General features: G+C 44.3%; 3 protein-coding genes, 2 non-coding genes and 2 pseudogenes across 25 annotated transcripts; 1 reads left to right on the top strand and 6 right to left on the bottom strand.

The window, feature by feature from the left end:
- Positions 1 to 7,414: 7,414 nt before the first annotated feature.
- Positions 7,415 to 74,761, bottom strand: TPGS2 (tubulin polyglutamylase complex subunit 2). Of its 4 annotated transcripts, none has more exons than XM_054510319.2 (7): positions 74,333 to 74,554; positions 66,229 to 66,308; positions 28,528 to 28,615; positions 26,392 to 26,520; positions 14,723 to 14,836; positions 12,851 to 13,011; positions 7,415 to 11,581 (listed from the first exon to the last, which is right to left on the bottom strand). In XM_054510319.2, exons 1-7 carry the CDS (start codon positions 74,523 to 74,525, stop codon positions 11,354 to 11,356), a joined length of 993 nt encoding a protein of 330 aa, XP_054366294.1. In that variant the 5' UTR covers positions 74,526 to 74,554; the 3' UTR covers positions 7,415 to 11,353. The 4 variants fall into 4 exon arrangements, with proteins under 4 accessions (XP_054366294.1, XP_045742763.2, XP_064433807.1 ...); XM_045886807.3 differs by having other exon boundaries at positions 7,418 to 11,584; XM_045886805.3 differs by lacking the exon at positions 74,333 to 74,554 and adding an exon at positions 74,563 to 74,761 and having other exon boundaries at positions 7,419 to 11,584.
- A 39-nt stretch (positions 74,762 to 74,800) lies between these two features.
- Positions 74,801 to 428,779, top strand: KIAA1328 (KIAA1328 ortholog). 5 transcript variants are annotated; one of them, XM_045886802.3, is made up of 11 exons: positions 74,801 to 75,101; positions 80,452 to 80,487; positions 81,169 to 81,308; positions 91,801 to 91,895; positions 132,436 to 132,551; positions 206,835 to 206,962; positions 304,213 to 304,886; positions 312,525 to 312,632; positions 362,258 to 362,439; positions 378,123 to 378,231; positions 422,439 to 428,779. In XM_045886802.3, the coding sequence occupies exons 1-11, from the start codon at positions 74,801 to 74,803 to the stop codon at positions 422,647 to 422,649; spliced, it is 2,100 nt and encodes a 699-aa protein (XP_045742758.2). In that variant the 3' UTR covers positions 422,650 to 428,779. The 5 variants fall into 5 exon arrangements, with proteins under 5 accessions (XP_045742758.2, XP_064433805.1, XP_045742759.2 ...); XM_064577735.1 differs by lacking the exon at positions 422,439 to 428,779 and adding an exon at positions 392,131 to 392,707; XM_045886803.3 differs by lacking the exon at positions 312,525 to 312,632.
- On the bottom strand, positions 95,022 to 95,128 carry LOC123853376 (U6 spliceosomal RNA). The gene has a single exon (XR_006793134.1). It is a non-coding gene; the product is annotated as a U6 spliceosomal RNA (small nuclear RNA).
- Positions 98,730 to 98,811, bottom strand: LOC123853366 (U4 spliceosomal RNA; annotated as a pseudogene).
- On the bottom strand, positions 114,963 to 115,034 carry LOC135362625 (U4 spliceosomal RNA; annotated as a pseudogene).
- On the bottom strand, positions 232,350 to 232,414 carry LOC123853349 (small nucleolar RNA SNORD2). Its single transcript, XR_006793121.1, has one exon. It is a non-coding gene; the product is annotated as a small nucleolar RNA SNORD2 (small nucleolar RNA).
- Positions 428,780 to 438,082: 9,303 nt separating the features above from the next.
- CELF4 (CUGBP Elav-like family member 4) lies at positions 438,083 to 731,632 on the bottom strand. Of its 14 annotated transcripts, none has more exons than XM_064577723.1 (14): positions 731,347 to 731,632; positions 655,801 to 655,883; positions 509,418 to 509,496; positions 468,862 to 468,990; positions 468,361 to 468,440; positions 467,798 to 467,941; positions 466,524 to 466,671; positions 464,460 to 464,609; positions 460,692 to 460,757; positions 459,202 to 459,285; positions 454,094 to 454,177; positions 449,263 to 449,341; positions 448,687 to 448,858; positions 438,083 to 440,223 (listed from the first exon to the last, which is right to left on the bottom strand). In XM_064577723.1, exons 1-14 carry the CDS (start codon positions 731,630 to 731,632, stop codon positions 440,197 to 440,199), a joined length of 1,611 nt encoding a protein of 536 aa, XP_064433793.1. In that variant the 3' UTR covers positions 438,083 to 440,196. The 14 variants fall into 14 exon arrangements, with proteins under 14 accessions (XP_064433793.1, XP_064433794.1, XP_064433795.1 ...); XM_064577724.1 differs by having other exon boundaries at positions 459,202 to 459,282; XM_064577725.1 differs by having other exon boundaries at positions 467,801 to 467,941.
- Between the last annotated feature and the right edge of the window lie 247,118 nt (positions 731,633 to 978,750).

Here is a 978,750-nt window from a genome sequence, read left to right as displayed (position 1 = left end):
TTTAAAAACTGAACTATTCTGCAATTCTCTCATTTTTTATGTAAAAATTCATTTTCTCCAAAAATTTACTAAGTCCCCAAAACAAAATGGAAATTTAAAATTTTGTCTACAGAGAACCTCAGAGTGACAGATGTAATCCTTGGCACTCGAGTACCAGTCATCAGAAGCTAAGGTGTCCAGTGGGGAAGGCACTGCCAGGAGCCACACCGGGGTGGCTGGTGCCTGGGTGGTGGCCGAGCCTCCACAGAAACCCCTCCACCCAGTGTTGCACGGTTCCCGGGGTAGAACCTCTGTCTCTGGAAAGAGGGAGAGGTGAACCACTGCACAGGCTGATCATCAAGCTATTAATTCCATGTTTGCATCACTTTTAAAACCTCTGTGACTCTGTGTTCCTGAACCTGGGTGTATGTGACTTAGAGACAAGATGTAGTTGTGTTGCCTGAAGAGCTAAAGATCAGATGTTCACTCCACAGGCCTCCGTGACTGGGTACCCCCGCTTCTGCATCCCTACTCTACTGAGAGCCTGGAAGCTCTTTAAAGCAGGTATTGGTCAAATAATATGTGATGAATGTGAGCACCCCAGGAAAGCCTGGAATCTGCCAACAGTAGGTCTGTATATAGACAATTGAGTTTAATCACTTTATCAAAAAAGATACATAGGTTATTAATGCTTACTTTCTTATGGTTCTAAATAACATGTAATATTCTTTTTTTTTTTTTTTTTAAGATTTTATTTATTTGCGAGAGAGAGAATGAGAGAGAGCATGAGAGGGAGGAGGGTCAGAGGGAGAAGCAGACTCCCTGCCGAGCAGGGAGCCCGATGCAGGACTCGATCCCAGGACTCCAGGATCATGACCTGAGCCGAAGGCAGTCGCTTAACCAACTGAGCCACCCAGGCGCCCAACATGTAATATTCTGATATGATTTAGCTGTCAGAGCCTTTGTCTGTTACCTTAGCACCAAGTACAGACAGAATATCCATATCACTGGGGATTGGGATGTGCAAACAAAAGGAAGATGCATTTTTGTTTCACCATTTAGTGAACAGATAATTTGATGTCCTTCTGGAGGCCCTTGGCGTTCTGCTGAGAGTTATTGCTTTGGAATAAAAGGTCATGTTCAGAAGGAAGTGACTGAATAAATCTGAAGTTAATTTTATTTTAGGGATTAAAAAATTCTCAGAGGAAGCAAGCAAGGTCAACTAATTTCTTGGTTACAGCTAGGTACAGAGAGTCTTTTTATTGGGAACTTGGTTTAGTAGTTTTAAGTGAAATTGAAGGATTATTCCTGTTGCTCATTTCTTCCCTCCTTGTTGCCACTTACCCTGGCTCCCTCTGTTAGTGGTGTTTTTTTGTTTTGTTTTTAATTCAGGAGGTTAAGTTTCTCTTAAAGACCTTTGAGAAGCATTAAATAAATAGTACCTTACCCTTGGGAGATGCTTTGCTACTCTTGCTGGACATCACCACAGATATTCTCATGCCTATTTCTTAATTTAGTTTGAAATTACAGAACTGCCAGTAAAGTAAATTATAGAACTGGCAACTCTTCAGTTAAAGATGCCTGGGTTTTGGTTTCTTTGGAATATTGAGGTTTTTTCTGTTTAAAAAATAACTTACTGAGGGATTTGGGGATGGAAGGGAGGATGCACAGGGCCCAGGAGGGTTGAAGACCCAGTTTTGTTTTCAAGCAAGCCTGTCATCGAACACAGTGCAGGAAGGAAGAGCAGGATCAGAGTCAGGAAACCTGGTTTCTGAGCTCCCAACCTGTGGTGGCTGCCTCATTGTCCACTGCTCCCAAATCCCCCATTTCTATGCTCATGGCCCTGAGATAGTGTATCACTATCTAAAGGCTAAATCATGGCCACCCAAAGAGAGCAGGTCCTAATCACAGGAACCTGTAAATGTTATAAAGAAGGGTCTTTGCAGGGGATGCCTAGGTGGCTCAGTTCATGATCCCAGGGTCCTGGGACTGAGTCCCACATCGGGCTCCTTGCTCAGCAGGGAGCCTGCTTCTCCCTCTGTCTGCTCTGCCTGCTGCTCCCCCTGCTTGTGCTCTCTCTCTGGCAAATAAAATCGTTAAAAAAAAAAAAAAAAAGGGTCTTTGCAGATATGAATAAAGTAAGTATCCAGATATGGAAAGATAATCCTGGATTATCTAGGTGTGCCCTAAATCTAATCATAAATGTCCTTTTTTTTTTTTTGATGTAGTGTTCCATGATTCATTGTTTGCATATAACACCCAGTGCTCCATTCAATGTCCTTTTAAGAGAGGTAGAGGGAGGTTTTATATGCACAAAAGAGAAGGTCTTACGAAGACAGAGAGGCGGCAATTGGAGCAATGTGGCCACATACTAAGGAATGCCGGCAGCCTGCCGAAACTGAAAGAGGTCAGGAACAGATTCCCCCCCTGAGCCTCTGGAGAGAGCATGGCCCTGTTGGCACCTTGGTTTTGGCCCAGTAAAACTACTGTTGAACTTCTGGCCTTTAGCACTGTAAGAGAATAAATTCCTATTGTTTTAAGCCACCAAGTGTGTGGTAATTTGTTACGGCAGCTCTAGAAAATCAGTCACAACCACCAGTCACAAATCTGCAGCGAGGGCCTATTATAGAGGTGACCCTGTGCCAGGAGCTGAGGATTCAGCTGGAAAAAGGAGAGTCATGATCCCTCCCCTTGGGGCCATGAGAGGTAGTCATCAACTAAAATTAAAATTTAGTCTAATCTGCAGCTATTTATACATTTTGCCAGAGAAGTATGTAAAAATAAAAATACCTGATTGCCTAGGAGAAGGGATGAAATGTCTTTGCAGTCGCAGTTGAGGTACATGATATTAAAATGCCCCATCAGTTTTTGTCACAAAAGGCAGTTTATTTGGTAGAAAAATTGTGTTGCTAGGCGATTCGTGGGGGGATGGACTTTCTGAATGATTTTTTTTTTTAAAGATTTTATTTATTTGAGAGAGAGGATGAGAGGAGAGAGAGAGCACATGAGAGGGAGGAGGGTCAGAGGGAGAAGCAGACTCCCTGCTGAGCAGGGAGCCCGATACTGGACTCGATCCCGGGACTCCAGGATCATGACCTGAGCCGAAGGCAGTCGCTTAACCAACTGAGCCACCCACGCCCGAGAATGATTTTTAAAAGAGCTCAGATGTTGATGGCATCTCTGTGTGGTCACTTGCTATGTATTATTTTATATAATACACTTAGCAATTCTGCATTTTCATTTTAGGAAGAAGGTAAGGATGAGAGATACTGAATGACTTGCCCCAAGGGCAAGACAGGAAGTGGTATGTGCTGGCTTGTCATGCTCATCCTGGTTTTGTTCTTTTAGAACCCTTAAGAAAGCCTGTTAATCAACAGTTGACTCTGCTTCAACATACTCTCTTCTCAGCATGTGGCACAGACTGACCCAGGACTAGGCCTGGTGGGTGGAGAGCCAGTCAGCTCCATATTGACCAAGCCTAACCCTGGAAGCCAGATGGTGTATCTAAACTCCCGTTTGATAAGGGCTCATAATCATGCACAATTTTTACATCAATGATTAATTGGCAGCCCACTCACCCAGCCATCCGTGTACATCTAGCATAAGCAGGAAAGGTTCAGAAGCTCAAAAGCATCTTTGTGACTTCGTGATGGAATGATTCCTACTCTGATTGGTGAAAGGATATGGCGAGAGTTCATTCAGATTGCTGATACTCAACTAAGTGAGGGCCAAGCCATTTATATTCTCTTAATGAGCACTATTTAATTATTGCATTTAAAAAGTGTATTTGTTTAAGATGATCCACCTGAAGTACAAATTTATGATTTTGTAGTTCAAACACCATTTCAATTGTTGACTTAGTGGAAATTTTTCCTACTAGATTAGCAACAATGATTTGCTTCCAGAACGTTTTGTAATTTAGAAGTAGAGCATTACATGTACAGGAAAATTAAATCAGCTGGATAATTAGAACAGCTGAGAATGAAAAACAGCACATCCTGACCATCACTGGGGAATGACTGTGACACCCCCGCTCATCAGGATTATGTAGGATCAGAGTGTGCTGGGCCCATTGCACGTCCAGGGCTGGATGCTGCAGCTTCCTTGCTTGTGGCTGGTGGGGCCGGAAGAGGTTTGCATGGATCAGTTGCCATGTCTGCAGAGACTCAGGCACACTCACCTCTTCATCTCCCATTAGAGGGGCTAGACAGCTGGTGTCTAACACATTTTCCTCTATTCATTTTGATATAATCTAGAAGTTATCTGATTTAGGTGGAAATGGGGAGAGATGGGTTTTGGTCAAATAGAAAAGATATTCCAGAGAGGACCTGCACAGCATGTTACAGATACACAACATTAAACCAACCACAAGGTAAGTAGGGCACCTGTTACTGTGTCAGCAGTGGGTCTTCCTGTACTAGGAGAGGGTACTGCAGTATTTGGGACTATTTGGTTGACCCAGCTAAGCGGGGCCTTGTCTCTTGCACCTTCAGAAAATAAACTAGAAAGCTCAATTTCCTTCTGACTCTCTGCCCCTTAATAGCCTCTGCCTAGAAATGCTTTTAAACCTGCACTACTCTCTGGAAGGGGGTTCCAGGGATGGACAGCCAGATGCATCTGGGCAGGGAAGTGGGCTAGGAAATGGAGACAGTCCTCCTGTCTTAAAAATACTTGAACTGTGTACCCGATGGAATAATTATACTTCTGCAAACCTCGACTTTCAAACAAGAATAAAAAAGGTGGTAGCTATATAGGAAGAGCTGGGTGCTAGGGAAAGCTTTTATAGCTGCTTTATCTGGTCTCTGAAAAAAATGTCCTAGATGATACAGTGATTCAGACAAGGTAATCTTTACTAGAACTCAGTACACAGCAGCTGGTGGTAGACGTGGCTTCAGGATTAGAGCAATTCAATCAACGCCAGAGCCCTTCTTGATTTAGAAGATTAAGGCGTGAGATTGGAAATGACAAGGGAATAGAGTTGATTCCCACCTCAACCCAACCCTAGAAATGCAGTCTCAGTGGAAGGAAATGGGTCCTAATCCCGCATCCCGTCTCAGCAGGTGGTATGAAAAAAGTAATTTGTATCTCTTTGGAAGAAAAACGGTCCTGAAATTGTAAAGGCTGTAGAAATTGACAATGTCCTAAATCAACGTATGTATATAGAAGTTCACCCTTGGGTTATATTAAAATTTTTAAGGTTGTATTCATGAAAAAATGATAGAAGACGAATTTTTTAATTTGTCTTGTGCTTGACTGAATTCTTCCTGTATTTAGTGGATAATACTGAAGGTGATTTCCCACTTTTTCAAAATGGTCTAACACATGATTTGTAGAGAGACTAACTAAGGCCACAGTAGTCCATTTTAGGACAGGGCAAATGTTTAAAGGAAAAAAGTTTTCTTATTAAAGTTGCTTAATAAGCCTATATTCTGGAATCCCAATACTCTGTTCCAGAACGTGTGCGTAGCCATGGCCTAGAGCCACCCGTGGGAGAAGTGCCTTGCGAACTTCCACACATGTAAATGCACCCTCAAGAGCAATCTACCTGCACCTCTCTCCCAAGGGATTATAACCTTATTTACAAATAAAGTCTTAAAGTGGACAGTTGGGAACTGGAGCCGTGGTAAAGGTAAGTGGGTTTTCCAGAGGTTTAATCTTGCCCTTAATAGTTGGTCCTTTATTTGAAGCTTTTGCTTGAAGGATGTGGTCTCTCCCTTAGCTGGACTTGAACTATTCTGAGGGCTGTCGGTGTCCATGCTCTGGTTGGTCTCTAAGCTATTCTTTGCTAGGCTTTAGGCTGTCAAAAAAGGTAACCGCCCTCCAGAGGAATGGTAGGTACTTTGAGAGATGTTCTTCCTTATTTCTGGACCTCAGGAGGGTGTTCTCAAAGTCAGGTCCTCCTGTAAGGGCAGAGGAGATAAGCTGCTCCAAGCTGCAGAAATCGCTCTTTGGGTTCTGTCCGCTTCCATGCTGGACACTGCAGAAGCCAAGAGGCTGAGCTGCCTGGCGGCCTCTGACTGCCACACAGGGCAAAGCCCAGAACCTGCACAGCCCGCTGTGCCTTTCCAGTGTGCAGTGACATGCTGACTCATCCCTGGCTGTCCCTGTGAGACAGGAGTTATAAAAAGACTACATAATAGGAAAGGATGCAGTGTCTTAGAAAAAGAGTGTCTTCAGGTAATTTGTTGAGTACGGTATGAGTATAAAAGGGCTTTGCAGCAGAATTATTCTGAGAATTGTAAGGCGAAGACAAGTCCTGTGCAGTCTAAGGGCTGCCCTGTAGAACTTTCTGTGGTGGTAGAAGTGTTCTATATATGCACCATTCTGTATGGTAGCCACTAGACGTATGTGGTTACTGAACACTTGACATGCGGCTAGAGACTGAGGAATGGAATTTTATTTTATTTAAGTTTAGATGGCTACATGGGGTTGGTCGCTAGTGTACTGGATAGCACAGGTATGAGAGAATACACCTTTGTATACACTTTGTTACTGTTTTATTCATTTTATGTGAGGGGTTTTTTTTTGTAAAATTTGTGTATAAAACTGCTTTTGACTACATCTACTCCAGGCACTTAAAACCATGTCTGCAAAACTATGTCCACTTGCTGCCCATGTTGTGTTCTGAGCCTTGGGAATTTTTGCCCTCAAAGGAGAGTGCCCTATGATTGGTATTTGGTGCAATCAGATATGCACTCTCCTCCCTGACGGGTCAGCCTGGATACACTTTCTCCTGAGTCCCCATCAGGACGGTGTGAACTTCCCTGTGATACCTCAGCTGCGGCTGAGCTCACATCTCTGACGAGAGCTAAGTCCACTTTGCAATAAAGCTTTATAAAGCACTATTTTGGTTCCTGTGCTGCTTGTTCTCACCATGGCGCCCTCTGGTTGGTCCTCCCTACTGCAGTTCACCTTATCATCCAGGAAGCCCGCTCACAACCGATTTTATCTGCGTGAAACTAGCTGGGTGGATATCGAAGACAACCAGTTAGATGGTCTTTCATTCCGTGTGCTACATGTACCACAGGTGGGTCCTGGGCAAGGCCTGGGTGCTAGGTGCTATAAAAAAATGTAAGAATGGGTTATCGCAAAGATTACATATCTGAAACCACAAATCAAGGCATATGATCTGATAAAAGATTTTGAGCCACAGCCAGTGAGTGACAAGAGGCCGTCGGGGAGATAATGTTTGGATGCCAAAACTTTGGAGTATCAGCCACAGATTTTGTTATGGCAGGGTCTTCAGATAGAGGTGGTCTGGGAGCTGAACTAAAGTATCCTGCTTCTAAAATAAAGAAGTGGCTGCCTTTTCACAATTTCCATAAACATTTAAATTAACAGCATTTCACAGTGTTTTTTTCTTATTGTTTTGCTTGGTTGTCTGTTCCTACTGGTCTATCCTGGACTTAAGTATGAGGCAGCTCTTGATTTAGCACAAAATTATGTATTAATTGATTTGAAGTTTAATCCTTTAATGGTTAATGGAGTTCCACACCAAGCAGCATGGCTTGCCAAAGTAACACACAGTCGTTATCTCAACAACCACTGAAGATAGGAAACAAGGCAAGATGACCCAGGGTTCCTTGAGTGGTACCGCTGTGTGGCACTCTGCCCCAGGGAGGGCTCTGCTGCTGGACTAGGCTGCATGGAGAACTCTGAGGTGGAGGAGACTGGAGCAGGACCTTGGGAGGCAGAGCAGGGACATCTGGCCTGCACTGGCAGGTAGGAAACCATGCTCGTGTTTTGGAAGGAAAGTGAGTGGATCAGAAGACAGAACCAGATGGCCCATAAAGGAATGGCTAGAGACAAAGGTTGGAGTCGCATTATAAAGGAAGACGGGAAAAAGAAGGGACTATTCGGATTTCTCACCAATGAGCTGATTTAATCTTCACAATAGCTCCATATTAGAGGCTGTGTATTAACCAGGGCATGCTCAGCTAGAAAAACAATCCAGTCTGGGTTAGCTTAAACCAAAGAGAATTCATCACAAGACCCAAAGGGTTAAAGTATAGTCAATTTAAATTGGTATCCTCCTACTGTCCAGTGACCTGCAATCAGGGGGCCAGAGTTCTACTACACAAATATGGCTACTTAGGGATGCTATGTGTCTGAGTGGGTACTGCATTCAATAGGAAACAGAATAAATATTGTAATCCTTAGAGCAACTGTTAAAAATGTAATGCAAAGAACTGTAACTTAAAAACCAATAGGTAAGTTAAAATGGAATTATTTAAAAAATTAAAATTGGAAGGCCAAAGACCAGATGTATAGATATGCTTGGTCTTAAGAACTGCTTAAACTGGGTGACGTATCCATGGGTTCATTATTCTACCTATCTTTGTAAATATTTAAAATTCTCCATAATAAAAGGTTTAAAAAATACTATTCACACAGGGTCCCTTGGTCCTTCCGTTCCAATCATCGTACATGCTTTTCTAGATGAAAAACAGATTTAGAGTTCTTCTCCATGCAGTGAAAGCACAACCACTTAGACCCACGAAGTAGAAAGCTTCAGATTTGGTAAGCGTTATTGTCACAATTACAGTTGAGTAAGAGTCCTGATATTTCCTTGCCATTTTGATTTAGTGGGTCTGGAGTGGGATTTGAAAAGGTATCTGATTTTCTACACACAAGTCCAGTGACACTGATGTATGTTCAAGTTTGGGGAGGCACAGCTTCAAGGGATAGATCCTATGGGTTATTATGTGCAAGTAGCCCCCCATCAGTCCTGTCCTTGGCTTGGGGACTTCCCTGCTATAGGACTCAAGCAGCATGAGGATGTGGCACTTTATGCACAATCTTAACTACATCAGTGCATCCTGAGGCATTCTGCCACTTATTCTCATTTTGTGATTCCAGCATAGTTATCTTTTTCTTGGGCAGCTGATATACAGTAGAACCTCTTGCCATTTAAATTGCTTTAGTTTCGAAACATAAATCTCATGGGTGAGTTTTCTCCCCACGTAGCACACTCCGCTTACAGGTTGTCTGTGTCTTTCACCAGGAGAGCTCCCTTCTTCCTTCTTGGGGGCGGCTTCACAGGCACATGGCCAGAGTCAGCACAGAGGGCCCCACACTTAGTGGGCCTCACATGTGGTTGAATGCTCTCCTGTCACTGTCTGAAGTTCTTAATTTTGTCTTTGAACTTGTGTTTTTTAAGTGAAGTCTGGTAAGACAAAGGCAGGCACACAGGAGCAGAGGAGATCCATGCAGTGTGTCCGCTGTTCCCCATCCCCCCATTCACTTAGCACCGTTGTGATGCCTGCGTGCACAGAATTCCAGCAGACCCACCATGGCCCGGTTGAGAAGAGATTCCAAGCATAAGCAAGTTATTCCTACAACTGAGTAAGTGTGGGCACTGAGAGCCCCAAGAGGCCGTGCTTTCTATTTGAACCAGACTTGATTTGAATGTGAAAAGAAGGTAATGGCATTCTAAGAAGCATGAATGACTGCGGAACCTAGTCATATCTTTTTTCTACTCATGTTACTTTTAAGTTTTTATTTTACTCGTGTCATTTTCCTTCGTTAGCCACCCACATCTGCTGAAAATGATGACTTAGGAAAAAAGAAAACATAGGGCAGCTCCTAGTTTTTCTTTTAGCCCTTCCTTACTCATCAGTAAGCTGCAAGAGTGTTGATAGAATGTGTACGTATCAAGAAGTGAAATAATAGTTGAGCGAGGTTTTTTTTTTTGCAGTGTTGCCTAATAAGGACAAAATACATATATATACCACATATATACATAAGCTATGAAATGTAACTTGTTTAATTTTGGTGATTCTGCATGAGTTCTCTGCTCTTCTAGTTGCATTTAAAACTGGAATGGTGTACTATAAAGAGGAATAAAATTAATGCTAATGATTTAGAATTTAAATTTTTCGTTACTTAGGACAGCACTAAGTAGCAAGTAAAAACCCACAACAAGATGTGAGAGAGACCATGGAAGAAAGGGAGAACATTTTAGTACTTTTAATGGTACTACTTTCCTAATTTTTGGACACGAGGCCCCCCATCTTTGTTTGGCACCGGGTCCTGCACTCAGGTAACCAGCCCGGCTCTTCACTGCTCTCCTTACCTTTGCGGAGCCCCCTCCTTCTCTATTCTATAGCCTTTTGAGGACTGCCAGTGACACGAAGGGCAGTGCTGCACTCCGGTTCCTCTGCGGCTGTTCCTGTGAAAACTAGCACAGGGCCAGGACTGACTCCAAAGGGATTCAGGCGATGCATCGGCACGAGAGGCTGGCTTGCGCAGTAGACGGTGACCCGCCTGCCCAATCCCCTTCTACCTTTGACTGGTCTTGGACCAGCAGCCACATGCTGGACTCACTGATCTGGTGCTGTTGGCTCTCCCTTTCATTTGATCAGTCTGGCAGAAAAATTCTTCTAATAGACTAAACTTGAGCTGTTATCCTTGATAGCTTGGTCCCTCTTTGTCCCTTTCTGCCACTCCATGAATTGCTGAGAGCTGGGAGTAGGCAGGGCAGGTGGAAAGCTCTTGTCAACAGTGGTTTCATAAGAACTCTTTATGCGGAGTCCTGTAAAACAATGCTTGGGAGTTTGTTTTTTGTTTTTAAATGGTTCAAGTAGAGAATTACCGCCTTTAAAAAAAAAAAACAAAACTAAGATAATTTTGGCAATGTATAAAACATCACACTGCAAAACTGGAAACAACAAATTTTATAGGAAACTGAAAAGGACCAGTGAGAATTATGAAAAATAAAAAGAACATACACAATTGTACCTTCAAGAATTTCCATGGAACATTATGACCCATCAAATTAAGGTATCCACATTCTCCAACAAAAATGAACTGATCTGAGTAAGGGCAGCATGAAAATATTCTAATGCAGTGCTGCCCAACAGAACTTTCTGTGATGATGGAAATGTTCCATTATCTCTGTTGTTGAATACAGAAGCTATTAGCCACATGAATACTCACAATGTGGCTAATGCAACTGACGAACTGAGTTTTTAATTTATACAGCCACCTGTGGCTAGTGATTACCAACTGAACAGCACAGTTCTAATGCCTCATGGGTCAAAATCAGTGGTTTCTTCGGGGGATTTCTCTGATCACTGCTGAGGGGTGTAGATGGTTGGGGGTGGAAAGAGAGGAAGCTCTGAGCAGCTCTATTTAACTACTTAAACAAGTTCTGAAACTCTCCACAGCTTTCAGAGGCAAGGGCTGAGGAAAGGACTCTAGGGGAGACCTGAGTATGCCCTTGAACTCCTGGCTAATGCCAACGGGAGTAAAAGGCCTAGGATTTGGCTCACGCAGATGGGAAGAGGCCTATGGTGCCACTCACAGAATCTGGGGCTTGGGCCATCTGTGCATGGAAATCGTTGCTGTAGGGCTGGCGGGGAGGTAGGGGTGCTCATTTCCGGACAGGGTTTCCAGGGCTAGAAGAGGATTTAGAGGTGGAGGGAGGACCCGGGGGCCCTTTCTGGCCAGCTGCAGGCTGGACTGGCCCTTTCTTTTTGGGGATTAAGGTCTTGTTCTTGCTCTTGAACACTCTGCTGGGATCCAGCTTGTTCACGAAGCAGTTGGTCTCTTCTGCAAGTAGGTCTGTGTTGTAGGTGATGGGTTTATACATGTTGAACCACTGCTGTAAGGGAGAATTGGGAGAGGTCACAATTCGAAGGAGAAAGGCGATTGTTTATGCTCTTTAGTGGGGACCCAGAAGTAGAGAGGTGGGGAGATGAGGCAAAGAGAACAAAAGTTCTTATGAAAAACTGCCTCAAAAATCTGTTAGCACTTCCTTTAGGTGAAAGTGATGGCACACACATTGCTTTATTAGGTCTCATAACCTTTAAAATAAATTCAGCACAAGGACTAAGAATGCGAGTAAACTTCCTTCCTTCTGATCTAGTGAGCCTGAGCATGGGGATTAGGTCCCAGATCATCAGTGACCTTCTAACTGTTCTGTCCTCACAGCAGCCACTGCCCATCAGGTTGATATGTCAGCACCTTCCCAGAGAAGGTGCATTGACAGAGGCCAGCGGCAGGCCTTGGCTGAGGGAAGCTGCCGGCGCTGGTGCTCTCTTCCCCTTCTGGGCAAAGAGCATCATATTTATTGACCTCACGATGTTTACTGGATGGATGTTAGGTGATATTTGGGCAAAGTGAGGCCCACCAGATGAATACATACATGGAGCTGAGTCCCTAGTTCACTGCCACCCCAGCCAAAGTTCTTCCAGGCACACCTGGTCTCAAACTAGGGGGTATATGAGCATTTCCAGGCAACTCTATGTTTGAAATATTGCCCAGATCTGTAACATAAACAAGGCACATCCATACAGTGGAATATTCTGTATCACTAAAAAGGACAATTCTGTATGTACTGATAGGGAATGAACCCCAAGATGGAGTGTTAGTGAAAAGAAGGTGCATAACGATGTGAGAAGTATAGTGCGCTTGTGATTTAGGAAAAAAGGAACCAAAAATCATATGCATGCATGCTTTCTATGCAGTAAAATACCCTGCAAAAAGCACAAGAAAAATGCAAACAGTGGCTGCCTCTGGGGGAGGCTGGAGAGCCTGGGAATCAGACTGACTTTCCACTCTTCCTGTGTGCCCGCACTGCCTATCTAAAACCAACACTCAGACCTAAGCCCCAAATAAAATTTAATTAGGAAGAAAACTCCCAGGTGATTCTGAGGATCAGCCAAGTTTGGGAACCACTTAGTTCAGTATTAAGTGAGGCTATCCACCTACACTGGCACCATCTGCCTTGCTTAATGAAAATGCAGGTTCCTGGGCTCCATCCCAGGTCTTCTGAATGGGACGGGGAAGTTGGGACTCTGCAACTGAAGCATTTCCTCAGAGATTGTGATCAGCCCACAGTTTGAGACGGCATGTGTTTCTCCCTTACCTTGGCCTGTGGGCTGATGCCGTAGCTGGTGAAGGCGTATTGCCACTGCGGCAGGCCCAGGTGCGTGATGAGCAGGCGATAGTAAGCAGTGAAGGAATCAGTGAGGAAATGCCAGTATAACGCTCTGTCCAGGAACCAGATCTCAGCGTCTTGCGCTGACGCTGAAATGGCAAATGAATGGAAGAAATGAACGGATGGCATAATACTTTTCTCCTTCTATCTGTAAAGTCGATATACTCTCATGGTTAAAAAGAAGAAATTCTAATAGTGGAAGGATGTAAAATACAAGTAAGAGTTCCTTTTTACCCCTTCCGACCTCCAGGCCCATGCTCCCGTGGCCACTGTTAGGGGTTTTATTGGTCTTGTACAAATCCCTGATCAGTCAGCCGACTGACTTGTGCGCTGGGCATTGGGCATCTGTGCATTCAGGCTGACCATTCAGCAGCCTCCTGCCCCGGTGGGGACAGACTGGGGTCTCAGCTTTCCTGATGGAGACAGACGCTGAAAGCCTCTAATTTTTTTTTTTTTTAAGATTTTATTTATTTGAGAGAGCATGAGTGAGAGAGCACAAGCAGGGGGAGCAGCAGAGGGAGAGGGAGAAGCAGGCTCCCCACTGAGCAGGGAGCCCGATGCAGGGCTCGATCCCAAGACCCTGGGATCATGACCTGAGCCGAAGATAGCTGCTTAACCGACTGAGCCCCCCCAGGTACCCCAAGGCTCTGGTTTTCTGAGGGGGTCTCCAACAGGAACCTGAAGGGCTGTGAGCAGCCCTGGGGGGGAGCGCAGACCAGCTCCTGTCCTGGATCCTGCCCGTGCTGTTGCGGGAGGTCCGGGCTGAACTGAAACAGGCACGGTCACAGCAGCTCCAGCCTCGCACTCACTCCTCACCTTCTGTTCTTCCTCCCGCAGGCCTCTAGTTCGTCTCCTGTCTAATGGCTGTAACAGCTCCCTCAGCGGCCCCCACCCTTGTCTCTTCCTCTTCCAAGACTGCCTGTGCAAACGTGCATTTCCACCTCAGTTTGGCCGTTCCTTTACTGAACAACCTGGACTTCCCACTGCCATGTCCAAACTCCTTCCAAGCTGTGCATGGCTTCTGGCTTCAACTCCTCACCCACAAGATGAACCAGGTAGCCCTATGATTTGAAACTGTCATGCTTTCCAAATCCGTTGCACTTTCCCATGGCATAGCTTTACCCAGTCTCTTCGCCTAGATGTTCCCCTTACCCCACAACCCCTCCTGCCCCACCCCTCCCCATAACCCAAGATGTGGATGAAAGGCTACTTTGCAAAGTCGGTCCCTCCTTCCTCTAGGGGTAAAATCCTGGCGTCTCTATCTTCTCACCCCGACAGACTGAGAGCTATGTGAAGAGGGCTGGGCCTTGTCCACAGTCCCCAGGGCAGGGCCTGAACTGGTGACAGCTGCTGCTCCAGGGACCAGAGCCTTTTCCTCTTGATTTCTCATCTGAGGTCTTAGATTGAGGTCTACTCATTCAGGTTTTTAGGTTGTTAACTTGCCTACAGAGAGAAGTACACAAGAAAGATAATGCTTTTCCTGGATGCTTTTCCTAATGCATGAGCCTGCTAGAGGAGTCTATAAACACAATAACTATTTCTTTTAGTTTTTACTCACTTCTTTTCCTACTCCCATTATTTTGCAGTAACTCACAAATGATGATAGCTTAAAGACTCTAGTGATTGGCCAAGAAGGGGATGTTCAGGGAGGACCAAAGGGGCTTTCTGGGTCTTTACATCGCCAAGAGACCTGGCCGCATCTCATGGGTCCAGAGGAGTGTGCCTTTTGTGTCATGACTGGAGAGCAGGGTCATCCATGCCACACCCAACTGCAGGACCATGCTTGTCAATGATTCTTACCTGGTTTCCCTCTTTTGTAGACAAGGCAAACCTTCCCATTCCCATTGCAAGGATCCAGCTCAAATATCACACTGCGAGAATCAAAGTGAGGCTTCTCTGGCTGGTTCTCACTGGCTGCAAACCCAGAAGTTAATAGTTATGTTCAAACATACTCAACTCAAACACATACTTATCCAGCATTGCCAGGGTAGGGGGGAAAAAAAAAAAAACAGGGAAAAAGCCTTATCTCAGACATATTCTTTTTTTTTTTTTTAAAGATTTTATTTATTTATTTGACAGAGAGAGACACAGCGAGAGAGGGAACACAAGCAGGGGGAGTGGGAGAGGGAGAAGCAGGCTTCCTGCTGAGCTGGGAGCCTGATGCGGGGCTCGACCCCAGGACCCCGGGATCACGACCTGAGCCAAAGGCAGCTGCTTAACAGCTGAGCCACCCAGGCGCCCCATCTCAGACATATTCTTAACAACTATTTCCAATGTGGGCCAAATGAAATTTTTAAAAAAGATTTATTTATTTCAGAGAGACAGAGAGGGCGAGTGAGTATGGGGGGGTGGAGGGAGAGAATCCTCAAGCAGACTCCCCACTGTGTGGGACCCTGAGATCATGACATGACCTAAGCCGAAACCAAGAGTCGGACACTTAACTGACTGAGCCACCCAGGCGCCCCCCAAATGAATTCTATACTCTAAATGTCCAGGATCTTATCCAGGGGCTAAGCCTTCTGTCTAGGCTTCTCTATCACAGTGTCACAGAATCTAGGGGAAGGTGACACAAGGAAAACAAACTGAACTTGCTGAGAGTGGGAATACATAAAGGCAAAGTAATCTGGCCTGATGTTGACGTCTCTTTTTCCTAGATAATCGCTTTCCCCTTATTTATAGCACTTTATGATCTTTTGATTAGAATCCTTTTCCATGGTCTAAAATGTATTTATAATATTTAATATTAATTACATTATAATTAATGATAAGCTTGGCTCAATTAGAAACACCTACCTAATAATTAAATACAATGGAGTTCCAGAAAAGAGACATTTTTAGAAATGCAAGCATCAGAAACTTTCTTGCTTCCTTCATTACAGCTTTTATGTAATAAAAATGAGTATTAGTGGGCGCCTGGGTGGCTCAGTCGTTAAGCGTCTGCCTTCAGCTCAGGTCATGGTCCCAGGGTCCTGGGATCGAGTCCCACATCGGGCTCCCTGCTTTGCAGGAAGCCTGCTTCTCCCTCTCCCACTCCCCCGGCTTGTGTTCCTGCTCTCGCTATGTCTCTCTCTGTCAAATAAATAAATAAAATCTTTAAAAAAAAAAAAAAAAGAGTATTAGTGACTGAGGGTGAGAGTTTACAAACCTAGGAGAGACTGGATAAAACAAAGTCTATAAAAAGACTATTTTTTACTTACATATAGCCATATATATAATTTTATACAAATGCATAAATATTTACATTTCTAACTATGAAAATATTTTAAACATGGCTTTCCCTTCCCCTGGAGGTTACACTTTAATACTCTTCTTGATTTCATGTGGTCCTCAATTCACGGAGTATGACAGGTTCTGTCTGGCTTCCTGGCTCTACACTGTGGATTGGAAAACTCTCTTGAGTCATAAGCTGAGGTTCCCCTTCTTTATTTCCATCTCTCAGGCTCATTGTCCTTCACTGCCTGATGGTCAGTGTCTTGAAATCCATTTTTATATATCTTCTCTGTTGTTGTTCCAGGAGGGCAGATAAATCAGGTCTGTGACTCCTATCTTGGGTGAGATCCAAAGTCTAGACTGTAGGGTCCCACCAAGTTTCAGCAGCCTTGCCCTGACTGATGCTAACTGGGGTCTGCCTGCAGGTGAAAAATTACAAAATAGGAAACTCCTTTCTGCCATTTGTAGATGTCACTCCAGTTTCTGCTCATTTTTGGTTATTCTCCAATCTTTTTAGGTCATTGTCCTTGAAGTTTTCCCAGAGTTTCAAGTAGTCTTTACTTGGTAAAAAGTACTCTGCCATTACCAGGAGAAGGAAGTCAGTATTTGAATCTTTTGCTTCCTTTTTTGCCAAATATGCAATGTCACTATTTTTAATTTCTCACTGAAATTTTAGTTTAGTTTTATCCCCATGTGTGCATCAGCACATTGTTATGCCTAATAATTTCACTCTTGGGAGTACCAGTGGATCTCTTTCTTGTTACCTGTTATTTGTGCTGGTTTTGTTCATGGCACTGTGTTTTTCATGTGCCTAGTTATTTTTAGAAGGAAGTGTTTTTGAAAAATTATTTATAAAAACAATTTGAATTCTAAGATACTGTTATCATCCTCTAGGGTAGAATTTTCTTTTTTATATAAGAGCTTTACTGAGATAATTCACCTATCATACCACTTACTCATTTGAAGTATACAATTTAATGGTTTTTAGTATATTTACAGTTATATAACCATTAAGACAATCAATTTTAGAACATTTCTCTTCTCTAGAGTGAATTTGTTTCTGCTAGGCCCCTGAGGAGATTAATAACCTGGAGTCAATTTAGTCTAATTTTCGGATTTAACATTTTCTGGGCCACACAGATGACTTAAAATGGTTACTTCTTTTTTTTTTCTGTCTCTTGGGTACTGCTCTTCATGGTGCCAACCCCAAAAGTAGGTAGTTTTTATGGGTGCCATCCTTTGTAAGGCCTGGACTCTGTTTTATTCCCCTGGTCTCAACATGGGGCAAATTCATAGTTTTCCAGCATCCTCATAGCCTGTTGTAAAAAGGGCAATCAATGTATCTCAAATACTGAATCTCTCCCCCCCCCTTGGATTTCTGTCTTCTGGATGTTGATCTGTTATTACCTCATCATCCTGTTAGCTCTGATGTTTTTAGTAAGGTGGTTTTTATATTTTGCTGACTTCTCAGTTGTCTTCAGTAGGAAGGCTTCTCTGAATTACCTGTCTACCATTTGCAGAAGAGGAAATCTCTTTGTCAGTTTAAGTATGCTCCTAAAAATAACACATAGATGAGCTTGCTTTTTATATCAATCTGACAGTCTTTGTTTTTCAAAAGGGAGATTTAATCCCAGCACATTTAATATCGTGATTGATCTGTCTTGTTTTATTTTTCCTAATGTTTTGTTTCCTAATTTATGTTTCCTCTTTTCTCTTCTTATTTTTCCTCCTGTGATTCAGTATTCCCTTATTAGGTTGGAGATTTAATGTAGATTTTTATTCCTTTAGTGGTTATCTTCCTGTTTTTTTTGTTTGTTTGTATGATTAAATCAATAAGACTTTACCCTTCTGTTGTTCACATAACAGATACAAACATTCACATAATGTTTGTATGACTTAATCATACAAACATAACAACAGCATAACATGTATGTGCTTTCTATCTCTAGTTTCCACTGCCACAAGAGAGAAGTCTGGTATCAGTCTGATTATTATTTCTTCACAAGTAAGTTATTTTTGCCTACAAGCCTATAATTCTTTCCCGCATTATACAACACCTAGATGTCTCTTTTCTCATCAGTCCAATCTGGGTCTCTGAGAGCCCTTTCAACTTGCAGAGAAATTTTCTTTTATCAGTGTTTCTTGCCTTTACCCTTATCTGAAAACAATAGGCCATTATTTCTCCTAACCGAGTGTGGGATGCAGAATTCTAAGGCCCTCAAGATTCCTGCTCCTTAATATCTATACCTTGCAGGACCTCCTGCCCTTGAGAATAGTCAGGATCTGCGAATATGATGGTAGCAGTCACTCCCTTGATTAGCTTACATGATAGGAGACTGTTGCAGCAGACCGAAAAGGCATTTCCCTGCTGGCTGAGAAGTTAACTGCGATGTTGTGAGAGGGTCACGTGGCTAGAATCTAAGGGCAGCCTAAAGATGCTGAGAGTGAGCCCTAGCTAAAAGCTGGCAAGAAAATAGGGACTTAAGTCCCACAACTGCAAGAAACTGAGTAAGGCCAACCACTAGTGAGCTTGGAAGAGGCCTCTGTGCCTTGGATGAGATCATGGCACCAGGTGACATTTTCATTTTAGCCTAAAGACCCTAAGTGGAAGACCTTACTTATTAGTGGCTGAATTCTTGACTCATGAAACTGTTAGATAATAAATTTGTGGCATTTTAAGCCATTAAATTTGTGGTAATCTATTATACAAAAATAGAAAGCTCAAACAAGACACTCTTGTTTCCCCCAACAAGGTGTACTATTTCTTCCCTGTAGTAGGAGGAGACCTTCCACTTTCTGCTGCTTTTCCTCCTTTGTCCTACCTTTTCTACTATTAAGGACCCCAAGAACACTCTATACATTAATTGCTGTCTGTAGGGCTGCTGTAACCAAGTACCAAAACTGAGTGGCTTGAACAACAGAAATTTGTAGTCTCACAATTCTGGAGGCTACAAATCCAAGATCAAGGTGTTGGCAGAATTGGTTCTTTTGACGGCTGTGGGGAAACAATCTGTTCGATGCTTCTCCCCTAGCTTCTGGTAGTTGACTGGCAAATTTAAGCTTTCCTTAATGTAGAGAAGTCCCACCCATCTCTGCCTTCATCTTCAAATGGCATTCTTCCTGTATCTCCAAATGTCTTTAAGGACATCAGTCATATTGGATTGGGGTCCACCCTACTCCAGTATGACTTCATCTTAACTACTTACATCTGCAATAACCCTATTTCCAAATAAGGTCACATTCATTCTGAACTGGGGGTTAGGACTTCATTTTATGAATGGGGGGAGCATAATTTAACCCATAACACTTTTATATCTTTCCTCTTTCTTTTAGGTTTAGCTGAGACAGTATACAGTTGACCCTTGAACAACACGGACTGAACTGCATGGGCTCACTTATACATGGATTTTTTTACAGTGTTGTCCATGTATTTTCTCTTCCTTATGATTTCCATAACATTTACTTTTCTCAATTTATTGTAGGAATGGTGTATATTACACATAGCATACAAAATATGTGTTAATTGACTGTTGTTGGTAAGGCTTCCAGTCAATAGTAGGTTATTAGCAATTAAGTTCTGGGGGAGTAAAAAGTTCTATTAGGATTTTTGACTACATGGAGGGTCAGTGCCCTTCACCCCCGCATTGCTCAAGCATCAATTACAATAGATTTTACAATATTCCTTGCACTGTGTCCCTCTTTCCAAGAGTTTTTTTTTTTTTTTAAGATTTCTGAGAGTACATGCCTGCGGGGTAGGGGCAAAGGGGGGGGACAGAGGGTGAGGGAGAGAAGCAGACCCCTGCTGAGCATAAAGCCCGATGTGGGGCTCAGTCTCATTAACCTAAGCCAAAATCAAGAGTTGGATGCTCAACTGACTGAGCCACCCAGCTGCCCCCCAAGAGCTCTTAAGTAATAATTACACAACACAGGGGCACCTGGGTAGCTCAGTCAGTTAAGCATCTGACTTCGGCTCAGGTCATGATCTCAGGGTTCTGGGATTGAGCCCCACATCTGGCTCTGCACTCAGCAGGGAATTTACTTCTCCCTCTCCCTCTGCCTCTCTCCCCTCCCCCAGCCTGTGCTAGCTCTCAAATAAAATCTTTAAAAAAAAAAGTTATACAACACATTCCTATCTTGATAGATTCCTATCTATTAAGATTGAATGCGTGCATAACCCCTTCGTGGGAGGGTCACTGATCCCTTGTTTCCTTTCCTCCCACATCTTGGGACCTCCATTGTCTCATTTGTCTTCTGGTTAGAGTATTAATGTTCTTGAAGTTTTACACATGCTTCCGTATTTTTTTTAATAAACTGAAAGGTGTGTTTGGTCTGTATACATAGGACTCTAGATTTGTACTCCTTGTTGCTCAGTAACATGTATGTGCTTTCTATCTCTAGTTTCCACTGCCACAAGAGAGAAGTCTGGTATCAGTCTGATTATTATTTCTTCACAAGTAAGTTATTTTTGCCTACAAGCCTGTAATTCTTTCCCGCATTATACAACACCTAGGTGTCTCTTTTCTCATCAGTCCAACCTGGGTCTCTGAGAGCCCTTTCAACTTGTAGAGAAATTTTCTTTTATCAGTGTTTCTTGCCTTTCTTTCTAGTCTTTTTCTTTTTTATGAGCACCTGTTATGATGATAGAAGGTCTTCTGGATCTATTTCCTATTTTTCTTACCCTTCCACCTTTCCCCTCATAATTCCCCCTTTTAAATGGATCTATCTGTGCTTTTAAATACATCTTGCACTTGGTTTATCAGGCTACTAACTCAAATCTTATTTATACTCTTCTTCATCAATTGAGAATTTTTACTTTTGTTCTATAGGAAGCCTTTGTGCTGTCTTAAATGTCTTTAACTGTTCTGATTCTTGTTTTTACTTAGGTTTTCATCTGTGTCCTCTAGCAGTTTTATTTGCCTGGTTGTATATCCTGATATTTCTTTCTGATCATCCTCTTTTTGATCTTTTTGATTATTGAGTACCCTGAGAAAAGTCAGTGTTTTTCCAATTAGGTTTAATAAGACTTTGGGTCTAACTACTGGACTATCCTAAAAGGCTTGAACTCAGCAGGTACCAAAAGGCCAAGTTGTTTCTATCTCTATGGGTACGTAGGACAATATGGTCTCTACCCCTAGCTGTGTCCTTTGCTGAGGCCCCTTGAAATACTCTCTAGTATCCAGTCCACCTCTATCTTCCAACTTCAAAGGCAGGGAAGACTCAGTCTACTTATTTAACAACTTCTTTGCCTTCAGGCGTTCAAAAGCCCCAGCATACATATGAAGCAGATATGACCTTTCCCTTTCTTGTGAGGACTCCCTACATCTCCGAGTGGCAGGCTCTTGCCAAGGCCCATCACTTTCCAGTCTTTACTCCTGGATCCCTCTAGTACAGGCATACCTTGTTTTATTGTACTTTGCTTTATTGTGCTTCACAGATAATGTTTTTTTTTTTTTTTTTTTTTTACACATTGAAGGTTTGTACCAATGCTGTGTTGAGCAAGTCTACTGGCACCATTTTTCGAACACCATTTGCTCACTTTGTGTCTGTTACATTTTGGTAATTCTTGCAATATTTGTTATGACCTTTTAAGTTTGAACCCATTCTTTACTCCCTTCCCCCCCCATTTTAGATATATAGTTTCATATTTTACATAGTTTTATTTTGCAAATCCCTTGACTGATTTTTACAGATATACTTATTTTTATTGCTTTTGTTTTTTATATTCTTAATTATTGTCTTTCCTTTCCACTCAAAGAGTCCCTTTTAATATTTCATGCAGGGCTGGTTTAGTGGACATGAACTCCTTTTGTTTTTGTTTATCTGAGGAACTCTTTCTCTCTCCTTTTATTCTGAATGAGAGCCTTGGGGGATAGAGAATTCTTAGCTGCAGATTTTATCCTTTCAGTACTTTGACTATACCATGCCACTCACTTCTGGCCTGCAAAGTTTCTGCTCAAAAATCTGATAGCTTTATGGAGTTTCCCTTGTATGTAATGGTCTTCTTTTCTCTTGCTGCTTTTAAATTTTTTTCTTTATCACTACTTTTTGCCATTTTAATTACTATGTGTCTTGGTGTGGACCTCCTTGGGTTGATTTTGTGTGTGTGGGGGGGGTGTCTCTGTGCTTCCTAGATCAGGATATCTGTTTTCTTCCCCAGATTTGGGAAGTTTTCAGCTATTATTTCTTCAAATAAATTTTCTGCCCCCTTTTTTCTCTTTTCTTGGATCTCTATAATATTGACGTTCTTACACTTGATGGAGTCACCGAGTTCCCTAAGTCTATTCTTACTCTGCATAATTCTTTTTTCTCTCATTTGTTCAGCCTGATTACTTTCCATTACTCTGTCTTCCAGGTCATTAATTTGTTCCTCTGCTTCCTCTAATCTGCTATTTATTCCACCATGTACATTTTAAAATTTCATTTATTCTTCATCTCTGATTCTTTTTTATCTCTGTGTTAAGGGTTTCACTGATGTTCTCCACTCTTTTCTCAAATCCAGTAAATATCTTTATGACCATTACTTTAAATTCTCTATCAGGCATATTATTTATATCTGTTTCACTCAGGTCTCTTGCTGTGGTTTTGTCCTGTTCTTTCATTTGGGACATATTCTTCTGTCTCATTTTACCTAACTCTGTGTCTGTTTGTGTGTTAGGAAAATCAGCTACATCTCTTGCTCTTGAAAGTAATGGCCTTATGAAGAAGCAGTTCTGTAGTTCCCTAAAGCACCGTGTGCCCTGGACCTGGCACTTCAGGGGTGTCTCCTATATGTGTTGTGTGTGTCCTCTTGTGTCCTGGCCTCTTTTTCCTTCAGTACAGTCATCTGCAGAGGCTCTCTTTGCCTATTGTGGGCAGTGTTTGGTCCCCAGCCAGGGAAGGGGTGTGTTTTAACAAGGTCTGCACCGGTCTGCTTGCAAAATGAGACCTGCTGCCACTGCTGCCAGGAGAGGCCAGCCCAAATGGATCTGCAAAGTGTGCACGGTCGGGGCACTCAACTGTAACAAGGCATCCCTCAGGCTTCCACAGGGCCCACTGCAGCTGCCATCATAGTCATTGCTGCAGAGACTGAAGCCCTGCAAAATGCAGGGATTGGGAGATGTGGTGCTGCTGAAGTTTGTGCCTGTCTTCTTTATCAAAGACCTTTGATATTATTGTAACCATTTTGGGGTGCCATAAAACACACCTGCTGAAGGCAGCAAACCTGATAAATATATGTGTTCTGAACACCACTGACTGGCCATTCCATCTCTCTTCCTGTCCTCAGGCTTCTCTATTCCCTGTGACACAGTAATGAAATAATAAGGCCAATCAATAATCCTACAAAGGCCTTAGAAGTTCAAGTGAAAGGAAGAATTTAAATCAAAAGCTAGAAAGATTAAGCTTTGTGAGGAAGGCATGTTGAAAGCTGAGATAGGCTGAATGCTAGACTTCTTGTGCCAAATAGCCAAATGCAAAGGAAATGTTCTCGAAGGAAATTAAAAGTGCTACTCCAGTGAACACATGAATGATAAGGCAGTAAAACAGCCTTATAGTTGATATGGAGAAAGTTTTAAGTGATCTGGATAAAAGATCAAACCAGCCACAACATTCCTTTAAGCCAAAGCTTAATCCAGAGTAAGGCTCGCTTCAATTCTAAGGCTGACAGAGGGGAGGACGCTGCAGAAGAAAAGTCTGAAGCTAGCGGAGGTTGGTTGATGAGGTTTGAGGAAAAAGCTGTCTCTATAACATAAAGTGTAAGGCAAACTAGCAAGTTATCCAGAAGATCTAGCTAAGATAATTAACAAAGGTGGCTACACTAAATAGCAGATTTCCAGTATAGACAAAACATCCTTCTATTGGAAGATGACACCATCTAGGACTTTCAAAGCAAAAGAAGTCAGTGCCTGGCTTCAAAGCCTCAAAGGACAGGCTGACTCTCTCTGTAGGCACTATTGCAGCTGCTGACTTTGTTGAAGCCAATACTCACTGACCATTCTGAAAATCCTAGGGCCTTTAAGAATTATGCTAGATCAACTCTGCCTGTGCTCTGTAAATGGAACAACAAAGCCCAATGATAGCACATCTGCTAACAACATGGTTTACTGAATATTTTAAGCCCATCGTTGAGACCAACTGTTCAGAAAAAAAGATTCCTTTCAAAATATTACTGCTTATTGACAATGCACCTGGTCACCCAAGAACTCTGATGGAGAGGTACAATGAGATGAATGTTGTTCTCATGCCTGCTAACACAACATCCATACTGCAACCCATGGGTCAAGGAGTCTTTTCAACTTTCAAGTCTGAATATTTAAGAAATATGTTTCATAAGGCTATAAGTGCTATCACTAGTGATTCCTCTGATAGATCTGGGGAAAGTAAACTGAAAACCTTCTGGGAAGGATTCACCATTCTAGGTGCCATTAAGAACATTCATGGTTCATGGGTAGAGGTCAAACTATCAACATTAACAGGATTCTAGAAGAAGTTGATTCCAACCCTCATGGATGACTTTGAGGGATTCAAGACTTCAGTGGAGGAAGTCACTGCAGACGTGGTGGAAATAGCAAGAGAACTAGAATTAGAAGGAGAGCCTGAAGATGTGACTGAATTGCTGGCAATCTCCTAAGAAAACCTGAATGGATGAGGAGTTGCTTCTTACGGATGAGTAAAGAAAGTGGTTTCTTGAGATGGCTTCTACTCCTGGTGAAGAGGCTATGAAGACTACTGAAATTAGCACAAAGGATTTAGAGTATCACATAAACTTAGTTGATAAAATGGTCACAGGGTCTGAGAAGACACAATTTTGGAAGTTTTACTGTGGGTACAATGCTATCAAACAGCACGGCATGCTACAGAGAAATCATTCATGGAAGGAAGTGTCAATCAATGCAGCAAACTTCATTGCTTTAAGAAACTGCCAAGCCACCCCAACCTTCAGCAACCCACTTCCCTGATCATTAAGCAGCCATCAACATGGAGGCAAGACCCTCCATCAGCAAAAAGATTACAAACTGCTGAAAGCTGATGATGGTTAGCACTTGTTAGCAATAAAGTATTTTTTAATTAATGTATGTACATTGTTGTTTTAGACATCACACTTAATAGGCCATAATATAGTAAAAGCCTAACTTCAATATGCACTGGGAAACCAACAAATTCATTTGCACTTGCCTTACTGGGGTGATCTGGAACCAAACCTGCACTATCTCCAAGGGATGCCTGGACTAGTGTGTAACTGCTTGTGCAGTTGATGGAGAAGCCCTGCATCAGTTCTCTCTGCCAGAACTTCAATGTACCCCAAGGTCTTAGTATTGGAGGCACTAGTTGCTTAGTCAACATTCATGCTCCCTTTCTTTCTTAAACCCCAATTCTGTTTGAGGGGACAACACTGGCACAGCTAACCATACTTCCTCAGATTCCCCTGCAGCTATGGGTAACCTTTTAACTCTGTTCTGGCCAATGGCTATTGGGAGGAGCTTCTGAGAAAACAGCTGTTTTCCTGATAAAAAGGGAGAGATTCTGCCACAAGACAGTTTTTGTTGTTTTGCCTTTCACTCTTCTTTTTCCTCCCTGGAACATAGACTGGAAGCTTGGAGGTACAGCCCACATTCCTCAATGATGAGGATGAAAGCCATATCCAAAGGTTGGTGCAGGAGGAAGCCAGAGGGAGACTTTATCATTGACTTCCTCAAACAGCTGCACCAGCCTAGTTCCAGATTTCTTGTTATGAGAAAAGTAAACTATTTAGTTTAGACATTGTAATTGGGTTTCTGATATATGCAGCCAAACAATTCTAACTGACAAAGTCCTCACTTATGCCCAGTTGCTCATAGCATTTAGCTTTTAGCAGCCATTTGAATCAGAGATGGCAAAGAGTCTGGAGGGAGGAAGGGAGCTGCTTATAGAGTCCATGTTCCCTGAAAGCTCTTGATACTGAAATGTTGAGTCAAGTTAATCTTTAACATTCATTTATTTACTAAGCATTCATTAAGTAGCGATTATATGCCAGGCACTGAAGTGGGTGCTGGAAACAAAACAAAAATCTCAACCCTGGCATTTCTTCATGAAAATTTCCTTTATTGATACAGGTTGTTTTTTTGTTTGTTTGTGTGTTTGTTTACCTTACTCCCATGGTCCTGAGAAGCCACAATGGGGAAGTTTTTTTTGGCTTCGGAAAGGTACTACAATGCCACAGCGTCTTCCTATGTTTTTTAACATTATAAAAGGGAAACAAACAGGCTAATTTCTAACTCAGAGCACAAGTTCCTTCAGGTTACCTTCAAGTGCATCATCCTCCAGGTCTGCCAGCGTTGGTGCATTTGGGAGTGAATACACGGAAGACTGGTTGAGTTGAGTCAGTTTTGCGATGCTGTTAATCGCCATGCTGCCCAATGGAATGGTGTGCTCTATGGAAACATTAGCAAAGAGGAACAGTCTTATGACCATGATCATCATAAGGACTTCTGCTGGAAGAGCTTAAACCCAGCTTTTGTTTGATCCCAGGGCTGAGGAATCTGATGGAAAGTGGAAGGAAGAGCATCAATGCACTATATGCCCCTGAGCACCAACCTTTTTTTAGCAATGAGTCATGGGTGACAAGACCCCACTGCATGCATTAAGGTAGAATACTGAAAAAAATATAAAAAGGGGATGCTCAGGAAGAACCCAGAAATCAGGGCTAGGGGCCCTGTTTGAAGAGCAAAGGATCTAAAAATGTTTTTGCTCCCTCTTTCCCTTGCATGAAGGGTAATAATTCCCAAAGAGGTAACAGCTTTGATTATATAACTGACCCATTCTTCTCTTCTTGTAAGCTTTCCATGATGGAAGATCACTCCCCTTCTCTTTGTCATTTTTTCTTACTCATTGCAGAGAACTTGACAGAAGACTAGAAATCAACCTTGCCTGATTCCTAGTTTTCTGTGATTAGGGTGTAAATAGGGAACAGGTAACTGTATATCTTCCTTATTATATAGAACCCTTGTCATATAGGATGCTGGCCACTGGATGGCAAACAAAGACTTAGAAATCTGACTGCTGAAAAAAACTGAAGGCAGTAAAACAGCTGGTATACAGACTATGGGAAATCCATGCAGAACAGACCATTAAAGACGTAAACATCAGAAGCTGCCTCTGCTGTTGACTTTATCCAGGAAATGACAGAAAGGGAGATGGAAGTGGGGACAGCATAAGAAGACTAGGATTGGGAGAATTAAAGGAGAGAAGGTATTAGAATAGTGAACAGGGACTCATTCATGAAAACTTGGTGACCCGTTTCTTCTCCCTGGGGCGCTTGTGAAGGGGCTTGCCTGTCTTCATGATGTGGGTAAGGGAAAATCTGACCGCCAGTCTAGTCTCTGTCCATTCTCTCTCTCCAGACTCCAAAGGCCATGGTCATGTTTCAAAGAAAGGCTCTTGTGACAGTACGGTGGTGACAAGAATGGTTTCTGGGCTAATGGAGGAAATAATTACAAACTAAAAGTTCATGTTAAATGCTCAGGAATAAGCTATAAAAAGTGCCTCTGGCCTGCTGTGAGAGAGACAGGAAGGCTTTGGGAATCATCAAAAAAAGGGAACCCAGAGGAAGAGGGCAGAGGAAATGAAGGGGAGAAGTCAGTTCTGCAGATCTGCTGTGCAGTAAAAATTACCACATTGTCAGTGACAGCATGGGAGGTGCTGGGTACTTCCTGAGGACCAAAGGAGATCTGGGGAGGTGGTTGGAATGCAGAGGCAGTAAAGGCCTCTTGTGGGCAGGGAAGTCTGTGGCAGGAATGGGCTGGACTCCAGTGGATAGAAAAGGTGTTCTTGGCTTATGAAATTTTATAGAAGTCTTCACTTAAATGTGCAGCATCACCTTTCATGTGTACGTAGTACCTGCAATTTCTGACTCTACCAAGTTATGAGTTCCCACATCTACACATGAATGCCTGTCCTAGCCACTTTAATACTAAAGATGACAACTTGAGAAGTGAGGTGGTTGATAACTTAGGCTGGGGAGATGTGCAGGAGAGAAGTTAAAGATCTGGTGTAAGGGTTACAGCCCTAAGGTCATTGCCATGCTGGGAACGAAGGAAGTTACCCCTCTTATGACCATCAGTGGCTGTCCCTTCAGCTCACTCTGAGGAGAATGCTCTGGGGTGGAGTCATCAGAAGCTTTAAGTTTGAGGTGGTACAGGAATTTTGTGTAGTGATTAAGGTTTTCCACAAGCCCATTTCAAAAGGAAGCCTCTAAATTGAGTTTCTAGGTAAGTACCAGCTAGACTCTGGCATAGTGGGTGGTGGGTGAAGCAATGATGGCTTTGGGGAAAAAATCATAGCTTCTGGACATTGCACTTTAGGAGAACTCATGAAAACCATACAGATACCCAACCTCTCAGCCAGGGAAATGTTACCCTACAGCAAGAAGGCTGACTCACCATCCAGCTTCACACTCCATGTCATGTGGAAGCCATTGGTCATCAGGTAAAAATTCTTCACATCCTCAGGTAGCAGGCAGTTATTTTTCTAGAATCACAAAGCAGCTGAGTGTTAGGTCGGGACTGAGAAAGGGCACAGGGCTATGCCCCAAAGCAAATGGGGATACTACGTACCATGTTTTAGATCCCCCAAATGGGAAGATTTTGGTAATTACCTACAAACTCCATTAGAGAGTTCCAGTTCAAGATGGCAAAACAGAGGGCCCCTGAACTCCCCTCCTCCCATAGACACACCAAATCCACAGCTACATATGGAATAATTCCCTCTGAAATAAATCCAGAAGCTGGTTTAGCAACTCCTATACATTGGGTGAATGAGAAAAAATGCACATCGAAATGGGTAGGAGAGGCTGAGACGCAAATCACCATAAACCCCACCACTGGCGCAGCAATACACAATCAGGAGAGAACTCAGAAATCCGATCTTCCCTCTAAGGAGTGAAGGGTTTGAACCCTCTGTGTGGCATACCATCTTTTAAGAGCTGCATCTGAGAGATGAGCTCCCCAGACATCTAACTTTGAAAGCCAAAGGGGCTTGCTCCACAAGATCCACAAGGCTATTTGGAAACTGAGAAAGAGTTCTCAAAGGGCTCATGCATGCAGATTTCCCATCCCAGGGCCTTTTATAGAGGTAGCCAACTGAAAAGTACCCAGACTTTCTTTGAAAGAGGCTTATTTGCTTATCTTATAGCATTGGCCTGAGCAGCAGTTACCTAATTTAACACATATCGACAGAAATACTCCAGAGAACAGGGAAGCTGGGGGGCACCATCTTTACACACTCTGCCTTACTCCAGGTCAGCAGTATCTCCCAGAAAAGAGCTTGTGCACCCATCTAATGCAATGGCCTTTGCATCTACTGCCCAAGGGACACACCCTTGATTACTTGGTTCTGGTGGCCAAAGGGCTTCCATTTCCAGGTCCCATAGGACTATAACAAAGAAACAGTTCTTAATTGGCTATCCCACTGATGAAGAATACTTGGAAGAAAGGCAGGCTGGGACAAGGCCTCCCACCCCCACCGTAAGAGGAAACCACACTTAAAAGGATTTTACACCACCCTGGAAGGAGCCCTCCATCCTTTCCCCTGTGAGAGAAAGAGGACAAAAACCTGATTGCATGACAGGTGCATGGAGGGTTAATCAGATTAAAACAGCCCACCACCAACCCCATAAAGACCCCTAGACTTAGAAACTCCCGTGGCAACCCCCTCGGGTCCCCTCCCTTTTTGGGAGCTTTGTACTATCACTCAATAAACCTTGCTTTGCTGCCCCCCACTCTGTCTTGTCTTGTCTACCTCTTCATTCTTCAAAGCAGCATGACCAAGAACCGTGGGAAGGAAAAGAAATCCTGCAGCACCACCATTATCCTTCAGAATTTAAGTAGAGATAAAGTTTTCTAGACAAGCAAAAGCTAAAGGAGTTCATCACATTAAACTGGCCTTACAAGAACTGTTAAAGGGACTTCCTTAAATGGAAAAGAGAAGCCACAGCATATGAAAATTATGAAAGAAAAAAATTTCACTGGTATAAGCAACCATATACTGAAGGTAATACATCAACTACTTATAAAGCTAGTATGAAGGTTAAAAGGCAACAGTAGTAAAATCAACTATATCTACAATAATTGGTTAAGGGATAAACAAAATAATACAAGATACGACATACATAAATACAAAAAATGGTGAGGGGCATAAAAATGCAGTGCTTATAGAATGTGTTTGAACTTAAGCAACCATCAACTTAAAATAGATTGCTACATACAGAGAGTTATACATGAACCTCAGGATAAGCACAAGCTAAAAACTTTTGATACACAAAAAGCAGAGAAGGAAATCCAAACATAATACTAAAGAAAGTCACCAAATCATAAGACAACAAGAAAAGAACATGAAAGAATTACAAAACAACCTGAAAACAATTGTGGCAGTCAGTATATACCTGTCAATAATTACTCTAAAGGATCTTGGGAAGAGGGTGTAGTAGGAGGACCCTGAGCTCACCCCTCCCACGTTTACAACTAGATATCATCCACAACCAAGTCAATAAACTAGGGAGTGATCGAAGGCTGGCAGAACAAACTCCACAACAAAATATAGAGAAGAAGGTGCATCTGAAAGGTTAGAAAGGTGAGAAAGGTGGAGGGAGGCTGCCCATAGGAGGGAGGCAGCTGCGTGCAGGGAGAGGGCAGAGAAATGGGCCCTTGTACTAGGGAGCTCATGTGGGGAGGACTAATCCCCATAAAGTTTGGCTTGAAAACAGAGTTGCTGAATTAAGTTTGTATAACCAGTGGGACCTGGAGCCTGGAGCTTTAAAAATCAGGTGACTCAGCACTGGGAGAGCTGGGACAAGCCAAGTAGAGCCAGTACAGCTGGGAGGGCAGGGGACAGCTGGGCTGCTGCCCTTAAAGGGACAGCAGCCTGAACATACAAGCAAAATAAAGATAGCAGTTTATACAATACCAGGGGCAAATGGGAGACAGATCTGTTCATACAGATTTCTGAGCATGTTGGGGGTCTTCTCTGAAAATGAGGGAGCTGGCAGGTGGCATTTCACCCTCCCCCAACCATAAACACAAGGCCATCTGTGGGAGGCAGGGCATCCCATCCAGTTGCTGCATGCCTCCAGGCACTTGCCAGCCTCAGCTGCACCCAGTCATCCTTGGGCACTGCACCCAGCCACCCCTGGGCATTGCGCCCAGCTTTGGGCCTGCGGTTGAGCTGTCATGCAGCCTCCAGCTGCTATAGTGCTTCTACAAATCTGGCACTGAACTAGTGGCCCAGTGCAAATTTTGCTAATGCCACTGCCCTGCCCCCAAGTTCCCTGGCAGGCATGCACCCTCAGAGCTGGTCTGAGTCCCACTAACACCACAGTGAGCAAGCAGAGCCCAGAGCAGGCAGTCAGTGCAGACAACTGCACTGAAAATAAAAGTGATTCAGACACCACAGCAGGACATAAGCACCACACACAGGATACGCTCCTGAAGTTCCAGGTTCAGGTGCACAGGGGAGACTGCACTGCAAGACACTCCAGGACCTCTTCTTCATAAAGTCACTACTTTCTTTTTTTTTTTTTAAGATTTTATTTATTTGAGAGAGTGTGTGTGCATGAGCATGGGGGAGGGGCAGAGGCAGAAACAGATTTCCCACTGAGCAGGAAGCCCAATGCAGGACTGATCCCAGTATCCTGGGATCATGACCCGAGCTGAAGGCAGACACTTAACCGACTGAGCCATCCAGGCGCCCATAAAGTCACTACTTTCAAGAGCAGAAGACATAGTTGACCTTCCTAACACACAGAAACAGATACAGAGAGGCAGACAAAATGAGGAGAAAGAAAAATTTAACTCAAATGAAAGAACAAGACAAGGCCATGGCCAGAGATCTAAGTGAAACCATAAGTAGCATGCCTGATAGAGAATTTAAAGCAATAACCATAAAGATACTCACTGGACTTGAGAAAAGAGTGGAGGACATCAGTGAGACCCTTAACACAGAGACAAGGAACAACATAGTAGAGATCAAGGGCTTAATAAATCAAATGAGAAATACACTTGACAGTGAACAGCACGCTGGAAGAAGCAGAGGAACAAATTAATGACCTAGAACACAGAGTAATGGAAAGTAATCAAACAAGAAAAAAGCATCATGCAAAATGAGAATAGACTTAAAGAACTCAGTGACTCCATCAAAAGTAATAGCATGAGTATTTCAGAAATCCTTGAAGAAGAGAGAAAAGGGGAAGAGAATTTATTTGAAGAAATAATCGCTAAAAACTTCCCTAATCTGGGAAAGGAAACACATATCCCGATCCAGGAGGGAGAGAAAATCACCATCAAAATCAACAAAAGCAGGGGCGCCTGGGTGGCTCAGGTGTTAAGTGTCTGCCTTCGGCTCAGGTCGTGATCCCAGGGTCCTGGGATCGAGCCCCGCATCGGGCTCCCTGCTCCACGGGAAGCCTGTTCTCCCTCTCCCACTCCCCCTGCTTGTGTTCTCTCTCTTGCTGTGTCTCTGTCAAATAAATAAAATTAAAAAAAAAAAATCAACAAAAGCAGTTCCCCACCAAGACATATTATAATTAAATGAGCAAATTGTAGTGATTAAAAAAAAAAAAAAAAAACCAGCAAGACAAAAGAAGACAGTAACATACAAGGGAAAATACATAAGGCTAGGAGGGGATTTTTCAGCAGAAACTTTCCAAGAAAGACGGGAGTGGCAAAGTGCTGAATGGGAAAAATCTGCAGCCAAGAATAGTCTATCCAGTGAGCAGAATAGAAGCAGAGAGAGAGTTTCCCAAACAAAAACTAAAGGAGTTCATAACCATTAAACCAGCCCTGTAAGAAAAATAAAGGGGACTCTTTGAGTGGAAAGGAGAGACCAGTGACAGTATAAAGGCAGGAAAAACAAAATCAGTAAAAATGAATATTGCTGTAAAAAAATGAGTCCAGGAATTCACAAGATAAAAGGATGTAAACTATGACAACATATACCTAAAACATGGAGAGGAAAAGGATAAAGAATGGATTCAAATGTAAACAACCATTAACTTAATATACACTGCTATATGCAAAAGAGGTTACATATAAACCTAATGGTAACCATATATCAAAAGTCACAGATAAATATGCAAAGTACAAAGAGAAAGAAATCCAAATATATAACTAAAGAAAATGAGCAAAACACGAAAGGCAAGGATCAGAGAAAATCTTCAGAAACAACCACAAAACAAGTAATAAAATGACAATAAATACATATCTATCAATAATTACTTTGACTGTAAATGGACTAAATGCTAAAATCAAAAGACACAGGGTGACAAGATGGTGAAAAACCAAGACCCATTTATATGCTGTCTACATTTAGACCATAAAGTGTCTCATTTTAGACCTAAAAACACCTGCAGATTGAAAGGAAGGGGATGGAGAAACATCTATCATGCAAATGGGTATCAAAAGAAAGCTGGAGTAGCAACACTTAATATTGGACAAAATCATTTTTAAAATAAAGACTGTAACAAGAGACAAAGAAGGACACTATATAATAATAAAAATTACAATAACAACTAAATATTTATGCACCCAACACAGGAACACCCAAATACATAAAACAGTTAATGACAAACATAAAGGAACTAATCAATAATAATACAATAACAATAGGAGACTTTAACACCCCACTTACATCAATAGATCATCTCAACAAGGAAACAATGGTTTTGAATGACACGCTGGAACAGATGGATTTAACAGATATATTCAGAACATTCCATTCTAAAACAGCAGAATACACATTCTTTTCAAGTGCACACAGAACATTCTCTAGAATAGATCACATATTAACCCAAAAAACAAACCTCAACTAATTCAAGATCGAAACCATACCATGCATATTTTCTAAGCACAACACTATGAAACTAGAAGTCAACCACAAGAAAATATCTGGAAAGACCACAGATATGTGGAGGTTAAAAAGCATGCTACTAAATAATGAATAGGTCAACCAGGAAATCAAAGAAGAAATAAAAAGTACATGGAAACAAATGAAAATGAAAACACAGTGGTCCACACAAAATTTAGGATTTTTTGTTCCATTTCTGTGAAAAATGTTGATGGTATTTTGATAGGGATTCCACTGAATGTACAGATTGCTTTGGATAGTATAGACATTTTAACAATATATGTTCTTCTAATCCACGAGCATGGAATGTTTCTTTCATTTCTTTGTTGTCTTCCTCAATTTCTTTCATAAGTCTTCTATAGTTTTCAGAGTACAGATCCTTTACCTCTTTGGTTAGGTTTATTCCTAGTTTTCTTATGGTTTTTGGCACAATTGTAAATGGGATCAATTCCTTGATTTCTCTTTCTTCTGCCTCGCTGTCAGTGTATAGAAATGCACCTGATTTCTGTGCACTGATTTTATATCCTGCAACTTTGCTGAATTCCTGTATTAGTTCTAGCATTTTTTTAGTGGGCTTTTGGGTTTTCTACATAGAGTATCATGTTGTCTGCGAAGAGTAAAAGTTTAACTTTTTCTTTGCCAATTTGGATGCCTTTTATTTCTTTTTGTTGTCTGACTGCTGAGGCTAGGACTTCCAGTGCTATGCTGAACAACAGTAGTGAGAGTGGACATCCCTGTCATGTTCCTGACTTTAGGGGAAAAGCTGTCAGTTTTTCCCCATTGAGGATAATGTTTTCTGTGGGTATTTTATGGTATTGAGTATGTTCTCTCTATCTCTACACTGTGGGGAGTTTTTATCAAGAAAGGATGTTGTATTTTGTCAAATGCTTTTTCTGCATCTACTGAGATCATATGGCTCTTGTCCTTTTTTTTTTTTTAATTAATGTGGTGGAACCAGAAAAGACCCTGAATAGCCAAAGTAATGTTGAAAAAGAAAACCAAAGCTGGAGGCGTCACAATTCCGGACTTCAAGCTATATTACAAAGCTGTAATCATCAAGACATATGCTACGGGCACAAAAAAAGACACACAGATCAATAGAACAAAAAACCCAGAAATAAACCCACAAATATATGGTCAATAAATGTTCAGCAAAGCAGGAAAGAATAACCAATGTGAAAAAGACAGTCTTTTCAACAAAATGGTATTGGGAGAACTGGACAGTGATGTGGAAGGAAAAAAAGTGGACCATTTTCCTACACCATACACAAAAACAAATTAAAAATGGATTAAAGACCTAAATGTAAGACCTGAAACCATAAAAATCCTAGAAGAAAACACAGGCAGTAACCTCTCTGACATAGGCCATTAGCAATATTTTTCTAGATATATCTCCTGAGGCAAGGATAAAACCAAAATTAACTTTTGGGACTAATCAAAATAAAAAGTTTCTGCACGGCAAAGGAAACAATGAACAAAATTAAAGGCAACCTACAGAATGGGAGAAAATATTTGCAAATCCAATAAAGGGTTAGCATCCCAAATACAGAAAGAACTTATCAAACTCAACACCCAAAAAACATAATCCAACTTAAAAATGGGCAGAAGACATGAAGAGACATTTCTCCAAAGAAGACATACAGTTGGCTAAAAGACACATGAAAAGTATCAACAGCTCAACATCCGTATCAGAGAAATGCAAATCAAAATGACAAGGAGATACCATCTCATACCTATCAGAATAGCTAAAATCAAAAACACAAGAAACAAAAGATGTTGGTGAGGATGTGGAAAAAAAGGAACCCTTGTGCACTGGTAGTGGGAATGCAAACTGGTACAGCCACTGTGGAAAACAGTATGGAGGTTCCTCAAAAAGTTAAAAATAGAACTAGCCTACAATCCAGCAATTGAACTACTGGGTATTAAATATAGATTGGTATTATTCAGCCATAAAAAAGAATGAAATCTTTCCATTTGCCATGACATGGATGGAACTAGAGCATATCATAATAAACAAAGTAAGTGAGTCAGAGAAAGACAAATACCATATGATTTCACGCATATGTGGAATTTAAGAAACAAAACAGATGATCCAAGGGGAAAAAAAGAGAAAGAGACAAATCAAGAAACAGATTCTTAATTATAGAGAACTGAAGGTTACCAGAGGGGAGGGGGATGGGAGGATAGGTGAAATAGGTGATGGGGATTAAGGAGGGCACTTGTGCTGAGCACTGAGTGATGTATGGATATGCTGAATCACTATATTGTACATCTGAAACTAATAAAACAGTGTATGTTAACTAATGGAATTAAAATAAAAACTTAAAAAAATAATTAAATGTAAATCAACTAAAAGCTCCAATCAAAAGACATACAGTAGCTGAATAGATTAAAAAAAAACAAAAAACAAAACAAGACTATGTATATGCTGCCTACAGGAGACTCATTTCAGACCTAAGGACACACAAAGACTGAAAGTGAAGGGATGGAAAAAGATATTCCATATAAATGGAAATGAAAATAAAAGCTGGGGTAGCAATACTTGAATCAGAGAAAACAGACTTTATAACAGAGACTGTAAAAAGAGACAAAGAAGATTACATAATGATAAAGAGGTCAATCCAACAAGATATAACAATTGTAAATATCTATGTGCCCAATATGGGAGAACCTAAACATTTAAAGGAAATATTAACAGACCTAAAGGGAGAAGTGGATAATACAATAATATTAGGGAATTTTAACACGCATCAGTGGATACATCATCCAGACAAAAAATCAATAAAACAGTGGCCTTAAATGACACATTAGACCAGATGGACTTAATAGACACATACAGAACATTCCATCTAAAAACAGGGAATACACATTCTTTTTAAGTGCACATGGAGCATTCTTCAGGAAAATCACATGTTAGGCCACAAAACAAGTATCAATAAATTTGGGAAGACTGAAATCATATCAAGCATCTTTTCAAACAACTATGGTATGAAACTAGAAATCAGTAAGAAAAAAAACTGTAGAGAAACACAAACACATGGGAGGCTAAACAACACACTACTAAACAACCAACGGTAAACAAAGAACTCAAGGATGAAATAAAAAAATACTATGTGACTTTTAATAAAAATGAAAACACAGCATTCCAAAATACATGAGATGTAGCAAAAATTGTTGTCAGAAGGAAGCTTATAGTGATGGAGACCTAAGTCAAGAAATAAGAAAAAAATCTCAAACAGTCTAACTTTACACCTAAAGGAACTAGAAAAAGAACAAATGAAGGTCAAAGACAGTAGAAGGAAGGAAGTAATAAAGATTGGAGCTAAAATCAATAGTCTGAAGAGAAAAAAATAAGAAAGATAAATAAAACTAAGACCTAATTCTTTGAAAAGATAAACAAAATTGATAAAACTTTAGTGAGACTCATCAAAGGAAAAGAGAGAGGGACCAAATAAATAAAAACAAAAATGAAAGAGAATTTACAACTGAAACCACAGAAACACAAAGGATTGCAAAATACTACTATAAACAATTATATGCCAGCAAATTGAACACTATAGAAGAAATGGATGTATTTCTAGAAACACACAATCTTCCAAGACTGAATCAGGAAGATATAGAAAATCTCAGCAATTACGAGTAATAAAACTGAATCAGTAATAAAAAGCCTCACTGCAAACAAAACTCCAGAACCAGATGGCAGGTGAATGCTACCAAACGCTTAAAGAAGAGTTATACCTAATACCTATACTTCTCAAACTATTCCAAAAAATTGAAGAGGAAAGAACACTTCCTAATTCATTGTACAAGACCCTGACACCCAAATCAGATAAAATTCCTAATGAACATAGATGCAAAAATCCTTAACAAAATATAGCAAACTGAATTCAATGATACATTTAAAGGATCGTATGCCATGATCACGTGGATTTATTCCAGGGATGAAAGGATAGCGTGGTATCCATAAATCAACCAATGTGTTATGCCACGTTAACAAAATGAAGGATAAAACTCATATGATTATCCCAGTAGATGTAGAAGAAGAGCCTCACAAAATTCAACATTTATTTATGATAAAAACTCTCAAGAAAGTGGGTATAGAGGGAACACATCTCAACATAATAATGGCCATGTATAACAAACCCACAGCAAACATCACACTAGAATTAAAAAGCTGAAAGCTTTTCCTCTAAGATCAGAAATGAGACAAGAATGCCTGTTCTTGCCACTTTTGTTCAACAAAGGACTTGAAATCCAACAACGAAGAAATAAAAAGCATCTAAGTTGATAAGAAATAAGTAAAACTTAACTATCTGCAGATGACATGATACTGTCTATACAAAACCCTAAAGACTACAACAAAAAAACCCCATTAGACATGATAAATAAATTCAGTAAAGTTGCAAGATACAAAATTAACATAAAGAAATATGTTGCTTTTCTATACACTACTACCAATCAGAAAAAGAAATTAAGAAAACAATCCCATCTACAATTCCATCAAAAAGAATACCTACAGGAGGGGAGCAAGATGGCGGAGGAGTAGGAGACCTGGATTTCGTCTGGTCTCAGGAATTCAGCTGGATAGGGATCAAACCATTCTGAACACCTATGAACTCAACAGGAGATCGAAGAAAAGAATAGCAACAACTCTCTGAACAGAAAAGCAACCACTTTCTGGAAGGTAAGAAGAGCAGAGAAGTGAATCCGAGGCGATAGTGAGGAGGACAGACAGTGGGGGAGGAGGGCCTCCATCGGCTGCTTCTGGTAAGTGATAGAGCAGCAGAGCACAAAATCGGTACTTTTAGAAGTTCACTCCGCTGAGGGACATTGCTCCAGTGGCTAAGAAGAGGGTGGAACCCTCACTGGGACACTGTGGTCTTGGGACCCTCGGGGTCACAGGGGTGCCTGAGTGCGGCAAAGCTCCTAGGTATCGGAGCAGGGAAGCCGGCTGCAGAGACGGAGCAGAGGAGCGGGCTCTCAGCTCAGGGTTGCCATAAACTGTGATCCACGGCACAGTCGGGCCACTGCTCCTCCAGCAGGGATCCAACAAGTGGCAGATCCGAGGAGACTCCCCTTCCTCCCCTGGGAGGAGTGGCGCGGGAGCACACTGCAGGGATCTGCTGGGTATGGAGACTCCACACAGGGTCGGGTACCAGAGACAGAAACGCTTGGTCACAGGCCGGGTGAGTGGGGAGATGGGAGTGATTGACTGCTTTTCTCTGGGGGCTCACTGAGGAGCGGGGCCCCGAGGTCTCGGCTCCTCGGGGGCAGAGATGGGGAGGGCGCCATTTTCATTCTCGTCCTCCAAAGCTGTACCAAAAGCTTGCAAGGAACAAAAGCTTGCAAGGAACAAAAGCTCCCAAGAACAAACCCAAGCAGATTATTTAGCCCAGACCAGACAAGGGCAGGGCAATTCAGCCTCCCACAAAGACATTTGGGAACCACGGCAACAGGTCCCTTCCCCCAGAAGATCAGCAAGAACAGCCAGCCAAGACCAAGTTTACGTATCAATGAGAACAGCAGAACTCCAGTGCTAGAGAAATACTGCACATAGAATTCATGGCTTTTTCCCCATGATTATTTAGTCTTTCAAAGTTAATTTTTTTTTAACTTTTTCTTTTTTGCCTTTTCAAGCAACATCTTATCAATCCCTTTTTTAAAAAAATCTTTTTTATTTTCCATTTTTAGAGTCATATCGTATCCCTTCATAATAGTTACCCTTATTTTTGGCATGCATATATATATATGTTGTTCTCTCTTTAAAATTTTGGGATACAGTTTCTTCTAACAGACCAAAATATACCCTAAATCTCTAGTGTATGGCTTTGTTCTAGTCTCCTGCCTGATGACATTCTTTTTTATTTTTTTAAATCCTCTTCTTTTTCAACCAACTTATCATTCCTTTTATAAAATCTTTTATAATTTTCATCTTTACAGTCATATTCCATCCCTTCATCGTATTAACCCTTATTTTTATACATATATAAGTTTTTCTTTCTTTAAAATTATGGGAGGCACTTTCTTCTAACAGACCAAAATATACCCAATATCTAGTGTGTGGCACTAATCTATGCACCAGCCTGATCATATTTGACATGTTCTGTTTTTTTTGTTTTTTGTTCATTTTTATCTTTTTCTTTTTCTTCTTTCTTTCTTTCCCTTTCTTTTCCCCCAGTTTCAGGTCTCTTCTGATTTGTTTAGTGTATATTTTCTGGGGTTGTTGTTACCCTGTTAGCATTTTGTTCTCTCTTTCATCTATTCTCCTCTGGACAAAATGACAAGACAGAAAAAAAATCATCTCAACAAAAAGAACAAGAGGCAGTACCGACTGCCAGGGACCTAATCAATACGGACATTAGTAAGATGCTGGAACTAGACTTCAGAATCATTATTTTAAAGATATTAGCTGGGCTTGAAAAAAGCATGGAAGTTATTTAGAGAAACCCTTTTTGGAGAAATAAAAGAACTAAAATCTAACCAAGTCGAAATCAAAAAGGCTATTAATGAGGTGCAATAAAAAATGGAGGCTCTAACTGCTAGGATAAATGAGGCAGAAGAGAGAATCAGTGATATAGAAGACCAAATGATGGAAAATAAAGAAGCTGAGAAAAAGAGAGATAAACAACTACTGGATCATGAGGGCAGAATTCGAGAGATAAGTGATAACATAAGAAGAAACAACATTACAATAATTGGGATCCCAGAAGAAGAAGAAAGAGAGAGAGGGCCAGAAGGTATATTGGAGCAAATTATAGGAGAGAACTTCCCTAATGTGTGGAAGGAAACAGGCATCAAAATCCAGGAGGCACAGAGAACCCCTCTCAAAATCAATAAAAATAGGTCAACACCCTGACATCTAACAGTAAAACTTACGAGTCTCAGAGACAAAGAGAAAATCCTGAAAGCAACTCGGGAGAAGAGATCTGTAACCTAGAATGGTAGAAACATTAGACCGGCAACAGACCTATCCACAGAGACCTGGCAGGCCAGAAAGGACTGGCATGATATATTCAGAGCACTAAGTGAGAAAAATATGCAGCCAAGAATACTATATCCAGCTAGGCTGTCATTGAAAATAGAAGGAAAAATAAAAAGCGTCCAGGACAAACAGAAACTAAAGGAATTTGCAAACACGAAACCAGCCCTACAAGAAATATTGAAAGGGGTCCTTTAAGCAAAGAGAGAGCCTAAAAGTAACACAGACCAGAAAGGAACACAGACAATATACAGTAACAGTCACCTTACAGGCAATACAATGGCACTAAATTCGTATCTTTCAATAGTTACCCTGAATGTAAATGGGCTAAATGCCCCAATCAAAAGACACAGGCTATCAGATTGGATAAAAAAAACAAGACCCATCAATAATGCTGTCTGCAAGAGACTCATTTTAGACCCAAAGACACCCCCAGATTGAAAGTGAGGGGGTGGAAAACCATTTACAATGCTAATGGACACCAAAAGAAAGCTGGGGTGGCAAACCTTAGATCAGACAAATTAGATTTTAAACCAAAGACTGTAATAAGAGATGAGGAAGGACACTATATCCTACTTAAAGGGTCTATCCAACAAGAAGATCTAACAATTGTAAATATCTATGCCCCTAACATGGGAACAGCCAATTAATAACAAAAGCAAAGAAACACATCGACAACAATACAATAATAGTGGGGGACTTTAACACCCCCCTCACTGAAATGGACAGATCATCTAAGCAAAAGATCAACAAGGAAATAAAGACTTTAAATAACACATGGGATCAAATGGACTTCACAGATATATTCAGAACATTCCATCCCAAAGCAACAGAATACACATTCTTCTCTAGTGCCCACGAACATTCTCCAGAATAGATCACATCCTAAGGTCACAAACCAGGTCTCAACCGGGACCAAAAGATTGGGATCGTTCCTTGCATATTTTCGGACCACAATGCTTTGAAACTGGAACTCATCACAAGAGGAAAGTCGGAAAGAACTCAAATACGTAGAGGCTAAAGAGCATCCTACTAAAGAATGAATGGGTCAACCAGGAAATTAAAGAAGAATTAAAAAATTCATGGAAACAAATGAAAATGAAAACACAACTGTTCAAAATCTTAGGGATGCAGCAAAGGCAGTCCTAAAAGGAAAGTATATAGCAATACAAGCCTTTCTCAAGAAACAAGAAAGGTCTCAAATACACAACCTAACCCTACATCTAAAGGAGTAGGAGAAAGAACAGCAAATCAAGCCTAAACCCAGCAGGAGGAAAGAAATAATAAAGATCAGAGCAGAAATCAATGAAATAGAAACCAAAAGAACAGTAGAACAGATCAACGAAACTAGGAGCTGGTTGTTTGAAAGAATTAACAAGATTGATAAACTCCTGGCCAGACTTATCAAAAAGAAAAGAGAAAGGACCCAAATCAACAAAATCATGAAAGAGGAGAGATCACAACCAACACCAAAGAAATACAAACAATTATAAGAACATATTATGAGCAACTATATGCCAGCAAAGTAGATAATCTGGAAGAAATGAATGCATTCCTAGAGATGTATCAACTACCAAAACTGAACCAGGAAGAAAGAGAAAACCTGAACAGACCTATAACCACTAAAGAAATTGAAGCAGTAATCAAAAATCTCCCAACAAACAAAAGCCCAGGGCCAGATGGCTTCCCAGGGAAATTCTAGCAAACATTTAAAGAAGAATTAATATGTATTCTTCTGAAACTGTTCCAAAAAATAGAAACGGAAGGTAAACTTCCAAACTCATTTTATGAGGCCACCATTACCTTGATCCCCAAACCAGACAAAGATCCCATCAAAAAGGAGAATTACAGACCAATATCCTTGATGAACATGGATGCAAAAATTCTCCCCCAAATACTAGCCAATAGGATCCAACAGTACATTAAAAGGATTATTCACCACGACCAAGCGGGATTTATCCCTGGGCTGCAAGGTTGGTTCAACGTCCACAAATCTATGTAATACAATACATTAATAAAAGATAGAACAAGAACCATATGATCCTCTCAACAGATGCAGAAAAAGCATTTGACAAAGTACAGCATCCTTTCTTGATCAAAACTCTTCAGAGTATAGGGATAGAGGGTACATACCTCAATATCATAAAAGCCATCTATGAAAAACCTACAGAGAATATCATTCTCAATGGGGAAAAACTGAGAGCTTTCCCCCTAAGGTCAGGAACACGGCAGGGATGTCCACTATCACCACTGCTATTCAACATAGTACTAGAAGTCCTAGCCACAGCAATCAGACAACAAAAAGAAATCAAAGCCATCCAAATCACCAAAGAAGAAGTCAAACTCTCACTGTTTGCAGATGATATGATACTTTATGTGGAAAACCCAAAAGACCACCCCAAAACTGCTAGAACTCATACAGGAATTCAGTAAAGTGGCAGGATATAAAATCAATGCACAGAAATCAGTGGCATTTCTATACTCCAACAACAAGACAGAAGAAAGAGAAATTAAGGAGTCAATCCTATTTACAATTGCACCCAAAACCATAAGATACCTAGGAATAAATCTAACCAAAGAGGCAAAGAATCTGTACTCAGAAAACTATAAAATACTCATGGAAGAAATTGAGGAAGACACAAAGAAATGGAAAAACGTTCCATCTCATGGATCAGTAGAACAAATATTTTGAAGATGTCAATGCTACCTAGAGCAATCTACACATTCAATGCAATCCCCATCAAAAAACACCATCCACTTTTTTCAAAGAAATGGAGCAAATAATCCTAAAATTTGTATGGAACCAGAAAAGACCCCAAATAGCCAGAGGAATGTTGAAAAAGAAAAGCAAAACTGGCGGCATCACAATTCTGGAGTTCAAGCTCTATTACAAAGCTGTAACCATGAAGACAGTATGGTCCTGGCACAAAAACAGACACATAGATCAATGGAACAGAATAGAGAGCCCAGAAATGGACCCTCAACTCTATGGTCAACTCATCTTCGACAAAGCAGGAAAGAATGTCCAGTGGATAAAAGACAGTCTCTTCAACAAAGGGTGTTGGGGAAATTAGACAGCCACATGCAGAAGAATGAAACTGGACCATTTCCTTACACCACACACAAAAATAGACTCCAAATGGATGAAACACCTAAATGTGAGACAGGAGTCCAACAACATCCTAAAGAAGAACACAGGCAGCAATCTCTTCGACCTCAGCCGCAGCAACTTCTTCCTAGAAACATCGCCAAAGGCAAGGGAAGCAAGGACAAAAATGAACTATTGGGACTTCATCAAGATAAAAAGCTTTTGCACAGCAAAAGAAACAGTCAACAAAACCAAAAGACAAGAGACAGAATGGGAGAAGATATCTGCAAATGACATATCAGATAAAGGGCTAGTATCCGAACTCTATAAAGAATTTATTAAACTCAACACCCAAAGAACAAATGATCCAATCAAGAAATGGGCAGAAGACATGAACAGACATTTTTCCAAAGAAGACATCCAAATGGCCTACAGACACATGAAAAAGTGCTCAGCATCGCTCAGCATCAGGGAAATCCAAATCAAAACCTCAATGAGATATCACCTCACACCAGTCAGAATGGCTAAAATTAACAAGTCAGGAAACGAGAGATGTTGGCGGGGATGCGGAGAAAGGGGAACCCTCTTCCACTGTTGGTGGGAATGCAAGCTGGTGCAGCCACTCTGGAAAACAGTATGGAGGTTCCTCAAAAAGTTGAAAAGAGCTACCATACGATCCAGCAACTGCACTACTGGGTATTTACCCCAAAGATACAAAAGTAGGGATCCGAAGGGGTACATGCACCCCAATGTTTATAGCAGCAATGTCCACAATAGCCAAACTGTGGAAAGAGCCAAGATGTCCATCGACAGATGAATGGATAAAGAAGATGTGGTGTATATATATACAATGGAATATTATGCAGCCATCAAAAGGAATGAAATCTTGCCATTTGCAACGACGTGGATGGAACTGGAGGGTATTATGCTGAGTGAAATAAGTCAATCAGAGAAAGACATGTATCATGTGACCTCACTGATATGAGGAATTTTTAATTTCAGGAAACAAAGTGAGAATTGCTGGAGTGGTGGGGGGTGGGAGGGATGGGGGGCTGGGTGATAGACATTGGGAAGGGTATGTGCTATGGTGAGCGCTGTGAATTGTGTAAGACTGTTGAATCACAGACCTGTACCTCTGAAACAAATAATACATTATATGTTAAAAAAAAAAAAAGGAAGAAGATAGCAGGAGGGGAAGAATGAAGGGGGGGAAATCGGAGGGGGAGATGAACCATGAGAGACTATGGACTCTGAGAAACAAACTGAGGGTTCTAGAGGGGAGGGGGTTGGGGGGATGGGTTAGCCTGGTGATGGGTATTAAAGAGGGGACGTAGTGCATGGAGCACTGTGTGTTATATGCTAACAATGAATCATGGATCACTACATCAAAAACTAATGATGTAATGTATGGTGATTAACATAACATCATCATCATCATCATCATCATCATCATCATCATAAAGAATACCTACAATAAATTTAACAAAGGAGGTGAGAGACCTGTACTCTGAAAACTGTATAACATTGATTAAAATAATTGAAGATGACACAAGTAAATGGAAAGAGATACCACACTAATGCCTTAGAAAATTAATATTCCTGAAATGTCCCAACTACCCAAAGAAATCTACAGATTCAATGCAATCCCTATAAAAATACCAATGGCAGTTTTCACAGAACGAAAACAATCCTAAAACTTGTATGGAACCACAAAAGACCCCAAATAGCCAAAGCAATCTTGAGAAATAACAAAGCTGGAGGTATTACACTCCCTGATTGCAAACTATACTACAGAGCTATAGTATCAAAACCATATAGTACTGGCAGAAAAGCAGACACACAGACCAATAGAACAGAATAGAGAGCCCAGAAATAGACCCATTCCGGTATGCGTAGTTAATATGCAACAAAGGAGGCAAGAATATACAATGGGGAAAAAAAGAGTCTCTTCAATAAATGGTATGGGGGAAAACTGGACAGCTACATGCAAAAGAATGAAACTGAACCACTTTCTTACACTATACACAAAATTTACCTCAAAATGGATTAAAGACTTAAAATGTAAAACCTGAAACTGTAAGACTCCTAGAAGAAAACACATGTAGTAAACTCTTAGACATCAGTCTCAGCCATAATTTTTTGGATCTGTTTCCTCAGGCAACAGCAATAAAGCAAAAATAAAATAAGACTATATGAAACTAAAAATTGCAGAGCAAAGGAAAACATCAACAAAAAGAAAGAAAGATAATATTTGCAAATTATATATCCAATAAGGGGTTAATATCCAAAATCCATAAAAAAACCTCATACAAATTAACACCAAAAAAACCCCCAAATAATTCAATTAAAAATGAGCACAGCGGAATATTATCCAGCCATAAGAAAGAATGAAATCTTATCATTTGCAACAAAATAGAACTAGAGGGAAATTATACTAAGTGAAATAAATCAGAGAAAAACAAATACCATATGATTTCACTTATATATGGAATCTAAAAAATAAAACAAAATGAACAAACAAAACAAAACAGAAACAGACTCATAAATACAGAGAACAAACTGGTAGTTGCCAGAGAGGAGGGGAGTGAGGAATGGACAAAATAGGCAAAAGGGATTAAGACGTACAATTTACAGGTGTAACAAATAAATCATACGGATGTAAAGTACAGCTAGGGAATATAGTCAATAATACTGTAGCAACTTTGTATGATGACAGATGGTAAAAAGCACTTACTGTGGTGATCATCTCAGAATGTATATAAATTTCACATCATTACGTTGTACACCTAAATCTAATATAATACTGTATGTCAACTATTAAAGAAAAAAAAAAGATATAGTGGTTAAATGGGTTTAAAACTATATGCTGCCTACATTGGATTAACTTCAGCTTTAAGGACACACAGATAAAGTCAAGGGATGGAAACAGACATTTCATGCAAACAGAAACCATAAAAAGCAGAGGTAGCTTCACCTGTATCAGAAAAAAATACACTTTAAGACAAAGACTGTAATAGAAAACAAAGAAGATCATTATTTAATGATAAAGGGGTCAGTCCAACAAGAGGATATTTATGCACCAAATATAGGCACACTTAAATAAATAAATCAAATTATTAGCAGGCCTAAAGGGAGAAATAGACAGCAATACAATAATAATAGGGGTCTTCAATACCCTACTTTCATCGATGAATAGATTATCCAGACAGAAAATCAATAAAGAGACACTGGACTTAAATGAAGATTAGACCAGATGAACTTAATAGACACTTACAGAACATTACATCTACAAGCAGAATGCACATTTTTCTCAAGCACATATGGAACATTCTTCAGGACAGAGCATATGTTAGGCCCCAAAACAAGTCTTAATAAATTTAAGAAGACTGAAATCATATCAAGTATCTTTCTAATCACAATGGTATGAAGCTAAAAATCAATGAGATGAAAACTGGAAGATTCACAAATATGTAGAAATTAAACAACTTGCTCAGAACAACCAATGGCTCAAAAAAGAAATCAAAAGAGAAATAAAAAATATCTTGTGACAAATGAAAATGGAAATACAACATGCCCAAACTTAGGGATTTAGCAAAAGTAGTTCTATGAGGGAAGTTATAGTGATAAATGCCTACATTAAGAAATAAAAAAGACCTCAAATAAGCAATATAAATTTACATCTCAAGGAACTAGAAAAAGAACTAAGCCAAAATTAAGAAAAGGAAGGAAATAGCAGATTAGAGGAAAAATAAATGAAATAAAGACTAAGATGATGACAGAAAAATATCAGTGAAACTAAGAGCTCTTTTTTTAAAAAAAATAAACAAAATAGATAAGCCTTTAGCTAGAATCCTCAAGACAAAAAGAGGACTCAAATCAGAAATGAAAAAGAAGACGTTATAAGAGATACCACAGAAATACAAAGGATGAGAAAATCTAATGCAAGTAATTATATACCAACAAACTGGAAAACCTAGGTGGGACAAATTCCTAGAAACATTCAACCTACTAAGACTGAATCATGAAGAAATAGAAAATCTGAACAGCCAAATTACTAGTAATGAGATTGATTTTGTGATCAAAAATCTCCAAACAAATGTCCGTGACCAGATGGCTTCATAACTGAATTCTACCAAACATTTAAATAATTATTATTTTTTTATTCATTTATTTTTAAAGATTTTATTTATTTATTTGAGAGAGAGAGAATGAGAGACAGAGAGCATGAAAGGGAAGAGGGCAGAGGGAGAAGCAGACCCCCTGCTGAGCAGGGAGCCCGATGCGGGACTCGATCCAGGGACTCCAGGATCATGACCTGAGCCGAAGGCAGTCGCTTAACCAACTGAGCCACCCAGGCGCCCTAAATAATTATTATTAATACAAATCCTTCTTAAACACTTCCAAACTCATTTTACGAGGCTGGCATTACCTTGCAACCAAGAGACACAGGCACTATAAGAGAAAATTACAGGCCAATAACCCTGATGAACATAGATGCAAAAATCCTCAACTAAGTATCAGCAAACCAAAACCAACAATATATAAAAAGGATCATAGGGCGCCTGGGTGGCTCAGTTGGTTAAGCGACTGCCTTCGGCTCAGGTCATGATCCTGGAGTCCCTGGATCGAGTCCCGCATCGGGCTCCCTGCTCGGCAGGGAGCCTGCTTCTGCCTCTGACCCTCCCCCCTCTCATGTGCTCTCTCTCTCTCATTCTCTCTGTCTCAAATAAATAAATAAATAAAAATCTTAAAAAAAAAAAAAAAAAAAGGATCATACACCATGATCAAGTGGGATTATTCCAGAGAAGAAAGGATGATTCAACATTAAAAATCAGTATGATTGACCACATTAACAAAATGAAGTATAAAAATCATATGATCATTTCAGTAGATTCAGAAAAGGCATTTGACAAAATTCAATATACATTCATAATAAAACCTTTCAACAAAGTGGGTGGAGAGAGAACATACCTCAACATAATAAAGGCTGTATATGACAAACCCACAGCAAACATCACACTCAATGAGAAGCTAAAAGCTTTTTCCTTTAAGGTCAGGAACAAGGCAAACATGCCCACTTTCAATATAGTATTGGAAGCCAGAGCCAGAAAAATCAGGCAAGAAAAAGCAATAAAAGGCATACAAGTCAGATAGGAAGAAAGAAAACAGTCTCTATCTGCAGATGACCTATTATTTAGAGAAAACTCTAAAGACCCCACCAAAAAAACTATTAGAATAACCAAATTCAGTAAAATTGCAGGATACAAAATATACAAAAAAATCAACTGCATTTCTATACACCAGTAACAAACTATCAGAAAGAGAAATTAAGAAAACAATCTCATTTACAACTCTACCAAAAAGAATAAAATACCTAGTTAATAAATTTAATGAAGGAAGTAAAAGGCCTATACACTGAAAATTCTATGACACTAATAAAAGAAATAGAAGAAAATACCAAAAAAAAAAAAAAAAAAAGAAGAAGAAAAGAAAAGATACTGTGTTCATGAACTGGAAGAATAGGGATACAATCCTTATCAAAATTCCAATGGTGTTTTTCACAGAAATGGGAAAAAAAAAAACAGTCCTAAAGTCTGTGTGGAATTACAGAAGACCCAAAGCGCCAAAGCAATCTTGGGAAAAAAGAACAAAGCTAAAGGCATTATAGTTTTGATTTCAAACTATGTTACAAAGCTATTATAATTAAAATTGAGTGGTACTGGCATAAAAACAGAGATCCAGAGAGCCCAGAAATAAACCTGTGCATACATGGTCAATTAATTTCTGACAAAGGAATCAAGAAAATACAATGCAGAAAGGATAGTTTCTTCAAAAAATGGTGTTAGGAAAACTGGATAGCCACATGCAAAAGAACTAAATTCGGTCACTATCTTACCATACACCATATACAATAATCAACTCAAAATGGATTAAAGAGTTGAATGTAAGACCTGAAACCATAAAACTCTTAGGACAAACCATACAGGGTAAACTCCTTGACACTGGTGTTGGCAATGTTTTTTTTCTATTTGGCACCCGAAGCAAAGACAACAAAAGCAAAAATAAACAAGTGGGATATATCACTTGTTATGTACAACAAAGGAAACCATCAACATAATGAAAAGGTAACCTCGTGAATGGGAGAAAATATGTGCAAATCATTTACCTGATAAGGGGTCAATATCTAAAATATATAAAGGGGGTGCCTGGGTGGCTCAGTCATTAAGCATCTGCTTTTGGCTCAGGTCAGGATCCCAGGGTCCTGGGATCGAGCCCCGCATCGGGCTCCCTGCTCAGCAGAAAGCCTACTTCTCCCTCTCCCACTCCCTCTGCTTGTGTTCCCTCTCTCGCTGTGTCTCTCTCTGTCAAATAAATAAATAAAATCTTAATATATTATATATATATATATAAAGAACTCCTACAACTCAACAGAAAAAACAATCCAATTTATAAATGGGTTCAGGAACTAGACAGAGATTCAAATAAGACATCCAGGTGGACAACAAGTCTATGAAAAGGTGCTCAACATCATCAGGGAAATGCAAGTTGAAACCACAATGAAGTATCACCTCACACCTGTGAGAATGGCTATTATCAAAAAGACAAACAAGTGCTGGCGAGGATGTGGAGAAAAGGGGATGCTTTCGCACTGTTGGTGGGAAAAATAAATTGGTGCAGTCACTATGGAAAACAGTATGGAGGTTCCTCAAAAAATTAAAAATAGGAACTACCATAGGATGCAGCAATTCTACTTCTGGGTATTTATGTAAAGAAAACAAAAACACTAAGTCAAAAAGATCTATGCATCCCTGTTTCAGTGCAGCACTATATGTAATAGCCAAGATATGGAAAAAATTCAAGTGTCCACTAATGGCTGAATAGATGAAGTATGGTGTACACACACACACACACACACACACGAGTATTATTCAGCCATAAAAAAGAATGAAATCTTGCCATTTGTGACAACATGGATGGACTTCAAGGGCATTATGCTAAGTGAAATAAGTCAGACAAATATTGTACGATTTCACTTATATATGGAATCTAAACAAACAACCAAACTCCTAGCTTGGCGAGGAGTGGGCAAAAATGGATCATAAAGGACAATTTCCAGTTATAAATAAGTCTGGGGATATAAAATACAGCAAGAAAACTGTAGTTAACAATATTGTACTGTGTATTTGAAAGTTGCTAGGAGAGTAAATCTTAAAAGTTCTCATTATAAGAAAAATAAAACTTAAAATTATGTGTGGTGATGGATATTAAGTAAATTTACTGTGGTAATCAAAATTATGTATATATATCAATCATTATATATATATATCAAACTAAAGTAATACAATATTGTATGCCAATTATATCTCAGTAACATTTTTTTTAAAAGATTTTATTTATTTATTTGAGAGAGAGAGCATAGGTGGGGAGGAGAGGGAGAAGCAGGCTCCCTGCCAAGCAGGGAGCCTGCTGTGGGGCTCTATCCCAGGACCCTGGGCTCACGGCCTAAGCTGAAGGCAGACGCTTAACCGACCACCCAGACGCCTCTCAGTAACATTTAAAACAAAAACAACTCTATTGGAGAGGCAGAGTCTACAAGACAGTCACCAGTTGGATCTCTTCTTTGCCTCCCAGATAAAGTAGATACCGGCTCTGCCGCAAAAATGCCTCGGGGGAGAGGCGTTAGCTGGAGAAAGGCTAAAGCAGCAGCTGAGGAGGCAGATCAGGGGAACAATGTTTGTGAGGAGAATCTAGGCAAAGTTCTGATGATATTGGAGCAAAATGATCACTGCCATAAATACCAGACCCACGCTCCTAAATTACTCTCTGAAACAAATTATTGGATAAATGAGAACATCTTCAAAGTGAAGAGTATAGACTTCTAGAGCATTTAATGTAATGAACCTAAGAGTTCTGAAAGTTCTTAGAAAGTAAAAATGTACAATAGGACATGAACAACTATTTCAAATGGATAGCAAATCATCCAATCTGGTGGTGGAAAGAATAAAGGAATAGTTTAGTACCTCTCAAGAGGTCCTAGGAGCACACCCTAAATTCTAAGTAACTCACATCTGTGCACATGCCTGATCAGTCTTCTCTAGCCAATCAAGCCCCTGGAGTGGACAGAAAGACAGTTTCTTCACTTCCTTTCCTGGACCCCTTGGGCTGACTTCTTGTCATGGTTATATAGACAGAAGGGCAACCTATTAGTAACTCCATCCACAACTTCTGGCTTATTGGAGCCCCGTGAGATGAGATACTGAACACTGCACTAGGTCACATTGCTGGTCAGTTCTACGCAATGCATGGGCAAGTTAGAACCTAGCAGGACAATCTGAGTTTCCTTTGGAAACTTAGTCCCTAGCTGAGTGACCGTGAGTGCCACTTAAACTCTGAATCCAGGTTCAAGAATAATCTCTAAGACAGTCTAAAAAACATCGGAGGCAGGAGGGGGTGTGAGCTTGGCAGGTAATTAAGATTTTAGAACAGCATCTTCAAGAACCATAGGTGAGAAGAAAACTTCAACCTTGCAGGTGATTTTAAGCAGCGTTTTAAAATTATTATATGCACAATAGCTGTCTTTTTAATGAAATGGGTTTTTCATTTTCCTGATCTATGAACAAAAATATGCACTGTGATCAGGTTTGTTTGATCTCTTGCCATCTAGTTCCCAATCTCACAGATGTGTAACCTAAGGGATTCTCAGACTTCTTGGCTAACTTATTTATATTTATTTTCCTACTTAGTAAGTTGTCTGGAGTTTCGGGCTTGCTCCTACGTGCTCTCAGAGAGAAAAAGTGTGTACACAGAATGCCTTTCTCCCATCCCCAGAACCCTAGCACAGGAAGCCTACAATTGTCAGTGTTCTGACAAAATTCTTGTTCCGTCACCCCCTAAATCCAGCATCTATTCTGAGATTTTTGGGTCCCTAGTGCCATCTAGTGGTGGAGATGTGGAAACTACTGTCTATCAGCCTTTCTAACCTGGATTCCATGAATCCCATTTGAGAAGGGCTAAGGTGGCATTGTTCATCTTTAAGTTAGGCTGGAGAATTCCAGTAGAAATGATTGTAACATTTATTATGGTATTTATGTTGCTCAAGCTACACTAGAAAGAGGCCACCAGAAGCAGTATGACTGCTTCATCAGTTGAACGACTTGAACTACTCTGGTATTTTGGAAGCTATCAGCTTCATTTCCAGAAAACCTTCCTGAGCACTGCCTGAGCCTTGAGGGAATGGCTAAGAGCAGCCTACTTTCCCCTGCTACCCTCTCTACTGTGGGACTCCTGTACCCCACTGTTCCCTCTCTTTCAGAGGCCACTGTGCTGGGGAAGCGGGCTGGGCAGCAGATGTAGGATCAGGCAGGCAAAGGGGCTAGGGCACAGAAATTAATGTTTCTGTTTAAGTGCCTGTCCACGCTGGGCAGGCTCTCCATGTGCCCTGTTTGCAACCACAGCAGAAGAAAAACTGCCCAGGACGCCCATTGCACTAAAATCAAACTGGAAACTGAGACGGTGAGGACATTGCATCTACCGAAACTCTTCTCAGGGAGGATGTCCCATGCAGTAAAAGGAAAACCTGGATGGGCTGTGAAGGCATAGGGCGAGACCTCCAGGAGAAGTCTCAAATACATGCTCAAACTCCCACCTAAAGAGAGGGGGAGGGGCTAGGTAACTAGAACCTTTGTCTTGGTGGGTGGCATATGAATGTTTGGGTCTGAATTGCTTAAGACTCAGGAGAGGCAACATACTCTCCCCAAAATCCTTCCTGCATACAACCATCAAGTCTTCCTCTAAAAATGCATGATGAAAAAATATATAAATATTGGCCTGGGGCACCACATGTCTTGGTGAAACTCTCTATATGACAGACATCAGCCAAGATAGCCTTCCAACAGCAAGCCCCTGGCTTAACTAGTCACCAGGTTTCTACAACTGGGGGAATTTGTGGGAGAAGCCCTGGCCCCTGCGGCCTCCTTGCTTCTGAGACACTGGCTGCACAGCCTGATTCTTGGGGCTGAAATTAAAGAATGCTTATGGAGGGGCGCCTGGGTGGCTCAGTCGTTGGGCATCCGCCTTCAGCTCCAGTCATGGTCCTCATGGTCCCCGGGGCCTGGATAGAGCCCCACATCGGGCTTCCTGCTCAGCGGGAAGCCTTCTCCCTCTCCCTCTCCCACTCCCCCTGCTTGTGTTCCCTCTCTTGCTGTCTCTCACTCTGTCAAATAAATAAATAAAATCTTTAAAAAAAAAAAAAAAAAGAATGCTTATGGAAAAGGTGGGTCACCTCAGGAAAGTTCTATATTCTTTCTGACCTTTGTATTTTATCTGATTCATTCATTTAGTAAAGATAAAAAATTTTTATTAAGTGTTATGGAATAAATACCATGCTGGGCACTAAGAACACAAAGGAATGGGGCTAGGTACAGAGGAGGCTGGGGCAGATACACGGATTACTTATTTAAATCCATCTTCTTCCTTGACAGAACCCTAATTTTGTCTGAGATGGCAATGTGCCCAGTTCAATACTTATTTTTAGGCAAGTAAAATGAGTGCAGGACATTAAAATGTAAACCCAAGTCCAACTGTGTGTGTGTGTGTGGGAGTTCTAGAAAAACTTTTGTTCCCCTGTTAAAAGGTGAGAGATATGGCTGGCAACTTCCCTTACTTCTTCCTGCCCTGAGCTTGCAGGTGATAGGTGGGACTGTAGTAGTCATTTGGCCCCTTAAAAGACAAGGCTGAGAGAATTAGTAATAATGGCTTAACATGTTAGGGCTGATGAACCTACTGCAACTGTCCACCTCAGGTCTTGTTATGCAAGAAATATTAATCCCTATTTGTTTAGTTTAATATTGTATTTCCTTGAGCCAAACACATTTTTAATTTCTACAGAGACAAATAAGTAACGGCTAAGTGTTGTGGAGATATGGGGGTAGAAGGTGGTGCCATAGACTCCAAGGAGAGGGCTGGGCAGAGAAGGGAGTGGTGGAGAGAAATGCAGGAGATGCCATGTGAGAGGAAGATGGATTCAGCAGTGAAGTGGTCCCTGGTGATTTGTAAGAGTGGTGTCCACGGAATGGTAGTGGAGAAAGAGAGGCTGTGGAAGGATGAAGACTAACTGGGAAGTGAAGGAAGGGGCTGGTAACTTAGACCAGGGGTTAGCAAACTGTGGCCCCCTGAATATCTTCACCCTGCCACCTGTTTTTGCAAATGTCTTACAGGGACCCAGTTACGCCCATGCATTTCAGTTCTGCCCATGGCTGCTTTCAGTGCTACCATAGCAGAGATGACTGGCTGAGGCAGAATACAGCCCCAGAACCTAAAATATTTACTCTCTGGTCCTTAAAAAAAAAAAAAAAAAGTGTGCAGACCCCTGATTTAGACCATTTTTCCACATGCTTGGCTGTGCAAACAAAGGCACAAATGGCCGAGTCGCTAGAGGAAGACACAAGGTTACAGGTTTTGTTTTGAATTTTAAACAGATGGGGAGACCCTCTAGGATAGCTGCCAGTGTAGCGGGAAGAAATGAGGCACTGGACAGGGAGGGTCTATGCTGTGGAGAGCACAGAAGGGCTCCCGGAGCAGAGCAGGAGCACGAGGGGAGGGCTCCCTGGTGACAAGGTGTCACAGGCTGCGCCCTCCCACCACGGAGGCTTCCAAGAGATTCATAGTAGGGCATGTGAGGGACAGATCTGCAAGAAGGTTCAGAACCCCCTCTCTGTAGACTGTAGAAAAAGTGAGCCTACAAAGAGAGGAGATATTCTGCCAAATCACTTGGTCTCTGTAGGCCATAGTTTCACCATCAGTAAATTGAATTTTTATCTGGGGATTGGAAAGTCTAACCAATCAAGAATTGTAAAGCACTTGGCAACTATGAAATGTCACTGAAATACTTAATAACAGAACTCTCCTGACACCAGGATGCTGTGAGTATGAGGCAGATGCTTTCATCGTGCCTGAAAGATGAAAAGCTCAGTACAGACATTAGGTCTTACTAACTACCATCATCACAAAAGGCAGGAAGCAGACACGGTATACAGGAATCATACAACTGCACAAACCAGGCGGACTGAAAGTGCTTTTTAAGGAACAAAAATGGGTGAAATACATTAAAATGGAAAGAAGTGGTTCTCTTATTCCTCTAACCTGAGGAGACTGCAGCAGGTATATGGTCATTTAAGTTTTAGTTTTCAGCCTTTTCTTCCTGGGTTTTCACCAAAGAATCACAAAATATTAGAACTGGATGAGTCCCTTCAATAACACTTTCAAACCACTTCTTTTATAGATGGTGAACCTGAGACCCAGAGAAGGTGTATTATCTAGCCAAGGGCCTAGAGCTGCTGGAAGACTTCCTACTCCATCCAGGCTGTTCTCCCCACATCAGTGCCTCCACAGCCTTACTATTGTATCTTATCTCAGTGGGCTTCCCTGAGGGCTGCATCTGCCCACAGGGGCAGGGTGGCAGCAGTGGGCCTCTTCTTGGAGGGCCCATGTCACCCTGGTGTACCGACGCAGCTATGGGCAGCAGGTGTACCGCATGGCAACTGGGCCCTGGCTGGGGTGTCTCCAAGCAGGTAAGTCTTTAGGATTAGTTCTCTAGAGAAGTGGGCATCATCAGCCCCTGGGGACCCTCCTGCTCCTCTGGTATAGGCACTTTCTGGGGCAGGCACAGGTCAGGGAGGCCTGCCAAGCCTGCTCCTGTGGAAACATGCTCTTCAGTAACCACCAGGATAAATAATAAGTGGGTTAAAGGAGTTTCAGACAGGCTCAAAGCTTCTGCCCTCTGCTGCTTCAATGACAAAAGTAGGTACCAACAAATAACACATCAAGTATTACCTCTATTTTGAACGAAAAACTTACTGCATTTCTAGAGATGTCTCCTCAGGCAAGGGAAACAAAAGCAAAAATAAACTATTGAGACTATGCCAACATAAAAATTTTTGCACAGCAAAAGAAAACGTCAACAAAACGAAAGGCAACCTACTGAATGGGAGAATATATTCACAAATGGTATATCAAATATGGGGTTAATATCTAAAATGTATAAAGTACTTACACAACACCAAAAACTCCCAAATAATCCAATTAAAAAATGGGCAAAGAAGCTGAATAGACATTTTTCCGAAGAAGACACAGATGGCCAAGAGACACATGAAAAGATGCTCAACATCACTTATCATCAGAGGAATGCAAATCAAAACCGTGATGAGATCTCACCAGCACACCTGTCAGGATGGCTAGAATCAAAAAGACAAGAAACAAGTATTGGTGAGGATGTGGAGAAAAAGGAAACCTCAGTGCACTGTAGGTAGGAATGTAAATTGATGCAGCCACTGTGGAAAACAGTATGGAGATTTCTCAAAAAATTAAAAATAGAACTACCTTATGATCCAGTAATTCCAGAACTGGGTATCCTCCCCCCCCCCCCCCACCAAAATGAAAACACTATTTCAAAAAGATACAGGTATACCTATATTTGTTGCAGCATTATTTACAATAGCCAAAATATGGAAGCCAGGATGAATAAAGAAAATATATATGTATAATGGAATACTACCCAGCCATAAAAAAGAATAAAAAGAGGATGCAATCTTGCCATCTGTGAAAATACGCATGGACCTAGGGGGTATTATGCTAAGTGAAATAAGTCAGAGAAAGATAAAATACATCTTTACACTTATATGGGGAATCTAAAAAACAAAACAAACAAGCAAAGAAAAAGTAGAAACAGACCCATAAATGCAAAGATCAAACTGATGATTGCTGGATGGGGGGCAGAGGATGGGCAAAAGTGGTTAAGGGGAAGGGGAGGTACAGGCTTCTAGTATGGAATGAATAAGTCACAGGGATAAAAGGCACAGCATAGGGAATACCGTCAACAGTACTCTAAGAGCCCTGTATGGTGAGAGATGGTAGCTACACGTGTGGTGAGCACAGCATAGTGTATAAACTTGTCAAATCACTATGTTGTACACCTGAAACTAATGTACACTGTGGGTCAACTATGCTTCAATAAAACAAAAAATAGTAAGAAAAATTACAAAAACCTTTTCTTAAGGGTTATGAATCCCTTTCAAAATTGGAAGAAATAACTCTGCAGAAAAAGGTACATATTAGTAAATTTGACATACATTTCAGGAAGTCCACGAACCACTTCCAATTATGGATTCTTTGGGGGTCCCTAGACCACACTACTCCCTGGTCACCCTCCATCCACCCACACAACTAAAAGTATACTAACCGTGATTGTCTCTATGCGGTAAAGTCCTAGAAGACTTTTCATTTTTTAATTCTTTTTCTGTTTTCCACATTTTCTGTAGTGACCATGTTTTGTCCAGCATAATCAGAAGTGTTAGATAAAAACTGAGTCTTAAAACAAAAGTACACACCCCAAACTCCTTCTACTGTCTTTGTCCATACATTAGCTTTTTAGTATCCCACAGGCCTCCAAAAAGCTCAACCAAGGAACCATACAAGCAAATTTCTATTACTGACCCTAATAATGTTTGTACTCTCAAGTAAAGGACTCAATGGAAAATTTCAAATCAATATATCTTATTATTCTGGGTGCTTTCACAGAAATTCCCCCAACTGAGTATTTCTGAAGAAAATGTTCCATTGATGGTCTCAGCTAAAAATCTCTTTCTCTCACACTTACCTTTACTTCTTTCAGATCTCCAATGGCGATTTATCTAGCTCTGTAACTACTTTCTCCTAAATGTCAGTCTAAACTGAAGAGAACCTGATAAAGATGCATTGTCCAGGAGGCAGATTAGATCTGAATGACATCAGAGACAGACTCTAGCCCTAAAAAGCAGCCATGGAAGGCATGCTCCAAATGAATAAACTACAGTATAAGTTCAACTAGGACAAATGAATAAAGTCATCTTCGAGAGTCCTGGGGGAATATCTGTTGTCAGACACAAGGAAGAATATGCCTCAGAAATTACTTCATTAAATAAGTGACATAATATGACATAGTCTTAATGGTGTTCCACCCAGGGCAAGGCATTCCTACCCTCTCATCCTCCCATCCAGGTCTATGAACTCAGGTTTCTAAGCCAGGAATCTCTTCCTCTTAGGCAGACAGGAAAATACCAAGATCTCGCTCTCACGAAAATACCCTGAAGCAGTTCTCCCTAAAGGGCTGATTTAAGCTTTCTAAGGATCAGAGGGCTGTAACAATGTCAACAAGGCCAGGCTGGCGCAGCTGCTCCGGAAGCAGGCTCTGTCCAATCAGCCAGTAAGAATGCAACAGATATATGCTGTTCCAGAATTCTCTTTTCTATTATGAACTGTGAGTGGAAACGGGGGTGGGAGCTAAGTGAGCCCCTGAGAAGTCGGAGTGCTGGCTGAGCTGAGGTCCAGGAGAGAAACCTTAACTACCAATTACTGAGCTGCCAGAGAAGGTCCCGCTAGCTCAGCCCAAGGGAGGGTGAGCCCTGATGGAAGGGACTGAACATGCACACATACTGTGGAATGCTTGGCTGACCAGGGCAAGGCTGCCACAGTGCTGCCCTCCATTACGAGGGCAGTCTGGCAGAGCAGACATGGCACATGCTTAGAGGCAGGTAACGCTGAGCTTGAACTTAGGCTCCGCCACTTGGTAGCTATGTGAACCAGGACAAATTCTTTTACCTCCCTGGGGTTCAGTTTCTTCATCTATAACATGGAGATATCAATACCTACCTTGTAGGGTTATTATGAGGATTAACGAAAATAAAATTAAATGACATGTGTTAATAGGCACTCATTAAAAGGCACGGTAATTTTTTGCCCCCTAGTCAAAGCCATCTGCTACTCCTCAGACACAGTGATTTTTCCAAAGCAGAAATCTGACCTTCATAGTTCCCTACTTAAAAATTTCAATGGCTCTCCTTTGCTCTCATAATAAAAAGCAAACTCCTCCTTTGAGTGGAAAGGAGAGACCAAAGTGATAGTATGAAGGTAAGAAACACAAAAGCAGTAAAAAGGGATTTTGCTATTAAAAAATCAGTCAAAGGACTCACAAAAAGGATATAAAATAACATACACCAAAAATGTGGGGAAGAGAGGAGAAAAGAATGGGTTCAAACTTAAATGATCATCAACTTCAAACATACTGCTATATTCAGGAGAGGTTATATGCAAACCTAATGGCATATAAAAAATTCATATACATATATATTTTATATAAAATATTTTATATTAAAAATTTATATTAAAAAACCACTGATAAATTTGCAAAGAATAAAGACAAAGAAATCCAAATATAGCATTAAAGAAAATGAGCAAAACATCAAAGACAGACAAGAGAGGATCAGAGAAAATCTTCAAAAACAAACACAAGTAATAAAATAGCAATAAATATATATCTGTCAATAATTACTTTGAATGTAAATGGACTAAATGCTCCCATCAAAAGATAAAGCGTGACATAGTGGATAAACAACCAAGACCCATCTATATGCTGTCTACAAGAGACTCATTTTATTTTTTTTTAAGATTTTATTTATTTTTGTGAGAGAGCGAGCACGTGCACATTCACAGTGGGAGGGGCAGAGGGAGAAGCAGACTTCCTGCTGAGCAGGGAGCCTGATTGCAGGGCTCGACCCCAGGACCCTGGGATGATAACCTGAGCCAAAGGCAGACACTTAACCAACTGAGCCATCTAGGGCTTGACCCCAGGACCCTGGGATGATAACCTGAGCCAAAGGCAGACACTTAACCAACTGAGCCATCTAGGCACCCCACACAAGAGACATAAAGACACATGCAGATTGAGAGTGAGGGGATGGAGAAACATCTATCATAGAAATGGATGTCAAAAAAAGCAGGAATAGCAATACTTATATTGGACAAAATTTATTTTTTAATTTTTTTTTAAAGATTTTATTTATTTATTTGACAGAGACACAACGAGAGAGGGAACACAAACAGGGGGAGTGTGAGAGGGAGACGCAGGCTTCCCGATGAGCAGGGAGCCTGATATGGGGCTCGATCCCAGGACCCTGAGATCATGACCTGAGCCGAAGGCAGACGCTTAACGACTGAGCCACCCAGGCGCCCTGGACAAAACTGACTTTAAAACAAAGACTGTAACAAAAAATAAAGAATGATATTATACAACAATAAAGGTGACATTCCAAAAAGATATAACAATTATAAGTATTTATGCACCCAATGTAGGAACACTCAAACACGTAAAACATTAACAAACATAAAGTAACCAATTGAATAATATAATAATAGTAGGGGACTTTAACACCTTACTTACATCAATGGACAGATCATCTAAACAGAAAATCAACAAGGAAACAGTGGCTTTGAATGACACACTGAAACAGATGGATTTAACAGATATATTCAGAACGTTCCATTCTAAAACAGCAGAATATACATTCTTTTCAAGTGCACACAGAACATTCTCCAGAACAGATCACATATTAGCCCCCAAAACAAACCTCAGCAAATTCAAGAAGATCAAAATCTTCGCGTGGGTGGCTCAGTCAATTAAGTGTCTACCTTCGGCTTAGGTCATGATCTCAGGGTCCTGAGATTGAGCCCTGCAGGGTGGGCTCCCTCTCCTCTGCCCTCCCCACCCCTGCTTGTGCTCACTTTCTCTCTCTCTCCTCTCTCAAATAAATAAAATATTAAAAAAAAAAAGATCGAAATCATACCATGCATATCTCTGACCACAATGCTATGAAACTAGAAGTCAACCACAAGAAAAAATCTGGAAGGACCACACATACATGGAGGTTAAATAACATGCTATTAAACAATGAATGGGTCAACCAGGAAATCAAACAAGAAATAAAAAAGTACAAGGAAACAAATGAAAATGAAAATACGATGGTCCAGAATCTCTGGGATACAGCAAAAGTGGTTCTAAGAGGGAAGTTTATAGCCAAACAGGCCTACCTCAAGAAGCAAGAAAAATCTCAAATAAACAACCTAACCTTACACCTAAAGGAGCTAGGAAAAAAACAACAAACAAAGCCTAAAAGCAGAAGGAAGGAAATAATAAAGCCTAGAGCAGAAATAAATGACATAGACACTAAAAAAATAAAGCAGATCAATAAAACCAGGAGCTGATTCTTTGAAAAAAAAATCAATAAAATGACAAGCCTCTGGCCAGACTTATCAGGTAAAAAAGAAAAAGAACTCAAATAAATAAAAAATGATAGAGAAGAAATAACAACACTACAGAAATACAATCATAAGAGAATATTATGAAAACCTATATGCCAACAAATTGGACAACCTAGAAGAAATGGATACATTCCTAGAACATATAAACTCCTAAAACTGAAACAGGAAGAAATAGAAAATCTGAACAGACCAATAAAGAGCAAAGAAACTGAATGCTAAAACAGTCCCAAAAATCAGAAGTCCAGGACCAGAGGGTTTCACAGGTGAATTCTACCAAACATTTAAAGAGTTAATACTTATTCTTCTTAAACAATAGAAGAGGAAGGAAAACTTCCAAATTCATTCCTTAAGGCCAGCAGTACCCTGATACCAAAACCAGATAAAGACATCACTAAAAAACAGACATACAGGCCAATATCCCTGATGAATATAGACGCAAAAATCCTCAACAAAATACTAGCAAATCCAACAATACATTAAAAAAATCCCACGATCAAGTGGGATTTATTCCTGGGCTAAAAGGTGGTTTAATATTCTCAAATCAATCAATGTGATACATCACATTAATAACAGAAAGGATAAGAACCATATGATTATTTCAATAGATGCAGATAAAGCATCTGACAAAGCACAACAACATCCATTCATGATAAAAATCCTCAACAAAGTAGGTTTAGAGAGTATATACCTCCACATAATAAAGGCTATATATGAGAAACTCACAGCTAACATGATTCTTAATGGGGAAAAAAACAGAGCTTTCCCCTAAGGTCAGCAACAAGACAATGATGTCCACTCTCACCACTTTTATTCAACACAGTACTGGAAGTCCTAGCCTCAGCAATCAGATAGCGAAAGGAAACAAAAGGCATCCAAATCGGTAAGGAAAAAGTCAAACTTTCACTATTTGCAGGTAACAGGATACTTCAAATAAAAAACCTAAAAGACTCCCCAAAAAACTTCTAGAACTGATAAATGAAATCAGTAATGTCACAGAATACAAAATCAATGTAGAGAATTCTGCTGCATTTCTAAACACCAATAATGAAGCAGTAGAAAGAGAAATTAAGAAAACAATCCTGTTTCCAATTGCACCAAAAATAGTAAGATACCTAGGAATAAACCTAGCCTTAAAAACCAGTACACTGAAAACTATAACACTGATGAAAGAAGGGTGCCTGGGTGGCTTGGTCGGTTGAGCATCTGACTCTTGATTTCAGCCCCAGGCATGATCTCAGGGTCTTGGGATTAAGCCCCGAATAGGACTCTGTGCCCAGCAGGGAGTTGGCTTGAGGATTCTCCCTCTCCCGCTGTCCCTCCCCCTGCTCACAGGCTCTCACTCTCTCTCTCTCTTTAAAAACAAAAACAAAAACAAAAACACTGATGGAAGAAATTGAAGACAACCAAAAAAATGGAAAAACATTCCATGCTCATGGATTGGAGGAACAAATATTGTTAAAAATATCCATACTACCCAAAGCAATCTACACATTTAATGCAATCCTGATCAAAATACCAACAGTATTTTTCACAGAACTGGAACAAACAATTTGTACAGTACCACAAAAGACCCCAAATGACCAAAGCAGTTTTGAAAAAGAAAAGCAAAGCTGGAGGCATCACAATTCTGGACTTTAAGCTGTAGTAATCAAAAACAGTATGGTACTGGCACACAAAAAGACACAGAGATCAATAGAACAGGATAGAAAACCCAGAAATAAACCCACAACTATAAGGTCAATCTTTGACAAAACAGGAAATAACATCCAATGCGAAAAAGATAGTCTCTTCAACAAATGGTGTTGGGAAAACTGGACAGCGACATGCAAAAGAAAAAAACTGGACCACTTTCTTACACCATACACAAAAATAAATTCAAAATGGACTAAGGACCTAAATGTGAGACCTGAAGCTATAAAAATCCTAGAAAAGAACACAGGCAGTAACTTCTTTGACATCAGCCAAATCAACTTTCTTCTAGATATGTCTCCTGAGGCAAGGGAAATAAAAGCAAAAATAAACTTTTGGGACTACATAAAAATAAAAAACTTCTGCACAGCAAAGGAAACAACAAAACTAAAAGCCAACCTACAGAATGGGAGAAAGTATTTGCAAATGACATATCTAATAAAGGATTAGTATCCCAAATATAGAAAGCATTTATCAAACTCAACACCCCAAAATCAAATAATACAATTATAAAATGGGCAGAAGACATTTCTCCAAAGAAAACATACAGGTGGCCAACAGACACGTGAAAAGATGCTCATCATCACTTATCATCAGGGAAATGCAAATCAAAACTACAATGAGATATCCTCACACCTGTCAGAATGGCTAAAATCAGCAACACAGAAACAACAGGTGGTACTGTTTGGTAAGGATATGGAGAAAAAGGAACCCCCTTGCACTGTTGGTGGGAATGTAAACCAGTGCATCCACTGTGGAAAACAGTACGGAGGTTCCTCAAAAAGATAAAAATAGAACTAGCCTACAATCCAGCAATCGCACTATTGGGTATCTACACAAAGAATACAAAAACAGTGATTCAAAGGGATACATGCACCCCCTCATTTATATAACAGCATTATTTACAATAGCCAAGATACGGAAGCAGCCCAAGTTTCCATCTATAGATGAATGGACAAACAAGATGTGGCATATATATGTATTTATACAATGGAATATTACTCAGCCATAGAAAAGAATGAAATCTTCCCATTTCCAAGGACATGGATGGGGTTAGCGTGTATTATGCTAAGTGAAGTAAGTCAGAGAAAGACAAATACCATACGATTTCATTCATATGTGGAATTTAAGAAACAAAACAAATGATCAAAGGGGGAAGAAAATATAGAGACAAATCAAGAAACAGACCCTTAATTATAGAGAAAAAACTGATGGTTACCAGAGGGGAAGGGGGGAGGGGTGGGTTAAATAGGTGATGGGGATTAAGGAGTGCACTTGTGATGAGCACAGGGTAATGTATGAAAGTGTTAAATTACTATATTGTACACTTGAAACTAACATAACACTGTATGTTAACTAACTGGAATTAAACTAAAAGCTTAGGGGCAGCTGGGTGGCTCAGTCAGTTAAGCGTCCAACTCTTGATCTCGGCTCAAGTCATGAACTCAGGGTTGTGAGATCAAGCCCCACATACTTAAGATTCTCTCTCCCTCTGCCTACCCACTCCAAAAAAAAAAAAAAGAGCAAACTCCCGACCATCTAAGAAGCCTACATGTGCTGATCCTTGCCAACCTCTCTCTCGCTCTCCTGTGCACCAGCCACAGGGACCTGCTTTATGCTCTTGGAAAATTTAATCTTTCCCATTTCAAAGCCTTCACACAGGTTGAAAGCCCCTTCTTCCCAGATCCCAACTATCTGGTTAACAAGTTCTCCTAACTTCTTTGGGAAAAACCTTTCTTAACCTCCAGACTAGGTCAAGCCTCCTGACAATGCTCCATTTGCCTCTCTCTTTCACAGTGCTAAATCTGCTTGGTAATTATACTCATAAAGATCTACACTATTATCTTAGACAGTAATGTAACATTAAGAGGTAAGGAACTGTTTTTTGATTACCACTGAATCTCCAGGAATCAACACCAAGCACAATGCCTGGTTCCATTTTAGGAGCTTACAACTTGTACTGAATAAATACAATTTCAGAGGAGGGTTGGGGAAGCAGTAGCTATTAATCTGGTTAGTACTTCTCTGTAACACTTAACCACATTCTGCCCAGCATGCTTATTAATATTTAATTTTTCCTTCCTTGCTGGATTTTTAGCTCTGTTGTATACAACTTTGAATGTTCCACTGCCTCCAAATGATAGTGGAGCTCAGAGGAGATGCTCCAGGCTGGGGAAATGGTATGGAATTGCAGGGAAGTTAAGTGGCCTGAATAGAAAGAGAGAGAAGGGTGAACTCTACCCAGAAGGCAGCTGTGGCCTGAGGTAAGGACATGTTTCCTGCCCTAATTTTTCCTTCTTAGGGCCATTGGAGTTGACCTCTCTTTGTGGGGATGTGAGGATTCAAAAGGGCAACACTTACTTGTTCCCATGAAGAAATCATATGACGTTCAGCAGGTGGTTTCTCTATGATAGTCACCTCTGTCACACCTGGGGAAGATTCTGGAAGAGGAAAAGAGAGTCTGTAGAGTTGCAATGGGCCTGCTCTCACATATTTCAATACTAGAGGCTGACTGTTGATGAGTACCTAGGAATATCAGATTCCTCTGAGCAGCATTTATTACCCGTACTGTGATAAAAACAGGAAGAACTGGTCAGTCCTTCAAAGGCACTCAGTCCCACAACCTAGGACCATGCAATCAACCTGGTAGAAAGGACATCATCAGAACACCCACTACACACAGTCACTGCTCAGTACTTCAGTTGCTGAACAAAAATCAGAGATTCTACATTCCTAGTGATTTCATACCTCAACTTCTCACTTATAACATGGTCAAAAGGAATAAAGAATAGCACCTCAATAAACTTTTACAAGATACAAAACTTGTTTGCTAGTTTTTCTTCTAAATAAAACCCATCTGTACTCTATGAGATCCCAGATTGAGTAGTTTAGGCTAACACTATGAAAAATGGATTCCATCCAGAAATATACTGAAAACAAAATAAATCATATCTCTAAATCTTGAAAGCAGGAAAAGGTCTCCAAATAATCTCTTCGTGGAGCTATGTTCTAGCATTCATTCTGAAGTAAAAAAGAAGCCACCTGACTTGGAATTCAACAGACTTTAATACCTCCTCCTACATTCTCTACTTGTCTGTTTACCCACACTCAGGACCTTGAAATCCTTAATCTAAGACACAAAATCTGCTATGGGTTGAATTGTGTCCCTCACAAAAAATATATGTTGAAGTCCTTACTGCCAGTTCCTCAGAATAGAACTTGATTTGGAAATAAGGTCACTGAATATGTAATTAGCTAAGATGAGGTCACAGTGGAGTAGGGCGGACCCCAAATCCAATATGACTGGTATACTTATAAAAAGAATGCTTTGTGAAGAGACAGAAGGAAGAGGGTCACATGAAGATGGAGAAATGGAGTGGTATATCTGAAATACTAGGAATGTTAAAGATTGCTGGCAAACCACCAGAAGTTAGAAAAGAGGCAAGGCAGGTTCTTCCCTTCCAGGTTTCAGAATGAGAGTGACACTGCCAAGCCTTTGGTTTCAGGCCTTCAGCCTCTAGGACTGTGAGAATAAATCTGTTGTTCTAAGCCACCTGGTTTGTGGTACATTCTATGGCAGCCCTAGCGAACTAACACAAAGCCTATCCACTTTTCTCTTTGTGATATTGCATAGATTATTCCCATTGTCACCACTGTTTTAGGCCATGGTCACTGCAAGTGCAGATGCAATCAAAGCCACAAACTCTGTGCTCTGATCCATCCTCAGCATACCAGCAGAGGACTTTCTTCATACCTAGGCTTGTTTCCTATCTGATCTATTGGGTTCTCCTTGTAGTCTGGAGGATAAGGCCCTTCTCTGTCTGGTCTTAACTTCTTCCACCCTATAGTCCAAACCCTGTTCCAGGTGTGTCAGTTTTCTCATTGTCTCCACCCCTGTGCTCCCCGGCCCCAAAGCTAAATCTGTACTTATCTTTAATTATGCTGTATCCCTTTCCCATTATACACACCCAAATGTGTCCACCTACCCAAGTCCTACCCACACTTCAAGGCTAAGCTAAAGCTCCACATCCTCCATGAAACCATTTCAGATGACTCTAGTTCACCATGATCTCTGCTTTTGCCAATATCCAAACCCATCACATGCAGTGTTGGGCCCACATAGGTTTATACTTTTTTTTTTTTTAAAGATTTTATTTATTTGAGAGAGAGAGAGTGTGTGCAAGTGCACAAGCAGGGGGAGGGGCAGAGGGAGAAGCAGACTCCCCGCTGAGCAGGGAGCCTGATGTGGGGCTCGATCCCAGGACTGTGGGAGCATGACCTGAGCCTAAGGCAGACGCTTAACCCAACTGAGCCACCCAGGTGCCTCTCCCCACTCCTTTTTTAAAAAAGATTTTATTTATTTGAGAGGGAGGGAGGGAGAGAGGGAGAGAGAAAGAGAGAGCATGCACATTTGCTTATACTTAATTATATTCTATTTTGAACCATATTTTGGTTATTTACTATAAGTAAATACTGTAAACAGGGAATGTATTGAAAAGAATTTTTAAAATCTCTAAGGCTAAGGCAGAGACTTCTAATCCAGTTTAATGTATAAATGGTTCCTGGACCCAACCCCTCCAACATTTTTGTGGGGAGGTTTCCTCATACCAACAAGCAATTCTTGGATATCCTGGTGTTCTACAAGGAGACAGCATCAGATACCATAGGTTATGGGCTCAGTCTGTAAGACTGCCACCCTCCCCACTTCAGACACCAGATACGAGTTCAGGTTTTCACCTGTGCTTCCTGACTGACCTGCTACAGATTGGGGGTTCTCAAGACCCCCTCTCCTTGTACTTCAGACAGCAGTCAAAGCCCAGCTGTCACCTGTACTTCTGACTGACTGGTTATAAATCAGAGGTTCCTAAGACCCCCTCCTCAGGTTCCATTAATTTGCCAGGGTGGCTCACAGAATTCAGAGAAACATTTTACTTACTAGATTACTGGCTTATTATAAAAGAATATAACCTAGGAACAGCCAGATGGCAGAGATACTTAGGACAAGGTATATGGGAAGGGGTGTGGAGTTTCCATGCTCTCTCCAGGAAGGCTATTCTCCCCACATCTCCATGTGTTCACCAACCTGGAAGTTTCTGGGTTTTTATGGAGGCTTCATTACATAGGCACGGTTGATTAAATCATTAGTCGTTGAGGACTGATTCACCCTTCTGACCCTCTTCCTTTCCTAAAGGTCAGGGAATGGGACTAAAAGTACCAACCCTCTAATCATATGATTGGATCCACTGGCAACCAGTCCTCATCCTTAAGTGCTTTCCAAAAGTCACCTCATTAACATAATGAAAAATCTTTACCACTCTCAACACTTGGGAAATTCCAAGGGTTTTGGGAGCTGTAAGCCAGGAACTGTGGACTAAGAAAAAATACACAGTTGACCCTTGAACAACATGGGTTTGAACTGCATGGGTACACTGGAACACCTATTTTTTTCAATAAATACAGTACTGTAAATGTATTTTTTCCTTATGATTTTAATAACGTTTTTCTCTATTTTATTATGAGAATACAGGATACATACAACATAGAAAAAACGTGTTAATCAACTGTTATCGGTAAGGTTTCTGGTCGACTGTAGGCTATTAGTTAAATTTCGGGGCAGTTAAAAGTTATATACAGATTCTCTACTGTACTGTTTTGGGGGGGGCTATCAACAGCCCTAATCCTGCTTTGTTCAAGGATCAGCTGTCATCTGAGTGAGCAAATATATATTTCTTATAAATCAGAACATCACAATGTGGTTCACTGATTCTGTAATCATGTTAGTGTCCTTTTTATGCATCATAAAGTTTCCTCCAGGTTATCACAAAGTTCAGATCCTGAGATGCAGCAACAACCCAATATAGCAGGCTAAGAATTCTGGACTCCACATATTCTACTCTTGCTTTAAGCATTCACTAGTTGTGGGACCTTATATGAGTCTTCATGTTCCTTAGCATTCAGAGAGACGACAATATTTATAATAATATTTGCCTTGATAAGGGAAGCAGAAGAAGCAAAGGTAAAGGTGCTCTGGAAAAGCAAAAAGTACCATATACACATTTTTTTTCTCTGCCTTCTTTTTAATGTCCTTTCTAAGACATTGGGAACCATGGTACTACGGTGGAAAAACACCATGAGCTTCAAGCCCTTAGACCTGGGCTAAGTCCTTGCTATGCCCTTGACTAGTTAGGATGGAAGACCTGTCTGTCCCTTCAAGGGTGGTCCCATTTGGCAATGTACCACCAAAGCTAAGACAGTGAATAATAAATGTTATTATTTACATTTTATAGCAAGGACATTGAGGCTAAGAGGCTAGGACACTCCAAGTAGCTAGGCTTACTCCAAGTATGGGTCTAGTTAAGAGTTTATGTGCAAGTCTTCGTGTCCCCCTCAGCAAAGCCCTTTAGCAATTATCCTATGCAAATACAGAGCTTAGCTTCAATCAGTCTTAGCATCCTATTATTCCAACTTTTGTAGGACAGAACAACACAGAATTCTTTGTTAACAATCCAGCTGGTTGCATAATGATGACATCTGACTATACCCACAGGGCAGTCTAGTGTCTAGCTTTGCTGGAGGCCACACACTTAATATAAGTACCTGACATGAACCTTTTGATTGCCAACCCTTCCATTTCAAATACATCCATCTTAAATAAACAAATTGCCAGCTGTATGACACAGCTACTAGCTAAACAACTAGGAACCAGGGCACCCCACCGGTGAAGTTCCCCTTTTTAAAAGCCCTGGGTAACCAGGGGAACTGATGGCTTGACTGACCCTGCTTTTCCCCTCTCGTACCTGAATTTCCACATTTAAGTTTTAAAGATTTTATTTATTTGTGAGAGAGAGAGCACAAGCAGGGGGAGTGGCAGGCAGAGGGAGAAGCAGGCTCCCCGCTGAGCAAGGAGCTCGATGTGGGACTTGATCCCAGGACCCTGGGATCAGGACCTGAGCCGAAGGCAGACGTCTTATAAAACTCAACACCCAAAAAACCAGATAATCCAATTATAAAATGGGCAGAAGACATGAAGAGGCATTTCTCCAAAGAAGACATACAGATAGCTAACAGACACATGAAAAGATGCTCATCATCACTTATCATCAGGGAAATGCAAATCAAAATTACAATGAGATATCACCTCACTCCTGTCACAACGGCTAAAATCAAAAACACAAACAACAAGTGTTGATGAGGATGTGAAGAAAAAGGAACCCTCTTGCACTGCTGGTGGGAATGTAAACTGGTGCAGACACTGTGGAAAACAGTGTGGAGGTTTCTCAAAAAATTAAAAATAGAACTACCCTATGATACAGTAATCACACTACTGGGTATTTACCCAAAGAATACAAAAACACTAATTCAAACGGACACATGCACTCCTATGTTTACTGCAGCATTATTTACAACAGCTAAACTATGGAAGCAGCCCAAGCATCCACTGACTGATGAATGGATAAAGATGTGGTATACATATATAATGGAATATTATTCAACCATTAAAAATGAAATCTGGCCATTTTCAACAACATGGACAGAGCTAGAGAGTACCATTCTAAGTGAAATCAGTCAGAGAAAGACAAATACCATATGATCTCACTCATATGTAGAATTTAGAAACAAATGAGTGAAGGAAAGAAATAAAGACAAACCAAGAAACAGACTCTTAACTATAGAGAAATGATGGTTACCAGAGGGGAGGTGGGTGGGGTAATGGGTGAAATAGAGGATGAGGATTAAAGAATACACTTATCATGATGAAAAAATTAAAATGATTTAAAACAAGAATTGCAAAAAAAAAAAAAAAAGAAGAAGACGACTAAGATGGAGAGAGATATTACACAGTTGAACTTTGACTAATGCAGGGGTTAGGGGTTATGAACCAACCCTGATGAAGTTGAAAATCCATGTATAACTTTTGACTCTCCAAGAACTTTACCAATAGCCTACTATGGGAAACCTTACTGATAATAAAACAGTTGATTAACACATATTTTGTATGTTATATGTATTATATACTGTATTACAATAAACTAGAAAAAAGAAAATGTTAAGAAAATCATAAGAGAAAATACATTTATACTACTGTACTGTAAAAAATCCATGTATAAATGAACCCACAGTTCAAACCTGTGTTGTTCAAAGGTCAACTGAAATTGATCTTGTTGTATCTCAGGTAGATCTTACACACTATATTTAATAATCTGTTATCAAAATGTAACATTTCCCCACTCCTTGCTCCACTGAGTAGGAAACACTTTATCATCATAAAAAAATTTTCCTCAGTTGATTGTTTAGCATTTCATTTCCTGACTTTAGCATTAGTTCTCTATTTGCTCTTGTTCATTTTGTGAAATTGTGGTGTTTAACAAGATGTCTACTTTAATGAAAGACTTTCCAGTCAGTTGAAGCAAAGTCCAGATATTTTAGCAGGCTTGTTGGGAATGGGAGAGAGATGTGAGCTTTCCTTTTTCTTTGCCCTTTTATCATCAATCGCCAAAGGACTCTTCCTTCTTTTTTGCACATTTTCTCCTCTGGAACATATGTCCCTTTAAATTGCACGGCCAACACTTTAAATAGCACCTACTTTGAAGTCACTTTCCTGCAGCCCTGCTCTGATCTACCCAGTTGTTGTTACTGTTGTACTGGGGTTTTAAACTCTCTGTTGCTTCAACTAGCCTCTTTGCTGGCATCATTTCTGGCTCTGCCTTTGCTTGCCACAGAGCCTTCTAGCAGTGAAGGAGTAGGGCAAGGACAGTGCTAGGATTTGTAGTTTTTTCTCTTTTTACTCATAGTTATTTTGCACTTTTGGCATTCTCTGTATTTAAGTAGTACTGGGCTTGGTTTTCAATAGAATTGTCATAGTTATGGAGTTATTTCACACATCATTTAGAGAGAAGATTTTGGTGTGGTAATTTGCTTACTACACACCCACCACCGACCTCAGCCACCTTGTTTTTAAAAATCCTCTCTCTCTATGTATTTTCAAAACAAAAAACAAATGTGAAAAAATAAAAATATAATTGATTTTTGACTTATTATTAACTTGAAATTATGAGGTTTTGATTAAATTTATAAATAGTATTAGAATGTTTACATGAGGCCAGCTTCACTATAAATTTAACTATCAGAGCTAATTCCTTAGGTAGGTTTTGCCTTGTGTTACCAGTTTGCCAGATATCTGAAATGCTTAAAAATAGAATATATTAAATGTATAAATGAAATTTAAAATATTTACAGTTATTTATTTAGGTCTTTAAATTGAACTGACAGCTTAAGGGAAATTTGGTTGGCCACTCTTGAGTAGATTAAACATTAATCAAAAGAAATATCTTTTTTAATGAGGAGATAGGATATGGTTGGTCTTGATGATTAGATCTCTCCTTGCCCAACCCTATAACTTCATTTCTAAAGCTTATAATTTCTCCCAAACATAATGGTGTTTCATCCTCATTTACTGCAGCATTTACTGTAGACACTGGGGAATACTAAGGGATAACAAGACAAAGTTCCTAAACTCATGGACTTCTATTACAGAAGAGACAGGCAAATTAAAAAAAAGCAACCAAATAAGTAATTCCAAGTAGTGATAAAGCTATAAGGATCAAAAAACATATAAAGGATAAGGGAAGATAATGATAGAGAAGGGTGTTACTAGAAGTATAGTCAGGTAAAGCCTCTCTGAGGTAATGATATTTAATCAGAGATTTGAATGAAGTGAGGGAAAGATAACTCCACATTCCCCCCCCCCCCCCCCCCCCCCAGTCTAGGAAGGGCCTTGAAGCAGGAACAAGCTTGGTGAGTTTATGGTACAAGGAGGCCACCGTGGCCAAAAAAAGGGTAAAAATAGGTCAGAAAGACAGATGAGGGCAGATCATAGGACTTAAGGGTCACGGTACAGAATTTGGATTTTATTATAAATGTGACAGGAAGGCATCAAAGCATGCCACCCACTTAGGCTACTTTTTTTCTTCCTTGGTTATCTGGCTAACTTCAATTTGTCTTTCAAAATCTAGCATCACCTCCTGTAGGACATATACCTTAACTCCCTGACTCCCCAGAGAAGGTCAATCACTTCCTCCTGTGTGCTATTTCAGAGCTATAATACAGGACTACTGGTCGCCTTTCGCACTTCTGGAGGGACCTAGGCTGCTGATTTTTTCACAGAACTGTGTTTTGGTTCCCCAGCCCATCTCTGCAGCCCCCGAGTGTGACACAGCAGCAGCAACAGTGCTAAGTAAAGGAAAAGCCCATTCAGTGGCGCAAGCCTCGACTCCTTCCAACCACTTAGGGTGCGGTACCCAGAGGCGCGTGAGAACTGTTGCCCTAGGAGGCTACGTGCAGCGTTCCCCTGCTCTCTGCTACCCGAGGAAGGGTTGCGTTTCAAGGATACTCCACTGGCCAAGAATGCCTCTCGGGAAACCCAATGTCCCCACTGTCAGGTGCCTGCTGTCTCCCTTTTGCTCACCTTTGCGTCTTTCCTGGGGCCTGGGGTGGGACTGGCGGGGGGGGGGGGGGAGCTTTGGGCTTCCCAGCTCTGCGTCCGAACACTCCCCGCAAACGCTCCCCGGCCTAGTCACGCACCCGGCTGCCCTCTCCTTCTGAACAACGTAAGTCACCGCAGCGATGCCCCATCTTGCTTCTAGCGTACATCCCCTCATTCCGCCGTCGCCTCGCACGGCTCCCCACGCCCCTCACCTAGGATGCGGGTGATCCCCAGGGTCAGCTTCTCCAGGTGCGGCTTGCTGCAGCCCGGGGGCGGCGTCTCCTCCATGGCTCGTGTCCCCGCTCCGCGCGCGGCGGGAGCAGCGGCGGGGACGGAGCGGGAGAGCGGGGCGGGCGGGAGGGCGGAACGCCGCCCCAGAGGCTCGGCCATCAATTTCACGGCATGCCGGGAGTTGTAGTGCTTGGCGCCTGAGAGCGCTGGGGGGCGGAGATGGAAGGCCCAGGCTGCTCTGGGAGTAGTAGTTCCGCGGCACACTTGTTCCCGTTGCCTCGGCGGTCGCTCCACACCACGAAGCCGAGACACAGCGACTCCTCTACCGGGACCCTACCGCCCCGCGGGGGCCGGCCGCGCAAGCGGGGGCGGGCCTCTGCGCGGTGCGGCCAATGGGGACTGGGCCTGAAGGCCGGGGCGGGGCGGCCGCGGCGCGACGCCCGGAGTGGCGGTTGTTTCAAGATGGCGGACGGGGCGAGCCCCTCCCGCCGGGGCGCGGCGGCGTTCTGGAGCCGGGACTGTATCCTTTGCCCGCCTGGCAGGGGGCGCCGGCGCCCTCCCGGGTGCGGCGACCGGCGAGCGGTCGCGTGGGACTCTGAGTGGTGGGGCGAAGCTCGATGCTGTCCCCGGGGGCGGGGCCGTCCTTTCCGGCCGCCGTGTAGGTGCCGGGCTTTCCCCTGGCTGGGGTGTTAGGTAGCAGAGAGCCTGATACTGTCATCGGGCTGGAGCACTAGGTGTGGGGAATCAGCACTGATGTTTCCCAGCCCTCCTTGGCGGTGAGCTTTGTAAAGATGGCCTAGAATCGTGGCCCTGCAGGGGGCTGGGAGGGTCCCTCTGACCGTGGTGACCTCGGGCCGGCTGACTGCGCCTCTGCGCAGGGAATGGTGTTGGCTGGTCAGGGAGCCTTTTTGTCTTGGTTTGGGACTGTCCTTGGTCTGCGTTGTTGGGAGCAAGTCAGGCCCTTTTCTATCTTCGAAGGCCTATCAGTGATGATTTACTTTCATGCTGGGATTTTCGGAGAGGTGTGGGGCGGAACGGGGTCTGGTGATGCTGGTTACAGAATAAAAAGCGTTACAAATCATTGCTGCTGGAAGTAGTGTTGATTTACGTGCGGGTTTTGGGTCACCACTGGCAGGATTGAAGTTCTTGGGTTGTTTTGGGGGTGGAGAAGCTGTGGGGCTTTTACCGTTGTGGTGGCATAACTGTTGAGAAGTGTGACAGAACTGGTTCGTTCTTTGGTTTAGGTTGACTGTCCCAGCCTGATCTTTTCCTGGTAAGTTACATCACTTTCCTTAGAGGAGTGTTACAGGAAAGGAGAGCAATCCGTGTATTGGGTGGCTACAGACCAAGTCTTTTTGTCTGTTTGCTAGGATTCCTGACAGCATTATTTGAGGCATTGCTGTTAACTTTGGCAGAATCATTCTCTGCACGTTCTACTTAGCTCCCAGTGAAACTTACTAAATTGTATTATCAGTTTTCCTTATTGAGTTACAGTACTAAGATTACAGTGTCATGTGGAGGGAGGGATATTTTTGCATTCCTTGCTGCTCAATGTTTAGTGTTAGGCACTTTCTAAACATAATTACCGTTTATCTCTGATAGGTGGGTGACAATCAAGTAAAATCATGCACATACACTGTGGATGAAAGCACACTAATGCACTGTGCACATTAAATATTTTTTTCCTTATATATCAGGAAGGAGGTAAAGAGAATATGTGCACTGGGAACTGGGCTGAATTAGAAAGTCAGGAAATTGGGATGAGTCTTCTCATAAAACCCTGTGCTTGCAGTGGTAGAATTTTGTGATAGAGGAGATATTTGAAAGTTACAGCTTATAAAGTGCTTTGTTGGTGTAATCATTTTCATAACCACTTATGTGGTTTTAGTTATTATTCCTTAACTTTATGACCAGTGGAATTGTTCTGATAGGTATAAATGGTGTGGGGGGGGGGGCCAGTGTATTGCTGTGGCACTGATTAATAGGTAAATAAATTGAACCTGTGCTCTTGGTCGAAGCAGCCCTGTATGCTCACTTATTCATATGGTCATATTATTCCTTATTTCACATAGAAGTCCTACATCCTCCCTTTTCTCTTACATTCTCCCTTACTTTGAAAATTAATGTGAAATACTCATCTTCCCATTAAAAGTGAGGAGTTGAAATTATATGGGGGAAATGGTCGTGATTACATTGATAGAAATTCCAATTTGAAATGAATTGCAAAGTTACTAGTATTACCCATTTCCCCCACCTATTCCACATAATGACCAGTTATCATCCAGCCTCACATATTTTCATTTTAAATGTCCGTAGGACACAAAAGCAATGAAATGTAAATTTGCTATAAATCTTTGCTAAAAAGCATAAGGATAGTTATGAATCATTGGGTTTAATCATGTGTCTTTGGATCTGGATCTCTTTTTCTGTTACACGGATGACTTCCTAGACCACCCCATAGCCTTTATATAGAACTTTCAATAGTAAAAGACCAAAAAGTATGTATGTATAATCAGGTACTCCTTTCACACTATTGAAAGACAGATTTTCAGTGCTTTGCCTAAACAATTAGAGAAATGTGATTGAGATATTTCCCAGTCCTAGATGTTTCTGTCATGTGAGGACAAATCATTTGTGACTAAACGTCATCTTTTTACTGTTGTCTTTATGAGTTATGCATCTCCTGCACGGTATGATTCAGCAGTGCGGTTTTGCACAAGGTATGTTTTTATACCTTGTGTGTAAACAAATGAGTATGCCATGTTGTCATTTTATGGGTTAAATCTGCAAGTAAAATATGCCCCTTCAGCCATAAACTGCTTTCCTCCTTCATTATAGCTCCTGGTAATATCAAAAGAAATTAGTGTTTCTGCAGTGTCTATATTTGATTGGTAAATACACCCCAGTATGTTATCATTAACAGTATTTTTAACTTGATATTAACAAATATGAATTATAAGGGGCTTGGTCAAAACATTACAGTAGCTATAATCCATGCCATTGAATATCCAATTAAAAGTAGAATCTTTATGTTGATGTTAAAATAATATACTAGCCAGGAAAGTCACTGGGGTCAATAATAATTACATATACATGTGTTGCTGGTAAGTGATTGAAACTCAAAAGGTTAGAGTGTGCAGTCCTAAGTTTATTTTCTTCAGCTCTTGGTGATCTGGAATAGATATGCTTCTTCCTCTTTGTTACTTCTACCTTGGGTTTCTAATTACTGCTTTAATTCTGGGGTTTGGAGTTTGGTACCAACATTAAGGATGCTTTATAATTTGCTGTACTTGTCTTAGTAAAGAACTTCCAAAGATACGAAGTAGAACTGAAGTGGCACAAAGAACCCAATGAGAGGTCCAATATACATTTGGTATATATTATGTCTCTTTGACTTTCCCATAAAATGTGTTTGTATATTTTTTTAAACTTTGTATTTGAAGAAAGTAAGTATTTGGGTTCTTCAGATGATGAGATGAAGATAGATTACAAATGATTAGGAAGGATAGGTTGGATGGAGGCAATTTCAAATATTTTTAGGCTTATTTTTTAAAACTCTTGTTAAGGTCAATTTATTTAGCATTTTTATATTTGAAAAGATACTTAGCATGGATGCAGCTAATGGGTTTTGCTCCCATAGTTTGAAAATTTTCCTCTATCCTTCAAGGGACTTCTGACTGGTCTAAGAATTAAAATGACATGAGACAGATTAAGAGGAGAAAAATCAAACTTAATTAGGTACATATGGGGAATCCGCATATATGTGAGAGATTCCAAAGACAAGCAAAATTGAGTTATGCTTGTCATTCCGAACTAAGGAGAAGGGAGTAGAGGTCTGGGACTTTCAAGGAAAGGAAAGCAATTCATAGGAAGATGAAAAGGAGTAAATGTTTGGTAAGCAAATGTTTTTTGGGCCATATAGAAACAATGGGACATAGAAAGGAATTTTAACAAAGAGACTTTGCTAAATTCCTCCCTACCACCTCTTATTTATATTATATTGTAGTTATTTTTGGTGATATCTATCTCTGGGAGCAGGTCCTCTATCCAAATTCTTTTAGGCAGTTAGTGGGAGGTCAAAGTTTCTTCATGAGTCTTTTGGGCCTTGATTGTTTTCAGCTCAAAACAGTTCACATTCCAAAGTGGCACATCTTGGGGTGATGGGTTCTGAACCCCAACAAGATAAAGAGAAACAACACCAAAGAGTTGCTGGACAGTGCATCATAGAATTAAATACCACTTTCATTCTTTCATAGATGGTTTACTGTGAGCTGGGCATTTTTTTACTTTAGGAGATAACAAACATTGAACAAAACCAGTGGAAAATCTTCACCCACTTGGTGCTTAAATTTTAGTGAGATGAGGTCATGAATAAGTAAAATAGGTTGTATGTCCAATGATTATTGGTGATATGAATGAAGAAAAAGCAGAAAAAGGGTAGCTATCATGGAGGTCTTTGTGTCTGCTTTTATGCCAGTACCTACTGTTTTGATTACTATAGCTTTGTAATATAGCTTGAAATTAGGAAGTGTGATGCTTTAACCTTATTCTTAAGATTGCCTTGGCTATTTGGGGTCTTTTGTGGTTCCATACAAATTTTAGGTTTGTTTGTTCTATTTTTGTGAAAAATTACATTGGAATTTTTTTTTAAGATTTTATTTATTTATTTATTTGAGAGAGAGAGAGAGAGAGAGAGAGTGCAAGCAAGAGATAGCACAGGGAGGGTGAAGGTCAGAGGGAGAAGCAGACTCCCCGCCAAGCAGGGAGCCTGACACGGGACTGATGCTGGGATTCCGGGATCTTGACCTGAGCCTAAGGCAGACGCCCAACCGACTGAGCCACCCAGATGCCCCTGCATTGGAATTCTGATAGAGTTTGCACTGAATCTGTAGATTGCTTTGATCAGTATAGACATTTTAAAAATATTAATTATTCCAATTTATAAGCATGGACTATCTTTCTATTTGTGTCTTCAGTTTCTTTCATCAGTGTCTTAAAGTTTTCAGTGTATATAGGTCTTTCACCTCCTTGTTTAAATTTATTTCTAGATATTGTATTCTTTTTTGATGCAGTAGTAAATGGGATTGTTTTCTCTCCAGTGGTATGATCTTAGCCTTTCTAAATTTCTCCTTTAAATAGTTCTTCTTGTCTTATATTTCTTCCACTTGTGGGGTGGCTGGATGGCTCAGTTGGTTAAGCCTCAGACTCTTGATTTTGGTTCAGATCATAATCTCAGGGTTGTGAGATCAAACCACACTTTGGGCTCCACACTGGGCATGGAGCCTGCTTAAGAGTTTCTCTCCTCCTGCCCCTCTTAAAAAAAAAAAAGTTAAATTTCCTCCACTTGTTAAATAGTAGGGCTTCTTGGGACATTTCATGAATGCACTACAGAAGAATAAAACCTTTGTGTTTGCATGATTGACTTGCCCTCAAACCGTGTTTGTTCTTCAAAGCTAAAGCTCATTTTGAAATTATTTATTCATGACTAAAATAACTTACCAGTTCTCCAATAATAAACAAACTGGGGCATTTAACTCCTTGTTTACAAAAGGAAAGGAAATGAAAGGAACTTAACAGAATTTATAGGGTAGGGTATCTCACTTGGGAATAAGCATGGGTGAAAGTTTTATGGAACAAGGCCTTTCAAAAATTTTATAAAACATATAGTTATAAATATGTAAAAATGAATGTTAAAAGATTACTAATTTTGCTGCATTTATTTCACTTGGGTTCCTTTCTAGTTTTGTTTTTAAAATCTTATTATAAATTCCCAGGTCAAAAGAAATTAGGAATTAGAAGTACAGAATAGAGGCAGCGTTTGGATATTGGATGATCTTTTCTAGTATTTTCCTTCATGTCCTTCTTCATAGTTTCTGATGAAGAACAATCAGTAGTGTATGTTCCAGGTATGATTTTCTGTATTAATTTCATAAGCTTCCTTTGCTTCTTAAGTGTTAGGAGAAAATAAAAGAATAGGACCACTTTGCAGGTATAACTATATGCAGAACAATCCATTGGAAACTAATTAAAAAAAAAATTTTGGTTAGACCTTACTAAGGTTTGAAATACTGCCTTATTTTAGGGGCTGGTCGGGCAAGTGAGCTTTTGATGAATTTGTAAAACACTTCATTCATCTATTAAAGAGCAAGAGATTCTTATTTTTTGTATTATGAATAGTAGCCTAAATTCAAAGAAGAATGTGAAAACTTCTTGATATAAGGTTTATGTGATAGACTCTTTAAAGCTTACTGGTTATTACTAAATGAGTAGTAAAACTGAGCCATTGAAGGTACCCTAATTATGTGGAAAAAATCAGATTTTAATTCCCCTACATTAAGATATATATTGTATGTTGTAATTTATTGGTTTTAATATGATTTACGAATTTTCATGTCACCTTTTAAAAATATTTCAATTGAATCTTAAATGTATTCAGAACATAATCTTTCCATGATACATTATTTACTAAGAGGTTTAAAATGACCCTGTCAGTCCCATGAAGAAGTATATCAGAGAAGAGCTTCATGGGGGGTGAGTTTAAGAGAATAAAGTATAATTTTGATATTTTGTTTGATGGAAATCCTTAGGAATTTCTACAGAAGGAAATACCAAATCAAGACACAAGTTAAGTCCAAAAGCTGACGTTAAACTTAAGACTTCCAGGGTTACTGCCTCTTCAATCTCCATGGAGTCTTTAAAAGGTGCAGGAGATTCAGTAAATGAACAGGTCAGTAATTTCCCTTTTTTTCCCCCTTATTCTCCAATCTTTATAAATGCGGACCAATAAGTGATTTTTCTATGCTGAGCAATTACCGATAAAAACGGGTAGAAGAGTCTTTGAAAGAACGTTAGATAATCTGCAATCTTAAAAGGTACAGAAGAGGGGTGCCTGGTTGGCTCAGTCATTGGGCGTCTTCTGCCTTCGTCTCAGGTCATGATCCCAGGGTCCTGGGATCGAGCCCCGCATTGGGCTCCCTGCTCAGCAGGAAGCCTGCTTTTCCCTCTCCCACTCACCTGCTTGTGTTCACTCTCTTGCTTGTCTCTCTCTGTCAAATAAATAAAACCTTAAAAAAAATAAAAGGTACAGAGGATTCTAGGATGCTTTACATGGTATAAATATATAAAGTATGTAGAATACTCAGAGGTTTTGCTCTAAAATGTCTAGGCTTGCCTTAAGCCTTAGTTAAGAAAAATTTATTACCTTAGTATGTCTCAAAAGACCTACATCCTGATCCATGTGAAGTTAGTAAATCAAATTGACCACCATTTTTTCTTTTATTAAGTGTGCTTTATGATTTTTGTTCTTGTGAATTTGTTAGATGATGTTAGATAAACCTCTATATATAAGAAAGAAACTTTGTTGGGCGCCTGGGTGGCTCAGTTGGTTGGGCGACTGCCTTCAGCTCAGGTCATGATCCTGGAGTCCCCGGATCGAGTCCCGCATTGGGCTCCCTGCTCAGCGGGGAGTCTGCTTCTCCCTCTCCCGCTCCCCCCTGTCGTGCTCACTCTCTCTCTCTCTCAAATAAATAAATAAATAAAATCTTTAAAAAAAAAAAAAAAGAAAGAAACTTTGTTAAAATTCCCCTGCATTATTATTTCCTTCACTTTAAAAATATTATGAAGACTCTTTATAGCCCAGTCATTGATTTCTCCTTCATCTTTGCCTTTGTATTAGTATCTGTACATTCCTTTGCTACATGTCCTTATCTGATAGGTTTATTTTACTTTACTTTTTGTTAAGGTTAAGTCAGGGTTTGACAATCTATGACCTATAGGCCCAATTTCCTTGCTGCCTGTTTTGTGAATAAAGTTTTATTGGAACACAGCATGCTTATTCTCTTAATATTATTGCTGCTTTTCTGTTCTAATGGTAGAGTTGCTACCATAGTGCTATTGGTCCAGAAAGGCAAAGTATTTACTACTGAACCCTTTATAGAAAATGTTTTTCAATGCTGGTTTACGTTCTTGAGGACATTTCCAATATCTAGTTTGTAACTAATTATTATGTTTAGTAGTCCATGGGATTTAACTGTGACTTGCCCAAAAGGCCTACTTTGTTACTTGGATCTCTGTTGTACCCACTTTACACTGGGACATGAATGGTAGTTGATTTTGCAAGATCTTATCAAAATTGCAAGTGTTTTTTCATAAAATGGTTTGTGCATTTATATTGAACAATGGCCTTCTTTTGGATGAAGTCCATATTTTTTTATGATTCTATTGGCTTATTAACTATAATTCTTTGTTGGGCTATTTCACTGGCTTTGGGAATTACAGTATACGTCTTTAACTTATCACAGCCTATTTTAAGTTATGTTTTCCACTTTACCTATTATTTTGAGGACCTTTCAACAGTCTGTGTCTTGACTTTCGTGATATTGTCATACATTTTACTTCTGTAAGTAAACTCCCAATACATTATTACTTTTGCTTTAATACTGTCCTTTTTTCTCAGATTTACCTATAATGCACATATCATAAAACTTACCCTTTTAAAATGTACAATTATTTTTTTGTATATTCTCAGAGTTGTGGATCCATCACCACAATCTAATTCCAGAACATTTTCATCACCCCAGAAAGAAACTCCCTATGCATTAGCAGTCACTTCCCATTTTCTATTCATCTCAGCCCCTAGCAACCACTAATGTACTTTAGTCTCTTTAGATTGGTCTCTTCTGGGCATTTCATGTAAATGGAATCCTATATTATGTGGCCTTTTGTGGCTGGCTTCTTTCACTTAGCATAATGCTTTCAAGGTTTATCTATGTGGTATCATGTATTATTACTTCATTACTTTTTATGGCTGAATATATATTTATCCATTCACCAGTTGAAGGACTTTGGGTTGTTAGGCTTTTTGGCTATATGAATAATGTTGCTATGAACATTCACGTACAAGTTTTTGTGTGGATATATGTTTTCAGTTCTGTTGGGTATTTGCCTAAAAGTAGAATTGCTGGGTCATGTAAATAATTCTGTTTAACCCTTTGATGAACTGCCAAAATGGCTATACCAATTTACATATTACCAGCAATATATGAATGAGGATTCCAGTTTCTCCACATTCTCGCCATCACTTTATAGCCATCCTTTTTATTGTAACCATCCTAGTCAGTATGAAGTGGTATCTCATTGTGGTTTTGATTTGTATTTCCCTAGTGACTAATAATAATTTCTTTATGTGCTTCTTGGCCATTTATATATGTTCTTTATTTTATTTTATTTCAATTTTTTAAAGATTTTATTTATTTATTTGACAGAGAGAGACAAGCGAGAGAGAACACAAGCAGGGGGAGAGGGAGAGGGAGAAGCAGGCTTCCCGCTGAGCAGGGAGCCCAATGCGGGGCTCTATCCCAGGACCCTGGGATGAGGACCTGAGCCGAAGGCAGATGCTTAACGACTGAGCCACACAGGTGCCCCTACATGTTCTTTAGAGAAATGTCCATTCAGATCCTTTTCAGTTGGGTTATTTGTCTTCTTACTGATGAAGTTAAGAGTTCTTTATACATTCCATCTTCAAGTCCCTTTTAAGATATATGATCTGCAAACAGTTTCTCTCATTCTGTGCATTGTCTTTCACTTTCTTATTGGTGTCCTTTGAAGCATGAATGTTTTAATTTTGAAGTCCAGTTTATCAATTTTTTTCAGTTGTTACCTCTGCTTTGCTGTCATATCTAAAAAATCATTGCCTAATTCAAGTTCTTAAAGATTTATACCAATATTTTCTTCTAAGAGTTTTATAGTTTTAGGTATTACATTTAGTCTTTGATCCATTTTGATTTAATATTTGTATGTAGTGACCCAAATTCATTCTGTTGCATGTGGATATCTACTTGTCCTATCATCATTTGTTAAGATTATTCCTTTCCCTTTGATTGTTCTGGCACCCTTGTTGAAAATCCCTTAACCATGTAAATGTAAGTGTTTATTTGTGGACTCTCAATTCTATTCCATTGATTAACATTTCTGTTTTTATGCCAATACCAAGCTAATTACCATTTGGAATTATTTTTTGGAATCAGGAAATGTTAAGTCCTCCAAGTTTGATTTTCTTTTTTTAAGATTTTGGCTATTCTGCATCCTTTGAATTTCCATAGAGATTGTAGAATCACCTTGGCAATTTCTGTACAAGGGTCAGCATGAATTTTGATAGCAATTGCAGTAAATCTTCAGATAAATTTGGAGAGTACTCTCAATAGTATCAGTTCTTCCAGTCCTTGAATATAGTATATGAGATAGCTTTTCATTTACGTGGTCTTCTTTAATTTCTTTCAGCAATGTTTTGAAGTTTTAGGTGTACGTATCTTGTACTCTTTTTGTTCAGTTTATTTCTAAAGATTAGGTATTTTATACTTTTTGATGCTATTATTGATGGGATTGTTTTCTTAATTTTATTTTTGAGTTATTTGTTGCTAGTGTATGGAAATACAGTTGATTTTGTCTATTAGTTTTGTATCCTGGAACCTTTCTAAATTCACTTATTAATTTGAATCTAATAGTTTTTGGTGATTTGCTTTCTTCCTTCCTTCCTTCCTTTCTTTTTTAAAATATTTTATGTATTTATTTGAGAGAGAGATAGTGAGAGAGGGCACGAGCGGGAAGGAGGGGGAGAAGCAGACTCCCCGCTGAGCAGGGAGCCTGATGTGGGGCTCAATCCCAGGACCCTGGGATCATGACCTGAGCCAAAGGCAGAAGCTTAACTGACTGAACTACCCAGGCACCCTTGGTGAATTTCTTATAATTTTTTATATATATGATTATGCCATCTGTGAATAGAGATAGTATTACATCTCCCTTTCCAATCTGGATTCCTTTTATTTCAATTGTGTTTTAAAGCGGTTCAAATAATTAAACAGAAGGTTTTTATTTTTATGTTTTATTTTTTTTAAAGACTTATTTATTTTAGAGAGAGAGAGCATGAGTGGGAGAGGGAGAAAGAATCTTAAGCCGACTCTCTGCTGAGCGTGGAGCCTGATGTGGGACTTGATCTCATGACTCTGAGATCACGACCTGAGCCGAAACCAAGAGTCAGTACATAGGTGCCCCTCAACAAAAGGCTTTTAAATTTACCTGTGTAGTTACCATTTCTGTTGTTTTCTATTTGATATTATTGGTATGCTCCATCTGCTTAAAGTACTTCCTTTAACATTATGATAGTTCAGGTACACTGGGAATGGATATTTTGGCTTTTGTATGCCTGAAGAAGTCTTTGTTTCACTTTCATTTTTACTGGTTATAGAATTTTGAGTTGATAGTTTTTTTTTCCTTTAGTACTTTAATGATGTCATTGCACTGTTGCCTGGTTTCACTGTTTTTGAGAAGTCTGCTGTCATTCTTACTTTTATTCTTTTGTATTTAGTATGTGAGTTTAAACTACTTTTAAGATTTTCCTTTTATTCCTAGTTTCAAGCAATTTGATTATAGTGTGCCTTGAACTAGTTTTCTAAACGTGTCTTTTGGTTGGGGTTTGTTAAGTCTTTTGGATTTGAGAATTTATAGTTTTCATAAAATTGAGAAAATTTTTGGCCATTATGTGTTGAGATATTAATATTTTTCGAGGACTCCAGTTATGCAAATATTAGGCCACTTGAGGTTACTCCACAGCTTTTTGCTCATTTTTTTTAATCTAGTTTTCTGTTGTTGTTATTGTTTTCTGTGTTTATCTATAGATGGTTTATATTGCTTTGTCTCAATCATTAATCTTCTGCCACTAATCTCATTCAGTGTATTTTTTATATAAGATAATGTTTTTATCTCTACAAGTTCAATTTGGGTCTTTTGTTTTTATTATATATTTCATGTCTCTACTTAACATGCTGGGTCTTCTAGTTTCTTGAACATATGGAATATAAATGACTATTTTAATGTTCTTGTTTATAATTCTATCATCTGAGTTATTTATGGAGAGGTTTCAATTGAGGAATTTTTCTATTTAGGTATTGTACTTTTCTGCTTCTTTACCTGCCTGGTTTTTTATTGAATGCTGCCAGACAGTATGAGTCATACCTTTTTTGAGTTCTGGATATATTGTGTTTTTATAATTAATCTTGAGGTTTTTTTCTGGGACTAAGTTGAGTTATTTGGGAGTAGTTTGATCTTTTTTTTTTTTTTTAAAGATTTTATTTATTTGACAGAGAGAGACACAGTGAGAGAGGGAACACAAGCAGCGGGAGTGGGAGAGAGAGAAGCAGGCTTCCCACGGAGCAGGGAGCCTGAAACGGGGCTCGATCCCAGGACCCCGGGATCATGACCTGAGCAGAAGGCAGATGCTTAACGACTGACCCACCCAGGTGCCCCGGGAGTAGTTTGATCTTTTTGAAGCTTGGGTTTAAGCTTTTTTTTTTAAAAAAGATTTTTATTTATATATTTGAGAGAGAGTGAGAGAGAGAGCATGAGAGGGGGGCAGGTCAGAGGGAGAAGCAGACTCCTTGCTGATCAGGGAGCCTGATGCGGGACTAGATCCTGGGACTCCAGAATCATGACCTGAGCTGAAGGCAGTCTCTTAACCAACCGAGCCACCCAGGTGCCAGGTTTAAGCTTTTAAAGGTGACACTAGAGCAGCTTTTAATATAGGGCTAATTTTGCCCTCTATAGGCAGTGGCCCTCTGAGTGCTCTTCCTGATGCCCCTTGAATTAGGAGATTTTCCACTCTGGCTGGTGGGAACATGGACTATTGCTGACACTCTATTAGCTACAGGAACTATTCTCACATTCTCATTTGTTCTTTCCTTGGATTTTGGTGGGTTTCCTCATAGACAAATGCTAATCAATACTCAGTTGTTGATGTGCAGGGAACCCTCTGGAGATCCCTAGAGCTCTCTTTCTGTGAAGTTCTATCCTCTCCATGACTCTGCCCTGCAAATTCTAGACAGTTTGGCTCTCCTGGACTCCCAGCTCTAACTTCTCAACTTGGGGAGATTGCTGGGCTCCATCTGGGTTTCCCCACATTGCACCCTGAAAACTCCAGAGGCAATTTAGCTAGGATAATTGCATGGCGCACCTTATTTGGTTCCCCTCTTTTCAGTGATCACTTTCCTGTGCTGCCTGTTGTCCAGTGTTTGAGAACTGCTTTTTCATATATTTTGTCAGGTTTTTTGGTTGTCTTAGGCATCAGGGTAGGCATGGTTCCTATTACTCCTTTTTGCCCAGAAGTGGAATGTAGGGGTTGTGTATGTGTGTATTTATTTTGTTGCAAAACTAGAAATGATGTGTGTGGGGTGTGTGTATATGTATGCATATGCATTTTTTTCTCAAAACTAGATAGATGTTGTCTGTGTTTTTCTTCAGAGAAATAATGTCTTATATTTTTTCTGTATGTGATCTTTGTAGCCATTGATACTCAGTAGCTAGGTCCTTAATTCATTAAGGTTTTCAAAATGGTAATTATGTCAGTTCAAGTCTTCTGGGAAGTAGGTACTAAGATGAAAGTAAAAATGGAGGAAATTCAGTGAAGGAAAAGCTGACATAGGATAGAGAATAAAGTGAACAGGAATAGACAAGGAGAGCCTTAGGATTTTATTGCAGGTCTGGCATCTGTGAGAGAAAAAAGCAAGAAGAAAAATTGACCAGGAAAAACCTCACACTTCATACTGCCTTGCAGTCAGAAGTAGTGTCTGTCAGGCTAATGGGGAACCCCAGAGCAAATATTGTTCTTTAAGGATGCCATGTCCAACAGAAATGGTTCAGTTCTAGTACCTCTGCCGTTCCCAGTCACTGGCACTGGTGTGAACACCACAGTGGATCTGAAGGCATGGCAGTAGTTAGGTGAGGCTGTTAGCCACCTGCACTCTTTGCAGCAGGTTCTCTCTCTCTCTTTTAGAAGCCACATTGTTTTACTTCTCACAGTGAAATCCATTCATCAGGAATTATTGTGGGTATGGTGTTAGTTCATTTTTCCATACTGACAGTCTATTGGTCTGCACTATTTATTGAGAAGACCATTCTTCTCCCCATTGAATTGCAACGATGCCATTGTAAACCAAGTGGCTGTAGAGGTATATCCTTCCCTTAGTCTGTCATGTGCTTTAGTAATCCCTATCCTGAATTTTGTGTTTATCATTCTTTTTTTTTTTTTCTTAATGTTAGGGGTAGACAAACTTTTTCTGTAAAGGGCCAGTTAATAAATATTTAATGTTTGTGAGCCGTGTGACCTGTCTCAATTACTCAACTCTGCCACTATAGTGTGAAGAACCATATATATGTCAATGTGTAAATGAATGTACATGGCTGTGTTTTAATAAACCTTTACTTAACAAAAATAGGCAGTGAGCCAGATTTGGCTTGCAGTTATAGTTTACCAACCCTTGTCCAACATAGTCTAAATACATAATTATTTTTTTAAACAATGTTCAGTGTTAAATATATTTCGAACTTTACATAAATAAGCTCATACTATGTGTATTGTATCATTTGCTTTTTTTGCTCAACATATGTTCATGAGATTTACTTAAATTGTATATAGCTATATGTCATTTCCTTTTATTTATTTATTTATTTATTTGAGAGAGAGAGAGTTGGGGGAGGAGCAGAGGGAGAGAATCTTTAAGCAGACTCCCCACTGAGCATGGAGCCTAATGTGGGGCTCAGTCTCATGACCCATGAGATCATGACCTGAGCCCAAAACAAGAGTTGGGCACTTAACCAACCGAGCCACCTAGGCACCCCATTGTATGTCATTTCTTTTCACTTATATTTCAGCCAGTCTAGTCACTTTTTTTTTTACTGAGAATATTTAATATAAAGACTTGCTAAATTGGTGCTAGAGAACTGAAAAGGTAAACAGAGAACACCAAGATATCATGTAGGTAGTAACGGCAAGAAACAACTCCCATCTCTAGGGCTAGGAAAACAGCCAGAGCAAGTTGGATTTATTAAATCTTAGATGCTTGGGGGAGGGGCCCTTTAGAGCTGGAACATAGACTTCTGATGATGGGGAACCAGCCTCACTGGTACTGTGGTCCCCGAGGAGACATACTAATGGCTGGTTCTGCCAGGGCCAGGAAAATTGGAATCTGGAATCTGCTATCCTTGTCAGAGCACACTCTGGCAGGGGTGACACTAGTGGGAACGAGATGTAAATAGGAAGGACTGTGTCTTTTCTTCTTTTTCGGGCAACCTTTGGTCTCCCTCTAGTTCTTCCTATTGGCAGGTTTTAACAGAGAGCCATCTGGCAAAGGAGATGTGAGGTTCCTAAAGTCTGAGGCCCAGCACCACAAAGGAGGGCTGGGAAGGGTGGGTTTGAAGATGAAAATCACTAAGTAACATAACAACCAATACCTACAGAATTCCATTGTATAAATATACTACAGTTTATTCTCTAATTGACAAATATCTGTATTTTCAAGGACGTTCTGTCAAACACAGTGCTGTTGAAATTCTTGCCCATGTGCAGGGGTTTCTCTTGTTGGTTCTTTTACTCACTGCACCACTAAGATGTCTTCTCGTGTGTTTTCAGCAACTTTTCCCATTGCCAAATTGAGTGACTGCTTTCCACATTCTGTGTAGCTTTTTTTGATCATTAGCACTGTTAACCCTGTGCTCTTCTTGAAACATTTTTTCTCCCACAATATTATATCCTTCTGATTCTCTTTTGTCCTTTAATTTATTATCTTGGATTCATAGATGATTTTTAAAAACTAGTATTTTTTAACATTAAGGAAAAATCTAAAACATAGAGAAGTATAAAGAAAATAATAAAAATCTAAATATCATCCATTATACCATATGACTAAAGTTTAAATCTTTATATTTTTCGGGGCGCCTGGGTGGCTCAGTCATTGAGCATCTGCCTTCAGCTCAGGTCATGATCCCAGGGTCCTGGGATCAAGCCCCACATCGGGCTCCCTGCTCCGTGGGAAGCCTGCTCCTCCCTCTCCCACTCCCCGTGCTTGTGTTCCCTCTCTCGCTGTCTCTCTGTCAAATAAATAAATAATCTTAAAAAAAAAAATCTTTATATTTTTCTCTGACTTGAGAGCCACACCCATTTTTCCAGCTTCCTTCCTAAACATTTCCATATGCCTATCTTCCTAGCATCTTAGGTTGACCATATCCAAAACCAAACTGATTTTATTTTCTTACCATCTCCTTTCTCCCCATTTCCTTTTTCTCCCTGATCTTTCCCATCTATGGCTATCAGTATTTCCAGGACTCATTTTAGAGCTCTTGGTTTGTCCTTGGCTACGTGAAGAAATTGGACTAACCTACTTTGTGGTTGTACAAATGTCTAGGGTTCCTTCCGTTTACATGTTACCTGTAGTTTCCCTGTGACTCGCTGAGTTTCATTGCTTTAAAGACCCCTCTTAATGAAGTTCAAGTACTAGGACAACTTTTTATAGCACAAGAGATAGGCTAGTTCAGTGGTTGGGAGCACATACTCTGGATGTGTGCTCGAGTCCTGGTTTTGCTACTTTAACTGCTGTAATCCGAGAGAGGATATCCCCTCACCGTAAACAGAAATAATACCTAATTCATAGCACTGTTGTGCAAATCGGCCAGATTAGTAAGTGTAAAGTACTTATAGTGTTCCTGACATGTAGTAAGCATGAGATATGTGTTAGCTGTTATTATTACTCTTTGGTCTAGTACCCACTGGAATGCACTTTAGGATATATTGAGAACTTGGAAACTGGTGTCTCTGCTGTCAACCTTAGTGTACTTGTAAACAGCCTGCGTGCTGTAGTGTAGGAAAAGTTCTCAGTATCCTCCATGAGGTGTTTGTTTTGTGACATTCACCAAGCAAACGTTGTTTCCTTAATAATCCCTAATATTTAAGCAGGGTCATTTCTGCCTATTGTGGTCTTCTCTATGTAAATTTTATGATGTCCCCTGCTGGACAGACAGTTCCTTAGCCTGTTTTGAATTCATAGTAAGTTTGAATGAAACAGGTAAAGAGGGTACCTCCGTGGCTCAGATGGTTAAGCGTCTGCCTTTGGCTCAGGTCATGATCCCAGGGTCCTGGGATCAAACCCTGCATCAGGCTCCCTGCTCAACGGGAGTCTGCTTCTTCCTGTCCTCCCCATTCATGGTCTATCTGGCTATCTCTGTCTCTCACTCTCAAATAAATAAATCTTAAAAAAAAAAAAGCATACCACCAGAGAAAAGATAATCTGAAAAATTTTACTTCCTGTGCTAATTTTAAGAGATTTCTCAAAAAGTCTTAAAAATTGTTTTTAGCAAAAGTTAACCAAAAGATTTTGTTTTGTTTTGTTTTGTATTAGAATTTCTGCGGGGGAGGAATAAAGAGTGCGTCGTTGAAGGATTTATGTCTCGAAGACAAAAGACGCATTGCAAATTTAATTAAAGAACTGGCCAGGTGAGATAAAATCTTATATGAAATGTATTATTATATAAGAGAGAAAACTGTTTTTGCAAATAGAAATTACTATGTTTTGATGTCATTGTATCATTGATCTTATGGAAGCAGAGATTTTTAGAAAAAAGTATTCTGTGGCCTCTGAAAAAGAAAAGTGGGAAAAATGTAAGAAGGAAAGACCAGAACAAACCACTTTCTAATTTACATTTTCTTGTTTTATTTAATTTCCCAAATTATTTGGTGCATATATTTGCAGCAGTCCTCTATTGAAATGGAAAATGTAGAAGCTTAGCTCTGCTGTCGATGTAGGTTGATATATTGTAATCAGTGTCATAGCAATTACCTTTGGTTTTGTTGTAGATCTGAACAGAAGTAAACATTCATTTTACTGTAGTCCGTTGCAAGAATATCTGTTGTCATTTTGCTAACTCCTGATGCTTTCAGGATTCAAAATAAGGGATTTTGAATTTTGAGAATAATAGTTCATAGCTATTTGGTTGTACTATTCCATCTTATTAATGGTGTGTGTGAAGCATATCTCTTGGAGTAATTTTTTTGTAAATACACACATCCAGTTTTGGAATCTGAAAATACTTAACAAATGAAGATGTTGATAGAGGAATGTATTAATATAAATTGTAAAAGTCAAATTTAAGGAAAAGCCATACCTAAAAGTTGATTAAAATAGTACTAGTTTTTGTCATTGAATTCCATGTTTGGAAATAGTAGGTCTTTTCCTTCTTTCTTTATTTTTAATTAAAAATAGCTATATGAAGTGTTTGAAAATGTATTTCATGTCGAGGCCTTAAAATAATGTTTGTAGAGGCTTTTATAAAAAGGCTGAAGTTAAAAAATTACCTTACTAAATCATAGAATTACAGTTATAAAGATGACAACAATGATGTTTTGGGGGCTAGGATACAGGGTATGACTATTTCCAAGTACATACCTTAGTCTGAATTTGATATGCCACCTGAGAGAAGCAGTAATTTCTTTCACTAGAATTCTTTGGCTGTTCTAGTCTCTAAAGTAGAGTTTTCATTCCCTTCAATTAGTGTTTTTTGTACTGGGAAAACATTTGTTATTCTTCATACTTGCAGATGATCTTCTCACAAGGCTTTTTACCACATAGATGGTATGGATATCCTTACATATGCTTGATGGCTTTGAAAATAGAATTCATCTATTAGTGGTCCTGAGTTGCCATTATTGTCCTCAGTGATCCATTTTATTTCAGTTGCAAGGCTTGGAGAATACCTGAAATATTAGAGCATATTGTTTTGGTTTCAGCAACCTTCTGCTTTCTAGCAAAATGCTGACTTCTTGGTAGAGATTCAGGGTGTTACTACAAGGTTGGTATTAGTATAGATTTGCTAATATTTCTAGGAACTCCATTATTACTGTATTTACTATTAACATACAGATATATGGGAATAATGTGTTCTTCTTTCCTTGAGTTTGCTAAGTTTCTTCTGTTGGATATTTCAGTCTACTTTTTTCAGCTCACACTTGCCAAACCATTTCTTCACTTTTTTTTCTTTTACAAGACTCATTTTTATTGAAGTGGGGAAATGTAGAACGAAGTTCCATATGCCTCAAACACCGGCAACTAAACATTCCTAGCCTTTATGTTCTTTTACCTCTGGATTTTCACCCTGGTTTCAAATAACTGGTTTCCCGTTGGCGTTAAGTACAGTCATTTGTCTTTCATCTTGAGAACTACTCCTCAGACCACATATTTCCTTCCAGCTACTACCTTCTTTGTACACCACAACATAACCTCATTCCTCGAAAGAGTCTATAGATTTTTATTTTCAACTCTGTTACATTTCATTCCCTCCTCAAGCTTATTTATTTATTTGAAAATATACGGAAGTGCAATTTACATATACTAGTATGTATGCATGTTTAAAAATATGTATGCATTTTAAGTGTATATTTCAGTGAGTTTTGGCAAATGTAAGGTCACATTAAAAAGTTCTTTGAGATCTTTTACAGTCAGCTCCTTCCTCTCTTTTCCATCCCAGACAGCCATTCATGTGATTTCTGTCATTATTGCTTAGTTTTACATGTTCTGACATGCCATGTAAATGGCCGTATAGTATGTACCCTCTTCTGTCTGGCTTTTTTCCCTCAGCAAAATGATTTTGTGTGTGTGGTAAAAAATACATAACATAAAATTTATCATCTTAACCATTTTTAAGTGTACAGTTCAGTGGTATTAAGTACATTCATATTGTTGTGACATCATCTCCACAGTCCATTTCCAGAACTTTTTATCATTGAAACTCTGTATCCATTAAAAATAACTCCTCACTCTCCCCTCCTTGGTAACCACCATTCTCTGGGTCTCTGTGAATCTGACTATTCTGGATCTTTCACATAATTGGAATCATAGAGTATTTGTCCTTTTGTATTTGGCTTATTTCAGGGAGTAATGTTTTTGAGATTTTTTTTTTCTTCAATTTGTTGTCTGTACGAGTAGTTCATTTTTTATTGTTGATTAGTATTCCGTTGTTTGCATGTACTTTAGTTTATTCATCTGTTAAACAGAACTTTGGGTTGTTCAAGTTTTTGCCTTTTATGAATAAAGCCTCTATAATATTCATGTACAAGTGTTTGTGTGGATATGATGTTTTAATTTTTCTTCTGCAAATTCTTTAGGTATAGAATTACTCAGTTCTATGTTAAGTGTATATTTAACTTTAGAAGAAACTGCCAAACTGTTTCCTAATGTTGTGTTATTTCACACTCCCGATGAGAATGCCATCGTTGAGCATATTCATTAAGTCTTGGTATTGTCATTTCTTTAAATTTTAGCCATTCTAATGAGTATAGTGATATCTCCCTGTGGAATTAATTTGTGTTTTCCTAAGATTAATGGGATCATTGGCCATTCTTTTAAGTATCTGTTAAAACTTTTTGCCTTTTTTTTTTTTTTGACCCATCCCTTTCTCTTCTTGCTACTGAGGTGTTCTTTATATATTTTGGATGCAAGTTGTCATATATGTGTTTTTCCCCCCAACCTTGCTTTCTAAATATCCTAATGTTTTATTGTTTTTTTTTAAGATTTTTATTTTTAAGTAATCTCTCCACCCAGCGTGGGGCTTGAACTCACAGCCCTGAAAAAATATGGAACGCTTCACAAATTTGCGTGTCATCCTTGCGCAGGGGCCATGCTAATCGTCTCTGTACTGTTCCAATTTTAGTATATATGCTGCCGAGGTGAGCACTATCTTAATGTTTTCTTTTGTAAAGCAAAATTCATTATTTTGATGAACCTCAATTCATCAATTTTTTTCTTTTGTGGTTCATATCTTTAGTGTTTTATCTAAAAAATATTGCCTATCCCAAGGTAGCAAAGATTTTTTCCTTTGTTAGAAAAGACTACCCTTTCTGCAGAATTACCTCCGCCTCATTATCAAAAACCTTGCATGGTCTTTCCCTGGGCTTTTCATTCCACTGATCTTTGTGTTGCCCTCAGGCCAATACCAAACTGACTTGATTACTGTAATTTTACAATAAGTCTTGAAATCAGGTAAATCTTACAGCTTTGCTCTTTTTGAAAACTGTTTTGGCTTTTTGAGGTCCTTTGCATTTCACTACAAATTTTAGAATTAGCATGTTTATTTTTAAAGGAAAGTTGCCTCTTAGAATTTTGTTTGGGATGTATTGAATTTGTAGATCAACTTGAGGAAAATTGACATCTTCACATTATTGAGTCTTTCGGTTGGTGATATGTCGTATTTCTCCATTTATTTGATTATCTTAAATTTTTTTTCTGTAGTGAATTGTAGTTTGCATGGTACAAGTTATAAAATATGCACATGTGTTATTCTTAAGTATTTTATATTTTTGATACTATTGTAAGTGGCATGATTTAAAATTTTTATTATACATTTTTAAATTTTATTTCATTTCTCATGGTAAAACAATTTTTTTTAATATTGGCTTGATGTCAGACTTTTTAAATTTACTTGTTATAATAGTTTTTTTGGCAGAATACTCTGGATTTTCAATATACAGTAATGATCATGTCATCTACAAATAAAAACAATTTTATTTTTTCCTTTCTAATTTGCAGATACTTTGTTTCTTTTTCTTGCCCCTTTGCATTGGCTAGGATCTCTGCTACAATGTTGAACGAAAGTGGATGTCTTTGCCTTCTTGTTTCTGAAATTAAGTCTTTCACCATCAAGTACAATGTAAGCTGTAGGTTGTTTATAGATGTTCTTTATCAGGTTGAGGAAATTTATTTTTGTTCCTAGTTTGCTGAGAGTTGTTTTTCTTAAATCATAAATAGGAGTAGAACTTTGTCAAATGACTTTTCTTTATTATACTAATAATATGATTTGCTTCTTTTTTCTCTGTTAATGTAGTAAATTATATTGATTGGTTTTTGAATGTTTAATTTACCTCGCATTCCTAGCTTAACACCACTTGGATATGGTGGGTTTTGTTTTTTTTTTTAGTATGTTGCTGATTTTAATTTGCTAATATTTTTGTTAAGGAATTTTGTTTCATGAGAAATACTTCTAGTATTCATGAAATATCTTTGTGCATTTTTAGTTTATTTTTTAAATTATGGTAAAATACATATAAACATATAATTTATGATCTTAACCATTTTTTAAGTGTACAGGTCAGTAATGTTAAATGCATTCACATTGTTGTTCAACCAGTCTCCAGAATTCTTTTCATCTTGCAAAACTCAAACTCAGTGCCTATTAAAATTCTCCATTCCTCCTCTATCAGCTCCTGATAATCACCATTCTCCTTTCTCCATCTGTGAATGTTACTTTTCTAGTACCTCATATAAGTGTGTTATACCATATAACATTGTGTGTTATACCATAATGCGATAGAATACCTCTAACATAAAACTAAACACTAATGACAGTATACTCACAGTGTTGCATAACCACCTAGTTCCAGAACATTTTCACCCCAAACGAAACTATACTCATTAAGCGGTTGCTCCCCATTCTCCCTTTCCTCTCAATTCCTGACAACAGCTAATCTGTTTTGGTCTGTACCTGTTTGCTGACTCTCAGTATTTCATGTAATTGGAATCATATAGTACATGGCCCTTCTATCTGCCTTCTTTCACTCAGTATAATATTTTCAAGGTTGGCTGAAAAATATCTTATTGTATGGATAACACCACATTTTCTTTATCCGTTCATTTGTTGATGGGCATTTGGGTTTCCACCTTTTAGTGATTGTAAGTAGTGCTGATTTGAATATTCATGTGCAAGTTTTTGTCTGAACACCTGTTTCAGTTATTTTGGATATATATACCCTGTAGCAGAATTGTGAGATCTTATGGTAATTCTTTGTAGAGCGTTTTAAGGAATTGCCAAACTGTTTTTCACAATAGCTGAACTACTTCCCATTCCTACGAACAATATATGAGGATTTCAATTGTCTCCACATTCTCACCAGCAATCATTATAATCCATTTTTTTGGTGATAGCCATCCTTGTTATCTTATTTGTGGTTTTGTTTATATTTCCCTAGTGGCTAATGATATTAAGCATGCGTTTAATGGCCATTTGTATATCTTCTTTGGGGAAATGTCTATTCAAGTCCTTTGCCCATATTTTAATTGGGTTGTTTGTTTTTTCATTGTTGTTGTAATAGTTCTTTAGATATTCTAGGTACTATATACCAATAACATATATATGATTTGCAAATAATGTCTCCCATTGTGTGATTGGTTTTTCACTTTCTTGATTGTGTCCTTTGAAGCCCAAAAGATTTTACTATTGATGAAGTCTAAATTCTCTATTTTTCTCTTGTCAATTGTGCTTTTGGTGTCATATCTAAGAAACTACTGCAGTATCAAAAGTCATGAAGATTTAACCCTATGTTTTCTTCTATGAGTCTTATGGTTTTAGCTCTTATATTTGGGTCTTTGGTCCATTTTGATTTAATTTCTGTATATGATGAGGGATAGTGGTTCAACTTCATTTTTTTTTTTTTTTTTTTTTTGCATGTGGAAATCCATTTGTCCCAGCACTATTTGTTGAAGAGACTGTTATTTTCCCATTTAATGGTCTTGGCACCATTGTCAAAAATTGATTGACCAGAAATATTTGGGTTTATTTCTGGACTTTCAGTATTTTTCATTGATCTGTATGTCTATTCTAATGCCAATACCACACTGTTTTGATTAGTGTATCTTATTAGCATGAAATACAAGACCTCCAACTTTGTTTTTCCTTTTGAAGATTGTTTGAGCTGTTCTGGTCCCTTGCAATTCCATATGAATTATGAGATCAGCTTTTCTGCCTCTGAAAAAAAAGCAGTTGGGATTTTGATAGGATTACATTAAATCTGTAGATCACTTTGGGGAATATTGCCATATTTAAGTGTTCCGGTCCATGAACATGAAATGTCTTTCAGTATTTAGGTCTTCTTTAATTTCTTTAGCAATGTTTCAATGTACAAGTCTTTCACGTTTTTGGATGAATTTATTTCCAAGAATTTGTTTTTTTTATGTTCTTGTAATTAGAATTGTTTTCTTAATATTCTTTTCAGATTGTTTGTTACCGGTGTATAGAAATACAGAAGATTTTTGTATGTTAATCTTACACCCTGAAACTTTGTTACATTTGTTTATGAGCTCTAATAGTTTTTTGTGGATTCTGTATGGATTTTCTATATATAGTATCATGTCATCTGCAAAGATGGTTCTACTTCTTTTCCAGTTTGGATGCTTCTTATTTGTTTTTCTTCTGGTTTGAAGTTCCAGCACATTGTTGAATGGAGTGGTAGAAGCAGGCATCCTTGTCTTGGTCTTGAACTTAGTGGGAAAGCTTTCAGTTTTTTATCAATGAGATAAGTTTTCAATTAGCAATAATCGCGCCTCGGATAAACCTCATTGGCTACGATACTGCCACTGCACAAAGCTTATCAATGAGATAAGATGGCAGCTGTTAGTTTTTCATAAATTCCCTTTCCCATGTTAAAGAAGTTTCCTTTTTTTCCCAGTTTGAGTGTTGGGGATTTTTTCAAAAGCTTTTTCTTTGTCAATTGATACGATCACATATTTTTGTTGGTTTGTCAAATGTGTGTTGATTGATTTTCTTATGTTAAACCATCCTTGTATTTTTGGGATAAATACCAATTGGTCATATTTTATAATCCCTTTTAATACATTTTTGGATTTAGTTTGTTGGCATTTTTTTTTGAGGATTTTTGAATCTGTATTCATGAGGGATCTTGGTCTGTAGTTTTATTTTCTCAGTTTCTTTGGCTTAGATATCAGGTATTACTGGACTCATAGGATGAGCTAGGGAGTATTCCCTTTTCTTAGGTTCTTTGGAAGAGTTTGAGAAGGATTGGTGTTAATTCTTCATTAAATATTTGGTAGAAAAATAAATTGGTAGAATTCATCCATGAAGCTATCTGGTTCTTAGATTGTCTTTGTAGGGCAGTTTTTGATTACTGTTTAAATCTCCTTATGTGTTGTAGATCTATTTAGATTTTTCCATTTGTTCTTGAGTCAGTGTTGGTAATTTTTGTGTTTTTAGGAATGTTTATTTTATATAGGTTATCCAGTGTCTAAGACATATAATTTTTGTACTATTCTCTTAGAATCCTTTTTATTTGTGTATAGTTAGTAGTAATGTCCCACTTTAATTTCTGATTTTATTTACATCATCTTTCATTTATCAGTCTAAGCTAAAGATTTTTAAATTTTGTTGATCTTTTCAAAGAACCAACTTTTGGTTTTATAGACTCTCTATTTTCTTTCTATTGTCTATTTCACTTATCTTTGCTCTATATTATTTTCTCCCTTTTGCAAGGTTTGGGTTTTAGTTTCTAGTCCTTAAGGTATAAAGTTACTGACTTGAAATCTCTCTGGTTTTCTAATGTAGGCATTTATGCCATAAATATCCCTGTGAGTACTGCTTTTGCTGTACCCCATAGATTTTGATATGTTGTGTTGCATTCATCTTAAAGTACTTTCTAATTTTCCTTGATTTTTTTTCTTTGATTCATTTGTTTAAGAGTGTGTTGTTTGATTTCCATGTATTTATGAATTTTCCACTTTTCTTTCCCTTAATGATTTTGAATTTTAGTCCATTGCAGTGGAAAAGATACTTTGCATGCTTTCAGTCTCTTTAAATATATTGAGAGTTGTTTTGTGAGCTTATATATGATTTATCCTGGAGAAAATTCCATGTGCACTTGAGAAGAATGTTGATTCAGCTGTTGTTTGGTGGAGTGTTCTATATATGTCTTTTAAGTCTAGTTGGCTTACAGTGTTGTTCAAGTCCCCCCTTTTTTTACTGATGATCTTGCATCTAGATGTCCTATTTCTTATTGATAGTTGGTTATTGAAGTCTCCAACTATTATTGAACTATATTTCTCTTCACTTGTGTCAGTGCTTTCTTCATATTTTGGGGGACTTTGTTGTTTGGTGGGTTTATTTTTATAATTTTAATACATTCTTGAAGAATTGACCCTTTTATCAATACATGACATCTCTTTGTCTTGTAACATTTTTTGTATTGAAATCTATTTTGTCTGATATTAGTATAGCCAACCAGCTCCCTTTTGGTTACTATTTAAGTGATATTTGCATAAAATACCTTTTTCCATATTTTAGCTTTCAACTTTTGTGTCTTTTAATTCAAATTGAGTCTCTAACAAGCAACATATATTAGAATGTGGGTTTTTAAAAAAAAATCCATTTTCCTAATCTCTTTCACTGGTGAACATAACCCATATATATTTAAAGTAATTTCTTATCACAGTACCATTTTGCTGTTATGTATGTATGTATGTTTTATATATATAAAAGATATATGAAAGATATATATAAAAGATATATATGTGAAAGATACATATATATGAAAAAGGCTTTTTTTTTTTTTTTTTTTTTTTAAGTTTTCTAGTTACTCCAGTAGTGCTATCTTTTTTTGTTTGATTTTGTGTGTGTGTGTGCACACCATTTTGATTGGGTCCTTGTTTCTTTTTTTTTGTAAAATTTTTAGTTATTTTCTTAATTGTTACCCTGGGGAATACAGTTAACACCCTAAATTTATAACAGTTTAATTTGAATTCATACTAACTTAGTTTCAGTTGTGTATAAAAATTCTGTCTCTGTACAGCTGTGTTCCCCAATCTTTGAGTTGTTATTTTTACCAATTACATCTTTATGCATTATGTGCTTGTGGGCGAAATTGTGACCCCACCAAATTCATATTGAAATGCTAACCCCCAGTTCCTGAGAGTGTGACTGTATTTGAAGGTGGGGGCTTTAAAAGTGGTTATTAAGGTAAAAGAAGGTCACATCATGATTGGAAACTTACGCATTTCATTTCGTAGTTTTGTCAATTTTTGCCTTACATATTTGATCCTGTGGTTACTATTGTGCTGAATGCACTCATTTTCCTGTTTTTTTTTTAAATTATTTTATTTTTTAAAATATTTATTCAAGAGAGAGAGCGCATGCAAGTGCACGAGCATGGGGGAGGGGTAGAGGGAGAGGTAGAAACAGACTCCCTGCAGAGCAGGGAGCCCCCCCACAGCGCTCAATCCCAGGACCCTGAGATCATGACCCAAGCTGAAGGCAGATGCTCATCTGTATGAGCCACCCAGGCGCCCCTCATTTTCTTGTTTAAATGAACCTGTGGTCACCCTGGGGATTTGTAATATGCATTCTTGACTAATCACAGTCTAGTATTAATTGATACTTTTAGCTCTATTCTAAGCAATTCAAGAACTTTAGAACTCAATAACTTTATTTTCTTCTCTTGATTATGTGCCATTTGTAATGTGTCATAATTTTGTATATATTTTTATATATATGTTTTTATATATTTAAATTTTAATTCAGTGTAATATGATCATTACTTTTTTGTATTATTTTGAAATAATTTTAGGCTTACAGAAAAGTTGCTGTAATAGTACAGTATTGGAGGAATGAGAAATGGGAAGTGGCTGCTAATGAATACAAGGTTTCTTTTGGAAAGGATGAAAGCGTTCTAAAATTAGATTATGGGGGCACCTGGGTGGCTCAGATGGTTAAGCATCTGCCTTCTGCTCGGGTCATGATCCAGATCAGGCCCCAAAATGGGCTCCTGCTCAGCGGGGAGCCTGCTTCTCCCTCTCCCTCTGCTGTTCCCCCTGCTTTTGCTCTCTCTCGCTATCTCTCTCTCCCTGTCAAATAAATAAAAAATCTTTAAAAAATATATAAAAATAGGGGAAGGAAAGGTGGCAGAGGAGTAGGGGACCCTATTTCAACTGGTCCCCGGAATTGAGCTGGATATCTACCAGACCACTCTGAGCACCCACGAAACCAGCCTGAGATGTAAGAAGATCGGGATCTCTACAAACAGAATATCACAGGCGGTTGGTTTCAAGGTGTGAAGCGGGGAGCCGTGATTCTGCAGACAGATATCGGAGGATAAACGGCAGCGGGAGGGTGCCTGGCCATGGGAATCCTACACCACTGGTGAGGAACAGCCTCTCACGCTGGGGATGGGGCACAGACTCGCAGACCGGTAGCGGCGGGGAAAGGACTTTAGGAGGGCAGCCCCTCGGGCAGAAACCCAGATCAGCAGGTTCGTGCCTGCGAACTGGGAGCGGCTGGCGGTTTTAGAAGCATAAAGGGCAGAGACGTGCCCGACCTGGAGGCAGGACTGGGAGCGCTGCGGAGGGGCGCACAACCCAGGACGCTGCAGTTTATAGCAGCAGGGACAGAAAGGAGACAGTGTGGCCTGGAGAGCTCACTGAAGAACAGACTGCAATCTCTCTGCTCTGAGGCAGAGGGTTGGAAACGGTCTCTTTTGCTCTGACTCTCGGAAGAGGTGCGGAAAGCCGCCAGAGAACAAAAGCCCCAAAAACTGATTCCTGCTGAGCCCATTCCCCCAACACAGGGGGGCAGGGCAACTCATCCCAAACAGGTTTGCCTGAGTAACAGCGTAGCAGATCCCTCCCGCAGAAGACAGGCTGGGAAAACGAGAGGCCAGCAACCCTAAGGTCCCAAGAAAACAAGTACATCTTGCTTGGGTTCTGGTCAATAATTTGGACTCTATACATACCCTCAAACACCCATCAACAGAATGACTAGGAGGAGGAGCCCCCAAAATAGAAAAGACTCAGAGATTATGACTTATGCTGCAGATTTACAAATGGATGCAGATATAACCAGGATGTCGGAGATGGAATTCAGGCTAGCAATTGTGAAGACAATGGCGAGAATGGAGAAATCAATTAATGGCAACATAGAGTCTCTAAGGGCAGAAATGAAAGCTGAATTGGCAGAACTTAAAAATGCTATCAATGAGATCCAATCCAATTTAGATAATCTAACAGCTAGGGTAACTGAGGCAGAAGAACAAATAAGTGACCTGGAAGACAATATAAAAGATAAAAAGGGAAAAGAGGAGGCCAGGGAAAAACAACTCAGAATCCATGAAAATAGAATCAGAGAAATAAGTGACACCATGAAGCATTCCAATGTCAGAATAATTGGAATCCCGGAGGGAGTGGAGAGAGAGAGAGAGAGGACTAGAAGATGTATTTGAGCAAATCGTAGCTGAGAACTTCCCTAATGTGGGGAATGAAACAAACATTTGCGTCCTAGAGGCAGAGAGGACCCGTCCCAAGATCAATGAAAACAGGCCAACATCCCGGCATGTAATAGTAAAACTTGCAAATCTTAGAACCAAGGAAACCATCTTAAGGGCAGTTAGGGGGAAGAGATTCCTTACGTACAGAGGGAGGAACATCAGAATAACATCAGACCTATCCACAGAGACCTGGCAAGCCAGAAAGGCTTGGCAAGACATATTCAGGGTACTAAATGAGGAGAACAGCAGCCAAGAATACTTTATCCGGCAAGGCTTTCATTTAGAATGGATGGAGAGATGCAGAGCTTCCATGACCAGCAGAAACTAAAAGAATATGTGACCACTAAGCCGGCCCTGCAAGAAATATTAAGGGGGGTTTTATAAAAGTAGAAAGACCCCAAGAGTGATATACAACAGAAATTTACAGGGACAATCTATAAAAACAATGTCTTCACAGGCAACATGATGACAATTAATTCATATCTTTCAATAATCACTCTCAACGTGAATGGCCTAAACACTCCCATAAAATGGCACAGGGTTGCAGATTGGATAAAAAGACAGGACCCATCCATATGCTGTCTACAAGAGACTCATTTTGAACCTAAAGATACATCCAGACTGAAAGTGAAGGGATGGAAATCCATCTTCCATGCCAGCGGACCTCAAAAGAAAGCTGGGGTAGCAATTCTTATATCAGACAAATTAGATTTTAAACTAAAATCTGTAATTAGAGACACAGAAGGACACTATATCATTCTTAAAGGGTCTATCCAACAAGAAGATCTAACAATTGTAAATATCTATGCCCCCAACATGGGAGCAGCCATCTACATAGCCAACTGTTAGCCAAAATAAAGAGTCATATTGATAACAATACGTTAATTGTAGGAGACCTCAATACTCCACTCTCAGCAATGGACAGATCATCTAAGCAGAAAATCAACAAGGAAACAAGAGCTTTGAATGATACATTGGACCAGATGGACTTCATAGATATTTACAGAACATTCCACCCTAAAACAACAGAATACTCATTCTTCTCGAGCGCACATGGAACTTTCTCCAGAATAGACCACATACTGGGTCACAAATCAAGTCTCAACCGATACCAAAAGATTGAGATTATTCCCTGCATATTCTCAGACCACAATGCTTTAAAACTGGAACTCAATCACAGGAAAAAATTTGGAAGAAATTCAAACACTTGGAAGCTAAAGACCACTCTGCTCAAGAATGTTTGGGTCAACCAGGAAATCAAAGAAGAACTTAAACAATTCATGGAAATCAATAAGAACGAAAACACATTGGTCCAAAACCTATGGGATACTGCAAAGGCGGTCCTAAGGGGGAAATACATAGCCATCCAAGCGTCACTCAAAAAAATAGAAAAATCCCGAATTCACCAACTAACTCTGCACCTTAAAGAACTAGCGAAAAAGCAACAAATGATGCCTAAGCCACGCATTAGAAGAGAAATAATTAAAATTAAAGCAGAGATCAATGAATTAGAAACCAGAAACACGGTGGATCAGACCAATGAAACTAGAAGTTGGTTCTTTGAAAGAATTAATAAGATCGATAAACCACTGGCCAGACTTATCCAAAAGAAAAGAGAAAGGACCCAAATTAATAAAATTATGAATGAAAGGGGAGAGATCACGACTAACACCAAGGAAATAGAAACAATTATTAGAAATTATTATCAACGACTATATGCCAATAAACTGAGCAATCTGGATGAAATGGCGGCCTTCCTGGAAACCTGTAAGCTGCCAAGACTGAAACAGGAAGAAATTGACAACCTGAATGGGCCAATAACCAGTAACGAGATTGAAGGAGTGATCAAAAGCTTCCCAAAAAACAAGAGTCCAGGGCCTGATGGATTCCCTGGGGAATTCTACCAAACATTCAAAGAAGAAATAATACCTATTCTACTGAAGCTGTTTCAAAAAATAGAAACAGAAGGAAAACTTCCAAACTCATTCTATGAGGCCAGCATTACCTTAATCCCCAAACCAGGCAAAGACCCCATCAAAAAGGAGAATTTCAGACTGATATCCCTGATGAATATGGATTCCAAAATCCTCAACAAAATCCTAGCTAATAGGATCCAACAACACATTAAAAGGATCATCCATCACGACCAAGTGGGATTTATCCCCGAGATGCAAGGGTGGTTCAACATTCACAAATCAATCAATGTGATAGAACACATTAATAAGAGGAGGGAGAAGAACCATATGGTCCTCTCAGTTGATGCAGAAAAAGCATTTGACAAAATACAACATCCTTTCCTGATTAAAACTCTTCAGAGTATAGGGATAGAGGGAACATTCCTCAAGTTCATAAAATCCATCTATGAAAAACCCACAGCAAATACCATCCTCAATGGGGAAAAGCTGAGAGCCTTTCCCTTAAGATCAGGAACATGTCAAGGATGCCCACTCTCGCCACTATTGTTCAACATAGTACTAGAAGTCCTAGGCACAGCAATCAAACAACAAAAAGAAATAAAAGGTATTCAAATTGGCAAAGAAGAAGTCAAACTCTCTCTTTTCGCAGACAACATGATACTTTATGTGGAAAACCCAAGAGACTCCACCCCCAAATTACTAGAACTCATCCAGCAATTCAGTAATGTGGCAGGATACAAAATCAATGCACAGAAATCAGTTGCTTTCTTATACACTAACGACACAACTGTAGAAAGAGAAATTAGAGAAACGATTCCATTTACAATAGCACCAAAAACCATAAGATACCTCGGAATAAACCTAACCAAAGAGGTAAAGGATCTATACTCTAGAACTACAAAACACTCATGAAAGAAATTGAAGAAGACACAAAAAGATGGAAAAATATTCCATGCTCATGGATTGGAAGAATGAACATTGTTAAAATGTCTATGCTACCCAGAGCAATCTATACCTTCAATGCCATCCCGATCAAAATTCCGAAGACATTTTTCAAAGTGCTGGAACAAACAATCCTAAAATTTGTATGGAATCAGAAAAGACCCCGAATCACCGGGAAATGTTGAAAAAGAAAAACAAAGCTGGGGGCATCATGTTGCCTGATTTCAAGCTATATTACAAAGCTGTGATCACCAAGACAGCATGGTACTGGCACAAAAACAGACATATAGACCAATGGAATAGAATAGAGAACCCAGATATGGACCCTCAACTCTCTGGTCACATAATCTTTGACAAAGCAGGAAAAAACATGCAATGGAAAAAAGACAGTCTCTTTAATAAATGGTGCTGGGAAAATTGGACAGCCACATGCAGAAGAATGAAACTCGACCATTCTCTAACACCATTCACAAAGATAAACTCAAAGTGAATGAAAGACCTCAATGTGAGACAGGAATCCATCAAAATCCTAGAGGAGAACATAGGCAGTAACCTCTTTGACATCGCCCTCAGCAACTTCTTTCAAGATACATCTCCAAAAGCTAGTGAAACGAAAGCAAAAATGAACTTTTGGGACTTCATCAAGATAAAAAGCTGCTGCACAGCAAAGGAAACAGTCAGCAAAACAAAGAGGCAACCCACAGAATGGGAGAAGATATTTGCAAATGACACTACAGATAAAGGGCTGGTATCCAAGATCTATAAAGAACTCAAACTCAACACCCAAAAAACAAATAATGAAGTCAGAAAGTGGGCAGAAGATATGAAAAGACACTTCTTTGAAGAAGACATACAAATGGCTAACAGACACATGAAAAAATGTTCATCATCATTAGCCATCAGGGAAATTCAAATCAAAACCACATTGAGATACCACCTTACACGAGTTAGAATGGCCAAAATGGACAGGGAAAGAAACAACAAATGTTGGAGAGGTTGCGGAGAAAGGGGAACCCTCTTACACTGTTGGTGGGAATGCAAGTTGGTACAGCCATTTTGGAAAACAGTGTGGAGGTTCCTCAAAAATTTAAAAATAGAGCTACCCTATGACCCAGCAATTGCACTCCTGGGTATTTACCCCAAAGACACAGATGTAGTGAAAAGAAGGGCCATATGCATCCCAATGTTCATAGCAGCAATGTCCGCAATAGCCAAACTGTGGAAAGAGCCGAGATGCCCTTCAACAGATGAATGGATAAAGAAGATGTGGTCCATATATACAATGGAATATTACTCAGCCATCAGAAAGGATGAATACCCAAGTTTTACATCAACATGGGTGGGACTGGAGGAGATTATGCTAAGTGAAATAAGTCAAGCAGAGAAAGTCAATTATCATATGGTTTCACTTATTTGTGGAACATAAGGAATAGCATGGAGGACACTAGGAGAAGGAAGGGAAAAATGAGGGGGTGGGGAATTGGAGGGAGAGATGAACCATGAGAGACTATGGACTCTGAGAAACAAACAGGGTTTTAGAGGGGAGAGGCGAGGGGGGATTCGTTAGCTCAGTGATGGGTATTAAGGAGGGCACGTACTGCATGGAGCACTGGGTGTTATATGAAAACAATGGATCATGGATCACTACATCAAAAACTAATGATGTATGGTGACTAACATAACATAATAAAATTAAAAAGTAAATAAATAAATAAATCGTAAAAATAAATAAATAAAAATAAAATAAAATTAGATTATGGTGATAGTTGCAGAACTCTGAAAATATAGGAAAAGCCATTGAATTGTATGCTCTAAATGGGTTAACCTTGTTACATATAACTTATATTCAATAAAGCTCTTTAAAAAAAGCTATGATCGGTTTTGATACCTTTCACCTAGCTTGCTGTAGTTAACATCTTGAATAACGTATTGCAATGATCAAAAATTAATACTGGTACTGTAGTATTAGTTAACTACAGTTTATTCAGATTTACTCAGCTTTCGTACTAATTTTTTTTCTGTTCCAGTATCACATTTTATATTCAGTTTTCATGTTTCCTTAGTCTCCTCCCATTTGTGGCAGTATATTAGTTTTTCTTTGCTTTCCATGACCTGTCACTTTTGAAGAATACTGGTCAGATATTTTGTAGTATTTCTTTCAGTTTTTTTTTTTCATGTTTTCTCGTGATTATATTGCATTATGATATTATATCGGGATGTATGATGTTGATATGTTACTGGTGGTTTTAACTATGATAATATAGTTGATGTAGAGTGTACTACGTTTCTCCCCTGAAAAGTTGCATTGTTCTCTGTAGTTAATAAATTGGTGGAGGTCCATGGCGATTATTGAAATCCACTGTTTTTTTCTGAAACTTTTACTCACTGTTATAAGCATTCATCAAAGGGACTTCACTGCAACAACTATTACTGTGATGTTCTAATAGTAGTTACTTTATGTTTCCCGTATTTGTTTTGCATTTACTAATCGGAATTCTTGTTTAAGGATGAGCTGTCCCTTCTGCTCTATTTATTTATTTACTTATTTTAGTATTCATTTTGTTATTTATTTTTATCAATAATAATAATAATAATAATGTACTCATGGACATTTATTTTATTCTAGTTCAGGACTCACCAAAACAAAAATAGATAGCAAGATGATTCTTTTTTTTGAAGATTTATTTATTTTAGAGAGATAGAGAGTGCGCACATGTGCACGAGAGCAGGGAGGGAGGAGCAAAGGAGAGGGGGAAAGAGAAAGAGAGAATCCTCAAGCAGGCTCCCCACTGAGCATGAAGCCTGACTTGGGCTCGATCCTGGGACCCTGAAATCATGATCTGAGCCAAAATCAAGAGTCGGCCGCTCAACTGACTGAGCCACCTAGGTCCCCCAAGGTGATCCATTTTTTTTTAAACCTTTTTATTTTGAGGTAATTGTGGATTCACCTATAGTGGTAAGAAATAATACAGAGAGAGAGCCCATGTCCCCTCTACCCAATATTCACCAACGGTGGTGTTTTGATTAACTATAACACAATATCTCAACCAGGAAATTGACATTGATAGGACCCATCAAACTTGTATAGATTTCACATATACTCACTTGTGTATATATATAGTTCTATGCAATTTTATCACATGTAGATTTGTGTACCATCACCAGAGTAAAGACAATTTTTTTTTTTAAGATTTTATTTATTTATTTGACAGAGAGAGACACAGCGAGAGAGGGAACGCAAACAGGGGGAGTGGGAGAGGGAGAAGCAGGCTTCCCACAGAGCAGAGAGCCCGATGTGGGGCTCAATCCCAGGACTCTGGGATCATGACCTGAGCCAAAGGTAGACGCTTAACGACTGAGCCACGCAGGCACCCCACAAAATGGTTTTGTTAAGAAAATTACTCATGTTGTCTTTTTATAGACACAGCTAACTTTCCTTCCTACCCCCTTCCCTAATCCTTAGCAACCATTAATTCACTCTCCATCTCCATAATTTTGTCATTTTAAGAATGCTATAATAAATGGAATCATACAGTATGGTATCTTTTGCGATTGGCTTTTTTCTCCACTCGCCATAATTCCTTTTAGATCCATCCAAATTGTTGCATGTATCAAAGTTTGTTGCTTTTATTGCTAAGTCTTTTCCATAGGTGGATGTACCACAGTTTAACCATTAATCTGTTGAAGGATATTTGGCTTCTTTCCAGTTTTTTTATTTTTTTTTATTCTTTTAAGTAGTCTCTACACCTAGCGTGAGGTTTGATTATACAACCCCAAGATCAAGAGTCTCATGTTCCACCCACTGAGCCAGTCAGGTACCCCTTCTTTCTAGTTTTTGATTGCTACAAATGAAGCTATGAACATTCATATATAGGTTTTAGTGTGAGCATAACATGTTCATTTCTTTGGGACATTGTGTCGTAATGCATATTTAGTTTTGTAAGAAGCTGCTGAACTATTTTCAAAAGTGGTTTATCATTTTACGTTCCCACCAGCAATGCAAGAGAGATCTAGCTCCCTTGCATTCTTGCCAATATTTGTTATAATTATTTTTTGTTTTAGCCATTCTTAGAGGTATTTAGTGTTAACTAATTGTGGTTTTATTTGTATTACTGTAGTGACCATTGATGACCAGTTGTTTTGGACATTGTTTCATATGCTTATTTGCCATCTATATCTTCTTCAGTGAAATGTCTGTTCGTCCTTTTTGTTCATTTTTGTTGGAATGTTTTTGTTGTTGTTGTTGTTGAGTTTTAACAGTCCTTTTTATGTTATATATACAAATCCTTTGTTGGATATGTAATTTGCAAATACTTTTCCTGATCTTTAGCTTGCCTAAGGTCTTTCATAGAGCAAAAGATTTTAATTTTAACTAGGTATCAATTTTTTCTTTTATGGATCATGCTTTTATTGTCAAGTCTAGGAACTCTAACTTAAGTTTTCTCTTTTTTTTTTTTAAGATTTTATTTATTTATTTGACAGAGAGAGAGAGAGACAGCAAGAGCGGAAACACAAGCAAGGGGAGTGGGAGAGGGAGAAGCAGGCTTTCGGCTGAGCAGGGAGCCCGATGCGGGGTTTGATCCCAGGACCCTGGGACCATGGACCTGAGCTGAAGGCAGACGCTTAACGACTGAGCTACCCAGGAACCCCTCTCCTATTTTTTTTTAAAAGCTTTATATTTTTACATTCTGTATTAAGCCCATGATTCACTTTGAGTTAATTTTTGCATGATGTATGAAGTTTAGGTTGAGCTTCATTTTTTTTTTTTTTTTTTTTTTTGTCTAGTGATGTTCAAGTGCTCTAGCACCATTTGTTGAAATTTTTATACCTTTGGCAGAAATCATTTGGACATATTTACATGTGTCTCTTTTGGAGTTCTCTTTTCCAATCCATCCATCTATGTGTTTTTCCTTTTGCCAACTGTCTTGATTACTCTAGCTATACTGTAAGCCTTAATATTGGCTAGAGTGATTTCTCCCACATTATTCTTTTTCAAAATTATTTTAACACTTCTAGTCCTATGGCTTTCCATAATAGTTTTAGAATAAGATTGTCAATGTCTATAAAAAAAAGCTTGCTGGTATTACATTAAAACTATAGATCAGTTTGGGGAAGAATTGATATCTGTACTTTGTTGTATCTTCCAGTCCATGAATATGGTATGTCTCTCCATTTATTTAGGTCTTTGATTTCTTTCATCAGAATTTTGTAATTTTCAGGATACAGATCTTGTACATGTTTTCTCACACTTATATCTAAGTATTTAATTTTCTTTGGAGCACTTGTAAATGGTATTGTGTTTTAAATTTTGGTTTTCATGTTTGTGGTTGAAATGTGTTTGAATTTTGTGTGTTTGTCTGAATTCCTGCAACCTTGCTGAGCTTGCTTATTAGTTCTCAGAGTTTTGGTGTTGATTCCTTGGGACAATGACAATCATATAATTTGCAACTAGGGACAGTTTTATTACCTTCTTTCCAATATGTATTTTTTTTATTTCTTTTTTTCCTGCCTCATTGTGCTGGCTAGGGCTTATAGTGCTATGTAAATAGGAGTGGTTAGAGAGGACACCTTACTGTGTTCCTGATTTTATGTGAAAAATTCAGTCTATCATCAAGTATAATGTTAGCTGTAGAATTTTTGTAGATGCTGTTTATAAAGTTGAGGAAGTTCCCTTCTATTCCTCATTTTATAAGGGTTTTTGTTATGATTGCATTTTTGTCATTTTTTCTGTTTCAATTAATATGATCATATGAGTTTTCTTGAAGTTTTAGCTATTGATATGGTGGATCTTATTAATTGATATTTGAATATGAACCTGCCTTGCATATTTGTAATAAATCTTATTATCATTGCTTTTATACATTTCTAATTTGATTTTCTATTAGCTTGGAATTTTTACATCAAAGTTCATGAAAGACATTGGGCTGTGGTTTTCTTTCCTTTTTTTTTTTTTTACTGGCGGAGTCTCGTACTACTAGCCTTATAAAATGAGTTAAGAAGTATTCTCTCCAGGTGGCTGGGTGTCTCAGTCGTTAAGCTTCTGCCTTCGGCTCAGGTCATGATCCCAGAGTCCTGGGATTGAGCCCCACATCAGGCCCCCTGCTCAGCAGGGAGTCTGCTTCTCCCTGCCCCTCTGCCTGCCATTCCCCCTGCTTGTGTGCTCTCTCTGTCAAATGAATAAATAAAATATTTAAAAATAAATAACTAATAAATATAAAGAAAGTATTCTCTCCTTTTCTCTTTTCCAAAAGAAACTATAAAATTGGTGTCAATTCTTCTTTAAATATTCGATAGAATTCTCCACTGATTTGTACCTTCTCCTCTAGTCAGTTTTTCTAGGTTTATCATTTATCAGTTTTATTTATTATTGTCCAGAGACCAGCTTTTTGTTTCATTGATTTTATGTGTTTTTCCTATTTTCAATTTTACTGATTTTTGCCCTTCTTTCCTTCCTTCCTGTTGCTTTGGATTTATATTGTTCTTTTTCTAGTTTCTTAAAGTAGGAATTTAAAAGCCATTCCTCTTTTACCATCAGCATGCAGTGCTATAATCTTCCTTCTCATTACTGCTTTCAATGCATTGTACATATTTTGATTTGTTTTATTTTCATTTGCATTCAGTATGTATATATTTTTATTTTTTTATTATTTTTTATTATGTTATGTTAATCACCATACATTACATTATTAGTTTTTGATGTAGTGTTCCATGATTCATTGTTTGCGTATAATCCCAGTGCTCCATGCAGAACGTGTCCTCTTTAATACCCATCACCAGGTTAACCCATCCTCCCACCTCCCTCCCCTCTAGAACCCTCAGTTTGTTTTTCAGAGTCCATCGTCTCTCATGGTTCATCTCCCCCTCATATTTCCCCCCCTTCATTCTTCCCCTCCTGCTATCTTAAAGACAGTTTGGCATACAGTTAATAGTATAAGCTCTAGAGTCAGATCCTTGCATCCAAATTCCAGTTCTGATTGCTATGGCTAGGACTTCTAATACTATGTTGAATAGCAGTGGTGATAGTGGACATCCCTGCTGCGTTCCTGACCTTAGGGGGAAAGCTCTCAGTTTTTCCCCAATGAGAATGATATTTGCTGTCAGTTTTTCATAGATGGCTTTTATGATATTGAGGTATGTACCCTCTATCCCTATACTCTGAAGAGTTTTGACCAAGAAAGGATGCCGTACTTTGTCAAATGCTTTTTCTGCATCTATTGAGAGGATCATATAGTTCTGGTTCTCTCTGGTTTGGGGGTCAAGGTAATGGTGGCTTCATAAAACGAGTTTGGAAGTTTTCCTTCCATTTCTATTTTTTGGAACAGTTCCAGAAGAATAGGTATTAATTCTTCTTTAAATGTTGGGTAGAATTCCCCTGGGAAGCCATCTGGCCCTGGGCTTTTGTTTGTTGGGAGATTTTTGATTACTGCTTCAATTTCCTTAGTGGTTGTAGGTCTGTTCAGGTTTTCTATTTCTTCCTGGTTCAGTTTTGGTAGTTGATACATCTCTAGGAATGCATTCATTTCTTCCAGATTATCTACTTTGCTGGCATATAGTTGCTCATAATATGTTCTTATAATTGTTTGTATTTCTTTGGTGTTGGTTGTGATCTCTCCTCTTTCATTCATGATTTTGTTGATTTGGGTCATTTCTCTTTTCCTTTTGATAGGTCTGGCCAGGAGTTTATCAATCTTGTTAATTCTTTCAAAGAACCAGCTCCTTGTTTTGTTGATCTGTTCTACTGTTCTTTTGGTTTCTATTTCATTGATTTCTGCTCTGATCTTTATTATTTCTCTTCTGCTGGGTTTAGACTTTATTTGCTGTTCTCTCTCCAGCTCCTTTAGGTGTAGGGTTAGGTTGTGTATTTGAGACCTTTCTTGTTTCTTGAGAAAGGCTTGTATTACTATATACTTTCCTTTTAGGACTGCCTTTGCTGCATCCCAAAGATTTTGAACAGTTGTGTTTTCATTTTCATTTGTTTCCATGAATTTTTTTAATTCTTCTTTAATTTCCTGGTTGACCCATTCATTCTTTAGTAGGATGCTCTTTAGCCTCTACGTTTTTGAGTTCTTTCTGACTTTCCTCTTGTGATGAGTTGCAGTTTCAAAGCATTGTCGTCCGAAAATATGCAGGGAACGATCCCAATCTTTTGGTCCCGGTTGAGACCTGGTTTGTAACCTTAGGATGTGATCTATTCTGGAGAATGTTCATGGGCACTAGAGAAGAATGTGTATTCTGTTGCTTTGGGATGGAATGTTCTGAATATATCTGTGAAGTCCATTTGGTCCCATGTGTCATTTAAAGTCTTTATTTCCTTGTTGATCTTTTGCTTAGATGATCTGTCCATTTCAGTGAGGGGGGTGTTAAAGTCCCCCACTCTTATTGTATTGTTGTCGATGTGTTTCTTTGCTTTTGTTATTAATTGGCTTATATAATTGGCTGCTCCCATGTTAGGGGCATAGATATTTACAATTGTTAGATCTTCTTGTTGGATAGACCCTTTAAGTAGGATATAGTGTCCTTCCTCATCTCTTATTATAGTCTTTGGTTTAAAATCTAATTTGTCTGATCTAAGGAATGCCACCCCAGCTTTCTTTTGGTGTCCATTAGCATGGACCCCTTCACTTTCAATTAGCAATAATCGCGCCTCGGATAAACCTCATTGGCTACGATACTGCCACTGCGCAAAGCTACCCCTTCACTTTCAATCTGGGGGTGTCTTTGTGTCTAAAATGAGTCTCTTGCAGAAGCATATCGATGGGTCTTGTTTTTTATCCAATCTGATAGCCTGTGTCTTTTGATTGGGGCATTTAGCCCATTTACATTCAGGGTAACTATTGAAAGATAGGAATTTAGTGCCATTGTATTGCCTGTAAGGTGACTGTTACTGTATATTGTCTGTGTTCCTTTCTGGTCTATGTTGCTTTTAGGCTGTCTCTTTGCTTAGAGGGCCCCTTTCCCTGCAGTGCGCTCCCGTGCTGCTCCTCCTGAGGGAGGAAGGGGAGTCTCCCCGGATCTGCTGCTTGTTGGGTCCCTGCTGGAGGAGCAGTGGCCCGACTGTGCCGCGGATCACGGTTTATGGCAACTCCGAGCTGAGAGCCCGCGCTTCGGCTCCGTCTCTGCAGCCGGCTTCCCCGCTCCAATACCTGGGAGCTCTGCCACACTTAGGCACCCCCGGTTGTTCTGTGACCCCGAGGGTCCTGAGACCACACTGTCCCACAAGGGTTCCACCCCCTGCTTAGCCACTGGAGCGACATCCCTCAGTGGAGCCGACTTCTAAAAGTTCGGATTTTGTGCTCCGCTGCTCTATCACTTGCCAGAAGCGGCCGTCGGAGGCCCCCTCCCCCGCCGTCTATCCTCCCGAATATCGCCTTGGATTCACTTCTCCGCACGTTCTACCTTCCAGAAAGTGGTCGCTATTCTGTTCAGAGAGTTGTTGCTATTCTTTTCTTCCATCTCCTGTTGAGTTCGTAGGTGTTCATAATGGTTTGATCTCTATACAGCTGAATTCCTGGGACCAGAGGAAATCCAGGTCTCCTCCTCCTCTGCCATCTTGCTCCGCCCCCCTCAGTATGTATATATTTTTAAAATTTCTATTCAGACTTCCTTTTTGACCCATGGCTTATTTAGAACTATATTTTATAATTTCCAAGTGTTTGGAGACTTTCCTCTGTCTTTGTATTACTGATTTCTAGTGTGGTTCTATTCTGGTCAGCAAACATTTTTACATTTTTTTTGAGGTTTATTTCATGGCCCAGGGTATGGTTGATACTCATAAATGTTTGTGAGTACTTGATAAAATGTTATAATTTTAACTCTCCTGGCTGACATTGAGAAATCTGGTTTATATTATCTTTAATTTGTTTACTCTTTTCGTTAGTCACTTGTATGTAACTAATCCTCCCTCTCTGCTGCTACTCTTTCTGCTGCACAGAAGCCTTTTATCCTGCTTGAGCTCTAACTCCCCATTCTAGTTCACCAGTCCCCCTCCCATGGATGCTTTCTTTTCCCTGCTTATATTTCAGCACACCAGTCTAGGCCATACTCTGCCTGAATGCCCTCCTCACTCCACTCTGTTTTGACTCTTTTCTTGGGCTGCCCCCACTACTTGGATATCATGTTTCATCTTTTTAGGCTTTGACACCCACACCAGGCTTCCCCTTGGCAGTTATGTTCTCCTTATCCTTCTCTGGCTCTGACCTCCACGTTGGTCCTCTCCCTTGTGTTGACACCTTCCTCACTCACCCTCAAGCTCTGACATTTTACCAGCCTGCCCCTTCTTGAGAATAATCTTTCTCATTCTGCCCGAGTTCTGATGAGTATATGTCTTCCTCATCTTCCTTGGGCCCTGATAAACTGCTAGAGGTTAACCATTTTTGCGTGTTCTCATCACTCTTTGTGGGCTTCTCTGTACTAGCACCTACTCCCAACTGCTGCATAGACCCTGCCTCACCCTCACCATACTTGGGCTCTGAATCTTCATGCTGGGTCTCTCCTACCCCCTTACAGAGATACCCACCTCAAATGCTTAGGCTCTTATACCCATGCTAGGCAACTCTTCCACATGGATGCTCTTCTCATTTTACTGAGGCTGAGACACCCATGCTGGACTCCCTGCCATGTGTTGATGCCCTTCTCAACCTGCTTGGCCATTGACATCCTACTGGGCAAACCTTGTACATTTACCCTCCTGATCTCGGTCTGATTCTGACTGTGCCCCACATCAAGGTTTTAGGACTTAATTGTTTAGGAAGAAGAAGGAAAGTGGAAAATAAGAAGAAAAAGAGGAGATGAAAGCTTAACTTTCATTTCAGAAGAAAAAAAAGTTTTCTCTTTGAATAAAGGATAGTTAAATATATTTCCTTGTTCATAAGTAAACACACAGTTTTAAATTTGTATACTTTGCTTTCCAAATCATGTCATATAAAACAGGACAGATACTATTTGTTTTGTGTTCTGCCTACCTTGCCTGGTACATGGCTTTTTTAACTAATAGACTTGAATAAATAGCAAATAATTTTAAAAGTATCAGTGGGGGGAAAGGTATTAATAGGGGATTATTAATAATATAAAAGTTGTTTTCATTTACTCTCCAGGAAAAATTAGGTATAAAGATTGAAAATTGTTTCAGTTGTGATAAAGGTCAAGTCAAATGCAGAAAGTGTTAGAAGATTTGGAAAACCTTATGTAGTCCTATGACCTATTTAAGTATAGTATACTTAAATAATTTCAGATATTGTGCAGATCTATTAACATTATCTTAGGAGAGAAGTCACTGAGAGTGCTTAGCACCTGACACTGATCATTAGCAAGCATATTTCAAAATCATGGTCAATAGCTCTCAGCAGAATATACAAAATAAATAGCATGTTTTTCGATTACAAGGTGACATGCAGTATAAAGGTAAAGTGATAACTGTAGCTTCTTTTAAATGGTGCCTTTGAGGTGAAAAGCAGCTTTTAAAAAGCATAGGCTTCTTCTTCTTCTTCTTCTTTTTTTTAAAAAACATGGCCTTAACTTTTAAAAATGTTAGTGGGAAAACCCTGTGTGTCTAAATTCCAAGACTGGCTTATCTGTAGCTTGGAGGGATCCATTAAAAACCTAGCTGTGAGGTCCTTTGTTGTCAGTATCTTTTTTGGTGTTATGTATGAAAAAGATCTATGTATCAAAAAGATGCCTATAAGATTTATTGGTATTTCTAAACAAGAATAAATGTTAATAGAAGATACAAATAAAATTCAGAGTTGGCATAACAGGTTGGAAAATGGATTCATTCAAACAGGATAAAAGACAGTAGTGACAAGTACAGGTTATTATATGCCTAAAGATAAAAATAAGTTAGAAATTCATTTTAGAGAAAGACTTACTAGTTAGCCCCAGTACATAAAGAATGCACCGTTTTTAGTTAAATTTAACCTGAACATGCGCAAGCAATATTATGCTATTTGGCAAGAAAACAGATAGAGTTAAGCAAAGACAAACAAACCTGGTGTGAGTTTTTAATAATCTTCAGATCCCTTCCTTAATAATCTCTATATGCCCAGGAAACTTTTTCACTTTTGTTAAGTACGCTGGTAAAAGAATAGAATACAAATACACATCAAAATTTACAAGCTAATGGAGAATAGATACCACAAAGATAAATTAGGAATATTATGAATTATTTAGCTTGTGAGAGAGTTTAAGACATGACTTGATATATGGGTTTCAAGTAAATGAAGGGGTTTCCCTGAGGTGTCCAACATTGATTTACATTTGCAGAAGGATAAGTGGAATATTGATTGATCTTTCTAGGAGGTATTAGGATAGAGAGAATTTTTTTGGTTCAAGACTGCTGAATTAAGTGACCTCAGGAAGTCTTTTACAGTAAAATTAATGGATTGTTTGCATAGATGGGAAAAGGAGTGTCATTTATGGGGACTTGAAAAATGAATGGCTTTGCAAAATATTGTAGTTTGTGCTGAAAGATGGTGACAGTTCTTTATATATGGATTTGCATTTTTTTACTGAGATTTTTAAGATGGGGAGGGTTACCGTAAACTAATGCACAAACTGTACTATAGCTTAGTCTTTAAAGGAAAAAAAAAGTTTGAAAATAATCTTGGCCACAATTGCAGTTTTTGATATATATGAGCCATGTTCCAAGAAGCCTAAAAACTCCCACTATTTCATGTCCTATGCCTACAGTGTCAAATAATGCATATGGTTCCCCAGTGAATACTTGTGCACTAATTCATTTGAGGACAGGGTTCTTTTTTAGGCCATGATACTTTGATTTTTCCCAGAGGACAGTTTGCTATTTCTACTTGCCATTTCTTAGAAGAAAAATAGAAAGTGTAACACCATTAGTTTCCCATTGTAAAATGAGTAGATCATTATTATTTTATATTTATTCTGGTCTTTTATTTTTTTAAACTAATCGTAACTTTTTTGTCATAATTAAAGGTACATTGCAGTACAATAAGAAAGTTAGACTTTAATTTTTCAGTAACTTACTTTTTTGCCTTCCCATTTGAAGCCTTGGTGGATTTTTTTTTCATAAATAGTATTTATAATGGATTATATAATAAATTTCAAGAAAACATAAGGAATTTCTAACTTGCTTTAGGTAGAAAGGCATTTTTTGAACTTTAGTGTATCTTGACACTGTAGAACAGTTAGTATGCCGAAATTCATTTTCATATCGTCTATTCTGAACTTGTACAATTCAAAGAATATTTTTTGATTGATTAGCCTGCACTTGACAGTCGTTTTTTTTTTTTCTTTTTTTTTTGGTTCTGGCCAGATACTACTTTCTAAAAGAGGTTAAATTTTCTATAGCATTTTTTCCCCTTATGGATGGCATAATGTAACATGCCTCAGTTTATCTCTTCACATTAATAAATATTATGGTTCTGTGGGTTATAATCTAATATGATTGTCATTTATTTTGTTGTTAAAATTGTTCCAGCTTTGAAAATTGGGAGGGCATGTTAGGAAAATGAGAGTGTTAAAAAATAAACTGAGGTATATTACAGTTTTAAGACTCAGTGTGAGCAAAAATCCATTCAAATCAGCCAGCCCAGCACCGGAAGTGGTTAGGAGCCCTCCACCAATAGGAGCTAGGGGAGAGAGTTTTATGGGAGAAAAGATGGAAGCAAAGCAAGGAAAGTATTTACCTGGGCTATAGCATAAGCCATTGACTTACTTGGGAATGGCTAGGTGGCTGTTGGTGATGGATTGTTCTTAGGTTTTAATTCCTTAACCTTGAGGCATTATGGGTGTAAGATTTGGTTTGCTTCCTTAGGCTGCTGAGGCATTAAAGCCACCTCAGTCTAATTGCCTCCTTGTTGAGTTAATTAATTGATTAAGATTTTATTTTATTTATTTATTTGAGAGAGAGAGAGCACACTCCAGAGGAGGGGCAGAGGCGGAGGGAGAGGGACATACAGACTCTGTGCTGAGCACAAAGCCTGGTGCTGGCCCGATCCCATGACCCCTCAGACCACGACCCCAGCTGAAATCAAGAGTGAGTCACTTAACTGACTGAGCCACTCAGGCACCCCTGAATTATTTTAATAAGCAAAACAACTAAATATGTAAGTATGTGTAAATAATTATAGGTAAGTCTAAGTGACTGCAGAGGATGTTGCTCCCAACCTTATAATTAAAAAGAAAAAAAAGGAAGGAAGGAGGGAGGAAGGGAGGTGAAACCAACTGCAAGCTCAGGACATTTCTTGAAACAGTCAGAGAGCTCAATTCACAAAGCAGCCATAACCTGAAATCTCAGGTGAGACATGTACCTACAGGGAAGGATGAAGTGTGAGCACTAGCTTACCTCAGTGGACACAGCTGGCAATAGGCAGAGACATTTCAGCTGCAATAGATAACAAATTGGTGGAAGCCAAATGTGGGCAGGAGAGAATGGGGAGCCTCCTGGAGCAGTAGATACAGGTGGAGCTTGAACGGTCTTGCAAGCTTTTTTTCCATAAGCCCCACTTGATGAGAGCCCTGATAAAGTATTTCTCTTGCTATAGGCCTGGGAGAGGGAACAATGGTTGCAATGGAAAGGGCACAAATTCCTGGAGCTTTCTCCCGCATCTGTCCTATGGAACAAAAATCCTAAATTCAGGAAGGAGCGGTACCTTAAACTAAAGAGCCCTTAAGGCACTGGTGAAAACACAGAAGCTGGGAGGGGAGGGGGCAGAAAATAACCTCAGGGGAAATGCAGGATTACATCCCAGAAACTGCAGTTCCAGAACTGTAGTATAGAAGAGAGAGAGGAGCACTGTAAAATTTAGGCTTACAGATTCTGATTAGCATAGGCCTAGTTAGAATACTGGAGACCACCACCCCCATCCAGACCCCCCCCTCCACCAAGCTAACCAGTGTCTAGTAAAAGTAACAGTTAAATACCAGCGAGAAACTAACAAGAGACAAACCCTCTAGGATGGAAGACAGAGAACTGAGGGTACAGCAGACATTGAGAAAAGCACGTGGTCCCATGTGAAGAGAAGTTGTGCTTAGAGGAATTTGAAGCCTCTGGTGCACTGAGGGTAACCATACCAACAGCAAACACCAAACCTGCCTAACTACTGATTAGATAAACACAATTCCTGCCCCAAAAACCTAACCAAAGGAAAGGTCTGCCCATTACCAAGTATAGAAATTATTTGCCTCAGTCTCTACTGTCCTATCCAGGATATCCAGGTATCAATATAATTATGAGCATTTGAAAAGACAAGGGAAAATGTGCAAAAGAGACAAAGCAACAGAAACAGATACAGTTGAAATTGATGAAGAATTTAAAATGACTAATATGTTAAAATACGTTATCTATGGCTCCCTAACATCACAAAATTTTAGCCATTTAAAATACTAGAGCCCCCCCCCCCCCCGCCTTTATTTTTAAACCAGATGCCCTATTATTTAACTGAGAGGATTGGTGAGGCCCACCATTCATCTCTTCACAGGGCCTTTTGTATGACTACACTGTGGCATCAGCTTTGATCATTCTAAGGTCTTAACAAGTTAACCCTTGGCTTTATCTCTAGAGCTTGTTTTTCCTGGTAGTATTCTGGATTTGAAACTTATTCTGAAGATGTTTCTTACTTTTAGTAGGTTTGCTATGTGGAGAGGCTGAGAATCTTTGGAACTATGAAATCCTGACTCATTTTGGTTTTGAATTTATCTTTTCTTCCAATTCACTATAAGCACCAGGAAAAAACCAGGCAGCACCTTCAACACTTTACTTGGAAATCTCCTTAGATATGTTAGTTACCCACTTCATTAGGCACATTTCCTACTTCCCACATTACTAAAGATGATATGATATTGGTAAACTTTCTGTCACCACATACAGTGCTTCCCCTTTCTTCAATTTCCAGTAATATCTTTCTAAGACTGCTTTTTTCAATTCTTTGCTGGCTGTTGGCTGGAGGCCTCCCTCCATTCCTTGTTTCAAGTGCCTCTCCATATGGCAGCTTACAACTTGGCAACTGGCTCCCATCAGAGTGAGCAAAAGTAATAATGACAGAAGTCACTACCATTTGTAATCTAATCTTAGAAGTAACATCCAGTCAATTTTGAGAGTCACTAGGTCCATTCAAGGGGAAAGGATTAAACAAGGACATGAATATGAGGAGACAGGAATCACTGGGACCCATTTTAGAGGCTGGTCACCCTAAGAACACTGTGATTTTCTTAAATTTACCTGTTCTAATATATCTTCTGTAGTTCCCTTAATGTTTTCTGCATACACAATCATATTATCTGCACATAAAATTTTACTTCTTTCTTTCTAACCTGTATACATTTTACTTTGATCTCTTACATTATTGTACTGACTGGGAACTCCAATCAATATTGAATAGAAGTAGTAATAGTGACATTCTTGTTTTATGTTTTAAGTACACGGTTAAGGAGAAAGTGTTCTTTTTTTCATCCTTGTAATAACTGTAGGTTTTTATAGATGCTCCTTATTAGTTTGGGGAAGTTCCTTCAGTCCCTAGATTATAGAGGTTTTTATCATGAATCGGTTGAATTTTGACAAATGCCTTTTCTGTATTTATAGATGAACATAGAAAATTTCTCCATTATTCTATTAACATGGTGAATTATATCAAGTTTCAACTCTTATATAACTCTTGCTTTCCTGGGATAAACTCATCTTGGATGTATTATCTTTTTGTATCTCTGGATTTGGATTTGCCTTGCCTATATATTTTTTTCTTTTTGGATTTTTTTTTCAGCTATATTTATTAGATTGGACCATAATTTTTGTTTTCTGTAATGTCCTTGTCAGATTGTAGTAGTAAGATTATGGCTACTTCGTGAAATACACTTGAGTATACACATGAACTAAAAGAAGTAATCAGTGAGTATTAGAATGCTAACTTTTTTGGGGTGCACATTTAACCATGAATGTAAATGATCACATAACTCACCTCTTTAAGCATTATATATCATACTATCTCTTATGCTTTGTTCCTTGGAAATATGTTTTATTTTTAGTGTTTTAAAAACAATATGCATTTTTATCATTTGACTGATGCATTCATCAGTTGATAGACATTTGGGTTGCTTCCACTTTTTGGCTATTATGAATAATATAGCTATAAACATTTGTCCACAAGTTTTTTGTGAACATATATTTTCATTTCTCTTGGGTGTATTAGAAGTGGAATTGCTAGGTCATATGTCAACTCTATGTTTAACTTTTTGAAGAACTGCCAGACTGTTTTCCAAAGTGGCTGCACCATTTTACATTCTTACTTGGAATCTGTGAGGGTTCCAGTTTCTCCATAGCTTTGCCAACATTTGCTTTTAACTATCTTTTTGATTATACCTTCCTAGTGGTTTTGCAGTGGTACCTAATTGTTTTAATTTGCATTTGCTTAATGGCTAATGATGTTGAACAACTTTTCATGTGCTTCTTGGTTATTTGTGTATCTTTGAAGAAGTGTCTATTCTGATGCTTTAAATTAGGTGGTCTTTTTAGTGTTGAGTTTTCAGAGTTCTTTATATACTCCATTCAGGTCCCTTATGAGATATATTATTTGCAAAAATTTCATCCATTCTGTGCATAGTTTTTTACTTTTTTGAAGGGGTCATTTGAAACACAAAAATTTGGGGGATGCCTGGGTGGTTCAGTCAGTTAAGTGTCTGCCTTTGGCTCAGGTCATGATGCAGGGCCCTGGGATCAAGTCCCACATTGGGGTTCTTGCTCAGCGGGGAGCCTGTTTTTGCCTTTGCCTGCTCACTCCCCCTGCTTGTGTGTGCGCGCTCTCTCTCTCTCTGACAAATAAATAAATAAAATCTTTAAAACACACACAAAAGTTTTTAATTTTGATGAAGTCTAATTTATCTATTTTTCTTTCATAGATTATGGTTTTTGATGTTATACATATCTAAGAAACCATTTCCTAATCCAAGATCACAAAGATGTATGTTTCTATTTTCTTCCAGGAGTTTATAGTTTTAGCTCTTACATTTTGGTCTTTGATTCAATTAGTGTTAATTTTTTTTATGTGGTGTGAGGTAGGGGTCCAACTTTATTCTTTTGCATATGGATAGCAAGTTGTTCCAGCACTATTTGTTGAAAAGACTATTCTTTCTCTTTGATTTTCTTTATACCCTGGTTGAAAAATCAATGTACCATAAATGTGAATATTTATTTATGTTCCATTGTTTCCTGTGTCTATCTTCATGCAAGCAACCACATTGTCATGATTACTATGGTTTTGAACTAAGTTTTAAAATTGGAAAATGTGAGTCCTCCATCTTTTTCTCCTTTTTAAAGAATGTTTTAGATATTTTGGTCCCTTTCATTTCCATATTACTTTTAGAGTTGGGTCAGTTTGTCAGTTTCTGCAAATAAACCATCTGAGATTTTGGTAGAGATTGAGTTGAATCTGAAGGTCAGTCCTAACAATATTAAGTCTTCCAATCATGAACATGGAATGCCTTTCCATTTATTCAGGTTGTTAATTTCTTTTGACAGTGTTTTTTTTAGCTTTCAGTGTACAAGTCTTGCTTCTCCTGTTGAATTTATTCCTTTGTACTTTATTTTTCTTGATGCAAATAGAAATAGAATTGTTTCCTTGATTTCCTCTTGGGGTTATTTACTGCTAGTGCATAAATATACAATTGACTTTTGTACATTGATCTTGTATCCTGTAACCCCACTGAACTCCTTCATTAGTTATAATAGTTTTTTAGTGGATTTCTTAGATTTTTTGTATACAAAAGCATGTCATGTGCAGTAGAGATGGTTTTACTTCTTTTAGAATCCAGATGCTTTTTATTTCTTTTTTCCTACTTAATTGCCCTGGTTGTAATCTCCAGTACAATATGAGCTGAAGTGGCAAGAGCAGGCATCCTTGTCTTATTGCTGATCATAGGGGGGGAAAGCATTTGATCTTTTTCTATTAGATATGGTATATTAGATAATGCATTTTTCATAAATAGCCTATTTTTAGATTGAGGAAATTCCCTTGTCTTTTTATGTTTTTGAGTTTTTTTCTTTTTTTAATCATGAATCATTGTTGGATTTTTTCATCTTTCCAAATCTGCTTAGATGATCATGTGGTTTTTGTCCTTTGTTTTATTGATATGTTGTATTACATTAATTGATTTTTGAATGTTAAACCAACTTTTCTTTTTTTTTTTAAAAAAAGATTTTATTTATTTATTTGAGAGAGAGAATGAGAGAGAGAGAGCATGAGAGGGGGGAGGGTCAGAGGGGGAAGCAGGCTCCTTGCTGAGCAGGGAGCCGGATGCGGGACTTGATCCCGGGACTCCAGGATCATGACCTGAGCTGAAGGCAGTCGCTTAACCAACTGAGCCACCCAGGCGCCCTAAACCAACTTTTCATTCCTGGGATAAATCGCAACTGGTCATGATATAGAATCCTTTTGTTATGTTTCTGGATTCTGTTTGCTAGTATTCTTTTTTTTTTTTTTTGAGGATTTTTGCACTACATTCATTTGATATTACTCTGTAGTTCTTAGAGCCCTTTTGACATAGATTGTTATGTCTCTGATTTCTTAAAGCATCTGTGTTCCTTTGGACGATACTTTTAAAATAACAACCAAATGTTACAATTTGTGAAGAGGGTATTAAGGTGATTGCACCAAAATATTTTTTAATGATAATAGTTCTTTTATTTTTCACCATGTATTTACTTTTACTTGAAAACAGTATGTCTCTTTCTCTTTATCAAATGTCCTATTATATTTCCTTCTCTAAATCATACCTACTACTAAATTGATATTCAGAATTTAAAAAATGGAACCAGTGTACCCAGCTCCCAAACGCAAGACATTAAACAGGGCAAGAAATTTATCTGGTTGACCAGAGGGTGAGGTGCAATTCTCTTTAGAATAGAGGCTTTGCCACCTTGACCTTGTCTTTTCCCATTAGTGTAAAAGTACCCATTCATGGAGTATCTGGAAGAACATCATGGTTATGCAAAGCTATAAAATAAATCTTTTTCTAGAATGCTAGTTTTACCAGAAAATTAAGAATAGATGAGTGTGGGAAAATGTTTTATATTAAAATAGAAAAGATTGTTTTATGTAGAAAAATACAAAATGTGCAGGGATGTTTAAGCAAAAAAATAAGACTTCAAAGAAATTCAGTACTTTTGTCACAATTTTCACCCTGACCATCCAACTCTAAGGATATAAATTCTCTTTTCTTGATAGATGAGAGTATGTTTTGTGGAAGTTTTTGAAGGAATACATTGAGGCATTAAAGAAATGCTGAAAATGGTGATTTCTTACTTCATGAACAGGGTATTGGTCCTTCTTGTAAATAATTAACAAAATAACACTTGGAATATTATCTTGTCCAGTTTTAACTTTTTTAAGTAGATGCATTTTTTTTCAAGTTTTTATTTAGATTCTAGTTGGTGAACATGTAGTGTAATATAGGTTTCAGGAGTAGAAATCAGTGATTCATCCCTTACATATAACACCCAGTGCTTACCATAAGTGCCCTCCTGGATACCCATCACCCATTTAGCCCATCCCCCGCCCATTTCCCCTCCATCAACCATCAGTTTGTTCTCTATAGTTAAGAGTCTCTTATGGTTTGCTTCCCTCTCTCCTTTATTCCCCCTCCCATATGTTCATCTGTTTTGTTTCTTAAATTCCACATATGAGTGAAATCATATGGTATTTGTCTTTCTCTGACTGACTTATTTTGCTTAGCAAAATACACTCTAGCTCCAACCATATCACTGCAAATGGCAAGATTTCATTCTTTTTGATGACTGAGTAATATTCCATTGTATATATACCACATCTTCTTTTTTTTTGTTTTTTATTATTTATTTATTTGACAGAGAGATAGAGAGAGCACAAGTAGGCAGAGTGGCAGGCAGAGGGAGAGGGAGAAGCAGGCTCTCCGTGAGCAGGGAACCAGACGTGGGGCTCGATCCCAGGACCCCAGGATCATGACCTGAGCCAAAGGCAGCCACTTAACTGACTGGGCCACCCAGGCACCCCTATACCACATCTTCTTTATCCATTCATCAGTCAGTGGACATTTTCGGCTTTTTCCATAGTTTGGCTACCGTTGATAGTGCTGTTGTAAACATCGGGATGTGTGTACCCCTTCAAGTCAGTATTTTTGTATTCTTTGGGTAAATACCTAGTAGTGCAATTGCTGGGTGGTAGGGTAGTTCCATTTTTAACTTTTCGAGAAACTGCCAAACTGTTTCCCAGAGTCACCACACCAGTTTGCATTCTCACCAATAGTGTAAGAGTGTTCCCCTTTCTCCTCATTCTCTCCAACATCTTGTTAATTTTAGCTATTCTGACAGGTACGAGGTGGTATCTCATTGTGGTTTTGATTTACTTCCCTGATGATGAGTGGTGTTGAGCATCTTTTCATGTGTCTGTTGGCCATCTGGATGTCTTCTTTAGAAAAATGTCTATTCATGTCTTTTGCCCATTTGTTAACTGGATTATTTGTTTTTTGGGTGTTGAATTTGAAAAGTTCTTTATAGATTTTGGATACTAACCCTTTATCGGATATGTCATTTGTAAATATCTTCTCCCATTCTGTGGGCTGCCTTTTAGTTTTGTTGATTGTTTCCTTTGCTGTAGAGAAACCTTTTATCTTGATGAAGTCCCAATGGTTCATTTTTGGTTTTGTTTCCCTTGCCTCTGGAGATGTGTCTAGTAAGAAGTTGCTATGGCCAAGGTCAGAGAGGTTGCTGCCTCTGTTCTCCTCTAGGATTTTGTTGGTTTCCTATCTCACATTTAGGTCTTTCATCCATTTTTAATTTATTTTTGTGTATGGTGTAAGAAAATGGTGCAGTTTCATTCTTCTACATGTTGCTGTCCAGTTTTTCCAACACCATTTGTTGAAGAGACTGTCTTTTTTCCATTGGATATTCTTTCCTGCTTTGTCAAAGATTAGTTGACTATGTGATTGTGGGTCCATTTCTTGGTTTTCTGTTCTGTTCCATTGATTTATGTGTCTGTTTTTGTGCCAATACCATACTGTCTTAATGACTAGAGCTTCAACAATCAGACAACAAAAAGAAATAAAAGGGATCCAAATTGGCAAGAAAGAAGTAAAATTATCACTATTTGCAGATGACATGATACTCTGTGTAGAAAACCCAAAAGACTCTACCAAAAATTTGCTAGAACTGATACAAAAATTCAGCAAAGTTGCAGGATATAAAATCAACATACAGAAATCTGTTGCATTTCTACACACTAAAAATGAAGAAGCAGAAAGAGAAATCAAGGAATCAATACCATTTACAGTTGAACCAAAAACCGTAAGATACCTAGGAATAAATCTAACCGAAGAGGTAAAAGATCTCTACACTCTGAAAACCATAGAACACTTAGTAAAGACACTGAGGATGACACAAAGAAATGGAGAAACGTTCCATACTCACAGATTGGAAGAGCAAGTATTGTTAAAATGTCTATACTACCCGAAGCAATCTACACATTTAATTCAGTCCCTATCAAAATACCACCAGCATTTTTCACAGAGCTAGAACAAACAATCCTAATTGTTTGCTGTTTGCTGACCCTGCATAGCCAAAGCAATCTTGAAAAAGAAAAACAAAGTGGGAGCATCACAATTCCGGACTTCAAGTTATATTACAAAGTTGTTGGCCAGTTTTAACTTTTTAATCCTGTTGGTCAAATATTTCCCTTCCCTGTGCTTAGATTCTCATTTTCTTAATGAATTAATTTCTATGCTCCACATGAGGTAGAGGATTAGGTCTTCTTATGTTACTTTGTGGTCTTAGAATGCTTTAATGAAAAATGTAGATCATGATACCAGGTATTTTCTTATACATATACCTCAAGGGAAATATTATTGAACATAAATTTAAAAAGAAGACAGATTTCAGAGTAGATATCAAATCTGGAGGCTGTTTTATTGGCAAGTCCTCTGCATTTAAAGGTTGTATTAATATATATGCTCATATTAACTAGGCTAATAGGCCACAAAGAAGCAATACATATCTTTAGATAGGCCTGTAGAAGAAGTGTTTGCCTTTTGTGCTTAAGTCTATAACCTTCCAGAGTATAATAATTGCTAAAGAGTAGTCTAATCAGAGTAGCATAACACAAAAGATTAAAACAAAAAAGCCCTGTATAAATAGTGTAGCAACAAATTTTTCAAACATACTCCAGAAACTAAATTTAGAAGAGTGATTTTTCTAGATAGAGTACTTATGTTTTGGGAAAAGCTCATTGTAGACTCTGGCATTATGAGATATATCTATAAGCATTTTTGCCCTCAATGATCCTTAAGAGTTTTCATGAATCTCCTTCAGGCCCAACAAAGGGAATAAGTGAATGTTGGTGAATACCTACGTGTTTTGACCTGGTAGGCTCTAGAGATAGTCTCTGTGTTTAGTTTAATGTTAAGGTAAACTTGGCATTCTACCTTCTTCTTTTTTTTTTTAACCATTTTTCTGACCCCGGGGCATTGCTTGCTGATGAAGCAGATCTTTCGACCATTCCTTATATTTATAGGGGCCTTTAAGAATAGTCTTGAACTAATAGAGAGCCATTGTTATGTTCCTTTTGGATACCCTGTAACTGACTAAAGTTACGTTGATTATTTTTTTTCTATAGTAGGCATTCAGTAAATTTTTTTTAAGATTTTATTTATTTGAGAGAGAGAGTGTGCATTTGAGAGAGTGAGTGTGCAGGTGCGTGCCAGCGAGCACCATCGGGGGAAGGGCAGGGGGAGAGGGAGAAGCAGACTCCCCTCTGAGCAGGGAGCCTGACAGGGGCTGGATCCCAGGACTCTGGGATCATGACCTGAGCTGAAGGCAGACACTTAACTGACTGAGCCACCAGGTGCCCTTGAGTAAATATTTTTTAATAATTAGATGAAAATAAATGTTTTCTTATGTACTTACAGATTTTATTCTCTAGTCTTATTTTTAGGATTTTATCAATCTAAACGGGGAGAGATTTTGCTACACTTAGAAAACTACATTTTCTCACCTTGACAGTGCTTTTTCTCTCCTAACAATATATAGCATCACTTATTTCATGCTTATTTTTTTTAAGTTTATTTATTGTTTTTAGTAATCTCTACACCCAAGGTGGGGCTCAAACTCAGGACCCTGAGATCAGGAGTCGCTTGCTCTTCTGACTTAGCCAGCCAGGTGCCCCTCATCTTTATTTTATGCGTAATCCTACATATTTGTCACTTCTTATGTTATGCTAAATTTTGCATTTTTATGCTTTTTAGTATTTCTCTTATCTACTTTCTCTCTCATCCTATGGCTATATCTTTTGCCTAGATTATAGTATTGTATGCCTTGCACCTTGACCAAATGTTTGAGAACTTCTTTCTTATTCCTTTACAAAAGCTCTCCGTATTTATAAAGGATGTATATACAGTATTAGGATATTTATAGTATAGTGAAGGAAATTATAGAACTTTAGCTGGAGAGAATTTTAACAATTGTCTAGTCTAGCTTTTTTCTTCATGGGTGAGAATAATGATGCTTAAAGAAATAAGCACAGTTTTCCAGTGTCCCCATGTATACATGGTTTTCCACTTTGCATTTTGGGGGTTTACTTGATTTGGAACAGTATCTTGGCAAAGGTGTTTCAGAAGCTGGATGACAGATTGAAGATTTAGATGGTAAAAAATAATTCATGGTTCAAATGTTTGACAATTCTAGAAAAACTGGGAGGCAGCAGGAATTATTTTGAAAGGTAGGGCAAGTATGCTTGAGAGTAATGGCAGCAAAGGGGAAGGCCTTGGAAAGGGATGGCGACAATGGAGGCAGGATAACCTGAGACCAGGGGATAAATTGTCCTCATATGTCTATTTGTCTGCATTCTTTGTACTTGTTATCAGTTTTAGAGTTTACCTTCTTAGAAGGAAGGGCCTGAGTCCCATTCATGGACCTAATAGTATCTAAACATGAATAATAGGGGTTGGGGAAATGATTTTAATGTCATGATGAGCAAGAAGACATAAACCTCTTTTTTGAACACTATTGTGTGCCATGCACTTTCATGTAAATTATCTCAAAGACAGGATGCAATCAACTCAAACATTCAAAAATCCAATTTTCATTCTTTTACTTCATTGATTTCAAGTATCTTCACCAGAAGGTTAGCAACAAAGGAAAGGCTGTCGAGTTCATGTTATTCAGAAATTGCTGTCATAGAGCTGCGGTCTGGAAGGAAGTAAATTCAGGAGCTCAGAGGAGTCCCTGTGGTTTCCTTTACACATATTGCTGTGTGATCTTGTAGGATAAATGTTGTACTCTCTTTGGAGGCATAAGCACCAGTAACAGAAAAATTCAGGGCTAACATTTCTATGCACAGAGTAACATGAGAATTAGGGTTGTCATTTTAAGGTAAGTTTTCATGTTGTTCTTGTTTAATTGGGGTTTTTAAACGATTTTCCCCCCTGTGCTCTTGTCAGAAGCCACCTTTTTGATGGGATCAAGTTGGAATACTTTTCAGAGTTAAACATTAAAGATACAGATTTTTTTGGTCAGTGTTTTTTAACACTTTGTAATTCTTTTTGGACTAAGAATAGTTGTAATGCAAACCTTTTTTAATGTTAATACCATCTTTTTATTCTAGTCTAGTTACTTATATGCTACTGAGGAATGCAGGGTATCAGTACCAAGGAAAAGAGTAAAATTGCCTGTGTATATTTAATGAAATGTTTCAGAGATATATAGACTGTATATCTCATTGACAGGATTTAAATAAAAATATGAAAAAGATTCAAATCAAAGTAAATTGATTGTGCCTGTTTTGATAAGAAATGAAACTGTGTTTTTAGTTTGGATATTTTTCTGTCCTGGATTACAATTTGGGAACTTATATTCTATGTAGGACTTTCCATATTTAAGATACTTCTGATGATTGGGAATATTTTTGATGTAAAAATCATATTCATATTTTATTACAAAGGTATGCAAGATTGCCTTATGAGAGGTTAGTTTTTTTAAAAAGCCTAGCATAGATTATCCCTTAAGAAATCAGCACACCTCTGGAAGAAATCTAATTTTGGTAAATGACAGCTCTAGGCACATATTTTCTTATTCTCATAGGCATTTTCTTTTCATTTTTGTATTTCAGAGTAAGCGAGGAAAAGGAGGTGACCGAAGAACGATTCCGAGCTGAGCAGGAATCATTTGAGAAGAAGATCAGGCAGTTGGAAGAACAGAATGATCTGATCATCAAAGAAAGGGAAGATATCCTTTTTGAAAATCCCCTTTTTTTAATGTGCAAGAAGTTTGGCTCTTCCATGAAGAAAATGTAAACTCCAGAGAAATAATTGTTCTAATTTATAACAGGGAATAAATCTGCACGAGCTGCCATTTTTAGGCAATCAAAACGACACTTAACAGCATGTGCTGTTACTTCCTTTGTGCTTGATATGGCCACCCAGCTGTTCTGCTGCTGCTGTTATACTGCGGAGCACATATTTGTCAACTAAAAAAGACAATAAGAGATTTGGGCATTAAAATGTAGTGTTGGAGCTTTACTAGATTCTGTCCCACTACTCTAATTGAGCCTGAAACCTCTTTTATTTGGCATTCTTTCTAGCTAAAGCTTTGACAGCCCTAAGGAATTCTACTCTGGAATCATAAAAATTAAAAAAAAAATCCATTGTAATTTGTAGGTGTTATAATTGATAAGTGTTTACATTGCAACATAATACCACCAAAATTCTCATGGAGGAGAAGACTGTTGGGTTTAGAACTAGAGAGAGAGGTGTGTGTATGAGTTTGTGTGTGTGTGTGTGTGTGTTATATTGCATTATTTGTAAGAAAGTAAAATAAAAACTGGTATTTTAACTTAAGACTTCATTACCCATTAAGGGATATGCGAGTTAAAATAAGCATACTTCTGAAGTTTCTTTTGACTGGGCTACTTATCTTTGGATGTTTTTGCAATGGTATTGATATAAAAGAGAAGTGACTGTCCCTAAAGTTAGGGTTAGGATTGGCCAGCTAACCTAGTATATGAATACTTGAAGGAACCAGTGCCCTTATTGGCAATATCATCATTAACTTGATCGTTAATAATTATTTCAAAGATTCTTCGAGTGTTAAAAATGATCATACATGGACAATAACTATACCTCTGTGAATACCAGGGAAATAGAAACATAAAGGTAAATTAAGTCACTTGGGAAAAAGCATAAAAATGTAACTGTAAAAAATGAGTTCTGAATTTCTTTTTTTTTTTCCAAAAAGTAGGAATACACAATTGGAAATTAATATAATCAGAATTTTCAGGTTTGATTCGCTGAGTAGAACATTTATAAAGTTTATTTCCCCATAATTCTAAAAGTGTACTTTCTCAATTATTTCTTTTCTATAACTTTTAGCATTTGAATAATCATCTTGGATCTTCTCCTTTCTTTTCCTTCATTGACTTTATTATTTTTATTTATTTATTTTTTATTTTTTATAGATTTTTTAAAAGATTTTATTTATTTGAGAGAGAGAGACAGAGATAATGAGAGAGAGCACAGGTGGTGGGGAGGAGAGGGAGAAGCAGCCTCCCCATTGAGCAAGGAGCCCAACGTGGGGCTCGATCCCAGGACCCTGGGATCATGCTCTGAGCAGAAGGCCGACGCTTAACCAGCTGAGCCACCCAGGCACCGCCTTCATTGACTTTATTGTATGAGGCTGTCAACTCTCAGGTTAGACCCTCTTTTGTGATTTTCTTCCTGCTACTTTTCTCTCTCTGGGTTAAAGTAGTGCTGTGTAGTCAGAACTCACAACAAACTGTGCTCAGCCATTTCGGGTCCTTCATTTGTCACAAGGAATGGAGACTTGGACTTCCAAGAAAAGGCAGATTAGGAATATTTTTATTTGTAACAAAAATTCTCATTTTACAGCGTCTGCTTTTTTCCCACGAAACAACTGTGGAGATAAGTAGCCTCTGGCATTGCTTCAGTGGCTTAAAATTTTCAGCACTGGATCTCCACAGTTCTCTTAGCTTGTTCTAATGGTTGCGGAATTTCAGACTGTAGAATCGTTGCTGTAATTTCAGGTATCATCTTTGCCCTAAGTCAGGAAGAAAGGGGAGGAAGGAGTTCGGGCAGTTGTGACTGTCTCCTTTTTTTTTAAGATTTTATTTATTTGCAAGAGAGAGAATGAGAGACAGAGAGCATGAGAGGGAGGAGGGTCAGAGGGAGAAGCAGACTCCCTGCTGAGCAAGGAGCCCAATGTGGGACTCGATTCCGGGACTCCAGGATCATGACCTGAGCCGAAGGCAGTCGCTTAACCAACTGAGCCACCCAGGCGCCCTTGGTGGTCTCCTTTTTTTAAAAAAATGTGAACTCTTTCTCAGGGCTTTCCCCACCCCACTCCCCATATTCCCAATCCCCCAGCCTCCAGTAGTCTTCCATGAGATATTTATTATCCTGAACTTTATTACATGGCCATGCTAAGCTGCAGGAAGGGCTGAGAAAGTAGGCATTTACCTTGTCCAATTTATAGAGTGAAAGGCAGCGATGGAGAAGGGGGTTGGTAATGAAGTCAGCCTCCAACTCTATCTGGTAGCAGAAGTAGGGGAAATAGAAACCTTTTTCTATATAAGGGGAGGGGGAGGTGATGATGTCTTGGCCTTCCTGAGACAAAAGAAATTAGTATTATGTCCAGTGGAATTGGGGTAAAGTAGGGAAATAAGGTGAGAAGGGGAGATAGTAGACAAGTTTGAAAGCCTGGCCACAGTTAAGGCCTTATTTATTTGGTAATATGCTTAACCAAAATGTGTAGCTATCTGGAAAAGTTAAATCTAATTTTGGTGGACTATTACATTTTAGCACTCTTTGAGTCAAGATTAATGGATTTAGTGCTGAAGTGTAAATTCAGCATGGCTATGAATAGTTTCCTCTGTCAGCCTAAGTAGTAAGATACCCCAGGTGATTGTAGTAGCACAATTTTTCCTCTTTTTCCAATGACGTGGCTCAGGAATCAGTAAGCTACTGCCAGGGGCCAAATCCAGTAGGGTGCCAGGTACATCCAGCTGCACCCATTCATTCATGTGTTACCTGTGGCTGCTTTTGCACTGCAGCTGCGAGCTGAGCAGTTGCAACAAAGACCCTGTGGCTGGCTTAGCCTAAAATATTTACTTCTGGCTCTCTACAGAAAAGTTTACTGACCCCTGATCTGTCTTATACGCTAAAAAGGAAAGGAAAAGGCATGTCAATAAAGTCAAAGACTTAGACATATGTCACAGTTGGAAGCATTTTACATACAATATGAAAGGATTTGACTTGAGCATTAATTATCATTGTGAATGAAGATTGGTGTAAATGTGAGACCATTATCAAAAATTGAAATGGTCTAGTTAATATAATTCATTTAAGATTTTTTTGAATCACCAAAAGATAGGTGGTATTTGTGGAACTGTGGAAGAAAGGAGAGAGGAAGATATGATCTAAAAACAGTGACACCCATGGTTTTTATTCCAAGTAGATTACTCAGGTACAAATCTCCTTTACTAGCATAAACCTGTCAAAGGTTAATATAGACGATTTTACAGTACATAAAACCCTATAAAACTTAGAAACATAAAACAAGGTTATAATTTAAAACAATATAATTTTAACTACAGATACATTTACCTATCATACATGAATGATTCAGACTCTTTCATATACATGAAATCAGATAATTTTAGATCACTTTACAGTCTGTGAGGAACTATATGAATTCTGATTTTTGGAATTTTAAAGATGTGTTATACTAAATTTATGGGTTTTTTGTTTTAAAAGTTCTAATCAGTTGATTTATTGCACTATACAAACACAGACCAGTCCCTTGGTGAAAAAGAGAAAAGATATTGTACGTGTTTGCATTTGGACCAGGCTTTTGAAGATTTGTTAACAGTGAATAGAGAATTTATTAGTAAAACATAAAAATTCTTGTAATTTTCAGTTTTCAAACAGTGCTTATTTCCTGAGAACTTAACTATGTGAATGAATATACCATTCACCAAGTAAAGCAGTCTGATGAACCTGGTAGATTTTTGCCTACCTAAATGAGTACGAAAGGAGAGATAAATGTGAAACTTAGAGAGAAATATGTCCAATAGGAATTGTTCTGAAGCATATTAGCAGGTAATAGTTTAAGACACAGAGAATGTGACCATTAGAAAAGTTCATTAATATTTGAGCTAATTGTATTTTCAGAACATATGTCTCAGGTCAGGATGATATCAAAAGCTTACAGAAGGAAAGTAAAGTCTGATGTTTGCTGTTGTAACTGGCAGCACAAGGGAAGTGATAGAGAAGAAAGTACAGTGGCTTTAGAGACAAAATCCTGTTTTCATGCTGGTAAGCTGTCTAACTTTGAAAAGCTAGTGTCTAACCTTGAAAAACTAAGGAACTTAGTTCTGAGTCTCTGTTTTCTTCTACAATATGTGGATAGCTAATAATGCCTTCTCATTTCCTTGCCTTTCTCATTGGGGCTCTGATGGCTTTCATCAGGTTATACAAGTGCCTAGGCAGTTTCGAGGCCTACCGGGAGAGTGAAAGTGATCTGCTCTCTGCTTTATCTTCTGATTTCTGTGCAAGAGTAACTTCTCTGTCCTGCTTACACCTATTGGGTCCTCATTGAAAGGAAACTAGATCTGACTTTCCTCTCCCAGAAACTGGACTGACAAGTTTTTTTCTCTTCCTGGTCTGTTCCCATTTCTTCTCTGATTGGGACTTAGTAAGAGGTCTTTAGAGGTGCTTATAGCTCAGATCCTTGATCTCATTGCCTGGGTGGTCATTTTAGAAACCTTGCTTTAGGAAGAAAGAATTTTAAACATTTCCTTTTTGAGGAACTTTCTCGGGATGTGTGTGCTGGAAATAGACTAGAGAAAGTTCACAAGAATTTTATCTAATTATGTAAAAAGAAATCACTGGTTTGAATAACAGGGATGTTCAAAGCTTCCTATTTAACTATACATCTCTACTACAGGAGTCAGACTAGCATGATCTGCTGTTGGACTTTTGCCAAGGATAGGAACCACATTGTAGGAGTCTCTATCATAGATCTGGGTGCAGTGCTGTTGGGTGGGTAGGAAGGGTGGGGAAGGATAGTTGAAATAAGTTTCGAAAGAAAGGGTAAATTTTTCCTTCCTAATTAATTTTTCTGGCCCATCATAAGAGAAGGCAGGAAACCCTCTAGTCTTGGAAATAGTTTTGGGAGAATTAAAATTCTAATCTTCTTAAAATGAAGATTAGCAGAGGAGAGGGTGTTTTGGTGTTTGACAGTGTGGTATACAAATGTAGCGAAGTATGTTGCCAAGCACTTATCAGCTCTGATGAATCTTACCCTTTTTGTTTTCAATAAATACTGGGTTTTTGTTGTTTATGTTTATAAATTGAATTCTGTGGTGACAGAATATATTTCGTATTCTTGGATAAAGTCAGTTTACTCAATTTAACAAGCCCTAGACAATATAGTTCTACTAATCTAATTATTATCTCTAATGCTGTGGAAGTTGTACTTCTTGAGACCATTTTATTTGCTCTGTGATGCTGTATAACTTTAGCAGGTTTTGGACCATTATTATTGTATATTACCCTGGAATGTCATTTAAAATCATAATAACAGATTAAATAACTCTTTCCATTTGTATTATAGAGAAATAAGCATGCCTAATGAAAGAACTGATTATTACTATTATTGTTGTTGCCTAAACTTCTCTTAAGGATTATTTTGTTCTCTTAAAAATACTTGGATATTAATGCTAACTACAGGGAGGAATTGAGGATAAGTGTTTGCAGAAAATAAAAAAAAATTATAAAATTTTATCCATATACTTAATTTCATTCCAGTAAGCCTTTAGGGGTTAAGTTACTCTGTGGTAGTGTGGTGTATTTACAGCTTTACTTGTCTGGAACTCATCCAAGAATAAAAATAAAAAGAAGCACTCCTCACCTGCTCTGGTCCCCTATGTATGCACTTTTCTTGTATGAGAATTCCTGAAGCTGCCATATGGATAATAGTAAACTCATTATCTGGTGTCTAGTTTATAAATCCAGTGCAGATTAGAAGCAGAAAATTAGAAGTAAGGTTCGGAGCTACAGTGAGAATATTTAAACTGACAGGGGACTTCACAGGGAAACTGTTAAAAACCACATAAGAACTGAAAATACAAGCAGTCTAGAACTCTGGCTACCTAGATATATCTCAAGGCTTTCATATAATAAATGCAGTGCGGTAGTTAACATTCATAGTGATAATTCTGAGGCATTGAAATAATGTTAAATTGTTTTTATCCCCCATTATTTCTTAGTACTTCTAGTACTTTTATTTTAGTAAGACATCTTACATTTGTATATTAGTTTACTATTTACAGAGCACTTTCATGGGTACTCTTTATTTTTTATTATTTTCTTTAAAGATTTTATTTGTTTGAGAGAGAGCAGGGCCGGGGGGGGGGGGAAGGAGACTCTGTGTTCCATGCAGAGCCCAAGGCGGGGCTCGATCTCCCCACCCTGAAATCATGACCTGAGCCAAAATCAAGAGTTAGATGCTCAACCCACTGAGGCACCCAGGTGCCCCTCCCATGTACTTTTTAATCCTCACAATAACACAGTTAAGTGAGGCAGGTACTCTTACTCTCATTTTACAGATAAGATACGGGTCTGGAGAGGTGACTGAAACAGCCCATTGCATTTAAGAGTGAAAGCCTTTGACACCAAGTGGCTTTCCATTATAACAAATTATTTCTGCAGCAGTGAATAATACAAAGATCAATAAGCCTTGCTTTTCTAGTTTACTTTATAGTTAAAGCACAATTTAATGAAAGTTGGTTATATTATACAGTGCTTTTTTATTCAAAACTGGTTAAAAATTTTTTTTGGAACTCAACCTAAGTTATCCAGAAATCCAGACATGTAGAATGTTCCTGAGATTTTCTTGTGTTTTGGCTTTTTCATTCAGTCACCAAGCCTTTATCATTTCCCTCTGAAATTCTGAGCCCATTGTTTTTTGCTGTTTTCTTGGGCACCTCTCTGCGTTCTACCTTTAATCACTGTCTCCTTCTCCACTGTCCTTTGACCCACTTCATTCCATCACTGCTGTCAGGTTAATCTTTCTTAAGGACTATTTTTATTACATCCCCTTGGCTTTTTAATCCCTTTCCATGGCTTCTTATGGCCCAAAGTATCAAATGCATATTCTTAATTTTGACATTTAAATGCTCAGTTACTGATATCACATAACATATGTGACCTTCATTTTTATGTCTCCCTTGTGTGGTCCCTACATATGAAGTAGGAAAGATCCATTGGTTTTTCTTGCTTATTACAGTTTATTTCTGTTTCTTTGTCATTGCTTCTTTTACTAATTTTCTAATTTTCTTCTTCAGAACCTCTTTAAGACCTGTTCTCTGATAATTTTTTTTTTATAGTACTAGGCTTTTAGAATTCTTGAAGAATTCATACCTATACTAATTGCCCTAACTTGTGTTTCTTACGGTTCTTTGAGCAACTGCGGTGTTGCAGGCAAGGAGGTAAGATCTCTCTCTCTCCATCCCTTCTCCCTCCCCGCCACCCCCCAGCCTTGTACCTTATGAGGAGGACACAGCAAGGTGGCCAGGAAGAGAGCTCTCCCCGAAAACCAAACCCTGCAGGACCTTGTTGTTGGACTTGCCAGACTCTAGAACTGTGAGAAAATAAAGTTCTGTTGTTTAAGCCCCTTAGTCTGTGGTACTTTGTCATGGCAGCCCGAGCAGAATTCGTATTTAACATGTACTTAGTTCTTTGGTATTTTTATTCTTTATTCTAAGGATAAGGTGAAAAGGTATTGCAGTGTAACTGTACATGGGTAGTGTTTCTAAACATTATTTTGTTTTCAAATATTTCTAATCATTTTCCTTTATTTTTATTCTCCTGGTTTGGCATTAGTGTACTTTGAATAATTATTTTTAAAATATTTTGTATTATTTTTTATGAGATTTGCTTTTAGGGATTTCTCCACCTTCTGTATCTGAGATCCTTTTAATATCTGTGGTGTGTACCCATTGTATAATAAAACAAACAGCTTTACTACCCAAGTTTGATTTTGATAGTGTTTTTATTTCTTTGGCTTATTGAAGGCTCCAGATGTGGAGCCTTAGCACCACCAGAGTGTTGCTTTATAGTGAGTAACACTGGGATTCAAATAGACGTGTGTTGGGGCTTCTAAAATGGCCCTCTTGAGGCTAAGGGATTCATTTGTTTTTGATGCACACAGGTAAATAAGCTCAGCTGACCGAAATGCAAAAAAAAAAAAAATTTTTTTTTTGTACATCTCTTTAATTAAAAAAGTTTTTTCAGGATAGTTCTGCACTGGCTAAACAGTACTAAATCTGTTTAACATCAGTTTAAAACATCATTTTAACATTTGAAAATTACTTTGGAAAGTTTCAGTAGTTCTTGCATGAAGAATTAGACCTTCAGTAAATCAGTCTCATAATAATTATTGTTCAGGAGAGTTCATTATTTTGTTTAGTCTTTTGTATTACTGATCTTTAAAGGGCTATTCTGACCTAATCTCTTCAGCTAAATCCATTTGCCATACCACAGCTTTTAATTGCCTTAGATTTGAAGAATGTAATTAATGACTTTATTATTAAGCACTTAGTATCAAATTTGTCTTAGTGTTCTTAACTTTAGTATGGTAATATCCTCACTTCAGTTAGAGACTTATACAATAACATTTCCTTTTTTATTTTCATAGTTATACCCAAGATTTTGCATTTCCAAGCTCTAAATTTTCAGAAGTAGTAAAACTAATTATTGTATAGTCATGTAATGATCAGAAGTTAACTGAGTATCTGAAATAGTTCTCCGTATAGATAGATGGTAAGGATTGATGCCTTATCTTTTGTTAATACAGAAATCCAAATTTATTGAGCTGTTTTCTTAAATCCTGGAGAAATAGTACTTTCTGTCAATACCGTCTTAAGAAGTCCTTGAATTTCTAAATAAATGTAGCCTAGAAAATCCAAATATCTAAAGATAATATTTGTTGTGTTCCTGTTGGCAGTTTTTCAAATAGTTGTTAGGATGTGTGTATTTTATTTTGGGGCCATGCCTATAAAATCTTTTTCCACACAAAAGCTGATAAACACAGGAAAAATGGCAAGAGGCAAAAAAGTAAACAGGAGGTGAAACCAACAGAAAAGAAATTACTACTAGAAATAGTAATTGCCCTAGTGAGAAATTTGCACTAGAGGAAGTTTGACAATAGAGAAGAGAGCCTATATGCTATGGTGACAGAATAGCTACTCGTCTAATGCAAGGAAGAGTTGCCAAATGCCTCTGTGTCACGATAATACCCCCAAGGCATCAGTGTTAGAAGCACAAGGATAAGTTAAGCAGTCTAGAGGCTAAGGAAATGAGAGGAAGTTTTAGTTTGATGGTAAGTGTAATCATTGAACGGTATCACAGCATTTATAAGTATATCTTTGTATAGTATTATATAGTAATTTGGGACAGCAGGGAAGTGCTTATGCTGCTAAGGCAGCTTTTTTATCCTTAAAAATTATGTGAAAAGTCCTTTTTGTAAACTTTCAGTTAATCAGAGATTGGAAGTCTCAAATACGACTTATCTCAATGGGTATATCAAGAACACTCTAGCACTGGAATCATAAAACTTGAAATCTTGACTTAATTTTGCCTTAAACTATGTGTTTGATATGGATAAACCTTTGCAAGTCTTAATTTCAACATGTTAATAATATCTGAACTATTCACCACATAAGGTGATCAAATGAGCTAAAATATGCAATTTTTTTTTCAAAACTGTAAATGTTCTATAAAAATTTAAGGTCTACAAAAATATTTCCTTGCCCTGAAAAAGTTTACAACATACAAAATGGATATAAAGCCATAGTTGATAAATCTTGCAAATATTTTATTTCAGATGCTATCTATTTGAAGATTTTTTTTCTCTTTTAGAGTCCTCATTTAGACTTCTGTTGTCCAGAGAATAACTAGATTTCTAATTTTCGAAGAGACTATATATTTTTTTGAAGCAAAATGTTTTTGGCTATATGAGGGAACATTCTTTAAAAATTTTAAAGCATTTTTAAGAAAACTAATTGCCAAGGGAAATCAGTTAGGAATTGCTAAGGAATCTCCAAGGCATGGAAGAAATCTCAAGGAAAATAATGCAGAAACAAAGCTGAAAAGGCTAAGAGTGGGTGGAGCATACTTAAGGATATTTTATGAATCTATGTCAGGATTAAGCTTTTTTGTGTATAGCAAGAAATACCAAAGTAACAGTAATCAAAACAAGATACATATTTATTTTCCATGTAAAAGAACGTCTGAGTTTTGGCAATTTTAGGCAGGTACACTGACTCCTATAGGTTTTAGGGAGCCACACTTTTTTAACTTGGAGTTCCAAGCTTCAGCACCCATGTGCACATTCTAGTCAGCAGGAGAGAGTCTGCTAGTTTTGAAAAGTTTGTTCAATTTAGTTTTAACTTCAATTCATAATTGTTGGATTTAGAAATAATTGCTTTTGTGTACTGATTTTATCTTTTGACCTTGCTAAATTGTCACTTGTTAATTTTAATAGTTGTTTTACAGATTCCTTAGGATTTTATCATCAGTTATGGCATCTGCAAATAAAAACAATTTTAGTTCTTTCTAATCTTTATGCCTTTTATTTCTTTTTCTTGCTTTATTGCAGTACCTCTAGTTAGGTATTGAAGAGAAGTGATGACTGAGAAAATTCTTGCCTTGTTTTATATCTTAGGGGTAAATATGTATTTCATCCTTAAGATTGATATTAGCTATAGGTTTTTAATAGGTGCCTTTTATCACACTAAGGAATTTTTGCTTTCTTCCTAGTTTGCTAAGAAGTTGTTGTTTTTTTCTTTTTTTAGTTGTAAATGGGCATTGATTATTCATAGCACTTGGCAGGCTATTATATATTCATTTATTGTCTGTTTCCCTCATGGGACATCATTTCTGTCTTATGTAGTATTATATACTGAGAATCTAGTATAGTGCATAGTACTCAGTATGTACTCAAAAAATAATGGTTACATGAATGAATTGTTGTAATACCCGAGTCACTCTGTCACTCTTGGGAGAAAACTTACACTTTATTGGGGGAGCTGCATGATCATAGCACTCTACCACCACCTGGTGATACTATATCTAAATTGTAGTAAAAGCTTCTTGGGAGATGAATAAACATATGAAAGCTAAAACTGCAAATGTTTGGACTGATATGACTGTTAGACTTTTGAAATAAACATGTACTCCTGATATATAACAAGTCTGTGTCTGAGATTTAGCAAATGTTTCCACATTTAGTAGGTACTGAGGTGTTTTGTGTTTTTCTGAATGCTAGAAAACAGTGAAGGATCACTTTAATTACATATGTTAAACAGAATAAATTGTGAAAGTTGCCACAAGTAGAGTGAGAGCAAAGGCATTTCTATATTGCATTCCTGCCCTGTCAGCATTTCCTTGCTGTTAGGTGTTAGCTAAACTTGAATTTTTAACTACAAGGCTTTTCTAGCTTCTTAATTTCTTGTACTAAATATTTAATGTATCACAGGAAAGTCCAGCTTGTGGCCCAAAAGGGAATTTTCGGTTTGTTCTTAAAAGTCCAATACCTTAGTTCCACAGAATTCACTGAGACAGAAATGCAGAACTGAATGTAGAACTCATTTATCTGTTAGATCAGGGAACATCTTGGAATGTTGGTATAACTGCCTCTGTGTATTTTTATTTCTTAGCCTCCCTTTAAAAAAAGGGACCAGGTGCCAAAATTCAAATATTAAACATTTCTTATTGATGTTAAATGGTCAATCTTGTAAAATATTGATATTTGTACATAAAGTTGGCCCTTTTTATGATCAAAATACCATGGGGTGATGATACTGGGAGTACTGTTTCAGTAATAAAGATTATAGTGCGGATAAGTTCCCTACAAGGCCCCATGATGGTAATACCCCTAGATTTTGTCTTTAAAGAAAACTGCTGAGAGGCAATAATTTTTTTTGTATGTGTCCCATTTTCATTAATGCATGGTAATTGATGGAGTTGCAGTGACTTGTAGCAGTAATGAGTTCTAAACATAATAATGCACTCTTTTCTAATAAGTGAGCACTGCTGGGGTTTAAAAGCATACTAAATCAGTTGCTTTAGTATGAATTTATTAGTTTTTTTCAGCATTAGCTTTAATAGTAGTTATTTACATAAGCGTACATCCCATTAACCGCCATCAGGGCTGGAAAACATGCTGAACTGTTCATATTTTCATATAATTATTGAACATAATGGTTTCATTTGCATTTCTAAACAGTGATGTTTCTGTCAGCCTTGGAAATAGTGTCTTTACGCAGTCCCTATTTCACATCCACTTATTTGACATCGTTAAATTTTATGCTAATGTGCTTCCCTAGAATATCATCAGTAGGACAGATGCTTGTGCTTTAATATACAAATCAGGGATGCTTTTCCATCCCCCAAATGGCGAAGGAAATTTAAAAAAATCTGCACTTTTAGATATAGAGTCTGTCTCCATATAAATAGGTTTATGAAATAAAACTTTCAGGATTAAATGTTATAATCTGGTTTTCTCCTCAAAATGCTTCGTTCATTACGAATAGCTATCTACCTGACTAGGGTTAGTTTTGTTGTCTTGACTGAGGAGGTGAGTCTCAGTAAAGATCTTGTTCCTTATGAATATTTAGAATTCTGCTTCTGCAGCGTTGATCTTGAGATGCGCATTTTTCAGTGCCTTTGAATATATCAGACCACAGTGTTAGTTCTGAAAGTATTCTCTATAATTTTATTCCTTTTGTTTCTTAACCTGGATTGTAATACCTCTTGGTGGAAACTGTTATGTTAATACTCTCTGGCATCTAAACTTTTTAAAAAGTATGCATTTAGGAGATGTTCAATGTGAAAAAAATAAGTCGCTTGGTGGGGGAAGGGTGCAGGATGGGAGGCCAAGAGCATGTCAATGAGGTAACAGAACTGATATGGAAGGACAGGTTTTATGAAAAAACTCCTTGCTTTTTTAGACTGTGTGTACTGTCAGCTTTTGTTTCTGCACCATTTGTGGGTGATTTTGTGAATGTTGTCAATCCGATGGCTGGGACATGTTAAATCAGAGCAATAAGCTAAAGGATTGTTTTGAGAGTTGATTCGGGTCTTTTTGGTACCCACTCTGAAGGTACTGCCACTCTTTGGTCTTTTGGAGCCCCGTCTTTTCTTATGTTCTGACAGCTCATGGCAGCATTGTGCTGTTTGTTGACTCTTGGTGGACCTGCTATGCCAGAGCTGACTTTGCAAAGTTCAAAACGCAAGGTTGGCAATCTGACAAGATAGGGTAAACAAGCAGCTTTAAGAGGATTCTTGCCCCAGATTACTTGCTAAAAATATATTAGAACTGATATAGCATAAAACTGATACAGCATAAAAGGATTGTTTGCATAGAAATGTTGTTTGGCTTAACAGGTCAGGAGGCAACTGAAATTTTTGCAAGAACTCCTGTTCTTTGGGAAATTGTTAGTGAAGAAATACGGTAAGGAATTGTGAAGAAACTACAATAGAGGTGGTTTCGTAACTATCATTTTACCCCAACTTTTTCATGAATTTTCTATATTATCTCTTACATAGTCTGCAATTAGTACTTCTCACAGTGATGGGATCTTCTCAACTATCATATTGAAAACATTAGTCATGGGGCCCCTGGTGGCACAGTCGGTTAAGTGTCCAACTCATGTTTTTGGCTGAGATCATGATCTTTGGGTGGTGAGATCGAGCCCTGGGTTGGGCTCTGAGCTCAGTGTGGAGTCTGCTAAAATTTCTCTTTTCCTCTCCTTCTGCCCCCCCCATAAGTAAATAAATCTTTAAAAGGAAAACATAGGTCATACCCTTCTATCAAGGGCAAATGTAGCCTTCATCGTTGCTAGACAGACATAGGTGAGAATTTTTTTAAAATTCTCAAAATCTAGCTTCACTTATCAACAAGGCAATATTTTCAGCCATTTTTAAAACTATTTGTGATTACATTCTTCAGCGACAAATTTTTTTTGGTTGGGTGCAGTTTGCCACAAAACTAGAAATACATTCCCTCTTGCCAAAACATACCATTTATCTTTTCCTCCTTGTCCACATTTGTTCTTTTCTGGAAAGAAGTTTAATGTTGAAATGAAAATTTCATCTGCCTGTTCAGTTTTAAAGTGCCATGATATTTAATCTGACAAGTAGTAGAACTTTTACTACCTTTAAGACAGCAAAAGAAGTGTGTGTTGTGTCACGTGACTGGTTTCCAAGCCCCGACTTAGAGGATAAAATAATTCTAAATTTTGTTTTGGGACAGTTTCTTTGTAGATTTCTTGTGAAGTTAAAAATTCTAAAAAAAAAAATCAGGTATTTTCCATAAAGTGCCAAGTGGTTGGGAGGACATTACATGTTGGTTTATATTTATTTTCTCTTTTATAGCTGGGGGAACACAATTACCACTTCCCTTTTAGAGATGATGAAAGTACTTAGAAATAAACCTCAAGTACTGTGAGTTGCCTGAGCACCACCTGTTCTGCTAAGCTGGAGGGACTCTTTGGCATTCACTGTGTTACACCTGTTCAAGGAGACTTTAATTTAGGGTGTTTGATTTTTCACTGCATAGATTTTCTTTATTTTTTTCATCATTAGCTAGGACATTACTTACTCAGAATTTTCTAGCCTTTGGAGATATTACAAATATGTATCTGTTAATCTTTCTTCAACTCTATGACTAGTGCTAGTATTTGAGGAAATAGGAAGAGTCAAGGGAATACTTGATAATGCGTATTCAATTATAAATTTTTAACCGATTTTTTCCTGGTTTTAAAGACAATACATGTACATTATAGAATATTTTGGAATAATACAGAATATTGCTTCCTTCTTGAAATCATCAGTATATGTCCCATTCCTGTTTCCCCAGTTCATCATTTAATCATCACTCGAGGACCTACCTGGATGCAAGTAGGTCTAATTTGACGTCACTGTGAAAATTACAATTTTTTAGCTCTCTTGCCTTTAATTTTGTATCAATTAATTGTACTTTATTTCAGTTAAAATACTAAACATCTGTTTTAAACACAACAGAAAAGTCAGCCAAAAGAAGTTTAATGGCATCTATTTATAGTAATACTTGCCAGTTTGGTTATATTTGCAACAGTTCTCTGCCTCAGTTTTGTGGTTATGCTTAGGTCTTTCCAGTGAGGAAGGGGGGGAGGACTCAAAAGAAATAGAAATCTGAAATTGTTGTGATTTTAGGGGAAATGTTGGGAAAAGAAAATTTCCATGGAGCCCAGTTAGTGCTTAGAACACCTACCTATGCTTTGCTAAGCCAGGTAGTTAGATAGCTCTGGGATGGGTGTGAATAACTGACCTCTTAAAACTTCAAGTTCCATCTCTGAAAAATTAAAGTAATTATAGTATTATTTATATATATAATATATATAATATATAATATTACATTAAATATTATATATTCAAATATATAATATTATGTAATATAATATATATAAATAATATATTTATATGTAATTATAAAAATAAATATATAATTATATATATATATAAAATTCAAAACAAAGAGTTGTTTTGAAGATTAAATGAAATAATGCATATTGTATGCTTTGTACCATGACTAACCACATTAGAATCACTCAAAAATATGTTATGTTTTTATCTGTCATTGATTTTCTAGAAGTGGGCAAAACTAATGTGACTCTAGCTTCCTTTATTTACTTTCCTCCCATCTTCTAGTCCCTTGCCACTTCAAGGGCAACACCCGGGGACTTATTAGAAATGCAGAATCTTTGGCCTTGTACCAGACTTTATTTTTTCAGAATCTGTACTTTATCAAGATCTCTGTATATTACAGCTCTGTTTGTACTCATTTCTTGCAACAAGGAGTGTTTTGTGTAAGAGAGATGGGCAGTGGAGCTTTTACTCTCTTGTCTAAGTTCTCACTTCCCAATATTTAGCTTCAGATAGGATGGAATGTGTATATGAGAGGAGTGTATTCTGATGCTGTAAGGTGGATTCTCCTACAAGTGTCAGATGTGTGATGCAAAGCTTCTGTATGCATATTGATTTTTCATCTACTCATTCTATCAATTTTGAGAAAAGGAAATTAAAATCTCTGAGTATAATTGTGGATCTGTCTATCTCTCCTTGCAATTGTATTAGTTTTTGCTTCCTGTATTTGGAAGATCTGTTTTTAAGTGCATGAAAGTTTGATATTGTTATCTCTTTCTGATGAATTGACCCCTTTATCAGTATGAAATGACTTTTTTTAATCCTCGGTGTAGTATTCTTTGTTCCAAACTCTTCTTTGCCTAATGTTTATTAAGCAACTCCCATTTCTTTTGTTTAGTGTTAGCATGGTATATCTTTCTTTTAACTTTTAACCTATTTGTTTCTTTATATTTAAAGCACATTTCTTGTAGCCAGAAAGTAGGTGAGTCCTGCTTTTTTATCCAGTTTAAAATCCTTATCTTTTCATTGGGGTATTTATTTATTTATTTATTTATTTATTTATTTATTTATTTATTTTTTGGGGGGGTATTTATTTTTTAAAAGATTTTATTTATTTGTTTATTTGAGAGAGAGCGCATGAGTGAGGTGGAGGGGCAGAGGGAGAGGAAGAAGGAGACTCCCTGCTGAGCAAGGAGCCCAACGTGGGGCTCAATCCCAGACCCCAGGATCATCACCTGAGCTGAAGGCAGATGCTTAACTGACTGAGCCACCCAGGCCCCTCATTGGGGTATTTAGACAGTTTACATTTTGTGTGATTCTTGATACAGTTAAGTGTGAGTTTATCATTTTGTAGTTTGTACCACTTGATCTTTGCTCCCCTTTTCCTTTTTTCTGCCTTCTTTTGGATTACTTGAATCTTTAAAAAATTTTATTTTATTTCTTTTGTTGGCTTATTAGCTATCACTCTGTTCTTTTTGGTGTTTGATGGTTGCTACAAGGTATATATATTCATCTTTAACTAATAACAGTCAGCCTTCCAGTGATGTTTTGTTTTGTTTTGTTTTGTTTTAGATTTTATTTATTTATTTGAGACAGAGAGAATGAGAGACAGAGAGCATGAGAGGGAGGAGGGTCAGAGGGAGAAGCAGACTCCCCGCCGAGCAGGGAGCCTGACGCGGGACTCGATCCCGGGACTCCAGGATCATGACCTGAGCCGTAGGCAGTTGCCCAACCAACTGAGCCACCCAGGTGCCCCTTTCCAGTGATGTTTATACCACTTCAGCTACCTTACCATAGTATAGTATCATTTCTTCCTAACATTTGTGCAGTTGTCAAGATACATCTTGATTTTTTCCCCACACCTTACTATTTTTGTTAAATAATCAGTTACCTTTAAGGAGATTTAAATAACAAGAAAAATACCTTATATATTCACCAGGTAGTTACCACTTTCAGTGTTCTCCATGAAGTCTGTATTTCTGTTACCACTTCCTTCTACCTGACCGACTTCCATTAAGTTGTTGTTATGAATTCTTTGTTTTTGCATTTATGAAAAAGTCTGTATTTTGCCTTCATGTTTTCAGACTTTTTTCCCTTCAGTAATTTACAAATGTTGCTCTACTGTCATCACGCTGTCATTTCTACGAGTGAGAATTGGTTGCCCTTTGTCTTACCACCTTTCTTTTTCTTTTTTTTTAAATTTTATTATGTTATGTTAGTCACCATACAGTACATCATTAGTTTTTGATGTAGTGTTCCGTGATTCATTGGTCTTACCACCTTTCTTTTCACCTCTAGGCACAGGTCATTCACTGTATCTCATATCTGCACACCATTGCTGCTAAGTACCCATCTGTGTTTTTGCAGGGCTCGATATACTCCATTACTTTTTATCAGTTAATAGTACTCTATTGTATGGATGTGCCACAGTTTGTTCATCTCCTCATTTATTAAAGGATATCTTGGTTGCCATTATGAAAAAAGCTACTGTAAACATTCACATGCAAGTTTTTGTGTAGACATAAATTTCAAATCAATTTGGTAAATACTCAGGAGAATGGTTGCAGGGTTGTATGGTAAAACTTTGTTTAGATTTGTAAGGAACAAATTCTCTCCCAGAGTGGCTGCATGATTTTACATTCCCACCAGCAGTGAATGAGAATCCCTCTTGCTCTGCATTCTCACTAGCAGTGATTATTTTCAATTTTTTGGATTTTAGCCATTCTAATAGATATGTAGTGATACCTTATTGTGGTTTTTAATTTGCCTTTCCCTAAGGACATTTGATTTTGGTCATGTTTTCATATGTTAATTGGCCACCTGTCTTAAGTTCTTTGGTGAAATACCTGTTCATATCTTTTGCCTGTTTTTATTTTTTTTTAAAGATTTTATTTATTCATTTGAGACACAGAGATAGAGAGAGAGAGAGAGAGCATGAGCAATGGGAGAGGCAGAGGGAGAGGGAGAAGCAGACTCCCGGCTGAGCCAGGAGCCCGATGTGGGGCTCGATCCCAGACCCTGGGATCATGACCTGAGCTGAAGGCAGACGCTTAACCATCTGAGCGACCCAGGCGCCCTCTTTTGCCTGTTTTTAAATTGGATTGTTTGTTTTCTTATTGTTGAGTTTTAAAATTTTTATATATATTCTGGATACCAGTCCTTTATGAGATAAGTGATTTGCAAATATTTTCTCCCAGTCCAGTCTATGGCTGTCTTTTCATTCCCTTAATAGCGTCTTTCACGGAGCAAATGCTTTTTATTATGGTAAAATCCATTGTTACCAGGTTTTTTTCTTTCATGGTTCATGCTGTTGATTCATCTAGAAAGTCATCATCAAATCTGTGGCTATGCATATTTTCTCTATGTTTTCTTTGAAAAGTTTTGTCACTGAGTTTTACAGTTAGGTTTGTAATCCCTTTTCAATTAACTTTTTAAGGTTTAAAGTCTGTCTTGGTTCAGCTTTGGATTTTGTCTGTTTTTCTTTTTTTTTTTTTTTCATATGGATGTTTACTTGTTTCAGTACTATTTGTTGAGAAGGCTGTCTTTTTACTACTGTGTTATCTTTGCCCCTTTGTTAAAAATTAGTTGATTATATTTGTATCAGTCTGTTTCTAGGCTCTCTTTCTATCCTGTCGATTTATGGATCTATTCTTTCCTAATTCACACTGTTTTGATTACTGTAGCTTTACAGTAAGCATTAAAATCCTGTAATATGAGTCTCCACCTTTGTTCTTTTTCAGAATTATTTTGGCCATTCTAGTTCCCTTTTTTCCTTATCAGTTTAGGATCACCTTGTGGATACCTACAAAAAAGCTTACTGGGATTTTGATGGGATTGTGTTGAATGTATGTGTCAGACTGGAAAGAATATGCATCTTAACAATATTGAATCTTCCAATTTATGAACATGGTACATCTCTCAATTCATTTAGGTCTTTTTTTTAAATGAGTGTTTTGTAGTTTTCACCTACAGATCTTGCACACGTGTTGTTAGATTTTACCTAAGTAATTTTTTTGGTACTAATTTGTATTAACTTTTAAAATATTTTCAGATTTTAATTTTTCACTGCTAGTATAAAGGAATGCATTCGACTTCAGTATGTTGATCTTATGTTCTGTGACTACTAAACTTACTAGTTTTATGAGGTTATTTTGTAGATTCTTTGGAATTTTTTTTAAAGATTTTACTTATTTATTTGAGAGAGAGAGAGCATGAGCAGGGCGAGTGGCAGAGGGACCTCGAGGGAGAAGCGGACTCCGCAATGAGCAGGGAGCCTGATGCGGGACTTGATCCCAGGACCCTGGGATCATGACCTGAGCTGAAGGCAGACGCTTTTTCTTTCTTTATTTATTTCTAAAGATTTTATTTATTTATGTGACAGAGAGAGACACAGCAAGAGAGGGAACACAAGCAGGGGGAGCGGGAGAGGGAGAAGAAGGCTCCCGGCTGAGCGGGGAGCCTGATGGGCTCGATCCCAGGACCCTGGGATCATGATCTGAGCCGAAGGCAGACGCTTAATTGACTGAGCCACCCAGGCACCCTCTTTGGAATTTTTCACATGGGCCATCATGTTGTCTAAAAAGGACAGGTTTATTTCTTCCTTTCCATTGATATGTTTTTTATTTCTTTTACCTGTTTTATTGCATTAACTAGAATTTCTGATATGATATTAATAAAAGTGGTTCTAGAGGACATTATTGCCTTGTTCCAGATCTTAGTGGGAAAACATTGAGTCTCTCACCATTAATTATGATTTCAACTATAGCATTTTTTCTTTTTTTTTTTTAATTGAAGTGTGGTTGACAGATAATGTTACATTGGTTTTGGATGTACAACATAGTGATTTGACAAGTCTATATATTATGCTATACTCACCAGAAGTGTAGCTGACCTCTCTCAGCATACAACGCCATTACAATACCATTGACTATATTCCTTATGCTGTACCTTTTATCCCATGACTTCTTCATTCCATAATAGGAAGCCTCTATCTTCCACTCCTTCTCACCCATTTTGCCCATCCCTCCACTTCTCTCTTCTCTGGCAACCATCAGTTTTCTTTATTTATGAATCTGTTTCTGCTTTTTGTTTGGTTGGTTTGTTTTATTTTTTAGATTCCACATATAAGTGAAATCATATGACAATATTTGTCTTTCTCTGTCTGACTTATTTCACTTAGCATAACACCCCCTAGGTTCATCCATGTTTTTGCAAATGGCAAGATCTCATCCTTTTTTATGGCTGAGTAGTAGTCCTGTGCATGTGAGTGTACCACATCTTCTCTATCCATTCATTTTTTGGTCGACACTTGGGTTGATTTCATAGTATGGCTATTGTAAATAATGCTGCAGTAAACATAAGGGTCCATATATCTTTTCAAATTAGTGCTTTTGTTTTCTTTGGGTAAATACCCAGTAGTGGAATTACTGGATCATGTCATATGTCTATTTTTAGTTTCTTAGGAACCTCCATACTGTTTTCCAAAGTGGCTGCACCAATTGACATCCCACCAATAGTGTACAAGGGTTTCTTTTTCTCCATATCCTCGCCTTGTTATGTCTTGTCTTTTTGATTCTAGTCATTCTGACAGGTGTGAGGTGATTTTGATTTGTATTTCCCTGATGATTAGTGATGGGTTGAGCATTTTTTCATCTGTCTGTTGCCCATCCATGTCTTCTTTGGAGAAATGTCTATTCAGATCCTCTGCCTATTTTTCAGTTGGATTATTTGGGGGGTTTTGGTGTTATATAAGTTCTTTACATATTTTAGATATTAACCTCTTATTGGTGATACCATTTGTGAATATGTTCTCCCATTCAGTAGGTGGTCTTTTTCTTTTGATGGTTTCCTTTGCTGTACAAAAGCTTTTTATTTTGTTGTAGTCTCAATAGTTTATTTTTGTTTTTGTTTCCCTTACCTGAGGAGACATATCTAGAAAGATGTTGTAAAGGCCAGTGTCCAGGAAATTACTGCCTATATTTTCTCTAGGATTTTTCTGGTTTCAGGTCTCACATTTAGGTCCTTAATCCATTTTGAGTTTATTTTTGTGTATGGTGTAAGAAAGTCGTCCAGTTTCATTCTTTTGCATGTAGCTGTCCAGTTTTCCCAGGGTCATTTATTGAAGAGACTGTCTTTTCCTCATTGTATATTCTTGCCTCCTTTGTTGTAAATTAAATGACCATCGCATGGGTTTATTTGTGGGCTCTTTATCCTTTTCTTTTGATCTATATGTCTGTTTTTATGCCAGTACCATACTGTTTTGTTTACTACAGCCTATAGTATATCTTGAAATCTGGGATTGTGATACCTCTGGCGTTGTTCTTCTTTCTCAAGATTCCTTTGCTATTTGAGGTCTTTGTGGTTCCATACAAATTTCAGGATTATTTCTTCTAGTTCTGTGAAAAATGCTGTTGGAATTTTGACAAGGATTGCATTGAATCTGTAGGTTGCTTTGGGTAGTGTTGACATTTTAAAAAATTCTTCCAGTTGATGAGCATGGAATTTCTTTCCATTTGTTTGTGTGGTCTTCAGTTTCTTTCATTAACTGTAGGTTTTACATTTATGCCCTTTATTCGGTTGAAGCAGTTTCCTTCTATTCCTAGTTTGCAGATAGTTCTTATCACAAATAGATGTTAAATTTTGTAGGAGGCTTTTTCTCTGTCAATTGATACGAACTTTTAGTGTTGCTTATTTATTATGTGGTGAGTTACATTTTTTTTTTTTACCATGTAACTTGTTTTTATTTTACATTTTTTTAATTATGTTATGTTAATCACCATACATTACATCATTAGTTTTTGATGTAGTGTGCCATGATTCATTGTTTGCATATAACACTCAGTGCTCCATTCAGTACGTGCCCTCGTTAATACCCATCACCAGGCTAACCCATCCCCCTCCCTTCTAGAACCCTCAGTTTGTTTCTCAGAGTCCATAGTCTTTCATGGTTTGTCTCCCCCTCCGATTTCCCCCCTTCATTTTTCCCTTCCTACTATCTTCTTTTTTTAACATATAATATATTATTTGTTTCAGAGGTACAGGTCTGTGATTCATCAGTCTTACACAATTCACAGCGCTCACCATAGCACATACCCTCCCCAGTGTCTATCACCCAGCCACCCCATCCCTCCCGCCCCCCACCACTCCAGCAACCCTCAGTTTGTTTCCTGAGATTAAATGTTGAAGCAACTTTGCATTCTTGAGCTGAACCCGACTTGGTGTGATATAGGGTACTTTTATATGTTGCTGGATTTTACTAGTTAATATTTTGTTAAAGATTTTTATTTCCTAAGAGATACTGATCTGTAGTTGGTTGGGTCTTTTTTTTCCACTTGTAATATCTTTATCTGGTTTAGTATCAGTGTAATATTGGCCTCAAAGAATGAGCTGGAAGCATTTCTCTTCCTCACTTTATTTCCTGCTGCAACATATAGGCTGGATTTTAATTTTTTTTCCTTAAATTTGGGTTAGAATTCACTAATTAAGTCATCTGATCTTGGAGTGGTTTTTGTTTGGGTGGTTGTTGTTGTGTTTTCCTTTCTGATAAGAATATTTTAAACTACAAATTCAAGTTTAATCAATATGGGGCCATTCAGGTTATCTCTTTCTTTTTGAGTAAGCTTTGATAGTTTGTGTGTTTCAAGGATTTTGTCCATTTCATCTACGTTTTCAAATTTATATGCATAAATTTGGAGTAATATAGTAATTTGGGTATAAATGAATCAGTTTTTTTTTAAGATTTTATTTATTTATTTGAGAGAGAGAATGAGATAGAGCATGAGAGGGGGAAGGGTCAGAGGGAGAAGCAGGCTCCCCGCCGAGCAGGGAGCCCGACACGGGACTCAATCCAGGGACTCCAGGATCATGACCTGAGCCGAAGGCAGTCGCTTAACCGACTGAGCCACCCAGGCGCCCCGTAAAGATTTTTTTTATAGCTAATTCTGACCATATGTTTGCAGACTTGGGAGACTGTGTTAATATATTACATGAACATTGCAAGACAGAATTTGCAGCTATATGAATCCAGAATGTGCATTAATTATTTATATATTTAAAAAATTGCCAATTATTTATAATAATATATCACATGTAAATTGAGCAGCTTTCCCCTTTTTCTTTCTTTTTTTTTTTTAAAGTAGGCTCCATGCCCAGGGTGGAGCCCAACTCAGGGCTTGAATGCAGGACCCTGAGATCAAGATCTGGGCTGAGATCAAGAGTCAGATGTTTAGCTGACTGAGCCACCCAGGCACCCTTCCCCCTTTTTATAGTACACAGTATTGTGAAATGAACTGTATTGCTAGTACAAGTACAAAAAAGTATCCCTATATCTAAAGCCAAAGGCTTTATTATCTACCTAGGCTTACTTAGCAGAATTGAACCAGAGTCTGTCTGTGTGATAGATTTGGACCCAGTTCTGCACCCGTTCCTAGATCCACTTTCCATGTGCCTTTACAGTTACATATGTTTACCTTCCTATTGATTTGGTTTATAATCATATTATTTTGACTACATAGAATGAGGCAGGAGTTAAAAATATATGCCAGTTCAAACCCAGTCATTAAAAAAAAGGGCCTTGAGTGTTTCCTCTTGTCTTACTCATTTCTGTCATTGTTGTGAGAAACACGCCCAGGAGGATGAAAAGTCTCTGGAACCAGTCCATGCTTTATTGCCCAGGGTGAATGTGTCACATCATCAGCACCCCAGAAGCTTCCCCTTCTGGCTCCTTCCAATCAGTACCACCCCCCTTTGTTGGCTTTTATAAACCATAGATTACTTTTTACCCTCTTGCCTTGCACATCCCCAGTTTGGCAGAAATCCTGAATTCAGGAAAATCAGTGATGTGTTTGAGGCTCCCCAAATCTACCAAAAGCTCTTTTGGTTTTATACTCCTGTATTCAAAAAACACTTTATGTAACAGTTTAGTTTAAAAAAAATTGCTAGAATCAATTTACAGTGTCATTCCTAAGATCTTACCATTTTTAGCCCGTTACTCTACCTCCTTCGTGACAATATTATAATTAAGAATTAGAATTGTGGCTGTGAATCCTTGTTAGCCATTAAGCAGATATGGCATTCTTCTTTCAAAATGCTTAGCTTGCCAAGGCAGGAGAGAAGACTTGGACTTTCTATTAAAACACGTAATGTGTGTTTAAACCAAAAATGGCTTTGGTCATTTGTCAATTGGAATTCCTATTTTCTCTTTAACTCTCTATTACTTCATTGCAACCTTGTACAAAAACATTACACGTATTTTATCTGCTTTTAAAAATTGCTTTATTTTCTTGCAAAGCAAGCCATCTGCACTTAAAGCATCTCAGGAAGAAGCACAGACCCAAAGAAAGAAATTCCACAAAGCTGTGTAGTATAGTGGTTGAAAAAAATATAAGGCCTATTTGGATTCAGTACAAGGATATGTTTCATTTAAGCTGCATGAATTTGGTCAAATTATTCTTTAAGCTTCATACTCCCCCTATGTAGTATGTATGTATATATATATAACAGATTCTACCTCATGTTGTTATTGACAAGGTGGTATGTGATGAAAAATACATATAAAGCCTTAACATAGTGCCTGGTACATAGTAAACACAAAGAGTCCTTGATGATATTATTATTGTTGTTGTTGTTGTTGTTAATTACTACTGTTGTTAGATATGGAAATAGGAAAATCTAAGTAATTTTTCAAGGCCTTATTAAACATATTCTTCTTTCTATGCTTTATGCATTGTAGGGTTTAATATCTTATAGATTACTATTAAGACCTTGAAACACTTTTTCCCTTCATATCTGTTAATCTTTTAGTTAAATGTATCAGTTTATATGAATTTTTAAAAATATTCATATTCATTTTCTATAGATGCTATAACACATTTTCATGGGCTTAGTGATGTAACACCACACAGATTTATTATCTTACCGTTCTGGAGGTCAATTCAAAAATCAGTCTCAGTGGCTTAAAATTATGGTGTCAACAGTGCTGAAATTCTTCCAGAGGCTCTAGAAGAGAATCACCCCCTCCCCACCTCTTCTCAGCTTCTAGAGTTTGCCAGTATTCCTGGGCTTCTGGGCCTGTCTGTGATAATCCAACCTTTTTTCTGTCATCACAGCTCATTCTCTTACCCTGGCTCCTTTTCCTCCTTATGAGGACCCCTGTGATTATATTGGGCATTCCCAGATAATCTTGGATAATCTTCCTGTCTCAAGATCCTTAATTTAATCATATATGCACAGTCACTTTGTCTAGGTAATGTGACATATTTACAGGAATTTGGGATGAGGACATGGAAATCTTTGGGTGTACTATTATTCTGCCTACCACAGTCCATCCTCTGGCCCCCAGAGATTCATGTCTGTCTCACATGTAAAATACATTCACCTCATCCCAACATTCTCAAATTCTCAACCCATTACAGTTTCAACTCAGAGTTTAAAAATCTCTTCAAAATCCTGTCAGCTCAGAAGTTTAAATCTCCTCATCTAAATCATCTAAATTAGGAATAGGTGAGGTTCTGGGTATAATTTATCTTAAAGCACATATCCTATCCATCTGCAAACTTGTGAAATTGAAGAAACAAGTTATCTGCTCCCAAAAGACAGTGGTGGGACAGGCAGGAGATGGAAGTTGTAAACATTCTCATCAAAAAGGGAGAAAGTGGAAGGAGAATGGAGTTACCAGTTCCTGGCAGTTTTGAAATCCAGCCATGGAAAAATCTGTTGGGGGTTTCATTACCTGGGAAAAATCCTCTTTGATTGAGGTTCTACTCTTGTGGACTCTTAGCTCTGTCCTTTGAATCATTCTTCCTTTTTCATGAAGGCTAGCATGTGTTTGCAGCTGAGTAGTTTTATCAGCCTGATTCCAGCTTATGGTATTTGGGGAGTCCAAGAGCCTTCTTTTATTTTGTCCTCTCTCTGTCCCTAGCTAGGACAGAGCTAACAGTGTTTTTGCTTTTTTAACATTCTTGAGAACCTTGTGGATTTCCCATGTATGTCTTGGGGATTCCTTCTATTATCAGTGGGCTCCTCTGTAAGTATGTCCTGAATAATTCCCATCTCTATATCTGGATTCTGCCTCAATGGCTGAAGGAGTCTGTGAGTCACATGCCTAATCTGTTCTAAGATCCCTCCATGTGTTCTAGTACTCTGACTTTTTGATATTCCCAAGGCACTATCCAAAGGTTGCCTAGCATGTCTTTGGGCAAAGTCCCTTTTGCTATTTAATGTAACATAGTGCGGGCAGGGGGAGGGGATAGGGGGAGGGGCAGAATGAGGGAGGGGCAGGGGGGCAGGAGGGAGAGGGGGAGGGGGCAGGGGGAGAGGGGCAGGGAGAGGGGCAGAAGGAGGGAGAGAGAGAATCTTAAGCAGGCTCCACTCTCAGTACAGAGGCCCATGCGGGGCTCGATCTCACAATCCTGAGATCATGACCTGAGCCGAAATCAAGAGTTGGATGCTTAACTGACTGAGCTACCCAGGCACCCCAAGAATTTATTTTTTTAATTCCAGATACCTCTCTAATAATACACTCCTCCCCTACGCACATATTATGTATATATGCCTTGTAACCAAATAGTATTGTAGTAACTGTTATTCATTAGGGCAGTACACGTATTTTGGATATATCATCTTGGGCTTCTGATCAATTAATTTGTTTTTAACACAGTAGTAATGACTGTCTGGCCATCTGTACTTCTAATCTAAATTAAATGGTATATTTCCATTTCCTCTGGCATTTATGCATAGATTTGCATTATCTGATTTTAAAATATTTTTATAAATTTCATAAGGTACATGTGATTTATTTAAGTACATTTTAGGCTCTTCAGTTTAAAATGTCATTTTAACATGTCTCAATTTAACTTTCTTTTTGTTTTATCTGGTACTGCACTCAGAATAAATTCTCATTGATAAAATCAACTTTTATATTTTGTTTGATATCTGTTTTGATTTATCTAATCTTCATCTAATGTTACTTTCCAAAAATCTTATTAGATAATACAAAAATATTATTAAATGTTCTGAAGCTTCCCATTGGTCTCTACAAATCAGTCTTATTTTGTAAATATCTGGCAGGATTTTTTTTTTCTTTTGTATTTTTGTGTTTAAGCATTGGTTATTCTAGGAACTTTGTAAATATTTTTTGAAGTTGTTTTCATTGTTGATGAAATACATTTTTAACACTCAATACCTCTTCAGCATCTAATACATTTTCAATCTTTAATCTTATTTTGCAGTTAGAAGTTGTTATTTAGTAGTGGATATTCACTGCATTGATTTTAGGGAGAGTTGTGGCAATTTTTAAGGAGCATAGTAAAGTTGTATTTCATTGATTATTTTTTATTTTTTAAAAAATTATTTTTTATAAACATGTTAATGCTACAAACTTTAAGAACAGTTTCTTAGTTTCATATGCACTGAGTTGGGAAACTATTTGTCATTTTTACAATTGTAAACACTGTTGACCCCTTTTAGTATTACCCCCTCCCAAGAGTGATAATTTTTTTTTTAAAGATTTTATTTATTTATTTGACACAGAGAGACAGCGAGAAAGGGAACACAAGCAGGGAGAGTGGGAGAGGGAGAAGCAGGCTTCCCTGCTGAGCAGGGAGCCCAATGCGGGGCTCGATCCCAGGACCCTGGGACCATGACCTGAGCCGAAGGTAGACGCTTAACGACTGAGCCACCCAGGCACCCATGATAATTTTTTTTTAAGATTTTATTTATTTATTTGACAGACAGAGAGCAGAAGCAGAAGGAGCGGCAGGTAGAGGGAGAAGCAAGCTCTCCTCTGAGCAAGGAGCCAGATGTGGGACTGGATCCCAGGACCCTGGGTTCATGACCTGAGCCAAAGGCAGATGCTTAACCAACTGAGCCACCCAGTTGTCCCATCCCAAGAGTGATAATATCTAATATATTTAATTATCTCTATGATGTGATTTTGAGAAAAGAAGAAAGTATAATAAGGCTCTCTCAGTAGTCATGTATCAAGATGACCTATAGTGATAAGAAGAAATAATGGCAAGGTAGAAAAGAATAGTGACTTTTATTCATGTTTACAGCTCAGAAAACTAAAATTCACAGAGGTTGTGTAACTTGGCCAATCAATTAGTAAGTAGTCCAGCAGTTTGGATACAGCTCTTTCTATACTTGAAGTTCTAACTCTTTTCAATTACCAGTGACACTCTTATGCTAGAGTAGCAGTTGGTTTTGTGATGAAAACTAAAATAGATTACATATTTTATGTACTATATTGAGATAGGGTGGCCTAATTGATTAAAAATACATACAGTTTTTCACACCTCAAATAATTTGCTTATATACTTAAGTTTCCTCTAATTTCCAGTATTATTGCAGAGATTAATGTTTAAGTGGCAGTCTTTACCATATTGACAGCAACATATATAATCTTGCCATTTTATACAAATAGTCACTTCATACATTTAAAAGTCAGTTGACACAGTTTCAGATAATTTATTGGCTTTTTTTTTTAAGATTATTTATTTATTTGACAGAGAAAGAGAGAGAGAGTACAAGCAGAGGGAAAGAGAGAAGCAGGCTTCCTGCTGAGCAGGGAGCCCGATGCGGGGCTCAATCCCAGGACCCTGGGATCATGACCTGAGGCCGAAGGCAAAGACTTAATGACTGAGCCACCCAGGCGCCCCTATTGGCTTATTTTTATTTATGCCCAGCCTGGCAATTTGTCTTTGCATTAGTCAACTCCATGTTTTATAGCCATCTTATCCTAAAACAAGTCTTCTTTTTAGTTCAATCATTTCCTTTCCTTTTATTTATTCATGTTGTTGTCTGTTTTCCGTGCTACAACAGTGTCTGTTCTCTATCAAGCTAAGTCTCTCCACTGCTAACTAAGGAAATTAATCTTTTGTAACTCACCCTATTGGGAGATGTTCTGCCCTTATTTTAAAGTTCTTTATTAATTACTTATAAATATTTATACCACATAGTGTGTATTTTTAAATAGTTTTCCCTGAGAAAAGTTCTCAGGGAAAGTTATTTAATTTGTTTTTAAGTGTATATATATATACTTTTTTTTTTTTTTTACTGGCTACTCAGTAAATTTTCATATACATATTTAACTTACCAAAAGTCTAAGTTAGTATCTTTATTCTTCACTCATAGAACACATTAATTCTATTTACTGCACTCCAATTTATATGTTGTCATTGTAACGTATTTGAGTTATAGGGTTTTGTTTTGTTTTTTATTTGCCACAGAGAGAGAAACAGGGAGAGACGGAACACAAGCAGGGGCAGCAGGAGAGGGAGAAGCAGGCTTAAGTGTGGTCACTTAAGCTTTTCATTTTTCCACCATAGCATCTTTAAAATACAGATGTAGGAAAGAGATGTAAGAAACAGACGTTGCTCAGTTGAGTCTATTTTGTGTGTGTGTGCCAAAGCACATAAACATGTGCTGTACGAGGGAAGACTTTTTGATGAGACAGAAAAAATACTGGACATGGTGGTGGAAGAGAAGATTAGACATTAGCTTTAAGCTCTCATACTTTATCTTCATAAAAATCCAAAGGAATCTTAAAGAAAACAAAAAAACCAAAAAAAAACCCTCCTAGAACTTTTAAATGAGTTTAAAGTGTTATGGGATAGAAGATCAGTGTACCAAGAAAAAAAAAATCAATGTACAAATATCTTTCACAATGAAGAACTGGAAACTGAAATTTTAAAAATTGCCATTTACAGTGTCTCCACCACAAATGAAACAGTTTGATATTAAATACATACGATTCTGAAGGCTAAAAGCTACAAAGTGTTGACAAACGAAATTAGAGAAAACCTAAATAAATGGACAGACCAACCGTGTTCATGGAGTGGAAGATTGAGCAAAGTGAAGATATCAGTTATCCTAGAATTGTAGATATCTATCAAAGTCCCAGCAAGATTCTTCGAAGATATAATCAAGGCAATTCTAAAATTTATATGGAAAGATAAGGAAGCTAGAATATTTAAAACAGTTTTTTGTAAGAAGTAAAAAGTTGGAAGACTCCCACTACTCAATTTAGCTAGAGTAATCCAGTGCAGTACTGGCAAAAGGACAAATCTATAGTTTCTTGGAACAAAATAGAGACTCCAGAACTGGAGCCATACAAGTTTGACTACTGGTTTTTGACAAAGGTGTAATAGTGACCTTTGTTAGGGAAAAAGTTCTTTGATGTGACACCAAAATCATGATCCATAAAAGAAAAATAATGATTAATTAGACTTTATTAAAATAAAAGTTTTATCTGTGCAAGACACTGTTAAAGAGAATGAAAAAAAATACCACAGATTGGAAATAAACATTTGCAAATCACATATCCAACAAAGGAGGTAAACTCAGAGCATATAAAGAAGCCTCAAAACAAGAAAACACCCTCATTTTAAAAAGGGAAAATATTAGAACTGACATGTAGGAGAGGAAAAATTTCTTCTTCTACCCTTTTGAATTCTCAACTGGGACCCCTTTAGCAAAGGCTAGATTAACAACAGAAGACATGCAAATTTATTTAATGTAAGTTTTAAGTAATGCAGGAAACTTTGTAAGAAATGAAGAACTGGGGCACCTGGGTAGCTCAGTCAGTTAAGCATCTGCTTTCAGCTCAGGTCATGATCCCAGGGTCCTGGGATCAAGCCCAGCATCGGGTTCCCTGCTCAGTGGGGAGTCTGCTTCTCCCTCTGCCTGCCGCTCTCCCTGCTTGCGCTTTCTCTCTCTGTCAAATAAATAAATAAAATCTTTAAAGAAAAAAGAAATGAAGACCTGAAGAAATGGTTAAACCTGAGTGTTTATGCTAGGTTTGATGAAGAGTGGAAAGTCAGGGAACGGTGTTGTAGGACAAGTGTAAACGAAGTGTAGTAAAATGTGGGAAATTTATAGCAAAGCCTGTTTGTTCAGATTCCGCTGTGTCCCTTCATCTTTGGAGGTAAAGATGTTCTTTTTCTCTGGGTATAGGAAAGGCACCTCTCATATAAGGATGTTATAGCCTGCTTCAGGGGAAAGTCCAGAAAGTCCTTTCTGCACATTCCTTATTTCAAATTCCTTCAGCTTGAAATATTCAGTATGTCAAGGTGCCAGCCAGCCATATTTTGGAGGTAGTATGTCCTGAACCTGGACAGACGCTTCACGAAAGAGCATACAAATGGCAAGTAAACACATGAAAAGATGCTCAACATTTTTACTCATTAGGAAATGCAAATTAAAACCACAAAGAGATACCATGTCACATGTATGATGGGTAAGATCTTTAAAAATACAATAGTGTTGTCAGTGATACAGAAGAACTGGAATTCTCATATATTTCTGGTGCTATGCAAATAGCATAACCATGTTAGAAAAAATTTGGCAGTTTCTTATAAAGTTAAGCATAAATTTATTGTATGACTCAGTAGTCTCAGCTCTAGGCATTTATGAGAAATGAAATGAGAGACATGAAAACTTATCACACAAAATCCTGAATACAAATGAATATAGCAGCCCAATGCATCATCGCCAAAAACCAGAAACAACCCAAGTGTCTTTCAGTGAGTGAATGAACATACAAACTGTTAAATCCATTTGATATAAAACTACTCTGCAGTAAAAAAGATCAAACCATTGACATACACAACAACATGGATAAATCTCAAATGCAGAGTTAATCATGATGTTTTCATGTTCCAAAGTTCAAGGACATGGAGTTTTGCATAACAAATAACATTAATGTACTGAATGAAGTTTTGTCCCCGTCCTAGGTAAGTTGTTAGTTTAGATAAATTTTCAGATGAGTATGGAATTACTCAGTCCCTTTACTGTAGCAAAGAACAAAAACAAATAGTAAATGACTCTAAACAGAGAGCTCTGGATTTTATATGTGAAATGTTTGAATATATAAATATATATGTTCTATGAATATAGTTTATAACAATTATATTAGGCAACTTCAGGCATCAACATTTCTATTACTAGTTCTTATTTTTCATGGACCATATTGAAAATTTACATTTTTAGTAATATCTTGAAAATAGGGATCAAATTGATCTTTAAAAATTTTTATGAATTAGGCAACCATATGTGAACAAAGAATTATGGATTTTAAATTTTACTTGGTCCTATTATGTAGTCAGGCTGCATCCTTTGGTTTGTTTCAGTTGGGAGACTTAATGTATCCTTTTATTTTGTGGACCTTGTGAGATATATAGGATCAGGCATACTTGCTACTGATATAGAACCTAGGATCTGTGTAAAGAAATGTTTGCCTACCTTTGGTCACATAAATATTCTCCTGTGTTTTCCGTTAAAAGTTTTAAAGCTTTGGCTTTTATGTTTATAGTTTTTTTTCTTTTAACTTGATTTACAATTATATATGCTGTGAGGTAGGGGTTGAAGTAGTTTTTTCCATATAGCTAGCTATTCATTTGTTTCAACACCATTTGCTGACAGACTTTTCTTTACCCATTGTTGCTGTGTCATCTTTGTTAATGATAAATATCTATTTCTAGACTCTGTATGACTTACTTCTCAGTTCTTATGTCAATACAACACTATCTTGATTACTGTGGCTGTATAGGAAATGTCTAATTGAGGTAAATCCTCCATCATTGTTCATAATTTGTCCAGATTGTTTTGGCTATTCTAGTTCTTGGCATTTCTGTATAAATTTCAGAAATAGGTTGTCAATTTCTATTAAAAAAAAAACTTGCTAGGGGCGCCTGGGTGGCTCAGTTGGTTAAGCGACTGCCTTCGGCTCAGGTCATGATCCCGGAGTCCCGGGATCGAGTCCTGCATCGGACTCCCTGCTCAGCAGGGAGTCTGCTTCTCCCTCTGACCCTCCCCCCTCTCATGCTCTCTCTCTATCTCATTCTCTCTCTCAAATAAACAAAATATTAAAAAACAAAAACAAAAACAAAAAACTTGCTGGGATTATGATTAGGAGGCTATTGAATCCATAAATTAATCTGCAGAAAATGGACATCTTAATAATATTGTGTCTTCCAGTCCCTGAAAATGGTATATCTCTCCATTTATTTAGTTACTTATTTTATTTAATTTTTCTCTCCAATGTTTTAAAGTTTTCAGTGTAGAGGTTTTGCGTACTTTTTGTCAAATATATTCCTAAGTACTTTGTTCTTTGATATTATTTTACTTGGAGGTTGTTTAAAATTTCCAATTTTCTGGTATCATTTAACAACATAATTAATATTTGTCCACTGATTTTGTACACTGAAACATTCCTCAGCTCATTTAACAGTTCTCACAGATTTGTTGTTGTTCTTGTTGATTCCTTGGTGTTTTTCTACTTAAATAACCATGTAATTTGCAAATATTCCTTACCATCTGTATACCTTTAATTTTAATTATTTATTTTCCTGGCAGGACTTTCAGTACAGTGTTGAACATAGCAGACATCCTTGACTTTTTCTTGATCTTGAGGAAAACATTGAGTCTTTCATATTGTATATTGATGTTAGCTTTAAGCTCTTCATAGATTTCCTTATCAAGTTAAGTTTCCTTCTAGTCCTAGTTTTCTGAATATTTTAATTTTATTTTATTCTAAAATATCCATTTTGTAATTCTTATAATTTCTCTTTCTCCGTATAGATTTTCTTAATCTGTTTATCCATTATGAACATAGTTATAATAGATATTTTAAATCTGTGTTGAATAACTCCAGCATCTGAGTCATTTTAGGGTCAGTCTTCATTGCTTGGCTTTATGGGTCATTGATTGACTTTTGGTATTACCTTCTTCATATCATGAATGACACATTGTGGACAGTTTGTATTCTGTTGTATTCCTCTAAAGAGTTTTGAATTTTGTTTTGTTTTCCCTGGATTCAGATAACAAACTATCTTTTCCAAGATTGGGCAGTAGCTGAAATCTTTGCTCAGTTCATTTAGTCCTAGCTGAGCTCCTTGGAGGCTGTGTATGTATAATTCAAGTGTCAGCCCAGAGTTTAATACATAGGATTTGTGTACTTCCTGTATCCTTGCTGGAATATTTCTCCTCAGTTTCCATCTGCTATTAGCATCCTTTATTCTCTTCTCTGATTTAACAACAGATAAGGCTTTCTCCAAAATGTAGCCATTCTGCTCAGTATCTACTGGAACCTGTACTTCGGTAAAAAGCCATTAAGAACAGGAAGCTCACGCAGTGTTCCCTTCTTCCAATTGGCAACTCCCTCCCCAGTTTTCCTGTTTCTGGTTAACCTCTGGTGCTTTGAGATAGTTGTTTTTTTTATATCTAGAGTTTTTGTGTCTAGAGCTTTATACTGTTACCTGTGAGAGGGTTGGTTCAAAACAAACTACTGCACATAACAGGAAGTGGGATTCACTTTTTTCTCCTTTTGATTTGTGTAACATGGGTATGATATTTTCTCTTTTATTTTTATATTGGCAACTAGTGTTCTTCATTTTCTTCATTTCAGCTTTTATATTATATTCTTTCCTTTCACTTACTTTGGGCTTAATTTGCTAATCATTTTCTATCATCTTAAGATAGAAAATGAGATCATTGTTTTTAAGCCCTTCTTTATTTTTAATATAAGCATTTCAAGGTGTAAATATACATCTAAGCTCTGATTTAGCTGCATTCCACAAATTGTTAAATACTATACTTGCATTGTCATTCAGTTTGAAATATTTTTGAATTTTTAAAAATTTCTTCTTTGACACATGAGCTATTTAAGAGTATATTGCTATTGATTTCTAATTTAATTCCTTTATGCTTAGAAAACATATCTGTATAATTTTACCCTTTGAAATTTATTGAGTTGTATTACAGCCCAATATGTGGTATATCTTGATGAACATTCTGTGTGCACTTGAAAAAAATGTGTATTTTACAATTTGGGTGTAATATTTTCTAAATTTAAATATTAATTGGATCAAGGTGCTTGATGGTATCATTTGGAATAGTGTTACTAAGTATATATGCCTTTATTATTATTATATATAGATGATGTATTTACCCTTTTACTGTTATGAAGTTTTTCTCTATATCTGTGATAATACTTCTTCTCCCAAAGGCTATTGTATTTTATATTAATATGGTCACAGCAACTCTTATGCTTACTGCTTGTGTGATATATCTCATTCTATTCTTTATACTTACAACCTGTTACTTTTACTTCCAGTGCATCTCTTATTTATAGCATATAATTGGGTATTTTTTAAAATGCAGTCTGACAATATCTGTGTTTTAATCATGAGTGCTTAGTCTTTTATATTTATTTAATTATTGATATGGTTGAATTTAGGTCTTCCATTGTGCTCTTGGTTTACTGTCATATTTATCTTTTATCTCTGAGACTCATTTCCTGCCTTATTTTGTGTTAGTTGAATATTCAGTGTATTATATTGATTCTTCTATTGGAATTTTAGCTCTACCACTTTACTATTTAGTGGTTGCTCTAGGGATTACCATATACACTTTAAATTTCCGAAGTCTAGTTAGAGTTAATATTGTATTCCTTCTTGTTAAAAGAACCTTGTAAAAGTGGAATAGCATTTACCCACTACTCTATGAACCTTAATTTGTTTACCTTTTTGTAGATTATAATAAAGTTTCGTCTCTGTTCAGACATGAGTTATTTGGAACCAGTTTGCATCTTTTGAATCTTGCTTTTAAGCTTTAGTAGAATGTGTCCATATCAACTTTTATTCTAGTAAGTTAGCCCCATTATTAAGGTGTGGCCTCTCTGAGGACCCTATCAAACACCTGTGTATTATGTAGTGTCTCTACTCTGATAGGAATGCTATTTTCATCCATGCGCAAGCTCTGCCTTCTACATGCCAGTGGTCCTTTCACTGACTTCATGGTGTTTTACCCTATGAGTATGTAGATTAGTACTCAGCCAAAGACTGCATCCGTCTGCAAATCTCCAGAACATTCACTCTCTGCAGCACTTTCCTGTTTGGTACTGGCGCTGAAAAGGCTAGGATCCATGGCCCCTCTATATGTCAGTCTGTATCTGCATAACTCAGCAAGCCTACCAGGTTCCGCTTGGATTGCCTCTCACTGTGCTGTAGCCTAGCAACTTCTTTGAGCAGTAAGCTACGGTGATTGTACGGCTTACCTTCAGTGTTGCCTGCTCAAACCATTTGTCCCCTATTACAAATCATTTACTTTTTAGGTGTTATTTAACACAGGTGCTTTTGATCATACTTGGTTTAAAGCATTTGTATAACATTTGGATGTAGAGGCTTTATTACAGTAGAAGAAACTACCGAGCCTTGGAACATAATTCTTAGGCTTGTTTTTTTAGGAGAAATAGTGCTTTCTCCATGTCAAAGAGTAATGACATTTATAAATGAGTTCTTTTTTTCCTTTTATCTTACTTTTCACTTCTGAGTACCTAGGTGTCAGAGAAGAAATCCAAGTGGAAATGAAAACAACATATGCAAATTACTTGGATGTAGCTAAAGCAGTACTTAGAAGTTTTTAGGACTGAACATCACATAGAGAAGAAGAAAAGTTTCAAGTTGATAACCTCAGCTTTCACCTTGACAAAGTAGAAAAAGAAAAAAACCAATGAAACCTGGTGTTCAGGACAAAGAATGTAATAAAGATCAGGGAGGAAATCAGTGAAACAGAAAACAGAAAAACAACAAGAAAAATTCACAAAGCCAATATGGTTCTTTGAAAAGATAATAAAATTGATAAAACTTTAGTCATACTGATGATCAGGCTAAAAAAGAGAAGACAAATTACAAGTCAGGAATGAGAGAGGTCTCACTTCTACAGATTCTACAGATGTTAAAAAAATAATAAAAACAACTTTATGCATATAAATTTGACAACTTAAATGAAAGGGATAGATTTCTTGAAAGACACAGACTACCAAAGCTCACTCTGGAAGAAATAGATATTTGAATAGCCCTATATGTATTTTCACAATTGAATTTGTAGCTAAAAGCTGTTATACAACATCCTACTAAAAGTCCTATTAATGCAATAAGACAAAAAAAAAAAGGAAATTGAAGGTACATATCAGGAAAGAAGAAATAAAGCAGTCTTTGTTCACAGCTAACATGACTGTCTCTGTAGAAAATCCTAAAGAATAACCAAAAAAATACTGGAACCTAATAAGTAATTCTGTCAAGGTTGCAAGACACAAAGTTAATATACAAAAGTCGGTTGCTTTTCTGTATACTACCAATGAGTAATTGATTTGAAATTAAAGACAGTATCATTTACATTCACAGCAAGAGAGGGAGAGAGAAAGGGGGAGAGATGATGGGGGGAGATACAGACCTAGGTATAAGTCTAACAAAATACGTACAAGATCTATATGAGGAAAACTGCAAAACTCTGAAGAATGAAATCAAAGAAGATCTAAATAAAAGGAGAGATAGTCTGTGTTTATGGATGAAGACTTAATATTTTGAATTTGTCAGCTCTTCTCAATTTGATCTATAGATTCAATGCAATCCCATCAGAACCTCAGCAAGTTACTTTGTGGTTATTGGTAAACTAATTCTAAACTAAGGTTTATATGAAAAGGCAAAAGAACCAGCATAGCCAACACAATATTGAAGAAGAACAAGGTAGGAGGAATGATGCTGCCCAACTTCAAGGCTTACTATAAAGTTACAGTAATAAAGACAGTATGGTATTGGCAAAAAGATAAATAGATCAATAAAACTTGATTAGAAAGCCCAGAAACAGACCCACACAAATATAGTGAACTGACCTTTGAGAAAGGAGCAAATATAATTTAATAGAGAAAGGATAGTCTTTGCAACAAATGGTGCTGGACATGCAAAGAAATGAATCTAGACACAGACCTTATACCTTTCATAAAAATTAACTGCAAATGGATCATAGACCTAAATATAAAATGCAAAACTATAAAACTTCTGGAAGATAGGAGAAAGTCTAGGTAACCTTGGGTTTGGTAGTGAGTTTTGAGATACAACACCAAAAGCACAATCCATGAAAGAAAAGCTAATAAGTAGGATCTTACTAAAATTGAAAACTTGTCTATGAAAAACACTGTTAAGAGAATGAAGAGAGAGCCATAGAATGGAAGAAAATCTTTGCAAAACACATTCTCTGGTAAGGGACTTATATCCAGAATATATAAAGAACTCTTAAAACTCAATGGTAAAAAAACTAACAACCCAATTTTTAAAAAATAAACAAAAGATCTGACAGACACCTCACTGAAGAAGACAATATTGATGGCAAATAAGCATATGAAAAGATACTCGGTATAATATGTCACTAGTGAATTGCAGGTTTAAACAACAATGAGATAGTACTACACACCTAATAGAATGACTAAAATAAAAAACACTGCCAAACCCCCTGTGCTGATGAGAATGTAGAGCAACAGGAACTCTCATTTTGCTGGTAGGAATGCAAAATGGTATAGCCACTTTGGAAGACAGTTAAGCAGTTTCTTACAAAGCTATACAGTCCTAAAATATGATTCAACAGTCCTACCCCTTGTTGTTTATCCAAATCAATTGAAAACATATCTACACAAAAACCTGCACAGAAATGTTTATAATATCTTTATTCACAGTTTCCTTAACTTGAAAGCAATGAAGATAGCCTTCAATAGGTGCACGGATAAACAAATTATCACATACCCATAAATGAATAATGGAATATTGGAATAATATTGGAATGGAATGGAATAATAGAATATTGGAATAATAATGGAATATTATTCAGTGATAAGAGAATTGAGCTATCAGGCTTCATAAAGACATTGAGGAACTTTAAATAAATATTACTAAGTAAGAAAGCCACTCTGAAAAGGCTATACTGAATGATTCCAAGTATATGAGTTCTGGAAAAGATAAAACTATAGAGACAGTAAAAAGATTAGTGGTTGCCAGAGACTTGGAGTGAGGGAAGGAGGGGAGGATGAATAGGGTAGCACAGGGGATTTTTAGGGGAGTGAAGCAATTCTGTATGATATTGTAATGGTGGGTACATGACAGTATACATTTGTCAAATTCCATAGAACTGAACAACACACAGAGTGAACCCTAAAGTAAACTATCAGCCTTAGTAATAATGTATCAAGATTCATTCATTAATTGTAAAAAAATATACCAAACTAATCCATGGTATTAATAGTAGGGGAAACTGTTGGGGGGGCGGTGCTCTACAGGAGCTCTCTGTGCTTTTTGCTCAAATTTTCTATAAACCTAAAATTGCTCTAAAAAAACATAATCTGTTAGTTAAGGGGGAAACAAACAACTTTCCACAAAGAAAATTTCAAGCCCAGATAGCTTAACTGGTGAATGATGCCAAGCATTTAAGTAAAAATAATACTAGTCTTCATTGATGGTCCCCAGTATCACACTGAGTTGGGGCTCCCCAGGACCACCTCCAGGGCTAGTGATTTGCTAGAAGGATCCACAGGACTCAGAAATCATTTTACTGATAGCTACATTTTTTTAACAGCAAAAATATATGCAACAAAATCAACAAAGGAAAAGGTCCATTAGGCAAAGTATGGGAAAAAACAGGTACAAACTTCCAAGAGTCCTCACCCAGTGGTGTCCCACAGGATGTACTTAATTTTACCAACAGTGAATTACAGCAATATATATATATATATATATATATATATATATATATGTATTGTCTAACAGGGAAACTTTCTTGAGCCTAATAATCTAGGGTTTTCACCGGGGATCAGTCACACTGCCTGCATGACCAACTATAGTTACCAAAAACAGGTATTCACCATAAATCACCTTGTTTGTACAAACTGTCTAGACAGAGATAAATTGGTAAGTGTGGTTCAAATGAGCAAAACAGTTTTTATCAGAACATTCTAAGAATTCAGTTCTCAAGAGCCAGCCAAGGGCCAGTCACAAAAGCAGGCCCTTCTAGAAATGTGTGAGATTTAAGTGAATCAGGCCTCTTTTTTGCACACAGTTCTACACAAACTGTTTCTGAAAATTGAAAAGGAGCAGATAATTCCTTACCTGCATTATCCTGATAAAAAACCTAACAAAGATTATACAACAAAAATAAATTGCAATCCAATATCCCTTGTTAATATAGATGCAGAAATTCTCAACATAATATTTGCAAATCAAATTCAACAATATAAAAGTCCATCATACGTCATGACCAAAATTTTTCTAAAATGCAAGAACTGTTTAACAGTTCAAAAATCAATCAGTGTAATTTCACCATATTAACTGAAACCAAAAAAACTATATGACTTTTTTCAATAGAGAAAAAAGTAACAAAATCTAGTATCTCTTTCTTATAACTTTCTCTGCCAACTAGAAATAGAATAGAATTTCATCAATCTGTTCTAGGGCATTTGCAAAAAATTTACCCTTATACTTAAATGGGAAGATTAACCTTTTCCACTTAAGATTTGAGGCAAGACTGGAAGTTGGAAGTAGAAGCTCAAATCATTTTAAGCTGATTTATGAGTCTTTACCTTCACACATGTATAGAACTTTAATAATAATAGTTCAGTGCAACAAATACTTTTTTTGTGTGTGTGTTGGGGGGGAGACTTTTATTACCCATATGGGTTTTTTTTTTCTGTTTTTGTAATTTATTTAATTTCAAAATTATAAAATGGCTGTTGCAAAATTCTTAGGTTGTTTAGTTTGATTTAAGAGGAAAGGTAGTGCATGATTAAAATAGCGATGGGTGATTATAGTGTTTTGAGTAAAAGTGAACCATGTGTAACATCTATTCTATTTGGTTTCAAAATGCTTAAACCCTTTTTTTTCCTTGTAGGTGTTGGTCCCCTGAAGAGGCAGGGACTCAGGACAAGGCTCAGGTAGTTTCTTGGATAAGTTAAATAAGCTTTTTCATTTTAACTTGCATGTAGGTCTTTCAGAATATGAATTTGCTTATAAGGCCTAGGTGAAAAGTCACAGTTGTATGAATGTTATTGGCAGAAGTTGAAGAATAATATTAATTGATAATATATCTCTTGTTTATTATGTAGACACATATTTTGCAAACATTTTTGAGTGCCAGTTATATACTAGGCACTGTCATACACACTATGGGGGAAACAAACCAGATATTGTAATGCAGAATGCTAAGTCTATGATAGAGATACTCTCAGGGTAAGAGTTCAGAGCACAGAGGAGAGACTAACTAGGGATCAAGGAAGACTCCCCAGAGGAAGTGACTTTAGCTCTGAATCTTAAACCACAAAGGAATTAATTAGGTAGAGAAGGCAAACAAGGGAATGCCAGACAAAAGGTAAAGCATGTGAAAAAGCATGAAGATATACATAATCATGGCATTGTTCAGAGAACGGTGTAGATAGATACTTCTAGGGTAGGACCTCTCACACAGTTTTGTGGTTGTCTGTTGTCCTAATAAGTAATAAATTTCTTATTACAAAATTGTGACTTACTCTTTGTGAATCAGTGGCTTGCACAACATTTAATAACAAGCACTCAGTAAATATTTCTTGAAAGAATGACCACAGTATGATAAAGGGCACCGTGTGTGTGTGTGTGTGTGTGTGTGTGTGTGTGTGTGTAAGCTCTTGTGGGAATTGATGGGGGCAAATACTTTAAACAGTGATAGAGTTGAGACTTGGAAGATGAATAGAAAGTTACCATGCCAGTGAGTAAGGGATTAAAAAAAAAAAGGAACATTCTGGATAGGGGGACATATCCCAAAATTTAGAGAGCATAGAGCTGCACTGGTTAATATGGTAGCCACTAGCTACACCTGACAATTTAAATTTAAATTAACTAGAATTGAATAAAATAAAAAATTTAGTACTTAGTCACACACTTGCCACATTTTAAGTTCCTAATTACCCATCTATGACTGGTAGTATATAGAGTGGACATAGAACATTTACATCATCACAGGAAGTACTATTGGACAACACTGTCATAATGTGTTTAGGAAACTTCAGGAATTTGATTTACTGACAATGTAGGTTGCAATGACGTGACGGAAGTTACAAAGGCAAGGTGGAAGGAAATGAGGCAACAAGAGTAAGCTTAGTCCAAATTAGAGTGTTTTGAATGGCAAAAGGGGTTAGACTCAATCCCATGAGTTATCAGTTGGGTAGGGGTGAGGAGTGTTTGGTTTTGATTGGTGAAGATAGGGGCTGGTGAATTGATCTGATTGGTGTTTTTAAAGAATCTTTGTGGCAGCAAGACAAAAGGTAGATTGAAAGGGTGAAATTAGTATTCAGAAGCTTATTGTATAGTAGATTTGTAGTCCAGATGAGAAAGATGCTAAAGACTGAACTAAATCAGAGGTAGTGAGGCTAGAAAGGAGGCTGACTTGACAGCTCTTTTTTTTAATTTCTTTGTTATTATGTTATGTTAATCACCATACATTACATCATTAGTTTTTGATGTAGTGTTCCATGATTCATTGTTTGTGTATAACACCCAGTGCCTCAATCAGTATGTGCCCTCTTTAGTACCCATCACCAGGCTAACCGGTTCCCCCACCCCCCTCCCCTATAGAACCCTCAGTTTGTTTCTCAGAGTCCATGGTCTCTCATGGTTCGTCTCCCCCTCCGATTTCCCCCCTTCATTTTTCCCTTCCTGCTATCTTCTTCTTCTTCTTCTTTTTTTTTTTTTAACATATAATGTGTTCTTTGTTTCAGAGGTACAGGTCTGTGATTCAACAGTCTTAAACAATTCACAGCTCTTTAGAGATAGAATAGGTCTGAGGATTTGTTGTGGGAGCTAACAGCACTGGATGACTCTCATTTCTGGATTGATCATATAAGTAGATGGTATAGGACATATATGGGAGAAAGCAGGTTTTAAAAAGAGAAAAAAGGTTATGACTGATTTTGGCCACATTAGCTTTAAAGATAAGTTCAATTGTCTGGAGTTGAGAATAAAATTCAGGACGAGATATGTGCTTCTGGGAGTGACCAGAGTGTAGTTGGCTTGTGAAGCTTAGAGTTTGGATGAGATTGCCCAGGAAAAACAGGGAGCTTGGAGAAAGAACAGCCGCAGACAGACCCTAACACTAATTAAGTGTGGAAAGCTAGGGCCATAGAAGGAAAGGGAGAAGGACTAGCTAGAGAAAAAGGAATAGTATTCCTAAAGAGTTGCATCAAAAGAGCTGAAGGAAGATAGTACTTCAAGAGAGTTACCGATCCAGAGAAGTCATATAAGAGAACCATAAAGTATATATTGGATTTGTTGAACAGGAAGTCATTAGGAACCTTTAGGAACTGCAGTTTGCTGAACTACCAACTGAATTCAACTTTCATTTTTGGTGAATTTGTAAAGGGTCCTTGGGAGTCCCAGAACTGATAGGGCCTTCAGTCATGTAAGTTACCCTTGCTTTATTTGTAAAGTGATAGCACACCATGGTATTTTTCCTATTATAAAGATCAAGTGAGAGAATAAGAGAAAAATATTTTTTTAATTTTAAAGTTTTTCTTCCAAGTTTACAGAATTATGATTACTTTTAGGTGAAATCTAAAGGTAAGCAAATTAGAGGGAGGATTTTAGGTAAAGACAGAAGACACAAAGACGTGTCATGGTGTAGAATATTGGGATTCTAGAGGACCCATTGGAGTTGTATGAACAGTGGAGGTATGAGCCAAGAAAGAGGAGGGGCAGGGCTGGGCTGAGTGAGGAAAATAAATAGAATATTCTGTTTTACAAACCACTGGTTGAACACCTTCCTAGGCAGATCTGGAATACCTTAGATAAGTTTGGAGCCTTTTTTGTACTGCACAAATAGATCACTATTCCTTAGATGTGTTCAAACTGATTAATGAGGTGAGCCTCTTACTCAAGGGGTTCAGTTCTGTGGGAGCTGATTGGATGAGGGACAGATTATCTGGGAAATGAGAAATTATTTATAGCCTAACCAAGAATAATTGGAAAGTCTTTTAACATATCTGGTTATCATGCCTTCCATGGCCTCTAGAGATGTAATTTCTAATAGCAGATGTCAGTACCAGACATCTTTGTGTTACTAATAGGAAAAGAGAACACCAATTTCACTCATTTCATTTTCTTCCTTCCATCCTGCTCAACCTCCACCTCAGAGGGAAGCAGAGAGGGAAGAAGGAAGGGAGGGAGAGTGAGAGAAAGAGAGACACTTTGGTTGCACATGTGAAGACCAATTCTTATTCCACATTCCTCCATTCACAGCATACCTTGCATGAACTTTGCTTCTTTCCTAAGGTTAATTTTACACAGATGCATTGAGCACAATTGTTTACTCAACTTACATGCTTTAAATTTTCTTTTCAGTAGAGTCTGGCTAGAAAGTGGGTGGGGGGCTTGTATGTTGGCTTTGAGAGAGTAAAATCTCAGCAAAAAACATTTACTTTATGTGACCCTTTTATGCCCACCTCATATGAAACAATAGCTTCAACATATAGTCAAATCGGGGAGAAGAGAACTCTTTCTCACAGAAGAATTTCAAATAATAAACATAGATATTCATCCTTTCAGAAGATGGAGTCTAACTCTCAACCCCTGATCCTGAGAGTGGGCTAATTTAGTGACTTACACCTGGCAAACACCACCTCCACCAAGTGATCAGGGTCCACCTTACCCTGTGTCTCATGGCTATCCCGGGCCCCAGCCATGATGAGATGACAGTGGCACCTCTGTGGTATTTTCTTCAAAAACTCATAACCCCACTCTAGCCCTGAGGAAAACACCAGGCAAGCTTAAATGCAGAAACATTCTACAAAAATACCAGACAGTATTCCTCAAAATGACCAAAGTCATGAAAAACAAGGAAAGACTGAGAAACTGTTGCAGGCCAGAGGAGACTGGCGTGTCAACTAAATGTGCTGCCAACTAGATTGTGGAAGAGAAGAAGGACAGTAAAGGAAAACTGGTGAGATCTGAATCAAGTCTGGAGTTTAGTTAGTAGCAATACAGCGATGTTGGTTTCTTGGGTGTGATAAACGTACCGTGGTGATGTAAAGTATTAACAATAGGGAAAACCGGGTGAGAGGGATATGGGAACTCTCTGTAGTATCTTTACAACTTTTCTGTAAATCTAAAGTTATTCTAAAGTAAAAAACTTATTAGAAATAAATTAATTAATCATAACACTGACAAAACTGTTGCCTGGAGACTGCCTGCCGTGAGCAGAGACCATTTAGAAATAGTAATAGCTTTTTCTGTGATGTGATTATATTCACTGTGTTTGAAAGGAAAGAAAGGAGAGAAGTGGTTCTCAATGGGAGTGCCCTTGTAAGAACAAGTAGGTGTAATTCAGCACAAAAATAGATTCACATAATACAAAGTCCAGATTTTCTTGATGCTTACAATTGTTTATCTAATTTAGAAAGAATTGTAAAAAACTATGCTAACATTCACTGTCAACCCCAGTAGTGATGGAGGAAGTTTCTGTCCCTCCTTACATCAGTGTTGCTTTCTCTTTTAGGAGCACAGACGGGGCAGGGTATGTATGGTGGTGATGGTGGCGTGTTATTTATTATTGTTTGTGGTACCCTAATGGGGTGGAAAGGAAGGTCTTGACCAAAATGCAGGGTATGGTGATTAAGAGTATGGACGCTGGTGCTACACTACAGGGATTTGAACCCTGACTCCACAGATTCTGTGTGATCCTAAGCAATATACTTAATCTCTTTGTATCTCAGCTTCTTCATCCATAAAATAAAATGTTAATTGTACTTCATAGGGTTTTTGTGACACTTAGAACAGTGACTGACATGTAACAAGTGCTCAGTAGGTGTTAGTCATACCTGTTTTTATTATTTGTAATTATCAAGTCACAAATGTTGAATGGTGGCTATTGTGAGATGCTGTTGTTTCAGTACTGTAAACACTTTTTGTTTTTGTTTTTTTCCTGCTGTCTTGAAGATTTTCTCTTTGGCTTTGGTTTTCAGCAGTTTAACTTTGATATGTCTAGGGGTGTGTGTGTGTGTGTGTATCCTGCTTGGAGTTCTTTGAACTTCTTTGGCCTGCGGTTTGTTATGTTTCATTAGTTTTGCAAAGTTCTCGACCATTCATTTTCTCTTTGGTTATTCCTTCCACCTCCCTTCTCTCTCCTCTCTGTCTAGGATTCGGGTTATACATGTTTAATATGGTACCACAGATCTGGGATGTTCTGTTCTTTTTATCTTCTTTGTGTTTCATTTTGGATCATTTCTGCTCCCTTATTTTCAAGTTGGTTGTTTCCGGTGCTGTATCCAGTCTGCTGATAAGGCCATCGAAAGGAATTCTTTATTATTTAGTACCTGACATTTTGTGTTAAAGAACAGTAGAAACTGAGGTAAATAGTATTTATACTCAGAAATGGACATCTCTCTGTCAGGTAGGCAGTTAGTGTGCACTTCAAAGTCATTCTAGCCAGTAGTTGAACTGGATGTGGGCTTTATTGTTACTGTAGTTATCTTCGCTATACCAGACTCTAATTGTCTCTAGTGGTGGGCTTCTGCTACCATCTACTTAGCAAAGGTGGGTTCTGGAGTACTTGCAGGTTTTTCCTAGTGTTCCTATTCCCCGGGAATGTTTCCTGACCTTCTTTCTCATAGAAGCTTCTAGCTTTTGCTTTCCATGACAGAAGGGTCCAAGAATTGGCAGCTTTGTACCACTTACGGGATTCTCTTAGGTCTCTTGCTCTGTTATTATTTCTTATAAGCCCCTGTGAAAGAACTAGTGAGTGAGTGCATACCCTTCTTATGTCTAATGCTCCCAGGAATGTGTAAACTGTCACACTAGTCCACACACAGCTTTTAATAATTTGTTAAAATTTTCAGGTGTTTTTCTTCTTCTCTGACTTTTATGATGACCACTGCTTCCTTTGGGGGTATGTGTCCTGTGTCTCCTTAGAGAGGCTTGTCACCTTTTGGAATTCAGTTTACCTGATTGTCTTGTGACCTAAACTCTGATGGGCCCAAAACAGTTACATCCTAAAGATTGTCTGGCTCTTTCTCATTGTCAATGTGGAAGCAACATCATCTAGAGACTTTCTACATTCTAAGCAGAGTGGACCTCCCTTCTAATCATGATATATCTTTTACACATAAGTTAAATAGTTCTAAGACAAAAATAATTCACCCATAGAACTGCCTTTTCTAATTTTAAATCTAACAGTATTAATTTAAAAGTAATTTAGGGTGCCTGGGTGGCTCCATCGGTTAAGTGTCTGCCTTCGGTTCAGGTCATGATCCCTGGGTCCTGGGATTGAGTCCTGCATCTGGCTCCCTGCTCAGTGGGGAGTCTGCTTCTCCCTCTGCCCCACCCCCCACTTGTGCTCTCTCTCTCTCTCTCTCTCTCAAAAATAAATAAATAAATAAATAAATAAATAATAATTTAAAGTAGTAGTAGTTTTAAAAATAATGTTAACTAGTAGTTATAAAAATAATTTAAAAAGTAATAGTAGCAATGCTGAAATGAGTGGATAGAAGTATATTCTTTAATAGGCATTTTGCATACCATGGAGAGATGGTATAAAGTGTGCTGTGTAATGAAGTTAGTTGTGCATCAAGATGCTTTGATTCTGTAGTGTTAGAAAAATGGGCCTCCTGCCATGCTCTGCACTTAGTTATAAAATCTTTATAATTAGTGTTCTACTTTTGGATTAAATCAGATCAAAGCAATGGTGACTCATTTTTGCCTTAATTCTTTTTCTATTTTAAATACAGGATGAATAAAGAATATGTCACTCAGAATGAATCTGAATATTATGGTATAGCTTAAATGCTGTAACAGTTCCACATAATTCTATAGCAACTCACAATAATTGTGAGTGTTAAAGTAAAAAAGCAATGTCCAGGCATAGGGCCCTACACTTTGCCACAGTTAACCAGTTTTTGTGGCATAATAACATTTTTAGGTTTATGCCATTTCGTAATTCTCCACCGGTCACATATATCCCCAAATTAGAGCAATCACTGAGACTGGTGACATAAACTTCTCTTCCAGCATCATTTGGAATCAATTTGTTGGTTTAACAAACCCAACATCAATCCAGTGAAAAAGCGAAAGAAGAACAAACAAATGGGCAAAATCTCCAAACAATAAAGAAGTCTTTGGGTAGGACTTGGATTCACAAAGACAGTTCAAGGCATCCTGACCTCTTTCTTTCCAAGTAGTGGGAGGATTTCTGGTTCTAGTGGCCTCACTCTTGAGGTCACTTTGCCCTATCACATATTTGAAGATTTGTTTTTCTCTGACTTTTAGAATTGTGAAGTACATTAATTTGTTTTCCAGCTTTTATTTTAAACCAGAAACAGAGTGGTCAGTAATTTGCTCTTTTGTGATGTTTTTACTGTTCTTTGCTGTAGTTCCCTACGTGCTGCGATGTAAATTTTTAAAGATTACCAACATAGCTTAGCTATTTTATTTTCTTAAATGTTACTTTTGTTTTAACATTTAACATTTTAGTTATACTTTTTATATATTCTCCATAAGAATGTTTTTTGCTCCATAGAATTCCACCTTGCATATTACATTACACAGAAAGTATGATGTATAATTTAACAAAATCCATTCTAAAAGATTTAAACCATATGCACTTAAATGTAATGGCCTTTTTCCTACTTTCTATCTGTGACCCAACCTCCTCTATCAGTTTATTTTACATCTTCAAGGGAGCATAGAGGAAAAAATATATAATATGAACAAAAGAAGTAAGTTTTTATTGAAAGTAAGCTTGTGATGATGCTCTTATTGTTTTTATGACACAGACCACCTCAGTGATCCTGAACATTTGCAATGATCAATCCTTTGATTTGCATTAGAAGTTTGATATTTTATTCAAGTATTTCTATAACTGACATTTACTATAATTACCTAAAGCCCTAAAAGAGAAATGAAATTCAGCAGTAGATGAGGGCAAGTCACTCCATAGCACTTCCTGAGGCATTTGCTCTGAGGTAAGAAACAAAGAAACACAACTGAGGTTCTCCATATTATGTGCTTTTTGCTTGCAGAATCAGAAGATGAAACCTTGCTATGAGATTGGACTGGTTTCAAATTCCACTTTTTAATCAGTGTATAAAAATGATGAATGTGGGGCACCTGGGTGGCTCAGTTAAGCATCTGACTCTTGATTTCGGCTCAGGTTACCATCTCAGTCATGAGATTGAGTCCCAAGTTGGACTCAGTGCTGGGCGTGGAGCCTGCTTGAGATTCTCTTTCTCCCTGTCCCTCCACCCCTCCCCTCTCCCCCTCTCTTAAAAAAAAAAAAAAAAAAAGATGAATGTATATTCACACTTGAATTTTCAGAACCTGGTATATATATTTTATGTCTGTACTAGGTGTTTTTAATGCTTTTTTTTCCATAGATCTTTTTACCTACAGAAGGACAAGCTTCTAAACTTCAATAGTAGAGCATCAGGAACTCAAGTCAAAAATTGAGGGTACAAGAATAAGAAAGAAAAAGGGGGATTTCTTTAGTTTGGCCAATTTTGTTTATTTTCTAGAGTGGAGATGGGGTGAAAGGATAAATTTGGTCTTTTCCTTTTTACCAGTTTTTGCAAGATTTTTAAATTTCTTTTTCAATCATTTTGGTTTGATTAGAGTCCCATCATTACTGCTCTCTGCCACTGATAGTCCTGTTTCTGCCCACAAATATTGCCATGATGACTAATGATATTGAGCACCTTTTCATATATCTGTTGGCCATTAGTATGCCTTTTTTGGAAAAAGATGGTCCTTTGCCTATTTTTAAAAATTGGGTTATTTGTGGCGTTTTTTTTGCTGTTGAGTTGTGTGAGTTTCTTGTATATTTTGGATATTAACCCTTTATGGGGTATGTAGTTTGCAAATATTTTCTTTCATTCCATAGGTTACCTTTTTATTTTATTGATGGTTTCCTTTGCTGTGCAGAAGCTTTTTAGTTTGACGTAGTCCCACTTGTTTATTTTTTGCATTTATTACCGTTGGTTTTGATGTTCAATCCAAAACATCATCACCAAGACCAGTTGTCAAGTCGCTCACCAACCATATTTTCTAGGAGTTTTATGGTTTCAGGTCTTATGTTAAGTCTTTAATCCATCTTGAGTTGATTTTTGTGTAAGGTATAAATGGTGGTCCAGTTTCATTCTTTTGCATGTGGCTGTTCAGTTTTCCCAGCACCATTTGTTGAAAAGACTACCCTTTCCCCATTGTAGATCTTTGACTCCTTTATCATAAGTTAATTGACTGTGTGTGTGTGGAATTATTTCTGGGCTCTCTATTCTATTTCATAGACCTATGTATCTGTTTTTATTCCAATATCATACTGATTACTATAGCTTTGTAATACAGTTTGAAATTAGGGAACATGATGCCTCCAGCTTTGTTCATTTTCAAGATTATTTTGGCTATTTGGGTTCTTTTGTGGTTCCATACAAATTTTAGGATTTTTTTTTTTATTTCTGTGAAAAATGCCCTTGGAGTTTTGATAGGGATTGCACTGAACCTGTAGATCGCTTTGGGTAGTAGGGACATTTTAACAATATCTTTACATTTATTTGTGTTCTCTTCAATTTCTTTCATCAATGTCTTACAGTTTTCAGTGCACAAATTTTTCACCTTCTTGGCTAAATCTATTTCTAAGTATTTTATTATTTTTGATGCTACAGTAAATGAGATTGTTTTACTTCTCTTTCTGATAATTTCTTGTTGGTGTTTAGAAACATTACTGATTTTAATATATTGTGTTTTTTATTCCTTAACTTTACTGAATTTGTTTATTCTAACAGCATTTCAGTGGAATCTTTAGGCCTTTTTATATCTGTAATATCATGTCATCTGCAAGTACAGATAGTTTTACTTCTTCTTTTCTAATTTGGATGCCTTTTATTTTTCTTGCCTAAATGCTCTGGGTAGCACTTCCAGTGGAAAATTATTTCTTTATAAAAATCAGTGTAAGTAATAAGGATGAAGCTTAGGAAAAGGAAAATTATATGTCATTGCAATATAATGAGATAAGCTCTGTAATAAATATGAGCTTTTATTTAAAAATTAGTCCAAGTTAGTTTTTAAAGAGCTAATCACTCTTAAAACCAGTCACAGTGATCTTAGAGACCACTTTCTTGCTGAAGGTCAAGTGATTCTCACTCATCGTTCTTCAAATCTGTTTTTCATAAACCCTGGGGATGGTATAGCCATATTTTTTCTAGTTCTCAGCTAGGCTATAGCAGAGGTTGCAAACTATAGCCTGCTAATCCAGGATACTGCCTACTTTTGTAAATAAAGTTTTATTGGAACACAGTCATGGCTTATTTGGTTATGTATTATCTATGGCTCTTTTGCACAACAATGACAGTTTAGTTGCAGGACACGGATATGGCCCACAAAACCTAAATACTATCTGGTGAACGGGAAAAGTTTGCCAAAGTTTGGGTGGAAATCATCCACCCAAAATGAGATCTTTATCAAACAGGTCTCCCTTCTCTGTCTTCATCTCTATTTGTGCTTTTATTACCCAACACAGTTGTTTATTTTGTTTTCCTATCTTGCTGATTCTGATCTTTAATACTTGCATTCAGAATTCCAACATTTCACTTCAGGATTTTGTATCTTTATCTTTCTGAGTAAAGCAAAAGCAGTGAAGTAAGAAGAAACTTATTTTTGCATTTTTGTTTCTAACTTTTTTCAGTCAGTTTATCTGAGCATACATATTTTCTTCCTTGCTGTATCTTCCTTTACTCTACTCTCCTGTTCCCTTTTTCCCTTTCCCCATTTACCCAGACCTGAAGTCATTTAATAAAACAACAAACTTTGGAGCTCTTTTGGTAAGGCTTTTCAACTTATATCTTAAGGAAAAGGGCGTTTTCCCCTTTCATGAAAAGCTGCCCAGATAATGCCATCTTTGCCATCCCAGATAGCTTATGGCCCTCTAACACCTGATAGTATCTGGAACCATGTAGTTGGTTAGTGGGGTTTTGGGATTTGGTTTAGTTTGGGTTGGGTTGATGTTAGTCTTTGTTTCATTGCTTTTGTTCTTATTGTTGTATATGGGATTCTTTGCGGGGGGGTACTGGTCATCCTTTCTAAAGATTCTCCAGCATGCACAGGATCGACTTGTAAGAAATAAACCAAGGAGATAAGAAAACTTACAACTAGTAGATAAATAAGTCCTGGAGATCTAATGCACAGTGAGTATAGACAACAGTGTGGTATTATGATTGCCAGACTTGCTAAGAGACTAGATGTTAATTATTCCCACCACAAAATAGAAATGATAGTTCTGTGATGTGATAGAGGTGCTATTGCCAAAATGGCGATCATATTACAATATATAAATGTAGCAAGTTAACATGTTGTACACTTTAAATTGACACAGCATAAGATGTCAAATATATTTCAATAAAAAATTTATAAAGTGTTATATGTCAAATATATTTTAATTATAAAAAGCACACCCGCAAAAAAGAGAGTGGAGGGTGTATCCTTCAGCACTTTGCAGCTCCTTGTCCTAATAAAGCAGCTAGGCTAGCCTGTTAAGTATACACTTTGTGTGTGCATGGTAAGAGGTCAGGGAAGATAGTTTGCAAGAATAGGGGTCGTTTTACTAGAGAATTCCTGGGTGCTTGGCATTTAAACTTTTATGACAATATGCATGTTCTAATGAGATGTATAATGGTTTTCAGTAAAACTGTGATAGTCCTATAAAGCTATCATTATTAAAGCTTTTCTTCCATAGTTTTTAATTCATTGTAACCAGGTTACTCAGGTGTTTTTTTATCCAAATGAAGAAGAAAACATTAACTCTCTCTAGTTTTTTAAAATGTTTATCTAATTGATGAAATATGTCCTGGGCATGTGACATAAGCATGAATTGCTAAGCTTTTTATTGCACAAATGTTGGCTGTTTTGCATGTATATGTAAAAAAACATTTTATATTTTATACATACTTATGTATGAAATTCTGCCTTTTTAGGAATTAACAGTCATTTTTTTTTTAAGATTTTATTTATTTATTTGACAGAGAGAGAGACAGCGAGAGAGGGAACACAAGCAGGGGGAGCGGCAGAGGGAGAGGGAGAAGCAGGCTTCCCACCGAGCAGGGAGCCCAATGCGGGGCTCGATCCCAGGACCCTGGGATCATGACCTGAGCTGAAGGCAGACGCTTAACGACTGAGCCACCCAGGCGCCCCAACATTTAGTCATATTTAATCAGTTTTATCCCAGATATCTTTGCAACCCATTTTATCCATCCTTATTTATTGTGATCCAAACAGATTGTGTTCTACCAAGGTTAAAAGACTAACAAAATAGCAGCAAATTAAAAAATAAAACATGCTAGTTAATTCACTATAAAAACGCTGACTTTGTGGCAGGAGAAAGCTGCTTTTCTTAATGCTGTAGAAGTGCAAGATGGGCAGATATGGAGCCGGGAACTTCATCATAGTACTTTAGATCAGTGGTCCTCAGACTTTAATATGTACATTCATCACCTGGGGAGCTTAATAAAATGTAGATTCTGATCCGCATCTGGAAAGGAAGCCAGGATTTTGCATTTCTTGCAAGGTCCCAGGTGATACCGATGCTGCTGTCCATGAACCACACTATTAGACTTCCTGCCTAACAGCAAGTTTTTCTCTGTATACAACAGGTTGATAATGTGGAAAAGCTAAACCCATTGTAGACGAACTGCTAATAAGGAAGGTATACACTTGCTTAAGCTTACTGTGCTTGTGAAATATTAGTTGTAAACAAGAGTGCTAACTTAGTGAAGGATTATGAATTCCTGAAGGTTTTATCCTGGCTTCCCTTTTATCTAAGTATAATACTGGTATTTTTCAGAAAAATGGAAAGCCTATAAGAAAACTGCATTTATCTTTGGTGAGAACATATCTTTGGGCTGTTTGTGTTCCCTTGAACCCTGGTCTCCTTAAAAGACTGCTTATTTTTCTTATGCAACTTTTTAGCTGATTCAAGTTTTGAATTACGTATGAACACAAAACAAGGTGAATTTTGAGTCAGTTGGACCTTTTCTCACCTCAGACTTCTGGAAAGCATTTGGTTATCAAATTAGAGCAGGGTCACAAATTATTTGGTATGATTAATAGCTTGAATGGGATAAATGGCAATGTGTGTGTGTATAAATTTTTTTACCTCCTGAATTTTTATAAAGGTCTATAACTGTGAGAATGAAGCCTTTCTAGAAAGAGATGGAAAGAGTAAATAATACTTCCATGGAAATAGACACATAAAACACACTTTTTTAGCTTACAAAATTTAGATAATTGTTTATAATTACTCTTGCCCTATACACAAATATAGTAGAGAATTTAAATTTTACTATTTATTATATAGTTATTTCTGCTATAAGGAGCCATAGGCATTTTTAAAAGTCATCAAAATATGCCCCCCAAAACCCCACAGGGCTTATGGGAAAAATGAGTTTAGGGGTACAACAACACTTAAAAACATCATCAATGAAACATACACAAACAATGAATCATGGAACACTACGTCAAAAACTAATGATGTAATGTGTGGTGATTAACATAATAAAATTAAAAAAAAAATAAAAAGGGAACCTAATAAAAATGATAGCATAGTTTTATACATATTAAGAAATGAAAATATGCATAAATACTATCATGAATACAGTACTTTACCTTGAAAATACATTCAAAATGCTTGTGGAAGTAGACAAGGAAAGGGTTGCACCTTGTGAGTTACTGTAAAATGTAGAAGGGTTGAGGAGATTGGATGGCAAGTTGTAACACTAGCTGTGGTTGGGTGTGGCCCCTAACACAGGATGTGGTATCGGAGCTGATAGATGTCTGAGGTGTGAGGCTTGCAGGCATGTGTTTGTATTCATACTGGGCTTGGGTCAGCTGGGTGCTGTTTTCTGTTGCGTCTAGTATTTCTTGTGGGTGATATTCACATTTTGCGCATATTATTTCCAAATACATCAAACACACTTAACATTTTTTATGTTTTCAAAACAAGTGTTATAGCAGAACTGACAGTTTGTGAAATTTCCCACTTGGAAAAATGACTTTTTATTTTATTGCAATTCAGCTGCACAGGCACCAGGGGGAGTAGTAGGTTCACATTTCGCAACAGCACTGACCAGTGCTTTTCTTCGTTTTGCAGCTGCACATATGGTAGATTATTATCATTTTATGGTTACAGTTATAAGCAATTTGGTAGAAAAACCACAGCTAAATTATGCAGTGTTACTTTTATTTGTTTTAATTTTGTAATCTAAATATATTTTTTAAATGGGAAAACAAAAGGCAAAATAATTTTTAGTATTAAGTAACTCTTCCGGTGGCTTAGTCTTGTGCCACCCAGTGGAGCTTGCATTTCATTTTTAATTGATCTCTTGTGTATGATAGAAATTGGAGCATATAGCTGGGAGATTATGTCTGTATTCTGGGGAGTGAATATTTTCAGCCACATTATCATGACTCCGACTACTTATTAAAAAGGAGATTTCACTGGCATTTGGATTGACAAATACATAAATTTAAAAGTCCTCTACCATTTCCTAGAGACAGAACATTCCCAAATTTTATTCCAGGAAGCATCCCTAGGAATGCTGCCAAAACAAATTTCCTTCCTTAAGCCCTCTCGGATTTGGTATAGTGCCACACAGACTGCTCACTGGGTATAGGCCTCATGGCCCATTGGCATCTTTACATAGAACCCTTTTTTGAGTTGAAGGAGCTAATAATGTGCCACGGGAAAGACATGCAGAATGCCTGCCTTGTTTGGGACTGGTATATTGAAAGAGAGTGTCAGATAATTAGTACCTAACACATGTATGAAGGTCACTATAATTCAACTTTGAATACATATCTATTATAAAAGAGTAGATTTGCCTTGAGTAAAGGGACTAAAATTTTTTGCAGTATTTATTTAATTACATACTACTTTCATTATTAAACCTTTCTTAGATATTTTTCTTGACTTGTTCAGTGTTAATACCTGTTGATGCCTGTATGGTGATCTGCATATCTTCAAACACAGTCTTTCATTTCTATATGGTCTATATATTTCAGAGCCATTACCTGAACTAGGGGTATAAATTGCTTGATCATTGAAAATATTAATCCAGTAAGGTAATGTAGTACTTATAATCTTTATTCTATTAATATGAACATGTCCTGGCAGTGATTTTACTAGTATGGGGAGTTATTTAGCATTTTTCATTGCTTTTAAGTTTTCTACATTTTTTTAAAGATTTTATTTATTTACCTGAGAGAGAGAGAGAGAGAGTGTGTGTGTGTGTGTGTGTGTGTGTCGTCACGTGCACAAATGGGGGGAGGGGCAAAGGCAGAGAATCTCAAGCACACCCGTGCTGAGCCTGATGCGGAGCTCGATCTCACAACCTTGAAATCACGAGCTGAGTCGAAACTAAGATGCTTAACCAACTGTGCCACCCAGGCATCCTGCTTTAAGGTTTTTTTTTTAAACGTTACACAAGTGATACAGATGGAACTAGAAAACTATTTATTTGTCTGCTAGAAAATTAAATATTACTGTAATCTTTTTGATGCCGGTTGGGAAAAAAAGAAATTTAATTTTGATGAATAATATAATCCTTAATTTATTCAATGTGATTTCTTTTTTATTGTATATGGGTAACCCTAACTTAATTCATTTGTATTATACCATATGTCATTCTGGATTCACTTCAAAGGGTAATCAAGTCAGGAACTAATTGTCAAATGTTATTCTGTAGTAAAGTAAATTTTATGTTTCCTTGAAATGAAAGTGGTATGTATTAGCACTTTCTTTATATTAAAGTGACATCATTCAACAATACTTGATGATGCTCTAAACAGTAGTAGGATGTTAAAACTTTTTTGGAGCAGTAAACTTCTGTTATTTAAATATAAAAATCCAACAATATGATTTGAAGATACTGAGAACAATTTGAGAAATTGGAGCTTCAACAATTACCTTACTTAATGTTTTATAAGCCATGTAAGTGACAAATACATGCATATACTCTTCTGGGTAATAATCATGTATGTAACGTGGGACTGCTATAGAACCTTACATTACACTGCTTTTCTTGAAGATAAAGTCATGGGAAGAGGTAGTGAAAACAGTAAGTTCTAGGACATTATCGTAGGACATATCTGTATTTAATGGTGGGTAAAAGAAGGGGAAAGTCAGTGAAAGAGAGTTAAAAAGGAGCAATCAGTAAGGAGAAAGCAGATTGGGTCAGTAACTCAAAAACCAGGAGAGGAGATCCTTTGAAGAGGGAGAAAGTGCCCAGCAAAGAAGATAAAACCCCAAATCAGGTTGTTATATTTAGCAATTAATAGAGGATATTTGTTGTGAATATAGTGTAAAAATGTGACAGGACAGGGGCACCTGGGTGGCTTAGTCGGTTAAGCATCTGCCTTAGGCTCAGGTCATGATCCTGGAGTCCCAGGATTGAGCTGCATCGGCTCCCTGCTCAGCAGGGAGTCTGCTTCTCCCTCTGCCCCTCACCCTGCTTGTGTGCTCTCTCTCTTTTGCCCACTTTCTCTCAAATAAATAAAATCTTTTTTAAAAAATGTGACAGGACAGGAAAACTTATTATATTGGGCCAAAAATTAAATTGGAATGAGGAAGTTGAGTCAGTAAATACAGATTAATCTTTTAGAGTTTTCGTAATAATGGGGAGGAGAGAGAGATATTGGCAGCTTAAGAAGAAAGTATTATTTGAGGAGGGCTTTTCTTAGGGTGCACTTAGTTGAAGGCTTATGGGAAGAAACCAAAAGCTGTTGAGATCATGAGAAAGATAAAATAATTTATAGGACAGTATCCAGATGACATGGAAGAGAGTGGAGTCAGAAACACAGATGGAAAAGTTTGTCATAGAAAGCATCCATTCATTCACTCCTTCCCTCATTCATTCAACATTTATCAAAAGCTGAGACCTGAGGGAATGATGTATTGAGATGGGAGTTATGAAGAAGTTGGGGACATTTAACAAGGTATTGTTGGCCATCTGCTTTTTCAGTGAATTATTTATGAAATACTTGTTTTAGAGAAATACTTTCAGGTTGTACTTAAAAATGAGTAAAATTGTTGCTTCCAAATGCAGTTGCTTAAGCTATTACTCCCTAGTTTTTCCATTTTAAGTTTCTTCTTTTTCCCCATCAGACAATGTTATAATTTATGTTTCAACTGTCAAACATAATTTAGAAAATTTAAGAGGGGAAGGAAAGCCTATTTGGCCATAGTTGTACTCTTTCTGTTTTCTTCCTTCCTGATGTTCCAAAATTCCTTCATTTCCTTCCTTTGTAGAGAACCTTTTGTCATTCTTTTAGATCTAAATTCTATTAGATGTCCTTCCTTTGAGAATTTCTTGATTTCTTCTGCACTTTTGAAGGATATTTTTGCTGTACATAGAATTCTGGGTTGATTGTTCTTTTAGCACTTGAGAAATGTGCCACTTCCTTTTGGCCCCCATGTTTTGTGATGAAAATACATCATCATTTGATTCTCCCCCTTTAAATAAGTGCTGCTTCCCACTCTGGAAAGCAGTATGGAGGTTCCTCAAAAAGTTGAAAATAGAGCTACCATACGACTCAGCAATTGCACTACTGGGTATTTACCCCAAAGATACAAATGTAGGGATCCAAAGGGGTACATGCACCCCGATGTTTATAGCAGCAATGTCCACAATAGCCAAACTGTGGAAAGAGCCAAGATGTCCATTGACAGATGAATGGATAAAGAAGATGTGGGGTGTGTGTGTGTGTGTGTGTGTGTGTGTGTATACATACATACATACATACAATGGAATATTATGCAGCCATCAAAAGGAATGAGATCTTGCCATTTGCAATGACGTGGATGGAACTGGAGGGTATTATGCTGAGCGAAATAAGTCGATCAGAGAAAGGCATGTATCATATGACCTCACTGATATGAGGAATTCTTAATCTCAGGAAACAAACTGAGGATTGCTGGAGTGGTGGGGGGTGGGAGGGAAGGGGTGGCTGGGTGATAGACATTGGGGAGGGTATGTGCTATGGTGAGTGCTGTGAATTATGTAAGACTGTTGAATCACAGACCTGTACCTCTGAAACAAATAATACATTATATGTTTAAAAAAAAAAAAGGAAGAAGATAGCAGGAGGGGAAGAATGAAGGGGGGGAAATCGGAGGGGGAGACGAACCATGAGAGACTATGGACTCTGAAAAACAAACTGAGGGTTCTAGAGGGGAGGGGGTGGGAGGATGGGATAGCCTGGTGATGGGTATTAAAGAGGGCACGTTCTGCATGGAGCACTGGGTGTTATGCACAAAGAATGAATCATGGAACACTACATCAAAAACTAATGATGTAATGTATGGTGATTAACATAACATAATAAAAAAAAAGAGTATAAATAAGTGCTGCTTCTCTCTTGGTTTCAAGATTTTTCATCTTTGGTTTTCAGAAGTTTGGTTATGACATGTCTTGACATGGATTTCTTTGGGTTTATCTTGTTTGGGGCTTGCTCAACTTCTTGACTCTTGCCGAATTTGGAAAATTTTCAGGCATTAGTTCTTAATGTTTTCCCAGCTCTACCCTCTTTCTGCTCTCCTTCTAGGACTCCAGTGACACAAATGCTGTATCTTTTATTATAGTGCTGCACATCCCTAGGCTCTGTTCATTTTCTTTTTCAGCCTATTTTCTCTCTTTTGTTCTGATTGGATAATGTGTATTGTTCTCTCTTCAACTTCACCAATTCTTTGCTATGTCCTCTCCATTCTGTTGTTGAGCCCATCCAATAAGTTTTTATCCTATTGTGTTTTTCAGCTCTAAAATTCCCATTTGATCATTCTTTATATTTTCTATTTCTTTGCTGAGATTGTTTTCATTTAATTCAAGCATGTCTGTATTTGTTTTTTGAAGCATTTCATGATGACTGCTTTAAAATCCTTGTCAGGTAATTCCAACATCTTTGTCATTTCAGTATTGGTATCTGTTGATTGTCTTTTCTCATTCAAGTTGAGATTATCCTGGCTCTTGGTATGGCAAGTGATTTTTAATCGCATTCTAGGCATTTTGGGTGTTATGATATAGTCTTATTTAAGTCATCCCTTTTAGCACATCTTTTCTGACATCACACCAGCGGGGGAAGAAGAGGCTTCCCCTCTTTAATTTTAGGTGGGGATGAAAGCTCAGCTCATCCCTAGACCTCTACTGATACCACCCTGGCTGAGAAGGGCAGGAGCTTCCCAAATGGCCTCCACTGTTAATACTGGTAATGTTGTGAAAGTCTTGGCTTTCCACTCAGCTTCTTCTCACCCCACCCCACCAGGGAGGGACGCCTCATTAAAGCTAGATGGGAGTTGAAATCCAGGCTCCCTATGAGGCCTCTACTAATAATCATGAGGCTGAACAAGGTAGAGGAGGGAGCTATTACTGTCAGATAGGGATTAAAATCCTGGCTCCCCACCCAGTCTTCTCTGATAACACCCCAGCAGAGAAGGGGTTTTGGGGTAGAAGAACACCTAGAGGTCCAGGCTTCTTGCTTAGCCTGGAGGTAAGGGTGAGGCTGCAATGTTTTTTGTGCAACTTGGCTAAAGTAAGGCAGTTCTTGCCTAAAAGTTTTCCATTTTGCTAGGCATCTTCCCCTCCCCCCTTTTTTTTAAGCTAGTGGAATAGGCTTTTCTTAGATATTTTGAGTATGTCTGTGTCTATTGGCATTTCTGGGTTGTTGACTTCTCCAACACTCAGTCTAAGGTATTTGAAGCAAAAACAAAAGTAGGCAACACACCACTGTGTTGTTCTCCAGGTTCTGAGGCCCCTAGCCTCTACCATCTTCTCTCCATCTTTCATTATTCTTATGTTTGTTTTATATATGATGTCCAGGGTTTTAACTGTACTCAATGAGAGGAATAGGGAAAATTATGTTTATTTCATCTTACATGGAACCAGGAATCCCACAGTACTAATCATACTTTTTTCTTAATTTTTTTTTTTTTTTTTTGCCAGGGCACCTGGGTGGCTTAGTCTGTTACACATCCATCTGACTCTTGATTTCAGCTCAGGTCTTGATCTCAGGGTTATGAATTTGAGTCCTGCATTGGGCTCCATGCTGGACATGGAGCCTACTTAAAAAAAAAAAAAAATTTTTTTTTTTTTGCTACTGACATTGACTCAATTTTCTAAACACATCCTGTGTTTGGCTTTAACTGTTCTGTTCCTTAACTGTAACTGTTCTTTAACTATTCTGTTCATTACTTTTGAATTTTATGATAGATCTAATTCTCTATTGTTAAGCATATATAGATTAAAAAAGAAAAAAACTAGGTCTCAGGGATTGTTCTTTTAAATGTGGCCTCTTGGATTAATTTATTTAGTAGTCAATAGTGTTAAAATTGTTAAGTCAAAACCTACTCATGATTTTAATGACACTGTAAAACTTTCTCCTTGAATGTTTTGAGCTATTTTTCTGTAACATTTCTTGAGTGGAGGGTCAAGCAAATAATCTGGTTCTTTACCAGTTTTTAAAATATCATTCTGCTAAACAGTTCACATAAGCTCAATTATATTAGGAGCCAGTGAAGTGAAGTTGTTCATAAAATGCTTTATTACCTTCAGTCTTTGCAGCATTTGCTGAGTTTAGGTAATAAACCTGCACATAGAAGTTACTTAATTTTTCTCTGAGCAATAATTTACATTTGTGAGCAGTAGACTCCATCATTTTCAAAGAGGCAAGAAATGAGATATTCCTACTACTTTTTCCGGTTTAACCTTAAAATGTTAGGTGTGATTCCATTCTATAAGAAATCTCCTTTTTCACTCTAGTTATGAATACTGTTTTATGAACATTGTTTGATTTTTACTTGGAGTTATTATATTAGGTCATATTTTCGTACTTCATGAAAAAGTCCGTGCAACTCTGGCAAGAGTGCTGTCCCCCATAGCTAATGGTCTGGCAACGTTAGACTGAATTCAGAAATCATACTGCAAACATAAGCTTAGCAGTGTGCTTGGGCAAGGTAGATAGGCTGGACATTTGAAAGTAGAAGAGAAAAATGTTGCTTACCTTTCCCATGGACTCTTCCCCCAGTATAAATTCTCAAACCCTATAGGTAATGTTTGCTAATTGTTATTACTTCAGCAGCCAGTCACAATAGAAATGTTATAGTGCTCTGAAAATCCAGAATATTGCTTCCTTTTAATGAAGAAAACGAGTTATTTCACATCTCCTATTTTATTTCTTATATGCTTCTTTCCAAAACAAAAGCAATTGACCAAAAGAGAGAAAAAAGCCCATCATATTCTAAAGATGGATGAAAGGGAAGAAGCAAAGGAGTCAGATAGTGTGTTATATATGCTTCGGTATAAAGGAGGAGGACAGGCCTTCTCCCACTGATACCAAGGAAGAGGGACGGTACTTAGAAAGGCATGCATACTCAGAGTGTGGTCCCCAGAACGGCCATCAGGATCTTTCAGAAGAAAGATTGTTAGAAATGTAGAATCTTGGGCCCTACCTCAGATCTACTGAATCAGAATCTGCTTTCTAACAAGATTCACAGGTGATTCCTGTGTACATTACTGTCTAGGAAACACTGAGCTAGTGGTTCTGAGACTTTACTCCAAATCCTAGCTCACTGACAGAGTAACCTTAGGTAAATTGTTAACCATTCTGTGCAGCAAATTTATTTGTAAAATGAGACTAATAATAGTGCTTAATGTTTTTTCCCTTTTGATGAGAATTAAGTACAATGTCTTTAAAACACTTGGAAGTGCCCTGCCCCCAAGTAAAGCCATCCACAGATGCTCTAATTCAGGTACCTATTCCTGGTAATAAGCATTTAATTTTGTATCTGACTCTTATAAGAGAACTCTAATGAGGAATCTGAAGAAGCAAGAGATGACAAACACAAAAATTATAAGAGGTGGAAGATGAACTGTATGAGGAAAATACAATACCACTGGATTACTTAGTTTGAAAAAGAAGAACAAGGGATCTCTTAAACTCAGTATATGTTTCCACTTGGAAATGAATGGTCTTACATAGTAGCATAAATAGTTCAGGTAGACAAAGGAATATGAAGAAAGGGAAGTATTATGTGTATTGATATTGATAGTTCATGGAGGGTTTTAATTTAATGACAAGAATGAAACTCTCCTGCTTGAAGATAGGAAGTAGAATGAGATGAGTTCTTTCTAAGGAGCTTTTAGCCTGTTCTTCATGGCTAGCCAGCTTAGTATGTTTAGCTCTCCTTCACAAAGCATTATACACACAACTTCACATATTGGCCTTTCAGAGTCTAGAAAACTTGGTGTGCAGACAGTTTTCAGTGGTCTATATTGTCAGGAATATCCCCTTTCTGAAACTGGAAATTTTCTTTTCTTTTTTTTTTTAATATTTATTTATTTGAGAGAGAGAGTGAGTGAGACAGAGAACACAAGCCAGGGGGAGAGGCAGAGGGAGAAGCAAAATCCCCACTGAGCCGGGAGCTCGACGTGGGGCTCAATCCCAGGGTCCTGGGATCATGACCTGAGCCGAAGGCAGACGGTTAACTGACTGAGACATCCAGGTGCCCCAAAACTGGAAAATTTCAAGTGTTAATCATTGTTACCACAGTTCACCTTATAATGTTTGGAGGAGGGGTGAGATAAGAGCCTTCTTTTTCTACAATTTTAGACTAGTTCCTGTAACTCAAAAAAGTCTGAACCATTTAAAGCAGCCTTCCAAATGGAGGAAATACTTCTCCTTTGGGTCTAGCTGAAACATGGAACTTTTAAACAAAAGAAATTTTTAAGCAAGTTAGAAGCAAGACAAATGCATGGCTTTCAATAGAACTGTTTTTGCAGCCTTGTCTTTAACATCTACCATGAATGCTTGTGTATGTATGTTATTAGAGTGTTATGTGAAAAGGAAACTCTAAAGAAACCAAAATTCTGGTCAATCTGGCATATTAATTGCCTGCTTTTTAGGATATCTGCATATGAACTTTTAATTGTAAGTGTCCTTCCCTTTAAACCTCCAGTCTCATTGTGTGGTTGGTTTCCTGAAACCTCAGGGTCTGCTTAGGTGAGCAAAGACAAACTCTCAAGTATCTCAGTTTTGAGTCTGTTTCAGCCCATCCTGTTTTGCAACTCTGCAGAAAGGTAGAAACTATGATGCTTAGAAAACTAAAAAGCTAGTTAATTACTCTAATTAAATATCTTTCTGTGCCTCCTTTCTGTGTTTTTGTTGCTGTTTCTAGAAGAAACTGGGTGAGGCATTTCTCTTCTTTTGTAAATGTCCAGAATACTGAGTTTTCCCCTGTTTGAGTTGGAGATTTGTTCCTCTCCCCAACAGATTACTATCATCAGGAAATTGAAAAACACTGTGGCCTGCACTGAATTTGCCATAAATTTAATTAAAGGAAAATTTCAGACTTGTATCAGTGGATTGTACTCCAGCACAGAACACAACTTAATAAAAGGGTGTAAACATTTATGTGAAGTTCTTGTCTAGCTCTGCTAATCAATTCCTCTTGGTATCACTTTTTCTTTTACCAATAATCCATTTTTAATTGCATATATTGTCATTGAGTACCAAACTTATATAATTTGGACCTCTGTTTATCTCAGACACTGTATACTTTTTTTTTGAAATGGGGGAAGAGGAAATGATTGTGAGATGAGAAATATGACATGGTCAGAGGCCATATTTGCTTTAAGATGGGAAAATCTTATGAGATTAGGACAACTTAAAATTTTTAATGAATCAGGGTTTTTTTAGCCATCCTCTTGGCTAGTTTAAAGAATACATGGCCTATCTATGGTTTGTTTCAATTCCCAACCCAAAACAGCATGAAATTCAATAGACACCTGTTTACTTTGTTCATTTCACTAACATTTTGAAGTGCCTGCTGTGTATTAGGGAGATACCAAAATTAATACACTGTGACTTCCAGGAGCACACAGGCCACTTCAGGTGGTAGTAATATCAAATAATTTTAGCTGTATGCTGTTTACTATACTACAGGAATTTTGTAGGTATAAGGATAGGCAAAACATTCTAAGTAGAATACACAGTATATGCTATCTTTATATGTCATGTAGTGTGTAGGTGTTCAGAGTGAAGGGAGTACCTGCCGTAGTGAAAATCTTTGAGTTCTTTATATTCCCTGGGAGTCTTGTGACTAATGGATTGCATTAGAGTTGGACCCTCATGGTCACCTGTTTTTGTCTCAGGGTGACCCTGAGTAAAACATCTCTTTTTGTCCAGAAGCTTCTCTCTTTGATGTGAAAAATAGCATAACTGCTGTCTACCAAAACAGTGGGGGAGATAGTGAATAACTAAGTAATGTCAGACTTGTGTTCTGGCGAGGGTTAGCAGTAGCCTCCTCAGCTCTCTTTTTGTGTGTGTGTGTACTTTTTTTTTTAAGCTTTTTATTTATTTATTTATTTTTTTAATTAACATATAATGTACTACTTGTTTCAGGGTTATAGGTCTGTGATTCATCAGTCTTACACAATTCACAGCGCTCACCATAGCACATACCCTCCCCAGTGTCCATCACCCAGCCACCCCAGCCCTCCCACCCCTTCCCACTCCAGCAGCCTTCAGTTTGTTTCCTGAGCTTAAGAGTCTCCTATGGTGTGTCTCCGTCTTTGGTTTCATCTTGTTTCGTTTTCAGCTCTCTGTCTTTAACAGGTATGGCCCCTGCTGCTCTGGACACAGTTGACTACATCTTTTTTATTGATTCCTTTTCCTTGGCCTGCCCTTTATATGTTATTGTTATATTGGCCCCCTTCTCTTCTCTCACTTGGAAGATTTCTTTCTCTAGGTGGCTTTCCCTTGTTCCTCGGTCACTCGTTTCCTTGGGGAGTGCTAGCATAGCATGATATAACGTTCTTGCCATTATTTCCATCATTCGTTATTATAAATATGTGTTTGATTACCTGCCTTTCTCCTGGATGATAAGCTCCCTGCAGGAGACAGTGTTACTGTTGTTTATCACTATATGTCCAGCATCTGGCACAGTCTCAAATATTAATGTACTCAGTAAATGTGTTTATTCAATAAATACTTATTGAGTACATATTATATAGGCTAAGGAATCTGGCAATAAACAAAACATGAATATTCCTGCTCTATGGAGCTTACTTGTTGAATGAAAAAATGAATGAACAGATGAATGAATGAAACCACACATTCCCTGGACAATGTCACATACTCATGTGTTCAGCCACCACATAAAAAGTGATTAACTCTCAAAATTCTCTCTTTCTACTGAGACCTCTTTTCTGAATTCCAGGCCCAGGGATCCAAGGGTCCTTCATTATCCATCTCGAGTGAATGCTCCCCAAGCATCTCCAAATCAGTGTGTCTAAAGCTTCTCCCCCTTCACCCAGACTTTTTCTTTATTGTGCATTCTCTGTCTTGGTAAAGGGAATTGTGCATCTAGTCATACGTCTTGTCAGCCAGTTCATAGCTGACAGTGTCTTAAATTTCCCTTTAAAACCCCAACCCCCCTAATTTCTGCCTCTGTTCAGTTCAGGTCCCTTGCATCTCTCACTTAGACTGTTGTAGCAAGTTTCTAACTGGTTGCTTTAATCCTGGTCTTAAGTTTTCCAGTCCGCCCTTCATATGCCTACCAAAGATATCTTTATAAAATGCAAATTGGTTGTAAGGCATCAGTGAGTTATATAGAAATAAAATTCAGGAACTTAGTTTAACATTCCAGATCTGGCCCTTGTTTGCCTCTGCAGCCTCTTCACACATTCTCCCTACTTATGACCAGGTAACCATCCATACTGTGCTACTTGCAGTTCCCTTAGTGTGTATATCAGTTTCATTTTTCATGCCTTTGCTCCCGATGATCTTTTAGTTGAGGGTCCGCCCCCACCCTACCTATCCAGTTCATCAATATACTCCTTTACCAAGATTCATTTCTGGGCTCACATCTGCTCTGCTGGAGTCTTTCTTTACTGCCCCCCTGCAATTGTTGTCAAACTGACCACATACCCCCACTTAAAAAAAAAATCTCTATTGTATCCTGTGTTTAAATGCCTCTCTTGGAACATGTTATCCTTATTTGTTTAAGTCTCTTTCTCTCAGCCCCTTGGTATCATTTTTTCCACCTTTATTGAGATGTATTTGACATATAACATTGCATAAGTTTAAGGTGTACAGCATGATGATTTCATATATGTATATATTGCAGAATGATTACCATAATAAGGTTAGTTTGCACATCCATTATCTCCCTTATTTGTGTGTGTGTGTGTGTGTGTGTGTGTTGAGAACACCTAAGATCTATTCTTTTAGCAACTTTCAAGGATACAATACAGTACCTATTACCTATTGTTAACTATAGTTTCCATGCTATACATTAGATTCCCCAGAACTTATTCATCATAAAACTGGAAGTTTGTATCCTTTGACCACTATCACTCATTTCCCCCAACTCCCAGCCATTAGCAACCACCAATCTACCTTCTGTTTTTATGAGTTCAGCTTTTTATTTTTTATTTTATTTTTTTTTTAAAGATTTTATTTTTATTTATTTGAGAGAGAGAATGAGATAGAGAGAGAGAGAGCATGAGAGGGGGAGGGTCAGAGGGAGAAGCAGACTCCCTGCTGAGCAGGGAGCCCGATGCGGGACTCGATCCCGGGACTCCAGGATCATGTGAGCCGAAGGCAGTCGCTTAACCGACTGAGCCACCCAGGTGCCCCAGAGTTCAGCTTTTTAGATTCCACATGTAAATAAGATCATATGGTATTTGTCTTTCTTAGTCTGACTTATTTAACTTAGCATAACGTCCTCAAGGTTTATCCATATTATTGTAAATAGGAAAACTTATTTCTCTTTTAAAGGTGAATAATATTCCTGTGTGTGTTTGTGTGTTTCACATTTTTAACTCCATCTGTTGACATTTAGGCTGCTTCCACGTCTTGGCTATTGTAAATAATGCTGCAGTGAACATAAGGATGTAGATACCTCTTTAAGATAGTGATTTCATTTCCTTCACATATATACCCAGAAATAAGATTGCTAAATCATATATAGTGCTTCTATTTTTAATTCTGGGGGGAACTTCCGTACTGTTTTTATAGTGGCTGTACCAATTTACATTCCCACCTACAGCGCACCAGGATTCCCTTTTCTCTACATTCTTGCCAGCACTTTTTATCTCTTGTGCCCTTGATCTCTTTTCAAAAGATCTATTGAACGTATGCTCTGTGCTGTGTGCTATGCTAAGTGCTTTTCATTTATTAGCTCATTTATATTCATAGTTGCCCTGTGAGGTGAGGTAGGTATTACCATCTCCAGATGAGGATGTCAGAGAAGTTACTTATCCAAAGTTACATTATTACTGAATGCCAGAATTAAGATTTCAGCCAAGAATGTTGGGTGACACCTAAGCCTGTGCTCTAGTCATTCTTACTGCCTTTGTTAAATGACTGGAAGAAAATTTGACAAGCTTTTTAAAAATGATCTTTTGCAACCCTGGATATGCCTATCTTTGGATTAAAGGATAGGTTTCTGTTGGTATATCATCAGATCATACTAACAGTTTGTCACCTGACTTAATGACCATGGATACATGGAGTTGTAGAGAGCTCTCATCAGTCTGACCTGATGCTTACGATTTTGCTTATCCCCACGGAACTTATGGTAGAAGTAGAAAGACAAGAGAAGACTGAATAATAGTAGAATGAATAAAACAAAAAAATACAACCAAAACAAGTTTTTCTGCAACTACTTATTATGACAATTTTCAAATATATAGAAAAGTTGATAGAATAGTGCAGTGAACCGCCATATACGCTACCTTGATTTCATGGTTGTTGACATTGTGCTATATTTGCTTCATGCCCGCTCATATATTTGCTTTTATTTTTATTGCAAATTTACATAAATATATATCTATATAAACTTATGTAGATATGAATAAATTTATTTACTTATATAAAAATTTATTTGCTTATTTTTTTCTGAGCCGAGTGTCATCTGTCACCCTAAATACTTCACATTCATCTCCTAAGAATAAGAACATTTCTCTTTATAAACCACATTATGATACTTAACAAAATTAGCAATAATTCCATAATATCAACTGTTGAGTCAATATTCCAATTTCCCTAATTGTCCCAAGAATGTCTTTTAGAGCTGTTTTTCCCCTGACCTAGGGTCCAGTCATGGTCCCATGGGTTGCATTTGGTTGGTCTTCAATCTCTAACCTCCAACCCCCATGACATGGACTTTTTGAAGACTTCAAAGAGCTTGAAGAGTACTTTGCAAAATCTCCCATATTCTGGATTTGTCTGATTGGTTCTTTGTGCTATAATTTAATTTGTTCCTTTTTCTCATTTCTTTGAAATGGGAGTTAGGTTTACAGATTTGATTAAATTCAAATAAAACATTTAGCAAGAATATTTCATAGGCAATATTGCCTACTTTATACATTAGGAGGTACATAATTTTTATTTTTTTCACTATTAGTGATCTTAAATTAATTCACTTTGGGTAATGACTACCAGATTTCACCATTTAAGGGCACATTTTCTTCTTTGCTCTAAGTAACTAATCTTGACACCTTATATCTTATTTATTAATCTTTCACCTACTGGTTTCAATCCCCATTAATGATCCTTGTCTGAATGAGTTACTGCATTGGGGGTTATAAAATGGTGATTTTTAAAATTTGACCTTTCCTTCCAAGTAATTAGCTAGGATTCTTCTGTAAAGAAGGGCTTTACTTTTTTTCCCCTTTCATGCTTTTCTATCTTTTTGAAGTATCACCATGAACTGGTAAATATGTATCTATTAAATTTGCTGTTAGAGTCAGTCCTTCCAATGCTCATATTGTCCCAAATTTGACTAATGAGAATCTCCTTCAGGGTTGCTTCTATTCCATTTGACAAGTCCCCATCTATTTCTCTTTACATACTTTTTTCCAATATAGCATAGCAACATGTTTCAAGCTTACTTTGTACTTCCCATACCCCAAAATGGGAATTAGCCATTTTTTCCAAGGAGTCGTGGTTCCAGAAAAGGAGAATTGTGCTTTTTATTTGTTTTTGTTTTTGTTTTTTAGTTTAATGATGCTCCCTTTTTTTCTTGCCATATAGATGTTCCTTCATTGAGTTCTGTATTAAATCAGGATTACTAAGTACCAGATCTCAGTATCCCAAATGTCCAAGGCAAGGGTGGGATGGGGTAAAAGAGTGGTCTTTGCTATGCCAGAGGAAATCTTCCAGCTTAAGGCGATCACTTCCTACTTTGGCAGCCTACTAGTAATACATCCTGTCTCTGGTCCTTCTCCCTCCACCTTTGATTTTTCTTTTTCTTTCTCCCTATGTCCCTATTCATTCTACTTTGACCTTTACTTGTATTTACCTATAGAATGCATTTTGGAATTAAGGCTTTAAGGTTTGCAAAATGATCATTTCCAGCAGCCATTTTGGCTAATTAATTTGATGTTTAGGTTTTGATATGATCTTGCTTAATCTTAATTTATAATTGTTTATCTTATGAAGATTTCTTTCTTTGATGAGGTTGTGACGACTGCTGTTTCTTTCAGTTCTTGAATGGTGGTTTTCCAGATTACCTGTATGTTATATTCTTTTTTTTTTTTAAGATTTTATTTATTTATTTGTCAGAGAGAGAGAGTGCACAAGCTGTGGGAGCTGCAGGCGGAGGGAGAGGCAGAGGGAGAACCAGACTCCCCAGTGAGCAAGGAGCCTGATGCGGGACTCAATCCCAGGACTCTGGGATCATGACCTGAGCCGAAGGCAGATCCCTAACCAACTGAGCCACCCAGGTGTCCCTGTATGTTTGATTCTTGTCAGTCATGGTTTGGTGTACACCTTCCCTTAGATTGAATTTTCTACATCTGTTGCATTATTTTCTGTCATTTGGCCAGGATTGAGTTAAATATGTCTTTTTTCTCACTGTACTCCCGCCCCCAAATCAGTGAAGAAAGAATTTCACCCACATTTTCTTTATATAAATCTTTCTCTCCAGAGGCGGGGTGAAGTCTCATTGTGTTAGGGAGGAGGGAAAATTACTGTATTGTTTGGACATATATTTTGGATTTTCCAGGAAAAGGGGGGCATTTCAAAATCTGGTGAATCAAGACAAATATAAAAAACTGATTAAGGATAAGACTGCCTGTTTTTATATTCTGCCGCATAGCATGTGTTTAAATGAATTTGCCTGTAATTTGTCTTCAAATGCTGACATTTAACTCTTAGGCTGTATAATTGTGCTGGCTTTTTCCAGAGTATAATTCTTATTCTGCATGAAGGTAACTTGTTCATCTACTGTAAACATTACTGACTGTGGTAACAGCCAGACTAAAAAATTCTTTTTATGTACATGATAGCTGGCAGGAACTCCTGGGACCATCACACATCATTCTCGTCTTTTGAAGCTTACTGACAAAAAGCATGCAATGGAAAACCAGCCTAGTCTGACATAGATTGACTTTGAAATCATATTAGCTTATTTAGAACACTGTTCCTTCTATTGTTACTGTTTTTAAGATACTGAGTATTCAACAAGCTCTTCTAATTAATGTATTCTTTAAACTTAGTAACCTTTCCTTTTATTAGAACCACTCCTCTTCTATAAGCCATCTCTGGCTCCTTTTTTTGTTAAAGGTTAATAATGAGAATAATGAAGCAATTGGTTATTTATGCAGTCATGATTGGCAAAAGTTATTAGAACAGGAACCTGCCCAGAGGCGATGATTAGGTTATGAAAATGTTAAGGAATACTGAAACCAGTCACCATTTTTGACATTTACAAAATACTGCTCCCACCCTTAATCGTGATGACCTATTGTAAAAGTATTTATACAGAATAATCTCATTGGACAGTGATTTTTATACCAACAGCATACATAATTAAGTGCGAAGGGGGAGATTTGGAAATGATCTGAGAGAAAAATGGGCCTGGGGAGGAAATTACCACAATGAGAAGAAACAGAACTCTCTCTTGGATGGAACTGTCTCTCACACACCTGATCTACACAGTTAGGTGACCATTCCAATTAGCATCTTCATCTTGAGCACTTTGCAAGTTTGAGGAGCTGTTCTTCACATTAGACTATGAAAAATGTAGAGAGGTATATGGGCAGAAAATTTCCTGATGATGGTTTTATTTACAAAACATTGACTTAATTGACATTATAGAAAAATAAGACAAAAATCTAATTATAATCCCTTTATGTTTAATATGGTTAGAACTTTCTTTGTCAATTAGGCAGTAATTATTTTTACCGCAACAGTATTATCACTTCTACTCTGCATTGTTTTGGTAGCAGTTTTACTGAGGTATAACACACAATAAAATTTACCCTTTTGAAGTGTGCAGTTAAGTCTATGGCCATACCACCCTGAATGCGCCCAGTCTGGCCTGAAGTCTGCAAGTTAGTGGGTTTTTTTTTTTTTAATTTTATTTATTTATTCATGAGACACAGAGAGAGAGAGAGAGAGAGAGGCAGAGGGAGAAGCAGGCTCCCAAGGAGCAGGGAGCCCGGTGCGGGACTCGATCCCAGGACCCTGAGATCATGACCTGAGCCGAAGGCAGACGCTTAACCATCTGAGCCACCCAGGCGCCCTGCAAGTTAGTGGTTTTGAGAGTATTCCCAAAGCTGTGCAAACATAACTGTCTAATTCCAGAACATGTTCATTGCCTACCCCCCAGAACCAGTACCCGTTAGCAGTTGTTCCCTATTCGCCCTCCCACACCCCTAGTGCTAGCAAACACTAATGTACTTTCTATCTTTATGGATTTGCCTATTCTGGACATTTTTTTTCCTTCAGCTTTTCTCATGTAATATATACTTCAGAAAATTGGAGAAGAGGACAGAAAGTGAATGTGGATGACTAAAACTTACTTGTGATCCTGTATACTTAGAACTGGGTATTCTTTCCCCTAGTTCATTGGAATAGGTATTTAAAACAATAACAGCAACAACAACAAAAAACCCCAACATCTTTATGTAAATAAAATCATACAATATGTGGCCTTTTGTGTCTGTCTTCATTAGCGTAATGTATTCAGAGTTCATCCATATTGTAGCATGTAGCAATACTTTGTTTCCTTTTATGGCTGAAGAGTATTCTGTTGTATAGATATATTGCATTTAGTTTATCCATTTATCACTTGGTAACATTTGAGTTGTTTTCACTTTTTCACTATTACGAAGAATACTACACTGAATATTCATGTATAGGTTTTTGTATGGACATATATTTTTTATTCTCTTGTGCTTATACCTAAATGTGCAATTGCTGAGTCATACGTAACTCAATGCCTAACTTTTGAGGGCGCTGCTAAATTATTTTCCAAAGCAGCAGTGCCATGTTACATTCCCATTAGCTATATAGGAGGGTTGTACTTTTTCCACATCCTTGTCAAAGCTTTTTATTGTCAGTCTTTTTGATGATAGCCATCCTAGTAGATACAAAGTGGTATCTCATATTATGGTCTTGATTTGCATTTTCCTAATGTTTAATGATATTGGGCATATTTTCTTGTGCTGCTTGGACATATGTATATTTTCTTTTGGAAAATGTCTATTCAAGTTCATTGCCCATTTTTAATTAGGTTAAATAGTTCCTTATTGTTGAATCGTACAAGGTCTTTAGATATTCTGAATACCAGTCCCTTATCATCTATATGATTTGCAAATATTTTCTCTCATTCCGGAGGTTGTTTTTCAATTTCTTAATAGGGTCCTTTGAAGCAAAAGTCGGTTTTTTTGTTTTATTTTTTAAATTTGGAAGTCCAATTTATGTGTTTATTCTTTGGCTTCTGTGCTTTCAGGTGACCATTGCCTAATCCCAGGTTACGAAGATTTACTTTTATGAGTTTCACAGTTTTAGCTCTTATATTTAGGTCACTGATCCATTTTCAGTTAGTTTTTGTATATGGTGTGAGATAGGAGTCTCTCATGAAGAATGAGAACTTCATTCTTTTGCATGTTTGTTTTTATTCATTCAAATGTAAAGATTTGAGAGAGAAATTTCTCTTCAAATGAGATGACCATTGCTATTCTCTTTGCAAATTACTGTTTACATGATTTTTTTGGGGGGGTGGATATATGTACTGTGTTCACCTACGTGCACTCTCACCAAATATGGTTGCACTTTTTTCTCTCTTTTGTTTATTGGAATCTAAAAAGCAGCACTGATAGATACAGTTTGAATCAGTTTATTCGTTTTTTTCCCTTAATTTACAATCTCACCTCTTCAGCTACAGTATAGAGAATGCCAAGAACTTCTAAGTCTCTATCAGAAATATCTATCAGAACAGCAAGAGAAGCTCACCATGTCTCTCTCAGAACTTGGTGCTGCTAGAGTGCAGGAACAACAGGTAAGCATCTTTATTCTTACCTTTTCTTGACTTTAATGGATCAGCAAGATGTCCGAAGAATCATTTGCCTTTACTTTGAGTCACAGAATATAACATTGTCTTAAAGCATGTAAGTATAGCATGTGATTGAGGTAGTGTCATTTACTTTTTTTTTTTTCATCTCCTATTCCTGGGGCGCAGAGGTCAGGAATGATTACTTGAAGCAGGCTCTGGGTCAGTGGGAAAGCTCCTAGTTGTAAGAAAGCACAGCAGGAATGGTAAAGAAAACTCACTGCTCTGTTGCTTAATGAAGAAGATCAGGTGGGCGGTTTGTTGTTACTCATTGTCCTTGTGGAAAACATTAACGAGCCTTGCCTAACTCACGTTTACATTTTTAGAATAATAAAAGTGATTTGGTGACTTATAAAATCTTTAATTGAAGAAAATTGGAGTATTTTGCATGATTTTATGTTTGTATGTATATATTAATCACATAAGTATGTATAAGAGTCTTTGTATATAACATTTATATACATATCATTAAATGGTATATATTGTATAATTAAATGAAGGCTCAGAACCCTGCCAGTTGTGATGTGAAACAAGCTCTAAAAACTTACTTCTTGCCCTCTAGCAAGTGATACTTCGTACTTTTTCATATCCAAATGAGTTTAAATATTCAAATGGATGAGAACAGTAAGTGTTATATACTAAAACATTGTAGAAAAAACTGTGCAGTAGGGTCCAAGTCATTCATATTAAATATTAAAGCCTGGCTAATGTGCTAATGTGTTATCTTCCCCTCTTGAATAATATCAGGTCCTGTGAATGATTTTTTGCAACCCTTCTAAAGAATATCATTGCTGTTCAGTCCAGAGACCACTATCTCAGATAGGTGAAGAGTTTGGACCAAGAAAACTTCAGTTTTGAACTTAAAGTTTAGACTCATGGAAAGGTTAAGATAATAAATAATAATTTTGCTGGAATGCTGTGTAGCTCAGACTTATGTCCTTGTTTTGAAGTCACAACATTTATAAGAAATGGCCTCGCCTGGCTGGCTCAGTCAGTAGAGCATGCGACTTTTGATCTTGGGGTGGTGAGTTCAGGCAAGCCCCATGTTGGGCATAGAAATTACTAAGAAAAATAAACTAAAAAAAATGGCCGAAGTATGAATGGTTTATTTGTATTCTAACTTGAAATAGTTTCTTTTGTTCTGTTTTCTGAAAAACGTAGACTATAAAATGACAGAGGATGGTGGCAGCTAATCTTGATGGTTTGGCTGGATTTCCCCTGCCACTTTGAAAGCAGGGCAGGCAGTTTGCAAGGTGGTCCTTGTCTCTTGTTCTCGGGTGGGTTAGAGAAAATTGTACCATAAAGATCAGGTTTCGGACCTTTGCTTTTGTATTTCCATTCCTTCTGTCTATATGACAAAGGTGTGTTGGGGCCACAAAAATGAAGGGCAACCCATTTGGCAAGGGTATTGGAGGGGAGGCAGAGGGTTTTTCGATTGCCAGTGTAGAGCCTTTGGACCTTAAATATATAGACTGAGAGTCAATAAATAGTCACTAGAGGGCTCTGGAGGCATCTAGGGGGCACTAAAGACTTCTAGATAAGGAGGCCTCTCTCTTTTCTTTTTTTATCTACTTCTGAAATTGGGGGAAAAAAAACTTTCTCGGGTATTAATGTTTTGTTTAAGTTAGTGATTCTTGGCGGTTTCACTAGAGACCCCTCATAATTAACACTGACTCTCTAACCTTAACTTTGAGGAACAAAACTAAAAAAATCACTAGTAGTAGAATGAAGATGTTGGCCAAGTACATGGAGAGAGCACCCTCAAAGCAAAAAAAGAGATACTTTTGAATTTTCATTTTGACTTAGTCATGAGAAAATTTTAAAACCATGTTTTCAGGAAGTGCCTGGTAGTCAAGTCAATATGTCTTATGTGCAATGAAAATGAAATTGAAGCTACTTATAGGCTCTGCCATTTGAGTTTAGAGAGGCAAAATAAGTTTCTTTTTGAACGCCAACTGGAGATTATCATCTTGCTTCCTATGATATCTGTTTTGTTCTTTGTGACAGGCTTCTTTTACCTGAACATTCCCTCTCATGGGAATTGGGTAAGTTTGGTCAACAAGTTTGTTTTAATGTCAGGAAGGGCATCACTGTAATAACTCTGATCCTGAATGAGGATGTCAGGTAAACAGTAAATTTTATTTGTTCTCAAAATAAGGTGTTTTTTTTTAATTTAACTAATATCCAGATTTTATGATGGAGATGGCAGCAGTTCATTTTTCATGAGGCATTTATTTGACTTTAAGAGACTTTTTCTGTTTCTTCTTTGCATTGGTGGCATCTGGCTCAAACTGCATATTATAAATTTTGCTTATAGTTTAATTAAATCCGCAGTTCACCAGAAGAATGCCCTGTCATATGATTTTCTTCTTTGACTTCTGCCATTTCCTTGAAACTACTCCATTTACTCCATTTTTTCCTTGTTTCTCCCTCATCCTCTTTCTTGCTATGCTATCAAAGGTGAATTTTCTCATTTATTCAGCCAGGATTCATTGTGGATTCTAGAAATGTTTTTCACATGTTCTATTTAGATTAAAATATTTCGTTGATGTGTGTCTGCCACTTCATTTCCTGATCTTAAGAAATAGTTCTTACCCATAGTATAACTGTGGTCTTGGATGTGGGAGGATCTAGTAACCACAGTTTTGGCCAATATACATTTTAGAGTATAGCTTTTCTTATCACAGTTGAGTGTTACTTCTTTTTTGTGAACCTGAATTTTAATGTCACCTCAAATTATGATGCTTATAACTTCTACTTTAGTCTTATTTGATAGGCTCTACCATTTTAGAAATGTTACAGTATTTCTGAAGTATTCTTTATATTAAAAGAAAGCCTAGGTAGGGGCGCCTGGGTGGCTCAGTTGGTTAAGCGACTGCCTTTGGCTCAGGTCATGATCCTGGAGTCCCGGGATCGAGTCCCGCATCGGGCTCCCTGCTCGGCAGGGAGTCTGCTTCTCCCTCTGACCCTCCTCCCTCTCATGCTCTCTGTCTCTCATTCTCTCTGTCTCAAATAAATAAATAAAATCTTAAAAAAAAAAAAAAAGCCTAGGTAGCATTTTGAGTAGCTTCTCCCACTGTCACTTAAAAATGTTGGTATGTAGGCCTACCTTATTGTTTTCCTTACCTCTTCATTTTTTTGTCAAGATGATATAAAAAATAAAGGAGATTTGGAATCTTTTTGAGAGTTCCCCTTTTCTATAAATTGGACAAAATCATTATTACTTTTCAGCCATGGGCAATAGATATTAATGAATCTCTGCTGTTCTGATCTGGTAAAAGACCTTTTATAGAAACTTTTCCATCTTGTTCATAATTACTTGTTCCATGTTTCTTAATTTGGGTCTGGGTCATGGATTGAACAGAATTTGAAATATACTAAAGATAAATCATTGCTGAGTATATGTTTAATATTTCTTGGTGGTTTCTACTACCATTGTCTCCATAGTTTTGTCAAAAGAGTTTTTGTTGCGACACCTGTGTGGCTCAATCATTAAGCGTCTGCCTTCGGCTCAGGTCATGATCCCAGGGTCCTGGGATCAAGCCCCACATCAGGCTCTCTGCTCCGCGGGAAGCCTGCTTCTCCCTCTCACACTCCCCCTGCTTGTGTTCCCTCACTCGCTGGGTCTCTCTCTGTCAAATAAATAAATAAAATCTTAAAAAAAAAGAAGATTTTTTGTTGTGCTTAGGGCCAGAGTGCCTTGGGACTACTTCCTATTCTGAGATTACTTTCATGTATTTTTTTGGTTGAATTTTTGTTGTTGTTGTTTAACTGCCATATGTAGTCATGTGGTAATTGAGTTCCTTACCATTTTAATTCTATCTAATTTTATGCATTTTAATATGTATTTAATGTGTAATATTTATTTTAATTTCATCTAGTACTAACCTACCCTTGAGTTTAAGAAGCCCAGATTTTATTGGCAGTCCAGAAGGTTCACCATACTTCTGACAAACCAAATCAAAGAAAAAGTCATGCTCTTTGGATATCTGTAATAGAATGTCTGGCTCAAATGTACTAAGCTCCTCACAGAATAAAAGATCTATAGATATAACAAGAATACGATTAACAGCTGACTTCTCATCAGAAACAATGGAGGAACTAGACAGTAGGATGGCATACATAGTCAAAGAGCTGTAGGGGGGAAAAACAACAACCTAGCAATCAAGGAAAGCTATCCTTCAAAAGTGAAGATCACATAAAGACATTCCTAAATAAAAAAAGACTGAGAGAGTTGGTTGCTAGCTTACCTGCCTAACAATACAAATAGAAGTTTGTTCATATGAAAAGAAATGACTTAAGACAGTAATTCAAATTCACTGAGAAATAGAGCACTGGTAAAAGTAATTATGCATTCCTCTTTTCTTAAATAACTTAAAAGATACCTGAATAAAACAATAATTTTAAAACTATGTTGTTGAGCTTATAAGATATAAAGATGGCATGTGTATTTGCACAAAGGGAGGAGAATGGAGGAGAGCTATATTGGAGAAAGTTTTCTGTTACTGGGATAAAACTCTTTATTCATAAACAATGTGATCTTGTATGTAGAAAATCTTTTTTTTTTTTTTAAGATTGTATTTATTTATTAGAGAGAGTGAGAGAGAGCATGAGAGGGGAGGGGGCCAGAGGGAGAAGCAGACTACCTGCTGAGCAGGGAGCCTGACGTGGGACTCGATCCCAGGACTCCGGGATCATGACCTGAGCTGAAGGCAGTCACTTAACCACTGAGCCACCCAGGCGCCCTGTATGTAGAAAATCTTAAGGAATCAAAAAAAACCTGATAGAGCTAATAAATGAGTTCAGCAAGGTTGCAGGATACAAGATCAATAGGCAAAAATCAATTTTATTTCTATTTACTACCAGTGAACAACTTAAAAATGGATATATTTAATAAAAGCAGTGTAAGACTTACACACTAAAAACAAGCAAAATATTGCTGAGGGAAATTAAAGATCTAAATAAATGGAAATTATTCCATGTTTATGGATTGCAAGACTCAAAGTGGCAGTTCTTTCCAAGTTAATCTGTAGATTCATTGCAATTTCTATCAGATTTCCAGCATATTTTGATAATTTGGTTTTTGCAGAAATTGATAAGATGAAAAAATTTATATGGAAATCCAAAGGAATAAGAATAGCTGAAAACAATTTTGAGAAATAAGAGCAAATTTGAAAATTATTCTTTCCAAATGCAAAATTTACTCTAAAGCTGCAGTATAATAAAATTTTTACCTGACTCACATGACTTTTTCCCCTTGGCAAAATCATACAACCACAAGGAATGTATTCTGTCAACAACATGAATGAGTTTGGAAGCAGGTTTTTCCTTAGATATTCCAGATTAGAGCCCAGCCCAGCTGACATCTTTTAGTCTTATGAGAAACCAAGCAGAGAACCTAACCAAGCCTGCCTGGACTTCTGACCTACAGAATTATGAGCTAATGAATTTGTGTTATTTTAAACCACTGCATTTGTGGCAATTAGTTATGCAGAAATAGAAAATAAGACATACAGTATTCAGGACAGTATAGTACTGCCAGTATAGTACATGCCATATATATGATGGACATATAGATCAATGAACAGAACTATGAATTCAGAAATACACTCTAGCAATTATGGTAAATTGATTTTCAACAAAAATGCTAATGCAATTCATTGGGAAAAAATCTTTTCAACAGGCATTGATAGGACTATTGGACACTTAGAGAAAAGATAAATTTAGACCCTTCATACCAGCCACAATTTTTTTTTTTTTACCACCCACAAAGTTTAACTTCAACATAAGGACACCTTTTTTTGAAACCTAACTTCAGATACTGTTTTTTTTCAGCACCAGTTTTTGTTTTCTTTAAGTGCAGTGCTCTTTATGCATGTTACAGTAACCATGTGAACTTGAACACTGATCACATATATCATTTAGTCTTATGTAATTAATAGTAACCAGAAGTATTGCCTTTAAATAAGGATAAAAGTATTATTTTATGGTACATAGAATACCATAGAAGGTACCAGAGAAGGTAATGCTTTATCAAAATGCAGAAGAATTTGCTGAAATATAAGTAAGGAGAACTCCAATAAAGAACATGAGAAGTCTGAATACTTGGTCACATTTACTAACTCTGACTCACTGCATGTTACTGGTCTTTTAAAGAGTAAATTATATTACTATAAGAAATTACAACTCAAAGCATAGGGTAAAGGCAAACGTGTATAGACAGAAAAAAGATCAATGATTGCCTGGGGTCAGTGGGAGGGAAGAAATAAATAGGTAGAGCATTTCTCGAAGCCCTGGAACCCTATAACACAAAGCCACAAAGAGTAAGCCCTAATGTAAATTTTATGAACTTCAGGTAATAATAAGGCATCAATATTGATTTAATCAATTGTAACAAATAAATTACAGTAATAGAAGATGTTAAAAATCAGGGAAACATGGGGTGAAGAGAGGAAGTATATCTTGTCTATTTAAAAATTTTTTAATCTATTTTTAAATTTAAAACTGCTCTTAAAAAAGTCTATTAATGTAAAAAAAATACAATGAAAAGAAAGTACAGGATATAAGTTACTGTAAAGTTGTTACCAAAATTTGTTTTATATTCTTAATGAACTATGTTTTCCTGGCTGTTGGCTGGAATGTCATAAATTACTTAACTGGAGAGCAAGCATAGCCATCTAGTATCTGTATTTTAAGCTAAATTTAATTTTTCATATTTAATACATGTCATTTAATTCATGCAATAAGACTGTGAGCTATCCTTTCTTTGAAGGTAGTATATTAGTTATGTCTTCTTTGTAACAAATATCCACTAAATTTAATGGCTTAAAATACATATTTATTTTCCCACACTTTCTGTGGGTCAGAAATTCAGTCAAGTCTTAGCTGGTTCCTGTGCTTCAGCGTCTCTTGCGGGCTGCAATGAAGGTGTTAACAGAGGCTGTATTCTTATGTAAAGGCTTGACCAAGGATGGGTAGAATCTGCTTCCATGTTCATCACATTGTGGTTGGCAGAAATCAGTTTCTTATGGGTTTTTGGATTGCGGGCCTCCTAGCTGGCTAATGGCTGGAGGCCACCCTCACTTCCTTGCTGTGTAGGCCTCTCCAGGGTGGCTCCTTGTTTTATCAAAACGTACAAGCCAAGAAGGTAATAGAGTCTACTAGCAAGACAGAAGTTGTTGTTTTATGTAACCTAATTGAAGGAGTGAACTTTCATCATTTTTGCTATATTAGAGGCAAGTCATAGGTCCTAGTACACACAAAGGGAGATGATCACACACAAGGGCAGGATTACCAGGGGATAGGCATCACTGGGTTCATCTGAGAAGCTGCTTGCCATAGGTGAGAAGTTAAGCAAATTGTATACCACAGCGGTATTTAAGTATCTGGAAATTTATGAAATTCTTGGGGCATATTTCTCTAGGTAAGATTCTAGTTTGTTTTGTGAAAATTTATATCTTTATTTTCATTTGTCTAAATTCTTCATTTTTCTGGTATTTAAATATATGAATTTTGTGTTAGAGAAGTCATGGTGGCTGTCCAGTCTGCAGAATGGATTATTCTTACTAGTTTTTAAATATTTTAATTTTCAGTATGTTTTTCCCATTATCTTATTTATTATGGCCTTTTTATTATTTATTCAGACAACTATACAATTTAACATAGACCATTTCCTACCAATTTGAGAGAAGAGATCAGTCTCTATACACTCCATTGAAAGTCATGCATACCTAATTCAGATCTTCAAATCAGGCTAAATTGAATAATAAATAATTATTTGGTGACATACTGTAAGTCTCATAATCACTGAAAACCAAATCAACATGAAAGACATATATTTTCTATTGTCTTAATATTAATTTTTCCAATCAAATTACTTGATAATTGGTACTAAGTGCACAGTCCTTCACATACTTGGGTATTCCACAAATATTTTTCAAACCAGAAGGTCTATTTTTCAGTGCAACCTAGACACTAATACTTGGCTATTGACTTAAAGAAATAGGCTTTCTACTCGTAGGTTACAGATTCAAAATTAAATCTGGAAAATATTTAAACTGATAGTATTAATGACATTGAACTTTGTATGTTCTCTGTATTAGATATGATTGGGATACATGGTCAAAATATGTTGAACAACTTAGGTTTATGGTCAGTCTCTTTGGAGTCAATGTTGTTTGCCTTTGTATCTGATTATTTTGACATTTTTTCTCAGCCCTACATCTCAGAAGGCTATTTTGTTTGTTTATTTCAAGTGGCTCAAAGACTGTACCAGCTGTCATAGGTCATCATGTAATAGGAAAGAGAATCTAATACTAAACAGATTGTCTCACTATTACAGGATTCCACTTACATGAGGTTTCTAAAGTAGTCAAACTCTTATAAACAGAAAGTAGAATGGTGGATGTGCTGGGGGTGGGGCAGGGCAAGGGTAGTTAGTTTTCAGTGGATATAGAGTTTTACTTTTGCAAGATGAAAACATTCTAGAGTTCTATTATACAACAATGTATATGACTAAAACTAGTGTATTGTATCTTTAGAAGTGGTTAAGATGGTTAAATTTTGTTTGTGGTTTTGACCACAATTAAATAGATTGAGGGGCACCTGGGTGGCTCAGTCAGTTAAGCGACTGCCTTCGGCTCAGGTCATGCAGGGTCCTGGGATCTAGCCCCACATCGGGCTTCCTGCTCAGTGGGCAAGGAGTCTGCTTCTCCACATCCCCCTGCTCATGCTCTCTCACTCACTCACTCTCTTTCTATTAAATAAATAAAATCTTAAAATAAAGTAATAAATAAATAAATAGATTGTGTCAGTCCAGGAATGAATGAATTTTTACTCATGGAACAGAAAGTCTTGATCTGGAACCAGTTCTATTGACTGCAGTATATAAGCAGCCGCAGTAGTCATCCTTGATTTTACAGAGTTAGCAACAGCATGCTCAGATAAGAAGTCTAAGTGCAGAAGAGAGAATTGGGCCACTTTTTATTATTACATTGATATCAGCCTACTGTCCATCTGCACTCTTTCAAAGCTAGGCTTTTTATCAAAGGACCGAGGTACCAGCTGGAAGAAATCCTAAACACCCTTTCCCCCCATTTTGGATGGTAATACTGACATTCTTATATCAAGTATCACTGACGAAGATACTTGACAGCACCTTCCAGGTAAACATAATATCTCAGAAAATATAATAACTGACTGTCTTATTTATGGAGTCAAACCTTCTCATAACTTCTCTTCCTTCAAGTGCCTGTTAACTAAGTTAAACTTCAGACACTCTTGTTGCCTGATTTTTATAGTCTTTATTATTCAGTGAACATTAAATTATTTCTTCCCTTGTTAACTTTTTATTTGAACCCTTGCTAGCCTGTTTGCTGCTTCTTTCAAATTAATGTGATTTTGAGCTCTAGTATAGTATTTGATTGGTTAATTCTGTCATTATAGTAATAACACTCATTATCTGATTGAAATTTTAAAGTTCATGTCAACGTGTAAAGATTAATTTTCTCATATGGGAGAAAGATAAGTGGAATGGATAGGATAAATGGAATTATTTACTTGGCAAATGTATATTGAGCACCTACTGTGTGCTCACTGTTTTGAGTGTTCTGGATACAGATCCTGCCTTCATGGACCATATAATCTCAAAAGACAATTTAACAAGGAAAAAGAAATTAAATTTCAGAAAGTAACAAGCCTATGTAATAGAGAGTGACTAGGTAGGGCATACATGGATGAGCCCTTTGAGAATATTGCAATATAGAAAGAAAAATAGAGGTACAAGATAGCTGTTAAAGGAAGAAGAAAACTCAGTAAGAGGAAAGGCACATAAATAGGTCATGAGACCAGTTTGGTGTCTCCAAATAAGTAACTGCAGGAGATTAGAAAATGTGTCAACTGCCCATCACAAAAGCTGGAGCAATAGAGAAGGGTTTGTGCAGAAGCCAGAGGTGACTGAGAAGAGCTGCTAAGATTCACCCAGTTCATTAGCCTCCTTTATGAAGCCATACCTATGTGGCTTTCAGCTCATTTTGACAATTGCTGTAGCTATTACCTTCCTTTTTATTAGTGTCATTTTTCTCTGGTCCATTGCTAAAACTTTTCTGTCACTCCTCAGTATTTACTCTTGTTTCTATCTTTTTCCCCTTTTGTTCTTTGGCTTCTCCTTATTTCCCTCCAAGTCTGTAGATGATTTTCAGGTTCTGATCTGTCTCTCTCTGGCTTTTCTTTCCACCCTACCATCAGTCCTCCTACTCATTCAGAGAAGCTTACGTTGTTTGTAATCACTTGCAGATGGAAGACTTCTTAAATAAAGGTCTTCACCTGTGACTATATGCCATAATTACTTCATTATCTGTCTCATTACTTCCACTGCCACTACTCAGTGCCATGCAATCTTGGGGCGGCAGTCCCTGCCATCTTTTATTTTCTTGATTTCTCTTTGGTTAAGAGTCATTTGCCATGTTCACTTTTGTAATCATAGAATTTAAGGATTACTTTGGTGCAATTCAGAGCTATAAGTAAACAGCCAGTGTACATGCTGCTATTACCTGCTACATAGAGGTGACCTCATAATCTTTATCATAGTCTTAATAGCCCTCATTAGTGAATCTGAGTTAGAACAAAACCTATTTTGATTCCTAGTTTAAGGAGGGTTACAGAAGGGAGGAGGGTGGGGGGATGGGGTAACTGGGTGATGGGTATTAAGAGGGACATGTGTTGTGATGAACACTGGGTGTTATACACAGCTAATGGGTTGCTGAACACTACATCAAAAACTAATGATGTATTATATATTGGCTAACTGAACATAATAAAAAAAAATTCACAAGAAAAAAAAATACTTTCCAGTACTTCCACTTCCAGACAGAATAGAATAATTGCAACTAAATATATGCACTAAAACAAATAGAAAACTGGACAGAATATATATATATACAAACGTTTTCAAAATATTGGACATTAGACACTGAAGAGTGTGATCCCTGAAAGAGGGGAAACAATCTAGATGATTCATACAATTGCTGAAGAATGCTCCTAGAGGGAGATTCCAACTGGCAAGGCAGAGAGGGAGAACCCACGCAGAGACTGGTGGTTTCCAGACTGTGAGAAAATGGAGCTGGGAGCTTGAGGAGGCCAAGATAGTGTGAGATTGCAGGGCAGAACACCAGTAAAGGGAGAGCTGCGGTGAGAGATTTCTCTAGAGATCCTCAGAGGGCCTCTCTCAAGTTTTAAAATAAGCGATGATGAATGCATAAGTATGAAAAAAGCCTAATGAGTCTGGAGAAAGAACCACCAAAAGAGGAAAAATCCTTAGAACTTACATAAGGCTGTGAATAGATACTGTTTCTACCAGCCAGACTGGGATCAGGTACAGTACTCAGAAGGGTATTTTTTCAGTAGAGGGACAGAAGCAACCCCAGACTAAAGGATGCTGTGGCTCTCCCTAAAAAAGCTGAAAAACAATACTTGGTAGGATATATTTCCAAGTAAGTTAACTGCACCCAAAATAAAGCACAAGTATATTTATAGCCAAAAATAAATATAAAAATATCCAGCAACCAAAAAGGTAAAATTCACAGTGCTTGACATCCGGTCAAAAATTACTAGCCCTGAAAAAAAGTTACTAGCCCCATAAAGGAGGAAAATAGACCCCAAATGAGACAAAATCCATCAAAACCAACCCCAAAATGACATAGATTATAGAATTAATAGACAAAAACACTAAAGTTATTGTAACTGTATTGCATTACATATTTTCAAGAAGTTAGAGGAAAGTTGAGCCTGTTAACTAGAAACAATATATATTTTTAAAGTCTCAAATAAGACTTCTAAATACTAACTGCAATGAAAAATACACTGGAAGGAATTAACACCAATTTTAACATTACAGAGGAAAAGATTAGTAAAATGAAGACATAGCAATGGGAACTACTGAAAATTAAACAGAGACAAAAAAAGGACTGAAGGAAAGGAACAGAGCCTAAGAGCTGTAGAACAGAGCTGTAGAAAAACTGCAGGTAGCCTCATATATGTGTAATTGGAGTTCCATGATGGGCTTGGGGGAGGGGGAGTTGGAGAAGTTGAGTAGAAAAGAAATATTTGAAGAAATAATGGCCTCCAATTTTTCCAGTATTATGAAAACTATAAACCCATGGATCTAAGAGAATCAGTAAATTAAATGCACAAAAACAATGGCAAAAACTCTATGAAGTCACATCATAATCAGATTACTTAAAACCAAACCAGTGATAAAGAAAAATTCTTAAAAGCAGCCAGAGGGCGCCTGGGTGGCTCAGATGGTTGAGCGTCTGCCTTCAGCTCAGGTCATGATCCCAGGGTCCTGGGATCGAGTCCCGCATCGGGCTCCCTGCTCCTTGGGAGCCTGCTTCTCCCTCTGCCTCTCTCTCTCTCTGTCTCTCATGAATAAATAAATAAAATCTTTAAAAAAAAAAAAAAAGCAGCCAGAGGAAAAACCATGGCACATAAAGAGAAATAAAGATGAAGATGCAAGCAGATTTTTTTTTTTTTTTTTGGTCAAATAATGCAAGTGAGAAGACAGTGAAATGATATCTTTAAATTACTGAAAGAAAAAATTTCAAGTTAGAATTCTATACTGAACAAAAAATATCTTTCAGAAGTAAACGTGAAATAAAGACTTTTTTGGACTATAAGAGCTCAAAAGAATTCTTCAGCTACAAGCCTGCATTACAAGAAATGCTAAAGGAAGTCTTTCAAACCAAAAGAAATGATAGTAGATAGAAATATGGACTTACACAAAATAATGAATACCATAAATGCTAATTATGTGAGTAAATATAAAATAATATTCTTTGTATTATTAAAGTCTGTTTAAGAGTAAAAGATAATTTTGAAGAAAGATAATTAACATGGGATTTATAGTATGTAGAAGCAAAATGTATAACAGTAGTACAAATTCTGGGTGAGGATAATTAACATACTGTGTTGTAAGTTTTCTTATATCTGTAGTGGCATAATATCTCCTGAAAGTACACTATGATAACTTAAGATATATGCTATCAACTCTAATTCAGTCCCCAAAATAATATGACAAAAAGTTATAGCTATTAAGTTAACAGTGTAGATTGATTGACTGGAATCATAAAAAAATAATCCAAAAGAAGGAAGAAGAGAGAAAAGGGAACAAAAAATTGAAGGGAAAACTTGAAAACAAATAGCAAGATTAAAAGTAAAAGGTTGAGGAAAAAAGGTGTACATATTAACATTAATAAAAAGAAAGTTGGACTAGCTAAATTAATATCAGATGTTATATATTTTAGAGCAGAGACTATTTCAGAAAAAGGTCATTTCATGATGATAAAGTGTTCAGTTCAAGACAATATAATAATACTAAATGGTCATGCACTTAGTAATGGTTTCAAAAGATGTGAAGTAAAAAATGATAAAACTGCAAGGAGAAATGGATATATTGACAATTTTAGATATTTCAATATCCTTTCAATAATTGATAGAACAGTTAAGCAGAAAACTATTAAAGGATGTAAAAAATGAATCACATTAGCCAATTTGATTTGACTTTTCAAGAAAACACCCAATAGTCTAGTGCAATTTTTTCCAATGAGCACAGAATATTTGATAAGAGAGTTTATATTCTGCACCTTAAAACAAGTCACAATAAGTTTAAAATGATTCAAGTTATTCAAAGTACTTCTCTCACCACAGTGGGATTAAATTAGAAATCCACAACAGAAAGTTGTCTCTGAAATCACCAATTATTTGAAATTAAATGACAAATGGCTAAACAACCCAGGTGTCATAGAAGAAATCAAAGGGGAATTATAATGTATACTGAATCAAATGAAGATGAAAACACAAATATCAAAATTTGTGTGTGCAGATAAAGTACTTAAAAGCACATAAGACTGTCTATATCAGAAAGAAAGATTTCAAATAAATGATTGCAGCTTTTGCCTTAAGAAAGTACAAATAGAGAAATTTAAATCCAAAGTAAGCAAAAAAAATGAGAAAAAACTGGAGCAGAAATCAATGAAATAGAAAACTAAAAAGAAAAATCATTGAAACCAAAACGTGATTCTTTGAGAAGATCCATAATGTTGATAAACCTCTAGGCAGACTGGTCAAGAAAAAAGAAAGAAGTCACCAATTATCAATATCAAGAATGGGATATATAACATTACTACAGTTTCTACAGTGTTAAAAGGAAAGAACAAGGATTTTAATGAACATTTTTATGTTGATAACTTTGACAACCTACATAAAGGACAAATTCCTTGAAAAACACAAACTACCAAAGCTTACTTAAGAAGAAATAGATAACCTGAATAGCTCTATAATAGTAATTGAATTTGTAGCTAATAGTCTTCCCACAAATAAAACATTAGGCTCAGATGGCGTTACTGGTAAATGCTACCAAATGTTATTATTTATTTAAGAAATAGATAGTACTAAAAAGAAAACTACAGACCAATATGCATGATGAAAATAGGTGCAAAAATCCTCAACAAAATATTAGCAAATGAGTTATAAAATACATTAAAATGATCATTCATTATGATCAAGTAGGATTTATTCCAGGGATGCAAGGGTAGTTCAGATTTGCAAATCAATTAATGTGATACATCACATTAAAAAGGAGGACAGGTAAAAACCATATAATCGTCTCAACAGATGCAGAGAAAGCATTTGACAAAATACAACATCTATTCATGATAAAAACTCAACAAAGTGGGTTTAGAGGGAACATACTTCAACATAATAAAGGCCATAACTTTTAAAAACCCACAGCTAACATCATAGTCAATGGCAAAAAACTGAAAGCTTTTCCTCTAAGATAGGAACAATATAAGGATGTCTACTCTCACCACTTTTATTCAACATAGTACTGGAAGTCCTAGCTGCAGCAATCAGACAAGAAAAAGAAAAGGCATCCAAATCGGTAAGAAAGAAGTAAAACTGTCACTATTTCCAGATGACATGATACTATATATAGAAAACCCTAAAGACTCCACCAAAAAAACTATTAGAACTGATAAATGATTTCAGTAAAATCGCAGGATACAAAGTTAATACACAGAATTCTGTTGTATTCCTATACACAAATAACAAAGTGTGAGAAAGAAAAATTAAGAAAACAATCTTATTTACAATCTCACAAAAAGAATAAAATGCCTAGGGATATATTTAACCGAGGAGATTAAACACTCATACTCTGGAACCCATAAGACATTGATGAAAGAAATTGAAGATGGCACAAACAAATGGAAAGATAGACCGTGCTCTTGGATTGGAAGAATTAATATTGTTAAAATGTCTATACTTCCAAAAGCAACCTACAGATTCAGTGTAGTCCCTATGAAAATTTCAGCAGCATTTTTCACAGTACTAAAATTCGTATGAAATCACAAAAGACCTTGAATAGCCAAAGTAATCTTGAGAAAGAAGAGCAAAGCTGGATCACAACTTCAGATTTCAAGATGGGCTACAAAGCTATAATAATCAAAAATAGCATGGTACTGGCACAAAAATAGACACATAGGTCAATGCAACAGAATAGGAAAATAAACCCACGCTTATGGTCAATTAATCTATGACAAAGAAGGCAAGAATAAACAATGGGGGGAAAGTCTTTTAAATAAATGGGATTGAGAAAACTGGACAGCTACATGCAGAAGAATGAAACTCGAAGACTTTCTTAAACCATACACAAAAATAAACTCAAAATGGATTAAAGACCTATGTGAGACCTAAAACCATAAAACTCCTAAAAGAAAACATAGGCAATAATTTCTTGGACATCAGTCTTAGCAACATATTTATGGATATGTCTTCTAAGGCAAGGGAAACAAAAGCAAAAATAAACTGTTGGGACAACACCAAAATAAAAAGCTTTTGCACAGCAAAGGAAACCTTCAGCAAAACAAAATGGCAGCCTACTGAATGGGAGAAGATATTTGCAAGTGGTAAGGGGTTAATATCCAAGATATATAAAGAATTTATACAACTCTACACCAAAAAATAAAAATTGATTAAAAAATAGGCAGAGGACCTAAATAGACATTTTTCCAAAGAAGACCTACAGATGGCCAACAGGCACATGAAAAGTTGCTCAGCATCACTAATCATCAGGGAAATGTAAATCAAAACCATAATGAGATATCACGTAACAATGGTCAGAATGATTGGTACCAAAAAGGCAAAAAAGAAGTGTTGATGAGGATGTGGAGAAAAGAGAACCTTCATGCACTATTGGTGGGAATGTAAATTGATGCAGCTACTCTGGAAAACAGTTTAGAGTTTCCTCATAGCACTGAAACATGATCCAGTGATTCTACTATTGGGTATTTACCCAAAGAAAATGAAAACACTAATTCAAAAAGATATATGCACCCCTATGTTTATTGCAGCATTATTTACAATTGTCAAGATATGGAAGCAACGCAAATGTCCATAGATAGAGAAATGGGCAAAGAAGATGTGGTATGCGAAGCACATGCACACACACACACACACATATACACACACAATGGAATATTACTCAGCCATTAAAAAAAAAGAATGAGATCTTGCCATTTACAACAACATGGCTGGACCTATAGGTTATTATGCTAAGTGAAATAAGTCAGAGAAAGACAAATACCATATGATTTCTCTATATAGAGAATCTAAACAATAAGAATGAACAATAACAAAAAATATACTCTTTTTAAAAAAGATTTTATTTTGAGAGAGAGAGCAGGATGAGGGGTAGAGGGAGGGAGGGAGGGTGAGAGGGAGGGAGAAGTGGACTTCCTGCTAAGCAGCAAGCCCGATGCAGTGCTCAATCCCAGGACCCTGGGATCACGACCTGAGCTGAAGGCAGACACTTAACTGACTGAGCCACTCAGACACCCCCAAATAATATACTCTTAAATACAAAGAATAAACTGGTGGTTGCCAGAGGAGAGGTGGGTGGGAGGAATGAGCTAAATAGGTAAAGGGGATTAAGATATATAAACTTCCAGTTATAAGTCATGGAAATGAAAAGTACTAGCATAGGGAATATAGTTAATATTGTAATAATGTTGTATGTTAACAGATGGTGCCTACACTATAGGGAGCACTGAGTAATGTAAAGAATTGTAAAATCACTATGTTGTTTAACTGAAACTAATATAACATTGTCAGCTCTAATTCAATAATAAATAAAAAGACAGAAATAGTACTAATTTTATGCACATTTCCCAGAAAATTCAAGAAATAATACTTCTAAACTCATTATTTGAGGCTGACATTACTCTGATACAAAACCAAAGACATTACCAGAAAAGAACACTGCAGACAAATATTCCTCATAAATTAGATGCAAAAATTAACACAATTTTAATAACTTCAATCAACAATATAAAAATAACACATTATAACTAAGTTGTTTATTTCAAAAATATGAGGTTGGTTTAACATTTGAAAATCCAATCAGTGTAACTCACCATATTAGCAGTCAAAAAATGAAAAGTACATTACATTTGGATGTAAAATATAAAAATTTGAGAAAATCCACTTCCATTCATGATAAAACTCCAACAACTAAGAATAGAAGAGAATGTCTTTAACCCGATAAGGGCATCTCACAAAAATTTATAGATAGCATTGTACTTTTAATGGTGAAAGATCAAGAAAGGCAAATTTTCTCCTACTTCTATTTAATATTGTATGGGAAGTTCTAGCCAATGCAAAAAGAAATAAAAGACATACAGATTGGAAAAGCACTAAAACTACCTTTATGTGAAGATAACATGATCAAAATGTAAGTCTACATAAAGTTTAAGTGTACACATGGACTTTTACCAAAAAAGCTACTAGAAATTATACAAGTTTAGAAAGATTGCAAGGTATTAGATCAATTTACAAAACTTAATTGCATAACACTTGTATGAGGTACTTAGAGTAATCAAAATCATAGAGACAGAAAGTAAAATTGTTGCCAGTAGCTGTAGGGTAGGGAGTGGGGACTATTGTTTAATGGGTATAGAGTTTCAGTTTTACAAAATGAAAAGAGTTATAAAGATGGATGGTGGTGATGGTTGCACAACATTATTACTTACTTAATAACACTGAACTGCATACTTAAAAGTGTATTTTACCACAGTAAAAATATTTATATTCAATTGTTTATCTATATATTAGCAACAAAGTAGCATATTAAAACTTTAAAACATTTTAAATTGTTAAATTTTTTAAAATACCATTTTGTAATAGCATCAAAATATATGAAGGACTCAGAGATAAATGTGACCTATACCCTACAACTACTCTGCAAAAGAATTTAAAGAACACCTAAATACATGGAAAGATATACCATGTTTATAGATGAGAAAACCAATATTGTTAATATGTCAATTCTCCCCAAATCTATAGATTCAGCACAATACTAGCTGAAATTCCAGCAGGCTTTATTTGTAGAAATTGATTCTGAAATTCATGTTGAAATGTGAAGGATCTTATTTTTAAAGTTAGTAATGAAGACACTGTAGTAATGTAAAGATAAACAAATAGATCAATGGAACAGAATACAGCATCCAGAATTAGACTTGATATATAATCAGTTGTACCTAAATTAAAATATAAAACATAAAGCCATAAAATTGCTAGAAGAAAAAATTAAAAAAAAAAACAAACTTTTCACCTTGAGTTAAGGAAATATTTCTTAGAATCAGTACCACAAGCACGATTCATAAAAGGAAAATTGATAAATTGCACTTCATCAAAATTAAGAATGAGGTTTTTAAAGACACTGATATGAGAATGAAAATTCAAATCACAAACTCTGAGAAAATCATCGTAAGTTGCATATCTGATAAAATTGTATATAAAGTATACGAAGAACCCTCAAAACTCCATATTAAGTAGAGAAACAGTCTAGTGCCTTACTTCTAGACTTTTGTTGTTGGTATCAAAGACTGGGGTGGAGAGAACTGGTAATATAATGCAAGTGTATTTTTCCCATATTTACTCTGTTTATACCCTCAGTATTATTTGAAATTTTATCCCTTGTGTGTAATGAGGTAATAAGTTCTCTCTGGTTTCTATAGGTCTCACTGCTTACATTTCAGAGTCTATTTTAGGGACTTCTTAACATTAACTTTAAGCATTTAATGCTAATCTAGTCTCTACTCACAGCAATCTGTTAACTCACTTTTCTTAGACCACCAGTGAGTTTCTTTCAAAGTGTTCGTTCATAAGGTGCCCTGACTTGCCCAGGCCCATTGAATGAGCCAGTTGTAGTGAAAATTCAAACCCAGACTTTGTGATCTCGAGGTCAGTGCTCTTGCTGTTATATTTCAGCTGCTTGGTTGAAAATGAGTTTAGGGTTCTAATTTTTACTCTTTCTATAACTCAGTTGTGTGAGCTTGGATAAATCATTTAACTACCTTGATCTTTCATTTTCTTTGATAGAAGATGAGAAAGTAGAGGGAAAAAGAAAAAGCTCTAAGGTCCTTTCCATTCTAACTTTTATTATTTTTTTATTCCTCATTTCTCCTTCACTTTTTCTGCCCCCTTGTGCAACCTTCCCCTCCACTTTTTTCTTTTTACCACCAAATGTGTCAGGGTCTGCTGTGTGAAAGGTTGTTTCTACTGAGTGACATATGTACCTCACAAACTCTCAGAAGACTGCCTAGTGAGCTTTCTGCAGCTGTTTTCCTGTCTTCCAACCAGTGGGATTGTCACTCTGATTCTACTTTTTCTGTCTTTAAAGCACAGCATACTCTGAAACTGAAATTAATTTCTATGAGTGTCATCTCAAATATACCTAGCTGGAAATTTTACTTCTAAATTTTCACATGCAGAAACAAGTCTTTTACTTCATGAGATTTCTCCTTTTCAAGGGTAGTTATTTAATGACAAGTATGCCCTTTCCTCCAGCTCTGAATTAACTGTTGAAAAAAAAAATTGCATTTCTTTAGAACCTTTGAGCACTGATTGAATTGGATAGTGGAGGGGAAGATGCAAGACAATACTGCATAGTTCTTAGTTTTGGTGAGGGAAAAAATAAGTAACTGTGTAGTTGCTGCACTACTATGACATATCTTTATATTGAACTGTTGTCCTGATTTTATTCATACTCAACTAATGCTGCCCCTTTTGCCGTTCTTTTACGTGTGTTTTAGCCCCATTTTGCTGTGCATCATAATTTCTCAGGAATTTTCTTGCACAGAACCTTAACTCATTAACCATACATGGTCCCTTAAATGGAAGCCAGCTTTCAAAACATAAAATAGGACATTTCCATTTGTGGATAACAGTTAAAGCTGGAAAGCCTGTGGTTGCTCTCATTCCAGGTCCTTTCTTTTCATGAGTCTGATGTTCGTGTGAGAACACTTCCATCCAGCCTTCTACATTCCCCTTCCCCTTCTCTGCCTGTCCCCACTCTCTGGTCATCTGGGACCAGGACTTACATTTCCAGCCAGTTTGGGATTATGTTAATAACCCAGTCATCACTTCATTTTTAAATGATATCACCTAATATAGGAACTATATTACATAGTAAGAACTTACTTAAATAAATGGCTTAGAGTAGAAATGAATTGTACACTATTGGGGAAAATATACCTTCATGAGTCTATACCAGTAATACATACATACATACATACATGGATGGAGGAGGAAGGAGGGGTTTCATTTACAGTATAGTGCCGAAGGCTAACTGGTATATGTGGAAGAAGCGCTAAAGTTGAAAATTTATTATTTTGAAGCCATCATGAAAAAATTGAATCAAGCAAGAGTCATCAATGGCTGCTTAGTCAAGGGGAAAATGAGAAGGAAGATCAGGATATTTGCATGGTCTTTAAGTGTCTCCCCTTACACTGCTTATTAATTGTAAGGGAGAAAAAAACAGTAATTATACAGTGTAGAAAAATTGTCCAGGTGATCAAAATTAACATCTCCCAAGAAAGACTGGTGGACTCTAAAAGTCTCCAGATATTAAATCATGAGAACATCATCTATTCAGTGTTCCCACTGAGCCTGAATCCAAATCTCAAGGAAACAGCAAACACAAAATGATGAACCTTCTACTAATGAGGGAGGGGACTATACACTTCAAAAATAAAAATATCATAAAAGACAAAAGCTGTGGAAATATTCCAGATTAAAAGAGAATTAAGAGATATGACAATTAGTGGTGCCTGGGTGGCTCAGTCGTTAAGTGTCTGCCTTTGGCTCAGGTCATGATCTCAGGGTCTTGGGATCAAGCCCCACATCGGGCTCCCTGCTTGGCAGGAAGCCTGCTTCTCCCTCTCCCACTCCCCCTGCTTGTGTTCCCTCTCTCGCTGTCTCTCTCTGTCAAAAAATAAAATCTTTAGGGCGCCTGGGTGGCTCAGATGGTTAAGCATCTGCCTTCGGCTCAGGTCATGATCCCAGGGTCCTGGGATCGAGTCCCGCATCAGGCTCCCTGCTCAGTGCAGAGCCTGCTTCTCCTTCTCCCTCTGCCATTCCCTCTGCTTGTGCTCTTCTATCTCTCTATCAAATAAAATCTTTAAAAATAAATAAATAAATAAAATCTTTAAAAAAAGAGAGAGAGAGAGATGACAATTAAATGCAGTATCTGACTCTAGACTATATCCTATGTTGGTAGGAATAGAACATAGAGAACATTATTAGGTCATCTGATGAAATCAGAATGTTGATGGTAGATTATATAAAATTTATGGAATTTATAACTGTGCTGTGGTTATATAAGAGAATATTCCTATTCATAAGAGATGGCCACTGAAGTGTGTGGGGATAAAGGGTCATGATGTATGTAAGTTACTCTCAAGCACCTCAAAAATATTACGTATGTGTGTGTGTGAATGTCTAAATATGCAAATGATGAAGAAAATGGGGTGTAATGTAATAATATGTAAGTCTGGGTAAGGGGTGTATGAGTTTAATGTTGTATGGGTAAAGGGTGTATGAGTTTGTTGTTAGAACTTTTTAATGTTTGATATCCTTTTTTCTTCTCATTTTTTTCACTTACTCATACTCTTTTTCTAGCATAATTGAGATATAATTGACATATAAGATTATGTAAGTTTAAGATGTACAACATAATGATTTGATCTAAGTATATATTACAAAATGATTACCACATTAAGTTATTGTGCATCACCTCACATAGTTACAAATTTTTTCTCGTTGGGATGAGAACCTTTAGGATCTACTCTCTTAGCAACTTTCAAATGTATAATACAGTATTGGTAACTACAGTCATCATGTTGTACATTATATCTTCAGAACTTAATTTTCTTATAACTGGAAGCTGTACCTTTTGACTGTCTTTACCCAGTTGATATTGTTCCTAAATAACTTTTCCAAATAAAAAAAATACTTAAAAAAATAAAGTTTTTATTCCCCTTCAGTTAGGATTAATGGCCAAACCTACGTCTTTTAGAGAAATAATAATTTTAAAGTCCTACCACATGGCTACTTTAAAAACTCTATTGTTTATTTTTTATATGTGTCTTAGATATATGCTTACTATTTGTCATGTAGAAAGCCTCTGAATGAAGTACATGGGAATATAAGCAAAAAAAGGAAAAATATAGAGAAATCACTTGTGAATCTAAGTACCCTGTTAGCAGAACACCTCCTAGAGCAGTGCTGTCCAGTAGAACTATCTGTGATTATATGGAACTGTTCTATGTGTGCGTTGTCCAATATGGTAACATTTGAGCACTTGAAATGTGGCTAATGAGACTGAATTTTTAATTTAATTTTAATTAATTTTAATAGCCACACATGGCTACTGACTACCTGGAGTGGTGGCTAATGCCTAGGTATGAGAAGTTTATAAGTTCCCATAATCAGTAAGTTTATTGCTTAAAGAGAGAAACTAGTCACAGCTGGGCTTGTTAGCTTGTGGGAGCTCTGTCCTTTTCAGAAAGAATCTGTGGTATATTGCATATGTTTTTACCTTTCCACTGGTAGCAGATTTTATTGTTGAATAATAGTTAATCAAATTCAATGAAAATTCGAATGTCACAATTAAATATAATCATTGCTAGACTGATTTTTACAGGTTACAACATTAGCTACCAAAAACCTGAATTAGATGCAGGACTCCCTTTTAATTACTTACTCTGATTAAAGAGACAGAATGGATATAAGGACAGGAGAAGTAGGAAAGAAGGGGAGGAAGGGTAGATAGTTGGGTAGATGGATAGAAAGAAAACAATGCAAGATATTCTATTTTAAATGCCATTCGAGGAGAACATTTAGTCTCTTTTGTCAAACACTGGAATAGTCTTGATGTTACCTAAGATTCCTTCCAGCTGTAAATCTTGTGATGCTGAATCTGGAGGAAATCCATGAGAGTGAAGGAGTCAGGTAAATTTAGGAATTGGAGTTCAACGTTTGACTTGTGTTGTTATATGATCTTAATCTCCCAGGCCATATGAGTGATTTCTGCCTTGCTAAGACAATTTACTTCATTTCAAATAGAATATTGATTAAAAGAAAGCCCTGATAAACAGAGTGTTATATCTTCCTGCTTACTTATTAATATTTTTTTAAAGATTTTATTTATTCATTTATTTGAGAGAGCGAGAGAGAGAGAGAGAGCACACGAGAGGGGGGAGGGTCAGAGGGAGAAGCAGACTCCCCGCTGAGCAGGGAGCCCGATGTGGGACTCGATCCCGGGACTCCAGGATCGTGACCTGAGCTGAAGGCAGTCGCTTAACCAACTGAGCCACCCAGGTGCCCCACTTATTAATATTTTTAAGAGTGAGAATCATGCTTTTTAATCAGTCAGATATAAATATAGTACTTATGGAGGCAACATGTTAAGAGAATAGGCTAGAAGGAAGTCTAAACATAAAAGGTAACTTGTGTGTCTCCCCAAATACAACACTGATTAGCACTGAGGCCTCAGTCCAGTGTTCCTCTGTCTTTCACTGTGTATCAGTAGCTAACCATGTTGATAACTTCAGTTCTTCTTCCAGATTGAATCAAGGCACTAACTTTTTCAGGTTAATGCTCTGTTGATTAATAAATCTATTGCTTTCTTTGGCTTACACCTTTGTGCAGTGTTCGTTGTTCTCAAAAAGATGTTTAGGCTTAAGCATTTTGCTCTGCTTTGGGCATGAAATAAGTGCTTGATAAAAGCCTACATGCTTGACAGGTTGAGTGCCTGCTGTTTTTTTCTCTACCCTCACTCTGCTACGTAAATGAATCTTGCTTGCTGGTGCTCTTCTTTCAGAGTATTTGCCCGAGTACTGAGAGCACAGTCTCATAGAGGAGAACACCCAGCTGGAACTGAGTACCACCTGCACTTCACATCTTTTTAAGCAAGGGGCCATATTAATCTATTAAACCCAGAAATCGGGTATCAGGGTTTCCATGACCACCCCACTAGGGAATGGCTTGGTGATTCACTGGGAGGACCCATGAGACTCAACATAAAGTCATTCATAGCTGATTTTTTACAGTGAAAGGATATAAAGCAAAATCAACAAAGGGAAAAGGTACATGGGATGAAGTTTGGAGGAAATCAGATACAATCTTGTAAGAATATTGCCCAAGTGGAGTCACACAGGATGCACTTAATCTCTCCAGCATCTAACATGTATGGGGTGCTCTCTACCAAGGAATCCCATTAGAGACTCAGTGCTGAGGTTTTTATTGAGGGCTGGTCATATAGGTACCCTTTGCCTAGCATGTACTGATTTCCAGACTTACAGAAGGAAAGCAGATGTTCAGCATAAACTATATTGTGTCTACAAACCTTTGGGCCTGGTAAAATACCATTATTCATTAGGGAATGTTGAGAATCCTCCCAAAATCCAGTTTCCGTACTGGCAACCAAGGGCCAGCCTTGCAAACAGGGTTTTCTAAGGAAGCAGTCTCGGGCCTGCTGTGTTAACTCTTTTCTACATCTGTATATGCCTCAATCAACATTCAGAGTTGGAACTTTTAACCTATTTTTAACTTCCCTTTTGTCTAGTCTCTTTACTAGCTTTTTGTTGGACATTAATGTTCCTTAGAGATTAATAGAAATGTAGTGTACTACACACCTATCCTTTTGTCTAATGGGGCTATTTCAGCTTTTTTTTTTAAGATTTTATTTATTTATTTGAGAGAGAGCATGAGAGAAGTGAACACAAGGGTGGGGGGAGAGGAGCAGAGGGAGAGGGAGAAGCAGACTTCCCGCTGAGCAGGGAGCTTGATGTAGGGCTCCATCCCAGGACCCCGGGGATCATGACCTGAGCCAAAGGCAGATGCTTAACCAACTGAGCCACCCAGGCACCCCTATTTCTAAGGCTACAGCAGCAAATCTTTCCTCTTAATCCTTGCCACTGCTGTTGTTATTTCTTTTATCAAGTGATGAGCAATGAGTATTCTCTCCATTACAGGTCAGTCTCGAATGTTGCCACTGTTTTTTTTATTTTGGGATTTATTTTCCTCAGTTCTCCAAGAGTATGGTATCATAGCTGCCTCTGAGCCTTTAACCACAGCTTTCTTTCTCCCTTAACCAGGATTGTAGTGCCTTGAAAGAGGATAGCACGAATGCTTATCAATATGCTTCTGAAGACTCAGAAACCTTAGGGTGAAGTATAGCACCTAAGAGAAGCTCTTATGTCTATCACAAATATAAACTATAGGCATTATAGAAGCAGATGGTCTAAATCAATGTCAACTCGCACTTACAAATGATTTAAGAATTTAAGAATAAAGAAACCAGAATCATAGTTAAAAGCATTTGGGTAAAGATAATGGGAAATAAATATGGAAGTAACGTATATTGTAGGAGTCTACAGAATAGGAAGTAGATGATGCTACCCTAAAAACCAAGTAAAGGTTGCCATGGAAATAAGATAGTAATAGGGACTCCTGAATATATAACATTGGGTATATGCTAGAAGATTTCCTCTTGTAAATTTGGAATATATAATGATGTTTGGCCTAAATGATGGTAAAGAGGTAGTAATAAGTACTATTATTTTGGAGTTAATTCTGACTAACAAGGAAAACCTAATTGGTCAGGAGCAAGGGATAGAAACTTTTCAAAGAAAGTGATTGTTTCATTTCAGAATTAATATAAGTAAAATAATACCTGGGAATATTGCCTGCTCCTATCAACCCGAGGGATAAAGTTAATAATTCATGTGGCATTAGGTAGAGTATTCCGGTTAGATATTCTCTTATGGATCATAGACATAAATGTAAAGCCAAAAACTGTAAAACTTCCAGGGGAAAATCTTTACAACCTTGGGTTAGTCATAGACTCATTAGCTACAACACCAGAAGCACAATCCATAAAAGAATCAAATGAGAAATTGAGCTTCATCAAAATTAAAAACTTCTGTTATTCAAAAAGCTCTGTTAAAAGAATGAAAAGACAAGCCACGGGTTGAGAGAAAGCAGTTGGAATTCAATTATCTGATAAAGGATTCCTCCAGAATATAAAAAGAACTAAAAAAACTCAATAACAAGGAAACAAACCACTGAATTAAAACAACAGGCAAAAGATTAGGACAGATGCTTCACAAGAGTAGATGTATAGATGGCAAATAAGCACGTGAAAAGATGCTCAGTATCATTAACAATTAGGGAAATGAACATAAAAATCACAGTAATGTACCACTACACAGCTATAAGTAATTTGGCTATTGGCCAGAATTTTAAAAGCTTACCCTATCAAAGATGTGAAGGAACTGGAACTCTCATGCACTGCTGATAGGAATGTAAAATTGTACAACTTTGCAGAGATCTAAGTAAAACATACACCTACTATATGACCATCCATTTTACTTGATATTTACCCAAGAGAAATAAAAGCATGCATCCACTACTATTGTTCACAGCAGCTTTATTTTTTATAGCCCCAAACTTGAAACAACCCACATGTTATTAGCAGATGCACTGATAAACAAATTGTGGTATATCCATATAATGGAATACTACTCAGCAATAAAAAGGAACTGCTAATACATGCAAAAACATGGATAAAGGTCAAAATAATTAAGCTGAGTTAAAGAATCCAGACTTAAAAGATTACAAACTGTATAATTCCGTCATAAAACTCTAGAAAAAAACAAATAATCTCTAATGACAGTAGATTAGTGTTCGCCTAGTTCAGCAGGTGCAGGAGTAAGTGAGCGAGTACAAGAGGTTACAGGGGGACACAAAGAGACTTTTGCAGGTGATGGAGTTTGTTATCTTGATTGTGGTGATGGTTCCTGGGTATATACATATGCCAACACCGATCAACTTGTACAATTTAAATATGTATAGTTTATTGCATATCAGTTATACCTTAATAAAGCTATTTAAAAAAACAAAAACAAAAAAGAAGAACTGCATGATTTTTCTTTAAAGTTTTAGTTGCCTGGACTTATTGTGACCCAAGTAGATTCTTCAGCCCTGGTTCAGCTTTATCATTTCCCTGTAATATATTTAAGAGTACATGATATATTTAATACTCATAAAAGGAACTTGTAAACAGTTACTATAGTCATTACCCTAACAAACTGTATATTCCTGACAAGTAGAAATGTTCCCATTTTAATTGCTTTTTAATGACATATTACACAGGCTTTAAATGTCAGTCTTTGTATTTTCAAACCTGCAGAAACTTGAAGGAAGTTTACATATAAGAGCAATCAACTCTGATGGCAATAGGCTGAATATCAGTTTCTAAAAATAAATTTTATATGAATCTTTTCTCCAGATGACTTTTAAATGTTTTTAACTATGACATCTTTATGTAAGTGAATATATATTGAGAAATAGCCATAAAACCTGAAATTTCCACTTTTTAATTCTTTTTTTGCCATGCCTGTTAACAGGATATAGCTAGATATTGTGCATACTCATCCGTTTACTCTGCATTACTACTCTCCTGACCAGTAAATAGACAGCCATCACTGTGAGCTAGAAGTGTTAGGCATTTGGCTATATCCTAGATTACAGTTCATAGTTTTTAAATATTGTGTGTGTGAAAGCTTTTATAAGTGACCATTTGACAAACTACAGCATTCTGCTTCCTCAAGCTAAATTTGGGGTTACTGATTTATATTTATAGTCTTGCTCTAGGGCCTGCTATTTGGTAGACAAGACATTTTTCTGCTCATTCCTCAAGGATTCCTTCTGAATGCCAGCTAAGAGCATGAACTTCGGAACCAGAATGTTTAGGTTTTTATACAGTAAGCTCTACCACTTACTGTGACCTTGGGGAAGTTACTTAACATTAGCAAGCTTCAATTTCCTCTTCTGCAAAATGCGGAAAATGTAGAGACTATAACTTATAGGGTTTCTGCCAGGATCGAATGAATTAATAAATGTAAAACAAATACATTTTTACCTTGCATGCAGTACATGCTATACAATCCCTTCCCAATTGTTATGATTATTATTGTTAGAATTGATTTTGTTTTGTTTTGTTTTTTTTGAGATTGTGAAGTAGGTTCTGGTGAAAACCGAAAACATCATCTGCTTGAGAATGTCCCTATGTTTAGTTATTCATCTTTTGTGCTTATAACATTCAACCTGAATTATTATGTCAGTTTAGGGATTAATTATCACATCTGGCTTTCATTTCTGTCAGTCCTGAGATACTATATTCACCAGCACTGAGTACTTTGAGAATGAAATTGAGATTGGTGAATAAAGGGTTTTTTCATCTTCTAAGAATAAAATTTTTGTAACCCCCAGTGTTCATTTGGTTTAAAGTACAAGGAAAAGGGATCCTTGATAAAATGGATTGCTATGTCCACCTGTTATTTGGGTTTGTCAGAATTGCTGCCTAAGCTCTGATCTGTGGTCTGTCCAGTCTAGCATTTGCCCTCGGACAGGGCATCAAGGAGACAATGTGGGTAAATCTATAGGGACAGACAGAAGCCCCCACTCAGTTTTTTCCCCCAGTTTTTTCTGCTTTTATTCCCATCTAAACATGGCTCTTTTATTTCTTTAAATCATTAAGAAGAGAGGTTCAGCCCCAGGAACTCCAGAAAAAGCTAAGGAATTAGAAAGTGAACACAAACCAGGAAAGACAGTTTCTTTTAAGATAGTTTATTGTTTCTTTGTTATTGTTATGCTAACACATTTTGGTCTTAGAATATTCAAGCAATTCAAAAATTTATGGTATATTAATTCCAAGTCCTGTGTAATCTCCTTCTCAGAGGTAACTACTGTTAACTTTAATGTATACTGCTCCAGATTTTCTTCTCTGCATATCTAATACTGTAATTTTAGAAAAGTAGGTTAATTCCATACATGCAATTTTTAGAATTTTATTTTCTTAATAATATCTTGCATATATTTTCCAGTGGAGTACATACATGTATTCATGGCATCCTTTTTAAGGTCCATTCTGTATTTTAGTGTATAGCTGTATCATAATTTATTTAATCAATCTTGTTGACACATGATTCTTCCTAATTTGCTCCTATTACAAAGAATACTGCAGTGAACATTCTTGTACATATAGTTTTGAATATGTTTACAAGTGTTGAGTAAATTCCCTGAAGTGGAAATATGTGTTTAAAGAATATAAAAATGTTTTGAAATGGTAGATATTGACAAATCACAGGTGCTTACTGAGAGAAAAAATAGCATATTAATACTAGATACTGCTGATGGGAATGACAGCCTTTGCTTTGCCCTCAATTGAGGTAGCTCCTTATGCTAACAGTTAATAGTGATTTCTAGATCTTCAAAAAAATTAATAGCTCCCCTTACTCCTCATTCTTACCTATTCTATCCATTCATTCGTTGGTCCTTCATTTATTAAAAGATATATTTATTTTAAATTGTAAAATTAGTTTAACTATATTATAATAAAATTGGAAAGCAGGTTAAGAAAAAATTCATAATCCTTATGATTTTTATCTGTGTATTTGAAAAGTATAATTCTAATCATTGTGTACTAACAATTTTGGTTTCTGTATTTGTCACTTAACATATCTTGGTGTTTTCCCTAATGGCTTCATAGTGTTCTGTTGGGTGTAACATGGCTTAATCATTCCATTTTAGTTGGCAATTAAGATTTAGAATCGGTCTTTTATTATTTGAATCTTGACAATTTTTCTTCCACATTAATTCCTCTCTGTGCCAAAAGGCATCTAATAAATATCTGGAAATTTAACTAACCATAAATAATTAGTAGTATATGTGGCCAAAAAAAAGTCTTAAGATTTTACTGAATTGGAGGCACATGGGTGGCTCAGCTTCAGCTCAGGTCATGATCCTGGGGTCCTGGGAATGAGCCCCACATCCAGCTTCCTGCTTAGTGGGGAGTCTGCTTCTCTCTCTCCCCTGCTCGTGCGTGCGCTCTCTCTCTCTCTCAAGTAAATAAATAAAATCTTTAAAAAAAAATACTGAATGGATTTTTTTCCTCAGTGTATTTGACAGCTTTTTTACCTTCCAGGTTTTTGGAAGACAAAAAGAGTAAAATAACTTTTAGTTTTAGTTATCTATTGCTGCTTAACAGACTACCCCGAAACTTAGACAAACAACTAACATTCTGCAGTTTGAGCTAGGTTCAGCTATGTGCTTGTTCTGCTGATCTTGCCTGTGGTCACCCATGAGGCTCATGCAACTGGCTGTTAGCTATGACACTGGCATGGCTGGGCCTTTCTTTCTCTCCCCAGGTAGCCTTTCCCTATAGTTCATCTGGCAAAGTAGCTAGACTTCTTACCCGCAGGTTCAGGGCCTCCTGCAAGAATGGAAGCTGCCAAATCTTTTTCCAGATTTGGTCCACAACTGGCAAAGTGTCTGTTGGTTAAATTGAGGAACTTGGGGCGCCGGGGTGGCTCAGTCAGTTAAGCATCTGCCTTCAGCTCAGGTCATGATCCTGGGGTCCTGGCATTGAGCCCCGCATCGGGCTCTCTGCTCGGCGAGGAGCCTGCTTCTCCCACTCCCTCTGCCTGCAGTTCTGCCTACTTGTGCTCTTGCTCTCTCTCTACCTCTGTCAAATAAATACATAAAATCTTAAAAAAAAAAAAAAAGTGAGTAACTGGCCCAGACTAGAGTCAGCAGGAAGGGACTACTGGGAGGTGTGGTTTTCCAGGGGCCACCAGTATAACAGTCTAGCACAAAGGGCATCTCAGAGTCATTTTCATTTGTATTTCTCAGACTACGACGAGGGGAGTCGAGCACCTTTCATATATATATTATCCTTTTCCTTTTCTGTGAAATGCCTAGTCAGGTTTTGTCCACTTTTCTCTTGGATAGTTTGTCTTTTCATATTGATTTATAAAAGTTCTTCACATAATCTGGATCTGTTGGCTATATGTGTTACAAACATCCTTGGTCAGTTTATGGCTTATCTTTCACTGTCTTTATGGTGTTTTTGATAAATGAAGTCCTTAATTTTAAAACAGTTGAATTTATCATCTTTTATGATTTTTGATTTTTGGGTCCTTCTCTCCTCCAAGGCATAAAATACTCTTGTACATCATCTTCTAAATGTTTTATAGTTCTGTCTTTGATATGCAGGTTTATAATCCATCTGGAATTGATTTGGGGGATTGGTGTGAGGCAAGAGTCCAATTGGATTTTTTTCCCGCATGTAACCTTTCCTTAGGCTTTAATTTGGGGTTAGTTCCGGTGTTTCTTAAATGCTGTATGTTCATCTTTCCTGGATCCCTTTTTAATTTTGCTGGAGAACAGCCATGCAGCAGTTCTGGAAAGAAACTACTTGAGAGCAAATCAGCATTTAATTGAGCATTTCTACAAATAATGATTAAACAGCTGCAATCCTTTGGTGAGGAGATATCACTTGAGCCAAGACCTCAAATATTAAAAGCCAGCATATGAAGAGCCTAGGAAGAATGTTCTGAGCCGAGGAAATAGCAAGTATTCTTACCAACTGGGAGAAAGAGGTACTTAGAAATGTAGTAAAAATGAAAAGCTGAACAAGAAAATCATGGTTCAAAATAACGTAAACCAAAATGAGATGTGATTCTGAGGAGTTAAATGTTAGAAAGCGATGCCATTGACCTCTACATTTAGAATACTCCCTTTCTCAATGGGGACTTACCAGAGTATCTGGTTTGGTGACCATATGCTGACTTCTTGCTTTCTATTAATCTAATCACATGTCTTGTGTCTGCTGTAACAAGTATTTACCTATTTTATGTGTTTGTAGAATTTGTTTTCATAATAAGACTGTACACAAAGCATGGAAGATCCAATAATTATTTCTGAAAAGAATACAGATGTTAAAACTTTGATGATGTGAGATGGCATAGTGTTAAAAGTTGGAATATGATGGGGAGGAATAGAGGTGGAAGGAAGTATGGATACTAATTTTCTCATTTTACAGAATGGGGAGTCAAGAGATACAGTCTAAAGCAATGGATCAATTAGAGCTCATAATTATTATTCTGAGTTAGAAAGGTAATATATAGAACTGAAGATAAAAACATAGCTAAGAAAAATTTTAAAGGATGTAGTAGTATAAGTGAGCTAAATTCTACATCTTTCACAATGAGGAAAATGCTGGATTTCCTTAATAAATATATAACTATAATTGAAGAAATAGGAGTCTACATATAGTAAAGTTGTAGACGTAACACATCAGAAATGGAGGAGAGGGTCTACCTCTGTCAGTGGGATTGGGAGTAGGGGACAGAGATGCTTTTGCTTTTCATTTTATTTCCTCCTAATGCCTGAATTTTCCCTTTGTGTTCATTTATTACTTCTCAAATAATACAAAAAGAAGAAAAAAATCTAAGGCTGTGACAGAAGAATTGAAACAGTTGTGGGAGACAGCAGCATCAAAGTAAAGTCAGTTGGCTGAACATCTAGGATAGACTTATGAATATTAGTTATATAGTTTATGAATATACTTATAAACTTTATTTTTTTAACATATAATGTATTATTTGTTTCAGAGGTACAGGTCTGTGATTCATCAGTCTTACACAATTCACAGCACTCACCATAGCACATACCCTCCCCAATGTCTATCACCCAGCCACCCCATCCCTCTCACCCTCCACCACTCTAGCAACCCTCAGTTTGTTTCCTGAGATTAAGAATTCCTCCTATCAGTGAGATCATATGATACATGTCTTTCTCTGATTGACTTATTTTGCTCAGCATAATACCCTCTAGTTCCATCCACTTCATTGCTAATGGCAAGATTTCAATTTTTTGATGGCTGCATAATATTCCATTGTATATATATATACCACATCTTCTTTATCCATTCATCTGTCAATGGACATCTTGGCTCTTTCCACAGGTTGGCTATTGTGAACATTGCTGCTATAAAAATGGGGGTGCACGTACCCCTTCAGATCACTACATTTGTACCTTTGGGGTAAATACCCAGTAGTGCAGTTGCTGGGTTATACGGTAGCTCTATTTTCAACTTTTTGAGGACCTCCATACTGTTTTCCAGAGTGGCTGCACCAGCTTGCATTCCCACCAACAGTGCAGGAGGGTTCCCCTTTCTCCTCATCCTCGCAAACATCTGTTGTTTCCTGACTTGTTAATTTTAGCCGTTCTGACTGGTGTGAGGTGGTATCTCATTGAGGTTTTGATTTGGATTTCCCTGATGCCGAGTGATGTTGAGCACTTTTTCATGTGTCTGTTGGCCATTTGGATGTCTTCTTTGGAAAAATGTCTGTTCATGTCTTCTGCCCATTTCTTGATTGGATTCTTTGTTCTTTGGGTGTTGAGTTTGATAAGTCCTTTATAGATTTTGGATAGTATCCCTTTATCTGATATGTCATTTGCAGATATCTTCTTCCATTCTGTCATTTGTCTTTTGGTTTTGTTGACTGTTTCCTTTGCTGTGCAAAAGCTTTTTATCTTGATGAAGTCCCAGTAGTTCATTTTTGCCCTTGCCTTTGGCGATGTTTCTAGGAAGAAGTTGCTGCAGCTGAGGTCAAAGAGATTGCTGCCTGTGTTCTCGTCTAGGATTTTGATCCCTGTCTCACATTTAGGTGTTTCATCCATTTTGAGTCTATTTTTGTGTGTGGGGTAAGGAAATGGTCCAGTTTCATTCTTCTGCATATGGCTGTCCAATTTTCCCAACACCATTTATTGAAGAGACTGTCTTTTTTCCATTGGACATTCTTTCCTGCTTTGTCAAAGATTAGTTGACCATAGAGTTGAGGGTCCATTTCTGGGCTCTCTGTTCTGTTCCATTGATCTGTGTGTCTGTTTTTGTGCCAGTACCATACTGTCTCGATGAAGACAGCTTTGTAATAGAGCTTGAACTCCAGAATTGTGATGCCGCCAGGTCTGCTTTTCTTTTTCTACATTCCTCTGGCTATTTGGGGTCTTTTCTGGTTCCATACAAATTTTAGGATTATTTGTTCCATTTCTTTGAAAAAAGTGGATGGTATTTTGATAGGGATTGCGTTAAATGTGTAGATTGCTCTAGGTAGCATTGACATCTTCACAATATTTGTTCTTCCAATCCATGAGATGGAACATTTTTCCATTTCTTTGTGTCTTCCTCAATTTCTTTCATGAGTATTTTATAGTTTTCTGAGTACAGATTCTTTGCCTCTTTGGTTAGATTTATTCCTAGGTATCTTACGGTTTTGGGTACAATTGTAAATGGGATCCACTCCTTAATTTCTCTTTCTTCTGTCTTGTTGTTGGTGTATAGAAATGCCACTGATTTCTGTGCATTGATTTTATATCCTGCCACTTTACTGAATTCCTGTATGACTTCTAGCAGTTTTGGGGTAGAGTCTTTTCTGTTTCCCACATAAAGTATCATATCATCTGCAAAGAGTGAGAGTTTGACTTCTTCTTTGCCGATTCAGATGCCTTTTATTTCTTTTTGTTGTCTGATTGCTGTGGCTAGGACTTCTAATACTATGTTGAATAGCAGTGGTGATAGTGGACATCCCTGCCGCGTTCCTGACCTTAGGGGGAAAGCTCTCAGTTTTTCCCCATTGAGAATGATATTCTCTGTGGGTTTTTCATAGATGGCTTTTATGATATTGAAGTATGTACCCTCTATCCCTACACTCTGAAGAGTTTTAATCAAGAAAGGATGCCGTACGTTGTCAAATGCTTTTTCTGCATCTATTGAGAGGATCATATGGTTCTTGTTCTTTCTTTTATTAATGTATTATATCACACTGATTGATTTGCGTATGTTAAACCAACCTTGCAGTCCAGGAATAAATCCCACTTGGTTGTGGTGAATAATCCTTTTAATGTACTGTTGGTTCCTATTGGCTAGTATTTTGGTGAGAATTTTTGCATCCATGTTCATCAGGGATATTGGTCTGTAATTCTCCTTTCTGATGGGGTCTTTGTCTGATTTGGGGATCAAGGTAATGCTGGCCTCATAAAATGAGTTTGGAAGTTTTCCTTCCATTTCTATTTTTTGAAACAGTTTCAGAAGAATAGGTATTAATTCTTCTTTAAATGTTTGGTAGAATTCCCCTGGGAAGCCATCTGTCCCTGGGCTCTTGTTTGTTGGGAGATTTTTGATGACTGCTTCAATTTCCTTAGTGGTTATGAGTCTGTTCAGGTTTTCCATTTCTTCCTGGTTCAGTTTTGGCAGTTTATACATCTCTAAGAATGCATCTATTTCTTCCAGATTATCTAATTTGCTGGCATATAGTTGATCATAATATGTTCTTATAAGTGTTTGTATTTCTTTGGTGTTGGTTGTGATCTCTCCTCTTTCATTTATGATTTTATTTATTTAGGTCCTTTCTCTCTTCTTTTTGATAAGTCTGGCCAGGGGTTTATCAATCTTGTTAATTCTTTCAAAGAACCAGCTTCTAGTTTCGTTGATCTGTTCTACTGTTCTTTTGGTTTCTATTTCATTGATTTCTGCTCTGATCTTTATTATATTTCTCTTCTCCTGCAGGGTTTAGGCTTGATTTACTGTTCTTTCTCCAGCTCCTTTAGGTGTAGGGTTAGGTTGTGTATTTGAGACCTTTCTTGTTTCTTGAGAAAGGCTTGTATTGCTATATACTTTCCTCTTAGGACTGCCTTTCCTGCAGCACAAAGATTTTGAACAGTTGTGTTTTCATTTTCATTGGTTTCCATGTATTTTTTTAATTCTTGTTTAATTTCCTGGTTGACCCGTTCATTCTTTAGTAGGATGCTCTTTAGCCTCCATGTATTTGAGTTTTTTCCAACTTTCCTCTTGTGACTGAGTTCTAGTTTCAAAGCATTGTGGTCCAAAAATATGCAGGGAAGGATCTCAGTCTTTTGGTACTGGCTGAGACCTGATTCGTGACCTCGGATGTGATGTATTCTGGAGAATGTTCCATGGGCACTAGAGAAGAATGTGTATTCTGTTGCTTTGGGATGGAATGTTCTGAATATATCTGTGAAGTCCATTTGGTCCAGTGTGTCATTTAAAGTCTTTATTTCCTTGTTGATCTTTTGCTTAGAGGATCTGTCCATTTCAGTGAGGGGGGTGTTAAAGTCCTCTACTATTATTGTATTGTTGTCGATGTGTTTCTTTGATTTTGTTATTAATTGGCTTATATAATTGGCTGCTCCCATGTTAGGGGCATAGATATTTACAATTGTTAGATCTTCTTGGATAGACCCTTTAAGTATGATAGAGTGTCTTTCCTCATCTCTTATTATAGTCTTTGGTTTAAAATCTAATTTGCCTGGGGCGCATGGGTGGCTCAGTCATTAAGCGTCTGCCTTTGGCTCAGCTCATGATCCCAGGGTCCTGGGATCGAACCCCCCATCAGGCTCTCTGTTCAGCAGGAAGCCTGCTTCTCCCTCTCCCACTCCCCCTGCTTATGTTCCCTCTCTCGCTGTGTCTCTCTGTCAAATAAATAAATAAATCTTAAAAAAATAAAATAAAATCTAATATGTCTGATATAAGGATTCCCACCCCAGCTTTCTTTTGATGTCCATTAGCATGGTAAATGGTTTTCCACCCCCTCACTTTCAATCTGGAGGTGTCTTTGTGTCTAAAATGAGTCTCTTGCAGTCAGCATATCAATGGGTCTTGTTTTTTAATCCAATCTGATACCCTGTATCTTTTGATTGGGGCATTTAGCCCATTTACATTCAGGGTAACTATTGAAAGATAGGAATTTAGTGCCATTGTATTGCCTATAAGGTGACTGTTACTGTATATTGTCTCTGTTCCTTTCTGGTCTATGTTACTTTTAGGTGCTCTCTTTGCGTAGAGGACCCCTGTCAATATTTCTTGTAGGGCTGGTTTTGTGTTTGCAAATTCTTATAGTTTTTGTTTGTCCTGGAAGCTTTTTATCTCTCCTTCTATTTTCATTGACAGCCTAGCTAAATATAGTATTCTTGGCTGCATATTTTTCTTCTTTAGTGCTCTCAGTATATCATGCCAGTCCTTTCTGGCCTGCCAGGTCTCTGTGGATAGGTCTGTTGCCAATCTAATGTTTCTACCATTGTAGGTTACAGACCTCTTGTCCTGAGCTGCTTTCAGGATTTTCTCTTTGTCTCTGAGAATTTTAAGTTTTACTATTAGATGTCAGGGTGTTGACCTATTTTTATTGATTTTGAGGGGGGTTCTCTGTGCCTCCTGGATTTTGATGGCTGTTTCCTTCCCCAAATTAGGGAAGTTCTCTGCTACAATTTGCTCCAATATACCTTCTGCCCCTCTCTCTTTCTTCTTCTTCTGGGATCCCGATTATTCTAATGTTGTTTCATCTTATGGTATCGCTTATTTCTCGAATTCTGCCCTCATGATCCAGTAGTTGTTTATCTCTCTTTTTCTCAGCTTCTTTATTCTCCATCATTTGGTCTTCTATATCACTCATTCTCTCTTCTGCCTCATTTATCCTAGCAGTTAGAACCTCCATTTTTTATTGCACCTCATTAATAGCCTTTTTGATTTCGACTTGGTTAGATTTTAGTTCTTTTATTTCTCCAGAAAGAGTTTCTCTAGTATCTTCCATGCTTTTTTTCAAGCCCAGCTAGTATCTTTATAATCGTCATTCTGAACTCTAGTTCCAACATCTTACTAATGTCTGTACTAGTTAGGTCCCTGGCAGTCGGTACTCCCTCTTGTTCTTTTTTTTTTTTTTTTTGAGGTGAGTTTTTCCATCTTGTCATTTTGTCCAGAGGAGAACAGATGAATGAGAGAACAAAATGCTAACAGGGTAACAGTGACCCCAGAAAAATATACACTAAACAAATCAGAAGAGACCTGAAACCAGGGGAAAAGAAAGGGAAAGAAAGAAAAAAGAGAAAAGAAAAAGAAAAAAAAGAATATGATCAAATATGATCAAGCTGGTGAATAGATCAGTACCACACACTAGATTTTGGGTGTATTTTGGTCTGTTAGAAGAAACTGCCTCCCAAAATTTTAAAGAAAGAAAAACTTACATATGTACAAAAATAAGGCTAAATACGATGAAGGGATGGAATATAACTCTAAAGATGAAAATTATAAAAGATTTCACAAAAGGAATTGATAAGAAGTTGATTGAAAAAAGAATGAAGAGAAATTTAAAAAAAAAGGGGGGGGAGAGAATGTGATCAGGCAGGAAACTAGAACAAAGCCATACACTAGAGATTTACAGTATATTTCAGTCTCTTAGAAGAAACTGTATCCCAAAATTTTAAAGAGGGAACAACTTATATATAGATACCAAAAATAAGGTTAACTACAATGAAGGGATAGAATATGACTCTAAAAATGAAAAATAAAAAAGATTTTTTAAAAAGGGATGATAAGATGTTGGTTGAAAAAGGGAAAAAGAGAAAATTCAAAAAAAATAGAAAAAGAAAAAAAAGAAAATTAAAAAAATTAACTTTGAAAGGCTAAAGAATCAGGGGGAAAAAAGCCATGAATTCTATGTGCTATATTCCCCTAGTGCTGGAGTTCTGTCATTCTCATTGATTGGTAAACTTGGTCTTGGCTGGATGTTATTGCTGATCTTCTCGGGGACAGGCCTGTTGCTGTGGTTCTCAAATGTCTTTGCCTGAGGCGGAATTGCACCACCCTTGCCAGGGGCTGGGCTAAGTAATCTGATCCCGTTTCCTCTCGGGAGCTTTTGTTCCCTGCAAGCTTTCCATACAGCTTTGGAGGATGAGAGTAAAAATGGCGGCCTCCCAATCTCCGCCCTGGAGGAGCCGAGAACTCGGGGTTCCACTTCTTCTTCTGGAAGCTTACCAGTGAGCCCCCAGATAAAAGCAGTCAATCACTCCTGTCTCCCTGGTCTCCGGCCTCACTCCGTGCTCACCCAACCTGTGACCGAGCGTTTCTATCTCTGGCACACAACCCCATGTGGAGTCTCCAAACCCAGCAGATTCCTGCGATGCACTCCCCTGCCGCTCCTCTCGGGGGAGGAAGGGGAGTCTCCCCGGATCTGCCTCTTGTTGGGTCCCTGCTGGAGGAGTAGTGGCCCAACTGTGCTGCGGATCACGGTTTATGGCAACCCCGAGCTGAGAGCCCGCGCCTCGGCTCCGTCTCTGCAGCCGGCTTCCCTGCTCCAATACTTGGGAGCTCTGCCACACTCAGGCACCCCGGTCTTTCTGTGACCCCGAGGGTCCTGAGACCACACTGTCCCAGCGAGGGTTCCACCCCCCCGCTTAGCCACTGGGGCAACGTCCCTCAGCGGAGCCGACTTCTAAAAGTTCCAGCTTTGTGCTCTGCTGCTCTATCACTTGCCGGTAGTGGCTGACGAGGCTCCCTCCCCCGCCGTCTATCTTCCCAAATATTGACTTGGATCCACTTCTCCGCACGTCCTACCTTCCAGAAAGTGGTCGCTTTTCTGTTCAGAGAGTTGCTGCTATTCTTTTCTTCGCTCTCCTGTTGAGTTCATAGGTATCCATAATGGTTTGATAGCTATCTAGCTGAATTCCTGGGACCAGATGAAATGTAGGTCTCCTACTTCTCCACCATCTTGTCACTTAGTGTATCCTTGATCCTTTCCACCTGATTCTTCATGATCCAGAGAGAGATTACACGTCCTCTTATATCATTCCTCAAATATGGGATCCTCATCACTGTGGGCCCCAGTGGCTCCCCATTTCTGAATTGAGGGACTTGGGCTTTGTTACAGAGGGGATTTTCAATAGGATCTTGGTGGGACTTCCAGGTGGTTGAACTCCCCAAAATATCACCAGATAACCCTCGTGGGCCCCAAATGCAGGGAGCTCCGACGTCCAGTTTCCTGTGAGGCTTTTACCTGACCCCGCCTCCCTCCCCGGCACTGGCCAGTACAGCCTATAAACTTTCCTGATCTGGAAAGTTTATATCCTAGAGTAGTTTATTGGAAATGAACATATTTAATTGGAGTTATAAAATTAAACTCATGACAGTACTACCATGAATACATTCATTCATTTGACAAACACGTTCATTAGTGGAGTAAATTCATATTGTTACTCTTCTATGCCTGTCCCTGGTGTGCTTCAAGATGGTTTAAAGGAAAGCTTGCAATGGGTTTCTGTTGAGTGAGCTTCATTATATTTATGTTTCTTCATTATTTGAAGTACAAAGCGTGTTGAAATTAGAAATGGGTTTTTGAGATCACCTTCTTCAGTGCTGGGGAGCTTTTTCTATAACACACATAACCAGGAATCATCATTTCAATGGATGGGACTCCAGACATGAAATTTGAGAAGGTGTTCTATCCTCAGGTGATAGTCTTGTGAACCCTGGGTAAGAACCACTCATCTCATCCACTCCTTCATTTACAGAAGTGGAAACTTAGGCCAACTGTGTTCACATAGCTAATTAGTGGCACAGCATAGTATCTCCTAGTATCATATGATTTTTAATGCATTTGAAAATTTTTTATCTCTCTCTACTCTGCTGCTATATGGGTTCCTATAGTCTGGAGTGCTTTCTTGACTTCTCACTGCTTATTTTACTTTATATACCTTCTTTCTTTTCAAAATTCATCTCCTTCTAAAACCTACTGTCTTCTTCTTAAGGAGACTTCCAATCAACACTCCTCTTTTCAGCCTCACTTCTACCCCCGTTTTTAGTAATACCTAGTGCTTCCCATTCCTGAGCTAATACCAATCAGCCTACTTCTGAATTAGGATTCTGCTTTGTTCAGGTTAATTCATTTACCAATTTATCCATCTACTTTCCAACATCCAAAGTTTTGTTGGTATATTTCCTAATTTTTTTTTACCCCTGTGTGTCTGTACCTCTTTATATTCCTTTCCTGCCATTCCTTTTCTGTTCAATCCACCAACTTTAATCAAAGCTCTGATTTTATTTTTACAGGTCTCAAATCAAAAAACATTTTAGTACAGAAAAATCACTGATACATTAGTAAAGCAACAAGGTGAAATGATTGCTCTTAAAATGAGCAGTACATATGTGATGAAACTGCCTTGTTAATGTGTTCTTACTTAGATCTCTAACAAGACAACCACTCCGTGTACTTTTGTCAGACAATTGGATTTGGAAAACTGTTAAATAAATACACCTTTCTCCTATTTCGCCTTTCCTGGAATATAGGAAAGTTCTCCTTTGGCTGGTGGTTTGCAGTGAAATTAAATTTGCATTTTTCTGGTTTCCCTCAAGGAACTCGAAGTAAAAATCATGGCTTCTCCAGAGTGCAGAAGAATTCCTTATTGTTTGGAAAGAAGCTGGGTGATGGTGATGATAATAATCACTGTTATTTATTATTTATTGATCCCTTCTCTGTGTGTAATTTATTCTATAAACACTATCTTTTATTAATCCTCAAAATGCCATAAGTAGTTATTTGTTGTCTCCTTTTCACAAATGATGAAATAGCTTTTCTTTTTTTTTTTTTTTAAGATTTTATTTATTTATTTGAGAGAGAGAGACAGCGAGAGAGGGGGAGGGGGAGAGGGAAAAACAGGCTTCCCGTTGAGCAAGGAGCCCCATGCGGGGCTCGATCCCAGGGTCCTGGGATCATGACCTGAGCCGAAGGCAGGCGCTTAATGACTGAGCCACCCAGGCACCCCAAGATAGCTTTTCTAATGCTAAGGAACTTGTCCAAGGTTACATGGTTAGTGTCAGGCATGCTACCAAACCTTCTGACTCTAAAATCTATTCTCACTTTTCTACCTTGTTAGACTTATACCTATTTTAATAATAACAGCAGCAACAATGATAGATGATATTTACATAGCACTTACCCTGTACCAGATACTGTTAAACTCTTCATATATGTTGACATACTTAAGTTTTACCCCTTAACCTTCTGAGGCACCACCATTATCCTCTTTTATGGTCAGGGAGATTAAGTAAGTTCCTCAAAGTCAGTTATTTAAGGCTAGAATGAGAAGAGCCAGGATCCTAACACAGTTGTTTGGTTGTTATTGGAGTATGTGAGAATGTTTATGTGTTCTCATTGATTACTGGGTCTCTTAAAAGGGCTCTAAGCTTTAAAAACAGAAAGCAAATATATACTTGGGAACCTATCAGAAGGTAATATGAAAAATAATCATCTTACCACCCTTAGTATACCAACCGTTACCAAGAAGTGACTACATGTGAGGAAGGGGGCAGGCAGAAGGAGTGCTCTGCGTTTTTGTATTAGAGTTCTGATGTTAGCATCTACAGATTGAGAAAAGCTAGAGAATTTTCTCTGAATTACCCTCTTTATTTTGCTGTACTCTTTAATGTTTCTGATTCCAAGAGAGGTCATAAGATGTATTTTATCTAGCCTTTACTGTGTCAGGAGGCTGAGGGTCTGATTCACTACCTTGGCAAAGTTTTAGGAGAAAATTTGTTATGTGTAGAGCTAGACATTTGGATCTGTTAGAACACTGCCTGTGTCTCACTTGGATTTGCTTTCCTCTCTGTGTCTGTGACACTGCAAGATGTTCAAATGGAAGGAAACCACCCTGAGGCACCTGGTTGATGCTCTGACTTCCCAATATTAAAGTCCTGCCTTCTTCTCATGTTTGTCCCCTTCTCCCTTCATTCCTCACCCAAAAAGTTACTTTAAAAAAAAAGAAGAGTAGAACATTCTTCAGGAATTATTTTGGTCTTTTTCTCTATAACCAGCATGACCAATTGGCAGTCTGACTTCATTAGTTCAGACACTTGGCTATGAAACATTCCTTTTTCATCTTGATGATTGTTTTATATTAACACATATGATTTAGGAAGAAATATGTTTTCTTCTTTATTTTTTGTTTTTTGCTTATTAAGATTTTGTGGTTTGATTTATGCAGCTAGTTTCTATAATTTCCATAGAAGTTTATAGTTCCATGACTTTCATCAAAGATATATTAGAAAGTTTATACTCCTGCTATCATGGGATAAACTCTTATAGCTTACCTTTTCTGCTGATTAAAACTAAAAACTGGACAAAATGCAAAAGTGGCTATGTAAGTAAACAAAAGCAGGCAGACAGTGGGTGAGAAGTCAAAACTTGGAGAGGCAGTTTGGGGGTAAGTTTCCTACTCTTTGGTTTTTGGTTTGTTTCTTTTCTCTCATGGCTTGGCACTGGCAACTAAAACTCTGATAGAAACTTCATTTTTCTGGCCAGAAGAACCAAGGAAATGGGCCCAGCAGTCTAAGAAGTGTGGAGGGAATCCCCTTGTTTTTTTCTCCCTTTCTCCCTTTTCTCCCAGCTTTGCCCCAAACACAGACCAGTTGCCCAGCTGCAGCTGCAGCTGCCCTGCCTTTGTTGCCAGAGGAACTAGGAAAAGAGGCCCCTCTGAGCCAAAGAGCATGAGGAACACCTCAGAAAAGAGAGATCAGGGTAAGAGTGTCCCTTCATTTTGTATATGACCAGTATCAGAACTATGACCCACAGCAGCATACCAAAGGCTCTGAGAACTGAACTTAAATTAGAACCACTGCTCAGAGAAAGAAAGAACTTGCAGTCTGAACCTCAGATTTGCCTACTAAAACAAACTCTCTATCAGATTATAGCAGGTCACAGGACTCAGAGTCAACACAATATAACATTTAAAGTGTCCATGATATAACTCAAAATAATGCTACCTACAAAAAAAAAAAAGAAAGAGAAGAAAATTATAACCATTTCTCAAGGGAGAAGACAAGTCAACAGATGTCAACCCCAAGGCCACCCGGTTGTTGGAATTACCAGGTGAAGACTTTAATGCAGCTATTATACCAATTCTCCATAGCATAAAGGTAAACATGCTTGAAATGAATGGATAGAAGGTCTCAGTGGAGAAATAGAAACTATTAAAGAGAAACAAATAGAAACTTTAGAACCTAAGAGTATAATATCTAAAAAAATTTGCTGTGTGGGCTCATCAGCATAATGGAGTGACAGGAGAAGTCAGTAAACTTGAAGATAGATCAATAGAAATTATTCAGTCTTATTTTTTTTTTTAAGATTTTTTTAATTTATTTGACAGAGACACAGAGAGGGAACACAAGCAAGGGCAGTGGGAGAGCGAGAAGCAGGCTTCCCATTGAGCAGGGAGCCAGATGCGGGGCTTGATCCCAGAATCCTGGGATCATGACCTGAGCTGAAGGCAGACACTTAACGACTGAGCCACCCAGGCACCCCGATATTATTCAGTCTTAAGAAGAGAAAGAAAACACAGATTAGGGAAAAAATGAACAGAGTCTTAAGGACCTAATTTTTATATCATTAGAGTACCAGAAGGAAGAAAAAGAGATTACATACAAAGAACCAGGAAAGAATAACCAATTCATAAGGGGAAAAGCAGTCTCTACCAAAAAGAGTTAAGTCTTTCGTAAGACACAAATCAGGGTAAAATTTCTTTTTAAAACCTTGAGAGCCTTTGCAAGGGTATACTCAAGAATGTTAGTTTAAAGAGCAAGTCTTGGGGCGCTTGGGTGGTTCAGTTGGTTAAGCATTTTCCTTCGGCTCAGGTTATGATCCCAGGGTCCTGGGGTTGAGCCCCACATCAGGCTCCCTGCTCAGTGGGGAGCCTGCTTCTTCTTCTCCCTCTCCCTTTGTGTGCTTGGTCTCTCTATCTATCTTTCTCTCAAATAAATAAATAAATCTTAAAAAAAAATAAAGAGCAAGTCTTAGGGGACCCCCTGGCTGGCTCAGTCTGTAGAGCATGGGACTCTTGATCTTGGGGTTGTGAGTTTGAGCCCCACATTGGGTGTAGAGATTACTTAAAAATAAAATCTGGAAAAAAAAAAAAAGCAGGTTTTAGTCATTGAAAAGAATAAGGAAAATCTTACCATATTATATCTGGACAAAGAGGCATTTTAAAGAAAATATACTTGGTGTGTAGAGCAGTATAAAATCTGGCAAACAATTGCTGGGCTACTCTCATACATTGGCCTATTGTTGAAAGACTAAAGATGTCTTAAAGGAAGTTGAAAACATTTTGTGGGTTTCTTTAATGAGGCACTTTTCAGCCACTTCTATAATGTATTTCATTCTGGCACCAGCATTTGGTCACATTAATTTCTGCTAGTTCTGCAGTTACTTTGGGTCACATAGGGATTTAATTGCTTTAGTCCCCATTGCCTGTTGCAGATCCACTAAAAAGAAAGTAATGGAGGTAAGCAACGTATAGATTGTGGAAGAATAAGAGGTAATGTTGGTTCAGCTCTTTGGGATCCTTTTCTGGTTATGGGGCGATATCAAAGCTAAAACACCATCTCCAGCCTTAGAACTCGTTTAAAATGATGTTGTCATTAGAGATTATGCCACACAAAGAACTCAGGATCTAAAACTGTTTTGACCTAAAAGGGTAGAGGCACAGCAGTAATTGACGGAAACAAAAAATGGAAAATTTAACATAAAAAATTCCCTAACCATGAAATTGCCTCATGCTCTTGCAGAAGTGGTATTTCTTTGCTATATACATGCTGGTTCTAGCTGTCACAGAGCAATGCCATATTCATCTAAATTATGGGGGCCCTACAAGTAGCCTTTTGTGGAATATAAGAAGCTTAGCGTACCTGTACATCTGCACCTGTGACATCTGATTCTCAATCCATCATTTTAGCCGGGAAAAACACCCCTCAATCTTCTAATCCATTCCCTTATGATTATAGGAAATCATGTATTAGTAAAAGATACAGATTCTGCCTTCAATGTTTTCAGTCTAATGAAGCTAACAATAAACATATACTTGATCTGTCCACTAACATCTCAAATTTAGCATGACTAAAATTGAACTCTTGATTTCTTTTCTAAAGTGTAACTTCCTCATCTATCCAGCTCAGTAAATGGCACTCCCATTCTTTCTGTTTCTCTGGAATACATCTTTGGAGTCATAATTGATATCTCTCTCTCTTCTGCTCATCCCCAGATCCAATCCATCACCAAATCCAGCCCATTCTTATTTCTCAATATATCCCAACTCTTACCATTTCTTATCACCTTCACTGCCTTCAGCCTAGGCCAGGTCCATATTTTACCTGGATTGCCTTCTAGATTTTTACCCAAGGAAAATGTAAGTCTGTGTTCACATGGAAACATATGTGAATGCTGGCAGTGGCTTTATTCATATTCACTAAAAACCAGAAACAATACAAATAAGCTTACTTGGCAAAAAAAAAAGGAACAGACTATTGATGTACACACTACCTACATGAATCTCAAGTGCATTATTGCTAAGCAAGAAAAGCCAGACTCAAAAGACCATATACTGTATGAGTCCATTTCTGTGACATTCTAGGAAAGGAAAACTAGAGATAGAAATAAATCAGAGTCTGAGGTTGGAGGGAAAGCTTGACCACAAATCATGGGAAATTTTGTGGTATGATAGAACTATCTTGATTATTATGATGATTACCCAACTGCATTCATTTCTCAAAACTTGAAGAGCTGTATACTTAAGAAGGGTGATTCTTATGATGTGTAAACTGTAGTAATTTTTTAAGAAGAAAAGTGAACGCGTTGTTACTACAATTGACTCTTGAACAATGTGGGGTTAGGGGTGCCAACTCCCTGCACAGTTGGAAATGTGCTTATAACTTTTGACTCCCCCAAAACTTAACTACTAATAGCCTACTGTTGACCAGAAGCCTTACTGATAACATAAACAGTCATTTAACACATAATTTGTAGGTGTATTACATATTGTATTCTTACAATAAAGGAAGCTAGGCAGAAGAAAATGTTATTAAGAAAATCATAAGAGAAAATATTTACAGTACTGTACTGTATTTATTGAAAAAATCCATGTGTAAGTGGACCCACACAGTTCAAACCCATGTTGTTCCAGGGTCAGCTGTAATAGCAAAAAACTGTCCATCAGGTTTGGGAACAGAAACCACTCTAGGTATTTTAAGCATGAAGAAATTTAATATTAGGAATAAAAGCATTGAGGGACGCCTGGGTGGCTCAGTTGGTTAAGCGACTGCCTTCGGCTCAGGTCATGATCCTGGAGTCCCAGGATCGAGTCCCGCATCGGACTCCCTGCTCGGCGGGGAGTCTGCTCCTCCCTCTGATCCTCCCCCTCTCATGCTCTCTGTCTCCCATTCTCTCTCTCAGATAAAAAAAAAAAAATCTTTAAAAAAAAGGAATAAAACGTTGAAAGGGCTGAAGAGGCAGATTTTATGTTGGACTTCCAGCAGTGTCTTCAAAACAATATAGAATTAATATACTTGGGGAGTAATGTGCCGAGACCATCGTTGGAGCTATGCTTCAGAGGTCTGTGGGCACCCAGGGAACTACAGAATAGACCCCCATTAGTGAGATCTAAGGGTTAGGAAGCCAGATCAACAAGTCATTGGTGCTTCTGCTCCTGCCACAACTGCTGCTTCTTACCCAGAAAACTGAAAATTATTCCCTGAGATGCTGGAGAGAATTCTCGTGTTCTCACCATTGTCCTTGGCAGCAAAGACAAACAAAAGAAGACCTTCAAAATCATGTGACGTAGGCTAAACCTAATAGACATCCAGAGCCCTAGCTGCAAGGGAGTCTGGAATATGTGATTTGTAGCTTCCCAAATCTTACACTTAAATGCAGGGTGGAATGAGCCAGGCCTCGTTAATCAACACAATACCCAAATTTCCATCAATAAAAGACTGCTGAATAAATTAGGGTTTGTTATACAGTAGTAGGTGAAGGGTTTACCCAGGTAGTGGTTATTCGGTAAACTGGGATATAATTGTACTCTTGAGTGTTGGTTAATAAATTCAGCTTATTTAAATGTTGAACTCGTAAATCTAGCTTATACCAAAGCCAATATCTATATTATGGTTTCTGTAATACTGCTTTTAAACTTGTGCTACAAACATAACTATTTCTTGAAAATAGTTAAATGCTTTTCTTTTGCAAAATTAGCCTGAAAGATTACAGCACTACACTTCCCCATATCCAGAATGCTAAACATAAATTTAGACAAGAATTTTTCTAAATGGTAAATAATATAAAAGATACCTTTAACAGCTTTCTGTGTCAGGGAAACCAGCTACAGATAAACAAGTTTATGTAGAACCAGTGGCAAATATAGTGGAACATAACCTTACCTCTTGGCTATGAAGTCCAAATGTTGCCTTCCAAATGGTATTTGGATCACCTTTCTAAAAGGGATGACCTTATGGCATCCTTTCACATATCATCTGCTGGAAATAGTTGGTGTATTTCCATGCTCCCGTGTGTACGTACTCACATAGGACTGGCTTTGAGTAAAACTGAAGCTACCAGAAGTATGATAGTTTGTGAACACAAGTCTTGCATTAAGTTCTGTCCTCTCTCACCCCCACCAAATAAAGTTCAACTTAGAAGTATTTTTAAATAAAAAATAAACTATTTTAAAGGGTACAAACAGGGGCACCTGGGTGGCTCAGTTGGTTAAGCGACTGCCTTCGACTCAGGTCATGATCCTGGAGTCCCGGGATCGAGTCCCGCATCGGGCTCCCTGCTCGGCAGGGAGTCTGCTTGGCCCTCTGACCCTATCCCCTCTCCTGTGTTCTCTCTCATTCTCTCTCTCTCAAATAAATAAATAAAATCTTAAAAAAAAAAAAAAGAAGGGTACAAACAATGAGATTAGGGCAAATTGCCTGAGCAGCTAAACGGCCAGACTTCCTCTATACAGATTTTAATTATTTTTATAGTTTTTCCCAAATGAAGACTCACAATAGCCATTTTAAGTAACTACAGCAGCTCTTCCATCTTCATTTCAAGCTTCAGACCCTAAACAAAGCATGAAGCTGAGCAGTGCACTGTTTAATTTTCAAATTGGATTTTTCATTATGTTTTATGATAACTTTTTATTTTTATCAAGTTGCATCTCAGCCTTCTGTTTAGACTCAAGAAGATTTATGGCAAATGATCAGGGTGCTTATTTGGACAAACAAATGCAATAAATCAGTTTACTGTTTCAATAAAATGTTATTAATAGAACACATTATTCTGTTCAATATTATGTTATCTTTAAAATTAAGCAGAACATTAGTGGCAATGAAACTAGTTTCAATCAATACATTCCTGTAATGAAACCTATTGTATAAAAACTTTTCTTTTTAAGGAGGAAAAATGTCTTTAGCACAACTACCAACTTCTGACTCTTGAGATGGCATCTCACAGCCTCTAAAATTTATTGGTAGGATTTCTTTGTGTTTGTTTTGGTGTTAAGAAGATAGTTTTTTGAAAGTTACCTTGTGGCAGTTAGAGCATGAATGTTCCTTACATGATTTTTTTTTAAATGAAGAATTTAGTTGGCACTTGACCTGGCAGAGACCCAAGCATGTGCCCCAATAAAATTGAGGTCAGAGAGGATTTTCAGAAAGGCAGAGCTGCTGGTGATACCCAGCAGGATTAGAATTGCCGATTTCTCTTCTGATCGTATAGAATTTCTACTCATATAGAATGAAAAATGTGTAATGGATAAAAAAATGAGTAATATTCAGATAAGAAGGATGTAGATTTTAATGTTTCAAAACTCATGTTATAATGAGAATTTTCTGGGATTAGAGCCCTGATGTAGACCCTCAATTACCCACTATACACCCAATAGAAATTTTAGAATGATGGTTTTAAAATCAAAGGTGGCTGAAGTCTCAGGATGGTATTGCAGTCTGAGAGACCTACACTGAACAGGCAGGCAGGTTGTTTGAGTTGCTGTTTTAGATATAGCAGTGTGCCTGTAGAGAAGGCTGCTATTTAATAATACAACGTGGAAATTAAAGACTTTAGGATGTTAAATTGCATACACTCTGTGGTGAAAAACTCTTAAAAAATACTTTATGGATGCTTTTGCTTGGTACACTGTATTGTCACATGGCAGTTTAAGGAATCTGGAGACTTGTCAGAGTCCCAAATTTACTCCTTTATTTCTGCCATTTCGTATTTTTAATCTGAATGTAATAAATAGAGATGTTATCGTACTGTGGTTTTGTTCTCATTAAATTGTTAAGAAATCATTGCTTTGGGAGATGAGAGTTATATTAAGATGAACAAATATTTATGAAAATCTAAGCCATCAAATATATTCTGTTGACTTAGGATAAAGTTTCCACAGCCCTTCAGGCAAATAATTTGAGTATATTGTTGTGCAACTCTGATAAGAAGCAAGTGAGCTCTGCACTCATTGAATACTACAGCTAAACTTTATAGTCACACTCTCCTTCTGTAATTCAAATGAAGATGATTGTGGTATTTTTTTCACACCAGTAGGAGACTGCTTAAAATCTGCATTGGAGTGAAGCATAAAATAGCAGAAGACTTGATTCTAGTTTTTATTTCTCTTTTTAAGTGTTACATTTCTGAAGGAAGATTCATTTTTGTGTTATATCTGTGAACACCTGTGAAGCATTGTGTGTAATTGGTCTACAGTTGACGATGATTATATGTGGACTCTTTGGCAGCGGGTAGCAAGGAGCAACTGACCGTTTTGTTATCACTGCAATGTTTTTTTCTTCTTTTTCATTTTTCTGCAATATCTTAACATTATCCATGTTTATAAGGGATATTTATATGTAGTTTTCTTTTCTAGTAATAGTTTCGTCTGGTCTTGGTATTAGAGTAACTCTGGCTTCATTAAGTGAATTGAAAGTTGTTTCTTTTTCTTTTTTCTATCTTTGCATTATTGTTGTTGCTTAATGACTCAAAGAATTCACCACTGATGTCATCAGGGATGGAGTTTTCTTTGTGGTGATGTTTTTAATTTACTTCAATTTCTTTCATTGACATGAAGGTATTAAGATTTTTTCTTTTGCCTTCAGTGAGTTTTGGTAATTTCAAGAAATGTGTCCATTTCATTTAAGTTGTCATATATATAGCATAAGGTTGTTCATAATATCACTTTATTAACTGCTAATAATTAACTGCTAATGTCTGTGGCATCTGTGTCTGTGTGCTCCTTTTTCATTTTCTATTTTGATGATTGTATCTTAATGATTAATCTTATTGATTTCTTTAACAAAGCAACTTTGTTTTCAGTTTTCTTTATTGTTTGTTTTCTATATTATTTATTTCTGGCCTTATGTTTAGTTTTCCTTCCTTCTACTTATTTCAGTTTTATTTTTTTATTTTTTTAAAGATTTTATTTATCTCTTTGACAGAGTGAGAGAGAGCACAAGCACAAGCAAGGGGAGAGCAGCAGGCAGAGGGAGAAGCAGACTCCCTGCGAGCAGGGAGACTGATGTGGGACTCGATCCCAGGACCCTGAGATCATGACCTGAGCCGAAGGCAGACGCTTAACTGACTGAGCCACCCAGGCGCCCCTACTTATTTCAGTTTTAATTTGCAGTTTTTTCTAAGTTAAATACCCCAAGATGGGTATTTAACTCATTGGTTTGGAATTTTATTCTTTTCTTTTCTTTTTTTTTATATTATGTTAATCACCATACATTACATCATTAGTTTTTGATGTAGTGTTCCATGATTCATTGTTTGCATATAACACCCAGTGCTCCATGCAGAACGTGCCCTCTTTAATACCCATCACCAGGCTGACCCATCCTCGCACCCCCCTCCCCTCTGGAACCCTCAGTTTGTTTCTCAGAGTCCATAGTCTCTCATTGTTCGTCTCCCCCTCCGATTTCCCCCCCTTCATTTTTCCCTTCCTGCTATCTTCTTTTTTTTTTTTTTAACATATAATGAATTATTTGTTTTAGAGGTACAGGTCTGTGATTCAACAGTCTTACATAATTCACAGCACTCACCATAGTACATACCCTCCCCAAGATCTATCACCCAGCCACCCCATCCCTCCCACCCCCCACCACTCCAGCATATTCTTTTCTAATATAACCATTTGAAGTTATAAATTTCCCTCTGAGAACTCCTTTAATCTGCATCCCATACATTTTTATGTTGTTTTTGTTTTCATTCATTTCAAAATACCTTCTAATTTGTGATTTCCTCTTTGAACAGTTTACATTTATAAGATTCTTAATTTTAAATGTTTATTGACTTCTGAGATGTGTCACTTATTTCTAATTTAATTCCCTTGTGTTAGAACATGTACTCTCAGGGAGCCTGGGTGACTCAATCAGTTAAGCGTCAGACTCTTAGTTTCGGCTCAGATCATGATCTCAGGATCATGAGATTGAGCCCAGCTTGGGCTCTGCGCTGAGCATGGAGCCTGCTTAAGATTCTCTCCCTACCCACCCAAAAAAAAAGAAAAGAAAATGTACTCTCCACAATTTTAACACCTTGAAATTATTGAGACTTGTTTTATATCCTATGATATGGCCTATGTTGGTAAATACTTCATCTACCTCTAATAATAATGTAATCTGCAATTACTGAATGAAGTGTTCCATATATATCAATAGGGTCAATTTGTTTATAGTTTTGTCTTTTACATAGCTGTTGATTTTTTTGGTCTACCTTTTCCATCAGTTACTAAGAGAGGACTTTAAAAGCTCCCGATATGGAGGCACCTGGATGGCTCAGTCAGTTGGGCATGGGACTCTTGGTTTCCACTCAGGTCGTGATCTCATGGGTAGTAGGATCAAGCCCTACATTGGGCTCCATGCTTGGGGGAGTCTGCTTGGGGATTCTCTCCCTCTGCCCCTCCGCCCTATATTCTCTCTCTCTGTCTCAAATAAATGGATAAATCTTAAAAAAAAAAAAAAAAGTTTAAAAAAAGCTCCAAATATGATTGTGGGTTTGTTTATTTTTCCCTTCATTTTTTCCCTTCATGTATTTTGAATTTCAGTTATTAGATGCCTTTACATTTGAGATTGTAATGTGTTCTTGGTGCATTAACTTCTTTCATTTTGAAATATGCCTCTTTATCCCTGGTATTATTACTTGTTCTGAAGTATACATTCTATGATACTAATATAGCCACTCCAGCATTCTTGTAATTTGTATTTTTAGATTATATCCTATTTTCATCCTTCAACTTTTACCCTATCTTTGTCTTTATAATTTAAGTATAGTTCTCAGAAATAGCATATATTTGGGTTTTCGTTTATAATCCTGTCTGACAATCTCTAGCTTTTTATTGCCCTGTTTGGATCCTTTACACTTAGTGCAATTATCAACATAGTTGGGTTTAACCTGGCATCTTGTCATTTTTTTTCTATTTTTCAACCAGTTTTTCAGTTTTTCCTGACTTTTGATTAAACAGTTTAGTGTTTATTATCTCTTTTTGGGGCTCTTTTTCTTTGTTTTATTTTTAGTAGTTTCTCTAGGGTTTGCAGTATGCATCTTTACAAGTATGTTTTCAAATGATAATTTACCATGCATGATGTACAGTGTATAACCTTACAACAGAATGCTTCCATTTCCCCCCTTCCTTCCTTTCTGCCACTGCTGTCATATATTTACATATGTTAGAAACTCCACATTTTTTGTTATTATTGCACTAGACAGTTTATTATCTTTTAAGTAAATTTTAAATATGAAAATATTTATAAAAATATTGCTTATATTTCTGTTTCTGGAAGTGTACATTTGTTTGTGTAAATCCCAAGTTTCCATCTAGTATCATTTTATTTATCCCTGAAAATTGTTTGTTTATGGTCATGCAGGTTTGCTGGCAATAAATTATTTTTTGTTTGCCTGAAAATATCTCTCACATTCAATTTTTAAATTGAAAATTTTGTTTCAGTTGCTTTATTTAAAAATTTCATTGGTTTTACCCCTTTCTTCTCTGAGACTCTGTTCTACAACTTCTGGCTACCTCAATCTCCCTGAACTCTGATTTCTGTCTCTGTAATTTACCAAGACTTTTGTGTTCTGCTTAGGATGATTTTCTCTGCACCATAGTCTGGAACATTTGTCCAAATGGAATCTAGGGGCAATTTAGCCCCATTTGTTTGCCTTATTCTTGTACCTGCTCCACCTGTTTTCCAGTGTCTGAAAATGGTGGCTTTATATATTTGTCCAGTTTTCAAGTCTACAGTAGGCAGGTAAGTGTATTCCCTGTTACTCCAAAATACCCCCAAATGGAAATTCTTATTGAAACTAAATTTTAAATGTAGTTGTTAGGTTTTAGCATACAAATTTAGTGATATTCTTAGGAAAACAAAGAGGCTTTATGGAGGGATAAAGTGTATCATGAGCTTAATAAATGCATAATAACAAAAACTTGTAGGAGATACAGTAATGAATGTTTTTCTGCTCTTTTTTTGTTTGTTTTGCTTTGTTTTTGTTTTTTGTTTTGTTTTTCTGCTCTTCTAAAGAAGGCAAAATATAACTTCATGCCCCCCCCAAAAAATACTTAAATGAGAAAATTTAAGGGAAGAGAAGCTACATTTTTGTCAGATTTATTGTAACTTGTAATTAAAGGAAGCCCAAATTGATGTTGTAAAGAGCACTTATTTTGAGGGCCCAAAGTAATAAAAGGGAAATAAAGATTTAAATAAGAACTGAAGAAATAAAGATATTTCCTTTAGTCTTGGCTTCCAGGCTGAGAAGCAAACTCCATGGTTTTGTCGGTTGAGCATCTGCCACCCCCTCAGGTCATGGTCTCTAAGTGCTGGGTCAGGCTTCCTGCTCAGGGGGGCTCTGCTTCTCCCTCTCCCTTTTCTCCTCCCCCACATGTTCTCTTGCTCGCTCTCTTTCTTGCTCTCTCTCTCTCTCTCAAATAAAATCCTTAAAAGGGGGAGGGTACTTTGAGCAAGTCTTTTAGGTTCATTCACATTTCCTTATATGAATTGAATTTAACTCTTAATAAAAATAAACCTTTACTTCATCCAATAAAAGATCCTCAGGTATATCTTGTGTTCCTTCTTTATGATGCAGAGCTTTGTAAAAATCTGTTAATACCCTGAAAAGAGAAATGAAAAGTAGTTACTCATAGGTTAATAATCCTCAGCATCCCAAAGGTTTCCTGTGCTCTTGTCATAAATACATTTGGTTTTAAAATAAAAGCAAATTCACATAAACTAGGAAGCAGAAAATTTAATCAACATTGTTGAACAAAATTGCTGAATGGGGTACATCTGGTACTATGCAGGACTAAAAGATACTTTGAAAAGTAATGGATATAAAATGTGAATAGAGGGAAAAGCAAAAGAAGTAAGAAGAACTCCAAATGTATTTTTCTTTTATTAGTTACATATAGACCCACCATCAGAGACCTTTAGGGAAAAGATAACTGATGGACAGGAGGTACTTAATATAATGGGAAAGAATTATTTGTTCTATTATTCACAAAAGGACAATCAGTGGTAAGTGTTTGGATATAGACCAGACATAAAGGAGGATGCCAGAGAGGGGAAGGAAATTGTATTCAGCCCATCGTGTGACATAAGGAAATGAAAACATCTGAACTGAACACTCCCCAAAGCCAGACAGAATCCATCTGTGAAGTCAGGAGGCATTTCCTAATGCAGTGGTTCTCAAAATGTGTTTCCCAGATCAGGAGCAGCAATATCACCTGGGCACTTTTTTAAAGATGCATATCCTCAGGCCCGACCCACACTTACTGAATTAGAACCTCCAGCATTGGGGCCCAGAAATCTGCATTTTAACAAGTCCTACAGGTGATTCCTATGAACACTGAAGTTAGAGAACCTTTGTGCTAGAGTAATGGAAATAAATGTCATCTGTTGATCAAACTGCTGGTAAGCCCTATCACATGCAGAGTTTTATGAATACATTTCCCCCAATTATCTTCTTAGTACGAATAGGTTAGACATATTATCTATATGAAGAAATGATCAGTGTGCTCAGTCACACAAGTGCTAGAAAGCAAGAGTCTTTGAGATAGAAAATGAACAAAATCCATCCTCAGGTTTACCAGTCTCTTCGTCATCAGTTTCATCCATTGTTTTGTGATATGCTTTTCTGCAATTTTTCTGTGTTGATAGAAGGATTTAAATTAATTTTGGTTTAGAGATAAATATGCTATTTTTAGCACACACAAAAATGAGTCCTTTAAGCTTAAACTAGTTTTTAAAAGCCAGTTTGAAATGTATGAAGTGATTTTTTTTTTTTTTTTTTTTTTTTTTTTTTTTTTCCATATTGCTTTTCCTGGTTGAAATGCTGTTCTTCCTTTCCTCCCTCCGCTGCTCCCCTCACTCCCCTCTGTTCCTCTTTCTTCTCCGGGACACCTCAGCTCTCTCCCCTTGCCTTTTCTCAAAGTGTGCCTTGAGAGAAGACAGAATCTGTGTTTAGAGTCAGATTTGGGCTTATGAATGTTAGGAAGGTCTTATGTTAATGGCTGCTTCTGTTTTCCCAATAATGCCAAAAATCTTGTGACCCTGTTTTGTAAGCATCTGATTGCAGATGTGCTTGGTGCTGCCTAGTAACTTTCCTCAGAAAGCTGCTCTGTGAAGGAAACCATACTTGGTTGGAGCGGTTTCTGGAGAGCGCTGAAAGATAACATTGTTTGTGACCATTAAGTAAAATGCCTTTCTTGTGCACTGAAGTAAGCTGATTTAGCAGACTTTCATAGCCAAGCCACTAAGCATTTATAATTGTTTATTTATATTTCCAAGAAATATAGTAAATCTCTGATGGATTTACAACTGTATTGTACACTGGACACTCTTGACCAACCTGAGAAAGTATTAACTGGGAGAAGAATTCTAACTGATTATAGGATTAATACTATATTAGTGAGGCAAGATTTCTAACGCTTCTTGGGAAGAAGCATTGCCCTGCCCTCTCTATAAGAGAAAGTTTTTGTTCACAGATTAATCAAAAGCATGCTGACTGTAGTGTCATTTAAATCACTAGATGATTGGGATTTAGCTAATAAGCCTGACAGACCCTGGATGCTGTCTATGCCTATTGAAGTTATGCCAGTCTTTCTAGGTGAGACTGATTGGTGGAAGCCTTTTACATACAATTCATTTGGACACATCGACCATGTTGAACAGATGCTGACATCTTGGCATGCACAGATATTCCATACAATTTGAGTTGATTAGTTCTTGTTGAAACATGCAGAAACACGAAGATTGTTGCCAATATGCCAGTCCATGCTCACAGGCACCTGCTCTTTCTGTTTGGAGTCGTTGCCTGGGCCGGTCTCCAGTTTCAATGCCTGAGTCCACCCTCCTCCCCACATAAAAAGTGCCATCACAATTCAGGTTTATGTTGTTTCCACAGGTCCCCCTGCCTTTTCCCCACAGTAGCATTTAGGACAGTCTTCTGTGAGCAGGGCTTCTCCTAGTTTCTAGATTTAGCCTGGATTAAGGAGCTAATTTATTTCTGTTAGCTCTTTAGGCCACTGCAAGTAATAAAAAGCTTAAATAATCATCCTAATCATGACTTCAGCCAAAACATGTCCAAAAATTATGCAGTATACAATACCTCATAATGATTTGCAGACCCTAGTAAAACCATATAGTATAAATATTGTTGCAATAATTTTTCATTTGAATTTTCATCATGACTCCATCATGATAACTTATAGCACACTATTTGAAATGCTGATATTTCTGTTGTCATTGTAGTTAGCTTTACCCCTTTCCACCTGTTTCCTACCAACTGTATTATTCACTATTTGTATATTGTCATTAAGTATATAGGTTTTGTGCAATAAATCTCCCCAAACCAAATTACTTTTCAGCCAATAGTCTCTAAAGGCCCATCTGAAACAAGATAAAGTTGAAGTGTGACTCTCCCATATTAAAAACAAATAGCCTATCATAGCAGAAATCTTGAGGCAAATAACAGAGGTAGAAGGGATTCCTTTAGTCTCTATCATTCATCCCAATTATTACTCAACAAATAGGCCTATTTTTATTGTCTTTATTTGACTTACAAATAACCTTATAATTTATTTGTGTACTTGTTTGTCTCTTTCTACTAGAATATGGGTTTTCATTAGAGTAGACTTTTTAAAATTTTTATTTTTTAAATCTCAGTATTATTAAAGTAGTCATATTAATTGCAGTTGTACAATATAGTGATTCAATAATTTTGTACATTACTCAGTGCTCATCATGATAAATATACTCTTAATCCCCTTCACCTATTTCACCCATTCCTCCTACCCACCTCACCTCTGGTAACCACAGTTTGTTCTCTATATCTAAGAGTCAGGGGGGTTTTTCATCTTATTTTTCCTTGTTCATTTGTTTTGTTTCTTAAGTTCCACATATAAGTGAAATCATATGGTATTTCTTTCTCCAACTGACTTTTTTCACTTCGTATTATACTCTTCAGTTCCATCCATATTGTTGCAAATGGTAAGATTTCATTCTTTTTTGTGGCTAATATTCCATTCCATATATATATATATATATATATATATATATATATATATACACACACACACACACACACACACACACACACTGGAATATTGTATTTATGTATTCATCTTATTTATGTATTTATGTATACTCTTATTTATGTATTCATCTATTGATGGATGCTTGGGTTCTTTCCATAATTTGGCTATTGTAAATAATGCTGCAGTAAACGTAGGGGTACATAAATCTTTTCAAATTAGTGTTTTTGTGTTCTTTGGGTAAATAACCAGTAGTGGAATTACTGGATGATAGGGTATTTCTATTTTTAATATTTTGAGGAACCTCCATACTGTTTTCCACAGTGGCTACACCAGTTTGCATTCCCACCAACAGTGAATGAAGGTTCCTTTTCTCCACATCCTCGCCATTCAGTATGTCATCTTTTTGTTTTGATTGTTTCCTTTGCTGTGCAAAATAATAGTCTGACGAGTTTGTTTTTGCTTTTGTTTCCCTTGCCTCAGAAGACATATCTAGAAAAATATTGCTATGGCCGATGTCAAAGAAATTACTGCCTTCGCTCTCTTTTTTTTTTTTTCACTTTTTTTTTATTAGGTTATGTTAATCACCATACATTACATCATTAGTTTTTGATGTAGTGTTCCATGATTCATTGTTTGTATATAACACCCAGTGCTCCATGCAGTACGTGCCCTCTTTAATACCCATCACCAGGCCAACCCATCCTCCCACCCCTCTCCCCTCTGGAACCCTTAGTTTGTTTTTCAGAGTCCATAGTCTCTCATGGTTCATCTCCCTCTCCGATTCCCCCCCTTCATTCTTCCCCTCCTGCTATCTTCTTCTTCTTCTTCTTCTTCTTCTTCTTCTTCTTCTTCTTCTTCTTCTTCTTCTTCTTCTTCTTCTTCTTTTTTTTAAACATATAATGTATTATTTGCCTCAGAGGTACAGATCTGTGATTCAACAGTCTTGCACACTTCACAGCGCTCACCATAGCACATACCTTCCCCGATGTCTATCACCCAGCCACCCCATCTCTCCCACCTCCCCCGCCCCGACAGCAACCCTCAGTTTGTTTCCTGAGATTAAGAATTCCTCATATCAGTGAGGTCATATGATACATGTCTTTCTCTGATTGACTTATTTCACTCAGCATAATACCCTCCAGTTCCATCTACGTCATTGCAAATGGCAAGATTTAATTCCTTTTGATGGCTGCATAATATTCCATTGTATATATATACCACATCTTCTTTATCCATTCATCTGTCGATGGACATCTTGGCTCTTTCTGCCTGTGCTCTCTTCTGGGATTTTTATGATTTCAGGTCTCACATTTAGGTCTTTAATCTATTTCGAGTTTATTTTTGTGTATGGTGTAAAAGAGTGGTCCAGTTTCATGCTTTTGCATGTTGCTGTCCAGTTTTCCCAACACCATGTGTGGAAGAGACTGTCTCTTTCGCATTGGATGTTATTTCCTGCTTTGTCAAAGATTGACCATATAGTTGTGGGTTTATTTCTGGGTTTTCTATATGGTTCTATTGATCTGTGTGTCTGTTTTTGTGCCAGTATCATACTGTCTTGATCATTATAGCTTTGTAATATAATTTGAAGTCCAGAATTGCAGTGCCTCCAGCTTTGCTTTGCTTTTTCAAGGTTGTTTTGGCTATTCTGGGTCTTTTGTGATTCCATAAAAATTTTAGGATTGTTTGTTCTAGCTTTGTGAAAAATACTGTTGGTATTTTGATAGGGGTTGCATTAAATCTGTAGATTGCTTTGGGTAGTATGGACATTTTAATAATATTTGTTGTCCTGACCCAGGAGCATGGAATATCTTTCCATGTGTTTGTATCATCTTCAATTTCTTTATCAGTGTCTTACAGTTTTTAGGGTACAGGTATTTCACCTCTTTGGTTAAGTTTATTCCTAGGTATTTTATTACTTTTTGTGCAATTATATATGGAATTGTTTTCTTAATTTCTCCTTCTGTTACTTCATCATTATTAGTGTATAGAAATGCAATAGATTTATGTATGTTGATTTTGTATCCTGTGACCTTACTAAATTCATTGATCAGTTCTAACAGTTTTTTGGTGGAGTCTTTAGGGTTTTCTATATGTAGTATCATGTCATCTGCAAATAGTGAAAGTTTTACTTCTTCCTTACCAATTTGGATGTCTTTTATGTCTTTTTCTTGTCTGATTGCTGTGATTACAACTGGCAGTAATATTTTGAATAAAAGTGAGAGTGGACATCCTTGTCTTGTTCCTGATCTTAGGAGAAAAGCTTTTACTTTTTCACCACTAAGTATGATGTTAGCTGTGGGTTTTTCATATATGGCCTTTTTTATGTTGAGGTGTATTCCCTCTAACCCTACTTGTGGAGGGTTTTTTCATGAATGGATGTTGTACTTTGTCAAATGCCTTTTCTGCATCTATTGAAATGATCATATGGATTTTATCCTTTCTCTTGTTGATGTTACTGTGTGAATATTAAACCACCCTTGCATCCCAGAAATGTATCCCACTTGATCATGGTGAATAATTTTTTAATGTATTGTTGAATTCAGTTTGCTAGTATTTTGTTGAGGATTTTTGCATCATGTTCATCAGAGATAGCCTGTAGTTCTCTCTCTCTCTCTCTCTCTCTCTCTCTCTCTGTGATGTCTTTATCTAGTTTTGGTATCAGGGTAATGCTGGCTTCACAGAGTGAATTTGGAAGTTTTCCTTCCTCTTCTATTTTTGTATTACTTTGAGAAGAATAGGTATTAACTCTTCTTTAAATGTTTGGTAGAATTCACCTGCGACACCTTCTAGTCCCGGACTTTGGCTTGTTGGGAGTTTTTTGATTTCTGATTCAACTTCATTGCTGGTAATCAGTCTGTTCAAATTTTCTATTTCTTCCTGGTTCAGTTTTGAGAGACTATATACTTCTAGGAATTTATACATTTCTTCTAGGTTGTCTAATTTATTGGCATATAATTTTTCATAATATTCTCTTACAGTCCTTTGTATTTCTGGGGTGTTGGTTGTTACTTTTCTTCTTTCATTTCTCGTTTTGTTTATTTGAGTCTGCACTTTTCTTTATTTTGGTGAATCTGGCTAAAGGTTTATCAATTTTGTTAATCTTTTCAAAGAACCAGCTCCTGGTTTTATTGATCTGTTCTATTGTTTTCTTAGTTTCTATTTCATTTATTTCTTCTCTGATCTTTGTTATTTCCTCCTTCTACTGCTTTTTGGTTTGTATGTTCTTTTTCTAGCTCCTTTAGGTGTAAGGTTAGGGTGTTCATTTGAGATTATTCTTGATTTTTGAGATAGGCTTCTATTGCTGTAAACTTCCCTCTCATAACAGCTCTTGCTGCATCCCAAAGATTTTGAACCATTGTGTTTTCATTTGTCTCCATGTATTTTTTGATTTGTTGTTTGATTTCTTGGTTGACCCATAAATTGTTTAGTAGCATATTATTTAGCCTCCATGTATCTGTGTTCTTTCCAGATTTTTCTTGTGGTTGATTTCTAATTTCGTAGTCTTGTGGCCGGAAAAGATGCATAATTTAACTTCAGCTTTTTTCAATTCGTTGAGGCTTGTTTTGTGGCCTAATATGTGATTTATTCTGGAGAATGTTCTATGTGTACTTGAAAAGAATGTGTATCTCCCTGTTTTAGGATGGAATGTTCTGAATATATCTGTTATGTCCATCTAGTCCAATATGTCTTTCAAAGACAATGTTTCCATGTTGATTTTCTGTGTGGATGATGGATCCATTGATACAAGTGGGATGTTAAAGTACCCTACCATTATTGTATTACTATCTATTACTTTATGTTTCTTTTTTTTTTTTTTAAGATTTTATTTATTTATTTGACAGAGAGAGACACAGCAAGAGAGGGAACACAAGCAGGGGGAGTGGGAGAGGGAGAAGCAGGCTTCCCGCGGAACAGGGAGCCCGATGCGGGGCTCATGACCTGAGCCAAAGGCAGACGCTTAATGACTGAGCCACCCAGGCGCCCCTATTACTTTATGTTTCTTAATCGCTGCTTTATGTATTTGGGTGCTCCCATGTTGGGTGCATAAATATTTACATTTGTTGTGTCTTGTTGGATTGATCCCTCTATGGTTATGTAGTGTTTTTCTCTTGTTATAGTCTTTGTTTTAAAGTCTATTTTGTCCCATATAAGTATTGCCACCTTGGCTTTCCTTTAACTGCCATTTGCATGATAAGTGCTTTTCCATCCCTTCACTTTCAGTCTGCATGTGTCTTTAGGTCTGAAATGAGGCTCTTATAGGCAGCATATAGATGGGTCTTGACTTTTATCCATTCTGTCACCCTGTGTCCTTTGATTGAAGCATTTTTTCCCATTTACAAAGTAACTATTGATAGATATGTACATATTGCCATTTTGTTACTTGTTTTGTAGTTATTTTTGTAGTTCTTCTCTGTTCCTTTCTTCTCTTGCTTTCTTCTCTCACAGTTTGCTGGCTTTCTTCAGTAATGTGCTTGGATTACCTTCTCTTTATTTTTTTGCCTATTACTGGTTTTTTATTTCTTATTACCATTAGGTTTATGTATAACATCTTACACATATAGCAGTCTGTATTAAGTTATTGCTTAAGTTTGAACCCATTCTAAAAGCACCAAATTTTTACTCCTCTCCCTTCCCCCATTTTAGGTATATGGTGTCATACTTTACATCCTTTTATTTTGTGAATCCCTTGAGCAATTTTTATAGATATACTTGATTTTACTGCTTTTGTGCTTCCTACCTTTTTTATTCTTGCTTATGGTCTTTCCTTTCCACTTGAAGAATCCCCCTTAACTTTTCATATAGGGCTGTCTTAGTGGTCATGAATTCCTTTAATTTTTGTTTGTTTGGGGAGCTCTTTATCTCTCCTATTCTGAATGATAGCCTGCCTGGATAGAGTATTCTCAGTTGCAGTTTTTTTTTTCTTTTTCAGCACTTTGAATATATTATGCCACTCACTTCTGGCCTGCAAATTTTCTGTTGAAAAATCAGCTGATAGCCTTGTATGTAACTGTTTTCTCTTGCTGCTTTTAAAATTCTCTCTTTATCACTACTTTTTGCCATTTTAATTAGTATGTGCCTTGGTGTGGACCTCTTGGATTTATTTTGATGGGGGCTCTCTGTGCCTCTTTCATCTGGATTTCTGTTTCCTTCCCCAGATTCAAGAAGTTTTCACCTATTCTTTCTTCAAATATATTTTCTACCCCTTTTCTCTTTCTTCTGCTTTTAGGATCCTTATAATGTGAATGTTATTATGCTTAATGGTATCACTGAGTTCCCTTAATCTATTCTCATTTTTTATTATTCTTTTTTCTTTCTCCTGTTCCACTTGATTACTATCCATTATTCTGTCCCCTGCAGGTCACTAATCCATTCTCCTGCTTCCTCTAATGTACTCTTTATTCTTTTTAGTATATTTTTAATTTCAGTTATTGAGTTCGTCATCTCTGATTTTTTTTTTCATATTTTCTGTTTCTTTGTTGAGGGTCTCAGTGAGATTCTCCACTCTTTTCTCAAGTTCAGTGGATATCTTTACAACTGTTACTTTAAATTTTCTATCAAGCATATTACTTATCTCTATTTTGTTTAGTGTTTTTGCTGTGATTTTGTCCTGTTCTTCCATTTGAGACATATTCTTCCATCTCCTCATTTTGCCTAACTCTCTGTGTCTGTTTCTGTGTATTAGGAAAGTCAGCTACATCTTCTGCTTTTGAAGGTAGTGGCCTTATGAGGAAAAGTTCCTATAGTGCCCTCCAGCACAATGTCCCTTCTTCAGCAGAACCTGGCACTTCAGGAGCATCTCCTATGTGTGTTGTGTGCACCCTGCTGTTGTGGCTGAGCTGCATTTGCCTTCAGTCCAGTCATCTGCAGTGGTTTTCTTTGTCTATTGTGAGCAGGGATTGGTCCCTGTGTTGTTAAGGAGCCAGTCTTGGGCTGCTTTGGGCATGGGTTGGTTCAGACCAGGTGTTTGCCAGAGCTGTGCTCACACCAAACTGCAGGATACTCTCCCTGGGTTGTTGGGTGGGCCTGCTGTCAGACCAGTTGTCTGCTAACAGCCCTCTGTTAGGGCTGCAGCCAAACTGGTATGTGTAGTTATCTTTACCTCTCCCTGGGGTAGAAGTCACTTTGGGGTGGTTCTGGTTCCTGTTGGGGCTGCTTGAACACTGCCATGCTTGTGGTACTGCCTGGATGGACTCCTGCTGAGGGTGTGTTGGATGAGGTGGATCTGCAGGAGAATGCAGGTGTGGGGTGCCCAGTATTAGCAAGGAGAACATACTCTATATTCACTGACAATTCCACAGTAACTAGAACAGTACTTTATACATGGTATGCGTTCAATAAATAATAGTAAATGAATGAAAGTTGTCTTTTTATTATAAAATTCACCCATTTTAGGTTTATAATTAGGTGACTTTTGGTAAATTTATTGAATTATGCAACAATCACAACAGTCCAGTTTCATAACATTTTGATCACCCCAAAGGATCCCTCAATGCCCAGTTGCAGTCATTCCTATTACTGTCAGCCCTAGGCAACCACTAATCTGCTTGCTGTCTCTATGGATTTGCCTATTCTGGACACTTCATATAAATGGGATCACATAATAGATAGCCATTTGTATTTGGTTTTTTTCCTTTAGCATCATGTTGTTTTGGGGTTTTTGTTTTGTTTTGTTTTTTGAGAGAGAGAGAGAGAAAGCACGTGAGCGGGGAGGAGAGGGGCAGAGAGAGAATCTTAAGCAGTTTCCACACCTGGTGCAGAGCCTGACATGGGGCTTGATCTCATGACCCTGAGATCATGAACTGAGCTGAAATCAAGAGTCAGAAGCTTAACCAACTGAGCTATGTAAGCATCCCTTAGCATCATGTTTTTGAGGTCCATCCATATTATAGCATGATCAATAGTTTGTTCCTTTTGATTGCTGAATAGTATTCCGTTTTATAGATATACCACTTTTTATTTCACAATTCACCAGTTAATAGATATTTGGATTGTTTCTAGTTTGGAGCTGTTAGGAATAATGATCCTGTAAACATTTGCATATGATTGTTTGTGTGGAGATATGTTTTCATTTCTCTTGGATAGATACCTAGGAGAGAAATTGCTGAGTATTGTGGTAATCTTATGTTTAATGTTTGAAGAAGTTGCTGAACATTTTCCAAAATGGCCATACCATTTTACATTTTCAACAGTAGTGCATGGAAATTCTATTTTCTCCAAATCCTCATTGTCTATATTTTTTATTATTGCCATTTTAACATGTGTGAAGTGCTTTCTCCTTTTAATTTTAACATGCTAATCACTTTAGGTTTCCTAATGATTAATGATGCTGAGCAACTTTTCATGTGGTTATCATCAATTTCTTTGTGTTCATTCATGAAATGTCTATATCTTTTGCCCACTTACTGACCCATTTTTAAATTGGGTTATTTTTCTTTTATTATTGAATTATAAGGGTTCTTTATATACTCTGAATACAGGTTCCTGAATCAGAAAAATGGCTTGCATATATTTTCTCCCAGTCTGTAGCTTATTTTTTTATTTTTTAATGGTATCTTTTGAAGTGTGAAAGATTTTAATTTAGATGAACTAAAATTCATCATTATTTTTTTATGGATTGTACTTTGATATTATATCTGAAAAATCTTTATGTAATCCAAAAATCACAAAAATTTTCTCCTCTGTTTTCCTCTAGATGTTTTATAGAATTTTAGTAATTTTAGCTTTTACATTTACTCTTTGATTCAATTTCTTATCTTTTGTGTGATATAAATAAAGGTCTTAATTCCTTTTTTTATTTTTTATTTTCTGGCATATAGTTATCTAATAATCCTAGCACCTTTTTTTGCTACAAGGGCTATCGTTACCCCCAGTGAATAGTCCTGGCACTTTTGTCAAATACCAGTTGATCATGAATGTCTGACTGTATCTTTTAAGTTTCTAAATTAAAAACTGTAAGTTCTCCAACTTTGTTGTTGTTTCTCAGAATTGTGGGTCCTTTGCCCTTTTATATAAAGTTTAGGTTTGTATTGTCACTTTCTCCAAAAAAGCCTGCTCAGATTTTGAGAGGGATTATATTGAATCTTAGTCTAATTGGGGAGAATTGCCATTAATGAAACTGAATTCTTCAAATCGTGTTATCATGAAATGTCCCTCTTTAGTTCTAGTAACATATTTGGCTTAAAGTATATTAGTATAGCTACTTCAGTTCTCTTATGTTTATTATTTGCATGGTATATCTTTTTCCTTCTTTTTACTCTCAAGCTATTTAAGTATGAATCTAAAGTATGACTGTATGGACAGCATTCATTTGGATCTTGTTATTTTATCTAGTTTGACAATCTTTGCCTTTTGATTAGAAAGTTTAATCCAAGGATGCCTTGGGTGGCTCAGTCAGTTAAATGTCATGATCAGCTCAGGTCATGATCCTAGGGTCCTGGGATCAAGTCTCACATTGGGCTCCTTGCTCAGCAGGGAGCCTGCTTCTCCCTTTGCCTGCCACTTCCCCTGCTTGTGCTTGCACTCTCCCTGACAAATAAATAAATAAAATCTTTTTTAAAAAAAGAAGGATTAATCCATTTGCATTAAATATAATTGTGATGTGCTTGGATTTGTGTTCCATTTGCTCTTTTATTTTCTGTACATCTCACGTGTTTTTGTCTTATGCTCCTTTACTGTCTTTTTTTGAGTTAGATAAATATCTTGTAGTGTAACATTTAATTCCTTGGATTTTTTTCCACTATTTTTTAAATCATTGCTTTAAGAATTACAATAGTATTTTAAATTACCACAGTATCCTTGAGATGCATACTAATAGTATTCTAGTAAAATATAAACTTTGCTCAAGTAGATGAGCTCAAGTATATGAGCATGAGTTCCTATGGCTTCCATCCTCCATTCCACTGTGCTGTTGTCATATATATAATCTTTTTGGTATAAGCCCATCAATACTTCTCCATAATTATGATTTATATGATTGTCTTATAAAGAGTTTGACAATGCACACACATATGCACACACACAAGTTCTTTCACATTTATCTAAGATCATCTTGTATGCTGTTGTTTATTTCTGTAGATTCAAGTAACTGGTTTAATTTCTTTTTAGCCTAAAGATTTTCTTCAACATTACTTAAAAGTCAAGTCACCAACAACTATTCTTTCAGTCTTTTTGTTTTGTTTTGCTTAGTTTTTAAATATGGGAATATCCTTATTCTGCCTTCATGCCTTCATTTTTTGAAGTATAATTTAGCTGGATATAAACTTCTTGGTTGACAGTTTATTTCTTTCAAGACACTGAATTTACCATCCTCTTCCTTTGGACTCCGATGTTTATGATGTTAGTTGTTAACTGTATTGTTGTTCCCTACATGTTATGAGTCATTTCCTTTGCTCCTTTCAAGATTTTTGACCTTGACTTGTCTAAGTGTGGATCTCTTGTACTTATCCTTCTTGGAATTTGTTGAGCTTCTCCAGTGTGTGGATTAATGTTTTTCATCAAAATATATTTTTGGCTATTATTTTTTCAAATATTTTTCTGCCCCTTTGTCTCTTTCCTTTGCTTCTGGCACTCTCATTTTATATATATGGGTATGCCTGGTGCCTCACAGGTCTCTGAGAATGTTGATTTTTTTCCTCTTTTTTTTTTTTTTTTCCTGCCCTTCAGATTAGGTCATCTCCATTGATCTAATTTTAAGTTTACTGATTCTTTTGCTATTTCACATTTGCTGAGGAGGCCTCTCCTAAATTTTTATTTTCATTTATTGTGCTTTAATTCCAGTATTTCCATTTGGTTCTATAGATACAGATAGGGATGATATAGATACAGATATAGATATGGATATGGATATAGTTATAGATGATATAGATATGGAATATATATATTTTCTCTCTGTTGAGACTCTCCATTTGTTGTCAATATTGTACTTTTAAAAAATTTCTTTAAATATATTTTTCTTTAGGTCTTTCAACATATTTATAAGAGCTTCTTTGAAGCCTTTGTAAGTCCAATATTTGGTACCCCTCAGAGACAGTCAGTTGTTTTTTTTTTCTTCTTAATTTGGGTCACTCTCTCCTGTTTCTTTACATGTTTAATTTTTACTGAAAAATTGACATTTTATGGAATATATTTTAGCAACTCTGGCTTCTGATCTCTTCTCTTGAAGGTTATTGGTGTTGATGTCTTTCTTTTGTTTGTTTAATGACTCACCTGGATTAATTCTGTAGAATTTATCTCCCCTGCAATGTGTGTCCACAGGTGTACTCTACTCAACGTTTTCTCTTGTTTTTTTTTTTTCCCCATTTTTTTTCTTTTTTTGTTTTTAAGTCTAGCTTCATAAGGGACATCTCTTAGTCAGCATAACTTAATTAGCAAACAGCTAACAATTGGTAGTAGGTTGTTTTCAAACATTTTGAGTTCCTATGGCTTCCATCCTTTACCAGTGGATCTGTTTGTGACTTGAGGAATGCTTTTACTTTCTGCCATGCTTTCTCATGTCTTCTCTACATGTGTACAAAATGTCATGTTCAGACAGAGATAAGTAAATTGTTAAAGCCCTATCTAATCTCTGTTGAGTGTGCATACAGCATACTGCCTTTCTTACTGCCTGGTATATAGGGAGCTTATCAAGGCTCTCTCTTGCTGTCTCATTCCTCTGTCTTGTTAAATTTATGACTGCTCTACCAGTCAGTTGCTTACCCCAACCAGAATTATAGCCTCAGGCTAGCTAACACATTGGTTATCCTTTTTGCCACAGAGTTCAGTATTGTTTCTACAACTCTCAGAGGTTTGGTGAGTTTCCATTACCACTTCAAATCAAGTCAGCACCCTCCAGTTACCCTGCTAGTTTTCAGGGCTTGCCTTACCCTTGTAGATTTACCTTTCCTACCTCACAGGGAATTGGCATGGGAGCACAGCAAGCTAAAATGTCAGTTTCTTACTATTCTTACTCAAGGCTCAGTTTAATAAATACTTTTTAATTTGTTGTATGCCTTTGTTCAGTTCCCACTGTCCTGAAATGTTTTGGGTTTGTTGTTGTTGTTTTCACAATTTAGTGTGATTTTCTCATTGTTTTTAGTGGGAGAGGATTTACTGAGCTCTGCACTCTGCCATTGCAAAATTCCTACCCTCAGGTCTTCTGTTTTTGATTATTTTCCTACATCAGAAGCTGGATGTTTTTTCTAGGAATGTATATTAATAAAACAATCAAGAACCACTACAGTTAGTATAAAGTAGAAGGGGAAAGGAAGTTATTGTATCACTAAAATACTGTTTTCAAACAAAGCTAGTTTGCTGAACTTATGCTATGGCTATTTTTCTTTAACTCTTTTAAAAACATCTCTTGGTTTTTAACTTATTTATTTATGTGTGTATGTAAATGCTACTGACGTTTGATAAGTTTATTGCTACTTTAGCCAGAACATCTGAGTAAATAAAACACTCTGGTTTGGGCACTCTGCCATCATTTATGAACACAAAACTGAACTCAGTATATGAGGGATCACACTTTTAAGTAAAACTGGTATAAAATTAAGCTAGTATGAACGCTTGGCCTTTATTTCTTCAGCATCACTTCCATTATCATCATTTGGTTCATAGTAATAAACTACTTCTGTGTTGAGAAAAGGGGTGTCCCTTATTAACCAACCATCTAGGGAAGCTTGTTTCACCACATGTAAATAGAGATATAAATAAGTAAAATATTACTAACCAAAGTACTTAATAATAAATCATAAATTTAAAATAGGCTTGATTAAGAATCTGAAGTGTTAATACAGTAACACAATTATTACATGTGAAAATCATATAATTTTTAAAAACATTTTCACAGATTTTAATATAATTTTAGGATACAAATGACAAACTATTCTTAAAATTTGTAAAGGTTGTATTAGGGTTCCAGTATAAGACTAGTCTACAGCTCATAGACTCACTATATGATTTCAACATCACCCAAAATAGTCTGTATATTTAACCAGACAAACCCACTGATGAATTTTTAAAATTATTGGTATATCCTATGAAATATTTAGGACTTATTTATGCCCCAAAATTGTTCATTGTTTATCTGAATTTTAAATTTAACTGGAATCCTATATTCCAGATTTGCTAAATCTGGAAACCTTACTTTGCCTACCATACAATTGCAAAGATGGTCTCATATTTTCTTCTAGAATTTTATAGTTTTAGTTTTTATGTTTAGATCTATAATTCCTTTTGAGCTAATATTTTTATGTAGTAACATAAGGGTTAATGTTTTCTTTTTTCCTCATGGCTATGCAATTGTCCAGGACCATTTGTTGAACAGACTGTCTTTTAGCCCCCATTGAGTTACCTTTCTACCTGTAGCAGACACATACTAATGTGTCATGTCCTTGTATAATTCCCTTCCCTTAAATGGGAGCAGAACTTGTGACTTGCATCTAGCCAATAGGATATGACAAAGGTAAAGGAATTTTGCAGATATAATTAAAGTTCCAAGTCAATTGATTTCGAGTTAATTAAAAAGGAGATTCTGAGTAAACTTGACTTAATCAAGTAAAAGCCATTACAATAAGAGCAGGTAGGGCCGGCCCCCTGTGGAGAGCAATCTCTTATTGGACTTGGAGAAACAATCCTTCATGAGTTCTACAATTGGGAAGAAGTGAATTCTGCCAACTAAGTAAGAGAGGACCCCAAGCCTCAGATTTCATGGTGGCCAACACTGTGATTTCAGCCTTGTAAGAACCTGAGCAAAGTACCGTTACAGAAACCTGAGATAGTAAATTTATGTTGTTTTAAGTTTCTAACTTTGTGGTACATTGTTGCATAGCATTAGAAAGCTAATATGTTACCTTTGGCAAGAGACTATTGATCACTTATATATGTGAGTCCATTTCTGGACTCTATCCTTTTCCAGTTTTCTCTTTCTCTAATCCTAATGCAGGGAAATAATGTCTTCATTATACAGCTTTAAATATTCTGAAAGTAGACAATGTTAAGTCTTTTAACTGTACTTTTCTTCAAAATTATTTTTGCTATTTTAGTTCCATTGAATTTTCATATAGATTTCAGATTAAGCTTGTCAACTTCTACAAAGAATATGATGGGATTTCATTGAAACTATAAATCAATTTGGTGGAAACTGACATCTTAACCATATTGAGTCCTTTGATCCATGGTCACAGTATCTCTCCATATATTCAGGTCTTCTTCAGTTTCTCTCAGTAGTACTTTTTAATTTTCATTGGACAATTTTGCACATATTTTGCTGAATTTATCTCAGTATTTCATCTTTGGGAATGCTATTGTAAATAGTATTTTTGTTTCAATTTCTAATTGTTCTTTTTTTAAAAATTTTACTATGTTATGTTAATCACCATACATTACATCATTAGTTTTTGATGTAGTGTTCCATGATACATTGTTTGCATGTAACACCCAGTGCTCCATTCAATACGTGCCCTCTTTAATACCCACACCAGACTAACCCATCCCCCCACCCCTCTCCCCTCTAGAACCCTCAGTTTGTTTCTCAGAGTCCATAGTCTCTCATGGTTCCTCTCCCCCTCCGATTCCCCACCTTCATTTTACCCTTTCTACTATCTTCTTCTTCTTCTTTTTTTTTTTTTAACATATAATGCATTATTTCTTTCAGAGGTACAGGTCTGTGATTCAGTCTTACACAATTCACAGTGCTCACCATAGCACATACCCTCCCCAATGTCTATCACCCAGTCACCCCATCCTTCCCACCACCCACCATTCCAGCAACCCTCAGTTTGTTTCCTGAGATTAAGAATTCCTCATATCAGTGAGATCATATGATACATACATGTTATTCTCTGATTGACTTATTTTGCTCAGCGTAATACCCTCCAGTTCCATCAACATCATTGCAAATATACCACATCTTCTTTATCCATTCATCTGTCGATAGACATCTTGGCTCTTTCCATAGTTTGGCTATTGTGGACGTTGCTGCTCTAAACATTGGGGTGCACGTACCCCTTCGGATCCCTACATTTGTATCTTTGGGGTAAATACCCAGTAGTGCAATTGCTGGGTCATAGGGTAGCTCTATTTTCAACTTTTTGAGGAAACACCATGCTGTTTTCCAGAGTGGCAGCATCAGCTTGCATCCCCACCAACAGTGTAGGAGGGTTCCCCTTTCTCTGCATCCTCGCCAACATCTGTCATTTCCTGACTTAATTTTAGCCATTCTGACTGGTGTGAGGTGGTATCTCTTTGGGGTTTTGATTTGGATTTCCCTGATGCTGAGTGATGTTGAGCACTTTTTCATGTGTCTGTTGGCCATTTGGATGTCTTCTTTGGAAAAATGTCTGTTCATGTCTTCTGCCCATTTCTTGATTGGATTCTTTGTTCTTTGGGTGTTGAGTTTGATAAGTTCTTTATAGATTTTGGATACTAGCCCTTTATCTGATACGTCATTAGCAAATATGTTCTCCCATTCTGTCATTTGTCTTTTGGTTTTGTTGACTATTTATTCTGCTGTGCAAAAGCTTTCTATCTTGATGAAGTCCCAATAGTTCATTTTTGCCCTTGCTTCCCTTGCCTTAGGTGATATTTCTAGGAAGAAGTTGCTGCTGCTGAGGTTGAAGAGGTTGCTGCCTGTGTTCTCCTTTAGGATTTAGATGGACTCTTGTCTAACATTTAGGTCTTTCAACCATTTTGAGTCTATTTTTATGTGTGGTGTAAGAAATGGTCCAGTTTCATTCTTCTGCATGTGGCTGTCCAATTTTCCCAACACCATTTGTTGAAGAGACTGTCTTTTTTCCATTGGACATTCTTCCCTGCTTTGTCGATGATTAGTTGACCATAGAGTTGAGGGTCCACTTCTGGGATCTCTATTCTGTTCCTTTGATCTATGTGTCTGTTTTCGTGCCAGTACCATACTGTCTTGATGATGACAGCTTTGTAACAGAGCTTGAAGTCCGGAATTCTGATGCCACCAGCTTTGCTTTTCTTTTTCAACATTACTCTGGCTATTCAGGGTCTTTTCTGGTTCCATACAAATTTTAGGATTATTTGTTCCATTTCTTTGAAAAAAGTTGATGGCATTTTGATAGGAATTGCATTAAATGTGTAGATTGCTCTAGGTAGCATTGACATCGTCACAATATTTGTTCTTCCAATCCATAAGATGGAACGTTTTTCCATTTCTTTGTGTCTTCCTCAATTTCTTTCATGAGTATTTTATAGTTTTCTGAGTACAGATTCTTTGCCTCTTTGGTTAGATTTATTCCTAGGTATCTTACGGTTTTGGGTACAATTGTAAATGGGATCCACTCCTTAATTTCTCTTTCTTCTGTCTTGTTGTTGGTGTATAGGAATGCCACTGATTTCTGTGCATTGATTTTATATCCTGCCACTTTACTGAATTCCTGTATGAGTTCTAGCAGTTTTGGGGTGGAGTCTTTTCTGTTTCCCACATAAAGTATCATATCATCTGCAAAGAGTGAGAGTTTGACTTCTTCTTTGCCAATTTGGATGCCTTTTATTTCTTTTTGTTGTCTGATTGCTGTGGCTAGGACTTCTCGTACTATGTTGAATAGCAGTGGTGATAGTGGACATCCCTGCCGTGTTCCTGACCTTAGGGGGAAAGCTCTCGGTTTTTCCCCATTGAGAATGATATTCTCTGTGGGTTTTTCATAGATGGCTTTTATGATATTGAAGTATGTACCCTCTATCCCTACACTCTGAAGAGTTTTAATCAAGAAAGGATGCTGTACGTTGTCAAATGCTTTTTCTGCATCTATTGAGAGGATCATATGGTTCTTGCTCTTTCTTTTATTAATGTATTGTATCACACTGATTGATTTGTGGATGTTGAACCAAACTTGCAGCCCAGGAATAAATTCCACTTGGTCGTGGTGAATAATCCTTTTAATGTACTGTTGGATCCTATTGGTTAGTATTTTGGTGAGAATTTTTGCATCCATGTTCATCAGGGATGTTGGTCTGTAATTCTCCTTTCTGATGGGGTCTCTGTCTGGTTTTGGGATCAAGGTAATGGTGGCCTCACCAGGGGAATTCTACCAAACATTTAAAGAAGAATTAATACCTATTCTTCTGAAACTGTTACAAAAAAATAGAAATGGAAGGAAAACTTCCAAACTCATTTAATTGTTCTTTACTAATATAAAAATATACCTCATTTGTATATACAGATCTTCCAGAACTTGTGATGGGATTAGGTCCCAATAAACTCATCATAAACTGAAAATACCATAAGTCAAAAATGCATTTGATACACCTAACCTGTCAAACATCATATCTTAGCCAAACCTACCTTAAATGTGCTCAGAACACTTAGATTAGCCTACAGTTAGGCAAAATTATCTAACACAAAACTATTTTATAATCAAGTGTTGAATATCTCATGTAGTTGATTGAATACTGTACTGAAAGTGACAAACATGATGGCTGTATGGGTATAGAATGATTGTAAGTATATAGATTGTTTTCCCTCATTGTCATGTGGTTGACTAGGAGCTGTGGCTTGCTGACGCTGCCCAGCATTATAAGAAAATATTATACTGCATATCACTAGCCCAGGAAAGGATCGAAATTAAAAATTTGAAGTATAGTTTCTACTGAATGTGTATCACTTTTGCACCATCGTAAGTCAAAGAATCATAGGTTGAACTATCATAAGTCAGGAGTTGTCTGTATTGTTCTTATATCCTGTGACCTTGCTAAACTTAGTAAGTAATTTTGATATTCTGAATTCCTCATTTCCTACATATATGATCATGTTATCTGTATAGAATGACAGTTTTATATCTCAGTTTCCAAATTTTGTGCCATTTATTTATTTATTTTCCTTATTGTACTGGCTAGGACCTCCAATATAATGCTGAAGAGATTTGGTGAGAGTGGACATCTTTGTCTTTTTCCCAATTTCATATAGGATACATTGAGTCTTTCACCATTAAATCTGATGTTTGTTATAGGTTTTGCATAAACACCCTTTATCTAGTTGAGGAGTCTTCTTCCAATTTATAATTTGCTGACTGGTTGTTGAGTTTTTTGCCAAATGCTTATTTTGTTTCTATCAATGTGACCATATAATTACATTTTATTCTGGTAAGATAGTGTATTACACGGATTGATTTTCAATTGTTAGACAAACTTACCTTTTCTGGGATAAACTCCATTTGATCATTTTATATTTTTATAAAAATTTTTATTTATTGCTGTATTTAACTTGCTACTATTTTTGCTAAAGAATTTTTGCATCCATGTTTATGAAGGATATTGGTTTGTAGTTTTCTTATAATGTCTTTGGTTTTTATATCAGGGTAATGCTAGCATTTTATTACACATAAAATAAGTTGCAGGTATTCCTCTTTCATGAAAAAATTTGTGTAGTTGGTATTATTTTTACTTAAGTGTTTGAGAGAATTCATCAGTGAAGCCATCTGAGCTGTAAGTTATCTTCATGGGAAGTGTTTAATTAAAAATTCAATTTGTTTAATTGATATGGAGCTATTACTGTGTTCTCTTTTGTCTTGATCCATTTTGATAATTTGCATTTTTCAAGTAATTTGTTCATTTTATCTAGATTATTAAATTTATTAACAAAGTTATTTGTAATATTTCTTTATTATTTTTCTAATGACTAGGGTATGTAATGGAGTCTCTTTTGTTCCTGATATTGACATTTTTTCCTCCCTTAATTGATCTAAAGTTTAATCTTTTCAAAGAATCTGTTTTTGTTTTCATTATTTCTCTATTTATCTGTTATACTTCATTCGTTTCTGCCCGAATCTTTATTATTTTTGTTATGATTCCTTTGGGTTTGGTATGTTTTCTTTTCTTCTGGTTTTTTTAATTTAATTTTTTTTAGCTTTATTTATTTATTTGACAGAGAGAGAGACAGCAAGAGAGGGAACACAAACCGAGGGAGAAGCAGGCTTCCTGCAGAGCAGGGAGCCCAATGCGGCGCTCAATCCCAGGACCCTGGGATCATGACCTGAGCCGAAGGCAGATGCCTAACGACTGAGCCACTCAGGCACCCCTTCTTCTGGTTTTTTAATATGGAAGCTCACATTCTTGATTGAGATCTTTCCTCTTTTCTAACATAGGTGTTTAAAGGTATAAATTTCCCTGGAGAAGTGTCTGTTCATGTCTTCTGCCCATTTTTGACTTGATTATTTGTTTTTTGGGTGTTGAGTTTGAGAAGTTCTTTATAGATCTTGGATACCAGCCCTTTATCTGTAGTGTCATTTGCAAACATATTCTCCCATTCTGTGGGTTGCCTCTTTGTTTTGTTGACTGTTTCCTTAGCTTTTTATCTTGATGAAGTCCCAAAAGTTCATTTTTACTTTTGTTTCACTAGCCTTTGGAGATATATCTTGAAAGAAGTTGCTGTGGCCTATGTCAGAGAGGTTACTGCCTATGTTCTCCTCTAGGATTTTGATGGATTCCTGTCTCACATTGAGATCTTTCATCCATTTTGCATTTATCTTTGTGTATGGTGTTAGAGAATGGTCGAGTTTCATTTTTCTGTATGTAGCTGTCCAATTTTCCCAGCACCATTTATTGAAGAGACTGTGTTTTCTCCATTGCATATTTTTTCCTGCTTTGATGAACAGACACTTCTCCAAAGAAGACATACAAATGGCTAACAGACACATGAAAAAATGTTCATCATCATTAGCCATCAGGGAAATTCAAATCAAAACCACATTGAGATACCACCTTACACCAGTTAGAATGGCAAAAATTGACAAGGCAAGAAACAACAAATGTTGGAGAGGTTGCGGAGAAAGGGGAACCCTCTTACACTGTTGGTGGGAATGCAAGTTGGTACAGCCACTTTGGAAAACAATGTGGAGGTTCCTCAAAAAATTAAAAATAGAGCTACCCTATGACCCAGCAGTTGCACTGCTGGGTATTTACCCCAATAACACAGATGTAATGAAAAGAAGGGCCATATGCATGCCAATGTTCATAGCAGTAATGTCTGCAAAGCCAAACTGTGGAAAGAGCTGAGATGCCCTTCAACAGACGAATGGATAAAGAAGATGTGATCCATATATACAATGGAATATTACTCGGCCATCAGAAAGGATGAATACCCAACTTTTACATCAACATGGATGGGACTGGAGATTATGCTAAGTGAAATAAGTCAAGCAGAGAAAGTCAATTATATGGTTTCACTTATTTGTGGAACATAAGGAATAGCATGGAGGAGGACATTAGGAGAAGGAAGGGAAAAATGAAGGGGGGGAAATCGGAGGGGGAGACAAACCATGAGAGACTATGGACTCTGAGAAACAAACTGAGGGTTTTAGAGGGGAGGGGGGAGGGGGGATGGGTTAGCCCAGTGATGGGTATTAAAGAGGGCACGTTCTGCATGGAGCACAGTGTTATATGAAAATAGTGAATCGTGGATCACTACATCAAAAACTAATGGATGTATTGTATGGTGACTAACATAACATAATAAAATTTTTTTAAAAAGATACAAATAATAAGTAAAAAAAATAAATAAATAAAGCCATAAATTTCCCTTACTAAAACTGCTTTAACTACATCCCCTAAATTTTGATATGTTATGTGTTCATTTTCATTCAGTTCAAAATATTTTCTAATTTCCCTTGCAATTCGTTTTTTTATCATAGGATATTTGGATGTGTTCTCGAATTTTAAAATAATTGATGATTTTCCAGATAGCTTTCTGTTATTGATTTCTTATTTATTTGTCTTAATATCAATTATTTTTAATTTGTTGAAGTTTGTTTTATGACTCTGCATATGATTTATATTGGTGGTGGTTTTGTGTGCACTTAAAATGAATGTGAATTAGGTCAAATTGGTTGATAGTGTTGTTTTAGGTCTTTCATAACACTGTTATTTTCTGTTTACTTCTGTAACACTTACCGAGAGAAGAGTGTTAAAATGTCTGACTTTCGTTGTTAGTAATTCTATTTTTCGTGTTCCTTCTGTCATTTTTGCTTCATATATTTTTAAGCTTGATTATTAGGTATACAGTCATTAAGATTACTTGATGCTTTGATGAATTGAACCCTTTATCATTATGAAATGTTTCTATTTTTCCCTGGCAATTTTATTGTTCTAAAATCTACTTTGTCTAGGGGTGACTGGGTGGCTCAGTCAGGGGCACCTGAGTTAAGCCTCTGACTCTTGATTTTGGCTCAAGTCATGATCTCAGGGTCGTGAGACTGAGCCCCACATTAGGCTCTGCTCTGAGCGTGGAGTCTGCTTAAGATTCTCTCTCTTCCTCTCCCACTGCCCCTCCCTGCTGTGCTCGCCAGTGTGCGTGCACCCACACTCTCTCTCCAAAAAGATAAAATAATAATAATAAATAAAATAAAATCTACTTTGTCTAAAATTAACATAACCATTCCAACTTTTATTTGCTTAGTGTTTGAATGATACATGCTTTTCTGTTCAGTTTACTTCTAATCTGTCTTTGTCTTTACATTTTATGTGAGTTTCCGTAGAAAGCATGTAATTGAGTCTTGCTTTTTATCCAACCTGAGAGTCTTAGCCTTTAATTTGAGGTGTTTGTTTACATTTATTATAATTATTGATATATTTGGATTTCAGTCTGCCATGTTGATGTTTAATTTTTCTCTGTTCATCTGTACTTCTTTTTGTCCTCTTCTTTAGGTTAATTGATTATATTTTAGTATTTCTTTATTTCCACTATTGAGTTATTAGGTATGACTCTGTTTTGTTTTTTAGTAGTTCTAAGTTTTATATAACTTATCCCAGTCTACCTTCAAATACTACTATTCCATGTTATATTGAATATATGAACCTTCTATCAGTATACTTCTGTCCTTTGTGCTATTGTTGTCAAACATTTTGCTTCCACATATATTTAAAATACTTTATTATTACTGCGTTAAACAATCAGTTATCTTTCAGAAAGATTAATTAATGAAATAAAAAAAGCCTTTTATATTTACTTACTTTGTTATCATGTATAATTAAGTTACCATTTGTAATATTTTAATTTTCTTTCAATAGGTCCAGGTTCTGTTGTCATTTCCTTGTTCCTAAAAAACTTGTTTGATACTTCTTGTAGTGCAGGTTTGCTGTTAGTGAATTACCTTAGCTTTTGTTTTTCTGGAAAAAAAAAATCATTTCCCTTTCATTTCTGAAGTCTGTTTTCATTGGATATAGAATTCTAGGTTGACAGTTCTTTAAGCTCTTTAAAAATGTCATATCATCATCATTTGGCTTGCATAGTTTCTAATGAGAAGTCTGCCATAGTTCTTTGTTTTATGTATGTAATGTTCCTTTTTCTCTGATTACTATTGAAACTGTTTATCACTAGTTTTTCACTATTTTATTATGATGTGCTTTGGGTTCTTGTGTTTTTCTCACATGGACTTTATTGAGCTACTTTAACAAATTTGAAAAAATTTAGACCATTCTTTCAAATATTTTTTCTATTGTTCCCCCACCCCCATTGTTTTCTTCTGCACTCCAGTGTGTTTATGTGTGTGTGTGCACGTACGTGTATGTATACATATATGCATATAGATACACAAATACATAAATACACTAAATTGTTTGATATTTTACAAGGATTACCAATACTGTTTTTCTCTTTATCTCTTTTTTCATCTTTTCTCTCTCTTTGCTTCACTTTGGATAATTTGTCATTCTATATCTGCATTAAAAGTGGTCTTTTCTTCTTTAGTTGTCTAATGTGCAATTAATCTCATAAAGTGAAATTTTCATTTCCAGATATTGTATTTCTCTTCTCTAGAAATGGCATGTTTAAAATATATATTTTGCATCTCCTCATCATGTTTTACATGATGTCTTTTAACATAATAGCTCATTTCAGGTTTTTGTCTGATAATTCCATCATTTCTGTTATTTTTATGTTTTTCCGGATGGATTTTTCTCCTGGTTATTGATCACAATTTTGTTTCTTCATTTGTCTAGTAAGTAAATGCCATACGTTATGAATTTTCCATTGTTGAGTACTGGATTTTGTTGTGTTTCTTTAAGAAGTGTCAGGGTTTGTTTGGCCAGCAGTAAAGTTGCTTTTAGTTTGATACATTCAAGGTCTATTTTTTTTTAAGATTTTATTTATAGGGGCACCTGGGTGGCTCATTTGGTTAAATGTCTGCCTTCAGCCCAGGTCGTGATCTCAGGGTCCTGGGATCTAGCCCCAAGTTGGGCTCTCTGCTCCCTGCTCAGTAGGGAGTCTGCTGCTCCTTCTCCCTCTGCTCCTCCACCCCCACTTGTGCTCTCTCTCACTCTCTTGATCTCTCAAATAAATAAATAAAAAAAATATTTTTTAAAGATTTTATTTATTTATTTGAGAGAGAGAGAGAATACATGCACATGAGCAGGGGGAGGAGCAGAGAGGGAGGGAAATGGAAGGGGAAGGAATCTCAAGCAGACTCCATGCTGAGCAGGGAGCCTGACATGGGGCTCAATCTCACAACCTTGAGATCATGACCTCAGCTGAAATCAAGAATGAGACACTTAACTGACTAAGCCACCCAGGCACCCCTCAAGTCTATTTCTAAACTGTTTTAGAGTGATTCTAGTTTAGCCTTTAGGGGTAATTTTGCCACATACCTAAGGTGTGGCCCTTCTGTGATTGATTTTGAATGCTCTTTATATTCCATAAAACCTCTCTTCTATGGCTGTTGTGACCTTCCAGTCTTAAACTTTGTGAATTGTTCTTTTTGGAGCTTTCCTGTACTTGTTTCTACCTTGGAGTTCCTCATGAGTTTTCATCCTATATATGTACATATTGGTATTCAGCCAAAGAATCAAGGAGACCCTTTTGCTCCCTTCCCTTGGATACTTAGTCCTTCATATTCTACCCATTTCAGTCTCCTCCAACTCTAATCTCTGGCTTCTCAACTCAGCTGAGAATGTTGGACTCTATTTGTGTTCTTCCTCCTCTGTGCTACCATTCAGAAGTTACCTTCAGACAGAAAGCTTATGTTATTGTAGGGTTTACTGGATTTTCTTCTTTTCCTTTTTTTTTTTAAAGATTTTATTTATTTATTTATTTATTTATTTGACAGAGAGTGACACAGCCAGAGAAGGAACACAAGCAGGGGGAGTGGGAGTGGGAGTGGGAGAAGCAGGCCTCCTGCCGAGCAGGGAGCCTAATGCAGGGCTCCATCTCAGGACCCTGGGATCAGGGCCTGAGCTGAAGGTAGACACTTAATGACTGAGCCACCCAGGCACCCTGGATTTTCTTCTTTTCTTTCAGACATCACAATCTCTGCTACCTGTTTCCTACCGTCTGAAATAGGTTTTTCTTACATTTTGTCAGTTTTTCTTTAAGATTGGGGCTTAATTTTTGATCCACTTACTACCTCAGAACTGGAAGCAAAATCTGTCACATTCATTTTTAATAAATATTTTCAGTAGGCAACAGAATTACTTTCAATTGAAAGTCTTATTATTGTCTCTTTGAAGTGCTTGTTTTTCTATTGGCTGTTGAGCATGTTTTTTCCGTGGTTTTCAGCAGTCCTACCATTATGTGCTCTAGGTGTGGCTTTCATTATATTTAATCTCATTTGGATTCTTACTACTTCTTAATTTGTGCCTTGAAAACAGTTTTGAAAAATTCTTCATCTCTTCAAATATTACTTCTTTCTCATTCCCTCTTTTCCCTTCTAATATTGTATTTATCTTAGGCTTTTGTCATCATGTTGCACACATTCTTTTATACATTTCCATCCTTTTATATCCATGTCTTCAAGTTGGTCTAGATATTTTCTTCTGGCTTTTATTCCAATTCACTAATTGTCTCCTCAGATACATCTAACCTGCAATTAAGTTTTTAACTATATGTATTACATTTTCAGTCCTAAAATTTCCATTTGATTTTTCTTCTAGTTTATAGTTCTCTGCAGTATTCTCCATGATATTATTTAATTTCTTAGTTGTAAATAACAGTTACTTTAAAGTCCATATTTGATAATGTCAACATGTAAATCTCTTATGGTTCTGTTTCTATTCTCTTTTTTTCTCTTGTAAGTTTGTTATTTTTATCTTTTTGTATGCTTCCTTATTTTTTATTGAATGTCAGACAGCATCTCTGAAAATATTATTTATACTATAGATCTCTGATGTTATCTTTCTCCAGAGAGAATTTGCTTTTTCTTCTTTTAGGCAGTTAGCTTTGATTCAAATTACCTTAACTCAGTCTGGGACTGAGTGGATTTTGAAGTTCAACTTCAGTATGTGCATGGGCTTTTCTATTTCCATTTTGTTTTTACTACTAGCTTTTCAGGGTCTCAATGGAAAGCCTGAGTTTTTTGACAGGACCTCTTTCTGGGCAGGCTTTGAAATCCAAATTTTGTTTCCAGCCCTGTGAGACTGCTATAAGGAGTCTTCTCAGCTTCTAAGCTAGCATCCTAATTTAGAATGTCTTGAACTGAAAAGTGACAACTAATGTCAAACTATCTTTTCTTGTTTACCTTCAATCTGGGATCCTGACCTCCTCACATCCTCACTACCTTGGTAACACATCAGTGCTTTCAAACAGAGTTTTTTAAACAGTTTGTCCTCATGGTTATTCATGAAGGGAGGTTGACTGAAATAAACTATTCCACAATGGATTTTGCTCAACCTTTTTGAGAATTTGAAGGTACTAGACCCTGAAGAAATTCTAAAGAGTACTTAATCAAATTGTAGAAAATTTGTTGGTGACTTCCCTTCTACTGTAGTTCCTTTTTATGCCTTGGCTAGGCATCCATCTTCTACCTAGTCCCCTTACTCTCCAAAGATCATTCAATATAATGTGTGGATCGGAACACGTTCGTTTTAATTATATTATTTCAATTTAATATTTTTAAGTGTTTTCATCTGATAGGCCTTCCTTCTTTCTTTGTCTTTTTCTGTCTCCTCATATAAACTTCATGTCTTGATTTCTTCCAGTACTGAGTAGATTATCGTGCATTTTATTGTTTTATTTCCTTTCAACTACCCACCATTTGGCTCGTTGGTCATCTCCTGTATTAGGTAGGTATAGAAAATTTAAAGTGAAACTTCTTTAACATGACATTTACACCATTTATACTCTGTCATCTACCTGACATTTTGGCTTCATCCATTCCCCATTCCCCTGTCTACCATGCTCTGGACTACTTAGAGTTTACCATACATACTCATCTTCATAATCCTTGTTTTTCTACTCATATTTCCTCCTCTGCCTGAAATGTCTTATCCTACACACACTACACACCCTCACACATACCTTTATCATTAATAAACTACATTCTGTCTTCCAAAATTTAGTTGAAATATCTTCTCTACTATGAAAACTTCCCAACTTCCCCTTCCCCCACTAGAAGCAAATCTAATCTCACTAATGTTCCGCTCCTCAACTCTTTGCACATAAGACCCATTTATTTTATTATTTTTAAAATTTTTTTAGAGACAGAGAGCACAAAGTTGAGGAAGAGGAGGAGGGGCAGAGGGAGAGAGAGAATCTTAGGCAGTCTCCATGCCTAGCATGGAGCCTGATGAAGGGCTCGATCTCATGACCCTGAGATCATGACCTAAGCCAAAATCAAGAGTCAGACACTCAACCAACTGAGCCACCCAGGCACCCCTGCACATCACTCTTTATAGATCTTATCACATAAAATGTTTTTTCCCTTAGCCAAAATTTGAGGGTCATGAAAGTTTGCATTCTCTTCATTGAGCTTTGTATTCCTGGCACTAGCATAGTATCTGGTAGATATTGCCAGATCCCTATGCTGCTTGCCCACCCCAAGATGGGAGCCTGTGCTTTTGGATGAAATATAGAACAGGAGGAGGATGATAATACTGAATCTGTTTATTCATAGTATTTTGTTTATATTTATGCTTCCATTATATGGTTAGACAATTATACGAGACTTGGCTTTTAGTTGCACAAGTTATCCATTCCCATGTATCTTATGTTTCATGACTTTATTTAAAAATTAATCATTCCTCCCCAAAAATCTAGCATACTAACCCTTTCTTTGTACATTTAGCACCTGAGTAGCACCCAAAAGCAGGGAACAGAAGGGAAGCTTATTTTAAGTATTTTTAAAAATAGTTTTAGGATTGCATTTGGGAGTATCTTTTACACATTGGATGACACCATTAACTGAAAAAGGATTTGGGAGAAAACACAATTAACTTTACATTTTGAAAGCCCTGCTTATCCAAAATTTCTATAATTCTTTCTTCTGAACTGAATGTTGTCTGTCTCAAAATATGCCAGCCTTGTTTATGATATGAAAGTCAATTATGTTAACACTAATTTTTTTTAAGTAACTCAAAGTAGGAATCCTGAGACAGTTGCCTTTTATTTCAGGTATTACATCTTATAACCTGTTTGCCTATTCCTCATCTAGGTTGATATATAGCACACATGTTTTTTAGTCCCTCAATATAGTTTCTTATTTTAAAAACTTTACATGGAGCATTCTAGGAAATAATACAATGATCTGCTTTAAGTTTAAATTCTCATCTCCGAAGCATACAGTGCCCTTATCATTTACTGTTTCACAGATCCAAACTAAATAGGCATTGAAACCCCTGAAGGATATGTTGGAATTTTCCCTGAATTTGTGGAATTTTGTAGTAAGCTTTAAACACTCTGAGAAAAGGTTGTAAAAAAACTAAGTGGCTCCTGAAAAAAAATAGAATACATTTTGCCATAAATTATCATCAAGTTCCTTAGGATACAAGTTAAGCCCATTAGCTATTGATACTCCTGCGTCCTGTTTATTGGTTCTTTCAACAAATGTTTATTACTTTAAGTATTTTTATTTATAAAGACCACTGTCATTGAAATATGAAATCAAAAGTAACATTGCCCCTCTCCTGAAGTTCTACACAATATACTGGAGTAGGGCCAAACTATATGCAAAAAACATTATTTATTAAGCACCTACTATATCTTATAGGGATACAACAATAAACAAAAGTAATGGTATCTTTTGAGATCTCCACCCTCAGAGAGTTTGTAGTTTTCATAAGAAGCATAAATACTTAACACATCACAGGGAAACCTAGAGATGTGAAAACAGCTAACAGGTAACTATTATGGAGCAGGATGAAATAAATACAACAATAAAGGAATGAGCAGACTACTCCTGGGTTGCCTCCTGGGGAAGGCACAACCAAGCTGAGCTGGGAGATGGGGAAACCACAATGGAAGGAGGTAGTGCTAAACCAGCCTTGAAGCAGGAGTAGCATTTCAAAGGCTAGCAAAGGAGGCAGGGTATTTGAGCACAAGGAAACTATAACATTTTTTATTAATTTCTAAATGAAGTCTTGTCTCTTGATTTTTTGCGGTACACTAAACTAGCTGATAAGCAATGTCCTGAATTTCTTTTAAGACTTTATTTACTTGAGAGAGAGCATGAGTGGGAGGGGCAGAAGGAGAGAGAGAGAGAATCTCAAGCAGACTCCACACTCAGTGTGGAGCCCAACTTGGAGCTCAATCTCACAACCCTGAGGTCATGACCTGGGCCGAAACCAAGTCTGAGGCTTAACCGGACTGCACCACCCAGGCGCCCCACAATATCCTAAATTTTGAAAAGTCAGGACTTGGCTTTATACATTTAAAGGACTAAGATTTCTAAAAGCTCTTGAGTCCCCAAGGAAGGGCTAGCCCTTTAAGGGTGACCATCTTAAATCTCTTTGGTTTGGTAGTTCTCTGTGCTTTCAGAAATGCTTCTCATTAGTTCTCTTCAATATTCCTGGTCAGCAACCACCTATATAGGGGGATAAAAGGTATAGAAGACTCTAATCTTTAGTAAAAGGGCTGTGATTCATTTCAGGAAATCTTGGTATAATAAATAACAGCCTGATTTTCCCTCCCTCCTGTTTCCTACAAGTACACCACAGGTTATATTTCTTGGTATTTCTTAAATACTCTTTTTCAGGAGAGTTTATTTTTACTATCTAGTTTCAAAAATACAACACAGATACTTTTTCCACCTCTGCCAACAACATAAATGCATTCTGTGACCTCCCCTTCAGGGACAGTTGGTTATGTTCGGATGGTGTTAACTTTATGTTTTCTAGAAAGTATACTAAGAATTCTTTGTTAAGATTTACCTTCACTCCTGTACCTCTGAAACAAATAATATATTATATGTTAAAAAAAGAAGATAGTAGGAAGGGAAAAATGAAGGGGGGAAATCGGAGGGGGAGACGAACCATGAGAGACTATGGACTCTGAGAAACAAACTGAGGGTTCTAGAAGGGAGGGGGATGGGTTAGCCTGGTGATGGGTATTAAAGAGGGCACGTTCTGCATGGAGCACTGGGTGTTATATGCAAACAGTGAATCATGGAACACTACATCAAAAACTAATGATGTAATGTATGGTGATTAACATAACATAATAAAATTTTTAAAGATTTACCTTCACTCGACACAGAGTAATCTTGTTTGCTTCCTTTAAAAAGAACGACATTGAAACATCTGCCTACACTCACTTCTTGTTTCCATTCTTGAGGCTGATGGTCACTGGAGTTAGAGAGGAGAGGGCAGTGAACAGATCAGGGGGCCTCTGTTTGGAGCCCCAGGATATACTCTATAAACACAGGATACACTCTACAAACATAAGGCCAAGAAGGGTGTATGGGAGTATTGGTGTAAACTCTTAAGAATCATTTTCTTATGCTGCCTCCCTAACTGAATCTAAATACAGTTGACTTTATTACCCAATGTTTTGTTTTCATTTTTATGCCTGTGAAGCTTGTCCTCACCACTTCTAATTTGTCTTTATTGCATTTTCTCTATAAGATTATTTCACCTTCTTTCTGGTCTTCATTAAATTAAAACTAGCCTTGTGCATCTGTTTCCTTTGGTAGATACAGAAAACCATGTATACAGCTGCTTTTCTTTCTCTTTCAGCAATGATGATCATATATGTAAAAGCAATTTGAATCAGTACCACTGTTGTGTATTTCTGTGGCGAATGGTTGTGCCATCCCATCAAAATATTTAAATCCCATCAAAGTATTTGGGATTATCCTCACAACTATGCATTTGCCTTATTCAATCTTCATTTGTATCTCTTTCAGATTTAATGATCAGATAAATGAAGATACTGATTTAAGTTTTTAGTGTGTGAATCACGTAAGGCAGTGATGTTCAGCTTTTTTTTTTTTTTTTAAGATTTTATTATTTGACAGAGAGAGACACAGTGAGAGAGGGAACACAAGCAGGGGGAATGGGAGAGAGAGAAGCAGGCTCCCCGCGGAGCCGGGAGCCCGACATGGGGCTCAATCCCAGGACCCTGGGATCACGACCTGAACCGAAGGCAGACGCTTAACAACTGAGCCACCCAGGCGCCCAGGCAGTAATGTTGTTAAAAAAACAGAATTTGCTAGGGGAAATAGAACCAAAGGACATTCAGTAATTTTGCAGTAAGTCTATTAGTTGATAGCTGAACATTTATTGATTTGTATAATTTTTCTTTTTTTTTTTAAGATTTTTTTTAATTTATTTATTTGAGAGAGAGAATGAGAGAGAGCACATGAGAGCGGGGAGGGTCAGAGGGAGAAGCAGACTCCCCGCTGAGCAGGGAGCCCGATGCGGGACTCGATCCCAGGACTCCAGGATCATGACCTGAGCCGAAGGCAATCGCTTAACCAACTGAGCCACCCAGGCGCCCTGATTTGTATAATTTTTCATCTAACCCTTTTCTTTTCCTTCATCTCCTTGGGGTATAACAATCCAATCACTGTGTTTTTAGCTCTTAAAGATAGCCTAAGCTATAGAGATTACCAAACCCAACCCCCTATTTTACAAATGTCTAAACTGCCTAAGAGATGTAAAGTGACTTGCCAAAAAAAAAAAAAAAAAAGAAAAAAAACAGAACTCCTAAGTGGCAGAACTAGAATTCTAATCAAGGTCTTTTGACCTCAACTCAAGTATACTGCCAATTATTCCACACTTTCATTCATTCTTACAACAAATCAACACATTACGAATTTTAAGAAATATAGTAACGATTAAAGATTATGAGGTTTAGCCTTTTCTGAATCTGGTAGTTACTATTACAAATGTTGGCATACTTATGATATATATACCCTAAAGGTTGGTATGGCATTTGGTATCTAATGCAGTATTCTGTCATCTGTACATTATCACGTGTCTATATTCTTTTAAATCTCATAATTATTGACTTTAATGTCTTTTAGATTCAGTAATCCTAGGTTGTGCCACAATCCCTGTGGGAACTAGAATAAGTTATTAGAGCCTTGCAAATGCATTTGACTGCTGCATTCTGTTACTTTTCTCTTCCATTGATAGCCTACAGCTTCAGCTGCTGAGCAGCAGAGAGGCTTAAACCTCCAGGGCCCATTAGATTTAACTTGTTTACTGCATTGATATCTATATGTTAAATGACAAGAGAGTTCAGGTTATTGAATAATTTAAAATTCAGCTCTAATTGGTGTCATATGACCTGGAAAAGGCCATGGATGATGCCAGGAGCATGCTGTGAATTTCTTATAAATAATTCATAAATTAGATGATTCATTTGCCTGGATGTCTTCCTAAATGCAAAAGTTTGTAAGTTATAACTGATGATATAACACCTGTAAGTATTTAGTTCATAACGCTGGAAGGTAATCTACCTTGATGATCTTCTAGCAAAATCTGCCAGTATAGGAGAGTTAATTGCACTGGGGAGAATGAACATTTATTTGGGATGAGACTTTGGCAAACCATACAGTGCAGCGTTGCATTACATAGCTTCTGTCAGCTTGACAACTGGTGCATGTAAGTCTGACTTTAAAAATGCAGCATGTCGTTCTATGCCTTATTTCACATTAATTCCAAATGTTCTGGGTAATGCAATGACCTGTCCCACACACAGTAATTTAGGTTTGGAAATATTTAATATAGGTCTTGAATTTCTGACGTCTCAATGAAGGGCACAAGGGGGAAATTTTGAAGTTATAAAATCGAGATTTTCATTCTTATAGTGGGAATGTGAGGATTGTTAATAGGGTGCTTGCCAGGATAGTAAATTAGTATTTCCCATCAGAGATATGAATATCATCAATAGATCGATAATATTTATTAATATTGTTAACCACTAATTCTGTGGCTAACAATTCATAAATGCATTATAAATAATCACTTCCTAATTGTGCAGAATAAATAACTACCTGTTGCAAGAATAATTACTGCAGTTTAATTCACCTCTTTTCTTATGGCTTCATAGCTGAGAGATTGGCCAGGCCTGTAAAAATGATTTGCAGAAACTTACAAAACATCACTGTTTACTTGTTGATCGTATTTCACAAAGTAATACTGCAGGTGTTACTGTGTTTTTTAACATGTGAGAATACAGGAAAGCCTTGTATCACCATAGGAATAGTATGTGATTGTGGGTGTTCATGTATATGCTTGCACACCTGTGTGTGCATGCATACGTATATACAAGATCATATACAGTGTTTTGAGACATCTGTGTTTCCTATGAAGTCTTTTCTAAAATATCATATAAAAAATAAATAAAACAAAATGTCATATTTTAAGAAGGTATCTTAAAGATTCAGAAAACCCTCTTCCAACTCAGAAATTTACTAATTTCCACTCTCAGAAAATTCTTCATTGTGTCCAAGCTAAGTCTCTAACATTTTTTTTAAAAAACCTTATACTTTTCTCACATTTTGTGTCTCATGTTCCATGTTATTTTTATGTTGTCATTAACATGTATCTACCTAAGTTAAAAGCCATTGTATTCCAACTATGTCATAAGCCAAAAATGCCTGCAATTTCTCCTCATCTTTCTTTTGTGCTGTGGATCCCATAGTGTATCACATCAAAGATTTTATTGGCTTTTTTTTTGACACTTGTAGAGTCTCAACATGTAGTCAGAGTTTGTGGTACCTTTTATATAATACAGACCCTAACATGCTACCATTTTGAACTCAACTTTTTTATTTGTTGTGATCTACAGATCATTTTCCTGTCTGAACTTATTTTTTCAATTATACTATTTGTTTTTCCTGCCTAGGTATATTCTTCTGCATGCTTTTCTGCTAAATATCATTCTTTTCATCTCTGATTAAGCACTCCATTCAACTCATTTCCATCACACGGATAGCCCATCACAAGTCATATTGTTCAGTTTGCTTATTGGGTTTTAAGCATATCTTAGCATATTAATAGAATCCTTTAATTGGAGGAGTACTCAATGTAATCATCAGGTTTAATTGGCAAACTATAGTAGGCCAAATCCAGTCTCATGAGTTAAGAATGGTTTTTAACTTTTTTAATGGTTGGAGGAGAAAAGAATATTTCATGAAATGGGAAAATTACCTTGGAATTCAAATTTCAGTGTCCATAAATAAGGTTATACTGGACCATTCATTTATGTATTATCTCTTGCTTTCACACCACAAAAGCAGAACTGAGTAATTATGACAAAAACCATACAGACTACAAAGTCTAAAATGTTTGTCATCTGGCCCTTTACAGAAGAAATTTGCTAACCTTTGCTGTAGAGCTATGAAAATGAACAAGTTACAGCCACATGGCATATCGTGTATAAACTTCACAATTATAATGTTGGATAAAGAAGTCAGACACAGAAGAATATATTTCATATTATTCCATTTATACTTTAAAAATAAACAGGTAAAACCAAATTCTGGTATGGACTTTTAAGCAGGGAAGTATTCAGCAGAGAACGTTATTCCTATAAAAGTCAAGATAGCCATTCCCTTGGACAGGAGAGGTAGAGAGCAGTGATTGTGCTATGCCATCAAGGGTCTTCTGCATGTAGGCAACGTTCTACCTCCCAAATTGTGGTTACATGGGCAGACATTGTCTTGTGATTATTCACTGAGATGGTTATATTGGTTTAATGCACTTTTCTATGTTTACTGTATTTCATGTTAAAGAAGTTTTTTTAAAAGCTCCATCATGAAGGGGTGCCTGAGTGGCTCAGTCGGTTGGGTGATCTCGGGGTCGTGGGATTGAGCCCCTAGGCTGGGCTCTGTGCTCAGCGGTAGTCTGCTTGTCCCTCTCCCTCCTCCTGTGCTCCTCACACTCTGACTTCCCCTGCATGCTCTAGCTCTCTCAAATGAATAAATAAAAATCTTTAAAAAAAAAAAAAAAGCTACATCACAGAGTAACAGAAGACTCAAGATTTGGAGTGAGACATATTCCCACTTATCACATATAATGTTGATGTGATCTTGGGAAAGTTGTGTTCATTCATTGAACTTCATCTTTTTATCTGCAAAATGGTAACTATAATAACTAGCTTACATAGTTGCTAAGAATTACAGGTTGAATATGTAAAATGTTTAACATAGTACACAGTAAACTCTGAGTTAAGAATGGCCAAAGTGACAAGGTTTTCTGGGAGCATGTTATGCATTCAGTGGTATGTGAAGGTGAACATTTAGAGCCAAGTTCTCTCATCAGAAAGAATTTGCAGAGTTGTCTTCACTGACCTTCATTTTTCATTTCTCATCTCAGTTCTTTAAAGATTATTTTGAATAATAGGGGCACCTGGGTGGCTCAGTCAGTTGAGCATCTGCCTTCGGCTCAGGTCATGATCTCGGGGTCCTGGGATCAAGCTCCACTTCAGGCTCCCTGCTCAATGGGGAGTCTGCTTCTCCCTCTCCCTCTGCCTCTTCCCCCCCCCTCCCCCCGCTTGTGCTCTGTCTCTCTCTCTGTGTCTCAAATAAATAAATAAAATCTTTTTAAAAATTAAAAAATTTTTAAAATAAAAATGATTTTGAATTATTTAAAGGTATTGGTTTCACCAAGCACTTAACAAAACAGGATATCCAAATGGCTAATAAGCATATGTTAATTACTTTCATTACATATCAGAAAAATGCAAAATAAAATCACACTGAGATTTCACTACACACCAGATTGGCTTAAAGTAAAAGTATACTATCAGTGTGGGCAGCTCTTTCTGCCCACAGGTCCTGTCCCTGTGCTTTAATAAAATTTTGCACTAAAAAAAAAAAAGTGTTAGTGTGAATGTGAAACAACTGGGACTCTTTTACTGTGCTGATGGAGATGTAGAATAGAATGACCACTCTGGAACAAGTATTGGCTGTTTCTAATAAAGTCAAACATATGCCTACCCTGTGCCCAAGAGAAATAAATACGTGTTTCTAGAAAAAAGACTTGTATAAAGGGGCACCTGGGTGGCTCAGTCGGTTAAGCATAGGACTCCTGATTTCGGCTCAGATCATGATCTCAGGGTCATGAGATCAAGCACCACATTGGGCTCCATGCTGGGCATGGAGCTTGCTTAAGATTCTCTTTCTCCCTCTCCATCTGCCCCTCCCCCCTTAAAAAAAAGGCTTGTGTAAGAAACTGCTAGCACCTTTATTCATAGCAGCCCTAAACAAGAAACAACATAATCCAATAAGAGAATGAATAAACAAATGTTGCTATATTCATACAATGAAATACTATGCAGCAATAAAAAAAGAATTATATTGATACAGGCAAGAACATAACATAAAAGAAGCTCAAAATTATGTTGAGCTTAAGAATCCAGCTACAGGGGTTCCTGGGTGGCTCAGTCAGTTGAGTGTCTGACTCTTGATTTCAGTTTGGGTCATGATCTCATGGTTGGTGAGATTGAGCCGCTCATTGGGCTCTGCACTCAGTGCAGAGTCTGCTTGGGATTCTCTCTCTCCTCTTTCTCTCCCCTCCACTCACTCACTCACTCACTCACTCTCTCATAAATAAATAAATAAATAAATAAATAAATAAATAAATAAATAAATAAATAAATAAATATCTAAAAAAAAAGAAGCAGCAGCAGCTAGCCACAAAAGAGTAGTGTACTTTATGATTCCATTTATATGAGGCAAAACTAATCTGTGGTCATAGAACTGAGAATAATGGTTACCTCTGGGAGTGTAAAGATGTTGGTCTGACTAGAAAGAGCACAAGGAACTTTCTGGGGTAATAATGATTACATGGGTATATGCAAATGCAAAAATTTATCAAGCTGTACACTTAAGACATACGCATTTTAGTATATGTAAATTATGCCTCCATTAAAAAAATCGATTGGTTCCTAAATTAGTGTTATATATCTGAAAAATTCATATCAAACCCATATGCTAGAGACAGCAGTTTGGGATTTGTTAGTTTAAGCCTTAGTTAAAAGAAGGTACATTTGTAAATATCTCATAGAAAGCATGGAGCAGCAGCTCCGGAAAGAAAAACACATCTGTTTCATTCAGGCCCATTGTGACTTGCCTGTGTCCCAGAGGCAATATTTGTCTCAACTTCATTAATAAAATAACTTAATTTCTTATATTCAGATTCTACCAGGCAGTTTTTATTTCTTCTCGCTTTCTCTTCCTTAGTAGCATGTAATTCAGTCTAATCATGGATTCTGATTTTCATTTCTAATTTTCTGTGACCCATAACCCAACTTGACTCTTTCTACTTATCTGATACAGTTAGCCCCTAGTCACTATGTGCAAGCCCCAGTGCTCTACATCCAGAGGAGTAAATATAGCGCCTGACCTCAAAAACTGTCGAGGCAGAGAAGTCAATGATAACAACAGTAGTAATAATTTTAATAGGAAACATTGTTTGAATACTGACTTTAGGTTAGGCACTATCCAGATGCTTTATATGAATTATCCAGTATCACAACAACCCTAAGAGGCGGTGCAGGATGTCAGGGTAAGACTGACATCTTTTGTATGAGGACAGAGATGAAGAACCTCTCTATTATCTCAAGTATTTCAACTCTGGCCCAATCCTCACTTCAGCAAAATAAAGCTGGATAACAAAACTCATTCTCTTTAGAAGTAATCTGCTGTAACTGCACATCTCTTGGAGATATTACTTCCCCCCCCCACACACACACACCCCATAATGTTCTCCTTGAAAAAGGTTTGGGTAAATATAAGGGTTTTTTTTCCTTTTTGTAAATTGGTACCCTTATAAAAAAAAACCTTGATAACTGCCCTATCTGACCACCATGTTCAGTTTTTGAGGTAGATGCTGTCTTTAATCCCTGTTTTATTGATGAGAAAACTGAGGGTCAGGCAAGTTGAGTAATGTGCTTTTTTTATTTTGTATTGCTGTGTAACAAGTTACTACAAATTTGCTAGTTTAATACACATACACATTTATTATCTCACAGTTTCTCTAGGTCATGAGTCAGGCACAGGTTAGTTGGGGCCTCTGCTCAGGGTCTTAGAAAGCTGTAGTCAAGGTGACAGCTGAGCTGCATTCTAATCTGGAGGTCTAGGTCCCCTTCCAAACTCACATGGTTGTTGGCAGGATTTATTTTCTTGCATCTGTATGATAGATGTCTCACTTTTTGCTAGCTGTTAGCAGAAGTCATTGCCACATGACCCCCTTAGTTGGTCTTCCCACAACATGTGAGCTTATTTCTTCAAGGCCACTCTCCAACATTAGGGAGGGCACCAGACCCTTTTTTAAAGGACCACTTAATTAGGTCTGGCCCATATAAGATAATCTCCTTTTTATTAATTCCAAGTCAGCTGATGAGGAGGAGCCTTAGTTACATCTGCAATGTTCCTTTGGCCATTTACTGTAGCATAACAACGGGATTCATATCTCATCTATTCCCAAAGTCTACCCACACTCAGGGGAGGAGATAATACAAGGTGGGTACACCAAGAGGACAGCAATCTTGGGGACCATCTTAGAATCCTGCCTACCAACATGCACAGTCACCCATCAGGTAATTGGCAAAGCAGTGTTCTCTTTGAGCAAAGTATGCATCAAAATCATTATGTTGAAATGCCTCTCAAAAACAGAAAAGTTAACTACCAAAAAAAATTTTTTTAATATTCCAAATACCTGACACTTATGAATAATTTAATAATTAGTACCATTAACATAAGTATCAGCTATGTCAATACCTAAAAATGCACATATGTAAATAATGTTAAGGAACAAAAATAAGACTATAAAATAATACATACATGCTCTTGTTATATTGCTAAAACAAGGATTAGGAAATATATGATAATGTTAAATAGTTGATTTAAGTTTCCAGACCTTTAAAAAATTTACCCGTCATTTTTTAAATATAATAATTCTATAAAAAGATAGCTTACCATACAAAATAACAGATGATAAATGTTAAATATTTGTTTTGACAGTAAGTGCTACAGAAGTTCAGAGTAGGGGAGATTAATGTGGACTAGAATTTCCCTTTAGTTGTAAAATAAGGTTAATTTTTTTATGAGGTAGTTTATCATAAAATTTGCCCTAGGACTAGTTTCTTTTCTGTAACTTGCAACCTATTCAGTGTCATCTGCTCAGTGTAAAGGATTATGTGTCTTCTTTGAAGAGGACCATGTCTTTTTCCCAAATGTGGCTCATTCTCATTTGAATAGAATTCCTTTAGTATTGCTGTAGAAACTCAAAATCTTAAGAGTTCTTGTTAATAGCCCTCTTTTATCAGAAGATAGGAAACATGGTGTTGCTGTATATCTGTTGACACTTTTTGCCAATCAGTTCATCATTTTCAACTACTGCAAAGTAAATTGGCAGGATTTTTTCCCCCTTCTCCTAGGGATCTCAATTATTCATTTATTCCATGTCTCCAGAATAAGATAAGCATCTCAACTGTTTATGAGTTCTAACTTAAAAAGAAGTTGTGGTAGACTGAATAATGCCCCCCCTCCCAAATATGCCCATGTCCTAATTCCTGGAGCCTGGCCTAATTCCTGGAGCCTGTGAATGTCTCTTTATATGACACAAAGGATTTTATATGACAAGAGACTTTATAGATGTGATTAAGTTAATGATCTTGAGATAAGGAAATTACCCAGGATTACCTGGATGAGCCCCATGTTATCAAAACATGAGACACAGGAGGAATCAGATGTCCCATGATACAGGTCAGTAGTTCTCAAAGTGTGGTCCCAGATGAGCAGCATCAGTATCATCTGGCAACTGGCTAAAAACACAGCTTCTCCAACTCTGCTCCAGACTTCCTGAATGCAAAACTCTGGGTATGAAGCCCAGCAATTCACGTTTAACAGTTCCTCCAGGTGATTCTGATACATGCTAAAGTTTGAGGATCACTGATATAAACTAAGTTTTGCTCTCCCTGATAGAGCTTGAGGCTAGAAAACCAGAAAGCTCACTCTATTGGCCTGCAACTACTTCCTTTCTGTGTGAGTTGTATCAGGCTATAATCACTTGAACAGCTTAATTGAAAAATCACTTATGTTTATAGCTGAAATTAAATGTGTTTTGTGTTTAAATAACTGCTTTTGATTAGAATCATATTTTTTGTAAAGTGCTTGGTTTTATTTGTGTGCTATAAAGATATTTATAAAAACTCATCAAATTTCTAGCAGTAACTAACATCTTATTCAGGATAAGATGAAATGTTTTACAACAAATCTCATTGTGTGTAATGGACAAAGGGCATTAGAAAGGGTATTTAAGATGGCTGAATGGATTTCTTGGCTTAGTATTTAAAAGTAAACATTTTAAGACATTAACATTTAATGTTTTTGTCTCTTCTCAAAGTTGATTTTATGTAACCCTCATTATTTGCAACATCCTGTCATCTTGCTTAAGCAGCAAATAGCAACACTTTCTTTTTCTCATCCCTGTGGATTTACTGAACTGTAGATTGAAAATGGTTTTAGCTTTGTGGCACATGTCTGTTTAGCTGTGTGAATACGATCATTTATTATTTAAGAAGTCAAAACAACAACTTCATTTGGTAAACATATATCATTGATTTCTGAAAAGCCAAAAGAGCTCATTTCAGTGTACTCTTATTTGACAAATGATCTTGTGGTTCCTTTTAGGTATCCAGTAGGAAAAGCACTCTTCAGTCTTCAGCTATGGAATTAGATGGTTCCTACTTGAGTGTAGCCAAATCACAATCCTGCTATCAAACCAAGCAGAGGCCTAAGTCTGCAAACCAGGACTCAGCTTCAGAAGCCCTTCTGCAGTTTAGGAATAATTCTTTGAAACCAGCAGACTTCCGTTATCCCAAAACAGACCTAGACAGGGTGTCATCAAAGACCAGAACATGTGATTATGGATCCCCGGGGAGAAAACTAGCAGATGCAGTCCCTACAGAGAAGGTTCCACCAGCAGAATTGAAGATGAAAGAATGCCAACCCCTGAAGCCTACTCCATCCAGTCAGTGTTGTGGTCATAGGCTTTCTGAAAATGTCGATCCTATTCATGAAAGCCATCCTACACACATGGCCCCTCAATATTCCAGAACACATCTGGAATCATGCAGTTATTGTGGGCCCTCCTGGACATCCCTGATACATGGTCAAGGGACCCAGCAGTCTGGTGAAACTGATGTCAAAAAGCAAGTCTCAGAAAATAGAAGACAGCAACTTATGCTTCAGAAAATGGAGCTGGAAATTGAAAAAGAGCGCCTTCAGCATCTGCTGACCCAGCAGGAGACAAAGCTTCTCCTAAAACAGCAGCAGCTTCATCAGTCTCGACTGGATTACAATTGGTGAGTCTTATTTGTTCTTTCAGCAATGTCTGTAGCTTGGAGAACACGGTGTAAAGTAACTGTTGTGCTACTCTAACACTTGCGAAGGAACAGAGGTTCCTCAGGGGCTTGGCTTGCTCAAGATGCATGCTCACTAGGACAACTAAGTAAATTCCACTGTCTTATTTGGAAGACTTGGAAGATTACCTTGTCTTCCAGAATGTTAGCTTAGAATATCTACTTCTGAGTGGTCCATTGTCACTTTTGCTGGATTCCAAAGGGAATATTTTTAAAAGAAATGATTGTATAAAAACCCTTTGCTGTTTGTGGTCATTATAGAGAATAATGGGCATTAAGTAAAAATTTGAGACTTCAGGATGTGGAATCAGATTGTGAAGCAGAGTGATTAACTATCACCATTCCATATTTATGTGTATCCACCCTAATATAAAATGTAACAAATGATAGGAGCCTTTTCAGTTCAGCCTTTTCTCATCATGAAGCATAACCTGTTCAATAACCAATTCTTACAAACTTACCCACATTTAAACTCTTCCTCCCTTAACAATTCTTCCCTAAGAACAGTGTTTCAAAAACTAAATTGGTATTTTGAGATTATGTAGCCCAGCATAGTTTTCCATGCAGCATCATAAAGTTTGCCATCTTAATTTATTCAAGCAAAATTATTAATAAATCAGACACAATTATTTTTAAACATAATAATATGTTATTTAACATATTTAACATATTCCACCAGCGGAATTGAAGATGAAAGAATGTTAAAATAACATATTTTAAACATAATATGTAATTTATGTCTCTAAAAAATAAATTAGAAGTTGTCATAAGGAAATGCTTGTGTATATCCCTGCCATTTCCTTCTTGATCAAACTTACTATTTCCCCGTTTATACACACTCACACATCCTATACAGACACACTTAATATGAATGTTATTTTCTTTTACTTCTTAATTTTCTCTCACTTAAAGATTCTGCCTAATATTTTTTAGATTCTAATTTCTTTGAGAGTTCCATCTTGACATTTTTCCATGAGTGTAATACTTTTCTTGGAACAGAAATGCTCTTCCTCTTTCTCTTCATTTATGGTCAGACAGTTCTGTTCTTCATTGTTGAAAGCTGGAGGCATTTAACGTAACTGAAAATGAAGGCTCCTACAAGATTGTCACCAAACTCCAAAAGGTTGCTTCAGTTTTATAACCCCAGTCTCTAATCCTCCAGTTAATGTGTCGTCTCTCCTAAGAATGTTATTTAACAAACATTTATAAAATGCCTGTGATATGTCAGAAATGGTTCTAGACACTTAGGATAGAAAATGAATCAAATGTGGTCTTTAAAGGGGGCACAGTCCAGCAGGGGAGAATGGATAATTTTAGAATAGGTATCATGTTCATTTGAACAGCACTGTTTATTGAAATAATGCTGCATAACGACAATAAAGTCTTTATTGTTCTCTTGATCATCCTAGCTTAAAGATGAGAGAGCTATGAGACAGTTTTTGAGCAAGTTTCATTTATGTATAAATTGCAAAAGTTTATACATATTTATAGAGCTTTTATAAACTTTTTATTTTGAAATAATTAGAGATTGACAGGAAGTTGCGAAAGCAGTAGAGGTTCCCCTCCAGTTTCTCCCAATGGCTATGTCTTACATAACTGTAATGCAATGTCAAAATTAGTAAATTAACATTGGTACAATGTGTGTGTCTAGCTCTATGCCATTTTACATGTGTGTAGACTTAATCACCACAGCAATCAAAATATAGAACTATTTCATCACTATCAAGATTTCCTTTTTACTACCCTATTTGAGTTGCCTACCCTTTTCTGCCCCCACCATCCCTAATCCTTGGAACCCACTAATCTGTTGTCTGTATCTATAATTTTGGCATTTTGAGAATGTTATATAAATGAAGTTATACACTTTGTGAACTTTTTTTCTTTTTTTTTTAAAGATTTTTATTTATTTATTTATTTGAGAGAGAGAATGAGAGAGAGAGCACATGAGAGGGGGGAGGGTCAGAGGGAGGAGCAGACTCCCTGCCGAGCAGGGAGCCCGATGCAGGACTCGATCCAGGGACTCCAGGATCATGACCTGAGCCGAAGGCAGTCGCTCAACCAACTGAGCCACCCAGGCGCCCCACTTTGTGAACTTTTGATAGTGGCCTTTTTCACTCAGTACAATGTTCTTAAGATCCATCTAGGTTGTTACATATATTGTACCTTTTGATTGCAGAGTCGTCGTCCATGATATGGTTATACCATGATCTGTTTAACCATTTATCTATTGAAGGACAACTTGGTTTTTTGCCTGTTACAAATAGAGCTGCTATGTACATTTTTATACAAGTTTCCGTGTGGACTAAGGTTCTCATTTCTACAAATTAAAGCTAGCACTGATTGCTAGATCATATGATAAGTGTCTATTTAGTTTAAAAAAATTAAATCTACATTTAGCTTATACATTTAGTATAAAATACTTCTTCTCCAGCAATGTATAAGGGACTTTTCTCTATATCCTTACCAGTATTTGGAATTGTCACAAATTTTTTATTTTGCCTGTTCCAATCTGTGTTTAATGATACTTTGTTGTGGTCTTAATTTACATTTCTCAAATGACTAATGATGTTGAAAATCTTTTCATTTGCTTGTTTGCCCTTCTTCCATCATTTTGGGTAAATTGTTTCTTTAATATCTTTTGTCTTTATTCTTATTGGATGGCTTAAGTTTTTTTTACTGTTGAATTTTGAGAGCTTTTTATATATTCTAGATATGTCCTTTCTCAAATATGTGGATTGCAAATATTTCCTCCTATTCTGTAGCTTATCCTTTTAATTTCTTAACAGGATCTTTCACATAGCAAGAGGTTTTAATTTTGATGAAGTTTAATTTATCAATTTTTTTCTTATAGATTATATAAAGTTTTTATCATGAATGTTTGTTGAATTTTCTCAAATCTTGTTTATGCATCAATTGATGTGATCATGTGATTTTTTAAAATTTAGCCTGCTAATGTGGTAGATTACATTTATTGATTTTTGAATATTGCCCTAGTGTTGCATCCCTGGAAAATAAGCCCCATTTAGCTACAGCGTAAAATACTTCTTATATATTACCAAATTCCATTTACTAATATTGTGTTAAGGGCATTTGCATCAATCTTTGTGAGGGATTTTGGTCTGTATTTTTGTTTCTTGTACTGTCTTTGTCTAATTTTGTTATCAAGGTAATACTGGTCTCGTTTATATCATTCATTTCTTTTATTATTTTCTTCCTCCTGCTTGCTTTGGATTTATCTTGCTCTTCTATTTTTAAATTTCTTAAAGTGGGAGCTTAGATTGTTGATTGGAGACTTCTTTTCTGGTGGAAGCATTTAGTGCTATACATTTCTGTCTCAGCACTGTTTTAAGTATGTCTCACAAGTTTTGGTATGTTCACGTGTTCACTTAGTATAATGTTCCTCTAGGTTCGTCCATGGTGTTTCCTTCTTTCTCATGACTGAATAATATATATGTATTTTTATGTATCTTTTTTATCCATTTATTTGTTGACACTTAGGTTGTTTTCATTACAAGTAAACTGCAATGAACATGGGAGTACAGATATCTCTTTAAGATACTAACTTCATTTCCTTTGAACAGATACCCAGAAGTAGTATTGCTGGATCATATGGTAGTTCTATTTTTAATTTTCTTGAGAAACTTCCATATTGTTTTTCATAATGGCTGTACCAATTTACATTTCCTCCAGCAGTGTATAGGGATTCCTTTTCTCCATATCCTGCCCAACGTTTGTTATCTTTTTTTTCCTTTTGGTCAAAGCCAACCGAACAGGTGTGAGGCAATATCTCACTGTAGTTTTCATTTGTATTTCCCTGACAATTAGTGATGTTGAGCATCTTTTCATGTACCTGTTAGTCACTTGTTTGTCTTCTTTGGAAAAATGTCCTTTCAGTGCCTCTTCCCATTTTTTAATTGGGTTATTTGGTTTTTTGCTGTTGCATTGTGTTAGTTCCTTGTATATTTTGAATATTAACCCCTGATCACCCGTATCATATATATATAATTAATCCCATATCATATATGTAATTTGCAAATATTTTCTCTCATTCCATAGGTTGCCTTTTCATTTTTATAATTTATTTATTTTGCAGTGCAGAAGCCTTTTATCTTGATGTGGTCCCACTTATTTTTGCTACTGTTGCCTGAGCTTTTGGTGTCAAATCCAAAAAATCATTGCCAAAACCAATGTCAAGGAGCTTTTTCCCTATGTTTTCTTCCAGTAGTTTTACAGTTTCAGGTCTTACATTTAAGTCTTTAATCCAGTTAAGATTAATTTTTCATTCTGAGTATTTTGTTGTTTTTGATTCATTTGTAAATGGGATTGATTTCTTAATTTCTTTTTTAGGTAGTTCATGTGAGTGTATAGAAATGCAACTGATTTTTGTATGTTGATTTTGTATCCTGTAAATTTAGTGAATTCGTTCATTAGTTTTAACAGTTGTTTGGTGGCATCTTCATTGTTTTTTATATATAAGATTGTGTCACCTGCAAACAGAGATGATTTTACTTTTCTTCCTGATTGGGATATCTTTTATTTCTTTTTCTTGCCTAATTACTCTGGCTGGTACTTCCAGTATTATGTAGAATAAAAGTGGGAAGAATAGATATCCTTGTCTTGTTCCTGATCTTAAAGGAAAAGTTTTCAACCTTTCATCATTGAATATGATGTTAGTAGTGGGCTTGTGATATATGCCCTTGATTATGTTGAGTTATGTTCTTTCTATACTCAATTTCTTGAGAGCTTTATCATGAAAGGATGTTAAATTGTGCTAAATGCTTTTCCTGCATTTATTGAGATGATCAATGATTTTTATCCTTTATTCTATTAATGTGGTAAATTCCATTTGATAGTATTTTGTTGAGAATTTTTTTTCATCTATATTCATTAGAGATACTGACCTATTTTTTTTCTTGTAGTGTCCTTAACTGGCTTTGGTATTAGGCTAATGCTGCCTTATAGAATGAGTTTGGGACTGTTCTTTCCTATTAAATTTTTTGGAATTATTTTATTTTATTTTATTTTTAAATCTTTTTTTTTTTAAGATTTTATTTATTTATCTGACAGAGAGAGAGAGCGACAGCAGGAACACAAGCAGGGGGAGTGGGAGAGGGAGAAGCAGGCTTCCCTCTGAGCAGGGAGCCCGACGCGGGGCTTGATTCCAAGACCCCAGGATCATGACCTGAGCCGAAGGCAGACGCTTAATGACTGAGCCACCCAGGCGCCCCTTATTTTATTTTCAAAGATGTATTTATTTTATTTTAGAGAGAGAGAGAATGGGGATGGGGGACAGAGGGAGAGGGAGAGGGAATCCTCAAGCAGACTCTGTTCTGCGCTCAGAGCCCCACTCAGGACTCAGTCGCACAACTCTGAGATCATGACCTGAGCCAAAACCAAATCAGACACTTAACTGACTGTACCACCCTGGTGCCCCTGGAAGAATTTTAGAAGGATTTGCATTAATTCTTAAAATGCTTAGTAGAATTCACCAGTGAAGCTCTCCAGTCCTGGATTTTTCTTTGTTGGAAGGTTTTTGGTCACTGATTTAAATCTCCTTAGTCATTTTTGGTCTGTTAAGATTTTCTGTTTCTTCGTCATTAAGTCTTGGTAGGTTATATATTCCTAGGAATTTATCATTTCTTCTAGGCTATCCAAATTTTGGCATAAAGCTGTTTATATTAGATTCTTATGATCCTTTGTAGTTCTGTGGTATCAGTTATAATGTCTTCTCTTTCATTTCTGATTTTATTTGAGTCTTCTCTCTTTTTCTTCTTAGTCTAAGAGTTTGTTAATTTTGTTTATCCTTTCAGAAAACCAGCTTTTAGTTTCAGTAACCCTTTCTATTATTTTTCTGGTCTCTGTTTCTGCTCTGGTCATTGTTATTATCTTCCTTCAGCTAACTTTGGCCTTAGTTTGTTTTTCTTCTTGTGGTTCCTTGAGGTGTAAATGTAGGTTGTTTATTTGAGATCTTTCTTTTTTCTTAATATAGACATTTATCACTCTAAACTTCCCTCTTAAAACTGTTTTTGACCTATTCCATAAGTTTTGGCATGTTGTGTTTCTATTTTCATTTGTTTCAAGATATTTTTTGGTTTCCCTATTGATTTCTTCTTTGACTCATTGGTTGTTCAGGAGTGTATTGTTTAATTTCCACTTGTGAATTTTCCAACTTTCCTCCTGTTACTTACTGACTTCTAGTTTTATTCCATTGTGTTTGGAAAAGGTATGATTTCAGTCTTCTTAAATTTGTTAAGAGTTGTTTTGTGACCTAACATGATCTATCCTGGAAAATGTATTTACACCTGAAAAGAATACGTATTCTGCTGCTGTTGGATGGAATGTTCTGTATCTGTCTATTAGGTCTGTTTTATATAAAGTATATTCAAGTCCACTGTTTCTTTGATGTTCGGATGGTCTATCCATTGTTGAAAGTGGGGTTTTGAAGTCATCTATTGTTATTGTATTGTTGTCTATTTCTCCCTTTAGATATGTTAGTATTTGTTTAATAAATTTGGGTGCTGCAATGTTAGGTACATATATATTTACAATTGCTAATATACTCTTGATGAATCAACCTTTTTATTATTATGTAGTGATTTTGTCTCTTTTTACAAGTTTTGATTTGTTGATTTTGTCTGATATAAGTAGAGCTACCCCTCCTCTCTGCACTTACCTACCTACCTATATGTCACTACCAAATATTATTATTAAATTTTAAGTTCCTAGAGGGTAATTAATCTGCACATTTTTCTTTGTATATTACTGTACATAGTTGCAGCTATAAGAGTGTCTTTGACAATGATGGAAATGATACTGTTTTAATAATATTTTCTCTTCTTCATTGTTTTATTTCATAGTTAAAGAATATACTTCTACAGATTTCATTTCTAAAAATGAACCAGAGAATATTTCTAAAAAACTTAGAAAAATGGGTAGAAGAGGTCACATATTAGGTGCCAGTGATCAGTTGCTACCCAAACTTCTGGTAGAACATGCTAATTTCTTTAGATGCCTTCCCTCCTCGGTACATCAAAGATGGGAGTAAGTTAGCATCGTTAGATAGAATTTCTTCCAGTTTTGGCAGGGGAGGGACATTTTTCTGTTATCCTGAGAAAACACATTGGTCAGTGAGACATAGGCCCAGCTTTTTGAATTGTCAATATGGGAAGTAGTTGCCTCCTATGGATACATTGGGCAGGGTCAATGATACTTGGTGTTACTAGAATTCCCATTAAGACTCTGGTGATCAAAATACACTTGCTTAGGAGTGAATAGAGAGAAATTTAAAGTACTCCTAAAGCATCTATAATGTTGACATTTTGAATGATAATCTGACCAACTCAGTCTCCCCCAATTCCTCTATAAAAAGAAAATTTAAGTTCCTGTAAAATGGATTTGTGTTTATTTTATTTTATTTACATCATGTGTGTATTTAGGAAGTACCCATTTATTTTGACAAAATGAGTTTTAATTTGAAAATAATCTCTGGAGGTCTAGCTGAAGGAATATGGTCTTCCAAGGGTTACCATTCAGTTTCTTAGGTTCCACAGGATTAGAAATTCTCTAAATTTACTTTTTCAGGTTAAGAACTCAAGCTGTATTTAAGTCAAGAGAACTCCTTGCTGCTAAAGAGTTTACCAAACCCCGAGAATTCAATCTGGATATGAATGGGGATGACTCTGGACCAAGGTAAACCTGACTAATGGGTGAAAGAAAGAACATGTAGGACACAGATATTAAGGCACAGATATTAAGGATATGTTTGGTATATATTTATAGCTTTATATAGGCTTATATCAGTTTTCTGATAATATGAATAAATACATTCTCATTATAAATTTTTTTTAAAATATAGGAAAGTGTAAAGAAGAAAATAATCATTCATGATCCTACCATTCAGAGATGATCCTTTGAGCCCTCTCCCCCTTTCTGTCTTTCTTTTATAATAATGTATTCTATATTGAGTAATAGGGATTATGCTTATGCAGAATTTTGATTTTTGCTTTTTTCACTGAATCATATTTTCTGATATAATTTATTTTATGAGAACTTGATATTAATTCATTCAACAAATATTTATTGACAAATATTTCTCTATTAGCCTGTTATTGGATAATACAGGCTTTTGCTATTATAAATTATGCCTTGAAGAACATTTCTATGAATAAATTTTTTACTTTATCTCTACCTGTGTCTTTGATATAGATTCTATAAATGGAACCACTAACTCAAAGTATATATGAATCCTTTTAAGATTGGTTCACATTACCCAGTTGCTTTCCATAAAAGTTAAATCAGTTTTCACCACCAAAGCTGTGTTTGAGAATTCTCTTTTCATGAAATTTGAAGAATTTTTGGCCATTATTTTTCAAAAATTTTTTTGCCTATTCTCTTTCTTCTTTCCTTTTTGGATTTCATTTATAGGTATATTAGGCCTTTAGTGAAGTCCCTGACTCTCTGCTAATTTTTTAGAATTTTTTTTCTTTGTTCTTCATAGTGGATAATTTCTATTGATCTGTTCTCAAATTCATCAACTCTTCTGTTATTTCCAATCTGCTATTAAGCCCATAGAATGATTTATTTTTATTTAGATAATGGATTTTTAGTTTTAGAATTTCCATTTGGATCTTTGTTAGAATTTCTATTTCTCTGCTGAACTTTCCTTTTTTATTCATTACAAATATATTTTTCCTTTAAAATGCTTGTCTCCAATTCTAACACCGGGATCATCTTGGGATTTGTTGCCATTGATCAACTTTTCTCTTGAGTATTGGTCATGTTTTCCTTTGTACATCTAGCAATTTTTTATTGTTTCCTGGTATTTTGAATGACTCTGGAATTTAGTTATAGTTCTCTAAACAATGTTAATTTTTATGTTAGCAAGCAGTTAACTGAATTCAAATTCCAACCTCTGTTTCCCTTGAGTAACAGTGAAAATCACTGCTGAGCTCTTTTAACTTTAACTGGGATGGATGTTTGAGTCTGCCTCATTTGCATGCAGTTCAGGAGTCAGACAGAACTGGCAGGGTTGTTACACAGAATTTGAGGCTTTCACTGTTTCTCTCTGACCTCTCCAGGATTTTTCCTTTTTCAGGTGCTTTGGTCAGCTCAGACTCTGTCCTCTGGTTCTTTAAGTCCCAATGCCACTGTCTTCTTTCAAGTGCTGATCCTCTTCCAGTTTCTGCTTGTTTTCATTGACTCTTCAGTGCTTCAGGTTTGGTTTTTTTTGCTTTTTGTTTTTTCCTCCCAGAGTTTATATTATTAATTATGGGAGTTTGGTCCTATAGATACTACTCAGCCAGTGTTAGAAGCAGAACCCAAGAATTCTCATTTCATACAATTTTACCCTCTTTTAATTTTGGTAAAATACACATAATATAAAATTTACCATCTCAACCATTTTTAGTGTACAGTTCAGTAGTATTAAGTATATTCACATTATTATGTAACCAATCTCCAGAACTTTTTTATCTTGCAAAATTGAACCTCCGTACCCATCAAACTGGTCCACATTTCCTCTCCCTGCCAGCACCTGGCAACCACCCTTCTACTGTCCATTTCTGTAGTTTGATTACTCTAGCTACCTCATATAAGTGGAATCATATAGTATTTGTCTTTTGATGACTTGCTGTAATTTATTTAATTTTTACTATTGATATCAAGCGTACGCATAGTTTAAAAACTCAACTAGTTCAACAAGGCTTATGCAAAATAGCATCCTCCTCTACACTGGAGCAGCAGTACTCCCAATTTTCACTCTTCAGAGATAAGAAGTTTTGACTGTTTTAGATGTTTCTTCTTTTACTTGTTTCTTCTAGCATTATATCCATATTTCTGGATGACGTAGGCATTGAATATTAGCTTTCTGCTCTGAAAGATGATGACTTAGCTCTCACAGATAACCATCTATTGGCTTTCTCCATCTCTTCTCACTTTTCCCCACATTTCTTCCTTCTCACCTCCTTTCCCTTTTTCACTTCCCCCCCAATATACATACCCACACACATGATTTTCCCTTTATTCTGTCCTCTAAATATAGCTATATCACAAGATGGTTACAATAAGACTGTATCTATTTTATACACAGCTGGGCCATATACTATATGATTATTAAATTTAATTTTTATTGTTTTCTCTAGAGCTTAGAAATGCCTTATTTAATTTTCTGTGTACTCATTCATTTGTCAATTCATTCAAATATTTATAAAGTTTCCCACCAGGTGTTAGATACAGTCTAAACTTTGGGGGATATAGCAGTGCACAAAACAAAAATTTCTGACCTTATGCAATTTACATTCCCAAGTCTTGTAATTCCCAAACTCACCCAGAAAGTTTAATTCTCTGAATATATTTAAACACATTAGTTATTCTATCATATCTTCATTGTGTTCTTTTGCTGCTATATTTCCTTCTTTCTTTTTTGTTTTTTTAAGATATCCCTCCTGGAGCCCTCTGTTAGCCTGTTTATATATTTACTTGCTTGCTTATGGTAGAAAAAAATATATAAATGCTGATAAGACAAAAGAAGAATTTAACACATACCTATAATCTCATCATCTAAAGAAAATTTTAGTATATAACTTCTAGATCTTATTTCTTTATGGTATATGATATGTATTATATTACATATTTTGTTTCATATTCCACTTTTTTAATTCAAATATAATTAACATACAGTGTTATATTTGTTTCAGTGTACAAATATAATGATTCAACAATTTTGTACATCACTCAGTGCTCATCAGTATAAGCATACTCTTGATCCCCTTGATCTATTTCACCCATCCCCCTGCCCACCTCCCCTCTGGTAACCATCGGTTTGTTCTGTATATTTAAGAGTCTGGTTTTTGTTTGTGTCTTTTTTCTTTGTTTGTTTGTTTGGTTTATTCCTTAAATTTCACATCTGAGTGAAATCATATGGTATTGGTCTTTATCTGTCTGACTTATTTCACTTAGCATTATATAATACCCTCTGAGTCCACCTGTGTTGCCACAAATGGCAAGATCTCATTCTTTTTTTATGGCTGACTAATATTCCAGTGTGTGTGGGGGGGCACATGCATGCACGCACACACACCTTTTTTTTTTTTTATTTTAATTCCAATGTAGTTAACATACAGTGTTAGTTTTGGGTGTACATTATAATGATTCAACAATTCTATACATTACTCAGTGCTTGTCAAGATAAGTGTATTCTTAATCCCCTTCACCTGTTGCACCCATCCCCCCACCCACCTCCCCTTTGGTAACCCTCTGTTCTATAGTTAAGAGTCTGGTTTGGGATTTATCTCTTTGTTTTTCCTTTTCATTTGTTTTGTTTCTTAAATTCCGCGTATGAGTGAAATCATATGGTATTTCTCTTTCTCTGATGGACTTAGTTCACTTAGCATAATACTCTCTAGATCCATCCATGTTTCAAATGGCAAGATTTCATTCTTTTTTATGGCTGAGTGATACTCCATTGTGTATATGTATACCACATCTTTTTCTTCCATTTATCTATAGATAGACACTTGGGTTGCTTCCATATCTTGGCTATTGTAAATAATGCTGCAATAAACACAGGAGTGCATATGTCTTTTTGAATAGGTGTTTTTGTTTTCTTGGGGTAAATGCCCAATATTGAAATTACCGGATCATATGGTAATTCTATTTTTAATATTTTGAAGAAATTCCATACTGTTTTCTACAGTGGCTGCACCAATTTGCATTCCCACCAATGGTGCATGAGGTCCTTATTCTCTGCTTCTTAGCCAATACTTGTTATTTCTTGTATTTTTTTTATTTTAGCCGTTCTTACACATGTAAGGTGATATCTCGTTGTGATTTTGATTTCCACTTCTCCGATGATTAGTGTTGTTGAGCAGCTTTTCATGTGTCTGTAGGCCATATGTATGTCTTCTTTGGAAAAATGTCTATTCGGGTTCTCTATCTAATTTTTAATCGAATTATTCATTTTTTTGGTGTCAAATTCTATAAGTTCTTTATATACTTTGGATAGTAACCCCTCTAATAAGATGATTATGTGGTTTTTATTCTTTCTCTTATTAAAGTGATGTATCACATTGATTGATTTGTGAATATTGAGTCACTCTTGCATCCCTGGAATAAATCCTACTTTATAGTGGTAAATGATCTTTTTAATGTAATGTTGGATTTGGTTTGCTAATACTTTGTTGAGGATTTTTGCATCTATGTTTATCAGAGATACTGACCTATAGTTTTTTGGTTTTGGATCTCTTTTTGGTTTTGGTTATGGGTTTTTTGGGGGGGGTGTTTTTGGGTTTTTTTGGTTTCTTGTAGTATCTTTATCTGGTTTTGGTATTAGAGTAATGCTGGCCTCATAAAATGAATTTGGAAGCTTTCCTTCTTCCATTTTTTGGAATAGTTTGAGAAGAATAGGTATTAACTCTTCTTTAAATGTTTGGTAGAATTCATCTGTGAAGCTATCTGGTCCTGGACTTTTGTTTGCTGGGAGGTTTTTGATTACTGATTCAATTTCATTGGCTAATAATGGGTCTGCTCAACTTTTCTATTTCTTCCTGATTCAGTTTTGGAAGGTTATATGTTTCTAGGAATTTATCTATTTCTTCTAGATTGTCCAGTTTGTTGGCATATAACTTTTATAATTCTTTGTTATTTCTGTGGTGTTGGTTGTCATATCTCTTCCTTCATTTCTGATTTTACTTACTTGAGTCTTCTTTCTTTTTTTCTTGATGAGTCTGGCTAAAGGTTTATCAATTTTGTTTAACTTTTCAAAGAACCAGCTCCTGGTTTCATTCATCTGTTCTATTGTTTCTTTAGTTTCTATTTCATTTATTTCTGTTCTAATCTTTACCATTTCCTTCCTTCTATTGGCTTTGGGTTTTATTTGGTCATAGTTTTCTAGCTCCTTTAGGTGTAAAGTTAGGTTGTTTGTGTGAGATTTTTCTTATTTCTTGAGACTGGCCAGTATTATAATTTTCCCTCTTAGAACAGCTTTAGCTGTATCCCAAAGATTTTGGACTGCTGTGTTTTCATTTTCATTTGTCTCCATAGATTTTTATTTCCTCTTTGATTTCCTGGTTGACCCATTCATTGTTTAGTAGCATGTTATTTTTCCTCCGTATATTTGTGTTCTTTCCTAATTTTTTTTCTTATGACTGATTTCTGGTTTCATATTGTTGTGGTCAGAAAAGATGCAAGATACGATTTCAGTTGTTTTTTTTTAAATTTATTGAGACTTGTTTTTGATGTAATGCGATCTATTCTAGAGAATGTTCCACGTGTACTTGAAAAGAATGTATATTCTGTTTTGGGATGGAATGTTCTTTTTTTTAAGATTTGATTTATTTGAGAGAGAGAACACACGCAAGGGGGAGGGGCAAAGGAAGAGGGAGAAGCAGACTGCCCACTGAGCAGGGAGCCCAATGCGGGGCTCAAACCCAGGATCCTGAAACCATGACCTGAGCCAAAGACAGACACATAACTGACTGAGCCACCCAGGTGCCCCAGGATGGAATGTTCTGAATATATATGTTATGTCCATGTGATCCAGTGTGTCATATTCCAATTTACTTTTAGTTATACTTTGCTAAATTTCAAAAGAAAAACATTTTTTCTTATCAAAAGTAAAACATCTAAAAAAAAACTAAGAAAAAAATAGTCATGTTTTATTCCTTATTCTAATGTTCCCTATCCTGACTATCTTGGTTGAATTAGTGTTAACACACTAATGTATATCCTTCTATACCTTTATGCTTACGTATATATACAACATCTATAAACATTTGAGATAAAAATGAACACATTACTTGTTAATTTCCCCCCTTACTTAATAGTACTTAATGGTCATCTATTGGATTTTTAGATATACAACTGTGGTAAGTAGAATAATTGCTCTCCAAAAATGTCTGTGCTCTAATCCTTGGAACCTCTCAATGTGTTACCTTACATGGCAAAAGGACTTTGCAGATACGCTCAAGGGAACAGACTTTGTGGGTGATTATCCTGGATTTTCTGGGTGGGCCTAGTCTAATTACAAGTCCCCAAAAGTGGAGAACCTTTTCTTGCTGAATCTGAGAGATGAGAGGGAAGGAAGAGGAAAGATTCCAGGCACGAGAGTGACTTAACCTGTCATTGCCGGCTTTGAAAATGGAGGGAGCAGGTCACAAGCCAAGGAATGCAAGTAGCTTCTAGAAGCTTGGGACAGTCCTCAGCTAACAACCAGCAAAGAAATGGGGACCTCAGTCCTCTAACTGCTGGGAACTGAATTCTGCCAACAACCCAAATACGCAAGGAAACATCCTCTGCTAGAGCCTCCAGAAAGGAACATAGCTCTGCCTACACCTCAGTGTTAGCCCAATGAGACCTGTGTCAGACTTCTGACCTACAGAACTGTAGAATAATACATTTGTGTTGTGGAAACCACTAAATTTGTGATAATTCATTATAGCAGCAATAGAAAACTAACACAAATACTAACTTGTTTTTTTATAAAAGCATATTAGTCTGTGGTTTCTGTATATACAGTAACTTATCCAGCACTTCTGTTCTTGGGCATTCAAGTTGTTTCAAGGTCTTTACCACTATGCACAAGGCTATAACAAGCATGACTGAACTTACATTCTTATGTTCTAGTACTTGTATTTTTTTTAGAATAAATTCCCCAAAATGAATAAGTCAGAGGCTATTTTTACATAAAGATATTTTGATGTTATAGTTATAATAGTTCATGCCAATTTTCTTTTCCAAAAGATTATAGCAATTCATACCCCTGCTTGCAATTTATGAAAGTTTTCATCACTGCTGTTCAGGTAAGTGTAGTGAATGCTTTACAAACTAGCACTCCAGTCTAAGAGATGGACATGCTTTAAAAGTTTAGGTGCATCTGGACATGCATGTCCTACATTCCAATTATGACAAAAACAAGGTAAGACTATACACTGTTTCCAAAAAAATATTTACTAATATGCCTTTTATCATATCATAGACCTTTTAAAATATTAATCTACATTGTAAGAGTTTGAATAAACTCTGGCAACTGCTTCCAGAGTCTGACAGTCTTTGGAAATCCAAGAATTCTTACTCAACAGCACTTAAATTATTTAATCTAATGTGAGATTCAAAGAAGTAAAGGCAATGAATCCATCTGTCTCCTTGATTCAGTTGGCTATGAAAATGATACTGTCTCCACTAACCCCAGAAAGAGGTAGAGATGGGTCAAGGGAGAATACATACAGCTTGAGAAGCCTTTGCAGAATGATTTAAATTAAAAAATGACTGTTGATTTCAGAAAATATAATAAAAAATTGTTGTGGGAAATGACCTTCTTTCTACCTTGCAGGCTCTTTGATTTTGCTAGTGGAACTCCCTAGATAAAATTTAATTTTAAGTTAAATTTTGTTTATTTGGAAATTTAAATTATCTTAGTATTAAAAATGTGTATTTAAAATATTAAACTTACTCAAGTGAGGCATTAAGAATTTGGAACTAAAATAAATGAGATAATGAGGAAGTGAAAAACATATTTTTTATAATTAACAGCTCATTTTGAGTTAATTATATACAATTACCAAAATCTAATTGCAATTTATTTTCTATTATCTGTTGTGAGAATCACAGGCAAGGGAGCTTACATTGCTGCCTTCCTGCATAAATGCTATAGCATGAAAATAAATAATATGTGAGGCCTTAATGACAAATAGTAGGGCACAGCTGAGCCAGACCATTGGAAGATAATTATCACATGAAAGATGATAATGACCTAAAGAGTCACAAGAACTCTGATTGCTTATAGGTTTTCTGGTTTGTTTTTTAGTTAGTTTGGTGTCTTTTTGTTGGCTATGCAAAGATGACCCTTAAAAAAAAATTAACATTAGTTCTGCAATTCTGCAGATCTCTAAAAATCTGACAATTTTTGTATTTTTATGTAATACTGAGCAATAAAATTTTTTATTAAACATCTTTTATTATTTTTTTAAAAGCTGGCTTGCTAAAGTACTATAGAAAATATACAGAATCCCCTACCATCAAGTACTCTAATAGTAGAATAAGGCAAATATCCCAATATTTATCATCTATTAGATAGTATAAGGACTATAAATGAAATTCAAGGAAATCAAGAAAAGGTTTTTGGAAGATGTAATATTTGAAAAAAGCCCTAAAAGATAAGATATTATTTTGACGGGTTAGGGGTATCTTTGGGTGTGTATGTGTGTTTCATGTGGGTGAAGACATGCAGAGAGTCTGAATAAGGAAGAAAATCACCGGTATGTGAAGGGCATAGTGGGAAGTATGCTTTAGTTTTACCAGAAGTGTAAGGGAAAATGAAACTAAAGATTAAAATCATAACTTAGATTAGATTATGAATGGGTTTAAATATCAGGGCAAAGATTTTGGACCCTGTGTGATTGGAAGAATAAAAAAGTCAGGAAAAAGAACTGATTTTGTGATAAAGATGATCAATTTGATTTTAAGACCATTGGAATGAGGGTCAAGAATACCAGGTTTTAGTCCTTCCAAAAATGAGCCATGTGACTTTAAAGATAATGCTATGCTCCTCAGTCTCCTTGCCTTTAAACAGAAAGTTCAATTAGATTTTTACTCAGTTTCTTCCATCTCTAACATGATTATCTAATTATTAAACAGGTTGGATTTCCAAGCCAAGATACGTAGAAATTTGAATCTAAATCTCCTAAGAGAAATTGAAGTTAGAGGTTTATATTTGGGAGTCATCTAGATTGGTGTTGTCCCTGTGGGAATGGATATTAATTTCTGAGAAAAAGTTCAGAGAAATGTAAACAGAACCTTAGAAAATGCCTAGATGTAGGAGTCTGAAAAAACAAGAGTGGCAATCTGAAAAGCTGTCAAAGAAGCAGGCTAGGGCTGTGTCATGGAAACAAAAGAGGAGAATCAGAAATTTGATTGAGAGAGTATGATTTTGGAGAGAGGAATGACCTAAAATGTTAATAATCCTGAGAAGTGACTGGTGAAGGAAAAGATGGCAGGAAATGAATAATTGATGGAGCCCAGTCCGAGAAAAGGTAGGATGATCAATTTCTATCACTGGTCAACCTCTCACTTATTTGTTACAGGCTTCTTTTTCTCTGCTTGTACCTGCACCCACCCCTTCTTCCTTTTTTTCTACATTCTCCCTGTGTGACCTTATGTAGGCCCTTGGCTTTAAATATCATCTATATGCTGATGACTCACAAATTTGTTTCTACAGGCCTGACCTTTCCCCCTAATCATTAAATCCATGGATCTTGTCTATACAAGACTTCCATTAAACTGTCTGATAGACTTCTTACAGATAACAAAGCTAAAACAGAACTCTTATTTCCCTTTTCTACCCCCACTCCATATTCACACCATCCCAAATTTCATTTCAATAAATACTAGCTACTCAAGTCAAAAAGTGTCCTTCACTTCTCTCCCTTCTTCTCTCTCCTCTCACAAGCAGTCTATAAGCATACTGTTTTATTTCTATTCTACCTCCAAAATGTATGTACTCCTCCCAACCATAGTTCAAACCTGGGCTTCTGTAGAGAGTTCTGTTCTTACCCCCATGCAATTCATTTTCCACAGCAGATTGAAAGATCATTTAAAAATAGCAGTCTATCCCTGGCCTAAAATTCTTCAAAGACTCCTCAATCATATAGAATGAAATCTGAAATCTTTGCCTGTCTTAGAGTATTCTACATGATCTGGCCTCTGCTTACCTCATTTTATACCACTCTCCTTCTTAAACATTTACTGACCCTTACTTAAAATTTAAACTTCTTCCCATGGCCTTTAGGGCCCTTTATGTTTTTTCTTTCTTGAATCCTATGTTCCAACTTCATTGCCCTTGGTCTTCTTTCAGTTTCTAGTACATGCTGCATCATGCCTATAGCTGCTTTTAGCACTCTTAATCCCGTTATTCCTTGTGTTAACTTCTTTAGATGAGAGCTTAAATATTATCTCCTGAGAGGTTACTTTCCTGATCACCTATGTATAGCATATGTCTCTCATGGTTCCCTGTTTCAGTATTCTGAAGTCCCATATACCACCACCCAACTTTCAGCTTCATGAGGGCAACGATCACAATTGTCTTGTTATATATCATATATATATACGTTATAACATATCTTCTATATGTTATGAAGATTAAATATTCAGCACATAGTATGTGTTCATAAAATATTGGTGCAATGGATTTTTTAAAATCTCAATCTTCTCAGTAAAGAATTAAGTGAGATCATCTACTAAGAAAGGTGGCGGTAAGGACAATATCTGGGAGGAGGAAAGAGATACTTGGAATAATCTCAGGGGAAGGAATAATAAGTCATCAAAGGGATGATTAAGAAGTGTTGCATCCATATTATAAAAATTCCCTCAAGTTAATAAGGTAAACTACCCTAAGAGGCAACTCTCAGAAGAGTAAACCCAAACAGCCAACAGATATATAAAATCTTCTCACAGCTAATCTTGGGAAAATAAAAATTAAAACCAATGAAAACAGATGAAAGACCTAAATATGACACAGGAATCCCTCCTGGAAGAGAACACAGGCAGCAACCTCTTTGACCTTGGCCACAGCAACTTCGAACTAGACACATCTCCAAAGGCAAGGGAAACAAAGGCAAAAATGACCTATTTGGACTTCATCAAGATAAAAAGATTTTTTGCACAGCAAAGGAAACAGTCGACAAAACCAAAAGATGACCTACAGAATGGAAGAAGATATTTGCAAATGTTTTATCAGATAAAGGGTTAGTATCCAAAATCTATAAAGAACTTACCAATTCAACATCCAAAGAACAAGTAATCCAAGAAATGGGCAGGAGACATGAACAGACATTTCTCCAAGGAAGACATACAAATGGCCAATGGACACATGAAAAAAATGTTCACATCACTTGGCATCTGGGAAATACACATCAAAACCACAATGAGATGCCAGCTCACACCAGTCAGAATGGGTAAAATTAACAAGTCAGGAAACAACAGATGTTGGTGAGGATGTGGAGAAAGTGCTGGTGGGAATGCAAGCTGGTGCAGCCACTCTGGAAAATAGTATGGAGGTTCCTCAAGAAGTTAAAAATAGAGCTACCCTATGACCCAGCAATTGCACTAGTAGGTATTTACCCCAAAGGTACAAATGTAGTGATCCGAAGGGGCACCTGTATCCCAATGTTTATAGCAGCAGTGTCCACAATAGCCAAACTATGGAAAGAGCCCAGATGTCTATCAACAGATGAATGGATAAAGAAGATGTGGTATATATATGAACATAGAGGAAAGAAGGAAAAATAAAATAAGATAAAAACAGAGAGGGACACAAATCATAAGAGACTCTCAACTATAGGAAACAAACTGAGGGTTGCTGGAGGGGAGGGGAGTAGGGGGGATGGGGTAACTGGGTGATGGGCATTAAAGAGGGCATGTGATGTAATGAGCACTGGGTGTTATATACAACTGATGAATCACTGAACTCTACCTCTGAAACCAATAATACACTATATGTTAATTAATTGAACTTAAATAAATTTTTTTTAAAAAAAGTGAAACAAAACAAAAAGACAACATTTTAAAAATTAATAAACAGGCTGAATTGAAAGATTTAATAATATCAAGAGTTAAAGAGAGTATGGGGAAACAGGTGCTTTAATACACTGCTGTTAAGAAGGCAAATAATCAAGTCAAAAAATGGGCAGAAGACATGAACAGCAACTTCTCAAAAGAAGACATACAAATGGATAACAGACACATGAAAAAATGTTCATCATTAGCCATCAGGGAAATTCAAATCAAAACCACACTGAGATACCACCTTACACCAGTTAGAATGGCAAAAATTGACAAGGCAAGAAACAACAAATGTTGGAGAGGTTGTGGAGAAAGGGGAACCCTCTTACACTGTTGGTGGGAATGCAAGTTGATATAGCCATTTTGGAAAACAGTGTGGAAGTTCCTCAAAAAATTAAAAATAGAGCTACCCTGTGACCCAGCAATTGCACTCCTGGGTATTTACCTCAAAGACACAGATGTAGTGAAAAGAAGGGCCATATGCACCCCAACGTTCATAGCAGCAATGTCTGCAATAGCCAAACTGTGGAAAGAGCCGAGATGCCATTCAACAGATGAATGGATAAAGAAGATGTGGTCCATATATACAATGGAATATTACTCGGCCATCAGAAAGGATGAATACCCAACTTTTACATCAACATGGATGGGACTGGAGGAGATTATGCTAAATGAAATAAGTCAAGCAGAGATAGTCAATTATCATATAGTTTCACTTATTTGTGGAACATAAGGAATAGCATGGAGGACACTAGGAGAAGGAAGGGAAAAATGAAGCGGGGGAAATCGGAGGGGGAGACTATGGACTCTGAGAAACAAACTGAGGGTTTTAGAGGGGAGGGGGTTGGGGAGATGGGTTAGTCCGGTGATGGGTATTAAGGAGGGCATGTATTGCATGGAGCACTGAGTGCTATACAAAAACAATGAATCATGGAACACTACATCAAAAACTAATGATATACTGTATGGTGACTAACATAATTAAATTAAATTAAATTAAATTTTAAAAAGAATGCAAATGGCTAGAATCACTTTGGTGGTCAACATGGCAATATCATTTTACAATTATTTTTAATTATCAGTGATAATTGGCACAGCAACTACCCTTCTGATCATCCTCCCCTACCTTCTAACATCATCTCTTTCCTCTTTTTTTTTTTAAGATTTTTATTTATTTTGGGGGGCGTGGAAAAGGGCAGAGGGAGAGGGAGAGAATCTCAAGCAGACTCCCCACTGAGCATGGAGCCTGACACAAGGCTACATCTCACACATGGAGATCATGACCTGAGCTGAAACCAAGAGTCAGACACCCAACTGACTGAGCCACCCAAGTGTCCCTCTTTCCTCTTTTTAACTCACAGCCTTTTGGCCTAAAGAATTGTTCATGTAGGGATGCCTGGATGGTTCTGTAGGTTAAGCGTCTGCCTTTAGTCCAGGTCATGATCCTAGGGTCCTGGGATGGAGTCCCACATCGGGCTCCTTGCTCAGCGGGGAGTCTGCCACTCCACCTGCTTGTGCTGTCTCTCTGACAAATAAATAAAATCCTAAAAAAAAAGAATTGTTCATGTAAAAAGAGAACATTTCTCTAGTATTTCAGAATTCTTTAACACCATAAATGATTAACATGGGTGGGGATCTCTGCCGTCTATCTTAGACATGCTAGAAGTCATCTGTAAAATTGTAAAATTGGGCTCAAAGACATCCCACTGTAAAGCATAACTAAAGTAAAATGAGAAAAAATGTTTGCCATTAATTGAATGTCACATAGCTTCAATAATAGAGAAATTTTCAGGGATTGGACAGTGATCTTCCCATCATCTCTCAAATCTCTCAAATTCTTTTGAGCCATAATAAAAAGAAAAACCTGTTTCCTTTTCGTACTTTCTTCTAGACCCATATTTCACTATTTTAATCATTAGCCTTTTTGATAAATATAAAAATCATCACTTAAACATAGAATTACCATATGACCCAGCACTGCTAGGTAACATTCATTTACAAAAAGACTTCTATGGGGCGCCTGGGTGGCTCAGATGGTTAAGCGTCTGCCTTCGGCTCAGGTCATGATCTCAGGGTCCTGGGATCGAGTCCCACATCGGGCTCCCTGCTCCTTGGGAGCCTGCTTCTCCCTCTGCTTCTCTCTCTCTCTCTCTCTGTCTCTCATGAATAAATAAATAAAATCTTTAGAAACAACAACAACAACAACAAAAAGACTTCTATGTGAAGGCTCACAGCAGTATTATTCATAACAGCCAAAAAGTGGAAATAACCCAATGTCTAGCAACTGATGAATGGATAAATAAAACATTGTGTATCCATACAAGGGAATATTTGACAATAAAAAGGAACAAAGTACTAATACATGCTACCATGTGGATGAACCTTGAAAACAAGCTAACTAAAAGAAGATCTCACAAAAAATCATGAATTATGTCTTCTATTTATATGAAATGTCCAGAAATGGCAAATCTATAAATAAAGGATGTAAATTAGTGACACCTAGTACAGGGAGTGGAGAATAAGGAGCAACTGCAAATGAGCATGAGGTTTCTTTTGAAGGTGTTAGAATTATTCTAAAATTAGGTTGTGGTGATGGTTGCACAACTCTAAACTTACTAAGAATTACTGTAAATGGGTGAATTATGGTATATAAATTTATCTCACTATAACTTAAAATTTTTTTCCTCTATTTTTAATATTGTTCAGTATTCAAAATAGAGATAACAACAAAAGAAATGTTACAAAACTTTGCATGCTCTCAGACTATATCAGCCTTCTTCCTCAAGATTTTTCTGCCCACATACCCCTGCCTCCAGTTGGCAAATTGCTTTTTTTAAACTTAATTCTCCAAGATGACATCCCATTCTGTATTCAAAATAGATATAATACTAAGACCAGTAGTAGTAAATATTCAAATTCTATTTATGAGACCTATGTCTTGGTGAATGATAATTTGATTTTTAAAAGTTGTATAAAACCAACAGTTTTAAAAAGATAAATTGGTGATAAATATAATTTATGAAATCAACTTTTCTAGTTTCTTCATTTTAAGCTATAAAGGAGATGACAGCACTTCACCAGTCTGGTGCCTGTTCTGTCCATGGCTGAGCTTGACCTTGTAGAGTCTTGAAGAGCAAAGCTTCATTCTTACATTCCATACTAGGGCACGTCCCTTCTGTACCCTTGCCACAAACTTTTTTCTTTTTTTAAAGATTTTATTTATTTATTTATTTATTTATTTATTTATTTATTTATTTGAGAGAGAGAGAGAGAGAGAGCAGGGGGAGGAGCAGAGGGAGAAAGATAAGCAGACTCCAAGCTAAGCACAGAGCCTGATGCGGGGCTCAATCCCATGACCCTGAGATCATGACCTGAGCCAAAATCAAGAGTTGGACACTCAACTGAGCCACCTAGGTGTCCCACAAACACTGGTTTTTAAATGATGACTAATAGACTGAAGCATAAGGCTACTTGAGGTTCTCCCCAGCTATTGTCTACACATGCTTTGTTACTTTGCATATTGATGGCACTCAAATAGGAAAAAAACAAACCCACTCTCCCCTCGTACGTGGCATAGCATATCCTTAGAATTAGCTTCTTCATGTGTAAAATCTACATGTTCTTGATTCTGGATAATTTTTTAATTATATTTGTCATCTTAGTATATAGTGGGCTTGTGGGATAAATATTTTCTAAGATGGCAATTTGTAGATTTTCAGGATATTAGATTATTTGGCTGCATATCATTTTCCTAGGGTCTGATTTATATGTATATGGGACAGGGGGTAGAGAGCATCATCTACAGAAATTAGCGTAATTTCCTGAAGAATATTGCTGCTACCACTGGTTAAATACAAGGAGCTGGATAATCAATCGTATAATCATTTACATTTTATATGCTGCACACAAATGGATAGAGTCGTGGTGTTTTTTATCCTTCACTTTAACAAATATACACAAATCTTTGTATAAAAGTAATTTTCTTCCCAGACAACATTAGTGGGCTTGGGGAATTGGAAGTTTCGTTGCCACTTGAGTCGGCTTTACTTTGATAACCTCATTCCCAGTTTTATTTGGAATAAGAGCAGTTTGATTTCTGTTTAGACAGTGACTGCCTTTCCTGTTTCCAATCTGAAACATATGGGTTCTTGTCCTGATTTGGAACAAGGATCACATCTTGCATAGTGAACATTGTTTCCTAGGAGATAGAGCAAAACAATGGTCTCGGAGGTTCAGCTGGTTAAAAAGTATCTTTTCTTTGTTAGCATCTTTTTTGCAAGCCCTTATAGAGATTAGTCTAAAGCCTACAGCTGCAGATTTCGATATCATATCAAATCAGTAGTAGTACCCAAAGGACAGTTTCTGGACCTAGTTGATATGTCCAAGTCTTGATTCCTTTTTTCTTTCTACAAGTGTGTAAGATTTTTATTTGAAAGGAATCAGTAAACATTGCTGTGTTTCATTTATACAACTGAAGTATTTGCACATAAGATATTTTGCAGTGGCAAGAAGGAGTCAGACAAAATGGATGGAAGCCAAAAATATCTTACCAGAAAAGTCACACTGGCATATAAGATTTTTATATGCCTGTAAAAGGATGGAGGCAGCAAGGTTAAGACTCATGATTATTAAGTCAATTTTTTAATTCTTGTTTTCATAAGTCCCAAGAGTTCTCTCTGAAAGGATATACAATTTTTCCTTGCCATAAACAGTTATTTCTATTTTTTTAATTAATTTTTTTAAGATTTTATTTATTTATTTGACAGAGAGAGACACAGCGAGAGAGGGAACAGAGGCAGGGGGAGTGGGAGAGAGAGAAGCAGGCTTCCAGCCAAGCAGGGAGCCCGACATGGGGCTCGAACCCAGGACCCTGGGACCATGACCTGAGCCGAAGGCAGACGCTTAACGACTGAGCCACTGAGGCACCCCAACAGTTTTTATTTTTAATTAGAAATAGCTTCAAATGGCTTTTCTAACTGCCTGGATATAGTTAAAAAAATTGATTTTTGGATTCAAGACAATGGAATACACAAAGGATAATCACATACAAACACAAAGGTTTAAAAAACAAGTGCATTCTTTTATTTGTAGAAGTATGTATGTAGGGATGTCCTGGGTAGATAGAGTAACTGGAACTTTCTTTGAAGATAAGATGAAAAGAAACAATGACTGTGTTTCTGAGCATACATTTTGATCATAAAGTATCTGAGGATATGGTTGTGATCTTGATTAGCCCATGGTTTGTTGTAGGTAGATGCCTGTCTCAGAAGGACTGGCTATTACATATGAAACAGTGCTAATTTTTTATAATCCTCCAGAGAAAATTTCATATTGAACTCAACTCATTTGTTTTTCACGTTGCTCCTGTGGTGAAGAGGATTGATTTCTGTGTTGCTTTTGCTATTTGGCATTTTCTCCTTTGGTAAACAGTGTCTGCAAGCTTTAATCCTTTAACCTTGAATCTGAGCCCTGGGCTATTTGTTGGAAAGAGAATCTTTCTTTGTTATATCATGTGACATGGTGAAGGACTGCATTAGTCAGGGTCAACCAGAGAATAGAAGCAGTAGGAGATATACATTATGAGATGTATTGCAAGGAATAGGCTTATGCTAAGCAAGTCTGAAGTCCATAAGGCAGGCTTTCAGGAAGCTCAGGCTGGAACTCTCAGGTACAGGCTGAAGCTGCCGTCCACAGGAGGGATTTCTTCTTTTTCAGGATAGCCTCAGATCTGCCTTTAAGACTTTACAAGAAATTGAATCAGGCCCATCCAAATTCCCTAAGATATTCTAGATTTTAATCATATCTGTGAAATATCTTCACAGCAATCCCTAGATGAGTGTTTGACTGGTTCATTGGGTAATGTAGCCTAGCCAAGTTGACATAAAAAAGAGCATCACAGCACACCTAGTGTCAGCTTGGCACCCATACACATCTCCTTAAACCATACTTAATGTCCAATAAAGATACTAAGAAAGGCACACTTCCACCTAACATGATACAGTTATCCTGCATACAGCTGAAAAACCCAGTCCCCAGAGGAGGATGTGAAGTCTTTGGGTGGTGGTCATTGTTCTTGCTATCCATTGTAATTTTAATGCTGTGATGTAATGTAAATTACTATTAATGCATGTTTTGTTAGATAATAAAGGGATGAGAGGAAAGAAAACAAAAAATTTAGTTAATATACATATACAAACATACTCATAACAAAGTAAGAAAAAAATAATAATCTTCATCTCTGCAACTGACCACATGGCTGTAGCTGGTATTTATAACTACTTTTTTTCAGTTACCCATTCCATATTCCCTTTGCCATCAACAAACACTTCAACTGGTTATGAATCTTTGTCCAGGAAGGTGACCCAAGCCTTCATTCCTGAGGGGGTGGGCCATTAGCATTATGTCTAAATTGGATTGTTGTAGCTTTCCAGTGACTTTAATCAGAGGACATAGTGCTAAGAGACACCCTAAGGGATTTCTTGTATTCCTGACATCCTCTTCCTTATCTCCATTGTGTAGTAGCAACCCATTTCCCTCTCAGATCAATCATCCTAGCCAAATAGTAACCATCTTCTTAGGTTGTTAAGTTAGAACCATAAAGAGCCCAAAGTGACAACATGGCATGTCTAACTCCAGTTCAGTGGAATCAGTGTTACATCTCCTGGTAGAAGTATTCCTCCTTTGGAACTAAGACCTCTGGACCAACAGATTCTAAGGTCATGGGGAATGGAAGCAAAAATTTTGCTAATAGATCACTCAGGGAAATAGTGAGTAGAGGCACTCCCATTTCCAACCTTTCTTTTTTGGGCTTATGAATCCTAGCTATGCTATAGGAGAAATAGTACCATATATTGGACACTGATTTAGAGCATATTTAGAACATCCTGGAGGATCTTTCCCCAGCCCTACAAGGTATTCCTTCCTAGCTGGCACTGTTGCTGAGCCTTTAAAAGCCATTTCACTGTACTACCAAGATAGCTGTTTTAGGATGACTGGGGATATGGTAAGACCAATGAATTCCACTAGTATGGTCCCATTGCAGTACTTAATAGCAAATGTAAGTTCCTTGATCAGAGGCAATGCTATGTAAAATACCATGGTGGTGGGTAAGTCATTCTGCAGGTCCATGGGTAGAAGCATTGTATACACAGAAGGAAAATTCATATCCAGAGTAAATTTCTATTCCAGTAAGATATATGACAGCTACTAATACCATGACAGCTACTAATACTGGATACGTACAGTCTGTCAATTGAAAAAAATAATATGTGGCTAGAATGAATGCTGTGGTACTGGGTTAGAGTTGGAGACATTAGTATATATTCACATTTTTATGTTGTCTCAGTCTGCTCTGGCTGTCATAACCAAATACCAAAAATTGGGTGGCTTAGACAACAGAAATTTATTCTTTCACAGTTCTGAAGCCTGGAAGTGTGAAGTCAGAGTTATGTTGAGGGCTCTCGTGGCTTGTAGATGGCCACCTTCTCACTGTGTCCTTACATGGTGGAAACAGAGAGCCAGCGAGCTTTCTGGTGTCTCTTCTTCTAAGTATACTATTCCCATCATGAGGACCTCACTGTCATGACTCATTGAAACCTGATTACCTCCCAAAGACCCCATCTCCAAATACAAATACCATCACATTGGGAGTTAGGGCTTTGACACATGAATGGGGAGAGCATAATTCAGTCCATAGTGTGTTTGTATGTGTGTACACACTGATGAGTATATTCAAAAATAAAATTAGATACAGTTTAGTATACTTAATATATATTCCCTAGCTATGTCTGCTAAGAGGGCCTAGGAACAGTGATCCCCAGGGGCAATAAGCACACCCAGCACCCAGATCTTGGTTTCTAAATACCATTCCCCAATAAAAGAAACCAGGACTCCTGAGAGAAATGGCTAATTATACGGATGGCGCAAAGAAAAGGAGAGATGAGCCTGGATCCAGAAAGCAAGGAAGTGCTCAAAAATCAAAAGAATGAGGGCATGTCAAAGGGACAGAGAAGTCAACCTAAAAGAACTTCCAATGGCCAAAGCCACAACAATTTGAGCAACAAAACAATGTAATCTATTACAACCCAAAGTATAAAATAAGTACAAATGAGTCCATACTGATATAAATAAATGATTGAATGAATAAACAAATAGAAGAAAAGAGAAAAATGTTCCTTCAGAAGAATTCCAGGTCAATATTTCTCCCTCCAAGAGGTAGAGCTTAGTACTGACTCCACTTGAGTGCGAGGTAGACTTAGTGACTCACACCCAAGGAATAGGATAGGGAAAGGGAAAATCATACTTTATAGTGGAGAAATATGGTGAGCACTACCTTAATCAAATGACCAATGATTAGTCATGTTGATATCATGTAACCCTTGGTATGATGTGATCAGGAGGGAACTTCACCACCGCAGTATTCTTTCCAAACATTTATAATCATGAGAAAAACAACAGACAAATCCAAATTGAGGAACATTATGCAAAATATCTAACCAGTCCTCAAAACTGGTCAGGTATAGTCATGAAAGACAAAGACTGTGCAACTGTCACAGACATGAGGAAACTAAGAAAACATGATGCTTAAATGCAGTATGATATCCTGGAGCATATCCTGGGACAACAACAACAAAGGCATAAGTGTAAAAACCGATGAAATCCTAATAGTCTAAATAGTAATGTGCGAATGTTGTTTTTTTTTAGTTTTGACAAATGTATCATGCTATTATAAAATGTTAACTTTAGGGGAAGCTTGGTGAAGAGTATGAGGAAGGTCTCTATATCTTTGCAACTTCCCTGGAAATCTAAAATTATTCTAAAATAAAAATTTTATTTTCAAAAACAGGGAAGTGCAAAGATAGGATATTACGTAAATGAATCAGAGAAAGTAGTTTTTTTTTAAATAACACTGTGATTTTACAATGTACTGATTATTCAATATCTGCTTAGTGTGATCTAATGGTAGCTGCACTACTTTAGCAATAAGATGGGATTATAAACAGAATTTAGTTGCACTGAATCCCAGTGGCACTTACTAAAATGCCCTCCACAAGAATAGTAATGTCAGGTGTTTGGGCTTTTATTTGCGTATTTATTTCCTTATAAAATGATGCACAGGTTTGTTAGCAGGTCGTTGAAAGTGTTCCCATGTGGTACTTTCAAATCTCCATGTGAAGCAAGAGGTTAGATGATCTGCTTGAGTGTGGTAGAAGTGAGAAAGGTACAAGGCTGAATGAGGGTGGAATTGAAGGTTTGAAGAGTAAAAGAAGCTTGAAATTATTGCTATGAAGAGCTTCAGAGAGGGAAGGAAAGCTGACCAGGAAAACACGAGAGAGATCTGGTGGCACTGCATGTTCAACTGACTTTAGAAATATAAAATTCAACTTAGGATTTTTTGACTTTACTATGGTGTGAAAGCCATATGAATTAAGTAGAAAATGTACTTTGAATTTTGAATTTGGATTTTTTTCCCCAGGCTACTGATATATCCTACAATCTTCCTTCATGATGCTGGATAAGGGCAGCAAGCCACAGCTCCCAGTCTGCCATGCAATCACGAGGATAAGTAACTGATACACTTACAACCATTCTGTGCCCAGACAACCATTCTGTTTTTTACTTTTAGTACAGTAATCAATACATTACATGAGATATTCAAGACTATTATAAAATAGGATTTGTGTTAGATATCTTGGCCCTACTGTAGGCTAATGTAAGCATTCTGAGCATGTTAAGGTAGGTTAGACTAAGCTGTGATGTTCAGTAGGTAAGGTGTATTAAACACATTTTTAACTTACAGTATTTTCAACTTATGATGGGTTTATCAAAACATAACCCCATCATAAGTTGAGGAAAATCTGTATTGAATTTATACTCCCTTTTTGAAAAGTAAGTCTCTTAGGACATTGAAGTGGTGATATAGGTCAGGAAAATATACACAGGTATGGAATTTCATAATCCGGGATCATTACAAGGAAGTGTAGTACAATGATTTAATATCTCTAGCTCTGCCACTTACCAGTTGTATGAACTTGGGTAAATTATTTAACTTTGCAAAGCTTTGGTTTCCCAGCCTTTCTTAAGAAAACATGGGGTGGTTGTCAGACTTAAGAGAGAAAGCATTCTCACGTGTTATTACTATACTGTAGAGCATTTGGATAAAATCAGAGAGAAAGGAAAACTGGAAATCTTATTCCACTCTTCAGAGTTCTTGACTGCCTATTGTTAGCTCTTCATATCCTAAAAGGAGATGAAGGCAACCAGTAGAGTTGTCGTGTTCAGCCCAGTTCATGACAAATGAAAAATGTGTCATGATTAAATGTATAACCAAAACTTAAGAAACAGAGAGAAAGAAGAAGTGTGATTTTCTGATCTGAGACCCAAAAGGGTAAGAGTCCAAAGAGCTAGGAAACTATCAAAAGTATAATTCTGACCATGTGAACATAAATTAATTGAGGAATTAAGAAAAGATTTTTTTTAATTGTGGCTACAAAAATAGGAACATATACCTCAGGGTAAGTATAAGAGAATTTCAGAGAGCAGTCTATCAAATATACTAAGTTCCAAATAAGTTTAGAATTTTAAAACATGCCATGTATGACTAAAATAGGTTGTTTGATTTTTGTTCAAAGGAGTAAGGGCAAACCAAGGGTAGGTTTATTGTTTAGAACCTGTGATGTGTTAACACATGGCAAAGAGAATAAAACACTAGCCAATTATTTTTCCTCTCAAGATGAATGATCTTTGGTCTAGAAAGAGTGGAACAGCCATTGGTACAAGAAAACTGAAGCAAAAGATAGGTGGGAGTTTATTTAAAATATACAAATATACACATGTATGGACATATATACATAGATATAGACATAAATTCAGTTCTTCCAGTTTATTTATATCTCAGGGCAGTAAAAGTTCATGTAGATAAGACTGCTAAACATTTATTGATAAAATTGAAGATTTGTGGAAAACTGTGGAGGTACCAGGAAGCTAAAGATGGAAAAATTGCATTTAAAATTAAAAAAAAAGAATTTGGGATGCCTGGGTAGCAAAGTCAGTTTAGCATCTGACTCTTAGTTTCAGTTCAGGGCGTGATCTCAGGGTCATGATCTCCACTCTCAGGGTGGGCAGAGTCTCTTAAGATTCTCTCTCCCTTTACCCCCCTACCCCCCGTGCACGTGTTCTCTCTGTCTCTGTCTCTGTCTCTCTCTCAAATAAACAAATAAATATTTTTTAAAAAAGAATTTATCATATTATATGCCAATGAACTAGACATTAATTCTGGAAATGATTTTTTTTAAGATTTTATTTATTTATTTGACAGAGAGCACAAGCAGGGGGAGCGGCAGGCAGAGGGAGAAGCAGGCTCCCCATGAGCAAGGAGCCTGATGCGGGGCTTGATCCCAGGACCCTGGGATCATGACCTGAGCCGAAGGCAGATGTTTAACCGACTGAGCCGCTCAGGTGCCCCTCTGGAAATGATTCTTAATGATACGATGATTTACGATCTAGGAAAGCAGAATGAACATATGATTACCACTGTTCCTACAGAATACCACTAACATGTCACAAAAAGATGTTTGGAAAACCCAACCTTATACCTTTCTTTTTTACCCATTTCAAATATATGTGAGCCTTGTTACTCAAGTCAAAACTGTATAAACCACCTTGACTTATTTCCTTCCCTCCCTCACCCTGCATATCCAGTTCATTAATAACTCCTATTGATCCTATTTATAAAAGTATCCACTTTCTGTCATCTTCCCTCCATGTCCATTGCTTCCACCTAATCCAAATCATCGCGACCCACCTAGATTACTGCAGATGCCTATTTCTACTTGTAACTCCTGCAGCCTATCCTTGACCCAGTCATGAGAATAGTCATTTTAAATCATGTGTCAGAATCATGTTTGTCCTCTGCTTAAAACCCTCTGATGGCTTCAAATCATACTTGAAACACAAATCTCAACTCTACCCTGGTTTACAAGACCCTGTGTGCTGTCATCCATGCATACCTCTCTGACAAGCGCAGTGCTGTCACTCTTCTCAGGATATTTCAGCCACTGTGGCCGTTCATCTTCTCAAATATGCTAAGCTTATTCCATCCCAGTCTCTTTGTACTTGCAGTTTCTTTTGCCTGGGATGGTCTATCCGTACATTCTTACATGACTGACTTCTTACTCATTAAGGAAAAAACAAACAACGATTGCTTCTCATTCTTCATATTGGCAAAAATTAAAGAGTGATAACACCCATTATTACAGGGCTTCAGGGAAAATAATAAAATGCATTATCTGGTGAAAATATAAATTATTTTGTAGAGCAAGCTGATTCAACAGTTAAAATTTAAAATATAGAACTGAATCAAGGTGAAAACACAACATATAAAAGCTTGAGGGATGCAGCTAAGACAGAGTTTAGAGAGGATCTTATAGATATTACTTAGTCCCTTCATGGAGCTATGGAAACTGAAATCCATGTTATAGGAGGAATAATGGGGGAATCCCAGAACATTTAACCTCCACCTGTTGAATCACCATTTCTGTGGATGAGGCCCAGAAATCTGTATTTTCAGAAAGCTCCCAGGTGATTCTGGCAATGTCTAGTTTGGGGACCAACTAGACAAGATCCCTTCTGTGCTCAGGTTGTGTACATTGTGTTAATTAATTTACAAGTCTTACATGTCCTACTATAATGTAACTGATGTTTGGTAAGGATTTTATTATGCCATTGTCATTATCTTTAGCAAATAGTTTTTGCATATTTTTATGGTCACTGGAGATTCAAAGTAGTACCAAAATCTCCATTGCTTTCTAGAGCAGGTATGTGCCAAAGGTAGCTGAGGAGTACTATCCAAAGTCAACCTTCTGAACCATGGTTTCTGATCCCTTGCTTCTGTGTTTGCAGAACCCTTGAGCAATGTAAAAGGAGCTTGCATGTCTAAATGAATGAACTAATAGCGATAATACTCTGTCATCATCTGTTTTTCATGGCCAAGTGGTTATTGTACTTAGTAACTCTGCTCCTACCTCTCACTTTTCTCCAAGAAGCATTCCAGTATGACACCTAACAGTGAGGTTTTTGATGAAACACACTTACGTAGCACAGAAGCCTTTTTGCAAAACAGCACAACTGAACAGAGACCAATTTTAAATTGCAGATTTTAAAAACTATGGTTCATTTGGTAACTGTACAGTAATGTCAATAGCAACAAATGTTATATGAGAAGAACACGCAAAAGACTGTCTTTGTATATATTATATAGAACTATTAACATTAAGGTAGCATGATTGATTTCCTTTAAATTACTCATACTGGGGTAATTAAAGGCTTTCATTTTATCCTTATACTCTGGGGCTTTTCATACTATTGGAGGGTTCTGGGTCAAATGGGTGCCAAGGTAAGGCCCTTACAAACTGTAAGAAATCCACAGTTTTATAAAAAGCTGGCTGCTTTAATTATGGGTCCTTTTAAGTGTTTTTCTTTGAATCCCTCTGTAATGTTGTATTTTCTTTTTGCCCAGCTTTCTATTACATTCTCATTTACCTCAGCAGATGATGGTTTTATGAATAGGATCTATTGGAAGGAAAAAAAAAAAAGGATTTCAAAATTGCTATTCATTTCCCCAAAGCTGCCTGCTCTCAATGGCTGTGAGCCAGTTCTAAAGCCCCTGTGGTGGAGAATGGTGTATATATACTTATGGTCATATTGAGTATATGAAAACATGAAAGATCTTATAGCATGTTGGTGTGCTCAGGACTTTTATGGAAGGTTCATTGATTCTTAGTCTCATGTTACCAGCTTGGTTGTCCCCTATATAATAATCAAAGCCCTAAAGGGAGATTCTTTGCTCTGTTTGGCCCAAGGACACAAGAAAGTTTCTTGATGGCCTCTTTTAATTTTTTTAGGTTTTTATTTAAATTTCATTTAGTTAATATACAGTGTGATAGTAGTTTCAGGTATACAATATAGTGATTCAAGACTTCCATACAACACTCAGTGCTCACCACAAGTGTACTCCTTAATCCCCATCACCCATCCTCCTACCCACCTCCCCTCTAGTCACCATCAGTTTGTTCTCTATAGTTAAGAGTCTGTTTCTTGGTTTGCCTCTCTCTTTTTTTCCCTTTTGCTCATCTGTTTTGTTTCTTAAATTCCACATATGAGTGAAATTATATGGTATTTGTCTTTCTCTAACTTATTTCACTTAGCATAATACTCTCTAGCTCCATCCATATTATTGCCAATGGCAAGATTTCATTCTTTTTGATGGCTTAGTGATATTCCATTGTATATATATATACCACATCTTCTTTATCCATTCATCTACAGGTAGACACTTGGGCTCTTTCCATAATTTGGTTATTGTTGATAATGCTGCTATAATTTTTTTTTTCTTTAGAGAGAGAGAACACACACGAGTAGAGTGGATGAAGGGGCAGAGGGAGAGAATCTTAAGCAGACCCTTCTGAGTGTGGAACCTGACGTGGGGCTCAACCTCACGACCCCAAAGTAACAAACTGAGCCAAAATCAAGAGTCAGATGCCTAACGGACTGAGCCACCCAGACGCCCTGATAATGCTGCTATAAATGTAAACATCAGGGTGCGCGCATCACTTTGAATTAGTATTTTTGTATTCTTAGGGTAAACACCTAGTAAGGCAATTGCTAGGCCATTGGGTAGTTCTATTTTTAACTTTTTGAGGAACCTCCATACTGTTTTCCAGAGTGGCTGTACCAGTTTGCATTCTCAGCAGCAGTGCACAAGGGTTTCCCTTTCTCCACATCCTTACTAACACCTGTGTTTCTTGTGTTGTTGATTTTAGCCATTCTGACAGATGTGAGATGATATCTCATTGTAGTTTTGATTTGTATTTTCCTGATGATCAGTAATGTTGAACATCTTTGCATGTATCTGTTGGCCATCTGTATGTCTTCTTTGGGAAAATGTCTGTTCATGTCTTTTGCCCATTCTTTAATTAGATTATTTGGTTGAGTTTTATAAGTTCTTTATATATTTTGGATACTAAACCTTTATCAGATATGTCATTTACAAATATATATTCTCCCATTCTGTAGGTTACCTTTTAGTTTTGTTGATTGTTTCCTTTGCTGTTCAGAAGCTTTTTATTTTGATGTAGACCCAATAGTTTATTTTTGCTTTTATTTCCCTTGCCTTAGAAGCCATATGTAGAAAGTAGATGCTATGGCCTATGTAAAAGAGGTTACTGCCTATGTTCTCCTCTAGGATTTTTATGGTTTCAGGTCTCACATTTAAGTCTTTAATCCATTTTGGATTTATTTTTGTGTTTGACTTAAGAAAGTGGTCCAGTTTCATTCTTTTGCATGTTGCTATCCAGTTTTCCCAACACCATTTGTTGAAGAGACTACATTTTTTCCATTAGATATTCTTTCCTGCTTTATTGAAGATTAGTTGACCATATAATTGTAGGTTCATTTCTTGGTTTTCTATTCTGTTCTGTTGATCTGTGTGTCTCTTTTTGTGCCAGTACCATACTGTTTTAATTACTACAGTTTTGTAATATAACTTGAAGTCCAGAATTGTGATGCCTCCAGCTTTGCTTTTCTTTTTCAAGGTTGCTTTGGCTATTTGGGGTCTTTTATGTTCCATACAAATTTTAGGATTGTTTGTTCTAGCTCTGTGAAAAATGCTGCTGGTTCGGGGAGCCTGGGTGGCTCAGTCGTTAAGCGTCTGCCTTCGGCTCAGGTCATGATCCCAGGGTCCTGGGATCAAGCCCCACATCGTGCTCTCTGCTCTGCGGGAAGCCTGCTTCCCCTCTCCCACTCCCGCTGCTTGTGTTCCCTGTCTCGCTGTCTCTCTCTCTGTCAAATAAATAAATAAATAAAATCTTTTAAAAAAAATGGTGTTGGGAAAATTGGACAGCCACATGCAGAAGAATGAAACTGGACCATTTCCTTACACCACACACAAAAATAGACTTGAAATGGGTGAAAGACCTAAATGTGAGACAGGAATCCATCAAAATCCTAGAGGAGAACACAGGCAACAACCTCTGTGATCTCGGCCTCAGCAACTTCTTGCTAGACACGTCTCCATAGGCAAGGGAAACAAAGGCAAAAATGAACTATTAGGACTTCATCAAGATAAAAAGCTTTTGCACAGCAAAGGAAGCAGTCAACAAAACCAAAAGACAACTGACAGAATGGGAGAAGATATTTGCAAATGTCTTATCAAATAAAGGGCTAATATCCAAAACCTGTAAAGAACTTACCAAACTCAATACCCAAAGAACAAATAATCCAGTCAAGAAATGGGCAGAAGACATGAACAGACATTTCTCCAAAGAAGACATCCAAATGGCCAACAGACACTGGAAAAAAATGCTTAACATCACTTGGCATCCAGGAAATACAAATCAAAACCACAATGAGATACTACCTCATACCAGTCAGAATGGCTAAAATGAACAAGTCAGGAACCAAGAGATGTTGGCAAGGATAAAGAGAAAGGGGAACCCTCCTACGCTGTTGGTAGGAATGCAAGCTGGTGCAGCCACTCTGGAAAACAGTGTGGTGGTTCCTCAAAAAGTTGAAAATAGAGCTACCCTATGACCCAGCAATTGCACTACTGAGTATAGGGATTGTATTAAATATGTAGATCGCTTCGGGTAGTATGGACATTTTAACATTTGTTTTTCCAATCCATGAGCATGGAATGTCTTTCTATTTCTTTGTGTCATCTTCAATTTCTTTCATCGGTGTTTTATATAGTTTTGTGAATACAGGTCTTTCACCTCTTTGGTTCAGTTTCTTCATGGATATCTTATTGGTTTTGGTGTAATTATAAATAGGATTGTTTTCTTAATTTCTCTATCTGGTGCTTTATTATTAGTGTGTAGAAAAGCAACAGATTTCTGTGTATTGATTTTGTATCCTACAACTTTATTGAATTAGTTTATCAGCTTTAGCATTTTTTTTTTTTTTGGTGGAGTATTTAGGGTTTTCCATATTCGAGTATCATGTCATCTGCAAATAGTGAGAACTTCACTTCTTCCTTGCCAATTTGGATGCCTTTTATTTCTTTTTGTTGTCTGATTGCTGTGGCTGGGACTTTTAGCACTATGTTAAATAACAGTGGTGAGAGTAGACATCCCTATCTTGTTCCTGACTTAGAGGAAAACCTCTGTTTTTCCCCATTGACTGTGGGTTTTTCTTGTATGGCCTTTATTATGTTGAGATATGTTCCGTCTAACCTACTTCATTGAGGACTTTTATTATGAATGGATGTTGCACTTTATCAAATGCTTTTTTACATCTACTGAAATGATCATATGGTTCTTATCCTTTCTTTTATTAATGTGGTATCACACTGATTGTTTCGTGAATATTGAACCACTCTTGCAATTGGTGGCCTCTTGCTAGTTGTTTCACTCAGCAATCAGATCCCAAAACACATGATTCTGTGAATGCCAGAAAATAGATTATTTTTGTGTTGATCACATGAGGTTATTCTGAGTCTCTTAGATGAACATGAGGAGAAAAGTGAATTAGAATTGTAACTCCTTATAAATTCTCATGAGTTTATTTGAAGATTAGTTGATTTTTCTTCAATAAATGGGAAAAAAACATTCCTTTAATGTATATGATATAGTCTGCTTTGAGGAACTTTGGATGATATTTTTAAAGTTTGTCTCAAAACTTTTGTTGAGAATAGAGGAACAAGGCTCTTTTTTAAAAAAAAAAAAAGATTTTATTTATTTATTTGACAGAGAGAGACACAGCGAGAGAGGGAACACAAGCAGGGGAGGTGGGAGAGGGAGAAGCAGGCTTCCCACCAAGCAGGGAACCTGATGCGGGGCTTGATCCCAGGACCCTGGGATCATGACCTGAGCTGAAGGCAGACGCTTAATGACTGAGCCACCCAGGCACCCCTAAGGCTCTTTTTGATACATGTTATTATCAGTGCTAAGAGCCAGAAGACTTCCAACTTTACGCTCTTACTGAAATTTAGGAGCTTCCTTTATTTACTTGAAGGTTCATAGTAACTTCATTTGCAATAGCCAAAACCTGGAGACCACACAAATGTCCTTCAGCGAGTGAATGGATAAATAAACTGTGATAAGTCCATACAAGGAATACTATTCAGTAATTAAAAGGAATGAACTATTGATACATGCTACAACTTAGATGACTCTCAAAGACATTGTGCTGAAAGAAGCCAATCTCAAGAAAATAAATAAATAAATAAATAAATAAATAAATAAATAAATAAAAGCTGAATCCTGTTCGATTCCATTTACACAGCAGTCTGGAGAAGACAGAACTGTAGTGATGGAAAACAGCAGTGGTTGCCACAGGTTAGTTATAGGAGGAGGGTGTGACTACACAAGAAGAGTAGAGGGAGTTTTTCAGGTGATGGAACTATTTTGTGTCCTGATTGTGGTATGGTCAAAATAATCTATAGATGTATTAAAATTCATAAAACTATATACCCCCCCCAAATAATCAATTTTACTATAATCTATCTGTTTTTAATTAAAATCTTTACATGGGGGCACCTGGGTGGCTCAGTCAGTTAAGTGTGCAACTCTTGATTTTGTCTCAGGTCATGCTGTCAGGGTCCTGGGGTCCAGCCCCGTGTGGGGCTCTATGCCCAGTGGGGAATCTACTTGAGGATTTCTCTCCTGCTTGCTTTGCCCCTCCCCCCATTCAAGCACTCTCTTTCTCTCTCTCTAAAATAAATAAGTCTTTAAAAAAACAAAGTAAAATATTTACATGAAAGTTTTCTCCTACCATTGATTCTCTAGAATCTTCCATTTTGATGCCACATTAAATTTCCCAAAGAACATGTTGGTAATTATTTCCATGAACTTATCATTTATCATGCTATATAAAACAGCAGTTCTCAAGCATTTTTATCTCAGGACCACGTTACACTCTTAAATTTTATTGAGGACCCCAAAGAACTTTTATGTACATTATATCTATTTAATGTAGGTTATATCTATTATATATATTAGGAATTAAAACAGAGATATTTATTTATTTAAAAATAATAGTAAACCCATTGCATATTAAAACAAATAATGTATTTTTATAAAAACTATATTTTCTAAAACAAAAAAAATTTAGAAGAACATCATTGCTTTACATTTTTGCAAATCTCTTTTATATCTGGCTCAATAGAAGACAGCTATTTTCTCACATCTGCTCTGCATTCAGTCTGCTGTGATGTCACATGTCATGTACCTCCTGGAAAATTTCACTGTACACTTATGAGAGAATGAAAGTGAAAAAGATGAATAACATCTTAGTGTTGTGAATTTTTTTTTTTTTAAGATTTTATTTATTTATTTGACAGAGAGAGACACAGCGAGAGAGGGAACACAAGCAGGGGGAGTGGGAGAGGGAGAAGCAGGCTTCCCGCTGAGCAGGGAGCCCGATGCGGGGCTCGATCCCAGGACCCTGGGATCATGACCTGAGCCGAAGGCAGCCGCTTAACGACTGAGCCACCCAGGCGCCCCTTTTTTTTTTTTTTTTTTTTTTTTTTTTACATCTTCAGACTACACTTGAGAACCACTGCTATAGAGATAGCAGCAACATGGGGAGTCCTCACTTTATATATTTAGTGACACTCTGGCTTTGTGTTAATTTACCATTGGACCTTGATTTTCTTTAGGAAGATCTTCAACCACAGTCCTTAACTGACTACTATATGGTTTTTTAATTTCCAATGAATTTATAGGTCTTTGGCACCTTGGATTGGATTAGCCTTGGTTCTAAAATTTTGTGTTGTGTTCGCAGTTCAGTTGCAAGGTGTTTTTTGGCATATAAACATAACCTCATAATGTCTTTATCATCTTATGCCAGATTTTTGAAGCTTCAAAAATACAGGCTTCAATGAAATTAAAAGATGGATTATAGATCTAGGAATGGCCCTGAATGGTCTACAATGTAAGGAAGAGATAACAGTTAACTAACGCAAATTTCTGTGTTTTAATCCCACAAATGCCTCCCGAATTATAATCATTTTTGTTAGGCCTTTTCTCTGTGTACATTCCCAAGGAAGGCAATTCTGGGGATTCAGAAAGGAACAGCAAAAGAAACCATCAACAAAACAAAAAGGCAAAGGTATTTGCAAATGATATATCCAGTGAAAGGATAATATACAAAATACAAGAAGAACTTTATAACCCAACAACAAGAAGAACACAAATAATCTGATTAAAAATGGGCAGAGGACCTGAATAGACATTTTCCAAAGAAGACATACCGATGGCCAATAGACATATGAAAAGATGCCCAATATCACTAAGCATCAGGGAAATGCAAAACAAAACCATGTGTGAGAGATCATCTCACACCTGTCAGATGGCTAAAATCAAAAAGACAAGAAATAACAAGTGTTAGCAAGGATGTGGAGAAAAGGGAATCCTTGTGCACTCTTGGTGGGAATGTAAATTGGCACAGCCACTATGGAAAACAGTATGAAGGTTTCTCAAAAAATTAAAAATAGAACTACCATATGATCCAGTAATTCCACTACTAGGTATTTACTGTCAAGGAGGAAGAATTTTCTCTGCCTTTCAGTATCCTCCTAGTTGGACTAAGAATCAAATTGACATGAAACAGATTAATGGGAGAAAATCAAATTTAATACTGTACATACAGGGATTCCACATGTACATGGAAATTCCAAAGACAGTGAGGCAGCAAGATGCTTATATGAGCTAAGGAGAGGGTAGAGTCTGAGGAAACAAAGGGGAGAAAGACCATTAACAGGAAGGTGAAAGGAGATGTTTAGAAAGCAAAGGTTGCCTTATTATGCAGATATGTTTCTTAGATAAAGAGGAATCTCTGTTAATAGCTCTCTTCCTGATAGAGGCGTGCTTTTGAGGGGAAGGTAAAGAGATTTACCTGAATCTTCTGGGTTTTGGTCATTTTTAACTGAAAACTGTCTTCATGCCAAAGTGGCCCATCTTGGGGTAGCCTGCCCTTGGCCCCTACATTAGCCAAAGAAAGCCAAAACATGAATTCAAAAAGATACATGCACTCCTATGTTTATTGCAGTGTTATTTACAATAACCAAGATAGGGAAGCCAAAATGAATGAATAAAGAAGATGTGATACAAAAATGTATTTAACTTGCTTAAGAAATCACATCTGTGAGAACTTATACCTAGAGCCCAGTTCTATCTGACACTAAAGCTAATATTCTAAACTACTAGGCTGCCCTAACTGCCTACCCCTCAGGGTTAGACTCCTCTCTTTCTTATGCCATGCGCATCTACGTTAATGTCTTTTCTGCCTCTGAAGTACCTATTGTCTTTCAGAGACCATTATTCTACCTAGCACACCTAAGCGGTTTGGCATACTCCCATAAATAAATTATTCACTAGGATGGCCACATCCTTTGGAGCCAGGGCCCTTTGCGTAGTATATGCTAGTAAATTATCATTCCTTTTTAGTGACCTTCCTTACCTCATCCCCTTCATGATCCTTCATTCCCTTCTTACAAGCTTATCAGCTCACTATAGCACTTTGCATATACCGTCATCATAACACCTGCCACATTATGTATTCATTATTGGGCTGGCTATTTCTTCTGGTTTACCTGTAAACATTCAAAGATAGTCACTTATTCATCTGTATACTCTTATTACCAAACACAGAATTGACACATAGTAGGCTCCCAGATCATCTTTAATGGGATATACAGAAATAAAATTTGTATTGATGATTTTGGAGTGGGAAAATAGATCTAACAGCATATGGAATATTATCATTTTTGAAATTTTACTCTTTAAACTTTTTTCCATAATATTTTGTTTATCAATATGTCCATCTCTGGGGAATAAAAAGATCTAGTTGGGACATTTAGGAAAATTATTTTTAAGAGTTCTAAGTGGAAGGGTTATGTGCCATCTGGCTTTACATTCATTGGTAGCCAAGTATGCACAGAAGTGGTAACTAGAAACTCTCACAAGAAACCATGAATCCTTTCTTTACAAATAGCAGGTGGAAAATAAATACTAGCTCAGTGGACCTCCTTTTGCTACTTGAATTACTTAGCACATCAGTGGATCCATAATATTCCATTTACAGACCAAGCAGACCATTTTTGCTAGATTGATTCATTGAGATGAACAGCTAAAACAAGTTAAAATCCATCATCATATCCCTGCATTAATTTCAAAATGAATTTATTTGGTGTTAAATGGACATTTGTTTTTATTGTCTCAAAGATTGGGCTTTTCCTCCAGTAAAGCAGAATAATGTATCTATATAGTGTTCTAACTTGAACAGTACATAAAGATTGGTAAATAAGGCCCCATTAAAAATACTTATAATGTAAGTAACATGAGTCCCAGTAGCGTTTCTAATGTCCATTAATGCTTATTCTGAGGATCAGAGCTCATTTTACTGAGCCATTTAGTCAAACCGTGTGATTATTTAGAAAGTTAATTCATGCATACTAAAATCTAGCTTAAGTAATGCAGAGGGTAGGAGGTAAAACTCTATGGAGACGGTAGTCCTTTTTGTTATTTAATGATCAGCCATAATTAACTTGCAAATTTGAAATAATTAGAACAAATTAAAGGTATTTAACTTTGCCTCCCTAAAGAAAAATTCAAATTGCACCAAATGCAGCTTTAAATTATTCAAATCTCAGAGGTCTGGGCTAGATTTTTTTTTTTATAATGCCTTTTCTATGATGAGAATACCAATCTGCTTTTTGTCAGAAGGCATCCTATCAAGTAATTGTTCTTTGTGTTTAATAAATGACAGCTATTCTTCCTTGTAAAAGTATTCCAGTCTCCCAAGACTACATCAGCATTTCCGTGGCATTTAATTCAATAAAACAAAAGGTTAATGTTTTTCTACCTTTTAAGGAATGCAAATACAAGTGGTATTCAGTTGGTCCTGAGTGACATTTAATATTTGTCATTCAAGCTCAGACAGACTATCGCGATATGAGATTTGGGCAAAATAGAACAGTTCAGGGAGCTTTGGATTATTAGAATTTTATTGAACTTGAAGAACTGAAAATGTTTTGCATTTCCCCATCCTAAGTCAGGGCTACTCAGTTTCCCATTTACTATGTTATAATATTAAAATATGGATAAAATGTTAGTAACTTAAGAGTGACTTACACAGTGCAGCAGTCCTAAATGCCACAAGTTTAACCTCTTTTCTGCTACTGTCTTGAATTTGACATCACTTTAACAGCTCCAACAGATGCTAAATAAGAACAGAAAACCATTCCTAATAATTTCATCACATTAGTGAATGATGTTGTCCTGTATCAGTTATAGCCCCTCAATGAATTTTGTACACATTTCATCTGAACTGTATGAAGTGATAAGAAACACTGATCATCTGACAATTAGGTTTTGACTTGATGATGCCTCACACAGTTAATAAATGGTAAAAAATACATGGTCAGTGAATCTTTTTTCTTTTAGTAGTCAGGTCTCTGTAGTTTTGGAAATAACATATAGTTATTGATTCTTATATATCACAGTATATCTTAAAGTTTATTTGGTAAAATGTTCTCTGCTGTTTCTTTCAACTTTATTTTTAATCAACTTTATTGACATATAATTTACACTTAGTAAAATGCACACATCAAGTTAGTGTGTTTTAACAGATATATTTGTGTACCTAACACCCAATTAATATAGGAAGTATCCATCACCCAGAAAGTATTTCGTGCCACTTTGCAGTAAGTCCCCGGACAAACCCCTGGCCCAGGCAACCAGTGATATGATTTCTGTCACTCAAGATAGTTTTAAATGTTATAAATCTTCATCTAAATGCAATCACACTGTATGCATATATATGGCATCTTTTGCTCACCGTATTTTTTAGATATGTTTGTATGTTGCTGCATATTACATTAGTTCGTTACTTTTTTATTCCTGAGTAGTAGTTCATTGTATGAATTATACCACAACTTGTTTATCAATTCATTTATTAATGGGCATTTAGATTGTTTCCAGGTTTGACAGGGAGGGGGGAAAAACTGAGCTGCTATAAACATTTGCGTAGAAGTCTCTTAACAGGCATGTTTTCTTTCTCTTAAGTAAATACCTAGGAATTGAATTACTATAGCATATTGAATTACTATATCATTTTGTGTACACACAAGTGGGGAAGGGGCAAAGGGAGAGGAAGAGAGAGAATCTCAAGCAGCCTCCATGCCCAGCACGACAACGTGGGGCTTGATCTCACGACCCTGAAATCTTGACCTGAGCCAAAATCAGGAGTCAGCTGCTTAACTGACTGAGCAATCCAAGCCCTCTATTTTAACTTTACATGAAACTGCTAAATTATTTTCCAAAATGATAGAACTTTACAGTCCCGCCAGAAAAATACCGGAGTTCTATTTGCTCCTCATCACTGCCAAAGCTTGGTATGGTCTAACTTTTTCATTTTAACCATTTTAGTGGATGTGAAATGCTATCTCATTGTGATTTTTGTATACTGATGACTAATGATAATGTGCGTCTTTTAATGTTGTTTATTGGCCATTCATTCAAAAGTATCAGTTCAAATATTTTGACCATTTTTAATTGGTCAAACCACCCAAGTATTGAACATACAATTATTTGTATATTTGTGTATATATCCTTTATCAGTATATATTGTGATTATTTTCTCCCTGTGTATGACTTGCCTTTTTATTTCCTTAATGGTGTTTTTGAAGAACAGGACTTTTTATTGATGAAGGTTAAAAAGATATTCTCCTGTGTTTTCTTACGGGAGTTGTACAGTTTTCACTTTTACATTTAAGTGTGATTTATTTCAGATACACTCTCATGTGTAGTGTGACGTAGGGCTCAAGTTTCATTTTTTTCTATACAGATATCCAGTTTTTCTAACACCATTTGTAAGAAACAAAAAACAAAACTATTTTTTCTTCACTGAATTGTCTGATGCCTTTACAAAAGTCAATTGCATATGTACACACACACACACACACACACATTCATGGGTTTCTATTCCATTGATCTATCATCCCATTGATAAGAATGTCCATTCTTATGTCAGTGTCACACAGTCCATACTACTTTAGCTTTATAGTAAATTAATGAATCTTGAAATCAGATAGTGTATGTCTTCAACTTTGTATTTCTTGTTAAAAATCCTTTTTGGGTATTCTAGGTTCTTTTGTTTACATTTTGGATTAAGTTTACCAGTTTCTATTAAGGAAGTAGAAATATGATTAGATCAGTTTGGGGTAGAATTGGCATCCTAAAAACACTGAATTTTCTAATCCATGAACATGGTGTATCTCTTCATTTATTTAGGTCTTTTTAAATTTAACTCAGTAATACTATGTAGTTTTCAGTGTAACAGTCTTGCACACTTTTCATTGAACTTATTGGTGATATGTAAAAAGAGTATTGATTTTTGAATATTTACCTTTATATAACAGTCTTGATAAATGCACATATTCCAGCAGGGTTTTTGTTTTGCTTTGGTTTCTTGGTTTTTTGTTTTGTTTTGTTTTGGAGATTTGGGGGGGTTTTTTTGGTAGACTCCTTAGGATTTTCAAGTTCACAGTCACATTGTCTGAATAATAGCTTTATATATGCCTTTCCAAGCTTTATGCCATTTGTTTCTTATTCTTGCCTTATTGCATTGGCTAGAACTTTCAATAAAATATTGAATAGAAGTGGTTAAAGAAGACATCCTTGCTTTGTGCTCAAGGAAAAGACATTCAATAATTTGCCAATAAATATTATGTTAAATATAGGTTTTTGGTAGATGCTCTTTATCAGATTGAAATAAGTTCCCTTTTCTTCCTAGTTTGCTGAGAATTTTTACCAGGATTTTACCAAATGCTTTTTCTGCATTTATTGATAGAATCATCTGGTTTTGCTGCTTTATTCTTTTAATGTGATGATTTACATGGATTTATTTTTGAATGTTAGGCCAACATTGCATTTTGGAAAAATACTCATTTGGCCATGGTGTAGTACCTTTTTATATATTGCTGGATTTGATTTGCTAATATTTAGTTGAAGATTCTTATGTCTATGTTTATGAGGGATACTAGTTTGTAATATTACTTTATTTTAACAACTTAATCAGCTTTTGGTATCACACAGTAACATAAAATGAGCTGAGAGATGTTCCCTCCTATTTACTGAAAGCTTGTGTAAGATTAGTAATATTTCTTCAATTTAATGATAAAATTTATAAGTGAAGCTATCTGGTCAGTTTTCTTTGTGGGAATGTTATGAATTCCATTTCTTTAATAAATATAGAGCTATTCATATTTTCTGTTTCTTCTTGAGTCAGTTTTAACAAGTTATATTTTTCAAGAAATGTGTGCATTTTGGGCAGAAGACATGAATGGACATTTTTTCAAAAATATCCAGATGGCTAACAGACACATGAAAAGATGTTCAACATCACTCATCATCAGGGAAATACAAATCACACCTGTCAGAATGGCTAAAATTAACAGTATGGAGGTTCCTCAAAAAGTTAAAAATAGAACTACCTTGCAACCCAGTAACCGGACTACTAGGTATTTACCCAAAGAATACAAAGATTCAAAGGGGTACATTCACCCTGATGTTTATAGCAGCATTATCAACAATAGCCAAACTATGGAAAGAGCCCAAGTATCCATTGAGTGATGAATGGATAAAGAAGATGTGTATACACACACACACACACACACACACACACACACACACTGGAATATTACCCAGCCATCAAAAAGAATGAAATCTTGCCATTTGCAACAACATGGAGGTAGAGTGTATTATGCTAAGCGAAATAAGTCGGTCAGAGAAAGACAAATACCATATGATTTCACTCATATGTGGACTTTAGGAAACAAAACAGATTAACATATGAGAAGGGAGAAAAAAGAGAGAGAGAGAGAGGGAAGCAAGCCATAAGAGACTTTTAATGATAGAGAACAGACTAAGGGTTGATGGAGGGAGGTGGGTGGTGATGCGCTTAATGGGTGATGGGCATTAAGGAGGGCACTTGTGATGAGCACTGGGTGTTATATGTAAATGATGAATCACTAAATTCTATTCCTGAAACCACTAACTAGAGTTTAAATAAAAATTTGGAGGGGGGGAAAAAAAAGAAATGTGTGCATTTTATCCCATTTCAATTATTGAATATAATGGCATAATTACTCATGAATATCCTTAATATTCTTTTACTATCTATAGAATCTATAGTGATATCTTCTTTCTGATTCCTAACATTCATAAATTGAGTTTTTTCTTTTTCATAGTTTGTCTTGGTAGAGATTTATCAATTTTATTAATATTTACAAAGGCTCCACCTTTGTGTTTCTTCTGTTTGTCTATTTCATGAACTTCTACTCTATTGTTTCCTTTCTTCTACTTACTTTATATCTAGTTTGCTCTTCTTTGTCTAGCTTTATAAAATGTCTTATTATATCAATGATTTTAAACTTTTCTTATCTAATAATAAGCATCTAAGTTATTTTCCCTCTAAGCACTGCTTCTGTATCCCTCAAGTCTTGATAAGTTATATTTTTATTATCATTCATTTCAAAATATTTACTAATTTCACTTGGGATTTTCTTGACCTATGGATTATTTAGAAGCATGTTACGTAACTTTCAAATACTTGAGATTTTTCTAGATAACTTGGTTTTTATTTTTAATTTAACTCCATTGCGGTCAGATTACATACTCCGTAAGCTTTCATTGTTTTGAAATATACTGACATTTATTTTATGGTTCAACATATCTATCTTGGTCAATATTCCATGTGTACTTTTTAAAAATGTATATTCTGGGGGTGCCTGGGTGGCTCAGTTGATTAAGCATCTGATTCTGGATATCAGCTCAGGTCTTGATCTCGGTCATGACTTCAAGCCCTGCATTGGGCATGGACCCTACTTAAAAAAAATGTATATTCTGCTGTGGAGTATAATATTCTGTACATGTCAGTTAAGTCAATTTGGTTAATAATGTTCAATTCTTCTTTAGCCTACTGAATTTTTATCTTTTTTTCCTATCAATTGATAATAAGAGGACATTAAAATCTCCAAATATGATTGTGATTTTCTCTACTTTTTCCTTTAGTCTTACCAAATTTACTACTTGTATTTTGAAACTCTATTTTAGATGCATATGTATTTAGGATTGTTATGTGTGTCTGATGATTTTCCACTTTAATCACAATGACATATTTCTCTTTATCTCTGGTAGTACTTTTTTTCTTAACGACTGTTCTATTGAATATTATATAACCACTCCAATTTTCCATGTGTACTATTTACATGGCACATCTCCTTCCATCTATCCTTTTATGTCAATTTATTTATTCTTTCATATTTAAATTGTGACTCTTGTAAACTACATATGGTTTAGGTTCTGCATTTTCCTATCTCTAGTCTGATAATCTCTTCTATTTGACTTGAGTGTTTAATTCATTTAAATTTAATTTAATAATACCTTCAGATTTAGATCTAACATTTTGCTTTTAATTCTTCCTTTCTATTAATTCCATCTATTCTTTGTTCCTCTGTTTCTTCTTTTCTATTTTTTGAGGGGATTGGGGGAAAAATAAATTTTTTTCCATTTTCTTTTTTAATCCCTCTATTATTTCATTTGCTATCCCTTTTTGCATTTTCTTTAGTGAATTCTGTAGGGACTACAGTATGTTTCCTTAATTTATTAAAGTCTACGTGGTACTAACATTGTGCCACTTTATGTAGAATGTAAGAACTTTTCTATTGCATAGCTTATTTACTTTCTTATTCTTTGCAATATTATTGTCATATACATTATAGCTTAGTGCATTATAAATCCCATGATACAGTGTTATCTTTTTTGCTATAAACATTTATTTATCTTTTAATGACATTGAGAGAAACATAAGAATATATAGACTTTTAGGGCCACCCAGTTAAGCGTCTGACTCTTGGTTTCAGCTCAGGTCATGATCTTGTGGTTGTGAGATGGAGCCCCACATTGGGCTCTGTGCTCTGTGAGGAGTCTCCTCCAGATTCTCGTTCCCTACCCCTTTACACCTCCCCCCCATCATGCTCTCTGTCTCTCTAAAGTAAATAAAAATAAAATCTTTAAAAAAAAGAATACTTTTATATTTATTCATTTAGGTACTATTTCTGATGCTTGTCATTTCTTTCTATAGATCCAGGTTTCCATCTTGTGTCATTTTCCTCCAACTTGAAAAACTTTTTAATATTTCTTGTACTGCAAGTCTACTGACAACAGATTTTCTCTTTTTTATCTGAAAATGTTATTTCTCCTTCATTTTGTTTAATTTTTTTTTTAGTTTCTTTATTTTTGAGAGAGAGTGTGTGAGAAGGGCGGGGAGAGGCAGAGAGAGAGAGAGAGAGAATCCCAAGCAGGCTCTATGCCCAGCTCAGGGCAGAGCCCAGCGTGGGGTTCAATCTCATGACCGTGAATGACCTGAGCCAAAACAAAGAGTCAGAGGCTCAACCAACTAAGCCACCAGGCGCCCGATTTCTCCTTCATTTTTGAAGGATATTTTCATGAGATGCAGAATTATGGGATGACGGTTTTTTTTTTCTTTCAGTACTTTAAAGATACTGTTCTACTTCCTCTTGCCATCCTTGTTCTGATAAGAGGTTACTGTCAATATACTGTTCTTCTTTATGTAATTGACATGTTTATCTAGTTGCTTTAAAGATTGTCTTTATCTTTGGTTTTCAACAGTTTGTCTATAATCTGTAGGTCAACATTTTTCATCAAATTTGGGAAATATTCTGTCATTATTTCTTTAAAATATATTTTTTCAAATATTTTTTCTATCTCATTTTCAGTCTCTTTTTATGCAACTTCAGTTATGTTTGTTAGACAGCTTAATACTGTCTACAAGATCCCTGAGACTCTGATCTTCTTTCTTCAACCATTTTTTTACTCTGTGTTCTTCAAGTTGGGTCATTTCTATTGATTCTTGGATCTTTCATCTCCTTTTTTCCAGTTTTTGTTTTAATCACTGTAATTTTTAGCTCTATATTTTTCATCTGGTTCTTTTCTAGAATCTCTCTGTCTCTCTCTGCTATGACTGCCTGTCTCTTCATTCATTAAGACCGTGTTTTCCTTTATACCCATCAACATATTTTTAATAGCTGATTTAAATGAAGTTTCTATCTGCCCAAGTCCAACATCTGGGCCATCTTTTGGTTAATTTTAATTGATTTTTTTTTTTCCTTAACTGTGGGTCACACTTTGTCTTTTTTCTGTTTGGCTATTTGAATTATATCCTGTGTATTATGATGCATTTAGAGATGTGGATTTTATTATCATTCTCTGAAGAGTGTTGATTTTTGTTCTTCTCAGCAACTTAGTTACTTGCTAGTCACCTTGAACTTGGATAGGTTTGGTTATATGCTTTGTGAGGGCAGATCTCTGGAAAGTCCAAGGTGTTTTCCAAGCCCCTCTAAATTGGTAAGACTCAATCTCCAAGCTCTTTCCTCCCTATGTAGTTTGTCATAGCTTGGTTTTAAGCTTTGTTAGAGGTTTATAATAAACATTTGTCTAGGATGTGAACCTTTTGTTGTCTCAGCTAAAGTTAAGGACATTAACAGTACCTCTTCATTCTCTGCCAGAACTCCTGATTTCTCCCAGCATTGTCCAATTTGTAGTACTTCCATATTTCTATTCTGCTTTCAACTTTCTAGCATCCACTCTGGTAAGTCTTGCAGTGGAGAAGAAAACAACAGTAGAGAAAATCTATAAGCTAAAAGTTGATGTTTTGAAAATATAAGTAAAATCTATAAGCCTTTTCAAGATGATGAACCTATTATAGAAAGAGAAAAAAATTACAGTATCTGGAATGAAAAAGAAGATGTCACCATAGATTCTAACAATATTTTTTAAAGTAATTAAGGAATATTACGAACAATCTCTTGCAAGCACATTTGACAAGCTAAATGATACAAATTCCTTGAAATTGACAATATACCAAAATTGTTACCAAAAAAAGATTAGAAAATCTGAATAGCCTTATGCCTGTTGAAGGAATTTAATTTTTAATTAAGAGATTTCCTACAAATAAAACTAGACTTGTGAATTCTACCCAACATCTAAAGAAGAAATAATATCAATCTTACACAGATTCTTTCAGAGATGAGAGTAGGGTTTCTCAGCCTCGGCACTATTGACATTTCAGATCACACAATAAGATTTTGTTGGGGCGTTCTGTGCATTGCAGGTTGTTTAACAGCATCCCTGTCTTCTACCCATGAGATGCCAGGAGCGTCCCACCCCGCCTTGGTGACTATCAAAAACCTCTGCAGACATTGCTAAATGTCCTCTATGTAGCAAAATCCTCACCTCTGCCCCTCTTGAGAATTATTGGACTAGAAGAACTTTCCCAACTCCTTTTGTGAGACCTAAACCAGGTAAAAGCATTAGAAGAAAAGAAAATGGCAAAGTGATCTTACTCATGAACATAAATGCAAAACAAAGAAGTTTCTTAACAAAATATTAGCAAATTAAGTCCAGGAATATATGAAAAGGATAATCCAGTTTAATCAAGTACAGTTTATCTCAGGAATGCAAAATTGGTTTAACATTTGAAAATCAATGTGATCTGCCATATTAACATAATAAAGAAGAAATCCAGTGTCTCAAATAGATGCAGAAAAAGCATTTAACATAGCTCTTCATTACTCATACATTATAAGGAGAAAAAATGGCCTGTCATTAAACTAGAAAGCTGATAGAGGGTATGGACAAAGATACATCTCTTTAGTGATGAACACTTTTAGGAATAAGGAAAGAATGTCCACACTTAGCACTTATATTTACATTGTACTAGAGGTCCTAGCTAGTGTGATCAGGCATAAAAAATATTGGAAAGAAAAAGTAAAACAGTCTTTATTCTCAAATAGAATGACTAGTACTAGAACAAGTACTAGAATTATTAAGTGGATTTAACACACTCACAGAATTCCAGTTCACGTTCAACATACAAAATCAATTTTACTTCTATGCAATTACTGTCATATAACAATAGATATAAAACAACAGTTAGAATATAAAATAAAAGGAAGCATTTACAGCAACATAAAAAGCCATCAAATACCTGGGAATAACTTAACAAGAAATGTACAAAATCTCTACATTGATCACTATAAAATACTGCTGAGATAAATTCAAGAAAACTTAATAAATGGACAGAAAGATATACCATGTTCTTGAATTGGAACACTCAATATTGTGAAGATACAAATTTTTTCCAAAATGAAGATTAGATTCAATGCAATTTTAGTCAAAATACCAGCTACTATTATAGAAATTGGCAAACATTCTAAAACTTATATGGAAATATAAAGGGCCCAGAATAGCAAAAACAATCTTTGCTATTTTAGAAGAATGAATTGAAAGACTTGTGAACCTAATTTGTGGTAGTTAATTAAACTTATATAATCAAGACAGGTTGGTATTCACATTAACATAGATAAGTAGGTCAGTGGAACAGAATAGAGTCCAGAAATAGACCCAAACAGTCATATGTTCAATTGCTTTTTGACAAAGGTATCAAGGAAGTCTATGGAAAAAGGAGTCTTCGAAAAAAATAATACTGGATATACTGGATATAGATATGGAAAAAAATGAACCTTGATTCCTACTTTACATTATACCCCAAAACTAATTTGATCATACGGTGTTAGGGCCTGATCCACAGAGGAGGGCAGCTTGGCACAGAATATCAGAACTTGCGCAGGGTGGGACTTGAACCTTGACCAGTATGCTGCACCCTCCCAATAAAATCCTAACCCGGGATCAAGCTCTCAGGCTGCTTTCTCCGCTTTTACATCTGTGCACCTGAGCCTTGACACAAATTTATGATTTCTAGTTGTTAGGCCTTCAACATTGCAGGATGGTTTTTCCCTTGTTCTTGGTCATTTCTATCTTGAATTCCCTCAATACATACTCCAAATCTTCACTTCTCAATACCCGTTTCTTTCACTCACAGGAATGAATTTACCTCCTCCTTCACCAAGAACATTGAAAATGAAGTATGTACTTCCTCAACTCTGTCTCCACCCCACCACCCTAAAGTTAGCCAGCCAAGTAGCAAAACACTATAGAGTTATTGATCCAAATGCTTTCTTGAAATATCTTCCCAAATGTTTCATAAGTACCTCAGGCTACATTTAATTTCTCCCACATTCCCAATCCTTCCTCTTTGTATTGCTTATGCCCCCATAATGCTGCCAGTCATTCTCACTACCTTTTCCCTTCACTTTTCACATTCAAACACTCGTCAGGTTCTACCAATTTTAAATCCTAAATATGGTTTTTAAACCATCTCTCTTCATTTCGTATGACTGCTTCTCCATCCCAGACCTTTATCTAATCTCTCCTCAGAGCTGTTTCAGCAGTCTTTTGACTCATCCAACTTCTTATAGTCCCTTTTCTAAGTGGCACCGTTCTGGGATAGTTTTTTATAAATTCAAGTTGAATTATGCCATTTCCCCCTTAGAGCTTTCCAGTGACTCTGCCTTGCCTACAAAATAGAGCTCAAGCCCCTTTATATGAGAAACCAAACCTTTCATGAAATAACCTGTCCCTGTCTCTCCTGCCTCACCTTCACTTCTCAAAATATATGATGTTTTTCTTGTTTGTATATTTGCTCATAGTGTTTTTTCTGCTTAGAACATCCTTCCATCCTTCCTTATCCCCTGCTTATCCTCCAAGATTTAGTTGGAATGCTTCCAGAATTTCCCCTCAGTAATATAGATAGGTGCCCTGCCTTTCTGTTCCCATTAACACCTGTGTATCCCTGAATCATAGCATGTATCATACAGTTTTTAAAATGATCTGTTTCAGGAGCACCTGGGTGGCTCAGTTAAGTGGCCAACTCTTGATTTCGGCTCAGGTCAGGATCTCAGGGTCATGAGATCGAGCCCTGCATTGGGCTCCGCACTCAGAGCAGAGTCTGCTTGGGGATTCTCTTTCTCCCTCCCTCTGCCCCTCCCCTGCTAAAATAAAGAAATAAATCTTTTTTAAAAATTATTCGTTTCGGGGCGCCTGGGCAGCTCAGTTGTTAAGCGTCTGCCTTCGGCTCAGGTCATGATCCTAGGGTCCTGGGATTAAGCCCTGCATTGGGCTCCCAGCTCAGTGGGAAGCCTGCTTCTCCCTCTCCCACTCCTCCTGTTTGTGTTCCCTCTCTCGCTGTGTCTCTCTGTCAAATAAATAAATAAAATCTTTTAAAAAAATTAAAAAATTATCTGTTTCAGTGTCTCTTTCCACCACAAAAATCACTTGAGAACAGCAACCAGGTCTTGCTCATGTTTGTATGCTTAGCACCTAGCATATATAATGTACTCAATAAATATTTATTTTTTATGTTTGCCCACTCTGACCCCATAGCACGTTACCAGGCCTATAGAGTATGTCCTCAGTAAATATCTGATGAATATACAAAGGAATTATTTATTTAGTGATTTATTGAACAGGCACAAGGAAACAAGAATTTGAGATAACTGATAGTTTTCATGTAAGTGACTGAGAGAATGGCAATGTCATTAAATGAGAATGGAAGCATGAAGAAACTAGTTTCAAGATAAATATAATGCAATTGCTTTCTCAGAAGTTACTTCGGGAGGTATGACAAGACATCCCTTCACAGCTTTCTGGCAGATACTGGATCAGGTCAGCAGTTTTAGAGAGCACTGGGGGCTAGATGAATCTATTTAGAAATCATAATTGAAAATACAATGACGTGGCAAGAATCACTAAGAAAGTGCTAAGTGGGGGGAGAAGAAAGAAAAGGACAGAATCTTGAGGAATGTCTGCATTTAAGGGGAAGGAAGTAGAGGGGTTTCCAGTAAAAGAATCTGAGTAGAAGCTTCCTAAAACTAGAAAACCAATCCTGATGATATATTACGAAGTCCAAGATAAAAAGTTGTAAAAAAAGGAGTCAGTTGTTGTGAAGTGATCTAGTAAAAAGACTGTTGAAAGAGAAAAAGCCACCAGATTAGTTCTTTGAAAAATAGTTTTAATAGGCATGTCTTTTAAAATTGATTATTGTTTTCTAGAAGTTTGGCAGAGAAGGGAAAGAGAGAGGAGATGGTAATGTAAAGGTGATGGTAAAAGGTTTTGTTTTTTAATTTAAAAAGTACATGCCTATTAGAAGAAATGAAAACATTCAGAAGTATATAAATTAAATTATAAAAGCTATTCCCTCACTCACTCTATGTCTGCTTCTTCTCAGGTTTGGTATGTATTCATCCAGAACTTTAAAAATATTTGTTATGTATTTTTGTTTTTACAAAAATAAGGTCATGTTATACATTCTATTATTGCAAATTGCTTGCCTGCTTGCTTGCTTGCTTGCTTTCTCTCTCTCTCTCTTTTCCTTTCCTTTCCTTCCTTCCTTCCTTCCTTCCTTCCTTCCTTCCTTCCTTCCTTCCTTCCTTCCTTCCTTCCTTATTAGTATGTCATGAAGTTTCTCCACAATAGTGTAGAGAACTACCTCATTCTTTTTAGTGACTGAATAGCTTTCCTTATAATGGATGTATCAGTTTTTTTTCTTTACTCATCTTCTATTGAATATTTGCCTTCAGTTTTCCCCTGTTACAAATAATTCTGCAATGACTGTCCTTGAACAAATATCCTCATGCTGTTGTTAATGTAATTCCATAGGATAACTTCTTAAAAGCAGAATTGTTAGGAGGTAGGTGCATTTTTATTTTGTGTTGACAAATCACTCACCAAAAGGCTATACCAATTTGCAGTTCCTCCAGTAATGTATTACAGTGCTCTTTTCCCTGCACCCTACCCTCACTGACACAGAGTATTATTCTTTCCCACCTAAGGGAAGAGTTTCTGGTTTTAGGCTTAGGTTTTGATTTTTAATGAAAAGTCTGATCTTGTTCATAATCCTAGGAAAGAATCCAGTTGAGAGGAGGAGTTTGTAAATTATAAGAAAAGGAGATAATTGACAGACCGTAATCACAGAGGGCATAGGTCAGTAATATCAGGAATATGAATAAAAGGTGTGATTTTTCTTCTGAGACATTAACAGAGGAATAGTTGATAGGTAAAGATGGAAATAAGAAACTTTTTGTAGTCATCTTTATTTTAAAGAAATTAGAAGCCAAGTCCCCTGTTGAGGTAGAGATTGGGTTTATTTGAGAGAGAGAGCAAGCACGGGAGCACAAGTACTCTCTCTCTCAAATAAATAAAATCTTTAAAAAAAGAGAAAGAACAAGCAGAGATGGGGGCACCTGGGTGGCTCAGTCAGTTAAGTGTCTGACTCTTGATTTGCGCTCAGGTTGTGATCTCAGGGTCATGGGATCGATCGAGCCCCACTCTGGGCTCCATGCTCAGTGGGGAGTCTGCTTGGGATTCTTTCTTTCCCTCTCCCTCTGCCCCTCCCCACCCCCCAACTCACACATGCTCTCTCTCTCTCTCTCTCTCTCTAAAAAGAAAGAAAGAAAGAACAAGCAGAGATGTAGTCCTTGGATTTGCCTGCATCTGGAGCTTCTGGGTTAAAGTAAATTTATCTTACATTCAAAGTGAGGTAGTTTTATTCTCTTCCTTTTCCTGTCCCATGAATAGAAGTTATATGAGCTAAGATACACATCCACTGGTGAGACTACATGGGTAAGTGATCCCTGAGTTCTGGTAAAAAAAAATTTTAAGAGTATAAATTTAATACACTGCATTATGCCCATATAAAGCCATACTGTTAATAGTTTTTGTTTCTTTATATCATTCCTAACATAAAGCCACTTAATTTCTTGGTTTTTATTAGTAAATTATGATATGAGCAAACATTATTAAAAATTCTGATCAACATAAACCAGAAGCCCAGTGACTTGGATGGGTTTACATGATTTGAATCCTGGTCAAGAGTCCACTGAGATTAATAATATTCTGTCAACTTATTCTTATCCAGAGATTACCTCTGCTTCTGGGGAGTTTAAACATCTTAATATTTAGACTCTGCTTTTTGGGTAAATGTTTTCTCTCTCTCTCTCTCTTTTTTTTTTCACTTTGACTCTCACATTGTTTTTTGGGCATGGTGAAGACAACCAAAGTGTCATATGAGTCTGTAGTGAATTTAAGTTTAAAGGAAGAGGCTGGTAGAATAGTAAGGAACATACATCATTGGGATGCTTCTCCCTAAAAAATAAAATGTTATAAGAGGAAATGTGTTAATGGTGGGAACACAGTTTATTAGAGAGAAAAACGTATGTACATGTGTTTATTTTCATTAAAATGCCTTTTACTCCATACTTGCCTTGTTGACTTTATAATGAAATTATGTGAGGACAGAGACCCATTGTACTGCTCTGTACATACTCTGCGAACATAATAAATACTGTAACAATGGAAAATGAGAAACACAAATGCATTTTGAAGCAAATTGGTGATATTTTAATCCCTAATGTTCAATTTTAGTACATGGAAACATTTTAGTTATGCAAGTCTTGTTTTAGCATACTTTTTATTTCTACAGATATTCTGGTTCTTAGTCATACTCTGTGGCTTTATTAGCAGTTTCATGGGTCTGAGTCTCACTTCCCCAACTCCAAATATAAGCTTTTTGAGGATAAAGACCATTTCTTCTCTAAAATTATTGTGGCAAGATACAAAATAGACCTTCGGTAAATTATTCAAATTATACTTCAATAAAACAATAAGAAAAAGAAAGTTCTTACTGCCATGAATTGCATTTCAACCATGCTGAATTTATATGCCTTTATGTGATCATGCACCCCTCATCTATGCTCTTTACAGCTAATTCATGTTTATTCTTTTCAGTTTATTGAAGTCAAAATGTGATGGCTGGCTGCTGGGAGGATCATCGTCCATCAAAAAGTACCAAGAGTCCACTAACAGCAGTGAGAATAGAAGGGAGAAGAAGACAGTTGGGTTTCAATCACATACAGAAGATGATACCCTATGGACATGTCAAAAGAAAGATACATATCGACCCCAAAGAGGTAAGCTTAGCATCTATATGTAGCAAAAGGAGAAGCTGTTCTGGGGCCAGTGGGTGCTGTGGGTGCTAGCCATGAACTCCAGATGATTTCTACAACCCTGAAGAAGAGTTAAGTGTATTACCAACTGACATGTGTCTGCAAGGCCACAGGTGGTACATCTGCTAGATCACTGAATCGCATCAGCATTTCTCTTAGAATACTCTTAGAAAAAACTGTCCGATTTGTCCCTCTTTGCAAGTAGCAAACTGTAAGGCTGATTTAACAATAAGTATGGTTATAGGCATAGAATAATGTTCAAAGTGAGTAAAGAGGACAGGAAATTGAATGTAATTTCTGCTGGGAGAGTAAACTCTAACAACTATAGTTAATCCTCTAAAATTAACTAGAAATATGGGAAGGGTAAAGGAGAGGTCATAGACAATTCTACATTGTAGCTAAAACAAAACTTCGTAAGTCTGAAACCTATTGCCCAGCAGTCTTTTAAGTGCCAGTAATTCTTCCTACTTTAGATGTCTCAGATTTTTTTTAAAAGATCGTATTTTTAAGTAAACTCTACACCCACCGTGGGGCCTGAACTCACAACCTCGAGATCGAGTCGCACGCTCCACCAACTGAGCCAGCCAGGCACCCAGATGTCACAGATATTTTAAAAGAAAATCAATTATAAAATAACTGTGTGAAATGTTGAGCGAAGTGGTCAAAATTTAATTGTGTTTCCTGATTGTTTCTGGAGTGGCTTGTGGCTTCACCTCTCCTAAAATTACCAAGGGAAGGACTTCACAGCAGAATGCAGCAGGTCTGAGCTTCCTTGTACAGAGTGATGTACAGGCAAGAAAGGGCCACAAAAAGTCTCGGAGCCTCCTCTCCACACACCTCTTCCCCCAGATATCTCTTACCTGCTTACAACCATTAACTCTGACTTCCTTCTTTTTTTTTTTTTTTAATTTAAATTTTAGGTAGTTAAATATAGTGCAGTGTTGGTTTCTGGAGTAGAATTCAGTGATTCATCACTTCCATACAACACCCAGTGCTCATCACAAGTGCCCTCCTTAATGCCCATCACTGATCTAGTCCATCCCCCACCCACTTCCCTCCATCAATCCTATTTGTTCTCTCTCCTTTTTTTTTTTTAAAGGTTTTATTTATTTATTTGACAGAGAGACACAGCGAGGGAGGGAACACAAGCACGGAGGGAACACAAGCACGGAGGGAACACAAGCACGGAGGGAACACAAGCACGGAGGGAACACAGCACGGAGGGAACACAAGCATGGGGAGTGGGAGAGGGAGAAGTAGGCTTCCTGCCGAGCAGAGAGCCCCATGCGGGGCTCGATCCCAGGATCCTGGGATCGTGACCTGAGCTGAAGGCAGATGCTTAACGACTGAGCCACCCAGGCGCCCCTGTTCTCTCTCCTTAAGAGTCACTTATAGCTTGTTTACCTCTCTCCTTCCTCCCCCTCTCATATGTTTGTCTGTTTTCTTTCTTAAATTCCACACGAGTGAGATCATATGGTATTTGTTTTTCTCTGACTGACTTATTTCACTTCGCATAATACACTCTAGTTCCATCCACGTATTTACCTCCTTTTTTACTGGGCTGGCACCTGCCCACCTCTGGTATTAAGCAACCAACTTTTTGTAATCTCTCTAGTCACTCTTATATTTATTTGTTTGAAAAGTGTGCAGTGCTTTATTAGAAGATCTTGTATACCACACTCTCATCACCTGCCGCCTTTGACATGATTTTTGGTTTTAACTATGATTAATCTAGAAATTGTTTAATCTTCTTCCACATAATTGAGAGATGATAATTAGTCCAAGATTCAGAAGAGAAACCATCCACATCTTGAAAAGCAAGTACATTTTGTTTGACATAAGGCAGAAGTTCTGCAGACCTCATTGCATCAGGACAACTTAGAACAACTTTTGTCTTTGTAGACTTTGCTACCAGAAACAAAAATGAGATTGAAGAGACTTCATCTCTGAGGTAGAATCTTATTTATTTTCTCTGTGAGTCCTTGAGAGATGGGAAACTCATATTCTCGTCTTAGTCATTGCACTTTGGAGAATAGAGAACCAATCAAAACTGGTGTGTGCGTGGTGGTTATACTGCAAGTCTTAACATAGTTTTCTGTTAACTTGTCAACAAATTTGGGTTGTGTGCCAGCACTAAAGTAAAATGGCAAAATGAGAAAAATAGAGTGTAATAGCAAAGGGACAAATAACTTGTGTTATTGGTTAAGACCACAGCCACATTAGAAGGCTGCAGTTGAAAAGGCACTTTGAGAAAGGTACCATCAGGCCAGCCCTTACAGTGGTGGAGGTTAATCTCTCCTGGGCCCAGCTGCGGAAGCTATAAGCCTGGAAAGGGCTTGTGTCCAAAAAAAATCAATTTCTAATTTGAAACAAAATCATTTTTGACTAACAGGGGTTCAGAACCCATTACTTTTTGCTGTATAGTCTGCTGACATTTCAGCACTTTCTGTTGTGCACAATGAATCCTAATAGTCATTTTATAATGTTGCTATACCAATCAATTTAACCAAGACAAAGCTGTTACAATTCTGCAAAGTTTTCAGGAACAGTTTTCACTCACAGTTTTATTTTTTTCATTAACTTTTTTCCTTTTTTTTTGTTTTTTTGTTTTTTGTTTTTTGGTGGGGAAAGGTTGTAGTGTTGCAGTGGAAAAAAAATAGAAACTTTTTCATTTTTTTAAGAGAGTTTTGTTTTAAGATGTCACAGGAATTAACTTTTCTTTTTCTACTTATAAGAAAGATTGTCATGTAAGGGGTGTCTGGGTGGCTCAGTCGGTTAGGTGTCCAACTCTTGATGTCAGCTCAGGTCATGATCCTCAGGATCATGAGATTGAGCCCTGCATCGAGCTCTGCACTGAGCATGGAGCCTGCTTAAGATTCTTTCTCTGTCTCTCCGAACTCTGCCCCTCCCAGCCCCATTCACACACTTGCACTTCCTCTGTCCCTCTCTAAAAAAAAAAAAAAAAAAAAAAAAAAAGATTGTCATATATTTTTCTCTTCTTTTATTCTGATATGGAGCCATGGCCAAATTACAGTCTAACTGATCACTGAAGAGCTTAAGTTGCCCCTCTGAGTCATTCTACTCATTGCAGAGCTGGTATGCACAGATTACAGAACAGAGCAGTTGCTGCATGGGCATTTATAGTGGTGCCCAGACAGATGGAAGACGGGCTTTACAAGTGGCTGCGAGGGGTTTGGACACTCTGTTTATCATAAGGCCAGTGGCCTAGCACTAATTGCCTCAGTCACACTGCTTGGTTTAGTGTCTCCTTAATTGCGTTCCCTTCTTTAGTGTGTCTAAATTTTTTAACATACTTTTCTTCTTTGTTTCTTTTGTTGTCTTTAATCAGTAAGTACCACATAGGATGTTTACTGCAGGACCATTAATCTTTATTATCAATCTTTTATTCCTCTACCTTTTCTGTCCTCCTCACCATTCTATCAACTTTATTAATACTAAATATATAAAGAAAGACCTGACTCTTGTCTTAAGAAACAACCTTGGGATCACAACAACATGTACAGTATTGTCAGAATTATACTTAAAATATAAATTGTTTTTCAGTCATCAATGCTTGGAATATTCTATTTTAGTTGCCTTTATTGAGCTATGTGGAACAAGGAGACATTACTTAGGAAAATCTAAACTTGAGTCAAGAACTTTTAAGCCAAACGCACAAATCTGGAAACACACACTGTTCGTTCCTCTTTTTTCCTCCCTACTCAGCAGTGGTTTGTTTTTTTTTTTTTTTTCTCTCCCAGCTTGCCTCGAACCACCCTTTTCTTATCAATCACTGATTCCCTTTCATAAGAGCCCTGGAAGCTGAGGGCATTTTTCTTCTGTGATGCTGACAGGCTAGCAGAGGCCATGAGGCCCCTGAACAGACATGTTCCATAATCGAAATGTTAGACCTCAGGGCTTGGCATTGCCCATTTCTAAGTGAGGCTGAAAAGCCATCCCAAAGCCCCCTGCTACATTTAGAGCTATGCCTGTTTGTTCCTTCTCCATGGATCTCTGAGTCTTCTTAAAACTTCAGGAGAGGCTGATCCTAAAGTAATTTGTATTTAACTGATGGTATTGACCAGGCCCTCCATTTTGTCTTTGGGCTTTTTTAGGCTATATAATATACAGCAGCTATCACTGGTTGATGGCCCCTGAGGCACTCACAAACACATTTTTCTTTTACTGGAAGAGGATTATTATAGACTCATCTGAAAAGAGAAATAATCCTTGAAGCTCCTAGTTGTTCCTCTAAATAAGCCTGTGCTTGCAATGATGTGAATGTTCTTTGTAGTCCATGATGGATTAATATAGGTGGCATGATTAAAGAAATAAACAAGTTGGAGTATCCAAAGATCAGAAGCCATTTCTACTTTGCCTCTAAAGAACACTTATTTATGTTTCTTTTATTATTAACATCATCATCATTATTGTAGGTTTAATCATTAGAAAAGGTATCACAAGATATTACTTCTGATTTCTAGAAGTCTGAGCTAAAAGATTTGTTAAAAATTGATGGCTTTATCAACAGAAAACAGAAGATAAGCATAGTATATGGTTATGAATAAACCCAGACACGTAGATTAAATTGGCCTGCTCAGTCCCTTTTAAAAAGGAATTAAAGGGGCGCCTGGGTGGCTTAGCCGTTAGGTGGCTGCCTTCAGCTCAGGTCATGATCCCAGAGTCCTGGGATCGAGCCCCACATCAGGCTCCCTGCTCAGTGGGAAACCTGCTTCTCCCTCTCCCACTCCCCCTGCTTGTGTTCCCGCTCTCGCTGTCTCTGTCAAATAAATAAATAAAATCTTAAAAAAAATAATAATAATAAAAATAAAAAGGAATTCAAATGCAAGAGACCAGCATTAAGAGTTGAAGTTGCTGTATATGAAATATTGTCACTTAAACCAGAAGCTCTACATTTCCTATTCTCTAAATAGAAGTATCTCAAAATACTATATAATTTACTTATTTTTTATATTTTATATATTCTCCCACTATAATATGAACACTCTGTATTTTACTGTTGCATCCCCATAAGAACATTGCTTAACATGTAGTAGGTACTCATCATATATTTGTTGAATGAATTAGTATAACACAATAGATAGACAAATATCTTTGTCCCATTTCCAAGCCATAAAGATCTAATCAGTTAGACCTTTTGACCTCAGTACCTACAATGATTAAGAAATACATATGCTTGTCCCTTCAAAGTCCTTATGGTGACTGATTGGCAGAGTCAAAGAGATTATCAGTAGAGTACGGTCTTAAAAACAGCACTGCCTTGAGAATCAAGAAAACTGTAGGGTTTTTAAATTTTTCTTTCATTCTGATTGAGATTTAATGTACATACAGTAAAACTGCATAGGTCTCAAATGTACATTTTGATAAACTTTGACAATTATATATACTCATACAATTAAGATATAGTACATTTCCATTCTTCATGTAAGCTCACTCATCTTCCTTTCTAGTCATTTCCTCCTGAGGCCTCTCTCCTGTGTTTGCACATGGCTGCCTTCTGTAGCCTCACGTGGCCTTTTTGCTATGAGCATACATTCCTGCTGTGTCTCTCTCCCCCGACCCTTTTTTTTTTTAAGATTTTATTTATTTATTTGAGAGAGAGAGCATGAGCTGGAGGGAAGAGGGAGAGAGAATCTGAAGCAGACTCTGCACTGAGCTCGGGGTCCGATGCAGCTCGATCTCCTGACCAAGAGATCCTGACCCAAACCAAAACCAAAAGTCCACTGCTGAACCGACGGAGCCACCCAGGTGCCCCCTGTCTCTCTCTTCTTTTAAGGACAGAGGATCATATTGGATTAAAGGCCACCTGTATGACCTCATTTAGCATTAATTACCTCTTTAAAGATTCTATCTCCAAATACAGGCACATTCTGAGGTGTACTGAAGGTTAGGACTTTAACACATGAATTTGGGCGGGTGGGGGAACACAATTCAGTCCATAACAACTTTTTTCCCCAGTCTTTATGCTTTTTATTTCTTTTTCTTATTATACTGCCTAGGACTTTTATTATAGTGTAGAATAAAATGGTAAAAGTGAACTTCCATAAGGAAGTCCTGATCCCATAGGGAAAGCAGTCTTCCACCATTTAGTATGATTTTAGCTGTAGGTTTTTTGTAAATGCTCTTTATCAGGTTAAGAAAGTTCCCTCTTCATTTGCTGAGAGTCTTTATCATAATGAGTGTTGAATTTCATCAAGTCTTTTTTGTGTACCTATTGAGATGACCATGCATTTTCTTTTTTATTCTGTTAATTTGATGAAATTACACTGATTGGGAGATATTGGTGTGTAATACCTTTCTTTGGTAATGACCTTGTCAGGGTTTGGTGACAGAGTTATGCTATGTCATAAGTCAGGAGGATGTCAGCAGAGTAGGGACTTCCAGAGCCCCTCCACCCCGACTCCCAGAAATACTGAAAGTACTGGCAAAACTGCCAGAATCAGCCTTATCAAAACTCTGAAAGATAGTGAAAGATTGGTAAGAATCAAGCAAATGCTTAGCTAGCAAAAAGGCCACTGAAACATGGTAGGAGAACTTTGTGAAATTTTAAGTTAGCCTTGTCCAATCCCCATCCCCAGCATGGCAGCATTCTTGAAGATGGCATCCTGAGTTCCACATATGAGCACCTGGTCCCAGAGGAAGCAGAACAGATCTTGTTCTCAAGGAACTGTGTTTGTCTCTTTTCACCTGTCTATTTCCTAAAGGATTGACACAGGGTTTTTCCTAAGCCTGACCTTTCTCAGGACAGAGAAGCAACTACATGTAGGACATTGCTTGCAAACATTAAAAACCAAATGAACACACCACTGCTGCCTGAAGTAAAAAAGTAATAGTTGAGCCAAACAATAGACACATCAAAAGCCAACAAATTAGACAACCATAGATGAAATGGACAAATTCCTAAAAAATACACAAACTACCAAAACTGACTCAAGAAAGATAAGAAATCTGAATAGACCCAAACAAGTAAAGTGATTAAGTCAGCAATCAAAAACCTCCCAAAAAAGACAAGCCCAGGACTTGAAGGAGATGGCTTCACTGGTGAATTCTACCAAACACTTAAAGAATTAACATTAATCCTTCTGGAACTCTTTCAAAAAAATAGAAGAAGGAACACTTCTTCACTCATTTCAGGCATTACTCTGATGCCAAAGTCAGCCAAAGACATCAAAAGAAAAGAAAACTACACACCAAAATCACTTGTGAATATAAATGAAAATCTCCTCAATAAGATACTAACAAAACTGAATGCAGCAACATATTAAAAGAATTATATACCAAGTAGGATTTAACCCAGGAATGCAAAGGTAGTTGAACATACAAAAACCAATCAGTACAATATATCACATATCAATAGAATGAAGGGGAAGGATGCCTGGCTGATGCAGTCAGTAGAGCATGCAACTCATGATCTCAGGGTCATGAGTTCAAGCCCCACACTGGGTGTGGAGCCTACTTAAAAAAAAAAAAAGAAAGAATGATGGGGGAAAAAACATCAACCTGACACAGAAAAAACATTTGACAAAATCCAACACTCTTTCATGATAAAAGCAATCAATAAAGTTGGAATAGAAGGAAACTTCCTCAACATGGTAAAGAGTATATATGAAAAACCCACAGCTAATATCATATTCAGTTGTAAAAGACGGAAAGTTTACCCCCTAAGATCAGGAACAAGACAAGTATCCCTGCTTTTGCCACTTCTATTCAACCCTCTGCTGGAAGTTCTAGCCAGAGCAGTTAGACAAGAAAAAGAAATAAAACATATCCACATTGGAAAGGAAAAAGTTAAATTATTTTAGCAGACAATATGATTTTATATATAGAAAATCCTAGAGGATGCACAAAAACCCCTTAGAGCTAACAAATGAATTCAGCAAAGTGGCAGGATAAAATTCAATACTCAAAATTATCACTTATATTTCTATACACTAGTAATGAACTACTGAAAAGGAAATTTTAAAAAACAATTCCAATCATAATGCATCAAAACAATAAAATACCTAGCAATAAATTAAACCAAGAGTGTAAGACTTGTACACTCAACAGTACAAAACATTGCTGAAACAAATTGAAGAAGACCTAAATAAGCAGAAAGACATTTTGTGTTCATGGATTTAAGGACTTAAATATTGTTAAGATGTCAATACTCCCCAAAGTGATCTACAGATTGAATGCAGTCTTTGTCAAACTCCCAATGTCATTTTTGCAGAAATGGAAAAACCAATTCCAAAATTCATGCAGAATTACAAGGGTCCCCAAATAGTTAACATAATGTTGAAAAGAGGAGCAAAGTTGAAGTCATCATACTTCCCATCTTCAAAATTTACTACAAAGCTATAGTAATCAAAAGTATACTGAGGTTATACCTATACCTGGCCTGAGGTTATATACATATAGAGAGAGAGATCAACAGAATAGAATTGAGAATCCAGAAATAAACCCATACATCTCTGGCCAATTGATTTTCAGCGGGGGTGCCAAGGTAATTCAACAAATGAATAGTCTTTTCAACGAATGGTGCTGGGACAACTGGATATCCACATGCAAAAAAATGAAATTGGATTCTTCATTTATATACCTCATGCCATACACAAAAATTAATTCAAAATTAAAGAGCTAAAAATAAGAATGAAAACTATAAAACTCTTAGGTAAAAACATCCTTGTAAATCTTCATGCTCATAGATTAGACAGTGGCTTCTTAGATATGACACGAAGAGCACAAGCAACCAAAGAAAAAATAGATAAATTGTACTTAATTTTTTAATTGTGTCAAAGAACACTGTCTATAGAATGTAAAGATGCCCCACAAAATGGGATAAAAAATTTGTAGATCCTATATCTCCTAATGGTTTAGTATCCAGGATATATAAAGAACTTTTACAACTCAACTACAAAGACAAACAATTCAATTAAAACCTGGGCCAAGGGCTTGAATAGATATTTCTCTTAAGATATTCAAATGGCTAATAAGCATATGAAAAATGTGCAACATCACTAATTATTAGGGAAATCCAAATCAAAACCACAGCAAGACACTGCTTCATAGCCACTATGATTATTATAATTTTAAAAATGGAAAATAACAAGGTGGAGAGGATGTGGAGAAATCAGAACCCTCATACATTGCTGGTGGGAATTTAAAATAATAGAGCCACTATGGAAAACAGTTTGATAATTCTTCAATAAGTTAAACATAGAATTACCATATGACCCATCAACTGTACTCAGAGGTGTATATACAAAATAATTGACAACAGGTGTTTAAATATATTTTATATGCAAATATTCATAGCAGCTCTGTTCACAATACCCAAAAGGTGGGAACAACCCAAATGCCCATCAACAGATGAATGGATAAACAAAATGCAGTATATCCATATGATGGAATACAATTTAACTGTAAGAAGGAGTGAAGTTCTGGTATGTGCTACAGCATAAATGAACTTTGAAAACATTATGCTAGTGACACCTGGGTGGCTCAGTCAGTTAATGTTTGACTCTTGATCTCAGGGTCGTGAGTTCAAGCCCCTGCATTGGACCCCACGCTGGGCATAGAGTCTACTTGAAATTAAAAAAGAAAAGAAAAAATTATGCTAATTGGAAGAAGCGAGACACAAAAGGCCACATGTTGTATGATTCCATTCATATGAAATATCCAGAATAGACAAAGCAGATTTATGGTCACCAGGGACTTCGGAGAGGAAAATGGAGAATGACTGCTTAATTTTACAGGGTTTTTGTCTGAAGTGATGAAAGAGGTCTGGAACTAGATAGTGTGATGGTTGCACAACATTGTGAATGTACCTGATGCCAACAAATTGTATACATTAAAACGGTTAAAATGGTAAATGTGTATTTTACCACAATTTTTAAAAAATAAATGAGGTAGGATTTTTTCTCTCCTCTGTTTTCTGAAAGAGTTTGTGTAAGATTGGTATTGTTTCTTCCTTACATGTTTTATAGAATCCACCATTGAAACATCTGTCTTGGAGTTGTTGCTTTTGTTGTTAGTGTTGATGGTGATGGTATGTGTGTGTATGGGTTTTCTTATTTTGGATTTTATTTTTCTTTAACACATATTGGACTATTCAGATTTGTCATTTCTTTTTGTGTTCAATTTTGCTAAATTTTGCTTTTCATGGGATTTGCTCATTTCATCTAAGTTGTTGACTTTATTGGTGTAAAATTGTTCATAACATGCCTTTTCTTTAATGGCCTTAACATCTGAGTGATATCCCTCTTTCATTCCTGATATTGGTAATTTTTAATTTTCTCTCTTGATCAGCTTTGCTAGGGGGTAATCAATTTTACTGGTTTTTTTTAAAGAAAAAAAACAGCCTTTGCTTTTTGTTTATTTTTGTCTATTATGTGCTTCTTTTCTATTCCATTGATTCTTGTTCTTATTTTTATTATTTACTTTGTACTAATTTGGATTTAATTAGCTCTTTTTTCCCTAGCTTCTTAAATTGAAAACTGAGATCAATGATTTTAAATCCTTCTTCTTTTCTAAGTATGTAAAACTATAAGTTTCTCTCTAAGCATTGCTTTAGCTGCCTCCCACAAATTATAATAGGTTGTGTTTTCATTATCATTCTTGTGTTAGCAAGACTAAAGCACCAGGAGTGCTTGTCTGCTGATCAGAGTGTAAATTTATACAACCACTTTGGAAAACAGTTTTGCATTATTTATTGAAGATAAAGAACAAATACCCCATATCCAAGAGATTCCATTTCTAAGTATATATACTAGAGAGAATTCACTTAAAATATGTTCATAGCAGCTCTATTTAGTTGGGTAGGCTAAACTATGGTAACAAATAGAAAAAATAGCAATGGCTTAAGGAGCACGAAGTTTCTTCCAAGATCACCTTGAGTATTACAATAACACAGAGGTTAGCAAACTTTGTTCATGGCCAGATCTGGCCCGCTGCTTGTTTTCATAAGGTTTTATTAGAATACAGCGATTTCTATTTTTTATGTATTGTCCGTGGATGCTTTCATACTACAACAACAGAGTTGAATAGTTGCAACAGAAGCTCAATGGCCCACAAAGCCTAGTATATTTACTAAGTGGCCCTTTATAGGAAGCTGTTGGCCCTGCCATAACAGGTCAGCAAGAAGGAGGAAGGTATAGAGTACATACATGTGGAAGGTTTTTATAGGATAGGCCTGAAATGGCACGTATAACATCCACTAGTTTTCCACTCAACCACACATAATTATAAAGGGAATTGGGAAATATAATCTAGCTGGTGCTCCGAACAAAGGGAATTTTGGTGAATAACTAGCAGCCTCTGCCACAGCAAGTGTTCTTCATAATAACCCCAAACCAGAAATACTCTAAATGCCCATCAATAGAATGGATAAAAAATCATAAATACATACAGTGGGACCCTATGTAGCAAAGAAAACAAACTGCAGCTACATAAATCATCAACACAGATAAATCTCATGGACATAATATTGAGCAAAAGAAGTCTTCAAAAGAATATATATAGTATATTTCTATTTTTATAAAGTTCAAAAACAGCAAAACTCACAGTTTTGGGATACATTCATATATGGTAAAACTATAAAGAATGGAAAGGGAATAGTTATGAGAATAGTAGCTAGTTCCTGGAGGTGAGAAGAGGCTGTGATCAGGGATGGACATTGATGCTTCCAGGGGGCATTGCTGCCAGTACTTCATTTCTTGATCTGCAAAAGTGGTATACTGGTATTTTCTTTATCATTTATTCTTTATGCTAAACTGCATGTATAATATAACTGAGTGACTTTTAAAATGCAAAATAAAACAAACGGCCCAGAAACAGAGTTTTTCCTAAATGTTGAACTCTAAGAAGTTACGTTATTATGAGATGTTGACTGATAGATGGGCAGACATAGACCCAGCTTTATGTAAATAGGATGTGCTCCATTATGTTCAATTTCATCTATGTATGCAAAAATATATGTATGTGCTTATTTACATAAATATATTCAAACATATTTATACGACTTATCACCTTCATGGACAATACTTTTATCAGCACTTTTATTTTTATTTATTTATTTTTTTAAGATATATTTATTTTAGAGAGAGAGAGTGCATGAGCGGGGGGTGGGTAGGAGGAAAGGGAGAGAGAGAATCTTGAGCAGACTCCCCACTGAGCATGGAGCCTGATGTGGGGCTCAACCCCACAACCCTAAGGTCATTAGCTGAGCTGAAACCAAGAGTCGGACGCTTAACCAACTGAGCCACCCAGGCGCCACATGCACTTTTACTTTTAAAATGCATATGTTGTCTTTGTGTATGTGTGTAAGTGTATGTGTGTGTGTGTAAATAGATATGTAGTTTTATGAATATGCATAACTATATGTAATTGTTGGTATACTTAACATGAAATCAAATTTTGTAGAAGGAATGAGTATAATTAAAAGCTGATATATAGCTTTCCAGAAACTTAATAAGGAATAGCACTTAAAGAATTAAGAAAAAGGAATAAACTTGTCCTATGTCTTAGACCAATCATTCTTAAGCTTTTGGGGGTCTCATACCTTTTTAGAATTTGATGAAAGTGATGGCCCCTCTCCTTAAAGAGTGAACGGGCACATATACACACATCATTGTGCCTGCAGTTATGAGGGAGCCACACATTCATGAAGTATATCCATGGATTCCATAGGAGTCCCTGGATCCCCTGTTAAAATTCCTTCTTTAAATTGTCCCCATCAAATGTCAGTTATCTCAGCTAAACTTTTGATAGAAGTATCAGAACAGAATAAATAAGACTAATGTTCAGGTCTTCTATAATAGTGATTGCAGATATAATTATATTCTTTCACTACCAGGCATTTCTTCTTCCCTCACCTTACCCACAAATCCCTCTCAGTTGTTTCTACTCCTATTTACACATTTTAATTTCCCCTCACACCACCCAATACTCTACCCAGACAGTTGTAGTAGTAATGAGCTGCTTTACTTGCCTCCATTATCTCTGTCCCACTCTATTCCAAATTCTGCCACAGAAGTAATCTCTCCAAAGACCAGTTTGGTTTTTTTCTTTAATTGTGTTTGTTGCTGCCATGTTTTATTTTTGAGGTCAACTAGCACAATGTTTAAGATTAGTTTGCAATACAAATTCAAAACCCAGCCTTGTTCTTACTAGCTGTGTGATATTGGACATGCTGCTTGACCTCTCACAGTTTCCACTTCCTTATCTATAAAATGAGGACAATAATATAATTTAAGGACTGTTGGAAGGAATAATGAGATAATGCATGTAAAGTGATTTAAAGTGATTAACAAGGTACAAGGACATAACGATGCTCAATAAATATTTCCTGAATACATTAAATATTTAGCCTTGAGGTTTTTAATTTAATGCTTTTAATTTAATTCCATGCTCCTTATTCCCTCCTATCAAAATACCACCTCCTGCATCAAATCTTCTCTAATCCTACAGCCATACGTGATCTCTCCCACTTCTTAATCCCTCAGACTTTTTGTACTCTTTATTACGAGGGATAGCCTAATGGTAAAACTCTGGGATCAGATTATCTGGACACGAATATTGGCTCCATCACTTACTAGCTTTGTGGGCTTGGGCAGGTCATGTAAGTCCCTTATGGCTTATTTTGCCTATCTGTAAATGAGATATAAAAATAGTATCTATTACAAAGGGTTTTTCTGAGGATAAATATAATTTCTAGAAATGGCAAAACTAGCGAGAGAGAGCTAGAGGAGAGATAGGAACAAAACAGACAGGGAGAAGGGGCTGGCCACAAATGGGCAGGAGGGAACTTTTGGGAGTGAGGAGATATTCTAAAACCGGATTGTAAAAAGAAATGTCAATCCCATGACAAATTTTTAAAAATTATTTATTTGAGAGAGAGAGCATGCACACGGTGGAAGGGGCAGAGGGAGAGGGTGAGGGAAAGGATCTCAAGCAAACTCCTCACTGAGCACGGAGCCCTGCACAGGGCTCGATCTCACAACCCTGAGATTGTAACCTGAGCTGAAACCAAGAGTCAGACGCTCAACTGACTGAGCCACCCGGGCGCCCCACTTATAACAAATATTTTTAAAGCTGGGTTGTGGCCATGCTATAAGCTATATAAACTTACTACTATTTATCAAACTGTATGCTTAAGATGGTTAAATTTTATGGTATTCAAATTATAATGAAGCTGTTTTTAAAAAAGATTAATGGTATATGGCAGAGTCCTAGAACAATACCAGGCACATACTAAACATACATTATCTGTTAGCTGTTGTCACCTTATACTGCCTTGGGTTATTTATGGTTCTTTACCAGATTATTCAGAGTATCTCATGTTCTTACTCTCCCATCTTCTTTACCCTCCCCTAAACTAACTCTGAGCTTAATCCTGACACCAGCCCTTGCCCATCATTAGGTACTTGGTAAATATTTATTGACTGATGCACTGTATGTACTGATGGAGTTTATGTCTCGTATGAAAATATACTGGTTTGGGTTCAGGCTCGCACAGGTTTGTGTAAACAAAGAAGACTGAATTGTGCATTTAGGTGGCTAGTCTTTTACATCTATACATAATAGAGAACAGTCAGTATTGAGTATAGCTTTTGAATACCAAGGATCATGGTGACTGTTTTGATGCTACTCTCTGTACATAGAAGACTCTTGCTTTCTCTGGGCCTGATTTTCTCTGGTAACACCGAGAAAAGGTGCCATTCCCAGAATTAGCATACTATATTCTTGGCATTTGAGGGTCTGGTATTCTCAACACACCAAAGCTGTCTTCATGTTATTTAAATAGTTACACTTTCCTCAAAGAAAGAGTAAATCTTCCCAAATAATTTCTTTAAGCAGCCTGGACAATAGTTTCCCAGGAACCAGAAGAAAATCGTGGATGAGATTCTGACAGTCTTCCAAGAAAAAGACAGGGATGTTTTGTGTTGTTTGGGAAATAATATTAAGAAGGAAAAGGAGAAGGAGAAAATTGTTGTTATTAGAAATAATAATAATAGTTAGAAAACAAAAACAAAAAATCTTTCTGTCCGTGCCATCTTATTTAGCACTCCAGAGGAGAAACATAATTATTAGCTGAACATTGCTTGTTAGAAAGGAAGAGAGACCACATCAGCCCTGGAAGGTGAGCATCTCTTCCAATCAGACACTTGTTTTAAGCCCAGTGTACAGTTCTTTGAAAGGAACATTCAAGATTTATGTCTGCTTTGAAAGTTTTAGGGGTAAGAGCAGTTTAACTTGGGGGGTTTGGAGGTACAAAGTGCTGGACTCAAAGAGAAGAAAGATCTTTTCTTAGAATGGTTAAAGGGAACAAAATAAAGTAATCTACCTTCTTGGGCATTTTCACAGTAAACTCAAATCACTAAGAAGATAACAGGCCATCAGGTTTAAAAACAAAATCACTAGCCAGTCTGTATTGCACAGAAGTACTTTTTTTAAACAAGATACTGTGGTTCTCTGATGTTTACAATATCAAAACAACCCACTGAGTTTTCCATCTGCCATTGTTTCAGTTTGGAGGGAAAAAAATAGCTTAGGGATTTTTGGAATGTCTAATATATTGCTCAGAATGGACTTTTCCATTTCCTTTTATTGAATGTCCAAATTAATTCCTTTTATCATTCATACAGGAACAGCGGCAGGTGTTAGAAAAGATGCATCCACATCTCCTATGACAACAGGAAGCCAAAAGGAACTTGTAATCACAAGCCCATCAGTCCAGCGGCACCACAGTTCCCGGTACGGCTCTGAGACTCTTTGGTTTAACATTCTTTAGATAAGAGCTTTTGGGGGGCAGGGAGTCATTTAATAAGGAGTGGAAAAGTCTTGACAATTCTTAATAGCTGTTAAGAGAGAGGCCTTATTTGGAAGCATCTAGATTTGGCCAGGTTGATCTCATGGAGCCCTTTCCTTTACACATGCCCTGCCTTAATTGAAACTGATAATTGGCAAGGATTTACAGAGAAACACAAAGCTGATCCTATTTTTCATCTGAAAATGTGCATAGCAGCAGGTCTTTCCCAATTTGTCACAGAATTGTTATACACTTGGACTTTAACTAATTGAATTAATTGATACTGAAAATTATAGTGGGTTTTGTATTACGGTTTTAAAGGACTGTCAACATTTACTGATACCAGAGAATTTGAAGAGTTAAGAATTTGATCAGCCTTTTCTGGAGTCAGGAAGAGAAATACATGATTAAAATTTTTTCACATCCAATAAGCCACCCCCCTATTATGCATTTAAGGCTGAATATATAAACAGCAACACCAAATGGGCCTAGTTTCAGCTTCCTTGGGAATGTGCTTCTTGGAGCACTTAAATTCCCAGCATCTTATCAGATGAATGTAGATTTTAAGACTTAATTTTAATTACAAAGAACTTTTGGGAAATAACTCTAACACAGAGGACAGTAATGACTGCCATCTGTTAGGCACCTACTATGTGTCCACCCTTTGTATGGACTATCTGATTTAATCTTCATCAGAGCCTTATGAAGTGGTACTACTATCATCCTCATTTCCAAAATTCGAGAACTAAGAGATTGAGTGACTTACCTAAGGTCGCATAGCTAATAAGAGGTAGAACTAGTGTTTCAGACTCCAAAGCCCATTTTCTTAAATACTATAATAGTTAACAATGACAACCTCCTTATTTTGAAGGTGACCCACAATCAAAAGAAAATTTGACTAGGTTACCACATTCTCTGTCCATTACTCCTTTCTTTTATTTTTAATGCTGCCCTTATTAGCATTTTCCAAGTACCCATATTGAGCTGTCATTCTGAAATGTTGAGGGTGGCTCCCTCCTTGGACCACTCAGCATTGTGGCTGAATGCTTGCGCTCAAGGAGGATCCATCCCAGTCACCTTGAGGGCTTCCTCTGGAGAAGTTACAGGTAAAGAGGAGAAATGATCTGGATTTTCACTCTTGGTGAATTTTCCTATTGAAGATTAAAGTGAAATCTTTAACGCTACTTTAATGTGTTTTTGATGATTGCATTTCAGTTTAGAGAGAAGCATGAAAAAGAATAAAATGTTTTCCCAGTAAGAGTTTTGTAGAACATAATCAGCACACATTTTCTGAATGGACCATATCAACTTAGTACAGTTTTACAAGCCCAGGTTAAAATTGCTGTGAAGACTCATATTTACGGACCTTAAAAAAGGGATTCTGTATCTGTTGCTTCTTAATACTGCAAATCAGCTAAATATAGATTCTCAGAGGTTTCCTAAATAATGAGTACTTGGCTAAATAAAACAATGTGTAACACACTAGATTTCATCCTTAGAAGTGCATGATAGCATATTATAGGTCTATTATACAAAGTGCAGAGTTGAAAAAAAGATTCAGTACTCTGAAAATCAGTTATCAGGAGGGCACAGTGGTTGCTTTCCAGATTTCAGAATCAGGATTATTTGAATTATTTTTATTTCAAAGTGTAGAAGAGGCATTTTTTATAGACTACTTTTCAGTTACATGAAAACTCTTAATGCAAGACAAAACTCTGTTTATTCTTCATCCCAACAAACCTTTGAATGTACTGAGAACAAGAGTAAAAGCCTATCCACCCTATATTCCAAGAATTTTCCAAACTTGCACAAGAGGATGAGGGTGGGATGCTGGTGGGAAACAGGTTTTCCTTTGTTCTCTGAAAAGCGCAAACACCTAGAAGAGTCCCATATTGTCCCACGTGCAGGTGATAAAACCAGGCGTGGCAAAGTCATCTTTCTCATTCACAACGTGGGTTGTTAATTGTTCTCTCTGCTGCCTGTCAATATAATGTGAAATTTTCATTCCCCATTCAAGATGGGAAAAGTTGTGGCTGAAAATGTTAACATTTGCATTTTTATTTGTTGATTTATTTAAAGGACAGCCTCTCCTGCAGCAATCCATCACTTGGTGACACCCCAAATATGAATAATGTATTGTAGACTTGCGGTTACAATGTGTAATAAGTGCTAGAGACAGTAAAGGAATGTTAACTATGTTGCAAATGTAGTATTTATTGACTCATAAAGTTTATTGCTGTGGAGGTTCAATAATACTGACCATAGGACATTAATATCACTTATCTTGATTTTAGCTGGGCACCTTTATATGTAGAAATATTCATCTATCTCATGTTAACAAAATAAATATGTAATTTATAGCACAAGCAAAGAGGGCTTTATAGTTTTCTGTGCTGAGAGCTGCGGTGCTTCTTTCTCTTCATTCACGTCTGGCCTCCAGCATTGATCACACACCCCTGAGCTGTCCAAGAGAGTAAGCACAATGGTCATGTTGGCACAAGAGGGTGGTGCTGCCGAACCAGACAGTGCCATGCATTTCTGCTTGGCTGGAACAGGCAACACCTCCCAAACCCACTTCACCTGGGGCTTTTCTCCCTGTCATTCTGAACACCTGGTGGGTAGGTGCACCTTTGATCAGAAAGCTCAACAAATACTTCTCCTGCCATGACGCTGAGTCAGAGTTTACAGATTCTGTTGGACCCTCTGGTCTCCAAAGTGAAACCAGAGCTGGTCAGGTTACCAATTACTTTGTTATGAGGACCATTGTTACTGATAATTAACTCTTCTGTACCTTCCAGAATTAGGTATGTCCATTGCCAGCAATAAAGATCATACAGGAAATATTTGACACCCAAAGCAGAAGAAGTAATGTTAATTAGCAACCATCAGCTGTAACTGTCATCCCCATTAAGATGCAGAATTATGTATTTCTTCGTTATAAATAACCTTTCTAATTGTACTTGATGTATGCCAATTTAATCAAAAAATATACTTGTAACAGACTGATATTTGCATTAATGTAGCTTTGGATCTTCAAATCTTTTATTTCAAATTTGGGGAGAAAAAGCATATTACAGCTGTATCTCTATGTGTGGGTATCTTTTTCTACCTGGGTATGGAGATCTAATACATTTTATATTAAAATGAAGACAGTGTCTTCTGGGATTGTTCAGTGAAACAGAAATCTTGTCACTTTTTAAAATACCAGTGAAGTTTCTATCTCCCAGTCATATGACAGCTCAGTGGTAATTGTTCCAAACTGATAAACAGAGGCAAATACCAGGCCTGTAGCAGCAGGATTATGTTCTGAGTCCCTGAAGTGAAATGTTACTAAGGCTTCTTCTCTCTGTTGTCCCCTAATGCATAAGAGTTAAAGCTGGTACTCTTGCCCTCGTGTGTGTGTGTGTGTGTGTGTGTGTGTGTGTGTGTGTGTGTGTGTGTGAAGAGAGAAAAGCAGATCTCACCAAAGTATGCCCAATTACTGAATTTTGGGAACTGTATCTATAGTTGGCCTATTTCTAGGAAGTACTGCTCACCTCTATCTACTCTAGCTTTTTTCAAAAAGGTTTTTTACCACAACACAGAGTTGGAAGTTCTGCTTTTTTTTTTTTTAAGATTTATTTACTTATTTTAGAGAAAGAGAGCATGCGCATGCATGCATGGGGGGAGTGGCAGAGGGAGAGAATCCCAAACAGACTCCCCCGTGAGCACAGAGCGGGACATGGGGCTCGATTTCATGACTCATGAGACCATGACCCAAGCAGAAACCAGGAGTCAGACATTTGACCCCCTGAGCCACCCAGGCACCCCCAGAGTTGAAAGTTTTTGTTTTCTTTCACTTTGTTTTTTAGACATGTTGGAGGGGTGATTTTGTGGAGCTTGCTTTTTGTTGAGGGAGGTAAGAAAATACTTAAGTATGTATTTTCAAAGATTTAATAGCTTATTTGGGGGCTTTTCAAAAAATAGCTTAAAAAATAACTTGTTCTTTTTTTAAAGACCGTGGTCCTTTGCTGTCAAACTATATGCTTAATTGTCCTGAAAAATTTGCTGTACGTTTACAGCTTGATGAGCTCTCCGTAGTGCACATGCTTGTGCACAGTCATGCTCACAGACAACTATTTGTGCACAGCTGAGTTGAAGCTTGTAGAGACTTTCTATCCGTTAAGGTTGAGACTGAGGGACCAGGCTCAGAATATTGGAAAACTGAGACCACATTACACTAAGCCCAAGCTGGAGGGATCCAAGTACCCTGCAGTCTAGAACTTAAACTTCTCTCTGTCTTAAAAACTGTATTTTCCTATGTCTTCTTTGGAAGAATGTCTGTCTATTCAGATCCTCTGCCCATTTTTTATTCAGACTGTTTTTTTTGTTTTGTTTTTGCTATTGAGTTGTAAAAATTCCTTATATATTTTGGATATTAACATCTTATCAAATATATAGTTTATAAATATTTTCTTTCAGTTTGTGATCATTTCCTTTACAGTTTGATGCAGTCCCATTTGTTTACTTTTGCTTTTGTTGCTTGAGCTTTTGATATTGTATCCAAAAAATCATTTCAAAGGCCAATGTCAAGTAGCTTTTTTCCTGTTTTCTTCTAGGAATTTTACAATTCCAGATCTTATATTTAAGTCTCTAATCCATTCTCAGGGATTTTTTTATATCATGAAAGATGAGAGTCCGGTCTCATTGGACTCTGTTTGCCCAGCACCATTTATTGATGAGACTATCTTTCCTGATTGTATATTCTTGGTACCCTGGTTGAAAATTCATTGACCATTTATGCTTTGGTTTATCTCTGGGTTCTTGATTATGTTCCATTGGTTTGTGTGTCTGTTTTAATGGCCAGTACCATAATGTTTTGATTAGTATAGCTTTGTAATATAATTTGAAATCTAGAAGTGTGATGCCTCCAACCTTGTTCTTTTTTCTCAAGATTTTAGCTATTTAGAGTCTCTTGTCGTTCCATATGAATTTTGAGATTGTTTTTTCTATTTCTGTGAAAAATGCCATTGGAATTTTGGTAGGGATTGCATTGAATCCATATATCATTTTGGGTAGTATGGCTATTTTAACAATATTAATTCTTTCAATCCATGGGACAGGATATCTTTCCATTTATTTGTGTCTTTTTCAGTTATTTTCTTCAGTGTTTTATACTTTTCAGTGTACACATCTTTCACTGACTTGATTAAATTTCTTCCCAAGTATTTTATTCTTTTTGGTGCTATTATAAATGGAATTTTTTCTTGATTTCCTTTTTGGTTAGATCATTGTTGGTGCAAAGAGACTCAACTGATTTTTGTATATTGATTCTGTATCCTGGAACATTACTGAATTTGTTTATTCTAACAAGGTTTTTGTTGTGGTAGTTCTTGTTTTGTGTGTGGAGTCTGTAGGGTTGTCTACATACTGAATCATATCATTTGCAGAGATAATTTTACTTCTTCCTTAACTATTTGGATGACTTTTATTTCTTTTTCTTTACTCATTGCTGTTGCTTGCACTTCTAGTACTTTGTGTAATAGAAGTGACAAGAGCAAGCCCTGTACCAGATCACAGAGGAAAAGCCTTCAATTTTTCCCCATTGATTATGATGTCAGCTGTGGCTTTTTATAAGTGGCCTTTATTGTGCTGAGGAAATTTTCTTCTATTTTTTCTTAAGAGTTTTTGTCATGAATGGATGTTGAACTTTTCAAAGGAGACATACAGATTGTCAACAGGTATATGAAAAAATGCTCAACGTCATTAATCATTGGGGAAATGCACATCAAAACCACAATGAGATATTACCTCACACCTTTTACGATAGCTATTTTCAAAAAGACAGAAGATAACAAGTACATAATGGTAAGGATTTGGAAAAGGGAACCTTGTGCATCATTGGTAGGAATGTAAATTGGTACAGCTAATGTGGAAAACTGTATGGAGGTTCCTCAAAAAATTAAAAATAGAACTACTATATGATCCAACAATCCTTCTTCTGGGTATATACTCAAAGGAAATACAGTCAATACCACAAAGATATATCTGTGCTCACATGTTCATTGTACATTATTCACAGTAGCCAAGATATGGTCCCATCAATGGATGAATGGACTTTGGAATAGTATTCAGCCTTTAAAAAGGAGATCTGCCATTTGTGATAATACGAATTAACCTGGAGGACATCATGCTAAATGAAATAAACCAGACACAGAAATACTGCATGATCTCACTTATTTGTGGAACCTAAAAAGTTCAAAGCATAGACGCAAAGAGGAGAATGGTGGTGCCCGGGAATGGGAAGGTGGAGGAAATGAGGAGATAGTGGTCAAAGGGAACAAAGTTGCAATACTGTAGGATGAATAAGTCTAGAAATCTAATGTACAGCATGATGGCTATAGTTAATAATACTGTATTAAACATTGGACATTTGCTAAAATAGATCAAGTGTTCTCACCACATGCACAAAAAAATTTCAACTATATGAGGAGGTGAATATGTTAGTTTGATTGTAGTAATCATTTTACTATGTATATGTATATCATTAATAATTTCCTAATATTGAATAACTCTTCCAAAAAATCATATTGTATACTTTAAATATATACCATTTTAATTTTTTTTTAAGTGGGGTTTTTTTAATCTTTATTTTCATCTTAAGTAACTTGGCATGGAAATCCAGTTGCTTCCAGCTCCAGATATGATGATATAACCTTTAAGGTGCATGTTGGTCATTTGCTGTGCCATGAAGAGGGACAAACATTTCTGCATTTGTCCCTCTTCATTCTTTGTGGGTCATAAACCAAGGCCTTAGCACCGGGGCAGTTCAAGCATTGTTTAATTTCTCATCTCAATTTGCCAGTAACCATTAGATTATGTAGAAGGAAAAATCATGTAAATATGCTGTTGCTGATTGTAAAAAATGATCTGTCTTATCTCTGGCAACAAAAGTCTGGATTGGCAGCAGCCAGGGGATTCAAAACCTACATTAAGCAACATGTATCTATCATACTAGTAACAAAAATATAAACCTGAAAATAATAATTACCTGTTCACAATCCCTGGCATAATACCTCAGGGTTGACAGAATGCTTTTAACCTGCATTTTCTTATTTAAAATGCACCCAAACCCTGTGAAATAAGTAGCAGTAGTACCTCATTTTACAGTGAGGAAATGGGAACGGAACGAGACTGGAACTGTCCATGGTCGCACAGTAATGAAGCAGAAAAGAGGTCCTGAACATAGTTCTTCTGATCCCAAATTTTAGTGTTTTTTCATTCTTCCCTGCCTAAAACTTGAATTTCACCTCAAGTTGTAGGCACTAAGCTGATAAAATTCTGGTTTAGAGTAGGAATGAGACAAACTTGCTTAAGAGTTATAGTTTATTTTTATAGCTTGATAGGAAGAAGCAGTCATTCAAGAGAAAGAGAAATGCTGTGTTTCCATTACACACAACAGCCAAATTGCAACATTTTCTTGCACTTGTGCCTAGAATCCTAACTGTAACAAAATATTTTTTTTAAAATCAGACTTTTTTCTCACCTATATGTTCACACAAATATTTTATATATTCAACTAGATTCCCTCCTGTGCCCAGCACCTAATAATGTGTTATTCTCCTAAGGTGGAGAGAGGGGAGCTACACTAAAATCCCAAACCCCAAACTAGAGCCCACAGGCACTACGTGAGTTTATATGGTAGGTTTGAATAGCAGACCTCACTGCCTCTGTATACTTGAGTATGTGAATGATGGCCATATGAGACAATACTGGCCACTATTCATTGAATGCCTGTTATATATCAGGTCATGTGTTGGGCATGTACAGATATGTCCATTTATAATATATGTACATATAAATAACATGTCTTTACAATGACTTTACAGTGGTAAAGCTCTCTTTAATGACTACTAAAACTCAATTGCAAAATATTAGATAAAATTTCTTTTTAGGTTTTTCAAAATGGCTTCCTAAAATGTGGGCTACTAGGCTAGGAGCTATCATTTTAGCTTTATGTGCCCTGAGAGTAAGTTTGCACACCACACACAATCAGAGGAGCATTTACTGTAACTTTTCCATTTTGAGTATATTGTAAATAAAATAAAAACAAAGCCTAATGAAATGATGCATGTAAAATGATGACAGTAAAAAGAATAGTCTGAAAACTTCCGAAAAGAATGTGTTGAATATGAAAAAGAAAAAGTATAATGTTCCTCTCTGTCTTCCATCTTTAATCAGAAGGATAAAAAGCTCAGCTGTTCAAAAGGGGTTTTGTTTAAGTTGATTAAGTTAATTTGAAATTCCCTGCCAGCAGGTGCATTACTACCAAGAACAGTTGAATGCATGGAAATTCTTGTGTGTTTGATGAAAAGATGTTGCTTTTAATTAAGCCATGATATTGTGTTGTTACTGTAATTCCCACTGTTAAAAGCCATTAATATAATCATCCATTCCTCTGGCACACACTGTTATACAGTGTGTAAGTTTAAAAAACAGAAACAAATAGGCTAGGTAGAAATAATAAAGAGAGAGCGCTGTGAATTGTGTAAGACTGTTGAATCACAGACCTGTACCTCTGAAACAAATAATATATTATATGTTAAAAAAAAGAAGATAGTAGGAAGGGAAAAATGAAGGGGGGGAAATTGGAGGGGGAGACGAACCATGAGAGACTATGGACTCTGAGAAACAAACTGAGGGTTCTAGAGGGGAGGGGGGTGGGGGGATGGGTTAGCTTAGTGATGGGTATTAAAGAGGGCATGTATTGAATGGAGCACTGGGTGTTATATGCAAACAGTGAATCATGGAACACTACATCAAAAATTAATGATGTAATGTATGGTGATTAACATAACATAAAAAAAAGAGATAGCCTAATTTCAAAAAATGAATTCAGCTTGAGGAAGCTTGTCAAGACATTCTTACCCTAGAAAAAAACATACTGCACCGAGAAAATATACATTAAAACAGCTGATATTTACTAGTCACTTAGAATTCTGGTCCTTGGTTTCAGGAATTCTAAGTTCTGGGTGAAGGGGTTATAAGAGCTCCTTCATTGTTCACGGTTTTCTATATTTTCCAAATATTCTACAGTGATGTGTTACTTACATAATTTTTAAAACAATATTTAAAAAGAAAACAAAGGACACATATTAATAGGATTAATTTAATCTATAAAATGGGGATAATAATATCTTCTCATAGGCCTGTCGTGATGATTAAGCAAGATACTTTACATAAAGTACTTAGCACAGTCCAGGTATGTCGCTAAATAGTAGTTGTCATTGTAGAACTTCCCAAGATCACACAAGCTATAAGGAGCTAGGACTTGGACGTTGCTATTGTAATTCCAAACCCTATGTGTGTTCCCTGACAAAAGGTTAGGAATAGGATTAGGTTCATTTCAGAAGTCAGCAACAGGGTTGTATTTTTTCATTTTCACCATGCAAACATGTTTGCACACATGACTTTTACTTTACCTCTCTAAGCATGACCCCTCAGGTGAAAATAAGAATATTAATAACTACCTTGAAAATTTGCTCAGAGTATTAACTTTAGGTAAGCAAAGCCCTTAATTTGGTGCTGGGCCATAGTGTGCACTCACTCAGTGTTCACTCCTTTCTCTCTGTGGGAGAAGGAGAGAAGCAGACTCCCCGCTGAGCAGGGAGCCGTAGCAGGGGCTCAAACTCACAACCCTGAGACCACAACCTAAGCCAAAATCAAGAATCAAATGCTCAATGGACCAAGCCACCCAGGCGCCCCAGGGCAAGGATTTCTTTTATTATATTCATTGCTATATCCCTGTCCTAGAGCAGGACTTGGCACATAACAGACATTCAATAAGGATGAATGATCACGGGTGCCTGGGTGACTCAGTCATCAAGCATCTGCCTTTGGCTCAGGTCATGATCCCAGGGTCCTGGGATCGAGTCCCGTGTCAGTTCTCTGCTCAGCAAGGAGCCCACTTCTCCTTCTCCCTCTCTCTCTGCCTGCTGCGCCCCCTGCTTGTGCTCTCTCTCTCTGTCAAATAAATAAATAATTTCTTAAAAAAAAAAAAAAAAGAATGATCACAAGGTAACTGTTTCCTTTTCAATTTTCCAATTCATGGCATTCCTGTAGACAACTGTTTTCCATTAGATCTTCTTCACATCTACAAAAGAACCATGGGTTTGTGCCCTGCTTATACATTTAATTGTGCTGCTTTTACTTCCCAGAACTTCCTTGCATTTTCATTGACTTTAAGGTGTTCCCATTTTATGAGAATTGAAAGATGTCTAGGCTTTTAGGAGGTTTTCAAGCAGCAGATTCTCAATTGTGAGCCGTTTCAGCATGTTCTCTACATTGGGATTTGATTGCTTGGACAGTGTCTCACAGGTCTCTTCACTTAGCCATTCCTTTGCTTATGTTCAGCCACAGCATACAACTTCTTCTAAGCCTCTGCTGTGGACTGTGGCTACTTTGTTGTTCTGGTTTCGTCGGGTTAAAATCCTTTCATGCAGACAGGCAGCATGGCTTAGAGGAAAGGGCATTAGTATTAAAGGAAAGGCCAAAGACCTGGATTCATCCAGCCTCTACAGCTAACTAGCAGCAAAACCTTGACAGAGGCCCTTGACCACATGGAACTTTAGTTCAACCTTCCATCCTAGGCCTGAGCCTTACCCTCTGTTTAGAGACAAAATCAAAATGAAATCATGTGCATCTTCCTTTTGATTTCAGAGTAGCTTATATATTTGGGGAATAAAATGAGAAATAAACATTTTCAAAAACAAATAAGTGATTTCAAAATAATGTGTTTTAAACTTTCCTTCAAAATCTTTGGGTTTTGTGCTGGCCAGTAGTTTGGAAACATTAAGTAGATAAACGTGGTACCCATCATTCAGAGCATGGTGCCAAGCAATTATGTGGGTATCTCTGACCTTCCCAGTTGACAGGGGACTGGGTGCAATTTACATTTCCAGAGATTGTGCTGTGTGAACATGTGTTTACTGAGAGTTTTTCTTTTTTAATGTTTAAATGAAACCATGTCTGGAAAACATCAGATCTTACTTTAGAGAGGATGCCCAGAGAAAAACAGAAGAAAAAGTTAACACCCTTGAAGTCCAAACTGAGATCATTAGCCACACTGAAAGAGGTGACCATATCTTAGTGTAAGTAACATGCTTTGCCCTAGGGAAAGAATGGTCAGGATTGTGCATGATACTTCAAAAAATGCCACTGCGTAAATCAAAGACTTTATCAACAAGAATACTTATAAAGTAGAAGACAGACTATAATGTAGTTAATGGTCATTGGTTAATGTATTCAGCTGGACATCTTTATACACTGTTTATATATTTAAATATATGTGGGTATATATATATACACACCACTTTTAATATATTTAACACTTTTTTATTTGAGTATAGTTGATACACAGTGTTTTGGGTGTACAATATAGTGAATCAACTTCTCTGTACATTATGCTATGCTCATCACAAGTATAGCTACCATCTGTCACCATACATCGCTATTACAATACCATTGACTGTATTCCTTATGCTGTATGTTTTATTCCTGTGACTTATTCAATTCATAACTGGAAACCTGTATCTCCTACTCCCTTTCGCCTATTTTGTCCATCCTTCAACTCCCTTACCCTCTGACAACCATCAGTGTGTTCTCTATATTTATAGGTATGATTCTGCTTTTTGTTTGTTTATTCATTTGTTTTTTAGATTGCACATGAGATATATGGTATTTAACTTAGTCTGACTTATTTCACTTAGCATAATACCCATTAGGCCCACCTATATTGTTGCAAATGGCAAGATCTCATCCCCTTTTATGGCTGCATAATATTCCTCTGTGTGTCTGTGCACGTGCACGCACACGCATGTGTGCACCACATCTTCTGTATCCATTCTTCTATCAATGGACAGCTGCTTCTGTATCTTGGCTATTGTAAATAATGCTGTAATAAGCATGTATCTTTTCAAATTGCTGTTTTCATTTTCTCTGATTAAATAGCCAGTGGTGAAATTATTGGAATGTATGGTATTTCCAATTGTAATTTTTTGAGGACCCTCCATATTGTTTTCCACACTGGCTGCACCAATTTACATTCCCATCAACAGTACACAAGCATTCCTTTTCTCCGCATCCTTGCCAATATTTGTTATTTCTTCTCTTTTATATTTTAGCCATTCTAACAGGTGTAAAGTGATCCCTCATTGTGGTTTTGATATTTAACATCTTTCATATTTTCCCCATAAACTATTTGTTTTTCATATTAATGGAATATGACACCCCCCCCCCAAAAAAAGACAAGACGATTCTCTTTTTTTGCTTTCAGCCTTCTTTTCTTTATTTCTTGTGGAGAAATTCATTTTAACATTTCGGATTTTCTGTAACTTTTTATGAGTTTAACCACAAAAATTAAGAGATGGATATATATGAAAATTCTTTGGAAAGAGTAAAGGGAAACACATGAATATTGTTATTTTCATTAGCCTTAAGACTTCTGGATACATCATTTCACCAAAGCATCCTTCCTGTATTACCTTTTAGAGAATATCAGTAAGCTATTTGGTGTACAAATCCTAATATTACCCAAAGAAGGAAGATTCCAAATTGATCTTGAAGCTCTAGAGTAATCGGCCAATGCATTACGTGTTTACTTATCAAAACTTTCATCGATGTTTTTTTTTCTGTCACGGGTGCATACTCAAGTAAGACTCTTACTGAGATTGAGAGTTCATCCTCTTGGTTGGAATGTAAGTCTCTTGGCAGGCAAGGACCCAAAGATTATTGTTTTACATGTGAGAAGCTATTTCTTCCTTTGGGAGAGCTGGAAGATTCTGAGATGGGTTGTAGTTTGTATTAGAATAGGGACCCTGGACATGGGCCACTGAAAACCATAGCCCATTGTTAGAGCCTAGAAGAAGGGCTTCAACCCAATAAGAGGACAGCAAGTTAGAAAGCCAACAAACCTTATATACAATTGCACATCTCGTCAAACTCTTATATCCACTTGTGTTTTTTAACATACATAAAGAATTCATCCTTTCTAAATTTTGACAGTTTAAAAATATTCTGGATAAATGTTTATGTTTAATAATAGTAATATGTAAGGAGGATACCATAAAATACATGCCTAGCCAGTGGGATTATTTTTCAGTGGGATTATTTTGTAAATGTTATGCATTAAATAAATTAAAAGATGCAAATAGTTGTACCTTGGGGATTTTTCTTTTTGGGGGGGCTCCGAGTAACCCTGTGCAGGCACTTTGAAGAGTCAGGTTGAAAGCCAGAGCTGGAACACCATGCCAGTCCATGCTGAGGGAGAGGATATTAAACTTATTTCTAGTTGAAGGCAGTCTCTTCCCTACACCCTGGAAGAAGTCTGTCCATGAGAAGTCACCATGGTCATATACTTAGTTCTTGGTGTAACCTGATGAAGGCTAGAAATATCTTCCCTTGGGACACCTGCCCTACCAGATGCAGATTGGACCGTTTACCACAAATGGCATTCTGGGTGGACTTTCATTAAGATGCTTCTGAATGTTCTCCATTCGTGAAGTGGTTCCCTCCTGCGTGGGTAGTTGCAAGTACTGTGCCAGCCAGCTCAGAGGAGAATCCTCCGTTAGACTTTTCATTCCATTCAGCCCCCCATCTGCTGTCTTCACAATCTCAGCTCATGACTGAGAAATGTGCTGCTCCTAAAATAAAACTTCTCTATATAGACCAGTTGACACACCCCACTGTCTTCTGGGTTTGGGGAAGAAATGGGCTGGTGGTAGAAGAACCAGATTCTGGTAAAAGCTGAGGTGTGCATCATCTCAGGGGTGGATCACAATTGTAACATCAACCACTGACTTACACAGGAACAAGCTAAGCGTGGCAGAACTATGACCGGACCTGGCCCTGAGACCCCCGGAACCCCAGCCACTCTGGACCACAGGAGAGTTGGGAGCCCGCAGGATGGCTGTGCTCGCCCCTAAGCCGCCCTCTGCCAGGACTCATGTTCCCTCCACTCTCCTTCAGGTGCTGCTGGAGCTGAGTAGCTTTTCCAGAACTGTCCCCTTCCGGACGTTTATGCTTCACCACAGCTTGCCCCAGTTCTTTTATCTTCTCCCTCCGGATATACATATTTTTGTGAGCAGCAAAATGTTCCTACTGAGGTGCACATGTAGGTCACATGGCAGTGACTTTTATTCAGACCACAAGGTCTCATGCTAAGATTGTAGCATTGTAGCATTACTTCAGTGGAGGTTTTTGTATCAGTGTGAACATTTTAATTTCATGCCCTGCAGACTTCACAGTCTTGCGTGGTCTCTCTGGTCCTGTTGTTGCACAAAGGGTAAATCCCTGTGTCACATTCATTTTAGATTGAAAAACAAGTAAAGTTGATCCATTTGAGATCTTCAAACAAAGACAGATAAAATCTGTTGTCAGAAAGCTATTATACGAGGGGAGAGGGAGAGGGGGGAAGAGCTCTTTTCAGCTAATATGGCTTTCCGTATGAATGAGTATGGCCTCAAGGCACAAAAAAGGGGGGGAAATCCCCTTTGGCTACTGGTACAAGATATCTTCAAATGTTTGGGTATAAAAAACCAATCAGACTGGGTCCAACGTCTTTTTTAATCAGTTATTGCTGGCAAAAAAAAAATCAAAATTTCTCCTTCACACAACTGTTTATTTGGAAGAGAGAAGGAAATGTAGTAGAGAAAACTGTCAGTGTAAAGTCTGGAATAGGTTAAAGCAAACATGGTGGAAACAAATCAGAACTTAATATTTAAATTGGATATTTGAGGGGCACCTGGGTGGCTCAGTTGGTTAAGCAGCTGCCTTTGGCTCAGGTCATGATCCCAGGGTCCTGGGATCGAGCCCCACATCGGGCTCCCTGCTCCACGGGAGCCTGCTGCTCCCTCTCCCTCTGCCTGCCGCTCCCCCTGCTTGTGTTCCCTCTCTCACTATCTCTCTCTCTGTGTCAAATAAATAAATAAAATCTTTTAAAAAATTAAAAAATAAAAAATAAATTGGATATTTGACTAAAATTATTACTTTTTTAAAATTTTATTATGTTAATCACCATACATTACATCATTAGTTTTTGATGTAGTGTTCCATGATTCACTGTTTGCATATAACACCCAGTGCTCCATGCAGAACGTGCCCTCTTTAATACCCATCACAAGGCTAACCCATCCCCCCATGTCACTCCCCTCTGGAACCCTCAGTTTGTTTCTCAGAGTCCATAGTCACTCATGGTTCGTCTCCCCCTCCGATTCCCCCCCTTCATTTTTCCCTAAAATTATTTTTTTAATTAAATAAAAAAGTTATTAGAGAAGTTTTCATATCAGAGGTTTAAGATAAGAAATACCACAGATTAGAATTATAACTTAATATCATAAAATATTTAACATTAACTTCTAAGAAATACATTCATTTAGCCTTTACAAAAATTATGCAATACTGTGGGGCCTATAATGAACTATTTCAAATTTCCTTTCTTGCCACCACCTTCAGCCTTTGGTCCTAAAGTCAGGTTTAGACTGCTGAGTAAGATCAGTTGGCTATGACATGGGCACCCAGCTTTCACTCCCTGATAATATCAACTGTAATCCTTCTTAGAAGGCTGTGTATAGGACTCAGCAGAGTTAGCAAGAATCCATTCAAGAATCTGTTTGCTAATAAGTTTATGTTTTTTTAAATTTTATTTTAATTTTTTTGTTATGTTATGTTAATCACCATACATTACATCATTAGTTTTTGTTGTAGTGTTCCATGATTCACTGTTTGCATATAACACCCAGTGCTCCATGCAGAACATGCCCTGCCCTCTTTAATACCCATCACCAGGCTAACCCATCCCCCCACCCCCCCTTGCCTCTAGAAACCTCAGTTTGTTTCTCAGAGTCCATAGTCTCTCATGGTTCGTCTCCCCCTCCAATTTCCCCCCTTCATTTTTCCCCTCCTGCTATCTTCTTTTTTTTTTTTTAACATATAATGTATTATTTGCTTCAGAGGTACAGATCTGTGATTCAACATTCTTGCACAATTCACAGAGCTCACCATAACACATACCCTCCCCAATGTCTGTCACCCAGCCACCCCATCCCTCCCACCCCCCACCACTCCAGCAACCCTCAGTGTGTTTCCTGAGATTAAGAATTCCTCATATCAGTGCTAATAAGTTTTTAAAGAAACTGACACCAGTGATTTGACAGCAATCACTTAAGCACTTATGCTTATTTGGGACAGTTGCAGCGGTGATGTAGATTTTTTAAAGTACCATTTATATCACCTGTAATCCTACCATCCACTGTAGGTACTGTAAACACTGTGTATAACACTGTTAATATTTTAGTAGTTAGTGTATTTTCTTCCAACCTTTTCTCTTTTGTTTTATTTATACACTTCTCTTTCTTTAGACTGAGTTTTTCTAAATTGTGAAATACCTGGAAGTTAAAAAAGCAGAAATTTTTTTTGTGGTAACCATTCCATGCATAAATAAGAAAGAGAGGTGGGAATTAGCAATGCTAAATAAAACTGCTTAGATCGGCCTGTTAGCAAGGTTGATTGTAGGAGTGAGGATGTACTTGTTTCTCTTCTAAGTTTACCTTAGGGGTGCTACAATGTGATCGTGTTTCCAATAAAACTTCTTGCCTTCTTTCTTTATTGGATGTATTCACAAATTTAATCTGTAGTATAAATCACTTCTATAAAGTGTATGGTATATTCTAAATGTGACTCCTACAACTGTCTTCGCGATGAGAAAAATATTAAAGTTAAGTCACGCAATTAGAATGTATTTCTTTGTAGAGGAAAAAAAACGTAGAGGAAAAATTCCATTAAATGGAATCTCCCTGGTTAGGAATAATGCAAGACAAAGGCGTTTACTGGACAATGCCACTCAAATTTGCTGGTTGCCATTCTACTCTGTCAATTTTCAGAAACAGACGTGGCTTCAACAAGCTATATTGCGGGCGCCTGGGTGGCTCAGTCGGTTGGGCGACTGCCTTCGGCTCAGGTCACGATCCTGGAGTCCCGGGATCGAGTCCCGCATTGGGCTCCCTGCTCGGCGGGGGGTCTGCTTCTCCCTCTGACCCTCCCCCCTCTCATGCTCTATCTCATTCTCTCTCTCAAATAAATAAATAAAATCTTTGGGGCGCCTGGGTGGCTCAGTCGGTTAAGCGACTGCCTTCGGCTCGGGTCATGATCCTGGAGTCCCGGGATCGAGTCCCGCATCGGGCTCCCTGCTCGGCGGGGGGTCTGCTTCTCCCTCTGACCCGCTTCCCTCTCGTGCTGTCTCTCATTCTATCTCTCAAATAAATAAATAAAAAATAAAAAATAAAAAAAAACAAGCCATATTGCTTCACCTTTTAGGCAGTTGCAGTCTGTGCTAAGAAATAATAAAATCCCGTGCTCTGAGCCTCTCGTAAGACACCAAAATAATCTTGTTTTTCACCTTAGCATACCCCATGCATTTATTTTACCTCCTTCCTTCCACTTATCATTGTCTTGACCCAAACAAGGGACATTAGATTCAATTACTATGCTGGCCCAGTGCCAACTACAATGAGCCAGAAGGAGATCCTGGCCTTCCCGTCAATTTTCATCAGATTCAATCTTATTGACACCTCTTGTATTCAGTATCAAATTCATTGGGCTTTTCCTTGTCCAATTTTATAAATTCTTCCAAACTGGGATAGATAGTTGGTCTGCATGGGTCTTTTTACTGCCAGCACACTGGGAGAAACCTCTACGGGTTCCCCAGCCTTGGTAATGCTCTGTTAAAAGTCTGGTTTCTTTCCTGTCAATTTCTGCTTTTTCCATTCCATTTATGTATGATTGAACTATTTTCACCCTATTTGGCTACCGTTCTTTTCTCTGTTCACTCTCCTTCCTGTCCTACCTTTCTACCAAATTGTTCTAATTTTCCCAGCATCAGTAAAGCCTATTAGAGGAAGTTGGAACAGTAAATCAGATATAGTTTCTTGCACTATTTCTTATCCTCCTACCCCCACCCCTGGAACAAAGTAACATTAGGGGAACATTAGGTGCACACTAATCACATCTTTTAATGTGGTCTGGGTCAGAGGTGTATTCATTGGGAGAACATCCTGGTTACCATAATGGCAATCAAACATGGCTTGCATTGACAGCTTATCAATTGCTTCACCCGTGGTGTTCCATTTTGCATTTAATAGGGGAGTTCAGCAATTGCCTTTTTTTGAGCTACTGTGTATGGTTGTGCTTATCTCTCCCAAAAGGTTGGATATTCCCCCATCTCTAATTTTCATCCACAGCGTCATAGATAATGGCCTGTTGGGGGGCATATACTAACCCAAACATGCCTCCCCATGCAGCCATATCCAGAATTAAGGAGGCAGTGTTTGAGTTCACAATCCCAACGAACCATTTAAAGTAATGACTCTTGGGGCGCCTGGGTGGCTCAGTCGTTAAGCATCTGCCTTCGGCTCAGGTCATGATCCCAGGGTCCTGGGATTGAGTCCCGCATCGGGCTCCCTGCTCTGCGGGAAGCCTGCTTCTCCCTCTCACACTCCCCCTGCTTGTCTTCCTGCTCTTGCTATCTCTCTCTCTGTCAAATAAATAAATAAAATCTTTAAAAATAATAATAATGACTCTTCTGGAGCTATCTATACCTATCAACAAAGTGGGTGACCTCTTTAACCAAATATTCACTGGTTTTTGTTGTTTCATGATTTTGCCCTCAGCCGACCTGTAACATCTTTGTGACCAGAGGATGGAAGAGTATAATCTGCTATCTGAAATTGGAAGAATCTCAGGTCTCCTCCTTACAACAAACTCCTGTTTTCAGCTTGCTCACTGTCAGTTCTAGTCTCCCAGCTTCAGCTGTGGCCCTGAAAACAAGCAGAACACCTTCCTCTCCAGTTCATTCCGTCCCTGCTAAAGCAGCCCTGAACACCTGTTTGTTCTTAAGCTAAAGAGAACAGCCTGTGGCACACACACACAGAAATTGTGTGTGTGTGTAAGAGGAGGGAGTTATTTCTTTTCTGCGGGGTTGTTGTTCCCAATAGGTTCATATAAAGGTTATAAAGTCCATCAGTTGATATTGTCTTTCTCTTTGAAAGTACACATGGTCATGGAACACTATCGTTCAGTTTTGTAATCTTAAACTTCAATCACTGCACTGATGAATTATTTATGTTACAGAATGTGTTTTCAATAATGTGTAGCATAAAATGGAATGAATGCATATCCATATGTGCCCTGAACTTTCTAAAGTGCATGCTAATAAACAGGGTAACCTAGCATCACTTTGGCCTGGTAGAATTTATAAGGCAAGCACTTCTCTTGCTTTGGGTTTCTACATTATGTTCTCTGACAGCTTACTGCTTTTCCTCCTGGAGCCTAGCAGGTAACATTTTTCGGTTCCAAGCTAACAATGCTTTTCTCTCAAGATAATGAAGGTTGAGGTCTATAAATTTCACTTGTCATTCCAGCTTCCAACCATACTAAATTAGGCTTTAATTCATAATTAGTAGGAAGTTATAAACCCATAGAAAAGAGAATATTTTATATTAAATGGACATTAGCTAATCTCATGATTTCATAAAATAATTAAGATACTAGAAATAACTAAGATTTTTTTAAGTTTTTCATTATTTATTTTTTTTAAATCTTTCTTAAGATTTTATTTATTTATTTGAGAGAGAGAGAGAGAGGAGAGAGCGCAAGCCAGAGGAGGGAGGACCAGAGGGAGAGGGAGATGCAAGAAGGTGACTCCCCTCTGAGCAGGGATCCCGATGCAGAACTCCATCCCAGGACCCTGGGATAATGACCTGAGCTGAAGGCAGATGCTTAACTGACTGAGCTACCCAGGTGCCCCATGTTTTTCATTACTTAAAAGTACAGGCATGGATATCAGGGTTGGTAATTTTTTTAATCTGTATGTAGTTCCTGCAACAATGACAGAAAAGAAATTCTGCTTAAATAATTTTATTTTTATAGTTGCACAAATTGTCAGATTTGCCCAAATTTGCTCTCCATATCAAAATCTGAGATCAAATACATTGCTTGCATAGTGATAGTCTTTTATCAAAACTCCCAGAGAACAAAACCAAAAAGCCAGCAGTAAGCATGTCAAGAACCTTGAATGGTGGGCATTGTTGAAGAAGATTGGGAAACTTTCAGGAGGCTGTTGCTGTTCATAATAATATCTTTGTGTGAAGACATAACTCAGGACTGCCAGCCAGGAAAGAAATGAGCCAGGTCCACAGCCCCTCATACACAACTGTTGGAACTAAATGTATTTCGGCATTTGCAATTGTTTAAGGTAACATAGTATACATATCCTGTGAGGTACAGCAAAATGTAGGCTTATTCACGTTAAATGGAATAAATGCCAAGTATAAATAGCCTCATATCAGCTCAAGTCAGAGTTTGCAACCAAGTCCAAGTAAGGTTGGCATAGGTCAGATGTTGCTACCAAAAAGGTTATGAAAAAACTTTCAGTTTTCAGTACTCTTAAGATTTCAAAATTACAGATAAGGATTGTGAGCCTACATCACCACTCTTGGACATTTTATTTATTCCTAATCCAGGAATCTCCATAAAAGGCAATGTCTCTGCCTTCCTCTAAATCATTTCCTCATACTGTTCTCCTCACTAAAAAAATATGAGGCTACACAGATTACAGGAGGAACCCATTAAGGTATTTCAGATCCAAATGCGTCAAATATTCACTTGTCAGAGACAGAGAACGGGACTAAATTGTTTTTATAACTATTATCTTATTGTCTTATTCAAGAAGTACAAATTCATAGGGATATTGTTTGAATAAGGCTTTCTCACACCCCAGGCTCCCAGCCAGCCAAGTGCCCTCCTTTGTTTGATGTAACCACTACCAGTTTCCTGTGTGTCCTTTTAGGGATAATTATACATGTGCAGTTTTTACTGTATACAAATGCATGTACTGTAGAGCCGCCTTATTCTTTTAAATTTGTACAGTGTCCCATTATGTGGATATACCATAATGCATTTAATCAGCCCAGTGGCGAATAGATATTTGGGTATTTGCAGTCTTTTGTGATTGCAAAGAAGGCTGCTGTGAATATTCTTATACGTGTCATTTATATGTGTGGAAGGCTATCTATAGGATAAACTCCTAGAAATGCAATTATTGGTCACATATAAGTTCATGATGAATTTTGAAAGATATCACTAAATTGCTTCAGTAGAGATTGTACAACTTATGTTCCCACTTACAATATTTGAAAGTGCCAATTTTATTACACCTTCAAGAGCATAAAAAAAATTTAGTTCTGGGGGCGCCTGGGTGGCTCAGTCGTTAAGCGTCCGCCTTCAGCTCAGGTCATGGTCCCGGGTCTTGGGATCGAGCCCCGCATCAGGCTCCATGCTCAGCAGAAGCCTGCTTCTCCCTCCCCCACTCCCCCTGCTTGTGTTCCCTCTCTTGCTGTGTCTGTCTCTGTCAAATAAATAAATAAAATCTTTCAAAAAAAAATTTAGTTCTTGGCCAGACTGAAACATGAACATGGTTACTAGTAGTTATAACTAACATTTCTCTTATTATGAGTGAAGCTTTATATTTGAAAAATAGGTAGATGGTTGATATTCAAGTATTTAAATTGTTATTCTTAACTATACATACATACTACATACTCTCTTCTGTATTAAAAAGTAAAAAGGGAAGAGAGAAAGGGAGAGAGATTGAGAGAGAAAAAACATTCTAACACATGCAACAGTAAATAGGAAGATCTTGATGCAGGAAAAACTTATCCATTCCAGAAATAAAAAGAAGACCACTGTATACTGGAACATAATGAAGAAACAGAGAGTCATATGAAATGAGAAAGAAGAAGCAGGTGGGGAGATAACATTCAGGGTCCTGTTGCCTACATTAGTCAGGGTTCTCCACAGAAAAAGAACCAATGGGAGATACATAGATGGGAGGGCAGAGGAGGGGAAGAGAGGGTGGGAGAGACTGTATTTTAAGCAACTGACTCATAAGTTGTGGGGCCTGGCAAGACGAATTCATAGGGCAAGCCAGCAGGCTGGGAATTTGGGGTAAAAGTTGATGTTTACAGTCTTGACTGAAATCCATAGGGCGTGCCAGCAGTCTAGAAATTTAGGTGGAATATCTGTTGCAGTCTTAGGGCAGAATTCCTTCTCCTTTAGGAAATCTTAGTCCTTGCTTCTAGGCCTTCAACTAATTGGACGAGGCCCACCTACACATTCTGGAGGATAATCTACCTTACTTAAAGTCAATTGATTGTAAATGTTAATCTTATCCAAAAATATTTTCACAGCAACATCTAGATTAGTGGTTGACCAAACAGCTGGGCACCATATCCTAGCCAAGTTGACACATAAAATTAACTGTCACACTGCCCATGTGAACTGTTTTGTACTTTAAGTACAAGGGGATGACCCTGAAGGGGATTGACGGGATATGTTTTGAATTTGTAAAATGTTCTCTGGTTTCTATATGGAGGGGAACAGGAATAAAATGGGAAACCATTGAGGCTGCTGCAGTAATACAGATGAGAGATGAAAAATGGAATAGAAACAATCAAAACCATAATATATTTAGGAAGTAGCACCAAAGGACCTTATAAGGAAGAGGGCAGTAAGGTGTCAAGGATGACTCAAGATTTTTGGCTTTGGGAATAGAGTGGATGAAAGAGCTTTTATTGAAATGAGAAAACTAGGAGAGGAGGGAGCAGATTTACCATGGGAGAAAGGATAGATATGGAACAAAGATGAAGACTTAAGTTTTAAGTTGAGATGCTTCAAGATATCCAAGTGAGGAAATTAAGTAGATGATTAGATTTTGGAGCTTGGACTAAAAATAATAAATTTGATAATTGACACAGAGAGGTTACAGAATACTGAGATCACCTCAAGAAAAAGAGAAGAGTATAAGGAAAAAAGCTGAAAAGAGAAAAGAATACTGACCTAAGCACTGAGGAGTGCCAATATTTTGAATTTGGATAGAAAAAAATTTAAAAACTAGAAATGATATTAAGGAGTGACCCAAAAAGCCAGAAGAAATTCAGAAGGTTATAAAGTCCCCCATGAAACCAGAGGGAGAAGTGTTGATGGACAAGTTCAGTTCTGTAGAATGAGTCTGAGAGGTCAAAAATAATTGAAGTTATCTACTGGATTTGCCAAAAGTGCCAATATAGTGCCAAGAATAGTTTGAGGGACGTAGTCAGGTGAGTTGGAGTGATTGCAGACCAAATGAGAGATGAGGAAGTAGAGACAGAAAACATGCTACTGTTTCAAAAAGCTTGTTATAAAGACGAGCAAAAAGGGGATGTGGGTTAAGGGAGGATTTCTGTTTAATTTTGTACGATGGGAGTTCTTAAATACACACAAAAGTAGAGAGAATATAATGGACCCATGTGGTTTACTGAGTTTCGGAAACCTTCAATGTTCACTGTTCTTTCTGAATCTCAGACATCATGTCATTTTACCAGTGAATACTTTAGTATATATTTCTAACAGATAATGATTTTTTAAAAACATAACCACAATACCATTATACACCCAACAAAATAACAAATTTTTAGTATCACCCAAAACTCTTTCCATGCTCAGTTTTCCTGGTTTGTTTCAAACATACATATTTATCATTGATTTTTTAAATCACTATTTAATTGAAGTCTACATACTCCATTTGGTTGATTGATCTCTTAAATCTTTTATCTATAACAGGTTTCCTTTCTTTTGTAATGTCATTTATTTGTTGAAGTAACTAAGTCATTTGTCTTGTAGAATTTCACACATTCTGGGACACGGATGGTTATATCCTTATGATGTCATTCACTATTCTTCCATACTTTGTAATTCATGTGAATTGACAATTAGATCTAGAGGTTTGATTAGGCTAAAATGTAATTGTTCTGTAGTAAGAATACTTCATAGGTGATGCCGTGTACTTTCTACTGTAACAGAGAAGGAAGAAAATAATTACTGGTTGTCCTACTTTCATGATTATAAAATGGATAAGTGGGTTTAGATGACGTCATCCTGATCCATCTATTATAAAAGTCCCTGTCAGGGCGCCTGGGTGACTCAGTCATTAAGCATCTGCCTTCGGCTCAGGTCGTGATCCCAGCGTCCTGGGATCAAGTCGGGCTCCCTGCTCAGTGGGAGGCCTGCTTCTCCCTCTCCTACTCCTCCTGCTTGTGTTCCCTCTCTCGCTGTGTCTCTCTCTCTCAAATAAATAAATAAAATCTTTTAAAAAAATAAATAAATAAAGGTCCCTGTCAACCTTTCACTTAAGGTTTTAGCAGCCATTGATGATTGTTGACTAGATTAGGGGTTGCACAATGGTTAATTTTCTATTGTTACCTCTTCGTTTATTAGTTTTGATTTTTCTGAAAAGAAGAACTTCCAGGATTTTTTTAAATATTGGAAGATACTAGAGCCTGTTTGAATGCTGATGATAGTGATTTGGTTAAGAGAGAAAAAATAATATTGAAGAGAGAGGAGATGATCAAACAATGAAGGTCCCCAAGAAGGTGACAGGGGATGGAATTCAGAGCAGATAAGGAACAATCAGCTTTTGTTAGGAGACATCCACTCCTTTCATTGTAACAGAGGGAAGAAAGACGTTGAATGCAGATGCAAGGAAGTTGGTAATTTGGCACTCAGAATAGTAATATAGTTCCCTGTGGCTTATATTTTTTAATGAACTATACAGGAAGATCACTGACAAGGAGGTTGGGGAAATTGGGGGAAGAAAGTAGAGGAGCAGAAGTTTTAATTCTGCTTTTATGTTTAATGAGAGCTTTAAAAAAATAACTCTATGAAAATTCCTGCAACACCAATGGCTTTGTTGGAGTGTCTAAAACTAAATTTTGTTTCTTAGAAATCTTATCTTTTCAAAGGGATTCCTCAAAACTGTCTAATCTCTTTGATGGAAAGATAAATCAACAATTTATTCCACTTATTTTACTGTGTTTCTCTCTTTCTTCCTGAGATCTAAATTTGATTCTCAACAAAGAAGGATTCTCTTTCCAACTTGGCATATTAGGTAACCATGCCCTTTTTGCTCTGCTCTTCTTCTGGGGGGGTGCAGAGGGAGAGAGAGAGAATCTTAAGCAGGCTCCATGCCCAGTGCAGAGCCAATGTGGGGCTCAATCTCACAACTCTGAGACCATGACCTAAGTCGGAATCAAGAGTCCAATGCTTAACTGGCTGAGCCACCCAGGCGCCCTGCTCTGTTCTTGAAGATTTTATTTATTTATTTATTTTAAAGATTTTATTTATTTATTTGACAGAGAAAGTGAGAGAGCACAAGCAGGGGGAGCAGCGGAGAGAGACGGAGAAGCAGGCTCCCCGCTGAGCAGGGAGCCCGACACAGGGCTTCATCCCAGAACCCTGGAATCATGACCTGAGCCGAAGGCAGACACTTAACTGACTGAGCCACCCAGGCGCCCCCTCTTCTTACCTTTCATTTGCATGTCTACTATGGAGATCTCTTAAGGAGACAATATAAATCAAACATGAAGGTAGAATTTGGTCTAAAATTTGTACTTCTCTGATGTGTAAGGACAGAATAGGATTACTGGTACTTCAGATCTGAGGACTGTGTCTTATACAATTGATATCTCTGTTATCCTTCTTGTTAGTTAATCCTTGATGCAGATTTGATTCATATTGATATACATTTTTTTTAATTTGATTGTTCTAAAAGAAAAGCTAAAATACATGAGATGAAGGCTTGGAAAAGGATCAATAAAACTGTCCCTATTCACAGGCGGAATAATTGTCTACATAAAAGATCCCACGACCTCTGCAGAAGGTTCCTAAAACTTAATGAGTTTATAAGGGCTGCAGGATAAAAGGCAACGCACAAAATTCAATACTACTTCTGAACCCTAACAATGAGCAGTTAGAGACTGAAATTCATAAAAGTGCCATTTACAGTAGCTCCAAATAACTGGAACAGTCTACCTTTAAGTAATATTAATGCACTTCCTGTGTGGTGTAAGACCCATACAACAGTATACTTCCACTCCCCCCCTCCTTGCCTTGCTGCTATTGGTACCATACATTAAACTCATATTTATGTTATGCTCCACTTTGTGTCCATCCAGATTTCCATCTGCTATCAGTTTGAGACTTCTTTATATATTCTGGATAGAAGTCCTTTGATAGACATGTGATTTTTTTTTAAAGATTTTATTTATTTATTTGAGAGAGAGAATGAGAGAGAGAGAGCACATGAGAGGGGGGAGGGTCAGAGGGAGAAGCAGACTCCCTGCTGAGCAGGGAGCCCGATGTGGGACTCCATCCCGGGAATCCAGGATCATGACCTGAGCTGAAGGCAGTCGCTTAACCAGCTGAGCCACCCAGGCGCCCCTAGACATGTGATTTTGAAAATATTTTCTCCTAGTATAGAACTTGTCCTTTCATTCTCTTAAAGTATCTTTCACAGATAAATGTTTTAAATTTTGATGAAGTCTAATTTATAAATTTTTTCCTGTATTCATTGTGCTCCTGATGGCATATCTAAAAATTCTTTGCCTAACTCCAGGGCACAGATGTTTTTTCCTATATTTTCTTCTAAAAGTTTTACAATTTATGTTTCATACTTAGTCTGTGATCCATTTAAAGTTCAATTTTTTTAAAGACTTAATTTTTTAGAGCAGTTTTAGGTTCACAGCAAAATTAAGAGGAAGATACAGAAATTTCTCATATACTCCTTACCCTCACACCTGCACAATCTTCCTTATCAACACACCCTGCCAGAGAGGTACATTTTATTACAGTTAATGAATGTACATCGACACATCATAATCAGCTAAAGTCTATAGTTTACATGGTATACTCATGATGTTGTACATTCTGTGAATTTTGACAAATTGATAATGACATGTATCCACCATTTATAGAATCATGCAGAATCATATAGTGTTCGCACTGCCCCCCTTCCCAGCTCCTGGCAACCAAAGATCTTTTATTGTCTTCATAGTTTTGCCTTTTCCAGAATGTCATATAGTTGGAATCATACAATATGAAGCCTTTCCAGATTGGCCTTTTTATCTTAGTAATATACATGTAAGGTTCTTCCATGTCTTTTTATGGCTTGATAGTTGGTTTTGGTTTTGGTTTTTTTTAGTGCTGAATAATATTCCATTGTCTTTATGTACCACAATTCATTTATCCATTCACCTACTAAAAGACATCATGGTTGCTTTCAAGTTTGGGCTATTATGAATAAAGCAGCTATAAGCATCCATGTGAAGGCTTTTGTATATACATGTTTTTAACTCTTGGGTAAATACCAAGGAGCACAATTACTGGATCATGTGGTAAGAATATGGTTGGTCTTGTAAGAAACTTCCAGGCTGTTTTCCAAAGTGTCTGTACTGCTTTGCTTTCCCACCAGCAATGTATGAGAGTTCCTATGCTCCATATCTCACCAGCATTTAGTGTTGTCAGTGTTCCAGATTTTGGCCGTTCTAATAAGTGTGTTGTATCTCATGGTTGTTTTAATTTGCATTTCCCTGATGACATAAGATGTGCAGCATCTTTTCATATGCTTATTTGCCATCTATATTTCTTCATTGATAAGGTGTATGTTAAGGTCTTTGGTCCATTTTTTAATTGGGTTGTTTGTTTCTTATTACTGGGTTTTAACTGTTCTTTATATATTTTGGATAATAGTCCTTTATCAGATGTGACCTTTGCAAATATTTTCTCCCAGGCTGTGGCTTGCCTTCTCATTCTCTTGACATTTTCTTTTGCAAAGTTGGAGTTCTTAATTTTTAAAAAAATGTTTTATGTAAATTCAATTTAGTTCACATATAGTATATCATTAGTTTCGGGGTAGAATTTAGTGCTTCATCAGCTGCATATAACACCTAGTGCTCATTACATCAAGTGCCCTCCTTAATGCCCATCACCCAGTTGTCCCATCCCCCACCCACCTCCCCTCCAGCAACCCTCAGTTTGTTTCCTAGAGTTCAGTGTTTCTTATGGTTTGCCTCCCTCTCTGTTTTTATCTTATTTTCTTTTTTCTTCCCCTTCCCTGTGCTCATCTGTTTTGTTTCTTAAGTTCCACATATGAGTGAAGTCATATGGTGTTTGTCTTTCTCTGACTGACTTATTCACTTAGCATAATACCCTCTAGTTCCACCCACGTCATTGCAAATGACAAGACTTCATTCTTTTTGATGGCTGAGTAATATTCCATTGTGTGTGTGGTATTAGTAAAATTATATATATATACCACTTCTTTATCCATTTATCTATTGATGGACATCTGAGCTCTTTCCATATTTTGGCCATTGTGGACATTGTTGCTATAAACATTGGGGTGCATCTGACCCTTCGAATCACTATGTTTGTTCCTTTGGATAAATACCTAGTAGTGTAATTGCTGAATTTTAGTGCTGAATAATATTCCATTGTCTTTTTTTTTTCTATTTTTAACTTTCTGAGGAACCTCCATACTGTTTTCCAGCATGGCTGTACCAGTTTGCATTCCCACCAATAGTGTAAAAGGGTTCCTGTTTCTCTGCATCCTCACCAATGTCTGTTGTTTCCTGACTTGTTAATTTTAGCCACCCTGACAGGTATGAGGCAGTATCTCATGTGGTTTTGATTTGTATTTCCCTGATGCCGAGTGATGTTGAGCATTTTTTCATGTGTCCAATGGCCATTTGCTTGTCTTCCTTGGAGAAATGTCTGTTCATATCTTCTGCCCATTTCTTGACTGGATTTTTTGTTTTTGGGGTGTTGAGTTTGATAAGTTCTTTATAGATTTTTAGATATTAACCTTACCTTTTATCTGATAAGACATTTGCAAATATCTTCTCCCTTTCTGTAGGTTGCCTTTTAGTTTTGTTGACTATTTCCTTTGCTTTGCAAAAGCTTTTTATCTTGATGAAATCCCAGTAGTTCATTTTTGCTTTTGTTTCCCTTGCCTTTGGAGACGTGTCAAGCAAGAAGGTGCTGCAAAGTTTTTAATTTTAATGAAGTCCATCATATCAATTATTCCTTTCACGGCTAGTGCCTTTCATGTTGTACATAGTAATCACCATACCCAAGGTCTTTTCTTCTATCTTCTGGGATTTTCTAGTTTTGCATTTTACACTTAGATCTATGGTCCATTTTTAGTTAATTTGTGTGAAAGGTGAAAGGTCTGTGTCCAGATTTATTTTCTTACATATGAATGTCCATTTGTCCCAGGCTATCTTTGAACATTTGTTAAAAAGGCTATCTTTGCTGCAGTGTATTGCCTTTGTTCTTTTGTCAAAATATCAGTCAATTATACGTATGTGGGTCTATTTCTGGGCTCTCTGTTGTATTCCATTGATCTGTTTGTCTGTTATTTTACCAATACTACACTGCCTTAATTACTGTAGCTTCATTAATAAGTCTTGAAGTTTGGTAGTGTCAGTTCTCCAACTTTGTTCTTCAATACTGTGTTGGTTATTCTTCATGTTTTTTCTCTCCATATAAACTTTAGAATCAGTCTGTCAATATCCACAAAATAACATGCTGGGATTTTCATTGGGATTAATTACATTGAATTTATAGATCAAGCTGCAAAAAACTGACATCTTGACAATATTGAGTCTTCCTGTTTGTGAATGTGGAATATCTCTCCATTTATTTAGTTCTTTGATTTTGTTCATCAGAGTTTTCTAGTTTTCCTCATGTATATCTTGTACATATTTTGTCAGATTTCTAACTAAGTATTTGATTTGGGGGGATGCTAGTGTAAATAGTATTCTATTTTTTATTTCAAATTGTACTTGTCCGTTGCTGGTATATAGTGATTGACTTTTGTATATGAACCTTGTATCCTGTAACCTTGGCTGTAATCACTTATTAGTTCCAGGAGTTTTTGTTGATTCTTTTGGATTCTCTACATAGACAATCATGTCATCAGTGAACAAAAACAGTTTTTTTTTAAATTTTATTTTATTATGTTAGTCACCATACACTACAAAAACAGTTTTATTTCCTTCTTCTCACCTTTTATTTTCTCTTTTTGTCTTATTACAGCAGCTAGTTTTTCCAGTATGATGTTGAAAAGAAGTGGCAAAAGGATATCCATGTCTCATACCTGAACTTAGTGGGAAAGCTGCAAGATTCTCAACTTATTAAGTATGATGCTAGCTTTGGGGTTTTTGTAGATAGTCTTTATCAAGTTGAGGAAGTTCCCATTACTTACTGAGCATTTTCATCATTAATGGGTTTTGGATCTGTCAACTACTTTTTCTATAGCTATTGATATGATCATGTGTTTTTCTTTTTCAGCCTGTGGATGTGATGGATTATGTTAATTGATTTTTCAAATGTTGAATTAACCTTGCATATCTGGGATAAATACCACTTGGTTGAAAATTTTTGCATCCTTGTTTATGAAAGATACTGATCTGTAGTTGTCTTGTAGTGTCTTTGTCTAGTTTTGGTGTTAGGGTAATGCTTGGTTCATTGAATGTGTTAGGAAGAATTCCCTCTGCTTTCATCCTCTGAAAGAGAATTGGTATTAATTTCTTCCTAAAATGTCTGGTGGAATTTACCGGTGAACGCATCTGGGCCTGGAGCTTTCTGTTTTGGAAGGTTATTAATTATCAGTTCAATGTCTTTAATAGAGAATCCAGAGTATCTTTTTCTTCTTGTGCAATTTTTGGCACATTGTGCCTTTCAAGGAATTCGTTCATTTCATCTGTGCCATCACATTTGTAGGCATAGAGTTGTTCATAGTATTCTTTGATTATCCTTTTAATGTTCATAAGCTCTATAGTGATATCTCCTCTTGTATTTCTAATATTAGTAATATCTGTCATCTCTTTTTTTTTCTTAGTTAGCCTGGCTAAAGGCTTATCAATTTTATCAATCTTTTTAAAGAACTGCTTTTGATTTCATTGATTCTCTATTGATTTCTTATTTTCAATTACATTGATTCCTGCTCTCCTTATTGCTTATTTTCTTCTGCTTCCTTCAGATTTAATTTGCTTTTCTTCTTCTAGTTTCATAAGGTAGACAGGTGATTGGTTTTAGATTTCTTTTTTTATAATATATACATTTACTGCTATAAATTTCCCTTTAAGCACTGCTTTTGCTGTATCTCACAAATTTGGTTATGTTTTCATTTTTATTCAGTTAAAAATATATTTTAGTTTATCTTGAGATTTATTCTCTGATTTACATTTTATTTAGAAGAATATTGTTTAACATCTCCATGTACTTTGGGATTTTTCAGTTATCTTTCCATTTTTGATTTCTACTTTAACTCCACTGTAATCTGAGAATAGACATTGTATGATTTTTATTCTTTTCAATTTTTTAAGGTGTGTTTTGTAGCCCAGAATATGGTCTGTCTTGGTGAATGTAAAGTTAATTTTTGTATAAGGTGTGAGGTTTGTGCTGAAATAATTCTAATTCTCCTCCTCCCTCCTCTGTCCTCCTCCTCCTCCTTCTTCTTCTTCTTGTATATGGATGTCCAATTGTTGCAACATTATTTGTTGAAACGGTTATCTATCTCCACTGTATTAACTTCACATCTGTAAAAACTTCAGTTGATCATATTTGTGTTGGTGTATTTCTGGACTCTTATTTTTTCTATTGATCTATCTGTCTATCCTTTACTAATACCACATTGTCTTGATTAGTGTAGCTTTATAGTAAGTCTTAAAACCATGTTATAGGAGCCTTCCAACTTTGTTTTCTTCTTCATAATTGTCGTTCCTTTTCCTTCTCATATAAGAAACTGAGTCTTAGATGAAAAGGTAAAATTACAGAAAAATATAAATTATAATAACGTGAATAAGAGATTTTACTCTGTTAGCTGTGCCTTTTAATGTTATATTAAAATTTTTCTTGAGGGGCATGTGCGTGGTTCAGTCAGTTAAGTGTCTGACTTCGTCTCTGGTCATGATCTCAGAGTACTGGGATTGGAGCCCTGCATTGGGCTCCCCACTCAGCGGGGAGTTTGCTTGTCCCTCTCCCTCTGCTCCTCCCTCCACTCATGTGCTCGCACATACTCTAACTCTCTCTCTCTGTCTCTCTCTCTCTCTCAAATAAATAAAAAAAATATTAAAAAATTGTTCTTGATTGCAGGATCTTTCATATACTCATTGACTTTCTGGTAAATTCTTTAGCCTCCTTTCAAGATGAACTGACTTTGCATAGTATTCATTCTGTAGCTTATAAGCACTTCAGGAAGAAATATGTTAGAGTTAGCAAAGTCTTGTTGTGATAGCACCTCTGTTGAATGGAAAACAAGAGACAGAAAGGTACGATTCTGAGTAGTACCATCAATCCTATGTCTGCACACATCTGATTTTCTCTCCATCTATATCAGTAGTTCTCCTATGGGGTCTGCAGTTTCATAGGCAGGTTCAAGACCACCCTGTTATTCTTACTAGCCTTTTTGTTGATGCTTGACAAGTGATTGTGAAGCACTTATAAAATATGCTGTATCTTCTGTAAGTGCTTAAGAAACCTGAATAGTAGCCTAGGTTTGCTTTAGCAATTAGAGAACTTTTGAGAACTATTTTAGGATTCCTGAGAAGACCTATGTAAGGACTCCTGGACCAGTATGGTAATTGGTTATCCTTCTACTTTCTTTATAAAACCATTCTTTCTTGAATTGGTACCATTCCTTTTCTCCCACCCAGGTAAAGATGATATATAGGGGGGAAAAAGAACCATTAAAAAGACTATAAACAAATATTCCCTATAAATACAGCTTTTTAAACCCTTAAATAATTGTAAGGAATCTAATTTAGTAGTATATGTAAAGAATAATACTACATAACTAAATAGAATATATTCTAGGACCTTGAATGTGGTTCTTATTTTGGAAACCAAAAACAGAATATTCCGTAGCAATATATCAAAGAAGAAAAAGTATGTTATTATCTCAATATATACTGAAAAATTACTTGGTAAATTAATTTTTCATTCTTGATTTTAGTAAGCCAAAAGAGGAAATACTTAACATAATAAAGAATATCTGGATGGCAGATACTTAATAGTGAAATAATAGATAATTCCTTTTAGATCAGCCTGGGTGGCTCAGTTGGTTAAGAGTCTGCCTTTGGCTCAGGTCATGATCCCAGGGTCCTGGGATTGAGCCCCACATCGGGCTCCCTGCACAGCAGGGGAGTCCGCTTCTCCCTCTCCCTCTCCCTCTGCCCCTGCTCGTGTGCTCTCTCTCGCTTGCTCGCTCACTCTCTCTCAAATAAATAAATAAAATCTTAAAAAAAAAATAAACCTAGGGGCGCCTGGGTGGCTCAGTCGTTAAGCGTCTGCCTTCAGCTCAGGTCATGATCCCGGGGTCCTGGGATCGAGCCCCACATCGGGGTCCCCGCTCCGCGGGAAGCCTGCTTCTCCCTCTCCCACTCCCCCTGCTTGTGTTCCCTCTCTCGCTGTATCTCTCTCTGTCAAATAAATAAAATCTTTAAAAATAAATAAATAAATAAACCTATAGTTTTAGCATTTCCCTGGAAGTGTTAGCCAATACAATAATATAAGAAAAAATAATACAAATAATAGAAAACATATAAACCCTCTCATTATTTATATTCAATGTAATTGCTCACCCATAAAACCCATAAGAATCAATTGAAAAAATAATCTAAAGAAATTAAGAGAGTTCAATATTGTACAAAACTTAATTACTATAAATCTCTCTACCAGCACTAGCTGTTTAAAAGATATAGTGGGGAAGGGGGATTCATTCATATGAGCAATGAAAAAATTAAGGAATTCCTCCTAATAATAAACCTAAAAGAAAAATTTTTTTCTTTTTTTTTTAAAGATTTTATTTATATATTTGAGAAAGAAAGAGAGAGCGTGAGAGGGGAGAGACTCAGAGGGAGAAGCAGACTCCCCGCCAAGCAGGGAGCCTGATGCGGGACTCGATCCTGGGACTCCTGGATCATGACCTGAGCCAAAGGCAGCTGCCCAACCAACTGAGCCACCCAGGCACCCCCCAAAAAAAATTTTTTTAAAGTAAATTTTTGAATAAGTAAATAAACAAACAAACCTAAAAGAAATTTATGTAACCTTTCTGAAAATACATTTCCCATCTAAGATAATTGAGAACTTATATTTATCTATTTCCTGAAACACCAATATGATGACAGAAAAATGCTTAAATGCTTTTAAAGGAATAAATTCACAAGAATAAGTACATCAGAAGACTCTTCAATATACCAGAGATTTATGTACATTTTTGGAAAATGGAAAATGAATGGAGGATTAGTAACTTGCTAAATAGAACAGAGGAAGCTACCACATAGAAAGCACCGAGAAAGGTATTCACATAGAAAGAGATGGATGTCACAGAACTTTGGAAAATTTGGGGAATTAGAAGCAACATGAACAGTGGAAAGTAGTGATGTGGAGTAGAAGTAAAAATATTATGGAATGGACATGTGAAGTGAGAATTAAAAAACACAGTACCTCTGCCACAGTGCTATATATGGAGTATTAGTCCCAAGCAGAAGACTGGAGACTAACTCTATCTAGAAAATTCAAAAAAAAAAAAAGAAAAAAGAAAAGAAAATTCAACAAAGAAGAGACATTAAGGAATGTTATACTTTGGAAGGTGAGATGAGTCAGATTGGGCTGAAAATAGGATAAATTCAGAGTCTACGAATGGAAAGGTTGGCTTCCTTCCCTGGTCCAGAAGTAGACCACATCTCCTTACCATGTAGAATATTGGAAGATTCTTCTCTGAAGAAGCTTAACAGTCTCAGAAAAAAGACCTCCACATACTGATATGGAGTGGTACATCCAGCTTGGGAAACAATCTGGCAATTCCCTGAAAGGTTAAACATGCTTGTAATCCCACTCCTATGTATCTACCCAAGAGAAATGAACACATATGTCCATGCTGAAATTTGTATTGAGGCACTGTTCACACTAACCAAAGGGTGGAAACAACCTAATGTCTATCGTGTGTTGCATGGATCAACAAAATGTGGTCTATCCAAACTGGAATATTATTTGGCAACAAAGAGATAAAATAATTATCTATTATTTCACTATTAAGTATTTGCCATCCAGGTATTCTTTATTATGTTTCATGGTTGAACCTTAAAAACATTTGCTAAATGAAAAAGCCAGTCATAAAAGGCTATATATTGTATGGTTTTATTTATATGAAATGTCCAGGCAAATTTATGGAAATAGATAGTAGTTGTCTAGGGCTGGAAGGGCGGGTGAGACTAGGGAGTGACTGCTAATAGGAACAGGGTTTCTTTTTTTTTTTTTTTTAAAGATTTTATTTATTTATTTATTTGAGAGAGAGAATGAGATAGAGAGAGCATGAGAGGGAGGAGGGTCAGAGGGAGAAGAAGACTCCCTGCGGAGCAGGGAGCCCGATGCGGGACTCGATCCAGGGACTCCAGGATCGTGACCTGAGCCGAAGGCAGTCGCTTAACCAACTGAGCCACCCAGGCGCCCCATGGAACAGGGTTTCTTTAGGGGGGAGAGAGTGACTGCTAAATGGAACAGGGTTTCTTTAGGGGGCAATGAAAATGTTCTCAAATTAAATTATGATGATAGTTGCCTAATTCTTAATAAACTAGAAACCACTGAGCTGTATGCTTTAAATAGATGTAATTTCTGAGTGTATTTTTATTTCAATAAAACAGTCTGAAGTTTATAAAGAAGCAGTCAGCCACACTGAATGCTGCAGAGACATTATGTAAAATAAGTGCTACAAAAAATCCATTTGATTTAACAACATGGAGGTCATTGGTGACTTTGTGATTTCAATTTTAGTGGTGTGGTAGAAGATGAAAGCCAGATTGTAATAAATTGAGAAATGGTTTGGTTATGAAAGAGGAGGTCTTCTTAAGTGCTCCTGATTAACCAGAAAGCAGGAAAAGATTGAAGGTTCCAGAGTGGATAGTCAATACAAAAATGTCCCTAAGAAACATAAATGGAGTGGTTAGTCTTGTCTGAAAGAAGGATCACTTCCTTCAGTGTGAAAGGAGGAAATGATGAGTACTGAAAGACTTGTAAACTTGATAGAGTAAAGACAATTTCTCTTTAATGACCTCTGTTTTCTCTAAAATGGGAAGCAAGGCCATCTGTTTAGGAAAGTAGCGAAAAGGGGAAACGAGGAGAACAAAACAGCTGATTAGAGAAATACAGTAGCTTTGTCAGAAAATGTGTAGCACCCACTTAAGTTTAGTGACGATGAATTTATATTGTATCTGCTCTTTGTTTGCTTGTTTCTTTGAACATTGTTTTACTTACACTAAGTTGCCAAGCTATAACTCACAGAAAAAGCAGACGTTTAGATTCATGCAGCGTTGTGCTTTTGCTAGATTTAGGGGAAAGGACAGAAAGACAGTAGACACGTTTTTAAGAGCATTGTTAAATGAGTGACTGTAATGCCAGACCATGAAATTCAAGATAAATAAGGGATGAAGAGCTGGGAAGAAAGTATGCTATTTATGGTCCCACCAGGACAGAGATTTTATATTTGTTCACCACTTCATTCTTAGTTCTTAGAACAATGACTGTTTGAATTAATAGTCTGATGAGACAAATGGGCAGAAAGAGTGGAAATAGTTGAAAAAGCAAGCTTGAAGGTAGCATGTGGGCATCAGGAAGTAGTAGAATGTTTGAATTACTGAAATCAAAAAAGATGCCATTTTAATTGATGACAGGTTCCAGGATATGAAGAGAAGGGCTTGCTGAGAAAATCTTTGACCTGAGATGCCAAGGAACTAAGAAGTCAGAGTGCTGGTCCAGTGTCATTCATGTGATGTTAACATTAGCAAGGATGATGGTAAAAGTTAAACTGAAGGGGAAGACTGAATCAAGTGTTAACATCTTCAGTGATTGAGAGTGAGTGGGTAAATAGATGATATAGATGAAGAGAGGCTGAGAGTAGTAGAGCAGATGACAGGATACTCAGAGCAATTTAATGTGGTACTGGGGGAATAGTGATCAAAAAGCAATAATAGAAGCAGAGATGATTCCAATACTACCTTTGGCCATGAAATACATAAGGTATGTTGAGTATAAACAATGCACACTGAGAATAATGTAGGGAAAGCATTGACCTCAGCAAAGAGCCAGGTTTCAGGAAAAATAGGAGATGAAGGAAGTACTCTAAGAAGAATACAAAATATAGCCAAGTATGTCACGAAGCAGAAGCTCCAGAAGTGTTGGAGGGCATGGGAAGGGATGGGAATAAAGAAGGAGGAAGTACAGAATATAACAGAGATAGCAGTATTTTGCTAACCTGTGATGGATTGTAGTGGAGAATACTCTTTGGGCATTGACCAGTTGAGAGAAGGAATAAGAGACATAGTTGATTTCATCTCAGAAAACCTTTGGACCTAACCTAAGTGCTCTTCATTAAAAATAATGTTGTAAAAAATTGATAAGGAAAAAATAGTTCCAATATATCAAATGAAAAAGGAGTTTGTAAAAACCATATGTGTAGTATCCTTTTTTTGTAAAATGAGAACAAGACTATGTGGATGCATAATACTTTTCAGAATGTTTGAAATATATTGTGATTTTTTTTTTTTGGTAGAGCCACCATTTGAAGATTTATTGTATTTATTTATTTTAGAGAGAGAAAGAGTGGGGAGAGGGGCAGAAGGAGAGAATCTCAAGCAGACTCCCCACCGAGCGTGGACCCTGACATGGGGCTCTATCCCAGGACCCTGAGATCATGACCCTGAGCTGAAACAAAGAGCCAGCCACTTAACCAACTGAGCCACCCAGCCCCACATTGTGATTTTTTAAAAGACTAGCTGTCCAAAAATTTTTTAAAGCTGCTTATGGAGGAAGGTACTAAAATCTAAGCCATTGGACCATTCATTTTTTTCAACAAATATTTAGCACTTACCTTGTGTCAGATACCATTCTTGGCACTGGAGATAGTTATCAGTTAACAAAATAATGACCCCACCCTCATGGAGCTCATTACTATTGAAAGAGATAGGCAATAAATAATGTATTTTAGGTAGTATTGAGTAATATAAAGAAAATAAAACACCATAATGAGATAAAGTGACTGTGGTATGATGGCTATTTCAGATAGAGCATTTAGGGAAGGCCTCTTTGAGGAGGTGACATTAATGAATAGAGAGATCAAACAAGGTCTGACAGCAGAGCATCCTAAGCAGAGGATACAGCACGTGTTCAGGCCCAGAGGTAGCTGCGTTGATGGAGAGGAGCAGGATTTAAAGGGGGGAAAATGAGTTCTGTTTAGGATAGTCAGAAATGCCTATTACGCATCCAAGTGGAGAAATCAGGCAGCAGTTGGGGATGTGAGTCTGGAACTTGGGAACAAGCGTCACATTGGAGCTATATGTTTAGGACGCATTGATATTATTAAAAGTCATGTGAATGAATGGAATCACCTAAGATATGAAAGCTGAGGATTGAGCCCTGGGACATGCCATCATTTAAAAGGCAAGAGAAGAGAAGGGTAATCAGGAGAGATCTGAAATCACAGAAGATGATAAAAGGGAATGTGAGGGGAAAGCTCCAGAGGCCATGTCCTCCCCTGGGTTTTGTCTCAGTGTCTTGCTAGGTCAGAGGCAACCAAAACGAGCGAGAGCTCCAGGAGGACAGAATTAATGTCAGCACAGCCAAGTCCAGATTGCTTCCTGGATGGGACTGGCAGAATAAAGCAAATAAGCCTTCTGCTTATCACCTCTCCATAAGGAAGCCTATAAGTCAGCTTGTGTGCCCCGGGAACTCTGTGAGGTACAGACTCAAGAAAGGCCAACACAGTCAATGCCTATGGCTCAAATAGAGTTTTAGTTGTTCCGGGGATGGTATTTTATAGATGTGAATAACTTGCCTATCCCTTTAAATTGTTGAAATACCAAATTCCCATCAGGGTCAGGCCAAGTTAATCAACTTTATAACTAACCTCCTGTCACATGTCACCTCAGCAAACTAAGACACACTGCTCACAGAACACAATTTGATAAACATTGCTCTTTGCTGGTATTTAGTATAAAATGCCATAGGGATTCATTTTTTATTTTGCTTTATTGCATATATAATTCTGGTATAAAATTGGGTGATTTCTCAAGCTTTGGTTTTTAGTAGCAATCTTTGCTATTTTCTTGCTTTTTAATCTGCCAAATTATTTGGTCTTTCCTGGTAGCAAAAGTACTATTAAAACACCTGTTGAATCAAATTAGCTATGAGGTGCTACTGAAATCTGAGGACCTTGTCTACCACAGACTTTCTGATTTTTCTCCCACAGTGTAATCCATGGCTTCTAGAGAAAGAGAATTTTTATAACAGCAGAACCAAGCAGATAAGCATTTGTACTTTAGGATAAATGAAATTAATGGCAAAAAGATAGCCCAGTTGATTAGAAATGTGGATATGTTCATGCTGAGTTACAACTAATCATACTATACTTTTAAAATAAAATGTAGCGGCGCCTGGGTGGCTCAGGCGGTTAAACGTCCAACTCTTGGTTTTGGCTCAGGTCATGATCTCAGGGTTGTGAGACAGAGCCCCAAGTTGGGTTCTACGCTGGACCTGGTTAAGAGTCTTTCTCTCCCTCTCCTTCTGTCCCTCCCCCCACCCACTTGCTCATGCATGCACACTCTCTCTCTCTAAAAAAAATAAATATAAATAAAATAAAATGCAATTGGAAACAGCAACTATTTTCTTCTTTTACTTTGCCTTGAGTTACACATCTGATTTATCTCTGTGGAAAGACTGAAGATACCCAAGTCTAGGAAGTCACGGTGCCTGGAGTAAAAACCACTTGGCTCTGCCACTCACTTGCTGTGTGACCCTAATCAGTTCACTTATAGCTGTCTGGACCACAGGTTCCTCATCAGTAAAATAAGAGAATTATTTCAAATTATGTCTAAGACCCAGGCCTCCATGACTAAGCATTACTGTTTGCCAATATCCGGTTCTCCTCCCGTCTGGAGCTACACAACTAGTTCTGGCCAATCAGATAGAAGGAGAGGTGCTGTGTCACTTCTAGGCTGTGGAAACCTGTGTACAACTCTTCAGTTTCTCTGCCCTGCCAAAACGATAGAGAAGCTTACGTGTTCCAGGTGATGTAGCCAGAAGATGGTGGAGCCACTCTGCCTGGACCTACTTTGAGTCTATAACATAAGCATGACATATATTTGAGTTATATGAAGCCATTGGAATTTGACATTAATTCATTCTGCTGCATAACCTAACTTATCCTAATACATCAGATCTAACTTTCTGTGGTTTTGTGGGTCATTCTTTCCATATTATGAAGATTTTTTCTACTATATTGTATCTGAATAAGAGTACTATGAAGGAATTTGAAGTCCACAACTTTTTTTTCAAATGATCAAATAAGTTGGTACCTATTAAATCAGTCTTTAAACACAAATCCCTATCATTACTCTCTATTTTAGCTTGCATCTCTGAAAGATTGATTTCTGACATACTTTCTGATCCCCAATTATTTGGGTTCTGTTTTTTAACAGAGAAAGCAGCTGGTATTTAGTATAAAATGCTATTTCCTCATTCAGAGTATCTCTCCCTAGCTGTTTTAAGCATGAAATTGTATAGAAAAATACACCTTTCCATTATTTCTAGCTTTTCAATAAGTTTTGACAGTCTGTATAAAGAGATGACTATTACCATAAGACTGCCACATGTCTCTAAGGAAGGTTCAAACAAAGCCTATTCCTTGAGCATGAAGTAAGTCTCTCTTTCTGGAAACTTTCTTGGAAACAGTACCCAACTGATTGGCTTACACCTGAAATGAAGATGTTTTGGTTGAACACAGTAACCATTGTTTTGAATGGCAGAGATAATTGTATTGAAATAGTGCCTTAATGCTTTGAGAATAAAATCTGCAACAACAACAACAAAAAATTCTGCTCAAAAGAATTTCAATTTACAGCTTTTCATACCGTAGAAAATATGACATTTCCATCCCTGAGATGTTAGTCTGATCTTGCCTGGAACTTGAGAGCAGGCCAGCTACATAACTTATGAGACCAATGCAAAATGAAAATGTGGGACCCCTTGTTCAAAAAGTAGGATGAAGAAAAAAAGTAGGATGAAAATGTACAGTTAAAGATAGTAAAATACAAAGCTTTTTCATTTAAGAAGAAATTTATAAATCATGACCAATAGCACAAACCTACAGATAGCAAAGAAAATGTTTATTTTTGAGGTCATGATTCTATATAATAAATAATACTTTAGTAATGTGATAACTTGACTGATCATGATCATCAAAATCGATACATTTAGCAACTTTATTTTAAATGATACAATTAAAAGCAAATCAGTCACTCTTGGCAAATGAAAGATCACACATAATTTTTGGTAATTTTTAATTTTGAGAAGAATCTTTCTGCTGATACAACTGACAGTGGAGCTGTTGGGAGTATTTTATAGGCTGTGGCAACCCTAGGATAGATTTCTGATAAATGGTTTCAAAATATAAATTCTACTATCTCTTGAGCTGATGACAGAACAATTTTTCTAAGAAGGTACAACTCTTTATACACATTAGTTTTATGCATGTCAAAAATCTCATTTTAAATATAAGTTTGTTCAATGTTGTTTTTCTCTGGTATGTCCTGTAACTTACAGAGGTCATACAAGAAACCAAAATCACTTAACGATTTGTATATACTTCAAAACTCCTACCTATGCTTTCTATTGCAGTCTCTTCCATGACAAAGAAAAATTAATTTTACAATTGTCATCCTCATTAATTGGTTCATTTGAAGCTGCATATGAAAATAGTATTGTTTGGGGCGCCTGGGTGGCTCAGTTGGTTAAGCGACTGCCTTCGGCTCAGGTCATGATCCTGGAGTCCCGGGATCGAGTCCCGCATCAGGCTCTCTGCTCGGCAGGGAGTCTGCTTCTCCCTCTGACGCTCCTCCCTCTCATGCTCTCCGTCTCTCATTCTCTCTCTCAAATAAATAAATAAAATCTTAAAAAAAAAAATAGTATTGTTTTCCATCAGATGCAACAATCTTTACATTTAATTTCTAAACCCGTGGATATTTACTTTGCAATGGTGCAGCTGGTTTTTGGGGGGGGGGTTCTGTGTTTTTTGGTTTTGTTTTTTTTTTAGAGAGAGAGAGCACACATGTGAGTGGGGGGAAGGGGCAAAGGGCAGAGGGAGAGAGAATCCTAAGCAAGCTCCATGCCCATGCACAGAGCCTGATGCGGGGCTCGATCTCAGGACTCTGAGATCATGACCAAATCCGAAATCAGGAGTCTGACACTTAACCGACTGAGCCCCACCCAGGCGCCCCAGAGCAGCAGGTTTTAAAACCTGATTCTAAACTCTTTGAAGAATTCTTATATCTCTTCTTATATCTGTGTATGCTTTTATATTATAATATTTTACTGATGTATATTGCGTAAATGCTACCATTCTCATCTCAGTGCCCAGGCCAGAGAGCTAGTATTTTTTTTATTATAATTTTTTTTTTATGACTGAACTACTATAAATCCACAAGCAATGGTTCAGGCACAGTGCTTCCGAAGTAGTTCACCCCTCCCCGCCAAGCGCAAGCTGCATCAAGGAGAGCACAGACTCCCCCACCTCTGCTCAGGCATCAGGAGACAGAAGGGGCCATTTACTGCTGAGCGCCAGTATTTTGCCTTGGGGATGGGTTCTGGGAAAAGACAGGCAAGCCTGCAAGTGCTACCACGACTGCTGCTTCTGCTCCCACCATCATCATCACCAGAATGGGCCCAGGTCCCAGCCCCAGCCACACCCTCAGAGCCCTGCAGCGCCCCAGGCTGCTTTGGGCAGGAATGTGCACACCAGGCCTGCAGGCAGGCAGGCAGGCCAACTGTTTGGCATACGCACTGCCCATTGTCCACTGTGCCTGTGGGCCTGGACCCACATACGTGTACCCAGCTTATCTCCTCTGTTCACACACCTGCTCCCTTGTCCCATCAGACTTCATTTGTAAAACACAAAGTCAAAGATAAAATCAAGAGTTTCAAGACCACAACAGGCCATGTGCGACTGCTCGAGACTTCATGGTACATCTGTAGAGATTACTTGGCCCCTTGTATGAATGAGGATGGAGACAGATGCATTTATGCCTTTGGCTTTCCCTAATGGGAATACATACAAATGGGTCATGGATGAGGGTGTTACTGACCACTAGTAGTTTCTCTGTCTCTCTGCTGCTTAAGCCTACCCTTTTTGATGAAAATGCTGGACACCAAGGCAGTCTTTCTTTGGAGGGAGCTCTTCATAGATTCAGATGAGAGTTTCTTTTCCCAAGATTGTAGAGAGAATGGGAGTGAGATAGCAGGACGGAACTAGCATTTATTATTTATGTTAATTTATACCAACCGACTCATTTAATCCTAACAGGAGCTCTGTTAGCCCCTTACGCATGAGAATCTGAACTGAGAGGTTGAAGAACTTTCCCAAGATTACACAGCCTGAAGATGGTAGAGCAGAGATTTAAACCAGGAAGCTTTAATGTCCTGAATGAGAGCACTGGAGACAAATTACCTGGGTCCAAATCCTGACTGTGCCATATAATGGCTTCATGTTGGATGAGTTCCTTCCCTGAGCCTCGGTTTCCTCGTGTATATACTAGAGATCAGACTAGTAGCGTACCTACTTCATGTTCAGAGGGTTAAATGAAGGTTGAATACATGTAAAGCATTAAGAACAGTGCCTGGGGGACACCTGGGTGGCTCAGTTGGTTAAGCGTCTGCCCTCGGCTCAGGTCATGATTCCAGGGTCCTGGGGTGGAGCCCCACATCGGGTTCCCTGCTCAGCAGGGAGCCTGCTTCTCTCCCTCTGCCTGCTGCTTTGCCTACTTGTGCTCTATCAAATAAATAAATAAAATCTTTAAAAAAAAAAAAAAAAAAGAACAGTGCCTGGCACTTAGTAAGCCTACAGTAAATCTAGCTATTACTTGATCCAGCATTACTGTTGTCACTGTTCCTTTGCCCACTCCACAGCCTCTCTTCACAGCTGAGAAAAGAATGTTGGTGATCAGCAGAAGAGAAGAGCTTACAGGCAGGCAGCGGGGGCCTTCTGCTGTTCACCCTCCCTAAAATTCCCCTCGTGGACCCTCTTACACGTGATGTGATCGGTGATCTGATTCTTGCTCCCGGCAGCCCATCTCTGTAGGCTTCTTGGATTCTAATGTTCCACTGGTCTGATCATTTTCTGTCTGGTTTGTGTGTGTTGCAGATATGAGACATCTCTGCTGGATTTGGTTCAATCTCTGAGTCCAAAGTCTGCTCCCAAACCTCAGCCCCATCCCTCCAGAGAAGCTGGGGCCTTGAATCACAGTACTCGTCGACTCAGTCCTCGAAAATCAACCTGGAACAAGATGGGGACAGGCAGGACCCCTGAAGACCTAGAGGAGAATCAAATTCTGGAAGATATCTTTTTCATTTGACGTTGAAACACATGCTACAAAATTTCCATCCAAAATGTGTGGGCTTCTTTATATCCTGATCTAGGATTTTAAATTATTTGATTGCAAAGTAACTGTGTCTCTCCTTTCACAGGGGCCTCTCTCACTAACATCCTGTTACATGTTGAACATAGTAATCATGCTACAAACCCAGAGTGGTTTTGATCAGACCCATCAGAAGGTAACACATTAAGGGGTGATAAGGGTGATCTTTTCTATGCCAAGCAGAGATTAGAAAATTAACATAGGACACTTTCTACATGCAAAGGCCTTTGGATATTCAGCCTCATTTCCAGAGTGTTTCCTTCTCAATACTTTGTTAGAAGAGGTTGGCTTTCTTTTGTACACAAGGAAGACCTTTTCACGGAAAGATTCCCTCTGATTTAAAAGTAGCCCTTTTGTAACATAAGCAGTTTCAGAAAGACAGACTCTTTACCTCTCCACCTCTCCTTTACCTCTATTCCCTCATTGCCTACTTCTATGCACGTGTAGTCATTTAATTCCGAAGTTGTAATTGGTGCCCTACCGTCACAAGCAACAATGAGGACCAATTGTGAGTCAGTTCCAGTGGTCATCAGCCCTTAACCAAAGGGCACAATGGGCTGGAGGGAGGGATCCAACCAACCCTTGGAAACCAGCATTAAGTCATGTAACAGAGTGACTGCCCTCAGGAAATAAAATGGAGGCACAGGACTGACATGTTTTTCCTGACATCCACCCATTTCCCAGGATAAATAAGAGCAAGAGCTCAGTACTTTTTATTGACCTAAGTGTCTATATTTGTGAGCTGCCCAGGGCTGTGTCTGGGGGAGAAGCCACTAGAGAGGGGCATCAGCTGCCACAGGCTGAGAGACTTTCCCTGGTCCTCCCTCTTACTTCATGAGGACCAAAGGCCCTGGGTTGATCAGGTCTTTTGGGTGCTCTGCTCAGAGTCACTGTCCCATGACCCCAAAGAACCATCTCTACTTGCCAGATTCTCCTCCGCCAGCCCCAAGCAGAATCCTCCTGGTCTTTCCAATCTTTCCCACTGGGTCCTCCATTTGACCCAGAGAAGATCTGTGGAAGAAGTACACTTGAGACCTCATTCTCTCTCTGTTCTCCTATTTGGCAGAGCTCTTGAGATGGGTCCTTCAGCTTACAGTGGGCTCTAGTGAGCTCTCACGCCGATGGGCAGCATGATGAGCCTTGTAGAGCCAGTGAGTTAACAACCTCCCAGTCATTGGAAGTCAGGGAGGTGTGTCCCCAGATGTGTCTACTTGATGACTTTATTTGATCTGGAGGGTGTCGCTTTCTGTTTCTCTCTCCCTTTCACCGAATGCTAGGCCTGAAATGGGATCAAGAGTCTTTGTCAGTCAGCATTGGTAGCCAAGGTCAGACCACCCAGGTTGAACTGCATTTAGTGAGCCTGCATGGCTTCCCTGAATTCTTTATCAAAACTAGATATCAACCTACAAAAGCCTTGTTAAACAGATTCCTTATCTGGGTAGATCAAAATCTCATTGTCTCTTCAGGCTGAGGCCCTATCACCTCTACTCAGCCTTCCTTCAGTTGGGTCTTTTTGCTCTTGGGAGAAGATAAGAATGGGATCTACCAACACCAGTCCTTAATCTGAGGTCAGGATTGACTGACTAGTTTTAGGCATCCAATTGAAAAGTTGAAAAAACACTGCAGATTAAAGTATCCTTTTAAAGTTCACCCCATGACAGAAACTGAGTCAATTTCATACCATTTCAGAAAGCATTTGGAAAATTGAGTTTCCTTTGGTGTGGCAAAATGGGAAGAAACAAACTGAGTGCCCTCAGCCATTTTCTCAATTAAATTTAAGTTTCCAGAACTATCTTTTCCTTGCCCCAGGTGTCAAGAGCACTTTAAGTACATCCAATTCCCTTGGATCAGCCATAACTATACTCCGCCATTTGGACACCAGTGTCTTTACAGTTCTCTAGAATAAGGGGGTGCCAGGAGGACCAAGAAAATGATTATGATTTCTTTAAGAAGCTTGTTTGCCTTTAGAAGAATCATAAATGAGACAAACTAAGGGCTTTTGGCAGGGGGCGGGGGTGGTCACGTGCCACAGATTGGAGTTTAAGTGCTTCTTTACCTCCCCCTGCATGAGCAGTTTGGAAGAGCAAAGATGGGTTTTCAGCAGAGCGTCAATCAACATATTTTTCATATGCTACATCCCCCCCACCGGTTGCCTTTCTCTATCCTGTAGGCCCTTCCTGTGTGTCAGGGCAATAGGATGTGAATTTGTGTCTAATCCAATGTCTTCCTTATGAACTGAACAGTGTATGTTAACGTCTTCATCTGTCTGACTTTGAGATATATATATATGAAAAGGTTGTTGTAGAGCCTTGAGGCTGTTGTGGAGCCTAGAAGCTTGACCTACTTGCAGATATCCTCCAGAGAGAGGGTCTGACACGGAGGAGTCTGCCTTTCTTCCTGGTAAAGTGCTCCCAACAGTGACTGGTTGCCTCCAGCTTCTTCCTCAGAGCAAGACTAGACACCTATTAGGGGTGCTGCAGATAATGCCCCAACATTGCCCACTCTGCTGCCCCCCACCCTGTGAGAGAAAAACCAATCCGTGTTTGCAAATGGCATAGGACAAAGTATTTCCAATGAAGCTCCTACAGGGGCCCAAAGTGCTTGATTTAGGAAACGAAGGTCAATCAAGGAAAAACTTTTTCTGGCAGTCATCCTTCACGTAGGCACACTTATATTCATCCAAACCTGCTCCCCTGTGGTGAGGACTTATCTAGAAAACCCCAAATGTCATAGGGAAGGGAGGGGTTCTCTCCTCCCTCAGAGCCACTCTTTCCACTCGGCCCTGCTCCCAGCATCATGGCCAGAGACTCTGGGAAGAGATAGGCCTAAAGGAGAGGAGCTGGAAAAAGTCTGTGGTCTTTAGTGAGGTGGATGGAGGCTATGGCAGACCCCTCCCAGTGCATGCTTTATCCTCACCTCAGAGAGTATTGTTTTTACTGCGGGCAACTGTTTATATACGTATGAGATTTTAAGTTAATAATTATCTCCATGGCTATTTTCCCCATATGGTCTTGATATCGAGTTGTCCCTTCAACACCCTTCATCAGATCAGTGGGGCAGAGCTTGAAAGCAAGAACAGTGCCCCAGGTTATCAGATGTTATTCTCCTCAGTATGTGTTAAAACAGCCGAAGCTTGGGTCAACAGAAACAAAACGGTTTGCCATATCCTGATAGGTTTTCCTGGTTGACTTCAGCTCGCTCCCATCACGTGGACACCAAGTCTCCTCTAGGTTGTGTGGTTGCTGGAATGGAAGTTTTGATCTTTGTGCACCTCTGAGTCCCTTCCATGTGCCTGTCACCCAAACTACTCAGCAAGGAAGAACTATCACAGCCCTTTGAGACAGGAAAAATGGTCCTGTCTAGTTGGCTTTAGGTGCTAAGAGATGTTAGGTGAGGGCTTGTGTGCCTGAAATGCCCAGTTTTGAGATCATACTGGTAGATTCAATTAACAGCCGGAGACCCTCTCCTGCCCCTTGTTCCCCTGGTCAACCTAGCACCTCCACCTGCCCAAGGAGACTGCAGGTGCCCCTCAGAGGCAGAGGTGGTGAGAACATAATCATCACTCAACCAACTCCAAGCCCTATGCACCATCTTATTCAATGCTTATGAGAGTCATACTTTTAAGAAATCATTTGCATACGTGTTACTTATAAGCCACCTCAATTCCTTGATGGAATGAGGACAGGGATACATCTATGCACACCTAAGTTTTCAAGGTGTCACCCTGTGCACCAATAATGAAAATGAAGCATAACAAACCCTAACTAAGGTCATCAGCTAGTAAAGAATAGAATTCCAACTCAGAATCTGGGGGTGGGAAGGTCATTATTCCCATCCCCCCCCTCCTCCTTCCAGTCAAATTCCCAAGTAGTATCAAGTCCACCTCCTATTTCTCAACCCGCCCCTTCGCTCTGTCTCTGCTGGTGCAACAGTCTGTGCATTGGTCTTCCTGCCAGATGGCCTGGATTCATCCTTGAACAAGTGACTCTACCCTTCTTTGCCTCACTCTTATCTTTAAATGGGGATCACAACAGAACCTACCACGAGAGGTTATTGGAGAGTGCAGTGAACTAATGCATGTCGAGTGCTCAGCACAGATAAATAAGCACTCATAAGGGTTAGCTGTTACTGTTCTCCAGGAAGCTACCAGGGTCATCTTGCCATGTCACACCCTGGCTTAAAAGTGTTGGATAGTTCCAGTACTTAGTTTCCTATTGCACTTAAGAAAGCTTGGCCTTCTGAGCATAATGCACGAGGACCTTCATGGTTTGGCCCACTGTAGACCTCCGGCCCCTTCATTTCCCCACTGTTTCTTTCTCTTGACTTCTGTGCTGTGAACTTCCATAGTTCCTGAAGGCACTATGATATCCTTCTCCTGACCTTCTTGTGAGCTTTCTTAGCCGTTTGTACATCCTTTATCACCACATTTGCTGTGCTAGAAATGCCTGTTTATTTGATTCCCTCCTTTAGATGGTAGGCCCCGTGGTGGCCAGGATAAGATGTAGGTCTTAGCTGTCACTCACTCCCAAGAACTTAGCATGGTTCCTGGCACGTTGTAGGCTCTTATCATTATTTATCAGTTAGATGGATAGGTAGGTGCATGGGTGAAAGGGAGGGAGAGGAGGGAGGGAAGGAAGCCATTAAACAGATCTGTGCCTCCAAAGTCCAGTATTCTGTACTATGCCAGGCGGCTTGCCCCTCTCTCATAAAGGAGAAAGTGAGGGCTGTACTGAGGGGCTTAGGGACACCTCCATTGCTCTCTCCTCATTCCCACACTGACTCGCATTTTCTTTCTAGAACAAACCTAAGATTTATAACTTTCTTGCTTAAAAATCCAAAGGACTCCACAATGCTTACAGGGCAAGGAGCATACCCCTTAGAGTGACATATCAGGACTCAGCATCTGACCTCATCTCCCTCCTTTCTCTGCTACGTTCACCTTTGCAACTCACAGCTATTGGCCACCTCCCAAAGACATGCTGCTCTTTCCTATCTGTGTGACTTTTCCACATCTCTCTCTCTCTGTCATGGATGAATCTTTCCAGACCTAGCTCAGCTGTCACCACTTCCATATTTTCCTGATCCTGCCCTCCCTCCAGGCATCCTTATAGACTCTTTTCTCCTGGCTCCAATAATGCTCCAGGAGCCTTCCGTCATATCCCACCTCAAACTGTGCTGTATTGTTTGTCTCCCTGTTAGAACAGTAAGTGTCCAAAGGTGACAAATACTGACCTTGGAGTCAACTCAGACTTCCCACTTGCGAGCTGTACACATTGAGACAGGTTATGCCTTACAAATTTAAACTGGATTATAAAGTTAAGCTTTATAAGTTATACTCTCTAAGCCTCAGATAGAACAATTTATAAACTTACTTGTCAAAAGGGGGTGGTCCTTCCTACCTTACAGGTTGGTGCCTGGAATGCTGATCTAGCCCAGAGGAAAGCGAGAGTGATAAGGCAAAAGTGTCAACGCAAGGAGGCCCAGGCGGGGTGTCCAGAGGAGCCAGAGGGGGGCTCCGTGGAATGTAAGGGACTGGAAGACCCAGGAGTAAAGAGCATTGTTGGGGTTTGTGAGAGAAGAAGAGGCGCGTGGCTGGAAGCCCAGGGCCCAGGCAGGGCGTGGGCACCAGCCTCTCCCTCCCCTTCCTCTGCGCTCCACAGCTGGTGGCCTTGGCGGGTACCTCACTGGCGCCACCGCACAGACAGTGGCCTGACCCCCTGACCAGGGCGTCCACGGTCCAGGGTCCTGCGCCTGCGCTGCAGTTCTGCGCTGTACTCTTCCCCGCTTCGTGTCCTTCTCTTCCCCAGCGCTGAGATGAGGAGCTGGAGGTAGGGAAGGCCGGCTGTCCTAGTGCTTGTCGCTGCCGCCTGAGGCCGGATGAACTCCACAGCCCCAGTTTGCAGCCTTCTCCTCCCAGCCAGATGTGATCTAAGCGCGTTGGATTTATATAATATTGGGAAATGGTAAACTGTGTAAATTTGCTATGTTTTCCAGGGACATTTATTTATGGAGAGGCATTTTTAACTCAAGTGCAGAAGTGTTAAATCATTATAATAAATTCATGCTATTCAGACTTTCTTACATTGTAATAAATTTTTTCTAAGCATGAATGAGGAGATCCATGATTCCTCTAATATACCATTATGTATTTCTTCTCAAAATGACACAACTTACTATATCAACTGGGACAATGATAGAAGGAGATTTACTGTGTTGGAGGAAAAAAGTCGAGTAGCAATGAGTGTCAGAAGGGTCTCGGGAGCAGGGACCCCCAGCAGAATTTCTCCCTGCCTCTCAGACGCGGCAGGTATTGCCGCAGCAGGGGAGGGCCTGGCGAGGGGTGCAACCCCCACATCTGCTAGCTGAGCTTTGGAAAAAAAGCAGAAAAATGGGCCCGGGGCCCAAGGACTTCTGTCCCCCACTGGGGGGAGGGAAGTTGGAGTGGGCTGTCTCAGAAAGGAAAAGTCCCCCAGTCTTCGAAAACCATCAGTCTGGGGAAAGAGCTGCCCTCTCATCACCCGCCTCCCACCTCACTCCTCACCTGGATGCTCATTGGACCGGAGGATTCGTAGCTTTCATCCGATTCAAAACGTTCAGGACACTCTGGTCTTCAGTGAACCGATTGGCCACTCTGCCCTAAGCAAAGTCCAGTGACATCGTTCCTGACCCCCAGCAGCACACGAGAGCTACGTCCGGCTGCAGCCACAGCTCCCACAGGCCAGACGTCACAGAGGCCTGAACAGGGGCTCCTGCGAGGGGGGCTTCGGTCAGAATCTTCCCGGGAGATGGGACATTTTGGTTGGGCAAAGGCAGGGAAGGAAGGGTTCTGGGCAGACGAGCCATGTGTCAAAGGCATGGAGACAGAGACTCCCAGAGTCAGTCAGCTGCGGCACAGCCTTGAATGCTAGGCCTGGTGCTTAAACTCGGAGGAGCAGGCTCCCGTGGAAAGAGACCTGCATCGATGCCAACCATTGCTGCTTCCCAGCTGCGGGGCGCCTCCCCACTCAGGGCGCCCAGTTCCCTCCTCCGTGGGGAGGGGAACCCGGCCCTGCAGTGCCTGGTCCACGTGGCTGACGGCTCTCTTCAGGCAAACTTCAAACTGGCCACCTTTTTTTCATTCTATTGTGAAGCCAGACTTAACGTAGACGTTTTGGAAACAATACAAAGAATTTCTGTATGCCCTTCACCCATAATCCCCAAGTGTTAACATTTTAACTCATTTGCTTTATCATTCTGTCTTTCTCACACATATATAAACACATATATCATTAATTTTTTGTCAAGTATTCGAGAGTAAGTTGCCAACAGAATACTCTTCTTTCCCCTACGAGTTTAGCATGGCTGTCCTACAAACAGGGCTTTCTCTTACAGCGAGCCCAGGCTGGAGGCTAACATGAACACGGTACCATCATCTACTCTGCAGACCTTGACTGAAGTTTGCCAGATTTCCTTCCTAGCTTCCAAGTTTCCTTTCCCTAAATATCCTTCTTAACGAAAGAGAAACGATTTCTGGCCCCGGATCGTAAGTTGCATTTAGCTATTGTGTCTCTGAGTACAATCCACTTGTTTTGTAAAATGTTCCCCAATTTGGGCTTGTCTGATGTTTTCATAGGATTACATTCAGATTATGCATTTTCAGCAGGAAAAAGTGATGCTGAGTCCTCAGTACATCATAGCAGAAGGCCCATGATAGCTCTTTCCTTCATTCCAGGGGATGTTAACTTTAATCACCAGGTTAAGGTACAATTATACAATTATTAACATTTCCTTGTAATTTATTAGTGTGGGAAGGGGGGTTACTCTGAGACTATGTAAGTATTGTTTCTCTTCTACCCTTTAGTGAGAGTTTCAGCATCCTCTGATGATTCAGCACATTCCATTTAAATCCTTATTCTTCTGCTGGGTTCTGACTACCCTCTTGGACCAGCCCAGTGCTAGGCAAGAGATTGGAAAAGGAGACAACTCATTTCTTTTCCTTAGGGACTTCCGCTAGGGAGGGAGCCACATACAGAAGCACAGAACAGTGTGGAAAGAGGGCCCAGTGAAGTGGTCTCCACGCTGAGGTCAATGGGAGGTCAGAAAACAGGTGCTCAGCTAACAGCTGCTCAGCTCAAGCTAGAGCCCCCTGGGGCAATGGACCCTGAACCAAAGGGCAGAGAGAATGTGAATGGCCGGAAATCTGGAATGACAGGAAAATCTGTGTCCATAAGCCATCTTTGAGGGCCCCACTGAGACCTTTTCACAAAGGCCTATCCCACCAGCTTCCCAGGTAATGAGAAGACCGGAACCACCAGGCTTTCTTCTAATCCTCATGCAGAGTTGGGGCAAGGGGAGGCAGAGAAGCCTTGTTGAGAGTGTGCCAGGTATGGGGCCCACGGGAGGCACCCCCCCCATGCCACACCTCTTCTCGTCCATTCAGCAAACATTGTGGAGCACCTACTATGTGCCAGCACAAAATACTCTCAAGTAGTTCTTGATTAAAGGGGATCCCTCAAACCCAGAGGCCTCCTAAAGTTGCCCAGCACTCAGGGCAAGACAGCAAGTGTCAAGACTTGCTTCAGCTTCTGCCCAGAGTTGAGAGCAGAATCAAGTGGTGGAGAAAACACGGCTGTGTTCTCTCATTCAGGTGGCTCTTATCTCAAGAGCTAGGCTGAGGGCATTCATGGTCTCCCTCCTCTGCCCTCTCTTTTCTCTGTGGCCCTTCCCAGCACTTAGCAGAGAGCTGGGCCAAATCCTTGAGACCCAGGGCACCTGCTCACTTTGCAAAGGGGAAAACTGGCAGAGGCAGAGGTCTGAGCCTTTCCAGGACAATCTTCCGTCCCGCAGTTAGCTTGTGTGTCTTTGTGTGAGGCTTGGGAATACCGTCAGTGAAGAGGCTTCCGAGTGAGGAGTCATCATGCCAGGGCCTTGACCAGGTGGTCCCTTCCAAAGTGAGAGTGATGACAAGCACAGAATCTGCCAGCAGGGGACCTGGGCTCAAACCCCAGCTCTGCCCTACCATGTGACTTAAAGCACACCGCGTAAGCTCATCTGTAAAACGGGGTCCAGCATTGTGGGGAAGGTAACTGGGATGGTATCAGTGAAGTAGGCAGGACAGTGTCTGGGTCATCAGTAGGTGGATTGTTTTTAAACAAGGCCCAGTGTCTTCCCCCAGCATATTCTCCACCTACCTAGACATCTTGGCACTTCAGAAGGCTGGGGTCCTTTGTTCCTCCATGGGCCCCTCCCTTGGGGTCTATTGATCCCTTGCTCGCCTTCTAACACTCAGCCCCAGTGTCCCCCTAGACTGGGCTCCCCTGACCCCTGCACCATGCTGTCCCGCAGCTGTCTTTGCTTGCCAAGGAGCCTCATGGGGGGAAGGAGAGCAGCTGATTTCAAATCTGGGCTCCATTACTTTCTTGCAGTGTGATTTTGGGCAAGTCACTTACCTTTCCCAAGCCTCTGATTGTTCATCGGTAAAGTAAGGTGATAGCACCCTGCAGATAACTTCCGGGTTTAGAGGGAATACCCATAACACACTTGGCATTGTCCTAGAAGGTGGCTGTCATTATTATGTCACCCAGAATCCTTAGCACAGTGCTGGGATTTGGGGAAGAGATGCAGCCCCATTCCAAGATGATTTTCATTTAAAGAGTAGGACTAATGGAGGCCCAAGTCTAACCCAAGGAAAAGGCCCAACAGTGGGATCTGAGGCCCTGAGCGGCACTGGCGTGTAGCGGGGCAGGTATATTGGGTCCACCTGGCTGCCCTCACGTTGGTTCCCATGGCAACCATGGCCCACCCGTGCAGGGTGAAAACAAACCACAACTGAAGCCCCTCTTTGGACCCCAGGAGGAAGAGGAGATGGGAGACAAAGTTGGCAGCACATGGGTCCACGGATTTCCTGCCACCCCAGGGCCCACAGCCCCTAGAGCTGGGCCCCAGGCGGAAGTAAGGAGAGAGGGAGGGCAAATGGCAAAGACAATTCACGTGGAGACTCTGGAGACAAGAGGAATCCTCCCTCAATTAGTGGAGTGTGGGGCCCTCAGAAATGGTTAAATTTTCCCCTTGATTTCTGAGTGATGGAGAACCAGTTTGCATTGACCTTGAGAATTTGCTTATAGTTTTCTCCAGAGTTCAGTGTATTGGGGAACGAGAGCTGACACGAGCTCAAAAGGTTTTGAACCCCAGGTGGCTGCTTAAACTGTTAATAAATATTCCATTTATTTCCACTGAACTTCCCCTCCTTGGAAGAATAAAAGCTAACTGGGTCTTTGGGTTTTTCTGCTTCCCTCCATGCTCCCCCTCGGTCCCCACGGCCAGCAAGTGCTACTAGGCAGGGAGAATTTTGGACTCCTTAGCAGCATGCTTAGTACGTGTCACTCACTCATGTCTAAGAAGCCCAGCTCCAGCCCCGCTGACGAAGGAGAGGAGGAAAGGACCTTTCCTGGCACCAGAGTCGACCTAGATGTTTCCTAAAGGTGAGACTGGATAGTTGAGAAACCCGTGAGAAGTGGGGAGCAAGGAGGCAGGACACAGTGCTGGAGGAAGCTGCTATGCGGAGGGTTCACAGCCCGGGGAGGTGGGATGCGGAGATGAAAAGCCCCCACCACTCTGCAGGCAGCCCTGGGGTTGGGCCCTGACTCTGGGTCATCTGGGCAAGGGATTGCACCTCTTGGAGCCTGTTTCCTCATTCGTAAGACCGGGACAAAAACACCCACCTCAGAGAATTAGGTGAGATTATAATTAAGCAGCTCAGCACAGGGTCTGGCTCAGAGCAAGCACCCCTAAGTGGTAGCTACACCCATGGCTCCCCGAAGGATAAGAGCGTGAGCCAAGGGCACTGATTCCTCTACCCAGCCAGCGGGGTCCTGAGCGTCCCCAGGCCTGGGCTTATCTGTTGGGAGTCCCACAGGCCAGCTATTGGAGCCTGGGCCCGTCACTGCCCGGCTCTGGGTCTCCCCCCTGAGTTTTTACGCCAATGCACCCCGCAGGTACACATTTAAACGGGGTAGTAGGGACAACTGATAACATTGGCCAGAAAGGGTGGGAAGGAAGACTTTCACTGTAGACTTCTTCATACATTTTGAGTTTTAAATATGTTACCTTTAAAAAAAAAAAACAAGTAACATTTTTAAAATGCAAAGACCAAATGAAGATGCAGCCTGAGGCCATATGACCCCAGAGGAGGATTGGCTGTAGACTGTAAGAGCCGCAGCGGAGCCGGGAATGCTCTTGGGAGAAAGGGCAAAGAGAGGAAGGGGCACAGGGGCAGCAGCTAATTGGGGTCCCTGGGAAAGAGTGTGAGCTGCAAGAGACAGAGGGGTGTGCACCTCAACATGACAGGAGTTCTCTGGGAGTGTCGCAGGGCTGGCTGGACTGTGAGAAAGTGGCTTACAGTGGTCTGATGTCAAGTTCAAACTTGCTTCAGTCGGGATGTGAATTGTCAGTGGGATGGAACAAAGGAAAGGGAAGAAGGGGATCAAAGCCTGAAGCATTCATTCTAGGTATCTATACTACACCATCAAAGAATGCACGGCTCAGAATCTTTGGGGTGGGGTAGCTGCGCGTGGCTGTGTCTCATGGACTCCTCACAACTCTTGGGGTGGTGGTCTTATTATCCCCATTTTAGAGAGGAGGCTGGGGTTCAGAGAGGTTAGGTAACTTTTTCCAAGTGACACAGAAGATATTTGAAAGAACTGGGGTTTGCATCAGTCAGTCTCAAAGCCTCTGCTTTCTTCACTCTGATACACAAGTCTCTGAGCCCCCTCTTGGTCTGGGCAGATCCTGGTGAGACCCCCACAAAGGGTACAAGCCCAGAGGGGGACGTTCAGAGCTCCCCGAAGGGATGAGGAGCTAGGCTAGCATGAGGGAAGAGGAGTTGGGGTGATAGGAGGGGCCTGGGGTCCTGGGGCTGGCCCGAAGACCAGACACCAAGGGGATGGGGGAGAGGGCAGGGAACCAAAGGGAGGACCCTCAGGGAGAAGGGAGGGCAACTTAGAGAAGCAGACGGAGGGGCAGAGAAAGAGAACTCTCAAGTAAAAAGCCTGTACTTGCAAATACTCATCTGAAGGGAAAGGGAGTGTAGGCTACACACTTACTCCAAATGAGCATTTTCAGAACACCCACCACTTTGGAACATGTCCTCAGTCCTTCCTTCCCTCATTCATACATGCAGGCGGTGAATCCACAGTGACTGAAAGTCCAACTGACAGGAGTGAGGAGTCTACCAAAGGCGGGTATTGGTGGTGGCTAAGATGTTTTATTTGAGGGTGGATTCCATTTTGCAAGACAGACAAATGGTCTTCACAGCCAAGTCTGATATGTCACATTGGGCAGGGCTGGGTCCCTGAGCTCACTGCCCAGCTGTCCCTTAACCACCTTACCCATGTGGGGAATGCTCATGTGGGTTCAACTTGGTGTAATTTCAATGCTGGCCCAGCAGACCTCATGCCAGAGGGAGCTGTCGCTTTGCCCAGTCCACCAGCAGCAGGGCTTGGGAGGCAGGCGGACGGAGGGCCTGGAAGCACCCATGTGCGTGCGGAAGCTCTGGGGCGTCTGCATCTCACACCCTGCGAGTGAGTTTGTGGGATCCGGCTAAGGACAGGACAAATGTCAGATCTTTATAAAAACCCAGAAGGAGTTGGGAGCTATTCACTAAACGTTCTCACTAAACATATTCTTTTCATATTAGCATCACACAGAAAGAAAGGGAGAAGGGAGAGAAAAGTGAGTACAAAGGGGATGGAGAGCTGAAGGCCTTTGAAAGTCACTGGGATCGGGGGCTGGAAGGATCCCTGGGGTCTAACCAGGAGCCCGCACTGGCCCGTGGGTACAGCTGGGGGAGGCCACCAGCTGCCCCCCAGCATCAAGGGTGACGCCAGCTGCCCCCCAGGCCACAGCTAGCCTCTAGACTTCAATGCGGCATTAAAAACGTTGAGGCAAACCGAGATACCTATCAATGAAATGACTTGATATCGAGGACTTGCTTCAAAATAATACATGAACTGAAGCTAGGTGGGGGTTCTCCGGGGGGCCTCAGTCAGTGAAGCATCTGACTCTTGGTTTAGGCTCAGGTCATGATGTCAGGGTCCTGAGATCAAGCCTGCGGCTGGCTCAGAGCTCAGCGGCGAGTCTGCTCGAGATCCTCTCCTGCTGGCTCTCCCCACTTCACGTTGGTGTGTGTATGTGCATACTCTCAAAATAAATAAATCTTAGAAAAGAAAAAAAAGCTAGGTGGTACATGGATGTTCGTCATGCAAGTATGTCTACTCTTCATCATGCTTGAAATAAAAAAAGTATGATAAGCAAAAAATCCTTTAAATGGAGGAGCGCCAAAGAAATCAAAAATGGCAGGTAGAAGGCTAGCAAAGGAATATAAGCCATAGAATATAGGCAGAAATTAATGAGAATTGTGTCTTGGCTTTTCTTAAATAACACTGCAAATCAGGGGTTCTGAGCCAGGGGATGATGGATGAGCTGTGTTCCCTGAGCTCCCTGTGCAAAGTGACCTGATAGTTTTCAAAGAATCTGTGACTTTCCCCTGGAGGTGAATAAATTGTATTCTCTCTTAAATATGCTATGCATTCATTAGTCACTGGGGGTGTGGTTTTTAAGTAGAGGGCTTATTTTCTAGAACTGGCATATTCACATCTGGACCCCATGTTTTCATCTCTCCTCTCAGTCAGCCAGACCTGGAACAGGACAAAATTGGCCAACCCACTTCATGGCCCAGCTCCCAGGGGGCGGCTCTGGGGGGCCCCACAGTCCCTGAGCCTCGGCAGTGGAGGTCAGGGAGAGCCGTGGCAGAGAGAAGGATACGCAGTGGGGAGGGGAGGCCAGTGAGGCTCCCTGGGGTCTGAGAGTGGAAGGGGGAAGGGGTGTGAAGGCTGTCATCCTCTGGCTTTTGGCTGCGAATGTCCAACAGAAACCATGGTTTTGAATAGTCTGAGGCACAAAACCCAGAGAATTCCTTAGAAAACACCTACCCGTTCCTCACAGGGGAGCATAACACCTGATGTGACCTCATGTCCCTTGCAGTGAATTCTTTCAAGAAGGCCCGCTCCACACAAGCTCCCCAGAATGGGCAGAGCAGGCTCTCACCTGGGCTCTCAGCCTCGTGGGCTGGGGAAGTGGGGTTCGTTTAGGGGACCTTGGGGGTCTCATCGTGGAATCATCCTCACAGTTAAGTCAAGGGTGAAGGCCTGCCCCATTTCCTAATGCATTAGGGCTAACATTTCACAGGCTAGTGCGAGAAATAAGGACATGGCCCTTGGCCTTGGGAACGGAAGTAGAAAGAGAGGATGGAACATGGGGTCCAGGCATTACTCTGGAGCTGGGGCTCTGACCTCTGCTCTTTATCACCCTGCTTCAGGGGAGACATCTGAGGGCTGAAGTCATTCCCCACTCTCCCACAGGAGGGCACAGACAGACCAACAAGGACCCCATCTCCCAGCACTCCTGTCTTCTCCCTGACCAGGTTCCTGAAACCCAGAAGCTTGCCTGCCCCTTCACGTGGAAAGAGATGGAGGCCCTTGGTGAGCTCTGCCTGAAGGGAATGAGACAGGCTAGAGAAGAAGGTCTGTCCCAGGGCAGGGGCTGATGAAGGCTCTTGGCTGATCTGCTTCTGTCCAAGCTTTCACCTCAGAAGGACCTGCTCCCTCCTTGCCACCTCTTCACCCCCAAGTCCTGGTTCCATCCTTCCTCCTTTGAAACACCCCCCCCCCACCCCAACACACAACACACTTTCCTTCTCAACCCCTCCCCCTGGCTTTCAGGCTTTGGATATCTCTTTATGTCCTGAGAGAGAGGTGGGAGGGAGCATGTCAGGAAGCTCCTCCCTCTTTACCCCCTGCCCCCAGAACCCTGACTCTGAGGGCATCCTCCAGAACAGGGTTCTCTAGCCATGTAAACTGTCAATGCAGTGCAAGGTGCAGGACCAAGAGAAAATGCTTGGTGGCAAGTTTTGGGTTGTGTCCTCGTCCTTCCTTGACTGCGGTCCCTGCCTCTGCTGCCTCCTTCCCAAACGCCTCGCAGTGCTTCACCCCCACCCCAACTCAGGACAGGTGGCCTCAGTTTCCTCCTGTCGGGGAGGAAAGGGGGACTTTCTGTTGCATCTGGGCACTATGGCCATCCCTGCCCAGGAACCAGAAGAATGGGTTTGCAATGGAGACTTTCAGAGACACACCACAAGACGTTTCACAGTGTGGCTCGGGACCTCCTTTTATTGCCCCCATCACCTCCCAGAAAGCACTCCCTGCAGCTTAGGTTCCAAACGAGCACCCAGGTAGCACACGGACTCCATGGAGGGAAGGACCAAGCTATGGCCAGTGGGCCGGCTGGCCGGATTCCGAGAAGCACAGACCACTGAAGGTTTTTTTTTAAACTGTGCTTTATTTAGGGCTAAGCTGGAGAAAGCGTCATCCAATAGTTACAGAAGGTTACAAGGAGTTTTAGGGAGTTGAGTGTGAAAAGAGCAGTTGTACTGAACTGCGGCTGTTTTTTTTGTTTTTTTTTTTTACAACATCTGGACATCCTAAAAGGAGGAGCCAAGAGAAAGAAAAAGAAAATTTAAAAAATAATAATTAACCAATGAAATAGACAGAAAGAAAGGAAAGGCAGGAGGCCTAAGAGGAACCAGACAATTGTTCTTCTAAAGCAAAATAAAAAAGGGGGGGGATGGTAGGTCCGAGAGCCCCCTGGCCTCCAGATGACCTGGACATCAATGGGAGGAGGGTATCAAGGCAGAATGCCAAAGCAAGTCTTCCCAACGGTGCAAATAAATTATAATAAATATGTTATACTTTAAAATATATGTGTTCTTAAATAATTCAGTGTTTTTTTCTGATTCTGAGTTTTTTTAAGCAATGTCTTTTTAACTGCTCTAAAGTCATTTACCAAAGATAAATATCGTGCTTTCATTAAATAGTTTTCCTTGTTTTTTTTCTCTATCATTACAATTAAAAGTCCTACAAAATATGCAAATTTATTTACAGAAAAACAGAGCCGGCATCATTTAAACATCCCTGTTTTTCAAAATTCCTTGTAAACAGTTTCAGAAATTCTTCAAAGATTGTTTATTTTCTCTCTCTTGTTTAAGGTTTTTGTGTGTGTGTGTGTTGTTTAGTTGTTTTAAGATGAATTTCCCAGGTCTCCCTTGCCCGGAAAGTCTCTGGAGCAAGCATGGAAGGCGAGTGAAGCGGCAGGTGTCGAGGGCTTGCGGAGAGCGGGCGAGCGCGCGCAGCTCCCGAGCGAAGCAGGCGAGGGCTGGCGGCGGGCCTTCCAGCGACGGCGCGGCCCCCACCGGCGCGGTGAGCGGCCGGGAGCCCGCAGGTCTGGGCGAGTCCGGCCTGGCCCTCGGGGTGCACGGCGGCGTCCGACAGCACTCGCGGGGAGAAGGGATCGATGCTCAGTCTAAACTCTACAAAAGTACAGTCCTACAACATCTGGGATTTTAGCAGTAACGCTAACTTCTATAGGTTTTTTTTTTCCTTTTTTATTTTTTTTTTTATTTTTTGCTTTCCTCTAATTTTTCTTCTATTATATAGGTATTTTAAACGTCTCCTTTTTAAAATTCTGTACAACTATTATGATTTTAAGAGGGGGAAGAGTTAGAAGCATTTACAGACTTTTCACAACAATTATCTTGCCTTGTAAGTCCCTTTTTTCCCCTCCTTGTTTTCTCACACTTCACAGTTAATGAGTTTTAATATTTTTGTTGCTTTCCCCAAATATCCACCAATTTGTTCATCTTAACAGCTCCATCCAGACATATAATACAGAAAACCATAGGAAAGTGTCATAGACTTGAATGAGGGTAATCAAAGCGCCTCTCAAAGTATCAAAGAACTATTATCTTGCTGTTTTAAAAGCATTGAAGCATTATTTTTCCTTTTTTTTTTTTGCTTTTTTTGTTTTTTTTTAAATTTTTTTATTACATTTTTCATAGAATCGCTCTAAGCTGTTTCAAGAACAGCCACGAGGCAGGAAGGAGATTCTCCTCCATCCCCCTCTATTTGACATAGAGCTACACAGCTGCAATAAAAAGTTTGGTCCTTTGGTCCCTAAATAGCTAAAGGAATGACAGATAGAGATGCTCAGTGGCGGCCTCCCAGCCGCCCCCTGGGGACCAGGCCCCACCACACCGCTTGCCCCAGCCTGCCTCAGGCGCCCATGGGCTGGAAAAGCCCCGGGGATCGGTGAGCAGCGTCTCTTCCCACTTCCCAGCCCTTCAGCCTCCCCATCTGGTCTCAAGTTATTTTGTTTTAAAGTTGCCTTTTTTGTGTTTTTTTTTTTCTCATTTTTCTTCATCTTCTTCTTTGTGTCATATATATTTTCCCCCAAACACGTGCCCTCTGAACTCCACAGACGCTATACTTTCCTTGAAGAAATGTTACAGTCACAGAGAGTGTCTGGAGTCTTCAGCTTGATTGATACTGGCTGATATGTCAAAGGTGTCATCCAACAGTTCTCATTTATAAATATATAGAGAGAGAGGTTTGTTTTTTAATGTAGCCCGTTCAGCATCCTGCCCTAAAATGAAGAAAATCAGGGCTGATTAAGCCAAGAGAGGAAACACAAAATGCATCCAAACACCAAAAGGACCCTGCCTCAGGGGTTAGGGTGGGAGCTCTGGGGGATGGCGGGAGGGAGGGGAGAGACCAGTATGAGAATTAGTCATGATCATGATACATAAAAAAGAAATCGACTCTTCTGTTCAGAGTAAGAAATCACTGGAGGTCTAGTGGTGATGGTTGTAGCTGAGGTTTTGTTGTTGGGAGAGGGGTCTCGATTTGGGTTCCTTTAGAGTTCTGGAATGGGGGGGCTAGATCTAAGGGAAGAATTTGGGACTGTGGGATATGAATTCACAATTAAACCAATGTCTGAGGGATCTAGCCCAGATACAATATGTATACAGAAGCCTAGCAAACAAGACAGCAAAAAATCTAGCAGCCCAGCCCCCTCCTCCCCTGCTTGAGGAAAAGAAGCAAGACATCCGTGACATGAATTTCGCTGAACCCTTGCCCAGTTCCCAGCCAACCGCTTCTTTCCCAAGGTCAGTAACTATTTGCGAGGCTATGTATATATATGTATATCTGGATATATGTGTAGAATATATTCACCTGCACATATGTGGATATACATGGATATGTGTGTATGTATATGCATAGATACACACATACACACACACACACACATAATATTTTTCTCATACATGCCAGGGAATTTAGAGGAAATTCGGAACTTCAAGGGAGCGGGTGGGAGAACCTAAACAAAGTTAGAACAGATTTCATCATCAAGCTCAGATAAATTAACTCAGTTCTCGATTTTGTTTTGAATGGTGACTTTTTTTTTTTTTTGGTGTTTTGTTTTGCTTTTAAGAAAAAAAATCATGATCTGACTAGAATCAGAAGGAGAATGCTTAATCATTGTGAATTAACAAATGAGACTCATCTCCATTATAGCAAGCAGCTTCCACTTATACATGGGGGTGACTGGTTACATCAAGAAAGTTAGAACCGCAAAGCCCCCAGTTGAGGGGACAACGTCATGCGTATATCAATCCATGCTGGCAGGTTTTTCACACTGTTGATTCAACAAACAGCAAACCGTACACAGCAGTCTAAACAATTACAACACCAAATAAAATAATAATAAAATTAAAAAACACTTGTCAAGGACCCTTTTTCAGTTGTAAACAAAAAGGTGCATTTTGCTTTTGTCAGTACTGTTTTTTCCAAACCAACCAAAAAGCCCCCCCCACCCCCAGTTCCCCCGCCTCCCCTCCCCACATTTAATTTAGCAGAGGTGGTTACAATACAAACCTTACAATTGTTACCAGGCTCTCTCTCAGAGGCCTCTGGCTTTGTACTCTATAGTTTTTTTTTTGGTTTAGAATTTTTTTTTTTTTAATCATTCTGTTACAGTAGAGATTTTGTTTTTGGTTTTGGTTTTTGTTTTTCCTTTTGAAGTGAGATTTAAAATAGCCTAACTGGAAAAAGACCAGACCTAGGAAAAGTGTCAATTGAAAAAGGCCCCCAAATTTCTAGAAAAAAATAAAATCACAATATTTTCAAGTGCAAGTAAATCAACCACGCATAGATATTTTTTAAGCTGTTTTCCTTATTTTTAAGAAAAAAAAATAATGGTTTGCACAGTTAAATGATCCCATGTTTGATAATTCAGGAATTCATCTTTATTTTTACTATATTTTTTTGTTCTTTTGTTTTGTTTTTTTCTCTATGTGACATCTAGAGAAGCATAAAAAACGCTTAACAAGAAAAACCAAACAACAGAAAGTAAAACCACTGCAAGCACCAAGAACAAAACAAAAATGAGCACAGCAAAAAAGATTGTGGCAGCACAAAAGTCAAGAAAATGCACGTGTGATCATGACTGGCCAATCATCAACTGATACAACATCCAAGAAAAACGCTCCAATCACAGCACCTCCACGAAACTTGACGGCAATTGTCATGCAACCGATTCTTAGCCTTGTTACATGACGCCATCATGTCACACTGTGAACTTTGAGTTGATTTGAACTTACGGATGGGGGACTGTTTTCTCCACTCTCATGTGATTACGTGAACTTTATTCCTAGCTCAGCGCGAGACTGTGGTGGATTTGACTGGCCCTGGTTGGGTTGTTGGAATTTGATTGAATGACAAAAGAAGAAAAGATTTTTATATATATTTATATATGTAGAGAGAGAGAGAGAGAAAGAAAGAGAGGACAAGAGAGTGTGGGCAAGGGGGAGGGAAGAGGCAGGGGCAGGTTGGGTGGGGTCGGGGAGTGTGGGAGGGCAGGGACAGTCGGGTGGAGGGTGAAGAAGGGCAAGGAAAAGTTAAAACAAAATCAAAAGGAAAAATATTTATACAGCACCAGACCACAGCATCAATCTAAAAGCTCTGATGAGAGAACAGCAGTCAAATCATAAGAGAACTGAAAAGAACTCAAAGGATGGAGGAAGCCGGCAGACAAACGACGTGGGCACATCAACACACACACACACACGCACACACATACGCACACACGGTTGTTTATGCAGACACGTGGTACTGTGAACAGTAGCAGAACCTCACACAGGGCCACTAAGGGCATCCATCATGCGTTGGGAGGAGGAAGAGGGGAGTGCGCAGTTTGGCAAGAGGGCTAGGAAAAATAAAACAGCCCCTCGAACCACCGTGGCCAGCAAGCAGATCAGGGAGGACGCTCTCTGATTCGTATCACCCTCGGTTCTCTCTCCCCCGGGGCGGGGGGCGGGGGGGCACGCTCTCCTCACTCCCCCCCGCCTTCTGTGGCATCAGCCTGTGGACCAGCAGAGGGAGCCTGTCAGGGTCACCCTGAACGGCGGGGTCGATCAGAGGCTGGCTAAGGTGACCTGTATCCGAGGGGTCCATTCACGGGGCCCTGTGCTGCCACAGTAGAGTCCACACCAACAGCAACTCGGTCCTTCCGCCCCTGTGGTCCAGCCTTGGCCACCCTCCCCAGAGAAGAGGGTCTCCTCGGCAAGAGCACCCACTGTGTGACGTTACGGTCCTCTCCTCTTCTGCTCTGCCCCAACCCTCTTTTCTTAGAACCTTCAGAAAACGAACACGTTCAGTTTGGAGACTGAGAGTAAATCACATCAGTGTTACTGGAATTCTATGAACACGCCTTGGCATTGCTGATTTCATTTCATGATCACCTCATACCCTTCGCTATGCTCCCAAGGTGGCCCATGTGGCCAAAGTGATGCTACTTTCGGGCACATGAAGCCTTTAGAAGGCTCCACAGCGCTGACCCATGGAAGGGCCAAGAAGGAAGACTTTGGGGTGCCCTCCACCAGGGAGGGGAGTGCTATGGCCCTGGTCTCCAGTCTCTGCTGCTGTCACTTCTGGTCTGCTGACCTCCCCTCCTCCACCTTGTCCTCCTCCGTTCGCTACACCCCTGCAGGTACATCTTTCTAGACTGACCCATCTCACAGGCCCTTACCTGCCTTCTTTATGGGTGGAGCCCTAGGTGGCTGGGGCTGAGTCCCCTTCTCTGTCAGGTATCATCACAGTCTTCCACTTTGAGTTATCTTCTGCCCTCCTTACCACGTCACGGTCCTCTGCCCCAAACCCAGGAATTCGGAGGTTCCCAGCCCTACCCCCTCCTCATGGTTACCCCTGAGCTTGCTCCCCAGCCCCCGCTCCCTGAAGCCTCTGCACCTGGCTTATCTGCAGGGGTTTCAATCCACCAGGCTTCTACAAAGAGCAGACTTCCACTCTCAGCTTTGTGTCTTTCTTCAGGGAGTGTGGAAGGGGAGCCTGGCATCTGAAATGTCACTGTGGGTAAGCTACCAAGTCGCTGAGGGGTGACTCTATTTTAAGCGCATACCCAGCCTCCGGCTCTGCCTTCACAGAACAGCTTTTCCTTCACAGACCCCTGCCTGCCGGCCCATCCGAGCTGGGCTTTTTGCTCTTCTATGGCAACTGCAACTAAGGGGCTCCTGGGGACCCCCTCCATTCCCCCACCCTGAGCACCTCATGGGTGCCCATTCCTCCCCACTGGACTTGCTCCTAAGCCGGCCCCCAGTTTGCCTCTAGCCGCCCTTCGGCGCCTGCGCTGTTCTGGGTCCTGAAGATCCAAGCTGACCATCACGCAGCACCTCCTCAAAGCCCAGCATGGGGAACTTCTCGTACCCACTCTTGCCCCTCACACACACACATGCTTGGCCCGACACACAAACATGCTGTCACACTCATTCAACCCCTCGGGAGCCTCCCCAAGGCTCTGCATGTGCACAGCTGGCTAGCTGACTACTCTCTTCATTAGGGAACAGGCGGACCCTTGCCTGCAGGGATGACCCCTTCTTGCCACCCTCTCAAAGATCCTCACAAAGCACAGCCCAAGAGGTGGCAGCAGGGTCACTGACCAGCAAGGGGAGCTTGAATCAGGCCTGGGAAGCTCCAACTCACGACCTGGGAGAGGAAATTATGGTCAGCTGAGCCAAATCAGATGCCAGGTTCTAAACACAGCTGGGCTCCAGCCAGAGAAGGCCCCGCCCCAAAGCCACCGCCCAGCCCCGAGCAGGTGAGGCCCAAAGCACCCATACCTGCACAGCTCGGAGCAGACACCATGCAAAAGCACACTCAGAGCCACAACCCAGGACCCAGAAGAGAGAGGACCCCCACTGAAGTCAGACACGCTGCTCAGTGTCCTCCAACCACAGAACCTGCCCTCAGCTTGGGGCCCAGCATGTGCTGCTGATTTCTGTGGCAGGACAACGGACTTGGCTATTCTGCTCGCTGTCTGTGGACTTGGCCACACTTTTGCCCAGTCTTCTTACCTTTGCCTCCTCCCTCTTAGTTTCCTGGTGAAGATTTCTTAGAGAAACCCCCACCTTAGTACAAGGCAATGAGCCCAAGCAACCAGAGGGGCAGGGGCATCAGGGAAACCAGGAGCGGGTGGGGGGTCATACCCTCAGGAGACATCAGGATTTGGGGAGCCAACCTGACTCCACCCAGGCTGCACATTATGGAACCAGCACCCAACCACACTCCCCACAGCTGCCCAGCTGGGGCCCCCTCCTCCCCTAGATCTGCCACACTTCGGTTCTAACCTGGCTCTGGACCCACGGTGACTTCGGGTGGCCAGCTGGGCCCTGGGATCCCTCCACCCCCTCACCCCTTTGCTCCCAGCTATGGCTTGTCCCTCCACCCTGTCTGCTCAGGCTAGCCCTGTCCCTCTGAGCATCTAGGACTCATCATTTGCGAACACCCTTTATGGGCCTGTAAAATCGGGGGTTTTTAGCTGTTTTTGCATGTTGTTTCCTCCGCTTGTCTCTGCAGTCCCCACGCCTCTGCCTTGTCTCAGCATCTCCTTCTGTTACAGCCTCTAACAGGCTTAAGTTGGAAAGCCTGAAATCACCTTTTGTTAAAACGCTGTCTAAATGGATTAAAGGTCAACTTTATTTGTAGGAGTTATGTTATGTCATAGTTTTTTAGAAGACTGCTTAGAAGGGAGGAGCCCAGAGAAGTGAAATGTCATGACATGCCCCCTCAGAGATTCAGGACAAGACTCTGGAGTGGGAGGGGTGGGGTGAGGATAACGGGGAGCAGGGGGTGGTGATCATTCTCCTTACTTAAAGGCACTTAGGAGCACAGCCTCTGGAACAAGGCTCTAGCTTCAAATCATGGCTCTACCACTCAGTAGCTGATAGGCAAGTAACTTAATCTTTTGTGCTCCATCTTTAAAATGGGAATCAAGACAGAGTAGTCAGAGTGATACAGTTACACCTTAGACTTGTAAACTGTAAGAACTGTGCCTCGTGTACGGTAAGCACCACGTGAAGTTTGGGTTCTCGGCTGTCTGGTCCTGGTTTTCCCTGGGGGAAGAAGCCCTCTGCTTTCTTTCTTTCTTTTTTTTTTTTTTTTAAGATTTTTTATTTATTTATTTGAGAGAGAGAGAGCACATGAGAGGGGGGAGGGTCGGGAGGGTCAGAGGGAGAAGCAGACTCCCCGCCGAGCAGGGAGCCCGATGCGGGACTCGATCCAGGGACTCCAGAATCATGACCTGAGCCGAAGGCAGGCGCTTAACCAACTGAGCCACCCAGGCGCCCAGCCCTCTGCTTTCTAAACCATGCCTCTCAAGCCCTCACGACAACTATGAGTGTCAGCTGCTTCCACCGTGTGAGCCACTTCTTACCTTCTGTCCCAAACAGCAAATCTGCCTCACTTACCCTTCCTCTGGGAATTTCTCTGACCTACAGGTTCTATCCTTGCTTGGGTTTTAGTTGCCCATAGGTCTAGGAGGCTAAGACAAGCTGCTTTCACGGGAGACATAAAACATACCCACAGGGGCCCCTCGGAATCTCAGGGCATGGCCCTGGAGCATGCCCCCTCCTTACAAATCCTCTGATGACTCCAATACCTTGGTTTCATTAATGTAGAAATGGTAGCCCAAGAGGTCATGCCTTCATGGCAGAGCTAAGTTTATGAAAAAGGGCTCTCTGTCCAGAAAGGGTTGCTCTCACTGACCGACCCCCCCACTCCTATGGAAGTGCACCCCCTTGCAGGCTGCGTCCTGCTGTCTGTACTTGCTGAGCCAGAAGCTCGTGCGGGCAGGATGGTGACCCTCTCATCTCTGCAGGCCAGCACCAAGCCCAGGGCCCGGCCTGGGAAGGGGCCACACTCTGAATGAACATGGGTGTACGCATCTTCACATGAGCCAGAGATGGGCAGGGGTGGGGACTCAGCAGGCAAGAGAGGCGGCTTTTGCTTTTCCAGCCTTGCAGAAAGTAGAGACTCAAGCACCCTCTTTGACAGAGGTGAGTGTTGCTGCTCCTGGGCGGATGGAGGGTGTTCTGCTGGTAGTGGTGGGATTTGAGACTGGGAAACTGGAGATCTCCCTCCCCAACTCCAGACTCTGAACCTCCACGTGAGTGGCTAACTCATGGGCTTTCCACCAACGCCTCTTCATCTCGGGTCACGGCAACTCTGCTCTTCCAATCACTCGGGCCAAAAGTCGGGGCTCATCCTTGACTCCTCTGTCACACCCGCCTCCGATTCATTATAAACGCATCCTGGCTCTGCCTTCCCCAAACACCAAGAACGCAACTCCATCCTACCACACTGACTGCTGTGCCCCAGATGGAGTGGTCCACGCACTAGCCTTCTGCTTGGGCTGCCACAGTCTATCAACGCAGCAACCAGTCATTGTGCTGACATGCAACGGGTCACACCACTCTTCTACTCACTGCTCTCCAACAGCTCCCCAGCACCCACTCCCGTAGTCTATACAATGGCCTGCAGGTCCTGCTGGAGGTGGTCCTCCTCACCTCTGGGACCCCCTCTCCCGCCATGCTCCCATGCTTGCTCTCCTCCAGCCACTTTGTTCTGCTCTTCTCCAACACACCACCCTGCCCTCTCTTTGGAGCCTTTGCACTGGCTGAAAGACTCGCTCCTCCAGATGCCGGCATGGCCCCCGGCCTCACCTTCACGTCTTTGCTTGAAGGTCACCTACTCAACAAGGCCTACTGTAACTACCTGATTTAACTGTAATCAACAATTCTGACACATTATATAATTTACTCTTTGGTCATATGTGCTTGTTTATTGTCTGTCTCCCCTTCGAAGGACAAGGGTTCTTGTCAGTCTTATTCGGTGCTGAGTCCCAAGTACCTAACAGTACCTGGTGCACAGTACTGCTGATGGGAGTGGAGGGGCAGAGGGCTGGGAGACCTGCCTCTGGCCTGTGGGTGAGCTGGGCCTACAGGAGCGCCCAGCAATGTGGGATACCAGGCTGAAGGAGGGCCTGACACATCTCCCCCAACCCCCTCCCCCTTTCCCAGGAAGCTGCTTCACCCAGGGGAACAAGTGGCCTGGAAGAGGAGTAGCCAACTATGTCTCCAGCCTCCAGGCAGGACCCAGACTGAGCAGGAAGGGCTGACGACTGCCCACTCATCACGTGGTAAAGCGGGCAGGGCAAAGTGGTTCCAGTGCTAGGCCATCACCCTCCTCAACTTCTGCCCCAGACTGACTGAGCTACGGAGAATTGGAGGGGTGAGGGGGTCAAGTGTCTAAAGACCACCAGCCCTCAAGGCAGGAGAGATGGGAAGGGGAGAGCCAGGGAGTCTAGGAGAAGGCCCCAGGAGACGTGGACAGCTCCCCCTCCCAAACTCTCCCAGCCCTGAGCTTGCCACAGGCTCACCCCAGGGTTTTCTGGCAAACAGGATCGCCAGTGTAGACCTCCTGGATGCACGGTCCAGGGCTCGCCCCACCTGCTCAGAACGGTTCCCTCACTCCTGCTTCTCTTGGCTCTGCAACAGGGGGATGGCCACGCCCATTTCTGCCGGATGACCACAGCTCTAGGCCTGCCCCCAGGCACCGGCTGAGGAGCAGGTCGAGCTGGGCGCAGCGGGTCCAAGGCAAGCGAGGGTCCAGCTCAGGAAGGCCAGAAGAGGCGGCGGGTCCGAACGGTGTCCCTTCCCCAACCCCCCGTCCCCGCGCCCCGGCCGCCCCCGGTTACCTGTGCGAGTCCTGGTCTCCCCCGGGGGACGCTCCCGCCGGCGCTCAGTATGGGCGATTGGCGTCTTTGGGCCGCTTCAGCTGCACCTTGAGCCTCTTCATGCCGATCTGGAAGCCGTTCATGGCCTGGATGGCGGTCTGCGCGCTGGCCGGGTTGTCGAAGCTCACGAAGCCTGGCGAGACACGAGGGACGAGGGCCTGCGTTTCCACGGGGCCGCCCCGGCGGGGAGGGGTGGGTGGGGAGAAGGGCGGGGCCCGAGGGCGGGGCGGGGCGGGGCTGGCGGCGGCCCCTCCCTGCGCTCCCGCCGCACCTCGGGCAGGAGGGGGGCCTCGAGGCTCCTCCCCCCCCGGGGCCCCGCCCCGGCCCGGCCTCACGCCCCCCACAGCCCGCGAGCGCGCGGCCCCTCCCGGGGTGGGCGTGTCCGGGGCTCCAGGCCTCGCAGACCCGCGCCTCCGGGCCGGGCCTCCCCAGCTCCACCGCGGCTTGGGGAGGCGCCACTCTCCTGGGCGCCCTCGCCCCCCACCCCGGCCGGCCCCGGCACCTCAGCCCTCTCCTTCGGTGGGAGGGCGGACACACCTGCGGGTGGAGGAGTTTATTGGACACTGTCCTCCCTGACAGGAGGGGGCCTGGCAGCGGGAGGGCACAGGGTGCCGGCCTGGGGAGAGAGAGGAGTGCGAGGGGGAGGGAGGGGGGCACCCCGGAGAAAACCTCTCCACCGCCGTTTCCAGCCGCCCCCCTCGCGAGGGCCGCCTGGCCGCGGGGGAAGGCAGGGGCTGACAGTCCTCGCGGCCCTCCGCCCCCCTCCCGGTCCTTGGCGAGGCTGCCCCCAGCCAGGCTCCTGGCAGACACTTGCCTAAATCCAGTCGGACTCGCAGGAACCCACCACTTCGCGCCCAGGGGTTGTGGGCACCTCCCTTTTATTTAAAATTCCAAGCCCTGGGAGCAGGTGCTCTTGCCCTGGATTCTAAGCGCGCACCAACTGATGCATCCCCTATGAACCCCTCATGGTATCTATAATAACAATAGTAGTACAAATTAACACTATTAGTAAAAGTTAGTTGAGAGCCTTCTCTGTGGACTAGGCACTGCAGAAGAGCTTTTCACAAGGTCACTCCTCCCAACATCCCAGAATGAGATATGGAACCATCTATGGCTCCCAGTCACTTTCTGAAACAAGCAGCTCCCAGCTGGGGAGGGGTAAGGGTCTGAAAGTTAGTTTAGAAGTCACCCTTTGGGAACTTTGAATGCATCTCCTTATAGGGACTACATTGTACATCAGCATTTCTTAAACTGGCCCTAATCGGTATTCCTGAGAAAGGGGCTTCTGTGGTCAAGTAGGCTTGCCACTATGCCCCTCTGGGATAGTTCAAGGCACATTAACAAATAAACACCCCACCTCCCACCCCAAGTTCTCCAGTAAATAAACATTTACAGCTTTGTTTGCCTAGTATTTCCTGGAATTTATTTGACTTTAGAGGCCCTTTCTCCTGTAAAATGGACTTAGATACTGCAAAATAAGTTTGGCGAGGTTCCCAGGCCATCCTGCAAGCATGTCTCATTTAGGGTGCTTGTCCCCAAATGGCCTCTGGATATATAAGTGACAGGTGTACAGACCCCCAGGGAAGCAGTAGCTGTCTTCTTGGCTAATTGTCCATGGTACATTGGGCCTGTCCTCAACCCCTCCCTCACCCTCCCCATGTGGTGACTCTGTCTTTTTACCTCTGTCCTAGGCACTGCCTCCATTGGTCTCTCTCCTCTTTCTCTTGACTCCTTCCTGCTTTTGCTCACGTTTGCTCACGCTTGCTCTGGCAGCCGTGAGCCATCAAAGATGTGTGTACACGCAGTAAGTGTACTCAAGAGTGGGTGTGTGTGAGCTCAGGTGGAATCAGTGAGTCAGGCCAGAGAAAGAGGACCGAGCTCTGTGCAAGTCCATCTGCCACAACAGGAGAGATTTCGGGTGGCCCTTAGTCAGAGAGCCGCATGGGGCGTCCTTCTACCTGCTGCTCTCATCCCCCTGGCAGGTCCGCCACCCCACTGACCTCTCCGCCTGACGCCCACGGGCACATCTTCGCAGAGCAGAACGGTTTTCACACGTGGGAACTGTAGGTCTGTTACACTGCTCTCCCCCAGAGTTAGGGGGTGGTTGTGCTAAAGCTTCTCTCTCTGTCGGGAGAGAGCCTAACTGAGGGCGACAGCCCTCTCTCCTTCGCTGGCCTGCCCACACAGCACTATCAGCCCAGACTCTACCTCCCCATCTGCCCCCTGCCCTATGTGGCTCTTCTTGCAGGAAACACACGTGAGCAAAGCACGGAGGAGTTGGGAGCAAGATAAAGGGGCTGGAGGTGCTATCTAGGGCAGAGGGCTAAAGGCAAGGACGGCCGCCCAGTGGGGAGAGTGGGAGACAAGAGGTCCTGGAGGGAAGAAGCCCAGCCTTCATAGGAGAGTTTAAAGTCTCTGGGAGCTCAGGGGTTGGTAAGGGTTCCAGGCTCAAGGGAACGTTTCTTCCTCAGCTAGTTTTGTTAACTGGTGAGTACTCAGGGCCGCTGAACAGGGCTCCGGACACCATCCGCCATTTTTATGGTTACCAGGACTGTGTTCCTCCCCCCAGAGCTTCCTCCCCCATCGCTCCCAGCCCTGAGAAGGCTCCTGCCTCCCAGACTTTGGGAAGCCACGTGGGGAGGATGCCCTCCTGGTGTCCCCCCACCAGCCCTTCTTCCAACATAGCAATCATTTATGCTGCACGTCAGCTCACAAAGGCTCCTGGGAGATTCTGTTTATGCTTATAAAGAGCAAGTGGGGCCTTTGAGGGGCTCATTTTAACACATTTACGCAAAGACAGCCCCTCCTTTTAGGAACAAAGGGGGCCCTAGCACCTCCTGAGGGTCTGCTCTGGCAAAGCCCCTCACACACACCACCTCCTATAACCCTCACACCGCCTCTGAGAAATGACCGCCAACGTCCTCATTTCACAAATGAGGACACTAAGGCTCAGTGTTAAATGTCCTGCCTAGGAATGAGCGCTGGAGTTCGTTCTTACACTGAAGGCCTCCGGGAGAGTTGCCAAAAGCTCAGCTGCCAAAGCAAGCAAGAAAGAACCCATGGGGCTTCAGGAAGAAGCACTGAGCCAGGTGGGCATGGCAGAAGCCCATCCTTCTCTAAGGCCAGTGGGTGTTTAGCGCTAGAAGTCTGCTCAGGAACAGAGGAAAGAGCCAGCGTAGAGGGATACAGAGGATGATTTTCAGAAAGAAACGGAAAAAACCTTGGTCCTGGAGAATTTAAATAGGCAAATGGCGGGGGTAGTGTCTGGGGCAGACTCCAAGGAAATGCCTTGGAAAAAGTGGGCTGTGTCCCCACCAGGGACAGCACAAAGGCTCCGGGGACGTGGCCAGAGAGCAAGCCGGCTGGCCCGGTTGCCCAGCGCTTGGTGGGCTCCTAGCAGCATCGTCTGCCGTCTGTAACATCTGAGCCTTATTTAAAGAGCAAATGCAATGATCTCCGGTGTGGTGTTCTTACATAATTGTAATTTGTCAGCAGAAATACCGGTCAAACAGGGGAGGGGCACAACCCTGTCTTTTTCTTTTGCTTTGTTTTCTCATACCCAAAGAGAAAGGAGCTGCTGGGATAACCCTATGCCCTCCAAGTACCACACATTTCCTGTGGCAGCTGCCGGAGGGGAAGGGACCAGGGTGCAAAGACCTTGACTGCTTTGGGGAACATGCTCTAAAACCTCACGCCGTTCATGGTTCTGCAGAGTGGATCTCCTAACTGGGATCTCCTTCTCCTGTGCTTGCTGATGCTTCTACACACTTGTGCCGACTCCCCTCCACCCACCAAGCTGTGACCGGCGTTCCCCAGGCAACCCCGGCCCCTATTCTGTCCTCACAGGCCCAGAATCTGGGGTTCAACCTGGAGATCTAAGCTTCTGGCAGACTCAGCTCTGGTTCCATGTGTGGCTCTCCGGGGACTGGACTCCTCACTCCCTGGGGACTCATGAGTGGATCTCGCCCTGGAGGAAGGGCTGATGGAGGTGAAAGAGGAAGCAGGAGAGGGGGCTGAGGAGGAGTAGAGGGGAGAGGTGTGGGAATGAGGTGGGATTCCAGGAGGTCTAAAGCAAATCCAAACACAGTATGCCCAGTTGAATTCAAATTTCAGATAAATAATGAATATTTTTTTACTATAGGCATATCCCCAATATTGCATGGAACATATCACATATAATATTTGGGACATACTTACACACACAAAAATGCATCCATTGTTCATCAGAAATTCCAATTTAACTGGGCACCCTGTATTTTATCTGACAACCAGACTTCCAGATCCTCCCGAGTCCCCTGTCCCATCTCGCATCCTGCCACCACGCACATTTCCTAAAAGCTGTATTTTTATTCTATTATCCTCAGGTCAAGGACCTGCTATCATCTCCCGCTGCCTCCATCCCGGAAGCCCTCCCCCAACACAGCCCCTCCCTCACAGCTGACCTCCCCTGACCCCTTCTCCCCAAAGCCTCCTGCTGCTTCCTCAGTCACTGTCCTTCCCCTCTTGTCCTCCCCGCTCCCGCGCCCATTCTCTTGGCCCTCCGTGGAACTCCCTCCCCTTCCTCACGTCTCTGTACATCCACCTGCCTTTCTCTTTGCTCCATTACTTGGTGCCTTGCAGACTTCAGTGCTGCGCAGTAGGCATGATTGTCATCTAAGCTCAGACCTGAGGCTTCCTGAGGGCAGGACCAGTTTGCTCTTCCTGACTCCTCAGCAATGTGGCTCTGGTGGCCTGAGGGAGTGGTGGGGGAAGGAGGGTTCAGTGGACGGCAGGAGGGGAGCAGAGAGCAGGGTAGACAGAGAAGGGCGGCAGGGGCAGGACAGAGAGGTGGACAGAGGAGGCCAAGGGGCAGGCAGGACAGGGGGGGCCTCAGCGGGGCAAACCCCTCCCCCCAAGGATCATGCTCCACGTCCACCAGGGCCTCGAGGATGGCCAGAGGAGGGGATGCTGGGAGAATGGGCTCTGCTGGATGCCCCACCACCCTGGCCCAAGGTGACTCCTTCCCCTTCTCGGTGGGTGGAAACTGGGCCTTGTGGAGGGCGGGGGAACCTGTCTCTTGTACTGGGATGGGGGAGATGGGGAGCGGGTGGGGGGCAGTGGTGGGCAGGGAAAGCCAAGAAGCCAAAAGAACAGTCGCAGAGAGAAGAGGGGTGGAGATGGAGGCTTGGGGCTGGGCCTTAGGGAGCACCTGGGGCTGGGGGCGATGTGAAGGAGGGGGTTAAAAGCAGTCGGACACTGGACACTGGTAAATTGGTGCGAGCACCGCCCTGTCCTGGGTGAAGCTAGTTGGTTTGTTATCTTTACCCACCAAAGCATTTACTTTGGTTAGTCGCCCGATCCACAAACACTTTCGAGGAGATGACATTACCGAAAGGGAGGAACATCTGCATCAGCTCAGCGTCCCCAAACTCCTGGGGCAGATGGTAGATGAACAGGTTACAGCCCTCGGGCCCTGCGGGGGGGGGGGGGGGGGGGGGCAGGGAGGAGGGATGGCGGGGTGGGGGAAGAGAGAGACAGAGGAGAGGTGAGCGAGTTAGGCAGCGGCAGCAGGGAGGGGAGCAAGGTTGGGAGGGGGGGTCTCATCCAAGATCCAAGGGCAGCCACTGAGGAGTGGGGACTGCTGAGCCCCAGTCTGAGCTCTGGTCTCCGCCCTGCCCTTGGGCAAGTCACTGAACCTCTCTGTGCCTCAGTCACCTTTGCTGCAAAATGAATCTGTAACAGGGTGCCTGGCAACTTGCTCCAGGGGTGGAGCTGACCCGTGAAGGGGGTCAACGTGCCAGGGCCAGATCAGCTGGGGAGAGGAGGCGCTGAGGAGAGGCACGGGGAGGGAGACCTGGGAGGGTCTGCCCGCCGCCCTCCAGCCCTGCCCCTGCTCTGGAATCGCCCTGGGGCAGCCGTGCGTGGCCCTGTGAGAGGCTTCACTTCACCTCCCGCAGGCAGGCCCCAGATCCAACCTCAACCTCGACCTCGACCCCGACCTTGACCTCAGGGTGGCTGTTGCTTTGGCCTATCTTCCTCCACAACCGCAGCCACTCCTTCCCAGCTGGTGCCCCATGGTCCCACCTTCCCCTACCCCAAACCTCACACTCAGCCCCCCGTCCCGAGTGCAGAAATCAAGGCTTCTCTTGCCTCCTCTAGGAGGCTAGGTGCGCAGGACGGGCTCTGTGGCATGGCTCGGTGATTAACCTGGGCACCCACAAGCTTCATCACATGGAGCTCCCCATTCCATGACAAGAACAACCCTGCCACTTCTACTGCATGAACTACAGGTCAGGCTCCGCTAAGCACTTGAGATGTATGAGATTAAGTCACTTAATCTTCCTGCAGCCCTCGGAGTCAAGTGCTATTGTCACTCCCACTCCACAGATGAGGAAACGGAGGCCCAGAGAGGTTAAGTCACTTGCCAAATGTCACACAGCTGGGGGGGGTGGAGCCAGGATACGGACCCGGACCATCTGCTTCTGTAGTCTGTGCTTTCCTCTCTCTGCCTATCATAAATCTTCATGCCCCAGAAATGCTGAACACTGTTGAGGCCTTCGGATTTCTGAAATTTCCAGACTGCTAAAGAGTTAGACATTTTTCTTTTTAAATAACAAACATGCTCAATTTTCACTTTGAAATAGAAATCTTTCCAAGACGTTTCGTCTATTTCTTACCATTTTAAACAGAGTATGCCTCATATTTTTAACCTTTTAAAATGTGGTCGTTCCAATGATTGTTTCCACCCTGTGGAGGTCATGCAAAGGAGGCGGCTGCACTTGTTAGAGGTGTCTAAGAACCAAGGTTCTGACCACAGGCTGGTAGGAACTAAGCGTGAGCTCAAAAAGTGAAGGTGGTAAGGCCCTGATATGGGCAGCTTTGTGGCTTTCAAGGCCAGAACTGTGTGGTGCTTCCCTGGGACAGGTAACCCAGTTCGGAAGCAAGTCTCTCGACCCTCACTCTCCTCCTTGCTCCTTCCAAAGATTCCTCTGACCACCGAAGCCACCCTCTGAGCATCTGACCTCCTGGGTCCTAGGTCCCCGCCCTGCACCATCTCTCCTCCCCCTCCTGCCCTCAGCCTCTCCTCCCCCACCACTGTCTCCCAGGCAAACTGCCAGCTGACGGCGCATTCAGAACCAGAACCGGCGCAAGTGCAAGCGTCCTGGGGTCCCTGCTGCTGAATCCCCCGAGCGCTGGCGGCCCTCCCCTTACCCCATCTCCAGCCATGCCAGGTTCTCACTGGTTCATACTCTGTGAATGTATCCCTTGATGGTCCCCGGCTCAATGTGAGTCCTCTTGGGGTAGGAACTAGCTCAAAGGCCTGATCTAAGCCACATCTTTTCCAGGATTCCCACCTAGATAGTCCCCATATGCTCTCTCTCTTCTGGTGTTCCCTAAGTCTACAATTTGTGGTCTGAGCCTCTTTCTCCTTTAGGTCTGGGAGGTTTTCTCTCCATCCAAATTGGAAGATCTAGGGACAGGGGCATTAGTCTTCTCTTGTCCTCCTGCCCCTCCCCCAGCACTGCCTTCCTTCCTCCTTCCATCCCATTCTTCAGGTCTTCCCTCAATGCTCCACCCCACGCAGCCACGTGCTTTGAACTTGAGACCCTAGCTTCAAGTTCTGCAAGCTGCTTTATATGGATGTTATGTTTATTCAACTTAAAGATTCAAGAAGCCTTTCAGGGCAGGACCCCTAGGCTCATCCAGTCAGTATGGTATGCAGCTAAGCTTCACAGGAATGGCTCTCCCAGCTCCAGGCTAGGCCCCCCACCCTCCCCTTCACCCCTCAACAGGGAGCCTACACATCACCTTCTACCCCCAAGCCCTCCCTGCATTTCCTCATCCACAGATCATAGAGCATCCGATGGCACAGAGGACTTTGGAGATCAATCTGGTTCCCCCCCACCAACCTTCTGAGAAATGGTGAAACAGAGCTGCAGAGACAGAAGGTGGCTATCCTGACCACACTGTGGCCCTGGGCGCAGCCAGGACTCGAGCATCCCTGAGGGTCACCTCGGCCCATCTGTGGAGCGGACAGCCTCCAGGAATTCAGGCATCTGTTGGTTTTCAGGCTCAACTCAAAGACAAAGTGCCGGAGGGAGGGTCTCCCCAGCAACCAGTGTGTCCAGGTATTTCAGTGACATCACCCAGGGGGAGGTAACCATGACAGAAAGGGCCAACCACTGGCATGGCTGGAAGAACACAGCCTTCCTTCTCACCCATGCCTCAGGCAACACTGTGGACAGGCTTTGGGCTGACTCCAGCCCACCCCAGCCTATCTCCCCGCCCTATCCCATCCCCAGGCCCAAGCTCACCTCATACTTCGCAGCACCGTGCCTTTGCTCCTGTTTGCCCTGCCTTGAATGTCTCCCCAACTCTATGTGCTGAAGACCTCATCCTCCAAGGCCCCCAAAGCCTCCTCTGATGACCCTGTCCCCAGCACCCTGAGCTCACCCTTGTATGAAGCCTGGCTCTGTACACATCTGGGTCCACGATTCCCTCCTCCCCATGCCCTGCTCTCCCATGGTGCCTTGTCCAGTGCACCAGTCAGGGAGAATGTGGACAACAGTGGGAGATCCCGCCACTGAGAGCTGGCTGGAAGGGGACTGGTCTGGGGAGCAGGGCACAGGGCGAGGTGGGGGACTGAAGCCACTCAGAGATGGAAGGAAGGTCTGAGAAGTTCAGGGCAGGATGCATGGGGTGGAGCAGAGTGTAAGGGGGGGCGGAGCAGGGAGCAGATGGAGGGGTTCACTCTGTGTAAGGCCAGTGCTAGGGGCCAGCCTGTGTGTTGGTCAGAGCAGCATTGACCTGCAGCTGTGTGTGTGTGTGTGTGTGTGTGTGTGTGTGTGTGTGTGTGTGTGGAGCAGGGCTTAGAGACCGCTGAGCCCACAGGCCAGACTCATGTAGGGTGCTGATTGCAGGCTGAGGGTGGGTCAGCCTAAGGCCAGTGAGGAGACAAAGACAATAGCGCCTGTGGGCACAGCGCTCCGTTCTGGACCTGGGGGGGATGGGCAACATGGGGACTCACGGCCCCCACCCCTCCTGGCCCCCTCGTGGCTTTGATCTGACTGACTTGCACTGAAGAGCTGGACTGAGGGGGAGGGAGGCAGGGGTGAACAGGCTGGAGGGTCACAGCCCAAGAGGGGATCCTCTGGTGGAGGCGGGGCTGTTGGACCACCCCCACCCCACTTGACCAGCAGGGGGCCCAGACCACACTCAGAGCAAGGGCAAGCTGGGCTTGCAGGCTGTGGGCAGGGGCCCCTCTGCACACTCCTCTGGGTTCCTGTAGCTTGGCTCTCCTGGGCAGGAAGAAATGGCGATCCAGATCTCAGGAGCTGCCCAATGTGCGTAAACTGGGGTGGGGCATCATGGGCAACTTTGGAGGGGTGACAGTTTGGTGAAGGAAGGGCTATGTGCATAATGAGAAATCCATAGGAAATTGCTGGAGTTCCAGTCAGACTTGAGCTCCTTTGAGCTTCATGCTTCCCTAGCGACTGATCCTCGCTATCCTCATTTTACAGGTGAGGACATCAGGGGTCAGAGGGGAAGAGGTGGCCAAGCCGGGAGTCAGACCCAGATGGATTTGCTTCAGAGCCCAGGCTCTCAGCCTGTGTGGGGCCTGTGTGGGGCCTGTCTGACCAATGGGTTCGGACTAACAGACCCCCAGTGTCCTTTCCAGAACTGACCTACATGCCCTGGTTCTAGGACAGTCTGCTGCAGGGACTATGAGCTGGGCTCTCTGGAGACACTGGAATCCCCTGGCCAAGTGGGCTCCTGGGGCAGATGGAGGACCCTCACTGGCAGGATGACCTTTTCTGTGGGGTGGGGAAGGCAAGACCTTGTTAGTATTCCTGCCCTTCACACTGGTCTCTCTGTGAGCAGGCCCACGGAATCCCTGAGGGTGGGCTTATTTCTCCAGCCTCCTGTGGGTCTCTAGGTTCTGGAATGGGGGGACACTGAAGGTCTTTATTAGATCCCAGCCCCCCAAGCCCCACTGGTCTTGCCTGTCCTGTCCTGTGCCCCGTGCACACCAGAGCCTCTGGATGTGACTTTCCAAGAACCTCGTCTTCCACTAGGCTGCACTGAGTCACTCCCGCCCCCTCAGCTGCCGGTGGAGTCCCACCCTGGTGGCTCCAGCTGTCTCTGCCAGTCACCCAGAGGATACAAGTTCTCCCGTCCGTGAACAGGTCTCCCTACTCCTGCCCCCCTCCAAGCATTCCTACTTCTTCCCTTCTTCTCCACTGGCCAAATGCTGCTCATCAGGGGATGGGGATTCTCGGACCCCACCCCTTCCAGGTTCCACCTTCCTGACCTCCTACCACACGCTTGGATTGGAGAGGGCCTCATCCTGCAATCCTGCTATCTTCCCTCCCCCTCCTCAACACAACACACAAACATGGTCACCTTTCGAAAGAAACACCCCAGCCAAAGGCCCAAGTGAACAGCCTCTTTGGGGACAGCAGGGGGTGGGGAGGAAGCCCCAGCTCAAAGACTCACCTTCTCTCTGTTGCTGGGGGATCATTGGAGGTGGCTGAGGAAAGGCCTGGCTTATCTGACCATAGGCAGCAGGGTAGGCGGCTGCTGGAGGGCCAAAGAGAAGAAGCAAGAGGGAGAAACCGCGACAGAGACATGGAGAGAGACAGAATGAGAGGCAGGAAGAAAGAAACTTCAGTGTTGAGCAGTAAAAGCAGACCAGCCAAAAAGGGCATTTTTGCTTAGCCACTTAAGATAAAGCCAGCTGAGTGTGTGTGTGTGTGTGTGTGTGTCCGCACTCACAGAGCTGGGGGAAGGCAAGTTTATTCTGAAATAATGGACAATCCACATGCGTGGATAATCCACAATAATGGATCACTGAAAGCACTGACTGCCCAGGCCAGATCACCCACACACCCCCGTTCTCTGAGCCACAGCTGACTCTGGCTCACATACCCTCTGCCCACTCAGATGGCACCTGTGTGGGATATGGGGTGCCACCCGAGGTGTGAGCTTGGCCTCTGGGATCCTGCCAGGGGTTGGTCCCCGGGGGCAGAGCACTGAGTCGGACAAACCTGGTGCTTTCTGAATTCAACTGGGAAGGGTCAGAGGCGGGATAGGAATGGCCAGCCCCTTCCTCTGCCTGGCCTGGCTCCCAAAAGCGCAGGATCTGAGGTCAGAGCTCAGGGGTCCCAGCTGGTAAGAGAGAGCTTCCCCTGACCTCCAGATGTGAGAGGCCAACTTCATCAGAACCCCCACATTGCCCTCAAGGGAGATCTCTCTGGCTCCTTCTGACCTGGCCAGGCAGCAGGAGACTGGCTGGGCAGAGATGATTATGGTGTGTGTGAGGGAGACAGAGAATCAGGGCTGACAGCATGCCTTGGGCTTCCTATAGTGGCTCATGGCCTTCCCACTCAGTGACCTAAGGCCATCTGCTCACCCCAACGCTATCTCTTCTCAGTTCTCCTTTTTTCTACCTCTGGCTGCGTATCTTCCCTTGTTCCCTGTCATTTTGCTGAAGCCCTACTCCTGCTGCCTGTAAGTGGCGGGGGGGGGGGGGGGGGGCGGGTCAGAACTGCTTCCCTTCCAAGGTCGCTCCTTCCCTCACACCCAGGCATCTACACTTGCCAGGCCAGTGACGTGAACTCTGGCCTCACCCCCAGTGCTGCTGTGTGGCTTGGGGCTCCTGGACACACCAGCCCCGGCAGCACCACGGCGGGGGGAGGAAAATCTGGCCTCAGGGATGAGTAACTGCCCAGCAAGGTCAGGGCTTTGACCCGGCTCACCTTCTCCTCTGAAGTTCTGACCACTGACCACCCCAAGGGTACCCTGCCATCACAGGTCAACTCTGCCTGAATGCTAGGGGGGGCTGTTGAGGGGGAGGGGTCTTCTCCCGGGAGAGCCCTCCCTCCTCCTCCCCCTCGCCCTCCCCCACCCAGCTCTGGGCCCAGGCCTGGGGTGGGAAGGGGACACTGGCGCCGGGGCATGAGGACTGGGGACGTGAGGATACTAACGACCTGCGTACTGCTGCACTCCAGCGTAGGCCTGCTGCAGGGGGTCCGCGGCGGTGGGGCTCTGCGCTGCGGGGGAGCCAAGGGAGCAGAAGTCAGCGGTGCCCGCCCAGACCAGCCTCTCCCCAACCGTGCCCACAGATGATGCCGTGGCTGCATGGCTCTTTCCAGCCACTATGGTGTCTGCCCCACCCTGACTGGGGGCTGGGAACGCAGGCTGCAGCCGGCATGGGGGGGGGGGATGGGTGGCTCCCACAGGAGGCTGGCAAGGGCTGGGAAGGGGATGCCAGAGGAGGGCTTGACCACGAGGGACTTGGTGGGAAGATCCTGGAAAAGGGCTGAGGAACTGTGGGTGAGGGGGCTAGAGGTTACCTCCTCACTTATCCCCAGCACAAGCCAGGGGCAGATCCCACCTGGGTAAAATAAAGGGCATGGGAGGCTTCATCCCGTCACTCTGTCCTCCTGGGCCACCCATCCCTGCTCAAACCCAGGCACCTCTCCATTAGTCTCCGGGGGTTTGCCCCAAGCATGGAGGTTTTGCCTTCCGAGGCCGTGCCTGCGACACCCTCCCCAGGAACTAACCACACCAATAAGGTCTGCCCCGTGGGCTGGGAAAGGGGTGGTGCCCACTGAAACTGAAGAACCATGAGACCAAGGACCTTCCTCCCACCTGATGCCATGAGTCTGGGATGTCTACTGCCCAGTGTGAGGAGAGGAGCCTTAGGCTGATACTCTGGCAAATAACTTGGAGAAGCTGGACTGGGGAGAAGGCTTGGCTCATTTCTGTTGCCCTTGTTGGGTCTACAGGTACTGTGGGTAAAGGCAGTGTGGGCACTACCCTTGGTGACCAAGGCCACTGATGACTGACATGGGAGGGGGCTGGCCCTGGAGGTCCAAGGAGGCGAGTGGGAACACAACCAGCCTCAGTATGTTTGAGGCAGACCGGCTAACAGAGAGAGGCAGGAAGAACATTATCTGGGCTTATCTGCTTGGCAACCCAGGCCAGCCAAGCTAACTGGTAGTGCTAGGCTTTGGGGCCCACAGACCGGGAAGAATTCCCAAACCTCCTTTCCGAGCTCTTGTCCCAAAACCGCTCAGGAATATTCCACTAGAACAATAGCTCCCGAGCTGCAGGGGAGCCAAGGGAAGATCCTGGGGCGATAGTCCTTGGACACAGCGTGGATGGCAGCAGGGAAGCTGGGCCCAGGAGGGCACTGCTCAGAGTGGGGAGCTGAAGATGGGTCAGGATGCAGGTCCCTTCCTGCCTGGGGTTGTCTCGGGACAAAACCCTATACCTCTGTATCCCTCACAGCAGAGACTGGAGCCGGGAGCTCCCAGTGGTGCTGGTGCTGGTGCTGGTGCTTGCTGGGCTGGTCTCCTCCCTCCTGCTCCCTCTGCCTGAGTCCTCTACCAGCCCCAGCTCTCTGGATGGCCACGTCTAGCTTCATCCCCTTGGTCTTCCCAGCTGCGCAAACACAAAGTGCCTTTGTGCAAATTAGAGAAAGGGGTCTCTTCCTCCGGCCAGCTTGGTGGCTGAGGCAAAATCTAAGCCGCGCCACTTCCACGGCAGCTGTGCCCCGAAGAGTCCCAGCACCAAAGAAGTGCTCGGCAAATACGGCGACCCACGGAGTGAACGGGCCCGGATGGTTGTGAGAGCCGCCCTTCAGGGGCGTCATGTGGCGGCACAGGTCACACCGTGTGCCTCACACCTGCTCTCCATGAGCGAGAGGAGAGAACGGAGAAGCTACCCGGGGCTAGGAAGCGGAGAAAAGCATTTCTGAGACCCCTCTCCCCTTCTCTGCTTAATGACCTCATTAGTAACTGCCAAAGAGTGAACACTTTGAAGGATCTCGCTCATTACAGCAGCTCCAAACTCTGCATTTAAAGATGGTAAATTAATTTTTTTAATGTACTCCTTTTCTCCTTTCCTTCCCTCCATCCCTCCCTCCTGCTCTGGCAGGGAATTGTTTATGGGATGTGGCAGATTGTTACAAATGGGGGAGAGGAACATTTCCAAATTCCGTGAGGGAAAAAGTTCACAGATGCTGGTGGGGGTGGGGAAGAAACAGGTTTGTCAAAATCCAGAGATCCAGATGGGCTTGCAGGCAGGGAGGAGGGGGCAATGAAACCACCCAGATGTGCTGGGGACTGGATCTCCCAGCCCATGAGCCTGAGCATGGAGGAGCCCAAGAGCCTGAGAATGGTAGGGTCTCTCCCGCCTCCGGCTTGCCAAGCCCCTGCCTGCCTCCCTGGCCAGCCTGGAGTCTTTGTCCTTCAACAACACTCCAGATTCTCTGGCCCAGCCGCTTCACTCTGGGCTTCTCTGGCCTCTTGTCTAGGCAGTGAGGGGAGAGGTGTGGAGCAAGCACTGGGATCAGATCAGAGACAACTCCAAGGTCAAAGTCAGGAAATTCTCCTCTATTTCTTGCTAGTACAGTGACCTTGCACTCAGCTGCTGGTGGAACGTTCATATTCTATGGATGTCTGGGCCTCACTCCAGCCACTGAAATCAGAATCTCTGGGCTTCTGTGATTTCAAAAAGTCACCCAGAGGGTTCTGATGAGCAACCAGAGTAGAGAGCACTACTTAGCCCCCCAAGCTGACCCCTTCTGTCTTAGTTGGGCAGCCCCTGCCCCTGCCAGGCAGGCCCCCCGGTCTCTGGGCCTCCAGGGCAGCCCCCTCCACAGAAGTGTGTTCCTTGTTCATCCTCACCTCTCTAATGCCTACCCATCTGTTAAAGTGGATCTGGGCCTCCTCCTCGGGAAACTCTGTTGGGCTTCTTCAGCCTATAGAACTCTCCCTTCATTTGAATCCTTTAGCATCTTGAGGCAGACAACATTCACTCCTGATGAACTCTGTTCTGCCCTATTGTCTCATTATGCTGTGAATGTATATTGTATTCCTGGCTGCCTTCGACCTCCCAGGGGATAGGCCCATGTCCTGTTCTCCTTCTGGGGCCCCCCTTTCATCTGGCACAGACTGGGAACTTACTAGTACTTATGGGGATCCTGTAACCTAGTCATCTACCCTCCGGGAAGGAGGTCAGCGCTCTTCACATCTCCATCACTTCGCCCCTTGCCAGTCTGCTCTAGGGCTTTAGGCCCAGCTTTCCTACTCTCATGTCGGTCCATCCGCAAAATCAGAGAGAACAGCTGCCTCAAGTCAGCCGGACGCTCTCACCACTGGGAAATGCTGAGTTTGAGAGGAACACAGTTACTCAGGAACAGACCTCCTGGATCTCCTGTGCCCGGATTGGTGCTAGAAGCGCTCGGGTGCTGGCCAGTGTTCTGATTCCCCGTCCCAAGTGCTGACCATGGTTACGTACGGATCCAGGGACCCAACAGAGGCCAGATTGCCAATTTATGTGCCTTTGCTTCCTGCCTACAAGAGTTTTTTCCTACTTAACACTAAGTGTGATTATCCTCTTAGCATCTATCTCTTCACTCCCTATGGGTCAAATTCACCCTCAATTAATTTGCAGTTATTAGCCTCTCTACCTGATTGTACAACTCTATCTATTCTCTTCTCTGTCCTGACAGAGCTCCACAAATGGGCTTCTTTCTCACCCTCAGACTGGCACCTCTCCAAGAAGGAGAATTTGGTCTCCTGAAGGAGGGCAGGAGGCTAGCTCTCTCTGATCACATTTGGGGTCCTACCACGGAACAGACAGAGGGTAGGAGACACATGTTCCCTATTATAACACCAAAGGCAGAGACGAAATGGGTGAGGAGTATGTTGCATGGGGAAGGAAGGGTTACCAGACACGCTTACCTGGGTAGGGGTGGATGCCATTAGCAAACACAGCTTCCGCAGCAGGTTGCCCGTTGGCCTGTGGGGGGAGGCCGGTGAAGCCGTTCACCCCAATGGGGGATGGGATGCTAGGCACAGCTGGTGCAGTGATGCCCGGAGGGGTGCTGCCACCTGGTTCCAGAGGTGGAGAGGGGTGGGGGAGGAGGGGAGGCAAGCGGAACCAAGGTGAGGAAGGCCAGCCCATGGAGCTCCACCCGTTGGCTCCAAGGGCCTGGGAATAGACCTAGACTTTACCTACCAACTCAGTCCTATCTGTGAATCATGCCTTGGGTTATCTCCCTGCATGGTAACATCACTCATCCCAACTGCATCCATCCTTCAAGGCAGAGTCCAACTCCAGCCTACCCCATAAAGACTTCCCTGACCGGTGACTGCAGCATGACCTTGGACCTGCAGCACATAAACTATTCTCAGTGTCCTTGACTTTGACCATACTTAATTTTCCTTTCATCTTTTTCAGTGTTATTGCTCACCCCGGCAAAGTCAGGATGCCTTGTTTAACCACTAAGGGGCTTCTAAAGTTTCTGGCTCTGCTCTCTTCTCTGGATCACAAAGGGGCTGATCTGCCTCCCCACCAAGGAGTTTTGCTACTCAGGTGGAGGAGGTCTTAATTCTGATGTTCCCTTGCCCTAAGGGAAGAGAGAGCCCTTTGCAGAGTCCACAGTCAGCCCTGTTCATACACAAAATAAAACACTTTGGCCTCCTCCAGTGGAGGCAAAGGTGATGCTCACTGTGGCAAGGATAAAGTCAGGGTCAGATGAAAATACCCTGTGCCTTCCCTATGCCAGGTGGGTGGAGCCCAAGGTGTGGATAGCAGGGTGACTGTATTGGAAAGGGCCTTCCTCTTCAAGTAGGAAGCAGGGCCTCTCTACAGCTCCTGGATGTCAAGAAGGCTGCCGGTGTGGTGTGGGAACAGAGAGCCAAGGAAGCTTGATGAATGAGAGCTTCGGGTGTTGGGGCCAGCCCTTAGAACTAGATAAGGGTTTCTTAATTTTGGTACTATTGACATTTGAGGCCAGATATTTCCTTATTGTGGAGAGCTGTCCTGTGCATTGTAGGATGTTTAGCAACATCCTTGGCTTCTACCTACCAGATTACAGTAGCAGGCCCACCCCCGCACAAGTTGTGACAACCAAAAATGTCTCAGGACATTGCCAGATGTCCTGGGGGGCAGGGGGACAAAATTGCCGGGGTTGAGCATCACTGAACTGAACAATAGCCAAGATCCAATAAAGACCGTGCTTTGTGGGGTGCCTGCATGGCTCAGTCCGTTAAGCGTCTACCTTCGGCTCAGGTCATGATCCCAGGGTCCTGGGATCGAGCCCCATGTCAGGCTCCCAGCTGGGTGGGGAGTCAGCTTCTCCCCTTCCCTCTGCCTCTCCCCCTGCTTGTGCTCTCTCTCTCAAAAAAAAAAAACACAAATAAATAAAATCTTTTTAAAAATTTTGAAAATTAAACACTTTTTAAAAAAAGAACATGACTTGTGAAAGGGCTTATTTCCAAGCCCCCTGTCCTTTAATAACTCCTGAGGTCCTCTCTTGCTTATTGTGCAGTTGTCTTGGGAAAAGCCAATGAGTCTAAGTTGGGTTAAAGAAAAATGAAAAAAATGGGGCTCCTTCTCGGGTTAGGCCAGGAACCTAACAAGGTCACAGAATGGGCAGGGCTCTTTACCCCTCAGACCTCAAAGGGAGGTGTTTTCATGTGAATTTCCTTCTAGAGATCTACAAAAGAGACCAAGATGAATTGCTTCCTGACATGGCTCAGTAACTTGAGTGAAACTGTCATCACCTTGAAATCATGTCATTGACAGCATGGGGCCCACATCCCAACTTCCCCTAGGTCCCCAGGGATTAGAGCATTCTTAAGGCAAACTTCTGGAAGGATGAGGCCTGCTTGGCCCATACATGTGTGCTCTTGCCATAGAAAGGTCCCTTAGTAGACAAAATTGGCCGATCAACAGGTCCCACCCCGAGTCCAGCTGCTTTCCTGCCTGGCCAGGCCCCGTGTTGGTACCCGCCCACTCACCTGAGGTTGGGGTCATGGGTGCGGCCGCCAGGCCATTCATGTTCAGGGCCGCCATCTGCTGCATCTGCGCGGCGGCGAAGGCAGCCATGGGGTTCAGGTAGCCGCCCTGCGCTACTGACGCCATTAGCGCTGCTTGCTGCTGCATCAGCTGGGGCAGAGGAAGCGGAAAAAATATCATGCGTTTCCGGGGGGGGGCAGCCCTCCCCACCAGGGGGCTCAGCTCCCGGAGACCAGCCTCCCGGGGGGCCCTGAGCCCCAGGGAGTTCGGCTCTATCTCTCCACCCCCCCCCACCTGAGAGAACTGTATTCGTAAGTCATGGTAGGGCCTTAGGGACTCTGAAGTGGCAGGGTGGGGCTGGGGGCTGGGACCGGCTCCGTGGGTGTTGGTCAGCCCCGTGAAAGGTCTGTTGTCCGTGGAGATGTGACAGCCGAAGCTCTAGAGACATGGCAGATGAGCCTCTGTAGAACGAACTTGGCATGGATTTGATTCAAATGGTCCTCACTTGGAATCAGCAACAGGAGGATCATGACTAGAACCTTAGGCACCCCCCGTGTTGTCATAAAGGGGAGTGGGGACTGGGTAGGTCGTGGACATGGCTAAGTTTGGACACTGCTGAAGAAGTGAAATGAGCTGACCTCTTTCGATTAGGTACCCTGGCCTACCTCAGTGCCACACGTGTGGGGGCTGTGGTCACACGTCTGGGGGGGCTGGGCAGCTCAGGGGAGAGGTGGACAGAGGCAGCTCCGTTGTGTAAGGAAGAAGTGGGTGGCCATCAGCATGAGGCAGGGTCTGGGGGGACTGCAGGGGAAGGGGGCTGTGGGGGACGCCTGCCAGGAATGCCCAGAGGCCTGAGGACCCGGTTCCCTGAGTGAGAGTGGGAGTACAGCGGCCACAAGCAAACATCTGAGCCTCTCTCACCACTTCCAAGCGGTGCCTCCTAGGGTTTGACGAGTGGAAGAGCGCTGAGGTAACCCCCCTTGCTGCCTGGCTCAGAGGCCTTCTCTCTAGCTCTTCCCCTTTAGAACCAGGACAGCAACCCCCTCCTCCCGGCAGCCACCCTGCATCAGCCTAACCTTGTCTTAACCCCCTCTGGCCTCTACTCCCTGGGTCCATTCCTCACCACTCCTCATGCTCCAGGGCAGCAGGATGTTCTGGGCCAGGAGCAGGGTTCCCCTCAGCGCTGTTAGGGGAGTTGCTCTTGGGGGCTCTGAGCAAAGGGAGCTAGAGAACAGCTGCGGCCCCCCCCCACGCGCCCGGCTGTGCCCCCACTTACTGCCTGTGCGTAGGCGCCGTAGGCCCCGAACGGGATGGCCATGGGGTTGAACATGCCCATCTGGCCAGCCATCTGCTGCATTCGCCGCATCGTGCGCTCCTTGTCAGTGTCGGCAAACTTGACCACCAGACTGGATGAGGCTCCCTGCAGCCATTACTGCGTGTGAGACCCACTTGCCCCAGCTGCGTCTTCTCCCAGCTGTCCTTGCTTCCAGCCTGGACCCACCCGCTTCTCCCCAGGGGGGACGGGCGGCGTGGGCGGGGAGGCGGCGGTAACGGAAGGCTAGCTCCCGCGCTTGCACTGGCCCAGCAGTCCTGGATCTTAACCCCACCGCGGGCGGTTTTTCTCTAGGGGCAGTCCAGTTCCTTAACATCTTTGGGCCTCGGAGTCCTTGTCTGAGAAATGGGGATACTGATAATGCCTTCCTGCCTCTCGGGGAGGCTGTGAGCGCCGCATGGTGTGCACGGAGCGCAAGGGCAAGCGGGGCCCTGCGGGGCTCTTGGTCCCTCCCTCCCGGGCGCCTGCCCGCCCCCACCCCACCCCGGGGTGGGGGGCCCACTCACCGGCATAGTCTGGCTGCCGTGCAGGGCGTTGATTGCGGCTTGCGCCTCGGCGTGGGAGGAGTACTTCACAAAGGCGCACCCTGGGGGGACGGGAGAGGCTGAGCCACGGCGCGAGGGCCCCCAGGAAGGCCAGAGAAGCGCTATAGGGCTGAGAGGCGGGGCACGGGAGGGGCGGAGGGGCGGGGGCGCATCCCAGATGAAAGCAGAACGGGTGACCCACAGAGACTGAGAAAGAGAGACACCGAGAAACACAGCGACACAGAAAGACCTGGACGGGCCAGAGAGTTAAAAGACCCCTGAAGTCTCCCTGCCCCTGTCTGGACTTGGCTAGCGGCCGTCCCTTATCCCCAGGCCCGGACTGCCTCGCCCCTTCCAAGCATGCTTCCCTGGCTCGGTCGCCGGTCAGTCGCGGACAGCTGGAGGCGGCCCAGGACCTGGCCGTCAATGAGGTGCTTGGCCGGAGGCCTCGCCCGCCCGCTCCCCCGCCCCGCCCCCACGCACCCTTGCTGTTGCCATCTGGCCCGCGCAGGATGGTACACTCCTCGATGTTCCCGAAGGCCTCGAAGAGGCGGCGCACGTCGTCCTCGGACTGCTGCTTGTTGAGCATGCCCACGAAGAGTTTTCTATCTTCTGGAACAAAATTAGGAGATGCTTACCCGGGCCAGGGGAGCCGGGCTGCACCGGGGCGGCCCGGGGGTAAGAGGGCACGACCGAAGAGGAAGGGGGGGTAGGGAAGATCTGGGCAAGGAAGAGGGCTCATAGCTGGAGAGGGAGGGCTGGGGCGTGGCTAGAGCAGGATGGGCCACAGGGTGAGGGGGTTGGGGGAGAGGGAGAGCATAGCCAGAGGAGGAGGTGAGGGAGGGTTTGGGTCAAGGGCGCTGGGTGGCAGTGACTGTGCCCCCTCCCGCCCAGAGGGAGCAAGGCCACTGGTCTGGCTGCTCACCTATGGCACACAGATGGCCCACCGGTCATTTGGGCAACTCTGCATTCCCTCCCTCCATCCTCTTAGACATACACTCACTATCTTCTTGAGCCACCTTCACCCACAGATGCCAAAATTAACTCACAACAGGCAAGTGTGCCACAGGGCCTTTGCATAAGCTATTCCCGCTGCCCAGAGTGCCTCCAATATCACAAGGCTGACTTCTCTTCTTCTAGGTCTATTGCTTCCTCATCAAGGTCCCTCCTTCTGGCTCTCTTTAATCCTCTGTCTCAGCTCCTCCCTCTCATGGCCCAGGTTTCAAAGGACAATCATTTACTGCCTTGCCCGTGTAGCTGGTTTCGGTCTAGCTCCCTGCCCCCACCCCATGTCTTCTCCCTGGGGGAAGAGATGAGGCTTTGGCTGGAGCTGCAGTACCTGGCACATAGTGGGCCCTCAGCACAGAGTTCTGCAGTGGAGGAATGAATGCCCTGTGCCATTCCTAGGGTCACACCTTCTTTCTATCTCACATTGTTTTTACCTCAATCTGGTGTCTCTTCCTTGGTCTGGCCCTTCCTCTTTTAGGCAGCAAAATTTAGCCCTGGGCACTTTGGGGGTGGGAGGGCCTGTTCCTGAAGGCTGGGCCCCCTCACCAGCCTCCCCCTACTCTTGTGTTGAGTCCCAAATGGTTTGTTGACACCACTTGGCCTGACCGTGTGCTTAGGGTAACAAGGATCACACTGGGCTGTGTGGATCTGCAGCAGCTCGGGGCTGCCAGAGATTTTGAGTCCCACAAGCTTACTGCAGTGTGGCCTTAACTCCTCCCACTGAGGTGGGGTCTGTGCTCCATCCCCTTGAACCTGGGCAGGGCTGTGACTGCTCTAACCAATAAAGAATGGCAGAAGTGAGGCCTGCTGATTTCCAAGCTAGGTCATAAAAGGGATCCGCTTCTACTTGGCTGTCTTTGAGGATGTTTTCTCTATGGAAGCCAGCCACCCTTCTGTGAAGGACTTACAACGAGGGCAAATAGAGAGTCCTCATGGAAAGGAACCCAGGCCCCCAGCTGACAGCCCACATTGACCACCAGACATGCGATGAATGAGTCTGCAGATGATTCCAGACCCCAGGCTTTGAGTCTTCCAGCTGAGGCCCAGACATCCTGGAGCAGAGATAGGCCTTCCATGCTGTGCCCTGTCTGAATTCCTAGGCGGCAGGATCCATGAGTGTAACAAATGGTTGTTTCACACCACTCAGTTTGGGGCAAAATTGTTATGCAGCCACAGTACCTGGCACCAAATCCCTGCGGCAGCAGCACTCAGCAGGTACTCACTTAGATGCTTGGTGACTCTCCAGTGACTGACAAACGCAGGCACACACAGCCAAGGTTGCAGAAATGCACACCCCCAAATTGCAAATGGCCTTGAGTTCCTAGTTCCTCGGAAGGTGACAGCATTCTGGGACCGTGTCCATCTGTGCTCAGGGTAGTTGGCACCTCCTGCCCCAGAGAGCCCTTCCCCTCCTGCCCACACTGCCAGGGGAGTTCCCATAGAGCTGAGGGGCTGTCCTGGGGTCTAGAACAGAGCAGAGGAAACCAACTCTTTGGTTGCTTTCCTGCAGTGCTGCACAGGCCACCCCAGAGTTCTCCTCTTCAGGAAGCCCTGACCTCTGCCCTGCCAGTACCCCTTAGCCCAGAGCACCCAGCACTGGGCACCTTCTCAATGATGAGGTGGCCCTGGGTCCCAGCGCCTTCCATGCCCCGCAGGGCATCTTTGCCACCTCCTGTTACCAGTGCCGGACTGGGGCACACCAGCACAACCCTTCACCAGTAGTGGGCTTCAGCCAAAGCTCTGGGGCCTGGAGCCCCAGCCCCACCACCTGCCCCTGCCTGGGCTGCTTGACCTGGCTTCTGGGGCCATCCCAGGACCAAGCTCACCCCGGCCCCATCTTCAGGGCTCTGGGACTCCAAGGTCTGGGCTGGGAAACCAAGAAGAAGGAAGGAGAGAGTGGAGTGGTGAAGCTGAGGAGGGATGGGGGGAGATGGGGTTAGGGGCAGAGGGAGAAGGAACATGGCAGAAGGAACTTTGTCAGAAACAGACAAAGAGGGGCGCCTGGGTGGCTCAGTTGGTTCAGCATCTGCATTCAGCTCCCGTCAGGATCTCAGGTTCCTGGGATCGAGCCCCGCATCGGGCTCCCTGCTCAGGGGGAAGCCTGGTTCTCCCTCTCCCTCTGAAGCCCCTGCCCGCCCCCGCTCGTGCTCCCTCTCTAAAATAAATAAATAAAATCTTAAAAAAAAAAATAAGAGACAGAGCAGAGATGGGCAGAGGAGAGGCAGAGAGAGAGGAGAGAGGGTCAGGGGCTTATGTTATGCTCCCAGAAGCTGCAGCAGCATTTTGCATGAAATGGACAGAGCCCTTCAGAGGAGTCCTAGGACGTGGCAACTCTGCGCTCCAGGCCTGTCTAGGACTCCCCCTTGCCCCCAGGGCCTTTTAAAGACCCCGATTAAATGGGATTTCCAGAAAGACAATGAAGTAAAACCCCCTGCCTCCAGCTAATCCCTGGCCCCCCTGCTTAGAAATTCCGTCTGAAGGAAAAGGGGAGGGAAGAGTAGGCCCCTCCTCCACCTGAACCTGATTTAAATGCTGGGACCACAGCCCGGAGCCTTCTCCTCTCTCCTGACGTCTGAATGTATTCCTTTATTATCATTATGACAGCCTTCTGATTGCATTAAAATTCATCCACATGTGCCTTTCTAACCAGCCACTTTCCTTTTGCCAGTTTTTTTCCCCCTAATTTTTTCTTCCTCTCCCCTGAAATCTTGCCTTCCTTACAGTTCTCCGTTCTAGACCACGACCCTTCCTTCTGGAGGACTTTACAAACATGTAGGGGGCCAGGCTCCTACTATCCCTGACCACCCAGATTTCCCCAGGGAAACTGCAGCTAGCCTTGCCTTTCTGGAAGACTGCAAGAAACCAAAGAAACCTGCTCCATACTTACTCCCTTAAGGGTTCTCGGGTGACCCCAGCCCCACTCAAATGTTGGTGGTTTCCAGGATCCTCAAATGCACCCCGTTTGCCCCCCCTTCATTTCCCCTGGGCTTTGGTGTGATTCTAGGGATTCTCTTTCAGACCAGAGGCTGGAAGGACTCTGAGTCCAAGGGTGGATCTCCTTCGGGCCCAGGCCCTGGGGCTAAACCCCAGCTCCCCTCCTTACAGCTGTATAACTGCTTCCCACCGGGGGCTTTAGGTCTACAAAATGGGAATACTCAGTCCTGCCTCAGGTGGTAGATGCTAGGCTTCCAAGAGATACTACAGGGACAGGACCTGGTGAGCAGTAACAACAGCGCGGGCCATTACTCAGGGTTCTCTATTCAGGAGGAAGAGGAAATGGAGTACCACCCCCCACTTCATTTGCCCTACCCTGATTTGGGCAGGAGGGCCACCCCCTGCTGTGTGTCCTAAATGGGGAGAGGTCATCTCTGGGGGGGACCAGACTCAGGCTGTGGCTGACCAGCTGAGGTGGACAACCTTCCCGTCACCCTACCCCCTGTGACCTCCTCCCCCTCTGGCTACTTTCCCGAGGCGCTGTCCCTAGGTTGTTCTCAGATGACCAATGGCCCCATTTGCTGGTGTCTTGGATCTGATGCCAACCTAGTGAGAGTCTCAGAGGATGACTCAGTTTCCCCAGCCAGTTCCCATCCTCTCCAACATCCACACAGACCCCTAACTCCAGGGATAGGCCGAGCAGTCCCTGAGCACAACCTGCTTATCTGAGGTGATGCAGGGTTCCTGGGTGATGTTCTCACTCTCCCCTGTAAGCCCTGGGCCTTAAGTCCATTGCCTCCCACAGTTGGAATACGGGGGTGTTGTTGCTCCTCTGAGGAGGTGAGCCCAGGAGAGACTGCAGAGCCAGGGGTGGAGATGGGCTGAAGATGCCCCTGGGTGGGAAGTCCTAGGGCCCAAACATGTGAGCAAGGGGAAGCTAGTGACTGGAACCCAGTATCCTCCCCTCAACAGAGCCCAGCTTGGGGTAGGGGGTTGCAATATGTTCATATTCCGACTCCCAGGGCTGAGTCCAGTGCCAAACCACCCCGACCCTCGAGTCTTCACATGGGCTCCTCCTGTCAAGAGACAGAACAAGGGAGCATGCTCCTCAGTCATTCAACTGTTTGCTGAGCACTTTCTCCGAACACTGTTCCTGCAGCAGTAATGAGAGAGGTGAATCTGCTCACTGGAGTTGACGTCCATCCCCTGACGAGGACACAGTCACGGGAGCTGACGTCCATCCCCTGACGGGGACACAGTCACGGGAGCTGACGTCCATCCCCTGACGGGGACACAGTCACGGGAGCTGACGTCCATCCCCTGACGGGGACACAGTCACGGGAGCTGACGTCCATCCCCTGACGGGGTCACAGTCATGGGAGCTGACGTCCATCCCCTGAAGGGAACACAACCCATCTGCAATAGACTGCTTCCAAACAAGACAAAGGCCACTGGGACTGCCACACTGTGGCCCCCAGAACTAGTGTGCCGTCCCCAGAGGGAACAAGGCCACAGAGTGGCAGAGCTGGACAGGGCCCTGGATAACACCTAGGTGCCACCTCTTTTCAGATGAGGAAGCTGGAGCAAAGAGGTTGCTCTAAGACACACAGTGGCAGCCTCTCGGGTCTTGACTTCCCAATCTGATAACCCCTGGCTCCTGCCTCCCTGCTCTTTCCAAATGTGAGTGTCTGTGTCTGCAGGTGTGGGGAGCACCTGGGGTTCTGGGGAGTGGGAGTATGACACCCCAGAAGGGCTGGGCAACAGAAGGTAAGCACTAGTCCTCAGCCCTGCCTGGACCCAGAGAGGGCAACTCTGTTCTCTGTGCCCTGTGTCCTCCCACTGCCAGGGACTGGGCAGAGTCTACAGCACCCCCCAAATAATGCATGGGAAAAGTACCCAGTTCTGTGTTAAGCGAAGGTGTTCATGGCCATCTTAGAGAAGGGCCTGGGTCAGAGCACCTGACCTCCCTCCTGGGTCCACCCTCTGGTGGCTCCTTCAGCAAGCATTTGCTGAGCACCTACTGCAAGAGAGGACAGCCAGGAAATAGCTCTGGACTGCGCACCAGAGGGGCCAACAGGGGAGGTGGGGACTGTTTACATCCTGAAGGCTTCCAGGAGGAGGGGGGCTGGAGTTACGCTGTTCAGGGGACAGGTGCGGGGCGGGGGGGGCGGTGGCGCTCCAGGCCCACCGCAGAATCTGAGCAAAGTCTGAGAGGTGGGAGGGACCCCTTCGGCTGCTCTTGTCACCCATTCAGAGGGGTCCCTGCATGGCACAAGGCTTGCAATAGGGGGACCTGCTCAAGTTCAAGGCCTTGTTGGTCAAGTTCAAGTTCAGGGCCTGCTGCCCCTCCACCAGCACACACCTCTCCCATTCCTCTGGCCCCTCGAGTCTTTTTTATTTTCCCAGAACCTCAGTCTAAATAAACTTCAATTTCCCAACCTCTAAGAAGCACTGGGAGCCACCCCCAGGAGCCAGCCATAGGTAGGTGGATAGGTGCTTATGAAAAGGCAGTGGCATCTGGTTGCCAGAATCTTAGGCTTTTTCCAGTCCCTCTGAGAGAGAGAGAGAGAGAGAGAGAGAGAGACGCCTGCACTCCTTCACTCCCGACATCAGGGCAGAATGGGGCTCGGGCTGGAAGGAGGGCCCAGAAAACACAGAAGCCAGATAGCAAAGGCAGGCCCTTCCATAAGATATCTCAGGCTGGTGCCTGGGCCGGGGGGAGGGCCGATGTGCAGGGAGCATCTCCGGGGCTCTGCAGGGGGAGGGGGCCCTGATGGGGGCGGAGGTGGGTGGCAGCAGAGCCACTTGACTTGCCAAATGCCAGCACCCTAGCGCTAATGCTCAAATTCCAGTTTAATTTCCAAAATTCGATTCGCTCATTACCACCGGCATTAAACAATATTTCCTGCTTAAGGAGAGACGGCACTGTGGGCGAGTGTTCAGATGGTTAATGCCTTTTATTGCCACAGTAGACTTTTACTGTTCTCTTCCCTCTGGCTGCTGAGGGAGGATTTGTGGGGGACGGGAATTGGGGAGAACCCCAGGGCCAGGGGCCAGGGTGGAGAATAGTGGCTTTGAGGTCTGTGGTGGGTGGGGAGGGCAGAGGAGTTAGCGGGGGGCCTGACTGCTGGGGGGGGATACAGGGCCAGGTAGCAAGAGACACTTTCCTTTGGATCCCTGGAGACTCAAAGACAGCAGTTTGTTAGTGAGGAAAAAATGCCAGACATTCACAATCACTGAGCCAGAGGTCTTCCCTCCTGCTCTGCAGGCTCTGGACCCCAAGGTGCTCTGGCTCGGGCCAGAGCTGGGAGCCTGGGGTGCCCCACGTGCCTGCCTCAGCTGTTGGCAGAACCTGGAGCCCTGGGGACCATCCCATGCAGGGCCCTCAGGCATCTCTCAGGCTGTTTGCTTTGGGACCAGGGGACTTCCCAGGGTTCTTCCCGGATTCCAGACCCATCTGCTCTCCATGGAGATGACCTCAGTGCTCCAGGGCCCACAGGCAGTGAGTCTGAGGGGAAAAGGCTTACTCCTGTTCCCTAACTTCACTGAGGATCAGGAGGATCTGCAATCGAAGGGACAGGAAAGGCACACCGACTCCACCAGAGGGGCTGGGGGTGGGGGTGGGGGTGGGGGCGGGGGGAGACATCTTCCAGGCAATAACTGTTTGTCAAACCAACCTTAGGCAAGTCACGTACCTCCTTGGGCCCCCGTTTCCTCATCTTTTAGAGGGAGAGAATAGCTGTGTCCACCGTTTCAGGCTGTTAGAAGTTAAACGAGCTGAATGCACAGGGTTTTAGCACAGTGCCTGGCACAGAGTGAATGCTCAGTAAATGCACCCATCGTGCCAGTTACAGCCCTTACTGCTGCTCACCCATAGGGGTGCCGACTGGTGGGGTGAGGATGCCCACCCCCACCCTCATCCCCAGGGGTACGTGAACCCCCACGTACTTTGAAATGAACAAAGTCATGCTTGCTCAGCCCAGCCTGAGAAGCCAGGCTTCCCTTTGCACCATCCTGACCCAATGGCAGTGTTTGGGGGACCACTGAGAGGCTCCCTAGCCTCCTCCAGGAGGGCTACCTGGATTGATCCAAAATGAGGCTTTTCTCCCAAAGTTACACTGAGCCCCACCATGTGCCATTTCCACCAGTCCTGCTGGTCCAGACCCATCAAGCACCTCTGGCTCCTAAGGGACCAGCAGGCCTCAAACAAATCATCTGAACCTAAATGTGTGCCATTTTCAAGACTGATGACCTCCCAACCTAGGGCCCAAGACCTCCCCTGCCTCTTGTCAGCCCTGGTTAGAGCCCCCTCCCTCCCCCAGGATAGCAGCATGCAGCCTCAAACCTGCCTTCCAAGTAGGGGGTTGTCGGCAGGGCAGGGGGCTCCTCTCATCATGGGATCCTGACAATTGCCCCTCCTTAAGTTGGTGAGGGCTGTTTACAGCATCCATCAAAACCCGGGTTAAGGGCCTAGGTTTGGATCCCTCTGCAGCCGTGTGATGGGGTCAGCCACCCTCCAGAGAGTCAGTCCCTTAACCTGGGACATGGGGTCACTAGCCAGGCCTAGGTGGGTTCTCAGCATGAAGTGAACAGTGAGTAGAAAAGTCGTGCCCTCCTTGGTCCTCACAACACACTCTGTGCCAGAACCAGAAGCAGAGCCAGGGAGGCAGCTGGGCGGGAGCTGTCTCCCCCTCCAAGGATAAAAGCCTTTCTGCCTGGGAAGAAGGCTGAGGGAGACATCAAACCAGATCAAAGGCTGCTGGGGCTGGGGCTGGGCTGGGGCTCCCTCTCCACCAGGGATGCAAATGAGGACCCTCAGCCAGCTCTGGCCTCCGGGGGAGGCGGTGCCAGGCCTTGATCTACCGGCTCCCTCCAGACAGGCACTGTTTGATGTTGGGGGTGGGAGGAGGCAGGAGACCACAGAACTGCATCCAGGCCCCTCACTCACATTCCTTCAGCCGGCCTGCCTCCCGTGCTTTAGGATCTGGCCCGAGCCGAGCCGTGGGGGTCACCTCCTCCCTGTCTCCTGACACCCACCCAGGCCCCCGCTATCTGCTCTCCACACAGCACCTGGAGGGGTCAGTTCAAATCCCAGGCAGAGCCCATCTAGTTCCAGCTCAAACCTCGCACTGGATCCCATGTCACTGAGAACAAGCCCAATCTTCTAGAGGGCTGTAAGGGACTATAGAGGCACCCCACACTCCATTTCTCCCGGATCCCTCCTTCCCTCTGCTCCAGACACCTAGGCCTCCTTGCAATCTCAGGAACACTCCCTGTGCACCTTTGCCCCAGGGGCCTTTGCGCGTCCTGTTCCTCCTCTTGTCTCAGACATCATGTTCTAGACATCTTCAGGGCCTCACCGCCTGCAAGCCTTCCATCAAGTGTCACTTTCCCATTGAACTTTTGTGACCTTGCTATTTCGAATCACAACCTTCACACCCTTGTTCTCTTCCCTGTATTTTTTTCATGATATGTATCACTTTATTTCGCGCATTTATTTATCTCTAGCCTCCCTTCCATAGAGGCAGGGATGTGAGTCCAGTTCATCCATTGCTGAATGCCCAATGCCTGAAGCGCCTGGCACGTAGTAGATGCTCGCAAAATATTTGTTGACATGAACAGAGGAACCCATTTGCTCAGTGAGCCTTGGGATCGGAACTCAGATGGGGCTGGCATGGGGCAGGTGCTGGGGACAAGGCACTGACCTCCAGGAATCCTCAGTAGGAAAGGAGTGGCCCTGGAGATGAGTGCAGGCGCCCTGGAGTGCTGAGCTGTGTGGGCAGGGGGTGGACGGGGGTCTCAGACATTTGAGCTGGGCCCTGAAGGATTCATGGGCACGGTCCGCCAGGTAGAAATCAGGAGCGGCAGACATCCCAGGTCAGGGAGCAGCACATGCAAATATTCTCCACCTGCCCGCAGTCTGAACACCTCCCTCAAGGCCCAAGGCCTGGCCCCTCACCTCCGACCCCTGCACACTTGGCCCAGGACTCACAATCTGGGTCTAAGTTCCTTGCCTGTGCCCATTCTCACTGCCCACCATGTGCTCCCTGGGCTTGGCCTAGCTCCCCAGTTCACAGCACCAGCCTACCCAGCCCCCATGTTGCCCCTTTATGACCAGAGCCTGTGGACCCAGCTCCCACATCACAGAACGTCCACTGCCCCGCAGGCAGCACCGATTAGACCAGCTCCCTCCTCGGCCTGACTCGCTTATGCCAGGAGGTGGTTAAAACAGCAACAATAGTAAAAATCATCATGGTTCTCATTTATGGAGCACTCGCTATAACCCAGGCAGTGAGAGAAGCACTTTACAGGTATTGTGGGTATTTGATTATTTCTACTGTGTAGAAGAAGACCTTGAGGCCCAGAAGAGCTAAGTATCTTTCTCGGGAATACACACTCAGTCATCAGTGAAGCCGAGACCACGACTCAGTGGTCTGAGCTGAGCTCTCTGGTCCCCTTCCTTCCAGTGGAGGACAGTGTTACCTGGACACTCCCTCTCCTTTCTCACTACCCCTCCACCTGCACCCAGAGAGCTGGCAAAGGCCAAATGGCCCATTGCTTCTCCCCGTCCAAGGCCTTGCTTCAGAGCCCGAAGGGGACCCAGGCAGGGCACCCAAAGCCTGCAGCTCAGCAACAAGACAGCAGGCTCCCCTTGATTCCTGACAGCCCAGGGACCTCTCTTTAGGCCTCACAGGCCTTCCCCAGGCTCACTCACCCCTCTGCCCAAAGCCCAGCTGTCTTAAACTTCCGGGGTGACAAGGAAGTAAGCTCTTTCCTGATGAGTCCTCAGGCCTCCCCCTGCAGGTCTAGGCTGCAGGGTCCTCTCGCATCCCCACACAGGACATGGGACCTGTTGGCAGAATCCATTCTCGGGGCGGTCAGTGCCCCCCAGCCCCCTGGTGGCTGCCCAGAGCACAGCTGTGGCTCTGTGCCCTCAGGGGCTTGCAGCAGGTTTCAGGAGACAGGACTAGAACTTGGGGACTGTCACCACCCTGGGGGCCATGAATGGCCCCTGCACACTCGTCTCTTATACTCTTAGAGGGGATGGGCAGGCACGGGAGCCCTGAATTGGGCAGGAACTGAGCCCTGGAGGTTCAGGACAGGTGAGGGGGCCGGAGGCCACCACCGCACCCCCTTGCTGCCTCCCTCTCTGGCTCCCTGACCCTCAACCCACACTGGATCTGCGCCAGGCCTCCCAGGAGGAGTCTGGGACCCAAGGTGGCTCTATGGAGAAGTCACTTTTCTCTGGGGCAGCAGCGTGCAGCCATCTCTCCAGGTAACTGATGATACATTTGATCTGCTACATTATCCTTACCAGGCACACGGTGCACGGCAGACGGCCTGGGGTTCTGTGGGGACTCCTCAGCAGCCGAACCCTGTTGTCTAATGGGGTTTCCACTGGCATCTGGTGCTCTCTGCAGCATTTCACCCATCACAGGATAATTTATAGCATAATGGGGTCTTTTTCCCTTTATATCACGTGGGAGCATAAATTATGGCCAGTTTGTCCTCAGCTCTCAAGGAGACAGACAAAGCAAGACTTTATTCCCTCAAAAAGAGGCGGCTTCTGCAGAGACAGGTAGGCTGGGGCGGCTGGATGATGCTGGGGCACAAGAGGAGGAAAGACCCAGAAATGCTGTTAGAAACATCTCATTGACAGGACAGAGAATCTAGTCAAGGTGGCCACAGGTACTGGGGAAGAAGTAAAAGACCCACTTAGGGCCACTCGTCTCTATTCACTTTGGCTCGGGGCTTGTTCGGTGCGGGGTAGAGCTGCACGGAGCAACCTCGAACCCCAGCCACAAGCTCACCTCCCCAGCTGTGTCATCCTCCCCAGCTGTGGCCCAACTTCCTACAGCCTTACAGAGCGAGTGGGCGGTCTGGGTCCACCCCCCTCCTCCCGGCCTCCTGCACAGCGGGGAAATGGGGCAAAAAGCCCCTGCTCCTCTGACCCATGGCCCAGTTTTCACACTGAGGGTGGAGCTTTGCTTCTTGTGGGACAAGGGAGGAGAGTGGCATCCCAAGTTCTCACAGCCTGCTGCCCGTCTTCCTGGGGAGGGGCAAGCACCTTGGGGTCAACCTTGCTAGTCTAATACAGCAGTGGTCATCCTTGAACGCAGAGGCCATACCTACCAAGGCCAGTCTCCACCTCAGAAACTGTGATAAAGACTTCTGCGGAGCCTGGGTGGGGTCATCAGAGGCCTCCCAACCCACCCTCCTCCAGCACCACCCAATGCGGTGGTGACGCTTCCTGAACACCCTGGCAGGAGTCTCAAGGCAGCCCGGAAGAAAGGCGCCTCACATGCGCCACCAGAGAGCCCAATACCGCCCAGAGCCCAAGCCTTTCCCTAGAAAAGCAAAGCCTGCTCCTCCTTCTTTGGTACACCCTTTCCAGAATAGCAGCAGGAGCCTTGGATCTTATAAGATGCTGGTTCTTGGCTCTGACTCCTAGGAAAATCACCTGGAGGCTTTCAAAAATACGGCATGCCTAGGGCCAGCTTCCGAGATAGGGACTAGTCGGGAGCCCAGGCATCAGTATGTTGGCTTTGGTGTTTGGTTTCCTTGAAAGCAACTCAGGTAACACTGACATACAACCAGGGCTGGGAAGAGCTGTGACGGGTCTTCTCCAGGCTGCTCCTGGCCATCTCCCCTCAGGCACCACCTCTCTGGCCCTAAGCCTGCCTGCAGGAGCTCAGCCTTCCAGAGGGCAGGATTCTGTGCCTGCTGGTGCTGGGGGGAGGGTGGTACCCTCCTTCTCTGCCCCGACACCTGAAGCTGGGCCAGCCCTGCTCTGAGAGGAGGGTCCCGGCCTCTTCCATCAGCCCTTAGGTTTCCTTCCTGTCCATCTTTGGTCCAGCCACCTTAGCCTTCCTGGAGTCACCGTGATCCCCCAACCCCCTTCTCCATGGAACTCAGCGGGTCCATGCTTAAGTACACACTGAATTAACTCATGACTGATAATGGACTGCAGAGAGACACAGAGATGGATGGGTGGCAGACAGGATTAATAGATGCTAGATATCCAGATTAAATGTTGGATGATAGATAGATACACAGATGAGAGAAAAATGATTGCTGAAAGCAGATTGATTTATGATCAATGGGACTTAAATAGCAATCGGTAAATGTGGGTGGATGGATGGCCACAATGTTTTTGAGGGCTTCCGATGATGGGGTCTAAATGCCAAAGGTCAGAAAACTAGTTGTGGCCACCCACACCTGTGAGGGTGTCAGCTCTCGAGAAGAACAAGGAACCCGGCTCTGCTCAAGACCGATCTTGAACCAACTTTCTCTTTCAATTCCGGTTCCTGAACCTCCGCATTCTCTGATGGGTTTGTCGTTTATGTAGGTTGCAGTGGGGCTCATTTCTTGCAGACACATGAGATTTCTCTTTGATGTTTCCCTGAGCCTGCAGGCAGGATGGGGGCACTTCCTGAGCCCCACCGACCTTATTAGGACCTCCCTTCCTGGGGGCAAGCCTGTCCATCTCCCCCATAGGTGCAGGCACCCCAGAGGCCAAGATCACACCCTCCCACCCCACAGACCAGGTTGGTTTTGGAGTGTGGCAGGCTGGCCCGGACCCCACAGTTTGATGGCAGGTGTCGGCCCATATGGCACACGCAGATTCATCCATTCACTCCTTCTGTCAGGGACCATGCCCTCAGAGAGGACAGTGAGAGCTAACTCGTGCCGAGCACTTGCCAAGGGCCAGGGACTGCTTAGGAGTACTTTAATTTTGTGAGGTGGCTTCCACTGTTATCCCAATTTACAGATGAGGAGACTGAGGCACAGAGCGGTTTGGCAACTTGCTGGTGGCCCCAGAGCTCATCAACAGTACAGCCAGGATTTGAACCCAGGTGGTCTGGCTCCCCATCTCTCATCTACCCTGCCCCATCACTCCCTGCCCTGCTCACCTGACTGGATGGCTGTGAGGCTCGGGGAAGCTGAGGAGAACACGTGGCCCTGGGAACTGGAAAGGCTGCGAATTTGCGAGACGTTATTCTGATGACTAACGAGATGCTGAGGGGAGTGTCCGTTTCATCAGGAGAACAAACTATTCTGAAGGGCAGCAACATGGTAATTGTCGAGCATGGCTGCCACTGCGAACGACAGAGGCGCCTGCTCTCGTCACTCAGGGGGCCCTCCCGAGGCCTTCAGGTTGGCAATGTCAAGGAAGTCACAGAGTCGCAGAAAGGGGACATTCCGTGGTTCAGAAACCTGCTTGCCTGCTCTGGACCCCTTCTAGTATCAGGCCTGCCGTTGGCCAACAAACTCTGTTTAAGGACTGTGTCAGGAGATACGAGAGCAGACCTGACCCTTGGGTCAAAGTGCTTCTGGATTGGGGCCTGAATGACCCCGCTGTGGAAGGGCAGAGCAGGACATCAGAGTCCAGGCCACTGTGCCCAGCTTCTCAGTGAGGCAGGAGGGGTGGGGACGCACAAGGAAACCTGACCTGGGGGCACAGAGCAGAGATGGCGGAGCTGTAGTGAGCACAGGGGCCCGTCCGCAAGGAGCCAGAGAATCCTGTTTTGAAAAGCAAGACACAGCCTGGCACCAACAGGTCTTGCTGGGGGCAGCTGGTGGTGACAAGTATGTGGGGCCCAGTCTGTGGGGAGCAGGCATGTCTGGGAGGGAAGGAGGGGACGAGCCCCCAGCACCCCTACGGGGCCTCCCCCGCCACCACCACTCTCCTGCGGGCGTTGGCACTAACTGCCGACCGGACATTTCCACACATCCCGCCCCCTTCTCACTACCATGCTTCAAGATAACACGGTTATATCCCCATTTGACAGATCAGCAAACTGAGGCTCCCAGAGGCCGAGTGACAGGCTCAGGCTCACCTGGGCAGGATAAGTGGCGTAGGCGGGATTGGGAGCCAACGTCTCCAGCTCTGCCAAGCCTTCTCTGGTGTGCAAAATAGAATGTTAAGTCTCATGGGCCTGCCCCAGGGCCTAGCATTCCATCCTTCGGGTTCTAAGCCTTTGGACTCAGCACTGTCCTCGTCCAGGAGCCTTTGAAATGTGGGGGCTCCTGTCACCTCAACATGACTGACTTTGCCAGAAAACGTCCTCTCTGATCAGCATGGAGGCCCGCAGTGCCTGAGAATGGAGAAGGAGATGCAGGAGAGGGAGGGTGGGGCTGGGGAGGGCGGCTGGTGCCCAGGAGAAGGGCTGGATGGTGCTGGGCTGGAGGCTGGGCTGTAATCATAACAGAACGAACAATAGGGCGAGGCGTGTGGGCAGTGGGAAGTGTGGGCTACAGCAAGAGTCCCCCCCTCCCCCGAGCTTGGAGTGAGGAAGAAGAGGCTGAAGAAGCCGAAGGAGCCAGAGGAACAGGAGGAGGAGAAGAGGGGATGACAACAGCTCTCAGCCTGGGTCCCCCATTGGTGGCCACAAGGAATGCCCCCACCACCTGCCCCTCTCCCTCCTCCCAGCACACAGCAACCAGAGATCCAAGGGCAGTGGCGCCATCCGACCTTGGGGTCCCAGGCACCTCGAGCTTTGTCTGCTGACTGCGTCAGAAATACTTCACTCCTAGGTAGATGTGACTATTTTTCAAATGCACATAGATGCTGTTGCGATGTTGAAAGTACCAATTCATTTAAAAGCACTGCTGAATTCAAGGTAGCTTATTGCCATTTTGCATTCTCTCAAACAATGGATACTCAAAGTAAAACATCTGTCGAAGGGGGCTGCTGATGAATTTTTGATGTTAAAAATGGCTCTTAACCTTGAAAAGTCAGGGCGTGCTGATCCAAGGAAGACAGCGGGAGCTCGAGGAGCAGAACATGCCCTGCCGTAGCCCAGTGCTAGGCCTGGTGCCATGTCACCTGTGAGACCAGCGTCACTCACCCAGAGGGGATGATCGTGGTGGGGGGCAGCGGGACGCACCCCGGACCTGCAGTTAGGAACCTCGAGTTTAGCACTGAGTCCCTTGAAACTGCGACCTGAGCCCCGTGGCTGCTATTCTCGGTGCTGGCTTCTCAAGTTCATCCTTTGATGCAGCCGAGGGAATGAGAAGGACTGAGTCCTGCATCCGCTTCTGGTTAAAAGCGTGAGTCAGCCTCTCAGCAGATGCCAGGCAAGGAGTTTCTGTGCTCTGCTGTTGGGAGTGCCCAGCGTAGTGCCTGCCGCACAGCACCTGATCTAGAAATTCCCTTTGAACAAACAGTATCAGTCACCCATGTATTAATGAGTAGGTTTAGTCTGAGAACTTTCAGAGTTGGGAGGGGAGCCTGGCCCCACACCCTGGTGTGATCTGGGTCTACCTTTATCAGAGGTAAGATGGGAAATCTGCTTGGCCTTATTGGCTAGGGGCCTGGGTTTGGTTCCCATCAGCTGTGAATGGGGCAGGGGGCTCAGCCTGGCCTCACCGCCTCAGCCGGGCAACAGGATAATTAGGCCTCCAGCATTGGGCTGACCTAAGGACCGAGTGGGTGAGACCACGGGGATTTAGAATCCCTTTGAATGATGGGCAGCTCATGGCGTGTTGACCGCTACTCATCCACCTCCCCCGACCCCACCACATCGAAGATGTCCCTCCTAGGTTTCCAGGGTCCATAGGGGTCCCTGAGAACAACCTATTGTGGCCAGCTCTATTCAGACAGAACCCATATTAGATACAGCCCTCTTTCTAACCTTTGTAAAAACTGACCAGTCCCTTGTCCCAGCATAGCAAGGCCCTATGTCCCCTCGAAAACCTTGCCAGTTCTACAGAACTAATGGTGGGTGCTGAGCTGATGAGGGTTTCCTTCCAGAATAGTGCATTTTAACAAAGGCCTCCAAAGCCTTAGTCCAAAGGAAGGCATAGAGGTTCAGGGTGACCAGTCAGGCCCTCTGGACTGCAGGGGAAGATGTGTGATGGCTTGAAAACCTTCTAAGACTCCCAAACCACCCTGCAGAAGTGCCCACCCATTCTGTCTTTGGCAGGGCTATGCTTGGAAGGGTTTCCAGAACAGTCTGCTGTTTGCCTCTGTTCCTTCCCTGCCGCCCGGAAGTGACCCACATAGGCCAAGTACTTAGCACATTCCCTGGAATGGAAGAAAGTTCCCTGGTTATTAGTGGTGCCTAATGATATTTGCATAGATTAAGAGACTTTAATACAATCATGAATGCCACAATCCCGAGAAAATAACGAAGAAATCCATTACAAAGTAATAAAGTAACTAAGTCAATACAGTAATAATTTGATCCCATATTAGCAATAATTTCATCTCCTGCTGCAAGGTGATTTTTACAAGGTGTGCCATTTCTGGACACTTTTATAAACTTCACCTTTGTTTGAGATAATTAATTAACAAAATAAAAAAATACACTGCTGGTATTTTATACAATAAATTAGTCATTAGTCTAGACTAGCAAGCTGTGGTAAAACTTATGAAGATGGATGTGCTGGGATTTCTAACTTCTCTTCAAATGGCCTGTAACCCTCTCCTTGGCAAAACCCAGAGGCAGCCTGGTGTCAGTGGCTCAGGTGGACTGTCGGGGCCAGCAGAAGCCCATGCAGTGTGGGGGGGGGGGCGGGGGGAGGCCCAGCCACAGGCCCCCCGGGGCATCCTTCCCTGCCTCTGTTGCCCTCAGGCACTGCCTCCTTTCCTAGGGCTGCCACAGCAGAAGACTCGGACGGGGTGGCATAAAGCAACAGAAATCTACAGGCTCACCGTTCTAGAGACTAGAAATCAGAAATTGAGGTGCAGGCAGGGCTGTGATTTTTCTCAAGGATCCAGGGCAGGATCCTTCCTTGCTTCTTCCTAGCTTCTGGAGTTTGCCGGCAGCCCTTGGCTTTCCCTAGCTTGTAGCCGCAGTCTCGCAGTCTCTGCCCTCACGGTCCCATGGCATTCTCCCTATATGTTCTGTCTCTGGGTTCAAATTTCCTCCTCTTTCTCAAGGTCCCAGTCTTACGGATTTAAGGCCCACTCTAAACCAGTATGACCTCATCTTCACTTGATCCCCTCTGCAAAGACCCCATTTCCAAATAAGGTCTCATTCACAGGTTCTGGGTAGACATGAAATTTGGAGGGACATTATTTAACCCACTACGGGCACCAAGGGCTTTTGTGTGATCACTGTCCTACATCCCCCAGGAAGGAAGGAGGTGCCAGGGACTGCCAGATCCTCTGCCTGGCAGGGGCTGGTTGTTGGAAATCCATGGTTCCCTAAGAAGTTCTCTGACAGGCTGGAGGGCACCTGTGGACCCCCTGAAAGTGTCAATACCATTGCATTTCTGTATTTCTCCTAAGGAAAGAGTTCATAGTTTCCAGCAGATTCTCAAAGGGGCCCAGGATCCCAAAAGATTCCTGTCTCATTACCAGGTGAAACATGTGGGGGTCCGGGAGGGAAGGGTCACAGAAACCAATCAACCAACCAAGCAACCAACCAACAAAGAACTCCCAGATACACAATTTTACAAAGTCTCCGGAATGTTCCAACACTCTGTATCCCAAAAGGGGTGTGGGTTCTGAGGTTTCAGAAAGGAAGCTGTTGGAATCTCTGTACTGTCATCGTGGCAAGGGCGGGGGAGGTGCAGACACAGGGGCTCACATGACTCTCCATCTGGAATGAGAACTTTAGGGGGGAGATATCTTTGGATTTTGAATGTATCCTCCAGACTAGCTATGGGTCATGAGTACATTTAAAAGTCAGCTTGTATGACCTACCACTCCCCACCAAGTCCTTGATAAAAATGTTCAACAAGAAGCTACCAAGTGGGGGCGCCTGGGTGGTTCAGTGGGTTAAGAGTCTGCCTTCAGCTTGGGTTGTGATCCCGGGGTCCTGGGATCGAGCCCCGCTCAGCGGGTAGTCTGCTTCTCCCTCTGGCTCCTCCCCCTGCTTGTGCTTTCTTTTTCTCAAGTAAATAAATAAAATCTTAAAAAAAGAAAAAGAAGAAGAAGAAGCCACAAGATAAAGGCCACAGATGTCACCAAGACCTCCCTCCCTGCCCACTCAGCTGTGAGTTACGGTGGCACCATTCGCCTCCATTAGGCAACATGATGCCACGTCAGGCCCTGCATCACCCACCTGTCAGAACAGGCCCCCCCTGACCCGGCTCATTCTGGTAAACCATAGTGGTTCCAACGTCATATCACTTTCCTCCAAGGGCTCTCGAGCCACCAGTTTGATGAATTTATTCTAGAAGTTTGCCAAAATTTGTCTTCAAGATTGATAAGCTGCCAATTTTTGGAATCCGGTACTCTAACCTTTTAAAAACTTGGACCTTCATTCATTTCCAGGTTTTATGATGCCTCAAAGATGACCCCTAGCAGCTCCAGGAGCCCATCTGCCTGTTCCTTATGTCCTTCTAGCACCACGGCTTACAGTTTGGAGATTCAATCTAATTGTGGCTAGGTCGGCTCTCTTTGCCTTGTTACAGCGTTTCTCTACATTTCCCACCCTGAAGCCCAGTTTCTTTGCTGGAGAAGACAGGTAAAAGGCAGAAGTTAAACTCTGTTGCCTCTTAGACATCCCTTTACAGTTTGCTTTCCACACAGGCAAAACTGGTGAGTCTCAGGCAGGAAGGCGTCCGCCCCAGCCCTGTGGCTGTCCGTCTTTCTGGGCCGTGTGGGTGAGCAGTGGTCATCTTTCTGTCTCTGGGGCTCTGGTTCAAAGCAAGGGGGAGATGTTTCCTTGTGTTGGGCCGCACCTTCCCTTAGGAGTGGTGCTTTGAAAACACCTGGGGTTTGAAAACACCGGGGCTCTCTCTGGAAGGATGCCTCAACCCACCCCAATCTTGGCGCTAGAGGCTCTGCAAAGGGCCTGCTTTCTTCCTACCATTTTCCGCAAGGAGGTCATCCTGTGGTCACTGGTGCCTCAGGCCGCATGTCTCATGCCTAAGAAGCTGGACTTGCAACTTTTTAAGAAGGAGCCTGAATCCGGTTTGGGATGGAGTGGTTAAGAAGTTGAACAAGCCGTGCGTTGGGGGGTAAATAAAAGGTCCTCCCTGAAGTCAGTGCCAGTGGACCCGTGCAGGGTTGTGATGAAGCTACACATGTTGGCATGGGCCAGAATCCATGTGGAGAGGACCCAGAGCACGCCAGCGGCAGAGGCTCTCTGCTAGAGGCTCCAGGAGAGGACTGTGTCTATTTTTGGAGTTCCTGAATTGTACCAGTAGTCAGAAACGGTATTTTTATGCCTGTTTTACAGATGAGGAAACTGAGGCACATAAAGACACATTAAGAAGCTCACCCGCAGCTGCAGAGTTAGTAAGGGGTGGAATCTGACCTGTACACTATCTGTACCCCCCTCTACTGGATGTCCCAGGGTAGGCCCAGGGCGTCCTCAACCCGGACAGCAGAAGAGGGACATGCAGCTGTCACCCTCTTCCCAGGGCTGGCCCCTGCTAATGTTGGGGTCTTGGAGAGGAGCCAGGCTAGGGGGCAGGGCTCAGGTTCTAGCCTGGCTCATTACCCAGGAGCTGCACAGCCTGTGCTCAGTGTGTCACTCCTCGGGTCTTTGCCTTCTCTCGGAAATGCAGGAGTGTGGCATCGCCCTGTCCCATTCGCTTGAGGGGGAGCCCTTGCAGGAGATCTGAAGCCCTCTTCTGGATGCTAAGGACCACCGCCAGGCCCTGTCACTTTCCTCCCTGCTGTCTTCTTTCCTTATCCTCCCCGTCCCCTACAAGACCCTTCATTGTGGCCCCTTGGCACATCCTCAGGCATACCTATCTCTTGGCTTTGTCATTTAGTCATCTTTCTTGTTTGTTTTTAATGTGTTGGGTATCATATAATTTATTGTCCAAACTGGGACCCTTGGGAAGTTGAAAGGGAGCATTATTAATAATTCATCTAGGACTATTGGCAACTCCGGACCTCTCTTGGCATACTGGAATTTATGGGCAACCTAGTTTCAAGCTGCCTCCCTGCCCCCTGCTGATCTTCATGCGCCTTCCCTGTGTAACACCGCTCCCTTGGAGCCCTCCCTGATTGCTCCAGCTTACACCAATGCCCCACCCAGGGGGCAGCACATGACTCTGGCCCCACCCACGCACTGGCCAGCATCACCCCACCAGCAACGGCAACCGAGGACCGAATCTGGGAACAGAGTCCCCCCTCCAATCTCTTCCCGTGCACCCACGGACAGGATGAGAAACACACCAGACTGAAACCAGACTCTGTAAACGCGCTGACCTGGACCATCAGGGCAGTGTCAACAGCCAGGGTGAGATAAGAAGGAAGCAGGGAAATCAAAGATCAGACGGGGGTGGGGGGAGGGGAGGCCACTGGAGAAGCAGCTTGAAGAGGGGATGATTATAAACGCCCCCCCTCCCCTGGCCCGTTGTGTCCACTGCGAGGTGTGACGTGTGGGTGAGGGCACTGGGAGGCCCCTACCCACTGCCTGCCAAGGGGTCTTCAATCCCACCATTAGAATCTTCTCTTTGAGGTAAGCACTGCTGTCCTCAGAATTCACTTTTAAAATGCATTATCCCTGGAGTCAACCTCTAACACTTCAACATGAATTCCTTTATCAGATCACATGCCTCCAGCCTACAGCTGCGTCTGAGCACCTGACAAGGCGCGGGGAGACCATTTTCCCTAAGAGCCTGGGCATCCTCTTAGGCGGCTGACCCCTCCTAGTTCTGTCTGGGACACACCTTCCTTCTTAGGCCTACTTTACTGAAAGATAAAATGTATCAGTAGTGAAATGTATACATCTTGGGTGTACAATTTAATAAGTTTCGACAGATACAAACACCCATGTATCCCACACCCCTATCAAGATACAGAACACTTCCATCTCCCCAGAAGGCTCCCTCATGCCCATTTCCAGGAAGCATCCCAACCTCCTCGAAGGTACCCAGTGTTCTGACTTTTTTTCACCCCAGCTGGTTTTGCCTGTTCTAGAACTTCATACAGAATGTACTCATTTGTGTCTGGCTTCCTTGACTTCGCATTATGTCTCTGAGATCCGTCAGTGTGGCCTGGGCCACCCGAAGGCCCCCTGGCCCATCAGTCCACCAGCCGCCTTCTTCAGGCGCCCAGCAGAGCTGGCCAGGCGTCGAGCAGAGAGGCTGCCACTGGAGGTAGGTGGTTCTACTGCCAACTGTCCCCCTTTTGTGGGAGCTGGGAGGGCGGCCTCCCTACCCTGGGCTCACAAGCGATGCTTGCCTCAGCTCCACAGATGAACTAGGGACTGCAGGTGTCCCCTGGAGTGGGGGAGGCCCAGGAAGGTGGGGTCTAAACCACAGGACCTCAGAGGGACTACTGCTGAGCCTTGGGGTCCAAGAGCACCTTGAGTAAGTGCAGAAAATGGCCCAAGGATGTGCAAACCCTCCCTCTTCCGAGAACCACAGCTTTTCTCACCACGACACCCATTGCCCCAGTCCCAGCCGGGTCCGTCTCTCCTCTGTCACTGCAGTGACTTCCTAACTGTCCCTTGCCTTTCCTCTACAGTCTGTCTCCACCCAGCAGCCAGGGTGAGCCTAGCACGCGTGTCCTTCCTCTGCTCAAAGCCCCCAGGGGCTTCCTGTTTCCCTCTGCATAAAACCCAAAGCCTTTAAAAGGGTCTACCAGATCCTCCATGGGGTCTGTCCCACCTTTCCCCCCACCCTCCCACCGCTTCTCTCCCTTCCCTCATCCATCTCTGGCCACACTGGGCCCTGTCCTGACCTTGAACACTGGCTAACAAGCTGGAGCCCTTGTTTTTGATTGGGGTTCTTGCTCACCACCTCCCTTCTCCCCTAACTTGTAAGTCCTGGGAGGATGGAGATCACCCAGTGCTTAGCACAGGGCCTGACTGTTCACTAACATCCTGTGGAACAACTGAATGATGAAAAGCTTCCCTCAGTTTCCCAAGGGGGTCTATGACCCAGAAAGGTTAAGCAGCTCTAAGCAGGACCAGAGCCCGCAGGCTGGTGCCAGGCCAGGCAGAGTAGGTCTGGGATGAGCCCCCTCTAGGCCCCTCCAGTCCTCCGCCCCCCAGTCGCAGAGCCCTGCATAAAAGGGGGTGGCCTTGACCAGGCAGACCAGAGGAGGCGCAGCGGAGAAGGGGAGGTGCTAAAGCAGCAAGCTGGGCCAAGTTTTCCTTCAGGAACACCTGAGTCTCTCACAAGCACCTGTTGCAAAGACTTCCTTGATTTCTGTGCTGCTTCGCTGTGCCCATCCTTCAGGAGTGAGGTCATGAGAGGGAAAGTGAAAGGCCAGGCCTGGTGCTCTGGGCTGGGAAGCTCAAGGAGTGAGGGTCCCAGGGGGTTGGCATGGGGACCAGAGATCAGGCTGTACTGCGACAGAAAGGGAATCTCGGGGACCACTTGGAACCCTCCCACTCTGAGGGTCCAGGGCAAAGGCCCTAGAGCAAGGAGTGAGGGAGGGTAGAGGCTCCTGAGGCCAGAGTGGCGGCCTCCGACTCCTGGCTCCTCACCGGCTCCCCTGTGCCACTTCACGTTGGCGGTTAAGTATTTACAGATCTGTTCCCATGGCAACCAAGGCTTCAAAGTTACTCTCACAATTCTGTTTTCTCAAATGCGTTTCTCTGGTTGATTGCACAGAGTTTTCTGGAAGCTGGCCAGGCCCAGTGAGTCGCATTTCCAGCCTTGCGCTTCCCTGCCTTTGACCCTCCCCTTCCAGATTCCATGTCTCCCCCACTCCCCTTCTAAGCACGCCCCTACTGTGGCCCATCCTCCCCCAGCTGCTGTCAGGCTGTCCCAGGGCCTGGGACTCAGAGCCCCTGCCCCTCCACCACCTGGAGCTTTTGCAAGCTCCCTAGTCACCAGGAATCCCTCCCCAGCTTCCCTTTTCCTCAAGGAAGACCTGAGCCCAGGGCTCCCTCTGTGTTCCTCCAGGTTCCTTGAAGGCGGGGCCTGCCCCCTCACCTCGGACCCCTCGCGTCTGGCCCAGGGCCTGGTCTCTGTAACTCCTGCTGTCGTAGACATGCACTGACCATGCTCTGCAGCCCACCACTTTCCCAGCACTGTCCCTGCAGGGGCCCTGTCCTGTGCACTCCCCCATTCATTTCCCAAGCCGCTTGCAGGTGCCTGAGATAACAAATAGAGTCTGGGCCGGCAGGGGGCTCACCTTTAAGCTGGGGGAGGGAGGAGGAAGATGAGTAAGAAAAGATCAGGTAGTGGTCTATGCCCTGAGTACAATAAAACAAGGTGTCAGATGGGGGACCTGGGCCGTGTGGGTTGGCACATCGGGACAGGCCTGGGTGGGAGGGCCGCAGACGCTGAGACCTGAGGAGCAGCGGCATATGGGGAGAAGCGCTGGCAGAGGGAGCAGCTGCAGCCATGGGGGGAGCAGGGGTGTTTGAGGGAGAGGGTGGCTGCAGGTGGAGTCATGGAAGCAGCAGGAGCAGGCCAGGGAGGGGGCATGGACTCGACTCCCATCTGAGAGAGAAGATGGGCAGCCTCTGGGGAGTTCTGTACTGGGGAGAGCAGCTCTGATGGGGTCACGGACTGCAGGGACACAGGTGGAGGAGGGGAGATGGAAAGGAGGGGGGTAGTAGGTCCTCAGAGAGAGAAGGAGGCTCAGAAGGGGCTGGGGAGAGAGAAAAATTGCCCTGACCAGGGGGAAGGGGCACCTCAGGAGCTCCCACAGCTCTCCGTGTCCCCACACACTCATGTCCCTCCTCGTCGCTCCTCCACCAGACCTGCCGCGCAAGAAACGGGCATGGGCACAGCTCTCCTGCTGCCCTAGGTGCTCACTGATGGCTTGCGGCCTTGGGCCCCGTACCCCAGCACCATCGGGCCCCCAGGAGTGGCCCCGGTCCCAGCAGTGAAGCTTGCGGGCTGAGTGCTCTTGGCAGCACAAGCCCTGAGGACAAGTGTTCTCTCTCCATCTCATTGCACCGGGGGCTCAAGGGAGGAGGCGGCAGGTTGGACCTAATGGTTTCTCCCAGCTCAGCCTTGCCTGAGCTGCACCTCCCCAACTGGGGGCTCTCCTGCTCCGTGCTGCCCCTTCTCCCATTCCCTGAGCCCCAGGAGCCCCTCTGGGGAGGAAAACCCGGGGCTGAGCCATCACTCTCAGTCAGACCCAGCTAGGAGAGAGAAGGCGCTGACTCGGCTAATGGTTCACTGAGTGGCTGTATCTCTATTATAAATGATTTAAGTCACCGGCATTTAATTGATGTTATAAATATGATATTTATGACACAGTATGGGAAACGATGCGCTCTCTCGTTACTATACATCATGGAGCATGTGTGTCTCTCTGGCACAGCACCCTTGCACCTTCCACGATCTCCTTGCTCTGCTGTCCTTGCCACCACTGTCCAGACCGTCTGCCTGCTCTGGGCTTGCACAGATGTGGGAAGGTGGACCTGCCCTGGTTCCCCCACCTGAGTCTGGCTTTGGGGAGGGTCTGCAGGAAGATGTGTGGGCTGGAGCTCCTCTCTGATCTTCAGGGAACTTGTGACCTTCCTGAAGAGCAAACACACACACACACACACACACATGAAAAGGATTGTGCAGAGGGTAGAAAAGGTCAGGGACAGCGGAGGCAAGCAAGGGAGACTTTCTAGGGGAGGGAGGCTTTGAGCTGGGTTTGTGGCTGGGCAGGATTTGGAGAACAAATGAAGAGAGAAGGGGCTGTGAGGTGAGACTTCAGAGTCATGCACATCTGGGTTCCAATTCAATTGTTATCATTTTTGTGTGATCATTGGCAAATAATTTAGTTTTTTTGAACCCCAAGTGCCTCATTTGTAAAATGGGAGTGTGTTCTTATGAGTACACGCAGAACCATCACCTCCTTTATTCTGGACAGCATACTTCTCCTAAGATGACCACAAGGTGAATCACATTAGACCTCTTCATGCGGGCTATTCCTGAGTAACTCCATGTCTACCCTATACTCATGATGGAGGAGACGGACAGCTGGGGCCAGATTGAGGGAAACTCTTAAAAGTCAGAGAGAACAGGCAATAGATAATGATTCTAGATTCTTCAGTTTGGGGAGAGAGCATCAAGCTCATTTGAGGAATGCCCATCTGGTGGATGTGTGTGAGAAAGTGGGAGGCAGAGAGGCCAGACCAGGACGGTGGCTGGTGTCCTATCCCACTCCATGCTGCAGTTTGCTCTGTCCCTGTGACTCCTTGCTCTCTCTGCAGAAACCTCATCACTTCAGACTTGTCTCCTGCCCACCTGACCCCATCTACCCTTCTCAGGAACGTGTCAGGCAGCAAATGTTCCAAGAACTGGACTTGGGCTCAAAATCCCCACAAACCCCCTCTTCTGAGCCCTGGGAGCCTCATCGCCTCTCTCCCTGCACATGCCCTGAGTTCCTTTGTATGAGGTCAAGAAGCTGTCATGCCCTAAGCTTCCTTCAAGGACTTCTCAGCATCGTGGGATCCTACTTTCCATGCCCCAGGGCAGGGTTCATTCAAAACTACAGACCACTGAAAAACTCAGGTGATCCAAAGAACCGGACAGTACCTACATCATTTTGGTTTTGCTTTGGAATGTATGTTGACTTTCATAGTAAACAAGTCAGATGCTATGGGAATTTGGGCCATTTAAGGAAATGTCCCAAGAATATGCTGGAGGAACTGTCTGATGCCCACTGGCCACTCCTTCCTGGTAGAGACGGATGGAGTGACCCTCCTAAGTCACCCAGCACACTGGAGCCTCCTCTGCCCCTTGCTCTGCCCTCTTCAGCCACTGGATGGGGAGAGTGGAGCTCCTGTCAGTATCTACGGACTTGATTCTCTCAAAAACTCCCTCCATGGAAGGTGCCAGAAGGCCTCACACTGCCTCTATGCCCTCGGCACTGTGGCAGGCAGCCCACCTCGGTGAGACTCCCAGCAGCAGTCTGGGACAAGCTCGTGGCCGCGAGGAGCCCCCTTCTGACAGGGAGACGAGCCGTACAAAGGGCAGACTGCCACGAGCTCACCTATGAGGGAGGACACTGGACAGTGACCGTATCGGACACTGGGTGGCACAGGACCCCCAGCCCAGCTTTCCTGGAGGAGATGAGGGGGAGCAAGGACAGCAGCATGGGGACATTCCAGGTGAGAGGCACAGCAGTTTCCTAGGGGCTGGGGGGGTGGAGAACGGGGAGGGGGGCTGGAGCAGCGTGTCTGTGTCCCACGGGTCAGGCCTGCTGCGTGAGCCTCAGCAGGGGGACGCGTTCCTCTGCCAGCTTCGCTTCCTGTCCATTTCCCTTCGGGGTGACCACTGTCACTGAGTGCTCAGAGAGGCAGGGGCACGGGCTGCCGGTGGGACGGGGCACCCCAGCCAGGTCGGAGCAAAGGGGTACGAAATGGAGGTGTGGGAGAGCAGGGTGGGGAGGGGTCCCCATCCTGCAGAAGCCGGGCGTCCCTGGAGGGCACTCAGCAGGCAGGGGACTGAACCTTGCCCGACACGGGCAGCAACCAGGAGAACAAGGAGAAGCGGGGCTGAGAGGAGAACAGCTTCCCCAGAGCTCCCAGAGCCTCCTCTGGCTCGAACTCGAGCACCCTGGCCAGAGTGAGAGCCTGCATGGGTTGCAGGCGCTGGCTGGGTGGGGGCAGAGCCCGAGGCCCCCCAGACGCTGAGGCTTTGAGGAAGGGCGGGAGTGCTCAGGTCTAGCTGCGCTCTCACTGCCCTCCGAGGCCCCTTGCAAGGTGTGGCCTGAGCCGGCTGCGTTTCTCCGGTTTCTCTGTAAGGGGCGGTGGGGTGGGATTAGCATTTGAAATCCATTCGGAGGGCTCCTCCCTCCACTCCCTGCTCCTCACTCCCCCCCAAAAATGAAAACAGTCATTGAAATTGAAAAATGGTGCTCAGTGAAGGGTTTAAAGACATTTTGAATTTAAAATATATTTTAAAGGTCATTTTCAGCAGTAATTATGTTATAATGGTGGGGCTCTTAGCAAAGGCAGAGTCCCACAGTAATATTAGGCCACATGGGAAGTGGTATGAGCCTCCGTGTCCTAGAAGCCTCAGAAGGGGGTTGGTGGGGCCAAGAGGCACTGCACATCCTCCCTTTAGAGACCGTGTCAGGGTCACTACTGGGTCCCCAGGAACAGGGAACGACACAGTTTAATTTGGCCCTGGCACAGAAGGGTTCTCCAAGATTGGAGTAGCACATCCGGGCTTTTCAGGTTCACAAGGACCCTCCCCTGAGGCAGAGACTGGTGGATCTGGCCTCCTGCCTGGTGGGACATCCTACCTTCCTACCTCCCACCCCCACCCCTTACAAAGGTGCATCTTTTCCTTCTGCTTCCAAACACTCACTTTGGGGCCCTCCTAGTGGCAGGCTCCCTAAGCCCCTCCTGGGACCAACTGCCCTGGGGGAGGCTCAGGAGAAGTTTCCCCTGGCCAAGAGCCCCTTCAGGAGTTGACTGCAGGCTGCCTGCCGGGCCTGGACCCACTGCTTCCTGAGCTGGGGGCTGAGCTTGCAAGGAACTTGCCTCTCAGTACTACTTTGACCATGACTGTGGTCTACACTTTTGGGGAACATATTGACTACTTATTTAAACCTAAGTGTTTTCTATCCTATATCCCCGGTGAACAAACCCACCCACCCCTTGACCCACTTTTCTCCCTTTCTGCAAATGCACCCATTCTTTGCAGGAAGTGTCACCCACACAGATGAACAAGCTTGTTGAAGTAACACACAGTATGAGCACCTACTGTTAATCATTCTAGAAGGGCTGGCTGTGGGTTAGATGCTGACCACGCCCCAGGGGGTTCCATTAGAAGGCAGACTAACAAGCTGTGGAGAGAAAAAATAGGACAGAGGATAGCGGGGATGGGGTGTGTCCGGGCACATAAAAAGAGCCAGAGCCCAGCATTGGAGCTAATCTAGGAAGGCTTCACGCAGGTGGTGTGTGGAGCATGAGCACAAACCAACAAAAGAATGAGGAACCAGGAACAGGCGAATAAAGAAATAAACTGAGGCCTGGGTCTCTCCCAGGCTGGGAGCACTGCCAGCCCAACTGGGGAGAGTGAGTTTGCTCCCCAGGCTTCGGATGAGTCCCCCAGGCCAAGAGCTCTGGCCATGGGGTCGGGGGTGCAGAACCAGGGTCCCTGGACAGTGTTCTCTGTGCATTGCCCCACCTTCAACCGCTCTGTCCCCGTGGGTTTCCTTTGGGGGAGGCTGGGGGCTGGGGGGATGGGGGAGCAACCAGCCTGGCTGTGGTCACCTCTTTCCAGGCCCCGACTTCGACGGCGGGATGGGTGGGTGCCTGTGGATGCTTAGGAGGGTGGACACAGTCAGGATGAACCGTGGTGGGGTGCAGGTGGAGTTAGTGGTCCCCAGCTCCTGGGTGTGACCCAGCGCGGAGCGGGGAGGGGGTTGGTGGGGTTGTAGCCCGGGACTGGAACCCTGGAGGTGGCCAGAGGATGGAGGGAAGAAGGAGGCGGGGAAGAGGCAAAATATAAAAATATCTGGGAGAAGCGCAGCGCTGGGCTACAGTGTTATTGAACTAAAGCATCTTATAAAACTCAAGCCATTAATAACAGGCTGCTGCCACGTCAGGGTAATTTATTCAAATTGCGGGTCCAGGATGGAGGAGCAGATGTTTCGGAGCTGCTGGTGTCATGGAATGAGTTCCAAGGGGGGCGGCGGCACCACGTTCTTGGGGGGTGGGGAGAGGGCAGAGCTCAGCTGAAGTCCCTGCATTCCAAAAGGAGGTGGAGACCTCACCCCAGGCTGCCCCAAGGGAGGAGGAGCAGGCAGGGTGGAGGACAACTAATTTAGTTCAACAAGTGCCAGGATGCAAAACCGCAAGTGAGGACAGGCAGGCAGGGCCTCCTTCCTAGAATGTCGCTGCTCCCATGCTATCCACCTGAAAGGCCACTTCCTACTCAAAGTCTTCCCTGGTTTTTCCAGACCCACAGCGTGGTGCTTGGAATCAGAAGGGCCTGAGTTCCTTTCCAAATGCACCCCCCCCCAAGTTGGTGGCCCCAGCAAGTTCAGCTCTGGATCTTAGCGCCCCATCTATAGAGTGGAGTAATAATACCTAAGTCATGGAGTGGGGAGAAGAAGAAACCAGCAACCCAGCGCCAGGGCCTGGCCTGTGCAGGGGGCAGCGAGGGCCACCTGGTTTCCTGTACCTCCTTATGGCCCGCACTTGTGCTGAACTTGGTGCTTTGATTCAAGGTCTTTTCCTGCCTCCTAATGGCTCCGTTGGTTTTACCTCAGTCCCAGCCAGACTAAACCACCTATGGCCAAAGATCATGCTCATGTACCCATGGCATATGGGGTGTGGACTGCACACAAGGGATGCTCAGTCGATGCTTAGGGTGCCTGTGGCTTTCTTCTCTGGGGGGGAAGGGCCGGCAAAGCTTGCACAGACCTCCCTTTGGATTCCTGGTACCTCAGTACAGTCCCCTGGATCTTGGCCAAACCTGGGTTGGGTCCTAGAGGGGCGTCAGGACCTTGAAGTCCGGCCACAGTTTCCAGTACAAAGACCAGGAAAGTCAGTTGGCCCCTGGGTTCCTGCCAAGATCTCGGGAAGCAAAACCTCTACAGATGAAAATTCGCCCTCCTGCCCGATGGTACCGTTTTGGCAAAGCAAGCGTCTCCCCCGTGAAGCTGTTTCTGGTTTTAATTCACTCCTCTCCTGGGGGTGTGTAATGCTGGGGATGAGGGGTACTGCTCAGCTGATGTCTTCATGCTGTGAATCTGAATCCCCACTGGGGCAGGAAACACAGAAGGACCCTATAAATTCTCGGTGCCCTGACTCACTATTTAAAATGGATGAAGAGATATTTTCTCCTTCTTTCTCCGTATTGCAGATGTGGATGCCTGCTTTTGGAGGGGGCATAAAGTGGGGCTCAGCCCCGTTGAGGGATGTTCCTGGATGCCCCCCTTGGGGGGGCACTATGCTTTGGTTCCATGCCCATCGCTGACAGAAGGCCTTCGGTGGCCCCTGATGGCATGTTGCAGTGAGCAGCGGGCGGATACAAGGGTGACACTTTGGAAATGTCCCAATTGGAGGCCGACACGTCTCTTCTCACAGGCCCAGCCCTGATGGTGCCACCATAACGTGATGAGAGGAGAATGAGGAGGCCCTTTTGTCCCCCACACAGCCCTGACCTGAAATGGCACCACTGGAATGATATTCTGTTAGGGAAAGGTTGCTGAAGCAAATCTGCCCTTGGCAGGCCAGCCTTAGCACATTTATCAGAGGCCCAGGGCTCAGGGACCAGGCAGAGGGGACACCTCTGCCATCCCTGTTGCCTGGCCTGGGGACTGCCCTGGGCATGGTGGTGGGATTGGCTGTCAGAAGCATGGGGGCGAGCCTGTGAGGGCCACCAGCACCCCTACCCAGGAGAGGACTCTCACCCCGGCCCTCCCCCCAAACCGCTCCTCCCCCCACCCCCTGCAGCTGGCAGGTCAGGGTGGCCGCTGGCCCCATGCCTTAGCTCCTAGCTCAAGGTTCATTTCAAAGGAAAGAGAAAGCCCGGCCCCACACTCGCGGGGCAATCAGCGCACTCCGTGATGAATGGAGTCTGTGTCACTCAGTGAAAATGAATATTTCTTTGCGATAATGGCCAGATGGTAGCAACTCTCCGATCCAAATTAAAACATGCATGATAAATGCCAGGAAAACAGAGGAAGACAAAACCCCAACCTGGAGTGAATTCTCTCTATAAATCTTCCCCCTACGCCCCCCTCCCCCCCACCACGGCAGCCCTGCTAATAGCCATTAAATTATTAAGATGCGCTGCAAGGAGAATGCCAATGTCAGTGGCACCCGCCCCACTGCCCACCTCAGCCCCCTGCCTGTGGGCCTGACTCTGGAGGGGCTGGGGAGGAGGGAGACACCCAAGAGGGGGCTGCTTTCAGGCCAGCAGAGATGCAGAGTGGTGGAGAGCGTTCCTCTTGGGGACAGGAGTGCGAGGCTGGCCACGTGGTGCCAGCACTGAGGGCCACCTGCTGGGGCCCAGCCAGGCTCTGTGGCGGGGCGCGGCACACCTGTCCCCGAGGAGGACACCGTCTCCATGGAGCGATGGGAGAGAGCCACCCACTGCCTGACTGTACAGCTGAGGCAGAGGGCAGGAAAGGGGCTTCGGAGCCAGGAAGACCAGCGGGGAAGAGCTGGAAGAAGCACGCCAGCGGGGTGGACCATGATGGGGGCTCTGACCACACAGAGCTGGAGCTGAGAAGGGTTGGAGAGGACCATCCAAGGGTGGGAGTGTGCCCGAAAGTGGATGTGTACTTGGAGGTCTAAAGGCATCAGGCATTGGGTGGGTGGGGGGCAGCTTGGGGGCTTGTATTTCATGGTGACAATAAGGCTCTTGAACTTACACTTTGATTCCCATTGCCCCCTGCCCCTCCCCTGACCCCTGGCACCTGCATCCATCTCTCCCTGGTCTCCCTGACACCCTGTGCGGTCTCCCCTATGGGCAGCCAACCTTCCCAGGTCCAGCTACCATCAATCGCCAACCTCTTCCGTAGTCTCCAGGACTCCCTATCATCTTCCAAAAAACCCCCCAGTTCTTTAGCTGGGCATTCCTGGGAACTCTCTCCTCTGGCCATCTGGTTTCCTCGTTTTTCTTGGACAGGCTCTATGCCATGGGGCCTGCATTTCTTGTCTCACCAGCTTTTCAGCCTTAATCCCATCCCACAGAGAGCCTCCTCCAGAAAGACTTCCCGGACTGCTCTCCCCTCTGCCAGCTAAGTTTCGTTATCTCCACTGCTCATCTGGTGCCCGTGAGGCCATGAACTGATCTCCGTGTGGGCTTCTCTAGGGCCCGGAGCTCAGCAAAGGCTTGACGACGTCTTCCTGAGACCCCAATGCGTCTGCTCTCCAGGGGCAGAGATCATTTCTTCCCCTGCAATTGGCCATTTCTGTCAAGCCTTAAACCTCCTAAGACACTTGGGACAGTTACCCCTTGTTGGGATGTAGCATCATGATGTGGGGATCATGGATCTGTCAAAAAGAAAACCCACACTGGCTGGTCCCTGCTGAAGTCCAGCTTCCACAAAGCCTTTCTCCTCGCCAGGCCCAGACAGCAAGGCCCTGAGTGTCCAGCTTGGCTCTGCTCTGTCAGGCAGTCATGAAGTTTCTCCAACTGCTCTTCCCAGCTGACCCTCCAGGCTCAGACGTGCCACAGACAGGCTCATCTTCCTGCTGACTAAGCTTGCACCCAGGCCAGACTCTCCCCAAATCCCTCCAAAGGGCCTTGGTGAGCAGAGTGAGAAGTTGGAGAGCCCATCCTAAAGGCTGTGGTCCCTCCTCATCCTCTGTGCATCTCATGGGTGCCAATGACACTGGGAGAGCTTGCTGTGCATGTCAGCCCCCAGCACAGACCAGAGAGAAGTCAGCAAGTCATGGAGGCCGGCCCAGAAGGGCTAGGTATAGAGGCTGGTTACTGTCTGGGTGGTCTTGGGCAAGACGCCTACCTCTCCTCTCTGAGCCCTCATTTTCCCCTCCATAAAGTGGGGGTGCTCCTCAGCTGACCTTGCAGGGCTGTGGCAGGGCTCAAGGTGCTCTCACTGGAGGCTCTAGATGACTGGCTCTATCTCCCTTCCAGAGCCCTGGCGTGGTTTTCGCAGCAACGGCTGCAGACATTGCCTGTTCCCACGTGTGCTGTGCTGGGCTGGGTGGGAAGGGAGCAGACGTCCCTCACAGCGGGCAGAGCACGTCTGATCCGGAAAACCGGGCAGACGCATAACACAGAAAAACACTCTGGAACAGGCCTGGTGAACTTGGACCGAAGGGTGACAAGAGACAGGATCCCGTCCGTCCCCGCCTCAGACACTGTGAAGGAGCGTAGGTGTGCATGCCCTAAAATGTGAGCAGCAATGAGACCCACAATGTACCAAGTCTGAGTCTTCCAGAAAGTGGACCCTCTTCTCCAGCCAAACCAGCTCTTCTACATTATTTCTAAGCTGTGTTTTTTTTTTTTTAATTTTTTAAAAGTTATCTCTACACCCAACATGGGGCTTTTAAAAACAATATAGAAGAACTAGGGGGCATCTGGCTGCCTCAGTCAGTAGAGCATGCAACTGTTAATCGCAGGCTCACTCAGTGCAGTGCTGAGGACCACCAGGCCCAGGAAGGGCTGCGTGTGACATTCTCTCTCTCTCTCATCTTGCCTGGCTCCCTTGAGGAAACAGGTCTTCCTCCTGCATGCCCACAGGGTGCCTGCAACAGGATGCCATGGGAGTGGCCGCTGGGTGGGAGACAGAGGCCCTTGGTCGCCTCTCTCTGTCATTCTGATTTCTATCATTGGCCCCTTCAGCCTGGGCACACGTGCGGCAGCTTTTAAATATCATCCAGGAGCCCATTTGCAATGATTAATATCCCATTTCCTCTGAAACAATCCTTTGCTAAATTAGCTGGGGCCAGAGGGAATTTGGCGAGGAGCCGCGAGTCTCAACTTAACTTGCCGAATGGATTAAAAAAACCCTCAAAAACAAAATGCAGATCAATCAACACCCCTTCCCCCAGCTGAAAACCTAAAGCCCATTTAAACTCCGCAGGTTTGCAGTTAATTATAATTTCACACCTATGGCAGGATTTACCGAGGTATTTATAATGTGTGCCTGCCCGACTGGAGTCTCTGTGGGGCCCTCACGAGGGACCCTTCCCACCAGCCACCTCCTTCCCCAACCACAGAGACCTGTCTTCACGAAGCTGCTGTTTGGGTTCAGTTATGTAAACTAGAGAGGCTTCCTGAATTTAATTTTTTTTTTCTTCTTTTTAAAGAGTCTTCAGGGAAAAAAGGAGACAAAGATTTTTAAGGGACAGGGATTACAGAGAATAAAATCCCTGGGGCAGGGGCACCTTGCTCCATCATCTAGGGAACCTAACAGTTGGAAATGCTTAAACAAAAGTAGGAGGACTGTGGTCAGACACGTGGTAGAACTTCCTGCCCATCAAAGAAGCCCAGCCCTGGGCGGACCACTTGGCCTGGCGCTGAGGTGTCTAATCCTTCAGCCCTCCCCAAAGGCAAATCACAGGGTCTGGCAGGGCGACAGTGACCCCTTCCCCAGGCTGCTCCCTAAGCACTGCGACTGTCTGGGCCCTGCTGTCTTATGTCTGACTCGAACTTTCCGAGCTGAAAGCTGTAATGCCGTCTTCAATATCAGTCCAAAATAAATCAAGGATTCATGTACACGAAAGATCAGCTGGGACATTGGCTTTGGGGCTGGTGTTCAAGGGAAAACATTACAATCTATGGCTTGAGAAATTCTGGTGGGGCTAGGACAGGACAGGCTGACAAAACGGGGTTTCCAAGCTCTGGAGAAGGCCAGGATGGACTGTGGAGTTGCTTTTCTTCTTGAAAAAACAGGAGGGGGGCGGTGAGAAGCCGACTCACGGAGGAGGGTGGAGAGATGGCTCCGGGGCCTTCCAGGCTTTGGAGTTCCATGTCCTGGCCAATAAGACAGTTAGCCATCCTCCAGCCAAAGGTTCACCATGACCCCTTGCCTCTCCCTGGGCCCAGACATGGCTGTGGGAAGGGAGGATGGTGATACCTCAGCCCCCACGAGCTAAGGATACTGGGGTCTGCAGGGTTTGGCCGGGGGTGGGTGGATAAGGAAGTGCACTCCCCCAACACATACACATTCACACATAGGCACAATGAAGTATACACACTGCCCAGCTTCCAGGGGCTTCTATGGGGACACAGAAAGTGTGGGGGCTGGTAAGGGTAGAGTCTTTTATGCTTTGAGGTGTAGCTTTGGGGCCTCAGTCTCTGGACCCCTTCTCAGCCCAGGATCTCATCCTCTGGGCTGGGCTGGGGTTACCTTTGCTCTTTCTGGGGTCTCCCAGGCAGGGCACAAACCAGGAGCCCCAAAGTTGAAGCAGATGTGCTGGACCCAGGGGGAGGCTCCGGATGCCCCGAAGGGGAGACACGGGGACAGAGGTGGAGAGGCTCGGGCTGTGGGACACAACCGGACAAGTGAGGCTGTTCTTTGGCCTGAGTCTCTGAGCGCCCTACCCCGCCCCCAGAGGAGCCTCACCCAGGAGGTCCCCACAGGAAGTGCACACTGGTCTCCAAGACTTTTCCTCCACCCTTCCCCTTGGCCGCGCCTGCACTGCATCTTCAGTCGGGGGCTGTCCAGAGTAACAGGTTTCCTTTCTTAAACCTTGTTTCCTACTCTCTTGGTAGAATTTCAGATTAATCTTCAATTCGTTATGCCCCTCTCCCCTTAGCTTTACTTTTCTGTGTACCCTGTCCCACCTGGGCCAGGCGTTCCTAACAGAATCCCGAGGGATTTCTGTCTACCCAGAAGCTTTTGTCAGTGAGACATTTGTTGCCATTTCTAAGATTCGAAAATTGAAACTTCTATTGAATTTTCATATGGCGAGACCAGCCTGCACATCTATTTCCTCTACACGCTCGCTAAATTGCCAACTTAGAGTATGGGACTAAACAGCTAGAAAAGTCTGGAAGGAACGCACCCAACCTGGGGAGGTCAACAGTGTAGCCACAGGACCTGGCAGCGGCAGGGAGCTGCCCAAGCCCCTCAGCTGGGCTGCCTGGCCTCCCTTAGCACATTCGCTGTCTGTGTCTGTTTAGAAATAAAATAATGCTCGGAGGAGAAATGAAGAACTTAATAGGATTTAAAAAGCCGCAGGAACCGATGGGGCTACAGATGGTCGAGGGGCTGGGAGGACGGAATCAGCCACAGTTTTATGGTGGGGAACGTGGCCTCGGGGAGGGCCTCAGAGCCGCATTCACATGCATTGTGTCCAACCTCATTAGCCAGCCCGGCGGGACTCCGCTGCCACGTGAGTGCCGGTCACGGTGAGGGGAGACGGCAGCCCTGAAGATGCCCGTAAATGAACGGGGAGCAGTGACGGGCTGCAGTACCACCGTCTGGCTAACTGACCGGCCCTCACCTGCCTTGGGGACCCAGTGCACACACGATGATTCTCAGGCTGTCGCGCCTGCCCCCAGCCTTCCCGTGCCTTCCTGGCCCTGCCCAGCTCCTCTCTGCAACAACACCCCCCCATTGCTGACACCCCCCGCCCCCGCACCAGACAGACTGAGACAGGAGGGAGAGAGGGAGCTGGGGGAGAGAGGCAGGGGCTCCCAGGTTTGGAGAGGGAGAGGGAGGACAGGAATGGAAACTGCTGTGGGGTCCTTCAACCCAGGTGATTCTGAAGCACTTGGTGGTGGGGGGAGACATAAAAGAAACTCCTTCGCCCTCTAGAAGCTTCGCTAGGGGGTCCCTAGATAGTAGCTTACTGAAACGAGCCCGCCAGGGTCCCCTTCGTGGCTGGAGCTCAAGGCCACCCCCTTTCCCGTATCTATCCGAGCCTCCCCCAGGCCCTTTAGCCAGTGACGAACAACAGGACTTTGTAACAGGATGCTCAGCCCTCCTGCCTGTGTCCACCCTCCACCATCAGCTGGCCTCTGGCTGGCTACCCCCTTGGATTCAGTGACAGCTGCCCCTTTGGCCCCTCTTTTCTGGGCCTCCTCAGGCCTCCCTGACTAGGCCAGGGAGGGGACTGAGCAGTCCCTCCCCCAGCTGGAGCCTCACACATCCCAGCAAAGTCAGAGTCCTCTGGACTGTGTGTGTGTGTGTGTGTGTGTGTGTGGTTTCCAGCTCCAGGTGCTGTGGAAGGGTGAGGGCCGTGGTGACAGACCCTAGAAGACCGCTGCAGCCTTGCTCACGTTCCCTCTGGAGGGATTCCCCAGGCCACACCTGCCCCTTCTGAGGGATGAGCAGCCCCTCGGCAACCCTGAATCCCCTCTTTCCTGGGACTGCCTCCCAAGTCATCTTGATTCCAAACTTCTCCAGCTCATCAGCCCCCCATGTTGTGTTTCTTCTGTCATTTCATGTTGATGAGATAAAATCAGGTGGCCTGTCTGTGCCCCACCCCCCAGTCACTGTGTCCCTGGTGGGGGACGTTTGCTTTCCACCTTACCAGGAGCGTGTGTGGGGCTGTGGGTGCTTTTGCCAGTGTGGGTGGGAGGCATGTGTTCCGGCCTCCTCCGAGCACAGCATGGATAAAGCCCACAGGAAATAAACCTTCTGGCCTGTCGGTGGTTGCTGCGAAGAGGTAAGGGTGGTTTCTGATGATGGGGTGTGTGTCTGGGAGAGGTGGGGTGGCATCAGGCCAACGTCTGCCGTCCCTGGCCCGGACCTCAGCCACTTCTTCCCTCTTCAAGGGCTCCTTCTTGGGCCCTTTCAGGGACATAGGCACACCCTCCAGCCTCAGCCTCCTCCAGTTCGGCCCAGGGGGTCCCCAAGCAGGTTTGCTGACTAAGGCCGGGGCCCTCAGAGCCTGACTCCCTGCAAGGAGCACCCATGCCTGGGTATGGGAGCCTCATTTGCCTGGGGGGGGGCTGCGGGTTGTCCTGTCTTCTGACCTTAATACTCCCCTGGGCTGAGACCAGGGAGGAGGAGGGAGGGGGTCAGGGCTATAGGGCAACACACTGTGGGCACCCATCTAGATGCTAAGAGTGAAACCCAGAGGCTGAGGGGCCCCTGCAGCCATGGCACCCAATTCAGATGCTGACCATGAACCAGCTCATGGGGCAGGATACATCTGCTTGCCGGGAAGCAAAGGAACACAAGTGCATGCCCTATAGGGAGGGTCCCTGCCTCTGAGATGACCAGGGCGGGTGGGGGTGCCCTCCCCCAGGCTCCTCTCTGTCCCCAGCCTGCCTCATTCCTCTGGTTAATGAATTGGTTTGCTTATTTGAGGGTGGCTCAGTTTAAATGTAACTTGCTCCAGCGAGCTCTGTAGGGTTAACTGGATCCTCCTTGTGGAGAGAGGGTTCCTTCCCTGCTTAACTCTTGGTGGCGGTAGCAGGGGCCAGCTCTTCTCTGCCTGTGCAGGGGCATCACAGCTCTCTGCCTGGTCCCCCCACTATGATCAGGGTCTCCTGCTTCTGGTGGAGATAAGCCCAACCCCTTGGCTTTGTGTTCAGGGCCCCATTTTCACTTTGAGTCCTCACTGTTTCCGGCCAAGTCTACACCTCTTGGTCCAGTTCCCTCCAGGAAGCCCTCCCTGCCTGCTCCAGGACACAATGAGCTCTCTTCTTTGACCCCCACCAGCTATGCTGTCTCAGGTCTAATGGGTTGGTGCAGGAGCTCCGTATTCAGCCTGGCCCTGCCTCCCTCACCTGAGACCCTGCTCTTCTTCCCTCAGCCTCCTTCCATACCCTTCTCTGTTCCCATTTCTTTCATCTTTTTTAACATTCACCTTTTCCCCAGCTTCTTTCCACCAGAAGAAGTATTTAATGGATATTAAATTATTTTAAACTGACTTTCTTTTTTCTTTTTTTTTTTTTTAAATAGCTTGGTGATAGTGCTGACTCAGGATCATCTCACTGTTTAATATTTGAATATGCAATTAATAGATAGATGTTTAGGTTTGGCTCTTCTTCCCCCTTTCCACTGCAGGAAGAATAAAAGAGCTGATTAATCTGGTTTGGGGCAAGTGTCAGCGGCAGGAGATATATGGGAGAAAGGAGATGAGGTTAGCAAGTTGGAGTCAGAGAGCTATTGCCTCCAAGGCAAGTGAAGGAGAAAAGGGTTTGCATTTGCGCTCAGTGTGGCCTCGCTGGGCACGGTGTTTCCGATACCCCACTTCAGGCCCGGAGAAAACTGGCTGGACTCTGTCTGAGCTATCTGCTCCGCACCTGAGGGGCCCCTTGCTCCTCCACAGGGGCCCCCCTCTGTGGGGCCTTTTACATGGCACCCCAACTTCTGTTCCGGATGTGGGAAAGCCTCTCCTTCAAGGCCAGCCCAGGCGCCATCTCCTCCAAGGTGTCTGGCTGCCCCCATTTCAGGGGCCCCTTCTCTGGGACTGCAGGTGCCGCCTTGTTCCGGCTACCCTCCTGTACACCAGAGATTCGCCCCCCGCCAGGGATAGGGGCTCTTCACTGCATCCTGGCCCTGCTACCTGAACGGGGTGCTGCAGGTGAGTCGCTGCATGACGGGGTGCCCTGGGGCCCAGGGCCTGCTGGGCCTGTCTCCTGGAGACGGTCTCTAGGACAGGCCCGTGGAGAAGTCCCGCGTGAGGCGGGCCAGTACTCCCCTCAGCAGCAGGGCAAGGATGCCTAGAGCTGGGTATTTGAGGAGCTTCTGGGTGTACAGCAAACCAAAGTCACTGGACTGCCGGGAACGGGGAAGGAGCAAACAGCGTGAACCAGGTGGGCATTGCCTGCCTGGGCCCTTTACACCTGAGCCATTTTTACCTCTCAGCTGACCCACCTCGCTCTCAGGATCCTCAGGATGGGAAGCTCTCAGAAGGCCAGAGGGAGGTGTGTCAGTGACAGGGTCATGGGACCCCTTGGGGGCTCTGGGCTCTGGGTGGGGGGTGAGATTTGAGGCCCAAGTCAGGAGGGTCCTAGACATAGAGGCCTTGTGCCCAGGTCAGGGTCCAGCTAGGGCCCAGAGGGCAGCAGCTGGAGCAGGAGGGACCCCGGGTCTCAGGGGCAGGCAGGCCACCTGTGGCCACCCTACCTTTCTCTCGGGATGGGGACCTTGACTCTGACTTTGCAACTAGCTTTTGCCTATTTTACTTTTTGCTCTTAATTTCCTAGAACACTCTTTGTAGGGAGGGAGGACAGGGGAGAGAGAAATTACTCAGTGCCTGTCCAAGTGGAGAGGGGAGTGACCTGTCCAGGCCAGAGCCCGGGGTGGAGGAGCTTGGCAAAGGGAGCCAGGAGCCCCTGTTGGGGCAGCCTCTGGGTGCAGTGGTGGCAGCACCCTCGCTGGTGGAGGCGCCAGAGCCTGCCTCGGGGAGTGGGGCTCTGAGCTTGTGGGGTGTGGCTGTGCCCTCCCACTCTGTCCCCTTCCAGACATCGCCGTCGGCCGGAATCTATCCCCAGGATCTTGACCTCAGCGGTCCCAAGCCCCCACGGCGGCCCTTCTCAGATTTGCCACCCTGGCCTGAACCTTCCCAGGTCCCGCTTCCTCTCTCTCCCAGACTGGCACCCTTTCAACTGCTCACGCTCCATCATGGCGGGGGTTTCCTTGGCAGCACGGAGGTGGTTCCTAAAGGAGGCATTCGACTGCCCCAGGACATGCTACTTGTTTACTTACAGGAAGGAAGGAACCCCGCCACCTGACAGACCCCAATCACCTCCTCACGCCCCTTCACTCTCTCCCCACACCGGTCACCCAGAGCTCCAAAGCCCTGTCCCAACTCCCAGCCACGAGGTCCCTAGGGCGGGAGGCGAGGGCAGGGAGTCGCTGCATCGCTGCCTCAGGGAGAGGGAGGGAGGGCTGGGGCAGGAGAGGGGGGCAGAGACAAGTGAGCCCTCACGTGAAGGGGGCTGGCGCAGGCAGCTACTACCTCCTCGGCTCTCGCTGTCCGCTGGCTTCACCTGGATCGGCCGGTTCATCTGCAACAGAGCACAGGGGACAGTGTCAGAGCAGGCCTGGGAGTGAGCGGGCAGACACCCACACCCAAAGGGACACGGGTGTTCATAGGGACCGAGGCACACGGACCGCACCTGGCGACATGCCCGCCCGCCCAACGGCTGCCCCCCGCACAGCTGCACCAAGCCCCAGCCCTCTCCCCTTGCCTATGCAGTCCCCAGGGCTCCCTTGTTTCAGGAGGCTTTCTCTGGATGGCCGACTCCGCGGTGTCCCCCCCCCCCCCAGCTTTGAGCAGCTCTCGCTAGCCTGTGATGTTAGAACCTGAGGTGTCCCCACAGCGCATCTCTGGCCAGCCCTGGTTCACTGGAGACAGCCGGCTTTGCTAAAAAGAGCTGGCCTCTGGCCACCCCGTGCCATCTCACGGATGTGGGCAGTGGGTCCCAGGGGTGCCTGAGGCTCTGGGCCACCCAGCTCCTCGTTGGAGTTGGGCTCAGGGCCGGGGTTCCTGATTGCAGCTAGCGCTGTCCCCTTGGGGTGTGTGGAGCGGGCACAGTTCCTTGTCTCCCATGGTGTCTAGGGGCCAGAAGGACACCAGGACACGGCCTGACCCCCCACGCCTCCCAGAGGCCCAGCTCGCACTCTCTCTCTTTCTCTTTCTCTCTCTCTCTCTCTCTCTCTCCCCCCCACTTCAGTGCTCGATCAGGCCACTAGGGGTCTCTGAACTCCAAGCATCGCGGCTTGGCGCTGGTCTTGAATCCTCCCTGCGGCTGGTGGCAATGCAACGGGGTGGGGGCTCCCCAGCCCTGAGGCCCCAAGACATTTCAGACAATAAAAAAGGAAGGAATCACGCAAATGGAATCCTACTTTATGTCTTTTCCAGTGCTTTCGCCTGTCAAGTACCTCCCTTATCCCCCACTGCATTTTCATTTCTCACACAAACACACCCCGACAGGCAGAGAGGGCAGGGACTGGCACCCCCATTTCGTAGATGGAGACGCTGAGGCAGAGCCACCCCACGGCATGATGAGCCCAGGAAGCCGAGTCAGCCAGGGCTACGTCTAGGCTTCCGGCCTGCACCAGGTGACTCTGTTGCCAGTTCCCCTCGTGTGCGGAGGCTGGACCAGCCAGTTACGAGCTTCCTCGGGCCTTCTGGTCTAGGATTCGAAGTGAGTTGTGGCTACGTCAAGACAAGTGGGTGGGGGAGTGTGGGTGCCCGTGACTCAGCAAGGTGAAGACAAGGCCAGGGGATGGGCAGAGGCACGAGCAAGGACAGAAAGGCAGGAGGCAGGGCACGGAGCAGAGGGAATGAGACGCAGGGGGCCTGCGGGGCGCAAGACAGGACCCCGGGGGTCAGCCCACCGAGATGGGGTCGAGCGTCATTTGCCACAGGACTTGGCACGCCTTACGGAGTTGAGGGAAAAAAAGCTATTTGTATGTAAGCTCCACCAGATAGAATATTGTGGTGTTACAGAAAGCTCCAATCACAGGGAGAAGGAAGAGGGACATAATGAAGTTCCTGGCTTCATTTAGGGAGTCCTGGATCCCCCCCGCCATAGACAGCCTCCTTTGCAGTTCTTGTGCAAAGGGTGCAAAAGGCCGAGCAGGCTTCTGACTCTGGGGGAAGGGCTCCAGGAAGGAGCCAGGGCCCTCCTGGTTTCCTGTCCAGTGCCTTTTGGGACTCAGTATCCAACCCTTTTCTGGAATGTCTCTTCTTCCTGGAACACCCCTAAATTAAACAAGGTAAATTAAACAGGGCCAATGGAATCTGTCTGTGCGAGGAGCCTTCCACCTCAGGGGGCTCCCCACCCCCAGGCAGCCAGCCTGTCTCCCTGTCCTTGGTACGTGTGCATTCGAGAATACTCTGCCCCAGGCTCATGGGCTTAGGCCTAATTTCCAGCCCTTCCAGCTCCCCAGCACCACCCCAGCCCTCCCTGACCTCCTACATGACTTACTGCTAGACTCCAATTTGGCTGTGGGCTTCCTGGCAGCAGGGGTCCAGGGGCTCATATGGCTTCCCCCCTACCCTCAGCCATGGGCTAGACACCCACAGGGTGCTCTACACAGACTGGTGGACTGGAGCTGAGCTGGTTCCCAGGGACCTGTGGCTCCCAAGGTCATTTTTCGTGTTTTATTACGATCTAGGGATGGTCAGCATCCAGAGAGCCTTTGCGGGGCTGTCAAAGAGGTGCCAGTCTTGATGGAGAGATAAAATACGGCCCAGTGCTTTCTTAATTCTCAGCAGAAATAAAGTGTCAGGCTCAGTTGGGAAGATTTCTCAGCTGGAGCAGGTTCTGTACAGATGCGTGGGGCCTGGATGGAGATCTTCTCCCTTGGCCAGTGTCTCTCTTCCCTGTTCTAGACTTCAGCCCTGTCCAGCCTCACCAAGGCCTGGTTCTGCCCTGAGGAGGTGGGGGGTGGACATCATGAGCTTGTCCTGGGGAGAGGAGGCTGCACCAGGCTGCAGAGATGGCCAGTGAGGAAGGGGACAGCCAGAGAGGGTAATGGGTAGGACAGTGGGAGGGGCACTGCCACCTTGTCCTTCTTCTAACTTTGCCCCTCAGACCCTGGCCACATGGCCCCAGGCTGTCCCTTACAGGTGAACAGCATGCTTCAAGGACACTGGAGCCTGCTTCTTGGCATCTTTCCTCTCCCCTGTCTGTCACGCCTCTGTCCAGCCATCCCCCTCGGTCACTGTATTATCTTTCCAGGAGGGCCTGGGGCTGGGGGCTGGTGGGACCTGGGCTGGGGTGCAGGTGCCCTCCTTGCTGATTCTCTTTCTGAGGTGTCGTCTGCGTCCCTCTGTGGCCTTCCACCTGGGTTGTGCCTCCGCTTGCCTTGGGGGGAGAGGGGGTGGCAACTCGGGGCTGCCCCCCAGGTCAGGAACAGCTCCCTGAATGCATCCTAAAGGCTTCTGGGGTCAGTCCTTCGGGGACATCATTAACAATTTGTGTTTCTGCTTCCAGCTTGGGGTCCCGTCACAGGGAGCGAGTGGTTGTTGGCCCAGGTTTTGGGGTCCTCCCTGTCCCTACTGCAGCAGAGGGCTGGTGGGTGGCTTCTTCTGTTAGTTCTGCTTCCCCTCCCCCTCCCCATCTCTGCCACTTTTTGCATCAACACATACCCATGCATTAAACAAGACATTCCATTAATTTCTTCATCATCATAACTTAAGCTGGGACATACCCTTTAAATATTCATTCAGCTATGAAAACTGGGCATTAAAATTTTAATAATGTCAAGCTCATTTGAACTAGGCTCCTTGGGGACGATTACGATACAATTAGAATAAATACGATGATTGAGCTGGTCCAAAGGCTTCACCTGTCTGTCCAATGTGGCTCCTTGCGGAAAGAGAGGTCTGTGGCCAGTGAGCAGGCAGACAGATTGACAGACAGACCAGCCTGGCTCTTTCTTGACTTCCCCTCTCCTTCCCATATCCCCTTCTCCCCATGTCAGTTCCCCCCTGTTACTTCTACCGCCCACAAGCATCTGCAGCTCTCTGCCGCCCCCTGTGGGCCAAGGTACAGAAGCATCCCTCCCCCATCTGGGAAGATGGCCCTGATTAACCCCTAGGTCCAGATATGCCGCCTTTCCTTGTCCTCCTGGGTGCAACCTGGACTGGGCTCCTGGGTGGTTTCCTATGTGAGGGCCATTTTCCCATCTGTGTGTTTCCTCTTCCTTGCCCCACAAGGGGCTCCCTGAGGCTGGAATGAATACCCCACCGGAACAGGGCCAGCCTGCAGAGGGGGCCACTGGTCCCTTAGTGCCCAGATGTGTTCTGCCACCAGATGAGGAGGGGACTGACTTCACCCAGCTTCCCCTCCACTACAGCTATCTTCCTGGGAGTTGACATGGAGGTTTGGGGACAAGAGCTGAGCCCCCTGGCCCCTCATTGCTTAAGCCAGTGCTGGCGAGAGCCCTGGGGACATCCACTCGTGAACTTCCCCTGGCTTCACTTGGGACAGCCCTCGCACCAGCAGGATCCTTAGGGCCCTCCTCCTGCCTTCTCAGGCACCTGAGCCCTCTGCTTCACACCCAGCGGCTGGCCCAGAGCTGTTTCAGAAATAAAAGGACCTGGAAAGTTATCTGTCATCCCCACTGGACATCCTCAACAACCCTCCTCTTCCAAGAAGACTTCCCTGGTTATCTCTTGGCTCCCTTAGTCACACATGGCCTTGTACTACCTTGTGAGCTCTCACTTTCTCCCCTCGTGTGTGTGTGTGTGTGAGACAGGCTGAAACAGAGAGACACTTGTTTCTCAAGCAACAGCAGGGACCCAGTTTCCTACCCACAGACCCCCTAGACCTTAACTCGGGACAAGCTCCCCTGGAGTGTGTGTGTGCATGTGCACGTTTGAGTAGTACTCGGAGGACATTACAGACATCGGCAAAGACTTCATTTCAGCTAGAGACTGGGAATAAACAAGATAAAGGAGGAAACTGGTACAGTTTCTTCGGCATAGTAGTCTCTCCATAAACCTCATCCTCCATGTTGCTTTCCAGTTCTGTGACCCAGAAATGCCTTGGAAGGTCTGGACCAACACCCCACACAGTGCCAGGATGGGTGGAGGATGGTTAGGGTGGCAGAGGTGATTGTGGTGGCCTATGGGGATGGCCAGGGTGCTCTCCACCCAGCCCCTGAGTCCCCAAATGTAATTCCAGGGTGAGTACTCAAACCTCAATGCTGAGTGAGGGTCCTTTCAGGCTCGTCTGGGACATGTGAGTGCCTGGTGACACCCAGCTCCCTGCTCACTGGAGGGTCTCACCTCTCCCCAAGCCATGGTGTAGTGTGCCAATGCCTATTCCTCTCTTGTCTTGTTCACTGAAGGTAGCTCTTATCTCTCTCCCTTCCCACCACCTCCCATGCTTGTGAGGAGCCAGACTCCTGTTCCTCATCAGTCTCCACTGTTGTTCTCATTCCCGCCAAAGAACTCAACTTTTATATTATCTGCCCCCCCCCCAACCCAGCACACATAAGGGTCGTAGAAATGGTGAAGCAGTGGACCCTGTGGGCTGGGGCCCACTGGGATAGCTGTACCCCAACCCAGCAGCATCATCGCTCTGGGAAAAGAGAGATCATTTTGCAGGGCTCCTTGTTCAAAAAACAAGGGAAAAAACCATCGTTAAAGCACTAAAATATAAAGTTTTCCCTTTCTTCCTCAGTCTCTCTCTTTCTTGGCTTGTCATGGTGTTTTTTATTTGCTGTTTGACGTTGTTTTAAGTAAAAAGAAATATAAATTTAAATTATTAGTATAGATCCTACCATTTGTCTTTATTTTGTGTGATGCCAGTTTTAAATGCAAATATCAGAACATTTAGCTCCTATGCAGAATCACCAAAATCACAGTTGTTTTTTTGTGACTTGTGCCTGGACGGTTCCTTGAGCCGGCCAGAAGAGACAAATGCAAGCCAGATTCAGGAAGGCTATGGAGGAAGAGAGAATCCCCTCAGGCTTGGAGATCTTCACAGGTACCCAGAGCGCCCCACCCTGCAACAGTGCTGTGGGGAGGGGGGCACATCTTGGGCCTGAGCACTGCTGGGCTCTCCCTTCCACTGACCACCCACTGACATGGTGCCACCTAGCCTAGCCTAGGATGGGCCCTTAGAAGTCAAGCAAGGCTTCATCTCCATCCAGAGGCCATCCACTGCCCCAACCCACAGTGGACAGTCGACCCTAAAGGGTATTGTAAATGTTCTTCCAGGATGTGCTAGACCAGGGCAAGAGGCTTGCCCTTGCAAAGACATGGCCTCTGTTGGCCAACCAGACATAACACAGTGCTACCAGCCTGGGGTACCCCTGGGTGAGTAGGCCTGACCCAAGCCTCCCCTAACCTGCACCCAGACTACCGTTGGCCAGCCTAGAGGGCTGACTGCTGGCTTGTGAAGCCCAGGATGTGCACAGATTAGGCAGACAGTGGGAGGCAGAACCTCCCATGATCAAGAGGCTGCAAGCCCTACACATGCTCCTTCATCCCACAGACTTCATTGACTTGAAACATAAGAACAAAGAGAAAATTTTAAGAATTTCAAGATGGCGACTGCAGAGCACTAAACCCCACGTGTGTGACCCTTCTGAGCGTGGGGCCTATGTGCCTGAATAGGCTATGTGCCCATGGAGCTACCCCACAGATGATGCCTATCTGGGTCCCCACCACCCTGAAGTTCTTTCCATCTACCAATGCCAGGCACCAGGCATTCCCTTGACCAGCAGGTGTTCTCAGCATTGCTCCTGCTACAGAAAGATCATGACTTAAAGATTTACCTTTTGAAGATGAACCTTGGGCAACTTTGGGAGAATAGATTGAGAATTCTCAGCCTTTGGTATAAAAGGCTAGGGGTGAGGAAACCACCACCTGATATGGACAGAGAAGAGAACTCACGCCTGAGATCATGGGGACCTAGGTGGGTGGCTCCCCAGCGACTCTGCCCTCTGCCAGGACGTGGCCATTGCAGCACTAGCCAATAGTAATTCACAATCAATTAATGGAGAAATTATTTGTTTAAAGCCCCAGGAAGGCAGATTCTGAATCACATGCCCTGTGCATAGTAGGCTTTCAGGAACCTCAGAATAAAATAAGCCTCCGCCCCACGGTTTCCACAATCCCCTAGTGAGAAGGGATGGCAGGGGAATGGCAGAAGCAGTGCACATTATTTGGAGCTTGTTGTAAATATATTAATATTTTAATTATCTCCTTAATAAATCACATATGGTTCCTTCCATAGAGAGGGGTTAGAAATTCAAGAAATCCTGTCTGTTGTCACCATGAAGTTCAGACTTAAGGACACCCCAGCAGTTAGTGCAGAGGGCAATCTGCCTTCACTGGAGACCTCTGACCTCGGTCCACTCTCCGAGGTGCACCCTGGCCAGGCCAGCTGGTGGCGCGCCCCCAGGGCTTGGGGGGCCCATCCCCAGGCTGCCCTTTCTCCTGGCTACCTCCCATGCCTCCCTTAGGCCTCAGCTTCCCCCTGTCCCTTCAAGCTTCCCATTCTTTCCTTCAAATGCCTTGCCACAGCGTGGCCTGATTATGGACCATTATTATCCCAACTTGTGGACTTATTTGTTCCATGTCTGTCTTCCCTTTGTGAGGGAAGGCCCACACCCATTTTGTTTTCCTGCTGTACACCCAGAACCCTGTGCATGCCCCATCACCGGCCTTGTTCCCTCTTGCCTCAGCCATGCCCCTAAGATAGGAGTGTCCAGAGGCCAGAGGTGGTCACCTGCTGGACAGCTCTGTTTCTGACCCAAAGGCCCTCCCCTCCAGCAAGGTGGGGTTGTGGTACCTTTGGGTGAGGAAGGGTTTGTTGAAGACTCCAGCCTTGATCCTCATTTAGAGAGACAGTCAGTGAGCACAGACCAGACAGAAGAACCCGGGGTTATTATTAAAATATGCAAATCCACAGCCCATTGAAATGCAAACCCTCCAGATAAGATTTTTAATAAATCTGGTTCTGCTCCCACTCCCCGCTCTGAGGAGGCCATCTGATTCTTGTTGGGTCAGGACACAAACCAGCATGTAGGTCCCGTCAGCTCTTCACCCCTCTTCTCTTTAGAAGGCGCAGCTAGGAGTGGCCCCTGGGTGGGGCTGGCGGCCAGCCCAGGCCCTCCGCCCATCCCTCTGCAAAGTATTTGAGGTCACCTCCAAGTCACCCACAGAGCCGCCTTACCCTGTCTCTGTGCTGGTTACAAGGCCCCCCTTCTTTACTGTCGCCCTCACCTCCTCTCATACCTATCTGAAGAGTAGAGTCCTAAGCCCCGGTGGCCCCCTCAGGGAGACTTCCGTGACGGGGTCCACACAGCCACACTTGTCCCTTTTTGAGCCATCGCCTCTGGACTCACTTTGCTGCTGTCACAAGTGGCCCTCAAGGGGATGAAGGGGGCAGGTGGATGAGAAGCAGCACAGACACCTGACAACCTTAAGGACACGGCTGTGACCCAGCCCAGGCCTGGGCCTGTTGCTCTGGGTCAGGACATGAGAGTATGCGGACCTGCGTGGGCCACCGCCACGTGCCTGGATGGGAGCTGGGGGGCCTGGGTGGTCGTGGCAGGTGACAGTTGTCCTGTCCTTCCCAAGCTCCAGGCCTTACGCCGAGCACACGAGGTGGCTTATGTCCTCCAGTCCTCTCGGAAGCCAAGTGAGCCGGATGAGCAAAGTCACGGGGAGGGGAGGGTATGGACCAGGGCTGGGCATTCGGGGGCAGAAGGCCTGGGTGAGCTGAGGAGACAGGGTGCCAGCTAGCAGGGTGCCAGAGAGTGTGAGGAAAGTCTGGGGTGTGAGTGCCCAGGCAGTCAGGCAGAGTCAGGGGGAGCCGCTGTGGCCCCAGGAGGGCCTGAGCTGATGTTGTGGGCAGTGTCCCCTGTCCGTCTCCAGCAGGGACAACAGAGGCCACCGGCCACGTTCAGAAAGAGTAAGTTTGGGGCGGCGTGCTCAGGGAAGGAGTCTGGTCGGGGATGCCTGAGAAGTGCCAGGTGAATGTTTAGATCCGAACCGGCCAGGGTTGTCTGGGTCCCCTCCCCATGTGTGGGAAGACAGAAGTCCAGGCTTATGCATAGGATGTACTTGATGGATTGAAGTAAAACTTCCCCAGTTTGGCTCTAAAGCTTGGATCCAGACGGTCCCTGAGTCCCAGCCCCAGCCTGGCCTTGTGCGCCTTCCACTTGGGAGGGGGCGTGGGGGAGAAGACCGTTGAATCCTAGCACACGAAGCGGCGGGTTGGGGGGGGCGGGCAGAGGCTGCCCTCTCCAGGGGGTGCGGCCTGAGCCGGCACTGGTGCTCCAGGCACAGTGGGGTGGGGAGCTCTGTGCACGTGGTGAGGAGGCGGGTGGGGCACGGAGCCTCCGTCCCAGCAGCCCCCCTTGCGGGCCCCGCAGCCTCCGTGGTCCAGCCCCCACAACAGGCGCTGGCAGTTGCTATGCAACAGGCTGTTCTGCTCTGCAGTGCCCAGCGAACAGCGAGCCGCGGGCAGAGGACTGACAGAGCCTATTGGTGGGGCTGCCTGCGGCTGCCCCCTCCCCTTCTCCCTGCTTTCCTCTCTCTCTCTCCTAGCCCTCTCCGAGCCTCCACCCTCTCCTTGCTCTCTGCGGTCCAAGTTTACAGAATGCCTTCCCCTCACGTGCAGGGCCGGGGGGGGGGGTGAGTTGGCACAAACAAAGGGGGTGCCGCCCCCAGCCCCCACCGTCGGGGGCCATCAAAGGTCTCTTCTGCTGGTTTCCAGGAGGAAGGGACTCCCCAGTCAGCTTTTCGGTTTCCCTTCTCCCCCCCTCCCCAGTGGGGCCGGGGTTGGGGCCATCTGTGTGGGTAGATGCTTCCTGGGGCTGTGGCAGTCCGGCGGACAGGATGGATACAGTGAGAAATCAGTGAGAAGTCGCGGAGATGGGCTAACGTGCCCCTACCCACCTGTCAGGGCTCCCTCAGGGGCACACAGCCAAGGGCAGCCTGTCTCTTTGTTTCTGAGTCCCCCGTCCATCTCACCTGCTCCCACCAACACACCAGGGCTGCCTGGCAAGGGTGGGAGGACCCGTGCAGTCCTAATTAAGATCTGCTGCTGTGGAAACCAAGCTTATTAGCCTGCGCAGCCAGGCTGGGTCGCTAACCCTCTTCAGGGCTGGGGAGGGAGTGATTATTATTATTACTATTTTCTTTAATGGCAGTGGATAGATAATTCTGGATGAAACAAGCCCTGATTCAGTTGGGAGGCCTGGCTTTCAGTGCTAGCCATCTACTTGCTCATATGAGATGGGGCAGTTACTTGATCTAGAGGCCTAGCCCCCTTGACAGTGTGGCAGGATTAATGTGAGAGCTCAGGTGAGTGCCTGGCATTCAGTCAGTGCTCAATAAATGAACCACCAGCTGTCTTCTCTCTCCTTTTCTCTTCCCTTCCTCTCCCCACACCTCTCCTTCTCCTCTCTTAGTGGGTATTTCCATCATTTTTGAGGGACTACCTAACATTTGATTTCCTTCCCCACCGCCTACCTCCTGGGCTCTTTTGGACTCTACTGAACTCTTGGACAGCCTCGGGGCAAGAGCAGATGCTGGTGGCAGAGGGTGGGAGACCATGCTTTCCTGAGGCATTAACACCCTGAGCTCAGGGACTTGTGGCCTCCCTTACCCTCTCAAAATCTCTCTTCCACCTGCTCCAGGTCTGTCCTCTCCTACTTGGCCTACCAAGTTCTCGAGCCTATTGCTTTGTTATTTATTTATTTTTATTAAAAATTTTTTTTTAGTGATCTCCACACTCAACATAGGGCTTGAACTCACCACCCCAAGACCAAGAGTCGCATGCTCTTCACTGAGCCGGCCAGCTGCCCCTGGAGCCCATTGCTTTGATGGGCCACTAAGTTTGTTCTTCCATCCATCCATCCATCTAACCCTCCAACCATCCAGTGCTTACTGAACACCTCTGTGGCCCAGCCCCTGTTCTCTGGCTTAAGGATGGCACAGCAAACCTCAAAGACATTGCCCTTCCCTCCAGAAGCTCACACCCAGTTTGCAGAAGGGCCTTGCTGAAATGGTGTTTAAGCCCCCCCTTCCTGTGCCCCATTCGTGCACCACACCTTCTGCCCTCAGTGCCACAGCATAACCGAGTCCCTAAATGCCCAGCCACATGGCCCCATACTTGGAGGGCACCCGCCACCCATTCACATGGAATTCCCTTCCTCAGCTCTTCAGTAGTTGCTCCCACACTACAGTGATGGGGGTGGGGGCTCCATCCTGCAAGGGGCGTCCTAAATCCAAGCTGGTCAGCTCTAGCGATTACAGAGGACTCATCTCCAGCCCTAACCTGCCTCCTTTTGTTTCCCCTCATCTACTCAGGTACCAGAGCTCCACCAGGCAAGTCAAGGCCATGTACCAAGGCTGCCCTCAGCTATGCAGACCTGAGAATCGGTTTCTTCCACCAAAACATGCTCACAGTCCTCCCTTCCCAGCAGCTTACTGGCCCTTCCCCTGAGAACTCACACCTCTCTAGGGCCCTTGGCTGTGGAGTTCTGGGCCTCACGGGGCTCTCTCTGGCTGGATCTGATCTCTCCCAGCCCGCAGACCACTGCCTTCCTGATTTAGACTCTGCGCCTCTTAAAGCCGAGTGGGCAGAACTGGGAAGGGGAGTGAGCACCCTGGCCCTGGAGGCTGGACAGAACCCCTCGCGGGTGTTGTCCAAGGCCCACCCTCCTGTCTGCATTTCCCTTCGGCCTGCCCCGAGTCAGGTGTCATGAGTCCTCCTTCCCCACCCACCCTGCCCCAGGAGGTTGCTCTGGGACTGTGGACCGAGTTGTCAGGCTGAGTCCCCTCCACAACCAGGAGAGGAGCTCTGCCTTCCCCACCGCCCTCTCCTCACCTGGGACCCCTCCTCCTGCCTCATGGGGCTCAGTGGGAGGCTCGGAGAGTCAGTCCCCAGGCAAGTTAAAGGAGAAAACAAAGCCCACACCAAGTAAATGACAAATCTAGAGGAAATTGCTCTTAATCCCCATACCACAGCCTGATGGTGCCGGCCAAGCACAAGCCTGAGTCATCCTAGAAATGGCACCGACATTTGCTTTTTGGAATTTGTTTTGTCTCTGAGCTTTAGATTTAATCATTCTCTCTCTCTCTCCCTCCCTCTCTCTCTCTTTCTCCCCCTCCCTCCCTCTGCCCCTTGCTCTCCGTTTTCTAATATGAGGCTGCACCACCAGCTCATCCAAGTCTGTTTTCCTGGCATTAATTAACACAGCTCTCCAGCCTCCAACAGCCTAAATGATGAATCAGGTTAAATTCCAGACAACAGCCACACACCGCCATCAATTAGCCATCTCTGGGGCAGCTTCATTAATAAGCATCGATCATGGCCCTCCTCCTCGAACATGCCAGGGTCTCTGGGTCATAGACACTGCCCATAAGAGCGTGTCAGGTTTAGGTGTGAATGTGATGGTGTGTGCGTGAGGGCTGGAGAGCGCGAAGGGGGTGGGCAGGTGAATGGGTGTGCAAGAATGTGGATGTGTGAGGGAGTGGGTGACTGGGACTTGTATGTGAGTATGTGGGGCTGACTGTGGTGTGTACATAAGGTGTGTGATGTGTGTGTTGTGTGAGGTAGGGTGTATGTGGAGTGGGGTGTGTTTAGGGTGGGGGTATGTGAGGTGGGGTTCTGGAGTTCATGGTTTGCTCTCCATGCTGGTGCCCGACTCCCCCCGCCCCCCCGCCCCCAACAAGTCTCCCCTGTGCCTTCCGCTTCTCTTCTGAATTCAACACCTGGGTTCTCCCACTTGCGGCTGGTTCTTCCCCTCTTCCCTCTCTCCCATCAGAGACTTTACCCATCCCCTTCTCTTCAACTTGCAGTCTCCTGGAGGCAATTCCAAACCTCCCACCACATCCCTACCCTCCTTCCCAGTTGTATTCTGGATCCTCTGGGCTCATTCTCCCTTGGCTGTCCCATAGGCACGCGTGACCTCCAGCCCAAAGCCTGACTCCCTCTGTGGGTTGTCTGGCTTTAGGAATATCATTGCCACCACCAATGGCCAAGCTCACACCCTCCAATACCTTCGGATCCCTTAGGTTGGAATCCGACCCTATTTCAAGCACTACCATCCTCTGCCTGGATTGTCCCCTCGTCCTGCCTGGTTTCACATTCTTTGCAGGAAGCAGGACACTTCTGAACCATGAACGGCCTGGAACCCTTTTGGGACTCCCCTGCCCACAGGCCAAAGCCCACTTCCTCCACGGGGTTGAGATCCCCCTCAGTCTCGCGGCCGCCCACGCCTCCCCCTGCATCCCGGTCACCCACTTAGGGCCCTTGGAGGCCTTGCTCAGTGCGGGGCTCCCTGCCAGGCTGCGCCCCCTAACAGCTGCGGCTAACGATGGCTACGTCTCTCCTTCCCTTTCCTTTCTCCTGAGCTGCTCAGAGTGCTGCCTCCCCCGACCTGGTGGTCCCCGTCGGCCACACCTCTTTGGGAAAGAGTGCTCGGGAGCATTTTTGAAAGCTTGCTTCTGGTGGTGGTGGGGGGGGGGGTGGCTGGAGTCACGCTCAGACACTTGCGTGGGGTTGGTGTCTCAGAGAGCCCGTGGGCCCTGGCGCATGCACGCCCCTGGGGATGCACGTGGCCTCCCCAGGCGGCCACCAGCCGACCATCTCTTTAAAGGTTAATTAAGAATCTGAAGCCGGACGGCATGGTGCGGCCGGTGACGGCGGATGCGGCGTCTCTCCAGACCATTAAACACTAATTAGGTCTGGAAAGTCTATCGAGCTCCCGAGGTCTCGCCAAGGCAGGCGCTGGCCCCCGGGTGCCCTTCGAAATGCCAGAGCTGTCATCCCCGACGGCCCTGCTGCCCCGCCGGCCGGCCCCGCCACCCCAGGCTTCGGGCCGGGTCCTGCTTCATTTCTCTCCATCTCATTGTCTCCCCTGTGCCCCGGCCGCCCCCCGGCACCCCCTGGCCCCTCTCTGCGGCTGGCCGGCCGCGGACGCACTCTGTCCCCTGCGTCCCTTTCCACGTGCACCGAGTCTCGCCTACTGGGGATTCTGCCCCCTTCAGAGCCCAGCTGAAGGCCCTTCCTGAGCCATCCTGGCCTCAGAGCTTCCCGGGCTGAGCTCTTCCTCACCCTGACAAAGCGCCTGCACCAGCAGCCTCTGGTCCCCAGCACCTGCCTCTCCTTCCTGGCCGCTCTTCACGGGGCTCTGACTTCATTCCCCGCTGTGCAGCTGGGAGATCTGCTTCCGACAGCATTCATTCGTCCCCTTACTCATTCTTTCACTCCCCATTTGACTGAAACCCTGCCTCGTTCTCAGAGAACACAAGGGGGAAATGCCCCGGTCTGGGGGCACCCTCCGTGACTAAGGCTTTACCCCCCTCCCTCCAGGCCGGGGCAAGAACTCAGGTGGGGGAGCATTTTCCCATCATCCCCACCCCCATCTTGAGCATAAGCAGCTCGTCACAGACTGGAGGGATTTCCACTCAGTGACAGAATCATGCTCTTGTCTGAATCTACCAGGAAGAAAGACAGATTGCTCCACCCACTCTCAGTCTCCCAGGCCACGGCGCAGAATTTTTGGTTCAGTTCTTCTAGAAAGTTGTGCAGTGGAAATAAGTTTATCTCCAACACACCCTGCGAGGGCTGTCTGTATTCTACCCTGAATCCCTGCCCTGTGTTAATGACAAGCCCAGCTGGAAGACCATCACGGTGACCATCACCGTTGCCCACCACCACCACCTTGTATGAACTGCATTGGTTATGGCTTAGCTCAAAGGGATATCACTAATGGTGCAGTTCTGGATGCCAGATGGGCGAGGCTGGAGGGGGAATGTTGTGGGTGAGGTGGAGGCTTCTCCCGGCTGCTCACAGCACAGGGAATGGGCAGCCCCCCGCGGCCCTTCCACACCGGGCCGCGTGATGGCATGGGAAGAGCACAGCTGGCTCCGCCGTGACCAGCTGTGTGACCTTAACTCAGTCACTTCACCTCTCTGTGCCCCAGTTTCACGGACTTGAAAATGCAGGAGGGAATCCTCTATCTCCACAGGGCAGTGCTGTGAGCAGGATAAGCCACGCGGGCTATAGTGCTCCAGAGCTGCCTTGATATCGGTTAATCTGCTGCCTTCCGTCTTCCTCTTTGGACAGTGTCCTGCACCTTCTTGGAGGAAGGCTGGGAAAGGAGATGAGCAGGGTCCTATCATGTGGGCCCATCCACTCACCCTGGCCCCAGCCCCCCAGGCCCCCAGTGCCCAACATCCTCTGACAGGCAGGGCTGAAGTGGGCCTGTGGGCACAGAAGTCTCAGCCCAATTGTACAAGCACAGAGTATTATGATTGCATTGATTTCCATCATAAATCATATTTCCCATCTTCTGCCTCTCTCTCCCACGTGCCCCAAGTTAAGCCTTGGTATTTTCTTTAGCTGCTGCCACTGTCGAGTCTAGAGATGATATTAGGATAATGATGATAAATTTTACCCTGCCGCCAAGCCACTACCTCAGTGTGGGGACGGGGAGTGTTTGTCCCCTAGATGGATCCCTTTACTATGTCTGCTGGGCATGGGGAGACTGCTCATCTGAGCTCAGCTGTGAGGGTCCTTGCAACTGGACACATGGACACGTGTGTGCCCGTGCGTACAGTCATGTGTGTGCAAGGGCTTGGAGGTCTTCTTCCCGGCGTGTATTCTGTGCAGACACACGGTTGTGCTCATGCCAGCGAATGAACACATGGCAGCAAGCAAGGAGTTGAGAAGGCGGAGGGGAGAAGGTCTGTGCTGAGCTTCCCAAGGTGCAATCACCCCGGCCCTGGCGCACATTTCCTGCAAACCCCAGGCTCGGGAGACACAGTCAGCATCCAGGCTGGGGCACCCACTCTGACCTCACAAATGCCACATCTGCTGGGAGGGTGAGCTCTCTGAGCTCTCGGGCTTATGCCCTTGCCAGCGGGGTGGGGCTCAGCACTGGCTGAGCTGGGGTCCCTCAAGCGAGTGATAGAGATGGGGGGACCCAGGTGTAGCATGACAGCATTTCTCATGGGGCACTGGGCTGTGCTCCACGGGCTGGGGAGTCCCAGAGGAGGGTCGAGGGCCAGCCTTAGAGCAGGAAGAGGATTCAGCAGGGGGTGGTCTGATCATTCATTCATTCACTGGCTCATTCATTCATGCATCCATTCAACAGGTATTCCCGAGCTGAGTGTCCTCTCCCGTCCCCCAGTCCCACAGGCCTAAGAATGAGCCCCAGTGGTAAGTGTCCCCCACCTTTTACACCAGGGCCTGCTGGATAGAGATTCTTGGGCAGAGGTCTGTCAGGATTTCTCAGACACAGGATAAGAATATCCATTTGGACTCACATTTTAGGAGGGTGTCTGGAAGCTACTTTATAGGAGGAGGTTAGAGCAGGGCTGGGGACATCACTGTCTCCAAAGGTCTGGAAAACAGTGGGTTGAGAGTCTATGGTTTTCACCCCACTCCGGGGGTCAGCATGTGGCAGGAGCTTCTCCTGCTCCAACAAGGGCCCAGGCCACCTGTCCGGTGGGGGTGTGAGCTCCTGCAGATCCCGGGGCTGCCATCTGTGTGCATGCTCAGTTGGACCCAACAACCATTTAGGTTCCTTCTGCCCAGGATTGTCTGATGATGACAGAAAGTGCTCTGAGGAGCCAGAAAGGCTAAGGTTTTCCATCGAAGCTCTGCCACTTAATGGCTGTGTGACCTTAAACAGGTTGCTTGACTTTGCTGAGCCTCAGGTTCCTCATCCATAGAAAGAGAAGTGATAACTCCTACGAGTCAGAGTTGTTATGAGTGTTAAATGAGATAGTCACAAGGAGCTGCCAACAATGCTTGCCTCTTGGCAGGCACTTCTTTCCTTGTTTTCGTAATGGATTCCTAAGGCCACTGGGATCAAGACTTCCTTCAGCAGGAAGTCTGCCTTGATTAATCCCACACCTCTCTGACTGATCTGGGGCTCTCTGCCAGGATGCACACATTCCCTTTGTTTGTGGTCTACTCATGAATGCGTGTTTGCAGACTGCATGGTCTGTGGCACTCAGCGTGTGTGTGTGTGTGTGTGTGTGTGTGTGTGTGTGTGTGTGTGTGACTCTGAGGAAGGAGGGACATTTCTCCTCCTCCAGCTCCCTCTACCTAGCCCCCTAGAGCCATCCCTCCTTATTCTGTCCTGAGAAGGCTGTGGCCATCTTGCACCCATACAGGAATTTGGACAGTGTGTGCCCACGCGCACTCACCCGGACACGGATACAGGGGCACATGGTAACCTCTCTACCTCCTCCCAATCCTCATGCTCCCCGCCAGCAGTCCTTGGGGCCCATCAGAGATGGCAACCTTCTCTGAGTAGTCTTAGCTTAGAGAGCACAAGGGCTGGCCCCCCGACTGGCTCCAGGGGCAGGCTTCACCTCTCATAGAATAACCGCCCCCACATTTTGCTTTCTATTGTGGGGAAGTGTCCCTGCCTTACAGGGTTGGGGAAGCCTCCGGGAGGTGGTGCAGAGCAGGAGTGAGGGGTGAACACCTAGGCAGGCCCCTCACTCTGCACTCTGCTCACCCCCCATCTCAGACTAGAAACAGTGCCCCTGGGGGCCCCTGTTCCCTTCTCCTAAGAGAGCACAGGCCAGAGTCCAGAAGAGGGAGGCTGGAGTCCCTGTAGCCTGCTCCTGGTCTTGTGAACCTGGGCAGGTTAACCTCTCTGAACCTCAGTGCCTTCATCTGGGAAATATGGTGGGGAAGCAGTAGCTAGTGTTTGAGCTGCTGTAGGTAAAGATGTGTTGTGAGCCTCATGGGACCAAACCAATGCAAGAGGGTGTGTTTCATTTGACCAATTTTCACCATTCTTATTAGGAAGTCCCTTGGGTTGTAATGTGATGGATGATAGGATGGGCCCCAGCATCCTCCCCCCGTGTGGTGCCCAGGGCAGATGTGTGTCGGCAAGAGCACGCGCACCCGCGGGGCTTGCCTGGGGAGCCACCCCGGTCCTCACAAGGAGGAGGTCCTGAAACCACGTGAGCAGCAGCTAGACGGGCGAGCCTGAACCAGCGCAGGACCCCAGGAGAGAAAGGCCGGTGTGCTGAAAACAGACCAAGAGCACGCACAGGCCCAGAGAAGATGCGCGTCGTTACGCCTGTGCTGGCCTACAAACGGTGCTCCCCACCCTTATTTCCAAAACTGAATTTGGTGAGAAGAGGTACAAAGAAGTGTGAACGGGGATGGCTGTGTTTGTGTCCATGTGTAACTGCTGGAGTTTTGCTGCAAGGCCCTGTGTGCATTTGGGCTGGGGCCATTGTGTCATGACCGGCCGTCGATGATTCTGTGTGTGTGAGGACCAGGGATGTCACTTCTGGGTGTGACATCCCAAAGGCTCCAAGAAGCCCAAAACCTCAGAGGGTGCAGTGCTCCAGACAACCACCAGATGGCGCCCGGGTGCAGTCTAAGGGTCTGAGCTGTGGGTTTTCTGGCTGGCTTTGCGTTCAGCCTCCAGGCCTGCCCCTGCCCACCGTGGGTAGGGAGCCTGTGTGTCTATGGGGGCTCAGGAAGGAACCGCCTGCCTGCTGGGCACCCGTGCATGTACAGAGGGTGGCCAGTCTGTGCACATAGCACCTTCCCCCCGGCCATGACCACCTGGGGATGGCCCACACCACATGCCCTGCAAACCCTGGCTTTCCAGGATTATGTGTGAGGACAAGCTGGTGGGTAGGTGTGCTGAAGCAGACCCCATCCAGCCTCCCCACTCCCCAAACTCTCACCTTTCCCTCTTGCCAGGCTGCCCTTCACCGTGGCGGGTCCCTCCTTCCCACCTTTACCCAGGTTGTTCCCTTTGCTGAGAATGGTCTCTCTCCAGCCAAGCTCCTACCCATTCTTCAAAGACTTCAATCTAAGACCCACTTTCTCCTGGAAGCCCATCAGCTCGCCCCAGCATCCGCCCATTTCCCCCACCACCCCCTTTGTACTCCTCCTCTGACCACCCACTGCCCAGGACTGTGTGTTGGGCCCACATGTTTAGCCACTGCCTGCTCCCTCTGGCTCATTCCTGAATCTTCCCAAGAGGCTGAGTCCTGCAAAGGCAGGGTGGTGCCCAGGACAGGACAGGCACTCAGGTAAAAGCCAGATCACTGGGGAGCACATTTCCGACCTCGCCTGCCCCCACAGGGCCCCAGGGAGCGGGTGCCAGGATAGGCTGTAGGGCTACACCCAGCAAACAGCCCCTGGGGCAGAGGACAAAGGACTTCCTGGAGACCTGACCAGCTGGGCCTGAGCCCTGGGGTATTGCGGGGCAGAGGCAAGGGGCCTGGGGACCGAGAGGTACCGGGGACCACAGTGACTCCTGGGGGGCTGTTTTCAGACCCACTGGTGGGCTACCCAGGGTCCAGGCAGGTATGGAAATGTGGTACTATTGTAGCAGTTGGACTCAGGACAAAGCCGTCCTTGTGGGGACTGAGACAAGGTGAGGCAAGAGAGTCCTCTCCCTTGGAATTAGCAGGAACCACTATCACCATGTGCATCCTCACGGCTTTCTGGAGTCTCCTCTGTGTCCTGCTATCCACGCACTAACCCCATGTTATCAGCCAGCACAGGGCTCTCCCAGCTCGTGAACCTGAAGACAGGAGCTGTCACCATTCCCGCTTGACAGATGAGGGACATGTGGCTGGAGTGGGGGATGCACGCCGGTGGCCCAGCCGGCAAGGGGCCCTGAGGCCTCCTGGATTTCATCCCCGGGGAGGCACACAGGAGTCACGTCCCCCTTTCTGAAGCCGCTGAGATGGGAGTGTGCCCTCCCTGATTCCATCTGTCCCCACGGCCCACTAGAAACTTCTTCCTGTCTGTCCGGAGTCTACACAAGCCCCTGTGGGCAGGATGTTGGACCCGGAGAAAGGGAGAATTCCAGCAAGAGGGTGGAGGGGAGCCATGAAGCTCGAGCCCCTTGGGAGACCCTAAGTGTCTCTGTCTCTGTGGGGCTGGAGTCCCAGGACTGGTGGCGCCCATTCCCCAAATGGGAACTGCAAGAAAACAAGGAGGCTGTTTTAATTGTTCTGCAAAAGCTCCTGAAGGGGAGATAAAGCTGGGGGTGGGGGGGGTGGGGAGATGAAGTCAAGAGAGAGAAGGATGGGACAGAGAAAGCAAGAGGGAGAGTGAGATGCCAGGGAGCCAAGGACAGAGCACAGGGTGAAACTTGAGAGAAAGGGTTTGATCTGGAGGGCCAGCCACAGCGTGGCTCCCTGGGAACCTGGTGGGGGCAGCGAGGTGGGGGGCCTGGGCTCTCCTGAGGGACAGGCTGCGCATGGCAGATGCTCCACCAATGTTTAAATTAAACAAGTGCTTGGGCCTGGGGGATGAGGGGGCTTTTTGCTCTGGGGAGTGGTGGCCTGGGGGAATCTAGGAGGACTCCCTCCAGAAGGGCTGGCTCCTGGGAAGCTGAAGGGGAGGAAACTGTGTGGTGCCCCCCTGCCCCCCGCCAGCCCTGCAAGCACCTACCTTTGTGGCAGGCATCCTCCTGCTCCAGGCTGAAGGATAAATGGAAAGAGGCCCTAAGGAGGCTGGGGACCCCTGAGACAGAAATGCAGGTGGCCCACCCTGAGGCCCCTTGCACCTCTCTGGCACCTGGGGACCCACGCTCACCCCCACTCACCCAGCTACCTTCCTAAGTGCCCAGGTGGCTGAAGATGGGCTCTGCCACGCCCAGCACGTGCCTGACCAGTGCACCCCCAGGAGTTCTGTCCCAGTTCCTGGAGTGGCAGCTGGGCAGGTTACACACATTTAATTACTAGTAATTTAAAAACTGATTACTCCAAATGGTGCCTTCCTGGGGAGAGACATGCTGTGCCTGTCTTCCTGGCCTACCCTGGAGGCCATCTCTGGGGCGTGGAGCGAGGATGTCCCACAGGCACCTCTTATGCATGGTGGGGGACGAGGGGCTCCCCTCCAGTCCAGAACAGCACCCACCTTCTCCAGCTGGCCCACCCAGTGCCTGATATCACGCCATGATGGCATCACCCTATCGGATGAGTCACAGGCCCCCTTCTTCAGGTTCCCTTCTGAGTGCACACCCCTTTGGAAGGTGACACGCTCCAAACATGGTAAGTCAGAAGGAAAGCACCTCTGTAGGGAGGCTCAGGGAAGACGGGGCTCTGGGCCCCTAGGGAGGAGGCAGAGGAACCCAGAGTGAAAAACAGGTGTGCCAGAACAGCCGACTTCATAACTGGCAACCTGGGATTGACTAGCTGGGGTCATCATAGGACTGAGTTTCAGGGAGCACCTGTGGTGTGCCAGGTATGGGTATCCAGCCCAGGACTGGGGGTGGATGTCATGGATCCAAGCAAACAGTGTACGAATGATGACAGGCCATGAAAGCCTTGCAGAGGTGGGGACAGAGAAAACGGTGTGTGTGCAGGGGGTTGCCCAGTTAAGTTAGGGCAGTGGGAGAAGGCATCTCTGAGGATGTGACACTGAGGGTACGCTCAGGGAGCCAGGGAGCAGGGGAAGATGGGGAGGGCCCTTGGCACAATGGGAGCTGCTTGTGCAAAGGCCCTGGGGTAGACGTGAGGTGGGGTGGGGGTGGCGGGGGCAGGAGTGAGGAGTTCCAGGAAGGCTGGGGTGGTTGTGGGGGGTGGCAGAGCAGGCTTGGGCTGGGCTGGGGAAGGGTCCCAGGACCCCACCCCAGTGAGTCCTTATTACAGCAGCCCTGGAGAGTCTCGGATGGGCTTTAAGAGGCAGCACCTGGCCCGAGCTGTGAGGACCCAGTGGAGGGAAGGAGGGGAGAGGGTGAAGGGGGATGGGAGTGGGGTGTGGGGTGGTGAGAGGTAGTCTGGAGATGGAGCAGTTCCACGAGGTGGGGCAAAGAGGTTCCCAACCACAGCATGAGGCTCTGAAGGAGATCTCAGGGGCTCTCCAGGCTGCTTGCCCAATGCCGGGGGCTGCACAGAAAGCTGCAGGCTCCGAGGCATCTCAGGGAAGAGGAGGGGGGGCCCCCAGACACTAGGGTGTGCACCAGACTCTCCAAAGTCTCCCTGCTACCCCACCCTTCCTGGCCAAGTGGGCTGGTGACAGTGGCCACGCAGAGAAGATTTATCTCTGGCCTCACATGGAAGATGCTGATGCACTGCTGTGCTCATCAATCAGGCGGCCGCGATGCCAATTATTCATTTATTAATAAGGGGTTTGCAAGAGCCTCCCCTCCCTGCGTCAGCCTCGCTGTGCCCAACTATGCGCTTTTATCCTGGAAGGAGTCCTGGCGCGAATCTCCCTGCCCCCTCCACCTCAAGGCAGGTCCGCCTGGTCCCCAGAAAGGACCTGCATACCCTGTGCTGGAGGTTTCTCCCTGGCCCTGCCCATCCTCGCTCTCACCTGAGCACCATATGGGTGGGCTCCTCAGCCCTACACCTGTCCTCCCCGCCTCCACTGGGAGAGGACGTTCAACAAGGAAGTGTGAGGAGCCAACAGACTGGTGTCACTGAGGACCTGGGGGGGTGTGGGTGCAGGGGTCCGGCTCCGGGGTGGGGTGGGGGAGGAGGAGCCAGCGGGGCCTGGGAGCAGACCGGAGGGCTTCTTGGAGGGAGAAGGAGGGCAGGGAGCAGAGTTTGGTCTGTTCACAGGTCTCTGGCCTGCAAGGCAACAGCAGGTGTTGGTCCTGGGTCCTCAGATCAGGGTTCAGGCCAGGTGGGGGCCTCCCCGAGGGCCCCCTTTGTCCCTTCTCCCAGCTGATTCTAATGCCCTGACTCAGGAGCCAATCGGGTGGCTCAGGGGTGCCCGGGAGAGAGGCTGACATCCCGGTATGGGTGCCCAAGGTCGGCCGCGGGGCTTCTGCCCTAGCCTGACCTCCAGACCTCCTGCCCATCCCTGCCGGCTGACCGGGTCCCCGGGTGCTTTCTCTACCTCCATCTCCCTCTACCTTTGGCTCCCCTTTCTCTCCTTCTCTGAACAGCTGAGCAGCGAGGGCACGGAAATCATTTGCCATCTGCCCCCGTTAGGCTGTTTCCTCAACTGCTATCCAGGGCTGAGCCACCTTCACCTGAGCAAGGAAAGATTCAGATGAGACCACACAAGACCAGCCCCCTGAAAATCGTCAAAAATTGTCCCATGCCGGATCCCTGCCTGCTCACCCTGGCTTCTCTATATTCCGCCTTCTTTCCCACCATTGAGTCCTTTCTCAGGCTCACTAGGGGTGCGCCTTCCCAGGCGTGAGGGCCACGGGCCATGGCAGGCTGGTCTGGCTCTGTCATCTCCCCCCAAGTCTTGGGGTCACAGGGCCCAGGCTGCATCCCCTCCTTTCCCACCCGCCCGCGTCTGCAGCTTACGGGCTGGACCCAAGCCTTCAGAAGTCCTGGGCAAAATTCCTTGCTCCTTGCCTTGGCCTTTGGGAACTCTCTCAGCAGACAAAACAATCTAGGGTCATTCCTCATCTCCCTCTTTCTTCATCCCTCTCTCCCCCTCCCTTCGCTTTCCTTCTTCAAGGAAGCTTTACCATCACACCCCTACTGAGGTAAGGCCCAGCCCCTCCCTCCGCCGCGGGAAGAGAGCAGTCTCGGGGCTGCCTGGCATCTGTGTAATCATGTAACCGTCCCAGTGGAGAACCGGGTGGGGCTGGCGGGTGCACTGCAGGAAACCCGCCCCCGCCAGGCTCGCCTTGCGGACCAGCACACCTCTCCCGCGGCCAGCACGGCAAGGAAGTAACGTGGTGTGAAGTGTGTCTGTGGCACTTGAAGAGAGCCTGGAGAAGAGCCCCGCACCGTCGTCGGGTTATGAGAAGCTGGACCGAGATGCTAGGCATGGGCAGAAGGTAACACGCTTGAGGGAAACCAAGTCAGAAAACTTGGGACAACGAGTGGGGTCTGCACTGCTTGATTTCCTGAGATGAGTCTTGCCCTCCGTTCCCGAACCTGAGTCGAGGAAAGGGACTATCCTAACAGGATCTAACAGGAGCACAATCAAGGTGGTGGAGAAACCAGGTCAAGGTCAGAGGGCCCAGGTGGCCTGTCAGTGCGGAGATGGGGCTGCCTGTGGGGGCTGGGTCCTTTCTGTGGCAGGTTTACGGAGGAAGGAGGCAAGCAGCAGAGGACCCATGGCTTAGATTGAAGCGGGAGAGATTACAGTAGAGGCCTAAGGAGGAATTCCTCTTTTATCCGAAGATGTACCCTTTCCCTCCACAAGCACGTTTCGACCACGAACGTGGACCAGCCACTGTGTAAACACCAAGCATGCACCTGGAATAAGACAGGCCCTGCCTGTAAATGAATAACGCAGGCAGGGCCGCTGAGGCCAAGACCCAGGCTTGGGCCTGGCCCATCCGGGCCATGAAGCAGCAAGTGATGAAGGACCTGCTTGAGGTCGGCTGGGACGGTTGATTCCTGAAGGACACATGGCAGTTTGCCAGGAGCGCAGGGCTGGGAAGGGCATTTGGGCAGAGGGACAGCAGGTGTCAAGGCTCAGAGACAGGAAACCGTGTGTGTGTGTGTGTGTGTGTGTGTGTGTGTGTGTAGTGGAGGGTGGGAGGCTGCCCAGAGATCACATCACAAGAGCGCAGGAGGGAGGAAGGGGAAGGGGGCGTGGGGAGAACAAGCAGGGACCAGGTGGAGGCAACCCTGGGTGTGGAGCCCAGGTGGGAGGATCCGTCACTGTAAGTGGACTTGCTTTTCCCAGGACCACTCGGCAGCCTCCAGGAGGCGGGGAGCTGCCCGGGCAAGGTGGCCCAGAGAGGTCCCGATGTCAGGTGGTGGCAGTGGGATTTAAGAGAGGGACATGCCAGAGGCTGAGCTGGGAGCAAGAACAGAGAGAACTCAATGTCCAGGTCAGTGGATGAGGGCCGTTGGCAAACAGGGCCAGGCCCAGGCCAGGGGTGGACACCTGTGCTGCCCCCCACCACCCCAGACAGATTTGGACATGCAGACGAGCTTCCTGCAGCCACACTGCCAGATGGGTAAGGTTGTCCATGTGACCATGACTTGACCATTCCAGGAAATTCTCAGAAAGACAAAGTTACAAGTGACCGTATTGTCTGTCACAGGCACTTCCTGAACATCCGTGTTTCTGAACAAGAAACCACTGAGCTCGCCTCCTTGGGACCTTAGGTCACTCACCTGCACAGACCCGCTTGCCTGCAAATGGCTGTTCCTTCATCCTCACCTGCTCAAAACGCTCACCTTGCTGTGTCCACCAGTTCCAGACCATCCCACCTGGATCCTAACCAGGGCTGGTGCCTTGACTACACTTTAGCCAACCTTGGTGTCTATCCTTGCTGGGCCTCATTGCCCACTTTTCATAAGAATTTTGTCAACTCAGTTTACAGAGAATCCTTCCCCTTGATACCTGATCACCCTGGCCTGCCTGCAGCAAGACTCCTGTCAAGTCCATTCAGCCAGAATGTCCCCTGACCCCTGACGTCTCCTCTTAGGAATTTTCCATCCACTGCCCCTAGCCATGCTCCCTGGCTGTAAATCCTCACTTGCCCATGCTATATTTGGAGCTGAGCCCAGCTCTATACTAAGGTTTCTCTTCTCCTATTGCAATGGTGACTGAATAAAATCTGTCTTAATCACTTTAACTACTTACTGTCCAGCTTTGGTTTTATTTTGACAACCCTGCCCAATCCCAATCGGGTCCCCACATTGCAAGACCCACCTTCAACCATACCCACAATCCTCTAAATACCTCCCCGTTCTGAGACATCACTGAGCCCTCCAAGATGGCGGTCACTAGCTCTTACTGAGATAGACAATGGACTTGGCCTTGCTTGAGCAGTGGATCATTTTGCTGGTCTTCTCAGGGAGACAGGCTGAAATCAGATGGCCTTTCAAGTGTTGTTTTTTCTCTCAAAGTCTAGAAGTTTCGAAATGTCTGGTTCTGGGCTTGTAAGCTGCTCTCTCACCCAAGATCATAGGATTCTGGGAGCCCAGTCCCAAGGTTCATGGTGTGTCTGACCTGAGTTCTGAGGGTCACCAACAGGAAGAAGGATTAATCAGTTTCCCCCACCCCCCAGGAGGGCAGCAGTCTTTGATGTCCTCACCATCTCCTCCAGGGAGACTCCACCCAGCGGGCTTCTCCATACTGCCTTGAAGGTGACCCACGTCTCCCTGAGGTCACATTCTTACCCATTTCCCCCTTCTTCTTTCAAGGTTTTATTTTTGGCCAGGTAATTAGCCTAGCTCTTCTCATTAATATTATATTTAAAAAAGAAAAGGTGAGGGTGGGGGAGAAAGAGGGCTGGGAGGGAGGGGCTTGCATATGCCAGTAATTGTCTTGACAGCCGGAGATCCTGGTGCAATGACAGTCTACTTTAAGTGGCCCAATTAGCATAAGAAACGGCTCGCCAAAAGTTCTGAAGGCATCGTGTTGATTAATGCAATTTATCTTGCAAACCAGCGGCAGACAGCTGAATCGCTGCTAATGATTATTATATACATTTATACACATTATGTACATGCAGCCTCCTCTCCAAGGAACTGTGCCTCTCCCCTCTCCACCTGCCCGCGCCCCCAGCCCAGAAGATCCCTGCAGGGGCTCCACCTGCCCCAAACCCGTTCAGGTTGCCAACTGGTTGCCTGCGTCCTCAACAGCAGTCCACTGGTTGCCAGAATGGGTTGCCTTTGCTATGAAGAGGCTGGTTTTACCCTGAGATTGACCTGGTGTCCAGAAAAAAAAATGCTTTCAAGAATAATTTTCATGGCTCAGGTGAAGCTCCAGGTGTCCACGGGAGCTGACAGCAGATAAAGTCAGGACAGTGAAGACTGTGTAGACGTACAAGGTTCTAGAAGCTCAGCCATAGCCACAGTTTAAAAAAAAGTGGGGGGTGCAGGTTGGGGTGCCTGGCTGGCTCAGTTGGTAGAGCATGAGACTTCTGGTCTCAGGGTCACGAGTTGGAGTCCCACGTTGGGCAAAAATAAATAAAAATAAAAAATAAATAAATAAGGGGCATGTGCAGTGTGACGCTGGCAGCACCCTTCTCTACTTGGTCTGAAACACCGTGTTAACCTCTAAGCCACGCGGGGACACCAGACACCACAGTCCCGGCACCTGCAAGGGCCGGCCGGCCTGGGCAAGAACTCCGAAGCGAGGCACGGAGCGGAGTGACCACGACGGCCACTGGTTCTACGTGTTCATCTCCCGCCAGCACCGTCCTCAGAGCTTAACACACATCACCCCAACTGCCTTCCACGTCACCTCCTCCCTCATCTACAGAAAAGAAATGCATCTGCTCCGGAGCCCAGGTGGCCTGGCCCCAGATCCACTGTGCCCTTCGTCGCCGTTCTTAGCAGCCAAATTCAAGTCAGAGTCAGGAGGTTGGATCAGCGGTGGGGCTCAGGTGGTGGAAAGCTGCCACTTTTGGGGGGGTGGGTGGGGTGTGGAGGCCCAGGCAGGAAGGGCTCCCTGAAGGAGGTGCAGGACCAGGACTGAGGGGAGGCACCTGGGGATTTAGGAAAAAAGAGGCCGAGGTGCAGAGGTGGAACGGGGCAGAACCGAACCACGGGTGTGGTGCTGTGTGGGGAGCTGAGCGTACCCGAATATGTCAGAAGCGACCCTTTCTTGAGAGGCTGAGGGACTGGGGTAAGCTCGATTGGGCATCTGGTTTTGCAGGGAGAGTAACAATCCCCCAAGAGGACCAGATTGAACAATGCCAGGACCAACGGTGGAGTAATCAGGCTGGCTCCTGGGGAAAAAAGGATCCGAGTGGAGGTGAGGCCGGGGTGGGGGGGCGGGGTGAGGCTGAACCTGGGCATGTGGGGCTAGGAGAACCAGCTGAGACGTTTTCCCCGGAGAAGCAGAGCAATGGGACAGAGGAGAAGGACCACTGGGGCTCCTGTCCACATGCAGAAGGGATTGGGAGCTATCCAGGGGGACTGCAAGACTTGATGACAGTGAGGTCATGACAGCACTAAGGATGTCAGGAGGGGGATTGGCTGCGGGTTGGGGAGGAGGAGGAGGTGATGAGCTTGCTTTCTGCTCTGCTAAGACTTCAGGGAGAAATGTCAAACAGACTGGAGTGACACTGGAGTGGCGGAGGCTGGGCCTTAGAATGAAGGCCAGAACCAGAGGTGTGGATTTGGAATTGTTTTTCCTAGCACTTAGAACCTCAGGGGAGGGACTGATCTTTGTTGAGCACCTACTACATTCCAAGTAGTACACCGGAAACTCATTTCCCTTCCCAACAGCTGTATGAGGAAGTACTGTGGTCTTGTCTCATCTCATAGACGGTCAAACTGAGCCTGGGTGACTAACCTTCCAAGGGCATACAGAGTAAGGGAGAGCAAGCCTATCCTCACCCTGGTGCCGTCCAGGCTCCAAGTTCACCACCTGGGGGGAAATGGGGCACTACAGGCTGAGGAATGGATGCATCAGGCTGTGAGGCTAGATGGGGGGTGTGCAGGGGGCCTGGACATTTCCATCCTAACCTGGAACCTAATGGGGAACCACAGGACAGCCCCATTAAGATGTTTCTTCCATGGACCCATGAGTAGCTACACACAAATGGAAACTTGCAAACATTTTGGTTCCCAGGGGTAGGTAAAAATCTATCTATTCTTCCAGCAAACCCCTGGTCCATTTGGGGCCGGGTTCTAAAACTGGAGGCTTCAGGACTGAGATGGTGTCCTGTTCACTTCTGTTCCCCTGACTCTTTACCTGTCACCTGTGAGCAGCTTGTGGTGATGGGTACTTTGTGAGGTGAGCTGGGGCCCAGGACTAGGGGCTCTAGGAGAGAAAGGACCCTCTCAAGCCTTGCCACCACACCTTCTCTCCATCCCCCAGCGGGTCTCTGAGTAACCTGTGTGTAAAGCCTTTAAGCGCCCACCCTGCTATTCAGATCACTTTGGTACTTTTGGTGAGTTGTGTTGTGCTGTGTAGCCAGGAAAATCGCGTGTAGGGACCCAGGGGGGCCTCTGCCCCTGGGGAACCAGGTCTCCATAAGGAAGCCTTTTGGATTTTCGGCTGTTCTTCTCTGCAGACATGGAGGTCAGGGCCCCTAAGTTTTGCGTCAGGAGGGTGTTTGGGGCAGGAAACCTGCTCCCGCGAAGGCCTGGGTGCGGCGTGCAGGGCACTTCGGGATGAACTGGTTACTGTCAGGTTATGGATGCACAGAACAGTTGATCATGGGGAGTGTGTGTGTGTGCGCGCACATGTATGCTTCCGCATGGGCACCCATATATGTGGACATGCCTGGAAAGGCTTGACTTGTGTCTCGGCTTGGCCGGGTGTCTATGTGACTCTACCTGGGAAAATGACCGTGTGAGCCGGCTTGAGGATGTGAGGTGTGAGTGTATTTGTGAGCGTGCATGTGGTTTTGGTGTCTACAGGCCCGTGAGTGTGTACTCAGCACGTTCAAGAGGGTAAGTCTCTGTGGATGGCCTGATTGTACGCGGGACTGCACGTGATGCCCCGGAGAGCGTCCTGGTGTGTACACGTGTAAGAGCGGATGGCCGTGTTTGGAGGGCGGATGTGTGCGTCCCTGTGTGTTTATGCTGTAACACGTTGAGCTGTAAACTTTAAACTGAAAACGGGGCTGAAGGGACAGAGACAGAGTGCCATGGTCAGAGTGGGTGACATCAGCCCAGGCAGGCTCCCCAGTGGAGGCGGTTTCTGAACCCTGCACTCACCCCCACTGCCCCGCACCCAGATGGGACCAAGAAGGAGCCAAAGGCCAGCCTCCCTGTGCCTTTGTGCCGCTGCCTTTTGGGGCTTAACCAGCTAGGGGCCAGGACTCCGCAGAACCTCGAACGCCCCCTCTGCTCTACTACAGTGGGAGGGCATAGGGTGGAAGGGCTCTGAATGCCCGGCAGCCTCCATTCGGAACCTTGGCTGCAGCCCTGCTCTCCACCAGCTGGTCTGGGGCCTGGTCCCCGCGGCCTCTCTGGAAATGTTGCTATGGGTGTGCTGAGACCCCTTTATTTTCCAATTCAGGTGGCGTCCTGTGACCTAGGAGAACACCCCCACCTTCTCATTTTCTATCAAGGAGCACTGACCAATGGACGAAACCACCTAGGGGCCATCCTAGCTACTCCGTTTGGTTTTTGCTTTTTAATAGGAAAATATAGTGTGACGCTCATCCACTTTAAAAATGAAAAACAGGGACCATAAAACTTGATTTAATAAAGACACCAAATAATAAAATATTCTTCTGTTCTGGGCTATGGTAATTGAAAGGAGAGTGACAACGGGTAGTGAGGCCACAAAGAGGAGAATGGGAGGGGAGGGAGTGTGGAACAGGAGAGAGGCTGAGAGAGGCTCAAACAGGAGAGAAGGTGGTTCTAGGAAGGACAGAGGTGCAGAGAGAAAAGAGAGAGGCAGAGACAAAGCCAGGCTTCCCAGGCCCACAGTAGACCCCGGGGTCCTAAGGGACCCACACCAGTGCAGGGCCCCTGTGGTCCATCAGGGGCTGTGCATTTCACCTCTATTCTCACCAAATCCTCTGAATAGTCCAGACAAGTGTTATTACAGAAGAGAAACATGCAGGACAGGAGGCTTCCGCAACTCACCCAAGTTCCCAGCCAAGCCTCGTTCTGACCTTGGTCTCACTGACCCTGACCCAGACCTCTCCACTGGCGGCCCCAGCTCCTGCCAGGCACTGGCCCCTGGCTCTGGCTTGGCTCTCCATGCCCTGTACCTCTGCTCTGTGTCCCCATGGCCTCTGCCTGAGCTTAGCTGGTCTGCAACAAAGCTCAGTTGATTGACCACAGCAGCCTCCCCACAGGCCTTCCTGTCTCTGTGCTTCCCCTCTTGCTGCTGGTCCTGGGCCCAAGCTCCCCTCCAGCCGATCTCCCACCCACTGTGGCACTTACTCTAGGCTCCAGCTGCTTATCTCACTAGATCACACTCTGCTTGTGTGGCCCTATGTCTTTTCAGCCTGAAGCACTCATAGGGACCACAGAGATTTGGGCAAAGCCCAGGCAGAGGCTTAGCGAAGGGTCTGGGGGCATCAGCAAAGGTTTCCAGAGAAGCTGAGCCCTGGCAAGGGCTGGTCAGTGGCCCTCGTGGGGCTTGGACCTGAGTAGCTACAGGTCAGTTGTTGCTTCTGAGGCTGGTGCTGCCTGCTCTGCTTGCCCCACACTGAGTGCTCCATGCCCCTTCCCAGTGTCCAGCCACTGGCGCTGGGCCCTCACCATCTGACCCACGGATGGAGCCTCAGGGGGTTCCCGGCTCGTGCCATTCCCCACCGCCGGGCCAGGCGCCTCACCCCGATCCTGGTGCCTCACCCCGATCCTGGTGCCGACCAGCTACACAGAGTCAGCAGCCTGCGCTGAGCAGTCTACGCCCAAGGCCTTCTGCAGAGTCCGCCAAGTGGAGAAACCCCTGCGTGGTTGCGTGTGGTTAACATGGAGAGTGAGAGCCTACTGTGTGCCGGGCCTGCGCGAAGCACAGCGCATAAAAAGCAGAACAGGACTACGGACGGTATCTCCACTGGACAGATGAGAACACTGAGACCCAGACGGGTGCAATCACTTGCCCAAAGGTATGTGGCCGGTCCCGGTGGAGCCTGTCTGGAAGCAGTCAGCCCCGCTCCAGCTCCACACGCTTAATGACCATGATGCCCTTCCAGAGGAGGGAAGGTTCCCTGCTGCTTTGACGTCTGGGTTCTGGACAGGCATCTGCAGGTCTGTGGGTGAGCGCGGGGGCGGAGCACCATGGGATGGATTGGGAGCGGCCTGGGCTTCGGAGCCACACGGCCTGGGGCTGAATTTCAGCTCTGATCCTTGGAGCCAGTGGCTCTGAGAAACCACCACCCCTGCTCAGTCTCCGAGGGGCCATCACAGGACGAGAACGTTAGCACCTCCCTGGAGGGGGCCAAAGCCTGCCAAGGACACATTCCATAACAGAGGGCCCGGCACAGGCATGGCCCATCGTAGGTGCTCACTAAATTCTAGTTATTATTAGCAGCACCCCCCCCCCCCCAGGGTCGCCAACAATGTTGGGCACACATCAAGCCCTGAAATATTCAGCTTGCAAAGGCTGTTGATATAGAACAGTGACTTGTCATTTGTTCGGGTACATCTGCGTTTCCACAAGAGTGTTGATCTTTGCAAGTGTCACATTCTTGCCCTGGATCTGGCTCAGCACACGTTATCGACCAAAGGGGCAGAGTTCGACCAACAACTAACCTTGGACGTAAGAGGGTTAAGGATGCATGGATCTGAAATTGCTAAATGGGGTTTCTTAGTTGTGGCCCCAGGACCATAACCCCTCACCAGGACCGTAAGCCCCTCACCTTGCTGCCGCTGCCCTCCCACCTGGGGCTCATTCAGCAAAGCAGGCCAAGCTCTGGGGGCTGGCGAGTCTGGGGAAATGCCCTGAATGAAATGATTTAGACTCTTGTGTTAATGACTTCCGAGGACAACACTCCTTCTGGATATGCAAATCAAACTGTGGCGGCTAAAGAAATTGGCCTGCTTAGCTTACAATCGCCGCCAATCCCCCCACCACCACCACCCTCGGCCCGGACCTGCCTCGAGGAGCTGTGGCTTTCCCCAGAGGTGCCTGGGCCCCTCCGGCAGGTAGACGCGAGCGCTGTGTGGGGAAAGGCAGGCTGGCCCGGCAGCTCCCCTCAGCTCCACGCCCTACTCCAGCCTTTTTTCCTCCTGAGGGGTCACTCAGCTCATCAAGGACATTTTAAGTGGCTTTTAAAGCCTTTGCTCAGTCTCAATGGAGACTCCCCTCAGAGATGCCCAGCCGGGGAGCAGCCTGGCCCATTAGAGATGCTCCCGCGGCAGCCCCTGCTGGGGAGGGCAGGGAGGGGCTGGGAGGGGACCCAGGAGAGCCGGGGAGACTCCCGCCTGCCGCCGGAGAGGGAGAGGTGGAGGGGAAGCCAAGGGGAGCTTCAGGGAGCAGATCGCATGCACCCCAATGTGCAGGGGGCGTGAAGACCAGTCACAGCCGCGATGCTGCCCGAGTGGGAAGCCAGAGGATCAGAGAAGCCCTGGGGTCAGACCCCCCCGCCCCCACATTGCGGTCTGACAAAGGACAGCAAAGTCCCTTGTGTGCATCATTTGTGCCCCTGATGGGTCCTGTCTCCCGGTCTGGGTGAAATGAGGAAAGCGCTCAAGGCGGAGCTGGGCCCTGAGCAGGGGCAGACGACCCCCTGGACCTGCAGGGACCAGAAAAGGCCTTTAATTCAATGTCTGCTACGGGGGCTCCTCGGGCAAGACGCCCCACTCCGGCTCCACCTCGGAGGTTTGTTGGTTCCAGCCCTGCTCTGCTCCTCCTCCTCGCACCAAATGGCATTTAAATGTTAATCAAGTCAAGGTTGCCGGTGCTCCACTCCTGGGAGGCCGCCGAAGGTCAAGGCCAAGCCTGAGAGACAGCCCCACCTGATCCCGGATTGGCAATTCTGCAGGTCCTATTAGCTGGGGCCTGGGGCCCGCCAGACTCTCGGTTCTGGGGAAGGGGCTGGCCCGCTGATGGCCCGGGGGGGAGGGGCCGGGGGGGGCTGTCTGGAACGCGGGGCTGGGATGTGGTCGGGGAACCCAGTGCCGACTGCCCCGCAGACACTGGGAGGACCACAGGGCTGCCACAGCACCCTGGAGTGGATTGTCCCTGCACTGATCTGAGGGTCCCCCGGGGTTGGCCCTTCCTGAGTTCTCTGAGCCTCCCTCCTGGTCCTGTGATTCCCAAAGCCTCTCCCTCCAGCTCCCATGGCTTTGCCTGCTCCCGAGCCCTCCTCCTGTCTCTCACGCTGGCTCAGGGTTCCCTCAGCTTCCCTCTCTGGATGGTGGGACTGTATTTGCTCACAGCCCCTTGGGGGGATTATAGAAGGTGAAGCCCAGGAGGGAGACCGGCACACGGTAGGCCTTCTCTAGATTCCAGTTTTTTCCTCTGTTCTCCTCTGATTCTCTCTGAAACTCATTTCTCTTCACATCTGGCTTAGGCACACACCCCCACAGGATGGAATCCCCCCTCTCCAGCAGCTGGAGGGAGGGCTAAAGAGCAGGGATGTCCACTGGGCATGGGTGCCGCTGAGGCTTTGGAGAGGGTCCTGGACATGTGCTTGGGTGGGGGGGATGGAAGGCTGGGTGAGATTAGGAGATGCCGAGCATGCCTTGTGCCTTGAAAAATCGCTAGTAGCCTTGCAACAAAGGAAGGGAACTTCCCACCCAGGCAATATTTTCGTGTACAGAAATTTATCACCTACCAGAACACAGACAAGAAATAGGAAAAGAGGAAACGTGTTTCTAGGTATCCGAAATCCACATAAAGAAAATCAGTACAGGTTTAAGAAGAAAAAAGAAAGCAAGTACAAATACTTTTTTTCATACCATAGCTTTTTCTCAGGCTCTCTCTTAGAGCCTCATCACTCTTACTTTTGGCAGAATCTTAGCGTACCTATAATCTGGGTTCTTTCACATACGTGAGCTTGGAATTAGGACCTGACGCCAGGCTGCAGGCGTTACTGGACAGTTGCCTGGTAGAAGTGGACACTCAGCTGCTAACCGCCTTATAGGGAGGATAATGGAAAGGACAGTCGTATTTTGGTGCTAAAAAGGTGTGGGTTACCAGTGATCTAGACTAGCTTTGGTAGCTCAAAGTAAATTCCTTACCAGGGCTTCTAGATAACTGCATTTCAGGCCCTAAGGCTATCCCTGCAAACCTCCCCTGGGTGTGGCAGGCCTCTCAAAGTTAGGCATTTCTCTCCGTACTTAAGACCCCGCCTCCTGCTCAGCATCCTCCGCATTCTCTGCTCTGCTCCACTTGGTGTTGTCTGTCCATCTGCTTCAAGGACTTCCAGGGTGGGGACCACATCCCACAGTGTGTCTCCAGGAACACCTTGCATCTCTGGGTGAGGAGACTCTGGGAAAAAGGGGATACAGGGAGCAGCCTCTTTGCCTGCTGGAGGTTTCTTTGTTCTTCATCCTTGGATTCCTTTCAGTACACGTTTCCCCGGGGATTTGGGACAGTAAGGTTTGCAGAGCTGCCCCTCACACTCGGCTCTGGGGAGTGTCTGACACTCAGGCCACAGCTGGGGAGGACAGCAGGGAACATGGGAGCGTGAGGAAGTAACTGGAGGCTCCAGCTTTTAGGGGGGGCACGTGTAACTCCAAGGCCACCCAGGGTTTCTCTTGGGGAGCCATCTCTCTCAGGCTGGCCCTCAGCAGCACTGTCCCCCAGCCCCAAGTGTCTGCTAGGTCCACGGAGAAGAGTTGTCTGAAACCTAGTGCATCATCATATCCGGCTGGAGCTAATGAACTCAGAATTCTGAAGAACAGGCCAGCCAAAGTAGAACACATGTCAGAGGATCTCATAAAGTATTCCCAAGTAATACAGAGATTTCTATGTAGTTCCCCTGAGGGGTACAGGGAGACAAGACAAATAGAAGGCAGAGTCTCTGCCCTCTGTAGACTTGTCGGCGGGTGAGGGGGGTTGGGGGGGCGGGGATTGAGGGGTGGGGGGAGCCATAGGAGTGACTGAGAGGCAGGAGGGTCAGCCCCTTGATGCTGGAGGAGACGACAGAGGGGGAAGGCTGGTAGGACTGGGGTGGTCACTCCCGGGCTCCCCAGTGGTGAGAATCCATCATGGAGTCTTGAAGGAGGAGGAGGACTGGGGAGAAGGAAGGCAGTGATGAGGGAAATTCTTGGGGAAGGATTTGTGGGGTGGGGTGGGGGAGCAGGGGACGACCATGCTGAAGTAAGGGGTAGGCGCTGGGAACCTCTGCCTGGAAGGAGAAGAAGAGCTAGAATACCAAGGACTTAAAAGGTTCAACACTAAAGGCAATAGCCAGCCACTGCAGGTTCTTGAGCAGGGAGGCAGCCCAAGGAAGGGAGGAGGAGGTCTCCAGCACCCCTAAGTTGGGAGGAGGAGGGTTGGTGGAACCCTTCTTGACCACCCCTCTCCTACCCCTGCCACGGGGCACACACCCTCATTAGAAGGGAGGAGCATGTCCCCCACCACTTATGATTGAGGTTGGGAGCCACGGGCTGGGGAGGGGTCTGGATGTAGCAGAGGAGACAGGATTCTCTCACAGTCCCTGAAGGGGGATAGGCCAGTTTAAAACTAAGTCATCAGCTGGACACCAGATTAACTCTTGAAAAATGACACTTCACAGGGATAACAGCAAACTCCCGCCTAGGGCCCAGGTAATCAGCTGGGTGATCAGCAACAAGGGCTCCCTCTTGACAATGATTTGTGTGATCATGACATGGGGGTTTGGGTCAGAATTTAGAGGGAGGCAGGCTTTAGCTCAGCCTAAGGAAAAACTTTCTAACCCTTAAAACTTTCTGACCATGGAAGAGAACTTGAGAAGACCACGTGCTCTCTGTCACTGGAAATGTCTGAGAAGGAGAGGTCTCAGGTAGGGTAATATCTATTACCGTGTTCTCTGGTTCTTGGCCCTGTGAAGACCCCGCCGGGAGGATGGTGTCTGTTCTCCCCAAAGCAGACCTTGAGGTGCCCAAGAGAATAGGGCTTGGGCTGGAACAGCAGTGCGGCAGGCCCACAAAACTTCTTAGAGCACAGAGCACCAGCCTGGCCAGGCCTTTATTTTCATCATAGTTATGGAAGACCTCCACAGTGACGCCCAAGATGTCACCTCGGCCGTGTTCCAGGCTCTCTGCTCCTGACTTTCACCTGCGGCTCAAAACCCCACACAAGTCTTGCAGGATCAGTCCTGCTCCCGTTTTCACAAGTGAAGAACTGAGGCTCAGAGGTGTGTAGCTCATGTGGGGGTGGAGACGGTGGGGGCGCAGGCTGCCCAACCCCCATGCTATCTTCCCCACATGCCTGCCTGGTCCTCTCTGTCTCAGTGGGACCTGAAGCTCGGTTCCCATGGAGTTGGAGGCAGCAGAGGGTGTACAGATATTCCCAGGGGAAGCCCAGGAGGCTGGACTTGGAGAGGGTAAAGGGACCTTGGGGTTCTGGAGCACCTGGCTGGAATCCCAGACTGCTCACCTCCCAAGCTTCTCCTCCCCCCACTACCGTGGAGTCTCCCTGCCTCAAGGGATCTGCTGCCCCACCTAAGGCCTCCCTCTCTCTTCTCCCTGCCTCCACCCATCTCCCCATCCCCACAGAGCTCTTCTGGGTGCCTCCTTACTGGTTTCCCATTTAAGAGGTATTTCCTGAACCCCCCCCCCCCCAGTGAAAATGTTAAGCTCTGCAGGATCCAGGAGTAGAGGAGCTGGGAGCCTGGCATCTCAGAAGCTTTAATGTGTCTTTAGAGAAAGATCCGGGGGAGGAAGCCTGGGAGGCTCTAGGGGTGGATGTCACACTTGAGTGGGGGAGGGGGTGTCACAGGGTGTACTGCTGGGGGGGTTGCAGGAGGAAGTGAGGGAGATGAGGCTTAGGTAGCCAGGGGACTTCCTGGTGGAGGTGTGACCTGAGAGCTGGAGTGGATGGGGCAGGTGGACAGGAAGGAAGCAGCATCATCAAAGGCGGGGGGCGGGGTGGGGGCTGAGAATGATGGGGCAGACAAACATGGGGAGAGGAGAGAAGTAGCAGGAAGGAGCTGGGGGCAGGGCCTGGTGGCCTTCAGAGAGTGATTATCCCAGCCTTGGATGCTGCAGCGCGTTCCTGACCTGGGGTACCATGGGGCGGGGGGTAGGGAAAAGATGTTCTGGGCATGTCTTCCTTATCCTGCCTGGGACACTTGGGATACATGGGATAGGAGAGCCACATCTGCCCGACTCTTTGGTAAGGAGCTGTGGTGTTTGGTGCCCGCCAGGCGCAAGGTGCAGGGCTGTTTCCGTCTTCCCTGCTCTAGCAACGGGGAAGCCGAGGAAGGAAAAATGTAAATCAAATCAGGAGACCTTATTTTTTTTCCTTAAGAGAGAGAAGGAGAAGGAGAGCACAAGTGACATTTAAAGTCAATATCATTACCTCTGATATTTACTGTCCGCTCCATGGCACCGGTGAAGTGGGAAAGCTCATCCATCTCCCCTACGCCAAGTATAGCGTCGCCAAGAGCTTTCCCCTCCCTCCCCTTTGTGCAATTCCAGTTAATTGTTTGGCTGCGATAAGACCCCCCACATCCAGCCAGCCTTCCAGCAGGGTCAGGGGGAGTGTGGGCTCCTGGTGGGGGGGGGGGGGTTGGGCCCGGCCCAGGGATGAGAGGCAGGCGGGGGATGTGGGAGGGGTGTTGGCGCTGGGCTTCTCAGAAGGGGGTTCCAGCCCCCAACCCTTAACAGAGAGACTCCATTGGTGACGCAGGTATGGTGACATCAGATATGTCCTGGATACAGGTATCATTCATTTATTCAATCCATTAGGTGAGAACGCCACCTTCCCAGCTTGGTGAGGTTTGGTTCCCCCCCCCCACCCCACCCCCACGCTGTACAGATAAGCCCACCACGTGACCCCGTCTCCCTGCTCTCATGCGGCCTCCTCCAGGCCAGTTTCCCTCCTCTGGCCCTCACGCCCTTGGACTCATGTTTGCACAAACGGTGTCTTTCAGTCCTCGTGGCCTGCCTGGCCCTGGGGTCTTGATCCTCCCCCCAACAGTGACATAGCAGGCCTGGCTCCTTGGGGAGGCATGAGGAGGGCACTACCTCCCCGACTCGGTTCCTGGCCTCCTGTCCCACTGCCCATCCTGACGGCTGCAGTCTCTGACGGGCCTTCTTCCCAGGGGCCTGGTTTGATTTCAAATCCAATTTTCTGCCATAAAACTTCCTCTTTCTCTGAGTTGGCAGCCAGCCTCTGTCACTTGCAGCCAGCAAAGTCATTTTCCCAGCCTGACCCCAGGGTTTGGGGCCTCCTTGGCATGGAGGGAGCAGACAGCTGTGCCCCCCCACCCCGTTAAGCCTGGCGTCTCCTGCGTCCTGGTGGGGCAGCCACGCGTACGGACAGGTGAGTTGCCCGGGCACACCTGTGTAGCCTGTGCCTTGGGCCGTGCAGATGGGTGCGAGAATGAGCAGGTGCCCGTGAGGAGCTGGGTGAACACCTGGGCACCCCTATGTGGGTGGGTGGGTGGGCCGGTTCCTGCTCTACACAGGTGTGCCCATGTGAGCCCACAGGCGCTGCAAACCTCGGCGGCTTCTGCCTTCCGGGGGGGCGGGGGCGGGGCATGTGCTCGTGTGGACAGCCCTGAGATTCCAGAATGTGGAGAGAGAGGGGTAGGCTGGGGTGAGGTTCATTTAGAGAGGCTTCCCCAGGGAGAAGCAAGCCTCCCGCCCTAGTCCCTTCTGACTGCTGAGCCTCTCCTCCGGTCTGTGGCCTCTACCACGGGGCCACCAGCACCCGGGGGACTCTCTCCCAGAACGCTGCAGTGTATGAGGGGGCAGAGGGAGGCCGGGCTGGGTCCCAGAGTCCGATGGGACCCAAACACTTGCCCAGTCATTGTCCAAGAGCCATGCCTTCCCCTAGAACCCCTCCGCACCCCAATTTAGCATGGTTGCTGTATCTCCTGGAGGCCTGGCCCTATGGGCCTTCTGAAAAATTCGCAAGTGACTCTGGGGTCTGTGTATGGGAGAGGGATGTAGGGGTGGCCCCTTTTCCTGACTGCCTGAGGTATGTTTACTCTGGGTTTTCTGAAATCTCGGGGCCAGGCACCGTTGAAAGGATTTGCAGTTTAACCCTCTGGAGCTGCCCCTTCCTCTCCAGGCTCACCATCGCTGCCCCAGTTCCACTGCTTATTGCCCCACACCTATGCCTGATTCTACCTCTCTACTGCTCAAAGACATGCTATGGTTCCCTAGTGCCAAAGGATTAGCTCTAAAGCCTCCGGCCTGGCATTCACAGTCCCCTGCGGTGTGGTGCCAGTGACCCCCCCGCCCCCCAGAATCACTGCCCTCCTTAACCCCTTTCACACCTTCCGCTCCCCAGCACGGCCAGGCCATGGGCTTGCACTCTCTGGGGACCCAGCCACCACAGCCTATTCTGAGAGACGCTGCCCAGGGAATACACCAGGACACTGCCCCTTGCACAAGACCCCCCCCCCCACTGTCTCGTTTGTGCCCTGGGGCTTTGCACTGTACACACTGCAGGAAGCCTCAGCTCCCCTCCTCACCTCCTCAGAGTGAGATTATGCAAAGCCTTTGCGCTCTCCCCTCAGAGCCTCACCGGATCCCCTGGTTTGCCTTAGTCAAATGTTCCCTCAAAGTAGAAGGCACCTACTGCCTGAAACCGGAGGGACAAGGACAGAGAGAGCCCGCAAGCAAGGCCCCCAGACCCAAACTCCCAAAGCCTACAACCTGAGGGCCCCAGTCCAATAGGCACTTGTCCTAGAAAGCTTCTCTGGGCATAGAGCCCTTTCACTCCTCCCTCTGGGGGACAAGCCACCCTACTTTCTGAGCCTAAGGAGAAGCAGGAGAGGATGGCCGCCTCTCTCTGTGGGGCCATCTCCCCAGGGTTATATTACTAATGGATTCATTCTGCTGCTCCTCAGAAGCAGGGCAGGGGGCTCCATGCTGCCTACCAGCTCCTTGCACGCTGGTCTTGTACATTACTGGAAAAAAAACACTTAGAGGTGAACGGGAAGGCGGAAGTGGCCCTGGGATCTCTCCACATGCGGCAGGAACTGTAGGACCCAGATATCCTTGCAAGGGGATTTTGAGCCATCCAGCTTCTCCTTGTCCTGACCATAAGTGCCCCTTAAATGGGTGCCCTCTCGGAGATGTCCTGTTTCTCTACGTAGAGTAACTTGACCCCGCTACGGTGACCATGCATCCCTTGCCAGCAATGACAGTTAGCGTGCTTTTAGTGTTGACCTGAAACCTGACTTCTCACAGTTTCCCCAAGTGTCCCTAATTTCATCCTTTGGGGCCACAGGAAACAAGCCTTTTCCTTGGGACTGCCTGCGAACCACCATTTCCCCAGCTGGTCCTCCCTCGGCTGCACAACACTGGTTCCTGAAGTCCTATCATGTGTCACGCATGGAGAGTCGGCCACGTCCCACCACGCGCCTCTGAACACACTCACTGTTTCCCAGCCTCTCACCGGCTCCCAGAACTGGGGCAACAGCCCAGAGCGGAGTGGGGATCGGCACTTCCTCCTTCTCGATATTGCCTTTGTCTTAGTGCAGTCTAAGGTGCAGTTAGGTTCTAAGGAAGCCGCATTATGCTAGAGGCTTCTATTGAGCTGTTGACACCTGCGTGCAGCCAACCTTCCCTTTATGGGTGTCTGCAACGAGAATATCAGCCCCAAGGGGAAGGCCCCAAATTTCTCCCTACGGAATTTCCTTTTCATCTTCTAGGTTGGATCCTACCCACCACTTTCAACTGCTGAGACATTTTTGCATTCTCAGTCTGTTATCTAATGGATGGACCTTTCCTCTCAGTTTTAAGCCATCTGAAAATTTAGTCAGTCTGAACGACAAATCTGCAGCCAGGTCATTGATAAGAATGAGCGTTAGGGCAGGATGAAGGCCAGAGGCAGCTTCTTGATCCTGGAGACACCTCCCTGGTTGATAACCCTCCTAATTGCCACTATGCCTTAGGAACAGGTCTTCAACCAATTACAGATCTATCTGATTATTCTGTCATCCAGACTGTTCTTCCTTGACTGTCCACAAATCCTCATGAGAAAACTTGCTGAGGGTCACCCAAGTCAAATGACCTATCAATAAGGAAATAAATTGTCCTGCCTGGTTTCTTGGTAGGCCCCGAGGATCACCACTTCTTTCTCTAAGCATCGCATGCCCTCTATTCTAGAATCTTGCTGAGGGCTGACACGTACTCCCTGGTTTGTTGGCACCACCTTTCTCTATGGTGGAAGTCAGACTTACATGTGTCTCTCTTGGCCTCACAGCCTCATTCCCATTTGCCATGATTCCTCAAAGACCATTAACCAAGAATTCAGTCAACTAACATGCTAGAAATAAGCAGTTAAAGCTGAAAAATTTGTGGTCCTCTCCTGGAGCAGTTCAAAGGGCGCCAAGGTCCTGAGGGTGTTCTGTGGGTCCCGGGGGCCTGATTACTGACCAGAAGCCCTGGGACCCTGGCTTCTGAGGATGTGCATGGACCCTCCTGGGTGAGACCTTTGTGGACATCTCATCCAACACCCCCTTTTCTCCAGGACTGTGGCCACATCTCTCCTGGTGGAAAGATCCTTCTTTTTTTTCTTTTTTAAAGATTTTATTTATTTGTTAACAGAGAGAGACAGCAAGAGAGGGAACACAAACAGGGAGAGTGGGAGAGGGAAAAGCAGGCTTCCCGCCGAGCAGGGAGCCGGATGTGGGACTCGATCCCAGGACTCTGGGATCATGACCTGAGCCAAAGGCAGATGCTTAATGACTGAGCCACCCAGGCGCCCGAAAGATCCTTCCTTCTATACAGGTCCTTACACTGAACAGCTAGAGGCTTCTCATGATCTACATGTAGAAAAGCTCCCTTGAGGACTATAGGATCCTAGTGTGGGTTTCCTAGGTTCATTGCTGGATTGAGAGGAAGGAAGAGAAGAGGCATGATCTTGCTACCAGGACCTGGGGGCTCACGAGCTGGGAGGGGGCAGTCAAGGCCCTCTGCTATCCCCAGTGAGTATGACCAAAAGGCTGGCCGAAGAGAGAATAAAAACAGAGCTGGGGAGGATTTCGGGCCATCCTCCAGCAGAGCCAGGCCCTGGGGGTAGCAATGAGGGTGACTGAGACATCCACCTGATTCAGGGGCCCAAGAGAGAACAAGGTTCTGGGGCCAGAGAGGTCGCAGGACTGGCCTGGGGATGGACACAGTTCAGACACTCAAAAGCACACGTTTCTTTTCTTTCTTTTTAAGTGTGTTGTTGGAGCTTGGTAAAAACAGCATAGATAATAGAGCCCCTGTGGGCAGGGCCATGCCTGAGCAAGCGACGGGCGTGGGCTGCCGTGGGGGGTGTGCCAGGAGACCCGTGAAAGCGCCAATTATCAGAAGGTTCCAACCAAGGAGACTGGACCCAATCCAGACACTCCTTACATTCCCTTCACCTGCGCACTCTTTCAGGTGTGTTCACAGGCACTCTCTCCCCTACCACTCACAACAGTTTAGGAAGATACACCGGGAGAAGATGATTCCCATTTTACAGGTGGGGGTGCCAAGGCAACCCAGAGGGACATCAGCCAGATTGGAGCCCACTTGGTAAGCGGTGGCAGAGCCATGTGGAGGGGGGTGACACCCCACTCACCCACTGACCACAGACTGCGTCATCCCTGGACCCCTACCCAAGACCCCGGAGGGCTGTGTGGGGGAAATAAACATGCACAAGACAGAGCCTCTTGCTCTTTGAGGAACTTAGTTGGAACAAAGAACATTGTAATAATAACAGTGACAATCAGCATTTCCCACGATTAGCAGATGAAGAAACTGAAGTAGAGAGTGGCTCAGGAGCATGCCCGAGGCCCCCCAGCCCCAGAGCTGGCTGTGTCCCAGCACCTCCCTGCCCAGGGTGAAAAGGGTGGCTCAGCCTCGACGGAAGCGGGCATCAGTGTGGGGGAGGCTGAGGGGCCAGAATGGGTGGGAACAGGTGAGCCAAGAGGAGCCGCACAGGCTGCCCAGGGGGCATCACGCCAGCCAGGTGCAGAGGGGGCAGCTGGGTGTGTCCTGCGCATGCGGGCTCCTGCCAGGCTGCTGGTGGACGGGAGAGGCCCAGGTGGGCAGGTGAAGGAGCCCCTCCCATGCCCGCAGCCTCAGGCAAGCGCCCGGGCTCCCAGGCAGCTGGGTGATGTATAGCAGTCGGGTTAGAGGCCTGCTTTAATTGAACAATAATACTAGGGAGTGATGAGCCACCATACATCAGCTCTCACCAAATGAAAAATTCAAGAAGATAATGTGGGAGGTGAGCAATGGACTGGGAGTGTGCATTTTACCCAAATCCACAGCAGTTTACATGCTAGAGAGACCGCTGTTCCCACCGCTGAGCCGAGGAGCTCCCAACAGTAGTTCGGCCAGGGAGTTCCCTGCGGGCTCCTACCTCACATCCCCGAGGCCCTTAGCCCAGCCCCACGCAGGCTCAACAAGACTCGTTTTCTTTGTTCTTCTTTCTTCTATTATTATTATCATTTTAAGTTCCCCAATGGCAAGATTTTTTTTTTAAGATTTTATTTATTCATTTATTTGAGAGAGTGAGAGAGAGAGAGCACATGAGAGGGGGGAAGGTCACAGGGAGAAGCAGACTCCCCGCTGAGCAGGGAGCCCGATGCGGGACTCGATCCTGGGACTCCAGGATCATGACCTGAGCCGAAGGCAGTCGCTTAACCAACTGAGCCACCCAGGCGCCTGGCAAGATTTTGTTTTATTTTTAAAGATTTTAAATTGTAGGAAATACACATAATTTACCATCTTAACCATCTTGAAGGGCATAGTTGAGTGAACTGATTTTGAAAGGCAGGGGGTTGGCGTGTGAGCCCTCTCCGCCCAGCCAGGCGCCTTTGCCAAACGCTCGGCCCTCCCTGTCCTCCCTGTCCTCCCCTCACACCTTGACTGTACTTGGATCTGCAGCACGTCCCTCCCGTGGCTGGGGCCGAACCCACCTTCCTTACCCTGCTGGAGGCCTCCTGACTCTTCCAGTCCTGTCTGGCCTCCAGCTTCTCCGGCCACCCTGGGGCTCCCTGCCTGGAGTGGGGGCTGCTGAGGTCTAAGTGCTGACCATGACATGCTAGTGTGCAGCGGGGTCTCCCTGGGTCTCGCCCCCGGCTGTACACGGGGTGGGGCTCTCTCCCACCCAGTGCCCCCCAAGGCTCCGCGTCTGGGCTTGTTCTGAATCAATCTTGACATTACAGCCTCAGGAAGGCCACCACGTCCCTTCTTGCCCGGCGTCCTCTCGTGCAGAGGGTAACCCCTCATGGGCGGGAGGCACAGAGCAGAGAAATGCTGTCCTTGCCCAGCGCTGACTGCACACCTAGCCTCTGCGGCTCACTGGCTGGGCAGTCCTGGGTGCCGCCCTGTCTGTCCAAGCTGTGGCCTCCCCTCTCCTCCTCGCCCTGAGATGGAGGGAGCTGCTGTCTGGTTGGAAGCTGGTGGCATGGGGCCCAGCCCAGCGGGATGACAGGGTGCATGCAGGTGTGTCTGTGGGGTGGGCCTGTCCAGACTTAGATGCGTGTTTTCGGGGAAAGCGTGTGCACGAGTGACCACCACTCATCCATGAGCTGCAGCTGGCCTGGGCAGGGGGATGGGCCTGGCTGTGTCCAGGGTGGTGGTGGGAGCACAAGGTGTGTGTGTGTGTGTGTGTGTCCTCCAAAACCTCCTTGCTGCAGAGTATAAATATTTATACAGATACCTGCCGTAAATCTGCCCGCTTGGCAAACAAATGAATTGCAAAGGTAACTTTGGGGGGTTTTACAAAAATGCTCAGCGATGGGGTGGATGAATGAAGGAAAGGAGCACTAACATGACAAAGCTGGCAGGACAGCCCTCAGGGTCCCCTCCCAAGGCAGGCAGCTGGGTGCCCTGAGTGGGGAGCAGGGACACACCCTGGGGGACACCCACAGACTGAGCTGTGGCCCTGGCACGGGATGGGGACACAGTCACCCAGACAGAGCCAGCTCTGCCTGCCCTCCGATAGCTTCCTCTCTCCACCTTGTAAATAGAGAGGAAACCGAGGCACAGAGAGGAAAATGGCTCTCTTAGAGCCAAGACACGAACCCGAGTCTGCGGGAGGCTAGACACGGCTCCGAAGAGCACCCAGTCTTGCCACCCACAGCCTGGCAGGGAGCCCGAGGGATGGGGCCGGGGCTACCACCAAGCTCCCCTGCTCTTTCACCCCGAACATCTGCTTCTGATGACCCTCTCCATCTCCCGGGGATCCCGGCGGATCCTGCCCTGTCCCAGCCCCTCGGGCTCTGGCTGGAAGAGGGTTCTTTAATTGGGTCCACGAGAACTTTATTACCTGGTAGCTAGTTCCTTTGCTTTTCCTGTAACAAATTATCCTAACGATGTGACCCGGGACCAGATGTTAATTGCAATGGAAAGTAATCAATTTCCTTTACTGAGTCCAGACTCGGAGGCAGGTTAGTCGGGAGCAGAGACGGGGTTCTTAATGAGGAGGGCTGCGGCAGCGCACCCATGGCGGCCTTGCCTCCTCTTTCCCCCTCGCAGCCCTCACCCCTTCCCACAAGCACAAGCCCCAGGCCAGCCCTTTCCCCACCTGGCAGCCGCCCACTTCTTCAGACCCTGTGCCTCTCAGGGCCACCTAGCTCTCAGGAGCTCCTGCGGAATCCGCTCAGTCCTCCTTCCTTTGTAATCTGCCCCCGCCCCCTTCCTGATCTGGTAGTCCTCTCCCCAGCTGCATGCCCCCCCCGCACCCCAGCCTGTGCACCTCTGTAAAAAACAGCATCCCTCTCTCCTCTTACTGTGCCCTACAACTCTGCCCTGCCCCAGGTGTGCTCCCCGCTTCTCCCATCCTTCTGGCTGCAATAGGGCTTCTCTCCACTTCTCTTCTGCCAAGACACATCATGCCCAGGGACTTGGGGCTCTGAGCTGCAGAACAAGAGTCCTGGGGTCTGGCTTTGCCTTGACTGAAAATGGACCAGGCCCCTGGTGCCCCTGCAAAGCAGGTGGCGGTGCTGGCTGGACACCTCCCGGGATGCAGGGGGAGGGCAGGCTCAGCTTTCCTCTGGCCTGACAAGAAATGGGGTCATTTCCTGGACTTCAGTTCAAGATGGTGGACCTGGAAATCTGAAAGTAGAGCAGACAGTCCTTCCCTACCTCTTGGGTGCCTTCCCCTTCAGTGCTTCAGCTGGGTGCACAGTAGGGAGGCTCACGGGGAGGGGGACAGTGGACAGTGGGCTACCTGAGAGGCAGGATGGCAGAAGGGTCCAGGTGGGAGGAACAGGGTGGTGAGGGCAAGGGACAGTGTCGGCTGGCCTGTGGGTGGGCATGAGTAACCCTCCCCTGATGGCCCTTGACCCACGGAGGACAACCCCCTGACCACCTGGACTCGCCAGGAGCCACCACCCAATGTGAGGCCCTGAGGTCTACACAGCCCAAAGGACTAGGTCAGGAGGCTCCAGCCCAGCTGCACTGAGACCACCTGGAGAGCTTCAAAAAAAGAAAGGAAAACAAAAGGGGGGGGAGAGGAAAAACACCCATCCCCAGGGAACCCCATCACGATCTGTATGCGAGACCCCTGGCTCGGGGTGTTTTTGCAGCTCCTCAGGCTAGCGCCAGATGCAGGATGGGGTTGGGCAGGTGCCAGCTGAGGGGTCATTTCTGAAGGCTCTAGAAATAAGGGGAGGCACCAAGAAAGCAGCCAGCAGAGAAGATGGAGAAAACGGATGAACGCGCACAAAGGGGCCTATCACCCGATTCTTGGGCCTGGGCTGTCAGGAAAGACAGGTGTGCACACAGGGACATGGTATGAGTTACTCGAGTCCAATGCCCCCGGGGTCGGAGCCAGTGCCTGGTTTGTCTGGGACTCAGACTGCCCAGCTAGGAAGGGGGACTCATTCCCCGCAACCCCCAGAGCAGCACTGGGGGATGAAAGGATGGGTGGAAAGGGACAATAGGTAGGGTGCCCAGGAGATGGAGAGGAGGAGCAGGAAGATGAGGCGGGAGCTCAAAGGAGTGGGGCGACAAGGGGAGGAATCAGAGAGCTGTGGGCGGCCCACAAAAGTAAGGAAGGGGTGGGACGGCAGAGGTCTGGAGAGGGAGCAAGGCTCCTCCCATGCACACCCCTAGGTGTGGGGGGGCTGAACACCCCGGAGCCTTGCTCTGCATAGGGAACCACAGTCACTCCTTGTTTCTGACCTCAAGAAACTGAAGAGCCCAGAGCCCACCGCCCCACCCGCTTAGCCAGGCAAAGCTTGCTCTGGAGTTGCCCCCCTCGCCTCTGCCCTCCTGCTGGTACCGGAGCCCTCCTCCGGACTCCAGGCAAAGGCTAGGAGAGCAGAGGGGCGTGGAAAGGCCCCCATGCTTGGTCACCCCTTGCTTGGGTGGCAGGACATGGGGTCTGGCCTCACAGCGGTTCTGCCGGGCTGGGGCAGGAGAAGCAGGGAGCCCCGGGGAGGGACGGGGACGCTGGCAGGCTGTAGGGGTGGCCAAGGACAAAGTCCCCGGACTTTACAATTTCCCTGTGAGTCTACAATTCTATTAAATAGGATAATGGATTTTAAAGTGCCCCGAAAAGCAGAGTGCTGTAAGATGGGCGGCATTATTGTTATTAACAACCACATCCTTCTCGGAGCATCGAGAGGAAATAAATCAGACAACGCTCGCTCGCAACAAGCAAGTCCCTTGGAAGCATTCATTGCCACGAAATAAACACATTTATATTATAAACCCCAAATTAAAGGGAAATAGCACTTGGGGGTAAGCCATGCGTTTATTTCCAGGGTCTTATGAAAACCCACACATGTTGGGAAAGTAGATCTTTGAGGAATGGCTGATGGCAACCGCGGTTGGGCAAGCTCCAGTCTGACTGGGAAGAAGCGTCTGGGGGTGCCAGTGCTCCCCCCCGCCCTGTGTCAACATGGGGGCACCATGGGGGATCCAGGAAGGCCAGGACATCCTGGGCAACCAGCACCTCCTGAGCTCCTAATTTCAGGGTATCCACTCATCTTTTGTACTCAAGGCTGACCTAGCTCCTTCTCCAGAAAGCCACCCCCATGTTCCCACCCTGACTAACCTCCTGCTCTCCCTTCCCAGGGTCCCCGGTCTTCCTTGCATCTGATGGTGCCCCACAGCTCTCTGTCACCGGGTGCCCAGTCCTGGCGATGAAGCACGCCTTCTTGCCGGACTTTCCTAGCTGGTGCTACCGAGGAAGAGCATGGCACTGAAGGAGTGGTGGCCACCCTACAAGAGACTCTACATGTTATTTTTTTCTCTCTTACCTCATTAAACTTAGCTTTCAATTACGTGTTAATGATGCTGGCTGCCTTTTGTAGGCTGGAGTTTACTGCAGTGTCTTTAAATTTAATCACCTCTATAATGGCCAGCTCTGGCATCGCAAATAAGAGGCCATGAGAAAAAAAGGACCGTCCTTTGCTCCTGAAGGAGCCAGCAAGACCTGGGGCCCTGTTGAGGCCAGAAAAAGTCCTTCGATGTCTCCTAACCCTAGAGAAATTACAGGAAATTGTGAGAACTGTCTCCTAGGACCTCCAGCTGGACTTCCTCTGCTTCTTCATTTACAACTGCAACAACAAGGGATGGAGGTCAGACTCAGGAAGGGACTTTCCGCCTGTTCTGGGACCTGAGCAAAGCTAGAAAGGATTCTCCTGAGAGACTGCTTAAGAGATCCCATGGCCCAGTGCTGGCCCTCCCCTCCTTCTCTCCACTTCGTGTGCATGGCACATGCTGTTAGGCAGGGGTAGTGGACTCCCCGTGTCTGGCTCTCAAGGAGGCCAGCCAGGAGCCCAAGCTGCCTCTGCCCTGGGGCCCTTCACCCTCGGACCCACTCTCCCACTTCCCACTCAAAGGTGGATGAGTCCCAAGGGTCTGTCGATTCAGGACCAGGTTTCACGCCATTGTTTTCCACTGAGCCTCAGCCAGCATTTGAGGTTCCTTGCAGCTTGGGGCTGTTGCCCCCACCCTCCTGCCCAGTCCTGTATTTGATTCAAGCCCAAGGGTGTGTCACTGGGGACAGGCTGGCCCTCCCAAAACTGCTGTGACTTTGGAGGTACAGAGAGAAGCTCTCCTGCCCTTATCTCCCTCTTTGACCAGCTGCCGTCCCTCCCACATCCTGCCAAACACCACTCCCCGCCGCTCCCCACTTTACCTGCCACCATCTCCTGTGCCCATGTGTTGCTGAGATCTCTTCTCTGGGCCTCTGCACACAGACTGTCAACCTCCCTTTCCCCACTGTTCCCAAGCTGATCCTCACAGCATCCTTGCCTAGCCCCATATGCTTGTTCTCCTCTCTACCCTGGCCTCTGCTATTCCTGACACTCTTCTACCAGAATTCCATTCATTATCCCTCCATCTGCCTGCCATCCATCCATCCATCCATCCATCCAGCACCCATCCATACACCCATCCATCTGTGTATCTATCTATCCATCCATCCACCATTCCTCCCTCTACTCATCCATTCATCCATCCAACCCACCCTTTATCCACTATTCATACATCTAACAACCAGTATTGAGGGCCTATTGATGCCAAGCCCTGCATTAATGCTGGGCTAAGTTCCAGTCCTGGTCTTCAAGGAGCAGAGGGTCTACTAGGTGAGGCAGTAAAGAATGCAGACAATCTACTAGGCAATTGTGATATAATCAGGGAATGCTTTCTGGAGGTGAGGTCTAAAGGACAACTGGATGAAGTCTTTATTTTCCATCTGGGCTCAGCCTAGGCCTTCTGGCTCTGGGCTCCAAGCTCTTAGAATGCTCAAGATTGTATCATACCATATGGAGGCTCCAGAAGAAAGGTGGGCAGCCGAGGGTAGGGACGGAACACTCCATCACACAATCATCCCCTTAGAGAAAGGGAAGTGGAGGAGTGTTTTGCCTCTGCCATTTGAATGGGGTTGTACCAACGGCATAGTGGTGCCTTGTATTCCTCACCCTTCCCACTGTCCAGGCCAGGAATTGGATGCTGGAGCTTTAAAACTCAGCTCTGAGGATGTCTTGTGGCTAATTTGCTGATAGGGGAGACCCTTGGGCCCCCAGCTGCCCTGTGGGTGAAGGCTCAGATTCCTGTTGGCCCCCAGCCCTCCCTTCTGCTTGGTCCACTTCTTTGGCATCTACAGAGAATTCACAACAAGACCGTCCGGTCCCTGTCTCAGCTCATCAACACTGATTGAATATTTACTGTGGGCCCAGTGGACAAGGAAGGGAGAGGGGAGGAAACCCAGGGGCTTGTAAAGAAGGCCTCCACCTGCTCCAAGCCCTGGGCGCAAGAACCTCAGTCCTGGGAGTGACCCAAAGGTAATAACTAGCACCGAAGGACCACTTTTTATATTAAATCTTGTGGTCCTCCTGTTAAGAAAGTTAAAGCAAAAATAAAAATAGCAAATATTTAGTTAGAGCTTATTATATGCTGACATTGTTTTAAATGCTTGGTCTGTTAACAGAGAACATCCTCACAAAGACAGGATGGGGCTGTTACCAGCCCATTTTATAGATGGGAAAGCTGAGGCACAAAGAGGTTGGACAGCCTTCCCAGGTGCACAAAATTGGTCTCAGCAGAGAAGCTAGAGTGGTCTGGCTCTTGAGCGCTTAACCACTATTCTTCTCCATCCTGTGGGCAGTAGCCCCTTGTAGAAAGTGGAAGGCACAGATCCAGGGAGTGATCACCATCTGGCCCCTCCCCCAACACACACACAGCTGGTCCATGACCCAACCAGGGTCCTTCTTGTGCATGGCAACTGCAGACTCAGGGCTTCTCCCTCTCGTACCCCGGGCACTGGGGGAGAAAGTGGCACTTGCTGGCCCACTGCTCCCAGAGGTTCCCTTTCTTCTTTCCAACCAGGCAGAGGCCGGAGAACGTAAACACACACACACACACACGGGCACGTGCACATACACACCTGTGCACACATGCACACGTGTAATGCCTTTTCCATCTATAATGCAGCTAGTAAGCAAGCTTTCTCACTCTTCAGAACACAAGAGAACCAGCAAGTAGGTCATAAAGGCCCCTAAGGTTTATTAATCCCTTCATTGATTTGACAAATGTAAAATATTTATGGTCCATGCATTAAAACGCTTGTGCACTTTGCTCATAGAAAACCCACTCTAGGAATAGTTTACAAACAATGTTGACAAGCCACTCCTCCACTCCCCTCTGCAGAAACGTGAGCGCCATGATCTGGTCACTACTATTTCCCATGCCCGGAACAGAGTCCAGCCCATGCCTACTCCTGGACAGCTGAGTGAAGCTGAGGGATTCTGGTCTCTGTTCCCAGAGCCGATGGGCCACCGATCTCATCACAAGAGGCCACGCAGAGCCAACAGCACTGGGAGAGGCGGGAACCGTGGGAGCACCGCAGTGGGCCATCGTTCCCGCACGGACGGGCCCTGCCCCTCCCGGCCATTCTTGGCAACATGGCCCTGCTGCAGATGAACCCTGGGCCTGAACCCGGGGCCAGGAGGGAAACTTTCGATGATGTTTTACACTGAGTAAGAAAACAGGGCACTTGGAATACATTTTAGAAAGATGTTGCCTCCAAGTCGTTAGAATGACAGCGAAAAAGTTTTGATGCTTGAAGGAGGCAATCCTCAGCCAGCTGAAAACTCTATTATACATAATCCTTAATTTCCAGATGGTTCATGTATAATACAGAAGTCTGTAATATACAGCCCCAGGATTTTTTCCTCCCATGCCAAATGCCATGTGGCATCTGTAAACCCCTCCTTTCTTTTCAAGGCACGTCCGCATCTGTTATCCGGTCTGATTCCTGTGATAGTCCTGAGAGTCGGCGAGTCGGGTATTAACCCTATGCTTTTAAAGGAACAGGAAACAGAGGCACCAAGAGGTGCTAGGTATTGTGTGAGTCAGGATGGAGACCTGCACAGAGCCGGGGCTCCTGACTCCAGGCTCTTGGTCCCTCCTGACACCCTCTCCTTGCTGGTCGGGAAGGCGGGGACCTTCAGGATCTCTGGGAAGAATAAAGTCTCCTTCAGCTCACCAAGCCTGTCCTGTCTGGGGACCCAGAGAGTCCCTCCTCCCTTGGCAATCCTTCCAGACAGTGGGGCCACCCTGCTCCCCACTGCTCTGCACAGCCCTCCCACGGTTCCGAGCTTGTCATGCCTCTTCCATGGCTAATTGTGAAATTGGGCAGAGGAGCTCAATGCCAGGCACAGGGCCGGGCTGGGCGGGATGTGACAGAGAGAGAGAGAGAGAGAGAGAGATTGATGGGAGGAAGTCGTGCTGGTTGCGTGATGGGAGGGGGACAAGTCTGGTTTCCTAAGTCATGTTATCTTGCTTATGGGGGTGGGGGAAGGGAGGCTCTCTGTCCTTCTTGAGCTGCTAAATGCTGTCACAAAAACATTTATTAATATGCAAATTCTAAGTGGCAATCTGGACCCAGTCGGGTTGTGCTAATTTGCACATTAATATCTGTCTTCAGGCCAGCCTCAGCTCTGGAGAGGGAGGGAGTGGGGCTGGGCATGGGGACCCGGGAAGGAGGGTGCAGGTGGGGCAGGGTGGAGGGGGGGCCCTGCAAGGGGCTCATGGCCAGTCCCAACAAAGGCAACAAAGGCGGGTGAACAGGGCTGGAAGCCAGCCTGCAAGGGAGGAACCGGCAAGGGCTGGGGGCTCAGCAGCTTTGGGCCCCAGATGCTGGCCTCTGGCCCTTACTGGTGCCTGGAAGGCCCGGGGCCATGATGGGAGTCGTGCGAGAAAGGAGATGTTGCAGAAGCCTTAGCCCAGACAGGCTGCGGGTGCCCAGAACAGAGGGAAGGTGGCAGGAGAAATAAGTGGGGAATGTCACGGGCCACTTTGCCAGACAGAGTGACTGCTGTCTCTTCACCCATGGTAATGGAACTTTTGGGGTAGAGGAATGTCTAAGGACCCCCTTCTGACTGACTTGCCCCTTCCTGGCTCTGGGCTCATTCTCCAAGGCCACTGAGGGAGTCCCTCTCTGCCTGTCACAGAGCCACCTGCCCTCCTCAGTGGTCTCCTGGACCCCATTCCTGTCACCACAGATCCATACATCTTGGAGTAGCTTGGTCAGCCCCCATTGCAAACCCCCTCCCTCTTTGTCCCCGTAACACACAGTTATATTTGTCAGACCTTTTGTGAAGAAGACGGGATCACCTCTAATGCATCACCCATAGTGATAATGGCAGTGTTGGGACATCAAGAGAGTGGTTGCTGAGTGAGTAGCCTCCCCTAACTTAGCTCAGTTCATCAGAAAGGCCAGTAGCCATTGGAACCAATGTGTCCCCTCTCCTTCAACCCACCAACCCATAATACCCTTCTGCCGACTGACTGGCTATGTTCTAATTTGATTCATTCTTCAAAGCCTGCCCTGAGCACTGAGAACCTCTGGATCCTTCTCGTCTTGTCCAGAATGCTCTTCTGTGGAACACTGTGCCACCCACTTGCAGTTTGTTCATTTGTTTTGTTTTGTTTTTTTGAGAGAGAGCATTAGTGTGTGCTTAAGTGGGGGTGGGGAGCAGAGGGAGAGGGAGAAAGAATCTGGAGCCAACTTTGCACTCAGCTCAGAGCCCGGGTGGAGGCTCCATCTCATGACCCTGAGATCACGACCTGAGCCGAAATCAAAAGTCAGTTGCTCAGTTTTGAATGTTTCTCTCATCGTTCCATGTGTGAATCTTGTTTTTCTAGGTGCATGGGTAGCTCTCTCTTTCACAGTCTCAGGGACGAGACAATGTGGCCTATGTTCAATATACACTTAGCAGTTTTCCAAAGTATTTTCATCAGTTAACACCTTTTACCTTCATGCAAGCCTGTGAAATGGTCAGGCTGTTATTTTCAGATATTATACTCATACTGCTCAAATGTGACATTTGTTATTTCGCAAGTTTAGATTTACAGATTCACTTACCAAAAAAAAAAAAAAAAAAAACTAAACTTGCAATTTTGAAGATGGCCACCAGGTGGTGATACAGACCTTGGTATATACCTTTGGCTTGGGACATTTTCCAAAGACAGGAATTAATGCATCATTTATCTTTCTTACTTTTCTATTATTTTAATTTACCTGTTCTTATGTTCCCGGCATATCCTGGAACACCCCCCAACCCACCACAAAGAGTGTCTGCTCTGGTGGAACTGACAGATATACAAAGAGGATGACAGTATCATGTGGTATGTGTTGAAATAAGACAAGTGTTCTGGAAGGTTAAGAGAAACGAATACTTAGCTTAAAGAAGGGGGAGCCTTTACAGAGGAGGTAACATCAGAACGGAGGCGAGTAAGGAGAACACAAGAGTTTGCCAGGAATGTGTTCTCTGGAAGAGAGATGCACGGAATTAAGTCAGAATGTGTCAGGGAAGAGAGCTGAAGGGATACGGCTGATCAGAGTTCCGGGAAGAAGAGTAGGAGCCTGGGTGATTCGGCAGCACCTGAGCCAGACCCCGAGGAGCCTTGAACACCTTCCCTCCACCTGCCGGAAGCATGGAGCACATAAAGAAACAGCAAGAGCGTTTTATGTCTAAAAGAGCAGTTCTGGGGAGCGTGGGTGAAGGTGAGCCTGCTGGCTGTGGGTGGCGGGGGTGGGGGAGCTGGGCAGGAGCATGGAAGGGTCCTGGGGAGAGATGGAGGAAGGTGACCGAGGCCAGCCTGGGCAAGGGAGGGAGGACTGGAGGGCCGGAGAGGGGACGACGGGTAGGGAGGAATGGGTACCCATGACAGTGAGCTGCCCTGGTTTGGAGACAGTGTAGATGATGACACCATTCACTAAGAGAGAACACATGCTTTCCCACTAATTATGCGTAGAAAAAGTCAAAATAGAACTTTTGATTGAATTAAATTAACTTGAACATGGTGCCATTAAACAGGAGATTGGAAAGTCTTATAAAACAAGCCTATAAAGAAAAAACCACCTAGGTACAATTCAGTCTCTTTCTCAATAATCTTTAACTGTTATGGTTCTAAATAGTTTCTCTTTTCCGAAATAGTTTCCCCTCCTGGGTTTCAAAGAAGAAACCCTTGACTACACACTCACCTCCTTGCTTTGCTCTCACACCTCAGGATGTGTACAGAGTTGGGTTCTGTGACTTCTCTCTGCATTTAAAAGGTTTTATGGCCTCCTATAGGATAAGCCTGCATTTTCTCACACTGACCTGAAGAAGAAACCACCAGCAGAAAAAAAAAGAAAAATGTGCCTCTCATGACCTCCCAGGACTTTCTCAGCTCTGAGTGGTAGCATCAGAGAAAGACGGTGTCCAGGGATGCACCTCCTGCATCCGGGGCTCGCCAGCCTCTGCTGGACTCAACTGGGATGTGTAGGTATTGCTTTGACCCTCACCCAAGGCACAGATTCTAGCAGCTCAAGGAGAGACATGACCCTGAGTCCCTCTGGTTCCTTGTGCTGGGCATTCTTTGTGTCTAAGACTCTTCAGCAGAACCTGGAGACCACCCCTCCTTTCCTGCCCTCCTACTGGTTTCCCCTGGGCTGGCAGGCAGGAGGGTTGCAGAGGATGGATCTGGGCCAGCTGAGCCCCATAGCAAAACTGAATCCCCACCAATAGTGGGCAGGGGCCCTCAGAACCTGCCTCTAGGGCCCTGGCCAACCTCTGCCTCCATGGTCTGAGCCCTGGGCACCTGGATCCACAACCAGCCAGCCGCTTCCTTAAACTCCTAGTCCCCTCTTGTCACCCGGAGGCTCACATTCGATCCTGCCATCCAGAATCCTGGAGCCCCCCTAATGCCGGATCTAATGCTGAGCCAGTCTCCACCCACTTGGGATTAGATTCAGTTGCTCCTTCTGAATCGCTGTGGACAAACCCAGACACTTGCTAGAAACCCGAGGCTAGAAACCTGGGGCTTTTTCTGGCCTCAACAGGCTGGTGGAATGGTGCAGTGCTCACTGACACTCTGGATTCCTCTTGTACTCTTACAGGCTGAACTCCACTTTTGCAACATCCTGAACAGATTATCGGCATGTTCTGCTTTCCGTCCCAACCCTTGGCTCCTTCCAGTTCTAATCTCAGTAGACCCACACCCCAACCCCCTAAGCCTAGGCCTGACAGGCAGGGGCGATATAACTCCCAGCTAAGCAGAGCCAGGGTCCGGTGTCAGCCAGCCTGGGACTTAGGGGACGCCTTCAGGTCCCCCTGGTACCCATCCAGACCCTCCTCCCTCCTCACCCGCTGATGTCTCACATCAGTTATGGCCTGCACCCTCTTGTAACCGTTTTAATGCAACACCTCCCTGGTGTGGGGACAGCAGTGCCAGTTAGAGAAGTCCTTTCCTTTGGGGCAGATGTTATGAAGGTGAGAATGAGGGGGTTAATGCCAACCTTGGCACATTTGTCAGACTAAATCCTAAAGGGGCCCGAAGCTGTGTACAAAGAGATGGGGTGGGGAATATTGTCCCCCTCCCCGACTTGGGGGTTGGAGGGATGGACAAAGTCCCCACCTTCTGAACAGGCTTGGAGTCCTGTGTTGGTGAAACAGGGTGGAAACTAGCCCTGCAAAGTTCCTGATGGTCAGTTTAAAGTGGGGAGAAACATGGGGGGGCAGGCCAACAAGACTGAGAGTTGAAGACACACCTCAATGGTGGGGCTGGATGGGAACCCACACCCACAAAGTGGCAAGTCTAGCTGCTGAGCACTGCAGGCCACAGGAATGCACAGCTCCTAAAATTTATGGCTAGACTTTATGACAATGGAAATATTTTTTTAATTGAGGTTTGCACCACCATTACACTGCTAATTTAATTATTCCCTATATTTCATCCATCACCATCTGATCCTCAGGAAGCAAATAGCTTGTCTTCTTGACAAGAAAGCACCAAATTGATTAAAAGTGTATGTGGGAGAGGGGTTGGGCTGTGATTTGCTCACTACTGGACCTCTGGGTGCCCAGGGAGGAGGAAAGCAGGGAGCAGGTGTAGCCCCTCGCTCACACACACGCTGTCCTGAGTGCGGTCACCTCCCCGAAACCCGGAAGCCCGCACCCTACAGCCATGCAGTCACACTCAGACATCACCCGCACACCCACCCCCACTCCCTCACACACATGCACTCAGATACATGTGCAGATATGGCCTCAAGTCCACCAGCAGAACACTGGGCTCCATCCCCAACTAGCACGTAAGGCTGTGCATGGTGAATCCACACCGGGCTCACACACAGAGACACACCCCACAGAGTCACACGTGGCTGTGTCACAGAGGACCCAGTCAGGACACCGTCTGGGTCCCTCACGCTCACTCATGTCTACCGTTCCTTCGAGCAGGCCCATGGCCGGTTCTGGGGACAGGGGGTCCCTCCTCTGCACAGTGCCCGGTGCCACCCAGGAGAGAGGACACAGCAGCTCTCCCCCAGCCGTGCCCCTCCTCAGCTGCTGGGCCTGGGGCAGCCTCCGCCCATCCCCTCACGTGGGTGGCATACGTGGTCCGTGGTGGGCGCCCCGTGGGAGTCCGTGGTGCGGCTTGATGGAGGTGCCCGAAGCAGCGTGGCCGCGTGTTAGTTTCCCCACTTGACTCTTTCTCTTCTTCATTCCGTGACACCCCTGTTCGTTCCTGGAGCCTGGGATGGGAGCTGGGAAACATCTGTGGCACTCCCCCACCCGCAGCCTGTCACTCAAGCCAGCTCTTGGCCATACCAGGTTTGGCCTGATTTTCTAACAGTTGTGTGCAGGCGGGTCCTATCACCCCACCTACAGGGCAACTCTTTAAAGGGTCACTGCTGGGTGTTCTCCTCTCTTCCTCTGCTGGGCGCACAGGGCCTGGCTAAGTCAAGGCTGGCTGGCCTGGCCAGGGCAATCCCGCTGCCCCGTGAGCAAGGGCCTAGTGTACTGGGTGGAGGGGCCTGGGAAAGTGGCTGGTGGGCCGGGTTCAGCTGGCGCTGGGGGATGGGGCAGAAGTGCCTAAGGAAGGAAGGAGCACTGAGAGGGAGGGAGCTGGATGTGGGCTAACAGGAGGAGCTAGATGGGGGTGAGGAGGCAGGTGGCGGTACTGCCATCAGTCATCGTGAAAGCTCCAGGTGCCTGGTGCGGTCCCAGCAGACCCCTGACCCAACCTGATCAATCCTAATGGAATGGAGCAGAGGGGCAGTCGCCGGAGGGAGCGGGCCACCCGTCCTCCCTGACGCCCGTCCTTGTAACTTTGTCAGTTGTCAGAGCAGCCAGAAGGCAGAGGCTGCCCGCCTCCCTCATATCTGGTCTCGCCCGGCCATCTAGCTGCCCCCAGACGGGGGACGCAGGGAGGACAGGACAGGGGACAGATGACCTGCGGAGGAGACCCCAAATCCTAGGCTGTAGGTCGCCAGAAACAAAAGTGTAAGGAGCAGGCAGACAGAGGCTTCTGGGCAAAAGACTCCTATACTTTGAATCACATTTGTTTCCCCGAGAGGGGCAGAGGGTGGGGGACCCCAAACCTTCTCTTAACCGCGGAGGCCCACGGACACATTCTCCGGCAAGTGTGCCCCTGCTCAAGCTGCAGCACCCTGGCCTCGTGGCCCGAACTCGGCCTGCAGTTCCCGCCCCCCAGCGCAAGCAGCTCTCTCCTCTCCGAAGCCCCCCCCGCCCCCAGCAGCTGCTTGTCCTGCTTGCTCTGAACTCAGGGGCCCTCCTGACTCCAAGTAGTGCTTGACCCACCAGGTCCCCTGTGCCAGAATGGTCTTTGTGTTCCAGTGGTCCTGTCTCCCAGGCTGGGAGGCCTGGAACGCGTCTGTCATTGCTGTGATCTATCACGTATCTGTCCCCCAACCACTTCATGGCGTCCCCTGGTTGTTCCTGATGCCCTACCTCCCAGCACAGTGACAAGAACACAGCAGATGTTCAGTCAGCACTGGAGTGAGTTCCCTCCTGCACAGGGCCAGGCACCCAGTCAGGGCTGCAGAGGTCTTGTTTGCTGGGCATCAGATGAGGAACAGAGGCCCGGGCGCCCAGGGGATGGGACTCAGGGAGGGTAGGGAAGGGAGAAGAGAGGCAGATTGGGGATGGGGGTTTGGAGTGGCCGTGCTGAGCACAGACAGGAGGCAGGCAATTGAGGTGGGCATTTTCCGCTGCATCGTTCCACCTGCTATAACCCACCCAGAGAGCTCAGATCCAGGGCCCCGTTGGTCTCAGGGCGGCTTTTAGGGTGTGGAGCTGAGAGTGGGGAGCGGTAAAGAATGCTGCCTGCAACTGGGTCACAGGAACTGACTTCAGGGGGGCCTGGGGGGCTGTGAATCTCTGCTCCCCTTCAACCAGGATTACTTTTGTGATGGTGATTCAGCTTCACGTGCTCATAACTGCTCATCATGGGGGCCAGGGGCTGGGATGGAGGAGGAGTGGGAGAAAGAAAGATTTTCCCTGAAGAACAGGCTGGAAGCCAAAGTCCAGCGGCGGCTCCATCACCAAGGACAGGACCTTGATCCACGTTGCTTGCACGGCCACCCTCCAGGGGACCCACATGGAAGTACCTTACCATGCCACTCTCGGCCAGCCTTGTTTTAGCTCCTGGGTTTGTACTTGGCCATCTGTTTGGCATAAGGGGCAACCCCTGGCGCACCGTGGAAATGCTCCTGGAAGGTTTTTATGTGCACAGCCTGCAATGTGAAGGCTCCTCTGCTCTGTGCACGTCATGTGGAATCTGACCCCTGAGAACCCTCTAAGCTGCAAGCATAGAGGAGGGAGGCCACCGCAAGGCGGAAGTCTGCCTTTCTTAAGACAACAGGCTGTTTCCCGGAGCTTCAACAATCCCTTTGTGCTCACAGGCAGATGAGACGCTGCCCAGTGCGGCCCAGCAACTCTCCCTCCTGGGCCCGGAATTCCTGGTCCCCAAAGCGCTGGACCTGAACGCCCAAAACCCATTTCATAAGTCACCAAGTCAGACCCACTGTGTCTGATCAGTGATGTGCACATGTGCACACACACACACACACGCACGTGCACGCACACACGCGGTATCTTCTGCTGTCGGAGAGAGCCGCCTCTCTCTAAAGGCACATCTGAGAACCCTTCCTGAAGAAGGTGAGCTTTGAAAGGGCAGGGTCAGAGGGGTGGGGAAGAGGGAGCCGCCAGAAGAGAAGCAGTGAGCTGTGCTCCTGAGCGTGTTTTGCGGGCTCTCAGCCCGACGTCCCCTCAGAGGGGCTCAGGGAAGCCGAGGCCTTGAGAGGCCACTCCATCTCAAGCAGCCCTTCCCTCTCGGCCCCACCCCTGCTTTATTCTTTGTGATGGTGTTTGGAGGTGAGGCTTTTGAGAGGTAATCGGGTTTAGGAGTGGTCATGAGAGAGAGGCCCTCATGGTGGGATCAGTGCCCTGATAGGAAGAGACCTTCTCATTCTCCCCACCATGTGAGAACAAGGGAGTTTGCTTCTCATTCTCCCCACCATGTGAGAACACGGGAAGAAGGGGGCTGTCTGGAATCTAGGAAGAGAGCCCTCCCCGGGGAAGCAGCCCTGTCGGCATCTTGATCTTGGACTTCCAGGCTCCAGAACTGTGAGCAATAAATTTCTGTTTAAGTCGGTGGTATTCTGTTATGGCAGCCTGAGCTGACTGATGTGGGATCACCTGGATGGGGGCACAGAGCAGAGGCCTGAGGAGAGGCTCAGTTCCTCTCAGGAAGACCCTGGTATCTTCCCCCTACCTCCTGGTCAAGGGGTGACCAGCTTAACCCGGCACCTGGTGGGGAAAGCCGGCCCCAGACCACAGACCTCCCTGATGGGCAGACCTGGGACTTGCTCAAAGCCACTTAGAACACTGGAATCTGAGAGGGTATAAAAGTTACACAAAGGGAGCATTCTTTGCTTTCCAGGGATTAGTAGGTTTGGAGAGGCAGCTCTCTCCTCCGGCCTTTCATGGGAATCTGACACAAAAATGGACTTTGGGGGCCTAGCTTTCACCATCAGGAGGGGCTGCTGGGACAGGTGGAGGGTGTGGCTGGGATCTCTAGGAATCTGCCCTTTGAACACTCACGCCCAGGTCAGTGTGGGCAAGACTGGACTTGAGCCGCCAGGTGTCTTGGGGGAGCACATTCACCCTAGAGGGGGTGCTTTGCCAGCAGGCTGAGGCCCCACACTCCCGAGGCACCTCATCAGAGGGGCATACTCTGCAGAGGCACTGTGGGGGTGGGGATGGGAGGTGTGTGTGTGGGGGGGGGGTCCATTGCCAGGGGGTTGGTTTCGGGGTTGGACCTCGGTGCCCCAGCCCAGATGCCTGAGTCTGTCTTGCTGAGGGGGTTACCCCTCTAGACAGATTCCTTCACCTCCTCACCAACACCCCCTACCCTCAACCTTGGCAGTCTCTGAAGGGAGAGGAGGACTGGGCAGCCACAACGCTAAGAGCGAATGAAATTAAATAAGTGATATTTTTGCCTGCTTTTTTTTCCCCTTTAATTTTAAACAACACTAACAATTCCAACTGCAAAGGCTAAGGGAAGAAAAAAAAAGGCAAAAACACCCCACCTCCTCCAAGCTTGGTGCCAACGGCCGGCTCTGGGATTTGCATGACAAAAGCACTCTACAAATAACAACAAATTGCCAGCTTGTCGGGGGCCGCGGGGCGGGAGCCACGACTGGCGCGCTTCTCTGGGCGGCGATCGGCTCCCGGCTCCCGGGACCCGCAGGAGGGGCCCGCGGCAGATGCTGGGGGCCAGGCAGCGGGGGCGCCGCGGGGGAGCGGGCGGGGCCGGCCTGGATACCAACGGAGCCGTGACCCTGGCCAAAGCGCAGGGAGTCCGGTCGGGACCAAGCGCGAGGGGCAGGGCGGGGGCACGGGCTGAGTGGCAAGCTAGAGGGGGGATGAGGGGCGGGAGCACCGATGGGGGGGCGGACTTGGACAGCCACCCCCATCACCATCCCTGGCCCTTGCCGCTAGACCTGACCTGTGCCTGGCGGGGGGGAGGGAGGCACCACAGGCATCCGCCCAGGCTTGCAGGATGCCCCCCCCCACCAACCCCGTCCGCGGCCCTGGAGGGCAGGCTGCTCTTGGTCCAGTGACCCTGCCTGAGGGGCAGCTGGGGTCCCTTCCTGACCATGCTCCAGCCAGCCTGAAGGGGGGCTGGAAGGGGAGAGCAAGGGGCCCCTCCTTGCCGCGATCTGGCTCCCCCCACATGAGGCCCCGGGCAGATGGCTGGCCAGAGCTAAATTGATTCATAATGACTTGTGTCTCTCCCCTGCCCAGCAACGAGTAACTTTTCATTAGAGACACAGATGTCTTAATAATGCTATGCCAGGGTCCAGCAGCCCCAGCATCTGAAGAAGGAGGGATACAGAGAGGCCAAGGCAGGGGAGGACAGAAGAGCACCCCAGTGGGATGCCAGTCCAGAAGGGTTTGTTATCTCCAGGCCTCAAGTGTCTGCTGCCCAGTTCCCCACAGTGGACTTCCTGACCTGCTCATGCTCCGGCCACTGGGAGGCCACTTCCTAGCATCTGGGCCATGTGGGGGTCCCCAGCATTACCTCTCCCACAGCCTGTCTGGTGGCCCCTCATTCCTCAGCTTCCCTGCCATTCCCAGGGCATGACCTTAAGTGAGCCCACTCTCAGGGCCTCCAATCCTGCTCCCAGATAACCCCCAAACTCCAGTCCCCCAAATCTGCCTAGATGTGTGTTCTTCTATCAGGGAAAATGGCCCTCCAGCCCCATGGCGAGGGGAGTTACCACATCTGCCTGGCCTTGCACACTTTCTCACGAGGTCCCTTCCCCTACAGAATGTCCACATTCCTGCCAGCAGACCCAGCAGCCAGGGGAGGAGGGCGTCGTTCCCTCTTCTGTCCAGGCCTCCTGTTGTCCTGTTACACATGGCCTGCAGTAGGGACAGCCCATGGCCGGAGTCGGAACTGTGTGGTCTGCCCCTCCCATGGTTGGTCCCCTCCTGCACTCCTGCGTTCGGCAGATATTTGCCAGGCCCTGAGCAGGATGGGCTGCCTGTGAAGGAGCAGACAAGATCCATCCTGATGCTCCAGGTTCTTGCAAGCAGGAGCCACGTTCACTTCTCTGCATCCTTCTTGTAACTGTGCCCCACATTTTAAGCACAATAGGTGGCTTTTTGTTTGATTTTTGCTTTTGTTGAGAGAGTAATGGACAGTGTTTTGTTTCCATCACAAGCAATTCATCACTTTGGGCCTAGTACCCGCTTTCTGGGCTCCCCTTGTAAAATATCAAGCCCCCTGAGAGGTCGGTCAGCAAAGGGTCCCCATCTCCAAGTGTGGTAGCTGTGTTGCCTGGAGGTCTCCAGCCTGGGGGAAGCCTCCTTCAGCTGGTGGGGGTGTTGAAGGCCAATCCAACTGACCTGTGGGTTGGCTGAGGTCAGCTCTGCCTGCCCAGCCTCCAGGGCTCCCAACAGCAGATGCCGGTACCAGACCGAGTTCTGCTGCCCCTGCATGGGGTAGCAATGCTCCCACCAGAGGAGAAAGGAGGTAAGCATTGAGGCGCTCTGCCTTCGGAACTCTCCACAGCCCAAAGTGCCTAGTGCGAACTCCCAGCCTGGGACGCAAGGTACCCCTGGCCCCAACCCACATGGTGCTCCCCTCTTGCCTCACTCCCTTCATGGACCCCAGCAATTTCCTCTCGCACATCCTCGGAATATCTGCCTTTCACAGTTCCTCTTTCTGATCCCTCTCCTGGTTCTTGTCTACGCAGGTGAATCCAGCTCACAGTTCCAGCTTATGAACCCTTCTTGTTAGCGAGAGTGAGTTCTTTCTCTCCACATGGCCCCCAAGGACAAGGCCCCTGACTCCTTATGTTCCCTCAGGACCCGGCCTATTCGGGTGACCTTGAGGGATGCCTCCTTTGAGGCTGGAAGCTCCTCTGCTCGCCCCCTATCTCCCACCCCCTGGTGACGCCTGGCCTCAGTTCCCTCGTGCGGCCCCGTGGGTGCCACCCACCAACCCCGTGCCCATACAGCATGGGATACCAGCCTCTGCAAATGTGTGGTTACAAGAGGAGAATCCAAGTTCTTGTCCTAGCCGGGCTGCCCTTTCCCCATCTGTAAATTCTGGCTACTGAGAACATGCTTCAAGATGGTGGATGTGAAGAGGCTTCGAAAAGAATTACAAACCAACCAACAAGAACAGATGCAAGAGCAGGAGTCACTCCTAAAGGGTGCGGAGCCGGCAGCCGTGAGCTCGCCCGGCTCACTGCGGTGTCCCGTGCGCTGACTCGGGCTTAGTAGGTGCTCAGCAAACAATGGTTGAGTGAGCGCCGCATCGGGTGACACGCGTGGCTGGAGAGAGCCCGTGTGGGAGCCCGAGTGACACGTGCGGCTGGAGAGAGCTGGGGTCGCTTTGAGGCCATGGTTGGGGTCAGGCTGAGACAGGGCATTTGGGCTCTTTTCCCTACACGTGGGCTGTGGACGTGTGACCTCAGTCTCACTGACAACACAGCCAAACCAACAGGAGTTCCTTGCAGACAGCCCTCCTCAAGGAAGCCAAGAACCCATCCCTTCCACCTCCCTGGGCAGCTCCCAGGCAGACTCTGCTCATGCCTTTTGTTTTTCTTAATTAAAGTCACAAGAGCCAGGATTCCATCTCCAAAGGTGCAGCCTCGAGTCTGGATGTCTTCATTTTGGCCATGTCACCAGTGTGCCCGCCGGCTCGGGCAGCCGGAAGCCGGGCCTCACAGGACCCAGTGGGAGGTAAGTGTGGGGGTCCCCACTGACAGGGGCTCAGGGCACTGCACCTTGCTACTGCCCCTGTCCACCCTCTCGCCCAGGTGCATTTGTGCTCAGGGAGTCTTGGCAGACCCTTCATTTGTTCAGGGAGATTTGCTGGGCTCCGCGGTGTGCCTGATGCTGGGCTGGACAAGTCACAGTCCTGCCCTTCAGGAGTTTCCAGTCCAAAGGGGGTGAGGAGGGACTGCAGCGGGGCTGGGGCAGGGCCGGCAGGTGGCTCTGGGAGGGTGGGAGGGCCTCCTGCCTGCTCTAGGCTTTAGTCTTCTCATCTGCAGACTGAGGGCTTGGGCTGGGATCTGCAAACTGTACGAAGGAGTCTCAGTGAGTCTGAGCAGGGGGGTCGGGGCCACCTCTGGCCACTTCCTCTTGAGCTGCACGGGGCCATGCTGTCCTGAAACCAGACCCAGGGTAGGTAATTACTGCTTGGTCCAGAAACATGTCCTGGTTTATGGTGCTCTCTGTGTTTGTAAATCATGACTGTGCAAGAATCTATGAGGCGGGTATTGCTAGCTTTTTTTTTTTTTTTAAATCAGGGAAAAGGTCCAGTCTTAGCCAGGGTGAAGCCAAGCTAAGACCGGAAGCCAAGTCTGCCTCTGAGCTCTGACCCCAGGCGCTCCTTGGATATTCTTTGTTCTGACACAAGGTTGGCTCTGCTTTTTGAAGTAGGGGCTCCTCCCTGCCCTCTGTCCAGATTATGGGCTGCATCCTCCCTCCTGTCCCTCCCTGTGCAAGCCTAGGCCAGGCAGCAGGGCTGTAAAGGGGCCCTTGGCCTATCCAGAGTGTGAGGGGCAGGTGCGTCAGGGAGGAGCGCGTGGGGTGAGCTGTCAGCAGCCCCTGCTGCTGGGAGGCAGGGAGAGCTTTTAGGGCCACCAAACCTGCCTTCCCTTCCCTTTTAATAATAGCCTGGCCAAACTGCTACCTCATCTGAAGTTTGGAGGTGAGAAGGGCGTGGGGGCTGGGAAATGGGATGATGGTGAAATTCCTGCCCTGGGAGGATGGGCTGGTGCATCTTGGAGCAGGAGAACTGCTCTAACTCAGAGAATGACTTTTGCTGAGAAAGAATCCACCGCCCCATGCACGCGGCTTCTCCATGGCCTGGTTCTGGGCTCTGAGGGGCCATGGGGAACAGACCTGCTGTTCGCCTCGAGGAAGAAGCTGGCCCAGGATTGGTGGAGGAGGCTCCTTGCTGTGGTTCCAAGTGGGGCAGTTGCTCCCCTAGAGGGCCTCCTGCTGAGACAAGGCTGCAGGCAGTTCCCTCCATCTCCCCCTCCTCCCTGGCCAAAAGGGGTCCTCCCAAGGGTACCAGGAGGTGGAGAGGGGCCACAGGTACTGTGTGGAGTGAGGATTCACAGGAGAGGTGGGCTTGGGGGGCCGAGCACTGTGCTTGCAGTCACCTGAGCAGCCACCATGAGTGGTCATCTTGGGTGGATCCCTTTTCCTGCCACATCCCCTACACTTCAACAACATCCCCTCAGGGGGTTAAGACTAACAGAGACCCTGGGCTTGCCGGTGCCTTGCAGACGGCTCACACATCACACAGGTGTACTTTGTCGCGGTGTGACTTTCCCACCTGCCATAAGGCCTGCTCCTCCTTACACTCTAGACATCTCTTTCAGGTCCACACTGATGGGCCCCTGATTCTATGCCACACTGTGCCAGACGGCAGGGCACCAGCGCTGATGAATGCACAGGAGAATAATTCACCCTCAGAAATACCTGATCGCCAGCAGGATGCCAGGCATTTGGTGGAGTTTTTTACTAACAGCTGGACAGCAGTTGGTCTAGAAGGTCCCAGACAACCAGAACACAAGGTGCTCGAGAGCCACCAGTCATCGTCTACTCGCCCAGGGCTGGTGTGTAACAGTCCTGCACGCCCGTGGAGCACTTGCTGCTTCCCGTGCTTTTCTTTTTTAAGACTTGTTTATTATTTGAGAGAGAGAGAGAGAAAGAGTGCAAGGGGTGGGCAGGAGGAGAGAGAATCTCAAGCAGACTCCCTGCTGAGCACAGAGCCTGACACAGGGCTTGATCTTACAACCCTCACCTGAGATCATGACCTGAGCCGAAATCAAGAGCCAGACCCTTAACTGACTGAGCCACCCAGGTGCCCCTTCCCATGCTTTTCTAGGCCCATGACCCTGTCCAGGACCCAGAGGCAGGGGAAGATGCTTTGTCCAGGTGAGGATACACACTGTGGGCCTGGCTCCTGAACATGCCCATCCATCTAACCAGCTGTGTGACCTTGGGCAAAGCATTCAGCACTCTGGGCTTCATTTTCCCCAATCACATGGTCCCCAGGGCCCCACAACCCCAGGCTCAAGTGTTCCCTGATGCTTTGCTTTTGGCCCCTGTAGGTGAGCCTCATGGATTTAGGTTGGTTGGGGGCGGGAGACGCCAAGGGAAAAGCAAATGCCAGAGGCAAACCTGGTGAGGTGGGTCGTTTTTTGTGTTAGCTTGTTTAGATGACAGCATGCAGTTAACCAACCAAACACTAGGACAGAATTTTGAAGCTGTGGGTAACATCTACATAAATTGACTTTAAGTAAAAGAGATTATTCTCGATTATGTGGGTGGGCCTCATCCAATCAGTGGGAAGGCCTTCAAAGCAAACGGAGGTTTCCCTGAGGAAAAAGATATTCTGCCTCCTCAAGACTGAGGCATCAGGTTCTGCATGAGAGTTTCTAGTCTGAAGGCCTGCCTGTCAGATTTTGGAATTATTGGGGCCCTCAAAATCACATGAGCCAATTCCTTGAAATAAATCTTTGAATACCTATTAAATATGTATTATATGTGTATGTGTATCTATACGCTTACATATTAAGGTATATCAGATATGTATGTATATAGATATACTTCTAGTAGACACTGATATAGATTACATATGTTAGTGTGTGTGTGTGTGTGTGTGTATCTGTTTCCCGTCAGTTCTGTTTCTCTGGAGAACTCTGACTGATACTCCTCTTCTCAAGAATACTTCAAAAAAGGGTGTTTGTTGCTTTCAGCAAATACTACTTTGACACGAATCAGACGGCCCACTTCAGTAAGTGGGGACTCATTGGTAGTTAGGCGCATTCATTGGTCTTGAATATGCACTCCTCAGCTTCTTGGGGACGTGGCGCTCTCAGTTTACCCTGCCCACCCAGACTCGTAAAGTCAACCTGGATTTCGTGATCCTAGACCCTGAGTGGAGGAGGTTTACTGGGTTATATATTTTTTAAAAAATTGACTGGTGTCTATTTTACTGTTCTGAGCAGATGATGTGCTTTGTTTATGAGAGAAATTAGGCCAAATCCAACTTTTCCACAGATGGAGAAGCCTGAATTATTTATCAGAGGCTCATGAATTTGGTTCTGGCAAATGGCAGGGCCGAGGGCGGCTGATTTGTGTTTCGTTTCTGGAACAGCTTGATTGCAGCAGGTCCTGGGCCATCTCGGTACAGTGTTGGCTCAGCCAGGGGCCCCAGGCTGGGTCCAGGCAGGAGTCCATGATAGGGACCCTTCCTTGGCCGCTTCTGCTGGGTTCCACTGGTTCACAGAGGCTATGGGGTGGGGGACCCTGGCAGGGCTTTGACTAGCCACTGAGACACTCAGGCTTCACTGGTGTCCCGCTAGGCCCTAGGACCTACATGTGTCTTCTTCACTTGGGAAAGAAAATGATGGAAATGGGGAAGAGGGCACCAAAACTGCCCTTCCCCCCACCAGGCCTTTCTTTCCTTTAAAGTTGAACCACAAAGCTGGATGGCAGGCTTTTATCATGGTTGGCTGTGTCTGGCAGCTCAGCAAGCACCTGTGTGAAGGCCTCATTCTGGGCTCCCGTAGAGCAAAGCAGTATCACGGGAAGGAGAGGGCTCTGCATTTGTTGGGGAAGGCCTCAGGACAAAGACTTTTGGTGTGACCTGGGCCATCTTAGGTATTAATACTAATTCATGTTGGCCGAGTGCCGATCGCAGGTCAAGTGCAGTCCAGGCATTGACTCACTGAGTCCTCAGAACAGTCCTGGGAGACAGTTCCATAGACAGCAGAGTCAGGGAGTGTTCAAGTATTGTCCAAGACCCTTCAGCCAGTGAACCTCGGGGCCCAACTCAGGCAGTGCTCCCGACCCCATGTGACATGGATCGAGGTTCCTGGCACCAGTCATGGGCCAGAAAGCCCCTTAAGGTGCTTATAGATGAATGAAGAAATAGAGGAGGAAACGATTCAGCATCTTTGCCTCCCAGCCACACTCACCAGGATGCGTGTTAGCTCCCCGGGCACCGTAGGTGGTTACCCAGCCCAGTACTGAGATGGGAACATTGCACTTTGAGGCTCCAGTTGGCTTGACCAGGGGCCTGCAGTGATCCTGAAGGAGGCCGAGCTGGACCCCAGGTCTTCCTGTCTGTCCAAGTGTGTCACTCCCTAGCCACATCCTGCTATCTCCTTGAGGCTGTCTGGCATTAAAACCTAACTACAAGTTTGCCACCAGTTGGCTGGTGGCCCAGGACAAATCACTGCACCTCTCTGGGCCTCAGTCTCCCCCGTTCAGTCTGTGGGCCTCTAGACTCCTTATCTCTAGGCTTCCTTTTTGGTCTCCAGTGCCACCTGGAGAGGACCAATCCTTTTTGGTGCTGAGGCCATGGAATAAACGACTCCACTGGGAATGGGCAAGGAGGCTGCCCTGAGGTGAGTGTCTCAGTGTTTGGTTTGAACCATTCAATTTGCATTCAAGTTAATTACCATCCATCTCTATGAGACATCTGGGCCCCAGGATGCTTGCTCCTGCATCTTCTAAACACTCCTTCCGCTGGACCTACCTGGGATGTACGCCTGGCTCCCCACATCCCATGACCCACCCTCTTCAGCCCACGGAGCTGCCCCTTCTCTGATCCCTGCTGCCCTGGCCTCCACGGGATCACCCATCCTTCTCTCCTGTGTTTTTAGCAGGACCCCCTGTCCCCAGTCCTCCTAGCTCAGAGGTGGCAGATGGAATGTGGGTGTGGGACAGGATGGGGTAGAAGCTCTTTGTCATTCTTTATTTCAGCAAAGAGCGAGGGTCTGGGTGGAGAGCAGGTGAGGAGAAAGGACAATAAATAAAAGAATATATAAAAGAGTATATAAAAGAATAAATCTATAAAAGAACAAATCAAAATTCACATCCAAGGGAATTTCTAAAGTTCAAAATGGTCCTCTTTCCCCGGAACAGAACCCCCGCCATCATCCCCCATGCTCAGTTTATTCCGCCCTGGGAACAGAGGAGGTTGCTCTTTCTCCTCTGGGCAGCCCAGGGCCCTTCTACCACCTACCAAGTTCAAGGTCTATATGGGCTCTCTCAAGTGCGCCTCCTCCATGGAGCCTTCGCTGGCTTTTCCCCCACTCCAACCTCATCCACACCTCCCACCCTCCAGCATGCACAGGCTCCCACACCCACACCCTTCCCGCAGCTCTGTAGGGATGTCCCCTCCCTGGGCAGGGGGGCTGGAAGCGTGAAGGGTCCCCAGGAAGGGAAGGCGGAGGGTGGAGAAAGATGCTGGGGCTGAGACAGCCAGGGTGAGGGGACAGAGACAGGGAGAGGAGGGGGACAGAGGCAGAAATGGGGGAGGCAGAGAGGAAGAAGAGAAAGGTAAGGGAGGAGGGTGGACGAGCCAGCCAGCAGTGCTTATTGGACTAAATACGGTCCTGGGACAGCAAGTAATTTGGGCCTGAGTCAGCACGATTCACCCGTAATTTCTTAAGCATCTGTCAGGCCACTGGCTCCCCGCCCCCCGCCGTGAGAGGAGCTGAGCGAAAGCCTCATTTAGCAAACGAGGGGAAGGTTTAAAAATAACGCGAGGAGTCACCCTCCATGAAGGCGAGGCCACCCCCTCTCCTGCTGCTCTCCACACCCCTCCCCCAGTCCAGCAAGACCCACACGAAGGGCTGGGGACCAATGGCTGGAGTGGAGGGATGGACAGTGTTTGCCTGTGGCACCATGGGACACCGTGGGACCCGGTGCGGCATGGGGGCGGAGGGCGTCGTGTGCTGCTGGGATGACCTGGGTTGCCGTACAGGTGTGTGAGTGTGCGGAGGGGCAAGCCTGGCCCTACCTGCACATGGCTGCGTGTGTGGCCCTCCAGATGCGGGGCTGAGAGCTGGAGCTCGTGACGGGGTGTGGCGGCGCCAGTGTGGTGTCCCACGAGAGCGGATGCTCCCTGCTGTGTTCTCTCCTGGCGGCGCGGCGCTGGGCACAAGTGTGAGTGACACGGGTCAGCATTTCCATACGTGCATATTCACATGATGTGGGCTGGGGCATGCGTGTGAGACAGGCCGCCAGACACCACGGCAGGGACAGAAGCCCATGGATCTTCTGAGCCGGGGCTGCTCTTGAGAAATAGGCCATCATCACCTCTTCTGAGATGGTCTCAGCTACACAGACTCCCCCGGATTTGGCCCCAGTCCTCATTTCCTGTTCCCAGAGACCCACTCCCCCACCTCGGTGATAGGTGCCAATGGCTGGCCTTGTCCCCGTGGTGAGGCCATCTGTCCGGGAGGCAGAACCCTCACCAGGCAGCCAGGGTGGTTCAGAGCCAGCATCTTCCACCTGAATTGGGATCTGGACCACCTTTAGTTCCTCCCAGGGCCTGGCCAGGCCTCCACATGCCTCATCTCTGTTACTCCCCCAACAGCCCCATGAGCAGGTGTAATCAGCGGGCCTTCACAGGCAGGACAGCTACAACTCCACCTGGAGACATCAAGGCGCATGCCTGTGGGCAACACATGGACCCAGCACCTCCTTGCCCAGCTTGTGGCTGGTTCACCTTCTGAGGAGAAGCAGAGGGTCTCAGCTGCGTAATGGGAGACTTCTTTGCTCTCTGGACCTCCCCCCACAGAGACAGAGGCCTCCCTTTCCCAAAGAAATCACCTGGGGCTCCTTTGAGCGGGTCAACTCTGGAGTTATTTAAGGTTTTGTTTGCAGAGGATTAGCTGGCTGACAAAGAGGCTGGAAGGGGTCTGGGGAGGGGAGACAGGGAAGGTGCCTCGGAGAGCAGGAGTGCCGGCCTTGCCTGACAGGACTTGTTCACACCTGGATACCCAGAATCCTCCTGGAGCCTCAGGCCCTCTCACACGTGGGTAGTGCTTGTGTCTGGACATCACTCATCCCCCTCCCTTGACAGACAAGCTCTGTTCTTGGGGAGTTCAGCTCACAGAGGCCTCAGAGGTATCCCGAGAAGGCTCAGAGAAATAGGATGGAGGATGCACCTTATAGCCAAGGCCAGTGAGGAGACATGGTGCTTTAAGGGCGCAATCTGAGGCCTCTGGAAAGCACTTGCCCTTCTAGTAGCTTCCCTGTAAGTCTGCCCTGGTGACTGACACAGCACCCTTAGTACTTACTTGTGGGGTAGGCATTGACTATCCCTTGCACCATGCTTCCCCCTGCTGCAGCATTTTTATCCATTCGGCTCCGCCCTCTAAAATGTCTTTTCTGTTTGTGAAACCAAAACCCCTCCTTATAAGGCCTATCCAGACCCCCAGCCCCTGCACCCAGCCCTTCAGCCCATGGGGATTGCTCCCCGCTCTGAATTGGCTGGGCCTGTGTCTGAAGGCAGGCCTCACACCTCCCCAGTGTCCTGGCTCCTCCAGCTATTCCTCACAGGACCTGTTTTCTGGACATTTCCTCCCTACACTTTCCCCCGCTCCCCAATCATGTCGTTTTCACTAACAGTTGAAGACCAGTCATCATACAGGGTTGTCTGGAGGTCCCAAGGGATTGGGCCTCCCGGTGCCGGAGGAATTTCCTCAGGCAGGGGCATGTTCATGCAGATGGTCCGTCTCCCCTCTTCCCACCCCACATGCTGGTTCAGATCTCGGCACACAGGTGCCCAGCCTCGGGGCCAGGTAACCCATCCTGCCAACTCTGCCCATTCTGAGAGAGGCCCCAGTCCTTTCCATGGGGCAGGCATACCAGTTCCTGCCTTTACCCCAGGAAAGGGGTTCTGCCCTGGGGCATGGAGACTCAGAGGCCTCTGAGAAGGGGGATGGAAGTGTGTATATCTTACCACCGGGACCAACGAGTCTCATCTCTGTGTTCCAAAATGCAGAGTGAGCCTTTCTCTTTATAACCGTCATTTCCTTCATCTAGGAAACCAAGCTGAGAGCTTAACACTGGGCTTGGCGGGGGGGGTGGGGGGGGTGGTTGTGGTCCTAATATTGCTTCCAGTTTTAAGACCCTGCGGCTGTGTCCTTCCCTCTAAAAGGAGGCAAGAGTCTCTCTCTACCTGTTGAGGGAAGAGGACTGTGGGCTGCTGCTGGGCTCTGGGGTGGGAGCTTGAGTGAGGAGGGCACACTCCTGCCAAATACCAGCTAGCGCCTGCCTTTCTGGAGTCCCCATCCCTCCCTGCCCTTCCCCTTCACACATCATTTCCATCACTTTAAGGCCAGACATCCGGTTGCGGGGGAGGGAGGGGGAAGCTGCTGTGGCCCTCCTCCAGCCGGTAGTTGGAAAAAATCCATCACGCACCTAACATATATTTTAAAATAACTTACACGAATAACACCCCCCACCCGGCTCCCATTTCTGCGTCTCAGATCTGATTATCTGCAGCTCTCTCTCTCTCTCTTTTTTAATAAAAAATTGCTATAAATCTTTTTGTCACAGAAGATATAAGACGCGGGTTTGCTAGAGAAACTGCCTTCCTGAGTTGTTTTTTAGGTGGTTTGGTGCCCTGTTCTGTTTTGTTTTGTTTTGTTTTTTTTAAACTCCCCTATAGCTCGAGTTGAATATCAAAGAAGATGAGAGTTTGGGAGAGCTGTCCTTGGTTGGCATTAAAGGAAGGAAAGAAGTTAGCAGGTTGGACAACGCCCATCTCACTCCATGCCAGTCTCCACCACACTACATCAGTCCGGTTTGGTCAGAGGGACCAAGGGGAGGAAGGAGAGATGCTCCAGCTTAAGCCCACATGATGGCTCCTGGAAATCACCCATTCTTATTAAAAAAGAATAGTTTGCCTCCCACATTCGTCCTTATTCTTCTAGCCTAGGCTGGCCATCCTGTGCAATGGGCCTATTGGGAATGGGAAGGAGAGGGGGATGGATGGGATGCTGGACATCAGGGACCCTGGTCAGTGGGACCGCCAAGAATCTGCATGTTAAAGAAGCCACAGACAGACAACTTGGACAGTGGCTGTTTGCTGAGAAATTGTCCCAACACACCCAACCCATTTGTTACCAGGGCCACAAACATGTTGAACGGAGAAAATATTCCCTCAGATGCTCCATTTGGAGTCGGTGTTGAAGAACAGGAAAACCCACACTTGCCTCACATGGCACGTGGCCCTCTGAGTGCAGGACACTTCAGGCTTTGTATTCAGCAGGTGCTCAGCCTGTGGATCTCAGGGAGTGTTGGCTGGGGAGAGGATGTGTAAGGTATATCTTGGGAAGAGAGGCAAGGCAAGGTGCCTTGGAGCGGGGAGGGAGGAAATGGGGCGATCCAGGAAGTGGAGGTGGGCATGGCTGGGGAGGTGGTGAAAAAGAACAGTCTGAACAAAGTGGAAATTTGGGAGAGCAGCTGGCCTGCTTATCAGTTCATCCTCCGTACAAAGAGGAAAGGCAGGCCTCATGTTGAAACACTTGAAGGACAGCGTGTGGTTCAGGGGAAAGAACAGGAATCTTAGGGTGGGGTAGACAGGGATGATGATACTGTCTCCAGAGTCGGTATGGGGATCAGAAGCCCCAGTACGCAGTATAAAGCTGAGCACACGGACACTCTCGTCTGGGCACCCAACATCCCTCCAGAGAGGGCGCCGCAGAGTGTTTGCCCAGGTCCTGCCAGGCAGATTTTGCCAGCACAGCATTAAGTGAGCAGGACACAGCGCTGCCCGGCCATCCACGATCTCACGGTCCCGTGGGCTGTGGCTGGTGGGGACGTATTTTATTTGTATCTAATAAAGCCCAGGAGCGCGGCTGTCTGTGACTCACAGTGGAATGCACAAGTGAGGATACCAGGTCAATGTGTGTGCGCGTGTGTGCGTCTGTCTACACACGCATGCACACCTTTACTGGGATTTTCAGCTCCACTACCGTTATTAATCTGATTCAAAGCCTGCAGCCCGGTTTAATATCTGAAGTGAAATGGCAAGTCTTTATCCGTCTCTCCCTCCTCCTGCCCCTTACCTTCTGTCTGCTCTCCAGGACAACACCATGCATATGCCATATTAGATTCCATTTTGGTCCTGTTCTGATAAGCAGGAGATTAAATAATGAATGAGATTCCCATTAGCTCAATTTTTTTGGGCATATTTCAGGCAACCTTTTCCCTTTTTAATCAAATCTGCTCTGTACCGCAGAATATTTTTCCACTGATTTGAAAGAAAAGGATTTTTTTTAAAGGCCTGCTTACACCGACATCCCTGTGTGTACCAAAACTCGGCCTGCAGAGTCTCGGTGAGGGGAAGGGACCGGGGTGCAGCTGGAGGGTGGGAAGTGGAATTTGGGACAGACCCTGATCTCTGGCACACTAGCTCCATCCACTTTCCCTTGTCCCCATCTCACTCCTGTTCTCCTTCCCCCTTCCAAGACTTTCTGCTCTTAGACTAATGGCCTCAGGGAGAATCGCAGCTACTTTGTTTTTATTAATAAGCAGGACCATGCACTGAAATGTTATCCCAGGTATGATAAGAGTTATGTGTAAGGTGCCTAACCTCCGGGAAGCCTCTTTTGTTGAGCTGAAGCCACTGCCTTTCTCTCAGGAAGACCCGAACCCACATGTCAACCCTTCCAGGGGACCATTTGAGGGACGCATGCAGCACCCAGCTTTCCCAGGAATGCTGGCACAGAAGAATCTCGCACCTCAACATACCCTCCCCATGCTGGCTGCTTCTCATCTGTCCTAGGCACATGTTTCTAATAGAAAAATCAAGAGGTGATTCTTCCAGGGGGCTCGATATGAGAGGAGGAGGCTTGGAGACTCCACCTAGGTTTGGCAAATTGGAAGACATCAACACACTTTATGATCCTTCTTGTTTTCTAGACATGGAGCCAGAGTTCAGAAGACCCAAGCTCCAGGCTCGTCTCCCCTGACCTTTCCCAGAATTCCTGGGCCTCCCACTTATTGAGTCCCAACTATGTAGGAGTAGTGTGATAGGGGATATGGTGCTAGCATTCCCAATGATACTTCAAGCAGGTCTCATCGGTATTCCCACTGATGGATCAGCACACGCAGCTCTCACTTGTCCACAGGCCGCAGCTAGTAAGTGTAAGAGTCTGGATTCAGGCCTAGGGTAAGCCCCGTACACACTCTTCCCCAACACTGCCCTTGCTGGCTATATCCCATACTCCAGTCTTCCTACTGCAAGGGCCCCATTGCTTCCTGCTCTCTGGTCTGTGTGGATGTCTCTGTCCCCACCCCAGCATAGCTCTGGGCCCAGCTGGGCTCAGTAGAGGCCTTAATCTCTCTTGGGTGGAGTACACTGATTGAGGGGGTCAGGGGATCTCTTTGGAAGCCACAGTAGCCATATCTTAATCCTGCCTGGGCCCCTCTAATCAGTAGGCAGGAGAGCTCTGTCCCATTCACAGGGGGACCCCCTGCACTCAGGGCTCAGTACACTTACAGCTGATGGAATGTAAGTGAAGGCTCCGGGGGGCCTGGTGGGGGCCTGGCCTGCTGACTCTCCTCAGATAGCCAAGGGGCGGTCATGCGGAAGGAGCCTGAAGCCTGACCTACATATCTCATGTACTGGGGAATGTGGCTCTCTAGACATGTAATTTCCCACGTGAACAAACACTGTCCCACCAGCTTTTAGAGACGACTGGACCAAAGGGGCCTCTTGTTCCCTGGCTGAGGGTGGAAGCTGGGGTTGGTGGCAGGTGGTAGGGTGAGGGGGCGTCCCCTCAAGATGTGATGCACTGATCCCCACTGAGGGCCAGTGAGATCCCGGAGGGGACTCAGAGTGTTAGAGTCGGTTGGAATCTTGGGGCATCACAGTCGCCTTGGGGATGCTTCTGGAGTGGGGCCGCTGATCCCTGCACAGAGGCTGCCTGCGTTGTGGGACACCCAAGCTGTGAGCAAACCCTTCATGCGGAGCTGTAGCTGCCTGCTCATCCGTCTTACACCGTGGCCCACTCTAGGATATCATAAGGGGCCAGGCAGACCCTAGCCCTGGCCCTGCCATTGAGGTTCAGAAAGCCTAGGGTGGGGTCTACCTTCTAGAAGGACCAGATGTGGAGAGTATGGGTTGAGAGCTTGGGCAGTGATGCCCTCCCAGCCTTCTGACTGCCAGCCTCTGGGACAGTTCACAGCCAGGGACAGAGAGAAAAGAGTGGGGAGCTGACAGGTGCGATGGGGAGGAGGACAGGAGTCGAAGACACTCGGGCTTTTCATCTGAGACCTACCAGAGGGAACGTGACTTTATTTATAGACGGGTTTCTGGCTTCACCCTGCCCAGGCCTAACCTCTGGGCAACCAAGACAAAACCTGCTTTGCCAAGTGACCCTTCAGGGCCACACAAGCCACCAGGCAGAGCGAGCTGCTCAGGCCCGGCCTGAAAGTCGGTCTCCCTCCAAGGTGCTGGAAGGCTGTTAGTACGGGGGACGAGAGTGGTGGAGGCAGAGGTGGACACAGGGCCGTTTTCAGGTGTTGACTGGACAGAGAGGCCGCCCTCCCTGTGAAGACGTGCGTGAGGTCCTTGGGAGAGCGTGACAAGTAAAGGACAGAAGGAGATAAGAGGTGCCCCTGCCCCTGCTTCCCTGGCAGCCCAGGCTTACACAATCCCTGCCTCACATTCCAAAGCCAATTAATCTACTTTCTCCCCTGTCTCCTTCCTTCTCTTACTCCTGAAGACAAGGAAAGGAGACTGTGCCCTTTTGGCTGATGCCTTGGCTGAATTATTTGAGAAACAAGACTTTAAATGTATGTTTAAAGGGCCAGAGGCCCGAGACTCCATTCCTAGGAGCGAGAAGGTCTTGCCTGCAGGCAGGTGCTCCGCCCTTCCTGGACAGCCAGGACCTCAGGCTGGTGGCCCAAGGATGGGGGCTGACGTCACCTGCGTGCGCGTGTGCGCCAGCTCGTCTCTGCATGCGTGTGCGCTGGTGGGCACGGGCTCTGCGTGCTGGCCTGCACACCGTTTTGGCACGTGTGACATGCTGGGGAGGGAGGGATGTGGGGTGTGAAGGCTCCGTCTATGCTCAGCAGGTGCTTGGTGTGTGCCCATGTGTAGGCAGGGCTTTGTGAATTAGGGCGTGCGTGAGCTAGCGGCTGTGCTCCCTCACACGGGCGGAAAGAACAGCTCGCACGTGGGCCAAGGGGGCACGTGCTTGTGAGACCCCCAGCCAAGGATTTGGGCAGCCGTGGGCCCCATGGCCCGATAGGAGCTGACCTGCTCCCCTGTCTTTGGAATCCTGCTTCTGTGAGCCCCAGAGACGGAAACCAAACTGCCTGAATTTTGAAGAAAAAGTCCTAAAATTTGTTCTGAGTTCAGAATTCTAGAGGAGAGGGAAAGAATATCCCCAAATGTGGGGACTATGTGCTTGTTTATGGGTGGGGGTAAGTGTGTGTGAAACTGTGAGTTTGGTAGAACCTGATCCGCGTTAGCCAGTGGGTCCTGGTCATGGGGTGGGGGTGTGTGTGTGTGTGTGTGTGTGTGTGTGTGTGTTGAAAAGGAGGAGAACGGAGAGCCAATTTCAGTCAAACCATCTGCAGGAGACAAGGCTGTGGCACAGCTTGTCCACAAGGCTTCTCCATGAGGCATGGCTACGCCTTCCTTCTTACCTTAACGCCACTGCCCGCACAGCTGCCCCCTGTTATGGAAGTGAGTGGTGTTTAGGATGCGCGAGATAGGGGCGCCTGGGTGACTCAGTCGTTAAGCGTCTGCCTTCGGCTCAGGTCACGATCCCGGGGTCCTGGGATCGAGCCCCGCATCGGGCTCCCTGCTTGGTGGGAAGCCTGCTTCTCCCTCTCTCACTCCCCCCGCTTGTGTTCCCTCTCTCGCTGTCTCTCTCTGTCAAATAAATAAATAAAATCTAAAAAAAAAAAAAAAAAAAGGATGCGTGAGATACCTACATTCCTATAGCATCCACCCAGTTCGGTTAAATGGAAGGTCTCTGTGTTGGAAGAAGGAACACTGAGGGAGAGCTCTCCCAGGGTCAGAGGAAAGTACAAGACGAGCGAGCGGCTTATCCAGCTTATCAAGAGGGGCAGCTGGAGTGGGGAGTGGGGCAGAGGTGAGGCTGGGACTGGCTGGGAGCAGCATAGCCGCCGGTGTGCCTGGGTCACAGCCCTCAGGATCTAGTCTGGCCATAGTGACTGCGCCTCACTCCCAGCCAAGAGCTCTGCCCATGTTTCCCCACGTTCCAGCCACCAGGCGTGAGGACAGAACGCTTCCTCCTTGTCCACCTGCTCTGTGAAGCAAGTCCTGCCCACTCAGCACCCCTTTCTTTGCTGTGTACTAGTTGTTTCTTTTTTTAATTCACTCCCTCACTCCCTCACTCCCTCCCTCACTCATTCATTCCTGTGTTACTGAGTCACCATCGGCACCACTGTCAGCCAGGTGCTGGGAATGAAAAAGGGCAAAACCACATAGAACCCCTGCGTCTGCCTTCTAAACTGTAATTCAGCCCCATACAAATTTACCAAACATACACCGAGCACCTCCTGTGGGTTAGGTACTGAGGGTCCATTGCTAGATAATCAGATAGGAGACCTATCACAGAACTTCGATCCCAGTGGGAGAGATCACTAATGATATGGCTATAAACTGGAGTGTTCGGTGCTGTCTGGGAGTCTACAGGGGATGGTTGGAACATACAGAAGGTCCCCAGGTTAGAGTTCTCGGAGACACACATCCTATCCTAATCGAAGTGGAAACTTCAAGGGGGCAGGGACAGCACCTTTCTTCTTGTCATCACCTCCACAGCCCTCTGTTCAGGTCTGTTTGGGTTTTCATAGAATATGGAAAGATGGATGGCATGCATGGACTGATGTGTGGATGCATGGACACATGCATGGTGGATGCCTGGATGTCACTTCTTCTATCGCACTCTGATCTCTTTGGTCAGGCCGGTCCGAAGTCAGTGCCCACTAGAAGCAGTACCACTCACTGCCTGCCCATGGCTCACACCGGGCCGTGGGGGCCGGGCGAAGGAGGCTCCCCTCCCAGCCCAGGCTGCGCACACACATCACTGGCTTGCTCCTCAATCCTGCCTTTTCCAGCTAGCTGCTCCTCTCACAGCACATCTTGTTAGCCCTGGAGGCTCAATGAAATGGAAATTCATGTTTAAATTTAAAAACAACATATTGACCTGGGAGCCAGCGATGTCTACATTTTTAATAACTTATTCAGAATGAAGGCTTGGATGAGTGTGTTTCTTCGTGTCTGTGTGTCATGCATGTGTGGACATGTGTGTTTTATGGGGTGCATTCCCACATTTGTTTATGTGGGTGTCTGAAACTGTTCTCACCTGTGTCCGTGAACAGCTGTGGGGGTGTCAGCACCGTGTGTTTCACCTCGTGGTGAAGGCTATGTCAGGGTATGCTGGGGGCGGGTGTTGGAAAGTTTTATTTCATTGCTATGTGTTCGTGTAGAGGGACTGGAGATAGGCGGACACAACAGGGGAAAGAAGGCAACCGTCGCTGCTACTCCTTCACGTCCCTCCACTCCTATGACATCTGACCCAGGGGTCCCCTGTTCTTCAAGCCCTCTTTAGTCTGGGCCCCCAATCCAGATGACCCCATACACCAGTCGTAGGAACAATCCTAGTCAATCAAGGCTGGCCAGGTCCTCGGAGAACTCTTCACCTCCTTCCATGTCTTGGCAGAATCAGCATCAGCCCTTGGAACAAGTACTTCCTTCCCACTCAAGTCTCACAGCCTTCCAGAGCCCCATTCCTCCTCCCTGAGGGGCCCATTATCCCTCCCTCAGATATTCCCCTGGTATGAAGGAAGAACATCAGTCTGATGGTCTGGAGCCCTAGGATCTGGTCTTGTATAATCAGTCAAGCTAAGTGTCTAAACCCTCTCTATTCCAGGTCTCCTTTGTAGGGGTTTGGATCATAGTAATAGTAAGGCCTCCAGAAGGTCCATCCGAAGGTTCTGTCAGCTCTCATGTTATGATTTCCACTCTCCAGACCAATCTGATCATTATAATCCTGTCTCAAGTATACTCAGTGTCTAGTCATTGACACTTCCTCTTCTGCTTTCCAACCCAATACAGCAGAGATCAATAACAAGACCAAATATATGGCAGAGACTCAGCAAACACTTGCCCATTGACTGAAAACAGTATGATGCCAGTTTCAAGTTTCTTATTCTTCTATCCATCCATCCATCCATCCATCCATCCATCCATCCATCCATCCACCTACCAATGGATTCATTCCACAAACATTTCTTCTCTTCTCACTGTACTCAAAGATATAGAAGACAGCTTCCATTCTTTTTTTTTTTTTTTTTTTTTTTTGACAGCTTCCATTCTTGAGATGCTTACAGCCTACTTGGGAAGATGCTGTGTAGTGAAGAGCAATGTAAGAAAGGGCCAGAATTTTCTGGAAGAGGGCTTGCAGGAAGAGAGAACATGTCTGAGATGGAGGATCAAGAAAGGCTCCATAAGGGAGATGGTAGCTGAACTGAGCCCAGAGGGCTAGAGGGATCAGATGGAGAAAGAAGGAGATAAGGTGGGGTACTCCTGGTGGTGGGCACATGGAAGGCATCCTTAGAGAAGAGTAAATCACCTGAATTGTCTGGCATGCAGTACATAAGTAGGGGACAGAAAATCCAGCCCAGCTATCTGTCAGTGGCCTAGAGCACTTTCTTTCCCATCTCTCTCATTATCCCTAGGACAAAAGCAGAGAGGCACTATCACATCTCTTTCAGAGATGGGAAACTTGGTCCAGGATGGTTGAGTGTTTGGCCTAAAGTCACACAGCAAGTATGTGGCAAAGTAGAGACCACAACCTGAGTCTCTGGACTCCTTGAACTGGGATCTTCTTCTCAATAATGGGAAGAGCCCATCCAGAAAAAAATTTAAGTCTTATTTTCTAACTTTAAGAGAAGTGGAAAAGGGTCTGCAAGCATTTTGTTTCTATTACCTATTGAAATTTGACATAATGCCTTGGCAGTTCCCCCTTAATATTCTGCTGTATGTGGAGCCTGACGATTTCCACCATTGAATGTGACAGGTTGGGAAGATTAAAAAGAGGAGCTAAACTAGCAGCAGTTGGAGATGAGGAAAAGTAGCACATTTATGAATAATTTCAGCTGAATCCTCACAACACGACACTCCCTGGACAGAACACATTCATTATCTTATTCACCACGACTACTGCAATATTAGTGATTTGTTACCGAATCAATTATTAATTCATACAGGAGAACGAAGCTCTGTCACTTAACTCTTCTCTGAATGTTGGGCCCAGGGTGGGGCAGGGAGGGGGAAGGAGCCAGATTTAACGTTCATTCCTTGTTTGGTCTCTTGTGGAACGTGGAAGGACAGCTAAGGGTGGTGGCAAGTGGGTGAATGAGAGGTCTGGTGAGGGGGAGTGTGTCATGTCCGTCAGATCCCTGGCTTGAAACCAGACACCCAATACACCAAAGCAATGCAGAGCCCAGCGGTCTGTTGGGGCCAACTGATGCCATTCATCCATCCATCCATCCATCCATCCATCCATCCATCCATCCATCCATTCATCCATCCATCCAATTTATTGCCTGCCATTTGAAGTATCTGACTCAAATAATTTGCTCTTGCCTGCAGTCCTCCCTGCTCTGATCACCCATGCAAATCCTCGCAATTGTCAGAGCCCAGCTCAAATGATCCACCTCCAGGACTCCTGCTGCTTCTCCAGCCCTCCAGCTCCTATCCTGGAATTCCCTAGCCCCAGCTTGAGGTTTATCAACTCAGTTTTCATGTGAGTGCCTTGTCTCCTTAGCCCAAGATTCCTCAAAGTATCTTGGTACCTGCTTCCTATCACCTGGTCTGCTCTTTAAAAAGGAAGATGCCAGAGCACCAGAGTAGACACACTGAAGCATTACTCTGGGGCTGGGGCCTTGGAATAAACCCTGTAAAAGAGAACCCGGGGCCCCTTGGGTGCACTGCTGAGCCAGCCTGGGAGGCTCCTCTGTCTTCTCATGCATCAAGCTCAGGGCTGGGCCTTCAGACAGTTGAGTGGCTATGGAACTTCAGTGTGTCCAGGCCCTGGTAACAGGTTGTGATCTTCCTCACCCTCTTCCTCCTCACTCTGCACATTCCCTGTTGCATCTCCCTTGCCTTGAGGAGATGGAAACACAGTTCTGAAGTCAGGTAGGCTCAGAAGCAAGGCAGGTAGAAATGCTAGAGGTGGCAATGTCCTCCCTGGGGAACAAAGAGGGTAGGAGGAAGGGAGGGGATGAGAAGGAGACATAGGCAGGAGGATAGGAAGGATGACAAGGGATGGAAAGAGAATGGAAGAGGGAAGGAAGGAAAGGAGAAAGCAAGAAGGAAGAAAGAGTGAAAAGTGAGGAAGAAACGAAGGAAGGAAGGAAGGGAGGAAGGAAGGAAGGGAAGGAGGGAGGGAGGGAGGGAAGGGACGGAAGGGAAGGAAAAATGTAAAGAAAGAAAGGAAGAGAAAATAAAGAAGAAGCCTCCTCCTGTCACGTGAGGCTACCCATAAACCTCGGTGAGCCCACACAGCTGCAGCTTTCTCCATGGGGTTGATGGACCAAGAACCTGCCCACGGGCCCGAGGGCAGCAGGTGGAGCAGGCTGGAGCTGGGTCTGGGTGAGGTTCACGGGGATGGCTCCTGCTGAGTGCAGAGGAGGGGGCAGGTTGCCACATTCAACTGCTCTCCTTGCGGCCACACGTCTTTCCCTTCAAGTGGCCCAGAGACAAAGCACTGCATGTCCCCCTGCATTTCCACTCCTCCCTATTTCTCTGACTTGACCTGTTGGTAAGTCTCCTTTTCCCCAGGTTCAGGGTCTCTCCCCCCATATTTCCAAGGCCCTGCCCAGCAAGACACAGCAGGCCCAGTGTAGACCTGCCATTGGCCAGGTGTTGTCAACTCCTTTTGGCAGCCTGAGTTGGGGGGGAGGGGTTGTCTCATAGTTATCTATCAAGGCACTTATTTTATTTTTAAGATTTTATTTATTTATTTGAGAGAGAGAGAGAGAGCACACAAGGGGATGGGGGAGGAGCAGATGGAGAGGGAGAAGCAGACTCCCCGCTGAGCAGGGAGCTCAATGTGGGGCTTGATCCTAGGCCCTGAGAACATGACCTGAGCCGAAGGCAGACACTGAACCAACGGAGCCACCCAGGTGCCCCTGTCAAGGCACTTCTTGCAGCATCTGAGGAGTCAGAAACCCCTGCCTTAGAGCCCACCAACACCAACAGGAGAGAGAGAAAGCCAGCAGGACAGGGTTACAGGGGCCAGCCTCACAGGGACCACAGAGCCCAGTCTGACCCTAATCTTGGCCACTTCCTAACCCTGTCAGCCCCACCCTGACATTCTGCAGCCTATCAGATCCTCTGGGCCTTCCAGTCTCCCTGTAAAGACGAAAGAGTCAAGACTCACAGAGGGGCAGGGTAAGAGATGTCATCTGTTCATAACAAGTCCTAAACTATCTGTTGATAGTTTACCTGCAGGATGATCCAAAGGATGTTGTGGGGGCCCATTTGGCCCCCAAGTTTCTGAACCCTTGCTCTTATTCCTCAGTTCAAAGGTTGGCACCTGCCCACACCCTCAGGGTGCCTAATCTCCTGGAAGTAGGGACATCATGGAAATTCACTTGTCCTTCAAGGCAGAAGTGGTCTGACCAAAGCCTCCAACTGTGTCCCCATCCCAGCCTTTCTTTCTGTCCCCTCCGCACTGAACAGGAATGCAGAAGGGTAACCGTGTGGTTGGGGAAGGCAAACAGGCCCAGTGCCCAGCTCTGCTCGTGGTGATTACAGCTGGATAAATAAACCAGAGGGTGAACATCATCAAAAAATCTGATTACTATTGGGCACAGAGGTTTCAACCTTGGTCAAGTATGGGCAGGTCTGATTTACGCAGCATCATAAACCCTGAGCAGCTGTCCTGACTGCTGACTCTGGGGGTGCTCTGCTCTTTCTTCCTCAGGACCACCATCCCCCGACACTCGAGCCTCCACCCACAGTTTCAGCTTTTCCAGACTTGGACTCTCTAGGCACTACTTGTCCCAATCTCTTTGAGTCATAGAATTTGTAAAGTAAAAGAAATTTTGGAGACCATATAACCCAACATTGGAAAGAACAGTGAAGAAGGAACCAGAAAGTCTGGCTTCACCTCCATTCCTCCCACTGTGTGACCGAAGTCAACCTTCCTGGCCTCTCTTGAACATTTTCCTCATTTCCAAAATTTAACGTGGGATAATAACGTACACTGTGCTTATCACCTAGGGTTGCCGTGAGGACAATCAAAAAATATCACAAAGCATTCCTTAAACAGGAAGACCACTGAACAGTCTTTTTAGAGGAGAAATTAATGCCCAGAGAAATTTAGTAACTTGCCAAAGGCACACAGCTTCTGAAATCATTTAGTGGATACCCACTGGCAGTGAGTGTGTGGGTTCCTTGACAACCAGGCTTTCTGAACACAGGGTAGATGCACTTGGCACTTGCTTCTGGAAGACTTGGCTGACTGTTCGTGTTCCCCCAGCGCCTAGCATGGAGCTGGTACCTACAGCAGAGGCGAGATGGAAAGGGAATGCTGGATTCCCGTGACGCAGCCGCAGCTCAGCAATCCTGCAGTGAGCTCTGAGATGCTGGGCCCTACTATCCACAAGAGCAGGTTCTTGATTTCTGTGTCCTCAGCACCTAGTGCAAGGCCTAGTTCCCAGGAGGGGTTCCATCAATGTGATGGAACATATAGGCTAATTGCTAATCAATATTCGTTTTACTTTTCCATGTTTGATTACACGGGTTTACAAATGAATTGCACTTTTAAGTGATGAAACTGCATTTCTTTAAAATGATTCCAGAAGTATCTTCATGGTTACAACTAAGAAAGATGTACCCGGGAAGGGGTTAGTCCCTCTGGAATGTTCCACACAGGGAACCACAGGCAGTCTATGAATCAGGAGAAGGGGCAGGGGAGAAGGGGCGGGGGTTGAGGTCTGGGCCAAGGGTGACCTTAGAGAAACCTCCCTCTGGGGGGTGGGCTACCTCAAGGCTAACTGGAGCTGGACCCAGTAGAATGCCTGGAAGCTGGCTGGAGCCTCCCCCCATCCCATCCTCCCTGGGGAAGCAGTCAGGGAGACAGAAACTTGGAGCGCCCAGTGAGGAGAGGCCCAAGGAGCTGCCTTAGGGAGAGGTCAGGGTGAGGAAAGGAGGGACGGGGCCCCTTGTCCTGGACCGCTTAGGTTCTACTCACTGCCGTCAGGAAGTCAGCCTGGCCGCCCTCTCCCTAGTAGGGTGGAAAGGGCGAAAGGAAGACAATAAAACCCTCAGGAAAACCTTCAGGTACCAGCAATAGAGGACCCAGGGAAAGACAGGGATCTACTCTACACGAGAATGGTCCCTACGGGATATTTTAAGGACAAAGAGAGCAACAGTCCTGCTGAGCCCCTGGCCCATCTCCTTCCTCCTCGAGAGCCCCTCGGACCCAGGTGGGGCCAGCTGACAGCTAGGATCCCGGGGAGGAACCAGCCCTGTGGTGGCACTGGGCCCTCGGGAGGGGCGTCCTCTGCGAAGGACTCCCAAAACGGCCACTCCGGGCTTCTGGCGGCTGCGCGGCCCGCTCACAGGAGTCATCTGCTCTTGCAATCCAGGAGCGAATCCAGAGGACAGCTTTAGGCACCCTGCTGGGAGGCGTGGGGTAGGAGGCGGTTGGGAGACTTCCAAGCCCTACCTTTGCCTGAAAGAGGCCTGCCATGCAGGGAGGGGACACTGGCCCTCAGAACAGAAGGGGCAGCGGGGCCTAACTCAAGGCCAGCACCTGACTGCAGGCAGCAGCTGTGAGAGGCAGTGTGGCCTCACGGTGAGTGTGCAGCCCCAGCCCCAGACCAATGGGGGTCGAAATCCTGGCTCACCCCTCACTAGCCAGCCACGTGACTCTGGGCAGCCACTTCACTTCTTGGCACCTTGGTTTCCTTATCTGGTAAAAGGGCTGACAGCACTGGACTGAATGGAATAGTGAGCATAGATGTGCTGAGAATGGCAAGTGCCGGGGGAAGGCTGGCTGTGAACGGGGATCCTCAGGGAAGGCTTTGTGGAGGAGGTGGGACTCGAACCAGCGGCGAGACAAGGAAGTGCAGGACACTGTGTGAGCAACCATGTGCAGGTAGGGCATGCACTGGGAACACTGGGGAGAGGAGAGATGCTTTCAGGGCAGGGCAGGGGAAGGGGAGTGGTGCAGGGACCCCCATGCTTGCTCCCTGAACATGGGGGCTGAGGCCTGCCTTGTGGTACAGTTGCTTCAGCCAACAGGCAGAGCAGAGGCTTTGTGCATCCTGGCAAGAGAACTTTCTGAGCACAAGCTGCAAGCCAGGGGCGTCCACCAATAACCAGTATCCCCCAATAGATCAGAGGCTCCCAGCTCCTGGGGTCCTGCCTCCTGGTCTACCTGGGAGCCTCAACCATCTGGAAGCCTGTGAGGGACCAGATGGCCTTGCCTCTCCTTCCTAAGAGCCTGATGGCATGTCTTATTGCCCTATTCTGGTCCAACTCGAGGGAAGATGGGCTTGAACCTGGGACACTCGAAGTCTCCTTAGCCAAGGCCTCCCCCTCCCCTGATTCACTACATTTGACCCAAGGGTGGGTAGGATCTGCTGGCTCTTCGGTCCTGACCCTCCCTCCTCTGACCCCATTCCCTCCCTCTTTCCCAGCCCTCTCAGGGGACAGGTCCAGCCACACTCTGCCAAGAATCTCCCAGCCCATGATTAGGGCAGCAGGGATCTACCTGCACCCCTAGTTTGTTGCTGTGGAAGCTAAGGCTCAGAGGACTGAATAGGAAGCATTCCGAGCAGGGTTGTAACCAGAACACAGGTCTCCTGGCTCCCAGACCAAAGCTCCCCTTCTTAGCCCGCCTTCTCCACCTCCCTGGGCTCTGACTGGCCCAGCTGCAGGGGCCGTGGGGTCTCCACCACCTTTTTAAATACACGGGGCCTCCTCACCAGCCCCCTGAAGCCCACAAAGCTTTCTTCTTTAACTGCATGCATTTCTGCAGGTGGTGGAGGAGGAAACAGCCTTTGGAGTCCGTCCCAACCCTCCTGCTCTGATTAACGGCCGCCCCCTGCTCTCGATTGTGTCATGTGTGTGAGTCATGTCTCCCCAGCCAGACAGTGACCTGGCCGCCTGCTGCCATGGCCACGTGCTCCCTCCTCCAGAGTCCCCGTGGCCTGAGCGCACAGTGGGGACTCAGTGAGTGATAAATGGATTAGAGACTCGGGTATGAGGGTGATTGAGCTTGACCTTTGCTCTCTCCACAGAGAACAGGCTCGTGGAGCAAATTAACGGTCAAGCAATCCCAGGATGGTCACACGCAGCCTATGAAATGTGAGCTGTAAAACATCTGATGTGAATGCGAGCCCTCCTCAGTCAGTGTGGATTAGCATGGCCTGATTCTTTCCACGGCAGGCAATCCTCACACCTCCCTCCGGTCACCCACGCCAATGTCTTTTTAGAAAGTGGCAGAGTGTGAGCAAACAAGGAGAAAAGATATTCCTGGATCCTTGCCCTCAAGAACTCTCATTTTCGAAAGCCAGTTCCTCGTGTCTAACTTAAACCCTTCTTGCTGTAAGAGATGCCACTCGGCTGCCGTGCCCTGGGCAGCAAAGCATTAGCCCCATGAGACAGGTGAGGAAACTGGGTCTGGGGGACAGGTCATTTCCCCAAGATGACAGAAAGAGTCAGGGTCCAGCCAGGGACCCGACAGTGGCCCAGGTGGGCACTTTCAGCATCCGCCCTCCATCTGCAAGTCGGGAGCAGGGTACGGGAGGGGGCGGCAGCCTGCCTCACTGCCGGGAGGGCTAATTCAGAAAAAGAGCTGTCTTTCCCCTCCTCAGATGTCCTTCTTCTGCCTAGAGGAGGAGGTCTGAACTCCCCATCCGTGCTCCCGGGGCCAGGGCACCACACTCCAAACACTCCTCTCTTGCTCCCCGGCCCCGCCACACTCTGGCCCCTTCTGTGCTGCCCCTTCCTCTGCTCCTTCAGACCCAAGCTCATCCCCTCTCCCTCCCTGCATCTGGCACTCACCCCTGCACCCTCTCCAGGAGTGTGTGCTGACTGTTGTCGTCTGCAGGGCAGGCTCTTGATTCCTGACACTCCTGTCTCTTAAAGGCTGTGCCCTTCTGTGGACCTTTGCTCTCCTCCTACCTTGTCAGGGAACCCAACTGTCAGGTGTGAATGTGGCACTCGCAAGGAGAGAGTTATTCCCACTGTCTAGGTTTCCCGTCCTGCCCAGCCTGGGACTGGGCCCCTGCGAGTGCTTGTCCGTGACACCTGCCTCACATGCCAGCTCATCCTGTGGCTGAAGCCCCTCAGGTTCCACTGGAAAAGCTGTGTTCACGTCCATGAACATCTCTGCTTTGAAGCAAAGCCAAGGCCATGGGATTCTAACCTGCTCCCTGCGTCCCAGCCAGGATGATCCGGGGGGTGCCCTGACAGCAGCTTCGGGAAGCCCTCCCACCTCCCGGCTTGCCACCTGACTTTATCTTATTGCCACCTGGCTTTATGGACCCATCCTAGGTTAGAATACCTGAGACCTAGAAAATTCAGAAGCACATGATTTCTTTAAAAAAAAATTAAAGAAAGAAGAAAAAAAGAAAGCGCATTGCCTTTCCACCGAGTTGTTCATTATTACCTAATTAGAGCAGGCACTGTGTCCTTGTTGATGGGGGAGAAATCTCATGGAAATCCAAGGAATAAAAGAGTGGCTTCCCTGGGGGAGTTCTGGGGGCAGGAACTTGCTCCCCTGGCACCGGCTAGAACATCTGTATCTGCAGAAGCTACACTGCTGGCCAATAGCCCTGGGGCCACTGCCCTTCCCAGCTAGGAAACACCTTGAAAGATGAGCATGTCACAGCCTGCTGGAGGAACCTGTGGTCATGTATTGGTTCTCTGTTAGGTGCTGGAGGTAGGGCTTCCATTGCCCAGAGCAGACACCAGGAGGGAGGAACTGATTCTTCTGCCACGTCTGTTGGGGACAATGGCTGGAAAGGGAAAAGGCATGTTGGCAGTGACAGTGGCCACTGAGGTAGGAGCAGGGCACAGCCCCTCCCATAGCCCCTACCCTCGAGCGAAGGCATTCCCAACGCTGACGATGTGCCTATCCCCCCAGCGGCAGAGGATGAGGGGCGCCTCAGCTCCCCGCTGGACCTCCCCATGCACGAGTCCTGGGGACATTGGGTGGTGGGCTTGCACTCTCTCACCCCGTCTTCCTGGCCACCTCTTCATTCCACTCCTGAATTTGCCTCCCTGATTCTCCCACGGTGAGAACCGTGATGTATGCCATCAGATGGCAGCCAGACTGCTATTTCCTGTGTCCCTAGAAAAGGGGGAGTGGACAGAAAACTGGGAACCTGTCCTCTGTCTGCTATGGACATGGGAGGTGACTGAGGGGAAATCAGGTCCCTCTCTAGCCTCAGTTTCCCCTTATGTAAAAGGAGAGTGGTGGCCCAGGTGCCTGATTTTCCTCGCCCCAGCTCTGATCCTGAGGTTTGCTGGCAGATTGGGGCCCGCGCAGACCCAGGGGCTGGAGGGGGGCAGTCTGTCCTGGGACCAAGCCCTAAAGAAGGGCTCAGGGCCACATAAGGGCTTACTGGTGCCCACAGGGGGCTGAGCTATGGGAGAGCCACTGGAGAAGCCACAAATGGCTCACAGAGCGGATAATAAACTGCAGAAAATTGAGAGATGGCTACTTCTCCTGAGTGGGCCAAGCAAGGGTGGGCTTGATGGTTTCTAGGACACCCACCTTCTTTCTCCATCAGAAAAGCCACTGAACCTCTCAGCTCTGGTCGCTGAGGAAGGAGGTTCAAGGATGTGGGGGGCTGGGGGCACAGCGGCCTGATCAGGGGTCTTGTTGCCTTAAAAGTCTCATTAGGACACATGGAAAACAATTTGCCAGGCCATGTTGCTTCACTGCCACGTGCGGTTTGCTGCACATTAAATTCATTATTTTAACAGGTCAATGCCTCTGACAGATATTCATTTGTGGGAGATGAGCACGGCTGCTTCTTTAATCCCCGTGGATTACTCGGCTCTCCCGAAAAGCGATACCAGCAACTTGCAGAGACTTTAATCCCAATCACTCCAGACTGTTTACAAGGAGAAAAACAAACCTGCCTGCACGGAGCCCAGGGTCCACCTCTCAGCCCTTTCTCAGTCCTGCCTGCTCCACAGGGCAGAGGCTCAGCCTTGGCAGGTGTTGGCAGCAGCGGGGACGGGCACGGGGAAGCTGGGCACAGTGCTGCCAGAGGGCTGGGGCAGATCCTTGTTCCGGTGACCCATGGGAAGCTGCTCTCACCTCCTCCGACCCAAACTGGCGGGGCAGGATCACTGCCTGGGGTGGGAGGCGGGGGTGGGGGTGTTGGGGTGGCATTCTGAGTGCAACACTGTTCTTCTTTAAAGGTCTCCGTATGGGATGCCTGGGTGGCTCAGTCTTGTTGGGAGCCCAAGTCTTGATTTCGGTTCAGGTCATGATCTCAGGATCATGGGATCGAGCCCTGCGTCAGTCTCTGCACTCAGCTCGGAGTCTGCTTGAGATTCTCTCTCTCTTCCTCTCCCTCTGCCTCTCCCCTCACCCTCTGTCTCTCCCTCTCTAAATGAATAAGTGAACAAACAAATAATAAATAAATAAAGGTCTCAGTAGCCCAGGTGGGAAATAGCACAGGGGGCCATGCAGGTGAGAGATAGGAGGGGGATCCTTCCTGAGGGGCTCCCAGGGAAGACAGTTAACTTCCCAAAGCCAGCTCTGCCCGCTCAGGCTTCATGGGGAGCTGCTCTGTGGGCACAAGACCCTGATGGATCTGCTGATGTCCCTAGCTGGGTGCCTCACATAGTCAGCTTCCCTACTGGAAGAAAGTCAACCTGGGCCTGACTCTGGCACTCTCTCTGTGGCCTCCAGGACTCTTACAGTCCTGGCCTCTCCCTCTCTGAAGCCCCTCCTCTGCCTTTGAGTCCCCTCCTGCTCAGAGCTCGCTCCCTACATAGGCATCACTCTCTTTAAGGGCCTCCCTCCCTTCTTAAAGCCCTGGGTCATTAGCTCCAGCTGCCCTTCTTGGGAACTTCCTCAGCCCTGGGCCCTCCTGGGATCAGCCCTCAGACCTCTCAGCGTTACTGCTCCCTGGACACTTATGGGAGAGCAAAGAGGAGAGGTCCCAGTCCTGCAGAGTCCTTGGGATGACGGTGATAGGGTCTGGCAAGGTACCCATACCTGCTAGGAACGCTTTGCTTTCCTCCTGGTCTCCCAATCTATGCACAGACACACTCTACCAGCCCTGGCTTCTGTAGAATGTGTCCAGGGTGTGTGTGTGTGTGTACATGCGTGTGCACCCATGTACATGCTCACCCATGTCTGTGTGTGTCTGTTGTATGTGCAGCTTCACCTTCCTGTGAGTACATCCATCCATGTTTTGGGGGCAGTGGCTACCTGTCCAGTGAATAAGTAATTAATTGGTGGGTGATAAAGCAATTAGCCCTAGAGCTTTCGAAAATAATGAATAAGGGTCCAGCAGATGTCAATATTTGAAAATACTAATTTAAAGCCTATTAGCTGAAACAAATTTTAATTAAACAGGGAATAATCAGGGTGATGAGAGGGAAATAAAGCTTTGGCCAGTGGCTGAGTCCTCTCGAATGCAGAGTGAGGGGAAGGAGAGGGATGGTTTGCATCTGGAGCCTGGGCCTGGCCAGTCATCATCTGCGTGATGAGCCAAGGGTAGGCAGGGGATAGGTAAAAAAGGCCACATCACATTCCTGCTCTGGATTTCAGTGTCCTCGTCTGTAAAATGACAGGAGGGTCCCAGGGTTGTTCTCAAGCAGAACTCTGACTGTCAGGAAGGAGGCTCTGGGGGAAGAACTTAAGCAGAGAAGTTTTTCTCTGAGTGTATGCACTGAGGTGTGTCTGTTTCCAAGGACGATTAGGAGGCGTCACCCCACAGTGGCTGGGACAATGCTCAAACACCCAACGCTGCAGCTGATGGGACATGTAAGCCTTTGGAAGAATTCATTACTTTAGTTTCCCCGCACAGGATCATCTAATTCCCTAACATCTCAGCTTTGTGTAGATTTCAAATCTGCACCCACAGGAAGATCTGGCGTCTGGTGGGCTATGTGGGACGAGGAGACTCCTAAAGAAGTTTCCACCTGTGTTTCAGGCAGTGGCCACATTGCAGGAGGGAGTGTGCCTGATCCTGCCAGCCCAGCCCTTACCCTTGGGGCTCCATGATGGCCGAGACCATGCCTCACTTATTTCTGTCCCCTCACATCATGTTTGACACACAGAGGGCACGAAGCAGGCTCGCTGAGCTCAGTGGGGCCTTTCGAGGGTGTGGACTGCCTTATTCACCTGGGTCCCAGGGCCTAGAGCGGTGGCTCCCAGCAAATGTTTGCTGAGGCATTGGGGCGCCTGGGTGGCTCAGTTGTTAAGCATCTGCCTTCGGCTCAGGTCATGGTCCCAGGGTCCTGGGATCGAGCCCCGCATCGGGCTCTCAGCTTGGTGGGAAGTCTGCTTCTCCTTCTCCCACTCCCCCTGCTTGTGTTCCCTCTCTTGCTGTCTCTCTCTGTCAAATAAATAAATAAAATCTTAAAAAAAAAAAGTTTGCTGAGGCATCAACAAATACGTCTTCAGGAGACATGCACACCCAGGTGACTGTGTGTGGCACCACCCATCAGAAATCAGATTTGGTGACAGTCATGGCAAAGAGTGTCCATGTCACACCTGCACTTGCTCACTTGGTAACAGGGGCTCGGGCTGTCGCTGGCTATGTGGGTGGCGCTCCTCTGAGTATTTGCTGGAAATGTTACTCTCTGTCTCGCCCTGGGACACATAAGTCTCCTGGCAATATGCCCGTCAGGAAGAACATGTTTATTCACTTTGTCCATACCCCCCTCTCTCCAAGCGACCTTCCCTTGGAAGAAGCACCTCCCCCCACGGGTGTGGCCAGCCACGGAGGGCAGTGGGAGGGCCTGGAAGGTGTGTGTGTGCCTCTGTGCGCGCTCTAGGTCTGTGTGCGTTAGTGTGCACCTCTTTGTGTGTGCTTGTGTGTCTGTATGTGTGCTTGTGTGTGCAGGTCTGTGCCCACGCGGGCCTGTGTATGTATACCTGCATGCGTGTTTGTGTCTGTGCCAGGGTCCCGGACTTTCCCAGTAGGCATTGCCATCCCGCACAGGACTGCCATCTTCCCAGGGCCCCAGCTCTAGCAGCCAGAGGCAAGAGCTTCAGCTCACACCACGGCCTCTTTGGCTATTTATTTAGAACCCCCCATGTTTCACAAATGATTGGAGGTAGAGATCCTGTTAGCCTGGGGCTCCCCTCTGGCCTTGGGTGGTGGGGGCTGTCCTCTCCGGCTTACCTCGGGAACCCAGAACCACCTCATCCTCTTTGGACTGATCTTTGTTGAAGATATCACACTTGGCCTCATGCAACTCTCCCTCTGCGACCTGCGACAGGCACCCACCTGCCGTTCCTGCTCCCCACTTGGCTTCCAGAATCCCTGCCCAGCCTGCTCGGTGGTCTCCAGACACTGGACACAAACGTCTAGGCCGGCTGGCTCCTGCAGCAAGCACCGGCTTTGTCTCAGCCCCTCTTCCTTCAGCATCACTCCCTAGGGACTATGCACCCTTCCCCTTCTAGCCACCCCTCACAGGAGGTGGACTTGGGCTCTGCACCCAGACCCCAGCTTCCCAGGCCTCAGCTTGTGCTCGGTTTGTAAGCAGGGAATTACTGGGCCTCCTGCCCAGTCCCCTGCCCCCCACCTTTGCCGCTGAGGAGGGGCTGGGGGCCCCATCCACTCAGTCAATGCTGCTGGAATTGAAAGTTGCATAATAACCTGGGGCCCCTTGGAAACTTTTCATCTCAACACGGAGCCTGATTAAATAGCAACAAAAATAAATTATGTATACACAGGGTTGTAAAAGCACCCAGAGACCGGAGACTTGGGGTCTGTGCCTCATATAAATGCAAATACTGTAATAGCATTGCAGTGGGTCCCCTGCCCCCATTCCGCACAGACCTGGGGCGGGAGGGTCGCAGGCAGGGAGGATGGTGTGTAGCGCAGCTGACAACAAGCTCAAGCCCGCTGGGGTTTTAAACAAAACCTAAAGCCAGGCATGAAACCCAACCCAGCACAGAAAGAACTGACCTGGGACTAGGGTTGAGGGCCTAGTTTGCAAACAAAAGGCTGCAGAAGCGGTTCCTGCATGTGGGCCCCAGGGCAGGTGGGGGGAGGATTCTGAGATGGGGTGGGGGAAAATGCACTGAGCAGGGAGTCAGGGGGCCTGTTTCCCTGTCTTCACAGCACTGGCCTCAGCCCCTCCTGGTAGACAAGCGGGTGGTGTGTCCAGCGTCTCTAGGGACCCCCTCCCAGGGCTGAGCCAGAACGCACTCCCTCCAAATGCCCCCCCCCCCCCACTCAGGGGAAGTGCTGGTTTTCTCCTCACGTGCCCTTGGGGAGCACAGGGCCCTCACATTAGCAGCTCTCACTGGGACCCAAGGTGGGGGCAGCAGCTTTTTATAGCTGCAGGTCTCTCTGGGTAGGTGGCCTCCCCCATGCTCCCTTCTTTGCCAGCTACCTCCTTCAACCCTGGCTCTGGGGAGCCCTTTCCTGGGCCTGGCCGCTGGGTCTGGGGATGAAAAGGAGGAAAGAACTCTAGGTCCCATGCCAGTTGCCATCCAAGTGAGCTGTGTGCCAGGAGTGTGAATGGGCCACGGGGCCCCTCCACTCTCTCCTACCCCCAGGACATCGCTCTCCCCTGGCCATGCCTCTGCCATCACGGGCTCACCATCTAGCTCACTCCCTGGCATTCAGCAGGTGCCCAGTTAGAACAGCCCAATTGACTGGTTAACGTCCTATGCTGAGGATGAGAGCTTCCTTCCCTGGTGTTCTCTGATTCTACGATGCAGCCGTCCTCTCTCTCTTAAGTTATGCGAAACCTCAGTAAACTAGTCACCACAGTAGGATTAAAGTATTAGACCTCCCTGGCAGGTGAGCTCAGCACTTTGCACTTTTGAAAGTGCCATCTTTTTCTCTCATTTCATCCTCCTAACACTTGTGCAAGGCTGTCTAGGCAGGTACCATGGAGCCCAATCACCAGATAGGAAAACTGAGATCCCAGGAGGTGGCCTGCCCAAGCTCACATGATTAGGCCTCCTGAGTCCTAGGCATCTGTTTTGTGCAAAAGCTGTAAAAGCACGAAATAGGTTTTCCTGCCTTGAACACTGAATTTTCCCCTGACTGCAACGAACAAGGGGGCACGAAGGATGCCTGTCTCTTGCTGTCTCTGGCCGGGGCTGGGAGACCAGGCGGCTTAGTCTTGGGTCTCATCCAGTCTTCTCGTTGGGTCCACACCAGCAGTCAGCTCTGCACCCACCTTCTCATCTGTGCAGCTGGTCTCGGCTGGGGGCGATGGTGAGGGTCACCTGCCAGCGTGGAGATGGAGGCCCCAGAGCTCACCCTGACCCGCCCCGTCCCAGGAGAACCCCCCAATCCCCTGCACCCCTGACCTGGCCCCAGAACATAGAGCTGGGAGGGGGGTGGGAAGGAGGGCATTTGTTCTCCTAGCATTTATGTGAAAAGACCAAATTAGAGAAAGAAGAGAACAACAAATAGAAATCATGCCAGGCTATCCTGTCCTCCAACTTGATAAACAACAACTGCAAACCGGCGTTGTTGAAGGCTGTGTGTGCATGGACCAGCCAAAGCAAGCCCCAGCGGCAGGGATCGGGAAGACCCAAATACCTCTATGCAAGTAGGTGTACAACTGAAAACACCAGGACAATTCATACAACATAGTCTCACTCACGGGGTTTGGTAAAAATGTCTATAAAAAGTATGTCGTCACCAGGTGTCAAACCTGAGAACGAGGGGACACTTACTGTTTCAGGGTTAGCGGCGTTATTCAAGGCAGGGATCCAGACATCCCCTGTACTGCCCTCAGGGACAGCCACCAGGATGCAGCCTCTGTGGACAGACTGGCTCCACCCCAGAGACATGGCCAGCATCTCCCCCTTCCTGCTGTACACCCTCCTCAACATTCCCCTCGAATGCTTTCCTTACTGTGGCCTCCCAGCACCTCTATACTCTTCGTATTCTATGCTCTTTCGATTTGCTCCTGTTTAGACGTGAGCTGGCAGCTAACTACAGCTAAGTTTTTTCTAAGGCCCGGCTCTTGTCCCAATCCATGGTGGGTACAACACAGGAATTCTACTCCCACCCACATGTCCCTCCAACACGGTAAATCCAAATAATGGGCTGAATGAACCAGATGCACTGCCTGTCGTCGGGGTGAGAGAGTGTGTTTGGGACGTGCCCAGTGGTGTGCCATCCTGCTACCTTTCCATGTTCGGAGCCTCCCGTGCTGATCTCTCCTTAAGTAGTGCGTGTGCTCCCAGGAACTTGAGATCCAGAATGGGTTTGGGAGACCCTCTGGGCCCACCCCTTCTTCCTGAAGGTCAAAACACGAGGGGCCTGCCTGGGGAAGGAGCTGTTCCAAGCCACCCAGCAGTGAGAGGGGACATGGGGACCAGACCCAGACACGGTGGCCTGCAGTCCCACACAACGTAGCAGCTGATGGAGGGGCATCATTTTCCTCTCATCTGGCCCCCAGGGAGACTGAATGCTGCAAAAGGCAAGAGTCACAGCCTCCACTCTCTCTGCGCCCTTATCACATCCAGCAGAACTTAGAGCACACGGTAGGCCATGAATAGCACCAGGGACATCAGAACCATTTCTGTGCAAACCTTCGTTTTTGGAAACTATCTCAAAATGCCATGTTGTGGCCACAACTATCTTTGTCTTGGACCATCTCGTAAGCCCTGGCCAACAACCCAATGGGCCTCCTGGCAAGTAGGGAGATCCCTGGTGGAAGGTGCATGCACACTAGGACCAGGTGACCAATTGTGAGAAATTCCGGGGAGAGGACTCCTAGAGCAGGTAAGAGGATGGACCATCTGGTTTCTAAGTGTTGTCCTCTCTGAGGTTTTAGGATTCTGTCTCTCTGAGGGTGAAAGGAGAGAGAAGTAGACTGGGTCACACATGTCTCGAGCCATGGAAGTCGGCTTGGTTTATTGAAAGCAGTCTTTGAGACTGGCCCTCTCCCCTAAGACATGAAATGCTGGTGAGAGGCAGAGTCTGGAAGATTCTCAGTAAGGAAATCCTTGTCGAGCACTCATGACATGTAAGGTACTATTTAGCATGCTGGGTGCCAAGGGGAAGACAGAGAAAAATAGGGCTTGGTGTCTGACTTCACTGAGCTTATAGTTTTGTTGGGCAGAAGAGAAGCTACACATAAACTCTGAAACATAAACCATAAAAAGTGAATTAATAATACAAGAGTTAACTAATAGTTCTGAATAAAAAGAGAAGCAGCAATGTTTCAAGGGCATGCACGATTAGCTGCCCAATGACGGGTATAGACAACAAGGCCTTAGGTTACTCTGAGGAGGGGGGAGCATCCACTTCCAGCGCAGCACTCAAGGAAAGTTCTGGAAGCTGGTCTCTGGCATCTGCAGTTTATTAACTGCAGTTGTGACCACTGGGATTTGACTTCCAAAGACCATCCAATAGAACCCACCAACGGTTGGAAGCCCAGGGTCACTCCTGCTACTCCCTGGGGCAGGGGGCACTGTTACCCATCAGTGCTTTGTTGGACCTTCTGTGGCTCCTGTCCCCAAGGGCAGAAGCTGACAAAACAGAGGGCTTTGCTCTCCCTGTTCTTCCCAAGTCTGGAAGTGGGGCCACCTGCCTCATGACCCAGCAAGGTATGCTGCACAGAGCGGACATGGGCCTGGGGGCAGGCTGGTGCCTCTCCTCTCCAGTGGGGGGATGAGCAGCCCCAAAAGCCAGGGCCTCTGGGGCCTGCATCATGGTCGGATGAGCAGCAACTGCTCTGCTGATGGCAAGAGACCACTGCTGCAATCAACAAACACCCACCCCACCGTCTATCTCAGCGGAGGGAGTTGGGGGGGACTCTGGTCCCTGTACCGAATTCCCCAAGTCTCCCAATGCCTGGTTGGGGATGCAGCCACCAAGGCTACCCTGGAACACTGTCCCCCAGCCCCGGCCCCCACTTTTCTTTCCAGCTGAAGCCCTGAGCAGGGAAAGTGGGTGCCTCGTTCCTTTGCAGCTTCTTGTCTTCCGTGGGGGAGGATGGCAGCTTGGTGGTGGTGGCAGTGGTGACCCAGATCTTTGGATCACCTCTTCCAAAACCCCAGGGTGGGAGGAATGACAAGTGCACAGATTGTGGCGAGGGTCCCTGCCCTCTCTCACGGCGGGTCTTGTCTCTCCCGGCCGCTGTCAGGGCTTGTCTTGGTCCCCCTTTGGGGGATGGCAGGGTGGTGCTCTCACCACACCCCATATTTTAGGACTTGGACCCTCAGCATCCTGCCCGTCTGTGAACGAACCCCCTTGTTAGCTGAACTGAGCTAAGGGGGAACTTTTTCAGGGAAACTTTCCCCAAGAGAAGAACAGGAGCATCTAGAAGCCACAGGGATTGCATAGCTCACAGGAGGCCCGTGACAGCCTGCCACCCTGTTCTCTGGGGCCAGGATGGTGTGTGTGTGTGTGTGTGTGTGTTGGGGATGGAGGGAGGGTGCTCCTGGCCTATAAAATGCATCTGCCACGTCACGGCCTCGCTGCGTGTGGGTCTGGCCTGGGTGGGAGTGAGGATGCCACGCCTCCCCCTCTCCACAGCCCGAGGCAGCTCCCCTGTCTCCTGTCTGATTTCAATTCCCTTGACCACTAAGTTTCTCTCTTTTCTTAGGAAGGTCTCCAATCCTCAGTTTTCTTTTGCAGAGCTGACTGAGACAACCGACAGGTTTTGAACCTAACAAATGATCAAGCTCTTCTCAGCTCAGGATCCAGCAACACCCACTCGCCTGGGCTCTCTGTGATGATTCATCCCTCAGGTGCCTTCCGCTACCCCCACCTCGTCACAAACCTACCACCCAGCTCCACACCCAGCTCCACACCCAGCTCCGGGGCAGCTCCCAGCAGGGAAGGCCACGCCCTTGGGTTCAGCCTCAATTGACACCCTGGCCCTTGGCTCTCAAGCCCATCCTGGTGTCTTCCAGAGGGGCAGGAACCCAGGAGGCCCCCAATCTCCCAGGCAGAGCCCCACCTCAACTCCGAGAGAGCCTGCAGGGAGGGAAAGAGAAGAACTAGTGGGTATGTTCCAGGAGGGACAGGGAGCGGTGTCTCTCCAGGGTCACAGAATGGAGGGCCCGCGGGTGGGGGTGGGTGGGGGTGCTCTGGGACCCCCAGCCTACAGCCCACTTGTCTCTCCCTCACCTCTCCTCTGGGCCGGGGAGGGCAGGCGGGGTGAGCTGGAGGCAGGAGGAGTGACTTCACATCTTTGTTGCTGTAGCTGCGGAGCTGAAAATAGTCCTCTCTCGGGCAGGCTGGCTCAGGGTGTGAAAAGCTCCGCTCCCAGGGAGTGGCAGGAATCAGCCAGGGGAAAAAAAAAATTAACCACAGGCCTGGGGCTTGCTGGCTTCGCTGCAGAACGCAAGTGCTAGCTCTCCAACCCTGCTCACGGATAAGCTAAGTCTGTGTAAGACGAGGTAACCACAGACTCACCCCGCACGGCTCCCACTTCAGACTCTGCATCTGCGCCTCCTGGCTTCCTTCCCCAGGGCCGCTGTGCTGAAAGCTGCACCCCTCGCAACTTCTAGTCCTCCAGTCAGCCTGGACACAGATGGCAGCACCCTCCTTTCACAGATGTGGAAACTGAGGCCCAGGAAGTTAATTAAATGAAGAGCATTTTAATTAATTAATTAATTAATTAAATTAATTGGTCCAGAGCAATGAAGCCACAGAGGTGGGGTTGTATGCCCATCCCAGCCTTCCAGTGAGTGTTCTGTGATCCCCTTTGCATTGGTGGGGACCCCACGGCCTGGCACCTCCCCAGCAAACACTTCAGGCTATCAGGGGTCTCTGATTCCTAGCTCCTCCCCTCCTATGCTGTCACCTGCTTCAGGTTCAGGATGAGAGATGTGAGAATCTTGGAGGGGTGGTCAGAAATGGAGCCCCCCTCCCAGAGGACGCGAGAGGGAGGGAGTTTCGGGGCTAGAGGGGAGTGGGGGCGGTCCCCTACTCTGTAGGCATCTAAGCTCCTGCATCAGTGTGATCAAGGGTAACTTCCTCTATTCCCAGCCTGGTCCCCAACCTTCCTTTTCCACCCTAAAGTACACCGGATAATTAAGTCTCTCTCAGGTCTCCTCAGTATAATGCAGATTAATTTATTATTTAAATCTGAATAGAATATTAGCTCATTGTCTTAATAGTTCTGATAAATGCTTGCGGGGGCACAGGATGGAAATCCTCCCATTCCCCGCCTCCCCAGCCAGACTGTTAAGACCCCACGGCCTGCAAGCTGCTGGTGGGTGGGTGTGAGATGGGGCTGGGGACTCCCAGGCCTTGCCCACAGGCTGGGCCCTGCTCCAGCTTCCCCTCTCACTATGGGCCCCGCCTCCTGCCCAAGAAAGAAAGAAGGAGAAGGGGGGTAGGAAGCAGGAAAGAGAGCAATTTCCCAACCTGGAGGCTTGCAGGGCCAGAGCGCTGGGGCCAGTTTCTGAGCCACCCCACAGTCAGAGAGCCAGGAAGCCTTTCAGCACCTTAGTCTGCCCCCTCAGAAATGACTCTGGGGTAGGGCCATCTTCACTAGGTCATCCGGAGGACGCTTCTAGTGGAGTTGGCTGTGGGGCAGACCCCAGGAAAACGAGGGGCAGGGGGTGCAAACTGTCTTGGCTTTGCCAACATTCCCACCTCCCCACCCCAGCTCCATCCTTTGTCCCGGGCAGGCCTACTTCCTTCCCCCATAAACAATCTTGGAGGCAGACCCCTCAGGCAGGCCCCAGGCCCATCCTTGCTGCTTCCATCTCCCCCAGAGAGAGCCTCCTGGTCTCCACAGCCAGTGACAGAAATAATGAGAACCGTAATGTCCCAAGGAGCAGAATGGCACAGGAAGGAAGCTGTGGGCCTTCTGGCTAAGCACCTCTGCTGTGACTGAAGGTTGTGTCCCCCCAGATTCACATGTTGAAGCCCAGGGTGATGGTATTAGGAGGTGGGGCCTCTGGGAGGTGGTCAGTTGTAGAGGGGGCCCCATGATGGGATTAGTGCCCTCATGAGAAGGGGAAGAGCCCGGAGCTCCTGCTCTCCACCACGTGAGGGCACAGTGAGAAGGCAGCCCTCCGCAAGCCAGGGACAGGGCTCTCACCAGAACCTCAATCTGCTAGCACCTCCATCTTCCCAGTCTCCAGAACCGTGAGAAAGAAATGTCTTCTGTTTAAGTCATCCATTCAACAGTATTTCATGATGGCAGCACTTGCTAAGAAGCCTCACTTTACAGGTATGGAGACTGAGGCCCGAGGGTGCAGGGTGGATGGTGACCGAAGAAATGATAGGACTGGTGTTCCAGGCACCAGTGTTATCCGCGGACGTACAGACGGAGGGTCCATTGTGAGGGCGCTTGGCATGGTGGGGAGGCACACAGAGAGGGCTGCCATGTGGTCCTGGGCCCAGGGCACTGATGGACCAGGAGACATCTCTTCACCAAGACATCAGACACAGCTCAAGAAGTTACCCTGAGGAAATGGAGGCCCAGGGGGTCAGGGCTGGGGGAGGGGAGGAGGCCGCCCTACCTCCCCAGGCCCTGTGTCCCCCCATGTCTGATGCTTCCCTGGCTGCATGCTAGCTTAGGGACAGTTGGTTTAGGGTCATGTGTACCCTGCTGGCCCCCCAGGTCTGGAGTCAAGTAGGAGCCCTTGGCACAGAAGGTACTGAATCCCGCCAGGAAAAATATATGGGACACATCGTGTGGCTGTGGTTCCTTCACACCATCCCGTCATACAGCTGGCAATTAATTTCCCCTATAAATGAAACACCTTTCATATCACTTTATCTGGAGAGCTTGAATTGACAGCAGCGGGCGTAATTTATACATACTTTTTACCCATCTGTTAGCATTCAGGCTTCAGGCTGCTAGCATTTTTTTCCTTCAATTCTCTCCCCAAATTGAAAGGATTAGGTTAGGATTAGGTGAGTGTTTTAACCAGATATTCACAAAGGTGGATGGCGGTGTTTCCAGACGGCCAGTGCCCAGGGGAGGCCCTCGTACAACGGTGGCCAGGTGGGGCTCAGTGATCTGGGAAATTGCCTCCACCTGAGAGCCCAGCAGCCCCTGCAGTCCAGATGCTAGAGGTGCCGAGGGCTGCAGGGACTCTCCAGGCCCGCCCTTCATTTTACAGATGAGAACACTGAGGCTCAGGGAAGCAGAGGGGCTTGTGCAAAGTTGAGAGTGGCAGGAGGCTGCGCTAGAGCGGGACGTGGGTCTGGCTGCACCAGCCAAGAGGGAGGGGAGCTCCATTCCACCCTGAGAGGGGCTGGGGAGTATGGAAGTACTTGGCTAGCCACGGGACAGTCCCTCTTGCCCCTGGTGTCCATGGAAGTGGATTTCCATAAACTGAAAGCAGGACCAAGTCAGGGCAATTTCTGGAGGCCCTTTTTTGATTGTGCATGCATCTGTGTGCACATGTGAGTACTGGGAGCCCATGAGGGCTGTGCCACTCCCCTCTGAACTTTCACAGTCCTATTAGACTGGCCCATTGGCCTTATTTTCTCTGGCATCCTCTGTCATGCTCTTCTAAGGAGTCTTTTCTTCCTGGCTATCACAAGGGCCCTGGGGACTAGAGCCACGCTGGACTCCTTGGGGACCTTCATGCCTGGCCTGGCCCATCTTCATAGGCTTCTCCAGGAAGCTCTCCCCTACCTGTTCCCCCCTCCCTCAAATTTCTGGAGTTCCTACATGGGGTACAAATGAAGCTCTTTAGGCTGGTCTGGGAGGCAGTGTTCATCTTAGCCAGGCAGAATCCTATCACCTCTGGTCTAGGCTGGAGAGCTGGGAGGTGGGCTGGGGAGAAGGTATATCTTTGCATGTCGCCTAAAAATTTTTGTCCGAGACCTCTGAATCTTGAGCACATTGGCCCCTCTCTTTCATACATTCACTCAGTCACCGTGTACTAAATGCCTGCCACGGATACAACCCTGCCTTGGGCTCCAGGGACATAGAGATGAACGCTACAGGGCCTTGCCTTTGGAGGTCACATGCAGACCCCTGGCCCCAGGAATGGCCCAGCTCTGCCTCTCAAGGCCATCACAAGGTGTCGATGGCCACCGCCTCCTCCATCGCCTCCTTTTTGCCTAGACTCAGCCCTGAAGCCATTAGCAGTGTGACTCTGTCTGGTTCGAACCAGTAAGATAGTTCTGTATTAATGCAGGGGCCTGAGGAGATTTGGCCATTAAATGTTACATTAGACCCAAGGTGTCCTGTACATGCTCCCGGTGGAGTTTTTTAAGCAGCCTTGGCTGGGGGGCCTTGGTGAGGGGGAACGTGCTGGAACTAACAACCAGGTAGAGAGGAGGGTGGCTGGGCTGCACGCTCCCCCTGGAGCTCTGAGGACATCCTAGAGAACCGCGGACGAAGGGCAGGCAAGTCCTTGCCTCTCGTTCAGCCCCAGCAGGCCCTGCTGGCCGTGGCTGGGTGCCCAGTTCATCCCCAGCTCAGCGGGGTGGCAGCCAAGCTCACCTCGACGTCCCAGGGCAACCCTGATTCACTTGTCCTACTGTCTGAGGAGCACCTCCTCCTTGTTGGGCCAGATGTCCTGAGTTTCAGCTCTAAAAATGTAGGCACGGGAGCGACGGGAAAGACAGAGGAGAAGCCATTTCCCCTTCCTTGGAGGAGGTGAGACCCGCAGGGAATAATTAGTGAATGGCACTCATTCAATTTAAAATACAACTAACTGCATCCTGTGGGGCAGGTGCTTACTACTCTGAGCAGGCAGGACGGGACTGATGGATATTGGCCAATGGCATCTAGTCTTGCCAGCAACCTAACTACCCAGCTCCCTCCCCACCTCCCTCACACCATCTAAATACCCATCTACCTAACTCCCCGCTCACCCAGCTAGCCACCCACGTGCTCATCCTCCAAGGACCTTGGACAAACTGTGCTGACCCTCGGAGCCTTGGTTTCCCTGTTGCAAGTGGAGATAAGAATTGTCCCTTGTCTCCTCCTGAGCTCATTTAAAGGATGTGATGGTCCCGGAGACGGTTTGTCAAATGGGGTGAGGAATACAGATCACAGATGGTGGGTAGATTATTGGGAGCATCCTTATACCACGCTGCTGACTTCGAAGGTGTCCCGACTTGAGATGTTTTCCAACCTTCCCCTCCCTTGGACCAGTGACTCTGCACATCCACTGAAGTTGGGAAAGCTTGAGATTTGTTTTTAATCATCTCTTCCCGGCCATGAAGGGTGGGGCAGATCCTGGAGGAAGCTCCAGCCACCCAGCCCCCTCCCTGTTCTCCTGATGGTTTCAGACACTGTGCACTGAGCAGGGTCAGGAACAAACCTGGGCAGGGGACAGGGGAGCAGGCCTGCGGGGGCTGGAAAATCATTAGTGGAGGGGCTGGTTGCAGGGAGACTGCAGACAGATGCCGGATGTTTGTTTTCTCCAACGTTGGGGCCTCAGAACCAGAAAGAACAAACTGGAAGAGAAGAGATGGCTAATTGTTCAGAAGGGAAGATATTATTTACAGTAAAGGGACAATTAGGAAGGAGGGGGTAGAGTGAGACAGGGTGGTTTGGTTGGGGCAGCCCAGTCCACGCCGGTCTGGGTGATGGGGTAGGCAGGGGGCCATTATCTTGAGCCAGGCCATCTGCCTCATGGTCACCTTCTATCTCACAAGGTCACCCTCTTTTGGGGAAGGTGTACAGGAAATAGAAGGTAACATCTATTTACCCAGAATGGCAGCCAGATCACCTCCCATCCACCATGTGGCCCAGGAAGTCTTCTAGTCTTTAAGGCTCAATTCAGTCCTCCTCCCTCAGGAAGCCCTCCTGACTTGCAACTCACAGGAATCTGCCCTCTTCTAAACCTTCCTGGATCTCCGGGTCTGAACTGCAGAGACCCTTGACTGCACAAGGCCCTCTATCGGAACTTCTCCTTCACAAGTCTCCCCACTGGTGCCTGGAGCAGGGCCAGACTTGGGAAGGGAGAATGAATTACATAGGGCCTTTGGGAAAGTGAATGGAGGACGAGGTGGGAGAGAGAAAAAGTAGCAGCAGTTCAGTTGAAGGAACAAATTTTATGGGCTCTATGGAGCCCCAAGCCTGAGGTCCCCCCTTCATTCGCTGGCTTGCTGGCTCTTGCCATAAAGAAATGAAGGTGGCAGTTGAGAATCCCACACTCAACATGCACCAAACTCTTAGATCTCAGATTGATTCTGGCTAGTCATTTGAGAATACTTGAAAACTGCAGATCTCAGGGAAAAAAAAAAATCATCTTTCCTTTGAAGCAGAAAATGGTCCATTTGCACATTAATGGCTGGGTGGGCCAAGAGCCCCTCTAGGAAGGGAGAAGGGATGGCAAGTGTCCTGTCTCAGGAGGGGCGGAAGGGTGGTGGCTGGGGCAATGGCCATCACAACGCCACAAGAGTGCTGAGCGCGGCTTGACCCAAACCGCACAGTGAGCCATGAAAAGGCCCCACGGTGACTCTGGGGAGAAGGAAACCAGACACGGGCTGCCTACTGGAGACAGGGCGCGCTTCCAAATACCAGGAACCAGATCGTGCCGGGCTCCTCCTCTGGACATTTGTTAGGAAGCTGTTGGGCAGCCAGCAGCACAGACTGCTGGAGGGCGGTGGGAGCCACGTGCCCAGCAGGGGAGGCAACTTGGAATCTCAGGCTTCTCCAAGGAGCATCCAGGCAGGGCTCCATAATCTACCCCCTCTGCTCTGCTGAGCGCTCCCCACTCTCCTACATGGTGCCTGCCTCCAGCCGCACTGCCCTCTGTCCCCTGACAGGCTCACACCTCTCTGCCCCGACTCGCCTATGCTCCAAAATGCTCCTGGACCCACGACCCCCGCCTGACTTGCACACACAGTGCTCTCACCCTCTCCTGCACTTCTGTTCCGGGCTGGCAGCTCCTGCCCAAACGCGAGCTCCTAGAGGGGGAGAACTCCAGTTCTCTGTGATACCCCGCACCCTGTGTGCCAGCCTGGCCAGGGTTGCGAGGCCCTGTCTCTTGTGGATTAGCACCACACTGTAGGGCCTTGCAGGGGGCCAGCCCTGCCTGTCTCTGCCCGATGGCCTCCTGGGATTGCTTTCCTCTCCTTCCTTTGCTTACAAAAGTGGAGGAAGAAAAGCCTGGGGCCATCCTTCGGCTTGCTGGAAAGGAGATGCACAAGGCAGCCTCTGGGTTAGCAAAGGAGGTGAAAGAGGGTCTCCCAACTGCACCCCTGCCCTGCTCCCCTGCCCCCCCTCACCCCCACAACCTGTGACATCACTAGGGTGGGTGGGGAGCAGACTAGGCATCAGTTCTTGGATGGCTGGAGAGAGGCGGCCAAGTTCTTATCCCTGGGCCTTCTGTCCTAGGCTCCCCTGCCCCTATATTCACAAGTGTGAGAGAGTGGGGAGCAGAACCCCAAGTTCTGCCATGGGGGTCCCCAACATGGCAACCTGAGCCTCTCACCACACTCATAAGCTCAGCCCCTTTTGGGTCCAATCCATCCGTCCTTTGTACACCAGATATTTACTGCCCACCACAAAAGGCCCAGCAAGATGTCAATTCAACAAATATTCAGAGTGCATATTCTGAGTGTGGAGCCCTAAAATAGATGCTAAAATTTAGAGGTTTATGTAACTGAATATAGGCCCAACGACACATAGTCACATGTATCTGTGAGACTCTCCTCACGATCTGTAAGGCCTGGCCTTGAATCTCGGCGCTGCCGGGGACTGTGGTGTGGCCTGGGAGCAGTTAGTTAACTTCTCCCTGCCTCAGTGTTCTCATCTGCAAAATGGATGCCTGGGCCAGTTAAACAAGTTAGCATAGGTAAAGCGCTTAGACCAGAACCTGCTATACTATTTCCTGAGTTTCTACTATGTGTGGGATCCTGGGCAAGACACCTGGCTCAGACCCTTGACCCCATGGTGTCTACCCTGCACTGCATGCCCTCACACCCACATAGTCTCCCCGCTGGGCAGAAGGGCCTCAGGCACAGAGGAGTCCAGAGCTGAGGACAGGTCAGGGGGCACTGTGGACAGCTGATCAGGAGCTGCTGCTTGAGGTGATGGGCTTTCTGAGAGAGACAACTATGGGAGGAGGCAGACGGCATCGTCTGCGAGTCCTTCCAGGGTGCTGGAGTCCATTTCCGCCGAGGTCACTGATGAATATGAAATTCTTTGTTCCAGGCTCCAAAGAGTCCCACTGCCCTGCTCTACCTAAAAGCCAAGGTTACAGCCATAATAAAGAGAGCTGCCCTTCTCCAGGAGAAACGCACTCTCCCCCCTTCCACCATACACAGGTGTGCACGCGCGTGTGGACACACACACACGCACACACACACAGAGCACTGGAGGAGGAAGGGGAAGTGGGGAAGTGCAGGGGGTGCACAGAGAGGAGCGCTTTGCACACTCCTAGTTTGGGGACAGGGTGCTTCTCTGTACCATCCGTGTCCACAAACCCAGCCCACGGGCCAACAGGCTCAGGACGGGGGCCTCCAAATGAGGCCCCACCTCATTCTGCCTCCTCTTACTTCTCTCCCCACCGAGGTTCTGAGAGACACCAGGTAACTGGAGTTTGACTCTCCACAAAATAAAGGGAACTTTCCAGGAGAGGGTGCTATTGGAACATCCTGTGAGTGTGATGCGGGCTCCTGGGTGTGCGGGCAGGCCTGCAGTGGGCCACGCAGCCTGCCAGGCTTCAGGTGCAGAGGCCTGGGCTGGGAAGGGGCCTGTCACATTGGGAAGGGGGAGGGGGCCACGTAATTCTAACTTTGGTGCACTTGCCAAAATGCAGGAGGCCCGAGGGTGGGACAGGGGAAGCCCCAGCACCTCCCCTGCTGGCTGATTGAGAGGGCCAGCTGAGGAAGGGTGGTTGAGACACTAGGATGACGGAGCCACACACACTGAGACCAAGGCCCCCAAGGGGGCTGTTTGAGCCCCAGCTCGCTGTCCCACCCCCGTGAGCATGGCTGGGGGGCTTGCTTTCTCTGTCCCCTCACTGGGAACAGAAATAGAACCAGCAAGGGTTTGTCAGTGCTGTGGGAGCTGAGTCCCTGCGGGATATGGGGGCCTGCTAAGAAGGGGTCTGGGGTCTGGAAGTCCCAGTGCTGGCATCCAAATGTGTGCATGTAACTCAGGGTTGTCACCTCATGGGGTGGTGCCACTATGTCTGGCTGAGTTACAAGGACACAGTGGTTCAAATGATTAAGCAGAGGAGGGAGCCATGGGCAGGGAGAGAGGCCCATGCATACAGACCTGCAGATGGGGTGACAGACCCAGGGAGACAGAGATAGAGCGGGAGCAGAGGGACACAGAGACAGGGAAGGGGACAGACGCTTGGACAAGAACTTGGAATGCAGGGAACGGGGGAGAAAAGGGAGGGACGAGACTGATTCATTTCGTGTCTCCTGCAGAGAGCGCTTCCCCTGAGAGGATGAAAGAGAAGAGGCGGCAAGGCGGACAAGCAGACAGTGAGCAGGATGCCTGGGAGCTCTCCCTGGTCCGTGGGCCTCCAGCTCTCTCTACCACCATCACTACCCCCCTCCTCTCCTCGTTCTTATGATCTACCCTCTGAGTGTCTATGCCGTGCCAGGCACCACAAGCACGTCAGCTTCTATTCTCATAACAACCCTCCAGGGCTGGTCTTGCCATCTCCACTTTATAGAAACAGCAAGGGCGGCTGGGGATGGACAGAACCGGGATTCTGACCTAGGTTTTGAGCACCATCTTCCCCTCATACCTGCCACTGCTCCAGCGAAGGTTCTAAACATGGAAGTTTGCATCAGCAGGAAGAGACCAAATTGGGTTGTAAAGTTCTGTCCAGGTGGGCCGGGAATGGCATGTGTGTGTATGTGTGTGTGTGTGTGTGTGTGTGTGTGTGTGTGTGTGTGAGGAGGGGGCTGGGGACTGTACAAATACTACAGCCAGCTGTCACTTCTGAACCCTCACTACCCACATGCAGGCACCGAATAGATTTGGAGAGCAAGGACCTGGGACTGGAGGCCCAGGGACTCCCCAGGCCAGTGAGAGGTCAGTGGGCTGGGCAGTTTCTGCCCACCCCTTCTGGGCACAGCCCCAGCCTGGAGGGACTGGGCCAGGCCTGGGTGACTGGTGCAGCCCTCCAGGGTCCTAAACCCAGGGACTCTTCCCTGGGAGGCCACGGCCAAAAAGCCAGGTAGAACTGAGAACAGAGGACCTCTTTTTGCTCCCAAATGCACTCCCAGGCTCCCTGCCTAAGTGAGAGCAGGAAAGCCTTGGATGCTAACCCCACAGTGGCAGGCCTGAGTCCCAGCTGAGCCACCTGGGAGCTGTGTACCCTCAGTCAAAGTCCCTAACCTCTTTGTGACAGCTTCAGCACCCATAAATGGCCCTGGCCTTCAGCGTGGACAATCAAATGGGAATCCATGTAAAGCATCCAGCCCACTTCTTGGCACACAGTAAGCGCTCGATAAATATTCACTGACATGTCTTTAATCATCAGTGCAATTACTTATTCTCCTTTGGCTGCTCACCCTTCTTTTCCTCCCCATCTCTCCCCTGCTCTTTACCCCCACCCCCGCTCCCCAACCTGTCAACCCTGTTTTCAAAGGGTCTACCAAGTGTCGCACCTCTGCTAGGCTGACAGCCGCTCACGGGAGGGCCACGAGGTTGCTAGGGGACAAAATTAAGTCAGTTCAGCACTACTGGGCATTTTCTCCGTGCACAACCCTGTGATCAGTGCAAGACACATCAGCCCTTCTTTTCCCCTCAAAGACCTTCAGCCAAAGAGAAGAACCATGGCAAGTACACAAGTGACTTCACTCACTCACTCATTTGTTCACATTTAAGAACACTACACTGATTATCCAGCAATGTGTGATCAATTGCAGAAGTGAGGAAATACAGCAAATCCCAAGGCATTAGAAGAAGGAAGGATTCAGTCTCATGAAGGTAGGGTCCTACCTAAGGCTGATGAAATGACACAGGGGGCTGCTAATGCCGCCAGGGGCAAGAGGCTCTGGAGCCCAGGAGCCAATCACCAGACACAGGGACTCTGAGGTCACAGGACCCTGAGGGTCATGGAAAGGTCTCGCTCTCATGGTTGAGGCTTCGTGAACGGTCTTCAGTGTGTTTTCTCACTGCATCCTCTCCACAGCCCTGGGAGGTAGCCAGGTTGGGGCAGAGCGCCCCTGGGGGTCACGACAGAACTTACAAAGGAAGGACAGCCACTTGTCCACAGTCCCCTGGCACCGATCTTCAGAACTGGGACCAGAATCCCAGCCTTGCTTGCACCTAGGACTCTTCCAGCAGCTGGACTGGGCGACTACTTTTGTTTTTCTCTCTGCGTGGACTCATCCCCCAGCTCCAGGAGTTCCTGACCAGCTCTGGGCCACCCAGCGTGTCCTTCGTGGCACAGAGAGCTCTTCTTGGCTCACTGGCTGTGCCCTGCTGGCCCTGGGCTGGTATCTGCACCCTCCAGCCCTCTGCACTTTGACCTTCTCTTCGGATTTGCACCTGCCCCGGTGTTCAGGTTTAGGCCGATGTCCCCAAGTTTTTATTGATTATATGTCTTTTGGGGAGACATTCATCATTTATTCAGCATCTGAGCACTTTACACGAGCTGAGCACCCCAATGGTCAGCAGCTCTGGGAGCGAGTCCCCCTTACGTCCCTGCATAAGCTCCTCCACACCCCCTCAGGGGCTCTCCGGAGCTCCCTAGGGCCCCCGCATCCATTCTGCTGGCTGGAATGGGTCTCTTCGCAGAGCCACCCTAGTGAAGCCTAAGTCTTAGCACATGCTGGTATTCGGTTCTGCCCATAGTAAAGTGAGCCAGGACTGCGAGGAGGTCAAAAGACCGACGGTGCAGAATGCGGTGTGGTCAGGACAGGTAGCTTCAGAATTTCTATGATACTGCCACGCATCTGCTTCCTGTCTGAATCCAGAGGGAGTGAGTCTCCTGTCACGAGAGGACCCGAGGCCCAGCGTGGCAATGTGGGCCTGAGGCCTGGGCTGGTCTCGAGGGCTGTGTCTCCTCTGGGAGGTGGCGGGATGGGGTAAGGCTCCAACCCGTCTCCCTACCAGAAGCCTCTGTGACCCCACAGTCCCCAGCCACAGCAGAACATCCGGGCTAGCCTGCCTCCCACGGACGGCCCTGCGTCGTCTCCTCCACAGCCAAGTGGGCCTCCTTCTTTCCCCAGCTCTGCCCTCAGTGCCTGAGCAGGTGCACGTTCAATTACAAGGCATTTGTTGACTGGCTAGGGATGGGGAGTGGCAGCCACCACCACCCCTTTTCTCTCCCGCGTGGGCCCTAGGAGCAGGCACTGGCCCCCAACCGGTCTCTGACATCTGGGAGGCTGGCGGGAACTGCCGTGAGCTGCTCTGACCGCCTTCAAGGGCACTGCCAGGAATAGATGCGGCCACCCCGCCGCCTGCGTGGGTCTGGCAGCCTCGGAGTGCCCTTTCTCCAGACTCTGCGCACTTCCCAAGGAGCGCTCATCCCCGACTGCCTGGTTCCTTAGGAGCGAAAGCTCAGCGTGGTGCCTGCTCCTGGCTCTTCAGAATGTGTTGAGCCGCTTGCCCACGACACGGCTCAGCAGATGCTACCCCACCCACCTCTCGGCCAGCAAGCTGCAGCCACTGGCCCAGTCGACCAGATGCGGAGCCAACTGACTGCTTGATGCCAGCAGGTGCAACCTAACTAGCCCCCGCAGAGGGTCTGTCCAAACGGGAACCCTTAGTGACAGAGTTGCATGCCTTTGATTTGTAGCCAAGAAACAATGTCAAGAAGATAGGGTGACTCTCTTAGAGTCACGGCTTAACAGGAGCAGAACAAGGCCACCGACCCACAGCACCTGACCCTGGCCAGGAGCCGTGGTGTCCACTGGACAGAGATGGCTTTGGAGGTGGAGAAGAGGGGTTCAAGGGCAAAGGAGGTACCTGAAACTTTTTGGGCAGGTGGCATTCAGATCCTGGGAGAAGACGAAGGATATCATCCCAAGATATGGGGAAGAATGGGTTACCTCTAAGTGCCAATGAGTGGACTAGTGTGGCCTGGACAGTGGGTTCAAGGCAGAGAAAGGGAGAGGATAGGATGTGATCGTATGGAACCCAGGGAAAGGGACATTAAGGCACTAGGAATTCAGTCAACTCTGCTATGAGGCTGGTTGCATGACTCCAGGTGGGTGGGAAAAACTCTGCCCCCCCATTCCTGCATTCTTGCAGGACTCACTGCATGGGCCTTGGTGCTGTGTGATAGGTCCTATTCTAGGATCGAGGGATGGAGCAGCAAACAGGATCCCTGTCCTCATGAAGCACACAGTCTAGTGGAGGGAGACCATCAATAAAAACATGCAACTCAAAATGTGATGGGTTAGGTAGTGATAGAAACAGTGAGGCAGACCAAGGGGGAGCGGATGTTGGCCCTGGGGTCAGGGGACCGCTATTTTATATAGAATGGCTAGGGAAAGCCTCTCTGATAAGGTGATGTTTGAGAAGAATCCTGAAGGAAATGAGGGAATGAACCAAGTGAGCATGTGGAAGAAGAGTCTTCCAGGCAGGTAGCTAGCAAGTGCAAAGGCCCTGAGGCAGATGTGTGCTGAGCCAGCTGGAGGAAGAGCGATCTACAATCTGTGGAACAAAGCATGCCATAAGAGTCAGCTCACCTCCTAAGACCAAGCTGCTCAAATAGCCCATTCTGCATGCCTGGCCCCATTCCTGTGCCTCAGGTGGACCAAGTGAAGTTCCTTCCTTCAGAGAGGCAGGACAGCTGACATACCTTTGCTGAAAGGTGACACAAAGATGGAATTTGGAATCTGTGGCCCAGCCAGGAGAGAATAGACTGGGCTCTGATTTCTTAACCTCAAGGCACATCCCTAATTTAATGTGTGGCTCTTTTCTTGACCTACTACCCGCTGCCCGCCATTCTTCCTTCCACATGCAGGCCCTCAGCGGGGCCTGCTCCAGGTAGTGAGAACTGGGGTGCAGGGGGGCTGAAGTTCCTGCCTGGGAGGGGAGTCCTGGGGGGGCACCAGGGCTTCCAGAAGAGGAGCCTAAGGAGCGTAAGCTCTTGGTGTGGCCAGAGCAGGGTAAGAGAGAAGCAAAGGCTCAGAGGCTGGAGTGAGCTTGTGCGTGCATCTGCATGTGTGTGTGTGTGTGTGTGTTGTGCTTGCATACATGTATGCATGTGTACACGTGTGTCTGAGAGGCCCCACTGTGGTGGGAAAAGAGAAGGATGGTGAGGTTCTGGCCTGTGTCTGCTAGGCCCTCTCTGTTAGGACTTGAGTTTGTTCTCTTTTTTTCCCTCTTTGTGTGTGTCTGTTTTTCTGCATGAGTTTATTAGTCTCTGGGTGTCTGTGGGAACATCTCTGTCTCTGTGTGGCTCTCAGTATCTCAGTTTCCCCTCTGTGTGGCTCTCTCTGCTCAGCTCTGGCTCTTCTGGTCTCCCTCCCCCCCTCCTCCCTGCCCCCTCTCCTCTTTCTCTCCGAACAGGAAGAGGCCTGCAAAGGACTGCCATTTCCCCCCTCCGCCTCCCCACCCCATTCCCTCCCCAGGTTTTTTCTCTCCTCCTTATTCAAGGCAGATAAAGTGCGCACAGCTGCTCCCAGCTGAAACGGGCCTTAATTGCACCCCCGTTGCCATGGCGATCCCTGATGATCTCCGTGGCTGGAATGTTGCCCTCCCGATCTCCCTGCTGGGGCCTCCGGGCTGCACAGCCTCCTGGCCCCGGAGCTGACCCCGTGCGGCACCCTGGCAGGGCAGCGGGGCGCAGGCGGCAGCCTCACCCCATCCCCCCTCCATGCCTTTCCCCTCCCCTACTCCGTGCCATTCCAGGGTCCAGCACAGTCATGCACACGCTCCTAGGCAGGGGCAAAGCATTCTTCTGGCAGCAGCCAGGGCCCTGATTTTGGGGGTGGGCAGGAGGAGGTCTGGGCTCTATCCCCTCACTGGTGGACCGGCTACAGCTGCACCTACCAGGCTGTGGGAGTCCTGTCAACGCAAAGCAGCCCATTTGGTGCAGTTTCTATGGAGTCCTGGGCACAGAGTTGTAAGCACCACAGAGGGAAGTGGTGACCTAAAGTCCCCTCCAGGGTACCAAGGTGCTGCAGAGGGGCAGTCAGCAGGACCGGGCTGCTCCCTCACCGCAGAAGACAGCAGGAGGGGGGAGGGTGGCACCCTGTTAGGCACCTCAGGAGGAGAGGGACACGGAGGAAACCCTAGTGGGACCCAGGCAGGGCACCGTGGTCCAGGGATGTGAGCCGGATGCAGGGAGGTGGGGGGGTGTCTGCCCACAACATACGTGCATGCCCCGATGTATGCTGGGGGTGTCTGGCCCACAACTCTGCCTTACACTCCCCCTCCACGGACCATCCCCTGGAAGCCAAGCTGGGCCACATTAGAGTGTGTGTTCACAGCTCAGTGGCTCCTGACAGGGGTCTCGCGGAGGGCAGCTGTACTTAGTGCCCCAGTCGGCACCCCCGAGGGGCCATCCTGCGTGAAGTGGGAAGCCTCTGAGCAGTCCAAGACTGCTGGCTCTGTTCCCCACCCCCCATCACCCGCTCCTTCCTCTGGGCCACCCAACCCCAAGCCCTCTGTCTGCTGGGGCCTGGATGGAGTGAGGTTTTCATGGCCTGGATCTGATGGGCCTCTCCAGACCACCTCCCCACCACCCAGTGGGGTGTCTGCCGCATCTTCCTCAGCATCTCGGCCCCCTTCTTGCCAGGCAGGCAGGCGGGCAAGGCTCCGCCCTCCACCCTGTGCCAGAGCCCCGGACTCTGCCTGGCTTCCACCGGCCCCTTCTCAGGGCTGGCCTGGGCAGGGCAAGAGCTCCCAGGACGGAGCATCTCTGATGGCCCTGCCCACTGCCAGAATGGTGGCAGCTGAACACACGCAACCCTGCACCGCGCTCGGTGCTACAAGAGCGGTGATAATAGCAGTGGGAGGAATAGCAGCTACTGATGCTCACACAGCCTGCCACGTGCCACGTGTGGAGACCGTGTGCACCGTGGTGCGGTTCCCTCACCAAGCTTGAGGTCGGGACTATACACTCCACACAGACGCGGAAACGGGGGTCACCTGCGCAGCCAAGGCCACTCCCTCTTGGTGGCCACGCTCGTGGGCCCTGGTGGACAGTTCCCCGGTGGGCCAGGGCTGCCCCAGCACCTCCTGCCTGTGGTGAGGCCGCAGCTCTGTGGGGCCAAAACGTCACCCCCTGCGCCGTCGGGGGAGGATTTCTGCACGAGGATCTGTGGCAGTGGTGCCCCCACCTTGAAACACCATGCCACTATTTACCCCAAGTCCACGGGATACTGCTCAGGGAAACATCTCTCTCTCTCTCTCTCTCTTTTATGGGAAAGTAGCTTTCCCATAAATATTTGCTACATAAGTAAAGGAGCAAAAGAACAGCATTTCTTACCTTGACATACAAGCTCACCCTGACTTCTCTCTTTCCTTAACCCTGGAAGGGCCACAGAATTCATCTCCTCCCCTTCTGCACAGCTGAGCCCCAATAGAGCCCCAAGCCTGGCACCTGCTGCCTCCCATCATCCCTCCCTAGCACCCGTAGCCAGCGTGAGTCTGAAACAGGGCAGCATGTCACCCCTCTGTGCCCATCTCCACCAGTCTGCAGAATCGTGTTGTCTTCCAGGCGATTCTAGGCCCTCCAGAGGAGGCCTCACCCCCAGCCTCCCCTCTGACACCCCCGCCAGTTTCCTGAACGCACTTCCTACACCTGGCACTTGACCAGGTGCTTCCTCTACCTGGACTGCCCTTCTTCCTCTTCTCTGCCTACAGAAATATTTCTTTCAGGGTCCAACTTATTTGCCGCTACTTACTACCGCACTCATTTTACTAAACTCACCACATTATACCATGTGCTACCGCTATTTGCTGAATGAACAGATGAACACCAAGCAGGCAGTTCAGAGAAAAGAGGCTGCATGTCTGGGATGCTCCCTGGCCCCTTAGCCCAATGCTGCTACTCCTCAACATTCTCTAGCCACCCTGGGGGCCACTGAGAGAGGGTTCCAAGGGGGAGATGGTGTTTCCACTGATGACCTACTTTGTGCCATTCTTCGGAGAGCTGGTCCCTTCCAGGACCTTTCACTCGGGCTGGAGGATGCTGTCCAGACTCTAGGGGCTATGGGAGTTCAGACAAGGAGCTGACCCTTGAGCTGGGAAAGGCTGGGATGGAGAGAGGTCATTTCAGGTAGAGGAGCCCTCCGCGGCAATGGCTCAGTGTAGTGGGAGACAACAGCGAGCAGGCTGGCTGGCCAGGGCATCGGGCTGAGGGGAGGATGCGGACGGGACGTGGAGGGCCTCCAAGGCAAGCTGCAGTCACCGGATGGGTGGTGGCCTGGGAACAGGAGCCTCTAGCTATTTTTCCTCCTAGTGATAAATACAGTAAAATAGAGAAGCTTATTTCCCTAGAAAGAATCATGAACTCCTCAGAGGCAGGGGCTGATTTTTCTCCCCGCCCACATCCCTCTTCCATCCCTGCCTTCCACCCCTGTGCCATCTGTCCAACCCAAGTCCTGTCACTGAGCTTGACCTTGGGCCTTGCCTGGAGTTAGATGAGGAGCCCTCAGAAGGCAGTTTCCTCTAGCTCTTATCACCCTCACTCCCATGCTTCCTCTCCATTCATGTCTTTATAGCCAAAAACCTATTCCCTTCTGCCAGGCAGACCTAATCACATGAAGAAAGGGGAAGATGTAATTCAGGCCCCCCAAACCCCTCCTCCAAAACTGTAAACATCTTTGCGAAGATCTGTCCACTGGGAAGCAGAAAAGCAAATCTCACCCCTTTGCATTCTATCAGGTGAGAAGTAGCTTCTCACTGCCCCAAAAGGTGCTAGGAGGTGCCAGGGGATGCACCTCCCTGAACCTGGTGCCAGGAGGTAGGTAACTCTGTTCTACAGAGGAGCCCTGGGAGCCCAGGGGCTCACCCCATTCAAATGGTCCCAGTGAGACCACCGGACTCCACCAGGTGCCCCATGGCTGGTTGGAGAGGGACCTGCTGCCCTTTGTTGGCCTCCTTCCTACACCTTTGCCGCCTGCCTTAGCACCCCTGGCTCCTCACGTGCTCTCCCTACTTCCCCCTGGTTCTTCCTGCTTTGCGCATCTTCTGACCTTGTATCACGTAAGCTCCTTGAAGGCAAGAATGTGGCTTAATCTTCCCTTCTTTCACCCACAGCTCTGCTCAGGCCCCAGGAAAATGCAAGGCATTCAGTGAAACCACATCAATACAAGTCATGGCTGCATTGTGGACACCGGCCAATCTGGAAATGTCCATCAGGTAGCAGGAGAAAGAAACAGAGTCGGCCTGCAAAGGAGACTTTGCTCTTAACATCATGCTTTGTTTAATTGTCTCCATTGGGGCTATTAACACACTAAAAGATATTTTTTTTTTAAATCACATGATTAACCTTGGGAAGGAAAGAGTCTATTAAACACATTGGTTCTACCTTACCATGTTCAGGGAACAGCCTCTGGATGTGCTAAGGCCTCTACTGAGGAGCGTGGCCATCAGTTAACAAAAAGCCATCGATGCCCTATTGGCCATGGCCGCACTAGGAGGACACAGGCACCCACCCCTGGAGTTAGTCCCTGCGCGGCCAGGGTCCCATCCCACCGCTGGTGAGAGCATTTGCCAGGGCTGCCTGAGGTTTGCATAGCTAAGTGGTACTTTGGGGGAAAGTCTACATGCGTATATCTTCTCTCCCTCTCCATTCAGAATCTCTGGGCTTTTTAGTATGAGAGCCTTTTATTTCCGTAAAACAGCAGCTGCTTTCCTTTAGTTTGATGGATTTAGCGCATTTAGAGGGGGAGGCAAGGATGGGAGGGCAGTGGATTTCTCAGGCCTACCTGCTCCCCCCCCCTTCCAAAGGATGAAGCCGACTTGGTATGGAGCATCTCCTATCTGGGCAAGAACTAATCCTCCCTTCTTTTGTCTTAAGACTTACGATTTAATTTGTTCCGAGGGCACTTGCGAGTGAGGCTCCCCCCCTCCTTTTAAAATTTCTCTACCTATTTTTCTCCCTTCCCTCCTCCTCTTCCATGTCCTCCTCCTCAGCTGGAACAAGCATGGGCTGGCCCCGCACTCCCCGCGTCTCCTCACCCTGGGCAAGCTCAGCCCGGAGGAGTGGCCTCATGCCCGGCTGTAGGCTGGCCTCCTCTCCTGGCAGGAAGGAACTCACCTGCCCCCGCCCACAGGCTGAGGACCCCTCCCTTTCACTAGCAGTAACTGGGGAACCAGAGCAGGCGGTCTGAGCCCAGTGCGCTTCCGCCCCAACCCCCCCCCACCGCCCCCGCCGGAAGCCAGGCTGCAGAGCCTGTATCCCTACTTGAAACTAGGTGGGGGTGGCGGTGGAGGGCTGCTGGAAGCCCGCCGCCCACTCGGACTCCAGAGGCTTGGATCGCAAGTCACAGACAGGCTCACGGCAAGGGGTCTTTTTCAGAGAAAGGCTGCTCCCCAATTCAGAGCCAGGAAAGGCCGCCTCACTCCCTCAGGGCTTGGAAACTTCTCCCCCTTAGGCTCTCGTGGCTTCCTTATTTTTGGTCTGTCTCCCCTGCCAGACTGGAAGCTCCCTGAGCGCTCGTTCATTCTCGTGTCTCTAGTGCTGTGAATCAGGACAAGCAGGTCCTCTTGGCTGATTCTGGGCCCCGAGGCTTCTGCTCTCATTTTGAAGGCCTCTGGGTGTGTCTGACCACCGCTGGGCACCTGTGGTGGGGGTCGTCCCAGAGCCTTCATCTGCTTTTGTGCCATCACCTTTCCCTCTGGCTGCGCAACTGCCCTAGGCTTCTCCCGGATCAAATTTTCCCTGCTTCGCCCCCTCCTCCTCTACCACAGCTACCCCAGCCGTTCCCTCCCCAGCTCAGGCCTCATCTCCATCTCTACATACTGAAACCCACCCTCCATCACATTGCTTGGTAAGGACTCATGAAGGGCTTCGGTGGCGGTGGGCCCTGTGATGCTGGTTTGTTGAAGGGACAGGCCTGGGGTTCCGTCCTCCCTGGATGGTCTAAGGAAGGCTCTGTTTCTTTCTGTGCAGGCCCTGGTTAGTGACCTGCCTTGTCCTGCCCTGTCCAGCCCACACTCTGACAGCATATGGTCCCTAAGGGACTGTCTCAAAGGGCTCAGGGCCAGCTCCTTGATGAACTTGACTCCCTTACCTACAAGGCTGTGTCTTGCCCAGAGGGCTTCTGCTGCCATCTTCTGATTGGGTTCTCTTGAGTCAAAGGCAGGCTGGGTCTTCTTAGCCTTTCTTTATAGCTGGGGAAACTGAATCCTGGGAGATCAAGTGACACACATCCATGAATAGTCAAACCAGGACTGTGTCCTCCTGTGGATGCTCGCGTGGGGCTCATTCCTGAGAAACCACAGCCATGCCCATGGGAGGCAGGGACCACAGGCATTCTCTTGCCTGCCAGTTTGGCAGTTACTTCCACAGGTGAGGGGCATGGCCTGAGACTCAGTCTTGGGAAGCTCCCCCAGTCCCAGGACTCCATGCTTGGGGCTTCATCCCACTTCTCTGTCCCTTTCTTCATACCTAGATGCAACAGTATCCCACCCTCAGAGGCCTGCAGCGTGAGCCTGGCCCACAGACCTCCCTTTTCCAGGCCCTTCCCCAAAGCATCCTTCCCTGGGGTGGCATCTCTCCTGAGGGAGCTTCTGAGACCTGCCCCCATCCTCAAGGTGCAGTTTGGGAGGGCGCTGGTTTTATTACTGAATGCTTGCAGAAGCTAGGCTGTTTCCTGGGGAATAAGAGGGTCTCCGAGCATCTCTGATTCTCTTTGCGGGTTAAGGAGCTGGTTCCATGTGACTTTTGTCACTTCCATCATCTGCTTGGTCCTGCCTCTGTGGCTGATGGTGGCCCCTAGGTGCATCCTGGGCCATAGCTGAATGTACCAAGCCTCTCTCCTTCTCTGAGGAAAGCTCTCTCCAGGACACTCAGGTCAGCTCTCTCTGGGACTCTGAGACCCTGAAACGCAGGGCTGAGCATTCCATAGGCCTCGGGGAGTATGCAGAGTTTGGAGAGGAGCGGGAGAGGAGGCTTCCATCAGCCCACCTCCCAGGCAGCTGCTGAGCAAATCCAGGGAGTTAATGGGAGCTACACAAAGCCCTTGATTTGCTCCAGAGATCAAGGGTCAGTCTGAATAACTCATTAATTAACCAAGCAAGGCTTCCTGCTATTGACAAGGTCTGGGAGCTCAGCCTGGGAGCAGACCTCACATCCTGCAGCCAGAAGACCATCCCCAGCTCCCGCTCCCCCTCCTCTCTCCTACTCAGTGCCCATTGACCTGAGAGGTGCCTGGAAGGCCGTTCCATCTTCTGATCCCAGCTTTCCCAGGAGCCTCTGGCCTGGCAGGATTGTGCACCTTGACCCTTCCGCTTTCAAGCCTGACCTACAAGTTGTCTTCTTGCTTCCGTCCCTCCCCACTCCTGCCCCAGCCTTCACTGGCATAATATCCAATGCTCTCAGGATCCAGGCGTGAGCCAACTCCCACACACCTTCAGACGCTCCTCTTGGATGTCTATCACCAGGGAGAGGACATGATGAGCTGATTCACACTGAGGTGGCAGGCTGAGGGTGTTGGGAGAGTGGGTGGGTGGGTGGTGATTTCATTTTAACAAGGGTCAGGCTTTGACTCAAATGGTGTAAGCTCTAATGGTGGGATTTCAGGCATCAGAGAGGCTAGGCGGCAGGATTATTTTGGTCAAGAGTCCTTCCCAGTGATGGCTGAGGTCACGGAGTGGGGGTGGCCACCCCCTGTGTGGGTGGCTGAGGTTGCTCTACCCTAGGTGTCTTTGCTTCCATTAGGGTCCAGCTTCTTCCCCATGAGTATGAATGTCTGAGAGCCTGTTTTGGCTACCTCCACACCCACCCCAGGCACCACCTCCCACTGGAATTCGAAGTGCACACTAGAACTCCCGCCCCGGGGGAGTTTTCTTTGCCCTAAACAGGATGTACCACTAGAGGAGACTTCATGGAGGAGACTCGCCATCCCATCCAAGTGTTGCAGAAGAGGGGACCTTGTCATCACCCATGGGCCTATGTGGAAGGAGTGCTCATGATGAGGTATGGACAGAGCTCTTCTGGTATGGATAGAGCTTTCTGCAGCCTCATATTTTCGGAGACCAAGACATAGGAGATCTTGATGCAGTCTGCAGCACCTCTGTTATTACTTCCAGCGCCCATCCCTGCCCACTGACATTTGCAGAGACTAGTGCTGCTTGCAGAGTCAGCCGTTTCCGGAAGGGCTCATCACTGGTTTTAGAGCCTGTTGCTGTTCATAGAGTTCATTGTTTGCAGAACCAGGCATTGCACACAAAGCTCATCATTCTCTGCTGCCACTTGTCAAGTTTCTTGTGGTGTGCTGAGCCTGGTATTTCTTGCGAATTCATCAAAGTTTGCAGAACCCATAGCAGTTTGTGGAGCCTATTGTTTGCAGAGCCAGTCCTTGCTTGCAGAGTCCTTCACTGGCTTTAGATCCAGGTACTATTTGTATAATCTATCCTCTTTAGCAGATGCTGGTTTTGTAGGCTGAACTCCATCAGTATCCACAAAGCTGTAGAGCTGGGTTCTGCTTGCAGAACCTTCATTGCTTGCAAAGCTCCTCTTGGTTGGAAAACCTATTTGCAAGTCTGACCTTACTTGCAGGGTTCATCACCAATGTTAGGCCCCTGCAGCATTTTCTGATTCTACTTCTTATGCCTCGATTATCTGCCTTCTGGTGAATTTTTAAGGACGTGTGCCCATACCTTGGGGTTTTGAAGTGTTTTCTTGTACTTACAGATTTGGGATTCTCTCCAAGATGGCTGCTGAATGCAGGCTCCACATCATTCTCTCTGGTCCCCGTGTGTCCTCATGACACTGGCTCAATGATTATATTCTTTCTTCTCTAAAGCCAAGATCCTCTGAGTCTTTCCTTCCCAGCACCAACAGTCTAAATAACCACCTCCCTGACTGTCATTGTTCAGGGCTCTGGAACTTCTAGTCAGGTACCTGGGTTCTCTTTACCTTTGGCTCAGTGAGATCTTATATCCTTCAGTCTATTCCTGTCCTTAGCACGGAGCTCTAACATTTCCATATCCACAGATATTTACAGAAGTCATGGACAAGATGTCCTGGCAGGAATGAGAACTAGACAGGAGTGGGGCATTTGTGTCACATGTGAGCCCTCCTCGGTGCCTTGGGGGCAGGGGAGCATGTGACCTTGGCCTCAGAGTCTTGAAAGACCCATGACTATTTTCATCAGGTCTGCCTTGTGGGTCTCTGTGCCCCACCAGGACTGGTGGGGGTTTGGGCACTGGTTGTACAAAGCTGTCCTTAGCTATAGCTGGTACACCGAATTAAACCTGCTCACCTTTGGACACATTTGGTCTTTAACACCACACCAACTTAGAAACCTTGTGCTGGGCTGAGTGTTTTTGGGGGGGGTGCGGGGACACAGTCTTCTAAATATCCTAAATATACATATCCTTGGAAAACAGGGTTTAAATGGCATGATTCCAGGTACTTCTTACAAAAAGCTAGTAGTTCAAATTGTAAATGGACAGGCAGTATCGGCCAAGAGGGATGGAGTAGAAGGAGTCAACTTCTACTGGGCGCGTCTTCAGGAATTTTCCTATCACTACCGCCCAGGGCTTGCCATCTTGGAACATGACTGGGTCCGTGGAGAGATCTTAACACCAAGAGTTTCTGCACTCTGGAAGTATGTGATATGGAAACTCAAGTCAGGAGGTGATCATTCACTTCAAACAACTCCCTGGACACATTTAAAATGGAGCAGGCTCCTTGCTACAGCCCAATTAGGAATCCAGCTCTTATGCTGAGTGAAGGGCTGCTCCGGAATTGCCCTTATTTCTTTCCCAGGAACCCCCGGGGGAGGTCCCAGCTGAAGACCTGGTCTGGGCCAGTGACCAAAGGCTCTAGTGCCTTGCGATGGCCTAAGGTTCAGCTTATGGAGTGAGTCATGAAGAAACCTTGAGGCAAACTCTCCCTTCCTTAAGACCATTTTCTGTCCTTTGTTCTTAGAAGAAATTGAGCTCTAGCTATGTCTCACTCTTGGCTTTGTCCACAGGGCCCGAGGCAAGCACTGCTGCTCAGGAGATAATTCAGAGTGCTAATGACATACAGATGCATGCTAATTCATGTGCACACACACACAAATTAGGCTGCAATTATCACAGGAACTATTTGCTAATGCTGGTTACCATTTGAACCATTACTCAGCATTGGTTACCGCAGACATCTGGTCAATATGGCTCAGCATGAGGCCTGCCTCTCAGACAGCCTTGGAAAGTAATGGAACCTTGAGTCAACATCAAGTAACACTTGTGCATGTTGTTTCAACGTGGGAGGTGGGTCTCCCAAGGTTGGCTGTGGGAATGGAACAGGCCTGCTGGAAAAGGACACTCAGATCCCATCAGGGGAAGGAAAAGCCAGCAACAGATGCCATATACCACAACTCATTCTCTGCCTGGAAGATCAAGAATGCAATGCACCAGATATGTGCATTCCATTCACCAGCTCCTCCCGGGCTGTCTACTGTGTGCCAGGAGTGTGAGACTCAGGGGAGGACATGTAGGCTGGTAAGTGGCTTGTCAGACAAGAGCCACACCGCAGAAGCAGCTAGTTAACTCCCAGGCATGGGGGCTGATTGTTGCGTCCTGTAGGAGTTCATCCCCAGGGCCCCTGGAGGAAGCAGGGCTTCACGTTTGTTGTCATGGATGAGAGGTCTGGTGCAGGTGAGAAGAGGAGAGGCATCTCAGCAGCCAGAACCGCTCCACCAAGCCACGTGGCGGTCCGTCAAGGTGGCCACCGAATCACAGGTGGCCACCTTCTCAACAACCTCACAGAGGAAGGCTTTACTGTGCGCCTTTTGCAGGAAAGGAGAAAGAGGCAGGCCCGCAGCTATTCAGAGATGAGCTCAGAGGCCACATGGTCGGTGTGGCTGGGCAGGAAGTAGAACCTGGGTATGTCTGACTGTGGGTGAGGACACTACGGACAAGGCGGGATTGGGGGCAACTGAGGGGGCAGTCACGATGGTACTGCAGAAACGGCTCCTGGGAGGACCGAACTCATTCCACCGGAGAGGGAAGTGTGGCCAGGGCCAGGAAGTGATGCATGTCTGGTCCACAGTGAGCAGGCAACAGAGCAGGGCAAGTGATGCATTTTGTGCTCCCCACAAGCGTTTGACTCCCTGGAGCCCCCACCCCAGAGCTCAGCAGAGGTGGGAAGTGATCTCTGCATTGCATCTCCATCCCAAAGCGTCTTCTCTGGCGTTGTCTGGAGGTCTCCGGTGGGGGGAAATAAAGGAGAAGCGCGGGTAGGTCGCTGATCTCCTGGGGGTATCTAATGGTCCCCCCAGAGGGCGGTTTGTCCCACTGCTCCCCGGGGCAGAAAGCTAGGGTTCCCACGGCTGGCCCGGGTGCCGCATCTCCCCGCCCCACTCTCCTCTGTGCTCCCCTGAGGCCTTCCTGTCTGGCTGGCCATTCTCGGGCCCTGTGACATCATCTGACTTCCCTGCTAACCCATCTCCTGTGGACTTGCCCCAAGATTTCCAGGCTGCCAGCCGCGGGGGCTCCTGGCCACCAGAGACTGCAGTCGACAGTGAGGCTGTCAGTGTCCACGTGCCAACACTGTGGCAGGTGCTGACATCCACGCTTCGATGTAGAGGTAGGAGGTGGGGCTCCCACATTTGCTGCGAGACAGGAGTGGATTGCTGGGAGGTGCTCCCCCAGCCATTGAGGAAAAGGGAAAAAGGCACTGCTCATGAATAGATGGCCCAACGTGACTTCCTCCCGGTAGCATGGGTTCGCTGTGCGTAAGAACCAAGTTCGGGGTGTGAGTTCTTGGCAGAGCATGTCATGGAGCCTAGCTTGCCCTGTGGGAACAACTTGAGAAGACCCAGTGCTTGTCCTCAGGGAGCTCCTTTTCCGGGAGGCACCATACACAGAATACACAGAAGTCCCCAGAGAACATCCTCAATGAGTACAGGGTCCCTGTGAGACTCCGTGGTTTTGACAGGACCATTCATGTAATTGGCAGGTGCTAATTGAATCTGCAAAGCCCCTTGTTCAAAAATGAAGACTTTCAAGATGGTGACAGCAGAGCATTCAACCAAGTGCTGGGGCCTTCTGAACACGGGGCTTTGTGTGACGGAGCAAGCACAGACCCATGAAGCCAGTCTGGCTCTACGGCAGGTCCGGAAGGGAGTTGTCTGAGGGTCACAGAGAGAAAGAATGGGCAGGGCTCGGAGGAAGGACAACTCCAGGCCCAAAGTGGGATCACTCACTGGGGCTTGAGATCTTTCCTGGGAGGGAACTTCTCAGGGCAATGACCTCTGTCATTTCCCAGGGCCCCCCTCCAGACCCAGCTTCCTCAGGGCTCCCCTAGAGATGCAGGCGGGTCCCTGTTCCTGCCCTGCACAGCGCCCAGGCCCACTGAGCACTCCTGGCAACCTAGCACATTTTTACTTTTGTGGGCAGCTTTCCACTCTGCCCCCACCCCAACTGAGTGTGACATTTTACAATCAGATTCCTCCCTCCCTCCCACAGGGCCATCCAGGGGTGCTAATGAGGCCTCCCCTGGTTTGTGGTAATGGCACCTCCTGTCCTCTCCTTCATGTGGAGTGCATCACACCTGGCCACCCCCAGATCCCCAGGCCCCTCCTCTTGACCCTGAACTCAGGTTACCCTCCCCGACAGGCCCCCAGCCCCGTGGCATATTTACAGAAATGCCACTCAGCAGAACAACCCAAATCAAATGAACGTTAACGGGAAAGCTGCTAGCTTCCAAATTAGCGGTGCATAATTAGTTTCATGCATAAACCTCTCGAAAGCACCGGGCGCAGGCTGGTGAGAGAGACAATTCGTTTTTGCGAGGATGAAGAGGAAGAGCAGGGAAGGAGTGGGGGAAAGCGGGGAGGGGGTGGTGGGGAGCACTGAGTGATACACAGGTAGCATTTGTACAGCAAACCCCACAACCTGCCTGAGTGCAAAGCCTTTCTGGTGCCTCCAGGCCTCCAGCCTGAGGCTCGCACAGACAGCCAGCCCATCAAGGCCCAGGCCAGCACTCCCAGAGCTGTTCTGGCTACGGGATATACTCAGAATGTCCTTTCCAGGCCCCTGGCTGGGTCTCATGGAGAGACACTTTCCCTTGAGGGGAGATGTATGAGCTCTGTCCACGTCTGCCCCACAACTCAGGACTCTGCTCTAGACGGCCTGCTGTTCTGGGTGTGGAGGTGTGGAGGTGTGGTTTGCTGCCAAGCTGGCTAAGAATCACAGCCAATTGTGAATTTCAGAGCTCCTGGCACTTCCTGATCCCAGCAGCCCCTGGAGGGGAGGTGTCTCACAGATGGGGTGCATCAAGCCCCCTTTGCAGCTTGCCTTGGCTGAGTAACCATCTCCATACTTGGAAACCCAGTCTGCTCAGCCCATTCCATACCAGCGACCTGCCCAGAGGAGGACCCTGGCCTGATGTCCTCTGTACACTTCCGGGATAACCGCCTGCTTGGCACACATTCCCAGTGGGGACAAAGGTCCCCAAGGACTCTCCTTGGACCCTCCCACGTCCTTCAGGATACAGGCAAGCCCTGTCCCCTAGGACTCCTCTAGCCACTCGGTCTAGACCCCATTGTGCACTCTTCCATCTCTGACCCCACTCAGCAGAGTGCACTTCCCTCACTGGATTCATGGCCATTCCCTGTCCTCAGCCATGGCTAGTTCCCAGAACCCAGGCCTTGAACTTCTCCCTCTGCCTTTCCCATCGCTGCCTCCCCAGGCCCCCCAAGAAGCTGGTGATGGGTGGTAATCTGTCACTGACTCATCCCTGAGATAGGAGGGCGGACTGGGGGTGGCTCAGGCATGATGATGAGTGGGGAGGAATGGGCTCTGAGGTGGGCTGTGGATTTTTACTCTCTTCCCTCACCCTCTGAGTTTAACCTTAGAAGGATGGTAGCACCAACCTCGTGTCCTTGGAAGATTCTCCACCTCCTGCCCCCATCCTAACCAGCCTATGAAAGATCAAGGGGCACGGGGTAGGACAATGGGGTTCGAGGCATGGCTGCCTTTCCCTGCGGTCCTGGGCAGGGGTTTAACCTCCATGGGCCTCACCTAGTTTCCTTGTCTATCAATTAGTCATAGTAAGACCTGGCCTCCCTTCCTCGAGGTGTTGTGAGGGTCCATGGCAGCAGAAAGTAAAGGGTTTTCTGTCAGTGCAGACATGCTTTACACTCAGGTGTTATGAATGAGGATGCTAATGCTCACGTGGGTAATGAACCCAGCCAAGAGCTTGGGATGGCCAGTGTCTCTCAGGCTGGGGTTCGGCTGGGTCTCTAGGCCCAGATGTAGAGAGATGCTGCTGCCTGCCCGAGGAGAGCTCTTTACATGGAGGCATGCAGTCTTTATTGCTTATTATATATTATTTATTTAGTCTTAATTTATAATTGCATGATTGCCAGAGGATCTTAGTGCCATCGGGACAGAAATGTGCTGCCCAGTCCTCAATAAAGAATGCTTTTCCTGCCATAAATAAACAGAATATCCAATCAAGTACCCATCAAACTGCCTGCCCCTGGCACAAACAGAACGCCACTAATGAGACACAACACGCATTAGCTTAATGCTCTACCAGGGAAAACGAGCTGGCCTCTGAGTGCCAGGCTGGCCACAGTCAGGGACCGGAATGGGCGGGCCTCCGTGTGGGCACTGGGGGAGGGCTCTGACTGTAGGCACCCCAGTGCCGGCCAGGCACGCCCCAGGAACTCATCTCGGCGGGCTCACTGCTGCTTGGCTTCAAGACAGCAGGGATTGCCTGTGGACCCCTGTGTGCCCGCTCCTGGGCTGGGCGCTGTGAGCACTATCCAGGGAGTCTCGTGTCTGTTATGGGAGATACAATACATGAGTATAATGTGGGTGAGATCCCTGGGTGAAATAACGTGCCCCTTTCAGCAAGGGCCATAGAAAGTTGTTGGTGTGGGTGGGGTAGTCAGGGAAGGCTGCTTGGAGAGGAAAGGTGTGAGCTCCTCCTTTGAGGACTTGCAACAAATGGGGGGGGGGCGATGTGCATTCAGATGAGAGCCACAAGGTGGGCATGGGCATGGAAGGAAGGATGAGCACAGTGTGCTGGCAGCAGAGATGTGCCCCCAGGGGATGAGGAAGACACAGATGCTGGGAAGGGCGGGAGGATGCAGAACATCAGGGCTGGGGTAGGAATCTGGGCTTTGTTTGGTAGCACCAGGGCATCACGAAGGTCCCGGAATTCTGGAAAGATCAGTGGAAACCACTGTAGACCAAGTTACACCAGGTTCCTTCCCCAGCCATCTCCCTGCCATCCCCCCTTTCCCAGGCTGGCTGGGAGTAGGCTCCAGGAGGGGCCCTCACAGCTCGCTCTTGCTCTCTGTCTGCTCTTTATCACTGTCAGCTGCTTAGAGCCAAGCCTGAGACGGTCGCCCTCCCCAGCAGAGCTGAGCTCCCCAAAGATAAGATGAATGTCTGCACGCTGCAGAGCTGAGATGTTCTGGAGGAAGTGGAAGAAGAGGAAGAAGGAATAAACACCCGTCACATTAATAAGAGTTTGGAAGAAGCGAGGGGCTGAAGCCAGGAGTCTCCAGATGGTGTTTAGTGAAATGACAGTTTGATGCTTAAGAGGAAAAATGGAACCATGGTATGCTGGGAGCATCGATCTTTATGGGGAGGGGTGGGGGAAAGGGGTGTGGGCACATGGAACTGGGCGTGAGGCCTGGCGAGAGCCCATCCCAGGTCCCAATAATGAGGGTGAAATATTTCCAGATGTCCATGGAGGGGTTCCACAAAGTGGCGCTGGTCCTAAGGATTCAGGGACACAGCCACTCACATTCTAGTGGTCTCATGCGCCCTTGAGAACTTAGCAGGCCAACCCTGGTGTGAACGCTGGACCCCCAGGGATGGGTAGAACCCAGCTCTGCCCTCTAAGAACACACCATCCGGGGGAGGGACTGACCAAGAGATCATGTCTAAACTTTGGAAATGGAGGCACAGGAACTTCTGAGAATACAGGACGGAGCCTCTGCCTCATCCAGATTGGGGAGGGCTTCCTGGAGAAGGTGATGTCTAGGTGAAATTTGGAACGCTGACCAAGGACTTGCTCAGCAAAGAGCCAGCCAGCCAAAGGCAAGCAACAGAGCAAATCATGGAGTGTGAAGCTGCAAGGGGAGGGGGGCGGGGCTCAGGAGAGCCGGGGGCACAGGGTTGGGGGGTGGGTCCTGGATCCTGGTGTCAGGCTGAGTGGCAGAAAGGAGCTGAGCTGGGCTAACGGTCTGGGAAGGGTGGAGGAGGGCTTGGATGTCACCTGGCAGGGGTGGAGAGTCAGAGAGGACTGCTCACCAGGACTGTGGATGCATGAACCACCCCCTCCCATGTCCCTGTCCAAAGCTGGTGTCATCAAGGGTGGTCAGAAAGCTTCTCCCGGGCTCTCCTGCTGTCATGCCTGAAATTCCACCCTCGGAGCCCTCTTCATTTGGGTTAACTCTAGCACGAATTTAGCATCCACCTCTGATAGTGCAAGCCCGGTCTCTGCTCTCCCTGGGGGACGGCAGGAGCAGCAAGGCCTTGCTGGTGGTGAGAGGCCATCTCCTGGTCCGGAGAAGCTCCACTGGGGGAACTTTGGGCAGAGCCAGGTGCGGAGCAGCTCTGCTGGTCAGCGCTGGGAAACCACGACTCCAGGACCATCCGTCTGGTAGAGTCCTGGCCGCTGTGGGAGGCGGGAGTCCAGGGCAGAGGGGCTGACGCTGGGTGGAGGCCCTGGTGGGCAGGCAAGGGAGGGGAGGGGGGAGACGAGGGAGAGGGAGAGGGTGAGGCAAGGAGAGTCAAGGAGGAGTTCCAGGCTTCTGAATCCATTCTGGTTCGATTTCCCCCAAGTCACACAGCTGCCAGGGTTCAGACAGATGCTGTGATTAGCATTTTAATGCATTTCAGAGGACCTTGTCCAAACTGCTCTGAAAATCAGAAATCAAGAGTTTATCTTCAGCTGTCCCTGTAGAGCTACATTCTCTTTCAGTGCCAGAAGGGCCCGAGGGAGAGGGTGCGTGCACACGTACGTCTGTGTGCCCACGAGGGGGCACGTGCATGGATGTCCGTGTGTGCACATGGGCACATTCATCTGGTATGAGCACACACAGATGCCATGAACCTGGCGTGTGCGAGTGTTTGAGCGTGATGTGTGTGCGTGTATCCGCATCCTGTGCACACGTACGTTTTGCACGTGTGTGCTTATTCTACACGTGCCTTTGCAAGTGAGACTTCATCCGGGATCATTCACGAAGAAGAAGGAGAGCTTGATGCTGGCTGAAAACAGGTCAGGACTGAGTGACTTGGGCTGTCAGGGCATCTGGGCCTCAGGTAATGGGAAATGCATTTCAAATGCTGCTGGGGCTGCTTGGCCAGATCCCAAAGCCGTGTCTGCAAACAATACAGGCTAGCAGTATTTTTAAGCAATGTGGAACTTAGGCAGTTTGAATCCCACACCCCTTGGACAGTGCTAGTATCCCTGGCCCAGGCTTGAGAGGTTTCTGGAGCCCCAGATGGGGGGTGGGGCAGCTCCTACTGGGTCAGCAGAGGGTGGGATTAGGATTGGGAAGCCCGGAGCCCCTCATGACACATCCTGTATGTGGTGGGCTCCTTTCACCCCCTCTTCCTGCTTCCCAAGGTTCTCCTCCTGCCACCCCAATCTGCCTACACTTCCCATCTGCCAAGGCTGTCCTGCATCTGGCTGGATGTCACCAGCCTTTCAACTAGCTTCAGGTGGAGGCACTCTTTCTCCTTCCCGTGTCGTGTGCCCTAGATATGCCCGCCACCCTCCCACCCCCCGATGTGTATCTCTCAGCCCCAAACATAGATTTCTAGGATCATCTTCCCAGCCCAGGGGAAGGCACCTGTTCACCGCCCAAGACTGCATCAGCTTTTAGAGACCTAGGTGACACCCCTGGCTCCCTGTCTGGAGTCAGCTGAAACTCCAGATCTTTAATCCCTGCCAGATCAGCTCCCCCCTGTGTCACAGGGCAGGGGCATCCACTTTTAGTCTTAGAGGGCCCCTCAGGGTTGTACAGACAGTAACGGGAGTCGGGGGATGCATGTGTTGGGAGGGGGGCCGGGAAGCAGCAGACAATTCCTTGTGAATTTGTTTAATGTAAATACATCCTCTATTTATCTTTAGCTGTTAATAAATTCATGCATTATTAGAAAATCCCTCATACCAGCAGACCCGCTGCGTTAGATCAGCTCGTTTTAAGAGATTTCCTGTTGGCAGGATTCAAAGCCCACACCTGCAGCCGGCCCAGGCACAAGGATTTAACTGAACGCCACAGATAATTAGATCAGTTAACCTCACAAATTAAAACAAGCACATCATATTAGCTCAGTTTATCCTAAAAGAAAATATTAAGTTCCCCCAGATAAATCGTTTAATAAGAATAGAGGAAGATGGCACACGCTGTCTTCCCAGAACCTGTGGGCAGGAGCCAGCAAGTGCTCCAGCGGCAGCCAGAGAGTCGGTTTGCCTCCACGGACTGATGGGTGACAGGCTGGGCTCTTGCCCCGTGATCTCACGGGACTTTGAGGAACCCTCAGGCAGGGTGCTAGCTGAAGCACATGAAACAACACAAAGCTCCGTGAGGTTGGAGAGGCATGAGGAATTTAAGTGGGACTTACCCTACTCTGCCACCTTGTAATGCACCACAATCCCCAATGGAACTTGTGGGGGTGTTAGAGAATGGGGGTTCACTCCATCAGGGGAGGCTTTCTGGAGGGGCTAAGACACCACCCCAAGTTCCTTCCATCTTCGAGATGTGCACTACTTAAGGAGATTGTTGCCATCTTTGTAAATTTTGAACTCCCCAAGTCAGATGAGAAAGAGAAAGATAAGAAAGAGAAGTCAGTCTTTGCAAAATCTATGGTGCCCCAAATCAGCAAATAAATAGTGCAGACAACAATGTTGTCTGCAGGAATATGTCATCTACCTAAGAGAGCGACAGTGTTTGCAAGTGGCTTACTAGTGCTCACTGTCACACCATCACTGTGCTAATTACACATGCTTTGTATCTTTTCATTAACGTGGGCTTGGCAGGACATTCACTCGGAAGCACTGTTGGATTGTCTACTCAAAAGTAATAAAACTGCACTGAGCACACCCCATAATATGGATGCTCATGGAAACGAGTGTCTTCCCCATTCTTCTGAAGTTGGGCAGATTTACCAGATTTCTCAGCCATGGGGCCTCTTGGAAATGAAGGCTGGGTTGCAAGTGAGAAAGGGCCCAAATGTGGCATCTCAGCAGTGTGCCCCATGTCCACGAACCTTCACAGGCTATATGTGCCCTCTCTGGGCTTCTGTGTCTTCCTTGAAGAATGGCGGCCTGGAGCAGGTGATGCTAAGGCACCACTCTAATTTCTGAGCTTCTCTGGCCCTCAGGAGGAAAACAGGATGGCATGGATGGAACTCCACTAGCCCGAGAGCAGGAAGCAAGGTTTCCTGACAGTGCTGTACAGAGTGGGGGTGCCCAGGGCTCCAGGGGCTGGAGGAGCACTGAAATTACCTGAGGAGCATTTGCAACATACGGATTCCCAGGCTGCTTCCTGACTTCACGCCTGTGTGCATGCATGCCTGGGTGTGTACGTGCGTGTGGAAGGTGTTGAACCTCTTCCTTTGCGTTTGTTACAAATCTGAATACCTCAGAAACTCTGAGGTGCGGTTAGGTGGTTTAGGAACCTCTCCAGAACTCTCCTGCAGGTGGAAACCATCCTCCAAGCAGTGGTGGGGGTGGGGGCAAAATGCCAAGTTCCCCTCGCCAGCTTCAGCTTCAGTGTTCTAGGGGGAGCCACGTTTCCCTGACGCCCTCCTCCAGCAGGCCTTCCCAGCACCCAGTGAGTAAGTAGCCTCCTGCCACTCTCCCAGGTGTGCTGGCTCGGCCCACTGAGGCTGCTCGGCAAAGGGACACTCTGGAAGGCTCTCCACTCTCAGGCTCTATTTCTGATGCCACTCTCCCACTTCTGGCCTCTCACTGGACAGGCACAGGCTTTCCCCCTCCAGACCATGCTGCCTATCATGGTGAAGCCGTCACTCTCCTGCTCAGGAAGATTTAATGGCTCCCAGGGACCCAAAGAAAAGAGACCAAGTTGCTCAGTGGGACATTCCAGGCTTCCCCACTCGGGCCCCAAACCTCCTCTGCCTTTCGGCACCCCTTCTTTCTGGGCACCCTGAGCTCTCACAGTACAGTCTTGGCACAGCCTTGCTCCCTCCCTTCCTCTGTTGCGCGTGCTCTTGCCTCAACGGAATGCTGTCTCCAGCCCATCTCCAGGGGCCCCAAGGCTGCCCACCCTCCCAAAGCAGTGCCCCCAGTGCCCAGCGTGGGCTCACCGCCTTGCAGGGCTCCCAGGCTACTCAGAGCTCTAAATTTCAGTCCAAACTCACAATCCATTGTCCTCTTAATTGCTTGGCATGTATATCTTTTCTCCTCTGCAGGAGGGATAGCCCCAAGGGGCAGCAGGGTCCTTGGCCTCTCCTCGCTTCCACCTGCCAAGCAGCACCTAGCACAGGGCCATGCTCCTTGTGGGTGCTCAGGAAACACTTACGAATTGAATTAAAAACCTTCTCTCAGGCTGTGCGCAGCCCCAGCTGTCGGATGCCTGCTGTCAGGGCTGCTGGGAGAAGCCAAATACATATTCATCTCAGATCCCTGGGTCGCCCTGCCTTGAAGGGCCTCCTGGACCGTGGGAAACCACGTGGGTGCCAGGGCATGAATCTGCTTCTGCTCTTACTGGTTAGGGTTTTAACTCTTCTGGGCTCCCCCTGCCCAGCTTCCAGGGGTGCTGCCCTTTTTCGGGGTGGGGCTCTGTGGGGAGTGGTGAGGGAAGTATGGAGGTCTCCCATGCAGAGTGTGTGAACGGTGAGGACAAACTTCGCCCACACCTCTCCCAGGGGGCACAAAGTAGTGATCCCGAATCCCTCTCTTCAAGCACAGCCAGGCCTTGGCAGGGAGAGGACCAGCAACCTCCAGGGATGTTCCCGCCACTCTCACACTTGGCTTCGGTTCGTTGGGGTTTGTGGGTCTCCCCATGTGGCCATCCCGGTACTAAGCTATGCAGCTGGGGTGCTTGCTGCTATGCATCATGGGTCCGTGGTCCACCAGACCAGGGCAGACAGGGGTGGGGATGGATCAGAAGGGACCAAGCAGGGAGACTTGCCCCTCTGGAGGGGAGAGTGGCCGCAAGATAGCCACAGCCATGGAGAGACCATCACACGTTTCCTACGTGGACTCGGCACTCGGGGCTTGCAGGCAGCACCCCCAACTATGCAGAAACAGCCCCAGGATAAAGGCACTACTGGCATCCCAGGGCTGAGCTGAAGCACAGAGAAGTGAAATGAATTGCCCAAGGTCACACAGTTCAGAGTGGTGGAGCTGGGTTGGCTGAAATTGGGGCGTGAGCCTGCCCAGCGGCATGGTGGGCTCTAAATCCTGAGGGCCTTCAGAGAAGGGAGAGATTGGGAGGGCAGAGTCATCATGAGGACGTCCTCCTGGATCAAGGCTGGGGCACGCAGGCAGGACAGCGGGGTTTGGCCAGGGCTTCAGACTAGGACAGGAGCTGTGGGACCTTGTATGATAGAGAAACAAGTAAAACAGGGAGAAAATCATGGGATCTTGGCTCACCTAGGAGTGATTTGATCCGACGTAGGAATGGCCTGCCTTGCTCTCCTCCACCCCTAGGCTACTCACACTCTGCTTGAGTACTTCTGTGGCTTGAGGCTCACTACGTTTTGGGACAGCTCCTGCCACTGGGGGTTGGGGAGGGCTTGGTGGGCCTTCCTCAAACGGCTGGTAGAGGCCACAGGGGAAGCACAGGCCCACCCTGGGGCCATCGCTGACCTTTTCCTTCCCAGTTCAGTCCAGTGGAGCTGAAGCTATTCACAAGGGTGAGTTCTCATTTCTTGGCAGGCTTTGCACTGAGCCCACGGCCTCACTCCTCATCCCCCTACAACAGGCCAGAAATCTGTGCTTCAGTTTTTGAAAAATAAAGTTGTCACCGTTGTTGCTGGCCCTGAAAACTGGCTGGGCCACTTTTAGATGGTATGCACCCACTGTGGCAGCGGACAAAGGGGTGTGCGAGGGGGAGCAATGGTCACGGAATGTCTGTGATGGGGAACAGCTGTCTATAGGCACAATGGCCTTTGATTCTTTAATATTTAAGCCACATCCAGAGACACAGAAAGATACAAGTTCAAGGAAGACACAGATGATGAAAATAAGAGGCTGAAATCTTCATCCCCCACTACGAATCCCATGGAATTAGAAACCATGTCAGTAGTTGAATAAACGTGCTGAGTTAGCAGTGCCATGTTGAAGAAACATCTCTGGAACACACTGCGAAACTCCTCTTTCTGACTCAGCCTCCTCATACAAGCAAACCCTGCACGTGTGTGGGGTGGGGCTGCTACTCTGGCCCAGCTTGCTCTTCTGCATCCCACACCCATCTCTCTGAGGGCGGTGCGGCAGACTCTGCGGGCTCCTACCCATTAGCCAGCCCCTCTTCTCCTTCATGAACCAAAGTACAGGGTTCTTTTCATGGCCGATATGAAATCCCCTTTCCCAGCCTGCCTTGCAGCTAAGGTGACCATGGGACACAATTCTGGCCAATGAGACATACACTGAAGTCTACTGGGGAGGGGCCTCTGGGAAACCTTTTGCATTTTTGATAAAAGGGACAGACGCAGCTGGACTTACTCTGCTTGATTGTGGATGCGATACATGGAGCTGCAGCAGCCATTTTATAATCATGAGGGAAGAGACTCTGACATTGTTATGCTGCCAAACCTCAGACTCTGTGTTAGGCAAAAAACCCAAGTTCCATTTGTGAAGCCACCGAAGTCAAATGTATTTCTGACAGGATAGTCATTGCAACCGAGGTTCAGAGAGTTTAAGTGGTTTCCTAAGGGCATACCGTAAGGATCCAGGCAGAGCTGAAGCTGGAATCTGATACTGCTTTCCGCCTAAAAACAATGCTTTCCAATCTAAAGGCAGATCTCCTATGCGGTGACACCTAGGGGGCCACTGCCCTGCCTCACGTGGCCCCCTGGGGCTCTAGCACTGGTGCCAGAATCCCCTGTGGGAATAGCCTAATAATCTTGGCTTTAGGTGACAGGGACTGAGGAAGACAACACTATTCCTGCCCACTGTGAAGCTCTGGCTTTCCAGGCAGTTGGTACCACGGGATTCAGTGGAAGGTACGCAGGCTTTGGAGCCAGACCTCTCCCTGGCCACATGACCCCAAGGAAGCCCCTTACCTCAGTGTCCTCTTCCATAAGATAGAACTAGCCACACTCCCTGGAGAGCACCTGTGCAATGCTGTCTTGACCAAGAAGCAGGATCATCCTTGCGATGTGTCTGGCACATGGTGAGCACTCAGTGAATGGTGGTTGTCATCATGGCTGGAGAGACAGGCTTCTGTTATCTTCCCTCCCGTTCGGGAGCGTGGACTCAGGAGCCAGAGCAGACCTGCAGCAAATGCAGGCCGTGCCCTGCCCACAGCCCCTTGCTCTCCTCACTGCAATGACCCTGGCCTCACCTCCAACTGCCAGTACCTGCACCTGCTGTCTGGGGCTTTCCTGGACTGCGGCGCCCACTCTGCCCACACATGTGGCCAGCCACGGAGAGCTGGGGAATTCGTGATCCCTGCGCACATTCTCAACCAAAGACTGGTGGGAATTGGTGTGTAAATACCCCAGTTTCCTCACCCCTTGGGTGGGTGACCCTGGGGATTGTGATCCACATTGGGGCTAGAGGCCCCAGTGGGACTAAGTGCCACTCACAGTGAAAGCTAGTCTGCCTGATAACACACCTTTTATTGATTTCTTTCCCTCCTGTCATACTTCCTCACTTTCTATTCATGTCTCCTGGGGTCACCACCTAAAGAAACCACTTGCACTCAAATGTTTATCTAGAGTCTGCTCCTGGGAGCATTCAAAATAAGGCATTATCTTTCAGAGCCTGAAGTTAGGCCAGTGGCCATCAAATTTTTGTGCACATGAATCTTCTAGAGATCTTGTTAAAATGCAGTGGGGTACAGTGCATTTTAACAGTGACTCAGTCTGGGGTGGGACCCACGACTGCATTTCTAACAAGCATGCTGATAATGCTGATGCACTGGTCCCAGATACACACTTCAGCCAGGGTTTAGACTCCAGTGCTCTTGACCCTGCTCAGACATGGGGGAGAGCAATGTGGCTTAGAGCAACCTGGGAGAGCTTGCTAGAGGAAGTCAGGGGGGTTTAATGTTAAGTCTTAAAGCCCAGGAAGACTGTGGGGGTTGAGAAGCAGGAAGCGGGCTTTTCCAGAGAGGAGGGAAACTGGGGATTGCTGGGGCCTGAAGCCATGCCCAGAGTGAGCAGGATACCAGGGTGACTCATCTGCCTGTGACTGGGGCCTGCAGGCTGTACGGGCTGGAGGTTCTGGAGAGCAGTGGTGTGAGGAAGATCTCATCCCTAACTCGGAAGGAAAATTCAGACTCCTGGCTCCCCAAAGTCTTCCCTCCTTACTGCCTTTCTGATTCTCCTCCCTTACACACACCTGGATTCTATCTCCCCTCCATGGAGCCCTTTCTGGTCATTTGCTCTTTTTTTTTTTTTTTTTTAAAGGTTTCATTTATTTATTTGAGAGAGAGAACATGAGCAGGAGGAGGGGAAGAGGGACAGGGAGAAGCAGACTCCCCACCGAGCAGGGAGCCTGACGCGGGGCTCCATCCCAGGACCCCGGGATCATGACCTCAGTCAAAGGCAGACGCTTAATGACTGAGCCACCCAGGTGTCCCATCTTGCTCTTCTGAAATGTAACAGGACATATGGTCCAAACTACACATTTGACCATTTTATATTTTTATTGCCTGTGACTATTTCACATATGAATTAGGAGTCAACAGATTTTACTGTAGCCATGGACCCTGTGATCATTCACACTCACATCATTGTTTTGTTATTCATAATAACACTTGGATTATTTATAGCAATCCATAGCATATAAAGGTCTTACACATACGATTTTCATTATAGAATTAATAAAGAGGTCCAGGAAGTTCAGGTGGCTTGTCCCAAGTCATCCAGCTGATTGGTGTTGTCCCTACAGGCTGTAAGTACTATAAGTGGGTGGAGTGGATTGTTTGGCATCACGTTGCCTCTTCTGGGCTGAACACAAGAGTTGGGCACACCAGGCCCACACGCTTTGTACCCACTCAGCCATCAGAGGAGACAGCCCTTGCCTGGTGCCCCCTGGTGGTCTGGTTGAGAACACTGCAAATGCCTTTGATCAACAGGACATATGGTCCAAACTGGTACCATAATGAACTGGGGCTCTGAGAAAGCTCATCCCCCTGAAGTTCAGCCCTTTTCTCTTTACAACAAGTATTTTCATGAATAATTGAAGAATAAGGAACCACACTGCTTTCTGCCATCATCACCCAGGGTTGCCCATCTTTGCTGGGACGTGGCAACCCACCATTTGGTAATGACTCCTTATTGGAGTTAAGAGTCACTTGCCAGAAACATGGGGACACCTTCCCACCCAGGCCAGTGTGGGCAGTGTAGGGGAGGCAAAGGCCTGGGCGGGAGGACTTGGAGATGTCTCTGTACGAAGGGGAGTGAAGAGTCTCTGGGTAGAAGCAAAGGAGATGGACTGGGGCCACGGTCTGCGGTGGAAGAGAAGAGGCAAGAACAGAAGGTGCCTGTCTGGCACTTGCTCTCTGGATCTAAGGCCTGCTGACCTCCCTCTGGGAACTCTGGTGTTCCCCTCTGCATGATGTGCTCTCAGCCCCAGCCCTCCTATCTGTGGCACCGTCTGAGACGCTGCCAGATCTGCCTTCTGGCAGGATGGGGATCCTGCAGAGGGAAGAGCTGGAGAAACCCCACCCGTGGGTGGGCTGCAGATGCCACCACAAGGAAACCTGCAACCCCTTTCACTGAGATCACAGATTCCATGACGGGAGATCACTGGTGACACTGTCAGATGCAGAGCCACATGTGGCCTGCAGATACACGAGTGTATGTGAACAGCCAGCCTTCCGCCTAGAGGTGAGCTTTGCCCTGTTCTGCTGCCCAGCACTCCCACTGAGCTTTCGCCCCTTAACAAGCTCTCCCACCTCTGATACTCTAAGGACCCCTGGGCTTGTCCCCCAAGTGAAGAGAACCAGTGGACAAAAGAGAGGAAAGCTTGCGGCATCCCGGTGGCTCTGTCAGTTAAGCATCTGACTCTTGATTTTGGCTCAGGTCTTGGTCTCAGGGTGGTGAGATCGAGTCCCCTTGGGCTCAGTGGTGAAGTCTGCCTGAGATTCTCTCTCTCCCTCTCCCTCTGCTCCCTCTCAAGGCCTCATTGTTCGTTTTCCACCCACCCTTGGCCCTAACACAAAGCCTAGGGTCCCTTGTGGTCCCTTGGCACTACTGACATTTGGGGCCAGATAATTCTTTGTTGTGGGCTGTCCTGTGCATTGTAAGATGTTTAGTAGCTTCCTGGCCGCTACCTACTAGATGCCAGTAGAGTCTCCAGACAAAGTCAAATGTCCCCTGAGGGGCAAAATTGCTGTCCGTTAAGAGCCAATGCTGTAAAGGGACAGACGAATAGTTCCTTTTAGGAAATATAGGCAAAAAGGGAAGATCTGTCATTCATTTCCCCAAGAGAGAAAGAAAAAATTGAGGCCAGGGCGAGATGCAGAGCAAGGACTGATGGGACCCCTCCTCCCCCCACTCCCCGCCATGACTCAAACACTTTTGAAGACTTTTCCTCCCTGCCATGGAAGAGCCATAGGGTTGCCCATTTCTCAGTGTTATGGGTTGAACTGTGTTTGCCCCCAAAAGATGTTGAAGTCCTAACCCTCGCCCAGTACCCATGAATGTGACCTTATTTGAAATAGGGTCTTTGCAGAAGTAATCAAGTTTAAGATGAGGCCATATGACTGGTGTCCTTATCAAAGGGGAAATTTGGACACAGATGTGCATAAAGGGAAGATGACACAGATGTGCATAAAGGGAAGATGACCATAGAAGAGCACTATCTACAAGCAAGGGAACACCTAAGGCTCCCAGAAGTGAGGAGAGAGGCCTGGAACAGATTCTCCCTCACAGCCCTCAGTAGGAATCAACCTTGCCCACAACTTGATCTTGCACTTCTAGCCCCAGAACTGTAAGACAATAATTTCTGTTGTGTAAGCTTCCCAGTTTGTGGTACTTTGTTATAGCAGCCCCCAAGCTAATACACTCAGTAAGAAGGACAGCAGGACCAGGGAGCTGGAGGTGTGCAGGGATCTGGCTTGTGACCCCACCACCGGGAGCAGAGACACATAAAGGTGGCAGGGGTTGGGGGAGAAGATGCACGTGCTGACAGGACCCAGGCTCACTGCATAGAGAAAAACACCAACACTGGGCCCAGAGGACAGACAAGTGGAAATACATCGTATCTCTAAAATGAAACACTTTGATTGTGCCAATCACTAGAAGTTGTAAAACCACCCTGAAGAATTAACAGCCTCTGTACATGCTAACTACATCCATCATAAATTCGTCTTTAGTTTCTGTTATCATATCACTGTCTCTGGGGACCCCTGGTTTGTCATCATTTGCCCTTTATAATTTATTCATCTTGTTCTTGCCTGCATCCTTTCTACTTATCATTCATCTTTACAGTTGTACATAAAATTGGATGGATCCTTCCATAGCACGGTTGTCAGGAGGGAGATGGGCCTCATCAGGGAAGTCCCAGGAAATCTGGTGCAGGTCCCACTAGAGTCTCCGAGGGTGTCAAGGTGGAGGTAGGGTGGATAGAGGGAGAACGAAGAGGGCATGAGGGAGGGAGGCAGAGAGGGGAGAGCCAGAAGAGGCAAGGGAGAAGGATAAATGAAGAAAGGGTGGGAAACGAAAGGGGAAAAAGGGAAGAGAAAAATGACCAGAAGGGAGAGAAAGGAGGAGGAAACATGCATAAAGAGAAAGGGGAGAAAGAGAAAGGATGGAAGGCAAGATGGGACTTGGGCAAAGGAAAGATGGACAGAGGAGGCATCTGGAGGCTGCGGCAGGGAGGTGTGGCTAGAAATCCAATTAGGGTTGTTTTGTTTTGTTCTTTAATTTTCCATTTTAACATCTTTCCTGGTACACTCAAAGAAGATCACATTGAATTTCCATAGAAATGACTGGTCCTGAGTTGCAGGGACCTGCGTCTGGAGGCGTGATGGCAGTGATGTTGCATGTCTGCTGGGCTGAACCCAAGGCCGGGGAGACAGACAGAGAGGAGTGTGTTGGTTTGCTTTGTATTCTCGGGTTGCCGGAGTGAGGGCACAAAAGCCAATCTTTAACTAGTGAATTGGAACTTTAATGTTTACCAAGCAGATACAGCTCCCACTCTCCCCACCCCCTCCTCCCCTGGCCAGCTCCCTCTCCTCCCCTCTTCCCTGTCTACTCCCTCTTCTGGCTGCTTCCACAGGCCTTCTGCTAACTGAACCTAGCTCTTCCCCTTTAGCAGCCCTGGTGAGGAGCCCTTTCTGCTGTCAGAGGAGCAAAGTGCTGGCCACTTCTGGCCATGTTGTCTGATTTTCCTAATCGAGTCTCTCCCCAGAGGCCCTACATCTCTAACTTCGGAAACAGATGGGGTCTTCCTGGAAGACAATTGCCTGCAAAGTCCCAAAGGCATGGGAGCTGGGACGAAGTAGCAGGGGCCTATTTTAAGGAACAGCATTCTTCCAAGAGGTCCCCTGTGCACACTTAGGCCCCAGGGAAGTCTCCAAGTGGACCTCTCCAGCCCAGCTCACAGTTCCGACCTGTCATGCATGCCTTGTGTCCAGGCTGATTCTCAGACCATTGCGCTCATCTCACATACCTGTCTTCCTGCCAACTCTCTATTCCCAGCCTGCCCATATCCTGAACAAAACCCTTGAGCAACTCCTATACCCATAGTCATCTGGGTCCCCCCGAAAGCAACTGGTAGTGCTAAAAAAGAGAGATGGGCATCCTGGCATTGGTCCTGGCTTGGTCATCTGTTAATTGTGTGACTTTGGACAAATTGCTTAATCTAAGCCTGGGTCTCTCCATGTGTGGGGGATAATCCTGATAACTTCCTCATAGGGTAGCTGTGAAGATAAAATGAGGTAATGGAGGTAACATGCTTGCTTCATGCCCATTGGATAGTAAGTGCTTAATAAATATTAGTTGTTATTATTGAGCAACGGTCCACACTACCCATTTTGTAATAACCTGCTGTCTTGTAGTGTTGATATTTCTGGGCATATGTGTGGCTTCTGTCTCTAACTTCATGGAAACCTCCAAGAGGGGTAGGGATGAGTTTTTCTAAACACTGTTATCTGCCAGGATGCCTAGCACAGTGCCCGGCAACAAATGCTTGTTGATGGATTGAGAAACTGTCCCATGTTGACTGTACTCTACAAATAGGGGAACAAATCTTGGATATGGAAGAGGGTGGGCTGAGGAGGGGCAGGGGGCCAAGAAGAGAGATCAAGAGTGTGAGGAAGACAGAGATGGAGAGTTTAAAAAAGTGGAATCACTCTACCTAGATCTTGGCAGAAGATACTGCTCAAAAGGACCCTGATGAGCTTTTGTGGTTTAATAATCTCATTCTAACCAAGTCATGCCGAACTCAAAAACAATAATCCATTTGTGACACTGGTCCAGGAATGATTCCATCAGCCATCCCAAGGACTTTGGTTAGGCTGGTACCCGGGGATACTGACCTCTGACTTGTAAGAATAGCCATTGTGGAGTGTTTTCTGAGCTTTCCCTTACCCCTAGAGAAATGTCAGTTCCCTTCTCAGTCCCCAAATGAGGACCTATATTGAGGGTCATCTCTAGTTCTGCCTCTGTTGTTTTGTTGTTTTTGGTGATGGTGATGTGTGTGTGTGCGTACTGTTTTCCTTGCTGCCGACAGGTGAGCTCTGGAACTTGCTGGGAAATAGAATGGGTTGCCTGCACTATTTTCTCCCCTCTTTCTCTTTCCAGTGAGAAAGTGGAGGGCTGGTTTTAATGGATTGATTCTAATGGATTTTGAAGTCTGGAAAAGTGCCTAAATTGCTGAGGTTACCAGTTTTCTAGGTGCTTTTTTTCAATTGCTTTCTCCTTAGTCAGACACACAGTGCGCTCACTGGGGTACCTAATGTGGTCACCCCAAACAAGAAGAGGTCTCTCTCTGCCCCCCTCCATCAAACAGGTGACCAGGAACACAGTCTCAGCTGGTGGAAATACCCATTATTTGGTTGGGTGACAGCATTTTGCTTGGTCCTGTCCCTGCATTTGCCAGCATCATGCTTTCTCTGATCTCAAAGGAGAGAACCAACCAACAATAATAACACAAGTTCTGCTTTCTGGAATCCACTTTAAAGCATAATTTTATTTGGTCATTTTGTTTTTTATTTGTTTCCATGTGGGTTTGTGTGGAGACAATATGCCCTGGGAAGTTTGAGCTTCAATCTTGTCTTTTCTCTCTGTCCCTCCCCCTGTAGGCTGTGCCTTCCCTGAGAATTGTGATGAGGTCTTTGAGGCCACGAGTCTCCCTGTGAGGCCTTTGAAGAAAGAACAGGCATTCCAGGCACTGCAAGGGGACTCCAGGCTATGTTTTAACCCCACCATTGGCTTCTCCTCACCCCTCCCATCTCCCAACATACATTCTTGTTTCTTTTTGTCCTTTCTCCCAAACTTGCCCAACTTGTCTTTGTGATTTCAGAAAAATGCCACTGGATCTCCCAGTATGAAGGATTAGCACAGATTATGGGGAACAGTGTTAATTATCGGTGGAAGGGGGGCTGGCGCGCCGCTCCAGTGTGCTCCTGATTTCCCCTGGGCCTTTCTGCCTGGTAATAAGCCTGCTTTAATCTGGCAGGCCCCTTGGTGAAATCAGCACCACGGACAGTGGTATTGATTGCTTCTGAGAAACCATCACAGCTGCTCAACTAAATTACCTTTGATATGTGACCTTTAATGTAATTACTGCAATATCAAAGTATTTCTATAAATTATTAAAGAACTAATACACTCCATCATTTAGCTATTCTATTATATGTAAAATAAACAACCACAAGTTAATGTTAGATCCTGAACAATCCACACTTGCTACTGAAATTCTCCCAGTCCCTGGTCTCTCCCCCTTCAAAATCCTGAATCTCTCCCTCCCACCTTCTCTTTCTGTTTCCCCATCTAATTCCCAGCTTTTAGCCATCACGAAACTCCCCAGCAATCTCTCTGGGGCTGATGAAGGGCCTCCCAAAACAATGTGGTATTTTCTATTCCATTTGGGTGGCTCTAAAATATCTATCACAATCTTCCCCAAAACAAAGTACCATAAACACTTTATTAATCAGCACAAACCTTTCTCAGAAGCCTTTGATTATCTTACAATATGGCTTTATGCTTCACACATAACATGGGGCGATGTGGAGCATATTTCTGCCATCTTACAGAGGGCACCCAGAAAGTAATTACTATAATATATGTGCGTGTAGCTGCGCTACTAAAAAACCAACTGGGGAATGGCCACCGTGCCAGAGCCGGGCTCCACACAAAAACCTGTGTGGTGCACGATTTCCATACATTTGCATCCGCGGGTATGTTATTAAGATGACTCAGCCCTGTGCTTTGCAATCACAAGTACCAAAATACAATACAAAGGCTGTCTTAATGGAAGGAAGGCCCTCCCCTCCCCTAAATGGGTAAAGAAGGATCTTTGATGCAAAGGAAGGCTGCCCCGACTCAGGGTTGCATTTTCTGTCTACCTGGTTAACCTTTCCGGCTGTGGGGCAGAAATGGAAACGTGTGTTTACATACGGGTTTGCTCGGTAAGAATGTAAACATGCATGTGTAAACACTGGTGAGCATACATACAGAATACACGTGCTCCCCTGCAGTGTCCATTGTATAAGCTTAACCACGGTATATTTGTAAATTCTTTAAATAATGCCCACAAACACATCTTTCCATAAATTTATCTTTAGATACTCGGTGAGCCGTATATCTACCCCCCCCCCCCCAATCTCTGTGAACCCACAGGAGAGACCGCGCAGACCCTTGACCCGAGGAACACTTCTTATTTTATGGTGATGAACTAGCCTCGATAATAGCCATGGCTGATATCACACCCAGTTAGGGGGGCCATAAATAATTCTCTTCTCCCCCGCACAGAAGCTATAAACCAGGGCTGAGGCGCAATAGTTTATCAAAGACGAGGGCTGGCTCCTTAAATAAACCGCGGTGATCTCACTTGCGGCGCCGAGCCTGGGCGAGGAGGCGCCCCTCCCGCTCCGGCCCCCACCCCCGCCCCAGGAACAGTCCGTGTCTGACGTCGATCGGCGGGCGCTCGGGCGGCCCGGCCACCCGAGACCCCGTGGGGCCGGCGGAGGCAGCTCCGGGCGCCAGGGACACAGGACACCCTGCGTCCCCGCCTCTGCTGCCCGCGCGGGCAGAGCGCGGAACAGGGACCCGATCGGAGGCGTCCCGAGGGCCAGGGGAGGAGCCTCGCCCGAGCTCTGCGGCCGCCGCCGAGTTCGCCCCCCGCCCGGGATTCCGTCGGGCCTGGACGGCGCAGTGCGGAGGCCGCGGGGCGAGCTCGGAGCCCGGCGCCCACGCGCACTCGTCCGGGCCCCCAGCCTCCGGGCTTCTGGGGGCGCGGCGGGCGGCGCGCGAGCTCCCGAGCGGAGGCAGGCACGCGCCCGGGCCCGCGATCCCCCCGCCGGCCGCGTCGCCGCCCGGCCTCCCGAAGTCGCCCCCTGTCGGCGCTTCCGTCGCTCGCGCCTCGGCGGGCGCCACTTACCCCGGGCAGAGTCTTCTGCTCGTGTAGCGCGCTCTGGGCCTTCAGCGCTGACTCACGCTCGCAGTAGGTGAGGAAAGCGCAGCCTGGGGAGGGAAGCAAGCGCCGAGAAGGGTCAGTGGGGCGCCCCTGGGCCGCCGACGCGCCCTCTCGCCGGCCCTCCAGTCTCAGCCCCTCCCCGCTCTGGGTCCCTCTCCCCACCTCTCTCTCTCTCCTGTGCATTCCCCTGGAGCTTTCTTGCCTCTCCGTTTTCCTGTCTGTCTGCTTTTTGTCCCTCGCGTTGCTTTTCTGTTTTGCTCACTCGCCGAAGTCTCCTCACCCTGCATCTTCCCCCCCACCACCACACCCCCTCTCCCCGCGAGTCCCTTCCTGTCCCTGTGCCCTCGTGCCTCGGCCTTCTCCCTCCCTCCTTCCCTCCCTTCCTCCCCCCAGGGTGCTGTTCGGTCTCAGCTCCAGCACCTCCCGGAAGGGGCAGCTTCCTGCTCTCGCCCCCAGCACCTCTAGTCCCATTGGACCATGAACTCGTTCTGGCCCCTTCCGAGTGCTGTCGGCTGCTCCATCAGGGATGATGGAAGGACCGTCTAGACCTGCCCCTGCCGAATAAAGTCTCCATCTGTAGGGAGGACCCCAGGCCTGTCTATACGAATAAAGTGAATGGGGCTGTCCCTGTGTCCCCTGCCGCCCCATGTGCAGTGATATCTCCACACCCCTCCAGTCAGAGCACTTCTTGGGCATATCTAGCCCACCAATGCTCAACACTGGGCCTCTTGCTCTGCCTCTAATTCCCTGGGCGGCCCTGGCGAATCCCATCTCCTGTGCGGCTTCAGTCTCCTCATGTGTGCACTGAGAGGACTGACCCAGTGGGCTCCAGGGTCACGCCAGTGTAGTTTTCCCCTTAAGTGACTCTGACCATGCCTCACCAGGGAATCTGGATTTTACAGAGCAATGTACCTAACTCAGGGGGGGACTCTTTATGCTGGCCCTTCAGGCATGGTGACAAAGCAAAGAGCACGCTTGCTAGTGGGAGAGTCTTTCTGGCAGTTTCTTCCTCTGCCTGAAGTTATAGCTGAGCATGGCTTCTGAGGCCTTTAAGACCCAGGCCATAAGGGAAGTCAAAAAGCCAACTTTGGCCAACAGAAGCCTTGAGTCTCCTGGGGAACCATCCCCTCAAGCTTTCCGAAGGCACACTGAAGCCGGGCCACCTCCCTTGTTTCCTGGTTTTCTTTCCCTCCACTGCCCCTCGTCTTTGTTCTCACGGTCTTCTCACCCGGTATGCCTTCTCACCCCATTTTCCCATCTTCCAATCCCCACCATTTTTCAAGAATCTGATCAAGTTCCACTGACTCCAAACAGCCCTTCTTGACTGCTCTAGTCCATCCCAAGCCAACCTCACTTTTTGACCACCCATTCTCATGGCCGTTTGTTAACTACTTCCCAAGTGCCCACCGTGTGCTAGGCTCTGTGGCCCAGGCCCTCTTCCTGTGAGGTCTGCAGGCTGGTGGTGCCTATAGCAACCCTTGTTACCAGGCTTTCTCTGGCTTCTTGCTCCCCGGGAAACAGAGTGCTCTCAGCATCCTCGGCAGTTCCTTTCTCCTCCACCACCCAGTGTGTGTATGTAGGGGGCAACCCTTCCTTCTCTTCCAGTATAGAAATTGGTCCTGCCGCCCACCTTCCGAGAGGAGATGGAAGGGAATGTATGTGTGAAGGGGACAGAAAGATAGGAGGAAGGAAGCAGGGAGAGATACCCATGAGGCAGAAACTCTCGGCAACCTGTGGGTTCTGTGCCTTCCCCACCTCCAACTCTTGCCCCAGGCTGGGAGGACGTGCAAGTGCTAAGAAGCCTCTCTTCCACTCCATCCCATCCCTCCCCATCCAGACCCCAGATCACCCCGCCTTCTCCCCCCTCCTCACTCCTCCCTCCTGGTCTTGGCAGACGGTTATTGATGGAGACACCAGGGGACTGAAATGAATAGCGGTCAGAGGCCCCCATGACGTCCTCCCTCGTGCTGTTGCCTGCCTCTTTGGGGGCCTCTTTCCTCCTGTCCCTTTCCTGGCCTTGTCCTCTCTCTGTGCCTGCCTGCAACTGGGAGGCAGCCACTGTCTTGCTTCAGGCAGGCAAGCCAGCTAGGGACAAGGTCAGGGACAGGTGTGGAGAGGGGAGAAGGAGGAAGGTGGCAGGAGGAAGAGGGAACAGGGAGGAGTCGGAGAAGAAAGGGGAAGTAGGAGGAGATGAGAGGAAGGCCCGGAAGCGGAGGAGGAGGAAGAAAGGGAGAAAATGACCACATTGTTGTGGTCCCGGATGTCAGATAACAAAAGAGGAAAGGATCCCAGGAAAGAGAAAGGATCTGTTGCTTTTTCCCAGCTTCCAGGAATTTCTGCCGGTGTTTTTGAGACCTCACAGCCGCTGTGAACCAGAATCTTTGAGGGAACCCCCAGACCTCATGTGACTGTCCCTGACATCTCCACCCCTTGACCTCACCTCCTTCAGTTCTTCCTCTTGCCTACCCCCTTGCCTCCTTCCTATTTCTCAGCTCTGCTAGACACACTCTGCCTTAGGACTTCTGCCCTGATTTACCCCGCACTCTGCGTGCTTGCTCCTTCACTCTCCTCAGGCTTCTGCTTGAATGTGACCTAGTGATGCCCTTTCTGACCTCCTTTCACACAGCACACCTCCCCAGCACACACCTCCTCTCTGACCCCTTGTCCTGTTTACTCTTCTCTTTGGCACCCCACTGAGCTATTAACATTACATGTTGGTTCCTTGATTGGCAGTTTCCCCACCCTCCGAGCAATGCCCACAGCAAGGGCGGGACCTCAATACATATTTGTCAAGAGCACTGAATCCTGCCCGGCAACTTGTGCAGGGCCAATAGGTGGGGGGCATGTATCCTCATCTATAAAAAGGGAGAGCCATCCCCCTCAAAGGTTTGTGGGGGACCTACCAGCCAATGAGTACTAACAACCTCAGCAGAGAGCTCTCTAATTGCAGAGCACAGCCTAAACAAAAACTCACTCTTGTGGTCAGGAGGTCAGAAGGCAGAGTCCCTCCTTCGGTCCCTCTGCACGTCTGCCAGGAGGGACCAGCCTTACAGAGGCGCCGGTTGGGGCAGACCCCCGGGCCCTTCTCAAGTGCTCTCTTGAGCCAGTCCCATGCCACAGCTCGGCTTGGCTCGGCTCACTGTGTCTCACTAGGGCTTTTTTTTTTTTAAGCAGATACGGATAAGCGGCTATTAACCGCTAACTCCAGCGTGCAGGAAGGGACTGCATCTGCTCCCTGGTGGAGGGCAGAGCCCTGGGTGGCAACCTGGCAGGGAGGGGGTGGCTTCGGAAGGAGAGTTTGCCATCACAGGGTCCTGCAGAGCACGGTGGGCCTGAGGTGGAGGCTCAGGTGGGACTTGGAGCAGCCAGGGGAGGAGAGAGTGCCCAAGCCTCACCCACTGGCACTCGCTGGCCTCTCCTGTGTAGGGCAGGGGGGTGGGGCACACAGAACCCCACTCAGAAACGCTAGTTTTGACTTCCTGGTGCTCATTGCTGCTCCTCACCGGAGTTGTGGAGTTGGGGAAGGGGCTTCCAGCTGCAGGGGTGTGGAAGGGGGGGCCTCAGCTCAGCGGTCACCAAAGCTGCCCTGCTCACTCTCTGTGACGTGCTGTGCTGAGCTCACGTGTCCCCAGAGACATCTGTGAGGCCGCTTGGGAATTCGCAGTTTATTCAGTCTCTTCAGGAAATGGGATTCTGTCCCAGAGCAGCTGCTTACTGAGCCAACCTGGCCTGGGAGAGGAGGCTAGACCAGGCTCTGCACCTTGAGAAGGTCTGAGAAGGGAGCACCTCTCCCTGGGGATGGGGCGGTGGCCCAGCATTCCCTCCCTGTCCCGGCCCTCCAAGGGGGCTCTTCCTTGTGCTCACAGAGAGAACAGGAGTCCACTGTGGCTGTTCGGAAAGGCAGAACAATTGAAAACCACCGAAAGGTCTCTCAGTGCAGAGATGGTTTTATGTTTCAACCGTGGAATACTCTACAGCAGTTAAAATGATGAAATGGTCCTAAATGTACCAGCATGGGAAGCCACAGTCAGATGCGAAAAGCAAAGTCATGAAACAGCATATGCCATGTACATGCAGTGAAGACATAGTCCATTAGTTCCTTGTGCACCTGAATCTGTATTTACACCATGGCACAAAGTCTAGAAGGTGTCACACCAAGCTGAAAACAGGGAGTCTGTGGGAAGGTGGGGCACGTCTCCCATAACATTAACCTTTTTTGGTTTGATCGACACAGTTAGACACCAGAATGTATTCATGTATCACTTGCACAATTAACTTTAAAGAAAAAAAAGCTTTGCTGAAAGAGGATAGGATAAAAAGGGAGGAGGTGCGAATGCGTGAGCCAGACCCACAGCCCATTTTGAGAGGACAGTCAAAGATCACTGGGCATCAGCTTCCTAGCAAATTATTCATGAGGGAAATTATCATGTGAGGGTCCAGCTATGCCCGGTCTCAAATCTTCCTTTGAGCTCAGGAATCGAAGCAGATTCCCTCCACCCAGGGAGCTGTGAATGGCATCTTGGTCCTGTGGCCCTGAGTTCCCGATGTTTGTGGGATGGAATCCATGACTGATGGAGCCCAGAGCCTCCCCATCTCGGCTCTCCAGTTCTCCCGTTTAGCCGAGTGAATCTGAGGCGGGATCTAAGGTGGGGAGTGCAGAAGCGACTATCTCTGGCGCTATGACCTCGCCGCTCAGCTCCCATTTTTCCTGTCCCACTGTGCTGGAGGGAGGGTCCCCCAGCACCATCCCCTCCCCTGAGTCTCCCATCCCTCCTGAATCATGGACCTGAGCAGAACAGAACTGCAGCCCAGTAGAGCAGGGATGGACTTTGGAAATCATCTGGGGTGGGAATGGGAGCAGAGAGATGTCACATTTTGAGAAAAGTCCCATGACAGTGCCTCCAGCAGCAGCTGCCTGCCGGGGTTCCCTGCATGAGGCGGCCCACACCCTCCTGCTTCTCTTCTACCATGTGCGCTGAACACCGGGCTGCACTCACTCGTCCTCATGCTGACATTTAACCTCCTCCCACTCATCCTTCGTATTTACTTGTCCTTCCCATTTGTTCCTTTGCTTGTGTCTCTGAAGAGACCGTCCATTCTGTGAGGGCAGAGACAAGGGCTTCTAAATGGAGAACTGAGCTTCTAGCTCAGGGATCTGCGGACTGGGAGACCAAGAGAGCCATGGGGTGGGAGAAGGGGAGCCACCTGGCACTGAAGAGAGAGTGGGAAGTCCTGCGGGGAGCCGGGAAGGGAAGGGAGAACGGTGTGGTCAGGAGAGGTTAATCAGGAGCTGCCCAGGATCCAGGCAGCCATGGGGAGGCAGGCAGAGCTGGTGGTGTCAGGAGGGCGTTGCTGGGCTGAGGTGCAGGTGGGGGTGGCAGACACCCCCCTCCAGCCAGGCAGCCTGAGGATGATGAGGCGAGGGGGCACCACTGGTTCCTGAGGAGGTGGGCGGGTGCCCTCTCCCACGTGGGGGAAAAAAACAGCCCCGGCAGAATTAATTGCACGAGATGGCAGTAAATTACAAAGCCCCCGTGTGCGGGGATAAAAGGCTCTTGTCATTGTGAAGTGAAGGAAGTACAATTTCCTGCCCAACTCCAAGCAGGGCTGAAGCCTGGGGTGTAATCATCACGGAAGGGAAGGCTCCCAACGTGCTCCCTCCTCCCACCCAGCCAGGCCTTGGCTTCCCATTAATTGAATTACAGAATTAGCCAGAGGAAGGTGGCCCTAGAATAGGAAGATCTGGACTTTAATAAAACATCAGAACCTTCAGGGCCTGCTCTTGGCTGGCCTGGAGGAAGTGAGAGGAAGCGAGGGCCTGGGAACGGGGTGGGGAAGGGAAGGGAGCAGGAAACGCACCAACCAGCCAGACCAATGGGTTGTCAAGGAGGGGCTCCCTGTTCAGTGCGGTCTTCTTGGGCAGTCCAGGAAGACCCCCTCCCCGCCCCAGATCTTCCCCGGTAGACCTGCCTAGTTCCTGAAATCCCATCCTCAGGGCACCACCCCTCAGTGGTTCTCACCGAGGCTGCACCTGAAAATCACCTGGAGAATCTTAAAAAACAGATACAGTCCCTGCTGCTGAGAAATTAAGGCAGAATCTCTGGGGGTGGATAGAGAGAGGGAGGGAGAGAGGGAGCATCCGCCAGCCTCCCAGGAAAGAGGGCCACGGGTGTTCTGAGGCCAAATCCGCCCCCTCCTCCCCGCCCCACCCCAGTTCCTGTCCCCCATGGTCTGGATGAGCAAGGGTGACCTGTCTGGTGCTTTCTGGAGCAAATGTCCCCTTCCTCCTTTCCTACGCACGCAGGAGACACAGCTGCAGAGCTGTCCCTCGTGTACACGCTCTTCCTCTGGGAATGTCTTCCCATCTCTGTGCCTGCCCTGGGTCTGCACCTCCTTCAAGACCCGCCTCTTTGGGTACATACCTGGACCCCCACAGTCTCACCTTCCTCTGATTCCTGCCCTAAGGGTGAGCCTTGTCTGCTCATCTAATCCCTGAACAACTTGAGAATGGGCCCTTGGGGCTCAGCAGAGCCCAGTGACAGGCAGGAGAAAGAGACCAGGGGACTATGACACTGTCTCTGCCTCTTTCCCAGTGCCCAGCCACTGGGTGACCCTCTTGCCAGTTTCCCAGGACCTGTCCTGGTGGTTCTGGTCTGCCCCCCCTTCCCCAGTCTTTTCTACCTGGACCTTACTCCTTTCTCCCCCTTCTCCAGAGGAATGCTCCCTGCTGGTACTGCAACAGCTCCTGTGGTTTCCCTCTCTCCATAGGAGAGGGACAATGAGCCCACCCATGTGTGTGACTCTGACTTCCTCTTGCATCTCCACCTCCATGGGGTAAACCCAAGCCTGAGCATCCTTTCCCCTGCTGCCTCTGCCATGCCTCTCTCCTTCGGAGCCCACATGTCCTTCTAGGAGGGACGGAGCTTCCCCTTTTCCATGAAGATTCGCCTGACCACACCAACCCCAGCATCTCTTAAAGCCCTTATCGATGGCAGTTAGAACACACATATTTGTCTGCTTTGCATTTATGTGTGTTTTGCCCACATGGAAATCTGATACTATAGGAACTGCCATCTCCAGGGTCCTCTTCTCTTCCAGTGTCAGACATCACTGAATGCAGTGGTGGTTAAACTTCATTCTGCGCCTGCCTGGGTGACAGTGATCTGAAATGCTGGGGAGAAATGGCTGGCTGCAGGGGAAGCAGGGTGTGTGGAGAGGGTCTGGGACGTCTGCCCTTCAGCTCAGGCCCCTGATGGTGGCAGGAGCCATCCATCTTCCTCGGAGGAGACGTGGCAGGTGGGGATGACAGGGCTGCTGGCAGGCGGGGGAGATGGATGGCGCCCTCAGCCAATGCATTAGGGCTGCAGGCCTGCTCCCTCTTCAGGGCCCTCCAGGGCTGAAACTCTACCCTTGGCCCTCATCCTGCTCTGGGGCTCAGCACTGCCCTCCTGCATCAACTATCTTTAAACAGGAAACTCCAGAGGCGAGCGTGGTAGCCTGTTCAAGTGCTTCTCAGAGATAATGGTTGCATGGCGTGGGAAAGTTAACCTGGCTCTCTGCGACCCTAAGCGTGTCTCTTACTTCTCCCAGGTCTTCTGCCCTTTGGGGCCGCAAGGCAGAGATGGACACAGAGCTGGGGGATAGGGATGTCCCCAGACCTAGACTAGGATCCCCTGGGGAATGGGACCAGCCTTCTCTTTCTCTGCCTGCGAGGCATGGGGCAGGGCCCAGGAAGCTCAGACCCAGGGACCTCATTGGCTCTGGACCTCAGAGGATGAAAGGAGTGGCGGGCAGGCCTTTGCCAAGTATCTCTCCTGCCCATTGCCCTTGTTTACACCCTCAGCACTGGAGAATGACATGCATGGTGTCGGCTGCAATATCTTTATGGCACTGTGAGAAAGGACAAAAACTGGACATATTGATGGCCTCTCCCCTCTCTCAGCAAAGAGCTCTCAGTGGTGGAGCCTGGCCCAGGGAAGGTGCGAGCCTTTCTGAGGCTCAGCCCAGGGACAAAGGACCACCTTCTCCGCTGACCCCTGTGCCGGCTCTGTTCCCGTAGCCGAGGGGCTGCCTTGTGCCCCATCTCTCGGCCAAAAGCTCCTGCTGGTTCCCATGACAGCGCGTGGTGCTCCCTTTCATCCCTGTCTTCGTGGGGGGCTTCACCGGACACAGTGCTATTGCTCCCATGAGCTCAGCCTTCTTGTACCTCGGAGTAGGCCATGGTGATATTATCAGCATCTGGCAACTGGACAAGTAGAGACCTGAGGCCCCTGATGGCTGCTTGGGGCTCAGTTGCTCTTGTCCCCTCCAGCAGCCCTGCGTAGTGTCTGGACCCTGGGGGCCCTCATGAGAGATGTCCTCCCTCCACACCCCCACCCCATGGCTTGCACTTGGGACAAAGGGCTCCGGGATGACCTCATTCTCTTCCTGCAAGGACCCAGGTGGAGTCAGCTGGGCTCTCCGGGGCTTCCCTGGGCCACAACTACCTGAGCTCCCTCTACCCCTAGTGCCCCCTCCAATGTCAAAGTCAGGCCCTGGGCTCCTCCACAGAGGGCTCTATCTGAGCATCCAGGTTGGATGTGAAATGCATGTGGGGCACTTGTTACTCACACGGATGCCAGGATAAATGCTAAAGCACAGACACTGAACCATGTTCCCGTCTAATTAACGTGGTTGGGGAGTTTAGATCTTCCTGTTTTGAATTTTCTCAGAACAGGGAGCACCTGCCGAGAAGACAGGCATGACTCAGTGGGAAGGGACTGCTAACTGAGTGCCACAGGGGAAGGGGCTCTCAGGAGCTCCCTTGGCCTGACCCAGCCCATCACTGAACTGTGGGAGCTGGGCCGTCTCAACTGGTCTGGGAGGGAAAGCATGTTCCTGTCTTAGAGCACTTCTGTCTCTGTGCTCTTATCTCCACCGCTGGCCTGCAACTGTCTCTCCTTCTCCCCCTGTCTTGCTGTGGCTGCAGTGCTGGGCTGGCTGACCTCAGCCAAGCTGCTGACCCCTGGCCTGACACGCTGAGCTCCTCAGTGCATGGGAATGTCATGGTGCAGGACCTGAGCCCCTCAGCGGCCCCCAGTGTTTGCCAGGTCCTGTGTGTGTGTGTGTGTGTGTGTGTATGTGTGTTTGTCTGTCTCAGGCCCACAGAGGAAGCTCAGCAGATCCTTGTTGAGTTGCATAGAATTCCCTTTGTTGGAGATTTACGTGGTGGTTGGACCAGCTAAATTAAGGTGGGGGTCATTTTCCCCAATAGGATCCCCTTCCACAGGTAGGTGGAAATGTGGGGGAATCCCTCCTTGGTATGCTCCTGAAGCCCCCGGCTGCCTCCCCGAAATTGTCCCTGGCATATCCAGAGAGACAGCTCTCTACACCATGATGTCCTTGTGCAGTGGGGGATGAGCCTCTCTTGGCTCCTTTCTCCCGTGAAAAGAGAGATCACACCCTCAAGGCAGGAGATTGAGGAGTCCCTTTGTCCCTCTTCTCGGTCACACCGAACCACACTTCTCCCCAGCGCATACCTGTGTCACCTCTGGGCCTTAGCTCTGGCTCCTCTCCCACCTGAGGTGTCCTCCCCGCTTGCAGGGGCAGGGTGGGGGAGTATCCTCTACCAGCTCCCACCACCTCTGCAGCCCTCCCCAGCTTCCCAGCACTCCCCGATTCTCCTTCCAATGAGTTCTTCCGCGTCCAAGTGTCTAAAACATAACCACGAGGGCTTGGCTGAACAGAGTTTTCTGCTGTTCTCATCTGCAGAAACTGTCTTCCTACCAGAGCACAGCTCATGGGGCTGGGCCTGTCCTGTCCATCCTTGAACAAGTCCCGGAATGGGGGCTTCACAAGAGCAGCTGAGCTGCTGAGAATCAGAAAGGAGGGCATGCCAGCTCCACTTTGATTGGGCTCGGGCACTCAGGACCTGCCAGGTGAGGTGAATTAATCCCGCCTCTCTCTCCTGGCTCCTTCCTAACTCCTTCCTAATTCACTTAAAGAACAACAACAACAAAAAGAAACAGCACACCAACCAAGAAATTCCAACCTCAGCATCCAAGACAGGCTATTTTGAAAAGACCAATAGCCAGGAGTCCCATATTACAGGATCAATGTTTGGAAAATGTGATTTTCTTTGCAAAAGCAGAAAAACAATCTCACACAGTCCTGGCAGGCCATGGTCCAGCTCTCAGCGGAGGGTGTCTTTCCCTCATGATCTCTGCCACTTAAGCCACTCTTCTGGCTTGGCATTGAGCTTCACCCAACAGCAATAAGATAGGTTCAATCATAGGCAGTTAGCAATATTTAACCTGAGGGCTGCAGCAAAGGAGTAGTTAGCAAATGTGATGGTTATGCTGGCCTTGATGAGTTAATCCCTCAAACTCTCTGAGCCCTGGCAGAGGTAGCCATCACACTGTAGGAGGGACAGAGGCTCTAGCCGGTCAGCTGGCCCCAATCCTGGGGAGGGATGGAGATGCTCACCCTTCATTCATTGCTGACCTTGAGAATGCCCAAGGTGGGCGAGAGGCAATTAGCAAATGGGGAGGGTGACCTCTGGGGGGTGAGACAGAGCCTGGCATTCAGCTTGATTTCCTCTCTTCGCAGAGACTTACCCACATCCCACAGAGCCCACCAAAAAAGAAGACTGAACTACCCAATGTGCTGACGTGTACATCAGACTCAAACCCTGTGACTGGGATGGGCGGTACTATCATCCGTGGCGGGAGGGAAAGATGATTCATTCACTCACTCATTCCACAACTATTTACTGAGGGCCCACCATTTGTCAGATGATAAAAGACATAAAGGAGACCCTAGGTGAACAAACTTGCAAGGCTAGGTGATAAATGTGCAGGAGCATACCAGCCAAGCCAAGGTTTGTGCGGGGCTCATGCTAACAGCAAACACTGATGATTGGTTATCTGCTGGGCATGGGTCTAAGTGCTTCAAGGTATTGAATCATTTAATACAATAAGTCTATGCACTAGTACAATAATCACCCCCATTTTACAGAGAAGGAAACAGAGGCACTCGAAGACAAAAGACTTGCCCAGAGCCTGTGGCCCAGTCCCTGGTAGAGTTGGGCTGCCAGATGCGGCAGGCCTCCTGCAGAGTCTGTGACCTTAACCCTGGGCTCTGCAACCTCCTGGAGGAGGATGCTGGGCTCTGCTCAGGGCACGGGCAAATCAGTGCAGGGCTCCCTCCCACTTCCTTCCTTCCTTTCTTTTTCTGTCTCATGGCTAGAATCCCATATTCTCTCTTGCCCGTCTATTTAATTCCCGTTCTTGACTACTCCAGGATACACCATTTTTTCCACCCCTAAATAGGGTAACGTCTGTCACCTGCCACCCGGTGCCTCTGGAAAAGCCATTTAACCCCCATGGCCTGGTTGTTTCCATCAGCAGGACCCCTGGGAGAGGGCTACAATCTCCGAGGGAGGGGGTCTGGCTCTGGCAGTGGCCTCTGCCTTGTTCTGGAAGCCCTGGGTATTTTGGGTAGTTTGGGTAGTTTACGAAGTCCCAACTCAACCCTTGGGCCTCAGGTTCCTTAGAGGGGAAGGGAGCTGGTAACACTCACCTGCTGGGGTCGTGGGCCTATCACTAGTGGGGGAGGGATTACTATAGCCACCGTCGTTGGGAGCAGCAGTGGTGATGTGGTGCTAAAGGTGCCCTACAGTGTGAAAAAGAGCCTTGGTATTTAAACCGTCTGGTGTTGTCCTCTTCCCTTGTGTGGGACCTGCGCACTTTACTGGATTGTAACCTCCCCACCCCAGTACATACTCACCAGGACAGGGAGCTTATCCGGTTCCTGGTCTCGAGTAGGCCAGCGCACCCGGGGCTCGGAGCGCCTGACGGTGTGCATTGAGAGCCTAGGATGTGAGTGTGTTTTGTTTACCTCCTGTACCTGATATGCTAATGACAGGAGGCAGTGATGAGCTGGTGGGGACCTGAGTGACAAAGAGCTGGCTTCATGCTTCCCCAAAGAGGCACCTTAGTGTCAATTGTTTCTTTTGTGAGAGGAATTGTTAAGGCCTGGGAATGTGGGCTTCTAGGGCTAGGAAGAGGAAAGGGGGGATCTCAGGCGAGAGCCGTGCAGGTCCTCGGCAGCGTGGCGATCGGACAGCCTGGGATGGGCAGCCCCGGCAGGGTGGGTATGGAATCCTGTGCCCTCCTGGGGAGGGAATGGGTGTGAATCGAACACATCTGTGTTACTCACTGACTTCTCGAGAGGCCCCATGAGCTCCAAAGTGGCGGCGCCGGCCCCATCTGCTGTGGACCCTTGTTGCCCTGCTCCTGGCACAGGGCCCGTCATGGTCACAGGAAGCACAGGGCGAGGGGTGGACACTGGTTTGGCATTAGAATGCCTACTGAAGGCAATCTCTTGATGTGTAAAACAGGCTCCAGCAAGTCACCAGATCTCTCTGGACCTCGGTTTCCTTTTCTGTGAAATGGGTTTGATATCCTTGCCCATGAGTCTGTGTCCCCAATATCCAGCAGAGTCCTGGCACAAAGTGGGTCCTAGCGTACATTCATCAGTGAATGGATGGGTGGAACAGGAGAGAAGGAGGAAGTGTACTCTGTTCTTTAACAGAGAAGGAAAGGTCCGTGGGGGAACTGGACCTCATGTCCCTGCCCAGCCTCCTGTGCTGAGGGAGGAGAGCAAGTGTCCGAGAGGACTGAGGGCCCAGGGCAACCCTGAGGAGGAGAGCAAGCAGACACTGGGTGGTCAGCATGGAAAGCCCTAGATGCAATGTGTAGGAAGCAGAGTAAATCAGCAGATGGAGGTGCATCTCTAAGGATTTGCACCAAATGGAGGTAACGGGTACAGATTAGTGTGAGCATGAGGGGGCTGAGTCCGTCTGGGATCCCCGCCCCTGCCTGGGAGGATGATGAGCAGTGGCCAGGGCTAAGGGGAGGAGGAGACACAGGTTGAAATGCTCATGTGTCCTAGATGTGTGTATGGTTCTATTCTCTGTTCTCACTGCCCTCAAGAGGGTCTGAGGGCTGGAAGGAGTGGGGGATCCAGGGGACTTCATGAGCTGTGCCAGGTCGAGCCGACCTGAGGTCTGACATTATCACTTCCATGATGGGTCTGACTCCCACAGCTGGTCAAGGCTCGATCTTTGTATCCCCGGGTTTTATCCTTTCTCTCAGCTTCCTAGAAATTTCCATTAGACCTCTGCTTTGTCTGGGCTGAGCTGACTGAGCCCCATGGCCAAGAAGGCCAGCTGGGGGAGCGGAGGCCTAGAAGGGGAGAGCCGGGCAGTGGGGTTAATAAAAGATATGGCTGCTGGCCATCTTCCCTGGCATTTCTACTCCCAGGCAGCTGTGGCCCTCATCTGCGGCTCGGTACAGAGGCTCCTCCCTGGCTTGACACACCCTGTGAATTGCCGGGCACCAGCAATGTGGGCTGTGGCCGAGAGGCAGAGCTAGCTGAGACTGGGGGTTCTGGGACTGGAGTGAAGGAGGTAGGAGTGGCAGCAATGCAGACGGTGGGAGACCCGTGGGTGCAAAGGCCCCCACTACACAGAAGTGGGAAAAGATACTGGGCTGGAAGTTGCCACTTGGATCAGAGGCCAGGACAGCACCCTTCTGGCAAGCCCCTGGCCTTCTGGGGCCCTCGGCTTCCTTGTCTGTAAAATCCTGACCTGAGCAGAAGATTGGCTCTGACATAATTCTGGGGAATGAAAATGGGAAGGAAGATTCAGAGTTCTGGATTTTAATCCTAATTCTACTTGTTTTTGAAGGCCTCGGTGGGACAAGGTGGGATAATCCGCCCCCCCCCTCACCTGCCACCACAGCCCATGGCAGACCTCTGAGGCCTATTGCCCTCAATTCTTTCACTAGATGTCCAGGGGCACCTGCTCCTTCCCAATCCTGGCCTGGGGAGGGAGGAAAGGATTGGAGAGGAAGACAGGCGGCCAGACCTCAGGGGCATCCAGCCTGGGGAAGGACTGGGGACAGAGAGACATGAAAGAAGCCTCACCAAGTGGTATGTGCCCCAGCGACCACCACGCTTCTGACCCCAGAGGCCTGGGGAAGCCTGGGACAGAATGAGTGATGAGGGGGGCCCTTAAGGAGGCAGGGAGTGCCCCCAGGAGCCTTGACAGAGGTGGAGAGGAAGAAGCGGGGCTTATTCCCAGCTGTTGGAGTGAGCGGGCTACGGTGGGGACCCAAGTAGGGCAGCAGGCATTTACAATCAGATGGTGTGCTCCTTAGAAATGCACCCCAGTGTCATCTAGCAAGCGGTTACCCCCCCTCCACCCCCCCCTTTCTCGTCTCCTGTGGAGCGTCTGTTCCGGCAGGCTGGATTGGGAGGGGAGGTGCAGGGCTCAGTGGGCAGCAGTAGCCGCCTGGTTTCACAATGGCCCAGGCTACCTCTGCCTCCCATGACCAGTCCCTCCGTGAACCTCGTGCAACCTCACTGCCTGTTTCGTCTGCGGGTCTATACATAGCGATCTCGATGCACACTCTGGAATTGGATTTGATGTAGCCCTCTGGACTCGAGCTAACTTTTGGGGAGTAGTTTTCTTGGGAGCCTGCCAGTCCAATTCCTCCCCCATGAACACTAATTACTGCACAGACCTTCTCCATGAAATCAGCGCTGAAGCCATTCCCATCCAGGCGGCTCTCCAAGACGAAATTTTTCTACTGGGAACCGACAGCCGCAAATAAACCTACCATCTACTTAGCAACAGAGACCAAGAGCAGGCGGGAGGCGGGGAGGGAGGGGGGACGCGGGGAGAGTGGGAGGGAGGGAGGCGGAGGAGAAGAGGGCTCGCTTCTTTTCTTCCTTCTGTTCTTTATTTTACAGAAAGGGTGTAATCAGCACTCTCTGGAAAGGTGGTACAGGGTGTCTCATAAGACAATGCAGGGGCCCAGGAGGAGGGGCCGGGCCACCTACTAGGCCAGTACCTGTTCTTGGCTGCTTGAGCTTGGCCAGAGCCCCCACTGCACCGCTCGACACCACTGGGCGCCTCTGGCAGCCCCCTGGCCTCTCCAGGTTTTATTCCATGTTTCCCCACCCTAGCCTCCCCAACCACCCTGCAGACCCGGCCCATGCCTGGGCACTCTGTCTCGTCTTACTGAGGATGGCCTCCTTCCACCTCTCTGCCTGGCCAGCTCCCACTCATCTGCCACGGCCCAGGCAACAGCCCACTTCTGCCAAGCAGTACCCCCTGACTCCTCCAAAACCTCCATTCTGAACTCCAAAGGCCTGTGCCAGGCACCCAGCAATGGGGTCTGCTCTGGCTCCTGCCCCCTCGGAGCCTGCATATCAGCGACTAAGGAAGGGGTGAGCATTGGGCTGAACAGGAGCTTCATAGCACCAGGTCCTGTCTGGTGCGTCACCGTGTGCCTGTGAGGTAGAGGCCCTCTCCTCCACTTCCCCAGGACAAGCCTGAGGCTCAGATTGCTCAGGCAGGACGCTCATGGCCATTCACGACCTCGGAAGAGGCAGGGCAGGGATTGAAATCCGTGGGTCTGTTTCCCAAGGTCAGACCCTGTGCTCTCTCCCTTCTGACTCCCCTGGGATAGTTCTGGGAGCTGTGCGTGCTTCTGCCCACCCTGTGCCCCAAAGGTCAGCCCAGGGCCGAGCACTCAGCTCCTATTTCAGGAGTGTTGGAAGCCAAAAGACAGAAGAATTTCCCCTGGAGGTTTCTCAAGGCCCAGGGCAGGCCCAGTGAGCTCTGATGGCCTCCGGCCACTTGGCAGGTGCGGGCACTCCGGCCAACAGAGCCAGAGAGCCCCTCGGAGCCTGCTGGGGATCATGACACTCTGTACCAACCTTGCCCAGTTGGTAGAAGAGCTGTGCCCTCCCTTGGCAGAGCCCCTCTGCGTTGTGCCTAGCTGTGTGTCCAGGGACACTGGAGCCAGGACCCCTGCCAACAAGTCACCTCTCCCAGATCCCATCACTTCTGTCCAGGGCCACTCCTGCCACCAAGGCTTGGTGAGTCCTTCCCCCTCTCTGGGCCTTGGCGTCCCCATCCATCAAATGGCTGTGATGATTCCCCAGCGCTTCCCTGGCTGGTGTGTGTGTGTGGGGGGGTGCGGGCAGTGGGAAGGCCTGAGTGCTGCTTTGATGTCAGTTGTGTCCCCCAAGGCCCCTGTCCCCTGGGCCCGGCCTCATGCCCATTTGGGACTCTCCTGTGCCTGCCCGCCGCCATCCAGGGTGGATGAGTGAGGACAGAGCCCAGTTTTCCTCTCCAGTGCAAAGCATCGGGACTCAGAGAGAACCCCAGTGGGTCTAGGAGAGTGGCTTCTCAGGGCAAGGAGAGGAGAGGATCCCTGGAAGACCTCTTAAAAGAGACATCAAGAAAATGGGTTATGCCCAGGGACAAGCCACCTTTGTTTTGGGGGCACCTGCAGCCTTAGTTGTAAGGAGAGGAGGGGAGCTGGGGGAGCTGATCTGTGCAGCCTCTCCCATCTCAAGGCCATGTAGGGCAGTGGTTCGGAACGGGGCTTGCACATTGCGTGGCTCTCTCACCTTTGAACTGTGGGGTTTGGGGCAGGTTTCTTAGCCCCTTTCTCCCTCAGTTTCCTCCCCTGTACAATAGGAGATGACCAGCACTCACCTCACTGGGATGCTGAGGGTTAAATGAGACCATATAGCCAAGTGTTAGAACAGACCTGGTATGTGTAGCTGTACCCGGGGTCAGGGAGAGCTGGGCGTCACAGGTGTGTACCAGCCACCAGGGCCTGAGGAAGCGCTTTCTGTGGATCAGGGATGTCGTGGAGCCCTTGCTGACATTTTCTCACTTGATGCAGTGGCTCTGTTTTTGTTTTTGGTGTGTTTATGAAACCTGGCGAGCCCCAAGAGGCGAGGCCAGAGTGTTGCCTGGACCGGCAGATATCATTCAGTGTCTACAGAGTACATCCCAGCTCCAGCCGCTGGCTGGCATGAGACACGTCCTCCAGAGGACGAGCCTGGGCCAAGTGGAGCTGGTCACCGTGGGCCTGGGGCCCACAGGAGCATGCATCTCTGGGCAGCTGAGGGCCACCCAGGCTGAGGCTGGTGAGGCGGGGCCTTGGGGGTCCCCGGTCAGGGCGAGGAGGGAGCACCTGCTTCAGCGGAGCGCCAGACCCGTCTCCAGCTTCCGTGGGAGTGGCTTCAGCGGGCTCCAAACCTTGGGCCTGGTACCGGGGCCAGGCGACCCTCTGCATCAGGAGAGCAGTCTGGGCTCTGTACACCCTTCCTCTCGGCGGCTCTTAGACTTGCTAGTTTTGCTTCCCCTCTTAGGTTCCTGGTTAATTTTCCTTAGAAAAACTGTACCCTCCTTTCAGCAGAGCTCAGCTAAAAAGGACACACTTGTCATGGGGGATGCCCTGTGGGGAATATGGCAGTGGGTACACCTGCTCTGTGTTCTGGAGCTCAGGCACCATGGGCTTTTGGGGACTAAGTGGGGATGACTATGGGAGCCAGGCCCTTCCTGACTAACGTAAGCACCCTCCTCCCAGGGAAGCACCCCCGAGAAGCATCCGTGGGAACAAAGAGGGCCCTAGTAGCAGGCAGAGAGCAGGGCAGTTAGAGATGCAGGCTTTGGCATTAGAGAGACCTGGGCTCCTATCTGGGCTCTACCACTTCCTGGCTGTGTGATCTCAGGTAAGTTCCTGAACCTCTCTGAGCCCCACTTTCCACACTGTACAAGAGAATTGATGCAGGCCTGTGGTGACCTGTGGAACTCCCAGGGTGGTGCCAGGCCCCACACATGTCCCTTCTGTGAGATTCTTAAACAAAGGTGTCCTGTGGATCATGCAGCCTCCCTGAGCTGCCCTGGACCCTCTCCTCTCCATGGGATGGCGGGGCAGTGGCCTTGGCCCCATCAGCAGGTGTTCCCTCCCAGGCTGTGGGCAGGCTATGCCTTCCAAAGCCTCAGCCCCTCTGTGTCTGCCCCTCCCCTCCCCACCCCCTTCTCCACCCTCCCTGTCCTTTCGACATTTTTTTTTTTTTTTTTTTAAGATTTTATTTGTCAGAGAAAGAGAGAGAGCACAAGCAGGGGGAGCGGAAGGCAGAAGGAGAGGGAGAAACAGGCTCCCCGTTGAGCAAGGAGCCCGACGTGGGACTCGATCCCAGGACTCCAGGATCATGACCTGAGCCGAAGGCAGTCGCTTAACCAACTGAGCCACCCAGGCGCCCCTCCTTTCGACATTCTCTGTTCCTTCTCTTGGGTGGTGGATGAGCAGAAAAACAAATCAAAGTTGCTTGCCTGTGTGTCCTGGAGCCCGCGATGCTCCCACGAAACAATCCCTTGCTTCCCATTACCCACCCCAATAACTCTTGTATATGGAGTGTGAAATAATTAGCAGCAGCAAAAATAATTTAGGAAACAAGCAGAAACTAATTGTATAAGCTTGTTTGGGGAAAACACAACCGACCAAAAAACCCACTGTGTAGGGAGGTTTGGACAGACAGACCAGCTCCCTGGAGGTCAAGGCCACACCTGGATCACCTGGCTGGGTCCCTTGAAGGGCCCTCGCTCAGGACCAGCTTCCTCCACCCCAGCCTCCAGGAGGGAACCACTGGTGCCAGAGCCATGCCCCGCCCTCATGGGCCCAGGGGCGACTTCCCAAAACACATCTACACTCTCATGTCAGGCCATCCTGGGGAGGCAGGTGGGCAGGGGGGGATGTGGGGAGGGAGGTCCAGACACCTGGAATAGTATGAGGCCCCAAAATGGGCCTGGTGACCTCCCTGAACTTGAACTGGGTCTGGGTAACAGGCCCTGTACCCTGCAGGCCTGGAAGGTTCTTCCGGCACTCGCTGCTTACCTTTGCCACTCAGACTCCCTCGCACCAACAGACACCCAATACCCATCAGAAAGCAACAGCACTTTGAGGATATGGAGCTTCCCTGGGGGGATGGGGAAAACATCCGGTGCCTCATGCTTTATGGCCCTTCTGACTTTTACCAGTTTGCCACCTCCTTGAGCACTTTTCCAACTCCTAATCTCTCTCTTATCCTCCACCCCACTGCTCCTCACTTCCTGGGAGGTAGAGGGTCAGGTGCCCTTGTTTCCATGGGACAGATGCAAAGGAATGAGGAAAGCTCCACATTCCTGAATGGAAGGTTTCAAAATAAGGGAATGAGGGACCAGAGAGATGCAATAAGGTCACAGTCACCAGGAAGGGCTCAGGGTTTGATCTGGGGCTTATGTTTCTCCCCATCCTTACCCTGCTGGACAACTGGCCTGGCTGCTCAAGGCACCTAGGTGGATCCCAGTCTAGCATGACTCCTGTGCTCCCTGGGATCCTGCCCAAGGCCCTTGAGGTCCTTGACTCTCATCTGAATGAGAGCTGGGCTGGTGGGGAGGCCTCCTCTTTCCTGCCCCCTCCCCTTAGATGAGGGGCATTTGCATTTGCTTAGAACTGCACTGTAAGGTTATTCTTAAGGACAGAAGTCTCACCTCTCTCCCTGGGAGCTCCTGTCTGCTATCTCCTGACGTAGCTTCCCTTGTCTGGGCCATTACTATAATCTCCTAATTTGTCCCTTGACCTCCAGTGTCTCAGTCTCAGGCTAGCTTCTGATCTGTCACTCCCTTGCTTTGAAACCCTCTGTGACTTCCTATTTCCTCCAAAATCAGCACACACTTCTCAGCCTTGCCTCCTTTGTGACATTGGTCTCTGTCATCCCCCTCAGTCAGGTCTCCGTGTTCCAGGAATTAACTTTAAATGATGGCTCCTCGGGGAGAAGTCAACTCATTGAGAGCAGACCGGGGTTCATACCTGGTTGTCCCTCCCCCTCACTGTTTTCACCCAGACTCACAGTGGCTCCCATGTGGCCCTTAAGCCACGGTGGCCTGATGTCCATCTCCCAGACACCACTCCCTGCTGAGCATCGTGGCCTGGAGGGGGCTCATGGCCTCTTACATTCAACCTGAGCGAAGGGGCACCCATTATTTTGTCCACACCTACCCAGTGTCCTGGATTCCCCCAAACAGGTGATTGGCACTCTCAAGGCAGAAACTTGGGAGTTCTACATTCTCCTCCTTCACCTCACCCACCCCACAGACATCTCCCAAGTAGGTTTCTCCTCTCCACCCTGCCCCCCGCCCGGGGCAACTTCATCATCACTTTCCTTCCTGCGGCTCCCAAGAGCAGGCACCACCTCCCCAGAGTTCCTGGGCAGGCCTCCTCTGGGCTTCTCCCTCTCCTACTTCGGGTCCCTGATCGGGCTGAAATCTGGTCCCCAGCTGCCTTGGCAGATGAGACAGGGCGGGCTCGATTGGGGGACCTCAAAGGCCCGACTAAAACATCAGAGACAGTGGAGCTGACGGAGATTCTGGTTGGAGGCACGGGGAGGGAGCAGTGTGCGTGCCCCATCAGTCTGGAATCAGCACATGGCAGGAGCCAGGGGAAGCATTTGGAGGCAGGAGGGCGACTCCCTACAGGCAGGCCCCTCTGGGCCCATTTGCTGCGCTAATTGCCTGACAGAATTACAGGGCAGGTGTCCAGGTCTGGGGCTGTGGTCTCACCGTGCACTCAGCAGCTGAGGTCTTTTGAGGGCTGGGGGTTGGGTGGAGTGCTAGGGAGGTAAGTGCGGAGTGGGGCCCTCCCGCCTCCTGCTGGGCTGATGGATGGCACCAAGTATGCATAGGTAGGGCACGTCTGTACTCCAGGCTGACAAATGCCACAGGTGCAGCCGCAGGGGACACAAGCCAACTGCTCCCATCACATCTGTGCATGTGCTGTTCAAGGTCATGCTGGGAGCTCAAGTGTCTGGCAGTCTGGGGGCTTGGAGCCCCTCACTGCCTTTGGCGGATCCTCTTAGTTAGCCATCTCTTCCTGGCTGGGGAAGCAGAAGTGGGTGGTGGGGACGGTCCTCTCCCTCGGAGACTAGCCATGTCACTCGGCGTACTCGGGCACAAACCTTGAGATTCGTCTCCAGGCTTGGCAAGAGAACAGCCGTCTCTGCAGCCTGCAGCTCACCTGCTCTTAGAATCACCTCCCCTGCTGCCTCAACCCGTTCTTCTGCCTCCGGAGCCTTCTGCTCGTGCTGCTCCTGCCCTGCTGTGGTCTTCCCACCCCAGAGCCCCATCCTGACATTTCCGACGTAACACCAGTCTCCCTCCCACTGGCATGGCTTAGGGTTCAGCCCCTCAATGGACTTCAGCTTGTTTTTCCCCAACTCACTTATACAAAAATGAATGTAATGGAAGAAGGTCATCAATTTGATGTCCTCCCCTCCAATTAAAAAAATATTAGCACCCGCAACTGCCTGTCTATAATGGAATCTAGAGGATTCTGGCCTCACGTGAAATTAAATACTTGGACATTTCGAGTTCCACAACTAGTACCGTGAAGCTGGGATATCCAGGCACTGGGTGCCCTGGTCATGTGGGAGAGCCACGTGTGGTGTGGTGGGAAAATCCAGGAAATGGCATCTGAGTTTCTGGCACCTCTAAGTTGGTTGGCCCAAGACCTAATCTATCTGCACCTCAGCTTTGTCATCTATAAAATGGGGATAGAATGTATCAGACGGGTAGCTCCTAGAATCAGAGAGGGGATGATACAGAGTATACACTCAGTTAAGTGTAGAGTTAATTTAAATCAAGTTGGAGACTTTGAAACAGACAAGTCAGCTTGGAACTTTACAAAAAATTAAGAAGACATCAGTCATATTTTCCAGCAATTACACACAGCTCTCTACCCAAAAGAATGGAGAACACATCTTCTATCTATCTTCACATAGATACTTGTACAAATATATTCACAGCCACACTATTCACGATAGCCCCAAAGTAGAAACGATCCAAATTTACATCAACTGATACATAAACAAAATGTGATCTAGCCATACAATAGAATATTATTCAGCTATAAAAAGGAAGGAAATTCTGACCCATGCCACAATATGTATGAATCTTGAAAACATGCTTAGGGCAAGAGGTCAGGCACAAAAGGTCACATATTGTATGATTCTATTCATATGAATCATCCAGAATATGTAATCCATAATCCATCAAAACAGAAGGGAGACTAGTGATGGCCAAGGACTGGGAGGAGATAGGAATGGATTCATTAATATGCTCTGTTTAATGCATATGGGGTTTCCTTTTGGGCTGATACACACATCTTGGAACTTGATAGAGGTGGTTGTTCTACAACACAGTGATGGTACTAAATGCCACTGAATTCCCCTTTTTACAATGGTCAATGGTTAATTCGAAAAAGAAGAGGAAAGGGAAGAAAGCATCAGGAGGAAATTAACACATTAAAGCACACAGCTTTGCCCTCTGTCCCCCACCCTGAGCCAAATATTCTAGCCTGGCTTTTCAGGGTACCCCAGGCCCTCTTTGCCCCAACCCAACAGAACATTACTCAGGCCCAGTGGTGGAGCTACTGCAGAAGCACAGGTCTTCTTCCCCCGAGCTGGCCTGTGTCTGCGTATAGAGATGGCATCTGGACACTCTGGGTGCCTCGGCTCTGGGGCTCTCATCCTCCTCCAGGCTTCCTTGGTGACCCCAGCAGGCCTCCCTCAGGCCTAGAGCAAGCTCAGGACAGGAGGCCCAGACTCCCTCCACCACACCTGCTCTCCTCCAACTCGGCCTGTGACATTCTTGGCCTCACAGACCCATCTGACACATCTCCCTACCCAGACCGCTGTCTCTGACTGCCCCGGTGTGAGTCTGTCTCCCCAAACTGCAAACACCCAGAGGGCAGGAGCCCGGGTCTGTTCATCTCCACAGGCACAGAACACTCATCACCATCTCTGGCTGGTAAAAAAGGAGAGTGGGTCGTGAGAGAAGTTGCTGGATTCTTGTTTCCCTTGTGGCTCTCTGCCTTTTTTCTTTCTTTCTTTTTTTAACCTGGAGGGAATACAACTTCAGCATCTCCACCCGCTTTATAAATACTTTGACAAATGGTTTCTCTCCTGCCATGCTTACCCCAAGCAGGGGCATCTGTCATTTTGGGAAACAACTGTTTACAGCCCTTCTGACCTTTCATGCAGAGTCAGCGGCTGGGGGTGGGGGTGGGGAGCGGAGGAGGGGGCAGCCAGGCCGACTGCAGTTCATCAGGCCCAGAATTTAAAAACAGGAAGGAAGAAAGAAAGAAGGAAAGGCAGAAAAACCCTACACAACTCTTGAGTAATTGCTGTCTCCTTGGCAACGAAGCAGCAGTCTGTGGACCTGTGCTCTCCATCCTTCCCTGGACTGGAAGGCAAGAGACAGCCTGGAGGGAAGGCGTTTTCCACCCTCTGGTGGAATCCTGAAGAAGGATCTGTTTTCAAGTCACTCCTCAGCCCCTTTATTGTTTCCCCGTGTCTCTCAGCAACAGTTCATACTTTGCAGACCAGGCACTGGGGAGAGCTGGGCATCTAGGTGGGAAGAGGGCACTGGCCAGAGGACCCACAGTCCAGGACGGTTTCCCTCAAAGCCAGGGCACCCCGTGAAAGCCCCCCCAAGGGAGCTTCCTTTAAAGAGCTTAAACTTCTCCTCCTCCACCTCCTCCCTGCCCTGGTCTTCTTCGGAAACCCCCTTCTCCCTGAAGAAGGACTTGTTGGCCTTTGGGGCCATGGGTGTGTACTGGGGCTGAGGAGGAATAAGAGCTCGGAGGCGTGTGGGGGTCGCAGAGGCTGGGATCTCAATGGCACAGGGATCAAGGCAAAAGCTGAAGAAGTGCCTTCCCCAGAGGTTCGGTAAGAGAGGAGAAAACCTCCCCCTGCCCCACCGCCTACCACCCACCTGCACTGACTGCTCCTGGTCCCCCTGTGGAGATGGCAATGAAACACAGACCCTCCTTTCCATGCCCCGCTATGGATCTCTTCATCCTCCAAGGGTAAGCTCTGGTCTCCCCTCCTCCAAGAAGCCTTCCCTGGCTGCACCCACTGTAAGGGCCCATCCTTCTCTGTCGCCTGCCAGGTTCTCTCTTTCAGGGCTTGTCTGTCATCTGGGAGGTGGGGTGGCCCCCCTAGATAGATGGGAGCTGCCCAAAAGTGGGAGTGAGCCTCGTCCTTATGGACTTCTCTGTGGTCCTAGAAGGGTTCAGCGAGTGCATGTGGGTAGATGGACAGCAGTGCGGGCTTCCTGCGGTCAGAGCTGTACTTCTTGAAGAGAAAGCCTCTTCGAGTGGACAGGGGCATGGGCTCTTGTTACAGAGTGGGTTGGATTGTCTCCATTTTTATAATCTCTTCGGGCCCTCCTACACCTGGACCAACCTACTTTCTCCAGTTACATCTATTAGGCTCTGCTAAGCAGCGTTTTGTCCTGTTCCTCAGGCACACCCGCTCATTCCCCACCACCACCCCTGTGCTCATACTGCCCCCAGCCTCCAGAACCAATACTCTGCCCAGGCCTGATGCTTCTCTTGATCCAACCTGGGCTCTCAGGCCAAGTTCAAATGCCCCCTCCTCTACGGAGGAACCTAAGTGTTCATGAACCTTTCCATCCCTTGTCTTGCTACAGCAGTTACAGCCTTAACTACCTCTCCTGCGTGTCCTCTGATTGGTTCATGGGGACCTAAGTTTATCCCTTTCACGTGGATGGGGTGCGTGGGTGCGCATGCACCTTCTGATAGGTATGGAATGGGCATCTCTGAGGCTATGGTCTTGCTGAGCCCAGAAAACAGAAGAGATGCTCAGGGCAGATCCCTGGAAAGATGGTGACATCAGTGTGTCTAGTTTACAGCTCCTCTTGGTACCTCTTTCTGCATTTTCCCTATCTGACCCATCCAAAACAACCACAGCCCTTATGCTCTATGTCCCTGGTGTTCAAGTGATCTGCTCTTTGCTCCTCTTCCCCTCTTCTGAGGCGGTCCCTGATTGAGCACTGAAATGATGTCCCCCTCCCCACTGCCTCAGGAAGAGGGTGTTATAACAGGAACCAAAGCTGCCTGTGAAGATTTTCTGGCCTCCCCTTGGTCAGTGGGTTAGGGCTTCTCCACAGTGTGGCCAATCACTGGCAAACATTTATTGAGCACCTACTGTATGCATAGCACTGTGCTGGGTGTTAGAGAGAGGAGAAGGGAGATTTCTTCCTGGGGCATGGTATTGATCTCAGGGATCTCAGAGTTGGGCTTGAACAGGGAGGAAGATGCAGAAACAGAAAAATCACATGAAGAATCAGGCAGAGGTGAAACTGCCTGGACCAAGCATCTGAAACTGATCTGAAACTGACCCATTGAGTCCTTGGTCCCAAGCCCAAGGAGCCCTTGTGGTAAACAAACAGTTGAAGGAAAGCACAGGGAATTAGAATTTTTAAAAACTTCCAGTGGTAATAAAATCTGGGGTGTAAAATGGGTTAGGAAATTTATTTTTTCAATATATGATTTTTTCCCCCTCTCCTCTGAAAATCCACATATCTATTCTGCTTCAGGTTGGGGCTCCTTTATACGGTTTTATTAAAAAAATCATTTACTGTGGGCTTTTCAGTTCAACTTTAACTGGACCGGGTGGAAATTAAAAAAAGGATATTTTAAAAATAAATTATATAAATTACAGCCCTAATTATAAAGGAACTTTTAAAAATGTATCCAAGCATTAAAAGAAAATCTTTTTTTTTTAAAAAAATGCCCCATTTCCCTGTTCCATTGCAGGAGCATAATTTAGATACTTTTAACAAATCCTCGTCCTTTGGAAGAAGCGGGCTCTCCAGGCCCATTTGCCAGTGTCTCTTTCTGCGTGCTATTATTATTTGATAACTTTGGGCTTAAATCTGCATGAGAGCCAATTATCTCTCTTTGTCATCAAGCAGGCTTGCTGTTCGGCAGTGGTTTTTATAGTACAGGAAAAGCCTTACAGAGCCTGGAGGAGGTGGGTTTGCGGTTCAGATTACACTCCGTCTTGCCTCTCCCAGTGACTTCCCTTATTCCTTTTTTTCTATTTTTGTTTTTCATCATTTTCCAATGCAACAAGCTTTCCTCCCCCAGCTATGTGCCTCTCTCTGCACCCCTGCCAGCCTGCTCCCTGTCCTGATCTCCTTCCTTGAGGATTTCATCCTCTTGAGGTCTTTTTCTCTTGACCAAGGTCTTCCCGTGCACAGAAGTGGTAGGAATTGGTATTTCTTGGCCCACCCACCAAAGGGGGCCTAAAGCACAAGTCACGCTCTCTTTCCTTCTGAACTAGTGGAGGTGGCATGGTGAGCACAGCGCTGGAGCGAGGCAGGGACCCCTCATTCTCGGAGCTGACAGTCTGAAGGGAAGCGTAGGGAAAGCTGGAGCCGGATCAGTGCCTCAGCAGTAAACCAAGGATGTTAGAGATGGTGGTGCCGCCCTCCTGCCTGGGGCCTGGAGAGTTCTGAGGCAGTGGGCCTGGCACACTGCTGTTCTTGTTCCTCCACCAAGAGAAGAGAGGACACGATGATCAGAAAGAACAGACAGAGTTTCATAAAGGGGGTGGGAGAACTCAGCCCTACCCTGAAAAGACTGGACCAGAGAAAAGGAAAGACCATCCAGGGCAGGGAACAGCCTGAGCAGAGGCAGGAGCCAGACTGGATGAGAGTACTTCATCCCATGGGAAAGCAGAGATCTGGTCTGCTGTCTCCACCGCTGTGCCCCTGCCACCCAGGCTGGGTCCCCGGAGGCACTTGGTGCACGTCGATGGAATGAATGCATGATGAGCGTATGAAGGGAAAGAATAGAGAGGCTTCGATTAGGAGGGTTTAGGGTATCAGACCTTTTTGGTTCCAGATGGCAAACTGCCTTTTCTGGCAAAAAAATCATTTCCTGACCTGGTACCCTCCTTAGCACAGAGCCCCCAGGCCCTGCCTGCCCGTGGAGCCGGCCTTCCCCTCTGCTCCCTTCCAGACCAGTGGCACCTGCTATTCCCTCTGCCAGAGGGCTCGCCCCACCCACCTGGACCATTCTTCCATCACTTTTAGATGTCCTTTCCTCCTGGAATTCCTTCTTAACCCCAAAGTCCAAGTCAGGCCCCCTGAGGGCCTCAGTCTGCACTAACTCTTGATCTCACGCTGACCCTAACCTGGTTCCTGGCCAGCAAAGGATGCTGGGAGAAGACAGAGCCCTAACCCTGGCCACACACGGACCCTTATGTTCATTTGGGCATTTCACACTAAATACAAATTACTCTCAACAGCAGCTAGAATTAAGTGCACATGGACCAGGCACCGTGGTCAGCATTTTATCTAAGTTATGGCATAATTCTTCAAGCCACGTCTTGGAGTCGGTGAATGACTTGCTCAAGGCTAAAGCCCGGGACAGGGCAGATGGCCGATTTACACCCCAAGCAGGTCTGGCTCCAAAGCCTTAGCCATTTCCATTGCTCTACTGGCCATGAGGGACTTGGGCTCAGACAGGGTGGCTCAGCCCCCAGCTGGTGTGGCGCAGTGGCTGGTTTCAGCCGCCACACTCCTTCACTGAGGGCTCAGCACCTGGGGCACGTCACTGAGATTCTCCTTCCTGGTTCACCTCTTGACCAACCTTCCCTCCCCCAAGAGCTGGGTCAGGACACCAACATGGCCTGTGTTGTCCCATGTGATACTGCAGAGCCCTGAGAGGCCGCGGGGACGGGCTCTGGTATCACACACGCGCGCACACCCCACCCCAGCACGGGAACTGGTGGGGGCGGCTGGGTCTATGGGCCTCGGCCTCCCACTTAGCGCCCCCTCCATAAGCCAGGAAAGCCGTGGGGGTGAGTCCCTAGTTGCGGCGGGAAGGCCTGCATGGTGGCTGAGTGCCCTGCCCCTCCTCCCACCCAGGGAGTGCCTGGAGCTCTGGCCCTCCCAGCTGCCGGGTTGGCATTTGGAACCGGGGTGCCACTGTGCTCCTGCTGAAGGAGCTCCTCTTCCATTTTATTTTTCAAATGAGGCCTTCCTGGAAGGTGATGGGAAACTCCCTGGTTCTTGCAGGAGGTATTTCAGGGGGAGTGATGTTTCCAGAGTGGCTGCTGGGCAGGGGTGAGTGGGCCCTCCCTGGAGGTGCCTGCCAGAGGTGAACTCCACCCGCCTTCTCCACCACTTAACCCAGGGACGGGGCCCTCAGTGCCATTCCTCTTTTGCAGTTTTAGCAAGAAGGTCATGTGCCCTGGGCAAACCAGGACACTTGTTCACCGCCTTGTCTAACACACTTCTCTAACTGTCCCAAGGGTGCAGAGCCTCAGCTTGGCTTGGACACCCCTCTCCCCACCTTCTCTTGCCTCCCTGACTGTGGGGTCTAGGAAATGGCTTGTGGGGGGGGTTGCCTGATAGAGCACACAGTTGGGTGATTGAGACAACCCCCATTCTGGTTGGGGTGTATGCCATGTGGCGACATGCTCTGTGGGACTTCCCAGGCCTAGGAAGGCACCTTCAATCCCAGGTTTGGGTCCATCCCCCTTATACAGGATTCCCTACAGCAGGTCATCTGAGTTCTTCTAGAAGCTAGGGGGTAAGAAGGAAGCAATTTCCTGGGTCAGGGGAGCTGTAACTGGGGAGAGTTTGTAATGGTATAAAAGATAATGCTAGGACTTGGGTGGGGAGGGGGGTCTCCCAGCCTCCAAGGTGTGGCCACCATGTCTGACTGGGTGGGAGCTGCCCTCACCAGGCCCTCCACTCTCCCTCACCTGGCCACCCTGGCCTTGATTCGGGAACATGCCGGCCACTCTCGGGAACTCTGTGGCTCCCCAGGAAAGCCCATTTCGTGGCTGCTCCCTGGCCTCCCACTGCTGGCTGGCAGGCAGGCGGGTGGGCGGGCAGGCAGAATATTACCCCTAAGATAAATGAAGAAGACTTTCAGCCCTTATTGGATTATAGTTTTTATTGAACTTTATAAATTCCAATTAGCAGAGCCCTGGGCAATAAGTGACATGCAGCCCGTGGCTCACTTTATGGCGTGATTATGACCCTGTTTATCCTCCCCTGAACAAGAAGTATTAATGGAGGAAACGAAGGAAAGGGGACCCAAGAATACATAAAAACAGATATTGGTGACACAGATAAACAGACAGGGTCAGGGAGAGAAAACGGCAACCTCCGGGCGGACAACGGGGCACAAAGGATCAGAGATTTTGAGAAAGCCACGTGCTCAGAGTCACAGCCTGCTTGGATGCCCTTCTGGCTTTCCTTCTAGCACAGTGAGCCCCCTTGACCCCCAGTGGCTGCTGGGTCCCGGAGAGCACCTCCCACCCCTGTCACCCACAAGCAATCTTGTTCTGGCTGGAGTTTAATTTACAAAGCACAGAGTCCTGGTTTGTGCACTTCTCTGGCCGGGCAGCCCACTGCCTCACGGGGCTCTGACTCTATAGCTGAGCTTGAGGGGCAGCCCAGTGCCTCCTGAATGCTTCAGAGGAGTCCCTTGCCCTTTGAGAATCTGAAGGACATGACAGGCATTCTTCCTAGAGAAACGGCCCCAGTACACACACAAGCATGAATATACCCACTCACGTATGCATACATGCACACACATGCCATTTTCATACAACTTCAGGGGATCATTAGAAATCTGAGAATGGATCGTGGACCACCCCCACTCCCCCACCCACCACACCCACAGGAGACGGAGAGCATCAGATTAAGATCCTTGAGTTTGGAGCACCTGGGTGGCTCAGTTGGTTAAGCGTCTGACTCTTGATTTCCGCTCAGATCATGATCTCAAGATAGTGAGATTGAACGCCTTGTCTGGCTCTGCGCTCAGCATGGAGTCTGCTTGGGATTCTCTCTCTTTCCCTCTCCCTCTGCCTCTTCCCCATGCTCTAAATTAATTAATTAATTAATTAATTAATTAATAATAAAATCTTTAAAAAAAAAAGAATCCTTGAATTTGATGGAACCAAGACCCGTCTCCTGTTACTTCCCCTTGGAGGTGCTAAGAGTCCACAGAGAAGTGGACAGCCTGCAAGCCTGGCCACACTGGGGATGCCCCCTGACCCTACCTGTGTCTCCTCTCTCCCTGAATGCTCAGGTTTGTCTCCACTCACTCCACTTTAAACCTTTACTAGCTGGGCCCCAGAGCAGCGGCTGGTGAGAAGAGAGGTATGGGGTGAGCTGGCGGATTTCTGAGCCAACAGGGTCAGAGATGGCCACGCTCTCCCACATCCTACCCCTCCATGCCTTGCTGCATTTCCTGGGGAAAAGAAGCATGCTCAAGGATGGTGTACCTTCCTCATTGTGTCTGGCTTTGTTTGTACCTGTCTCCCCCTTCTGTGGGTCATCTTTCTCCCAGGCTTCAGCGGAAGATTAAAAAAAAGAAAAAAAAAATTCTTCCTATCAGCATTTTGCCGTTGTATGGAATCACTAACATTGAAGTACCCAAGGAAGCTTTTGTAGTTTGAACAGGATGAAAAATGCTTCAGGTGTTCGTCGTCTGCAGCGGTACGTAAGTAAGATGCCGAGGTCTGCATGCTGCCCAGAGTGTGTCTATCTGGCTGGGTCCATTAGGGTCCATGGATCCCCCCAGTGGCCTGGGCCTCGCCCGCCTTCTATGCCTCTGTGATTTATGGAGCCCTGACAGGCCTGGTCTTACTTCAGATAAGAAGCGTGGGAGGTATATCAGCTCCAGGGTCATGAACTACCCCGGCCAGGACTTGCTTGCTTCTTCCAGAGGGAGAGTCAGTAAGCCAGGGAACCTGAGCAGGGACTGGGGACTGGACTGAGGGGACAGATTCCTGAGCTGTAAACCTGCGGGGAGACCAGGTGTTCTGTTGAAGCCTGGTGAGGTGGTCGCTGTGGACATTCAGGCACCAAGATATTGCTGCTTCTACACCCTCTAGTAAGATACGAGCTTCCAGAGAGCTTGAGGCCCTTGAGGAGGGAGGGGGAGGCCTGCAGACGAGGGATAGTGTCCCTCATGTTCCCTAGTCTGTGCTTTCTCCCCTCAAGCCCTAGGCACCTGAATTAGCTGAGCCTGACTCCAGAATGGGCTGCCCCCCTTCCCCCTCCCAAGCTCCTGGGAACAGCCCCTTCCTTCTGCCCATACCCTGGGCCCTTGGGCAAGGCCAGCAGTACCAGGCAGGGTCCAGAACCAGAGCTGCAGAAACCACACCTGAGTGCTGGGTATGTTTGGTACCTTTCAGAGGACATGCTTAGTGATGTGCGAGTTACACAAGGCATGACTTTTCATTCTCATTTTATGATGTAGGAATGAAGGCCCAGAGAAGGACTATTTGGGCAGCCACTGTCTTCTCGCTGAGTAATTCAGGGAACAGATTTTGGAGCTGGTCTCTGGTCCAGAAGGGCTTTGAGTTACCTGTTGACCCAACTGGCTGAGGGCTATAGGCTTTGGGTGGTTGTATGGAGAATAAAGTGGATTTTTTTCCCTGCATCGTTGAAGGGTGTGAGGGGCTGGGTGGGTGGGGGGATAACAGGACTTAAGAGCAGAGCTGGGGATGGGGCGCCTGGGTGGCTCAGTTGGTTAAGCAACTGCCTTCGGCTCAGGTCATGATCCCGGAGTCCCGGGATCGAGTCCCACGTCAGGCTCCCTGCTCAGCAGGGAGTCTGCTTCTCCCTCTGACCCTCCTCCCTCTCATGCTCTCTGTCTCTCATTCTCTCTCTTGCAAATAAATAAAATCTTAAAAAAAAAAAAAAAAGAGCAGAGCTGGGAGTCCAGGGCCATTAGTGTTCTCTGGAAGCCCCTTCTAGCCTGGCTGGCACCTGGGGAACAAAAAAAAACCCCATTTCAAAACCCCTAGCACTGCTAGTACCACCTCAGGCTGGGGCGGGGGCTTCGGCCTGGGTCCTAAGACATTTCTGGGATTATCCCTTCCCGCACAGAAGGAACAGTCTTAGGATGTCTTGCAGTTGCTGGTGGTTACTCGGTCCCCATCAGACTGCCATGCCCATGGGAGATGTTCAGTCCATGATTTAAGTGAGTAGAGTGTTGATGCCAGAGCCTCAGACGTCAGGACACAGGTGGGCTGAGCAGTGGGGGCTTTGGAGTTCTCCTGGCACCTTTGCAATCATGAGGAAAACCCCTCTGCCCATTGCCAAGGCCCTCCAGGCCCCTTGGCATGGGGATGAGTCCTTTGAAGGACCAGGGGATCGCTGGGATCTTTTGAAACAGATGAAGACACCACCTGCCCAGGCAGCCTCCCATAACTGGGGATGACGGAGAGGATGGGAGTGTGTCAGGGAGCCCTGGGGCACATCACACAGAGTGAGGAGGGAGCCCTCACGGAGCCCGGACTCCAGGCTCACCTCTGCCACCAACTAGCTGAGTGACTGTGGCCCGGCTGATCTCTGAGGTCCACGGCCAAGTGTAAAATCCGCCAAATGCCCTCTCTGATGTTTCAGGCACGAACACAAATGAGCACGTATGGAGAACTGTGGCAAGTAATAATGGCCCCCCAGCCCCCACCCCACGCACACACGCTCTTTTCTCTCTTCAGGCCCCTGTAATAGATCATACAGGATGGATTACATTAATTTTCTATAAACTATATCAACTTGAGTGACATGTCCTTAAGGGTTGGCTGATTGATATCTACAATGCGGTCTTATAATCTAAAATCATATTAATATTAATATTAAAGATTTTCTGTCCTTTACGCGCACCATTAAATCTGGAGTATAAGGTGAAATTGACAACATACATTTTGACAGCTTATCTATAATAAATATGCAAATCTTGATGCCCACATGTCATCACAGATGCACCGCAGCGCTCTGAAGATCAAAGCGTGCCTGTCTCCTGTGTGACATTTTCAGCGGAGGATCAGAGCACACGTCTGGGCGGCAGGAGCAGCGCGGGGTGCGCCTTTGCTGGCGGTGACCCTGGCCTCTCCTGTCCTTCATCCTGCCAAGCAGGCGGGAGAGCCTAAGGAGTACCAATCCTAGAGAACAGGGGACACCAGCTCACGTACCCTCTGGAACACGGGAAAATCAAGCTTCCCTCTATATTTTTCTGAAGTCACAAAGGGACAGGTTGTCTTCTGCAGCCACCTGGTTAGAGCAGGTTATGATCACTCAGCACTCAGTGAGGTTAAGAGTTAGGACTCCTGAGTTGGCCGCCCGGGTCAAAGCCTATCTCTGCCACTAACCTCTGCTCTTAACCTCCTGCATCAGCATGTTTCCGCATCTATGAGAGGAGAGAAATGGTGCCTCCCTTGTGGGAGAAATGTGAAGACCCAGGGAGTCCCTACAAGCCAGATGCCCAGCATACACTGTGGCACCTCACAAAAGGACAGCTCTTCCATTTCTAAATGGGTCCCACTCCCCCTGATGCCTGCAACTCCTTCCTGTCCCCGTGTCCCTGCCCTTGCCATAATTACAGAGTCTGCCGCTTAGCACAGTGCACATCTTGGCTTCTCTGCTGGCCTGTGCCAGACGTGAGCTCCAGACGGCAGGAAGCACGCATCTCCCTGCGCCCCTCTCCTGACCAGGACCCAGGGAGGGTTGACACAGATGGGGGAGGGACTGAGATTGGGACCATAAGGGGAGATCTATTCATCTGTCCCCTGAGACTCTGCCAGGTCCGACTAGATAGCGTGTGTGTGTGTGTGTGTGTGTGTGTGTGTGTGTGTGTGTGTTGGAGGGGGCAGTGAATCCAGCCTGTAAAAGGCATGATGCTCCTCACTCACATCAGCAGGGAGGTTGAGAGAAGAGCTGAGGGAGGGCACAGAGGAATTTTCAACAAGTGCAGGATTGTTTGTTTGAGAGAGCCCCGGGCCATCACGGAGGCCCATCCTCACTTTACACCTGCTGACAAGGCAGCAGGACCCGCGTGAGGCCCTGGGGCCATATCTCTGATCTCTGGCTTCTTTCAAGCCTCTCTGAGTCCCTCTACAGTGCAACATCCAGTCTCCCTGGTCTCCCCATCAGTTTGATCCGCCACTAGTTTCTAGCACTGCATTTACCCCTTCCCTGTCCCCCTTCCTCCACGAAACCATCCCAATCAGTCCAGCCACCCTGAGCACTTCTGTCTGAACTGTGCTGTGTGAAGACCCACAAGATGATGTTCTTTGTAACACCCCCTTGCATTGTTCTGTAATTGGTTGGCTTGTTCTCTACAACTAGACTGAGAATGTGGGGGTGGGGACTGCTTTGCTTTCTTTTTTCTGTTTCCCTGAGAGTTACCGTGTGGCTGGGTGCAGGTACAGATGTTCTGGGTTTGGATCCTTCAGTACTCTGATCAGAGTGGGAACAGACACAGGGACTCCATGGATCTGGTGAAGCCTTAAGAGGTTCATTTGTTGGGCATCTCCTGAAAGGTCAGAGTTGACCTGGATCCACTCTCACGCTCTTCCAGGTCTCTTTTCAGGCCAGGAGCAGGGCTCAGAGGGACCCTCGATGTTCTTCTGGGATATCAGGAAATCTTTCGTACCCCCCTACCTCCCCTGCAGGGGTCCTCAGTGTCCTGGAGGAAGTTCCACTGTTTACCCCTTATGCCCACCATGTGTTCTCATCCCTGGGTTGCCCCCAGCTCTGAGATCGTGAGACACACAACTGCAGTTCTGACCGAGGGTAAGAAGCTTGGTGACCCAGCCTGGGGAGACAGGCTAGCTGGGGGAGTACCACTAGACGGCAACTGCCCGATGTGGTTCTGGGAATTTCAGGCACTTCATGGGATGCTCATCAACGGACTCCTACCGCTTAGGCTTTGAGTGGTCCTGGGGAGAGGGAGAGATGCTCATGGTCTGCTGAGAGGACGTCCACTTTGAGGGCATTCTTGCTCCCCTGCTCTTTGTCTCCCAAAGTCTCTTGCCACCAACCCCTCCTCGCTCTTCATCCCAGTGGGAAACTTGAGTTTCTACACTGTCTTTAACAGAGAACCGCGGATCAATCATCTACAATTAATCAGTCAACAAGAGGTGAAGAGAGGGGGAGTGGAGGAGAGGAAAGAGTACGTGGCTTTGGGCAACTGACTCAGGCTCGCTGAGCATCCACAACGTCTGTGCTGCACAGATTGCTGTCATTCGGTTGTACATTCATTCCATCTTTCAACAGACTGCTACTGTGAAAGAGCTGCAGGAGCTATGCTGGGTGCCATGCACGGAGGGTAGGAGACAGACCCTGCCCTGCACCCATGGAGCCCGTCTTCTGGGCTGTTGAGGAGGTTCAATGAGCTAATATTTGATTATCACCTGGCACACTGCCTGCATACAGCAATACTCCATAAATGTTAGTTCTTCTCTCTGCCTTGAATGAGTCACATCTGGTTGGAGAGAAAAAGCCACTTAAAGTAGGACCAGAAAATGTTATGGGGGAGGGAGAGGTAAGGAAATGGGTCAGGCTGCAGGGGTGCCTGTGCCAGTGGTGTTGGTGGCTGCCGGGTGACAAGGTGGGTGGGAAGAAGGGAAATGGCCAATTACCGACAGCTTCAAATGCCAGCCACGGGAATAAGGGTTCCAGGGTCTTTTAAAATCCCTTTCTGTCTCCCTCTTCATTCATCCCTTCCCTGCCCTGCCTCTTTGCTTCCTCCTCCCTCCCTGTCCTCCTCCCTCCTCCACCCCACAATTAACCCCAGGCTGTCGAGATTGCTCCCCGTTGACGAATGTCTTTCCCCATCCCCCTCTCTTTTTTTTATTTGTGTTGACTTGACTTGACAAGCCCTAATCCCTGACTCAGCTCCCACTTCTTGTTAAACCAAAGGTAAATTCTCGGCCGGCGGGGCTGCCTGGAGCAGGAGGATCTAGACCGCGGAGCAGCCGCGGGAAATATTGATATTAGCCGACCTCTAGCGCCGGCCGCCCGCGGTGAAAATAGGACGCGGGGCCAATCAATTACCGAACCATTAAGGGCAGGGAGCGGGGAGGAGAAGAAAAAGAGCGGGCTCCTCCACCCTCCTCCCTCGCGCCGGCCGTCGCCTCCCCAGCCCCCCGCCCCGGGGGTGCCGAGCTGCGTCCTGCGCTCCGCTCCCGGTGCGCTCCGGCCGCGGCCGCGGGCGGTCAAGGTCAGTGACCTCAGGCGCGTGACCGGAGCCCCGGCGGGGCGGGGCGGGGCGGGGGCGCTCCAGTCTCCGCGGCGCGGGCCCATCCCGCTGTCGGCTTGCCGCTGTCTTTGTCTGCGCCTCCCTTCCTCTCCCCGGGCCTTCTCGATCTCCAACCCTCCCTTTCTCATCCTGCCCTCCTCCTTGTTCTCTTTGTTACAACCTCTCCTCTTTCCTCGGGCCTCCTGCTCGTCGGACCACCCCTCTGTTGTGTCTCTGCTTCTGCCTCCCTCCTGAGCTGGCCCCTGGGTAGCTCCTGCTTCCCGTCCCCCCCTCAGTGTGCTCTGTGCACTGTGGGGACTGCCCCCGTCACCACCAACTGCCTAAGGCCGATGGCCCTCCCTCCAGATTTCCCATCAACACGTGTCTTCACCAACAGGAACCAACATCAGGCCCTTCTGATTTGGGGTTCATGACTTCTGGGAATTCTTTCCATTTTTAATTTGCTCCTTCTAACTCAGACAACAGCCCTGTGTTAGGAGAGAGGGCCCCCCACATCTAGATGGGGAGCAAGCTGTGCTCATGGCAGACAGAGCCTCTTTGCAGGTGGGTTCCTGAGGTGTGTGGAGGGAAGCGGGGGCAACCTTGCAGTGTTTGTGTGTGTGTGTGTGTCCGGGGGGCGGATTCTGGGTGTCTGTGACCAGCTTTGGGCAGCTGGAGGTGGGGGTGGGGGTAGACAAGTTCTGGACATGAACAAGTTTTTAACATTTCTCCTATGGGGGAGAGAATCTTCTGGTTTCTTGAGTTGACCCTTTCTAGGGGGTGGGGAGGGAGTAGGCTCATTTGTCCTGTGTGGGCTCATTTGGTGACTGGCTGAGTGGTCTATAGTATCTCCTGAAATTTCCGTGGGTTCTTAGATAAGCAAATGGGATTGAGGAAATCTTAAATTTATCAGATATGGTGTTGGAGGGAATAAACAATACTTTTTTACTTTAAAGAAGGAGACTGCATTTTACACAATTTTAAATAATAATAAAAATCCCTTTGGCAAGTTCCCTTGGTCACAGTGCCCCAAGTGTGGCCCCACACCTGCAGTATGGGCAGGTGGGCATCACCTAGAAATCCATTAGAAACGCAAAGTTCTTGGGCCTCACCATCTATTGAATCAGAAACTGGGAAGGGGCTTGGCCCTCTGTATTTAACCAGCCCTCCGGGGTCTCTGAGGAGCACTGAGGTTAGAGCACCACTGACCTGGGTTATCCCTGCAGCTCTGGAAGATAGGTGGTGGGGAAATGATTCTATCTTCTTTTTACCTCTGGAGGAACAGTGACAGAGAACCATGGCATGGCCAGACGGCAGCAGGGCCAGGGATAGGACTATTCCTAGTTTTTGCGTGAGGCAGCCTTTAAGGGTGTTAGGGGGTGCATTTTATTTCAACTCACAAGCACCCCTCAAAGGAGGTAAATAGGACACCTAGGGAGGTGACTGAAATTTGCCTGGCTGTGAGCCTGCTTATAACCTGTAGGGTTATAGTGATTTTTGAGCTCCTCTAGCCAGTGTTCAGAGCTTGGGAGGGGGGAGACTTGGGGTAGAGTCCCTTGCATGAAAAGTAGGATGATTCTTTAAGACTGGTTTTTTAGCTGGACCATTGAAAGCGGCTTGTTGTAGAGCAGCATCTTTCATCCCAACAGCTCACCTCAGGGTTTTGCCAGGCACCCTCTAAAATACAGACTCCAAGATCCCCCTCCTGACAAATGGGTTCCAAAGCCGGGATAGAAGGGACTGCTAGGGCCTTGGGAACCTCCTGGGAAAAGCTTTGGTGTCCAGTGGATATCGTTTGAACACCAGCTCTGCCCTTTATGTGCAAGTCATGTAACTTGGCCATCCCGAAAGGGCTTGATTTGTAGGGTATAGTCACTGCCCCAATTCCTTGAGAGCTCGGCAACAAGCCACTCTGCTTCTCTGGGCCTCAGTTTCCCCATCTATACAGCGGAAAGTTAAACTAAAAGGCTCTCCAGCTGTAACAAACCATGGTTAATACTATCAATGTATGTAAGCCCCAAATAGCATAACATCAATTAGGAGGACCCTCAACCCACGGCAATAGCCTTTCCACTATCCCCAACCCCCTTTCAGGAAGATGAGCGCAATTCCCTCATAAATGAGTGCAATTGTTAAGAAGAAAAGGGCAAGCCCTGGGCTTTGTAGAGCACACCAACAGCCCCAAAACGCAGCCTGAGCTCCCTGACACTTTGTCACCATCGCTCCAGCCTGTGACCTCTGGCTACAGGAAGTCTTGCCTGCAGAGGGGGCCCAGTGTGCGGACCCTGCTGGACTCAGGTCACCGGCTGGGGCCCACTGGAGCAGGCGAGGTGCTCCAGCCTCCTCCAAACCCTTTTTTACTCTCTATTACCCAGAAAACGGAATTCATTAGAATCCTCCATTTTCTGAGAAGTTGGGCTAATCAAGGTTTATATGTAGCATCTTTTTTCCCCCCAGAAGAGTAAAGTGAACTGACGTTTCCACCAGTACTTGCTGAAACGGCTGGGGTAGGACCTGATCCTCGGAACTGGAACATCAGACGGTGCTGGGGGCCAAACCGGATGTGCCCCTGAGAATACAAGCCAGTAGTGGAGGAGATGGGGGAGGGGGGATGTCCGCTGGCTTTCCAGACTCTGGGAGGGAGGGGGATAAAATATTTCCTGTTGTCATTTGTCATCTCCAACCTACAATCTCAGTGCATTTTCCTGCTCCTTCCACGGAAGTGCTGCCTCCTCCGAGGAGCTGCCCTGGCCACAGGCTCCTGACATCGCTCTCCCCGACCTTCCACAAGCCTGTGGACCCAACCGCACAACTTTGCACTTGGTTTCAGACTGCCCCATGTTACTCCTTAAATCTTCTCAGGGTGTACTCTACTCCCCAACCGGATTTTAGATTCCTTTAGGCTAAGAGAACTCATGGGTCCCTGCAGAGTTTTAACACACTGCAGGCACTGGGTAGATACTTAAAATCACAGACAAGGAAGAGCTAATAGCATCCTTACAGATCGGCAAGTCTGACCGTGAGGTTACAGGTGAGGGAACCGAGGCCCAGGACTGCAGAGTGACTTGGTCAAGGCCTCGTAGCTGGTGTCAGGGCAGGAACTGAAACCCGGGTCTTGGCAAAAATGGTTTTCTGGGTAGACACAATGTTAGTAAGGAGTTCAGGAGAACGGGATTCAAAAATAATTTAATGAGAGCTTCAATGGATAGAATCTCTTTGGAAGCCAATGTCAGTCAAAATGTAGAATGCTCAAATCTACTGAAATAATTTCCCTTGGAAGAATTTATTCTACAGGTGGAATCGTACATGTTCGTAGTGGTTGTGCACAAAGATGCTGATGGTGTGTGAATTGTAATGAAATAAAGCAAAGCTAGAAAGAACCTAATTATCTATCCGTGGGGACCTGGTTATGATAAATTAGTGCATATCTGGACAACAAAATACTCTGCAGCTACTAAATGGAGTAAGTTGATCCTTAAGCATGCCGATCTGGAAAGATCTGAGATATATTGGAAAGTCAAAAGTCAAGGTGCACAGCAGCGTGGGGAGCATATTCCAATTTCCACAACAGGAAGTGTCTGTGTTTGCATGTATCTGTGTGTACTTGACATATTTCCAGAAGAATACCCGGGAAACCACTCCTTCTGGTGAGTGGGATGGGGTCTCGAATGGAAGGGAGAATCACACTTCATTGTACCCCCTTCTGTACTTTTTACCATGTGCGTGTGTTATTCTTATAATAATAATTTTAAAACCTCAACACTGCAGTCTCCTAGCTCAGCATTTCTCCCCACTGTACCAAGCCACCTCTCTTGCTGTTATTCTTCTGTAAATCGGTAATTTGGAGTCTAATTGACAAAATTTCAAGTAGGTAATAAACAACAAACAAGCCATCTGCTCTTAGCTCATCCCTTTATTTTTTTAACCCCACCATTGCTTTCCCAGGGAACTGAGGCTGTGAAAGGGGTGCAGCACGGGGTTAAGAACCAGACTCTCGGGGCGCCTGAGTGGCTCAGTCGTTAAGCGTCTGCCTTCGGCTCAGTTCATGATCCCAGGGTCCTGGGATCAAGCCCTGCATCAAGGCACTGCTCGGCAGGAAGCCTGCTTCTCCCTCTCCCACTCCCCCTGCTTGTGTTCCCTCTCTTGCTGTGTCTCTGTCAAATAAATAAATAAAATCTTTAAAAAAAAAAAGAACCAGACTCTCAAGACTATTTGTTGACCAGGCAAGTCCCTCAAGTGCTCTGTGCCTCAGTGTCCTCATCTGTAAAATGGGGATAGTAACAGTTCCAGCCTCCCAGTATTCGTGGGAGAACGGATGACATAATGCATGGATCTGGTCCTCTGGAAGTGCTTGGATGGACGACCCTGACTTCTTCCTCTCATCCAGTGAGCCTGCTCCTGGCCTGAGAGGCAAGCAGGACACAGAACTCCCCATCTGTCCAGTGCTCCATCCCAGATGACATGGGTCAAGGTGCCCATGAGCCTGCAGTCTTTGACCTTGGGGAGCCCAGTCTTGGCTGGACGAAGTACAGCACGCTCACTGCATGAGAGAGATTTGTGGGGAAGCATATAAACAAGGGAGTGTCCAAACAGTTCAGCACCAGCTCCCACATCAAGGAAACAGGAGAGGAATGGAGACAGGGGAACTGGAAGAGAGAAAAGGCATTCTAGGAGGTGAGACAGCCTGTTGCCTTGCCTTCCTACAGAAGCTTCTGGATTTGCTCTGCAAGCAACTGGTGGATTTCTGGAAAAGCTAGGGCTGACCTTTTGAAGGAAACTGAGGTGTGATGCTGGCTGCAGGACAGGGACCTAGATTCTATTCCTAGGGGATTGGCACCCAGTTACCACACAATAGCCACCCCAGCTTGGCCACAGATTTGACATTCCATGGCCTCAGTGTCTAAACCTGGAAAACAAAGGTGCCTGCGCCTCTCTCCCCGCCACCCACCCCGCCCAGGGGCTGTGATTCAGTCAGTGAGGAGTGGGGTGTGGAGTGAGGTGGAGACCCACAGCCCTGGTCCCCAGGGGCTGCCGTGGTCCATTCTGTGGTTTGCTGTGCCCTACACACACACAGTGGACGACAGTCTCTGCACAGATCCAAGTTCTTTTCGTTACATCGGCGTTGACACATGGCCTCACGGTTGTATTGTCCCTAAAAACAGCACCCCTGGTTCATCTTGCAGAGGACAGTGGGCCAGACTCTTTTCCTGAACTTTGGATGAAGGTGTCATAGTAACTATTTATTAATAATAAGACTAACCCGTGGGCTCTTCAGACATACGATCTCCTAGAATTCTCACTGTAACCCTGTGAGGTTCTTACAATTATTGGGTCTGTTTTATAAGGGAGGAAACTGAGTCAGAGAGAGGTCATGGAACTTGCCTAAGGTCTCTGGTGGGTCATCCAGCTTCCCGGCACCCCTGCCAAGTGCCACTCGAGTTGTCCCAAGTCCCAAATAGGCTTCCCCCTATTGCGTAAGACAGGGCTGTCACCCTGGTGCTTTCCTGATTGTGGGTGATCCTGTGCAAGGTCTCAAGTCTCTGTGGCCTCAGTGGAGATGAAACCACGCCCACCCCCCACCCCTCCCCACCCCCGCCTGCCCTGGAAGATGCTCTGAGCACAGAGAAGGGCTTGGCAGGGGTGGGCTATGACCACAGGACCAAATGCTCCTCACCCCCTCCCAACTTCCCATCCCGAGGGGAGGGAGGGTGGGAAGCTGAGATTGGAGGATCCTCCTCAGCATCACATTTGCCTCCTGGGGCACCCCGCTTTGTTTCCCTTCCTCCTTCTGCTGGTGGTGTGGTCACCTTCCAGGGAGATAATGCCTGTGTGCCTCTGTCCTGACAAGCCCTTTCGGCCCTATCTCTAATCTTCTCTGGGTTTAGGATTAATAGACTTTTCCCTCGTTTGGGATCAATAAGTACAGAGAGAGAGAGAGAGAGAGAGAGAGAAAGGAAGGAAGGAAAAAAGTCAGCAGGATTTTAAAAAAAAAGGACTGATAAGAATCTGGTCCAGGTCATCGAACCCTGATGTTGCCGCTAGTATCTCTCTGCTGGGGGCGGCGCAGGCAGGGGACGAGTGGGCCTCGGGAAGGTGTCTCACCTGCCTGGACCGGGAGCTGGGGTGGGGGCTGCCTGTGGGACAGCAGGGTGAAGTCACAGGCTTGTTGAGGGGGCCCCAGGGACACCTCAGCCTCAGGCCAGAGCAGGTTCCGGCCTGAATCTCTGCCCAGGAAGGCTGAGTCCTGAGCTGCTTGTCCTGCCTGAGCTGCCCGTCCCGACAACCTGCCATGTGCTGGAAGCCCCTTCTCTCCAGCAGCTGGTCCCCCACCATGTGGCAGCAGGTCCCCCCAACTGCCTCCTTCCAGGCTCCCAGGATTCCTCGAGGGTGTGGACCGTTGGGCTGAGTTTGCCAACCCGGAGTCCCAGAACCCAAGCTCTTTCTGGGTATTTCACCAAGCCGAGTGGAAACGACACATATCCGCTTGATGAGGCGGGGGTGGGGTGGGCACACATAAAGAGCACCTCGCTGCTTTTAGCAAGAATTCTATCCACTCGGTGTGGCTAACACTGATTGTTGCATGCCGATCTGCAGCTCTGATTAGCCTTTGATTAATAAAAAATGGGGAAGGAAATCAATTATTTATTTAATAACAGCAGTTTGTTTTAAAGGCAAAAGCTTTAAGAAAGCCGAGAACTTGGGGGTGGGAGGGGCCCAGCGGGGGGTCTCCAGAGTGAGGAGGCTTTCCGTCACGGGGTTGGCGCTGTCCTGTGCCCAGGCTGGAGGGCCCGCGCCAGTGGGGCTTTCTGGATGTGGGCTGCCGACCTGAGTGAGGGGAGCCACTACAGCTGGAGTTCTTGAGGTCAGGCCAGCTCGAGGTTGGGAGGGCAGAGCACTGTTTGGTCACTATGGGGAAATGCGTGATCTAGGCCCATCCCCAGCTCCTGTCAGGATCTCTCTGTTGCTTCTGGCCTTAATCTCTTGTGCGCCCACCCCAGGAACTCTCCTCCAGCAGGGGCCTGAGCATGTGGTCCCTAGCCACCAACAGCGGCTCGCATTCCTCGAGCACTTAGCCAGCTTTCCTCTGCCCAGTCCATGCCCGCCCAGGCCTGCCGCCCGACCCAGCCAGCCCTGCTCCTCCCCCCATTCCTCAGATCGCCTTCTCCTTGCAGAGGGCACTTCTGCTGATCTTTGCATTTTGCAATCATATCCATTCATCAAGGCAAAGATCGAAGGACACCCTGCAGAGCGGCTCCCCAAGTCATCCCCTCAGGAGACAGCCTTTCTTCTTTGGAACATTCCCTGCACTTTGAATGTGCCTTTCTGTGGCAGTTTGGGAAAATACGGCTTTGTATTTTATTTCTTTGTAGGTATTTTGAGGGCAGGGGCTGCATTTCAGTCACCTTTGTGACCCCTGGCCTGAGTGTGTGGAGTAATGGATGGAGGGGTGGATGCTACCTTTTGGGGAGACTGTCCCCCATTTATATCTGAAATAGCTTTCAGATTAAAGCACAGATCTTGAAGGGAAATGATAATAGCCTCTTTGAAGGATGCAAAGGAAAAATATGCTTTCACACTTGAGATAATCAGATTAGAGCACATGGGTCATGAATTTGACTTTTTTATTTTCTGGAAGATAAGGAAAAAAAAAAAAGTCAAGTGACCAGTGTTAATTTTCTGACAAAAATGAATCTAACCTTTTGTCAATTGAAATAACTGCCCTCCTCCCTTGACAATGATATTCAAACTCAGTTTTCTCATCTGTCAATTGGGATAACCATTCCTATCCCACTGCACTCAGAGGGCAGTTACAAACCTCAGGAGGAAGAAAAACAAAGAAAGAAAGTGCTCTGTGCACGGAGCACATATTATCTATTTAGGTAATTATCGATTATCTAAAGTTACTGTCTTAGTGCATCTTCTAGAAAGAGGGGCACTGTACAATTATTAATCAGGGGCCAAAGTCTGTCTTTCTGTTTCCATTATCTGGATTTCGCTCATGGAAGTTAAAGTTCCCAGAATTATCATCTGGGTTATTGCCATTATTTTCTTCTGAGCTTACTGGTGTGGGTGGCCATTTCCAGCTTGGAGCCTTCCAGCTAGCTGGCTCAGCCACGCCAGATGCCACACCCTTAGCTTTTGTCAGGACTGGGGGCCTGCAGGTTCAAGGCAGAATGACATATGTGCTTGTGCACAAATGTCCCCTTCACATTGGTGGAGTGCTTTGAGTTTTCCGAAATCTCTGCTTTCACAGACATTATTCCATGAGCTCATCCCCAATTCCCCGGATGAGAGTCAAGGATCCCCATAGAGGGAGGGGGCCACATTTGCTGAGCTGCAGAGAACCTTAGACCTTCTGCCTCCAGCATGGCAGGTGAGAAGTCTGAGAATTGAGGGTTTCCATCATGGAGTTGGTGTTCCTGCCCCCCAACCCCCCAGCCACTGCCCCCTACAGTGGGGGTGGGGGTGACCTAAGTGGGGGGTTTTCTGATTCAAAGAATAAGTCACCTGGTGATTCAAGGGGTGGCTTTAAGGAACATGGACGGGTGAACTCCCAAGCTCACAAACCAGATGAAGTAAAAGGTGACTATTCACATGGCAGAGGATTCTTTCATTTCTAGAAGGATTCCTTATAAGGCTCTTCTGATGAGCAAACACAGCACATTTCAATAGGATTCATTATTAAAAAAAAAAGAAAGAAGAAGAAGACAAAACCGAAGGTAATAACAATTTGCCTCCTATTTCAGGAGCAGCTCTCCTGAGAAGTGAGGCCCACCTGTTTCTCATCAAAGTGCCTGCAAGTCCCTCTCCTGGAGAAAGTGGGGAGCTGCAGAGACGGGGGGGGGGGCGCGGGGGGGGAATGCAGCGGCAGTGGGGGCGGGTGCTGGGATAGAGACATTGCCGTGATCCCATCTGTCCTCTGTCCTTCTCTGACGAGGACACCTGTCGTCCCCCTCTCAGGGGGCAGCGAGGAAGGGAGGTTCTGGAGGCAGGGGCCAGGATCCACCAGTTCCCCACTGTTAGCGGCGCATCCAGCCCTGGCGGACTTACTCCAAAGGCAGATCTCTGACCCTATCAGGGCTGTGGACCTGGCCACTGGGTCCTGCTGGATTGCTCCTCTCTCATTCGTTCCTGACGGGCACCGGTGGGCTCCTGGATTTGGCAATTTTTGCTCAATGGCATCAGAACAGTGTTTCCCGTGTTCACATAGTTAAATTAGTTAGCTGGATAGGAACCTCAGAGATGATGTATCTAGTTGTCAGTCGTAACTTGGTGTTAATGGCACTACAATTTGGTTACAACCCTCACTGTCATTCATCATCAGCCCCCAGCCGGCTGCTTATGGGGGTGCTGGGGATGAGAGGGTGGGGCTGGCGTGGGCAGAGATGTGCCAGCACCCAGGCCGGGCCTGTCTCTCTTCCTTCGGGCAGCGCTCAGGCTCAGTCACCGGGCCGGCAGCCGTTCCCCGGTTCCTGCCACCACCAACACTGCACACCTCTATTTATTAGCATCAGGCTACTTATGCTAATAGCAGACCGTACACTATTTCTGAGCATTAACATCTGCTCCAAGCAGCCGACTTTCGCTTACAGAAACTGATTTCAGCTCAGTCAAGCAGATAAACAGAGAAATCAAAGCAGGTGGCTGAAAGTGAAGGAGGAATTCTCAATTCCTGCATTCAACCGATGAACTTCACTAAGGCCATAATTAATATTCAGATAACTATATTCCGACACATAGAATAAACAAGATCATTTAAAGGATGCAAAATACATCCCCAGGGCCAGAGGGGAAGAAGAGGGAGGGGAAGAGAGGGAAGGGAAGGCAGAGGACTGAATATGAATGCAGACACTTCCGTGCGGGCCTATTGTCTCCTCGGTTGCAGCCTTGAAGGCGAGGATCCAAGCCTCGCAGAGTCGCTTCTGCAGGCTGGCAGGAGCCAGGCCACTCACAACGCTGCACCAAACAAGGGGAGCCCGAGGGGGGCAGCGTCCAGAAGGCAGAGCTGTCTACACCGCGGGCCGGTGGAAAGCAGCTCCTCTCCTCGGGAGGCCGTCCGAAGGAGGGCTGACCCTGGGGCCCCAGCGGCTGGGTCTGCCTCCCTGCACCCAGGCCTTTCCTTCTATGGAATGCCCTGCTGGCAAATCCTTCTTGCCTACGGTTTGCGATTCTAGAATTAAAAATAACGTCTCTGTACGATTTGGATGAGGCTGAATCCAACTCTTTCTATTCAAAGCTACGAGAGACGGTCCATACCTTATTGGGTTAATTTACGTCATTTTGTTGTCTTTCCTAGTCGGTCATTTCAGAAATGTTAAAATAAGACCCGTGCCACCATCTGGAACCAATTCTGAAGCCAGTTGTTCTTGTTGTCCAAAGACCAGCAGTCCCCTGGCTTTGAGGTTTAGACGCCCACCCAGCGACAGTCCCCATGCCACTTGCACGCGCTTGGCAAGATCCTCACCCCGACTCGCTTTGCCGTAGCAGAGAACAACAGTGGGAGTAACAGGAAAAGTGAATGGAACCCATCACCTGGTGTGGTGCACCCTCCGTGCGTGTGTGCGTGTGTGCACGCCTGTGTGCTCTACAGACGGAGAATTCGTGCAAGTGTATGATTTCAGGATGTATCTATGTACCCTGAGCTCGAGGGGACCGTCGGTGACCAGGACCCGGTGTGTGGGATCCAAACCTGAGCCCTGCTGGAGGCGGAGCGGCCACCAGGACAGGGGGATCCCGAGAAGCCCCCTCAGGTGTCCCCTGCTGTCACAAAGGGGGCTGAGCCGGGCCCCATATGAACCCACACGGGCCATGAGCGGAGAGCTGCCTTTGTCCCTCGTGAAGAGGCCCTTGCTAACTTTTGCTTTGCTCTTTTTTTAATTCCTCTAGCCGCGAGGGCTTTGTGGCTAAACAGCGATGACAACAAAATGTTATTGATAACTTTAATTTCCACTTTGGGGAAACATTCATCTCCTTCCCCACGCCTTTGCACATATGTCCTGTTTATGTCCCGTCCTCTGAGAATGGCGTTGACAATGCTGGGAGCCCCGAGCTGTGTCCTGGGTGCTGTCAAGGCTCCTTTGGAACCACTTGCTTTGTGGTTGAAATTTCCCCTGACGCCTGGAATCTTTTTTTCTTTCTTTCTTTCTTTTTTTTTTTTTGGTTTCCTTGGAAATGACTCTCTGAATCACAGTGTTTGCAGCAATGAGGGGGGGCGAGGTGGGAGGATATTCCCTGGAGGGGTGTGGGGAGGGGTGGGGCCAAACAGGCTTCCCCAGGGAATGCTGAGAGCTGCACAGGCCAGTGTGGCTGTGGGGTGAGGCTGGGGGTCTTCAGGAGCCCCTGGGAACAAGCTTTAGGGCCAAAGGTGGGTTGGACCCTGGACAACCGGGAACCATTTCTTCCCTGGAACCTGTCTGCCCACCCCTTGTCTAAGGGAATTGGCCAAGTGACAGCCATCTTCCCAGCCTGAGCTCGGTGTCTCAGCTACAGGGCTCCCCTGCCACACGAGGTGAGGCAGGTGTTGCCATTTGTATTGGCAGAGGCTGACTTGGAGCCAGAGAGGTTGGGGACCCCCCACCCCTGAGTTCGTCAGCGGCAGAGATAGGCCTGCAGGTCCTCCCCCTCAGCCTGGCAAGTCTGACGCGCTCTGCCCCGCTCCTGTGCACCCCCGCACGACCTGCAGACATGCACATCTGCCTTGCAAAGCCACAGGCTCACGCCAACCGCCGCTGCCGCCTGTCTCACTCGCTCGTGCACACACAGCTCCACGGGCCTGGAGGAAGACGAGGATGACACCCCCGGCTGGCACGAGCTGGGTGCTGCGGGCGGAAGGATCCCCACCTTGCTGGGGTATGCGGGCTGACTGACTTCACAAGATTCACAGGCACAGAAGCGGGGACAGACATGCCCTGATGTGGCACCGTCTGGCTTAATCGTCGCCGGCCACAGCAGGTCACATCCTCAGCCTGGTGTTCCCGACACTCCATGCCCCTGGCCGCCCCACCTCTTCCTCCCTCGCATATCCCTTTCCCTCCATTCCCTCCTCTCCTCCCCTCTCATCTCCTGCTTGATCTTGACAGTCATCTGAATCTCCAAATTGTCATCTCCCAAACCAGACATATGCTGGTTCTCAGGGCGAGGACGAAACCTGAACTCAGACCCATATGCTTTAGAGTTTGGGAAATTGCACCCACGCTGGATTGAAGCAGGCCTGTGTACACTCCGAAGACCTGGGCTGCTCGGCCCCGGAACGGGGCTTCTATTCAAGAGGAGTCCCTGGGAAGTCCTTGTGTGTGGGGGGGGTCTTCTGCAAAAGGGACGATCCCAGTGCTGTGAGTGGCCTTTATCATTAAGGCGGGAAGGTCTGGTTCCAGGTCAGGTCTATGTAAAAGGACACGGCTTTTCTATCACGCGTCTGCAAAAGGACATGAAAATTGCCGGTCTTTGGGGACTGTTCCAGGCTGCTCTCTCCACCTTGACTCCACATGCATGGACTGACAGAAGCACTTTCTATCCCATTGGTTGTCTGTGGGGGATTGAGGGATGAACCTCAGAGGTGGTGACAGATGGAGAGTCACTTTGACTTTTCCGAATGGAAACGACAGAAAGCACACCATTTTATGTCACAACCGGGCTCAGGTCCATCATGGGAGAAATCTCTTTCATTCAACCCCAGGGAACGTCCTTTACGGATATACCGATTCTGGGAGGGCCGAGACTTCTCTTGTCCACCCAAGCATGCCCCTGTGAGCCCCACCTCCACGTGGCAGGTGCTCAGGTGGCTCTCCCATCTGGTGTCCCATAATTGCCTCACCCCATGCAGGTGTGTGAGTGTGCATATGTCTCTGCCCTGTGCCCAGAGGGCCTGAGGCTCTGAATCCAGAACCGGGGGCGGCCACTCTATGGCGGAAGCTGCGCAGTGCTCCTGCTGCCCTCTGCTGGCCACATCTGAAAACACAGGCAGCCTCTAGCCCGTGTCTGGGCGCGACCTTCCCGAGGTTTTCAGGACTGACAGGGCTGGCTGCGGACAGGGCTGGCTGCAGGGAGGTGGCGCTGGTGTCTCCCCGTGTGCACCTCTGAGGGCCCCGCTCTCTGTACCTTACGCATAGGGATATGGTCCCTTTTCCTCACCTCTTCATGGTGGAGGGACCTCATGCCTAGTTCTGCTCTTTGCCAGCTGTGCGGTCCTGGGCAAGTTGCCCAGCCTCTCTGGACTTCATTTTGCTCTGACCCATCCTTCAGAGCCCACTTCGAGTACCAGCTCCTACTTGTAACTTTCCCACACAGGACCACGCCCACTGTGGAACGTCCACCTCACCTTCTGCAGCCCGGGCCCTGGGCCTCTTCCTCAGGCTCTCCACCCCTTGAGGGCAGAGACCCCTTCATATCTCTTTTTCTTTTTGAATCGCGCCCAGCACCCACGATGCTGTCTTGACACAGAACAGGCAGTCGACAAATACCTGTTGAAATGATTTGTGTTACAGTGGCTGCCTCGGACTAGAAATTCCCCCAGGTGCTTCCGTGGCTCGGATTCTTTTTCATTCTAATTGTCGCTTGTGGGTTGGTCTCATCTCCCAGGTGAGAATTTAGACCCCAGAGGGCAAGCTGTTGGGGAATAACTGTTCTGCCGCTTCCCTGAACAGAGAGAGCAGTTCTGACTAGTAAAGCAGTTATGCATGTGACTCTCTCTCCCCGGACCAGTACATTTTTAGGGCAAAACAGGAAGATGAAGGCTGTGAAGAACATGCCGGGGCCCACCTCCTTCTCCATTTCTACCCCTCCTCCCATGTGGGCCCCTCCCCTCATCAGCACCCAATCTCTGCCCCACAGAGTCTCTTGCCCTTGTGCCCCTCAACCCTGGCCGGTGAGCTGGTGGTGCCCCCCTACCCCCCGCTGCTTCGCACCAGCTCATCCCAGCCCCTAAACTCCAGGCATGAGGCATGAGGATGAGGCGATCCTCGTGTCTAATCAGAGTTCTCAGCACACTCCCCTATGTGACTCTTCTCCAAGGCTGCCCCAGCACAGCAAACACGGCCTCCTGAAGACAACAGTAACAGCTAATGGTTATTAATAGCTCACAATGTGCCAGGAGCCACGCTGAGAGCTTTGCATGTATTATCTCATGGAATGCTCCTAACAACTCTCCGCCACGGCTCTTTTATTATCTTTATTTTATAAAGAGAAAGCTGAGGTACAGAGAAGTTAAGCCACTTGCCCAAGGTCACACAGCTAGACAGTGGGAGAGTCAACATTTGAACCTAAGCTGTTTGATTCCAGAGCCTTTGGCACATAACGCTCTCCTTCAGGCAGCAGGATGTCTGGGTGGTGGGTAAGGGCTAGGCACCTCTCAGAAAGACAGACAGACAGACACACACACACACACACAGACCAGGTGCCGTGCCTGTGAGAACATTCCCGTGAAGCCCACACATGCCACGTCATGTTTCCACACACACGCTTACATTACTATGTAGGTGCACAATGCTCTCAGGCCTCACTTGTCTGTGATATTTTAGAGCAGCGCGATCTAATAGAACTTTCTGCAATGAAACGAATGTTCTATGTCTGCACTAACACAGTGGCCACTAGCTACTTGTGGCTAATGAACACTTGAAACGTGGCTAGGAGACCGGGGAACTAAATTTTTAATCACATTGAAAATAAAATTGATTTCAACGTACACAGAAATAGCCACACATGCTGTGGGCCGTCCAGTGGGCTGCGCCATGGGACGGCTGTGGGCATGAAAGGAGGCTGTGTGGCCACGAGGGCACGTCAAAGCCCTCAGCAACAGACACGTTGTTACTGTCCCTGCGCGCTCAGTGACAGTGTGAATGCATTTCTGTCTGTCCTCTCCACATCTCCATCTGTCCTGCCATCCAGCTGCCCGCCACTCTGTGGGGGCCTTTTGAAGACCACCCTCCTGACAGTGGCTCTGACCCAGGCGTATCCACGATGGTGTCAAGGAAGGAGGATTTGGCTTTAGGTCTCCCCAGGAGAGCAGTTTGGGTGTTGCAGGTCCGCCCAGGGCACTGGGGGCACCTTCTGCCCGCCGGTTCCCTTGTCCCAGCCCAGCCCCCCAGAGCCTCCCGGGTGCTTGGGTGAATCATTTCAGCTGCAATTTGTAAGTAAAACATCAGCTTATTTTGTCCTGTGTTGCTTTTATTAGTTTTTTTACTTTAAAAGAGGGGGGAAAAGGGCCAGCAGCCTGCCTCAGGCATTTGGTGGTGGCTCTGGAGGCCAAACAGAAGTCCCTGCAGAGTGCTTCTCTTCTGGGCGTCCAGAGAACCCAGCTGGTGGGCTCATGCTGGCAGGGGCAGTGGGCCAGGGGTGTGAGGCCACAAGGACACGGGTGATGGGGCAGGCAGGGCAGGAGGCCTCAGCCACCGCAGAGCAGGGAGGAGGGAGCTGGGCGACCTACATCTCTGCTGTGAATCCGGCTGACTCACCCCTGGACAGTTCCCGCTCTCCCTCCTGGGCGGAATGCAACCTTGGCATCCTGGGAAAGAGATGCTGCAAGAAAGGGCAAGGCAGTGGCCCAGGCAAAAGCCAGAGGGATCGAAACTGCAGCATGAGGGATTTAGGTGGGAGCATGGGAAGGACTGACCTGAGCTAAGCTTTGTGGGTGGGGGTGGGGTTTGGGGAGGGGAGGGCTCCCTGGATCCTGTCTCAGGCTTCCTGCATGCCTGACCTCTTAGTGGGTCTCGCACAGTCTGTGACTTCACTGATGTTCAGACCACACTGGGGAAGAACAGTAATCACGTCTATGAATTCTGTTTAATTTGTTCTAATATAAATGACTTTAAATACCATGATACATGGATGCCTCTCACATTTATACCTCCAGTTCAGATCGTCACTCAGCTCCGGGGTCACACGTCCACCTGCCTTCTTAATGCCTCTGCGTGCACATCTAACTGGCATCCCACTCTCAGCACAGCCAAAATGGAATTTTGATCTCCCGTTCCTAAAACATGTTCCTTCCCAGTAAATGGACCCACTCTACACTGAGAGGCTCAGAGCTTCCTAGGTTCCCCTCTTTCTCTCACTCCACATCCAATCCATCATTGAGTCCAGGACCCTGTAGTTCCTGAACTTTCTCTGCCCACCCTAATCCACATGCCCATCATTTCTCCCCTCGCTGCCTACCTCCACCTCTTCTCTCCATAGCAGCTGGGGCTTGGTGAAATGTATGTAACGGCATGTAGCTTCCAGGTTTTTGCTACACTCAGAATGCAGTTCAGACCCCCTCTTGACCTGCCAAGCCTGAGGCAACCCACACCCCCACCTCCTCCCACTTCTCTCTCCCCATCACCCCGCAACCCTCCTGTCACACCGGGCTTTCTCCTGTCCCTTGAACAAGTGAAACCTCTTCCTGCCTCAGGGCATTTGTACCTGCTGCTCCCTCTGCCCAAAGATCTCCCTCCCTCCATCTCTGCTTGTTGCTCGGATCTCAGCTAAACCGTGAGTTCCTGAGGGAGACCTCCCTGTCACACAGTCACTCGACGCCTCACCAGTATACCTGAATCCTCAGTACAGCCCTTACTAGCAGGGTTTTCATTTTGATTTTAAGTTTATCATCCAACTTCATCTCAGGAAAATGTAAGCTGACGATAGCCAGGAGTTTATCTGCCTTGGTCACTGTTGTGTCTCCAGCAGCTAGACTCGTGCCTGGCACAGAGCGGGTGATCGATAACTATTTGTGAATGAATGAATTATTTAATCCTGATGAGGTTTGTCTGAGAAGGCTTTTTGCCTGGGGTGGAAGTGTGAGCTCATGAATGTGTTTCCTGGACGGGCTCTTGTGTACGAATTGCAAGACTAATTAAACTCATACATATTTGTGGAAATGCAAATATAATTTTATTTACCAATGACTGTAATAAAGGTAAATGCTCCTTACTTAAACAAACAATTCACTTTGGGAATAGAGCTGTAAACAGAAGCAATAAATAAACACTCATTATTGAGTGCTTACTGTGTATCCACTGAACTTCGGGAGCTAGCTGCTCTGATCTTCCATCCTGGTGCTCACCCACAGGGAGACTCCCCCCTCCCTAGAGAGGGGACCCAACCACAACCAGCACAGTACTCGACCAAGCACATGACTCTCGGGGGGCACGGCCTGGCATCCTGGCTCTGCCACTTCCTCACTCTGTGGCCTGGGAAGTTACTTAAACTCTGTTTCCTTGTCTGCAGAATAGAGTAAGGAACCAAGCCTCCTCCTGGGGAACCGGGAGCGTTAAATGAGATAGCATGTTAGAATGCTTGGTATCATGTTGAGCACATGGTAAATGATAAAGACACGTTAGGTGTTCTTCTCCTGTTATTATGATTATTACCATTATACAAGCCTATTCTAGGTGTTCCTACATGTTCTCATTTAATTGCTACAGTAACCCATGGAGTCGGGGTTGTTATTCCTGATTTATAGGCTGAGAGCTCAGAGCCCAGGGACTAAGATGCTTGTGGTCATCATCCAGCTCTCAAGGATGAAACCTCAAGGCTTCGGACTCCAGCTCCCGTGCTCTCTGCATGACACCACCACTGCCTCCCCTTGTTCTTCGGAAGAACCTGGAGCTAACGAAAGCTAACTATCACACCCCATTCCCATTTTGACCCATGAGTCCTGGCCACAGCCTGACCCACCTCCCCAGAGGCAGGCATCTCCCTGGCCACCACAGGAGCAGGTGAGGGCACACAAGGGCGTCCCCAGTCAGGCCGCTGCTGGTGGGTGAGGGTGGGTTGTGTTTTAATTATGCTTTGGGCACCAGTTTTCCCAGGGTTGGCCTCTCAAGCTGCCTGAGGTTAGCTTCCTCAGGCAGGGGCTGCGGATCCTCCTTCCATGCCTCACGCATGGGGCAGCCCAGCACTGGGTGCACGGTAGGCAAGCAAGAGCTCAGACTATGTGGCAGGGGGCTCCTGGGTGGACCTGCCAGCCAGACCTAAGGAAAATGACCATGACATTCACAGTAGTTATCTTTGCGAGGTGGCAATGGGGGTGTCTTTCTCTTCTTGCTACCTTCCCATCTTGTTTATGTTTTCTATGATGAGTATTGCTCACAGTGGAAAACACTTATAATCAACTTAATATTAAAAAAGCAACCGGTCTTCGCTGGGGCCAGAGTGAGAGTCCCTCCAGGTGAGTGAAGACAGCTACCATGGATCTGGGCCCAGGTGTGCCCAGTTGAGGCCTGTGGGGCAGTCTGTGGGGCTCACGGTGTCACTGCCACATTTTGCCTCGGGGAGCTTGCAGTCTAAGGTGAGGCCAGCCAGACGTGCATGCGCAGCCTGGGCGGCACAGAGCCTCTGAGGCCCTGGGGTGGGAGATTCAGGCTCGAGGGGCCTCAGAGATGGAAGAACGAGGCTGCAGCCATTCCAGGCTTCCTGGAGGAGGCTCACTGTAGCCTCTGCAGAGCAGAAGGCTCTGGTTTGGGGGAAGGAGAAGGGAATGGGGTGCATGGGGTGAGTGGTGGGGGGAGGCTGCCTGATCTCGCAGGGAGGGAGGCCCAAGAGCTAGAGCAGCAAGGCCTGAGGTGTCTGGGTTGGGAGGACTTTTGACATCTTTTCCTTTTTCATGTGTGATACATCTACGACTTGTTGCAGGCTTATCATGGTGCAGGTGCTGTGCCAAATACTCTGCCTAGATGACTGCGTTTCATCCTCAGAATAAACCCATTTAGGCAGTTTGTATATTCTCATTTGCCAGACAAAGAAACTGAGGCTGGCCTAGGAGGTAAAGTGACTTGCCCAAGGTCTCCCAGCTGCTCAGTGGAATTGCTGGGGTTCGACCTCAGCCCTGCCTGTCCCACAGTCCCTGTGCTACCTCCAGAGGCCTCACCTCCCACTGAACACGGTATGGGAAGGCCCAGGGATCCGTGTGAGGTGCTGAGCAGGTGGGAGCAGGACAGCTTGGACCATGTACATATCAGCGTGTGCCTGTGTGTGTGTATGCGTCTGTGTGTGTGTGTATCTGCATGCAGTGTCTACATGTGCCCATACGTGAGGGTAAGGTAGAAGAGCAGGATCAGGGCCCTCTTCCTACGCGTGGGGACATGTCATTCTGGCAGTTATGACAACAGCCCGAGGAAGGGGTTTTCTGGTGCAAGCACATGGTCCTGGCAGTGTGGGAGGTCATTCCCCAGGGGAGGAAGGCCGAGGGCCAGTGGCCACAAGGGGGGCACAGGGAGCTACAGGATGCTGGGAGGGTGTCCAGCTCTGACGCAGGAGGAAGCCTCAGCATTCTGACAGCGGACCACAAGGCTGGGGAGCCTCCAGAAGGTGGCTCTGGGGACCAGGCATTGATGTGCACAGAGACCTCTGCACTGTTCTCCAACTGCAGGGTCCTTGGACCCCTATTCAGGGAATTCCAAGGCCTTGGGAAAGAGGCCAGGATCTTTATGTCCCACCAGATTCCCGGGGGGTTCTGACACAGCGCACCTGGGAGATGCTGGTGAGGCTCTGGGTCTGGCCTCGGCTGCAGGAAGACAAGGCAGGCTTCCTCCGAGGGCTCTGGGTGCCCCCAAGCTGACTGCTGAGGTCTTTCAGGCAAAGCACAAGATGACAACCCTGGGTTTGAGCACAGGGTAGTGCACTTAGGGGCCAGCGTGGTGGCTCTCTTCAGAGGAGTGAAGGAGGTAAGAGCTAAATCTATGCCTGAGACCCCAGGACCATGGGGAGCAGGTAGAACTGGCCTTCTTCCAGCACACTGCCTGGAGCAAAACGAGTTCATGCATGGGTGGGGCTCAGGGAGGGCCTGTCCTTTATGTCTGCACCCCAGGAGCTGGATCAGCCCCCAAATAGCCAGGAGATGAAGCAAAGGTACAGGTCACCTGTAGTAGATGGGTGGGCTGGGCTCAGGGACTCTGTGTCTGGACAGAAGGACCGATCCAGGAGGGCAGTGATGCGTTCAGCCAGAGAGCATTTCTCGGGAGCCCCACCCTGGCCCTCCTTTGCACTGTCCTTCCCTCAGGACACACTGCTTCCAAGCGCTGCCTCTAGCCTTGCTGGTCAGGTTTGAGTGCCATCTGCTCCCACCCAGATGGAGGCAGTGGGGAGGGCCGGCTCTCTCTTCGCATAGCTGCTGCCCCCCCCCCCAACTCCCTGTCTCTGTCTCTATCTCTGTTTCTGTCTCTGTCTCACACACACACACACACACACACACACACACACACGCATGGCCCTGCACTTTCAGTTGTCTCCAAGGGCAGCTGGGTGCTCAAGGCTACCTTCTGGGGAGCCCAGAAACCCCAACCCCCTCTTCTTCCGGTCTCCCAGGGGAATCTGTGGGCAGAATGTGAGAAAATGCCGCAGATGGCCCAGCCGTGCATCCAGGAAAGCAGCGAGGTCTCTGGGGGACACAGTCTCACTTAGTGTCCCACTCAATTAGGCTGCCCACAACCACACGTGTGCAGAACCCTTCCTCCCCACAGACTTTCCCACCCTCCTCCTCCACAACCTGGCCAGAGCCCCTCAGAAAGACCCCGTCCTCACTCACATTGGCAGAGAGTGGCAGGATCGCCCACCCAGGGAGTTGGACCCATCTTTTCTGCTGTTTTTGACGTGCACTCGGTAGAAACTCTAGTCATAGATGTACACACAATCTGTCACTTAAGAACTGGTCCACCCGAGCCTGTTACAGCCCACATAGGCCTGCAGACGCTCAGCATGTATGAGCACATATGTGCACACGTGTCCTTGCCTGTGGCTCACTGGCTGGGACTGCATGTGCTCAAAGGAAGGTGGTGTGTGTGCATGTGCGTACACACACAATACCACATGCACACGCATGCACACACACACACACGCACTGTTCTCACAGCAGCTGCAATGAAGGCTGCAGATGATTCTGGAGCCCTGCTCAGACCCAGAGCTTTAGGATGGGGGCGGGGGTACTCCTCCCATGAGATACCCTTGGTCTGAAGAAAGGGTGGGGCTCACCTGGAAAGCAAATGCCAGTACGAGGGAGTTCTGCGTTCTTGGTGGTACAGTGAGAGAGCCCTATCTGCATCCTCCCTTCTCGTTCCAGAACCAGGGCAGAACACATCGCTCTCCTACACCTGACATGCATATGTGACCACACGACACCAACACACACACACACACACACAAGAAACTCACAAGACACAGCCTAAATGCAAAACGCAAGGGGACAACAGGTAACCACACAGTATGCCTCTGATGGACCCAGCAAATGCCAGGAGCATAAGCTACACCACGGCCATTCCCAGCCCTCTCTCTGCCGCAGTGCCCAGAGGTGCCCACAAAACTTCACCCCTTACAGCACCAGCATGGCATGTACATGGGGGAGAGGGCAGAGCACACGCGCCAAAACCAACGGCACCCCAAAGCCTACCCAGCACGCGTGGCTCAAGTCTGTGCGTGGCAAAGCGGGCCTGCCCCTCATTCTGGGAAAGCCTCACCTCCCAAATGGTCTGCTCATCCTTTCAGTGGTGCAAGTTTAGTGAACTCATTCCCAGATCCACAGGATTTTATTCTAAAGAAAAGAAAACCGTAGGTTTCCCGTTCTCTGATGAGCTCCCTGCCATTGCCAACCCCTTTCTGTGTGCGTGTCTGTGCGTGCATGTGTGTCCGTGTGTGCGTGTGTGTGCGTTCTCTTAGGACAGCTGCACAGGGCCACTTTCTCTGCCAAGCCTGAGCCAGGTATAGTCCCGGGGATGACAGGAGCCCTGCAGGCTGGGAGCAGGCTTGGGTGGACACCAGAGGACTTGGTGTGCAGACATGAGCACTCGCTCTGAGCCTTGAAAGTGAGACAGCCTGTAGGCCAGCCTCTGGGACAGACTGGCTATGAACCTGCAACTCTCCTCCCGGTTCCCCTTGCCTTTCCCTGAGGCACCTCTTCTGCTCACAGGCCCGGCCTTACCTAGATGAGACCTGGCCATGGCCGACCTGGGTGGCCCTGGCAAGGCCTGCCCCACATTTCTCCAGAACCTGCCTTTGGTCTTGGTCAGATGAGCAGAATTTTGGCTGGGATCGTGTGGGTTGACGCAGAAGGGAGATTGCAGACTGAGCAATCTCAGCTAACGCCTCTGTTTATTTGTTGATTTCTATTGAGAATTTGGCTGTGGCCTTTATGGGGTTCCTAGGCCACATAGGAGTGAATGAGAGGACTTTTGGCCTCTGGCCTAGGACCCTGTCCCTCCTTTCTCCAAACCAGCAGGTTTTACTTCTCCTGCTAGCGATATGTAGCTAATTGTGTCTTTGTTTAGTTAAGCCTTATTACGGAGTGGTGTGTGAGTGTGCAGGTCTGTGAGATGTGTGTATGTTCATGTGTGTATCTCTGTGTGCATGTGTGTGTGTCAGTATGTTTCTATGTGTATGTATCTGTGAAATCTTGTGCACGTGTTGGTATTAGCTATATTTTTGAGAGGTTGTATACTTACGTATATGAGTATCGCTCTGAATGTCCATATTTGAGTGTGTTCCTATGTGTGTCTGAGTGTGTATTTAGTTGTGAATGTGTCTATATGTGTGTGTAGATGTGTATCTGTATGAGGGTGTGTCAGTTATCTCTGACATGTCTACATGCTTGCATGAGTGTGTGTGTGTTTGTGTGTGTGTGTTCAGAGCCATGGAAGGCAGTGAGGAAGCTTTAAGAAAACATTAGCCTGTAATGTCACATGGCTTCAGTTTCCCCATCTATAAAAGGAAGGGGATGCAAGAGATGATCTTTATTTACATCTGTAAAGGGAGCTGCAATCATAGAAATGTGGTGGGCTTGAAAACACGACGAATTTGGGTGGAAATTCTGTCTCTGCATCTCTCTAGTGCGTAACCTGGGTCGAGTTACTGCCCTCAGAGCTTCCGTTCCCTTGGCATTCAAAGGGGCACACTGACATCTCTGTCGCAGTTTTGTCACGAGGATTTGATGAGATAAAATAAGCGAGAGCCCTGGGTGTGTGTCATGTAGTAGGCGCTTGGTCAATACTCCCTCCCGTCCATCCTTGAGCCCTGATGTCATCCTGTCGTCCTATTTCCAAGACAGCAGGATGGTGAGAGCTTCCTGTGGTCTGATGGGGGTGCTGGCACTTAACACATGACAATGACCCCAGAGATTTTAACTTTTTCACCACATTTTCCCTCATCTCAGCTCATTCCATCCACACGATGACCCTAAGAGGTGGGATGAGCTGGTGTCACTGCAGTGATTTAAGAGAGGAGGAAGCTGAGACTCGGAGTGAGGCAGCAGAGCGGGGCAGAGATGCAGGTGTCCAGCTCCTGGATGCAGGGCATCCGTGGGGCACCCGCCACGTCTGCAGCCGGCAGGGTCTGGAGCACTGAACCCTGTCTGCTTCCAGGGGCCCCTGGGAGGACAGAGGCCTCCCTTGAACCATCAGGCCCAAATCGGAGGAGCCTGCCCATGACCCCCAGACGCACATAGACCATCCTCTGAATAGATCCGGGGAATAGCCCTGTGCACAGAAATTGCAGGTCTGACTTCGTGAAGGGTGGCTGGTCATTCCCAGAGCCAGCTCTGATCTGCCTGCAAGAAGTGGATTTCTCTTCCCCCCAAAAGCCGATGGAGTGGACACCCAAAGCCAGATTCCTTAGCCTCGTCACCCACCTTACTTACGAGATTTGACTCTAAGTGACGTTTGCTGGTTTCTGAAATCAAGACCACCATAGAGCAGCGTGGCCTGGCTCCCAGGAGAGTAGGGGAGAAGACAGTCTCAGGCTACTGAACGAGGCCAGCCTTTCAAGGCGATGTCTCAGAAGGGGGTACACTCCATTTCACATTTGACTTTGGGCAGGTTTGTGGGGGAAGAGCCTCAAACAAATCATTTCTTAAATTATGCTTGCCTTTGGGCCAGGGGCTGTGCAGCAGGCCGGGCCTCAGGGACCTGCCTAGCTGGTCAGAGACCTGCCAGCCAGGCCTCTGCCCCACATCGGTTTGCTTTTGCCCCCTTCCCTGGCTTGCCAGCCTGGTTCTGAGCCTAAGCTGCTCTGCTGTATCCTGGCAGGATTTGACCAGATTGTAATTTTCCTTCATGAGCCCTTTTCCATTTTTCTTTATGTAAAAGGTATCAACTATAGCTGGTAGCAATAGGGATAAAAAGTGGTAATATAAAATAAAGCACTTTACAGATTAAAATACTATATAAATGGAAGGCCTACTGTAATAGAAATGAAATATATAATTTAGCATCTATGATACAGTACGTAATATGCGTGGTTTGACTTTAAATGCCCAAAACACCTCAGTGCCTAGGTTACATAGCTACAGTGTAACATACGACTTAATTTGGTATATAATGTGTTTTATAGTATGTATTGTGATCCATAGGATTACATAATATCTTATGACATATCATACTCCTATAGCACAGAGGGAAGTAGCCTCAGAATCATTTGACATTAGGCTATTTTGGCATTTGAGACACCAGCCCCAGATTTGTGACTTTAACCGCTAGAGCCAGGAGGGAGAAAATGAAAAATAGGAAGGGGGAAGAAATCTCCATGGACCAGCAATGGGGCCCAGTGGGCCGGGGGGGTCCCTGGGAAGGCAGAAACTCCAGGAATAGGTCTGGGGAAAGGGAGTAGCAGGGAGAGGGCCCTCTCGGGAGGAGGTGGGAGAGTCTCACTTGGCAGTGATTGTCCCCACTATTTATGAAGCCAGATGAGGAGCTATAGGGCTTGTGGTGGCCCCCGTGTCTGCTGATTAGCTGGAGATTATATTGATGATGTAATAAAAATTCACTTTGTCTATTAAGTTTCACCAGAACAATCAGGAGAGATTAGATAAAAATCAGAGGAAATGAATAACATACGGGAGGAGGAAAGCCATGAGCCTCACTCTCTGCCATGGTCCCCCTCTGTCTCCCTTTTCCCTGCCTCCAATGGGGCATGAATGAAGATGCCTCCACCCCAGCACCCAGGCAAAGCTAGCTAGAAACATCCCCGAGCTGGGCTGCTGTCAGGGAGAGTCTCGCACTCAGACATGACACTGGTTTAAGTTTACGGACCATGTTTAATATTTGATTAGACCTTTGGCAAGGCGGCCTCCTGCTGGGGGAGGAGCAGGGTGATGAGCCCTTCAGCTGCCTGGGTCCCCCTGGCCCTGCAGTACCGGAGGAGGAATCCTGCGTTCCTGGCGATGCAGCTTTAGGCCAGGCAGACCCGTGCCCTTACGAGTAGCCAGGGGCCTCCCAGCCTCACGGTGACCCCCTCTAGCCTGACCCGTGCCCAGATCCCCCCATTAAAGATGTTTCTTATGGCTACAGCCCAGGCTCTAAAAGGTCCTTGTACGAGGCACATGTCACCAGAGATGGTAACACATTAATGTCCATTAGCCGCCAGGGACACATCTGCCCAGTTTGATTTGTCAGATCAGCAGGGGGCAGGACTTTGAAAGGATAGGAAAAGGAGGTCACTCTGGGTTGAGGGCCATTGTCCCAGGAACGCGGGGAGGCCTGGGAGTGCTGGGGCTTGGGGTATGTGGCCTGGGGGTAGCCGAGGGGAGAGTAGAGGAGGCTGCCATGCCCTGTCAGGAGCGTAGTGGAGCAGTTACTCCAGCTCCATGACCGAGTCTGGGTCTGCTCTCCCTCTGAGACCCCCCTGGGGTCAGGAAGATGCCAGGAGTCAAGGTCTGTGGAAGGCCTAAAGAGGAGAGTTTGCCTCCCCTAAAAAATCGGCTACAACACTGCTGTTTGGGGCCCCAGAGGTCACCTCATTATTCCTACTCCTCTGGGCTGGCTTTCTCTCCCGGTGATGGAGAAACCCTCATTGTTCCCCCACAGTAAATGGGCTGCCCAGGAGCCCTAGCACCCTTGCTCACACCGGGAGCAGTTCTTCCTGGGATCTATTAAGATGCCTCCAACTGCAAGGCCATTGTCACCCCAGGAAGCACTGTTCCCTGGTTTCATCCCCACTGCCCGGCTGCCCCCAGCCGTCCCTGAGCTGGGGGTGGGCACAGAGGAAGGGTGGAGGGCATGGGAAGATTTTAACCTCCAGAACCTCTTAGTTTATCTCTGGGACATTCAGCTGAGTGAGCCTGTGGGGACAATCTGGATGCCCGCCTTGGTGACAGGGAACCTGGCCGCAGGTTTAAATATTCCATGAGTAATTTCTCAGCCCGAGTGGGCTGCAGATGGGACAGCTGAAGGACACTGCAGCCCCAAAGCTGGTGAGGCCAGCCCTTGCAGGTCCTGTGGGTGTCACTCACTTCCTGGGACAGAACTGTCACCTCTTCATCTAGTCCTGACCTCCACCGCTTCTCCCTCAGTCAGACTGGTGGTGGGTCCCGATTTATTCAAAGTGAGAAAGTCCTTTGTCCACTAGCCTGAGAAGGAGACTTCACTGCAGTGGGACAGAACCGAAATGTAATGACAAGACGAAACAAAGCAATGGGGCCCATCAGCAATCCAGCCTCCCAGCTCTGTCTCGTTCCTGTGTACCAGCCTTAGCTTCTGCCAGCCCTTACTACCTGGGTGCCCAGGGCCAAGCTCCCCTGGGCAGGAAGCCTGTACTCCCATCTTATTACTTCTTTTTGGGGGGTTCTCTCATTCCTCATACAGGGCTTATGTGCTGGGTACCTCTATATTTGTGGGTTTGCTGCCCTCTGTCCCATCCAGTTATTTGGTCGAGGTGGTGAGGGTGCGTCCCTGCCCTGCAAGGGGAGAGCTTGACTTCCAGAGCCCCTGAGTTGTACATGAATCTGTGCCTCCTTGAGGGAGGACTGTATCTGCCCCATGGGACCCAGGGCTTCCCCGTGCGGGGCGCGGTGTGTCCCCCCCCACCAGACTGGAACGCCTTATATGCTCTCCACTTTGCAGAAGCCTGCCTCTGCCCCATGAGGGGACGTTTGGGGGTGTCGCAGAGACCAACTGCAGTTGGTTCGATGACGTCCCTGCTCTTGCCTCAGCAGGCTTCTTCTCTTGCCTCCGCTGGCCTCAGGGACCCTGTCGTCCCTGCTACGTGGCCACTGCTGTGGGCCAGACTTTTAAGCATCGGCTCAGCTGAGACAGTTCAGAATGTTCAGAGTTAATGAATGCTTTGCAGAGAAACTTGAGAAACTAGGGAGAAACAAACTAGGGCCTTGGCTACAGTGTGAGGGGCAGACAGGGGTTTCACGCCAAAGGGACAGGAGTCTAGCTGCCCCCTGGCTCCAGCTCCTTGGGTGTGGCCTGGGGCCCTGCTCCTGCATGCTCCCCTCCCCTCTCTGCTGTCTGTCACTGCAACCACATCTGCCAAGTGCCATTCATTGAAGCCTAAGGGCATGCTCTCCCCCGCACTGAGACACTGCCCTGTAATTCCTGCTCCCATCCTCTCTCTAGGGACACACTCAGCTGCCCTGTCCTGGGCCTCACCCTTTCCTTCTCATTCCAGTGGATTTTCAAACTTGTTCAACACAGTGGCAACAGGATTGACTCTAAAATAAACAGTTTAGGGGCGCCTGGGTGGCTCGGTCGGTTAAGTGTCCAACTCGTGATTTCGGCTTAGGTCATGACCTCATGGGTCCTGAAATCGGGCGCCCCCTTGGGCTCTGCGCTTGGCGGGAAGTCTGCTTGAAGATTCTCTCCCTCTGCCCCTCCCCCACTGTCTCTCTAAAATAAACAAATAAATCTTAAAAAAAAAAATAAATCTAACAGTTTACTTATTGAGATAATTAAGATGAGCATAAGGAAGGTCTTATTTTTCCACAAAAAGACTTTTTAAAATCGGGACAAAAATGAAGCGTGGACATAAGTCAGTACCTCTGTGCTTTTCTCCCTAAGTCTCATGACCAATGTGACTGAGGTCCCGGCCTCTGTTGGACCTGGCGGCCCGTGTGCCATTGACCCCTAGGTGATCGGTCCTCCACCCAGATCTGTTTCATCAGGCACAGGGTTGAGTGTGCATGCCTCTGTGTGTGTGTGTGTGTGTGTGTCCTGTGGGGGGCATTTGCAAAAGTTGAGGGATATAGCAGTTTGGATTTAGACTCCTTACAAGTCCTGAGTATGGAAAAGATTCTGGTGCCCAATAATACGGAATTAAGAATAAAACCCATGTTGAGGGGCACCTGGGTGGCTCAGTCATTAAGCGTCTGCCTTAGGCTCAGGTCATGATCCCAGGATCTTGGGATCGAGCCCGCATCGGGCTCCCTGCTCCGCAGGAAGCCTACTTCTCCCTCTCCCACTCTCCCTGCTTGTGTTCTCTCTCTCACTGTCTCTCTCTGTCAAATAAATAAATAACTTTTTGTAAAAATTTAAAAAAGAATAAAACCCATGTTGAACTGTAAACTAATCGTTCATTTTGGAAATGGAACAAAACTCACATTCCCGTTGAAACTACAATACTTTCTGGATTTTCTGATTCTCCTCTCTTCCTTCGTGTGGCTCGGGCCCAGTGAGGGGTCTGGCCCAGGGTCCCGGGTCTCCCCCTGGAGCAGAGGGCTCCCACGCGTAGGAGGAGTGGCCCACCGGCACCCTGTGAGGTGTAAGGAGAGGGGCGAGGGAGAGGTCCACTCTGCCGCTCCTCCAGGGCAAGCCGGGCAGCCTCAGGAGCGGCGCCTGGCTCGGCAGGGGCCCTGCGCTGGAGAGCAGCAAGTTCTCCCTCTCACCGTCAGATGGCAGGCGACCACCGGTGGACAGGGGCACGCACAGTAGGTAGGGGAAGGGTCTAGAGGAGGGGCCTGGCTTCTGGGCTCTTGGCTGTTCTCCTAGAGTTCCTTAGACCCAGGTCTTGGGTCCAGGAGGGGGCACGGGGCGCTGTGGATGGAGGACGACCTTGGCGCCAGGACCCATCCTCCTCACGGGCCCGCAGTGGCTGCGCCGAGTCTGGGCTGGTTTGTGAGCAAGTCCAGACACCTGAGAGCTGTTCTGGGTTGTCTGGGGGCTGTGCCTCTGCTAGGAAGTCCGGGCCACTAGCACTGGGGAGGGAGCACGGAGTCTGGCCAAGGCGCTTGGTCGGAGGGCTGAGTGTAAGCACGCGTGGGCAGAACTCTGAGTGTGTCTGCAGCCGGGGGGAGGGGAGACAGGTCAGAGGAGGATAGATGTGGCCTATTGGCTGAAGCCCAAATGCTCCCTCTGGGAAGGGGCGCACCCAGCCCTCAGAACCTTGATTTCCCATTCCAGCCAGGGGCACCACTTCCTCACCCTCCTTTACGGTTGAAGTTCTCTCCCTTGCACTTTCAAGGTCCATCTCCTATTGTCCGTCACTGACCATGGGACCTGGCCTCTACGGCAGGCTCCTTTCCAGCTGCCTCCACAGGCTCTGGAAACAGAGAGGAGGAATGATCCAAAGGCTTAGGGGGCTTTCCCTGCCAGCCCTGTTCCCTTTCTTCTGAGGAGCCCCCAGCCACTGGGATTCTCTCCTTTCCTCTCCTCCCTTCCAGATACTGCCCAGGGCTGCCAAGGATGGTCAGGAACATCCTGAGCTGGGGCTCTGGCAGGCAAGGGAGTGAGGGGTCAGGGGCATGCCTGAAGGGAATTCCAAGGCCAAGGATACAATGGCCTTCCCTTTCCTTCCTCCTCACCATGACAGGAGGTGAGCTTCAGTGAGCAAAGACTTTCCAAAGTCCAGAATATTCCTGACCCCACCAGACTCTGAGCCCCTGGCTCTGCTGGTCCCAAGAACCCAAACATGGGGACTGATTTGATTGGGTGCCTTTCTTCCTGGGACCTCTAAGTTGAGGAGTACACACTGGCATCTCCCTGGGCCAGTATCCCACCACATAACTGGGGATATTGCTTCAGGCTCATGACACCCCCTAGGAGACGGACCACTTCACACAGCGGGTGCAAGGATGCTCTCTGTGCCTCATCCGGTGAGACAAAGCCAAGCCAAGTATTGATTTGACAGAAAGATATGGATATGTTGGGTGGATAATGGTTAGGGGATCCTATTTCCTTCTTTTCCTGTTCAGAGAACACCTCTCCTCTGCCTCACCCCGCTGGAAAGCAGAGGCCGGATGAGGGAGAGTGTTCTCATCGGTCACCCAGGGACGCCTCTATTCCCCCTGGGCTCCTTCCAGGAGTTCAAGACCATGAAGCCTCTGGGACTAAGGTCCCCCTCTCCCACCATGGCAAGCACTACCAACATCGTCGCCTCTCCGTATATTCTTAGAACCAGTCAATATGATTAATTTTACATGGGTATAATTTCCTGCTACTGCCCTGGAGCCCTCCCAGCCTCACCCATCAGCAGCGACATGATACAGTTTCTGGTTATATTGGTCAACCAAGATATTGATATTGTTAATAATGGATATCTATATGCTGACCTTTGTCCACACAACTGAATCACTCTGGGCTGGCTGTCACATTTCTTTAAGAGCTATTGATAAGTCCATTACTGGAAGGGCATGAACAGTCTTAGGTGTGCGCTTTTCGCTCACCTTCAACCATCTCCTGTGAGAATCTACCCTTGTTAGAGGAGTTGCTGTGGGTACGGCAGTGTGTGCAAGACAAAGTCTGCATGCAGGGGCTCCTGTGGGGAGTGTATGAATGTGTGCGTGCACATGTGTATGTGAGTATGCACGTGAGTGTGCGTATGAACGTGTGTGTATGAGTCTGTTTTGCACACCGGCCCTTTTAGAGCTGATCAAATAGTCAATTAGAGCATTATAGGGAGGTAGCAGAATCAGAGAGTTCCTACAAATACACTGTGATGTACTGTTTGATCTTTGGATGCCTCTCGTCTCCTAGGACTTGCGCAGGAGGCTTGGCTTTATAAGGATATTACCAGGTTGATGCCTTGTTCTCTCAATGTACCTGCCAGGCCAGCGGCAACACTTGCTGGCAGCAGGCTGGCCAGAACCAGGCACAGGGAGGTGTGCTGAAGGCCATGCTGCAGGCTTGACTCTGGGGGCATGCTGCTTCCAGCCTCAGTCTCTTTATCTGGGCAGTGGCAGCAACGGATCGGGCTCCACTTTCTTAAGGGCAGAGAGAGGAGTTTGACTCAGCCCGGCTTCTCCACCCTCTACATCTGAAACTCCTGATCAGAGGAATGCTTGACACACTAGGTTATCGCATGCCGCGGGTGTGGCCCATTACCTATTGGAAGGGTTCTGGGGTAGAATGCACGCTTTGTGTGCTCCTGTGTGTCAGGACGGGCACACAGATCTCATTGCGGCGTCTCTCTGTGGTTGCTGTTATTCCTACCTGCATGGACAGGGGTGTCAGGGGCAGTACCCCTATCAAGTCAGGCGACAGGTTTCTGTTCCTGTTTGCACCCAGACGCGCTCGCTTGTCAGGGGAGCCCCTCACCTGCCCCTGTAAAGGGAAGCCGGCTAGCTAGAGAAATCTTTTGGATCCTCAGACATAGCATATGAATAAACCAGACATGGATTAATTAGGTGTGACTGCATCATTAAATTAGAATAATGAACAAACAGCCACGTATGGCATTCAGATTTGCCTAGAACGACTCCAAGGGTGGCTTTCAAGTAAGTCACCTGACAGTTTGTAGGTTTGGGGGACTCTGGAGAGTGAGGTTCCCATCCTATCTTGAGAAGTAAATTATTTAGGCACCACCTACCCCAGGCAAGGATAATCCTCCAACGGGCGCCCGGACTCCACAATCGAATCCAAACAATGGCTTGGTTCGATACAGCATCATCCATGCACGCTTCAGCTGAGAGCATTTCTCAGAGTGAAATATGACAGTGACACAGGTGCTCCAGAGACAGGAGGGAGAAGTTAAGAGGTGTGAGCAGCGGATGTGAAATGCATTGATCCCTTAATACTTATGTGGATGTGCACACCGTCGCTTGTGCACGTGCGTGTGCGCACACAGACACACATACACACCTTCTGCATTTCGGTGCGTTCTTTTTTCCTCTATTGACACTCCCCATTTCAGCCAGAGAGACTCAAAGGTGAAACTAGTCTCAGTTGTGTAATTTTAGAAATAGCTGCAGAATGGCAGCCCCCTGCCCTCTGCAGATAGCACCCCTCGAAATCCCTGTCCTAGGACAGGGAGGCTGTGCAGCAGGAACCATTTATCTTTAACAAAGAGGAAGAAGCCAACAGCTTGAGAGCGAAGAAAATGGGAAAGAGACTCACTTGCCTCACTGGAGAGCCGGGGGATAGCCTAATGCACGGGGCGCTTTGTTAGTAAGATCTGTTAAGTATCTAGAAACCTTTGATCTGGAGCCGCTTTTAACAAAGGTGATAATTAATTAAAGCAGAGTGTATTGCCATAAAGTAACATTGTGGTCAGTTTATGCGCTGTCCACAGCCGGCCTTCGGAAGTCTCTGTCAATTAAACTCTTGTTGGAGGCCAGCTCATTATCAATTTTTTTTCCTGAGCTTTGATCAATATTTTTGGCTGTTCTGTCCTCACAGAACCAGAACTACGTCTGTCTCCATGAGGGCACCCATTTATTTACATCTTGCAGATGGCCACGTAGGATTTGTTCCTGAGCTGAGCTGCTGGGAATCGCTCTGTTTGAGAGCGTCGGTCAGCTCATGCTGGAGGGGAGATGCAAGGGAGGATAAGAGAAACCAAATATGGAGCAAGTAGAGGGGGAGAAGGCCTGTGAGCATATGGTCCCGAAAACATCCCCTTCTACTTCCAAAGGGATTTGGAAAAGAGGACAGTGACCCTGGGGTTTTCCACCTGGCTTCCAAGTTGGTTCCTGCGGGCAATGCTGAGGCTGAGGCTTTACACCCATCCAGGGGCCACTGGGACCAGGATGCATGGCAACAAGGAAGCCCTCAGGGCAAGCACAACAACTCTGGACATTCCTCTGTCATCATTGTCTTATCCTCATCATTGTCTTTTTGTCCTGGCATTTCTAACCGCACCCTACATTGCCAAGTGGAATGTGGATCTTTCTCTTTAGGCCCCACCTTGCGATTTTTGAGGGTGTCTTAATGGCAAAGAGGAGAAGGAAAAGGGGGATATGAAAGCTGATGATAAAAGGGTTACAACTAAGTTGGGGGCTCTGTTCCCCTGCCCTAGGTTATTTGGCTAAGATTAGATGCTTTTTGTGATTCTTGGAGAGTCTGTGAATTTAAAAAGGCAAAGGTAGAGGGGATGAATGTGCATCTCTTGTGGAGAGACCAAAAGGAGGGCATCTTTTGTGGAGAGACCAAAAAGAGGGTCCCTACCACTCCCTCCTTGCATGGAGGGAAAATGCAGCACTCTGCTTAGAGGGGCTAGCTTGACTGACTTGGTCAAATCCTCTGTGTGTGTGTGTGTGTGTGTGTGTAAACACAAGAGAAAAGTAGGGCTGGGATGCCAAGGGGCAGCGGGTAGGGTAAGAAATGCAGTGGGTGGCGGGAATTATCTCTGCAGAGAGCCGGGTTCTGCGGCTGGCCACTCAGCTCCCAGATGGAAGGTCATTTCTAAAATGAGTCAATAGGTGAGCCAGAGCAGGCAAGCATCTGAAGGGTGATGAGTGGGGGGAGATGGAACCCTTTTTTAAACCTGGACTTTTGCGTGGAGATATCAGGCAGATACACAAGAGCACATCTCCACACTGGAACTTAGATCATTGACAAATCCAAGCTATGAGTTCTGAGGTGAAGCACCGACGTAATCACAAGGACAGCGTCATCCTCCCCACATTCTCTCCTTTTCTCCATCAACCATCTCCCTAGTCATGCATACTGCCTCACAAGATGAAAACTACCCCTAACATCATTCCAGGGCCATTTGCTTTTATCATCTCTTCCCTGGATGCACAAACACACATACAAACAGAAGTTCACACACACACGCTTACACCAACACCCACACAGGCTGTGGCATCGTCCCTCCTCCAGCCCTCCAGGACCTGCAGACACATACAGATTTTCACACTCTCTAGCGCTTCTCTCTGCATGTCACATGGGATTTCCCTTCCAAGTTCAGAAAAGCTGCGTTTCAGCTGCTGTCACCCAGCACTCCCAGCTTCCGGCTGGCATTTGGGCCCTACAACTTTCAGTTTCCCTTTTGCTCTGCCTGTGATTTGGGGCCTCATTTTCCGTTACATTTCCTTCTCTTCTGCAGCCTGCCTACTCCAAATCCCCTTCAAAGACATCTTTCCTGGGTCAGGTTGGAAACAGACCACCTTCGGATGACGTGTGAGCTGTGTAGTGTTTTCCCCAAAACCATCCGAGGGGAATGAGACCAGCTCTTTCCTCAGTGAAGGTTGTGGTGTCTTGGGTATCTTCTCAGGCTTCACTTAGAAGCCCCTCTCCCACCCTGGTCTATGAATTATAATAATGAGGATGATCATAGTAACAACAGTGAGAGTGATGGCCATGCTCAAGTCCCTGGAGTGTGGCGGTGTCACTGGGCAGCCAAAGTGCCCCCTGGAAACCAGCTCTTCGAAAGCACTCTGACAACTTTACAATATGCCTGCATTATGGGGCACATATCTATGGCATACATTTTTGTAATCGTGTTCCTTTGGGTTGTTTTTTTTTTTTTTTCTTCAAGCTGCAACTTTACTTAAGAAAAGCCTTTCTTTTTGTTTTATTTTGTTTTGTGTTTGAGAAGCCACAAACATCCAGCCAACTGGAGTAGGTGGAGAGAGTGAAAGTATGCCAAGGGGGTTCTTTGAACCCAATCTAGAATTCCCATTAAAGCTGAGGGGGGAAAAGAGTGTTAACATCTCCCTGTTGAATTGCAGTGAAATCTAGGCCAGCCCTGGTTCCCATATGTGTGGGATGCGCTTAGTCATGCTTGCACATGGATGCATAGACGGCACATGTGCATATTAATTTATCTGTGTGTTGATTCCAAGGGAGTCTCTTTAAAAGATAAATGAAATTATGTACAAGCAGCAAATAACCACCGGTCTCTTCAATAAATCAATTATTTCCCAGTGATTTTTTTCTTTGCTCCTAAATAGAATACTTACAAACATCTGGGGTTTGGAGTTTTTCTACGGGGGCTGTGGCTTTGGTTTACATTAGTTTTGTAATGACCACCAGCACTTATTTTCTCTGGTGAAATTTGTAATTTTTTAAATGTTATTCTTACCTCATTTTTCATATCTCTTTCTCACAAGTCAAATCTTTCATTTTAAAAACTGTAGGTGTGTGCCCCACCATTCTACCAGTGTCTTTCCCTGGACAGATTGAAGTTTTATTTTTCAAAGTAAATTTTTTTTAAAGTTCATCTTTAATTGAGCTGATGCCCATGCTGATACTTCCAGCTTCACTGTCTCTTAGACTCATCTGAAATCAAATAGAGCCTCACTGGCTTTAATTCACCTATCTAAGGAAATAAAAACAAAACCAAGGAGCCCTCTCGGCTAAAGTCAAGCAGTGGAAACTCGATGTTCTGAGAATTGCTACATCTTAAATGAAAATATGAGACACGATTTTATAAAGATGGTCAAGAATCACCAAAACAACCATAACACTTGCCATTTCCCTTTCTCCCAGCTGCACCTCAAACCCAGGGGCTTCAGGCACTTCTTACTCAGGTACCATTGAAATGAGAGGTTGTGTATCTGGTGATGAGTCTATTTTCAAATGACATACTCTCCGGAGTTCAACCCACACAAGGTTCCATTACTCTGTGCCCACCCTCCCTCTGGATGTAGTGTGGAAGTATAAGGGGCAAAAGTCCCTGCAGCTGTGGCTCCTGGGTTGGGAGCACTCTGGGGCTGCCAGTAGACTTGATTTTCCTCCATGCAGTGAGGGAAGATCTCAGTGCAGAGTGGTTACCCAGGCACAGATCTGTTCTGACTGGTTAACAAGAGGGACTGTGATATGGGCTTGACTGTTTAGATTAAAATGCATCGCAGGCTCCGGGAACGAGCACACATCAGTAGAAAAGGCTGTTTAAACCTTTGGGGACAGCCCTATGTTTAGATTACATTAATTCATAAATATCATACTAAATACCACTTAAATTGGACTTAAATGACTTCAAAGATAATGCATTATAATATGGCTATCCAGAGAGCACTAGTCTTTATGTCTCCCAGTAACTCAGTCTTTGCTGCCTCCTATCCAGCTAGACAAGACCAAAGTTATGAATGGATTGCTGGCTTGTTCATGTGTGATCCACGGACTGTGTATATGTGTGTGTTAGCAGGCATGGGTATGCGTATGTATGTATTTTCAGTCACTGCTTCTGTTTGGTCTCCAGGAAATAAAAAGAAGAAAAGAGAAATAAATGTAAAGTGAGAGAAGGAAAGAATTAGACTGGTGGGTGACCTCTTCCTTTCCCCAAGGGAGAAAAATTCTATACGAAGGGGAAAAATTGGTCCTCAGCTCACTTCTGTTGCTACCTAGGGAGTTTGCCTCTCTCCTCTTTAATCAATAGTACAATATCTTTCTCTTTGGAACCTGGAAAAAACAATCTTTCTCAAAGTGCTTCTAATGGGGGGAGAAAAGAAGACTCTGAGTTAGCCCAGAGAGTTTGCATTAAACTGGGTTTTCCTCTTTAGGTGTTATTTCTTTGAATTGTAATTCTGGGCTTTTTTTCTGCCTTTCTCTCTCTGCCTAGCACCCAGATCTCCCCCAGCCCCTGCCCAAGTGCTTTCTGGTCTCCAGGGGGTGAATTTACCTTTACAATAATTACCCCAGTCCACAACTGCTATTTGCTGCCTCCCCAGCCCAACAGCCTTTCTCTGCAACGGTTGGGTTTGCTCCACAACACCCACCCACTCCCTCCTCCACAGACTCCCAATTTGACTGGAGTAATTGCCTTTTAAGGTTCACTCTACGCATGGCAGGTATTCCATTAACCCTTAGAACTCCTTCCTTCTTTAGTTACCTGAAATGGCAGGTGGCCAACAAATGGATACCCACCTGAAATCTCATGCATTTAATTTAATTTTTACTTATTTTTCTCTTCTTCTCTTTCCTTCTTCCTTTTCTTTCTTTCTTTCTTTCTTTCTTTCTTTCTTTCTTTCTTTCTTTCTTTCTTTTTTTTTTTTGCCAATAACATGCAGATGCCATCCACACTGGAGGTCAATATCCTGTCATGTCTCTCAATTTTATCCCAGAATGATTCACTAGAAGTTAGAAATTCAAGAAGGGGAACGAAAGAGCCACAAACATGCCCTGAAACCAGGCTTAACAAAGGCATGTTTCTATCCCTAGCTTCATGTTGTCAATTTAGAGTTGGGGAAAATTTAGAAGCCAAATGCAGCCCTCATTCTTCAAGCCTCATCATGCTTTCTGACTTAAAAGTAATTAATCACCAATGGCAAGCAAGTAATTTTTTAAGGTGGCCGGAGGCTTATTTTATCAGGATTAGCTAATAAATCAGGCTGTATCTCTGAAAGAGGAGTCCAAACTCTTCTAGGACTGAATAAACCAGACCTTAGAGATTGTCTCATTTATTCAGCTCTCCTGGAGCTTCCAGGCACTGTTAGAGACATTGTGGCCCAACCTTGCCTATAAAAATCCGAGGGATAGAGAGGCAGGAAGTTTCATGGAGAAAAATATATATGCTCAGGCTCTGAAGGGTGAGCTGCGACAACGAGACACCCAGCATGCCGGAGCCAAGGGGCCTGCCTGCGACTGACTGAGCCAATTTAGGGGAAGAATTATTTAGAAAATGAAGTTTTGCTTGTTCTAGGAATCCTGGCCAGATATGTGATTGTATATATATGATACATATGAAATAACTATAATATAACCTTCTCTAGCTTCCTGATGCAAATGATGATAATTCTACTTCTTTGCTGTAATACAAGGGAGTCCAAATAACATCAAAAACATAGTGATGATACCAGCAAGGGATTATGAGAAGAAACGAAGGAATATTGTTAAAGTTTATCTTCATTTGAAATAAAGAAGTAAATAAAGTGCTCCAAACCCGGATCTCTTAAGAAGCTCAGCTCTCCACAACTGTCTTTTGCCTCTGGTGGGTTCTGATTTTTTTTTTAACTTTAAAATCTTAAATCACCACAAGAACTGATCATTAAGATAGGCAAAAGATTTCCCTATTTATGCTTTTTAAATTTTCATTATTACTATTTTAAATCTGGGGACATATTAGAATGACAAAGGTTTGATACAAACCTTGATTAGCTTCCAGGGAGCTTGATTGGAAAGGGAAAAACTACAAAGATATGGTTGACTTGAGAGGGAGGGGGGAAAAAAGGAAACAAATGTTATTTCAAAGACTGCCTCCCCATTTCACCTTTCCAGGCTCTCTTCTGATCAGACAGACATTTTCTCCATATTGGAGAAAGGTTGGTTTGTCTCTCCATTACAGCCCCCACCCTCACCCCACCCCAACAAACCCAGTATATTTCCATTCTGCTGTGTTTCTGTGCTACTCAACATGCCATTAACTTTAAGATTTACTCCTCAGCAGGCAAGCTGGAAGATGCTAAAGCCAATAAAAACTGCTCTCTGGGACTCCAACTATGAAGAGTTTGGAGCTCTGCTTAGTATTCGGATGAAGGGAGGGCTGGAGGAGGGAGGGAGGTTGTGATAGTGAAAACCACTGCTGCTTAGAGAGCCAGACAGCTCTGTGCTCTGCACCTAATGTGCCGGAGGATCAGCTCTGTTCATAGCCCATTTGTGGCCAAGGATGAGGCTGCTCTCTCTGTGTGGGTGGGTGTGCGTGTGCGTGTGTGTGTTTTCATCTTTAAAACCACCAGCTCTAACACAGGATCTTCAGTGGCTCTCCACACTACTGTTTATTAAAAACGGAACGTCCATACACATCCCTTACAACTTCCTTAGCCTGGTGCTCCTTCCCTGCTTGACGATCAATCTCTCTCTGAAAGCATTTAACTTGCCCACACAGCTCCAGCCCGGATTAATCCCCACTGCACATCCTATACATTACTGTTAGGGAGCGGAGCACTGGGCTAATTTCGTCACCCACCAGCCACCCACACACATTCTACAACTGAACACGTTTGGGGATCTGCCTTAAAGATAATAAAACAAGGAGAAAACAGGCAGGCTGCAGACAATTCTCATGACCACTTTCCTAAAAAGTTGCTGGGTTTTAATTCTTTGATTATTCTGTCTCCCCCTCCCCAAAGCACTCACTAGCGATGATTGCTTCGAGGGAGAGCAATAATGGACTATAAACCTCTCTGCATGGTGAGTTTGGGATAATTTAGGCTACACCCTTCAAAATGCATATCTTGCACACACAGATTTTTTCCCCCCAAAGCTCCGCTTTCCTGAGAAGGGGATCATTCAGGCTTCCCCGACCCCCCACTCCACCCAGGGGATGGCTGGTTCCTTGCTAAATCTTGCCTTAGGTTTTGTCCCTCCTTCCTTCAAACATCAAACACCCCCTCCCCCACCACTCACACCACAACCGGATTATTGAGGCACATAGCTCGACAGGGAGAGTTTACTGTTAAATTGATAGCAAAATAAAAATATCTCCCCGAATTTGTCACCTCTCTTCTTTTTAGACGGCTGCGCTCCTGCTACTCTGGCCCGGAGCGGAGAAGGAGGAGACTATCTCCTCTTAATATTTTCAGCACCACGGCGATGGACAGCACCCTCGGTCCCTGGCCCGCTGAGCGCCCGCCAGTCTGCTCAGCGTCCCAGGCTTGGCCAGTGCAGCTGTCCCCGTCCCAATCTTTCAAGTCGCTGCACCCAAAAATCCAAGCCCCGTTTCCCCTCGATCCTCTCTCTGTTTCTTTCCACATTCTGCTTCCGTTTCTCTCCCCACCGCACCGCTTCTATCAGCTCCTCGCCCAAAACCCAGCCTTGCCCCAGCGAACAGCTCCCCACGCACCCCAGTCCTGGTCTCTGCTGCCCGAGCGCCTCCCTCCTCGGCGTCCGCCCGAGGCTCCCTCTCGCGCAGTCTCCCGCTTGTCCGTCGCCGGCCGGCCCGCCCGCTCCTTCTCCCCGGCAAAGTTGGGAGGGAAAGGTGCACTCACCTTTGTGCATGCCTGTGAACCTGTCCTTCAGAACCGTAAGCTCGTAGATCTTGCCGAACTCCTCGAAGAGGGGCTTGAGGTCCTTCTCATCCAGGTTGCGGGGGATCTGCCCAATGAACAGCTTGATGGCATCGTGGTCCTTCATGGGAATGGTCGACGGGTTCCCCGGGCTGTGGCTTAATCCGTTCATGTGCCCGGCGCTGCCCGGGCTGCTGCCGAGCCCGTTGGTACTGAGGCTCGCGTTGTCAGCCTGTCCGTTTGCTAACGTGGCCATCTTTATATACATAGAGAAAATCTTCTTTCCTTTTATTCTTTCTCGCTCGCACTCTCTCGCTCTTCTCCCTCGCAAGCTCGCTCGCGCTCACACACGCACACGCATACACACACTCGGGTTCTCTCCCCCTCGGTTTCTCTACACCTCGCTCTCCTCTCGCTCTCTGCTCTCTCTCTTTCTCCTCTCTTCCCTCGCTCGCTCGCGCTCGCGCTCTCTCTCTCCTCTCCCCGCTCTCTCTCTCCCTCCCTCTCTCCTCTCTCTCTCCCTCTCTTTCTCTCTCTCTCTTTTTCTGTCTGATCTGATTTTTTCTTTTTTCCCTTTTCTTTTCTTTTTTTGGTTTTCTTTTCTTTCTTTTCTTTTTTTCCTTTTTTCTTTCTTTCTTTTTTTTCTTCTTCTTCTTCTTCTTTTTTTTTTTTTTTTACGTTGAACAGACAGGATCTCTGTCCTTTCCGTTTAAACAGGCTGGACCGGTTCAAGTTCCCAGTCAGACCAGGGGTGGGGGCGGCGAGTGAGCGCGCGCAGAGGAGGGGGGCACGGGGCCCGGAGAGGGCGAGACGGGGGGGGGCTCCCGCGCGGCGGCGGGCGGCGGCCGGGAGCAGGACGGCGTGGGGCGGCGCCGGCCCCGCCGCGCCTCCCCCGTCGGCGGCCCCGGCGAGCGGCGGTGGTACAGTCCGAGACAGCCCCCGGCTATAAATAGCGCCAGGCGCATGGCTCTTCGGGAGGCGCTGAGATTCCGGGCCCGGCGGCCGCGGGGAGCGGGTGCCCGTTAGGAACGGGGCTGCTGGCCTCCTCTTTGCCTTTTGGGGGTTCTTTTTGTAATAACAGCAGGTGCAACTTTTTTGTATTTTTAAAACATTGATTTTCATTTTCGTGTGGGTATGTAGGGGGGGGGGCGTTATCCACCGAGCTGCGCTCTATTAGGGCGCCAGGCGGGCGAAGCAAAGGCAGGGATGGCGGGCGGGGCGGCGGCGAAGGCGGCGGCGGAGGTGGAATGGGCGCTTTTTTTCTCCCATCTGGTTCCCTTTATTTATTTATTTATTTATTTATTTATTTATTTATTATTTATTTATTTATTTAGACTAGAAAAAGCGAGTCGGCTTGGAGGGAGTCCGCCCAGCGATCCGAGTGCGCATTGATCAGTGTCGAGAGAAAAAAAGCTACATAAATATATATTATGTGGATAAATCTATAGACAAGAGCTCTCTCGCGCGCGCTCTCTTTCTCTCCGTGTCTCTCTGCTTTTTTCTTCCTCGAATCCCCAACCTGCCAGAGCAGCCCCTAATCTTCGCCTTCCCGCACGGCATCTACCGCCACCCGAGCCACCTGGGAGGTCGGGGCTGGGGAGCAGTTGGGCCTCGGTGGGGGGACGGGGCGTAGAGATTCGGGGCCCGACCCTCGTCCCAGCCCGCCTGGAAGGCTGGAGGTGGGTGTTTCCGTCCCGGCCGGCCTCCCCCGCCCCGAAGCGCGGCGGCTGGTCCGGCAAGCGGCTGGCGGGAGGAAGGTAGGAGCCGGGCGCCTCGGCCCGCTCGCCCGCCGTGGAAGGAGGCAGGCTCTGGGTGCCGTGCCGGGTCGGTGAGCCAGCGCGAAGGACCGGCTTAATTTTGCCCTCGTCTGCTTTACTGGTTCAAATTGAAATTTTTTTCTTAACCCACCATCAAAGAAATAAAGCCCCCGAGTCGCTAATCGGGCTGCGACCGGACCCAGACTCGCGCGGCGTGCGCTGCCCCCGCGGGTTTCGTTGGCAGCGCCTCCCTCTCCACAAGTGCGAGGCTGGGAGTCGCGTCTGCGGGCTGGAGCCGAGGGTCCGGCCGCCCAGCCCGACTTTGCCGGGTTCCCCACCGGGCCCGCCAGGGTCAGAACCTCGGCTGCGCGGGAGAGGGAGTGGCCGGCGCGGGAGCCGGGTCCAAGCAGCCCCGCCTCTGGGGGCGAATGCTGGTGGTGAACTTGGGTTGGGAGAGCAGATTTTCATTTTAATGATATTTACCTGCCCCTCATCCTCTCCCACATTTGCTTTTCCAGGGCGGCCTCTTCTCCACGGCTTCAGAAGCCGGGCAAATTAAAATAACGCGCCCGCTCCCCCGCGAGTTGCGGGGGCAGAGCTGCTAGCCTGACCCTGGCCGGACCCCCACCGGCCCCCTTCGGTGTTCTGGGTCTTTCTTTTCTTGCCCTCGGATTACATGACGTTATTAGACAGTATGTTTAAAATTTTATTTAAAGAAATGAGACCCCATCCGCCTGAAAACCGAGATCAAGCCCGTTTGGTTCAACCACAACGCGGAGCTCTCCGGCGCCAGGAGGAGGCCCGAGGAGGCCCTGAGGTTCGCAGCCCCAGGCCCCGAGCCCACCTGGGACACCTCTCCCTGAGGATCCAGGGCGAGTGACCAAACAGCAAGTACAATTCTGAGAACTGTGGAACTTCATCCTTTCATTTTAAGATTCTCCTGTCTTTTCTTGATGGAATCGTGTGTAAGTATAGTTGATTCATAACTCGGTTCTGGGCTTACATTATCCAGTGTTATATGATGGCCTAAGAATCGCACACGTTGATGGAATCGAACAGAAACTCACACATAGAGCCTCTCTGCAGTGTAGCTGTGTGCTCCGTGTGCCTGTGAAGTGCTGTAATAGGGAGGTATGGCCCTGGTAGGCACATGGAGGGTTTGAGCTGGTGGCTTGGAGGTGCGTGCATATGTCTTGTCAGGACTGTGGGTACTTTTGTGGATGCGGTGTGGATGTGTACATAGACCCTGTTTGTATCCACAGTCTGCCTGTGTGTGTGTGTGTGTGTGTGTACCTACCAGGCTGAGACCGCTTCCTTACCTTTCCCTCAGGACACATCAGCAGAGGCCAATATCTTTGTCCAAAATATCTCCTCTAACATCATCTTGTGGTGCTGGCGCTTACCTCCCAAGATCTCACAATGTAGTGGAATCTATTTTCTGCCCTAACAGGGGAGTGTAGGAGAGTAATTCCTTCTTAAGGTCTCTCTTTCTCTCCCTGCCCCCCAAGTCCATCCTTAAATCCTTAAAGCCTTAAAGCCAAGGGAGGTCTGGGGGAAGAGAAGGGAGTGAGCTGGGGTCAGGGGCTGGGAAAGGAGGGGCCTGCACAGGGGAGGGCAGCTGTGGTTTATCTTCCACTTCTTCCTGCCACCACCCCAGCCCCACCCAGGTCCAAGTAAATTATTCGCAGGTGTTTCATTATTCATATTATTATTAATAATAATAGCCAATACATAAATAAAAGCAGTCCCTGGGCAGGAGTGAGTGGGAGAGTGGAGCTGGTAATGGAAGGGGGCATCTGGTTATTTTGGATGCCTGTGCAAATGCCGAATGCCCGCCATAAGGTGTAGCATCATCTCCCTCCAGGACTGCGCCTTCCCCCACCCCTCCACACCACAGCCCTCTCCCTGTGTCTCTGGACATGTGGACCCAAAGGTGTGGATAGCTCCTTCTTTCCTAAGGAAGGTACCTCACCCTCCCTTCTCTCCCACCTGAGGATGGCTTATTTTGGATTTGGACAGTCTCTCCTTAGGGGTGTGGGGGGGTAACACGTGCCTCGAGGCTTAGCTCTCTGGCCCCTATGTGGTGAAATGCCCCACCAGTCCCCACATTGCTGGGGCCGAAGCAACCAGGACACCAGGCCCCATATAACTGAGCTACCCTGTGTAAACAGCAGCAGAAGCTGCTTCTGCCAAGGCATTGATCTCTTAAAGGCACAGAGCTTGGATCTCTTAGGCTCCTACTGCTTTGGCACAGCAGAGTACTGGGGATAAAAAAACACAGACAGGTGTCTCAAACTAATGTAATAAAGGAGCAGGACCCTGGAGATAATAGTAAGAAACATGGTTAGGTTGCCTCTTTGGTATCCTTGCCCTTGATAGTCTAGAAAGACTTGAACTAATTTTTTTTTTTAACCTTAGATCATCAAATAGAAATGTAACTAGGGAAAGATGGGGGCAAAGTATTGCTCCCTGTGGCATTTAAACAGATTTAAAACTTTTTCTTCAAGTGCCACTTCATGGCCACAATGATTCCCTCCACTGAAAGGGAGAAGGCTGGCAAATGGAAGTGGGAGCTGGGAACAGTTGCTTCTCATTTTCTCTCTGCGCTTGGGGTTTACATTTTTGTTGCTGATTCATCTATGGGGATATCACGAAGCCCTGTGTGGTGGGGATCTTGGCTCAGATGGTGTAGTTTTGCAGGCCTTACCATGACCTCCTGCTCCTCACTTCCCTCTGGTCCTCCCCCTCAAGGGAGTAGGAAGCCCTCTTTGTGTTCAGCTTCCCTTCCCTTCCCTGGGGCCACCCTCACTCTCCTTCCCAGTGGCACCCACTGCATTCTGCAGCCCTGGCCATGGCCTCACACCCTGAGGCCTGCTTTGGCTGTCCTGCCTACGAATCTTCTCTCTCCATCTAGATTGTGAACCGGTGAAGGGCAGGAACCTGGTAATCTGGCCCCTCCTCCTCCTCTGCAGGCCATCTTGGCAGACACAAGCACACAGTAGGTACTCAGGATGGGGTTTCTAGACACCGATGGCTAATCTGGTTTGGGGTGGGGGGCGATGCTATATTCATTCATCTGAGCCCTAAGGATGGGGAGCTGCAGGGCCCCAGGGAGACATTCTCCTGGGAGTTCAGAGCCCAGGATGAGAACACACACAGCAGTGTAGCCTCCCAAGCCTGCACAGCTGGGCTTGGAGGCCTCACCACGCAGTGACTCTTGCATTCAGCCAGCCCTTTCAGTCTCCCACTGGAAGCAGCAGAGAAAGGGCAGGCCTGGGAAGAACCCACTGTCTAGTTAGAGAGACGGAAGTCATACCAACTGAAAAGCTGCAGAAGAGCAAATGGCAGCAGATGGTTAGTCTTCCAGGCCTGAGGAGTTCCACATGCGAGAAAAGAGAAGACAATCCGAGTTGTGTGGAATAATCTGTGATGGGGGGCAGCAGCCTGGTGGAAGGAGGGGCTCTTGTGAAGGCAGGGGGCAGAAGGTGGTAGACAGCCAGAGAGCTGCGTGATGGCCTGGCCTGAGGGCTAGAAGGGCAAGAAGCAGGGCAAGAAGAACCAAGCCTATGTTGAGAACAAGCTGAAAACAGAGCTGCGGTCTGCCTGCCTAAGGCTCCCCCAAGAGAGACCAGACCACCAATTCAGCAGCTCTGTGGAGAGACTGCTCTGCCCAGACCTGCAGAGGGCAGTGAGGGGAGGCTGGAGACAGGGTTTGGGCAAAGAGGTTGACTCAGAGAGGAGCAACCACACAAGGGCCTGAGCCCACCGAGGGGCAGAGCGAAAGGTGCTGGTGGTGTGTGCCATGGGACCCTAGGGAAGCTAGAGATTGTGTAGGCAGAGGCACCCAGGGAAGGCTCTCTGGTGGAGAGAACTCTGATCTGGCCCTGCAGAAAGAGGGGGTCAGCTTAGGGAGGGAGGAGGGAGGTTGAGGCAGTGGGTGGAGTTGCCAGGTCTGGTGTGTGCAATGGGTCCTAAGTGATGGTGAAAAGGTAGAAGCTTCTAGAGGGGCTCCTATGTGGAAGTAGATGGGGTGGGCAAGATGTGGCTTTGAAAGCAGCCTCAGAAGTCTGTTTCTGGTCTTCTCCACAAGTTTAGGACTTCTGTGTCCTTGAATAATTTGGGAAGGTTTAGTGATATAAGAAGCACTAATTGAGGTGGGAAGGAAGAGGAAAACAGTCCCTACTTTCTCTCAGTTAACGTAAGCAGCCTCCTGCCAGCAAGAGAAGACAATTGAAGGGCTCCCTTGTCCTGTCCCCGGCCAACACCAGACCTGGCCAGGGAAACAAATCCATGGGGGGAGGGGGGGGAAGAGAATGGAATTAGGATGCTCTGTGTTTTGGGAAACCCAGAGACTCCCTGGAAGGGCGTGGGCTGCCTCCTACACCTCAGAAAATGCCAGGGCTGGCGAGAGAGGGGCCTCTGGGCTTCCTCCCTTGCTGGTTGAGTCCCAGGGACACGTGGCCATGGTCTTATGGGCGCTCCTGGGCTCTGGGCAATAGTGGGTGGGGGTTGCTCTTGGGGGTCTCTAGGCCTTTGGTCAACATGGACGTGCCCTGTTCCTGGCATGGGAACATGGTCCTGTTCCTGGCTTCTATGCCAACCGGGGCTTTGCCTCACTTTTGCTGAGGGCAGGTGGGAAATGGAAAAGCAGCCCAAGAAGCAGGATAAAGGGCTCTGGAGTCCTGCAGCCCAGGCATCCTGCATGGGGGTGGGAGGACAGGAGGGACCCAAGTCATTGCTTTCCTGGTCTCAGCTTTCTCCTCCATAAAATGGAGACCACAGTCCTCTCTTCCACCCTCCTTTCCTTCCTCACATCACATCCAGGAAGGTGAGACAGTGCCATGTCTGTGAGGCTGACTCACGGTCTCGTGTAAAAAATTCAGGGGAGAGCAGGAACTGAGGGTCAAAATGGGCGGTACAAAGGTATAAGTAAAATTAACTTGTTTCACCAAAGGGTTAGGAATTTACTCCTCATCCTTCCCAGAGAATTCACATGTTTTCCAAAAGAGCCCTGGCCAGGCAGCCAGCCCTTAGTCGGACAGGGGCAGGTGCTGACAGCTGCATTTAGAGAAAGCTGGCAGAGCCAGACTCCTTGGCTGCATGTCCGGCCTCTCGCACTTCCTAGCTCTGTGACCTTGGGCAGGTAATTTAATCTCTTTGTGGCTCAGTTTCCTCATTTGTAAAAGAGGAAGAGGAATAGAACCTAGTTCATAGAGGTGTTGTGGGGATTAAATGAGGAAATGCAGGTAAAGTGCTTAGAGCAATGTCGGGCCAGGCAGGATTGTGGGAGCATCACTAAAGGAGGCCCCGGGGTCTGAGGGGCTGCTGAGGCCCCTCCCACCGCAGACGGAGGGGGCGGGGCGGCCCCTCTGGCTGGGACCCTGGACCCTACCCGGACCGACCGAGACCCGACCCGCCGTGGGTGTCTCACTTGCTGCAGGACTGTTTCTCCAGGTGCTCCTGGGGGCGGGAAGCCTTCCCCGAGGGCGAGGCCCGCATCACTGCCTCTTCTGCGGGCCTGCCCGAAGTGCGGGCTGCCGGCGCTCCGCGGCCTCTTCCTACCTGAGAGGTGTTTCCGCAGCAAGTTCCTTTAATTGTGATGTTTTACTAATTAGTTTTTAATTATGTTAATTTATTGTACATGAGCCCTGAGGTTTTCAGACACTGGGCTCACTTTAGAAACTGGAATAGTAAGGTGTATTTATTACACACACAATGCTGTGGATAAATGTCACTTTCTCATGGCCACGATTTCTCTGATAATGTTGCTGAAAACATGGCTTCTGTTCGGGCTTTTTAACGTTCATTCTCCCGCTGCAACCAGCCCTCCCCGCCCAAGTCCAGCACACCCATACTTCAGATAGTGTTGGGGTAAAGAGCCTCAGCGTCCACAGGCTGTGCAGCTGACATGATGGAGTGAGGTGGCTTGGTGGTACAGGAGGACCCCAGCCGGGGAGGGGCTCTGGAAGGTGAGCCTGCAGGACAGTTACACTGGGCCAGATCTTCCAAGGGTTGTTATGGGGGTGGGGCTCAGACTCAAGCGCCTGGGTGGACCTCTCCTGCACCCTCACTGACAAGAGCTTGGCAAGGAGTCTGCATGTATGTCCACCACGGACAGAGAAGGAGAAGCTGGTGATGAGGATGGAGAGGGCACGTGGGCAGTCAGAGTGGGCCCTGAAGGCCATGGAAGGCTGTAGGCTTTTGCTCCAGGGCTGGTGGGCAGCCTTGGGGGTGGGGGAGGCTTACAGCAGGGCCAGCTCACAGGGAAGACTCAGGGTGGGGACTCACTGCCTATAAACTGACCAGTTGCTGATGATAACGTGGGAGAGTGTAATCATGGGCACAAGCCTGGGACAAAAATGTTGCCTGGGTATTTATGAAGGATGGCTGAGAAAGGAGAAATCACCCCCAACACACACACACACACACGTGCTGAACTGGAGAGGCACCGTATCGGCCCCATTTTCCAAAGATCATTTCTACATTCAAAGGATGAAGGTTTGCTACCACTAGTAACATTTAAAGAAGATGCCACAGTTTTTAAGAACCACTCCCTCCCTCAAATAATTTCCGGATGGTAGCCTTCTTTTAATAAGTTTAAAGTGTTTATGCAAAGTTGTGTATAAGTTCTGGTCTCTTACTAAACAGACACATTAATATAAATTTGGTCAGAGAGTAAAATTTAAAGAAATACACTCTATAAATACAACTGGGTATTTGAGGCTTTAAAATGTGTAGTAAGACTTCAGTTGCTGCACTACTTACGCATGGCTACACAGGTGCATGCAATGTGTGCAGAAAGAGTTTGGACTTTAGAACCAGCCAGATCTTTAGCTTACCAGCAATATAAGTCATGCTCTCCAAGGCTCAGTTTCCTCATCTGAGGCATGGGCATAATAACCCTGCATATGACTGTCATGAAGAGATAATAAATTATTGAAAGAGGTAATATTTAGTGCCTGCCATGTAGTAGGTGCCCAATAGATAGGATTATTAAGAGTGTGTTCATTCACAAGTAAACTAAGTCTCTCCTTTCCAGGTATAGATGTAAACTGTAGCAGAAAATAGTATTTAAAATATGTGTAACAGGACATGGAGATTTTCTAAGGAAGAAGGCAGCTTAGACTTCTCCTCAGTGGTCCTCCCACTGTGTTGAGGTGAGAGGAAACTAAGTCTCTTGTTGTGGGTGCCATGCTGTGTGAAAGGGTTTTGGGGAGGGAGCCCATGTCGGGGAAGGGCCCCATGACTTTCTCTCAACATGGCAACTCAGCGATGCCCACCTGCGTTTAGATTTAGGAAGGGGCCCACACTGTAGCACGGACCTAGTACCTCCCCCACATTGTCGGGGAGCCTCTACCCACACATCTGCATGCCCAGACATATGGGAGGCTCCCACACAGGTCTGCATGACCACCCCCCTCCTTCCTGGGAAGGGGAAGGGTGGGCAAGCTCTGTGACTCACTCTCTGGCTCTGTGCCCTCTCGCTGAGTCACAGTGTAATTGATCCCTCCCTGTACCAGGTTTCTCTCTCATGTGACCCAAAGCAGGGTCATTCCCAGACCAGGACTGGGGAGGCCTGGCTGGGGAGAGGCAATCCCGGGAGGGAGGGGCAGACTGTCAGAACCTGAGGATGGCCCTGAGCCTTGTGCATGACTTTCCTGGTTATCTGCTGAGGTGTGTTTGTAAGAGTCAGGGGCCGGTCTACCACTCACCAACATATATATTCCCTCATTGGCCTCCACTGGTCTCCCCATTAGGGTAGGGCTGTCTATAAAATCATGCCAATAGGAAATTATAGAGGTCTCTGGGCACCTCCTTGAAGATGCCCATGGTGTTTGTGCTTCTGGCATGAGGGTGGTCATCCTTATTTCTAAAATGAGTTGTGGGCTTGGAGAAGCTGAGGAGTGGGAGGAAGGAGGATGGGGATGCATGAGGCACACATCGCACGAGGGCGGTGTCACCCCTTGGGGCTCGACCTCATGCCATCCTTGGCCCAGAAAGAGAGGAGCCATCTCTCATCCTGATGAAATGGGAAACTCTGGCTAGCAGGGATAAAATCGTAAGCACTGGGCTGGAGGCAGAAGGCAGATTAGGGGTCACCTCTGCAAGGTCTTCCCTAATAGACCAATCTGGGGTGTGGTTTACAGGCCCCTATCCAGCAACTGTCACACGGTCCTTGTTATTGACAGCATCACTCACCCACCTTGGACAAGTCACGTAATCCCTCTTGGTCTCCTCAATAGGCATCAAATTCTCTTTTTACGCCAGAGAGGCCTCCAGTGAATGTATAAGGCTCTAAGAACTAGGCAGTCCTCTTGTGATAAGCTTGCCCCCTCCCCCACTTCCCCGTCCCTTGCCCTTGTCCTGACTTATGAGCTGGCATCCGTACTGTGAGATCTGTGCCCGCTTCAGGTCTTTGTGACTATACCCAGGCCCAGTTCTGAGATGATTCCTGCTCAACCTCTGCGAGCAGAGTCGGGGCTTGACGGGACTTCATGTCATGTGGCACTTCTGTGGCCGTCCAACAACAGAGAGGGCTTAATCCAGGCTCTGATGGGACTCAGGCAAGACTCGTTGTGTGCCCCTGGGTCACCTGCTTCCCCTCTCTGGACCTCAGTCTCTGATTTATGAGATGGGGATGGTAATCTGGGCTCTGTACACTGCATGGGGAGCAGGGAGGATCAGAGGCAAGGGTGGAATGGCTCCCCGGAGGGCAGCGTGTTTATACTGTCGATGTGCTCCTTTCCCCACCCACCCTGTCCCTGCCTCTGCACAGTCCCGGACTCAGAGCAGCCCCGAGAACAGAAAGAACAGCCTAATTCTCACATCCATCCTCCTCCTCCTGATTATTTCTCCCAATCACACTTAATAGCTGCCTGGCTTTTGGCTGCAGCCCGGTATATAATAACCTGCAATTATTGTCCACTTAAGCTGTCCCCAGGGCCTTGTCTGTTGCGCTGCCCAGGCCCGCACCGCTAGCCTGCTGATTTCCCTGTCAGAGTCACGGCCAATGGGAAGGAAGCCCCTGAAGGGCCGGACTGACAACCTGTTTGGCAGGGCTGCTGCCTCTCCAGCTGCATCTTCTTCAGAGATGGGGCCTCAGAGGCAGCCCACTCTAGCTGCAGCCTCCTCCAGCCTGGGTGCCCCACTTTCCTGGGGCCTGGCTCTCTGGGCTGCCCGCAGCTCTCCTCCTCGTCCTCTGCCCCCACGCATGCATTGTCTCATGTCAGTGCCTGCACCCTTGTTTACCCTTACCTGCCGCTCCTGGCTGCTTGCTAGAGCCGAGCCCCTTTACAGACTCTGGTCCTTCTCTCTGCTCCCCTGTAAAGGAGGCCTTGGCGTTTTACATACCAGGCTACTGAAGATCAGAGAGGTTGGGTATCTTTCCTAGGATCACACAGCGAGGAAGTGACAGAACAAAAATTCCAAATCAGGTTGGTTGATTCCACAGCTCACTTAATCCTTATGCTGGGCTGTCAGCTTTCTTCATCGCAAGTCCTACCCTGCCTCAGTGGCTCTGCTCGGTGCTACCTCCTCTGGAAAGCCATCCCCACCACTGTGGTAGCACTAGTCTCCAGTCCTCGGAATGCTTGCAGCCCTGGTGTTAGAACCCTTGATCCCATGGGGCAGATCATGAGTTGCCCTGCTTGCCCCTTCTCTGCCATGTAGATTCACAAAGCATTGCTGTGTGCAGATTGGGTACAACCGAGTCTCCCCTTCCCCACTTTGCCTCATGTTCTTTGAGCCTCTCTCCTAGAGCTTCTGGCAAGGTCCTCACCCATCTGTATGGTAAACATTTGCAGTATCTCTATGGCTCCAGCTGGCCCTGATAGTGGTGATGACAAAAGTCGATCCCTAGGCCATGGAAGACCCGCGGGGCCTGTGCTGCCATTGGGAGATGGCAGAGTCTGAGCGTGTTAGGATTTGTACACCATTCAGAATCTATTAATTAAATGACCGGAGGGACTAAAGAAGATGTCCAGACCCTAAGTGAAGACCTTTATCCTGAGTGCCGGCTATCTTGACATGTGTCTGTGTGTTGGTCAGGGAGTGCGTGCATGTGTGTGTGCAAGATCTGGAGCACGGTGGCGACAATGGGCTGTGTGGCCTATCGGGGCCCGTGGCGAGTAGAATCAGGACTCTCCTGACTGTCAGGCTAGGGGGACCCAGGGCCTGAGAGCTGAAAGGCTTTGAAGACCCCTGTGTCCAGAGGGCCTTCCTGGCCGCTGTCTTACTGACAGGTGCACTGGGCTCGGGCTGTCAGTGGAGGAGGACCAGGAGGCCGATGGCCCAGTCTTTGCTGAGTCCACCCATCTGCCTAGGCCCTGGGCTGAATCTTCCTCCCCAGCCTTGTTCAGGGACACTTCCTTCTGCCTTCCAGGCTCCCTTACCCTTTGCCTGAATGTTCCTCACACCTGCTTGCGTTTTTCAATTCTTTGTCTGGGAGACAGATTCTCAGCTAAAAGACTGTTGGGAAACAGTTTTTGGGTAGCCGGAGGCCTTCTCTGGTCCCTCAGATCTTACAGGCTAAGTCTGAGGCTGGCCTGCAGGTTAACTGCCTTGAGGGTTCTGTGGCACCTCGGGCAGGAGTCAGTCTTCCCTCTTCTATGCCACCATAGAGTCATCAGTTCCGAGGGATGCAGTGGGCCTCCTCTCTTGGCCTCCAGCCAGCTGCCCTGGTGCAGACCCTGCCTCTCCCTGGCCGCTCCCAGCCCTGCCCTGACTCTCAGGCTGGAAATGCCCCTGCCGGTGTGCAGTCAGCCTCAGGATGAGACCTCTCAGGAGGGGCTGGGAAGGGATCCTCAGGCAGGGACAGGGCAGGTGAGGATAGGGGCCAGAACCAGCCACCCCACTGCCACCTGTAGCATTTCGGGACTTTGCGCTGACAGGGGCAAGCACACCATGGTCTTAATTTTCTCTGCCCTGTCCCTGGGCCCCATCTCTCCTGTGCCAACGGGACAGAAAGTCTTCAAGCATGCTTGCTAAAGGCCACTCAGTCTCTTTTCAGGGTAATGCAGTCTTGTGTGGGCATATCCTCCATCTTTGGGGAGGGTTTTCTCCCCATCTTCCCTCCAGCTGAGATGAGGGGAGCTTACACACCTTGTGGGGAGAAGGGGGGCCTTGGGTTGTCCTTGTGCTGTCATCTGGGGCCTCAATGGGCTCCCTGGGGCCTGGCTGCCATGATCTCCATCCTGGGGACCCCAGAGTGGGAGTTAGCAGGATCCCCTGCCCATGAGGCCTCAGCTGACATCAGGGTCACAGGGAGCCTGAGTCTCAGCTCCTCCTAAACCCATCTGCCTCCTTCTCTTCCTGTGTTTCTCACCCCAGATGTCAACTAGAGAGCTTCTGGAAGTCTCCCACACCTCAGGCAGGTAGAATGGACAGGGAAAGAATTGATGAAGTTCGTGTAAATTCATCTTTCTGCCTGAGCCCACTCCCCTTTTACCCCTCTGGGTGGTAGCCCCAGGTTGCCCAGAGCCACCCAAGCAGGAGGTGGGCCCAGTCCCCAGCTTTCAGCTTCCTTTGAAAATGTGTCTTTTCCTACTCCTTCCCCTTTCCCTGCTTAAGGCCCAGCTCTGGGGTGGGAGAAACTTGCCATGCCCTGCAGTGAGAAGAATGTCTGCCCCTCCTTGTCTTCATTCCTGGCTTTTCTCTCTAAACTAGGAAGGCTTCTGTGGGTCTGTTGACCGCCCCCACCCCCCTACCACCACACACAACTCCCAGGGACACTGGAGGATGATCCTACAGCCCTAGTCAGTCACTCTGTGAGCCCAGCCCAGGGGACCGAGTGCCACTGTCTATGAAAAGAGCAGAAAGACTACCAGTGTCCTCAGAACCTACAGTGAAGCCAAGTTCCTCAGAGTTGGCTTAAAACATTTATAATACAAAAAACCCAAATACCTCCCTCTGGGATTGCTTTAAAAACTAGTTTTGATCATTTGAAGAGTAAACCCTTAGCTTCTTAGGAAGCTTGACAGTGTAAAATGATTCATTTGTCCAATATTTAGGTTAGTTGAGATTTAGCATTCATGGTAGGTAGAAGAGGTTTGACCGTAAACCAGTCTGACAAGTTTTATGTGTAATGTTCCAACACATGGGAGCCAACCTCCCCGCGAACAGGCACCACAGGGCACCCACCCTCCTGTGTGCGCGCACACGTGTGTGTCAGTGTGTGCGTGCACGTGTTTGTCAGGACACACGTGTGAGCGTGTCTTCCTCATTGGGGTTTATTATATTCTCTTTGTGCTGCTAAGGCTTTTGGCCTCTGGGGGTGCTATATATATACAGATGCAAAATTTGAGAAACACAGGATTTTCAACTTGTAAGGAACCTTAAGCATCTTCTGATCCACTTTTCTCATTTTACACAATTAACGTCCAAAGAGGCAAAGTGACTTGCTCGAGGGGCAGATATAGAACCCCGGGTCTCTGTCTCTCTCTCCTGGGTACACACCCACTCATTCTGTAGTAAGAGATGGCTATTTCCTCACTGTTCAGCATTCTTTGTCCCCCTACCCCCGCCCCTTTAACCATCAGTCTGTCTTTTCCTTCTCCCGTCCCTGCTCTGTGTTCCTGGGCTGGAAGCTAAGGCTAGCGCGGGCAGGCCAGCTCCTAGGACGGATGCCTCAGCCACTGGCCAGGCCAGGGCCTGCCGCGTACTGGTGGAAGTGGAGTCACAGTGTGTTGCCTGCTTCCCTTTCAGCCAGGAGCCTGGGGGACCAGTGCCTCAGTCCTTGGGGAAGGCACAGAGGAAGGAGGGTGTGTTGGCCCCACTGTTATACAATCTGTTTTCAGCCTGCTCCTCTTTTCCTGGCTCCCTCCTGGGGGTGGGGTGGGGCTGACATTATGCTGGGGAGGCAATGGGTTACCTCCCTGCCTTTCCTTTTCTCTAGCCTCAGCCGAAGTGGTCTCCAGTTCAGATACCCCATTTGGGAAAATGTATGCTCTCTTAGCCTCCAAGAGGTACAGGAAAGGGATCCCTTTCCACTCCTGACATCCTGATGCCAAAGTTTGGCTCCCAATCCTTAGCAGACTCTGTGGAAATGACTGTTTTGAAGTCTCATTGCCCAGAGAGGCAAGAATCGCAGATTTGGAATGGAGCTTAGGGGTCACTCCGTCACTCCCTCACGCCCATCGTAGAACTCTGTCCTCAAGCATCCTGTCAGCTCTCAGGTGTGCCTAACCACTTCCAGTGACAGGCCATTTCCTTTATTTATTTATTTTTTATTTTTAAAAAGATTTATTTACTTATCTGAAAGGGAGAGAGTGGGGCGAGGGGCAGAGGGAGAGAAATCCATGGAGCCTGCCGTAGGACAGTGAGATCATGACCTGAGTGGAAATCAAGAGTCAGAGGTTCAACCAGCTGAGCCACCCAGGGGCCCCAGGCCAGTTCCTTTAAGAAGTGCCTCAGGGCTCAGTCAGTTAAGCTGCTGCCTTTGGCTCATGATCTCAGGGTCCTGGGATACAGTCCCTCTTTGGGCTCCCTGCTCAGTGGGGAGTCTGTTCCCCCCACCCTCAAATGAATGAATAAAATCTTAAAAAAAAAAAAGAAGTCTTGCCCTCAGGCATTTCTCTTAAGATGCCGCCTCCCTCCTTCCTGTTCTCACCAAAGGTCTTGCAGTAGGTGGTGGTTACCCTGAATTTCTCTGCTTCTTTGTTTCCCATTTGTTCTAGAGCTCTCTTAGATCTGCTGTTGCCTCTCCCACTTTACTAAAATCACTCTTTACTAAAGTCACCGGTAGCTCCCTTGGCCAAAACCAGTAGCTATTTCTTTAGTCTTCATCTTATGCTATTAACCACTTCTTCGTGAGATTGTCTTTTTCTTTCAAGAAACACATTGTGTCTCTTTTTTTATTTTTAAAGATTTCATTTATTTATTTATTTGAGAGAGAGAGAGCATGAGCAGGGGGGAGGAGGCGGAGGGAGAGGGAGAAGCAGACCGCCCTGCCGAGCAGGAAGCCCGACCCAAGACCTGAGTGGAAGGCAGATGCCCAACCAACTGAGCCACCCAGGCGCCCCCACATCCTGTCTCTTTGATCACCCTCTACTTCCCACTAGTCTCCTCAGTTGTCTAGTCCTTAAATGTTGTGGCTACCCTGGTCATGTCATCTATTTTTTCTTTTTTTATATGCTTTGCAGTCTCCTAGGGCCACCACATTCTTGCACAGTTTAGTAATCCCATCATACACTGATGGTCCCATGAACATGTCCAGTCCCCTCTGCCTTATTGAGCTTCAGCCCCTTATTTATAACTTCTAGAGGTTTCTATCAGAAGACCCTCAGACTCAGGGATTTTTCTCTTCTCATGAGGAAAAAATCTCTCCCACCTGAAGTCCCTATTTTGGTTAGTGCTACGTCAACTACCCAGTCATCTCAGCCAGGATGTGAATCATTCCTGACCATATCCTCTCCCTAGTCCTGCAGAAGCCTTTGGTCACCAAGTCCTGCCAGCTCTACTCCATCTTTGCCTCCTCCCCACCAGATCCTCATTTTGTCCTATTTACACTATTACCACAGTCTTCCAACTGGTCTCCTTGCATTGGCCTTGCCTTCTCTGACCCACATGCACTTCACTCAGCTCACAGAGTGAGCTTTCTGAAACATAGATCTGGTCATGCCAATTCCCTTCTTAAAAACCTTCAGTGGCTCCCCCCCGTCTCCAGGATAGAACCCAATTTCTTTGGCTTGGTATTCCAGGAGGCTCATAACTCACCCTGTCCTCTCTGATTCCCCTTCCAGGCCTATCTTCTGTCACCTCCCCCTGCCCCTCCTGTCCTGGGTCCCCAGCCCCAGCTGGTACCAGTCTCATCCTCACTCTCTGTGCTCCCATCAAGTTCTCTAGATGCTCAAGGTCTCTCTTGCTTAGGGCCTGTGTCACACTGCTCCTTGTCCTGGAAGCACCAGCCCCTTTCTTTATCTGGCTGAAGTTTTCACATCTTCCCTTGAACACCATTGCTTCAGGGGAGGCCTTCCTTGCCTGACCCCACACACTAAGATAGGTAACCCGTTGTGCACTCCCATGATACTCTGTGTTTTGCAACCATCTGCATGATTGTCGCTATTTAATTAATTACTGGTTGATTCTTCCTCGCTCCCCTAGTGCCAGGAGACTATAAACTCCTTGAGCATGTGACTGTGCCTTTCTGGCCAGTTCTCCAACCCAAAGCCTGGCACCCTGTGCATGCAATTGTCTGACTGGGTGACTGGAGGGCTTTGAATATGTCAGTCTGAGTAGGATCTTGATCCTATAAGTGGGCAATAGGGACAGAAGATTGTCCCCCCTAGGATGGTGATTGTGAGGTTTTGAGTTTCAGGAAGATTAGCTGGGGAGTTGCATATAGGATGGGGTAGAGGCAGGTGGTATCAGGGACCAGGGGGGCTGGCAACAGTATACCCATGAGGGGCAGTTCTAAAATGAGTGACTTTCCCTCTCCCATCCCATATGCTTCTGATGGAAAGTCCAAGAGATGGAGTCAATTCATGCATAATTGAAGATGAACAGAATCCAGGAATGGGCTTATAATAAGCTCAGCACACAACTGTGAAATAACCTTACCTTACTGTGGGGAGATTTTCTCCCACTTTCTGCTCTTTCCAAATATGTTCTTATTTCATTCCTTGGTCCCCATCTCCTCCTCTTCCAAGGGTGGAATCCAGAGGAGGATATTCTCTGTTTAGAATAACGTTCCTACCCAATAGGCTGCTGATTTGTTAATATTATTGTTATCCTCTACAATACATATGCAACTTTCAGATATCACATCTGGAGGCTTCTACCCCAGAGAAGAATAAAATTGCAGCTGAAAGTGTCCAAAAAGTGGCTGGGTTTCTGAGTTTCAGACCAGCTAAATTGGCAGCTTTTTCCAGCTCTAATTTCTGTGATAGGAACAAGGAGCCCCCTCTCATGGCTCTCTCTCCCCTGGCCCACACTCTCCAGCCCAGTGATAAGTTAGGAAGCGGCTTTCTGCTCTTTGTTATACTGGGTTCTGCCCCATCTCTCTAAAGCAATCTTATAAATCATTGATGAGAATATTTCTATTTTTGTCTTAAATATCCTAGCCAAGAAAGCCTATGAATACTTTCCAAATCAAGTGCTGGCATTGCATGATGCTTCCTCATTGATGGCAGCCCCATTTCATTGTTTTTTCACTTCTTGGCTCTTCATCCATGTCAGCAATGCCAAGTTTCAGCTTGGGGGTGGGGCCTGACCCCAGTGCAGCACCCTCTGTGGCCTCCCTTTTTTGGGCAGAAGCTCCTTTTTTTTCCCCTTCTTTTCCATGACCCTCCCCCCCAGCCTCCATCTTAAACCTTTAAACCTCGAAATGCTATAAATTATGACTGGTATTTATTCTCAGTAAGGTTTCCTCCTTATGTCCATCCTGCCTCTGGAACCACCACCCTTCCATCCTGATTGTCATTTATTCTGTGCCTAGGAATTCAATTCACTTAAATATCAACCTACATTTGAAGGCATGAAGTTCTAGTATAAAAAAAGACCCTCTCCTGTAGTGCCTTCTAAACTCCACTAGTTTATAAGAACCATGTTTCCCTCATTCACCACTGTATTCTGGGCCTGACACATGGTAAGCACTCAACAAATATTTGTTGAATAATGTATAGAGGAATTAATGAATAAATGAAAGACCTAAAGGATTAGATTCCTAAGCTTCTCCATCCCTTAAAACCATCTGGACCTGACACTCTAAGATAGTTAATACAGGGTTGACTGAAGCTCATGATTAGTCTCTACTGATCAAGTAATATGGTTCAAATGCATCTTTCATGATTGCCCTCAATTTGTTCAGATTTTTCTTTTACTTTGATTTTTCCTTAGCATTCATGTCAATAATTTATATCACCTGTCCCTTACCTATGCATTGCTTGGTTTGGTTCCTTCATCTGAGTAAGTCTTATATTCCTGACCAGAGCAGAAACACCTGGAGGGAGGAACTATGTCCATTTACTTCATAGCCCAACTGCAAAACTTGATACAGTGGGTGTTTAATAAATGGCTTCCAACTGGCTGATGGAATGGATGGGTCCCAAGCCTGGCATCCACTTTTATTTTTAATGTTAGGAGTTAGAGGGTCAACCCAGGAGGGAATGCATACTATATTTTCGATACACTCTATCATGACTTGCATAGCATCTCTGTCTGATAGCACAAAGTATTATGGATTCACAAATTTTGTTTAATTGTTTGAGTACATAATAGGAAAAATGTTAGGTAAATCAAAATTATCCGGTAAATCTCTGGGTGATTTCCATTATATCTTTGCAATACTTAGATCCTCTAGAGAAGCCATTCCTTGATATTTTGATGATTGTTTCAATAACATACATTTTTTTTGTGTGACTTCCATGCCAATGGGAAATGATGATCCAGGAACTATGGAACTATTCATCAGTCCAATACAGATTGGATTGAAGCTCACCATAATCAACAATGGGGCTTCTTGCCATCAGTGCCATATTTCCTGCCCCCAAGGAGCTTATGGGGCTGGGGGAGGCAGATATATGCCTGTAGCTCAAAACCAAATGTAAATATTTGAGCACATAGAGAAGGATGAGTTTACTTCTCATCAGGAGAATAATGGACACCTCACACTGAAGTCAGCATTTACACCTAGATTTGAAAGAGGAATCTATTCTTACAAGCCAGGACTGTGCCTAATTTGTAGTAGGTGCTCCACAAATGTGTGTTGGCAGTCTGAGAGAAGACAGTGGTGTTCTAGGAGGATGGAAAGAGTGAGAAGCAGTAGAACAAGGAGAGCAAGGCTCATTTAGGGATGCAGTGAGTCATGTTCTGGGCCCAAAGCTGAAGCCTGGGGAGTCTGAGCCAGTAACTGGGATGGCTCTGGTTGGTTGGTTGGAGGCTGAGTATGGAAGTCCTTGGGTTGAGCTGAGGATTTTAGACTTTAGTCAGAAGGCAATGGGAGTTCCTGAATGTGTTGGAGCAGGTCTGGGTTGGGCTTCAGTGAGGTTAGGCTGCATTGGTGAGAGGGCTGTGTTGGAGTGGAAAAAGCTGGGAGCAGGGGAATCCTTATGAGGATTTTGTTTTGTTGTATGGATTACGTGAGATCAGATGTGTCCAATGTTTAGTGTAGCACTGGACCACAGAAAGCCCTCAAATGGACAGTCAATATCAGAAGACTCTACCTCATTGTAACTATTTGGGCATCACTGGTCAGGTTGGGAGGGTGTCTCCCTGTGAGTATTCTACCTTTCCTAAGCCCTTGCCAGTTTATCTTCTAGCTGATCACCTACCTCATGATAAAGAAACACAAACGTTCCCCCAAGGCATGACTTTCGGTCTGATTCCTGATATTCTTCTGCATCAAATCCTGCCTTTTTTGACAAACTGGCATAGGAGAAATATCAGCAGGTGGCAAAGGTGCAAGCAGTTCCATTTAGGATTCATTCATTAGGTATACCCTGTAAAGACCTGGAATACAAAATAAGACTTGAACTCTGTTCTCAGACGCTTTGCATGGGGGGAGGGAGGCACAGACATCTATATAGAAAATCACAGATCAGTGAAGCTGGTGATAAAGAGGGGTGGATGCAGTGCTGTGCGAACAGCCCAGGCTATGTTTGAGCTGAGTCAAGATGCAGGAGTCCATTTGGCAGACAAAGTAGGGAGGTATTCTGGCCAGAAGAAGGATTGGTGATCTGGGGAGTGTGGTATGTTGGGGAAACCCCAAGTAGCTCAGTAAAACCAGACTGTAGAGTTTCTCATCAAGAAGACATGAGATAACAAGTATTGGCGAGGATGTGGAAAAAGGTGAACCCTGTACACTGTTGGTTGGGAATGTAGATTGATTTAGCCACTATGGAAAACAATATGGAAGTTCCTCAAAAAATTAGAAATAGAACTACCATATGATCCAGCAGCCCCACTTCTACGTATACACCCAAAGGAAATAAAAACAGGATTTTGAAGAGATATCTGCTCTCCCATGTTTATTGCAGCATTATTCACAATAGCCAAGATATGGAAATAACCTAAGTGCCCATCAACAGATGAGTGGATAAAGTGTGGTATACAATATACAATGGATTATTATTTAGCCATGAAAAAGAAGGAAATCTTGCCATTTTTGACAATGTGGATAGACTTTGAGGACATTATGCTAAGTAAGAAAAGTCAGAGAGACAGATACTATAGGGTATCACTTACATGTAGAATCTAAAAAAGCCAGAATGGTAAAAAACAGAGAGTAAGGTTGTGGTTGCTAGGGAGCAGGGAATGGGAGAATAGGAGAGATGTTTCAGGGTGTAAATTGCAACTAGCCGATAAATAAGTCTTGGAGATTTAATGCACAGTATGGTGAGGATAAACAACAATATTGTATTATAATAATCAAATTTGCTAAGAGACTAGATACTAATTATTCCTACCACAAAAAAGAAATAATTATGTGATAGAGGTGCTAACTATTGCTCAATGGCAGTCGTATTATAGTATATAAGTGTATCAGATCAAGGTGTTGTACATCTTGAATTTATACAATGTTATATGTCAAATACATTTCAATAAAAAATAGAAGAAACTATACTAATCCTAAAAAAAAAAAAAAGAGAGATTGTGGAGTTTCTAATGGGGCATTTGCATGTTGTAAAGGTGAAGTGTAAAGGTAAAGTGTAAAAGTAAAGGTGTAATAATGGAAAAATGGAAAAAAGGCACCGGGGCAGGTAAACTGGGAAAGCTTTTAATGTGTTATCCAGGTGCTCCTCAAATCATTTCCAAAGCATTACCATTTTCTCCTACAATGAGTCCTTAATATCAAGCTATGTATTATATTTCTTGTTATGAAACTAAAATGAAAAATGAACAACTTCTTTTATTTTACCAGATTTATATTCAATTTTCTTTTATCCCTTTTTTACTCTGGAGAGGGGTATTTAGTGTCAAACAGTTTCTGGCGTCATCAGCCCGTGGCATCACCTACAGCCCCATCTCCTCTCGTTGGCAGAACTTTAACAGATGGGCTGTAAACAGCTGTCCCGAGTGAACCTGGGCAGCCTGTCCCCACAGCTACCTGAGGGGCTCGGTGGGTCCAGGTCCTCCTAATATGTGCTCCCAGCACTACTGCAGAGTGATGGTGGGAGGTGGCCCCTGCACGGCCATCTGAGAAGTGCTCGCAGAGTGTAGTGGGGGGGGGGGGTGTGCATATGCTGACATCCACACCCTGCTGGCTTCTAGAACTGCCCTAGTGACTGTGGGACAGGATGGCCCTGTCCTGGGACCATTTGCAAGTGCCTTGGGTCCAACACTAGGTCTTGGTACCATCTGGGTCTAGGGGTAGTTCTTTGTTTTGTTTGTTTGATTCTTCATCTTGCATATATTCCTTCCCATTTCTGCTAAATGCCAAAGGACTAACGTGGGAATCTCAGATGTTATTTCCTCTGTCAAGTGAATGAACAGTTCAGCTTTTTCCTCACGGTGTCCAAGCGCCACGGGATGTGAACTGCTGACCCTCTAGTATCATTTCTCTCTCTCTCCCAAATTCAAACCCTTTTCTTTTTTCTGGTCAGGGAGTGTCTGATGTCTCATTTCCAATTGCACTCCTTCAAGTCTGTGGCTCTTGCATCTGCCTGTGATGGCCCCCTGCACCTCATCACGCACCCCATCACAGTCTGCTCATTCTTTGGGCCCGGGCTCAGGCTCCAACCTCTGTGAATGCCCTCCTGGCTGTTTGTGCCTTCGCATCTTTTCAGAGATCTGAATTGGGCTCCCCAAGAACATTTAAGGGTCTGAGAACTCAGATGGGAACCTCACTGTTAATTCATGCCCAGGAACATACTGAGTTCCCAAACTGCTCTATCAGCTTCCAAACGGTGGGAACTTTGTTATTTCTTGTCTTCTTAGAGACAGCTGCATAGGACTGGCCGCAGGAATGGTAGTCACCTAGGATGGCTTAACAGCGGGCTGATTTTTTTTTGTTCTCTTTTGTTAATTTTTTTTTGTCCCATTCCAAATAAGCATTTGGGTGCAGAGAATCAAATATGAAATCCCAGCCTTTGAGCTCAAGGGGAGCTGGACAGGCATTTGCTACATTCTGACCTCCAGGCAGGGGCGTGTTCAACCCTCTAGGCAGATCCCTACCCTCCCCTTCCTGGCAGCCTTCCTCGGCTGCCCTGTCTCTGAAATTGTATCTGGCAGAACTCAAGAGGTTTTTCTGTATGTCTGACCAAAACCTCTATCCCGGAGGGCCCAGTGTACAGTCAGCTCTGTGCTAGGTTCTGACCCGGGGTGGGGAGGGGGGAAGGGGAAGACGGGAGAAACAGAAGACTTGGACCCTGCCTTTGGAATCTTGGGATATAGCTTCCAACCCCAGAACAGTGCCGGGGGGAGGTTTGGACAGGCAGGGAGGCCGGGAGTGCCATTCCAGATGTGGGAGAGGAGACTGTTTCCTTTTGACTCTAGCACAAATCCTTTGTGATCTCTTCTCTCTGGATCTCTGTTTTCTCCTGTCAAATGGACATAACCAACTGCTCACTGGCGCACGGGATTGCAGGTCGGTGACTTGAGGCAATGTGAGGGGAGACGTGCTTCTGGATGTAAGGGCGGCATCCTTGTGAGGGGTAGGCCCCCTGCTCACCCTATGAGTGAGTCAGTGCTGCTTCATCAAATTTAAACTTATCACCGGCTTTACTCTTCCAGTTTTCATCGATTGTGTGATGAGTGGGTTGTATTCTTTTTTTATTTTAATTTTTTTTTTTTAAGATTTTATTCATTATTTGACAGAGAGAGAGCACAAGCACAAGCAGGGGAAGCAGCAGGCAGACGGAGAGGGAGAAGGGAGCCTGATGCCGGGCTCGATCCCAGGAACCCGGGATCCTGACCTGAGCCGAAGGCAGCCGCTTAACCGACTGAGCCACCCAGGGCCCCTGTTTTTGAGGCTTCTGAAAAAAAAATCATGGGGTAGTTATATGGTTAGGATATTGTTATAAGGTAGGACTGTACCAGTTCATCCTGGCAGGACCCCTTCCCAGAGCGCATGCGTGTGTGTGCGCGCCCGTGCGCCCATGCTTGAGTGCGTGTGCGTGCGTACGTGCCTGCGTGCGCGTGTGCGCCGGGGAAGTCACGTTGCAGGGTCTTCTGGCCGAAGAGGCATCTGGGAATGGTTGAGAAACATCAGTTACGAGGTTGGTGGCTTTTGGTCCATCACGTTTAAAACCAGCTATGAATAAGGCAGAACTTAGAGGGAGGTGCCCCAGAGGACCTGGAAGTCTAAACCCGGGGAAGGTGTGATTTGGGAAGTCCGTGTTTGTTCGTAAGCATCACATTGGCAGAGGTAGAGCTGCTTTCTCCAGCTGCGGAAAGAAAAGCTGTTCTCGGGCCTGGAGGGCAGGAAGTGGACCCTGCGAAGGGGCTTGCGTTTGGAATCCAGTCCGTTTGGAATCAGATCAAGGATGCCTTTGGATAATGGAATTTGAGGCGCAAGCCTGCTCTTTTCTGTTTTACTGGGATTCTTAAGATCAGAGTATGAACTTTGGAAACTTGACTGTTTTTGCTTGCTTGCATGCTTAATTAATTAAGTGCTCTGGCCTGCAGACTTATAATTTTAATTAGTTGCTTATGATTTAGAAAGAGACTTCAGGAGGTCTGGGCACACTGGGCCCTTATTCCTAGGGCTGAGCAGACAGGTCATCGTGCACTCTGCAGGTCCACCCCACTGCCCACCTGCCTGGGCTTCTACGCACTTGAGTTTGCAGGCCTGAGGTGGTCGGCATTGGCGGGTCTCTGTGGTACTTGTATTTTGTCGGGATACAGGTAGTATGCGTACCTCAGAACTATTGTCTTTGTTAATCATAACCAGCTTTCTGAACCTGAAGCAGCCACTTTCCACCCTTTGTGAGCTCTTGCAGTTTCTCCACTGCGTTTCCAAGTATGGGTGTTATGGACTGAATTTTGTGTCCCCCCCCCCCAAATTCATATATTGAAATCCTGACTCCCAGTGTGATAGTGTTAGGAGGTGGGGCCTTTGGGAGGGGAGTAGGTCATGAGGGTGGAGCCCTCATGAATGAGATTAAAGACCTTATAGAAGACATTGGGGAGGGTATGTGCTATGGTGAGTGCTGTGAATTGTGTAGGACTGTTGAATCACAGACCTGTACCTCTGAAAGAAATAATACGTTATATGTTAAAAAAAGAAGATAGCAGGAAGGGAAGAATGAAGGGGGGAAATCGGAGGGGGAGAGGAGCTAGGAGAGACCATGGACTCTGAGAAACAAACTGAGGGTTCTAGAGGGGAGGGGGGTGCGGGGATGGGTTAGCCTGGTGATGGGTATTAAAGAGGGCACATTCTGCGTGGAGCACTGGGTGTTATACGCAAGCAATGAATCATGCAACACTACATCAAAAACTAATGATGTAATGTATGGTGATTAACATAACATAATAATAATTAAAAAAAGACCTTATAGAAGAGACCCCAGAGAGATCCCTTGCCCTTTCTGCCACCTGACTGAGATGACTGTCTATGAGCCAGGAGGTAGGGCCTCACCAGACTTTGAATCTGCTGGCATTTTGATCTTTGACTTCCAGTCTCCAGAACTGTGGGAAATGAATGTTTGCTGTTGAAGCATCCAGTCTGTGGTATTTTTGTTATAGCCGCCTGAACAGACTGGAGACCCTGGGTATGATCTAGCAGCCAGTGGGCTTGAGCAGGGGAGAGAGCAGGGCTGTACTTGGCTGAATCATGGAAGCAGTAAGCAGTGTAAGCTTTAAAAGGAAGTTCACGTAGTGGAGTTGGGGGCTGGATATACAGATCGATCCTGGGCTGGGAGTCTATAGGCAGATATGGAGAGCTTACAAGAGTGTGCTATATTTGAAACCCTGTTTGGCTCTTCAGATATAAATTCTCTAGAAATTTTGCCCCTATAGGGAAAAATAATTCCCCCTGTTCTGGCATAAGAAACTTGGGAGAAATGAAAATATATGTAATCCTGTTTTTAACATATATTTTCAGTAATATTGTCACTTAAAAATTTATGAGTGTAAACACTTATTAATTATAAATTGTTGATAATGTATGCATAGAGATATGAAAACATAGAGCAGAGTCATATGCTTTCATTAGAAAATGAGGAGTTCTTTATTTAAAAAGTTATATCTTTTTTAGAACATAGAACATCCATTTTGGATACTCAGGGAACCAGATCAGGGGATCTACTAACTAAGGCCCTGCAGCTCTGAAGCTCTATGAAAATGCATCTCCTTATTTTCCATCTAGTAAGATGGCTAAACAATTCTCTAAAACTCTGTCTGTTCATTGGTTGTGCTGTCTCTAGCTGTGCTCTAACTAACATCGACTAAGAATTGCATTTTTCTCTCTCCTGACTTAGATTTAAATCTTGCAATCTCTGCTGGGAAGTGAGCTGTATCATCTTGAGAAATCAGACCACAGAGCTGGGCCTGCCGCTGGCAGGCTGGGTCATCTTTAATCACTTAACCCTTCATATCAAAGGATGGGTTGGTTGTAGCAGCAGATTCCTCCTCAAGAATTTGCCATGGCAGATTTTCTCAAGGAAAAGCTGGGAGTTAAAATGAAGCAGAGTGTGTACAGCAAAAACCTTGCCTTGTAAGTTGACTTTTTATGCCTACACACTTGACGGGTTTTATGTGTATGCTCATGGAACTCTCTCTTATGGGCCTGTGTCCATGTCTGGGACATGTGTGGCTGTGAGGTGTATGTACACGTTATTTAACATGAGAATGTGCAGGGTGCCTGTGAGTGTGTGAATGTGCGTGGCTATGTTGTGTGTTTAAGGAAAATTCTTTCCTGTCTTACGGAATAAGATCCAGGCTGTTTAAGGCTGTTTGAAAACATGGCCACAATAATTCCCTTTATACCCTTGGGTAGGGCCCTTTTAAACAGACTCTGGATTTGTCCACGTGCTTTTGTTTTAGTCAATGGAACATTACCAGATGTGACACAGAGATCTGAAAGGCAGTTATACGTTGAAGTTGTCTTCTACTTCTGCTCTTGGGAGCCCTTAACCAACACAATGTTGAGGAACTGGGGCAAGCCTGCTGGAGACATGTGGCTCAGTGACACCTGCCACCCCAGCTGACAGCCACCACCAATTGCCAGATAGTGAATGAAGCTATCCTGGACCAAGCAGCCCGCATCCCACGTGTGAACTCTGTGCAGTAATAGGAGTGAGACCGAAGGAGGCTGGCGGGAAAACTGCCCTGCTGAGCCAAGCCCTTGTTGCCCACCCACATAATCCTGAGTTAGCACTAAATGGTTGTTGTTTTACGTCACTAAGGTTTGGGATTGTTTGTTATACAGAAAAAGACCTTATTAACAGATCTGGTTGGTAAGAGAGGGAGAAGCCTCTCCATTGGAGGAAGAGGTGTTTGATGAGAACTTGTAGGCATGAATCACAAGAAGAGATGTAATTCCATGTAAACATTCTTTATAATCCTGTTCTTATTTTATGAGTTTAAAAACATAAAAATTAGCTCTTATTGGAGGACGTACTATTAATTCTCACACAGCAGTGCACATTAACAAGTCAAACATGGGCAGTGTCAGCATGCTCCAATAATACTTTACTGGGGCCTGGGGAAGAAAGCCAAAGAGAAACAAATCCAGGGAGGATGCTGAGAACGCTGCACTATAGAATCTGCGGAGAGGCTTTGACTTGCTCCTCAGAAGCGAAAGGATTCATCTCATCCCTGCTCCCAGTCCGTTTCCGTGGGGTGGGCAGCACTCCACATCTATTACTCAGGAGCTCACCCTGGGCATCTTGACTCCTTGAAGAACAGTGCCTATAAAATGAGGCCCCGAGAGAAACAAGATTCTCTTCCCTGCCTGAGGCCTGTCTTTCGGGAACCTGCCTCCTCTTTGGATAATTGACTCTAGGGATGATTGTCCCTCTCAAAGGAGACCATGTGCACTTCCAGGGACAAGACCTTTACCCTGCAGACCACAACAGGGTATCAGGATATAATGATTGGCCTATTCTAGATGGCTGTACTTATCTGTAGAAGCAGAGGTTGTGTGAGAAAATTCTGTGTGTGTGTGTGTGCGCGCGCGCGTGCATTTGCACAAATGCAAGAATATTGGCTCAGAAGTCAGGGCACATGACTTTTGCAGTTACAACTCCAGTCCTACCTTACAAGAAATTCCTACTTGGTGTGACCTGAGGGAGTTTAGGGTAGAATCTAATCTGCTATTAATACCAGTACCTTGGGTCTGAAAGACATTTTATTTCTAAGAGTCCTGTCTTAAAACAAAGGAATACTCACAAACACCTTTGTCATTGGTTAACACCTAAATGGAAAACAGTGAATAAGATGGGGTAGATGCTTTGGAGCTCTTAGGGAACTCTGATGCACGTGTGGATACCAACACTTAATACATTTCATACTTTACGATTTATCTAGGCCTGGACCTGTCTAGCTTTCTTGCAAATGAATACATGTCACACACTGCTCAAAAGCATGTGCTGTATCAGTCAGGTAAAAGGCTCAATATGACTTATCTTTCTTCTTCTTTTTATTTTTATTTGGTAGATTTAAGGACACTATGTATAGGAGAGAAAAAAATGATTAGTTTAATTATATTACTATTAACACAAAAGAAATTGGCTTTGTTAAGTGTTAGCTATTGTCAAGCCCTATATGAAGCTCTTTATCCATTATTATTTATCCAGTAATCTGGTTGTAGTATTACTAGTCCAGTTTTCCAGATAAGAAAACTGAGATTCTTAACTAGAAAGTTGAGCTGTCTCATGTATGGTTGCTGTTAACTGTCAGAAGTAAAACCTGAATACAGCAGGCCTGTCTGATGTTAAAGCACTGCCTTTATTTTTTAATATTTTTTAAAGAATTATTTATTTATTTAAGAGAGAGAGAGAGAGAGAGAGCATGAGTGGCGGGGAGGGGTACAAGGAGAGGGAGAAGCAGGCTCCCTGATGAGCAGGGAGTCTGACTATGCGAGGCTCAATCCCAGGACCCTGGGATCATGAACGAGCGCTTAACCGACTGAGCCACCCAGGTGTCCAGCACTCCCTTTGTTTTTATTTAAATTTATTATGAATGACTTCAACCACACAGAAAACTTTAGAGAACAATATAACAAACACTCATGTGCCCATCACCCAATTTTATTAGCTCTTAATATTCTATTATACTCACTTTATATTTCATGGTATTTTTTAAGGTGGGATACTTGTCTTTTTAAAATTTATGTGTAGAAATTCTTTATAGAGTCTGGATATTAATTCTGTGGATTGTAACTATCTTTATTTAGGGTGATAGCTAACAAGCAGAAATTTTCATTTATTTAAATGTAATCAAATGTTTATGGTTGAGCTTTTTAGTCTCTTTAGGAATTTTTTTTGTGGTTAGTGATTTGTGGGTCCTATTTTTGAAATATTTTCCTTTGCTACCACCAAGATAGTCTCCTTTTTCAATTTTTAGAGAGTTTCCTCCCACATCTATCTGGAATTTAATGTTTGTGAATACAATGAAGTGGAGATCTACTTTCATTCCTCCAAGATGGAGAAGGACATACCCCAGAATACTTCACTCACGAGTCCCATCTTCACCCTCGTTCTACTTCTGTGCCATGTGAAAACTGCCTCTCAGCTCTGTGTTCTGTCTCATTGTTCTGTGGTCTGTTTGCTGTACCAGCACCACACTGTTGCTTCGTTAGAGAACTTGATATGGGCAGGGCACATCTCTTCACATCACTCTTCCATTTGTCCTTAGGTAATTTTGGCTTCTTACTCATGCATTTTAGGATCAGCTTGTGTAGCTCCGTAAAAAGCCCTGTCAGAATTTGGACTGTAATTGCATTGAATTAATATATTAATTTTGGAGTGGAATTGAACCTTTATACAATTGAGTCTTTCCAAGCATGCAAGTGGTATATCTTTCCATTTGTTTAAGTTTCTTTTATGATTCTCAGTAACATTTTGAAAATTTCCTCTTTAAAGTTCTCACATAGATTTTTCAGTTTTATTCTTGAGAAGTTCATCATTTTTCTTGCTAATGTAAGTGAGATATTTTTTCCTATTATTTCTTCATATTAGTGTATAGGAATGTTATTAGTTCTTTAAAGATTATCTTTTGTACATAAGAATTGCTTAATTTTCTTATTTTTTCTAATATTTGATAGATGCCTTCAGATTTTCTCTATATACAAATACATTACCACAAATAAGGCTATTTTTTTATGATTTTATTTATTTGAGAGAAAGAGAGAACACAAATGGAGGCAGGGAGGAGCAGAGGGAGAAGCAGGCTCCCCACCGAGCAGGGAGTCTGATGTGGGGCTCAGTCTCAGGACCCTGAGATCATGACCAGAGCGCTGAAGGCAGCTGCCTAGCCAACGAGCCACCCAGGCGTCCCTAAGGCTAGTTTTTAATCTTCTTTTCCATTTCTTATATCTCATTCCTTGATCTTGATATTATTACTTGGCTAGGACATCTAGTATAAATGCTTTTTGTGTACCTATTGAGAAAGTCATGTGATATATCTCCTTTGTATTAGAGCATCCTTATATACCTTCGATAAAAATGTTTTTGAAATATTTTGTAATAGTTCATGAAATTTATTTGCTTGTATTTTATTTAGGATTTTTATATCTGTGTTCGTAAGAATGGTTTATAATTTGATTACTTGTACTACCTTTGTCACATTTTGGTATCAGTAGATGAGATGGATAACTTTATCTTATTTTTCCTTTTTCTGAAATGTTTGTACAAGATATGAATTGTCTGCTCCTTATAGATTTGTTAAGTTACCTTTAAAATTGTCTGCATCTGGTGTTTTTGGGGGAAGGAGATTTTGATAACTGATTCTGCTTCTTCAGTAGTCATTAATTTGTTCAAATTTTCTATTTCTTCTTGAGTCAACTTTGGTCACTTATATTTTTCTAGAAAACTTCCCTTTCATACACATTTTGTGGTTGCCTCCAGCTGGGTGTAAGCATTGAGGTTCTTGTTCAGTGTTGTTGATATGGAGGGATTTCATAGCCAATCACAGAATCTGTGGTTGTCTAGCTTCACTTTCTGGCCACAAATCTTTGACCTTTCCCCCTCTAATTTCACTGTCTAATATCCTCACAAGCCTGTTGCCCCTGGCAGCAGGCTACCATTTTCCCCTGACCTCCTTTTGCTTATATGGGAACTCTGCCCAGCCCTGGCTTCATGCAGTGATTCTAGTGGGGTTTCTTTCTAACTTGGGAATCTCTATTCATTAACTGGCAGAAGCCAAGGTCTAACATACCAGTCCTGCTTCCATCTCAGGCTGCAGCAGACCCATGGGTCTGTTCAGTCCCTTGATTTTCTGTTCTTTTTCTGGTTCACAGCAATTGTTACCTTGTTTTTGAGCTTGGCAATGGTTTTATTGGTTTTCTCTTTAAAAATTTTAACTGTTTGTAGCAGAGAGGGTTGTTAAATATGGAAGTCATTGAGTTGTCTTGAATGGAAGTTTCCCAGCACCTACTTTTGACCACTGGACTATAGTGCCTCTTCAATTAATCACTCCTTTAGACAGTATCCAATCATCTGTCCAGGAAATTGATGAATTATGCACAGCTTCCTGCTCCCTGGATTGAAGCAAGTGAAATCTCTTTTGCTGAGATTACCCTTTTTCTGGACTAGCACATAAATAGAAGGGGAGGTCATGAAATCCATCTATGAGGGTCTTTAGATGTCATGAGTCCACTTGCGCCTCCTCCTTGCTCCTCACACCCTCCACTGAGAGAGGAGGAAATAGAAGTTCAGGGAGCTAAAATTATTGGAGCAGAGCTTCTCTAGGTAATGCGAGACATGGGACTAGAACACCTGGATAGCCTGATTTTAAACCCAACTTTTCCCCCACAAGATTAGTGGTTCTCAGCTTTGGTGGCACATTAGTAACACTGGAGATCACTTAGACATCCTAATATCCAGCCCAAATGGATTGAAAATTTTAGAGGTTGAGGTCCAGACTTCTTTATTTTTTCTAAGCTTGCCAGGTGCTTTCTGAGGCACAGTGAGACTGAGGAACCCCACACTGGGTGATGTCCTCTCTCTTGTTTACTCAAGCCTCCCTTTACCTTCTGTGTTTTTTTCTTTTTTCCCTAAGGGCAACCTTCACCCTACAAGTAAGTGACCCTTCACCCTACAAGCTGGGTCATTATTGCTCTCTCCATCTTACCCTATTTTCTAGTTTCCTCCTCCCTCCCCTTTGTTTTTGATGATTAAAATTTTCAGCAGAGGATGTCTGTTTTGTTGCTTCTTGATCATCATCATAACAATAACAGACTACTTTAATTGCTCATTTAAAAACAGCACATTATTTTCCTTGGTGAGTGTGTAGATTACATATATGTGTGCATACACACAAACATACACACACAAAGACATATTAGAGGGGCCTGAACACTAAATAATCACATAATGTGTTCAGTGCTTACAGTTGTGTTAATCTTTGGCCTAAGAGCACATATGTGCCACAGTAACTAGACATTGGCATAAATGTGGGGCTTTTCTAGTTCATTGCTTGCTTCCCCCAGTGTGAGCTGGTCACTTTTCTGAATCTTGCACTTGTCATTCCCTTTATTTATTTTTTTAAAGATTTTATTTATTTATTTGAGAGAGAGAGGATGAGAGAGAGAGAGCACATGAGAGGGGGGAGGGTCAGAGGGAGAAGCAGACTCCCTGCCGAGCAGGGAGCCCGATGCAGGACTCGATCCCGGGACTCCAGGATCATGACCTGAGCCGAAGGCAGTCGCTTAACCAACTGAGCCACCCAGGCGCCCCGATTGGTTGGTTATTTTTAATTTCTTAGAAAAGAAATAATGTTGCCTGGAGTCTCCCTGGAAGCAATTTTTTTCAAAAATATTGTATTGCCAAGAGTCAACCATATTGTTGTGTGTAGCTACAGTTCATTAGTTTTGAGTGCCTCACAATATTTCATTGTGGAGTACTCTAGAATTTACTTATCAAGTTGGAATGTTTCCAGATTTTTGCTTCCAAGAATAGTACTACTATGAATACTTTTGTACATCCTTCCTGGTGCACATATGTACAAGTGTCTCTTGAGCATATACCTATAAGTGGAATTTGGGGGTTGTAGGATATATGACATAGGACTACTTAACTTGAGATAATGCCAAATTTTTTTTCCAGTAAGGTTTTACTGGTTTACTCTCCCCCGGCAATCCTGTGTATCCATATAATTTCTAACACTTGATAATGGCATCTTTCTTCATTCTGCCAATCAAATGGGTATCAAAGGCATCTCATTATGCATTTCCTTGGTATTTCCTCAAAAGTTTATTGGCTAGGGGCGCCTGGGTGGCTCAGTCATTAAGCGTCTGCCTTCGGCTCAGGTCATGGTCCCAGGGTCCTGGGATCGAGCCCCGCATCGGGCTCCCTGCTCAGCGGGAAGCCTGCTTCTCCCTCTCCCACTCCCCCTGCTTGTGTTCCCTCTCGCTGTCTCTCTCTCTCTCAAACAAATAAACAAAATATTTAAAAAGCAAAAAATAAAAAAGTTTATTGGCTATATATATATTTATTCTTCTGTGAGATGGTTGTTTGTGTCTTCTGTCTATATCATTTTTTTTTTTTTGCTCATTATGGATTTATCATTTTTTTGTGTGTGTATTTTCCACACTAATCCTTAGTTGATGGTACGTGTGGCAAATATATTTTTCCAATTTGTAATTTATCTTTTCTTGTATTGCATTTGTTAAGGTCACATTTTGGGCATCTTCTTTCCCTTTTTTGATATCTCCCTCCATTTAACACCATCAGCTGTCCTCCCCTCCCCCCCCAAAGACCCAACACTTGACATAGTCATTTGATATATTCTGTAATGTCTTATATTTTGGTTTCACGATTTCCGGTAACTATCTGTTAAACATGTGTTAGGATCTCAGTGGTGGATGAATATCCTAAAGTATTTATTTGCACTTTCATAGGGGGGTACTGAGGCTTAGGACTGTGGCTGGGAAGAAATATTTCCAGGCAGAGGGGCCACCCTCTCTCAGCCCAAAGCTGTCTACACCCACTGCTCCATGGGTAGCTGAAATATGTTCAGGAGTCACATCTTATAGAACTCTTCTGAAATACAATTCCCCAGGAAGCTTTCATTTTTCCCCAAGTAGTAAAACTCCCACTTCCTGATAGTTACAAAGATAGGTTTTGTTGTCATAATGCTTTCTCTGTATGCTGCTTTGCAATCAGAGTTTTCACCACTCAATGGATCCATCACTGAGCAGCACATTACAGCAAACGCATATCCGTTTGCCTCTATTATTGTCATAATCAAAAGGCGGGGCTACATTGAAATATTTGCTTCGTGCATGCATATCTGTTATCCGAAGGGCCCTTTAACCTAAATGGGGTGCTTTCTGTAATGTCTTCGGTTAATGAATGGGTCTGTGAGGGCCTCAGAGCAGTGCAATGTGGGAAGAACGCTATAATTTCTTTTTAACATGCAGGAATTCTGAATACGAGAAAATGCATGCCAAATTTTATTGCTTCTAAATCTGAATAATTGTATTTCTGGGCTGTGCATCTGGGTAGATAATAAAGCCACAAAACAATTTAATGAAACATATAAAAAATAAAATGACATTACTAAATATTATAATATGAAGAAACTATTTTTTGCATATTGTCACCTAATCTTTCAACCATATAGCAACAAATAATGCAACCATAATTGAAAGTTTTATTATCCATCTGAGTAAATTGAGCTCAAATTTACCTGTTCTCGTTAGTTGGTGGGCAAGCCTATTGGGGCTACTGACAGGATTTCATTTTCGTGGTGGATTATTATTTTTTTTTGCCCTTTCTGTGGAATCTAAAGTGGTCAATAAATAGCCCTGCTGCTTAATCGATTCTGAACTCAGCTCTTCAGAAAGCCACTCCTCGGCCCTGTGACCCATGCTGGCAGCCACCCCTGTATTTGCTGAGTTTCAGAAACTGGCTCCCGCCTTCCTGGTCCTAAAGCCCCACAAACATGCCAAGGAGCCCAGTGTCTTTACTCCTGGTTCACTGCAAGCCATATTTCCTGATTCCACTCATATACCTACAGAGGGCATGCTCCATGTGCTATGGGAGGAATTGGCATGGAGTCTGAGGGGAGAGTAGGAAGATGCCGACTGGTGCTGGCCTGTTGGGAAGGTCTCTCATTCTGCTTTGCTGAAGGTCCCCAACCTGCCTCTGTGGCATAGGATGGGGTGCAGGCTGTGCCACAGGAAGAACCCCCCCTGGCATTTTGGATCTAGAGACCCACATGTTAGCGCACAGTGTGGGGACTCAGGCCCACTTGTTCTCAGGGTAGGCCGTGGACTGGGGGTGCTGCCAAAAGCCTCGGGAAAAGACAGCACATCTCTCTGAGGCAGCTGAAGGGTTGTGGGAAAAAGTATTGATTTCAACAGTAATTTTTAGTTATGCTTATTGTAAGATGTTTGGCCTTTTCCTGGAGCTTTGGTTTAAAGAATCAGTCCCCCTGGCTGTTTCCCTGCTTTCAAGTTTACTGCGGTGAGCCTCTTGAGATTGCTCAAACTGTGGGCTGCCCAGATGTGAGAGGATGCTTCTTCATCAGGCAGACCCTGGGGCACCTCACAGCAAGAAAGTTGGGGCTCTGGCATTGCCCCCTCTTTCATACCTCATGTCTGCATCAGTGAGAGTTAGCTGGAGGAACTAGCATTAGCCAAGTGATCTTTCCAGAACTGCTTTCCCCTTCAGAGCCATAGAATAGAATCTGGGCCTTATTCTGTTAGACTCCGCCCCCCCCCCCCCGACTTTTTTTCAGGGATCTTGCTACCCTTTCCTGCCATTTGGCTAGGTCAGGCCAGCTCTGCTCCATCTGGTGTGTTTCACTAAGTTCATGCTTCAAAGAGAAGGGGTTGGGGGTTTCGGTCTCTTTCCTCCCAGAGCTCTGGTGTGCTTATACAGATGTGTCCAGACCCTTACCCTTAACCTCCAGCTGCAAATACAGAAGGGGGAGGGCCAGGAGGAGCCCCAGCACCTCTGGCCTCATTCCTGATCCCTCACTGGAGGCCCTAACTGATGGAAAGTCTCCTTTACACACATCCCCTCCCCTGCCAGGGCAAATCCATGGGGCCCTTTGGTTGTGCTGTCAGCATAGAGTCCTCTAGCTTCAAAGATAGTGACATCCCTCGTTAACAGATGTTCCATTAGGATTAAGAAAAACCTCACTACCGACAAACCCCACCCCCCACTGACAGCAAGGTTATGGTGATATTTTGGAGAAACTATTTTCAGATGAGACTTCTAAGAAATATGCTGCTTGCTGTGTGCCAAGACTCATTTCCAGATCCTGTGGAGGGAAACAGGAGTAGTCAGGACAGGGTGATGAGGAAGCCTCTTTACTTTCTCTTGCTCTTTGGGTAATTCAGTATAAAACTTTGAAAATATTGGGTTAGGCCAAACTTTAATTTGCCTGGTAGCTCTTTGGGAATAGAAGGCATGTTCCCCACTCCCCACCTGGAGGGACATCTACATTCCTGAAATCTCCCCGGTCCCCCTTCTGTGGGTTGGGGGATGGAGATGAGAAGCTGGGGAGGCAATGGTGGAAGATGCTGAGCTCAGGCCTTGCCCTCCCTCTGTCAGAGGCAGCATGTCTACAGGATTCCACCTGCCTTGCTCTCTACCATGGAGTGCAGAGCAGGGCAAACCAGAGGTTGTTTGGCTGTGGGGTTCTGATTTAGGGGTGAAGGACGGCCCAGCCCCTTTGACTACAGAGCTGAAGCTGTGCTATTCAATCAACTCTTAGCTGCAATGGAGCTGGTCTTCTGTTCTCCTTTTGTTGGATTCCCATGTCTGTTCCTTAGTTGGCTCTTAGGGGACAGGGAGGAAAGGCTGTTACTGATGTGCCTAATATTGTGATAGAGAAGATGATCCCAAATTGAATTTTGGAAGCAAAGCTGAATAGCAGCATAATTATTTTAGAAACTTTTTTTTTCTCAATTGCATTAATTTTTTTAAACTGTGGTACACTACACATAACATAAAATCTACTATCTTAGCCATTTTTAAGTGTGAAGTTTAGTAATGTTAGGTGCATTCCCACTGTTATGCAACCAATCTCCGGAATTCTTTTCATTTTGCAAAACTGAACTCTGTATCCAACCAAACAACTCCCATTTCCTCCTCCCCCTTAGCCCCTGGTAACTACCCTTCTACTTTCTATCTCTATGAATTTGACGACTCTATGTACCTCATATAAGTGGATCATGCAATATTTGTCTTGTTGTGACTAGCTTATTTTGCTTAGTATAATATTCTTAGGGTTCATCCATGTTGTAGCATGTTTCAGAATTCCCTTCCTTTTTCAGGCTAAATAATATTCCCTTGTTTATCCTTTTGTTTATCCATTCATCTGTCAAAGGACACTTGGGTTGTCTCTGCCTTTTGGCTATTGTGGATAATGCTGCTATTAACATGAATGTATACATATTTCTTCAGTATCTTGCTTTCAATTCTTTGGGTATATATGCAGAAGTGGAATTGCTGGATCATATGGCAATTCTATATTTAACTTTTTGCCGAACTGTTATACTGTTTTCCATAGCAGCTGTACCATTTTTGCATTCCCAACAGCAGGTCACAAGGGTACCAATTTCTTCACATCCTTGCTAACGCTTGCTTTTTATGTTTTTTTGATAGTGACCATTCTTACGGGTGTTTTTTTTTTTTGAGAGAGAGAGATAGAAAGAGACTGCAAGTCAGAGGTGGGGTGGGGAGGAGCAGAGAGAGAATCCTAAGCAGGCTCCACACTCAGTGTAGAGTCCGAGTTGGAGCTTGATCCCATGACCCTGAGATTATGACCTGAGCCAAAATCAAGAGTCAGACACTTAACTGACTGAGCCATCCAGTCGCCCCTGTGAGGTGATATTTTAGTGTGGTTTTGATTTGCATTTCTCTAATGATTAGTGACATTGAGCATATTTTCATGTGCAGGTTGGTGATTTGTATAAATCTTCCTTGGAGAAATGTCTATTCAAACCCTTTGTTCATTTTTAATTTTTTTTGAGTTGTATGAGTTCTTTATATATGATGGATATTAGCTCCTTACCAGATACATGATTTGCAAATATTTTTTCCATTCTATAAGTGGCCTTTATCCTTTGTTGATTGTGTCCTTTGATGCATTTTGATAAAGTCCATTTTATTTCTGCTTTTGTTGCTCCTGCTTTTTTTTTTTATTCTTATGTTAATCCCCATACATTACATCATTAGTTTTAGATGAAGTGTTCCATGATTCATTGTTTGTGCATAACACCCAGTGCTCCATGCAGAATGTGCCCTCCTCAATACCCACCACCAGGCTAACCCATCCTCCCACCCTCCTCCCCTCTAAAACCCTGTTTCTTTTTCAGAGTCCATCGTCTCTCATGGTTCATCTACCCCTCCGATTTCCCCCGCTTCATTCTTCCCCTCCCGCTATCTTCTTCTTCTTCTTTTTTTTTTTCTTAACATATATTGCATTATTTGTTTCAGAGGTACAGATCTGAGATTCAACAGTCTTGCACAACTCACAGCACTTACCAGTGTTGCTCCTGCTTTTGGTGTCATATCCAAGAAATCATTGCCAAATCCAATGTCATGTAGTTTTCTCCTTATGTTTTCTTCTAATAGTTTTAGTTTTAGCTCTTATGTTTAGGTCTTTGATCCATTTTGAGTTAAGTTTTGTGTATGGTGTAAGATAAGGGTCCCACTTCCTTCTTTTGCACATGGATATCCAGTTTTCTCAGCACTGTTTTTTGAAAAGACTGCTCTCTCCCCATTCCACATTCTTGGCATTCTTGTTAAAAATCACTTGACCATATATGTTACTATAGCTTTGTAGTAAGTTTGAGATGGGGAAGTGTGAGACCTTAGATTTTGTTCTTTTTTAAGACTGTATTGGCTGTTCGGGGTCCCTTGAGATTGTGAGAGAATTTTAGGATGGATTTGACTGTTTCTGCAAAAAACATCTTTGTGATTTTGATAGGGATTATATTAAATCTGTAGATTCTTTGGATAGTATGGACATCTTAACAACATTGTCTTCCAATCCATGAACACATCCAGTCCAGAATGTCTTTCCATTTATTTGTGCCTTCTCTAATTTTTTTCATAAACGTTTTGCAGTTTTCAGTGTATAAGTCTTTTGCCTCCCTGGTTTAGTTTATTCCTAAATATTTTATACTTTCTGATGTTTTTGTAAGTGGAATTGTTTTCTTATTTTCTTCTTTGAATTGTTCATTGTTAGTGTATAGGAATGCAATTGATTTTTGTGTGTCAATTTTATATCCTGCGACTTTACAAAATTTGTTTAGTAGTTCTACTAGGGGTGTGTGTGTGTGTGTGTGTGTGTGTGGGTAATATTTAGGGTTTCTACATATATGGTAATTCTTAGAAACATTGTAACACATATTTCCTAACTGAATCCTCTGTAATTCTTCAAGTGATTTTCTTATCTCCTACCCCCTTGACTTTCTTCCTGGTATCCACTTCTGTCCTTATGGGAGCTTTCTTTGTATCTAATCCTGCTACTTCTCTGATTAATCAATTTCAGTAACTCTTATGTCTTCCTGGTAACATCAGGACAATGCCCCACTTCCTTAGAGGGGCTTAGAAGGACTTCAGGATCTGGCCCTGGTTCTAGAGACCCTGAACCATTCTAGTTCTTTGAACATGTTCTGCTTGCCTCAGGGCCTTTGCATTGTTTCTTCTGCCTAAATGCCTACCATCTCCTCAACCCTATCTCTAGCTCACTCCATGTGTTAGAAATCCTTTTTGAGCTGAGATAGCCGGGTTAGGAGACTATGATATATAGCCCCATGAGACCTTGTGCTTTATGCCATTTTATGTCCACATAGTATTTTGATTGTCTGTTTTTGTATGTCTCCCCAATTAGACTGTGGTGTCTGCATACAGGGGACTGTGGCTTGCTCCTTAATGTATCTTTAGTGCCCAGCATAATTATAGGCGTAGAGAAGGTACTCAGGCAGGACACGTGATGCACAGCTTTGGGGAGGAAGTGTCCCATTCCCTGAGGGAAAGGAGGCAGCATGGGCTAGAAGCCAAGGTAATTTGGAAAGGGCAGATCTCCCTTTCTGATCTATTAAAATGGAGGTAATTTTAACTGCTTCATATAATCCATGAAAAGAACGTTTATTGTGCATCTACTGCATTCCTCTTCCTTAGGGAACTCCACCAAAATGGAAGTGGAATGAAGTGAGAAGCAACCTTCACCTGAAAATCGATTAGGGTAAAACATCCCCAGGAAGGATGCAAAGTACTGGAAATATATACAGTATACAGTATACAAAGCATGCAATGCATAGTAAGGAGAGGAGATGGAAAGAAAAAGCAAAGGTGGAAGTAGTTTGAAAGTGTCAATTGCAAGACCAGAACCCAGTGTTGTGGTGTGTAGTGCCTCCAGTGAAAGCTGTAGGGTTCATGGGGTTGGGCGCACATCACAGGAGACAGGAGTCCTGTGTGCTCTCCAGGGTTTTCTGTAGGAGGGAACTTATTGGGGAGAACAGACAGCCGTTTTCACTAGCCCAAACTTTCAGTCTCTCAGTCTTCACATGGACCAGAGTCATCAGCATGGAGTTAGGACCAGAGCTTCAAGAGGGGGAAAGGATGGGGGCACCTGGCTGGCAATTCACTTAAGTGTCCAACTTTTGGTTTCGGCTGGGATCATGATCTCAGGGTTGTGGGATCGAGCCCTGTGTTGGGCTCCGTTCTTAGCTTGCAGAGTCTGCTTGAGATTCTTTCTCCCTCTGCTCCTCCCCCTGTGCATGCGTGCTCTCTCTCTCAAATAAATAAATAAATAAATAAATAAATAAAATCTTAAAGAAAAAGGGGGAAGGATGTAGTACTGTGTTCTTTTAAGCCCCTGGTGTGTGTGAGGCATAGAGCTGGCCCTTGGAATGGCTGTCTCATTGTTTCCTCCCAGTAACCAGAAGATGCCAGCCCCACCTGAGGGATGAGTAACTGGAGGTTTGGAGGCTGTAGACTGGACCCACTCCACAGCAAGAGTTACTCTTTGAGAAGGTTCCAGTGACTATATAAAACATTATAAGGATACTTAGGGACTTAACCAGTTTGGGGCCAGAGGCAATTTTTTAAAAAATGTTTTTTGGAACTAGATAAAACTGTTAAGATTATAATTTCAAAGACTTCTTTCTCCTTATCATTAATATTTTAAAATCAGGTAAGAAGTATCTTCTGCTCCCCTACTTGTAGCCATGCTTGGTTCAGCACTTTGCGAGCCAGAAGAGAAGGTGGAATCTTGCTATGGTTTAGCTTTACAGGCCTGATGGTGGACATATTTTTCCACAAGGTTTTAAGCTTTAAGATTGCTGGGGGTTTTATTTCATTCTCAACTGGTATCCCTAGAGCCAAAAAGAGTGCCTAGTACATACTAGATACTCAATAAATATTTGTTGAATGAATCAATCAATAACAAGTTCAGACACAAACAACAGTTAGAATCTATGTAAGATAACATGTAATCCAGCTCCAGAGTATGTTGCCTGAGACTTAGAATCCAAGGGCCATCCAAAAAGAAAATGAGGGATAACAGCTGCTGTTCCTGGAGTAGATAAGGGGCCACCATTTGCTCTTCCTGGAGGTGGACTTGGAGTTGGGTGTTGAAGAATAGACAAATGGCTAGGAGTAGGAAGGACACTTCCAGATGTGAGAGAGGCCTGAGCCAAGCACAGAGTGTGGGGAGGATGCTGAGCACAGATGAGCAACTGAAGGTTCAAGAGGGGAAAGAACTGACCAGGATATGCTGCTTGGGAATGAGTGGATTGAAACCCAGGTGGTCTGGCTCAGTCCAAGGTTCTTTGTTGAATCTGGATGATGGATGGGAGGAGGAAGTTTGCAAAGAGCTGTTCTTATAGCAGGGAGGATCTGTGTGATGGGGGGTGTCCTCTGATTTACACATATTTTCTGTCCATGGAGGTCTTCTTACTGCTTCCCTTTTACCACTCAGGCAGTGGGGACAGTATTTACCTGGCCATTTCTAAGTAGGCGAGTATTAATGAGAGAGCCACTTAGGAATTCCTAGGTGGAAAAGTAGTGCACAAAGACAGAGCATTTCTGTACCAGCGAGTGGTGAAAAATAAAGGGCATTTCAAAGAATATTATCATACAACTTGATTTTTGCATGGAGAATTCAGACAGACTGCTTTTGCAGACTTAAATAATCCCAGGATGAAAGGTACTATATAAATGCAAAGTATTATTATTATTATCCAGTGGTAGAAAAGAAGGGCATTTCAAAGAATGTTTCAGTACAACACAATTTTATTTTGCACAGAGAGTTCAAGGGAAAAAGCTTTATTTTATAGACTTAAATAATATTGTTATGGAGCTACAGTAAAATAAATAATACAGATATGGTGTTAAAATAAATAATACAGTTAGGAGGCTTAAATAAATAATGGCAGAAAGAGAAGAGAAATTAAAAATCCTGAAAGAAGGTGGGGGGAGACGCAATTTTGAATTATAAGTGGTAGGGAATTGAAGTCCAAAAAGTCTTAAAATATTCAGGATCTATCTACACTGACCAAAAATACAGCATCAGACAGGTCACCATCAGGGAATTGATCTGACAGTGTTTTAATTTTTTTTTTTTTTTTTTTTAGTGATAGACTTTTCCCATTGTTTCAATGGTTCTGAATGCAATACCAAAACTTTTGGCTGAAAAGTAAAAAATAATTAAATTCATCATATTATGGTATTTATACAAAATGATATCTGATAATATCCCTCCTCCCCTAATCCTTGCTCCTTAATCTGTTCCTCTGTTCCTTTGTTCAATTATGGAAAAAACTACCTTATTTTCTACAAACTTCAAAGCTGCCCCTTTTGAAAAGCCTATCCAATCCTGTCCCCTTTAGGGTGGCCCTCTAACCATCGTCCTCATCAGTGGGTGTGGGCCCTGTCTGTATTTTGTGGTTCTGGTGTCTTGAGAGTCTGTATTCTCTTCTTTTCATGGAGACAAAGTTGATACATTGTAGGCAGAACAACAGAACCTCTTCCTCAGCCATAAACTTGAGCTGGGAGATTTTTTAGAATTGGGATCCTGAGAAGGAACCTGAGCTGGGTGCTCTTGGGAAGGAGCTTCCATTAGCACCATGGTCGGTTCTGAACTTGGGATAAGGACCACCAGAATTAGGCTCCTGTGGGTGGGAGCCAGAAGGGGACCAGGGGGCCCGAGCGTGGAAGGCAAAGTGAAACTTCATGCTGCCAAGGAGGGCTCAGGATTCTGAATTCTCCAGGCTGTGGGAGGAGGGAATAGACTGTGAGGTGGAAAGGCCAGGAAAGGTTCAGAGCACCCTGGGAGGACAGAGACATTCCCTTAGTCCATCCCCTGAAGAGCCTCATGCATTTGACCCCAGCCCAAAGGCTGGCAGACTGGATCCTTCCTGTGCTTGGGGGACTTTTTAAGGTCTTGGGACAATGGAGAGAAAATTCTTGTTCAGAAGCATCAGTTCCCTGCCCGGGGACTCTTGTCAGAAAGTTACATTCTTGTTCTCCATCTGGATGTACTTAAATGCGGAGGTGCCATTGTGTTTGCAAAGAACAGCATAAAGGAGCCCCCTTATCTCAATGGCTCTGCCCTCCATCTGTCCATCAGAACCTAGCTTTAGGTCACAGCCTCCTTTACGCTGACCTCAGTCCCCTCCAGCCCAGCTCCTGTGATCTGGTTACGTTAAAGTGCTCACTTTGTTACTTATTGTATATTTTCTTTTCTTGTGATTAAGCTCTCTCACTGGGTGGGTCTTATTCAGTAAGCAGATAATGAACTCCTCTATTTTCTCTTGTCTCTACCAGCTCATCTGGCTAAGGTCTAGGCATATGGTAGGTAGGTGTTCAGTGGAAAATTGTGGATTTGAAGAAAAGCAGGAAGCTGTGTCTAGCAGTGGACTTGGGGAGAATAGGTGGGGCTGAAGGAGTCCCAAACGCGGGCCTCCTGTCTCCAGATGCTGCAACAGCCTTTTGAGTGTCCTTCTTGGTACTTGAGGTTGGATGTCTACTTGGATAGCTCCAGTGAGGGAGTCAGGAAGAGCCTTGGGGGCATCGTTTCCCCAGGAGTAAGGAGATGATGAGTTGGATGTGATATTATGTAACTTTGAGGGGAAAGAAAAAAAAACAAACAAAACAGAAAGGCAGGGAAAATATAAATAAGAAAGAGTGCAAAGTTTTATTGTCAACTGCTGCTGTCACCTCCTGGAACTACAGTCGTATCTAAGAAATATGTGACATACTAATAGGAAGTAATTTACCCAAGGATGTTTTTGTGCCTGAATTGCCTTCCCTGCTCAGCTGTGGGAAGTCTGAGAGCGTATATGCATGAGAGCCGGCACGGAGCTTCAGAAACTTCCCAATTTGTGCACAATGTGACTTTTATAAGGCCATTAAACTCATCTCGGAAAAAAGAGCTCTGGAAAACAGTGATACATGGGATCTCAAGGAGCCCGTGAAGGCAGACAGAAATTGCGAAATGATGACCAAACCCTCTTGGCTAAAGTGGCTTTGAGGTGGCTACTGTTTTTCTGCTCACCCTCCTGCCTACCATTGATTTCCTCCTCTTTCTCTGCCTGGAGCTTGCCGGTGGCTGGGCAGGCCTTTATCTGCACCAACTTTGACCCAGAGAACACTGTCCTTTTTTCTTGCTGTGGTTGAGTGGACATTCCGGGACCTGAGCTTGGGACCTGGGTGCGTGAAGCTGAGCTCTTAGCCCAGAAACAGCCAAAGAGCCATTGTGACCTCAGGGCACTGGTGATGAAAGTCTGTGATAGCTCTGAGGAGGCCCCTCCTGGGGCCATACCCACAGAGAGGGGAGACCGGCTTGGGGCCGGTCAGGTGGCCTCCCTATGACCCCTCTGTGGCCATACCCACAGAGAGGGCCCTGCTGAGGAAGGGCCAGAAAGATATAGGGGAAAAGGATAGCAAGAGCTCAGGGAAAGAGGGAGATGGAAGAAAAGCAGGAAGGGTTGTGGAGATGGTAACAGAATGGAAAGAGAGAGAGAGGTGGAGTAAATAAGAGAAGCATGTGGTGGAGGGTGACCTGAAGGACAGGGAGGAGAAGGAGGAGAAAAACTGTCAGGAGACTGTCCTGCTGATGTCTTTCTTCTCAAGTGCCTTCATATGCTTGTTCTGTAAACATAGGCAGGACCCTGATCAGAATACAGAAACCATGAAGTAAGTAATAGCACTGAGGACAGGAGAGCTGCCTGCCAGGATGGGTATGGCTTGCAGGAGAGCAGGTGGCCATTTTGAGTGCTCCCTGCACATTCTCCCTCCCTGCTGCCCCCCCCCCCCCCGCCGGCTCTCAATACCTCCCTGCTACTCTAGTCAGAGTCATAGGTCCCACCACCATCCCAGGTTCCTTCTTGGAAATGCAGCCCCACCTCAGAGAGGGCACTGTGCGGAAATCAGCATGCTGAAGGAATTGATAAGGCATTCTCCTTGCGAGCAGGGCAGCACGAGGTCTTGAGCTTCCAGTGTGGTGCTGAGATAAGAAGCCAGGGGATGGGCGGTGGATTTGGCTCAGGAGCAGGTGGGGGCATGCCTCTCCAGCCTCATTGTTTGGCCAGGGAGTAGGCTGTGGGTGCAGAGACACTAGGAAGGGGTCCTGAGGGTGTTCACTGGCTGCAGGTGATTGGGTAGGGGATCAGGAGAGGGAGAGAATCAGGGCGCCTTTAATTTGTACTCTGGCCTGTGTATCTCTCCCTGTGTCCTAGCTTGGGAAAAAAGAAATGAGCCCTTTATCAATTTTTAATAAATTGAAATGACAAATAATCCATTTAATAAATTATTAACTGAGAAAATTACTGAAAACTGAAATATCAAACAATCGTGAGCAAATGCTTGAAGCAGCGTGTTTATTAATAACGAGCCCTGCTGCGGGGGGGCGCTGATGCTGTGGTTCTGACATGGCCACTGACCTGCACGCCCACTGCGGCCCAGTGTGTTGGAGGACCCGGGGCTGGGGCATCTGCGGAGGCAGAGGCGTGCTTGGTGCGGATTTGAGGACAGAGGCAAATGGAGTAGTTACTTTTGTCCTGGGAACCTGCAGCTTCATAGCCCACAGACAGCTCTTGGGTAGATGGTACCTGCATGTGGCACTTCGATGGGCACCAGGGTGTGGTCCCAAGTTTCCCCCTTCACGGTCCTGGAGGGGGCCAGAAGTAATCTCAGCCTCAGGCTTTAGTTGTTTCTTTCTTTTTTTTTTTTAAGGACTTTGTTTATTTGACAGAGACATAGTAGGAGAGGGAACACAAGCAGGGGGAGTGGAAGAGGGAGAAGCAGGCTTCCTGCGGAGCAGAGAGCCCGATGTGGGGCTCGATCCCGGGACCCTGGGACCATGACCTGAGCCGAAGGCAGATGTGTAACGACTGAGCCACCCAGGCGCCCAAGCTTTAGTTCTTTAAATCAAGAACTATGTGTCGAGAAAAGAAATTGTGTGTGTGTGTATGCGTGTGTGCACGTGCATGAAATGTTGTATATATAAAGGGTGACGTCACCCCCAATCTGTCTGGTGTGATGATCAGCTGAGCTGGCTGTCCCGCAGCAGGCCTCACCAGTGACAGTCAGAGGCCTGGCGTGCTTTGTGACAGGGGAGGCCCTGGCGTGGGGGCCCTTCCTGGGGAGCAGTGAGCACTGTGTGGGTTGCGGGGAGGGGGCTCCGGCCGCAATTTCAGGAGTCCCTCCACAGAGTGCCCATGGTCAGACTCCTTTGCCGCTCCTGAAAAGCTGCCGGAGATCATGGAATCCAGGCCTCATTCCTCCTGTGAAACAGGTTCATCGGGAGGAGGGACCTGCCTGCAGTGTCAGGGCCCAGGTTTCTAGTCAAATGCCCCTTCCGTTGTAACTCCAGGTCTGCAGGCTGGCCCTAGGCTGCTGCGTCCCCGAGAAGCCTCTCTCTGAACAGCTGTGCTCCCAGGTAGTCACACAGATCTCTCTGGCTGGGACCCCTCTCGCCGCGCGGCTGGTCATGTCTTCCCTGTGTTGGCTCTGGCCTGTGCTGAGAGACTGCAGGCTCATCTCCCACTAGTGCTTGCTTTTCCTGGAAGCCTGAGTAAGCCAGCCTGCCTACCTCTGCTCTCCCAAGGCCGCAGTCCCTGGGAAGCACGTCTTCTCCATTATAGCCCTGCTGTGGGGCTTGGGGCCGGTCAGGTGGCCTCCCTGTGACCTAGTTCCTTTATCTGTAAAATGGGGATAATAATAAACAGGGTAATTTGATGACTAGGATTGAAACAGTCCCATTATAAAAATACAATGCAGCAGTTCGGGATGACAGGCTGTAGGCTCGAAGATGGTGCTGCAATGGGTATTTTTAGGAAGGAGGGAAGGGGGGGAGGGATGAGTGGTTTATAAATGTTTGTTGCATTAAAAAATGTGCTAGTTTGAATTGTGCAGAACAGAGTATCATTTGTTTCTAGAAAAATTCACTGCTGTGGAAACGAATTAGTTTATATTGAATATGTGATGGTTCAGAGAAAGGGATATTAACCCAATTTGCATTTCTTTGAACTGAAATAAATTATTGCCATGTTTGCATTAGTTGGGTCAACTGGATGTGTTTGGGCAGACCTGCAGTGGGGAGGGCTGGCCTTGGGCTCAGAGGGTTATAATAGGGTCAATGTGTGCAGATCAGCAGGAACCCTCCAAATCAGGGCTTATTAACCTTTTGGGGGGACTGTGGACCCCTTTTGGAGTCTCATAAAAGCACACGTATTCCATACCGTTGTGTATGGACCTCAGCAGATTGGTCCATGAGTAAAGGCTCCCTGCCCCAAAGAAGGCAGTGTCCATTGTCTTGGTGTCTCATGCCCACATCATAGCACAGATTGGTCAGAACTCAATTTCTGAGGCCTCTCTCAACTGTGGAAACAGAACAGGACTCTGGTTCTGAAGAGACAGACGGCCAAAGACAAGCTCATGTATGTGCTGGGAGCTGGGAGCCTGGACATTTCAGACCAACATAAAACACCACCCCAGCTTGAGGAGGAGCTGGTTACCCTGCCTTTGCCTGGTCAGTCACCAGAATTAGTTTGGTGGGCCTACTGGCAAACCACGGCCCCTTCCTCCCTCACTTCCTTATGTCCCTGCCTGTTGAAATCACACGTTAAGCCAAATTAAGAGTACTCCGCACAGGCAGGGAGGGGCCTGCATCTGGGTTCCTCCAAACCTGGCCGCGGTCGGGCCCCCAGGAGCTTTCATCACAGTAAGAGGAACGCAGAGCCGGCCAGCCAGCCAGCCAGAAATCTGCGCATGCTCTTTAACACCGGACAAAGGGGCGGAGTCAGCGGTGGGCAGTTTGTGAACTCTGACAGCGTCATGGGTGGACATCAAAGATGAAGGCAAATCCAGAAGGGATGGAAGCTACCAGGATTCAGCGACATGGGCCTGGAATTTGCTGTTAACTGTTGGACCAAAAGAGCTTCATGTCCCCAAAGTGTCTGCTTGTAGGGGAGAGAGAGCCCAGGGTGGATGAGGATGGGGAACATGGAGGGTGACTTCTGCTAATTAGCCACCAGTGGCCAGAGAGCCTTATTTAATGAGTCCCCCCATCCCCCACCCGAACTCACTTTTATTGGAAAGAGACAACTACAGGACAGCAAGATGATAAGCAGAGACTTAATTAAAAAACCCAAACCAAAACCAAAGCCAAAAACTTCAGGGGGAAAGGCCCTGTCATAGCACTTCTCTGCTTAAGACCCATCAATAGTGCTTTAGCGATTTCAGGATAAAGCCCTAACCCCTTAACTCAGTCTACAACTCACCCATTCTACTAGACACTAGTGCTGGATTTCCTGAATGTAATGTTCTCTCTGGCCTCCAGACCTCTATTTCTGCTGCTCTGTCCACTTGGGGCCTACTCTCCTCCTCCTCGTGGATGTCACGTCCTCTGGGCAGTTTTCTCTGGCCCCTAGACTAGGTTCGAACCTAGTGGTAGCACTTATTACATTATATCATCTGCAGCAGGAGATGGGGCCAGCCAGCCAGCGGGCTCCTCAGGGCAGAGCTACGCCTGATTCACTGTTGTGTCCCTGTGGCCAGCCAGCTGTACAGGAGGAGCTTGGCAAATGCATCTTGAATGTGTGCATCCGTAAAATCATGGCTAAATGAAGCAAGTGACTTCAGTCACGTTGTCCTGAATCTCACCCAATCCGCTGATTACTTCCACAACAGAAAACAAGACCTGTATTTACTAAGCCTCACTGATCTGTAAAGTGGGGATAATACTGTCTACTTGTTGATTTAGGTGGGGAAAAGCAAGTTAATACACAGAGAAAGCAGTGCCTGGCATCCAGTAAGTGCTCAGTGAGTGTTAATTATTACGGCTCTCTTTGACTAAGATGGGAGAGACTAACCCCAGTTACTGTTCTGGAAGCAAGAAACTTCACTTCCCTTGGTGGGTGGAACCACCATTAGCAACTAGTTAGTAAAAATGCTTCTGGAAAGCCAGCTCCAGAAGAAAGTCAGACGCAGACCCAGGACCAGGAATCAGACTTTGGGGGACCATAGGGAACCATGCAGGCTGCCAGTGTTGCCAGATATTAGGGTTTGATTTGGGGAATGGTGGCCAGGAAGGGATGGAGGAAACAACTCGTGGAGCCCGTGCCAACCTCTGGCTAGGCTTTACTTAAGTCACGGGAAGGAATTCATGCTGGGTAAATGAGGTAATGAATGTGCAAGTGCTTTGCAAACTGCAAAGTGCTTTACAAATGTGAAGCATTATGGCTCTCATCTATTTCTCTTCTTCGTGCTCCCAGGGTTTCCTAATAAGAGTTCCTTTTGAAAATCCTAGCCTGACTTTAGGTTAACTAAAGGGAAAGGTGTGTGCAATGTGGTAGGTATGGGGCCTGTGTACCCTGAGCTTAGCAGAGGTCCTGGCTAGGAAAGGGGGACTGGCTGACAAGAGGAATGCGGACAGGAAAAGGCTGCACGTTGCACAGTAATTAACTTCTCCCAACCTGGACTATTTCCTAGGTCCAGGGGCCATCCTAGAGCTGTGCAAACCACTCTAGAGAGACCAAATGGCCTGTGCTGAGAAGAGTGAGGGTAAAACCCAGGGCTCTTGTGGCTGTGAGTAAGTGTGGGCTATCTTGGGAAATGTTTCTGATTCCTGAGTCTGTGTTTGCCCCTCAGTCACCCAGGCTGGCCCAGGCCAGTGCAAACCATTTCCAGCTGCTTTGTGCAAGGGACACAGACTGGCCTGGAAGAAGGAGAATTCTGACCCCCAGGACCCTTGATTATCTCAGCAGCATGGGTTCACCAGGCTGGCTTGCTTCTACCTGTGCCCAGCCTGTTCCTGGCCCCTCCCCTCACTTCGTTGCCACGGTAACTGGGCAAACACTGGACTTGTGAAGATCTACAGCTCTGCTACAGCAGGGTCCAGCCAGCTTGGGCAGAGGATCCAAGGCACCAGATCTATTTTCAAGGCAAATTTCCCTGAGTTTATGGTTCAGTGCTACTTAACATACGTGTATATATTGTCAGGGGCAGAATAGCTCCCCCTGGAGAGAGTCAAATGAAATCTCAGCCTCTTTCGTCCCACTAGGGTGTGAGAATGAAACCTCGGATGATTGCATGGATAATCATGAGGGTTATGTGTGTGATTCTTCATGAGTTGTGTCTCCTTAAACTCTTGGGAGCTGTCTACACCATCGACTTCCTGAAGTGCTAAGCTGGAAACTGCAGGTTGTTTTTACGCAGTGAAACTTAAGCATGCAGCAAGCATTGTGTCTTTTATCTGTTCGCTGCTTCATACCTAGCACCTAACACAGTTCTTGAAAGGGTGGGATCGAATATGTTTGTTCACTGAGTGAATACATGTATGAATATGGCTGGACCATCACAAGACAAATTTCAAAGGTCCCAGCAAGACAGTGTTGAGGCACGTTCTTTGCCGGAATGTCAGCTGATTTTCACATGATTAACCGTATCCCATCATTTCCGCAGACACATGGGTGTGATTTCGAGAGGCTGTTGAGGATGCAAAGAGTAGCGTAAGTGGTAGAAGCACTCCATAAACCAAGGAAAGGCAGGGAGTGAGCCTGACATGGTCAGCAGACAGTGAACACTAGAAGGGCCAGAGGTTAAACTTGCTCTATTTAAGTCACTTGTTTGGTCTAAGACTTTCTGAGTTTGTAGAAAACTACATTTATTCATTACCATCCCCTTTCCTCACTCCCCAAGGACACTTAAAACCTGCATTCAGATTTTAACTGGGAAAGGGTACAAGCCCTTGTCTAATTGGTTCCGCTGTTCTCACTCTTCAGAGCATACCAAAATCATCTGTGGAACTTTGGGAACCGTAGCTCTCTGGACTCCATCAGAATGTCAGAGGTGTAAGTTGTCAAAGCTGCACAGGTGATTTTGACGCCCTGAGAACGACTAGCAGAGTCCCACATTTCCCCCAATCCCCTGAGTACATCTGCAACATATGCCCCTTCTTAGTTTCTGGGGTTTCTTTCTTTCTTTCTTTTTTTAAAGATTTTATTTATTTATTTGACAGAGAGAGACACAGCAAGAGAGGGAACACAAGCAGGGGGAGTGGGAGAGGGAGAAGCAGGCTTCCCACCGAGCAGGGAGCCCGATGCGGGGCTCGATCCCAGGACCCTGGGACCATGACCTGAGCCGAAGGCAGACGATTAACGACTGAGCCACCCAGGCGCTCTTTAGTTTCTGGGGTTTCTTAAGGTATGCCTCCAACATGGTTTCCACGTCCCACATGTCCTCTGACCTGAGTAGAGAGCAGAGGGACCCTTATGTCATCCACAAAGAGCAGCATGACCATTTACCTTTGCTGTTCTTAGATTAGGTATATTGCTGAAAACATGCGCACAGCATGGGCATGTTTTGGTGGAGGTGGCAGGAAAGGAAGAGCATAGGGCTTTGGCCAGAGGGGCTGCTCAGAGCAGGACACGTGTGGCAGTTCTCCGAAAGTGTCGGCTACAGTGTGTTCCAGGCTTCATTTATTCATTCACTCATGTATGTTTCCTTCATTCATTGGTTGCATACTGAGTGCCTACTGCGTGTTAGGTGCTGCAGACACCATAGCGTACAAGACAGCCTAGTCCCTGCCTCATGGAACTGATAGTCCAGAGTGGGGCTGAGTGAAGAGAGAGATAATAAATCAACAAATAAATAACAATTATACAGATTTTAGTAGATTGACATTCAATAGAGAAAACCTCGAACTACTTTTCACACTATTTTGACCCCCCCCTCCCACCCCTATATGGAATCAGTGGAAGTGGCTTCTGTGTTCCAGATGCACTGGCCAGTTATGTCTCATTCCCGTGTAGGAATCCCCTGCCGTCAGTTCTCCATCCTCCTCCATCTCGATCACTGGCTCTGTATAATTTACTTTTTAACATTTGGTAATGCCAGACATTTTACAGATGAGACAGCTGAGGTCTGAAGAGCTGGACTGACCTGTTCCGTAGTGCAAGGCCAGTGAGTGGGGGTGAGGTGGGGATGGGACTACCTTCAGGCTCCAAACCCCTCCTTGACCTTCTCCCCTAAGGCTCTACCTACTGTGGCCTTTCTTCAGCCTCCAGAGCAGGTTGCCTCAGTTTCCACTCTTTTTAATTTTCTTTATTAGAGTCAAGACTTCAGTTAACTTTTCTCTGTAGAATGACCATATTAGGCAAAAGTTTGTGTGGGATCCAATAAAACATCCGGTGATATTGAGCATACATACGTCAGGCAAAGCCTGCAGCCCCATAAGTTATTATGTGTAAATGTTACAACTTTATTTTGAGGAGAATACATGTGTACTATCAAGCTGTTTTATGGATACGCAGTATGACTGATTACAGCATGCGGATCTGTTGCAACAAGATAAACTCAGATAGAATAATCTGTGGATATTTAGGCCTCAGCAATTTGTTATCCAAAGACGATGCTAGAAATGATAATTCTTCTCATTCCAGTGATTTCTCTATTCTACTTCCTGATAAAAACCCATTTCCAGAAAGCTGACTTCTGATGCCAGGGGTTCTCTTCTTGCTTGTGTCCCCTTCCAGTTGCTCAACAGTGAACAATGGAAAGTTGTGTTTGCCATTAAAGCCATAACCACAGTGGGACTTGGCCCAGAGTAAACAGGTGTCAGGGGGGTGGTTGCCAGGGCTCTTGCTCCAGAACAGCCTCTGCTGCTAAGCTAACAAATAAGCAAATGTGAAAAAATAGCCATGGTTTTTCACCACATAGAACAGTTTGGGTAAAAGTGGATTACATTAAGTAGCAGAATATTTTGTAGATCAGTCCCAGGCAACTTGTTGCTACAAAATAACTGGGTGGAATTCATTAGCAATTTTCTGAATAACCATTTGTTTGTGACACAAAGTTGCTTGAATGAATTAAATCAAACTCAAGGCCCCCACCTCTTCCTTGAGGACATTGCTGACTACCTGGGGGTACTGTGACCTTCTCTTGGCTCCTTTAGAGTCTTGGACCACTGTTTTGATAATGAGTTACCAATGTGCATTCCCTTGGATTCCTGTCCTGAGTTATGACTTATATTTAACAGTTACACAACTTTCCATGTATATAAAGAGGAGACATGGCCCACTAAAAGGGAATTCTAGATCTGGAGGGCAAAGCCTTGTGTTGGCTTCTTGGGTTCTGCCTCCCTACTGGTTCCATGACTTTGGGCAAGGCACTTCCCTTGAGCCACAGTTCTATCACCTGAAAAGCAGAGACAGTGACACTTGTCGTATCCATTTTGCAGGGTTGTTGTGAGAAGCAGATAAGCAAATAAAATATTTGAAAACAATTTATAAGCTGTGTAATTCTATTCAAGAAATACTTTTGAAACTACTAGGACCATTTCACTTGCTTTGGGTGTAAGTACAGTCACTTCCTTTTTACTTTCCCAATCAGTTACTTAGACTTCAATCGCTCTTATTATCAGGAAGTCCAGTTCCTTATTTCTTACCACCTACCGTGCACATTTCTCCCATAAGCAGGGAGGAAGGCAATTGAAAACTCCATCTGCCCATGGAGGTGCTGCTACTTGAGGGGAGGGGTGGTATCTTACTGCATTCTGGCCCATAGGGCCTGTCTTGTCTATGGGCCCCTGGCTGGTACCCTTCTGATGCCCTTGTGGGTCCAGATCCCTGCACCCCCAGCCATTTCTGGAGCTTCCTATATTTGGTTCCCCACTCTCACAGGCTGAGCTACTGTTTTCCCAAAGTGTTTCTCCAGGGTGACTGGCTCCTGAGGCATTTCCAGTTTCCACCACATCTTGTGCCAGAATCACCCTGTCCCCATGACACCCCATAGGTCCTAGGACTGATCTTAGGTCACCATTCGCATCCCTCGCCCTTTCCCTTCTGGGAGATCCCAGTCATTCTTTCTTGCCAGAGGACTTGGCAGATAGCATCCTGAATAAGATCAAGGACTCTGGAGCTCAGCCTGCCTCAGATCAAGTTCCAGCTTCACTACTTCCTAGTAGCGTGTCTTGGGGGAGAATTACTTAGCATCTCTATACCTCAGTTTTCTCATCTATGAAATGGAAAAAGGTGGAAAATAAAATCTCATAGGCTTGTCTTGAAAATTAAAGAGAGGGTACCTGGGTGGCTCAGATGGTTAAGCATCTGCCTTCGGCTCAGGTCATGATCCTAGGGTCCTGGGATTGAGTCCCGCATCGGGCTCCCTGCTCGGCGGGGAGCCTGCTTCTCCCTCTCCTTCTCCTGCTCCCCTTGCTTGTGCTCTCTTGCTCTCTCTGTCAAGTAAGTAAATAAAATCTTTAAAAAAAAAAAAGAAAATTAAAAAGAAAAAATAGATGTAAAGCCCTTAGAAGTGACTGGCATGGAGTAAGCACTATAGAAATATCGTTAGCTGTTGTCTGCTATGACTGATCATGGTCACAGTGATTCATATATACCAGTTTCCCTAATCTGAAGCTTGTGCTGTAGGGATAAATTATGGGCTGTGTCTCCCTCAAAAAGCTCCTGGACTCCTAAGATAATTAATACAGCTTAGTCCATGCCCTTTGCCTCCATGACATTTGCTAGGAGTTAGACCTGTTAAGTTAAACAAAAAGAGGCAGAAGGGAAGTTGTGTCAGTTAGCTTTTGCTGTATAACAAATTACCACAAATATGCTGTGGTTTGAAATGACAAGCATTTATTTCATTCATGGTTTGTCTTTTCTGGGCTGGTTCCGCTGATCTCTGCTGGATTTTCTCAGATGTCTCTGGTTACCTGGTGTGTTGGCTGGTGGCTTGATGTGCTTGGATGGTTTCACTCACACATCTAGAAGTTGGCAGGTTATTGACCAGGTATTGGCTGACTGTTGGCTGGGGGGCCTTGGTTCTTCTCCATGGGGGCTCTCAACTTCCAGCAGACTAGCTTGGGCTTATTCACAGGGTTGTCTCAGGGTTCCAAAGATGGCAAGAAAAGAAACTACAAGAGAGGCCCGGGGTTGGAAGGCACATTCCTTTGGTCAAATCTACCTCTTGATGGTAATGCTTCATTGCTAAGAATTTGTGATTATTTGCTGTTAATCACAGCAGTAAATGCTTAGGGCAGTGGGCTCTTAGTTTCCATTTGCATTCTGAGAGGGTTGTGATTTCACTTTTACTAAGATGTTTCTCTTTCTCTCTTTTTTTTTTCTCTTTTAAATTTTAATTTATTGCATACCCACTCTGTGTCAGACACACTGTGGTCACAGAGTACTCGGGGAGAAGAGGAAGATGGGTTAGAGGTGCCATGCTGATGTCTGATAGTGGCTTTAGGTTGGTCTAGGGAATATAGGAAGACTTCTTTGAGAAAACCAAGTTAAGGCTGAGTCTTAAAGGATGTCAGGAGATAGCCACATTTGGGGGGTGAAGGGGAGTAGAAAGTAAGGATAAAATGGAAGTTACAGAAAAAGGTCACCGGATCCTGCTTCCTTAGCTACAAATCAGAGCAATGAGAGCTGGAGACTCTCCCAGCTGTATCCACATTTAGTGGAAGAGCAGGAATCCAGGTCTCCTGACTTCCCTGTCTTGATTTGTACCCAGAATTAGGTCCCCAAATAAATACATCTCAGTTAAGGCCACCTTGGGAAGTCTACTCACAGACTTAATCATACTGCCTCCTCAGATCCCTGATTTTAACCTCCCTTATGAGGAGCTCCAGATCCCTCTCCACTCCTGACTCCCGTATCCCAGATATCTGTAAAAGTAAGATCTGCTCTAGGATTGGCTAATGAGTAACCCAAACAGAAGCCTCTGCTCAGGGATGGCTGTGTGGCCTGGAGACCTCCATGCAGTGGGCCATGCTGTGAAACCACCTCCAACATTCACGTTGCATGCAACATGTCAGGATATATAATGGTGCCAAAAGTTTCATGGGATATTATTTTGTTGCAAAAAGGTGTAAGAGTGCAACAATAAACTGGTTGTTACACTTGTGGAACACTTGGCCCTTGAATCCTGCCTTAATTAGGAACATATTTTGCTGCAGAGTATCAGCTCTCCTTCTGGCCGTAGTGCCTAGCTGAGAACCCGGGCTATCCCCAACCAGACGGAAATCAACCATGAACTCCACTGCTGGCCATAGCACAATGCTTTGCTTTGCAGCCTTCAAAGCATTTTCACGTTTATCATCTCATGGAATTCTCGTAAAACTCTATCAGTGAGGCATATAGAAAAGTCCTCACTTAGTGGATGAAGAAGTAGAGGCTCAGAGGACTTAAGAAACTTGCTCAAAGCCTCAAATCAGTGAACGGTTAATCCAGTACAGATGGCCAGCCCTTAGGCCTTCAAGAGCAGCTCCTGGAGAAATTCAGAGCAAATGGCCTCTGGCATGACATCAGATTGCATCCTCAGGGTCCCTTGCACCCTGGTACAGGTCTTGCCCAAACCAACCAGCCTAGGTGTCGGTACCTTCTTAAACCCTTCTCTCTGATTTGACTTTCCTGCACATGGCCTGGTGCCTGACTACAACACCCATGTGATGCTTCCAGCCTCACGTGGCCGTCTGTGTTCCAGAGTGCTTGGTCAGTAGGAAGTGGAGAATAAAAGGCATGTCGTAGACACTCTACAACTTCTGCTCTACCAAAGGCCATTCTCTGGTGGGCAGGCAAGGAATCCTGAAGTCATACCTTATTTAACCAAATCAGTGCACACAGATTGCCCAGCTGTTAGACATGGGGGAAGGACCATGGGAGCTCTAAGAGAGAGAAGGCCTGGCTTAGACTATTTGATAAGGGGATGGTGATTAGACTCTCTATGTTGTTGAGAGCAGAACTAGGGCAAACTGCAGAGAGTGTCAGGAAGCAAATTTTAATGCATCGCAAGGAAGAACTTTCTACCCCTTTAGAGCTGTCCAGAAGGAGAAGATTTTGTCTTAAGTGATCGCTTATCTGTCATTCATGGGAGTTGCCAGTCCCATTGCTGAAGAGCAAGAACTGACAGAAGAGGCTTTTTCAGTCAAACTAAAGCCCATCAATTTTCTTTATTAGGCCCAACCATTGGTCCTAATTTTAGATTCTGGAGCAGCATCAGATAAAGCTAATCACTCTTGCACATTTTACAAGAGGGGCTTGTAAATGAATTTCTAATTGGTGGAATTTCAGGCATGATTATAAAGTGAAATGAAGAATTTCAGGCCAGTAGGGAGATATTTTGGGGCAGTGTGGTTTTTTCAGAGCCTTTAAATCATGCCACAGAGCTGACCAGCTACCATCCTGGGTTGGATAAATGTATGAGAAATTCATTTAATTTTTAGTTGCTGAAGATACTTTTGGTGGGAACCAAGTGGCATCAGTAGGGCTTGAGAAGTTTTCTCGGAGTCTTTGATAAATGCCTCTTGCCTTTTAGACTCAGATTATGAAGTTGAGGCCTCTGAGGAAATGGCTGTCCTGGTTGGGGCAAGGCCACAGGTGGGCCGGAGGGGGTGGTGCTGCAAATGAGCCCTGCATCTTGTCGCCCACTCACGCGGAGATCTCTGGAAAGAACGCAAACTATTAGCGTAAGCAGTACTGACTGCAGCATGGGCTGGGCCTGAGAAGAGCTCCACCAGCTCGTCATGTCCCTAGTATTGGACATGGTGTGTCACTCCGGAGGGCGCCCTGGCTTCTTCCTGGGTGGTCACAGGTAACAGCAACATCCAGTGGCACAACAGAGGTGTCTGAGCTTCTTGCTGGAAGTGCCATTGCCAGCAAGGTGTGCCTCCAGGCCCCCCGACCCTCTTCCCCATATCACTGCCCTCCTTTCTGCCCTCATCTTGTGTGAACATTATTTTGGACCATCTTGGGTCCTGAGTATTGTGGAAATAATAATGAGGGAGTTTAGCTCCCACTGAGGTGCTAGGGGCTCACTCTGTGTAGCCCCTGTGCCTAGCCCAGGAAGGATGGTACAATCAGTTTCCTGGGTATTTCCCGCTCTCTCAGTCCTCTTTGTTTATTTAACCAGTGAGTGTTTCTCTCTCTTTTTTAGGTGGTAACAAGAGAACAGGCCTGCCCTCCCCACACACCTCCGTGCATGCATGCAGTTGTTTGACACTTCCTGGGCTCTGACATAGAGTCAGACACTGTGCTGGGCATTAGGGACATGCTTAGGGTAAAATGAAGTCCTTGCATGACCAGCTGAGCGATGGGCCTGCAAATGCACATATTTAGTACAGTGAGACAATCACTGCAGTGGTGTTTTGCACAAAGGGCAGTAGGACTCAGGACAGGCCTGTTGCCCGGCGGGGAGTCAAGGAAGGTGTGAAAAAAGCCTTGATGACTGAGTCCGCATTTTCCACACAGACGAACGGTCAGGGAAAGCTGTGTGCAGGGTCCTGAGCTAAGAGACAGCAGGGTCCCAAGAGGGCAGGGACTGCATCTGCTTTTGCTCCCCACTGTGGATCTGTTCATAGTGAACTCTTGTCCTCTCTAGAATATACAGCTATGCATATGTCATTAAGTTTATATACCTGCATTAAATTTTTACTACCAAACTAATACATGTACATGATTGCAAAATCCAAATTTATGACAAGACTTGCAAAAAACCTAGCAGTTCCTTGGCCTACCTTTCTATACTTCTGAGTCTTACTCCCTGGAAATGCCTTTTCAACTTTTTGAGCTCTTATTGCTAGCATTTACCCTCCTATTTCTAAATAATATTATTATACTGCTATATCTCCAGGACGATGTTTTTTTAACTTCCATCTACAGAAGGGTAGGCTTCCTCTCTTTGAGCTAACACATCACCCCTTCTCTTTCTTCCATCCTTCCAACATAGCTGTAATGCAATTTTCTGTGAAGTTTATTTTTAGGATTTTCATATTTATATCTATGAAAATATTCATAAAGGAATACAGATAGGATAATTTCCTTTTATACACAACTTTGTTTTTCCAAGAGCTAAAAACTGTCAAATTTAATAGTTTACCTAGTTTTCTTCGTACCTACCATTGATTCTTCCCCAAACTCTCTGACAGAGCTACCAAGATCCCCTAGACACAGTCAAACCCACTGGGTGACTAAACAGTGCTGCTTTTTTTCTTGAAACCTCCCTTTCTGGGACCCCCAGCTCCCAGCTCTATTTGATTTGGACTCCTCCCCCTAGGCCTGCTGTACCCTTCCTGTCTCACTTTCCTCTACACTGGTCTCCTCTGGTGACCTCCTCCTTCCTTGATTTTTGTCTTTGTTTTACTCTCTTACTTTGGTGAAGATATTATTTCAGAAGCTTCTCATGAAAACCCACAAGAGCAGTTGCATATCTGAATATGTCTTTATTCTCTCTTCACATTTGACCAGATACAGAATTCTAGGATGGAAATACATTGCTCCAATGTATTCTAGGTTCTGGTGTCCCTATTGAGAAGTCTTATGTTTTGCCAATTTCTGCTTGTGCGTGTGATCCTTTTTTTTACCCTTCTCTGAAAGTGTTTATCTCTACTTTTTATCCTTGGTGTTTTGAAATTTCAGGATGATATATCTAGGTGTGCATCTTTTTTTTCATTCATTATTTTACAATAATCTTCTGTTCTTGTTACATGGCTACCTATCTTATTTTTTTCTGAAGATATTAACAATAGTTTTTTAAAAAGAATTCCTCAGCTTCCTGCTTTACTTTTATTTCCTATGAGTCCCTTATTTTCAATTTTGTTTTGTTTTGATTTTTGTTAGAGTTCTTAATGTCTGCTGATCTTTAGCTATCTGTTCATATTCCAGAGGGAGGAACCATGTTGCTCACTGGAATTCTGTGGTTATGGGTAGGCTTTGTTGACCAATGGGCTTCAGTGTGACATGATTGGATGCTGGAAAGTTTGTTAGCCACCTCATTTTCGTGAGCCAAATGTCAGACTCTTCAGAGACAAACCCGCTAACTTTCTGTCTTATTGTCAGTCTTCTGGGAGCCCAGTGGGTTAGGGAAGGAGAGTGTTTGACCACTCAGTCTTTAAACTTTACTTTATGCAGGTGCTCGTTCTGAAGGAGACAGGCCTGAGGCCTGACCCTTAGACCAGCCACAGTTAGGGAAGAGGAGGAAGGTGAAGTCAATGAAGGGGACAGAGGACTGGTCACCATGTCAGGAAGAGAACCAAGGAAGAGGGAGATGATCAACAGCATTGACTAGATAGCCCAGTGTCAAACCAGTTGACTTTAGGCAACAGTTGGAGGTCTTCACTGCTACTGTGGAGGTGGAACCCAGCTTGTGGGAAAAAGGGAGACCATGTAGGGAGAGAAGCTAACTAGAGACTGAAATCTCTGCCTCACTTGAACCTTGTCCCTCTGCAGCCATTGCTGGCTCCAGTTCCTCTTCCTTCCATAGGTTCTGAGTATATTCTGGAGAAATAGGGGATGCATGCACATTAGCCATCAGAAGTGATTGACAGGAGATGAGAGGGAGTCTTAAATGTATGAAAGTAAAACAAACACTTTATTTAAGGAAAAGGCAACTTGGAAAAAAAAAAAAGCCTAATAAATAACTCAGTACAGCTGGCTTAAGCACTTTAAAGCCAGTGTCTGTGATAAGCAATGAAAACATTAATATAAAATGCTTCACCATAAATGAGTACAATTCAGGCTGATGTATTGCAGCTGAGCCGGCTGTCGGATGGCATGCTTTTAAAGTGATGTTTACAATCAGTATTTTTTCCTTTGGTAATTAGAAGAAGGCAGAAATGGCTGGAAGCACTGCCAGGGTGTGGCTCTCAGCCTCAGGAGGGTGGGAGCCCTGCCAGCAGGCTGGCCTTCCTCTACATCCCCATTCCCAGCCAGCTTGAGACAAGGCCGTTAGAAAATCAGTGTGACACAGGGCTGAGCGCAGAGCTCAGAGCCTGGGTTCACTTGATGGGCAGCTGTGAGGTCTGGAGGCAATGGGTCAGTATTTCTGGGCTCTTTACCTCCCCAGCTAGTTCTGGAGGTCCCAGAGGTATCTCCCAAGTTCTCTGAGACCAGGGCCCCCATGTCCCTGCTGACTCTTCCTCCTCTTCTGCTCTGGAGCCTTTTGGCCATGTTGCCCATCGAGCAGCTCACCCCCAAAGTCCACTCAAAACAAGCATGTGTTTCACTTTAGCATTTTACCAAATGGAGGGGAAAATGTCACCTGTCCTACCATGTCAGTGTGCTTGTGGAAGAATCAGATAAAATAATCATACAAAAGAACACAGGAATGTAAAGCCTTCTTTTTAATGTATGGACTATCTGATAATCATCCTCAAGAGGACATTCTGTCGTAGGCAGAAATAAAAAGTAGCTCACATGTGCTGAGTGCCAACTTCATGCCAGGCCCGAGTGGTCCCTCCTGGAGATGCACCTACCAGCTCCTGGCTCCATGCCTGTGTGGACTGCCTTCTTATGGCCTTCAAAAGCCCTTCCTTTCTTCCTGTCTCAGCTCCATCAGGATTCTACTCCCTTGCCGCCAATACCTGTTTCTCTCTCCGAGGTTTCTTGTAGCCCTGCTGACTGAGAAGTGAGAGTTGTTTTGTTTTCTTTATCATTTTTGTCCATGAAACACATTACAAGGCCCTTTTCTTGAAGTGTTTTACTGTCAATCACTGTGGGGAAAATAAACAAAACAGCATAGATGGTGAAGAGATCAAAGAGAACCTTGATAGTTGTCACTGGCTAGTGGCTCCTGAATTCTATCTATCTATCTATCTATCTATCTATCTATCTATCTATCTATCTATCTATCTATCTATTTATTTATTTGACAGAGAGAGACATAGCAAGAGAGGGAACACAAGCAGGGGAGAAGGAGGGGAGAAGCAGGCTTCCCTGTGGAGCAGGGAGCCCGATGTGGGGCTCGATCCCAGGACCCTGGGATCACGACCCGAGCCGAAGGCAGACGCTTAACGACTGAGCCACCCAGGCGCCCCGTGGCTCCTGAATTCTTAAACAGTGACTCCAGAGTTTCCCAAAAGGGGACCAAGAGCTTCTCTACCTATGCCTGGGGTCTCACTGACAGTCCTTGATGACTTAGGAGTGAAGCCAGCCTGCTCAGACTCTCACCTATAAACACCTATAAACCTGGCTGGCTGTGCCCTGTGGGCGCCGGATGCCACCTTCCTCCCAGCCCCTCATCAGGAGGAGTTGGGCTGCTTCTCTGGACCCTACAGAGTTTCTCCCTGGACCTAGACAAGTCTGTGTTGTTTCCGTTGCATTTCCTATGGCTTCCATCACAAGTAACCAAAAGGTTAGTGGTTTAAAATTACGCAAATTTATTATCTTACAATTCTGGAGGTCAGGAATCCGATCTCATTGGGCTAAAATCAGGTTTTGGCAGTACTGCATTCATTCTGGAATCTCTTGAGGTGAATCTGTCTTCTTATTTGCCTTTTCCAGTTTCTCGAGCCTGCCCACATTCCTTGGCTCACAGCCCCTTTTCACCTTCAAAGCCAATAATGGGTGGTTGCGTCCTCATGTCCCCTCACTCTGATGTCCATGCTCCTGCCTCTTCCATCTTTTAAGAACCCTTGTGATGCCATTGGGCTTGAATAATCCAGGATAATCTCCCTATTTAAGGCCAGCTGATTAGCAACCATATTTCATTAGAAACTTTAATTCTCTCTTAAGGGAACATATTCATAGGTTCTGGGGATTAGGACATGACATCTTTGGAGAAATGCATCCCCTGTCTATCACAACTATCTACAACTGACTTTTGCTCCTTGAAATACTCCCCTTCTTCTTGACATAAGATCACTGTAAAGACTGCTTCCACTTTCAGGTAAAGCTTGTCTTATTACCTGGGGTTCCTAAATGGACAGACTCCAGTTTCTCCGGAGGCTCCAGTGGTAGGCAGGTGCCAGCTTTCCAGGAGACTCCATTGCCAGCAACAAGAAGCCTCTTCTGGGGCTTCAAAGACCCTCTGTCCCTATCAACCTCAACTCACAAGGGAGCCTTGTTCACAGCACAGTGGTGTAGCAAGAGGCCATGTGCCCTGAGCACCACAAAGGGTCCTGCTGCCACTCCAATCACCTGCAGGAATTTTTTTAAATTTAATTTAATTTTGTTTAAATTCAATTAATTAACATATAGTATATTATTAGTTTCAGAGGTAGAGTTCAGTGATTCATCAGTTGCATATAACACCCAGTGCTCATTACATCATGTGCCTTCCTTAATGCCATTACCCAATTATCCCATCCTCCCACCCACTGCCCCTCCAGCAACCCTCAGTGTGTTTCCTATGATTAAGAGGCTCATGGGGCACCTGGGTGGCTCAGTTGGTTAAGCAGCTGACTCTTGATTTCAGTCAGGTCATGATCTTAGGGTTGTGGGATCAAGACCCACATCGGGCTCTGTGCTCAGAGCAGAGTCTGCTTGTCCCTCTCCCTCCACTCCTACCCCCGCTCCTGTGCACGCGCTCTTCTATCCTTATCTCTAAAATAAATAAATAAAATCTTTAAAAAAAAAAAAGTCTCTATGGTTTGTCTCACTCTCTGATTTTGTCTTAGTTTATTTTTCCCTCCCCTCCCTTATGATCTTCTGTTTTGTTTCTTAAATAACACATATGAGTGAAATCATATGATAATTGGCTTTCTTTGATTGACTTACTTTGCTTAGCATAATACCTTCTAGTTCCATCCATGTCATTGCAAATGGTAAGATTTCATTTTTGATGGCTGAGTAACATTCCAATATATATATTGATACCACATCTTCTTTATCCATTCATCTATTGATAGACATCTGGGCTCTGTCCATAGTTAGGCTATTGTGGACATTGCTGCTATAAACACTGGGGACCTGCAGGAATTTTATAATGGTACACTCTGGTATTCTATACTTGGGAATGACCAAGAATGATCATTTGTCATCTAAAATAGTTTGAACAATCAGAAATAAGGAATGTATATACAGATCTTCCTCAACTTATGATGGGGTTAACATCCTGACAAACCCATCATAAACTGAAAATATTCTAAGTCAGAGATGCATTTAATACACCTAACCTACTGAATAGCATAGCTTAGCCTAACCTACCAATGGTGCTCAGAATGCTTATATTAGCCTACATTTGGGCAAAATCACCCAACACAAAGCCTATTTTATAATAGTATTGATTATCTCCTGTAATTTACTGAATACTGTACTGAATGTGAAAAACAGAATGGCTGTGTGGTACAGAATGGTTCTAAGTGTATTGGTTATATGCCCTCATGATCATGTGGCTGACTGGTGCCCAGCATCATGAGAGAGGATCATAGGGTATATCATTAGGCCAGGAAAAGATCAAAATTCAAACTTTGAAGTATGGTTTCTACTGAATGCATATTGCTTTCCCATCATTATAACATTGAAAAAATTGTAAGCCAAACCATCATAAGTCAGGGACTGTCTGTATATAATTTCTAAGCTGGAAGGAGAAGGTTAGTTTTGCCAAGCCCCTATTATAAGGAAGGCCAGCTGCTCCCGTAGACACCATCAGTCTGCCATTATCATCCAGTACACAGTAATAGCTCTAGGACTGTGGTCTGGATCCACCAATGCATCACCTTGGGCAAACTACTTCATTTCTGAGCTTTGGTTTTCTTTTTCCTCAAATGGGAAGGCTTAATTTGAAGTGTGAGACAGAACGTACCAGATGCATACTTGTCTACTCCTTTCTTCTACCACTTGCCCCCCCTTCAACTTCAGTTACCCATACTTCTCTTTCATTGTTCTCATCATGCTTCATTTATTTCTAAAGGGTCTAGGAATGACATGTTGCTATTTTGAGGCCCTCCTTCCCGCATCCCTGACATGCATGTACATGCATCTATGAGCATGAATACACAGACACATAGACACACACACTGGCTAGAGATGTGGAGATGGTACAGAGATGCCTTGGATTTTCTGCATCAAGCCTGCCTCTCAAATGGAGAGGAGCTAACCCCTCAGGAAGAAAGGTCTGAGGACACAGTGGGGAAGGCTTAGGCAGAAGGAACTGTGGGTGGAAGAGGGTCTAGAATCATCTAAATTAACCCCCTACACAGCTTTTGATTTGAGAGACCATTCCCCAGGCCCAGTACTGCTGTTCCCCAAACTTCCTTTTCTTCCATGGGGGATGGTGAACAGCATCATAGGGTGAGGGGTGGGATGAGGAATTTTTCACTGTCACTGAAATCAGCCTAAACCACTCCCCTCTGTACCAGAAAGACCTACACACAAAGGTCCAGTCAAACTCAGCTCTTCAGTGCTCCCCAATCACCACTGTGCTTCTTTCCAGACTGCAATTATAAATTTGAACTGAATAGATGTATTATATGGAAATGCTTTAAAACATTATTAGGAACAGCTTTTGCATTAGTGGTAATAAATCCATACCTGCAGTCACTTCTCATTTCTGTCTAACTCTTTGATAACTTGAAAAATGTAAATTTTGTTCCAGTGTAAATTTGGATAAGTGGATTGGTGCCCTCCTTCCTTCACTGTTCTCCTCTTCTCCCTTCTAGTCCACTTGTCCCACTCCCCCAGGCCTGTCCACAGCACCATTCAGAATGGAGATGGGAGAGCTCAAACCTCCAAGCATTGACTCTGACCTCAAATCCACTGCATGATCTTGAAGGACTTAGGTACACTTGGTACCTTAGGTACTTGGTATTGAGAAGGCTGCTTCTCAGATGGCTCTCAACCATACCTCCTGGTATTCATGCCCTCTGCATGGGTTGGACCTAGTGACTTGCTTCTAATGATTAGAATACCATGAAAGTGATGGGAATGTCACTCTGAAGGTTAGATTATAAAAGGCTCTGATGTTCATCTTGCTGGCACTCTTTCTCTTGCCTTCTTGGCTTGCTGGCTTTGATGAAGCAGGCTGCCATGGTGGAGAGACTCACATGGCAAGGACCCAAGGGTAACCTCTGGTTAACAGCCAGTGAGGAACTGAGATCCTCTGTCTGATGGCCTGTGAAGAACTGAATCCTGCCAGCACCGCTGTGTGAGCTTGGAAGCAGGTCCTGCTTCATGGGAACCTTGAGATGACCATAGCTCCAGCTGCCATCTGGCCTGCAGCCTGTGAGAGAGCCTGAAGCCGCCCCAGCTAAGCCATGCCCGGGTTCCTGGTCCACAGAAAACGGAAAATAATAGAGATAAGAGTAAAGAATAAATGTATGTTGTTTGAAGCCGCTAAGTTTTGGGGTCATTTGCTACACGCCAGTAGATAACTAATATGCCTTTAATGTCACCGATCTGTAAAATGGAAACTTTCCCACCAGTCCTCCTAAGTATAGCAGGAAGAATAAGGCATTAAGACACATTCCAATAGTGAAACCTTATTCTGGTTGCATCAATAGTAGTCAACCATTGATTTATTCCAGAAATACCTACTGAGCACCGATTATGGTCAGATGCTACGCTGTGAACGTAGGCTACAGAAATGAATACGACATCTTCGTTTCCTTCGATGAGGTCATGGTCTTGTGAGGGAAGTGATATACAGATTGGAAACAGAGTGAAACACCGTATATTGAATGTTCTGAAATTTCCTCAAAATGATTTGGAAGCCCAGGTACCAAATACAACCTTATATAACAAAATTGCTCACCAAAGTAGGAAGAATTCTTGGAAATCTTCAGGGATTTCCTGTTCATCCTTTCCCACCGAGGGAACCACCCAGAAAAAAATGAGTTTAAGTAGGACAGAAGGGTTAGAATTGGATAAGACCGTTGAGTACAATCCTAAAGCGTGTTCATGATGCACTCTGGTCCTAGGACATACTTTCAATAGGGACCCCCTTCAACGTCACCTATCCAGACACTTGGCTCTGGCCCCATCATGTACTCCATCTGCAGCAACCCCTGTCCTTAACACTACTCCTAATCCTTCTGGTGTTTTCTGTGGCTTCTCCCTCTCACCTGACCTTTAAGAGCCCCTGGAATCTGAACCACATATTCCAGCACCAGACTCTCTCTTGTTTCACAAATATTGTTTGTTCACTTATTCACTCCTTTTTTCAATAAAAGGGAAACAGAGGCTCTAGCCCCACCCAGAAGGGTAGAGCAAGTGCTGGGCTTCAGAATGAGTGGGCTAAAAAAGAGTATCTGTTGAAAGTGTGTTTGAGAAGTTCTTAGTCCCCCAGAGTCCCTCCAGTACCCAGCTTCACACCATGACAGGAGAACGGAAGTTTAGTCTTTGTATAAATTGAACTCCAGAGGCCCAAACTGCATCACTGGCCACAACAGAGGATGGGTGGTGGTGGTGCCTTAGGGAAAACAGTGACTGAATGAAGAACATGCATAGCCTACATCATAGCTTCGTTGCTTCCACATGATGAGACTTGAATTGGTTATCTGCATCCCTGACCTCTTATGTATCCAGCTTTAACTGCCTGCAGAACATCTCTGCTTGGAGATTCTAGCATTACTGCAATCACAACCATGCCAACCCACACAAGTTCTCTCAGCATCATTTGGTCTCCAGACATCCAAGCACAATGTGTACCAGGACCTTTGCACTGGCTGTTCTCTCTCTGCCAGGTATGCTCTCTCCATGTATTGGCATGGCCTACTCACTCTTCCACTTTAAATCTTTGCTCAGATTTCACCTTCATAATGTGTCCCCCTTTGATCTTCCTTTTTTAAAATCCCTTCCCCCAACCTTGAATAGCCCTTGGTATATAATTATCTGTCAGTTACATGTTTTTAAAATGAGGTGGAGTGCTTGAACAGAAGCTGGAAACCCATATATTTTTTTTGTGTGTGTGGTAATATATTTATATATTAATTATATACATATATATTTATATATCAATTATATATATAAATAAAGTTTGCCATTTTAACCATTTTTAAGTGTATAGTTCAGTGGCATTAAGTACATTCAGAATGTTGTCAACCATCACTGCTACATTTCTAGAACTTTGTCCATCATCTTAAACTGAAACTCTGGGTCCATTAAACAATAACTCCCTGAAGATATTTGCAAACAGCATATCTGATAAAGGACTAATATCTAAAATACATAAAGAACTCATACACCTCAACACCAAAAAAAATAATCCAATTAAAAAATGGGCAGAGGAACTGAATAGATATTTTTCAAAGAAGACATATAGATAGCCAACAGAAACATGAAAAGATGCTCAATATCACTAATCATCAGAGAAATGCAAATCAAAACCACAATGAAATATCATTTCACACCACTTAGAATGGCTAATATCAAAGATAAGAAATAACAAGTGTTGATGAACATATGGAGAAAAAGGAACCTTTCTGCACTGTTAGCAGGAATGTAAATTGGTGCAGCTACAATGGAAAACAGTATGGAAGTCCCTCAAAAAATTAAAAATAGGAATACTATATATTTCCAGTAATTCTACTGCTGGGTATTTACCAAAGAAAACAAAAACACGAATTCAAAAAGTTATATGCACCCCTATTTTTATTGCAGTATTATTTACAATGGCCAAGATATGAAAGCAACCTAGGTATCATCAATAGATGAATGGATAAAGAGGATGTGGTATATACATATAATGGAATATTACCCAGCCATAAAAAGAATGAGATCTTGCCATTTGCAATGGATGCAAGGGTATTCTGCTAAGTGAAATAAGTCAAAGACAAATACCATATGATTTCACTTTCTAAAAACAAAACAAATGAACAAACAAAAAATAACAACAGACTCATAAATAGAGAACAAACTGGTGTTTGTAGAAAGAAGGGGGTGAGAGGATGGGTGAAACAAGTGAAGGGGATTACGTCATGGGGATGAAAAGCATAGTATAAGGAATATACTCAACAATATCATAGTAAATTTGTATGGTGATGGATGGTGACCACACTTATCGTGGTGAGCAATGCATAATGTATACAGTTGTCAAATACCATGTATATTTTATGTCAACTATACTTCAATTTAAAAAAAAGAGAAGAAACAGTAACTCCCTATTTCCCCCATCCCCTTAGCTCCTGGAAACCACCATTCTACTTTGTGTCTCTATGAATTTAACTATCTACCTCATGTAAGTGGAATCTTTAATATAGATTTGTCCTTTTGCATCTGGCTTATTTCACTTAGCATAATGTTGTAGCAGGTGTCAGAATTTCCTTCCTTTTTAGAGTTGAATGATATTCTATTGTACATATATCACATTTTGTTTATCCATTCATCTACTGATGGTGGAAACCTCTGTTTTTTTTTCAGAGGTCATGCCCAAAGGACTATAGTGTGGGATGGCAGGTGGGCCTCGTCACCCCTTATGTTCCTCTTGATGGGTAAGAGCCACCGAGTTGTTTCTCCTATGGATTTGTGGTGATTAATCACTAAGGGAGAGGCATTTCTGGACAATTAGAGGAAGCCCTCAAATTTGGGGTATGAAGTTACTTTTCTTTCTCTGGCACTACAGTGGAAGCTGGAGATAGAATTTAATGAAAGCTGTGAGGATGAGTTATTTACTTTATGGTTCATAAATAATGAACGAATGGACTCTATGTCTCCAAACATTATTTATATCAGTTCTTCATTGAATAGGTGACTTCAGGCTAAATGCTAAAACCAAAACAAAACCTGAAATTAAAAGCAACTATAGCTAAGAAAAACTGAGAAATCACCTTGCTAGAGATCCCAAGAGGGCTTACACTGGGTTTCTGGGGTGCAGTGCCCAAGCTGCTGTGGGAGCTGGGCTAGCTGGGTGCTTTCTGGTGCCCCTCAGAGGGCACTCGCATTCACTCAGGTGTGGTACCCCTTCGTCTTCTCTCATCCCACCTTGTTTTGTGTTCTGTTTTCACCTAATAATGTATCTGAGGATGATTGTAATTTTAAAGAAACATACATCAGTTTTTCTTCTGTGTTGACCTTGAAACCCCATGTATAGTTTATTCCTCTTGGTTGTATTTGATGTAGTTCTGGGCACTGAGAGTGCTTCTTAAGACAATGAAGTGAGTCCTAAACACCCTCCTGCCTAGTTTCTTGGGGCCTTCCTCTTTCTCTCCATGAGCTACCAAGGCCTGATAGAGCATATAAGGGTAGCCACCTACCTGCCTCCCAGGTAAGGCCTTTCCCCATTGCTCTCCCTCCCTGAAGGCAGGACAGCCTGGGTGAGAGTCTGGTTTCCTGCTTTGCACCGATGTGTTGTGAGAAGAGCATCCTTTGACTGTTAATGGGCAAGATGTGGAAGAAAAGGAGAAAACTAATAAACTATTCCAGAGAGGGTGTTTGGAACTTGAGATTCAGGAGAACTGAATCTCTATGAGAACTTGGGGAGATCCTAAAAACACCCCCACAATCATGGAATTTGGAAGGGAGAAGGGGTCCCCAGTTAGACTCTAGATGTGCTCTCTCACGGAAACACGTTGGGTCTAGGGTCCTATTAGGACAGGATTGCACTCCAGTTACATGGGGTTTCAACAGGCTTCCGTGGGCTGCCTGGGACTCCAACCACCACGCACAACATGGTTTCTATGGGAAAATGCATTTTGAGTACCAGAAAACTGACATACACTCAAAGTTTTGGAACAGAGCCTGCTCTTAAGTTGGAGACTGCTTGAATACCACATTCACAGTTAAATTATATACATAGGCCTATTTTTAAGACATATGCCTATTTCAGCTTACGTAACAATGGGAATTGGAAGAAAGAATTGATAAAAGTAGAAAATCGTGTTCTTGGTGGGAAAGGGGGAAGATGTGAACATTCACTATGTAGAACACATTGAGTTCTGCATGAAAGGAGAGTAGAAAACACAGAGGGAATGCCTAAAATATTCTTTAGGTTTGTGTGGTTCACCCATGTGGGCTTTCTTTGAAGTAGCTCCATACACATACAGTTCTTAATTTTGAGACCAATGGTTGAATTCTATAGTAACAAAGAAGTTTGAATTAAATTAAGAGGTCAAGGTATGACCACAGCCTGCATTTTATAGGCTATGCCCAAGTCATGAAGGGCCATTAGTCTCCTGTCTCCCCTTAGTCTGTGGGCTTCCAGGATGGTGGATAATGAATTCTTCCAATGCCAGACCTAGAGTCCCTTGTCCCAAATGGGCCTAACCTGCAGGAGGCAGCGATAACTTTGCACAGGACCATGCCTTGGTGTCCGTTTTCCAGAGCTGTCAGTAACTGAAGGTCAATACCCATATCTATTTGTCACCAACCCAGTGTTTAAAACTCTGGGTACTCTGGCTCTACAAATGAACTAACTTAAATTCATTTTACTTTACTTCAAATAATCGAACCCAGTAATTCATGAAGTTAAAGTAATTCATTTCAATTTAACTACTGTAAATCAACAAATCAGCTCAGGTGAGAACTGAATTCAATACCCCAAACATTGATTAAACTACTCTAGTTGGCTGGTACTATGTTCTTAACTCTGGAAAATCATGAAGATGGTTCAGTTGGCCTTTGGGTTGGGAGAGAGCTGTGGGATGAATATTCTCCTCTTCTCCAACTGTGTGTATTTTATTCATAGACTGCCCTTGTATTCTAGACAGAAATAACTAATATAAATGCTGTGAATTTAAGAAACAGTTTTAGTTCTGATTCATACCTCGAGTTTGGAATAGAGTAGTTGGTGTCTCATAACAAAAAAAAAGAAATGGAGGAAAAGAGGGCAGGACTGGTATCAGAATTCTGGGGGAAAGCTGGCTCTTCTCCATGGTGTGCTCACTGTGTCACCCACACACATTCCCTGTGCTCAGTGAGGAGGTGGCTTCCACACCCAAGGAGGAAAGATTCTTTCGTGGTTGTAGCTTCTCCTTGCCTGGCCTTTTCATTAGCACAGGCCTGTTTTCCATGGGAGTAGCTACCCAAATCGAGAAGGATGGATCTGTGTGCTGATAGTAGGGGCAGTGAGGAAAGGAGGGAGTTAGGTATGGATGCTTTCTTGCATCCTAATCATCAAAGAGATGAAGGAACTCCAGCAGAATGGCAAGAACGCTGGGCTCTGGGTTAGGAGGCCTCTGTTCTGGTTCTTGTTCTGTTAAAAACCAGCTGGGTGATCTTGTGCGAATCACTTACCTTTTGTGGCAAGCTGCTTGGCAGTGTGTCTTTTAAGTCCATAATCAGAACCAGTGGTGGTAACTGTGGGAGGAGAGATAAGCTTGCCTGTATTCCTGGGTGTAGCTTCTGCTGGCTCCAGCAGTGGACAGCTGGAGCTGGTACAGCCATTAGCCTGTAGCTCTTCAGTTTCTGTATCAATCCCAACTCAGTAGGTTAGCTTTTAGGCACTTGGCCCCATAAGCCAGTTGAATCTGAAATTGATGGTGTGGCTGTGCCCCTGGATTTCATTGTTAAAGTTTTTTCTTAAATACCAGCAGGCCCATCTCTGCCCGTCAGAGCCACCATCATACTATGAATATGTGCCAGGCTCTGTATTAATCGTTTGCCATTTATTGCCCTGTTTAGTCTTCAGAACTGTTCCATTGGGAGGTACTCTCCCTATTTTCCAAATGAAGAACAGGCTGGATTCCAGCTGATAGCCACCTGATTCTGAAACTCATTCTTTTAAGCCCTAATGATATAATCCTCAAGACGGGTTTCTGCTGCCATTTTCTACCTCGTCATCTAGTTCTTTGGATGGCATACAATGCTCTCTTGAAGCCCAGGCCACTTGGGCTTGCCTTTGACTCTCTGGCAACTTTTTTCCTAGACTCTGTGAGCCTGGATCCTGTTCCTTGAGTCCCCAGATAATGAGAGCCAGTTTTCTGGCTCTACATGAACCACACCTTCTTGCCAGGATGCTGCCCCCACCTGAATTTGATAGCACCTGCCATCTGGCTCATCCTGCTGGCCCTCCCCATCCTCTGAACTGTAGTTCTGGGGATGTCAGGGCTCATTGGAGCTAAGAGTGACTTCATCACAGCTCTTTGGGGCTCTTCATCACTGATTTGAGGTTGGCCCTATAGGTCTCCAAGTGTTCTTGGCTCTCTTCTGGGCATCCTTGCCTTTGCCACCTGCCCACTGCTGAGAGCTCAGCACAGATCCACCAGAGTTTACTTGACTTATGACGTCTGGGGCCTGAGGGGAAGAACTTAGGGAAATGTGGTAATCCAGGCCCAGACTGGAAGGTGACCCCAGGGGTCAAGCCAGCAGTAGGCAGTAGTTGCACAACAGAGCTTCAAAAATACACCTTTTGTTTTATTCACATTCTACTCTCACTTACTTCTTTGCTTGTGGAGAGCTCTTGAGCACAGAGCCCCAGGGAAAAGAGGTCTTTTCACTGAGGCGGCCCAGTCTTGTTCTGCCTGTGTTCCCCCTAGGATTTGGTTGTTTTCCATCTTAATTATGCTCCTTACATCAGTGGCTGGTGGGCACACAACCTTTAAAGGAGTTTATCTTAAAAACCCACTCTCTCCTGAGAGAAACAGTTCTATTTGGAACTGTGAGACTTCCAGGGATTGTGTGTGTGTATGTGTGTGTGTGTAGGCTAGAGTGGGGGTGGTGGTAGCTGCTTTCTTGCTTACTGTTACTTTGGGTAAGTCAGAGCTGAGATTCCTGGGGATACTTAGATGCCCCCTAGCCTTGAGTCTCATCAAGCACACAGGCTTCTGCTTGTGATATTACTATTGAATCAATTGGGGACAGTAATGATAATTGTGAAGGGGAACCAGGGTTTGTGGGTTAAATGAGTGACAGCGCCATGAGTGTAGGTTACATTTGCCTAACTTAGTGACTAATTGTAACATATTTCTTTGGATTGAGATTTTTAAGACCTCTGACTGAATAGAGAGATCATCCTGCAGAAGTAACCGCTTATAATTATCAGTCATTCACATTTTAGTATAAATCGACACACAACTAAATTACCAAGTGCAAGGTCTTTCCATATCTAGGAGAACTGTTAGATAATCCATTCATTTACATTTTGATTTACTTACTTGGTAACTTTTTTTTTTAAGCTCTGTGTATTCTGTCCTATATAGGGAGGCCAAGCAAAGAAAAAGAGCTGGTCCCTTGAGGAAGTAGTTGGAGACCTGGAATCACTCAAGGAAACAATAGAGCATGACAAAGGTAAATTACAGTTAGGAGCTGGGCCAGGTGTTATAGACATAGCTGCACATTGATGTTGAATGAAGCAGGTTTCAGTGGGGCTGAGATTAGCTCTGAGGAGGAGCTAAAATCTGCTCTGGAATTTTACTCTTGGAATTACCCAGATGAGGTTGATAGGATTAAAGTCAGGGTTAATAGTATAGAGTAAACATTGCAGAAGGAGAAAATGGGTAGACCATAGGAACTGCAGAAAGCAGAAGGCTTGCGTTACATGTAAGGAAACACCTGCTGATTCTGTGATGGTGCTGTTGAGAGAAATCCCTTGCTCTTCTTTCCCAGACTAACTGCCTGATTCATTCTTTCTTTAGCAATGTCCATCTCTTGTTTGAATTTTCTAGCTCTCCCCCATCCCCCCCACCCACTGGTGGACAGGTATGATGCTCTGCTTTCACATAATAGGTGCTTAATTAATGATTGAATCTATGAAAAAAAGAATCATAGATCATCTTGAGCATATCTGCTGAACTACTTTGATTCTTCTGTACTAAAGTTGGTTTATCCCAAATCTGAAACTGGAAAGGAGGGATGATCTAATAACAAATGCCACATTTCAACCCCTGGTCATGTTTCTATTCTCTGTCCATTTCTCATGAGCATTCACAGGGCCTCACTCAGAATCATTCAGACATAGCTCCTTTTGCCATTCATGTGCTTAGGTGCTGTGGAACAACCAGGCCAAGAAGATGCCACCCTTGCTCCTAAGGACTTAAAACTGGTTGTTAATTTTACATGAGGAGCAGTGAGGAATTTCCTTGGGAAAAAAGATCGACTCTATAATAAAATGTCATCCAAAATGCATACTCTGATTTCTTTACTACATATCAATGCTGTGACCCCTCATTAGATTATATCCTTGAGAAGGTGAACCACCTGAGAAAGAGGATTAGATATTCCTGACCGATGTGATACTCTCTCTGGCTATGGGTCCCTTCACCCCGCTGAGGATGGGCTCCCCGATACAGCACAGGCACCAGGATCTCATGGAGGAATGCAGTGACTCAGTGTCCCATTAGAGTGCCATGGGCCCCAATTTGTCACCCATTCCTAAAACTTCTGGATGTGACTGTATGTGCAGTCCCACAGCTTCTACAATGCTAAAATGTGTTCATAATCTGTTATTCTCTCTTCTTGTTTCTCCCTAACCAGGAAGGCAGAATATTTAGATTTCTGTCAAACTCCCAAGAAGCTGACTTTCGAATCTGCACTATCATTGCTCAGGTCTTTTCCTGCCTATCCAATGACCATGCCAGGGGGCTGGACTGGCTGTCGCCAGGGTGCCTGAGAGGGGAAATGACTGCTTCCGGTATGCCATGCTGCTGACAACAACCGTGCCAGTCCTCCAGTCACTCTAGTTGGGTGATTATCAGGATGAGAAAGCAGATAGCACTGAGCCTGTGACGGCTTTATAATTCAGTAAACACCAAGTGGAACAGATTCAGAAGCATTAAAGCTCGTGTTGGAGAAACAGTGGACAAAATCAGACCCAGCCCAGGAGGTGAGGTCACACTAGTGTTGGGCAGAAGATGCCCCAGGTTGAGTGGGACAACTTCCAGGAACAGAACTGCATGGAATCCAAACTGGGAGAGTTAGGGGGAGAGGGCAGCTGGATGTAATTCTCACGGATGAAATCTTGACAGAGAGTCCTTCCCAGCCATGCTATGGGGCAGATAAAATGCAGGGACATTTTATGGAGTCCTATTTTGGGGGAAAGGTAGCTTTCTTCTGGGCTAGACCCCAGCTTCCCTTTCCTTAGAGCAGTGATTGAGCCAGGGTTAGCATGCAGGGCTGAGGGCCAGGACTGGGTGTGTTTCCTGTCCTGGGTTAGGCCCAATCCCTCCTTCTCACAGCAAACCCCATGCACCTGCTGCAGCCCTCACCTCTGCCTCTGCCTAGTCCTCTCTATATCCCCAACTCCTCCCCCCGACCCCAAAACTGGGGCAGCATCACAGGGGCTTAGGTTAATTGTTGGTTATTCTGTAGGTTACTCTGATTTCTTCATTATGCTAGTATTTGTCCCCTTTTGTATTTTTTGAGATGGAGATCTGAGGGCTGTCCACAGTAGGGTCATTTGTTATGTTTGTTGAGAGCTGGTTGGTATTTCTTCTTCTTGCCACACCAATTATACACCTCTCACCAGCCCACTTATTTCTCTATACACTTGGGGGTGGGATGAGGCTAAATTTACCTTTTCTGTTCCATTAAAAGTCTGCTCAGCTGTTGATTTTCCAAGTTGCTTGTTTTTGACTGGCCTGAACTGACTCCAATGTATCAAAAATGCCAATAGTACCTTGACCCTCCTGGATATAGAATTGGTTTTATCTGTGTATCATGTTTGTAATTTCTGTTGGGTCATTTTTCTCTTAGTAACATATTTGAAGACCTAGCCAGGCACTGGCTAGGAACATTGGGATGAGGAAGACCTAGTGCGAATAAGATCCAAAGCTGCCCATGGAGAGAATGAGAACAGAAGCCTGGAGGAACTGACTTTTAGTCAGTTACATTTCAGTAATCTGGGCTGAAACAGCAATGGGGTACTGGGACTGGTAACACTTAACGACTACAGATGGAAGTGTGTCTCAAGACACAGGAACAGCTGAGAGCTTGGGACCCCCCCCTTTGGTATCGAGAAGGGGAATTACAAGTTCCAAGAAGTACCCCATCTTAGGAGGGACTGGGCTGGCTTTCTTCCTTCCTTCCTCCTTTACTTCCTTCTTCAAATAACACGCAGTAACTCTGCTGGGTCCTGGGGCAATCTGGTGAACAAACAGACAAGACTTTTGGAACTCAGAGGGGAGCAGAGTAAAACTAACAAACAAATGCATGAAAGAACTACATATTGTAAAAATATCTACCAAGGAAACAAATAGTGCTAAGAGAGCAAGTGGTGGTGGTGGGAGGTGAATGGAGAATCACCTACCACATGGAGAACAAAGTTCAGCATGGTTGATCAAGAAAGCCAAGACTCAAAGGATGAGATGGGGCTGACCAGGTTCAGAACATAGAAAAGAGAACTCAAGGGGCATCTGGGTGGCGCAGTGGGTTGAGTGGCCGACTCTTGGTTTCAGCTCAGGTTGTGATCTCAGGGTCGAGAGATCGAGCCTCATGTTGGGCTCTGTGTTCAGTGTGGAGTCTGCTGGGGATTCACTCGCTTTCTCCCTCTGCCCCTCCTACTCTCTATCCCTCTAAAATAAATAAAGAAATCTTTAAATAAAAGAAGAAGAAGAGAGAACTCAAAGTAGAGGAAACAGCCTATGAACAAGTCCTAATTTAGAAAAACCTTGACTTGTTCAAAGAACTAAAAGGGGATCAGGATGGTTAGAGAATGGACAAGGGGGACAGAAACAGCTTACTGAGGTAGGCAGAGCCATGGAACTGTATCAGTTAACTTTTGCAAACAAGCAATCCTAACATTTAGTGGCTTAAAACAATAATGACATTATTTCTTGTGATTCTGTGGAGTTCTGGTCTGGGCATGTTGCCAGGGCTGGAAGGTCTAGAATGGCCTCACTTGCATGTCTAGGGTCTCAGCTGGGATGGCAAGGATGGTGGTGGCTGGGCTTCCTCTCCAAGGGGTCTCTCATTTTTCTATAGGAAGTCCAGGCTTCTTCACATGGGTGGTTGTAGGATTCCTAGGAGTGAGAGAGGGCAAGCTCCATGGAGCAAGAGTTTTCCAAGCCTCTGCTTGGTCACAGTTGCTAATGCTCCATTGGCCAAAGCAATACATACAGTCAAGTCCTGATGAAAGGCCAGAAAAATTCACCTCTAGATGGCAGGAACTGAACAAGATGGCAGTTAATCAATATAGTCTCAGGAATGAAAGTAGGAGTTTTGTTTGTTAATTGAGTACCTGGTCTGGGCTGAGCTCCATTCAATTATTCCTTCCTTCCTTACCTCATTTAAGAAAAATTATCTGCTGGAGTGCCTGGGTGGCTCAGTTGGCTAAGCGACTGCCTTCAGCTCAGGTCATGGTCCCGGGGTCCTGGGATTGAGTCCCACATCGGGCTCCCTGCTCAGCGGGAAGCCTTCTTCTTCCTCTCCCTCTGCCTGCCACTCCCCTGCTTGTGCTCTCTCTGTCTGTCAAACAAATAAATAAAATCCTAAAAAAAATAAATAAAAATAAAAAAATTATCTGCCGTGTGTTAGGTAGGCACTGTCTTAGATTTGCAGCTGAGTAGACTTGGACCTTTTGGTCAGACAGTTCATGTTACAGTGGGGAGATGCCAAACAGGCCCTGGTAGTTCAGGGTGGCCCGCGCTGTAGCAGAGGTGTGCCTGGGTATAATGACGAGAGGGACAAGAGGACACTCACCCCAACTGGGTGGTGAAGAAAGGAGGGTTTCCAAGCCTGAGCTGAGTCATAAAGAGTAAGAAAGTGACGACAGACATTCAGGGAGCAGGAGGGGAGCAAGGCAGACATCTGAGGCCAGCAATGATGAGAGGCAGAGCCTGGAAACATGGGACTAGGGCTTTGCTAATGCTTCCTGTTGCAGGCCACACCTGGTCCTGAGCACCGGGCTCAGGGCTGGGCTTGAATGCACAGTAGTGGTGGTAGGAATCAAGGGACCCTAGCACTGGGGAAGGGGAGTGGTGGGGCTGGGTCTAACAGAGACCGCAGACCGTCCTGGTGTCTGATTCTGCACCCTATGTCCAAGGCCCTCCGAAGCTTGTGCCAAGGGTCTCCCATCAGACTGCAGGCCCCTGAGTCATATAGGCAATGCTGGCAGACTGCCTTAGCAAATCCCCAGCACCTCCTTGGTAGAACTAGTTTCCCGAAGCCCCCATACAGATTGTATCCTGAAGGGACAATAGGGTATGAGTGTATTATTCACTGCATTTTCCATGTGCAGGGGGTGAGGATGGGGAGAGAAACAGAAAGAATCTCAGGAAATGTGTGTATTTATCCTGGCCTCGCCTTAAGAAAACCCAGCCACCAATCCATCAAAAATGAATTTGAGTTTGGATAACATTAGTGTTTAAGGCAATGCTCTTCTCTTGTATTGATTCTCTGTGGGTTGAAATGGAAACAATTTTAGAAATGTAGTCTTAGGTTTCCTTAATCTGCGTGGCTCAGGGAGGAAAAGGCTGTTGTCACTCATGCTAATAACCACAAGGAACACGGTTCTAAAGCGCTTAGCTGGAAAATGAATTCTAGAAGCCAGCCCTGGCCATGCCTCCAGGGAAGTTGTTTCCTAAAAATTCAGCATCTTTCTTTCCTTTAAGGGAGTTGTCTTAGGTGCAGAACCACTTGGGAAATAAAAACTAACATGTAGAATTAAGGAGTCCCAGGAAGGGAGGAGTCAACATGGGGTGGGGTCCTCATTGTCATTGGTGGGGTAAGGGAATGGGTTCCTTGTATGGTTGACTTTGGAAGCCCAGGACAGGTGTCTGCTTGCCACCACCCAAAATAAGTATCTGTTTGGAGTTCCATTATGATACAGTTATTCTATTTTTTGTTGTATTTTATTTTATTATGATACAGTTGTTCTTTAGATTAAGGCATTGGAAGTACCTGTTCAAATGTGTGTGATGTTTTACTGCCTTAGCAGAAAGTATGTGTCACATTAACATGGAGAGCAGAGAAGGGAGAAAGGTTTATAGCATAGGGCACTGCACTGGGAAGAGAAAACATGGTGGAAGCTGCAGGGGTCAGCGAGAGGTCACGGAGTATCTAGGTTTGGTGTCTAAATGCAGTGAGGATGGCTACCCCCACAAGGAAGTTCTGGTCCTTCTAAAGCAACTCATGTCTGTAGTTTGGGCTGAGCTTTCTAGAGACCCAACATTTGAAGCCTAGTGTCCCAACCCTTTGACTGTAGGAGAGAAGGTAGGGACGTCAAAATTGAAATGAGGATGGAAGTCAACAGCCCTTTTCCCTCAAAACTTGCCCTATTGTCTTGTAACTAATAGAGCCCTGGTGGGTATTTGCCCATATAAATATGGGCTCTATTTGCATAAAGTGTTGGCACAGTTTGCAGTGTACCTCGGAGGAGCTATCAGTTCTGTGGCCTTTTCCCTGTCACCTAAATTTTATCACTTCACACCTTTCCTCCTTCTCACCACCCACTTATCCTGACCCAAATCTGGGGGGCCAGAGTGTGGGAGGAGTTTGGAAGGTGACGGCAGATGGACCTGTCTTCCTGCTCCTTCAGAGACTGGACTTCCTTTTCCTCTTCTCAGGCCTCCAATAGCCTTCTCTGGCAGCCATGTGTCTCAGAATAACACCTTCCTTTTTGATATAAGTAATTTGCTTCTAACAATTATAATCCCCATCTCCATCAGCAGCCTGCATTTGAGCGTAGCTTGTGTACATGGCTGACTCAGCCCAATGGTGATGTTTCAAAGAGACACAGACCTGGAGACACAGATGAGGTGGCTTCCCTGAATCACTGCCAGGAGGCCAGAGCTCTGGGGAGTGAGTTCCTCCTGTCACATTGTCCAGGTTCATTAGGGTGAAAGTTCAGATGCTCAGTTCACATCAAGAATTGGGGTTTAAAGCAGGTGAGGCCACATCAGGCATAGGTGGAACATTCCAGGACAGGAATGCAGGAAAACAGGGCCATGCTGAGACTGTGGTAGAGTGAGTCTTGGAGGCTTTCAGATTCTAGGCTAGTTCTAGTGCCTGGGTTATCTTGGGCACTTGGAAGCTCATGGTCTCCTGTTCCTTCCATTAATGACCAACCACCTCCCCTACGACTCTGTCTGGTTTTAGAATTTCTGTTTTTTGTGTGGCTTCTGCTCATTGGGTCAAACTGAAGACTTAAGGCTTTTGCATACTAGTTGCTTTTGGTGTGATTTCCATGGTCCCATTATGAAATGGCTCACTTTCTCCCCATAAAAAAATTTCCAGCAGAGAAAATATGATGTATCCAGCTGATTACCACTATGCTTATTTGGTCATAGTTTGGGTGCCCACTCCTTCCAAGGCTGCTGGCCAATATAGAGATTGGTTTTTCCTGATCCCAGATATTATCTAGCCAGCTGTGGCAGAGGGTGGGTGGGGAAAGGTGTTGTCATGCAACCATAGGCACCCATGTAGGAAGATCTCTTGGAAGGGTTGTTGGGCATGGTAGGCATTCCAAAGCTTAACCTGACCTCTGTGCCTGGTTGTCTAAGATGATGGCAACTCTGATAGCAGCCAGATTCAGTAGTCATCTATGTACTTGTTATGCTGAGGAAATCTTAGATGGTTCCCTGCATCTAATACTAGTTTTCTGTTGGCTTGTTCATTTGTCCTACTGGCTGAGGGCTTCTGATGTCTAGTATAATGCCCACCACATCCTTAATACCCAATACTGATTTGTGGAATAAATAGGTATTTGCTGCTTAGGTTATCATGGAAATATCTCCTTTCCATACACTTAGATTATAAGCACATTTAGCATATTTTAAAAAATCTACAGCGCCTAAGGACCAGGTATACAAATGGTGATTATTAAATGCTTATAATGCTTGTTAAATAAACAGAAACATAGGAGAGATATTGTAGGGTATGGTCTACCAGCCCTTCTAATGGGTATTTTCGAGGACTTTAGGTCAGCTTGTCCTATTGTGAATAATTAGACCACTGAGTGAGGAAACTGAGCAGGTAGGATCAGGTGCTGAAGAAATAAAACAAGGTCTTATTCCAGGGGCCTCATGGGCAGAGCCCAGACTCACTTGACTATAAGGAGAAAAACGACCTTCTTAAACCTCATTAACTCAAACCCCACTAATTTAGAGTAAGCAATCACTCAGACCCATGGAGCTGAAGTTTGCTTTTGCACTTTGAAAAAATGCATCTGTAAAGTGAGCAGTGTCAGAAGGGAAATGGGAAAGTAGCGTGGATGGGGGTGAGAGGGTGGAGGAGAGATCGGGCTGAGTAATGACTGCAAAGCATAGGCCCAGTGTTAAAGCTCTGGAGGCCCTCCCGGACCTCTTGTTCTGTAGAGGCTAAGGGCCCTTCTGTGCATGCCACCTGCCATCATGGCCCTTAGCACATTGCTGGGAACAGACTGGGAACAGTCTGGGAACCCCTTGAGGACAATGCCTCCAGTCCCTTTTCTGTGTATCCTTAGCTCAGAGCCTGCCTAAATAAATGTTTCCAGTGAATAAATAAAGCAAAGCTTCCACAGAACAGTCTTTACATAAATATGAATACTGTGTTCATTCCAAACAGGTATTATTCTAGGACTAAGGTTTTATAGTTTTTAATCTTTTAGTCAAGTTCTGGACAAATTGGTCTCTCAGACCTACTATTACCACTATATAGTCCAATGTTTAAAAGGCAATTTGATGATTAAGATTAAAGCCAATAGCTTTTGAGTAATTAATCTATTGGTAATTAGGTGTTTAATGTTATGTTTCAATTTGTTACAAAGAGGCTCACCCCCTCTTCTCACTCTGGGATCCCAGGTCATGAAGAAGAAAATGTGTAAAAGTGTAAGTAAGTGAATGAATGAATGAATGAATGAGTGCTGTACAGTCTCCCTCACTGTAGTTCAGGTCCTTCACCTCATGTGGCCAGGTTGCCTGCTGATGGGATTGAGTGCACAGAAGGAAGCTATGATGGGATTTCATGGCCAGGTCAGGCCTGGCTGGTGCTAGAGTACAATGGGTGGAAGAACAGCCCTGGATGGGCAAACCTAAGGGCAAGGGTGGGCAGAAGCCCAGTTTGCAGGAGCCTTATGGTGAAGGCTGAGGAGCATGGCAAATCCTTAGCTTTAAGGAAGTCATAGAAAGGGCATAGAGTTCAGATGTCAGCAACCAAGGACCTGGCCAGTAGGTGGCATCCCAGGAGCATTGGCAGGCCCCAGGATCCTGCCTTCTACCCATAGAGACACCATAGTTTAAGTCTAGGAAGCTGCTGAAAAGGAGAGGTGCAGCTCTAGTCCTGGAGGGGATAGAGAACAGGGCAAGTCTTCAGGTGCCAAGAAAAGGACAGAAATGAGTTTATCATAATTGAGTATCATAATTGAGGTATTACTTGGTCACAAGAATAATACAGTTGTCTTACTAGCAGTGGGACATGAAGCCAAGGCTGGACTAGCGCAGGGGTGACTTGAAACTGAGTCCTTCTGTAACAGTCTACAGGTCTTTCAATCCCCTTTGCTATTAACATGTCTTTAGAAAAGGGGTGGATGTGGGCAGAGGTCTTTCTGGAATTAGAAGGAAGTATAGTATTCCTAAGTGTCAGATATGGGGCAGTGCCAGATTGGTGGATTAGTTAATTTAGACAGACCCTTCAACTGAGGACTAGAAAAGGTGAACAACAACAACAACAACAACAACAACAACAACAAAAGGAAGCAGTCTGAAGGCATTGGAATGCTAACAAAGTAGTACAGAGTTTCTTAGAAGATTAAAATCCAGAGATGTAGCACTGGTAAATCACCCTCAATTTAGGTTGGACTATGAAAGACTATACCTTAGAATACAGGTGAACTAGATGTAAAAGAACCATCTAAAGACTCCAGCCTAACTTGAATTACTAGATGGCCCAGAAATTCTTAATACCTGGAATAGAATTAAGGTAATCCAAAATTTTTATCATTCTCAAATATATGACAAAAACAGGAAAATCACCTCAGGAGAAAGATATTATTTTATGTCCCAAATTATTTTTATAAATAATTCTTTCAATACGTTGTCTGGCATGCAATGAAAGACCTATAAGGAGGCAAAACCAACACAAATAAGAACTTGACCAAAGAAAAATTCAAAGAGTATCCACATATTGAAAATATCAGGTGTAGACTTTAAAATAATTATATTTATTATTTTTAAACAATTAAAACAAAATGGAAATTCCAGCAGAGAATAAGAAACTCTAAAATTGATATCGCAGATTTAAAAATTGGTTATATAGAAACTGTAGAAGTAAAGAGCAATACTGTAAGTCATGAACTCCATGAAATGGTTTACCTGAAGATTAGATGTAACTGAAGAGAGAATTAGTTAACTGGAACATAGGTCAGAAGAAATATCTGGAATGAAGCCTAGTTATATGAAAGATGGGAGGAAAAAAAACCCAGAAATGAGGGCAAGGGACACAAAAGAAATGGTGATATGTTCTACTACATGTTTAACTGAAGTCCCAGAGAAAGAATGGAGCAGAAAAAATATTTGAAGAAATAATATCTGAGAAATTTCCAACAATGTTAAAAGAGACTAAGACAAAACTTAAAAACTTTATGAACCTCAAGTAAAAAATTAAAATCTCACATAGACCATCATTTTAAAATTGCAGAAAACCAAAGACAAAAGAAAATTTTAAAAGCAGTCATAGGTGACAGATTACTTCAAAGTGCATTAATTAGACTGATGGGTAACTGCAATAGGAAAAAAAAAAAAAAGAAAAGAAAACCAAATGACTGTAGAATGATATTGTTAATGTGCTAAAAAAAAATAACGGCCAATCTAGAATTTTACCTCTGAGAAAATATCATTCAGGAATGAAGGTAAAATGAAGACCTTTTTAGATAAAAGAGAATCTGTCACCAGCAATCTTATGTTAAATGAAAAGCTAAGGGCATTCTTCAAGTGGAAGGAAAACAAGCTCAGATGGAAGAAGGACGATGCAAGAGGAAATGAAGAATAAATATACAACTAAATCTAAATGATTGTTGAGGGGCGCCTGGGTGGCTCAGTTGTTAAGTGTCTGCCTTCGGCTCAGGTCATGATCCCAGGGTCCTGGGATTGAGCCCCGCATTGGGCTCCCTGCTCAGCGGGAAGCCTGCTTCTCCCTTTCCCACTCCCCCTGCTTGTGTTCCCTCTCTCACTGTGTCTCTCTCTGTCAAATAAATAAAATCTTAAAAATAAATAAATAAATAAATAAATAATAAATAAATAAATAAATGTTGATTGTATAAAACAATCATAATGCTGCCTGTGGGGCTTAAAATTAATACAGAATTAAAATAAATGAAAAGGTGGCATATCAATTAGGAGAGGGATAAATAAAATAAAAATACTCTGAGGTCTTTTCCCTGTCTGGGAAAGGGTAAAGGTTCCAATTAACATTAGACTTTGAGAAGTTAAAGATGCAATTCATAGTTTCTAATTTAACCACTAAGAGAAACATAAATGTCTAATTACCAAGCTAATATACAAAAAAAAAGAAAAGAAAAGAAAAGAAAAAATCAAATCATAAGACAGAAAGAAAGGAGAAGAAAAGCAGAATAGATTAAGAGAGACAAGCATAAGCAAATAATAAAGTAATTATTTTAATTCACACATATTAATAATTACATTAAATATAAATGGGCTCCAATAAAAAAACAAAGGTTATTAGACTCAGTTCAAAAAATTTCAATTGTATATATATGGGTTTTGAGATATACAACTAAAACATGAGGATAATGAAAAATTAAAAGTAAAAGAATGGGAAAAGATATACCATACTAAGATCAGAAAAGTAGACTTAAAAGCAAAAATATTGCTAGAGATAGAGGATTTCTTTTTTTTCTTTTTAAATTCAATTTAATTAACATTTAGTGTATTAGTTTCAGAGATAGAATTTAGTGATTCATCAGTTGCATATAACACCGAGTGCTCATTCCATCTAGTGCCCTCCTTAATGACCATCACCCAGTTGCCCCATCCCCTCACCACCTCCCCTCCAGCAACCCTCAGTTTGTTTCCTATAGTTAAGAGTCTTATGGTTGTTCTCCCTCTCTCTTTTTGTCTTATTTTTCTTTCCCTTCCCCTATGTTCATCTGTTTTGTTTCTTAAATTCCACCTTTGAGTGAAATCATATGGTATTTGACTTTTCTCTGACTGACTTATTTTGCTTAGCATAATACCCTGTAGTTCCATCCGTGTCATCGTGAATGGCAAGATTTCATTCTTTTGGATGGCTGAGTAATATTCCATTTATACCACATCTTCTTTAACCATTCATCTGTTGAAGGACATTTGGGCTCTTTCCATAGTTTGGTTATTGTGGACATTGCTGCTATAAACATGTGCCCTTTCTAATCACTATGTTTGTATCCTTTGGATAAATACCTAATTGTGCAGTTGCTGGGTTGTAGGGTAGCTCTATTTTTAACTTCTGGAGGAACCTCCATACTGTCTTCCAGAGTAGCTGCACCAGTTTACATTCCCACCAAAACTGTAAGAGGGTTCCCATTTGAGATAGAGAGGCTTTCTTAGTGATTAAAGGTTCAAATTACTAGGAAGCAGTAATACTTCAAAATTTGAATGCACCTAAAAAATATGACCTTAAGAATATATAGAGTAAAAGTTGACAAACCTAAAAAGAAAAACACATCTACAACTACAAAATATATTTTAGCATCCCTCTTTTACTAGCTGAAAGAACAAACAGGAAAAAAAAAGACAATGGATATAAAAAAGACCATTTTAAAAAAGGATGGACAAATTTGACATATATATATATATATATATATATATATATATATATATATGGCTCATTGTACCTAACAAATACAGAGTATATGTTTTTCAAGCACACAGAAAAACTGATAAAATTTGGTCATGTCCTGGGCCATCAAACAAGTCTCACATTTTCAAAGAATTGAAACCATATAGAATGTTGTTCTTTGACTGCAACATAAATGAGCTAAATATAAATGATCATTAGAAAAATCTTTGGGGCATCTGGGTGGCAGTCAGTTAAGCATCTGACTTGGCTTCACTCAGGTCATGATCTTAGGGTCATGAGATTGAGCCCCATATCGGGCTCCACACTCAGCTTGGAGTCTGCTTAAGACACTCTCTCCCTCTCCCACTTCCCACCTCAAATAAATAAATAAACCTTAAAAAAAAATCCTCATTTGTTTGGACATATGACATATGGACATATGTACTTCTAAGTAACCTGTTGGTGAGAGAAGTCACAAAGTAAAATAGAAACTATTTGGATTGGACTGTAATAAACAAAATACATCAAGAGTTGTGAAGTGTGGCAAAAGAAATATTCAGAGGGAAACTTTATGCCCATAAATGTACATATTAGAAAAAAAAGCTGAAAATTAACAATATGAACATCCATTTTAAATGTTAGAGACAAAATTTCAAAATAAACACAAAAAATAATGAAATAAAACAAAATATAAAAGTGAAAGGTAGCATAGAAAATAGAGGATCAATGAAACTAAAAGTCAGTCTTTGAAAAGAATAAAATAATTGATAAACTCTGGGTGGGAATAATCATGAAAAAAGAAAAAGAGCCCAAATAATGAAAAAAGCAAATTTTATGTATTATTTTTTTAATTTAAATTCAATTAGCCAAGGTATAGTACATCATTAGTTTTTGATATAATGTTCAATGATTCATTAGTTGAATATAACACCCGGATTTTCTTTTTCTTTCTTTCTTTCTTTCTTTCTTTCTTTCTTTCTTTCTTTCTTTCTTTCTTTCTTTCTTTCTTTCTTTCTTTCTTTCTTTCTTTTCTTTCTTTCTTTCTTTCTTTCTTTCTTTCTTTTTCTTTCTTTCTTTCTTTCTTTCTTTCTTTCTTTCTTTCTTTCTTTCTTTCTTTCTTTCTCTTTCTTTCTTTCTTTCTTTCTTTCTTTCTTTCTTTCTTTCTTTCTTTCTTTCTTTCTTTCTTTCTCTTTCTTCCTTTCTTCCTTTCTTCCTTTCTCCCTTTCTTCCTCCCTTCCTTTTTCTTTCTTTCTTTCTTTCTTTCTTTCTTTCTTTCTTTCTTTCTTTCTTTCTTTCTTTCTTTCTTTCTTTCTTTATGAGAGAGAGAGAAAAAATGAGAGTGCAGAGGGGAGGATGAGGGACAAGCAAACTCTGCCTCAGTGCAGATCCCGACACGGGGCTCCATCCCATGACCCTGAGATCATGACCTGAGCCAAAACCAGGAGCTGGACATTCAACTGACTGAGCCACCCAGGTGGCTCAAAAGAGAATATTTTCTAACTTGTTTATGAGGTCAGCACAAACTTATTACTAAAACTTGTGAAAAAAGAAAGGAAAATTACGCATCAATGTTTTCCTGAACACTTAGACAAGAATCCTAAACAAGATATCAGCAAACCCAATCTAGTAATATATGGGAAAACTAATTTGTAACTTTTCAGTTGAGCTTATTTTGTGACTACAGATTTGGTTTAAGATAAAAGTAAAACTTAAGCAAACTAGGGATAGAAATAAACTTCCTTGTAACAAAGGATAATCTCTCTGATAAAGGATATCTATAAAAACTCTACCTCATATAGTACCTTATTACACTTAGTGTCATGTCTTCCAGGTACATCCATGTCTTTGCAAATGTTGGGATTAAAAGCCATCCTAACAGGTGTGAGGTGATATCTCATGTGATTCTGATTTGCATTTCTCTGATAATTAATGAGGATTAATGGGGTGTCTTTTCATACACCTATTAGCTATTTGTATGTCTTGCTTGGGAGAAATGTCTATTTCCTTTCCCCATTTTTCAATTAAGTTGAAATAAACTAAATACAGAAGACAAATACTACATGATACCACTTATATAAGAAATCTAAAGTAGTCAAACTCATGGAAGCAGAGAGCAGAGTGGTGGTTGCCAGGGGCAGGAGGAAGGGGAAAATGGGAAAGAAAGTATCAGTTATATGTCCTGGAAACCTGTACAGCATTGTTAATAATACTGTATTGTATACTTACAGATTTACTGAAAGGGTAGATCTTATGTTAAACATTCATTACTAATACTAATAGTACTATTACTAATAATAAATTAAGAAGGCAGGAGGAAACTTTTGGAGGTGACAGATATGTTTATGGATTGTGGTGATAGCTTCAAGGTATATACTTACCTCTAAACTCATCCAGTTGTATACATTAAATATGAAGAGCTTTTCATATGTCAGTCATACCTCAATAAAGTGTAGTTTTTTAAAAATAATAACCATTATTGGGATGCATGGGTGGCTCAGTTAGTTAAGCTTTTGGTTTCGACTCAGGTCACGATCTCCCAGTTGTGTGATTGAGCCTCACATCAGGCTCTGTGCTCAGTGTGGAGTCTGCTTCAGATTCTCTCTCCCTCTCCCTCTCATCCACTTTCTTTCTCTCTTTCTCTCTCTCTCAAATAAATAAATATTTAAAAAATAAACAATTATTAATTATATACACAAAAGACAAAAAATAATACTTTATATATATATATTGACAGATTTTCTTTTGAGATAATGGCCAAGAACAAGGTGCCCACTATCATTATTTCTATTCAACATTATATTGGGTACCCTAGCCAATACAGCAAGAAAAATTGAAAAATAAATATTATTTGATTTGGAAAGCAAGAAATAAAATAGTATTTATTCATAGATTATATTATTGTATATGTAAAAGATCTAAACAAATCTACTGATAAATTATTAGAATTTACAAGTGAGTTTACCAAAGTTTTTGTAAGCAAGTCACCATTCACAAAACTAATTGATTTTGAAATGCTAGGTAAATAATGAGAAAATTACAATTTAAAATATAAATATGCTATTTATAGTAGGATCAGAAATATAAAATGAAATCCTAAGAATAAATCTAAAAAAGATGTGCAAGATGTAAGTTAGCTAAGAATAGCCGAGAGACTCTTGAAGAAGAATGAGCGAGAAGATTTATTCTATTGAATATTAAGATTTCCTTTAAAGCTACGATAATTAAGACAGTGCATTTTTGTTGCAAAAATAGGCTAATAGACCAATGAGACAGAACAAATTTCCTAGAAACAGACCCATGTACATATGGGCACTTGATTTATGACAAATATTATGCTATATCACAGTGGGCAAAGGATAGTCTTTTCAATAAATGTTTGTAGAGAAAATAGATCTCCATATGGTTAAAAAAAAGAAAAAGATTCTTACCCTTACCTAACACCATTAAAAAAATCTGTTACAGATGAATTGTGTATATAAATGTTAAAAGCAAAATAATAAATCTTGTGGAAGACAAGATAGAGATATCTTCATAATCTCAGAAAAGGGCAAGATTTTTAAATAGGAAAAAATACTTATATAGAAAAGACTGATTATTTATATTCAAATTTAGAACTTTTGTCCATTTAGGAGAAACCATCAAGAGAATGAAAATGTAACCCCAGGAATGAGAAAAGATATTTTCAACACATAAAACCAACAAAGGCTAGTTTCCAGAATAAATAAAGAACCCCTAAAGACTAATTAAAAAAAAAAAAAGACAGCCTAATAGGAAAGTGGGCAAGAAACTTGAACAAGGATTCCACAAAAAGATAAAATATTCACATGACAATGTGTCATAATAATAGGGAAAATGTAAATTAAAACCCTGATAATGCTACCTAAGTACAGAATGGGGTTAGCACAAGTTTTTGTAAGAATGTGGAACAACCAGACCTCTTATACACTGCTGGTGAGTGTGTAAATTGATACAACCATGCTGGAAAATGGTTTGGCTGTGCTTCCCAAAGCTGAAGATATCTACATCCTGTGACCTAACAATTTCATTCTTAAGTATACAGTCACCAGAAATTCATGCACACATATGTAAAAAATAAGTCACAATAGCCCAATGCTGGAAACAACCCAAATGCCCATCACCAGGAGAATGGATAAATAAAATTTAGTATATTCATATAGTAGCATACTATTCAGCAAATTAAAGTGAGCAACTACTGCTACATGCAAAACATGGTTGAGTTTCACAAGCCTAATGCTAAATAAATCTAAAGACAAAAGAATACATGTGTGATTCTTTTTATATAAGGTTTTAAACAGCCAAACTTAAACTATAGTGTTTAGGAATGCAAATTAGGTTATAAGATTATAAAGAAAACAAGTGATTACCGTAAAGATCATGATTGCAGTTACCGTTGGCTGGTGGGGGAGAGAGAGGCAGTTGGAGGGCTTCTGGGATGCTGGAAATGTTTTTATCTTGACCTGGGTCATGGTTATACAAGTGCTCATTTTGTAATTATTTAATAAGGTGCATGTTTATATTTTAGGTACTTTTCCATATGTGTGGTATAATTTTGCTAGACAAAAGAGACGGGGCAGAGTTAACAGAGCCGATAACTTGCCTTCTATGTCCTTCTCTTCCTCCTTCTCCCTTTCTTCTTCCTTCTTTTTCTGAGCATCACCCAGGTCTGTGAGTCCTAGAACTATTTTATGTAAAAACAAAATAAATATCTTTTCCTAAAGATTTTTTTTTCTTTTTAAAATTTTATTCTCCAAAGAATAGTATTCAGGAAGACAAGTGTTATGATAAAAGAACTGACTGGAATCAGTCACCTCAGGGCTTGTCTGTTGTACTTTCCACATTCCCTTAGTGTTTGCAATTGTGGGGGCGGGAGGAGTCCTACGTTTGGGGCTTGGAGCTCTGAAAGCAGTGAGTAAACTCTGGCTGAGATTTTAAAATACTCCTTGTTCATGGTGATACTGATGCTCTGAATTCTTCTTGGATTAAGAAATATTACCTGCCCACTTGTAGATGTAGGCAAATCTGGTCAATGTCGAGAATGCCTAGAAGGTGTTTCTGACCCCTGGAAATGAATGAAGCAAACTCTTCACCCCTGTCAAAGTACCTGAAATCTCTACCCATGCCCACATCCTTAGGGAGTTAGTACTTTGTCTTACAGTTTTTCTCTCCAGACTCTCCTATAGGCAGTTGTCCCTGGGAGGGAGATACTGGGGACATATTCAGTGTCTGGCACCTCTGTGAGAATGAGTTCCTTGATATTATCTTCCCTTCCTGATCTCTGAGCACAGGGACGTGAAGTAGGGGAATGTCTCTGTGGCAGAAAAAAGGGAGGGGAACCAGGGAAGGTTAAGAATAGTCACTTGTCCTTTTGCTATTGGGTTGGAAGAGTTACCTATATATTTTGGATATTAACCCCTTATTAGATAGTTGGTTAGCAAATATTTTCTCCCATTATGTGGGTTGCCTTTTTACTCTGATTATTTTGTTGTTGTTGTGCAGAGCCTTTTTGATTTGATGTAGTCCCACTTGCCTATTTTTGCATTTGTTGTCTGTGCTTCTGATGTCATATCTAAGAAATCATTGCCAAGACCAATGTCATAAAACTTTCTCCCTATGTTTTTTTCTAGGAGTTTTATTTTTATTTATTTATTTATTTATTTATTTATTTATTTATTTATTTATTTATTTATTTACTTACTTACTTACTTACTTACTTTTAAGTAGCTGGGTGTGGAGACTAACTCGGGGCTTGAACTCACAAACTTGAAATCAAGACCTGAGCTGAGATCAGGAGTCAGACATTTAACCGACTGAGCCACCCAGGCACCCTCTCCTAGGAGTTTTATAGTTTCAGGTTTTATGGTTAAGTGTTTAATCCATATTGAGTTGATTTCTGTGTTTTTTTGTAAAATAAGTGTCCTGTTTCATTCTTTTGCACTTGGATATTCAGTTTTCCCAACACCATTTGTTGAAGAAACTGTCCTTTCCCTATTGTGTATCCTTGGCACTCTTGTTGAAGATCAGTTGACAGCATAGGCAAAGGACTTGAATAGATGTTTCTCCCCAAAAGACAAATGACCTACAGGTACATGAAAAGATCCTTGACATCACTTATCATCAGCAAAATGCAAATGACACCACAATGAGATATCACTTCACACCTATTAGGATGGCATTTATAAATACAACAATAATAACAAAACAAAAAATAACAAATGTTGGTGAGAATGCAGAGAAATTGAAACCCTTCTGTGCTGTTGGTGGGAATGTAAAGCTGTGAAGACATTATGGAAAACAGCATGAAGTTCCTCAAAAAATTGAAAATAGAACTACCCTATGATCCATCAATCCTACTTCTGGGTATTTATCCAAAGGAATTAAAATCAGGATCTCAAAGAGATTTTTGCAATCTCATGTTCATTGCAGCAACATTTATAATAGCCAAGATGTAGAAGCAACCCAAATGCCCACTGATGAATGCATAAAGAAAATGTGGTATATCATACAATGGAATCTAATTCAGCCTTAAAAAAAGGAGATCCTATCATATGAGACACAGGAATAAACCTTGAGGACATTATGTGAATTTAAATAAGCCAATCACAGAAGGACAAATAGTGCATGATTCCACTTGCTGAAGGTATCTAAAATAGTAAACTCATAGAAGCTGATGGTAGAAAGGTGACGGGGCCTGGGAAAGGGGGTATGGGGAGTTGGTATTTAACGGGTATAAAGTTTCAGTTATGCAAGCTGAAAAGTTTCTAGAGGTCTTCTATATAACATTGTGTTTATAGTTAACAATTCTCTACTGTACACTTAAGAATTTGTTAAGAAGGTGAATCTCCTGTTATGTATTCTTACCACACACACATAAAATAATCCCACCACCATCCAAGCCTGATTTTGAAGGAGATAGGGAGAAGATTGGGTAAAGTGTTCTAGATTAGTTTAAGGAAGGTTCTACAAAGCTGCAGGGAGCCCTAGAGCCAAAGTTGATGGATTTAAAAATCTTAGGAGTTAGAGCCTTTAGTCATTTATGCTCCCTGAAAGTCCTGGGGAAGCAGTCTGCTGACTGCCATAGCAAGGAGGGAAAGGGAAGTTGGGATTTTGAGGACAGTTTCCAGTGCCTCCCCAAGGTGGGGAACTTTGAATGTTGGCTGACTTTCTCTTTGCCCTTTGAATCATCACTTTGGGGCACAAAGTTAATTCAGTGACTAAAGCTAAAACTCAATGGTCTCAAGCTGCTCATATCCTTCCACCCTCTGTGAGGCTCTTCTGAGGTTCCTGTTCTTGGGGGCACCCCACAGCATCCCAGAAGTTAGACTCTGGGAGCAGGGAGAGAGGCCCTCAAAGTCAGTGTGGAAGGCCCGTGCTGAGCACTTTTTCTGACGATGTAGCTGCTGAAAGCAGGCACCATGGTCAGGTAAGAACAACCCTAGAATCCTGCCCTTTGGGAGACTACACCTGGCTCTGTTCTGGAAGAGAAGGGAGAGGAAGTCCAGGTTCTGAACATTGGTTCTGGTATTCTTTTCCTCAGCTCTCTGAGCCAGCCCTACTGGACATGGCTTACCCCACTTTGGATGTCAACATTTTCCACCCTGGCTTCTGTCTGGTTGACTTCTGATTGACTTCTGTTGCTTGGGAGCAGGGATCATACATTTATCTTCTCTTTCCTCCTCATGGGCCAGGCCACAGGGCCTCCCCCTTCACTTCCTCCCAAGATAGCCCTTCTTGCCGTCAAGGCTCACTTGAATCCTCTTCCAGGAAGCATCTGTGGCTTACTTCAACCAAAGCCAGTTATCCCCAGGGCACTTGCAGTGTGAACTGATGACACAGGGTCTGCATTGCTGTCTAATTGTTTCTCTGTGTATCTTGTCCTATTAGTAGACAGAGATTTCTCCTAGGAATCTCTTCCTTTATCTCTATCAGATCATTCAGCACACAGTAGGGCCCCTTTTACATAGAAGAAAATTCAAATGAACAATCAACAGGACTCCAAGGTCAGGATCAAAGCTGATGATTACTTTAGGAATCTAACTGGGAGAATATTACATTGCCTCTGGAAGAAAAACCTCTAGAAGCAAAGCTAGTTTTAGGGGAAGATAGTAGCATTTTCACCATGAGTAGCTTGAGAAGCACATGGAACATTCTGGTGGTGAGTCCTATAGCAAAATGGGAACTGGGACTGCAGGTGTGGGAAGCATCATCATAGGGTAGAGATTTTCACTCTTGTCAACACATGCTTACTTAGCATAGCATCAAACCACTCTCAAAACAGTTGGGAGCATATATCAGGCATAAAAGCTCTTCTCAGAGATTAGCTAATCTCTGCAGAGATGAAACACTGATGTGCTAAACAATAACCTAAGATTATTTAAACAAAAGTCCAAGATAACAGAAGTGATGTGCAGCCCAGTGTATAACTAGTTGACAAATGAGAGATATAGCCAGAAAGCCCTATTTGTTCCAAAGAAGGAGAAAATCCAAAGTACAAACTTATGCTGAATCTTTAAAAATGGGACAGAAAAGGAGACAGTCCCAGGTGAGTGCAATTCATTAACAAGATGGGAAGATGGGAGTGTGCAAGCCAACTTTGGACATATTCAGAAATGCTCAGGAGATTCCAGTTATAAGGAGATTCCAGGATAAGGGTGGAGCCTCTCCTGTCTGACATTAACATACCTTTGCAAGAAATAGTGTGACATAAAGCAAAGGTGCCTGCCTGGGTTAGAAGTCATGGTCATGAGCACTACCCCTGCTTCACCATTTACTAGTGGGTGATCTTGAATACAGTTAATCTTCCCAAGTCCCTGTTTCTCATCTGTAAAAGCAAGCCCTGTCTATGTTAAAGGGTTTTGTGAAGAGCCAAAGAGAAAACATTTGTGAAAGTCCCACACATGTAACAGCTAGTGGATGTTGGTTTTTATTATTATTATATCTGACCTCTTTCATATACACAGTGCCTTCTCCATTCTCTGAATGCTTTTTTTTTTTTTTTAAGATTTTATTCATTTATTTGACAGAGAGAGACAGCAAGAGAGGGAACACAAGCAGGGAGAGTGGGAGAGGGAGAAGCAGACTCCCCGCTGAGCAGGGAGCCCGATATGGGACTCGATCCCAGGACCCTGAGATCACGACCCAAGCCAAAGGCAGATGCCTAATGAGTGAGCCACCCAGGTGCCCCTCCATTCTCTGAATTCTTAAAAACACCTAATGCTTACATCATTAATTTTGACCTGCCGATACCACTTGTTATTATCTCTTAATTGCTTCATAGGTTTGTAGGAGCTTCTTAGATAAAAAACTGACTGTGGGCAAGAGCCTTTTCTTAGACATTTACTAAATGCTCAGAATATTGTGGGTACATGCGAGGTGCTCAAAATATTGTTGCAGTGATTGATTTCTATATCCATGAGGACCAAAATAATCCTCAGAAGATTTCCAGAGGAAGTAGATCTTGGGGTTGACATTGATGGATGTGTCGGTAACAACAGGTAATATTTAAGGCACAAGATACCTGGTGAGGGGAATGATGTGAGCATAGTGGCTTATTTTTTTAAAAAAGTTTTCTGGGTGTCTGATTCCTCTAGAACATTCTACCAGGTTTTGAAGTCATTTATCACTCTGATGTTTTGTGAGAAAACCAAATGAAACAAAACCAAAAGAGAAAATATCCACCCAACAGCTGGACAGCTAAGTTATTTTTAGGGAAAGGAGGAGAAGCCAGGGTTTGGGACTCAGCAAAACATCCCACCCTGTTTGGGGTTGACCAAACCCTGGAAATGCACGAGTCTAAGCATTTTTTCAGCTATAACTCTCCAGCACATGTGTATTTGAAGGGAAACTTAATCCATCTGTTTCTAATTCATTTACATTGAACTCATCAAGAAAGCTGTTGACATGTCCTTTGCCTGGCCAAGATCTCCATGGGTTTTCAGGAAATCCCAATATATTATTGAGTTCTTTTTGGCATCCTAGGGTTATTGGGTTTTGTCTTTACTGGCAACCCAGGGTGAGTGGAGAATGCTCTGAATTGGAGTCATCCCAAACCTGCAAAACTCTGCTCTTTCCTCAGAGTCTCAGTAGCTCCCAGAGTCTGATTGGCTTGGAAAAAGAACAAAGTAAGTGGCACCCAAAGATTTCACATCTCTCCTTGCTCTTAGCAGAGCCTGAGGGATGACCCAGGAGAGGGAGAAAAGTGTTTTAGAGGCAATTTGGCCAGTAGACTAATTACATACTGAATGAAGAGAATTTTAATTCTAGATATTGTGTGACCTTGGGCAAAAGAAGTTCATTTCTGTTCTTCAATTCCCCAAAATATAGTAGGAGAATGATACTGCATTTTTGGATCTATGTCCTAGAGATGGCTTGTGTGGTTGGTGTGTGGTTTGTGACTTTGGAAACAAAAATATTGTAGTAAGAAATTATTTTCCTGATACCCAGATGACAGTCCTGACCCCTTTGAATAGAGTGTGTTCTGCATATCCCATCTCTAGCAGTTGGATGGAAAATGATTAATTGTCCATCCTCATTCTTTCTTAGGCTTGGTGAGGGGTCTAGCTTGGGTGTGTAGCCCAAGTCCTGAGGGATGCTGACTGATCCACAAAGGGGTTAGATTGCTGATAGCTGAGTCTCTCCGCCTTTCCGCTTAATTCACACACTTGGGCAGACACGCCAGGAGATATGACATGCCTGTCAGCATAGACATAGCTAATACCCCACTGGAAGAGATAAATATGCACGTTCTCCAGAGAACTGAAAACTAAAAAGGAACTTGGGAGCTTCCAACTCTCCTTTTTATTTTAAATATGAGGGAAATTGGGGTTCCAAGAGGCAAGATACTGTGCCCGACACTTACCGGACATTGATTTTATGCCAGTCTTCTGCTGAATGTGATCATATTTAGTAGCACTGGATGGAAGATATTATTAATCCCATTTTGCAGATGAAGCCTCTGGGATGCAAAAGAGGCTGATAACTGGCCAGAGTCAGTCAGTGAGCAAGTTATGAACTAAGAGTTGAATTCAGCTCTGCTAACTTCAAAAGTCAATTGACACAGAGCTAGCTGGTGAGGAATCAGAACACAGAGTTCTGGATCTCCTAGCCAAAGAGTCTTCTGACATGTAAAATTTGGGTTGTACCTCCAGTGTTCATGCCCTCCCCTCTACAACACATCCCACTGTCTGGGACCCACCAAGGGGTTGCCAATGGCCTGGGGAGAAGAGGCCATTGGCAGAGGTAGAGAGTGATAGAGGGTAAAGCACGTAGAGGGGAAGCTGAATCTCTCACCTGTTCAGAGCCAGGCCCTATGAGTGGCCTCCAAAGATTCCCATATGGCCACTATGACAGAACAAGGTTTAGAAGCCAGCAGGTAGCTGTGACCAGTCAATTCAAAGAAGGGCCAACATAGCACCATACTGGTAAGACACTTGCCACTTTCCATCTTTACTCTCTATCCTTTTTGCCCCAACACACCAACGATTGAGGGGATAGTAGGAGATGTCATAAGAGTAGACCAAGCTCCCCTCTTATCTTCTTTTCCTTTGGTCCAAAGCCTGGCCAGTGTTAGGGGAAGGGAGGAAATGATGCCTTATTGGATATATGATGGAGTTCTGAGCAAGGCTCAGCCTATACATGCTTTTTAACAATTGAAAGTGATTAGCCAGCAAAGAGAGATGCCTGGGTTGTCATTAAAAATGGGTAAAGGGATTTGTCAGGGCTGATTTGAAACAGGTATTGGGGGAAAAGCAAATCATTTCATGTCTGTGCCCCGTGAGTTCTGCCTGTTCAGTGGGCTGATTATCTTCTCTTTTTTCCAACCATCTATCAGTGGAGGGAATATAAAAATGGAATGTGTCCTTAGATAGGATTCCTCTCTTCTTCCTCTCCCCTTGGGCATATTTTGCTTGTGTATGCGCTCCCTGGTTTTGGCCAAAAGAAAAAGACCCAGATACTGCCAGGCTGGCTGTTCTTCCCAGATGAGCTACTCAACACCATAATGTCCTGACATGTAGAGAGATACAGAGAGAGAGAGAATGTGAGTGAGAGACAGGATGTCAGGGAGGGAAAAGGACCAGATGTAAGCGACAAGGGGGGTGGGAAATACAGCAAAGGGGAGAGAAAAAGTGGAAGGAGTAGGAAGGGGGGAAGGAGTGTGTGGGAGTCAGGGAGAAAAGCAGAATGAAAGGGCAAGAAGGGGGTCAGGGGAGAGACATGGGTTTTGGGGTTAGAACTAGAGCAGCTTCCTACAAACCCAGGCCTGCTGCCCAGCCGGCTGCTGGAACATCTGCATCCTGGCGGGGGTGTTTCCAAACGGAGCTACCTCTTCCTTGGACTTCTTCCCTGTGCATTTGAGTGCTTGCCCAGTTATGCCCCTCCCAAAGTGCTTGCTTTTCCTCTTACTAATCAGCCAGTCGTGCCCGAACATCTAAATCAGCTCTGAACATGGGCTATGGGTGAGCAGTTGAGGCAACCCTGGGGTCAACCAGGGGGAGAAGTGTTTGCTCCTGGACTTCACGATCCCAGGCACAAGAGGGGCTGGCTGGCTGCAGCATTGCTGCCCTGATCTCTTCTCGAATAACTGAGTTTATGGAAAGAGCCCCGGAAGTGACTCGGGACAGAGTCACGGTATGGTCTTGGTGAGCGTCTTCTTGAGACTCAGTTCCATCATCTGTAAAACAAGGAGCTGAAGTCTCTTCCTGGTGATTTTGGGAAAAAAGATGTTCACACAATCTTATTTTGACATTCTTTGCTAGCTGGTTCCTGAGTTTTGGTAGAGACTTCAGATGAGAGTTGAAAGCTGTTATTTTCTCCTCAGTCTTTCATCTTTCTGCGGCCTCTCAGGCTGCAGTGGTGCCCTACCACAAGGGTCCCCGCTGTGGTGCCCAGCCTCGGGGGTGCCAGATGGTTTCAGGTGCCAGGGCCACCCTGCAACCCGTGAAGGAGGAAGCTTCTCCCCTCGGCATCCCTGGCTTCGGTGGGTCCTCTTAGCCTCTTTGAGTGTCCCCCATCCCTGGGTGTCACCCTCGGACAAGCACCCCCACTCTGTCTTTCAGCGAACAGATAATTACTCTCTGCAAAGCTGCCACAGACTTGGAAGTTCCCAACAGCTAATTCTATGAAAAGAGGTTCTTGTTTAGCTCTTCTCTGGGAAATCTCACTTTTAAAGGCCATCCTGCTCTTTCTCCAGATGGCTCTTCTCCTGGCCCTTCCTTTCCTCTTCTTTGCCTCTTCTTTTCCCTGACTCCCTGCAGTCCCTGAGGAAGATGTTCTGGGCCATGGGGCCAGGCGGGGCCCCTTCCATGGCCTCATTCTTGTGGCCGTGGGAGGTGATCTCAGGGGATCCGCTCATCCCTGTGCTGGGCTAGTGCAGGAGGCCGGGACCCACTATGAGCCATTTGCTAATTCATCTCCCCTGACAACGGCACTGCTAGGCAAGCACTCTCATGCCCCTTTTACAGAAGAGGATATTAGGGCTCAGAAAGATTATGAAAATAGCCTAAAATCATACCACAGCTACCGGCAGAACTGGGATTTTAAGGGGAACATGGCATATTTGGATGCTAACTGTCTTGGGGAAGTGTGATGAGGGGGAACACTTGTGCACTGCCTGTTCTCTGCTCCCAATCGGTCTCCCATTACTCGCAAGTCAAGTTCTTGTCACTTTTCAAAGGCATCTCCAGACTCAGCCCTGCTGGGAAGGTCCCCCAGTTCTCCTCCCCACATCCTTTGCACCCACCGTCTCGAGCTACTACAGGGTGACAGGAAAAACCAAGTAAGTTCCTTCTCCACGTAGGTCTCCTTCCTCTGTCAGGACCGGGAGCTCCTGGCTGGCCCAGATGGGGCTTTCATGGTCTCGCTCCCTGACCACTCTTGGCCATGGTCCATGCTGTTGAAGAAACTGAGTGACCAGGATAGATAAGCCACAGGAACTTCTGGGTTCCATATGCCTGGTTTTGGCCCGAGCTAGCTTTGCTAAGAGCCGGGGGCAAGGAGGATCTCTCTGCCTGGAGGTGCTTAGCTGGATTCCCACCGAGAACAACAGAGTACAAAGGAATGGCCAGTAGTCCACATGGGCTCACTCGGCCCCAGGCAGGCCTATTCCTAGTCCAACATCCCTGTCCTCAACATCAGCAAACTTGTTGGCATTACTTCCCTTATCCTCACCTACATGCCCTGAGCTTCCCTAGGACGTGATGCTGGTGGGTAATGGAGTCACATTCACTAAAGCCACCTGCTGACACTCCTGAACATCCTTCTACTAAGACACTATACTTCCCAGATGGAATTTCATATGTACTTTCCTGTACATCTCGTTGCTGGCCTCTTCAGGCACTGCCAATACTGTTGGGTATTCTTGCTTCCCCTACCTTCTCTGCTCTGAGCCCCAGGCCCTACTTCAGTCCTCCTGTCCCAGGCTCCACTGCAGCTGTGGCCACCCCCTCTGCAATACAGGTGACACTAGAGACAGGAGCTGTATAGAGTCAACTTTACCTCTGTGGGACCTGCTTTTGGTGCCATCACAAGTGGAAGCCTGTCTGTGATACCTGGCAGCATTTTTGGTGAAGTAGCTTTTTCTGGATTTTTCTCGTAGTCACTTTTCCCCTTAGACCTGAGACATGGCTGGATGGGGAGGTAGGTGTATGTAGGGGACAAGAATCATGCTGCCCCCAGATGACCTTCCTTTACCAACTACTGCTATGTTCCTGGGCCACCCTTGGCTTCCTGACTCCTATTTAAGAGGGTTTTCGGTCAGGAAGATGCTTAGCCCCTCATGAAACAAATGCCCATTGGGTCTACCTTACCTGGATTTTAGACCTGCCTTGATCCCACCGGGAACACGATGCCCTGACCCCATGTGCCTCCTTATCATCTCCTCTGTGCTCTTTCTGCCTGTGTTTCCACTGTGCCCTTTCTCCTGCCTGGAGCAAGAGGTAATGTACTTCTGTGTTGTGATGTCTGCTGGCACCTTTCTTCCGCTCTAAGCAGCTAAACCTCACTTCTCCTTCAAGGCTCACCTCAGCCCCCACTGCCTTGAGACTCTCTCCGTGATTATTGAGTTCTATACCATAGCTCCTTCTGTTCAGCTCCTCCAGCCTTATTTGGAACCCGTGGCTATAAATAGAATGTTTGTGTCCTCTCAAAGTTCCTATATTGAAACCTAACCCTCAAAGTGGTGTTTGGAGGTGGGGCCTTTGAAAGCTGATTAGGTATTGGCGGTGGGACTATCATGAACGGGATCAGTACCCTTATGAGAGAGACCTCAGAGACCTCTCGCTATGTGAGGATATAGCAAGACAATGGCTATCAATGAACCAGGAAGTGGGCTCTCACCAGACACAAATCTGCCAGCACCTTGATCTTGGACTCCTAGCCTCTGGACTGTGGGTGATAAATTTCGGTTGTTTATAAGCCATCCAGTTAATGGTAATTTGTTATAGCAGCCTGAATGGACTAAGGCATCCCCCAAGTTGTTCTGTTCCTGATACCATCTCTCGCTGTCTAGACTGGGTGCCGCTTGAGGTATTGGAGTATGTCATTTGCTTCTCTTGCTTCTTGCAAAGCACTCACTGTTTGCTGGTGCTCAGCAAACCTTTGATGCCTGAATGAGTAAAAGCAAGGACATGGTTGATGTGGGGTTGGGAGGTCCTGGTAGCCCAACTCTATCTAGTGATTAGCCCCTTTCTTTGTGCTGCCTTAAAATCCTGACATGGTTAATTAAAATGCACTAAGAAGTCTGGGAACTGGTATCTTCTGTTTTGCAAACCACACTTTGTTCGGTTCTGCCCTTGTTCCCTCAGCCAACCCATTTGGCAGCCCTGAAAGTGAAAGTGCCTGCAAGTCCCTTCCAGGTGTTGCCTCTCCACATCTAAGGAGGAAGATTTAGTTGTATAGATTTTGGCAAAGGTTTAAAACCAGCAATAAATACCAGAAAACTCAGCATACCATTCTGCATATTTTATAACTCAGTCTAATAAAGAAATAATCCAAGATGGCACCTGCTAAGAAAACTTAGTTTATTGAAATATGACTGTAATATAGAAAGGACGGCTAATGCACTAGGCTTCAAGATATTAATGCTCTACACTTCAGCTGGGGTGTTTAAAAGAAGTCTCTCATGTATTTTATTTTATTTTATTAGGAGCCATATCATTAGCTTTTAAAGAGGTTATGAGTGAGAGAAAGAAGAAAAGAGATTTGAACTATTTAAAAAAAAAACAACCCCCCCCAAAACCTCAGCAACTTGACCAGCCTTTCTGTATAGACGAAACAAACAAACCAAAAAAAAAAAAAAAAGTTTTTTTCATAAACATTTTTTTTTCCGGCTGGGATATTAGGACAGTATATTAAATTCCCCCAAAAGGAGGCCCTAGAACTATTTACATAATAATGTCTCCACTGTGGTTGTGACAGATGGGCTTCACTGACGCAGACATACTGTTAGGGGCTTAGCAATAGATTAAAAAAACCACCACAATACTGTGTAACATAATAAAAGTGTATTGTAATGTACATCATAACTTGTGGCCAAGGTTAAATTTGCAGTTGGAGTATGAAAGTCGTATTCCATTATACAAAATAGATGTTACACAGAAAGGCATTAAAGATGAGTTGACTCAACCATTTATTTTTAGTTTATATTTTATTCCATTTTCCTTGGCCCTACTTAGGCAATATTTTTTTAATCATATGAAATGACATCGTTATGTGCCCACTACCCCTACCTCAGAGTGGGGGCAGCCTGAAATCTGTAGACTTTCTTAGCTTTGTGGATTCATGTTTCAGGGGGTTCTGAGATTTCGCTGTCCTGGAAAATGGCTGTTTATATGTTTCTTTTTTGCTTCATTCAAAGCCTTTTGCTGGAGTTGAGAATAGCAGTGGCCTCTGAGGGTGGCTTCCTTTGGTTTATGTGGACTCTTTGGAGACAAGCTATAGTTCCAGGGACTTTCCCCACCCTATCACTGGTCCAGGGCTTGACCACTGACTTTGACTTGATGGTTCTATCCCATGAACTCACCCTGTGTCCACCAGCATGTTGCTCCAAGGCACTGGGTGAAGGGGGTGCTCTCTTTACCTTTTGAGGGAATATTTATAGAGTGGGAGATCTGGAGACATTTCATTTTTTTTTTTTTTTAGATTTTATTTATTTATTTTACAGAGAGAGAGAGAGAGCACAAGCAGGGGGAAGGGCAGGCAGAGGGAGAAGCAGGCTCCCTGCTGAGCAGGGAGCCTGATGCAGGGCTCAATCCCAGGACCCTGGGACCATGACCCGAGCTGAAGGCAGAAGCTTAACTATCTGAGCCACCCAGGTGCCCCGAGACATTTCATTCTAATCTATCTTCTTAAGTCTCCAGGTGCATTTCAGTGCCAGTAGAAAGGAAGATACTTTTTAGAATCATAGAATTTTGGAGCTAGAACAAGACATTTGTGCAAATAATCTTCCATATGCCTCATTTTTTAATCTGTAAAATGGGAATCCATTGGTTCCTACTTCATGGGGGTGGTTATGAGGTTTTAATGATATAATATAAAGTGCCTAGCATGTAGTAAGTACTCCATAAATGTTAGATATTTCATATTATGATTATAAATATTATCGCACTTAGAGCTGATCTTCTGGAAACTAAAAAGGGAGGTGGAAGAACTGTGTGTTTCCCCTTATCTGACCTCTTTCTCTCCCTGGGTCTCTTTTCAGGCCAGAGATTAGCCCTTCTTTTCCTTCTTTATATACATTTTTTTGGCATTGATTTTGTTCTGTTCATCCTCTTGCTTTCTGCATGTCCAATATTAGTCATTTTTCAAGTCTCTACTGAAATTTCCTCTTCTCACTGAACTAGCTGTTCACTTCTCCAACTTGACAAGCTCTGGCCTTCTCTGAAACCCAGAGCAACTTGATTCTGTTCATTCACTTGGTGTCATTTTGCAGATGGAAACTGGAGAGAGTGAAATGTCAGCTCCTAAGAACTCTGAAGCAACCGAGCTTTTGCAAGGAGGGAGCTCCATGTTACTGAAAGACTGGAACGGTGGCTATGCGCCTTTGTGGGGATGCTAGAGGGTAGATTACAGCATCCTAGGAGGCCAGTTGCAAGTACTTTGAGAGATCAACTAGTCCATGCCTCACCTTTAAAATATGAGGGTAGAGGAAAGCGAGGCCCAGGAGGACAGGAGGCTGCTCTATCAGGAGCCCCACACCTCAGTAGTAGTAGAGCTGGCTCTGAGCCTTAGCTGGTCAGTCCCCCTCCCACTGTGCCTCCGAGGCTGCATCAGGTATGGAAATTAACTGGAAGAGTTCTGAAGTCTAAGATAAAAAGCTGTCTATTGTTGTCTTGAATTTTACTTTTTCAGTTGTGATTTAATTTTGCTTATTGGTGATCTTTCTAACTATTATATATTCAACGAAGGCCGGGACTATATTAACTGCTTCTATGTACACAGCACATGTAGTACACAATAGGACAAATTTTACTATCAGCTGGTCAATTACTATTTGTTGATCCAATTTAATTGACTCTAAACTACTCTGAGTTAGTATTTAAATATAGACCTTACAATAAGCAGATGGTGAGATCCTGTAGAGGGGGCCAAAGGGAGGGAAGGATGAGAGAAGGAATCAGAGAACCTCTGCCTAGGGAGAGAGCACTGGATATATGGTAACTGGTGTTAGCGTTTGCAGGAAGTTGGTAATGCTGTCCAGACCAGCAACACTTTCTGTTGTTGGATAGGTAGTGTCCATGTGAGAGTGGCTCATGGAGAAAAGTGAGACTCTAGACAGGAGCCAGAATGTGGAGACAGGCCCCAGGTGTATCTGAATTTGCATCTCTCCATTGTCCTGGGTCTTTTGGAAGGTACTCCCAAGAGTTGGGATACAAGGTTCTGGGTGGAGAAGGTGAACAATAGTGTCCACCTAATGGAGGCAGGCTGAGGAACTGGAAGAAAGCCCCCATACAGAAGGCTGTATACCTCCTAGTTTTTTGTTTTGTTTTGTTTTGTTTTTTTAAGATTTTTATTTTTATTTATTTGAGACAGAGAGAATGAGAGGGAGGAGGGTCAGAGGGAGAAGCAGCTCCCTGCCGAGCAGGGAGCCCGATGCGGGACTCGATCCCGGGACTCCAGGATCATGACCTGAGCCGAAGGCAGTCGCTTAACCAACTGAGCCACCCAGGCGCCCTGTATACCTCCTAGTTTTAAGTTCCTCTCATTTCCCTCCTGTTAGTCTTCTGTTTTTAATAAAGCCTTGTTTGGTGATCCAGTCTTGCGTCAGGATGTCTTGGGTGGCCAGCATGTGGTCCTTTCTGTCCTAAGCATATAGGGCAGAGTGTAAAGGGGAAGTGATGTCATCTTTAGGTCATTGTGCTGGTAAGAATATCTACACTCCTAAGGCAAAGATGAACTTTAGAGGCATACTTAAGACCCCAGGCAGAAGTCCCTTGTCATAAATAGATTCTTTTCCCAGCACAGCTCAGGAGGTTTAGGTTATATGTTATTTAAGGGAGGGGGCTTTTCCCTGCAGGAACCCACTCAAGACAGGCCCCAGGTTCCACTCCAATCAAATATATTAACCTTGCTTTATTTATTTTATTTAAATTCAATTAGTCAAGATATAGTACATCATTAGTTTTAGATGTAGTGTTCAATAATTCATCAGTTGCGTATAATACCCAGTGCTCATCACATCACATGCCCTCCTTAATGCCCATCACCCAGTTACCCCATTCCCCACTAACCTCCCCTCCAGCAACCCTCAGTTTGTTTCCTATAGTTAAGAGTCTCTCATGGTTTTTCTCCCTCTCTGATGACTTCCCATTCAGTTTCCCTCCCTTGCTCTATGATCCTCTATGCTGTTTCTTATATTCCAAATATGAGTGAAACCATATGATAATTGTCTTTCTCTGATGGACTTATTTTGCTCAGCATAATACTCTCCAGTTCCATCTATGTCAATGTAGATGGTAAGTATTCATTTTTTCTGATGCCTGAGTAATATTCCATTGTGTATATATACCACATCTTCTTTATCCATTTATCTGTTGATGGATATCTCGGCTCTTTCCACAGTTTGGTTATTGTGGACATTGCTGCTATAAACATTGGGATGCAGGTGCCCATTTGGATCACTACATTTGTATCTTTGGGGTAAATACCCAGTAGTGCAATTGCTGGGCCGTAGGGTAGCTCTATTGTTAACTTCTTGAGGAACCTCCATACTGTTTTCCAGAGTGGCTGTACCAGTTTGCATTCCCACCAACAGGAAGGGTTCCCCTTTCTCCATATCCTTGCCAACATTTGTTGTTTCCTGTCTTGTTAATTTTAGCCATTCTGACTGGTGTGAAGTGGTATCTCATTGTTGTTTTGATTTGTTATTTCCCTGATGCCAAGGGATATGGAGCATTTTTTCATGTGTCTGTCGGCTATATTTATATGTCTTCTTTGGAGAAATGTCTGGTCATGTCTTCTGCCCATTTCTTGACTGGATTCTTTGTTCTTTGGGTGTTGAGTTTGATAAGTTCTTTATAGATCTTGGATACTAGCCCTTTATCTGATATGTCATTTGCAAATATCTTCTTCCATTCGTAGGTTGCCTTTAGTTTTGTTGACTGTTTCCTTTGCTGTGCAGAAGCTTTTTATCTTGATGAAGTCCTAATAGTTCATTTTTGCTTTTGTTTCCCTTGCCTTTGTAGATGTGTCTAGTAAGAAGTTGCTATGGCCAAGGTCAAAGAGGTTGCTGCCTGTGTTGTCCTCTAGGATTTTGATGGATTCTTGTCTCACATTTAGGTCTTTCATCCATTTTGAGTTTATCTTTGTGTATGGTATAAGAAAATGGTCCAGTTTTATTTTTCTACATGTGGCTGTCCAATTTTCCCAGCACCATTTATTGAAGAGACTGTCCTTTTTCCATTGGATATTCTTTCCTGCTTTGTCAAAGATTAGTTGACCGTAGAGTTGAGAGTCCATTTCTGGATTCTCTATTCTGTTCCATTGATCTATGTGTCTGTTTTTATGCCAATACACATTCTGTCTTGATGACTACAGCTTTGTGAGATAGCTTGAAGTCTGGCATTGTGATGCCACCAGCTTTGGTTTTCTATTAACTTTGCTTTAAACAGTTCTTAATTCTGATATCTTTGCTATCTTTTCTTTGGTCAAAGCCAGCAACCTCTTAGAAGACATCAGAGATCAGTATAGAGCATAGCCTCTCAGTGCTCCAAAGCAGCTTGGGGAATTCTAAGGCAGAACTTTAACTAGGGGTCCTCCATTAGGGGCCAGGCCAGGATATGCAGGAAGAGAGAGGGTTAGAGGATGCCCAACCAAGACCATGAGCCTGGCTCAGGGAATTTAGTCTGGACTTGCTCAGCTGGGCTCCAGTAACCTTGGAGGCTGGAGAAGCTGACTGCTAGAGGCATCTTTGGGGAGGGAATTTCTAGAAGGACTGCTCTGAATTCTTACTGCTTCAGATAATGGGACCTCCAGCACAATCTGAGCATATGGTTACCTTCATGGAGTTATTTGAAAAGTACTGGAGACACAGATGTAGTGAAAAGAAGGGCCATATGTATCCCAATGTTCATAGCAGCAATGTCCACAATAGCCAAACTGTAGAAGGAGCCGAGATGCCCTTCAACAGATGAATGGATAAAGAAGATGTGGTCCATATATACAATGGAATATTACTCAGCTATCAGAAAGGATGAATACCCAACTTTTGCATCAACATGGATGGGACTGGAGGAGATTATGCTAAGTGAAATAAGTCAAGCAGAGAAAGTCAATTATCATATGGTTTCATTTATTTGTGGAACATAAGGAATAGCATGGAGGACATTAGGAGAGGGAAGGGAAAAATGAAGGGGGGGAATCAGAGGGGGAGACGAACCATGAGAGACTATGGACTCTGAGAAACAAACTGAGGGTTTTAGGGGTGGGGGGTGGGGGGATGGGTTAGTTCAGTGATGGGTATTAAGGAGAGCACGTACTGCATGGAGCAGTGGGTGTTATACACAAACAATGAATCACAGAACACTACATCAAAAACTAATGATGTACTGTATGGGGACTAACATAACATAATAAAATAAAAAAAAAGAAAAGTACTGAAAAAACACTTTTGTACATATCAGCACTGTCCAATAGAAATATAATGTGAGATACAAATGCAAGCCACATATGTAATACAAAATTTACTACTAGCCATATTTAAAAAAGTAAAAAGAAGCAGGTGAAATTAATTTTATTTATTTAAAAAATTTAATTCAATCTAAAATATTCTAATTTTAACATCATTATTATAAAAAATTGAGATATTTTACATTCTTTTCTTCATGCTATGTCTTTAAAATGCCACATTTATTTACAATGAAAGCACATCTCAATTGGGATTGACCACTGCTCAAGTGCTCAGTAGCCCCATGTGGCTGGTGGCCCCCGTACTGGATAACACAGGTCTGAATGATCTCTTTCTCCTGGAATTCTATCATTTGGGCTTGGGAGGCAAGTGGATTAAGGGATTATTACCTGCTCTAACTCACATTTCCTTTTAAGTGTTCATATTTGAATTCCTTATCAAGCTATTGACCTTTAACAACAGTGATCACAATTCCAAACTCTTTTCAGTGTTTCTGGGGTAGAAATACAACCAAGGATTTAGCACTGCTGTTGGGGTTTTGGATATGAAGGATAGTTAGAACACAGCCAGAGGGCCATCACCTGGAAGCCATGGAGCTGTGAGGAGAACAAACAGTTGAGATGAGGACAGGAATGGTCTTAAGGAAGTGCCCTGGCCCCCCTGCAGGAGAGTAGTGAGAAGAGTGGTGGCTGGATTCCCTCCCCTGCCTGCATGACTTCAGACTAAATCATGACTCTCTCGGAGCTTCACCTTCCTTATCTGTAATGTGGGGATAATAAGCCCTTTCCTGCTTTCCTCAAAGGAGTATTGTGACGCTCCAGTTATATGATTCATGGGAAGTAGCTTCGTGTAAACACTAAAGTCCATTGCTCGTGTACATTGCTAGCCATCCAATTGCCCATCTTCCAGCAGCACTGCTATGGCTAATTCAATGGAAGCAGGTTTTGTGAGGGGCCCAGATCGAAGCCAAGGACTATAGCGGGGGAGGAGGCGTCAAAGAGGGAAGCACATCTGCAGTAATCTCCTACCTCAGTTGGGAAGATGAAACTCAGATGCAAACAGTTAGAAGATAGAATATAATTCCCATGAAGTGGGTTACATGGACAGTTTGAGGGGAGGCAGTGGAGTGGGGTGGAGGAAGGGTCAGTTGTGGGGTGCAGAGGCTCCCAGGCAGGATGCAGACGGTCTGAAGAGGCAGAGCAGGAGAAGATGGAGTGCTCCTCGTGGAAGGCACAGCACAAAGGCCAGGAGTGGGAATGAAAAGTCACAGTCTGAGGGTGATGAGAAATCTCCTGATCAGGACAGGAGTGAGGAGCAGAGAGGGTAGCCCACAGGGTCTCTTCCCTGTCAGCACCTTTCCCAGAGCATTAGATGTCTGGCAGAGACCACACTTCTGATGCCCAAGTCTTCTGTCTTGCCCTGAAAGTGGGTCACCCACTACAGAGACCAGCCCACTCAAGATAAATATGAAATCCAACCACAACCATGGTGGCGATGCTCTGATAATCACAGGATGCTCTGGGCAGCTCAGTGGAAAGAGACTCTGATCTCAGACCATCTCTCTACTGCACACACTAGTCCCAGGAATAAAACCAGATCGAGGCCCTGCAAAAAACAAAATTGTCAGGTATTTCCAAAGTTTCCAGGGACTTCTGGCTTTCAAGTCAGTTCTTTATTTAATATCAGTTTAATATTTACTCTCAGTTTTTTAGTATCCGGGAACCCATACAGTTTTACACACACATGCAAGTCAGACTCCACCTGCATGCGCTGTAGGCACCCCTTCATTCTCTTAGCCAGCAAACACGATGTTCTCCTCCAGCACACACATGTGCACACACATGCACACTCCATACCACACAAGCCATGGCGATGTGGAGGACAGAACTGCTCTAATTTGAGAGCAATGAATGAACGAAGACTCCAGGCTGAGCTGATGTATGAGACTGTTAGACACCCAACAGGTAGCTGTAGGAGTGACACCAGGGGCACACTTGTCCCCTCCTCTTTCCTCTCCTGTCAGTTCTCTATCAGCTTCAATATCTTTTATGCTTTGGGTTCCTTGCTTGCCTATCACTTGTCTCTCTATCCTTAGGTATACCTTTTTCTAGGGTTTGGTTGGAATGTGGTATTTGGAAAAAAGCCAAATTACCTTTGTGATTTTTTTTTTTTTAATCAGTTTGTGTGGAGGTAGAGAGCTTCAAAAGTGTCCTCTGCCCTAGCAGCCCTCTGCCCTGACCATATGGCATTTCCACATTTCCCCTTTTCTCCTCCCTAAGAGGGTCTGATAAATTCCTTCCTCACTGAAGTGGGACAGCTTGGTCCATAGGATTTGCATCTCAAGGGAGGTAAGTGGTTTGAAAGGGAAATACCCCCAGTGCTGGGACATCAGGCATCTGAGGGTGAGGGGACACCAGGAACTGGTGTGGAGAGACCCTAAGGACTTGAAAAGCTGCCCTGTGTTTTAAGCCTGAGTATAAGGCTGCTTCCTCCTGGTTATATCCTTTCTTTGCCAGCCCACTTCCCTCTGCCCTTCCCTCTGCTTTCTTGCTTTCTTTTCAGGACCCTGAGTTGCTAGGCAACTCTGGTCTGGAGCTGAGGTTCTCACCCCGGCAAGCAGCCTCCAAACAGGGCCAGGGAGTTTGATGGAGCCCGTGATTATAGGTGTCTGTGTAGGAAGGAAGACAACAGCAGTAACCTCCTCTCTCCCCACTCATGGCCTCCTGGACACAGACAGCTGGGAGGGGAAGTGAAGCTTTGCTCAGGCCGTTTGCCATCTCTCCTTCCTGTTCTCCTGCTCCCTTTTCCCACCAGCAAGACTTCCTTCCATACAGGTCCCAGAATGCTCCTGGTGCTCTTAGCCTCCTCCTTCCCCACTCAGCCCCGCAGTGATCTGGACCACCTAGGATTTGAACACCTTGCCTAGAGCTGCCTTCAGCTGTTGTTCTGTCCAGCATTACACTCATGTAGGCAGACCTCCGTGGCTTATCCTGGCAAAGGTAACTAGGCCTTGATGGGGGTAGGGGCATGCAGGGCTCTCTCCATCTGGAACCTGGAAAGGTGAGAGCTATATATGTGTCTGTTGTGCTCAGGTGACCCAGGGGAAGGGATGTGACAATTCACGGTTGTCCCTGGGGCCCGGAGGGACAGCAGCAGTGCCAGACTCAGTTGGGGTGAAACTCAGAGGACAGCCTAGGGGCTACTCCATACTTCAGTGGTATAAGCTGAAAAGCTGACTGAGTCCATACCTTGGCCAGGTACCACCCATTCTTCATCCTGGGAATTCTGCAAGCAAGGGAACCTTCCATCTCTGACCTCACAGAGCTAATATTTGTACTGAAGAAGAAAGGCAGCAAACAACAGATAATGAAACAAAGAAGGCTACTTCTGAGTGTTTTTGAGAGTTCATTTCCTGAGGAACTGCCCTGCTCAGAACTGAGAGGGCCCTGGGTTTCCTTCCAGCAGTTTACCCCGGAACCAGGCCCAAGACCCTGGAGCTTCTGGAGCCCGCCTGTAACTGTGGCATTTCTGGGAATGGCATCGGGCAGTCCTGGTGGCACAAGTATTCCTAATTGGGAGTGCTGGCCTCTAAGGACCCCCACTGTGTGGCAGAGGCCTGCAGAGGTGAGGGGGCGGTCTGATGACCTTGCAGAGGCTGAACTAGCCTCCCGAATCAAATCCGAGCGGTCAGTTCAGCGCAGCTCTGGTGAGAGCGCATCATCTAAACCTGGCCAATCAGAACTTAGTGATTGGTTAAGGAGGGGGCATGTGATCCGAGGTTAGCCAATCAGAGCTCATCTCTGAACTAGGTAGGTGGAGCTGTTTTTTTGCAGGAGCTGCCAAGCCGGGGGCGTGTGAGCGTGGTGCTGTGGTGGACGGTCTTTGCCCTCCTTGAGGGGGACGCAGCCGACCCAGAGGAAGTCAGAGCCAGGCAGAGGAGAAAGCTGGGCCTGAGGCCAGTGCACCTTAGGACATTTGGGTTTCATAAACCAATAGATTACATTTTATTATTTCCTTTTATTTTATTTTACTAATGCTCAAGGTGGTTTGTGTGGGTTTTTACTACTTGGCCCAGTAGGGTTTCTCCATACATATAACTTCATCACTTCACTTCTCCCTTCCCCTGGATCCCTTTACTGTCCAAGTACCCAGGGCTGGCCTCCAGACTAAGGAGGATTTCCCTTTTTGAAGCTCCCAAGTTTCAGGCCTGGGGCCACCTATTCCCTCTGCTTTCTGTCAAAACTTGCCTGTCCTTTGTTCCATCGCTTCAGGGCCCTGCCCTTTGCCAAGGTCATTTGATGAAGCTACATGAGGCTATTGTTGGGTAAAGATTGCTCTGGCTATCAATAATCCTGTGGCAGTTTTACATTTGGACTGCAGCCTCCTGTGCCATAGTCCGCAGAATGGGGTACCTAGTGGTGAAAGTTCAGGCACAGTGGCAGGCTGCTGAAGAGATGATTTCATAGAACGTTTGTCCTAGTGACTCAAGTTCATTGGCTGGATGTTTCGTTCCTCTGCCTGTGGCTATGGCCAAGAGCCAACTCTCCAGGCTCATAGTGAAGTGCCTGGGGCTCTATCACTGTGAAGAGGTCATGTCCTTCTTATAAAAGGAGGGAGTAAGGTTCTGCTGGAAACAGGCGTTCAGTTTGCCTCTGAGTCCTGGAGAAGCCTGCACTAGTCCATGAGCACACGGGGCATTGCTCTTCTCGTTTATAAAATGGAGATGTTTTGTAAGCTGACTCCCGAGTCCTCTTCTCTCCCAGCACTGATGTCTTGGGTGGGGTGTCTGTGACTCTGAGTGGCCTGTGGGCCTTCTGTGTTTTAGAGTGAAAGTGTCCCCAGTAGTAGCACGAGGCAGAGTTACATGGATACTTCTCATGGCCCACTAACATTTCACAATCCATTCAGTTTCCTTGCTCCCTTCCACTGGTTTCAGGCTTGTTTTGTGATCCACTCATGTTCATTCCACACAGGGCCACATGTGGGAAGTGTGAGGAATCTAGCTCCAGCGGTTAAGGCATCTGGGGGTCCAGTCCCAATACAGCTGCTTTCCAGATAGCCAAAGCCATGAAAGAGATACCCACTACTCTGAGTCCGGTTTCTCATTGTAAAATGGGAGTAAGATCACTTGGCTCTGCTCGCAGTTAGCTGTGGCTTACACGACACATTAGATGAAAATGCAGTGAAAGGTAGAGGCTGTATAAAAATATCAGGGGAGCTCTCGGCTTTTGGCTCGAGGAGGTCAACTTGCAACTTTCTTTAGTTATCCTGCATCCGGGTTCATCCTATACCAGCTGCGCCTGCCATGCCGCCCACATTTGACCTCAAGGAGATTAAAGTAATGTACCTGGGGTGCACTGTGGGCAAGTCAGTCCTCGGTCCCCTGGGCTTGTCTCCAAAAAAGGTTGATGATGACATCGCCAAGGCAGTAGGTGACTGGTCAGGTCTGAGGATTACAGGGGCCTGACCATTCTCAATAGACTGGCCCAGATTGACGTGGCACCTCCTGCCTCTGCCCTGATCATCAAAGTCCTTGAGGAACTACCCCAGAGACAGAAAGAAGCAGAAAAACATAAAGCTCAGTGGAAATACCACTTTTGATGCCACTGTCAGTGTTGCCTGACAGATACAGCACTGATCTTTAGCCAGAGAACTCTCTGGAACCATTGAAGAGATCCCGAGAACTGTACAGTCTGTGGGGTGCAATGTTGATGGCCATTGCCTTCATGACACCATAGATGACATCAACAGTGTGATGTGGTGAAATGCCCAGCTAGCTAGGAACTACGAAGGAAATTATTTATTCATTTATTTTTGAAAATGTCTTAATAAAAGATCATTTGACAACCAGAAAAAACAAATACCAAAGGAAAGTGTTTAATTTCGGTAATACACATAGGAAAACAGGGCTAGTCTTCTGCCACACCCAGGGAAGAGGTGATGATGCAAAGTTCTTTCTCTGACAATGGGAGATGAGATGGGGACCCAGAGAGGGGAGGATATCAGCTGAATCTCACACAGCAAATCTTGGGACTGAGGTTTGGTCTCTGGGCATAGAAGGAGGCCCTCCTCCTGGTGTCTTGTTGGCTTGTTCTTCCCATTTTCAGGTTAGAGATTTGAATCAGATACAAAGCAAATGCTTAGGCAAGGAAAAAATGTTTCGCCAGCTTGCTCCACAGGGAAAGAGAGTCCGTGATATGATATGAAGCTGAAAATAGAGTGCCCTAGGAAAGAAGTATCAGCTGCGGACTCTCTTGTGGTGGGTGTGGGGGCCTCCTCCAGGAAGATGGGCGTTGAAATGACAATTCTATGTCGGTCGCTGCCTTGTTGTACTGCTGAGCGCAGACGCTCTGGGCTGGGATTTGGAATCCGTGTCACTAGAAAGGGGTCCCGCTGGAAAGGCTCATTTAGCAATGCTTTCCTGCTGGGGTCTGTGGAACATCCTGACACAGTCCAGGGCTTGAACAAGGGCCAAGGATTTATCCAGAAACAGCAAGCCCTGTACAAAGATGATCCTGGATTTAGAACAGATGAAAGGTACTTTGAGGGAGTTCAAAGAACGGGCACATGCTCCCTGATGGCTGCTTGCTGGATATTTTGAGAGGCGACTGGGGCACGCTTTCCCTCCCAGCTTCTCCCAGGGGTCTTTTCCAACACGGTTTCTCTCCATTAGTATATTCCAGAGCTCGCGGGCTTGGAAGTCTTAATATGGAAATTCCTGCGGCGATGGGAACAGGCCTTTCCCAGTTGGGGTTTGCTAAGGCCATTATTCTGATGATGTTAATGGTGATGATTAATTGGCACTAATGATGGAGATGGTGATGGTAATGAGGCCAACCTGGTTGGGTGACAGGAGAGATGGAGAATGTGGGCACATGGTGACGATGGTGATAGTGAAGCTGATGACAATGACAGGGGGCTCCGTTTCAGAAATTTGCTGAGAAGTCTAGGGGATGAAACTTGACTTGAACTTAGTTTTTTATCCGGCAAGCAGAAAAAAAAATCAACCTCTGGGAAAAGGGAAAAGAAAATCCCTTTTGTCTGTTAAACCAAATACTTGGTGTCAAGTAGATCCAGTATACTGCACCATGGCACTGGCTTTGGTGGTTTACCCAGTGAGCCCAGAGCAGCGTGTTCATAGCCACAAACAAAGAAACCTCTCAAATACTGGGTTAATACAATACAAAGGAGCCAATCATCCTCCTATTCTTGCCCTGAACACTGTCTAGAGAGGAAGAATGAGAAAAGTCAGTCATCAAATTCTTCTTCAGGATCTGAGACAATCCCACTGCCTTCAAAGAGCATTTCATGTAAGGCTGTGCTTGCAAGAAGTCCTTCCACTTCCCTATTTCCACCCTTAAATCATGACATCCTTACCTTTCCCAGTCACTGGGCCCACCTGGTGAGGTGACAGCATTAAAGCAAAGGGACTTTGAGGTCTAGCTGACTCTTGCTTATGGCATTGATGGTACCCTCCCAACAGCAAGGCACAAGTTAAGGGTTTCTGAAGCCCAGTAACCAAGGGGTGTGACACTAGTCCCGGGTAATCCCAATTTCACTTATTATCAAAACCCTTAAAAATAGATGACAAATCAAATGTAATCAGTTCCCATTAGGTAGAGAGAAGCCCTGGCAGCATCAACAAATTTTGGTGAGATTGTGAAATGTGAGAAGCTTGTTTTCAGAGCTCCTAGACTTCCCTTCTTCTGATTTTTTTCTTCCCTGTGGATGTCCTCATTCACGAACCCCTGCCTCATTTGTGCACAATTACCCCTCTAGTCCAGGGACAAACTTGCAGGATCACATTGACTAGGGGATGTTAGGGCAAAATAACCATAGTGCTGCTGCCCGTTCTGCCACATGGTGAATGCATGCTCCCTTCCCAGGGAATTTCTCTTTAATGAAAGGGCCTGGAGGAGAAAACGCTTACCCCTTGAGGGCATCTAAAATGGTGGATTAGCACAGAGAAGACCCTTTGCCCTTCAAACCACACCACATAGGTGGCACCATGTGCCAGGGCTTTGGCAGTGATGGCTTAATGGGAATGAGGGGTCTGTCTGCTCTTTGGGGCTGTAGTTCTGTAGCTGATATCCTATTGACTGAGGGGAGGAGGATAGCAGTAGCCTTGTAACATGCTGGTTGCTAAAGAGGGCCCATCTTTTCCTAGAAAATGGCTTCTCCTGAGAAAAGGATAAGCTCAGAACCATCAGTTTTTTTCATTGGTCCTCTTGCTACATTAGCTCATCTTTTATAGTGAGTAAAAGTTTTCTGCATGCTGGATAGTTGGAAGTGTAACTGAAAGGAAGTATGTAGAAGGCAGCAAAGCTCAGAATATGCTGGTTCTCTTAGGCCGAAGTTCTTAAGAAGACTCATTAGCATGCATTAGTTTGGAACTAAGGAATACAGTGATGTTTAGGACTTTTATTCATTCATTCATCCATTTATTCATTTATATAACAAATACGCATGGGTTAATTTTTATAGGGCCGATGGATTTAGGATTTAAAGTGTTCCAGAAAGGAGATCAGTGAGGCAGCAAAGAAGAAAAGGAAGTGTGAGTAAGTTCCGGTTATCAATTGCTGTGTGACAAATCACCCCAAAACTTAATGATTAAAAATACAATAGTCATTTTATTTTTTGTTTTTTAAAAGGTTTTTATTTATTTATTTTAAAGATTGAAACGAGGGTGGGAGAGAGAGAGAGAGAGCAAGCAGGGGGAGGGAGAGGGACAAGCAGACTCCATGCTGAGCACAGAGCCTGACGCAGGGCTAGATCCCATAATCCTGAGATCAGGACTTGAGCGGAAATCAAGAGTCAGATGTTTAACTGACTGTGCCACCCAGGCACCCCAACAATCATTTTATTGTTATAATCTCTCAAAGTTCAGGGGTTGATGAGATTCAGCTATGCAGTTCCTTCTCCGGGTATCTCATGTATTTACAGGCAGATAATGCATGAGATCAGAGTCATCACAGAGGCTTTCTCATTTGCATATTGGTGGCTGTTGCATATTGGTGGATGTTGACTGGATCTTCAGCCAGGGCTCTTAGCCTGATGAACACCTACATGTGGACTCTCCATGTGGCCTGGGCTTCCTCATCAGATGGCAGCTGGGTTCTAAAGAAGAGCATTCTGAGAGAACTGGGTGGCAGCCCTGTTGTCTTTTATGTCCTGGCCTCAGAAGTCACACGGCCTTGTTTCTGCTGTAGTCACGGCCTTGCTCAAGTTCAAGGGCAGAGAACACGGACCCTGCCTTTTTGTAGGAGGACTGTCAATGCCAATGTAAGAAGAGTATGTAGGATGGGAGAAATTGTTGCAGCCATCTTGGGAAAGACAGTCTGCTGTGGGTAAGGTAGATCCAGCCATGAGTGGCTCTTGAATGAACTCTTGTGAAGAACTAATACTATCAAACCTTGGATAATTAGATCACAATACAAGGAAGCATATGATCAAATGCATGATTGTATAACGTGGATAATAGTGGCTAAAAAAGAGTGCAAAGGATGAGTAGTTTAGTGATGTCCAGAGTAGTCAGAGCAGACATCATGGGGAGATCCATTTGGCTATGTTTCATTTATAATCATTTTTTTCCCCCACACAGAAGAGAAATGATAAGAAAATTATGATTCTTGGTAATTCTCCCTTACTGAGATAACTGCTTAGCTTTTCCATGATAGCTCCCTAGTTTTTCCTCTGAAAATATACTACAAATTTGGAGTCCTACCTAACTTTTTAACTTAAAATATGTTGTGGCTATTTTTCTATTAAATATTCTTCTAAACTATGATCTTGAGTGGCTGCATAGCATTCAACCATGTGATATGCTCTCACTTCCTTTTAACATCTTCCTGTTGGAAATGTAAGTTGTTCCATTTTTTTCCATTGCAGAAAACACTGTGATAAAAATCTTTGTACAGAAATCTTGGTACTCACCTATCATTATTCTTTTGGGAGTAATTCCTAAAGGTAGAATTACTGATCAAAAGTTTTTCACATTTTAAAACCTTTTGTGCATCTTGTCATAGTGGCTTCCAAGGCAGGTTGTGCGCAATGACCATCCGACCAGTATGAGAGTCCCTGTTTATTTGCAGGCCTGCCAATACTGGCTGCTACTGGCTGCAGAGGGCAGTTTCCTTTTTGGGAGGTTAAAGGAGAACTTTGGGCTTTACTCTGATTTTATCTGATTATTATAAGGATAGCATTTTCCTATATATTTCTTTATCTTCTGCATTTCTTTTTCTGTGATTTGCTACTTTAAGCACATTGCCTATTTTTCCATTGGCATTTTCCTCCTATTGATTGGTAACAGCTCTTCATAAATTATTAATCTTTTGTTTAGCATATATGGTGCAATCATTTTTTCCCCCTCATTTGATTTTTTATTTTCCAGCATTGTTTGTGGTGTTTTTAGATGTATATATATATATATATATATATATATATATATATATATATATATATATGCACTTTTGTGTGGTCAAATTTAGTCATCTTTTTATTTATATATTTTTTTGCTCTTATATATGAGAAGTTATAGCCACATAATAACATTAATTTTATCTTGTTTTTCCTTTGTGTTCCCATACACACTCACATGCACACCAATACATCCACACACATACATACAACATTGACTTCTTGAATCAATCTGGCCTATATCTTAAAATATGTTCTGAGTAGGGGGCTCCTAAAGATTGTTCCCAAATACTTACCCAGCTGTTGGATGATAGAACTTAGATTAGTAGAGGGAAAAATCCAGCTCTCTGAAAGGGAGAAATGGTGTGATCCTGGCTGAAGCAGGGAGTGACTGGTGGGGGTCAGGGAGGGTAGAGCACTTACATTCTGGAGGACTGGGGATGCCAAGCAGAGGGAAGTACCTGGTAAGCGTCTGGAGTTGCAGATTTGGTATTACTGACTTGGGAAGAGGGAAACTGTTTTTTCTGTTTCTTAATATCTCTTAAAGAGTTGCAAGGAGCCTGGTATTCTGGGAAACATATATAATATTTCATTTAATGTTTACCACTGCCTGGGAGGCAGGTACTATTATTATCATCATTTTACAGATGAAATGATTGAGGCTTAATCCATAGTAGGGCAGGGATGGAGTCCAGTCTTACTATTTCCAAAGTTCTGTGTTCAACCACTATGCTTATTCATTCATTCCTCAATATAATTAAAGTAAGAGTTTCAGAAAGTTAATCTAGAAGCCTTGTACAGGTTAGAAGGAAGAAGGGGAGTGATTGAGGTCAGGAGCTTCTGAAATACTGGAGGACACAGTGATGAGGTCTCTGCCCTGGTGGCATCAGGGAGTGGATGAGAGGGACGACGATGAGGGGAGGAGAAGCCAGGAGCCAGGAGTACAGGGGATTGGAAGGGAGCTGACTGGATTTAGTATTCCTTCTATTTCGGCTCAAATTCTAAATACCCCTCTCAGGACGTCCATGGTCTTCATCAACTGATCTTAGCAGTTATCACTTGCCTGAGACTTGAACAGACATTTCCAAGAGCCAGACATTCTTGTGTAGAGATTGAGAAGAGTACCACAATTCTTTTTGTCCATCTACCCAGATCCTTGAAGGAAGCAGTGTAATTAGGAGATTTTTTTTTTCAGGGGATGGAACTGTATCTTCATCCCTTCACCAAACATTAATGAAACATACAGTGGGCACGTGCATCTGCCATGAGGGACCCAAAGACACAGCAGAATAGACCCTGCCCACATAGAGATTAAAGCTGAGTAGAAGTAGTAACTTGCACATACATAAGCATCATACAAGATGGGGAATGCCAAATTCCTCAAAAAAGGCATAGTTAATGGATTATGGGAGGTCTGAGAAGAGAGAATAATTCTTGTTGGGAGGGCCAGGAGCAGATAGAATCATGAACTAATAACTAGTTTTTAGGTCGGGGTCGTCCTGGGCTTGCTAGAAGGAACAGATAAGAACCTTGTGTAATGAGGACTTTCATTCTTTGTTTGCAAGCCCTGAGACCTGCCCTCCTACAGGCACGGGTGACTCCCTTGGCATTTGTCCGTCCTCTCTCCAGCCCCTGAGGTGCTTTACTCTTCAATCCCTGTAGTGTCATGCTGTAATTACAGTAATAGAAGCTGCTCAGTTGTTTTCTTTCTTTATGCATCTAAGATGTTCTAAGGAAGAGGACAGACGCAGACAAATAAGAAATAAACTGCAGCTCAGTGCACAGAACATGCATCTTTATCAAAAGAATTACGGAACGGATGTTGCTTTTATTCTCTGCCCAGACACAAACTGAAGTCCCGACTATATTGCAGAGTCTTCCCTAATAACTCAAACTGCGTGGATCACCCACAACATTATATTTATAACCCCAATTTGGTCTTGTGGTTCTTGATAACTGAGCAATCATAGATAGGCACCCCACAAAATGTCTGCTGAGTCACCTTTGCCCCACCAGCCAGGCCTACTAAGAAAGAGAGAAGGATCCGAGGTGGCTAACTGGTCCTGGGTTGAATCCCAGCCCTGTGGCTCCTGGCTATCAATTGTAAGCTGTTGCTGAATTTCCAAACACCAGTTCATTATTCTGTGAAAAGGGAATAAATAAGAGCACTCACTTCACAGGGAAGTTATGAGGATTAGGTGATGGTGTGAAGTAAGAACTCAATACATAGGAGGATTAATGCAAAATGAGGACAGCCAGAAGTCCCAGAGGATGCAATTCAGTATCTTCCACTGAGCTCTAAGAGGGCAGGACTATTTATTTCCCCATAGGCTGGAAGTCCTCATTCCAGGGTTGCTTCATTAGAAGGCTTGGAATGGGTCTTGTCCATCTTGTTACAGGGTGAGTGTATCCTGATGAATATGTTCTTTGCATTATCACTTGAACCTCTTCTGAAGTTTTGGTAAGTGCCCCAGGTTTGGGACTGTGAGTTTGAAATTGCAAGCTGGTAAATGTTCCCCTGTCTCCTGTATATAGATCAACAGAGCTTATGGCTCACTCTGCCATATCTGCAAGTTTTACTTGTTTGTATCTCTAACTTGACCATGAGCTCCAGAAGGGAGGGGCATCCATTTTATGCATCTTGGCATTCCCAGGATATATTGTAGAACTTGGCACATGGTAGACATTCACTGAATATTTATTGAATGGATGGTATGATGCTATATCTATGCTCAAGGATTCATGCCAAACATCTTTTTGGACTCTTTATTTTCTAAGTTATCTAAACTTCACCACAACCTCATTTCCAATGTATTAATAGAGAAGCATTAATTCAGAAAAGTTTACCAACTCACCCAAGGTCAAAGAATAACCTGCTTTCCTTCTCTATCTGTTATCTCTGCTCATCCTTAAATACTCTGTTCTCCATTTGATTATGCCACTTATTAGCCATATGGCACCAGACAAGTCACAAATCCTTATAAAGAATTGCATTTTCTTACAATGAGAACTGCCTCCTTTTCTTGGGAACGTTTTAATATTTTCTGGATATTCACAATCTTGAAAAATAAGTGACTCATCATGATATTGTTTTGATGAAGCCTGAAAATGGCTTGTCTATTTTTAACATTGAGTGGCAGTGACTAATAATACTAGGCTCTGAGGAGAGAGAAGCGAAAGGTCATGGGGGTTAAGGAGTATCTGTAAGGGGGGTAGTTGCACTCCACACAGCACCCAGGACAGAAATTGTCCAGTAGCCTCAAGCACCTTGTCCTGAAGCTGGCTGTCCCAAGCCGTATCAGGGTCTACGTTCTGGGAACATCTACAGTGGTTGTCACCAGCACTCTCCCATTGTTCTCAGTCTCATTTGGACACATCTCTCTCCAGCTACATGCTTTGTGTATTTTCTCCCTTTTCTGGTACATTTCCATTTTATGTTGCTCAGGTTCTAGCTCAGCATTTCCAGCAACTTACAAGTTAATGTGATAATCAGCTTTTACTTTATTCTTTTTTCGAAAGTGTGAATGAACGAATGAATGAATAAGTAGATACAGTTGGAGAGGAATTCAGAGTGTGCCCGAGTGTTGTGTGGCACAAAACAGGGAAGGCAAGAAGGGCGCCGATGATAGTGCATAGGCTCTGGGACCTACGGGAGACCCTGGCTTCACTGTTTACCAGTCATGAAATCGTGGGTGGGTTACTTATCTTTTCTAAGTCTCATTGTCCTCATCTAAAATGAGAAATATGGGAATACCTCTATCATTTAACTATTACTGTGTAACAAACCACCCCAAGGCTCAGTGGCTTAAAAACAACAACCATCTTTACTGCTCATGTGGCCAAGGGTCACATCGGGCTGTCTGATCTAGTCTGGGTGTCACTCAGGTGGCTTCATGTCTCTCATATTTCTCTAGTACCAGTGGGCCAGCCTGGACATGTTCTCATGGGGATGGCAGAAGTACAAGAAGACAAGAACTTGCAAGTCCTTTTTTAGGGCCTAATTAGGAACTCGATGCTATCATTTTTGCTAATACATCATTGGCCAAAGTCAGTCACATGACCACACTCCAAGTTAAGGGGAGAGGAAATACACCATGCTATCAGAAGGGCTACCCAATGGTTTGGATACTGCAGTTGGGGAGGGGGTGAAATACTGGGCCCAGTAATGCAGTTTATCATACTCTCTTCCTGAACTATTGGAAGAATTTTAAAAAATAGTCCTTGCTAACGTCCTTGCCTGCTATGCTGTGAGCATTTTACAGGTGGTTGGTAGGTCATATATCTTGTAAGCAATGCATAAATTGCAGTTACTGTAGTTGTTATAACCATTATTTGTCAGAAATGCAGACACTTGTTATCCCAAAGAGCAAGACTCAAAGAGACCTTACCTGGAAGAAGTAGGTGAAATAGGCTGTGTTTGGATGGTAAAAAGGAAGTTTACTCATTCAAGAAATATTTATTGAACACCTATGTGCCAGGCACTGCCCTAGGCACTTGGGGTACATTTGAGAATGAAACAGACAAAGATTCCTGTCCATGTGGAGCTTACATTTCAGTAGGGGAAGATGTATGCATAAACATGAAAATAAGTAAATGATATGTTGGTGCTATGAAAGGATGTAGAGGAAGGTAAGGGTTTTGGGTGTGATGCTATGGGGGCACCTGCAGGATTCAGTAGGGTGGCCAGGTGGGCCTTCTTGAGAAAGTGAGAGCAAAGACTTGGAAGAAGATCATGGAATGGGTCAAGCAGATCTTGAGGGGAAGAATATTCTAGTCAGGGGAACTCCAGAGCAAAGGGCCTTTGGTAGGGATGCAGAGTGTGTTTGAGGAGCAGCATGAAGGACAGTGTGACTGGAAACCATGCGAGAGGGAGGGGAAGAGTAATAAGGGTTGAGGTTGGAGCGGTCATGAGGAGTAGGGCCTGATAGGTCATTGTAAGGGCTTCAGTTTACTCTTAGTGGAATGGGGTGCTAGGTACTACTGATTCTGATATCAAATGCCATGAAACTTCTGTCTTTTTTTTTAATTAATTTATTTGAGAGAGGAAAGAGAGCAAGCAGTGGGGAGGAGCAGAGGGAGAGGGACAGGCGGACTCTGGGCTAAGCATGGAGCACCACATGGGACTCGATCTCACGACCCTGAAATCATGACCTGAGCCAAAATCAAGAGTTAGATGCTCAACTTACTGAACCATCTAGGTGCCCTGAAAATTCTGTTTTAAAGCATGTGGCTGCTATGTTAAGAATACCTCTAATAAGGCAGGAGAGTTGTGAGAACATTCAAGGAAGGAGGCAATAGTCAACTGGGTTTGGGTGGTGACTGCAGAGGTGGTGAGCATCTTGAATTTGGATATGTTTTGAAAGTAGAACTAGTAGAATGTACTGACACATTAGATATGGGTGTGACAGAAAAAGACAAGTCAAGGTTGACTCCATGGTTTTTCGCTTGAGTAACCAAGATAGGAAAGGCTGTGGGTAGAATAGCACTGGGGTGGGAAAGATTAGGTGTTCAGTTTTGGACATGTTGGGTTTGAGGGGCCTTGTAGACATTCAAGTGGAGATTTTCATGGAGACAGTTGGAGACACATGTCTAGAAATCAAGAGCAAAATCCAGATTGGAGTGACAAATTTGGGAGTCATTGAGCTCACAACAGTATTTGAAATCATGGGCCTGGTCATATCAGCAAGGGGGTGAGTTTTGATGGAAAAGAGGACTATGGAGGTGCCCCCAGAGGACTCAACATGTAGAGAGAGTGTGCAGTCCCAGGAGGTGGACAGTGTTGTCAAATGCTGCAGGTAGTTGCAGTTACTGTATGTATGCAAGTATGATGAAGATTGGGAATTGATGGGTGGATATAGGAATGTGGAGGTCACTAGGGATCATGACAAGAACAGTTTTGGTTGAGAGGTGTTTATAAAAGGTAGACTGGAGTGGGTTTAAAAGAGAAAGTGAGGAGAGGGATTTGAAAGAATAGATAATCCTTTGAGGAGGTCTGTTGCAAAGGGAACAAAGAAATGGGTCAGTGGTTAGAGAAAGGTGGGGTCAAGAGAGTTTTAATGGTAGACATATGGCATGTTTATGTGCTGATGGTAATAATCCAGTATAGAGTGAAAAACTGATAATGCAGAAGACAATAGGAGAAAGGTTAGTGATATGGAAACCACCAAAGGAACTGCTCAGGCTTTTCAGGCTTTTTACTTCTGGTGTTCCTTACCCCACAGGGATGTTCATAATGTTATTAAGATTCTCTCCTGTCGGATTATTGCATCAAGTCCCTTTGGTGGTTTCAGTGCCACCATCAGCATTAGCATTTCCTCTCTCGTTGTCTGTCATCCTTCTACTCAGGGCACAGCAGTACTGGGGCATTTTTCGTTTTCTAAATATGGAACCCTGAACCATTTCCCAGGCTTTCCTTTGTTGCACGGACAGGACCATAAGAAAGCAAAATTGGGCTCCCTGACCTCAGTCCATGAGGCAATACAGACAAACTCTATTTTAAAACACTGAGGTTGTATTGAGGCAAACTGGGACCAACCACGAGAGAAAGAGGTAAGGAGGCTCAACGGCTTTGGAGACTTTAATGAGAAGTGGATCAGAGGAGCACTGTCCTTTTCAGAAGCAAGATGGAGGCGGTGATATTGGGAGGGGTGGGCTGTCTCCTTCGTCTGTGGCTTCCCACTAAAGGGTCTTACTTTTTTTTTTTAACTCTACTGAACTGGCATCTAGATCCCACACCACAGCCTTCCCACGATCCCCTTGCCCTGTTTGAAATCATTCTCTGTGTCCTAGGTGCTGTTTCTCCCCCAGACCCACATGGGTTGTGAACTTTCTGAAGCCAAGGACTGTACTTCTCATATGCTCCAGGACACTAAGCTCCTTTCTGGAGCAGGATAGTGGATTGATTAATACTTGGCAATTCTCATTGGGGGATGACAGGGATCAGCTAGGAGCAAAGCCTATGGACTGGAAGAGGTTTCAGCCCCATCTTTAAGTAAGCTGACAAAAGGACAGAATGGGTCTGATGGGGAGATTACATTCCAACCTTCTGTATCAAATGTATAGTATGGTGGCTGGAATGTGACCTTCGTGATCTATTGATGTATTATGGGTTGGTGTTCTTTCTTCTGTCTAGTCCAGCTATACCTGGCCCATGGTGGTCAGCCTCTCTGAAGGGTAGTTAGCTTTCCTCCTCTGGGGACAGTCTATTGGAGGCTAGTGGTTACTAGTCAGGGATGCTGTGGTTGGGGCTCCTTCATTGCTGTTGATGTTCTCGAAGGACGCTGTTACCTTTCTGTGATATGCCCAGCCCAGCTTGGGTGGGTGGGTGAGTGAGAGCTCCCACTGCTTCCCTACCCAGCCCTCCCCCCATATCCCTCAGTGCCACCTGCCCTAGAACCCCGGAACCCTATGGCTGCTTCCCAGCTGTCCCTAGTCAGCAGCTGACTTCTGCATTCCTGGCTGCGCACTCCCATTCCCCCCATTTGAGGCCCGGAACACAGGGGACAGCTATGGGGAGTGGTGTCAGAAAGAAGCCATCTTTCCTCCACTTCCAATGCACAGGACGGTAACTGTGCTCTGACCCCGCTGATCCTAGGGGTCACGGGAGTGAAAGGCCACTAACAGGTGCTTGTCTCTGGGTCTGTGAGGTGGGTCTTCTCTCTATTCCCTCTCTCAATATCATCTCTAAATGTTGATTGATGCCTACATCCACAGTACGAGAACATAAGACTCTGAACATCATTAAAATGCACATATACTAGAAAGTGAGATTTTTGTCTTATTAGTTATCACTCCTGAGTTTGCATAAATATGTGTCAGTCTCCTGTTGAGGGGAGGGTCCTGAAAGGTATAGCATCCTCCTGTAGGAGAGAAGAAGCAAGGGGAGGAGGAGAGCCCAGAAAGGAGTGGTTGGGGTACCCCCAAAAGAATGTTCTCCACTTCCACATTCTGTGGAGGGCTAGTTGTATGCACCTGTTGCTCCCCCAGTCTCCACCCCTCCTCACGCAGCAGCTCCCAAAAGGCCTTCAGACTCCAAATGACACCCTCATCAATAAGCTTGCATTGCAAAACCACATTTTGACAACACATTTCCCAAATTTAGTCCCCTAATCCACTCCCAGAATATATTATGCTTTGCACCCAACAGATGGATTAAAAGCTTAAATCTTCTGCTTGTTCGGAAACTAACCAGCAACCAAAAATACAAATACTCACACCCCTGCAGGTGTGAATGCAGTGGTGGGGGGAGGGGCGAAGCAGGGGTGTCCATAAGGAGCAGGAAGTGGACGCTTCAGGGAGGAGACAACTGCAGCAGACAGTGCAGGGAGATCAGGGCGTCCTCTGGGCTCCCAGCGGGCTTGTGTAGGGCACGCAGATGCTTTCTACAGATCCCCGTCAGCTCCCTTGATGGAGGCCTCTGTGTACCAGGAGGGTATATATGGTAGTATGAGGTCCAAGGCGCGAGTCCGAATCCCTGAGTGTGGGGGCTGTCGGGATCTCAGCCAAGCTCTCTTCTACATAAATGAGGAGACAGAGGCCCAAACTGGGAGACCAACCCCACAGCCCCACACCCCCCACCCCCAGTGCCAGATTCAGAACAAGATGCTGGACTCCAGCCCAGAGCTTGCTCTCCTCTGCCAACTGCTTTTGGAACCTTGGGGGCTTTGAGGGTTTCCCTCTTTCTATTTTCTGGGGGTCCCACGTTGTCATCATATAGGAGACCACATCTCATCTTCCCTCTGTGCATAAAATCTTTGGAAATCTCTGCAAGTAGAGGTTATTTTGAAGGCATCTGGGGGAAGGGGCTGAGTGAGAACAGGGGTTGCCAGGGGAAACTGATGAGGAATGCAAGGGAACACCCCAGGAGCTGGGTCACTAGGGGAAGTAGAGAACATCCCTGGGGCTCCCTGAGAAATTTCAGAATCCCTTCCCCATTGTCTTATTTTCCTCCTCATCATTAAAAAATGGCTCAGAATGCAATAAAAACAAGGTGTTCTAATTAAACAGATTTGTTTACATGTTGTGGCATGAAAAACTAATTCAATCTGATATACTGTACATTGCTGCTATACTTTTTCTCCTTTCCTTTATATATAACTGCCCATTTTAAAATAGTATTGTATTTAAGCATCTTAAATAGTGTCCTTGATTAAAAGAAGATGAGCAATTTTCTGCTTCCCACAGCTTTCAAAGGGTGTGTCAGCGGAGTGGGAAAGAGAGCAGTTGGGGGCTCCATTATATTCCTCTTGACATTTCTCCTGACAGTTCTGGCCATTTTATGCCCAGAGACATGTGTGATATTGCCAGACTGGAGCCTTAGGTGGGCTTTCTGCTGTGACCAAAGCACAGAGGCCAAGGGGGCTGGGAGCAAGTGGTGACCTGCTCTGGCGCCCCTGCACCTGGGAGGGAAGAGGGGCCATCAGCATAGGTTGGTAGTGGCCCTAGCACTCTTGCACAGTCCCACAGTGTCCTGGGAAAAAACCCACAGAGAGGAGCTGGCATGGAGACATAGAGGAATATTCATAATATTGATGATTGTGATAACAAAAGCAACATTTTGTGGGGAACAAGTGGGAGAATTTTAGTTATTATAAAGTAAACTTTATATCAATGAAAATCATCCAAGAGAGGACCCAGATGAGACTATGTCATCCCCTATCTGGGGATGTCTGAGCAGAAGCCAGCCTACCCGCTTTCCAGGATTCTCTGAAAAGAGTCTTTATTTGGCCTGGCTAGGTTCTTCCCACTCCTAGATTCTCAGAGCTGGTAACAACCTGGCCGCTTTTGGAGAACAGGGACTCTGTCTTTCTAATCTTCAATCCTGTGCCTTAGGCAGTACTGTGTGTGTGTGTGTGTGTGTGTGAATATTTGTAGATATGAATTGGGAGCATCTGTTCTGGACACGTTCCTTGTTTGTTCTGACCTCCTTTTACCTTCACCTGAGAAAGCTTCCTCCATCCACTTATTCTACTAAAATGAAACCAATCCTTTGAGCCACTCAGACCCATACTGCCCTTCCCTGTACTTTCCGTGTATTCATTTTTTACATTTGTGACCAGTTCTCAGCCATGTTACTCAACCATTGCATCTACTTGGTTAATACCTTTTGACACAGTCTTGTCCCCCCAACTGTATTGTGCTTTCTTTTCCTATCTTTTCAACAGCACTGTGTGTTGTTCTGGAGAGACATGAGGGGTAGTAAGGATATCTTCACTCCTCCCTCCCTCCTTCTGTACCTCCCTACTTCCTTCCTTTCTTTCTACTCTGTTCATTCTATGAGTGTCCAATAGACATATCACCATAAAGTTCCATGGTGACTCAAACATGAATGAGGTAGGATATCCCTATGTTGTTACATTGCTCCTGGAGAGTATCTGCCCTGAGTGTTAATTTGGGGCTTGGAGAGAGAAAACCCTTGGATCTGAGGGGGGAGGCAGCAGGCCTGCCAGAGCAACACACCTTCATGTTGTGGTCTAGAGACTTCACCTCTTTGCTTGGCTCCCTCCTTGCTGTTTTTTGCCCTACTACACCCTCCACCACCCAGACATCCTCCTCCGGTAATAGAAATGTCTTGGGTTAGTGTTTAAGATAAAAGTGGGGGGAAAGGCCTAAACTCTCTTTGAAGGAGGCGTGGCTCCTCTGGGCCTCAGTAGGCTATATCTGCTCAGTGGGACAGTGATTCCACAAATAAAGGCCAAGAAGAGGAAAAGGTGTGAAAAGCATGAAACCTGTTCCCCTAGTTTCCTACAAGAGCTCCTCTTAACATGCAGGATCTAGAGAGGGCTTCCCTTTGTGGCATCCCAGATTCTCATAGCCAAGTATTTAATGGTTGTGCTGATTTATTTCTTCAAAAAGACTTACTGAGATCTCACTGTGTACCGGACACCATGCTGGGTGTTCTGATGATCTAACCCATAATTCAGAACATTTGGTCTAGCCTAAAATCCCACTCTTCTACCAAGCCCAGCCAGCTCAGCTAAGCTAGCATTCTCGTGATCTCCCGCCTTCCACTGGTCTCACACCTTTATCCTGCCTACAAACACTGGCTCCCTCAATGGGATGCTTTCTTCTGACCTACTCAGAGTCCATGTTATAAAAACATTATTATAATGCTTATATGTTTCTTGTCTCTCCTCCTGGTCATGAACTCCTCAGAAGAAGGCCTGGCTATTTCTTTTTTTCTCATATCTCCTAGAACTTGGTAGTTGTAGGACAGATGAGTCATTACATTAGCAAAGTCAGGGTGGCGGGGCATGGGCTTGGAGTTAAACTTCAAATGCAGAGAGAGGGTTCAAACCTTTCTCTTTTCAGGGGGCTGTGCCACCTTGGCCAAGTCACTGCTCCTCCTAACTTGCCAGACAGAGATGACCCTGCACTTGTCCAGATCTCATTTTCATTCTAAAAAAAGTGTAATTGTAGTAGTGATTTTGTGAGGATTCAGTAAAATCTCATATGGGAAAGTGTCTCACTCTATTCATTTGAATTACATCTGGAGATACAATTTGGGGCCCAATACTGAAAACTTACAAGTTGATTTAAAAATATGAAAACTATGTATATATAGACTACCATTGCTAACAGATATCATTTGTTGAGTATTATGTAAAAGAGTTTTATAGATATCTTATTGAGTTTTATGTAACAGGCACTAATAGCCCTGTTTTACAGAGGAGGAAACTAGTCTTAGAGGTTAAAGAACTTTCAGGAAGTCACAGAGTGGGAAGGTAGCAGAGGCCAAATTTACACCCAGGGTTCTGCTCCGAGATCAGAGCTCCCGATCCTGGCTTTGTGATTTGCCTCGGCTGGGCTTAGGATGCCAGAGATGTCTCTAGGAATTCATCTGTCACCTTCAACGTGTGCGGTGTACCTGCTTGTCCCATGCTGTCTCCGAGAAGTAGGCTTCTACTCTGGAGCTTTCTTTCAGAGCCCTCAGGGCTGTAAGGTTTGGACAGCTGAGAGGAGGAGGGGGGAGGATTTCTTCCCCTTGTTATAGCCTCATCCTCCAATTAAACCCCTGGCTTTGTTCTAAGCTGTAGAAGGGAATCCTAATAAAATCTCAGGGATGTAGACAGTCATCTGAAGGTCAGGCCAGTGGTACATATACATGGGGGAAGTGACATGGTAGGATGTCCAGGGGTTTTGAAAAGAGATTCATCAAAGTAGCTAGCCTGAATGTAAGAATGGCAGGAATTTTATAACAGGATCTTGATTTTATTAGTAACAGATTGACTCTGACAAAACGCAAATTCCTTAGTGACAGGCTGAGGCAGTATAACATTTTGAGTATAACCTTGTGCATGGATCTTAGCCTCTGGTTGGCATTATTGGGGCCAGCAGACCCCAAAGCCAGAATAGGCCATAAGACAAAGCTTGCTTTAGGCAAGAACTCATTTTTGTTAGAAGGTGAACTAGTATACACCAGAGGTCCAGGGGTTGTTCAGACTAGGACAAATTCATCTGAGTTCAAAGTGACGCTTGCTTAGATCTCAAGCAAAATTAGGTACCAGCAGGACCCAATAGCCTAACCTCTGTGGATCTGGAGGGGCAACAGGGCATTAGGGAGAGGAGAGTGTGAAGCTAAAAGTAGGGACCGGGGTCTGGGACTCACACCAGGGAGATGTAAATCTGAAGAGAGCACCTGGGACAGACTCTCACAGCATCCACAAAGAGGGCATGAAAATGGGTCTGAGGGACAGGTACAGTCACCCTCTGCCCTGTGTTTTTAATACCCGTTTAATGGATGCTGATCCACAGAAACTGGATGGGGTTCTAGCTGCTCTGAGGCATGCTCACAGACTGAATGCCATTCTCAGAGAACAGGAATCAGAATGAAGGAGCAGGCCTGTTTGAGATTCTCCAACTGAGAGAAGGGGGAGGGATAGGGAGGACAGACACATGCAGTCATTACACAGTGGTCTATAATATCCAACTGCTAGTCTGGTGTTTAAGCTTGTAACTCTGACATTAGACCACCCTAATTCAAATGTCACCAGCTAGTTCTGCTTATCTATTATTACCTATCTGGTTATTAAGAAATAAACCATTATTGAAAAAAAAAAACATTATTGAACTGCATGGGCTCAGCTGGGTGGTTCTTGGTTGGGGTCTCTTTTGTGGTTGTTGACATATGGTGTCTGGCATTGGAGTCAATTAAAGGCTCACCTGGGCTGCATGTCCAAGATGGAGGCTTTACTCACTCACCTGACACCTTAGTGGGGATGGCTACAGTAGCTAAGGACTGTCTGAGCATCATTCTTTTCTGACCTAGCTTCTCTATGTGGCTAGCTTGGACTTCCTCACAGCATGTCAGTCTCAAGGTAGTTGGACTTCTTACCACTGGCTGGCTTCCCCGAAGAAGTATTCTAGGAGGCCTGGACAGACATTGTAAGGCTTCTTATGATCTAGCCACCAATGCCAGCAGCTCTTCTGCAATACTCTTGTTGGTCAGAAGCAAGTCAGACCTAGCCTAGATTCAAGAGGCTGCATCCACACAGTGGTGTGCACACCAGCGGGGCCATTTTGAAGACTAGTTGCCACGTAGCGTACCAGCTGTGTGACTAATAGACAAAATGTAGAGCATTCCGAGCCTTGGATTCTTCAACTGTGGAATGGGGAACTATAATGCCGAACTTCCCAGGGTTGCTTACATATTCACATATATAACCCGAAAGATTCCCATACTGACCAGCACAACTAAGGGGTTCAAACATAGTTAGCGCTTATTGCTTATGCATTGTCTTGACCAAGCATTTGATTTTCTCTCTAATATTTTAATATATCTGTGTCTTCTTGCCCCAGCCAGGCTATAAGCTCCTTGAGGTCAAAGATTATCCTATACCTTTCTTTTAAAATTTCTTTTAGTTACCCTCAATAAATACTGAAAGAAACTGAGAAGAAAAAAGAGATAAGAGAGCTGGGGACCATGCAAACAAGCTTGGGCATCTTTATAATTTTCTCTAGGCTCAGCATAGCACCCAAGCTCCTGGAGATCTGACCTTTGCCTTTTCTGGAAAAAAAACTAATAAGTATTCCTAGATTGTAAAGGGGGCATTATTAATCTAGTTAATAGATTGTACTGTTTTTATGAGGACTTTAGCCCATTAATTGTTTCCATGCAAATGGAAGCCGTTAATTACAAATTAATCTTATCTTTTTGTTAAGGCAGGGCCATCAGTACCTCCACTTGGCAATACTTGTTGGCACTTGATATGAATCAATGCTTATACTTGAAAGTAATAAAACTGCATTTCTTTAAAGATAGTTAATAAATCAGATCTTCATTAATGCAGATAGGCCAGACCCCCTACTTGTCTAATTTAATGAGGTTCTAATTCATTACTGTGATTCATGTCCCCCCGGGGATGGTGGCCAGCAGGGCAGGGCACATAGTAGGCAGTTAATAAATCCTGTATTTTCCGGGTTCTCCCACAGTGGGAGGCTGTCCACTAGTCTTTCTCTGCATCATGAAGCATCATTTAGGTCCTCACCAGCCTCAGTATCATTTTTCACATGGTCCTACAGGACCTCAAAGTGGAAACATAACCTTCTAGCAAGGGCCAGAACTGGAAGCTCAGGCTTCCTTAAGAAAATAAGGGTGGGGGGCATCAGAAGCACTGTTGGGGTTATAGGGTGATGGCTTACTTAGCTGGTATTTGGACTCTGTTTGTGGCTGAGGCAGTTGGATGGGGACTGTCTGTCTGTGCCATCTACCTGAGCATGATGTATACACAAATGGGCAAGGGGACCCAGATTTCTCCCTGGGACCCATTAGAGATCCATTTCCCAGTGATATCTCTAAACCATTTCTCAGTCTCTTTCTCTTCCCAGGTGGTTTCCCTTTACAGGCGAGCTGGTTATTTCTCATCATATTTATTGCCAGCCTGGGACTGGGCCTCCACCTACCTCCTTCCAGCTACTGGGATCTCAGGAGCCAAGCCCTGGCTTTCTTTGTTTAAAGAACAAGTGTGGGCCAGCAGGGGGCCGGGGACTTGCCCATCCCTCCCCATCCCACCCACCAGACTGGCTCCCCAGGGAGGGGTCCAGATGCACAACCAAAATATGGGGTGGGGTCTGCAAAAGTGGGTGGGAAAAGGGAGACCTAGCTTCTGTTTTAGATCTAGGGAGCCAGCAGTGTGATGAAACACTTCCCTCCGTGCCGCTGAATTCATTTCTTTAAAGTTCCACTGTGCACAGAACCATTTGTTTCCACATTGTTTTTATTAAACAAGAAAGGCGAGCTTTATTACTGCGCAAATGAAAGCAGCCGGCAAAGACAGATACTTCCCAGATTCTTATTAATCTCCAAGAGTTATGGGGCCTCTGAAGTCCCACAGAAATTAACATACTCCACAGAATTCTCTAAGCAAGTCACCCAGTGCTGCTCCTCTCCCCTGCGGACAGTGATCACTGCCCAACCCCAGCCAGCCTGAGGAGGGCTCCTACCCTCCCACCCTCTCACATTACCCCCACCATTTCTTGGGCTGCATATGTGCTAACCTCATGCTTCAGTGCACAATCCTGGATTGATTTGTATACCTATTTTGGGCATTGTCTGGAAATGTGGATTTAGGTGTCGTTCAATTCACTTCCATATACAATTAAATATGTATGGATTATTTACTATTGTAGTATGGGAGAGTCTTGACATCTGTGAGATTATATCCTGAGGCCTTTGTGAATCTCAAACGAATGAAAAACTCAGTCATGTATAATTCTCTCTCTCACGAAATGCAATTCAGCGATCACTCATTCATTCCACAAATATTTACTCAGTGCCCTCCATGAGTTGACCAGAGCACTCTTTACCCTCAGATGGGGAGGCTGGGGAGACATGGGAGAGTTTGAGGAATGAGAGGATCTGTCTTACGATTTTAAGGATAGCAGCTACTGTGTTAAGAACAGACCCTAGGGGGCAAAAACTAGAAGCCAACTCTTTCGGAGGATGTTGCAACAGCCCAAAGGCGATGAGGTAGAATAGGGTAGGCAGGTGGTGGCAAGCAGAGGAATTCAAGACATGTTAGGAAAATACAGATGACACACATAGGAACTGCTGTTGCTCTTTCAGATTTCTCACTGGGGTGCAGGGTGCCTCCACATGGGGGAAACCTGTGGTGCTTGGGGAAGGGCAGATGCTGGGCAGTCAGCTAGGCTCCCTCAACAGGTGCACAACTAACCCGGCCTTATTGGCCCCTGAATGGAAATCAAATCCCAGCAAAGTGCTGACTTCCTGGTATGTCCTAAGATTTTGGGACCCTTGCAAGCTGTCAAAGATGGAGTAGTAGAATCTGTGAATACAAGGGTCTGTCATGCATAAGATTTGGATAGCGCATATTAATTTAAGCATTTTCAAGTTGGTTTTTCATTAAAGAAGTAAAGTAGCTCCAGTGCCAGTTTACAGGTGAGAAGCAAAGGCTTAGAGAATTTAGGTGACTTTTTCAAAGTCACAAGATAATTAGGTCCAAGGTTAAAATCTGGCTCTCCTGCAACCAAGTGTAGCTTTTCCCATGGTTACAATGTCTGACCTTCTTTCTGTGACCATGCCCTGCACTGGGGTGGGGGTTGGTGAGAAGGAAAAAGCAATGCCAAGGGAGATCTGGTCCTTGTCCTAGAGGAGCTAATAGTTTCTTTACAGATAAGACTCATATATACACACAAGTCTTAAGGAGGACTGTGTTCCAGAATGGCACCATTTAAAGTTTAAAGCAGTGTTTGATCAGATGTGAGGGCTGGGGTTACGACAATAGGTACCTCCAGCCCTTAAGAAGTTCATCCCCATGGAATGTCCCATGACAGGGTGAGGGCTCCAAGGCAAAGCATCTATAGGATTAGGTTGTGTCTGTATGTTTGCCAGTCAATCAGTGTAGTTTAGTAATTTTTATTCTCTCATCTCATGTTCCATCCTTCCCACTCAAACCCTTTGGCTCAAGGGAGGCCATTGGCCATAAATCCTTCTCACAATAAGCTTGTGTCTGCCATCAATACCTTTGATATCCCTGGACTCTGGTCCCCTTTGGAGGGAGGATCCTTGTCCTCACACCCCCTTCCCAGAGAAGCACCAGCTCCACTGTCCTAAAAAGTCACCCATTACTATGGGTGAGTTTGGGGGTAAGAAAAAGCCTGAAAAAGCTCAAGTTGGGAAGGGGGCAGGAGTGTGAGAGGAAGAATAATGACTTGTTTATTAAACACCTAGACTTGGGCATTTCTGGATGCTTGGAAGAGACCACTGCAGGGTGAAACCACAGATCAATTTCTATCACAGAGGAATGACCGGATGGCACTTGTTCTCCTAAGGCAGGAGATAGAAACCAATCCAAAGCATTGTGAGGACTCCCCAGAGGGGCTCTGAGAGATCCCACTTGTAAAGACTTGGGAGGGTGCCAGGGAGCAGGTGAGTCAGAAAGAACAAGTCTGGCTCCTTCCAGGTGGAGCCCAGGAACAGAAGGGAGACTTCTCATCCTGCATGGGTGAGGCTTCCTGATGCTATTGTTTCCTTTGACATGGTCCCCCTTGCTGGAGAGTACATCAGGCCTTGAGCTCTGTGAAGTACAAATTGGAGTGGGAGTCAGGAAGTTTAGGACCCCTCTGTCCCCGTCCCTGGCACTCCAAATGAAGGTTGAGATTGGCTAAACTCTGATAGTTCTCTGCTTCCATCTGTCTGGGGGATTGGAAGGAAATTAGGTGTGTAACCTGCAGGCACTTTTGCCCTGCAGTCTTATTCCTTTGGCCCTAGACATGGCTCTCCATCAGTACATATATTATCCACAATGAACGTTTGGAGGCCCCTTTCTCAGGTATTGTCACAGTGTGGGAATGAGATTATCAGAGTATTTCCAGCGGAGCCTCATGAAGGAGACTGGGACCTGGTGTGAAGGGAGGTTCCTGGCACAGGGTTCTGTTGGTGAGTGCGAGTCTGGGTGGGATAGGTGGTGGTGGTGGTGGTGGTGGTGGTGGTGGTGGTGGTGGTGGTGGTGGTGTGTGTGTGTGTGTGTGTGTGTGTGTGAGAGAGAGAGAGAGAGAGGGAGAGGGAGAGAGAGAGAGAAAGAGACATGGTGTCTGAAGCAGCATCCAGGGTGCCTACGGGGTCCCCAGACCAAGCAAGATTCTAGAGATCACTTAAAGAGGGAGACCTCAGAGACCAGGTTCTGTCTTCCACATTAAGCACATCCCCAGGCCCTCTGAATCTTGGGCATGATCAATCTGTAGGCTAGTTGATTGGCCAGGAAGGACTATCTGGCAGTGACATTTACATATGTGGCCTGACATTTTCCTTCTCAGTGATTCCATTCTTTTTCTCTTCATTTTGGTTTTTGTTATAGTCCCTCATGTGCATTTAGATCCATGAATACAGGCAACCCAGCTAGCAGTGCTAGTATTCTCCCTCTCAGTGCTGGTTGCTTCCCCAAGGCCCCCTTTTCTCTTTCCCTTTTCCTGTTCTCACACTAGGACATCATGTCTCTGGTGCGGCCTGATTCAGCAGATGGGTCTCCTGAGAAGGACTCCCCTCTGCCTCAGATATACTCTACTCCCTAGTGGGGAGACAGTGTGCAAATGGGGTTCCCTGGAGCACGTAGGAGAGGGCACTCAGGGAAAGATCAGAGTGATAGGGACTCATGCTTCCTAAGACAGACTGGAGGGAAATGTAGGCTCGGCTGGCACTCAGGAGCCCCATCTGGGTGCCTGACCTACCTCTATAATTTCTCCATGCACAGGACTGCTGAGAGGGAGACAGAGATGGAGATAGAGGTAGAGGTTGCCATAGCTAGAGAGGGGGAAGTGGGGAGGAGGAAGGGAAGGACAAGGAGGAGGAGAAGGAGTTGGAAAAGGGGATGAGGAAGAAGGGGAAATGGAGGGGAAGGGAGAGGAGAGGGAAGAAGGCATCTGGAAAATGCACTGAACCTAGAATCAGAACTTGTGGCTTGAAATCCAAATTCCATATGTACTAATTGTAAAAGAACTAAACAAATTGCTTCTCTCTCTGAGCTTGAATTTCTTTCCTGTGGCATGAAGAATCATATCATATCCTGCCAATCCAGCAGATCAGTTGTGAAAATCAAATGAGATGATATATGTAACATAGTGTGAAAGTCTGCTGATGTAAATAAATGCATGTGTGTGCATGGGCGCATGTGCGTGTGTGTGTGTGTGTGCACGCCCCCTGCCCCTGATCTGCATGTTGTTATAATTGTAGCACCATCCTCTGCAGGTGCCACATTGACTTCTCCTGCACCTTTGCTGTCGCCAATGCCGTCTGGGATAGTCTTGCCATTTCTAACCATTGCCATATATATTAATCAGAACCATTTTTCAAGCATCTGCTAACTCCTCTGGCCTGAGAGGTATTCTTTCATTGCCCAGCTACCACCGATACCTCCTTTCTCTGGACTGTGAGCCCTGCGATGGGAGAGAACTTCTCAGGAAAGGCTGCTTCCCAGGCCTGCCCTGTCCTCTCATCTGATCATCAGCTAGAATTGTGCAGTTTTAAATGTGAGCACAGGCAGGATGCTGTTATTGAAACATTTGGGAACTATGGTATTTTTACACAATACCCCATGATGTCCCGGGTAGGTGAGCAGGTTTCTTGTTGGGCCAAGCTAATAATGGATGGCAGACACAGGGATGGGCAGTGCTTCCCATTTCTGTCCTGGCCTCTGATGGGGAGTGGGGCCTGTAGGGCAGTTTCTTGCCTTTGTTCCAGAGACAAACAGTGGCAGATTGGAAGCCCAAAGCTGTCGTAGCAAGTCAGGCTATTTTGAGAGGTGTTTCTTGACTGTTTAAGAAATAGTGGCTGAGGGGTGCCTGGGTGGCTCAGTTGGTTAAGCGACTGCTTTCGGCTCAGGTCATGATCCTGGAGTCCCTGGATCGAGTCCCGCATCGGGCTCCCTGCTCGGCAGGGAGTCTGCTTCTCCCTCTGACCCTCCCCCCTCTCATGTACTCGCTCTCATTCTCTCTCTCTCAAATAAATAAATAAAATCTTAAAAAAAAAAAAGAAATAGTGGCTGAGAGAACAGAAGGGAACACCTTTCAATCCCCTATTTTCTGCATTTCAGGGACCGCAGGCCATGGTGGGACGCCTCAGTTCTTGGGACAGCTGTGTGGCGGTGGGGGACGTGTGGTGACATCATTATGTCATTGCTTTTGCTTCCGCATTTGCCTTACTGCACTCAGGCGAGGAGGAAGTCAGACAGGAGGGGAGGGGCTGAGCTCTGGGCACCTGTCAGGAGCCCGACAGCTCAGGACTAGTGGCTACGCCCTCTGATCTGAAACTCAAGCACACCCTAGAACTTTCTCTAGTTACTCTCTCTCTATATGTCTTGTATTCCCAAGCAGATTCTAACAACCTTGAGGGTGGTGCCTATGAAATACTCTCCTGAAGCCTGTAGCCCTAGCATATGTGAAATCTCCTCTGGCTGCCCGTTGAATTGACATGCACACAGTAAGAGCCATAATAGAAACATGTAACACAAGTACCTGCCCGGCACTAAGTATTTTACACACATCACTCCATTCAATTTCCATAGGAGCCCTGTGTGGTAAATACCCTAATTAGTCCCATTTTACAAATGAGGACAGGAAGGCAAAGGGAGGTCGAGTACATTGATTAGGGTCACATAGCTAAAGAATGATAAAGCCAGGTTTGAACCCAGGTAATCCGGCTCCAACATCCATGCTGTTAACCACTGAACTCCGCTTTCATGCTGTGGCGTGTAGACGTGTGTGTCTGTGTGTCTGTGTGTGCACACAGGTGTGTGCAGGGCAGAGGGCCTGTATTAGTTTAGTAGTAGGAGAAGCTAGGAATGACAAGAAGGAGAGAATCCATATGAGAGAGAAATCCTGGTGGGCTTTGAGGAAAAATCTCTTTTTCTTTTTTTTTTTTTAACGATATTTATTTATTTATTTATTTGAGAGAGAGAGAATGAGAGACAGAGAGCACGAGAGGGAAGAGGGCAGAGGGAGAAGCAGATCCCCCGCTGAGCAGGGAGCCCGATGTGGGACTTGATCCCAGAACTCCAGGATCATGACCTGAGCCGAAGGCAGTCGCTTAACCAACTGAGCTACCCAGGCGTCCCGAAAAATCTCTTTTTCAAAGTGTATATCCCTCTAACAACTTAGCCAATTCCCCCACAAATAAGAATATTCCTAAAATAGACCATTTCTTCATATGCTATGTTTGCGTCAACCTTGTCCCAGTCTTATTTTTAGAATTTTAAGTAATCTTTACTTTCTCTTTGTTGTCTGTGTTTTGAATTCTCAGTTCTTTCTGAGACTGCTCCTCTTTTTGTCCCTCCGGAAGTGCTTGGGCAAGCAGGCTGTGGTGCTGATGGCAGCAGGAAGGGGGCCTGAATAACATGGCTGCTGTTAAGCCATATGAGCTTCCTTTCCTTGTGAGTCAGTTATGTGTACCCAGAGCTGTGAGAAATGTGGGAGCAGACCCTATTCTCCTTCCATCTCCCATACCTCCCCGCACAGGGGCTGGTATATGGTTGATATTTAATCCCCCATTGTTTATTAATTATAAACCCACAATAAGAAGCACTGGCCTCTGCTTGGAGCCAGCTCCACGTTTGGTTTGGTTCATGAGCAAGTCTTAGGTTTGCGCAGGGGCCAGCCTTGGTGGACTCCAAAGTTAACTTCTCAGCTCAAGCATTCTGTGGACTTTTCCTCATTGAGGATGATGCCATTTCCGGAGAACAGATGTTCTTTTGGCCTATTGCATTTGTTATCAGACATTCTATCACTTGCAACACCAAGACGAGACATGTTTTCTCAGCTGGAGGGATGCTGTCTTTAGGGGAGACGGACCATACAATAAAAGTTCAGGAAACCCAAGGATATGATTTAGAAGCAATTCGCTAGGTCAGAGACACTGTTAAATCAGAAATGTGGCAAGGGGAGAGGAGAGAAATCTGGAACTGTTAAGTTATTTTGTCTACAAATCAAGGCATGGTAAACTTTCTCACTTTTAACTTCCATTGAAACAATGACCATAAACAATGTGCAATGCTAAAAACTAATTAAACGGCTACCCTAAATCAACAAAAAAGAGTAAATTGAATTTTAAGCTACATTTATTCCTGTGAAATGTGTGTGGGGCAATGTGAGGGGAAATGTGCTTCTCCTTGTTTGGGGCCTGTCGCAATGGTGACAATTCTAAGTCAGGCTTGGCTGATAGTGAGTGGATAAGCCTGTCTCCATTGTCTCAGCTGGCTTTAGATCTGACTGAGCACCCCCCTGATTGTCCCATCATCATCATGCATTCCTGAAAGCCACTTGTCCAACTAAAAATTTCTTTTTTTTCCCTGCCTAGCTAAATTCTACTCATCCTTATAATGCTCTCTGCTCTTTTGTCTAGTTTACCCAATGATTCTTCAACATTAAGTGACAGATATTTCAGTGACTGTACCACTTACTGGCCACTTGTTACATCCAGCTTCATGAAAGCTATTCACCCTGTTCTTAGCATTCTTATCAGTTTCATGCCCCACCTCGCCTCCCCCCCGCCCCCCCGCCCCCACAACCCATGCTAATCAGGAAGAGGGAAGCTATGAAGGAACAAAAGATTCCCAAATGCCAATGGCTCAGCACTACAAAGTTTCATGTTCATGTTCAAGGATCCAAGCTAAGTGGGTCTCCTCCATCCAGTAATTGTGCCCCCAGGGCACGGGGCCTCTTTGGTCACTGTCACAGAGGTAGATGGTGTTTTCCACGGACTCATCCTGGATTTGAAACGTATCATTCCTGCTCACATTTCATTGGCCAGTTAGTCACACAGCCATACATCTGCAAGGCAGTCGGAAAGCAGTTTTCCAGGTGTCTGGAAGGGGAGGAGAACTGGGTATTGGGGGACACTATAATGCCGACCACATCCCCAGCTACACAATAACTTTGTAAGAGAAGATTGGATATCTTGTATTTCTTAGCATCTCCCATGATGTTTTAGATCTTATAGGCTCTAAATAAATGTTTGTTGAATAAATGACATCATCAGTTACCCTTTATGAAGCATTAATTTGTGACAAGATTTTGGCTAGGCACAAGCAGAGTGGAGTAAAGACTCATAATTAAGGTCTGGCACATGGTAGATCATTCATCCATTCATTCATCCATCCTAGAAATACCTATTTAGTGCCTAATCTGTTCCAGGCATTGTTCTAAGCATTTGTGGACAGTGTACTGAATATCGTCCTTACAGAACTTACATTCTAGAAAAGGAAACAGATAATAAACAATAATATAACAAATAAGGAAACTAAACAGTATGACAGAAGGTCATGTGCTGTGGGAATAAAAGAAAAGCAGAGTTCAGTAAGGGATATAGAGAAGGTGGGGGTTGGGAGGAAAGCAATTTTCAGTAGGGCGGTCAGGGCAGGCTTTATTGAAATGATGTCGGAAAAGAAGTAGGTGAGGTAGTGAGCCATAGCAAGTCTTTGGAGGAAAAGCATCCATGAGGAGGGAACACCATTTGCTAAAGCCTTAAAGGTGTGGCATATTTAAAGAACAGCAAGGAGTTTGCATGATTGGAGTGAGACTGTGATCCAGGGAATATCCAGTGTGGAAAGGAGATGGGGACCACCTCATGAGGGCTGGTAGGCCATCATAAGACTTTTTTTGCCCTGAGTGAAATAGAAAGTGCCATTGAAGAGTTCTGGTGCTTAGTAATACATATACATACAATACATATGTGTGTTATATATACATATATTTGAATCCAAAGAGGAAAATTTATTGTCTCATTTGCATACAAAGATACAGTTCTTGGTCCTTATTATAATGCTTTGTATTTGTCTTTTCAGAGAACTTTTACAACAATTACAATGATAGAAAGGACTCATACTACTATCATCTCCCCTCCCATGTGTCCCCTTTATGGGGGCCATCACTGGTGCAAGGTCTAGATGGAAATTGTGCCTAGAGTCCTGTGGCCCAGCTACCTAAGGGATGGGTCTTTTGGGGACTGCCTTCTCTCTTACCAGCCTCCCAAGCACTCATCCCGCAGGGTCTTAGAGAAAGAAACTTAATCAACAGAGTCAAATGGATGGTGAGATGAGTTCCACATAATTCCCCACTCTCATCGAATCTAAGCATCTCTTAATAAAACTCACAGTTGTTGTGGGGAAGGGATATGGGCCTCCAGTCTCTCCTGCCCGCTGAGCCACCACCTGCTCCCGGCAGGGGCTGCACTGTTAATCCCCTGAGCATCATTTCTTCTTTCCAGCCTGCTTTTCCTTCCAGGAGGAAAACAACCACTGGTTTGTGAGCTGTAGCAGTCTCTCTCTCAGTGCCATCAGAGCCTCTGTGGCCACTGCTTATGTCATGCCATCAGGAACCCCAGGGTGATGACCACTGCCCCCAGCATTCTTAGGGGCTTTTCTTTTTAACTGACTGATACCACACTTGCTCATTTTCATTGCCTCAGGCTTGCTGATATTAGGGCTGCTCCCCTTACCCAGGACAGGCTTCAGTTTTTAAAGTGTATTTCTTTTATTATCATGTGATCATATCAGGTGATTTTTGGATACAAGACCAAGACCGATTAAGAGGGTTTTCATGATCATCCCTTAATTTGCTTTTGGACACAGGATCATGAAATCCCCACATCTTCCCAGCTCTATTCCTACTCTGCCCAGGTGGGCTCTACTTGGTCTTCCTAGTGTGTCCCCAACAACTATTAAGCAAACACTTAGTCAACAGTAATTACCTCCTCCCAGTTAGGTGTCCAGCCTTTTCTGAGGATATTAACTCTTTATTTGATGGATATGTTGCACACATTACCTCACTTGGCTCTTTCTCTTTGCTAATTGTGCAGATTACACTCCATGGGCTACCCCTACCCCATCCAATTCTGCCTTTACTGTCCTGCTAGCTGCCCTGGGATGTTGACCCCTGCAAACTACCTCCCCCAGGCTCCCTTGCAGTTCTCTGATTGCCTTTCTGATTGAATCATCAATGGGAGCCACTGGCAGGATGCTGGAGTGGTAGGAAGAGTGAGGTCAGGGTGATTCTACTCTGTGATCTCACTTTGGGCAACAGCTCTGGCTGTTAGCTCTTTCTCCACCCTGCCTGCAATGTGGGTCCTCCAGGACTGTAACCCCTACTAGGTTCTGGCAACATCATTTCCTCCATCCCCTGGCTCCTCAGGGCCCTGAGGTTCTAATCTTTGAGTGTCTTGACATCTTTCACTGGCTTCCTTAAACTTACTCCTAGTCCCATCACTGAATTATTTTCAAAACCTCAGCGTGGGGGCCTTCCATTTCCTGCTGGGCCCTCACTAATACACCAAGGAACAATTCTCTCTGAAGGCAGGGACAGGATTTGGCTGTCAGTACTGGGGCTTCCCATTGTCACATCTCCCAGGGTTTCTATCCTCACCTCTTTTTGCTTGACAGTTTGCTTAGGTGACTTCAGGCACGGTCACACTCAGAGTTGGTGGTGAAGGTCATCTACCAACTGAGGGCACTGCTGTGACCCTCAGGTAGTGGTAGTTGGGGCTTGAAATGAGGAGGTGTGTTCATTGCCTCAGGGGAGTCCACAGACCAGCTGGGGATATAAGAAACCAAATACCATCAAAACAATATCAATGATGATCATGAAAACATGGCAGTTAATATTTAGTGAGCACTTAATATGTGTCAGACTTTGGGGCATGAGAGATTTCATTAAGGAGGCAAGATTTGACCTGTACCTTCAAGGAAAGAAATTAAGATACATAGAGGAAGAGGAAAAGGGAAATGAGGACACACATGGCAGTGCTCTATTCAGAAGTAATGACTCCCCAACTTAAGGAACTCGGAAGAGGCTGCCCAGGCCCCACGATTCTACCTAAGGCCCTGGATTCCAGTGGACTAGACTGCCCTGGGCTGGGATCTAGGGCATAGCTGTGGAGCTTAGCTTCCCTCGGGCACAGCTGCCTGAACTTAAAGGCTCTTTACAACTCGTCATTAGCTCATGCTTGGATTTCCTGTTTAGAATGAGGGCCGTGAGCTTCTGCTTTGCCTCACTGCTTGCTTTATGCTGGTCTGATGGGGACATGTGCTCTTGTGACCACACTCAAGAACTTATCATGCATCTATCCAGCCACCCATTTCTCTATTCATCTACTTCCTCGCTTAGATCAGTGCACCTGTCTACTTTATTCTTTTTTTTTTTTTTTAAGATTTTTATTTATTTATTTGAGAGAGAGAATGAGAGAGAGAGAGAGCTTGAGAGGGGTAGGGTCAGAGGGAGAAGCAGACTCCCTGCTGAGCAGGGAGCCCGATGCGGGACTCGATCCGGGGACTCCAGGATCATGACCTGGGCCGAAGGCAGTCGCTTAACCAACTGAGCCACCCAGGCGCCCCCTGTCTACTTTATTCTTATCTGCACTAATGGTACGGCCCCACACACCCACCTACAGATCCTTAGCTGTGGGCCTAGTTGTATGCCTACACTCAAGCTGATGGGGCACAGCTGAAGAAAGTGCCATGACAGCCATGCCAGTGGTGGAGCCCCAACCCCACTAGGTTCTCAGCATTCCCCAGCGACCACTTTATAGGCCCACGATATCCTCTCCTTCCTAAAGATTGTCATTGCAGACCCTCCTCTTTCTTTAGACATTTGCTGCCTACTCCCACCTCTGACTCACTCACCTACCCACACCCCTCAGCTATCCTCACTGCCTTCTCTATCCCTCTTGACTAGTTTCTTCCATGCCCTGTTGCATCTGTATGCTATTTGTGTGAATAATTTGCCTCTCTTCCTTTGCCTTGCCTATACTCTGGGGATTGCCCTCTCATCGCTTCCCCGTTGCCTACACCCCTGCGGTCTCCCCATAACAATCCGTGGAAATACATGTGAATTCTCCCTTGGCCTCCAGATGACCAAACCTAAAGGACTTTTTTGGTCCTTTGGATGTCGTTCTTCCTGCAGGTTCTTGGTAAGCATCTTTCCTCTTGTCATCTCCAGGCTCCCCTTTCTCTGCTGTCTCCTCCACTTTTTCTAACCACTGTCTACATCTCTTTCACTCCCTGTTCTTCCTTTTTTCATTTCCTAACTCAACTCCTAAACTCAGACTCCTCTTTCTCAGTCAGGGAGTAAGCCACTGCAATGGTTAGAAGCATGGACTCTAACTCTAGACCCAGTTGCTGTGGGTTTGAATATTTGAATCTTGGGCCCACTGTTTCCTAAATGGGCAATTTATTATGCGTTGCTGTGTGTCCACATTGGAATAGAGCTTAGCCCATAGTTAATGCTTAGTAAACATCCATTATTATCCATCCAGTCGTCCCAAGCACAAACCTAGAAGTCATTCCAGACTTCTCCTTCCTCACCTCCTCATCTACTCCAGCAGCAAGGATCTTGACCTTCTGGTTGCTTGTTGGAGCTGCCCGTTTTTTGTTTTCTCCCAGCTGCCCCAGAGCAGAGACTCACGTGGGGTTTGATTCCTAACTGTTCTATTTGTTTCCAGCTTTACCCACCTTGATCCAACTTTACATTGCAGCCAAAGTCATTTTTGTAACAAACAATTATGACCTTACTTATGCTTAAAATCCTACTGGGGTTGCCACTGTCTTCAGGACAGAGTCCAAATGTCTTGGCATGTGGAAGGGCCCTTATAGATCTGCTTCCTTCTCCTTTCCAGTCATACTTCTTACCTCCTGCAAGTTTCCCAATATCCATTCCATGACTCAGTCATCTAATTTCCTTCTTTTTTTTTTTAAAGATTTTTAAAAAATTTATTCATTTGAGACACAGAGATACAGAGAGAGAGAGAGAGCATGAGCAGGGGGAGGGGCAGAGGGAGAGGGAGAGGAAGGCTCCCCGCTGAGCCAGGAGCCCGACGCAGGGCTCGATCCCAGGACCCCGGGATCATGACCTGAGCCGAAGGCAGATGCTTAACCATCTGAGCCAACCAGGCGCCCCTGGTCATCTAATTTCTTAAAGATGCTCACTAGACATGGGTCCAGAGCTCCTGGATGAGACTTACAGGCATTGAATGTTCTCAGAATCTGCGTATTTGACAAGTGCCTACCACCCTGTATGTGTCTGATGCACTTAAAAATCTGGAAATTGTTGCTTTGGAAAATAAAACAGTGCCCAGTCCTTGCTCTTAATAAGAGGTCAAAATGAAATTAATCAATGGCTAGGTGATATAATCCTGGCTATATATGCCACAGAAAGGAGGTTACACAAAAGTGCTTGTCTTTCTGTGTCTTTGCCTACTTGTTGCCCACTATTTCTTCAGTGCATCACTCACCATACCTCTTTTTCCCTAGCTTATGGAGAGGAATGTGCCTTTACACATGCTCTTGTGAAATGTGGGAGGAAAGACTCACCCCATTATTCTCCATGTACAGTAAGCACTTCCCTCCTCACCATACCTGAACCAGGGCCTGTGTCCTCATAAAGCAAACATGTTTTATTTAAATCTTGGGTTTCTTTTGCATGCATCTCAGTTGGATCAGGGTATGAGCTTTGCAGGAGACACAGGAACTCCATCTGAAGTCCGAGGGGAAAATGAGGTGAAATAATGACTAGTGCTGGGATCAGAGTTCTTGGGATCTAACTTAAGCAAATCAATGCATTCTCTTGGGCAAGTTATAGATCCTCTGGGTATCACATTTGGCACCTTTAAGGTGGGTTGGGAAAAATGATTATCAAATTAGTAGCATTAGTGTCCCTTCTTCATAGGATCAATATGAGAATCCAGTAGGATATGAGCTGTGACAACACTTTTAAATCTTAAAATACCATGATGCACAAATGGATTACCGAGGCTTGGAAATGTCTGTCATCTGACCCTCTGATTGCTAGATTTTATAAATGATATTTTTCTTTCAAATATGAGGTGGATCTTGAGTGTGGGTGGCAGTGGGGGTGAGGGTGGGGTTAATAACTGAGGAGGGATCACAAAAGGTCCACCTTTTGAAATGAATGTTAAGAGTAGGAGGAGCCTTCTCCCTGAACCATCTTCTCCATATTCTCCCTTCATGAATGACCCACAACATGTCCTTGCCAGTGTTTTTCTCTTTTAGAGAAAACTGAGCTTCTGCAAATCTTATAATTAATTTTCTTTGAACACCACATTTAACATACTTGCTGAAAAATCTCCAGCGGAGATCTTTCCCACCTTTGTCCCCATGCACCTCTCAAACCTTAGTTCCCACTGGTTCCTAAAACCCATCTCCATTACAGCCCAACTGGTTTGATTGTTCTTGCACCCCTGTTGCATTGCCTATTGTGTTTAGTGCAGACCAACATATGGTAGGGAATGTTCAGTACACATGTCTTTGGAGGTGAAGTGTATCACTTTGCTAGGCTCAAAGAATTCCTTTTGAGTAAATTCTTAGTACCACTTTGGAATGTTGAACCCAAAGTGGTCAGTTAGATACCTGTTGGGATGCAAGCAGAGCTCGGCTCCCAGTCAATAAAATCCATACAAAGGCAGCCAGTTTTTAACTGCCATCTCTTGATAATCCTTGGTTCTCTGTCTCCTCTTCTTCCTCCTCCTCTCTGGCCTCACACATCAAGCAGGGCCAGGTTTTATTCCAGCAAACTTGGGTAACAATAGATATGATTGTCAGCCTCCCTGGGGCTGGCCAGGTTTTTATGAAATTAGACATATTTGTCTTGATGTTTAGGAGAGAGCATGAAATTCAAATCTGTGTGTTGGCATTCTGCGGGCTGGGCCTTTAATATTCAATGACATAACTTCATTGCGGTTTTGACAACACTATATAGAAGTTGTGCTTACCATTGAAAATTAAAGCCACTGAAAGCGTTGACAACAGCAAAATTGTGAATGCTTCCCAGCTCCTGAAGTGATTGCTATTCCAGTTTGTCTAGAAGTGCTTATTGTGTTTGTAATGCCGTCAGTTCCACTTAAAGACGACTTGAAGTCGATGCCATACAGGTAAGTACCAAAGAAATCTCCATCTTCTTTCCTCTCTTCACTCCTCCATTGCTTCCCACACAATTTTTCTGCTGAGGGTCTATTTGCATTTGGTTATAGAGCTCCCGAATCCCTCAACGTCTGAGCCAGTTGATTGCATTTCCCTTTCAAGTTCCCAGGTTAACCAGACTTTCATTTTTTCCTTTTGTTCATTTCCCTTTTCTTCTTTTTCTTTTTCTCCCACGTGAGTATCAAGGAAATTGAGTTTCAGTGACTTACTGAACAAATCCCCTGAGCGTGTGAATCACCTCCTCTTGTGTGTAAAGCAAATCTTGGGTGTGTCTGAGGAAGGATTATGAGAAACTATCCTTTGAAACCAACGCTAAGAGTAGGGAGTAGGGAGAGGCTACTCTATTAACTGTGACTACAGGTTGGGTTCTTATAATGTTGAAAATGGTAAAGAGAAAAAAAATAATTTAATAATGGTCAGCTTGGCTGTTGGTGGTGGTGGTGGTATTAAAGCTAATGAACTAGCAGAGAATTCTGACAGCTTTGGTCTTAGATTGGTTGCTGTTTTGGTCTTTGAAGGAGATTTCCCTCTTGTGCCACAGTAGATGTAAGATGATTTTATCAGAAAAAAAATCTTTATATAAGCCTTTCCTCCTTAAGCAAGCTGTGACCCTGGGAATGTAAAAGTAGGATGTACATAGGAGAGTGGGTTGCACTGTCCGGGGCACTGAAAGCAGTGATCCTGGAGGGGCCCTTGGGACAGGTGGAGGGGGATACCTGCATGAAGGGTCCAGTATGAGAGAGAAGCAGTGTGAGTACCCCATCGGCAGATCTGGGGAGCCAGTGTGGCGGCAGCCCCCAGGCTCCAATCTGCTTTCCTCAGTACACTCCTAATTTTACTCAATCCACTTTCCCAGGCTCCCAGACCCTATTAACAAAGGGAGGTTTACTACTGTGGACCACAAGAATTCCTTTCTGTTCCCAAGCAGCCCCCTTGGAGTTTGGAAAATATGAACCCCATTGCCAGGGCAGGGCTGCTGTGGGGTAATTTGAGTGGTGAGGCCCCAGGGCACAGACGTCTGAACTCCATCATAGACACTTTGTAATTCCTGAGAGCTGGCATAGTCTCTCCTGGTTCCTGACTTTCCCAGAGGACCATGTCACTAAGGGGAGGTACTTCGTCCTCAGGTACCTTCACAGGAAGCCCTTCTTAGAGATACCATGTTTGTAACTCTTCAGCAACTTTGACATTGAAGCCTTGACACATTGTTGTCCTCAGAAGCATTCAGTTAAATTGAAGAACATGGCTGGATTTTATAATTTTTTAATGTATTTAAACTAGAGAATTTTATTTGTTTGTTTGACTTTTGTTAGCTTTTCTAGTCAACCCACATCTCCCCAATGGCCCACTTGAATTTTGGTCTTATTTGCCATATGTGCCACCCTTCTGTGGCTGTCCACACGACAAGTGTTATGGTCTCTTGAGTGGATTGGTGGCTTCGGATGAGCCCTGGTGACCATTCCCTGAGTGTTTACTATCAAATTCTTTCTTTGGTCCCTGACTTCTCTTGCTTTCAAAAAAGTTGAGCTTTTGTCCAGAACTGCAAAACATGGTATCGTTCCATGGCATTTTGAATGGGAATGATTTAGATATCAAAATTCAACTTTATTTTTGTTTCCTGACATTGTTTTAAACTTTTTAAGTGGGAGCAATTTTCCCTATGCTCGATGAGGACTGTGGCATGTCTTATGGATTTTCTGCTTTTTTTAAGATAACTAGATAGACCTCTGATCATTATTACAGGTCACAAACACAGGCTAGAGCCAACAGTATATCTAGTCTCATGTTATGGTCAGAACTCTGAATTGGACTTAGCATTACATATTCTTCCCTGCCCTGGCTTGGACTGCTTTAGTCTGGAAGTCTGGTGTGGAAACAAGGTATGGCTCTTTGGCTGTCTCCTGTTCCCTGGCTCCCTGCTATTCTCCTCTCCCGGTTGGTCACTAGCTGCTATATTGGATCTCACAAAGTTGGAGGCACAGGAGGGAGGAGAGGTGAGTGGATGAAATAGTATCTCTCTGGCGGGGATCATCATGCTCTCCTGTATTGGCCAATGGATAGAACCGATTCTTTCTCTTGAGGGCCCTTTTTTGGGATCTTTAGAGGTTCCTTGCTGGGTTCCTCTATCCTGAAGTTCCTGTGACCTGTGTGTGACCCTCCCCCCCCATCTAATCCATTTGGACACTTGTGACATCTTTCATTGCCATGGGCATCCAGTGGTATAGCCTCTTTCTGCTCAAGACCCTCCATCCTCCAGGCAACTCTACTGACTAGAATCAACAAGACCCAAAGTAGCTTTTCTCTCCTGGCCCATATCTGGCCCATGAGAAACACTTGTGCCTCTCTTATTTTATTCTAGGAGCAAAGGCCAGGCCTAGTGAAGCAGCCCTCACCATTGGAATAGTTGGTAACTCTGCCCTTACCCAGCAGATTTCCAGATGGGGATCAGACTCCTGGCTCCAGTCACCTTAGCTTTCTCAGATGTGAGTCAGGTGGCAGTCCTCTCTGTCAGAATTCTAAGTGCAGAAATACATTTCAGATTCCTGCAAGAATTCATGTTGGAGAATCTCTCATTAGGCCTGGGGAGAGAAGATGGCATTTTTCTGTTCTCCCTAAATCCTTGACTGAGCTGAGGAGTCTGAAAGTTGTGAAACCATGTTCGACTTCTTTCCTTTATAAATTCTGCAAAAGGGGTCATGTTGAAAAATGAAGCAGGAAGTACCCGTTCTATTTTGTTGTACATGCTTCCCTCTCACAAGGGCCTTACAGTCTAGATAAAGAGCCAAAACAAAATGAGGAAACAGTTAAAAAGCAATGAAGGAGATGTTACAAGTCAAGGAGCCCCAAGTCCTAATGTACAGTATGGACAATTAACACTACGGTTCTGGTTAGGGTTGGGAGGGTGAAAGGGGGAAACAGGATGGACTCATAAATGTGTGTATTCAAAGCATTCAGTTTTACCCTTGTTGCAGTCTTCCTCCTTTTCTACTTGTAATTCAAGATTCAAACACTCTGAGATGATGAGCCAAGCTTCAAGGATTCTTCTGGCTAGGAATGACTGGCTAAGAAAATGCATCCAGGTCCAGGAAGCTCCTGCAGGGAGGCACTGCACATGATGAAACACATTACTTATATTAAGCACCATATGCATGTAAGCCTTGTCCTGTTAACCGACATGTGTTTTTGGCCAATTCCAGAGGCCTCCTGAGATACTCGGTACATGCAGAAGAAGTGAACTTGGATCAACAACATTCACTTTGCAGAAGTATTTGGACACCCAATTGTTCATTCAACATATAAATATATTCAATATATAAATATATATGCCATGCATCATATCACTCTATTCTAGGCATTGTGAAAGAAAGCAAAGTCTCTCAGGTAGCTTAAGAGATGAGAGGCACATATTCAAGAAGTGTACTCACTACTGGGGACAGTGTAATGGCACATGAGTGTGAGGACAGCAATTACTTGGTCAGTTTAGCAGGAGAGATGCCTTCTTGCTGCCACAGTCTAGGAGAACTTCACCAGAAAATGGGAATCAATTATGTCTTACCCTAGATTTCATCAGCTCACCAAGCCCTGGCTTCCTGGCTAGGCTCAGTCATGGCTTCTGGGTTCCTTGAATGCACAGGTATTAACTTTATTCAATGCTGCCAAAGACTTTGATAGGGACTCCGAGTCACCATTCCCTATACCTGAGAGGTCCAGCACTTCCAGAATTTTATGCAGTGCTTAGTAAGTACCTAGTGCATTTCCTGGCACAGAATAGGTCTTCCCTAAGTATTTGTGGGATTATTGAATGAGAACCTGAGAAGGAGGGAACCTCTGGGGTCAAGTTGGTACAAGGTACCTCTGTCTTTGACCCTGACCTGGATGGGGCCCCAGAGACTGTGTTGGAAAAGACAAGGTCAAGCCTCCAGGAGTAGTCCCAACGGGACAGAGATGCTCCTAAAGAACTTCTGCCCTCTGGGCATTTTTCTTCACCTTCCTATTTTTTTTTTTTTTAAGAGAGAGAGACTGAGCGCATGTGGGGAGGGGAGGGGGTAGAGGGGGAGGGAGAAAAAGAGAATCTTTTTTTTTTTAATTAACATATAATGTATTATTTGTTTCAGGGGTATAGGTCTGTGACGCATCAGTCTTAACACAATTCACAGTGCTCACCATAGCACATACCCTCCCCAATGTCCATCACCCAGCCACCCTATCCCTCCCGCCACCCTCCACTCCAGCAACCCTCAGTTTGTTTCCTGAGATTAAGAGTCTCATGGTTTGTCTCCCTCTCTGGTTTCGTCTTGTTTCATTTTTCCCTCCCTTCCCCTATGATCCTCTGCCTTGTTTCTCAAATTCCACATATGGGTGAGATCATATGATAATTGTCTTTCTCTGATTGACTTATTTCGCTTAGCATAACACCCTCTAGTTCTATCCACGTCATTGAAAATGGCAAGGTTTCAGTTTTTTGATGGCTGCATAATATTCCATTGTATATATATACCACATCTTCTTTACCCATTCATCTGTTGATGGATATCTTGGCTCTTTCCATAGTTTGGCTATTGTGGACATTGCTGCTATAAACATCGGGGTGCACATACCCCTTCAGATCACTACATCTTTGGGGTAAATACCCAGTAGTGCAATTGCTGGGTCGTAGGGTAGCTCTATGAGAAAGAGAATCTTAAGCAGGCTCCACGCCCAGGGCAGGGGCCGACATGGGGCTTGATCTCACGACGCTGAGATCATGATCGAGATCATGACCTGAGCTGAAATCAAGAGTCAGACACTTAACTGACTTAGCCACCCAGGTGTCCCTCCACTTTCCTATTCTTTTTGCAGGTATTGTTTTGTTGTGTCTCTTAGGGGATTTGTTACACATCCTTTCTCCTTCTGGAGGAAAATGACTGTGTTTTAAATATCCCATGAGGCAGCCACTAGGAGCACTTTGGATTGAGGTGGCTTTGGGCATGGAGTGACAGAGAACTCTAGGCTTCCCACAGCTTCAGTTCTTGATTGCCGGAAGTTCTGCTGTATGTATATACCAACTTTCTCTACTTGGGACTGAGGGTCATTTGCTCCATTTCTGCTTCAGCTGGGAAAGCTTCCCACCGACCTTTTTCCTGGCATGGCTTACCTCCCTGAGGGCATGTTCTGGGGTGAACTAGGAAGTTCTTCATCAACATTGGGGGCTTTCCCCTCACTCTGACCTTCTTCACGAGGGCACTTGTGTTCTCTCTCCCCTTAGAATTAGCCGGTGAAATTCCTGGGTAAGTGGAGGATACTTCCCACAGAGCATCTGCCTTCACCACTGTTTGCGTAAGGAACCGAATTGTTCTCTTTGAAGGTTGCGGGCCCCATGTGAGCAGCTGGGGCACCCTCGGGCCCCTGCAGTCACATCGTTGGGTGACTTCCCATGCACTCACACCCGAGAGCAGAGAGAGAAGCTCTGCACCGGGCCGACTTGGCTCCTCTCCTCCCTCCACCAGTCTGGAGGTTTCTGAGGTTACAGGCTGAATCTACTGTTTAATTTCTAACCTCCCGTGGCTCTCAATTTAGGGCTCGCCTATGGGGTCTAACCACTCAGGGCAGGCATTAAAGGCTGTGGCTGCTTTTACCGTGTGTGGGGAGGTGGCAGCATGTCCCCAATCCAGGAGACTTTCATCGTCCGTGACAGCCTCCTTCAAGGGTTCTTGATCCCAGCACAACTCGGTTATGGGGTAAAGCCATGGCAGAAGTGAGGTCACATTCCTGAAAGCAACACCGGGACATGGGCTGAGCCTTGAAGAAATGAGGCAGTCAGGGGAGAAGGGCCCGGGATGGAGGAAAGGGAGGCTAATAGTGGAATTGAAAACAACAAAGAAAGTCCTAGTTTCGACATTTTGGCCAAAGGTGACCCCCACAGCCCATCACTGTTCCCTCTGCAGGGGTTTAAGCCACCTGCTCTCATTCTCTAAAAATATGAGTAGCTACATTTTATGGAGCACCTATCTCTTGAGGCAGGATATTTTTTACTCCTCCTTAGAAATGAATGGAGAATCAGCAAAGTTAATAATCTTCATGGCACAGCCAGTGGGTGGCGGGGCTGGTATTAACTCCAAGTCTGTTCTCAAAGCTGTGGTTCTGTACCACAGTCATTCTTTTGCAACGGAATGCCTACTCCTTCTCTCTCTCTCTGGTCTGAACTTGGTGCTGACAAGAATTTTAAGCTACTTTGAGAATGCTGCTTTGCCTGGACCATTCATTTGCTTTAGGCAAGAGGCAAGAGGGAAGAGCACAAAGAGGACGAGGATATTGTCCGTGCACATTCTGTGAAAGACCCACAAGGATTGTAGACTCTCATCCTGTTCACTTTTTTCTCTCCCTCCTGTTCTTGGCAACTGTCCCTTAAGCCCGTCTGTTCTCTGCCTCTAATATATTATGCTGATATTTTATTACCAAACAATTACATCCACTAATTTGAAAAGGAAACGAGAAGGAAATTGCAATTATAAGAGTAAAAGCAATGCTCTTTTATTTCTCCCCTTTATGCATGTGAAATATGGTTTGTCATTGCCGCAAAACAGACTTTCCTCTTCTTCCATGGCTCTTCACTGCCTTGTCTTTAATAATTGAGCAGAAACGAGAGTAATAATTAGATTCCTGATAACAGAGGAGATATCCATGGGTTTGCAGATGTGGAGGCTCAGCTTGGAGTCACGGGGCCACCACCACGTCTCTGTGGGGGAAAGCATACTTCGTGCGGTTTCACTTGTGTACCTTGCAAAACGTTCTTTATATCCATGGTCTTCTATGTAGATTATCTGTTCACAATTATTGTTTCCTCTCTGCCCTTGCTATGTTTTCCCACCCCATGGACTTTGGGCTTGGTCAGAACCTGCTTTGGTTGATGGAATATGGATAGTTGTGATGCTCACCCCATTTAAGTGAGCAGAAACTTTCAATGTGCTTGCATGATTTGGCCCTGCTTCCCTTGAGCGATACTCAGGGAAGTGGAGGATACTTCACTGCTCTGTCGTGGTCCCTGAGTGATTAGCGTGCACAGAAATGCCCTGCTGACTCCTGATGCATGTATGGTGAGAGCAAGAAATAAGCGCTTTCTGGTTTAAGCCACTGAGATTTGGAACTGTTTTTTAATCACAGAGTAGCCCAGCCCACCCTACCGATATAACTGTGATCTCATTTGGTTCTCATTATATCCATGGGATGGAGAAAGGGTTAATCACACTGGGTGGTATGGGGGGAAAGAGCGTGTGCTGTAGAATCAAAGGGACCCGGCTAAGAATGCTTTTTCCATCATTGCTGGCTGGGCAGGCTTAGCTGGGCAACCCAGTGTCTCTGAAATCCTGTTTCTTTATCGGTAACAAAGGAGCAATTATTCTTACCTTAAAGGTTCCTGAGAATCAAAGTTGGTGTATGCCAGAGGCCCTAGCGTAGTGTCCATCACAGAATAAACAGCTAATAAAAGATAGATAATAATAATAAAAGATTATCTCCATCGAGTAGATTAGAATGCCAAGGCTGAATCTACTGCAGGGAGCTGCCCACGTGACTTCCAAACGGCTGGAGTGTGAGCTTCAGCTTCCAGACTCTGGGTCCAGAGCTCTCTCCCTGGACTAACACGTGTTCGCTGAGTCCCACACCTGGAGCGGCGCAAAGGCTCAGGGGTGGGGTGGGTGTCAAGAAGTGAAAACACTGCTCTTGTCGGGAATACCGTCTACATGGTGAGATGAGCTAGATAACAGAGCCACTGTTTTCTCTGAAGCACACAGTATTCCAAAGTCCTAACTTTGCATGCGTAACAATCACCTGAGGAACTTCTTAAAATGCAGATTCCCTGGTCCTATCCCTAGACTTTCTACTTTAATACTATCCTACGCGGTTCAAGGAGGAAGAGCTAGTGGGCTCTCACATCAGTTTCCCTCCTCTGGCAGCTACAAATTAGTTACACGATCCTGGGCAAGTTACCCAACCTTTCTGTGCCTCAGTTTCTTCATCTGCAAGATGGGGCTAATATTAATAGTTATCTTATATATCTGCTTGAGGATTAAGTTAGGCAATAGATGCCAAGCTCACGGCACTTAGCAAGCACTCAGTGAGTGCTCCCCATCAGTATTCTGATGCAGGGGTTATGAGAACCCCTGAGCCTGACGCTTCTCTAAGGAATGGCCCAGGGCAGCCCTTTCATCTTGTGTCCTAGCTGGGTACTCTGTCATGGGGATTCTTGAGATAGCGGCCTCTACCCTTAAGGGGCCTATCATGGGGGCCTATCGGGGATTTCCAGTTATGGAAGCTTCAAGTGGGGGGGCATATTTGGGTCAAGTGTGCTGCTTGTGGCTCTTAAATTGCATGTGTGCTGCCTTCTTCTGTTCAGTCCTGCAGAAGTTTTCTCCTGGGGAAAGATCCTCATTAGTGAACTTTGCTTGGGAACCATCTCTCTGGCTGGTGGGGGCAGGGGTGGGGAGCAGCAGTGGGAGAAGTTCCTGGCCCCTGGTGGCCTGAGGCTGGAGTCAGGGCTGGATTTGTCCCAGTTGAACTGTTTCACTTAATGCTCTAGCACTGTGCCAAATGCCTCATTTTGCCTCTTGCTCAGCATCAGATATTAGAGGATATAAGAGTCACATTTACTACAAGAAAGGTTTTCTTCTTCTTTTTCTTTAGTTTCTGTGACTAATTCATGTTCAACTTAGAAGGATTAAATATGGTATGACCTCCCACTCCAGCAAGAGCCACAGGTGAAAATCTGGTTTCTCGGGGGAGGCAGAGTCCAGGCTGTGGGGGGCCCTCCCAGCCTCCTGCCTCTCTGTGCTGCTATGAACAGTCTGATGCACATCCTGTGGGCTGTCTCTTCCTTTTGTCCCATTTGCTCGTCCTGGCTCTCCAATTTTACTTACTCTTCAGGGTCCGCCCTTCCGCACGCCATCCTCAGCCATGGAGTTTCCAGGCCATGAGAAGGCAGAGAGCGTGTCTTTTGGAGACAGTAGGGTCCTGAGCTGGGAAGGGCTGCCCATTGCCTGGGCCCAGGAGGCTGTTGCCATAGATGTTCTGGCATGAAGCGAGAGGAAGCTATAGGGTATGTAGAGGAGGGCTCCCCTAACTAGACTGATGGCCAGCCTTCAAATTCCAGCTCTATGACTACTTGGGCGTGGTGTCCGCAGACAGTTCTTAATCTCCCTCTTGCTTTAACGCACTTACCACAGGAAAGAGGAGAACAGTGTTGTCCTGAGGATAAAAGTGAAAACAGAAAATATAGAAACATACAAGCATAGGAAACATACATAGAAGCCACTTAGAACAGGGTCTGGTGTTTGATAATCTCTCAATTAACATTAGATGTTAGCATTATGTATCCCTTAGATTTGAATTTGAATATACCTATATGTTGAGATATAGGTTTTATTGTATTTTATTTGCTCAATTAAAAATTAATTTTAATTACATAAGGAATTCATGAATATATTTTCCTTGTAAAAAACTAAAACATTACACTGAAAACTATAATTCATTTTGACTGCCCCCATTCCTGGTTCCTCCCCAGCATTTATTGGGTTTCAGTTTGGTCTACAGACTTCTAGGATTTTTTTCCCCAGATTTTATTTATTAGAGAGAGAGAGAGCGAGCAAGAGAGTGAGTGGGGGAAGGAGCGGAGGGGGATGGAGAGGGAGAGAGAATCTCGAGCAGACTCTACTGAGCACATGCTTAGCACTGAGCCTGGAGCCCCACTGCAGGGCTCTGCTAGGGGCTCATCTAGGGGCTGGATCTCATGACCCTGAGATCTTGACCTGAGCTGAAACTAAGAGTAGGAGGCTTAACTGATTGAGCCACCCAGGCTCCCCAAACTTCTAGGATTTTGAAAAAGGCATCTATGTACGTGTATGTACTTATAGTTCATATGTAGTATCTGTCTATTTAGTCTAAATAGTATCAGACCCATATGTCTTTTTCATTTAACATGTGTCTTAGAGATTATTTTATTTCAGAACATAGAGGTGTACCCTATCTAAAAGTACCTTCAGACTGTTTTGTATTATGGGAATATCACATTTAATTCAGTCATTGTTTAAAATTTCCCCTTACTATAGACAGTACTAGAATAATATCCTTGTAGATGTCTCCATGTACGTATGCATCCTCCAACTTTCTCAGAGGTTATCATTCTGTTTTCCAAGGTGGTGTGCAAACTTACCCTTGCATCAATTGTGTACAAATTACATGCTTTCGTGCCACCTCATCATCCTTTTATATTACCTAGCTATGGTTTTGCCAGTTGAGGCAATATAAAAGGATACAGAATTGTATTGATGTTTTAATGAGAACTTTCCTTATTCCTAATGAAGTTGAGCCACTTTTTATATTTATGGGCTGATGGTGTTTTCTCCTTTGTGGATTACCTCTTGTGTCACTGCCTACTGTCTTACTGAGTTACTTTTCTTTTCCTAATTATTTTTTGCAGATCTTTTTAAAAACATCTTTTGGATAGTCATCCTTTTTGTGTTACATTTGGTGACAGTATTTTCTCCCATCTACTGTTTGCTTTTTGTCCTATACATGTGCTTAATTTTGATCAATCTAATTATACCTCCCTGTTCTTTAATGGCTTGCTATTGTATCCTATTTATAAGTAAACTCTCCTCATCCTCAGCATCATAAACACATTTTCTAATACTGGTTTTCTATTTTTCAGAAGTATCAAGTCTTTCATCCATCTGGGTTTTATTTGTAAATGATGTAAATTAAGATCTAATTATATGCAGTAGACACTGAGCTAAGAGCTTTATATGCATGATCCCAGTCATTCAAACTACCTGGAAAGTTAGGCATTCTGACACCCATCTTGCAGAAGAAGAAAAAAAAAACTGAAGAGATACAGTGATTTGTCCAAGGTCCCAAAGGCCAATGCAGAGCAGCCATCTGAAATGACATCTATTTGTGGGATTATACAGATTTTTGCACATCCAAATTCCTCTTCCAGAGCTCCCTGCAGTCTGAACACTGGCTGATCACACTAACAGAAGAAATTTGGACCAGGTAAGGGAAGAGTCTCTCTTGTGTCCAGTACTGAAATTACTGAGCATCCCTAAAGGCCAGGAAGACAGGCACTAAAGGGGCAGCAGGCTTCTGAAAAGGAGGAAGAATCCCACAATCTCAGCAACATTGCTTACCTGAACCAGCTTTGGGCAGTGCTGCTCCTTAGGGTATGTGGGTGGGCATCCAACCCAGACAGGTCCTGCTCCTGGTAGGACATAGGTCCAGACTTTGTTCCTCTCTCTTTACAGCAGGAGAGGTCCAGGAAGCTGGGAGCGCAACATTTCCTTTGTTACCCACTTCTGTTGTACCCCTGACCAGAGAGGCTCAGAATGGGGTGGGGGTTGTAAGAGGGGCAATGTAGGGAGGAGGGGAAAAGCTTTTTCTGGCATTACCCTACAAATCTCACAGCGCCACCCCCACCCACTCACCTGTATGGGCTGGAAGCCTGGCTCAACTGTTCCATCTCTCCCCAAAGAGCTGTGAACCACACACTTAGCAATGCAGAGAGATGGCTCCAGGCACCCTCGGCATTTATTATAAATCACTGACACAGGAAAGATATGAGTCCCCACCTGCAGAATCACTGAAGCAGCAACTGCGGGCATATCTTACCTGAAAACGATTTCTCTGCTTTCGCCACAGCACATGGGGCTTTGGGGGCCAAACCCAGAGGAGCCATTCCCTGAGGCAGCATTCTCAAATCTAGGGAACATTTTCTTGATATGATTCTTACATCAAGACTCTCTTGAGTGCTGGCATTTTCTGACTTCCCTTAAAAGTATCCTCTCCATGTCCCTCCTCATGAACTATGGCATTCTCATGCTCAGGCCTGCATTATGATACAATTTTGTTATCTTCTACCTACTAATAGATTAACTTTGATCTCTTCACCAATTATGGTCTTTCCCCCCACCACCAAGCAACTCTGTTCTGACACTGTCCACCTGGGGACAGCAACAGATCCATAGGCTAAGGGCTCAGTCTCACAAGACTGCTGTCCCAGCTTCAGACCCCACTCACAAGTCCAGGTTGTCACCTGTGCCTCTAACCTGGTGGCTATCAGTCAGAGGCTCCCAGGACTCTCTCCTTGAGTTCGATTAATTTGCTAGAGTGGCTCACAGGACTCAGGAAACCAGTTTAGCCCCTGGATTAGTGCTTCATTGTGAAAGGATATAACTTAGGAACAGCCAGATGGAAGAGATGCATAGGCAAGGTTTGGGGAAAGGGCTAGAGCTCCTATGCCCTCCCTGAAAGTTCCACTCTCCCCAACTTCCATGTGTTCACCAACTTGGAAGCTCTACAAACCTGGTCCTTTTGGGTGTTTATGGAGGCTTCATTACATAGGCATGACTGATTAAATCATTAATCATTATCGATGGATTCAACTTTCAGTCCCTCTCCCCTTGCCGGAGATTAGGGAGTGGGCCTGGAAATTCCAAACCTCTATTCCTGGTTGGTTCTCCTGGCAGCCAGCCCCCACCTTTCAGGTTTCAAAAATCACCTCATTTGTGGTTGAAAGGGGCTAGTTATGATTAACAAGACAGCCATTTCACCTTGATGGCTCTGGAACTATTTCAGGAACCGAGGACAAAAGACCAAATATTATGATGAAAGATGCTCCCATTGCTCTTATGCTCAGGAAATTCCAAGGTTTTTGGGAGTTGTGAGCCAGGAACTGTGAACTAGGACTGAATATATATGAGAAATATATTTTGGTCATCTGATAACCAAATACATATTTCTTACAAGTCACAATATTGCAGGCTTCTTAAGGGAAGGAATGGTTTTCTTTGTGGGAGATCAATAAAGAGTATTTAATTTATTTTTAAAAAGCACAGGAAAAACAATTCAATCTTTTCTTTCCTAATGAAAAAAAGCTGATCTCCAAATCAGGTGATTTCTTCTCTTCCAAAACACAATGCAGTCATTCCCCACTCTGAACCTTTGTTCCTTCAGTTCTCACATCTGCGATGCCCTCTCTTCTGTGTCTGAGTGGATATTTAGACTCTTCAGTTGTGTTGATCAAGCCGTCCTTAATATGTGCATTTTAATTGTGTAGCACACGCTATAAAATGAAAGCAGAGGGGAGAAGTGGCCCTTCCTGTGTAGTGTGCCCCTGGCCTCCCCGTTGGCCCTGGAGCTGACCCTATGTGTCCCACTGTGGGGGAGGCTGTGCAGAGCCATTCACCAGGCAGTCCCGGCCTGTGGTCTGACCAGCCGGCGCTGCCCTTTGCTTTTCAGATCAAATTCCATCATATCAGGCAGGGACGCCCTCCAGATGGCCCCACACATGCACAGATGCTGCTGGGAAGGAGTGGGGGAGGCTCTGTGGGCCTGGTCCGTTGTCTATCATCCTGAATCAGTTTACCAGACTAATGAATGCATCCGATCGGCTGTGTCACTTCTTGGTGGGCAGTTTCCTACTCAGATCCCTCAAATTTTTTTTCCCAAACCCAAACTTCTAAGGTGGAGCTTGTTCCCAGGTAACTTGGACTTAACAGTCATCTCTCCTGGTGGAATAGTGGGAGCATGAGCAATATCCCCTTTACTGAAAATTATTGAATTAAGAAAAGATTCTGACACCCCCACCTGCCTCAATGAAGTTTCTTTCTCTTAGATAAATGTTGGGCTTGTTGATTATTGTACAGGCCTTCCTCAACTTATGATGGGGTTATGTCCTAATAAACCCTCATAAATTGAAAATATCCTAAGTCAAAAATCCATTTAATACAGCGAACCTACTGAACATCATAGCTGAACCTAGCCTACCTCAACATGCCCAGAATACTTACATTAGTCTACAGCTGGGCAAAATCATCTAACACAAAGCCTATTTTATAATAAAGCGTTGAATATTTCATGCAATTTATTGACTACTGTACTGAAAGTGAAAAACGGAATGGCTGTCTAGATACACAATAATTCTGAGTGTATCTGTTGTTTACCCTCTTGATTGCGTAGCTGACTGGGAGCCATGGCTTGCTGCCCTCTGCCCAGCATCACAAGAGAGGATCATACCATATGTCGCTAGCTCAGGAAAAGATCCAAATTCAAAATTCGAGTACAGTTTCTACTGACTGCATATCACATTTGCACCACTGTAAAGTCCAAAAATACAAGAATCATCTGTATTGTATATGGTGGTTCCTTGAGGTCATATGGCAAGGGACACCTTTGCAAGGCACAATAATTCCCAGAGTTAACTGTGGAAAAGTGAATCCTCTGCAGGAAACCAGAACTTCAGTGGAAGTCCATTGGGCTGGGCCTCTCCAGCCTCACTCACTTGGCCGTGGTGCATGTAAGGGTCTCAGTGCAAGTTGAATTTGTCCCGGTGTGGAAGGAGTTACAGGTGGCCTCCTGATGCTGGGCTCTGTTGCTTCTCACAGTCACCATCCTGGTTTGCTGGACTATCCAGGCACATGACCTCTCAGCTTACTTCCCTTATGTAACCTGAGTCTTGTTCTCCCAGCTGGGCAGAATGGAGGATGTGTGTGCCTGGCCAGGCAGTGGGTGGAGGTGGTGATTATGACGAGTCTCTCTCGAGGACCAGCTGACTCAGTGGTAGGTGCTGGTATACAAGAGCCAGCTTCTCCCTGTGCCCTGTGGGTGAGTCTCCAACTTTGTCAACCCTGGGGGATGGAGTTTGTGTGAGAGGAAGAAGGTGGCTTACTTATCAGTTCCCTATAGAACTGCTTTAGGCAGGGTCTCACTTGCTACGATGAGATTCCATTTATTCCTGGATGAATGATCCTGTGGGAAAATGTGGCACAGAATGAAGTTTTGGGCAGGGAGAGATGAACTTTCCTGGGGAAATCAAGGGAAACTTCAGGTGTTTAGGAGGTTTGATAATAAGTCAGAATTTGCTAAGGAGAGAATAGAACAAGCTCTTGCCCTTTGGGGGCAGGGAGTTGGAGATCCTACATGCTGTCCCCAGAAGAGAGCTTAGCTGGGCCAAGGTGGGGGGCAGGTTGGGGAGGGCTGCACTGTCTGGGGAGCGGATGGGAATTGAGGGAAATGAGGGACCATCAGGCTCCAGTGGCAGGCAAAGCCTTGAATGTGTCCTGGAATTTGAATTTCTGTCTGTCTGTAGGAGGGAGAACACTTCCAGAATGCTGTAGGCTGGTTTGATTTAAAAAGCCACATTGTGGAGGGCCTTTGGGCAGCTGAGTTATGGCATAAAGACTGCACAGTGATGACTTCTGCATTTGTCTTCGGTTCGGACTGAATCCCTTGCTGAGGGAGGGTCTATGGTGGTAAAGAGTCAAGGGCCGCTGCCCTCAGATTTCAGAAGTGGCCCCAGCAAAGGGGCCTCTGGGAAGTGAATTACAGCTCTGATTCAAGTCAGGCCAGGAGGCACTTTCAGAGTTCATCATGAGTCCAGCACACATACCCTAGGTGCCAGAGGAGGCAATAGAGACTGAGTGTCCACCCTGGGGACCCGTCCTCTGTGCAGGGGAAACAGCTCCAAATACCCAACACTATACTAATCAGGGTGGCAGGGTGTGGCTTCTCAGGCTCAAGGGCAGTGCTGTGGGAGGGCAGAAAAATGGGGGAGAAGGGTGGTCTGGCCTCTTGGTGGGGGGAATGGGCTGGGACAGGGATGAGTAAGATTTGGAGAGGCAAAGGGGACAAAATTCAGTTACCCCTCTAGAGAAAACCATCCAAATAGCTTTTGCAATTGCAATTAGCCAACAAGTGAGTGAGCATTTTCACGTGCAGAACCATGTAAAGAGTGCTGGAGGCAGGTCAAGATCAAAGTGAAATAAATGGAGCCCTTGCTCTCTTGATACCCACCTGCCACAGAAGACGCATTCATCCATTCACTCATTTATTCATCCCACAAATACAGAGCTCCTTGCCTGTGCCAGCTCTGTGCTGGAGCTGGGGATATGACCCTAATGGGGAAGGAGAGGCAGTGAGCTAACTCATGAAAGGGCTAAACCATTTAAATCATGCCCACCAGGTTCTAGAGGGCTGGAGTGATGAGACTGGATTGTAGTTGGCCAGAAAGAAGACCTCTTTGAGAAGAAGTCAGATTGAAGGAAACAAGCAGTTGATGTTTATTGAGCATCTATCCCTGCCAGCCTGTGTGTGTGGCTTGTAGGGTTGAGGCAGCCTGTAGGGGGCGCTAGCAAGTAAGCAGATATGGGTAATGCACCTGCTGAGGGTGCCTGTCAAGTATGAGAGTGCCAGCGAGATAGGAGGAGGGAGGGGAGGGAGAGAGAATAAGGGAGGGAGGATCTAGTAGGCCATCAGGAGGAGTCAGTGGGGTGTGTGTGTGTGTGTGTGAGTGAGTGTGTGTGTTTGGGAGGGGTGGCCTCAGGCACCTGGAATGGACCCTGTGCTTCTTTTGGTCTCAGTGATGCTGATCCTAATGCCTTGAAAACCTGAAGATCACAGAAAGGAGGAGGAAGAGCTTCAGCTCTCATCCCTGTGAGTTCCTGTGTGTCTCAGAAAAGGCATCAGGGAAGTGAGAAAATGGCTTGCTGGTACTGATGCTGCATAAACAGACTTCCCAGGGACACACAGGTTTAATGCGATGTGAACAGATGAAGAGGGGCGAGAGGAGGCTCTGAAGTCTCCAGTCCTCTGCTGCCTCCCGAAAACCCATCCTGCAGGAGACCCCGGCAGGGATCCCACCTCATGGCAGCCTCTGAAGACAGAGGGGCAGGTTGGAGGAGGGCAGAGGGGGCTTTCTGAGGCCTGGGAAACCAGCTTTGTGAGGGACACCCCATATCTCAGGTTCTGATTTTCCACGCAGTTTACATAGCCTGCTCACAGGCTCTCTTAAATATCCTTGGAGTTCACAGTCACCTGGTGGCATGGCTCCCCATCATTCTGTGTGGCTGTTTGAAAGTCTGCCCGAGGAACTTCTCTCACTCAACCTAAACATTATATCATTTGGGTTAAACATCACTATCTTGGGATCCTCTTTGAGTCTAATTTACCCATTTTTTTTCTGGAAGGCTCCTGGAGCCCCCCACGCCCTACCTGAGGGCCCCTGGGCTGCTTTATGAGGAACACGAGCACTCTGGCCTGTGAGCACTTTGAAGTCTGGCGGGGAACCCCAGAAATCCTCAGTTTGTGCTGGATGAAGGACCGCCATCTTCATAGCATGACTAACTGCATCGCAACACTTTTTATTCCCTGATAGGAAAGAAAAAAAATAATCATGGATACCTGTGAACATGCTGGGTTCCTAAGGATTGGGGTGAGGGGGACAGTGGTTGTCTTAAATCTACCATAACACAATACCACAGGCTGGGTGGCTTATAACAATAGCTATTTATTGCTCACAGTTCTGGAGGCTGGAAAGTCCAAGATCAAGGTGCCGTCAGTGTCATGAGAACCCACTTCCTGGTTCACAAACTGCTGTCTTTTACCTATAGCTTCATATGGTGGACAACACTAGGGAACTCTCTGGGTCTCTTTTACAAGGGCACTAATCCCATTCATGAGGGTTCCACTCTCATGACCTGATCACCTCCCAGAGGCCCCTCTCCAGATATCATCACATTGGGGATTAAGTTTCAACATGAACTTTGGGGGAACACATTCTGTCCATAGTAGTGATGGAATGAATCGGAGAAGAGGCAGGTATCACCAATTTCCCTAGTTTTCCAATTTCAGCACATGATTCTGTTTCCTAGTGTAGGCACCATTAGCACAATCTCTCGTTGGCAACAAGGGCTTTAGATCTAAGAACTGGAGACCTGCCAAAGGATTCTTCTCTGGGGTCCCTTCCTGGTAGATCTATTTGCCCCATAATCCAGAGAAAGTCAGTCTTCAAATGGGATGCTGGATAGGTGACCCAATTCTCCCTGTCTCAGTTGACCCAGAGAACCCAGCCTTGAAAATTGCGGACATCTGACTGAGACAGCAGGGAGTGGGTGCAGGTCCCCTCAATCCTGACCACCAAACCAGTGTTCCTTGATAGGGGAAACTCTATGCCCCTGGAATAGTGTGTCTTCCAGGAAAACTAAAACTTTATGCCCTTGGGGAGCATATCTTGCAGGAATACAGAGGCAGGATGCTTACTGAAAGAAGGGACTCAGCTATGGAGATTGTCCAAGACCAGACCAAACTGGTCTGTGCCAAGATGGACCCCAGTGCTGAACCTTCATCCACTTTTTCCCTCATTATAATACTAAAAAGTGGGGTGCCTGGGTGGCTCAGTCAGTTAAGCATCTGCCTTCGGTTAGGTCATGATCCCAGGGTCCTGGGATCAAGTCCCATGTCGGGCTCCCTGCTCAGTGGGGAGCCTGCCTCTCCCTCTTCCTCTGTGCTCTCTCTTGCTCTCTCTCTCAAGGAAATAAATAAAATATTTTTAAAAATACTAAAAATCATGCCCAAGGGTGGAGATTTAGCATATTAATTAGACATGTGATGCATGAAGAAGTATGACCTTTAAGTGTTCAGGTGCTAATAATTCCCTGCCTCTACCTTCTTAGATGCCCCCTTTTCCCACCTAAGCCTTTAAAAAAATTTTTTTTAATTAACATAATGTATTATTTGTTTCGGGGTACAGGTCTGTGATTCATCAGTCTTACACAATTCACAGCACTCACCATAGCTCATACCCTCCCCAATGTCCATCACCCAGCCACCCCAGCCCTCCCACCACCCTCCACTCCAGCAACCCTCAGTTTGTTTCCTGAGATTAAGAGTCTCTTATTATTTGTCTCCCTCTCTGGTTTCGTCTTGTTTCATTTTTCCCTCCCTTCCCCTATGATCCTCTGCCTTGTTTCTCAAATTCCATATATGGGTGAGATCATATGATAATTGTCTTTCTCTGATTGACTTATTTCGCATAGCATAATACCCTCTAGTTTCATCCACGTCATTGCAAATGGCAAGGTTTCATTTTTTTGGATGGCTGCATAATATTCCATTGTATATATATACCACATCCACCTAAGCCTTTCTAAAGCTCTCCCTGACCTCTCCTAAGGGGGTCAGCCTGAGGATTCTTTCCTTTCTGCTATCTCCCTTGTAATGGAGCATAAGCCCCAATAAAGCCTTGCCTGAAACTCCCACTTGGCCTCTTGTCAATTTCTATTTCTTAGAGAGCCCAAGGGCCTGGTTAGGTATCATTAACTTTCGGGAGAATCTAAATGTATGCAGTGGTCCCATTTCAGGTGGAAGCAAGGATCCTTTTTGCAATAAACTTCCGTTGTGATTTTAGAGACATTCTATAAATGTATTGGACTCCAAGCTCCTTGAGAAGAAAAGACAATATAGGTTTTTCATTGTATATTCCCAAATCTAGTTTAGTGCTTGGCACATAGTAAGTGTTCAGTAAATGATTTTTGGATGAGATGTTTCATATCTAGTGCTGTTTAATCTATATTATCTTAGAGGAGGCTGTGGCTAGGCCTTGGAAGGGAGTAGGCTCTGGAATTAGATCAGCCCAATTGCATGGGGCAGATCCTGGGGGGAGTCAGTCCAGTAGACAAAAGACTCAGTACTGGCTGGGCATGGCTGGTCAGCATGGGAGTGTTCCCATGGGCAAGCAGCCCAAGGTGGGGAAGGCAACAGTCAGAGAGTGCTTCTGTGTGTCGGGCACTCTCTTTCCTTCATACAGTCAACCTGTGAGACCTGTAATTGCTCTTCATTTTACAGATGAGGAAGTTGAGCCAGAGTGAAGCAATGACATTCTCGGATGATCTAGCCGGTAAATGGTACCAGGACACCATTTTAGGCTGCCTCTCTGGAGGTTTCATACTCCTCACAGCTGTCCTCTACTGCTTCTCTGCAGAGCAGGGCCCCAAGGGTGGGCAGCGCAGAGCTGAGGAGCCCAGCAGTCAGCTGATTGAGGCAGACTCAGCAAACTAGCACGCGCTTCTTAGTAGCAGGGCTGTCCTCACGGCAGAGAGAGGGGGCAGCTGGGGTCTAGAGCAGTGTGAACCACATCCTACAGAAATTGAATATTGGGTTGATATTGAATATTGGGTTGACAGGAATTCACACACAGGAGCAAGGCAAGAGGCAGTGACCAGAATCAGGTAAGAAAGTTCCCTGGCTTAAGGGCTGGTTCACACTAACTAAAGCTAACAGTGCTGAGTCCCAGGATATTGTGAAGGACCTCTGAAATACTCCCTCTCCAGGCTTGGTGGTGGCCAAATACTAGGGCAAGGCCAAAAGTCAGTCTTAAAATGTTTTTTCAAAGTAGGAACTACCTGAATAAGGGAATGGAAGAAAGCAGAAACCATCCAGCCTTATCTAATGCATGACTCGCTCGATTTCTTTATGGTGAATACGTTTCCTTTAGGCCCATCCTGTTTTTTCAGGCCATACAATTGGAGCTGATGTTTATATCCAAGGTTGTGTTATATGATGGGGAAAAGTTCTCTGGAGAAAAATTCTGGGGCTCATTAAACAGTGGGTAAAGAGGAGGAGAGAATGAGGGAGGGAAGTAAAGAGAAAATTATAACAAGATGAGGTTTTCTTTTCCTGTAGGAAAGGACCTAAAATAATTGCATCTCCTGTTTGAAACGTTTTTTGTTTTTCACACTTCATTCCTGTTTATGCAAAGCAGTGGTTAGGAGAGTACATTCTTAGGGGAAATTCTCCCCAGGAAATACACTGCTGTGCACACAGGACTTTCCAAGTCATTGAGAGAATTGGTTAGGAACCAGAATTTACTTACAGTGGAAGATTGACCAGAAGTCTCTTCTCTCTCCTTTTGCTTTTAAAACACTTTTTACTTATGATTTTTATTTGTAGAAATCAATCGGCCTCCCTTTAAGTGTACTTGGAGAAACTTAGTTCCTATCCAGGGTTGTTTAGTACCAGGCCAGGCTAGACAACTCTCCCTGTTTATTTGTTGGAGGGCTTTTTGTGGAATGAAAAATACAATTGTGACCATTATTTCTGAGCAGTCAGCCTTTGTAGGCAGCAGGCCTTCTACAAGTCTATTTTTTTCTTGTAGGTGGTCAATGCCTTAATTCTCTCCCAACAACCATTAATCAACCTAGCTCACAGTACTCAGCTTCATAACAAATTGATCTTAAAACTATAAACAGCATATGATGGCTCTGTTATCCTGTCTCTTTGGCATTGACATTAAAACAGAGGCCTTAACTAATACAACAAGAAATTCCTAGATGATTGCTTTTCAGGCACTGGCCACAGGCTGGTAGGGCAGATTGTTTTGGGCAGGTTGCCTTTCCTCAAGCTCTTTGAATAGCACCACCAGGCCACATAAAAAATAACGTGCCTTATAAATGTCCCATTTCCCTCCATGATTTTACTAAGAATAAGCCCAAGGGGATGGCTGTTTTGGAAGAACTTTGATCAACTCTGTTTTCATTGATGGACTGGAGAGAAAGGGTAGGAGCATGATGGGGAACAGATCTGCAGAATAGATTTTACTAATTTTTCACAGAAATGGAAGTTTCCTAAGTTCTGTCCTGTGACGTCAATATTGAAACCTAGAGGGAGAGGGAGCCTTTGAGAGTGTTTATGAACTGGTCTCTGGAGGAAGTGGAGAAAAGAATTGGAATGAGAAATTGAGAGACGACAGAGGGGTTTAGGGTTGAGAGGGGGCTTAAACAACAGAAATTTATTCCCTCACTGTTCTGGAGGCTAGAAATCCAAGATCCAGGTGTCCACAGGGCTGGTTTCCTCTGAGGCCTCTCTCCTTGGCTTGCAGATGACTGTCTTCTCCTTGTGCCCTCACGTGGTCTTCCTTGTGTCTATGACCTAATCTTTTCTTAAAAGGACACCAGCATATTGGATTAAGGTCCACCTTAATGGCCTCATTTTAGCTTAATTACCTCTTTAAAGGCCTTATCTCCGTAGTTACATTCTAAGGGACTGGAGGTTAGGCTCCAAGATACGAATTTTGGAGGGGACACAATTCAGCCCAGAAAAAGGGGTGAATTTGGAGGGGCTTCTGTAATAACAAGTCACTTTGGTCCTTCTCACACAGAGGGGTACTGTTCTTAGCTACAGAGCATAGATACTAGAAATGTAGCATATAGACATGAGAAATCAATCTAGAAGGGACCCTAAGGGCTATGTATTGTCCATTGGGTCTCCAACTCAGCTGCCCATTAAAATCACCAGGAAGTTTTCAAAAACACTGATGCCTGGCTGCCACCCTTCGAGATCCTGATTTGGTTGGTATGAGGTGGGGACCAGAGTTGGGTAATTTTTAAAAACGTACCAGGAGATTTTAGTGTGTAGCTAGCAGTCATAACCACTGATGTCACTCACATCCTGATGTTACAGATAAAAAAAGTAATAACTGAAAAGTTATTTTAGTGACTTGTCCAAGATCAGAAAACATATGTGGAGTAGCACACAGGGCTTCCAGTTTGGGTCCCAAGACTCTTCTGCGAGTACGTGTCTTTCCATTCCCTAAACACCAGTACTCCACTAGGGGTCCCATGGCAGATATTGTAGTTTCCTTGTTGGGCGCTGACCTACTCCTTCCCCCAGCTGCTGGGAGTGGTGATGCCCTGGGCCAGCCCACATGCAGAGACTGGTGGTGTATAAGGATGGCGTGACTTTGAAGACCTCTGTCAGCTCCAGAACTCCCTGCAGTGACCATACTGCAGTTGAACTCCTTTCTCTGCCCCATCCTTCTCTGGCCCTAGCTCAGAAGTGTGGGTCCCAAGGACATCCCAATAAATCTCCCACCTGCCAGTCTTCATCTCAGAGTCTGCTTTCTGGGGAAGCCAACCTATGATGAGTCCTTCCTGTGTTCATAGTCCTTTCCTTAGTGCTGAGTGCTCACCATGTTGGTCTCCATGCTAAGTACCTGGAATATAAGGAGGGATAAAACCCACTTCCTACTCAAGCTGCTTGCCATCTACCAGAGGTACCAGTGGTCAATGGCTAACTCCAGAGACCTGTCTGAGCTACTGTAACAGTGGTATGAAAAAGTGGGGTCAGAGCACCCCAGCAGGGGATGCTGATGCTCTGACCAGAGGAGTCAGCCCTTCACTTCCCAGGTCTACAGTTCCTGACCCTTCTGAGCAGTCTGTCTAGCAGACAGAGCACCTCTTGAAGCAGTGGGTGCTCTTGCTTGCCTCCACAATCCTGCCCCTTCTAGATACTCTTTATTACACAGTGGATAGGTAGTGTGTTGGGCGGGGGGGGGGGGGGGGGGGGGGAGGTTGTAAGTAGAGAAAGATGACAAGAAGGAAAGTGCCAGATCCAGGGCAGGTAGAACATAGCATGAAGGTTCAGTTTGGGTCTCCCATCCATTACCCAAACTTCCTTCTCTGGAGGTCATTTTCCCTAGACCAAGATTGGCCCCCTGAGTGCTCAGCCCCTCCATGAAAGAGGCACCAGAATCAGGCACTGACTTATCAGAGGGAATAATGTCAGAGTCAGTGTGTCAGACTTGCCTCTGTGTTTTATACCCAATGATGGAAAAGAAAATGGGCATCACCCAGCAGGTGGGCAAGGTTTTAGGAGCATCCAAGGGTTCTTCCTGGTGTTTCTGAAACTGGACCTGTGCAGACAGATGGTTATGTAAGCCTGTGTCGCCGGACCTTGTTGGCACAACCAGGACTGGGTCCTTGTGGTAACTGCCCCTCTGTGTGCACTGGCTGAGAAGAGGACTGGCTAGCATACCAGTACTTACGAAGAGGGGGTCCTCAGACACTCTCATGCCTCCCACAGAGCATCTGCTGTGTGCCCAGCCTTGAACTGGGCCAGTCAGAGCACCCTGGTGAAATAGAAGGGAAGGCCCCAGCCTCTGAGCAGCTTCCAGCTTAAGTGGGTTGACAGGCACACCATCACCAGGTGTCTCAAGTCTGGTGGAAGACAAGCAATCCGTACCTTTGGGGAGCCCCAGGTCTCCTGGCCTAATTTGAGAGATGTGGTTTCTGCCACAGGCCAGTATTTAGGACACACATGCATATTTAAAAGGCCCAAGAACAGACACCAATCAGACATTAACATGTGCAAATGGTTACAGCTGATTAGCTAGAGCCAGGGGACAGGACAGAGAGGCAGGCCTGAGAGCAGAATATCTTGAGCACGTGGGGTCAGCCCATAAGCCCCCAGTCAAATCAGGTGGCAATGGGGACGGGGAGCCCTAGGCAGCACCAGGTACCTTGTAGATAGCAGTTGGCAGGAAACACAGTGTCCTCTCTTGTTGAAGGAGGGCCAGGCTGGGGGTGAATGCCACACAGTTGTGTGTATATGTATGTGAAAGTATGAACATTCTCAAGGGGACATATCTGAGAGGCCTCTAGTAGAATCACTTGGGTGATTTGTAAACACAGGTTCATGATTTGTGAATACATGTATGTGATGTGTGTGTGTCTGTGTAATGTGTGCACATTTGCATGTGTGTATGCACATACTCTTGGGGGCTTCCTTTATATTGGGGTGTGGTTGAAGATGCCAATACACAAATCATCCAACCCATTCTCTCTCTTCTTCCAGGAAGCTTTCTCTCTTAACTAAATGACCACCTCCCTGGCTCCGTCCCACAGACTTTCTCTTTGCGAATGGGTCCCTCTTCTGAGGAGCCAGAGCTCAGGCCCAGCTCTAGATGCTTTCTTGCATTTAGTCCTGAAGATGAGAAGCATTCCGCCAGTTGATGAGTGTTAGGGGACACTGAAGATGGGGTTTATCTAGGTTGGAACCCAGATTCTTTGGGTAGAATGAATATTTTCTGCAAAATAAGCAGAATCTGGAGAAGCTGGGTTTATTGGGTAAACTTTTGGAAGCAGGTAAGGAGCAAAGGTGTAAAGACAAGGTACCTTCACTTACTGAGGGACTGGGAGATGACCTTAATTAAGAAGCCATCTTAATTTGAGGCATAGAGAGGTCTATAGAAAGTAATCCTCTTTAGTTGGCTGAAGAGACTAGCACTAAAAGTGGAGCTAATTTCCTGAGTTCTTGGGTTAAAGCTGCCCTGTGGCCTCCCTCCATAACGTGGACAGTGGTTAAAGGAGGGGTTTAATGCAGGCAGTGTAGCAGACTATGTGGTCTAGCTGCATAGTGGGCAAAGGGACCTGGGTCCTGGCCCATCCCTCTCAGTGGCCCTTGGCTGATGGGCTTGTGGAGGAGAGAGCAGTAGCCCTGGATGATCAGGCCTGACTCCCAAGGCATTTAAGGTATCTGCAGCCCCGGTGAGATAGTGGGCTGTGGGAGACACTGTCAAATGCTGGCTGGTCGCCCCAACACGCAGGGATTGATCCTAGTCATGTACCACCCACCTTTCCCTTTTCCTGCCGCCACTGTCACCACTGATCTTCACTGCCCTAGTGCCACTGCACGTCCTTACTCACACTTTCCCATCCCCCTAGAATGCCCTTAACTGCTTTACACTGATCTAAGTTCCACCCAGTCTCCAACGCTTGACTTGATACCACCTACTCCAGGAAGCCTTTCATGACTACTTTAGCCCACAGTGCTCTGTGCTCTTCTAGGCTTCCAGTAGCTTCAGTGCCTACATCTCGCTCATCTTAGCTGGCTCTTCAGACCCACCCTAATGCAGGAATGTATAGGATAGCATCATGGGTCCTCTTTTCTTCTTTAATTATACTTCCCGTTTTCAGGGAAATTTCTTCACCTTAATTACTAACCTTATGTCAATGACTCCAAAATTCAAATGTGTATGGCCTTTTCTGTGACCTTGAGACTCACATATCCAATGGTCTTCTCTTCATCTCCACCTGGATATCTCATAGGAATCTCAGACCTCAACCACTGAAAAAGGAAGCTCTTGATTTCCTCCTTTGACTTCCCTTTCCCCGGGCTGGGTACGTGGCACCACCATGCATCTAGTTGCTTAAGTCAAGCCAAAGCCCAATCATCAGTTCCTCTCTTCCCTGGCTGGCTTTAATTGGCAAATCCTAGTGACTTTGTTTACAATCATGTTCTCCATCCTTCTGAACTTCTCTATCATCCAGGACAGGTCACGGTCTTTGCAACGGGGGTAGTGCAACAGCCTGCTTCTAGCTCGTGTCCTTGCTTCTGCCTCTTATTCAAACCAGTCTTCACCGATCCAAATGGCAGTTCCAGAACACAGATCAAATCACTCACCCCTCTGTACAGTCCCTCCCATGTCTTCCCACAACACTGAGGCAAAGGTCCACACTCCTTCTCCTCACCCAGCTCTCTGATGTCCTTACTTTGTTCTCCTTTTTGCACATCCCACTCTCCCTTCACTGGCCTTTCTGTTTCTCAGAAGCCAAAAGGTTGTGCTACCTCTGGTCCTTGACACTGGCCATTGTCTCTGCCGATGCTCTTCCTTGCATCTTCACAAGATTGCCTCCTTCCTGTCGGGCAGATCTTGGGTTAAATGTTACCTCCTCCAAGAGGCTTCCCTGATACTCACTTTAAAGCAGCTCCTCAGTTGCCTTCTCTCATACTATCCTGTTTTATATTCTTCAAAGCACTCATCACAATCTGACGCCATGCTGCTTATTAATCTGGTTTATTTTGTATTGTATAGCTCCCTCCACTAGAACATAGGCTCTGTGAGAGCAGGAAGCCTTTCTGGCTCCCTCCTCCACTGTAACCCAGCTCCCAAAGCCATGCCTGGCACAGAGTAGGCACTCGGTGAGTCTTTAGTTAATGACTCAATAAATGAATATGCCCCAAATAGATACTTTGATTTGGAATGCTTGGATTTCCTTGAGAAAGCATTCTAGCTTTGAGAATGAATTGTAGCTGACAATATTTTTTATTTGAAAGGATTCAGTCTGTGTATTTTACCCAAACAGCACACATTGAAGTTCCTATCCTTTCCCTAATATTTTGATATGGCTGTTACTACCAGTCATTTATTTACTTTTGAAGAAATGGACCAGGTCTCCATGTTTTTGGTGAAAGTTCTCAAGTGTTTGGAGACTTGTGTCCCACAAGCCCATCAAGCCTCAGGAAACTGATGAAGACACAGTGCTGTGTGGGGAAGGAACCCTGCGGCAGGCAGGACCCCAGGGTGGGGGGCATCGAGCCGGCCTCACCACAGACAAGTTTTAACACATTGGGGAAAGTCACAGATCCAAATCTTGTTTTCTAGCTTATAAAATGAGCTTAATCACTGCAGCCCTTCTGGCCTCATGAGCCTATTGAAAGATGAAGGAGATAGTAAACATGTATATTTGAAGGGGAGGTGGCTGTCACTCCTCATTTATTTTATTGCTCATTCATCCATCAAGTACTTCAGAGCAAAGCACTAGCCTAGCAACTGTGTGGCGAAAAGGATGTGGAATGTGCCCTGTCCACCCCCTCCTGCGTCTGGTAGGGTTGATGCACACCGATGGTGATGGCTGGAAGGGACCAGGATATGTCAGAGAGGTGTGGCAGCATGCTGCGGGATTCCCAGAAGGCTTTGGAGACTGGGAAGACAGCATTTTGCAGAAGCTGGATCCTATGGAAACTAATCCCTCAGGGATCTGCCAGAGTGCCCACGCAGGGGTTCCCACTGCTCCAGCAGGCTGGGGACGGTGAGGTGACAGCTCCTGGGTAAGGCCATCCTTGGTGGCTCTTTTAGAATCTCTTTGGTGGTAAAGCATGAATCAGACTGACCAGCAGGTCCTGGGGCTCTGGAGCAAGTAGCATTCTTCTTAGAAAGACTATGAAATTCACAGAGAGACAGAAAGATACAAACATTTACTTCCTTATAATTGACTTTAGTTGATTCATTGTTATTTTCAAAGCTTTTTCTGCCTTGCCTCATTGGGGGTTCAGTATTGTCTGCCCTGGGGGAGTCAGGCTACAGTCAGGCTTGGAGTTTCACAGGGTTCCTTGGGTCTGAGCTCGCCTAGAGCTACTATTTCCAGTTGGCAAAATCTTTTGCTCCAGTTAGCACCATCTCTGCCGTAGCCCAGTTCCCTCTGCCCTTGTTTCTCTGAGTAAAGCTTCCTAGGCTTAGGGCAGGCAAGAGCCCTGAGCCCGGGACCGTTCTGGGATTTGCTGGGGGAAGACCAGTTGGCTGGAGGTGGCAAAGGGTGTTTCTGTGAGTGACTCAGTTCTCTCTTCCTGCAATGCCCACAGAAAGGGAGTGCATCCCTGCATACCCTCCATTACAGGTTGGAAGTGCCTGTGACAAGGAGGAAAACGGCCAGCAGGATATGAGAGACCAGTCTCTGGAAGAAAAGGAAAAAGATATGTGGATAAGCTTGATTTTGATTTTGATTTTTTTTAAAAAAGAGAACTGCAATTTCTGTTTATTTGACAAATGGGATGGATGTCATCTGAAAAAACATACTGTGTTTTCTTCTTTTTCACATAAACAAATTCTCCTGATAAAAGTAAGGGGCAGTCAGGAATACCTGCCTCCTCATTCCAGAATTGCCATACTTAGGAAATAAAAATAGAGAATGTCCAGTTAAATTTGGACTTCAGATATGTAATAATTTTTAGTATAATATTTGGGACATACTTATACTACAAAAGCATTCATTATTTAACTGCAGTTCAAGTTTACTGGTCCCCCTGTATCTTATCTGGTGACCTTCCCTTCTGTAGACCTCGGGTTGCCTGTGAACTCACCCAGAACTCTGTTTCCAGGATGCTCCATGGCTCAGTCCTCTGAGGAACCTTGGTGCTGCTGGCCCTCCAGATTCCTATTCCAGGGCAACCTGCACGATCTTCTCTGGGAGAAGATTCTTCTCTGTTAGTACTTAGGCTAAAGTCTCTAGCTATTCGGGTCACCTAGGGGAAGGTTATTGGTGGGACTTAGTAACACAGGCAGGTGTGGTCTTCCTTCCAGACACCTGGAAAACAGTGGTTCTCTGCATTGTTTACACTTTAGGAAGATCTGGGGAGCTTAAAAAAATACTAATGCCTGGGTCTCATCCCCAGAGATTCTGAATTAATTGGTCTGGGGTGTGGTCTACCTACTGGAGTTCAAAAATTCTCCTTGGTGATTCTAATGAGCTTTCAAGGTTGAGGACCAAGGCCTTAGAGCCACCAGGGCAGAAAAGTGCAGGTCTGGCCTGGGATCTCAGGTGACAGGGACTTAAAGACAGCCATCCATTTATTGACTGTGTCATAGTTTCAAGAGGGAAGAAAATTCAAGTATTTATCAGTAGCACTGGTGTCTGCTGCTCATTTTTAATGGTCCTGGTCCTCATATGTGGGGATTCAGGGAAGTCAGATCCAAGACCTCTGCTGTCCAGGTGCAGTGCCTCTGGGGAGAGATGTTTCCTCCCATCCCCATCAGCTCTGTAACATTACCTTATAGGGAACCCAGGACTGGAGCCATCAGCATCCTGGGATGTGTGTGTATGTGTGTGTGTGTGTGTATGTGCATGCACGCACAAAAGAGAGGTGAGCATGTGTTACCATAGCCAAGAAGACTTTGTATAGGAACAAAATCGGGATGGCTTTGATGACCCAGGCACTCATTCCACTGGCGGTTAGGAGAAGCGTCAGTCCTTCCTGACATGGGGAGAGCACAAGGAGAAAGTCAGTCTCTGAGGGGGAAAGGAAGAAGGGCAGCATGTGAACCCACCACCATGGCTCACACTTAGACAAATGCATTAATGAGGCAGGGCATGTGGATGTAATGGTAATAACAAGAGCTGTTATTTCACTATAATCTAATATTTTAATCGTTATTATTACCTATATGTTCTTATTTCTGTTATAGAAACTGCAGATATTAGTAGTTATACTGGTTTACAATTCCTTGTCCAAATCCTTGGGACCATTTGTTTAAAAACTCAAGTTTTTTTTTCAGATTTCAGAAAAATAAAGTGATAAATATTGTTTATAAGTAAAACTTCAGTAGCAGCTGAAGTAATATCCTAGCCAAACACACTAAGAGTTCTGCAGTGAGACATATGAATATTGACACTAAGTGAGGTGAATAAGCATCATAAAAACCTCATGTCAGTCAGATCAGGTTGTGAAAAATCTTTTGGTTTCCAAATCTTTTTTTGAATCCTATGAATAGGCAATTGTGGGCCTAAAACCTACCTACCTCATTTATGGAACATGAAATATTTGATAGGAACATGCCAAGTATTTTATATTACCCCACTGGAAACTCATGGCAGCCCTATGAGGTAGAAACCATTGTTGCAGCCATTTTGCAGATAAGGAAATGGAGGCTTTGCAAGTTGGAGGACCTGAGTGGAGGCGATTAGAAAAGGAATTCAAGTTCCATTCTGTCTGACTTGTGGTCTGAATGGCACGGCCACAGGGGCTACAGGTGGAGAAGCAGGGGAGGGGGTGTACAGAGTACCTGGGCAGACACGGGCGTATAAGGCATGTCACATGGCAGGCTTTCTGCAAAAGTGTGCATGTGAGTACACACTGAGTATGGATATTCTGTGTGTGCATGATAATTTGCGTGCTTGTATGTTTTTCTGTTGTGAGTGGGGTGAGCGTGGCAAGTCTCTGGGCATGTGGCTCTGTGCCTCGGGGTGTGTCGGTCTCCTCTAGTCTCTGTATCCGCAGCTCTGGAACAGGGAGGGTCACCGTTGTCATATCTCTTCTTTCATACAGTCTGCGCTCAGGAGGAGGGAGCCTTCCAAGGGGGAGCTGATGGCAAAGACTGTCTGCATGTAGACCCCAAGTGGTTGAGTTAGTCAAGGAGAGTATACAATCATCCAGGGGCCCAGAGAGCCCCTGAGGGCACCTTGGCAAGGTCAGTGAACTTCATCTTGGTTCATTTATTTTTGAGGGGACAGTTTGCTGGATAAATGAAAGAAATGCAGATTTTCTTGAAGGTTCCTAAGAGAAATCACCTATTTCTTAGAAGAAGAGGTAGAGATGGAAACCTCTTGGAGGCCTTGATTTTGTATGGTTGGTCTATGTATTGGCAGCCAGTGGCACTGCATTCAGTAAGTGGGAAGGCTGGTTTTCTATTCTCCCAGGCTGCACTTTAGAGAATGAGCCTTGGGTGTCACTGAGACACCCCACACCTGGGCAAGCAGGGTCAAGCAAGTGATGAGCTTGAGGGTTGGGATTCACAGCTTGAGTCTCAAGGCAGCCATATACAAGGGAGGGCAACTCTCCACATGCCAACTCAGGGAAGAAAAGAAAACATCTAAATAGCTTGGGGTTCCTCTCCAGTCTATATCCTCTATGATCTCCTGATTGGCTACTACAGGAAGGAGAGACAAAAGGGAGGGAACTAGCATATATTGACTGTCTAATGAGGTTGGTGCTTATTAGTTACTGTTTTGTTCCCAAGAGCTACCTCTAAGGAAGGTATTTTCTCCTTTTTTTTTTTTTTTTTTTTTTTTTAAAGTGTGGAGCCCAATGCAGGCTTGAACTCACAACCCTGAGATCAAGACCTGAGCTGAGATCAGGAGTCGGATGCTTAACCGACTGAGCCACCCAGGTGCTTTTTGTTTGTTTGTTTGTTGCCTCCTTTTTAAAGAAGATTGTGGAGGTTAGGCAACTTATTTCAGGTCATCCTGCTAGAAGATGGCAGAGCTGGGATTGTAATCCGTGACTCTTAGACTACCATACCTTTCCATTAGCACACACTGCCTCTGGGATTCCTTCCCTCTGTGAACACCCTCTCCAGTACAGCGTGAACCACGGACCATGAACACTATGGCTTTCACTGCTTTAAATGTTTCTTGTGTTTCCTCTGCTGCAATTATGCAGATTCCTTGTACAGAAGGGATCGGATGCTATCGTTTAAAGTTCACTAAGCTGGGATTCAGGAAAATTGAGGTCTAGACTTAGTTCTTTATCTCTTGGAGACTCAATTTCCTCATCTAGAAAACAAAGCAGTTGGCAAAGATGCAGCCTAAACCTTGCTTCGTTAGGTTAGGCTCAGGCTAACCTAAGGGGGAGTTTGACTTATTAATGAGTTTCCTTAGGGTCTGAGGCATGGAGCTGGACACAGGTGAGCATCTCCAGATGCACTAAATCCTTAATATTGTTCATGTTGTTGAGGTTGCCTGGGTGGCTCAGTCGGTTGAGCAGCTGACTCTTGATTTCTGCTCAGGTCATGATCTCAGGGTTGTGAGACTGAGCCCCGCATTGGGCTCTATGCTCAGCAGGGAGTCTGCTTGAGATTCTCTCTCTCCCTCTCCACCCTCCCCACCCCCGCCAAAATAATATTGTTAGTGTTGTTAATTCATAGCGATTTCTTACCCTTAAATGAGAAAACACTAGTACACTAAGTGCAAATTTACAAATAGTTGTTAATATTCTCTGAGCTCTTGTTAGGTTCAGGCTCTCTTTTATAAGAATGGCTCAGACAGTGGGATAACTGATGTGCACAGTGACTTACTAATTTAACATCTGTGGTAAAAAGGGAGCCAATGGACCCTGCAACCCTGCTGAAAGTCGCCACAAACATATTGTAGTCAATATCAATTTTCCAATGTGTTATTGATTCCAAGAAGCATTAATTTCAAAACAAACAATGGTTTTCTTTGGTAATTTCCATGTTGTGGATACAACTGTCATTTTTGCTGACCTCCCTGTTGTCAGATATTATTGACTGCCTATAGAATGAACGAGAATTATTTTGTGGGTGTCTTTATTGAACTGAACTGGGAGAATGGGGACAGGGAATTATAAATGAGAGAATTGTTTAAGACAGTCCCCACCTCACATCCCCGTCGCTGTACCCAAACTCAATATAAAATTCCTGTACCTGTGGTCCCAGTTCTCCAATTATTAAAATGCTTTAAATTTTTCCCCTCATTTTGCCAACACACACACACACACACACACATACACACACACGCATGTCAGTTGCTTTCAACTATGGTTTCTATTTCATTTTTGTTTGACATTGCAAAAGCTTATCAATGTGGTTATGACTTAAGGTTTGTATGTGGGGCATTCATTCATTCATCAAATATATGCAAGGAACTTGGGTGAATGTGAAAAGTTGAGGTCAAGATCAAGATGGTCATTTGGGGAAGGGACTGGCCCTGGGATGAGCTCCACCTCTCTGGTTAAGATGGGCCCAGGAAGTCTACCCTGGGCCCCTGGGATGGGAATTTGTGGCCCACCACACAGGCTCCTCCTGTTCCTTCCTCAGCCCTCTTCTGATTTTGCCTTTTTTTCCTGGCAATATCATCTCCTCACTGCTTCCAGTTACCATCGCTGTACTGACAGTTCCTAAGTATATGCTCCATCTTGGTTGTCCTGAGTTTCAGCTGGGTGTCCTGACCTTCAGGCACGTCAAACTCAACTTCTCCAAACCAACCTCTTCAATCCCCATCCCCCCGTCTCCGCCAAGTCCTCTACTATGTTCTCTGTGTCCTTGTGCACACACCCCCACTAATGCCTGAAAGAAACTTGTAGGTCACTCTATAGTCTCATTTTCTCTCACCACCACATCTAACCAGTGAAGGGCTAAAAAAGAAAAAAAAAAATTTTTTTTGTAGTAATTAAATAATATTCTAAATTGGTAAATTTTTATTAAAATATACATGCAAAAGACTTTCATAATTGTGTAGCATGATGGTATTTTTATTTTTTTAAGTAATCTCTATGACCAACCTGAGGCTTGAACTCACAACCCCGAGATCAAGAGTCACACGCTCTCCTGACTGAGCCAGCCAGGCACCACCCTATGATGGGGTTTTTAGAAAAGTGACTATATCTCTGTAACTACCATCCAGATAAAAAAACAGAACTTTACCAGCAGAAGTACCCTACATGCCACCTGCTAGTACTGTCCCCAGGGGTAACCATTCCCCTGATTTTTCACATCAGTGACTAGTCTTGTCTGATTTTGAACTTGATACAAATGGACTCACACAGTACTTTTGTGTCTGGCTTCTTTCACTCAATATTATGCTTGTGGGATGTATGAGACTATTAGGTGTCTTCAGTTCTTTATTTCTCAGTGCCATGTAGTATTTTTACTTCATAGCAAGGGAATTTTACTATAAAATTCATATCTTCCTGAGGCCATGCAAAGATCTTCTGAAGAGTCAAGTCATGGCAAGTTTCCTCTCGTAGCGTATGTCTTTAAAAGCAGGAAATACCTGTTGGTGATATTTCAAGTACTCCAATAAGGAAGGCAAATTTCACCGAAGAGGCCCAGACAGTCAAGGAACTAGGAAAAGTAAAAGTGAAACTTCTTCCATTTTCCAGAGTTTGTTCTCTCTGTTGTAGTTTTGAAAGAAAAGTCATGCTTCAATTAATAACAGACAACGAAGTCAATATGATGGGAGCCGAGACAATGATGTGATCAAATGCCAAGAAATGACTGACGGCTGAAAAAATATCATGTGAGCCAAAGCAATTTCTCTTGACTTCTAACTTTATTCATCCAACAAATAGCATTTCATCACAGTTTTATCAATGGAATGCAATTCCACCCAGATCATTCTGTCAACGACAAGAAACAGCATCAAATCATTTTGTCCACACAAATAAATCAATTGTTGATTATTATTTTCTTGAATTTGGGACTCAAGTGGGAGGACCAGATATCTTGAGTAAAACAAAGGGGAAGAAGGAAAAAAAAAATGGTTTCTATCTTGACAAATCCAGTTAAGTAAATGCAGCTTATGCCTTTTTTTTTTTTTTTGACACATTCTGATGTGAGGAGGGATAAACAGTTTTTAAATTTAGAGCAGAGACAAATGGTAATAATAAACACATGGAAAGAGAACACTGCTGCTTACTGCTCCTTACAGGTACAATAGCATTTCCAGGCCTTCACTTTTGCTTATATAGTTCTCCTTACTGGGATTTCTCCCCTGTCTTTAAATGCATAATCAAGTTTTGAGAAAAATTAAATTGCAAGGGCTTATAAATACAAATGGGGGAGGCATCATCTTTAAATGACAAACTTGTGTGGGGCGTGCCTTTGTTCCGAATTGGACTGTTCTTCCTGGTTGTGCTGTTTCTTCTTCCTGCCACATTTTGATGCTGCTTTCAGCCCTTTCTCCAGAGTCCTTACTTGGTGGTCCACTACTGGATGGGAGGAAATTTGTTTTGTTTTACAAGCTTAAGTTCATATTCATGCTATACATGATGCAGTTATGTCAGGATTTTTCACTTAATATGTTGCAATGGACCAAATGTTTGTGTCCTCCCAAATTCCTATGTTGAAATCCTAACCATCTAACCACCAGTGTGACAGTATTAGGAGATGATGGCCATTGGGGAGTGATTTCGTCATGAGGGTAAAACCTTCATGGATGGGATTAGTACCCTTATAAGAGAGACTCCAGAGAGCTCTTTCGCCCTATTTCTGCCACGTGAGGATCCAGTGAGGAGCCGGTTGTCGGCGGCTGTACAGAAGGCTCTCTCCAGAATAGCACCACCCTGGCATGCTGATCCCAAACTTCCAGACTCCAGCACTGTGAGCAATAGATTTCTGTCGTTTATCAGCCACCCAGTCTACGGTATTTTGTTGTAACAGTCTCAGCTGACCAAGACATATATTATGAGCATCTTTTTCAGATTGGCCCTGGAAGAGAGAAAGACCCTCACGAGGATCTTGTGTGGGGAACACTCCCTGAGGCCAGTCAAGTCAAGCTCTCTCCTCTCTGTCCTTGTTCCCTCTGCCATGTAGTTCTTGTACTTCCCTGGCTTGTCCCATTCATGACTGTCCCCCAAGGCCCCAGCTCTATTGTCAGAAGGGGCTCTAGTGTCTGAAATACTAGTCTTTTTTCCTCCCCGGGACCACCACAGGGGGAGGCCCTTTCTTTTTGTCAGAAGCACAGAAGCAAATGGCCTGCTTACCAGCCTTTCCCGGATGATGTGCCCTTATGTCTGCTGCAAGGGAGAGGAGTCATTGTTGAACCTCAATTGTGATGTATCCTTGTAAGGAAGACTGAGGTATTTCTAGCCCAGAGAAAGAAAAATAAATTAAATAAATACAGGTCAAATCTTCAGTGGTGCATCAAGTCCCATACATAAGAGGCCAAACCAGACTTCTAATTTTTTGAAGTTGGTGAATTTATTCTGTATGTCTGGTACATACCGCTTGCCTTCAGTGAAGAGGAGCTTAACACTGGTTTCTATGAGGATAAAGATGGTGATGATTATTTGTGGGTACAACATTTAAAGCATAAGTTCAGGAAGATTTGACTCTAATCCAAATACTTCCACCTAAATAAGGATCCTGATCCAAACAGTGACTATTTTTAAAACGACATCTTTTTTATGGTATTAAAAGTGATGCTTATTCATTAAATGAAAAAACAAACAGCCGAGAAAGATAAAGAAGAAAACAGAACCTACCTATATTTCCGCCTCTTAGCTAACATTTGGTATGTTTATTCTCTCTCCCCCACCCCTTTCTCATCTACCTTTGTTTTGTTATACAAATTTATGTTCATATTATGCTATATGTGATAAAGTTAATCATCAGACTTTTTCACTTAAAACATTATATCATGAACATCTTTGTCAAATTTTTGGAAACATATTTTACCAAAGCCCTACTTGAAGGCATGAAGGTTATTCTTTATTAATTTTTAAAATTAAAAAAGACAGCAATTGTGGGCATATTTATACACACATCTTGGGGCAAACCTCAACTTATTTTCCTAGGAAATATTGCTAAAAGTAGATTTTTAACAAATGAAAATGTCATGATACTTATTGCTATATTACCCTCTAGAAAATCTTAACCAATTTAGACTCTCATTAACAGTATTTGGATGTACATATTTCCAATGCAACCTTGTCAGCATTGAAAAATGTGATTTAGAAAAAAGGAAAAGGATTATTTTGATAAACAGGTAAAAAACAAATCATATTGTTGTTTTAATTTGCTTGAAATATTGAATTCTTCTTATTGTTGCTTATTTTTGTTTCCCTTTTGTGAACTGCCTGCTCAAATTCTTTGCTGATTTTCCATTAATCTTATTTTTTTGCAGAGCTCTGATATATGGTAAAAATATTTCCCCCAGATATTTGCTTTTGTTTAAAAATTAAATAGTGATCCCCCACCCCAAACATAAGTTTCTGATACTTAGGTATTAAAATTTAGCTACCCTGTCCTTTAAGGATGTCTTTCTTCGTTTTTAGGTATAGATCACATTTTAAAATAGCATACGTTTTCTTCTGTTTTATCCTCCAGCCCTCCCTGCATCCCTCCCTTCTTCTTATAATTAATGGGTCAATGCCTTTGGGGTATGGTATAGGGCAGAAATCTAACATTTTCTTTTCAAATATGTAATCAGTTGTCTAAGAGCCATTTATTAAATATTCTTTTCTTTCTCCCTTGATTTAAAATGTGATCCTGGTCAAATGCTAAACTTTAATTTTCATTAAAGTCTATTTCTGGAATTGCTTCCCCATGCCATTGATTCATCTGACAGTTCTTGCTCTGCCACCACGTTCCTTTAATTACTGAGTTTTGTACTGTAGTAAGTGTTATTATCTGGCAGTGTTAGTCTCCTTTCATTACTTTCTTTTTAGGGGGCTTCTTTGTTTATTCTTCTAGAAGGATTTTTATATTACCTTTTCAAACAATTTCAGTGTTTTGATTTAAGTTAACTGAAACTTATGAATTATTTTGGAGGAAATAATATACTTACAATATTATCTTGAAAAAAATACTTATTCTTATTCAGGAATACTATTTGTTTCTTAATTCATTCAAGACGTTTCATGCCCTTCAGTAAAGTATAATAGTTTTCTTCATCAAATGCTACCAACTTCCTACATTTATTGCTAAATATTTCAGATATTTTCTATTTTTTTATTTTTATGGAAAGCCACTGTGAGGTTTGTGTGTGTGTGTGTGTGTGCATGTGTGTGTGCATATTTTGTATTTGTTCACAAATATTTTGGTTATTCTCTTAAGTTTTCCTTTTACTTCCCTTACTTAAATATATAAACCTCATTTATTTTTCTTGTTTTGTTGCATTGGCTACATCTGCCAAAGTCCTATGTAAAGGCAGGAACATCTGGTATCCTTTGTATTGCTGCTTACTCTGATGTGGGCTCCTTTGGTGTTTCATCATTTAACCAATGTCCACTACTATTTTAAGATAGATTTTTTAAAGGAATAAAGCTTTATTCTTAGTATCAGAAATATTTTTATTCTTTAAAATTGATATGATATTGGTGGATTTCTGATATCATACCAATTTTTAAATTTCAGAAGTTCCATTTACCTGATCATGTAATTTTTGGTATGCTTATGATTTTAATTTGTGTTGCTATTTTATTTGGGATTTTTGCATTTGTATTTTCAGTAAGTAGGATCTGTAGGTGTGTGTGTATGGTTCTGTGTGTATGTGTGTGGGACATGTCAGTATATAAGTGTGCATTCTCTCTGTCAAGTTTGGGGATCAGGGTCATAGAGACCAAACTGCAAATGTCATAAAAATAAATGCTGGAATATTTAACATAGCCTGGAAATTGTTCCTTGAGCATTTTAAAGAACTCATGTATTTTCTTGTGTCATTTAGAAGGTAATAAATATTTACATTGTGAGATTTTTTTCATTGTGTTTCATAGTTCAGATATTCTTTCTCTTCAAGATTAAGTTTTGATTCACTTATATTTTAATAGAAAATTGTTCTTTTCATCATCATTGTTGTATCTTTTAAGTGTATGGATATATGTACTTTCTCATTTCTAATTTTTTGCCTTTGTGTCTTCTTTATTTTTACTTGAATATATTGCTCAGTATTTAGCTATTTGGCTTTTCCTTTTCAAAGCTCTTATTTGTAGGATTTATTGATTTTATCATTCTTAATTCATAATTTTTAAATGAATTTTTAAATTTCTGCTTTCCTTGAGTTTATTTTGCTTTTCTTCCAATAACCAAGTTGGATGTGTTCATTTATTTTCACATTTCATTTTTAATTTTGGAAGAATTTGATTTAATTAATTTTGTAGGCCTCATATTTATCAGAAAAAATTTTGGCTACAACACAAAAGTTTTTATGTATAATTTTCTGTTAAAATTTCCTAAATAGCTATTTAAGACATTTAGACTTGGTGTGATTTAGGAATACTTTTTCATTTTCCAAGTGGTTGTGTTTGGTTGTTTCTGCTCTCTGAAATGGATCTGCAACATTTTCTCCTCTTTGCAATTTATTCAGATTTTACAATGGTTAATATGCATTTTCATAGTGCTTCATGTACATTTGAAAAGATACAGCATTCTCTGTTGGTAGTATATAGGGTTAAATACATGTCTCCATGAGATACCTAAGATGAAATATAGTCCTAAGCATTTTGAAAATATAATAGATGGAAGGTAAAATGTTGTCTGATATCACTGATGGGACCAGAGCATACACAGCTATTGGAGAGGGGCATTATTCCATCTAAATACAACCGACCTTGCCATGGTGAGCCAGTGCCTACAACAAGAGTCAAGCCTGGGGAGGTCAAGCCTGGGGAGGCTGAACTTAGCCTGAGAAGATACACTGGAGCATAGCTGTACAGGAAGGTGAAATCTCAGGGACAGAGCAAAAGTGGAGCAGGGAGGGCAACTGGGGGGACCCTGGAGGCAGGCCTGGAACTGGCGCCTCCAGAAGTGGGTGCATCTGTTGGCAAGGATAATTTGTCCTCTCTTTCCCTCTTTATAAACTCTTAGTAAATCCTTGCTAAAGACTGTAACCTGTTCTCAGCCATGGGACTTAAAGGTTTCTTCTAGACTTGTGCAGAGAGGGAAGGAGAAGTGAAGCCTCTGCAAGGTGGGTGGGCGGCCAAACTGACCCTCACCAGGCCCAGCTACAGCAAAGATGGCAGCTGGGCAGCTGGAGGAGGCAGCCAGAGCAGAGGAATGTAAGGGCTTGGTCTTTGGTATTGATGAGGCAGCTCTGGAGGTGAGGAGCCCTGAGGGGCTATAAGGAACAAGGAAACACTTCAAGGGTGCTACTGCTTGCCCGGTCAGATGGGTGCTTACAATGAACGCAACTGGAGCTCTCAAATGAATTTTATTTTAGGCCAGACTAGTCCAGTTAGAAGACATTTAAATTAGAAATATTTTAAATAAACATTATTAATTATACTATTTGGAACCCTCCATTCTTTTTTTTTTTTTTTTTAAAGATTTATTTATTTATTCATGAGAGACAGAGAGAGAGAGAGAGAGAGAGGCAGAGGGAGAAGCAGGCTTCCCGCGGAGCAGGGAGCCTGATGCAGGACTCGATCCCAGGACCCTGGGATCATGACCTGAGCCGAAGGCAGACGCTTAACCATCTGAGCCACCCAGGCGCCCGGAACCCTCCATTCTTTTCTGACAATCTGATCAGCCCAAACCTGGGAGAAATGTGTTCAGCTTTTCTGTGATTACTATATGGCTCTCAGTTTCCTTGTTTGTCAGAGATTCTGCTTTTTATTTCATGATGCTATAATATAATGTGAGATGAAGACATGCATTTTTTGTATCCTAATTGTGGATTATACCCATAATCAATTTAAAATGCCCCTCTTGGCCTATTTAATGCTTTGTTTGCAATTTCTATCCATTTCCTTTTTTGTGTACATACATCTTGGCTAAGCATTTAACCTTTATTTCCGACCTTGTTTGAGTTGTAGCTTGTGTATTTTGTATTTTAACCAAACATAAAAAAAGGCCTTTATTTATTAATGAGGGAGCTAATTAGATTGATAGTTATTTTCAAAACTGATACACATAGTGGACATTGCTGTCCCCTGCCTAGAATATTTTCTCCTGCTTTGTCCTAATGGAGCCTACATATTTCCAGGAGATTTTCTTTGAACCTGAATCCACCCCAGTTCTGAGGTGGGCCTGATGGGTCCAAATGTAATCCCACTCTGTGCCAGTGACTGGTTCAGCAGTGAACAGGTAACTCAATCCTGGCCAAGACATTGAGAAAGGAAATGGGTTTGGAGGCTTTTCTGGATAAATGTCTTTGCTCCTAAGAAAGCCATAGGAAAGGGCGGTCTCTCTTCCTCTGCTAGGCCTCATCAGGTCTAGCCACTGCACCTGGACCTGCCATAGAGCATAGAGTGCCCTCTTACTGCCTGTCTGAGTCCAAAGTCCTCAGAAGGATGGATGACAGAGCAAAGAGATGGGAAGGAAGAACCTGGGTTCTTGAAAATATCCCTGAGCTTCTGAATCAATGGCCCTGTGGCTGTCCCATATGTTTCATTCCTGCCACATAAAATTAGACAAGGTTTTAATTGTTCTTTGAGCCAATATACATCTGGGTTTCTGATAACTGTAGCCAAGAGCAGTTAAGTGACACAATGTGTTCATTTTTCATTTTTTACATTTATTTCATGCTTCTACTTTATTATTTCTGTTTTTTTGGTTTTGTGTCATTTATATATAGATTATGTTTTATTTAACACAACTTATTACTGGACTAACTAATATGTTTTTGAGCAATTTTATTCAGAAGATGTGTTGTTCGCATATAGTTTTCACAGAGTGATTACTTGGTTAGTTGTAGAATTTCCCTAGAAATTCTGTGTATTTCTTTTATATGTTCTCATACTTACTGCTATATGGAAGTTTGAGCCTGTTCTTTTTTCCCCTTGGAGTCTATCCAGTTCATTTCTATTCAGATACTGGTAGTGTGTGTGTGTTTACATAATTAATTTTCATCTCACAAGTAATTCCTGAAATATTCTCCTTCCCAATATTAAGAACTTTCATTAAAAAAAATTCTATTTGACCACCCTTCCCTCAACTCAGATTTTTACCTGAGGTAACTACCATGAGCATTTTCTGTGACTCCTTCCAGAAAGTTTCTATGAATTTTTGTACATATATCCATAACTAGAGACAGCTCACAGCATTATTCCAGGGAAATGGTACTTTGAGAATGTATGTTGAAGGCATCAGTGAAAGGTGTGTGGTGGGATGAGGTGGACATACAGAGCAACCTGTTTACCTAAGAAAGGAGACTCCTCTTTGCAACAGTGGGTGTATAGCCCTGTGTCTGCTGAGGTAGATCTTGGACCTCTGATTCAAGATTTATTTCTTAGGAAAAAGCAAGGCCATCTTTTCAGGCCTGTGGACTTGTTTTCCATATCAGGTTCACCTAACAAGTTAATCTGCACCTCAGCTCGAGAGCTCATGTAACAGTGGAGATTCTCCACTACGACTACGACTCATGACAACCTTATTATCACACCCATTTTATGGATGGAGATTCTGGCCAAGGTGTATTTAGCACTGTTAAGTTTTCCCATATTCTCATGTGATTTCACTAGGATTTGGAAAAAGCAAAGACCTGAACTTAGCTAGCAAGAGGTCACCTGGGAAGACTGCAGGCCAAATTGCTTAGAAAGGGCAGATTGCCTGGAACTTCTCTAGTCCAGTAATAAGAACGTCAGTTATAAGCCCTTTGCCAGTGCACCTCTAATCTTTTGATTAGAAAAGAGGGAGGCTCCTTTTCATGAGAAATCAACTTGTCCAATGAGGGTAGTACTCTGTACATTGAGCTAAAGAGATCCACGAATGAGCTTGGGCTCTCCCTGGCCTGAACTCTATAGAGAAACAATTCCCTGGCTTTCCCAGTGAGTAAACCTATTGTACCCAGCTCCTTATGGATCCCATAAGATTTGTTTCTCAAGTGAACCAATTTAGTAAAAATATGTTTTCCCATTTTAATTACTCCCATAACTTCCGAAGAGCATATGATCCTCCAGATTACCACACCACGCTGCTGACATTCCTGCCAATGGCAAAGGAGGCTTGTCTGATAAGCCCAAGAAACTTGCTGTGGGGAGACAACCTGGGCCAGGCTTTTAAGAATTTTGAAGATAGAGCAATTTACTACTTTTATATGACTTACATTTTGGTGTCATTCATGTCCATAAAAAAGGAACAGCCAAACAGACTGGTAAATGCTGACTTGTGCATCTGTTGGGTCTGGCAGCTCCTAGCCTCGTTTTAGTAGTGAGTGCCTTCTGGAACCACTCAGTCTAGTGGACCTCTCCCCACCCACATCCCTCTCCATCTTGCCATCTGCTTTATTTTCCTATAACTCTTATCATGATCTGAACTTATCTGGTGCATATACTTCTTGCTCGGGCATCTCACCCTCTGGAATGTATGCTTCATGAAGCAGGGGTCTTGCCTGCCTCATCCACTGCATAGACACAGTTAAGAGAAGTGCTTGCCATAGAGAAGGCTTTCAATAAACAAGCATTTAACCTGTTGAAAGAACTCATAGGTTAAAATCCTAATTGTGGAAGTCTGGGCACTGGAGTCCCAAGTAAGAAAAGGAAACATGATGCAAGATGACCCCAACTACATGGAGGTACTGCTTAGGTTCCAGACTCTGTGTGGTCAAGTCCAGAGGCTCATGGCCAAGGGAGGGTCTTTTCTTTTTTACTCATAATAGATGATATTTATATTTTGGGACAATGAGCCAGAAGATAAACATGAATACAGACAAATTCTGAATTTGGATTCAAATTACAAGTCACACAAATATAAGATAGAGGAGATGTTTGCTTGACAATACTTTATGGAAACAAACTATTTTGGCGGACTCATCTTTTGTAAATTAACAGCATGAATAGCCATTTAAAAATTTTACACAATTAATGGAATATCGTGTCTAACAATACAAATAACATCAACATTCATTGTAGCCACCACTTATTTTACACTAGTCATATACCAGGAACTGTGCTCATGCTTTTTACACATGGCATGGAGAAACTTAGGTTCTGAATACTTAACTTATAGCAGGACACAGAGCTCAGAGGTGGTGGAACCAAGTGTATTGCAGAAGGCTGTTATTCGTAACCACTGATTGTCTCACTGCTCTGTATGTGTTCAAACACATCTGGGGCATTGGGCTCAGTTCTAGTAGACATCTTTTTAGACATAAAATAAACAAGCAATGGCTACAGAGAGGTCACGGGCATGGTAAAGGGTCTAGAAACCACAACATGTGGGGAACATTCAAAGAGAAGGGGGTGTTTTGTGCAGAGGAGAGATGATGGAAGATGGGGTCAGGAATGAAAGGGCGTCAAATGTCTTGCTTGGCTCTAAACAGCAGAACTGGAATAGCAGACGGAAGATACAGTGAAGCAGGTTTCAGCTTGATATGAGAACTAACTTTCTAAAGATTAAAGATGTGGGATGAAGCTTTTGAACCCAACCCCCCCTTCACCCTCCTAGCATACATAGCCATCTGTCAAAGATGTTGGATTTCAGGAAGGAGTCCCTTCCACCTCTATGAGTCTGGGATTTTCTAGATAGGCTTAAATTTTATTTAAAAGAAACGTAAAGATTATTTGAGCTGATTTAAGGTGAATCTTGTCTAGGAGCAGGGGGATTATATTATTCTCTGAGTTCCTGTCAGCCTTTGCAGCATGTAACTCTTCCACTGGGGCCATAACTGGGCAAATTTGAAGTCAGGAAAGGGGAGTTGTATTTGTTCTGAACCTAAATCCTCTTTAAAAATAATAATTCTTGGATGATATTCTTGTATTCAGTTCATTTCAAAGAGTCTTTCTTATATATTCATTTGTGTTCAGCCCCAGGTAGGTGCTAATTTTTTAACCTTGCCCCTCTGCACCCCACCCTCCTTAATCCTCTTCTAGGCCAAGACTATGGCCCATCCTGCCTTTTGTGGCCCCTCCACCACTTTCTGTCCCTAGATACATTCAGAAACGATGCAGGTAGAAATTACCCGTGTTTATAATTTATGAAACCCAAAGAGGAGTGGAGAGAAAAAGGAATGAATCCAGCATGATTACAAGGACAAAGGCAGCTCTGGCGCATTTCCACAAGCCAGGGTGGGTTAAATTTTCTCTACAGAAAGTGTGCTTATTTGTGGTTTCCCACCAGCCTCTTGGTGCAGAGAGCGTCTACAGAGTGCTAAATGAAATGGGCTTGTGTGCCATTTCAAAGGGGTATTAGAGTCTTGGGATAAGATTTAAAGAGCCCCAGCCTCTGAAATTGCCCTTCTGTGGGCCCCAAATTTTACAATCAGAGCACTTCTTTTCTGAGCTAGGCATTTCCCTCAGCATTCTTCTAAAGGCGGTTCACCGGGGAGATGAAATGCCTGGGCTCCTGATGTCATCTTCAGAAGGGGAGTCTTGGAAATGGTAGTAGATTACTGATTACTTACTTCATACCGGGCACTATCCTAAGCCCATGGCATATTTATCTCATTTAATATTCATGATGGCAGTGTAACCATATACTACTACTATCTGCATGTTACATATGAAGGAACTGAAATTTAGAAAGGTTAACTACTTTGTCAAAATTCACATAGCTGGTATATGGTTGCTATAGATCGAATGTTTGTGTTCCCCCAAAGTTCATATGTTGAAATCGAATTCCCAGTGTGATGGTATTTGGAGGTGGGGCCTTTTGAATGTGATTAGGTTGTGAGCGTGGTGCTCTCATCAATGGGATTGGTGCCCTTTTAAAAGAGATCCCAGAAAGCCTCTTCACCCCTTCACCATGTGGGGACACTGTGAAAAGATGGCCATCTGTGACCCAGGAAGCAGACCCTCACCCTATATCAAATCTGCCAGTGTCTTGATCTTGGACTGCCCAGCCTCCAAAACTGTGAGAAATAAATTTCTGTTGTTTATAAGCTACCCAGTCTGTACTATTTTTGTTATAACAGCTCAGATTCAGACAATGGTAGAGACTGGATTTGGCTTCAGAACCTATACTCTTAACAAAAATATAATACTGTTGCCATTCTAAATAAAGTAATTATAGGACTCTCAGAAATAGGAGAGAGCTCATCATAAAACACTCTGTGTGTGTGTGAGAGGGTGGTGGGGAGGTGTCTATTGTGAATTAACTTTCTAACCCTTAGTAAATTACTAATCTAAAATTTATCTGAGATGGTTAATGTAATTCTGACTTCTGTAAGGTCATTATTAGCATTTTATTATTTGCCTTAAAGTCAACTGAAGGTACATATCCGGGAGTAATTACTTGCTGACTAACCCAGCTATGTTCTCCCGTTCCCTTCTTCCTTCTTTTGGTCTTCCTTCTCTCCTCTTCCTTTCCTCTTCTTTCCTTCCTTTTCAATAATTCAGTTACTTCTGAGTATTTGCTTTGTGCATGTCACTGTGCTATACAATGGAGGTACAAAGATAAGTAAGTCTCAGTCTGTGTTCTTAAGGACCTCACAGCCTGGAAGGGGAGCTAAAAATAATTACTATCCAACATGGCAATGGATATAAAGGAGCAGATTTTCCAAACTAGTTTTTTTAAAGAACACTCTTTGGCAGAATGTTAAGTAAGGGTATCATGAAAAAGAAGTATTTTAAGTTAAAACAAGTTTAGGAAATGCTGGGTTAAATAAAATTAAGCAAGCTTTATCTTACAGGGAATTTTCAGACCCTTTAAATTGCTAATGTGCTCTGTGAATTACCAAAAAGGGACAAGAACATATTTTGCAAGCCCAGTTGACTTCAGAACGCTTCTTTTTTCATGGCACACATAATAAAGTGTTTATTCACTCTTCTCTCTCTCCCTTGGTCCTTCATCCATCCATCTATCCATCCATTCATCCAATCTTCCTTCCATTTATCCAGTATTTCTCAAGTATCCACTATGTGCCAGACATTGTGTTGCATCCTGGGAATCCATTAGTAAACAGATCTGTGGAGTTAGTGTTTTAGTTGGGGAGATAAACATCAAACAAGCAAATACATATATAAGATTATCAGAGTGTGGTAAGATCCACATAGGAAATAACCAGAGTTTTAAGATGAGGAAAAAAACACCCCCAAAAAACAGTGATCTACTTAGTAGGTGGTTGAGAAAGCCCTCTGTGAGCAAAAGACATTTAAAGCAAGTACCTGGAGGAAGAGAATGAGCCAGCTTTGCAAAGAGCAAGAGGAAGAGCCATCCAGGAAGAAGAAACAGTAAGTGCCAAAACCCTGGAATGCAGAAAGGCTTGGCAAGCTCCAGGAATTGAGCTTCCTCCAGGAGTGCAGGTCTGCTTCAAGGCAGAAGGCTGAACTTGACACATTTTTAAGAATTAGAATCTCATCATCATGATATCACAGAGTTGGAGGAGACCCTGACACCATCTATTCCAGGTTCTTATCCAAGAGGATCCCGTCTTCTAAGATATAGGGCTGCCTGCTCTGCTTGGCTCTGTTTATAGGGTTTTCCCCTTTAGATGCGAGGTAAACTTCAGCCCCAGAACGTAGCTGGGGAAAGCATTGCTTGTGACATTTCTCTCCTTCATTTGAAATGAGGACTAGTGAGGATTGTGTTTAAGGAGAAAATTTCTCTCGGAGGTGCAAATCCCAATACAAGTGATCATAGCTGGTAACCTTCACTCCAGCCTAAAAATAGGAAACAACAAGACTGAGGGGGGAAATTGACAGAGATCCAAACTAGACTCTGTGGCCAAGGAGGGGAAGGAGGATAACTGATTCGTACAGCCCCAGTGCCTCACTCCCAAAGCTTTTATCTTTCAATTCTTCCTGCAAGATTAAGCATCCCCAAACACCACTTTTATGGTGTCTGCCCTGGTTCAAGGACTTACAATGGATCTTCTTTACTGTCAAGTCAAGTCACAATCTCCCTGCTAGACATTCAGGACTATCCATTATTATCATCATTTTTTTTTTTTTGGCTAACCTTCTGCCTTCTTCTTACCCCCTTTCCCAGCACGCACACGCACACAGACACATACACACACACACACACACATGGACACACACACTGAATTTGTTTCATTGTGCAATTAGTGCCACAAAGGAATAACAAAATAATTCTGATTTGGGGATCACACTCCTGGCTTTAATCCTGTCATTTTCTGACTGCTTGACTATGTATCTTCCAGACCTTCAACTTCCTCATCTGCATTAACAGGTATTAATAATAATAATGCTTGCTGTGGCGCCTGGGTGGCAGAGTTGGTTGAGTGTCTGACTCTTGATTTCAGCTCAGGTCATGATCTCAGGGTCCTGAGATCAAGCTCCATGTTCGCTCCATGCTCAGTGGGGAGTCCACTTGAGATTCTCTTCCTCTCCCTCTGCCCCTCATCCCCCTCAAATAAATAAATAAATCTTTAAAAAATAATAATGCTTGTCAAGTAATAATAATACTTGTCACAGGGACACCTGGGTGACTTAGTCGGCTAAGCATCTGCCTTCGGCTCAGGTCATAATACCAGGGTACTGGGATCAAGTCCTGTATCGGGCTCTCTGCTCAGCGGGGAGCCTGCTTCTCCCTCTCCCTCTCCTGTTCCCCCTGCTTGTGCTCTCTCTCTCTCTCTCTGATAAATCAATCAATCAATCAATCTTTAAAAAATAATACTTGTCACATAGGGATGTTGTTATTTGAACTCAACTGTCATATTATCTTCTCTACTATGGGCTCCCTCTTTGGAAACGCAATTCTTCCATCTTGCTTGCTGTCTGCTGGGCCCCCTGCTCTTTGGTTCTCTCATCCTCACTTGGACTTTATGATCCTTACTTAGCTATTCACAGTTGGCCTTTGAAACACAGACTCTGGTTCTCATTTGATGCATGTTTTACCATCAGAGGCAACCTGGCTTTTCGTCATTCCCAATTCTTATTTCCAAGTAACTCAGCCTGGATAAGAGCTTTCAGCTCCTGCTTATTTGAGAGGAAGAGTTGGAAAGTTATTTTCTGAGGTCTAACCTCAGTAAGTTGAGACCATTGAGGTCTAGTTCTTTCCTCTTGGTTGGTTTTTGCTCAGCTAAGAACTCCCCTTGGTTTTTTTCTGGCTGCAGAAGGCTCTCCCAGAGTTTTTGTTCTGTCTTTTAACCTCATGGTCTTGTGATTCTCAACAGTCACTGATGCATGCTCTGTGGCTGGCCATGCTTTCTAAACTCTGGCTTACTGTGACCTAAACTAATTCAAATGAAGATGGAAGAGCTTTGTTCCAAACCCAGAATCCAGCATGTCCTAGCTCTCAAAATAGCCATCCCTCCAGCATAATTTCACAAATATCCTTCACAAACATACTTCCCCTTGCAACATTTCTTCCCATACTTACCTCCTCTATGCTCTTCAGTGTTACCAGCACCCAGATCAAGACTCTAATGGGAATGCAGGCCACCCCAAAAGAACTGTAGAATACCTGCTGGTGGTCTCAGGTCCCATAAAAGGAGCCTTCTAACCAGTTCTGGGTACCAGAGACCCTCTGATAGGGAGACAATGACAAGCTCTTCTCCTGAACAGATGCTAGAAGACCATTTGGAGCCCTTTTAACTGACAGGGGTCAACCCAGTGGTGTTGTAACCCTGCCATCTCTGCATGCTCACCTACATCATCTCCCATGTCTTCCTTGTCCAGCTGATCCTGAGCCCCTGATATGCTAGGTTACAAGTGTCTTATGAACAGGGCTATGGCTTAGACACCCTGGCAGGTACAAAGAATAGGTGTAAATTATGTATTTTATGCATTGTTTAATTGAAATCCAGAGCAGAAGGCTGGGTTGCAGAATTTTACCTCTCCAAGGAAGCATTTACTGATTAAGGAAAAGCAAGGAGATGCATTCTGTCTCTCTGCTTTCTTCCATCATTTAAGTTAGTAATACTCCTGACTTTCTCTCCATTCAACCCCATTGGAAAGGTCCTGCTAGGTGGGTTAAATAAGTGGACTAGCATATGGATCAACTGAGGCCAAGGTTGGGCATTCAGTTTCCTAATTAACCATTTTATTCATGACGTCTTGAGTGGTCATAGGCTCTAGATCAGTTATTGTTGGGTTTTTTCAGTGGAGAAACCCATTTTTGCTTCAGGTAAAAAGACTCTAACATGTGCCATATAGGTGGGTCAGGAGCACTGTTTTAAATCAAGACATATTCTGTGTATGTGCCTTCTTGAATGGTCTGAATCAGGACCCCTAGCATTAGAACACAGTGCTAAAGTAAACTGGCTGCATCATTCTGGGGGCCCAAATACCTTTTCTCTATTATGTAGCTACAGATTGACCCCTTATGCTTGCAACTCCAGTCATAGAACACCCTTTAAATTTAGATACAAAAGATCCCTTCATCTGGTTACTCTCTGACACCCTAACCCAGTGGTTTTCACTAAAGCCTACGCTGTGGCCTAAGAGTTCTCAAATTGTTTGGCTTAGCTGGGACCTAGGCATTGGCATTTTTATTCCCCCACCCCCCACCCCTTAGGTAACTCTAACATGCAGCCCAGAGTGTGAAATTACCTCCTAACCCTATCAGGAAACCGAACTGTAGACTTCTTTAACCCCTGTCACAAACTAACTCTCCCAAATCAGTCAAAGCTAACCCTGGCCTCAACTACACACCAGCTTCTCAGTCTTAATCATTGAGCTGATGTCATGCTAGATCCAACATACCATATACCCCACACCATTGCCACAGAGAATATTCGCATCTTCTTCTCTGTTTGACCATAGATGTGAATTTTAGCTCTGGAAATAGATAATTCCCTAACTGAGGGCATAGGCCATCTTCAACTCCAGAAACAATGACCTCCTTCTTTGGCTACAGACAGTTTCTTCTTACTCCCAGCTTCCTACTAAGCTGGCCACGGATTGGTTCCAAGCCCACACCCAAAGTTACCCTGTAATCACAATCTTACAGTTGCTACCTTGTTCTGCCCACTCCTGGACTCTTTCTTTGGTAATAAATTGTTCCATACCTGGTAAATTTAAAGTTTATAACCCTAGCCACAAATGGAACCCAGGGCCCCAGCTTCAGTCCAACCTCAAACCCTGGCCATAAACTTAACAACCCAGCCATAGAAAGACCTCTGCAGTTGGCTGACTGCAAATCATAAACATCATCATTTTTTTAATGAAAAAGTTTAGATATATGCAGACACCAATAAACTAGTAAATTGAACCCTATGTACTTATCTCCCAATGACAATAATGATCAGTAAATGGCCATTCTTGTTTCATTCATATCTTTACCTACACTTACTTCCACCCTGTCCTGGGTTATTCTGAAGGAAATACAGACATTATTATATCCTATCACCTGTATATATTTTGGTTTATATCTATAAATATAAGGGCTCTTTTGAAAAAGATAAACAACCATGATACAATGATCACACCTAAAGCTTAAGAAACTTAAAAATTCTTTATGCACAAATATCTAGTAAGTGTTCATATTTCTCCATTTCTTTTATATATATATATATATACACACACACACACACACACACACACACATATATGTATAGTTTCTTGATACAAATAAGGTCTGCACTTTGTTATTTGTTGATATATCTTTTCTAATCAGCAGTTTTCCTTTTTATCACTTTTATTGCATTTTTATTTCTGTTGAAGGAACTTCCAAGTATGAAGCCCTAAATGTGGAACCATGCTGATCTTTAGTCCCAGCCACTGATGCATCAGCACAAACTGTCCCATGGAAGGAAGGCTCTGATCAAGAGGGATGCAAGCCAGGGAGTGGGTGCAGGTGTGTCCCTCAGTACAACCACTAACTGTGTCACCAAGTAAAGCTTCTGCCCTCCAACCAGTGAGGAAAGTCATTTTCATATTAGGTGGCGGTCATGTCTTATGTTTGTCATGGCCACTCTGTCTTCTCACTGCTGTTTCCAGACACGGGGTCATGACAGCAAAGATGCAAACAAACAACCTGTGTGTGTGTGTGTGTGTGTGTGTATAAAACCTACAGTTAAATGCACAGAATAGGCTCACACTCTCCCTGCCCACCCTTGGTTTGGTTATGGCAATAAGAGTCATACAGGGTGGGATTCACAGTCCAAAGCTGTGGTCACCAAGAGGGGCTATTAAGGTGGCCAGTGTCATTGCTTCTGGGAGTGTAGAGAAGAGAAGGGGTTTGAATTGGGGGAATCACTGGGAGGAAAGGAGAAGCATCCAGACAGCTTCCTATTGGAGAGGAAGGATCCTCATCTCAAATTGGTCAGACTTTGGTCTTGAGGACTTGACCATTTCTTTGAGCAGCAAGTTTGCATCTGAGGGTTGGGAGTTTTGAAGCATTTGGTCTGATTAGGGTTGAGTGAAGTAGCAGAAAACAGCATCTTCATCAAGTCCGTATTGCCTTCAGAGGAAGGATGTTCGAGCTTCTTGGCTGACATTCAAATCTCTGTCCATCACTTCCAGCCTATTTTGACAGTGGTAGCTCCCTCTTTTCTCCTACTGGAATCTTCTCCAATCAGACCGAGCTTCTCGCTGCTTCCCAAACAGGCCATGTGCTTTCCTACTTCCCCACATCTGTCAAGTAGTTCTCTACTCTTGGAATGCCCTTCCCACAGCCCTCCTGTGCACATGCTGTCCAGAAGTCAGGATGATAATACGCAGGCCAAATAGGAACTCTTAAGAAGCAGCAGAAGATGGAGTCAGCTTGAATACAAAGCAGAAGAAAGACTTACCAAATGACCCTGAGCTTGGTACTAGGAGGTGCCTGGATGCCTAAACAGCCCGTAGAGGAGTGTGAGCCAGGAGAGATGTCTCTCCAACCTGTCCTCACACTACGGCTCAACTCATCCAAAAGGAAAGCTCGATGGAAGCATATTGAGCAAAATTATACATGCTCATTTCTTAACATAGCTTTCAGATTTAATCGTAGGGAACGTTTGTTTTGGTTTGAATTTCTCTCATTTTTAGATACCATTTTCTCACCCAAACTAGGTCATTTGAATTATCTGCTGATAGTTCAAATCTGTAGATAATTTGCTTTTACTCACATTCCTAAGAACTAATTACCTGTACATATAAAATGATGAAATCTCATTATATTTTCTTTTAAAACTCTGACATGCATTTAATTACATTAGTCAATTATTACTGTACATGCTGAGGATTTGCTATTGACCAGCTCGTGCTGGAATATTTACTGCACAGATGTGTTACTTTAATTAAACAAATGTGATTACACACATATCAATTTTTATTTGGTTTCAAAGCCCAGAATCTAAAAGTGATGCAGTTGGCAAAGCTGTGCAGTGCGGCTCTGGTTCCCAGGAACGCAGCGAGAGGCTCTTTACTGAGGGAACACAGAGCACCTGCAACTCTGCATGGGAAACTTCAACCACAAGTGGGTTTTTGTTGGTGTGTAAGTGCCATTGAGTGAACCCAAGAAGGGAACAAACAAACCAGCCCTGAATCTTCCTAGAACATCTTCAGCTTTGTTCTCTTATAAATAGAGAGACCAGGGACTGTGCTTAGAGAACCTACAGGAAAACTAACCTAAAAGTCAGTCCATCCAAGACTGGGAATTACTTGGGATTGGAGCTTGGTTAGGTAGAAGATCTGGTATTTGTCTTTAAAATCAGGGTGAAGTAGAACAACATTAGAACATTGGATTTGGTCTCTTGGTCTCCTTCCTGCCATAACCTACCGCATACCCCCAAACGATGAGGTTAGCATCAAGAATGATCTCCCAGTGCCTAGTCCCAATCAAGCAGGTTTGAGTAATAATACGAAGATGTAGACAGAAAATCAGAATGTGCTGTACAAACTGGAGAAATGTGAAGTTCTCTCTGACTGCTGGTACAATGACTGCGCACATCAGGTACTTAGTAAATAGTCCTGGGTATTAATAAAGGCAATAAGTCAATCCTTTAACCCCTAAACATTTACCAAGCATACCCTATGTACTGGTTGTTGGTGGGCACAGACAGAAAAGCAGGAGATCTGTCCACACAAGTGCAGACTAGTTGTTTTCCTCAGTCTCACACATGAGTGATCACTGTGTTTGTTCTCAGGGTTGTCTCTGTCTGGGCCTTGTGGTCATGGCATATGAAGAACCAACCCGATGAGTCAAGTCAACTAAAAGTTCTGCTTCAATTATACGTCTCCAGGTCTCCTGGATGCAGACAGCATTTCCAAGGATGAGGTTGGGGAGCAAATGAGATGGGACATGCCTGGGTTCCCAAATACACTTTGAGCATGGAGAACTCACTGAAATGCTGAAGAGTGTGTGCTATCAACTCTAGGTGCAGAAGGAGTTTTGCCAAAGAAGAGAGAACAATTTGTTGCAAAAAAAAAAGAAGGCTCAGGATTGGGGATGAGACAAAGCTGGACACCCAGATCAGGCAGAACACTTGACTCTGTGGCTTTCCCACCTGTGACAGTTTCCTCACCTAATGGTGATGATGAAACTCATCTCATAATGTTGTTCAGGGATTATAACTACATATGTGTGATGCCCGGGACTCAGTAGGTTTTCAGGAAATTGTTGGAGATTTTGTTGGTAAAAGAGTTAGTGTGGACCAGCTAGGTAAGGTAGGATGGTGGAGGGGTTGTTTTCAGTCACTTTGCCCATGCCATTCTTCCTTTTGGCATGTTGCCTACCACAGGTACATTCCCACCTCAAGAGGAAAGCCTACGGTAAATACATTTACAGAGGTTTTTTTTTTTTTTTTTTTTTTTAAGATTTCATTTATTTGAGAGAGAGAGAGAGTGAGCAGGAGGGAGAAGGAGAGAGAATCTGAAGCAGAATCCATGCTGAGCTCATAGCCAGATGTGGGGCTCAATCCCATGACTACAAGATCATGACCCAAGCCGAAACCAAGAGTCGGACTCCCAACTGACTGAGCCACCCAGGTGCCCCTACGTATACAGAGTCTTAAGAGCAGGAAGGCTATGTGGTCAGTTCCCAGGAAGTGAGTTGCAAAACGTCTTGTGGCTATTAAGTTTCTCCTATACTCGAGTTTTCCAACCTCTGTGGCTAGAAGTATTTATCCTCTCACCCAGTTGGGGTTTGGGGCACCTCTCTAAGGCTCCAGGTCTCCTCTTCTTCATCCTGGAGTACCATACAAATGTTGTAATTATCTGCGTATGCCATGAAATAAACAAGCTTGGGGAGCATTGGCCTAACTAGTCTAGTTGGTTCAGAAGACAGCTTGGGTTTTGGCTTCACCTTTGTCTTTTTTTTTTTTTTTTAAGATTTCATTTATTTTTTGATAGAGAGACACAGCAAGAGAGGGAACACAAGCAGAGGGAGTGGGAGAGGAAGAAGCAGGCTTCCCGCTGAGCAGGGAGAAGGACATGGGGCTCGATCCCAGGACCCTGGGGTCATGACCTGAGCTGAAGGCAGATGCTTAACGACTGAGCCACCCAGGCACCCTCCCCCACTTTTATTTTTTAAAGATTTTATTTATTTATTTGACAGAGAGAGAGCACAAGCAGGGGGAGCGGCAGGCAGAAGGAGAGGGAGAAGCAGGCTGGGCGGGCAGCCCGATGCAGGCTCCATCTCAGGACCCTGGGATCATGACCTGAGCTGAAGGCAGACACTTAGCTGACTGAGCCACCCAGGTGCCCCGCTAGCTTAACCTTTGAATAGCTAACTAACCCCAGCTCAGTCAATTATTTGAGCCTCGGTTTCCTCATGAGTGAAATGGATATAATTTAATCTTGTGGTTTTGCTGTAAGGATTCAGTGAGACTGTCCTGTGTGGTGTCTGAAATATTATAAATACTTAATAACAGTGAGTTGAATGTACCACTTTTTTCAGTTTATAATTTTATTTGTTAGGGAGTACCACTTCTGGCTTCGCCTGCTCACAGCTTGGTGGATGGAGTCAGGAGATAACTTAGCTGTTCAAGCTCTGAGCTTTGGCTGTGATCCCTCTCGGTCTCAAGTCCCATTTGGTCTGCCAGTAGCAGTTCTGGTCTGATGGGGTCACTGCTCAGAGCAGAGACTGAGGTGAGGCTCTGTTGGCCCCACCTCCCAGAGGGAACCCAGCTCAGGCCCAGCCTGGTACCCTTCACCCACCCAACTCCCTGGTTGCTGATCTCATCCTTTTGCCAGGGCTAATTATACTTAAACCAGATTTGTAGGAAGCAAGACGCGTGCACACACAGCCAAAGCCTGGAATTGCTTACCCGAAAACACATTCCCTCCTCCTTCTGCTCCAGTTCTCAGTCTTACCAGAAGCAGGGGCGGGGATGGGTGAAGAAATAGAGTTTGCACCGTGTGTGCTGAGGCAAGGCGATCCTGGAGTTACCCTCCACCTCGCCCGCCCCAGACTAGCTCTGGCCTGCAGCCACAGGTCATGGGAGTAGAGTGGAGCCCAGCACGGCACTGGGCTTCTCCTCCCTCTGAGTGGGTCACTGTGGGTTGCACCCAGCTCTTCGGGGGGCGAGGGCTGGGCTGCTAGCCCACTGTACCTCATTATGTATTCCTTCATTGTTTCCTATGCAAATTAAGTTAATGAGAATTAGGAACATAATGGAGCCCATTCACCGTTCTAGTCGCTGGAAAATGGGTTTGACTACCAATTTTCCATTACAGCTGTTTTGTAATTACCGTGGAATACTCTGAATTCTAATGGAGATGCGGAGCTGCCTGACAGCCTCTCGACTACTTTTTTTTTTTTTTAAGAAAGACTTAAAAAAAAAAAAATAAAGGAAACCTAAATCCTGTAGCATAAAAGCCTTTCAATCTGAGTGCCCCCAGTTTGGCTTCTGCCATGAAAATCTCCTCCACTGTTGCAGGAAGGACTCACTGCCATTGGTGGGGTTTCCCGACCTTTGCCAGGGTTAGATTAGTTACCTGGCAGTACCAAAGCTACCCTTGCCTTGGAAGCAAGCAAAGCAGAGTTCGGGGCTGCATTCAGTCAGGAGCTGCCCTCTGAAGGGATCAGAGCAGCTCAGGGCTAGTGTGTACTGCTTCCTGCTTGATTTGATCTCCCCATCCCTCCCTAGCCATAGACACTCCCTTTCTCACCTGTTGCTAAGTTCAGGACACTTAACATTATAGGGGTATTCTTTAATATAAAGAGTCCTTCCTTTTCAGCACCAAAGATTCTAGGAGGAAAAACATGCTAAAAGTTCAAGGAATTCAACATTTGCCAATAGATCAAGATGACTGGGACATAGGATGCAAGGGGGTGAGGGTAAGGTTGACAACAGTGAGTACTGAGCAAAGAGAATGTGGAGGCCATTGTGTCACATGAGGCTAAAAAGTCAAGATTTTATTCTTAAGGCCTCTTAAGCAGGGGAGATACATGATGAGAGTTTTAGTTTAGAAGGATATTCTGGTTACAATATGGAGAGGGGATTTGGATATATATATCTTGGGGTGGGGTTGTTTTGGTTACTGGACTGTGTAAGGGGCTATGGCAGCTATTACTGCTTCTGATCAATGGTGGAATCATGAAGGCTTGAACTAAAGAGGCGATAATTGGGATGGAGAGATGGGGATGGATTCTGAAGATGTTTAGGAGGTAGAATTGACAAGTTTGATGATGAATAGGATATGTGTGCATTACAGGGCGATAGGGGACTTCAGGGCTTCCTCCTTGGCTTATTGGGTGATGCAGTTCACGAAAATGTAACAATATTGAGAACTACAATTTTTGGAGAGTGTAACATGTGCCAGGCACTGTTTTGTTTTATACATATAGTCCATTTGATCTTACCATAACCTAATGAGGTAAGAACTATTATTAACCTCAGATCATCAGAGACGAGTTGAGACATAGGAAGGTAAACAAACAAACAAACAAACTTGTCCAAGTTATCAGAGTCAGGAAGTGGTAGAGCTGAGACTTAAATAAACCCAGGTGGTCTAGTTCCATAGACCAGATACATAACTCTTGGAAAAGGAGATTTGCTCTGGTGTGTGTTTGTGTGTGTACGTGTGCATACGTGTGCACATGTGAGAGAGAAAGATAGACATACAGCTAGACAGGCAGAAAGAAGGACAGAGCATTATCAGTTGTGGATGTATGAGCTGGAGGTGCCTTTACAACATTGTGGTGTAGGTTTCCAGGGGGAGGTTGGATAGATAGGCTGCAGTCTAGGAGGGAGGACTGGGCTCAAAATACAAGTTTGTGAGATGTCAGCCTGCAAATTGACATTTGAAGACATGAAAATGGTTCAGAGTCTCTTAGGAGAGGTGAGTGAGGGGCTCTGAAGAACCCCAGTTTTTGCATGCTGGACTGAAGAGAAGGACCCGCTAGGGGGCACTGGGAGAGAGCAGCCCAAGAGCAGGGCGAATCTGAGGGAGGGCGTGGTTAAGCTTCAGATACCTGGAATTTAGGAAAGAGTAAGGGTGCATTTCAGGTTGTTTCTCCAAGAATTAGACCCTAAAACAAGTAGTTTATCAGAGGTGATTCAGAAGCTCTAGGAAGGGAGTAGCTTCATTCTTAGGCAAGATTTCACCTCTATGCCATGTTTTCCTGATGTGCTCGGAAGTCATTTCTCAGTTTCAGCATCTTTTGCCACCTGGAGAGGCTGAGAATTTTCAAAACCATCAAATCCTGATGCCTTTTTATTTCACAGTTCTTCCCTCATTTATCTCTCTCCCCTCACATTGTACTATAAGCAGCAGGAAGAAACCTGGCTTGCCTTCAACACTGTGTTTCGAAATCACCCCAGCTAGATAACCAGGTTCATCCCTTACAAGTTCTGCTTTCTCCTTACAGCAGATGACATTTTTGCTAAGCTTTCTGCTGCCACATAATAAGGGTCCCCCTTCCTCCAGTTTCCAGTAGCACATCCTCCCCTCTGAGCCCTCACTGGCAGTGTTCTTGTTGTCTGTGTTTCTACTAACAGTCTGTTCAAGGCGGTTTAGGCTTTCTCTACCATGCTCCTCACAAATCTTCTAGCTTCTCCCTATTGTTGTTCCCAAAACCACTCTCACATTTTAGACATTTGTTACAGTAGCACCCTGATTCTGGTACCAAATTCTGCATTGGTGAGAGTTCAACCAGAGAAGTGGAGCCTGTAAGATAGATAGATAGATAGATAGATAGATAGATAGATAGATAGATAGATAGATAGATAGATAGATGAGAGTTCAACCAGAGAAGCGGAGCCTGTAAGATAGATAGATAGATAGATAGATAGATAGATAGATAGATAGATAGATAGATAGATAGACAGACAGACTTGTTACAGGATTACACACTTGTGGGAGCAGGTTAAGCAGTCCTATAAGGCTGTAGTCTTCCCATGTGTTGCTGGAGTTGAGGTCTGAGTGCAGGTAGTCAGGAAAGGAAGATCATGAGCAGGCTGTAAGCCAGAAGCATAAGCTGTGACCTGTGAGCTGGCCTGAAGCCTCTGTCCATGCTTGTTGTCTCTGACCTGGTGATGAGGCTGTCTTGCAGACGCTAGGACCTTTCTTTCGTCACAGAGCCAACTGCATACCTGGCTTAGGGGCCAGATTTGTTGAAGGAGGATCTAGGGGAAGGTGGGTAGAGAAATTATTACCCCAGCTGCCAGTTCATACCATTGAGGTGAATCTGCAGATAAGCAACTATATGTGTGAGCCACACAATAGCTGCTCCTTCGCTTCTGCTTCTTCACATCTCCCAGGAACCTCCCTCGAGGCCGCCCTAACCAGAAACATACAGGAAGGGAAATATCAGGAACCGTGGTTCAGCCTAGTGAGTCAACGCTTCACAAAGGCATCACACCTATGTTCCAGTTACCCCAACATCTTCGCTCACTGCACCCGTTTCCTGGCATACCTTCCCTCTGCCTCCTACCTCCGTCCTAACCTGTGCCTCAGCCCTAACAGTACCTCCACTGTGACTAGTCCTCATATATCCTCATAATATTTGATGCCTTTGTTGCAGCATTGGTCCCATGTATGCTCTTTATTTATTTATCTCCACCCCCACCCCCCGACTTGAAGCTCCTTAAAAAATCATATGTCACATTTTTCCTAATATCCTCAAAAGTTATTGCCTGGCACATAGTAGGTGTTTAATAGGTTTGAATGAATGAAAGAAGAAGAAGGAATGTCTCTGATCTGTAGTGTGTTTTGGGTAAGATAGCATTCCAATTCAAGAGGCCATTGTAAAGTTAAGAGGTACTAATGTATGTGCAAGGGCCCAATTCATGGTAGGTTGTCATGGAAGCTCCAGACTTCTCTATGTGGGCCTAGCTCTATGGCGTGGCAGATGGCCACTCAGGCTTCAACAGGCCCCTCCGATGCTGTGCCCTGCCAAAGTTGTCATCCTGGAACCATCCAGGTCAGGGAGATGGCAACATCTTGAAGAGTGCTGTATGTCTGCAAAGCTCTGGAAGGGGGGATGCACTGAGAAAATTCCCTCTTTGAGGGAAGATACATATAATCTTTACTGAGGATTCCCCAGTTAGCTGGAGATAAAATGAGCTCAGCCTTGGGGAAACCATGGTCATAGGAATATGTTGTCTATGGACCTGAAGAGTTAGTGTGTCACTTGACCTAGATCTCACCCAGGGTAATGAGCAGATGAGGTTCAAATCCGGGTAAGCCAGGTGTTCATCTATCTGTCTGTGTATTTGTTTATTCAACACACACACACATGTGCTTTATATATATCACATATATGTGATATATTTATTATTATATACACACATATATATGTATATGTCATATATATGATTATAAAACATTTACAAATGCTGCATTAATATTGGGGCATAGAAGAGTTAATACATGTAAAATACTTAATGCTCAGTGCCTATAATCCCAAATATTTGTTATTATTATTATTATTACTATTTAAGTGATAAATATAGTTCTCCATTTATGCTTTATCTTTGTAGACATGCAGATGTTATCTGTTCTCTCTCTCTCTCTGTCTCTCTCTCTCTGAGTCCTTAGTTGGTTTCTATGATGTGTCATCCAGACTGATTACCCATCTGATTCTTGACTAATTGCTATAATTTTTTGAGCGCTTATGTGCCAGGAACTGTGCTACTTTAATTTCACAAGACTTATGATTAGATTCAGTTGCATATAACCTAAAAACTCATCTGATTTCTGTCTGCAATGTAAAAGATGCCTGGAGGTAACAACCAGGGCTTCGTAAGGTGGTTCCACCATGTCATTAAGAAACCAGGACTTTCTCTATCTTTTTGCTTCGCTAGTTGCAAGGGAAGCTGGGAAATGTGGGGTTTTTTTTTAGCTGGGGGGCATCATTACCCTGAATAAAAATCAGACTCTATTACCAGAAAGAAGGGGAGAATGGATATTGAGTGGCGTCATGGCCTCTCAGACCTGAGCACCTGATTCTGTTCGACCAGAAATCAAAAGATGACCTATCCTCTGCATTCTGGGTTCTCACGAAGCCTGAGGAAAATAACAGATGCCCACAGGTATTATAAAGGTAGAATCGTGGCTCAAACATGGCTAACAGGAGAGGATGGGTCATTCTCAGACCAGTGATAGATAGGAGTCTGGCAAAATGGTGTAGTGATCCAGGAATGAATTTTAAAGATTGACTCGTAGAAATTTCAAGGGTCTAAAGATGAGATATTGTCCAGATCTACTATTTCTGTTTACCTCTGCTCCAGCTATTGAGGGAGAAAATTTCTGCTCTGTGTCAAAAGGGAGACAGATGTCAGTTTGAAAAGGAAAGAAGCAGAGGGTCAGTAACTACCTCTTGCCAGGACCTAATTCACACTCAGGGAACATTTGATCCTCTGGGCTCTGAGGGAAGTTTAATTGAAATGCAAAAACCAAAGGTCAAAACCATGTAAAATTTAAAGGCCATTTTTACTATTTGACAAGGAACAAATTGTAACTTTATATTGCTTTTAGATGCAATTTTGTTCAGTGAAATTAGATTATGCTCAACTAAAGCACCTTCTTTAGAGCTTTTAGATTAAATATTAGAACTTATTAGAAGGACCTTGATTTCGTCAGTAAATACCAAGGAAAATATTTGGTGGGAAATGCAGCTGCCTAATTTGCATTAATACAAACGAGAACTATTAAGCTTAGTTGATTAGCATATTCATATGTACTGTAGTCCCGTGTATTTAAAATAGATTCTGCTAGATTCTGATTACAAACTCAGTGTATGTATAACTCCCTGAGCCAGAGCCTTGGCAGTAGATTGTACCATGGAGGGTGAGGGCGCCAGTGGGAGGGAAACAGAAGGCTGGTCTCAAGATTGCTTCCGTAAAGGGTACTGTGCAGAGCCAGCCCCATCCTCAGGGCTCTGAGCAGCAGGTAAAACCCAGAGAGCTAGGAACCCAGGATAGGGGGCCAGGGAGCAAGATGTGTTGGAACAAATGAACCTCTGCATTCAAAAGGTTAAAGGTACCCTCTTTACTTGTTCCATCCTTCCCGGGCTCAGCCTATGGTGATTATGTGCCCACTGCATTCCGGCCCTGGGGTGACTGCCCAGAACAAGACCCACCCTGACAAACAGCATTCCTGTCTTCAAGGAGCTTAAGGAGACCAATCCTGGCTTGTCACATAAGGAGCTGATCTGACTCCCGGCCTGATTCTGCGACATGGCCCTTTTATAGATGGGAGTGTTTCTGTGTGGAAGATGTCCCTCGATGTGGGGACCCCGGGGAGCAGGCCACGGAGGGCAGGAAAGAGCTACGTGACCTCTCATGCTCTCATGGAGCCTATGAGTGATGCCCAAGCTCCCATGTGCCCCAAGAGGGAAACAGCCCTGCCTGAGGAGGGGCAGGATTCTAGAGAGCTCCCATTGGGCAATAGGGGGGGCAGGCAGGGGGTCTGAGGGGGAGAACGTAAGATCAGGGGCAGCTACAGTGATGGTGCCCTGAAGCAGGGGCTGGAAAATGGAAACTGAAGGGGAGACACCTGTCCCTGTCAGGGATTGGTCCATTTACCTTCCTGCCAGCTCATTAACGCAAATCATCTTCCTCCCTTTGCAAAAGTTCTGTGTAGACTGATTTTTTTTTTCTTTTGCAGATAAATTGACAATCTCCCTTTAACTTGCAAATTAATTCTGAGATGATTTAATTTTATTTCTGATGATCTTTTAGGATCTCTGTCTCCTTATAGGCCCCCACCCCACCAACATACCTACTAATATAATAAGTGAGCTATAAACACCCAAACACACTCGCTAATTCAATCAAAGGGATGCTAATGATCTGTTAAGGAACATATTTTATAGAACAAATAATCTCTCCCATTCCCTGGCCTAGGATTTCCACAAAGCTTCTGAGAGCAAGAGAACCAGGGCAGCCCTCCAGACACCTAGGATGGAGGTGGGTGTGACACTAGATGGGCGTCATGGGGGTCATCTGTTTCTTCTCTCTTCCTGCCCTGGCCCATAGCCCATGACATGGTACCTATGCAGTTGGGGACATCATGCCCCCAGGAAGGGCATTTTGTGTTCCCTGCTCCCCCCAAATTCATTTCCTCTATGTTTCCTGTTTTTAAGGTGACAACTCGAGGTGAATGTAGTGAGTGGCTAAGACACTTGAATGGGTTGATGCATATTGTTTACAGATAAGGTCGTTGCCCCTAACATTTTTACAGGTGCCCCCTGGAGAGGACAGCACACTAAAGGTCATTGGCATTTCCTTGCCCAGGTGTCTGTGCTGGTCCTAGAGTTTCCAGAGTAGGCATGTGTTGGGTAACACCTTTTTGAGATGGGTGTCCACAGCAGGGGTGTGAGAAGGCAGCAAAACACTCACTTTCCTGATGATTCTGTTGATTTACTTTGCTCTTTTGTGCTGTCACTTTTCTGGGACCTAACATGTAGAACTTCGGTGCCCAAAACAATTGTAGACATTATTTTATTCTAAACATAAAGCTGAGGCTCAGGACAGTCCCGAGCTTGCCTCGGTGATGCAGTCCAAGCCAGTGTCACATATTCTGAACCTCAGACCAGTGTATGAGTTACAATTCCTAACGTGTATTTGGTTTATATTGATCCAGGCTGCCCTCTGTGTGCATTATAACTAGATGTAACAGGTTTTAAAGCAGGCACAGGAAGAGAAAAGCTCCACGTTTGGTGACTTTTCTTGAACCTAAACATCTATCCGTCTGTCCGTCTATCCATCTATCCATCCATCCATCCATCCATTCACTCATTCTTCTAACGAAGAACTAATGAGTACCTCCCATGTGCCAAGAGTGTTCCAGGTCCTGGAGGTGAAGCTGGGAGCAGAAAGACAAAGCCCTGGGCTTGGGAAGCTTGCCTTCCAGTGAGGGGAATAAGAATGGAATGGAGCTGCCAGGTGGGCATATCTCCTCTGAGGAAGGATGTGGCAGCGTACAGGGGTAGAGCGTGACCAGGCTGTTGACCCATGAGGAGGCTGTGGGGAGGCATTCCTGGGAGCAGATAAGGTGACATTTGAGCAGCTGGAGGTATTGGGGAAAGAGACATAAGACTATCTGGGGAGAGAGAGTGTTCCAGATGGGGACAGAAGACACAGGGGGAGAGACAATGAGGCCCAAGGGAGGGAAGTGAGTTGGAGGGCACAAAGGAGCAAGTCCAGATCAGGCAAGTGCATGGGGGGAGGACAACATATAATTTGTTGTCCACACGGCACCTTCTGAGAGTGAAAGACGTGCTGCTCGTAATCATCCCAGGACAGACATGAACGGTAGGGTCCAGGGTGGGCTGGGGCGCGTGGCATCTGCAGCGAGGGCCAGTGTGAGGGTGCTATGCGTGGGTGAGGAAACGCAAATGTATGAGCAGAGGGCATTGTGGTTTTGAGGACGAAGGCACAAGCAGGGAGACTCGGCAGGAGGCAACTGCAATGATCCAGGTAGGATGTGTGGGTCTGGGAGTGGATGAGGCAGTGGAGGGGGAGGAGTGGTGCATTTTAGATACACACTGACATGGGGTGGACAGGATTTACCGGCCAGTTGGTGGAGGGTGGGAAAGGAAAGGAGAGCCGGGATGACTCCATGGCCTCGGCAGCTAGAAGACAGAGTTGCTTCTACTGAGATGCCAAGAGACTATGGGAAAATCATGTTTGAAGAGAATGCAGTTTGGTCTTACCTATTGCAATGGACTGAATATTCATGTCCCCCTCAAAATCCGTATGTTAAAATTCTAACCCCCAGTGTGATGGCATTAGGAGGTGGGGGCTTTGGGGGGGTGTTAGGTCATGAGGGCAGAGCCCTCATGAATGGATTTAGTGCTCTTATAAAAGAGACCCCAGAGAGCTTCCCAGTCCCCTTCACCATGTGGGGAGATGGCAGAAAGACAGGCATCTGTGAGCCAGGAAGTGCGCCCTCACTGGATACCCAAGCTGCTGGTGCCTTGATCTCAGACTTCCAGCCTCCAGAACTGTGAGCAATACATTTCTGTTGTTCATGAACGACCCAGTCTGTGGTATTGTGTTAGAGCAGCCCGAACGAACTGAGGCATCCATGTTACCTTTGATATAACATCAAAGCGAAGAGGTTGTATGTAGCAGAAACAGAAACATCAGGATATATATTTGGTATTGGAAGTCCCTGGGGCCGGATGACATCCTGAGCGAGTAAGTATAGACAGAGAAGAAAGCAAGGCCTGGGCAGGCAAACTTTACAGGGTAGTAGGACCAGGAAGCTCCTGGAAAAGAAGGTTGAGAAGGAACAGACAGGTGTAGGGAAGCAAGGGGAGAGGTGTCCTAAAGTCAAGTGAGGAAAATATTGCCAGGTTCCCTTGTGACCTGTTCAGGATGTTTTCACCAGGACAAGGATTTAGTGGGGGTTGGAGGGAGGCAGTGAGCCCCGAGCCTTGGGGACTGGTCCTGTGAAGGCAGGGACCGCTATGTCATGAGCAGTGTATGCATGGGGCTGTATGTGTTGGCGGGGGGAAGGAGGTCAGAACATGAGAAATGCCATGAACTGACTTCTCCTGGGGCAGATGGAGCTGTGGGTATGGAATGTGCCATCCGGGCAGCCTGAGGCAAACTCTCCTTCCTCTGTAGGTGCTAGCATCCTTTGAGTAGACCCAAACTGCGCCTATAAGGTGTGCTTGGTGGAAAGCGAGAGTTTGTGAGGAAGAGGCCAGCCAAACATCAGGCAGTTGGAAGTGTTGGTGGCATTGATACAGCCCAGAACAAAAGAGCAGAGGGGAGATGGTGCCAGGCCTGGGGTGGGAAGAATTCCCAGGCCAGCACTGGGAATTGTAGACAAAGCACAAAGACCAGGAACTTAGACAGTGAGGAGAGCTAGGGGCAGATCTACCTTTTGCCACATCCTAGTTTGGCCTCTCTCAGACTTTGTCTCTTTGTCTCTAAAACTGGGTATAGCCCTGCCTCATCTGTGTTCTCTAAGAGTTAAATGGGATGAATTATGCTATAATCAATTTATGTAGGCCCAATCCATTATAAAAATACAATGCATTCATTTTCCTTGTCTTTGTTTTATTACCCTTTTCTGTTGAAATTGGGACAGATGTGGGGGCTTCTTTTCTAGGGGAGAACACCAAGGAACAGGGGAAGTAGTCTTTGGTTGGTGAGTGTGTATGAACTCTTGGGGGAAAAGGAAGGTGATTGAGACTCAGATCACAAGGATGATAGTGATTATGACAGCCTCATGCTGTCATGGGTCCCTACACATCTTCTCATTGAAGATAACCAGCTCTAATCTGCCCTGCCAGAGCCTGCTGATGGGGAGAAGAGTGGGCTTCCTGAGCAGATATGTAGTTCATTCCCCACACTCAAGAGGGTCGCCTGATGCCCCAACCCGCCTCCTCTCATGACACTGTCTGGGGCAGGTTGTGTGAGATGACAAGATCTGGGAGCCCCAGCCCTGCCCGGTGTCCTCACAGACACCTGGGCGGGGGCCACAGACTGTGACGTAAGTCCCACGGAGGGTGTGCCTGAATGCAGGGACACAGTGCTGTGATGGCTATCCCAAATGTCTGCTCCCTGTGGTCGGACCATGACCAGATGGCGTGTTTTCAGTTAAAGGCTGGCACCCAGTCCTCTGTGGCCTCTGTCACTAGCTACCCTCAAATCCCTGTAGCCTCCGCCTGACACCAGTAGGGTCATTAAAGAATTGCATAACCGAGGTGAGGCTCTGACTCAGGAAGGCGTAAATAGGGGCTTCAGCCTGCCCACGGGCCCAGTTAGGGGCCCGTGCCTAGGGGCACGGGGTACAGGGCAGGATGTGTCATTGTGTGGAGAGCCAAGGGGCTTGGTGGTGGACTCAGGAGTGGTGCAGCCTAAGGCCTGAAGAGGAAGGTCAGCAAGGTCAAGCTTGTGGCCACAGGGCTCTCAGCATGGCAGCTTCACTCTGACCAGGGCCAGCCTTGCTCATGGCAGAGCCCTGAGGTTTAGACGTTTGGTCAGGTTTTCCCATGAGCACAGAGTTCTCATTCAGCCTTTGGGTCCTTCTTCTTTGTGCTGACCCTGAATGAAGGCTGGGAGTCTGCAGTGGGCTCCCTCAGGGCTGGCCTCTTAACCCGTTTTTGGGCAGAATGCTGAGCGGCCCCGCCCACAGGTTCAATGATCTCTTGGGTCAAACTGGGCTCTTCCAGCTCCAGAGGCAACAGGTGTGGCTCCCCGACCCACCCGTTTCCTGTGTTCTGCTCCCAGCAAGAGCCTGACTCGGGGCTCAGGAAGCACTGAAGGACACGAAACCCTTAAGCAGAGCGGCGACGCTCCACGGTGACAGTTCGAGCACCAGAGAGCAGGTAGCAGCGGTGGTGGGAGCGTTTCAGTTCCCAGAGCCTCAGAGGCGGCTCGCTCAGTCCTCCACCTTGGGCCGGGCAGCTGTGCCTTTGCGCAGGGCCCTGGATAAAGCCCAATAGGGAAAGAGACTGTTCACCTTCCCAGATGAGACCACCAGGGGGCAGTGGAGCACACTCGCAGGACGCTGCTGCTGCAGGACCAGCAAGGTCGGCAGAAGCTGCCAAGGCCGGGGAAACAGGCTAGGCGACCCTAGGGTCAGAAACCATCCTCAGAGCACCCTGTCCCCTCTCACACAGAGAACGGAAGAACTGTGCTTTGGCTGCAAATCAGCCAGCTTTTATTTTTACACAGAAACTATTCAACCTTAATAGTCTCATCATCATTTTGTTCTGGACCATCACCCTTATTTCCCTGGCATGAATAGCCCAGAGAGGTTGTTTAACTAAACTGAAGACACACAGCCGCGAAAGTGGTCGAGCGCCCGATTTTTCACAGTGGGAATTTAACCCCAAGGACCCTCCCTATTGCTCTACAATGATTAATCCAGTCCTCATCAGGGATGTAGATGTCCAGGCCCCACTTCATACCTTTCCCAGAATCTCTGGCAGGGAGGGAGAGGTCTTGCCTGGAATCTGTACTTCTAGCAAGCTCTCTAGGTGATTCTGATAAACTTCTGAATGGGAACCCTGCCCTTGTGGGGGAATGTGACCTGAACCAAACCATAAAGAAAGTGAATTTTTTCTTTAGGGTCCCCATACCACCTCCTCTCTACTCATGCAGGGATTCCAGTCACCCGTGCACCCGCCCCCAGCTCATGATGTCAAGTGCTCACCTCTGAAATCCCCTTCTGCCAAGGACTTATCTCCATCATTTCTGGCTTCCCGTCTCACACTCTGACAGGGACTGACACTGAGCCGCCCTTTACCACCTAACTTCCAAAGTGACAACAAGTTAATCTGATTAAAAAATCAATTCTAGTGGGATTAAGATACAAAGTTGCTCCAACAACTGGCCAATCCCAGGTGTCATGGGAATTTAAAGCGGGGCTTTCTGGACATAACATCACAGTCTTGGCTTTTAATCCAGAAGTGCTGGATTAAATACAATAATACAATAAAGATGGGAATTTCAGGGAAGAGTAGAGAGATGCGTTCTGAAAGATAGAGATACTTGGCACTGGGATCCGGGTTTAAAGGGTATTTTACCTGTACTGTGGAGGTGACTGATGTCGGTCTCAAGGTTTTGTTTTGTTGAAAAGGGCAAGTATTGTTTTTCTCATTTTGGAGATAATATGTTTGCATGCAAAATATCCATGCAATATAGAAAATTATAAATTTTCCTATAGTCCTATTAGCCAGATAACATCTATCCAGACACCTCTCTGATTATGACAATGATGAAAAATTACTACACTTTACTGAGCACCTGCTATGTGCTGGACACGGTGCTATGTGCTTCCCATGCATTCTGTCATCTAATTCTCACCTGGTCCATGGACAGGAGGTGATAGGTTTTTTTTTTTGAAGGATAAAGAAACTGGAAACAGGAACTGAATAATTTGTGTAGGATGAACTGCTATGTGATGGGGCAGGAACCCAACTCTGGCTTCTCTCATTTCAGAGCTGAGATTCTTACACTGGCTCACCATACCCCTCTCCCCCGCAGACACACACTGAACTCACATGTAAGTACACCACATATGCACACACAGGCCTCACATACCCCACAGACACACATGCCCTGTAGACACACACATGCCGCGACTCACACAGAAGACACACACGCTCTATGGACACATGGAATTTACACCCAGACATATACAGAACTCACACACATGCACCAAAGATATACACACATAAGCACATACTACAGACAACCACATATCTCTCACACACGTACTGAAGATATATACACAGAACTCATACACATGCACACACTGTAGATAACCACAGAAAACTCACACATACGCCACAGTTATATACATAGGACTCACATACACACTGCAATATACACACCACACAGACTCATGCCCGCACCCACACATAGTCACATATGCGCACAGAGGCATAGACTGACACATATACATACATACACAGGCTCTTCTGAAATCTGTTTTTTTTTTTTAATTCAGTATGTATATAGAGCTTTTATTCTTTTAAAATCCTGCATAGAGTTCTGTTGCAGAGACCTATCATAATGTTTCTGATCAAATCCGATTGGTATCTCTCTTAGTTTCTGAAAAGTATATGAATTACAATAAAATAACAATAATAGAAAGTTGGTGAGTTTTCATTAAGTACCAGATTGCATGCATTATATATCTAATCTTCACAACGACCCTGTGTGTAACCCCATTTTGCAGATGAAAAACTGAGACTCAGATGGTTTTAGAGCTTCCAAGTGACAGAGCCAGGAAGCAGAGCTAGAAAGTATCTCCAGACCTACCCTCAGTATGAGTTGGCTTTTCACCAACATCCATGTCCATACCTGTCTGTGTCAGAGAGATTCCTGGAAGAGAAATCCCAAGTCTAGGGTTACGTACATTCTCCAGTTTATGCACATTGCTGAGCTAGCCTTTGGAGAACTGTACCAATTTGCAAATAAATGCCTTATTTCCCTTTGCTTTTGCCAGGACTGGGTATTTTTTTTTTTTTTTTGTCTATTTGTTAGGTGAAAAGTTATATTTAAGTATTAGATAAATCCTTTTAGGGAATCAGGTTTTGACTGACACGGTCAGAACAGGGTTTGCGGTATAGGAAGATGGTGACATTGAAGGATGAGTAGGTCTTAGCAGAGGATATATTTTTCTTGGCGACAGAGACAGTGGAGTCAGTTCTGGGGTTCCTAGTGGTCTCAGGGCTTCTAACCTGTTGAGTTGCATGTAGAAGCTCTTGAAGCTTGCTTGTCATAATGACACTCCTGTCTGAGGCTCAGCGTTTGGAAGATGTGCCTCCTGCAGCCACAAACACCATGTAGTCTTAGGAGGTGGAGGAAAGCGTGTGAAGGCACAGCTCACTGTCACCTGTGATCCTGTACCAGGACCATCTCCTGGGCACATGGAGAGTGACATAATGGGCCACTTCAGAGGCATGTTGGTGGCAATTTTGGACTCCACGTGTGGGATCTTTACCCTTGGCTGCTTTTCAGGCTCCCCATGCAAAGTAGGCATCAGCAGAGCAGCGCCATGGTGCCAGCAGCTTTTGCCTTCCAGCCTGAGCTGGTTGCTGCGGGAGGATTTGGTCTTGCTGTGTGTTTTACACAGGTAGCTGCTTGTGGCCTTACAAATGGTGGCTCTCCAGGCTCATGTTTTTATTGGATCATGATAGAATGGTGCAGGCAGCTCTGGAGGTAAGACTAGGTCTGTGTCATATCCCCAGCCTGCCCCTTGCCTCCCCTCAGAAGCCGCCCACAGTAGTCCTGCCCCAACTCCGTTACCACCTGCCAACCTCTTTAGCTCAGCTCAGCACCCCTAGGGCTGGGCTGCACCGGGCAGCTCCTGGAATTCACTCAGCTGTTACAGATTTGACACACCATCAAAACTGCAGCTTTTCCTTTCTCAAATTCTACCTTCCTGAGATTTTCTTGCAGCTTTTTGTTGCTTGAAAGATTAGATTTCCAGCTTCTGTTGTAAATTTTCTTCTAAATGGGCTTCTTTGGTATGTACGGTAGAAGAGAGAGCAAGAAAGGGAAAAAAAAAATGCTACGGGAACTGTTCCTTCCATGGTCTATGTAGTGTGAAGACTTCATTTCTAGAGAGGTTTTTTGTCCATGAGCTCAGGCCCCCAAAAAGAAGCTGAATTATAGCAAGGAGACTTAAGTGTGGGCTCTTTCTTACAAGTGTCTGAGAAAATATGACAAAGCTTAAAGAAAAGTAGGTAGCTAGAGTACATAAAAATAGTTGTCTTTCCTTTCTCCCCGGACTTGTTTTATGAGGGGCGTTGTGGCCTTGACTCTGAAGGGTGATGGGGTTTTGCCTTGTCTAGCCTGGCTGCTGAGAGCAACCAGTGGATGGGAAGCCTGCTTGCCTTTTCTCCATGACCGTCACATTTTGGCCATGCAGTCGTTCCATATATAAGGGGGGGGCCACAAAGTACAGAGTTAAGTATTTTTAGTAAATACAGCAGACTCTTCATTCACATGGATGGTATTCCCAATTTCTCTTTTATATCCTTTGTATTATTTTTATCATGCATATTACATTTATGAATACTATAAACACAATAAACTACTACTATTTTTGCTTTAGACAGTTATCTTTCAGAGCTATTAAAATAGCAATAAAGAAAATTTTATTTTGCCTTTATTAATTCTATTTTTAATCCCTCTTGATTTTATTTTGTGTAGATCCCAGTTTCTGTTTGGTGTCTTATTCTTTCTTTCTTATTTTGGGATCTTATTCTTTAAAACTTCCTTTGATCTTTCTTCAAATATAGGTCTTTTGACATTGAGTTCTCTCTCTCTTTTTGAGAAAGCAGTTGTGTCTCATTCATTTTTGAAAGACTTCTTTTTCTGAGTATAGTAAATTGACAGCTTTTTGAAGTACTTGAAAATGCCATTTCATTTTCCTCTGGTTTGCATAGTTTCTGATGAGAAGTCTATTTTAGCTCTTATCTTCATTTCTCCATAGATAAGATGTCTTTTTCCTCTGGCTGCCTTCAAGATATTTCTTCGTCTTTGGTTTCTATACTTTTACTGTTGTTTTATTTTTTCCCTTAACTGGTGACATAACTATCATTAATTTTGGAAAATTCTCGGCTCTTATTTTTCCAGGTATTTTTCCTGTCCCATTTTCTGTCTCTTTTCACCTTCTGAGAGTCAGATATAAACACACTACACTTTTTGATAGTGCCCTATAGCTTTTGTGTGCTCTTTTCTTTTACTATTGTTATTATTATTATTATTACTATTATATTGTTTTTCTGTTTCAGTTTGGGTAATTTCTATTGAAGAACCTATCTTCAAATTCATTGACTCTTTCCTCAGCTGTGTTGAGTCCACTGATGAGCTCATAAAAGTCTTTCTTCATGTCTGTTATTGTGTTTTCATTTCTAGCATTTCTATTTGATTCTTCTTTCTAAGTTTAATTTTTCTGCTCAAATAGCCCATCTGATATTGCATGTTAGCCATCTTTTCATTAAAGCCTTTAATGTATCAGTTTTTTGAATTCCATGTCTGATAGTTCCAACATCTGTGTCATGTGTGTATCTGGTTCTGTTGATTGCATTGTCTCTTGACAATGTTTTTTTCCCCCTTGCTTTTTTTGGGTATGCTTTATAATGTTGTGTAGGACACTGGAAGCTGAGGTAAGCATGCCTTTCCTTCTGTTAAAATTTTAGCTTGGGGATGTGCATGAATGTGATTAGGAGTTGAGCTGGATTTAAGATTTGCTGTGCTGTGGTTACCTTCAATGTGCCGCAGCTCCTCAGGACTGCTTTGTCTTGAGGTTGGGTTTTGGTTTGCCAGAGAGTTTTTCTCAATGTTGAAGCCACTTTAGATCTTCCCTTTACACTGTGCTTGAGAGTTTCTTTTCATGCTCTTGTCCCTCCACAGCAGTATTCTACTATTACCTGTAACTTGATGGCTCTTAGTCTATGAATGGGAATAGGTGTATACAAAGTTCTAATTAAGCTGCAGTCTTACAATGTCACTGTGTCTTTGTGTCTCAGGGCTGTGGTCTTCTTGTGCCCCTGCCCTTCCCCTGGGGGCAAGACTGGGCCCACTTCATATCCTTGTTCCTCTCTGGAGTAGAAGATGTTTTTTCTATGTTCTCTTCCCCCAGACACAGGAGGCTTTCACCATTGCTCTATGTGTGATAGTGTGGGTCGCCTTAATAGTTTAAGACTATTATTATGAAGAGGCAACAGGCAAGGAGAATCTGAATGGGATTTTAGACCTTTCCTATAGCAGCTGCTGTTCATTTTCTTCAGGCTTGAACTATAAGGGGGCACTTCAGGATTTTCATCAGTCATTCTGTGATTACTGGTTTAGGTGCATATAGAAGAGCCTGAAAATGCATGCAAATTTTCATTATATCTGCATCCTCAGGAGTTCTATATTCTTTTGAGATTCATCACTTGGCTTTAACAGTTCAATAAGAATTTTAGCTGAATACTTACCAATGTCTGGCAGCATCTACCCCAGGTAAGCAAGTGCTCATGTTCTATCTCTTCTTGCACACAATTGTATTTACTTAGATTTCAGATCAGTTATTTGTCCTGCAAGCTCAGATCACTGACAAGTTCAAGTAATGCAATGAATTTGTGGATTGTGTAGCATTTTTGTTGTAAGAGTGGGAGTTATGCTCTCTCTAGCTTTCTACATCTTAAGGAGAAGCCAGAAGTAGCACTATTCTTAATACTCCCAAACTGGACACTACAAAAATGCCCATTAAAGTCCAATGGATAGATACAGTATGGTACATTTACCCAAAGGACTACTATATAGCAATGAGAATGAATGCACTATAAGTACATAAAACAAAGTGGATATAACTCATAAATATAATGTTGAGCTAAGGAAACCAGTCACAAAGGAGTATATCCTGGATAATTCCATTTATATAAAGTACAAAACTAATCCATGCTCTTAAAAATCAGGGGAGCAATTACCTTTGGAAGGCCAGAGGCTAGAATGGAGGACAAAGGGGCTTCTGAGATACCAGCAGTGTTCTGTTTCTTGATGTGCTTGTCACTATAGCTTTATATTTCTGAAAATAAAATTTTATATATTATATATATAAAATATATATATACCCCATTTTCTGTATGTATATCATATTCACCAAAAATATTAAAAAATTATCCATTAGTGTAATTAAAACATGGATTTATAACTTTTTAGATAGCTAGAAAAAATAAAAGCTAAATCACAATCCAGCAAAAGACAGAAAGTTAAGAAAATGCTAAGGAATCTTAGAAAATAAAGTGCTAAAGCCTAAGGACATCAATTATGGCAATAAATATAAATGCTTATAAATGTTCCCCATTAAAAGATAATAAAATACAATAAAGCTCATATATGTTTTTAATGATGTGCAAACGTAAAAGGACTATAGGTGAGCACTTTTCCCCCCAGTTCCCTTCTTCTCTTCTTCAGTTATATTTGTGCTATCACCATGATCTTGAGACAATGTTCCTAATTTATTAAATGGTGGATGGGGCAAGGATATTTGAAGACAGGAAGGAACAGGTCAATGAGGGGATAATTTGGGACATAAGAAAAAATATGTAATATCTGTGATTGAGCTGATTCTGAGCTGGACCGCCCTCACAATTTCTAAGGGAGATTGTTTTTGTTAATTTGTATCCATCTCCAAATATCTTGACTGACACCTCAATTCTTTGGAGCCCAGAATACTAACTCCATAACTCTCAGAGAATTCTAGCTCCATGAATGTGATGGCAGCAGAGGATAATGCCACCCTTTCTCAAACCCCAGCAAGGAAACACATTATAGTGTGACCACTGCGTAAAGGAACTTTAAGGGGAAAGATGAAGAAATTGGGTCTGGAGAATTTGGCTGGAGGAGGATAGAGGCTTTACAAGGGAATTAAATAGAAGAGTTTACGTTCACCTAACTGAGGGAGTCCATAGAAGTAAACACAGCAATGATTCCTATCAGGAATTATTCTGTGAACATAGTGTGGGTTCGGGGTGTGTTTGTTTTCTCACAGTAATTATTCCAAGACATTCAAGAAAATGGAGACCTGTAGACAAGGCTCTGAGTAATAAATGAATATTATAATTTATTCCATTTTTAAAATAAGAAAAATTGATTTGGAGAAAATTTTACTAGATTTATTAAAACCTCTTATTTCTAAAAAATAGTTTATTATGACCTAGAAAATTCCACATCTATTATCTAATTGAAGTTACATGAATTCCATGTTAAGGAATGTACAGAGTAATGTGCCTCAAAGATTTTTCATAATCAAATTATCTTATTATTCCATAAATAAATTTGAGATCCCAACTCTATGTTGTACACTGAATAAGAATCCTTATAACAAGGTTTAATCTCTGTCATCAAGAAGTTCAAGAGGCACCTGGGTGGCTCAGCTGGTTAAGCATCCAACTCTTGATTTCAGCTCAGGTTGTGACTTGGGGTCGTGGGATCGAGCCTATGTTGGGCTCGGCATTGAGCATGGAGCCTGTTTGGGATTCTCTCTCTCCCTCTCCCTCTCCCCCCCACTCACATGCGGTCTCTCTCTCAAAAAAAGTCCAAAATCTAGTGACAGAGATAGTTAGGGGGATAACAAGTACTCAGTGTTATAAATACTGTGATTGCAGAAGGTTCAGAGTGTTGCAAGACAATTTCGCATGGCTCTCCCAGGTTTCTACACATTGTTTAAGTGGGTACTAACTGTTCCTTGTTTTGGACTGTCTTTTCAAGGATGTTAGTATAATGAACAACCTTGGAAGTAGAGAATCTCTTCATTTGGGACAAAGGGCAGGTGGGTTTACTGCCCATTTAAAAATACTTGGCTTCTCTATGATCAGAGTTCTTCTCCTATAACATCACCCACTATGTTTACAGATGCCTTCTTGCTCCCTTTGAGTTACCCTATAGGAATTGGAAAGTAGAACAAAAGATAATACTCTGGTTACTGCAATGATTCTTATGTCTTTTACCAGCATTCATGAACTGTAGCAAGCTAACTTGTTAGTTTGTAGGTAAGATAAAATTTCAGACCCTTCACGGGTCTTGACACATGCTATTGTGGGAATATTAAGAAGGTGTATTTTAGCTAATACAGTATCAATGATATACTAGAATATGAAGAATGTTAGGCAAATTGAATCTGTGAGGATGTGGGTGAGAAAAGTGAGGGGCAGGGAAAGAAGAAGAGTAAAACCAGGTGAAAGAAATAGGACGAGTAAGAACCAGATTGTGGGGATAGAGATTTTGAAGGTATTTTATTTTATTTTATTTTATTTTATTTTATTTTATTTTAAGTTTTTATTTAAATTCTAGTTAGTTAACATATAGTGTAATATTGGTTTCAGGAGTAGAATTTAGTGGTTCATCACTTACATATAACACTCAATGCTGGGGCGCCTGGGTGGCTCAGATGGTTAAGCGTCAGCCTTCGGCTCAGGTCATGATCCCAGGGTTCTGGGATCGAGCCCCGCATCAGGCTCCCTGCTCGGCAGGAGGCCTGCTTCTCCCTCTCCCGCTCCCCCTGCTTATGTTCCCTCTCTCGCTCTCTCTCTCTCTGTCAAGTAAATAAATAAAATCTTAAAAAAAAAATAACACTCAGTGCTTATCAGAGAGCATTTTAATGTTAACCAAGAATGTGAATGTTTTCATGAAGGCAGTGCAATTAAGGGATATTAACTAGAGGATGATATCATCAGATTTAAGTTTTAGAAATGTCATTTTGGTAATAGAATGACTTGGCAGGCCCAAGATGGGAGGCAGGGAGATCCATAGACCAACTGGGAACCACTGGGATAATCCAAATGAAGCATGATAAAAGTTTAAAGTAGGGAAAAGGGATAAAGAGGAGGAAGACTTCACAAAATATTATGGAAGTAGAATCGACTGGTTGTGTTGATAGAGTAGATTTTAGTGCTTCTCTAGGCTGAAACTGTCTTTGATACTTGAGTAAATAATAGTAATATCCATCATGCTAGATGGTAGAAGAATAAAGGGCCATAGCATTCATAGGGATACCTGGACTTCACATATGTATGTAGGTATTTGGTTTAGAAAGAATGACCACTCTAGGTGGGTAGGGTGTGTATTACTCTGATTCCAAAGACAATTAAGGAAATTGTGGTCCTGAGGATTGAATGGACTGCTGAGGGTTGTGTGGTCAGTGAGTTAATAGTGGAAGTTGGAACTTGGATAAAATGAGTAGTCCAGTGACCTTTTTATTCTGTTTCCTTGAATCAATCATCAGCAACATCACAAGTCTCTTTTCCATTCTCAAAGGATCTAGGCTTCATGTGGGAGATAAAGGAGGCAGAAGGGAGAGAAAACTAGGGAGCTATATATTTTTCTTTCATTTGACAGATATATTAGACCTGTTAGCTCATTGCTGAAAGAATAGAGGATTCATCTTTGACAATGTGGGCCAAAGAGAGTCTGCCTTATTAATGAACTAGCTCCCCAAAGCATATTCTTAGGAATGCTGATCTTGGATGACCTGAGAAGACATATGTTCTACCAGAAGGCTGATCTCATCTTTGAACATCCAGTCATTAACTAATCTTGGTTACAACAGCACAAGGTTAGAGCACTGAGTTTGTTATCTACACAATTTTAAAATATCCCATCAACTAATTCAGTGAAAACAGTGAAAGGCCATGTAAGTCATTTTTCTTGTTTGAGTTTTGGTATTATGAACAGAGATTTTATTATTGGTTACAAAACTAAGTTGTGGTATGATGTCAGAAAGTCAGTTATTCTGTCTGGTCCTCAGTTTGGTGCCTGGAACAAAGTATGGTCTCTCATAGTGTGCATAGAATTGTAAAGTATTTTACCATTCTAACACTCTAAGCATGATTGAGAATTTCAAGAAAGAGTATGCAAAGAGTATAGATGAGGACCCAAGTCAGAATATTAAAGAAATCCACATTTAGGGACTAAGAAGACAAAGAGGAACTTAAGAAAAAAGAACCAGTGAAGTGGTCAGGGAAGGAACATTTAAAAAGAGTTTGTCTTTTTCTAAAGGAAGGTTCCCCACTAGGTATCAATGAATTTTATGAATTGGTTGGTGATCCCCTGTTTTCCATGTCTGTAGAGGGACCTGTGAAAGAAAATTAAAGCCTGGGAAATTTGAGTTGGGTATAAAAAGTTTAAATTTCTGTTTAATATATGAGAAGAATAGGAAGTCTTACCCCCAATTCCCTCCAAAATAAATCATTAAAAAGAAAATAAATTCCCATTCTCTGTTATATTAACTCCCTTAAAATTTCTTCAGTCCTGGCTGTGTGAATCACTTATTGGGTGTTTCGTCTTTCAATCAAGATGTCAATTTCTTAAGAGCAGAGTGCCAGCACATGTGGGATGAGCAATACATGTATTTTAACTTATTTGTTTAGAATATTCCTAGTTTTCTGACAGTGATGTAATCAAACTTGGAGTTGAAGATTCAAGAAGAGTGGAAATATTTGGAGTTCACTTGACTAAAGGCAAAGTGCTTTGAAAGTCCTCCAGGCTTTGAGAATGTCTGAAATATCTTTAGCAGACCTGAGATGAGCTTCTAGAGTCTCAGCTTGGTGCCTGAACTGCCCATCACCCTCTTGCCCTCTTTGCATCAGTACCTGTGAGAGAGGCAGCCTGCTTTTTCATCTTGTAGGAAACACAGTCTCAGAAAACAGCTGCACTGAACTATTGGACCATAATGGTACATATCACTCTTGGTCTTTGGCAAGAGATGTCCTTGGCTCCCAAAATAACCTTAACCACAGGGTTAAGATTTTCCCATAATTGAAGAGTACAGAGGGAAGGAATCAAATACATGAGGGCTGACAGACATTTAATCACACTGTACTCAACAATTTGGTCTTCCTTTATAGTTACATTGGTGATGGCAGCCAAGGCTTAACCTCTTGGGATCCAGGCTTCCACCATAGGGGGCCGAGGGGTCCTGCAGAGAGCTGCCACTTTGAGAGAGGTCTCAGCTAGTGATGGAGAATAGTCACATGGCAGGATGGCTGAACAAAATCCTTTAATTTGATTCATAAGCCATAGCTGTAAATAGTACCTTATACTTGGTTCATTCCAGCAAATTGACTCTCAGGGTTAATTGGAGCAAGACTTTCATGTCAGTGAATGCCTTTAAGGTCTCCTTATTTTCCTGCTCCTAGATGCATTTTTGGGCACATCCTTCTCTCTCTTCTTGGATACTTGGTAACTTATACTCTTCTTCCCTACTTCAAAATCCCCTTCCCATTTTAACCTTAGGAACACATGCCTAAAGAGCATCATATTAGCATGGCTCCACATGTGTATTTATATTTTTTTATATATATATTTTAAAATAAAAAATATATATATTTTAAGATTTATTTATTTATTTTGGGAGGGAGGGGCAGAGGGAGAAGGAGAGAGAAACCTAAACAGAATCCATACTGAGCACAGAGCCCAATGCAGGACTTGATCTCATGACCCTGAGATCATGACCTGAGCTGAAACCAAGAGTCAGATGCTTAACTGAATGTGTCACCCAGGTGCCTCTATACTTATATTTTAATAAGAAGTAAAGCTTTGAGCAAAACACAAGCATTGGCCTTTGGTGGAGTAATTGTCATCAGGTGGCTAGCCAGGACATTTTGAGTAGGGGGACCCCTCAAATGCATGTTAACTTACTTTCTTAGCCTTTTTTTTTTTTTTTTTTGGCAGCAAGGGGCTCTATTATTGTCCTACGGGTATCCTATGGCTACAAACCACTCTCAGGCTTCTGTGATTTTGCTGGAGCTGTTCCTTTGGAGAGCTGTTCTCACCACTGATAACTCCTACATTTTATCTTTCAGAGGCTAGTTCCTTTATCCAGTCTCAGCTCAAATGCTACCATGAGTGATTTTCACGTTTCTGCACTTGGATTTCTTCATTTCTCTCTTAATTTCTACAACTTTATGTTCCTCTCTTGGGGTTCACACCACTTTCTACCTACTATCTAAATTGCATCGTCATTTTGTGGCACAACACTTAGTGTCTAACACACTAGCATATAAAAGTGATTTCACTTTTTACATAAAATTATCATCGATAATGTGCCAGTCATTGTACTGGGTGATTTTGATCCCATTACCAAACAAATCTGTGTTGATTTGGGTTGAATTTCTTTATCCCATTCTTTATCATTAGGAACCCTCATGGTCTGTACTATATGTATTTGCATTTGTTTATATTCATTTCAACATTCATGTATCGTGGTGATGGTTGAATGGATATACAAATTTGTCAAAACTCATCAAATTTTACACTCAGAATAGGTGCAGAATGTTATAAATAAATTAGACCTTAATAAAGTTGCTTTTAAAAATGGAGATAAGCCTTTCCTCTGTTGAGGCTGACTTTTAAAGGACAATGAGATCATTTCCTCCTGACAGTTGGCTGTCCAGTCACCCAGGCAGGGAACATGCATGTCCTGACCTGGCAATGGGGTATAGAATTTTACAGAATAGATCTCCGCCTGAGAAACCTTATAACCAGCCTGGAAGCAAAAAACAAAAACAAAACCAAACCAAACCCAAAAAACCCTCAGGTTCAAACATCTGAAATGTGCAATTGTTAACTGAATCATGTGTTTTTTTTATTATAATAGGACTACTTTAGTTTATAGTGTGCATTCTATATTATATATAACAATTATAGTTACAACCACTTTATTTTATTGTAATAAGGCTATTAAATATAAATCATCTGTTTTCCTAAGGATAATTAAAATTATCAAATTAATTTATTATTATAATATATGTGTCCCCCACATTCTAACCATCGTATTATCATATGAAACTCAGATTATATTTCTCTATAGAAACAAAGCCCCAGTCCTGAAGAACCTGAGTCCTAACTATTGGAGCCCTGCTCAGGGGCACTCTTCCTTGGTCTGGGCCATTCTTCCTTGGTCTGGGCCATTCTCCCTGGGGTTGTCCTCCCACAGGGTGCCTAGGAACACTGGGGCCAGTGCACCTGGAGAACAGTTTATGGCACCTGTGTGACTCCCCTGGGGCAGTACCTGCTGGCTTGCCTCCAGCTGACTTGCTGGATGTTGTGGGCATCCAGATTTCTCAGTGTCCAACTTTCTGCCCTAAATCCCTCCCTTCCTAATACAAGATGAGCCCCAACCACCTGCCTCCTCTGACTTATCTTTCCAACTTCCATTTCCCATTTCTCCTATCCAGCTTAGTCCCAAACTGCCAATAACCCAATTGATCCCCAATTTAAAATAATGCATCTTTCTAATTCCATTGACTACAGATATTTTCTTGGTAAAAAACAGTCCTTGCCCAGTGGTTTATCAGCCATGTAGATGTGAGCGAATTACCTAACCTCATTGGTGATGATTCAATTTGCTCTCTCTCTAAGGTTTATTGTGAAGACTAAATGGGTTGATCTTTGTAAAGCAGTTAGAACAGTGCCTGGGCCCTAGGAAATGCTATCCAAGTGTTTGTTGCTATTATTATAATTACTGTTGGACTCAGTATTAAAAAACACGGAACATACAGCTTACCCCTGGGATGATTAATAAAAAATTGGCATTCATTAGATAATCTCTCCATGCCTGTCTGAGGTTGGCCACCTGAAGGTTTTGGGAGTCCTGAGGAGACAAAGAGGAGGAGATGACTTTGGAGGATGGAGTACTAGAGAAAGTGTGCAGATAAGGGTGATGCCACAGGAGAGGGAGAGAGTATACACGTTTTATGATTTTGTTTAAAGTCTTAACTTCAGTTATTCCTTATGTGTCAGTGAGACTAATTTTTCTTGTTACCTTCAGCCTTTGGGCTGAAGGGTGGCTGATGCCAAGTGCCTCCTTTGCTTTTTTTAGTTCCCCACTCCAAAGTCTGTTCTTGACCCTGAAGATCAGGTCCCCAAACTGGGCCTGATTGAAGACTATGTCAATAGCATAGATAACGTGACAAGAAGGAAATAAAAGGGTCAATCTTAGGTGTTGTGAGCAGATTCATACATGATACATATAGTGCAAAACAGCCCTGAACAAAAAGCCATAGCACAAGATACACTGGAGAAGGGGAAGTCAGTGCCAGGGGTGACTTGCTGGGCTGAGAGACACGCGTCAGTTGGCCCAGCCATGTTCATCCTATCCTTAGAGGATAATGCATGCCTGGGAGGGATTGGATTGCCTTCCTTGTGGGGACATCAACCAGTGAGTTGGGGGTATGACTCACAGTGCTTCTCAGTTAGTAGCAGGGGGAAAAAAGTAAAGACAAGTTCCTGTTGGCAAAAACACTTCGATACAATCCAGTGATCTACTACTGCTGACCTATTATACTGAGGCTCTGAAGAGAGGAGGAAAGCATGATTTCTGCCCTCTGCGACCTGTCATTCTGTTGGGGAGTCAAGACTCCCATGCCTAAGCAAGCATAAAATGGCAGAAACCTGGTGGACGTTTAGCAGTCAGGACTCCATGGATTCCCAGGGAGAGAAACCAAGCTCAGAGTAGCTTAAGAAGCTTAATTTATTGGCTTATATAAATGGGAAAAACAAGGGTGGTTGCTCTTAGGGACTCCTGAGATGCAGACATCTGAATATTGTCCTCGTTCTATTCGGATCTCATGGGCTACTTTTGTGCAGTAGGAGTGGTCACTCCAGTTCCAGGTTTGTTTCATGCCACCTTAGTGACATCAGTGGAAAGAGAAGGCTTCTTTCTTTTGGAGTTGATATATAAAATTCCAGAGAATGACCCATATCAGAGTGGTTTGGTCCATGTATTCATTTCTGGCCAATAATTGTTGTTAGAGGGTTGAGCTGCTATGATAGGGCAGCCTGGGGCATGTGAGCACTCTACTGAACTGGAAAGTCGGGTCTTGCCCCACAAGAGCCCCATGGAGTGGGAGAAGGACAACTCTCTAAAATAAGAGAGCTGGGCTCTTGCCAGAGGAGAGGCTCTTACTGAGAGGTAGCAAAAGCAGGAAGGTTCCCTGTGAGAAGCCAAACCTGAGAGGAAGGTGTTTTCGGAGGGGAAACTGCATTCCTCTTTTTGTGCAGGGAGAGCAAAGGAAAAGCAGGGAAATAGACCCTGCTCCTCTCTCCCAGCGCCCTTTCGGCCAGCAAGTGGTAGTTATCTAATAGGGGCCCCTGATGAAGCCACTTAGCAGCACTCATGCTAAGAGGTGGTGACCTCCAACCCCAGAGCCCGGGCGCTCTGGCAAAGGCAGCCTGTCACCACCCAGAGTATAATTTGTCAGGGACATGGAGGTTAACATTTTTCTTCACAAAAAACATCTTTAATGACCATCAGCAATCAGGACCTCCGATTTCTGTCTCATTTGAAAGCTTTTAATGCTTTCAGAGGGATAGATGGGGTGACCTATGAGGTCTTTTCCATCTCTGATTTTCTATGATTAATGAAGTTCAATTGTGCAGAATAAAATGGTAAGTTTCTCGGTGTCAGTTCAGCTGTAGTCCTTTTCTCCTCCCTCTTTTTTTCCACATTTTTTTTTTTTTAGACAGATGATAATCATGCACATTTTCTCTTAATGCTTCAGGGAAAAAAAGGACTTTTCTTCTGAGCCAGGCTTTGAAAATGTCAAGGTGGGTGTATTTATTCGTGGTATAAATTGTTGCCAAATGCCACAAGCCACTCCTCATTTTCCCACCCCCAGGATAGATTGGGTGCCTGCATTAAATGCAAGATGAGCACTGTAAATGTGAAAATGTTTTATGTTTGTTAAGAGTTTATTGGACTTTTTTTCTGCATACCTTCATAAAATACACTTGTTTAATGACAGGCTGACTTCTTGTCTTCTGGGGTAGATGTGATGGACTTCATTACTTTTTTTTTTTTTTTTTTGTCTAAAAGGAAACTGAGGCCCAGAGCAGTTATAGGACTTCTTCAGAGCTGCCCAGCTGGGTGTGGGGAAGGCTCATGCCAGCACTAGTTCATTCCACTGTGTGCATCTGGGGATTAGAAAGCATCTCTTAAAGATTCTAGAGGAATTTGGTGAGTCTTACTCTCCCCTGTCATCCTGAAGATTTTACTAGGTTGAAAGTCCTCTGAATTATGAAGAAGCAGACCTCTGGAGAACTGTCTTGGGAGCCGGAGGTTTTTACCCTTACACATTCTTTGCATTTGGAAGAGAAAGGCTTCAGGAATGGGATTTCCTTGGGTTTGTATAGTTAGCCTCTTCTCTGGTTAAGGGCACAACTGAGCTCCTCTGAATTCCTGGATCTGCTGCTCAACATGGAGGGCGGTAAAGGGACCCCAGACAGAATTCCCTTCCAGGAGGAGCCGAGACCCACTGGCTTTACATTCTGCCTAGAAGCCCTAGGACTGTCCCGCATGGAGACTGTTTCTTAATCTGTAAAAAAATCTATCCTAACAATCAAACTCCCCAAATGACTAAATTTAGACTACTTTCTTGTTTCTAAGATCCTGGAAACACACAAGACATAATTCAGAAAAAAATAATTTCCAATATTCTTATCAGGAGATGCACTCTGGCTTGAATTGTTGCAGATTCCAAGCACACAGAGCACATTACATGACTTTTAACTATAACTTCCTTAAACACACTATCTGAGCTAAACATGCCTTATAAGGGACCAACGTGGGATTGGTCCTACAGCAGGCCTATGACCTGGGGATTGTTCCTCTCTCCCAGGATGATGGTGAAAAGGCCTCTTTTGGGTCCATAAATTGGAGAGGAGTCAGCTTGCCTGCACCCAGAGCTCATTCCTTTGTTTCCTGGCTTTGGAGTCACCCCCGTGTAAGCAATGTATTGGTGAAAGCTTATTTCCACAGCTTTGAGGCTCAGAGCCCTGTGGGGTTTAGAATTGAAGTAGGGGGCACCTGGGTGGTTCAGTCGGTTAAGCGTCTGCCTTCGGCTCAGGTCATGATCTCAGGGTCCTGGGATCAAGCCCAGCATTGGGCTCCTTGCTCAGCAGGGAGTCTGCTTCTCCCTCTCTCTCTGCCGCTCTCCCTACTTGTGCTCTTGCTCTCAAATAAATAAATAAATAAATAAATAAATAAAATCTTTAAAAAAAGTTAAAATCAAATAGAAACGAAGTAGGTATTGCTACTTGAAGCTGTGCAGTAGGGTGGGTCTCATTTTAAGTTGGAAACCAACTCAAAGAGGCTGCAGTGGGGTGGCCACCTGGTTGTTGATGTCCCGTGAATGGAGCCCAGTGTCCATGGAGCACTTCAGGGAACACTTTCTAACTGAGCGATTAGGTACGAGGTAACACAGGAGAGTCTGGTTCTAGGGAAACAGGTATGCTGGAAGGAGTTTTTTAATCCACATTCCAAAGCCTAGTTCAAGAAGTAGTTCAAATGTACTACTTCTTGCAAACCCCTCCAGAGAACTCCGGTCTATACTCACCATTTTACACTTCCACCAACAATGCATAAATGTCTAATATCTCCACATCCTTGCCAACACTTGTTATTTTCTGTTCTTTTGATAACAGCCATCCTAACCATGTTAAGTAGTACTCATTGTGGTTTCGATTTGTGTTTCCCTGATGAATAGTGCTGTCGAGTATCTTTTCCTGTGCTTATTGGGATGGCCAGGAGTTTTGACTATGCATCCCAGCTCTCATGACAGTCTCTCGATGTGGGTTGCATGTTAGAATCTCCCTTGGAATTCTTTAAAAAGCGGTGATGCCCACGACCCACTAATTAAATCAGAATCTTGTGGAGACAAGCCTAAGAATAAGCATTTTTCAAAAGTGCAATTGGGTGCCCTGGGTCTCAAATCATGGACCTGAGTGGACTCCAGACCTATCACCCCATATTATCCTAGTCTGGGCAGACACTTTTTTTTTTTTACTGTCTTTATCATAAAATGAGAATAATAATACCTACCCTGCAGAATAAATTTGAGGTTTAAATGAGATAATACAATGATCTAACAATAAAGAGTATTACTCTTAGCAGCTGCATATTGTGGGAGAAGAGGGAGGGAGCATCTGTGCTGTTCTCTGCACTTTGATAATAACCATGAAAGACATGTTCACTCTGGAAGAGGCAGATGCAATGAGACTGACAAGGACCAGGAGCTACACATTCAAATCACCTTGGGTTTTTGGACTTCCCTGTGGAATTGTTCATCTACCTGCTTTTTTTTTTTTTTTTTTTTTTTATCATCTACCTGCTTTGCACAGAGTTCTGGAACTCCTGGTCTGGGTCCCTAGGATAGGTCAGTCACCACCTCCCAGGCCTGGCGAGGGAGAGCTCAGGTTCTCTACTGTCGTAGCAAGTAAATCTCACTGTAGAACCATGGGAGGTACAGAGGGTACTTTAACTTCCAAGGGCTTCAACTTCAAAAATAGCCCCAAAATAATAGGAAGCAAAAACAGTGCTGGGTGCTCTCTATATCTCCTTGGCTTTCATGTGCGTTAGTAATAAAGCTGGTAAGTAATTGATTTAAACACGTGATTTCTCACTTGATACAATGTCCCTTTAATTGCCAATTGCTATCCTACAATGCTGGCTTATATGTTTGGGATAATACCATTATTATTGTTCTTTAGTGTTTAAGTATGACAAAGAACCAAATGCCTTGTTTTAAATAAAAACTTAAGTTCAGGTTCTTTTTGTCTATTGCATGCATCCAGGAAGGATTTTGTGATCTAATAAGGCAATTATTGGGTTTTAATTAAGTGACAGGTGATTATGAGGATGATAATTTTTGGAGTTTTATACCTCAGTTTTACAAAGCTTAAAAATCTACAATGCTTTTTGGCAAGCACTGCATTTCATATGCAACCAATGGAGGGTCTCTTTCAAATATATATCTTTTGGACAGCTAATCAGTATTAATTAAGCAGAAGTGTGTTCTGAACTATCTTTTCCTGTAGCCTTATTTGTCTCCTTTCTGTGTTCAGTTCCTTTTTAATTAAAAAATGTCTATGCACATGGATTTGGATCAGAAAGATTCTGGGGATAGAAGCTGTGCCCAGGGACAACTCTTGGCAAAATTGGGAAATGGACCCTGCTGGCCTCCATCAAACTCAACCAAAGTCAATCCCCACGTTCTCCCTCATTCCTTGTTTCCCACTCACTTCAGACCCATAGAACCCTAATCAGTGCTTTGCTATTAATCTAGTTTAAAAAAAATGCAGTCCTAATTTATACCATTTGCTATTCCCATTGTGTAGTATGCCTGGTTTCAAGCTCCCAACTTCACTGTAGGGCATGTTTGGCTCTTGCAATCTGATGCTGTAGTTGCTGGCTACCTCATACCACTGGCCCTAACGCTGATAGTTTCTCCTGCCATCTGTGTCAAAACTCACTGTCCCAACAGGATTATATATCAGCCTTTTACATCTTAGTGCCCCTTAGCTCCCTGTTTCAAGGAATGTGCCTTTCTCTGCTGGAAGAGAAGAGGTTTTTCCCTGTCAATGAGCATTCAAGAAGCTATTCTAAGGAAAATGAGAAGACTGCCAAAAGCAAATATCCATGTTGGGAGGAGAAAAGAATACATAAAAGAAGCCATGAAGGCCAGGTCCTTGTCCTGAGTCTCTTGCCTGTGTGACCTTGGGCAAGGCATGCCTCTTCTTTAGTCCCCGGCTTTCTCATAAGGGAGAGAGCCAGCTGACCTCCAACAGCTCTCCCAGCTCTAAGTGGCCCCTCTGCATGGCATCTGACTCCACCATACTCAGTCACAAAGCTAGCAGCAGAGATGAATGGTAGCAAAAGAGACCAACTGGATTATTTCACTGTGTTTGTCTAATCAGCTGAATATTTTTGATATGAAAAAAGTGAAGAAATTTGTGAGAGTAAAGGAGGAATTCCACAAACTTTGTAATATTTTTAGCCTATTACCAGCATTTGTTAATGCTCAGAGAGTCTATTCCTTTAATCAAGTGGTGTGTATTTATCATACAATCATTACCTTATTTAGCTATAATAAATGCCTAGTTAAGTGCATAGAGGCTGTTTCTGTTGCAATTTAATTACCAACACAGTTAATTAGGCAATATACTCCATCACCATTTTTATTCAGAGTTTCCCAACTTTATTAAAGCAGTTTTGAGGAAGAATTGATGGACCCAAAACCCTTGGTTAGGAGAGGTGGAGAAAACCGTGAACCATTGCCACCATTTATTGAGTGTCCACTACGTGCCAGTACTTTATAGAAACTGTCTCCAAGTCTCCACAATGATTCATTGAAGGGCCTTGGACATGGAGAATGTATACCAGAAGTAAGAGGGCCAGTAACACTTGCACCTTTCTGTCACAGGCAGCAACTATGCTTAGGGGGCACAGAGAGAAGAGCCGGGCACTCTGCCCTGACTGATACCCTCCCCTCAGAGCTGCCACCAGAGAGCCCTCCCAGAGTTTCTTTGGAGTCTGTCCCAAAGCCAAATTCACCGAGGTGGCATTTAAGGAACCATGGAGGAAGCCCAAATGCACCAACATTTCTCATACAGTGTAGAAAAACAAGTGGAATTCCAACATTAAAACGTTTGGCTCTAGTTTAAGATTCTGAAGGATGTCAAATGCATCTCCTCATAGGAGGCTTTGAATTTTCAGCTGTTATCAAGGCCTTGGACCACAGGGGGAATAAAGGACTTAGGAAATAGCTACTGCTTCATAGGCAAGGAGAATTAAGATGGTTGGGAGATTGGGTGGAGGTGGGCAAGAGGAGGGGAGCAGAGACAGATTTGCAGACTTCAGTCTTGTGCCCAGAGACCGTCCTGAGATAGCACGACACTAGCTCTGAAGAGAAAGGACATATAGGGACTGGAGAACTTGATGCTGGAGTGAATTGGGAGCCTAGATGAAGGTATGGGGCTTGGACTCTGACCATAAGGTATGTGAATCCTTCGCTGATTTATTAAAATCGGAGGCACTGGTTTCTGATAGTTGGTTTCCTCGCTGTGAAACAGGACTAGGAATACCTTCATCTTACACCAGTGGTGAAAGAGTTCAATGAATCAATGTGTACTAGATTGAAAGTGACTCATTTTTCCCTCCCAACCCCAAAGTAGGTGCCCAGTACACATAGGAAAGATACCAGTATCACGCTCCCTGATTTGTCATTTTATAAGGCATGTGGTTTGGTGCTGTGTAGTTGGATGCAAAGTCATTTAGCAAATGCCAGGTACCTTAAAATGTTTTAAAGCAGTTAGGAGAGTATCCTTCACATATATCAGTCATTTATTAAATATATTTGAATTTGTTGATTAGCTGTAGGATTAATTTTTTTTAAAGATTTTATTTATTCATTTGAGACACAGAGATACAGAGAGAGAGAGAGAGCATGAGCAGCGGGGGGAGGCAGAGGGAGAGGGAGAAGCAGGCTTCCTGCTGAGCCAGGAGCCTGATGTGGGGCTTGATCCCAGGACCCTGGAATCATGACCTGAGCCAAAGGCAGACGCTTAACCATCTGAGCCACCCAGGTGCCCCTGTAGGATCAATTTTAATCACTTCATAATATGATCCATTATATAATATTTTTTAAAAAAGTATTTTATTTTCTTATCCACTGAATAGCAGTTTATTTCTGAACTACTTATTTCCTTGTTTAGTTTTGTTGGGGGGGCAGGTAGGCAGAATCTGTGTGCCCATGAGCGTAGGGGACATGTGTAACTTGCTAGCCATTGTGTCTTAAGTTTGTAACACAATGTCTGACACGTAGTAGATACTCAATGAATCTTTTTTGAATAAACACATTTTTCCCTCCCCCTGGAGTGACCAAAGAGGTCATGAGGTATTAAGCTACTCGGAGAGAGGATGTACATATTTAAACATCTAACCTGAAGCCAAACTGACAAGGTGAAGCATGCAAAGGTACTAGACAGTGCTAATGTCCACCATGTACCAGGTGAGCTCTAGGCCCTGGGGACATAGCAATGAACTAACCAGACAAAAATCTCTGCTTTTATGACACTTACATCCTAGGGGGAGAGAGATGATAACACAAGATAAATACATGGAGAAGAAAGGGATAGGGAGTGTTGAGAATGTGTGGGAGGAGTGTTGTAATTTTAGATAGGGTTCCTGGGAAGACATCACTGCTAAGGGGACTTTCAAATGAATACCTGAAGGAAACAAAGAAGTGAGACATGAGAATATCTAGGAAAAGAGCATTTCTGATGGAATAGAAAGTATAAAGACCCAGAGATAGGAATGTGCCTGGTACATTGAGAAAGAAGACACTAATACAAAGGGAGTAAATGAGGGCAAGGGTAATAGGAGACAGGATCACAGAGGTAACACAAGCCACTTAGGTCATTATAAGGACTTTGGCCTTTACCTGAGGAAGATGGGGGGGACACTGAATTTTGAGCAGATAAGTCACATAACCTGACTTCCAATTTAACAGGACCACTTGGACTTCTGGATTAAGACTAAATGAGAGGGTGAAAAGGATAGAATCGGGTGGATGGGTTTAGAGATAGTAACTGAGATGAGAAATGATGGTAATTCTGACCAGGGTTGTAGCAGTGGAGATGGTAGGAAGTATAGCTGACCCTTGAACAACAGGAAGGTTAGGGGTACTAACCCCCCACATAGTCGAAAATCCACTCTAACTTTTAACTCTACAAAAACTTAACTACCAATAGCCTACTGTTGACCGGAAGCCTTACCAATAACATAAATAGTCTATTAACATGTATTTTGTATGTTACTTATATTAAATACTATATTCTTACAATGAGGTAAGCTAGAGAAAAGAAAGTGTTATTAAGAAAAGTGTAAGGAAGAGAAAACACATTTATGGTACTGTACTGTATTTATTTTAAAAAATCCATGTGTAAGTGGACCCATGCGGTTCAAACCATGCTGTTGAAGGGGCAACTGTACTGATAGACTGGATTATCTGATTATGCAGGAGTGAGTGAAAGATAGCAAAGATGATTCCAAGATTTCTGGCTTAAACAATAAAAAGGATGGTGTTGCCATTTACTGAGTTGGGGGAAAATTGTGGGAGAAGCACATTCTGGGGGATTGGGAAATTTTAGGATTTCAGGTTTATACCATTAACTTTGAAATGCCTTTTTAGTATCAAAGTGAAGATGTCAGGTACGTAGTTGGATGTATGCAGTTGGAATTTGGTGAAGAGGTATGGAGTAAGTGTAGAATTAGAAAAACACCCGCATTGAGACACCATTATGCCGTGAGACTAGAGGAAGTCACTAACCAAATGGTAGTAAGTAGACAAAGAAAGCAGCCCAACAACTGAACCCTGGGGCATATGAGAATTTAGGAGAAACCAGGAAAAAAGACAGACAAATCAGTAAGTGGGGTGAAAGAAAGTACTTCAGGGAGGAGGGAATGATTAGCTGGGTCCTGTGCTGCTGATGGGTCAGGCAGGATGAGGACCAAGAATTAATTATTGTATTAATTGTATTTGGTGAAGTGGAAGTCACCAGTAGCCTTGTCAGGGCCTTTTTGCAGGAATAGTGTGAATAAAATCTAAGTTGGCGTGTGTTCAACAATTTGGAGAGAGAAGTTAAGGAAGGGAAGTTTTCAAGAGGCATTGGTTTTCTATATGGAAAATAAATTGGATTCCAATTTCATACCAAGAAGAAAGAAAAAATGTCATGTGGATCATAGACATAATGTGGGAAGCAAACTTTAACACTTATAGAAGAGAATATAGAAGTATATCATTATGATATAGGGGTAGGTAATAATTTCTTAAATGAGACGTATAAAATAGACATCATAAAGCAATAAATCTTATTTTTTTCTCACGTTCAATATTAAATCTTTTGTATGACTAAAGACAGCTAATGCAAAGTTCAGAGACAAGTCACACATGGGAAGATGTGTGTAACAGCTTTAATCAACAAAGGAATGGCAACCAGAATATATAAAGAAGTTCTACAAATCAGGAAGAAAAGCTAAACAGTTTAACAGGAAAATATGCTAAGGAAATGATCTTAACAGTCAATTCACACAAAAGGAATGCACATTCGAACAGGAGCTCAAATGCATCGGTGATTAATAATGAGCATCTTAAATTCTTCATCACACATGTCAGTTAAAAGGTTTAATAATTCCAAGTCTTGGCGAAGATCTGGAGGACATGGATTTTTATATCTTGTTAGTAGGAAATAAATAGGTAACAAAAATTTCAGAGAGCAATTTAGCAATAAAGTTAAGAATGCTAATGACCTCACAGTTCTCCTTGGTGTATACTCTAGAAAAACAGACCCAGATGTAGAAGTAGGTGTCTCTAAGGTGTCTTGATTTGTGGTAGCAAAAAATGGGAAACAATCTATATGTCTATCAATATGAGAGCTGATAAATTGTGTTATAAATTGTATGTTCACTTAATACACATGTATTACAATGAATGGACTGGGTGACCTGCATCCATATGATGATCTGAAACTTTAATACTGTGTAAAGAATACAGTACCTACAGATGAAAAGCTGACAGATAACATATGTGTTTTTATGGCTATGCACACGTAGGAAAAGTAAAGTCGCAGGGAAAGAGTGATGTGGGCATCTGGGCATATATTCAGGTGAATGAGATCAGAGGGAGGTATAAAGAAAACTTTAACCCTCTCTGCAACAGCCTCCTTTTCAGGAAAAGAATGACTGGGGGCAAATATGTCAAAATATTAATATCTATTAAATCTGTATGATGAGAATAGAAATAAAAATTTTCGCAAAATATATGACAATTTAGATAAAGATGTGGTGAGTGGATAAGTTACAGGGATTTTAAAAAGAAAAAAAAACAGTGAAGGGGCATTTAAATAAGCAGACAACCCAGCCCTTGGTGCTTTTTCACAAATGAATGAGCTTGTGAATTCTTGCTTTGAGTTAGCTCATTGTACATGACCTGGAAGTTTCCTTACACATTTAAAGTGATAGTAAGTCTTTGGCCCAAAACTGTCTGTTGGCATTTCAGGGATGCCTGCGGTACTGGCAGTGGGCAGGACTCTACAGGGCGCTGGGGGTGCAGGAGCTGGTCTGGACGGCTATGTTTGGGTGTGTGGATGGGGTCTCTCAGAGTGAATGGGGCCATCTGGAAGAAGAGGCTCTCCCTGGTCCTCTGCTCCCTTCCTGATAGTCAGAGCCTCTGCCCCTCTGCGATTCCCTCCCCGGTGTCTTTTGCTAACCCTTATTTCGCCCTCTATCCCAAGTCTGGTATTTTCAGGTGCTAGGTTGTATAGGCCTTCACGTTTTTCTCCATCAGGACTACATGTCACCAGGTGAGGGGGTTAAAGACAGCTGAGTTACTGAACTCATCAGGACCCTTTGCTTACAAATGACAGAAAACCACCTCAAACTAGGTTAAGTCAAAATAAGATGTATACGGGAGTTCTGCCTCTTTTGGCTCACACCACCAAACCACAAGGAAAGCAGGCCTGGAATAGAGCCAGCCTTGGGGATGGCTGGACTCAGGGTCAGACCCCATCAGAGCTCTCCATCTTCTTTCTGTTATTTGGGTGATGGCCAAACCAGCCTTCTCCTAAGGCAAGAATTGCGACAGGCAGATCCCAACTCATATCCTGCTAGCCTCACTCCTGGAAAGGAAGAAAAGGATATGAATGAACTCAAATGGCGCCCCTGCGTCAGGCAGTGCAGCCCATGCATCTTTCCTTTCCTGATCAAGTCGGAAAAATCGTAGGAAAGAACTCTGATCAGCCTGGCTTAGGGTACATGGGACACACTAGCTGTGAAACCATGTATTGGTTTACCTAATTTCTCTTTGCTTTAATTTCCTTTATAAGGGAATAATAATAGGGAGATAATAATAGAATATCCCTCATAAGATTATTGGGATGATCCATGCAAAGCCTTTAACACTGCACTGGGCTCAGAGTAAAAGATGTTTTAAAAATAATAACAAACAAGCCTTAGGCTGGTATGATTAGGCTGGGGAAGGGCTGTGATTGGCCGAACTTGCTTAAAGAGGACCCAGCTGTCTTCAGGCTGTAGCCTGGAGGGTTCTGGACGGAGCCAAAGGATGGCCACAGGTGCTTGCTCAGGACTTTGCATCTCCTCGGCTGTGCATGCTCCCTTGGTTCTTGAAGAATGTTCTGGGCTGCAATTCCACTCTTTCCTCTGATATCTGTGTGTCTATTACTGGGTTTTGGCAGACCTGCAGGGAGCCTGATCTACCATTATCCTAAACCCTTTTGATTTGAGTGCATAGCTTGATGGGTTCCAGCTCCCTGCTCACTCACCTCAGGTGCTGGCTTCAGATGGTCCCTGGTTTCCACAATTATTAAGGCATCTCTGGTCATTAAGTTTCCTCTCCTAACCCTTAGCACAAGCTTCTAAGGCTTGGCAGCTGAAAGTTCTGTGAATAGTACACCTCTGGGAAGATAAAGCAAGGGGTGGGAGGGCATCACTTTTGGCAAGTAATTCTGGGTAGACAAGTATTCCCTCACTTAACCACACAAGTACAGCATTTCTGTGTATGTGTGCTGAAGAGGACTGTAAAAAGATACAGGAGAATAGCTGAAGCAGGAAGAAGGAAAAGAAGGAGACAGCATTTCCACATCACCTTATTTGTGAAGGGCCCATGCTGAAATTACGTGTGTTGCCATTTGCTTGTGGAGAAATTAAAGCTCGTAGAAGGTAAGTAATTTGTTCAAGGTCACACACTTTTTGGAGGAGAAAGAGGAGAGGAAGACAGGGGTGAGAACTAAGAAGTATGGTGGCATCTTTGACTTCAGTTAATTTTCAATTATTTATGCAGGGTTCACTGAATGCTAGCCAAGCACTCAGCTCTGTGCTCGATCACATGAAAATAGACGAAGGTTTTCCTTCTTTGGGGAACTGCGAGTCTATTGTGAAGATAGTCCATAAAATAAAAAGAGATGAGGTAGGTTTCAAAGTAACAGATAAAAGAGTGCCTACCATGGACAAGACCTTAGGATGCCTGACAGTGGTCTCATGGGCTGGGCAGCATTGAGGTAAGGTCCAAAGGGAAAAGGTTGGCCTGTCTGCCCCCAGGGATCCCATCGGTGACTGGCGTCTGTGGGTCACCCAGAACATACAGGTGGATATTCACTGTATTGAACAATTTGGCTTTGTGGAGGAAACCCCCTCCCTGCTTCCCTTAAATGTCTCTCTGTATGCAGCCCCTGGTCTTACAAAGCTAGGCAATAAGCCCATCTAGGCTCATGAATTCCAGAAACGAGGGAAGAGAAGGGGTAGACGTTCCATTTTTCATTGAGATTCAAACTTCTGTTTTGCAAAAACAGAGGTCAACTTCCATGGACCAAGAACTATTATTTTGCTGAGAAAGCTGTTCTTGAGACTAAAAATGCTGACATTCCATGGAAAAAAAAAAAGCCAAATTCATGCCCAGAAGCAAATTTGCAAAAAATATGTTTTTGTGTTGCCAAGGCAGAATTTTCTCTCATCTCTTCTCTCACTCATTTTTCCCCCATTTTCACTACCATGTTCTTTGCCGGAAAGATATGAAACTAATCCCAAATCCAATTAATAAAAGAGAGAAGGTTCTTGGTTGGGGGATATGTCTTTCCTGTCTTCTTAATTTAGCTGTGTAATCATGCATAGAACATGACCACTGTGGTAGCCGGGAGAACAAACTATGTATATTGCTAATGAGCCGTTAACTTGGGGCAATCACTTTTCTTCCTTGGGCCCTTTGCCTCAGTTTTTACATATGTAATGTGACTCTCAGTGGTTTTCAAACTAGGCTCTGCAGAACCTTCTCAGGAGCCCCCTGTCGGACAGGGGCAAGATGCCGAGGTTTAAGTGTGTGGGGCTCCAGCCTCCTTCACCCCTAATCACTGCTTGAGGCACAGCAGATGTGCTTTTATCTGTTTGATAAATTTATGCTTTCTGGTAAAATTTCATTTGAAGAAGTGGTTTTGCCCATCTGTCCCTTCCGTTGTAACAACCCATGGCTTTAGGTCTTCAAACGGAGTGTCTCTAACACATTTGGATCTGCCACGGCTCTAAAATAGATGTTGTTCCTTCCTCAACTGAATTCATCGTCAGAGGCTAGATGGGGGCTCCAGGCCGGGGCTTCAGAAGAGGGAGGGAGCTTCAGTTTTCAGAGTAGTCCTGGAAAGCCTGGTGGAAGAGGTAGAATGTGACTGCAGGAGGTGATTTGATAACCCAAATTGCATTCCTGCCATGGCCAGCTTAATCACAAGCACAGCCCGGGCAGCACCCTGTGAGGGATCTCAGGCAGTCCACACCGCCCCCGGGAATGTATCACCCTGCCCACCTGTGTCTAATGATCGACACGCCGCTGGTGAGAGTTGGGCTTACACGTTTAGGTTTTAATCCCATCGAATGTGTTAATCGCCCTGTGGGCGATTCCCTAGAGACTGAAGCAAACATGTGCTCTTTTGTAGTTACTGGATAACTGAGAACAGGGTTTTTCAGGCATACTTGAGCCAGTAGGATATTACAAGGTTGGGAAAGAAAGATGTGAAAAATGGACATTCCTGCAGGTTACTGGTCCTTTCTACGTGGCCACATTTCCGCGGAGAATCCATGGAATCTCTAACGGTTTCCCTTGGGGCATGCGCTCCAAAGCCGAACCGGCACTGAGGACTGTCCTGAGACTGGGTGACCTGGATTTCGCATGCACTCTTGGTGGACTGGAACTTACCAGCTCACAAGACTCGTCCACTTATGGAACATTCTGGCTAAGAGGAAAGTTCTTCCTTAAAATGACTTAAAACTTTCAGCACTGCAGTAATTTTCATCCTTTATCCTGGCAGCTATGCAGGAATGATCTAGCACTCCTCCCCAAACAGTCTACCAAGGGGTTTAAAGGGAAATATCTATCATGTCCCCCTCTGCTATACTACTCCATCACATGTGGCTTTTCTATTCTAGTTAAACATCTAGTTAAACATTCCAGTTAAAAATTTCTTCTATTTTCTCTTATGACCAGGCTTCAAAGTCTCTAACTTCCCTGACCTCACATCTGAATGAACTTAGAGGTTGTCAGGGTCCCTGCTTCAGTGCCAAGCCCGGAACCGAGCCCGACATTGCAGAGTGCAAGGAACGCTGGACTATTCTGCTGGGGCAGACATACTAGTTAGGCTTTGCTAGCCTGGGACTACATTAACTTCTCTAGCATCTGCATCTAACTATTGTTAGGCTTGTCCTTCATTGAAATTTCTCAGGCTTTTCTCTATGTGAATGGTTCTTAAATCAGTTTTCTCCAATCCTGTTCCCAGGGGAATGATTTTTAAAACTTAGATGGAAGCCGTGATGGTTAAATTTGTGCGTCAACCTGATAGGGCCACAAAGTGCCCAAATATTTGGTTAAACATGATTTCTGGGTGTGTCAGTGACAGCCTTTCTGACAGAGACGAGCATTTGAGTTGGTGTACTAAGTAAAGTAGGTCACCCTCCTCTGTGTGGAGAGACATCATCCAATCCGTTGAAGGCCTGAATAGAACAAAAAAGTCAGAGGCGGGTTGACTTTACTTGGATGCTTGAGCTGGGGCATCCATCTTTTCCTGTCCTTGGCTTTCCTGGTTCTCTGGCCTTTAGGCCCAGACTAGAATCTAAAGCATTGGCTCTCAGGTCTTCAGAAGACACCACTGGTTTCCCTGGGTCTCCAGCTTCTAGTCAGCTGCTTGTGGGAGATGAGCCAATATCTTCTGATAAATCATATCTATCTCCTATGGTTTCTTTTTCTCTGGAGAACCATAACATAATACACATTTCTTTATATTTCCCCCTGCTGACCTTAGCATTGTTAATTGTCAGTCAGAGTCTTCAGCTTAGGGTTTTGTCAGTCAACCTATTCACTTCGTCTCAGGGCTCATGGCAGACAAACGCCTGAAGAGCTCACCTTCTGGGACTTTACTCTGGTTGCCACCCCTGGGCCCTTAGCGCAGTGTTTGGTGTGGGGCAGGCCCTCAGTAAGTAATTGTTGGAGTAATGGGTAGATGAGTGATTGAATGATTAGGCTAAGAAGAGCCTTTATGGCCCACTTCCAACAACCTGTGGGCACGGTCAATGCCTGCAACCATGAACCCACTTCCTGCATCCCTGCACAGTATGCCATCCTGTATTTCTCTGTCTTACCTTCAAGAATATCTTGAGCTATTTTGTGAAATCACTTACAGAAATTAAGGTATGTTTTATCTAAGAAGACAATGAGGCTATTTTTACATTGCTTTTAGTTAACTCCTATAGGATCTCTGTGATCACTTTCTTATACAAGATATTCCAATTGCTGGGGCGCCTGGGTGGCTCAGTCGTTAAGCGTCTGCCTTCGGCTTAGGTCATGATCCCAGGGTCCTGGGATCGAGTCCCACATCGGGCTCCCTGCTCAGTGGGAAGCCTGCTTCTCCCTCTCCCACTCCCCCTGCTTGTGTTCCTGTTCTCGCTGTCTCTCTCTGTCATATAAATAAATAAAATCTTTAAAAAAAAAAAAAAGATATTCCAATTGCTTTCTCCACTCTAGGGTAGAGTTTCTGAGCCCAAAGACTTGAACTAAATTAAGAAGGCTATATATTAAAATTCTAACTAAAGGCACACACATAGGCACACAGACACACACAGAATGTGGAGTGTTAGAGATATATGACTGGTTTTTAATAATGTTCTGCACTGAATGGTGGTTTGTGGATGTTTATCATTTACTCTTCTCTACCTTTCTCTTTATTTCCAGTTGTTCCATTTTATGTATGAATGACCTGTCTTCTA

This window comes from Mirounga angustirostris, unplaced genomic scaffold (assembly GCF_029215605.1).
Source record: "Mirounga angustirostris isolate CCGP_5_RB_7025 unplaced genomic scaffold, mMirAng1.0.hap1 SCAF_14, whole genome shotgun sequence".
Lineage (NCBI taxonomy): Eukaryota > Metazoa > Chordata > Mammalia > Carnivora > Phocidae > Mirounga > Mirounga angustirostris.
This window is presented reverse-complemented; position numbering and strand designations above follow the sequence as displayed.

What these genes read in the sequence shown, in the direction of transcription:
- KIAA1328 (XM_045886802.3), top strand. Translation starts at nt 74,801, where the DNA reads ATGGAAGGCCCAGGCTGCTCTGGGAGTAGTAGTTCCGCGGCACACTTG. An exon ending in TTAATTAAAGAACTGGCCAG is followed by an intron (nt 91,896 to 132,435) that starts GTGAGATAAAAT and finishes TTTGTATTTCAG; the next exon opens with AGTAAGCGAGGAAAAGGAGG. An exon ending in TCTCGACTGGATTACAATTG is followed by an intron (nt 304,887 to 312,524) that starts GTGAGTCTTATT and finishes TTACTTTTTCAG; the next exon opens with GTTAAGAACTCAAGCTGTAT.
- TPGS2 (XM_045886807.3), bottom strand. Translation starts at nt 74,525, where the DNA reads ATGAGGGGATGTACGCTAGAAGCAAGATGGGGCATCGCTGCGGTGACT. An exon ending in ATGGAGTGTGAAGCTGGATG is followed by an intron (nt 26,521 to 28,527) that starts GTGAGTCAGCCT and finishes ATGTTTCCATAG; the next exon opens with AGCACACCATTCCATTGGGC. An exon ending in CTACAAAAGAGGGAAACCAG is followed by an intron (nt 13,012 to 14,722) that starts GTAAGAATCATT and finishes TTGCCATTTCAG; the next exon opens with CGTCAGCGCAAGACGCTGAG.
- CELF4 (XM_064577721.1), bottom strand. Translation starts at nt 731,632, where the DNA reads ATGTATATAAAGATGGCCACGTTAGCAAACGGACAGGCTGACAACGCG. An exon ending in GTTCACAGGCATGCACAAAG is followed by an intron (nt 655,884 to 731,346) that starts GTGAGTGCACCT and finishes TTCCCTCCCCAG; the next exon opens with GCTGCGCTTTCCTCACCTAC. An exon ending in GGAGACCAGGACTCGCACAG is followed by an intron (nt 442,328 to 448,686) that starts GTAACCGGGGGC and finishes CAACCCAACCAG; the next exon opens with GGCCAGTCAAATCCACCACA.